This window comes from Lithobates pipiens, unplaced genomic scaffold (assembly GCF_037356315.1).
Source record: "Lithobates pipiens isolate NorthernLeopardFrog02 unplaced genomic scaffold, aLitPip1_a1.2 Scaffold_18, whole genome shotgun sequence".
In the NCBI taxonomy this organism is placed as follows: domain Eukaryota; kingdom Metazoa; phylum Chordata; class Amphibia; order Anura; family Ranidae; genus Lithobates; species Lithobates pipiens.
The window spans coordinates 59480696-60497068 of record NW_027507758.1 but is presented as its reverse complement, the minus strand read 5'-3'; the positions used below and the strand labels follow the sequence as shown (position 1 = coordinate 60497068).

Below are 1016373 nucleotides of genomic sequence, written 5' to 3'. Positions count from 1 at the left end.
TTACAGTGGGGGAGATGTATATTACAGTGGGGGAGGTGTATATTACAGTGGGGACTATATGGTGGTGGAATTTTCACAGGTTTTTGAAAATTCAATTATTATTTGCTGATCCGAAAAATGATCCGATCCGTGACTCTGATCCGAGGAACGATCCGATCCGTGAGTTTTTTGATCCGTTGCACCCCTACTTGGAACTGGGCCCTGGTGTTCTGCCATCGGGCTCGGAGAAAAGAGCTTTGGTCCAGAGGTCGGGGGGGGGGGGGCCCTCCATGGTTTCTTGCATCGGGGTCTTGAGGGTTCTAGTTACTCCACTGTTTAGTGTAGTTCCTTTTTATTCTTATCAGCTGATACGACGGCTTAGTTATCCACTCCGCCAACTCTTCTGCATGTTGTGCCTCAATTACACGGCCAGCAAGCATGCCCCGCCTGCAGAAGATGAAAATAAGAAAGCCCAAAAAAATAAATAAAACAGTCGTGACGCAGAAGGAAGACCACCCGTGACTCAGAAGACGGAGCAGTAATTATGAAGATTTTTTTTTTGCTGCTAGTGAAAAAAAAATTTCAAAAAGCCCCCCAAAAACTAAAAAGGGAACCACTGCTGACGCAGAAAGAGAAGCACCTGCGATGCAGAAGGGGGGACAGCAATTATGCCCTAAATATTAGTGCTGCTGTGCCACAGAGAAAAAAAATGCAGCAACAGAACCTAACACTGCAACAAAAAAAAAAAGTGTGATCAGTGGTGACACACCGACACTTCAGTAGCACCACAACACAGTGTTATTCACACTACACTGTACTATGTATATACACTGCACTACACTGTGTTATTTACACCACACTACACTGTATTATATACTCTGCACTTCACTGTAGTATATACTCTGGACTGCATTATATACACTACTGCCTGCACTGTATTATATATTCTACACTGCATGCACTGTATTATTTATTCTATATTGCCTGCACTGTGTTATATATTCTACACTGACTGCACTGTATTATATATTCTACACTGCCTACATGCTCTATCCACTAACTAACCTGCCTAATATCTCTCCACTACAACACACTACATGTGGCCGCCATGTAAGCAGCCTTATATAGTGGGGTGTGGACTTAGCCCCTGAGCCATAATTGGCCAAAAGCACCCTTAATATGACCTATAAACCGTTGAACATACAGTTGAACAACAAACTGAAATCTTTTAACTGGAGGGAAGTAAAAATAAAAAAATTAAAATATTATGGTTGGATAAGTGTGCACACCCTTACACTAATACTTTGTTGAAGCACCTTTTGATTTTATTACAGCACTCAGTCTTTTTGGGTATGAGTCTATCAGTATGGGACAGCTTGACTTGGCAATATTTGCCCGCCTTATTTGCAATTTTTTTTACATCACAGAAACCTGACATTTTAACAGGGTTGTGTAGATTTTTTATATCCACTGTATTTGTTTTTCTAAGTTGCACTGCTGGTTCGTGCCCATCATTGCTTTACAGAATAGAATGCGGGGTGGTAATAAAAGTATGTTTCAGTGAGCCGGGGATGGCTCGCCAAAAAGAGGGGGAGGGGGGATGTAAGCAGGTCCTTGTGGGGTATCATTAAATGTATTTCTGTTGTTGTATTAATTGCACTGTGAAGCTATGTAGCTAGCTCAGACTGCCTGGGATGGGAAGGGGTTAACTGTGTCTCAAACTCTTTCCTGGGCTTTCTGGGTCCTTCCCTCTGTTGTCGCTTAAGTCGCATACAGTAAATACAAGGGTTGGGCTCAGAGAAGTTCTCTTTCTTCCACCTGGGATTTCAGAGGAAGGACTGCTGCATGATGTAGTCCTACTGGAGCACATGCCCCCCCTGCTGAGATCTTCCATGGGACCAGGACTTTACCAGTACTGGAATTGAGCCAAATGGACATTCTTTGGAGAAATGGGCAGCCTGCATTAGTTAGTTAGGGCTGGACTCTGTGTCATGTACAGCATGCTGTTGAACTGTGTTGCTGAATGCTCAGTAAAGTTTAATTAACTGCTTTATCCCTGGTCTGAAGTCATTTAAAGGGTGCATGAGGGTACATGGCATATCCAGAGGAACAGGGCCTAAAGCACACACAGGGTTGAAGCTCAAGGGATGGAAGGTCACTGCAAAAGGCTAACTCAACAAAGGAGTTGGAGGAAGTGATGCAGTTGCTATGGCTAATCATGGTCTGGTGGGAATCTAATAGCAGCCAGACAGCAGAGAGTGGTTCCAGACATGGGTGACAGGTCCTCCGGTAGCACCAGATTTTGCACTCTTCAGTTATAGTAAATCTACGCCATGCACAGAGTCACTCAAATCGCAGCAGAAGCACTACATATTGTTCCCAGTCCCAGGGGAGAAGTAGCCACCCTGTGACAGCTGTTGCTGGAGACAGTGCAGTCACTCCTAGAAACTCACCAGCTCCCTTACTGCCCTCCACATGTTGTCCTTTAAGGAGGGCCAGGGATGTCCCATTCTCATTCATGGCTGCATCCTGACTAAAGCTCTAGCCAATCATACTGGAGGGAGAAAATGGACTGTTCTGGAAGAGAGATGGGAAAATCAGGATCATGGAGGGCATTTCTCACCTGGGTACACTGCTAATGATGCCCATGGTGAGGTTGCTATACTTGCAGGCAGACCAGGCCCAGACCCCATCGGTTTCATATATACAGGGCTTTTTTTTTTTCAGAGAATAGGTACAGGAACTCCCCCCTTATGAGTAACCTTTCGTCTCTGCCCCCCTACCCACCTTCAAGCACTGTCTCTTGGCTCCACCCCTACCCACCTCCCAGTACCGCTCCTTTTAGAGAGTATAGAACCAAGTATCATTTTGTGCTACTAAATTGTATGGAATTTGATAGACCCCACCCAAGCAGCAACAGACCCCACCATAGCAACAATAGATCCCCCGATACACAATGGCAGACCCCCCCCCCAGCAACAATGGACCCCCCGCAATAAAATACCACCCCAGCAACAATAGACCCTCACAAAAAAATTGATCCCCAGTGACAGTAGATCCCCCAGCAGTCAGCATCAATTGACCCTCCAGCACACCTTGCCATAGAATACATTCAGTGCTGGAGGTGCCGAAACTGCGTTCCCCCGCATTCCCGCTGAAAAAAGAAAAAAAGCCATATATATATATATATATATATATATATATATACACACACACACATATATATATATATATATATATATATATATATATATATATATATATATATATATATATATATATATATATATATATATTTCTCTATCTTCTCTTAATAAACCCTTACAGAAAGTAGGTGTAAAAGGGAAAAACCGGCGTGTGTGTGTGTGTAAACTTCAGATTGAGTTACTGAGCTTTGTAAACAAAAGGCACACCAGGAGGTAATCAGGAGTGGGAAATATGAAAAGGAACCTAAAGCTCCAACTGCTTTCTGGATTTCAGTGTCCAAATATTCATATGTAATATTTCTTGTTTGCTCAACCCAAAAAACAGAGAAAATATTGTTAGGTTTCATGTACACGGGACGTTGTTTAACTTCTCCTGAACGATTTAACTTGACAGCTAGTAACCGGCAGCTAAAAATGTCAGTTTAGCCACGTTTACATGCCGCATTTAGCCACGTTTCCATCTAGAAGCATTTGTTAAAATTAAAAAAATACATATTTTTTGTTAAAATTAAAAACGTCTGTAAACGAAACGTTGCTAAACACGAGTTACAGTGTTTACAAGTCTGTTTACCAGCAGCAGTGTACATGAGTCCTTAATGTCCAATTCTAGTTCCTCCCTGCCATGCTGCTGTTCCCCTTCCCCAATGAAGCATATATAAAATGTTTTTTTGCATACATACTTTTTTAAAAATTCTTCTGGCTAGTTACATGACACACAGGTATTTATTTACTAAAGGCAAATTCACTTTGCACTTGGAAGTAAAGTCACTGTAGATCCTAGGGGGATATGCAAGGAAAATAATAAAACAGCATTTTAGCTTGCACATAATTGGATGAGCTCCCATTTATTTCAGATCTACCCCTTAGATTTAGAGTGACTGCACTTTCAAGTGCCCTTGCAGTGCAAAGTGGATTTACCTTTCGTAAATAACCCGCGCAGTCCCTTCCTCCTCTTAATATCTTTTCCAGCACTGGGCAGCCCTTATTGATGCAGAGCGCAGCATCAGACCCGCTCTGTGAAGTTCTGTTCTGGACTCACAGGAATTTGGTTGAAGGATGCTGGACATCATTCAACATGGAAGCAAACTGCTACATTTTCACTTTAACCACTTCTGGACTGCCGCACACTGATATATGTCCTTATTTTGAAGGGGATAGCGTTTTTAAGGCAGCAGCTAGCTGCCAAAACCCCGGTATCCTCTTGTTCATCTGGCAGTCCAGTTTCCAATAACAACGGTCTCTGTGGCAGATTCGCCGCGAGATCACTTTTATCGGCGGCGGGACAGGGACCCTCCCTCCTGCCACATTCTGTGCCCTCTGCTGCTTACCGGAGCCGTCGGCAGCAGCGGAGGCGATCAGATCTTCACCCTTGCTGGGCATGGAGACGAGTGAGAATGGCCCCCACCCATCTCCATGATATTGCAGGGCGGAAACGACGTTAAAACGTCACTTCCGCCCCTAGCTCTTAAAGGGCCATTTTTTTAATTCTTTTTTTTAAATAACAATTTTTTTATTTATTTTTGTGCATTTTAGTGTAAATATGAGATCTGAGGTCTTTTTGACCCCAGATCTCATGTTTAAGAGGTCCAGTCATGCTTTTTTTCTATTACAAGGGATGTTTACATTCCTTGTAATAGGAATAAAAGTAACACTTTTTTTTTTTTTTTAAGTTTAAAAATAAAAAATAAAAGGTAAAATAAATAAGAAAAAATGTGCCCCATCCCGGCGAGCTCTCGTGCAGAAGTGAACACATACAAAAGTAGCGCCGGCATATGAAAACGGTGTTCAAATCACACATTTGAGTTATCGCCACGATCGGTAGAGCAAGAGCAATAATTCTAGCCCTAGACCTCCTCTGTAACTCAAAACATGCAACCTGTTATATAGGCATGGGACGTAGTCACCGGGTGATGTCACCCGGTGACCCCGCCCCTTATGGCGTCACAGTCCCAGCATTCCCCGGGACTGTGACATCATAAGGGGCGGGTCACCGGTGACATCACCCGGTGACCACGCCCATGCCTATATAAGTCGTTGCGCACCTTGCACACGGCATTACAGCAGGAGAGAGCGTTGTGTCAACATTGGAAGAAGAGAAGAGGGATCAAGACGACAGAGAAGGCCACTGCTAGCAAAAGAGAGGCAAAAGAGCAGAAGATATTGAAGGAGTCTGGCAGAAGAACCGGAGACCTGGAGAAGAGGCCGGAGAGCAGGAGAAGAACCAGACACTGGGAGAAGAGGCCTTAGAGAGCGGAGAAGTCGGAAGAGACCCCTGAAGTCGGAGGAAGACCCCCAGAGCGGCCTAATAAATTACTTTAAAAACCTGTCTAGTTTGTTTTTTTATTAACACTTTTTTTCCCTCAGGTGAATGAGTAGGGGTACGATGTACCCCATACTCATTCACATAGGGTGGGGGGCCGGGATCTGGGGGCCCCCTTATTAAAGGGGGCTCTCGGATTCCGATAAGCCGCCTGCCCGCAGATCCCGACAACCCTGGCCGTTGAACAACAGCCATGAGGACAAGGTGCGTTGGGGTGGGGGGCCGCAGGGCGCCCCCCTTCCCCAAAGCATCCACCCCCCATGTTGAGGGCATGCGGCCTGGTACGGTTCAGGAGGGGGGGCGCTCGCTCGTCCCTACCCCCTTTCCTGACTGGCCGGGCTGCCCCTACCCCTACCCATTCACCTGAGGTAAAAAAGTGTCAATAAAAGCATGCTCCGGGACTGTGACGTCATAAGATTTGGGTCACCGGGTGACATCATCCAGTGACCACACCCCATGCCTATATAATTTGTTGCGCAACTCGCACACGGCATTACAGCGGGAGAGAGTGTTTTGTCAACATCGGAAGAAGAGAAGAGGGATCAAGACAACTGAGAAGACCGGGCCACTGCTAGCAAAAGAGCGGCAAAAGAGCAGAAGATAGCGGAGGAGCTTGGGAGAAGAACCAGATGTACCCCATACTCATTTACATAGGGTGGGGAGCCGGGATCTGGGGGCCCCCTTATTAAAGAGGACTCCCAGATTCTGATAAGCCCCCTGCCCGCAGACCCTGACAATCAATGGCCAGGGTTGTCGGGAAGAGGCCCTTGTCCTCATCAACATGGGGACAAGGTGCTTTGGGGTGGGGGGCCCCAGGGCGCCCCCTTCCTCAAAGTACCCACCCCCCACGTTGAGGACATGCGGCCTGGTACAGTTCAGGAGGGGGGCCGCTCGCTCGTCCCCACCACCTTTCCTGACGGGCCGGGCTGCATGCTTGGATAAGGGTCTGGTATGGATTTTAGGGGGACCCCCGTGCCGTGTTTTTTGGCGTAGGGGGTTCCCCTTAAAATCTATACCAGACCTAAGGGCCTGGTATGCTCTTGGAGGGGAACCCATGCCGTTTTTTTACTTAAAATTTGGCGTGGAGCTCCCCCTTTAGAGCTGATTAATCTGTGATTGGCCACAGCCCAAGTCGCCTGGCCTGGTGGCGACTTGAATTCGAGTTGTAAGTCGCCCCAAGTCGTGCTGTGATTCATACTCAGGTCGTGTCCAAGTTGCCTCCCAAAGTTGCCCTGCAAGTCGTGTTGCCCCTGTGTGAATGGACTCTTAGGCAATGGAGTGATTTGGAAAGGTTCAGCTAATCGTAAACCTGTGGTAATTGATCCAGCTGATTATTCAGAAGTGGGAAGCATCTTTTTGACAAAAGCAGTTGACACCGATTACAAATGGCCTGTCACAGGAGATAATTTGAAGTTAAGTCAGAAAAAGAACGAGGTTGGTTTATTTAAAGGTATTGAGGTTAACATTAAAGGTAAAGATTATCCATTTGTCAAGCCATACAAATTATCACCAGAGCCTGTGAACCTTTTTCAATGATTATTAAAAGATTTTTAGAACTGGGAATCATCAGGAAAGCTAATTCTGAGACAAATAATCCTTAATGGGTAGTGGCTAAATGAGATGACCCTAGTGCATACAGACTCTTGATTGATCTAAGAATGCTAAACAAATACATGCCATGTTTTTTGCCTACTGTAGCGGAAACACCAGACATCATGTCGCAATTAAACGCTAACGCAAAAGTGTTTTCTGTACTTGACATTGCAAACGTCTTTTTTTAGTATTGCTCTGGTCAAAAGCTGTCAGTATAAATTTTTATTTATTTACAGAAATGTCCAATATGTTCTTAATCATCTTCTGCAAGGCTATCACAGTTCGCTGTCTTTATTTCACCAGGCGTTGGCAAATGTTTTATCAAAATTCTCTAGAGCAGATTGTTTGATTCAGTATGTAGATGACATTCTTCTTTCAAGTGAAAATGAGGAGGAGCATTTTACTCTTCTGGCAGAACTGTTGACACTTCTACAAGAAGAAGGTCTCAAGCTGAATACAAGCAAAGTTCAGCTCATGAAAAGTGAAGTAAAATTTCGAGGAATTTTGATCGGTCCAGGGAAGAAGCAGCCTTTACAGGAACGTATTGAGGCTATTGCATCTTTACCTATACCAACAACTTTCAAAGCATTGAGACAGTTTTTGGGTTTGGTAAATTTCTCCAGAGATTTTATCGCGTCATTGGCAGAGAAGGCGAAATGATGATGTGATATGATTTGTTAAACCATAAAGAGGAGAATGAATTTGGTCCCTGGACAGAAGTCCAGAAAAAAGCTTTTGAAATGTTGAAAAATGATTTGCAGTCAGCTCCTGCACTAGCTACTGTGGATAAACAAACACCAACTTTGCAAGTGCATGCTTCAGAAATTGCCATCTCTCAGCTGGTTTGCTTCAGAAACAAGGAGAAGATTGGAGAATTCTTGGGTATTTTTCTTGTTTGATTACTCCTGTGGAGAAGGGCTTTCATGAATGTGTCCGGCAATGAATGGGTTTACATTATGCTGTAAAAGCAACAGGTCATATTGCAGGATTTAACAAAATTATTTTACAGGCCCCACATAGTACCTTGAAGTTCCTTTTTGTGAAAAATATTCCTGGAGTCTCCAGCCAAAGATTTTCTCAATGGTTGTTGGCTCTGTCACCTAAACAAATACAGGTTGAACACAATGCCAAGTATATCCTCCCTCAGTTGAAGCAATACAATGGGCTAGAACATGAATGTTTGTGTGAAGTCCATGAAACACACTCTCCTATCTTCTGTAGAGAGGCCGAGAAAATTGATGAACCTGTATTTGTTGATGGTACAAGATATTTATATTCAATTTGGTATCCAGGACTGTAATCTTGCCATACAACACAAGTTGCCAGGATATTTTTCAGCTCAACAAGCAGAACTTGAAACAGTAAAAACAGTATTGACAATTGACAAGGAAGAGAATAGAAGTCCATTAGTGATCTATAGTAACAGTTCATATGTTGTTCGTTCTCTTACTGACTGTCTACCTATTTGGAAACGTACAGGTTTTGTAAATTCATCCAAAAAGACTGTTGTGCAGAAAGAGACACTTGAATCCGTTTTTGAACTTGAGAGAAAAATCCTCTTGCCTATGCTATTGTAAAAATTCCATCATATAAAAAAGATAATAGTGAGTTAAAGAGGGATTCCACCTAAAAAAATATTAAAAGCCAGCAGCTATAAATACTACAGCTGCTGACTTTTAATAAATGGACACTCACCTGTCCCGGGTTCCAGCGATGCCGGCAGCCGAGGCCGATCGATCGCTCGGCTGCTGCCGTCACCATTCTAGATGAGGGAATCAGGAAGTGAAGCGAATCGGCTTCACTTCCTGGTTCCCTACTGCGCATGCGCGAGTCGCGCAACGCAATAGGAATTGTCCGCGCTGTCACTGGGACCCGTGTGTGTCCCAGCAGACAGCGCGGCAGGACAGGAAATGACATAGACTCCCATGGGAGTCTATGCTCGGAAGTGGGTGTAAATACCTGTCTTTGACAGGTATCTCCACCCCCCTCCCCCCTGTAAGGTGCAAATTGTGACACCGGAGGGGGGGAGGGTTCCAATCAGCGGAAGTTCCACTTTAGGGTGGAACCCCGCTTTAACTGTAGGCAATCGAACAGCAGACACATTAGCAAAGGAAGAAGCTTTGCATGGAGAATTAGTGATTCAGCCTGAATTGGTCCCAATTAATGTTGTGAGGAAAACAGACACACAGATCCCTCATTTGCAGAGGAACAGAAAAGGGCTGCGTCTCTATTTTCTTCTTCTCTGGGTGACCCAAAATCTTCCTTTATGAAAACTGGATCTTGTGTAATGACTTAGATGAGTTTCTGCGTCCTGTTATACCACAACACCTACAAGTGGAATTCACTAAATTCAATCATGAAAATATAGGTCACATTGGTAAGCAAAAATTGCTTGAAATTTTTAAAGAGAAGTTTTATTGGGACAAAATGGAAGAGACTTTAGACAGTTTAATTAAATCTTGTCTAATTTGTGCACAAGTTAATCCTAGACCAAAGATTCAGAAACCTCCTTTACAAAGAATTCCTCCAGCAGACAGACCTTGGTCCACTATACAAATAGATTATATAGGACCATTACCATTAGCGAAAAATGGATTCAGATTTGCTTTAGTTTTTATTGACATTTTTTCAAAGTGGATCGAGATCTTTCCAGTACGCAACAATTGCTAGGATGCTAATTTATCATATTTTTGCAGTTTGGGGTATACCAACAAACCTCAGTAGTGACAGAGGATCCCACTTTACAGGTAAAATCATGCAGGCAATGTGTAAAATCTTGGCAATAGAACAGAGATTTCATGTATTATCTACAGTCTGCAGGTATTGTGGAAAGAATGAATGGGACTATCAAATCTAGAATTTCAAAAATGTTGCTAGACAGAGGAAATACTTGGGTTGATGCTGTACCATTCTTTCTGAAGAGTGTCAGAAGCACAGCATCTTCAGAAACACAGTATTCTCTTTTTGAATTAATGACAGGAAGGAAAATGCCGCTTGTGTTTCCCAATGAACTTTTTTTGTCTATGCCGCAAAGAGAGGCAATAGAGAAAACAAAATGGTTACAGATGTCACAGGACAATCTGATCAATATTTTGCCACATGCAGCTACTTCTATACAAAAAATGGTTCCTCCACGTATTCCTAAGTTTGAGAAAGGGGGACAACTTATGATACAAATTTTCAGGAAAAGTGGAGCGCGGCTTTCCGATAAGAGTGGTCTCTGCGGCGGATTCGCCACAATATCACTTTTATCGGCGGTGGGAGAGGGGCCCCCCCACCATGCTCCAGTGCCCTCAGCCGCTTACGGGAGCTGTCGGCAGTGGCGGAGGCGATGGGATCTTCACCCTTGCAGGGTATGGCCCCCACCCATCTCCATAACATTGCAGGGCGGAAGCAACGTCAAAACGTCACTTCCGTCCATAGCTTTTAAAGGGACATTTTTTTAATGACTTTTTTTTTACTTTTTTTTTATTGCATTTTAGTGTAAATATGAGATATGAGATCTCATATTTAAGAGGTCCTGTCATGCTTTTTTCTATTACCAGGGATGGTTACATTCCTTGTAATAGGAGTAAAAGTGACACCTTTTTTAAAAAAAAAAAAACAGTGTAAAAATAAGAGGTAAAATAAATAAGAAAAACATTTTTTTTTAAACATGCCCCGTCCCGCCGAGCTCGCATGCAGAAGCGAACACAAACCTGAGTAGTGCCCACATATGAAAACGGTGTTCAAACCACACATGTGAGGTATTGCCATGATCGGTAGAGGAAGAGCAATAATTCTACCTCCACTGTAACTAAAACATGCAACCTGTGAAATTTTTTAAACGTTACCTGTGGAGATTTTTAAGGGTAAAAGTTTGTCGCCATTCCACAACAGTGACATGTTGGGTATCAATTTACTCTGCATAACATTATCTTTCACAATATAAAAAAAAATGGGCTAACTTTGCTGTTGTCTTATTTTTTATTCAAAAAAGTGTATTTTTTCCGAAAAAAGTGCGCTTGTTAGACAAGCGCAAATAAGGTGTGACCGAAAGTATTGCAATGACCGCCATTTTATTCTCTAGGGTGTTAGAAAAAAACTGTTTAGAGGTTCTAAGTAGTTTTCTAGCAAAAAAAATGTTTTTAACTTGTAAACAACACATCTCAAATAGAGGCTCGGTCCTTAAGTGGTTAAAGAGAGAAGACTTATCATCATGATCACAGGATTCATCTTTTCTCTAGTGATAATTTTATCTGTGGTGAAATATATCACAAACTGTTCCAGCTATGCAGAGGTTAACAAGATTGAAGATTTACACGACAAAGACATTACATTATTCAGAAACAAAAGAGATCTAGATATTGATATCAATACAATAACAAAAGCGAGCAAGATACTGATTTCAATACAGATGTCAAAGTGATAAAGACAATGATATCAATATACATGACAAAACAGATATATTTAGATATGCTAATATCAATACAGTTGAAGATTTTTTTTTGATAGGTATGCATAGGACAGGTATGTGATTGCTGTATAGAATTATATTTAACCACTTGCCGCCCGCCCTATAGCAAATAGACGGCGGCAAAGTGGTTGCATAATCCTGACCGGCCGTCATATGACGTGATCAGGATTATGAGCCGCTGCGCGCCCCCGGGGGCGCGCATCGCGGCGATCGTTGTTGCGGGGTGTCAGTCTGACACCCGGCAACTACGATCTCGGTAAAGAGTCTCCAACGGAGACTCTTTACCACGTGATCAGCCGTGTCCAATCACGGCTGATCACAGTGTAAATAGGAAAAGCCGGTGATCGGCTTTTCCTCACTCGCGTCTGTCAGACGCGAGTAGAGGAGAGCCGATCGGTTGCTCCTCTGACAGGGGGGGTCTGTGCTGATCGATTATCAGCACAGCCCCCCCGAGGATGCCCATACTGGACCACCAGGGATGCCAAGGACAAGGTATGCCACCCTAGACCACCAGGGATTCCAGTCAGTGCCACAATGGATGCCAATCAGTGCCCACAATGGATGCCAATCAGTGCCCACAATGGGCATCACTGATTGGCATGCATTATTGATTGGCACTGATTGGCATCCATTAGTACAATATATTATAATACAATGCCGCCTATCAGTTCCCATGCCCACCTGTGCCACCTATCCATGCCCATCCATGCCAATCCGTGGCAATTTGTGCCACCTATCAGTGCCCATCCGTGTCGCCCATCAGTGCCACCCATCAGTGCCGCCTATCAGTGCCACATATCGGTGTCCATCAATGCCACCTCATCAGTGCCACTTCATTGGTGCCACCTCATCGGTGCCCATCAGTGCTGCCTTATCATTGCCCATCAGTGTAACCCCATCAGTGCCCATCAGTGAAGGAGAAAACTTACTTATTTGCAAAGTTTTGAAACTGAAACAAAAAAAAAAAACATTTTTTTTTCAAAATTTTCGCTATTTTTTTATTTGTTTAGCAAAAAATAAAAACCGCAGAGGTGATCAAATACCACCAAAAGAAAGCTCTATTTGTGGGAAAAAAATGATAAAAATTTCATTTGGGTACAGTGTAGCATGACCGCGCAATTGTCATTCAAAGTGCGACAGCGCTGAAAGCTCAAAATTGGTCTGGGCAGGAAGGTGTTTAAGTGCCCGGTATTGAAGTGGTTAATTCATGATAATAATGTTGAAGTCAAAATTAAAACAGAATCTAAAACAAAATTTGTTAAAATGCAGGGATCTTATAGACTAAATAACAGTACCGGAATCTTTGAATATATTATAGTGGAAAGGGGTTTCTGGTCAGTATTTGTAAAAGGTAACGATTCAACAATTTAGTCTGGAGGTTGTTACTAATAATATATAAGATCTGGGAAATTACTTTATCCAGAAGAGCAATTTTATTACCTATTACAAAATGTTGTAAAAATAATAGAGCCAGAACATTTAAATATAATAGGAGATTAAGAAGGGGACATTGTAAGAATATAGGTTTTTAAAGTAACAAAAAAATAGCTTAACCACTTGCCGACCAGCGCACGCCGATGTACGTCGACAGAATGGCACGGGCAGGCAAATGGGCGTACATGTACGTCCCTTTAAATTTGCCGCCCTGCCATCGGGAGCGCGCCGCCGCTGGTCGGAACCCCCGTGAGTCCGGTCGCGGGACCCGCGGACTCGATCGCGGCGGACATACCCGCGATCGTCTCACGGAGCGGCCAAATGAAGAAATGCAGTTGTAAACAGCATTTCTCCATTCTGCCTAGCAACTAGTGACGCTGATCTCTGCTCCATGTGATAGGAGCAGAGATCAGTGTTCACTAAATGAAATCCCAACCCCCCCACAGTTAGTAACACACCCCTAGGAACACTTAACCCCTACACTGCCACCCACTGGTTAACCCCTTGACTGCCAGTGTCATTTACACAGGAATCACTGCATTTATATAGCAGTGATAACTGTATAAATGACAATGGTCCCAAAAATGTGTCAAAAATGTCCGATGGGTCCCCCACAATGTCGCAGTCACAATAAAAATCGCTGATCGCCGCCATTACTAGTAAAAAAATAAAATAATAAAAAATTATTAATAAAAATGCTATAAAACTATCCCTATTTTGTAAACGCTATAACTTTTGCGCAAACCAATCAATAATCGCTTATTGCGGGGTTTTTTTACCAAAAATATGTAGAAGAATACGTATCGGCCTAAACTGAGGGAAAAAAAATGTTTTTTTATATATTTTTGGGGGATATTTATTATAACAAAAAGTAAAAAATAATGCGTTTTTTTCAAAATTGTCGCTCTATTTTTGTTTATAGCGCAAAAAATAAAAACCGCAGGGGTGATCAAATACCACCAAAAGAAAGCTCTATTTGTGGGAAAAAAAGGATGTAAATTTTGTTTGGGAGCCACGTCGCACGACCGCGCAATTGTCAGTTAAAGCGACGCAGTGCCGAATCGCAAAAAGTGGTCTGGTCTTTGACCAGCAAATTGGTCCGGTCTGAAAGTGGTTAAATAAGTGTTAAAATTTGTATTACTGTGGTATATATGATTGTTCCAGAAATTAACGTGTCTCCACAGTCTTTAAAAATCATTGAAGGTGAAGATAGTTTGCATTTGGTATGTAGTACACAAATATATATACCTTAACGTTCATTGTTAACTTGGAAAAGGAATGGTGGATTTTTGGGTAACTTTCTTCACAGTACTACTATTATAATTCATAAAGGAATTTTTGATAGTGTGAATTGGATTAATGATAAATGTACTTATCATCAAATAGATGTATCTTTAAATGATATATATATATATATATATATATATATAAGTTCTGTACATCAATAGAAAAATATCCGTTGAAATGTGCTAATGCAAGTGTTGTAATGTCTCCAAGGAAAACTCAATGTATTGATAAGAAAAGTGTTCCTGCTAATCCTTTCCAAATTAACCATTTCCAATCCAGAGCTCTCTTGAGAGAGGGAAAGTTTGTCATTGTATTGTGGAACTTTAATATTTCAGAATGGAACATTTCTACAAGGTTTCCACAATGTCAAGGACATTTGGTCAATATGGAACTGGGTATTGAAAGATGGTTTGGAAGTAATAGTAGGAATCATAACAGAAATAAGCGTGGTATTGTTGAAGGTATTTTAGGAGGAGTCAATACTATTGGAAGTATAACAAATATTATGGATATTAACACTTTAAAGTCTGATCTTGGAACAGCTGGTTTAGTAGGATGTAAAGGTATTAAGGTACAAAGGAATTTAAATTAGATATTAGAAGTAGTGATGGACGAACGTTTCGCCCGGCGGTCGTTTCGCGGCGAATTTCCGACTTTCGCCGTCCGCGGGTTCGAACGCCTTTTTCCGTCGTTCGCCCCGGCGGACTTACGTGTTTAATGTATACAAGAACTTTAACCTTTCGTGACACGTTTATCATGTGTTACAGGACAACCAATTGAGACATGACAGCTCATGGACACTTGGACATTCCCCCTAACCTATAAATACACCCGATCCGGTGGCCATTTTACATTCTTTCTTCTGTCACTGTAGGGAAAGGATCCTGTGTGGAGTAGGGACAGAGAAAACGCTAGCTATTTGGTACACAAAAGTTCTTTTCAGGACTGGTATAGGTGTTAGGTCAGCAGCCTGAGTTTCTTTTGTCAGTTTAGATAAAGGGACAGAGCGCTGTATGCTGCTATTTTAGGGACAGCTCAGCCAGATTAGTCTTTCTTCATCATCATCATCATCATCATCATTAGCTGTTACTATCAGGTCCACAAAAGAGCTATTCCAGCTAATCGTTCCAGCCTACTCTTTTTTGCCAATTTGTATAGGGACAGGCAGGAAGCAGTGTGTCAGGCAGTGAGGATAATTTTAAAGACTTGCTGTTACTATTAGTTCCACAAAGGTTCTTTTCAGGACTGGTATCAGTGGTACGGTAATAGGCTTGTACACGTATAATATTCTTTCTTCCAAATATAGAAAGAATATTATACTTGACTGCTGCCCTTCTGCTGCAGTCTGCTAATCATTCACAACTCACTTGTTCCACAAAGCTCTTTATCAGGACTGGTAACTTGGTCTGTCTAGGGTGCTACGGTACATAGGCTTGGGTGCGGTACAGTCTGCTGTTCTGTAAGGACCGCTATCGGTCCACAATACATAGGGTTGCCGTGCACTACTGCTGACCGCTGCCCTATACTGCAGCAGTCCTTCAGCGGTATAGGGACTGACGCACAGTCTGCTAAACACTAATACACAACCTGCTTGGTCCACAAAAGTTCTTATAAGGACTGGTAACTTGGTATAGGGTGCTACGGTACATAGGCCTGAGTGCGTTACAGTCTGCTGTTCTGTAAGGACCGCTATCGGTCCACAATACATAGGGTTGACGTGCACTACTGCTGACTGCTGCCCTATACTGCAGCAGTCCTTCAGCGGTATAGGGACTGACGCACAGTCTGCTAAACACTAACACACAACCTGCTTGGTCCACAAAAGTTTTTATAAGGACTGGTAACTTGGTATAGGGTGCTACGGTACATAGGCCTGAGTGCAGTACAGTCTGCTGTTCTGTAAGGACTGCTATCGGTCCACAATACATAGGGTTGCCGTGCACTACTGCTGACCGCTGCCCTATACTGCAGCAGTCCTTCAGCGGTATAGGGACTGACGCACAGTCTGCTAAACACTAATACACAACCTGCTTGGTCCACAAAAGTTCTTATAAGGACTGGTAACTTGGTATAGGGTGCTACGGTACATAGGCCTGAGTGCAGTACAGTCTGCTGTTCTGTAAGGACCGCTATCGGTCCACAATACATAGGGTTGCCGTGCACTACTGCTGACCGCTGCCCTATACTGCAGCAGTCCTTCATTGGTATAGGGACTGACGTACAGTCTGCTAATCACTAACACACAACCTGCTTGGTCCACAAAAGTTCTTATAAGGACTGGTAACTTGGTATAGGGTGCTACGGTACATAGGCCTGAGTGCGTTACAGTCTGCTGTTCTGTAAGGACCGCTATCGGTCCACAATACATAGGGTTGCCGTGCACTACTGCTGACCGCTGCCCTATACTGCAGCAGTCCTTCAGCGGTATAGGGACTGACGCACAGTCTGCTAAACACTAACACACAACCTGCTTGGTCCACAAAAGTTTTTATAAGGACTGGTAACTTGGTATAGGGTGCTACGGTACATAGGCCTGAGTGCAGTACAGTCTGCTGTTCTGTAAGGACCGCTATCGGTCCACAATACATAGGGTTGCCGTGCACTACTGCTGACCGCTGCCCTATACTGCAGCAGTCCTTCATTGGTATAGGGACTGACGTACAGTCTGCTAATCACTAACACACAACCTGCTTGGTCCACAAAAGTTCTTATAAGGACTGGTAACTTGGTATAGGGTGCTACGGTACATAGGCCTGAGTGCGTTACAGTCTGCTGTTCTGTAAGGACCGCTATCGGTCCACAATACATAGGGTTGCCGTGCACTACTGCTGACCGCTGCCCTATACTGCAGCAGTCCTTCAGCGGTATAGGGACTGACGCACAGTCTGCTAAACACTAACACACAACCTGCTTGGTCCACAAAAGTTTTTATAAGGACTGGTAACTTGGTATAGGGTGCTACGGTACATAGGCCTGAGTGCAGTACAGTCTGCTGTTCTGTAAGGACCGCTATCGGTCCACAATACATAGGGTTGACGTGCACTACTGCTGACCGCTGCCCTATACTGCAGCAGTCCTTCAGCGGTATAGGGACTAAGAGTTTTGTCACAGGGTGATTTAAAAAATGACAGGCAGAGGAAGAGGCAGGCCCTTCCGCAGGGGTGGTAGGGGTAGGGCAGGAGCAACAGCCTTGAGCCAAAGTGGGAAGTTGCAGAAGGTGCGTTCAATTACTTTAAAGGACGCACCAGACTTGGTTGAGTGGCTCACTCAGCCTTATTCTTCTGCACCCTCCTCATCCTCTCGATCTGCACCCTCTTCTTCACTCTCTGCTATGTGCACCCCCAAAGACACTACCACCAACAACACCACCACCACCACATACCTTCCGCTTGAGTGCAAATGGGGGCCTTCATGCTCCAGTGTTTTAATAGGGACCCCCGTATAAAAAGCATGAGGGTCAAGGACCAGTACTGGGTGGCAACGTACTTAGATCCCCGGTACAAACACAAAATGGCGGAAATGTTACCGCCGTCGCAGAGGGCTGTCAGAATGCAGCACTTCCAGGCCTTGCTTCGAGAAATGCTGCATTCTGCTTTTGCGTGCGCTGGCAGAGGAGCAATTCCCACTCCCAGAGAAGGATTTGCGGGTACCAATCCAACAGCGCCTGCAAGAAGAGGCCGGTTTGAAGATGTGTTGGTGACTTCGGATATGAGGTCATTCTTTCAGCCGACCCATCGACAGGTGTCATCCGGATCCAGCATCAGGGAACGCCTAGACCGTCAGGTGTCCGACTACATTGGGTTAACGGCCGATGTGGACGCTCTGAGGAGTGATGAACCCCTAGACTACTGGGTGGGCAGGCTTGACCTCTGGCCAGAGCTTGCCCAATTTGCAATCGAACTGTTGGCTTGCCCCTCATCCAGTGTCCTGTCCGAAAGGACGTTCAGCGCAGCAGGGGGGATTGTGACCGATAAGCGTACTCGCCTAGCTCACGACAGTGTTAACTACCTCACATTTCTAAAAATGAATGAGGCATGGATCTCGGAGGAATTCAACACATGTGATCAGTAGACCATGTATATGTCTATAAACAATTTTTGGAATCAAGCACACAGACCTTCTTAATTCATTTGGCTCACTTCCCTGACCCAAAAAAGCACACCGTACTATATGCCCCTACCCTCCTCTTTGAAGAGGTTGAGCGGTGTCATATTTCTACTGGGGCTGCTTATTATGAGGGGTTCCCACCATCCCTGTGCTGTGCTGACTTCCTCCTGGGTGTTCTTATTATGAGGGGCTCCCACCATCCCTGTGCTGTGCTGACTTCCTCCTGGGGGTTCTTATTATGAGGGGATCACACCATCCCTGTGCTGTGCTGACTTCCTCCTGGGGCTGCTTACGGTGCTGCTGTCAGCGCTGTATGTCACGGAGCTGCTGTCAGCGCTGTATGTCACGGTGCTGCTGTCAGCGCTGTATGTCACGGAGCTGCTGTCAGCGCTGTATGTCACGGAGCTGCTGTCAGTGCTGTATGTCACGGAGCTGCTGTCAGCGCTGTATGTCACGGAGCTGCTGTCAGCGCTGTATGTCACGGAGCTGCTGTCAGCGCTGTATGTCACGGTGCTGCTGTCAGCGCTGTATGTCACGGAGCTGCTGTCAGCGCTGTATGTCACGGAGCTGCTGTCAGCGCTGTATGTCACGGAGCTGCTGTCAGCGCTGTATGTCACGGAGCTGCTGTCAGCGCTGTATGTCACGGAGCTGCTGTCAGCGCTGTATGTCACGGTGCTGATGTCAGTGCTCTGTATTACGGTGCTGCTGTCAGTGCTCTGTATCTCCTGCACCCTCTTGTTTGCCTACCCTGGTCCCTGACCTTCCCTCTCCTCCATTGCCTTCATTAGCTCCATAGTCCTGAATTGTCAGAACAATTTCCCAAATAAAAAAAAAATGCTTGTAGTTATCGATCCCAAATTCACCTCATACATGTATTATGCTATTGTCCAGGTGGTGGGACTACGTGCTACCCCCTAATAATTACCCCGTGGCCGCAAATTCGACCTAAAGGTTTGCGAAATTCGCCTCCCATTGAAGTCAATGGAGCCCGCGGCGAACGGTCGTTTTCGCGAACGTTTGTGTCCGTTCGCGTTTCGCGTTCGCAAAACGTCCCGTCGGAAGTTCGTCCATCACTAATTAGAAGATATGGTTATTAAAACAGCTAATATAACGGGTCCACTTATATTACATCTTCAAAATATTACTCTTAATTTAGTGAGTAACAACATTTAAAAAGTGAACAAAATTCTCATATAGCCAGAACATACTTATGCCGTGTACACACGACCAGACTTATGTCCGACAGACTTCCGAAGGAGTTCTGCCGGAGTTCTGACAGAGTTCTGACGGACTTTCCGAATGAGCGGACTTGGCCACACACAATCACACCAAACTCCGACGGATTCGAACGTGATGACGTACGACTGGACTCGAATAAGGAAGTTCATAGCCAGTAGCCAATAGCTGCCCTAGCGTCGGTTTTAGTCAGTCGGAATAGCATACACACGAGTGAATTTTTCGGTAGGAACTGGGTCCGGCGGAGTTCTGGCGGAAAAATTTGAAGCATGTTCCATTTCTAAAGTCTGTCAGACTTTTGCAAATCAAAAGTCTGTTGCAGCCCACACACGATCGAATAGTCTGCCAGAATCATTCCGTCAGACTTTGGATGTTGAAAAGTCCGCTCGTGTGTACGGGGCTTTAGAGATTCAGACTGTTACTGTTCTGCTAATTTTAAAATAATTGCGCAAACATTTCAGAGTGGAATAACTTTAACAGAATTACTAAACTACTAAACTATAAATAACAGAATTAATAACTTACAGATTTTATCCAGGGAATATATATATATGCAATAAATTATACAGATTTACGGGTAAATAAATGGATGGATGCAATTAGGATGTATGTTATAGTTCTTCTATGATTCCAATAGCAGGGAAAGAAGAAATATTGGATCCAGTTACTGTCTTGGGATTAACGGTCAGCAATACACAATTAGGCCCCTTTCACACATGCGGATGGTATGTCCGTATTTCATCCATCCGTTTGCGGATGAAATACGGGCCATACATTCATCCCTATGGGATAGTGGGTGTCTGCGGATGAGCATCCGCAGACACCCGCTATTGTCCGCCTCCGCAACTGTCCGATTCTGCAGACGGAGGAAAATCCTATTTTTCTATCCGTCTGCAGAGCGGATCGGATGAACACGGACACACGGTCCGTGCTCGTCCGATCCCCATAGAGGAGAGCGGAGAGCTGACAGGGCGGTCCCCGCACAGTGTGCGGAGACCGCCCTGTCCGCAGCCGGCTCAGCGGGGACAACGGAGCGATCCCCGCTGAGCGAGCGGATCTTCACGGGGCGGATCATTACTGATCCACCCCGTGTGAAAGAGGCCTTACATTATAAATTACAGTATACATATTTTGCATTTAACAATGATAATTTTGAATTAGAACAATTAGATCTGTCATCATGTTTACAATTCCAGTCTAAATTTATTTGTTTACCGAATCAAGACAAAAGTATATTTCATTCTTGTTACCATAATCATATATTATGTTCAGCAAGAATAGAAAAAGTTGAAACTACTTCTGAATGAATTACTCTTGTAGATAAAAAGAAGGTTTGTGTCCAGATCATGACAGACACAGAAAGGGTTAAAACATTTTTCTCCTCTTGTACAAATACAGAAAACCTAAATCAAGGCTTGTACTGTATAGAAGAAGAAATTGTAGAAATAAGTGTTAATGGGTTGAGAACAAATTTAACAAATATGCTTATGAAAAATATAAGTGTTCTTCCCTCACAATACAATATATATCAGATAGATGTATTTCCTTGGGAAGAATGGGCAAATGTAATTCAAAAGGATAAAGGTTTATGGCTTGGATGTCTGCCCTATATGATTCCCCTCGAGCAAAAGTTAAATATTATGGATTTGAATCCCCCATGTTTAATGTCAGCAGGGGAACCCGTCAGGGGTGTCCACTGTCTCCCCTTCTTTTTGTGTTGGCACTGGAACCTCTGGCGGAGGCAATAAGAGCTCATCCAGATATCAAGGGCATAGAAATAGCAGGTTGCCCCCACAAGATTTCCTTATTTGCAGACGACATTCTTCTTTCTGTCACCTCTCCTAGAACTTCCCTGCCAAATTTACACGCATTGTTGCAAACCTTTGCGTCTCTCTCAGGACTCCAGATTAACTCATCTAAGTCGAAGGCATTGTCGACTAACCTCTCTGCGGAGTTACTGAGGGACTTGCAATCGGCCTTTCCTTACCAGTGGGTCTCCTCCTTGCCTTATTTGGGAATCCATCTCACATCGACATATCAGGCTTTATATCAGGCGAATTATCCACCATTATTCACGAAATTAACGGATATGTTGTCGGCGTGGTCCTCTTTGCCTCTTTCGTGGTTTGGGAGAATAACGGCCATCAGAATGGCGTACCTTCCGAAGCTACTTTACTATTTTAGGGTCCTCCCCGTCCCGATTCCCTCCCACGTCCTCAATACCCACCAGCGTAGGATCCTGCAATTTATCTGGGGATCGTCTCGCCCCCGTATTAATAAACAAATCCTGTTCGCCAGCAGACGTGATGGGGGCCTCTCGGTCCCGAATATAAGAGACTACTATGTAGCTGCCACCATTGCTCCGCTCTCTCACCTCCATGAGACGTATCAACTCCCGCTATGGGCGGCTATTGATCTGCTTGAGACTGACCCCATCCCAATCTCTTCATTACCATGGCTCCCACCTGTACATCGCCCTAAGATAACGGGGCCTTGTATGATTCATACGCTGAGAGTTTGGGACTCGGTGAAGTACTCGGCGGGGCTGGCTTCCCCCCATCTCCCACTGTTGCGTCTTTTGCGTTGCCCGCTTTTCCCTCCGGGTCTTGATCACCCAGCGCAATTCAAGTGGTGGACCATTAATGGATTTGGCGACGTACATTCCTTGCTTACTCCCACTAGGATCTTAACATATGATGTTCTGCGCTCGTCGCATGACCTGCCGCTACGAGAATATTACAGATATCTGCAGATCCGTCATTTCCTCCAGAGTCTCCTTAAATCGCGGGACGCCCCTTACAGGTTGACACCGTTTGAGAGCATCTGCAGATCCAGGCCCCATTCTCCTGGTCTGATATCTATGATTTACTCAGCTCTGATCTCTAAGAGGAGACCTCCAGTGCGGACTTATCATTTGCAATGGGAGAGGGAGTTTGGGAGGAAGCTGGATCCGGAGGACTGGCGGGCAATGACCCTAGCCATATCCAACTGCTCACGCAACGTAGTAATTCTGGAAAATGCATATAAGGTGTTATACCGGTGGTATTATACCCCGGCGCGCCTGGCTCGCTTTGCCCCATCCTATTCCCCTCTTTGTTTCAGGGAATGTGCACAAGAGGGCACTATGGCCCATATTTGGTGGACGTGCCCGCGGGTGTGCAGACTATGGGTCAGGGTGTATGCATTGCTCCGTAGCCTGCTTCGAGTAAATCTTAAAAGGGATCCGTTTGAGGCGCTCCTTGGCAAACCAATCATTGCGCTATTGCGCCCAGAGCGCCAATTGGCGCAACATCTTTTTACTGCAGCTAAATTGACAATAGCCAGAGCATGGAGAACCCCAGCCCTGAGCTTCAAGGCAGTTAAGAATCGGCTAAATGAGGTTATGGTCAACGAAAAATTGTCTTCTGTTCTTTCTGACACTCATGCCAAGTTTCTACGTGTCTGGCAGCCCTGGATCGCGTATCATTATTCTCCTAGATTCGATGTCGCTATATTGTCATTGTAAGAATCGGCTGTGCATACCCTGTGAGCCCAATCTCTTCCCCCCCTCCCCTCTCTCTTCCTCAAACCCCCCCTTTTTTTTCTTCTCTTTCTTTCTTTGCTCTTTCCAATTTACAGTAGATGGTTACTATGGGCTGTCAAAGTATTGAACGACAAGCTTCTGTTGCAGTCATGTGAACACCCGGGTCCACCCGGACACAGAAAATGTTGGCATCGTTTGGGCAACAGCCTGCTTTACTTAATATTATACTGTGAAACACCTGAACTGTGATTTGTATGAAAGCCTATTGTATTCGAATGCACTTAATAATAATAAAAACTTTTGTAAAAGAGAAAAAAAAAAAAAAAAGGTTTATTAATAGCTTTAGCTTAGGAACTTCAGAATGCAGAAATATTGTTTAAACACGAACAAGAAATAGCTCATCAATGGTCAGAGTTCTCAGGGAATAATTGGTGGAAAAAATTCAGTAATAGCATATCAATTTGGGGGAAAACTTCAATTACTTCAGCAGCAGGAAATATTTTCTCGCATCCTATAGTTATTATTTTTATTATTATTATGTTATTCATTATATTTCAGTTATGTTAGAATTGAAAATGAATAGAAATGAAATCAGGAGAGGTGATGATTTGTTGCAAAATATGCTTAAAAGAAGAATGAGTTCTGGAGTTGCAAACTCAGTTACAAATGACAAAACATTTGGAATTATTAGATCAAAGCCAGAGTATTTGTGATATGTATGGAAGTGTGTATAATATAAAACAAGAAATATGATTATTATTCATATTTCAGAGGGGAATGTTATTCATTTCGGTCCTAAAAGTATATAACTGAGGTTATGAAATCTCCTATAATTATGTGTGCATGGAAGGTCTTTTGAACTAATAACATACAGATGTGACATTTGAACTGGGAAAACCTGGGATAAACATGGGGGCTACCACTGCCGAAAATTGGACAAAAGCTAAATGTAACTACATAACAGAATATACACAAAAAGAAAACACAACATCCAGTAAACCAGAGGAGGTTACTAAGGAAGCCTGCATGTGATTTTAAAGTGTAAATCTGAACAATTCATTTCTCTTAATTGTTCCCTTTTGGTTTGTTAAATCCACCATTGAAATGTTTTGTTACATTTGTTTGATTAGTGCAAAAAATACCAGTTGATCCTTCCAGAAATCCTGTGAGCTTGTAACCTGTGCGTTCAACCTGCAGTGCACTGCTAATATTAGTCAATGTTATCAGCTCTCTGTTCACTACAGAACACATGCCCTCTATTGTATGTTATAAAGATGAGGGGAGGGGGAGATGTTTTGTAATCCTAAAACACTTCCTGTCTTTGTGTGACAACATTGTTCTTACATTCGACACTTGCTGCTTTAAAAAAAAAAAAAAGAGTCGCCACACATATAGCAATGTGCTTTAAAATGTGCTTAGTTCTTTACTGGCTTTGTAAATCTGCAAATATGGGACGCAATGTATATGTGCTAAAAAAACAGAAAGTGCATAAGAATATTCCTTCTCCGTTATAAGATACCCCCTTACAGCATTGGTTCTCAACCTTACTGAGACCAGGTCCTAGGAATTCTGCTAAAACATCCATGCCTCAATAGTAAAAAAATATATATTCACACAATAAACTTATGGGAAAGAAAAATATTTATAGAATAACTGCAAGGCTCAAGGCTCAGAATGGGGCCTGCATAGCAGCCAACATTCTCCAAAAACTTATAGGGACACTTTTTTGTCTGTAGGTGGAGTCTTTTTATAATTAGGGGCGGGGCATTTATTTGTAGGCGTTGTGTAGCAGGGGGTGGAAAAGGGTGGTGAGGGTAGCAGAAAAGGGGCATGGTCTAAACTAAATATTTGGCGTAGCTTAAAAGGGGTGTTGTTAGAGATGAAAGAGTGATGGGGAGAAGAAAGAGAGGGATGGAGGGAGAAAGAAAGAGGGAAGGAGGAAGGAGAGAGAAGGAAGGAAAGAAAGAAGGTAGATAAAGCAGATAAAGTAACTCCAAACACCTGGTGTTGGCGCTTTAATCATCACGGCACCATGGTTGGTATGGTGTCAGGATGATTGAAGCACATTAATTCTTATATTACATTGTAATATAAAATGAAATAGTTAAAGGGGTTGTGTTTTTTCACCTTAATGCATCCTATGCAGTGACGGGCCCCCCAGACCCTTCAGGTCTGGTATGGATATTTGGGGGGAACCCCACGTAATTAAAAAAATTTTTTTTTACACAGGGTTCCCCTTAATATCCATACCAGACCTGAAGGGCCTGGTAATTGAATTTATGGGAACCCCACTCTTTTTTTTTAATCAATGACTTTCAATGACTGTTCTCTGTATTACGGGAAGCTGACAATTCATTATAGCCGCGAGTGATTTTAAATTGCTTTTTTTGCTGCAGAAATTACACTTTGTGCAGGGACAGTTCTAAGCACGGGAAACATGCGCCCCTTTACAGGCATACTATAGACACCCCCAGGTACGAAATTTAAAGGAATATTACACTTTTATTGTTTCACTTTAAGCATTATTAAAATCACTGCTCCCGAAAAAACGACAGTTTTTAAAACTTTTTTTTGCATTGATCCATGTCCCCTGGGGCAGGACCCGGGTCCCCAAACACTTTTTAGGACAATAACTTGCATATTAGCCTTTAAAATTAGCACTTTAGATTTCTCCTATAGACTTGTACATGGTGTTCCGCGGCTTTTCGTATTCGCCGCGAAGACCCCAAATTGTTCACTATTCACCGAACAGGCAATGTTCGAGTCGAACATGAGTTTGACTCGAACTCGAAGCTCATCTTTAATCGCCGCCATTACTATTAATAAATAAATAAAAATATCCTATAATTTGTAGACACTATAACTTTTTCACAAACCAATCAATATACACTTATTGAGGTGTTTTTTTTTACCAAATATATGTAGCAGAATACATCAATTTATGAAGAAATTCGATTTTATTGGATATGTTTTATAGCAGAATGTAAAAAAATATAGTTTTTTTTTTTTAATTGTCAGTCTTTTTATGTTTTTTAGCGCAAAAATAAAAAATGCAGGTGATCAAATACCACCAAAAGAAAGCTCTATTTGTGGGGGAAAAAAGGACATCAATTTAGTTTGGTTACAGTGGCTTGAGGCATTTCTATACACCTTACAGACAACTGCCATATATTCTGTTTCTCTGATCAGAATCCCATTTATTGTCACCCCTTGAAATTGAGAGTTTCTTTTACTCTCTTAAATTTACAATATGGTGCTATGTTCCGTGTGTCCATGTCCTGAAACCTCAGACGCAGACCTCACCACCTGTTGAATCGGATGTGTAAATGTACACTGCTTATGATGGCCTGGTTGCAAGTATCTTTTGGATTCATAATTGTTTGTTTGTTCCAGCTTGTCACCCATGCCATGTATTGAATTGCTGGCCTTTACAATTTTTTAATAATTACATTTTTAACATTTTTGACCACTATGATGTACCATATGTAATTATACATTCATATACATATGAATTATAATTCTAACACATTCTCACCACGTTTTTCTGTTAGGCAGTACAGTCTGCACTAAATGAACCCTTGAAGAAGGAATTACTTTCCAAAACATGTCGGGATTTCTGAATCTTTATGTGAATGTTTGGTCTATCACCCCAAGACCAACCTTCTGATTCAGTATTTAGATGTAAACTGTAAACCATATGACCACTGCTAGTTGGTTTTAATATTTACTATGTGTATAATTGTTCATCAAAAAAATTTTTTGTAATTTTTATATCTACGTTTTCTAATGTCCTACCTGACTATTTCTCTAACCCGCAAAATCCCTGGGGCATTCCTCCATTGTCAGTTAAAGTAACGCAGTGCATGGTCATGAAGTGGTTAAAGAACTACTGACCTCCCACTAGGTGAATCAGATGTGAATTTGAATTTCATAAATGTATAACTGTAATGTATATGTGCCTGGCTAAAACATTTTTATTAACATACCTTCTGTATGAGCACCTCCATTCTAGAATAAGGAGCACAGGGGTACCTTTGGACAACAGCATTATTAATCTAAGGGGAGGGGAGTGTTTGATGTACTAACAGATTTGAATACACTAACCAACTCAAGCCAGACGTCAGCTAATACTTTATAAGCAGTTACAGCAAATGGTTTTGTTCTTTTTGAGATAAAGGTTTTAATTAAATAAATAAAAGCTCATCATTGTAAGCACCCCTGCCAGTAGTAAATGGTTTGTCTCAACTGTGTAACTGTTACATCTGCAGGACAGCTAGTTCTTTTGAAAAACAACAGACTCACTGGCTGGATCACCAGGTGAAAATAAAAGAAAGAGAGCCTAAAAAAAACAAATGCAACTATCACATCTAAGAATTGGTATGTCATACCTCCCAACTTTTTGAGATGGGAACAAGGGACACCTATTAGCAAAAGTATGTAGGCATAGGACACACCCCCTGCCACACCCCCGTTAAAGAGAATTATACAAAAAATGATTATTTAAACCCACGTGCATTTTTTAACCACTACTATTCCTTCATACAGGCTTTGGATATTAACAAATGCAGCAATTTATAAATTGAATGAGAGGTTTAGCACTAGCTGGGAAGCACTGACCTGTTCATGCCCACCTGGGAGTTTTGAGTGATCCTGTCCACTTTTGCATCCTCCAGCTCCTCCTGTTACGTTCTCCATAATTTAAAATGAATTAAAAGTCTAGCAATGAGAATGGGAACCCCTTATAATAGCCACAGCAGGTATGAGTGTAAGGGGTAGGGGGCCTAGATGAGGTGCGGTTGGTCGCCACGTCCTCCTCGTTGGGCGCCAAGCAAGGGTCACATGAGAGACCTGCCCCAGGGTGCGTTTTTCTGGCCTACACTAGGGACTTTGAATAGGGTCACTGCCCTACAGAGGCTGTACTGAAACAACTGACTGATCTCTAATAGACTCTCTGTCAGGGGCCCCAGGGTCCCTTTTATAGCACACAGGACCAGTGGGGGCGAACCTGGAAAACACAATTAACTCTCAACTTCCCAGCTGGGGCAGCATTAACCACTACCTGCCTACGTGCAGATCTGGGCGCTCAGCACACAGCCCTCACCAATAGGGTCACCAAAATGGTCATGTAGTTTATCTCTCCAAGTGCCAGATATTAGTTATGCCTGGACAGACACTTTGACTGTTTTACCAATATTATTTTTCTTTTTGTCTGAAAGTCCACTTTATACCTTATTCATCAATGCATCTACTACTGGAAGCTGTGTTTCCAACGTCTCAAAGTAAAAAAAAAAAAAAATCATTTTTTTTTTACCACTAGGGGGAGATGTTGTATAACCTACAGATTGTAATCTTTTCCTTACTTGCCAACCTGGAGCATTGCAAATAAAGTACAGCACCTGTGCAGTTCCAGTAGAGGGCAGCATCCTCCCAGTATAGGAAAGCATTGTCATGCAGCAGAGATAGGCTGTTGCCTGCTGAGATGTCTTTTTTAGTTGTCAGCTAGGCACATTTCCTTGCTCCCCATGGTCCTGAAATCAACTAATCCTGTCTTTTCTCCCCACCAAACATTTTTTTTCTGCCTGAATTATGTTTGCTGTAAGTAACACAATTCACTTTTACTTTGTACAAAAGGCTAGGAGTGCATGGCAATCATCACAGTTGTTATGATATATTAAATATTATTTTGTAAAACAACATTTTAGCACTCCAAAGTTTTAGGGTTCATGCACATGCGCCCAGAGGGGTGTACACAGTCAAGAAGCAGCATGGTTCTGCACCCAGGTGTTTGCATACAGCAGAGGCCAGCAGCCTGTACAAATCAATGACTGGCTGATAGACGCCATGGCTGTACGGATGTAACCGCACATCTGAGCAAGGGATGAGAGGCCCTGGGCACATTTTGCGCTTTTGGCCGTTAATCCATCTCTCTATGCATGTAACCCTTTGGCTGTGCCATTACATTCATACAGCCATTGATTTTTACAGGCTGCTGGCCTTGGATGCATGAAAACACCTGTGACTTCTGGATGCTAAAATAAGCTACTTCTTGATATTGTATGCCCCTCTGTTCCTGATCTGATTTGCTTTAAAATAACAACTCCAGGCTTTACCAGCCATTGTCTAGCAAGCTCTCCTCTCCCCTGCAGCTGCCACTGGCTAGTGCCATCTTAATAGCACCTACTAGCCTTCCCCAATTTATACACCTACTCTCAAAAATGTAAGTATTAATAGCTGATAGAATTAAATATATGTATTAGTACCCAATAAAATCAATTTTAAACAATAAGAAAACCATACATCAAAGACTAATTAACACAAAAGGTACAGTACAGAAGAGGTGGCAAAAAGGCTAAGTATGGGGCAGGGGGAATCAGGGCACTGGGATTAGGATGGCACGGTACAGGTTAGGAGACACTGCCTGGGACACGGCCATGCCGGGATAGCTTAGAAAAAAAAAACGCGACTGTCCCAGCAAAAGCGGGACAGTTGGCAAAATATGATGTAATGCAAGATTATCATGGGACTCCCATGCACTTGGGGCCCATGGGCAGGGGATGTCCATGAATTAATGTGCCCTGTAATGCAAAATTATCATGGGACTCCCATGCCCTTGGGGCCCATGGGCAGTGGATGCCCATGCATTAATGTGCCCTGCCACTGGCTAACACATGACCATATCAGAGCTGCCTTAAAACAGCAAAGTATGGAGATCTTTTCTTCCCCCAGGTTAGTTAGCATAGGTGTGGGAGCTTTTTTAATTTTTAGTTAGATTTATCGCAGAATTCTATTTTAATACCTGTATATAGGAATGCCCTTACTTAGAACAAATCTCTGCCACAGACATTGTTGTAGAACATGTAGGAATAAGTCTCTGCCACAGACGTTGTTGTAGAACATGTAGGAACTAGAGCTTGTGTGGTACCAGTATCTTTCAGCCGGTTCAGTGATACCCATGAGATTGGATTCACTTAGGTCTCTCAGCCTCACCAAGCTCTTGCTAAGAAACCAACCCGTATGTGGCCTTCTTCTGAAGAGTCCTCCCCTGGATAGCTACGAAGTTGCTGGGCCTCTCCACAATCGGAGACGGCACCGGACCACCCCGGAATCCTTTCTTTAGTTTCTTTGCCTCGGGCTAGCCAGGCTCGAGACATAAAGTTGGGTCGATCCGCACCCCAGTCCACAGCCTTCCTGGGGGCTGGTGAGGAGGACCAAGCCCATGGAGTCAGAACATACTTCTGGACCGGAACCCCAAACCACGTGACATCCGCATCTTATGTACCCTCTCCCAGAAAGCACAGCAAGAGTGACACTCCCACTGGGCTGGCTCAGAGAGAAAGTAACCTTAAAGCACCCAACCAGACTGTGGTTCCATGCCTGCCAGAAGAGACAGTGCCCCCTATGGCCAGGCTGAACACCCTATAGTCCAGTCAGACTGATGCTGAGGTCCAAATTTGGAATAATTATACCCAAACCAAACTGCAGTTCACGTGTAACATTACATTTAAAAAAAACTACATACACAACAGATATTTTTCAATAAAAATTCTAATATTTTATTAATATCCAAATGTTAAAAAGAGTGAACAATGTTGACTCACAAAAACAGAGAAATACATATAAAATGATCACAAAATAATAAAGAACAATAATATGCATATAAAGCTATATAGAGCTGTATAAATGCCTGTTTGGCGCAACATGTTTCACTATATTGCTTCTTCAGGAGCTGTAAGGCATATACTGGCCATCATGTGTATGATAAATAAATTTATTAGAATCCTATTGTTCAAATATTGGAGCATCAAATCCAGCAATGGGAATCGCAGGGTGAGCACCAGAAAAAACGAGATCATTCCTTAAGTCTATATCCACAGTAATGCCTAAAGCAAGAATTGTGGCATTAATCTTCCAGATAGAGAGGGAACATACAACTCCATACAGTGCAGCCCAAGATAAATTCAGGCTCACAAAGGGATGAAAAGCCCAATCAAAAACCCACCAAAGATGGATCAACAGCATCCCCCTAATCCCAACAGGTGCTATGAGAGCAGGGGGACGCTGTGGATACAGTTCTTCCCTATACAAATGGCGCAGTCTATTTGCTTTTAGTAAATCAACCCCACTATGGGGGTTATTTACTAAAGGCCAATCCACTGCGCACTACACTTGGGAGTGCATTGCAAGTGCACTTTGAATTGCAGTTGCTGTAGATCCGAGGGGAACATGCAAGGAAAATAAAAACAGCATTTTTGCTTCTACATGATTGGATGATAGAAATCAGCAGAGCTTCCCCTCATTTCAGATCTTCCCCTCAGATCTACAGTAACTGCACTTCCAAGTGCACTTGTAGTGCACAGTGGATTTGCCTTTAGTAAATCAACCCCATTATGTCACTTTAGCCTGAATTGTCAAAGTGACAGGTTCTCATTTTTTTAACAAGAAAGTGACAGGTTCTCTTTAAGGCAGGGTGTCAAGTTCTATACTAGAAGCTCTACACCATGCACCAATAGTGCAAAACTCATTGTGTTATAATCAGTATAACAGCTGGAAACTCTAATGCCCCGTGCAGACGATCGGACTATCTGGCAGACAATCCGCCTGTGTGTGGGCTCCGGCTGACTTTTTTTCCCCAAAAGTCCGGCGGACTTAGAAAGAAGTTTTGACTCAAAATTGTCCGCCGATCCGGCCATCTGTGTGCTAGTCCGCCGGACTTTTGAAATGAACGGACTTGCCCGCACACAGAGAAAAGTCAGTTAATTTTGAACGGACCAAAGCACCTTGTCCCCATGTTCATGAGGAAAAGGTCCTCTTCCCGACAACCCTGGCCGTTGGTTGTCGGGGTCTGCGGGCGGGGAACTTATCGGAATCCAGGAGCCCCCTTTAATAAGGGGGCCCCCAGATACCAGCCCCCCACCCTATGTCTTCTTGCCGGACTTCTCCGCTATCTTCTGCTAGCCAATCAGCTTCTAACTTCAGCTTGCTCATTTAAGCTCTGACAATAAAAACTGGAAGCTGATTGGTTTCTATGCAGAGCTGCACCAGATTTTTGCAGTTTTAGTAAATCCCCCCCCCCCCTTTGTCCAAGCTGGACCACTGTATCTAAACAAAAACAGCCATATCCGGAATTCAGCTTTAAAGGGTAGGGGTGTGCTTAAAACATTCTCTGAAGTGGTAAAATCACTTTACATTTCCCCATGAAAAGGTTGGCACCTATTAGTAACAGGCTGCCTCAATATGTCTGCTCCATTTTTGTACAAAGACTAGACATGTGCATTCGTTTTCGTCCGAATGCATTTTCGTCTGAATTTCGGGTATTTTCGTTATCGTTTTAACAAACGATAACGAACATGCAGAATCCGAAAACTGAAAGATACGACATAAACAAATGCTTTATTTTCATTTTCGTTGCGACAACAGTTCGATATAGATAGGAGATTCGACATGACACTGACAATAGCGATCTGTGTCCATCGAACCTGTGGTCGAATGTGCCCAACCTTAGCTCTATTAGTTCAAGATTATTCTACATAGAGAGAAAAGATTCAACAAAAAGAGAAAAGATTTGACATAGAGAGAAAAGATTTGACATTATAGAGACAATAGCAAAAAATGTTGAATATGCCTGACCTAACTCTATTAGTCCAAGATTATTCGACATAGAGAGAAAAGATTTGACATGAAGATTCGAAGAAGCAGTCACCGTGAGTGGACATTTATGGTGATATGCTCCACCCATAGGCTATAGAAGAATTCTAATATTGGTTGACTAGTAATAATAATTAATCAATATAATTATTAGTAGTGTCATACCAACATTAGAATTCTACTATAGCTTGTAGGCGGAACATTCGACCGGAAATGTACGATGTCAGCGTCGTACAGTTTAGCTGCTCCGTCGAACCTTCTTAGAACATTCGACAGACACCATAAGCCTTCAATGACAGATTTGACCTTAATTATTTCGGATTTTTGGACAAATGCATTTTTTTTAACGAGAAATAAAATCAAATTTAACGAAATAAATATATTTTTCGAACTAAAACGAAATTCGGAAATGAAATATTTCAGTGTGCACATGTCTAACCAAGACCAGATGCTGCTGGTGCCGCCTTGCCGGTCTCTAGTTATAGAGGTGAGGATAGAGGAAACAGCATCCAGACTCCGTCCCAGACATCGGGGACAAGTGATGGGTGTGATGACATCAGCAGCAGCCTTGTGTAGTGCACCGGAGGGTCGTGTGTAAGCAGCTTGTTGCAGACAGTCAGGGCTGTCTTTAATATTAATTGGACCCTGGGCAAATGTTTTCTTGCCCCCCCCCCCCCACCCCCCATAAAATTCCGCTCTCCACCTGCTCTGAGACATACAATAACTATGTAGATTTAAAATCAGTTTACTGTATCAGATCAGGCAGCGATTGCGATTGGTTGCCGGAGGATACAGTGTATCATTACGCTTACTGACTAGTGGTTACAGCACACATTACGGCTCACTGATTAGTTGCTAGATGTTACAGCACATGATTTCTGCTTGTTGATTGGGTGCTAGAGATTACTGTACAGTAATACTGCTCACTGATTGGTTGCTTGAGGTTACAGCATATCATCTCCTCACTGCAGGGGGAAAAATATAAATATGAATGCTGCCTTTATTTACAAATCTATGCTGTCGGATATAGCTATTTACATATGAATGCTGGTTATTTACATGTAAACACAGGGTCTGCAGGTAAGTCATCAGTACACAATAATAGGACAGAGCTGGGCAAGATTAGTAGCAGCACTTCACACTGAGATATCAGGACACAGCAAGGGACTAAAACTTCAAGGTACAAGGGAATTTAGTGGTCAAGTATGAGGCAGCTGCTTTGGGCCCTACAACAATGATAGGGCCCAGGGCAGCTGCCCCTTTTGCCCTGCCTTAAAGACAGCCCTGCAGACAGTCGCACAGCCTCATCTGAGTTCTGCTTTATATTTATAGATATGATAGCTGATCCATAGCTTGTTTTCTTTGGACATTCCCTTATACTTAAAGTAGATCTAAACTGTAACTGGATGATATTAGTTTGTTAAAGCAATCTGTATTTTTAGAGGGTTAGTTCACCTTTACAGAAAAAAATGTGAAGGTGAACTAACACTGGACAGCCTACCAGTCTACCCCCAGTCCACACTGTACTTACCACCAGGGTTGCCAAGCTGTCAGCACCCTCAGCAGTCTGGGAATTTGACATCTCTGCTCTTCTCCCTCCTCTGTATGCAGTTTCTAGGATGGCCCCTGTGCTGGGACAAGATGCCAAACTGCACCTACCCCCCGTTCATGATGGGCAAGCTTAAGGGATCCTATGCCCAGCAGTCTCTTGCTTGTCAAAAATGTTTTAACACTAGATATGTGCACTAACAAAAAATGTGTTCGATTTATTTTCATTTGTTTTTTGTTTTCTTTTGTTTTTCATGTCATTCGTTATGATCAAAATACGTAAATTTGTCATTTTGAAAATTCGAAAATCCAAAATCCGTAAATTTTTAATTTCTGAAATTCGAAAATGCGAAAAATCGGGAATTCTGACATTTCTGAATTTCAAAAATTAATAAATTCAAAAATATGAAACCCGAAAATTCATAAAATCAGAAATCCAGAAATTCAAAGTAATAACTAACTAACTAATAATAACTAACTATTACATTATTCAAAATAATTAACGTTACATCTAAACAAGTGGAATGGAACAAATTATTATTATTAATAATTAATAAATTAATAAATTTATAAATTAATAATTAATAATAATAAGTTATTGTTATTTATTATTATTAATATATTACGTTCCATTCATTTAGATACGGCATTCGTTATTTTGGAAAATTTGTAACTTCTGATCAATTCATATTCGTAACGTTCACTAACAGCCAAATTTGAAAGAAAATTCCAATACCTATAATTTAATAGTTAGAAATAGTTAAGTTATTATTAGTTAGTTATTATTTCAGATTTTAGGACTTTTGAATTTCAGAATTTTCAGATTTTTGAATTTCAGAATTTCAGAATTTTCGGATTTTCAGATGTTTGAATCCTGAATTTCAGAATTGTAGCATTTCAGAATGTTCGGATTTTTACATTTTCAGATTTTTGAATTGACAAATTTTCGAATACTGGAATTTACGATTTTTCTGAAAAATTTGTTAAACTGGTTTTTCGCTAATTCGGAATTTACAAATCTAAATTTGTTAAAAAACAAATCTGGAATGAAATGAAACAAATTTTGAAGCACATTTCTATTTAACACTGGGCACATTCTTGTGTTGATGGCTCTCTCCACCACTCTCTTGTACATTTCTCCACTCCGCGGGCTGAGCTCTCTCTCTCCCTTTCCTCCTTCCAATTAGTACATCTCTTGTGTGACTGTGAACACTGCCCCCTGCTTGTTAATGCAGGAGCGCTGCACTGTCAGGAATGAGGAGCGGGAGTGAGAACACAACCCGCACCACACGCCGACTCTCTCCTCCTCTCCTCGCTGCTCCCAGCGCTAGGCTGATAGGAGTAGTGGTGCCGTATTCACTACTCCTGCCAGCCTTGTAACAGAAGGAAAATGCCCCCATCCCTACAGTAGATCATTGCGCCCAGGGCAGCCGCTCCTCTCGCCCACACCTTGTCTGGGCCCTGGATGGACCAGAGCAATTCACTGTAATGGCGCTGGCCAATCAGAATCAATATGGTCTGTCCTGGAAGCGCTGTACGGAGAAAAGGGAGAGGAGCAGGAATTTAAAATCCCTGAACCGCTGGAATGGCTGCAGGGGTGCTGATAGTTTGGCAACCCCGGAGGTAAGTACAGGTGAATTAACATTTTAACAATTACTATTTACTATGGTTTTTGGTTTCAGAAATTGCCTTTTTCATGTTTTTTTCAATCCCTTTTTCTTTTACGTATGATTTTTATTGATAGTGTTTTCAGGAAAACAACCATGTATCTTGATAATATAAAGTTTTCAAAGGACACACACAGTCCAGCATATAACATTTAAAATAATCAATAACACAAACATGGTAAAGCTAAATGGCATAAAGGTCATCAGCAGTTTGGATGGTATTGGTACATATAGATACAGTAAAAAAGAACACAGCATTGAGCTTCAAGTTACGTGATAAAAGAAATATAAAAACATGCTATAGAGCAGGGGTCTCCAAATGTTTCAGTATGAGGGGCCACATCACATACTTTACAAAATATACTTTGAACGTTCATTTCATAAATTAAGAATTCATATTTAAATTAATGAATTGGTTTTACTTGGAGTTTTTTTGTTGTTTTTGGAATAACACAATATGATTGAGAACAGTGGTCGCCAACCTTTTGGACATTAACCACTTAAGGACCGAGCCTCTTTTTTGATGTGTTATTTACAAGTTTTTTTTGCTAGAAAATTACTTAGAACCCCAATATTATAAAAAAAATTTCTAACACCCTAGAGAATAAAATGGTGGTCATTGCAATACTTTCTGTCACACTGTATTTGCGCAGTGGTCTTACAAGCGCACTTTTTTGGACAAAATGCACTTTTTTAAATTAAAAAATAAGACAGCAGTAAAGTTTTCCCAATTTTTTTTTATATTGTGAAAGATAATGTTACACAGAGTAAATTGATACCCAGCATGTCACGCTTCAAAATTGCGCCCGCTCGTGGAATGGCGACAAACTTTTACCCTTAAAAATCTCCATAGGTGACATTTAAAAAATTCTACAGGTTGCATGTTTTGCGTTACAGAGGAGGTCTAGTGTTAGAATTATTGCTCTCGCTCTACCGATTGTGGCGATGCCTCCTATGTGTGGTTTGAACACCATTTTCACATATGGGTTCGCTTCTGCACGCGAGCTCGGCAGGACGGGTGCTTTTAAAAAAATAAATACAATTATTTTACCTTTTATTTTAAATTTTTACACAGTTTTAAAAAAAAAAATATGTGTCATTTTTATTCCTATTTCGAGTAATGTAAACATCCCTTGTAACAGAAAAAAAGCATGGCGGGACCTCTTAAATATGAGATTTTTGTGTAAATATGAGATCTGAGGTCTTTTTGACCCATATTTACACTAAAATGCAATAAAAAATAAATAAAATAAATTGTGTAATTTAAAAAAATAATTAAAAAATGGCCCTTTAAGAGCTATGGGCGGAAATTAAGTTTTGATGTCACTTCTGCCCTGCAATGTCATAGAGACGGGTGGGGGCCCCTCTCCAGCTGCCGATAAAAGTGAGCCGAACAAGAGGATATTGGGGTTATACCAGCTAGCTGCTGCCATAACAACGATATCCCCATCAAATTTAGGACATATATCAGCGTGGGGTGGTCAGGAAGTGGTTAATGAATTGGAATGAATTTGACATGCCTTATACACACAATGGTCCGGCTGTCTGCCCCCCCCCCCCCCCACACACACACACACTCTGCAGCACACAGCTACCTTACATAGACTTATTATTGGATCTTACCTCGTGTGCTCCAGCTCCATGCTCCCTCCCACAGATCTGTGATCAGCGCTGCCATTGGAAGTCCCATCCTTCTTCACCTCCCTCTCTCTTCACTACTCCCAGTGCCTCCCTCTGAGATCACAAGGACCGGAACTACAGAGGAGGCATCAGTTATCAATGCGCTCTGATAATATTGACTGTCAACATGCATTGAGAACAACACTGGAAACAACACCGAGTAGTATACATCGGCCACAATGTTGATTTGCCGCAGAACCCCTGGGGAGCACCAAAATTTTCTTGTGGACCATTTGTGGTCCACAGACTACTAGTTATCGACCGCTGATTTAGAACAACAGAGAAAAACAACTTCAGTAAACAAAGTTTAGAAATTCCAAATAAACTTGTGCCTATCAGAGTCTCTATTTACATCAGAGTCCCCAACATCTCCCTTACATCGAAGACCCCATCAGGGTTTCAGTCAGAGTCCCCTCTTACAATTGGACCCCCAGCAGAGTCTTCTCTTATATCAGAGGGCAAAATAAAATCTTGCGGCAGGCCAGATTTGGCCAATGGGCTGCAGTTATGAGACCACTGGTATAGAGGTATAAGTACTTTGGAAGCATCAGAGAGGCCATCCTAGCAAGGACTTGAGAAAGCAGGACAGACTGGAAGCACTAATTGGAGGCTATCATCCATTGTACTGCTGTAATCAAGTGTGTGCAACAATTTTTCAATCTGGCGAGGTATGTCTGGGTATCTGGGTGGATCCCGACATTAAGGTCAGGAATCTGGACCGGCTGAGTGATGTTAGCCAACAGAAAACTTTAGCCCACTGTTGGCTGAATACGGGTCATGGGAGTGCAGAATGAAGTGTGATCGCCAGGAGAAGTAGGACCAAAGGAGCTTTGGCCCTACTTCTCCTTTTAAAGTCCTCAGCTGACCAACCAGTTGTGATGCCAGAGAAGTGATATCTTATCATAAGGGATAGCGTTCCCTCCAGCTCTAGAGAATATTCTCATCTTTTACAGAATTATACAGAAGGACAGCCTCACTGAAGTCTTTGAGGAGTCAATATCACCTAGAATGTAGTTTAACCACTTCAGCCCCCTTAATGACCAGGCCATTTTTTTGTGATACGGCACTGCGTTGCTTTAACTGACAATTGCACGGTCGTGCGACATTGTACCCAAACAAAATTTATGTCCTTTTTTCCCACAAATAGAGTTTTCTTTTGGGGGTATTTGATCACCTCTGCGGTTTTTATAAACAAAAAAAGAACGGCAATTTTGAAAAGATTTTACTTTTTGCTATAACAAATATCCCAAATTAAAAAAAAAAAATGATTCCTCAGTTTAGGCTGATATGTATTCTTTTACATTTTTTTGTTAAAAAAATTGCAATAAGCTTATATATTGATTGGTATGCGCAAAATGTATAGTGTCTACAAAATAGGGGATAGATTTATGGGATTTTTATTATTATTATTTTTTTTTTTACTAGCAATGGCAGCGATCTGACTGTGACATTGCGGCGGACAAATCGGACACTTTTGACACTTTTTTGGGACCATTGACCTTTATACAGCGATCAGAGCTAAAAATAGTCACTAATTACTGTATAAATGTCTCTGGCAGGGAAGGGGTTAACACTAAGGGGCTATCAATGGGTTAAGTGTGTATTCTAACTGTAGGGGGGTGGGACTGCCTGGGGGAGGAGTCAGATCCTTGTTCCTATATACTAGGACCAGACAATCTGTCTCCTCTCCCCTGCCAGAATGTTTACACACACACATCTCTGTTCTGGCTCGGTCAGGAGCAATCGCGAGTGCCCAGGCAGAGATCGTGGCTACTGGGCATGCACATTGGCTCCTCAGTGATGCGGAGGCACATGCGAGCCCCCCTATACCCCTTAAACCAGCCACCGTACAGCTACGGCGATTCGCGCAGGGGAGCCATTCTGCCACCGTCAAATGATGGTGGGCGGTCAGCAAGGGGTTAATTTCATTCCTTTCTTTATCTCTACTGCTGATCTCCTCCACTCTTTCAGCCACTTCCTGTCTATATTTACTCTCCTTAGCATTACCTGCATATCATTACTCTAGATTGGCTTCCTGATAGTGACAAAGGTGGACCATGCGTGGCAATGTGTATTAGCACAGCAGTTGTCAGTAGTCTCCACCAGCAGTGCCCTTAGCAGCTTGTTATCGGGGCACCCAAGCAGGCTTGCTCCCAAGCCACTGCTCTGTGTGTCCATTCACACAGGGAGCACGGCTCAGCTGCAGCCCCGTTCTTTCCTCATTGGCTGTGATTAACAGTAGCGGGAGCCAGTAGCTCCTGCTCCTGTATCAGCCAATGAGGAGGAAGAGAGTGTCTGCTCTCATGCACATCGCTGGATCAAGATGGGGCTCAGGTAAGCATTATGGGGAGGTGGGGGGGGGGGGAGAGCTGCACACAGAAGGTTTTTTACCTTCATGCATAAAAAACCTTGATCCTCTACAACCACTTTAACAGGGTCAAGTCTCAGGAGATGCCCGTCCCCCCTCCAGCACACAGCAGGTGATTGACAACCTCAGCTGTGCGTGTTTTATTTTTTGAAAGTTCTTTTTATTTGAAAAAAGAAAGTTTAAAGGGTTTGTAAACCCTCCTGTTTTTTCACCTTAATGCATCCTATGCATTAAAGTGAAAAAACACCTGGCAGTTAGGCCCCCCCCCCACCATTTTACTTACCTGAACCCCTTCATCTCTTCGACGGGGACGCACTGTTCCTCTCTCCATGGGGTCCCGACTCTTGATTGGATAGATTGATAGCAGCGCAGCCATTGGCTCCCGCTGCTGTCAATCAAATACAATGACATGGGCACCGGGCCGGGGCTGAGTCAGCCATTCGTGTCTGTGGATGCAAATGCTGGACTCCGGAGCGCAGCCGCAATGTAACCCCCTCGGGAGAGCGCTTCTCCCAGGGGATTATCTGATGCACAGAGGAGCCGCGAGAGCCGCCGGGTGACCCCAGAAGAGGATGCTCGGGGGCCACTCTATGCAAAATGATCTTCACAGTGGAAGTAAGTATGATATGTTTGTTATAAAATAAAATAAATAAAAAAAATAAAAAAACGATCCTTTTCAATCACTTTAACCACTTCCTGACCAGCGCACGACGATGTACGTCGACAGAATGGCACGGGCAGGCATATTGGCGTACAGGTACGTCCAATATTCAATGCCGTCCTGCCATCGGGAGCGCGCCACCGGCGGCACGCTCCCGCGCTGGTCAGGACCCCCGTGAGTCGGGTCGCGGGACCCGCGGACTCGATCGCCGCGGGCATCCCCGCGATCGTCTCACGGAGCGGCCGAATGGAGGAAATGCCGTGTAAACAGCATTTTTCTATTCTGCCTAGCAACTGTGATTGGAGCAGAGATCAGTGTTCACTAAATGAAAGCCCAACCCCCCCACAGTTAGTAACACACCCCTAGGAACACTTAACCCCTACACTGCCATCCACTGGTTAACCCCTTCACTGCCAGTGTCATTTACACAGGAATCCCTGCATTTATATAGCAGTGATTACTGTATAAATGACAATGGTCCCAAAAATGTGTCAAAAATGTCCGATGGGTCCCCCACAATGTCGCAGTCACAATAAAAATCGCTGATCGCCGCCATTACTAGTAAAAAAAAATAATAAAAAATTATTAATAAAAATGCTATAAAACTATCCCTATTTTGTAAACGCTATAACTTTTGCGCAAACCAATCAATAATCGCTTATTGCGATTTTTTTTACCAAAAATATGTAGAAGAATACGTATCGGCCTAAACTGAGGGAAAAAAATGTTTTTTTATATATTTTTGGGGGATATTTATTATAACAAAAAGTAAAAAATAATGCGTTTTTTTCAAAATTGTCGCTATATTTTTGTTTATAGCGCAAAAAATAAAAACCGCAGGGGCGATCAAATACCACCAAAAGAAAGCTCTATTTGTCGGAAAAAAAGGAAGTCAATTTTTTTTGGGAGCCACGTCGCACGACCGCGCAATTGTCAGTTAAAGCGACGCAGTGCCGAATCGCAAAAAGTGGTCTGGTCTTTGACCAGCAAAATGGTCCGGTCTGCAAGTGGTTAAGTACAATATGGAGCCTGTTGAGCATACTCACACTCAGGATATACATCTGGAAAAGCACATACAGCAACCACACTAATGTCAACCTGGCACTGAACGGTGGTACATTCCAATAGCTACTAAAGGATTCCTATAAAAGGCCATTAGTTTCTTACGCAGGTATTAAAGTAGGAGCCGGATGGATGATGAATATTTTTCTACCCAATAAATTAAAAAATCAAATATGGTCCGCAAGAAGTTCTTACTTTGGCATGAGCCACAGATAATTGAAATAATTTCCCTGAATGGTCAGGATCTGCTCTGATAGAAGAGGCTTCACCCCAAATATCCCACACTTTATGTATTTTTTTAGGATATCCCCTTGACAGATAAGTGGCTTTATACAAGGGTTTCTGGGAGTTAACCAATTGTTTCCACTGCGATAATGTGGGACCATGTGTGGATTTCCACTGGAGCACAATAATTTTCCTTGCATAAAATACAAGCAGTCCAACTAGGATTCTTGGGGCTCTGCGGTGAGCTTTGGGGCCCACCAGACCCAGAAGGCAACCCTCCACTATCTGAGGAATCGATATATAGTGGTCACTGAGCAGATGGGTGATACTACACCCGCCCAGAACGCTTGAATAAGAGGACGGTGCCAGAAAATATGGATGAAATCCGCTGTGTCAGCAGAACATCACCAGCACACCACAGAGATAGAAGGATATATTCTGTGTAGTCTTGCAGGGGTGAGATAAATTCTATGTAGAATTTTAAACTGTATAAGTCTATCTTTAGTTGAGACTAGTTGCAGAAAAGGACATTCCCATAGCTCCTCCCAGTCTTCATCATCTAACGCAGGGAAATCTAAGGTAGCCGTGCATGTTTCACTATGATAGTCTGTCGGAGGGTGTGCATCCATTCCCTCCACTCAGGTCTCAGATTACGCTCAGCTCTCTGTTCTGTGCTGTGCCTGCTGGAGCTCAGAAATGCTGTGTAAAATCTGGATTTTGAACAGATATGAAAAAGAGAGGGCTGCAAATAAGCAAATAAAACTTACAGCATGTAGGAGGATTTGCTTCAGCTCTGTATATCACCTGAGGCCAGTCATTTCAGTGGGTATATGTAAGGGTTTACAAACACTTTAAAGCTGTATCTTTTTCTGGTTTTAAAAGACCTGGGTGGGCAGGTAAAGGGGTGGTTTGCATGGTCCTGCCTACTCTTCAAACGAAAAAAGAAATGTATTTTTGGAATTGTAATAGCAGTGATGACATGTATATGTTGATTTTGGAGGACAGGGCTGTTGAACAATCAGGGGTTGATTTACTAAAGGCATATAGGCTGTGCACTTTGCAAAGTGCAATTGCACTCTGCAAGTGCAGTTGCTGTAGAGCTTAGTAAATGAGTTAAAGCTTCCCTTTGCAAAGAATACCCAATCACATGCTAGGAAAATAAAAAATAAAAAAAACAGCACGTGATTGGATGATGGAAGTCAGCAGAGCTTCTGCCCATTTACTAAGCTCTGGAGCAACTGCTCTTTCAGAGTGCAATTGCACTTTGCAAAGTGCAAAATCTATTTGCCTTTAGTAAATCAACCCCAGAGTCTTCATACTGTTCTCACATTGCACAGTGCAGAGCGAGCATAGAAAATGACGGCGGTGACAGATGAAATAGATGGCCAGCGAAAGATAGATTGTCATTATAGAGGCTGAGCTGACCTGTGATTCTACACCATGTTGTATGACATGCACATTGTTACCTAGATCAGCTTTGTGTGTAAAAAGGAGAAGTTCTGTCATCTCGCTGTCACAATGACAGTTCTTCTTAAAGTTTTCAGCAAAGGGAAATCCTGTTGAGTAGGTGGATACAGTACGTATAGCGCGGAATCAGGACGGGTTCCCCGGTGAGTCAGTGAGTGGGTGGCAGCTGACGGTTTAACTCCTTATGTGACATCACAACCGCGGCTGCCTGTTGCAAGGAATCCACGCAGGAATGCTGGATTTGGATAAAAGAAGCCGACTCATTTGCTTGGCAGGATATGAATACAGAATATTTGTCAGCGCTTGCAAAGTTACTGGGTCAGAATGATAATAAAATTATTATACAGGATTTATATAGCGCCAACACTTTACAATATAAATGGGGACAGAAGATTTGATTCTTAGAAGGCTGATCTGGAGCTCTGGTGTGAAGTGCCAACAAGATGACTTGGATTTGCAGGAATAATTTTTATTAGAAGACATGGAGTTTTGGATGTTAAAGTGGTTGTAAACCCTTACAGACCAGGTAAGCCTATAATAAGGCTTACCTGTAGCTACCCCGGATATCTCCTAAACCTGCAGTGTGCATGTGCCGATGTTATCCGCACATGCGCACTGAAGCAAACTGAAGCAATGGCACGTATGTGCCGTTTGCTTCAGAGAGTGTGCCCTTACCAGCGGCTCCCGCGTGCACTCGAGTGATGTCATTGCGGCTCCAGCCAATCACAGAGCCGGAGCCGTGATACCTGGAAGTAACCCCCGGTAGCGATGTCACTGGCCGGTGCTGTGTACGCCGTGCACCGTAGCGAGGGCTTCGATCTCAGGTGAGTATTACATAATGAGCTAGTGTGGTCAGTTCCAGTGTGTTGCAGTTCCAGAAAAAAAAAAAGTAGGAAAAAAAAGTAGAACATGCTGCATTTTTTTATGCACTGGAATGGGGTAAAACACACAAAAAATGCATCAAAAATGCACTGGACCCCGGTTCAGTAAATAAAAACAGAGAAAAGGTATCTGGAATGCATCCCGAAATGCATCAAAATGCACTGGAATTTGATAAAAAAAAAGCATTAAAAAGGCGCATGCACAAATGCATCCGGAACGCATCTGGAGTTCCTATCTAAAATGGGAAAAAAAGTTTTGCCTATAGTTCTACTTTAAATACTAAGATAATATTATTGAATCTCTATAAATAATCAAATGTAAACCACATCAAATCAATATAAGGTAAGTAAAGAAATTGGAAAAGTTTTATATTAGAAATATAATTATCATATTGATTAGTGGCGGCTAGTGGTATTTTTTATGATTTTTTTTTTGGGGGGGGGGGGGTGGCAGCAAACATTCTGGCACACCTCCACCCCCCGGTTGTCACCAGCCTCACACTTACCCCATCTAGGTCAGGGGCAGCACTCTGTCTGGGTGACGGTTTCACCCTTCTTCACCCTGCGTCTCCTCCTCAGCTTTACAGCGGCTTTCCCTGCGTCTTCTCTTCCTTGCCCGCAAATAGGATTGCTTCTCCTCTCGGCCAATTGGGTCAAGTTGACCACTTCCTGATTGACAGGGAGGAGAATTAGGAAGACATTAGCGAATATTATTTCACTATTATCACACAACTGGGTGCAGTTTTCTGTGCCCCGAGCCCACCCTTTTTTAAAGCCAATTGGAGCCTCCGGTTCAATTAATGTGCTTCTAAAAAAAAAACATTGAAATCCATGCATCCAGTGCCCTGCATGTAGATTAGGGGCTGGGCTCATGGATGAGCAGGGCGGCATCCCTATGCCCCGTATGGACGGCCTGCCATTGAGAAGAGGGGGGATCAGGAAAGGCAAAAGTAGAATAAAATAAAGATAAAATAAATTCTAATATGCAAATCTGAAATAAAAATATATAATATAAAGATCATTAGCATGTTGGTGGGGTGCAAGGAACCAGGGAATGCAAAATATATGCAGATTAAATGGTCAGACACTGGATAGGTTTGCCATGCTAACACACCTCTCTCTATGAGATAATACCTTGTTTTCTTGGCACCCTTGGCCTTTCCCTAGACCCAGTTTGGTTGTTTAGATCAACCTTTTGGCCCTGTCCCTGAGCTCTTGCCAGTCTCTCTGTATGCGTCTCAGTGTTCGTCTTCCCATTTTGGCTCAACATCAAGTCGCAGTGACACATCTACCTTTATCTCTCAATAAACATCCCCTGAGGAAGCCCTAGGGGGCGAAACATGTCAGGATACTATTTCTGAGTGACCTTTTCCATCAATTAACTAGATGTGTACTGATATCTGCGTAATATATGTAAAGCCAATATATTCTTTTCAATTGTCTTATGTGCAATAAATTTTTTAATTTTTTTTTATATTCTAGTGCAACCTTTCTCAACCTTTTCAACACAGAGGTACTCTGGAAATAGTTCTCTCGTCTTGGGGAACCCCTTTTAAAAATTAGAAATCTACAACTCATGATACATTAATGTGATGGTCAGTTTGAAGAATGGTCCTTACACTTGTGGTCATGGGGAAGAATTACTTCCTAACAGATAAAAAGATCAATGGCTGAGTGGGAAATTTGCCAGAAATTGCCCAATGCTGAAGGAACCCCTAGCAACCTCTGGAGGAACCCTAGAGTTCCATGGAAGCCTGGTTGAGAATCATTGTGTCTGGTGTATTACTAGCAATTTCTTTTGCCTGGCACACTGAAAATCCCATTAAATCATCCTTCTGTCTATCTATATATTATTCGGGGATGGTGGTGTCTTTTTGTTGACACTGTCACCTATCCATACCAATCGATATATAGATTAAAATAAAATAAAAATATTTTTAATTAAAATAATATATTGTAAAATACAATAAAAAAAAAAAAAAGTAATGATAAAAGAAAGCTTTCATTTAAAAATCTTATTTGCCTGTTGATGAGGGGAAGGAGGAACCAGGGATAAGTAGATCAAACTTCAGCTTTAAGGAAACCTATAATATAAAGAAATAGGTGATCTCTTCTTCTAAAATGCCAATTCCCTGGCTTCCCCAACGAATTCAGCTGATTCAGTAGTTCAGCACCTTTCATCAGTCCTGCCTTCACTGCTTGCATGCTTGTTCCAGCTTCTGAAGGTAAAGGCAGCATTTCCAGAAGAAGGTCGGCACTGCTTCCCAGAAGGTTTTCCTTTTCCTGGCTGCGGATATTTCGGGAAAGCCACGTACGGGTTAATTGCAGACGAGCAGAGGGAGCAGCGAGGCAGCGAAGAGGTTACCCAATCCGGGCTAGTGAGTGGCGGTGCTGCGGCTCGTCCTGTGTGCGCCGTCGGCACTGCTCATTTCAGCACCTCGGAGAGCGCAGAGCGGCAGGGGAGCTCCGCCGAGCGCAGGGGAGAGCAGGCTATATGTGGGAGGTGTGCAGGGGCTGATGGGCTGGGGGGTACAGGGGGGTGGGGAGTGATTGGGGTGGATGGCAGGGAGATCTCTCCCTTTCCCTTCTACTGATGCAATAGCAGCTGAGCTGGATTCTACTCAGGACCATGAGGACCTCACTTGAAAGAACTGGAGCTCTGGATCTCCTTCTCCCACCACTATCCTGAAACCCCCCCACTGCCCTCCCCAGCTCCGGACTGCAGCTACCTTGATCATGGCAGGGGGTCGCAGAGGTCTGGTGGCCCCACAAAACACCTTTTTGGAGAACATTGTCCGGAGATCTAATGGTAAGGACCAGGAAAAGCCATCTCACTCCTCGCCATTGCCCAGCAATGAGGAATAAGGATGTTGCGCTTATTGAATACTTTGCATGGGAGTCTTCACTTTGCCATTTAACCCCCTTTCAGCCACCAGGGATTACACTAGGCACGACTGAAGCATGTGGCAGCGAAGTGGTTAAGGCATCAGTGCTCAGCATGGGTAATCAAAGGGAATCAGCCCATTAGAAGGTAATACAGATATAACATTGTTCATGGCAAGGTTTGTATGGGATGGATTGCTGGAGGTCTCTTTGGGTTGACTTGGTACCCAAGAGAAGTGCAACTGTCATCAAAAAATATATATACAGGGTATCAGCAAGGGTAATCAAAGTGAATCAGTCCTTTAGAAGGTAATACAAATGTAACATTGTGATGGCACTGTTTGTATTGAATGGTTGAGGGATTGTTGGAGGTCTCTTTGGGTTGACTTGGCACGCAGAAGTTTAACTGTGGTCACAAAATATACATGGTATCAGCAAGAGAAATCAAAGCAAATCAGTCCTTTGGAAGGTAACATTGTTAATGGCACTGCTTGATTTGAATGGTTTTGGGAGGGATTGTTGGAGGTCTCTTTGGGTTGACTTGGCACCCAGAAGTGCAACTGTCATCAAAAAATATACATGGTGTCAGCAAGGGTAATCAAGTGAATCAGTCCTTTAGAAGGTAATACAGATTGTCAATGGCCATGTTTGTATTGAATGGTTGGAAGAAATTGTTGGAGGTCTCTTGGGTTAATTGACTTGCACTCAGGAGACATGTAACTGTGATCACAAAATATACATCAAGGGTGATCAAAGTGAATCAGGAAGGCAATATGAATATAGCATTTATTCATAGTGCTGTTTGTATTGGATGGCTGGAAGGGATTTGATGTCTCTTTGGGTTTACTGAGTACCCACAAGTGTAACTATGGTCAATAAAAAAATATACATAGAAATTACATTTGATCTATAGCTCCTTGTTTGGTTTGCAGAATTTCCTCACATTACATCATGGCAAGGTTTGTATTAGCTGGCTGGGATGAATTGTTGGAGGTTTTTCTGGGTTAACTGGGAACCCAGGAGAAGTGTAACTGATCAATAAAAAAAATATACAGGACATGTTATCAGAAGGGTCATCAAAGTGTATTAGGTAATAAGTAATACAGATATATAACATTGTTCATGGTAAGGTTTGTATTGGATGGCTTGTTAGAGGGTTTATTTGGATTTACTGGACACCCAGAAAAAGTCTAACTGGGGTTAATTAAAAAATATACATGTTATCAGAAAGGGCAATCAAAGGTAATAAAGATTTAACATTGTTTGATGGCAAGGTTAGTATTGGATGGCTGGGAGGGATTGCTGGCAGTCTGTTTAGGATCTGGAGAAGTATAACTGTAAAAAATATACATCTTATCCGTGTAGAAATTGCACTTGATCGCCAGGTCCTTGTTTCGTTTGCAGAATTTTCTCAAACTGGATCCTGAGTCATCACTGGTCCTCTGTGACACGTGATGAGTGATAAGATGTCATACATTTACTCATGCCCTTGCAGCTGAATATACTATATATATAGATAGATATATATGTAGATATCTATCTATATATATATATATATATATATATATATATATATATATATATATATATATATATATATATATATATATATATGTATATATATATAGATATAGATATATCTATATCTATCTATCTATAGCTATAGGTATATATATATATATATATATATATATATATATATATATATATATATATATGGATCTATATATATATATATATATATATATATATATATCTATATATCTATATATATATATATATATATATATATATATATATATTGATACAGAAAGGGAAATCATACCTGGCACATATTTTATATATAGCTATTGTATATGATAAAGTAAGGGAAATCACACCTGGAGCTTACATATAGCTATTATATATTGCTATAGAAGGGGGAAATTACACCCGGAGCTCATATATAGCTATTTGTTGTGATATAGGAAGGGAAATCACACTTGGAGCAGACTCTAATCAACTTGCTTTTACACTAGAAATGAATACAAAACATTCTATAAAGTCAAAGCTATTAATATAGCCTTCATTGTTCAGCTATGTAAGTTGACTATTGCAAATAAAGTGGTTTTGATTATTTGAAGCCTTCACTTAGCCTTGGCTCTTTTGAAATGCAAATACTTTCTTTACCATTACTTTGATTCTGAGTAGGTGATATAAGACTTACCAACCTAGATGCCATTCATATCAACTGTTAGAAAATAGCAGACATAAATTATTTCATAATAATTTGTGCCTTATCCTATTATGAATACCAATGGAATAGGAGCAATAAGTCATGTAGACAACGAGTCCCCACGTTGTGCAGTGTATGTGATAAGATCAGTTGCTTAGGTATCTCTTTCTTCCATCACCTTCAGAATCTTTTAGTAGACAGGTTTTTTTATGATTACATTCTTTAAAGCTAGCTTTTAACGTTTAGCGTTGCCTGTCAACTCATTAATTTATGACCCAAAGCTGGTTTCAGGTTTGGTAAGCCCCATTGCTCTTTGCATGCTTTTACTTTGTAAAAGAGAAAATTAAATTTTGATGAAGAGGGTCTTCTGTTAAACGGAAGGAGTGATGGAGCAGTGCTTTGCCAAATTCTCAGGAGAACGTAATCTTTAATTAGATTTGTGGATCTGTGCCTATTGCAGCCAGGACACCAAGAGGCCATCTAGTAAGTGGCAAGAGCAATTCTGTGCAGTTGCGAATAGCAACCAGTTCAATGTGGGCAGACAAGTGAAAGATTCCTGGTTGGTGGCTATGAGTTTTTTATTTCCACTTTTCTTCTTTTTTTGTCTTATTACCAAGTAATTTCTATTTTACATTTTGATAGATGGTGGTTAAACCACCTGACAGTTTCCATATGTCTCTCAGCAACTGTGGATGAGATCTCTGCTCTTGAATGCCTGCATACCTATTGTGCCCATTATGAGGGGTTCCCACTTTCCCTGCTGGATTTTTAAAGTTTATGTTACAGAGAATGTGAGAGGAGGTTATGGAGCGTGCAAAGGTGGGTGGGAAAACCCAAAACTCTCAGGTGGTTAGGAACGAAGTCGTGAATTATAGTATGAGGATCTTGCTATTAAATTATGCAAGAACTAAGAAGCCAGGGGCTGACTCAGTCTACTAGGCTTTGCCAACAGCTAAATCATTACCTTTGAGGGAAAGTCCCTTTAATTTAAAGATTGAAATATTGGTTGAGGACTTCAGCTGTAGGTTTACTTATATTGTTCTGTAATCTAAAAAGCAGGAGATATATATAAATTATGGGTGGGCCAACTCAATATTGAACCCTATGGACTAAGACTGGGACAGCAATATATAGTCAAAAGTATTAGAACATGCACATGAACTTTAATGCCATCCCAGTCTTAGTCCATAAGGTTCAATATTGAGTTGGTTCCCCCTTTGCAGCTGTAACAGCTGCAACTCTTCTGGGAAGGCTGTCCACAAGGTTTAGGAGTGTGTCTATGGGTAAGTTTGACCATTCTTCCAGAAGCGCATTTGTGAGGTCAGGCACTGATGTTGCACGAGAAAGCCTGATTCGCAGTCTATGCTCTAATTCATCCCAAAGGTGTTCTATCAAGTGGAGGTCAGTCAAGTTCCTCCACCCCAAACTCCCTCATCCATGTCTTTATGGACCTTGCTTTGTACACTGGTGCGTAGTCATGTTGGAGCAGGAAGGGGCAAGCCCCAAACTGATCCCACAAAGTTGGGAGCATAAAATTGTCCAAAATGTCTTGGTATGCTGACGTCTTAAGAGTTCCCTTCACTGGAACTAAGGAGCCAAGTCCAACCCCTGAAAAGCAACACCTCACCATAACTCCCCCCCCCCCCCCCACCAAATGATTTGGATCAGTGCACAATTCAAGTCCCATAAAGACATGGATGAGCAAGTTTGGGGTGGAGGAACTTGACTGGCCTGCTCAGAGTCCTGACCTCAACCTGATAGAACACCTTTGGGATGAATTACAGCGGAGACTGCAAGCAAAGCCAGCAGCAGTGCCTGACCTCACAAATGCACATCTGGAAGAGTGGTCAAACATTCCCATAAACACTCCTAAACTATGTGGACAGCCTTCCCAGAAGAGTTGGAGCTGTTATAGCTGCAAAGGGTGGGCCAACTCAATATTGAACCCTACAGACTAAGACTGGGATGCCATTATAGTTCATGTGCGTGTAAAGGCAGGTGTCCCAATACTTTTGACAATTATATATATATATATATATATATATATATATATATATATATATATATATATATATATATATATATATATATATATATATATATATCTTTATATATCATGTGTCTTTTTAATACTCCATGAATATCTACATTTTAGAGGAGCCTTGTTGTGAAAAACAAAAGTAAAGTTACATTCAGTATTTAGTGTGTATCCAGTTTATCTTCACCTAATCGGACATCTATTGAGATTCATTTTATCTATTCCATTTCAGTTCATATTGAATTCTGTCATTTCTACTTATGAACCTTTATTAATACTGACAGTACTAAAGTGTGATTTCCAATAACTTTCCAATCACCTTACTTTTATAGTTGTCTTTAAAAGGGATGAGTCGAGGAACACCTGAACCTTTGCCCATTTGGCCCCCTGTTCAGTGGGAGCTGAAAACAATATATATATAAGCCCCCTGTCTGTAGACCCCCACAACAACCACTGGCTTGTAGGGAAGAGGTCCACTTAAATAGAACCTGAGCAGGACCTGGAAAACCTCAGCTTCCTCCACTATAGTAGAGTGATTTCCAGCTTTTCAGGGGGTCCCTTAGGTATGAGATATGCATACCCTGTTTCGCCGAAAATAAGACCTAGCGTGATTGTCGGTGTTGGCTGCAATATAAGCCCTACCCCTCAAATAAGCCCTACCCTGTTTCCCAGAAAATAAGCCCTACCCTGCAAATAAGACCTACAAGGACTTTAACTAGGACTTGATATTTAAAATAGAACAAATGTGTATCTATCACAGGGTGGTGTCTGTGGATACAATGATAAATAAAATGCCACGTCCTGGTTATCACTTTGTAAATGTAAATATTGACAAGGAAAAGGGGGAGTAAGGGAGAAAAAAAAAAATAAAAAAAAATAAATAAAAGAACCTTCACATAAAAGACCTCAAAAGAAAAAATGTGGGTTCAGTTGGACTTTTTAGGCATAAAGAAAGTTGTAAACACAACCAGTATATTCAAAAGGAATTATTTCTATTTATTTTTAAAACAAAAAATAAAAACAGAAAATAAAGAGTTCAATTTCCTTTTTACACACAAAAAAGAAATGTTTCCTCCTTATAACTACACATTTAAGACCTAATTGACATCCTATCAAAAGTAGTAAAATCCATTTCAAATTTCCAAAAAGGAAAAGACAAAATATATATCTATATAAATATAGGATCAAGGATATCAACCATACAGTCAGCAATTACATATATTTTTGGTGCTCTACATGTTTCGCGTCTGTGATGACGCTTCTTCAGGAGCTGATAACAGTGTTATTCCTTCATAGAGTGTGTCCCATATAGAGAGACCACCATTTCCGAAGGAGACTGGGGAAGTTGGTACGATTGATTACACAACCATTTCTCCACAAAGGGAAAAAAAAGGGAAGAGAAGAAAGGGAAGGAAAAAAAGGGGGAAAGAAAAAAGGGGGAAGTAATTGTTGAGCAGAAAAATATAAATATAGATTTTGAGCTTAGTGGAATCACTTTAAAGGTGTATTGGGCTCATAAGGTTTCAAATCTTCAGTGTTTAATAAGTATTCTTGAGACGTAAGTAAACATAAGTAGGATCGGTGATGGATACTGTTTAGTATCCCCTGAGCTCAAGGTGCAATGAAAATGGACCAAGTTCCCACTGGGTAAAGAAGGAAGGTAAAAGGGGGAATCAAAAAGGCAGACTATTCAGCCCATTCACCCCTATCATATTGTTTGTTGTGTATAAGATGCCATCCCCCTTTTTTTCCTTCCCTTTCTTCTCTTCCCTTTTTTTTCCCTTTGTGGAGAAATGGTTGTGATAAAGTGATATATTTTGTCTTTTCCTTTTTGGAAATTTGAAATGGATTTTACTACTTTTGATAGGATGTCAATTAGGTCTTAAATGTGTAGTTATAAGGAGGAAACATTTCTTTTTTGTGTGTAAAAAGGAAATTGAACTCTTTATTTTCTGTTTTTATTTTTTGTTTTAAAAATAAATAGAAATAATTCCTTTTGAATATACTGGTTGTGTTTACAACTTTCTTTATGCCTAAAAAGTCCAACTGAACCCACATTTTTTCTTTTGAGGTCTTTTATGTGAAGGTTCTTTTATTTTTTATTTTTTATTTTTCTCCCTTACTCCCCCTTTTCTTTAACTAGGACTTATTTGGGGGGTAGGGCTTATATTGCAGCCACCACCGACAATCACGCTAGGTCTTATTTTTGGCAAAACAGGGTACTTACATTGTGCCAAGCTTGACCAGCTAAAGATCATATCTGGTGTTCAGCTTTAAAGGAAACTTGTACTGGCAGACACATGGGAGCTGCCATTGCTGACTTCTCCTGAAAATGCCAGTTGCCTGGTTTTTAGGCTGATCTGATGTACTGAGTCACTGACTTGTAACAAGTAAGCAGGAGCTCTGAATTCAGTCTGATTTCACTTGCTGCATGATTTATCTGGGTCAGTAGCTAAAACGTATTAAAAATGTATGTAAAGCCAAATTGTATTTTTCAGTGTGCTTGGCATTACTGTATACAGTTTTCTAAGACAAATGTTTCTTTGAGAATCAGTTGCAGATTCTTATCTGGAGATCCTCCCGGTACTTTTTATTACAGGCTGACAATGCTAAGCCACTGCCATGTGCGATTCTTCAGTTGGACTGCTTATTAGGTCTAACAGATATATGGAAATACAGTATATACAGTACAACTACAGTAAGTTTGCATGGAATGCTGACAATGCAGCTAATTGTAAGGCAGTAGCTTGGCATTGTCAGCCTGTTACTGGCAGGATCTCCAGAAAGAAACTTTGTAACAGTTTTACAAAAAACATTTGGTTAAGAAAACTGTATCCAGTGCTGCATTATGCCAAGAGAGATTTAGAGTTTACAATAACTTTAAAGTGGTTTTAAACTCTTACAGACCACTTTTACCTATAGGTGAACCTAGATTAAGGCTTACCTGTAGGTGCAAGAAATCTCTCCTAAACTTACACGGTTTAGGAGATATTTGCAAAAGACAGGCACCTCTGTCTATGGCGCATGCGCTGTTAACAGCGGCACATAGGCACACTGAGCGTGCCGTTAGCGGTGGCTCCCGCGCGCATTTGGTGGAGTGACGTCATCGCGGCTCCAATCACGGCGCCAGAGCCACGATACCCGGAAGGAAGATGGACAATTCGTGGAAGAGGGGACTGCGGTGACATCGCTGGCTCCTGTGTCAGGTAAGTGACACATAATGGGCTACTATGCGATGTATAGTAGCCGTTATGCCTTACCTTTGCAGGGAAACAAAGAGGAAGTAAAACCCATCAGGTTTAAAGTCAGAGGATGAGAGCATGAGTGTGGCTCAGCCCTACCCCCTGCTCCCTCCTCATTGGCTGTGAAGGACAGCAGAAGGAGCCAATGGTTCCCAATGCTGCCTCTCTGTCCAATAAGGAGAGAATCATGCCCCTTGAAATTTTCCACATTTTGTCATGTTACAACCAAAAACATAAATGTATTGTATTGGGATTTTATGTGATAGACCAACACATAGTAGCACATAATTGTGAAGTGGAAGGAAAGTGATAAATGGTTTTCAATTTTTTTTACAAATACATTTTTGAAAAGTGTGGAGTGCATTTGTATTCGGCCCCCCTGAGTCAATACTTTGTAGAACCAACTTTCACTTCAATTACAGCTGCAGGTCTTTTTGGGGATGTCTCTACCAGTTTTGCAGATCTAGAGGGTGACATTTTTGCCCATTCTTCTTTGCAATATAGCTCAAGCTCTGTCAGATTGGATGAAGAGCATCTGTGAACAGCAATTTTCAAGTCTTGCCACAGATTCTCAATTGGATTTAGGTCTGGACTTTGATAGGGCCATTCTAACACATGAATATGCTTTGATCTAAACCATTCCATTGTAGCTCTAGCGGTATTTTTAGGGTTGTTGTCCTGCTGAAGAGTGAACCTCCACCCCAGTCTCAAGTCTTTTATAGACTCTTAGCCCTTGTACACACGGTCGGACATTCCGACGGAAAATGTCCGATCGGACCGTGTTGTCGGATAATTCGACTGTGTGTGGGCTCCATCGGACTGTTTCCGTCGGAATATCCGATGGACAAAGTTTTAGAGCTGGGCTATAAAACTTTCCGACAACATGATCCGATCGGACTTTGTCTGAATGTGTGTAGAGAATTCCGATCGGACAAAGTGCAACTCATTCTCAGATCAAATTCCTAGACCAAAGCTATTGGCTACTAGCCTGAACGTAGTCCCGTCCTAATGAAATAACGTCATCACGTTACGTACGATTGGATTTTCCGCCAACTTTGTCTGACCGTGTGTATGCAACACAAGTTTCGGACAAAATCTGTTGGACAAAATCCGACAGATTTTGTTGTTGGAATGTCTGACCGTGTGTACAAGGGCTAACAGGTTTTCTTCTAAGATTGTCCTGTATTTGACTCCATCCATCTTCCCATCAACTCTGACCAGCTTCCCTGTCCCTGCTGAAGAAGAGCATCCCCACAACATGATACTGCCACCACCATGTTTCACGGTGGGGATGGCGTATTCAGGGTGATGTGCAGTGTTAGTTTCCTGCCACACATAGTGTTTTGCTTTTAGGCCAAAAAGTTAAATTTTGGTCTCATCTGACCAGAGCACCTTCTTCTACATGTTTGCTGTGCCCCCCACCTGGCTTCTCGCAAACTGCAAACCAGACTTCTTATGGTTTTCTTTCAACAATGGATTTCTTCTTGTCACTCTTCCAAAAGGCCAGATTTGTGGAGTGCACGACTAATAATTGTCCTGTGGACAGATTCTCCCACCTGAGCTGTGGATTTCTGCTGAGTTACTATGGGTCTCTTGGCTGCTTCTCTGATTAATGCTCTCCTTGTCCAGGCCTGTCAGTTTAGGTGGATGGCCATGTCTGGGTAGGTTTGCAGTTGTACCATACTCTTTCCATTTTCGGATGATGGATTGAACAGTGCTCGATGTGATGTTCAAATGTTGTGATATTTTTTTATAACCTAACCCTGCTTTAAACGTCTCCACAACTTTATCCCTGAGCTGTCTGGTGTGTTCCTTGGCCTTCATGATGCTGTTTGTTCACTAAGGTTCTCTAACAAACCTCTGAGGGCTCCACAGCTGTATTTATATTGAGAGTAAATTACACACAGATGGACTCTATTTACTAATTAGTTCCACTAGATTTTAGTTAGATATCAGAGTAAAGGGGGCTGAATACAAATGCACGTCACACTTTTCACATATTTATTTGTAAAAAAAATTGAAAACAATTTATCATTTTCCTTCCACTTTACAATTACGGTCCACTTTGTGTTGGTCAATCACATAACCCCCCCCCCCCCCCCCCCCCAAAAATTTAGGTTTTTGATTGTAACATGACAAAATGTGGAAAATGTCAAGGGGTATGAATACTTTTTTCAGGCACTGTAGAATGCATTAAGGTAAAAAAAAAAACTTCTGCCTTTAGAAATGTGAAAAATAAAGAGGCCTTCCTTACAGTGGGGCGGCATCCAAGGGTTAACTACTTGTTTAAGTCCAGAGGAACTGGGTAAAGCAGTTTTACTTACTTGATGCTCTGCTCCTGCAGGATCAATCATGCTCCTAGACTGATCCATGCAGCAACTTCTCCCATGTATTCCAGCGCTCAGATGACCCTGACATAATCAAGACCGATGTAGGGACCATAACCCTGTACTGGACAGAAGGACTCTGAGGGAGACAGAACAACACAGACAACATGCTCTACCACAAATAACCTGGGGGACTGGAAACTGGTATTCTAGCCTGGATGCTTTTAAAGTATAGCAATAATCCTCTAATAAAATGAAGCCGGCTACTCAGTAATATCCATTGCAACAATTCTTTGTTGGCTACATGGCAGGATAGAGCAGTAGCATGCTATCGCATTTTGGCTGAAGTCTTAAGCCTCGTACACACGATCGGATTGTTGGCCAACAAAACTGTGAACTTTTGTCCAAAGGGCGTGGGCCCAAACTTGTCTGCACACAACTGTCGGACAACAATCACGAACATAGTGACGTACTACGTGTTTTTTCAGCTCTTTAGCGCCACCCTTTGGGCTCCTTCTGTTAATTTCATGTTAGCAGAAGTTTGGTGAGTGTTGATTTGCACTTTTCATTTCACATTTTTCATTTCACACTTTTCATTTCGCGCTTTTTCAGTTTGTTTCTGAATGGCCGTTCATCAACCAGACATGTTGCGGAATCGGAGGAGATAACGTGTTATTTATTATTGGAGTTATTGCTTTGACATAATTTTTTTGGTTGAATAATGATTTGATTTGGTATATTTTCTATAATTTTGGATGCATAGAATACACTTTTTGGTTAAGTTCTACTGGCAGATAGCATGTTTAATTTTATTTGTTTTCTTTTTTTAATACACAATAAAAAAATTGTGTAGAATAATACTTGGCTATGTGTTTTACTTCAAATGACAGTGTGGGAGTCGGCAGTTACATTTAAAAAAAATACAATGTAAAATTGACAAGGGACACCAACATAGTTGTATCTTTGATCTTAAAAACTACAGAATAAAGGTGTTGTGATAACTTGGCCAAAAAATAAATAAATATTATTTTATTTTGATATCACTAGATATCAGTATCACCAGCAAAGCAGCTTCATTATTATCCCATTAAAGAAGAAGAGAATTGAGCGCTGCATTTGGAGATTTCATAATTTGCCACGTCACGAATGTTAATTCTCCTTTACAAACGCTTGTTTACAAGACCGACCGCTTCCGACTCATCCTTGCTTCTGAGCATGTGTGTTTGTACTTTTGACTTTTGTCCAACAGACTTGTGCACACACGATCGAAAAATCCGACAACAGACATTTGTCTGCGGAGAATTTTAAAACCTGCCAGCCAACTTTTGTCCACGGAAAATCCAACAACAATTGTCCGATGGAGCGTACAAACGGTCGGATTTTCCGCCAACAGCCTGCCATCATGCATTTCCTGTTGGAAAATCCAATCGTGTGTATGCGACGTAACTCTTACTTTGGCACTTTTTAGCATGTTACTGCTCTATCCTACCATATAGCCAATAAAGAATTCTTGCAGCTGATGATACTGAGTAGCTGACGCAGGGGAACCATTCACTGTCGGAGCGCGGGGGAGCACCGCATACTGGGGGGGAGCGGAGGATCAGATTAGTAAAACTGCTTTTACTATCCCCTAGACATAATGGAGCAGTTAACCCTTACAGTGCAGAATAAGGATTCAACAAAGGGAAGAACAGTGTGCAGCTACCGATATACAATCACCTGTCATCATTCTGACAGTTCTAAAGTGGTAAAGGGTGAAAAGTGATTGGCTGCTCTGGGTTACTGCACTTGCATGCCAGCATTACACCGCTTTAGTAAATCAGCGAAGACATCTCTTCCAATAAGGAATCCCATCTTTATGGAGTTGGCATGCTAGTCTCCGGGTTTTGATCATACGCTATGAGTTGTCTATGGCACTCTTGTTTGTATGTTTGGTGGATCACTAATGATGACAAGTCTGTGTTATCTCCTATGACAGTTGTCATGCATCGTGTGCACTTTATGATGTAACCATTATACTTGTTTCTGTCATAATAACAATGGCACAAAATACAATCACAATAGCTGATGACATTTCTCTGTGAGTGATGGGGAGCGTGCAATTCATTGGAGAACAGAAGCATGTTTACATTTTCTGTACAAATGAAATGAATTGCATCTGGAGATGTACACAGGTGCAGGACAGATACAAAGTTATTGTAACGATATAGAGGAATATTGTTTAGAGATCCTCTCTCCCCCCTGCCTTCCTCTAAACCTCCGTATTCCTCTGTCCACTTTATCCTCTAATGTTTTGTATACTGAAGGGCACTCCAATCCACTTCACTTCAAATGCCACATGCCGAAAAATGACAGCCTAATGGGGAATATTAGGCAAACAATTCTCTAGTGTAGCAAAAAATCGCGTGCACTGAGGAACGTGTGTACCAGAATAGAATGTTCGATCGTCCATAGAAAATGGCAATGCTTCCAGCCGCCAAACAATGGAAAACTCCATGCTGGAAGAGCCTGCTTGGTGGCTCCAAACATTACCATTTTGCATGGAGGGTTTTGCACTGTACGGCTTCATGGACACTGGGCTAAAAAAACGTCTGTTCTCTTTGGAGTATAAAAACACTCATATAGAGCATTTTTTTTGTACAACGTTTAGACGAGTTTAGGAGCCTAACTTGCCTGCTGTCTGCTTATTCTGCACTTTAATTAGAGTGTAATGGAGGGAAATTCTGCTATGCAAGTCCTCAATGCCAATGGCTTCTCGCTACACTCCACTTCATGCTCTTCCTGTCACATTTTCCCCTTTGGTTTCTTTCCTTCCTTCTTTCTTTCTCTCTTTCTCCACTTTTTCTCTTCTTTACATTTCCTATTTGACTTTATGCTCTTCTTCTATCCATTTTCTTTCTTTCTCACCTTCTTTCATCCCACTCTTCTGCCCCGTACACACGGTCGGACATTCTGACAACAAAATCCATCAGATTTTTTCCTACGGATTCTGGCCCAAACTTTTCTTGCATACACACGGTCGCACAAAGTTGTCGGAAAATCAGATCAATCGGAACAAGGTGATGTACAACATGTAACTATAACTATAAAGAGGTCAGTAGCCAATAGCTTTCGTCTCGTAATTTATTCTGAGCATGCGTGGCACGGAATTGTCTACACACAATCAGAATTTAAACGATCAGATTTTGTTGACGGATAATTTTATATCCAGTTCTCAAACTTTGTGTGTCGGAAATTCAAACGGAAAAAGATCGGAAATTCCAACAACACAATACGATCGCACATTTTCCGTCGGAAAGTCCAACCGTGTGTACAGGGCATTCCTACTTATTTCTTTATTTTCTCCCTCCCACTTTCCTTCCTTCCTTCTTTTCTCTTTATTTTCTCCCTCCCACTTTCCTTCCTTCCTTCTTTTCTCTTTGCTTTCTCCCTCCCATTTCCTTCCTTTCTTTCTTTATTTCACTCCTTCCTTCCTCCCAATCTTCCTCCTTGTTTCTTTCTTTTCTTCCTCCCACTTTCCTTCCTGCCACTTTCCTTTCTCCCTCACATCTCCTTCCTTCCTTCCCTCCCTCCCTCCCTTTCTTTCTTTCTTTCTTTCTTTCTTTCTTTCTTTCTTTCTTTCTTTCTTTCTTTCTTTCTTTCTCCACTTCCTTCCTCCCAATCTTCCTCCTTCTTTCTTTCCTTTCTTCCTTCGTTTCTTTTTCTTTCTTTCTTTTCTTCCTCCCATTCTTCCTTCTTATTTCTTTATTTTCTCCCTCCCACTTTCCTTCCTTCCTTCCTGTCACCTTCTTCCCTTCCTTCTTTCCTTCCTGTCACCTTCCTTCCGTTCTTTCTTTCTTTCTTTCTTTCTTTCTTTCTTTCTTTCTTTTTCTTTCTTTCTTTCTTTCTTTCCCTTCCATACTCTCTCCTTACCTGCCCTTTCTTCCTTAATTCCTTGCTGCTTTTCTCAGTTTTTTCTTTTCTCCCTTCCGTCCATCATTCCTCCCTCAAACTTTCCTTCCCTCTTTCCCTCTTTCATTCCTTTCTTTTTTTCTCTCCTTCCCTTTCCTTTCTTTCCTTTCCCTTCCCTGATTATAGCTCTCTTTCCCCCCCTTCCTCTCTTTTTTCTGATTTAGATGCAATGCTGGACATGGGTAAACGCTATACCTGATTGGTCATGCAATATTAGATTGTACTGCAGCTGAAATTTGTTATCCGGTCTCCTAGAAAATCAAAAAAAAAAACTACAAACTGGATTTCCCCTCAGCTCAAAACTCCTTCTTCTCTCTTTCCTTTCTCCCTCTCATTTTACTTCCTTCCTTTCTTTCTTTCACTCCTTCCTTCCTCCCAATCTTCCTCCTTATGTCTTTCTTTTCTTCCTCTCACTTTCCTTTCTTCCTTCCTGCCACTTTCCTTTCTCCCTCACATTTTCCTTCCTTCCTGTCACCCTTCTTTCTTTCTTTCTTTCTTTCTTTCTTTCTTTCTTTCTTTCTTTCTTTCTTTCTTTCTTTCTTTCTTTCTCCCCTTCCTTCCTCACACTCTTCCTCCATATTTCTTTCTTTTCTCCCTCCCTTCATTCCTTCCTTCCTTCCTTTTCACACTTTTATTTTTACTTTTCTATTTTTTCTGATTTAGATACAATGCTGGTCATGGGCAAACACTATACCTGATTGATCATGCAATACTAGATTTCACCTGCAGGTGGAGCTGCAACTGAAATTTGTTATCCGGTCTCCTAGAAAATGCAAAAAAAATCTACAAACTGAATTTTCCCTTCAGCTCAAAACTGCTTTGTAATTGGTTGCTTTGCATTGCTGCACTTCCTAGCTGTTTCCGCTGTGTTATTAACTAAAGCCCTTGTAATTACTGTTGTACATTTTGCCATTGTGTTACCTTTTACATCATTTAGAATCACCAGGAAAGGCTTTCTGCTGTGTGATGTGGCTTCTGAAGCTTTTTCTGAACTCACGCTATGCATTTGTTTAACCTTGCGGATCAGGCCTGCTCTGCGGTCTTTTCCATAGTCACAACAGAGGATGAATAGTGCAAAGTGTTTTAGGTCATTTATAAACGCTTGACTTGGAAAGCCGTTTTGTGACTTAGGTGCTTAATTGATTACAGCAGCTGCACCCGGGCTTAGCAATAAATAAAACATTCTGTCTTCTATTTCCATCGCCTCCTCCTAAAATATTTGTGCCTACACACACGTTTGCTGGGGGGAAGTGGATTTCCATGTATTGCACAAAAATAAAAAAAATGATTTTATACTCCTCTGTCGGATTTTCCATATTCTGAATAGTAACTTTTTGAAAAGTCAATCTGGACTCCCAGAAGACCCTACTTTCCCTGCCTGGGTAGACATGCACATGCCAGGGCCCACTGAAGTGTAACACGCAGGGAGGAGCGGTGGGCAGAGAGCGGAGGAAGATTCTGATAATGACAGTTTCAGGATGTCATCCGATCTGGCATCGCTCCTTTACAGGCAGATTTGACATTTTTGATCTTCACCAGATGACTGTCAAAAGAAATTGTTAAAAAGTTATTAAAGTGTTACAAAACCCACAACAGTAAAATCAGTCTGTATATGCAGTAAACCATGCTTGGTATACTCACTGTGGAACCTGAGGGGTTAATCCTCTGAATTGTGTAAAAAGGCTGTGGGATCCTGTCTCTGATCTCTGATCCTCCCATTCTGTCACAGTCCCCAATCTATCTCCTGATAGTACAGAGCCTTGGAGGCACTCTGCACATGCTCAGTTTGGTGTGTATTGCTAGAGAGTTTTTTTTTTTTCTTGGGAGGGTGCACATGAGATTTGATCAGCACAGGGCCAATCAGCAATGTCCAGACAGAGGGTTAAAGTGGTTGTAAACTCACCCCCACAACTTTACAACTTTGTGCCAAGTAAATCAGCATAAAGAAACCCTAATGAACACTGCTTGTAGATATCTCCTTACGTGCTTGGTATTGTTGTAATCCTTTTTGTTCTTTAGAATGACATCACTGAGCATGCCCAGATCTCCCATGATTTACATCACACTCTCTATGTGCTTATCTATCTGTTATCAAGACTTCCTATGGCACAACACTGAAATCCCAGGAGGCTGCATAATCATTCAGAGCTTCCTCCTACACCCCATGTGACCATGTGACATCGCATGCAGTGTAAACCTGGCCATTACTGCAGTCTTACCAGCTGAAGCTGATAAAACTGACACAGGCAAACATTAGACATTCGGCACAAGTAAATACTATGAAATAAAAGTCAGATATGAACAAGAAAGCAGGTTTGCCATAGAAATGTTGGATTGAGAAGGAGGCTTGGTTAACAGTACAGGAAGTGCTCAATGTAAGGGCGGAAATACACTCTTCTGAGGACACACAAAACAATACTTAAGATGGCACTGCCTAACCCCTGGAAACAAGTTTTTTAAAGTTTCTTTAAACAATAAGTAATATGCGATTTGGGCTGGATTGTTTGTGATACACAGTGATTTAATAGGCAATATGTCATCCAGGTAAGATTGATGTCTATCTAAATTAAGACCCCTTTCACACTGGGTCGTTTTGCAGGCGTTACAGCGCTAAAAATAGCACCTGCAAACCGCCCAGAAACAGCCGCTGCTGTGTCTCCAGTGTGAAAGCCCCGGCTACACAGCTACACCGCTGGCAAAGCACCTCTGCAGAGGCGCTTTGCGGTGGTTTTTAACCCTTTCTCGGCAGCTAGTGGGAGGTAAAACTGCCCCGCTAGTGGCCGAATTGCCCGGTAAATCCGACGGTAAAGCGCCGCTAAAAATAGCAGCGCTTTACCGCCGACGCTCCTCCCGCCCTAGTGTGAAAGGGGCCTAATTAAATGAAGTGAGAAGGAAACAAGCCATGCATAACAAAACAACATGTACACTTTAACACCCCCCTTACTACAACCATATGCACACATCTGCTTCTCACAATTATAAATAATGGAATTTCAGGCAGTCTAGGGTGGCATAAATGTTACAGGGTTCTTGGAGAATTGTACACCATAGGGTTGCTGTAAAACCTTCCATATGGCAGGACAGAGAGATCCTGCATTCTCAGAGGGCAGACAGCTGTTATAACAGATTTCACAGTGCCATCCAATGGTAAAATCTGGCATTGCAGCAGGACCATATAATACAATAACCTTATATAGCAGGGATATGCAATTAGCAGACCTCAAGCTGTTGCAGAACTACAAGTCCCATGAGGCGTAGCAAGACTCTGACAGCCACAAGCATGACACCCAGAGGCATGATGGGACTTGTAGTTTTGCAACAGCTGGAGGTCCGCTAATTGCATATCCCTTTTATACAGGAACCACTGTATTCTGTCAGCCTGACTCCAGGCCTTAAATTATTGTAAGAAAAAGTAAGGTAGGAGGATCTGCTGTTATTTTTCAAATATTTATATGTTGTTACACCGAGGATCCTATTTAAAATAACTTTTTTTGGATATTAGTTCTTATGTTGAGGTAAAGGGTAATGCAGACATTCCAAGGTGATAGTGATGTTCCTGATCAGTATGATGTCATTGTGTCCAAAAGAATCTTCGTGATTGTCTGAATTCTTTCCTGTAATTGACTATCATTGATTGCTGATTGAGAGGAGTCATATAGTCTCCTGATTACTTCTGTTTTCCTTCAGTACTTCTGAACAGCAGGGGTTTTCATGTACGGTCTTAGGGAAAGACAACTGGCAAAATGAAAGGGAACTGCCATTATAGACAAAGGAAGCTGCCATTGCCTACTCTCTCATTTTTATTTGAACAACCTACACTTTCTAGGGCAGGGATATGCAATTAGCGGACCTCAAGCTGTTGCAGAACTACAAGTCCCATGAAGCATAGGAAGACTCTGACAGCCACAAGCATGACACCCAGAGGCATGATGGGACTTGTAGTTTTGAAACTGCTGGAGGTCCGCTAATTGCATATCCCAGTTCTACGGCCTTTATCCCAACTTCTTAGTTCATAAATGAGTGTATCAACAATCTGGAAAATGTATACAGTTTACATTTTACAAACCACTACATTCTGCTCCCAGTTCTGTGGCTCAAAATATTGAAATCTGAGTTGAAAGAAGACAGTCCAATTTAAATTTCTCTTTATAACAGCTAAATATATTCCAGTTTGCATCAAACCAGAAGTTGTGCAATGTCTTAGCCCTTGTACACATGGTCGGACTTTGCGACAACAAAATCCATCAGATTTTTTTCAACGGATTTTGTCAGAAACTGGTGTTGCATACACGCGGTTGGACAAAGTTGTCGGAAAATCAGATTATTCGGAACGTGATGGCGTTCGTTCATTGCGACATGACTACGTTGCGGCTAGTAGCCAATAGCTTTGGTCTCGTAATTTGATCTGAGCATGCGTGGCACTTTGTCCGATCGGAATTCTCTACAAACGATTGGAAAAAGTCAGATCGGATTTTGTTGTCGAAAAATTTGTGGTCCTGCTCTCAATTATTTTCCGTCGGAAATTCCGATGGAAAAAGTCAGATAGAGCCGACACACGATCAGATTTTCCAACAATGTAATCCGATCGGACCTTTTCCGTCGGAATCCGACTGCGTGTACAGGGCATAATAGTTGGTTTCTTTCTAAAGCAGCCACTGCCTGAGTAAAAAAGCCTGTCACTGCCATGCATACTGTAGAGTAGGGGTCTCAAAATGGCCCTCCAACTGTTGTGAAACTGCAAGTCCCATGCCTCTGCCTGTGGGAATCATGCTTGTAACTGTCAGTCTTGCAATGCCTCATGGGAATTGTAGTTTTTCAACAGGTGGAGGGCCAACAGTTTGAGACCCCTGGTGTAGAGAAAGACCCTTGATCTCTGTGTGGAATTAGTGGTCTTTGTGCAGAGGTTGATACTCCCAATGCGGAGTCAGACCACTAACTCTGCAGCCATTACGGCTCATTCTGACTCAACAGGGGCATGTTGGACCTCTACATAGAGACCACTGCTTCCACTATTGTGTTAACCTTTTTAAACCTTTTATTTTGTATCTCAGTGCTACATGCCATTGCTCAGGGAAGGTTATGACAGCAGTAGAAAATGGTTGTACATGGAGCGTTGGCACTGCTGCTTGTAGTCTCTATAGGAATAACATGTAAAAGGGTGACAACACAGGAAAGCAATTTGGAGATAGGGACAGAGTGTTGTCAGCCTATAAGAGGAAGTGCCTGGACAAGAATCTTCATGGCGGGATTACTGGTTATTGTTTTAATAAAGCAGCAGATTTAAAAAGAATGAACATGACTTTTGAAATGACAATAACATATAAAATACTATATGAGATTTCATTGATTGGGTTTACATATACTTTTGTTGAGAAAAAACCTTCCCCTCTATATACATTTTTGTGATTTTAACAAACTTTTTTGCAGATTCCTACCTTTTGCTGTTCTGAAAAAATAACTGTTTGTTTATTTGTGTCCATGTGAATATAATGGAAGTGATTTTATAATTATCAATCAGTTGCTGCATTTGCGGGGCCCCAATGAGGAGCGTGGCAGGGACTGCACCCCTTTAGACGTGATGTCCCTTTGAGAGTACCTTACCAAAAATGACATTTTTGTTGCAAGGGATGCCCAAAAATCTGACTTGTATCCTAGTGCAGACTTCTGGTAAAAGCAGTGAGCCAATCACACAAGCAGGAAATTACATATCGGGGGGGGGGGGGGGGGGCATTCTGTACACATTCTCTGTACAGAACACCTCCAGATAGCCATATTGCATTTTACAGAAAATTACAGAGCTACAGGCTAAAAAGGAAAGGTAATTTTTATTAACATTCAATTGCAAAATTACTTGTGTTGCAATTGTATATACTATATCCAGGGGCGGACTGACCATTGGGCCACTCGGGCACTGCCCGATGGCCCCTAGCCACTAGGGAGCCCCATCAGGGTTGCCAGCCTCAGTAAAACCAGGGACAGTATGTAAAAATCTGTGATTTTTTTACATCTGTTTCTGAAATGTCCCTTACCGACATCCTTTTGGTCTAAAAATCCTGAGATTATAGCTGCCCCACCTCTCCAGTACCTTCTCAGCCAATAGAAACACGTCTGTGTATATTGTGTGTACTGTGTGATTGTATAATGTGTGTGTATACTGTGTGGCCCCATAATCTTGGGTTGCCTGGGGGCCCCATGATCTCCTATTGCCCGGGGGCCCCATGAGTTGTCAGTCCACCCCTGATTATATCATTATTTTCTATTTGCTTTTTTTTGCTACGAAAGTGGTGTTACCCTTTAACTTCTAAATGAAATACAAAAAGTGCAGTGCAACGAATGATAAATGAATAAAAAAATTACCAAATATATAAAATTAAAAACTATAAAATCATATAAAGGTGTGTTCAGTTCATATAAATATAGTCAATTCAGAATGTGCCAAAACAAGAATCAAAAATGTGACAACACCAGTCCTTAATATAATATAGTGACATAAATCTTTAAACAACGGACGTTTCTCCTTTAAATATTTTGTGTAAAAAATAAAAGTAAAATAAAATAAAGTTAAAAAAATGTGTGAACCTGCCCCAGCAGATTGAAGTTTGCCATACGCTCCTAGATTTTTTTCTTTCAGCCAGCTGTGGGCTTAAAGACCCACAGATTCCTCATCCACATTATACAGCACGGGTGGACGAATCTTCTGATACACTTGTTGTATTCTGATTGGATGCAGCTGCTGTTTGGATGACAATTTTCCATCTGGCTCCATCAGTGTTTCATTAAAAGGATGTCGGGCCATGTAGTGAATTTTGGTCATTTCTTAACCACTTTAGCCCCGGAAGGTTTGGCTACTGAATGACCGGGCCTTTTTGGCTGAATGACTGGGCCATATTTTATACTGTTTGCTATAATAATTTTTTTTAAAAAAAAAGCAATTTTTTTTCTCAGTTTAGGCTGATATGATTCTTCTACATATTTTTGGTAAAAAAAAATGCAATAAGCGTATATTGATTGGTTTCCGCAAAAGTTATAGCGTCTACAAAATAGGGGATAGATTTATAGCATTTTTTTTTTACTAGTAATGGCGGAGATCTGCGGACACTTTTGACACATTTTTGGGACCATTGGCATTTATACAGTGTTTAGTGCTATAAAAATGACACTGACAAGGAAGGGGTTAATTCTAGGGGGCAATCAAGGGGTTAACTGTAGTTGGAGGGGACTGACTGGAGGAAGTGACGGATTGTGGTTTGTAGATATTAGGAACACACGATCTGTCACTCCTCACAGGACAGAACAGGGATGAGTGTGTGTTTACACACACTCATCCCTGTTCTGCCTCTCGTGCCCACGAACGTTCGTGGCCAGCGGTCATCATGACCATTGGTCATGAGCATCGGCACCCCCGCTGTGCAGCGAGCGCATGCATGCACTTGCTATCGCGATCCCACAAACCGACATGTAGCTACGACGGTTCGCGGGATCGTGTCGACCTGCTGCAGTAAAATGATGGCGGCTGGTTGGCAAGAGGCTAAAGAACTGGAGGAAATTTGCATAGTATATGGGGAGCTTCAGAGCTGTCACTCAAATATCATTCTATAGCAGCCCTTCCCAAACCTTTTTAGATAGGCCTACAGATTATGGTACATTAGCTTGATTGTCAGTGGGCAGATTTCCCCCCCCCCCCCCCCCCCCCGACCAACAGATAGCTAAAAAGTTAATTTATGTCACTGGCTAGTGGCTACTTATCTGAGTGGCAGAAAGTCAAAGAACCCCATCAATGTCTGGAAGTCCCTTAGGGTTCCATAGAACCTTGATTGAGAAAGGTTGTTCTTGTTGGAAAGTGGTTGCAGATAAGACTCTTACCAGTCAAGCTGTTACTAGACACATGGCTGAGCCCTTCTTTTATTAAAATATTACTAAACCCAGGACCCTGCATTCACTATATCTGGTCTCCCGCAGTACACAGAACATAGAAATGCAATTATTTTAGTAAATATAAGCTGCTAAATACCTTTTCTCATCAGCAGTTAGAACAGTCTTGTGACCTCTATCAGTGTCTGGTTAAAGCTCGTAGGAGGCGGTTTCATTTCCCCCTGACTGTCCTATGAGGCTGCAGGACCCCTGACCCTTTGTCTGGACAGTGCCGATCGGTCCTCACAGCTGATCACATGCATTCTCCCAAGTAAAAAAAAATAGCAATACACACCAAACTGAGCATGTGCAGCTTGTCTCCTGGCCTGTATTCAGAGTGCCTCCAAGGCTCTGTACTATAAGGAGGGAGATGGATTAGGGACTGTGGAATAAGGGGAGGATCAGAGAAGACAGGATCAAACCGCCTTTTTACACATTGTGGTAGATTAACCCCTTAGGTTCCACAGTAAGTATAACAAGCATGCTTTACTTTATAGACACACTGATTTTATGCGTGTGGGTTTAGTAACATTTTAATTAAAAATATCAGGAACACAGAGATAGGAAAGTACATCATAACTATTTAATATCACTAGGAAGAACAATACATTAAAGTACATACATTTTTTTTTTTTGTTAAAAATAACAAGCCTGTTATACTTACCTGCTCTGTTGCAGTGGATTTGCACAGAGCAACTCAGATCCTCCCCTTCTCGGGTCCCTCTTCGGTGCTCCTGGTCCCTCCTTCCTGTTCAGTGCCCCCACAGCAAGCAGCTTGAAATGGGGGCACCCGAGCCGAGCCGCAGCTCCCTGTGTCCATTCAGACACAGAGCCGCAGCTCAGGCCTGCCCCCTTTCTCTTCTCATGGGCTGACTGATATGATTGACAGCAGCGAGAGCCAGTGGCGCCACACTGCTCTCTTAGCCGATGAGGAGGGGAGTCCCAGGCAGTTGAGCCACTCCTGCAACATCATTGGATTTAGAGGGACCTCAGGTAAGTATTAGGGGGGCTGAGAGGGGCTGCTGCACACAGAAGGCTCTTTATCTTAATGCATAGAATGCACTAAAGTGGATGTAAACCCTTACATATATCCAGTGACGTGAACAGCCTCAGATGATACACAGAGATGAAACAAATCTCCCTACACAAGTTTTACATGTCTATCTGCTGTCTTCAGCTCTATATACTGTTTAGAAAGTTCAGATTGTGTTAGGAGATTTTCTCTTCCTGGTTAGCACTGCAGTGAAGTCTGGGCATACAGCCAAGACAGCTGATTGGAGGAAAAGCACACACCCCCTCTCCACATAGAGGTGTTCTGTGACATGGCAAGCTCTATGCTAATCTATTTATAGCTCCCTCCGGACACAGAATTCAGCCTGCTTTTATCTCATATGTCAGAGAATTTGTGAAAAGTTATCAGGCTGATAACAGAAGACTTGAGCAGGAGAAAATCACGAGACACCGTGCTTTGAAGAGAGATAAGAAAACACTGCAGATATATGTGCCCAGCTCAAATTTCATGAATCGGGTTTACATACACTTTAAGATAAAAAACCTTCTTCCTTTACAATCACTTTAAATTATATTAAAAGTAACACTACCACCTAGTGGTAGAACTACTAATTACAGTAAAATATATGAGAATGGTTGTTGCACCTATGTCAATATAAAGTGCATGCTTACATATACTATTCCCATTAGCAGCTACATAAAAGGTTATGAAGGGAGGTAAGATGATGGTTGGAAGGGCTGGGCCAACATAGGCAGTTATTAGACACTATGGCTATAATGTGTCAGGGAGGAATAGAAACTTGAATGTGTTTGCAAATTGACTCTTCCTTAAAGTGGTTGTAATTGTAAACCCTTACAATCCACTTACAAAGCCCTATTATAGGCTTACCTGTAGCTACCCTGGATATCTCCCAAACCTGCACAGTTTAGGAGATATCCCCTGTATCTGCATGTGCCGAAGTCATTGGCACATGCGCACTGAAGCAACGGCACGTAGGTGCTGTTGCTTCAGTTAGACTGTGCCGTTACCGGTGGCTCACGTGAGCATGCATGGGAGTGACGTTATCGCGGCTCCGACCAATCACAGCATTGGACCCCACGATATCGGAAGTAACTCCAGGAGCGCTGTCGCTGGCCAGAGCGGTGAACGATGATTGCTTCTGGAGCTTCAATCTTAGGTGAGTAATACATAATGAGCTGGTATGCTATGCATACTAGCTCATTATGCATTTGCCTTGAAAGTTTTTTTTTTTGTTTGTTTGGTTCGTGGGTTTACAACCACTTGAAGTAGTAGTCAGTTTATCTAGCAAGTACAGAATGAGTGAATAAAAAAAGTAAGCAATTGAAATACTTGACTTTTCTGTCCTTTTACCTGCAACTTTTTAAAGTAATGACAGGATCTATTTAAGGATGAGGGCTGGCATGCATTTTAAACACATCTTTTTCACTTTCTCCCCAAATCATACAAAATTATGCAGTATTAGTTTGCATTTAGCCCAAAATCATTTAGCTCACACCTGCACATCCGATGACTCCCTCACTAACATAATAAAATAGAAAAAAATATATACTTTCTATATTAAGTACTGTAAGCTTGCACAGTTATAATTATTATAACTAGTATATATTTTAACTATTTTATAGTATATTTAATTATATCATTATTATATTATTTAAAAAAAAATGAATGTAATATATTAATAATGAATACATTAATATACAGTATAGTAAGTGAATATATTTTAAGTAACTAGAGAATTATAATTATTTATTATATATTATATGAAACTGGATATTCAGATTCAGAAAGCCCTGTTGAGACTGGTTCTCTTTAATAGAATAAATCTCATACCTAGCTGCAGAGTTATGTTATGCACGTTAAACACCCCAGGTAGTCAAGCATAATAAAATGGTTTGAACCTTAAACCAGCAAAAATCTGCAAGAAAGGGCATTAGTAAAGAGAGCCACTTTAATAAGATAACCAAACCATGGCTCCAACTTGCAATTTACTCCATAATGAATTAAAAGGTTTCACTAATGGATGTTTCATGTAGCTGGTATTGCTATTTATCAGCGCTGAGCATAATGGAGCTTGAAAAGGAGACTTTTTTTTTTCTCCAGAGTGGAGTTTGATTTCAGCGTGGATTGAAACGTGAGCATCGCGGAATCTCTGTCAACCTAATGATATCACAGAGAGTAGTTCTGACAGCAGACTAGCTGCTAGAACATTATCAGTCAGTAGTTTTTCTTCTCCAAGTAATGTCATGCATAAGCAAGTCTGAATAAGATGGGAAGAATCCCAATATGTATATTCAATATTAATGGCAACTTTCTTTTTTTATGTAACTACAAAGGACATCATTTAGAAAAGTGTCTTAAAGACAACTTCTTGAAAATTAATTGACCTGTTTGAGGCAATGAGGTTGATTTACTAAAACTGGAGAGTGCAAAATTTGGTCGAGCTCTGCATAGAAATTAGCCAGCTTCCAAGTTTTTTTTTTTGTCAAAGCTTAATTGAATAAGCTGAAGTTAGAAGCTGATTGGCTTACATGCACCAGATTCTGAGTGTTTCAATTTTAGCAAATCTCCCCCAATGTTTATTTGCATAAAATAAAACTCTAGGACTTTCTTCTTTGCTGCCTTGTGAAGGTAAATACACAAAAAGCAGAATTTTAATTCTGTAATATTCTGTAATACTTCCATTTATTCTAGAGCTGTCCCCGACAGTACTGCTTCTGTGCCACTATATGTTGCCAGTCTTCCAGGCGGAATGATGGCCAGCATTAGTCAACCCAATTCTCTGTACTTGACATCATTAAATGAGTGCAGCTCAGTACAGAAGAAAGGACAGCCGAGGAAGAAGTGCTAGTTTTACCACGCGGGCCTGAAGAATGCAAAAAAAAAAAAAATTGATCCTAGGGAGGTTTCAGGAAGGGGGAGGCGAGGCTAGGGTTCTGATTTCAAGCCCAATCCATCCATTTTTTTGCCCATTGCTACTGCTGACCTCCCTCCACAAATATTGGTTGCCCAGCTGTCTTTGAGCTGTCTTTGGCTTCAGTACCTTCAGCCAACTTGCTGGAATGAGTACACAGCAAGGAAAGTCAGGGTAAAATCAGAACAGCTATTTATAAATGATGAACTAGATGCATGACTCACAAAGTATCACCCACTAGATAGGCATTACAGCTAGGCAATTAGCATTGTTCAGAAGCAGAAGTCAGCATTGGCAGCCTATATATTTATTTTAGTACAGGTTTCCATTAAAATTTTCCTAGTCCTCGGAGAACCGTGGAGAGTGCCTTATAACAATGGGGGGATTAGTTGGACCAGTAGAATGGTTCTTGATTAGGTGGTTCTGCGGGTGAATGATGGTGATGATCTCTCTTTGGAGATATGGGCTGCTACCTTACTGGTACGACAGAGCTGTCGCTTTAGCTGGGAAGATACTTGAGTAGGGAGAGAGGATCGCCCGGTATTCAGCATAAGGAAACTCTTTGTGAAGAATATCATCTTTTATTGGCGTTAAAACATGTATAGATAGAGCCAACGTGTTTCGGGGGAATTGCCTCCCCCTTCTTCAGGACTGTTGGTAGGTTCTAACAGAGATGGGTAGACTCTGCAGTTGTAACTAAGTTTCTTGTCTTGGCTATCGCATGGTGGTGTCTGTGAAAGCCAAGATGAGAAACGTAGGTACAACAGCAGAGCCTACCCATCTCTGTTATAATGTACCAACAGCCCTGGAAAAGGGGGAGGCAATTCCCCTAAAGTGCATTGGCTCCATCTTTACATGTTTTACCGCCTATAAACGATTATACTCTTAATTATTATATAGTATATATTATATAGTACTATATTATATAGTTTTCTCATGTTGGTCACTGGGCTCTTCTCTCTCCCTACTCAAGTATCTTTTCAGCATTGGGGTCCTTGGTTCAAGTTAATCAGGACACTGCATTGATTTTGCATGTTTTCCATGTTTGTGTGGGTTTCCTCCAGGTACTTCATATTCCTTCCACATGCCAAAGACATCCTGGTAGGTTGATTGCCACCTGTCTGAAAAATTGCCCTAGTATGAGATTCTACTGAGTGCACCCAAAATGGCTGCCTTGCTATTTGCTCCAGCAGCACATTCCCAGTGACATCAGTGCTAAAGAAGTATAAGTTAAAAAAATGAAAGGAAATTTGTTATAAGAGAACTTTTTTTTTAGAAAATTCAATTGCCTGGCTGTGATACTGATCCAAAGGCTTCAAAAAATTCTAAAATCCTGCCGAGGAACATGTGAGAAGAACAGGGAATATCAGGAGTGAAGTTGAGACTGGCTGAATACTCCCTTTTATGTCAGCAACTTGTAAAGTATTGAAGCCGGAGGATCAGCATTACATCTAGTAGACCAGACTTTCAGGAGGAAATTGTTAATAGTAACCTACATCCATCCATCCAACCTACATCCATCCTGCCAAGTATCTTTTAATTGCCTATAAAATTACCCCGAGCAAATATACCCCAAATGCCGGCATGACGCAAGTATGCGCTTAACATCAAAACCCGTCAAGAGGCTTTTGCTTTATCTTAATTCCCGAGTCATCTCTCTTCCTCCGGCTTTCATAAAACACAGCTCACAGCCGTATCGTACAATGAATAAGAAGCTGGCACTTTCGAGGGTTCTGTCTTATTTTTTTTCCCATGTAAAATATTTCATTGTGACTTTTTCCACAGCAGTTGTAAAGGGCTGGAGATCTGCCAGCACCACTCCACTGTTTAATGATATATTTAGATAAGAAGCCTTCACTGGCTGGGCTATAGTGTTCTGCGAATCCCCACTTTGCTGGAAGATGTGCAATTCAAAGATGAGGGAGAATTCACTCAATAACTTCAAAAACTCCAACACTGTTCGCAGATACCGGGCACAGATCCAATGAAATAAATCACTTCTTAACTTTCTGTTAAAATGCAATTGTAGCCAAATAGTTCAATGTGCTTATAAAACACACATATAGGAAAAAGAATTCTGAAATAATTATGCTGTACAGTCCAGCCGCCAGAGTCTGAGCAACCAATGATGCACAGAGTCTTTGGTTGCTAGGATGCTGGTGGTCAGGGCATAGTTTCATTGGCTGCTGTGCCAATGTTCTAGCAACAAAAAAGGTGGCAGGTACCTATTAAAAACACAAAACTGCTCAGGGGATTCGCCAGAAACCATAGTTGGTCATCCGGAATTATGTACTGCTGTCACAGGCCTTTTATGTTCCTTTTTAAGTTGCAGCCAGTTGACCTAGTAGTTGTTATATACTAGCTATGCTGAGATGTGCCTTTGTATTATTTTGTACCTTTTTAGCTCTTTTCGAATGACTATGTAAAATTCCTTGACTTCTAAATAAAGAATAAACAAAAATGATGGTGGGCACAAAAACCTCTGCCTTAAGTGGTAATTAACCTAGGCACACTACTGTTGATCTGTCTCTCTCTTGCAAGCCTAAAGCAAACCTTTTCTATATGGCTGCCTATGGAAACATTGACAATACTCAGGCAGTACTGAGGCTGGAGTGTCTATAGCAGACAATACATCCTCACTGTAGCTCAGTAGCGTTGGCCTGTACATACAGGGCAGCATTACCGAGCTTAACTGCAATCGAGAAAAGTGAGGTCACTGTTTTGTCTGGCCTGGGTGCCTGGATCAAAAACAAATACAAATCCTAGTAGAACTATATGCACCATTTTTTTTCTCATTTTGAATAGAGTAAGGGAGGGTTATAACCCCTGCCAGTTTTTTTTTAATGTTCTGTGTTCCATTGGGGAGAATTTCCTTCTCTTCCTGTCCCATAGCTAAACAGGAAGTATCATGTACGGTATAGTGGAAAACATTAATATATGATGAAACGTGTTGAAAAATAAAACGTGTTTAACAATAGTCCCAATAATCCTCTTCACAAGCTGATTATTCAAATCCCACATGCAGAAATACGTGGTACAGAGTCAGCAGGCCAATCAGGTCCAGTAAACAAGCCAAGGTCACAGTAGTTAGGTAAGAGAGCTAGTGCAAGTGCAGAAGCAAAGACCAAAGGCAAGCCGGGTCATACACGAGTAAGCAGGCACAACAGATCCGGTCTTGGGAACACAAGCTAAAGACCATTCAGCAAATGCTTATAGTGATAGACCAGTTTAAATAGGCCACTGGGCGCCAAGTGCTAATTGGTATGTGTAAGCACTAATGCGTGATGAATTGGCACTGCATAAGTAACATTGGTCCTTTGCTCATTAAAATTAAAATGAGCATGTGTGCAATGTACACAAGCATGAGCAGGAATCCGCACTGGCATATAGGAAAAATAATTCTGAAATAATTGATGCCATTCTGAAACAGTTGATGCCAGCAATCCGGTTTACAGGAAGTGAGAGGAAATCCCTCCAAAGTGAGGGAATCCTGGGATACCACCAGAACTAGTGTCCAGAACTACTGGAAGATTTTTCCTCTTAACCCTTGTACACACGGTCGGAGATTCCGACAACCAAATCCGTCGGATTTTGTCCGACGGATCTTGTCCGAAACTGTTGCATACACACGGTCGGACAAAGTTGTCGGAAAATCCAATCTTTCGGAACGTGATGACGTAATTTCGTTATGATGGGACTACGTTCAGGCTAGTAAGCCAATAGCTTTGATGTAGGAATTTGATCTGAGCATGCGTGGCACTTTGTCCGATCGGAATTCTCTACACATGATCGGAGTATGTCCGATCGGAGCATTTTGTCAGAAAATATTTCCGGCAAGTTGGAAAATTTGGTCCGATGGATATTCCGACGGAAACAGTCCGATGCAGACCACACACAGTCAGAATATCCGACAAAACGCTCCGATCGGACACATTCCATCGGAATCTCCGATCGTGTGTACAAGGGCTAATACTGTTCTAAGGACAACCCAAAATTTGGGATTTTCTTTTACTTTCACCTTTAATGATACTGGTAAACAGGACAAATAGAGAGGGTGCATCTCTTTATCTGGGGCACAGACCGCAGTAAAAACATGACAGGTGTTCTAATCCCTCTCCATTCTATCCAAAAGTAAAAATAAAAGTTTTGCCTTTAGCCTTCACACTGACTGCAGGAATGAAATTGTGCGAGTTCAGCTGAACTCACATAATTTAATTTCCACATGTCAGTCCCGACTTAAGGGGTGATTTCAGAGACATCTGTGCGGGTTTCTGCACAGATATCAATGGAAATTGCATGCCAAAATTGGCAAAAGTAGTATAGAAACAACTTTTGGAAATTGGTGTGACAATGCAAATGCTGCGTTGCACCGATTCAACATGTCAAATCGTATGCCAAATCGCATCAATGTGAACCAGGGCTCAGTTATACTTTAAGACAAATGTTACCTTTATATTTGATTAGATGAAATGATAAGCATGCGTTAGCTGAAATATCACGGCTGGCAGATCTGAAGGGATGCCTGCTGATATGGCGGAGCCTTATCTCTCACAATCTGAGTTTATTTCAAGGCGATATTTACAGTTTCATTGCAAAAAAAAAAAGAAAAAAGAAGTCTAGTCTTTTATTCCAGCAAATATTCCTAAATATGTCATTATGATAATCTTTGGGAGAAATAACAGATGCAGTCACCACAGCAACACCTTTACAAGTGGAATCAAATCCTAATAAAAGTGATGCGGTCACCAGCTGGGACTTGGATTACAATGTGATGGGTTTACCGGTGACAGCAATGTGTGTACTGGTGGGAAACAAATGGAATAATGTTCGCTCACAATACACAGATGCAAATATTTCCCGATGCTTCTGAGATCCACCACACAGTAAATTAAAACACCAATCGGGAGAATCTGATGGTCTCCAGATGCGTGATTTTTATCGATTCTCCTTGCAGCTCATCGCTGTATCCATTAAGTATCATGCCGCTCACCAATCATTATTATCATGGACCGTGTCACTCCTCCATGATCCTCCATCATCTTTTATAACGTGAACCTGTTATCCATTTTATACTAGTATAAAAAGTAAGTACCATAAAGCATGTTATTAACATTGGTAAAGAGTGACTAGGTGTCCCAGGAGCCGCACATCTAGTCAAGACCTGCTTTATGATAGTAAATGGCAGTCTCAGCCTGGACCCCGCTAGGCCACGCCCCCAACATGTTTTACTCTGCCCACCGGAGCTTACTTATTCCCAATTAGTGAGCTCTGGTGGGCGGAGTTAAACATTTTGAGGGCATAGCCCGCAAGTGGGGGGATTGGGATTAGGGGGCGGTCCAGGCTGAGACTGTCATTCGCTATCATACAGCAGGTCTTGACTTGATGTTGCTCCTGGGACACCTAGTCACTCTCTACCATTGCTTGGAGCATAGACGAGTACCCAGCCAGCACTCACAGTGGTGGGCACAGGAATTTATTCCCATACAGCCTGAGCAGCTCACACACATATCCTTGGTTCACAGTACAATATTAATTGTTATCCAGAAAACCCACTTCTGTGTTTCCCTCCTGAAGCTGTGCTTTGTCTCCCCCCTATTGGCTAGTGAGGTACTCGCATTGGTCAGGGAGCAGTGTTTAGGTGGGGTTGATGACATGACATCACTGGATCTAAAATAATGTATTGAATAAAACCCCTCCCCGCCCCTTTGGTCCCTGTTGTACTTACCTCCAGGGTTTCTGAGCTGTCAGCATCCTAGCAGCAGGTCCAATGGTCCGAGGAATTGGAATTCACTGCTCTGTTGTCTATGTAGAGCTTTCAGGACAGACCAGATAGATTCTGATTGGCCAGCACCATCACAGTGAACTGATCTGTACAGCGGGAACCGGGGGATTGGGAGCCCCTTAAAGCTGAACTCCATGCAGATATTAGAAACATCAGTGAATGCAGTTATGCTGTATATTAAAGCGGAACTTCAGTCAATTTTTCAACTTTCCATCTATTAAATCCTCTGCCCTTTTTGTTTTAACTTTGGATAGTAAAACATTTTTTTCTGCCAGTAAATACCTTATACAGCCCACTTCCTATCTCTTGTCTGGTAAAAAGCCTAGGCTTATGACATCATGCACAGCTCTTTCTCTCACTCGCGTGAGAGTTTGCCAGGAAGGGAGGGGGATGAGTCATAAGATGGCCAATGAGAGCTGCAGAGCTGGAGGTGTGCCTCTGTGTGTCTGTGTAAATCCAGGAAGTGAACAGGCAGCAGCTTCAGCTGCCCACAGTTAAAATGGCTGCAGCCAGACTCATTGGAGGGAGATTTCTCCAGCATATTTGGCAAGTACAGAATCACAGTATATATAAAACGATATGAAGTGGTTGGAGGGAAGCTTCAAAATGACAAAGATGTTTTTATTGTAAATTATGTGAGCAAACTGCAGTTGCTCTTTAATTATGAACAAATTAAAAGTAATTTTACATGCAGCTAGAGCTAATACTTGAATTTGACTTGATTTCAACCCCTGTAGAGCAGCACTTGGAATGTGGGAGAGAGAAAGAGAGGGGCAGCATTTGGGGCTGCATTCACATGTGCTGACAAAAAATATGCAGACAGGAGTAGACAGCAAAGAGATGACTTTTAGTATGCCTTTACTGTTCAGTCACAGGTCAGAGGTAGGAAGATAACCCGTCTGCATTGCTTAACTGCAGCTGATAAAGTCAGGTCACCGGGTAGGCTTTTTTGTTTGGCAGGGCTGTGTAAATCTCTGGACTGGATGCTGTCATTGATATTCCACTATACTCTTGCCAATAAGCTCCCTTCCACCATAATGGTATAATGCAGCCTTAAATAAGTCATGTCTCCCCCTTTCCCCAGTAAACATACATCACCATCACTAACGTTCTCAGCTCCATCAGCATAACTGCCTTTCTGAGTAGTCCACTTGCTTTTATTTACACACACAAAGGAAGCCACAAACTGGAGGGTTTGCCTCCCACAGCCAATCGCCTCCTACATAGTATGTGACCTCACAGGAAATTACCAAATAAGGATGCAACACAGGATGTGAACGTCAACATAGGAAATGCAACAACCAATACAACAATGACTAGGGGAGTCTTATGGGCGTGTCTGGGCGGGGGCAGCGTGTACAATTTCCAGCCCCCTGTCTCTGATCACAGGAAGCCTGAGACTATGAACACTTCTCCCGACCACACCGATTCAAAAAAATCCCGTTCTTATTGTTTGTTTGTGAATCCTTATTCTGCGTTGTTCAGAGAACAATGCATACCCGGACTATACTACTGTCTTTGTGGACGAGAGCTTATCTGCAGGTGTATGCTCATGAGTCATGGGGCCACAAATATGTTGATCAGGCATACAGGGGCAACATGAGCGCACACTCGTTAAACCGATAATGTCTTTGCAGAGCGAACACACCCCCACCAGACGATCGTTCTGTGCATTGCACAGGGGCCCTTAGCTGGCAGACATGTCCCCACTCCATAAACACTTCTCTACATCCCCAAGGAGCTTTTCACTACCATTCAGCTTTTTAGAGCGGGCTGCAGGAGCACTAACACTGGTAGACACTTATGACAACAACAGTCCCTCCTCTTGTCATATGCTCACATGTGTCCCTTGATGAATCTTGATCTTCTTCTTACACCTGGAAATGAATCAGTCCTTACAGTCCATAAAAAGGAAAACGTGGCTTTGACATATAGCCTCTGTACTTCTGGAGGGATGACTTAGAAGAAGACATGAAGGCCGATCGGTCTGGGATCCTCTGTGTCTTGTACTTGGGTTGAGCTTCAGGGCATCGTCATCTGCTCGGGCTCTGTTCACTCGTTCAATCAGGCAACTGTAGCACCCCATCATGGCATATAGAAGGAATAGAAACAAAAACGAGTATATATACCCCTACTTCCTTCAACTATGATCCGCTGCAAAATAAAAAATGTAATCCTCAAAGATTCCCAGACCCTTAAAAGGACTTCAAACTTCACTAAGTATAACTCTGGCTTTGCCTTGCAGGGATCTAAACCTTATCCATATGGGCCTGAACTTTGTCACTAGTATTCCCGATCCAGGTATAACAATCTTTACCTATGAATTCCCAGAAACCCCCCTTGGACTGTGGGAACTTCCTTGTAGCTTCAGCAGTTACATGAAGACATCGCAACCTCAATGGATGAGAAATTGTTCAATCATTTCATAAGCTCAAGCCCCCACCATGTACACGCAGGAAACCAAGCCCAGACCTGGTCGAGGTTGGTGAACACTTCCCTTCCAGCTGTCCCTGCCATTCTTACCTTCTCTCGCGCCATCAGATTGTCAATCGCCTCACGATTGTCTGCCCCAGTCAGCTCTTTAGAGCAGGTTGCAGGAGCACTAACACTGGGAGACACTTATGACAATACTTATTAAAATACATCTTCATAAAATGTCCATACTGCCCAGAAATACAAATCTTTTGGCAGGTAAGGGATCCATATATGTAAATTCTTCTGTGTATTTAGGCATAGTTCCCACCTGTCCCTGATTTGGAGGGACTGTCCCTGATTTGGAGCAATGTCCCTCTGTCCCTCATTCTCCCTCATTTGTCCCTCATTTTGGACTGATTTATATAGTTGTATCAAAAAGTGTTTTCCAGAGCTAAACCTTTCATCTGATTTCTAAATTGCTACATTTGTAAATTCCAAAAGCCAATATAAAGGAATAGTAGTGGTAAAAAAAGCACTTGTGGTTTTAACCAATCTTGTTTTTTTGTACAATTCTCCTTTAAGGGGGCGTAGCAAGGGATGTGTCCTATGCCTGCATACTTTTTCTGATAGGTGTCCCTCATTCCTATCTCAAAAAATTGTGAGGTATGATTTAGGTGTTTGTGTGGAGTAAATTTATGTTTAAATTGAAGCAAGTTTAAAAAGCAACTGCCGCCAAATATAAAATGATGTCCTTTAGTACAATGTTTCAATACAAAGTGGGGAGAGTACTGTATAAAACTGAGTGCAGACATGCTCGTGTGCCCTCAGTAATATCCGAATCAGAGAATGAACATCACACTTACAGCATACGTGTGCTCAGATATTTCATTTTAAATCTCCATTAAGCTGGATGGTGACAGGGCTTCTAAAATGTCTCAAATACAGTAATATCTTGGATTACGAGTATAATTTGTTCCAGAAGCATGCTTGTAATCCAAAGCACTAGTATATCAAGGTGAGTTTCCCCATAAGAAATGGAAACTCGGATGATTAGTTTCACAGCCACTGCTGGTGTATGCACTACGGTATGTGGCCAGAGGTGCGGGGGCGCTGGTGGCGCTTGGAGACACTTGGGAACTGCTCCCAGCTGGGAGTGTCTCAGAGCGTCACCAGCGCCCCCGCACCACTAGCCACATATGGCAATAACATACACCAGTGGCTTGAATCCTGCTCGTCTTGCAAGACAGCGCTCACAAATCGAGTCAGGATTAAAAAAAAAACTCATATTGCGAAACGCTCGTATACTGCGTTACTTGCAATCTGAGGTATTGCTGGAAATAAGATCCATGACGTACATTATGTAGATGTAAGCTCCATGGATGGCATACTGGTGCTGGTTTGACTACCTATTTGGTCAATGACCTGAGACAAGCATTTGAGTTCAGACTTGAGAATTCACTAACTATGTGCTTTTTCCCAGTGAGTGACTCATTATTTATTTAATACAAGTACTTATATAGCACCGTCAATTTATGCAGCGCTTTACAGTTATATTGTGCATTTACTTTTTCCGGCTCCAGGATGACAAACCTGGAGCCTACACCTTTAAGAACAAGTCTGCCATGGTGAAGACCATATTGCCGTCCTTACAAATTCACGTTAAAGCTCTATTGATGTTTTAGGCAAAATAATTCTTATCAGGGCTTTTTTTTTCTCAGAGAATAGGTGCAGGAACTCCGCCCCCTACCCACCTCCGAGTATTGTCCTTTAATCCCTCCATCCACCTCCAAATACCACACCTTTTAGAGAATGCAGAGCCAAGTATCATTTTACGGTGCTAAGTAATTTATATGGAATTTGTTAATGTTAATCTGTAAAATATATCCCCTGCTAAACACGTGCAAGTTGTTTTGTTCTGAATTAGTTTTAACGAATTTCAACAAATTCGTTAATTCGGAAACATCAGAACTAACGAAAACCTGTTTGATTAATTTTTCAGAATATTCAAAAATTTGGAAATTCGGAAATCCAAAAACCCGAAAATTTGAAAATCTGAAATAATAACTAACTATTAAATTATGCCCTGAACCAGCTAGAGTGTCCTTAGATACATTACATTTACCGATACGAGAGGGTGGTCTAGCATTAACAAACCTGCAATGTTACTATTTAGCGTCCCAATTGACGCGCGTCCATTGGTGGGGCTTTCCAAAAATTGACAATGCCCCGGTAGCCACTCAGGCAATCCAGGTCCACTCCTACAAAGCTCTGATTAATATCTGATATAGAAATGGCCCATATTCTGATCATGGAGCGGGTATTTTAAAACTTTCATATAAAATATTACATATATGTAAAGCTAAAGTGGGGGGGCACCAGCCTGGACACATCCCTGAATTCCCCTTTATAGCAAAACCCTCAGCTCAGCGAAATTTACAAGATCCCAGATGGAGCAAGTTGGGCAAACTGTAGAGTCAAATATGTCCATCAACTATTTAGGGACAAGACCCTTAGATCTTTCACAGACTTAAAGACTGAATATAAGATTCCAACTACGGTTTTCTTCCACTTCCTACAACTGCGTCATGCAGCAACAGAACAGTTTGGTGGGGGGAGGTGGAGCTTTCCCCTTCTAGTATGGAAAAACTAATATCTGAAGAAGACCACTCAAAACTAATATTGAAATACTATTTCACCCTGCTGACATCCTCCTCATCTAGGATGGAGAGGGTGGCTGCACAATGGAAGGCCGATAGACCTTCCCTCACGGAGGAGTCTTGGTCTGAGGACCTGGATTCAATGGTGCCCTCCATGATCTCCGTTAGAGACAAATTATTACTGTTTCCCCCACGTTCCCTGCTTCTTATAGATATGGTGTGTAGGGAATCAGTAAATATTCATTGTCTTGCTGTTCTGTTTTCTTTTTTTTTTTTTTGCATAGCAGCCCCAGTGAGAGTAGGACATCCTCTGTGCTGTACAGAAGAGCTACTGCTTTCTGTGTGGAAGCAACAACCTTTCTGCAGCCAACATGCTTCCTGCTGAGTCACAGCTAGAGCCAGCAACCAGCAGGGAACAGTTTTGCTCATTCCTGGGCTTTCACGCTGACTCAGCAAAGGTGGCATGGTAGACTTCTGCAGAGAGACCACTGCTTCCACACAGAGAGCAGTGGTCTTTCTTTGCAGGACAATACTAAACACAGTTCGTCCTACTCTCGCTGGGGCTGTTATATAGAAAAATAATGGTAAGACACTGAAAACCCACAGTTTCCCTGTTTCCCAGTTCACCTGAAACATCAATAGAAAGTGTTAGGACAGCAATATGGGTGCTATCTTGGCCAACTTGTACATAAAAGTGTAGGCTGCCAGTTTGTCATCCCAATCTTTGATTCACTTCCTAATGAGTAAAATCTGGAAGTCTCAAAAGTCTAAACTTGTATGTTCAATTGGTCTTTAATCATAGAGACTTTCGTGGAGGACTTTGTAAAGATGACACACCTTTTCATTGCAATTTCCTTTGTGATTATTTTGTACTTTAACATGTTTTCTTCTTTAACTTTCAGTCTGGACATTATCCCATAGACAGACAGGTACAACTATAACGCTCTGTACTGACAACATATCTATTAATTACTTTCTGACTGCATCCCTCATGCTGCCTTACTTGTTCTGTACCAATCTCTGTTAATTTACAAAACACCACAGTTTAAAAAAACAAAAAAAAACAAAAAAAAAAAACAGGGGGAATGGTATATCACCAAAAGCCTGCCACGTTGTTAAAGATTTTGAGGTTTCTGATTTCCCACATTCTGGGTATATTGTGTTTTGTGTTATCACTTGTAAAATAACAAATGTTGGCATAGAACTAATGTATTAAAGGTCAAATCCATCCAGAACTTTTATTTCAGGCTTGGGTGGGCAACAGTAAGCCGAATCACCTGCCAGCATCTTATATCTTTTTGAGGCTCCGATGGTGTGGTTTCCCTTTTCCAGTTTGTGTCTTTGCTCTGCCCATAATGAAGATGTGTCACCACTTTTTGGCGGAGTGTGACACCATTATTTTGCTTTGTAATGACCACTGCAAAGAAAAATGATGATGTCACACTGCAGTTCAATGAGAATGAGAAGTCTGGTGGTATATCTGACCACTTTGGTCCTCAAGAAATCACTCACCCAATACAATATGATATTGAATCCTCTCCACTAGCTCAGCCAGGGTGGAAAGTTTCAATCAAGTGGAACTATAGGCAAAATCAAAAATTACATATTGTATATGCTGCAGTATGCCATTGCCATAACTTGTTGGTTTCTCCCTCTTAAATTGCGGCCTTGTAAAAGTGCTTATATACTTCATACAATATTTCTGGCTGTTGTCTCTAGAATAACACATTGCAATTTTTATTTAGAACTTGAAACTTTTTTATCTATATTATTTTATAAATTGTTTTTATTTATAAATTAATTATAACAATTAACCCTAAAAAGCAGCACTTTTTGTTTTTCTGAGTGCTCGCTGTAGGATCCTACAGTGCTCTGTATTATGAAAGGGTAATAAAACTGTATTACAGAGGGGCGCTCAGGCAAACAAAAACTGCTGCGTTAAATCTAGTGACAGACTGCGGCATAAATGTAATTTTTTATTTTTCCCATAGTCACGTTATTTTGTAGGTATAGGATAGACTAAATATTATCTTATACTTAGGTGGCCTTTGTTTAAGGCTAGTGGAGAGGGTTTGGGTAAGTGATGTCTGTAAGATGGACTCTATAGCTCTGGCCACTGTGTACTCATATATATTTGCAGTCCTCATAAAATGTAAGAAACCAGCATGTGACTCAGCTTGCCAGCAATCACACAAAGCTGAAAGGTGTTCTTGGTGGAGATGACCTTTAAAATGTAGTGTGTGCTTATCAATGTTTATTTGTGTCTGTGTATATGTTCCAGTTGAAATTCTCTAAAGCCTTTGTTTTTAGCCAAAAGTGTGCCGTCTATTCAGTAGATGATCAAAGCAATAGGGAGTAATCCGGGGAATAATTAAAATTAGGGTGACTGAGAGCAGAAATAGTTTGTTACTTTTTTTAGGTAAATATATAAACACACCTTGAAGTTCACTAAGGGTCTGCGTTTGGGGCCGTGCACCCACACCGACATGGGTATCAAGATGGGTGCAGTGGTTGTGTCTGTGCAGCTACTGCATCCCAATTGACATGAGAGTGACTGCCTAAATGACAGAATGCCTGTGCATTCCTGTGGGGGTAAATACAGCCCTCACATGGGTGTACACTGTAGTACGTCTGTGTGAATGAGGCCTAAATATTCAGTGGAAAGTCATTAAATTCCAAATGACCTGATAACTGGATTTGGTCAGGTCCACCTTTTTATTGCTCCCAACAAACTAGCCGAGAGAGACACCAGACATCAGTTAAAAGACAGCAGGGGGTGCCAAATAAGTGCAGTAAGGGGAACTTGACTGGCCTGAACAGAGACCTGACCTCAACCCAATAGAAAACCATGGGGATGAATTAGAGAGAAGACTACGAGTCAGGCCTTCTCGTGCACATCAGTGCCTGACCTCACATATGTGTTTCTGGAAGAATGGTCAAACTATCCCATAGACACACTCCTAAACCTTGTGGACATCCTTCCCAGAAGAGTTGAAGCTGTTAAAGCTGCAAAGGGTGGGCCAACTCAATATTGAACCCTACGGACTAAGACTGGGATGCCATTAAAGTTCATGTGCATGTAAAGGCAGGTGCCCCGATACTTTTGGTATAATAGTGTATATATAAATCATATAATTTTATAATATATCTGAAGAAAAATAAATATATATATATATATATATATATATATATATATATATATATTTAATACTCCATGAATATCTACACTTTAAAGAAGCATTAACTCTAATTTTCATCACCTGTGCATTCTGCAGAGGACCTTTTATCTTTAGTGCCATGCACTCAGCTGTAGGAAGTACATTGGCAAGTTTCATCACTACCAGAACACTAGCTGATAAGAGTTTACAGTGACATCTGCTAATAAATTATAGGTATTACACAATTTACACAGTGTAAAGGGAGAAAGCTTCTTGCAGGATCTCTACTGAATAGACTGATTCCGAATTGTTTGCATTGTTTGTACCTGTGTCTTAGGCAACTCAGTTTCCTATTGCATTCATTAGGGCTAGGCTACACGGGGAACCCCACAGTATAACCATGGGAGAGAAAAAAGGTTCATGGGGCAGAGGATGTTAGAATGGCCTTATAGGATTAATCGCACAAAGGTGGGTACAGGAACATTTGCCAACAGTCTCACAAATCCATAAATAACTGACTGCCATTATATTGCAGAAAAGCTTGGAGATCATCTGTCAAAAAATATTCAGTTATCACTTTGAAAACACTACACGAGGTCTAGGTCTGGGTAATTAAACAAAGACATTCTGCGCATCAAATAATTTTCTTAAAATAGATGCAACATGGTAAAATCCTCTTATAAATGGCAGCAGTTAAAATTATGGAATTTTTTTTTCCATTTCAGAATTTTTTAACTGTGGAAACTGCTGGGCTTACGTTAAGTACATTTAAACAAAATAATGAGGGAGAGACCTGGAGGCTATAGTCAGACACTGAGGTCTAAGAAGAGATGACTTACACAGAGAGCAAGTAGGAGCATGTTAGCTCAAGCGGGTCAGTTTCCATGCAGCTTGATTATTCTGAGTTCACCCCCCTGGAGCACTTTGCAGCAAACAGCAGTATTTTGCTGGAAAAATTATGTTTATTTTCCAGGATTCTTTCATTCTATCTTTTTGTCTTAAAATATTCTTTAAAACAATCACATATTAAATAAGTTAGCTATACATGAAAGCAATTTGTTTATTGTGACTCAACCAAACATCGCTCGTGTAGCTTAGCCCTTTAAATGTGTTTGTACCTGTGTTTTTCTTTTATGTACTGAGACTTTGGAAATGAAATGCATACAGTGAAATAGCATTATACTGGTTGTAAAATGATGTAACTGGTTATATAATCTATTACTTTAAAAATAAATCACATAAAGGTAAAAAAAATGCACTAAAAATAGATATATATTATAACAAAGAATAATGAGTCATTTCAATTCCCTGTGAGTGTTAGATGTTAAGTATATGCTATAATCAGTTACTCTGTGGTTACTGTGTGTATTATGGATCAAGTCATAATTGAAGATAATTCCACCATTAATCTAACTTACATTAGCCAGGTGACTTTAAATAATATGAATACGTAAAGTGAATAATGTAAAACGTATCATAGTATTTAATTATTTGCATTGATTTGGCAATGTTGTAATAAACACATAGATGCTATAAAAGTATCCTCAGGGGGTGACATTCAATAGGGTTTGAGAAAATCATAGATTTTTCTGCAATATCAGTATCTTAAAATCATAAAACAAATTTGTTCATGAATGTAAAAAATTTATTTGTGATGTAATAATGTCTATTTGTCATTAGTATATGTTATATTTAATCCCATGTTAAATCCACAATACCAATTTTTGGTGGGCCGTGTGTACCTCAATGTGATGCTGCACAGTGTGAAATGAGTGTATATGGTGTTGTTCCTAAAAATATTGGGTCTAAAAGATACGATTTAAACTTTGTGTGTCAACCCTGAACCTGTTGATTTGGAGCCCCTCCCAATTATATGCCGACTATTTGACTGTTGTGTTCTGTTAAAAAAATGCAAATACTGAGGTGGGGCTTTTTAGGTTCTATAAGCAAACATTTTAGCTCTACAGTATCTAGGGACGTAGTGCTAAGACCAATCCATCAACCCATAGCGTTTGTTGTGTTCTGCATCATTAATGGTTTATATTTTCTTATCTGTGGTTCTGTCACCTTACCATGTTTTGCTATCTGAAGGGAAAACCAGACTGCCAACAGAATGGGGCAAAGAGAGTCTTACTAGCAGATGGGGCAAAGATAGTCTTACTAGCACTGTGAAGTTCCCATTTTCAGCTAGCCTCACCCAATAACCACATGTTAGAACAGTGATGGTGAACCTTGGCACCCCAGATGTTTTGGAACTACATTTCCCATGATGCTCATGCACTCTGCAGTGTAGTTGAGCATCATGGGAAATGTAATTCCAAAACATCTGGAGTGCCGAGGTTCGCCATCACTGTGTTAGAACATGGCTGTCCAACCTGCAGCCCATAGGCCACATACGGCCCAGGATGGCTATGAATGTGGTTCAACACAAACATTTTTGTAAAACTGCATCTACAACACACGACCGAAGAAAATATGACAGTGTCTCTTTACTGGACTTTTATACGTTTTATCTTCCCAAAGAAAAATCTCCCACTTCTCACAGTCATGCCTTATTCACATCATCACTTTTCGGTAGCACCTATATTTGTGAGTAAAGTAAGAGATATGCTGCTCCAGGTGGGAACATCAAGTTGATTGGACTCCACAAATGGGTGCTAGCCCTGGCTCACTTACATAGAGTACATATATCCAAAGACGTGGCTACACACCATGACAACCAAAGTCTTTTTATTGCAACATCCCAACAGAAATCTAACATAGATCACACAGGACAGTAACAGATACGTGTTTCACACAAGTATGCTGTGCTTATTCATAACCCGGGGGTGCTATACTGAGACTCCATAAATAATCTCTCCCACTCCTGCACAGGTGTAGGGCGGTGTCAATAAAGCTCACCCCCGCCTTAGCTGTTTGTTTAAAACCTTCTCTAGAAAAGTGACCTATGTTGCATTTTTGTTGGGACGTTGCAATTAAAGGACTTTGATTGTCATGGCATGCAGCCACTTCTTTGGATACCTATATTTGTGTGCAACTCTTTCTAAAGATGAAGCACATGAAGGGCAAAATTAGAACCAAAATATCCAATGAGCACCTTAAGAATTCATTGAGAATTGTTGCTACATCCATCCAACCAGATATTGATGCGTTAGTTTATCAAAAACAGTGTCAAAAATCACATTCATTTTATGTTGCCCATTTTTACAATAAAAAATATTATATAAAAAATGTAATAATCAGATAGGTACATTATCTATATCAGTGATAGTTAACTTGTGATCTGACCGACTTTTTTCTGCTCATCAACTCTCCTTTTTTTGCTTGTGTATTTTATATGTGGCCCATGACAATCCCTCTTCTTCCAATGTGGCCAGGAAGGTCAAAAGGTTGGACATTAATGTGCTAATACAATTTTTTTTGTGAAGAAGTGTATATAATGGTGTATTTGTGGGAGGGGTCGGTGATGTACTATCATGCTACCCCTACTGGGTCAAGGTAGGTGTGCCCTAGTAGTAGCAACCTGAGAGAACCACAGTGTGCCATACCAAGGTTGAACATACTTGCAGGCCATTGGATGGGCGAGTGACACTATTAAGCCTGGTACACAAACAATGAGATTATCGGACGCATTATCGTCTGTTTTTATTTGCATGCTAATCTCATATTGAAAATGAAGAGGTTACTAAAGTTCCAAAAAATCTCATATGACAGAAGAAAAACTCAGAAGTGTTGTAATGGATTGTATTGTATTTGAATCGTACAGAACACTGTACTGATTAAACGAAAATCGTAAGATCTGGTATCGTATGAGAAAAAATTTTGTACTTGTCCCTTTGGATAATTTTGGATGATCTGTGATGATCGGTTTTCAAAAGCTGTGTACTAACAATCAGATTAGCGTTATTTTTCGTACGATTTTCTAATCGTGTACGGGGCTTTAACTGCTCTGCCATTTTGGACCGAGGCTTATAAAGCCCAGCCTTGGAGCTCACATAACAATATCCTCAAATCACAAAAAAAACAAAAAAAACATTTTATGGTTTTAAAATAGCATTTTTCTTATCTGTTGTTGTATCACTTGTGGTCCTTTTACACCAAGTAATTTCAGTAATTTTTAGTTTAAAATAACTAGTCTTTCACTTGCTATTAATACTAATGTGGATAGAATCTATTTATTAAGACAAAGAGTGATGTAGAAAAGGTAGTAATATGTGGCAGTCAATCAGCAATCATTGTTTTACAGTTCTTATAATTTGTCCCTGAATGATATACTATACACACAACAAATGGGATTTTAACCATGGGACTTTAACCACTTCAGCCCCCTTCCTGACCATCCTGACCCTCCTGACCAGAGCACTTTTTACAATTTGGCACTGTGTCGCTTTAACTGACAATTGCACGGTCATGCAATGCTGTACCTAAACAAAATTTGCGTCTTTTTTTGCCCACAAATAGAGTTTTCTTTTGGTGGTATTTGATCACCTGTGTGTTTTTTATTTTTTGTGCAATGAACAATAAAATTGCTATAAATATGCACTGATTACTGATTACTGTGTAAGTGGCACTGGTAGGGAAGGGGCTAACACTAGGGGCGATCAAGGGGTTAAATGTGTGTTCCCTCGTGTGTTCTAACTGTATGGGGATGTGACTGATTGGGGGAGGAGACATATCGTTCCTACTTAGTAGGAACAAACGACATGTCTCCTCTCCCCTGAAAGAACAGGGATTTGTGTGTTAAACACACAAATCCAAGAGCTGGCGCTTGCGCACATGATTGCGTGTGACCGGCGTTTAGCGCACCTGCTACCACTCGCATCGGGCCCCCTGCCGTGCATTGGGCATGCGCACCCTCTGGTGGCTCTAAAAAGGAGAGCGTACCCATACAGGGTTTCGCCCAGGAGAGCCATCTATATGAGCCGGTCAGGAACCGGTTAAATGAGGCATAATACAAAAGTCATAAAATATCAGTTTATTGTACAAGGATTTGACACATAAATGTATAAAGCACACATAAAAAAAGTTTGGCATATCAAGCCAATGGGTTACCCGTAACAATATACATATAATGTACATCAAGCTGGTATATTTTCAAGTACATGCTTTACATGACCAAGATGATTGCACTATGGGAGAGGAATGCATGTTGTAACTCAACGCGTTTCATAAATATTTTCACTTTTTCAGGAGTAGATGCCTCCAACAACAGAACTCTATGAAACCAGCTTGAAACTTCATAAAACAAACCGCCTCCAAATGGTGACCACTACTCAGTGTCTGATATGGGAGTAGTGGAAGGGAATCAAGACACCCAATAGGAAAACCAATGAGGTGGCAGATCAGGATCTGTTTGGTTTGAGAATCATCACTCACCTTTGCAAACGCTAGGCTGGTTTTTGGTACTTTGGTATTTTTTACCACAGCCATGAACTCTCCTGTGCCACCTCATTTGTTTTCCTATTGAGTGTCTTGTTCCCTTTCCACTACTCCCGTGTCAAGCGCTATGTTTTATCAAGTTTCAAGCTGATTTTATAGAGGTCTGTTGTTGGAGGCATCTACTCCTGAAGAAGTGAAAGTAACATGTTGAATTACAAGATGCACTCCTCCCCCATACTGCAATCATCTTGGTTATGTAAAGCATGTACTTGAAAATATACCAGCTTGATGCACATTATATATTGTTACAGAAACCCATTGGCTTGTTATGCCAAACATTTTGTACATATATATTTATGTGTCAAATCCTTGTACAATAAATTGATATTTTATGATTTTTGTATTAAGCCTCATTTATGGTCCCATTGGCAAATGTTATTGTATGTTTATTATACATGGGGATGGAGGCATGATAAGTTAGGCACCTGATCACAGTTAATTTCTTCAATTGAATTATATACTATACTTTACACATCATTATTGCTCATTGCACTACTATATAAAATACATTTTGGAGTGTACCATGACCAACAATACAGACTGGAAGCAGACTAATTATTTTTATATATGCTTGTTAATATGTTAATATTCTTTTAATTTCCCATCAGCTGGGTGTTAAAGTGAACCTGTAGCCAGGCTATAGACAAATTTTGGTGTTTGCATACTCTTAACGAGCAGTAAAAAAGGTATACTAAGCCATTACTGACCTCTGTAATTGCTTGTTGGTGGAGCAATTCAGTGTAGTTGGTTCTAGCCAGTTTCTCTGCGGCTTTAGCTTCCATTGCTCCCTCTCCCAGCAGGCACTTGGCAGTCTTCTAATATAAACATAGAGCATATGTTCTGTGTAGAACGCTGCCAAATCACTACTAAAGCTCAAGAGAAACCATGACTAGAATCAAATTACAGTGCCCTAGTTATGAATTTTGAAGATCACTTGCCCCACAAAGCCTGCAGCTACAAAGGTTAGTGAGGGTTTATTTTAAAGCTTATTTACTGCTTCTAAGAATATGTAAATAAATGAATGTCCATAGGCTGAACAAAAGTTCACTTTAAAACGGTAGTAAACTGCAGACTTTAAGAAAATAGAAATAAATCACCTGCAAGGCAATAGCATAATGTGTTTGTATGCATCGCATACTAGCACATTATGAAATATCTTAGAATGAAGCCCTCCAGAGGTGCACTGTCCCCTCTGGCAGGGCTTCCATCCTCCCCCGTTCTTCCCTACGTTTGCTAGCTCTGGTCTAGTGAATGGCTGAGCTGCAATGACATGACTCCGATGCATGCATACGGGAGCCACGGTTTACAGTACAGAGCTCTGAAGGGACAGCATACCCGTCACTGGCTGCATCTAGTGTGAATATCTCCTAAATACCCCAAGTTTAAGAGATATTCACTGTACCTGTAATTACAAGTTCAAAAGCAGTTTACTACCACTTTAAGGCAAATCTGTCTCTTGGCTAAAGTTAGGAGAACCCATGAGCAAGAATCTGGCATTGCCTCATACCTACATCTCTATAACTTCTAGCTTCCCCTTGAAACCAGAATCTTCAGAACATAATTGCAGCTTGCAGCTGGGTAACCTAAGGTATGAAAAAGCTAGCCCTCTCCGACCATTGTATAAATGCACTTATGTGGGTGTGGTGCAGCTCCAGCTTCTGGAAAGTTTGCATACGGAGCACTTTGTCTTTGGGAACTAGTAGAGGGGATATGGTAGGTAACATGACGTATATGCAGGTTCTTGGAAAATCTTATCCAAAAGACAGATACTTTAACTGTGGTAATTTTAACAATATAAACATAAAGATATTGTCTATATAACAGGTTCTTCTAGCTGCTAGCATGTTTTTTTTTCTTCCTCCAAAGCCTCCAAGAGCCCCAAATCCCAGTGCACTCTATTATGCAAATTACACCTAAAGCTTGGAACATCAAGCCTGCTTCCTTCACCTCCCCATGGGCCATTGTGGCTTTCCATTTCAGTTACCATAAATTATGGACGATAGTGATAGACAAAAGGCAAACCAGTGCTCCACCTTCTTGGCCAAACTGCCACCGGGTGTTGGTACAGAGAAATGCCTGCTATCCAGTCTGAAGTGCAGTTTAACATCTGTATACTTGTCACGTGTACAGTATACTCTAAAGTTTACTTTCAGCCATTTAACATAGTAGTCATAAAAGTCCTAACCAAGAGCAAAAATTCCATTGACCTGAAAGTCCATTCTCTTTATGGAATGGTTTATTTGCATACAATATAACGTTTAAATGATTAAAACTGAATTCCTAAAATATATCAAATACAAAGCTGATTTGTATTTATTCAAAAATCATTAAATGTATTTTTAAATACAGCTTTGTGTAAGTACAACATACCAGAACCTGTCTTGTCATCAGCCTCCTGTGATCCTCTGTCCAGTAGTAGGTCGGTAAGCCATGCCAACAAAGGAAGAGACTAGAGATGACCTCATATGCCTTTACTGTCCAATCAAAGTCCAGGGACAGGGTGTTGACCAAGTTCTATTGTTTAATTGCAGAAGTGAAAAGTGAGGTCACCAACCTGGCTCTGACTACAAGTCATTTGCTGGGTAAAACAGTCTCCATCTATGTATTCTAAATGTATATTTAGCCATTTGCCTGGAGTTCAGGTCTAAGCATTTTTGTAAAGGAGAATTATGGGTTTAAAAAAATAAATATAAATATCCATACTCATCACTATGCTGCAGCATCAGAGTGATACTGCAGTTGTCCTATGTCGGCTCTAAGCCTGAGATCTTCAGTTCAGTTCTCGGTCAGTTCTCAGTTCAGTTCACTGTCAGTCCCCGCTGTCTGCTATGCCCCAACAGCACTCACTGGACAGCCAGACTGGAGAAGGGGTGGGCACATAATATTGAAAGGATCCTTCCAGAGACTGGAGAGGCCCTGCCAAATCAGCTAATAGCTGGCAATAGCCCACTATAAGCTGGCTCTGGTCACATTAGAGAAAAAGTAAGTGTACTCCTGTGACCCACAAGAGATGTATAGCCAAATAAAGCTTTGGCCATACATCTTTTTTTATAGAATAGTCTTCTGTTTACTATCTATAAGCAGATAACCCACTTCCAAATCATTCAGGTGTTAGCATAGAAAGCATCGCCCATGCGCGCTGCTCTGGAGTTGAACCAGAGATAGAAGAATTGTAAAAGGACCCTCAGGGTCTTCCTTGTGTTTCCTCCTTACTCTTCCCATTCGTCCTCAAAAGAAAAAAACTTACTGTATATAGTGTAATATCTTCTAAAATACTGCACACTCTCTCAAATATTGTGCTCACATATGTGCATGACAGCATGCGTGTATAACCACCATTGACTCCTTCTCCCCTTTTGCCTAAATTCTTACCAAACAATAAACTTTGTTCGCACATTATTCCAACACGATTTTCTTCCTCCAGTCTCCCACCATCTGTATTTGAATCCCGTTCTTCTTAGTTTCTCCAATATTAGAAAAAAATCTCAATAGTGCAGTATCTCCAAAAATAATATTATTATATAACCTTTTAATATTGTGCTTCTTTATGTGCCAAACACATGATTATGATCATCCATCCACAGTGCACTTTCCCCCCCTGCACCAAATACCTTACCCCAGCAACCCCAGGGTTGGTTGATCTCACTTGTAAAGTCACTTCACGTCCACTTGCTCCTCTGGTATATAAATTGCTCAAAGCCCCATGAATAAATCAAAAGCAAGACATAGAAAGGAAAGAGAGACTAACAATGCAGAAAATCCCATAAAAAAACAAAACATAAAAATCCCTTTAAAAACGCATTTATTTATTATTATGTAATGCTCACATTGGCAGGCTGTATAGTAATTCCAACATCTAAGGCGGTGGAATGGGCACTTCTGGTTCCAGCGTTAGCACCTTGATGTTACTTTCTCAAGCTTTTCATTGAGATGATTTCGTCAAATGATCCTTTGACATCTCGATGAAATGCATCAGCCTGGAGGAAGAAAATTGAGTTTGATTGATGTGCGCACTAAGTTTATTGCTTGCTAAGAATTTAGGCAAAAGGGCAGAAGGAGTCACAAATCACTGGTGGTTATACATGAATGACGTCACACACATATGTGAGCATAATATTTCAGAGAGTGTGCAGTATTATAGCAGATATTACATCGTATACATTTTTTTGTGGGGGGGGGGGGGTGCACAGAGGTACAGAGGTAATGAAAAAACACAAGGAGGACACCACTGAGCCATTGGTGTGATTAAACTTTTTTTTTTTAGGCATGGGTCCAAAAATTTGGTAAAACATATGCAGATTGGATTTATTATACACACCTCTTGAGGAATTGAAGAGACTGTTTTGCTTATCTAAAGGGCTTTCACTTGTGTTATTAAATTCCTGCTTGAACTATTGAGCTCTGTAAACAACTGGATTTTTTTCAGCAGAAGAAAAGGAACTGATAATTGTACATGCTGGTTGCATTGAACGTACACAAAATGTCTATGCTATATTCTTATTTAACTGACTAAAAGAAAAAAGAGGAAAGAAAAGATTTTTTTAGAAGTCTTAATTTTGGAAAAAAATCAGGAAAAAGCACATGAAAATAATCACTTCAGTCCTTTATAATTGGGCATCTATAAAATGGCAGTCATGTTTAAGAATGTTGTGATTGTTTCAGTTGATTTTTTAGGTCAGTTGTTTTTCTTTTTTTTTCTCACAAATCCATCTTCTTAAAGCATGGAAAACTAGAGTAAATTCTAAAAATAAATTTAAAAAGAAAAGTATTCATTTCTATTGGTTCCTGATTGGAATTTTTATCAAATTTCATGAACACCAAATGTGTCGACACTGTTAAAATATTTCTACTGATGTCTGGACTTGATGATTGATTCAAAGTAAATTTATAAAAAATCATTGCATGTAAGGGCTGCTTAAGTTTAAATAAACATCAAAAGAGAGATTAAGGCTGGGTTCACACTATCTTCGCATGCGGCTCACAGCAGAGGTCCAGTACGTCCCCATTCACCATTTCGGGTCTGATTTCAGATGAATTTTTGTCCGACTTCGGACCTGAAACTGACAAAAAGATGCACAGGACTCATGTGCAGATTCGCACTGGAGCCGCAGCGGAGCTATGTGAACTGGCTCCGTAGAGAGCCAGTCAAAATCTCCTGCTATTGCGAATTGAATGTGTAGAACCCGCATCCAATTTGCAATAGTGTGAACCTGGCCTTAATGGGCCTAATTCAGTGGACACAGAAAGGATCATTCATGAATCATTAGAGGTTCAGGTAAACTACACATAACAAAGCATCTGTAGGCCCATTTGATTGTCTTCTACATAATTAGATGACAGTCTACTTGGCTTTGGGATGGCCTTCAATCTAAAAGGACTGATCATCTACAAATATGCATAAAGTCATGAAAGTATGCATGGTGGAAGTGATACAATTATTGCTTCAAAGTCAGACATAATGGCACTTGGGGACATCTCTTGTCATTAAGTTTCTGTTTTCTGCTTTTGTCTTAAAATAATGCTCAGTTCCACCTAATTTGTGCCTGAATTATGCATGTGGACCTGCCATTAAGACTGAATTATTCATAAGAATGAGGAGACATGCTTATTGTTTTCATTACTTGGGGGAAGTGCAAAATGAGTGCCCCTTTAGAACTGACAGGTTTGCAAAGAGCCTGAAATTTTTCATTAATTTGGCAAAAATAGTGCAATGTTCCATTAAAACTTTAAAGTGTACCTACAGTCAAAACCTTTTTTTTTCTGTTTTGGATAGAGTGGGAAAGGTTTACAATTGTCAGGTTTTCCCGCTATCAGAGGCTCCATTGGAGAGATTGCTTCACTGCCTCCTCGGTAAGGCAGTCCATTGCGGGTCGCTTTAGAGAGTGCGGCTATGTAGCTACTGGCAGGTATTCAGCAGGTGTTCCTGCTTCCTCCTGAATGCCTTTTTTGGAAATGTACAATTTGACTAATGCACCTCAACCACCAGCCAAAACAATTGTGGAAAAGCCTGGTTGCTGTCCTCTCCAAGAGGGTCATCTCCTTAAAGAGATTGCTCAGAAGGATTCATTGGCCTTCATTGATGCTGTTAAGCCCATTTTACTGCCAGGGTCACTGGTTCAAATCCCAACCACGACACTACCTGCCCGGAGTTTGCATGTTTTCCCTGTGCCTGCGTGGGTTTCCTCCAGGTACTCCGGTTTCCCCCCACAATCCAAAGACATGCAGGTAGGTTAATTGGCTTCTGTCCAAAAAAATAAATAATTGGCCCTAGTATATGAATGGATACCTTGGATTGTGGGCTCCGTGAGGGTAGGGACCAATGTGAGTGTGCAATGTACAGGGACAATTGTAGACACTCACTCAGGTTGAACTGGATGGACTGGTGTCTTTATTCAACCTTACTAACTATGAAACTATCTAACTATAAGCATTGCTTTCTGGTGAGTGCATTTGGATTGTTGGAAAGACATGTTTGTGAAGCTCTGTTGAACAGTCTGGATAAGACTAAACACGTCACCGGGGATTGTTGTCATTATTTTAACCATTATCACTAAATAGATTATATATGGAATATTTTTGTATAGTTTCACATTTATACACATTGATGTATTCAATGTTTAAATTTGGACACTGTATCATAGTTTTTTTCAAGCGCTGCACTTTTTAATTTAGGCCAGCCATAGACAGTGCAAATCTCTTTCCTGCAAAAGAAATTTGCACAATCCCCCTATCAAAATAGAAAGTGCTGACAGGTGAGTTCCTCCTGCGGAGCAATTATCTGCTCTCAGTGGGGGGTGAGGGATGGGGGCAGATGGAGGGAAAAGCTGCCCCTGACAGTAGAAGACAGTGAATATTGCTGGCGGCTATAGATGCTGGAGGTAATCGCAAGAGAATCTGGCAGGCTGCTTGTACCCAAGTTGATCAACTTGGTACATTCAGCCTGCCCACATACATTTTTGAATCGTGGCTGGTTCCTACTGAACCGGCTGAGATTTAAACCGTCTAGTTTTGTTCCACCACTTACTGTCTGGTAAAAGGTTGACCCCGGAACAGATTGTGAAAATCTTTCTAACGGACCTTAAATAGAATTAAAACATGACGGGTTCTAACCTTTCCCCAATTAATTCAAAACATAACAAAAACGTTTGGGGTATAAATACACCTTAACACACTTAAAATTTGGAGAAGAAACATATCAGCACTAGGGTTGTCGGTTCAAATCACAACCACGGCACTACCTGCCTGGAGTTTGCATGTTCTCCCTGTGCTTGTGTGTGTTTTCTCCCACACACCAAAGAAATGCTGGTAGGTTAATTTGCTCCTGTATGCATGTGTACAGCATTTTATGAATGTGAGTTGGGGGCCTTAGATTGTAAGCTCCTTGAGAGCAGGGACTGATGTGAATGTACAATATATATGTAAAGTGCTCTGTAAATTGATGGCGCTATTTAAGTAACTGCAATACGTAAATAAATAAATATATATAATATATATATATATATATATAAATAAAGATAGCGAGAACTCCCCCCCCCCCCCCCCCCCACACACACACACACACATACGCACACACTTAAAGGTAAGAAAAGGGGATCCATTATTTCTTTTTATTTTCTCCTGTCCTTTTCCCTCCTTCAGCACCAGGTAGGCATCCATGGCTCCTAAGAATGTACAAAGACATCAGCCCTACACATATAGTATAGGCCAGGCAGTTTATCACCACAAAATTGCAAAAGGATATCACTAATTTTGCAATACACCCCTATATATTACCTTTGCAATTACGGTAGAATGAAAAGAACAGTTATCCCTTACCACCGCAGTGCCAAGAGCAAGAACTATGTGCAATGATCAAGAGTAATCAAGAAGAATTCAGTTTTTCTCAAGAGAATAAATGGCATGTTGGTTGTTACAAGTTACTATCCACTACTACCCATTATTACCCATTACTACCTCATTATATAAGCCTGATAATATTATTCAGCTCACAGGGATATCATTGGTGATGACTAGTGGTGATAATAGTTGTGCCAGTAAAATGTTTTTCATGTTTTTTTGGAACAGATACTAATTTTGTCTTGGGTAATGCCCAGATAGTGGATTGGCCAATTGTCTACAGCAACGACGGGTTCTGCAAGCTATCGGGATATCACCGAGCTGAAGTTATGCAAAAAAGTAGCACATGCAGGTAATAATAATTATGTGGGGCTTTTCTTATGACAATTGATTTCTGGAAATTGCATTAAAAATGTGCTGTTAACTGTACTTATGTAGAATGTAGATGAAGAGCCAAGATAGGGCTTGTGTACATAGGGGCTTGTTATTATTATTATATATATTATTATTTTTTTTGCTGGCATGCATTTGCAAAGCAGTTTGGTAGAAGTTGGTTCCATTAATTCTCTGGGTTCTGTCCTTCAAAAGGTGACACTTTTGCTCTGAAAGTCAACTGTAAGTCCCATAGAGGCTGTTTTATCTCCTACCTGAGATCAATCATGATAGCAGTCATTATTGACTGCTGTAGTAGAAGGAACGTGTGTACAAAATTGTCAAATTGCAAAGGTTATTTTTTATTTATTTATTACATTTTTCTGCACTTAGAAGAGTCACTTTTTTTTAAATTATTCTAAAGTAGCTCAAAGTGTCTTTTATATGCTGCGGGGGCTTGTAACTGCAGAATATAGGTTTTAAGCCGGTCATTTATGCACTGTGGTTGTACAGAAGTTGATCTACTGATTGACTTCTGAATAACTACCCTTTTCTTGGCTTGATCAGTGCCGCAGGCTATAACGGGTTGCACCGATCAATGTATTCAGAAAGCGGGAAAGTCTCCCCTTGGTAAGAATACAATAGCTTTCAACGGGAACTATTCCCCCATCCAACTCAAATATGTGAATGGGGGGGAATCAGGGCAGTTTTTTTTTTCATTCAACCCACTGGTGCATGGGCTGCCTTGCCCACAAAGAGGGAGAAAAAGATGAATAATAGAACAAATCTATTATCTATTCCTGATCAGTAGACTGTCCTATTCTAAGTGTTTAAGAATAAAGTCTCGGATTATAATTTATAGTAGAACTATAGGCAAAAAATTTTTTTCATTTTGGATAGAGTAATGCCCTGAGAGCTGGATCTAAAATTTTCCGACAACAAAATCCGATTGTTTAAATTCCGATTGTGTGTAGACAATTCTGACGGACAAAGTGCCACGCATGCTCAGAATAAATTACGAGAGGAAAGCTATTGGCTACTGGCCCATTTATAGTCCCGTCGTACGTGTTCTATGTCACCGCGTTCTGAACACTCGGATTTTCCCACAACTTTGTGTGACCGTGTGTATGCAAGACAAGTTTGGGCCAAAATCTGTCATAAAAAATCAGAAGGATTTTGTCATTGGAATGTCTGACTGTGTGTATGGGGCATAAGAGAAGGTTATAACCGCACTAAGGTTTATTTTTGCCATCTTTGGCCCATTGGAGAAATTTACCTTTACTTCCTGTCCCATAGCCAAACAGGAAGTGAAAGGAAATCCCTGAAATTTAAGGGAGTCTCTTGGGGACCACCAGGTCACCAGAACTAGTGTCACCATTGGAAGATTTTCCCTCTATCACTTTTCTGGGGACAACCCAAGATATGGGATTTTCTTTTACTTTCACTTTGAATAATAACGGTGAACAAGACAAATAGAGAGGGTGAATCTCCCTAATGGTGGTACAGAGAACAATAAAAACTGCCAGGTGTTCTAATCCCTCTCCACTCTATCCAAAATAAAAAATAAAAAAAGTTTTGCCTTTAGTAGTATTTTAAATATCTATCTGAGACTGGATATAAAGGTGAATTCCAGATATGGATATTTTTATATAGTTACATAGGTCTAGCTTGGACCAAACTTGTGAAATCCCATTAGAAGCTGGAAATTTCTTTAGTAGACACTGTTACTACTGTGATCTCCGCTGGCTTCCAGGTCCCGAACAGCTGCCTTGCTGCATTCTTAACCAAGGTGGTCAAACACTAGGCACAGTTGCCATTCAGGAAACAATTAACATTTTCTCTGTGAATGCAAAGCATTCTCTGATTGGCCAAGGCAGGGTGGTGACATCAGGCTCCCCACCTCATCCAATCAGAGAATCCTTTGCATTCATAGAGAAATGAATGCCCAGCAGTGGACCTACTGGGTCCCAAAGCCACTTAGCATGAGACCCAGAAGCAAGTGGCAATCACTGGCATAGTGATGTCTACTTCAGTGATTTCCAGCTTCCGTGGGTATCCCAGAGGTCTGGTATATACATAGTTACATTGGTCCAAGCTTTTTATTAAAAAAAAATCCATACCTGGAATTCTTCCTTAAAGCCCCACTCTGGGATTGTTAGGTGACTATATCTGGATTCACAAGGAAAAGGGGAAAAATGCATAGCGGATGGGTTAGAGGAGATTGAGAGTTTTAGCTTAGAGTGAGGATTTAAGTACAGTAACTCAATGGGAAAGACACTTAAAGTATTAATAAACCTACAACATTAAAATCAGTCTGTATATGCAGTAAAGCATGCTTGTTATACTGCCTGTGGAATCTAAGGGGTTAATCCTCTGCATTGTGTAAAAATGCTGTTTGATCCTGTCTTCTCTGATCCTCACCTTCTTCCACTGTCCCCAATCTATCTGCTGATAGAACAGAGTCTTGGGGCAAGCTGCACATGCTCAGTTTGGTGTGTATTGCTAGCAAATTTTTCTTTTTTCTTGGGAGCATGCATGTGATCAGCACATGGCCAATCAGCACTGTCCAGAGAGAGGGGCAGGGGTCCTGCAACCTTATAGGACAGTCAGAGGAGAATGAAAACTCCTCCTACAAGCTTTAACCAGGCACTGATAGAAGTCACAAGACTGCTATATACTACTATTGAGAAACGGTATTTAGTAGTTTATATTTACTAAAATAATTGCATTTCCATTTTCTGTGTACTGTAGGAGACCAGATATAGTGAATGCAGGGTCCTGGGTTTAGTAACACTTTAAATTCAGAAATACAATATAAAAATGCATTTGCCAGAATTTCTGGCACCTTTTGCACAGGTATAGCTGAGATATTCCAGAAACCCTAAAAGTCAAGAAAGACAGTAAATCCTCACTCAGTGGAACGCCACTATGATCCCTAAATCTGGTTCCCAGTAGTCGGCTGTAAAACCAACATTTCTGGGCTCTTCCCTCTAACCAGAGAATAAGTACTGAAACTGAGTTCTGGGATGTTTTAGGTAAGCTATGTACACCACCCTGCTGACACCTCTTACTAATATGATCTGCCTCTTTGCATAGAGAAATACACAGACCCAGTCATCATGTCACCGCAGGGCCATCTTTAACACAGGGCAAAAGGGGAAGCTGCCCCGGGCCCAGTCATTGTTGTGAGGCCCAAAGCTGCTGCCCCTTGAGCCCGCACTGCCTGCAAATAGTTGATAAATGAATTTGGGAGGGCCCAAAAAAATGTTTGCCCAGGGTCCAATCAATATTAAAGACGGATCTTTGTCACTGTGTCTTAAAAAAAGATATCTAATTAAAAGGAAAAGGTTTTATTTAAAAATATCAGCACCATGTTGATGAGGAGGGAAAAGAGGAACCAGGGAAGGAAAAATATAAGCAGATTTAACTTTATCCTTTCACTAATATTATTTAAAGTTTTACATTTTTATTACAGCTTTATGTATGGGGAGTTGACTGACAAAGAGACCATTGAAAAAGTCCGGCAAACGTGTGAAAATTATGATGTAAATTCCTTCGAAATTTTAATGTATAAAAAGAACAGTAAGTGCGTTTACTAAGACCGTCTTCCTCTTTACATGTATTGGGCTCTATGGTTTTTCTTTTTTTTACTCGCTCTTTTGTGTTGTTACACGACAGATAATATAATTGTACTGTTTTCTACTCCAATGCTTTATTCAGTGCTGCAGTGATCATTAAAGAACAATGAGTTCTGCGTGATTGGTAAATTGCCAAATCACCTCTGTTCATTATCGTCTGCTGGTTCGGAGATCTGCTCCTCGTCATCTATTTGCATTCATGGAATGAGGGTTCAGCTGAGGTGCAGATGTTCTTATAAGCACATGGATCTGTCTATTCGGTTTTAATAAACTATTAAAATTTTAGGTCCGTGATGCTCTGCTCACAGCCCTTAAATATAACACATTAAGTGAAGTGCCACTCATCTTGTTACCACCCTTCTGCCTACAGGTACCCCTTCCTTTTTTATATTTACTAGTCCCCAATCCGGCAAGATATTTGCTGGCAGCACCAATGTAGTCAAAGCCTTCTGTGACTGCCCCCCTCCCCCACCATGCAAGCCACCTTCCGTTCAATACAATGGTAAATTTGTATTCCAGGGTACGAGCTCTCCATAATAGTGAATGGAGATTACTGAATGCATGCAAGTGTTTTGACCCAAGGTTTCATAGCCGATATGTTGCTGGATCGGGGACAGCTGCAGGGCACTGATGAGGTTATCAATCACATTTTTTGGTGAACATGTTCCATTTCAGCACATGTGCATACAGCTGAGCCTACTGGCTTAGATTTTTAACCCCCCATTCAGAGAGATGCAGTACATAAAAATTATATTTAGATAAAGTGTTACTAAACCCACAAAAGTAAAATCAGTCTGATATATGCAGTAAAGCATGCTCGTTATACACACTGTGGAACCTGAGGAGTTAATCCTCTGCATTGTGTAAAAAGGCTGTTTGGTCCTGTCTTCTCTGATCTGCCCTTTCTTCCACGGTCCCCAAACCATCTCCTGATAGAACAGAAGCTAGGGGACAAGCTGCACATGCACAGTTGGTGTGTATTGCTAGAGAGTTTTTTTTTTCTTGGGGACGTGCATGTGATCAGCACAGGGCCAATCAGCACTGTCCAGACAGAGGGTCAGGGGTCCTGCAGCCTTGTAGGACAGCCAGACAGAATGAAAACTCTTCTCTTTTTTCAAGTATAGGCCGATACCGATTACCGATACTTTTTTTTAAATGTTATGTGACAGTAGCACTGATAGGTGGCACTTATGGGCACTGATGGGTGGCACTTATGGGCAATGATTGGTGGAACTGATGGGCAGGCAGTGACACTGAAATGCAGCACTGATTGCATTGGCAATTGCTGGCATGATAAATTAATGATGAGAGGCAATAACAGTTCAAACTTGAAGGATTTTGCAACTTGAGTATACAAGTGCTGCGATGCCCATCTTGGTACACCCTGCACTCGGGCCACTGAAAGCCTACAGTCAGAAGGCAGCAGCGAACATCTTGTTACACCTAGTTCATATAGTTAGTGAACTATATGGGCTGGGTGTAACATGATGTCCACTGCCGCCTTGTGACTGCAGGCTTACTGCGGCCGAGTGCAGGGTGTACCAAGATGGGTGTTCAATCTTTGACGGAGACACGGGCCGTCACTTCCGTTAACGAATATTACAAGCCCAGGTCACCGATCCTGACGGCACATGCGGCTGCGACCCACACCCCTGCCCCGGCCAGCCTACCTTCCGCTGTTGCCATGGCTCGCTCTCTGCTACCAGGTCTCAGTCTCCGTTCTGCCCACTGACTTCCATGAGCGATTGCGGCCGCCTCTTCATGCAAAGATATCGGATTAGGCATCGGGGGCATTTGCCCGAGTAGAAGTACTCGGGCAAATACTCACTATAGGCACCGATATTAGTATCGGTGTCGATGAAACCCAAAATTCGCAAGACTGCTATGTACTGCTGATTAGAATTTTTTTAGCAGCTTATATTTACTAAAACTATTGCATGTTCTGTATACTGTGAGAAACCAGATATAGTGAATGCATGCTCCAGGGTTTAGTAACACTTTAATCTGGCTGTAGATGGATAGAATTGTGAACAAAAATTCCTTGGAAGAGTCTTAAGAAAATGTATATATTTGTTTTTCAAAATATTTTTTTTTGCTTTAAAAATTTTATTTTGGAGTGAATTGTCTTTACCAAACAAAAACCACATATTGATATTATGTGATCACCTGATATTATGTGATCACCTCCACCAATTCCTTTGCTTTCCTTCAGCTGTGATTCCATTTGTTCCACATTCGGCATGCTACTTTCCACTTTCCAATCAATAGCTTTCAAGGGGGGCCATGGGGATCACAGTAGGCTCTCTGATATTAAATACCTCACTGCTTCTCTCCTTCCTCCACACCAGCTAAATCACTTATGGAATATGCAATTCATGTAATAATAAATAGCGGTATTCCCGAGTGTGGCTTGGGGTGAATTTTCAGTACCAAAATCGGTAACCCTGAGCCACACCAATATCTTGTAAGTGGCAGCTGGTGGTATTTTTTTTGGGGGGTGACAATGCACCCACAGCCACCCCCCCCCAAAAAAAAATATACTCCCAGCTGCCACTGCGCACCAGCCTAGTGCTTTACCTTTGTAAACCTTTTGTATTGAAGTAATAACATAGATGTATACTCACATACAGCTGCATATCACAAGCAGATTTGGCTCTGATGAAGAGGGGACTTTTCACTTGAAACGCGTCAGCTGTACAGGTCTTGGTGACAACTTCCTGAGACTGCAACATGTGCAGCAGATCTGATAGCATGGATTGTTGAATATTCTGTTGGGCTTGTTATATGCAGCTGTCTGTAAGCATACATCTGTTTTATTACTTCAATAAAAAGGTTTGTGTCCTTTTTTTCTGGTTTTTCACTGTTATGCTGCATACACATGATCGGATTTTCCGAAGGGAAATATTGCATGTGAGCTTGTTACCGGAAAGTCCGACCGTGTGTATGCTCCATCGAACATTTGCTGTTGGACTTTCTGCCAACAAATGTTTGCTAGCAGGTTCTCAGGTGTACACAAGCCCGTTGCATAAAAGTTCACGCATGCTCACAATCAAGCAGAAGGAGCCGCACTTGCTATTGAACTTTCTTTTTCTCGGCTCGTCGTACGTCTTGTACGTCACTGCGTTCCCACATTTGGAATTGTTGGCCAACATTTGTGTGAGCAGTGTGTAGTCAAGACAAATTTGAGCCAACAAGGCTTTGTTGGTGGGAAGTCCGATTGTATGTACTGGGCATTAGAAATTCATTCACTCGAGAAAAATTTCCATTCTAATTTTCTTGTCACTGCAGATAAAAACAAAGCTTGAGTTGATCTACTAATGGTTAGAAAAAAAACAATCCTAACTCTTAGCGGGCAGCTCAGTCCAACGTTTATAACATTCACTTTTCTGTTGCAGGGACGCCGGTGTGGTTCTTTGTGAAGATCGCTCCTATCCGGAATGAACAGGACAAAGTGGTATTGTTTCTTTGCACTTTTAGTGACATCACAGCCTTTAAGCAACCAATCGAAGATGATTCAACGAAGGGTTAGTATTACTCATCTTATATCTTTACGTTTGAAGACCTGTGGTAGGGACTTATGGGGGCTCATCTTTCAGCAGCGCTCCAGAAATGATGATTTCGAGTTACATAAGCCGTAGATCTTTGCTGTCACATTTTACATTTTTGGAATAAAGGAACTATTTCGGGCTCACCTCACATCACTGCTGCCGTCAGCTTGTGCTGCACCCTGCCTCTCACTGAGATAATCAATGTATGCAAATAAAGAGGCTTTCTCTTGATTTCTATCTACATATTTTTACCACTCAGCGTTTTGTTGTAAAGGCATCAACATGACATGATACTGATTGAAGGTTATTCAGTGTGGAGGTCAGAGGTCAAATGACACTGCAGCTTGCGGAAAAAAAATCAATGAAAAACGCATTATAAATTTTGTGGGTTAAGTAAAAAAATAAAAATAAAACATACACACAAATGCATTTATTTATCCACCATCTAAAGGCTTTATAAAGATCTAAACATTTTGCTGCTCATGCTTAAAGATGTCGCTACCAAACTTTTGGCAGCCATACAACCCATACAGATTACAGAGAAAGCAAGGGAAAGATTGCATTTACTATGGTAATTATACGTCACAATTTAGATCTTGGTAAAGTAGATCTAAACCAATAAGTGCTCTTTATTTGGGTGCCCCAATAGTTTGATCATTTTTTGAAATTATAAAGTGATTATAAACAAAAACCAATTAGAATTCTGTTTGATCTATAATAAAAAAATCCATCCTAGTTCTTTGAATTTTCTTCTGTCTACAGTAGAAAGTGAATACTACTTTGACCCCACTAATCATTAAAAAATCAAAGTGCATGGCCAGCTTTAGAATAGATGTGAGTGGAAGGGAAATAAACTACTTTGTTCTAGGACAGGGTTCTCCAAACTTTCTAAACAAAGGGCCAGATTACTGTCCATCAGAATTTAGGGGGGGTCAGAGTGGCCAGTGGGAGTAGAAAATGTCCCAGCATCAGTGAGAAAAATAATCACATAGTGCCTGTAGTCAGTAGAAGGTAGAATAGTGCCCCATCACTGGTATTAGTTGGAGGAATAGTGCCCCATCACTGGTATTAGTGGGAGGAATAGTGCCCCATCATTGTTGTTAGTGGGAGGAATAGTGCCCCGTCATTGATATTAATGGCAGCAATAGTGCCCCATCATTGGTATTAGTGGGAGGAATAGTGCCCCCTCATTGTTGTTAGTGGGGGGAATAGTGCCCCATCATTGGTATTAGTGGAAGGAATAATCCCCCATCATTGGTATCAGTGGAAGGAATAATCCTCCATCATTGGTATTAGTGTCTGTAGTCAGTAGAAGGAAGAATAGTGCCTTATCATTGGTATTAGTGGGAGGAATAGTGCCCCATCATTGGTGTCAGTGGGAGTAATACAGTTTCATCATTGGTATTAGTGGAAGAAATAGTGCCTAATTATTTATATCAGTGGGAGGAATTTTGCCCCATTGCTGATGTCTGTGGGAGGAATAGTGCCGCATCATTAGTGTCAGTGGAAGAAAAAATACCCCATCGTTGGTGTCAGCAAGAGGAATGGTTCTCCACTGTTGGTGTCAGTGGAAGGAAAGGTGACACCTTGTTGGTGTCATTAGGAAGAATAGCACTCTAAGGGTCGGGTGAAGCAAAGCAAAGAGCCACATTTGGCCCACAGGTTGCAGTTTGGAGACCACTGTTCTGGGATACAGAAACATACAGGAAAGGCTCAACTAGATCAAATGGGGAAAAAAAGAGGATTGCCCATGTCACAACCTGACTATACAATCTCCGTGTAATCTGTCCTAATTTACCAATAAACATGTATTACAAAGAAATTGCAGAACCAGATTGTAATATCACATGGCCAGCATAAGACTCTATGTAGTTGGAAATCAAGAACAATAAAGCCAACCACTAAAATATTATGTAGCCAGTTTGTCAAACTGACCATGAGAACCTTTTGTATGGTTCTCTCCACACCAAGAGTACAATACAGTCATGTAAGATTTTATCAATCTACTCCCATTATTGCCACTGCCAGTAATCCTACACCAGGCACATCAGACTGGTGTATTATGGGCCGCACACAGCCCTCTTGTTCCGTCTCTGCAGTCCTCATGGGTTTGAGAAAGAATGAATGCCCCCAGCTGTTCTCCAGTTGACAAGGTACACTCCCTTACATCAGTTTCCAGCTAAATACTTCAGGAAAAATATTGATTCCTTCCTCTGGGATTCAACATGGTTATTACTATAGAGCGAATATCCGAAGTGCCGTAATCTTTTTCTGAACTTAAGTAATTACGTCCTTCATTAGACATAATGGGTATAATTTACTAAAACTGGAGAGTGCAACATCTGGTGCTGCAAAAACCAATCAGCTTCGAGTTTTTTTTGTAAAAGCTTAATTTTGCACTCTCCAGTTTTAGTACATAAACCCATAACTGTCCCTAAGTAGACATAGGGGTTGATTTACCAAAGGGAAAATAAATTGTGCACCCTGCAAGTGCAGTTTGTCCAGAACTTAGTAAATACTGTATGCAGAAGCTCTGCTGACCTTCATCATCCAATCATGTGCACCAAAAAATGTATTTTCCTTGCATGTGATTGGGTATTCTTTGCAAAGTACAGCTTCACCTCATTTACTAAGCTCTGGAGCAACTGCAGTCTAGTTGCCTTTAGTAAATCAACCCCATAATGCAGTCACCTGATTTATGCCGCGTACACACGACCGGACTTTTCAACGGACTAGGGACAACGGTCTTCCCGACAGACTTTCGGTGGAGGTCCGACGGACTTTGTGAACAAATGGACTTGGCCACACACGACCGGACTAAATCCATTTGAAAGTCAGTTCGTTTTGAACGTGATGATGTAAACAGGACTAAACAAGGAAGTTCAATAGCCAGTAGCCAATAGCTGCACTTGCGTCATATCAGGTCCGTCGGACTAGCACGCAGACGAACGGTTTTCCCCATTTTTAGTCCGTCGGATAGATTTGAAACATGTTTTATTTCTAGGTCCGTCTGACTTTTGGGGAAAAAAAAGTCTGCTGGAGCCCACACACGATCTGATTGTCTGACGGATTCCGGTCCACCAGACTAAGTCTGCCGGAAAGTCTGATCGTGCGTACGCGGCATTAGTCCTCTTAATTTGGTCTGCTGTTCCATCTGAGTTTGACACTCCTGCGTTACAGAGCTCCAAAAAGCAAACGTGACACCTTTTTATTCAGAGGGTCTGTCTACATGGCTCCTGCTATTGTGACCTGTGCTGCTGATAAAAAGCCATTTGTGACATTTTATCTCTTCCATTATCGAGATTCAGTCCTGGCAGTAATGGCTTCACTCATAATGTTCTATGATTTTGTTTGCAGAAAGCAGTGTTTCTTACCTTTAGATAAGGTGTACTTCTTCTAATGGAGTTAATTAGACAGCAGTTTGTTACAGATTGATATCCTCTGTTGGCCAATATAAAGAGTTCAGTTCTGAGATACATCTCCTATTATATAATTCCAAGGGAGGTCCAAATATCCAATGGGGTTGATTTACTAAAGTTGAATAGACTGTATACTTTGCAAGTAACGTTGGACTTTGCAAGGGCATTTGCTCCAGAGCTTAGTAAATGAGGGGAAGATTCGCTAATTTCCATTATCCAATCACGTGCAAGCAAAAATGCTTTTTTTTCTTTTCCTTGTGTGTGATTCGGTATTCTTTGGAAAATTAAGCTTTATCTCTTTTTCTAAGCTCTGGAACAACTGCACTTGCAGAATGCAAGGTCTGTTTGGCTTTAGTTAATCAGCCCCCATGCATCTTGTCTTGCCCAGTTCTACAATTCCCAACAACTGAGATGGAGAAAAGGGACATCTTTTAGCAGAATACATAAGCAAAGGACACGTCTCTGCCACTACCCTCATTGCAGGGACCATGACAAATTAAACTGCAGGAATGTCATTTAAACCCACTCTGCCTTTTTTCAAAGCTACTTTTCCTTTTCCTTCAACCCAAACCTTGCCTCAACCAAATATTATTTGTTGAGAAGGATAAAAATGCATAAAATAGTTTCAAATAGTTATTGTTAGTGATGGCCGAACGGTTCGCCCGGCGGTCGTTTCGCGGCGAATTTCCGACTTTCGCCGTCCGCGGGTTCGAACGCCTTTTTCCGTCGTTCGCCCCGGCGGACTTACGTGTTTAATGTATACAAGAACTTTAACCTTTCGTGACACGTTTATCATGTGTTACAGGACAACCAATTGAGACATGACAGCTCATGGACACTTGGACATTCCCCCTAACCTATAAATACACCCGATCCGGTGGCCATTTTACATTCTTTCTTCTGTCACTGTAGGGAAAGGATCCTGTGTGGAGTAGGGACAGAGAAAACGCTAGCTATTTGGTACACAAAAGTTCTTTTCAGGACTGGTATAGGTGTTAGGTCAGCAGCCTGAGTTTCTTTTGTCAGTTTAGATAAAGGGACAGAGCGCTGTATGCTGCTATTTTAGGGACAGCTCAGCCAGATTAGTCTTTCTTCATCATCATCATCATCATCATCATTAGCTGTTACTATCAGGTCCACAAAAGAGCTATTCCAGCTAATCGTTCCAGCCTACTCTTTTTTGCCAATTTGTATAGGGACAGGCAGGAAGCAGTGTGTCAGGCAGTGAGGATAATTTTAAAGACTTGCTGTTACTATTAGTTCCACAAAGGTTCTTTTCAGGACTGGTATCAGTGGTACGGTAATAGGCTTGTACACGTATAATATTCTTTCTTCCAAATATAGAAAGAATATTATACTTGACTGCTGCCCTTCTGCTGCAGTCTGCTAATCATTCACAACTCACTTGTTCCACAAAAGTTCTTATAAGGACTGGTAACTTGGTCTGTCTAGGGTGCTACGGTACATAGGCTTGGGTGCGGTACAGTCTGCTGTTCTGTAAGGACCGCTATCGGTCCACAATAGATAGGGTTGCCGTGCACTACTGCTGACCGCTGCCCTATACTGCAGCAGTCCTTCAGCGGTATAGGGACTGACGCACAGTCTGCTAAACACTAATACACAACCTGCTTGGTCCACAAAAGTTCTTATAAGGACTGGTAACTTGGTATAGGGTGCTACGGTACATAGGCCTGAGTGCGTTACAGTCTGCTGTTCTGTAAGGACCGCTATCGGTCCACAATACATAGGGTTGACGTGCACTACTGCTGACCGCTGCCCTATACTGCAGCAGTCCTTCAGCGGTATAGGGACTGACGCACAGTCTGCTAAACACTAACACACAACCTGCTTGGTCCACAAAAGTTCTTATAAGGACTGGTAACTTGGTATAGGGTGCTACGGTACATAGGCCTGAGTGCGTTACAGTCTGCTGTTCTGTAAGGACCGCTATCGGTCCACAATACATAGGGTTGCCGTGCACTACTGCTGACCGCTGCCCTATACTGCAGCAGTCCTTCATTGGTATAGGGACTGACGTACAGTCTGCTAATCACTAACACACAACCTGCTTGGTCCACAAAAGTTCTTATAAGGACTGGTAACTTGGTATAGGGTGCTACGGTACATAGGCCTGAGTGCGTTACAGTCTGCTGTTCTGTAAGGACCGCTATCGGTCCACAATACATAGGGTTGCCGTGCACTACTGCTGACCGCTGCCCTATACTGCAGCAGTCCTTCAGCGGTATAGGGACTGACGCACAGTCTGCTAAACACTAACACACAACCTGCTTGGTCCACAAAAGTTCTTATAAGGACTGGTAACTTGGTATAGGGTGCTACGGTACATAGGCCTGAGTGCAGTACAGTCTGCTGTTCTGTAAGGACCGCTATCGGTCCACAATACATAGGGTTGCCGTGCACTACTGCTGACCGCTGCCCTATACTGCAGCAGTCCTTCATTGGTATAGGGACTGACGTACAGTCTGCTAATCACTAACACACAACCTGCTTGGTCCACAAAAGTTCTTATAAGGACTGGTAACTTGGTATAGGGTGCTACGGTACATAGGCCTGAGTGCGTTACAGTCTGCTGTTCTGTAAGGACCGCTATCGGTCCACAATACATAGGGTTGCCGTGCACTACTGCTGACCGCTGCCCTATACTGCAGCAGTCCTTCATTGGTATAGGGACTGACGTACAGTCTGCTAATCACTAACACACAACCTGCTTGGTCCACAAAAGTTCTTATAAGGACTGGTAACTTGGTATAGGGTGCTACGGTACATAGGCCTGAGTGCGTTACAGTCTGCTGTTCTGTAAGGACCGCTATCGGTCCACAATACATAGGGTTGCCGTGCACTACTGCTGACCGCTGCCCTATACTGCAGCAGTCCTTCAGCGGTATAGGGACTGACGCACAGTCTGCTAAACACTAACACACAACCTGCTTGGTCCACAAAAGTTCTTATAAGGACTGGTAACTTGGTATAGGGTGCTACGGTACATAGGCCTGAGTGCAGTACAGTCTGCTGTTCTGTAAGGACCGCTATCGGTCCACAATACATAGGGTTGCCGTGCACTACTGCTGACCGCTGCCCTATACTGCAGCAGTCCTTCATTGGTATAGGGACTGACGTACAGTCTGCTAATCACTAACACACAACCTGCTTGGTCCACAAAAGTTCTTATAAGGACTGGTAACTTGGTATAGGGTGCTACGGTACATAGGCCTGAGTGCGTTACAGTCTGCTGTTCTGTAAGGACCGCTATCGGTCCACAATACATAGGGTTGCCGTGCACTACTGCTGACCGCTGCCCTATACTGCAGCAGTCCTTCATTGGTATAGGGACTGACGTACAGTCTGCTAATCACTAACACACAACCTGCTTGGTCCACAAAAGTTTTTATAAGGACTGGTAACTTGGTATAGGGTGCTACGGTACATAGGCCTGAGTGCAGTACAGTCTGCTGTTCTGTAAGGACCGCTATCGGTCCACAATACATAGGGTTGACGTGCACTACTGCTGACCGCTGCCCTATACTGCAGCAGTCCTTCATTGGTATAGGGACTGACGTACAGTCTGCTAATCACTAACACACAACCTGCTTGGTCCACAAAAGTTCTTATAAGGACTGGTAACTTGGTATAGGGTGCTACGGTACATAGGCCTGAGTGCAGTACAGTCTGCTGTTCTGTAAGGACCGCTATCGGTCCACAATACATAGGGTTGCCGTGCACTACTGCTGACCGCTGCCCTATACTGCAGCAGTCCTTCATTGGTATAGGGACTGACGTACAGTCTGCTAATCACTAACACACAACCTGCTTGGTCCACAAAAGTTTTTATAAGGACTGGTAACTTGGTATAGGGTGCTACGGTACATAGGCCTGAGTGCAGTACAGTCTGCTGTTCTGTAAGGACCGCTATCGGTCCACAATACATAGGGTTGACGTGCACTACTGCTGACCGCTGCCCTATACTGCAGCAGTCCTTCAGCGGTATAGGGACTAAGAGTTTTGTCACAGGGTGATTTAAAAAATGACAGGCAGAGGAAGAGGCAGGCCCTTCCGCAGGGGTGGTAGGGGTAGGGCAGGAGCAACAGCCTTGAGCCAAAGTGGGAAGTTGCAGAAGGTGCGTTCAATTACTTTAAAGGACGCACCAGACTTGGTTGAGTGGCTCACTCAGCCTTATTCTTCTGCACCCTCCTCATCCTCTCGATCTGCACCCTCTTCTTCACTCTCTGCTATGTGCACCCCCAAAGACACTACCACCAACAACACCACCACCACCACATACCTTCCGCTTGAGTGCAAATGGGGGCCTTCATGCTCCAGTGTTTTAATAGGGACCCCCGTATAAAAAGCATGAGGGTCAAGGACCAGTACTGGGTGGCAACGTACTTAGATCCCCGGTACAAACACAAAATGGCGGAAATGTTACCGCCGTCGCAGAGGGCTGTCAGAATGCAGCACTTCCAGGCCTTGCTTCGAGAAATGCTGCATTCTGCTTTTGCGTGCGCTGGCAGAGGAGCAATTCCCACTCCCAGAGAAGGATTTGCGGGTACCAATCCAACAGCGCCTGCAAGAAGAGGCCGGTTTGAAGATGTGTTGGTGACTTCGGATATGAGGTCATTCTTTCAGCCGACCCATCGACAGGTGTCATCCGGATCCAGCATCAGGGAACGCCTAGACCGTCAGGTGTCCGACTACATTGGGTTAACGGCCGATGTGGACGCTCTGAGGAGTGATGAACCCCTAGACTACTGGGTGGGCAGGCTTGACCTCTGGCCAGAGCTTGCCCAATTTGCAATCGAACTGTTGGCTTGCCCCTCATCCAGTGTCCTGTCCGAAAGGACGTTCAGCGCAGCAGGGGGGATTGTGACCGATAAGCGTACTCGCCTAGCTCACGACAGTGTTAACTACCTCACATTTCTAAAAATGAATGAGGCATGGATCTCGGAGGAATTCAACACATGTGATCAGTAGACCATGTATATGTCTATAAACAATTTTTGGAATCAAGCACACAGACCTTCTTAATTCATTTGGCTCACTTCCCTGACCCAAAAAAGCACACCGTACTATATGCCCCTACCCTCCTCTTTGAAGAGGTTGAGCGGTGTCATATTTCTACTGGGGCTGCTTATTATGAGGGGTTCCCACCATCCCTGTGCTGTGCTGACTTCCTCCTGGGTGTTCTTATTATGAGGGGCTCCCACCATCCCTGTGCTGTGCTGACTTCCTCCTGGGGGTTCTTATTATGAGGGGCTCCCACCATCCCTGTGCTGTGCTGACTTCCTCCTGGGGGTTCTTATTATGAGGGGATCACACCATCCCTGTGCTGTGCTGACTTCCTCCTGGGGCTGCTTACGGTGCTGCTGTCAGCGCTGTATGTCACGGAGCTGCTGTCAGCGCTGTATGTCACGGAGCTGCTGTCAGCGCTGTATGTCACGGAGCTGCTGTCAGCGCTGTATGTCACGGAGCTGCTGTCAGCGCTGTATGTCACGGAGCTGCTGTCAGCGCTGTATGTCACGGAGCTGCTGTCAGCGCTGTATGTCACGGAGCTGCTGTCAGCGCTGTATGTCACGGAGCTGCTGTCAGCGCTGTATGTCACGGTGCTGCTGTCAGCGCTGTATGTCACGGAGCTGCTGTCAGCGCTGTATGTCACGGAGCTGCTGTCAGTGCTGTATGTCACGGAGCTGCTGTCAGCGCTGTATGTCACGGAGCTGCTGTCAGCGCTGTATGTCACGGAGCTGCTGTCAGCGCTGTATGTCACGGTGCTGCTGTCAGCGCTGTATGTCACGGAGCTGCTGTCAGCGCTGTATGTCACGGAGCTGCTGTCAGTGCTGTATGTCACGGAGCTGCTGTCAGCGCTGTATGTCACGGAGCTGCTGTCAGCGCTGTATGTCACGGAGCTGCTGTCAGCGCTGTATGTCACGGTGCTGCTGTCAGCGCTGTATGTCACGGAGCTGCTGTCAGCGCTGTATGTCACGGAGCTGCTGTCAGCGCTGTATGTCACGGAGCTGCTGTCAGCGCTGTATGTCACGGAGCTGCTGTCAGCGCTGTATGTCACGGAGCTGCTGTCAGCGCTGTATGTCACGGTGCTGATGTCAGTGCTCTGTATTACGGTGCTGCTGTCAGTGCTCTGTATCTCCTGCACCCTCTTGTTTGCCTACCCTGGTCCCTGACCTTCCCTCTCCTCCATTGCCTTCATTAGCTCCATAGTCCTGAATTGTCAGAACAATTTCCCAAATAAAAAAAAAATGCTTGTAGTTATCGATCCCAAATTCACCTCATACATGTATTATGCTATTGTCCAGGTGGTGGGACTACGTGCTACCCCCTAATAATTACCCCGTGGCCGCAAATTCGACCTAAAGGTTTGCGAAATTCGCCTCCCATTGAAGTCAATGGAGCCCGCGGCGAACGGTCGTTTTCGCGAACGTTTGTGCCCGTTCGCGTTTCGCGTTCGCGAAACGTCCCGTCGGAAGTTCGTCCATCACTAGTTATTGTGGTATTAAACCCAAAACAAAAAAATGTAGTATATAGCAGCTTACCAATCATTAGGTGTGATGGCTGCATCTGTTTTCTTTTTTTAGCCTTTGTTCCCTCTATTTTCATCTATTGATCTGGCAAGTAAGGCTGCATTCACATCTGGGCATTTTGAATCGCGGACAGAATGGCCCAGATGTGAATGCAAAAAATGCTTTGCTAAAATGCAAAATCGCACGAATTTCAGATGCCATTCATTTTAATGGCACCAAAAAACGCAGTGCAGATCAGGAGCTTCTTTCAGACGACAAGATTCACACGGTGTGGTTTCCCGCGATTTATCCTATATGGCCAGTGGCAGAGTTCTCTCTCGGAGACACAGCAGCATCTCACCAAAACCTAGGCTTGCAGCCAGAGGTTGGGAACAGGAAGTGACATGTTAATGACATTTAAGATGTCACTTCCTGTTCCTGACCTCCGGCTCCAAGCCTCGACTTTGCTGAGATGCCGCTGTGAGAGAGGACTCTGCCCCTGGCCATACTGGATGAATTTTTCACTGCATGCTACCCATATTAAAGAGGAGACTGTGGAGGCTCTGTAAGGCTGGAATGTTTTATTAGGCTAATATCCTTTGGCATAGTGGTGGAGGATTTGCATAAGTGGATGCACCACGTACTTTACTGCTGTACTGAGAAGCACTACTATTGGAATCCTTCAGTGGATATCATTTCAGACATTTATTGGACTGTTGATATATTTAATTAACATAAGGCACGTTTCGGTTTTTTTTACTTACAGTAAGTGGTGCTTTTACAAGTTTATGTGTTCTGGTTCGCTCAATATATGGATGCACTTTGTGTTTTTAGCTTTATGAATGTTCTTCATGCATTCTGAAATATTTTTTTATGCACTATATGTATACAATTTTATGCATTTTCTTCAGCACTTTATGTATATCATTTTATAAAGAAAATGTATACACTTTATTATAAGAGCTGCAGTATAATGAATGTTTGTTTTGGGGTCTAATACTGCCTTAAAGTGATGCTAAAGGTTCCTTTTTTTTTTAAAATAACAAACATGTCATACTTACCTCCACTGTGCAGCTCGTTTTGCACACAGTGGCCCTGAACCTGGTCTTCTGGGGTCCCTCGGCGGCTCTCCCGACTCCTCCCCACATTAGATAACCCCCTGGGAGAAGCTCTCTCCCAGGGGGTTACCTTGCGGGCGTGCTCCCAATTCCAGCATTCGGTGTCCATAGACGCCGAATGCAGGACTCTGCCACGCCCCTGGCGGCCAATGGCTGCTCTGCTATCAATCTATACAATCAACAGCCGAGAACCCCCTAGCCGAGAAACGGGATGCATTTGAGGGTTCAGGTAAGTAAAGGGGGGGGGGGCTGGGGGTCACTGCCAGGTGTTTTTGCAAGTTAATGCATAGGATGCATTAAGGTGAATAAACACAAACTTTTACAACCCCTTTAAAGTACAACTAAAGGCAAAACTTTTTTTTCCGTTTTGGACAGAGTGGTGAGAGATTACAACACCTGTCAGTTTTTATTCCTGTCTGTGTCCCCCCATTAGAGAGACACCCTCTCTATATGTCCTGTTTACCATTTTAATTGAAAGTGAAAGTAAATCAAAAACCCACATTTTGGGTTGATCCAAGAAAAGTAATAGAGGGTAATTCATCCAATGGGGAAACTAGTTCTGGTGACCTGGGAGTCGCCAAGGAATCCCCTTAAATTGCAGAATGTTTGTTTGATTATGGGAAAGGAAGTGAGAGGAAATCTCTGCAATGAGACACAGATGGCCAAAAAAAAAAAATCAGACAGGGGTCATAAACCTCCCTTGCTCTAGCTAAAATGAAAAAAAAAAAAAACTGTTTTGCCTATAGTTCTACTTTAAAGTGAAGCTCGCCATACACTGATCTGAATTCATCTGGTTCAACAGAGATTGGCCAGACTCCGATCAGTGTATGGCTGCCCTGTTTAGAAGAATTTTTCAGATCTTGTCATTTAGTAAGGCAGAGCTGTGGCTCTTTCCCTATGTATATAGAATTACAATTTTTTTTTTTTTAAGCAAAGATTAGCACAGCTCCTCATATATGTAAATGACATGCACATTTTTTTGATATATGTAAGATACAAGTGACTATAAACTTTGTATAATGTCTATATTATATATATATTTTTATTTTATTTTATTAGGCTGGGGGAAACTAGCACGTTTAACAAGAGCTCTGACAAGCAGCAGAGGGGTCTTACAACAGCTCGCTCCCACCGTCCATAAAGGAGAGAATGTACACAAACACTCCAGGCTTGCTGAGGTAATGCATAGCTAATGTTGTACACTGCTTTTTTCTTTCAAGATAGACATGTTGTGGGCCAAGCCAATATTTTGCTGTATGTGTCAGTTGTCACTAGCACCCTGTAAAATGTTTGGATACATATTGGTGGAGCCAAAGGTATAGCTGTATGGGGCAGTCCTTGCACCAGGACTCCCCCTATACTGCACCCCCTACACTGTAGTGCAATGCATTTACTATAAGGCCTGGTTTACACCTCTGCATTTCTTAGTGTGTTTTCAGTCTTGCAGAAACACACTACAGTCCATTTAACATGGTTTCCTATGGATCACGTTCACATGTGTGCAATTTATGGAAAGGGCCAGGAACCCCACCCCCCTTTTTTTTATAGGAGTGTCACAAAGTGAAATTCCATTCCATTCCATAACAATGCAGGGAGACGTCGAGAGATGAGGAGCAGTACAGAAAAATGCATAAATGTGTGCGGGTGAACAAGCTCTTATGCTGAGGGGAAAAAGCGGAAAGGTGTCTTTTATGTAGCCAGACTATCTAGAAAGTGATGCTTCTACAGGTTTCCCCTGTGGCTTGCATTATCGCACAGGGCCAGGATGGGGGGGCAGGAGGGACGGCTGCCCTGGGCACAATGGTTTACTGTAGGGATGGGGGCGCTTTTCTTCTGGTACAAGGCTGGGCAGTTTGGCATCTTTGCCCTGGGAACTTGAATGACCTTGTCCCAGCACTGTTACTACATGTTGTGGTAGTATGTAGTAAAACATTTTACCATGCATTACTGATAGGGTTCTGGCAAAATAAAAATGACCTATTGGGTTTTTTTTCTCCTATTATTACATTAGCAACAACTCTTGCTGGCTACTCTGGTAAAATATCAGTCAAAGATGCAACCCTAGTAATCACAACACATAGCTATAAAGCCAGCCTTAAAGTGGAACTATGGGCAAAAGCAATCATTTCATATATGATACAGTCTGAATTACCACATCTGTGTATTACCACATTTGCAAGATTGTATCACAATGGAATGCTTAAAGTGGAACTAAACGCTCTCAATCAGTATTAACTATTTCTGAACCTTATGCTACTAGCATTATTAACTAGATAGGAAGGTATATTATATTTACTTGTTTTTTTGTTTTTTTTTTTGCTTTTCTTCAATTGCTTCCTGGTTTTTGGCCTAGGTCAAAATTATGTCATACATCCCATGGGCATTTTTTGGCTCTGTCCCAACATAATGTATAATAAGGAAATATGTAAGTGGGTGTTGGGTCCCCTTTTAGACAAAGCCTTCCTGTAGTGATGGTATGGGTGGACTTAGCATAGCTCCCAACTGTCCCTGATTTGAAACAAAGTCCCTCTTTCCCTCTTTCCTCCTCATTTGTCCCTCATTTTGGTCTGATTTATATAGTTGTATATAAAATGCACTTTTTATCTTTCAAAAAGAGTTTCCCAGCGCTAAACCTTTCATCTGATTTCTAAATGTCTGAATTTGTAAATTTCAAAAGCCAATATAAAGGAATAGTAGTGGTAAAAAAAACAAAAACTTGTGGGTTTAACTAATAATTGTTTTTGTATAATTTTCCTTTAAGGGGGGCGTGGCAGGGTGTGTGTCCTATGCCTACATACTTTTGCTAATAGGTGTCTATCGTTCCCATCTCAAAAAAGTTGGCACTAAAATATATGCCAGGAGAGGAGAAGCCTTGTGACTTGGGGTATAGGAGCCAAACACCCCACACACCTGCAAAAGTAGTCACTACTGCAAGGGCTCTGGTCATGTCAGAAGGTCAGGGTGAGATTGGGCTACCCCATACCTCCCAACGTTTTGAGATGGGAATGAGGGACACCTATTAGCAAAAGTATGTATGTTTAGGGCACACCCCCCTGTCATGCCACCCTAAATTACTAGTTAAAAACACAAGTGCTTTTTTTTTTACCACTACTATTCCTTTATACTGGCTTTTGAAATTTACAACAGCAACAATTTAGAATTTGGATGAAAGGTATAGCAATGGAAAACACTTTTTGAAAGATTACTAGTACATTTATTTACAACTGTATACAATAGATCAGGCGAAAATGAGGGAGAAATGAGGAGGACAGAGGGACTTTGTTCCGAATGAGGGACAGTCCCTCAAAATCAGGGACAGTTGGGAGCTATGGGCTACACCAAGAAAAGCCAACTGTAGTCGTTCTGGCACACAAAACTTGGTCTAAGCGGACTGGGAGTGGGCCTTTTAGGCCAGGCTATTCTCTGTCATGAGTGCTAATCCACCCAGAGGTCCTAGGAGAAATGTACAGAAACTAGAGGAACAGCCGCCGCAGTCCTGCCTCTGGAACCACGTGCAGAGAGTCATGAGCTGGATGCATGAAGTCTAATGGGCAAGTCAGTGCCCCCTGAGTGCATACTAATGACTTTGGGGAGTGAGAGAGACACCAAAGTGAGATGGCTTATCAGTGATGTGCAAAGTGCGACTTTCACATATTGATTTCTATGGTCTATCCACTATTAATGATTGGCGAATTGACTCCAGATAGTATCTGTGTGATGTGATTTGTCACTGCCATCTTTAATAATTAACAGTAAAGTGCAGAAACTATACCTTTTGGGTGGACATTCATTTCTTGTGAATATAAAGGTTAATGGCCAGGAATGTCATGGGAAGGCCTCTGGCCTTGGACACATTTTGGCGAAGGCAAACAACTGGCAGCAGGTCGGTCCCTGCCCTATCCAAGAAGAATTGGGGGCGGGAGCTTGAAAATTTGGTGTCAACAGTCAGCTAATCACAAGTCCCCCTTCACACCCTCCTGCCTGCAATCCTAAACTAAAGTCAGATGGATTCCAGGAAGTAAAGGCTGAATGAGTCATCTGCCCTTACTCAAGATGGCTGTGGCTAGAAATGCTAGGAGGTGTTTTTCAAAGTGATTTCTCAACAAAATAAAGCATGGAGACCTGGATGAATGGGGGAGTTTGATTGGAATAGTAGAAATGAATTAAAAAATGGAAAATTCCTATCAAAATACTTACCGTAATTTTCCTTTCCTGATGGACTCCATGGCAGCAACGTGTGGGTTAAGTCCCGCCTCCACTACCCATAGGACACTACTCCCATAAATCTTTGCTCCCTGCCCCTGGCCGTGTTCGGTAACTAGCCTACTCCAGCCATTTGGGAGGGAACTCCTGCTGCCATGGAGTCCATCAGGAAAGGAAAATTACGGTAAGTATTTTGATAGGAATTTTCCATTTTCCTGACAGACTCCATGGCAGCAACGTGGGAAATAACTCGCCAAACACACCCGGGTGGGCAAAAATGCTGAACAAAAGATTTATTTAACACTGTCGGCCGACAGGACTTTCAAACCAAAATCAACAGAGGATAAAGACGCTGGCTCAACACAATAGTGAGACATGAAAGTATGAATAGAAGACCAGGAGGCCGCTCTGCAGATTACATCAGGTGCAACGTGGCGCGAAGCCGCCCATGAGGTTGAGAGACTTCTGGTAGAGTGAGCTGTAACCGCCTCAGGAGGAGCCAAGCCCTTCTCTCTATAAGCCCATTGAATTGCCTGAACCACCCAAGCAGCGATGGATCTAACGGAGGCCTTGGCGCCTCTACTTTTCCCGTTAAATAGTACGAAGAGGAAGTCAGATTGACGAAAAGAAGCTGTAATATCCAGATATTGTTTTAGAGTAACTCCCAAATCGAGTGGATGTGGATCTTGACTTCCAGCAGAATTGAAGGTAGGAAGAGTGATTTCCTGGTTTTCATGGAAAACAGAGGTCACCTTGGGATTTGTCCCCAACATCGGAATTAGGACCACCCTATCTGGAAAGAAGGTGAGAAAAGGTTCCTTTGTACCTAGAGACTGAATTTTGGAGATTCTCTTCGCCGAAGTTATGGCTACCAGAAAAGAGGTTTTAAGGGTTAATTCTCTGATTGAGAGCGTTCTGTCAAGTTGAGAGAAGAAATCTAGAACCAATGGAAGGTCCCATTTGGGGAATCTAGGCTTCCTTTGTGGCCTAAGCCTGACTGCTCCTTTGAAGAATTGTTGGACCAAGGGATGATTGGCCCATGCGACTCCAGAAAAAGCTGAAATTGCTGAAACCTGGACCCGGAGAGAACTAACCGAAAGGGAGATATCCAATCCTGATTGCAAGAAGCTTAAGACGTCCCGGACTGTCAGGGTATTACAGGAACTGGACCTTGAAGACAAGTGATCTGCAAACTTCGCCCAAATTCTCTCATATACCCGGTTAGTACTGCTTCTTCGAGCACTAAGAAGAGTGGGAATGACTTCTTCAGGACAGCCTAAAGCCTTCAACCGTCCCCTTTCAAAAACCAAGCCTTTAGGCGCAGGTGATCCGGGCAAGGATGTAATCTCGACCCTTGGGACAGAAGGTCTGGCCTGGATGGTAAAGGAATTGGATCCCTGACACTGAGGAGCATCAGAAGCGGAAACCAGGGTCTGTTGGGCCAATAGGGAATTATGGCTATCACTTCTGCTGACTCTGACCTGAGTCTCCTCAGGAACTGATGAATAATAGGAGTTGGGGGAAAGGCATAGGCCTTGTAGAACCACCATTTCTCTGTCAAGGCATCCACCCCGTAGGCTTGAGGATCCCTGTACCTTGAATAATACTTCTCCAGTTTTTTGTTGCAAGGGGAGGCAAACAGGTCGACTTCCGGGGAGAGCCCCATTGTCAGGATCCAGTTGAACACTTCCTCGTGGAGAGACCACTCGTTGTTGTCCAGAAGTATCCGGGAAAGAAAGTCTGCCTGAACGTTCTGAATCCCTGGGACATAAGATGCTGTCAGATCCTTCAGGTTCCTCTGAGCCCAGGTCATGATCGGTTCCACCTCCTGGAGAAGGGATAGACTTCGGGTACCCCCTTGCCTTCTTATGTACGCCACTGCTGTGGTATTGTCTAGCCTGAGTGAGACCGAGGCTCCTGAAATCAGATGCCGAAAGGCTAGCAGAGCTTGAAAGGCTGCCCTTAACTCCAGGATGTTCGACACCGTCCCTCTGGAGGGGAGAATCCAGGTGCCCTGAGCCACTTCCGCCAGACAGTGGGCGCCCCAACCCCTGTTGCTGGCATCTGTTGTTATGGTGACCCATGAGATGGGGAGAATGGAATGGCAGTTGCAGAGATTTTACCGTTGGAGCCACCACAGAAGGGAATTCCTCATGGATAAGGTGATCCGAATCAGCTGGGTTTTGTTGCCTGACCATTGATGAAGGAAACCCTTCTGAAAGGGCCTCATCCTCCACTGTGACCACCTCACCATCGGGATTGTCGCTACTATAGTGCCTATAATTTTCAGGCACTGGAGAGCCTGGAGATGAGAGGCAGAGAGGGCTGGACGGATTCTGTCCCTGACCACTGACAACTTCTCTTCTGGTAATGAGATGGTGCCTCTGACAGTGTTGAATAGGGCCCCTAAGAACACCAGCCGCTGAGATGGGACCAGCTGGCTCTTCTCCAAGTTCAAGATCCACCCGAATTCCTGTAGGGTGGAGATGACCTGCTTTCTGTGTACTAGAAGTTGATCCTTGTCTTGAGCCAACAACAGAAGGTCGTCTAGGTAGTGATGTAGACGAATCCCTTTGGTTCTCAGAAGAGCTACCACTGCCAACAATACTTTTGAAAATACACGAGGAGAAGTTGATAGCCCGAAGGGAAGGCAAGTAAATTGAAAATGGCTTTCGCCCACGGAGAAGCGGAGATACTGCTGGTAATTTTCTGCAACTGGGACATGAAAATAGGCGTCCCTGAGGTCTATGGAGACCATCCAGTCCCCTGCTTGGACAGATTGTTGAATTGTGGATAAAGACTCCATCTTGAATTTTTCTTTTTTGATAAAACTGTTCAAGTGGGTTAGATCTATGACCGGCCTCCAGGCCCTGCTCTTTTTCCGGACCATAAACAAAGGAGAGTAGATTCCCATGCCTCGCTGAATGACTGGAACATGGATAATGGCGCCTTGAGCCAACAAAGATTCCACGTAGGCTAGAAGAATTAGCCTTTTTTCGTCTGAGGCCGGGAGAGAGGTGGGGACCCATCTGAGTCTGGGAGATTCCTTGAAGGTCCAAACATGACCTGAGGAGACGGTCTTGACGGTCCAGAAGTCTTGGATCGAGGCCGCCCAGACATGGCGAAAGTGGAAAAGACGAGCCCCCACCTGCCCTGTCTGAGCGGGCCCAACCTCAAAAGGATTTAGTTGGTTCCCTCTCTCCCTTCAAATCACTTTTTGTAGATTTTTTAAAAGAGGATTGTCTTGATTTCCAGGACCTGGAAAATTCACGGCCTGGTCTGTAACTGCGAGCTTCCCTGGCTCGTTCCTGGTACTGTCTCTTTGGAAAAGACCTTCTCTGGGCTTGCAAACGCCGGTCCTGGGGGAGGAACCCCGACTTCCCACCAGTGGCTCGGGTAATAGCCTCATCCAACTTATTGCCGAAAAGGGAGGACCCTTCAAAGGGGATGCGGCACCATACTTGTTTTGAGGCTGGGTCTGCCAGCCAGGGGCGGAGCCAAAGAGCCCATTTAGCCGTAACAGAAGAAAGCATCACCCGAGCCACCAGGCGTATAATGTCGATAGAGGCCTCCCCAAGAAAGGCAGAGGCCAGCCTAAGCTCTTGGATAGGCGAGCTCTTAGCTGTATCTTCAGAGATATTTCTAAGTGTCTCATCTACACTATCTGTCCATATCTTCATTGCTTTGGACATAGCGGCCAGAGCTAGCGCTGGCTTACAGGCCATTCCTGCTGTGAGATACACTCTCTTCAAATCAGCATCAATTTGTCTGTCCAGAACGTCCTTAAAAGACACGGTATCCTCTAAGGGAAGAGTGACATGTTTCACCAGCCGCATGACTGCTGCGTCTACCAATGGCGCTGACTCCAAATGCTTCACCTCTTCTTCATTGAAAGGATAGAGTTTCGAAACCTTTGATAGCATGGAATTTTTCTTCTCCACCTTGCCCCATTCATCTGTGATAATCTCACCTAGCTCAGAGATAAAAGGAAAATTAATCCGTTCCTTCTTTAATTGCTTAAAGAATTTTCTTTGTTTGGAAGGAGCAGCCACAGAATCTTCCCAGTTCAGTGTCTCTCTAACAGCTCTGACCAGAGGAGGCAGTAGAGCGAAATCAAAGCCCACACAGGGATCACTTTCATCAGAGTCACTGTCAGATATGGCAGCTGAGGGGTGGCTATGCGCAGAGGATTCCCAAGTATCCTGCAGCTGAGTCTCCCTTCCTGGAGAAAGTGGCGGCTCTGCCGGGGGAACATAGGACTGGCCCTCAATATTTCTGAGGGACTCCTTAACAACTTTTTCCACCAGGGTTTTAAGTTGTTGATCCGCGTCACCCCTTTCATTGGAAGCCTTGGCGTAGCAAGGGTCGCATAAAGATTTTCCTGCCGGTACAAGAGCTCTGCACCCCCAACAGGCACTAGCTGACTGACTAGATTGAGTCCTCGAGGAGTGCGATCTTTCTTCACTACGGTGTCCTGATCTTGAGGAGGAACCATAATGTTTAGATTTGGAAGAGGAGTGCCGGTGATGCGACTTGGAGGAGTCGCTCCCTCTATGAGAGCTGCGATGCTGTTCTGACCTGGAAGGGCTGAAAAAGGAACAAGACAAGAAACCACAAGAGACAAGACATCAGGACAGAGCTAACAGATAAATACCCCTCCCCCACCAGACCTTCAGGTGATCATTAGAAATACCTTTTATGAGAGGGCTGGCCACAAGCAGGCGGTAAGGAATCCATGTCCTCAGCGATATCCATACGCGCTGAAAAGATGACAAGGGATCAGTGCAAGGGACTGGGAAGGGATAGCCTCCCTATCCCAGAATGCCACTTACCAGTGGATGCAACACAGAGGCAGGGGGAAGTCACCGCAACAGCCCGCAAGCATTCCCAAAGCTTGCAGACAAATTCCACATTTAAATAGCCCGCCCCTGTGATGTCACCGCCGTGCCTGTGCGCATGCGCGAAACAGCGGCAATTTGCCGCTATCGCGCATGCGCGAAACCAAGCCTCGATCTCAACCGCGTTCGCGCATGCGCAGTACGGCCGAAAACGCAAACCCGGAAGTAGAACGGCGGCTGGAACGCGGAAGAACCAGCCGCCATGCCTGCACATACAAACAAACAGAAACAAACGAAGACAGATAATAAGATACAAAAACTGCTGCCATAAAGAACTTTTAGAACCTCTCACCACTCCCACCACGATCGATCACTCGGCCGAAGATAAGGTAAGATGACACCGGACTTTCCAGGGGGCAAAACAGGTCACCTGCTAATAGCTGGCTATCCGACCAATGCGCAGCCTGCCTGCCAGTGGCCAGGACATGGGCTTCTTCACAGCGCCTCTTCCACTGCCCACTCCATACCCTGCTAATAGCTAGGGCTTAGCGGAGTAATGCGACTTTCCAGACCCAGAGTCGCAGACCGGCCGACCTCGATCGTGGGGATGATAAATCTTCAGGTAGGAAGACCACTTCTGGGTCCTTCGGAGGAGGACAAAAAAAGAACACGGCCAGGGGCAGGGAGCAAAGATTTATGGGAGTAGTGTCCTATGGGTAGTGGAGGCGGGACTTAACCCACACGTTGCTGCCATGGAGTCTGTCAGGAAAGTGTTTTCAGTTTGTGGTGCTCAGATACAGTTTACTTTGAATTTAGGTGTGAATAGGCTCTAATTGTTGGTGTCATTTTTTCTTTATACAGATTTACTTTAATAGCAACTTCAGTAAATAAAGAAAAATGCAAATATATAAGACAATCTTGCGCAAAATAGATAAAATCACTGTGAGACACTATGGACAAAAACAATGCAAACAGTCTAACTATATCTCCTCCTAAATAAAAAGTGCAAATGTGTAAAATGACATCTAGATAAAAATGGAGAAAAATAATAAAAAATATTTAATATGTCTCAAAACATGTAAAATAAGTAAATAAAAATGAATATAGAAGTGAGAGACTGTAACATCAAGAGGCATTTTAAGTGGATCATTTATCAATATGCTATATATTTAAGCCTGCACAACGCCATTTATATTGGATCCATCACTTTGAAAATTGAAAAGAAGATTTATCTAGAGGACTTTTATATATATCCACATTTATTGATTCACTTTCATATTCACTTCTATATTCATTTTTATTTACTTATTTCACATATCTTTGAGACATATTACCGTACATAATTTTTCTTATTTTTCTAGATAAATCTTCTATTCAATTTTCAAAGTGATGGATCCAATATAAATGGTGTTGTGCAGGCTTAAATATATAGTATATTGATAAATGATCCACTTAAAATGCCTCTTGATGTTACAGTCTCTCGCTTCTATATTCATTTTTATTTACTTATTTCACGTGTTTTGAGACATTTTACATATTATTTATTATTTTTCTCCATTTTTATCTAGATGTAATTTTACACATTTGCACTTGTTATCTCACACTAGGAGCAAATATACTGTTTGCATTGTTTTCTTGTCCATACTGTCTCATGGTGATTTTATCTATTTTGCGCAAGATCATCTTATATATTTGCATATTTTGGTGTGTTGTGATACACTTTCATTTTTGCTGCAATTTATTTATTATTTATCACTTTGCCACTAGATATTTTCACTAGTTACTCCAAGGAGCGCGAGGGACACTTTTACGTTTAAATAAAGAAAAATGGTCTATTAAAATTAATACTGAAAAAGAAATAGAACACTGAGAAATACAGCATAAAAATATCTCATATAATAGCAGCTCTGTATACTGAATCAATCACTATTTTCCTTGAGTTCACACGCATCTATCTCGTCTGCATGCACTTTATTCACGATGCAAAGCATATGACTGTCAAATATAAGTGGGTAATATAGATATATTGGTGGACGGTGGGGATGTGGGCAGCGGCTGAAACGATTTTTCTGAAAAGCAGCGCTAGGTGCCTTATTTAATATTCTACCCCACTCTTGTTTAAGACAGTAGTGAATATAAAAAATTTGCATTCATGGAGGCAGCAAGCTCCCATACAGCTGACTGAGCTGTGGTTCATACTCAGCACACACTGTGATAGAAATAAGGAGGGATATGAATGACTCTACGTCCCGAAGATCTTTTCTTCCTGTAGATATGGCCCTGGAGTGTACGTTAACACAGGAGAAGTACATTGCCTTGTTTCTGTAGGAGATAACACCGCTTATAATTAATCACCCTCGCTGCTACTGTTAGAGAAGAGAAATTTATATTAGACTTAGAGCCTCGGTATATTTAGGACCAGTTCACATCTGGGCATTTGCCTGTAGCATAGTGAACTCTCTTAAGCCCCATACACACTATCAGATTTTCTTCAGATTTTTTCCTTCAGATTTACCAAAACCATGTAATATGAGGTCAAAGCTTAGGAGTTTCAATTTGTGTGCAATCAGGCAGGCACTTGCACTACATGGTTTTTGGTAAATCTGAAGACAAAAATCAGCAGAAAATCTGATAGTGTGTATGGGGCTTTACAGTGAAAAAATGCACGGACTGTTGGGTCTCATGCATACTGGGCGCTTGAGATCCCAACGTTTTAGTATGGGTGGAAGGCACAGGAGTGTAAGAGAGGCTTCGTGGTTGGGTGAATTTGGTGCTAAAAGCACAATTTTCTACTCCTGCTCCAGCTCTACTAGAACACTGTCCCTCCTGCTTAGGCGCGAACCTCCCGCCATCTTGTGCCCTGCTCCTTGTCATAAACCTCCACATGATATTCCCAGCCATAGACTTTTGTATCCGCAAGGATGGAATGTCCACAAAAGAAGTCGTTTTTCTGCACTTTACTGGTGGTGTTCAGGAAACAGCATTACAGTCACATCACTTGGGCATACTGTACATTCTGGAGTCACTGGACATAACACTAGGGGAGCTCAACCCGTGGCTCGTGGAACCCTCTGATGTGGTCAGTGACCTCAAACCAGGGAAGCCCATACCTATGCTCTGGGAATGATGGGTAAGCAAGACCTGATTGTGATCAACGGGTTGCCGACCCACCATCTCAGAGCATCAGAGCACATGGTGCCGGTGTTCTGTCAATATGTGCCCGCTGTCTAAAAGTGCATGCTCATGCGCAGAACGGAACGGCGCTCCAGCTGATTTCCCGATCTGCTGGAGTGATGTCACCATAGCGCATGCGCACTTCGTAGGGGCCTTCTTTAGACGGGAGATACCTTTTTTGGGCACAATTTAATGCTGTGAAAACAGCGGAGGGACACCGTATTTGTCATATTGTGCCTCACTGTTGCACCGTGGGTTTACAGTGAGGCACAATCTGACATCTACGGTGTCCCTCCACTCTTTGCATAGCTTTCAATTGTGCCCGTAAAATGGTATCTCCCATCAAAAAAAAATCCTACAATGTGTGCATGCGCTATGGTGACCTCACTCCAGCTGAGCCACAAATCAGCTGGAGTGCCCATCCATTCTGCGTATGCACGGGCACTTTTCGACGGAGGGCACAAATCAATAGAACACCGGCAGCTGAGGAGGTAGGTGACTATGGAGGGAGAAGAGCCACATAAGCGATGCTCCCTCTGTAATGCTGACTCCTGTCCCGGAGTGATACCAAGTGCACTTCTCCTGGATGTTTCTAGCAACCTGGAGAGCGATGCCAGCAGAAGCTGAAAGAGGAAAAGGTCAGTGTATTATACATCACTTACACTGCACTTTTAATAGGGACATGCTGTATTAGAACTTAAAAAAAGGGTTATTAGGCTGCTTTCACACTGATCCATGGGTGCAGCGGTTAGCTGCACTGAGCCATAGCCTTCTATTATATACAGCGGATTTGGTGCGCTTTCTGAAAGTGCACCACACCCACAAGATGTAATAGAATTATGATGGCACAGCCCAGCTAACCCTCAGAAGAGCAGCAGGTGCACTACGATGCACATGCGATGCGGGTAAACTGCACCACATCAGTGTGAAAGCAGCCTTATAGGGGGGCTGACAAATATTTAGAAAAGGAGGGCACACCGACCTAATGCATTACCAAAGATAGATTTATTCAAAATAAAAACAGCAATGGTTGTACTCACAAACAGACGTGATATATAGACATGTCACAGCATAGGCATAATCTCTCTCGGGTCTTTTACGAAGAACCAGTGATGCCGGAAGACCAGGCGATGTTAGAAATGGCTAGCACGTTTCAAGGGAGAAACCTCTTTTTCAGAGCTAAAGTAATGCATGACTGACCTGTCTTCACTGCCTATATATACCCCCACACGTGTATACATGACCACAAGATGGTATGCTAAACTGTACCCACCCTCAAAGGCTCCACCAAAAGTGGATGAGTGTATGTAGGACTATCAGACATCACAGGTGCACCATTATATGTCCACAAATGATAATACTAATACAAGACGGTACAATGGTAATATGTAGCAGCTTACTCTTGGTATCCCTATGTAGTACAGACTATTGACATTGAAAACAGGCTATTGACATTGAAAAGAGGCTGTTGGCATCTCTTGTGAGATGCTGAAAGCTGCTGTGGCTGGAAGGTGCACTGAGTGTTACTAACGTTTGCAGCAGTATTGCCCCAGTGAAATAAAACTATTACCCAGATGCCAGATCTATTTAACCTCCTGCAGCAGTATTCCCCCAGTGACAAATGCTCGGAACCTTAGCTGTTTGCAGAGTGCCAAAAATGTTGGTACCACTGTATCCACCCCTTTCCAACCACAGCAGCTTTAAGCCTCTTAAAGAGTTTTACAGGCTGCTGGTGGTGGGTTTGGACGGTGCGCCTGTGCCTTCCACCAGTAACAGAATGCCAGGTTCCTTTGCCCTGGGAGTAAAGACAGTACAGAAGATGTAAAGCAAAAAAAGATTGCCTCGCTACTGTCTAATAAATCGTCCAAACACTCCTTTTGATTCCTGGAATGAAGGATAAGAGAGACACCCAAAGTGCACCTTCTACCGTAAAGTATAAAAGATGTGCCCTTACCGGATAGATAGACTCCACGTTATAGGAGCCTAACAAAGCATGGATTCATGTGTTTGTACAGAAGAATGTTTAGAGGCGCTGGGATTCTTTTGTTTATTCAAAAACTGTCAAATGTAGAAAGTCTTCAAATAGGGTCACAGGCTTGGTGAGGCAGCTCCCAACACAAACAGGTCTTCCTCAATGGTTGGCAGGTGATGAATATACATACACAATTGGGTGCGGGCCATAAGTTGAAAGAGTCTCAGAAGAACCATTAAAGACATCCAACAGGTTTCAGGGGGCTACAGCACTCCCTCTTCAAGAGGAAGTAAACCCTGGTGGGTTTTACTTCCTCTTTATTTCCCTGCAAAGGTAAAGCATAATGGGCTACTATGCATCGCATAGTAGCCCATTATGTGCCACTTACCTGAAACCAAAGCCCGCGATGTCACCTCTGTCCCCACTAGCAGTGAATGTCCATCTTCACCCCTCTTCCTTCCCGGGGCCCCGAACTCTGGTGTTCTGCCGAGAACTGACCCCCCATTGGATAGTGTCTGCCCTGTACTGTGCAAGCGCAGCGCTTGCGTAGTACGGAGGACAAGGAGACGCCGAAAGTCTCCAAAGATGAGCGGTGCCTGCGCACTTAATAATACCTCCAGGTTCAAGCCCCACCATGCAAGTGGACATACAGTAGATGATGTTAAACAGCACCTAGTAAGAGGGTCCCTCGCGGGCTTGCTTCGGGCAGAATTTTTTTTATTCTAACTCTAGGTCCACTTGGATGGTGGGGCTTGAAACTGGACTTCGGCATCTCCTTATCCTCCATACTGTGCAAGCGCAGTACAGGGCAGACACTATCCGACGGATGACAGTATTCGACATGACACCGCTCTGTGACTGGCCGGAGTCGCATGATGTCACTCCCACGCACGGGAGCCGCCAGTCACGGCATGATCCCTATTAGAAACAGCACAATGTGCTCTTTCTAAAGTGCGCATGCACCGTAGTCATCGGCTCCCGGGTCTTTCGTAAATATCTCCTAAACCGAGGAGGTTTAGGAGATATTTCCAGCACCTACAGGTAAGCCTTAATATAGGCTTACCTGTAGGTAAAAGTGGTTGTACAGAGTGTACAACCACTTTCATTAAGGCCACAAAACTGTTATAAATCAAAGTAATAAGAGAAAATACAAATTCTCGTCCATACATACATAGATATAAATGTGAGATCAAAGTGTTGCTTTGTGTGATAAAACATAATTAAGACTAATGATATATCAAATTATTGGGAAATTACAAATAAAAATACCCGCGATAATACAAAAAAATCAAAAACAGTGATCAAGCTGTGTTCTACTACTGAATTTTAAGCATCCTATCCAGGGGCGGACTGACCATAGGGTCACTCGGACACTGCCTGAGGGCCCCGCGCCACTAGGGGGCCCCATCAGGGTTGCCAGCCTCAGTAAAACCAGGGAAAGTATGTAAAAATTTGTGTTTTTTTACATCTGTCTCTGAAATGTCCCTTACCAACATCCTTTTGGTCTAAAAATCCTTAGATTATAGCTACCCCACCTCTCCAGTACATTCTCAGCCAATTGAAACATGTCTGTGTATACTGTGTGATTGTATACTGTGTGTGCGTGTTTATGTATACTGTGTAGCCCCATAATGTCTGATTGCCTGGGGGCCCCATAATCTCCTATTGCCTGGGGGCACCATGAGTTGTCAGTCCGCCCCTGATCCTATCTGCAAAGGCTTAATACTAAAACATATTTTGACCGCTGTTCATGGATACTGGGGGTTGACCCCTGTTTAGACCCAGAAGGTTGTACTGTATGTAGGAGCCCAAAAAAGCTACAACTGCATGGAAAATGGCATCTGCACGTTACCATTGCCCAAAACGTTGGCAATTTACAGCTTTGAAATAAACTATTACCCAGATGCCAGATCTATTTAACCTCCTGTCTGGTGTTCTGCTTTGGATGGTTTACATTGCCTTTTTTTCCTTAAGATAAATCTTGTATTTTAAGCTGCAATGATCTGGCCTCGCACTGAAGACCCGTCCAGCGTAGTTTAACATCTGAAATGTCACTTCTTTTGCATCATATGTGTTATCTGGTGAATTCCCAGGGTCCTCCCTGTGGCATATCTGATGGACCTTGTCTTCTCATAGACATTCTATTAATGCGGAAGAGTGCGGGGAGATGACAAGTGTTCAGGCCCCTAAGAATTTCCACATTACAGCTTCTGTCTGCCTTACAGTCTCTGTGTTTTTTGTATTATTATTAAATCGTACAAAAACTGCAAAGGAATTAAAGGTTTATATACAGTATCTCACAAAAGTGAGTACACCCCTCACATTTTTTGTAAAAAAATTATTCTATCTTTTCATGTGACAACACGGAAGAAATGACAATTTGCTACAATGTAAAGTAGTGAGTGTACAGCTTGTATAACAGTGTAAATTTGCTGTCCCCTCAAAATAACTCAACACACAGCCATTAATGTCTAAACCGCTAGCAACAAAAGTAAGTACACTCTTAAGTGAAAATGTCCTGCAAGGCAATGGCATAATGTGCTAGTGCTATGCATCGCATACTAGCACATTACGAAATACTCGCCTTGGAACAAAGCCCTCCAGCGCTGTACTGTCACCACTTAGAGGGCTGACATGTTCCCCCAGTCTTTCTTCCGGGTTTGCGTGCTCCAGCTATGTGATTGGTCAGAGCCGCGATCACGTCAGTCCCACACATGCGTGTGAGAGCGCTCGGTTCCCGCACGAAGTTCGGAAGTACTGTCAAGGTATGCTGGACTTTCAGAGCGCATGTGCTGGTGACGTAGCTGACTGCATCCAGGGTGAGTATCTCCTAAATGATGCACGTTTATGAGATATTCATTTTACCTACAGGTAAGCCTTCGTATAGGCTTACCTGTAGGTAAAAATGGCCAAGCGGAGTTTACTCCTGCTTTTATCGGGAGCAGTGATCGCTGTCATGTCAGTGGTAGCCCATCCCCCCCACAGTTAGAATCACTCCCTGGGACCCACTTAACCTCTTGATCGCCCCCTAGTGTTTAAACCCTTCCCTGCCAGTGTCATTAACACAGTAATCAGTTCATTTTTATAGCACTGATTGCTGTATGAAAGACAATGGTCCCAAAATAGTGTCCAAAGTGTCTGATGTGTCCGCCATAATGTCCCAGTCATGATAAAAATTGCAGATTGCCGCCATTACTATTAAAAAAAAAAAAGAATAATAAAAATGGCATAAATCTATCCCCTATTTTGTAGAAGCTATAACTTTTGTGCAAACCAATCAATATACGCTTATTGCAAATTTTTTTTATCCAAAATATGTAGAAGAATACATATATATTTGAAATTACTTTTTTTTTTTTTTTTTTTTTGACAATAACATGGTGTGAGTGGATTTCTGCCAGTCACAGGCTGTGTCATACCCCTCCAGCCTGTATCTTAGAATAAGAGGGAGGTGAAGCCTTCATCAATCAGGATGTAATATCCCACCCCCATTGTGTTTAGCTGGTTAGTGGGCATGGAAGAGGAGTAATTGGGCTGTCATTTATCACTGTGTTAGTCTATAGTCACATGTGCTGCTCTGATGTGATAGGGAAGAAATGTTCAGGGTGGAAAATACTGTGAAAACTGAGCATGTGCACTAGCTGCCAACATTGCTCTGCAAAATCCCCAACTGTAGTGGGGACACGGACAAGAGGGAGACAGAGAACAGCAGAATCAAACAGATTTTTGTACAATACTGAAAACAAATCTCATAGTGACTGAGTATGAACAGCATGTAATACACCATTTATTATTAGTTTTTATTGATGCGGGTTTAGTGACACTTTAAAAAAAATAACGTGCTTTAAAAAAATGTTGGCCTTTTGAAATGCAACCGTATTTATACTTTAATCTTTTTATTCAAATGTAAGAAAGAAAATTCTCCCAATGGGAGAAAGATTACAATCTGACAGACAGTGTGTACAAATATTGCAATGAGCATAAGCATACAAAAAGAAAGATGTAAAAAATGCAAATGTATTTAAAACGTCCCTTCATCTTCCACACCCTGGGCCCTCCTCATTACTGCCAACCTCCCCATGGCCAGACAGTCATTTACAGGCTCTGGCTCCAGTGAGTACTTTGTGGTCTGTGCACTTGCCATTGTGCAAATGGCAGAAGATGCCATAGAGAAAAATCCCTGTTCTTGGCACATGCATATGGGAATGCCATAAGTAGTATATGCTTAAGGTTACCACCTCTAATTAGAAGGACCTAAGGGGTGGCAGTGGGTTGGAACAGATCTCACCAGTGGCGGCTGGTGAAGTTTTAGGATGGGGGGGCGCAAGACCACACCCCTCCACACTTGGCCCCTCCCACTTCTCATAAGCCACACCCCTTATAGATTCCACATCATATACCAGGCTGTACATTATACACAGAGCTCTGCACATCATATACCAGGCTGCACATTATACACCGGTCTCTACTAAAGCAACCTGTAAATTGCACATCTGCATTCTGCAACCTGTAAATCATACATATCTGCATTCACCATCGACCACGCCACATGTCCCTTTAAGAAAAATAAAATAAAATAAAAGTCATTATGTGCACTGGGTCCCGGCACCGGGCACAGTGCAATATTGGAAGCGCCATGTCTATGCAATCACAAGATTGCGATTGACCACGCCACAGAGCGAGTTTTTTTGGGGCAAATGAAGCGCCTCGTCTGCAATCTCGTGATTGCATAGACATGGCGCTTTCAATATTGCACTGTGCGGGGGGGTGGGGGCGGTGCCCGGGGCCCCCTATGGACGGTCCGCCACTGGATCTCACCAATACATTCCATGAGGTATTTTCAGGTGGATTAACTTGGTTGTGCGATGCTGTACCCAAACAAAATTGATGTCCTTTTTTTCCCAAAATTCTTTTGGTGGTATTTGATCACCTCTATGGTTTTTATTTTTTGTGCTATAAACAAAAAAAGAGCGCCAATTTTGAAAAAAAACACAATATTTTGTACTTTTTGCTATAATAAATATACCCATTTTATTTGTTAAAAAAAAGCTAATTTATCCTCAGTTTAGGTTGATATGTATTCTTCTACATATTTTTGGTCAATAAGCGTATATAGATTGGTTTGCGCAAAAGTTATAGTGTCTACAAAATAGGGGATAGATTTATAGCATTTGTATTATTATTATTATTTTTTTTTACTAGTAATGGCAGCGATCTGCAATTTTTATCATGACTGCGACATTATGGCAGACACATCGGACAATTTTGACACATTTTTGGGACCATTGGCATTCATACAGCAATCAGTGCTATAAAAATGCACTGATTACTGTAAAAATGTCAGGGGTTAACACTAGGGGGCGATCAAGGGGTTAACTGTGTTTCCTAGTGTGTGTTCTAACTGAAGGGGGGGTGGGACTAGCTAGGGGAAGAGATAGATCAGTGTTCATACTTTGTATGAACACAGGATCAGTATCTTCTCCCCTTAGATAACTGGGATCTCTGTGTTTACACACAGAGATCCCAGTTCTCGGACACGCCCCTAGTGGCCAAAAAAGGGAGCGACGTAACATAGCGGTGATTTGCGCAGCCGAGCCATGTTGCCGCAGTACAACTGCAGCAGCTGGTCGGCAAGCGGTTAAAGTTGAAGATTTCTCATTTCTAGGTGGATAATCAGTATGGACTCAAATAATGTTTTATAAAAATATCTAACATATAATATCACTGGAAAGACCTTTTTTATCTACATTCTCCTTCCACCAATAGTAGGGTATCGGAAGGCTCTTCACATTGTTCCAGTGTGTGATAAACCCAACCATCTCCATTAGCTGTCACGCCTACCCCTAGTGTTGATGGCCAGGCACTATAGCTGGCTCTTCAGCTATAGCAACCCCCTTTCCCATAAGGCAGGCAGGCCTATCGATACTCAGTTGCCCCCAGGATTTATACACAATGCTGTAGTGCCTGGCTACCATGGTGGAGCAGGCACGAGCTAAGCACAGCAAATAGGTATTTGCTGTTGGCAGACAGCCAGAGTGGTCCAATGGCAGTCCGGGTTCAAGGCAGGCAACATTGAAAGAGTAGCCTGGGTCAAATCTGTGGTCAAAAGGCAGGCAGAGTTCAATGATTAGTCCAAGTTCAATCCGAGGTTGATAACAGGGGAATCCAAACTAGAAGGCAGGGCAGGAATCTGGCGAAGGCAAAGTCAATGTACAGAAACAAGGCAGGCAAACAGGAAGCTTGAAGCACATGTTGCAAACACTACCACAAGCATGACACCAAGGGCATGGCAGGCTTAAAACAGGTTTGGTCTCCACCCAGAGGCTGTGTCTATATTAATTACTTTGCAGGCTGCCAGTCAGATGGGAAAGTGCAGCTCAGCCAGGATGCTGGAATGAGACCAGCAGCTGCCATGGAACAGGAGCGTTACACGCTTCTAACATTAACTCATAAAAGCCATTGATTCTACTCATTGATAACATCAGTTTTGGGCTTCATGTACACTTGATTCACTTTGAGCTGCGAAAACGTAGCGGTTTTGCGGGCGGCGGTCAAAATGTTCCTGTGCTAAATGCGATTCTTCTACGTTCAGGAGAGGGAGGTTAGGGCAGGTTGAACCTCCCCTAACTGCAGCAGCTCCTAAACGATCCTAAAAGCCCCCTAGGATTTTATGGAGTTGGGTTTAGGAGCTTTGGCAAAAAAACACCAAAAGCTTCTAAACTCAAGTTTAGGAACCGCCAGTGTACACAGAGCCTAAAGCCTCAAGAATATTCAAAGCACACATCACGGCTCGGTATTCAACTTTGTCAGGAAGACACCTACTCTATTTCTCTTGGCTCTAACTATAATTCACTATGACCTACAAAAACAAAAATTGGCATGCATATTACTAAGATAGTCATCTATAAACCTGCAAAATTCAGATGTAGATCCCTAGCACATCTAGATCATGGTGAGGGTAAGAACTTATTGGCCTCCACTCATACTCATAGGGCAGATTATGTCCTTGGTTGTAATTAATCCTAAATTTCAAAGGGCTCATGTTGATAAGCATTCTTGTCAAACTCAGCATTTGACCTGCTTTGCCTGCAGTTCAAACACCTCAATAGAACTTGTTGCATTCGACAAAATGCAAAGCAGGTCATACTCAGCCTTTGAACTGTATTGTATCCTACAGTATTTTACTCTTTTGAAGTCAGTGAGGTTTTGCTGACCTATGTTTGATGTGCGTTTCAAACACACATCAAATAAAGGATAACAACGTCCCTCTGCATGAGTCCTAATGTTGCCAGTCATCTCTATCTATCTATCTAGCTACAGTTGTGCTCATAAGTTTACATAACCTGGCAGAATTTATGATTTCTTGGTCATTTTTCAGAGAATATGAATGATAACACAAAAATATTTCTTTCACTCGTGGTTAGTGTTTGGTTGAAGCCATTTATTATCAGTCAACTGCGTTTACTCTTTTTTTAATAATATTGACAGCAGAAACGACCCAAATTACCCTGATCAAAAGTTTACATACCCTTGTGATTTTGGCGTAATAACATGCACACAAGTTGACACAAAGGGGTTTAAATGGCTATTAAAGGTCCCCATCTTCACCTGTGATCTGTTTGCTTGTAATTAGTGTGTGTATAAAATATCAACGAGTTTCTGGACTTCTGACAGACCCTTGCATCTTTCATCCAGTGCTGCACTGACGTTTCTGGATTCTGAGTCATGGGGAAAGCAAAAGAATTGTCAAAGGATCTGCGGGAAAAGGTAGTTGAACTGTATAAAATAGGAAAAGGATATAAAAAGATATCCAAGGAATTGAGAATGCCAATCGGCAGTGTTAAAACTCTAATCAAGAAGTGGAAAATGAGAGGTTCTGTTGAAACCAAACCAGGGTCAGGTAGACCAACTAAAATTTCAGCCACAACTGCTAGGAAAATTGTTCGGGATGCAAAGAAAAACCCACAAATAACTTCAGGTGAAATACAGGACTCTCTGACAACATGTGGTGTTGCTGTTTCAAGATGCACAGTAAGGAGACACTTAAAGAAAGATGAGCTGCATGGTCGAGTCGCCAGAAGAAAGCCATTACTATGCAAAATGTCACAAAGTATCCCACTTAAAATACGCCAAACATCACAGAGAAAAGCCTCAAACCTTCTGGCACAAAGTCATTTGGAGTGATGAGACCAAAATTGAGCTTTTTGGCCACAACAATAAACGCAAAATTTGGAGAGGAGCCAACAAGGCCTATGATGAAAGGTCCACCATTCCTACTGTGAAACACGGAGGTGGATCGCTGATGTTTTGGGGATATGTGAGCTGCAAAGGCTTCAAGCTGCCATTGATGTTAAAGGGGGGCAACACACGGTAGTAAGAACTGGGGTATGTAAACTTTTAAACATGGTCATTTAGGTAGTTCCTGTTGTCATTATGAATAAACACAGTTGATTGTTAATAAATGGCTACAGCCAAACACTAACCATGAGTGAAAGAAAAGTTTTTGTGTTATCATTCATATTCTCTGAAAAATGGCCAGGAAATCATAAATTCTGCCAGGGTATGTAAACTTATGAGCACAACTGTATCTAATCTATTTATATCTTTCTATTTAATTATCCCCCTAAGGGGGATATGTGGGGGGCTTTTTACCACTCTTGTTTTTGAGCACCCTAAAATCTCATTCCAGCTTCAACTGCAGTCCTGAATAAAACAAACACAACACGGATCTCTCTGTATTTTCTGCGGCACAAATCACAAGAACACATTTCACTACATCATGTAAAATGTATGCAGCTCTTTATCCAATTGATTATGCCATTATACAGATTAATGAGATATTGACTGTTTACAGTTTGCAAGATATTAGTTCTCCATGCAAACTCATAAGAGTGCATGTCTGCTTATAGATCAGTATTAGGTTGGGGTCATTAGCGAGAAAGGCTTTTAGAGCAGTATAAATTGGCATAGATTATTCTAGAGAGAATTTAGAATGTTCTTTATACACCTGATTAATCTACATCTGTTTACCTCATTCAGTAAACTATAAAAAATAGGCATCATTCACAGCTCTTTAAAGGGGACTATATAATGATTTTGAATATGTTTTGTTGTATTTAAAGTGCTTGTAAACCCACCAAAAAAGAAGAAAAAAAAAAGAAACCTGCAAGACAAAGGCATAATGAGCTAGTATGCATCAGATACTAGCTCATTATGAAATACTTACCTTAGATCGAAGCTGTTGCAGCAGTCCCCGTACACCGCTGTGACTGGCAACGTCTCCTGGAGTTATTTCCGGGTTCACAGGCTCCAGTGCTGTGATTGGCTGGAGCCGTGATGACGTCACTCCAGCGCAAAGGGCGTGCGAGCCCTTTAGAAATGGCACGATTGAGACATTTCTAAAGTGTGCAAATGTTGATGACGTTGGTGCAAGCGTATATGGTGAATATCTCCTAAACGGTGCAATTTTAGGAGATATTCATGGTACCTACAGGTAAGCCCTATTATAGGCTTACCTGTAGGTAAAAGTGGTAGTACAGGGTTTACAACCACTTTAATAACTTTACTAAGCATTATTTGCTTGTAGAAAGGTAAGTATAAAATGCTGAATATGAAAATGTTATATTTTCATTTTCCACCAGAAGGTGGCGCTCAAGGTTTTTTTTTTTTTTTCATGTTTTCCTGAGTGCCCTTACCTGCTTTACAGAAGAAAGGCTGTTGTTCAGAAAGCTCAGTAACTCAAGCTAAACTTTACACACAAAACTAAATGAGTCAGAGGAGTGGCTCCTCTTCCTTCCTTCGCGTTGTTTTTAAGAAACTTCAGAGAATGTTTCAGTAACAGAAATAGTATTAAAAAGTATTAGTATTAAATCTGTAGTATGTCAGCTTTCAGCGAGATATATTGGATGTGCCTAAGGATCCCTAATGTATCTTAAAGGGTAACTCCACTTTTGTGGAAAAAAAAGCAAATGAATAAAGTTATATAGTGTATACAACTGCTATGCAGGCCATATTGTAATTAATTTTTTTTTATTACTTGTCCATTTCAATCTGAAGCCGCTGTAATTTTCAGTAAATTTCAATGCATTGTGGCAACCTGGAGGCATTCTCTACTGTTGGCGTAAAGCCCCTCCCCAGAAATGTAATTTCCAGTTTATGTGATTGGCTCACTGATTTTCCCTGAATTCTACACTAAGATACAAGTCAAATTTTAGGTAAAAATTGTAGTTTTGGTGAGATGCTCCCTAAGGGTTAAATATTTCTAAAGGGATGCAGACACTGCAGCTTTCCTCATTGGAACACCAAACGTGCACCAGGTGATTATAATGAACCAGACCCTTCCATTCAGGATCAGTCTGCAAAGTGAAACAAACAGCTATTTCTTAAGAGCAACAAAAGTTAGAAATCTGCTACAAATTTTGCTAAACTCATTGCAGTGGGCATTAATAACCCAGAGGGGATTGTTTTCTTAGCAAAACATGTGGTTACTCTTTAAGTGACCATCCATAGCACTTTAGGAGCCTTGTGACCCAAGGTGATTAATGTGTAAATGTTGACTTCAGTTCCTGAAGTTCAGTTTCAATCTACCTAGTCCTGCTTCTCATTGCTGGTCTATAACTTGGATAGATGGTCCCACTGACCAATGCAGGTCCAGGAGGCTGGAGGGGTTGCCCAAGTTGGTATTTGCAAAGTACAGCATCAAGGAATCTGTAGGTTGTGAAAGGTATGTTCAGGCATCTATAGGCAATCTATACAATACTGCTGACATTTTTAGTGATATTTTCTACTTCCCCTCATCACTCTCTTTAGCCGCAAGGAGAAAAGAAAATATCCAGTGTTTCTGGGTATGGAGGAGCATGTGACTTACTTCCTTTCCTAGAAAAAAAGGGGCCAAAAATGGCCCTAGATCAGACTTTAGAGGCAAGATGGACGATTGTATAATAAAATATATTTTATTGGTAACAATCGCAAACAGAGCAAGTATCAAAAGAATAAAAAAAACACAGACAATTAACACACAATAGACATAGGTGTATGGCATGAACAAAATGTTGACACCATATAGACAGCAGTGAGCCCCTGTGCGTCAACGCGTTTCACTGTTTTGCTTTGTCAGGACACACCGTGTAGATAAGATAACCTAATTTCCAAATACTAGTGACCATATGGTGAGTAGCTCAAAAGCTGTCATTCCATGCAAAATGATTGAAATAATATCATTCATAGATGGTAGACGGTGAGAAGAGGGAAAAAAGGAGGGGGGGGGGTATAAACATAGCCTTAAAAAAAATGTATTTTATCTACAGTACCAGTGGTATATATATTTACCAAAAACATGGGTATGTCCTTCTCAATATGAACAACAGCCTCCCCTGCAACTAGCAGATATAAACAGGGTGGCACAAAGTCCAAAGGCCTCTCAAACACCCAGGGTAGATGCTTCCCTGGGGGGGTATAACAAACTACGTGTCATTCATTCATGGCTGTTTTGAGAGGCCTTTGGACTTTGTGCAGCCCTGTTTATATCTGCTAGTTGCAGGGGAGGCTGTTGTTCATATTGAGAAGGACATACCTATGTTTTTGTTAAATATACATACATATATATATATTATATATAATATAATTTTGCATGAAGTGACAGCTTTTGAGCTACTCACCATATGGTTACTAGTATTTGGAAATTAGGCTATCGTATCTACACGGCAATGTTTGAGGTCTATTTGGGAGGTTTCCATCTACGGATATTTTTATGCTGACAAGATAGTGTTCCTTTCAACAACCCCTGTGTCCTGACGAAGCAAAACAGCGAAACAAGTTGATTCACAGGGGCTCACTAGACATGTGCAGAGTAAAATATTTCGTTTCGGAATTTCGTTTTCGTCCGAAAACTTAATTTATTTAGTTACTCCCGAAATTCGTTTTTATTTATTTCGTTTTTCGTTCAAAAATTGCATTCGTCTGAAAATCCACATGAATTACGGTCGAATCTGTCTTGGAAGGCTTTTGGTGTCTGTCGAATGTATAAAGAAGATTCAACGGAGCTAACTATATAGCATACTTTAGAACCCTATTAAAGTCTATGGGACTCCAACGTTCAAAATCTAAAGTGCTAATTTTAAAGGCTAATTTGCAAGTTACTGTCCTAAAAAGTGTTTGGGGACCCGGGTCCTGCCCCAGGGGACATGTTTCAATGCAAAAAAAAGTTTTAAAAACGTCCGTTTTTTCGGGAGCAGTTATTTTAATAATGATTAAAGTGAAACAATAAAAGTGTAATATTCCTTTAAATTTCGTAGGGGGGGGGGGGGGGTTGTCTATAGTGTGCCTGTGAAGGGGCGCATGTTTCCCGTGCTTAGAACTGTCCCTGCACAAAGTGTCATTTATGCAGGAAAAAAAGTCCTTTAAAATCACTCGCAGCTATAATGAATTGTCGGCTCCCGTAATACAGAGAACACTCATTGAAAGTCATTGATAAAAAAATAAATAAATAAATAAATAAAAAAGCGTGGGGGTCCCCCAAATTCAATTACCAGGCCCTTCAGGTCTGGTATGGATATTAAGGGGAACCCCGCGTCAAATTTAAAAAAAAATTGACGTGGGGTTCCCCCTAAAAATCCATACCAGACCCTTTATCAGAGCACGCAACCTGGCAGGCCGCAGGAAAAGAGGGGGGGCGAGAGAGCGGCCCCCCTCCCTCCTGAACCGTACCAGGCCACTCAGTCCCCAGTCCCCATGTTGATGAGGACAAGGGCCTCATCCCCACAACCCTGGCCGGTGGTTGTGGAGGTCTGCGGGCGGGGGGCTTATCAGAATCTGGAAGCCCCCTTTAACAAGGGGACCCCCAGATCCCGGCCCCCCCCCTGTTTGAAATGGTAAGGGGGTACAAAAGTACCCCTACCATTTCACAAAGAAAGTGTAAAAAATGGTTAAATAAAACAAACACACTTTTGAAAAATTCCTTTATTAAAAAAATAAAGATTCCAGCGGCGGTAATCCACTCTTGCTATCCAGCGACGGACGGTCATCTCTCCAGCGATGTCTCATGTCATCCAGTGCAGCGATCCTCCATCCTTCTTCTGTCTCCTCCACGGAGACACTGCAGGCATTCCGGCGGCTGACGTTTCTTATATACGGAGGGCGGGGCCACCCGTCACCTGACCCCGCCCCCCTCTGACGCAAGGGGAAACCCGGGGTTCCCCGTGACGTATGGGTGACCCCGCCCCCCTCTGATGTAACGGAAACCTGCCTGTGTTACATCAGAGGGGTGCGGGTCACCCCTACGTCACAGGGAACCCCGGGTTTCCCCTTGCGTCAGAGGGGGGGCGGGGTCAGGTGACGGGTGGCCCCGCCCTCCGTATATAAGAAACGTCAGCCGCCGGAATGCCTGCAGTGTCTCCGTGGAGGAGACAGAAGAAGGATGGAGGATCGCTGCGCTGGATGACATGAGACATCGCTGGAGAGATGACCGTCCGTCGCTGGATAGCAAGAGTGGATTACCGCCGCTGGAATCTTTTTTTTATTTTTTTATTTTTAATAAAGGAATTTTTCAAAAGTGTGTTTGTTTTATTTAACCATTTTTTACACTTTCTTTGTGAAATGGTAGGGGTACTTTTGTACCCCCCTTACCATTTCAAACAGGGGGGGCCGGGATCTGGGGGTCCCCTTGTTAAAGGGGGCTTCCAGATTCTGATAAGCCCCCCGCCCGCAGACCTCCACAACCACCGGCCAGGGTTGTGGGGATGAGGCCCTTGTCCTTATCAACATGGGGACAAGGTGCTTTGAGGGGTCACGGACCCCCAAAGCATCCTCCCAATGTTGAGGGCATGTGGCCTGGTACGGTTCAGGAGGGAGGGGGGGCCGCTCTCTTGTCCCCCCCTCTTTTCCTGCGGCCTGCCAGGTTGCGTGCTCGGATAAAGGGTCTGGTATGGATTTTTAGGGGGACCCCCACGTCAATTTTTTTTAAAATTTGATGCGGGGTTCCCCTTAATATCCATACCAGACCTGAAGGGTCTGGTTATGGATATTTAGGGGGAACCCCACGTCAAATTTTTTCTTAAATTTGAGGCAGGGTTCCCCTTAATATCCATACCAGACCTGAAGGGCCTGGTAATTGAATTTGGGGGACCCCCACGCTTTTTTTTAAATTTATTTATTTATTTTTTTATCAATGACTTTCAATGAGTGTTCTCTGTATTACGGAGCCGACAATTCATAATAGCTGCGAGTGATTTTAAAGGACTTTTTTTCCTGCATAAATGACACTTTGTGCAGGGACAATTCTAAGCACGAAAACATGCGCCCCTTCACAGGCATACTATAGACAACCCCCCCCCCCCTACGAAATTTAAAGGAATATTACACTTTTATTGTTTCACTTTAATCATTATTAAAATCACTGCTCCCGAAAAAACGGCCGTTTTTAAAACTTTTTTTTGCATTGATACATGTCCCCTGGGGCAGGACCCGGGTCCCCAAACACTTTTTAGGACAGTAACTTGCAGAATCTTTTCTCTCTGTCAAATCTTTTTTCTCTGTCGAATATTTTCTCTATATAATCTTGGACTAATAGAGGTAAGGTTAGGCACATTCGACCACAGGTTCTATAGACACAGATTGTTGTCAGAGTCATGTCGAATCTCCTATTCTATATCGAACTGTTGTAACAATGAAAACGAAAATAAAGCATTTATTTATGTCGGATCTTTCGTTTTTCGGATTTTGTGCTTTCGTTATCGTTTGTCAAAACGAAAACGAAAATAGCTGAAATTCGGACATAAATGCATTCGGACGAAAACGAATGCACATGTCTAGGGCTCACTGCTGTCTATATGATGTCAACATTTTGTTCACACCATACACCTATGTCTATTGTGCGTTCATTTTCTGTGTTTTTTTTTTATTCTTTTGATACTTGCTCTTTTTGCGATTAATTGTTACCAATAAAATAGATTTTATTATGCAATCGTCCATCTTGCCTCTAAAGTCCAATAAAGGGCAATTTTTGACCCCTTTTTTTTTAATATTTACCCCTTAATACGATTGTGGCTTCAGGATTGTTTTTCTAACCTTGACTTCTTTTCCTCTTACAGTATATGACAGAGCTGGTGCTTGGTGATTGGCCCACAAAGTAGATTATATTGGTGAAAATAAGTCCAGTGCAATATTTTATCATTATCCATTTTATCTTCTAGGTGCTGCAGCTCGGTTCAGAGATTCTTCCACAATACAAACAAGAAGCCCCGAAGACCCCTCCTCATATCATTCTTCATTATTGTGTTTTTAAAACCACCTGGGATTGGGTCATCTTGATATTAACGTTTTACACTGCTATCCTCGTCCCTTACAATGTCTCCTTCAAAACCAAACAGAACAACGTGGCCTGGCTGGTGGTGGACAGCATCGTGGATGTCATTTTTCTGGTGGATATCGTGCTTAATTTTCACACTACCTTTGTTGGGCCCGCTGGGGAAGTTATTTCGGACCCAAAGTTAATACGAATGAACTACTTGAAGACGTGGTTTGTCATCGATCTCTTGTCCTGTTTGCCGTATGATGTCATCAATGCCTTTGAAAACGTGGATGAGGTCAGTAATGTTTAGTTATTTTGAAATATGTATGCTCCAGGTTCCAAATGCAGTAACTGAATCATGAAGTGAAACTGTCATGGAGTTGTCATTCTAAAGCAGAAATGCTAAACAAAATAACATCTTTAAGAATATCTAAACCCAACATTTCCTATTCTTGATATGTCCCTGCTATACCACGTACTTGTATGAAAAGGTATGCTGTTCTCTTTGTATTGCTTCCTTTGTGCGGAATCCCTGGTGTTCCTGCTAGTCACTCCTATCATAAACTGCCCACGTTAGGCATGAGAGCACAGCATGGTCAGTTTTCTGGCTGTGCTGGGAACTCCAACGATCAGACTTTTCCTGACACCCCATTTACTGGTAAGACCAGTTCACTTCATGATTTACTGGGAAGACCAGTGTACTGCTGTTTCTGTTTTCTCCCATAGCTTTTTGAGCTCCTTATGTAGCTGAAAACAGAGGGTATGTGATCACTTTTAAAAATAAATAAAAATAAAGGTATTTATAATGATATATATATATATATATATATAGACACAGATGATTTGCCTTTCATTTCTATTTTAACCACTTGCCTACAGGGCACTTTCACCCCCTTCCTGCCCAGGCCATTTTTCAGCTTTCAGCGTTGTCACACTTTGAATGACAATTGCGTGGTCATACTACACTGTACCCAAACAAATTTTTTATCATTTTCTTCACACAAATGGAGCTTTCTTTTGGTGGTATTTAATCACTGCTGTTTTTTTTTTTTTTTTACAAAAAAAGGCCTTTTTTCTGTCAGTAAATTTTGTAACTAAGTAATTTTTCACCGTCAGTGATGTGCGCTGATGAGGCGGCACTGATGGGCACTGATAGGCTGAACTGGTGGGCATTGATGAGGTGGCACTTATGGGCACTGATGAGGCGGCACTTACTGGCACTGATTAGGTGGCACTGATGAGGAGGCACTAATATGCCGCACTTATGGGCACTGACAGGTGGGCACTCAGGCTTTCACACTGGAGGAGAGGCACTTTACAGGCATTTTGCTATTGCTAACGCTATAGCGCCTGTAAAGCGCCTCAGTGTGAAAGCAGCCTTAGGGGGGCACAGACAGCAATAAAAATGAACAGGTGTTCTTATTCCTCTCCACAAACAAGTTTTGCCTTTAGTTATACTTTAAGGTGTGGCACTCCACTGAAGGGTGCAAAGAAATATCCAATCTTCTGTCAATAACAACGTTTCCGATAAAAATGTATATGCGGTAGCACGGAGCTGCCTTATCCTCATTGCCACATACACTATATTGTCAAAACTATTCCAGTCTTAGGCCTGATTCACACCTATGCAGGTTGCAGTTGGCATATTCCAGGTGCATTTTGCATTTTTTAATACACATTTTTGATCCATTGAAGTCCATGGAACCAAAAACCAGAAGAAAATCCCCTGGCCCTATCCATAAAATGCATTGATGTGAACATGACCGATAGCAAAACATGTTAAATGAACTGTAGTGTGTTTCTGCAAAACAAAAAATTTACTACAAAATGGATAATGGTGTGAACCAGGCCTTAGTCCGTAGGGTTAAATATTGAGTTGGCCCACCCTTTGCAGTATAACAGCTTCAACTCTTCTGGGAGGGCTGTCCACAAGGTTTAGAAGTGTGTCCATGGGAATGTTTCACAATTCTTCCAGAAACACATTTGTGAGGTCAGGCACTGATGTTGGATGAGAAGGCCTCACTCACAGTCTCTGTTCTAATTCGTCATTCATAATTCAAGGTGTTATATTGGGTTGAGGTCAGGACTGTGCAGGCCAGTCAAGTTCCTCCACCCCAAACTCGCTCATCCATTTCTTTATGGACCTCCTTCTATTCAACAATGCATTTCCCATCACACTTCTAAGAACATCCATTCTATTTTCTGCAGTAAGCAGCCTCTTGGCTGGTCTCCTGCAGATTTGTGTCTAAGCTGATTTAGTAAAACTGGAGAGTGTAAAATCTGGTGCAGCTCTGCGAAGAAACCAATCAGCTTCCACTTTTTATTTTTTCAAAGCTTAATTGAACAAGCGGAAGTTAGAAGCCGATTGGCTATCACGCACAGCTGTACCAGATTTTGCACTCTCCAGCTTTAGTAAATCAATCCCTAAGGCCCCTTTCACACTGGGGAGGTTTTCAGGCGATACAGCGCTAAAAATAGCGCCTGTGTAGCGCCTGAAAAAACCGGCCCCTTTAACTCCAGTGTGAAAGCCGGAGGACTTTCACACTGGAGCGGTGCGCTGGCAGGACTGTGAAAAAAGTCCTGCTAGCTGCATCTTTGGAGTGGTGAAGGAGGGGAGTATTCACCGCTCCTAAACCGCTCCTACCCATTGAAATCAATGGGGCAGTGGCTGCTTTGCGGGCGGTTTTAACCCTTTTTTGGCCGCTAGCGGGGGTTAAAATGGCATTAAAGCGGCGCTAAAAAATAGCGCCGATTTACCGCCGACGCTCGCACCGCCCCAGTGTGAAAGGGGCCTTAGTCTCCCATAGGCGAGTGACTTTTGACTACTCTTCTAAAGACTTACTACTATATTTCTTATATGGTTGATCCTCAAATTTTAAAAGCAACCACAATGTGATTAGGATTTACATCTCATCTTTCCATACTTCAATGTCGTTTTTACGCTACTGAACTCACCACATATCATTAGACCCTTACTCATATCCTGAGCCTCCATGTACCAAGGTTTCTAGGGCTCCTTTTTCTTTAAAAGGTCCTGAGCAAAATCTCTGAATATACAGTGTATATGAAAAGTCTAAAAATTAAACAAAGATAAATAATTTCAGAAGTAGGAGACTAATGGTAAGGAAGAATAGGAGTCAGTACACACCTGCCATCATTTGCCTCTGATTAACCCCAAATAAAGTGCAGCTGTTCTAGTAGGTCTTTCCTGAGATTTTCTTAGTTGCATTCTACAACAAAAGCCATGGTCTGCAGAGAGCTTCCAAAGCATCAGAGGGATCTCATGTTAAAAGGTATCTGTCAGGAGAAGGGTACAAAAGAATTTCCAAGGCATTAGATATAGCATGGAACACAGTGAAGACAGTAATCATCAAGTTTAGAAAATAAGGCACAACAGTAACATTACCAAGAACTGGACGTCTCTCCAAAATGGATGAAAAAATTTGAAGAAAACTGGTCAGGGAGGCAGCCAAGGGGCCTCCAGCAGCACTAAAGGAGCTGCAGGAATATCTGGCAAGTACTGGCTGTGTGGTACATGTGGCAACAATCTCCCATATTCTTCATGTCTGGTCTATGGGGTAGAGTGGCACGATGGAAGCTGTTACTTATGAAGAAAAACATCCAAGCCCAGCTAAATTTTGCAAAAACACATCTGAAGTCTCCCAAATGCATGTGGGAAAATGTGTTATGGTCTGATTAAACCAAGGTTGAACATTTTGGCCAGAATTCCAAAAGATATATTTGTCGCAAAAACAACACTGCACATCACCAAAAGAACACCATACCCACTGTGCAGCATGGTGGTGGCAGCATCATGCTTTCAAAGTAGAGGGAATTATGAACAGTTCCAAATACCAGTCAATATTGGCACAAAACCTTCAGGCTTCTGCTAGAAAGCTGAACATAAAGATGAACCTCATCTTTCATCATAACGACCCAAAGCATATATTCAAATCAACAAAGGAATGGCTTCACCAGAAGAAGATTCAAGTTTTGGAATGGCCCAGCCAGAGCCCAGACCTGAATCTGATTGAAAATCTGTGAGATTATCTGAGGAGGGCTGTGCACAAGAGATGCCCTCACAATCTGACAGATTTGTTTTTTTTTTTTGCAAAGATGAGTGGACAAATATTGCCAAATAAGTCAAGATGTCCCATGCTGATAGACTTATACCCAAAAAGACTGAGTGCTGTAATAAAATAAAAAGGTGCTTCAACATAGTATTAGTTTAAGGGTGTGCACACTTATGCAGCCATATTATTATTTTTTTCTTTATTTTTACTTCCCTCCCCATAAAAGATTTCAGTTTGTTGTTCAACTGTACAGTTCATAGGTAACATTAAAGAGGAAGTCAACCCTGATGGGTTTACTTCCTCTTTCATTCCCTGCAAAGGCAAAGCATAATGGACTACTATGCATCGCATAGTAGTCCATTATCTGTCACTTACCTGACACAGGAGCCAGCAAAGTCGCCGCTGTCCCCTGTAGTCCGCCGCATCCATCTTCTTGGTGGGTCTCTCTGCTCCGCCGCTGTCATTCGACGAAGCCGCAATGACATCACTCCCGCGCTTACGCACGGGAGCTGCCACTCGTGGCATATCGCTGTTGACAGCAGCGCGCTCAGTGCTCCTAGACAGCGGTGCCTGTGTTTTGGCAAATATCTCCTAAACTGTGTAGGTTTAGAAGATATTTCTTGGACCTACAGGTAAGCCTTAATCTAGGCTTACCTGTAGGTCAAAGTGGTTTGTAAGGGTTTACATCCACTTTAAAGGAAAAAGTTCTGAAATGATTTATCTTTGTCTCATTTTTAATCACCTGACATTTTAACAGGGGTGTGTAGACTTTTTATATCCACTGTAGGTCCAAACATTGATGCTCCCACTCCCCCATGTGGTTAGCACTGCACCCTTTTCAGACTTCTTTCCCTACCTAGTACTGCTCAGCACATCTGGGTCTAATTCTCATATCATTATCATACTTCCTTTTCATCATAAGATTTGTCTATCGTTAACACCATGTTAAAGCGGGAGTCCGCCGGGAGTTCCGCCGTTTTTTTTTTTTAAAAGTCAGCAGCTACAAATACTGCAGCTGCTGACTTTTAAAATAGTAAAACTTACCTGCCCAGCGCGCCCGCGATGTCGGCACCCGAAGCCGATCTCTCGATCGTCTCTCGAGTGCTGCCGCCCCCATCTTATGTATTGGAATCAGGAAGTGGAGCCTTTCGGCTTGATTTCCCGGTTCCCTACTGCGCATGCGCGAGTCGCGCTGCGCAATAAGGATGGTCCCCGCTGTCTCTGGGATCCGTGTGTTTCCCAGCAGGCAGCGGGGGACTTTCGGAAAGGGGTGTAGATTCTGCGGAAAGGGGCGTACCTTCTGCAGAATCTACGCCGGAAGTGGGTGTAGATACCTGTACTGTACAGGTATCTGCACCCCCCTCCCCCCTGAAAGGTGCCAATTGTGGCGCCGGAGGGGGGGAGGATTCCAATGAGCGGAAGGTCCACTTTAGGGTGGACCTCCGCTTGAAAGAACATGCTGCCATTGGGCACCCTTTGGTTGCATCTCCATGGGAATTTCCCAGAGCTCTACTGGCACTTTGTCTACTTTGGAAAAGCCAGTGCCTGGTTTCCGTACTCTGGGTCACTGGCACTATAAACTCTTCAATACTTGTGGGCATACCTCACAACATTTCGAGATGGAAATGAGGGGCATCTACTAGCAAACATAGGTAGGCATAGAACACGCTCCCCTGCCACACCCCCTTAGACGAGAATTAACCAAAAAAAGTTCCTTAAAGTGGGGTGCCCCTAAAAAAAAAAAAAATTAAAAGTGAGCAGCTACAAATACTGCAGCTGCTGACTTTTAATAATCGGACACTTACCTGTCCCAGGGTCCAGCAATTCAGGGGAATGAAGCCCCCCCTTGTTCCCCGCTCCGCTCGTGGCGCCGTCATTCGTACTGTGGGCACCCGGCTGGGGCTTCACAGCCGGGCACCCACTGCGCATGTGCGAGTGGCGCGGGGCGCCGTGATACGCCGCACAGTCATCTGGAACACGTGACAGGTCCCAGATGACAGTGCGGCGCGAGGGGAAGTGATGTCACCAGCCCGGGCAAGGAAGAAGGCAGACTACGAGGGACCCCCTAGCAACAGGTATTTAGATGTGCGTAAAAAAAAAAATTCCAATTTTTTTTTTTTTTTTTTTTTTTAAGAATTTTAAACAATTTTTTCTTTTTTGGTGGCAACACCACTTTAAATCCACAGGGGCTTTTTTTTACTACTAATATTCCTTTATATTGGCTTTTAAAATTTACACATGCAGCAATTTAGAATTTGGATGATAGGTTTAGCACTGGGAAACACTTTTTGAAAGATAAAAAGTACAGATAAAGATAAAGATAAAAAGACTAAAATGAGGGACAAATGACGGGGAAAGAGGGACAGAGGGACATTGCTCCAGATCAGGGACAGTCCCTCGAAATCAGGGACAGTTGGGAGCAGGGGCGGATCCAGGGGGGGGGCAACGGGTCAATTGCCCCCTCAGAGAATACCGCCAGCTGATGACAGAACGGCCGGTTCCGCGGGTCCAATCGCGGCCGGTTCCGCGGGTACCCGCGGGCCGGTTCCGCGGGTCCAATCGCGGCCGGTTCCGCGGGTACCCGCGGCCGGTTCCGCGGCTCCAATCGCGGCCGGTTCCGCGGGTACCCGCGCGGCCGGTTCCGCGGGTACCCGCGCTGAGTGGACGGGTGAGGGGGGGGGCAGCTGGGCGGCTTAGGAGGGCTGCTGGCCAATCAGGAAGCCAGCAGGCAGGGGAGCAGGGAGATGACATCATCTCTCACTGCCCTGCATCCCTCCAGTTCCGCCCTCACTGTGTAGGAAGCTGTGTGCAGCAGAGAGATTGCATCATCTCTCTGCTGCCTATGTTCACTCTGTAATCCAACAAAAGACCACCAGTAGGTGACAATCCGCAATGTGTGGCAGGCTACGTGGCAAGTGGCAATCCGCAATGTGTGGCAGACTACGTGGCAAGTGGCAATCCGCAATGTGTGGCAGGTGACGTGGCAAGTGACAATCCGTAATGTGTGGCAGTTGACGTGGCAAGTGACAATCCGCAATGTGTGGCAGGTGACGTGGCAAGTGACAATCCGCAATGTGTGGCAGGCTACGTGGCAATCCGCAATATGTTGCAGGCAACGTGGCAAGTGACAATCCGCAATGTGTGGCAGGTGACGTGGCAAGTGGCAATCCGCAATGTGTGGCAGGCAACGTGGCAAGTGACAATCCGCAATGTGTGGCAGGTGACGTGGCAAGTGGCAATCCGCAATGTGTGGCAGGCAACGTGGCAAGTGACAATCCGCAATGTGTGGCAGGTGACGTGGCAAGTGACAATCCCCAATGTGTGGCAGGTGACGTGGCAAGTGGCAATCCGCAATGTGGGTCAGGCAACTTGGCAAGTGACAATCCGCAATGTGTGGCAGGTGACGTGGCAAGTGGCAATCCGCAATGTGTGGCAGGCTACGTGGCAATCCGCATCTGGTGGCAGGCGACGTGGCAAGTGACAATCCGCAATGTGTGGCAGGTGACGTGGCAAGTCACAATCCGCAATGTGTGGCAGGTGACGTGGCAAGTGACAATCCCCAATGTGTGGCAGGTGACGTGGCAAGTGGCAATCCGCAATGTGGGTCAGGCAACTTGGCAAGTGACAATCCGCAATGTGTGGCAGGTGACGTGGCAAGTGGCAATCCGCAATGTGTGGCAGGCTACGTGGCAATCCGCATCTGGTGGCAGGCGACGTGGCAAGTGACAATCCGCAATGTATGGCAGGTGACATGGCAAGTGGCAATCTGCAATGTGTGGCAGGCTACGTGGCAAGTGACAATCCGCAATGTGTGGCAGGTGACGTGGCAAGTAACAATCCGCATTTGGTGACAAGTGACAATCCACATTTGGTGGCAGGCGACATGGCAAGTGACATCCTCAGGGCTCCCACTGATTCTGCATTATGGTGAGTTGAACCATTTAATTTTATATTACAATGTATTAATAGAAATAATGCGCTTCAATCATCCTGACACCATAACAACCATGGTGCCGTAATGATTGAAGCGCCAATACCAGCCATTTCCCATATAAATTGCCCCCCAAAAAACATATTTTATAGCAGTGCCCCTCCCGAGATTAGACTCTGGATCCGCCCCTGGTTGGGAGCTATGCTTTTGGGGCTAGCTGCATTACACAATACCCCTTTTAAAAGAAGTACTTGCAAAGATATGTAAAGTTTTACTTTCACACTGGGGCGTTGCGCGTGCTTGCGGTAAAGCAGTGCTATATTTAGCGGCGCTTTACCGTCGTTTTATCGGTGCTCTGCGGCTGCTAGCAGGGGTTAAAACTAAAAAATAAAGGGTCAAAACTGCCCGCAAAGTGCCGCTACAGCGGCACTTTGCAGGCGGGTTTGTAGCACTGCCCCATTGTTTTCAATGGGAAGGGGCGCTTTAGGAGCGATAAATACACCACTCCTACAGCGCTCCAAAGATGCGACTTGCAGGACTTTTTTGACCGCCCTGCAAGCGCACCGCTCCAGTGTGAAAGCCCTCGGGGCTTTCACACTGGAGACATAGCAGCGGCTGTTTCAGGGCGCTTTGCAGGCACTATTTTTAGCACTTTAGCGCCTGCAAAGCACCTCAGCGTGAAAGCAGCCTAATGCCGCGTACACACGGTCGAACTGTTTGACGTACTTAGTCCGTCGAAACACATTTCAGCGGACAATCCGCTCGTGTGTGGGCTTCAGCTGACTTTTTCAGCGTGCAGTCCGGAGTACTAAGAATTTCGGTTTTTCCGAAAATCTGTCCGTCGTACTTTGGTTTCAGCGGACAATACGGTCGTCAGTATGCTAGTTCGACGGACTAAGAATGGCGCATGCCCAGAAAGGATTTACACGGCGGAAGGGTGCTTTGTTGTGTCTTGGACTTCCTATTTCTAGTCCCATCGTACGTGCTGTACACGTCATTGCGCAAGCGTTCGACGGACTGTTTGTGCATCCGTGTGTGGTCAAGTCCGTTCAGTGGAAAGTACGACGGATTGTCCGTCGGATTGTATGACGGACTAAGTACGTCAAACAGTTCGACCGTGTGTACGCGGCATAAGACATGCCAAAGTTGCAAAACTCCACTCAAGCATTAAAGCTGAATTCCACCCACTATTAGAACTTTTTCTCTAAATGATTACTTTACCATATAGATAAAGCATTTTTTTTTTTTTTGCCTCCTTACCCAGATACTGCTGCTTTCCACTTAGTTTCTGGCTTCTGCCACCCGTGGATATGTCTGTCATATCCGGCGGCGCACTGTCTCCTGGGAGTTTTGTGCCATAATTCCCAGGTGTCAGTGTGGATGGCAGCCGCTCGTGGTTGTGATATTCCGAAACCGGAAGTTACGCAATGCCATCACAACAGGGGCAGGCACTTCCGACGACCCCAAAAATAAAATGATATGATAAAATTATTAAACTTCATAAGCACAACTTATTATCATGGTTGAAGTGATCCGAAAATTAGTATATACGATACCACCATGACTTCTGGATGACAAGGGGTTAATGTCAGCAAGTGTTCCAAGCTCCGATCCTGATTAGCAGACCCAATGGTTCAATGTGCAGGGAGAAAAATAGAGCTGGAGAGATGCTGCTCTCTAATGCCGCATACACACGACCGGACATTCCGCCAGAAAAGGTCAGATGGTCTTCCCGACGGAGTTACGACGGACTTCCGAACGCACTGACTTGCCCACACACGAACAGACTTTAGTCCATTCGAAAGTCCGTTAATTTTGAACACAATGCGGTACGACAGGACTAGAAAAGGAAGTTCAATAGCCAGTAGCCAATAGCTGCCCTTGCGTCGTATTTGGTCTGTTGGACCAGCATACAGACGAACCGTTTTCCCGATAAGAATTGAGTCCGTTGGACAGATTTGAAACGTTCTATTTCTAGGTCCATCTGATTTTTTAAAAGAATTTTTTTTTTAAAAAATTTGGACTATCACACACACAATCGGACTATCCGACGGAAAGATTCCATTGGACCTAGTCTGCCGCAAAGTCCGGTCGTGCGTATGCGGCATAAGGTGCTGTATTCAGGATATCAGACTCTCTGTGTTCCAGGAGGTGTATTGTAGATCGCGCCTTTAAATGGCCTCAGTCAAGCTGACTGATCAGGCTGGCTGGAACCTGGCATGCTGGAGGGCACTCTGGATGGCACGCACCTAATCAGGAAGCCGGGAGGCAGGGTCAGGGCTGCAAACGAGATGTACCAGGAAACTAGGCGGATCGCAAGCTCAAGGTAACCGTGGCGACCGTAACTTATACGTTTCACACTCCTGGGCTTTATCTAAGTCAACTTCCGACGACCCCACCCATTGTGATGGCAACGTCAGAAGTTGACGGCGCCGCGAGTCAAACACACTGCGCATGCGTGAGAACGCATGCTGGTCGCTCAGCAGCACCGTATCCCGGAAGATAGTGAAGGCCTCTTGAGCCCCTCCCTAGGGAAAGAGAACCTTGACCGATGGGGGCATGACTAGGTACATGACAAGGGGAACAATTGGTTGGGACATGTGGGATGGGATGGGCCTGAGCTCAGGAAATCGTGTGCCCCAGGGAATTCTAGGTCTTTCGGAAGAGTCAGGAGACAATAATAAAAGATATCTTTTGATTGCAAATCGGCAATCGAGCGGCAATAGATCCTAAAAACGTGAGTTATATATATGAATTCTAATCCAAAGATATTCATCTTAAGAAAAATTGTATACAGTTGGAACTCTGCTTTAACCACTTCCCGACCAACGCACGCCGATGTACGTCGGCAGAATGGCACGGGCAGGCATATTGGCGTCCATTTCTATATGCCGCCCTGCCATTGCGTGCCAGTTGGGACCCCTGTGAGTCCGGTCGCGGGTCCTGCGGACCCGATCGCGGCGGGGATACCCGCGATTGTCTCACAGGGACGCTGAACGGGGAGATGCCATTATAAACAGCATCTCCCCGTTCTGCCTAGCAACAAGTGACACTGATCTCTTCTCCATGTGATTGTAGCAAGGATAAGTGTTCACTAATACAAAGCCCAGCCAACCACAGTTAGTAACACGCCCTTAGGAACACTTAACCCCTACACTGCCACCCCCTGGTTAACCCCTTCACTGCCAGTGTCATTCACAAAGGAATCAGTGCATTTCTATAACACTGATTGCTGTATAAATGACAATGGTCCCAAAAATGTGTCAAAAATGTCTGATGTGTCCGCCATTCTGTCGCAGTCATAATAAAAATCGCTGATCGCCGCCATTACTAGTAAAAAAAGCAAAATTGTCCGGTCTGAAAGTGGTTAAGGTTTGTTTTTACCTTGTCATTAGGGGTTAAAAAAAGGAGTGCTTGTTTACACCACCTGAAATCTCCTAATCCTAATCCTGTATAAATATCCTGTACATGGCCATTAAACAAGCTTTAATGTCAAGGTTGGGGTGTCAGCCTGTTTTTCATCGTTCTTTATCATTGTCTATTACAGCAGTTGAAACTGTTATTTTCAAATGGCCAATTCAGCTAAAGTGCCCCAAATTATTGTGTTCAGCGGACTCTTGAGAAAGCAGTCTCAGATCAGGGGAAGCTCCTGTCACCCAGAGCTGGAGGAATAGATGTCCGCCTCTCCCCATGCTGTACTTTGCATCCTGCTCAATGATCTGTTCAGGCTGCTGCCGCCGCTAATGTCTTCTTGTTGAGTGGTTTTGAAACACGCAACTTTATATGAATTTCTGGCTGGATGATCACGGTGTGGAATAGGAACGCGCCAATTAGCTTTTTCATTTAGAGAGCGATTCCAGGAAAAACAATCAGGGAGCTAAAGCTGTCCAGAAAACAAAGTAGCTGTGCGAAAGTCCTGAGATTTATTTAGGGGCTGTTTTATAAGTGTCTTCATGAGATTTTGTATATTTTGCACAAGAATACATTTTGACTCCACGCACACTTTTGCCATGTACAGTATATTACCAAAAGTATTGGGACATTTGCCTTTACACGCATATAAACTTTAATGGCATCCCAGTCTTAAACCCCATACACACTATTAGATTTTCTGCAGATTTTTGTCTTCAGATTTACCAAAACCATGTAGTGCAAGGGCCTGCCTGATTGCATACACATTGAAACTCTTAAGGTTTGACCTCATATTATATGGTTTTGGTAAATCTGAAGACAAAAATCTGCAGAAAATCTAATAGTGTGTATGGGGTCTTATGCCCTGTACACTCGGTCAGACTTTCTGATGGAAAATGTGCGATCGGATCGTGTTGTCGGAAAATCCGATCGTGTGTGGGCTCCATCTGACCTTTTCCGTCGGAATTTCCGACACACAAAGTTTGAGAGCTGGATCTAAAATTTTCCGACAACAAAATCCGATTGTTTAAATTCCAATCGTGTGTAGACAATTCTGACGGACAAAGTGCCACACATGCTCAGAATAAATTACAAGATGAAAGCTATTGGCTACTGGCCCATTTATAGTAGCGTCGTATGTGTTCTACGTCACTGCGTTCAGAACGATCGGATTTTTCGACAACTTTGTGCGACCGTGTGTATGCAAGACAAGTTTGGGCCGGATTTTGTCGTCGGAAAGTCCAAACGTGTGTACAGGGCATTAGTCTGTAGAGTTCAGTATTGAATTGGCTCACCCTTTGCAGCTATAACAGCAGGGGCAGCCCGTCCATTGAAGGCACACAGGCACCACCCCCATCCAGCGCCCCCCCCCCCCTCATCCATGCATCCGGCTCCTTGCAGAACGCCGGGCACATGAATTCCTATGGCGGGGTGTTTTTTTTAAGCATTGATTAGAGCCAGAAGCTCTAATAGGCTTCAAAATAGTGTGGACTTGGGCACAGAGAGGGCACTCACAGCCCACCCAGGTGTGTTAAAATAGCAAATGAATATTCGCTATTGTAACACTAATCCTCCGCTCAACCAATCAGGAAGCGGGTCTGAGACCTATCACCCAATTGACTGAAAGGACAGGCGATCCTATTGGATGACAGGTAGGAGGGGAGGAGACTCATGGCAGAAGCAAGAAGGTGAGGGCTCAGAAGCTACGGCCCAGATGCCCGCTGCCCGGATACCTGCTGCACAAATGCCTGCCAACTAGATGGGGTAAGTGCTGGACCAGAAGAGAGCAGGCGGGCACTTCAACCCCCCGGAAAAAAAAGCACCAGCCGCCACTGTATAACAGCTTCAACTCTTCTGGGAAGGCTGCCCACGAGGATTAGGAGTGTGCCTATGGGAATGTTTCACCATTCTCCCAGAAGTGCATTTGTGAGGTCAGGCACTGATGTTGGACAAGAAGGCCTGGCTCGCAGTCTCCCCTCTCATTCATTCCAATGGTGTTCTGTTGGGCTGAGGTCAGGACTCTGTGCAGGACAGTTAAGTTCCTCCACCCCAAACTCGTTCATCCATGTCTTTATGGACTTTGCTTTGTGCACTGGTCCAAATCATTTGCTGAAGGGAGAATTATGGTGTGGGGTTGTTTTTCAGGGCTTGGGCTCCTCAGTTCTAGTGAAGGGAAGACGTCAACATACAAAGACATTTTGGACAATTTCATGCTCTCAACTTTGTAAGAACAGTTTGGGGATGGCCCCTTCCTGTTCCAACATGACTGCACACCAGTACACAAAGCAAGTTCCATAAAGATATGGATGAGCGAGTTTGGGGTGGAGGAACATGACTGGCCTGCACAGAGTCCTGACCTTGACCTGATAGAACACCTTTGGGAGCGGACTGTTAGCCAGGCCTTCTCGTCCAACACCAGTGCCTGACCTCACAAATGTGCTTCTGGAAGAATGGTCAAACATTCCCATAGACACACTCCTAAACCTTATGGACAGCCTTCCCAGAAGAGTTGAAGCTGTTATAGCTGCAAAGGGTGGGCCAACTCAGTACTGAACCCTACGGACTAAGACTGGGATGCTATTAAATTTCATGTGTGTATAAAGGCAGGCGTCCCAATACTTTTGATAATAAAGTGTTTATAGCATTGCTGCTTCTGATTTACAAATGTACGCAATGAATGTTATGTGATGCGGAGTTGTTTGTCATTATTCCCCAGTCCTCTTTATTGAGCCTTTTATTGCTGTAATTGTCTCGGCAGTTTGAAGATACCAAAGCAAACTTTTTTAAAGCTAACCTCCAGGCGGATATAAGAGACACCGATTATTGCAGCTCTGTATTCATCCTACATCCAATGTTTAGGTAACATTTCAAGTTTAAGAAGAAAAAAATAAATTTTTAACCACTTGCTTACCGGGCACTTAAACCCCTTTCCTGCCCAGACCAATTTTCAGCTTTTAACACTGTCACTTTTTGAATGACAATTGTGCGGTCATACAAGACTGCACCCAAATGACATTTTTTGCATTTTCCCCCACAAATAGAGCTTTATTTTGGCGGTATTTGATCACCTCTGCGGGTGTTTTGCTTTTTGTTAAAAAAATGAAAAAAAAACTTAAAATGTTGTTATAAAATTTAGCAAACAGGTAATTTTTCTCCTTCATTGATGTACGCTGATGAGGCTACACTGATGGGCACTGATAAGGTGGCACTGGTGGGCACTGAGAGATGGCACTGAGAGGGGGCACTGATGGGAATTGATAGGTGGCATTGAAGGGCATTGAAAGATGGCAGTGATGTGCACTGATAGGTGACACTGATAGGCAGCACTGCTAGGTGGCACAGATGAGGCACTGATTAGCACCACTGGTGGGCATTCATAGGTGGCACTGGTGTATATTAATAGGTGGCACTGATTGGTGCAAACAGGTAATTTTTCTCCTTCATTGATGTACGCTGATGAGGCTACACTGATGGGCACTGATATGCGGCACTGATGGGCACTGATAAGGTGGCACTGGTGGGCACTGAGAGATGGCACTGAGAGGTGGCACTGGTAGGTGGCACTGATGGGCATTGATAGGTGGCACTGAGGGGCATTTATAGGTAACACTGAATGGCAAGGAAAGCTGACAGTGAAGGGCACTGATTGGTGGCAGTGATGGGCACTGGTAGGTGACACTGATAGGCAGCACTTCTAGGTGGCACTGGTGAGGCACTGATTAGCACCACTAGTGGGCATTGATAGGTGTCACTGGTGGGTATTAACAGGTGGAACTGATTGGCGCAAACAGGTAATTTTTCTACTTCATTGATGTACACTGATGAGGCTACACTGATGGGCACTAATAGGCTGCACTGATGGGCACTGATAAGGCGGCACTGGTGGGCACTTATAGGTGGCACTGGTGGGCACTGATGAGGTGGCACTGGTGGGCACTGAGGTGGCACTGGTTGGGTTGGCACTGATGGGCATTGGTAAGTGCTACTGAGGAGCATTGATAGGTAGCACTGAAGCGCATTGAAAGCTGGCAGTGATGGGCACTGATTGGTGGCAGTGATGGCCACTGGTAGGTGACACTGATAGGCAGCACTGATGAGGCACTGATTAGCACCACTGGTGGGCATTGATAGGTGGCACTGGTGGGTATTAATAGGTGGCACTGATTGGTGGCACTGATATGCACTGGTGGGCACTGGCAGGTGGCACTGGTATGCACTGGTGGGCACTGGCAGGTAGTACTGACAGGCAGCACTGGTGGGCACAGGTGAGGTGGCTGTGCCTCTTCGGGACCAATGTCCCCTTCACAGAAGCCAATGATCGCGCGGGGAGTGTGCAAAGGGGAGGACATCTATTGACGTACTCCCGGCGATGTAGGTCCGTGCTGTAGCTGTCATTCGGCTATAGTGTGGATGGGAAGGGGTTACGTTTAAAGAAAAAAAATCAGCACAAGGGACAGTAATGACTATCACTGAGAAGTGTCCAATGTGCTGGTGGCTGATGTCTTAGTTGAAATCTTCTACCCTTTGCCACCCCGCCCCAATATGCTGAACTGGTAATCTTCTGGTGCTGCGAGGGTTAATAAGACCATTGGACATGTCATAGGTACATATCAAGAGTGCCAACTATGCCCACCTTTTCCGTTCTCATCTGTTCCTAGAAGCTGTGCTATAACTTCCACCAATTAAAAATGCTCTATAAATGGGGGATGGGCAGATGAATGAAACTGTCCCCAGAGCTGATTTTAGGTTTTAAATATCAATTTTAAAATGCGAGCAGTATAAATACCTGAATATGATTACAGTCACCTGTAAAGCAGACCTTAGCCTGGAGGGAGGGAAAAGGCAGAAGAAGAAGACAGTTGTTTGAGATGCAATGCAAGTGACATGCTGATAGGAGGAGACAACAGAGTGACAGTCTTCTTCTTCTTCTTACATTGTCCAGGCTAAGGGGGGAGGGACAAGACCTGTTGGTGTGACTTTAACTCCAGCAAAGAAAAAACAGGTCTCCTGCAATGGCCAAACAGGACTGCACTGTGTGACAGAGCTGGGTAGATCTCACCACTAGATGGATAGAAATACAAATCATGTAAAAGGTAAAATTGCTCTTCTATGGGTATTTCTGCTGAATACAAAGCTTTTTGCCTGGAGTTCAGCTTTAAAGTATATCTTCAGCCAAAACTGGAGACAACGTATCACTAGGACAGGAAATGGGGGAAATCCTTGAAACTTACTGGGTGACAATAAAACACTCTTATTTTTGTAGCAGAATGGGGGAAGGGAAATGGAATCACAGCCAAGACATGAACTAAATAGAGAATTACCTTAATTTGCAGGGATTTCCTCTCGCTTCCTGTTTGGCTATAGGACAGGAAGTGAAGGGAAATCTCCACAATGGAACACAGATGACAACAACAAAAATCTGATAGGGTCCAATAGGGACACTAGTTCTGATGACCTGGGGTCCCCAAGGAATTACCTTAATTTTCAGAGATTTTCTCTCACTTCCTGTTTGGCTATGGGACAGGAAGTGAGGGGAAATCTCCACAATGGAACACAGGTGACACAAAAATATGATAGGGTCCAATAGGGACACTAGTTCTGATGAGCTGGGGGTCCCCAGGGAATTACTTTAATTTGCAGGGATTTCCTATCACTTCCTGTTCGGCTATGGGACCAGAAATGAATGGAAATCTTCACAATGGAAAGCAGATGACAAAAAATAAATACAAATCTGATAGGGTCCAATAGGGACACTAGTTCTGATGACCTGGGGGTCCCCAAGGAATTACCTTAATTTGCAGGCATTTCCTATCACTTCCTGTTTGACTATGGAACAGGAAGTGAAGGAAAATCTCCACAATGGAACACAGGTGACAAAAAAAAAAAATCTGATAGGGGTTATAACTCACCCTTGCTCTATCTAAAATGAAAAAAAAAAAAAAAAGCCTATAGTTCTACTTTAAGCTTTACATTGGGTGAAACATGTTAGAGGGGGTTCTCCAATGGATGGGGACCAAGATGAAGCTGTTTTATTACAATAATTTAATAACTCATGATCACTAGTGTGCCTAGACAGAGTACGGATGGACACCATTTTCTAGTAGTCCTGACATCCTGAGAAGCCCGTGTAGCCTGTACTAGCCCCTGGAAGCCGCACAGACAGCTGCCTGGAGGAACCTATTGGGGCATATGACTGGTTCTGTTTTAGGTTGTTTTTTGGGCATACGTAAATACATGACACATACAATATGCTGCTACACAGGGCGGCGTGTCTACTTCCTAAACACCCAATCAAGAGGAATGCTGTAGTCCAAAGCTCTGAATACAAGAGTTGCAAGATCCAACATTATCACACATGATGGCCAATTCATCTCATTTATGAACATGTCTGGAGAAGAAATTCTCTAAGCCTGAAATGCTCATAGTAACTAATCTACTACTTAAAGTAGAACTAAAGGCAAAACTTTTCTTTTAGTTTTGTATAGAGTGGAGAAGGATTAGAACCCCTGACAGTCTTTATTTGCCGACTGTGCCCCCGTTAGGGAGATTCACCCTCTCTATATGTCCTTTTTTACCATTATCATTGAAAGTGATAGTAAAAGAAAAACCCAAAATTTGGGTTGTCCATGGAAAAGTAATCAAGGAGAAATCGTCCAATGGGGACACTAGCTCTGGCGATCTGGAGGTTTCCATGGAATTCCCTTAATCTCTCACTTCGGGTTTGGCTATGGGACAGGAAGTGAATAGAAATCTCTGCAATGGAACACAGATGGTGAAAAAAAATCTGGCAGCGGTTATAACCCTCCCTTGCCTATAGTTCTACTTTAACTTTCCCCTTTTCACTTCTGCAATGAATTGGTATTGATAATTAAGGGTCAATAAATATGTGTAGAACAAGCCGTTTGCCAATGTCACCTGGCATTATTGCTAACCATTGAGTCATCTCTGCGCCTTATAAATTTTCTTTAAGCCAACTCGGGTCTCTCCGAGTGCGTAAATGTTTTTTAACGAAAGCCGAATTTCTCACATTACATCAGCAGGAACAATTCTCTATTCAGCACTGTATGCAGCTTGTAGCAAAGTGCATTTGCTGTCCTTGGTGCTGAAAGGAAAAGGAACTCACGTGTTTACACGCAGACACGACAAGCGTGATGTATGCAGTGTCCGTATAACAATGTAGGAAGTGCACTCTTTGACATGATATTTAATATGTTTTTTTATTTAAATACTTATAACTGCAAAGTTATATCCCAATGCAATAAAATTGTATTCCAAGCCAAAAATCTTTGTTTCCAGTTTTGGATAGACTACGGAAGAATTAAATTTCCATCCCCTCTGTGTTCTAATCCTGTGTCTCCTTGTATGGGTGATTTATGAAAAAAAAAACCCCTGCTATACCTCATTTCACAGTGATTCTCAGCAATCATGTGATCAGCCAGCTCTCTCCTTTCCCCGTCTGACAGCTGCAGTGGGCGGGGCTGAGATTCCCCTGCTGATGTCACTCGGGAGGGGAGGAGAGGATAGAGCCGGTGTTCTGACGAAAAAGGTCCCCCCATCCAATAGTTGTTCATGAGCTCTACACGGCGCCTGTGCATTTAATAGTACATTCCCTCACACGCTCCCGCACGCTCCCGATGCTCATGGGTGTGGATTTCTCAAATGGGCAGCAAGCAGAGCCTGTATAATGACATTCCCAGGACCTGATCCCACCAGATACAGCCACCCATTGAATTGCATTAGAAGAGGCAGCTGTACACTGTTGTGTGCTGAGGGTTGCATAAAGCACCACATGTGCACCGACGTATGTTCTGAAAGATGATAGTGTGCATTTGGAGCATACTGTACATCAATGTGCATGTGGGTAGGGTTGCCACCTTTTCTTCGAGCCAAACCCAAAGGTGTCCCAGAATCCTGGGGCACCTTTGGGTGCCCCAAGGTGAATAGTAATGTGGTGGGCATAGCATGCCACAGCAAAATGTGGGTGTAGCCAAATTGCTCTTGCTGACATCATTGCCCTGCCCCCCATTGATGCTGAAACCTGCCCCTGGACTGCCACCCGCAGCTCCCAGATGGGAACAGATTTGTGGGGGACTATCTTGGTTGCTTGGGGAGCCACAGCCCGGTCTGAATAATATGTCCGGCTTTCAGTCCGCCTGAAACCCGGACACATGATTTAAAGCCCGGACAGGTGGTAACCCTAATGTGGGGGCTTTACAGAACCCTCCAGTGTACAACTGCTTACAGCTGCCTCTTCTAGTGCATCTTCACGCGGTGGCTGTGCACAGCGGCAGTGGGTCCAGGAATGTCATTGCGCAAGCTCTTCATGCTGTACGACCGTATGACCAAGTACTGAGTGATCAGCTTAAACTGTTTTGGATTTATTTCTTTACACTAGTTTTACTCTACAACAGTTCCATATTTGTGACATTTGTTTGCAATACACATATAAAAAAAGAAACAAGATAGATTTTGATTCTCATTTTTTTCTGGTTGCATGGTAAAATCTACAGCAAAGATTGCAAGTGACACTTCCCTTAATGGCTTTTTTCATTTGAATTCATTGTTTTGCTCGTCGTGTTAAATGTTGGCTCTCTCCTCTGTGTATTTGTATCAATTTCCCTGGAAGTGAGAATTGTGAGTGTTGAGTCGGGATAGCAGACTATTACACTGTGCTAGAAATCAAGTCAACATCCAGGGGACATTTGAAAGTGAATTGTCTCTTTCTTTAATGATATTTTTTATTCCCTGGAAGCAATGGAATACATTTCTATAAACATATCTGTGAACTTTACAGAGAAAAACTAGTCTGGAGAGCTTTAGGTTCAACAAGCATTTATAAAGATTTTAAAGCCCAACTCCAGGCACAAGAAAAGAACTACAGCTACAGTGAGCCCCCATCCATACTTCAAGGGCTAATAGCTTGTTGTGTCTAGGGGTGGAGAATAGAGCTGTAATACTTACCTCACTCCAGTGGTGCCCCCCCCCCCCAGCATTGTCACTGGTCCTACAAAGCCTCCTCTATAAGGTGCCTCCAGCCATGGTTGCACTCCTGCTTCCTCCATCTACAAGGTTACTGTCTCTTCATAGTAAATGATGATGATGAGGAATAGGGATGAGCTTCGAGTTCGAGTCAAACTCATGTTCTACTCGAACATTGCCTGTTCAGCGAACAGTGAACAATTTGGGCTGTTCGCAGCAAATTCGAAAAAGCCGGAACACCCTATACAAGTCTATGGGAAAAATCTAAAGTGCTCATTTTAAAGGGTAATATGCAAGTTACTGTCCTAAAAAGTGTTTGGGGACCCGGGTCCTGCCCCAGGGGACATGGATCAATGCAAAAAAAAGTTTTAAAAACGGCTGTTTTTTCAGGAGCAGTGATTTTAATAATGATTAAAGTGAAACAATAAAAGTGTAATATTCCTTTAAATTTCGTAGCTGGGGGGTGTCTATAGTATGCCTGTGAAGGGGCGCATGTTTCTGGTGCTTAGAACTGTCCCTGCACAAAGTGTCATTTGTGCAGGAAAAAAAGTCTTTTAAAATCACTTGCGGCTAAATTGTCGGCTCCCCGTAATACAGAGAACACTCAATGAGTGTTCTCTGTATTAGCCGACAATTCATTCATTCATTGATAAAAATTTTTTTAAAAAAGCGTGGGGGTTCCCCTAAATATAATTACCAGGCCCTTCAGGTCTGACATGGATATTAAGGGGAACCCCGTGTCAAATTAAAAAAAATCCATACCATACCCTTTATCCGAGCTTGCAAACTGGCAGGCCGCAGGAAAAGAGGGGGGGGGGCGAGAGAACGGCCCTCCTCCCTCCTGAACCGTACCAGGCCACATACCCTCAATATTGGGAGGAGGCTTTGGGGGTCTGTGACCCCTCAAAGCACCTTGTCCCCATGTTGATGAGGACAAGGGCCTCATCCTCACAACCCTGGCCGGTGGTTGTGAGGGTCTGCGGGCGGGGGGCTTATCAGAATCTGGAAGCCCCCTTTAACAAGGGGACCCCCAGATCCCGGCCCCCCCTGTTTGAAATGGTAAGGGGGTACAAAAGTACCCCTACCATTTCACAAAGAAAGTGTAAAAATGGTTAAATAAGACAAACACACTTTTGAAAAATTCCTTTATTAAAAAAATAAAATAAAAAATAAATAAAAAAAAGATTCCAGCGGTGCTAATCCACTCTTGCTATCCAGCGACGAATCTCTGGGGTCCAGCGACGGATGATCATATCCAGCGATGGGGGATCTCTCAGTCCAGCGCTGTCCATACATCCGTCTTCTGTCTCCAGTGCGGAGACACTGCGGAGATCCCAGCGCTGACGTTTCTTATATTAGGAGGGCGGGCCACCCGTCACCTGACCCCGCCCCCTCTGACGCTGGTGAAGGAAGCCAGGAGTTCCCCAGTGACGTATGGGTGACCCCGCCCCTTCTGATGTAACGGGCAGGGCTGGACTGAGAGATCCCCCGTCGCTGGATATGATCATCCATCGCTGGACCCCGGAGATCCGTCGCTGGATTGCAAGAGTGGATTAGCACCGCTGGAATCTTTTTTTAATTTTTTTAATTTTTAATAAAGGAATTTTTCAAAAGTGTGTTTGTCTTATTTAACCATTTCTACACTTTCTTTGTGAAATGGTAGGGGTACTTTTGTACTCCCTTACCATTTCAAACGGGGGGGGGGCGGGATCTGGGGGTCCCCTTGTTAAAGGGGGCTTCCAGATTCTGATAAGCCCCCCGCCCGCAGACCCTCACAACCACCGGCCAGGGTTGTGAGGATGAGGCCCTTGTCCTCATCAACATGGGGACAAGGTGCTTTGAGGGGTCACAGACCCCCAAAGCCTCCTCCCAATGTTGAGGGTATGTGGCCTGGTACGGTTCAGGAGGGAGGGGGGGCGCTCTCTCGTCCCCCTCTCTTTTCCTGCGGCCTGCCAGGCAGCATGCTCGGATAAAGGGTCTGGTATGGATTTTTAGGGGGACCCCCACGTCAATTTTTTTTTAAATTTGATGCAGGGTTCTCCTTAATATCCATATCAGACCTGAAGGGTCTGGTATGGATATTTAGGGGGACCCCCACGTCAATTTTTTTTTTTAATTTGACACGGGGTTCCCCTTAATATCCATGTCAGACCTGAAGGGCCTGGTAATTGAATTTAGGGGAACCCCCACACTTTTTTTTTTTTTTATCAATGAATGAATAAATTGTTGGCTAATACAGAGAACACTCATTGAGTGTTCTCTGTATTACGGGGAGCCGACAATTTAGCCGCAAGTGATTTTAAAAGACTTTTTTCCTGCACAAATGACACTTTGTGCAGGGACAGTTCTAAGCACCAGAAACATGCGCCCCTTCACAGGCATACTATAGATACCCCCAGCTACGAAATTTAAAGGAATATTACACTTTTATTGTTTCAGTTTAATCATTATTAAAATCACTGCTCCTGAAAAAACGGCCGTTTTTAAAACTTTTTTTTGCATTGATCCATGTCCCCTGGGGCAGGACCCAGGTCCCCAAACTTTTTTTAGGACAGTAACTTGCATATTACCCTTTAAAATGAGCACTTTAGATTGTGAACGTTCGAGCCCCATAGACTTTAATAGGGTTCTAAAGTTCACACGAAGTTTAGGTCTGTTCGCAGGTTCTGGTGCGAACCGAACAGGGGGGTATTCGGCTCATCCCTAATGAGGAACCATCCACAGCACAGAATGCCCGAAGGAAAGGAGTTGAGTGCTAGAAGATACTGGAATCAGAGTAAGGTAAGCATTGCAGCCTTCTCATCCCCATAATGTAATCAATATTTAACACTTGTGGTGTGAGGGAGTGTGGAGTTGGGATTTAAAGTGGATGTAAATCCCAACTGGATGACATTTAGTACCAGTTCACACAACAGCGACTTGGGATCCGACTTGTCAGACCTCAAGTCGCTGGACATAAGAAATTCCATTGAATTGAATAAGAGCCGTCTTAATGTACACTACTGAAGTCACTCCAACTTCAGAAAAGGTTCCTGTACTACTTCAAGGTGACTTCTAGCTGACTTGAACCCATAGATTTCAATGGAAGTTGCCTCCAAGTCAGATCCCTATCTTAATTGATGTGATTTGGATCCAACATTACAGGAAGATTAACCAGGAATTCCCTGAAGTTGCTTGGAACTTGCCTTGAAGTGGCCTCGAAGTTGCCTTGAAGTTGCCTCCATGCTGCCTGATAAAGTTGTGCCGACTTTCTGGTCGCTGTAGTGTGAACCAGCACTTAGGTTGTTCAAGTACTGTGGGGTTTATTTATCAAAACTGTATGTTTCAAAATCTGGTGCAGCTCTGAATAGAAACCAATCAGCTTCAATGTTTTATTGTAAAAGCTTAACTGAACAAGTTGCAGTTGCAAGCTGAAGGACTACCATGCACAGCTGCACCAGATTCTGAGTGCCCTTGTTTTAGTAATTGCCATGGCTTTTTTTTAAATATAAAATACAGTTTATTTTTATTTTTATATAATCTTTATTTTATTTTACATTTTAAGCCATACAAAACTGTGTACAGAAAAAAGGGTAAGGGGAGAGGGGAGGCAAAATGCCCTTCAAGGGCAATTACTGATATGGGTAGCGCCTGAATACATTACATTACGAGTATAATTATTGCTAGTGAAAGCCCATCCCTGTCCTAGATTTTCGATGCAAGTGGACATTCCCCTCACACTTTGGGGGAAGGAGAGAGGGCTTGTTTAATAAATCAAAGCAGATACTTTACAGCATCTTACGCTCACATAAATTAAGGTAGGAACATAGAACACATGAAAAAATATATACAAAAGGAAAATAAAATTATAAACAAGTACCGCTAAGGCCTTTATAAATCGGCAAGCACACCCGGTTCATCGGCTGATGGGGTATATCTACACTAGGAACATCAATGCTAATTCTGAATCTGGTTCTGAACCTGATTCAGGGTCCAGTTTGCCTGGACAAGTTGCCCGAAGGTAGGATCCGCCAAATTTAACAAGAGGAGACTGGGGCCTGTCCAGAGGTATGGCTCCGCCATGAGGTCTAGATTTAGTTGAAGCGCTCACGAGTTCCCTTGCACCTGGCCAACCAATCCTCTTCTTCCATGATCTCTGTCACATTCTCAAGCCAGTCCAACTCACTCGGGACTCGCGGGCTCTTCCAGTGAATTTGTATAAGGTGCTTCAAGGCATTGAGGAGATGAGGGAGAGCACTGCGTTTATAATAGAGGAGATGTGAAGCAGAAAGTGCTTCGGGGAAAAAGGCACATCATATGTGGTAGAGGTTCTTCGGCTGCCCATATGCGTTCAAACTCTGTAAGGGTAGGCCTAATCGTGTATAGGTGGTGCTGTGAGGAGACAAAATCAGTTCACGTTATCTCCACTCGGAGGGACCCACGGTGTGTAGGATAGATTATGACCTGCCATAGTCTTCTCAAGGGGTACCCAAAATTTAAAGGAGGTGTGAAATCTCCAGTTAAGAATGTGCTGCAGAGCGATAGCTCTAAAATTTAGTAAAATATTGGGGATGCCAAGGCCCCCAGTCATTTGGGTCTTTGCAACAAAGCCGTGGCTAGACGTGGTTTCTTATTTTTCCAAACAAACGAGGTGAATAGGCCTCGGAGCTCAGTAAAAAAGCATCTAGGTAGTAGAATCATCTTAATAATGTTTGTGCGGCCAATCCATGTGAAAGTTGCTCTATCTCAGGATTGTAGATCCTGATCGGATCTTCCGAAGTAGAGGAGCAGGGCTCGAGTCCTGCGGGAACGCATGGGAACCGCGTTCCCGTACTATTCCCACAGCGGGAACGCCGTTCCCATTAGCTGCCTGAGGGCTGAGGCTATGCAGCGCGTAGTTCGCCACCGCTCCTCAGCCGCCGAGTGACTGGTTGCTAGGCAGGGGCCGCTCCGCATCTAGCAACCGGTCACATGACTTCGGCCGTGCACGTGGGCACGCACTGGCATGAGTCAGTGGGCAGGCTGACACACGCTGCGCGCCTGCTTGGATACGGAGTTCCGGACTGTCCCCCCCCTCCTCCCCTCTACCCAGTGCCAGTCAGTCCTGGCCTCCTGGGGCCACATGCTGCACTTTTCCAGTTTACTTCTCCCCGGAGAACAGAAGGGAAGAGAATACCAGGTTAGTCACTAGTGTGTAAGTTGCACTCTGCAATACCCTGCCAATACTCATCAGTACTCTGCAATACCCTGCCAATACTCATCAATACTCTGCAATACCCTGCCAATACTCATCAATACTCTGCAATACCCTATCAGTATCAATACTCTGCAATACTCTGCGAATACTCTGCAATACCCTATCAATACTCTGCAATGCCCTATCAATACTCTGCAATACCCTGCCAATACTCATCAATACTCTGCAATACCCTATCAGTATCAATACTCTGCAATACTCTGCGAATACTCTGCAATACCCTATCAATACTCTGCAATACCCTATCAATACTCTGCAATACCCTGCCAATACTCTGCGATACCCTATCAATACTCTGCGATACCCTATCAATACTCTGCGATACCCTATCAATACTCTGCAATACCCTGCCAATACTCTGCAATACCCTGCCAATACTCTGCGATACCCTATCAATGCTCTGCGATACCCTATCAATACTCTGCGATACCCTGCCAATACTCTGCAATACCCTATCAATACTCTGCAATACCCTATCAATACTCTGCAATACCCTGCCAATACTCTGCAATACCCTGCCAATACTCTGCAATACCCTATCAATACTCTGCGATACCCTATCAATACTCTGCGATACCCTGCCAATACTCTGCAATACCCTATCAGTATCAATACTCTGCAATACCCTGTCAATACTCTGCAATACCCTATCAATACTCTGCAATACCCTATCAATACTCTGCAATACCCTGCCAATACTCTGCAATACCCTGCCAATACTCTGCAATACCCTGCCAATACTCTGCAATACCCTGTCAATACTCTGCAATACCCTGCCAATACTCTGCACTACCCTATCAATACTCTGCAATACCCCGCTAATGCTCTGCAATACATACCCTGCCAATACTCTGCAATACCCTGCCAATACTCTGCAATACCCTATTAATACTCTGCAATACCCTGCCAATACTCTGCAATACATACCCTATCAATACTCTGCAATACCCTGCCAATACTCTGCAATACATACCCTATCAATACTCTGCATTACCCTGCCAATACTCTGCAATAAATACCCTATCAATACTCTGCAATACCCTGCCAATACTCTGCAATACATACCCTGCCAATACTCTGCAATACCCTGCCAATACTCTGCAATACCCTATCAATACTCTGCAATACCCTGCCAATACATACCCTGCCAATACTCTGCAATACCCTGCCAATACTCTGCAATACCCTGCCAATAGTCTGCAATACCCTGCCAATACTCTGCAATACCCTATCAATACTCTACAATACATACCCTATCAATACTCTGCAATACCCTGTCAATACTCTGCAATACATACCCTGCCAATACTCTGCAATACCCTATCAATACTCTGCAATACCCTGCCAATACATACCCTGCCAATACTCTACAATACTCTGCCAATACTCTACAATACATACCCTGCCAATACTCTGCAATAACCTGCCAATACTCTGCAATAACCTATCAATACTCTGCAATACTGTGCCAATACTCTGCAATACCCTGCCGATGCTCTGCAATACTCTGCCAATACATACCCTGCCAATACTCTGCAATACCCTGCCAATACTCTGCAATACTCGGCCAATACTCTTCAATACATACCCTGCCAATACTCTGCAATACCCTATCAATACTCTGCAATACCCTGCCAATACTTATTCCTGTTTGTGGGATATTTTCTAATGGGCTGTGTAACAGAATTTGGAACAGGGTGTATTTGTGGTAGAAATTCCCTGCGAGGGAAAGATCATCACCCATTGTGTTGATTGTTTTGTTTGACACGTTATTTTGTTTTTGTAAACTGGCACTTTACAATAAATGTTGTACTGTATTTTCTGTGAAGTATATATGCATATGAGCGTACCTTTTTTTTTTTTTTTTTTGGTGGGGGAATGGATCTTGGGTGGGAGTTCCCACACTTTTTTTCCCAGGACTTGACCCCTGTAGAGGAGCATAATTTTGTGCATAAAGGGAATCTAGACAGTTGGTGAGTTGAATGCCCAGATATTTTATGGAGGTGGGAGCCCAAGTAAATGTGAAAGCTCTCTTTAAGGTAGTAGCAAGGGCTGGGGGGACATCTATCGACAGGATTTCAGATTTTGCATAATTTATCTGAAATTTTGACACTTGGCCGTAAACAGTTAGTTCCTCCATCAGGTTAGGCAATGAGACAAGGGGGTCCATGACATGGAAAAAGGATGTCATCAGCATAAGCCGATAATTTATGTTCCACTGAACCAACTGAGACTCCTTTGATACTTCAATTAGCTTGGATTCTCCGGAGCAGCGGTTCTAACACCAGAGCGAACAATAGGGGTGAAAGCGGGCACCCCAGCCTTGTGCCATTCCGAATGGGGAACTCAGTGGAAATTACACCATTAACATTGACCTGGGCAGTAGGGGATATATTGAGTGCCATAGGGGGACCCAGGCACAGCCGTACCAAGATAGCCCTGAGAAAGTCCCAATCCACCCGATCGAAAACGTTTTCAGTGTCAGTAGAAAGGATCAGGGTATGGGGATGGGCAACCATGTTTCAATGAACAAGCTGAAGAGCTCTAATAGAGTTATCCCTGGCCTCTCGGCCTACAATAAAGCCTGTCTGGTCAGGGTGAACTATCGAGGGAAGGAGATATTTCAGTAGATTGGGGAGGATTTTCGCAAAGATCTTTTTGTCTACATTTAGTAGAGATATTGGCCTATAATTTTAGGGGAGGGAGTGATCCTTCCCCTCTAGGAAGAACCATGATGTGAGCCAATGTGGCATCTTGAGGGAAAACCCTTTGGAATCCAGAGAGTTAAAAAATGTGCACATATGTGCCTGCAGCTTATTTAAAAACTTCAGGTAGTAAGCTTTAATAAAACCGTCTGGCCCTGGGCTTTTTCCCTTTGGCAGAGACCTCACAGTGGCCAGCAACTCTTTTGTGGCTATAGGGATTTCTAAGTCAGCCTGTTGTTCTGGGGATAGGTTAGGAAGGCCTAAGGAGGATAGATAGGTTTCAATGCATGACTGCTTATTTGCTATGTCCCGAGGGGAGGAGGCAGAATCCAGGTTGTACAGGGCAGCATAGTAATCATGAAACATAGAAGCAATTTTTGATGTGTGATGCACCACTTTTCCCATCGGGGACTGTAAATTATGAACATAAGCAGAGGCGCGGTGTTTGCAAATAGCCCTCGCCAACTTAACCGCCAGAAAATACATCTGTCTAAAAGTCTAGAGAAAAGTGTTTGCAATTCCATCAGGCGGTTGAGCGCCTCCGAATCGGCTCGCCGCTTATGTTTCAATTTTAGCCTGCTACAGAGCCAGCAGAACTCGCTGGAAGTCTGCCTGCCGCTCCTTTTTTGACCTAGAACCCCAAGCAATTAGGGAGCCTCGTACTACAGCCTTGTGGCCTTCCCAGAGAACACCCTTGCTGACCTCCCCTGTGGCATTCTCTTCAAAATAATGTGTCACGTCATCTACTACATTTTGATTCAGCCTCCACGACCACGTTTAGGCTGCAGCATGAGGCAGTGTAAAAGAAAGAGTTATCAAGGCATGGTCAGAGATGGTGATCTGTTCGATGGTAGAGTCGGCCAAGAGGTCCAAAGTGCTATGGTCAATGAGCATTAAATCAATTCTAGTGTAAACGTTGTGAACCCTAGAATAGTAACTATAGTCTGTCTCATACGCATTCAGGGCTCTCCAACAGTCCACTAATGTATGATTAAGGAGGGATTTGCGGAAATGTTTAAAAAAAGCATATGAGTGAACAGAGCGATTTGTAGAGGTATCCAGGGATGGGCCTGGGCTTACATTGAAGTCTGCACTCAGAATCAGCCTACCCTCCCGAAAGTCAGCTAAATGGTCTAAGACCGAGTCAATAAATGAGAGTTGTTGGGAATTGGGAGCATATAGTGTAGCAAATGTGTACCTCTGGCCTAATATGGAGCCTTTCAGAAACATGTAATGGCCCTGAGGGTCCATGAAGTGAGCAGTGGGTTGAAAGGGGCAGCTCTTTGCTTTCATAGAATTACTCAGAAACCAATAAGGAAATAGGCGAGTGGGGAGCTTGGGGGCTGAGGTTTTAGTAAAATGTGTCTCGGGCAGAAATAGTACCCGTGCTGCTAAACGCTTCAACTCCATTGCATTTGCTAGGGGAGCATAGGCCACGGACATTATAAGATACTACCTTAACCATAGCCATGATGGGTCGGGGGGGGGGGGGGGGTTGTCCAGGTGAACGGCAGAACTCAGTTGAACCAGGTGTTAGAAGTAGCGGCCTTTTGTCCTAAAACTAAAAGTATAAAAATGAGCAACATAGAACAATATAAACCAACATCACAGGTTAAAAAAACGGGTTGCCGACAGCAGCTATAGCCGACAGCTGGCCTGTGAAAAACTGCATGCTTGACCCCGGGGGGGCCCAACCAGAAAAGAAGGGCAACCTGGGTGAGGCATGGTGCCCCCTATGGGGCGTGTACCCAAATGGGGTAACCCTACTTGGGGAGTGTAGTCAGACATACAGGACCAAGGAAACTCCTGCTCCTCACAGAACATAACAAGCAGTAACAAGAAAGGGGTAATTCAGTTGAAAACAACAAACAAAAAGCAAAAAGGGGAAAGAGGGTGCCCCATAGTAGCCATTAGCTGGGATGCAGATGGCATCCACATGCCCGTGGAATGGCGCCACTCAAAAAAGATGGTTTTTGAATTTTGATACTCTTTTTGACAATTTTTGGGATGGAGGGAGAGGAAGAACGGAGGGGGACATGGAGGAAAAACGGAGGGGGACACTGAGGAAGAACAGAGGGGGACAGCAGAATGGAGGGGGACACGGAGGAAGAACGGAGGGGGACAGCAGAATGGAGGGGGACGGCAGAAGAAAGGAGGGGGACACAGAGGAAGAATGGAGGGGGACAGTAGCAGAATGGAGGGGGACAAAGTGTGAGTGTAACACAGTACAGTACACTAACCTGTCCTGACTCCTGGTCCTGGAAGTTTGTCAATGTCTGGCACTGACTGTAGGCGGCAAACTTGCGGACCTAGAGTGTGTCACTCTGTGCTGGCTGCTCTCTCTCTCTGAGGCATGCGTGCTGCTCTCAGCCGTAGCGGGGTGCGGGTGCACTGCCCACACTGACTGCCCATGTGTCAGCCCTCAGCTGACATCACTAGATGCTAGACGCGGGGTGGCCCCTAGCCTAGCAACCAGCCTGGCAGCCTATGATGTGTCACGTGTGAGAGATGTGTACATGTTTATAAGGGTGGCAGCGGAAGGGCAGAGTCAGCGGAGTGGACTGGTCTGGTGGTGTGCTCTCAAGTGACGTCACTTCTGGTATCGGTTTTCGGTATCTGAGCATTTTCGCGAGTACCGATACTTGCGAAAATGGCTAGTATCGGTGCCAATACCGGTATCGGTGCATCCCTAGTAAAAAAAAACTGTTTTTTGAGCTGTGTAGTGGCGGTCTGTGAGGTGCTCCAGCAGTCCACGTCCTCAATCCTCCATGCCTAAGCCATGACCCCATAAAATACTGTTTTAACCTGTTTTGTAGTGGTGCACTGACACCATCCCTGCACTCAACTGCCGTCTGTTTGTAAGGCACCTGGTGAATGCTTTGCTCTGTGCCAAGTCCCATCCCTGGTATGGGGAGACATTAAAGCTGACATTTACCTGAAAATCAAATTGGGTACACACTCAAAGCATATTTTAGAGGTACAAGGTAACCAGGATTTTGTTTAGCCAGGCCCATTAAGCCCCCCCACCCCATTGAGAGTTTGACCACATCCACTTTTGCCACAGTGCACGTAGCGTGGTGCCATTGGATGTTTCCTCCCTCAAGTGTCCCTCGTTCTGAAGTTCAAAAGTTGGGAGGGATGGTCTCTTCTGCCGTAAAAGCCTGTTAGGGGCAGCTATAGCTGTGGGCCGGCCATGTAACTGTTCCAAAGCATGCAGGGCTTGACGGGGAAGCGCATGTGCAGTAACGTAATGTCACCACCTGGTGCCATTTTTAAATGGAAGGCATTCATTCTCAGCGGTGCCGCAGCGGTGCAACGGTGCAGAGAGAAGGCACAGGCCACAGGAGGACTCAGGAGGACATTACTGGGGGGGAGCTGGCCTGGGAGAGGAGGACAGTACACTGATGTGCACAGTGCCTGACTGGAGAGGTGAACGGGACACAGTGACAGAACAGAAGACAGACACTGACTGATGTGGAAAGGTATGGTAATATGAAGGGGGGACAGCCTCTAACCATGTCCTGTCCACAGTATCTTAAAGATACTGTTTTGACAGGGGCGCAGTCTCAGTGTTTGCCATAGGCGCTATTTTTACTAGATATGCCTCTGATCTCTGGAGGAACCCTGGTTGAAAATGGCTGCCCTAAACAGTGGTAGGAGACTTCTTAACCACAGCAGATCTAATTGAAATAATATTGTAATTAATTAAACACTATTTTTAGCGCTGGTGACACACTTTTTTCCTTAATTTCTTTTACTATACACATAAATCTATGTTGTCTACACCAGATGCCATAGCAAAGTCAGATTTGTAAAAGTAGATGTGACAGCATCATACATGGCCTGTGCTGTGGGAGGGAGCCAGCAGGCTCCACCCACTGCAGGCTGCCTGTAGAAAATGACAGCAGGAGGCGGAGACAAGACCAGTCATCCTGCACAAGGGGAGAGAGCAGCAGTGATCGGTCTTTATTACAGGAAGCTCCTGCACAGAGGTAAAGTCATACACTGGATTACTGCACAGATCTGAAGCAAATACGCAAAGCACACCACGATCAAAATACGAATATACGACTCTTGTATTTACATAATATTTACCTATCGTGGAGTTCAGCTAATGAATACTGGCAATTAAAAAAAAATTACAACTTTTTGAATTACATTAAGGCCTCGTGCACACAAAGCTTTTGCCCAGCTCTTTTGAACGCTTTTCTCCTGGCAGGAGAAAAGCAGGCTTAATAACATGGCAAAAGTTGCGTTTTTCAAACGCATTTAGGAATGTTTAGATGCACTTAGGCACATTAAGCACTGCAGCATTCATTTATTTCACTGTTCATTGAAATGAAGGAATGCTTAAAGTGGTTGTAAACGCTCCTCCACAACTTTGTCCCATGTAAATCAGCATAAAAAAACCCTAATGAACACTGCTTGTAGATATCTCCTTACTTGCTTAGTATTGTTGTAATCCTTTTTTTTCTTTAGAATGACGTCACTGAGCATGCCCAGATCCCATGATTTATGGCACACTCTGTGTACTTGTCTATCTATTATCTGGACTTCCTACCGCACACAACACTGAAATCCCAGGAGACTGATAGCTTCCTTCTACACCCCATGTGACCATGTGACATCACATGCTGTGTAAACCAGGGCATGGGGCAGTATTACTGAAACAGGCAAACACTAGATAATCGGCTCAAGTAAATACTATGAAATAAAACAAGTCAGCTATGAACAGGGAAGCAGGGTTGCCATAGAAATGTTGGATTGAGAAGGAGGCTTGGTTAACAGTACAGGAAGTGCTCAATGTAAGGGCGGAAATACACTCCACTGTGGACTCAGAAAACAATACTTAAGATGGCGCTGCCTAACCCCTGGAATTTTTTTTTTAAGGTTTCTTTAAACAGTAAGTAATATGCGATTTGCGCTGGATTACAGTGGCTATACTTTGATAATTACTTATTATAATGGGCTAAATGAAAAGAAGAATCAGAGTGGGAGAGTTTACTGCCTCTTTAAGCGCTAAATGCACCTAGCTTTTAGGTGTGTTTACAGGTGTTTAGGTGTCTCAGGCGGTTTTTTTCTGCTCAAATGTTCCTCTCCTGAATGCGATTTTGGTGTGTTCAGATTTCTGCCTGCATGTGCCAGGACACATACTGTGGGTTAACATAAAGGGGTGTTTAGAGGCAAAAAAAACACATCAAATGCCTTTAAAATAGTTTTTTTTTTAGCTGCAGTGTGCATTAAGCCTAATACATTAAACTTTAACCCCTTTGGGCCGACGTAACACATCATATATGTGGCCTCACAGAACTGGGCTTTTTTTCTGTGGGGCTGCATATATGTGTTTCTTCCTTTGTGCTGGGAGAGCGCCGCACAGTCCGCTCCCAGCACAGAGTCCGGGCCCTGTACTAATGATCGGCACCAGGATCTCGATTGCGGGTCACCTGATTGCTGTGGTAGCCTCTGATTGTCTACCACAGTGATCAGACATTGTGAAGCCCGGCCCTTGTGTTTTTTTCTTTCTGTGAATGGAGAGATAGATGCATTGGGATTGATTTACAAAAACTGGAGAGTGCAAAATCTGGAGCAGCTGTGCCTGGTAGCCAATCCGCTTCTAACATCAGTGTGTTCAATTAAGCTTTGACTATAATGCCATGTACACATGACCGAAATTCCAGCAGACTAGGTCCGACTGATTTTCGGTGGAGTTCCCACAGACTTTCCAAACGAACGGACTTGGCCACACACGATTGGACTAAGTCCGTTTAAAAGTCCGTGCATTCGTTACGTGATGACGTAAGACGAGACTAAAAAAGGAAGTTCAATAGCCAGTAGCCAATAGCTGCTCTTGCGTCGTATGTGGTCCGTTGGACCAGCATACAGACGAACGGTTTTCCCGATAGGAATTGAGTTCGTTGGACAGGTTTGAAACATGTTCTATTTCTAGGTCCGTCTGATTTTTTTAAATGAAAAACGATCAGATTAGCCCACACACGATCAGATTGTCCGACGGAATCAGAACCTAGTCTGCTGTAAAGTCCGGTCATGTGTACGCGGCATTAAACATGGAAGCTGATTGGTTTCTATGCAGAGCTGCACCATATTTTGCACTCTCCAGTTCTAGTAAATCAACCCCAATGCATCTTTGTCTTTCCATGCAGAAAGAAAAAAAAAAGTGTTTGTAATTTTTTAAATAAATAAAATTATAAAAAAGAAAAAAAAAAAAAAGAAAAAATATCCAGATTAATGTTTGATCTAGGTCAGAGCCAGGGTTAGTGTTTGGGTCAAGTAAGGGTCAAAGGTCAAGGTCAGGGTCAGTATATTTTGAGCAGGATTTTTTTAAAATTACATCAGTGTCAGGATGTTTTATGTATGGCAAAAAAAAAAAAGAAGCTAAATGCGCACTATTATTGCTGGGCTGTACTACGGGTACAAACAATAAATAACATACACATATGTGGTATCGTTGCAATCATCAGGAGAAGGAGAATGTATTTTGGGTTGCTTTGGTGGTAGTTTATGGTAGTCACAAGAAATATATATATATTTTTTTACCATTTTGGGCTAGGAGATATCCAGAACTATGTACTACCAAATGAAAGCCCGATTTGTCCTAAACAAAACGCACTTTAATCCACCTGGATGCACAAAGTAGTTGTGATGATATGTACGGCTTTACTAAGGTTACTTTCACACTGGGGCGCTCAGCATGCTGGCGGTAAAGAGGCGCTATATTTAGCGGCGCTTTACCGGCGCTGATTGGCCACTAGCGGGGCAGTTTTAACCCCCGCTAGCGGCCAAAAAAGGGTTAAAACCGCCTGCAAAGCGGTTTGGAGTGCTGCCCCATTGTTTTCAATGGGAAGGGGCGCTTTAGGAGCGGTAAATACACTACTCCTACTGCTCTCCAAAGATGCGGCTTGCAGGACTTTTCTGACCGTCCTGCAAGCGCACCGCTCCAGTGAGAAAGCCCTCAGGGCTTTCACATTGGAGTGCACTGAGCGGCTCTTTCAGAGCGCTTTGCGGGCGCTATTTTTATCACTATTTAGCGCTATTTTTAGCACTTCAGCGCCTGCAAAGCGCCTCAGTGTGAAAGGGGCCTAACACGTGTCAAAATTGCAAAATTGTGCTTAGGCATTTGTTTTACCCTTGGGCATGAAAGGGTTAATGAGATTTTAATGATTGGTTTTACCTACTTTATAGCAAATTTTATCTGCAGAAGACACTGAAGCGTTTGCTTACTGCTCTATTGATTGGGTATAGATTTACTTTGATTAGCTAATAAAATCAATATAGTATATAAATAAGATTCTCAGCTGTCAGTCACATATATAGACTAAATGAATTACAATTTTTTTTCTCAGCTGTGATAATGCTCACCCTGTCTTTTCTGTAGACAGCAGCCCTCCCCTGATTATAACATTGAACATTTATAGTTTATAGGGCGGTCGAGTATTCCGTGACAGCCTCAGCCCCTGGCTCCTTAGTTTAGTAACGGAGCTGGCAATTCTCAGCCTTGAACCGTGCAGTCACGAATCCACACAGCATTAGCTCTGGCCTCCTCTTCCATTACGTAATCTCTGACATAGATAATCTGAGCTTTGGGCTTCACTTTCCATTCTAAGTGCCTCAACCAGCACTGGATACCCCGTATATGTACGGGATTATGTCAATTTATTACGTCTGCTTGTGTGTTACTAATGCTTTTAAAAAATATGAAGAGGAATGTCAACCGAGGCAAAACACAGACATGTCTGATGCAGGAATTCGTTCTATAATGAGAAAAAACATCTGTACGTTCATATACTATTAGAACTATGTGAACTTGGTTTCTAAAAAGAGTTTAAGGCTATGAGTTAAATAAGAACAATGTTTGAGTTGCAGAAAAACTCCAGTTTGGTTAAAAATTCATAAAGTCATTATAGAAGCAGTTTTATGATTTAATTTTATTATATATGACTTCTGATTTAATGACAACCGGTCTCTATTGAGTTTACGCAAAAATCTGAATCGTCAGATTATTTATCAGGGTTACATCCAAAATAATTATATTTGCTTAGTAATTTAGCTTAAACCATCAGCATTTTTTACCTTTACACATTAAAGTAGAACTATAGGCAAAACTTTATTTTTTAAATTTTGGATAGAGTAAGGGAGGGATATAATCCCTGTCAGATTATTTTTTTTACCATCCGTGTCCCATTGCAAAGATTTCTCTTTACTTCCTGTCCCATTGCCAAACAGGAAGTGAGAGGAAATCCCTGCAAATTAAGGGAATTCCTTGGGGACAACCAGGTCAACCAGAACTAGTGTTCCCCATTGGACGATTTCCCCTCTATTACTCCTCGATTTCTACTTTCAATGATAATGGTAAACTGGACAAATTGGGAGGTTGTATCTCCTTAACCACTTGCAACCACTTGTCAAATGACGGTGGGGCAGCTCTTGTTCTGGGTGGATGTCATATGACGGCTTCCAGAATGGCCGATCTCGCGCACCCCCGGGGGCGCAGCTTGGCGATTGCGGCTGCGCCGTGTTGCTCGGCGCAACCCCGATCTCTGTAAAGAGCCGCAGCATATGATCAGCTGTGTCCAATCACAGCCGGTCACATGTAAACACGGTGATGCCGGTAATTGGCTCTCCTCGCCTCACACTAACAGAGGGTGAGGAGAGGAGAGCTGATCAGCGGCATCTCCTCACAGAGGACATCTAGGCATGTAATCAGTGCCCTGATTACAATAAAGTGCCCAGAGTGCCAGAAGTGAGTGCCCACCAGTGGCAGCAGTGTGCCCACTAGTGCCAGCAGTGAGTGCTCACCAGTGCCAGCAAACAGTGCCCACAAGTGCCAGCAATCAGTACACATTAATGATGTCAGTCAGTGCTAGCTATCACTGCTGCCCCCGAATACCTATCACTGCTGCCCTCCAACACCTATCACTGCTGCCCATCAATGCCACCCATCAATGCCCATCAGTGCTCCCTATCTGTGCCCACTATGCACTGATGAGGCTGCACTGACAGGCACTGATGAGGCTGCACTGATAGGTTGCACTGATGGGCACTGATAGGTGGCACTTATAGGCGGCACTGGTAGGTGTCACTGATAGGCAGGGCCGGATTAACATAGGGGCTTTTGGAGCTGCAGCTCCAGGCCCCTGCCTTAAAATCGCCCAGCCAGCAGTATAAGCCCAATTTTCTCCTGTCCATAAACTTCTATGGGACAGGAGAAGCTGTGTGTAAATGTAGGGGTGTCTGGCTGCAACTCTATTTGCTCACTGTGGTTATTACAATATCACAGTGCACAGTCCCCCCCCTACACACAAATGGGAGAGGCTGAGTCGGCTCTGCCTTTCCCCTCCCCTCTGTGAAGTCTGTGCAGCGAAGGTGTGGCAAGCAGATAGAAGGTGACCAGAATATCTGTGCCTCCAAGGACCATCCACATGTGAGCTCAGTGACTGGACTCTTATCTCCCTTCCCCTCGTTTTTAACTCCTTTCTCCAGCAGTAGCTGTTATAACTGCAGCCAAAGTGTTTAGAATTATGTCATCAGCCTGTGGCAGTGCTTGGTCCCTTGTGCTTTTAGGTGGTTCACACTGATTTGGTGTGTTTTGTCCCATTGCTGGTGTATCCACAGTTTTCCTGCGTTTTACCCACAGTCCTATTGATTTGTATTAGGTTGTGTGTTTTTTCTGCATTTTCTGAAAGGGCACCAAAATTCCTACATGCTGCATCTTTGGCGCACTGTCAGAAAATGCAGCAAAAATAGATATATATCAATAGGACTGCAGCTAAAACTGCAGATACATAAGCAGTGCGGCCGACTGCAGTACACCAGTGTGAGCCCAAACACTTGAACACACAATACCCTCCCCCTGTAAAACTTGGTCTGATCAATACTCCTGGAATTGCCTTCTATCTGTCCGGGCAGAGTCCTGGAGAGAGTGGCAGGCTGGTGGTGGCAAGTGGCACACTTTATCTGGTGACAGGCTGTGGGTGGCAAGTGGCACACTGTATCTGGTGGCAGGCTGCTGGTAGCAAGTGGCACACTGTGTCTGGTGGCAGGCTGTGGGTAGCAAGTAGCACACCGTATCTGGTGGGTGGCAAGTAGCACACCATATCTGGTGGCAGGCTGCTGGTGACAGGCACACTGTATCTGGTGGCAAGTGGCACACTGTATCTGGTGGTAGGCTGCTGGTGGCAAGTGGCACACTGTGTCTGGTGGCAGGCTGTGGGTAGCAAGTAGCACACCATATCTGGTGACAGGTTGCTGGTGACAGGCTGTGGGTGGCAAGTGGCACAATGTATCTGATGGCATGCTGCTGGTGGCAAGTGGCACACTGTATCTGGTGGCAAGTGGCACACTGTATTTGATGGCAGGTTGCTGGTGGCAAGTGGCACACTGTGTCTGGTGGCAGGCTGTGGGTGGCAAGTAGCACACCGTATCTGGTGTCAGGCTGCTGGTGGCAAGTGGCACACTGTGTCTGGTGGCAGGTTGTGGGTGGCAAGTAGCACACCGTATCTGGTGGCAGGCTGTGGGGGGCAAGTAGCACACCGTATCTGGTGGCAGGCTGCTGGTGGCAAGTGGCACACTGTATCTTGTGGCAGGTGGCAAGTGGCACACTGTATCTGGTGGAAGGCTGCTGGTGGCAAGCGGCACACTGCATCTGATGGCAAGCCATGGGTGGCATCTGGCAGCAGGCGAGGGTGGCAAGTGACACGCTGCATCTGGTGGCAAGTGATAAGCTCAGGTTCCCACATGATCCTGCATAGTGATGGCCGAACGGTTCGCCCGGCGGTCGTTTCGCGGCGAATTTCCGACATTCGCGGTCCGCACGTTCGAACGCCTTTTTCCGTCGTTCGCCGCGGCGGACTTACGTGTTTAATGTATACAAGAACTTTAACCTTTGGTGACACGTTTATCATGTGATACAGGACAGCCAATTGAGACATGACAGCACATGGACACTTGTACATTCCCCCTAACCTATAAATACACCCGATCCGGTGGCCATTTTACATTCTTTCTTCTGTTACGATAGGGACAGGTTCCTGTGTGGAGTAGGGAGAGATAAACCACTAGCTATTTGGTACACAAAAGTTCTTTTCAGGACTGGTATAGGTGTTAGGTGTTGATAGGTTTGCTGTGCTGCTGATTCTTGCAGCAGCCTGAGTGTCTTTTGTTAGTTTAGAGAAAGGGAAAGGACGGTGTATGCTACAGGGACAGCCAGATTAGTCTTTCATCATCATCATCATCATCATCATCATTAGCTGTTACTATCAAGGTCCACAAAAGAGCTGTTCCAGTAACCACTAATCGTTCTCTTTTTTTGCCAATTTGTATAGGGACAGGAAGGAAGCAGTGTTGTCAGGCAGTGAGGGTAATTTTAAAGACTTGCTGTTATTATTAGTTCCACAAAGGTTCTTTTCAGGACTGGTATCAGTGGTACAGTAATAGGCTTGTACATGTATAATATTCTTTCTTCCAAATATAGAAAGGATATTATACTTGACTGCTGCCCTTCTGCTGCAGTCTGCTAAACATTCACAACTCACTTGTTCCACAAAAGTTCTTATAAGGACTGGTAACTTGGTATAGGGTGCTACGGTACATAGGCTTGAGTGCGGTACAGTCTGCTGTTCTGTAAGGACCGCTATCGGTCCACAATAGATAGGGTTGACGTGCACCACTGCTGACCGCTGCCCTATACTGCAGCAGTCCTTCAGCGGTATAGGGACTGACGTACAGTCTGCTAATCACTAACACACAACCTGCTTGTTCCACAAAAGTTCTTATAAGGACTGGTAACTTGGTATAGGGTGCTACGGTACATAGGCTTGAGTGCGGTACAGTCTGCTGTTCTGTAAGGACCGCTATCGGTCCACAATAGATAGGGTTGACGTGCACCACTGCTGACCGCTGCCCTATACTGCAGCAGTCCTTCAGCGGTATAGGGACTGACGTACAGTCTGCTAATCACTAACACACAACCTGCTTGTTCCACAAAAGTTCTTATAAGGACTGGTAACTTGGTATAGGGTGCTACGGTACATAGGCTTGAGTGCGGTACAGTCTGCTGTTCTGTAAGGACCGCTATAGGTCCACAATAGATAGGGTTGACGTGCACCACTGCTGACCGCTCACCTATACTGCAGCAGTCCTTCAGCGGTATAGGGACTAAGAGTTTTGTCACAGGGTCATTTAAAAAATGACATGCAGAGGAAGAGGCAGGCCCTTCCGCAGGGGTGGTAGGGGTAGGGCAGGAGCAACAGGCTTGAGCCAAAGTGGGAAGTTGCAGAAGGTGCGTTCAATTACTTTAAAGGATGCACCAGACTTGGTTGAGTGGCTCGCTCAGCCTTACTCTTCTGCACCCTCCTCATCCTCTCGATCTGCACCCTCTTCTTCACTCTCTGCTATGTGCACCCCCAAAGACACTACCACCAACAACACGACCACCACCACCACCACCACATACCTTCCGCTTGAGTCACTGGAATTATTTTCCGATCCATATCAAGAGGACATTTCTGATGCGCAGCCACTCTTGGTATTGGATCAGGAAGAGGAGGTAGCAACAAGCGCTACTCAGCAGTCTGACGCCAGTACCCAGATCAGCCCAAGGAGGAGGTTGGTCCCCGGTGTTGCTGCCTACTCCGAGATCTCTACTTATAGCGGTGGGGAAGGTGACGTTGATGATGACGTGTCTAGTGATGTCACGTGGGTGCCCACAAGAGAGGAAGAGGAGGGGAGTTCAGAGGGAGATATGGACCAGCAGATAGGGAGGAGAAGCAGCAATGACTTACATTGCACAGCAGGGACAAAGCAGACTGCAAATGTATCAGGAGCGAGTCATCGACCATGTACGGTCACATCTGGCGCTCCCAGGACACCGGCACATGGCTCCGCAGTGTGGGCTTTTTTTAACGTGTCCGCTGCTGACAATAGCGTTGCCATCTGCAATCTTTGCAGTCAACGCGTTAGTCGCGGTAAGCCCAATACTCACCTAGGGACGACCGCCTTAAGAAGGCACATGAGCAGCCATCACCGAGCCCAGTGGGAGCAACGGAACACACAAAGCCACACTGCAGGCTCTCACCGTCCAGCCTCGTCTTCTACTTCTCCTTCTCCTCTCTCCTCACAATTGTCCTCCACTCCACCTTCCATCACGCCAAGCTCACATTTTTCTGCAAAAAGGCAGGCTTCCGTGGGCCTAATGTTTGAGCGTAAAAAAATGATGATGCCGGATAACCCTCTTGCCCAACGGTTGGCGGCTGGCTTGTCAGAACTCATAGCCCGCCAACTACTGCCATATAAACTGGTGGACTCGGAGGCCTTTCGCAAATTTGTGGCCATTGGAACACCACAATGGAAGGTCCCAGGAAGGAAGTATTTCTCAGAGAAGGGCATCCCAGAGCTATATGGCCATGTTCAGCGGCAAGTGAATGTATCTCTGGCACACAGTGTCGGTGCCAAGATACATCTGACCACAGACACGTGGTCTAGCAAACACGGGCAGGGAAGGTATATCAGTTTTACTGCCCACTGGGTGAACCTTCTGACGGCCGTCAAGCATGTAACCCGTGGCACCCGTGTAGATTTGGTTTTACCGCCACGGATTGCATGCAGGCCTGACTCTTCTTCTCCTCCTCCTACTCCATCCTCCTCCCTCTCCTCCTCAGCTGCCTCCTCCTTTTCCGCTGCTAGCGTCTCTTCCACTGCACCGCCCAAGCTCCCCAGAACCTATTCCACATGCCAGGTGAGACGTTGCCATGCCGTGCTGCGTCTGTTGTGCCTGGAAGCAAAGAGCCACACTGGCCCGGCACTCCTTTCAGCTTTGCGTTCACAGGCAGATGAGTGGCTAACACCGCTCAATTTGACAGTTGGTAAAGTGGTGTGTGACAACGGTGCCAATCTGCTTAGCGCATTGAAACAGGGCAAAATCACGCACGTGCCGTGCATGGCACACGTCTTAAACTTGGTCGTGCAGCGATTCCTTGTCAAATACCCTGGGGTCCAGGACATCTTGCGGCAGGCAAGGAAAATCTCGGCCCATTTCAGAAGATCTTACACGGCCATGGCTCGCCTTGCTGACATTCAGCGGCGACACCATCTGCCGGTCAGACGTCTTATTTGCGATTGCCCGACGCGATGGAACTCAACCTTCTATATGCTTGATAGGCTGCTCCAGCAGAAACGTGCAGTTAACGTCTACCTGTATGAACTCTGCGAAAGAAACGGTTCTGGGGAGCTGGGTTTTTTTTCACCGCGCCAGTGGCTGCTCATGCGCGACACATGCAGACTTCTGCGGCCATTTGAGGAGATCACCAAACTGGTCAGTCGCAGCCATGGCGCCATCAGTGACATGGTACCTTATGCCTTCTTTCTGGAGCGTGCATTGCGTCGTGTCATTGATCAGGCTGTGGAGGAGCAGGAGCGGGAAGATGAGGAAGTCGCAATGCTGGATGAATTCCCAGGGGGGGCTACTCTATCTGAGACAAGTCAACAACAGGAGTCTGATGAGGAGTCAGAGGAGGATGGTGCCGGGGCGGATGAGCAGGAGCAAGAAGAGCATGCTTTAAACCTTTCTGGGATCCCTGTTGTGCGTGGATGGGGAGAGGAGAATGAAGAGGACGACATTATCCTGGATGATGAGCAGGAGCCAGGCCACCACACCGCTTCCACTTTAGTGCAAATGGGGGCCTTCATGCTCCAGTGTTTTAATAGGGACCCCCGTATAAAAAGCATGAGGGTCAAGGACCAGTACTGGGTGGCAACGTACTTAGACCCCCGGTACAAACACAAAATGGCGGAAATGTTACCGCCGTCGCAGAGGGCTGTCAGAATGCAGCACTTCCAGGCCTTGCTTCGAGAAATGCTGCATTCTGCTTTTGCGTGCGCTGGCAGAGGAGCAATTCCCACTCCCAGAGAAGGATTTGCGGGTACCAATCCAACAGCGCCTGCAAGAAGAGGCCGGTTTGAAGATGTGTTGGTGACTTCGGATATGAGGTCATTCTTTCAGCCGACCCATCGACAGGTGTCATCCGGATCCAGCATCAGGGAACGCCTAGACCGTCAGGTGTCCGACTACATTGGGTTAACGGCCGATGTGGACGCTCTGAGGAGTGATGAACCCCTAGACTACTGGGTGGGCAGGCTTGACCTCTGGCCAGAGCTTGCCCAATTTGCAATCGAACTGTTGGCTTGCCCCTCATCCAGTGTCCTGTCCGAAAGGACGTTCAGCGCAGCAGGGGGGATTGTGACCGATAAGCGTACTCGCCTAGCTCACCACAGTGTTAACTACCTCACATTTCTAAAAATGAATGAGGCATGGATCTCGGAGGAATTCAACACATGTGACCAGTAGACCATGTATATGTCTATAAACTATTTTTTTAATCAAGCACACAGACCTTCTTAATTCATTTGGCTCACTTCCTTGACCCAAAAAAGCACACCGTACTATATGCCCCTACCCTCCTCTTTGAAGAGGTTGAGCGGTGTCATATTTCTACTGGGGCTGCTTATGATATCCCTGTGCTGTGCTGACTTCCTCCTGGGGGTTCTTATTATGAAGGGATCACACTATCCCTGTGCTGTGCTGACTTCCTCCTGGGGGTTCTTATTATGAGGGGATCACACCATCCCTGTGCTGTGCTGACTTCCTCCTGGGGCTGCTTACGGTGCTGCTGTCAGCGCTGTATGTCACGGTGCTGCTGTCAGCGCTGTATGTCACGGTGCTGCTGTCAGCGCTGTATGTCACGGTGCTGCTGTCAGCGCTGTATGTCACGGTGCTGCTGTCAGCGCTGTATGTCACGGTGCTGCTGTCAGCGCTGTATGTCACGGTGCTGCTGTCAGTGCTCTGTATTACGGTGCTGCTGTCAGATGCCTCTATCACGGTGCATGTGTCATTCCGGTATGTCACGCTGCTGGTGATCATCTCCTGCACCCTCTTCTTTGCCTACCCTGGTCCCTGACCTTCCCTCTCCTCCATTGCCTTCATTAGCTCCATAGTCCTGAATTGTTAGAACAATTTCCCAAATAAAATAAAAATGCTTGTAGTTATCGATCCCAAATTCACCTCATACATGTATTATGTCATTGTCCAGATGGTGGGACTACGTTTTACCCCCTAATAATTACCACGTGGCCGCAAATTCGACATGAAGGTTTGCAAAGTTCGCCTCCCATTGAAGTCAATGGGGCCCGCGGCGAACGTTCTGTTTCGCGAACGTTTGGGTCCGTTCGCATTTCGCGTTCGCGAAACGTCCCGTCGGAAGTTCGTCCATCACTAATCCTGTATTATGATGAGTTGAACTATTTCACTATATATTACAATGTAGTAAAAGAAATTATGGAATTTGATCATCCTGATGCCATATCAAGCATAGCGTCAGAATGCTTTTAAGTGCTAACACCAGCCATTTGCCCGAAAAATCACCCCCCGCCGCCTATTTCCCCATCAACCCCGAGACTACATCCCTTCTCCTCTTTTTTTGGGAAGGGGGGATGTCCCTGAATGGCAGTTTGGAAATGTGGTCTCTCTATGTTGCTGTTAGTGAGAGTGATGGGGCTGCACTGAGGAATGCCACTTACTGTCTCTTCTCTCCTCACGCACTGTTAGTGTGAGGAGAGGAATGCCAATAACTGGCATTTCCTGTTTCCACTGTGATCAGCTGTGAATTGGACACAGCTTTTCACATAATAAAGAGCCTATGTCATTGGCTCTTTACCGTTATTGGTGATGCGCTGTGTCTGAGGGACATGGTGCACAACCGATCGGTGTGTTGTCCCCCCCTGGCTGCGCATGCGTGGCAAGAATGGGAGAATGTCATATGATGTCCTCCCAGAACGAGAGTGCTCCTGCACGCCCGTCATTTCACTGTGGTAGGTGGGAAGCAGTTAAGCACAATAAAAAAAATCCCCAATAAACTATTTATTACAATTCTTAAGCCGCGTACACACGGGCGGACTGTCTGTCCAACTTAGTCCACTGAAACACATTTCAGCGGACAGTCCGCTCGTGTGTGGGCTTCAGCGGACTTTTTCAGCGGACAGTCTGGCGGACTAAGTCTTTCGGAATTTCCGTAATATTGTCCGTCCAACTTTGGTTTCAGTGGACAGTCCGCTCGTGTGTAGGCAAGTTGGACGGACTAAGTATGGCGCATGCTCAGAAAGGATTTACACGGCGAAAGGTTGCATTGCAGTGTATAGGACGTCCTATTTCTAGTCCCGTCGTACGTGCCGTACACGTCATCGCGCAAGCTTTCAACGGACTGTTTGTTCATCGTGTGTGGTCAAGTCCGTTCATTCGAAAGTAGGACGGACTGTCCGTCGGATTGTCTGACGGACTTAGTTGGCCAGACAGTCCACCCGTGTGTACGCGGCTTTACTTGAGCACTTGCTTCAATGCTACTGACTCCTTCTCTCTCGGTGCTGCGTCCTTGAACTTCCAGTCATCACAGGAAAGAGTTAACAGTGGACAGTCTGGTCTGTGCATCAGTCTGCTTGCTAGGAGAAGGAGGGAGCAGCAGAGGAGTACCAAACACCTTGCCACCTTCGGCTACTGGGCTGTGTGTTTCTATTGATGTACAGGGATACACAGCTATTGTCTCGGAATTTAAGGGTGACTCCATAGGATGCTGCACAACAAAAGAGCTGTCCTGAAAACGTTAACCTGGGGAAGTGGTCATAGCACCACTTTAACCACTTCCCTACCCGTCCATAGTTGTATGACGTCCGCAGATGGGATCACCCATCTTGTTTGGGCGTTTTGACGTCCTCGGCTTCCTGGTGGCATAGGGGGGCACACGGACGCGCCCCCGAAGAGCCGATGCGCGTGCCTGGCAGCTGCGATCGCTCGTGACAGAGCAGGAAGGTGGATCTGTGTGTGCAAACACACAGATCCACATCCTGGCAGGGGAGAGGAGACAAATCGTGTGTTCCTAGTATATAGGAACACTGATCGGTCTCCTCCCCTAGTCAGTCTTACCCCCCCCAGTTAGAATCACTCCCTAGGTAACAGAGTTAACCCGTTCATCACCCCCTAGTATTAACGCCTTCCCTGCCAGTGACATTTATACAGCAATCAGTGCATTTTTATAGCATTGATCGCTATATAAATGCCAATGGTCCCAAAATAGTGTCAAAAGTGTCTGATTTGTCTGCCGCAATGTCACAGTCACAATAAAAATTGCTGATCGCCACCATTACTGGTAAAAAAAAAAAATGATAATAAAAATGCCATAACTCTATCTCCTATTTTGTAGATGCTATAACTTTTGTGCAAACCAATCAATATACGCTTTTTGCGATTTTTATTACCAAAAATATGTAGAATACATATCGGCATAAACCGAGGGAAAAAAATGTTTTTTTTTTTAAATTGGGATATTTATTATAGCAAAAAGTAAAAAATATTGTGTTTTTTTTTTTTTTTTTTTAATTGTTGCTCTTTTTTTGATGCTTGGCGAAGGTCTTGTAGTCCATTCCAGCCTTGTGTAGGTCTACAATCTTGTCCCTGACATCCTTCGACAGATCTTTGGTCTTGGCCACGGTGGAGAGATTGGAAACTGATTGTTTCTGTGGACAGGTGTCTTTTTTACCGGTAACAAGCTGAGATTAAGAGCACTCCCTTTAGGAAAGACTCCTGGGAGCCAAAAATCTTGCTGATTTGTAACTTTTTTGAAATACGTTTTTTCTGGATATTTTTGTTGTTTTTCTGTCTCCCACTGGTAAAATAAACCTACCATTAAAATGATAGACTGATCATTTCTTTGTCAGTGGGCAAACATATAAAATCAGCAGGGGATCAAATACTTTTTTTTCTCACTGTTGTGTGAATCATTCACCGGCTCAGTACATTATTCTGAAACTCCGAGGGCTGGTTCACACCACAAAAACGCACTCTAGATGCGCCCAGATTAGTTTCTGTATGTGCATTTTTTATGTGTTTTAGGTGCGTTCCATTGTGGTTTTGATGCCTTTCCGGATGCATTCCAGATGCTTTTTATCTTCTTTTTTGCATTTTGTTTTTTTTTTACTGTACCGGGGTCTGGTGCATTTTTGATGTGTTTTTGATGTGTTCCAGTGCATGTTCGATGCTTTTTACTGTGTTCCAGCACAGTCCTGTGCAGAAAAAAATGCAACATGTTCTGATGGTGTGAACTATGCCATTGGAAACCATATAACCTACTTTCCATGCGTTTTTGATGCAGAAGGGGTAGGGAACATGGTTGATTCATGTACAAACCCAATTCTGATAAAGGTTGTGTGTAAAATCTACATTTTAAATAGGTTGCAATGATCCAAAAATCTCATAAACCCATATTTTATTCACAATAGAAAACATATCAAATGTTTAAACTAAGAAAATTTTAAATTTTAGGTGAAAAAAAACCTTTATTTTGAAATCGATGGCAGCAACACGTTTGAAAAAAGTTGGGGCAGGCCATGTTTCGCACGGTGTAGCATCCCCTATTTTAACAACACTCTGTAAATGTCTGAGAACTACGTTGACCAGTTGCTTGAGTTTTGCGAGAGGAATGTTGCCCCATTCTTGCCCGATATAGGATTCTAACCCAATCTTCTTTGTCTATTTCATGTTTCTATTACTATTTCTATGTTTCTATTACTATTTCTACTGTATTTTCTATTGCAAATAAAATATGGGTTTATGACATTTCTAAATCATTACATTCTGTGTTTATGTAAATTTTACACCGCATCCCAATTTTTTGGGAACTGGGGTTGTATGAATATCTGATAGTATATTCCCTAACAATGTGTAGAAAAAGGGGCGAAAACACTGCGCTAGACTTAAGAATACCAAACAAGTGTGAGGTATATACACCCAATCTGTGAGTTAACACAAAAAAGCTGCTGATACACAAACAAACACAGTTTAAACACAAAATATAAAGTGCAGCGCTAAGATAATGGTGAAACAATAATTAAATAAAAATATGTGTGTACACAAAAGTGTAAAAAAAAATTGAAAATGAAAAAATTACAACAGTATTAATAGGATGTAACATGAGGTACCAAGATTAAAGGCAGTTAAATACAGTACATGACATAAAAAATAAACATAGGTTCTTTATTTGAAAAAATTATTAATAAAATTATGTATTATCAGAAGTAATACATTACACAACACAGTACACTAGATAAAATAATTGTCTACTCAATGTGATATGATCGAGATTTATTTCGCTGGTCAAGAGAGTCCCAACACGTTTCACCATTACCATGTCTTCTTCAGGGGAACCATTCTTTTGACCCACAGAAAGACGAGCAATAGCTATAAATAACAACAAATGAACAAACAATTATTCTTTACAATATGATTAAGCGAACACCGCCTGTTACCTTAGCCAAGGCAACAGTAGATCTTGTATCAGACTGCTGTAGCTTATGGACACGAGGATGGGTACTCTTACCATGAATGTTGGGCACATCTACCCTACGGTATTGCGTCATGCGAGCTCAAACGGCTACAATAGCCACAGATGATAGGCGTCCTGCTGGGTGGTGTCCTCCTCTAAAATGGATTAGGTCCTCATCCACTACTATCAAAGGTCCCGATTCCAAATTCGTAGCTCAAGGTGGATAGGTAGCCCGGATTCAATCTTTCAAAGCTTGGTCTTAGGACAGCTCAACAAAGCCAAAACATAGAAAATGAAAAAAAACATGGAGGCGCTCCACGTAGTGTAGATCAACTGGTAAGGGTTTATTGGAAATATATTGTTAAAACACCAAACAAATGGCGATAAAGCATAAAAATCACGTGATACATAAAAGAAAAGGCAATATGGGGAGCAGAAAAATCCTGTCCCAACATCGGGGACCTCTGATGATAGTGGATGAGGACCTAATCCATTTTAGAGGAGGACACCACCCAGCAAGACGCTTATCATCTGTGGCTATTGTAGCCGTTTGAGCTCGCATGATGCATTACCGTAGGGTAGATATGTCCAACATTCATGGTAAGAGTACCCATCTTTGTGTCCGTAAGCTACAGCAGTCTGATACAAGATCTACAGTGTTTGTGGATGCTGGAAGATTTGATCCTCTAAAAGTGGACAGATACTAGTGGACATTTACTTTTGGACTTCTAGTCACTGTTGTCATTGTTTTATTTTCAATTTTTTTTACACTTTTGTGTACACACACATTTTTATTCTATTATTGTTTCACCATTATCTTAGCGCTGCACTTTATATTTGTATTCCCTAACAATACATATCTATTAGCTGCATTCTCTACTGTATTGATCACAGAATGAACCTACCTCCGCCACCTTGACCGCTGCCCCGTGTGATCCCATACTGCTCATTAGCTTGATAGATGATCTTTGATAATTATAGGCTGTACATGTATGCTGTGTTCCAATCAGCCACTTCCAGTTAACAGATGTATCTATGTTCAGCAGGGTAATCAGGCCTCCGTCAGGCATTTAGCTGCCAAATGGGGTGAGAATTATGCTGACAGGTGTTGCCGTTGGTCGTTTGGCAGCAGCGAGGAAATCATTTTTTATCGTGTTTTCCTTCTCATGAATTGGTTAGCGTACAGGTCTTCAAAACATTGCATTAACTGTGTCTGGGACTATAGATCAGAATAAAGATAAATAACGATACATTTTAGGCTAAAGACAGATAAATGGCAGAGTATGTTCAAGGCAGACATATGTGGACCTAGCGATGTCAGACAGCCAATTACATCTCTGTCTACATTCACTTTTTGGTTCCAAATGTGTTAAATTGCGATACATAATATTTTTTCCCTAGAGATGATACCAACGGTATTTAAGTATGGAGACGGTGAAAACAGAGGTGTGAGTGAATAGAGATTGTAGCAGTCTTGGCATGCATTACCACTTGCCCACTGCCTAACTGGAAATGTACACCATGATTTTGACATTAAATACCGGGGTTATGGCAGCAGCTAGCAGCTTTCCGAGCTTACCAGAGCCGTCGGTAAGCTGGGTAACTGCTCCGATGCAGCCGATGGCTAGGCAGGAAGTCGAGGGAGGGCAAGATAGCCCCCACTCGGCTCTATGCCCTCGGAGGACCAGAGCGACTTTTAAAATAGGGTTATTTCTGTATTATTACTGATATTCTGTAAATTATATTTGATGAGGAAAGTTCCAAGAAAGTCCATTCAGTTCTTGTGTAAAAACTCAAAAAAAATTATTTAATAATAAAATAGCGAAATATTACAAGAACAATATCAAAATGTAGAATGTAAAAATAACATCAATAATGTATTATATTGTTAAAGTGGTTGTAAACCCTTACAAACCACTTTGACCTACAGGTAAGCCTAGATTAAAGCGGAGGTCCACCCTAAAGTGGACCTTCTGCTCATCGGAACCCTCCCCTCCTCCGGCGCCACAATTGGCACCTTTCAGGTGGGAGGGGGGTGCAGATACCTGTACAGTACAGGTATTCTGCACCCACTTCCGGGATAGCTCTCTGCGGAAAGGGGCGTAGATTACCCGCCCCTTTCCGCAAGTGCCCCGCTGCCTGCTGGGAAACACACAGATCCCAGAGGCAGCGGGGACCGTCCTTATTGCGCAGCGCGACTCGCGCATGCGCAGTAGGGAACCGGGAAATGAAGCCGAAAGGCTCCATTTCCTGATTCCCATACCCAAGATGGCGGCGGCAGCACCCGAGAGACGATCTAGAGATCGGCTTCGGGTGCCGACATCGCGGGCGCGCTGGACAGGTAAGTGTCACTATTTTAAAAGTCAGCAGCTGCAGTATTTGTAGCTGCTGGCTTTTAAAAAAAAAAAAAAACGCGGAGTCCCGGCGGACTCCCGCTTTAAGGCTTACCTTTAGGTCCAAGAAATATCTCCTAAACCTACACGGTTTAGGAGATATTTACTAAGAGACAGTCACAGCTGTCTACGGTGCATGCACCATAGACAGCGGTGTGCAGACGCACTATCGCCGTTAGCAGTATGCCCCTGCTAACGGCGATATGCCGTTAGTGGCGGCTCCCGTGCGCATCGCTGACGTCATGGCTGCTCCGGCGCTCTGAGTGGCCGGAGCAGCGATACCCGGAAGAAGATGGACGCTCCGGACTACAGGGGACAGCGGTGACATCGCTGGCTCCTGTGTCAGGTAAGTGTAAGTGACACATAATGGGCTATTATGCGGTGTGTGTGTGTGAAGCTTCCTCGTGGTGTGTTTGAAGCAAATCTGCCCAACTGTGCTTCTGTTCCTGTGGATAGCAAAAATAATAATAGCAAAAATTAATTCACTATGGTCACAGAACTGGGTGGGCTTGGAGCGAAATGCTCTGTGCTCCGAACTCACCCTTTTTTGAAGCCTATTAGAGCTTCTGACTGTAATCAGGTGCTTTAAAAAACACCTTGCTGCCTTGGAATACATGGTCCGGCGCCACTGATATGTAGATAAGGGGTCAGGATGCATGGATAGTGGCGCTTGTGTGCCCTCTATGGATGGGCTGGCACTGCTCTCCCAAGAGGTCCAAATATGTAAGAGGTCTAATAATAGAATAACAGCCGGAATGCTGGGGTGTCTGCTCTTAGACAGAGTATTTAGAGTTTAAACTGGAGCATAAGTTAGTTTAGTAGAAGTCAAATAAAGTATCGTAAAGGTTCATGCAAGGATAAATCTCATGGTAAATTAGGGAACTCCTTTAGGAAAGGCAAATAAAAAATAAAGAGAAGCATATTAAATACATACATTTATCATAACCCCTTTTTATATGGGCTTCCAGTGGTACATAAATCAGAAATAAAAAGACAGTATCAGCAGGAGGAAAAATGACTGGCAACATGATATCTTTATTCTGTCCCAGGAGGCATAATAAAATAAACCATATTTATATGTGCTGATCAAATAGGTTTATCCTACGTCATCATTCAAATAAACACATACATGAAAAAGGTCTATCTCTGACACCAGGCCCACAGAGCTCAAATTCTGCATAAAATATTGAAGATACTATCATGATAAATGTATAGAATATTCAGCATTTATACCAGCTGGGATCCCTGCAGACACGATTCATGTAAAATATACATATCAAATATTCAATAATTAATCTGGGGAGAGAAGAAAAATCTACTTTGAAGTCTACTGACCTCAAATGAGGAAATGTAAAAGATTTAACAGATCAGTCATGATGCTATGTAAACTAAAATTTGCACAGTGTTGTGTAAGGTAGCGATACATAGAATTTTTCAAATAAGACATCTGATAAACGTTTTAGGCTGGCTTCACACTTAAAGTCCCCTCCCCATTAAAAATGGCTGTTGGGGTTTTATGTAGAATAGACATGCAAAGTTTCTTTCCCCCCAAAACTTTTCCCCCATGTCGCCAGCAATTTTTTACTTCCTATACAAGCTGCAGAGAGCATGCATTGTGCACACCTGACACACAAAGAATAAATTTGGGTGTTTGGAACAAAGTAATTCCTGTGCGCATGCTTTTCATCACCATTGGTTGCCTAATGGCCCATGATGTATGTTGCGGGGAAGATGGCGGAAGCAGATGGAAAGGCAACTGTTTTATGGACTTGTCACTATGATGACTATACTAAGACTCATGTATACTCCTCACATTAAGCAGTGAGTAAAGTCCTTGCAGAGCAGCTTGTCTAAAGAGACAGTCCTTTGTCCTAGTTCTTTAGTCGGCTACCTTGTTTCCCCTAAAATAAGACCTAGCGTGATTGTCGGTGTTGGCTGCAATATAAGCCCTACCACCCAAATAAGCCCTACTCTGTTTCCTCAAAAATAAGCCCTACCCTGAAAAGAAGACCTACAAGGACTTTAACTAGGGCTTATTTGGGGGGGTAGGGCTTTTATTGCAGCTATCACCGACAATCACACTAGGTCTTATTTTAGGGGAAACAGGGTAGCATTGGGGCCCAGTCTTTACAATGATGTACATAGGTGCAGTACCCAGTAAACTTTTCATGCAATGGTAAAGGCTGCTAGTCAAATGTCCAGTCTCTAAGTGCTCAGTCTCTACTAGCAATGACACGCCAATGGCAGTACTATCCCCTCACCAATCCCAGCGATATGGCAGCAGCGGTTTAGATGTTCAGATGTTCTCTGGATCTACCTGCAATATCTCTGATTCTCAGCACACAGGTAAACAGCAATCTGATCTCTCCACAGCAAAGGTCTGTGTCCCACCAATAGCTCAGTTTGCCATCTTTGTGCACTCCAATCTGGTCCCCAACATTTATGAACCCTGGTCTCTGGCTCAGGTCGCGGGCTTCTGTCAGGTAGGTGCACACCCAGAAAGGCAAGTGTGCTCAATCTGGTTTCTATGCGGCAAAAGAGGAAGTACCTTGGTTTGAAGCCTAAGAAATACAGCCTTTCCTTTTCTCTCACACTGTCTCCCTGTGAATATTTAACAGTATTTGATCCCAAAATAAAACCACACACACAGTATACAATCATATATCTGCAAGTTAGATACATGTGTTAATTTCACTATTTTTATATTTCCAGGGTATCAGCAGCCTCTTCAGTTCATTGAAAGTGGTGAGGCTTTTACGGCTGGGACGTGTGGCACGAAAACTGGATCACTATATCGAGTATGGAGCTGCAGTCTTGGTCCTTCTGGTCTGCGTGTTTGGCTTGGCTGCCCATTGGTTGGCTTGTATCTGGTACAGCATTGGGGATTATGAAGTCATCAACGAAGACACAAACACCATTAGGAATGAGAGCTGGCTGTCTCAGTTGGGAATGACCATTGGAGCCCCTTATCGTTTTAATTTATCAGGTTCTGGGAAGTGGGAAGGTGGACCAAGCAAGGATTCTGTCTACATATCTTCATTATACTTTACAATGACCAGCCTCACTAGTGTTGGCTTTGGAAATATTGCACCTACAACCGATGGAGAAAAGATCTTCGCTGTGGCCATGATGATGATTGGATGTAAGTAAATAATAATATAATTAACGATTGATGGATGTGATGTGGATGCTTGAAATGGGGGGATGGGCTTATTTAATTCAGTTTTGGAATGTGGCAACTGGTGAGTAGGCTTTGCCAAAAGACATGAACTGATGCTAGTTAGTAATGAAAGAAGATTTACATATTCTTCCTGATCATGATAATTATATGCAGTTTGTTGTGTAATTAGTCAGCAATGTCACTGTTCTTTATTGAATGTATGTAATGAATGTCTACTAAACTCACTGGTTGCTAGTGAGGCTGTATTCTCAGTAATGTCACCATGAGGAATACTGGTCATTAAACCATTGGTTGACTATGTTTTTGAAGGTGGCACTGGTATCTAATGAATGACAGGCTGCATTCTTAGTAATGTCACCGATGTCTCATGATAGGTTGCCTTCTCAGGGATGTCACTGGTCATTAAACCATTGGTTAACTATGTTCTCAAGGGTGGCACTGGTCTCTGGTGAATGATAGGCTATATTTTCAGTAATGCCACCTATGTCTCATGATGGGCTGCTGTCACTGGTCATTAAACCATTGGTTGACTATTTTCTCAAGGGTGGAAATGGTCGCTGCATTCTCAGTGATGTCACCTATGTCTCATGATGGGCTGCCTTCCTAGGTATGTCACTGGTCATTAAACCATTGGCTGACTGTTCTCAAAGGCGGCACTAGTCTCTAGTGAATGACAATTTGCATCTTTAGTAAAGTCGCCTAATGCCGCGTACACACGACCGGACTTTTCGATGGACTTGGACCGGCGGACTAAATCCAACGGACAATTCGATCGTGTATGGGCTCCAGCGGACTTTTTCTTCCCAAAAGTCCAACGGACCTAGAAAAAAAACTTGCTTCAAATCTGTCCACCGGACTCGAGTCCGGTTGAAAAATCCAGTCATCTGTGTGCTAGTCCAATGGACTAAAACCGACGCTAGGGCAGCTATTGGCTACTGGCTATGAACTTCCTTATTCTACGTTATCACATTGGAATCCGTCTGACTTTTGGAGTGATCGTGTGTGGCCAAGTCCGTTTGTTTGAAAGCTGCAAAGTCCGTCGGATTGTCCGCCGAACCAAGTCCGCTCGTGTGTACGCGGCATAAGTGTTCAGATGGGCTGCTGTCTCAGGGATGTAATTTTATAACACTATGACTATGACTGTTCTTAAGGATGGCACTGGTCTCTAATGATGTCTCGGTGATGTCAGCAGTGTATAGTAAATGTTGGCCTGTACTCTCAGTGATGTTATAAATAATAAATAATACATATGCTGCTTTTGTGTCTAATCTTAGTGCTGTCCTTTGTCTCCCTGTGAATGACAGGCTACCTTCTTAGCAATATTATTAGTGTATAATGAATGATGGACCGAGTTATCAGCGATGTCACAAAGAAAAAGTATGTTGCTTTCTCTGCAATGTCTCTGGCCATAGAACACTGGTTGACTATATTCTTGGTGATGTCGATGGTCTTGGTCTCTAGTGAATAACTGCATTGTTAGTAATGTCACCTATGTCTCATGATGGACTGCTATCCTAGGGATGTCACTGGTCATTAAACCATTGGCTGAGTATGTTCTCAGTGAGGGAACTGGGCTCTAGGGAATGACGGACTGCATTCTCCGTGATGTCATGTCACCAGTGTATCGTAAAGGTTAGGCTGCATTCTCAGTAATGTTATAAAGAATATATATGCTGCTTTTGTGTCTAGCAAATCTATCAAATTATTTCTGAGTGATGTTCCTGGTCACCCTGTGAATGGTAGGCTGCTTTCAAAGCAATGTCATGTTGAATGATGAAATGAGTTCACAAAGTGATGTCACAAAGAAAAGCTATTCTACTTTCTCTGTGATGTCACTGGTCATTAGAACATCGATTGACTGCATTCTTAGTGATGTGACTGAGTAATGTCACCTATGTTTCATAATGGGCTTACTTCCCAGGGATGTCACAGGTCTTTAAAACATTAGTTGACTAAATTCTGAATGGAGTGAATTTTCAGAGATGTCACTGATCTATGTCATATTTGCTAATTTATTAAATGATACATTTGACAATGATAAATTTATGTTGTATGTCATGTGCCAAGTCTGCCATGTCAGTGATGTCACCGTATTCTACTGAATTCATAGAATTAATTCTTAGAGCTTGTTCACATCAGCAATGATGGGCTATGTTGATCAATGCAGTCTTAATGCACGAACAAGTCAATTTGTCTATGTGCTACACCTATGCATTGTCTTGGTGTGTTCCTCAAAAGAGAAGAGAATAGAACAGCACAGTGGGTTAAATATGGTCCAATTAAAAAAGCCTGCACACACTCTTCTTATTAAAAAAAAAGTCTGCACACACAAATGAATGCATTATGGTGTGAACAAGTCATTAGTGATACCTAGCGAATGACCAGCTGCCTTCTCGGTATGCCCCCAGTGTATAGTAAATGATGGCCCGCTTTCTCAATAATGTCATAAAGATTGTTTTTGCTGCTTTTGTCCCTGGTGAATGGATGGAATGAATTCTCAGTAATTTGCAGTGTTTTCCTGACCATAATGCATATATGCAGTTTTTCATGGTACATGATTTGTGATGTCAGTGATGCCACTGTCCTCTACTGAATGGATGAGGTGACCAGTAATGCCACTGGTCTCCAGTAAATGACAGTCTGCATTCTCAGAGGTGTCACCTGTGTCTTGTAATGGGATGCCTTCTCAGGAATGGCATTGGCCATTGGTTGACTACTGATCTGTGTTGAATTAATTTAATTCATTCTTGGTTAATGATGGGATTCCTTCTCAGTGACGTATTAAAAAATGGACACACAGCATTCTTAGTGATATCCCTGGTCTGGGGTGAATAGACGTGCTATACTATCAGTAATGACAATGGCATAGATAAGTTGTATTACATGTTGAATTATTGGGATTTACTGGTGGCCATAGCTAGTATACTATTTTGCCAGTTAAATTATCTACCTTGTTTTTTTTTTTCTAATTGACTGATCAATACAGATTATCCAGTTAATGTAATTTCTTCATTCTGTAACTGCATAATTTGGACCATGCATTAAGGACCCTGCCAGCCTTTGTAAACTTCTGAAGTTTCCTCCTAAGAGAAGCTACCTTGTGATGTCTACTATAAACATTGTTAACCAAAAAAGCCTCTTTTGTACGCACCTAATCACTGCACCTCAAAGTGAGTTGCAGATGAGGAAGCTAATAAGCCTTTCACCCATGGAGCTATCTAAGCCTTTCCCACCTGCGCTCTCTTATGCCTCGTACACACAAGCGGATTTTCTGTCGGAAAAAACTTGGATGGTTTTTCCGACTGAATTTCGCTCGAGCTTGGCTTGCATACACCCGGTCACAGAAAAGTTCTCTGAACTTTTGACTGTCAAGAACGTGGTGACGTACAACACTACGACGGGCCGAGAAAATTAAGTTCAATGCTTCCATGCGTCGAATTGTTTCTGAGAATCTGTAGGAATTTTGCACGCGGAATTTGTACAGACGATTGGAATTTCCAATCAGAACTTTTTCCGACTGAGAGGAGAAAGAGATCTCATCGCTCCAGGAACACACATACAGGTAGTGAACTCCTCTCTCGGCCCGGAAGCCACAGGCTCAGACAAACGAAAGTAGACTCTGGACTGCGGTACTCTTGAGAAAAAACGCCTTTCTTTATTAAAAAAACACATAAAAAAACACAATAAAGAAAGGTGTTTTTTCTCAAGAGTGCGATAGTCCAGAGTCTACTTCGAAAAATAGAGAACCTGCTCTCAATCTTTTGCTGGTGGGAATTCCGCCAGCAAAAGTCTGATGCAGCATACACACGGTTGCATTTTCCGACAAAAAGCTCTCATCTGACTTTTTCTGGCGGAATTTCTGATCGTGGGTACAGGGCATTAGGCCCCATTGTTGGTGTCAGTGGGAGGATTTGGGCCCTGTTGATGTCAGTGGGAGGAATAATCCCCCATTGTTGGTATTAGTGATAGGAAGAATGCTACATTGTTGGTGTCAGTGGATGGAATAGTGTCCCAAGGGCCAGATAAAGGCAAGGAAAGGACCACAGTTTGGAGACTGCTGCGTTACAGTGTAAAATAAATAAAAACCCTAAAAGCCCATTTATAATGGCTGTCGCATTTGAGCAGAGAGCAATTGAGAATGCAGAGACCTCACCTACGCAGGGAGAGACATGAGGATCTGTAAGGTGACCTAGCTTTCCAGCATCTACGAAAAGTCTGAAATATCAGTTTTGTGGAGGACTGACTCTAATCAGCTGCAGTTTATTGAGTTCTCTCAATTACTGATTACATCTATCTGCTTCATGTAGCGGTTAGCTGTGTAGTGTGAAGCGGAGTGAATCCTTCCAGCTTATCTACACAAGGGATTCATGTATTGTATCAATAGAAGAGAAGCGTTCTTATATGTTAGTTATCAGTCAGTGGAAGGAGAAGGATGAAACGTACAAAGAATAGAGCTAATTAGCAACTTCATACATTTGATCCTGTTGTATCCATACCGTAACTTTGATGTATTTTTAGTGGCAATCATCTACTCACAATTTGGTTCTTTGAATCTAGATGCTTTAATGTCTCTCTTCTAAACTATTGGTCAAGAAAGTTTGAATATTAGCAGTGATACCTGTATATAGTCATAGGCTTGCAGATTGTTACTGCATTGCTTCCATAATTAAATGTGAAAATAACCGAAGAAAGAACATTGGGATTTTCCAGGTGCTACCAATTGATATATAACATATAACATGTACAACAGAAAATGTCGCAAAAAATTGTCCTTTGTATGATACAAAAATTGTAAAAATACATAAAACATGTGAGGAAGGGGCTACATCCCACCATCTAGCACAATACTTATATTACAATGTGCTATGATCTTCTCACTTAAAGCGGAGTTCCACCCTAAAGTGGAACTTCCTCTCATCGGAACCCTCCCCCCTCCAGTGCCACAATTGGCACCTTTCAGGGGGGAGGGGGGGTACAGATACCTTTATAATACAGGTGTCTGCACCCACTTCCAGGCATAGATATCCGCAGAATCTGCGGGTATTGACACCAATTCCTGCGGGGGCCCCTGCTGTCTGCTGGGAAACACACGGGTCCCAGAGACGGCAGGGACCATCCTTATTGCGCAGCACGACTCGCGCATGTGCAGTAGTGAACTGGGAAGTTCACTTCCTGATTCCCATACCCAAGATGGCAGTGGCAGCACCCAAGAGCCGAGCAACAGATCGGCTTCAGGTGCCGACATCGCGGGCGAGCTGGACGGGTAAGTGTCCAGAGCTTAAAAGTCAGCAGCTGCAGTATTTATAGCTGCTGACTTAGGCCCCTTTCACACATGCGGACATTATGTCCGTATTTCATCCATCCGTTTGCGGATGAAATACGGACATACATGCATTCCTATGGGATAGCGGGTGTCTGCGGATGTTTATCACCCGCTATTGTCCGCCTCCGCTATTGTCCGATTCTACAGACGGAGGAAAATTCTATTTTTCTATTCGTCTGCACAGCGGATCGGATGAACACGGACAGGCGGTCCGTGCTCATCCGATCCCCCATAGAGGAGAGCGGAGAGGGCGGTCCCTGCACAGTGTGCTGGGACCGCCCTGTCTGCGCTGGCTCAGTGGGGACAACGGAGCGATCCCCGCTGAGCAAGTGGATCATCACGGGGCGGATCATTACTGATCCGTCCCGTGGGAAAAGGGCCTTAAAAAAAAAATACGTCGGAACTCCCGCTTTAAGTAAATTCTGATTATGATGATTGGGCAAGAGTTGCATTCGGCATGTTTCGCAGATCAATGGACCTGCTTCATCAGTACAATGGGGAAAGCATATACACAAATTATCCTAACATTATGACCACTGACAGGTAAAGTGGCACCTGAAACTATGATATATTAGGCAGCAATGGACATGTTGTCCATGAAATTGAAGTGTTGAAAGCAGAAAAAAATGGGGAAGCATATGGATTTGACAGAGGCTAAATTATAATGGCTAGGTGACTGGATTAAAGCATCTCGAAAACTGCAGCTCTTGTGGGATGTTTCCTGTCTGTAGTGTTTAGGACCGACCAAAAGTGGTCCAAGGAAGGAAAACCAGTGAACCATTGACAAGGTCATGGGTGGCCAAGGCTTGATGGAATTGAAGGCTGGCCCGTGTTGTCCCATCCAATATAAGAGGTACTGTAGCTCAAATTGCGAAAAAATGAAATGCTGTTTCTGATAGAAAGGTGTCAGAACATACAGCGCATTACAGTTTGTTGCATGTGGAGTTCCGTAGCTGCAGACTGGTGAGGGTGCCCATGCTGACCCATGTCCACAGCCAAAAATGCCTACAATGGGCAAATTAGCATCAGAACTAGACCACAGAGCAAAGAAAGATGGCCTGGTCTGATAAATTATGTTTTTGTTTAGGTCATGTGGATGGCTGGGTGTGTGTGTGTTGATTACATAGGAAAGAGATGGCACCATGATGCACTATGGGAAGAAGGCAAGCCAGTGAAGATAATGATCTCATACTGATGGTAAGCTTTGAGGGGCCCATGCTGGGACCTGTAGTCCTTCACTTTTGGGGGGGGTCGCATCCCCCAAAAGTAAACAACTACAAGTCGCAGAATGAACTCCTCTTCTTTCTATGGGTCTCTGCAGTGCCCGGCTCCCTCGTGACACACATGGCTCCAATCCATCCCTGGCTTCCAGTCTCACCTCAGACTTCCCTTTCCCTTCCCTTCCCTCTGAGCATGCCATGCCACCAAAGAAGATGGAGGAGGTGGATGAAGCTAAAGCACTAGGGGGAGTGGCGGAGAAAGCTAAATCCTCCTCCGCTTTGAATGCTGGGGCCTCGTTCTGCATTAGGGTGGAAATGTGAAATCACTGGTTGCTAGACACCCAACGCCGTGGCCCTAGTAACCAGTGAGCAGTAGAGCCAGCGGTGGAGGTTGACCAAGCTATGGGTCTCGGCTGGCTGGAATGAATACCATCGATTAGTAAAGTGCCACTGTCTGCGGTGGCCCTTTTTGGGACATCAGATTGGCAGTGTCTCTGCAGTCTTCGCTAATGTCCCTTCTGCCTGGGGGGTGACACCACCCTCCTATAAAATCTTGCCCAAGGCAAACGCCTTGCAAAGGCAACCCCTGCCTCATCACCATAATTGGCAATTATGTAAAGGCCAAGTCCAGCTTTCTGACCATGTTTCATGTTACACCCATGACTTCACTTCACAGACCCCCATCCTTAAACTGTGCCAATATCCTTCTTCTTGCTGTAGCAAACTGTATATTTTTTTGAACAAGGCTCTGCCCACACAACTGCATTCTTTATTCACAGAGACTCTCCCACCGTGGCAGAGGGACTCGTAGATATCAATAGAGCGCAAGTGTGGTGATCTCACCCGTAGCCTGTTGATTACTTCTTTCAGGTCCATATCTGAAGTTCCTTACCTTTTGATCTTGAAAGACATTGAATGTGACTTTATACTTTTGTAGAAACATACCGTCCTTTCTTACTGTGTTTTAAAACATTTTGTATTATAACATTTTTTTAGACAAGTTTTCTTGTACAGTACATGTATTAATAGGTAGCACATGAAAAGACCCAATGTCCTTTCTTGTGTAGTTTTCAACATTGGCAGTAATGTGTGAAAATTGATGGCAAGAATGTTTCATTAGCAACAAAAATAAAATAACATCAAAGAGCAAGTCGATCGCTGCAGCCAATTTAGATGTTTTCTTTCCTTCAGTTATATTTTTATATACCAGTCTTAGCATTTCCCCTTCTGCCTAGGGCAGAACATAAATGTCCTAATCTTAGTAGTATAATATTAGTACAAAAAGGCTTTGATTTAACGTAAAGCCCAACTGAAGCCTTTTTAATCTTTTTGTTTTTTTCAGTCCTGTGCTGTATTTGTTAGTATTTGTGACTGATTTTTGCTTGTAAATGCTTAAAAATGCCATTAACTCTCAGTGAAATCAGTGCTACCTGCTCTCACATTGCTGCGTTCTATGCTGGCAGAGCTGAGTAACAGTGTCACCACACAGGCTTGTATTCTAGAAAAGGGGAGGGGACATGTCTGACCAGGTCGATTGAATTACAGAGAGTGCACTGGATCTAAAGCTGGCCATACTTGGATCATTTTTTTTCTTTTTGATTAACCATCAACGAACGGATTCCCTCATCCACACAATCCAGGTGGATAAAGGAATCCTCCCTGCTGTGCTGCTGTATTCTGACAGCGGGACACCTCTGATGTCAGAATTCCCTGATCAGCGCTGCAGCCGATTGGCTGCAAGTGTTAATCGAATGGAAATTTTCCAATATTCACATTCAAGACATTATTATGACTTCCCTCTAGCCAGAAAGGCCATAAATGGATCGAAATTCGGCTGGTCCCTGTTTGACAGGTCTAATTTCAACCCATCTATGGGCAGCTTAAAGTGCTATTAAAGAGGAAGTAAACCCTGATGAGTTTACTTCCTCTTTGATTTCCTGCAAAGGTAAAGCATAATGGACTACTATGCATCGCATAGTAGTCCATTATGTGTCACTTACCTGACACAGGAGCCAGCGAAGTCACCGCTGTCCCCTGTAGTCCGGAGCCTCCATCTTCTCGGTGGGTCTCGCTGCTCCAGCACTGTCATTCGTCGGAGCCGCGGTGACATCACTCCCGCGCATGCGCAAGGGAGCCGCCACTCGTGGCATATCGCCGTTAACTGTGGTGCAATCAGTGCGCCTGCACGCCGCTGTCTATGGCGCATGCGCCGTAGACAGCGGTGCCAGTCTTTTGGAAAATATCTCCTAAACCGTTTAAAACCACTTTAAACCCAAAACCAAAAATATAATATATTTCAGCTTACCAGCCATTAGATGTGGTGGCTGCATTTGTTTTCTTTTTTTAATGTTTTTTTCCCTCTATTTTCGCCTGGTGATCTGGCCAGTAACACACTTCCTGTGCTCCTTCACTCCCTGGATGAAGGAGCACAGGGGGTACAGCAGACAGCAACATCGTCAGTCTGTGGGGAGGGTAGTGTTACATGTAGTGCCAGATTTAAAATTGAAGCCAAACTCTGGCTCACACTTTATAATCAGTTACAGCAAACCATTTTTTTTCTTTTAGGATAAAGATTTTACATGAATAAATAAAATCAGATCATTGTAAGCACCCCAGCCAGATGATGTCTTTGTGGACGAAACATGTCTGGTCTGAGTCTTTTCCATGTCATTGAGCTTTAGAATTCCTGTGTGATTACATTTTTGGAGATGTTCTGATAAATTTGCCTGTTACTTCAGAATTGATGTAAGTGTTCTACTTTCAAATAAACTTCATAAGATATGGTTTTACACTATGTGGAGGCTTTCTGTTTTTTATGAATGTTGGACTTCATGATTGAGTAAGAGGGCCAGTCGTTTGGAAAGATATGGTGTGAGATCCTCCAGACATTATCCTTTTCATTTTGTTTTTCGTATTTTCTATTATGATTAAATAAACTATTAATATAGTTTTTATTATTATTTATTAATAATATTGATAATAAAAAAACTATAATAATAGTTATAAACTATTAAATTATAGGTATTGGAATTTCCTTTCAAATTTGGCTGTTAGTGAACGAATATGGATGCATCCGAAGTTACCAATTGATCCAAAGTAATGAATGCCATTCATAATGAATGATCCGTTAAACGAAAAGAAAAAATGAATGAAGCGAAAACAAATTTTTCGGTAGTGCACATGTCTACTTTGTTGCACAGTTGTTGCTTTATAACTAAAGCTTTATATATATAGATTTTTGCACATTTGGACTTTTTTCACATATTTACTTATTTGCACTTTTTAATTTGTTATATGGTATTACAGGTAATTACCCACCTTTTTATGTACAGTATATATACATATACCTTCACTTGGTATGTACCCACACGTTGGTCCATGCATGTTAAACTTCGGGCATGCGCGTGTCCACTGCACTCCACGGGAGCGCACCCGGGTCCCGCAGACTCAATGTCAACCGGCTATCTGCAATCGCGGTGTGGAGAGACAGAACGGGGATGTAAATAGGGCAGATCCCCGTTCTGTTGGGGGAAAAGTCTGAGATCTGCTGTTCCTAGTGATTAGTGATTAGGCAGCCCAGCCCCCACACAGTTAGAACACCCCCAGAGGACACAGTTTACCCCTAGATCGCCCCCTAGTGTTAACCCCTTCCCTGTCAGTATCATTTATACATTGATCAGTGCATTGTTATAGCACTGCTCAATGTAATAATGTCACTGCTCCCCAAACATTGTGCCCCATAGTCAATGTCAGTGGCAGGAACTGTGCCCCAATGTTGTTGACAGTGGGGGAATAACGTCCCAAGGGCAAGATAAAAGCAAGCAAAGGGCCACATCCGGCCCCAGGGCCGCAGTTTTGAGACCACTGCTCTATGCTGTGTATTTGTGACATCAGATCCCTACCCCCTACTTTCTAATACTCAGAAATTATGTGTAAAATGTGTGCTTTAGGAGACTGTAGAGAACAGGTGACTGCAGATAAACAAGAACAACTTATGTAGGAGGATTTGTTTCATCCCTGTGGATCACTGGAGGATCGTCACTTTAGTATATGTAAGGGTTTACTACCACTTTTAGCGAGCTGGTATCCCTTAATATTACCCCTGCTCATGCCATATAGGCAATGTGCATGCAAGGACACATACTGTAAACACATACAGCATACCAAACAATGCACACACACACACACACACACACACACACACACACACACACACACACACACACACACACACACACACACACACACACACACACACACACACACACACACACACACACACACACACACACATTTTCTGTGACCTTCTGTTTCAGCCACTAACAATTTAAAGAGATATCCATCATTTTATTATTCTCTAATGATTAATAATAGGCAATGCCTTCATTTGTAATATATTGCTGTACTTTATGTCTACAGCAGTTATTTATTAGAAGAGATTATTCTGGGGCCAGTACAAGTCAAGGTTGCTTATGACAACTACTTTAATTTACACAGCAAAGATTATACAAGGACCGATCCATCACAGCCACGCCTGGCTGGATCCATGTTTTTATCTGAACGTTGGGAGCATTTCAATAATCCCACACATTCTCCATAATTAATGACAAAATGTATTTGATGGTAATGCAAGTTTTTCTTGCATTATTATGTTCAATAAATGTTAAAATATACTTTTTTTGTATTTCCAGTAGTTGGAGCACTGGGTACGTTTTCACATGTTTGCTAGGCTAATCTTAACCACTTAAGGACCGAGATTTGTCTGAAGGTCTGAGATTTGTTGTTTACAAGTTAAAAAACATTTTTTTTCCTAAAAAATTACTTAGAGCCCCCAAACATTGTACTTTTTTTTATAACACCCTAGAGAATAAAATGGCGGTCGTTGCAACACTTTCTGTCACACTGTATTTGCGCGGTGGCCTTACAAGGGGGGCCCTCTCCCGCCATCAATAAAAGTGATCTCACGCCGAATTTGCCACAGAGACCACTATTATTGGAAACTGGACCGCCCGCTGAAGAAGAGGATACTGGGGTTATGGCAGCTAGTTGCTGCCATACCAATGATATTCCTCTTCAAAGCCAGGACGTATATCGGTGTGCGGCGATCCAGAAGTGATTAAATCGGAGTTCCAGCCAAAAGTGTAAGCTCCGCTTATCTGTCTCCTCCTTCCCTTTCGGCACCACATCTGGCACCTTTCGGGGGCAGGTGGGAACGGGTACCTGCTTTTGACTGGTACCCTGTTCCAAATTCCGTCAGACCTTGTCATGACGAGGTACGTCAGAAGTTCGCCGCTCTGTTTGCACATAGCGTCAAGAGCACAATGGCAGCAGAGGACTGTGTCTGTGTCCCGTCTCCCAAATGAATTGAAGCAAGCAAACATTGATTGATGGGCATTGGTAGGCTGTATTGATGGGCACTGGTAGGCTATATTGATGGGCACTGGTAGGCTGCATTTGATGCACACTGGTAGGCTGCATTTGATGGCTGCTGGTAGGGTGCATTTGATGGGGGCTGGTAGGCTGCATTTGATGGACACTGGTGAGGCTGCATTTGATGGGCGCTGGTGGGCTGCATTTGATGGGCGCTGGTAGGCTGCATTTGATGGGCGCTGGTAGGCTGCATTTGATGGGGGCTGGTAGGCTGCATTGATGGGCACTGGTAGGCTGCATTTGATGGGTGCTGGTAGGTTGCATTTAATGGGCACTGGTGAGGCTGCATTTGATGGGCGCTGGTAGGCTGCATTTGTTTGGCGCTTCATTAAAAAGGCGGGGTATACAAGGGCATGGCAAAGGGGGTGGAGCCAGGGGATGGCCGTCAAAATGAGGTTTCGCCTAGGGTGTCAAAAATCCTTGCACCAGCCCTGGTTGAAGGATATGAAAAAATAATGGATCTCCTGGCAAGATCAACAGATAATCCATCTATGTTACAGGGGGGGGTTGTATTAATATACTGCATTGTATGATTCTGTCCAGAGTTCCACTTTATACAATAAAAGGACCCAGTTCACAAGAGCTTACAATTCATCAATATCTTTTAGTAACTTAAGCCGGCCGCGTGGGGCTCAGCAGGCAGCCAAAGCTTTGCTTGGTGTGGGCGTCCATGCAAACAGGCTTCTTGATTATGCCTTTCACTTGTTCTAAACACTGTCACCTCTGACTTTTTGTAGTAAGCAAACTGCTTTACAGACGTTCTCATTACCCATTCGATAGGGCCACATGGGAGCAGCGTTAAATGCGCTAATCAGTGATTAACTATGTGGGTCACACTGGGCCTAAATGGCACGCTGATACAAATCTCAGTGCGCCTTCGTAACCACACGCGATTCAGAGGTGCTGACATTTCGATCGTTGTAGTTGTTTTTATGTATTTTGCGTTGATTGGGCTTATATAAATCTCCTTCTAGCTTAAGATCTGTATTCACAACATGTGTTGGGTGTAAGCTTGTATTGATTGGGAATCACTTTGAAGGTACGCTCCGGTCAAACATGAAAATAGTGCATTTACACCAGCTCAGGGGATACGGCCTAACTGTGACTTCTATTTTCATCTTGGCATCATTCTTCTGGCTTCTCCAGCCACCATATCAGCATTCTTCAAACGTTTCAGCACGAGAGCCACATATATTTTACAAATATTTGCAATATGAAAAAAATACCAATCATAGACCCCTTACATTAGAGTCCCCATTAGAGTCCCCCCTTACATCAGGGTCCCAGTAATAGTCTCCCTTTCATCAATGTCCCTATAATGGTCCCCCCATCATCAGGGTCCCTATCAGAGTCCCTCCTTACATCTGGGTCCCCATCCAGGTCCCCCTGTACATCAAGGTCCCAATCATAGTCTCCCTTTCATCAATGTCCCTATCATAGTCCCGACTTAATCAGGGTTCCCATCACAGTCCCTCCTTACATCTGGGTCCCAATCCAGGTCCCCCTTTACATCAAGGTTCCAATCATAGTCTCGCTTTCATCAATGTCCCCATCAGAGGCCTCCCTTCATCAAGGTCCCCATCAGATTCCCCTCTCACATCCCAAACAAAGTCTCTGCTTATTATGGCTGAGACTTAATAAGCAGGCCCAGGGATTTCAGGTTATGAGTGCATTTTTCTGTAGTCTTCACAAAGGTTCCATTTGGGGGTCATATAACAAGCAGCTATGGTCCTGCCCACAAGCACTGTGAAAAGCCTGCTGACTTTGGCTGTGGTGGAATACATAGAAGTCAGGATTAAGTAAACTCAGTGGACTTTCAGTCTGTAGCACAGTTGCCATATTACTGCATTGAGTTAGCATTTCACAGATTTTTGTCATGTGAGAAGTATAAAAGCTGTAATCGCTGATGAGCCATTCAAAAATTCCAGTTGCATGGCTCTTTTGCCGACACTTTGGGGTTGATTTACTAAAGGCAAATCGACAGTGAACGTGGCAAGTGCAGTTGCTCCAGAGCTTAGTAAATGCTCTAAAACGTCACTTTACAATACCCAATCGCATGCAAGGAATTTTTTTTTAAAAATAGCATTTTTGCTCACACATAATTGGATAATGGAAGTCAGCAGAGTTTTCTCTAATTTATTAAGCTCTAGAGCAACTGCACTTGCAAAGTGCATACTCTATTTACCTTTAGTAATTTATCCCCTTTGACTCCACCTTTTTGCTGTGTGTCCCCCCCATATGGAAGATTTCCCCTCACTTCCTGATCCTGTGACACCCTATTAAACCCAGGATGTAACTGACAGAGGATGTGAGGGGAAATGGAATATTTAATAGCCTTCAGTGTGTCCCTTTGTAAAGACACAAATATCCTTAAAGTGAAATTTAAAGTGTTACTATACCCAGTGCCCTGCATTCACTATATCTGTTCTCCCACAGTACACAGAACATGGAAATGCAATTATTTTAGCAAATACCCTTTCTCATCAGCAGTATAATGCCGTCTTTTAACCTCTATCAGTGTCTGGTTAAAGCTTGTAGGAGGCATTTTCATTCTACTCGGATTGTTCTATGAGGCTGCAGGACCTCTGACACTCTGTCTGGACAGTGCTGATTGACCCTGTGCTGATCACATGCATTCTGTGCAGGGTGACTTCAAAGGCTCTATTCTATTAGAATATATAGATTGGGGACAGTGGAAGAAGGGGTGGATAAGAGAAGACTGGATCTATTTACACAGTGCAGAGGATTAACCCATTAGGTTCCACAGTGAGTATAACAACCATGCTTTTCTCTGGTTTTACTGTTGTAGGTTTAGTAACAGTAAGTTAAAAAGTAAAAATTGTTAGTAGGCAGCCTTTATATTGCAGAAGAGACATGCAATGTTCCTTCTGCAAGAAAACAAACAAACCGGCCTCATCAATAAATAAATAAAATTCAGCGCTCCTAGATACACAATTCCTACATCCATACAGATTGTGTAGTACCACCGAGTACATAACATAAAGTGATAAAAATGTGAACAAGCAATATACTGTAATATTATCAATAGTGACCACACAATTTACTGTAATATTATCAATAGTGACCACACAATGTACTGTAATATTATCAATAGTGAACACACAATTTACTGTAATATTATCAATAGTGACCACACAATATACTGTAATATTATCAATAGTGACCACATAATGTACTGTAATATTATCAATAGTGACCACACATATACAGAATTAATGCTAGATCACCCATGTGTAGTAGATCACTAATGGTGTATAATGAATGAAGTTCAATCAATGTGATTCAAAAGTCACTTATAACACGTAACAAGCAGTCCTATGTGTCTTCATTTAATCTCCAGTGCAGTTTTCCCACAACTGTATGTGTGCCACACAGTGAAACATTTCCACCAATCGTGCCTTTAGGGTGTGATCTCACATGGAATATTAAACCTATTAAATTACAGGAAGCCATATACAACACAGCGATTAATTCTCTCTCCTTCAGGCAAAGCTCTCTGGACTGTAGTCACATCAGCCTCTCAAGAGTTACTCCTTCTCCTCTACAGGTTTAGAAACAGCCCCAGCACAGCTCCATAAAACAAAGACACATCATCGTGCTTTCCATAAACCATAAAACACAGGTTTATTATAATAAAAGAATAAGAACATTCAAATAGGCATATCGATTGCTTGTCAAATTCCCATATACCACTCTCTCCGTGGCTAATACACATCAAACCTGTGTCCTCAAACTCCTGGGAATGGTCCTAGTGTGATGACTTTACACTTGTGGCTCCGCCTTACCTCTTACGCAGCCACCCTCTGATGAAGTCCTAAGGACGCAACACGTGAGGCAGAGTCGCAAATGTTAGGTGCTCACGCTAGGAGAGTTCCCAGGAATTTGGGGACGCAGGATTGATCCAGCTGGCTCTTATCTCTGGTTCCAAACACTTGCCTGACAAAAGTGTCAGCAAGAGAAATACAGATGGGGAGAGGTTAGCCTCCTGTTCCTCTGCATTTCTCTTGCTGACCATTGTTTCCAAAAAGTACTTGGACCTGGAGATAAGCACCAGCTATTAATGCAGCCATCTCCTTGTTAACTGTGTTGTTGGACGGCCATGGGGATTAATCCTGTGTCCTCAAACTCCTGGCAATTCTAGTGTGATGACTTTACACTTGTAGCTCCCCCTTATATCTTTAGGACTTCATCAGAGGGTAGCCACACTCTAATGAAGTCCTAAGGACGTAACGCATGAGGCAGCGTTGCAAATGTGATGTGGTCACACTAGGAGCGTTCCCAGGTATTTGGGGACACAGGATTGATCCAGCTGGCTCTTATCTCCGGTTCCAAACACTAGCTTGATAAAAGTGTCAGCAAGAGGAACACAGACGGGGAGAGGTTAGTGTCCTGTTCCTCTGCATTTCTCTTGCTGACCCTTCTCCAGAATGTACTGTACTTGGACATGGAGATAAGCACTAGCTATTAATGCAGCCATCTCCTTGCTAACTGTGTTGTTGGACGGCCATGGGGCATATGGGGCATCCTGTCTGACCATATAAGTTGCCTTCCATGGCATGTAGGAAGATAAGACAAAGGACTGTGTTCTTTGAGTGACAGAACACGGCAATAAGAAAAGAAATGAGACTTCTTCTTTAACATGAAATATTTTAGTTTCGCATTTCACCCAATAAAGTTTCCTGCAATGGCAGCTCACATTTTTCAATCCTGACGGATTTCGTTCCAAGCAGAAATTGACTTACTCAGCAGTACGTAGAATTAAACTTTTGCATGAAGTACCTTTACACTGCTTGCTACAAGAAAGACAGGTTCACTTTAATAATCCAGCACATATGACAGCTAAAAGATGGCAGCAGCTGTTTAGAAGTTCTGGAGAGTCCCCGTGAAAAAAATCTCAGGTTTATTACAGGTCTGGAGCATCTTTGAAATTCTACTGTAATGCGACTGCGACACTCAATACAGATCCGCTATGCATCGCTTCCAATCCAATATTGCCGATGTGACATCATTACTGCTTGTTCCAGACTCATTGTGGTGTTACGCTGCTCATTCTTCTATATAGAAACATAACATGAGTCACAGCAATTGATTCACACAATACATTGAGCAGAAATATTGGACAGATAAATGCACTCAGAATCATGGGAGCTGCTCATGCTCGTAGCTTGTATCTGAGAATATTAATGTTACCGACTGAATATTTGCATCCTATATCTCCTGTGTGGAACTCAACATTTATTCAATTTTCAGCATCTACTGCACACCAGCAGAATTTTGAAATAGAGCTGATAGTAGGAGTGACCACGCTCAGGGCCAGCTGGTGTGAACCTATAGGTGTTTAGCCTCTGGCACCTGAAAGTGAACTCTAATTTTAAAGTCTGGCATACAGGTAAGCTTATAATAAGCCTTTGCTGTAGGTACCTTGGAAAAGGCACAGACTTGTGCTGTTTAGTATTCAATTCAGATCCAGCTGATGACATCACTGACGCATGCGCAGTATGCTCTGCGTTCATGGTATACTGAGTGTGCCTTGATCGCAAAGAATCCCGTATGGGAGTGACTTCATTGCAGTTATGGTCTTTCAAATGGATGAAAAGCACAAACATGGAAGGAGGACCCAATACCCACATAAGGAAAAACTCCCCCTATCCCGACTGCCTAAAGCCTACATGTCTAGTGTACCTATTGTAAATTCTGGCCCTAAGCACTGAGACAATTAAACTGGCCATACATGAATTGAAATTCGGCTGGTTCGGCAGGGACCAACCAAATTCTGATCCATGTACAGAGGTTGTACAGACGCCGATCTACCGACCGACTTCTGTACAACCATCCTGTTGGATTTTTCCTCACTCGATCAGTGCCGCAAGCTAGAGTCGGCAGTGCTGGTCAGTGTATTCTGACGGTGGGGAAGTCTCCCTACTTTCAGGATAGCTCAACCCGTAGGATTTTCCCTTCCATACACTTGATGGTTGAGAGAGAAAATGCACTCCTGTATAGACTGCTTTATTTATTATCGTAGTGAGGGGTTAGAACATCTGTCATGTTTATATTCCTCTCCATGTTGTCTGATTGCGATGACACTTAAACCCTCTTTTTTTCTGGTGTTGCTTCAGAAATCCAGTTGTGGTGGGGTAGCGTAAAGCTATCCCCAAAATGGGAAATTCTGCTTGTTTGCATCCTGCCCCCCTCCACTGGGGGGGAAGCGGGTACTTGGTTTTGACAGGTACCTGCTCCAACTTCCGTTCATATGCGCCACGGCGATCTGAGCCGGAAGTTTGCCCCCCCTCCTAGCCTTCTGGGTGACATCATAGGTCCCAGAAGACTGCGGGACCATTCACAAAGCGCAGTGAGCTTTGCACATGCACAGAAGGAAACTGGCTGTGAAGTCACAAGGCTTCATGTCTGGTTTCCCTTACTTAAGATGCCGCTGCCTGCACCCGAGCCAGTTTAATTATTGGCTCGGGTGAGGACATCACTGGATCCCTGGACAGGTAAATGTCCTTATATTAGAAGTATTTGTAGCTGCTGATTTTAAATTTTGGGGGGAGCCTGGAGCTCCTCTTTAAGTTACAGCCAAGTAGCTTGGCAGACAGTGACTCAATCCAACTGCATCCTGCAGATCGTGGGAAGCTTTAATTGAAAATTTGTGCGAATCACCACATGCTATGTCTAATTCCAGCAGAATACAGCACATGTGATGAATGGAGGCTAAAGCATGAAGAAGAAGAAGAAGAAGGGTGGGACTAACTACATAAAGCAGTGATGGTGAACCTTGGCACCCCAGATGTTTTGGAACTACATTTCCCATGATACTCATGCACTCTGCAGTGTAGATGAGCATCATGGGAAATGTAGTTCCAAAACATCTGGGGTGCCAAGGTTCACCATCACTGACATAGAGCATCCTCTAGCTAAGGAGTGAGGAAAGGACAAAATTATTTAAAGGCAAACAAACAACAATAAATGTGTAACATAATATGTCACTAGAACAGGAGGAGATTGAATACCTCTCCAATAAGGATGATACAGGTGGGAATAAAAACTTAAAGTACAACTATAAGTAAAACTTTTTTTTTTTTTTTTTTTTTTTTGCATTTTGCATAGAGTAAGGGAGGGTTATAACCCCTGTCAGGTTTTTTTTTGCCCCACCTGTGTCCCATTGCAGACATCTACCATCACTTCCTGTCCCATAGCCAAATCGTAAGTGAGAATAAATCCTTACAAATTAAGGGAATTCCTTGGAGACCTCCAGGCCACCAGAACTAGTGTTCCCAAAATCTGGGGTTTTCTTTTCATTTTAAAGCGGTTCTTCACCCTAAAGGGGAAGTTCCGCTAATCTGATCCCCCCCCCCTCCGGTGCCACAATCGGCACCTTTCAGGGGGGAGGGGGGTGCAGTTACCTGGATAATCAAGGTATCTGCACCCACTTCCGGGCAGACCGCCGCAGACGTCCCCCCCCCCCCCCCCCGTTGTGTTCTGGGAAACACACAGTTCCAAGGACACAGCGGGGGATCTGAAGAGAAGCGCAGCGCGACTCGCGAATGCGCAGTAGGGAACCGGGCAGTGAAGCCACCAAGCTTCACTTCCCGATTCCCTGACAGAGGATGGCGGCGGGGGCAGCAACGAGATGAGCGATCGCTCGTCATCTGCCGCCAACATCGCTGGACCCTGGGACAGGTAAGTGTGATTTTATTAAAAGTCAGCAGCTGCAATATTAGTAGCTGCTGGCTTTTAATATTTTTTTTTTTTAGGTGCAGAACCGCTTTAATGATAATGGTAAACAGCACAAATAGAGAGTGAATCTTCCTAACAGGGGCACAGACAGCAATAAAAACTGACATGCTCTGATCCCTCTCCACTCTATCTAAAACGAAAAAAAAAAAAGTTTTGCCTTTAGTTATACTTTAACAAACTGTTTAAGACTCTAATTCAATCGAAAACTGAAAAAAATACAATTTTGTCTTAATCTATTGTGAGCTATTTTTGCTGAGTTCAGACACCTGCTGTGACCATTATCACTGTTGGAGCATCCATTACATATAAAAAGCCAAGGGTTGACTAAGCCCACTACGCTACTCTATAACTAAAATTTCATTTTTGGATTGAAAAGTCCTTTAAAATTTTTGCCAGCATCCCTGAAGCTGGTAGAGTTCCTGGTTTGAAAAGTACCTCACCAACTCAGAGCAGTTTAGGTCCACATACGGGTCTATTTACATTCACTTTTCCATATTTTTTCAAGCATAGCAAATAATATCTGTAATGTTTGGGTGCCCTAATGCCCTCTCCTCATGTTGAGGACGTGTGGCCTGGTATTTTTTGTGGGGGTGGCTCGCCCCCCCCCCCCTTTCATGGTCAACCAAACTCTATGGCCAGGAAAGGGTCTTGTATGGATTTTAGAGGGCCTCGTGCTTTTTATTCTTGTTTTTTTGTGTGAGGTTCCCCCTTAAAACTTATACCAGACTCGAAATCTGGTTTGGTTCTGCACAGAAACCAAGTTTCCAGGTTTTATTGTCAAAGATTAATTGAACAAGCTGAAGTTAGAAGCTTGAAGTTAGAAGCTAGAAGCGTAAATGAACCCCAAAGGGTCTGATATGGAATTTGGGGGGATCCAATGCCAATTTTGTTTTCATGGAGTCCCTCTTACAAGCCATACAAAGCTAAAAGGCTTGGTATAAATTTTGAGGGGGAGGGGGGCTTTTATTACGTTTTTTTACATTCAGTTGGGAATCTTCAAGTGACAACCACTGGTTGTTAGGATACTGGTGGGTGCATTGCCTTACCTTAGTGCGTTTGGGTGCAATTCAAAATGAATGGCACTGCCACATATGTAATGTGCCATGCACAAATCTAAATGGTACATAAATAATGTGAAAGTGCCTGCTGTATTCCCTTGGTCCGCAGTTTCAACAAACTTCTTAAATAAGCACTCTGAGTCCAGAGCTCCTGCTAGACTTACAAAGATAAATGTCCTCTCCTGGTACTCTACGTTAGCCTAATCTGATCCTTGTTCATGTGACCACTCTTACAGCAAGGACGCCCTTCACCAGGTCTTTGTAACAGTTACAGTAATGAGTCTAATAATGGAGGTCGCGCCTAGCCATCCGTCACTGCCATCGCCATAAAATAAATGTGAAGCAGCAGCACGCATTGGCGTATGTAGTGTGATCAGTATTCTGGAGAGGACCTCTGTTCTCAGGGTTCTGGCTGTCGTCAGATCACTTGCCAGCGACCCACAACGACTTGTTTATATTTAATCAGTGTAAAAATCCAATGGAAGCATTTATTAACAGGCTGATGCTGCACAGATCAATGCACGCTCATGTCCTTTGTTATCGGCAATCAAAAGGACTCTCTGTTTTGTAAACACATGTAAACCCAAATTCACTTAGTAGATCAGCTTTTCCCAACCAGGGTTCCATGGAAAACTAGGGTTCCTCCAGAGGTTGCCAGGGGTTCCGTGATCCCTGCCTCTTAGATAAGTAACCAGTGATACTAATAATCTTTTATCCACCTGTAAGGAAGAGGGGGTGGGGGGGTATTCTGAATGACCACAAAATGTAAGGAGCGTTGCTCCCAGTGACCATCATACTATTGTACTGTAAGCTCTAGATAGGAAATTTGAGTAAGGTTTCCCTGAGCCTGGAAAGTTATTCTAAAGGTTCCTCTATGTCAAATTGTTTGAGACTGGTGTATAAGATTGAATAACAGAGATTTTCCACTGGTAACATGACTGACTTTAAGGGCTTGTGCCCACATGGGTTTTGGGCTTGTGTTGATGGCATCAATTTGAGGGGCTTTTGAGATCATTCAAAAAACATTGACAGGTGCATTTAACCTACAGTCGGTCTCCTTCTGAACTGCATTTAACCTGTTTCAGGTGGGTTTTACATTCCCATAAACTTATTTGGGAATTCCAAACCCATCTGAAGCAGTACAGGCCCTTAAAGTAAAACTAAAGTCAAAACATTTTTAAAAATTGTGAAGATTTAGGGAGGATTTTAACCCATGTCAGTCTTTTTCTGTCATCTATAATACCACTGGGCAGATTTCCCTTCACTTCCAGTCCTTTTCACTTTTATGCTTGATGATAACGGTTGTAGTGCTTCCTGCATAGGAGCCACTAGAAAGATGCCCAAGGTTCCTTTTCCCAACAGTTGCCTCACCGCAAGGCATATGGTCACAGTCACTCTTTGGCCCAACAAACAGTCCAGAGGTGTTCCTTTTGTTGTTTTCATTTTTGGGTAACTTGGATAGGGTTAGAGGATTAAGTGGGATACTCCCTACTTGACTTCCTTCTGTAGAATTGCATGCAAAGTCCTTGTAAAAGCAGCCAGTGGACTTGGCTTTGTCGTAGTAGCTAAAGGCACAAAAGCTTCCTTTTTTGAGCAATTTGAGCAGAGTCCCTTCACCAAGAACTAAATGGACTGAGTTCTTCAGGACAGCAGCCGATGTCCTCACTCTTTTCACACACACACACACACACACACACACACACACACACACACACACACACACACACACACACACGCAGCAGACTCTCTAGCACCAGAGGTATGGCAGCAGCCCTCAGTCTCTAGGATTTCTCTCACCAGTCTGTACACACAAATGTTCTTTAGAAAGTTGGTTGCCTCCTTCAAACATCCATGTGACACCTTCTCCCTGTGATACCAGACTAGGTCCTCAGATGACAGTTCCTCTTCCTTTCTGCAACTTCCAGCGAAGCAGGCCCTCAGGTCCCCAACCTGACCCTCAACATCCCACAAGCACATGGCAGGATGGCCTCAGGGGGCAAGCAGCCCCCCTTAGGCTGTTTTTTCCTTCCAAATAAAAAGACTTGAATGCTCTATGTCTCAGAGTATTTATACAGATTTCTAGCAGCCATCTGTGCCACCCTCCCAGGGATTGGCCAGGGCTGTATAAATATTCATGCATGCTGTTCATTTGCCTTGCTCCACACCTATGTTCCAGAAACCCACAGTTCTCCTAAAAACCAGAGAGAGCAATCAAACCTGCAGCAAGTTAAACAATAAACAGACTAGAATAATCAAACATAGCCACCCTCGATACAGTGAGCCAAAACTAAATTTGCCTAACAATGAACTGCAGCTCCACTGGGTACAGTGAGCCAGAACTAAATTTACCCAATCCTAGCACCTGTCTAGTAGGGTGCTAAACGTTAAATAAAACAAATAGGGTAAATCTTCCTAACGGGGGTACAGACAGCAATAAAAAAACCTGACAAATGTCATTCTAGGTGAGAATGGAGAGGTGCCGCTTTGCAGCCCAATAAATAAAAAATAAAAAATAAAAATCTATATACAATTGGAACAGAAGAGGCAGGGCAAGATGTGTTTACATTTATTTTGAAAGTCTTTAATATCTGTACTCCATAGAGACTATAACTAGCATGCATAAACACCTTATTTATGCTAAGTTTGTTTTATTGTCTGTAACCCTACTAGGTAGACTCACCCTCTCTGATTGTCCCGGGGGAACATTGTCACCAAGACAGAAAATGATGGAAAATGCAAAAATGTTACAATTATCACCAGAGAGGGGAAATCTTCCAATGAGGACACCTGTTCACAGTGACATCTTTCTAGAAAATTCCTCTCACTTCCTATTCTGTGTTTGGGACAAAAAGTAAAGGGAAGTCCCTTACATAGGACACAAAAAAACTAAACTAATAGAGGTTTTAACTTTTCCCTACACTGTCCAAAACGAAAAAAAAAAAAAAAAAAAGGTTAGTTCAACTTAATAAAAAAGATGAAAGGCACTATGCAGTCACACTACAGTACACCATAGCAGTCCTCTATGCTAATCAGATCATACAACCATGCCTCTTCATACCTGTGGACCAGAGTAAATTTTAGTCTTAGGACTAAAATGGCATTTTAGTTTTAGTCCCATTTTAGCCCCTGTACACACGGTCAGAGATTTTGGCAACCAAATCCGTCGGATTTTGCCCGTCGGATTTAGTCCGACGGATTGTGTCCGAAACTGTTGCATACACACGGTCGGGCCAAGTTGTCTGATTTCGCGGTTGCCAAGAACGCGGTGACGTAAGCCGTGTACAGCGGGACTAGAAAAAGAAAGTTCAGCACCACGTCCGGCACCCTTTGGGCTCCTTCTGCTGATCTCGTGTTTTAGTAGAAGTTTGGTGAAAGACGATTCGCGCTTTTCAGATTAGTGATTCAGATCGCTACTGCTCTTCAGTTTGTGCTTGTCTTTGCGTATCTGATAATCAGTGCGTGCAGTCAGTAAGTATTTGCTTCTCATTGTGGACTCTATCTTGGTATAGTACGCTTTGAAAGGCATTTTTTATTGTCTGCTTGCTTCTGCTATTCAGGTCGTCCTTTCAGGCCTTGCTGTTTAGAGTTGCTTTCTGGTGTCCGTTCTGACCAGCCGACCGTTTTCAAAACGTGTTTCGTCTACGTACTCATCGTACAGTTTGTGCTGTGCAGGGGTTCTTACTTTGACTTTGACACAAGCCAAAGGGCTTGTGTCAAAGTCAAAGTAAGAACCCCTGCACAGCACAAACTGTACGATGAGTACGTAGATGAAACATGTTTGGACGACCAAGAATTGGTTGCGCCAGCGTCACCAGTTCTCCCACATGCCTTTGCTCCGTGAGATCCGCGAGAATAATCCTGATCCTTTCTGGATTATTCTCAGGATGACGGACCCCGTTTTTTACTGTCTGCTGGCTTTGCTGTCCCCTTATATCACCAGGCAGGATACCTGCATGCGGCAAGGCATAACTCCGGAGCAGAGGCTCATCACCACGTTGCGCTACTTGGCGACAGGGAGAAGCCTTCAGGACCTCAAGTTCTCTACAGGCATCTCCCCCCAGGCTCTGGGGATCATTATTCCAGAGACCTGTTCTGCCATCATTCAGCTCCTGCAGAAGGACTATATTATGCTAAGTTTTAACCTTAAACATCACATTCTATGTATTTCATGATTGCTAATGTCTTGCATTTCTTTCCTCATTCCCTAATTACCATCATTGCAATATGCTCTAATTCATATGCTCTGCCCCTTTGTCCTCATGCAGATTTGCCTCACTAACTTCCCCACCATGCTCTTCTTGACCCCTAAAACTATAGTCTAGTCACTTGACAATGTCTTTAGTCAGCTCCATAGTATTGCTTTCCCCTAAACACCCCCTAAAATCTCTACAAATGTGATGTGTGTGCTTCAATTCATGCAAAGTGACCTTTTTATTGTTTTTTGGAGTTGTGCCAAACTCATTAGTAACCCCCTCTCCCCAACTGTTACCTCAGCTGATAGCAATCTTCTATCTGATGACTTGACCCAACCCAATACACACTCTTAGGCTAGGTTCACACTATTGCGATGCGGGAACGCCGCGAATCCGCGGCGTTTTCCCGCATCGCTCACCTCCCGCCGGCAGTTCACACTGCCCTATGCGGACAGCTGGGGGTGTCAATGTTATGTTAATGACACCCCCAGATCCGTCGGCATATCGCAGTGCGATCTGCCGACTCGCACAGGAATCGGATCGCATGGTGTGAACCCCCATGCGATCCGATTCCGTTGCGGACCCAAAAAAGGGTCCTGTGCGAGTTTGCTGCGGGACAGCTGCGAGTTCAGCCATACTATCTGTATGGCTGAACTCACAGTGCTACGGAGATCGGATGTGATTTGCTGTGCGAATCACATCCGGATCTCCCCCCGCAGCAGTGTGAACCCAGCCTAAATACCTTTATCATGATAAATTTTATTTTTGTTTGATGAAATACTTGTGTAATGTGTTTTCCTTCAAAAAGTAGAGTTTATTTGTGAGCAGGCAGGTACATTTCCAAAATACAAAGTGAACTAAAGAACAAGGGGTACCAACACTAAACAACCTCCTGTAGATTAAAAAAGAAAAAGAAAATCAAAAAAATACAATAATGTTGTTGTTGTAAGTTTACACCCAAAAATAAAAAGTAAAAAAAAAGGAGAAATGAGCAGTGTCTTTAAGGCCAGGTTCACACCAGAGCAATGCGGGAACGCCGCGAAACCGCGGCGTTTTCCCGCATCGCATGCCTCCCGCCGGCAGTTCCCACTGCCCTATGCGGACTGCTGGGAGTGTCAATGAAATCTTAATGACACCCCCAGATCAGTCCGCATATCGCAGTGCGATCTGCAAACTTGGACAGGAATCGGATCGCATGGTGTGAACACCCATGCGATCCAATTCTGCTGCGGACCAAAAAAGGGTCCTGTGCGAGTTTGCGGCGGGTGCGATGCGAATTCAGCCATACTATCTGTATGGCTGAACTCGCATCGCACAGAGATCGGATGTGATTTGCACTGCAGTGCGGTGCGAATCACATCCGGGTCTCCCACCCGCAGCGGTGTGAACCCAGCCTAAAGGAGATTTTTAGGGAATCCCCCCCCCCCAAAAAAACATCCAAAAAATAAAAAACAAAAACAAACATTGTGTAGATGTGACTTAAACTAAAATTGTATTGCTGAAATGGTTAAAAAAGAGTAATGAAATCCGTTCGGGAGAAGTGTGTGTGACTATGAGCATCAAAAGAAGTTGGTTCTTGCAGCATTGTAAAGAACAAGAGAATGCGCTTGATGAATGATTTTTGAACATTGCAGCGTGACGAATGTGCTATATCGCTTACGAGCAGCAGTTTTACCTGAACGAGCACTTCCGTGTCGGAATTTGAATATGAGCATGCGTGGCACTTGGTCCGATGAAAATGCTCTACACATGATCGGATTAGGTCCGTCCGGCCCAGTTGGTCGGGAAATATTTCCAACATGTTGGAAAATTGGGTCGGATGGAGATTTGGACGGAATCAATCTGATGCATACCACACACAGTCGGATTATCTGACAACACGGTCCAATAAGACGCAATCCGACAGATTCTCCGACCGTGTGTACAGGGACAGTCTTCTTCAATTGTTTTAGTTTTAGTCGTATTTAGTCGACTAAATCTCCAGTACATACATTTTAGTCTACTAAAATGTCCTACGTTTTAATCGTCTAAAATCTCCAGTACATTTCAGTAAGTGCAGTTTAGTTGCAGTCATAGTCTTTTGACTAAAACTTTTAGTTTTAGTCGTATTCTAGTCATCTCAATTGTAATATTATTGTATTCGACACAAATAGTATTCATTTAGTCGACTAAAATGTTTTAGTCATTTTAGTTGACAAACATGTTTTAGTTGTTTTAGTTGACTAAATTAACACTGCTGTGGACCATGTTTGCAATAACAGAACCATGGCAGAAAAACTGCCACTGCTTTACAGGGCTCTTTCTTAGGACGAACGCCCTCTAGGGCTACAAGAGAGAACACTTCTCTTTTCTTGAGGATTGTATATGCGCATTGTGCACTCTCTGCTATCATTACCACTGAGCTCACCCAAGCCAACCGTAGAAAAAGCACACTGTGCATGCGCAGCCCTCAGGAAAAGGGTAGCCCTCCCCCCTGTAACTCTAGGGGGCACTCATTCTCATGGATGCTTTGTCCCTGTAAAAAGACAGGAAGTAACCATGTAAAGCAATGGCAATTTTTTCGCAAATTTGGTCCACATGTATGTCATAAGAGAAGAGGCATGACGGAAGATCTGATTAAAACAATTGGAAATAAAAAAACAAAAAACAAAAAAACAAAACAAACATCCTCTTCTCGTGTACCCTGCCAGTGCTCCTGGCTACTCCTCTCTGTCCCGTGCCCCCACAGGAAGTCACTTTCCATGGGGACACCCGTGCGTGCTAGCTCCCGAGACTCGAACCCTGTCTTCCGCTCCCTCATCACTGGAGTTGATTGACAGGACTGGGAGCCAATGGCTCCCGCTGCTATCAATCTGCCCAATGAGGAAGGAGGCAGCAGCAGGAGCCGCTGCTCTCGTGTATGTCACTGGATCGGATCGGGCTCAGGTATAAATATGGGGGGGGAGGGGGACTGGGGGGATCCTGCAGCAGAGAAGGTTTTTTACCTTAATTTATTGTAAAAAATGTTGAGGCTTTAGAACGAATTTAAGTTGCTGCAGTGGTACAGTGTGACTGCATAATGTTTTTTTTTTGGTGATCTAACCCTTTAAATTACAGCACTCTTTGATCACTGCACCCTAATATTTGAATAGTCTGCTCATACGGCACATACAGAACTGGCTTGTACTGTAGAATTGAAGAATACATTCCCACCACCTTCAATAGAACCACATCAATGCAGAGGACATCATAGAAAGCGATATGATATTCTGTACACATTATAATCCTCACAGGCAGTGGTGATACACAAGGGCAAATCAATTTAATCTATATCATGCATTTACAGTGTATGGCACTTCCAGGAACTGGATGCACACAATAAATAAGGGCTGTCATTTGAACGATGTAAAGTCCTGGAGGCGATTAAAGAGGAGCGAAATTCCTTAACACCATTCGTTCGTCTTCCATATGGGCGGCCTAGCTCCATATCTGTATAGCTCGGCTACTTTTGTAATAAGTGTATTGGTTATCTTGACAGCAGATTTGTCTTTTGCTTTATTATTTGTTTAGCTGATCTTCCTACTGTTTCATCAGCTAAAATGACTCTTACGTTGTATAGCTCCCGGCTCTGTGATCTTATAGGAATATAGGGAGCTCAGGCAATCATCCTAATATGAATGGTAATCAGCTTGCGTTAGCATTTTCAAAAAAGCTGGTATTATATATGTTGTGTATTTAAAGCTCAACTCCACTTTAAGATTTTTTTGGTAGGTGGAGGGTCCTCCCCAGTCTCTAGGGACAGTCCCATTGGTAGGTGGAGGGTCCTCCCCAGTCTCTAGGGACAGTGCCTGTTTTCAGGAGGAAGCCCCCAATTAAAAAGAGTCTCCAAAAGCAGTTAGATAGTGGCGTTCCCACCACCACCAGGGCATCTCCAGTGTTGGACAACACAAGCTTCATCTATGAGACAGGCAGGGAGGGAGGACTGGAGTGGACAGGACAGGGATTATCCACACATAAAACGAATAATAATATATAATACTAAATAATAGATAATTAGATAAATATTGTGATAATAGATAATAGATAAATATTGTGAGCTGTAGACCCCTAGGCTGGAAAATATGTATATAGGGAGCCAGGCCCAACTCATACTTGTTCTCTACCCTGCAAACTAGAGTTACTATCCTAATTAAACTTTTCTCTTAGTTACTAGTACAGAGGATGGGAGTAATGTGAGTACTACTGTATACTCCTTCTGATAGTTCTACTGATCCCATGTACTGTGCTTACTTCTGACCTCTGCACTCTGCATCACCTACTTCTGACCCCAACACTTTGTGTGTCACTTACTTCTGACCTCTGCACTCTGCATCACCTACTTCTGACCTGTGCACTTTGTGTGTCACTTACTTCTGACCTCTGCACTTTGTGTGTCAGTTAATCCTGACCTCTGCACTCTGTGTGTCAGTTAATCCTGACCTGTGCACTTTGTGTGTCAGTTAAACCTGACCTGTGCACTCTGTGTGTCAGTTAATCCTGACCTGTTGTCATGGTCGTTCCCGAGATCCAGCGGCCCATGGAAGACCTATCCACAGAATTGGTCCGTTGAGCGCTAATAGGTCTTCCTGGGCGCGCGTTAGTGCGAACGGACGCACGCGGGTGCGAGCAGGTACGAACAGGCGCACGCGGGTGCGCGAGGTTGCGAACGTGCGCACGCGGGTGCGCGGGGTCACGAACGGTTGCACGGTTTCACGTGGGCGCGCGCGGGCACGCCGTGCGACCTTTCTTTTGATGCCCAGAGGGCTTTTTAATCCGTTCTAGTGGCCCGGTGCTGTTCTGTCTACAGCGTTCCTGTGAGTTACCTCTGCTAAACCTGATTGTTCCTGCCTCTGATCTACCCGGCTTGTTCCTGATTACTCCTGCTTGCTGCCAGCCTTGACCCTCGGACTTCCTGACCACGCTTCTGCCTTCTCCTTCGGTACTTCTGCTGCCTGCCCGTTGACGACCCGGCCTGTGTTTGACCCTGCTGTTTGCCTGCTGATCCAGTTTGCCTTCTGTGACCACTGTCGTCAGTTGCCGCCTGCCAGTCGCTCCAGTCTGCCTTCTGTGACCGCTGCTGCCTGTTGCCTGCCTGCCAGCCGTTCCTGTACTATCTCCTGCACCTGCTGCCAGCCGCTGACTGCTCTCCAGCTGTTCCAGAACCACCTGCCTGCACCCGCTGCTGTCTGACGCCAGCTCCAGGGCCAAACCCACCATCACGGACTTGGCACTTGTGCCCTCTGACCTCTAGAGTCCCTGTTCCCACTCTCAGGGGATCTCGAGCCAGAGGCTTACGAGAGGCCGCTCCCTGCACTCCGGGCTCCTTCCACCAGGTACGTGACACCTGTGCACTCTGTGTGTCAGTTAATCCTGACCTCTGCACTCTGTGTGTCAGTTAATCCTGACCTGTGCACTTTGTGTGTCAGTTAAACCTGACCTGTGCACTCTGTGTGTCAGTTAATCCTGACCTCTGCACTCTGTGTGTCAGTTAATCCTGACCTCTGCACTTTGTGTGTCAGTTAATCCTGACCTGTGCACTCTGTGTGTCAGTTAATCTTGACCTGTGCACTCTGTGCGTCGCTTACTTCTGACCTCTGCACTTTGTGTCTCAGTTAATCCTGACCTCTGCACTCTGTGTGTCAGTTAATCCTGACCTCTGCACTCTGTGTGTCAGTTAATCCTGACCTCTGCACTCTGTGTGTCAGTTAATCCTGACCTCTTCACTCTGTGCAGCACTTACTTCTGACCTCTGCACTCTATACGTCACATCTGATTTCGGCACTCTGATTTTTATTATGCAAAAGATCAAGGTATAAAACTGCATCATTTACTTCTGACCTAAGCACTCCATGTGCCACTTACTATTGGCCCCTACACATTAGGCATCACTTACTTCTGACCTGTGCACTTCTTAGTCTTGACCCAGAACAGAGTAGGCTCAGAGTTTATTTAACCATACAACCACTGTTACCACAATTTTGTCACATGCACAATTCTTTTATAAAAGTGTTATTTTTTTTCTTTTATAAAAGGTCACATGCACAATTCACTTTTTTGCTATTTACCTTCAATTGGTGCAAGCCAAAGGGATGTTTAGGAATGTCTATAAATATAAGTAAGTAGAAATCCATAACTACGTTGTCGAATATTCTGCGATGTCATATAGTGTCTTCATCCCACCATGTCCCATTGTAATGTTTCAAATGTGTAAAGTGATTTATACAGAAAATGTCAACCCTGCATAGTGAATATTTCCAAAACCATCAGCTGTATCTTTGTTTCGGGTGCAACAGGATATAAACATTAATGTGCAGTGCAATGTCTCTATACAAACTTTATATATATATATATATATATATATATATATATATAAATATATAAAACAATACATGTATATGAATCATAAAGTCCCAGAATAACGTGTATTCCAATGTGAAAGCAATTATATCAATAAGAATAAAAGGGGTGTCTTTCATTGTTCAATAAAAACCTTCCACCTTGAATCTTAACACACCACCTCTTGTGCCCAGTGCTAATAACGCATTAACCAGATATGCAGACCAGACATAGCACACTCTACTCTATGGGCCCTCCAGTCCTATCTGCCCAGACAGAAGGGGACGGACCCCCTTCTGTTTTTTTTAAATGGATCGTATTGGAGATAGACGGGTGTAAAAGGACACTTGTCCGTTTACATCTGCCCCTCTATAAGACCCCTTTCACACTGGGGCACTTTGCAGGCGCTCCAGTGCTAAAAATAGCACCTGCAAAGCTCCCTGAAACAGCCACTGCTGTCTCTCCAGTGTGAAAGCCCCAAGGGCTTTCACACTGGAGTGGTGCGCTGGCAGGACGGTAAAAAAGTCCTGCTAGCAGCACCTTTGGAGCGGTGAAGGAGTGGTGTATACACCACTTCTTCACCGTTCCTGCCCATTAAAATCAATGGGACAGTGTGGCGATACCGCCGGCAAAACGCAGCAGCGCCTTGCGGTGATTTTAGCCCTTTCTCGGCCGTTAGCAGGGGTGTAAAACCGCTCCGCTAGCAGCTGAATACCGCTGCTAAAATGACGGTAAATCGCAGTTTTACTGCCGACGCCGCTCCCGCCCCAGTGTGAAAGGGGCCTAGAGGTGAATGGTGGGTTAGATTAGGTCCGCCCGAAAAACAGATCGTGTGAAAGGGGGCTAAGGCTACTTTCATAGTGATGCACTGTGGTACCTGCACCTCAACTGACCTCAATCGTAACTTCATCCTCAGGATTCCTGCAGGTATCGCTGGCTGCTGCTCTCCCCCAGAAGGGTATGGCTGGTGGCTGCTGCTGGCTGTCCTTCAGGGCTGGTACTGCTGGCGGGTACTGCTGGCTGGTACTGTTGGTGGTTATTGCTGGCTGGCATCAGTGTGACAGGAGCTGGTGCTGGAGGAAGCATGTGGTTGCAGTAGAGGGCAGAGCCGATGCATCCTGTATCATGCCGACTCCTGTCACAGACGGAGTACATTTGTTATCACTCCGCCTGTGACAGAAGCCGGCACTATACAGGAAGCATTGGGTCTGCTTCCTCTATTTCCAGCTCCGTTCTTCAGATTGTTTAGCACAAATTCGGGAACCTGCAATCTGGGTTTGCTGACCCGCCATCCCAGAGCAGGAGGTGGTGGGCCACATCATGCGTCCCCGGGCCAGTGGTTGGGCACCCCTGCTATACAGTAACCTATCTAGGAGGATGCTACAAACAGAAAAAGTAGAGATGGTTGACACTAGTTAGAAAACAGAAAAGGGTAGAGAAATAGTGGACACTAGTAGAGGAACCCAAAGGCTAGAGAGATGGCGGATCCTAGTTGAAGGTCAAAAAATGGTTAAAAGATGGTATTCCTAATTGGGGGGGCAAAAAGATACAGCAAACACATGTTTCTGACATCTGATGGGTGGTAGGAGCGGAACAGTGGAAAAGTGGAAAATTCATTGTGTTTCCAGGCATGATATTATTGATTGTCTGGTGAGTGTATCCCCAAAGGGGAGATCTTGCCGCACGTGGTGAAATTTGGGTGGAAGCTTTATATATAGCATACATTATACATTTATACATAGCACAAAGACTTTTTTCCTACCGCTATATGTATTTAACTCATTGACTATTTATGAAAATTGATATCTGCATTTGAAGGTGGAAAAGAAAGCGATGCTGCAATATTTTAAAAGGACTTTTTATCAGTGTTTTTAATATTGGCTTTTTACATATTTGTTTTAAATAAGTAGCTGCTTTTTGAAGTATTATAATACTTATAAATTTAGAACCATTAGGCGATTGGTCCAAGAGGCGTGAAGGGGTATTCACTGGGGCGTGTTTAGAACATCCATTTATTTACACATGTTTCTACAATTGAAAGGGTAGAGAGATAGCGGAAGCTAGTAAGATAAGCGAAAAGGCTAGAGTGATGGTGGACACTAGGTGGAGAATGGAAAGGGTTGAGAAATAGAGGACACTAGCTGGAGAACAGAATGACTAGTGGTAAGGCACACACTCGTCTCTAGAATAGGTTAGAGCAGTGATTCTCAACTAAGGTTCCTCCAGAGGTTGCTCGGGGTTCCTTCAGCATTGGGCCATTTCTGCCTCTCGTATAAATTCCCTCCGACACCATTAATCTTTTTAGCTATCTGTAAGGAGGTAATTCTTACCAATGACCATAAGTGTAAGGACCATTCTTCCCACTGACCATCACACTAATGTATCAGGAGTTTTAATTTTCAAATTTTTAGCAGGGGTTCCCCGAGACTGGAGAACTATTTCAAGGGTTCCTCTGTGTTGAAAAGGTTGAGAGAGGCAGGGTTAGAGCAATAGTAGAGTCTAGTAGGAAAAATTAGAGAGCACCCTTTCAGCCCCTTCCACCAGCCATGATCTGCCTGCATTGCATAGAAAACCTAGTGAGGTATGTAATGAAAACCAAAAGGTTTTATTTCATGTATTCATAGCATGTTGATGAAGGGGGAAAGGATGAACCAGGGAAGGCAAAATATAAGCAGATTAAACTTCGGCTTTAATATATGCAGGTACAAATGTGTAAAACTGTCTTGATGCATTGAAAAAAAAAAAAAAAAAACAATAATTGCTATACAGTCATAAAAGAGCCAGAACATTTCTCAAGAAACAAATACATATTTCACAAGCTGATAAAATCCAAAACGAAGCAAGAGAATTTTTTATTTTCTTAGATGAGGACCCAGGAGTGTGGGGCGCAACATGTTGAGATTTTGGGATCAGCCTCCAGCGGTAACTTACCAGGGAGCAGCAATGCGGAAATAAACTCCAGAGAAGATGAGATGAGAACACAGAGAGCTATAAAGTTATAATTACACACTTTACGTCACTTCAAGGCAGCAATACATTTGACATTTTGATGAAACTGTATTTGCTGAGCGCAGAGATATAATAATAATGAACCCAACTGAGTAACGGAGAGCCAAGTCAAACTATTACTTCTCTTTATATATGTCATGATGCCAGATTTTAATTCTACAGAATTAAATCTCTAGGTGCAACAGAAATGCAAATAATATACCAATATTAAATCCATTTGTCATTTTAAGGCTTCCTACATGGTGTGCAGGCTAATCAATTGATGTTTTTTCTTCGAATATATTTGTATTATTGCTATACAGCATAAGGCAGTGGGACTTCAAACTGCAATTACAGACTGATACATGTAGAGTCCATACATCACAGAGAACAATGGAGCACAACAAAAATGCTTCAATGAAACTCATTGTTCTATTTCGGTCTTCTAGTTTTAGAATGTCTAAACTAAACAGTAAATACTACAATAAATATTTTTGTTGGTACTTTTTAGGTAAGGCTGTAGGGCTCTTGCACACTGCTGCCTTAAAGTGGTTGTAAACCCTCCCCCACAACTTTGTCCCATGTAAATCAGCATAAAAAACCCTAATGAACACTGCTTGTAGATATCTCCTTACTTGCTTAGAATTGTTGTAATCCTTGTTGTTCTGTAGAATGAAGTCACTGAGCATGCCCAGATCTCCCCTGATTTAAGGCACACGCTCTATGTCTTATCTATCTGTTATCGGGACTTCCTGCGGCACAATACTGAACTCTGCTAATCACTCAGAGCTTCCTCCTACACACCATGTGACCATGTGACATGACATACAGTCTAAACTTGGCCATTACTGCAGTCTTATCAGCTGAAGCTGATAAGTCTGACAAAGGCAAACATTAGACATTGGCACAAGTAAATACTATGAAATAAACAAGTAAGCTATGAACAGGGAAGCAGGGTTGCCATAGAAACGTTGGATTGAGAAGGAGGCTTGGTTAACAGTACAGGAAGTGCTCAATGTAAGGGCGGAAATACACTCCACTGTGGACTCAGAAAACAATACTTAAGATGGTGCTGCCTAATCCCTGGAAACAAGTTTTTAAAAATGTCTTTAAAAAGTAAGTAATATGCGATTTGGGCTGGATTACAGTGGCTATAGTCTGATAATGACTTATTATAATGGACTAAATGAAAGGAAGCATCAGAGTGGGAGAGTTTACTTCCTCTTCAAAATCTCAGCGTTTTTAGGCAAATAGGCATGTGTTTTTCTTTGCTCATCTAAATGCAGCCCATTGTTTTCAATGTGCCCGTACACACAGGCACGTAAACATGCAGTATAGATGAGTAAAAAAAAGTTACAGAAATCCGAGTTCCATGCAAATAAATGCATAAAGTGGTAATTTGAAGAGGATAAAGCTCCATTCTGACAGCTAAAATGTATTTCATATATGGAATATATAGACTGCGCCAACCTTACAAGAACATTTAGTTATATTCTTCACCACTGTTATAAATTGGTGCTTTAACACCCCTTCTCAATCCAACCAACCAATCCGCACTAATTGTGATACACTTTTTACAACATGCTTACTGTGTCAAATATTTGCGTGAATTTAAATCAAAAAGTTAAAATATGTATAAACTGTGCTAAATACCACCAATAAATTTACAAATGCTTAATATAATAATAAATAAATTAATAATAATAAATTATAAAATTAATAATAATAATAAATAATAATAAATAATCCCTCTATGTGAAAACACAATTCATAAACTGAAGATTAAATACATTTTTAAATACGTGGCCCAATAATAGTAACAATCCATCATGGCAGAAAAAATAGGAAAATTACCATAAATATAGTCCCAGATATGTATCCTCAGTAAGTGATCACCAACTCCTGTTCATTCCTGTGTGAATCATGCAACAAAAACTTCACCCTTATGTGCCACCACCACCTTGTAGATTGGCCATTCACCAGATCTAGGTGAATGCTCGCCTTTAGTTCATTAAACGGATAACCACTCCTTACAACAGATTGTCTGTACACTCTTCAAGCAAAATGCTACTGGATATAGTACTTGATGCAATCTTACCTTGTGAAACGCGTAGAGGCTGCTGGGACTTTGTGACGTGATCGCTTCCGCACGACTGTGAGGCTTGAAGTGCACGCAGCACCGGAAATCACAGGGGAACACACGCCGGTATACCGGACCCCATTTACACGGCTGGATAAGCTTGGTGTCGGCAAACTGACACCTTAACATGTGAGTGCAACTAGTTTTTTAGCTTTTTAATGAAATAATTGGGAATTACTACACCATGATGGCCATATATTTTTTATGAGGACTATCCAAGTACTATACCACAAATTTAGGACAGACTGCACTGGTTACCAGTAGTTGTCATGAACTGGTGCCACTTTTTTTTCACTTCCTCTAATATTTTAATTGAAATTGTCCCCATTAATTATTGGCTAGTATAAGACACAGATCCAAAGGTGGAACATACTGAGGATTGGGGATATAATTCTTACTGCAGACATAAGCCAGGCCATTTATCTGCTGTATGTGCTGAATTTATGTTGTCTAATTGTTTGTGAATGGAGCGTGTTCTGTAAACAGCCTACATGACTTTCCTTGCCCCAGGCAGTGTGGCAGATCTGGAGGCATTGTTGGCATACCGTAGAGCACAGAACGCGGAAAATGTTCCGTCTTACTTTCAGCTGTCCCGGTTCCATGTTTATCAGCTTTTATTGTGTCTCTAAGGAGCATAAAGGAAACATGTAAAAGAGAGAAGTACTGAGGATTCTGTTGAACTCCTTCTGCAAATGTTAACTGCCTTGCTGGTTTCTACACTTTCCAAGTCACTGTCCCAGAACACACATGCTGCAAGTGAAGTCAGACCTTTTAACTTGCTGACCAGAATTTTTCTGCCACTTTTTGTTTAAATCTGTATTTTTTGCTAGAAAATTACTTAGAACCCCCAAACATTATACTTTTTTTTGTTAACAGAGACCCTAGGGCAGGGGTGGCCAACCAGTGGCCCGCGGAGCCCTCTTATGTGGCCCGCGACCTCCTGCTCTGGATTGGCGGGTTAGCAAGCCCAGATCACAGGTTACTGACCCGTCATACCACAGCATCAGTGTTGTGAATGAAGCTGGTGGTAGAGGAAGAAAGAAGCTGTAGAGCAGAGCCCCATAAGCTGATGCTTCCTGTACAGCGCCGGCTTTTGCCACAGGCAGTCTATGGCAAAGTTCAGTTAACCCCCAGGATAGACACAGGTGCACTACGCTGCACCCACGGTGCGGGTAAACCACAGCACATCAGTGTGAAAGCAGTTTAGACCCTCCCCAATCGGACCCTCAATTCACCTCTACAGAGCAGCAGATATAAACAGACTTTTGTCCATTTACTCCCGTCTGCCTCCAATCCAATCCTAAAAATCTGATAAAAAAAAACAGAAGGGAATTCGTCCACTTCCAGCTGAGTGGATCGGATCAGAGGGCCTATAGAGTAACCGTGACCTGTCATCCACCCGCTCCGCTCATTGTGGCCCGTGACTTGTTACCAAGTTGCTTAAGTGGCCCTTGCTCTTAAAAAGGTAGGGCACCCCTGCCCTAGGGAATAAAATGGCATTCATTAAAAATGTTTATGTTACAAAGTATTCGCGCAGCGGTTTTGCAAGTGCAATCTTTTTGGACAAAATACCCTTTATTAATTAAAAAATAAAAATAAAAACACAATATTTACCCCATCTTTTTGTATAATATGAAAGATGATGTTACATTGAGTAAATAGATACCTAACATTTCACACTTTAAAATTACACACGCTCATGGAATGGCAAAAAAACGACGTTACTTTAAACACCTTGTTAGAGTTACAGAAGAAGCTCTAGCACTAGAATTATTGCTCTCACTCTAACGTTTGCGGCGATACCTGCGGTGAACACTGTTAACATATGCGTGCATGACTTACGTATGCATTCGCTTCTGTATGCTGACATGGAGGGATGGGGGCGCTTTAAAAAAAAACTTATTTATTTTACTTTTTATATTTACACTGTCCCCTAAGTTTTTTTTTATCTCTTTTTTTCTCTCTTTTATTCCTATTACAAGGAATGTGAACATCCCTTCTAATAGAAATAAAAATGACAGGTCCTCTTTATAGAGACATCTGAGGTCAAAAAGACCCCCCAAACTCTTTACCTTTAAAAGCAAAACATCAAAAAAACTTTTTTTTTTGATCTTGTGCCTTAACCACTTTCAGACCGGACCATTTTGCTGGCTTAAAACCAGACCACTTTTTGCGATTCGGCACTGCGTCGCTTTAACTGACAATTGCGCAGTGGTGTGACGTGGCTCCCCAACAAAATTGACGTCCTTTTTATCCCACAAATAGAGCGTTCTTTTGGTGATATTTGATCACCCCTGCGTTTTTTATTTTTTGCGCTATAAACAAAAATAGAGGGACAATTTTGAAAAAAACGCATTATTTTTTACTTTTTGTTATAATAAATATTCCCCATATAAAAAAAATTTTTTTTTTCCTCAGTTTATGCCGATACATATTATTCTACATATTTCTGGTAAAAAAAAAAATCGCAATAAGCGATTATTGATTGGGTTGCGCAAAATGTATAGAGTTTCCAAAATAGGGGATAGTTTTATGGCATTTTTATAAATATTTATATTTTTTTACTAGTAAAGATGGCAATCAGTGATTTTTATTGTGACTGCGACATTATGGCAGACACATCGGACATTTTTGACATATTTTTGGGACCATTGTCATTTATACAGCAATCAGTGCTATACAAATGCACTGATTCCTGTGTAAATGACACTTGCAGTGAATGGGGTTAACCAAGGGGTGGCAGTGTAGGGGTTAAGTGTGTCCTAGGGGCGTGTTACTAACTGTGGGGGCTGGGCTGTGTGTTAGTGAACACTGATCTCTGCTCCAATCACATGGAGCAGAGATCAGTATCACTTGTTGCTAGGCAGAACGGGGAGATGCTGTTTACATCGGCATCTCCCTGTTCAGCCTCCCCGTGATATGATCGCGGGTATCCCCGCAGCGACTGGACTCCGGCGGTGCGCACGCGATGGTAGGGCGGCAAATACAAATGGACGTACTTGTACGCCAGTTTGCCTGCCTGTGCTATTCTGCTGACGTACATCGCCATGCACCGGTTGGGAAGTGGTTAAACAAAGAAATTACTTTCAGCCTGGACTGGTGTTTCATCACATATGGTGACCCATCACATTTGGCTACCCGCTGGATTGCGCACGCATAAGGCCGCCATATGCGTTCCAACACTGTGGTGATCTGTGCGTGTACCGAGCGAAGCCAGGCCGTGCCTGACGCGTGGCGAGCAAAGCGAGCCAGCAAGGGGCCCTGTGTTGGAACGCATATGGCGTCGTCGCGCATGCACACTCCAGCAGGTAGCAAAATGTGATGTGTAGCTGAATGTGACGGGACACCGGAAGTGACATCATGACTTCGCTCCGGTCCTCCAAAGCCATAGAGTCAACCAGGGAGTATCTATTCTTTGATCTCCTATGGAAGCAGCCAAACGCACCACTGGATCATTTCACTGGTGGAAACCATAAGCCTGAAAAACACTGACGTGTGGCGGGAGAGGGGTACGTCCCCTCCCACCTCTTCGGAAAGCATTCCAGCAGCTCATGAGCCGCTTGGAATGCTTTCATGAGAAACCCAAAACTGTACCGGCACAGTGGTGTAGTGGGTAGCACCCTTGCCTAGCAGTAAAAAGGGTCGCTGGTTCAAATCTCAACCACGCCCCCACCTGCCTGGAGTTTGCATGTTCTCCCTGTGCCTGTGTGGGTTTTCTCTGGGTACTCCGGTTTCCTTCCACACTCCAAAGACATTCTGGTAGGTTAATTGGCTTCTGTCTGAATTGGCCCTAGTATAGGAATGTGAATTGGGACCTAGAGTGTAAGCTCATTGAGGGTAGGGACCGATGTAAATGTAAAATGTATATGTAAAGAACTGTGCAAATAGGTACCTTAAATAATAATAATGTATTGCGGTTGGCAAGTGGTATTTCAGGCATGGATATTTTATGCATGCTTACATTAGACCAGCTTGGACAAGTATAACTATGAATGTACCATACCTGGCCAATCCCAGTGAAAGCTGAAGTTCATTAAAGTAGTCACTGCTCCTCTTTTGATCTCCACTTGCTTCCGCGTCCTGCACAAAGTGGCTGCCATGCCCCAGTAAGTCAGGTGATTGGCATGGGTGCTATTCAGAGAATGCACCTTTTAACCATTTCCTGTCCGCTGTACATTTATAATTGTCCTTGGCGGGGAAGTGGGATATTTGGTTATTGCTGCAGCTGCAAGATATCTATTCTCTACAAAGTAAAAGTAAGCCTAGTGGCTAGCAAGCCTCTGGATTACTTTTTCAGATGGCGGAAGGAGGTTTCATGCCCCTCCTGCCGCCACCGCCTTGTGATCGGAGAGCCGGTTAAGGATGCAACCGGCAGCATCCGGCTCTGGGCACATAGTGAGAGGAACAGATGTTGTTTCTCCCACAGTGTGACCTCAGACTGCAATCAGGATTTTGTCACTTCTGCTTTCGGTTCTTTGTTTAAGTGGTCATTAAAGCGGTAGTAAACCCGCTGACACTTCTTTTTTTTTTACACCTGTAAGGGAAAAGGCATAATGAGCTAGTATGCACCGTGGAGGGTTGACAGCAGCTGATCTCTTCCTGTTGTGTTCAGTGGAGAGGGGAGGGGCCTCCAATCCCTGCAGTCACTGGAGAGAGAAGCCAATTGGCTGCCCTCTCCTCTCTACTGAACACAAGGGGAAACAATACTCGTGGCAACGGTGGTGGCCATCTTTGTGTAGCCTGCTGCTGTTTTTAGCCAAAAACATTCCCGATTTTCCTGAGACAAAAGGAAAATAATCGAGACAAGCTTAAATCGGGACGAGGGTCCAAAAATTGGGATTGTCCCAGGAAAATCGAGACTGTTGGCAAGTATAGGACGAGGTGCAGAGGCTGGGTAGTGACATCACACTGTCCACCTCGGCTGATCAAACACCACTTTGCATTCATTTAGAAAATGAAAAACATTCTTTGAATGGTGCCTGTGCCAAACGGCCGACCTCCTGTGTTCAGAATGTAGCAGGCCGTTGTCATGCTTACCCCAAACATAGGTGGTCAGACAATATAACTGACTACTGTGTTCTTTACCTATAGCAGCCCCCTTTCCCATAAGGCGAGCAGGCTTACCAGTACTTGGTTGCCCTCAGGACTTACACAATGCTATACTGCCTAGCTACCATGCCAGGGCTGGCGCGAACTAAGTAAAGCATACAGACACTCATACCTCCCAACTTTCTGAGATGGGAATGAGGGACACCTATTAGCAAAAGTATGTAGACATAGGACACCCCTCCTGCCACACCTCCTTAAAGGAGAATTGTACAAAAATATTAATGGTTGCTTTTTTACCACTAATATTCCCCTATATTGGCTTTTGGAATTTACAAATGCAATTTAGAAATTGGATGAAAGGTTTAGCACTAAGAAACACTTTTTGATAGATAAGTAGTGCATTTTATATACAACAATATAACTCAGACTGAAATGAGCGACAAATGCGAAGGAAAGAGGGACATTGCTCCAAACCAGTGACACTCCCTTGAAATCAGTGACAGTTGGGAGCTATGGGTCCTTGCAGATGGCAGACAGGCAGGGTGGTTCAATGACAGTCCAGGTCAAAGGCATGCAGAGTTCAGAGAATAGTCGTTATCCAATCCAAAGGTCATACACAGGGAAATCCTATCTAGCAGGGCAGACAAATAGGGAGCTTGATCAAGTATTACATATTCTATCACAAGCATGAGACTAAAGGTCTGGCTGGCTTAAATCAGGTCTGGTCTCCACCCAGGGTCTGGCCACAATCAGTCACCTTGCAGGTGGACAGACAAGCAAGGAGAATGCCATTGCCAAAACCAGGATGCTGGAACCAACAGCTATGATGGAGCAGGAGCAAATACGCTCCTGGCAGCTGGTTTCTCAGCACCCAGAAGCAAGTAGAGAATATTGGAGTAGTGGTGTCTACTTCAGTGATTTCCAGCTTCTAGGGATTCCACAGGTGTGGTATATACATATTTACATTGGTCCAATGTAACTATGTATAAAATATCCATACCTGGAATACAACTGCGTGTATGGGAATTATCAGCAGTGGCTGTGACAAAGTGGAGGATAATACAGAACAGGGATCTAGAGTCCCTAATATGCAAATGCTGTAAAATAACATGTTTTTGCTAAATGTTTTCCTGTTATAATCTTTAAGTACAGTGCAATAAAGTAATAAAAAACTCCATACTCATGATGTAGCATTGTTTGCTTTAATGAGCTGCAAATGAGATCTAATTACTGCCCTGCTGCTGGTATTGCAACAATTAGGCATGTAGAAATTAATGACTCACACAAGCTCGAAAGATCCGTTATAGCTTGATGTTTGTGTAAACATGTCAAGAAGAGAAATAAAGACATTCACTGTACATGTAAAGCTGCAAAATTTGCAAAATAGAGAACTCCGTCAATTGCTAATTGGTTCTGATATGGCCATTCTATCTGCCAAAAAAATCTAAATTTTTTAGGGCAAATCAGTTACAGTTGGAGGCATCTGCTAATTTTGCAGATAGTAATTTTAAATTAGTAATAATCTCAGTGTCTAAAAGGCCTAATTGCACCATTCAGTGCTCAGGAAAAAATGAAGTTCCCCAAAAAACACATACACACACACACACATATATAATATATATATATATATATATATATATATATATATATTGTGAAGTTTGGGGATACTAGCTCCGCGGGATTAAGTGCTTAAACCGTTATAAGGTGAAACCAAAATATATTTATTTATCAACAAATCAAAAATAAAGCTTTTCTTCAGCATGTAAAACTATAAATCAAAGTCCGCTTGTCTTCAGCACAAAAATAATACAAAAAGGAAAAACACCTACAGTTCTGTAGAAAAGGTCTTCACCAAAAAGAGTCCTTGTAGAGACCTTTATGCAGCCTCCACAACAGCAAACAGCAAACAGCCAATATAACAGCACAGCCAGACAGCTCCTCAGACAGGTGTACAACTCCTTCTCCTTCTCACCCCACCTCTCTGACTACTTCCTGTCTTTATGGGCTGTGTGTCCTCCTGGAGGCTGTTAACCCCCTGTGGTCAGGGAGGGAGGCTCTTTCGCACCCAAATGACACTTTAGAGCCTCCCAAATTCCGGGTCCCAACTACCTCTCTTAAAATACAGAGAGGACCGCGAATCAGTCCACTCCTGCAAACTACACCCGGAATCTGTCACCCATTTTGGGTGACCCCCTGAGCCTACCATGATCCCCTTAAAGGGACCACATCCCAAATATAGGTGATACATAGTACCCGTTCAGGACCCAACCTTGGCGTCCTGTACATATCCCCCCCCTCTGCCTCAACGCGGAGGTGTTGGAGGCACCATTTGACACCATACAGTGGACCCGGGAGAGGGCATCAGCATTCTGGTGTAGTCTCCCAGGTCTGTGCTCTACCACAAAATTGAACTCCTGGAGAGACAAGAACCACCTCGTTACTCTGGCATTCGTGTTTTTATTTTGCCTCATCCAGGTCAGCGGAGCGTGGTCGGATACCAGGCGAAACCTTCTGCCCAGGAGGAAATACCGCAAGGAGTCCAAGGCCCACTTAATGGCAAGACACTCCCGTTCTACCACCGCGTAGTTTTTCTCCGCTGCCGTCAGCTTTCTACTCAGGAAAACGACGGGGTGCTCTTCCCCGTTGATTACCTGCGACAGGACTGCTCCTAACCCCTCATTTGAAGCGTCTGTCTGTACTACAAAATCCTTATTGAAGTCGGGCGCAACAAGCACCGGATCCTGGCACAATGCCGTCTTAAGCTTCTGAAAAGCTTTTTCGGCATCGTTATTCCATTTTATCATCACTGACTTTCCGCCTTTGGTCAGGTCAGTCAAGGGAGCAGCAACGGTGGCAAAGTTGGGTATAAACCTCCGGTAGTAGCCAACTATGCCTAAAAACACTCTGACCTGCTTCTTGGTTAGGGGACGGGGCCAGTCTTGTATGGCTTTCACCTTGCTCATTTGGGGCTTTACCAACCCTCTACCCACAATGTACCCAAGGTACTTGGCTTCCTCCACCCCAACTGCACATTTTTCTGCGTTTATGGTGAATCCTGCTCTTCTCAGGGAGTCTACGACTGCCTGTACTCGGGGAAGATGTGACTCCCAATCGGGGCTGAAGATGACAATGTCATCCAAATACACCGAAGCGTACCGGTGATGTGGACGCAGAGTTTTGTCCATGGCCCTTTGGAACGTAGCGGGGGCAGAGTGTAAACCAAACGGCATTCGTTTGTACTGGAAGTGGCCTTCCGGGGTAGAGAAGGCCGTTTTCTCCCTAGCTTCCTTGGTCAGGGGGATCTGCCAGTACCCTTTCGTGAGGTCCAGTGTGGTAATATACCTGGCAGGCCCCAACCTCTCAATGAGCTCATCTACCCGTGGCATGGGATAGGCATCAAACTTGGAGATTTCATTCAGTTTTCTAAAATCATTACAGAAGCGAAGAGTGCCGTTGGGTTTGGGTACCAACACGATTGGACTCGACCACTCGCTCTGTGATTCCTCAATGACATTAAGCTCGAGCATTCTTTTCACCTCTTCAGATACTGCCACTCTATGAGCTTCTGGGATACGGTAAGGCTTTAACCGCACTTTTACCTTGGGGTCGGTTACAATGTCGTGCTCAATGACATTGGTGAGTCCTGGCAACCCTGAAAACATGTCCCTATTTCTTTGAAGAAATTCCTTTGCTTGCTGGGTTTGGGGTCTAGTTAAGGTAGCAGCCACCTGCACCAGGTCGATCCCTGCCTGGTCTCTTGACTGTACCGCTACCACCGCGGATACCTGGTCTCTGTCTCTCCAGGGTTTCAACAAATTCACGTGGTAGATCTGATATGGTTTCCTTTTCCCTGGCTGGTGTACCTTATAGTTTACCTTCCCCACTTTTTCCACTATCTCAAATGGACCTTGCCACTTGGCCAAGAACTTGCTCTCCACTGTGGGTATTAGGACAGCCACCCGGTCTCCTACTTGGAACTGTCTGACTTTCGCAGACCGGTTGTACACCCTTCTTTGGGCTTCCTGAGCCCTCTGCATGTGCTCCCTTACCAGCGGCATCACCTTAGCCACCCTCTCTCGCATTTGAGATATATGTTCCACAATGGTTTTGTGTGGTGAGGACTCACTTTCCCACGTTTCCTTTACCAGATCCAGCAACCCCCGAGGCCGTCGCCCATACACTAGCTCAAACGGGGAGAAGCCTGTGGATGCTTGTGGAACCTCCCGGATGGCAAACAAAAGGGCAGGGAGTAACATATCCCAATCCTTCCCGTCCTTCTGGACGACTCTTTTGAGCATGGTTTTCAAAGTTTTATTGAACCTCTCCACTAGGCCATCAGTCTGCGGGTGATAGACGGACGTCCGCAACTGCTTAATTTGGAACAGTTTGCACAGGTCCGCCATCACCTTTGACATAAAAGGGGTCCCCTGGTCCGTTAATATCTCTTTAGGAAAACCGGTTCGCGAAAACATCTGAAATAGTTCTCGGGAAATGGCTTTAGAGTAAGTTTTCCTCAAAGGAACTGCTTCTGGGTACCTGGTTGCATAGTCTAGGATGACTAATATATACTGGTGCCCTCTTGCCGATTTTACCAGGGGTCCCACGAGATCCATAGCGATCCGCTCGAATGGAACCTCAATAATTGGCAAGGGTACCAGAGGGCTTCTATAGTGGGGCACTGGGGCAGTTAACTGGCAAACGGGACAAGATGCACAATATCTTTTAACCTCAACTTTCACCCCTGGCCAGTAAAACCGGTCAGTTATCCTGGCCTCTGTTTTCTCTGCCCCCAAGTGTCCTCCCAGTGCGTCGTTGTGGGCTAGATCGAGTAGCATTCGCCTATACGGTTGGGGAACCAGCAACTGCTCTATAATTTCCCCACGGCTTTCAGCCACTCTATAAAGCAAGTCCCCCTTTAAGGCAAAATGAGGAAACCTCTGGTCTGCTCCTGGCATTTGTGAGACCCCATCCACAACAGAAACCTGCTCTCTGGCATTGACCAAGGTAGGATCCCGCAGCTGGGCGGTGCCAAACGCACCCCTGGGTACATCTAGATCTGGGTGTACTGGCCTTGAGGACGTTTCCCCTTCACTTTCCCCAACCGGGGACTGCAATGGGGAGAGGTCCTCGTCGTCCTCCCCCAGCATAACCTGTAACGGGAAGACTCCCCCCCCCCCCTCAGAGTTTAGCTCGGTTTTGCAACCTGAAACAGACACATCCTTTAACTTAATATTCTCTACAGTATCTTTATCACCAATGGGTATATCTGTATCAGTGGGGTGGGTTGTGGGGGTTTCAGGCCCATGTTCCTCAGACTCTCCTGGCTGTCCTGGCAGCCCCATCTGTACCTGGCTCCACAGTTCGAAAAACAGTGGACAGTCCCGCCCCACTATAATGTCATGTATAAGACTTCTCACTACCCCGACCTCTTGGGTAACTGAGATATGACCATATGACACAGTCACTGAAACCATGGGGTATTCCTTGGTGTCCCCATGGATGCACACTACCCGTAGGGTTTTCCTTACAGGGCCAAGTCTCCCAATCACCCTGGCATGTACCAATGTTACCATGCTACCAGAGTCCAGTAGTGCCCTGGCAGGAAGGTGGTTCACCCGCACTTCACACTCGAATTGTCCTGAGATTGGATCCAGGTGAGTGGTGCAGACTCTTTGCACGTAGAAGGAGCTTCTCCGACCAATTCCGCAGTCCATAGGCTCCTCCTGAAGTGGGCATTGCGCCCGGGTATGTCCCCAGGACCGACATCGCCAACACTGTAGGTCTCCTGTTCTTGGGACAGGAACCACCCTTCGAGGTTCCGTAGCAGATGATGCGGTTCTGCGGATCCCGGCGTCTGGCAGGGCTTCTCTCCTAGGCGCTACGGCTGGTCTGGTTGCCCTTGGTGTGGGTTCCCTGCGCCTGGCAGGCCCAAGTAGGTCCTCCACCACGGTGTACCTTTCCACCAACTCTACCAGCTGGTCAGCGGTTGCGGGGTCTCCATGGCTTACCCAGCGCTGTAGGTCATCTGGCAGGGACTGCAGGTACCAGTCCATTACTATTCGTTCCACCATCTGTGGGCCTGACAGTTTTTCTGGCTGCAGCCATTTTTTAACTAGCTGAACCAGTTCATGCATTTGTGACCTGGGTGGTCGGTCAGGCTTGTACCGCCAGCGATGCACCCTCTGAGCCCGGACAGCTGTGGTCACTCCTAGGCGGGCCAGGATCTCTGCCTTCAGACGCTCATAGTCGCTGATATGTTCTGCTGGGAGGTCAAAATAGGCCTTTTGCGGGTCACCGGTGAGAAAAGGGGAGATAATGCCGGCCCATTGGTCACGGGGCCACCCCTCTCTCTCCGCTATCCTCTCGAAGGTGGTGAGAAAGGCCTCTACATCATCGCTGGGCGTTAATTTTTGTAAAAAATGGCTGGCCCTCACAGACACCTGGTTGCCAGTGGCAACAGCCACTTGTTCACGTCCCTGAGCCAGCCGCTGTACTGTCTCCTGCAAGGCAGCCACCTGTGCTTGAGTGGACTCCTGCTGAGAAGTAAACTGGGCGGCTAGCAGCCGTGTGCTTTCCTGTTGTGCAGCTATGGCCTGTGCCAGGGCCTGCTGCTGCTGAGCCATCGCTTCCTCATGGCGACGGTTTGCGTCTGCTGAGGCTTGCTGCTGAGTCATGGTGGCTTGTGCCAAAGCCCTGATGACCTCCTCCATGTCTTTGCCTGCCGCTTGTAGCGTCTGAGCTGGCTTCACCCAAGACATGCAATTTGTACACAGTCTCTTTTAAATGTCAGTTTTTAAACGGTTTTTGCGGCTGCAAACGCACTTTTGCCAGCATCCAAAACACCAGTTGTGAAGTTTGGGGATACTAGCTCCGCGGGATTAAGTGCTTAAACCGTTATAAGGTGAAACCAAAATATATTTATTTATCAACAAATCAAAAATAAAGCTTTTCTTCAGCATGTAAAACTATAAATCAAAGTCCGCTTGTCTTCAGCACAAAAATAATACAAAAAGGAAAAACACCTACAGTTCTGTAGAAAAAGGTCTTCACCAAAAAGAGTCCTTGTAGAGATCTTTATGCAGCCTCCAAAACAGCAAACAGCAAACAGCAAACAGCCAATATAACAGCACAGCCAGACAGCTCCTCAGACAGGTGTACAACTCCTTCTCCTTCTCACCCCACCTCTCTGACTACTTCCTGTCTTTATGGGCTGTGTGTCCTCCTGGAGGCTGTTAACCCCCTGTGGTCAGGGAGGGAGGCTCTTTCCCACCCAAATGACACTTTAGAGCCTCCCAAATTCCGGGTCCCAACTACCTCTCTTAAAATACAGAGAGGACCGCGAATCAGTCCACTCCTGCAAACTACACCCGGAATCTGTCACCCATTTTGGGTGACCCCCTGAGCCTACCATGATCCCCTTAAAGGGACCACATCCCAAATATAGGTGATACATAGTACCCGTCCAGGACCCAACCTTGGCGTCCTGTACAATATATATATATATATATATATATATATATATATATATATATATATATATATATATATATATATATATATATATATATATATATAAAATGTATATGACACAAGTCTATGTACATAAAAGCATCCGCTAAATAAAACAGAAATATACATGTAAATAAAAAAAGTCCTTAGTCCATATACACCATGTTTGAGTATTGGAACTTTGTCTATACGGACTAATTACTTAAAGCGGGGTTCCCATTTAAAAAAAAAATGAAGTCAGCAGCTACAAATATGGCTGCTGACTTTTAATAATCGGACATTTACCTGTCCCATGGTCCAGTGATGTGGGGGATTGAAGCCCCCACCCCACATCGTTCCCCCCCTCCATTCGGCGGCGCTGGCATTGTAACTGCGCATGCGCGAGCAGTGCCGCACGCCGCGATTGGCCGCGCAATCACCTGGGACACGTGACAAGAGGGAGGGGGCAGAGCTGAGCCCTTCCTGCGCCGAGGGGAAGGGACGTCAAGAGCCCAGGCCCTGAAGGAGGCAGACTACGAGGGATCCCCTAGCAACAGCCATTTAGAAGTGACAAAAAAAATAAATGTATCAAAGGTATACATTTTATTTTTTTAGGAACATTCATGATTTATTTATTTTTTTTGGGTGAAACACCACTTTAAGTGATTTTATATTTTTGTGTGATCTGCAGGAAGCAGTTAGTTATACATGCAGAGGTTGTTTTTTTCGTTCAACCAGCAGATTGAACAAAATAAACGTATAGATCCTTCTTAGATCAGAGAGGGGTACACATGTACTGAAGTTGGTCTGGTTTCTGTTAATCCGGCCAAATTTCAGTACAGTGGAACCTTAAGGAGTGTTTTGGAAGACGAGCAACTTTTTTTTATTTTTTATTCTGACTCGGTTTGTGAGTGTTGTCTCGCAAAACAAGAAAAATTCAAGCTAATGGGGTGTGCAGTACCTCATTTAGCCAGAGATGCGGGGGCGCCGGGGACACTCGGAACCGTTCGGAAATACTCTAAATCAAATACTTGGAAACACTCAAAAATACTCCATTCCCGAGTGTTTCCGAGCCTTTCCGAGTTCAGTCAAGCTGTCCCCGAGTATTTTCTTGGCTCTCCACCGCCACCCCCTAACCTCTGGTCACATGCGGTATTGCATGTAATAAAAGTCAATGTGAATCAAATTATTTTTGTTTCATTGAGTTCTATGGGGAACTCGCTTTGATATGCGAGTGCTTTGGATTACAAGCATTCTCCTGGTATGGATTATACTCGTAATCTAAGGTTCCACTGTACGTGTATAGTGTGTTCTTCAATTCTAAAGTGTTCAGGTTGATATGGCCTTTGGCAGCTGGTATTAAAGAGGAAATAAACGCTGCAGTCCTTATGGTGCTTTTCATCTATTTCAATTTAATTACCTTTTAGCAAGCATTACATAGTCTAATCAAGCCAGAATAGCCCATTACTTACTTTATTTTCATACTTTTAAAAATGTTGTCTTCTGGGATAAGGGGGTGCCATCTTTAGTACTGTCCTTTTGAGTCTGTGTAGAATATCATTTCTGCCCTTTCATGTTTCTCGCCATAATCTCGCACATGCATGCATTGACATTACTGCACCGCCATTCAAACCCGACATGTTACAATGTTTTTTTGCTTTTATATATACCCATTCTAGGTATATGCATGCCTGTCAGTCCTGCTCCAGCTCTCCTCTCCTGATTGAGCTCTCGGATGCAGTAGGTTTACTCCCCATGTGACTTCATGCGCTCACATATGGAGTTCCAGGATGCAGGGGAAACTCTGCGTCTTGTGAGGAGAGGGCAGTCAGCGCTGTGCCGCTGGGAGAGGAATTCCCATTCACAGCACCCTGTCAAATGGACGGCCCTCACACAGCGCACCGTAAATGAAGGGAAGCACATGCGCCGGTGACGTCAGTAAACCTTACAGGACGGATTACAGCAAAACAAAACAGGCAAGGAGTCATTTGCCAGCAGTAATAATTCGTGTTTTTTATGAGGATTACCATGCAGTAAAGTTGTGTGGGAGGGTTTACATCCACATTAAGTATGGAAGTTTGTGTTTCAAGAATATTTACCAGCCCAACCAATCATTGAGGAGCATCTTCTGGTGATGTTACATAATTATAGAGTAAGGTTTAAAAAAAAAATGAATAAGTCAATCTAGTTCAACCAAAAGAAATGAAGAAAGAAATGGTTAAAAATAATAAATAGGCTCCATATACAGAACCCTATACCCACAGTTGATCCAGAGGAAGGCAATAAAAAAAATCAAAATATCGACTCTCTAGTCCCAGGAGTGACGAGCCCCGTCTGTCTACTCTCTCTATCTCCCCTCTTTTAGTTTCTTTATTATTCTCTTATGCCGCATACACACGACTGGACTTTCCCGCAGACTAGGTCCGACGGTCTTCCCGTCAGACTTTTGACGGACTTCCAACTGAACGGACTTGCTCACACACGAAGGGACCTAAGTCCGTTCGTTTTGAACATGATGACGTAAATGGGACTAAACAAGGAAGTTCATTAGCCAGTAGCCAATAGCTTCCTTTGCGTCGTATTTAGTCCATCGGACCAGCACACAGACGAAACGGTTTTCCCGATTCGGAATTGAGTCTGTCGGATAGATTTAAAACATGTTCTATTTCTAGGTACGTCAGATTTTTTTACCAAAAATTGGATTAGCCCACACACGATCAAATTGTCCAAAGGACTATTCCCTTTGGACCTAGTCTGCTGGAAAGTCCGGTCGTGTGTACACGGCATTACTCTCTTCATATGAGCCCATCAGGCCCTTGCCATACTTGCTTGGGTTTGGAGCCACTGGATAAGCTTTTTTTTAAAGATCTCATTGCATTGATTCCATGCAACCAGTTTGCCTGATTCTTCAGTAGTATACGCAATAGTTGGCAACAGAACTATGTAGGAATTTCACTGGCTTTACTCAGGACTCAAGTGTATTACGGTGTGTAGTCTATGATGTTTTGCTATTGAAATCTTGCATGTTTTACAGTGACTGCTATTCTTTTCTATTTTTGTATTAAAAAATATAAAACTTTAATAAAAAAATTGTCAATTATTACAAAAAAAATACATATATGGTCCAATATGCTCCAGTTGGGAAAAACGACTTCCTTACTGATCCTCAGAAGGCAATTGGATATTCCCTGGATCAATAACCCCTGGTGTTATAAATGTTAATAATAGGCTTATGCAATTTTTTTCGTAACGAATAGAAATTCGGCCGAATTTTGCATCTTTCGGACATTCAGATGCATCTGAATGTCCAAGTAAAAAAATTATGAATTTCAACGAATACGAAAGAAATTATATCGGATATAACGAATGAATTCTACATGATTCGGTAATTCGTTAAAGATCTAATGAAACAAAAGGTCAACTCAAAGTAAATTTTCCAGTCCAATCAGCTGATTAATTTTGTGCTGGAGGTTGGATTACTGGCAAAGTGCATCCCTGAGACCTGAGTGAGAAGGGTGTTGAATTGTATTTGAGTAGAGGAGATGAGATATTGTCATTGTGTGTGTTAAAAGATTCAATAAACAAACGACTTTCCAAACTACGAATCATTATAACGAATGTATATACATAAATAAATATCGAATTTCAACGATAACGAACAAAATTATAGGGCATATAACTAATGAATTTGACGTGATTCGAGATTCAGTGTAACGAATAGACACTCTACAGAAAAAACTAATTATCCGAAAACGTATTAACGTAACATAACGAATATAACAGAACTAAATTATGTATTTTACGAATGTCAACGAACCGAAATGAAACAAAATTTTCCATTGTGCACAAGTCTAGTTAATATCCAGTTAGATTTTGATTATTTGGGAATGCACCCAGCTCTTTGTTAAAATAATCTACTGAGAAAAAGTGAGTGTCTTACTGGTTAAACAACCCCTGTTTGAATACTAAAAAAAGGGGGGAAATAAGGGAGATTGGGACTTTAAATTAAGCCATGACTGGGTCCTGTGCCTCCATCCCTATAATTTGAGAATAAAAGCACCAATGCGGTAAAGGGCAGCAATGGTGCAAACAAGGAAGTGGGACTTTAAATGAAGCAAAGGAATAAGATGGTGGAAAATAAGATTTTTTTTATTAATACATAAAAACATGTTTAAATACAATTCGTTGCATGTACAAAGAAATGCACCCATAAGGTGGTGCCAATTTCTAACCTGGCAATCATTAGTAATAACATGTTTACAAATATTACATAATCACAGTAAGTCTTATGCCGCGTACACACGGGCGGTCTGTATGGCGTACTTAGTCCGTCGAAACACATTTCAGCGGACAGTCCGCTCGTGTGTGGGCTTCAGCGGACTTTTTCAGCGTGCAGTCTGGCGTACTAAGTATTTCGGATTTTCGAAATTCTGTCCGTCGTACTTTGGTTTCAGCAGACAATCCGCTCGTCAGTAGGCTAGTTCGACGGACTAAGAATGGCGCATGCTCAGAAAGGATTTACACGGCGGAAGGGTGCTTTGCTGTGTATTGGACTTCCTATTTCTAGTCCCGTCGTACGTGCTGTACACGTCATCGCGCAAGCTTTCGACGGACTGTTTGTGCATCCGTGTGTGGTCAAGTCCGTTCAGTCGAAAGTATGATGGACTGTCCGTCGGATTGTATGACGGACTAAGTACGCCATACAGTCCGCTCGTGTGTACGCGGCAATATGCCGCGTACACATGACCGGACTTTTAGAGGGACTAGGTCTGACGGTATTTCCGACGGACTTTCGGCGGAGTTCCGACGAACTTTCCGAATGAACGGACTTGGCCACACACAATCACACCAAAGTCCGACGGATTCGAACGTGATGACGTACGACCAGACTAGAATAAGGAAGTTCATAGCCAGTAGCCAATAGCTGCCCTAGCGTCGGTTTTTGTCCGTCGGACTAGCATACATACACGAACGGATTTCTCGGTCCGGCGGAATTCCGGTGGAAAAATGTAAAACGTGTTCTATGTCCGACGGACTCGTTCCACCGGACCTTTGCTGTCAAAGTCCGGTCGTGTGTACATGGCATTACTGTGATTATCTAATGTTTGTAAACATGTTATTACTAATGATTGCCAGGTTAGAAATTGGCACCACCTTATGGGTGCATTTCTTTGTACATGCAGTGAATTGTATTTAAACATGTTTTTATGTATTAATAAAAAAATTCTTATTTTCCACCATCTTATTCCTTTGCCATCTTGAGCTTCATTTAAAGTCCCACTTCCTTGTTTGCACCATTGCTGCCCTTTACCGCATTGGTGCTTTTATTGTCGACCCCTGTTTGAAAAATTTTGGGGCCCAGCTGAGGGTCTGTGTGTCTTATGGGCGCATATAGCGGGGCTTGGGAGCAAGCACACACCAGTGCCCCCAGAGCAAGCGGCTTGCTATTGGGAGCACTGACTGAAGAGGAGGAGTCAAGGTGAAGGACCCGAAAAGAGGAGGATCAGGGCTGCTCTGTGCAAAACCACTGCACAGAGCAGCTAAGTATAACATGTTTGTTATTTAAAAAAAAAAAACTTTAGAGTCCCTGCTAAGTGCATGGGGTACCACATACCTTTACTGGGAGTTTGGTAACAGTGACCCCCTTTGCAGGTGGAGAGGGCATTGGCTTTGCATGTCCCTCCTAAATGCAAAAGTAACTGCGGTGATAAATATATAAAGAGACTTTACTAGACTTCGTTCATGTTTAGTCATCTGTCTGGGTCGCAAGTGTGGCTCACCATGTGTATGGCAGTGACCCTGTACAAGTGCCTAGCATAACTCGGGAGAACCAACCCCAGGGTAAGCACCCTCATGTGACCCTTTCTTTGTGCCCAATGAGGAGGGAAACATGGAGGACGTGAGGACCACCCTACCACCCTGACCTGCCCACAAGTTCAGATAATCTTTCCTTATAGCTGAGCTCTTCCATACCTCATATGAGTTTGTAAATAAAAGGCGGCATTCATATCTATATCATACTCCCCCTGAAGTCATATCCACCATCACCTATATGCATGCTTGAAAGTCCTGCCTGCAAAGGTAAGCAAATTGGTGGTGGGAGGGTAGTGTGGAGTTTCTTGTTTTTTTCGTTACTCTAATTAGTCTCTGAATCTCTGGACAGGATTGGTCTGTCGTGATTTCAGGATGTTGTATCTTATTACCTTTTGTTTGTTTAGTTTTGGTGTTAGGTTCTCTGGTTGTCTTCACTACACCTTTTCTGCTCTTCTGCTTTTACACTTTTGCAAGTCCTGAATCCCTGGACAGGATTGGTCTGTTTTGATCTCAGGGTGTTGGATGACACTACCACCTTTGTTTGTCTTGGTGTGAGGTTCTCTGGTGGTCTTTACTACACATTTTTCTGCTCCTTCACTTTCACATTGACCCCATCACTATAGTCTCTATGCCCTTCGCTAGTTATACCCCACACTTTCCATTGACCACATTCATTTTATATTTCACACAGATTGGAGCTATTTTAAGGCATCATTATGCAGCTCACCATGGACACTTTCCATCTCTCCCCTCAAATGTGGTGTTCTCCGCCTTGGCTGCCCACAGTTTTACGCCCCCACAGCTCCTGGAGGTGATATTAACTGGCTTTCCCCAACTACCAGGTTTTAGCATTCCATGACCAATTTTAGAGCTGATATGTAAGTAATTGTGGGGTGTTTGGTTTTCTCCTCCCCCTACATACTTATTTAATCTATTGGAGGAATTTGGAATATTTTTTATAGATACGCATTCTGTACTTCTGAAGAAGTGGAACTTTATCCACGAAACGGGTCAAGCTTTTAAATGCAGTTTTTTATTCAAAATTTTTGCCCAGGGTCCAATCAATATTAAAGACAGCCCTGGTCACGTCACGTGACTTCCTGGACTGGCACTGCCATTCTACAGGAGCTGTGCTCAGGGTGCAGGTGATGGAACACCATCTGTGCTCCATCAGCTGTAGCGGAGTACAGAGGAGACATCCAGGGTCTAATAGACTCTGAATGTGTAATAAAGAGTATCTGGCACCTATATGCTATCACATAGGGGGCTATTGTTTTTTTATGCAAAAAAAAAGTAAACATATATAAAAATGATTTAAACATTTAAAGAAACACATAATAACAATTTTAGAGCTCCCCCCCCCCCCACACACAAATATGCATGTACTTCGTTATGTATCACCACGCACACCAGAGTGAGAGCAATAAGGCACCTTCGCCTGAGCAGACAAAAGTCCTTGCACCGGCCCTGAATACAGACCAAGTTAGAACTCAACACGTTTCCATGAAAAGTTTCATCAGGCATATAGATGCATAAAAGTCAGTACAAAATGCAGGGCCGTCTTTAATATTGATTGGACCCTGGGCAAAATTTTCTTGGGGCCCCCATGCAATTTTGCCCACCTCCCATACATAGGACCCCAGTTCCTCATACTACCCTCATAATTACAGGACCCTCCTCCCACATCATTGCACAGGACCCCCTCCCCCATACTACACCCATCACTACACAGGCCCCCTCCCCCATACTACCCCCCATTATTACACAGGATCCCACCCCCATAATACCCCCATGATTACACAGTGTAGTATGGAGGGGGGCTCCATACTACATTGCCACTTATTAACCATCAGTGCGCTGCTGTTTCTGCAGAAAGGAGAAGCAGGGAGGGGGGTTATTGGGGGTGTAGAGGCAGGGAGAGGGCTTATTGTTAAGGGTGGAGAAGCAGGGAGGGAGGTTATTGAGGGTGGAGAGGCAGGGAGAGGGTTTTTTGTTAAGGGTGGAGAAGTAGGGAGGGAGGTTATTGTTGAGGGTGGAGAAGTGGGGAGGGGGGTTATTAGTGAGGGTGGAGAAGCAGAGAGGGGGGCTATTATTGAGGGTGGAGAAGCAGGGAGGGGGTTATTGTTGAGGGTGGAGAAGTAGGGAGGGGGTTATTATTGAGGGTGGAGAAGCAGGGAGGGGGTTATTATTGAGGGTGGAGAAGCAGGGAGGGGATTATTGCTGAGGGTGGAGAAGTGGGGAGGGGGTTATTATTTAGGGTGGAGAAGAAGGTAGGGGGTTATTGTAGAGGGTGGAGAAGCAGGGAGGGGGTTATTGCTGAGGGTGGAGAAGCAGGAGGGGGATTATTAGTGAGGGTGGAGAAGCAGAGAGGGGGATTATTAGTGAGGGTGGAGAAGCGGGGAGGGGGGTTATTAGTGAGGGTGGAGAAGCAGAGAGGGGGACTATTATTGAGGGTGGAGAAGTGGGGAGGGGGTTATTGTTGAGGGTGGAGAAGTGGGGAGGGGGTTATTGCTGAGGGTGGAGAAGCAGGGGGGTTATTATTGAGGGTGGAGAAACGGGGAGGGGGTTATTATTGAGGGTGGAGAAACGGGGAGGGGGTTATTATTGAGGGTGGGGAGGGAGGTTATTATTGATGGTTTAGAAGTGGTGAGAGGGTTATTGTTGAGGGTGGATAAGCAGGGAATGGGGGTTATTGTGGAGGGTGGATAGGCAGGGAGGGGGGTTATTATTAAGGGTGGAGAAGCATTGAGGGGGGTTATTGTTGAAGGTGGAGAAGCTTTACTCACTGTGTAGAGCGATGTCATCGGCAGCCCGCAGAGGAGGGATGGGAGGGGCGGAATGCAGTACGTCGCCGGGTAAGAGTCTGAGTCCACTCAGACTGAGATAAGGGGAAAGGTTGGGCCAGAAGAAGAGACACTTCGGGGACGGGACTTCACCTAACCTATGCCGAGTTGGATAGAATGGAGGAGAAAAGGAATGCACTTGACTTATCAGCATTTGGGGCCCTCCAACAATGAATGGGCCCTGGGCAGATGCCCCATTTGCCCTGCCTTAAAGACGACCCTGACAAAATGTTGTATTATTGTGAAGGAAGTCCGACCATTGACAGGTCTTGTGGTCTAGTTAGATACAGAGAAGAGGACATCACTCCCACCCATAACTTCTAGTATGAGAGAGGTGGGTGCCGTTCTGAAGTCCTCCCTTGTGAGAGAGAAGAGTGGAACAAAGAAGGAAATGACACTTTATTAAATCTTTTGTGTTGCTTATTTCCGGTTTGGCAGCAGGATAGTCAGGCTAGTCCTGTACACTTTATATTTTTGGTACATCTGGTCTTGGCTACCGTGTGCCCTCATAATCGCTGTGTTGGATTAACGCCTAAAAGGAGTCGCGTTCAACTTGTGGAAAAGGGTATATTTGTAGAAATCTACTATAAAAACAGAGACAAGCCACAAAAAAGACTTCCTCTGTTATCACAGCTGATCTGACTAATTACAGAAATGGAATACTGGCCGCTATCGGGGGACATATGTTGGAGCGGCAGAATCTGGATTAGTTATATGCAGTTCTGCTGTAATATTTATGGGTTTCTTTCAAACATAAAAAAAACATTTCTGGGCTGCTGGTTAAATATCAGTCGCAGGATGGAGATTATACCGCCCACCTGTCTCTGGCTGCCGATGAAATAATACGCAGCAGATTGCAGAAGTCAATGTTTTCCCTCTCATAACTTCCTAAGAAAATATGTGCCTTGCTCCTCACCGAGGGGGATTCAGAGGCGTGATATGATATCATTATCCTGCATTTAATCATTAGAGAAGCAGCGGGTATTTGTTGGCTTTTTGGGACAAATGCTGTTAAGGTTTTACTCATAACCGTCATACAGTGTCGGCGTCTACTAGGAGGAGACCTCCTGGTGCCCCATGTAGATGAATGTATAGACTCCACCCCTTTGTCTCATTACTACCACCACTGAGTGCCATCAGCTTAAAGCTGAACTCCAGCCTTACCCTCAGTCTTGTACAGCTGTACAGGCTTCTGTCCTGCACTGCGATTGCATTGTGAGCAGCGTACTGCTGTGCTATGAATAGGGGGTAGTAAAATGAATTGTACGGGGTGCTGTGCACTAGACTGTATATACTCCTGACCCCTGCATTTTCTACATTATATACTCCTGACCCCTGCAATATGAGTTGGTTGAACACTCCTAACCTCGGCACTATACACGTTATATACTCCTGACCCCTGCAATATGAGTTGGTTGAACACTCCAAACCTCTGCACTATACATGTTATATACTCTTGACCCCTGCAATATGAGTTGGTTGCACACTCCTCACCCCTGCACTATGAATGTTATATACCCTTGCACTCTGTTTTGCTGGGCTGTATGTTAGTTTTACTCCTGACCCCCGCACTCTATGTTACATACCCCAACCTCTGCTCTATGTACATTACATATTTCTGATCCCTACACGCTGTATATTACATAACCCAACCTCTGCTCTATGTACATAACACACTGCTGACCCCTGCACTCTGTATGTTACATACCCAACCTCTGCTCTATTTACATAACACACTGCTGACCCCTGCAATCTGTATGTTACATTGCCCAACCTTTGCTTTATGTACATTACACACTCCTGACCCCTGCACTCTGTATGTTACATATCCCAACCTCTGCTCTATGTACATAACACACTCCTAAACCCGGCACACATTACTGACCCTTGTACACTGTACGAATTCCTGACACATGCTCTCTCTCTCTCTCTATCTATCTATCTATCTATCTATCTATATATATATATATATATATATATATATATATATATATATATATATACACACGCACACTATATTGTCAAAACTATTGGGAAACCTGCCTTTAAAACGCACATGAACTTTAATGGCATCCCAGTCTTAGTCCATAGGGTTCAATATTGAGTTGGCCCACCCTTTGCAGCTATAACAGGTTCAACTCTTCTGGGAAGGCTGTCCACAAGGTTTAGGAGTGTTTATGGGAATGTTTGACCATTCTTCCAGAAGAGCATTTGTGATGTCAGGCACTGATGATGGACAAGAAGGCCTGGCTCATAGCCTCTGCTCTAATTCATTCCAAAGGTGTTTTATCGGGTTGAGGTCCAAAGGTGTTCTATCAGGTTGAGGTCAGGACTCTGTGCAGGCCAGTCAAGTTTCTCCACCCCAAACTCGCTCATCCAGTGCCTAAAACCAAGCATGGTGGTGGGAGTGTCATGGTCTGGTGCTGCCGGCACTGGGGAGCTACAGTTCATTGAAGAAACCATGAATGCCAACATGTACTGACATACTGAAGCAGAGCATGATCCCCTCCCTTCAGAGTCTGGGTCGCAGGGAAGTATTTCAACATGATAATGACCCCAAACACACCTCCAAGACGACCACTGCCTTGCTAAAGAAGCTGAGGGTAAAGGTGATGGACTGGCCCAGCATGTCTCCAGACCTAACTCCTATTGAGCATCTGTGAGTTATCCTCAAACAGAAGGTGGAGGCGTGCAAAGTCTCTAACATTCACCAGCTCTGTGATGTCATCATGGAGGAGTGGAAGAGGACTCCAGTGGCAACCTGTGAAGCTCTGGGGAACTCCATGCCCAAGAGGGTTAAGGCAGTGCTGGAAAATAATGGTGGCCACACAAAATATTGATACTTTGCGCCCAATTTGGACATTTTCACTTAGGGGTGTACTCACTTTTGTTGCCAGTGGTTTAGACATTAATGGCTGTGTGTTGAGTTATTTCGAGGGGACAGAAAACGTACACTATTATACAAGCTGTACACTCACTACATTACATTGTAGCAATGTGTCATCTCTTCAGTGTTGTCACAGGAAAAGAGAATAAAATATTTACAGAAATGTGAGGGGTGTACTCACTTTTGTGAGATACTGTATATATATATATATATATATATATATATATATATATACAGTATGTACACAAACACACATTGTATACGATGAAAAAAAATAAAATAATAAAACAAACAAAATCATTGCATTATCCCTTTAATATTTTCTGAGGTTATTTCAAATACTACATTTTGAAGCATACGGTACATTAGTTCTCAGCGCTGGTAGCTTTTGGCACAAAGTTGTTGGCGCTGAGAACATTCTAAACAAAATAAAAAAAATCAGTACATCTCTGCAGTATGTGCACATTTCCCCAGGTTATTCCCTTCAATAAAATAGAGAAAATGATATAAACATACTGTGTGATCTGCCATAAATCCAGCGTGCTCCCAACTTCTTGAAAAGAGCCAGCGGGGGCTACCAAGGTAATGTTGTGATGACATAGGCTGAAATAAGTCTAAAAATTGCTTATTTGTGTAATTGTGATAGATTGTTATGAGATTAATCCCATCAAATGAATCCCTTTGGATATACTTGAAAAGGAAAAAAAACCTGAGAATCTCCTGGATAAGTAATTATTGGGCGATCAGTCTCCTACTCCCATTCAAGTCTATGGAAAAGAAGAGAGGAGAACATTTATAACATTGAATATCCCACAAAAAAAGCAACCAACTGCAGATTTTAATCATGTGATTGCCACCTGAGAATCTCCTGCATAAGTAATTATTGGTCGTTGAGTCTCCTACTCCCATTCAAGTCTATGGAAAAGAAGAGAGGAGAACATTTATAACAACATTGAATATCCCACAAAAAAAGCAACCAACTGCAGATTTTAATCGTGTGATCGCCTGTGTAGTCCGAGTCTAAAGCCTTGTACACAAGATCGGATTGTTAGCCAACAAAGCATCAGACTTTTGTGCGAAGGGCGTGTGCCGTGAACTTGTCTTGCATACAAATGGTACACAATTGTCGGCCAACAAACACGAACGTAGTGATGTAGTACAAGGATTTTCAGCTCTTAAGCGCCACCCTTTGGGCACCTTGTGCTAATGTTGTGTTTGGTGAGCACTGATTCTGAGCATGCGTGTTTATACTTTCAACTTTTGTGTGACGGACTTGTGTACAGACTGTAGAAAAATCGGACAACAGACCGTTGTCCTGCCGAAACGTTACTAGCCTGCCATCCAACATTTGTTGGCGGAAATTTGAACAACAATTGTCTGAAGGAGCATACAAATGGTTGGATTTTAGGTCAACAGTGTGTCATCACACAATTCCCTGCCGAAAATCCGATGTGTGTACGAGGCTTTCCAGTTTTGCTCTGAAAGCTCAGAAGCTTCTGTCAGCCCTGCCCAGTTCTTTCTGTGGACTTCAAAATCTCTCCCACCAAGTTGTGGAGATGTGGAGATGTTTTGTAGTCCTTATACACTTGCTGTCCAAGGCTGACAACCCTGCATAGTAACAGTACAGTGTCACCCTCTGACAGGAAGTATGTTATTGGCAGGATCACCAGATAAAAATTTAGGGTAAAAAAAGCCTGAAAAACCGAATGCAGCCATAACATCTAAGGACTGGTGAGCTGCCATATATTACATGTTTGTTGTTGAGTTATGTAGGCTTCCATTACTAGCCTCTTCTTCTGAGAATGTTAGTTGCCTGGCTGCCATGTTGATAATTTGGCTTCAACATCTTTCGATTCAATAACCTTGAATAGATATATCGATAAGGAATTCTGACATTTATTTTTTGTATGAAGAGTAGAGCTCCCCCGGCACTGCAAGGGTCAACATTCACCATATCCCCCAAGCTTCATTCACACCTAGATGTTCTGGATTGCGGGTGGACAATTCTGCCCATGATTCCCGAATCTCCGCAAAACACGGAATGCGCTTACTTTTCAATGGCACCCCAAACAAAATCGCAGGATGCCTGTCGCCCTAAAGACGTTTCAGAATTTCTTTTGGGGACAGACATCACACAATTTTGCTTGCGCGATTGTGGTGCTATTGAAAGAAAATGCACGGTCCACGTTTTTCTTGCGATTCGGGAATCGTGGACAGAATTACGGCAATCCCACCCACGATCCGGAACACCTAGGTGTGAACGGAGCCTTATGCACGATCGGACATTCCGACAACAAAATCTATGGGATTTTTTCAGACGGATGTTGCCTCAAACTTGTCTTGCATACACACTGTCACACAATGTTGTTCGGAAATTCCAAACATCAAGAACGCCGTAACGAACGATGATCCGAGAAAATTGAAGTTCAATAGCCAGTGTGGCTCTTCTGCTTGATTCTGGGCATGCGTAGAACTTTGTGTGTCGGAATTGTGTACACACGATTGGAATTTCCGACAACAGATTTTGTTGTGGGAGAATTTGAAATCCAGATCTCAAATTTTGTGTGTCGGAAATTCAGACGGAAAATGTCCGATGGAGCCTTCACACGGTCAGAATTTCCGACAAAGAGCTCCCAACGAACATTTTCCATCGTAAAATCCGACCATGTGTTCACGGCATTAGACTGGGTTCAAACATATGCAATCCCAGACATCACATGTGATCCATACCACATTGCGGTGCACATCACATGCGATGTCTTTGCGATGCAAATTCAGCCGTACAGTTTGTATGTCTGAAATCACATTCGTACCAAAATGGTGCAGGATCCTTTTTTTTGGTCAGTGCTAAAATCAGTTCACATGGGTGTTCAGACCCATGCGATCCGATTCCACAGTTCGTACTGCGTTCTGCGAACTGATTTTGGGGTGTCATTAACCTTCTATTGACACCCACAGTGGTTCGCAGATGTCAGTGTGAACTGCCTGCAAGTCAGATGCGATGTGGAACCCGCACAGGAATCGTGGTGGTTCCAGCATCACACCAGTGTGAACTGAGCCTTAATCCCGCAATCTTCATCCCTTCTGTATTACTGGTCCTCCCAAAACCGCTTCTCTTTGTTGCTCGACCAGTTGCAGCTTTATGGCGTCATCATGCGCAACGAAGCACCAGCAGTAATGCATTGTAAGTAAGGATGCTGAGGACCCAACAACAGTTTGGAAGCACGAAGAAGAGGGGAAGAACACTGGTTACTGATGAAGGGGCGGAATGAGTTAAAGTGGAGAAAAAGTCTTATGCCCCGTACACACAATCAAACTTTCCAACAACAAAACCGTGGAATTTTGTTCGAAGGTTGTTGGCTCCAACTTGTCTTGCATACACACGGCCACACAAATGTTGGCCAACAATTACGAACGTAGTGACTTACAAGACGTACGTGATATCTCCATTACAAACGCTAGTTTTACAAGACCGAGCGCTTCCGGCTCGTCCTTGATTCCTAACATGCGTGTTTGTACTTTGGACTTTTGTTCGGCGGACTTGTGTACACACGATCGGAAAATCCGACAACACACATTTGTTGGCGGAAAATTTAAGAACATGTTAGCCAACATTTGTTGGTGGAAAGTCTGACAATTGCCCAATAGAGCATACACTCGGTCAGACTTTCCGCCAACAGCCTGATATCCAACATTTCCTATCGGAAAATCTGATTGTGTGTACGGGGCATAAGGCTAACTATTTTTTTAAATGTTCCCTCCCTCCTCCTCCTACCTATCCTGCCTAACCTGTATAAAAAAGATGTGTATACTTACCTATTTTTAATCCAGTATTGGCTACAAGGGCGAGTTCAGAGGGTGGTGATAAATGGGGAGTACTCGGAATAGTCAGGGGGGGGGTAGTGGGGTCCCACAGGGTTCTGTGCTGGGACCAATCCTATTTAATTTGTTCATAAAAGACCTGGAGGATGGGGTAAACAGTCCAATCTCTGTATTTACAGATGGTACTAAGCTAAGCAGGGCAATAACTTCTTCGCAGTAGTTGGCAACCTTGCAAGAAGATCTGAACAAATGAATGGGGTGGGCAACTACATGGCAAATGAGGTTTAATGTAGAAATAGGTAAAATAATGCATTTGGGTGGCAAAAATATGAATGCTATCTATACATGGGGGGGGGGGGGCTCTGGGGTAATCTAGGATGGAAAAGGACCTGAGGGTCCTGGTAGATGATAGGCTCAGCAATAACATGCAATGCCAAGCTGTTGCCAGCAAAGCAAACAGAATATTGGCATGTATTAAAAAGGAGATCAACTCCAGAAATAAAACCATAATTCTCCCACTCTACAAGACTCTGGTCCGTCCTCACCTGGAGTATGCTGTCCAGTTCTGGGCACCAGTCCTCAGGAAGGATGTACTTGAACTGGAGAGAGTCCAGAGAAGGGCAGCAAAAATAATAAAAGGACTGGAGGACCTTAGTTGCAAGGAAAGGTTGTGAGCTCTGAACTTATTCTCTCTGGAGTGGAGATGCTTGAGAGGGAATATGATTTCAATGTACAAATACCGTACTGGTGACCCCACCATAAGGATAGAGCTTTTCCTTGTAAGGGAATTTAATAAGACATGTGGCCATTCGCTTAAATTAGAAGAAACACGGTTTAACCTTAAACTGCGTAGAGGGTTCTTTACTGTAAGGCCCCTTTTACACTGAAGGCGTTTTGCAGGCGCTATAGCGTTAAAAATAGCGCCTGCAATCCGCCCTCAAACAGCTGCTCCATTGTCTCCGAGGGCTTTCACACTGGAGCGGTGCGCTGCCAGGGCGTCAGGAAAAGTCCTGCCAGCAGCTTCTTTGGATCAGTGTGTTTATCGCTGCTCCACCACTCCCGCCCATTGAAATCAATGGTGCAGCGTTGCTATACTGCCGGCAAAACGCCACTATTGCAGGGGCAGTTTAACCCTTTCTCGGCCGCTAGAAGGGGTTAAAAGCGCCCCGCTAGCGGCCCAAATGCTCCGCAAATCTGACAGTAAAATGCCGCTAAAAATATCGGCATTTTACTGCCGACGCTATAGGTGGCACAGTGTGAAAGGGGTCTAAGAACGGTTAAGATATAGAATTCCCTTCCACAGGCGGTGGTATCAGCGATAATTGAAAAAAAACTATTAGATAAGCACCTGAACGACATAACATACAGGGATATACAATGTAATACTTACATATAATCACACACATAGATTGGACTTGATGGACTTGTGTCTTTTTTCAATCTCGCCTACTATGTAGCTATGTAACATGACCCTGCAGCTTCGACTTAGGGAGCAATGAACAACAACTGGGAATTTTTCTTGTCAGTGCCCCCTCCTCTCCCCTGCAGCAGCTGCTCACTGACAGAGGAGAGCTGGAGCTGTAGGATCACATGATCAGACCAGAGCAGATTTTAAAGAAGTATACACATATATATATATATATATATATATATATATATATATATATATATATATACACAGGTTAGACTGTATAGGCAGGAGGAGGAGGAGGAAAGGAACATTTTTTAAGAGTATTTAGACTTCATCTTCTTTTGGACTTGCAATGGGGAGGATCCCCACAGAAAGGTGTATTTTTAAGGGTAGCTTTAATAAATATGTCACAACAGATCCACACCACTCTCCGGCCTCCTTATAGATGGAATATTTTATGACAAGCTCATACAGTCCAGCCGAGCAGCAGAGACCAAGGTAGTTATTTTACAATGATTGCAGCCATGAATTCTCCGTATAGTGGACAGACATGCTCTTTGATTGTAATTCATGGGTTTCCATAAAATGTGTTGTTTTTGTTTTTTTCATCATCTTTTATTCTTTTATCTATTGAGAAAATCAGAGTTACTTACTGGTGAATAATAAATTTGCTTTGGGATAATGGTATTCCCTAGTATTATGATGAAGTGGGCAATCAGACAGCTGTCACTTCAGATAATATACTTAGCAGAAGAAAAGGCAATAAAAGATGTGAGCCATTGTAACAACATAGTTTGGGTATCAGAGGCCTCCTTTTATTATGGAATTTAGAACACGGCAGTTTATGAAGCGCTTTAGTTCAAAAGAAAAATAATAAAATATATCGTGGCTCAAACTGGGGTTCTGTAAGGGGTTCCCCTATTCCCAGGATTTCTGGTGTGGACGACCAAGGTCAGCAGAGTAATATGGATATAGCTCATGGTGTAAGCCCTTTAGGATGGGATGCACTAGGGGGGAAGTCCCAAGGGTGGCTTCATAAATCGGAATCTACGTGACATCAGTGGTGTGCAGAGAGTTCCTTTCTACTTGTCTACGTGTGGAAGCATACATAGTCCCATGGTTTACCTGCACCTAGAGATGTACGATTATTCGTGAGAAGATCGCAATCTCGATTCACCCCCCCACGCGATCTAAAGTCTGGATGACCCGCAATTTTCGATTTAGCGCTGCCGGTTCCACGTAACCAGCGTGGAACGCAAATGGCAGATATCGGAACTGACGTCAGCCACTGGAACTGACGTCAGTCATCGGAGCTCGTGATGCGGCGCGCCGCTGCCTGGGCAATAGGTGGCCCGGGAAACAGCAGCGAGTGACTTACACCGTTATTTTTTTGTATCTGTTTCATGCTTGTACTGTGTTGTTGTGTGCAGATGTCTGATCTGTGCATGTGTAGGCAGGTGGCCCACTGTATTGTCAGTATATGTAGTTACATGGATGCCCCGGTCAGGGGGGAAGGGGTTAATGTTTCTTGCCTCTTTCCCTGACCATGTTTCGGGGCTTTTTCTAACTCAACACACTGCCGTTAATATCTAAACCGCTGGCAACAAAAGTGAGTACACCGTAAGTGAAAATGTCCAATTTGGGCCCAAAGTGTCAATATTTTGTGTGGCCATCATTATTTTCCAGCACTGCCTTAACCCTCTTGGTCACGGAGTTCACCAGAGCTTCACGGGTTGCCACTGGAGTCCTCTTCCACTCCTCCATGATGACATCACAGAGCTGGTGGATGTTAGAGACCTTGTGCTCCTCGACATTCCATTTGAGAATGCCCCACAGATGCTCAATAGGGTTTAGGTCTGGAGACATATCTAGCCAGTCCATCACCTTTACCCTCAGCTTCTTTAGCAAGGCGGTGGTTGTCGTGGAGGTGTGTTTGGGGTCGTTATCATGTTGAAATACTGCCCTGAGGCCCAGTCTCCAAATGAAGGGGATCATGCTCTGCTTCAGTATGTCACAGTACATGTTGGCATTCATGGTTCCCTCAATGAACTGTAGCTCCTCAGTCCCAGCAGCAATCATGCAGCCCCAGACCATGACACTCCCACCACCATGCTTGACTGTAGGCAAGACACACTTGTCTTTGTACTCCTCACTTGGTTACCACCACACATGCTTGACACCATCTGAACTAAATAAGTTCTTCTTGGCCTCATCAGTAATCCATATCCTTAGTCTGCTTGTCGTCAGCAAACTGTTTGCAGGCTTTCTTGTGCATCATCTTTAGAAGAGGCTGTTCTGAGTGGAACCTGTCCTGTTAAACGGCTGTATGGTCTTGGCCACCGTGCTGCAGCTCAGCTTCAGGGTCTTGCCAATCTTCTTATAGCCTAGGCCATCTTTATGTAGAGCAACAATTATTTTTTTTAGATCTTCAGAGAGTTCTTTGCCATGAGGTGCCATGTTGAACTTCCAGTGACCAGTATAAGAGATTGAGAGCCATAACACCAAATTGAATACACCTTCTCCCCATTCATACCTGAGACCTTGAAACACTAACGAGTCACATGACACCAGGGAGGGAAAATGGCTAATTGGGTCCAATTTGAACATTTTCACTAAGGGGTGTACTCACTTTTGTTGCTAGCGGTTTAGACATTAATGGCTGTGTGTTGAGTTATTTTGAAGGGACAGCAAATTTACACTGTTATACAAGCTGTACACTCACTACTTTACATTGTAGCAAAGTGTCATTTCTTCAGTGTTGTCACATGAAAAGATATAATAACATATTTACAAAAATGTGTGTGGTGTACTCACTTTGTGCGATACTGTAATTTATATGATGCAGTCTTTCACTAGCAATAACAAAGCAGTCCTTGTTTTTTCCTGATCCCCTCTATAAAATAGTGTACCCCAGTCAAAAGCCTGCTTCTCCAAAAGGCTAGATTGGGAAACGCCACTACGGTGGTTACAGGGTTTTGCCCGTTTGCAGATGACCAAAGCCAATTTACCAAACACAAGCGGGCAGGATGGTTGTTCTTGACTTAAAAAATGTAGCAGAGATGCCTGTGATACATTGACCTAGTATGACCACATGGCCAAATTAGGTTGATGGCATTCTTCCACCTGCAGCTTATTGGAATAGCAATGATAGCTTACTTGAGTATTCAGAACTTCGACCCAAGCTCGTCATTGCTCAACTCTTGATGAAGCTAAATTTAGGGTACAGGATAAACCCAGCCACACATTTTGTGGCTTTCCCTCCACTCTTCTCTAGTCCCATCCACCTGTCCCTATATATCCCATTACAAGGAAAAACAGTGGCTGCTTAGATGCTGCAGCCATCTAGGTAAGTATATATATATATATATATATATATATATATATATATTGTTTTCATTTTCCCACTTCTCTTTCAAGCAGCAATTTCTGAAGTCTCACCCACAAGAAGTACTTCCACACCTAGAGCTGTAGGTGAAAGGTGATGGCTGCAATATAAACCCTACCCCCCCAAATAAGCCCTATCCCGTTTCCCTGAAAACAAGGCCTACCCTGAAAATAAGACCTACAAGGACTTTAACAAGGGCTTATTTGGGGGGTAGGGCTTATATTGCAGCCATCACTGACAATCACACTAGGTCTTATTTTCGGGGAAACAGGGTAGCAGTAACTTCTGTAACACACACAGGTCCCCTCCCAGGGGAGAAGCCCTAGGGCAGGGGTAGGGAACCTTTTTGTCTGAGAGTGCCATGAACGCCACATATTTTAAAATGTAATTCCTTGAGAGCCAAACAATTTTTTTTATTGATCGAGTTAATTTCAATTATAACTGTAATATCCACATCATCTCCCCCACTGTAATATCCACATCTCCCCTATGATTGTCTGCTTGCTTACCACTACACAGGCAGGCAGATCCACGAGCAGTTGAGGCAGGTGATGATGACGTCAGCGTGCCACTCACCTAGGCCACCGGCGGGTGTACCAAGATGGTAGCAGCTCCGGAGCTAGGCCGAAGCTGCGGCCTTTCCTATGGGCTCAATCCACGGATCGGCACACCACGCAATCCACGGATTGAGAGGTGAGAGCCAGATGCAGCCATCAAAAGAACCACATCTGGCTCGAGAGCCATAGGTTCCCTACCCCTGCCCTAGGGGAAGAAAGCTCCAATCAGATCTTTGCAAACATTTATCTTCCTCCCAGCCACACCTTCTGGGTCAACCTCCCAAGGATTGGCTAGGTTCAATAAATATTCATTATATTCATAACTTTAGTGACTGATCCTCCCACACTATTACTGAAATATTCTTCCAGACGCAGAGAGAGCAATTAGCCACCAGGTTTAAGGATAAACCTGAATAGATCTAAAAAGTAACTTGCAGCTCAGCTCATCACAGCCAAGCCATAAACTACATTTAGCCAGCCCTAAGTAGTGGCGCTACGTAGAGCATCGCATGGGCTAAGGTTGCAAAACATTTTTTGCAACATGGGTTCACTCTGTGCAATGGCGTTTTAATGGTGTGTAAAATCTAGTTTGCAAGCATACCACTTAGAATTTGCAATGGGTTCAGGCAATGTGTCCTTTCTCCTGCTTTTGTCTCTTGACTGTTTGCACTGTAACATACTATAATAACAGATTAATAGTCGCAGCCCCCTTCCACTTCTCAGTCCGGTCACATTTTCCCTCTGATTCTTTCTCCATCCCTGCATCATAAATGATTGAAAGTAAGTTTGTCATATTTTCTATTAGACGCTGGCGACTCTCGTAGAGTAGAAATGAGGATTCAAAGCTCCCTCTGCTGCGTGATATAATGATGCTGAGCGTATCATTGAAAATTCATTTCTTGCAGGAGAAATAATCATTTAACGCTTTGTGGTCCCAAATCATTATGCTTCAAGCTTAAATCATTATTCTTCAATAATTATCTCAGGCGTTGTTTCCTACACTGTGCTCGGTTTCCAGTTCCTGTTTTACAAATGTCATATTCGGTGATGTCTAGAGGTGGTTAGAAATGGCCCAACAATATCAAATTATTTAACACTGCTCACCCTAAACAGACTGTTTAGGGCAGCCTAGAGGAACCAAGGGTTCACTACTCATGCTATGGCATGGTTAGTGAGAAGTATGATTCTTACAGTGGTGGTCAATGGTAGGGATGGGTGAACTTTGGTTGTTCGGATGTTTTGCAGAACACCGAACAATATGCGGTGTTCGGGGCAAATTCGAAAGCCGCTGAAATACCGTTAAAGTCTATGGAACAGTAAAATGAAAAATCAAGTGTTCATTTTAAAGGCTTATATGCAAGTTATTGTCATAAAAAGTGTTTATGGACCTGGGTCCTGCCCCAGGGGACATGTATCAATGCAAAAAAAAGTTTTAAAAATGGCAGTTTTTCTGGGAGCAGAGATTTTAATAATGCGTAAAGTGAAATAATAAAAGCAAAATATTCCTTTTAATTTCGTACCTGGGGGGTGTCTATAGTATACCTGTAAAGTGGTGCATTTTCCCATGTTTAGAACAGTCCCTGCACAGAATGACATTTCTAAAGGAAAGAAAAGTAATTTAAAAGTACTCGCTGCTATAATGAATTGACGGTCCCCGGCATTACAGATAAAAGTCATTGAATAAAATGGCATGGGATCCCCCTAGTCCATGACCAGGCCCTTTGGGTCTGGTATGAATATTAAGGGGAACCCCAAACCAAAATGTAAAAAAAAATCTTGCGTGGGGGTCCCCCTAAATTTCGTACCATGCCCTTTAGGTCTGGTATGGATATTAAGGGGAACCTTAATATTTACTGCAAAATGAAAAATGTAAATATCATCACAAAACCATGCGGTAAGCCAATTCACAAATGGAACAGAGAGTAAAAAAACATGCAATATTTATCACCAGGGTTTTGCTGGCGGAATCACATGCGGCACTTGTCAAAAACAGCGTGGGCCCCCCAATAGCTGGTTGCTAGGGAGCGAGCCAGGAACAGAGGATGGCTCATCAGCTGTCAGGCCCCCCCAAAGCACCCCCCCATGTTGAGGCCATTTTGCCTGATATGGTTCATGAAGGGGAGGTGCTCGCTTGTCCCCCCCTTTCCTGACCTGCTGGGCTGCATGCTTAAATAAGGGTCTGGTTTGGAATTTGGGGGGGACCCCCATGCTGGTTCTTTTTTTTGGCTGTTTTTTTTTCCATTGTGTTTTCCATTGTGTTGCTCTATGTTTTTTTTACATTCAGCTGTCAGCGGGTAACCCGCTGACAGCTGTTGAGTCTCTTATTGTTAAACCAGCTCTCTTAGAAACCAGCTCAATGCGATAAATTACCGCATGAAAAAAATTCGGCAATTACCGCTCAGTCATGCAAACCCCCGGATTCGTTATTCATCGCAAAATTCTTAGTAAATTGCACTTTCAAAACTGATTTAACGCAAGTCCTATTTTACTGAATTTTATTGTCCATTATTTAACTCTTATTAAATTGACCCCAAAGTCTCCTGCAGTTTGCATAGTCAAAATTCGGCCCTTGTATCCCTAGCAGTAAGCTACCCAGACAATTAAACCTCTCTGTTGCTAAAAGCCTAGCTCTAGCAATACTAATCTTACATGAGAAGTTCCTATACCCCAGCATTGTTGAAGGAGTAGTCTATTACCTGTACCTTACTATTATTATTTTTTTTCAGCCCGTACCAAGCTGTCATGCTATAAACAACTCAGATATCAGTCAGCAGTCACACTTCCCCATCTATGAAATGCTATGAGGTTACTGACTCTATTCTATTGCTCTTTGCATGCTTCTGTTGAATAGGCCTGATAGGAAGGAAAGGACTGTTAACATAACCTGATCTTGTTCACTGTGTTTCATTTTGACTGACAGCTAAAGAACATAACGTTCCACCAACCTGACATGGTAATAAATGCTATGACAGGCGCCACAATTCCAAATTCAATCACCTGAAATGTTGAAAGTGACATGGAGCATCTGAGAACACCTGGGGCCAGAAAATGATGTTAACGCATGCTGTAAAGTCTTGATTGTTGTCCAAAATTATAAAGATGAGTTTCAGTAAGCAGTGTTTGTATAACTGAAATGGCCACATAAAATCACTTATAATAACATCAGAAAAATACAGCAAAAACGAGAATACATTTATGTTGCCCCAATGCCTTTAACGTAAGAGTAAACCCCAAATAAAATATGTTCGTTTGCTAAACCACTTAGTATCAGAAACAATTATAATGTTTTATTGATAAAATACTATTTCATTTTGTTGTTTATTGTATTCAGGGTCGGTGCTACCACTAGGCAAACTAGGCAGCCGCCTAGGGCGCACTGCTGCCTAGGGTGCCTGGCTACTGGTGTTCCTACTGTCTTCTCTCTGCAGCAAGCAACTAAGTCTCAGCATCAGCAGGCAGCTGCCGCTCCGTTTGCACATAGTGTCAGAGGCGCAGCGGCGGCGGACTGTTTCTGTGTCTCCACTTCCGCATGAATGGAAGAAAGCAAACATTCATTGATGGGCGCTGGTAAGGCTGCATTTGATGGGCGCTGGTAAGGCTGCATTTGATGGGTGCTGGTGAGGCTGCATTTGATGGGCGCTGGTGAGGCTGCATTGATGGGCGCTGGTGAGGCTGCATTGATGGGCGCTGGTGAGGCTGCATTGATGGGCGCTGGTGAGGCTGCATTGATGGGCGCTGGTGAGGCTGCATTGATGGGCACTGGTGAGGCTGCATTTGATGGGCACTGGTAAGGCTGCATTTAAGGGGGCGCTGGTAAGGCTGAATTTGATGGGCACTGGTGAGGCTGCATTTGATGGGCGCTGGTAAGACTGCATTTGATGGGCGCTGGTAAGGCTGCATTTGATGGGCGCTGGTAAGGCTGCATTTGATGGGCGCTGGTAAGGCTGCATTTGATGGGCGCTGGTGAGGCTGCATTTGATGGGCGCTGGTAAGGCTGCATTTGATGGGCGCTGGTGAGGCTGCATTTGATGGGCGCTGGTGAGGCTGCATTTGATGGGCGCTGGTGAGGCTGCATTTGATGGGCGCTGGTAGGGCTGCATTTGATGGGCGCTGGTAAGGCTGCATTTGATGGGCGCTGGTGAGGCTGTATTGATGGGCGCTGGTGAGGCTGTATTGATGGGCGCTGGTGAGGCTGTATTGATGGGTGCTGGTGGGGCTGCATTGATGGGCGCTGGTGAGGCTGCATTGATGGGCGCTGGTGAGGCTGCATTTGATAGGCACTTCATCAAAAAGGTGGGGTATACATGGGCAGGGCAAAGGGGGTGGAGTCAGGGTGGAGCTGGGTGGGGCGGCAAAATGAGGTTTCACCTAGGGTGTCCAAAACCCTTGCACCAGCCCTGATTGCATCTTGGTGCTGCTGATCATCTCAAACCTTTTTGCAGAAGTTTCCTCTCTATATGCATTATAGCGCTGGCTACTAGACATGTGCATTCATTTTCGTTCTAATGCATTTTCGTCCGAATTTCAGTTTTTTTTGTTATCATTTTAACAAACGATAACGAACGTGCAGAATCCAAAAACCAAAAGATCCGACATAAACAAATGCTTTATTTTCGTTCTCATTGCGACAACAGTTCGATATAGATAGGAGATTCGACATGACGCTGACAAGAGCGATCTGTGTCCATCGAACCTGTGGTTGAATGTGTCTAACCTTACCTCTATTAGTTCAAGATTATTCTACATAGAGAGAAAAGATTTGACATTATAAAGACAATAGCAAAAAAGGTCGAATGTGCCTAACCTAACTCTATTAGTCCAAGATTATTCGACATAGAGAAAAGATTCAACATGAAGATTCGACATGAAGCAGTCGCCATGAGTGGACATTTATGGTCAAATGCTCCGCCCATAGGCTATAGAAGAATTCTAATGTTGGTTGACTAGTAATAATAATTAACCACTTCAATACCGGGCACTTAAACACCTTCCTGCCCAGACCAATTTTGAGCTTTCAGCGCTGTCGCACTTTGAATGACAATTGCGCGGTCATGCTACACTGTACCCAAATGAAATTTTTATCATTTTTTTCCCACAAATAGATCTTTCTTTTGGTGGTATTTGATCACCTCTACAGTTTTTATTTTTTGCGCTACAAATAAAAAAATACCGAAAATTTTGAAAAAAAAAAATGTTTTTTTTGTTTCAGTTTCAAAACTTTGTAACTAAGTACGTTTTCTCCTTCACTGATGGGCACTGATGGGGCTACACTGATGGGCACCAATGATGTGGCACCAATGAAGTGGTACTGATGAAGTGGCATTGATGGACACTGATATGTGGCACTGATAGGCGGCACTGATAGGCGGCACTGATAGGCGACACGGATGGGCGACACGGATGGGCGACACGGATGGACACTGATAGGTGGCACAAATTTGCACCGATAGCTGGCACGGATTGGTATGGATGGGCGACACAGATGGGCATGGATAGGCGGCACAGATGGGCATGGATAGGCGGCACAGATGGGCATGGGTGGGCACTGATAGGCGGCACAGGTGGGCACTGATAGGCGGCACAGGTGGGCACTGATAGGCGGCACAGGTGGGCACTCATAGGCGTCACAGGTGGGCACTCATAGGCGGCATTGGTGTTATACTGTACTAATGTATGCCAATCAGTGCCAAACAATAATGCATGCCAATCAGTGATGCCCATTGTGGGCACTGATTGGCATCCATAATGGGCACTGATTGGCATCCATTGTGCTGACTGGCATCCCTGGTGGTCTAGGGAGGATTACCTTTTCCCTGGTGGTCTGGTGGCGTCCCTGGTGGTCCAGTGTGGGCATCCTCGGGTGGGCTGTGCTGATAATCGATCAGCACAGACCCCCCCTGTCAGAGGAGCAGCCGATCGGCTCTCCTCTACTCGCGTCTGACAGACGCGAGTGAGGAAAAGCCGATCACCGGCTCTTCCCATTTACACTGTGATCAGCCGTGATTGGACACGGCTGATCACGTGGTAAAGAGTCTCCGTCGGAGACTCTTTACCGAGATCGTAGTTGCCGTAGACCCCGTAGACCCCGCAACAACGATCGCCGCGATGCGCGCCCCCGGGGGCGCGCAGCGGCTCATAATCCTGATCACGTCATATGACGTCCGATCAGGATTATGCAACCACTTTGCCACCGTCAATTGTCTATAGGGCGGGCGGCAAGTGGTTAATAAATATAATCATTACTAGTGTCATACAACATTAGAATTCTACCATACCTTGTAGGCAGAACATTCGACCGGAAATGTACGATTGCGGCGTCGTACAGTTTAGCTGCTCCGTCTAAGCATTTTTTTAATGAAACAAAATAAATAAAAACAGATTTCATGAGTAACTAAATTAATACATTTTTCGGACAAAAAATGAAATTCCGAAACAAAAAATTTCAGTGTGCACATGTCTACTGGCTACATGTAATTTCTCAGGGTGGGTATCTTGGAGGGGACAACAGTGGACCATGCCTTCATAAAGAGGAATGGCATAGCTACTTGTGGTCTCCCGTGTGACAGGGTGAGAATGTAGGGGAAGAAATGGGAGAGAGGAACAGAACGTGGTCACTGTATAACAGAAACCTGGACAAGGATCTTCATGGCAGGATTTTAGTGACTGGGTTCATATGTGTAAACTGTCACCCACGTAGGAACATGTCACCCACGTAGGCACAAAATGAGGCAACCACCTCAGGCGGCACTTGGTGGGGGGGCGGCGTATGGTTGAAGTGTTCATACTTTACATTTTATCCTCACTGAACCTCAGTGACATTCAGCATTTCTGAGCTGGTTGTGAGGATGCAGGTGGCTGGACTGCACGTCATCATTGGTTGTTATGGTGTAGGTGGCCTCACCCTCCTTACATTAGGGTCCCCATTAGAGTCCCCCCTTACATCCGGGTTCCCATTAGAGTTCCTCCTTACATCACAGTCACCATCCTTTTTCCCCCTTACATCAGGATCCCCATATGTGTGCCCATCAGAGTACCCCCTTACAGAAAAAAAAAAAAAGTTGGGACTTTATATGAAGCACAGGGCGTATCAAGCCGAATGCTTCCATTCCTAGTTAAGGAATATGAGGAAGGATTAGGACTTTATGTGAAGCATGCAACCAGGGAGATACCACAGCAAAAATGTGTCTGGCGAGTACATGGTAAACTAGAACCAGAAACATTAAATGAGGGCATAATGCACAACAATAGTTGATAATCAATCAAAAATATAAATTTATTGCAAACAAGTTATATAGTAACATAATAATATAACAGCATGATAGTTAATATTGTAAACATGTATAAAAACCAAACTCATTGTTGTGTGTCTTTACAGGATAATAAACATAGCATATATTGTTTTGTAAAATCCAGATTGATATGAAGGGTAAAATGGTAGAAATCTTGCCAAATAAACACAGGGGGGCATCTAATATCTCAACACATTTCATGCCTACTGCCACTCTTCAGGAGCAAATGTAGTGTAGGTGTCTATAAAAAATATTCAAATTACTAAAGGTAGAAATTATATTATGAATAATATCTGTCTAGAGGGAGAGGAGGGGAATAATAACCCAGTAGTAATTACAGACATGCTAATGAGTCTGGGCGCAAGCGTAGAGGGCTTAAAGCCAACCATAAAGAGTCATCAGCCTCAGGGGCTGAGGTGGCAAGACCCCGACACATACCGATGGAAAACCAGTGAGAAACAGTCCCCGGGAGTGAACCCCTGTGGATATTAAAAATGTATGTGATCCACAGCACCATGGCCATCTGTAAAAAACATATAGCCCTTGTACACATGGTCGGAGATTCCGACGGAATGTGTCCTATCAGACCGTTTGTCGGATATTCCGACTGTGTGTGGTCTGCATCGGACTGTTTCCGTCTGAATATCCGACGGACCAACTTTTCCAACTTGCCGGTAAAATTTTCCGACAAAATGCTCCGATTGGACATACTCCGATCATGTGTAGCCTACTCCAACGGACAAAGTGCCATGCATGCTCAGATCAAATTCCTAGACCAAAGCTATTGGCTACTAGCCTGAACGTAGTGCCGTCCTAACGAAATAGCGTCATGACGTTATGTACAATTGCATTTTCCGACAACTTAGTCCGACCGTGTGTATGCAACATCACTTCCGGACCTCTTCTGGAATTAATCCGTCGGAATTACTCTGACGGATTTGGTTGTTGGAATCTCCGACCGTGTGTACAAGGGCTTACAGTATCTCACAAAAGTGAGTACACCCCTCACATTTTTGTAAATATTCTATTCTACCTTTTCATGTGACAACACTGAAGAAATGACACTTTGCTACAATGTAAAGTAGTGAGTGTACAGCTTGTATAACAGTGTAAATTTGCTGTCCCCTCAAAATAACTCAACACACAGACATTAATGTCTAAACTGCTGACAACAAAAGTGAGTACACCCCTAAGTAAAAATGTCCAAATCAGGCCCAATTAGCCATTTTTCCTCCCGTGTCATGTGACTCGTTAGTGTTACAAAGTCTCAGGTGTGAATGAGGAGCAGGTGTGTTAAATTTGGTGTTATCACTCTCTCTCTCATACTGGTCACTGGAAGTTCAACATGGCACCTCATGGCAAAGAACTCTCTGAGGATTTGAAAAAAAGAATTGTTGCTCTACATAAAGATGGCCTAGGCTATAAGAAGACCCTGAAACTGAGCTGCAGCACGGTGGCCAAGACCATACAGCGGTTTAACAGGACAGGTTTCACTCAGAACAGAACTCTCCATGGTTGACCAAAGAAGTTGAGTGCACATGCTCAGCATCTTATCCAGATGTTGTCTTTGCGAAATAGACATATAAGTGCTGCAGAGGTTGAAGGGGTGGGTGGTCAGCCTGTCAGTGCTCACCGCCGCACACTGCACCAAATTGGTCTGCATGGCTGTCATCCCAGAAGGAAGCCTCTTCTAAAGATTTTGCACAATAAAGTCCGCAGTTTGCTGAAGATAACCAGACTAAGGACATGGATTACTGGAACCATATCCTGTGGTCTGATGAGACCAAGATAAACGTATTTGGTTCAAATGGTGTCAAGCGTGTGTGGCAGCAACCAGGTGAGGAGTACAAAGACAAGTGTGTCTTGCCTACAGTCAAGCATAGTGGTGGGAGTGTCATGGTCTGGGGCTGCATGAGTGCAGCTGGCACTGGGGAGCTACAGTTCATTGAGGGAACCATGAATGGCAACATGTTCTGTGACACACTAAAGCAGAGCATGATCCCCTCCCTTCGGAGACTGGGCCGCGGGGCAGTATTCCAACATGATAACGACCCCAAACACACCTCCAGGACGACCACTGCCTTGCTAAAGAAGCTGAGGGTAAAGGTGATGGACTGGCCAAGCATGTCTCCAGACCTAAACCCTATTGAGCATCTGTGGGGCATCCTCAAATGGAAGGTGGAGGAGCGCAAGGTCTCTAATATCCACCAGCCCCGTGATGTCGTCATGGAGAAGTGGAAGGGGACTCCAGTGGTAACATGTGAAGCTCTGGTGAACTCCATGCAAATAATGGTGGCCACACAAAATATTGACACTTAGGGGTGTACTCACTTTTGTTGCCAGTGGTTTAGACATTAATGGTTGTGTGTTGAGTTATTTTGAGGGGACAGCAAATTTACACTGTTATACAAGCTGTACATTCACTACATTACATTGTAGCAAAGTGTAATTTCTTCAGTGTTGTCACATAAAAAGATATAATAAAATATTTGCAAACATGTGAGGGGTGTACTCACTTTTGTGAGATACTGTATAATATAGTGTAAACTATAGGTAAGAATATACAATGGAGTAGCTAATAAATGTTACCCATGATACCTATATAAGCAGTTGAGGTCCAGTTGTGCACAATGATCACAGGGGTAATAACTCTACGGACTGTCAGGATCAACCTGGAGGAGTACAAGTACTCCAATGTGGTCGTGGGTGTCCATCAACAACACACTGGGGGCCAATGAGGCCAATGAGGGGAGAGGCTCAAACAGCAATGCTGCTCGCCATTCAGCGTCCAATAACCTTGTGTGAGACACACTGCAACCCAGCGCACCAACACGCTGATCAGACCAAAATGAGGGGCAAATGAGGGGGACAGAGGGACGTTGCTCCAAATCAGGGACAGTCCCTCAAAATCAGGGACGGTTGGGAGCTATGCATAAATGCCTCCCATCTTTTTGAGATGGGAATGAGGGACACCCATTAGCAAAATTATGTAGGCATAGGACACGCCCCCCTGCCACACCCCCTTAAAGGAGAATTAATTCTACAAAAAAATAGTTAAACCCACAAGTAATTTTTTTTTTTTACCACTTCTATTTCTTTATATTGGCTTTTAAAGTTTTCAAATGCAGCAATTAAAAAAAGGTTTAGCTCCTGGAAACACTTTTAGAAAGATGAATAGTGCATTTTTTATACAACTATATAGATCAGACCAAAATAAGGGACAAATGAGGAGGAAAGAGGGACAGAGGGACTTTGTTCTAAATCAAGGACAGTCCCTCAAAATCAGGGACAATTGGGAGCTATGGGGTTGATGCAGAGTCTATAGGCAGCCTCTGCTGACATTAATCTTCAATCTGTGAACACTTAAAATCTTGTAGCAGGCCATTTGTGGCCCACGGGACGTAGTCTGGAGACTCCTGTTTATAGGGATAAATGCACTTTCACATAAGCACACTTATTGCTACTGCCTACCCAGCCTTTCCCCCACCCATGCACTACTGCTGAACTACTGGGACCCAGGCCTTTGAGTTGTCCACAACATTCCCAAAGGGATCAACATGAGCCCTGAAGAAGGGGATTCCCGAATCCTCCGAAATTTACTGCCTGTTTTTTTTTTTGGGATAAAACAACAATTAAGCCTGGAACCAAATCCTTTGGTATATGGCTCTTCACCTAAGGCACACCTGCATTTGCAATGTGCTTTGGTGCATTGACATTTGGTCACATGCATTGCACTGCGTACAGATGTAGACATGCTATATTTTTATGCCACGCATGTATGGTATGAACAGGGCACACTGAAAACTGCTTGTATTGAGCCTGCATTGATTGATAGTGATTCACACATCTCACCGCACCTGTTGAGAATAAGCTCTAAATTGAAGGTTGACTTGTGATTGTATGTATAGAATAGCACTTACACAGGGGCACCATTCCACCCCTGATACGGAGGCACCATTCCTATAACTGACACAGGGGAACCATTCCACTCACTGATTTGAAGGCACCATTCCTACCACTGACATAGGGGCACCATTCCACCCACTGATATGAAGGCACCATTCCTACCACTGACACAGGGGCACCATTCATACCCTTAACACGAAGTACCGTTCCACCCACTAATGGAGGCACCATTTATACTGCTGACATATGGGCATCAGTACTTCCACTGACACAGAGGCACCAGTCCACCTGATAACACAGGTGCACCATTCTATCCACTAACACAGGTGCACCATTCTATCCACTAACACAGGTGCACCATTCTATCCACTAACACAGGAGCACCATTCCTACTACTACCGAGGCATCATCCCTCCAATAGACATAGGGCACCATTCTTCCAACGACACAAGGACACTTTTCCTCCTAGTGACACAGAGGCACCATTCCTCCCACTAATACAAGGATACCATGCCCCCCCCCAACACAGGGGTGCCATTTCTCCCACTGACACAAGGGCACAATTCCTACTACTGATACTGGGGCACCATCCCTCCAACAGACACAGGGCACCATTCTTCCAAGGACACAATTCCTCCTAGCAATACAAGGGCACAACTTCTCCAATAGACACAGGGCACCATGCTCCCCAATGACACAGAGGCACCATTCCCCCCAATTACACAGGGGTACCATTCCTCCCACTAATACAAGGACACCATTCCTCCCACTGATACAGAAACATCATTCCACGCAATGACACAGGGGTACCATTCCTCTCACTAATACAAGGCCACCATTCCTCTCACTGACACAGGGGTACCATGCCCCCCACTGACACAGAGACGCCATTCCTCCCAATGACACAGGGGTACCATTCCTCCCACTAAAACAAAGGCACCATTCCTTCCACTGACACAGGGACACCATGCCCCCCACTGACACAGGGGTACCATTCCTCCCACTAACACAAGGGCACCATTCCTCCCACTGACACAGGGGCACCATGCTCCCCACTGACACAGAGGCACCATTCCTCCCAATGACACAGGGGTACCATTCCTCCCACTAACACAAGGGCACCATTTCTCCAAATGTCACAAGGGCACCATTTGCCCTACTGACACAGGGGCACCATTGCTTCCACTAATACAGGGGTACCATTTCTCCCACTGACACAGAGGCACCATGCTCCCCACTGACACAGAGGCACCATGCTCCCCACTGACACAGAGGCACCATTCCCCCCAATGACACAGGGGTACCATTCCTCCCACTAACACAAGGGCACCATTTGCCCTACTGACACAGGGGCACCATTGCTTCCACTGACCCAGGAAGGGGGTGGGTCCAGGAGGCCTGGGTCTCAAAGGAAGTGGGTTGAAAAATGCTGACCATCAGATTGAGGACATCTAGTGGCATAAAAAATATTACGGTATGTGTAAAATTTCCGTATAGAAGTTGTATATTGCTACAAGGGTCTTTCTTATTTTACCTTTAATAAGCTATTTATTTTCATGTTATTTTTTCTGATGTAAGTGATGCTGTTGCCGTACACTGTGACATTAGGATTGTATCTAAGGTTACTGATATATCCACTTTAAAAATGTTCTTCCTCAGAGTGGTGTTTGCTCTTTCCTCGTCTCTGTACAGCGGCGTCTCCATAGAGCTGGATTCCTGCGCTCTCTTCACGCTGTCTCCCTCACACCTGAGCTGACATTTTGTTTTGACAACAAACTGACATTGGCTTTTTTTTTTTTTTGTCCGCCGTGCATACCGCGTACTCTGCAGACTCTGCCTGACATCACTTATCCTCTCCTCTCCGCAAAACATTTTTGCAGTGATATCTATAGTTACCTCTCCGTCTTGTAGCTTCCTCTAATGTCTTCCCATGGGCCTGAGCAAAACTTACTTGTTACCTCACTATACCGGCGAGCTGTGTTGTCTTTACATCAGGGATGTGTCCTCTGACAAGGTGCTTCTCACATGAAGGTATAAATAAATCAGACGACGTAGTCTGTGAGGATGAAAACTAACAAAACCACTACCTGCTGGGCCTGAGAATTTACTGTATATTTGGGCCGTATATACCAACGCATGTGAGATTTTCTGATCGGTCACACTTTTTGGCAGTAAAATGTTGCTGTAACACACTTACAGCAAATACAGACTGTTCATAATCAAGGTTTTAGATATACAGTGCGTCCGGAAAGTATTCATTATTTTACTCAAAATTCTACAAACAATACCCCATAATGACAATGTGAAAGAAGTTTGACATCTTTGCAAATTTATTAAAAATAAAAAAATAATAAAAATAATAAAATGTTTGGAAGAAAAAAAACTCATAACATATACATAAGTAATCACAGCCTTTGCCATGACAGTCAACACTGAGCTCAGGTGCATCCTGATCATCTTTGAGATGTTTCTACAACTTGATTGGAGTCCACCTGTGGTAAATTCATTGGACAGGATTTGGAAAGGCGCACATCTGCCTATATAAAGGTCCCACAGGTAACAGTACACATCAGAGCAAAAACCAAGCAATGAAGTTCAAGGAATTGTCTGTAGATCCCCAAGACAGGATTGTATTGAGGCACAGATCTGGGGAAAGGTACAGAAACATTTCTGCAGGCCCCAATGAGAACAGTGGCCTCCATCATCTGTAAATGGAAGAAGATTGGAACCACCAGGCCTCTTTCTAGGGCGGGCCATCCGGCCAAACTGAGCGATCAGGGGAGAAGGGCCTTAGACAGGGAGGTGACCAAGAACCTGATGGTCACTCTGATAGAGGTCCAGCATTTCTCTGTATAGAGGGGAGAAGCTTTCAGAAGAACAACCATCTATGTATGGTAGAGTGGCCAGACAGAAGCCACTCTTCAGTAAAAGGCACATGGCAGTTCACCTGGAGATTGCCAAAAGGCACCTGAAGGACTGTCAGACCATTAGAAACAAAATTCTCTGGTCTGATGAAATAAAGATTGAACTCTTCGGCCTGCATGGCAAGCATCATGTCTGGGAGAACCAGGCACCGCTCATCACCTGGCCAATACAATCCTTACAGTGAATCATGGTGGTGGCAGCAACATGCTATGGGGATGTTATTTCAGAAGCAGGAACTGGGAGACTAGCTAGGATCGAGGGAAAGATAAATGCAGCAATGTACAGAGACATCCTTGATGAAAACCTGCTCCAGTGCTCTGGACTTCAGACTGGGGCGAAGGTTCATCTTCCAAGAGGACAACGATCCTAAGCACACAGCCAAGATAACAAAGGAGTGGCTACGGGACAACTCTGTGAATGTCCTTGAGTGGCCCAGCCAGAGCCCAGACTTGAACCTGATTGAACATCTCTGGAGAGGTATGAAAATGGCTGTGCACTGACGCTCCCCATCCAACCTGATGGAGCCTGAGAGGTCCTGCAAAGAATGAGACAAACTGCCCAAAAATAGGTGTGCAAAGCTTCTAGCATCATACTCAAATCCATTTTGTAATAATGATCCAGTAGAGAAGGAAACAACGGATTTACAATTTTCCCAGGTTTGCAAAGCTCCAACTCTGGTCCAAAGAAAAAAGTTTTCCAATGCAGTGGAAAACTGCACCCCCCCAAGCCCACCCCCCCCCCCCCCCCCCCGCTGCACGAGTCAACCTCTTTTTTTTTTTTCTAGGGGATTTCTAAGGGATTTGAGATATACTTACCCAAACCTCCCTGCACCTCCCTCCCTGCTCCTTGTGCGATGGACTGTTCCTGACATCATCACACCTAGAGACCTGGCAAGTCAGGAACAGCCCGCTGCTGAACCAGGGGGGAGCTCTGTTTGCAGTGGAGGATCTGGTGAGTATAAGCTTTTGCCAATCCCCTAGACACAAGCAGTTGACTCATGCAGGGTGGACACAGCCCCACTCCATGGGTGAACTTTTTTTGTTTTAAGTCCTGATATGAGGCATAGAATCCAGAGGCTCAGAGAGTTCTTGGGTGGGACATACCTCCAACACTAACTATGGGTATAAATAGTGGCAAACACAAATTCTCCTGTGCTTGCCAGTGAGCCCGCTCAGGATGAGTATGCTATAGCTCCATCTTGGTTCAATAAGTGTAAGCCACATCTTGCTTCCCTCTAAAGACTGGGCTAGTCTGATATTCTAGAACCACAAGAAAAAGAAAGAAAGGGCGCAGCGACCTAGTGCATTATCCTAAAAGTTTTATTGTTAAAAAGTGATAAGTATTATACTCACAAAATTACAATTGAGTTAAAGTTCATCACATGGTTCAGCATCAAAGTTCATCACAAGGTACAGCATCGTTCAGTCCATAGGGAATCAAAATCTCGGGCAGGAGATGAAGACCCAATAGGCTAATGCGTTTCAAAGTTAACCCTCTTCCACAGAGAGAAAACCTAACTACAGGTATATTGGTCCTGTAGGGATTAAGAAAGGGCTGAAAAGGGCAGGTATCAGCCAGCAGGTGTCCATGAGATGTGAATGAGTGGAACAGGACACAGTTGTGAGCTGTCTGGCTACTGAGATGCTGCCTGAGCTCTTATGACTTTTCTGGAGCCCTGGAGCAGATGGGGACTTTTTAGTCGTTTTAGACGTTTATACTGGAGGTGAGCCAAACTGTTTTGTGTACTAGAGTGAGTTACTGTTTTGTTTGTTTCATGCAGAAAATACGTTTTCTTTTGTCATTTTGAAAAATAAAGACTGTTTTTGCTTTTACAAAGTCGGGTAACTGGTGATCTGGAACTCCAAATTATCACAATTGCATGCTGGAGAGTTAGACCAGTGCCGGACCACTGGAGACCCAGGCTGATCCTTGTGTGTGAGAGTGGCAGTCCAGACTCTTCAGCTGTGTGTCATGTTTTTTGTGCCTATAGGAAGGGAGTTTTTACAGACCATATCAATTCCAGAAACCCTATACCACAACTGCCAAACGCCATCAAACTACCTGGCCAACCAGCTCAGTACACATTTTCACACTGACTGGGCCATCTCTGAACAATTGGGCTATGCTTAGCCATTCACTTAAATTCCCCACCAACAGCAGTTCAAGTGCAGCCTGATGGAGGCCAAAACAACACAGGCACTTGATCCCTAAATCTCAAAGTAAACCCCAACTTCTATCCACACCTTCCAACCCCTCACCATTTTTCCTTTAAAAAAGCTTTACACCTTTTTCATCTACGTTATCCATCATAAGTCCCTCTTCCACTGACCTTGGGCTGCAGTCTTTGCACACGATGACCAGTCCCCTTGTCGCAAACTAATCATGCCATGCAGCTTGAGAGGACCCCACTGCTGGACAGCCAATGGGAAGTGTCCACATCATGCATGCAGCCATATGGACACCAGGATCCTCCTATTTTGAAATCTGGAATTTTGAAGACTCAGGACCAGGTGCAGGGGCGTCTTTAACATTGATTGAGGGGCAGAAAAATTGGGCCTTAGGCACTGGTACTGGTGCCACCACACTGCAACCTCTGCCATATACTCTTGTTTTATTGCAGGAATTAGCCCTGCTGCAAAGCATTGCATCAAAAATTGTAATTAAACGCCCCTGTTAAACAGGGGCATAAAAATTGGGCCTTAGGCACTGGTGCTGGTGCCACCACACTGCAACCTCTTCCATATACTCTAGTTTTATTGCAGGAATTAGCCCTGCTGCAAAGCATTGCATCAAAAATTGCTGCTGTTAAACAGGGGCAGAAAAATTGGGCCTTAGGCATCACCCAGAACCAGAAATGTTCTTCCAACATATCAGCGGAGGAGGAAGAGGATAGACAATCAACATAACAGGACAGTCACTCAGCATCAGCATAGGCAGTCTTGAAGGGATGTGATATTTCAAAAAAAATTATTCTGTTACATCAGCTTCAGGTGCTTGGTAGCTGTGGGTGATCCAAGACTGATTCATCTTGATGAAGGTCAGTCGATCAACTGATTCGGTGGACAGGCGCACCCTGTGATCGGTAACAAAGCCACCAGCAGCACTGAAGGTGCGTTCCGAAAGAACGCTGGATGCAGGACAGGCCAGTAGCTCAATTGCATACTGTGCAAGCTCTGACCAGTGATCCATCCTCAAGACCCAGTAAGCCAGAGGATCTTGATGAAGGTCAGTCGATCAACTGATTCGGTGGACAGGCGCACCCTGTGATCGGTAACAAAGCCACCAGCAGCACTGAAGGTGCGTTCCGAAAGAACGCTGGATGCAGGACAGGCCAGTAGCTCAATTGCATACTGTGCAAGCTCTGACCAGTGATCCATCCTCAAGACCCAGTAAGCCAGAGGATTTTCGGTGGGAAAGGTGTCCAAGTCTGACCTTGCCCCTAGGTATTCCTGCACCATGTAAATCAGACGCTGGCGATGGGTGCTGGAACCGATCATACCTTGGGGCTGCGGACTAAAAAATTGTCTGAAAGCATCAGTCAGACGGCCACCTTCTCCACCGCTCCTTCTGACCGATGCCTCAGCAACACGTTGTCCAGGACCAGGAGTTTGTAACCTCCCAGTCTCTGGGAACGCGTTGCACAGACCTTTCTGCAAGGCCTCCCGGAGATGTCTCATCCTCTGCTCCCTCTGCGATGGCAAGATAAGGTCGGCAACCTTACCCTTGTACCGTGGATCAAGGAGAGTGGCCAGCCAGTAATGGTCCCTCTCCTTGATCCGAAGAATACGAGGATCCTTCCGCAGGCTTTGCAGGATCAGGGAGGCCATGCAGCGTAGGTTAGCTGAGGCATTCGGTCCGGAGTCCTCTGGGTCACTAAGGACAACATGATCCGCAGCTACCTCCTCCCAGCCACGTACAAGTCCACGTGTTTCTTGGGACTGTAAATCATCCCTACAAGACTGCTGCTGCTGCTGCTGATGCTGAGTGCCAGCCTCCACCTCCATGCTGACACAATCATCCTCCTCCTCCTCTTCCTCCTCCTCATCCTCTTCCTGTGTGATGGGTGGCACAGCAGGAACACTGTCTGGATAAAGGGGGCCTTGAGAGGCAAGGAAGTCCTCCTCTTCCTGCCTCTGTTCTGCCTCAAGTGCCCTGTCCATTATTCCACGCAGCGTATGCTCCAAGAGGTGGACAAGAGGTACAGTGTCACTGATGCATGCACTGTCACTGCTCACCATCCTTGTGGCCTCCTCAAATGGTGACAGGACAGTGCATGCATCCCTGATCATGCCCCACTGGCGTGGGGAGAAAAAACAGAGCTCCCCTGACCCTGTCCTGGTGCCGTAGTCGCACAGGTACTCATTGATGGCCCTCTGCTGCGTGTGCAGCCGCTGCAGCATGGCCAACGTTGAGTTCCACCTGGTGGGCATGTCACATATAAGGCGGTTCTTGGGCAGGTTCAACTCCTTTTGGAGCTCAGCCAGCCGAGCACAGGCATTAAATGATCGGCGGAAATGCACACAGACTTTCCTGACCTGCTTCAGGACATCCTGTAAGCCGGGGTACCTGCCCAAGAACCGCTGCACCACCAGATTAAGGACGTGAGCTACACAGGGCACATGGGTCAGTTGTCCCTGTCGGAGGGCGGAGAGGAGGTTGGTGCCATTGTCACAAACCACCATTCCTGGCTTAAGCTGGTGTGGTGTCAACCACCTCTCGGCCTGCCCCTGCAGAGCTGACAAAACATCCGCTCCAGTGTGGCTCCTGTCCCCCAAACAAACCAGCGCAAGCACGGCATGGCATCGTTTTGCCTGCGTACTTGCGTAGCCCCTGGAACGCCTACGAAGCACCGCTGGTTCTGAGGACAGAGCACTGGAAGAGGCCATGGAGGAAGAAGAAGAGGAGGGGGTGGAGGAGAGAGGTGTGTCACAACCAATAGTAGCATTTTGGAGACGTGGTGGCGGAACAACCTCCAACACTACTGCACCTTGTCCTGCATCCTTCCCAGCTGCCAGAAGAGTGACCCAATGGGCCGTGAAAGATAGGTAACGTCCCTGTCCATGGCTGCTGGACCATGAGTCAGCGGTAATATGCACCTTACCGCTGACCACCCAGCGAGGCAAGGACATTGCCTTCCACATGCCGGTAGAGAGCCGGAATCGCCTTCCGTGAGAAAAAGTGGCGTTTGGGGACCTGCCACTGAGGAACCGCACATTGTACAAACTCACGGAAGGGGGCCGAGTCTACCAACTGAAAAGGCAGCAGTTGAAGTGCTAGCAATTTAGCCAAGCTAGCATTCAACCGCTGGGCATGTGGATGGCTGGTAGTGAACTTCTTTCGCCGGTCCAGCAGCTGGGGCAGGGACATTTGCCTGCTATAATCGGACGTGGGTGTACCGCTAGCAGAGTTCCCGGAAGCACTTGGCTGTGACACACCTAATTCTACACCTTCATTCCTCACAGAGCAGGTTTCAGAGAGGACTGAAGGTCTAGTGGGGTTGGAGATGCCAGCTGATGAGGAGCAAGGAGAGGTCCGCTTTGTTCTTTGGTGTGGGTCTTTGAGGTACGCTTGCCAACGAGCTGCATGGCAGGTCAACATATGTCTGGTTAAGCATGTGGTGCCCAAGCGGCTGATGTTTTGGCCACGCGAGATACGCTTGAGACATATGTTGCAAATAGCAGCGGTGCGATCTGATGCACTCGTCTCAAAAAAGGCCCACACCAAAGAACTTTTAGAATAACGCGCAGAGGCAGCGCCCTGCACAGGCGGAGCTCTGCGGTGTGATTCAGTCGGTGTGCTGCCCCTAAGCTGGCCCCCGGAGGGCATCCTGCCTCGTTGGACATGTGCCTCCTCCTCCTCTCTCCTTCCAGGCACCCACGTGGAGTCAGTGCCCTCATCATCCCCTGCCTCTTCATCGCTGTAGCAAACCTGGCAGTATGCTGCAGCTTGTGGAACATGACTGCCAGATCTTGAGCATCCCCTCTCTCTGCGCTCACGCTACTGCCTTCCTCTAGCTGAGTGTCATCATCAGAGCCCACAAAACACTGGGCATCCTCCTGGAGCATGTACCCAACACTGTGCTCAAAGAGTTCAGGAGACTCCTCAGGAGGACGTGGTGGGTCTAGGGAAGGAGTCACTGATGATGAAATTGAGAGGAGGGAAGACAATGCGTTGGCAGCTGCTTTGCTAGTACCCTGAGACTGGGTGAGAGAGGATGAGGAGGATGAAGAGGGCTTGGTCATCCACTCTACCAAGTCGTTGGCATATTGCGGTTCAACATGTCCAGCTGCCGAAAAGAAGGACAAGCGTGTCCCATGGCCACGTGCTGATGACAATGCACCGCGTCCACGACCAGCACTGTTGTCTCTAGACACAGAGCCTGCTTGCCCTCTTTTATCGGCTCGCGCCTGTCTGCCTCTCCTTGCTGGCCTTCCAGACATGGTAATGGCCTGAAGGGAGTTGGGTAAAACAGCAGTGTAATGGAGTCACACAACACCCACTAAGCCCTGCAGATGGCTCTATTAGAGAACAGCAATAAACGGTAGATACAGGTGTATATTGTGCTGGAGTCACACAACACCCACTAACCCCTGCAGATGCCTTTATTATAGAACACCAGAGATAAAGGGGTATACTGTAATTGAGTCACACAACACCCACTAAGCCCTGCAGATGGCTCTATTAGAGAACAGCAATAAAGGGTAGATACAGGTGTATATTGTGCTGGAGGCACAAAAAACCCACTAACTCCTGCAGATGCCTTTTTTATAGAACACCAGAGATAAAGGGGTATATACAGATGTATACTGTGCTGTGCTGGAGGCACACACAACTTCCAATAACTCCTGCAGATGGCAAGTGGGCTCAAATAGATAAGAGCTATGTAGGTGGATATAGCGGTGTGTACTGGGTACAGAGCACGCAGACAGCACGCACAAGCTCCTAACACTACTGACTGCAAGCTCTATTATAAAAGATAGATCACTAGCTATATAGGTGAGGTGAATATAGCGGTGTATACTGCGGTCAGGGCACACAGACAACAACCACTACACAACAGCAAGATCGAAAATCGGCCGAAAACGATCGGTGTGTACTGTGTTGAAGGTACACAGAACACTCACTAACTGCTTCAGACGCCAACACACTACACTAGGCCGCCGCGCTGGCGGCCTTATATAGTGTGGGGCGTGTACTACACAGCCTGAGCTATGATTGGCCACAGGCATCCTGCCTGTGGCCAATTATGGCTCTCCTCGCTGCTGGTGCTGTGATTGGCCAAGCATGCGGGGTCACAGTGCATGCTTGGCCAATCATGAGCCAGCAATGCACTGCGATGACGCAGTGCATTGTGGGCCGTGAGCGCCACACGAATTTGGCGCGAACGGCCCATAACGTTCGGAATTCGCAGAACGGGCGAACAGCCGATGTTCGAGTCGAACGTATGTTCGACTCGAACACGAAGCTCATCCCTATTGACAAGTATGAGGCAGCTGTTTGGGCCCCACAACAATGACAGGGCCCAGGGCAGCTGCCCCTTTTGCCCTGCCTTAAAGACGGCCCTGACCAGGTGTATCATCTGACCATGGATATAGAATGAGGTCTTACAGATGAGGATTTTATTAAACTAGCATGTCGATCACTAGGGGTTGGGGGAGGATTTGATGCCCAGAGATCTACTTTAATCTATTATTGCAGATATTATTATTTGCTGTAGTTATTCTCTATAGCATATTGTGCTGTATGTTTGTATATAATCAATAATAAATTAGGCATTCACTGAAAATTCAATAATGAGTTTTTAATATGCGTTATTAGGAGATCTCATAGTTGTGATGTATTACTTTTTAAGGCAATAAAGCTGCACATCAGATCATTTAATTTCAGATCGAAGGCGGGTGATGGATGGCTGTATGCCAGAAAAGAGATTGTTGCTGACTCATAATTATAATCATTGCTCTAATCTGTAATTGAGAACCATAATTACTCATCAGCTGATACAGGCTTTGTGCCTCCTGTAATTTTAATAGCTGTTTGAGAAATATTATTGTGCCATGTATCATTATATGATTTTACTGGATGGAGCCAATAGGACATTATTCTGCAAACGCATTTATTGTGGAAACAGTTATAGGGTTATCCATAACAAGAAGTTTGACTAATTAGATTGTCCGCCTTGCAAGAGATGTGTGCTCAATATTGCAGCCATAAGTCCCATTCACACCTGCATGGCAAATTGCATTGGTTTTTTCACTCTTTCTTTGTGTCGTTTTTAACTTTAATGGGCTACCGTTCGCACAACAAACGCACCAAAGTAGCTCCTTTACTTTGGAAGTGAAGCTCACGCATTTTTGCAATGTGCATTTTGGCACATTTTTCGCGTTTTGTTGCAGGACAAAACACGCAACTGCTATGAGAATTTGGGGTGCCATTAAGAAATAATGGCACTGGAAGCACAATGGCTCTTTTTGGCACATTTTCATGCATTTTCTGGGGGGCACGCATAGGAGTGTGCACTTCTGTGCATGTTCCCAGAACATGATCGTGTGCATGGAGCAAATTCAGATTGCAACCATTCTTTGGTGGTGTCCTTCAGTGCATCTGACTTGTGAATCTCCTTGTTCATGGATGCAAGCCACACCAAAAATGCTTCCTGAGCTTATACATGGTATGGTCTGCCTACTTGACTGCATGATAAAGCAAAAATGTAGTTCCATTGGACTTTCTATAATGCACAGCACACATTATGGTAAAATCAGCTGCCTGTTAGACACATGAGATCTGTCCCTTGTGGCTCCATCCACCAGTGCCAAGAACTCTGTCACTTCTGATGGGTTCCTGGGTCTTCTTTTCTGCCATTGGTGGGCCACTTCTCATCTCTCGGGGCTACATCGCCCCCGCCACCTAGCAGCATTCCCAGAATCTAAGGCTTGATTCAGAGTTTTTAATGAACTCTGTCACTTCTGATGGGTTCCCGGGTCTTCTTTTCTGCCATTGGTGGGCCACTTCTCATCTCTCGGGGTAACATCGCCCTGCCACCTAGCAGTATTCCCAGAATTTAAGGCTTGACTCACACCTTTTAATGAACTCTGTCACTTCTGATGGGTTCCCAGGTCTTCTTTTCTGCCATTGGTGGGCCACTTCTTACCTCTTGGGGTTACATCACCCCCGCCACCTAGCAGTATTCCCAGAATCTAAGGCTAGGTTCACACTTTTTAATGCATTTTCAAGCCCTCCCCATGCCTCCCAGCATTCTGAGATGGGAACGAGGGACACCTAGTAGCAAAAGTATGTAGGCATAGGACACACCCCTTGCCACACCCCTTGGAAGGGGAATTATACAAAAAAATATTTGGTAAACCAACAAGTGCTTCTTTTTTTTAGCACTACTATTCCTTTATATTGGCTTTTGACATTTACAAATGCAACAATTTAGAAATTAGATGAAAGGTTTAGCACTGGTAAACACTTTTTTAAGGGTAAATTGTGTATTTTATATACAACTATATAGATCAGACCAAAATGAGGGACAAAAAAAAAGGAAAGAGGGACAGAGGGACATTGTTCCAAATCAGGGACAGTCCCTCGAAATCAGGGACAGTCCCTCGAAATCAGGGACAGTTAGGAGCTAAGCCTCCCTTTGAAGACTACAGTATATGCCAAAAATACACATTATCGCACCAAATGAAGCACCTGCACCTTTGTCCAAGTTGCATAGGTGTGAATGGGCCCCGTAGACTATAATGGTATTCTTGTTGTTGTGCATTGTTGCCTGACGAATCGTGTGAATGAAAAATTGATGCCAGGAATAAGCCAGGGTAGACACTGTACTGAGCATGTGCTGCAGGCAGTGTACGCTTTTAGATCTGCTTCACACCTTTGCATTTTTATGTACATTTGGAGGGCTTCCTTCTAACATAAGTATTTCATAATGGGCTAGTATGCATACTAGTACATTATGAAATTCCCCTACAGGGGATTTTTTTTTAAATGCCATGATTTACTACCGCTTTAAGTTTACACAACTTTGTGTTTCCACAGTTCTGATAGCTGAATGTAGCAGTGGGAGGGTCAAAAAAAAGGTAAGCCCCTCTGAGCTTGCTGATAGGACAATGAAGAGCAGAAGTGCACTAATGAGGTCATTCTGCTGTTCTTTCATCCTCTTCTTGAATGTTCAAGAAGAGCAGATTGAACCGAAGTGCCTGATTGGCTGGAAATTTTAGGTGGCTCCTCCCAATCAGGAAGCCTCAGGAAATTGATATCAAGACAAATGTAGTATGAGAGAAGTATGGGTTGTTTCTTTTCAGAATCATACTTGCCTAGGTGGATGCAGCATCAGTCTTATACTGCATCTGTCCTCAATGCCTGTAAGACTGAGAACCGAGTGATAAAACACCGCCAATCGCTCGGTTCTCAGGGCTCCTTGAGCAGAGAGCCGACGACTGTCAGCCACTGCTATTTGCTCCCTCCCCAGCTCACTGGAGCGCTGGGCTGTGAAGGGGCAGGAGTGGCCGGCTCAGCCTCTCAGCGGTATTCTGAGAGCCTGAGTCGGGTGCCAGTCCAGGTATATGGCCAGATCCTGACTTGATTGTCGCGATCTTGCCCCAGCCCGGACAGGCTTTGTGACATCACCCGCTTCAGCCCGCTGTCTGCTGAAAATGGGTCACAGGAGTGCAGAACGAACTGCACTTATGTGATCCATATGATAAGTACAGCCAAACGAGCTTTGGCTGTACTTCTCCTTTAAAGGCCATTGAATTATTTTTAAATAAACCTATACTAGTCTTAAATGGTACTTTTAATGTCTGCCCAGACTTTGGCTTTAATGCATTTGGAAGGTTGGCTGATATATTAGTAATACCCATTTAAAAACCTATCAATGCATGTGTTAGGCTGGGTTCACACTATTGTGAATTGGATGTGGAGCTGCTTCACGCATCTCCGGAGTGGTTCTGGTGTGAATTGCACAGGAGTCCTGTGCATCTTCTTCCTTTCCTTACCCCATTCGTTGCAGTGCGTCAGCCTCTGTAAGCCTTAATTATTTATTACAAGTATTTATTTAGAGCTAACAATTGATGCAGTGCTGCTTTTCACTATATTACCAAAAGTATTGGGACACCTGCCTTTACACGCACATGAACTTTAATGGCATCCCAGTCTTAGTCCGTAGGGTTCAATATTGAGTTGGCCCACCCTGCAGTTATAACAGCTTCAACTTTTCTGGGAAGGCTGTCCACAAGGTTTAGGAGTGTGTCTATGGGAATGTTTGACCGTTGTTCCAGAAGCACATTTGTGAGGTCAGGCACTGATGTTGGACAAGAGCCTGGTTCACAGTCTCTACTCTAATTCATCTCAAAGGTCTTCTATTGGGTTGAGGTCAGGACTCTGTACAGGCCAGTCAAGTTCCTCCACTCCAAACTCGCTCATCCATGTCTCTATGGACCTTGCTTTGTGCACTGGTCCAAGTTATTTGTTGGAGGGGAGATTATGGTGTGGGGTTCTTTTTCAGGGGTTGGGCTTGGCTCCTTAGTTCCAGTGAAGGGAACTCTTAACCAGTTCCCAACCGGCGCACGCCGATGTACGTCGGCAGAATGGCACGGGCAGGCATATTAGCGTACAGGTACATCCATTTTTAAATTCGGCCCTGCCATCGCGTGCTGGTTGGGACCCCCATAAGTCCGGTCGCGGGTCCAGTGGACTTGATCGCCGAGGGGTTACTCGCGATCGTCTCACAGGGCGGCTGAACGGGGAGATGCCATTGTAAACAGCATCTCCCCGTTCTGCCTATCAACAAGTGACGCTGATCTCTGTTCCATGTGATTGGAGCAGAGATCAGTGTTCACTAACACAAAGCCCAGCCCCCCACAGTTAGTAACACGCCCCTAGGAACACTTAACCCCTACACTGCCACCCACTGGTCAACCCCTTCACTGCCAGTGTCATTTACACAGGAATCAATGCATTTGTATAGCATTGATAGCATTGACAATGGTCCCAAAAATGTGTCAAAAATGTCTGATGTGTCCGCCACAATGTCGCAGTCACAATAAAAGTTGCTGATCGCTGCCATTACTAGTAAAAAAGAATTTTTAATAAAAATGCCATAAAACGATCCCCTATTTTGTAAACGCTATAACTTTTGCGCAAACCAATCAATAATTGCTTATTGTGATTTTTTTTACCAAAAATATGTAGAAGAATACGTATCAGCCTAAACTGAGGGAAAAAATTTTTTTATATATATTTTTAGGGGAAATTTATTATAATAAAAAGTAAAAAAATGATGCGTTTTTTTCAAAATTGTCGCTCTATTTTTGTTTATAGCACAAAAAATACAAACCGCAGGGGTGATCAAATACCACCAAAAGAAAGCTCTATTTGTGCGGAAAAAAAGGACGTCAATTTTGTTTGGGAGCCATGTCACATGACCGCGCAATTATCAGTTAAAGCGACGCAGTGCCGAATCGCAAAAAGTGGTCTGGTCTTAAGCCAGCAATTTGGTCCGGTCTGAAAGTGGTTAAGGCATACCAAGACATTTTGGACAATTTTATGCTCCCAACTTTGTGGGAACAGTTTGGGGATGGTCCCTTCTTGTTCCAACAAGACTGCTCACCAGTACACAAAGCAAGGTCCATAAAGCCATGGATGAGCGACTTTGGGGGGGGGGGGGGGGATTGACTGGCCTTCAGAGATTTAACACCTTTGGGGTGAATTAGAGTGGAGACTGCGAGCTAAGCTTTCTTGTCCACATCAGTGCCTGAACCCACAAATGCAGTTCTGGAAGAATGGTCAAACATTCTCATAGACACACTCCTAAACCTTGTGGACAGCCATTCCACAAAGTTGAAGCTGTTATAGCTGCAAAGGGTATATATTGTAGGTGTCACAATACTTTTGGTAACCTACTGTATATTGTACAATTGTACATTCACATCAGTCTCTGCCCTCAAGGAGCTTACAATCTAAGGTCTATCTCACATGCATACATACACATACTAGGGCCAATTTAGCTATCAACATGCCTGGTGTGTAGGAAGAAACCCACACAATCACAAGGAGAGCATGAAAACTCCATACAGTGTCATAGTTGGATTTTGAATTGATGACCCTAGTGCTGCAAGGCAGAAGCACTAACCACTAAACCACAGTGCAGCCCAAGACGTAGGCGTTCAACACTTTTGTGAATATTGGATGCTTATGTCCCTTGCTGCACTCCGTGATTCCATCACAAGTATTGATGTGCCTTCTAGTGATGAAAGTATCAGAGGATGGAAACATTTAAAGCGGGAGTCCGCCGGGACTCCGCGTTTTTTTTTTGTTTTTAAAGCCAGCAGCTACAAATACTGCAGCTGCTGACTTTTAAAATAGTGACACTTACCTGTCCAGCGCGCCCGCGATGTCGGCACCCGAAGCCGATCTCTAGATCGTCTCTCGGGTGATGCCGCCGCCATCTTGGGTATGGGAATCAGGAAATGGAGCCTTTCGGCTTCATTTCCCAGTTCCCTACTGCGCATGCGCGAGTCGCACTGCGCAATAAGGACGGTCCCCGCTGCCTCTGGGATCTGTGTGTTTCCCAGCAGGCAGCGGGGCACTTGCGGAAAGGGGCGGGCACTTGCGGAAAGGGGCGTAATCTACGCCCCTTTCCGCAGAGAGCTATCCCGGAAGTGGGTGCAGATACCTGTACTGTACAGGTATCTGCACCCCCCTCCCCCCTGAAAGGTGCCAATTGTGGCGCCGGAGGGGGGGGGGGGGGGTTCCGATGAGCGGAAGGTCCACTTTAGGGTGGACCTCCGCTTTAAGACCATTATTCCATCCACACCCATCCATGCTTTCATTTTATTAAACTGGGGAACACCACTGTAGTGGAATCACACATCAGCTTTTTCAACTAGGTAAAGGAAGTGAAAAAAAACAAAGGATCTACTGGCAGGATCAATAGTACTAAAGCTATATAATGGCTACTCAGAAAATCAAAAACTGCTGTTTTTTTCTTTTGTATGATTGCATCATATATGTATTTTTTTTTTTAATTTTGCCTATAGTTCCACATTAAAGTGGTGTTGCACATAAAAAAAAAAAAAAAAAAAAATCACCAAAATTCCTAAAAAAAAAAAAAATATTGGATTTTTTTTTTAACTCACCTCTAAATGCCTGTTGCTAGGGGGTCCCTCGTAGTCTGCCTCCTTCAGTGCCTGGGCTCTTGACGTCACTTCCCCTCAGCGCAGGAAGGGCTCAGCTCTGCCCCCTCCCTCCTGTCAGTCACCTGGGACACGTGACAGGTCCCAGATGACTGCACAGCCAATCACAGCGCGTGGCGCCGCTCTCACATGCGCAGTGGGTGCCGGGCTGTGAAGCCACAGCTGGGTGCCCACAGTTAGAACGCCGGCGCCGTCAAGCGCGGAGCTTCTTTCCCCCGCATTGCTGGACCCTGGGACAGGTAAATGTCTGATTATTATAAGTCAGCAGCTGCAGTATTTATTTATTTATTTTTTCAGGGGAACTCCTCTTTAACATTATTTTTGACATGACACTTTATAACACCTTCGATTTGTGTATAAATGTTCTCCAAAGAGCCCTTGCTTTCAGTTACCTAAAATTTGCAGATCTCAGAAGTTTTGCATGTGATTTATTAGCTGCTAAAACAATACATCATTATTTTTATTGATGTTATCAACCCAAATGACCAACAAATCTATCAAGAGCACCCCCAGGGCACATGTAGTGCTTGATAAGAACCTGGATTGTAGTTTGCTAGATCCCATTTGAGCTGGTGTCCAGAATTAACATGACATGAAATAGCAGTAGTCAAGTGCATTTCAACGTGTTTACTTTGAACAGAAAACATTAGGCTGTCACAATGGCGAGCACTGCCTAAACCTTTCTCTTCTCTATGTCCTTATATAACTGGGCAAAATATAACAATAGAAGTACAGCCTTAGGCTGACACTAAAGGACAGGCAATGAAATCCCCATTGGATTACAATGCTTTTCTGCCTTCTACTTCAAGTCAATTAGTGCATGTATCTTCATGAAGACGGACTTAACTTGTGCTGAGCAACTGAGGTTATAGTGTTTAAAGGAACAGAATAATGCACAATCTTCCTATAAATGTCCAATCTTTCTCCCTGGCCATTTATCTATTTGACTTTTTTGCTGATTACTGTTCTGACTATCATGCCGCGTATACACGATTGGAATTTTTGGCCAGCAAAAGACAGATGAGAGCTTTTCATTGGAAAATGCGACCGTGTGTATGCTCCATCGGAAATGTAGCTGGCCGAATTCCCACCAGCTAAAATTTGAGAGCATGTTCTCAATTTTCCAGACGGAAAAACTTTCCGATCGTGTGTATGCAATTCCGACACGCAAAAAATCACGCATGCTCAGATTCAACTACGAGACGGAAGCCATCGGCTACTGGGTATTGAACTTCCTTTTTCTAGTCCCGTCGTACGTGTTGTACGTCACCGCGTTCTTGACGGTCGGAATTTGGTGTGTGTGTATGCAAGACAGCTTGAGCGAAATCCCATCGGAATTCCGTCGGATAAACCATCAGACCTTTTTCCAACCATAATTCCGATCGTGTGTACGAGGCATAAGTCTTCTACAAAATAAATAAAAAATGATCATTCCTATATTCCACATTCTACAAATCAGAGTGCTGCCCTATCTTACATTATATTATAACTGGCACCAGCACCTACCAAATTGCAAATGACCTCTCTACTACTTTCTAATCCCAGGATTCCTCTAATGCCCCGTACACAGGATCGGACTTTCCGCCAACAAAACCGTGGATTTTTGTTCGAAGGTTGTTGGCTCAAACTTGTCTTGCATACACACGGTCAAATGTTGGCCAACAATTCTGAACGTGGGAACGCAGTGACGTACAAGACATGCAACGAGCCGAGAAAAAGGAAGTCCAATAGCCAGTGCGGCTCCTTCTGTTTGATTCTGAGCATGCGTGAACTTTTGTGCGACTGACTTTTGTACGCACGATCGGACTTTCCGACAACAAAGTTTTGTTGGTGGAAGATTTGAGAACCTGCTATCAACCACCATTGGAATCCATGCATCTTATGCCCTGCATGTAGATTAGGGGGCCAGATGCATGGATGGGGTACAGTGCCCCTGCACCCTGCATTACGCCCCTCAGTTTGTGCGACTGACTTTTGTACGCACGATCGGACTTTCCGACAACAAAGTTTTGTTGGCGGAAGATTTGAGAACCTGCTATCAACCACCATTGGAATCCATGCATCTTATGCCCTGCATGTAGATTAGGGGGCCAGATGCATGGATGGGGTACAGTGCCCCTGCACCCTGCATTACGCCCCTCAGTTTGTGCGACTGACTTTTGTACGCACGATCGGACTTTCCGACAACAAAGTTTTGTTGGTGGAAGATTTGAGAACCTGCTATCAACCACCATTGGAATCCATGCATCTTATGCCCTGCATGTAGATTAGGGGGCCAGATGCATGGATGGGGTACAGTGCCCCTGCACCCTGCATTACGCCCCTCAGTTTGTGCGACTGACTTTTGTACGCACGATCGGACTTTCCGACAACAAAGTTTTGTTGGCGGAAGATTTGAGAACCTGCTATCAACCATCATTGCAATCCATGCATCTTACACCCTGCATGTAGATTAAGGGGCCAGATGCATGGATGGGGTACAGTGCCCCTGCACCCTGCATTACGCCCGCTACTGCTCCAAGGACCACAGGTTGAGCACCCCTGCCCTAGTTCATTTATACTGCTGTGTCTCAGTGAAAAAATATCCAATCCATATCTTATCACATTGCCCTGCTTTCCAGTACTATTTCTTTTCATCCATCATTACATCATTTCTGAACAGTTCTATCCTGGCTTTCACCAGCACTATGTTCGCCTTTATCTGGGTGAGTTGTACTTGTAGTGTCAATATAAAATCACCAGTTCTTCTAATTATATATAGTTTTCTTTTGTACAGAATTAGTATTTGCCAATCTTTTACTCCCTTGTTTATTTTGCATTTTCCCCAGATTGTAAAGTGTTGCAGAATATCATTTATGGTGTTTAAACAAAGAGTAATAAATCATTTTATCTGTAAAACGCTTCCTCGGGTTATGTAAAGTTGACTTACAATGTTTCGTCATTCACACCAGTATCTGATGTGTGTTTTCTGGAACACGCATTACAGCTGGTCGCTATATAGAAGCGGTGGAGCGGGCAGATTTACACGCCCTATGAAATGAACTGTAAAATATGCAAGAAGAGTTTAATTAAAAAATAGTGTATCTCGCTCTCCAGTGCGTCACTGCAGATGGCCGAGGAGAATTATTTGTTTGTCTAAATCCTGGAGGAAGCTTCCAAGAGCTTTAGTAAACTTTAATCTGAGCTCATTAATATCTCCCTGCTTTGAGAAGGCACCAGTTTTTTCTGGTTGGAGGAAAAATGAAACAGATCACGACAATGGATGCGGGGACAATAATGCCTTGTACACACGGTCGGACATTCCGACAACAAAATGCATCTGATTTTTTCCGACGGATTTTGCATACACACGGTCGGACAAAGTTGTCGGAAAATCCGATCATTCTTAACGAGGTGACGTACAACACGTACGTTGGAACTATAAACGGGCCAGTAGCCAAAAGCTGTGGTCTCTTAATTTATTCTGAGCATGCGTGGCACTTTGTCCATCAGAATTGTCTACACACGATCAGAGTTTAAACGATAGGATTTTGTTGTTGGAAAATTTTAGATCCTGCTCTCAAATTTTGTGTGTCAGAAATTCAGACGGAAAAAGTCCGATGGAGCCCACACACGATCGGATTTTCTGACAACACGATCCAATCGCACATTTTCCGTCGGAAAGTCCGACCGTGTGTACAGGACATAAGGCGCGAAGCGTCACCTCCCTGAAAGGAGTTTTTGCAGGTTGGGATGGCTGTAAATTGTAATTACAGGGGTAAGCTACACATGGATAATTGGGGTTCAGCTGCAAATCAGGTAAATGTCCAAGAAACTAAGTAAATATCACAAAAAGTACATGCAGTTTTCAACATGCATTATTATCCTCATTGGAGAGATGCAGTATGAAGTTCTTGCAAGTGTGCATGGAGCCTGTGAGAAATCGCAATGGCTGCAGCAATAGTGTGGACCATGAAACTTGTGAGGTGCACAGAGTAGCCAAGAAATAGGAACATCCATTTGGGACACCTATAAGCAAAAGTAGGCAGGCATAGAACACACCCCTTTGTCAAACCCTCCTTTAGGCTGGGTTCACACTGCTGCGGGGGGGGAGATCCGGATGTGATTCGCACCGCACTGCAGTGCAAATCACATCGGATCTCTGTAGCGATATCAGTTCAGCTATACAGATAGTATGGCTGAATTCGCATCGCTCCCGCAGCAAACTCGCACGGGACCCTTTTTTTGGTCCGCAGCAGAATCGGATCGCATGGGTGTTCACACCATGCGATCCGATTCCTGTGAAGGTGTGCAGATCGCACTGCGATATGCGGACGGATCTGGGGGTGTCATTAAGATTTCATTGACACTCCCAGCAGTCCGCATAGGGCAGTGTGAACTGCCGGCGGGAGTCATGCGATGCGGGAAAACGCCGCGGATTCGCGGCGTTCCCGCATCGCTATAGTGTGAACCTAGCCTAAAGGAGAATTGTATAAAAAAACAAGATTGGGTTAAACCCACAAGTGCTTTTTTTACCACTACTATTCCTTTATATTGGCTTTTGGAATTTACAAATGCAGCAATTTAGAAATCAGATTAAAGGTTTAGTGCTGGAAATAATGATAAAGTGCATTTTATATACATTTATATGAATCAGACCAAAATGAGGGACAAATGAGGAGGATTGAGGGACAGAGGGACATTTCTCCAAATCAGGGACAGTCCCTCAAAATCAGGGACAGTTGGGAGGTAGCTCCCAACTGTCCCTGATTTCAAGGAACTGTCCCTGATTTGGAGAAATGTCCCTCTGTCCCTCAATCCTCCTCATTTGTCCCTCATTTTGGTCTGATCTATATAGTTCTATATATAAAATGCACTATTTATTTTTCAAAAAGTATTTCCGAGTGCTAAACCTTTCGTCCAACTTCTAAATTGCTACATTTGTATATTTCAAAAGCCAATATAAAGAAATAGTAGTGGTGAAAAAAAAAAAAAAGCACTTGTGGGTTTAACTAATTTTTTTGTGTATATTTTGCCTTTAAAGAGGTGTGGCAGGGGGTGACATCAGTGCCGCTATTTCTGCAAATATCTCCTAAACCTTTTAGGTTTGGGAGATATTTCTTGCACCAACAGGTAAGCCTTAATCTAGGCTTACCTGTAGGTTAAAGTGGTTGTAATGGGTTTACAACCACTTCAAGGGTTACTCGCCACCAGTTACCCCACCCAACCCCTATCATGCCCCACCCCTAATGCCACCCCTATACACTCCCTCATAAATTCGCATGAAATGACACCCCAATGTTTTATGTAGAACTAAGTTACACAAATAAATACTAAGAACAACTTTATCATCCGTGCCCATTATCGCAGCCTCACCCGTGCCCATCAACGCAGCATGACCAGTGCCCACTAACTCAGCCTCACCCATGTCCATCAACGCAGTGCAGGGTGGATATAAATCAATGATTTTTTTTTATCTGATTTTTTTTATTTAAATCAGATTTTTTTTATTTTCATCAAATTTATTTTAATAAAATGTATTTTTAATAAAAATCTATCTAAAGATAGTTTTCAATTTAAGATACATTCATAATTTCGTTTATTCAGCATGAAATGGAGCTTAGTTACATAGCACAAGGCTGTATATTCTGCAATATTTACATTTTTGGTAATCTCATTCAATGAATCCAAGCTCTGCAAGCTGAGATAACATGCACTGCATTGATGCATTCACACAATTTTACAGTGACCATGAGATAAAACATAGTTCAGGAATATTCCTTTATCCCATTGTTTTGGACATCTATGTACACTACAAACTGTATGATTGAATCAGTTCTGATATCGCTGTTTCACTCACCTGACAGCTTATTATTCTAAATAGGCAACCTTCATTTTGTTTGCAAATATTAAAGATTCTAACTACCAGCAAGAATAAGTCCTTACATTTATAGAGCACCTGTCAGATCACATCCTGCCGCCACGTCCCTCACCTTGTTGTGTCACTGCCGCATCCCCAGCCTTCCCCATTAATGTGAATGGCACTGTCGGTGAATCAACAGCGGGTCAGAGGAGGAGCCGCTGAGGGACAGAGATGACAGTTGCTCTTTAAAGTGGTTGTAAACCTTTACAACCAACTTTGACCTACAGGTAAACCTAGATTAAGGCTTACCTGTAGGTCCAAGAAATATCTCCTAAACCTATACGGTTTAGGAGATATTTACCCGAAGACAGCCACCACTGTCTACGGCGCATGCACTGCAGACAGCGGCGTGCAGGCGCACTGGGGCAGGCCGCAGATCGCTGCGTTATGCCGCGAGCGTCGGCTCCGTGCGCATGTGCGGGAGTGACGTCATTGCGGCTCCGGCGAATCACAGTGCCGGAGCAGAGAGACCCGGAAGTCGCTCTGGGATCCATGGCAGCAGCGAAGAAGAAGACGGAGGACCGCTTCGGGGGCTTCGTTCTCAGGTAAGTTATTCATAATGAGCTAGTATGCTATGCATACTAGCTCATTATGCCTTTGCCTTACAGGGTGTGCTTTTAAAAAAAAAAAAAAATTGACTTTACTTCCTCTTTAAAAATTATGATTTAAATCAAACCTTTTTACTAGTGATTTAAATCATGATTTAAATCAAGTTGATTTAAATCAAGTCCACCCTGATGCAGCATGACCAGTGCCCACCAACGCAGCCTCAGCTGTGTCAATCATTGCAGCCTCACCTGTGCCCATCATTGCAGCCTCACCCGTGCCCATCACCCAGCGCAAAGATTTTTCCAGCTTGTGGGACCACAATCTAGGCACCAGCAGCCTGAGAGCGATTGTCACTGGACTAATTAAGCAATTAACCTTTTAACTGCCACCGCTGACCTTTTGTTTATGGGAGAGTCAGAACTCCCATCAATTTAGCAATACCAATTATGATTTTAGAGTAATTGTCTGTAACGCACACTGTCACCACAGACAGGTCTGCTCAGAGGCCTTATTCTAGACAGTAGCACTCTACAAGGGACGGGTTCGTTTCTAGCTTGCATTAGGAGCTTAGGGACAAGGTTAACACTTTTCAAAATAAGGTTTTAATAGATAACATTATATTATAGGCTCGCCTGTAGGTAAAAATTAAAACAAAGGGTATACAGCCACTTTAAAGCAGGTTAAGATGGACCTTTATCCCGCAAATACAAAAATTTCACGCAGCGTGCACATGCACACCCCAAACAACAAGTAATTTTTACATGAAAATTATTTTTTGTAATGCAACATGCAACATTTTCTTCCTCCACTTCCTAGGCACTGGTGACATAGCCAGGACCTCACAGGTGCCCCCTGGGAAGGCTACGTCACCAGTGCCTTCCAGGGAGAGCTCATGCATACTCCATACGGGACCTGGCTTGGTTTGGTATTGAACGATAACACACTGCACCAGATCTCGTACAGCACATGCATGAGATTGGTGAATGCACAGGAGTAGAGCCTAACAAAGAATGCAATGTAGGAGAAGAGGCACCTTTCACTATTCAATAACAAGCCGCGCTAGGTTTCCTGTGAGATCAGGTGCAGATGTTGCCAGTGGGACAGGACATCTTTTTTTTTTTTAAATGGTGGAACGGCTTTTTACTGCAGGGAGAACAGACCACGGTCACTGCAGAATTCCTAAAAGAAAGTCACAATTACAACGTTGATTGCTTTCCAAACGAAAGTGGTTGTAAAGGCTAATTGTTTTTTTACCCTCATTCATTCTATGAATGAAGGTACAAATCCTTCTATGTGCAGCCCCACCCCAATACTTACCTGAGCCGCATCCCGATCCAGCGATGTGCACGAGAACAGCGGCTCTGCTGGGTCACTTCCTCCTCATTGGCTGAGGCAGCAGTGGAAGCCATTGGCTCACACTACTGTCAATTACAACCAGTGAGTCAATGAGGAGAGAGGGAGATCCACTTTAATGCAGCTAAAAGTGGAATTCTGGCTATACACCTGACTAGCCTTAAAGTGATATTAAAGTTTTTAGTTTTTTTCATGTTATACTTACCTAGGGTTGCCACCTGTTCGGGATTCATGCAGACAGTTCAGGTTTGGAATCATATGTCCGGGTTTCAGACTGCCTGAAACCTGGACACATTATTCAGACTGGACTATGGCTTCCCAGCAGGGTTGCTGGCTGCCGTTGTCTAAGCTGGGAGTGTCTGTTACACTCTCTTTCATGCTGCCCAAAGCCAGCACTAACAATTCCCCCCCCCCCCACACATAGATGGGAGAGGAGGTAGGGCTTGATTGGCACCTCTTCCTCCCGCCTCTACCCCTCTGTGTCTGCCCACACTCCTTAGAAAAGGAAAGTGCAGACTGGAAATTTGAAGTCCAGCAGCCTCAGATACATCTGGGTGAGAGGTGCTGACTGCCAAGGGGGGAGTGAGCTCACCATCCATCCCTGTCTGTGACTGAAGTCTCCCCCTTCTATATCCTGCCTCTGAGAGAGTACACTAAGGTAAATCAGGGCTTTCAGAGCACCCCTTACATCAGAGTTCCCCTTTACACCAGAGGCCACAGTGTTCCCCTTCAATCAGATTCCTCTCAGTACATCAGAGTTCTCGGTGTTCCCCCTGAAATCCAGTTTCCCAGAGCATCCCTTATGTTAGAGTCCCCAGAGTTCTCCCTTACATCAGAGTCTGCAGAGTCACCCCTTACAGTGAAATGGAACTCTACGAGTTCAGATGTAAAAGGGAAACTCTGTGGACTCCGATGTAAAGGGGACTCTTGTTATTAACTTCATATGATTAGAAATGTTATTTAATAGCAAAATATATGTATAGTTTACTTTATACTATAAAAAAATTGCTGTACGCCACTAAAGTGTTCGGGTTTGACTTGAAGAAAAGGTGGCAACCCTATACTTACCTGCTCTGTGCAGTGGTTTTACACAAAGCAGCCCGATCCTCCTCTTCTTGGGTCCCTCGCCGGTTCTCCCAGCTCCTGCCGAGTGCAAAAAAAATAACAGATTCCCATACTTCTCTTTTACAGCAGGTGAAAAGACTCTTTTTTGGAGTAGATTTTTTTATTTATTTTTGCAATTTGTGTTCCATGGGGGAAATTTCCATTCACTTTCACATAACACAACAGGAAGTGAGATAAAATCTCCCCAAAGTGAAGGGAAATCCCCTCAGGATTCACACCACTGTGTTCTTGTCAAGTGCTTGTTTTTCCATTGCAAAATGCATGAAACACACATTGTAATGTAGAATAAATGCTGGCAATGCATGCTGACACAGATCAACATGCATCATGATGCGCCTCATGTTAATGTGTGCTATTGTATGTTGATCTGCAATGTAAAGTGCACTGCAACCTGCATCATAATGCACATAAATGTGCATCAGTTTGCATTCACTTAAATTACTTCAGTGATAAAAGCATCAGGCAAAAAGACATACATCATACAATTTTCTTATTCAATTTCCTTTCGATTTGCCTTCACCTATGTAGTGCGTGGGCCTGTCTGATTGCATATAAATTGAAAGTGTTTAGGACTGAACTATATTACAGTCGAAGCTCGGATTGCGAGTAACGCGTTTTACGAGCGTTTAAATGGAGTGCACATAATGTATGCATCTCCATAGGAGTCAGGGCATAAGAGAATGTGGAGAAACCTTTCCCTCAGACCAGACCTCAGCAACATAAAAGAGCGTCCAGCGTCCTGTTTGCCCTGTGCTGAAATGGGCGCTGTATGAGTGCTAATAAGGGGGAGGGGGCCAATAGTAGAGGCTCCCTCACAGGTGACCCGCGAGCATCATCTACAATCAGTGCCTACCGTCGTTGGCGATTGATTGTGATGAGGAACTCCCCATGTTCTGTCAATTTCTCCAACCCATTAGAAACTCCAACGACGCCACTTTTTTTTTTAAGTAATTGAAGATTTTGACGAATTGGTGGTTGGACACAACACCGGCAACCGGTACAGGCAGATTTCACTGTTTTGACAGCACAGCAGCTAACGAGGACAAAGTTGTCGCAGACCTTCGGAGGCAGACTTTTTTTGGCTACTATTGGAGCGGAAAAAGAATCTCCGCTCATAATATCCTGCATTCGGTTGCACATGTGTCCAACCACCAATTCCTCAAAAACTCCAACTACTGCTGGTTTAAAGAAACCAGAAGTTAAGTAGTTGAAGTTTCTGATGGATTGGAGAATTTGACAGAACACCAGCTGAGCAGCGTAGCCCCGCCCCTAGGGGCGGGATAATGTCACGCGTCAGACCGCTGCTGCCGACGCAACAGGACGCCACCTTTACAGTGAGGGCTAGAATGAGCCAAGCCTCACTGTGGTAATGGACCAGGATGGATCCACCCATGCAATATGGCCAAAGGACACAGGGGACACTGCAATGAAGGCAGTGGGCTGGATGGGTCTGTGGGTGAGAAGAATGCCCACCAGCATGGAATCGGTGGCCTGGGTGCGCCGGGTGGGATAATGTTAAGGCCATAGGTGGGGAGGAAAGACTGGATGGTCCCATAGACAAGTGCATTTGCAATGATGTCAAACCAATCATATATTTACAAAATCGACAAAAACAGTCTATATATATATTTATATATATATATATATATATATATATATATTTATGGTGAAGAGCCCTCTGACCGATACGGACAAGGATGATAGACAAGGACAACATAAACTCGCTACCTGAAATGGACCTGAAAGTGTGCCCTGGTCTAACGTACGGTATACCAAAATAAGGGGGCATACCCTAAAATGAAATGAATATGAAATGGGTGAAATGAGTACTCATATGAGGAGTATGCTAGAGTGAAGGCCTGATAAAAGGGGACGGGTGGGCGGGTATCGCGCACCGGAACCGACAAGGAAGATGGGCGGACGGCAGGTTATATACACCACCGGGCTCCTCCCATAATTTCAGGCCACCATACTGGCCTTTCTATTTATGGTGAAGAGCCCTCTGACCGATACGGACAAGGATGATAGACAAGGACAACATAAACTCGCTACCTGAAATGGACCTGAAAGTGTGCCCTGGTCTAACGTACGGTATACCAAAATAAGGGGGCAAAACACTCAGGTAGGGGATGCATTTTATTGAACCAAGATTGTTACTGGGTAAGTTTGACAAAGGCCTGAGCCATCTCAACTTGCGGATTGGGTACATAACGGGCAAAACAGGAGGACTTCCATCTACCCAACTTTTTGATGACGTGGACCGGGACCCCTTGGCGGGAGGCTGTTGAAGCTGCCCCGATGCGAAACGAATGTCCCGAGTAGTGCGCAGGATTGAGGTGAAGGATGCTCAGGAGTATCCTGACATGCTCCATGAACTGGGCTGCGTTGAGAGGTTTGGAGTGAAAGGGGAGAAGTGGGCCAGTCCCTGGTTGATCGGCCAAAAGGGTCAGCAAGCGGGTGAGGACAGCGACCGGACACCAGCGGTTGTGGGTCTTATAGAGATGTATGTCCGTACCTGGGCCAAGCTGCTGTGTCTTTGAGACCGCTAAATGTAGGATGAAATGGTCCTCAAACCTTACTAGATGGTGTTTGCACAGCATACGTGCCGAGGGGCTACTGCAGGTAAATTCGCCTGGCCGCAAGAAGCCGTAGAAGGCCAGGTGTATGGCTGCTTGCAGGACGACACTGACATGGAGACCGAAAGGTGAGGAGGCCAGAATGTCTGACATGTCCCTGAATACTTCGCCCGTGATAGGCAGCCGTTTGATGCTGGAAACCGGCCGACGTTTCTGAATGCCGCGCATGAGTGCCCGGACGGCGTGACAGGTGAATAAGGAGGGCTTAGTAGGGTCCTGGAGGGACGTGAAGTGTTGTACCCCGGCCAAGTACAATCGGATTGTGTTGAACGATAATGCCAAGTCCGAATGGCAGTAGGAAAGGAAGGCAAGGACTTGCTTGACCCGGGAGGTCTCTGTATTGTGGGACGATATGAAGCGAGTAAAGGCCCTCCAGGCCGACTGATAGGCCTTGCGGGTATTGTCTGAGAGGGAGTGATCAATAAGTTGAGTCGCTGCTGACAAGTGCGGGGCTAATCCAATGTCAGTTGAGACCAGTCCGGGATAGCTGCAGAAGTTGGTCCGGCTCCGGGTACCTGATCAAAAAACGAAACAAAGTTAAAGCGGGAGAGGGCATCCGCCGCCTGATTAAATTTGCCGGGGACAAAAGAACAATGAAGGTTGAACTGAAACAATAATGAGAGCTGGGTCAGTCGCCGCAGGAAGGACATAATCTGTAGAGATCTGGACCTGCCTTTATTGACAATCTCCGCAGTGGCCAGGTTATCTGTAGAAAAGACCACCGTCTGGCCTGACCAGCTGCGGCCCCAGGTGTGTGCAGCGGCTACAATGGGATATAGCTCAAACAGGGAGGACGTCTCAGTGAAGCCAGGAATAGCCAGTATCTGTGGAGGCCAGGGGGCTGCGAGCCAGAGGTTGCCAAAAATAGCCGCAAAGCCCGTGGAGGCCGCTGCGTCGGTCACCACCCGAGGTGACAGGGCGGACACGGAGGGGACGAACAGGGACACTCCGTTCCAGGAGGACAGGAATTCCTCCCGCATGGCTAGGTCTGCAATAGCCGCGGAATCCAGGTTGAGTACTTGCTCCGGGTCCTGAGAGTGGGATAATAAGGCCAGCAGGCGTGACACGAACGAGCGCCCCTGGGGGATGATGCGCATAGCAAAATTGAGCATACCAAGGAGGGACTGGAGCTGTCTCTTGGTACAAGTCCTGGCATGAGTAAAGTCCCTCAGGACCGTCCTGATGCGGGTCAGTTTATCCGGGGGAAGGCTGGCCTGCATGGTGTTAGTGTCTAGGCTGACCCCGAGAAAGGTGATAGCCTGCGACGGACCCTCCACCTTGTGCTCCGCAATGGGGACATTAAGGTTACCGAAGACTCCCCTCAACTTAGCCAGATCTTGTGGGGGAGAGCCGGGCGGCTCTATCAGCAGGAAGTCATCCAGATAATGAATGACTTCCCGACACTGGGCTACATGTAACAAGATCCAAGCAAGAGCCTGTGCGAAGGTGTCGAAGAGCCAAGGACTACTCTTGGACCCGAACGTGAGCTTAGTGGCAAAGTAGTACCGCTGCCTCCACTTGATTCCATGCCAGCACCAGAGGGAAGGATGGATAGGAAGAAGTTTAAAAGCATTTGAGATGTCGGCCTTGGAGAGCCAGGTACCTGTACCTGTCTTAAGAATGGCCTGGATGGCCATGTCTACTGATGCATATTTAAGGGAGAACTCCTCAGAGGGAATAAGGGAATTGAGACTGGGGACCGTAGAGGAATGAGGCGCTGACAAATCATAAACCAATCTGAGTTTATTAGAGAACTTGCCCTTGACAAGCCCAATAGGGCTGACTCGCCAGGTGACGAATGGGGGCTGTATGAAAGGGCCGATGACAAAGTCCTGATCTAGTTCAGATTGCAGCAGTTGGTCGATGGCAAGCTCATCCGTGGCTGCTGAGCGGAGGTTCTGGCACTCGTGTGTGACGTGAGGGAGAGAGATGAGTCCAGTGTGAAAGCCTTCCGTGAAGCCCTGGACGAGGAAGGTGGACAGTGAGGGGGTAGGGTGGCTGGATAGGTAGACGCTAAGCCACGACACATTGAGCCGGCTTAGTCAGGACCTTTTGAGCTGCTTGATCTCACACATGAGCCGGGGGTGAGCTCTATGACATTGGGTGCACACATGGAGCAGCCTACACTGGCTGAAATTACACGACCCACTGTTATAATTATTGCAGATCGAAGCACCGCCCATGGTTTTAACTGGGCGCCCTAGCTTATCGGTCTGTGGCGGGCGAGCTGGCACTTGCAGGCCCTGAGCGGCCCCCGAGGTAGATGGGCCGACGAAGGGCGGGGCTGCCACTGAGGTAGCGCACCAGGCCGCAGTATGTGTTGCTGACTGGCAGATTGTACACAGAGGGGACCGAAGCCCCGCGAAGTGGCGGCAGAACAGTTCTGTGTCCATTGTGCTCCAATCCGTAGGGGTCTGGAACTGGGAAAGCCTGGCGGCTGCTTTAGCGGAGAAGGATCGGTGGTAGTCATAAAAAGAAGATCCGCCGTATTTGTAGCCCAGGTCAACTACCACATGGAGGTACCGATCCAGCTCCTCCCTCCTGCCAGGGGAGGCCGAGCAAATGATGTCCCTCATCATGCCAAAAGCTAAGGTAAACTCAGTAACTGAGAGCTTCCTATCTAATCTGGAGTCCTTAGCTTTGAGGACCACTGATACGTCCCCCCAAGTATAGGCTTTATTCTCTGCCAGCTCATGAATTGAGATCAGCAAGGAAGCCAAATTGACGTCCTTTCCCTCTAAAATGTCCTTCCTGATGTTTGCTGACACCATATGCGATGGGAACACTATCGGTGCAGCTCCGGGGATACCTGCAGGAGGGCTCACAACTGGTAGGGACGCTGGTACAGGCGGAGAGACAGAGGGTTGGGTCTCGAGGAGGGCTACTCGGCCCTGCAGATCTGTCATCGAGGTCGTGATAGATGACACCAGGGTGTGGAGCTGGGAGATAGAAGAGGCGATGGAGCCTAAGGAGGCCTGCTGAGTAGAAGCCTCCACCGCCGCGGGAGGAGGAAACAGGAGCCGGAAAAGCTCTGCCTTTCTGGCTGTTGCTGGGAAGGGGACACCCCTGCGTCTTAGCTCGGCTGTTAGCCTGGGAATGGTCCAAGCTCTGAAGGCCCTTTGGCTGCCATTCTCTGAACCGGATGGAGACAATGGAGCCGTGAGGTCCTCGCTGCCGGCCTGGGACATGGTGGCGGAAATTGGGTCTGACGAGGCCACAAGCCCTCTGATGCGATTCTTTCTCCTAATACGGACCTATAAGGGGTGAGATGGATTACAACTGGTTGGAGACTCCTAAAGAAATACCTGTTTCAAAGAAGGCAGCTTTGCTGAAGGGCATTTCCCGCTAGATGATTATGCTTACCTAAGAAGGCACCGTCTGACCAGGTGCAGGCTGGACCTACTGAACTCGACTGACCTGAGGAGATGAAGGTGAAGTTTGTTTGAGACTCCCACCTGACGAAGGCTAGCTAACAGTGGAAGTGAGACGTCACACACGAGATAAACGACACCAAGGAAGGAAATAAATTTTCCTCTTTCCCACCCCCCTGAATCGCCCCCCCCCCCCCTTTTTTTTTTTTTTTCCCTTTTTTTTTTTTTTTTTCCTTCCCCTCCTTTTTTTTTTTTTTTTTTTTAGTGAAATGAGGCTGATGAGCAAGGCCCCCCGATAAGAATCCAACGTTGAAAAACCAACTGGACTAGAAGCGGGAAGTAACACGTGACCGTGAAATGAGTGAATCTGCCATGACAGAGATCCGAATCGCCATGCCACAAACTTGCGACCGAGCACGAAGCGGAACCTGGAGCATGTACTGAAATGAGGCCATTCCTGGGGCACGCCGGAACGAATTTGGTCCATGAACATGACTATTCGTACCGGAACGTGATAGGTGAAATGAAATGAAACCCATGACAAAGACTGGAATCAGACGACGAGCCCAAGCACCTAACAAATGAATCCCGTCTTTGGAGCATGTACTGAAATGAGGCGTAGCAGCTGGGCACACCGGAACGAATTGGTGCATCAAATAAATGCAACGAGATTCGAATCGGAGTGTAATAAGTGACAGAAATGATATCCCATGACAGAGACAAGATTCAACGACTGGACTGATGGTAGCAAATAATGAATCCGTCTCTGGCGCATGTACTGAAATGAGGCGTAGCAGCTGGGCACGCCAGAACGAATCGGTGCATAGTAACATGCGACAGGATTCGAATTGGAGTGTAATAAGTGACAGAAATGATATCCCATGACAGAGACAAGCTTCAACGAGTGGACCGATGGTAGCAAATAATGAATCCGTCTCTGGCGCATGTACTGAAATGAGGCCATTCCTGGGGCACGCCGAGACGAATTGGTCCATGAACATGACTATTCGTACCGGAACGTGATAGGTGAAATGAAATGAAACCCATGACAAAGACTGGAATCAGAAGACGAGCCCATGCACCTAACAAATGAATCCCGTCTTTGGAGCATGTACTGAAATGAGGCGTAGCAGCTGGGCGCACCAGGACGAATCGGTGCATAGAGGAATGCGACAGGATTCGAATTGGAGCGTAATAAGTGACAGAAATGATATGCCATGACAAAGACAAGAATCAGGGACCGAGCGTGAACCTGCAAGTGATTCCGTCTCTGGAGCATGTACAGAAATGAGGCCGAACCCTGGGGCACTTCAAAGCGAATCGGTGCACCAGCGGTGCGACAGGATTCGCGACGGAGCGCGACTAGTGACAGAAATGATATTGGAGCAGCAGAAATGACTGGGACTGAAATGTTTGAACGAGGTGAAATGAGACACATAACATAATTGCAAGAAATGAAGAGACACATTCGAACTGGAGCAGAGCAGCGACACGTGCGGACTGATTGCCTTGTCGTAACAAGCAGTCGGCTGTGGGTCGAACGATTCGACCGCTACAATAGAAATGCACGGCAGTCGAACGGTTTCGAATGCCGTTGCTGCGAATGAATCGCCTGTCGTGGCGTAATCGAACGTGTCGAATGATGACAACGCCTACGTCGAAAGTAGCATACAGTGACAAGTGTACGAGGCCACCGAAACATTCGATATGACAGAACAGAGCGGCTTGTGCGTACAAGCAAAATAATGGTACATCGAAAACGTAATAAAAGAGGGTGCCGAAGCCCTACCTGGCGACAGCCGGCCCGAGCGACAAATTCGATGGGTACAGCGACGACGAACCTACGGACGCTGATGGACGAGACGGGATTGTCGAATTGAAGACGAAAACGCGGGAACCGCCGAACAGGCTCGCTGCGACTGATCTGATAGTCGGCCCTTGATATCTGACGTGTCAGATATCGCGCACCGGAACCGACAAGGAAGATGGGCGGACGGCAGGTTATATACACCACCGGGCTCCTCCCATAATTTCAGGCCACCATACTGGCCTTTCTATATATATATATATATATATATGTAGCTGTAGATGTGTGTATATATATATATACAGTGGTGTGAAAAAGTGTTTGCCCCCTTCCTCATTTCCTGTTCCTTTGCATGTTTGTCACACTTAAGTGTTTCGGAACATCAAACCAATTTAAACAATAGTCAAGGACAACACAAGTAAACACAAAATGCAATTTGTAAATGAAGGTGTTTATTATTAAAGGTGAAAAAAATCCAAACCATCATGGCCCTGTGTGAAAAAGTGATTGCCCCCTAAACCTAATAACTGGTTGGGCCACCCTTAGCAGCAACAACTGCAACCAAGCGTTTGCGATAACGTGCAATGAGGCTTTTACAGCGTCCTGGAGGAATTTTGGCCCACTCATCTTTGCAGAATTGTCCTAATTCAGTTACATTAGAGGGTTTTCGAGCATGAACGGCCTTTTTAAGGTCATACCACAACATCTCAATAGGATTCAGGTCAGGACTTTGGCAAGGCCACTCCAAAGTCTTCATTTTGTTTTTCTTCAGCCATTCGGTGGTGGACTTGCTGGTGTGTTTAGGATCATTGTCCTGCTGCAGAACCCAAGTTCGTTTCAGCTTGAGTACACGAACAGATGGTCGGACATTCTCCTTCAGGATCTCTTGGTAGACAGCAGAATTCATAGTTCCTTTTATCACGGCAAGTCTTCCAGGTCCTGAAGCAGCAAAACAGCCCCAGACCATCACACTACCACCACCATATTTTACTGTTGGTATAATGTTCTTTTTATGAAATGCAGTGTTCCTTCTACGCCAGATATACTTGGACACACACCTTCCAAAGAGTTCCACTTTTGTCTCATCGGGCCACAGAATGTTGTCCCAAAAGTCTTGGGGATCATCAAGATGTGTTGTGGAGAAATTGAGACGAGCTTTGATGTTCTTTTTGCTCAGCAGTGGTTTTCTCCTTGGAACTCTGCCATGCAGACCATTTTTGCCCAGTCTTTTCCTGATGGTGGAGGCATGAACGCTGACCTTAACTGAGGCAAGTGAGGCCTGCAGTTCCTTGGACGTTGTTGTGGGGTCTTTTGTGACCTCTTGGATGAGTCGTCGCTGTGCTCTTGGGGTAATTTTGGGCGGCCGGCCACTCCTGGGAAGGTTCACCACTGTTCCATGTCTTCGCTATTTGTGGATAATGGCTCTCACTGTGGTTCGCTGGATTCCCAAAGCTTTGGAAATGGCTTTATAACCCTTTCCAGACTGATAGATCTCAATTACTTTCTTTCTCAATTGTTCCTGAATTTCTTTGGGTCTCGGCATGATGTGTAGCTTTTAAGGATCTTCTGGTGGACCTTACTGTGTCAAGCAGCTCCTATTTAAGTGATGCCTTGATTGTGAACAGGTGTGGCAATAATCAGGCCTGGGTGTGGCTAGAGAAATTGAACTCAGGTGTGGACAACCACAGTTATAGTATGTTTTAACAAGGGGGGCAATCACTTTTGCACACAGGGCCATGATGGTTTGGATTTTTTTTCACCTTTAATAATAAACACCTTCATTTACTAATTGCATTTTGTGTTTACTTGTGTTGTCCTTGACTATTGTTTAAATTGGTTTGATGTTCCGAAACACTTAAGTGTGACAAACATGCAAAGGAACAGGAAATGGGGAAGGGGGCAAACACTTTTTCACACCACTGTATATATATATATATATATATATATATATATATATATATATATATATATATATATATATATATATATATATATATATATATATATATATAGATATATATATAGATATATATGTGTACATACACATCATAGAATTCTGGTCATGTATTAATAGATGCAACAGCAAAGGAAAAGAAAAAAAGGAAGAAAAAGAAGAAAGTAAAAGAAAAGAAAATACAACATAAAAGAACTCATGAAAGTGAGCGAATGGGCATATTTGGTCAAGTACTGCATACACCAGCAGTAGCTGTGGAATGGATTATGTGAGTTTCCATTACTTCCTATGGGGAAACTCGATTTGATATACGAGTGCTTTGGATTACAAGCATGCTTCTGGAACAAATGATACTCGTAATCTAAGGTATTACTGTACATGTATATGGTTTCAGTAAATCTAAGGTTCCTTTCACATTGCAACTGCCCCACAGCCCCTGTAAAGCATCGCTAGTTATAGCAGCGCTTTACTGGCGCTGTAGCGCCGCTATGCGGGCGGGAGTGGGGCTCTTTTAACCCCAAATAAGGGGTTAACAAGGAGTTGAAAGCGCCCGAAATCCTATGCTTCCGAAGTGCATTCCAGCCACTTCAGCAGAGCTGCCAATTGGTTGCAATGGGCAGGGTATCGCCCCAAAGATGCTGCACTCAGGCTTTCACATTGGGGCGGCATGGGAGGCAGTTTTCAGGCACTTTACAGGCACTATTTCTAAGACACCTGAAAAACTGCCTCAGTGTGAAAGGGGTCTAAAAGAAAATTGTACAATGTATAGTCTGTCTTTGTTGTCATGAGAATAGGTGTGTGCGTTATAAGAATTCCCTTCATCCCCCATTTTGTTGCCAGCTCTAAAAAAATTATTTTCCGATCACTTTCTTCCTGTGTGGCAATGATCACCAGGATGAACAGAGGTTGATTCTCTCTAGTGGGACACAGATAGAATAACAGAGGCTTGAACTCTTCCGTACCCTATAAGAAATGTATGGCTATCTTTAGGTTAGGCAAACTAGGCAGTTGCCTAGAGCAGTGGTCATCAACCCTGTCCTGCCACTAACAGGTCAGGTTTTATGTATTACCTTGGGGAGATGCAGACTAGAATACTGCAATCACTGGGCAGCAAATGATATCACCTGTGATGTATTTTAGTTATCTTGCAAACCTGGCTTGTTAGTGGGCCCTGAGGACAGGAGTTGATGACCACTGGCTTAGAGCACCAACAGCTGGCAGCCAGGGCCCTTGCTTCTATGCTGAACGAAAAAAAAAACCTGCTGTTTAGTTATACCCTTGTTAGTCATCCTGAAAGTGACAGAAGATTGCCCTCCCAGCCCTCCCCTGCTATTACAACCCCAATGAAAACAACGTTACAGGTCTGGGCCTAGGCCAGTACTCAATATCAATCTGCCGATTTCTATTCCCCCCCCACACTCCACTGTGGGGCAACCCAGCGCTCCCAACCTTACGTTCAATACCAGACCCTCCTAACTGGGCTAGATATGTTATTAAAGTGTTACACCTTATGCCTCAGGGAATCCTACCCTCGTCCGACAATCTTAAATGTATTTACCACCTACCTAACTCAATTCTTTTTTTTCCCCTGTAACTGAAACTGCGGCCAAATTCCCTACCAATTGCTGTTCAGATGGAAGCTCTAGAGCAGGGATATGCAATTAGCGGACCTCCGGCTGTTGCAGAACTACAATTCCCATGAGCCATAGCAGGACTCTGACAGCCACAAGCATGACACCCAGAGGCAGAGGCATGATGGGACTTGTAGTTTTGCAACAGCTGGAGGTCCGCTAATTGCATATCCCCGCTCTAGAGCAGGGACATGCAATTAGCGGACCTCCAGCTGTTGCAAAACTACAAGTCCCATCATGCCTCTGCCTCGGGGTGTAATGCTTGTGGCTGTCAGAGTCTTGCTATGCCTCATGGGACTTGTAGTACTGCAACAGCCGGAGGTCCGCTAATTGCATATCCCTGCTCTAGAGCAGTGGTCATCAACCCTGTCCTCAGGGCCCACTAACAGGCAGTGATATGCTTGTAATAAGCTGCATTTTATTGGGGGGGGGGGGGTGTTGTAAATTTTTCTGCGACCAATGAAAAAAACTAACCCCGTCACTTCCGTTGCGGCTCCGTCTCTGAAACAGCTGACGGCCCTTTACCGCTCATGCGCCACTTCAATGCTATTAACAGCGCATGCGCAGGATATTTCTTTAGCGGTGGAGAAAAATTATGGACTCAAGAGGGCGGAGACTTGCATGAGCGAGGTGCGGCCAGACCAGAGTCTTGTAGAGCGGGAGAATTATTGTTTTATCTCTGGAGTTGATTCCCTTTTTAATGCATGCCAATATTCTGTTTCCTTTGTTAGCAGAAACTTGGCATTGCATGCCATTGCTGAGCCTATCATCTACTAGGTTCACCAGGTCCTTTTCCATCCTTGATTCCCCCAGTCCCCTCCCCCCAGTGTATAGATTGCATTCATATTTTTGCTACCCAAATGTATTATTTTAAATTTTTCTACATTAAACCTCATTTGCCATGTAGTTGCCCACCCCATTCATTTGTTCAGATTTTTACGAAGTTATTGCCCTGCTTAGCTTGGTATTGTCTGCAAATACAGAGATTGAATTGTTTATCCCATCCCCCAGAGCGTTTATGAATAAATTAAATAGGATTGGTCCCAGCACAGAACCCTGGGGAACCCCACTACCCACCCCTGACTATTCCGAGTACTCCCCGTTTATCAAAACCCTCTGAACTTGCCCTTGTAGCCAGTTTTCAATCCGTGTAGTCACCATATGGTACATGCAAATGGACCTTCTTTTGTATAGTAAACATTTATGGGGAACTGTGTCAAATGCTTTTGCAAAATACAGTTACACCACGTCTACGGGCCTTCCTTTATCTAGATGGCAGCTCACCTCCTCCTAGAAGGTTAATAGATTGGTTTGGCAAGAATGATTCTTCATGAATCCATGCCGATTACTGCTAATGATACCGTTCTCTTTACTAAAATCTTGTATACAGTCCCTTATCATCCCCTCCAAGAGCTTGCATACTATTGATGTTAGGCTAACTGGTCTGCCATTCCCAGGGATGTATTTTGGGCCGTTTTTAAATATTGCTGCTACATTGGCTTTTCTCCAATCAGCTGGTACCATTCCAGTCAGACTGTCGGTAAAAATTAGGAACAATGGTCTGGCAATTACTTGACAGTTCCCTAAGTACCCTCAGGTGCAAGCCATCTGGTCCCAGTGATTTATTAAAGTTACATTTCCCAAGTCTAATTTTAATTCTGTCCTCTGTTAACCATGGAGGTGCTTCCTGTGATGTATCATGAGCAGTGGCGGCTGGTGAAGTTTTTGGATGGGGGGGCGCCAGACCCCGCCCATCATGACCCCGCCCATCATTTTGGCCCCTCCCACTTCTCATAAAACACGCCCCTTATGTAATCTGAAAAAAAAATTGGCGTGGGTTCCCCCCTCCGAGGGCATACCAGGCCCTTAGGTCTGGTATGGATTCCAAGGGGAACCCCCTACGCCGAAAAAACGGCGTGGGGGTCCCCCCAGATCCACACCAGACCCTTATCCGAGCACGCTACCCGGCCAGCCAGGAAAGGGGGTGGGGACGAGCGTGCGGCCCCCCCACCCCAAAGCACCTTGTCCCCATGTTGATGAGGACAAGGACCTCTTCCCGACAACCCTGGCCGTTGGTTGTCGGGGTCTGCGGGCGGGGGGCTTATCGGAATCCGGGAGCCCCCTTTAATAAGGGGGCCCCGGATACCGGCCCCCCCACCCTATGTGAATGAGTATGGGGTACAATGTACCCCTACCCATTCACCTGTGAAATTAAAGTACAAAAAAAACACAACACAGGGTTAAAATATTTTATTGCACAGCTCCGGGGGTCTTCCGTCTTCGGGGGTCTTCTCGCCGGACTCCTCCGCTATCTTCTTGTAGCTCTTTTGCTAGCGGAGGAGCCCGGCTTTCTTCCTCGCCGCCGGCCTCTTCTTCCGACTTCGGGAGTCTTGTCCCCCTCTTCGGTTCTTCTGCCGGGCCACGCGCCTTCTTATAGCTCTTTTACAGGCGGTGGCCCGGTCTTCTGTCCTGGCCGGCTGGGTAGCGTGCTCGGATAAGGGTCTGGTGTGGATCTGGGGGGGACCCCCACGCCGTTTTTTCGGCGTAGGGGGTTCCCACTTGGAATCCATACCAGACCTAAGGGCCTGGTATGCTCTCGGAGGGGGAACCCACGTCAAATTTTTTTTCAGAAATTTGGCGTCGAGTTCCCCCTTCAGAGCTCATTCTCTGATTGGCCACGGCAAAAGTCGCCTGGCCTGGGGAAACCTTTCTGGCTGTGAAAGCTTTTTGCATTCATTCAGCTAAATGCATGAACATTCTCAACAAAGTAGAAACTAGAAAGCCTTTATGCGGTGACTCACCTGTCTCACTGTCTGGCAGCTCCGCTCGGGCTAAGTAACGGAGCTGCCGACGTCACTTCTGGGTTTTGTGAAGCAGCCGAAAGCCGGAAGTGACTGCCTGTCTAAGAATGACAATGCTCCCGCCCGTAGAATCACAGTGATTTTACGGGCGGAAGCTAGTCGACGTTCTGCAGTGCGCCGCAAGGCGGGTTTTTAACCCGCAAATGAAGCGCCGTGGATGCAATCTTGTGATTGCATCGACGTGGCGCTTCTCATAGTGCACTGTGACCGGCGCCACAGTACACTATGTCAAATTGTTAAATGACATTTTTTTTTTTTTAAATGTCTTAAAGGGCCCGTTTTTTTATTTTTTTAACTTTTTTTTTTTTACACCTAGGGAGAGGGGGGGGGGGGGGGCGGCGCCCGGGCGCCCCCTATGGGCGGGCCGCCACTGGTCATGAGGATAAACACTGCAGTTTTGGTTACTGAAGCCCCCCGATTCCCTCGTGAAGACTGAGGAGAAGAATAAATTCAATAACTTTGCCATCTCCCCATCCTTTGTAACCAGATGTCCTTCCTCATTCTTTATGGGGCCAATATGGTCTGTTCTCCCTTTTTTACTTTCTACATACCTAAAGAATTTCTTGTGATTTTTTTGTTCTCCTCCACTATGTGTCTTTCATGTTCTATCTTAGCCGTCTTTATTGCACTCTTACATTTCTTGCTGCATACTTTATAAAGTCTGAATGCTGATGATGATCCCTCAACCTTGTATTTTTTGAAGGCCTTCTCCTTTGCTTTTATATGAATTTTTACATTGGAGTTAAGCAATCCAGGACTTTTGTTCTCTCTTTTAAATGTATTACTCAATGGGATGCATTGACTAATGCCTTTATTTAATATGCTCTTAAAGCAAACCCATCTCTCCTCTGTGTTCTTTGTTCCTAAGATTTTATCCCAATTTATGCCTTCTACCAAGGTTCGTAGTTTAGGGAAGTTGGCGCTTTTGAAATTCAGTGTCTTTGTATTCCCCTTATGTCTCCTATATCTGTGATTTATACTGAAGCTAATTGACTTGTGATCGCTGTTACCTAAATTGCCCCGTATTTCCACATCCGTGATCAGGTCTGTATTGTTGGTAATCAGTAGATCCAGTAACGCTTTATTTCTAGTTTCTGCGTCTACCATCTGACCCATAAAATTGTCCTGCAAGACATTTAGAAACTGGCGAGCCTTAGATGAATGCACGGTTCCCTCTGCCCAGTCTATGTCTGGATAATTAAAATCCCCGATTATGATAACACTTCCCATCCTTGCTACTAATTTAAATTGTGATAGGAGATCTGTTGTCCCTTCCTCCCTCAGGTTAGGGGGCCTATAGCATACTCCCAGTATTATTTTCCCCTTAGCTTCATCCCTTTGGAACTCTACCCATAAGGCTTCCACCTCCTCCCTAGCTCTTGTATGTATGAGAAAGTGTCCTGTTCTCTTTGTATTGCTTCCTTTGTGTGCAAACATTGGTGTTCCTGTCAGTCCCCCTGCTTTCCTATAAAAACTGACCACACTAAGCAGTAGAGCACACATGGCCAGTTCTCTAGCTATGCTAGGAACCCAGCCTGCTCTCCTCCAATGATCAGACTTGTCTTGACATGCCTCCTCTGCACAACCATTCACTGAGATCAGTATTCTGTTACTGCTTTATTTCTAATTTAAACTGAATGGGTTGTTTACAATCACTTTAAACTGGTTGTAAAGACACAAGGTTTTTTTTTTTCTCCATGTGTGAATGGACACACAGAGCTGCGGCTTGAGAGAGCGCCTGTTTGGAAGCCCCCAGAACAAGCTGTGGGGGCACTCAGCAGAAGGGAGGAGCCAGGAACGGCAGCAAGGGACCCGAGAAGAGGAGGATCTGGACTGCTCTGTGCAACACCAACTGCACAGAGCAGGTAAGTATGACATGTTTGTTATGGGGGGGGGGGGGGGGACTAAAGCGCTTTAGTATTAATTTACAGTATTGAATACTGTTGGTACAGCTGGTTGCTTTATCTACCTAACATGCTAGAATGGCTGATTATGGAGATACGTCATGTAAGTTATTTTTGTTTCTTTTTTCTATCCAAGCAATATTTCTCATTTACCTGCCTGTAATGTACCTTAGCTCTGTTTTGTATCATTGAGAAAATCACAATAAAAACTGAATGTGAGGGAGTGTATGTACAAGGAAGGAAAGACTCTGAGGGGGGCATATATGGGGTGAAAGTGACTGGAGAATGTTTGGATGGTGTGGGAATGAACTCAAGTGCGGTCAAGAATGCAGTCCACTCACCAAATCTTCGTATAAGGGCTGTTTTGCACACTTTTATTAATAGAAAAGTTCATATAACACAACAGTTTCCCCTGCAGGGGTTATTCAGCATTTTCCTGTCACAAGTACTCATTCAGCCTCCTGGCTATCCATTGCAGCACTGCTGCTCTGGTCCTCAGGTTTAGGGCATGTTCCTCCATAGACAGTCCAATCAGACTCTGTGCACAGGCCACCCTGTGTTCCGGGTTTAGCTTGTCTGTCTCTAGAGCCGAGCCACAATCATTCCTAAACTAGAAGGACTATAAATCACAATGAGTGCTGGTTGCCATAAAAATATGGACCTAGGGTTGGAGACTTCATGCAACTCAAAACTCTACAAAGTCTCCCGGCTTCAGGTCCCAGGGAATACAAACTATCCCAGGACAGTCAGGCTCCTCCAAAAATACTTTTATTTCATGATATTTTCTTTCTTTCCTTCCATCTCTTTCTTTCTTTCTTTCTCTCGTTATTTCTTTCCCTCTCTCTCTTTCTTTCTCCACCCACCCACCCCCCTTTATTTCCTTCTTTCTCTTTATTTCTTTCCTTCACTTTCTTTCTTTCTTTCCTTCCATCTTTCTTTATTTCTCTCTTTCTTTCCTTCTCTCTCTTTCTTTCTCCACCCACCCACCTCCTTTCTTTCTATCTTTCCTTCCATCTTTCTTTATTTCTTTTCCTCTCTTTCTTTCCTTCTCTCTTTTTCTTTCTCTCTCCACCCACCCACCCCCTTTCTTTCTTTCTTTCTCTCTTTCTTTCTTTCTCCACCCACCCACCCCCTTTCTTTCTTTCTTTCTCTCTTTCTTTCCTTCTCTCTTTCTTTCCTTCTCTCTTTCTTTCTTTCTCCACCCACCCACCCCCTTTCTTTCTTTCTTTCTTTACTTCCATCTTCCTTCTCTCTCTTGAAAAGAGGGGCTGCAAACAGGGGGTCTCTGGCTCACCCCTGACCTCTCTCTCACTCCCCTCTGACCTCTCTCTCTCACCCCCATTCTCTGATCCCTTATTGATCCCATCTTCACCCAGCACTGCCACTAATCACATCCACCCCAAGCACTGCCACTGTGTGTATCTTCCAGGACTGCTCTGTGAACAGTGTTTGCCTTTCACAAACTTCCCTGTGGACACTGTGTGTACCTTCCACAATTTCCCTGTGTGTACCTTCCACGACTTCCCTGTCTGTATCTTCCACAATTCCCCTGTGTGCACCTTCCACGACTTCCCTGTGTGTACCTTTCACGATTTCCGTGTGTACCTTCCACGACTTCCCTGTGTGTACCTTCCACGACTTCCCTGTGTGTACCTTCCACGACTTCCCTGTGTGTACCTTCCACGACTTCCCTGTGAACCCCGTGTGTATCTTCCACAACTTCCCTGGGTATAAATTCCAGGACTGCCCTGTGTGTATCTTCCAGGTTTGCTCTGTGATCCCTGTGAGAAGAGAAATAAACCTGGGGAGGGTCCTCCAATTACCGTAGGAGAAATTCAGATGAACAATTCTCTCTGGTTATGATCCCTGAGGATGGCGGAGCCCTGCGGACACCACCTATGTAGCCAGGTCGGTGGCGAACGCGGAAAGATGGGTAGAGCTCCACAGGAGGCGAATCTGGGAGAATGCAAGCTAACCCATGATCCGACCTCCGATGTAAGGCAGCTAGGCGGTAGAGGGGAGAACCCGGCTCAACCCTCATTGAAGGGGAGCGTGATTGTGGGAGAATGCAAGCTAACCCATGGTCTGACCTCCGATGTAAGGCAGCTAGGCGGTAGAGGGGAGAACCCAGCACAACCCTCCTTGAAGGGGAGTGTGGGGAACTGCGGGAATCTGGGGAGGAGCCACGAGGATGGGAAGGCCAGGGGTAATGGATGAAATAAGGGTATACACCCCTAAAAGAAGGTGTGGAGACACATTCAAACCCAGGGAGGGGCCTCCAATTACAGGTAGCCTGGGGGAAGAAGGGAGAACCCGACTCGATCCTCTGCAAAGGGAATCTCGTGAAGGGGAGGGGGGCGTGGAAAGAGGGATTATTGGAGGGGACTTCAGAAATAGGGTTCCCAGGGGGGGAGGGAGATGCCCTATTGTCTGGTGCTCTGCGGGTATAATATTGTCCCATTTTCTATACCTACAAATTGCTGTATATTAGTAAAACTATCTAATACTAATATTACTATCTAATTCTAATACTGTCTCTATGTAATAATAAGCTCTGGCTTGTATTTAGCACAAAATTTTTGCACAGCTCCTTCAGACACAACCTTCTGCTTCAGAACGCTTCCTGCAAGTGATACAACAAGCTGGGCTGTTGCCTTGTATAACGGCTCACAAACAAGCGCTCTATGACATCACAATGCTGCTGATCATGTGACCAAGGTGGTCGCCATGACAACAGAGTGGGCTGAGGCTGGCAGAGGCGGTGGTCGCCATAACAACAGAGTAGGCTGAGGCTGTGACCAAGGTGGTGGTCGCCATGACAACAGAGCAGGCTGAGGCTGGCAGAGGTCGCCATGACAACAGAGTTGGCTGAGGCTGTGACCAAGGTGGTGGTCGCCATGACAACAGAGCAGGCTGAGGCTGGCAGAGGCGGTGGTCACCATGACAACAGAGTAGGCTGAGGCTGTGACCAAGGTGGTGGTCGCCATGACAGCAGAGCAGGCTGAGGCTGGCAGAGGCGGTGGTCGCCATGACAACAGAGTAGGCTGAGGCTGTGACCAAGGTGGTGGTCGCCATGACAGCAGAGCAGGCTGAGGCTGGCAGAGGCGGTGGTCGCCATGACAACAGAGTAGGCTGAGGCTGTGACCAAGGTGGTGGTCGCCATGACAACAGAGCAGGCTGAGGCTGGCAGAGGTCGCCATGACAACAGAGTAGGCTGAGGCTGTGACCAAGGTGGTGGTCGCCATGACAGCAGAGCAGGCTGAGGCTGGCAGAGGTGAGAGAGCGCAAGGAGGACAGGAGAGGCGGGGCGTGGCAGAGATCAGACACACCCACTCCAACCTCGGAGGAATCAGGAGTGAGTGGAGAGAGTAGAGGAGTGTAATGGAGGAAAGCATGACACTTCCTACAGCCAGACCTGTGTGACCCACAAATCATGTCTGCCCTCCAGCACGGGCTGTGCCCCTCCTGTGTCTCCCCCTGCGGCCCCTCCTGTGTTGTTGGAGATCAGGCTCCTCCTTCCTGGATGCTGCAAAGAATTATGGGACCAGGGGGGCGGGGTTGGCTGGACTATGAAAGGGGCTACAGGATGTGTATACTGCCTGAGGGGCACTACAGGGCCCAGCATGTCCTACCAACCGGGGGAGTCTGTATGAAGTGACTAATGTGGCATTACATGGCCCAGCTGATATAGGAGAGTGTGTGTGCACTGCCCATTCTCCTGCTCTGTGGCACTACAAGGCTCAGCAGTGGAGGAGAGTGTGTGTGCTCTGCCAGATCCCAGCTCTGCTTTATCTGCTACTACAAGGCCCAGCCACCCACTGAGAGCCTATGTGCTCTGCCAGCACCCAGCTCTGCCTCCTGTGGCACTACAAGGCCCAGCCACCCACTGAGAGCCTATGTGCTCTGCCAGCACCCAGCTCTGCCTCCTGTGGCACTACAAGGCTCAGCATGTCCTGGTAATGGAGGAGAGTGTGTGTGTGCACTGCTGCGTCCCGGCTTTCCTCCCGTGGCACTACAAGCTCCAGCATATCCTGAGAGATGAACATGGCGACATTTAGGTTGGCTGAACCTGTGTTTGTACAGAATGATGGTCAGGGTTATAGAATCATTTTCGGGAATAGTAGTTAATGTGGATGTCCAATCAAAACATAACAAAGCCCAAACCTGCCCCTCCCCCATTCTAAGCCCTATACCAGGGGTGTCCAGTCAGGAAAATATTCTTCTGGCAGAGGTCCAAATCACAGGAGGCACAGCAGGTCTGGACAGAGGCGGGGGTGTTAAGCCTCGTACACACGATCAGAAATTCGGGCAGCAAAAGATCGATGAGAGCTTTTCGTCGGAAAATGCGACCGTGTGTACGCTCCATCGGACTTTCGCTGGCCGAATTCCCGCCAGCAAAAGATTGAGAGCACATTTTCAATTTTTCGGTCGGAAACAGTTCTGATCGGAAATTCCGATCCTCTACACATGCTCGGAAGCATTGAACTTCATTTTCTCAGCTGGTCACAGTGCTGTACATCACCACGTTCTTGACGATCGAAAGTTCCACAAACTTTTGTGTGCCCGTGTGTATGCAAGCCAGGCTTGACCGGAATTCCCTCAGAAAAAACATCCAAGATTTTTCAGATGGAACACTCATGTATGCGGGTGGAATTTCTATCGGAAAAATGTTGAGCACCAGCGGCCACATCGTCGGCACTGATAGGCGGCACTAATGGGAACTGATAGGTGGTACTGATGGGGTTGCACTGATGATTAGTATTTTTGTTATCTGTGTACATTTCTCCTGTGCAGGGCTGGCGCTACCTGTCTATTGGCAAGCTAGGCGCCGGCCTAGAGTGCACATCAGTCAGGGGCGCCGCGCCGGTGCCCCCCCCCACCTCCAGGATCCTACCTGTGCTGCATTTGTATGTAGGAGGACTGCTGTGTGAAGTCTTTCCACCCTCCTGGTTATCTTCTAGTATTTACCTTCATTGACCTGGAACTAGTATGGAAGTCAGTAAATTCCGTAAGTAAATCAACCTGTTAACCACTTGATCTCCGGAAGGTTTACCCCCCTTCCTAACCTGGCTATTTTTTTGCGATACAGCACTGCATTACTTTAACTGATAATTGTGTGGCCGTGCAACACTGTACCCAAATAAAATGTATGTCTTTTTTTTCCCAACAAATAAACCTTGATCACCTGTGTTTTTTTGCTTTTTTTTGTGCTATAAACAAAAACGAATGACAGTTCTGAAAAAAAAAACAAAAAACAACAGTATTTTTTACTGCTATAAAACATATCCAAAAGTAAAAATGTAAAATATCTAATTTCTTCATCAGTTTAGGCCAATATGTATTCTTCTACATGTTTTTAATAAAAAAAAAATCCAAATAAGTGTATTTTGATTGCGTAAAAGTTACAGCGTCTACAAACTATGGGATATATACTGGAATTTTGATTTATTTTTAATAGTAATGGCGGCGATCAGCAACTTATAGCGGGACTGCGATACTGCGGCAGACATTCTGACACTTTTTGGAAACCAGAGACACTATTATAGTGCTCAGTGCTAAAAATATGCACTGTCACTGTACTAATGACACTGGCTGGGAATGCGTTAAGCAGCTAGGGCAATCAAAAGGTTAAATGTGTACCCAATTAGTGTTTGTGTTTACTATGTGTGCTGTTTTTTACTAAGGCCCCTTTCACACGGACGGTTGTTCTGCCGCAGTTAAAAGCATATAATTTGTGCTGTGAAATTCAAGACTCCAGGCACTGCGATCAGCTGCATTTGTACAGTGCGATTACATGCAGTTGCGTTTAGCTGCGGTAGTAATTCCCATAGCAACCCTTTTTTTATGTATTGTTTTTTCTTGGGTCCCTTGAATCTACCCATGATGCATTTCAGTCCTCTGCATTTCAAACCATCTATTTCCATCTATATCTTTTTTTTTTTTTTTTCTCACGCTGCTATCCGCAGGTGAAATAGTACACTGCGATTACCTGCGGTTATGTGCAGATCGCTCCTGAACGCAGTCAATTCTATTTTTTCTATCTGCATGTAACTAAATCGCAGCTAAACGCAGTGTGTGGATGGGTCCATAGGAAAGTGTTGTGTGCTTTTAGCTGCAGTAGAAAACTATAAAATACGCAGCTAAAAGCACAATTCTATCTGCCCCAGTGAAGGGGCCTAAGCGAAAGAATGGATTGTATCCCCTGCTTTGCAGAGAAAGAAAATCAATTGTTTCCGCACTGACAGGACAGAACTCTGCCTGGTTTACATAGTCAGAGTTCTGTCCTGTGCGTCTTCCGGACGATTGGTGGGTGTCGGGAGTCATCCATTGGCCAGCACCCGCTGATCAGAATCTGCTGTGTTTAATCACAGTGCGGGGGGGGGGGGGGAGGGGGCATGCCCCTGAACCCAGAAGTAGGCAGTGCCGTGCCCCTGAACCCAGAAGTAGGCAGTGCCATATGGGTACATCACTTTGCCAACAACATACACTTGTCCGCAGTACAGTGCAGGAGGGCAGTCACTAAGTGGTTAAAATTTCTTGTCTATATAATAGTTTTTATTATTTTGGGGTGCAGACATATTTGCTTGCTGAATCTGGAACCTGGCTTGGTTTGGTATTGAACAATAACACACTGCGCCAGATCTCGTACAGCACATGCATGAGATTGGTGAATGCACAGGAGTAGAGCCTAACAAAGAATGCAATGTAGGAGAAGAGGCACCTTTCACTATTCAATAACAAGCTGCGCTAGGTTTCCTGTGAGATCAGGTGCAGATGTTGCCAGTGGGACAGGACATCTTTTTTTTTTTTGAATGGTGGAACGGCTTTTTACTGCAGGGAGAACAGACCACGGTCACTGCAGAATTCCTAGATTTCCTGTGAGATCAGGTGCAGATGTTGTCAATGCGCCAGGACGGTTTATTTAAAAAAAAAAAAAAAAAAGGTGGCTTTCCCACCCGCAGAGAGAACAGACCACGGTCACTGCAGAATTCCTAACAGAGTCGCAATTGCAACGTTGATTGCTTTCCAAACTAAAGTGGTTGTAAAGGCTCAACATTTTTTACCCTTGTTCATTCTAAGCATGAAGGTAAAACAACCTTCTATGTGCATCAGTCCTCCTCAATACTTACCTGAGCCCCATCTCGATCCAGCGATGAGCACGAGAACAGTGGCTCTCCTGGGACTCTTCCTCCTCATTGGCTGAGAGAGCAGCAGAAGCCATTTGCTCCCAGTACTGTCAATCACAGCCAGTGAACCAATGAGGAGAGAGTGGGGCTGGGCCGAGCCACAGCACTCTTCATGTGTGAATGAACACACAGAGCAGCAGCTTGGGAGTGGACCCGCTTGAGTACCCCCATAACAAGGTGCTTTCTATAGGGGCACTTGGCAGGCCAGGCGCGCCATCAGGGGGCCTGAAAAGAGGAGGATCTGGGCTGCTCTGTGCAAAACCATTACACAGAGCAGGTAAGTATACCATGTTTATTATTTTTTATTTATTTTAAACCTGCCCTTAATATCACTTTAAGATTCCATTGCTGTTCCCAGTTTTAATAAGGAGGAGATCCACTTTAATGCAGCTTAAAGTGGAATTCTGGCTATACACCTGAGTAGCCTTAACCACCTCAATACCGGGCACTTACACCCCCTTCCTGCCCAAGCCAACTTTATGCGCTGTCGCTGTTTAAATGACAATTGCATGACCATGTAACTGTACCCAAACAGAATTTTTATAATTTTCTTCCCACAAATAGAGCTTTCTTTTGGTGGTAATTGATTACCCCTGAGTTTTTTATTTTTTGCTAAACAAATAAAAAAAAAGACCTAAAATTATGAAAAAAAACAAGTTTTTTTATTTTGTTTCTGTTATAAAATTTTGTAAATAAGTAAGTTTTCTACTTCACTGATGGGCATTGATAAGGCGGTACCGATGAGGTGGCACTGATGGGTGGCACTGATATGCAGCACTGATGGGCACTCATGGATGGCACTGATGGGCAACACTGATGGGCACTGAAAGGCTGCACTAATGGGTACTTATGGGTGGCACTGATATGTGGCACTGATAGATGGCATTGATAGGCATCACTGATGGCACTGGCATTTGCAGGCATTGGGGATGGACACTGATTGCCAGCTGCCTGGGCACTGATTGGCATTTCCCTGGTGGTCTAGGGTGGCATACCTGGTGGTCCAGGGTGGTGCCAATCCCTGGATTTCCAATCGCTGGATATGGATGGGGCTCAGGTAAGTTTTAGTGGGGTTGCAGCACACAGAAGGTTTTTTATATTAATGCATAAAATGCATTAAGATAAAAAAAAACTTCTGCCTTTAGAACCACTTTAAAACTGTCCCCTCCCCCCTCCTAACACCTATGCTAACTAACCTGTGTAAGAAAGGTGTATATACCATTTTCAGCCCACTCCGTTCATTTGAACCCCTGTGTCAACTAGTAGTGCCTGCAGGGGGGAGGAGAGAGCACTTTAGAATAACTACTAAAGCCTGGAGCAGTGATGTCCCCCAATAGGCTACAATCTGTTGCCATGGTCCCTCCTTTCCCCTGCAGCCACCACATAAAGTACTTACCTGTTGTCAACCCAGTGAGGTCATGTGATCTGGCTCCCCTGTTTCAGCCAGCAGAAGCTGCAGGGCAGTGGAGGGGAGCTCCCACGGGTATTGTCTTAGCTCCAGGCTTTATCAGCCATTGTCGAGCACTTGCTCCTCTCTCCTGCAACCACCACTGGCTCACACAAGATCACCTGACTGGAGCAGGTTGAAAGAAAATATATACACACACCTTTTTACATAGGTTAGGTAGAATAGGTGTTAGGAGGAGCCATTTTTAAAGCCAGTGAGCTGGAATTCTGCTTTAACCACTTCCTGACGGATCCATGGACATCGTTAGGTTGAAGTGGTTATACTGGGATGATGCCTACAGCTACAGGCATCATCCTGGTATCTTTTTTTTTTTAGCCAGTGATTCCCTATTTTGTAAAAGCCATCCTAGCAGCCCATTAGCCACTGGATTGCTTTTACAGGCAACTGGAGGGGATGTCCCCCCAGCACGCCACCAACCAGTGGCTCTCCAAGGTCTTCCGCGTGATTGGAGAGCCGGGGTCTGATCTGGTTCTTCCGCTGTGTAACCACAGAGCCTGCTGTGGACCAGATGGTGCCCCACCATCTCTATGCTTCTGGGAGGCCAATGTAAATTCTGCCTTTTTATTTTCTGGAAAGCAGAGATCAATGTTTTATTTTTATTTTTTGGAGATCTCGTGCTTTCCAAGGTAGGGGAGAGATGTGGGGCCTTACAAAAGCGAAATCTCTCCATAAAGAGGACCTGTCATGCCTTATTTCTATCACAAAAGGATGTTTATGTCTTGTGATAGGAATAAAAGTGATTTAAAGAAAATTAAACGGACAGTGTAAAAAAAAAAAAAAAACATTTTGTTTAATTATTATTTATTTTATAGTGCCCCCGTCCCCTCATGCTTGTGCACAGAAACAAACGCAAATGTAGGTTGTGCCTGCATATGTCTACGGTGTTCAAACCACACATCTAAGGTATCGCCGCAAATGTTATAGTGAGAGCAATAATTCTATCACTAGATCTCCTCTGTAACTCTAAACATTTAACCTTTAAAAAATATTACAGCGTGGCCTATGGAGATTTTTAAGTACTGAAGTTTGGCGCCATTCCCCGAGTGTGCACAATTTAACAAAACTTAAACACAAGTTAACAAAAATGGGGCTATATATTGAGTTTTTTTTTTTTTTGCATTAAGATTCATTAAAGTGTATTTTTTCACCAAAAAGTTGCATTTGAAAAATCGCTGTGCAAATACTGTGTGACATAAAACATTGCAACACCCACTGTTTCATTCCCTAGGGTCTCTGCCTAAAAAAAAATATATATATATATATATATATATATATATATATATAAATAATGTTTGAGGGTTCTGAGTAATTTTCTAGTAAAAAATGTACATGTGGGAGAGAAATGCCAGAATTTGTCTGATAGGGAAGAGTAACTCCAGCCAAAACTTTTTTTAGTTTCTGGCTCTATGAGGGATGTGCAGTGAGGTCAGTGGCTGATGAGGCACTGGCTAGTATCAGAACCAGATACACACAGGTTACATACGCCACAAACGTTAGAGTGAGAGCAATAATTCTAGCACTAGATTTCCTCTGTAATTCTAAACATGTAACCTGTATTTTGTATTGTAATTTAAAGCGTTGTCTATGGAGGTTTTTAAGAACTGAACTTTGGAGCCATTCCAGTGTGCGCAATTTTAAAGCGTGACATGTTAAGCCCCATGTTTCACAGTAAATAGATAAATAATAAATTATTATCTAATAACATATAGCATATAAATATGTGATTTAGCTTGTACCTTTTCAGCAGCAGCAGGTTCTCATTCTCCCTTAACTGTGTGAGAAAAACATGGGATTGTGGGTGAATTTTAAGCCCCATACACACTATCAGATTTTCTGATGAGTTTTTCCTTCAGATTTACCAAAACCATGTAGTACAAGGGCCTGCCTGATTGCATACACATTGAAACTCCTAAGGTTTGACCTCATATTATATGGTTTTGGTAAATCTGAAGGAAAAACTCAGCAGACAATCTGATAGTGTGTACGGGGCTTTATACACATAAACTAAAATAAACTAAAACTAAAACACATAAACATTTTTCCTTGTAGTTAAAGCGGTTCTGCACACACTTTTCAATGTTAATGCCATTGTTTTTAATATCCTTTAAATAGTGCTCAATGCTCGTTTATTTTTTATTATTTTCCTCCTACCTTTAGTTATCTGCCGGGGTTTGTGCTCCTACTAATCTTTCCCTGCGGCTATGGGCAGGGTTTCTGCGGGTATCAGCATCATTTCCGCTGATATCCACGCGGTCTCCTGGGATCTCGTGTAATTCATCCCAGGAGTCAGTGCGCCTAGCCGAAGAGAAATCTTGCGTGAATGGGGGCGGTAACTTACTAAGACGCCACCCGTTGTCATGGCAACATTTAGGATTACACTGCTCGTAGCTGTAGCCACTGAGCATGCGCAGGAACCAGCAAGGGATGCTGGTTCCTCCAAATCGAGGGAAGGAGGAAGTGATTGCTTGTGGACTTCAAATGCCCACAAGCAAGATGGGGGGGGGGGGTATATTTATTATAGCAATAAGTAAAGAATATTGTATTTTTTTTTTTTCTAAATTGTCTATCTTTTTTTGTTTATAGCGCAAAAAGTAAAACGTTGCATGACCGTGCAATTGTCAATTAAAGCGGCGCAGTGCTGTAATGCAAAAAATGGCCTGGTCAGGAAGTGGGTAAATCCTTCCAGGGCTGAAGTGGTTAAAGACTGTATAAAGAGGTTATACTTACCTGCTCTGTGTGATGATATTGCACAGAATGGTCCCTTACCTCCTCAGTTCTCTACCAGCGCTGTCTGTTCCTCCCTCCTCTGAGTACCTCCTTAGCAATCTAAGCGGTCGATCCATACGGGTGCAGTGGCACCGCCCCGCTATCTATGTGTCCGGTCTCCTAATCTACATTCAGGGTGCCAGATGCATGGATTCCAATAAGTTATTTTTTTTTTTTTTTAAGCACATGATTAGAGACGCTACTTTTTCTTAAAAAAAGGGTGTGCTCGGGACTTTAGAATCACTGGAAGAAAGTTATTATTTTTTTTTTTTTTTTTCATCTAATGAAATTGCCTCTAATTAAACTAGTTTGGCAGAGTATGAGATGAGTCACCGTGCCATTAATATCCATAACTTCCTCTTCATATGGGTGTTTTAAGTTCTATTGTATAAAACAATCAGCTTGTTGCACAAACAGATGGTCTACACTAGTCGCCCATATGCTCATTGTTATATCACATTATACGTAGGCATTCATCTGCATAAACTTCTTCCCCTTAACCAATGTAATCAAATTAACGGTTTAGGCCCTATAAAGTGTTCTTTGTATTCAGTATCTTCATCTGTTGCCACGTCAGTTGGGATTAAATGAACGACTGAAGTATACCTTATGTAGAATTATAGGCATAATAATTTATGACGTATTTGATACAGTTTGTCGGTCAGGGCCATCTTAATAGCATCATGGGCCCCTGGGAAAAGTAATGCACTGGGGCCCCCTCGTGCCTGCACTACCACTCACCAAACACAACCCATTTAAATAAAAGGGTCTGCGCTGCAAGTTCCCCACAACTGGGGGTGATGCAGAATTTAGAACAGGGGTAGGCAACCTTTGAGAGGTGGAGATCTACTTGAAAATTATAATAAAACTAATGTCATTGTAAAAATATAAACTTAGCTTACCTTAAAAGTTGACTTCAGTAAGCAACTAGTTTCAGGGCTTATTGCAGGGCAGTGTATAGAGGTCAGTAAAAGGTAGGTTGGTGTGTAGAGGTCAGTAATAGGTAAGGCGGTGTGTAGAGGTCAGTCACAGGTAGGGTAAAGTGTAGAGGTCAGTAATAGGTAGGGTGGTGTGTAGAGGTCAGTAACAGGTAGGGTGGTGTGTAGAGGTCAGTAATAGGAAAGGTGGTGTGTAGAGGTCATTTATAGGTAGTGTGGTGTGTAAAGGTCAGTAAAACGTAGGGTGGTGTGTAGAGGTCAGTAATAGGTAGGGTGATGTGTAGAGGTAATTTATAGGTAGGGTGGTGTGTAGAGGTAATTTATAGGTAGGATGGTGTGTAAAGGTCAGTAAAACGTAGGGTGGTGTGTAGAGGTCAGTAATAGGTAGGGTGGTGTGTAGAAGTCAGTAATAGGTAGGACTGTGTGTAAAGTTCAGTAATAGGTAGGACTGTGTGTAGAAGTCAGTAATAGGTAGGGTGGCGTGTAGAGGTCAGTAACAGGTAGGGTGGTGTGTAGAGGTCATTTATAGGTAGGGTGGTGTGTAAAGGTCAGTAAAAGGTAGGGTGGTGTGTAGAGGTCAGTAATAGGTAGGGTGGTGTGTAGAGGTCATTTATAGGTAGGGTGGTGTGTAAAGGTCAGTAAAACGTAGGGTGGTGTGTAGAGGTCAGTAATAGGTAGGGTGGTGTGTAGAGGTCAGTAATAGGTAGAACTGTGTGTAAAGTTCAGTAATAGGTAGGACTGTGTGTAGAGGTCAGTAATAGGTAGGGTGGCGTGTAGAGGTCAGTAACAGGTAGGGTGGTGTGTAGAGGTCAGTAACAGGTAGGGTGGTGTGTATCCTTAGCTCTCATGTATAGCAAGTCATAAAATTGCGCACTCACAAAGTAAACACTCTGACGTGTTTCAGTCATCACTTGTGACTGAAACGCGTCAAGTCGTAGTCACGCAACTTACCTGAGTGTACGATCGTTGGACAGTCTACCCTTCCCGGGAACACCGCGGACGGCGGTGTAAGGTTAGACCATACCGATTGGATTTCGAGTTTGAATTTTTATGCATTATTCAAGATGTTTACTTTGTGAGTGCGCAATTTTATGAGTGTTTTTAACAGAAATAAATCTTATGATACGTACGGAATTACGCTTTGTAGTCTCTCCATTCCTTTATATGTGCAAAATACCTTCTGGGAAAGTGACTATTATACAGCCAACGGGATACATCCGATGACTTGCTATACATGAGAGCTAAGGATACGATCGGTTTTCCAGTGATATGAGATTTGCTTTTAAACCAGGGTTTTCTGGTAAGTGCATAACCTATAGGGATGTGCACAGGAGGTGTGGTGGTGGACTACTGTGAATCTGAACAATCTGCTAGCAACTTTTGCCACTTGTTGACTTACAGTACTTTATACTGCCAGGATTGGTGCTGAATATGAACTATTATTCAATATACTAATGGACTATATTTTATGTTTTTGGCATATGTGATATCATTTACCTTTTCGGTTTCAAATTAATTGTATATATTATAAGGTTTCTTACCGGGCGCAGTTTGATAGTTTGTATCACATTTAAATTTAAACTTACAGTTGAATGTTTAAGTTTTAAAACAACAAAGCGCTGCAAGGGTCTTAGTGCGGTTCACCATTCGGTGACTGGCTGGGGCTCCATTCTTTGAGTTTTGTGTGATTAATATAGCAGCAGCTACAACTTATGTTTTACCGTGAGCGCTGAGGGAGTAGGATTTTTAGTTTTCTAATATCTTGCTCTTATTTCTACACCTGTATATATGTTAACTCCCCCATATACACACTCACCTGTATATATGGCAGCCCCCTCCAACCTTTTGCCACATTTCAGGCTTCAAACATAAAGATATAAAATTAAATTTTTTGTGAAGAATCACCAACAAGTGGGACACAATTGTGAAGTGGAACGAAATCTATTGGATTTTTGAAATTTTTTTAACTAATAAAAAAATGAAAAGTGGGGCGTGCAAAATGATTCGGCCCCCTTGCGTTAATACTTTGTAGAGCCACCTTTTGCTGCGATTACAGCTGCAAGTCGCTTGGGGTATGTCTCTATCAGTTTTGCACATCGAGAGACTGAAATTCTTGCACATTCTTCCTTGCAAAACAGCTCGAGCTCAGTGAGGTTGGATGGAGAGCATTTGTGAACAGCAGTTTTCAGCTCTTTCCACAGATTCTCGATTGGATTCAGGTCTGGACTTTGACTTGGCCATTCTAACACCTGGATACGTTTATTTGTGAACCATTCCTTTGTAGATTTTGCTGTATGTTTGGGATCATTGTCTTGTTGGAAGATAAATCTCTGTCCCAGTTTCAGGTCTTTTGCAGACTCCAACAGGTTTTCATCCAGAATGGTCCTGTATTTGGCTGCATCCATCTTCCCCTCAATTTGAACCATCTTCCCTGTCCCTGCTGATGAAAAGCAGGCCTAAACCATGATGCTGCCACCACCATGTTTGACAGTGGGGATGGTGTGTTGAGGGTGATGAGCTGTGTTGCTTTTACGCCAAACATATCGTTTTGCATTGTGGGCAAAAAGTTTGATTTTGGTTTCATCTGACCAGAGCACCTTCTTCCACATGTTTGGTGTGTCTCCCAGGTGGTTTGTGGCAAACTTTAGATGAGACTTTTTATGGATATCTTTGAGAAATGGCTTTCTTCTTGCCACTCTTCCATAAAGGCCAGATTTGTGCAGTGTACGACTGATTGTTGTCCTATGGACAGACTCTCCCACCTCAGCTGTAGTTCTCTGCAGTTCATCCAGAGTGATCATGGGCCTCTTGGCTGCATCTCTGATCAGTCTTCTCCTTGTCTGAGCTGAAAGTTTAGAGGGACGACCAGGTCTTGGTAGATTTGCAGTGGTCTGATACTCCTTCCATTTCAAAATGATCGTTTGCACAGTGCTTCTTGGGATGTTTAAAGCTTGGGAAATCTTTTTGTATCCAAATCCGGCTTTAAACTTCTCCACAACAGTATTACGGACATGCCTGGTGTGTTCCTTGGTCTTCATGATGCTCTCTGCGCTTTCAACAGAACCCTGAGACTATCACAGAGCAGGTGCATTTATACAGAGACTTGATTACACACAGGTGGATTCTATTTATCACCATTAGTCATTTAGGACAACATTGGATCATTCAGAGATCCTCGCTGAACTTCTGGAGTGAGTTTGCTGCACTGAAAGTAAAGGGGCCGAATAATTTTGCACGCACCACTTTTCAGTTTTTTATTTGCTAAAAAAAGTTTAAATTATCCAATAGATTTCGTTCCACTTCACAATTGTGTCCCACTTGTTGGTGATTCTTCACAAAAAATTTAAATGTTATATCTTTATGTTTGAAGCCTGAAATGTGGCAAAAGGTTGAAAAGTTCGAGGGGGCCGAATACTTTCGCAAGGCACTGTATGTCACCCACCTGTATATATTTCAGCCCCCACACGCACCTGTATATATATATATATATATATATCAGCGCCCCCCCCCACACACACACACACCTGTATATATGTCAGCGCCCCCCCACACACACACACACACACACCTCTATATATGTCAGCCCCCCCACACACCTGTATATATGTCAGCGCCCCCCCCACACACACACACCTCTATATATGTCAGCCCCCCCACACACCTGTATATATGTATATATATATATATATATATATATATATATATATATATATATATATATAAATATATATATATATATATATATATATATATATATATATTTATATATATATATATATATATATATCAGTGCCCCCCACACACACACACCGGTATATATCTCAGCGCCCCCCCACACACACACCTGTATATATGTCAGTCCCCCCCACACACACACACAACTCTATATATGTCAACGCCCCCCCCCCCCCCCCCATACATACACCTGTATAAATGGCAGCCCCACATACACAAATCTGTACACACACACAAGCCTCTGGCCCCTCCCTGTACACAAACAGCCCCCCCCCTTTCCTTCACAGCCTCTACTTATAACTCCCTACCTGGTCCCATCTCACTTTTAAAAAGTTGACATGTTGCTGAGAAGCATAGTACAGGCAGATCACTGTCACACGAGGGGTGCACATGCACATAGTAGCCAGAGGTGACAGTAAATAGCTGGATGTCTAAAATCAATGACACGAGAACTGCAGAAACTGAGATCATTTCTATACGGCACAGCACGGATCCCCTTCACCCGTCCTGCCTTCTTCTGGCCTGGACGGGCCCCGGGGGCCCCTTACAATTGTAACGGCTGTACCCCCCTGATGGTGGCCCTGAGGGTGCAACACAATATGTTGCCATTTTTTGAGCAATTCTTAGGCATTTTGCCAAGGTACACCTGATGAAACCTGAAGGCACCCTGGTTAAAAAAAGCGGCTCTACGCTATGCAAAAAAAAAGTTTTGGCTAGAGATAAACATTGACCCTAACATTTAGATGGTCTGATTCTTAAACAAAGTTTCTCCTTCTCTGAAAAGCCTTTAATTCCAATCCTCACCCCAGTTCACCTCCATGCACACTGTGTATTAAGAAACCCCAGTGAATTTAGTCTCAATATTCATTGGTCGCAAGCTATATAGGAAGCTGCTGACTATTCTCCATAGCTGGCTGCCTCTATCCACAATAAGCCAAGTATGACATTTACTGTCTCATTCGCAGGTTGTTCAGAAGAGATGGCATTATAAGGATCACTTTGTACCAATTGTTCAGAGATGTTTAACTTTGCTAAATTCAACTTTTAAAGAGACGTAAACTGATCACAGCTTAGGCACATCCATCTTTTATGAGGAACATGCTATTCCAAGTTTTTACAGGACTTATCCCTCCCCAGGGGGCTCAGCAGTCAAATAAGCTCACTGTCCCTCTGGCTATAAAAGGGATTAAGATCAGTGAGAACAGAAAGTATTAGGGAACAAAGATGCAAAATCGGCTACTGTAAAGTGAATTTATAATCAGGTCACTCAAAGTTGTAGAGCCACTGTACAGAAGGCACCATAGAGTTCCTTCCATTGCCTTCATCGCCCCAAATTTCCCCCTAATTCGCTGCTTGAGACACATCAGAATCTTATGCAAGTACTTATTTTTTGAATATTACATAAAACCAATAAAAAAAAACGGATGTTTAATAAAAAATGTTGACTTACTGAAAAGTATGCCCATGTACAGTATAGTATGCACTCAATACTTGGTCGGGGCTCCTTTTGTATGAATTACTGTATCAATGTCCCGTGATATGGAGGCGATCAGCCTGTGGTACTGCTGAGGTGTTGTGGAAGCCCACTTTGCTTTGATAGTGGCCTTCAGCTCGTCTGCATTGTTGGGTCTGGTGTCTTATCTTCCTCTTGACAACACCCCACAGATTCTCTATGGGGTTTAGGTCAGGCGAGTTTGCTGGCCAATCAAGCACAGTGATACCATGATCATTAAACCAGGTATTGGTACCTTTGACACTGTGGGGAGGTGCAAGTCCTGCTGGAAAATTAAATCAGCATCTCTATAAAGTTTGTCAGCAGAGGGAAGCATAAAGTGCTCTAGAATTTCCTGGTAGAGGGCTGCGCTGACTTTGGACTTGATAAAAACACAATGGATCAACACCAGCAGATGATATGGCTCCTTCACACTGGACCTCATGCAACCTGGATTCTGTGGCTTTCCACTCTTCCTCCAGACTTTGGGACCTTGATTAAAAATGCGAAATTTTCTTTCATCTGAAACTTGTGGAGTTTGGACCACTGAGCAACATTCCAGTTCTTTTTCTTCTTAGCCCAGGTAAGACATTGTCTCTGGTTCAGGAGTGGCTTGACACAAGGAATGCGACAGTTGTAGCCCATTTCCTGGATACGTCTCTGTATGGTGGCTCTTGAACCACTGACAACAGCTGTAGTCCACTCTTTGTGACTCTCTCCCAAATTCCTGAATGGCCTTTGCTTCACTATCCTCCCAAGGTTGCTGTTATCCCTGTTGCTTGTGCACCTTTTTTGCCACACGTTTTCCTTCCACCAACTTTCCATTAATATGCTTGGATACAGCACCCTGTGAACATCCAGCTTCTTTAGCAATGACCTTTTGTGATTTGCTTGTGGAGGGTGTCAATGTGACTGTCTTCTGGACAACGGTCAAGACAGCAGTCTTCCCCATGCTTGTGTAACCTACTGAACCAGACTGAGAGACCATTTAAAGGCTCAGGAAACCTTTTACAGGTTTTTTGAGTTAAAGTGGAGTTCCACAGTTTTTTTTAAAGTCAGCAGCTACAAATACTGCTGCTGCTGACTTTTATAATATGGACACTTACCTGTCCAGGGCGCCTGCGATGTCGGAACCCGAAGGCGGAACCGCACCTTCGGGTTCATATATAGCGCTCCTCTTGCGCTGGGCATTTTTGAGGGCCTCTTGCCCTTCATTCCCTTACTTAAATTAATGCCCATAATGACTGACCAGTCTTCTCTATGTGTGCCTATACCAGGCATGTCCAAAGTCTGGCAATCGTGGCCCGCGTTCCGGTTTCAGACGGCCCGTCTGGTCATGTTCACATATATATCTTTTGTGGCCCCCAACGAATCCCCGTTCGCCGGGGGGCCACAAAAGATAGATATGCTGGCTGCCATGGAGGGGGCGGGACGAGTGCCGTGGATACACGACAGCGTCCTGTGTAAAAGGAAGTCCCGTCCTGCACTGCCATTGGACAACCGTTTTGTCCATCACAGGAGGCGGGACTTTCAATTAAAGAGGCCGTCGATAGAAACAGGAGTTTCTCCTGTATGTCTGTCGGCGCTCATCCCACCCCCCTCCCTGTCTCCTCCAAGGCTGCAGAACATGAATCAGGCTACACTGATGGCAATGGTGAGTCTGCATTCATGGCAATATGGGAGCTGCATTCCTGGCAATGTGGGGGCTGCATTCCTGGCAATGTGGGGGCTGCATTCCTGGCAGTGTGTGGGCTGCATTCATGGCAATGTATGGGCTGCATTCATGGCAATGTGTGGGCTGCATTCCTGGCAATGTGTGGGCAGCATTCCTGGCAATGTGTGGGCTGCATTCATGGCAATACGCTGGGGGCTGCATTCATGGCAATACGGTGGAGGCTGCATTCATGGCAATACGGTGGAGGCTGCATTCATGGCAATGCGGTGGAGACTTCCTTTTTAAAGTCAAGGTGCGTGGTATAAGCCGATTAAATACAGTATATCCAAATATCACACCCAAGCTCATCTGTTCACCACACACAGCAAAAAGGCAAGAGAAATCTTGTTGGGCCGTGTATTAGTGCTCGGATGAACACACTTAGACCGAATTTTAATGGTTTAAAGAATGCCAGACAAAATGGCGGCCCTCGCGCATGTTCACTTCATCAAATCTGGCCCTCTTTGAAAAAAGTTTGGACACCCCTGGCCTATACCCTCTTGCATCTAAACTACTTTATCTAGCAAATGTACTACATATACCTGTGAACAGCACTATTCTTCCCTTTCTTATCTATAACACTCCGATGAACAGTAGACAGTGACAACATAACATATAACCACCAATCAATACAGTTCGATTAAGGGGAGTAAAATAGGTACCCTTTGTCCTGAAAATTCCTTACCGATCAAGGAAGTCTGAAAACTCAAATGTAAGCAAAAAGGCTTACCTCAGCCGGCTGATTATCAGAAATTCCCGGATCGTCTTAAGCTCCTCGTTTCAGATACGCAGGGTCACCTGGAAACCCCTTCTGGCTGGCTCGCCACCTGACTTAGATATTTTATAGATAGGCAACTCCTATACTCATATTGATTAGTGGTTCCAAATTAATAATAACTACTGCAGTAGGGAACAGTCACAAAAGATACGCTCAGCATCTTTCCAAATAACTTTTCTCCTTTATTATGACGCATTTGAAGGTTTTTATGCACATGATTACGTAGGTATCACATTAATATTATAATTGTACGTTTATGGTAACAAGGGGCGTTACATAGGCAGGCTAATTCTAATCAGGACTCGAAAGAATGCAAAACATGTACTGAAAACTTTATTAGAGTGCAACACATATAAAATAGAATACAATTATATACAGAACTTACAAATTTCATTACATAGCCCAAACTAGTAGCCCAAAGTGCTGTTTTTTTCACGACTCTGTTTTTTGCGATATAAGTGAAAAAAGAGCGGAAATTTGGAAAAAAAAACAATATTCTATTTTAAAAGAAATCCAGTAAAATCGAATTTTGTCATAAATTTAAGCCAAAATGTATTCTGCTACATGTTTTTGGTAAAAAAAATTCTGTTGTGTATAATAATTGGTTTGTGTGATCACGGACATATGTACGCAAATGATCATGTACAGAAGTATGCAGGTGATCACGGACATATGTGTGCAGATAATCATTGGGACATGTGATTTTAGTGGGACATATGTGGGGGACATGTGTTTTTATTATTTGGGGACATGTGTGTTTTGGGGACATTGTGTCTGGACATGTGTGTTTACACTGTTTGTTTTACATGTGTGTTTACACTAGGTTGGTGATCAGTGAGTAAAAAGCTGTAAAAAACAGCTCATACTCACTGATCACCAGCCGGCTGCAACGATCTGCTCTCCTCTCCTCACCGTCAACTTCCGTGTGAGGAGAGGAGAGCTGATTGCCTAGCAACTGGCTCTGTGTTTACACGGCTGTGAGTGGATATGGCTGCCATGTGATGAGGAGGGCCAATCACAGAGCCCTCCTGCCCAACTGAGATGCAACGTGTCCGGGTGACACGAGCGCATCGGGATCGCGCCGCTGCGCGGGTACGCTCGCGCATGATCCCCTTCCTTTTGAAGGACGTTCCTGAACGTCCACTCAGAAGGAGAGAGCACCCACCCAGCCGTATATGAACATTGGCCAGGTGGGAAATGGTCAATAAGTGTCAAAGGCTTTTATTGACAATTACATTATGTTTATGCAAAGAGTCAATATTTGCAGTGTTGACCCTTCTTTTTCAAGACCTCTGCAGTTCACCCTGGCATGGTGTCAGTCAACTTCTGGGCCACATCCTCACTGATGGTAGCCCATTCTTGCATAATCAATGCTTGGAGTTTGTCAGAATTTGTGGGGGGTTTTTTTGTTCACCCTTGAGTTTTGACCACAAGATTGACCACAGGTTTGACCACAATAGGATTAAGGCCTGGGGAGTTTCCTGGCCATGAGCCCAAAATTTGGTTCCCCAAGCCAATTAGTTATCACTTCTGCCTCTTGGCAAGGTGCCCCATCATGCTGGAAATAGCATTGTTCCTCACCAAACTGTAGAGAGTGCAAAATCTGGTACAGCTGTGCATGGTAGCCTATCAGCTTCTAAGTTCAGCTTGTTCATTTTGGCTGGGTTCACACTATTGCAAATTGGATGTGGGTTTCTCCACATCTAATTTGCATAGCAGGAGATTGTGGCCGGTGCTCAATGGAGCTGGTTGACACATCTCTGCAGAGACTCCGGTGCAAATTGTACAGGAGCCCTGTGCGTTTTTTGGTCCATTTAAGATCTGAATTCAGCCAAAGAATTCAGGCTGAAATCGGCCATGAAACGGTGAATGGAGATGCATCAGGCTCCCACTGTGGCCACTGCATTCGATAGTGTAAGTCTAGCCTTAAGCTTTGACAAAAAAAACCTGGAAGCTGATTGGTTTCTATGCAGATCTGCACCAGATTTTGCATGCTCCAGCTTAATTAAATCAACCCCATGTTTTTTTTCCGGTTGCCCCAAACAATTGGAAAGGGGATTCATCAGCGAAAATGACTTTACTCCAGTCCTCAGCAGTCCAATCCCTGAACCTTTTGAAGAATATCAGTCTGTCCCTGATGTCTTTCCTGGAGAGAAGTAGACATGTGCAGAGTGAAATATTTTCTTTTGGAATTTCGTTTTCGTCCGAAAAATAAATTTATTTAGTTACTCCGGAAATTCGTTTTTATTTATTTAGTTTTTCGTTCAAAAATTGCATTCGTCCGAAAATCCACATGAATTACGGTCAAATCTGTCTTTGAAGGCTTATGGTGTCTGTCGAATGTATAAAGAATATGGAGCTGCTAAACTCTATATAGCTTATAGGCGGAGCATTTGACTCCGGAAATGTACGATTGCAGCGTCGTACAGTTTCGATGCTCCGTCGAATATTATTATAAACGTGTGTGTTTTTCGTTGTTTGTCGAATCTCCATCGTTCATGTTGAATGAATGGTCTAAGTCTTACAGTGTCAGGTGTCAGATAGTGAGTGACTGATAATAACGAATATGGCGGCAACCCATTGTGAGAGCGACACGGAGGCATTGGAGGACGTTCCTGGGCCATCTACAAGTGTTTCTGTATATACACTATATACTCGTTCAAACAGAAACTGGTGGACTGGTGATAGCGATCACTAATCAGACAGGTAACAAGATTTTATAATAATAAATCCCCCCCACAACACAGGCAGCCTCTGAGGCTATCACAACAACACTAACAGCAACACTAGTATCACTATAAGGTTCTCACACTAACACAATAGCAGCAGATTATTAGGAAAAAGCTAAATTGAACTGTAGCTTGCTTCACTATTGTTCTGCTGCTGTGCTTATGCTTAATAATAATTTGGGTTCTCTGACAAGTGACAATTCAAACGGACCAGCTAAGATTGACTGTCTTCTGAAATTATTCAGTGTGTGTCTCTCTCTGCTAGCAATCGAAAGTGAAAGTAAGTTGGCTGTACGTGTGTACTTAGTTCTAGCTATTTTACTGCTCCTCCTCTTTGGTTACAATCAGACAATAACATTCATCATCATCATTATTTTTATTTTACTTCCCCCAACTAATTCCAGAATCTTTTCTCTCTGTGTCGAATATTTTCTCTCTGTGTCGAATATTTTCTCTCTGTTGAATCTTTTCTCTATATAATCTTGGACTAATAGAGGTAAGGTTAGGCACATTCGACCACAGGTTCAATAGACACAGATTGTTATTGTCAGAGTCACGTTGAATCTCCTATTCTAAATTGAACTGTTGTAACAAAGAAAACGAAAATAAAGCATTTATTTATGTTGGATCTTTCGTTTTTCGAATTCTGCGCTTTCGTTATAGTTTGCCAAAACGAAAATGAAAATACCTGAAATTCGGACGAAAATGCATTCGGACGAAAACGAATGCACATGTCTACAGAGAAGTGGCTTCTTTGCTTCCCTTCTTAACATCAGGCCACCAAAAGTATTCTCCTCACTGTGCTGCAGATGTACTCACACCTGATCCCACAGCTGAATCTACTGTGGGCGACGGTCCTGATGCTTGCTGGACTTTCTTGGGCACACTGAAACCTTCACAACCATTACACCTCTCTCCTCAAAGTTCTTGATGATCTAAATGGTTGATTTAGGTGCAATCTTAGTGGCGGCAATATCCTTGCCTGTGAATCCCTTTTTGTGCAAAGCAATGATGACTGCGCTTGCAGATAACCTTGGAAGAACAATGATTTCAAGCACCACCTTCCTTTTAAACCTTCCAGTCTGTTATTCTAACTCAATCAGCATTACAGTGTGATTTCTAGCCTTGTCCTCGTCAACACTGACACCTGTGTTATCAAGAGAATCACTGACATGATGTCATGTGGCTTTTTGTGGCATGGCTGAAATGCAGTGGAAATGTTTTTTTTGGGGGGGATTAAAGCGGAGCTCCAGTTGTTTTTTGTGTTTATTAAAAGTCAGCAGCTACAATTCTTGTAGCTGCTGACTTTTAATAAACACACACTCACCTGTCCCAGGATCCAGTGATGTGGCCACCTGAACCCTCGATTCACTCCGTCTCCCCTCGCCAGCGCTGACATTACAACCCGTGACATGTCCCAGAAGATTGCAGGGAGGGAGGGGGAGAGGAGAATTAAACGATCCGAGTGGGAGTGGGTACCTGTTAAAACTAGGTACCCGCCCCCCCCCCCCTAAAAAAAAAAATTACATCCGTGCTTAGAGCGGAACTTCCCCTTTTGGGTGGAGCTCCACGTTAAGGTAATTTTCATGGCAAAGAGGGACTTTGCAATTAATTGCAATTCATCTAAACACTCTACATAAAATTCTGGAGTATATGCAAACTGCCATCATAAAAATTGAGGCAGCAGACTTTGTTAAAATGAATATTTGTGTCATTCTCAAAACTTTTGGTCAGAGCTGTATATTTCTTCATCGTCAACAGATAAAGCATTTGGCTGCTTTTCAGGTGCCCCTCATTTTCCTGCTCTGTACATATTTTCCATTACAGAGAAATATATGAAAGCTGTGCTAGCATTGGTGCGCCCTTTAAACATCAGTTTGAGAACATGAACTTTACAAAATAAATTAAATTGATCCTCAGTCCAGTTGTGGGAACTTTTAAAAAGCTGGGTCAGTTGAGGTTTAGCCAGACTTTAAACATGAATCACCTCTGAAATTTGGCATTTCCGAGCCAGAAATCCCACTGAAGTCAATGGGGTTGATTTACTTACAGCAATTACGCTGTACTTCCCTTGCACATGTCGTGAATAGTCTATTTAGTAAATCAACTCAATGGGTTTGAATAATGCTCAGAGTAGCAAATTCTACAGAATTGTTCATAATGGTTTGGGAAGCTCCTGGCAGTCCTGAATGTTGAGATGATGGGGCCAAAAATAGCTGGAGCCATTCCTTTAACCACTTGCCAACCATGTAACGTGAGCCAATCAGTGGGTCTGATGGACCCAATGTCTGCCGGCTACCTGAGATCGCTCCCAAGAGAGGTAGAACGGCGGTCTGCCTATGTAAACAAGACAGATCACCATTCCAACAGGGGAGAAGATCGAGATCTTGTGTTTCTGCTAAGCAGGAACACAGATCTCTGTCTTGCTCCAGTCAGAGCATCCCCCACACAGTTAGCAAGCACTCCCAAGGAACACATTTAAACCTTTGATTGCCCCTGATGTTAACCCCATCCCTGCCAGTATCATTAGTACAGTGACGGTGCATTTGTTTAGCACTGATCACTATATTAGTGTCATTGGTCCCCAAAAAGTGTCACTTGGTGTCAGATTTGTCCACCACAATGTCGCAGTCCCGCTAAAAATTGCTGATCGTCGCCATTACTAGTTAAAAAAAATTTTTTTTTATACATTTATCCCTATTTTGTAGATGTAATAACTTTTGTGCAAACCAATCAATATACGCTTATTGGGATTTTTTTTTTCCAAACATATGTTGCAGAATACATATTGGCCTAAACTGATGAACTGAGATTTTTACATTTTTTTATTGGATATGTTTTATAGCAGAAAGTAAAAAATATTGTTATTACAAACTCCAGGCAGGTGGTGTCGTGGTTGTGGATTCAAACCAGAGAACCTTTTTGCTGCTAGGCGAAAGTGCTAACCTCTACACTGTGCAGCCCATAGGCTTCATGTACACTAGCAGCTCCTGGCAGCTCCTAAACTTTTTTTTGGGAGCTAGTGGCGCTTTTTGCCCAAGCTCCTAATCTCAACTCTATAAAATCCTATGGGGTTGATTTACTAAAGGCAAATAGACTGTGCACTTTGCAAAGTGCAATTGTCCTCTGCAAGTGCAGTTGTTCCAGAGCTTAGTAAATGAGGTTAGGCTTCACTTTGCAAATGGTACCCAATCGCGTGCAAGGAAATTAAAAAAAAAAACGCATTTTTGCTTGTGCATGATTGGACAATGGAAGTCAGCAGAACTTCTGCTCATTTACTAAACTCTGGAGCAACTGCACTTAGGGTGCTTTCACACCGAGGCGTTGGCAGCGCCTTAGCCTTATTTTTAGCGGCGCTTTACCGTCATTTTTGCAGAGATTTTTGGCCACTAGCGGGGCGCTTTTAACCCCCGCAAATGGCTGAAAAAGGGTTAAAAACACCCACAAAGCACTGCAGCCCATTCATTTCAATGGGCAGAGGCGGTTTAGGAGTGGTGTATATACCGCTCCTTCACCGCTTCAAAGATGCTGCTTGCAGGAGTTTTTTAACATCCTGCCAGAGGGCTTTCACACTGAGACTGCAGGGGAGCCATTTTACAGGTGCTATTTTTAGCCCAAAGGGGTCTTACAGAGGGAAATTGTACTTTGCCTTTAGTAAATCAACCCCTATGTGTCCATGTAACACATAGGGGGAGATTTACTAAAGCTGGAGCACTCAGAATCTGGTGCAGCTCTGCATAATAGCCAATCCGCTTCTAATTTCAGTTTGTTTTGACAATAAAACCTAGAAGCTGATTACTTTCTATGTAGAGCTGCCCCAGAGTTTGCACTCTCCAGCTTTAGTAAATGGCCCCCATAGGCTTTTAGCAGTTTAAAGTGGTTCTAAAGTTATTTTTTTATCTCAATGCATTCTGTGCATTAAGATAAAAAAACTTTACCTTACCTGAGCCCCATCTCGATCCAGCAATGTTGCACAAGAGTCTATGCTGTCCGGGACGCTCTCACGCCACTAGCTCCCGTTGCTGTCAATCAAAGTCAGTGAGCCAATGAGGGGAGAGAGGGGGCGGAGCCGAGCTGCTGCCCTGTGCCTGAATGGATATACAAAGCTGTGACCTGGCTCTGGTGACCCCAAGCTGCTGTACAAAAGCCAACCACACATAGGGGGTAAGTATGACATGTTTATTATTTTTAAACGAAAAAAAACAAGACTTTAGTATCACTTTCACACGATTGGCCTGCTCTGATCCACCTGTCCGTTTTTCAGGAAAAATTATTGACTTCTCTGGGCAGGGGGATATCAGTGGTTATGTGTCAGCTGACACCTACCTGCCATCCGATCCAACAAGATCTGCTCAAAACTGATGGATGACGATAAGTTCGCCATCCGTCCAGCGGATCGGATCAGATGAAATTGGACAGGCTTTCCGTTTTCATCTGATTTCCCCATAGAGGAGAGCGGGGCTCTGACAGGTCAGTCCCTGCACAGTGAGCGGAGACGGACCTGTCATCCGCCCGTTCAGCGAGGATTAACGGAGTGATCCCCACTGAGCTAGCGGAGTCCGTCCAACGGATCCGCCCCATGTGAAAGGGGCCTAAGAGCTGCCGCGTTTAGGTGAGGTTAAACCTCCCTCTCCTGAATGCAAAAGAATCGCATGCAGGATAGGAACGCTTTGACTCGCCGTCCGCAGGAAAACGCAAATCGCCATAAAAATGCGGCGGTCAGGGTAGGTCTGTACAAGTAGCCTTAGGCAGAAACAGCCTGAGGTCCCAAACTTATTTTTGGTAATCTGAGATGCCGTAACGAACACTGAAATTTGGATTCAGCTCAGGACATCTGAACCAATGAAAGTCAATTGAATTGAATCATCATCCAACTTCAAAGGACAGGTCACACCGACCCCCTGCTCAGGGCCATCTTTAATAATGATTGGACCCTGGGCAAAAAATTTCTTGGCCCCCCCCCCCATGCAATTTCACTCTCCACCTGCTCTGAGACATATAATAAATATCAGCTAGACTTAAAATGAATTTACTGTATCAGATCAGGCAGCGATTGTAATGGGTTGCCAGAGGTTACAGCATATCATTACCTCTTACTGCCTGGTTGCAAGAGGTTGCAGCACGTGATTTCTGCTTGTTGATTGATTGCTAGAGATTACTGCACAGTAATACTGCTCACTGATTGGTTGCTAGAGGTTACAGAACATCATCTCCTCACTGCAGAGGGGCATGATATACATATGAATGCTGCCTTTATTTACATATCAATGCAGCCAGCCTCAATCTTTTACATAAAAATGCTGCTGCTATTTACATATGAATGATGATTATTTACATGTAAACACAGGGTCTGCAGGTGAGTCATCTGTACACAACAATAGGACAGAGCTGGGCAGCATGAGTAGCAGCATTTCGCACTGAGATATCGGGACACAGCACAGGACTAAAACTTCAAGGGACAAGGGAATTAAATTTGGGGTAGTTGGCAAGTATGAGGCAGCTACTTTGGGCCCCACAACTATGACAGAGCCCAGGGCAGCTACCCCTTTTGCCCTGTCTTAAAGACGGCCCTGCCCTTGCTCCCACCTTGCTGATGCAAAGTGATACCTTCGGACTGCAGACCGTTCCGCAGACAGGTACTCACAGCAGGCATAACCCCCCTCAACAGATATATTATAAATTACAGGAACAACAGTCTGTTTCATGCTGTTGACTGCATTGACACATATTCAACCTTTACTTCTATTTGACAGCGACATTGATAAAGACCACGTATTACCTCTTTATCTTTGAAATGATAATTTCATCAGTTAGAAGGATAGAATTAAATTTTGCATTGCTGGAGAACGACTATTAGAATTTGTTGTCGGGTCACTTTTCTACCTTTTCATCCAGTAAATAGAATCCTTTGAAGCTGGAGTCATGATTAAGTAATCATTCCTTAATTCAGTTTGGTAATGAAACATTACAGTTACTATGGGGAGAGCTGAATATCTATTTCAGCAGATTAATTTTGCCTTTGGGGCTGTATACATTATTATAATTGTTATTCTTTTAGCTGCACAGCGTGTATGAATATCTGCAAAGCTAAACAGTCCAAATAAAATATGGACTAAGTAATCATTTATACAAATGATAGAAATTGATGACCACCACAAGTTATGGTCTTTCAGATACTCCTATGTACAAATGATCTCCCTCTGCTAGCTTAGGTTGGAAGCTGCACACTTTGCTAGGAATCTAGCAGTGGTGGCTGGTGCTTAATATTTTTTTTGGGATGGGGGGGCTTCAAACAAACCCATGGGAGATGGGCAGTGGCGATCAGTGAAACCCCCCCCCCCTCGGAGACGGCCGGTGGCAATCAGTCGCCTTACCTTAGATGACTGATGCTGCTCCTTGCTCCAGGGAAGAGCCGGGGCTGTTGCGTCTCCTCCCGGCCAAATAGGAAGTGGGTCTTCCTGAGACCCACTTCCTGATTTGCCAGGAGGAGAATCAGGAAGACAATAGCGAATATTAATTTGCTGTTGTCACACAACTGGGTGGGCTCAGGGCACAGTGCTTTGCACCCCGAGCCCAACCTTTTTTTAAGCCAATTAGAGCCTCAGGCTCTAATCATGTGCTTAACCACCTTCCTGCCCAGGCCAATTTTCAGCTTTCAGCGTTGTCGCAATTTGAATGACAATTGTGCAGTCATGCTACACTGTACCCAGACAAATTTTTTATCATTTTGTTCCCACAAATAGAGCTTTATTTTGGTGATATTTGTTTTTTATTTTTTGCACAGCAAACCAAAAAAGACCGAAAATTTTGCAAAAAAAACACAATTTTCTTTGTTTCTGTAATTTTTTTTGTAAATAAGTACATTTTCTTCTTCAATGACGGGCACTGATATGGCTGCACTGATGGGCACTAATGAGGTGGCACTGATGATGGGCACTGATAGGTGGCACTGGTATGCAAAACTGATGGGCACTCATAGGTAGCACTGATGGGCACTTATAGGTGGCACTTATAGACGGCACTGATGGGTACATATGGGTGGCACTGATGCATACTTATGGGTGGCACTGATAGGTGGCATGGATGGGCACTGATAGGTGGGCACTGATGGGTGGCATTGCTGGGCATCGCGGTTTTGTAAAGTAAATATGAGGTTCCAGTCGGTGCCCATTTGTGGCCACTGATTTGGCATATTATGGGCATTTTTTTTACATGTGGACAGCCATGGGGGATGTACCTGGCCATCCACATGCTGGGGCTTCCCTGGTGGTCCTGGGGGCTTCCCTGGTGGTCTAGTGTGGGCATCTGAGGGGGGGCTGTGCTGATAAACAATCAGCGCATACCCCCCTGTCAAGAGAGCCACCGATCGGCTCTCCTCTACTCACGTCTGTCAGATGCAAGAGGAAAAGCCGATCAATGGCTCTTCCTGTTTACATTGTGATCAGCCGTGATTGGACATGGCTGATCACGTGGTAAAGAACCTCCGCTGGAGGCTCTTTATCGAGATCGGTGTAGCATTGTGTCAGACTGACACACCACATCACCGATCGCTGCGATGCGCGCCCCCATGGGCGCGCGGCGGCTGTTATCCTGAAGGACGTCATATGATGTCCAGTCAGGATAACAGAACCACTTCCCAGATGTCAATCTGCTATTGACCGGTGTCTAAAGTGGTTAAAAAAAAACAACCCCTATTGAAATCCATCCGTAGGATTGGGGGGGGGGGGCCCAAATGGATGGGCCGCCACTGGAATCTAGCTCTATTGTGACATGCACAAGTATGTGGGCATGTGTTTTTTTTTTTTATCTTAATGCATTCTATACATTAAGATAAAAAAAACCTTCTGTGTGCATCAGCCCCCCTAATAGCTGAGCCTCATCTCGATCCAGAGATGTTGCACTAGAGCCTTAGCTGTCCAAGGACTCTCCCTCATTGGCTGAGACAGCAGCGGGTGACATTGGCTCCTGCTGCTGTCAATCAATGTCAGTGAGCCAATGAAGAGAGAGAGGGGGCAGAGCCGAGCTGCTGCTCCATGTCCGAATAGACACATAGAGCCTCGGCTCGGGTGCCCCATAGCAACCTGTGGGGGTACACAGCAGGAGGGAGGGGCCAGGAGCACTGGCGGGGGAACCAAGAAGAGGAGCATCTGGGCTGCCCTGTGCAAAACCATTACACAGAGCAGGTATGTATAACATATTTGTTATTTTTGAACAAAAAAACCTGAGACTTTAAAGCGGAATTCCACCTAAAAGTGGAATTCCACTCCGCTTGTTTGCTTCCCCACCCCCTCCGGTGCCACATTTGGCATCTTTCGGTGGGGAGGGGGGAGCAGGGTTCCTGTTTTGACAGGTACCCATCCCCACTTCTGGGAGACCTTGCCATGGGGAGATCCCTCAGAAGTTCTACCCCGCCTCCTCCTTCCTCTAGTTATTAAGCGCAGCACGCTTTGTGCATGCTCAGGAGGGAGACGACTGTGAAGTTCACACGCTTCAATGCCGGTTCGCCTTACCACGAATGGCGGCGGCAGCACGCAGGAGCCGATCAGAAAATCGATAAAAGTCAGCAGCTACTAGTAGCTATTTGTAGCTGCTGACTTTTATTTTTTTGGTGGGGGGGGGGGGGGGGAACTCCTCTTTAATATCACTTTAAATGTGGTGGCTGATTTAGTTTTCTTTTTTTAAGCTTTTCTTTTTTTTTTTTTTTGATCCAGCCCGTAAAACACCTCCTGTCTTGGGGTGGAGGAGCTACAGCTTTGGACATCACCAATGTCAATCTTTGGGGGAGCGTAGTGTTAGATGTACTAGCAGATTCAAATGGACTAACAAATTAAAAGGAGGTCCTGAAAAAAATTTGGAGTAGTTACAGCAACAGTTTTTTTTTTTTCTTTTGAAAAACTACCTGGATCTACAATCTGAAGTACAATTTGAAGTTAAAAAATAAAAAACATTTTATACTTACCTGCACTGTGCAGTGGTTTTGCACAGAGCAGCCCCGATCTACCTCTTCTCTGGTCCCTCTGTGTGTCCATTCAGACACAGAGCCATGACCCCCTCTCTCTCCTCATTGGCTCACTGACTTTGATTGACAGCAACGGGAGCCAATGGCGCTTTGCTGCTGTCTCAGCCAATGTGGAGGGAGTGTGCCGGCAGGCAAGTCTCTCCTGCAACATCGCTGGATAGAGAGGGTGCTCAGGTAATTATTAGCCCTTGTACACACGGTCGGAAATTCCAACGGAAAATGTCAGATCGGACCGTGTTGTCGGATAATCCGACCGTGTGTGGGCTCCATCGGACTGTTTCCTTCGGAATATCCGACTGACAAAGTTTTAGAGCTGGGCTATAACATTTTCAGACAACATGATCCGATCGGACTTTGTACGATAGTTTGTAGAGAATTCCGATCGGACAAAGTGCCACGCATGCTCAGATCAAATTCCTAGACCAAAGCTATTGGCTACTAGCCTGAACGTAGTCCCGTCGTAACAAAATAATGTCATCACGTTACGAACGATCTGATTTTCCGACAACTTTGTCCGACCGTGTGTATGCAACACCAGTTTCGGACAAAATCTGACGGATTTTGTTGTCGGAATGTCTGACCGTGTGTACAAGGGCTTAGGGGGGATAGGAGGGGCTGCTGCACACAGAAGATTTTTTAACTTAAAGCAGAGTTCCAGTCTTATTTTTGTTTATTTGGAGTCAGCATCTACAAAAAGTGTATATGCTGACTTTTAAAAAACAACCACTCACGTGTCTCACGATCCAACGGTCTGCTAACCCGCGCTGTCTTCTCCCTGTGTCCTCCCTTAGTGGCGCCAGCATCTCTACCTTGGGCACCCGGCTGTGACAGCTTGCGGCTTTACAGCTGGATGCCCACTGCTCATGCGCGAACATCGCTGTGCTCTGTTACTGGTTCCAAAGTCTTCTAGGGCCTGTCATGTGTCCCAGAAGACTGGGGGGGGGGAGAACTTCCGATCACCTATGGCGACTACAATGTAAGTGGAAGCAGGTACCTTTCAAAATTGGGTACCTGCTACCCTCCTTCTCCCCAAAAGCTCAGTTTCACAAACAGGAGGAGGCCTTATAATGGGAAAGTTCCCCCAAAGGGATTTTTAAGCAGCGAGGTAAATAAATGGTAGGTAAATTAGAAAAATTATTCTTTATTTAAAAATTATTGCCATATAATAATTTCATGCAAGTTAAAATATGAGCTCTAAAGGGGGTATACCCAAAAGTGGAAATATAGCAAACAAAAAATGTACATAACATTATATGACAAAATGTCTAATGTATGACACAGGCTGACGCATTTTGACCCGTTTCATAGGGGTCTTCTTCAGAGCATAGATTTGCTGCAAAAAGATTGCATTTAGCATATCAGATTAAGAAATACACGACGGACTGTATGTACACAAAAATGGCCATCTCACATAGTTAACCAAGTACATGCAATGGGGATCTCCCAATCAAGATTTCCATAAGAGCTCTCAGATGATCCCACGTTAAACACGGTCAGATAGTGCCCCAAAGAGGAAACCACATTTCGCTAAGTGCGGCTTACAGGGGGTCACACGTAGATAGGCCCAGGAGGACTACCAGGCCAAGTGGGGTCAACTTTGCTCTGCGGCAAAGTTCCAAACTGTAAATTCCTCTATGGTAGGTAATACCTTTATTACATTTTTTAATATTATTAAAAAAATGTATTTATGTCATTGCACGGACAGAAAAATCCAACCAGGGTAGCATTTTTGAAAAAAATATATTTTACATATATTTTATTATTTTAGGTATTTTTAGGTATTTTTTTATATTTTTTTGTTTGTTATATTATTTAAAATTATATATATATGCTGCTGTCATTAACCACTTAAGCCCCGGACCAATATGCAGCCAAAGGACCAGGCCCCTTTTTGCAATTCGGCACTGTGTCGCTTTAACTGACAATTGCGCGGTTGTGCGACGTGGCTCCCAAACAAAATTAGCGTCCTTTTTTTCCCACAAATAGAGCTTTCTTTTGGTGGTATTTGATCACCTCTGCGGTTTTTATTTTTTGCGCTATAAACAAAAATAGAGCGACAATTTTGAAAAAAATGCGATATTTTTTACTTTTTGCTTTAATAAATATCCCCAAAAAATATATAAAAAAAGTTTTTTCCTCAGATTAGGCTGATACGTATTCTTCTACATATTTTTGGTAAAAAAAAATCTCAATTAGCGATTATTGATTGGTTTGTGCAAAAGTTATAGCGTTTACAAAATAGGGGATAGTTTTATAGCATTTTTATTAATATTTTTTTTTTTTTACTAGTAATGGTGGCGTTCACTGTTTTTTTTTTATTGTGACTGCGACATTATGGTGGACACTTCTGACATTTTTTACACATATTTGGGACCATTGTCATTTATAGAGCAATCAGTGCTATTTAAATGCGCTGATTCCTGTGTAAATGACACTGGCAGTGAAGGAGTTAACCACTAGGGGGAGAGGAGGGGTTATGTGTGACGTTGTGTGTTTTTTTTATTGTAGGGGGGCGTGGCTTGGCATGTGACGTCACTGATCGTCTTTCCCTATAACAGGGAACAGGCGATCGGTGACAGCCACAGTAAGAAGCACGTGGAGAGGTTTGTTTACATGTACCTCTCCTCGTTCTTCAGCTCTGTGACCTGATCGCGGGACACCAGCGGCGATCGAGTCCGCGGGTCCCGCGGCCACGGTCACGCAGCTCAGGACCGGGTCACAAGCGCACCGCCGGCAGCGCGCGACCCGCGGCTGGGCACTTAAAGAGCAATGTACCTGTATGTGCTAGTGCCCAGCCGTGCCATTCTGCTGACATAAATGTGCAGGAGGCGGTCCTTAAGTGGTTAAATAATCTAGAAATAATATTTAATGAAAAGAGAAGATAGAAAAGGACCGTGAAGGACATGAAATTCAGTGTGGGACGTGAAGTGACTATGATGTAAATGGAATAGATGAGGGGGTGAAAAGGAAAATAGGGAAGGAAGAAAAAAGAGTTGAAGTGAAAAGCAATGGTGGTGTATGTGAAAAGTGGTGAATGGAAGAAGGGAACGATGCAACAAACAAGGTGAAAAGAAGAGAAAGAGTGAGTAAAGACGAGTGTATGGTGAAGAGAAAATAAAGTGGAGTCCTTAAAGCAGAAGTTTGACTTTTGGGTGGAACTCCGCTTTAAGGCATAGAATGCATTTATAATATATATATATATATATATAAACCTTCTGACTTTACAACCACGTTAAGTCTTGTTCACATTCGAAGTATTCTCTCTGTAGTGCAGAATGATGGATCTCCATGACACAGTAGTAATAAGCGCTGTTTATTTCCCAGGAGTACCATGGGCAAATAAAGAAACAACACAATCCCTGCTGTATATGTACCTGCTTGTTCTTTGTTTACTAGATGACACTAACTATAATTAGAGAAGAAAGAACAAGTACATTAATGCGGGATAAGAAAGTCATTTGTTTATTTAGTAGAATTATCCTCATTGTGTGATCCTTGAGTATATATAAAAAAAATAGACTTTAAGTCAAAGTATATTATTGGAGGCGTATTCATCAAAGGAAAATTGGGTTAGCTAAAGCAAGGTGATCCCTCCGTATTTATCAAGGGACAGATATTATTTACTATGAGTTCAAGGGTATAAAACCTGGTTGTACTAGAAGACAAACTAAAGTTACCTATAGATGTGAGATGACTATAGACCCATCTAGATGAAAGTTTGGTTGGGTCTATCAACAATTTTCTTGGCTTGCTGGGGAAGGCAGTTGTCCTTGTTGGATATTTTTGGGCAGTTGCCATTGTTTGTTTGGCTCCATTCACACTAGTTTTGCGATTTCATATGCGACGAGAAATGCATGACTATGGAAATAACATTATTTTCAATGGTGCCCATTCACATCAATGCAACTCAACATGGTGCGATTTTGGAGGAGGTTCCTCTACTACTTGGGTGTGATTCCAGCACCATTTTGGCCCTATAGAATTTACAAACCTTATTCGAGTTGCACTTCACAATCACATTGAAAGTAAGAACAAAAGCAGATCGCAACAGCGTGAGCCTAGCCCTAAAGTGGTTGTAATATGAACAAAGCATTCTCTCTATAGTATACAGGCATACCCTGCTTTTAAGTACACAATGGGGTTTATTTAATAAAGCTGGAAAGTACAAAATCAGTCTCACTTCTGTATAGAAACCAATGAGATTCCAGGTATTATTACTAAATCTTAATTGAACAAGCTGGGGTTAGAAGCTCATTGGTTTCTATGCAGAAGTGAGCCTGATTTTGCACTTTCCAGCTTTAGTAAATAAACATCATTGTGTACTTAAAAGTGGGGTATGTTTGTATTTACTAAAACTGCATGGTGCAAAATCTGGTGCAGCCCTGCATAGAAACCAATAGGCTTCCAGGTTAAAAGCTTAATTGAACAAGTTGAAGTTTTACAATGATTGAATCTGGTGCAGCTGTGCTTGGTAGCCAGCCTGCACCAGTTTTAGTAAATCTCCTCCTTAGGCCACGTTTACATTGGGCCAATTTGACATGTCAAATCGCATGCCAAATCAGAGCCTATTGCCGCCAACGGTAGTGTCCGAATTGGTGCGACGCAGACTTTGTGGTGCTGCACCGATTCCCAAAAGTAGTTCATACACTACTTTTGGCGAGTTCGGGAGTGATTTCAATAAACATCTGTGCATGAACTCACACAGATGTCTGTCAAATTGCCCCCGAAGACTCAATGAAATGCGGGTTTGAAATTTCAAACCCACCCTCAGTGTGAACGTGGGCTCAAGGTAAGGACAGAGCTGATAGTGTCTGAATATCATATTTTTCCATGTACTTCCATTACATTACCATCAACACACAGACCTTTTGGTGACTGAATTCATGCCTATATGTTCAACTGCCATTATCAGTGATGTCACTGATCTTTTTTTTTTTTAACCAATTTCTCTTTAATAAGTTTTTTAAACACAGGTTTACAGTGGCTTTCACAAGTCAAAGAAAACCATCATCTCATACATATATAATAAAAACAAAGCCATATACAACACTCGTATTACCACAGGCTTTTCTACATAACTATCCCCCAGCCCCCCTCCCCAACCCTCCCTCCCTCTTCGAACACGCGCTGTTTGCCCCAGCCACTTCGATCATGGTTGGCTGGTTGGGAGATCGTGGTTGCCATGAAGAAAAAAAAAAAAGGCAGAGGAGTAGCACCCACAGAAAAATCCACCAAAAGGGGGTGCGAAGGTGGAAAGCCCCCCCCCCCCCACAACCACAAACCAAACTAGCAGATTCTGAGTCTATCCTTCGGCAACCCCACTCAAGGGGTAACCCATATCACTCAGCCAGGGGTTCCATAATGCCCTAAATTTCTTTAAATTATTTTGCTTTATGAACATCGCTTGTTCACACCAGATTGTGGAGTTAATTGCATTTGCCCATGCTTCCAATACAGGAGGGTTTTTAGCTTGCCAGTTTATTGCTATTAACCGCCTAGCCTGGTACAGGCACCTTAGTATAGACGTCCATGTTAGGGAATGAATTCTACCCTCCTCTAGAATCCCCAATAAGCAAACCTTGGCTTCTGGTTTCAAAGTAGTCTTAAAAGTCCTGTTTATTCTCTGTACGATTTCTATCCAATACCTGTACAATTTTGGGCATTTCCACACCATATGAAGAAGGTCACCTGGTGCCCCACATCTGGGGCAATCATCCCTGGGTTTCCTACCCATTTTCCACATCTTATGGGGGGTATAATATGCTCTATGTATAAGAAACAAGTGAGACATTCGCTGTGATGGAGATATAGAAACCAAACTTCCCTGTTCAAGTGTCTCGTCCCATTGCTTCTGGGTTATCGGCCCTATATCCCCTACCCATCCACGCCTGCTCTTATCGAGTCCCTCCCCCTTCAAGGTTTTATCCCTAAGTTTTATGTAAAGCCTAGAGATCTGGCCCTTTACCTGCCTTCGATCAATAAGGCCCTGAAACAAGGAAGTTTCGGTACTTTCAATAACTAGTGACCCATACTGTGCTAGAATTCCATGCCTCAATTGCAGATATTTATAAAACGTCTTGTTGGAGATACTAAATTCTTGCCTAAGGTCTTCAAAGGATTTCATAAGATTCCCTTCATATAATTGCACTAGCCTACTAATCCCCTGCCTCTCCCATTCCAAGGATCTATCTATGCTGCTTAATTCAGCCAGATTTCTATTGTACCATAAAGGGGTATAATCGGTCACTCCCACATAACCCATAAGTTGCTTTACTGTCCGCCACACCTTCCTCACTAGTGCATTAGTAGGGCACCTATGAGCAAATGAGTCAGCTTCCAGAACTTCAACCAATGATTTATGCGGCGCATTATCAGTCATCAATTTATGATTTGGGCACACTCCACTTTGAAGCCCAGCCCCAGCTAAATGCTGGAGTTGAGCTGACAAAAAATATGATCTCAAATGTGGTATCGCCATTCCTCCCCTCCTGACCGGGAGCTGCAACGTTTGTAGCCTAATCCGAGCTTGCCCCTTCTTCCAAACTAGATCACGAAACAGCGATTCAAATTTCTTGAACCACTTTTGGTTGATCCAGATTGGAGAGTTGTGCAAGATATATAAAATTTGTGGCTGCCAGATCATTTTAATTAAGTTGCAGCGCCCCGCCGCGGAGAGAGGGAGACAACACCAGTTGTTAACCTTCTGTTTCAATTTTGTCAACAGTGGTACCAGATTCTCCTTGACATACTGATTTACTTCTCCAGTAATCCAGACACCCAGGTACTTCAGCTTAGACACCACCTCTAGACACATAATTGTAGGTGGAGATAAATCCCCAGGTCTGGTCAACGGCAGGAGTGCTGATTTATTCCATTTGAATACCAGACCCGACTGTTGCCCAAACTCCCCCATCATGATGTCACTGATCTTTAGTGGTTGGCCAGGTTGTAGGCAGGTGCAATTTATCCTCCTTTCTGTAGGTGGTGTTGTGTGCTGACCTCTGTACAGAGGAAATGGGGGGTGAGATTGGACATTGCAACACTGGATGATCTCTGTGGCCATCTTGAGTGAGGACAATCCTAATAAATAGCAATGCCCTGCTGCAGTTGGCACACAGTTGCAAAGTGGATGCAGTAAGGACAGGATCCACAATGGATAGGGACAGCTTATTTAGCCTAGGGAAAGGTTCCTGAGGAGGAGGAGGGACAGCACTGCCGGCGCTGTTAATCCCAGGACTCCTGTGCTGTCTCTTAGAACCTGCATCAGTCTTCTGATTTGCCAATACACCGCCACTTTGCCTATAGCCAACCCTCTCAGATGCTGCTCCAGTAACGAAAGCCAACCAATGAAAAACTTACCAATGAGCTGCCAACATTGTTGAGAACTCCTGCAACTGTGTTCTTGTGCTCCTAGTATTATATTTTCTGGAACTGTTAAATCAAATACTTTGGTATTGTACTCCACGTGTTGCTTGGCTATCCACAATGTAACCAAATAATAATTGTGCCACTTTTTTTTGGGTCTCTTGGTGCCATTTTTCTGCATGTGGTTCCAACTTCTTGGCCCTGCCCATGAGGTTCTCAGTAAATTCACTGTTCATTAGCCAATAGATAGGCCAGATTGTGTTGTCACTGATTTTTAGTGACTGGCTAGGCCGCATTGTCTGTGATTTCACCATTCCTTGGTCATTGGATAGGCCAGATTGCCCATAATGTCCCTGATCCTTAGTGACTGGCTAGGCCAGGTTCTTTGTGATTTCACCATTCCTTGGTCATTGGATAGGTCAGATTGTTCATGATGTCACTGATGCTTAGTCCAGGTTATCAGTTATGGCACTCATCTTCAGTGAATGGACAGGTTTAAACCTTATGCCGCGCCGGAACGAGTCCGTCGGACAATTCGATCTTGTGTGGGCTCCATCGGACCTTTGCTTGCCAAAAATCCGGCGGACTTTAGAAATAGAAGATGTTTTAAATTTTTCCACCGGAACTCCGCCGGACCGAGAAATACGTTCGCGTGTATGCTATTCCGACAGACAAAAACCAAAGCTAGGGCAGCTATTGGCTACTGGCTATGAACTTCCTTATTCTATTCTAGTCCAGTCGTCATCACGTTAGAATCCGTCAGACTTTGGTGTGATTGTGTGTGGCCAAGTCCGTTAATTCGGAAAGTCCATCGGAACTCCGGCGAAAGTCCGTCGGAAAGACCGTCGGACCTAGTCCGGTCGTGTGTACGTGGCATTAGTGGTGTCTCTGGTGGCTAGGCTCTGCGATGTTAGCAGTCTCTAGTAAATAGGGGCTTTTACCCCTCACTGCTTTAAACAACCCAAAAAAAGTTTTGGCTTTAGATACTCTTTTACTTTTCAATGTAATATGAGGATACCGCCTCCATTTTTTGGAAGTTGTGGTGTGAGCTGAACAGGATATATCCACCACAGATCTATATAAAATATAAATAATGCACCCTTCCACTCTATCACAATCCTTCTAGCTTCCAAAGAATTTCATAAAAGCCAACTCAAAACATATTCGCTTGACTGTTGTAGCTTATTAGGCGACCATCAGAACATTATTGACAGGTCCCATGCCAGGGGCTATGATGCTGGCTCACTGCTACACAGCAAGTCAGAAGTTGATGGTCAGGAATGATCATTATAATTTCAAAGATGAAAGAAAGCCAAAAATGACCGCATTCTACTTGTGAGGAAATTTTGGTCCTCATCCAGGTATTATAAAACAAGCTAATTTGAAACATTGCAAGATCTCCAGAAAAGACAGGCAGTAGGTAACCTTTTCATACAACCATCCCAGCTTCTGTACAGTATGTCAGGGAGGCAAGCGATTGGCCCCAAATTTATTTTGCAGTAAAACAGTGACCCCAAATATACAGCCAATTAACTTTCTGATCTCAACATCATCAAGCCTGTCTTGGATTACATGAAGAGACAGAAGGATCTGAGGCAGCCTATATCCACAGAATATCTCTGCTTAGTTCTCCAAGATGTTTGGAAGAACCTACCTGCAGAGTTTCTTCAAAAATTGTGTGAAGGTCTACCTAGAAGAGTTGATGCTGGTTTGATCCAAAGGGTGGTCACACCACATAGAGATTTGATTTAGATTTTTCTTCTGTCCACTCACTTTGTATTTTGTAAATTTATAAAAACAATTTAAAATCTGTATTTTTGAAACATTCTTACTTTATAGCATCTCTTCACACCTGCGTAAAACCCTCAGTGCCTCCTCATCAGTGCCACCTACCAGTGCCCATCAGCGCTGCTTATCAGCGCCACCTACTAATGCCGCACAGTGCAGTCTCATCATTGCCCAGCAGTGCCACCTCATCAGTCTCCATCAGTAAAGGAAAAAAATTACCTGTTTGAAAAATTTTATAGCAAACTATGAAAAAGCTTCTTTTTTTTTTTTCAAAATTTTCGATCTTTTTTCTTTTTTTTAGCAAAATTATAAAAACTCAATGGTGAATAAATACCACCAAAAGAAAGCTCTATTTGTGTGAAAAAAATTATAAAAAATGTCATATGCGTTCAGTGTTGCATGACTGTGTAATTGTCATTCAAAATGTGACAGCGCTGAAAGCTGAAAATTGGTTTGGGCAGGAAGGGGATAAAATTGCCTAGTAGGCAAGTGGTTAAAGAGATACAACATGGGGGCATTTGTGGTGAAGATGTACTACATATAAGGACTTTTTTGCCCTGATCTCCCTTTTAGGTGTGCGCTTGGTTCACCTATATCCAAGAGTTCATCCATATATACAAGAGTTCTTGCAATGTTTTGGATGAGGTTATAGAAACAGACATTAGAGAGAACCAAAAGAGTGTGGTGTTAAAGCATGCCCTAAATGGATCCAGTGGTGACCTGTCATGTGACCAAAAGCCTAGGCATTCACTGTGTGATCTAAATAGAAGATAAAGATTGGCTGATCCTCTTCTTTAGGATCATATAACTATTCCACTCTGGGATCTTGGATCATTGCTTTCTGCAGTGCGAGTAAATCTTTTAGTTGTCTTTTATACATTTAAGGTACTAAGCAGTGGGCAGTATAGCTGGTGATCTTTTTTGATTATCAGTCTGCTAAAATGACAGTCCAGTTGGACAACACTAATGTTAAATACACAGATAAAATACATTTATTGAATTTGTTTTATCTGTCAAAGGATTTATATTTCTGGCCATTCATGCTGGCCATAGATGGATTAAAATTCAACCAGTTCAGCAAGGACCAGTTGAATTTCGATCTATCTGTGGCCTTTCCTGCTCAACAGAAGTCGATCTAATTATCGTTTGGGACTGTTGGAAAACTTTTGTCGATCAGCGGCTTGCGGCCAATTACCTGCAGCTGTTGGTCTGTGTATTCTGACAGTGGGGGAGTCCTGCTGTTGGAAGACAGTAACGATTTCTCCATCCTTCTCACTTGTGGGAATGGGGGAATCCATTCTTTATTGTGCCCCATAACACAGCCCTGTCAGACAGAGCAGGAGAACAAATTTTTCTCTGCTGTAGTTAGTTATTTTAAAGTCTTGTTTTTTTTTTAGTTAATAATAATAAACATGTCATACTTACCCGCTCTGTGCAGTTGGTTTTGCACAGAGCAGGCCGGATTCTGCTCTGATCAGGTCTCTTCGGTGCTCCTGGCCTCTCCCTCCTGTTGCGTGCGCCCACAGCAAGCAGCTTGCTATGGGGGCATCTGAGCCGAGTCGCAGCTCCCTGTGCCCATTCAGACACGGAGCTGCGACTCAGTTCCACCCCCTCTCTCTCCTCATTGGCTCACATAATTTGATTGACAGCAGCGGGAGCCTATGTCACTTCGCTGCTGTCTCAGCCACTGGAGAAGCTCTCAGTTAAGTATTAGAGGGGCTGAGGGGGCTTCTGCACACAGAAGGCTTTTTATCTTAATGCATAGAATGGTATATGTATGGTTTAGCGCAGCTTATATATTTTTTCTAGTTCCATTTCTGTAGTTATGTGGTACAGTAAAGCCGCAGCTGAACTTGGTCTTTTGAGACCAATCAATATTTAATTTGTGATTCACCTTAGCGCAGTTTCTTTTTCTTCTTTATTAAGATAAAAGAAACCTTCTGACTTTACAGCCACTTTAAATAACATTTACATGGCAGTGATTAAACAATGAAAGAAGAGCCAGCAGACTGATAAGCCCTTCTGTCTGTTAGCCCTTGTACACACGGTCGGAGAATCCGTCGGAATGTGTCCTATCAGACCGTGTTGTCGGATAATCCGACTGTGTGTGGTATGCATCGGGCTGTTTCCGTCGGAATATATCCGTCGGACCAAATTTTCAAACTTGCTGGAAATATTTTCCAACAAACTGGTCCGATAGGACATACTCCGATCATGTGTAGAGAATTCCGATTGGACAAAGTGCCACGTATGCTCAGATCAAATTCCTACATCAAAGCTATTGGCTACTAGTCTGAACGTAGTCCCATCGTAACGAAATTACGTCATCACGTTCTGAAAGATCGGATTTTTCGACAACTTTGTCCAACCGTGTGTATGCAACAGTTTCGGACATGATCCGACGGATTTGGTTGTCGAAATGTCCGACCGTGTGTACAAGGGCTAACTCTGCTCTCTCCTCATATCTGTGTAGCGCCGGCTTCTGAAGAGCACATGCTATGTTTTTGAAATTTTATGTTACACCTGAACTGCAGTTTGGTTTGGGTATAATTATTCCAAATTTGGACTTCAGCATCAGTCTGACTGGACTATAGGGTTTCAGCCTGGCCATACGGGGAACTGTCTCTTGTAGAAGGCATGGAAACACAGTCTGGTTGGGTGCTTTAAGGTTACTTACTCTCGGAGCCAGCCCAGTGGGAGTGTCACTCTCGCTGTGCTTTCTGGGAGAGGGTACTTAAGATGCAGATGTCACGTGGTTCGGGGTTCCGGTCCAGTGGTATGTTCTGACTCCATGGTCCTGGTCCTCCTGACCAGACCCCAGGAAGGCTATGGCCTGGGGTGCGGATACACCCCACTTTATGTCTCAGGGCTGGCTAGCCCGAGGCAAGGAAACTAAAGAAAGGATTCCGAGGTGGTCGGGTACCGTCTTCGGTTGTGGAGAGGCCCGGCAACTTCGTAGCTATCCAGGGGAGGACTCTTAAGAAGAATGCCACGTACAGGTTGGCTTCTTAGCAAGAGCCTGGTGGGGCTGAGGGACCTAAGGGAATCCAATCTCTTGGCTATTGCTGAACTGGCTGAAAGATACTTGTACCGCATGAATGTTCTACAAGTTCTAGTTTCCTGCATGTTCTACAACAACGTCTGTGGCAGAGATTTATTCCTACATGTTCTACAACAACGTCTGTGGCAGAGACTTGTTCCTGATTTAAGCACCTTGTTGGCTGCTAGGCCTGATAAGAGGGGGACTATCCAACTAGAGTGAACATCCAGCTGTGAATGGCTATTCTCTGGATTTAGTCGAAGTAAGCGAGTCTTTTATTATTGACTTTGACACTAAGGCCGCGTACACACGCGCGGACTGTTTGCCCAACCTTGTTCGTCAAACAGTTTCGGCAAACAGTCCGCTCAAAATTTGCATGAGCGGACTTGCCCACACACGAGCGGACTGTTTCAGCAAACTGTTTGCCAAACAGTTCGCTCAACTTTTGAAATGAACGGACTCGCCCACGTAAGGAGGAGGCAAATCCGCCCATTTCGAGCGCGTGTACAGGTAGGCGGGGCCCGCGAAGGAGACGTCGCGGGCTCCGCCGCCTGGAATGGGCTTAAAGGGGAACCCCAACGCCGATTTTTTTCGGCGTTGGGGTTCCCCTTTAAGCCCATTCCAGGCGGCGGAGCCCGCGACGTCTCCTTCGCGGGCCCCGCCTACCTGTACACGCGCTCGAAATGGGCGGACTTTCCGAGCGGGAACAGTTTGCTCATTTCGAAAGTAGCCTACACACGGGCGGACTGTTCGCTCAAACACAGTTTCAGCGGACAGTTTTTCGGAATTTCCGAAAGACTTTGTCCGTCCAACTGTCCGCTGAAACTGTCCGCTGAAAGCCCACACACGAGCGGACTGTCCGCCCAAACACTGTTCAGCGGACAAGGTTGGGCGAACAGTCCGCCCGTGTGTACGCGGCCTAAGAGTACCGGAACTTTCCTCCTAACCCTCTAATCCTATACTAAGAGACTGTTTGTTAATTACGTTTTTGCAAATAAAAATCCCTTTAAGTGGATCTGTCGTCAGTCTCTAAAGTTTCTGGGCCATCTACCATGGGAAACCCCTGGACATAAGTCGAGGAGAAGAAGGTAACGGTAAGCCCAATCAAACCAGCAGCTCCGGGGGTTAGTGCTACATGTGCATTCTCCTTGTTAGCACATAAAAACTGCATCACAACCGATTGGCTGCTTATATTGCTTCTTGATCTCCTAGCCTGAGCTCAGCTGAAATAAGTCAAATTTAAGAACTTATACTAATTGTTTTTAAAACAATACATTTAATGAGGTATTAATAAGTACCAGGCTGCTGCATTTTGTATTCTACTAATAAATCATATATCTGCCTGGAGCTGAGCTTTAAAGCGGTATTAATCCGCACTTTTTTTTTCTTTAAAAAAACAAACCTACAAGACAATGGCATAATGTGCATACTGGCACATTATGAAATACCTTAGAACGAAACCCTCCAGGCGGCGTGCTGTCACTGCTGACAGGACTCCTATCTTCTCCGGTCTTCCAGGTTTGCGTGCTCAGACCATCTGATTGGCTGAGCCGCGAGGATGCACATGGGAGTCATGGACCATTGCACTGAGCTCTGGAGGGATGGCACAGGTATGCCATCCCTTCAGTGCGCATGCACTGTCCAGGTTTAGGAGATATTCACTGTACCTACAGGTAAGCTTTATTATAGGCTTTCCTGCAGGTACCGTTAAAAAAATAGTTTACTACCACTTAGTTCCAGTGTAGGGAACTCTTAAGGTGTCGGAATACCAAGACATTTTTGGACAATTTCATGTTTCCAACATTGTGGGAACAGTTTGGGGATGGCCCCTTCCTGTTCCAACATGATTGCACACCAGTGCACAAAGCAAGGTCCATAAAGACATGAATGAGCAAGTTTGGGGTGGAGGAACTTGACTGGCCTGCACAGAGTCCTGACCTCAACCCAATAGAACACCTTTAGGATAAATTAGAACGGAGACTGTGAGCCAGGCCTTCTCATCAAACATCAGTGCCTGACCTCACAAATGCGCTTCTGGAAGAATGGTCAAACATTCCCATAGACACACTCCTAAACCTTGTGGACAGCCTTCCCAGAAAAGTTTAATCTGTTATAGCTGCAAAGGGTGGGCCAACTCAATATTGAACCCTACGGACTAAGCCCTTGTACACACGGCCGGAGATTTCGACAACCAAAAACATCGGATTTTGTCCGAAACTGTTGTATACACAAGGTCGGACAAAGTTGTTGGAAAATCCGACGTGATGACGTTATTTCGTTACGACGGGACTATGTTCACGCTAGTAGCCAATAGCTTTGGTGTAGGAATTTGATCTGAGCATGCGTGGCACTTTGTCCGATCGGAATTCTCTACACATGAACGGAGTATGTCCGATCGGAGCATTTTGTCGGAAAATATTTCTGGCAAGTTGGAAAAGTTGGTCTGACGGATATTCCGACGGAAACAGTCCGATGCAGACCACACACAGTCGGAATATCCGACAAAACGCTTCGATCGGACACATTTCGTCGGAATCTCCGACCGTGTGTACAAGGGCTAAGACTGGGATGCCATTAAAGTTCATGTGCGTGTAAAGGCAGCCGTCCCAATACTTTTGGCAATATTATATATATATATATATATATATATATATAATTGTATGTCAAGTGCTGCTTAAAATGTCATGCTATATAAAAACCAATAATAAATAAATACTGTACACACAGCTAATGTAAAATATGCCTTCTGTATCACTATAAAGAATCCATGAATTTGATTATGCAGAAAATTGAGATGTGTGAATGTGGTGTATTTGGCTGAATGTACACCAGTCAAACATCTTGTCTTTTATTACATACATCCAGCATAATAAATTGATGTCTTTATAGAAGTTGCTTAAGGAAGCCAAATATTGCTGGATTATGCTTATCGCAAACTCCCAGCTAAGAAGATCCTAATTGTTTAAATCTATTTCAGAAAATTGTTGATTCCCCCAGAAACGTGCCTTGCTGGCTTGGGACATCCTTACCTTCCTACTACTTCTGTGTCTTTTCTGATACCAATTAAGCATGTTGCCTGGGAAAAGGGCCAAGATGTAAGACCTGGACTGAGATTCTTCCAGGAACACTTTCATGTAATAACATTTTAATTGCATTATAAAGGTATCACATTTTGTGAATTACTGTCTCACAACCCCCACAGTATATGGCTGGTATACGACTTCTTAGACACTTATTAGAAATGAGCTTTTGTGTTGCCCCCTAACACCCAATATTAAGCTTCTAGATGAGTCTATATCCATTGAACTTCTATATCACTTATGTTCCTTTCAGAGATAATGATGCTTTTAGAGGGGTATTATAGTGCTTTGTTACTGTCAAGCTTTTTTAATATTTTCTTCAGTCAAAACTGTTCTATCGTGGACTTCAGTATGCTTGCAGCCCACGGCATACCCATGCCCATGTCAACCGTCTCTCCAGTGGTGAGAGCCTCTCATAGTAGATAATGTCTACACCCCATCCCACAACACCATACCAAACTAGTCTGTCTCTGGCAGCTGAAATGTCCATTCATCCACAGGTGCAGTGTGACACCATCACTAGGTTTTCTACTGACTGTGGCACATGGTAGGAATAGTGGTGGTAATATTTGACAACTGCAGTCCCCAATGTAGATGAGCCGATGATATAAGATGCCACATGAGTCTATGTTGTTCACTCTCCCTCATACTCCACGGTTTGAGAGGGAGAGGTTGCAATGGGCCCAGAGAGAGGGTGGTGTTGGAACCAAGGAACACTCTGGCCTTCCCTTTTGAAAACTCTAGTTTTGGGTCAATCAAAATGACCATAGTTGTCACCAAAGAGATTCCGCTAGGGTAAGGTGACCAGATTTTGAAAATTACATATTTTTTATTTTTTTTACTAGTAATGGCAGCAATCGGCGACTCTTTGCCCATCTCCTCCTCCGCCACCTCACAGCCTGTCAACTCTTAAGCCGTGTACACACGACCGGACTTTTCGAGGGACTAGGTCCGACGGTCTTTCCGATGGACTTTTGGCGGAGTTCCGATGGACTTTCTGAATGAAAGGACTTGGCCACACACAATCACACCAAAGTCCGACGGATTTGAACGTGATGACGTACGACTGAACTAGAATAAGAAAGTTCATAGCCAGTAGCAAATAGCTGCCCTAGCGTTGGTTTTTGTCCGTCGGACTAGCATACACACGAATGGATTTCTCGGTCCGGCGGAGTTCTGGTGGGAAAATGTAAAACATGTTCTATTTCTAAAGTCCGCTTTTTGGCAAGCAAGGGTCCAATGGAGCCCACACACGATCAAATTGTCCGACGGACTAGTTCCGTCAGACCTTTGCTGTCAAAAAGTCCAGTCGTGTGTAGGTGGCATTACTCTCCGGGCCCAAGTTACTACTGGGTGGGGAGCAGAGGAAGATCACTCCACCAGGGAAGGCAAGGAGATAAACAGGCAGGCGGCTGGCCGGGACTTGAGCCAAGGCAGAAGAACATGCGAGCGGAGCTGAATGAGCATGCGCCCGAAACTGAAGAAATAGTCCCTCCGCTCCGACCAGAACATGATCATCAGAAAGGGGCACAAATAATGTAAAAAAATAAACCCCCATAAGCTAGTAGGAGCGGCAGAGGAGGGGGGGGGTGCAATTCAGATTTTTTATTCTGCACGGGCTGTCTTTGAAATTGCCCCAGCCCCTTTTCAAATTCCAATCCGGGGACAAAACCGGGGACAGACTTGGTCCGGGGACAGTGTCCTCAATCCGGGGACTGTCCCCAGAAACCCGGGGATGTCTGGTCAGCCTATGCTAGGGAGCAATGTGGAACAGAATATAAATGCCAAGTAGATGTTTTGAGACAATCAATGCTACATCCTCTGTGGCAATATCAATATTTCATATTTTGATGGAAACTGTAGTGGTTTTAGGTCAATTTAGCCAAACACCGACCACAAAAACTTTCTGGAAATATTTAAATATTTTCCCTAACAACCACAAATGATATAAATCCATGATAACATCACTGTGCTGCTCATAGCCTGTGCAAAGACCAGAGATATGGGAGGGGCCCATAAGGTCCACCACTACAGACTGCCGGCAGAAAACTACACGAGGGGCGGAGACAAGACCAGTCACCCTGCACAAGGAGAGAGAGTAGCAGGGACCGGTCTTTATTACAGGACGCTCCTGCAAAAGAACAGGAGTTGTTTAATGCTGGATTACTGCTCAGATCTAGAAAAAAAATTAAGAGCACCAATTTTTTATTAAGAATACAAATTCTTTTTATATTTAAACAATATTGGTTTAGCCCAGATTTCATTTAATAAGAATTTTATTTATGTTCAAGCAGAGTGTCCAAATAAAGTGCCAGAAATTCACTCCAGGCATAAAGTAAGTTTGTCAAAGGACCATGTAATTAAGCCTGGATTTAAGCTTTAATTTAATTTGTAAATGTATACATTCCTAATTTTATATCTGTTTTTATATAGATAAAATGACACAATCTTTGTTTTAACCACTTGCTGATTATGTACTGTAGCTTTACTGCAACAGTGCAGGCCAGCTGCGCAGAATCATGTAAAAATATACGTGATTGTGGTCTTTCGGGTAGGGGGAACGCGCGTGCCACTGGAGCGCCAGCCATGCTGTAATTAGTCACAGCACAAGCCAGTCAGCGTGTGCCAGGTAATGGATGACCCCCGTCACTCGCTGATCGGCGATGAGGAAGTCCGCTCAGAGCTTTGTCTATGTAAACAATGCAGAGCTCTGGCCTGTTAGCGAGGATGTGTTGATTTTTGTTTTCCTGCTAAGCAGGGAATAAAAACCATCACATCCCTTAGTAAAAGCACCACATAGTACCATAGATGTTTAATCCCTTTCCAGCCAGTGTCATTAGTGCAGTGATAGTGCATATTTTTAGCACTGATCACTGTATTAGTGTCACTGGTTCCCACAAAGTATCAAAAGTGTAATGCCTCGTACACACGATCGGACTTTCCGGCAACAAAACCGTGGAATTTTGTCCGAAGGTTGTTGGCTCAAACTTGTCTTGCATACATACAGTCACACAAATGTTGGCCGACAATTACAAACGTAGTGACGTACTATGTGGTTTTTCAGCTCTTTAGCCCACCCTTTGGGCTCCTTCTGATAATTTAGTGTTAGTAGAAGTTTGGCGAGTGTCGATTCACGCTTTTTCTTTTCGCATTTTTCATTTAGAGATTTTGAGTTTGCGCTTTTCATTTTGTGCTTTTCAGTTTGTTTCTAAACGGCCGTTCATCAACCAGACATGTTGCGGAATCGGAGGAGATAACGTGTTATTTATTATTGATCTTGGAGTTATTGCTTTGACATTATTTTTTGGTTGAATAATGATTTGATTTGGTATATTTGCTATATTTTTGGATGCATAGAATGCACGTTTTGGTTAAGTTCTATTGGCAGATAGCATGTCTCATTTTATTTGTTTTCTATTTGTTTGTTTTTTAACCACTTCAGCCCCAGAGAATTTGGCTGGCCAAAGACCAGAGCACTTTTTGCGATTTGGCACTGCGTCGCTTTAACTGACAATTGTGGTGTCGTGTGATGTGGCTCCCAAAAAAATGTACGTCCTTTTTTTACATACAAATAGAGCTTTCTTTTGGTGATATTTGATCACCTTTGCAGTTTTAATTTTTTGCTTTAAAAAACAAAATATAGCAACAATTTTGAAACGTTTTTACTAGTAATGGCGCCGATCAGTGATTTTTATCGTGAATGAGACATTATGGCGGACACATCGGACACTTTTGGCACTATTTTGGGACCATTCACATTTATACAGTAATCAGTGCAATTAAAAATGCATTGATTACTGTGTAAATGTGACTGGCAGTGAAGGGATTAACCAGGAGGTGGTGCTGCAGGGTTTAAGTGTGTCCTAGGGAGTGATTCTAACTGTGGGGGGAGGGGCTGTGTGTGACACAACACTGATCAGTGCTCCCGATTACAGGGAGCTGTGGTCAGTGACAGTGTCACTAGGCAGAACGGGGAGATACTTTTTCACATTAGCATTTCCCGGTCTTTCTCTCCGTGAGACAATCGCGGGTATCCCTGCAGACATTGAGTCCGCAGGACCCCCGATCAGACTCACGGAGCTCACAGCGGGCACTGCCTGCTATCCAAGCCTCGCGAGATTACGTACATTACATTTTTTTTTTTTTCAGAATTGTTGGTCTTTTTTCATTTATAGTGCAAAAAATAAAAAAACACTATTTATTTTATTAAAAAATAAAAAATGCAGTAGTGATCAAATACCACCAAAAGAAGGCTTTATTTGTGGCAGAAAAAAGATAAAAGTAACGCAGTGCCGTATCACAAAAAATGGCCTTGCCATGAAGGGGGGTAAATCTTCCAGAGGTCAAGTGTTTGTAAACCTTTATTATGGTGGCACAGTGGCACAAGTTTCCTAGAGCAATATGAGTTTTTTTTGTTTTGTTTTTAAGAAAGCTTAGCAGTGGCTGTTTTCTTTCAGCCGATCAGCAATTGATTTACTAAAGGCAAGTAAGATGTTTACTTTGCAAGGGATTTTGCTCCAGAGTTTAGCAATTGGGAGACATTTATTTTTTTACAAAGAATGCCCAATCATGTGCAGGGAAAATTATAAACAAAAAGCATAATTGGATAATGGAATTCAGAAGAGCTTCTGCTCATTCACCTAGCTTTATAGAAAATTCCCTTGCATAGTGCAACTTCCCCTGCAAAGCAAACAGTCTATTTGCCTTTAACCACTTGCTTACTGGGCAGTTAAACCCCCTTCCTGCCCAGACCAATTTTCAGCTTTCAACGCTGACGCACTTTGAATGACAAGTGCGTGGTCATACAACACTGTACCAAAACGAAATTGTTAAAAAAAAATTCCCACAAATAGAACTTTCTTTTGTTGGTATTTAATCACATCTGGGATTTTTTGCTAAACAAACAAAAAAAGATGGAAAATTTTTGAAAAAAAAATCATGTTTAATAGTTTGTTATAAAATTTTGCAAACAGGTAATTTTTCTCCTTCATTGATATGCGCTGATGAGGCGGCACTGATGGGCACTGATAGGCTGCGCTGATGGGCACTGATAGGCACAGTTAAGGTGGCACTGATAGGCACAGACAAGGCAGCACTGATGGGGACAGATAAGGTGGTACTGATGGGGACAGATAAGGCAGTACTGATGGCCACTGTTAAGATGGCACTGATGGGTGGCACTGATGAGTGGCATGGATGGGTGGCACTGATGGGCACTGATAGGTACCACTGATAGATAGCACTGATGGGCACTGATAGGGGGCACTAATGGGTGTCACTGATGGGCACTGGTAGGTGACACTGATGGGCACTGATAGGTGGCACTGATGTGCAGCACAGTTATTGAGGCACTGATTGTGGGCACTGATAGGTGGCACTGTAGGCACTGATGGGTGACACTACAGGCACTGATGGGTGGCGCTGATGGGCACTGGTAGGCGGCACTGTTGCCTATTGCTAGGTGGCACTGGCAGGGGACACAGATGGGCACTGAGGATCTGGCTGCAGGTCGCTGTGATCGGGACTGATGTCCCTCTCACAGCTGCCTGTTATCGGCTTTTTTTTTTTTCATGAGGAGAAAAAATAGCCGATTACCGACTCTGTTGACATCACATGATCAGCTGTCATTGGCTGACAGCTGATCATGTGGTAAGGGGTTGGGACCGACCCCTTACTCCAATCTGTGATCCAGAGAGTCTCATAGACTCGCTGACCACAGAGCACGCCGCGCGCACCGTGCAGGGGGCGCGCAGGCTGCTCGGGCACAGGAGGACGTCAATAGACTTACTCCCAGCAAAGCAGGTCCGCGCTGTAGCTGTCATTCGGCTATAGCGCTGATCTGAAGTAGTTAAAAAGGTCAACCTTAATCTATCTCCAATCTTTGTATGGATAACTTTATGCTGACTTAAAGTGGTTGTAAAGTTTCGTATTTTACCACCTTGCACTCTCCGGCCCCCCCACAAGCCCCCGTTTTACTTACCCAAGTCCCGAATCTCTGTGGGCGCGATCCCTCATTGCTTTCCCCCAGCTCTTGGGCTCTTCATTGGATGATTGATAGCAGCGCAGCCATTGGCTCCCGCTGCTGTCAATCAAATCAATGACGCAGCACGCCGGGCGGGGTCGAGTGATAGCCCGTAAGCTAACCCCCTTGGAAGAGCACTTCCCAGAGGGGGGTAGCCCTTGCAGGGAGGAGCCGAGACAGCTGCCAAGGGACCCCAGAAGAGCAGGTGGAGGTAAATATAATATGTTTGTTTAAAAAAAAAAAAATTTTTGTAAACGCCTTTAAATATTTGGATATGTATTGTTTCTTGGCTTTTTGGCTAAGATCAAGTGTAGTATGTGTTCTTATCAGTTTAATATCTGATACATCCCCCATTTTATTATAATCTTATTATAATATAATGTGACCAACTAAATCAGATATGATGCTATGCTGGCATCGTTTGTGACATGCCCACACGTTTCTTACTTTTTGGCGTATCGTTCCCACCTCTTCCTTATCTTCCTTACTGAGTACCCTTCATGATATCTTGTTTTTGCTCTGTTTTTTGCCTCTCTGTGTGCTACTGCTACCTTGACATGTCATGATGAGACCCATGCACCTTGCTACCCGCTCATCTAAAATTTGTGGTACGTGACTGCCAATTGTTTTATGTGTATAATTCAGAAAATTTGGTAAATTGCTATGGGGGCACCTGAGCCTAGCCGCAGCTCTGTGTGTCCATTCAGACACAGAGCTGTAGTTCAGCCCCATCCCCTCTCCTGATTGGCTAACTGACTTTGACTGACAGCAATGGGAGCCAATGGCGTTTCTTCTGTGTCTCAACCAATCAGTAGGGAGCGTCCCGGATGGCCGAGACACATCGTTGGACAGAGATGGGGCTCAGGTAAGTGTTGGGGGCACTGAGGGGGGCTGCTAAACACAGAAGGCTTTTTATCTTAGTGAATAGAATGCATTAAGATAAAAAAAACTTCTGATTTTACAATCCCTTTAATGCCCATCCGCTTGCTGAAAATGGAAAAAAAATTGTATTTGATAGACAACTAAAAAAAACCATTGGAATTCTTGACCAAAATAAATAGAACTTGTTAAAATGTAACTATAAACTTTCTTTTCTTTCCAGCTCTTCTATATGCAACAATTTTTGGTAATGTGACCACCATCTTCCAGCAAATGTACGCCAACACCAACCGCTACCATGAAATGCTGAACAGTGTGAGGGACTTCCTCAAACTTTACCAAGTGCCCAAAGGACTGAGTGAGCGTGTGATGGATTACATTGTGTCTACCTGGTCTATGTCTCGGGGGATCGATACTGAAAAGGTATGTGACTACGATTGTTTCCGTGTATTATTCCAGTGCTTCCCGAAACAACCCACAGCTGTTCTGTAGAGTCTTTATTTAGAAGCTACTGTGAAAGGAAATACGTGGGGGTCTGTGTTAAGCTGGCCATACATTATACAATTTTCTTGTTCAATTTGCTTTAGCTTTACCTTCAACAATGTCAGTGATGGCGAACCTTGGCACCCCAGATGTTTTGGATCTACATTTCCCTTAATGCTCTTGCGCTCTGCAGTGTAGGTGAGCATCATGGGAAATGTAGTTCCAAAACTTCTGGGGTGCCAAGGTTCGCCATCACTGAACTATGTAGTGCAAGGGCCTGCCTAATTGTATACAAATGGAAAGTGTTTAGGTTTGATCTCATATTATATGGTTTCGGTAAAACTAAAGGAAAATTGTACAAGAAAGTTGTATAATGTATAGTCAGCCTTATTCTATTACATTATTATTTAATTATTTGGTCACTGCAACTGGTATTTTCTTTGGCACTGAAGTAGTGGTGCTTTTTCCATCCCATAAATCGTATGTTGAGTACCCTTTATTATATATGCCACTTTCAGACCAGCGAAGTGCCCGTACATTGCTGGACTTCAGGTGGTTATCCCGGAATGATGACTGCAGCTGCACAATGGTACGTTTATGTAGAGCCGGAGGTTGCTTCTCTTGTAAAAGCAATCCTAGCGGCTACCTAGCCACTGGATTGCTTTTACACGCAGCAGCAGCAGCTTTCCCTGGCTCACCCGTCCCACCAGGAGAACCAAGCATCCAGCCAGTGAATTTACCTGGCTGGTCAGAGAGCCAAGCAAAGCCCGGACGCGCTTTGATGGGCTCCTGGCTATAGTAACCTGTAAGCGATGACCTGACATCACTTCCGATTTTCCTGGATGTCGGTAGCGCCATTTAAAAAAAATCAAAAACATTTGAAAACACCAATCTCTTCTTTGAGCCGTTCACTTCCTCCTTTATCAGTCTAAGGCCGCGTACACACGGGCGGATTGTCTGGCCAACTAAGTTCGTCAGACAATCCGACAGACAGTCCGTTCAAAATTTGAATGAACGGACTTGACCACACACGATGAGCAGACAGTCCGCTGAAAGCTTGCGCGATGACGTGTACGGCACGTACGACGGGACGAAAAATTTGACGTCCAATACACTGCAATGCAACCTTCGCCGTGTAAATCCTTTCTGAGCATGCGCCAAACTTAGTCTGTTGAACTAGCCTACTCACAAGCGGACTGTCCGCTGAAACCAGTTTTGGACGGACTGTCTTACGGAAATTCCGTAAGACTTTGTTCGTCAGACAATCCGCTGAAAAAGTCCGCTGAAGCCCACACACGAGCGGATTGTCCGCTGAAACACTGTTCAGCGGACTAAGTTGGGCAGACAATCCGCCCGTGGATACAGATTGATGATTTACAATCTCCATCCTCTTTCTCCAGCGTTCTGAACTTTATTTGTCAGCTCCTACTGCTTTGTTCAGCGCCAAGTCCAGTTTGATAGCTCAGCACTACTGTTCATCCTAGAGCTGCCACTCCTGCTTCATACTGTGTCTGTAGTGTGTCAAACAGTGCAGACACTCTCTGCTTTACAACTCACCCTGCACATTTCCTCTCTGTGTACTCTTTCTATTATAGATACAGTTAATCGATCTCCCTGCACAAAACTCTTCTCCCCCAGGAAGAGTAAGACTGCTTGTGTTTGCCGACTGTAAACTACTTTCCCCTTGTGCACCACTGACAGAAGCATTGACGAAAGAGGTTTCCCTGCACCAGGCATATGGTTTTTACTCATTGCAGATGTCTACTGCATGATTGACAGCAGCTCCTCCCCAGAGCTGCTCTTCCATCTATCTGCTAGTATATGTCACAGATTCCTCCATGCGCCTCCACCTTATCTTTCCATGCAGTCAGAATAGAGCAGGAAAAGGTTACATAATTACTACACATCCCATCGATATAAAGGTATTTAGAGGATTTATTTTAGGAAATAATATATACAATATTGTCAAAAGCATTGGGACACCTGCCTTTACACGTACATGAACTTTAATGGCATCCCAGTCTTCGTCCGTAGTGTTCAATATTGAGTTGGCCCACCCATTGCAGCTACAACAGATTCAACTCTTCTAGGAAGGCTGTCCACAAGGTTTAGGAGTGTGTCTAAGGGAATGTTGACCATTCTTCCAGAAGCACATGTAGCACTAACCCATGAAGGAGCTGCTGGTTTGATTGGGCTTACCGTTATCTTCTTCTCCTCGATTTACGTCTAGGGGTTTCCCATGGTAGATGGCCCAGAAACTTCAGAGACTGACGACAGATCTGCATAAAGGGATTTTTATTTGCAAAAAAACGTAGTTAATGAACAGTCTCTTAAAATAGGATCAAAGGGTTAGGAGGAAAGTTCCGGTACTCTTATGCCGCGTACACACGACAGGACTTAAGTCCGGCAGACTTTCGACGGAGTTCTGACGGAGTTCTGACAGACTTTCCGAATGAACGGACTTGGCCACACACAATCACACCAAAGTCCAACGGATTCGAACGTGATGACGTATGACTGGACTAGAATAAGGAAGTTCATAGCCAGTAGCCAATAGCTGCCCTAGCGTCGGTTTTAGTCCGTCAGACTAGCACACACACAAGCGGATTTCTGGGTCCGGCAGAGTTCTGGCGGAAAAATTTGAAGCATGTTCCATTTCTAAAGTCTGTCAGACTTTTGCAAATCAAAAGTCCGTTGCAGCCCACACACGATCGAATAGTCTGCCGGAATCATTCCGTCAGACTTTTGATGTTGAAAAGTCCGATCGTGTGTACGCGGCATTAGTGTCAAAGTCAATAATAAAGAGCTCTCTTATTTTGACTAAATCCAGAGAATAGCCATTCAGAGCTGGATGTTCACTCAAGTTGGATAGCCCCCCTCTCACCAGGCTTAGCAACCAACAAGGTGCCTAAATCAGGAACAAGTCTCTGCCACAGACGTTGTTGAAGAACATGTAAGAATAAATCTCTGCCACAGACATTGTAGAACATGTAGGAAACTAGGACTTGTAGAACACTCGTGTAATACCTGGATCTTTCAGCCAGTTTGGCGATACCCACAAGATTGGATTCACTTAGGTCCCTCAGCCTCACCAGGCTCTTGCTAAGAAGCCAACCCGTACATGGCCTTCTTCTGAAGAGTCCTCCCCTGGACAGCTACGAAGTTGCTGGGCCTCTTCACGACCGGAGACGGCACCGGACCACCTCGGAATCCTTCCTTTCGTTTCCTTGCCTCGGGCTAGCCAGCCCCGAGACATAAAGTCGGGTGGATCCGCACCCCAGGCCATAGCCTTCGTGGGGGCTGGTCAGGAGGACCAGGACCATTGAATCAGAACATAATTTCTGGACCGAAACCCCGAACCAGGTGACATCCCATTTTAAGTACCCTCTCCCAGAAAGCACAGCAAGAGTGACACTCCCACTGAGCGGGCTCTGAGAGAAAGTAACCTTAAAGCACCCAACCAGACTGTGGTTCCATGCCTGCCAGAAGAGATAGTGCCTCCGGTGGCCAGGCTGAACACCCTATAGTCTAGTCAGACTGATGCTGAGGTCAAAATTTGAAATAATTATACCCAAACCAAACTGCAGTTCAGGTTCAACATTAACTTTCAAAACATATAGTGCGTGCTCTTCAGGAGCCGGCGCTACACACATTTGTGAGGTCAAGCACTGATGTGGACAAGAAGGCCTGGCTCACAGTCTCCACTCTAATTCATCCCAAGGGTGTTTTATCGAGTTGAGGTCAGAACACTGTGCAGGCCAGTCAAGTTCCTCCACCCCAATCCTGCTCATCCATGTCGTTATGGACCTTGCTTTGTTCACTGGTCCAAATCATTTGGTGAAGGGGGGATGATGGTGTGGGGTTGTTTTTCAGGGGTTGGGCTCGGCCCCTTAGTTCCAGTGAAGGGAACTTTTAAAGCATCTGCATACCAAGACATTTTGGACAATTTCATGCTCCCAACCTCGTGGGAACAGTTTGGGGACAGACACTTCTTGTCCCAACATTACTGTGCATCAGTGCACAAAGCAAGGTTCGTAAAGACATGGATGAGCGAGTTTGAGGTGGAGGAACTTGACTGGCCTGCACAGAGTCCTTACCTCAACCTGACAGAACGCCTTTGGGATGAATTAGAATGGACACTGTGAGCCAGGCCTTCTCATCCAACATTAGGGCCTGACCTCAAAAAAGGGCTTCTGGAAAAATGGTCAAACATTCCCATAGACACACTCCTAAACCTTGTGGACAGCCTTCCCCATTGAAGCTGTTATAGCTGCAAAGGGTGGGCCAACTCAATATCGAACCCTACAGACTAAGACTGGGATGCCATTAAAGTTCATGTAGGTGTATAAGCAGTGGAAAGACAAGAAAAAAGGCAGTGCCCCTGGGTGTAGACTGTATAGTAATTTTAATATGAAAAGTAAAAACAAGTCAAACTTGACTTGTTTTTACTTTTCATATTAAAATTACTATACAGTCTACACCCAGGGGCACTGCCTTTTTTCTTGTCTTTTCAGTGTTTTGGGAATGAAGTTCAGTTTCCACATTGATGGCTGCCGGAATTTGTGGACTGTGACTTTCCAGCTCTCCCCTCCCCCCTCCCCCATCCTGCCAATTGACATAGTCATTTTCATGTAGTTACAACTCTCTTTTATTTGTCATGGACTTTATTCATTATCCAATGTGTATTTTTATTGCATAATTTATGCTCATCCTGCATTCTAGTTTACCAACTGTTGATTACTGCTGTAGTTTTGCGCCACTTACTTGTATTCGGTGTAAAAGCAGGCATCACAATACTTTTGACAATATAGTGTGCATATGTATATACAGTATCTCACAAAAGTCAGTACACCCCTCACATTTTTGTAAATATTTTATTATCTCTTTTCATGTGACAACACTGAAGAAATTACACTTTGCTACAATGTAAAGTAGTGAGTGTACAGCTTGTATAACAGTGTTAATTTGCAGTCCCCTTAAAATAACTCAACACACAGCCATTAATGTCTAAACCGCTGGCAACAAAAGTGAGTACACCCCTAAGTGAAAATGTACAAATTGGTCCCAAAGTGTCAATATTTTGTGTGGCCACCATTATTTTACAGCACTGACTTAACCCTCATGGGCATGGAGTTCACCAGAGCTTCACAGGTTGCCACTTGGAGTCCTCTTCCACTCCTCCATGAAGACATCACGGAGCTGGTGGATGTTAGAGACCTTGAGCTCTTCGATCTTCTGTTTGAGGATGCCCCACAGATGCTCAATAGGATTTAGGTCTGGAGACATGCTTGGCCAGTCCATCACCTTTACCCTCAGCTTCTTTAGCAGGGCAGTGGTTGTCTTGGAGGTGTGTTTGGGGTCATTATCATGCTGGAATACTGCCCTGTGGCCCAGTCTCTGAAGGGAGGGGATCATGCTCTGCTTCAGTATGTCACAGTACATGTTGGCATTCATTGTTCCCTCAATGAACTGTAGCTCCCCAGTGCCGGCAGCACTCATACAGCCCCAGACCATGACACTCCCACCACCATGCTTGACTGTAGGCAAGACACTCTTGTCTTTGTACTCCTCACCTGGTTGGCGCTACAAACGCTTCACACCATCTGAACCAAATAAGTTTATCTTGGTCTCATCAGACCACAGGACATGGTTCCAGTAATCCATGTCCTTAGCTTTCTTGTGCATCATCTTTAGAAGAGGCTTCCTTCTGGGATGGCAGCCATGCAGACCAATTTGATGCAGTCTGTAGTGTATGGTCTGAGTACTGACAAGCTGATCCCCCACCCCTTCAACCTCTGCAGCACTGCTGGCAGCACTCGTATGTCGATTTCCCAAAGACAACCTTTGGATATGACGCTGAGCCAGGGGCGGACTGACAACTCATGGTGCCCCCGGGCAATAGGAGATGATGGGGCCCCCCAGGCAATCAGACATTATGGGGCCACACAGTATACATAAACACACCCACACACACACAGTATACAATCACACAGTATAGACAGACATGTTTCTATTGGCTGAGAAGGTACTGGAGAGGTGGAGCAGCTATAATCTCTGGATTTTTAGACCAAAAGTATGTCGGTAAGGGATATTTCAGAGACAGATGTAAAAAAAACACAGATTTTTACATACTGTCTCTGGTTTTACTGAGGCTGGCAACCCTGTTGGGGCCCCCTAGTGGCATGGGGCCCTCGGGCAGTGCCCGAGTGGCCAAATGGTCAGTCCTCCCCTGCGCTGAGCATGTGCACTCAACTTCTTTGGTCGACCATGGCAAGGCCTGTTCTGAGTGGAACTTGTCCTGTTAAACCGCTGTATGGTTTTGGCCACCGTTCTGCAGCACAGTTTCAGGGTCTTGGCAATCTTCTTACAGTCTAGGCCATCTTTATGTAGAGTAACAGTTCTTTTTCTCAGATCCTAGAGAGTTCTTTACCATGAGGTGCCATATTGGACTTCCAGTGACCAGTATGAGAGAGTGAGAGCGATAACAACAAATTTAACACACCTGCTTCCCATTCATACCTGAGACCTTGTAACACTAATGAGTCACCGGGGAGGGAAAATGGCTAATTGGGTCCAATTTAGACATTTTCACTTAGGGGTGTACTCACTTTTTTGCCAGTGGTTTAGACATTGACGGCTGTGTGGTGACAGCAAATTTACACTGTTATACAATCTGTACAATCACTACTTTACATTGTAGCAAAGTGTAATTTTTTCAGTGTTATCGCATGAAATGATATAATAAAATATTTACAAAAATATGAGTGGTGTACTCACTTTTGTGAGATACTGTATATATTCACACAGGGCTTTTTTTCAGCTGGAACTTGATGGAACTTGGTTCCGCCCCTCTGGCTCTGGCCTCTGCTTCCTGCTCATCACTATCACTTGTAAACATAGAAGTCCGGCTTCTGTGTTTACAAGTGATAGCTTGTCTTCCAGAGGCCCCCACAGATTGGATCTCCTGAGGAGATCCCACTGAGTGCTGGACTGGGACAAGGAAAATGCAGGTTCTTGGGGTGCAGAGCAGTCATGGGCGGTAGAGGGCACGTGGTACACTGCACCTTCTGTGATCTCCATTGTTTCCCTGATTTCCCCCATGAGCTCCCAAATCTCTCATTTTCCTTTTCACTTCATTTGTTTGAAAAGGGCAGTGCACTAGTGGACTAGTTGTGGTCCTGTGCATAGCTCTCTACTCATTCCATAGTCCGTTTGGATCCCAACGCTAGCTGATTGAAGAACCAGGGCAATTAACTGTCGCTTAAGACAAGCTGCTCTGCAAGCAACAGCAGCAAAAAAATAGAAAAAGGACATTTACAGATTTGGAGGCGGCTGAGAGCAATAAAAGGTACTGTAAATTAAAGGCAAAGTTCACCTTTTCCAGCAGAATTTCACATTTTTGTATGATAGATAGAATCCTTTTTTAATATTTCTGACCCAGCAATCCCAATGTTCTTACCTCACTTTCCTCATCCACAAAAGGTTTGCAATTTCATGTTTCTGACTGAGTTTTAAAAAACAATTTCTGCTTGCATCACTTCCTGTAGGCCAGCTTCCATCATTCTATTTGTTTTTACATCACAGAAAAGGGTGTGATAGGGCGTATATTACCAGTCTGGACCACACCTCTCTCTTTACTATAGCATCACCTGCTGGTGACCATACACATTAAAATCTGATTGTACAATCTCCTTGATATGTAGTGCAAGGGCCTGCCTGATTTGATACAGATTGAGAGATTGTTCGAGTGGGCCCTCCTGTTCAATAGTTCTACTAAATCTAAGGCTGGATTCACACTATTGCGAATTGGACGCGGATTTCCCTGCATCCAATTTGCATGTCAGGAGACTGTGACCGGTTCTCAATAGAGCTGGTTCACACAGCTCCGGGACGGCTGCAGAGCAATCTGCACAGGAGCCCAGTGTTTCTTGTGGTCTGTTTCAGGTCAGAATTCAGCCAAAACTGAAATAGGACCTGAAATGGTGAACGGAGATGCACCGGACCCCTGCTGTGAGCCACTTTGCCCAGCAGTGTGAACCTAGCCTAAAGGAAATTGTACAATACACTAAGATTGCTTAGTGTATGGCCATCTTTATACAAGTTCATAGGGGGAGTGGATGGAGACACTCATCTGTAGGCCCCAGTCATATCTTCACACAGAAGGAACACACTTTTTTTTTGGGAGGGTCTTGTAGAGAATTTCTGCTTGTAACGCAAAGGGTAGCCCATTCACTTGAATGGGCTGCCCTATGTGCAACTATTGTCCTAAAAAAGCTTCAAAGCTTTTTTAGAGTGGAGCGTGCTATGTTTTTTATCGTGCTTCTTGGTGTGTTTGCAGCGTGTTTCTGGAACACTTGGCAAAGCATGCATTTTTTATGTGGTTTGTCATGCTTTTGGCAACACAGATGTGAATGGAGCCTCATTGTTCTTGTGTAAACTCACCAATTTCACTTTCAGGCCCCATTCACACCTAGAGTAGTCGGATTTGACTAATTTTTACAAACACACATAGGGCAGCCAGTTGATTTCAATGGACTGTCCTACACATGGCAAAGTAGCCCATGGGACATGTTGGCGTGGTGTGAGTTGCATGTTTTTTTTAATGTGAATTTTTATGAGTTTGTCATTAAAGACACTAATTTAGCAGTTGTGATATATAACGTCTTTATTAAAAAAAAAAAAAAAAGTTTCATAAACAAACAACAATACTGCTTTTTGACAAACAAGTGCAACTTGAAAAACAAAACAAAACTGTAAACTATTGGCTGTAATGCCATTGCACATATTACCTGGACATTTTACCAACATTAAATATACAAAGAAAGAAAAGTCTTTTTTTTAAAGCGGAAGTAAACCCATCCATAAAACTGTTTAATTTCCGGCACGTGCTGGAAATGAAACACTCCCATTGGTTGTGCTCTCAACCAAACTGTCAAACCATCCAATGGCTGGTGTCATAACTGATCGCATGTGCAGCATCATGGCAGTTGTAGATTAAGAAGAAGCAAAGATGGCAGCTTCCTTGGCTGAAAATGATAGGAGGAGGGTTTACTTACACTTTTTTTTTCTTTCGGCAGCTTAGTAGATGCCTTCTACTTACTAATTCTTATGTGGTAGTGCAGTGTTCATTTTGATGTCTAATTTCAACTTAGTTTTAGTGATAGTTTTTTGACTAAAATGCCATTTTAGTTTTAGTCGTATTTTAGTCCTTTGACTAAAATAGCATTTCAGTTTTAACCATATTTAAGTCATCTGAATTTTTTTAGTTTTAGTTGTATTTTAGTCGACTAAACTAGTATTAATTTAGTCGATTAAAATATTTTAGTTGGCAAAATGAACACTGCTAGCAAGAGAAAAGTTGCAGTGGTGAGTACAGAGCAAGAACTCTGCAAGTCTACACTCTACAGCAGGGATCTGCAATTAGCGGACCTCCAGCTGTTGCAAAACTACAAGTCCCATCATGCCTCTGCCTCTGGGTGTCATGCTTGTGGCTGTTAGAGTCTTGCTATGCCTCATGGGATTTGTAGTTCTGCAACAGCTGGAGATCCGCTAATTGCATTTCCCTGCTCTACAGCATGAAAATTCAGCCACAGTGACTCCTGTGGAGGGATAACTATTGCACAACTTAACTGAACCAAAACTTGCAGCAGACTTGCAGAATGTTTGCAAAGAAAGACCTGGAGTCATGCAATGCGGACTTTCTGCAATTGTGCAACAAACTTGTGAAGCCTGGCAAGTCTAGCATTAGCTTACCAAGTCATTTTCAAACTTGAAACACATTTGCTTGCTATCTGGGATTACACTCATCCCTAATTCTTAGCCCTTGTACACACGGTCGGACATTCTGACAACCAAATCCGTTGGATTTTGTCCGACGGATTTTGTCCGAAACTGTTGCATACACACGGTCGGACAAAATTGGCGGTAAATCCAATTGTTCAAAACGTGATGACGTTATTTCGTTACGACGGGACTACGTTGCGGCTAGTAGCCAATAGCTTTGGTCTAAGAATTTGATCTGAGCATGCGTGGCACTTTGTCCGATCGGAATTCCCTACACATGATTGGACAAAGTCCGATTGGATCATGTTGTCGGAAAATTTTATAGCCCAGCTGGAAAACTTGGTCTGTCGGATACTCCGATGGAAACAGTCCGATGGAGCCCACACACTGTCGGATTACCTGACAACACGGTCCGATCGGACATTGTCCATCGGAATGTCCAACCGTGTGCACAAGGGCTTACACAAAGATGTAAAGCCTTAGAAGGGATAAATATATTGTACATAATAAATAAATAGGCATTCACAGTTCTAATAATTTAGTATTAAATATTATTTTTCTTGCTCTTGTGACTGGTCTTGTTTATGGAGCAACCTGACCTAAAATGAATTTCTCATCTGGAATTCAGTGGAGAATTCACGGTCCCTTTCTTTAGGAAGGGATGTTTGCTTCTGCAAGAATGACCTAAAAATTGTAGAAAAGATGGAATAAACTTCAGATAATGAAAGGAACACATTTGTGCACGCATTCTCGCTTTTCTTGAAATATTAATTCGTAATGAAAGCAGCCGATCCTCTAAAGACTTTGTATTTCTCTAAATGTAGCGTTCCCTCCAGCCGGAGCCATTAGCAGCATGCTGCCTCTGCATTCTATCACAGCTCAGGTGCATTTGAATAAACCACTTAATGTATCACATTGCTGCTCGTGCTGTGTGAAGCATAAAGGTTGTAGGTGCGTGTATACTCCAGGCTGTCATAGCAGTGACTTGAATAATGAGTTTGTTTCTTGGATGGGAGGTAATATGAATGTCTCAGTAAACTGACTTCAGGTTTCTTGTATCTTTTTATTCCTTTGCTTAGGGAAATGTATTTTTAACAAAGGATCCGTCCCACCCCTTCCCGGATTCCAACATTTTATTCACTAAAGGCTAATACGTGAGACAGTCAATAATATCTATTCCCCGGGGAGGGCCGTATTATTGATTGCCCCTCTGATAACCACATTACCCATAGCCCATTGGATAAGTGTGTTACACAAAGCGACTGTGGGAATATGCCATGCTATCTGTGACTCCTAATGGATAAATAATTAATTAGGAGAGTGACTTCCTCTAAAATGAAATACTCTTAGAAGAACCTGACTATTATTTTCCACACTTGGTATTTTCGTTTTTTTTTTACATAGCAATTAGTAAAAATGATTGGTTTCACTCAATTACCTAGCATCTTCCCCAGTGCTTTACAAGGACCATTAAACCCTTTGCAGCAGTGTCTGCGGGAGCTTAGTCTAATGTTCGCACTACAGGCATACGAACACCAGGACAACTAATATATTTTAGGGTTTTGGGAGTCAAATACATTACCCACATAAGGCAAGAGTGTCTTGTTACTCCACGGTTTACAAATGTCTTTCATGTCCTTTGCATCAAAGTTTAATTCAAGCTTACACCTATCTAGCCTTAAAACTGTCAGCGCCCCCTCCTATCCCCTGCAGCTGCCACTGGCTGACATAGGGAAGCCGGATCACGTGACCAAGCCGGAGTGGACTTAAAATAACTGGGTACACAGGTTAGTCAGCATAGGTGTTAGGAGACGGTAGGGGACATTTTTAAGACTAGATAGGTTTCAGCCTGTGCCGGTGTTTTGCTTGGTGCAACCGCTTGCCGCCAAAATAACACAGATATACGGAGGCTCCTCTGGGTCAGATCATGTACTAGGCAAGGGGCGCGCGCGTGTGCCACTTGTGGCCCGGCCGTCCTGTGATTAAACACAGCACATGTTGATCAGCGCCCAATAGATTACCGCCGGCACCTGGAGATCATTTTAAATTTACACAGGACAGAGCCCTGCCTATGCAGACCAGGCAGAGCTCTGTCCTGTTTAACAAAAAGGAAGAAGGAACCACCTATGGGACTTTAAGGGCAGTAGAGTGTAACCAAAGTATATAATAAAGTATAAGCTCTATCCTGTCAGCAGGGTAGTAATAGATTTACAAAGCAGGGAATAAAATCCATTACTTCCTCTAGTAAAAGCACCACCCACAGTACACCAAAACACTTGCTAGGCACACAGTTAACCCTTGGATCGCCCAAGATGTTTAACCCCTTTGCAGCCAATATCAGAACAGTAACAGTGTATATTTTTAGCACTGATCACTTAGTTATTAGTGTCACTGGTTCCTAAAAGGTGTCAACATTTTCAGTTAGTCTCCAAATGTCTGCCACAATATGGCAGTCCCACTATAATTTGCTGATCAATGCCATTCCTAGTTAAAAACAAAACAAAAAATAAACTATAAATTCCAGTATATATTCCAAAGTTTGTAGACGCTATAACTTTTGTGGAAGCCAACCAATATACACTTATTGAGAATTTTTGGGGGAAATATAAAATAACCATCAATCCCCCTCAGTCTTGAGCTCTATGCAAGATTTCCATCCATGGGGTAAGGATGGTCATGAGAAAAGTGAGGCATCAGCCCAGAACTACTTGGGAGCAGCTTGTGAATGATCTCAAGGCAGTTGGGACCACAGTCACCAAACAAACCATTGGTAACACAATACACTGCCATGGATTGAAATTCTGCAGCACCCGCAAAGGTCCCCCTCCTCAAGAAGGCACATGTACAGGCCTGTCTGAAGATTGCCACTGAACATCTAAATGGTTCCGAAAAGGATTGGGAGAAAGTGCTGTGGTCAGATGAGACCAAAATTGAGCTCTGTGGCATCGATTCACCATGTTTGAAGGAATAAAAATGCTAATACCCTAAGAACACTATCCCTACAGTCAAGCACGGAAGTGGAAACATTGTACCTTGGGGCTGTTGTTGTGCTAAAGGTACAGGCCAACTTTGCCTCACTGAGGGGCCAATAGACGGGGACATATATTGTACAATTTTGAATGCGAATCTTCTTCCCTCAGCCAGAACAATGAAGATGGGTCGTGGATGGGTCTTACAGTATGACAATGACCCAAAATATACCACCAAGGCAACAAAGGAGTGGCTCAAGAAGAAGCACATTAAGATCATGGAGTGGCCTAGCCAGTCTCCAGTCTCCTGTAGAAAATGTATGGAGGGAGCTGAAACTTCGAGTTGCCAAGAGAAAGCCAAGCAACCTTAAGGATTTAGAGAAGATCTGTAAAGAAGAGTGGACCAAAATCCCTCCTGAAATGTGTAAAAACCTGGTAACCAGCTACAAGAAACGTCTTACCTCTGTGCTTGCCAACAAGGGTTTCTCCACCAAGCACTAAGTCATGTTTTGCTTGCGGTTACTTATTGAACTGCAACTCAATTTATAACATTTGTATTATGTGTTTTTTTTCCTGGATCTTTGGTTGATATTCTGTCATTATTTAAAATACACCTGTGATTGAGCATGGGGTGTAGTAAAAATAGGTGGTTGAGTGAAGATGACCTTAGGATGGATGAGGGTGTGACTGGATGTTGATGTGAGAGGTCATTGCAGCCCAGACCTTGTACCTGCTCCCGCTTTGGAGCTCTGGAGATGCAGTGTGAGAGGGAGCTGAGGCTGCGCTGAGACGCTGGGAGGCGGTGTGGCTGCCTGAGGTGTTGGACAGGTGGCTGAGAGTGTCCCATCATTGCGGTGAGCACCGGTGGTGAGCTCTCCCAAGGGGACATCAACCTCAGTGAGAGGTGAGGAGGCAGCGCACTCCCGGGATAGCACCGCAGAAGGTGTAGGAGGTAGCCGGAGCACACCCCACAACCCCTCGCTATGACTAAGAGGAGGGGGATGGAAGAGATGGCCATACATGCTGGCGCTGGTGTGCAAGAACAGCGCACGGTGAAGGAGAAGGGTAACCAAGCCGCTGCAAAGCTGGGAAGATTCGCCCATATACCAGGCCAGACATCCATGAAAGGTGGGCAGGCCGGAGGGGCACAACAACTGCGTCCCCAGACCGGCTCCTCTGTTGGAAGAAAGAGCCAGGGCCCAGCACCATCAGCAGTAGCAGCATTGATGGCCCAGGAAAGCGTGCCAGTTTCAAGTGAAATGACAGAGGGTGAAACTCTGGAGCAAACCCCAGAAGGAAAGGAACAGCCATCCCTGAAAGATGTTTTCTAGGCAATCAATAACTGTAAGTCCTCCTTGTTTAAAATGTCTAACCAACTTAAAAGTATAAAAGAGGAACTCCTATTGTTAAGACATGATGTGCAGGAGATATGCAAACCCACATCTGTTTTGGAAGGGAGACTTTTAGCCTCTTGGAAGATGATGTGAATTCAATGAGACAAGAGATAAATTCAATGAGGGAACAATTGAATATGTGTATACATAAAATGGACGAAATGGAAAATAGGTTGCACAGAAACAATGTAAGGGTCTTGGGCCTCCCAGAGCAAAGTGAGGGGGTTAACCCCATAAAATATGTGGAGGACTGGTTTAAAGGAATCTTTGGTAAAGAATCTCTGTCAAATTTTTTTTCAATTAAGCATGTTCAGAGTCCCTTTTAGGTCATCGCCCTCAGGAGGTCGCCCGAGGCCCCTTCTCATTAAATTTTTATGTTACAAGGATAAAGTTACGATTCTCCAAAAAGCAAGGGAGATGAAAAATATATTGTTCAACGGTGTAAGGATTTCCATATACTCAGACTTCTCCCAGGAGCTGCAGAAACAAAGGTCTAGGTTTACAGAAGTCAAACTCAGATTACAACAGACTAATATAAAATATGCAATGTTATACTCGGCACAACTGCGGATAACAGCTCTGGGGGAAACCAAGAAGTTTAATACACCTGCAGAAGTGACACTGTGGCCGGATAGTAATAAAGGAAAATTTCTGTAGAATAAGGAAATATTATAAGAGCAGAGAATGAATTAAGTCTCTGTGATTAGTGAGGGCTGGGAACGGCAAGCGTGCATTTTTTGAAGAAAATGTGTTTTCATTATTATTATACTTATTTTTCTTTGTCACAAGAGAAATGGATCACAAAAATGTCACATATCACTTTTACTCTGCCTGAAGGAAACACACCTGGAGAGGGAGAAGATTCATACTTTGAGGCATAGGAATTATCAGGTGCAATACCACTCTACTTATACATCCTATTCAAAGGGAGCGAGTATTCTGGTGGACTCGGGGGTGGCTTTTTCCTGTAGGCCAGAGTAGAATAGACGAGAAGAGTAGATATGTTTTTCATTTTTGTTTAATAGAGGATAGGTTGGGTTTTTTGGCCAATGTTTATATTCCCCCCACCCTTTGGTACTGAAGTTTTGAATGATGTAATGGAGTTTATTATGGATAAGCCAGAAATACCGGTGATAGTGGCGGGAGACTTTAATATGACTATGGATAAAAACATGGATAGGTTTCCACCAGGGGCCCCCTCTGGTGGTACATCCGGCAGCCCGATCCGTCAGTTTTGCGGGGAGTTAGGGCTGGTAGATGTCTGGAGGAGGTGGTACCCGGATGTAAAAAGGTATTCTTGCCACTCTAAGATGCATTCTACTCTGTCTAGAATAGATCTTGTGCTTTGTAATGAGGAGGCCTTGAATATGATGGAAGAAGTAAGGTATGAGTTGAGGAATCTCTCAGATCACTCACCCGTGTTTTTTTCAGTAAAGATAAGGAATAGCTATAGAAGGAGGGACTGGAAGATAAACCCCTTCTGGCTGGAATTGATTGAGAATTCAGGGAAAATTACTGCCAGCCTATCGGAGTTTATAGAATTAAAGGCACTGTCAGCCTCGGTGGGTGTGATCTGGGACACCCTGAAGGCATTTCTTCCAGGGTATTAATCCAGAAAATCTCTCAGGTTAAGAAACAAACACAATTAAAAGAGATTATTGCAGGTAAGAATGCTGGAGACATATGAGGAGTGGTTAGAGAGACAGGAAGAATATAGAAAGCAGATATTGACTAAAGCAGAGAATAGGTTATTCCAAAAACAGAGCTTTTTTGGGGAGGGGGAGCGAGTAGGGAGAATACGGGAATACTGGCTTTGATAGCCAGGACAAACGCACCATCTTCCACTATACCTGCCCATTAGAACCGAGGGAGGGAGGATTACTAAGGCAGTTCCAGAAATAGTAAATTTATTAAAAAATTACTATAAAAGCTTGTACAGCACATCAAATATTAATGTAGAAGAGGAGATGTGGGATTTTTTTTTTAACGGGTTAAGGATCCCGTCACTTTCAGTGGAGGACAGGGAAAGATTGAAGGCTCCACTGGCATTAGAAGAGCTACAAAAGGTGACAGCAGATATGGCAAATCAGAAGGCTCCGGGTCCAGGTGGCTTGCCAATAGAAATATATAAGAGGTATGGCGGCATATTGCTCCCAAATTTATTGGAGGTACTTAACTGGGCTGTGGGAAAAGGGAAGCTACCATCATCTATGACAGAAGCAACAATTATAGTATTGCCAAAAGAAGGGAAAAATCAACTGGAAGTAGCATCATATAGATCAATATCCCTTCTCTGTTCAGATGTAAACATTTTAGCAAGGCACTAGCGGCGAGATTAAATAGAATAATATCAAAAATTATACATCCGGATCAAACAGGTTTTATACCCAATAGAGCAGCAAGTGTGAATATAAGGCAGGTCTACATAAATATCCAGTTACCAACGGAAAATGAGGGGACTAGGGCTATCTTGTTATTGGATGCCGTCATGGCTTTTGATAGCCTTGAATGGCATTACCTTTGGCAAGTCTTGGCGGAATTTCAATTTGGGCCTAACTTTGTTAAATAGGTCAAAATATTATATGAAGGACCTAGTGCCAAAGTACAAATAAACGGGAATGCTCAGAGTGCTTTTGGTTGGCGAGGGGGGTGAGACAGGGGTGTCCATTATCGCCCCTGCTTTTTGCCCTGGCAATAGAGCCACTGGCTATTGCCCTGAGAGCCTCATCGGAAGTACATGGACTTAGGATGGCGCTGAGAGAAGAGAAAGTTGCCATGTACGCTGATGATGTATTGTTGTTCCTGGGGGACATGCAGACATCAATGGGCATTGTCAGAGATTTTGGCCATCTCTCTGGGTTGGAGATTAGCTGGGAAAAGTCGGCACTGTTGCCAATTGACCCTCTTATAGAGCTCTTACCCCATAAGATAGCTCAAGTGAAGGTAGTAAGTCAAATTAAATATTTGGGTATTAATATATCAAAAGACCTAAGACAATATATAGCATATAATTTAGTTCCACTCATGACAAAACTAAAACAGAAATGCCGGGTGTGGTTGAAACTTTCCCTCTCGGTAGCTGGCCACTGCAATTTAATTAATCCCCCTTGTGGGACAAAAAGAAGTTAAAGGAGCTGAAGGCAATGGGAAAGATTGAGGAATGCGAACAAAGTGGCATCCATTGCCTGGCACAAATGTATAAGGCTGGTAGGTTGAAAACATTTCAGGAAATAGGAGAGGAATATGCAGTTCCAAATAGGTCTTTTTATAGGTACCTGCAGCTAAGACATGCTCTCGATGCCCAGTTTAGGCAAAGGGCAGCAGAGTGGAGTGAAATTCCCTCTCTCCAAAGGGTGGTTAATGAAAGGATATCTAAGGGTTGGTCTCTGACATGTATGTGTGTATAAGTAGGGCTGAATTGGAAGGTGATGGGGCACTCTCCATCAGACCCAAATGGGAGAAGGATATTGGGCAAATAACTGAGGAACAATGGAGTCGAATATTGGCATCAGGCCCAGAAGTCACACTGTCCCCCTTACAGATTGTATCTCATCTATTTCTGTTACATAGAGCATACTATACCCCTTTGAAAATGTTTAAGTTTGGAAGAAGACCAAACACATAGTGCCCAAGATGCGGGGATGAGACGGATGACCTGGTGCATATGGTCTGGAGATGCTCAAGCTGCATGGATACTGGAGTAAAATAGTGACAAAAATTAATTCTGTATTTGGGACCTCTCTGGTCTTGCAAGCCAGGACATGCACCTTTGGATTGGTGGAAGGAAATGGCCGGTTAGGAGATAAACGGATTGCAATTATTAGATGTCTGTTTCAAGCAAGGAAGTTGATTGCACAAAAGTGGTAGGCAAAGGTCCCACCAACAACGGAAGAATGGGTGATGGTGAGGAAAGATACTATGTGGAAAGAAAAATTCACTTACTGTAAAAGAGGCAATATTAAGAAATATGTAAAAGTGTGGAAACGTTGTTTAGAGATGGAAGAACCCCAGTTATAATTAAAATGGAGAAGAGTGAGGAAGGGGGAGGGGGGAAGTGTGTAGGGAATGAATGATTGAGTAGGAAGTGTGAGACTGTGTGAGGATGGACTGGGTGAGGGATGAGAGGAATGGGAAGGGGTTGAGGGGGAGGGAGGTGGGAAGTTGAGGGAGGTGGGTGGAAAGGGGGGGGGGGGGTGATACTTTGTATTGTTTTTCTTGTGATGCATAAAATGTAAAATAAAGAATTTATTTTTCATTAAAAAGTATTTGATTAAAAAAAAATACACCTGTGATCAAAATGATAGACCCTTCATTTTTTTGTAAGTGGGCAAACTTACAAAATCTGTAGGTGATCAAATGATTATTTTACCCACTGTAGGTGGTGAGGAATTAGAACAGTTGTCAGGTTTGTATTAATACCTGTGTCCCCCGTTAGAGAGATTAACCCTCTCTATTTGTCCCAACTATAAGGGTACTTTCACACCGGGGCTAATCGAGAAAGGGTTAAAAGTGCCCATGTTGCGGCGTGGCCCATTAATTTCAATGTGTCTACACTGCTCCCGCACTGCCCCAAAGATGCTGCTTGCAGGACTTTTTTCCCCTTTCACACTGGGGAGGCATGAGAGGCACTTTTCAGGCATTTTAGAGGTGCTATTTTTAGTGCTAAAATGCCTGAAAAGTGCCCCAGTGTGAAAGTACCCTTGATCCCAACTTTTGAGTTGTAACGAAAACAATAGAGAGGAAATCTTGCAATTAATTCTGATGACAACTAGGGATTTCCTTCACTTTGAAGGGGTTTTGTAGCCTACTGCTGTGGCTATGGGAAAGGAAGTGAGGAGAAATCTCCATATTGCCACGTAAACACAACTGGATTTTCCGTCGGAAAAATCTTGGATGGTTTTTCCGACGGAATTCCACTCAAGCTTGGCTTGCATACACACAGTCACACAAACGTTCGCTGAACTTTCAACCATCAAGAACGTGGTGATGTGCAACACTACGATGAGCCAAGAAAATAAAGTTCAATGCTTCCGAGCATGCATCAAATTGTTTCCGAGCATGGGTAGGAATTTTGCGCGTCAGGATTGCTGCAGACGATCGGAATTTCCGATCAAAACTTTTCTGACCGAAAAATTGAGAACCTGCTCCCAATCTTTTGCTGGAGGGAATTCGGCCAGCAAAAGTCCGATGGAGCATACACGCGGTCGCATTTTCCGACCAAAAGCTCTCATCGGTCTTTTGCTGGCCAAATTTCCGATTGTGTATACGCGGCTTATCAGGACAAAGATGGCAAAAAAAAAAAGCTGAAAGGTATTATAATCCTTCCTTACTCCATCCAAAATTAAACTCCTAAGGCCTTACCAGCAATAAAGTGAATGTTAAAGCGGACCTGCAGTCATTTTTTCATCTTTCCATCTATTAAATCTTCTTCCCTTGTTGTTGTTGTAACTTTGGATAGAAAAACATATTTTTTTCTACCAGCAAATACGTCATACAACCCACTTCCTCTTTTTTGTCTGGTCATTAGCCTAGCCTATGCATACTAGCTCATTATGCCTTTGTCTTGCAGGGTTTTTTTTAACCAGGGTTTACAACCACTTTAAATGATTCCTTTCCAGCTTCTAAAGTTTGTGTGAAAAGTGTGTAGGAGCTGTCCAGTGCTGAATCTCTGTTACAGATGCAGCACGTTGCTGGAGATTCATTTCTGTGTTCTTTTACCACAGTTAAAAAAAAAACGAAATATAATATATTGCAGTTCACCAATCCTTAGATGTATAGAAAACTGTTTTGTTTATAGTATAAATTATTTTAATACATAGAAAAACATCAGACAAAACAATCATGGGTGCATAAAACACAGAGGGGGTTATTTACTAAAGGCAAATCCACTTTGCACTGAAAGTGCACTTGGAAGTGCAGTCGCTGTAGATCTGAAGGAGACATGCAAGGAAAATAAAAATCAACATTTTAGCTTGCGCATGATTGGATAATAAGATCAGCAGAGCTTCCCCTCACTTCAGATCTACCCCTTAGATTTAGAGTGACTGCCCTTCCAAGTGCACTTTCAAGTGCACTTGTAGTGCAAAGTGGATTTGCCTTTCGTAAATAACTCCCAGAGTATCCAAATAGTGGCCAGAGTATCCATACGTCTGTGGCAATTATTGGTAGCGATCCCTACATGTTTCGCCAAATGGACATATGGATACTCTGGCCAGTATTTACTATTTGGGTACTCTGAGTTTTATGCACCCATGATTGTTTTTCTATGTAATAAAATAGTTGTATACTATAAACAAAACTGTTTTCTATATTATGTTGGGCACCACTATAATCCCAAGTACAAGCCCTACATTTATACTCTATTATTATATAAGGGATGAGGTGCCAAATCTTTGGAGGTCACTCAATCCACACCCTATCACAAAGTATTCAATAATTGTGACCAAATCTGTGCTGTGATAACTTAGAAAATCTGAAACTCTAAAAATAAGGCTGGTAACACAGAGAGTAGTATATATAGCTCTTAAATCAAAACTGTAAAACAATAGTGCAGTGCCAATATATAACATGACCATATTAAAGTGGATGTAAACCCTTACAAACCACTTTGACCTACAGGTAAGCCTAGATTAAGGCTTACCTGTAGGTCCAAGAAATATCTCCTAAACCTACACGGTTTAGGAGATATTTACTAAAAGACTGTCACAGCTGTCTACGGCGCATGCGCCGTAGACAGCGGTGCACAGGTGCATTATTGCCGTTAGCGGCATGCCATTAGTGGCAGCTCCCGTGCGCATGCGCGGGAGTGTGGTCATCGCTGCTCCTGCGCTGTGAGTGGCCGGAGCAGTGATACCTGGAAGGAAGATGGACGGTCCGGACTACAGGGGACAGCGGTGACATCGCTGGCTGCTGTGTCAGGTAAGTGACACATAATGGGCTACTATGCGATGCATAAGTAGCCCATTATGCTTTACCTTTACAGGGAGACAAAGAGGAAGTAAACTCATCAGGGTTTTCTTCCTCTTTAAGTATTTTCTTATGAAATCATACAACTGAATAAGTATGAGATAAAATAGTGCGAAGTGCATAAATGTGAAAGAAAAAAATGTACAAATGATTTTCAAGATGATCAGATTATCAGCATGACTGGAACAATTTCTTTTTATTACCATTGAATACACTGAGGACCTTTTTCTTTCACATTTATGCACTTTGCACTATTTTATCTCATATTTATTCAGTTTTATGGTTTCATAAGCTTGCACTTTATATGTTCATGTTATATATTGATGCTGCACTATTGTTTTAAAAAGCATTTATGACTCCCATTCACACCAGAACGCGGTGTGGGAAATCCACATTCCGTGCACATCTTACACTCTGTGTTCAAAACACAATGCAGTTGCGATCTGCAGCGGGTATCAGTGTTAAGGACAGCCCAAAAGCAGGTCACAAATGCAGTGCAGAAGTACAATGCATTGCACGACTTTTTTCAGCAGTCCATTTCAGCCCATTCAAAGCGAAGGGGCTTAAATCGCAGAGCATATGAATCGCACAGGAGCACGCGTTCCTGTGCCATTCCTGGTCTGTACCGCCCCTTATTTTGTTTTATTGTGCCTCTTTAGACATTTGCAATGTCCACATGAAATTGTCAAGCTTGTTCGCAATGATCTTAGCTCTGTACTGCTGTCTATGGTATAAATAATAAAATGGTTAGAAAGGGAAAAACAGGTTTCATTACAGTATAAAGGACACTTTGTGTTCAATGCTGAATTAAAGAAAAGCTGTAATCACCCCTAGAGAAGTGTCTGGCAGCTCTGACATACTGTACATGTACTACCTTCTCAGACGGCACAAGATTATCTGAATGATGTTCAGAATGCGCTGAAATTACATGTCAGACCGTGAACAGGTAATAGCTGTAAAGTGAATCAGTGGTTAAAAATAATGAATCTATTACTTACTGCATAGAGACGCTCGCTCTGGTTTCTCATAGTTCGATTCTGTGCAGAGCTCCCTATAAGCCCTGAATAATGGGATGCTATCATAGATAAACAGTTACTAGCTTGCGGGTCATACAGTTGGCCCTTCACAGCCAATAGTGAGGTTCAGGAGGCAGCACTGGTGGCCAGATAGTAGTTTGTTTATCTAGAATTTGAGTTGCTTTGCAGGGAATTCAACTTGATGTTCAGACATCTGGAGGTGCATTCCCTGTGGAGTGGTAGATTTAGCCACTGGTTTGCTTTAAAGTGGTTAGGGTTATGGTAGTCGAGCATTGACATTTTTAACAAACAGAAATATGCTTCCAAACAAACCCCCATTGACTCCTGTAGCAGTAGGCACTGTGGAGCAATTCAACCTCAAAGTTCCCAGCAGAAGCAATAATGGCATTGAAGTTGATCTCTCAGTAGCTAAGCTCACCCTGCTTCTTATGCCGTGTATACACGACCGGACTTTCCGGCAGACTAGGTCTGAAGGGATTTGTCCGTCAGACAATCCGATCATGTGTGGGCTAGTCAGATCATTTTTTGGAAAAAAAAATCAGACGGACCTAGAAATAGAACATGTTTCAAATCTATCTGGCTATTGAACTTCCTTGTTTAGTCCTATTTACATAATCACGTTTTAGTCCGTTCATGTGTGGCTAAGTCCGTTCGTTTGGAAAGTCCGTCGGAACTCTGCTGAAAGTCCATCAGGAAGACCGTGGGACCTAGTCTCCTGGAAAGTCCGGTCGTGTGTACGCGGCATAAAGCAACACTTCACCTGTCTAATCTCTAATGTGAACACAGAGCAGGTGCTTTGGCTAAGGAAGGGGAGGAGGGTGAGCTGAGCTGCCGAGAAAACCAACAAATTCAGTGCTTCTGCTGAGGATTAATTGTTCCACAGTACCAACCACTATAGAGGTCAGTGAGGGCTTTAAACACTTGACCTCCAGAAGTCTTTACAACCTTCATGACCAGGGAATTTTTTTCTATTCAGCACTGTGCTAATTTAAATGACAATAGCACAATCATGTAACACTGTACCCAAACTACATTTTTATAACTTTTTTTTCTCACAAATAGATTTCTTTTGTTGGTATGTAATCACCTCTGGGTTTTTTATTTTTTATTATATAAATGAAAAGATACCAACAATTTTGAAAGAAAGAAATATTTCCTACTTTCTGTTATAAAACATATCCAAAAAAATAAAATTTCTTCATAAATGTCGGGCAACATTTATTCTGCTACATGTTTTTGGTAAAAACCCAATATATGTATATTACATTTTTTGTGTGAAAGTTATAGCGTCTACAAACTATAGTGTATATATATATATATATTCTTGGCTTCCCGGCAGCATGGGGGGGGGGGGGGGGCGGTGCGCCCGCTGCATCACATGGAAGCTGAAGAGCTTGCCTGGCAGCCGCAATGTCCACCGGGCACCCACCATTTCTGGTGACAGAACAGGAACGTGGATCTGTGCAACTCCTTTAACTTTGTGCCTAACAAGTGTAATGTTGCTACTTTTAGCTACTAATCTGGCTGTTTTTTTCCCCCTATCAGGGAGAAGAAACAATCAGATTGCTGTTCCTATGCACACAGAGTTCTATGTGTTTGTAAACACAATACTCTGTGTGTGATTGGATATAGCCGATCAGCAGGTTTCAGCCAAAGTCATTGGTTGAAATCTTCTGCCAAACTCATATTATGTCCAATCACAACACGGGTCAGCAGGGGGCACACAAACTTAGAAGGGGGCCATCACATAGGTGTATGGTATTGTGCCTGCCCCCCCCCCCCACCCACTGGCAGTATATTTACTGCGAGTGGTCAATAGTTTCAATAACTGATATCGCCAACAGTTCCAGCTCCTGGTGAAATTCTTTTACAAACAAATAGCATTTTAGCATTTATTGTAAGTGGACAGCCCCTTTAATCTATAAGTAAATAGTGTCGGCGCTTTCAATTTCTCCCCAACACAGCACACCTTGTTCAGCTTTGTATAGCTAAATAATAAGCAGCTTATTCTCTGTCATTATTCGGACTATAAAAGCTTAAAAAGAAATGATAGCTGTAATTACAGCATGCCAAACAGTAAGAGAACATAATACATGTTGTTTATTACTTGCTGCCCATGTCTAAGGCCAAAGGCAGTTTGTTGATGAGAAAACTTTTTCCCCCGAACTGAACCAACAACAAAACTTCCCATAATCTGAAAGCTGGGGGGGTCATCACAGATCAATGTCCTTCTGTAACGTTTACTTTGTTTCTTTGTAACTATAATAAAATCCTAAAAATACCTGATTTGAAGCTGGCTGTTTCTGAAAATTGTGGTTTTAATTAGAAGAGTATTTGGTATATTTTTGGGATGGAGGGTGACATGCTTTTTTGTTCCCATTCTCTTGAAATATCAAGCTGGCATATGGACTGGTATATGTATAGCAGGTAGCATGTGGATGAAATCAAAATGACTTACATGGGGCAGTCTGTCAATAGAAATAACACAGCAGTGCCCCCATAAGTTTTATTACCTGGTGATCCAGCCAGTAAGTCTGGTATTTTTTTCTGGACCCAGAAAAATATGTTTTGCATGGGGACAATTCATACATTTTTGAGGAACCATCCCTGACCCTAAACCTGAAATATATTGAAAAGTGGGACTTTAAGTGTACCTCCAAAAGGTGTAACATAAACAAAGAAATGTAAATACATAAAATATACCACTAAATTTTAATATATAGAGAACATATCTGTTAAAAGACATCTTAAAAACAAACATTCAAGATGTTGCAGTGCAAATGGCCTTGAGATCAGCATAAGGGTTAACGTGTTTCGTGGGGAAACCTCCTTCATCAGGACCTGGGATTTCAATATTTCAATTGTCATGGTCATGCAATAGAGTTTGTCTGTCAGCTTGCCTCTCAGCATGTGTTCATCTCTAGATACCAGCCACTCTCACCTGACTTCTTTTATAATCTCTCCTCTAAGCATGGTTCCACCCCAGCTCCTATCAGAGAACTCTTTATTAACCTGTGCATTGCAGGTTAGCCGTGCTGATCAACATTGTGTGTTTTGCTTTCTGTTTCCTGCTTGCCGTGTGCTCTTCGTTTGTCTCTGTTCCCGACCTTGGCGTGTCCCCGAATATCCCTGTTTGCCTGTGACTCTGAACCTTTGGCGTGTACTCTGTTGTCCTTGTCTGCTTGTGGCCCCGACCTTGGCTTATTCCCTTACTATCCCTATCCTCCTGTTGCCTACTGTGGGTGTGAGCTAGGGGACCCTGGGGGTCGCGACCTGGAGCCAGTTGCAGCCCAGTCCATCCTCACCACTAGAGGCTCTGGTGAACACCTGCTGGCTCTTAGACTCTGCGCCCCAGGGAATCTTATGCTCTAACCCCGGTGGGATCCGTGTTGGTATTGCAGCGCCCCTGCCTTCCTTTACCACCCAGACTCCCATATGCAGCAATCAGCCATGGGGTCCACTACCTTGCGGTGTACTCCTGATTACAACGGTGTGCATCTGTCACCTGGCCTCAGGTGACCTGACAACAACGCTTTAACAATACATATAAAAATCCTTGTTATTGTGACATGTTATACAAAATCTCTAACATGCAAGAAATATATCATATAACAAGATGCATTAAAAAAACAAATGCACAATTTAGCTACATAAATACCAATTTTCGAGTGAAAGGGGAATACCAATTTTGGAGTGGAAAAGAAGAAAAATAATGAAATACTAATATATAATACGATATATTAATGATTACCATAATTCAATTAATCACCTTCAAAGAGGCCTGTAGGAAAGTAACTAGTGAGGGGCCACCAGGCCCTTGAGGAGAAACCAACACCTGATCATTGCACACCCCAGATACACAACTTTTGTAAAAAAAAAAATCCTAAATTTGTATGCCTGTAAATATAAATATAGGTATAAATATCATGTGAAAAGCCTGAGTGAAAGACAATAACAAGAAAAAAGGAGAGATGGGGAAAGAAAAAGAAGGAAGGAGGGAGGGAAGGAAAAGGTGGGAGGAAGGAAGAAAGAGGGGAAAAAAGGGGGAGAGGCGAAAGGAAAAAGACACAAGGGGAGGAAATTCATTCCATATGTACCCAGCTTAAAATGGCAAGGCATTTTTTACCTTAATGCACCCTGGTCTGATCTCTTCTGTTATTCAGGACTGTTTCAGTACAGCACAGGTGTAAGTTCAAAAGTTTTTGATCTTGCTTACAGCACCCCACCTGCTGGCTGCAAGTGGTCTGTGATGGACTTCCTGGCACCCGGGTTGGGTGCCTCCTTCAAGATACAGCTTCCTCCACTCTTGAGCCAAGAAGCAGCTATTATAGCTGACCATTGCACCCAAGAACCAGATGACACTAGTTTAGGTGTAAACTGGAACTGACTTTATTGTAAATTCACACAGAATATATGCCACACAAAATCAGGTAGGAGCTTGATCACATTATCCTTAACAATGCAAACTGTAAACAGCAATCTAATCATAAGCACATCTAGACCCTCAGAACAAATTAGCTTTTTACCTTATTTTACATGAATTTTTTTTCTTCCAACAATTCAATTAGATTTATATTTCTTACTGATCTAAGGTCACTGTTATATGCAATATTTAACTGAATAAAATGAAATGAAGTGCTAAAAAATTATACATGAATAAACTATATAGAAAACACTATACACAAGCCCTTGCCGGGGCCACTTGGGAATATACTTCCACCTCTTGCTTAGGGAGCGGGGAAGACACCCATGTGGTGCTCTCACTCTTCATGCCCTCTAACAAAGCTGACCCGACTGAAGGTCTGTTTTTTCACCTCAAAGACTACAATATAATTGTATAAACCAGCCTGAAGTATACACAAATGTTTGCAATATTATCTGCAGAGCAATGTTTTATTAATGATATTGCATAGTTATTGTATGACCGATAGATGCCTGTCTGCGGCAGGGGGGAACACAAGTGGACCCTGGGTGAGAGACACCTAGACACCTGTTGATGACACAGCTGATAGGTGGGACGTACTCCCGCGACTGCTGATGTCTGGGGGCAGTGGTCCATGGGTAAGTACCCCCCCGACACAATGTGGCCGTGAAACCCGGATGGGGTAGGGGGCGGTGGGGAGGAGGGAGAGGAGACAAAAAGTGACTGAGGTTTTCCAACCTTCATCACCTCTTTCTAGAAGACTCATTGATGTAGAAGGCCCTCGGCTCCGTAGCATCAATTAAAGAGGTATCCGTCACTAGATATGCAATTACGAGTTTGAAAATGTACATGAACCTTGTCTTATCTCTCCCTCCATGTGTTGATGTTGATCACATTTTTTCCCCCTCCCCTTTTGAATGTTTCTATATATATTTGCTCTTATTGTATTAGCCCATGTTGGGAATTAAAAAAGCTTATATTTGAAAAAAAATAAAACATCATACATTTTCATTATTAAGTCATTTTACTGATGACACACAAGCTTTTTGAAACTGACGTTTTTCAGTGATGATTCTTTACTACAAGAAAATAACACAAATAATTCTTTATTCATGCAGGTTTTGCAGATTTGCCCTAAAGACATGAGAGCAGATATCTGTGTCCATCTCAACCGCAAAGTGTTTAAGGAGCACCCTGCTTTTCGCCTAGCTAGTGATGGGTGCCTGAGGGCGCTGGCCATGGAGTTCCAGACTGTACATTGTGCCCCAGGTGATCTCATCTACCATGCTGGGGAGAGTATAGACACCCTCTGCTTCGTAGTATCTGGCTCCTTGGAGGTCATCCAGGATGATGAAGTTGTTGCTATTTTGGGTAAGTCATGATGTTTTTTGATTGAAATATCAGAGAAGGAGAGAGTATTTCAAAAGAAAAATGGTTGTCACAGTTTCTTATTCAAAAATGATGAAGACCCTTGAAACCTTTGCTGCAATGATTGCACTAAAGGGGAATACTTGTTTATACTATGCAGTTGTTAAGCAGTACACAGATTTAGAAGTAAATGCATTGCAATGTGTAAGTTGTTAGCTAAATAATATACAGTATAATAACATATAAAGGGCCCGTTTATGATTTGCCTTTAGGAGAACATGAACTACTCCTGTTGTATTTCAAATACCGCTTTATGTATTAATATAACTCCTTAAACCAAGTCTGTCGGGTCAGTATAGTCCTGTCAGTATAGACCTGCTGACTTGGCCCCATCCACTGGCAGCTTAAGAGCCGGTTCATACAGAGGCAGCATGACTTGCAGAAGTCAATGCAAGTCGCCTGAAGTCGCCCCAAAAGTAGTACAGGAACCTTTTTCTAAGTCGGAGCCACTTGAGTCGCTCCTATTAGAATGGTTCCATAGTACAGAGCGGGACCTGATTTGTCCGGCGGCTAAGTCCTGCTCTAACTCTTCAATAAGGCACAGAAGTATCCAACACCATTTTATTCAACCAATTGCTTACAAAAGAGGTTTTTCCAGTCTTTTGAAGTGTAAGAACACAATGACTTACTTAAAGCCTGTCTCTTCAAAGGGGACAAGTTGAAAGAGAAGTTTGGGTTTTGTTTTGTTAAATCATACTTACCTAGGTAGACGTGGCATCGGTCTGATGCGGCATCTGTCCACTGCTGGCTCTAAGACTGAGAACTAAGCAATCAAACAACACTCAAACTCAGCCGGTTGCCGGTTCGTGCATCTGGGTGGATCCCGACCATATGGTCGCAATCTTTTCTTAGCCTGGACCAGCTCTGTGACGTCAACTGACAAGGGGCTTCTGCCAGCCGTCTGTTGAAAATGGGTCACAGGAGTGCAGAACGGACTGCACTACTGCGATCCACAGGAGAAGAACAACCAAAGGAATATTGGCTGTACTTCTCCTTTAACATATTTTGGCTGAAATAGGAAAACTATATACTTGAGATAAGGAATACAGCTCTGTCTATAGAATGCTTTCCTAATGTCTCTCAGTGGGAATGATGTATGGACATGTCATGTCTTCGAACCCACCACAGAAAGACCTCTCTTGCTGAAAACATATCTAAACCCAAAAACAAAAATGCAAACAATTGTATCTTACCAGTCTTTAGATGTTGCGACTGCATTACTTTTTTCAGGCTCTCTTTTTCTTTTTCACCTGATGATCTGGCCAGTAACTAACTTCCCGTCCTAAGTGACAACGTTCACTCACCATACTACCTATAGAGAAGCAGCATTGTTACCCTAGGATAGGAAGTATGTTGGAGCTACAGAACACTTCCTTCTCTTCCTGTCTCCAGGATAAGAGGTGATCCCTGGTCTTCAGAGATAGCCTGGGACAGTAACTGATAAGAATGCAGAACAGCAAACAGCAGAGGAAGTTATCAGCTGAAAAGAATCAACACATTATTTCACCATCCAACATAAGAGATGCTCCTTGTTAGGCGTAGCTATATATCTTCTCCTCCCACACTCTGTAGATATAGCTGTATATTTCCACATTCTGTAGATGCAGCTGTATATTTTCACCTACCGGAATTTGGAATTACAGCTCTACAGTATATCTTGATCTCCCGCATTCTATAGATATAGCTGTATATCTTTGCCTCCTGAATTCTGTACATACAGCAGCTGTATATCTTTACCCCCACATTTTAAACCTAAGCTGTATATCTTCACATACTGCATTCGGAAACTATAACTGTGCATCTTCACCTCCCGCATTCTGTAGGTACAGCTGTGTATGTTCGCCTCCCGCACTCTGCAGGTGTAACTTTTATCTGAGCCTTTTACATTCCTTACAGCTAGATATAGCTGTATACCTTCACCTCATTCTGTATATAGAGCCATATACTTGCAGTTCTTGCATTCCACTGTAGGCCCTTGGGTCATCAGGTTTACATCCCCACTGGGCACATGTCCCAAAATCAAGGACATCTGTGGCACACGTACAATGTTTGGTTTTCCTAAAATACAGGAAATCTGTGGAATGGATAGAATAAGTTGATTGGATTAAATTGATTTTGGTTTGAATGCTCATCAGGTTTCAAAACACATCCATTTGTTTTAACAACGGAAACTGATTTATAAAATGCTTAAGCTGGAATGTGGCCAGTACTAAGTGGAAGAGGACAGTAGAGTCAGTATTTATTAAGCTACCGTAACTGGATCACTTGAGTGATCTATGTAAGGGCCAATAAATGTAAAAGGGGAGCTCCACCATCTCATCTGAGAAAATGAATTATAGGATGTCTTTTATGTCCTAAAATTGTGGTGTCATAAGGGCAAAAAGCCTGATTGATACTGAAAAAAGGTTAGCGTGGTGCCAGCACCACTTTGTTCTACAGCCACTAAAATAGGCAGGACAACATTTAGCGGCAAACTCAAGGCATTTGATAAAGTGGACACAAAGATAATTAAATATAAATGAGAAAATGAAGTCTTAGCCAAAATGTGTCACAGGTTAAAAATCTGAACCAGCTCACCTTCCGAAATTATGGTGTTGTTGGGTGGGGGTTGCCCCTCTGCGGTTGAGGGGTGTGAGGGATCCCCGAGAAATCTATGAGGTGAACTCCATCCCCGGGCGTGGTGGGGGCACCCTGTAACCCAAATGTTAAAATTGTTTTAAGCAAACAGGCTATGGTGACAAGCCCAACACTGGTGTTCCGTCACATAACAGTTTTAGAAATATCCCAACTAGGATTTAAAACGTATAAAGGAAGATAACAAAGAAATTTTCATCCGGCCTCAGCAGACAATGTGGTGGACTATCTGTGATTATAACTCATGTTACTTGATATACAAAAACTATGGACTGTTTTTCAAGGCCATGATCTGTACTTTGTATTGTTGAAAACTTGAATAAAAATTATTGAAATCAAAAATCTGAACCAGATGAACTTGAGCTGTAAACATTTTCCTGATTCAAAAGACCTTTTTAAGGAAACCTTTAGCAAGAGTTACACAGAGACTGTCATTTCTGTCTTCACTCTCTGAAAATGCTAGTTGCCTGGATGTTATGGTACCCTTATGGCTTTAATGCTTCCAGTTAAAGCAGAGCTCCACCCAAAAGGGGAAGCACAACTTGTCTGCCTCCCCCCCCCTTTATGAGTGGAGGGGGGAGCGAGGACCTGGTTTTGATAGGTCCCCGCTACCATTTATGGCTCAGTTTGCCACAGTGAACTGAGCCAAACATTTGTCCCCCCCTCCTCCTTCCTCCGCAGCTGCCCATTCACAAAGCATAGCGCGCTTTGTGCATGCGCAGTAGGTAGTGAGTATTTGTAGCTGCTGACTTTCAATTTTTGTTCTGAAGTAGCTCCTCTTTAATCACCAACCAACAGTCAGTATGTAGATCAGGAGTCCTGATTTCACCCTGACTTTCTGCAAACTTGCACTCAGAATGTATTAAAGTCAAGGACAGCCAGGGAATTCTCATTTTCATAGCTGTATACCTGTAGTGTGAGATCTTAGGTGCTGCTTGCTCTAACTGCTAGTCTCTGGAGATTTATGGCGAGATTAAGTAATGTCACTACTGCTCACTGTTCTCCTTGCTGGAGGCTTTGACTTGAAAAAGAAAAGCCCTGCCTCCACCAAGATGACCTCCTCCACACAAGGACACTAGACACTGATTTACTAGAACTGGAGAGAGCAAAATCTGGTGCAGCTGTGCCTGGTAGCCAGCTTCTAACTTCAGCTTGTTCAATCAAGCTTTGACAAAAGAAAACCCAAAAGCTGATTGGTTTCTATGTAGAGATGCACCAGATTTTGCACTCTCCAGTTTCAGTAAATCAAACCCACAGTGCTGAATAACGCATGGAAATAATTAATCCCTCACGCCAATAAGTGAAATAAATTAACTGCTTAATTGCTGCTCCCCAAACTAAGGTAGGTGTATCTACTTTAGGTGATAATAAGTTTAATGTGATCATATGAGGATCATAAGTCCAATAGTATGTGCAAATTATATGTGTAAACATTGAATAAATGAATTAAATAATATAATTCTCAATACCAATATTAAAGTGCAATATGTCTGTGCCATAATATAAAAATACATCTTCAATAATTGTTAGACATCTTATGGTAAACATAAAAGAAATATAAACAATTGTGAATCAGAAAAAAAATTCTTAAGGATACATTTCTTCAGTGCTGATTATCTTCAATATAACATTAATAGTGGTTAATCCGTCACAAACTGTGAATATTACACCCAAAGTGCTCCATAAGATGATTCCGCTTACCAGATGGATGTGACCTCTTTACTTAAAAAGAAGGTCAAACAACACATTTAGCAAAATGGATGTATGTGGTCCCCCGCGCTACCAGGAAAATTGAATAGTGTGACCAAATGTAATGTAGATCGCTGCAAATCTATAGTGTTCACAAGACACATAATAACTAGGGATGGGCCAAACGGACCCCTGTTCGGTTCGCACTAAAACATTAGAACATTGCGAAAGTTCAGACCCGAATAACGAACCCCATTAAAATCAATGGGACCCAAACGTCAGAAATGAAAAGTGCCCATTTTGAAAGTTTATATGCAAGTAATTGGGCATGCAGTGGTTATAAGGGGTCCTGCCCTGGGGAACACGTATCAATAAAAAAAAGTTTGTTTAAAACGTAATTTTTAAATGAGCAGTGATTTTTTTATTTTTAAAGTGAAAGCATAAAAATGAAAAATTCCTTCCAATACAGTGCCTGGGGGGTCCCCTTAGTCTACCCGTAAAGTGATAGACCTGTAGCATGTCTAGAATCTGCTGCAGCAATAATTGTATTTATAAAGCCAAAAAAAGGCATTTTCCCTGCAAGCTGCCTTTATTTTGCTCAGCAACAGCTGGGGAGCCAGTGTGTATGATGAGGTCACAATGTAATGCACTGGGAACAAGATTAGAGATGTTTTGGATACATTCTGGTGTCACTTTGACTTTGTATTGAAGAAACGGGGGTGCGTAAAAATTGGTCTTTTGGGTGTCAGTGGTGCCTTCCCACCGTAACCGTATAGAGGTACTTTGATGAAAGCAAGAATTGGCCTTGCTGTAAAAAATTGCAAAAAAAGGTGCAGGAAAATTACTCTTTGGGTGTCAGGGTCCTGCTGCTGTGTCCATTGACACAGGCAGTGGGAATCAGCCCCACCCCCCACTCACTTGTGAAAAGATTTTATTGACAGCAGCAGAAGCCAATGGCTCCTGCTACTATCAATCTGTCCAATGAGGAGGGAGGCACCGGCTGTTATCATGCACATCGCTGGATCGGATCAGCTCAGGAAAGAAAAAGGGGGGGGGGGGGGCTGCAGCACAGAAGGTTTTGCACCTTAATGCTTAGAATAAATAAAGGTGTAAAACCTTAAGACTTTACAATCACTTTAATAGTACATGTTTTATAGTGATCTGTATATCAGACCAAAAGGAGGTACAGCTGGTAAAGAAAGAGGGATTTGATTTGAAAGGGGGACAGTCCCTCCAGATGAGAGACAGTTGGTAGTTATGGTTCAGGTCCTATTTAAAGCTGAACTCTGGGATAAATAAATATGATCTAAATACAAGAGGTATGTAAATGGGTGTTAGGAGAAAGCAGGGAATTTTTCATATGTTTGTCCACAATTTTTGGTTGGTGAAAAGCTGTTGCCTGGTTTGCATCTAGGAGTCGCTGTTTCTGGTGATGTGGGGATATATCAGGGGGCTGAGTGAGTGGCTATACGGAGGAAGTAGAGGGTTGCGGGAGTGAATTACTCAAGCTAAGCTGTGGCCTCCATGGGAGATCTTGGGGCCCTAGGCAGCAGGATGTAGCCATTTCCATATAGTCAGCCTTTCCTGGCTGGAGGACGCCGTGCACATCCTTTCTTCTAGAGCAGTGGTCATCAGCCCTGTCCTCAGGGCCCAATAAAAGGCCAGGTTTGCAACATAACTGAAATACATCACAGGTGATATAATTTGCTGCTCAGTGATTGCAGTATTCTAGTCTGCAACTCCCCAAGGTAATACATAAAACCTGGCCTGTTAGTGGGCCCTGAGGACAGGGTTGGTGACCACTGCTCTAGAGGGCTTCGTGTCGGAAGAGAGAAAAAAGAACACCCTTTATCATCTCAGATGGTGAGCCATCTGTGACCTATAGCTAACCCAATGAGTACATGGTTGTCATAGCCAGGAAGTAGCTGGGACATAATGAGAAGTGTAAACCCAATACAGAAATTTGGCGAATGGGTTTTACATATTTGGGACAGTTTCTACATTACTCCTTTCTGGGGTCGGAGAGCCCATGCCAGTGTAGTCTGAAGCCTGAAGCCTGCTGGTGGTACACAAAGTGATGAAACGTATGTACTACGTTCACTTTACTCCTTCTACAGGCATGTGTGCTAACTAAACCCCTGCTTTTAACAGATGGTTAGACAGGTTAATTTGCTGGGTCAGCAGACTGGTTGTTGAGTTGAGCTATGGAATTGTTTTTGTCTTACAGGCATGTGTAGCCTTCCTTGAATCTTGGTGTGCTTTGTGTATTTATTCCAGATCTGTGCAGTAATTGAGTGTGAGACTTTCCCTCTATGGAGGAGCTTCCTGTAATAAAGACCGATCACTGCTGCTCTCTTGCCTTGTGCAGGGTGATTGGTCTTTTCCCTTCCCCCTCTTGTAGTTGTCTACAGGCAGCCTGTGGTGGGTGGAGCCTGCTGTGTCCCTCCCACACCTCTCCTCTCTTTGTATGGTTATGTACGGCACATTGATGATGTTACCATTTACTTTACAAGTTCAAATCTAGGTTTGCAAATGCATTTGGTGCCCACAGAGTGGATTTTTATCATTTGCGACGGTCGATGAATTTAACTCCTTCATATCCGCACTATAGCCGAATGCCGGCTACAGCGAGGATCTGTGTTGCCGGGAGTATGCCTATTGACGTCCTCCCCTTTGCAGGCTCGCTACGCCCCCCCCTGAAGGGGGTTCGCAGAGCGCGCTGTGATCACCCGAGTCAATGAGACTTGCGTGATCACAGATCCAAGTAAGGGGCTGATCCCAGCCCCTTCCACGTGATCAGCTGTCAGCCAATGACAGCTGATCACGTGATGTAAACAGAGGATCGGTAATCGTTTTTTTTTCTTCTCACACTGACAACGCGAGGAGAAAAAAAGCCGATCACCGGCTTCTGTTTGCAGGGACATCGGTCCCGAAGAGCACCAGAATGTTATGTGCCCACCGGTACCGCCTGCCAGTACCACAAATCAGTGCCAAAAATCAGTGCCCACGATACTTAAGTGCCAGCAATCAGTGCCACCTATCAATGCCCACCAGTGGTGCCAATCAGTGCCACCTCTCAGTGCCCACCAATGCCACCTATCAGTGCCCACCAGTGCTGCCTATTAGTGCCCCCTTATCAATGCCCATCAGTGTCACCTTATAAGTGCCCATCAATGCAGCCTATTAGTGCCCATCAATGCAGCCTATTGGTACCCATCAGTGCAGCCTAACAGTGCCCATCAGTGCAGCCTATCAATGCCCATCAGTGCAGCCTCATCAGCGTAGATCAATGAAAGAGAAAAAATACCTGTTTGCAAAATTTATTAACAAAATATTAAATCGTTTTGTATTTTTTTTATATATATATATTTGGTCTTTTTAAATTTTTTTAACAAAAAATAAACAACCCAGAGGTGATCAAATACCACCAAAAGAAAGTTCTATATGTGGGAAAAAAAATTATAAAAATCTCATTTGGATACAGTGTTGTATGACTGCGCAATTGTCATTCAAAGAGTGACAGCGCTAAAAGCTGAAAATTTGTCTGGGCAGGAGGGGGGTGTAGGTGCCAGTAAGCAAGTGAATAAACAAATGTACTTTTTTATGCTCGGAGTTCGGTTTCAGTGTTACTAAACCCAGGAACCTGCATTCACAATATCTGATCTCCCACAGTACACGGAGCATGGAAATGCAATTATTTTAGTAAATATAAACTGCTAAATACCTTTTTCTCATCAGTAGTTAGAGCAGTCTTATGACTTCTATCAATATCCAGCCAATGACTGGTTAAAGCTTGTAGGAGAAGTTTTCTGACTGACCTATGAGACTGCAAGACCCCTGACCCTCTGTCTGGACAGTGCTGATTCACCCTGTCCTGATCACATGCACTCTCCCAAAAAAACAAACAAAAAACAAACAAAAAAAACCTCTCTATCAATACACACTAAACTGAGCATGTGCAGCCTGACTCCATAGACTGTATTATCAGAAAATAATTAGGAGTCAGTGGAAGAAGGGGAGGATCAGAGAAGACAGGATCAAACTTCCTTTTTACACAATGCAGAAGATTAACCCCTCAGGCTCCACAGTGTCTATAACAAGCATGCTTTACTGCATATACAGACTTATTTTACTTTTGTGGGTTTAGTAACACTTTAATCTTACCCTTTGCATGAACAGTACAAATAGGTGTTTTTCTTTAACTACTTAAGCCCATTTTGCAGCTAAAGGACCAAGTCCCTTTAACTGACAACTGTGCAGTCGTGCGCCATGATTCCCAAACAAGATTGGTGTCCTTTTTTTCCCACAAATAGAGATTTCTTTTGGTGGTATTTGATCACCTCTGCGGTTTTTATTTTTTGCGTTCTAAAAAAAAAAGTGACAATTTTGAAAAAAAATTCAATATTTTTTACTTTTTGCTATAATAAATATCCCCCAAAAATATATAAAAATATTTATTTTTTCCTCAGTTTAGGCCGATACGTATTCTTCTACATATTTTTGGTAAAAAAAATTGCAGTAAGCGTTTATTGATTGGTTTGCGCAAAAGTTATAGTGTCTACAAAATAGGGGATAGTTTTATGGCCTTTTTATTATTAATCTGTTTTCCTAGTAATGGAGGTGATCAGCGATTTTTATTGTGACTGCGAAATTATGGCGGACACATCGGACAATTTTGACACATTTTTGTGACCATTGGCATTAATACAGCGATCAGTGCGATTAAAAATGCATTCATTACTGTAAAAATGTCACTGGCAGTGAAAGGGTTAACACTAGCGGGCAGTGTAGGGGTTAAGTGTGACCTAATGTGTGTTTTTTTACTTGGCATGTGACATCACTGATCGTCGTTCCCTATGACAGGGAACAGACGATCAGTGACAGGCTCACTAGGAAGCACGGTAAGAGGTTTGTTTACACTTATCTCTCCCCGTTCCTAAGCTCTGTGACCCGATCGCCGCTGGTGTCCCCAGGTCCCGCAGCCACGGGCACGGAGCTCAGGACCGGGTCGCGAGTGCACCGCCGTGGGCAACATACCTGTACATGCTTGTGCCCAGCTGTGCCATTCTGCCGACCTATATCGGCATGAGGCGGTCCTTAAGCGGTTAAGAATCACAGTTGAAGAAGTCTTTATGATACCTGTACACGGTATCTGTAAACTTTCATTCTCACAGTAAAGATGAGATCATACACAGAACCATTTTATCTCTGCTGACAATCGCTGCTCGCGGCTCGCTGAGCTCAACAATATTCCTGCTGATTTCATTTTGTCTGATTGCACTCTTCTGCTTCATACAAAATGTATTCTCATCCCAACCTGCGACAGTCAATTTTTTTATGTTTCAGCTATGCTTGATTTTACACATATTGCAACCAAGCTGTAAAAATGTTTTATCAGATGAGAGATGGCGAGAGCGGGCGAGGACAGGCGAGGGCTGGATCTCCTCCTCTTCTTGTCCTGGAAGTATTGTGCATTGTTTGTTTGCAGTCATCTGGTCATTTGTGAACTCCTAGCGGAGTGGTTACACAGGGGGCTTTTACCGCTTGAAAATTTCCAGTCCCCTGCAAGCTGACCCAACACTTTGCCTTATTATGAAACACAGGAAGGGTTTAAAGTGATTGTAAAGGACAATTCATCTTTTTTTTTTTTTTAATAGGTTTATACTTACCTCCTGTGTGTAATGGTTTTGCACAGAGCAGCCCCGATCCTCCTCTTCTGAGGTCCCCTGCCAGAGCTCCTGGTTCCTCCTGCCCGTTGAGTGCCCCTAAAGCCAGCTGCTTGCTATGGGGGCACTCCTGCAAGCTCGCTCCTAAGCCGCTTCTTTGTGTTCATAGAAACACAGAGCGCTGCTTGGCTCCGCCTCCTCTCCATCCTCACTGACCGTTTTTGACAGCCAATGGCTTTCACTGCTGTGTCCAAGTTAGTGAGGGCAGAGAGGGCTGAGAGAGCCTTTGCTCTCTTGCACATTGCTGGATCGAGATCGGGCTCAGATGATTATAAGGTGCCGCTGAAAGAAGGTGGCTGCATGCAGATTTTTTTTTATACCTTTTTTGATTTGAAAATTACATTTTTGAACAAATGGACTTTCCCAAATGAACACTGCATGCAGCACAAAATAATGCATTGAGGTGAAAAACTGTGAGGGTTTACAACCCCTTTAAAGATTCATTCCAGGAAATCTGGTCCTTTGTAAAAAAAAAAAAAAAATTATTTAAGTCCAGCAAGGTGCATGACGCCTCCTGTGCTTAGCTCTATTATTTATATCTGACAGCTTTATAGTACTCCTGGAAGACAACTATTGCTGTATTTCTCTGAGTCCTATACTAATCCTTTTGAGCTATGCATATTACAGAGAAGAGTCTCTTCCGCTGCTATACCAGCCCCTCCATTCCTCCTGCCTATTTACAGAAGCCTTGATATTATGTGAACACATTCACAAAATACCAAGGCTTCTGTGAATGGGCAGAAGAGGGGAAAGATGGGCATAGCTGCTCTGTGTGCTAGAATACATAACTGCTGTTTTATATCTCATTGAAGTATAACTTGAAAAAAATTAAGATATATGACATTCAGGTAACTCCACTTTCATGGGAAAAATAGCAAAAAAATAAAATAAAATAAAATCAATTAGTATAGCATATAAAATTACTACCAAAATTATATTTTATTTGAATGTTATTAAAAACTCCATTTCCTTTTCAATTTGTAGTACTGACATTTTCTGTAATATGCAATGCAATTTGGCAACAAGGAGGTCTTCTGTACACAGATGGCATATAGAACACCCCCCAGAAATCTTGTTTCCTTCTTATGTTATTGGCGTTCTGATTTTGCCAGAAGTCTGCAGTAAGATCAAGTCAGATTCTGGGCATCCCCTGCAACAAAAATGTCATTTTTGGTGAGAGACTTGCTTCCAAAGGGAAATCACATCTAAAAGGATGATGGCCCAGTCACTATCCTCATTATAGCCCTGCAAGTGCAGCAGTTGAATGATAATGATAAAATCGACCCCCATTCACATTCATTTTGCACATGGTAACAGACAAACAGCTATTTGTTCAGAATGACAAAAGGCATAGCTGCTCCCAACTGTCCCTGATTTGGAGGGACTGTCCCTGATTTGGAACAATGTCCCTCTTTCCTCCTTATTTGTCCCTCCTTTTGGTCTGATCTATATATTGTATATAAAATGCACTAATTATCTTTCAGAAAATGTTTCCCAGTGCTAAACCTTTCATCCAATTTCTAAATTTCTGCATTTGTAAATACCAAAAGCCAATATAAAGGAATAGTAGTAGCAAAAAGCACTTGTGAGTTTAACCAATCATTTTTTTTAATACAATTGTCCCTTAAAGGTGGTGGGGCAAGGGGCGTGTCCTATGCCTACATACTTTTTCTAATAGGTGTCCCTCATTCCCATTTCAGAAAGTTGGAAGGTATGCAAAAGGTAGGAATCTGCAACACAATTGTACATGGATCACTCAGAGGGGATTGTTTTTTTTTTCTCAACTAAAGTGGTTACCCTTTAAAGAGGAGTATTAAAAAAAATATATAATAATGTAGCTGCTGACTTTTAATATAAGGACACATACCTGTCCAGGGAACCCATCGGCTCAGGGTGCAGGTGGCGGTATCCTTACTAAGGGACACAGGAAGGCCCCTTTCACACTGGGGCGGTTTTCAGGTGATACAGCGCTAAAAATAGCGCCTGAAAAAAACGGCCCCTTTCATTCCAGTGTGAAAGCCGGAGGGCTTTCACACTGGAGTGGTGCGCTAACAGGACGGTGCAAAAAGTCCTGCTAGCCGCATCTTTGGAGCGGTGAATTCACCGCTCCTAAACCGCTCCTACCCATTGAAATCAATGGGGCAGCGCAGCTATATCGCCGGCAGTTTTAACCCTTTTTCGCCTGCTAGCGGGGGTTAAAACCGCCCGCCAGTGACCGCAGACCGCCGCTAAAACGACGCCCTCATCGCCCCAGTGTGAAAGGGGCCGAAGTGCAGCCTTGCAGCTTCACAGCCTGTTTCCTACTGCGCATGTGCCAGTCGTGCTGCACTTTTCGGAATGGTCCCGCTGTCTTCTGGAACTTGTGTGTTTTTCCCAGAAGGCAGTGGGAGGAAGGAGGTTGCCTTGTAAATGATGTAGGTCGCTGCGGCGCCCTTATACAAAAGTGGGAGCGAGTCCCTTTTTTTGACAGGTATCCGCCCCCTAACACCGGAGGGGTGGAGGAGGAAGCAGATAAGTGGAGCTTATCTGTGTGTACAATTTAAGCCAGAGCTATCCATCTCTTTAAAGCGGAGTTCCACACAAACGTAGCGGGGGCCGGCCGCACGGTCCCCGGATTGAAGCCGGGGACCGTGCAGCCGGCCCTCACTACTTTTGGGTGGAACTGCGCTTTAAAGAGATTAATAGCTCTGGCTAAAATGTACACATATAAGTGAATCAGTCAAAATAATGACTCCTCTCTTATTGGACAGCTATATTAGAGGCTCAATCAGAAAGAGAGGGCCTGAAGGCAGGCTGATACTCCTGTGCTGTCTCCTTATATCAGTGTTTTTCAACTCCAGTCCTCAAGGCACCCCAACAGGTCACGTTTTCTGGCTTTCCATTATTTTGCACAGATGATTTGATCAGTTTCACTGCCTTCGTTCTTACCAAAGCTGGTTCATCTGATGGAAATCCTGAAAACATGAGCTGTTGGGGCGTCTTGAGGACTAGAGTTGAGAAACACTGCCTTAGATAACCCATATTGCTATGGGGATTATTTTTCATACATAAAAGTTGTTTGTGAAACAACGATTGTAGACATATTGTTACAAACAAATCAGATACAAAATATCAGTTTAAAATATGTAAATTTTAAAACCTTTTCCCTAAACCATTAACATTTCTCTTTAAGGAGTCTGTTGTATTGAATGGTTTATACATATGTATGTTTTGTAAACCAGCTCTGTAGGATGATACTAGACTTTCAATGTCCATGGTTTCCCTTGCTATGTATTCAATCAATAGACACGTTTCCTTGTCTCTCTGCCCTTAGCACTCTTCAGTGCACATCGCTTCTGATCAGAAAGTCCGTAAATGTGCAGCTTTAGAATAATGCATACACCCAACTTGTAGAAACTGCTGACTAAGGACAGGAGCCACAGGGACTGTCACATTAAAGCATGCTATAATGGAACCAAGAGCTGCAAGGTGACAGCAAACCTGCATGAGGATAATTCATGGTTGTCATTATATATGCAATGCTAGTTTTCTGCTTTAAATGCTACTCTTAGCCCGGGTTCACACATGTGCGTTGCAAATTGAAGCTTCGGTTTCACTGCGAAGATAAAAATCTGTTGTTCAGAGGTCCCTCTGCGTTTTTGCTGCGGATCAGTGAGCAGGGGGGGGGGGGGGGGGGTGTAGTGAGGAGAAGAAGATCATTTGTGTTCAGAACGGAATGCATCTGCGAATCAGATGCGTTCCCATAGAAGATAATGGGTTGTAATTCGCACCGCAATGCCCAGAAAATGCACACTTTTTTTGTGCAATGCGCAGTGCGAATGCAACGCATATATGTGAACCAGATGCATTCAAATGTCCTGCGAATTGGATGCAGTGTAAGCCGCATCTAATTCGCATAGGTGTGAACGGGGGCTAAAGCTTTAAACACTTGTTTGTGCTACTAATGCATCCACTAAAGTATACATTTCAGCATTGCTGTATCCAGCAATGACTATCAGTGCAGGATTTTAAAGGGTTACTCCACTTTTGTGGATAAAAAAAACGAATAAAAAAAAATGATTATAAATATACAATTGCGACACAAGTCATATTGTAATTGAATGTTATTAAAAATGACCTTTCATTTTCAATCTGCAGCTCTGCGGCTCTGTGAAATGCAATTTGGCTACCTGGAGGTGTTCTGTACAGTAGGTGATAAAAAGAAGGGAAGGTGCTGTGAATCCCCCGCCAGGCTGGATCACCGCCACCAAAGTGGCACACCAGAAGGCTTACCAGAAACAATTGTCTCTCTAACTAAAGAGAAGTCAAAGAGCGTTTCTATATAATGGAAATTTTGTTGTTGAAAACAAAAGTTCAGGATGCAATTGGGCGAAACAAAAAATTACAGTTTTTTAAATATATATATATATTTTTACACATAATTGTATTATAGTTGACTTTTTAATTTATATCATGAATTTAAATGAATATGAATTTTTTGTTGGCCATTATCGGCACCTTTAGTGCAAGAAAAGCTCAAGAAAAATGCATTCCTTTAAATTATATATATGTCTTCACACTGGTCCATTGAGCTTCCATTTTGGTGTTAAAATCTTTCTTGCTGCATTTTTTGTCAGTTAAAAAAACGCACCTCCCCGTTGTAATGTATTGAAAACGCAGCGTGAACGCATCAATACCGCACCTGTGTTACGTTTTTGATGCTGTTTTTGAGTCACATGACCTATGAAAAACACACCATAAGCACAGTAAAATTGTGGTAAAATCGTGTGCGTATTTGGCACCTTTTTCACTATCTGCAAAATGCCGAAAACACCATTTTCGTCTAATATGTTTCGGCCGCCAAAATTTCAGTGCGTCTCTACTTCTATTTAAATATATCAACTTCTCGTTAGGTTCTGCACTTTGATCAAATAAATAGGATTAATTAGGGGAGATATCTCCTTAAGCCTTCTCCGCCAGTATTGCATCACATAAATCAACACACGTGGAAATAAAAAGAGGACAATACGCTCCACATAGTGCAAAACTGCATCACTTTATTGTTAAAAATGCTGCCACTTAGGAAGAAAGCATTATCCAAAATGACACCACAGATTGAGCGAAACTCACTCATAGGGCCACTTACGAACATGATGACCTCACAGCATGTAGCTCCGATCAACGCATTTCGTCAAATATGAGGTCTTCAGCCTTCCGTCTTTCATAGTTCTGTCACTATGAAAAATATCTCATAGCGTGCTAGCTGCTCTCTTCACTTGGTTTGACATTTTTTGCATGAGCGCGGTCACTTTTTGTTTGAAAAAAAGTCTCACAATTTCACCAACATTTAAAAAAAATGTTAATTCTTAATATCAGTTATACCTAGGAGGTCAATCGGGGTAGATTTGATTTAAATCACAGTTTAAATCATGATTTAAATAACTAGTAAAAAGGCTTGCTTTAAATCAACTTGATTTAAATCATAATTTTTAAAGAGCAACTGTCATCTCTTTCCTGCAGCAGCTCCTCCTCTGACCCGCTGTTGACTCGCCGATTGTCTCGACGGCTGGTGCTAGGGCAGTGACACAACAAGGTGAGGTATGTGGTGGCAGCAGGTGAGCGGATGCCCGCTAACAGGTGCTGCCATGATGTATCTTATTCTTGCTGGTAGTTAGAATCTGTAATATTTGCAAACAAGGTGAAGGTTTACTATTTAGAATAATAAGCTGTCAGGTTAGTAAAACAGAGATATCAGAACCAATTCAATCATACAGTTTGTAATGTACATAGATTTGCAAAACAATGGGATAAAGGAATATTCCTGAAGGTTTATCTCATGGTTAATGTGAAATTGTGTGAATGCATCAATGCAGTACATGCTATCTCAGCTTGCAAAGCTTGGATTCATTGAATGAGTTCACCAAAAAAGTAACTATTGCAGAATATACAGCCTCATGCTACATAACTAAGCTCCATTTCATGCTGAATAACGTTGGCACAAGACATTGTCACTTAGCCTATCCAGTGTCTGCCTAATACCCCCAAACAGTTATACTCACCTTCCTCATGCTTCTCACCACCTCCTTACATTATCAGAGACCTTCCTCCATTGCTTTAACAGAGTAGGGCTTTTGGGTAACGGGAGCATATAATATTCCTAATGTGACAGTGCTCCAGCTTGAATGGCCAATCACCAGGTCTGAGCACAAATGTTTGGCAGTGACATCATCCACCTAGGTAGGCTTTAAAACCATCCATATAGGGTTGACTTCTGCAGCAAGGAGGCAGTGAAGGATCATGGCTGAGTGATTATAACATGCTAAGGGGTGGGCTATCAGGACACATAGTCACTTTGCCCTGAATTGGCTCAGTTCGTATCTGTTTTTCAGTGCATTCTTGTCCGCTCATTACTGATTTTCAGCTTGCTCTTCACAGGCCTTGCTGTCCTTCAGTGCGTTCTGTTCGTTCATTCTGACCAGCTGACCGTTTTGAAGCCATGTTGAGGTTACGTACTCATCGTAGAGTTCGTGCTGTGCAGGGGCTTGGTGTTGGGGTTCTTACTTTGACCCAAGCCCAGTCCATGAACAGGGTGAAGAGGAGTTCATGGACCAAGAATTGGTTACACCAGCATGACCAATACTCTCACATGCCTTTGCTGAATGAGATCCAGGAGAATAACCCTGATGATTTCAGGAATTATCTCAGGATGACGGGCCCCATTTTTCACAGTCTGTTGGCTTTGCTGTCCCCTTATATTAGCAGGCAGGACACCTGCATGCGGCAAGCCATCACTCCGGAGCAGAGGCTAGTCGCCACGTTGCGGTACTTGGCGTCTGGGAGAAGTCTGCAGGACCTCAAGTTCTCAACAAGCATCTCCCCCCAGGCTCTGGGGATCATTATTCCAGAGACCTGTTCTGCCATCTTTCAGGTCCTGCATAAGGACTATATTGGGGTAAGTTTTATCCTTTATTAACATCACATTCTATGTATTTAATGTTTGCTAATGTTTTTATTTCATCATTCCCTAATTACCATGATTGGAATATGCTGTGAATGTCCCCTTTATCCTCATGCATGCTGGATTTTTCTAATTCTCCTTTTTTGACCTACATGCATATTTGCCTTCACTAACCTCCCCAGCATGCTATCCTGGGCCCATACACACCTATAGCCTAGTCACTTAACAATGTATTTTATCAGCTCCATTGTACTACTTTACCCAAAACACCCCCTAAAATGTGTACAAATGTTATGTGTGTGCTTAAATTCATGCAGAGTGCCAGAGGCTTTTTTTGTTGGTTCAAATGCTAAAAATGTGTTTCCATTTGTACAGTGTGTATTTTAAATTTTTGTATTATGACACTTATTACCTGTTCAGTGGGCTGCCAATAGTGTAAGTAAGGAGGGGTTGGCCAAAGTAACACACATTATGCATTCAGCTCTCAAGGAAGGGGAGAGGGTTACCTGTCCAAAACACCCCCTCCCCCTAAAATTTTTACAGTGGGCCATGGGAGGGGGGGGGGGGAATCTGATAAGTGGACCTTATATTTTTGTCTTTAAAGAGTCCTTAAAATAAAATTAATAAAATTTTATAAAATTTTATGCTGATGTTGGCCAAGAATGTTTGTGTCGAGTCTGCTTGCAATGTTATATGCAAAATGACTAATACATTTTTTTCTGTTTTGACTCCACATTTTCTTGCAACGTCACAGGAATGGCAGACTGTGGCATTCCACTTTGCCAACCATTGGGACTTTCCCAACTGTGGAGGGGCAATTGATGGGAAACATGTCCATATAGTCCCACCACCCCATTCGGGGTCATACTGTTTTAACCATAAGGGGTTTTATAGTACCGTGTGTTGCTGGCGGTGGTGTCAGCGACATATGAGTTTCTGTGGACGTGGGAAATATTGGCTGGATGTCGGATGGTGGAGTCTTTGCCCAGACTGAGTTCTACCGATGTCTCCAGAATGGTGGCTTGGGATTGCCACCTGCGGAAGAGAATGTCGAAGGACTCACGTTTGTTTTTATTACTGATGAAGCATTTGGTCTGGGTGATCATATGATAAGGCCATTCCCCCAGAGGACCCTCACCCTGGAGAAGAGGGTTTTTAATTACCGGCTGGCCAGAGCCCAAAGAGTTGTGGAGAATATCTTTGGGATAATGGCCAGCCAGTTTCTCCTATTTCTAACACCAATCAGTACAAGCTGAACCACATTGTATTATGCTGCTGCATACTGCACAACTTTGTAAAACAAAATGCACCAACTTATGTAGCCTCATTTGGACCTGAGGCTGGACTTCCAGAAAATACAGTGACGGCCCTGGAAGTTGGCCCCCCTGGCTTGGCCCCACCAAAGCGCACGTGAAGTGCGGCAGAAATATGTTGAATATTTTATGGATAGGAGGGCCATTGCTATGTCAGAATTTTTTTTTTATATTTTTAAAATAAAAAAAAATTGATATGATAAAATCTTGATTTAGATTTACTGCTTGTGTTTATTTTATCTGTCTCCTAGGTTCTCCTAGTGCACTTGTGGTGCCAAGTGGCTTTGACATTATTTGAATAACACCCATTGTCACTGTAAACACCAACTTAATACAAAAAGTGTTATTGAGCATTGAAAGAAGAAGCCACACATTGTTGATTAAAAAACCTTTTACTCTGTGCACATTCACATGTGTGTTCTAAAACATTTTGTGGTAAAAAAAAAAACAACAACATTTTTTTTGTTAAAGTTTTACCTTGACATTTTTGAAACAGTACATAAACAGGCATGTTTCCAAAAATAACATACACAACTCTGGAACTTACAAAGTTCAACATTTTCTAAAATGAAGACAATATCAGACATTATAGTGTCAAAAATGTGTTGATATTGCCTTCATCAGATGAGGTGAAGTCACCCCTGTAAAAGCCAAATTTAGAAGATGCACACAAATTGTGAGTCAAAATGGCGATTTCCTTTCTGATCCTGTACCTCATGTCAACATGTGCTATCTCCCATCATGGGGATCAATGGACGTGTTTTGGGGGTGCAACCTCTTCCTCTCACCTACTAGAGTTGGGAGGAAGGGGTTGCATCCACAAAACGCGTACATTGAAATCCACTGATGGCAGATAGCACATGTTTACACACTGTGTGCATCTTGCAAATTTGGCTTTTAAACTGTATTAAAACGTTCCCCCTTTGTACATCAATCATGTTCTTCAGTCTTTGTTAAATATCCTTGGTTTAAGGTCTTAATCCCGACTACAACACATTATGTACTGAATAAGCCGTTGTGCACTGTCACTGGTAAAATGAGTAGATTGTTCTTCCACAACCTGCACATCACCTAAAATAAAAATAGACACCATGTATTATAAATATGCAGACATACATCTATTATCTGAATCTGTGGTGTCAGACACTCGCCTGTTTTGGTGACAATCTCAACCACTTCTTCCACCTCTCCTTCCTCCACATACTCAGGTGGTTGTGACCTCTGCTCCCGTTCTTTCGGAGGTGTGGGGTTCCTGTTGTCCTCCGAAGTCCCGAGTCTTTTCTCCCATATGAGAATGAAACAAAATGTATACTTAGCACACAGATATTTGTGGTTAGAAATATGAATGTGAAACATTGCTTGGAAGTGGGGTAAAATTATCTGTTTGGGCAGAGTTCCAAGTTGAAGACATGATTAATTCCCTTAACCAAGCTGGAATACTTACCTTTTTTGGCCAAATTTTACACATGAAGACACCCCAAGTATCCAATAGAGTGTGGGACACTCTAAAAAATGTGCTCTGGTGTACTACACTAATGCTCCTGAGTCCAGATGTGTAAACTGTTGCTGAGTGTCCTCTCCTTACATTACACTGAATCAAGTTTGCAATTCATTCTAGCTTCAAAGACATCTAGACAACAATGTCCTAAACTTCTTTTAATACAAGCTAGCATGGCCAAATGTGGTTAACCCTGTAGCTGCCAAAAACATTGTATTTAGTTGGCAAACTAATGAGGTTTCCTACGAACGATTACTGTGACCACAAACAGTAAAGTTGCCATTTAAACTGTACAACATTAAAGAAAAGCACATGGAGCAGCATGCAAATAATAATAATAAGGAGAATACACGACAATTACTTACTTTTTAGACAAACTTTCTTGATCCTTCTGTACTGATCCTACTCCCTCATTTTCAGGTCTGACCAGCATTTCCTCAATTGCTCCTTGGATCGTTGTACCCCAAAATTCCGCCTCAGACTCTTCACAACTTGAGTCATGATTTTGGCCTTTCTCACATTTGGGTTTAGGTAGGGTCCATGCTTGCCATCATAGTCAGCCCTCTTCAATATTTCGACCATCTCCACCATCTCACCAAAGGACATATTGGAGATCTTAAACATCCTCCTGGATCGGGATGCCTTCATGTTCCTCTCCCACTGCAATGAAAGAGACGGGGTGGGAAATATTGTATAAAGACATCAGGGGTGGGCGATGCGGGCGGAGTTTCATGCATGCGCAGTGTATATAAAATTAACACGTGTGTGTCATATGTACGTTCGGTGTGCTGAGGAAGGAGGATGAACATTCTAATGAAGATAACATTTTAACTTTGGTACATCAGTGGCCAATATTGATTCAAGATTGAGGCCTATATTGGGATAAGATTAGGAGAGTTTAGCCTATTAGTGTTTTTGTCTTTCAGCAAATATGAAATAATTCAAAGAACCTGAATTCATGGGCCACTTCATAGACAAATACAGGGATATGCAAAATTTGTGGGAGGTTAAAAACCCCTTATATTGCCAAAAAAAACAGCTAGGAAGGCATCACCAGAGAAACTGCTGGAATTTGTGAAGACGCAGGTCCCCGGCACAGACTTTGAGTTTGTGGAGAAGAAAATTGATAGCTTGAGAAGCACGTATAGGAGGGAGCTTAATAAGGTCCAGGTTTCCATGAGATCAGGAGCAGCAGCAGAGGATGTGTATGCACCCAGTCTGTGGTACTACAACAGGATGCGGGTTCTGGAAGACCAGATTGAAGCCAGGGAATCACTTTCGACACTTCCATCCACCTTTCCCTCAACACCAGCTGAGGATTTCAAGGACCAACCTAGGCCTTGTCCGAAAATGTTGTTAACTAGATGTTATTATTGATAACAAATTAATGATTTAACCAAAAGTGTTTGACATATCAATAGACAGTAGGGGCCAAAAATGAGTGTGACAAGAATGAAAAATGCTGGGCTAAGAATGATAGTCTTTTCTATTTATTAACATTCAATTTGCAGCAGTCATGAGCTGCAAATTGTGTGTGATTGATGAACCAAAAACTAAAACTATGTCCCTTTTTCATACACAGGAAGACCTCAGCCAGGACGAGGCTCTGGAAAGTGGCAGAAAGGAGGAGGCGGAGGTAAGTGTCGGCCAGGAGGTGGCAGGGCCCTGTAGCCTTACCCAATCCCAGGTGCCTCCCCTCCGCCTTACAACAAAAAGGCCCAGGAAGGGGTGTAACCTGAAGGAGGCAGCACAGGAAGCTAATGTGGCCCTGAAAAGCCCCCCCGATGCTGAAGAGGCCTATGGCGGCTATATAGTTGCTAAATTGCGGCAAATGGAGGTGGGCCAACGCTTCAGGTGTGAGAAATTTATTTTTGAGACCATTCAGAAGGGGTTGAGTGGCCAAATAAGTGATAACATGCACTTATGTGCGCTCTCCCATCCTCTTCCTCCTCCTCCTGTCACAAGTCCACCTTCAGAGCCACAGCCTCCAATGAAGGCTGCAGGGAAGCATGGAGGGAAGGCTGCAGGGAAGACAAGAAAGTGATGGCCTGGGTTCAGTCTGGTCTGACAGAAGACACAGGCTATTGTAGTACCACAGCCTGGGGACATATATGTCATCTACTACTGTTCCTGAACTCTGGGAGTCCTGGACCAGATTGTGCTCCCTATTATGTGGACTTCTCAAGCTGACAATTTATTTTTTACAAATAGTTTATGTGTGCCCTGGGTTAGAAAGGCTTTGCAAAATCCAGGAGTTTCTGCAGCGTTGCCTTCCTCTTTATTTTGTTATGAGCCAGAATAAATGGAGATATTTTTTTTATCTGAAAATATGTGCATATGTGCTTTTCTTCAAAAAGGACGGTTTGTGATTAGGCAGGTACATTTCAAAAATACAAGGTCAAATAAACAAGGGACACCAACACCAACCTCCTTGAGTTAAAAAAATACAAGATAATAATGGTGTTGTGGTAACTTGACACACAAAACGAGAAATAATATTATGGAGATCACTAGAAAAAAAATGCAGATCTTGATAAAAAAACAAAAAAAACATTATTATGGAGATGTGACGAAAAAAAAATTAATATTATTCATGAGATCACAAGAAATAATAAAGAAAGAAGTTTGTGAAAACTCTGTGTGAATATGAGCAGCAAAACAACTTCATTTTTCTAGCATTATAAAGAAGAAGAGAATGCGCTGCATTAAACTAGTTAAAAAATGTCAGCATGACAAATGTGCCGAATGTGACGAATGTGCCATCTCCATTAAGAACGGTTGTTTTACCAGACCGAGCGCTTCCGTCTCATATTTGAATGTGAGCATGCGTGAGTTTTTGCACGTCTGAATTGCATACACACGATCGGATTCTCGGATAGGAACTTTTTCCGACCGAAAAACTGAGAACATGCTCTCAATCTTTTGCTAACCGAAATTCCGCCAACAAAAGTCCGATGGAGCGTACACACAATTGCGCTTTCCGACCAAAAGCTCTCATCTGACTTTTTCTGGTGGAATTTCCGATCATGTGTACGGGGCATAAGACTGGGAGGGAGGAAGGGGGTGCAATCTTAAGTCCAACTGTGCAAAAAAGTAGAGATTCATTCTAGGGGGTAAATGTTTTTACCCAAGATTTTCACATTCTTCTAGCTTCATTTTGAGTAAAAATTGGTACATTTCAGGTAAAAGTATTGATAAATAGACCAGGATATGTTTTTAATTGTGTATTTTATTTAAGGTATTATTGCATTGTAAAAATGATTAATAAGTTATTCATGTAAAGAAAACATAATACCCCACAATTGCAATATAAGCAAATTAGCACCGGTCCAGTTGTCCCTCTTACATACAAGCTATACACAGGGGAGGCTAGCGATTTGTAGTCAGCTAGAGCAGTTGGTGGTGCGTTGCCCAGCATGGGAATTGTGTTCATGTACGGGGTTTACTCTGCTAACTTAATGGTAATTATCACATTAAAATGCGGCGCAAGCTGTGATAAGTGTGTCCCTCTATGTTGAAAATTCTGCTCTTTTCTCTTAAAAGCCTCTTATGACTCAGATGCCCAATTTTTTCCATGTTTGTGTTATATTTTCAGAGCACATTCACGGAAAGTGCTGCTATTTAAGCAGTGTTATAGTTCGGAACAACATTTCAAAAACTGGATGCAATAAAGACACGTCACTTTGTATACTTTCAACCATAATGTTCCAGACAAACTTGAAAGCCTGAAAATGACTATACGGCTACTTTCACAGTGGGGCGTTGGGGGCGTCGGCGGTAAAGCCCCGCTATTTTTAGCAGTGCGTTACCATCATTTGTGCCGAGGCGCTTTTAACCCCTGCTAGTATCCGAAAAAGGGTTAAAACCATTCGCAGAGTGCCGCTGCATGGGCGCATTGCTGGCGGTTTGCGACACTGCCTATTGATTTCAATGGGTAGGGGTGCTTTAGGAGCAGTGTATACACCGCTCCTACAGCGCTACAAAGATTCAGCTTGCAGGCATTTTTTTACCGTCCTCCCAGCGCACCGCTCCAGTGTGAAAGCCCTATTTAAATAATGACACAAATCGCAACATCTTGATAATTTTATTAGTTCATAAAATTCTTACATTTCAAACAATAAACTTAAAATAGTTCAGTCTTAAAGGACTCAAGCATACAGAATATTTATAACCGAAGTCTCCCCCTACAAATATGAAGGGTGACAGACCACATAACGTGCTCTTTTCCCTTTTTTCTTCTAATTTTAATGAGTGACCACGAGTCTTGTTAAACTCCCTTTTGCGAAAAAGTTTTATCCCTCCACCAGTACGGTATTTGTATATTGAAATCATATCCCCTCTCAAGCGTTTCTTCTTCAGAGAGAATAAGTTCAGTGCTCCCAACTTTTCCTCATAACTAATATCCTCCAGACCCTGTGAGAGAGTTCCATATATAATAAGCCCCCTTTCTAGAACATTCCCAGGGGTCACATGACATTCTGGGAAATTCACAAATGTCATGTGACCATGCTTTCCCTCCCCCAATACCATTTAACATTTTCTTAAAGGGACCTTATCCCTAATACAGTAAAATGTACATATCCCATTTTTGTTTTTAAAGAAGAGGGGCAACCACGTGCCCATGCTGTCAGGCTTAAAGCCTTAAGCCTTCTTAGTCCATTCTGGGATCAAGCAAGGCCCAATGTATAACCCCAATTTAAAAAAAAGTTGGATCCAATCAGTGGCGTAACTAGAACCTTCAAGGCCCCGATGCAAGAAACCATGAAGGGCCCCCCTGACCCCCGGACAGGCCCTTTCCTCTGAGCCCTGTGGTGGAACAACAGGGCCCAGTCGCAAGTGGGTGGCTGCATATAAAGGAACCGATTTCTCCATTTCGCGTCGCTTCTCCTCCTCTCCCTCCCGCAGGCATTCAGCAGCTGCAGGAGGAAAATGGAGAGATGGGTTCCTCTATGTCAGTGTTTCTCCATCTTTTTCCAATCTGGGCACCCTTGAAGTATACCCCTAGTTGAATGGCTGCACTACAACCACTCTGCAACTGGGTGCACTGCATGCAATTGCAGCATAGTGATGATGCATTTAAAGGGGTTGTAAACCCTCGTGTTTTCTCATAGGATGCATTAAGGTGAAAAAACACCTGGCAGTGTGATGCCCCCCGCCCCCCATTTTGCTTACCTGAGCCCTGGAACTTCACCTGGTGGATTGGATAGATTAATAGCAGAGAAGCCATTGGCTCCCGCTGATATCAATCAAATCCAATGACACGGGCGTCAGGGGGCAGGGCCGAGTCCAGCATTCGTGTCTATGGACGCCGAATGATGGACTCCGGAGCTCGTCTGCAAGGTAACCCCCCCCGGGAGAGTGCTTCTCCTAGGGGGTTATCTGATAAGAGGAGGAGCCGTAAGAGCCGCTGGGGGACCCCAGAAGTCCATGATCGGGCCACTCTGTGCAAAACGAACTGCACAGGGGAGGTAAGTATTACATTTTTGTTATTTTGTTATTTAAAAAAAACAAAACACAAACCTTTACAATCACTTTAAGGGGTTAAAACAGGTGGCGCTGAGGCAACATATTGCCTCTTTACTGGCTGTCAAATGCCTCTGAAAAGCGATCTGAGCATGGATCGCTTTTCAGAGGAACAACATTTTTTTGCTGGTACTTTGAACAAGCAAGAAAAAAAAATCAGTTCGGATTGTACACATATAGGGGGTCAGGATTAAACCTGCATACATAAAATGTTCATACGTACATCTAAACAATGGCAGCTGGTGCTCAAAATTTTTGGGGGGCACAAAAATAGTTTGAAAGAAAATCATCAAATTCAGCCACTGTGCCCATCAAACGCTGCCAATGTGCCCATCAAACGCTGCCTCTGTGCCCTCAGTTGCAGCCACTGTGCCATCAATTGCAGCCACTGTGCCTTCAAATGCTGCCACTATGCCAATTAAATGCTGCCACTGTGCCAAACGCTGCCAGTGTGCCAATTAAATGCTGCCACTGTGCCCATCATATGCTGCCAGTGTACCCTTGAATGAGTGTGACGCCCGCTCGCTGTCTGCCCGGCACTTACCCTGTCTTGATGGGGCAGCGAGTAACGGTGACCATGCCTCTTGCTGTCCTCATCTCCTGTCCTCTCCTCTTGATAGGCATCCAATAGCGGCGCCTGTCGTTTCAACCAATCAGGTGACAGATGTAAGCACCTGATTGGCAGAGAGGCGGTTTGTTGTTAGGGAAGTGAATAGTCATTCGCTTTTCTAACACAGCTGAGTGACCTGCGAGCGCCCAGCATGGCGCTCGCAGGTCACCTTTTTTGATGCCTATTAGAGCCAATAGCTCTAATCAGGTGTTCCAAAAACACCCTCTGCCGCTGTAATTCAGGCGTCTGAAAAGGGGCTGAATGCCTGATTAGGGGGTGGCAGCGGCGGCCATGGATAGATTCATGCAATGCATGAATCTATCTATTGGTGATAGAGGGGGTGGCAGGAGAGAGGGGGCTGCGCTCATGCGCCCTTAATGCATCTTAATGCATCTAAACACACACATAGATAAACACAAACACATAATACACACACATATACTGTATATACACACACACACACATACAGTGGTGTGAAAAAGTGTTTGCCCCCTTCCTCATTTCCTGTTCCTTTGCATGTTTGTCACACTTAAGTGTTTCGGAACATCAAACCAATTTAAACAATAGTCAAGGACAACACAAGTAAACACAAAATGCAATTTGTAAATGAAGGTGTTTATTATTAAAGGTGAAAAAAAATCCAAACCATCATGGCCCTGTGTGAAAAAGTGATTGCCCCCTAAACCTAATAACTGGTTGGGCCACCCTTAGCAGCAACAACTGCAACCAAGCGTTTGCGATAACGTGCAATGAGGCTTTTACAGCGTCCTGGAGGAATTTTGGCCCACTCATCTTTGCAGAATTGTCCTAATTCAGTTACATTAGAGGGTTTTCGAGCATGAATGGCCTTTTTAAGGTCATACCACAACATCTCAATAGGATTCAGGTCAGGACTTTGGCTAGGCCACTCCAAAGTCTTCATTTTGTTTTTCTTCAGCCATTCGGTGGTGGACTTGCTGGTGTGTTTAGGATCATTGTCCTGCTGCAGAACCCAAGTTCGTTTCAGCTTGAGTACACGAACAGATAGTCGGACATTCTCCTTCAGGATCTCTTGGTAGACAGAAGAATTCATAGTTCCTTTTATCACGGCAAGTCTTCCAGGTCCTGAAGCAGCAAAACAGCCCCAGACCATCACACTACCACCACCATATTTTACTGTTGGTATAATGTTCTTTTTATGAAATGCAGTGTTCCTTCTACGCCAGATATACTTGGACACACACCTTCCAAAGAGTTCCACTTTTGTCTCATCGGTCCACAGAATGTTGTCCCAAAAGTCTTGGGGATCATCAAGATGTGTTGTGGAGAAATTGAGACGAGCTTTGATGTTCTTTTTGCTCAGCAGTGGTTTTCTCCTTGGAACTCTGCCATGCAGGCCATTTTTGCCCAGTCTTTTCCTGATGGTGGAGGCATGAACGCTGACCTTAACTGAGGCAAGTGAGGCCTGCAGTTCCTTGGACGTTGTTGTGGGGTCTTTTGTGACCTCTTGGATGAGTCGTCGCTGCGCTCTTGGGGTAATTTTGGGCGGCCGGCCACTCCTGGGAAGGTTCACCACTGTTCCATGTCTTCGCCATTTGTGGATAATGGCTCTCACTGTGGTTCGCTGGATTCCCAAAGCTTTGGAAATGGCTTTATAACCCTTTCCAGACTGATAGATCTCAATTACTTTCTTTCTCAATTGTTTCTGAATTTCTTTGGGTCTCGGCATGATGTGTAGCTTTTAAGGATCTTCTGGTGGACCTTACTGTGTCAAGCAGCTCCTATTTAAGTGATGCCTTGATTGTGAACAGGTGTGGCAATAATCAGGCCTGGGTGTGGCTAGAGAAATTGAACTCAGGTGTGGACAACCACAGTTATAGTATGTTTTAACAAGGGGGGCAATCACTTTTTCACACAGGGCCATGATGGTTTGGATTTTTTTTCACCTTTAATAATAAACACCTTCATTTACAAATTGCATTTTGTGTTTACTTGTGTTGTCCTTAACTATTGTTTAAATTGGTTTGATGTTCCGAAACACTTAAGTGTGACAAACATGCAAAGGAACAGGAAATGAGGAAGGGGGCAAACACTTTTTCACACCACTGTACCTATATATATATATGTAGCACTCACCCCCGTAGGAGCTGCTGATGAATGTTTAATCCTCTACTCTGACTATCAACCCCAAGAACAGACTCAACCTCTCTGGCACATCTGTATGGTAATGTTAGTGTAAGACCCAACAGTAAGGAGAAATACAGTATTGATACACCACACAGTACATTTACCATATCCTTGGAACCCGTCACTTCACTGGTTGCAGTAATAGATATAGACTCACACCAATTGTAATTGAACCACATAAGAAGTTTATTGAGAAGGTACTTAGCTCAATTAACAAAGTTGTAACTTAAATATAGAGGATGGGATCAGTCAATATGAACATGAAACTGATAACTCAATGACCACCATCAGAGTGTGTATGCAGACGGGTGCACAGTAATGCCCCATACACACGGTTGGACATTCCACAACAAAATCCGTCTGATTTTTTCCGACGGATTTTAGCCCAAACTTGTCTTGCATACACACGGTTGTACAAAGTTGTTGGAAAATCCGATCGTTCAGAATGAGGTGATATAGAACACGTACAACAGGACTATAAAGAGGCCAGTAGCCAATAGCTTTCGTCTCATAATTTATTCTGAGCATGCGTGGCACTTTGTGCGTCGGAATTGTCTTCACATGATCGGAATTTAAACAATCGGATTTTGTTGTTGAAAAATTTTAGATCCAGATCTCAAACTTTGTGTGTCGGAAATTCTGACAGAAAAAGTCTGATGGAGCCCACACATGATCTGAATTTCCGTCAAGACACAGTCTGATCGCACATTTTAATATATATATATATTCTCACTGACCTCAAAGCATACGCACCAAATCTGCAATAACAGTTATGAACATGCAGTAGTACAACATAGTACATACATCCTGCGCTCAAGGGCTCTTCCTAGTTTTTTAATGCAATGTTCCCAATGCAAAGTAAAGCAATATGGTGCTTTGTGGAAAATGATAGAAGTCCCTTGTCCTCTTGATCTTCAGCTAGCTCAGGGTATTATACTGCAGTATTTGTAAATCCAACAGGGAAACAAGTGGATAGCAGACTGTACGATAAGCGATGCGCTTGCAAACAGAAGGTACTTGTAATACTCTCTGCTTAGCAGTGAAGGTGATGCAGCATTAACTTTATAACACAGGGGAGAGCAACCCTGCAGTTCCACTGTATACAGGCTATGGATGAATGAGAATACTTCTGTGGGACTGCAAGTCCCACCAGCAGTCTGTAACAAAGTAACAGAGCAACAGTACACTATATTGACCTGGGCAAGTGCCTGCTCACCACAACAGGCCCAGGTGTTTACAAGGCTCCTTTCCTGGTATCTCAGTCCCAATCCAAGCTGGCAGTCACACACAGACCTCCTTGCAGGCAGGCTTTGAATGGCGTCCCAAGAGGCCAGAAAAATGGCCACGCTGTCCCTTTTATGTCCCTACCCAGAAGGCTGTTCTGTGACCTAGCATTGTGGGTAGGTGAACTGGGTATTGTGGGTCAGTAGTTCACAGCCTGAGTTTTAACACACGAGTCACTTCCGCTGATGGGCTTTGAAAGTGGCATTGAAACTGACTTGCCTACACATGATCACACCAAAGTCCGATCTTTTAGAACGCGATGACGTACAACGTGACTAGAAAAAGGAAGTTCAATAGCCAATAGCTGCCCTTGCATCGTTTTTGGTCCGTCAGAATAGCATACAGACGGACGGTGTGTCCTGATTGACAAAAGGTTGAGAAACACTGCTGTAACAAACTGTTGGTACTATATAAATTCTGTAAAAAAAATTAACTTTCATGAGAAATAAATGAAAAAAAACAACTTTAACCACTTGCCGACCAGTTTTTATGTAACGTTGCTTTGCCCTGTGGCCACTAGTTCCTCGGACCTTGAGCCAATGTGAGTGCCCACCAGTCGCGATCACCACCAGGCTTCCGCGATCGCTGTTGACACACCGAGAACCGGGATCTGTGTAAACATACAGTTTACGGTCCTCTGATGGAGGAAGAGACTGATCGCCTGTTCATACAGAGTATGAACAGCGATCTGTTTTCTCCCCTAGACAGTCCCCTCCCCCCTTCAGTTAGAACACAGAGAGGGAACACAATTAACCCCTTCCCTGCCAGTGACATTTTTACAGCAATCAGTGCACTTTTATAGCACTGATCACTGTATAAATGGCAGTGGTCCCAAAAATGTCTGATGTCTCAGCCATAATGTCGCAGTCCCGATAAAAATTGCAGATCGCCGACCATTACTAGTAAAAAAAAAAAATAATAATAATAATAAAAATGCCATAAATCTATCCCCTATTTTGTAGATGCTAACTTTTGCGCAAACCAATCAATATACATTTATTGCGATTTTTTTTATACCAAAAATATGTAGAAGAATACATATTGGCCTAAATTGAGGAAAAAGGTTTTTATATATATATATATATATATATATATATATATATATATTTTGGGGGGATATTTATTATAACAAAATGTTAAAAATATTGAGTTTTTTTTCAAAATTGACGCTTTTTTTTGGTTTGTTACGCAAAAAAAAAAAACGCAGAGGTGATCAATTACCACCAACAAAAAGCTCTATTTGTGGGGAAAAAAGGACATCAATTTTGTTTGAGTGCAATGTTGCACGACCGTGCAATTGTCAGTTAAAGCCACGCAGTGCCGAATTGCAAAAAGTGGTCTGGTCAGGAAGGGGGTAAAATCTTCTGGGGCTGAAGCAGTTAATGAAAATGACAGATTTTAAAATTACATTAACATGTAAAAACGTTTAGGAAACAAAATGTAATGTCGTCAAAATAAAATATAATGCTGATAAAGAAAGTGCTTGTGAATTATGAAAAGTTGTCTAGGGCTAAGCCTTAAATATCCACCTACATAGATACGGTATTTATTTATTTGTAAATCAGATTAGTAACCATGGAGCTAAACCGTGTTTTATGCATTTCTGCTGACAGTATCCCTCACGTGGACGCTAACAATGGGCAGGAGGAGGGCAGGTTTCATTGAAGTTTTGACACGAGATAAGTCAATTACCATCTGCTTGTCATAAGCCATACAAAACTGGGCTGTGAAATCGCAGATGGTGTGTGCACGCCATGATAGTAGGCGGGGGAGGGGGGGTGGAGGAAAGGGGTCATTTGTGATCATAAATAAGATTTACCATAATCATATCTTGTAGTCAGCAAATCATTTTATGAACATTAAGCAAAACTGCTTCTTTCAACAGATAGACCGTGAGAATGGAAACAGATCAATGCCCGTCCTTATTGACATCATTAGGCTCTGTTCACACATCATCAGTTGTGCCGCCTGCAGTCTGGGACGGTATGCTCCTGGTAATCATTGCGTACCTACCAACCGCCAAGGTTTTGACAGGATGGTCACGGTATAGCAGGGTTGTCTATCTGCAGTAATTGGTTTGCAAGGCTCATAGGCAACCACGTAACTCTGCATATGCTGGCTGACAGCTTAGGTTAATTGGTGGCTTGGTGTCTCTCTTCCTCTGGAAAAATTCAGATGCTAAGCTGATGGTAGGTTAGATACAAGTCTTTTAAAGGTTTAGTTCACCTTCACCAAAAAAACTGTCTATACGGGTAAGGGGCACCTTAGAAACAAACTGTGCAGCTTTGATTAAAGTTGGATAATGCCCTTGTTATAGGTATAGGCCATTTACATACCTCCCGAAGCCTGGCTGAAAACCTCCCAGAGATGGCAATATCCGAGCAACAAGGCAGGACAGAATGATGCCATCTCTGGGAGTTTTTTTGACCTGGCTTCAGGCGGTACATAAATTACCTACACCTATAAGCAAGGACATTATTCAACTTTGGTCAAAGCTGCACACATGCTTTGTTTGTTTTTTATCTATAGGCGTTCCTTACCTGCATAGGTAGTTTTTTGGTAAAAATAAAGTAACTATTTAACCCTTTTACTGTTGTATGGACGTTACAGCAGGTAGGATTTACACACACTCCTGATAGCTGCAGGAGTGTGTGTATTGTGACGGGCTCTGGACACCCTGTTGGGTGACTCCACCAAGAAGCTGCTGCCCAAGTTCTGGAACACAAGACCCGCAATTCTGTCTATAGCTACCCCAAGAACCAGGCAACACCAGTTTTGGAGTACACCAGAATAATAACTGTTTATTTGAACAAAGGCACACAGAGACATACCGTTCTTTGCATAATGACATAGGATGGGGTAAAATTTACCTTCACCAGTAGCATGACACAGGTGTATTCAACTTTCCAATAGTAGACCTTCTTTGGGAGGGGCTGCTGGAAAAATTCCCCCAGTCCCCCCCTACACAGCTAATCCACATAGACATATACATCCCATAATAGGTTGCTCCCAAGGAAGACACAAACAATAGTACAATGGGACACATGCACTTAACAAACACATAGCAACCCCCACCCCACCGCAAACCATCTAGCAATGGTCTCTGACGAAAGGTGGACTTTATCTTTATATATTCTTGAGGGATATTGTTCAGAAATATTAATGTCCCAAGTGAAAGAGCCCCTTCATTCCTTCAACACAAACCACACATAGAGAACCCTGAATAACAGGGGTAAAAGGAAATGCTGAGTCTGGTGTGGTTGTATTAGTGCAGATCAGACTGGGGTTCTCGGTCACCCTGTGCCCCTAATAGACACAGGTTGACTTACACATAGGAGGGGGTGGGGGAGCTGGACAAGGAGTTTCCAGAGCTCTACAAGGTAAACCGGGTTCCACAAGCCCCCCGCCCAAAGTGACTCCCATCACATGTATATCAAGCCAACTATCCGCTGTCAGAAAGAAACATTCCAGCGACCCGCATGGGGAAGAGGGGAGGGAGCAGAGCGCTCTCCTCTCCTTCTTGCTGACCCAGAAGCAACATATAAAGCGTCTCTGAGTCACTTTCTCCAGCGCATATTGCCGGGTAAGACTCTTATGCAGTGCGATCTGCACTGGCACTGCCCCTTCTCTTTACCGCGTCCAATGCCTTGTACTCATTGAAAAAATGCGTGTTGTGGCGGTGCCCAACGAGTGACCCGGTGTGGTCAGTGTGCAGTGGGGCAGCAACTCGTATAGAGCAATTTATGGCTTCTCTAGCAGTCCATCAGATATGAGTAATGCATATTTGCGCCAATCTGAACCAAAGTAGGTATGCAATACAAACAATTTTGGAGTTCAGCTTTAAAGACTGAAGCACAAACCTGTAGATACCAGTCCAATAAAACGAACATACTGTCCATCTACAAACATGAGTGAAAACACCCCAATAAAGGATAGCCATGGGATCTCCCCAACAACAGACTGTCCCACCCCGCTGGTTACAGCTTCCAAATTAACCCTAAAAGTAAACAAAGATCCAGCAAAGGGTCTACACAACCATTTTAGTGTACTTTATCCAAATTATGATTAATAAAACTATCTAGTGAGTGAGGAGGCCGGGGTCCCAATCTGATGGGACCAATTCATAAGCTTTGTGTTCCTAACAATTTTGCTCTATTGCCTGGTTTTAAAGTGATACTAAAGTCTCACTTTTTTTTTTTAGCTAAAAATAATAAACATATTATGCTTACCTGCTCTGTGTAATGGTTTTGCACAGAGCAGCCCCGATCTCCTCTTCTCGAGTCTCTCTTCGGCGCTCCTCTCCTGTTGATTCCATTCAGACACGGGGCCCCCACCCGGTCTTGCCCTCTCTCTCCCTTGATTGGCTAACTGACTTTAATTGACACCTGCGGGAGCCAGTTGCACAGCTGCTGTATCTCAGCCAATAAGGAGGGGAGTCCCGGATGACTAAGACACTCGTGGACATCACTGGAGAGAGATGGGGCTCAGATAAGTATTTAGGGGGTGGGGTGGGGTATTAGGGGGAGCAGGGAAGGCTGCTACACACAGAAGTTTTTTTTATCTTAATGCATAGAATGCATTAAGATAAAACACTTCTGCCTTTACAACTCTTTTAAGCCGGCAATAGATGGAGTGATTTTCTTTCCTGCAAGCACGGCATTCAACAGAGCCATTGTGTTCTCCTGACAATCAATCAATCAACTTGGGTACATTCAGCCTGCCCATACATGGTTTGAATCTCGGCTGTTCTCTGCTGATCCAGCCAAGATTCAACCTTTTTATGGCCAGCTTTAGGACTTCAGTCTCTTCACTAAGGGACACACCCCATAGGTAATAGAAGAGCTCCTAAACTGCTCAGAGCAACAACTTCAGAGAGCCACATTGTATGTGTTTGGACCATTGAGGCCAAGAGCTGTATGGGCAAGACATCCTATATGTAGATGATATCCAATGTGGATTCAGTATTGTTGTGGTTTCTGTATCACTGTATTTAAATAAAGAATTGGAAAAAAAAGTGGAAACTTTGAGAAGTCTATATGATTTCCAGTGGGTTTGCCAAACACAATCCATCAAACAAAAATCAGAATGCCCTCTGGAGTTTGTACTGGCTTTTGAATGTATGCGTCTGGTGATACTGTTATACTGTGTCCCATGGACAATCTGGATGCCCCCCATTTTTGCCCCTCCCTTTTGTTCTAAGGACACTGGCACAGCATCATTGGTCGATAGGATGCAGGCAGTTGGGACATACATCATCACTGGTTGTTATGGTGCAGACTGCCTGTTGCTGTGAAGCCCAGCTGCCAACTTCCTAGTAACCAGCTCCATAACGCTGCAACGTTAATGAGCTGCAGAGGGGGACAGTGTCTGGTATGGATACTACAGTCTCAGTGCTGCCCCCCCACTGAATTGCCTCACTTTGCCACATTGGTGACATGCCCCTGCCTACACCAGACTATATTGCATGAAGTGACATCTAACAGCTTAAAATGGAGGGCCATCCAAAAAAAGAAAACAGCATTAATATTCTTTAAAAAAATAAAAAATTTAAAAATATATATTTTTTTACCTTACCAGAAATCCTTGTTGCTAGGCTACTCCGCGGTGATCTTCGGTCTTCTGCTCCTCGCGTTGTCTTCTGGGTAATGGGGTGCGCTGTGTTCTGGGAACTGTGTGTTTCCTAACACGGTGCGTCCCATTCATAAAGCGCTGTGCGACTCATGCATGCGCAGTAGGAGATGGGCATTGAAGCCGCAAGGCTCCACTGCCTGTTTCCCTTAGTGAGGATGGCGGTGCTGGAACCCGAGAGCCGAGGGACGAGTCGGCCTCGGGCGCCCGACATCGCGGGTGCCCTGGAAAGGTAAGTGTCATTATTAAAAGTCAGCAGCTACTTTTTTTTTTAACTGTTGACTTTTAAAAAAAATGTTGCCCCGCTGGAACAACCCTTTAACTCACAGCTGAAATATCCATGTGAAGAGCCTAAAAAGCTTTGTCTGGATCCAACCTCACTTTGTTCTAATGTAGTTATAGCAACACTGCTTGGGCAAGCACCTCCCCAAAAGTCATTGGATAATGATGGCGCAGCAACACACTGATGAGGTCACCTTTTTGCTCTGTTTTCCTATCCGTCTGCTTGGAGCTGCTTCTTCCTGTCTTAGTCTGGGTTATGTTGCACAGAGAACTAAAAAAGTCCAATATAACAAGAGAATGAGGCAATACTGCCGACACGGACCCAATGCCATCTAGCCTAGATGTGGCGCTGTTGGAGCTAGCGGAGCCCTCACTGAAGCTGAAGAGTCCAGTGAGTAGTGATGTGCATACCTGAACATGGTGTTTCACCAACCCTAATTGCAGTGAAATGACCTGTACCCCTCTCTTCCTCTTTAAGGTTCTCAAGGCCCACAGTGGAGAACAACTCCTAGGTGCAGCACACCCTTTGTAACCTGTTGATATGACCTACACCTTCAGCTGCTGTTTTCTGGGCACTCTGATAGTTGCATTGGATGGAGGACGGGCCGGTGGCCATGGGGCCGTGGCAGGACCTATGCCCAGGAAGGCCATGGTGGGGTTCCGGGGGATGCTCCCCCCAGACGGAGGTATGATGGAGGCTCTTTGGCCCCACTCCGGGGGGGGGGGGGGCGTCAGTCGGGACCCTGCCGGTTGCCTGGGGTGTTGTGCCCCATTACAAGAGCCAATAGCTGTTGGGGGGTGTGGGTCTTGTGCGGAGTCTCCGGGGTAGGTCCCCCTCCATATTGTAGATAGTGCCGGTATAACCCTATTCCCCCTTCCTCCTCCCGATGTTTCCCCAGTTGTATAGTTATTGTTTTTCTTTTTCTGCCCTGATCTCACTCAGGTGTTGTACAATGTCAGATCTCTTTGCCCCTGTACACAGGGTCGGAGATTTCGACAACCAAATCCATCGGATTTTGTCCGTCGGATCTTGTCCGAAACTGTTGCATACACATGGTCGGACTAAGTTATCGAAATATACGATCTTTCAGAACGTGATGATGTAATTTCGTTATGATGGGACTACATTCAGGCTAGTAGCCAATAGCTTTGATGTAGGAATTTGATCTGAGCATGCGTGGCACTTGGTCCGATCAAAATTCTCTACACATGATCGGAGTATGTCCGATCGAACCAGTTGGTCGGGAAATATTTCCAACAAGTTGGAAATTTGGGTCCGACGGATATTCCGACGGAATCAGTCCGATGCATACCACACACAGTCGGATTATCCGACAACACAGTCCGATAGGACACATTCCAATGGATTCTCCGATCGTGTGTACAAGGCTTTTGGCAAGATCAGTCACGAAACACCCATGATAAGAATACGTTGTTGACTCTATTGTGCATTATATGTTTTTGTATGTTCAACGAAAATAAAATAAATATTATATAAAAAAAAAAAAAAAATACCTTTAAAGATTAAAGACATTTGACAGGTAAAACAGTTCATATACATATTTTATAAACACAGAAGAGTGACAGCAGAGAAAGCCCACGAGGTCCATGGAGTCTGTCCCTTCTCTTCACTGTGAATTTTAATATAGAAATGAAAGCTTGTCTTATATATTGGCAATCTTCTCTTGAATCAAATATAATTAAAGTAATAATTTGTTTGTCAAACAGCGTGCAATTATTCCATCTGAATATTCATTGAGGAACCAGTTCAAAGTCTTCTTCATGACCCTCTTCCCCTTTTCTAAGCAAAAGCTTTAACAAGTCTGCCATATAATTATTATAAATACAATATTAAAGGGGTTGTGACATGATGAGTGCACACTTTTAACCAGGAATTTTATCTTCCAGTGAGTTAGGAAGGAACACATAGGCATGCTGAACCCAAAATACATTTAGTAATCTATTTATTATAAGTTCACAGAGGGAAAGACAAAAGCAAAATGAACAGGCTGCATGTAATTGGATCTTTCTATCTTAAGCCCCATACACACTATCAGTTTTTCTGCTGAGTTTTTCCTTCGGATTTAACAAAACCATATAATATGAGGTCAAACCTTAGGAGTTTTAATTTGTATGTAATCAGGCAGGCCCTTGCACTACATGGTTTTGGTAAACCTGAAGGAAAAACTGAGCAGAAAAACTGATAGTGTGTATGGGGCTTCATTATTTCTTTCTATGCTCTACACAACCTACCTTCTTGAAATTATGTTTCTCTGTATTACTGCCAGCAAAATGTGTGTCCATTGATGGAAAGATGCATAAAATACACACATCTCTGACCACAAAGTTTATCCTGTGTAAAAGCTTTTGCCAACACAACCACTTTAAATGACAATACCACTTATTCATGAAGACTTCGCTGTAGAGTTGCAGGCTGTTACTTGTTTGTTGATAATCCTGCGGTCTTGAAACCCTTTTTTCTTGTCTGACACTTATGCCGCGCACGCACAATCAGACTTTCCGGCAGACTTGGCCTGGCGGACCGGAATCCGTTCGATCGTGTGTGGGCTCCAGCGGACTTTTTTTTCCCCCAAAAGTCAGACGGACCTAGAAATAAAACATGTCTCAAATCTATCCAACGGACTCAAGTCCGACTGACTAAAAATTGGGATAACCGTTCGTCTGTGTGCAAGTCTGGCGGACCAAATATGACGCAAGGCCAGCTATTGGCTACTGGCTATTGAACTTCCTTGTTTAGTCCCGTTTATGTCATCACACTCAAAACGAACAGACTTAGTCCATTCGTGTGTCACTAAGTCTGTTTCGTTCAGAAAGGACCTCCGCCGAAAGTCCGTCGGACCTAGTCCGTCGAAAAGTCCGGTCGTGTGTACGCGGCATCAGAGACGATCTTTAAACCCCCTGTGGGCACTGTGGCATTTGTTAAATAAAGAAATCCTGATGTATCAAAGAAAATCTAAACCCAAGAACAGAAATGGTATAAATAAAATAATTCCAGTGTACTCAGGGCCGCCATCAGGGGGGTACAGCCGTTACAACTGTAAGGGGCCCCGGGGGCCTGAGGGGCCCGCCCGGGCCAGAAGAAGACAGAGTAAAGGGGATCCCTGCTGGGTACTGTAGAAACTATCTCACAGTTTCTGCAGTTCTCGTGTCATTGATTTTAGACATCGAGCTCTTTGCTTCCACTTCTGGCTACTATGTGCATGTGCACCCCTCGTGTGACAGTGATCTGCCTGTACTATGCTTCTCAGCAACATATCAGCTTTGTAAAAACAAACTGGTCCCAGGTAGGGAGTTACAAGTAGGGGCTGTGAAGGAATTAAATTTTGTTTTCATTTGGGTACAGTGTTGTATGACCACACAATTGTCATTCAAAGTGCGTCAGCCCTGAAAACTGAAAATTGGTCTGGGCAGGAGGGGGGTTTAAGTGCCCAGTAAACAATTGGTTAAAGTGGAGTTCCGCCCCACCTCAAAAAATTAAAAGTCAGCAGCTACACATACTGTAGCTGCTGACTTTTAATATTAGGACTCTTATCTGTCCAGGAATCCAGTGATGTCGGCACCCAAGTCGATATTTCCATTGGCTGTTGGGTGCTGCCGCCACCATTGCCAGTAAGGGAACCCGGTAGTGAAGCCTTGAGGCTTCACAGCTGGGTCAAAAACAGGTACCCACTCCCCCCGAAAGGTGCCAAATGTGTCACGGGAGGGGGGGGATCAGGTAAGCTTTTGGGTGGGACTCCGCTTTAATCTGGCATTTCCACGATTCATGTAACAAGTGCGGAACAGTTCTGCTCACAGCTGTCACAAAAAAAGTAGCCGTAAATGTTTAGCAACAACATTGCTCAGTACTGAAAGAGAGATAAAAAGAAACATTGTATCCATCTGTTTCATAGTTAGTAAGGTTGAATAAAGACACCAGTCCATCCAGTTCGACCTGAGTGAGTGTCTATATCTATCCCTGTACATTACACACTCACATTGGTCCCTACCCTCAAGGAGCCCACAATCTAAGGTCCCCATTCATATACTAGGGCCAATTTTGGACAGAAGCCAATTAACCTACCTGCATGTCTTTGGAGTGTGGGAGGAAACCGGAGTACCCGGAGGAAACCCACACAGGCACAGGGAGAACATGCAAACTCCAGGCATGTAGTGTCGTGGTTGGGATTCGAACCAACGACCCTTTTTACTGCTAGGTGAGAGTGCTAACCACTACACCACTGTGCCGCCTGATATCTGTTCTTTTAGAGATCAAAGGGTTGAACCTCGGTCTGTAAATGAGCTCAGTTTAACCACTTAAAGATTAAGCCTTTTTCTGAGACTTGTTGCTTACAAGTTAAAATCAGTATTTTTTGCTCGAAAATTACTTAAACCTCCAAACATTATATATATATTTTTAGCAGAGACCCTAGAGAATAAAAGGTTCCTGTACTACTTGGGGGGCGACTTCGAAGCAGCTTGCATTGACTTCTGTTATAGAAGTTGTTTGCAAGCCAGGCTGATGTCGCGCTGGGAGAGGCGGCTTCAGAGTTGGCTGACTTTGAAGCCTCCCCAGTGTGAACCGAGATGTAGGCTGGTTTCACACATGTTCGGCTGCGGTTTGCAGTTCCGGAGTCAGGTGCGGTTTTGTTCACCAGTTTAGGAGCAATTCAGATGCACATTTTTTACTTTTAAATCGCACCTTAACCAGACCCAAAATGACGCAGGACCCTTTTTAAAAAAACGCGGCCGCCCCAGATATTTGTGAACCTACTCCATTGAAAGCCGGTCCAATTGCATAACATGTGCATCAAACCTAATTTCAATGGAGTCGATTCACACATGTGCGGGGTGGTCGCGGTGCAGTTTTAAAAAGTGTCCTGTGCATTTTGTGGTCAGGTGCGATTTCTAGTAAAAGTTTGCACTTGAATCACACCTGAACAGGTGAACAAAAACGCACCGGACTGTCTAACTTACTCCCTGCAACTGGACCTTATAAAAAGTAACTTGTATGTTGTTTTTTTTATGCAGGTAAGGGTGATGTGTTTGGAGACATATTTTGGAAAGAGACCACTCTCGCACCATCCTGCGCCAACGTCAGAGCTCTGACCTACTGTGATCTTCATGTCATTAAGAGAGATGCCTTACAAAAAGTCCTAGACTTCTACACTGCCTTTTCACACTCCTTTTCCCGAAACCTGATTCTGACCTACAACCTACGCAAAAGGGTAAGTCTATTCCTACAACGCGGAAAAGTGAATGATACTGTTATTGTAAGTGGGAGTGTCTATCCAAAATGTATTTCTTAGTTCTGAACGGATGGTCACAGTTCTCGATTAAATTAAAAATTGAATCATTGTCTACTTTCTGATGAGAGCTTGGAAACCACAGAGCAGGATTCTTGAATGCAAGACAAGGCTGAGGAACAAGGCCTAGGAATGCTTTTCGGGCTCCACTACCATGGGTTCAAGGCAAATCCTGCAAAATCAAAATCTGTATAGGGAGAGATTAGGGTCAGTTAGGAAATTGTACATTAACCTTTTCACATCTTGAGCATGTAAACAAACTCCTTGCCGCTATAGGATCCGGGAGGTTGTTTACATTCCCTCCGCAGGCCGTCAACTATTTTGCAGAAGTGCTTTCGGCAGCTGTAAAGTGATTCACCACCCAATCACTTCCCCAGGTAAGTATTGGATAGTATTGCCCATGCTGGACTTTATCAGGAATATTGAACAGTTATCAATTAAAAATATCATTATTTTTTATATATTTATTCTTTTTAGTAAAATAAAAATTACAGTGTGTGTATGTATGTATATAAATCTAAAAATAAATAATTGATAACAGTTCTGTAATCCTGATAAACCTAAAACTTGATGTCTCTTATTTGCCAAGAAAATCTCTTTTGATTTATAGCTATGCTAAAATAAAGAATATTTATATATATATATATATATATATATATATATATATATATATATATATACACTATATTGTTAAAAGTAATGGGACGCCTTTACATCCACATGAACTTTGATGGCACCCCGGTCTTATGCCCTGTACACACAGATGGATTTTTTTGTCGAAAAATTTTAGATCTAGCTCTCAAACTTAAATCCGATAATGTGTGGGCTCTATCTGACTTTTTACGTCGGAATTTCCGACGGAAAAAGTTTGAGAGCTGGATCTAAAATTTTTCGACAACAAAATCCGATCAGACTTTTTCCGATCATGTGTAGAGAATTCCGACAGACAAAGTGCCACACATGCTCAGAATAAATTACGAGATGAAAGCTATTGGCTACTGGCCTCTTTATAGCCCCGTCGTATGTGTTCTACATCACCTCGTTCTGAATTTTCCGTCAACTTTGTCCGACCGTGTGCAACAAAGGTTTCGGACAAAATCCACCGTGTGTACAGGGCATTAACCTGTAGTTCAATATTGAGTTGGCCCACCTTTTGTAGCTATAGCAGCTTCAACTTCTCTGGGAAGGCTGTCCACAAGGTTTAGGAATGTGTCTATGGGATTGTTTGGCCATTCTTCCAGAAGCGCATTTGTAGGGTCAGGCACTGATGTTGGACAAGAAGGCCTGGCTCGCAGTCTCCACTCTAATTCCAAAGGTGTTCTATCAGGTTGAGGTCAGGACTCTGTTCAGGCCAATCAAGTTCCTCCACCCCAAACTTGCTCATCCATGTCTTTATGGACCTTGCTTTGTGCACTGGTGCGCAGTCTTGTTGGAACAGGAAGGGGTCTTCCCCAAACTGTTCCAACAAACTTGTGAGCATGAAATTCTCCAAAATGTCTTGGTATGCTGACGCCTGAAGAGTTCCCTCCACTGCAACTAAGGAGCCAAGCCCAACCCCTGAAAAACAACCCCACACCATAATCTCCCCTCCAATCGATTTGGATCAGTGCACAAAGCAAGATCCATAAAGAGTCCTAACCTTAACCCGATATAACCCCTTTGGGATGAATTAGAGCGCAGACTTAGAGCAGGGCCTACTCGTCCAACATCAGTGCCTGACCTCACAAATGCGCTTCAGGAAGAATGGTCAAACATTCCCATAGACACACTGCTAAACCTTGTGGACAGCCTTCCCAGAGAAGTTGAAGGTGTTATAGCTGCAAAAGGTGGGCTAACTCAATATTGCACCCTACAGGCTAATGCCCTGTACACACAATAGGATTTTCTGACAAATGTTGGATGTGAGCTTGTTGTCGGAAAGTCCGACCGTGTGTACGCTCCATAGAACATTTGTTGTCGGAATTTCCGCCAACAAATGTTTGAAAGCAGGTTCTCAAATTTTCCGTGAACAAAACTTGTTGTCGGAAATTCCGATCGTGTGTACACAATTCCGATGCACAAAAGTCCATGCATGCTCGGAATCAAGCAGAAGAGCCGCACTGGCTATTGAACTTCATTTTTATTGGCTCGTCAATTTGTGTGACCGCGTGTATGCAAGACAAGTTTGAGCCAACATCCTTTGTAAAAAAATCCATGGTTTTGTTGTTGGAAAATACTATCGTGTGTACGTGGCATTAGACCGGGATGCCATTAAAGTTCATGTGTGTGTAAAGGCAGGCGTCCCAATACTTTGGAAAATATAGTATATGTATGTATATACATATATTCATTATATTCTTAATTTTACCATAGCTATAATATAGTTTATTTTATTCGCACATAAGAAACAAGTTTTAGGTTTTATGAAGTGTTTTTTACTTTTTTGAACAGTGATTTTATTGAACAGTGCGGAGATTATTACAAGGAAGCAGCGGGGATGTGGCTCTTATAAAGTAGAAAGGGGTTAACAGTCAAAGGTGGAATGTATTTTTAGGAACGCTTCTAATCCTTTAAAGTGGAGATACCACTAGAAAGAAACCGCATGGATGTGACTTTTAAATGAATGTGGTAAAAAGAAATGCTCTGAATGCCAACAGCAATCCTTGACAAAGATTGGTATTCCAATTGAAACGCGTTGGAAGTGGCGCAGAGGTTTAGTGGGACATTACCATCAGAACAGCTCTTCGAATTTACTTGCGGCTTTTTCCAGCGGGACCGCACACCTGTCAATTGTGCCACTGGCCAGGTTTTGACAGGTGAAGAAGGATCTCCTTAATTTGGTTACACACCCTCCACATGATTATTCTATGCCCCGGGGCTGGATTTTAATCTACTCCACGGGATGAGGGAGACGTGTACTTGCAGGTGGGGAATGGAGAATGTGTCATATGACAGGCTTGTTATACGTGTTTATATTTATCCATTTATGTTGGCCACATTATTATCTTTCTAGGATTATGTTAATGCAGTGGAACATTATTTACTGCTACTGACAATAATTTATAGCTATGGTCTAAAAACAAATTAATATCTTATTGGCTTTTTTATGACATTTTATCAGTTCCTTTTTACATAAGGTGTATTGTGTAGATTGTGTTGGACTATTCAGCTATGGATGCTTTCAGTTAACTAATTCAATTTCAGAAATATATAATGTTTGGGGAGTTTTAAGTAATCTTCAGGCCTAAAATGTGCATTTTATCATGTGTGCAGAAAAAATATATATTTATTTTAATCACCTAATTTGATGCAGTTTTTGTTGTTATATTTATTATTGGGGGGCTTTTTGTCTTGGTTTATGGTGGTATATTACGGACTCGTAGGATTTAGCTAAAAGGACAGAAAACTGCAGAAAATGAATACTATGATGAAATTCTTACCCGGTCACTTTAAAGTCATATTAAACACACACTGTTTAATTTATATTGTCCCTTCTATTTGTAGTTCTGTAATTATTTTAAATAATAAAACATCTAAGTACCTTTTGCCTAACCGATATACAGCTGTCACATGACCCATACAAATATATGTTTGAAATCATTATTATTTTTTCACAATAACACTGTGTGGGCGGATTTCTGGCAGACACAAGCTTTGTCACGCCCCTCCAGCCTGTGTCTTAGAATAAGAGGGAGGTGAAGCCTCCATTAATCTATATGTAATATCCAGTGGCATCTGGTGCTCAATATTTTCTGGGAGGGTGGCAAACCAACGACACCCCCATGGAAGACACATGGGAAAGCGATGATCCCCCCTCATGGGAGACGAATGGGAAGGCAGCAATTCCCCCCCACCCCCCCCCCCCGCGCATGGGAGACAGACGGGAAGGTGACAATATCCCCCTCCACGGGAGATGGACAGGAAGGTGGCGATCAGATGCCTACTTACCTTAGGAGGTAGATGATGAGGATCTGGGGTAGGACTTCTGCTCCTCGCTCCAGCTACTCTCTCTGGGGCCATTGCTTCTCCTCCCGGCCAAGTAGGAAGTGGGTTCTGAGACCCGATTAGCCAGGAGTCCTAAGACTCCCTGGCCAATTGGGTCTCAGGACTTGGTCCTGATTGGCGGAGAATCAGGAAGGCAATATCAAATATTAATTTGCAATTGTCACACAACTGGTTGGGCTCAGGGAGTAGTGCTCTGCACCCCAAGCCCACCCTTTTTTAAGCCAATTAGAGTCTCAGGCTCTAATCATGTGCTTAAAAAAAAACAATTGAAATCAATGCGTCTGGCACTTACATGTAGATTAGGGGCCAGGCGTATGGACGGGTAACTGGTAATATCCCTCCCCCATTGTGTTTAGCTGGTTAGTGGTGTTAGGTGTGACCTCAACAAGTCACCTATTTGTCAGGTTATGTTACCGTTTCCCAATTGTTAGTTAGAGTTCTTATCCAAGCAAAGAGACACGGAGATATTCAGTATTTCTGCTCAGAAGTCCGTCGTTAACTCTGACTGTCTCTGACTGACTGTGGCTCTGAGGCTTGTTTATTACATCTTTTATAGACAGAAAAGAGCAAACATCAGCAAATGTAAAAAAAACAACATTTTCAAAGTAAAGACAATTCTCCGGGTGTTATCAGCTGATAAGACAATCTTCTGGGCGTAGACTGCTTTTTAGGGCTGATGCGGCCTCTCCTTATGCGTACGTGACAATAGATGACTAGTCCTTATTTTAAAGAGAAGGATAGAAAAATATATGTATTTAGTAAAACATAAGGTCAGCCATTTTGTTTCAACATACCTCAATCCTTACATTTCCCCCTTTGACATCACCCCTCCCTCTTGCCCTGGGTCCACCTGAACAAGTTCTAGTCAGCCTATATCCAGAGTACTCTCCCTGACCGCGAGTTGTCAGAGGGGTATACACCCATCCCCCTGGACAGTACCAACATCTAAAATTCAGGAAGAGTGGCTTTTCTGACAGATGGGTGATGTCAAGAAACTAAATCTACCTATCTTCACAAAAGTTCCATCTTTTCCGCATCATTTACCTTGGCTTTCTTGCAAAAGCACATGAGCAGTTTAAAGCATGCATAAAAGAAAAATACGAATAAGAGCACCACTATAATCGTCATTGCTGCCTTCTTAACCCAAGAGAATAACCCTGAGAAACTAAAAGTTCCACCAAACGGATCCCAGTCGCGACCAATATTTCGGGCCTTCTCTTGTAAATTCTTTACTTCCGTACGGTGTTGTGCAATGATGTCATAATAATCAGGTACCTCAATGCTGGTGTTATGTATCCAAGTACAGCACTCATAGTCCTCAGTAGTTTCACAGAGTCCTGTCAGTGCTGCACTCATACTTTCAATTGCTAATTCATGTAATTCTAATTGTTGTCTGATGGCTCTGGTCTCCAGATTTAACTTAGTAATGTCATCAGAGTTTTTCTCCAAAACATCATTAATAATTCCTGTATAGTTATTTAGTCTTTTCATTAAGTCTATACCCCATCCTGTCCAGGACGGGAACCAAACTATTAGCCAGAATTACTGAAACAATAAAAAGATACATGTTGTCATTTGCCAACTGGCTCCTTTTTACAATGAGAAGCGTGGATCCAGGTAGGTTTCCCTTCCAATTTCACTGAGGTTGCTGTAATCAATAGCACCTGGAAAGGACCTTCAAACCTTGGTTCCAGTGTCTTTCTGGTATGTTTCTTTACATACACATAGTCTCCTGGTTGTAGATCGTGTGTACCTGTGACAGAATTAGGGTCTGGAAGAGAAGAATACACACTCTTGTGGATTTTAGTCAGACGCTGTTGCAACTGTATTACATACGTAGTTAAACTATCACATTGTAATTGCATACTTTGAGGAAAATATAAACCTAATCTAGGTGCACTTCCAAACAGTATTTCATATGGGGATAACCCAGTTTTTCCTGTTGGGGTGTACCTAATAGAGAACAAAGCTAAGGGTAGGCACTCAGGCCATGGTTTATTTAACTCTTGCATAGCTTTTTGTATTTTCAGCTTGATTGTACCATTTACTCTTTCTACTGATCCTGAACTCTGTGGGTGGTAAGGAGTATGAAAACTTTGTTGAACCCCTAACATTGCCATCACATTTTGCATTATTTCTCCCGTGAAATGTGTCCCCCTATCTGATTCTATTGTTTCTGGGAGACCAAACCTAGGTATCAGCTCAGTAATCAGTTTCTTGGCGGTGGCTTTTGCCGTAGCTGATTTCACAGGATAACTTTCGGACCAGCCTGAAAATAGGCAGATGCACACGAGAACAAATTCAAAGGGGCCGCTCTTAGGCATTTGTATGTAGTCAATCTGCAGTCTCTGAAAAGGATATTGGGCCCGGACCTGATGTTTACGTGGGGTTTTCACTCTCTGTCCTGGGTTATTAATCAGACAGATTTGGCATGCAGCACAGTAGTTCCTTGCAGTACTACTGAATCCAGGGGCTAGCCATCCTTGGCTTACAATCCTATACATAGAATTGGAGCTGACATGAGTGGGTAAGTGAACAGCCGCTGCCATTGCGGGGTATAGAGAAGCGGGTAGACATATTTTGTCTCCTTCTCTCCATACATTGTCAAGGCCTGGTGCAGCTCCCTCCTTAACCCAACGGTCCTTCTCAATAGCCCCTGCTTGTTCCTGTAGTTCCATTAGCTGCTGCCATGTGGTTTCGGGCATACTCACCTGTACCGTAGCTAAGGTCTCAGAGCTTACTTCCCCTAGAGCTGCCTTCTTTGCAGTTAAATCTGCAAATGCGTTTCCTTTTGCCTCAGTTGTTTTTGCGCTCGTGTGTGCCGCTATCTTCATGATGGCTACTCTTATAACCTTTTGAAGATTGTTCAGGACTCTTTTGATTCCTTCACCATGTTTAACAGGTGTGCCTGCTGCTGTAAGGTAACCTCTAGCTTTCCATATGTGGCCATAATCATGTGCCACACCGTAGGCGTATGCGGAATCAGTGTAAATGTTCCCTTCTTGTCCCTCTAAGTGTTCTAGGGCTTTCTCTAGAGCGGTTAGTTCCGCTTCTTGTGCCGACATGTGTGCTGGTAGTGACTTTGCCTCAATTACCTGTGTGTCCGTTACCACAGCATAACCTGTGTGATATTTACCTTTGTCATCGGCAAATCTACTACCATCTATGTACAGTGTGTGTTCTGCATTTGCAATGGGTATGTCTGTGACATGTGGGAACCCCGTGGTTTCTTGTTCCATAAGTTGAAAACAATCGTGTTCATCAGATGTTATGTCATGAAATGAAAGTGTGTCAGAATCCTGAGTATCTTGTGCTGTATCTACACCATTATCATCATTACTCCCCCCTGTCAAATCTGTCTGTAATGGTAAAAGCTGTGCTAAGTTAAAAGAAGTGCATCGCTGAAAGGTAACATTGGGGGGTAGGAGCAAAGTGCATTGTAGACGCAGCTGCCTTGCCATTGATATGTGTTTTGGTTGGACCTGTGATAAGATGGCGTGTATGTCATGTGTGGTATGTACCACTACAGGATTGTCTAAGACAATTTCTGAGGATTTGTCAATGATAATTGACACTGCTGCAACTGCTCGTACACAGGACGGTGATCCTCTAGAGACAGGATCGAGAGCCGCCGAGAAGTATGCTACCGGCCTTTGTTTGATGTGTTGTTGTGTCAACACCCCTGTTGCGTGTCCCGTGATTTCAGCAATGTACAAATGAAATGTTTTGGTATAATCAGGGATCCCGATCGCAGGTGCCGAAATTAGTAACCTTTTTAAGGTGCTAAAAGATTCATGACCTGCTTCTGTGAGTACATAGGGTACTATTTTCAAGCAATCATATAATGGCTGCATCAGAGAACTGGCATGTGGTATCCATTGTCTACAATATGATACCATTCCCAGAAACATACGAAGTTGCTTAAAGTTGCGTGGGATATTCATTTGTCTTATGGCCTGGACTCGGTCTTCAGTGAGATGTCGAGTACCCTGGGATATACAGTGGCCCAAAAAGACAACCTTTTTCTGACATACCTGTAACTTAGTTCTATTCACCTTGCACCCTTTTTCAGCCAGGAATTGTAACAATGAGAGAGTGGCTTTTAAACAAGTATCGTTATCCGGACAACATAACAATAGGTCATCTACATATTGCAACAATACACAAGTGTCAGGCGGTAGCCATTCTCCTATTTTTACTTTTTAAGGTTTAGTCAGTCAGTGGGGCATCGGACAAAAGACCGTCATAACCACTTATGGGTATGGTGTCACGGGACGTCATGTGTGGAGGGACTACTGAATCAGACAACAGACTGCGTGACGCTCCTGTGTCAACCAAACAAGGAATATGTTTACCTTCCACCTTCATCAACATGTGGAGCATTTTGTTCTCTGATTCAGCTAGGACTGGGGCAAGTCATGCGGTCGGATCGTCCCTATCATTGGTACGCCTCTGTCTGTAGTCCCTCGTGTCTCTGTCCGTGTTTCCTTCCTGTTCGTCTTTTATCCTTTTCCTACAGTCTCTTTTTATATGTCCCACCTTGTTGCAGTAATAACAGGTAAGAGGTTTACGGGAGGAATTCCCTCCTTCATTGACCCGGGCAACAGTGTTAACTCCCGGTGTCCTTCTGTGTTTAGTTTCTGCTAAATCAGCCTCTATGCCTTGTGCTTTCTGCAACAATGTTCCTCTGTCCCGTATGGCTCTCCATTCGGGAGTACATGCCTTCAGTTTGTCACCTATTTGGGGTACTAGTCCTTCCATAAACTGTCGATTGAAAGCCCTAATGGTGACGGGTAAGGCTAAATCTAGACCTTCGTCAGCCATCATGCTTTCCATGTTGAGGTAAAATTCTGTAACAGTCTGACCTGGGGCCTGTTTTATGGGCGCTGTCGAACCCCTTTCCTGCTGTTTCCCTTGGCAAAATTCTCGTAACTGAGCAATAAACAGGGGTCTAGAGTCTATATGACGGGGATGTACTCCTGGTGGATCTGTGGTAGGATCCCCTTGTGGTCTATGTGGAGCAATTTCATTCATAAATTGATTAAACATCGTTAGTGTCATTTTATGTCTACACAAATCTTCCCCATCTTGCCAAGTTGCTTCATGTGTGTCTAGTAATTGTGTCACGAATCTACAGAATGCGGCAGGTTTTGCTACGGGATCAGGAGCATTCTGTATTAATGCCATAAGAGTGTCAGCCGACCAAGGTGTCCATGTCCTCAGAACGACTTGTCGGGTCACTGTAGGTGGCTGTCCTGCTTGACCCGCATTTGGATTATTTACTTGTATTACCCTAGTCCGACTATGGACTGGAGCTACGGGCTCTGGTCTTTGAGCGCCGCAATGTACACATTCCTGTGCCCAGTCTGGGTTCTGGATACCGCATACTCGGCATACCCATCCTCTTCCTCTTAAGGAAGGATAAAGTTTTGGTCTTTCGCTACCTGGTGTGGTAGTGTTATAAGGAGGTGGAGTATCTCCCGTATTTACCCTATCGCCGGGAGCAGAAGGAAGACTTTTGTGTCGGACCTTCATATCCCATCCACCCTTTTCCTGACAATACTCCCATCCCTCCTCTTCAGCCCTGTTGGAAACCTTAATTAAACATTGTATTTGTGATACCCATCTGTTCTGCAATATCTCTCCCTGTCTGTCTTTCTTTATTTCTTCCCAACCTTCTACACTTAATCCATTTTCTCCATCCATCCCCAATTTCTTGAGAATCCTATTTGTGCCCTGTGCCTTATCCTTCCCATACAACATTGTAATTATGTCTTTAACAGCATAACATTTCTGAGATTCCTCCTGGGGTTTACCATGTGTCTGGCCCATTTTGACAGTCCTGCCTAGGTGGCGTTTGGATCACTTACTAAGTGTCTCGTTGCCTTCTCCTCCTAGGGTGCCAAAATACTAAAAACCTCTCCTAGATGAGATTTCTGAAATCGAATTACCTTATATGCTAGCCAACTGACAAATATTATGACCAGACTGACGGCTACAACATATACAAGCATTCCCTTTTGGTGGCCAAACACATATGACTAGGTCTCCGGGACTTTGTGGAGACCTTATTTCCCTTCCCATTACCATGGAATCTCTCAGCATTCGTTTCTTATTCCTGCTTTATTGAGGCAGTCAGGACTTATACTTTCAACCCGTTTTTAGGCTCATGAATCAAAAAGCGTATATCAAACTTAAGTGTCGGACCCCCAAAGTACTCTTACGAGTTAAGGGCGCATTCCGTTACCCATTGGGATGATATATGTTTCAATTCACACCATACAAACAGGGCTTATCTCATTCACAACAGACAGATGACAAGTAGACAGACAAGAAACAACGGTAACATAAGCCAAAATATTAAGTTCAAGACCCGCATACTACAGAGGTTGGTTTTTACCTGAAGAACAATTCAGACAGATCAGGTGGGCACAAATCTAAGAAGCACAGAGTTTATAAGAAAATAAAACTTTTCTTACCTGCGCAGGATTTGTCTGTGGTTCTTTGATGTGCCCAGCCTCTTTGTTCCGTCCTTATGTTCGTTCGCCTCTTGTAGTTTCTTCAGCGAGTCCCTATTCGCGGCGCCAGAAATGTTAGGTGTGACCTCAACAAGTCACCTATTTGTCAGGTTATGTTACCGTTTCCCAATTGTTAGTTAGAGTTCTTATCCAAGCAAAGAGACACGGAGATATTCAGTATTTCTGCTCAGAAGTCCGTCGTTAACTCTGACTGTCTCTGACTGACTGTGGCTCTGAGGCTTGTTTATTACATCTTTTATAGACAGAAAAGAGCAAACATCAGCAAATGTAAAAAAAACATTTTCAAAGTAAAGACAATTCTCCGGGTGTTATCAGCTGATAAGACAATCTTCTGGGCGTAGACTGCTTTTTAGGGCTGATGCGGCCTCTCCTTATGCGTACGTGACAATAGATGACTAGTCCTTATTTTAAAGAGAAGGATAGAAAAATATATGTATTTAGTAAAACATAAGGTCAGCCATTTTGTTTCAACATACCTCAATCCTTACAGTGGGCATGGAGGAAGATGAAGGGAGTTGGCTGTCATTACCACTGTGTATACGCCCACATGTGTGACTCTATAGTCACATGGGTTGCTCAGGTGTGAGAGGGAGGAAATGCTCAGCATAGAAACTCACTGAAAACTGAGCATGTGCAGAGCTGCCAACACTGCTCTAAAACATTCCTAGCTGAATTGGAGACATGGACAGGAGGGGGAGATAGAAAACAGCAGGATCAACAAGGTTTTTGCAGAATACAGAAAACAAATCTCAGAGTGACACTTTAAGGGTTTATTTAGACATGCAGTCAGGGAAAGGCAAAAAGTTTTCTGCCTTATAAGCGCCCGCCCCCCCACACACACACACACTTTTAAGCTGCAGCAGGCAGTGAATGGGGGTGTTTACATGCTGTAGTCACAATGCTTTGCTTCGCACCTGTGGCAAAGTTTACCTAAATGCGACATATTCAAACAAATAGGGAAGTGCCACGATGCAATGCACGCAATTGTGTGTTTTTTGACACATTGCTTCCTCACCACCACCTGTCAGTAGCCTCTGAAGCACGATCTGAACATGGATCATGCATCAGAGGAAAGGGAGATTCACATGCACATCTAAATCTACCTTAAACCCTTCCCACCGGTGCCTCGGGAACCTCAAGTACTTCTAGACGCCATGACCGCTGTGATTGGGTGTCACATGACCAGAAAGCATGCATTGGGAGCTTTCTGGTCCCAGCCAGTGACTAGACTGGGAGCGCGCAGGGCGTGCACCCTCAGCACAGTTTTGTGTTTGTGGGTCGCATATATGCAGCCTCTTGGCATAAAAACCCACCTGCTGAGAGGTCCCATAAATGCGTGCAATGGGGGGGGGGGGGGGGGGCGGGGAAGAGGTTAAGTGCAACATTTTTTTTTGAATTATTCTTTCTTTATTATTTTCTAAGTTACAATAATTGCAACATTTTAGTTTATGACTGGAGTTAACTTTTAATCCTTATGTGATAAATAGATTTTTGTTTTCTCCTTTTTCTCCTTGCATTCTTTGTTTCCTGATTTTTGCTCTGAGAGTCATTTCTCTAGTAGGCTTCTCAAGTGAAAGCGTGTTTGTTCCCCGTGACTCACCGCTATACGTGGGAATTGTTTGCCTTATGTTCATTGTTTTAAGAGTGACATTTTTCTTCTGTGTTATTTTTACCCAGCCAGAGAAAAATATGGCATTTGTGTCACTAATAGCATGTCAGGGGAGCAATTGTGAAGGCTTGCTTGGGGTGAGGGAATGAGTCACGGGCTTCTGAAACCGATGCCTTGGACTTGGGGTGGGATAGGTTGAGGAGCTGTGAATGGAGCCGAGGTAGATGCAGCTGCACGGGACAGAGGTTAGGCGAGGTCACGCTGTGCTCCTTCGCTGTCACTCCATACGGGGCTCACATTTCCTCTTCTGACATTTTATATTACGCATCATGGCTTGTATCTGGAGGGACATCATAGGTGCAGATATGGGTGCCACCTCATTCCTTTAAAAACGAACACATGAATTACACGGGTTCTGTGGCTGATTAAGGTGGTAATTAAACTGAGCCCACCCTATTTTGAAGCCTATTAGAGACTCTGACTCTAGTCAGGTGCTTCAAAAAGTGCATAGAGTGGAGTGGGGGCATTATGCCATCACCCGACTTCCTGCCCATCCAGTAAGCGTCGGAGACACCCAGGACATGGCAGGAAGGGGCATCTTTCCCTTTGCCCATAAAAGTGATCTCGCCGAGAATCCACCGATGAGATCACATTTTTCTTAAAGCGGACTGCCTGCCGTGAATAAAAATACTGGGTTTATGGCAGCTATCTGCTGCCATAACAATAGTATTTAACGTCAAAGTAGTGACGTATATCCACGGTGGGTGGTCCGGAAGTGTCTTTAACTCTTAGTGCTTTAACTCTTCAGCCACTGGAAATATTGTTAAAAGTCAGAACAACCCTCTAAGTGTATTGTTAATTTAGCAGAGATAAGAACATAAGTGTCCAATGTATGCGGTGCCAGGTGATTCCAGTATAGCACTGTGGTCATGTTATGTAAGTAGCCCCCAGGGCATCCAGGTACAGATGGCCGATTCCACTGAGCCAGGCTCCCAAGATGTGCGCTGCACTCTCCTTCTGCCAGTCACTTTGCTTTGTGTTTAATCACAGGATTGAGGTTCTCTTTTCAGTTTCCCGTCAGCTTGACGATGTCAGACATATTGAAGTAAAATGCATTATTTATACCCACGCTGCCATACTTCTGAATTTGATGACATTAGGTAAGAAGTGCTTGCCTAATCTTGAATAGTCATGAAAAAATGTTTGGTAGCATAAGACTATACAATCTGTTCTTCATCATTCTGAACATTCGGCGTGCTTTTATTTAGAGCTGCCAACGCTGCATTTCTTTGACTATTTATACAAAACTCTCAGCCAGTTGCAGACGGGTATATATGTGATGCCCTGACTGTAACAGGCGGTTGGCATCTGCCAGTTTTCTGCAACTGTCTCTTTTTCCATTAAGAACACTGCAGACATCGGCAGTGACTGTAAATGGCCTCTTCACACCTTTGCTGTGGGTTGCGGAGTGTTACCGCATGCACTTTAACATGTGCTAGGTCATACATTGCCTAAGGAAAGCCTTTCATTTTTTAGGGGTTTTCTAGTGCAACACACCTAAAACCAGGAAGATGAATAAAGGTGTGTGTGGCGCTGCCAAAAAATATGTAATTAAAGTGATTGTAAACGATCACCTTGTAAAACAACCCATACAGTTTAACCACTTCCCATCCCACGTATTGTAATATGACGGCCGCAAAGGTGGCTCTGCCATCCCAGTCGGGCTTCATATGACGCCCTCGCCTTCCCATCGGTCTAGGGGGCACACGCACAGCGTCACTTGGGAGCCGATGCTAGAATCACTCCCTAGGTAACACATTTAACCCCTTGATCCCCCCTAGTCTTAACACCTTTCCTGCCAGTGAAATTTATACAGTAATCAGTACATTTTTATAGCACTGATCGCTGTATGATTTCAAAGGTCCCAAAATAGTGTCAAAAGTGTCCGATCTGTCTGCCATAATGTAGCAGTCCTGACAAAAATCGCAGATCGCCACCATTACTAGTAAAAAAATAATAAAAACCATAAATCAATAACCTAGTTTGTAGGTGCTATAACTTTTGCGCAAACCAATCAATATACGATTATTGCGATTTTTTTTTTTTTTTTTACCAAAAATATGTAGAATAATAAATATCAGTCTAAACCGAGGAAGAAATATATATTTTATAATATTTTATTATTGGGGATGTTTATTATAGCAAAAGTAAAAAATATTGTGTTTTTTTTTTTTTTTCAAAATTGTCGCTCTTTTTTTGTATATAGTGCAAAAAATAAAAACTGCAGAGGTGATAAAATACCACCAACTTGCCAGTGAATGGCTGTGCAATGGGGGTGTGTCAGGACAAGTCTGATCATTGGTGGAGAGCAGGCTGAGTTTCCAGCATAGCTAGAGAACTGACCATGATGTGCTCTCCTGCTTAGTGTGTTCAGAAAGCGAAGGGACTAGCAGGAATACCAGGCAATAAAGGAAGCACATATCAGCAATACGAACACTGTACATTGAAGAAAAAGGAGGTGTGCATTTAGGGCCCATTCACACCATATGCATTGGGCTACAATGGGCGGCATTACTTAACACATAAACAAGGTGGTTTGCCCCAAGTCCTATGAGTTTAGTTCACGCCAACATCATAGCTCCCAACTGTACCTGATTTGGAGCAATGACCCTCTGTCCCTCATTCCTCCTTATTTGTCCCTCATTTTGGTCTGATCCATATAGATGTATATAAAATGTACAGTGCAGAATCACATGTACAGTATATATATATATATATATATATATATATATATATATATATATATATATATATACAGGACTTTTTTTCTCAGGACTTCTTGTCTCTGCCCCTATCCACCTACCAGTACTGCCCCTTTTAGAGAATACAGAACCAAGATCCCCACACAACAATAGGCTCCCCCAGCAACAACGGACTCCATCCCAACAATAATAGATTCCCCTGCAGCAACAGTGAACCACCCACAACATAATATCACACCCAGTGGCAAAATATCCACCCAAGCAACATTAGACCCCCCCCCCCCTCCACCAGCAGCAGCAACAGATCTCCCAGCAGCCAGCATCAATAGATCATCCAGAAGCCAGTAAAAATAGACCTCTCCCTCAACAGTAGATCCTTTCCAACAACATAAGCCCCCCCCCAGCAACAATAGATTCCCGATCAGCAACAATAGACCCTCATACAAAATCAGATCCCCACCAGTGTCAATACAGTGCCTTGCGAAAGTATTCGGCCCCCTTGAACTTTTCAACCTTTTGCCACATTTCAGGCTTCAAACATAAAGATATAAAAATCTTATTTTTTGTGAAGAATCACCAACAAGTGGGACACAATTGTGAAGTGGAACGAAATCTATTGGATTTTTGAAACTTTTTTAACTAATAAAAAAATGAAAAGTGAGGCGTGCAAAATTATTCGCCCCCCTTGCGTTAATACTTTGTAGAGCCACCTTTTGCTGCGACTACAGCTGCAAGTCACTTGGGGTATGTCTCTATCAGTTTTGCACATCGAGAGACTGAAATTCTTGCCCATTCTTCCTTGCAAAACAGCTCGAGCTCAGTGAGGTTGGATGGAGAGCATTTGTGAACAGCAGTTTTCAGCTCTTTCCACAGATTCTCGATTGGATTCAGGTCTGGACTTTGACTTGGCCATTCTAACACCTGGATACATTTATTTGTGAACCATTCCTTTGTAGATTTTGCTGTATGTTTGGGATCATTGTCTTGTTGGAAGATAAATCTCCGTCCCAGTTTCAGGTCTTTTGCAGACTCCAACAGGTTTTCATCCAGAATGGTCCTGTATTTGGCTGCATCCATCTTCCCCTCAATTTTAACCATCTTCCCTGTCCCTGCTGAAGAAAAGCAGGCCCAAACCATGATGCTGCCACCACCATGTTTGACAGTGGGGATGGTGTGTTGAGGGTGATGAGCTGTGTTGCTTTTACGCCAAACATAGCGTTTTGCATTGTGGACAAAAAGTTGGATTTTGGTTTCATCTGACCAGAGCACCTTCTTCCACATGTTTGGTGTGTCTCCCAGGTGGCTTGTGGCAAACTTTAGACGAGACTTTTTATGGATATCTTTAAGAAATGGCTTTCTTCTTGCCACTCTTCCATAAAGGCCAGATTTGTGCAGTGTACGACTGATTGTTGTCCTATGGACAGACTCTCCCACCTCAGCTGTAGTTCTCTGCAGTTCATCCAGAGTGATCATGGGCCTCTTGGCTGCATCTCTGATCAGTCTTCTCCTTGTCTGAGCTGAAAGTTTAGAGGGACGGCCAGGTCTTGGTAGATTTGCAGTGGTCTGATACTCCTTCCATTTCAAAATGATCGCTTGCACAGTGCTCCTTGGGATGTTTAAAGATTGGGAAATCTTTTTGTATCCAAATCCGGCTTTGAACTTCTCCACAACAGTATTACGGACCTGCCTGGTGTGTTCCTTGGTCTTCATGATGCTCTCTGCGCTTTCAACAGAACCCTGAGACTATCACAGAGCAGGTGCATTTATACAGAGACTTGATTACACACAGGTGGATTCTATTTATCACCATCAGTCATTTAGGACAACATTGGATCATTCAGAGATCCTCGCTGAACTTCTGGAGTGAGTTTGCTGCACTGAAAGTAAAGGGGCCGAATAGTTTTGCACGCACCACTTTTCTGTTTTTTATTTGCTAAAAAAGTTTAAGTTATCCAATAGATTTCGTTCCACTTCACAATTGTGTCCCACTTGTTGGTGATTCTTCACAAAAAATTAAAATGTTATATCTTTATGTTTGAAGCCTGAAATGTGGCAAATGGTTGAAAAGTTCAAGGGGGCCGAATACTTTCGCAAGACACTATATATTTAAAATATATTAATATATATATATATATATATATATATATATATATATATATATTGTAGACATGTCACTGGAGAAGTGATCGAGGGGGTGTACATCTCACCTAGGTTGCTACACAGTGTGAGATGGTAAATCCAGGATGGATCAGTTTCTCAGCAGCGATATGCTGCTGAGTTGTTATTTAATTTTGCCGGGCCTGGGTTTATATGGAATGGCAGGTAGGTTTGGTAGAGGGACCTGTCATTCCACATCCCCCGATCCAGTTCTGGGTTTGGGATCAGGTGAGCTTGGATCCTAATTAGCCTGGGAAGCTAAAGGCTCTGTAGGGTCTGCAGGTGATTGCTTCTCAGCCAGGGAATGAACAATCTGTGTGTTGAAGGAAGCTGCAAGCACAGCCACTGCTGGAGCTAAAACTCACCCTGCGATATCCAGGCGAAAGACGCTGTGTTTGTAAGTGTCAGATAGGTGAGCAGAACCTGTTAGTAAGCGCCCAGCCGGGCTAGGACTTTTATTTTTGTTGTACTTAGAAAGCACGGTGTTGCTGTATATTTTGTTTGCTGGACTGTTTGTACCACGAATAAACGCCAAGATCTGCTTTATCAAATTCCAAGTCTGCTGTGAACTGTGTCCAAACACACCCTACCCCGGGAAGATCCCTTACAATTGGGGGAGGTAGCGGGCAACGCGGTTGCTAGGGGCAACGGTGTGGACAGACTTGGCTACAGCTGCTGATGTCCTGGGTGAAAGCTGCAACTACACTCCAAAAACAGTCCAGCAACATGGAGGAGATGCTGAAGCAGTTTATGCAAGTGAGTTTGCAACAACAGCAGGCTCAGACAGAGGCCAATAGACGACATGAACAGTCCATGGCTGAACAACAGCAGATGATGGCTGCACAACAGCAGGCTCAGATAGAGGCCAATAGACGACATGAACAGTCCATGGCTGCACAACAACAACTTATTGAGCACCTGATAGCAAATCGAGAGGCGCCTGTGGTGATGGGAGCCGCTCCAGAGATTTTTTCTGGGAGAAGGACTGTGCAGAAAGCGCTGCAAAAGATGCCATGAGGCGGGACACGTGTCTGCCCATTGCCCTCTTACCTCTGAACCCATGGAATGTGGCGCTAGCCGGCGTCAGTCGCTATTTGCGGAACCATCTTGTGCTGCAGTTCCTGGACTAGAGACTGAACCGCAAATCTGCAACATCACAATCAATGACTTTCCTGTTAAAGCGTTAATGGACTCAGGAAGCCTTGTAACCTTGGTGCATGCTAGCCTGGTGACTGGGGACTTAGAGTCTAAAAAGCATATGAGTGTTGTGTGCATACATGGTGATACAAAAGTGTACCCTATAGTGCTGGCTAAAGTCGGGACTGAACAAGGCACCGTACAATATGAAGTGGGTGTGGTTAAAAACCTCATGCATAATGTAATATTGGGGCGCGATTTTCCATTATTCTGGGCTCTTTGGGAAAAAAGAAAAATCCCCAAAAGGAGTGAGGATACCTCTAAGGGGGTTGCCTTGTCCACTGTGAATGATAAAAATGTGCAGGATGAAAATGATTGTTTTCCTTTGCAGGTCCTGGCTGGGGAGGAGGAGGCTCCTCCCACTGAGCAAAATATACTAGACTTAGAGGTGTCTAGCGATAATTTTGGGACTGCACAATTACAGGACCCCACTCTCAAAAATGCGAGAGAGCAGGTTGCTGTTATGAACGGGGTACCTCAGGAACCAGATGCTGAAAAAAGATTTCCACATTTTTCGGTGACTAATGATCTTTTCTATAGAGTCAATAAGGTTAAAGATGAGATTGTGGAACAGCTTCTGGTACCTAAGCCGTACCGGCGTCAGGTGCTTGACATGGCACATAACCATGTTCTTGGGGGACACTTGGGGACTGACAAAACGCGAGAGAGGGTTCTCCAGAGGTTTTTTTGGCCGGCCATATATGATGACATTAAAAAATACTGTGAGTCGTGCCCCACATGTCAGGTTAGTGCCCCAGTGTCACATTTTCGCAGTCCTTTGGTTTCGCTCCCTATTATAGAGGTGCCTTTTGAGCGTATTGCCATGGATTTAGTGGGTCCCATTGTAAAGTCAGCTAGAGGACACCAGTATATTTTGGTAGTCCTGGATTATGCGACCCGCTATCCTGAGGCTGTACCCTTAAGAAACACTGCATCTAAAACAATTGCACGTGAGTTGTTTTATGTGTTCTCTAGGACTGGGATCCCCAAAGAAATCCTAACTGACCAAGGTACGCCATTTATGTCGAAAGTAATGAAGGAATTATGCAAACTATTTAAAATCTCACACATCCGTACCTCTGTGTACCACCCCCAGACGGACGGATTGGTGGAGAGATTTAATAAAACTTTGAAACATATGTTGAAGAAAGTGGTGGCAAAAGATGGTCGTGACTGGGATCATTTATTACCCTACCTCATGTTTGCTATTAGGGAGGTGCCCCAAGCGTCCACAGGGTTCTCACCATTCGAGTTGGTCTATGGTCATCACCCTAGGGGTCTACTGGACATTGCAAAAGAGACATGGGAGAATGAGTCCACCCCATACAAGAGTGTTATTGAGCATGTAGCACAAATGCAGGACCGTATAGCCACTGTAATGCCCCTGGTAAGGGAACACCTCCAGAGGGCTCAAGAGGCCCAAAGTAGAATTTACAACCGGTCCGCAAGAATCAGGACATTCAACCCAGGCGATAGGGTCCTTATACTAGTCCCCACTGTTGAGAGTAAATTCTTGGCGAAGTGGCAAGGTCCTTATGAAATTGTTGAAAAGATCAGTGAGGTGAACTACAAGGTGCACCAACCAGGTAGAAGGAAGCCTTTCCAAGTTTATCACATAAACTTGATCAAGCCCTGGAAAGACAGGGAATCCTTGGTGGCGACAAATACTGTTAATGATTTGTCACAACCAATCCCTCCAGTCAAGGTAGGTGATACTCTATCAGTGTCACAGAAACAGGAGGCTCAGGAATTTTTACAGAAAAACAAAAACAAGTTCTCTGACCTCCCAGGGCGTACACACCTCATCCATCATCACATTGAAACTGAGCCTAGAAGCAGAGTAAACCTTAAGCCCTATAGGATACCGGAGGCACGTAGGGAAGCCGTATCTGCCGAGGTAAAACGTATGCTTGCTCTGGGGGTAATTGAGGTGTCACAGAGTGAATGGTCCAGCCCAATTGTGCTAATCCCAAAGCCCAATAGAACTTGGAGGTTCTGTAACGATTTCAGAAAGTTGAATGAGATCTCCAAGTTCGATGCGTATCCTATGCCCAGGGTAGATGAGTTGATTGAGAAGTTGGGTAACGCCAGGTACATAACCACTCTCGATCTCACAAAGGGCTACTGGCAGATTCCACTTTCTGGTGAGGCTAAAGAGAAAACTGCATTCTCCACCCCTGATGGGCTATTCCAGTATGTAGTGATGCCATTCGGGTTACATGGAGCGCCTGCAACTTTCCAGAGGTTGATGGACTTGATTCTGCGACCACATCGTGATTACTCAGCTGCCTACCTCGATGATGTGGTCATTTTTAGCCCTGATTGGGAAAGTCACCTCTGTAAGGTACAGGCCGTGTTGGATGCCATAAGTGATACGGGGTATTACCGTAGATTTGTGCCGAACTTTGCCTCAGTTGCTGCTCCACTAACTGACTTGACAAAGGGCGGAAAGACAGCAATGGTCACGTGGACCCCAGAGGCCGAGAAGGCTTTCCAAAGCCTTAAGTCTGCCTTGTGCCAACCACCTGTGTTAGTTACCCCCGATTTCAGGCGAGAATTTCTGGTCCAGACAGATGCCTCTAACACAGGCTTAGGTGCAGTACTCTCACAAGTAGTGAATGGTGAGGAGCATCCAGTGACGTACTTGAGTAGAAAACTAACCCCAGCCGAGAAAAATTATGCCATTGTGGAGCGAGAATGTTTGGCAGTAAAGTGGGCCCTAGAATCTTTAAAGTATTACTTGCTAGGCAGGAAATTTAAGTTGGTGACAGACCATGCCCCCCTAACATGGATGAAGTTAAACAAGGAGAGAAATGCAAGAGTGACTAGATGGTTTCTCTCCCTACAAAACTTTAATTTCACGGTGGAACACAGGCCAGGGAAATTACAGGCAAATGCTGACGCATTGTCAAGGGTAAGTTGTCTGTGGGGACAAAAGGCTCAGCCCTCCGGTCTGAAAAAGAGGGGGGGGGATATGTAGACATGTCACTGGAGAAGTGATCGAGGGGGTGTACATCTCACCTAGGTTGCTACACAGTGTGAGATGGTAAATCCAGGATGGATCAGTTTCTCAGCAGCGATATGCTGCTGAGTTGTTATTTAATTTTGCCGGGCCTGGGTTTATATGGAATGGCAGGTAGGTTTGGTAGAGGGACCTGTCATTCCACATCCCCCGATCCAGTTCTGGGTTTGGGATCAGGTGAGCTTTGATCCTAATTAGCCTGGGAAGCTAAAGGCTCTGTAGGGTCTGCAGGTGATTGCTTCTCAGCCAGGGAATGAACAATCTGTGTGTTGAAGGAAGCTGCAAGCACAGCCACTGCTGGAGCTAAAACTCACCCTGCGATATCCAGGCGAAAGACGCTGTGTTTGTAAGTGTCAGATAGGTGAGCAGAACCTGTTAGTAAGCGCCCAGCCGGGCTAGGACTTTTATTTTTGTTGTACTTAGAAAGCACGGTGTTGCTGTATATTTTGTTTGCTGGACTGTTTGTACCACGAATAAACGCCAAGATCTGCTTTATAAATTCCAAGTCTGCTGTGAACTGTGTCCAAACACACCCTACCCCGGGAAGATCCCTTACAATATATATATATATATATATATATATGCGCTTTCTTTTTAGAAGTGATTGTGTTCTGCCATCATACACCCCCGAAGAAATAAATCTTTTTAAATTAAAGCGGGGTTCCACCCTAAAGTGGAACTTCCGCTGATCGGAACCCTCCCCCCCTCCGGTGTCACAATTGGCACCTTTCAGGGGGGAGGGGGGTGGAGATACCTGTCAAAGACAGGTATTTACACCCACTTCCGGGCATAGACTCCCGTGGGAGTCTATGTCATTTCCTGTCCTGCCGCGCTGTCTGCTGGGACACACACGGGTCCCAGAGACAGCGCGGACAATTCCTATTGCACTGCGCGACTCGCGCATGCGCAGTAGGGAACCGGGAAGTGAAGCCGATTCGCTTCACTTCCTGATTCCCTCACCTAGAATGGGGGCGGCAGCAGCCGAGAGCCGAGCGATCGATCAGCCTCAGCTGCCGGCATCGCTGGACCTCGGGACAGGTGAGTGTCCATTTATTAAAAGTCAGCAGCTGTAGTATTTATAGCTGCTGGCTTTTAATATTTTTTTTGTAGGTGGAATCCCTCTCTAATTTCTTTAATAAACATTGTATCTGTGATTTTACTCGTTAGTACTTTCTGATAATTGTGAACAAGTATAGATTTGGGCCTCTAAAATCCCATTAGGGGGTATCCTCCTGTAAACAAGGCAGAGCTCGGCCCTGTTAGCAAAGTAGGAAATACAATCCAGCACATCCCTTAGTAAAAACAGCACATAGTGTACAAACAAAAACACTGGTTAGGCATACATTTAACCCTTTGATCGCCCCTGATGTTAACCCCTTCCCAGCCAGTGTCATTAGTACAGTAACAGTGTATATTTTTAGCACTGATCACTGTATTAGTGTCCCTGGTTCCCAAAAAGTGTCAGATTGTCCACCTCCATATAACAGTCCTGCTACAAGTCACTGATCTCTGCCATTACTAGTATATAAAAAAATAATAATAAAAATTCTAGTATCTATACCATAGCTTGTATATGCTATAACTTTTGCACAAACCAATCAATATACACTTATTGGATTTTTTTAAACAAAAATATGTAGGAGAATAGATTGTGGCCTGAATTTATGAAGAAATTTGATTGTTTACATTTTTTTCTTGGATATGTTTTATAGCAAAAAATATTTTTTTTTTCAAACTTGTCGGTCTTTTTATGTTTATAGCACAATAAATAAAAACTGCTAAGGTGATTAAATATCACCAAAAGAAATCTCTATTTGTGGGGAAAAAAAGGACATAAACTGTTGTCGCACGACCGTGCAATTGTCAATTAAAGTAACGCAGTGCCGTATTGCAAGAACGACCTGGTCATGAAGAGACGTAAATCTTCCAGAGGTGTCTGTTAAACTCTGCTGTCAAAGAGAAAAATACCAGGCCACAAAGCACAGCATTGTGCAGACAAAAAGAATACGTGATAAATGGTTTGTCTTAGTTGAAAAAGGTGTCTCTGTTGCCCTACCACCTAGTGTGGGGACACCCTAAGCCCTTGTACACACGGTTGGACATTCCGACCACAAAATCCATCAGATTTTTTCAGACGGATTTTGTCTGAAACTGGTGTTGCATACACACGGTCGGACAAAGTTGTCGGAAAATCCGATCGTTCGAAACATGATGACGTTCGTTTGTTAGGGGACTACGTTCAGGCTAGTAGCCAATAGCTTTGGTCTCGTAATTTGATCTGAGCATGCGTGGCACTTTGTCCGATCGGAATTCTCTACAAACAATCGGAAAAAGTCAGATCGGATCATGTTGTCTGAAAATTTTATATCCAGCTCTCAAACCTTGTTGGTCAGACATTCTGACGGAAAACGTCCAATGGAGCCCACACACGGTCGGATTATCCGACAACACGGTCCGATCGGACATTTTCCGTCAGAATGTGCCACCGTGTGTACAAGGGCTAAGACAGGAAGTGTGCTACTGGCTGGATCACCAGTAGAAAATAAAGGTAAAAAAAAAGAAAAAACCTAAAAGAAGAAACCTGATACAGCCACCACATATTAAAGAGGAGGTCCAGCCCCCCCCTCGTCGAAATTTTTTTACAAACACAATTACTGTAGCTGCTGACTTCTAGCACACTTACCTGTCTTGGAATCCAGGGATGTCAGCACTCCAGCCGATGTTTTCATTGGCTCTCGGGTGCTGTTGCTGCCAATGCCTGTAAATGTAAAGTGAAGTGAAGCCTTTGCGAAGCGCGCTGCACTTTGTGAATGGCCTGGTGCTGGGGGAAGGAGTGGGGGCCAAGTTCCAGGGGACCTCGCCGTATCTCACCGCAGCCAGGTATCTGTCAAAAACAGGTACACGTTTTCTTCTCCCCCCGAAAGGTGCTAAATGTGGCCCCAGAGGTAGGGAGGAAGCAGATAAGCAGAGCTTCCACTTTTGAGTAGAACTCCGCTTTAAGACTGCACATACAGGTGTAACATGTTCCTAAAGGTGAACTTATCCTTTCATGGCACTTTAGTTGTCAATTCATGGTCTGGAGGTGGCTAATTAGGTAAGCTGCTGCTTATCTGCAGTGGAGAAAAGTGAGGTCACTGACCTGGATGTACAGTTTGGCAGGAATAACTGAATCAAAAGACTGACTGAACACAAATGACAATCTTTGACATTTACCCCAGTTTACGTATGTGTGCTCCAGACTGTGCCCGGCGTTCAGCTTTAAATAGCATTCTCTTCTTTATCACAACCATTGTTATTTTCCTGTATAGGATTTGGTTTAAATCCCTGTAGCGGCAACCACTTAACAGTGTGCCCTTGTCTGATTATCCATTTCATTGTTTTTCCCCCTCTCCAGTACCCTTTTTATTTTATATTTTAATTCTCTGTCACTTTGTATTATTTCTGCTTTCTGACAAAGTATGTGTTGTACTCCCTTCCACCCTCAGTGGGAAGCAGATTTTATTTTATTTTTATGTGGAGAAAAAAAATCAATACCAACCATCAATGCAATCAAAAGAAATGCATGATCCTCAGAGCAGAGTAGCAAGAAATAACAATACCCACTTCACCCCAATCACCAACGCACCACAGTAAATCCAGTGGGGCTTCTGTTTAGTTCGGGACTGTAATATTCCATTATGGATTGACCTCCGATTGACTCTCCAAGTCAGCAAACTTAGATCTATAGCAAGTTCAAGGTTGAGGTCTCAGAAAAACTGTACGGGGTGAATAGCCAACACATAGAGGAGACACCCTTCATTGTTCCAGAGCCACCACTCTCCTGATCTCTGCGCTTGTATCTCAGATTTTTATTCTCAGTGGAAAATTTAGGCATCAAATGAATAAGAGAGAAAAGTTTTCATTAGACTTTAGGTGGGCAGTAAAATTGCAGATAAGCTGCTTGTTTTCACTGTCCTTGGCCACCTGTGTGAAAGAGGCCCTAGACAGTTGTCACCAAAACAAGGGTCCTCATTGGAAGATTTCCCCTCAATGGTCACCAGGACAAATAGAGAGGGTGACTTTCCCTAGTCGGGACACAGATAGCAATAAATCCTAACATGGGTTTTAACACTTCCCTAGTCTATCTGATACTAAACTAAAAGGTGTTGCCTTTAGATACACGGTAGTAAACGTTTCATGTGAAAATATAATTATTCCTAACCTAAGAAACATTTATATTTGTGTATGAACATTTTTAAATTAAAACTATATGATACATTTTGGTTACACCAAATCCTTCATTATTTACAATCTCTCCAGAAACGTACTCCCACATCGAGAAATTTTTTTGAAAATAGATGCTTCAAGATATGGTTTAACAAAGGGGCATCTCTGCGCTGTACAGGGTACTTCTTAGCACACCTCCCAAACTACCTTATCAATTGGCTTGGAAAAGGGATCTGGGAGAGGAATAGATGAGAACAACTGGAGGGCATGGACCCCTCACATCTACAGAGGTGTAGATGGTGTATGAATGTAGTTCTGGTTGAGGTGGGATATAAAACATATTTGTTGGAAGATAACATGGTCTAATGTATTTCTGGTATTTAATTTCCTGGTTGATACTGGCAGATGCTACCAAGCTTTGATTTGCAACTGGTTACATTCCAACTTGGGGCTGCCTGTATCAACCAGGGAATGAAATACCAGAAATATGACATTAGACCATGTTATCTTCCAACATACATATGTTATTTGGTCCCAGAACGGCTATCGGATATATATACCCCGGCTCCTCTTCCCAATGTTTCTGGAGATGTAGCCAGGTGGGATCAGCTCTGCATGTGTGGTAGACGTGTCCAATCATTTCTCAGTGGGAGTTCACTCCTTGATATATTCCGTGACCATGGTAAACATGAAGACTGTTTGGGTTGCCCTCCTGAATGGGCCGGTCAAAAACATCCCTCGAACACACTCAAATCCTGATTTACTTCATGTTTTTGATGGCCAAGATAGCAATTGCTATGGCTTGGAGGAGTCCCGTTATTTATTTTTCCTTGTGTATAGGATTTGAAATGTAAACTCACTTGGATCATGCTTAACGAAAAAATAGTCAGTACACTTCGGTAAGAGGAATCGCTGCTCGAAAAGGTTTGTAAACCCTGGCTTTCTTAACTACAAATACCATCCGATTAGTGGTAGGATGGCTGTCAGGCGGATTTGGACTCCTAGATGGGTATTTCTCCCCTTCCCCTTCCTTTCTCTATTTCCTCCACCCTGAATTCTGTTCTCTACCTTCCCTCCCTACATCTCCCTATCTACTTGAACTCAGAGATAAATCCTATTTTCTTTTGTGACCAGGTACCAATATAAGTACAAACACTTTTTAAGGGGCCAGTTTCTAAAAACTTGTATGTTGTCTCAAACCCTATAATTCAGGCCTTTTTACCTGTTCCCCATACCAGTACATTTTTGGGAACCTTACTAGAGCCCAAGTAGTTTTGCATTACAGTGCGTTGTCAGGGTAAAAGGAGCATAAACCTGTTCCCCTGACGACACGCTGTGACACAAAACTAGTTGCGCAGGGCCACGAACATGTGACGTCTTTCACGTCCGCTGATGCCGGTTGCTGGCGAGGCTCCATGCAGTTTGAATGCTTTTCTATTGTCCTGTATCATGTGAGTAATTTGTGGTGTTTTTAACATTAAACATGTATTAGCAGTATTCACGCTATGTGCGACCTATGTTCCTTTTACTCTAAGGCGGCTGTCTGAGTTGGATCCAAAGTTTTGGCATTGGTAGTGGGGAATATCATATGTTGAAACTCAGTGGACCATACTGATCCCATTTATAAATACAACTTAACAACCGGGGTAACTGGCGCTACCTATTTACCAAAAAAGAATACTAATTCTCAATACTAAAAAATGTATTTTAGAGGAAAAACTCAAAAAAATGCCAGCAGGTCCAATAAAAACACCGACCTATTTCACAACTAGTAGTCTCATATATCCAATTACTACCACATGAAGATACCGTATATACTCGAGTATAAGCCGAGATTTTCAGCCTCTTTTTTGAGGCTGAAAGTGCCCCCCTCGGCTTATACTCGAGTCATCGCTGTCTGCCCGCTCGATCAGCGTGTCGAGCAGACAGACAGCGGCCATTCTGATTCAAAAGCCGCGCCTCCGGCTCCGCCTTCGCCTGTGATAGGCGGAACACTGAATTTCCCAGCAGCCTGTGTTCCGCCTATCACGGACATCGTATCATCCTCGTACTACGGACGAGGATGATACAATGTCAGTGATAGGCGGAACACAGGCTGCTGGGAAATTCAGTGTTCCGCCTATCACAGGCGAAGGAGGAGGCGCGGCTTTTGAATTTTACAATGGCCGCCGAAGAGGGCACGGGACGGAGGCAAGGCAAGGCAAGGCAAGGCACGGCACGGGACGGGACGGGACGGGACGGAGGCAAGGCAAGGCACGACACGACGGCAAGGCACGGCACGGGACGGAACGGAGGCAAGGAGGCAAGGCACGGGACGGAGGCTCGGGACAAAGGTAGGCTGGACACACACACACACACACACACACACACACACACACACACACACACACACACACACACACACACACACACACACACACACACACAGAGACACACACAGGGATGGGTGGATGGATGGAGACACACACAGGGATGGATGGATGGAGACACACAGGGATGGATGGATGGATGGAGACACACACACACAGGGATGGATGGATGGATGGACACACACACACACAGGGATGGATGGACGGACACACAGGGATGGACGGACACACAGGGATGGACGGACACACAGGGATGGACGGACACACACACAGGGATGGACAGGCATGTCTCACCCTCGGCTTATACACGAGTCAATAAGTTTGCCAGTTTTTTTGGGGGTAAATTGGGGGCCTCGGCTTATATTCGGGTCGGCCTATACTCGAGTATATACGGTAATTGCTCTTTAACAGATGGAGACCGCAATACAATCCTCCACTCACTTCAGTTCAGTCCAAGAAAAACAACAAGTAACCTCTGCCAAAATCATGTGCAGTCGCATGGGTTGACCTGTTGCGACTCGAACACGATTATGGCAAGTGTAATTATTATCTAATATATTTATAACCGTATTCAAAAACTCAATATAATTTACCAGAAAAGATTATACATAAGTCCTGTAAAGAAAAAACTGAATGGCAAAGAAAGTGATACTTAATGCGACTTTAACCTTACAATCGCATAAGTACTAAAATGTGATTATATCCAACAATTTATCAACTAGAATAATAAATAAATCTGATATGAAAATACAAAATCTCTTGAAAAAATATATATAAAGTGCATTAAAAGTGCAAGTGGAAAATCAAGAAATTGAGATGCAAAATATATAACACAACCAATACCCAAAGTGAATCGCAAGACCTGAAAAATATATAATAAAAATATATCAATAAATAAAAATATATATATATAAATAAAAAATGTGAACCTCAAAATATAAAGATAATTATAAAATAAAAATTAATAAAAATAAGGGTGATGATATAGTGTCCAATTGTCCAAAAAAATCTTCAATAGTATAAGTCCAACATTGAATGTTCATAAAGTGACTTTAGTGCTTGTTGTGCAATCTTCAAAGTGACTTCCGTGCTCCCCCACAAGGTGCCCCACTCACCAGAAGAATACACCCCTGCAGGGGTAATTTGCCTTTAAACCAAATCTGACGATATCCAACTCCTTGGCCCGTATATTTTGTAATCATTCGTATCCAGAAGGAAATTCCATTTATATCCTCATAAGAAAGAAATTATAATCTCCATAGTGTAATCCGTATATAAAAAAAACATTTATTTCCACAAAAAATAAAAAACAAAATTCATATAATAAAAATATGGAAACACAGTCCACCAAAAAATCTACTTTACATAGACTCCTAGGGTTCTTGATCCACTTCTTAGGTATCAACCCGGAAAAAACAGGATAAAAAAATATAATAAAACCAAACTATAGAAAACACGCTAATGACTCTCTGTCCCAGGGAAACAAAAAACAGTCTTAAATAAAGTAAATCGCTCCAATGGAAAAGATGTTTGATGAGCGATATCCCGGGATTAATTCTGTTTATATAGACAGCTCTAATATTTATAAGTCCCCCTAGGATAGAGCCCTTATAGCGCGAATCCCAAACAAACAGCGGGTACCGATCGGTGGATACGCAGCGTGCGCTCCAACTGCGTTCCAACCACCGTAGGCGACCCGGAAATGACGTAGTAAGCGTAACTCCGTCGAACGCGTTTCGTCATTGACTTCTTCAGGGGCATTTAGAGATACCTGGAGGGGTCCATTATTTCCCATGTGTGTTTGATCTCTGTAATTGGGGATCACAACCATCTGGTAAGAGGCTTGATTGTGGTGGAGGGCATGTGTGTATGGTGGAATTCCTTAACAATTCACATGACTTGCCACACAGAAGAATTAGATACACCTTTATTCCACTATATACTTTCATTGCTATTGGCACATGGACTTATTTCCATATTGAACTTTATGGACTATTCAATTCACAGTTTGACTGTATATTGATACATTTTCAGAATTACTGGGCTGCCTTATGGCAAATATGCTAACACATGAAATACCACACTGTAATGCACTGCAATGATGCATGAAATACGAAGAGGCCCATAATCTAACATTAACAACTTCCTGTCCTAAGGTCAAAGGCTGAAGTGATCATACCAGGATCATGGCTGAGGCTACAACCATGATACCAGTATCATTGTTTTCAGCCGGTGATTTCCTACATGGTTAAAATGATCTAAACGGTGATTAAGCCACTGGATCACTTTTACAGGCGGATGGGGGTTACCCCTCCAGATTCCACTACTGCCTTTACAGGACTCTTCCGGCCAATTAGGGATCCAGCTAAGGATGCAACTGGCGGCATTGGCTTCTGGGCACACAGTGAAAAGAACTGGTGTCATTCCTCCAAATTTGTGATGTAATTTCTTTGTCTCTTCGGCTTCAGTCTCATGTAAAAAAAAGCTATTACCAGCTTGTGAAAGCATCTGATCAAACTGATCTTGGACAGTCATGTTGGAACAGGAAGGGGCCATCCCCAAACTGTTCCCAAAGTTGGGAGCATGAAATTATCCAAAATGTCTTGGTAAGAATTCCCTTCACTGGAACTAAGGGGCCAAGCCCAACCCCTGAAAAACAACCCCACACCATAATCCCCCTTCCACGAAATGATTTGGACCAGGGCACAAAGCAAGGTCCATAAAGACATGGATGAGCGAGTCCTGACCTCAACCGGACAGAACACCTTTGGTATGAATTAGAGCGGAGATGGCGAGCCAGGCCTTCTCGTCCAACGTCAGTGTCTGACCTCACAAATGTGCTTCTGTACGAATGGTCAAACATTCTCATAGACACACTCTTAAACCTTGTGGACAGCCTTTCCAGAAGAGTTGAGGTGGTTATAGCTGCAATGGATGGGCCAACTCATCATTGAACCCTACGGATTAAAACTGGAATGCCATTAAAGTTTATATGTATGTAAAGGAAGGTGTCCCAACACTTTTGGTAATATAGTGTATATACTTTTTGGGGGTTCTAAGTAATTTCTAGCAAAAAAAATAAAAAAATCTGAGTTTTTACATGTAGGGGAGAAATGTTAGAATTGGCCCAGGCTGAAAGTGATTAAAAATTGCCAGTGAAACTGAGCAAGGGTCATTAACCCTCTGTATAGGGCATAAATTACATATACAGGTTAGTATTTAAAGTATTTTAAAAAGCGATATGTGCTACAGATTGCATGTATTGTATTATTTTAATTCTAGGGAAAGGTCAATAAATGTTAACTGTAATCATTAGTGTAGTAAGCCCAGTCATGTGACATAGTACTGGTGGGTGGAGGCTTTCTTATGTTTCCCGTCTATTATACTGATTACTTACCTGTGACAGCTCCTCTGCTGTATGACCTTCACAGAGCCGTCTCGGCACTAGAAGAAAAATCAGCACGGCATGCTTAGAAAAGTGCTGTTATTTTATTAAAAAACTGAAACACTGTAAAAAGAGGTGACACTACTTAGAATTGGCATACACCTCTTTTTCTCCTGTGATCAAGTTTTTAAAAGTGTACATGGATGTTAGGGCTCTTTCAGACGGGCAGCCGGGGGCAGTAGAAACAGGAGACTGAGCACAGTTTTATCGTTCCCCCGGCTGCCTACTCAAATTGTAACAATACAGCTACAACAATACAGGAAACCGTGTTTTGTGGCATTGTTAAACAGGATGCAGAGTTTGACAGGCAGCAGCACCTGTCAAACACGCCCATAGAATTCAATGGGGCTGCGCCTTACGTTTGGCTCGCAGGTCCGCTTTGTCCCACAATGTGAAATTACTATTCAGCATTTTTTTTATTCATGTTAACAAAACATGTAAACAAAAATAAAAAAAAAGGAGTGACATAGATTTGAATAGGGGACAGATCTGGTCGTCGACCTAGATCAGATATTCAGCAGCATCAGGTAAAAGGTTACATAAGAAACAAATGCAGATAGATTCAACACCCTAATGGAGATTCATAAACAAATAAATCCAAAATGATAGTGTTTTATTCCTGCGCTACCACTGGTGATCTATCAAATGTCAGGGGCTGCTGCTACTACCAGAATGGATCACACCGTATCCACTTAATATGAAACTAAAGATATGTTGGTATTGCACTGCCCCTATATTAAATAACCCACCGAGGGTGATAAGTATAATGCCTAGTTACATAAATCAATAGTGTAATATAAAAATATATATATATATATATATAAATGTCTACTGAATAATATCAAAAAGTGCAAAGTGCTACATTAAATAAAATAAAATATACACACCACAGAGGTGATAGAATCCAAATAAATGAAAATCAAGTGAACAAAGGTAAGTAACTAAAATCAGTCTCTTAAAAAATGACTATTTTGATAAAGTGCAGAGAAATTGCAGAAAAAAAAAAAGTAAACGCTCTACAGAGTCAATTGAAAACCTCCACGGAAACACAACTGCTTCAATTGAGTGCAAAGCAAAAAAACTGTGAATTGATCATAAAGTGCCAAGTGCATCTTATAAATGTGCAAATAGGTAAACACTCTCCAGAGGTGATATAAGTGAACCACCCTAATAATAAACAAATGATATACAAGAAAATAAGAAAGAGAATACCTAGACCAAAAAGAGGGTATCCTCTCCTGATCACATGGAAATAAACTTTAGAATTAAACAAAAAATATATATAGTACTAAACGCACTACAGAGCCGGCTGTAACATACGTTATATCAGAATGAATCCGGCCTCTATAGATTAAATATACATATTGAAATCCATCAAAAATAAAAAGATATAAATATTCAAGTCCAAAAATAAACAACAGTCTCCTTTAAGTGCAAGTGCTTTGTGCAAACTTGTGCAAATTCAACTGAGGTGTGGATCTCCCAGTGCTTAGTCCCGCTGTGATCACACTTTAGTGTGCAATGGCCCCTTACCTATAGCAAGGAGGGATTCGCATAAAGGTATATAGATTTCTTAATATGTCTTCTCTCCTGGTAAATTCGGTCACCTTCTCCTTTAAATTGTATTCTTATTGCTCCATAGGACCCAATATATTAATAGAGAGGGAATACCATAGTGTAGTATTTCACAAATAGCATTTATTAAAAATTTCCATACACAGGGTACTCACACATTACTAGAAAAAGGCTTTTTTCTATCTATTAATCAGCAGAAAGTGCATCCACAGTCAGCTTCCTTCCCGTCCCTACACGTGACATCACATCACGGGACTTCATCAGGGGATTCCCTGAGATATCTACCTTCCTCATCAGTGATATATGTACCTAGTGACCATGGAACTGACCTTGTGACAAGGATACTGACTCCCTTAGCTTTAGAGATCGGTGATTGACTGTGATATACCACTAGAAAAGCTCTATTACTCAGTTTCAGAATTGTCCTATCATGGAAATGTGTTTCCTGAAGGAAAACAATCTGACTCCGCATTTTTGTCAGGTCTCTCAGTAATCTAGACCTTTTTTCCGGGACATTGAGGCCTTTCACATTTAGGGACGTTAACCTAACTGGGTAGGCCAGCTCTGCCTCCAAAAGGTTGGACACCATGATTCCCTCTTAGGGGAATTGGGAAGAGGGGGCAGGGGGCAAGGGAAGAGAAAAAAAATGTCTCCCTAACTAACCCAAAGGGACTGGAATAAACCTATCTGGGAGTGAGCCTAAAACCAGCGGAGCTGTTAGTACAACTAAGGTGACCATTGCTGTAGGAGATTTCTCCTCCGGGGGTACTGGAGATACATAATTACCTTATAACGCATGGGTGAGAGCAGGGGTTGACTTGCAGAGCCTCATACAGACAGCCTACTGTAAGAATGAAAAATAGAAAAAAAAAGGCAACCAGTTTGGAACTAGAATTGGTTCACACACCAAGAATATGAATAGTTCTTGAAGCTGATTGTGGGTGTGAAGAGGGAAAAACGGGTTATCTTTCTTGACCTTCAGATGGAATGGATGCCCCCAAGTATATGTTGCCCCTAAGGATCTAATATGGCCTAAGAGTGGGCACATACATCCTCTCATACGTCATGTATTTCTTGATATATCCGAGTGGATCAGTATTCATACTCCTGCATGCTCAATCTGACCCATCTGCCACGCTTGACGCATTATCTCTTCTTTTATGTTGAAGAAGTGTATACGACAGAGAACGTCTCGGGGACCAGCCTCCTGGAGTCTAATCTACTGAGTAACTCTGTCTAATCTATCTATTATAAGTTCAGCTGATGGAGGCTTGCCCAGGATGTTGTTGCATATAGACTGTATTGTAGGTCTCAGCTCTGCTGCTTCAACGTTTTCATGAATACCCCTAAAGTAGATATTGTTATTCCGGCTATCATCCGTTACAAATCATCTACCCGGAGAAGAATTGTAGTGAGCTGTTGCTTTACTGTGGATTTAGATGATTCCAATTCATCCTGATGCAAATTCTCATTATCCACTGTGGATTCTAAATTGTAGACCCTGTTCTCTACAATATCCAACTATTCCCGCACCTCAGATATCTCCTTTCGTAAAGCCCCTTCTAGGCGCTGTGTCACAGCTTCTAGATCTCCTCTATTCGGTAGTAGTGATAGATCTCGTTTTGTGCGGAGTGAATGCAGTATTGCCCTCAGCTCAGGATCTTCCATCCAGGAGTGGTAAGATCTTGATCGGGCTGGGTTTGGAGAAACCGAAAAGTTCTTCTGTCTGATTTTGGATATACTATGTTCCCGGTATACTCCGTAGATTCTGACCCACTGGGTTGGGAATCGGTAACTGTGTGTTCTGATGTCACTGAAACTGATATCGGGGAAATGGCTTTATTTTGTGAAAAAGCTGTGTTATGTAAAACTGCAGGCTCCCCTGCTATGGGGGCATTACTTTCCATATTGCTGCTGACCCGGTCAGAGATCCCCACCACACAGGGATCCCTGACTATATTCCCCACCTGGAGTCCTTGGGTTACTGTGCTGTGTTTAGCTGTACAGAGGATCCGCCTTTACCCCTCCCCACCATAAGTTCCTCTGCGGAGTAGCTAGTTGAGGGGTTAGGTGGCCTGCTCTCGATTCCATCTATACTAGCAGGAGTGAAGACTGGGGCAATATTGGGGGTACCGATTTTATTGCTGGTATTATTCTCTAACTCCGAGACCACCACAGGCCAAGAATTACCCTCCCCTGCCCCCTCGGGGGCCCAGGAGTACCCTTCTCTGACTTGCATTTGTTGCCCCCCTATTATTGTGAGTATTATCCTTGTCCAGGTTATTCTCCATACCAGCAGAAGGGCCAGCAAATTTGGCGTACCGGGTGTTGCGGGCTACTGCAGTAGCAGAAGAGGCGGTTGCTTTTACTGAGATAGGAGCAGTAGGTGCAGAGGTCATGTAACAATGGAGATTGTTTGTTTTAGACAATTTAGGCAGTATACCCAGTTACAACCTAATTACAGTCCAATTTAGAGGGGGAAGAGAAAAGGGGAGGGGAGAAGATGGACCAAGACTGTAAGACCCTGACTATCGGACCCGGCCAGTGCTGGAGAAAAACTGGGAGCACCCCCAGTTTTGTATGTTTCTTCATTTACAGTGGTGTGAAAAAGTGTTTGCCCCCTTCCTCATTTCCTGTTCCTTTGCATGTTTGTCACACTTAAGTGTTTCGGAACATCAAACCAATTTAAACAATAGTCAAGGACAACACAAGTAAACACAAAATGCAATTTGTAAATGAAGGTGTTTATTATTAAAGGTGAAAAAAAATCCAAACCATCATGGCCCTGTGTGAAAAAGTGATTGCCCCCCTTGTTAAAACATACTATAACTGTGGTTGTCCACACCTGAGTTCAATTTCTCTAGCCACACCCAGGCCTGATTATTGCCACACCTGTTCACAATCAAGGCATCACTTAAATAGGAGCTGCTTGACACAGTAAGGTCCACCAGAAGATCCTTAAAAGCTACACATCATGCCGAGACCCAAAGAAATTCAGGAACAATTGAGAAAGAAAGTAATTGAGATCTATCAGTCTGGAAAGGGTTATAAAGCCATATCCAAAGCTTTGGGAATCCAGCGAACCACAGTGAGAGCCATTATCCACAAATGGCGAAGACATGGAACAGTGGTGAACCTTCCCAGGAGTGGCCGGCCGCCCAAAATTACCCCAAGAGCGCAGCGACGACTCATCCAAGAGGTCACAAAAGACCCCACAACAACATCCAAGGAACTGCAGGCCTCACTTGCCTCAGTTAAGGTCAGCGTTCATGCCTCCACCATCAGGAAAAGACTGGGCAAAAATGGCTTGCATGGCAGAGTTCCAAGGAGAAAACCACTGCTGAGCAAAAATAACATCAAAGCTCGTCTCAATTTCTCCACAACACATCTTGATGATCCCCAAGACTTTTGGGACAACATTCTGTGGACCGATGAGACAAAAGTGGAACTCTTTGGAAGGTGTGTGTCCAAGTATATCTGGCGTAGAAGGAACACTGCATTTCATAAAAAGAACATTATACCAACAGTAAAATATGGTGGTGGTAGTGTGATGGTCTGGGGTTGTTTTGCTGCTTCAGGACCTGGAAGACTTGCCGTGATAAAAGGAACAATGAATTCTGCTGTCTACCAAGAGATCCTGAAGGAGAATGTCTGACCATCTGTTCGTGTACTCAAGCTGAAACGAACTTGGGTTCTGCAGCAGGACAATGATCCTAAACACACCAGCAAGTCCACCACCGAATGGCTGAAGAAAAACAAAATGAAGACTTTGGAGTGGCCTAGCCAAAGTCCTGACCTGAATCCTATTGAGATGTTGTGGTATGACCTTAAAAAGGCCGTTCATGCTCGAAAACCCTCTAATGTAACTGAATTAGGACAATTCTGCAAAGATGAGTGGGCCAAAATTCCTCCAGGACGCTGTAAAAGCCTCATTGCGCGTTATCGCAAACGCTTGGTTGCAGTTGTTGCTGCTAAGGGTGGCCCACCCAGTTATTAGGTTTAGGGGGCAATCACTTTTTCACACAGGGCCATGATGGTTTGGATTTTTTTTCACCTTTAATAATAAACACCTTCATTTACAAATGCATTTTGTGTTTACTTGTGTTGTCCTTGACTATTGTTTAAATTGGTTTGATGTTCCGAAACACTTAAGTGTGACAAACATGCAAAGGAACAGGAAATGAGGAAGGGGGCAAACACTTTTTCACACCACTGTATATAATTTTGCCCAGCATCATTATTTTATGTAGTTTAGATATACACTTTATTGTGGTAGATTTGTGGTTGCACTGCACTTTGTTAGCGTCTTGATTTTTAATAGTGAACACACTTTACTGATTAACTGCACCACTTTGTTAATATAGTTTTTTGGGGCAAACCCTGAGTTTTTTCTTGGTTTGTTAGCGTTACCTGAGCACCTGGCCACTGCTGCTATACCATCGTGAATCACTTTTCAGAGGGCAGCAAGCAGAACCATTAATGTGAAAGAAACCGTAATGCTTTGCTTCTAACATGCAATAAGTGTGTTAATTTTTACCTAGATTGTATTTAACCTCTTCAGCTGTCACACCTGTATACCTCTAATGAGCCTAGGTTCACATTGGTGCGTGCGGAACACCACACGTGATTCACATAAGAAATCGCACCACATTCCTTTGTACTTCACATGTGATGTCTGTGAAGTGTGATTTGAGTCATATATTTTGCATGGCTCAAATTGCATCCATACCAAAATGGTGCAGGACCCTTTTTCTCCCCTGCACCTGAATCACATTGCATGGATGTTCACACACCAATCTGGCAATCTCACTGCATTTTCCAGTTTGTTTTGTGGTGCCGTTAATCTAACATTGACACCTGCAGCAGATTGCATGCATGTGGTGCGATGGCTATGCACTGCGGTGCTCGGAAACGCAGCAAATATTGTTTCCCGCATCGCATCAGTATAAACCTGGGCAAAACCAGAGAAATTTGTACATTCCCACTATGGGATTGTTTATTCTGCAATAAATATCATTATTTAGACCTCTTTCACACTGGATAGCTTTTCAGACGTTTTTAGCGCTAAAAATAGCACCTGAAAAGCCCATCTTAAGCTTTCCCAGTGTGAAAGCCTGAGTGCTTTCACACTGGGGTGGTGCGCTTGCAGGACGGGAAAATAAGTCCTGCAAGCAGCATCTTTGGGGAGCGGTGTATACACTGCTCCTCCACCGCCCATGCCCATTGAAATGAATCGGCAGGGCTGCCGAAGTGACTGCAAAGCAGCACTATTAACCCTTTATTCAGACTCTAGTGGGGGTTTAAAGTACCCCACTAGCAGCCGCTATAACAGTGGTAAATTTCCGCTAAAACTAGCGGCGCTATACCGCTAACGCCTGCACCGCCCCGGTGTGAAAGGGGTCTTAAGATAACAAAGTGATACATACATTATTTTTGGAGGGACAAAAGCACAATAAAAAATGTGTTTAATTATTATTTTTTTTATTTTGACCAGTTATGGTTTTAAAAAATTTAGTTTTAATGTACAAGGGTATAACATTTTTTCTATAATTTATCCAATTTAAAATGCCACTAAAATTAGGTTTTTGGTATAAGGATGGCAGAGGTATTTGCAAATTTAAAAAAAAAAAAAGTTTTTTTTTTTTCATTTTGTGCATTTTTAAAGAAGAACTTCAGGATCCTGCTCTATTTGTATTCTAGATCCGTCTCTCCAGGCTCTACTAAATCATTGTAATAGCCAATTTTCTGCCCCGGTGCTGTCATCATGTTCCTAAAAATAATGTGACTTCCGGGCCCTGGAATGGGTACTTTCTGATGTCTGAATGTCACCTCTATGCAGAGAAACTGCACTACATTTCCCGCAATGCCTAGGGAAATTTAGGTCATGGCAGTCGCACGTGTGTGGGCAAAACTTGGTCTGAGCAGGCCTGTCATTGGAAGATGCATCGACAGTGGGCAGTTCAGACCAGGAGTCTGAGATTCTCGGATCCGCCCACTTCAGAGAGTAGGGATACATTTCTGCTTGCTAAAACAGAACTACAGCGAGGAAGTTACAAGACGGGCAATAGCGGACATAGCAGCCACTGATCTTACAAAGCGGAAATCCCAGGAATAAAGGCTTTTAATTCAAAAAATGCACATTAATTTCCCCTTAGGAAAGAACTGGATTACTTTCAGGTAGGAAAGTACGAGCAACAACAAGGGAAACATGTTTCTGCCTCGAGTTCAGCTTTAAGGAACACTGAAACAAAATAACAAACAAAACAAATAAAAAAATCAGCAAAAAATAGCTAAAGAAGAAGGGGATGAATGCGTTAATTAAGGTTTTTTTTTTAGTTTTTGTTTTTTTACTTGTAGGGTCCCTTTAAGTGATGTCATATGCAGATCAAATGTCATGCATGTCATCTTCATAATACATTAAATAGAAACTACAATGTAATAATACTTTACTACACAGAATTGTGACACTTCAGTCATTTGCGCAAAAAAAAAAGAAAAGGATATCTGTGCTTGGACCAAACAACGAGCTGCTGTGCACTACGTCTACAATACTATAACAAATGCATGTGCAAAATAATTTTACAATAAATGAAATAAATAACGTGTAATTAATATTGGTGAATTACATACAAAACTGCAAACACCAGTGTGACAGTGCTCAAAATACATAAAAAGGTCCCATGAAATGTCCTATGCCAAGTGAGAAAAGAGGGATCTAGAGATAGCGAATGTGACTCCCGGGGGATATCCACACAGGGGGCTAACCAAATAGCCAGTGACCCCCTTACTTAGAGAGATCAATGAGTGCTTTCTCAGATAGATCTAATAATAGGTACTCGAGTATCAGCTCCAATGACTCCAGGCAGCCAATTCACAGATATACCACTCCTGTGACTCCAGAAAGACAATCCTCCGGGTCCTTGCCCACATCAAGGATCATAAATATGCAAAACAAATGCTCTACATGGTGTAGTATTGCAAAGGCATCGCCATTTATTAATAAAATATTGCACTTATATCCAAAATGGTGTCAAACAGCATGTGTAACATCAGAAAGCCGCAAACAGGTCTGTTTCCAACACCAAAGATGGTTGAAGAACGATCACACATGACTTTTTTATTTATTTTGTGCACTGTCACACTGGCATTCGCAGTTTTTTTTTGGATGTAATTCACCAATTTTAATTACATGTTAGTTATTTAATTTATTGTAAAATAATTTTGCACATGCATTTGTTATAGCGCTGCACTTTTTTTTATATTATCTAAGTAATTTCACACAGGAGTGGCTGCATTTTGACAATGTAATACATAGCAAATTTTTGGTAATAGCCAGTAACAGCGTTGGGGGTGCAGTGGCAGCTGGTTAGGTGCAGGACACAGGAGATGCACCTGCCTGCACCGGCATCTTCTGCTGGGTGCCGGTCTTCATCCGTTTTCATTGGCTGGCATGGGATGACGACACTCATCCTGGCAAATGGGACTGTGCCAGCAATGTAAGGTAAGCAGAATGCAGTGAGCAAGCAGGTAGGTATATTTTATTGCAGAAAAGACATTGCATGTTTCTTCTACGATAAAGAGCTTGCCTGTTTACAGTTCTTGACAGTGGGACTTTAGTTCCACTTTAATGGTGCTCTCCTGATCTTTCCTTATTAAACAAACCTGTTACTTTGTTCTGAATAGACAAAATGTGGGGTTCCTTTAAGAGAACAACAGAGTGGAAGGTTTTCTGGTTAATAAAGGTCGCAGCAGGCATTTTAGAAGTGCTTTCTCGTACTTAGGACATTTATTTTAAACATAGCGCCAGTCTGTGATATCAATAAATACATAGTCAGACTTCGGTGTCTATAAATATATAATGAAAAACTCTTATGCTTGGATAAATATCACACCAGTGTCATTATATCCTGCTATTCTGTAGGTCATGTATAATGCAAACTTCTGAAGCTTGGCAAAATTTAATATCAACTTGTGGTGTCATTACTTACTACCAGTGCTTGGTGTCAATAAAGGTATAATGTAGACCTGCTTACACTGCAGTACTCTTTTCCAAGAAGGCTTCTGTGCCACCTAGAGAGGGCACAGTGTTGGCACAGGGCTCCCATTATTAAGTCATATGAAGGTCAGACTTGTGGGCAATTCACTCTGCATTCTGTACTCTATAATCTTCCTCTTTTAGTGATTTATTTGGGTAATCCTAGCTCCCCTAGTGAACAGTACTAATCTCTTCTGAATGCTACAGATAAGGTGATTGTACGGCTGGGTTCACATATGAGCCACATGGGGCTCACAACAGGGGTCCTGTGCGTGTTGGTTCACCATTTCAGGCCCAATTTCAGCCTGAATTTTGAGCTGAATTCATACCTGAAACAGACAAAAGTACACCGGACCTGCTGCAGAGATATGTGAACCGGCTCCATAGAGAGACGATCATAATCTCCTGCTATTGCGAATTGAATGCAGGGATCCCACATGCAATTTGCAATGGTGTGAACCCAGCCTAAAGCTGGCCATACACTAGTAAATTTTTTAACAAAAATTTGTACGAAAATTCTTCGTACCATTTGATGACTTGACGAGTGCTGTTCAAAAGTAGCTCAAAATATTGTTTGCTTTTACCATTTGATTATGGATCAAATAGACATTACCAAGCGAAGACCACAGATGCTGTTAGACATTTGTTTGTTCACTAAACATTTTCCATGCTGCTTCTTAGAACATGCTTGTCACTGCAGTTGAAAACAAACATTATTTTGACTCCACTAACGCTTAGAAAAATGAACAAATATTTTTGAAATGAAAAAGTTTGAACAAAATTCTACTGGTGTATACCCAGCTTAGGACCACATGTATACTTGGAGTTTATCCACCCGTGCATCAAATTCTGGCATTTTTGTGTGCCCATGAGGCACCCTGTCAAATCTAGATGCTGGGGCTAGATGGGGCTAGATGTTGTACTGAGTGATACTCATGTTTAGCGCCCTGTGCATTGAGGGGCATATGCCACTGAATGCATAGGGCCCTAAACACAAGTAAGACATAGTACAAGGTCCAGCACTATCTAGCTGCAACATATTTAAGCCTGTCATAGACTTTCACAGATAGCAGGGCTGCATGATGTACCTGTGCCTCTTAGGAATATACTGTATAGCACTACTCCCGTAGGTCTTCTCCAAACTTCAGCCCCACAGCCAGGCACACAGTAACCTCATTCACTTTTCTACAAAAAAAAAACGTCTAGGGGATTGTTTTTTTGTTTTTTTTATTTTTGCAGAACTTGGGTAGGGTTGAGGGTGGTGGTGGGATACTCCAGGAATGTACACTGAGGACTTAATCTTTCTTCCTTGCTTAAAGCAGTAGTAGAACAGTAGTAGAGCAAAGTGGACAACATCTGGACAGAGCTCTTCAGGACCACCAGCTGGTATTCCCTTTAACAGGCCCATAATTGACTATGCTACGCACCAGATGGGTACCTAGAGCACAAGGTCCCCAAGATCCAGCAAAGTATGTACTCACAAGGCCCAAGGACAGATGGATGCCTCCTTCCAATCTTCCAAGCTATGTCCCCCAGTGATACCAGACAGATCTATGGCAGACAGCTCCCTTCAGTCAGCTTCTTCTAAATACCTGGGTCTCTGATTTCCTCCCTCAGGTCGCCCACCTGAGGCCTCCTTATGGCAGCCTGTGCCTGCAAGAGCAGCATGCCCCTCTTAGGCTGGACTCCTCCACTCTGGGACAAGACCCAGAACTCAGTGTGCTCACTCAGATACAGTCTCCCAACCCCCTTCAGAGCTTGCCTCTTTGTGATAGGCCAGGGCTGTATAAATATTCATGCTGCCATTTTCATAGCTTCACACCTACTATCCAGAAACTTCTCAAGTCTCCTGGATACAGAGGAAGCTATGGGCCAGACTGACAGCAGCTGAACACACTGAGCAGACCTAACTAACAAATTGCAGCTTCACTGATTACAGTGAGTAGAATATGCCTTTGCCTGTCAACAATTGCAGCCATACTGCCTACAGTGTGGCAACTAAATTAGCAAAAACATAACTTAACAGCTATCCAACTATCTTAGCACTTACCTAGGAGGATGCTACAACTGTATATGCTGCATTGTCAAGAATTGGGAACTGTATATGCTGCAGCTGGATGGGTCTGGACACTGTGCCAAGAGGTATTCATGTTTAGAGCCATATGCATTCAAGGACATTAGCCCTGTCAACCCAAAGTGTATTTAGGCCTGCCATAGACCTTGGCAGACAGCGGGGCTGGATGCTGCACCTGTTGCTCTCAGGCACATGACAACAGGGATTGCATGCACAGGGGCTAAACACCCAGTGTGCATGTGGCTTTAACATCACCAAGTGCCTTTACTATCACTTTATTGCAGATAACAAGCATTGAAGACTTCAGTATATGCTTGTTGAGAACTTGGGGACTGGCTGATAGTTGGGTCTTCCAAATATTATTCAACTGCAATGCTATGGGAAGACCTTCAAAGAAGAGTGGCATTAAAGATACACTGTCATTTTGTCAGTTCAGTTTTTCATGAATTGAAAAAGTGACAATATGCTTCTTTAAGTAAGGAAGACAGGAAGACGAGGAGAACTTCCGAAGTGCTACAGTCTGATGATAAGGAAGAGAATTTATGGGTAACTGTAGAAGAAGAGAAGTTGCTGTCAATGTCAGACACAAAGTAGCTGTAAAGAAGAAGTTTTCAAGCAACAAATAAATGATAGAGAAGGGTTATTAATCTGATATTAGGTCAGTTGAAAGAGATTTAGGTAATTTATTAAACTGACAACAAGGTTTAGCTTTCTATTGTCTAGAAACCAATTACGCTGGCCTTAGATGTCTCAAAGTTTGTCTGATACAAGCTGAATTTGTACCCTGCAAGCCCCACCTGGCTCAACAAAAGTTGATTTAAAAATCGGATAAGCTAAGAGGAAAATTATTGGTAAGTCAGTGGCTGCATACTATGCAGTCACTGATCGGCATTGGCACGGCTGCTACATACAATAGTTGGTAGTGCAGACTTCTCAAGTTCCTGTTTAGCATGGATGGAATATCAATGACATTTCTTTCTTTTGGCCCTGAAGGCTAATAGAGCAAAAGTCAAATTGTGTATGGCTAGATTTAAGCTCAGGTTTAAATGTAATAAAAATTTCCATGTGCACGTAGACAATAAAAACTACATGCAAAATTGTTGATGTCACGCAAATTTTGTCAGATCAGAAAACCTAAATGATGTTATTTGTCATAGTGCAATAAAGTAGCAGTTGGTAGGGAGCCTGACATATCATGTAGAAAGGGTCCCTGCTTTGCTGTCTTTAAGAGCATCTACCTTAAAGTGTAACTAAGCATGCTTGTTATACTCACTGTGGAACCTAAGGGGTTAATCCTCTGCATTGTGTAAAAAGACTGTTTGATCCTGTCTTCTCTGATGCTCCCCTTCTTCCACTGTCCCCAATCTATCTGCTGATTGAACAGAGCCTTGGGGGCACTCTGCACATGCTCAGTATGGTGTGTATTGCTAGAGTTTTTTTTTTTTTTTTCATGTGAAGATGCATGCGATTAGCACAGGGAAAATCAGCACTGTGCAGACAGAAGATCAGGGTCCTGCAGCCTCATAGAACAGTCAGAGCAGAATGAAAACTCCTACCACAAGCTTTAACCATAAGACTGCTATATACAGCAGATGAGAAAAGGTATTTAGCAGTTTATATATACTAAAATAATTGCATTTCCATGTTCTGTGTACTGTGGGAGACCCGATATAGTGAATACTGGGTCCTGGGTTTAGTAACACTTTAAAGAAGAACTTGTTTTTTGACTTTTACCAGTGCCTGGTATGTTAAATATGGAGCAGATTGTGGCTTCCTGAGGAACCACAGCTGGCTCCTCACTGCACATGCGTGAGCGGTCCTGCAGCCTTCTGAGACATGTGACGTGTCCCAGGAGGCTGCAGAAGTGAATGAGATGGGACACCTTCCTCACCTAGATGAGGATTGCGGAATGGGAGTGGGTTCCAATAAAAATCAGTACCTGCTTCCCTTTTTGAGAACAAAAAAAACAAACTCGTCCTCTAATAACTCCATACTGGAATTCCATCCAACAATTATTGATCCACCTCTTTGAAATACCCATACCCTTTACACCAAAATGTTTCTTTTTGGTCTATCTCAACCGAAAATGGCCAAATCATGCAAGAAATTGCTTAGACACATACTCACAGCAGCCCGCTGTCAAATAGCCCTAAACTGGAGGAGGCCCTATACGCTAGAATTAAAGATGTTGAAACTGATGGAAAAAATGGCGGCCAGAATGAGAGATAAGCTGGATGAACAGGGGAGCATTGGCATCTTCGGGAGGACACGCGGTGAGCCTGGGAGCTGGAATGGTAGTCTATCGATCCATTAAATCCTTAATTCTTTCTTAATTCTTTCTTACCCTGCCCCCCCACTCTTTTCTTTCTCTTTTCTCGCTTCTCCTTTCCACTATTAATTCTGTGCATTACTACTTAATTATTCGCACACCTTGCAGACTACTTTTGTAGGGCCATGTATGACAGTAGTTGTTGATATTGCTCTTCAAGCCTTTGAATTACAGATACCGCAATTAAAAGTCACATTTTACATGTACATCCTACCGCTGCACTTTTAGTAACTGCTGATTTCTGCAAGATTGTGTAATGTTAATCTTTTTATATTGAATCTCCTAATAAACATTGTTAATTGAAAAAAAAAAAGGTATGGAACCTGCAGGACCGTTGGAGTAGACTTTATAGGTACAAGAAAGGAATACAAAATATTATTAGAAAAAAAAATAATTTATTAAACATGGATATAAAAACAAAATAAAACAAATAGTGTTGGCTTCCAATATCATAAGCCACACATAGTATGTGTATTGCTCCCTGCTGCTGCTTGAATATGGCAGGTCAACGTTTCACGTTAGCTTCGTCAAGACCTATATGCCAGGCACCAAGCAGAGGCATTCTGCATAAGAAAGGGGAAATAATCAATACATTTTTTTTGAGTGTTGTTCCCCTTTAATTGCATTGCCACTAAAAGGTTTAATGATATTGGTTTCTACATGTTCAGCTGTTTTTTGTTTTCTGTTACTATTTTTATAGAATATCCTGATTCAGCTGTGCATGTAATCTGTGCCTATTAAACTTTGTAAAGAATACACGTTTTTAGGTAGGGAGTCAAGATTGGCCAAGAAGACGTGAAAGAAGCCTAGAGCCCCAACCGATGATTGTAATTGTGAAATATATTTATGCTGCACTCTGTATTTAATTAATAATAATACACATAATTATGTAATATATACAAAAACACGATACATTACATTACATTCTACAACTGAAAGCAGAACCTGAGCCCCGGCATCCTTCTTGGTGCTGAAGAAAACGAGTTCTATCAGAATTAGCTGTGCTTGCACTTGGAGCCAAAATCCCAAATTCATCAGTTTTCTACCTTATCATGAGTCTACAGATATACGGAGAGTGTAAAAAAGCATCAGCATTTATTGGTGACAATACAAGTCTGATTGATTCTCATATTTCAGACAAAAGAGAAGTGACCTTTAATGGAACAAAGAAAGGATAAACACGGGTTTAATTTGTAGCTGATATCATTCCACCGTTGTTCACTCAAGCTATGATATATGCGTCGGATATCATTACATTAAATGGATATTTGTCATCTTGTAAACTACCACGTTATGTACTCTAAGATAAAAAATTGAAGAACTAAACTATAACAAGCACACGACTACATTTGCCATATGACCAAGATCTCTGAACATCGCAGGACAATGTGGGATTAAAAAGTGTTTTTTGTTGTCATATGTTACTCCTTTTGGAAATATTTCTCCTATTTTCCTGTCCTACCGACCATTGTCAGCATGTTTTTTTTTTTTTTGTCTTTTTTTGTGAAAAAGTAGTAGCAGCCTTATCAAGAATCAATTATAGATAAAATAGTCACTAAGGCTACACCTGTAAATAGTAGCTGGAGGGGGAATTAATAATATTAGCCCCTGAGCAGCTCAACAATGATAGCCGTCACCTCAATTAGATAACACTAAAGCCCTATACACACGATCGGATTTTCCGATGGGAAATGTGTGATGACAGGCTGTTGGCAGAAAATCCGACTGTGTATATGCGCAATCGGACATTTGTTGTTGGACTTTCCGCCAACAAATGTTGGCTAGCATGCTCTCAAATTTTCCACCAACAAATGTGTGTTATTGGATTTTCCGAGTGTGTGTACACAAGTCTGTCCAAAGTACAAACACGCATGCTCGGAAGCAGAAGAGGTCGGTCTTGTAAACTAGCATTTGTAATAGAGAATTAACATTAGTGACGTGGCAAATTATGAAATCTCCAAATGCAGCGCACATTCTCTTCTTCTTTAATGGGATAATAATGAAGATGCTTTGCTGGTGATACTGATGGAGTTATTGCAAGCAAATTTTCAAAGGCTTTTTTTTTCTAGTGATATCAAAAATAATATTATTATGCTTTTTATTTTATTTTTATTTGTCAATGTTATATTACCATTATCCCATAGTTTTTAAGATCAAAGCTACAACTATGTTGGTGTCCCTTTTTAATCTTACATTGTATTTTTTAAAATGTAACTGCCTTCTCCCATACTGTCATTTGAAGTAAAACACATAGCTCAGTATTATTCTCCACACATTTTTTACTGTGCATTAAAAAAAGTAAAAAAAAAAAATAGACATGCTATCTGCCAATAGAACTTAACCAAAAAGTGCATTCTATGCATCCAAAAATATAGAAAATATACAAAATTAAATCATTATTCAACCAAAAAAAGTCAAAGCAATAACTCCAAGGCTAATAATAAATAACACATTATCTACTCCGATTCTGCAACATGTCTGGTTGACAAACGGCAGTTCAGAAACTAACTGAAAAGCACAAAATGAAAAGCACGAACTGAAAAGTCTGAATCAATGCTCACCAAACTTCTACTAACAAGAAATTAGGAGAAAGAGCCCAAAAAATGGCGCTAAAGAGCTGAAAAACCACGTAGTATGTCTAGTACGTCACTACGTTCGTAATTGTTGGCCAACATTTGTGTGACCGTGTGTATGCAAGACAAGTTCGAGCCAACACCCTTCGGATAATATTCCATGGTTTTGTTGTCGGAAAGTCCGATCATGTGTATGAGGCATAAGAGGTGTGTTCCTCTGAATTAAACCACAGAAAAGGGAAAACGATTTCCAAGGAATTCTTTAACCGGCATTAGCCAAAGTTGATTAAATATTTATTAGGCAATTCCACAAACTAGAAACAATAAAAGTTATATCTAAATAACCACCACATTAAGTAAACAATTTGACAATGTTGTCAGAGGACACAGGTAGCCACCACAAACACTCTCACCACAAATATATTATGGGCCACTAATTCCACATGATTAGGAGCTAAATCTGTGGATAAATGGATCATAGAGCCAGAAAACTGGCACCTAGAGTTCCTTATGGTACTCCACACAGGAGAGTAATAACTTCACAGGTAACTTCAGTGAGGAACTAGATAGTCCATATGAGGCTGCTAATGAAAAAAGGGGAACATTGGAGTGAGCTTTATAGGTACCAGAAAGGAATACAAAATATTATTAGAAAAATAATACATTTATTAAACATGGATATAAAAACAAAATAAAACAAATAGTGTTGGCTTCCAATATCATAAGCCACACATAGTATGTGTATTGCTCCCTGCTGCTGCTTGAATATGGCAGGTCAACATTTCGCTTTCGCTTCCTCAAGACCTATATGCCAGGCATCAAGCAGAGGGATTCTGCATAAGAAAGGGGAAATAATCGTATTTAAAAAATGGACAATGGGTACAGATATACATATCAAAATGTTGATACAGCTCACCACTCTCCTGGTAGTTCGTCAAGAGTTGTCCCATAATCTGGCCAACTGGTCATCTAGTTACTGTGTAGGGGGATTAGCTCCCACAGTGTGGAAAGAGATTTTGCGGCCACTGCTCCACGTGTATAGCTGGCGTCTTGCGCCGTAACTGCAGACGTCTGGGGATCACTTCCGCATTCCAAAGATACTTCCAGGGGAATTTAGTGGAGAGTGTCTGTTACTGGAAGTCCATGCCCTCAAAGTATATAGCGTGATGGCGTCATTCTGATGCGTTTCCTCAGAGCATTACCAAGAACCAAGCAAACCAAAACGTTGTTACATATTGCTTGGTATAGCTTTCCATAATCATAGTTAACTAAAATACACTATATGGGCAAAAGTTGAGTTCAAGTGTTTCCAGTAAAGGGCACTGTAGACTTCTAACTTTGTGGTAACAGTTTGGAGAAGGTCCTTTTCTGATACAGTATGACTGTACCCCTCTATACAGCTCCATAAAGACATGATTTAGTGAGTTTGGTGTCTGGAGTCTTAGTGTCACTTTAAAAGGAGATGTACAGTTTAAAAAAATAAAAATAAACATACGGCACATACTCACGTCTATGCTGCAACATCGGTGTGATGCTGCAGCTGTGTCAGATTGGCTCTAAGATTGAGAACTTAGTGATCACATGACCGTTGATCACTCAGTTCTTGTGGAGAGCAGTGACTGTTAGTGACCGCTCTCCGCACTGCTGCTCCACTGTTAGCTGGAGCCCCAGGCAGAGGAGGGGGAGGGCTTTGACTCTCAGCTGTTTACTGAGAGGTGGAGCCAGCTGTCAATCAGGCAGCTGGGTGGATCCTAACAATATTGTTGGGATCTTTCTAGCCTGGAGTGGCTCTGACACACCAGCTGAAAGCAGATAATAGGCTGCTATCAGCTGATTCTGGGTCCCAGGAGAGCAAAAGTTTGTGCAATCCTGTGACACACAAGAGACGTAATGTCCATAAAAACTTTGCTTTTACTTCTCTTTTATACTATATCTAAACCCAGGAGCAAAAATGTAATATACTGCAGCTTACAAATCCTTATAGGTAGTGGCTATATACAGTGCCTTGCGAAAGTATTCGGCCCCGTTGAACTTTTCAACCTTTTGCCACATTTCAGGCTTCAAACATAAAGATATAAAATTTTTATTTTTTGTGAAGAATCACCAACAAGTGGGACACAATTGTGAAGTGGAACAAAATCTATTGGATTTTTGAAACTTTTTTAACTAATACAAAAATGAAAAGTGGGGCGTGCAAAATTATTCGGCCCTCTTGCGTTAATACTTTGTAAAGCCACCTTTTGCTGCGATTACAGCTGCAAGTCGCTTGGGGTATGTCTCTATCAGTTTTGCACATCGAGAGACTGAAATTCTTGCCCATTCTTCCTTGCAAAACAGCTCGAGCTCAGTGAGGTTGGATGGAGAGCGTTTGTGAACAGCAGTTTTCAGCTCTTTCCACAGATTCTCGATTGGATTCAGGTCTGGACTTTGACTTGGACATTCTAACACCTGGATACGTTTATTTGTGAACCATTTCTTTGTAGATTTTGCTGTATGTTTGGGATCATTGTCTTGTTGGAAGATAAATCTCTGTCCCAGTTTCAGGTCTTTTGCAGACACCCACAGGTTTTCATGCAGAATGGTCCTGTATTTGGCTGCATCCATCTTCCCCTCAATTTTAAACATCTTCCCTGTCCCTGCTGAAGAAAAGCAAGCCCAAACCATGATGCTGCCACCACCATGTTTGACAGTGGGGATGGTGTGTTGAGGGTGATGAGCTGTGTTGCTTTTACGCCAAACATATCGTTTTGCATTGTGGGCAAAAAGTTTGATTTTGGTTTCATATGACCAGAGCACCTTCTTCCACATGTTTGGTGTGTCTCCCAGGTGGCTTGTGGCAAACTTTAGACGAGACTTTTTATGGATATCTTTGAGAAATGGCTTTCTTCTTGCCACTCTTCCATAAAGGCCAGATTTGTGCAGTGTACGACTGATTGTTGTCCTATGGACAGACTCTCCCACCTCAGCTGTAGTTCTCTGCAGTTCATCCAGAGTAATCATGGGCCTCTTGGCTGCATCTCTGATCAGTCTTCTCCTTGTCTGAGCGGAAAGTTGAGAGGGACGGCCAGGTCTTGGTAGATTTGCAGTGGTCTGATACTCCTTCCATTTCAAATTGCTGGTCAAAGACCAGACCACTTTTTGCGATTCGGCACTGCGTCGCTTTAACTGACAATTGCGCGGTCGTGCGACGTGGCTCCCAAGCAAAATTGACGTCCTTCATTCGGCCGCTCCGTGAGACGATCGCGGGGATGCCCGCGGCGATCGAGTCCATGGGTCCCGTGACCGGACTCACGGAGGTCCCGACCAGCGTGGGAGCGCACCGTCGGCGGCGCGCTCCCGATGGCAGGGCGGCAAATTTAAAGGGACGTACATGTACGCCCATTTGCCTGCCCGTGCCATTCTGTCGACGTACATCGTCGTGCGCTGGTCGGCAAGTGGTTAAACTTCTCCACAACAGTATTACGGACCTGCCTGGTGTGTTCCTTGGTCTTCATGATGCTCTCTGCGCTTTCAACAGAACCCTGAGACTATCACAGAGCAGGTGCATTTATACAGAGACTTGATTACACACAGGTGGATTCTATTTATCACCATCAGTCATTTAGGACAACATTGGATCATTCAGAGATCCTCGCTGAACTTCTGGAGTGAGTTTGCTGCACTGAAAGTAAAGGGGCCGAATAATTTTGCACGCACCACGTTTCAGTTTTTTATTTGCTAAAAAAGTTTAAAATATCCAATAGATTTTATTCCACTTCACAATTGTATTCCACTTGTTGGTGATTCTTCACAAAAAATTCAAATTTTATATCTTTATGTTTGAAGCCTGAAATGTGGCAAAAGGTTGAAAAGTTCAAGGGGGCCGAATACTTTCGCAAGGCACTGTAATTTTCTTTCTATGGACTAAGTACATTTTGTGCAAGTTCAGAAAAATACATGTTAGTCTTGCTAGAAATCCAGTATCCTTGTAGATTCCTGTATAGTGAATCTCAAGCAATAGTATCAACTTTCCAATGCTATTATCTGTAAACTGCAAAGCCCCTTCACTCTATATAATGGGAAAAAAAGGAGAGAAAAAAGTGTTTGTAATCCAAACCAGGAAAGCACGCTAGGATGACAATGCTGCTTCTCTATAGACACTGTATGGTGAGTGGGCATTGTCACCCTAAGACAGATAGTGTGTTGCTGGCAGCATAGCAAGTTGGAAACAGTTTTATTGCATAAGATTTCAACTGGACAGCTTTAAAAAAAAAGCAAAAATGAAAAACAGGTTGCCGGTTTCAAATGGACAGGTTGCAACCCTGTATATTACTGTATAGTAATAAAAAATCGCCCTAACTGGGCACAGATGGTAATAAAAACCTGACAGGTCCTCAGGACATCTTTCAGGATTCTTTGAAGGCCTCCTGTGATGGACTCTTCTGACAGCTCCAGTGCCACCAGAAAGCAATGTGGGCCTTGCAGAACAGACCCTTCCAGAAGAAAAAAGCTTGGGGCTGGGCGGTCATGTGACCAGAGTTTTGGGTGTCTAATTGGGGCTTTTAGGTAAATTACTTTTTAAGAAAAAAAAACAATATGTACAGATGGTGGAGTGGTAAAGGATTTTCTTTTTTATTCCTGGAGATCTGCTTTAAGCAGAGATGTATTTCTGAAAAGAACCTTTAAACAAAATCCATACATTCCCTTTAAAATGGCTCTGACAATTTTCTTGAGTGTGGTCATACGGTAGATAAACAATTTCCTCTCTCCTGGAGATGTAAAGAAGTAGAGGGAATATGTGGCACTACCTGTCCTGTAAATGCAGTGATTACAGTAACTGGATGGATGCCTACTGGCACACAAAATTACATGGATTTTTATTCTACAGATGGCTCCTCTACTGTCCTCAGTAATTGAATATCACACAGTTCATCATACTCTGATTTCTGCCTGCTGTAGCAAAGTTATAAACCCTGTATTACTAGCTGAACCACGGTTTTATAGTCTAGTATTGTTTTGTAAATTAATTGTCTGAATTATGTTATTGTATATGAAATGACCAAGGGGAATATTTAAGAAAACAGTGGGCAAATCTAGGTATTTTTTTGAAGCATTTACCAGTATTTAAATCCCAGGTCTGGGGTCTGTTTAAAAAAAAAAAAAAAAGAGTATTTAAGGTTTACAAATGCAAAACAAAAAAACAGATCATCAGAGGCAGCCATGTTGCGCAACAGAGAGCGACTAAAAGAGTTAGTACATCATCTATCCAACTTCTGGAGTGAGTTTGCTGCACTGAAAGTAAAAGGGCCGAATAATTTTGCACGCCCCACTTTTCATTTTTTTATTATTTAAAAAAGTTTCAAAAATCCAATAGATTTCGTTCCACTTCACAATTGTGTCCTACTTGTTGGTGATTCTTTACAAAAAATAAAAATGTTATATCTTTATGTTTGAAGCCTGAAATGTGGCAAAAGGTTGAAAACTTCAAGGGGGCCGAATACTTTCGCAAAGGCACTGTAGTACAGCATAACACATAATGTGGGTGCTAAGGACGAGTGGAGTGATCCGAGGTAGCTAGTCCCCCAATGAGATCCAGACACATATCATGTTTGAGTCGTTCGGAAAAAAGACAGCTATAAAACATCTACAAAAATGTAAAATAACAAAAGTGGACACAAATCCAACCAGCAGCAAAATCAGTTTGCAACACAACCCATCTGGACAAATTTTGTCCTCCCCCACCATTTCTCAAAAAAAGAAAAACATCTTCAAAAACAGATTTACACTCATCTAAGTCCACCATCAGTGTCACTAACTGAAACCTTTTTAAAAAATAGTGCCTGGTGATCTAGTGCTGTAGTCTAGGCCCACCTTTGACTGGTCTCATTGCCACCCTAACAGGGATATCAATGGAGGACTGGCTTGGGGCTTAAATACAACTAACTAACCCTTTATTTGTATGGACAGATTTATGTGGGCCAAAGAAAGAAGACCCTGTAAAGTTTGCTATAGAGCCACATTGATTGTGGCTGTTCCTAAAGGAAATTGTTTATTATGACACACCTTCATATCTTCCAACACCACTTTCTTTTGTGGCTCTTAGCATTCAGTTACATGACATCTCAAAGCCCCAAAGGAAGTTGGTGCTGGAAGACCTCAGGCTGCCATATGCTGTGATCACAGGTCTGAACAGAGAGTGAGTAGCTGTCATGCCCAGCTTGTGCCACTGACTGCAGGTCCCCCTCTGATCGATGTCTAAGCCTTAACTATCTTCTCTCAGGGCCATCAGTCCATCATATCTTATTAGTACTTGCCTAGGGGGTAAAGTCTATCTGCCCTATATTCTACTGTGTGACCCCATCATACTGCTGTAGTCGTCTGAAGATCTAAAGGACCCTAGGAAAGCGCATTGATGTAGGCACCTAAGGACAACCCTCATCTTTGACCCTCTGCATTGAGAAAGAGAAGGCTTTATTTTATTTTATTTTTATTTTTTTTTTTAAATAATGTATAAATTGTTTATTTGGGGGTGTTGATGAAGGAATTTTAGTTTCTAAAATCCTTTCATAAACACCCCCAAAAAAACTATTTTTTGTATTATTTACAGAAATCTTTACAGAAATCTAGATGCCAGCTCTCAAGGTCACCTAACATGTTGTATGACTGCATTGGCAGATTTCTTGAAAGGGTCAGTTTAGCAAAAATTATGTTTAGATTCGCCACTTCAGATTTTTGCAGCTGCAGAATTTGCAGTCCTGGTGAATTTATGTGGAAATGTGCTTGCCTAGCTTTCGAACATAGGTCAGCAGGCTTAGAATAACCAATAAAAAGAGCTTGAACTTTCATCAATCGACCCACTTTTTATGGGTTTTATGATAGGCAGCACCTTGTGTGTATGCATACGCCTAGAAAATAAAAAATAGTATTGTCAATAGTGAATCCTTGATCAAATCTATGATGTTTAATTCCGAAATGAACATTTACAAGCAATCAGGGCTGGCAAATGTAATAATGGTCACAGTACCAATAACAAAGGCATAAATGGGATTTGATGAAGTGAAAAATAACAAATTTTGTATGATGGAAAAGCAATTTATGATCATAAATTGATCATTTAATGGTTTATAAATATGCCCTTATGGGTGACCATATAAAGATTAATGTAGGGAAGAGATTATTCAGCTCTATGCTGTTCAGTCATAACTAAAATATACATTCTGAGTGGCCTTGTAAGCTTCCTAATCATGCAGACATTGATGTAACAGGGATTGGTTTATTAAATTGAATGGGCATTGTACTTTTTCCCCCCCTTTGTGCATTTGATTATTTGCATACTGTTCATTTGAATGTATTATTTTGCTTTCTGTTTTCATCATATGTTTATTCTTTGTGGAATAAATAACATACAAGGGGCCTTTTTAAAAAAAAAGAAGCTTAAGGTCCTGCCTCCGTAACCCTCAGAAGCCATTTTAAGCCTGATTCACCCTTGAACCACCTTAGTTCCATCTCTCCTATTTACTGTATAACACAATATTGAGCCAGAATTTTCCAAGTTACACTTAAGTTTCGGTGGAAATTTGTGGTCTCTACTGAGTATGGATTATAGATCATAATCTCCGGACAGAGACTGATGTGAATCATTCCACGCTCTCTGATGACACATACAGTGCCTTAAAAAAAGTATTCATACCCCTTGATATTTTCCACATTTTGTCATGTTACAACCAAAAACGGAAATTTATTTTATTGGGATTTTATGTGATAGACCAACACAAAGTGGCACATAATTGTGAAGTGGAAGGAAAATGATAAATGGTTTTCAATTTTTTTTTTTACAAATAAATATGTGAAAAGTGTGGTGTGCATTTGCATTCAGCCCCCCTGAGTCAATACTTTGTAGAACCACCTTTCTCTGCAATTGCAGCTGCAAGTCTTTTTCGGGGATGTCTCTAGCTGCTTTGCACATCTACAGAGTGACATTTTTGGCCATTCTTCTGCGCAAAATAGCTCAAGCTCTGTCAGATTGGCTGGAGAGCGTCTGTGAAGAGCAATTTTCAAGTCTAGCCACGGATTCTCAATTGGATTTAGGTCTGGACTTTGACTGGGCCATTCTAATACATGAATTTGAATATGCTTTGATCTAAAACCAGTGGTCCCCAACCTTTTTGGCACCGGGACTGGCTGCATGGAAGAAAATTGTGCCAAGGACCGGGGGGGGGGGAGTTGGGGATTACACGGGGAGTACGTGATTTTTGCGGGCAATGGCTGGTGTTAGCACTTCAAACATCACGGCACCATGCTTGATATGGGGTGATTGAAGTGCATTATTTCTATTATTATACTGTAGTAATAAATGAAATAGTTAAACTCACCATAATACAGAATCAGTGGGAGCTCTGAGCGTGTCACTTGCCACTGTCGCCTGCCATCAGGTGCGGAATGTCACTTGCCATGCTGCCTGCCACCAGATGCGGAAAGTCACTTGCCACTGTGCCTGCCACCAGATGTGTAATGTCACTTGCCACATCACCTGCCACCAGATGTGGATTGTCACTTGCCACGATGCCTGCCACCAGATGTGGAATGTCACTTACTATGTCACCTGCCACAAGATGTGGATTGTCACTTGCCACGTTGCCTGCCATCAGATGTGGAATGTCCCTTACCACGCCACCTGCCACAAGATGTGGATTATCACTTGCCACGTTTTCCTGTCACCAGATGCGGAATGTCACTTGCCACGCTACCTGCCACATTGCCTGTCACCATATACGGAATGTCACTTGCCACGCCACCTGCCACATTGCTCGTCACCAGATGCGGAATGTCACTTGCCATGCTGCCTGCCACCACTGCATTGGTGGCAGCACTGGTCCATTTAGCACAGAAGCAGGCGTCTGTGCGGTGGTGGGTTCTGAATAAAGGCAGGAGAGCAGTGATGTGGCGCAGGCAGTGAGAGATGATGTCATCTCTCTGCTCTCCACTACACCTCCAACACTGAGGCTGACAGGACATTGGCTGTGAGGGTGGAAGAGCTGTGATGCGGGAGGATGGAGAGATGATGTAATCTCTGCTTGCCCACCCACTCGCTTCTTCCATCCACCCCGTTCTCATATGCCAGCCACTCAGCTGTCTCATGCCGCCCACCCAGCTCTCTTATGCTGGCCGCACGGCTCTTTCGCCCGCCCAGGTGTCGCATGCCAGCTGCCCGCATCAGCGGCCCGGAGTCAGAAAGGCCACGGCCCAGTAGTGGGCCGCAGCCCAGGGGTTGACAACCCCTGAGCTAAACCATTTCATTGCAGCTCTAGCTGTATGTTTAGGGTTGTTGTCCTGCTGAAAGGTAAACCTCCGCCCAGTCTCAAGTCTTTTGCAGACTCTAACAGGTTTTCTTCAAAGGCCGCATACACACGGGCGGACTGTATGGCCTACTTAGTCCGTCGAAACACATTTCAGCGGACAGTCCGCTCGTGTGTGGGCTTCAGCGGACTTTTTCAGCGTGCAGTCTGGCGTACTAAGTATTTCGGATTTTCCGTAATTCTGTCCGTCATACTTTGGTTTCAGCGGACAATCCGCTCGTCAGTAGGCTAGTTCGACGGACTAAGAATGGCGCATGCTCAGAAAGGATTTACACGGCGGAAGGGTGCATTGCTGTGTATTGGACTTCCTATTTTTAGTCCCGTCGTACGTGCTGTACACGTCATCGCGCAAGCTTTCGTCGGACTGTTTGGCTATCCATGTGTGGTCAAGTCCGTTCATTCGAAAGTATGACGGACTGTCCGTCGGATTGTATGACGGACTAAGTAGGCCATACAGTCTGCCCGTGTGTACGCGGCCTAAGATTGCCCTGTATTTGGCTCCATCTATCTTCCCATAAACTCTGACCAGCTTCCCTGTCCATGCTGAAGAAAAGCATCCCCACAACATGATGCTGCAACCACCATGTTTCATGGTGGGGATGGTGTGTTCAGGTTGATGTGCAGTGTTAGTTTTCCGCCACACATAGCGCTTTGCTTTTAGGCCAAAAAGTTCAATATTGGTCACATCTGACCAGAGCACCTTCTTCCACATGTTTGCTGTGTCCCCCACATGGTTTCTCACAAACTGCAAACAGGGTTTCCTATGGCTTTCAACAATGGCTTTCTTCTTGCCACTCTTCCATAATGGTCAGATTTGTGGAGCACACGACTAATAGGTGTCCTGTGGATAGATTTTCCCATCTGAGCTGTGGATCTCTGCAGCTCCTCCAGAGTTACCATGGGACTCTTGCCTGCTTTAAACTTCTCCACAACTTTATACCTGACCTGTCTGGTGTGTTCCTTGGCCTTCATGATGCTGTTCGTTCACTAAGGTTCTCTAACAAACCTCTGAGGGCTTCACAGAGGTGGGCTCTATTTACTAATTAGGTGACTTATAGGCAATTGGTTACACTAGATTTTAGTTAAGGGTATCAGATTAGAGGGGGCTGAATACAATTGCACGCCACACTTTTCAGATATTGGTAAAAGAAAAAAAATGAAAACCATTTATCATTTTCCTTCCACTTCACAATTATGTGCCAATTTGTGTTGGTCTATCACATAAAATCCCAAAAAAATGCATTTACGTTTTTGATTGTAACATTACAAAATGTGGAAAATATCAAGGGGCATGAATACATTTTCAAGCACTTATGTCAATTCTATATACGTATATGAGTTAAATGACAGCTTATGTATAGTTGCAGCATTGGTCCTACACAATTTTAAGCATGACCTTCACTTACAGTCAAGGTAAGTCATACACATGTGTGTGAGAATAACTGCAAATGTATTACAAAATCAATTGATATTAATAGAAAGATGGATAGGTTTACAAAACTATTGTAATAGTTGATGTATTTATGGCCAGAACAAGGTTTGTAAATACAATCTGAGGTTTACGATGCGCTGTAATAAATACTTATGACAAATTAATAATTTATGGAACATTTTTTAAATGTCTGAAACCTTTATCTTTTTTATGAGTTGCCATACATCTTTGTGATACAATGATCTTTCGATGGTTGCATTTATCACTTGCATTGATTAATATCCAAAGCTTTTTCTATATTGGTGTGTTTTTTTATACTGTTTTACATTGATTCGGTTAGAGGGCTTTTTGATTTCTTTAGTCCCTTTTTACCATATGGTTATACTTCCCTATACATAGGAGGAATGTGTGGCCACATGTGCCCCACATGAACATTTTTAACTTTTTTTGTTTACATTACTGGACCTATATAAGCAAATCTAATTTTCTCTTAAAATAAAAATGTTGTCACTGAAATTTATAAAGAAGCATTGTTGGTGTCTGTGACATATTCATGTACCCGTTGGAAAAGGTACATAAGCTTACTGCAAGGGGGCTTGGTGGATGGCGGCACTAAGGCTGGAGTGTTCATAGTGCAGACACTCTGCCTGCAATGCATGTTCAGCCCCTGGGCATCACATCCTCACTGGTTGCTAGGACGCTGTCAGCTACACAGCATCACTGGTTGCTAGGACACTTTCGGCTGTGAAGAAACATTACCTCTCTTATAAAGCCATCACTCTACTCTGCTCCCATGATGACAATCTAAAAAAAAAAAGAAGAAGATATGCTTTGTTTACTTTGCATTTCCACTTATTGGGCTTCATTATTCTCCAGCTCTCCTGAAATGTAATAATTTAGTTTTCTGGATTTTGGTGTCTTGACAAGCTAAAATTTCCCACCAGCTTTTTGATGTATTTTGAGGGCTACAATAGCGAGATACCCCTATCAGTATTCTACATCCTACTCCGATAGCTGTGGATGTCAAGTTGCAGCAAATTGTCTATACTGTAAAAAGAACAAATCATTAGGTAGGTCACCTGTGAGTGAAAGCTTTCTCATAGTGAAAGATGGATTAAGGCAGAGTGGGACCCTAGGTAAAGTAGCAGCTTGGGCCCATCTCTTGAACTTTATTAAGGACTGCTCTAGGCACAGAGAAGTCACCATATTTGTATGGCCCCATCAGACACCAACTGCCTACAAGCATATCATACCTATCCTAAGGCTAGGTTCACATTTGTGCATTGCGGGAACACATATATAATTGTACACGTTCCTGCAATGCACAAAAAACACACAACCCCTTTGGCAAGCACTTCACAGTGCCATTAATTCTCAATGTTAAAGTGAGTGCACCAAAATGCATGATAACAGAGTACCATTGCTTTTTTGGTGCATTGCAATTTTTTCTAAAGAAAAAGGCTGTCCTAAAAATAGTTTGCCCTAAAAGCAGTGTGCAAAAATACACTCCATCAAAAAGGTTATATAGTAGCTGAGCCCCTCGAAGATCCACTGGCTTTAGGCTCCTGTCTAGGTTGCCTTGTGGATGACCTGGCTCCTGGCTCTGCTTATAGCCTTGTGGGAAGCTATTTCACTGCTAGAGTTTTAGAACATTATAAAACCTCACAAAAATAAAATATCAGGCGGAGTTGTCTTTTAAAGACCAACATCTTCTATCTGGTCATGCCAACAAAATTCCATAACTTCTCTTTCTCGTTGAGCAGGAAAATTACATATTCTGAAAAGCCTTTAAATTCTTTAAACAAGGTGACCTTTCAGAGATGAATATTCTATATTTTGCAGGTTTCTAAGTTTAAGCTTAAGATATCATAATATACCAGTGGAATTAACCCATCTTCTCTATTTTCTATTAATTCTTTTCCCTTCTTATCCTTTATTAAACCATGCTTTTCAGTACTCTATCTGATCTGCCTTAATTGGCTCTAAAACATTTATATAGCCACAATTATTTTAGGTTTCTGAAAATGTAATTTGCAATGTCAATTTTTAATATAGATCTTACGAATGATGATTTTCTGCCCTGGTTGCATTTCCAGAGCCAACATTTCATCAACTTTGCAGGTAGATAAAAAGCAGCAGGCGGTTCATAAATTGATCAACAGCAAATTGTGCAAGTGGGAGGACAGTGTACGAAAAGCACATAAATTTCACAACCTTCAGGTGCCATATAACAAAAAATATATCAGAAACTGAAGAAATTCAAACCAAGTATATTATAGGAAAATGTAGAGTCGGGGGTTACCTTTAGTTAAAACTTCATACCAAATTAATCAGTGGATCAAGAGTTATTTGCAGCCAAAGTTATATACAATTCACCATTTTTCCTGTAAGCTGAAATTGACCTGGTCCTGTCCAACCAGCCAAGTCTCCATATTGGTCCTATGATGGGTGGCCCATGGACCAGTAGGTAGGTAAAAGAGGGAGTGGGTCTCACTCAAGCAAGTTAAAAGTTAAGATATGTATGTAGCTGACAAATGACAATAACTCTGGATCTTCCCGGCATTTTGACATGCAGCTTTTATTTACGATAACCTGTGTTATGCATTTTTAGTTATAGGTGGGATTGGAAAAAATAGTCTAGATATATTGAAAACCGCAAATCTGCTGTTGCTTCCCCTGATAAAATGGTGGCAAAAGCATATCCCTTTACCTGTCTACCTAGCATAAACAAAATATTCAGTCAATATATGCATCTTTAATAGGGATGAGCAGAGTGATTTCAGCAGAAATAGATTTTGACATAAAATTACCAAGTGCAATTCCTAAAGTTTGCTTATTCTGCCTAGGTGAATTTTTAGGAATAATCTTTTTTTTTTTTAAATGGGGCGGGGGGGATGTGTTTTTTTTTTTCATTTCCATATTCATTCATTTCTATTTGTGCTTTTATTTCCCCCCCCCCCCCATTTTTTTGCATATTTGAGTGTTATTTGTGAATGGTCACTTTAAATTTGCGCATCTTTGTGAGTGACAGGATTTTCTAGTTTCTTTAATTATTTTCGCTACCTTGAATCTTATTTGTGACCTTCTTTTATGAAGTTTATTTAACATATTTCCTTTGAAGTTCTTCAGATATTATACTATTATACAGATGAGCAGAGAGAACAGTGTAATCCCTTCCTGTGGCTGAACTAGTCCAATGTTCTAATTAGCAAGGACCAGCACATGAAGCTGGATTAGTCCAGATTTATTGATGAATAACTCTGAGGTCATGGACATTTTAATTGACTACTTGTAAATATATTGTCTGTGAATAAAGGGATGGTCCTTTTTAAGTTATGGGTAGACAGTAGCCAGTTTAATCACCCTCCGGCTTTTATTCCTGCTTTGGGTCTTCAAGGGTAACTTTCTTGCAACTCTGTCCCCAATTCCACCCGTCTGCCCTAAACTTTTCAAGGTGCATCTTCTTTTACTTGTTGAGAAATAAAAATTTTCAGTTTACTCAGTGAAATTCTGTCTCTAAACTTCCCCAGAGACAAAAAGAGCCAGTAAAATGTTCTTACCCATGGTAATCTCCAAGTAAAATACTACATTAAAATGGAGTTCCAACCAAAAAGTTTTTCAGATTTGCATATCCTAGAGAAAAGTTATAATTCCTGTTGGGCTTTTATTAGATCCAGGAAGAGTTTTGTTAACATGCACCTGAGTCAATAAAGTTCTTTAAAGAAACCTTGCAGAAGCATGTTAGGCTTCTTCCTAGTTAGTGCACTTTGTTTGGGGAGCTGGATGAATTCCAAAGTGGTACCTACACCAGATGGTCAGAGGCTGGGCTTAGAAGCAGTGTCATGTTCATTGTCTTTGCTAGGCTTTTATTGCTGCCTGTGTTCCAATTGGAGAAATGTTCCCATTTCTGTTTTTTGTGAAACAACTGGAAGTGAACAGACATCTCCCCTGCAGGGACAGCAGTGAAAAGCGTATGGAGGTTCTAACCCTCATGCACCTATTAGGAAAAAATACTATTTGAATTCAATTTTAAGGTGTTGGTTGGGCCCCCTTAAAAATGAATGAACTGATAGGTGTTCGGACATGCCAGTGCTATTCTGCCAGGAAGCTGTCAAAGTTGACAGCCAATCATAGGCAGCAGAGGCAGTCCCTTCCCCGCAACCGCATGTATACAAGGGGCATGTATCTGTGTGGCTGCGGGTTGGGGAACGTCTCCACTGCCTATTGTTGGCTGTCTGCTTTTATGGCTTCCATGTGGGGTAGCTCAGGCAAGTTAAGATTAATTTTCAAGTTCAGTGCCTGAGCTCATCCCTATTATGGTGGGCCTTCCTAAAAAAAATTAAGGCATCAGCATACCAAGACATTTTGGACAGTTTCATGCTCCCAACTTTGTGGGAACTTCCTGTTCCAACATGACTGTGCACCAGTGCACAAAGCAAGGTCCATAAAGACATGGATAAGTGAGTTTGGGGTGAAGGAACTTGACTGGCCTGCACAAAGTTGGACTTGGATTCCATTAAAGTTCATGTGCGTGTAAAGGCAGGTGTCCCAATACTTCTGGCAATATAGTGTATACACACACACACACACACACACACACACACACACATATATATATATATATATATATATATATATATATATATATATATATATATACTCTATTAAAAGGAGAAGTTCAACTTTAAGATGATGAGGGTAATGTTCCCTCCTTCTAAACCATTACACATTCAACAATAACCCCTTTGAAATGTGGATTTAGGCGAATAACCGAAAGTATATTTAAAATAAATTTACCTAAACTAATTGCTTATTAAACCAGTCAGATTGTTAGTGAACCCGTCAAGCAGGTTAATGAGATGTTACATTTTCTGATATGAAAAATTAATAAGGTAATATAATGTGGGGGTCTCCGAGGCCATTAGTATTTATATGCCTGTGGCTTGGGCACAGGATTGGCATAGCCCCTGAAAAATCTTGGAATTAATACTGGTCCTTCATTCCCCTGCATTTCTCAATATTAATCATTTTTTTCTGGGAGATAATGAGAGTTGGGCTTTCACTAGAGATATTATTCCTAGGCTATGAAGGTTGATTTAACAATGAGCGAACGATTTAGCTTCTCCTGATTAGCTGTGTATTGTGATTTAGCTGTCAATCAACAAAACTGCAGCAATATGTGGACTAATTTGAAGAACGTCATTAAGTACTGATGGTATCTAAAGTGGCCAAGCCACATAATAACATCAGATGTTCAACCTTTTCTGTTATAAAAATAGAAGAGAAATGTCTATTTGCGTCTGATGTGCCTATGACGGGAACTGTCCAGTCTGTCAGATACAGAAGGCCACACCTCCTACTCCATGCACCATAGCTGAGTAACAAGGCTCTTAGCATTCCTGCAAACCATTCCCACTGCTCTACTGTGGCAGTCAACTCAGGCCAATGTCCTTGGTTTTATTATCGTGCGGCCCAAATCATTACACATAGCCACCTACTTTAGCAAGAAAGACCCAGAGTCAATGTCATTTGTGTATTATTTGCACTTATACCAGCAGATAACAAGTTCAAATGCAGCAGAACCTAGACACTGATCATCTTCGCTATTTAGCTCCACATTTTGACTTATTTTTGGGTAGTCTGAATTTCTTCTTTGAAGACCACACCTTCTATCACTATAGTGGATATAGAAAATAATCACTCCCCTTTAAAATAAGCACATTTTGTTACTTTAAAGCCAGAAATGAAGACAGACACAGTTTTTGTTTTATTCAGCTGTATTTACTCAACGTATAATATCCAAGTGAAAGATATACTGTAATGCCAACATGTCAGAAAAAAAAAGAAAAATTCAAAAACAGAATCACTGAGTTGGAAAAAGGTTCAAACTAATCACCTTCTTGATGGCACACAAAGCAATTTGACTTTCAACTGTGATCAGCTGTGGTAATTTTGATTGGCTCCGCATGAAAAGAGTTTTCCTGGAGAATTTCAGTCCCTGCTAGTGCAACGGAAGCAAACAATCAACTATGGGTGGCAAATGAAGGCAATGGATTTGTAAAGCACGTTGAAGGAAAAAAAAATGATAGGAGCGCATGACCAATAGGTATTTGAAGTTCATAAGTCTTATATTCATATAGATGAATGATTAATTAAATAGGCAGCCCATGCACAACAAACGTAGTCCTATTGTACTTGGATCTAAAGGTAGACACTTAGAGGAGAAGGCAGCCAGCTATCAGAGTTAGAAGCAGTTATGTTGTTAATTCTGGAGGACGAAAAAGCAGCGCCACTCTAATTGCAGCAAATTTATACACCAGTTTTAATACAAGTAATATAACTAACAAGATACAAGAAGTAAAAGGCAAATGGATAAGTAAGCCCCGATGCAGTGGTCCCCACCGGATGGATGGCCGCGATGTGTGCTGTCATCTGTTCCCGGCCACGCCGGTGGGTTTCCGGAGCTCGGAGAGTGATAGCCCAACAGGCAGCTGAGATGTCACTGGGAGGAAGGCAGGATGTTTGGCAACAGTGCATGTTTGGAGCATGCACTATGAGTGGCAAGGCACTGTTAAAAATTTTCTGGGATAAAGTTGTGGACAGGCAGGGATCTGGAGATGGTTACCAAAAATTTCAAAGGCTTTATCAATGCCTAGAAGCACAGTGAAGTCTATTATTAAGAAGTGGAAGGTATTTGGTACAACACAGACCCTCCCTGGATCAGGACTTTTGCTCCAAACTTGATGAAAGAGCCAGGAGGAAACTGGTCAGAGAAGATAACAATAGGCCTACAGCAACTCTGAAACACTGGCAGGAATTTATGACAAAGAGTGGTCATTGTGTGTATGTGACAACAATATCACAAATTCTCCACAAATGTGGCTCGTATGAGAGAGTTGCAAGAAAAAAGCCACTCCTCAAGAAAGGCCACATGCAGTCACCACTGATCTTTGCCAGAACGCCATGTTGGTGATATATCTTTCACTTGAATGTTATAAGTTGCACTGCGTAAATACAGATGGATAAAATAAAAACTGTCTTCATTCAGGCTGCAAAGCAACAAAATGTGATTATTTTAAAAGGGGCGATCCCTTTCTATACCCACTGTGTTCGTTTTTCAAGCGGACCTGATCGGAAGCTCCCTGCAGTTCTACGGAAGATGGATGTAAAAATCGGTTCAGGTATGGAAAAGGAAATTGAAAAGAACTGCATACTTTTTATTTTTTTTCAGGCCTGAATGTGATGGATCAGAGGTAGCTTGGTGTAAACAGACACAACATTTTTTACATCCAGCAGCCTATAGATCCAACACGAGTCCACCACAGCTCACTATCAAAGTACAGACAAAAACTAAACAGGCATGGATGTCACAAAAGTGACATCTGTCCCATTCTGCTCCAGTTCAGCAGGGGATCTGCTCACGAATTCCCTTCTGACATGGCCCATGTGAGAGGACCTTTTACATTTTATATAGAGAAGGTTGGAGTCACCTCTGTTGTATTGCGGTCTGTGGCCTCAATGGGGAGATTCACCCTACTCTTAGTTCCTGTGACACCAGGACAAGTAATGAAGGTGTCAATGGGACAAAAAGTCACAGAGAGCTACATGAAAGCTGTACTATCACATTCCTTCCAATAAATAAATAAATGTGCCTTATACCATCACTTGCTCTTTTGAGACTCACCACCAGGACAGAAAGTACCTTAACTCAACTATTACACAGACAACAATAAATACTGTGTGTTTGAACATCAGTGGCATCACAACGTACTGACGTACTTAACAAGCATTACACCACAATGGAGAAGCATGTTTTGCCACTTAGTTATTTCTCTGTCTAAATATATTTATGTATTTCATATCTGAACAAGGGGAAAGCGGCTTATATGGAATCAGTTTCAGTCATCCATGACCTTTTTCAAGCCATTTGTAATGCACTGTAACACTGCATTGGTTTAACGGCTGAAGATAAGCAATGTCAGATTGAATTACCCGTTCATTATTGATGCTTCTCATTCTGATCCTGAACTAAAGTTAATGATGACTAGGGATAAAGATACATTTTGCAGATCTTTCTTTACAGTTTTATCTGTAATTATTTTAGTAAAGATTGTTTTAATTTAAATATAGATCTACTTGAAAAATGTCGTCCTGAGGTAAACTGAAAATCCATGGGCTTATCTTGTATTTTGAAAATGGATTTATTTTTCTTTTACTGGAAATTTCTTGTATGGCCAGACAGGAGCCGTCTATTGCCACTTTTCTTTCCAGTTATATCCTCTCCCAGTATCCATCCCCCAGCAGCGGGTTCCTTTGTAATGCAGTCTACAGCCTATATATCAGCCATTCTCAACTAGAGTTCCTCCAGAGGTTGGTATGTGTTCCTTGAGCTGTGACTGATTGACCTTCTATCCGATGGGGTCTACATAGCTCCAGATCCAATGACATTTGGCAAAGCCAACAGCATGACCCTAATGATCTTTTTCTTTTCAGTTAAAACCTTTCTCGGTATCCCTCCCTAGCAGTGGGTTCCTTTGTAATACAGTCTATACAATAAATCAGCCATTCGCATCTAGGGTTCCTCCAGAGGTTATTATGTGTTCCTTGAGCTGTGACTAATTGACTTTCTGTTTGATGGGGTCTACATAGCTCCAGATCAGAAGACATTTGGCAAAGTCAGCAGCATGACCCTGATGATTGTTTTATTTCCAGTTACAACCTTTCCTAGTATCTATCCCCCAGCAGTGGGTTCCTTTTTAATACAGTCTACACATTAAATCAGCCAGCCATTCCCAACTAGGGTTCCTCCAGAGGTTGTTAGAAGGTCAATCAGATACAGCTCAAGGAATCCCTAATAACCTCTGGAGGAACCCTAGTTGAGAATGGCTGATTTAATGTGTAGACTGTATTATAAAGGAACCGCTGCTGGGGGATGGATACTGGGAAAAGTTGTAACTGGAAAGAAAAAGATTATTAGGGTCATGCTGTTGGCTTTGCCAAATGTCTTTGGGTCTGGAGCCATGTAGACCCCATAAGATAGGCATTCCTTGAGCTGCATCTGATTGACCTTCTATCTTATGGGGTCTACATAGCTCCAGATCCAAAGACATTTGTTAAAGCCAACAGTATGACCCTAAGGATCTTTTTCTTTCCAGTTACAACCTTTCCCGGTATCCCTCCCCCAGCAGCGGGTTCCTTTGTAATACAGTCTACACAATAAATCAGCCATTCTCATCTAGGGTTCCTCCAGAGGTTATTAGGTGTTCCTTCCTTCCGTAGCTGATTGACCTTCTGTCTGATGGGTCTACATAGTTCCAGATCCAATGACATTTGGCAAAGCCCACAGCATGACCCAAATGATTTTTTTTATAGATACCTGTAAAGGTGGCACCCTGGGTGTATTCAGGGACCAGCACCCACATGGATGTCAGAAAGGGAGCATCATCTATATTCCTGCAGCCACTGTATCCTAGTTGACATTAATGGCACTGCCTGCACGAGGGTGCACAGAGCACCATGAGAATGAGGCCTTAGGTGAAAAAAAAAAGTTAAAAAAGTGAAAGTAACATACTGTAAATAAAAAACACAAGCAAAACATTTTTAAAGCCCCCTGCCTCCACGTACACACATACATAAATGCATGTGTCAGGTGTAGCTACATACGAAAACAACAATTGTTACACATGATACATTCAGTATGACGGCATATGCCAGCATGAGAGCAATAATTCTGGGGCCATTATTCACTGTAAGCTCAAAACTAATGACCTGTAAAGCTTTTAAAGTGTTGCCTATGTACAGTTTTTGGCATCAAAATTTGTCATTGTTTCACCCAACTTTACATTGATGTTAAAGTTTTTTTTTTTATAGCAAACAAGTGACATTTACCTGCTCTGTGTAATGGTTTTTCACAGAGCAGCCCCGATACTCTTCTTCTTTAGTCCCCCCCGAAGCACTCCTGGCTCCTCACCCTTGAACAGTGACCCTAATAGCAAGCAGCTTGCTATGGGGACATTGGTGCATGCTCGCTCCCGAGCCCCGCTCTATGTATCCATAAGACACATAGAGCTGTGGCTTGGCCCTGCCCCCCCACTCCCTCATCGGCTCACTGGCTTTGATTGACAGCAGTGCGAGCCAATGGCTTTCAGTGCTGTGTCTCAGCCAATGAAGAGAGAGACCTGGAACAGCCAAGGCTCTCATGCACATCACTGGATCAAGAGGGGGCTCAGGTGAGTATTATGGGGGCTGTGGGGTGTTTTTTTTTTTATTTCATGCATATAAGGCAGGAAAGTAAAAAACTTTCAGCCTTTACAGCCACTTTAAGGCTTGTCATGTTGGTATCTTTTTGTTCGATACAACCTCATGTTTTATATTTTACCAAATAACTTGTGTGTATATATGCTGAAAATTTGGGTTTGGCAAATTTGGGGATTTTAAAGTTGTTCTGAAGGCTGAAGGTTTTTGCATTCTTTGCATGAAGGTAAAAAACCTTTAGGCTGCATTCACATTGAGATGCTTTACAGGCGCTATATCGCTAAAAATAGCGCCTGCAAAGGGCTTTCACACTGGAGCAGGACGCTAAAAAAAGCCCTGCAAGCAGCATCCTTGAGGCGCTGTTGGAGCGGTGTATACACCGCTCCTACATCGCCCCTGCCCATTGAAATCAATGGGCAGCGCCACTGAAGCGCTGGCAAAGTGCCACTGCAGCAGTGCTTTTAACCCTTTTTCGGTCGTTAGTGAGGGTTAAAAGCACCCCGCTGGCAGAGAAAAGTGGTGCAAAAACGACAGTAAAGCACCGCTAAAAATAGCAGCGCTTTACTGCTGACACCCGGGCGCTGCCAGTGTGAAAGTGCCCTTAGTGTGCAGCTCCACCCTCAGCCCCCCCTTTATACTCACCTGAGCACGATCCAACGATGTGCATGAGAACAGAAGCTCTCCTGGCTCTCTCCCTCCTCATTGGCTGAGACACAGCAGTGGGAACCATTAGCTCCAGCTGCTGCCAGCCAAAGTCAGTGAGGCGGGAGCAGGGGCAGGGCCGAGCCAAGCTCTGTGTGTCTCATAGAGCTTACTCTGGGGGCACTCAGCAGGAGGGAGGGGCCAGGGGAATCCGAGAAGAGGAGGATTGGGCTGCATTGTGTAAAACCATTGCACAAAGCAGGTAAGTATAATAATATATAATCATAGTATAGAACAGGGGTCTCAAACTGGCGGCCCTCCAGCTGTTGCAAAACTACAAGTCCCATCATGCCTCTGCCTGTGGGTGGGAGTCATGCTTGTAACTGTCAGCCTTGCAATGCCTCATGGGACTTGTAGTTTCGCAACAGCTGGAGGGCCGCCAGTTTGAGACCCCTGGTATAGAAGAATATAGTATAATTTAGTTTTTAAAGAATCTGAACCTTTACAAAAATCATCAGGCCTATTTGTATATTTAGACAAATACACAAAAATACAAAAATGACTTTGACAGTGAAAGGCTTAAAGGATGTGTATTGAAGGTCAGAGTTTTATCTTTCAAAAAGTGTTTCCCAGTGCTAAACCTTTCATCCAAATTCTAAATTTTTGTAAATTTTAAAAGCCAATATAAAGGACTGGTAAAAAAAAAAAAGCCTTTGTGGGTTTAATTAACCTTTTTTTTTTTTTTTGTTAAATCACCTTTAAGGGGGTGTGTCAGGGGGGCGTGTCCTATGCCTACATACATTTGCTAGTAGGTGTCCCTCATTCCCATCTCAAAATGTTGGGAGGTATGGAGGCTGAATATCATTTTGCAATAGCTGCTCTTTCATAATCCTGGTATTGCGATATCTTATAACAACCAATCAGACGTCAGTTTATCAAACTCCTAACTATGAAGGCTAAATTGCTATTGGTTGCTGTGTGTAGCCAGTATTTGCAGGCCGTTCCTTGGTTTGTTATCTAAGACTTTGGGTCAGTCGGCGGATCCACATGCAAAGCTTTTATGTACTTCAGCAGCAGAAAATCCCAGATAGACGGTCCGAAGAGCCATCAGCTTTCCTTTCTGTTAGCCTGGAGAGTGACACAAAGCTCCCCGGAAGATAATCCTTTTCTTTTATATCACTTCAAGTATTTTCTTCTGGCTTCCTAATCCCATTAAAGATGATCGCACAAAGCTTATGGGTGCTGCGGAATTGCAGACCTGTCAGGCGGCCGGGCTGGAGTTTGGAAATTTCAGGAATATTTTCATTCTTATGAATTTAGAGATGCAGAGAAGTAATAATATATGACAGGAAGAGATTAAAGGAATTTTCCCCATCACTTATAGATTTATCTACTCTTCTCTCCTACTTCTTTATATTTACTCTTCCATTAAAAATTCACAGTTTTCATTATGTATGCCACAATATGGCTACGCCTAACGTACAGAAGGGAATACCTTATGTTATTGATGCTAATACCACCTGCGGCCTTTCTGGCTGTCTATCCAGATCAGATGGTATTTTAGTACTTCATACCATAAAAAAAACTATATAAAAGTATATTCACACAGATTATCATTCTACAAAGTGGACCCACCATCAGATATATTTTTTATGGTAACATAAAAAATTTTTTCACTAAAATACAAATTGGTGTTCACCTTTGCATGCCGAAATCATTTTATAGTCAGTTTTAAATTCAATAAATATATTACAAAATATTATAATATGATCCCATCAGTGTTTCAAGTAACTTCACTTTTGTTGAGAAAAAAACATTCCCCTCTGGGCAATCAATGTATATTACAAGGATTTTAACCACTTCAATAAAGGGCACTTATGCCGCGTACACACGATCGGAATTTCCGTCGTTCAAATCTTGGATGGTTTTTCCGATGGAATTCCGCTCAAGCTTGTCTTGCATACACACGGTCACACAAGTTCTCTGAACTTTCGACCGACAAGAACACGGTGACAAACAACACTACGACAAGCCGAGAAAATTAAAGTGGAGGATCACCCTAAAAAAACAAACAGCATTAATATTCTTAATTTTTTTTTTTTTTTTTTAACTTACCAGAAACCCCTGTTGCTAGGCAGTCTTCCTAATCTGACTGTTCCTACTCCGCAGTGATCTTCGGTCTTCTCTCCTCGTCGCATTGTCTTCTGGGTAATGGGGTGCGCTGTGTTCTGGGAACTGTGTGTTTCCTAACACAGTCCCATTCACAAAGCGCTGCACGACTCGCACATGAGCTGTAGGAAACGGGCAGTGAAGCCACAAGGCTCCACTGCCTGTTTCCTTTAGTGAGGATGGCGGCGCCGGGACCCGGGAGCCGAGGGACAGGTCGGCCTCGGGCGGCCGACATTGCGGGCACCCTGGAAAGGTAAGTGTAATTATTAAAAGTCAGCAGCTACTTTTTTTTTTTAGCTGCTGACTTTAAAAAAAAAAATTCCCTGCTGGAACATCCCTTTTAAGTTCAATGCTTCCGAGCATGCATCGAATTGTTTCCGAGCATGGGTAGGAAATTTGCGCGTCGGAATTGGTACAGACGATCTGAACTTTTTCCGACCGAAAAATTGAGAACCTGCTCTTAATCTTTTGCTGACGGGAATTCTGAAAGCAAAAGTCTGATGGAGCATACACATGGTCGGAATTTCCCACCAAAAGCTCACGTCACACTTTTCCTGGTGGAATTTCCGATTGTGTGTACGTCCCTTACACAAGGAAGGTGTATAATGTCCCATTATACACCTTCCTGCCCAGACCAATTTTCAGCTTTCAGCACTATCACATTTTGAATGAAAATTGCGTAGTCATGCTACGCTGTACCCAAACAAAATTTTTATTATTTTTTTCTCACAAATATAGCTTTCTTTTGGTGGTATTTGATCACCATTGGGGTTTTTGTTTTTTGCACTACAAATAAAAAAAGACCGAAAATATTGAAGAAAATTTTTTTTCTTTGTTTCTAAATAAGTACATTTTTTTCTTCACTAATGGGCACTGATGAGGCAGTACTGATTGGCACTGATGAGGTGGCACTGATGATGAGGCACTTGTATTCAGCACTGATGGGCACTGATAGGCAGCACTGATCAGCAGCACTGATAGGTGGCACTGATATGCAGCACCGATGGGCACTGATAGATAGCACTGGGCACTGATAGGTGGCACTGGTAGGCACTTATAGGCGGCAGTGGCAGACATCACAGATGGGCACAGTGCAATCCCTATTAGGCACTGATTGGCATATCTGATGGTCATGGGTGGGCATCCCTGGTGATCCTGCGTGGGAATCCTCAGAGCGGGATTGCACTGATAATCAATCCGTCTCAGACCCCCCCTGTCAGGAGAGCAGCCGATCGGCTCTCCTCTACTCACGCATGTCAGCACAAGTGGAGGAAAAGCAGATATATGGCTCCTATTGTTTACAATGTGATCAGCTGTGATTGGACACAGCTGATCACCTGGTAAACAGCCTCCCTCAGAGGCTCTTTACCTCAATCATTGGAGTAGTGGTGTGTCACTTTTTGTGAATTTTTTTTTTATTATTGCATTTAAGTCCAAATATGAGATCTGAGGACTTTTTGACCCCAGATCTCATATTTAAGAGGACCTGTCATGCTTTTTTCTATTACAAGGGATGTTTACATTCCTTCTAATAGAAATAAACGCGATCCATTTAAAAAAAAAAAAAAACTGTGTGAAAATAAATAAAATCAAGTAAAATAAATAAGGAAAAAAAAAAACATTTTTACAACACCATGTCCCGACGAGCTTGCATGCAGAAGCGAATGCATACGCGAGTAGCGCCCGCATATGAAAACAGTAGTCAAACCACACATGTGAGGTATCACCATGATTGGTAGAGTGAGTGCAATAATTCTAGCCCTAGACCTCCTCTATAACACAAAACAAGCAACCTGTAGAATTTTTTAAATGTCGCTTATGGAGATTTTTGAGGGTAAACGTTTGACGCCATTACACGAGTGGGCGCAATTTTGAAGCATGACATGCTGGGTATCAATTTACTCGGCGTAACATTATCTTTCACAATATAAAAAAATTGGGCTAATTTTACTGTTGTCTTATTTTTTTATTCAAAAAAATGATTTTTTTCCAAAAAAAGTGCGCTTGTAAGACCGCTGCGCAAATACAGTGTGAAAAAAAGTATTGCAATGACCGCCATTTTATTCTCTAGGGTGTTAGAAAAAAACAATATATAATGTTTGGGGGTTCTAAGTAATTTTCTAGCAAAAAGCAACTGTTTTAAACTTGTAAACACCGGGTCCGAAAAAGAGGCCTGGTCCTTAAAGCGGGATTCCACCCTAAAGTGGAACCTCCGCTGATCGGATCCCTCCCCCCCTCCGGTGTCACAATTGACACCTTTCAGGGGGGAGGGGGGTGGAGATACCTGTCAAAGGTATTTTTTTTTTTGGTGGAATCCCTCTTTAAGTGGTTAAAATATATATATATATATATATATATATATATATATATATATATTTTTTTTTATATATATAATTGTATTATATTTGACTTTTTAATTCATATCATTGATTTAAATAAATATGAATTTATTGTCTCCCATTATGGGCACCTTTAATGCAAGAAAAGCTTAAGAATAATGCATCCCTTTAAATTCTATGTATATCTTCACACTTGTCCGTTGCGCTTCTGTTGTGGTGTTAAAAATCGTGCTTGCTGCATTTTTGGTCATCAACAATGCATCAATAACACACCCATGTTACATTTTTGATGTGATTTTTTTGAAACACATGACCTGTGAAAAATACACCATAAGCACAGTAAAACTGTGTGCAAGTCGCTGTAGAATTGCGGCAAAATTGCGCGTGTCTTCAGTGCCATTATCACCACCCTTTTCTTTATCAGCAAAATGCCAAAATGATCACCCCCTGCAACAAACGTGTCATTTTTGGTAAGATACTCCCAAATGGAAATTATGTCTAAGGGCACTATTGCGATGCGAGAACCCTGCGAAGCAACTGCGTCTTCCCGCATCACACTCGACATGCACTGCCATATGCGAACTGCTGGGGAGTGTCATTATAAGTTAACCTCTATTTCAGCTCGCTTATCGCACTGCGAACTGACAGTTCAGACAGGAATTGGATCGCATATGTGTGAACACACATGCGATACAATTCTGGTCCGAACAGAAAAAAGGGTCCTGTGCGTGTTTGCATCGAATGCGGTGCGATATAACCCATACTATCTGTATGGCTGACATTGCACCGCACAGACATCGCATGTAATGTGAACAGCAGTGGCGCTGCGAATTACATGCGATGTCTGCCATCGCAATAGTGTGAACCGGCAATAAAGGGGTGAGATCCTGCCACTTTCCTCATTAGAGCCCTGCAGGTGCAGCAGCTGATAAAACAAATCCCATACAGATTTAATCACATACGGCTGTTCCTTCAGAATAGCAAAAGCTCAGAATCTGCAACAAAGTTTGGTAAAATCCCTGCAATGTACATAGATCACCCAGAAGGGAATGTTTTTTCTCTTAACAAAAGTGGAGTTGCTCTTTAAACTTCACCAAAAGCTTCTTCCTCCTCCAAAGTGAAGGGAAATCTCAAACCGCTCCTACCCACTGAAATCAATGAGGCAGCGAGGCTATCCCTCCGGCAAAGCGCGGTTTTAACCCTTTTTCGGCCGCTAGCGGGGGTTAAAACCGAATACCACCGCTAAAACAACAGAAAAGCGACGCTAAAAATAGCGCCGCTTTACCGCCAACGCTGCTCCCGCCCCAGTGTGAAAGGGGCCTAAGAGGATTCCTGAGGCAGCACGAGGGGGAAAAAAAGACGATCACCGGCTTTTGTCAGAGGGACATCGGTCCCTCACTAAGAAAGCTGTGGCTGTGCCCACCAATGTCACCTGCCAGTGCCCACTGTGTCACCTACCAGTGCCCACAGTGCCACCTACCAGTACCCACAGTGCCACCCATCAATGCCCACCAGTGCTGCCAATGAATGCCCATCACTGTCTAATAATCAGTGCCACAGATCAGTGCTGCCTATCAGTGTCACCTATCAGTGTCTACCAGTGCCCATCAGTGACACCTATCAGTGCCGCTTATCAGTGCCATCTATCAGTGCCCTTCAGTGCCACCTATCAGAGCCACCTCATCAGTGCTTATCAGTGCCACCTATCAGTGCCCATTAGTGCCACCTTATCAGTGCCTATCACTGCTCATCAGTGCCGCCTATCGGTGCCCATCAGTGATGCCTCATCAGCGCACATCGGTGAAGGAGAAAAATTATCAGTTTTTTTTTTTTGTTTTATTTAGCAAACAATAAAAAACCCAACAGCAATTAAAGAGGAAGTAAACCCTGATGGGTTTACTTCCTCTTTTTTTCCCTGCAAAGGTAAAGCATAATGGACTACTATGCATCGCATAGTAGCTCATTATGTGTCACTTACCTGACACAGGAGCCAGCGAAGTCGCCGCTGTCCCCTGTAGTCCGCCGCATCCATGTTGCTTGTGGCGTCTCGCAGCTCCGACGAATCACAGCGGCGCAACCGCGATGACGTCACTCCCGCGCATGCGCACGGGAGTCGCGTCTCGCAGCTCCGCCGCTGCCATACGGCGAAGCCGCGATGACGTCACTCCCGCGCATGCGCACGGGAGTCAACAAATTAGGCAAATCCATTCTTGGATTTGCCGCATTTAGTGCGCCTGCGCGCCGCTGTCTACGGCGCATGCGCCGTAGACAGCGGTGCCCATTTTCGGGCAAATATCTCCTAAACCATATAGGTTTAGGAGATATTGCTTGGACCTACAGGTAAGCCTTAATCTAGGCTTACCTATAGGTCCAAGTTGTTTGGAAGGGTTTACTTCCTCTTTAAATACCACAAAAATAAACCTCTATCTGTGTGAAAAAAAAGCTAAAAATTGAATTTGCGTACAGTGTTGTATAACCGCGCAATTGTCATTCAAAGAGTGACAGCGCTGAAAGCAGAAAATTGGTCTGGGCAGGAAGGGGCATTAAGTGCCCAGTAAGCAAGTGGTATCCAAACATTTTTATTGACAAAAAGAAAACGATGAAGGAATAGGCAATATAGGTGTTGGCTTTAATAAAAAAATGTAATTAGTATTGTGATGGGGGGGGGGGGGGGGGGGATAAGAACCAGAAAGGGTTGAACTTTTAAGCTGATCAGACTGCAGCAAATACAATGACAGAAGCCAAGTCTGCCAATTTTATCTTCTCGTGTGTTACCCGCCCACAACCATTTACATTCTTAAACTTGGAGGAATCACTTTGTTTCGTTCTTTGCTCCTACTTTACATTCCGGATGACTGAATATTGCCTGTTCTGCCATTTAGGTACTTTTAAAATCTCATGTTTGCATAATTACTATTAGATGTGAATTATTATAATTTAATGTAGATTTAGGGCTTGGGAGAAATGCGTGATGAGTATCATTAAAAAAATAAATTGGTCTCATTAAGTTTGCTTAGATGAACTTTTTCTGAGCGCATTCCTTCTGGGTATTTACTATGAAGTCTATGCAGTAATTATCCATTTCCAATCAAGGGCTTAGTATTAATTGAATGGAATTGTCATAAAAGAAGGCTGATTTGCAGACGGATCTATGTTTTATCTGTTTTGAAATTGGATAATGTCCTATGATTAGCGAAGAGCATTCTGTTAGGTAACAAGTACTTCTCTAACTTCACCACCACCCCCTCAATCGGAATTTTTCGCACGATTTCCAGCGACAACTCTTTTATCTCCATTATAGCAGAACGACACAGCTGATCCACAGGGAACATCTAAAGCAGTGATGGGGAACCTTGGCACCCCAGATGTTTTGGAACTACATTCCCCATGATGCTCTGGCACTCTGCAGTGTAGTGGAGCATCATGGGGAATGTAGTTCCAAAACATCTGACGTGCCAAGGTTCCCCATCACTGATCCAAAGGGTCAGTCAGCTCAAAATGAAAGCTTCTTTGAGAGAACGATGTGCCCAGCAGAATTTGTTCCTGTTGGTTTAAAGTGCAGGCTTGCTCTAGAATTACTTCCATGATGAACATAGAGCGCCATATAACACATATATCATGACAAATGCATAGCACCATGTCTGCCACACAGTTACATTGTTACATAGCTGGTCAGGCTGAAAAAAAATACACAAGTCCATCTAGTTCAACCATAAAAAAAAAAAATATATATATATATATATATATATATCATACAATCCCATATACCCAATTCTGTACCTACAGTTGATCCAGAGGGAGGCGAAAAATGCCAGCAAAGCATGATCCAATTTGCTACAGCAGGGGAAAAAAATCCTGCCTGATCCCAGAGAAGCAATCAGATTTTCCCTGGATCAACTTTACCTATAGATGTTAGTATCCGGTTATAATATGTACATTTAGGAATGAATCCAGGCCTTTCTTACAGCATTCTACTAATGGTTGGACATCATGGTTTTCCAGCAATCAGCCTTGGTACCTACTGATCATTTACCAGTGACACCATGCAAGTTATAGTGTCACTCAGCCCCCACCCCGTGTTTTCTACGCCATGTGAACGTACCACCTGACGATAAGGGCTTTTTCACACATACATTGAAAATAGTGGGTTGGGTCACGTGTTTAACGCTTCCTGAACACCTATCAATGCCACACAAAATTGTTACAATAGGGAGCAGATGGAGGTGTTCACACTGCAGTGTTGCTGTTGCTTTGTATTGCTGTGTGGCAAAAATAACACTGCCTGCAGAGTTTGGTAGGCGTTGACACTTTGCAACTGCCTCCATTCACTTCTATTGAAATGTACAACAACCACACCTTAACCGCATGCCGACTAGCTGCCGGCATTATACTGCGGCAGGTCGGCACAATCCCACGAGCCATCATAGCTGTACATCGGCTCCTTTAATTGGGATAGCAAACACGCGCCCGATGCACTGGGGGGGGGGGTGCAGATGCTCATGGCTGATGGTTGCAATGACCGCCGGCCACGAGCGATCGTGGGAGCAAGAGGCAGAACAGGGATGTGTGTGTGTGTAAACACGCACACACACATCCTTGTTCTGTTCTGAGAGGCAGATCATGAATTCCTAATAGCTAGGAACCACAATCTGTAATTTCCTCTAGTCAGTCCCCTTCCTCTACAGTTAGAACACACACTAGGGAACACAGTTAACCCCTTGATCAGTGCATTTTTATAGCACTGATCATTGTATAATTGTCAATCTTCCCAAAAATGTGTCAAAAGTGTCTGATGTGTCCGCCATAATGTTGCGGTCTCGATAAAAATCGCAGATTGCCGCCATTACTAGTAAACAAAAAAAAAAAGAATAAAAATACCATAAAACTATCCCCTATTTTGTAGATACTATAACTTTTGCGCAAACCAATCAATGTACGCTTATTGCAATTTTTATTACCAAAAATATGTAGAAGAATACATATCAGCCTAAACTGAGAAAAAAAATAGCTTTTTTAAAAAAAAAAAAATGGGGATATTTATTATAGTAAAAAGTACAAAATATTGTGTTTTTTTTCCACAAAATTATCACTTTTTATATAAACAAAAAGTGCTAATGCGCTCCACCCAACTAATAGTCCTACTAAATACCTAATAAGAGGAAGCTGCCAACATAAACAGTGATCTCTACACCAATAGAAAATAAATTAATAAAGAAATATGTGGCGCTACCAACACCTTTCTAAAATTGCAAACAATCAATAATAATAAATGCATGAAATAGATGAATAAATAATTAAATAAAAGTGAATAAATAATAGTGCAAATACCAAACAAAAAAGTGCAAAGAACACCACACTTAAAATATATCCTGTGCAATCTACACAAGATGTGCAATCAATAAAAGTGCAGATGAAATGTATACATGTATAAATAAATAAAATTAAAAAGTCCATATATCACACCATAAATAGAATCTTGATGGTCAGTGCGGTGCCAACTCCAATGATAAACAGTGACCATAAACAAAGTCCATGCAGGGAAATAATAGTAGCAACTCCAAATGAGTGACAGTCCACCAATATTCAGTGCTCAGCTTGTGCACCACCTGTTTCCCCCAGCCTCTCACCTCTCCTTTCTCTCCTTATGCGTTGAACGCATGAGGAGAGAAAAAAGTTGCTGGAAGTGTCATCAATATATGTATAGTGCTATATTGGCCATTGATGGTCTATGTTTGAGGTGAGAGGATGGTCTATGTTTGAGGTGACTGTGGATTCTGATGTAAGGGGGGATCTGTGGACTTTGATGTAAGGGAGCAGGGGGCGGAAGGAGCTGAAGATCTGCATAGTGAAGAGAGGGAGTACAACCGCAAGGGGCACTGTGATGGGGGGCTGTGATTGCTAGGGGCACTGTAATGTAAAGGGGCACTGTAATGATTACAGTGCCCCTTTACAGTGCAGCCCCCCTTATACCACAGTGTCCCTTTTCATTACAATGTGGAGGACTGAATCTGTGAATACCCTGTCACTAACCACCCCCACAAATTCTTAAACCATCAGGGCAAAAATTGGCCGCTCATTCTAAAATGCCAGGGCCTATTTTTTTGTTCCAGTCCGGGTCTGGTTCGTATCATATATACCTGTAGCACTAACCCCCGAAGGAGCTGCTGGTTATTTTTGGGCTTACCGTTACCTTTCGTTCTCCTTGTTGCACGTCTAGGGGATGTCCGGTGGTAGATGGCCCAGTAACTTGAGACTGACAATAGATCCACTTGAATGGATTTTATTTGCAAAAACTCAAACCATTGAACAGTCTTTCAACTTGGGATCAGAGGGTTGGAAAGGAAAGTTCAGGTACTCTCAATGTCAAAGTCCAAAAACATTAAGGAACTTGCTTACTGTGACTGCATCCAGAGAATAGCCATTCGCAGCTGGATGAACACTCAGATTGGACAGTCCCTCTCTCACAAGGCCTAGCAGCCAACCAGGTGTTTACTCATGACGCGTACACACGTATCAGACTATCCGGCGGACTTAGTCTGGCAGACAAACCGCCGGACTGTCTGCCATACAGTATTTTGCGGTATTTTGCGGCGGACTAGGTCCGCCGGACTATCTGCCATACTTTTGAAATGAATGGACTCGCCCACACACACGGAGGAAAGTCCGTTCATTTTGAACGCGGCTCCAGGTAGCCGGGACTAGCAAAGGAAGCGTCGCTGGCCCCGTCGCCTGGTATGGAGTTAAAGGGGAAGCCCTACGCCAAAAAAACGGCGTGGAGGTCCCCCCAGGTACATATTAGACCCTTATCCAAGCACGCTACCCGGCCGGTCAGGAAAGGGGTTGGGGACGAGCGAGCGCCGTACCAGGCCGTGTGCCCTCAACATGCGGGGGTGCTTTGGGGAAGGGGGGGCCGCACAGCCCCCCCACCCCAAAGCACCTTGTCCCCATGTTGATGAGGACAAGGGCCTCTTCCTGACAACCCTGGCCGTTGGTTGTCGGGGTCTGCGGGCGGGGGGCTTATCGGAATTTGGGAGCCCCCTTTAAGAAGGGGGCCCCCGGATCCCGGCGCTCCACCCTATGTGAATGAGTATGGGGTACAATGTACCCCTACCCATTCACCTGTGAAAAAAAAAAAAAAACACAACACACAAGGTTTAAAAATAATTTATTGCACAGCTCCGGGGGTCTTCCGTCTTGGGGGGTCTTCTCGCCGGACTCCTCCGCTATCTTCTGCTAGCTCTTTTACTAGCGGAGGAGCCCGGCTTTCTTCTTCGTCGCCGCCCGGGGGTGTGTTGTGTTTTTTTAACTTTTTTTTCACAGGTGAATGGGTAGGGGTACATTGTAGCCCATACTCATTCACATAGGGTGGGGGGTCGGGATCCGGGGGCCTCCTTCTTAAAGGGTGCTCCCAGATTAGGATAAGCCCCCTGCCCACAGACCCCAACAACCAACAGCCAGGGTTGTCGGGAAGAGGCCCTTGTCCTCAGCAACATGGGGACAAGGTGCTTTGGGGTGGGGGGGCACGCAGCCCCCCTTCCCCAAAGCACCCCCCCATGTTGAGGGCACGAGGCCTGGTATGGCTCAGGAGGTGCGCTCGCTCGTCCCCACCCCTTTCCTGACCGGCCAGGTAGCGTGCTTGGATAAGGGTCTAATATGGACCTGGGGGGCCCCCACGCTTTTTTTAGCGTAGGGCTTCCCCTTTAACTCCATACGAGGTAACGGGGCCAGCGACACTTCCTTTGCTAGTCCCGGCTACCTGGAGCCACGTTCAAAATGAGCAGACTTTTCTCCGGGCGGGAAAAGTCTGTTCATTTCAAAAGTACGGCGGATTAGCATACACATGGTCGTATTGCAAAACTACTTTCTTAGCCGGCCGGACTTTTGGGTAAAAAAAAGTCCGCCAGGGCCTACACACAGGGGGATTGTTTTCCACCGGATTGTTTGATCGTGTGTACGCGGCATCAGGAACAAAGTCTTTATCACGACATTGTTGCAGAACACGTAGGGAAACTAAGCTGTAGAACACTTGTAGGATACCTGGATCTTTCAGCCTGCTTTGCGATATCCACAAGACCGGATTCTCTCGGTTACTTCGGCCCTTCCAGGCTCTTGTTAAGAAAACCAACCTGCACGTGGTGTTCTTATAAAGAGTACTCCCCTGGAATGCTCGAAGTTCAATGGGTCTCTCCCGAATCGGAGACAGCACCCATCCACCTTGGGATCCTTCCTTAGTTCCCTTGCCTTGGGCTAGCTAGCCCCGAGGCATTAAAGTCAGGTGGATCCGCACCCCAGGCCATAGCCTTCCTGGGGGCTGGTCAGGAGGACGAGGACCATGTAATCAGCACACTGGACCGTAACCCCCGAACCATGTGACGTCCGCATCTTAAATACCCTCTCCCAGAGGGCACAGCGGGAGGGCCACTCCCACTGACCTGACTCCGAGAGAGAGTAAATTAAACACCCAACCAGACTATAGCTCCACGCCTGCCACCAGGGACAGCGCCCCTCTGTGGCCAGGCTGAACATCTCACAGCCCAGTCAGACTGACACAGAAGTCAGATTTAGGCAAATAGACCCAAAACAAACTGTAGTTTGGGTAAAGTTACATTTTAAAAACACATAGCGCGTGTTCTTCAGGAGCCCGCCGCTACATATCTTATTGGAATAATGCTCCCAGGAGACTATTTTAGACATACTTAAAGCGGTAATAAACCCTGAAACCAAAAATTTTATATGAAAAATAAACAGTCACTCACGCAAAGTAAAAAAAAGTGAAAAGAAGAAAAAGTCCTGGGTTGCTGCCTCCTTAAATGGCGCATATAGACCATAAACCAGAATAATTAAATATAAAAGTTGCACTAACCTATATAGTATACCATAAACAATATGTGCAATATAAAGTGTTACTGGTGCATCTAAAGTGCTACAAATGCAATAAAATGCATACACTGGGGGTTATTTATTAAAAACGGAGCATACAAAATTTGGTGCAGCTCTGCAGAGAAACCAATCAGCTTCCAGGTTTTATTCTGAAAATATAATTGAACAAGCTGAAGTTAGAAGCAAATTGGCTACCATGCACAGATGCACCAGTTTTAGTAAATCTCCCCCAATGCGTACAACCAAAGTGCTATAGGTGCATATATGTTATATGCACTTATAGCACCTTGGTTGTACATATTATATGTGTTTTATTACATTTGTAGCACTTTAGATGCACCAGTAGTACTTTATATTGCATATATTGTTCATGTTATACTATATAGGGTAGGGCAACTTTTATGGTTAATTATTCAAAAATGTAATATGTTGCAGCGTACCAATCCTTAGATGTGGTGGTTGCATTTGTTTTCTTTTTCCCCTCTGTTTTCACCAGTACCACACCTCCTGTATTAGAGTGTGCCTACTCTGGATGAAGGAGCACTGGGGTGCACTTTGGACAGCATTATCAGTGGGGGGGGGGGGGGGGGGGGAGTGTTAGACAGACTAGTAGATTTAGATATACAAAACATTGAATTAGATACAAAAAGATGGAATCCAAACTCCAGCTCACACCAGTTTCACCAGCAGTTAAAGCAACAGTTTTTGTTTTCCTTTTGGGGTAAAGGTTTTACGTGAACAAATAAAAGCTAAGCATTGTAAATGGTTTGTCCCAACACTCTAAACTGATACATCTGCAGGGCAGCTTGTTCTGTTGAAAAACAACAGACTTACTGGTAGGATCACCAGATGGTAAAAAGAAAGAAAGCCTAAAAAAGGAAACTAATGCTTGCCATACACTATACGAAAAGTTGGCTGAACCCATTTTCGAAAAATTAACAGTGAACGCAAACGATAGTGCCATCATAAATCGTTCAGTGGACATAAATGAATGCATTTTGTGTTTGTTTTTTTTACATATACCTAGTGCAGACAGTTCGGACGGAGAACACATTAACATTTCAATTTATCATTCGTTTGGCAGAAAATTTCCAACCTTTGTTTTTTCGGCTCAAAACGCCCCAACGATTATCAATTTTGTGCCCATTAAGTGGCGAAAAACGAACTGTCTAAATGACCGAATTTCAGACGATATTTCTTATAGTGTATGGCCAGCATAACGCAGCTATCCATTTAAAGAATTGGTAAGCTGCAATATAATAAATGTTGGCTTTTGGATTTGATACCCCTTTAAAGTTTTCCACTGTTCAAAATTATATTGAATGGAGTTTTGCTTTAACATTTCTACCCATTTTACCACACTTGTGTAACACTGATACTGACGATATACAAACTAGTCATAGCATACGTGATTGTCGTCTTCTCCGTCCTCCCAGCATAAATCAGGACTTATTATGGAATGTCAGCTCATGGGATATCTGGCTCTGTTTTTACTTGTAATTGTTTTCATGAACAATCAATCTATATAGAAGGGTCTTCAGTATACTAATAGATTGTAAGCTCTTCTGAGCAGGGCCCTCTTAATCCTCTTGTATTTTATTGTATTATAACTGTATTGTCTCCCTTTTATATTGTAAAGTGCTGCATAAACTGTTGGCGCTATATAAATCCTGTATAATAATAATAATAATAATATACTCTGCCTGATCATCTGTGCTTTAGAATCCATCTATGAGTATTCTGTCTCAGTCCTAATCATCTCATCAGTGCCGGGACAAGGTCATCCAGCGCCCAGGGCAAAGATGCCAAACTGCATCCCCCTTTCCCTTAGGGTCAGGGTGCCCCCTACCGCTGCAATAAACCATTGCGCCAGGGGCAGCCGTCCCTCCTGCCCACCCCTTGTCCCGGCCCTGCATCTCATCACGCTGGTAAAGCAAAACACTTTGGTTGAGAAAAAATACTTCTCTCCAGGTCAGATGTGTACATTGCAAGGATTTCAGCAAACTTTATTGAAGACCCTTCTGTTCTGTGAGACCGGGTTCACACTATGTGTGGCATGGGGCACAGCAGGGGTGCGTTCCTGTTCACTGTCTGAGACCAGAATTGCGTAGATCCGAATTTTTGCCTGAATTCAGACCTGAGACGGAGCCAAAGACGCACACAGAATTTGATTGACAACATTGGGAGCCAATGGCTCCTGCTGCTATCAATCTGCCCTGTGAGGAGGGAGAGAGGAGAGAGCCACTGCTCTCGGGCACAGTGCTAGACTCGGGTAAGTATACAGAGGGGGTGGAGTGGTGATACAGGTAATGAGACATTTTTTACCTTTGATCCCGCGTACTGTCGTAGCTATACGTCAGCTTGTGGGATCAAGATGCTTCTTATTTTCCACTGACCTCTTTCAGGATAAGTTACCAATCTTATGTATTAGCCAAAAAAGGTTGATAACATTTATTGAATCCCCGCTATTGTGGTGTAAGGTTCCAGTTATTCTCCTTTGATGCTGTGCCAGGTGATGCTTTGTTCCGTACAATCTTCATTCTCTGTCTATTTTTCAAATGAAATTGACCCGTCTAGGAACATCTTTCTCTCTTAACTAGATTTGACTTTCAATTAAAAGTGCGTCTTCTACCAATAATGGAGCAACATCGCCATAATGAGATTGGTAGAGGGTGAGCTCAGCTACGTGGCTGGTCAATAACAGGAGGGGTCTGTGACATGTCTCCAGATGACTTTCCAATAACTGGAATACACAGGACCAATCTGTCTTTGTATGTTTGTACCGAGAAAATGGGCTGCCATTGTTTAAAGGCCTACTCCAAGTTCTGCGCTCCTCGCCTTCAGCCCCCAACAATAGCAGTATGGTTTACTTTTGCTTGAGTTACATTTTACTATTGTCTACTCTCTGCTTGCATTCGTCTTGTGGTGTGCCGTCTTTTGTGGGGGGTGGTGCTTTAAACTTTTATTTTGAAAATGCTGGCTTTCTGGCTTTTATATTGAACAAAAAAAGTGGCAACCACCCCAACCTATAACTAGCCTTTGCAGTAAGATGCACATGGAAGGTCAATGCACATTACAAACAAACTAAAGATTTCCCAGCACACTTACCAGCCAGCCTGCAAAACAACCAAATTGACCCTGTCTGGCTGGTAAGTGTGCTGGAAAATCTTTAGTTTGTTTGTAATGTGCGTTGCCCTTCCATGTGCACCTTACTGCAAAGGCTATAGAGACATGTGATCCCAGCCCCACCAATAGAGAGGTCAGACAATTCCAGAGATGGCAACGCATGAGATGCAAAGTGCTTTGCTGGAAGAGGACGCTTTGGGAGGTAAGTCTGCAAATATGTTGTGTATTATTGCACAGTATGGCATCTTCTGGGCACCTCAAATTAGAGCTGCACAATTCTGGCCAAAATGAAAATCACAATTTTTTTGCTCAGAATAAAAAAGATCACGATTCTCATGGCGTAAAATCTTTCACATTATACAAAAAAAAAAATTGGGCTAACTTTTTTTTTTATTCATTGAAGTGTAATTTTTTTCCCAATAAATTGCATTTGAATGACTGCTGCGCAAATACAGTGTGACGTAAAATATTGCAACAACCACCATTTTATTCTCTATGGCCTCTGCTAAAAAAAAATAAAAAATATTATATATATATATATACATATATATATATATATATATATATATATATATATATATATATATATATATATATATATATATATATATATATATATATATATAAATGTTTGGGGGTTCTAAGTCATTTTCTAGAAAAAAAAGAAAAACGATTTTAACTTGAAACCAACAAATGTTGTAAAAAGGTTTAGTGTTTAAGTGGTTAAACTTCCCTCATTTACACACCAAAGTGTACTCCTTTTATCTAAAGGACAAATCGTTACAATGTTTATACTTAAGTTCCACTGCTGAAGAATGTCGTGATTCTTGGCAGACTGCCTGGCACGTAGAGGAGAGACGATCGGCTGCTCTTCTGACAGGGGGGATCGCACTGATTATCAGTGTAGCCCTTCTGAGGATGCCCACACTGGACCAACAGGACACCACCAGGACCACCAGGGATGCTCACCACTAGTCACCACCAAATATGCTAATCAGTGCCCACAATGGATGCAAATCAGTGCCCACAATGGGCATCACTGATTGGCAGGCATTATTGTTTGGCACTGATTGGCATCCATCAGTAACATCCATTAATATACATCAGTGCCACCTGTCAGTGCCTATCCATGCCACCTATCAGTGCCCATCCGTGCGGCCTATCAGTGCTGCCTTTCAGTGCCCATCAGTGCGACTTATGTGTACCCATCAGTGCTGCATATCAGTGCCACCTATCAGTGCCCATTATTGCCGCCTATCAGTGCCCCATCAATGCTGCATTTTAGTGCCCATCATCAGTGCCACCCCATTGGTGCCCATCAGTGCCCATTATTTCAGCTCCATCAGTGAAGGAGAAAACTTACTTATTTGCAAAGTTTTGTAACAGAAACAAAAGAAAAAATTTTTTTTCTAAATTTTGGTATTTTCTTTTTTATTAGTTTAGCAAAAAAATAAAAACCGCAGAGGTGATCAAATACCACCAAAAGAAAGCTCTATTTGTGGGAGCAAAATGATAAAAATGTAGTTTGAGTACAGTGTAGCATGACCGCGCAATTGTCTTTCCAAGTGCAACAGCGCTGAAAGGTGAAAATTGGCCTGGGCAGGAAGGTGTATAAGTGCCCGGTACTGAAGTGGTTAAAAAAAAAAGCCTTCATATCACTATAAGGCCAGAGATGTGCGTTTTACTCGCCGCTGTCTGTTTAGCTCCGCACACCTGTCATTCATGATGTCCGAGTGTCCTTGTGCAGGCTAAACTGCTGCGTTGTATCCGTTTAAAAATATATATTTTTCTTTCCCAATACAGGATGTTCATGTTATGTGACACTTTCAAAGGGAGAACATTGAAAATTTACAGCATAATGATTATTTTCAATTTAGCCTTGTGGCACATGCTGTAAAAGAAGCTTCTTTATGGTTATCACTGGGAATAAGAGACAAAAGAAGTTAGGAGAATGTGCAGCTCTGTAGTGTCCATTGTGTATTGAGGTTTTTGTACTATTGAGCTGGAAGCACAATACTTTTCTGCTGACAGAAATGAATTAGAATGTATTCAAAGCAGGAAAATAATTGGTACAACACGGCAATTGCAGCCTATCAATGTTTATTTATGCAGTATGTATGTACACCAGGGAAGGGCAGACCACATAGCTTCCGTGCAGGTCAGCGCAACAGACAGACAGACAGACAGACAGAGCCTCTGGATCCAATTTAAAGCAGAACTAAACTCTCAGTCAATATTAACTATTTTTAATACTTATGTTGCTACCATTAGTAAATAGATAGGAAGGTATATTATATTTACTTGTTTTAACCTCCCTGGCGATATTCCCGAGTCTTGCTCAGGCTGGGATTTCAGTACCATAAGCGGTAACCCCCGAGCCAGACTCGGGATCGCATCGCTGGATACAGGGAGACTTACTAACCTTGTCCCCTGGATCCAGCGATGTCCTCTGCGCTGTGTGATCGAGCCGTCCTCCGCTCCATTCACACAGTGCCCGAGTGCCGCCGAGCTCCGGTCCCTGCGACGTTACGGCGCACGGGAGCGGAGATCGGCGCCAAATTCAAAAAAGTAAAAACACACAAAACACACACAGTACTGTAATCTTACAGATTACAGTACTGTATAAAAAAATACACACCCCCTTTGTCCCTAGAGGCCTGTGCAGTACCCTGCATGCACTTTTATATTATAAATACTGTTTTTTTCTGCCTGAAATTTGGAGATTGTCCATAGCAACCAAAAAGTGTCCCTTTATGTCAAAAGTGATTTAAGACCAACTAGAAAACAGCGATAATAAATTATAATCACTTGCAGAATTGAGCGATAGCGATTTGTGGGGAAATTCGTCATCAAACACTAAATCTAATGACAGCGACAATTCTGCAAATGAGCAAATTTCTGTGTTTTTGGATTTGATTACATTATTGAATAATTTTTATCATTATTTATTATATTATAAACTTTATCATACCCGGGATGTCTGCTAGACTCTGGTTTGAACAGATTTAAGAGTTATTCCTAAGAATTGCAGGACTACAATATAAAACACCAAATTTCCATGCAAAATAATTGTACCGCTTTCAGCACCTAAAATCAGAACTAATCATACCACCAGGGAGGTTAAACTTTTTTTCTATTATTATTATTTTTTACATTTCTCCAGTTGCTTCCCTGTTTCTGGCCTAGGCCAAAATGTCTTAAATCTCAGGAGTCTTCATGGGCATTTTATTTTCTTTCAACTGGAGGAGAGGGGGCTACCTAAGCACAACTTCCTGCTTAAGGCTGGATTCACACCTATGCATTTTTTGTGCTTTTTTGCATTTTGCAGATTTGCACTACAGAACATGTTCCATAGGAAACCATGATAAACGGACTGTAGTGCAAATCTGCAAAATGCAAAAAAGCACAAAAAATGCATAGGTGTGAATCCAGCCTAAATGCCTGAGCTAAGGGCAGATGGATTCTGGGAAGTAAATGCTACATGAATCATCTGCCCTTACTTAAGATGGCCACAGCTAGAAAGGCTAGGGATGGATATGCGGATGGATGGGTGAGTTTTCTTTGAATATTAAAAATGAAAAATAGCATTTTCGGTTTGTGATGCCTTAGATACATTTTACTTCTGCTTTAAAACACAACTGGGTTTATTTTCATAGGTGGGCAAGAAAACATGATATTCAAGCACTAATACATCTAATGGTCACTATGCAGGACCAGGATTGCTAACAAACCACCAAACTGTCTGCCAAACCTGCTCTCAGTGACCTTTCAGCAGCATATTTCACATGCAAAAGTTAAAGTGCAAAGAGTTTAATTTCATTTTACATTGACTTTCATTTTATAACTCCATATCTCATGGTACCTTGCTGACTGCAAGCAGTGATTCCTGTACTGACTCCACCCTCCTAAAACTCCTCCCCCCAGCTCCTCTGTAGTTCAGAAGACAGGCTCTGAAATATGTGAAATACTCCCAGGACATAGTGACTACGTGCCACAGAATTCAAGCAGCAATTTGAGCAGCTGCTTTAACTGGTTCTCCTAGCTGGGAACTCACAGCTCTGAACCTGGAAGTGCTCAGAGCTGAGCACTTTTGGGTTCATACCTTAGAGCAGGGGTAGGGAACCTTGGCTCTCCAGCTGTTTTGAAACTACAAATCCCATCATGCCTCTGCCTCTAGGAGTCATGCCTGTGATTGTTAGGGTCTTGCAATGTCTCATGGGACTTGTAGTTTCAAAACAGCTGGAGAGCCGAGGTTCCCTTCCCCTGCCTTAGAGTGTGTTCCTTTATTTCTCCCTCGCTTGCCATTCTGATGTGTTCTCTTTCAGTCCCGGGCTCCCCTGAGAAGGTGAACCCAAAGACTGAAGGGGGGGGGACATATGAAGAAGCAGAGTAGAAGTGGTTGGATGGGTGTACAGCCACCAGGTGGCTTCTGCAATATAGCCAGCAGCCTGCTCTTCAAGAAGTCAACAAACTCACAGCTGCTATTGCTATTTTTTTTCTATGTTTTTAATTTTTACCCTGTCATTGTTCCTATGTACTTGGTTATCCTCCGCACTGTTGATAACCCAGTGTCGTGAAATTCCTTGTTCCCAAACCTTCAAATATGTCTCTCACTGACTTCCACCCAACTCCACCCATTTAATGACACATAGCAATATGTCAACCAGTTCAAATTACAAATGCCACATTTGGAAAAAGTAATGGAAGAACTGTATGTCGGGAAATGTAGATCTGATAGAAGGAGGTTGACTACATGGCTGCCAATGGCTGGAGTCCAACTAAAAACATGCCACGGAAGCAATGATCTGCTAAGATCATTGGAAATGTACCTCAAACTCACAAGCAAAGCTGCTCCAGGTGAGTCCATCTACTAGACACTCGAGGTGAAGGGGCTAGCACAGCTCGTCTGCAAGCTACAGAAAATGAAAAGGATCCGGAATCCGCTGCACTTCTTCAACCTTTATTGCATGTTCCATAAAATCAGCACAGATAGTGTGGGGTACAGGTGGAAGTTTACGCGTTTCACGCTACAGCTAGCACTTACTTGGAATCTCCTTACCTAAAACTCAGTTTCTCCCAAGTCCTGTTTTTTTCCTAGCCACAATATTACCTAAGCAGCGTTAGCAGTTCATTAATGACTTCTGGAGTTGAGTGGATTTACACTTTCAAATTCAACAGTGTCCCCACCACCATTCATAATTTGCCGTCATATACATTACTTCCTCTACTTCCCAGCCAAATATTCTAAAACACACCCAGCCTCATCCTATCCCCAGAGTCAACAAAATTCTTGAATTATGTGATCTATGCAATTATTTGACATATTGCCTAAAGCCACCGCCATAAAGAAGCCAGTATTAGCAATAAATGTGATTGAAAGACTGCCGGGATCCCAAGGGTAAGACTACATTCGGTGTCCCCAGAGATATGAATATTGCATTACAATGAACTCATTGCCCATAATTTAGCATGACAAACTCTGTAGCATGACAGAAGAAAAAGCAATCTTAACGGACATTCCTCTCAAGTTAATTGCATTGACAAGATTGTAACGGCCATGCATGGAAAGCAGTGCATAAAATGCTGGCTTTGTGTATCTATAGACAATCAATAGCAATCAATAGCTGGCCAGTAAAGCATTTTTTTAAGTTATTCATCCAAGTCTGCTCAAAAGCCTTGGCAAAGGGAATCACGGTAATTGTTAATATTATGCTTTTTATAAATGCTATTTTTAAAGCCCAACTCTGATTAAAAAATATAATGTAGGTAAAGCTGAGCTTTAGTAAGATAAAAAGGCACAAAGTGGCTTTGTGGTATGGCTGCCAATGACACCAATGTTGAGGGTTATTATTGCTGCGAATTACTTATTATTGCAGCCACTTAAACACATGCTGGGGGTTATTATTTGCTGCCAATGACACCAATGTTGGATTTTATTATTGCTACTACTAACACAAGTGCTAGGGTTTATTATTGCTGCCAATGACACCAATGTTGGGGGTTATTACTGCTGCCAATGACAGCAGTGCCAGGGGATGTTATTGCTACCAATGGCACCAAGGGGAGTTATTATTGCTGCCAATGGCACCAACGGTGGAAGTTATTAATGCTGTCACTGACACCATTGTGGGGGTTATCATTGCTGTCACTGACACCGATGCTGTGGGGTTATTATTGCTTTCACTAATACCAATGCTGGGGGGTTAGTATTGCTGCCACTGACACTAATGCTGGGAATTATTTTGCTTTCACTGACACCAATGCTGGGGGTTATTATTGCTTTCAGTGACACCAATGTTGGGGGGGTTATTATTGCTTTCCCTAACACCAATGCTGGGGGGTTATTATTGCTTCCATTGACACTAATGCTGGTAATTATTATTTCTGGCACTAATCCTGGGGTTATTATTGCTGTCTCTGACACCAGTGCTGGGGATTATTATTGTTTTCAGTGACACCAATTTTGGGGGGGTTATTATTGCTTTCCCTAACACCAATGCTGGGGGGTTATTATTGCTTCCATTGACACTAATGCTGGTAATTATTATTGCTGGCACTAATCCTGGGGTTATTATTGCTGTCTCTGACACCAATGCTGGGGATTATTATTGCTTTCACTGACACCAATGCTGGGGCTTATTATTGCTTTCACTGACACCAATGCTGGGGGTTATTATTGCTTTCACTGACACCAATGCTGGGGGTTATTATTGCTTTCTCTGACATCAATGCTGGGGATTATTATTGCTTTCACTGACACCAATGCTGGGGGGTTATTATTGCTTTCCCTAACACCAATGCTGGGGAGTTATTATTGCTTCCATTGACACTAATGCTGGTAATTATTATTGCTGCCACTGACACCAATCCTGGGGTTATTATTGCTGGCACTGACACCAATGCTGGGGTTATTTTTTTGCTGCCACTGACCCTAATGCTGGGGGTTATTATTTCTTCTACTGACACCAATGCTGGGGTTATTTTTTTGCTGCCACTGACCCTAATGCTGGGGGTTATTATTGCTTCTACTGACACCAATGCTGGGGGTTATTTTTGCTGCCAAATACACCAATGATGGGGGTTATTATTGCTGCCCCTGACACCATAATAGAAGGTTATTATTGCTGCCTTTGCACTGCACTGAATGCCGCTTCCCAGAACAGCTTGTGCTGCCATGTCTATGGCAGCACATTAATTCAATACAGGCAGGCGTGAGAGTGGTATCCAGTGGCAACATGCTTAGAAATTTATTTTCCTTGTTTTATTTCAATAACTATGACCTGATATTTTTATATGCAGCTCTCAACTCAACTTACGGATACTACTGTGATCATTGGGCAGATTTAAGTTAGATGCCGCTGTACTAGTCCAATAGTAATGCCCTGTACACACAAGCGGTTTTCCCGTCGGAATAAACTCTGAAGGTTTTTCTGACGGAATTCCGCTGGAACTGTCTTGTGTACACACGATCACACCAAAGTCCGATCAAGAACGCGGTGATGTACAGCAGGTACGACGGGACTTGAAAAAGGAAGTTCAATAGCCAGTAGCCAATAGCTTCCGTCTCGTACTTTCTTCAGAGCATGTGTCGTTTTTGGTCTGTCGGAACAGCATACAGACGAGCGGTTTTCCCGATAGGAATTGGTTGTGTCAGAAATATTTAGAACATGTTCTATTTCTAGGTCCGTCAGAATTTTTGAAAAAAAAAAGTCCAATGGGGCCCACACACGATCTGAATATATGATGAAAAGCTTCCATCTGACTTTTTCTGTTGGACATTCCGCTCGTGTGTACGCGGCATAATAGGCATAATACTGCTGCAACAAGTTGTATTATTTTCTGTTCAACTCTCTCTATCATTCATAGCATTTCCCACAAACGTTCAGGTTGAATATTAAGGTCAGTAAAATTGTTGAAGTATAACTTTGCAGGCAGAGATTTTACTTTTATTTTTGATTCTCTCTTGATGTCGTGCCATTTGACTTATGAAATCAGTGAACCTGAGAAAATCATTTCAATAGATCTTAATTAACAGCTTTACTGCTTCAATGCGGGCATATAGCTTTCCACTTTAGAAGGAGGCTTCTTCAATGAAGCGCAAAATTCTGCAGCCCTTGAGACCCGCGTAATCTCCCTGGTGCCGCAGGGTTACAGAGCTGCAGAAATATCATTCTCTTTTTTAGCCTCTTCAAGCATAGAATATATTAAAAAAAAAATCTATAGTGTAGATACCTTCCAACTAAATCAAAATTTAAATGTAAAAAAAAAAACTTAGAAAAGTAGATTAAAAGTTGAGTTGTTGCTTATAGTAACCAATCAGAAGTGTGCTTCATTCAAAAGAAGAGAACTGATTGATCACTTTAGTTAGCAAGTTTTTTTCTATAGTTTTTTTTAAATGGCTTTCTAAAATATACTTACATCTTGAAAGCTGAACTCCAGGCAAACCGCTAAGTATTCAATTGAAACACATACAACTTGTATATACTTGTATATTCTTATACTTGTACATACTCTACCAGAGGGAAGAGCCTGGTTGGTGACCTGACTTTTTTTTTTTACTGTGGTTGAAGTGGTTGTAAACATCTAAAATGAAAAATGAACAAAGAATATCCTTCTATAGTGTGCACTTATCTCAATCCAAAGCTCTGAGTTTTTTTTCTCTTTGATGTCTCATACCTCTGCAATCTGCATGAATCGCTTCTAAGAGGACCCCCCCCCCCCCCCATCCTCAAGTGCACAAGAAGAAAGGAGCTACTCTGAAACAGGAAACCCCGGGCACCATTTAGAGCACCAGCTTAAAGGAGAACATAGACAAGAATTAAAATATAAAGAATCTACATACTCATGATTTCATCAAATCAGCTGCTGAAAGCACTTAGAAAACTGAGGGTTTAATATCACTTTAAGGAGGAACTCCAGTCTGGGCAAAACAAATTAAAAGTCAGCAGCTACAAATACTGTAGCTGCCGACTTTTAATATAAGGACACTTACCTGTCCAGGGATCCGGCAATGTCCTCACCCGAGCCAATTCATCAATCGGCTTCGGGTGCAGGCGCTGGCTTTTTAGGTAATGGAAACCAGCAGTGAAGCCTTCCGGCTTCACAGCCGGTTTCCTACTGCACATGTGCGAGCCACGCTGCGCTTTGTGACTGATCCCGCAGTCTTTTGGAACCTGTGTGTGTCCCAGAAGGCTGCGGGGGGGGGGGGGGAGGCCGGACATACTCGATCGCTGCGGCGATCTGACTCACAAGTGGGAGTAGGTAGCTGTCAAAACCATGTACCCGCCCCCCCCCCCCCCCAAACAGTGCCAAATGTGTCAGTGGAGGGGGGGGTTCAAACAAATGGAAGCTTCTCCTTTTGGGTGGGGCTCCTCTTTAAGGAATGCAGCCTGATTATCCCTCTGATCCCAGCCTGTGATTGGAAAGTGGAGGAGTAGCAACAGCACATTTTAGAAATATTTATTGTACACATTACTACATTGTGAAGTTGTAAAAAAAGAAAACTCAGCAACCCAGCTGGATACCAAATTTGTGGGGAACTCTTTGCCAGAGTTCCCTGGGCACTGTAAACTATACCAAATGAGCTGCTGCTGATGGATCAGACACCGAGACATGTTTGGATAATTCTGGAACCTGAAAGGGAAACGATAGATAAAAAAAAAACTTTTTTATACAAGTGGCAAAACAGTAAACTGGTTAAAGGAACAAACACCTATTTGCCCACCATGAGGGGTATGTAGGTTTTGCATAAACCCCAACTTGCCAGAACCCCCTCTTGGCGTGCCATAGAGGCTGGTGCCTGTCAGCTTTGGCACTGCTGATCTGGGAGAAGGACTACATTTTTGGGGGTAATCCCACCCCAAGTTACTCCCCTCCAGTGGTAAAGGGCACACACAGGATGGTATGCACACACCAAGAGGGGCTGCCCACTTGCTATTCCCTTTGCTATGGGGATACCAAACCATATGAATGGTGTGCCAGGATGGGGCTTACTTCAGGAAGCTGGGGGACATGTTTTTTTTTTATTTAGAAAAACACAGAGGTATATATACCTGTGTTTTCCCAAAAATATTAATTTTGGCAACAAAAGTAGGGCTTATTTTCGGAGTAGGTCTTACCATGTAATACACTGTCTTCCCAGCGTGTTACAAGTATTTTAAACTAGGGCTTTTTTTTAGGGGGGGAGGTCTTATATTGAGGCCCTCCTGAGAAATATCACTAGGTGTTATTTTTGGGGTAGGTCTTATTTTCAGGGAAACAAGGTGTGTATATATATATATATATATATATATATATATACACACATACACACACACACACATATTAAATATAAAAAAAGAAAACATAAAACTTCTAAACCTGTTTTGAAAACACAGCACTTTACATAGTCATTACATTTTCTCAAATTCTCAAAGCAGAGACATTTTTAGTTAAACCTAGATTAAGGTAGCATCAGGTGAAAGTACGGGAAGTTAATGTTCTTTCCTTTTCTTACATAGGGTGATTATTACAATAAAGACAATTTCCTGTTTAAGAACAGATGTTGCTGCATGTGCGAGTAACCTTGGGCAAATTTTCACTAATAGGGTGAATGTTTCCCAAAGAATTTTTGGGTGAATGGCCATGATAAATCTATCGCCTAATATCTGTAAAATAAAACTATTTTTATACAATCTTTTAAGATTTTTATTTTGCTTTGTTTGCCATTGTTTCGCCTCTCTTCCTAATAGCAGGGGAATATTTGTGTATAGCAATATTCATTGGAGCCAAAGAGGTGCTTGATATATTCATTAATGAAGTATAATTTTACAGTGCCAGTTCTCTTAGGTGTTCCTATAGCCCATAGTCATGGTATGATAGGCAAGGGTCATTACAGCAGAGAAAGAGATCATTTCTGAAAGTCACAGCTGGCCTCCTTAGGATTCTCATCTGAATAGTAAATGTATTCCAGTGAATGAGAGGCAAGTTTGGAGTTATTTTTTCCATATGTAGTAAAGTACACAGACTACCTGTAAGCCCCTGTACACACGGTCAGAGAATCTGTCGGAATGAGTCTTATCGGACCGTGTCATCAGATAATCCGACTGTGTGTGGTATGCATTGGACTGATTCCATCCGAATCTCCGTCCGACCCAATTTTCCAACATGTTGGAAATATTTCCCGACCAACTGGGCCGGACGGACCTAATCTGATCATGTGTAGAGCATTTTCATCGGACCAAGTGCCATGCATGCTCAGATCAAATTCCTACATCAAAGCTATTGGCTACTAGCCTGAATGTAGTCCCATCGTAACAAAATTACGTCATCACGTTCTGAAAGATCGGATTTTTCGCCAACTTGGCCCAACCGTGTGTATGCAACAGTTTCGGACACAATCCGTCGGACTAAATCCGACGGGCAAAATCCGACGGATTTGGTTGGCAAAATCTCTGACCATGTGTACAGGGGCTTAGAAAAGAGACAGTTAAAGGACTGTAAATAAAATGCGTGTTTGCTCTTGTTATTGCATCCTATATTGTACTTGTTGCTGTATTTTGACAGTTTAATCTTAGCTTACCAAATTGTTCTGCCTTGGTGTAAAAAGGCTGGCCGCCGCAATACATATGGCTGATTGTATCTTGGCATTCCTCCCAGCCACACTAATGAGATTACCCGCACTTCCTGGTCTAGTGGTCACGTGTTGTGTGATGTCAGTAGTCTCTATGATGTCAGCAGACGCTATCTTCCCAGCTCTGGCTGAACATTTTCTTAGTATGGGATAGAGTAAGGCATAGTTATAGAACCTCCCTCTGGGTTTTTCTTGCTGGCTGTGTCCCATTGGGAAGATTTTCCCCCACTTCCTGTTCTGGAAACACAGCAGTAAAGTGAAAGGAAGTGCCTCCAAAGTGACAGGAAATCCTTTTGGGACAATAGCATATACTACACACTAGACAAGTGCAGAACAGAAAAATGTGTTTTGTTTAGTTTTTGGATAGATTCCTTATCTTACTAATTTAGTTTAGTTATGGAATTCGTTTAGTTTGGTTTGCGAATTTGTTTAGTCTTGTTTTAAATTTTGTTTCATTTTTGTTAAAATTTTTTCATTTCTTCATTTTCTAATGAATTCTAGCTTTTCAGAATGATTAGAATTTGGATCGGTTGAAAAAGGATTGACCTATTTGAATTCGGTGTGAAGAAATAGCTGGTTGTTAAGCCGGCCCCCCGCGTCCTTAACAACCATGAGTCATCATGGTAGAATTCGGATTGGTCGATCTTTTTTTGACCAATCTGAATTCTAATCGTTCTGAAAAGTTGGAATTCGTTAAAAAAACAAATAAACAAAACAAATTTTCATTCATAGATTTGAATACATTCGAATCTCCGAATAACCCAAAATTTGTCTGAATTTGTATTCCGACCAAGACGAATTGCGCATGTCTACTGCACAGGTCCAGGTCGGTCCACCACAAACAAGTCCTGGAAACTGGTGCTGGTCTGGCTTGTATGGTAGAAGATCGAACACAAGGATGGATAACCACACACTGATGACAGTAAAATTCAAACTTTTTTATATGTACATTTAAAACACTCACAAGGTCACAGCATGCAGAGGAGAGAATAAAGTAAACGTGTTTCATGTTGTAAACCCTCACATATACCCAGTGAAGTGAACAGCCTCAGATGATACAGAGACGAAACAAATCTCCCTACATAAGTTTTACTTGTATATCTGCTGTTTTCTCCTTTCTATACTCTTTGGAAAGGGCAGATCATGTTAGAAATCTTTCTTCCTCTTTGAGAAGTGGGTGGGGCGTCTGGGTTTGCACAATGTGAGAGCTGATTGGAGGAAAGGGACACCTCCCCCCTTCACATAGACAGAGGAACAAAGGAACTTGCAGAGCTGTAGTCTGAATAGACAAGCTCTCTGCTAATCTCCCTCTAAGCTCCCTTCCCGACACAAATTTTCAGCTACTGTTATCGCATGTGTTGGAGAACTTGTCAGAAGTGACTCTGCTGATAACAGAGGAACAGTACGCCACAGAGAAATGGCACACGAATGGGGATTAAGCACCTGTATGAAATGTGTAACATTAGCCTCTCCTCTGTATGCTGTGATCTTGTGGATGTTTTAAACCAGCGGTCACCAACCCTGTCCTCAGGGCCCACTAACAGGCCATGTTTTATGTATTACCTTGGAGAGATGTAGACTAGAATACTGCAATCACTGAGCAGCAAATTATATCACCTGTGATGTATTTCAGTTATCTTGCAAACCTGGCCTGTTAAGCGCCATACACACTATCAGATTTTCTGCAAATTTTTGTCTTCAGATTACCAAAACCGTGTAGTGCGAGGGTGTGCCTGATTACATACAATTTGAAACTCCTAAGGTTTGACCTCATATGATATGGTTTTGGTAAATCCGAAGGAAAAAATCAACAGAAAATCTGATAGTGTGTATGGGGCTTTAGTGGCCCCTGAGGACAGGGTTGATGACCACTGTTTTAAACCATTGTCATTAAGAAGTTGGAACTTTACTGTCATCGATGTGCAGGCATCATCCTTGTCTGTTCAATCCCTTTGGGACAATTGGAAGTTTTCCCCTTATCTCCCTGCCCCAGTGATGACCAACCTTTTTTGGATTTCCCATCACTTTCTCTTCCAGTGACAATGATCACCAGGACCCAGCAAGGACATAGACAGCAATCCACACCTTTTGGGGATTCTAACATACTCCCACACTCTATACTTACCTACTCGCTCCCCCTGGCCACCAAGTGCCCACCTACCAAGCCACTTGCTATGGGGACATTAGTGCAGGCTCACCCCCGAACTCCCTCCTCACTCGCTGTGATTGACAGCAGCAGCTAATGGCTCCCGCTACTGTCTCTGAGCCTATGAGAAGGGAGAGAGCCACTGCTCTTGTGCTCAGTGCTGGATCAAGATGAGGCTCAGGTAAGTATTCGGGGGGGCTGGGGGGAACTGCACTTTTTTTTTTTTATCTTAATGCAGAGAAATCATTAAGGTAAAAAACAGAAACTTCTGCCATTAGAACCAGTTTAATATAACTGGGAAAAGTCAGATGGTATAAACGTGTTACATGGAAAATTGAACAGATTTAAAAAGGATGAATGGTGGGATATACATGGCCCAAATTTAGATATAAAGTCATTAAGATGTAATGAGATATAGCACAATAAAAATTGCCCCTGGTTCTAAAATCCCTTAAAGTGGTTGTATACCTGGCTTGGTGCTTTTTACCTACAGGTAAGCCTGGTGTCAGCCGCGCATTCTCTCTGAAGGTCTGGCGTATCGTGCACAGGAGTGACGTCATCGCGGCTCCGGCCACTCACAGCGCCAGAGCTCAGGAACCTGGAAGAAACGACGGGGGAACATGTCAGTGTGCTAGTATGCGATGCATACTATCACATCATGCTATTGTCTTGCAGGTTTATTTTTTTATTTTTTCAGAGGTTTACTACCGCTTTATGTGACCTTTTGACATCTGCCTCATGTGTCACCAATAGCAATCCTGTATAGCATTCTCATGTTATTAAAAAACATTGCACATTAATATAAATGAGGATATATGCAATAAAGCTATTCAGTACATCCCCCGATCAATACTACATCCCTGACTCCTAAATACTCGTCAATAATTAGAACCCAATTATCAAATCAGGCTGCAGTATTGACTTAACTGGGAGTATACTTTGTGCATTACCAAATACATAATATATTAATATTGATTTGAGTAAGTGATTGTAAATGAATGTTGTTTATTGCTGGTTACTGTTTACAAATATGATAAATACTTTATGTGTGTGTAGCAAAGGGAATACCTGAACGGTGTATGCAAATGCTGCTCCTACTAAAAATATCAATCTTTATGTTTAGCCTTTTCTCATTTTGTGACATTTTGCAGTTTGGATCATTTATAACGCTTTGTTTTTATCTTATTTGTCACTTGTTCAGTTTCTCTGTTTTAAACTATTCAATTCCATGTTTTTGTGAACCTGTCAAACGCCTGGGCATTTAACTGCTTCCATAGCGGGCCAATTTTGCCATTCCTCTCCTACATGTAAAAATCATATTTTTTTTGCTAGAAAATTACTCTGATATATATATATATATATATATATATATATATATATATATATATATATATATATATATATATATATATATATATTTTTATGCCACACCGTATTTGCGCAGCAATTTTTCAAATACGATTTTTTTTTGGGTGGGGGGGGAAACACTTTCATGAATTTAAAAAAAATACAGTAAAGTTAGGCCAATTTTTTTATAAAATGTGAAAGATGATGTTACGCCGAGTAAATAGATACCTAGCATGTCACACTTTTGCACACACTATTTTCATGTCACAAAATTGCGCACACTCATGGAATGGCGCCAAACTTCGGTACTTAAAAATCTCCATAAGTGACAATTTCACATTTTTTACAGGTTACCTGTTTAGAGTTACAGTGGAGGTCTTGTGCTAGAATTATTGCTCTCGCTCTAACATTTGCGGCAATACCTCAAATGTGTGATTTGAATGTCATTTACATATGCGGACGCGACCTGTGTGTGTTATTTGTGTTTTTTTTTTTAATTGTTTATTTTATCTTAATTATTTTTTATTTTTACACTTCCTTTTTAATTATTATTATTTTTTGTTGTTGTCACTTTTATTCCATTACAAGGAATGTACATCCCTTGTAATAGGAATAGGGCATGACAGGTCCACTTTATAGAGAGATGTGGGCTCTATAAGTCCCCACATCTCTCCTCTATGCTGGAAAGCCTGAGATAAAAAAAAAAACATCTGCCGAGGTTGGGCGCGTTGTTATAAAGTGACGCCCGGCATCCGAAGGTCAAAGAGATGGCCGGAGACCATCTGGTCTGTGGTATTCTCTATGATAAACGGCCACCGCTGGCCTATTCATTCTCCGGTTCGCCGATTGCACAAGCAAGCCGGTAGAAGCACCAGAGGGCTGGGCGAGAGGGGGGGGGGCGTCCCCTCTTGCTGCCTGTGAACAGCCGCTATGAATGTTTTTACTGTTCAGGGAATTGCCGCCAGAAAGCAGTGATATCTGAATGATGCCTGCAGATGCAGGCATCATTCGATATCTCTACTGAAAGCCCAGGATGTCATATGACGGCCTGTGGTAAGGAAGTGGTTAAAGAGTAACTTCACTCCCCATGTCCCTCTGTGTTCATTTGTATTTAAGTTTATTCTTACTTGTTATCCTGAACTTACATATTTATCCACCCTGCTGTGATCCATCGATTGGCTGCCTCACTCGGTCCCGCGCCGCTATCTTCCCTGATGTCATCGGGAGCTGGCTGTCTATTCTGGGTTCAGGTAGACAGCTCTCTGACGACACGTGTCAGGTCCATCCTCCTCCAGCCATAGTGTGTGGGCCAAGTTTTACCTTCACAGGAGCAATTCAAGATTAGCACATAACTTCAGATTATTATATTTGTGGATCTACTGATTATTTTCACATATGGTTTTCCATGAAAGTAACCTTTGTTATGAATTATTTCATTATATGCTTAGCTACTTTTTTTGATAGCTTGACTTTTACCTGTCTCTGAAAATTATACTATACATCACTCACTATGGCACATTGAGCATTAACATCTATAACTAACATTTTCAGTAAAAAAAAGTAACCGTTGCTATCAATAAAAAAATGTTCTTCTAAACGCCATCTTGTGATTTACAACCTATGTTCTCTGGCTAGCAGATGCATTGCAGGCATTTCACAATATTGGAAAATGAAGACTTTTTTATGAAAGAATTATCAGGAAGCAAAGGCAGCCTCCTCTGACCTTCCACCAGGGGTGCACGGGCGCCGCCCCCTCTATCCTCGCCACCTCCGATATGAGTAATGGATAGATTCATGCATTGCATGAATCTATCCATGACCTCTGCTACCACCCCCTATTCAGGCGTCCGGCCACTTTTAGGATGCCGGGTGCCTGAATTACAGCGGCGGGGGTAGGGTTTTTTTAAGCACCTGATTAGAGCCATAGGCTCTAATTGGGCTTCAAAAAAGGTGGACTCATGGCGCAGAGCATTGTGTTAGCAATGAGTTAGAAAAGCAAATACATTTTTGCTTTTCTAATACTGAATCGCCTCTCCGCCAATCATGAAGCGTGCATCTGTTACCCATTTCCAAATTGTCTGAAAGGTTAGACAATCCTTTTGGACGCCTAGGAGGAGGGGAGGAGGAGCATGACAGAAGCTGGCCTGATTTCAAAAGGGAGGAGGAAACGGAAGATGCTGCAAGATGCCTGAGTTGAGGTGCCTCGGGGGGGTGTCTGTTTGCCGCCCCCCAAACAAGAAAACAACAGCCGCCACTGCCTTCCACCCTATTGGCCAGGAAGGCTGGGACATGTTGGAAGAGGGAGGTGACAAGCATGCTCTATACATGTTAAGTGGCTTCTTCATTCCATGTAATAGACCTGCATTTCTTGGCATACAGTGGTAGTAAACCAACACAACTAAGCAGATGTAAAGGCTCAGTTTTTTTTATAACAAACATGTTACACTTACCTGATCTGTGCAATGGGTATTGCACAAAACATCCCTGGATCTCCGATGCTGCTCTAGGCCTCTCCTCCTGGGATTCCCCATGGGTACTCTAGGCTTCTCCTCTTTTTGATGCAGGGAGCTGCTTCCTATGATGGCACACCTGCGGGCTCGCTCCCAAGCTGGGCTGTGTGCATCCTGTGACATGCCCGGCCCCATCCCCCCGCTCCCTCCTCTCAGGAGTTGATTGACATCAGCAGGAGCCAATAGCCTTAAAGTGATTGTAAAGTCTTGTTTTTTTTCTTCAATAAAAATAACAAACATGTCATACTTACCTGCTCTGTTGCAGGGGGTTTGCACAGTGCAGCTTGGATCCTCCTCTTCTTAGGTCTCTCTTCTGTGCTCCTGGCCCCTCTGTCCTGTTGAGTGCCCTCACAGCAAGCAGCTTGCTATGGGGGTACCCGAGTTGAGTCAGAGCTGCCTGACCCTGCCCCCTCTATCTCCTGATTGGCTGACTGTCTTTGATTGACAGCAGTGGGAACCAGTCACTCATGGACAGGGATGGGGCTCAGGTAAGTATTAGGGGGGCTGAGAGGGCTGCTGCACACAGCAGGCTTTTTATCTTAATGCATTTATATTAATGCATTAAGATAAATAAAAACTTATGACTTTACAACTCCTTTAACAAAGCCTGTAAGAGCAGGGAGAGAGGAAAGATCCACTATAGACGGGCACAACTCAGGATTGAGTGAAGACTCATAAGATAAGTATTTAGGGGTGAGGGAGTGATACTATTACTGGGACATTTTAACCTTAATGCAAGGAATGCATTCCCATTTTAACTTCCATTAGATATCTAGAGAATTATCGTTTTATCTCTAGAGTTAATCCCCTCTTTGTCATGCATTAAAAAGGAGATTAACTCCAGAGATAAAACTATAATTCTCCTGCTCTACAAGACTCTGGTCCGGCCGCACCTGGAGTATGCTGTCCAGTTTTGAGCACCAGTCCTCAGGAAGGATGTACTGGAAATGGAGCGAGAAGAAGGGCAACAAAACTAATAAAGGGGTCTGGAGGATATTAGTTATGAGGAAAGGTTGCGAGCATTGAACTTCTCTCTGGAGAAGAGACACTTGAGAGGGGATATGATTTCAATTTACAAATACCTTACTGGTGACCCCACAAAAGGGATAAAACTTTTTTGCGAAGGGAGTTTAACAAGACTCGTGGCCACTTATTAAAATTTGGATAAAAGAGGTTTAACCTTAAACTATGTAGAGGGTTCTTTACTGTAAGAGCAGCAAGAATGTGGAATTCCCTTCCACAGGCGGTGGTCTCAGCGGGGGGCATCGATAGTTTCAAAAAACTATTAGATAAGCACCTGAACGACCGCAACATACAGGGATATACAATGTAATTCTGACATATAATCACACACATGGGTTGGACTTGATGGACTTGTGTCTTTTTTTAACCTCACCTACTATGTAACTATTTAAGAATATAGTTTGGAATGATGAATACCTTCCAGCACTGCATCCCAAAAATCAAAGTATCAGACAGGGAAAAAAATTCAAAACAGAATTTTTTAGATGCTAAAAAATATGTGAATCTTAAAACGTAATTAAAATGCAATTATTATTAATAATCTTAAATTTGGTTTAAAAATATGCAAGCAATAACATAACATATATAAATATAGTGTACAACCAAACTCTTTATCAGTCTATCTGTCAATAAACTAAAATATCCAAATAACTCCCAAATTTTCTTTGTCCTGAAATGCTCCAAGTCGGGAAAGATATTGACCGCTGAGTTTTCTTTCATGACAATAATTTATGATGGTTGGTGGAGGCAGACAAAATGCTAATGCAATTTTAGAAGATTTCACAGCACCAACCAATGTAAATATTATTCTTCTGAAAACAGACTTGGGGTGAGCATTTTCCACCGCATGGATTTTATGACAAAATCTGCCCTTGCTGTAGACATTGTGAGGATATAAAGAAGAAGCCACAGAAGTCACCATCATTACTTTGTAACTTTTCTAGCCCATAAATCACACAGTTACACTTTGAATGTGTTTGAAGCATTCTGAAAATATTCACAAAATTGTTTATTAATTTCTGGATGTGAGTAAAGCAGACCTGGAACAATAGTGCGGTGAAGAATGAGGTCCATAAAAACTGTAGAGTGTTGGTATGGCCACACTGCCACTCTACAATCTAGGGCCTTTACGAGCCTCAATTATAGCAGCACTATTGTTCCAGGTCTGCTCAATTCACATCCACAATTACAGTCCTGATGAAGGGGGTGTCACGATCGGAGCTCAGGCTCAAAGACCAGTTGCTATAGCCATAGCAGAAATGCCACCGACCAGCAGGATAGGTACACAGGCAGTCATCCTGGTGAATGATGCAGGCTCATCTGAGGTGTGGAGTCTAAGTACTACCCCATGTTCACCAGAGCTTCTGATGCTGGAGATGGATATTTCTGCGTGTTAGTACCAGGTCGTGGTCCTCCGGATCGCCCCACCAGGAGGTAAGCAAGCCGGGGTCCAGTAGAGATAAGCAGGTAGGGATCAAACAGAAGCATAGTCAAAAAACAAGCCAAGGGTTGATAAATAGTGGTAGCAAAATATGGACGGCAGCAGGGAAGACGAGAGCGAGATATTGGCTGGAGAGAGCACAATAATCTGGCAAACAGGAAGTGCAGAGACATGGCTTAAATCAGGAAGTTCATCGGAGGAGTGTTCAAGACAAACAAGATTCAAGACAGGATCATTCTTTACTTTACTCTTTTGTTTTACTTGTTACCTGTGAACTCCAATACATTTTTTAAAGGCAGAAGAACTTTTGTCTTAATGCATTCCCCCCAAACACTTAGCTGATGCCACTCTCGATCCAGCGATGTTCCCGCCGACAGCCCCGCTTTGCTCTCATTTCCTGCATTCACAGGCTTGGCTGAGAAAAGGAAAATAGCTTCACAATAACTTTAAATATACCATCAATTTTAACAAACTCCTATACTGAGCGCTCCCCTGTACTTATCCAGAAGTTTCCTGCAGGGTGTCTTCTCCATCACCTTCAGAGAGTTAGCAGCCCTTGAACTTAAAGTGGTTAACTTTTTTTTTTTTCTTAAAATGACAAACATGTCATACTTATCTGCTATGTGCAAAGGTTTTGCACAGAGTGGCCGATACTCCTTTTCTGGGGTCCCCCAGTGGCGCTCCTGCTCCTGACTCCTCCTCCTCATTGAGTGCCCCCACCGAAAGCCGCATTCCACGGGGGCAGCATTACGGGCGCGCTCCCGTGCCCTGCTGCTGCGTCCATTGACACAGACAGCAGAACTTGCCCCCCCCCCCCCCCCATGTCGCTGTATTTGATTGACAATACAATTCATTAAGGTTAAAAGCCTTGAAACTTTATAACCCCTTTAACAGGGTTTACCTACATCACACCTTTGTTGGCTAGCCTGGAAGGACAACTCACTCCACAGTGCTTCCAGCAATATTAAACAATCTACCAGCCTAGTGAAAAGGAATGTAGCCACCGCATTTAAGATATAACATTTTCGTTTTGGGGTTTAATACTGCTTATGTACAAATACTGAGAAATTGCAATTCAATCATTACATTAGAAATAAGTTATTAACACACTGTAGGATTAAATTCAGTTTTGTTTATTTACGATTGCTACATACTTTATATATAGACCACCCATGTGACCTTAGCATGTCATTTTATATGCTGTAATGACTTGGGGATTATATAACTGGTAGTGCTTCACAGTGAGTCCAGTCCACATCAGATATGCCGTTTCAGGGGTTGTTGGCCCACTTATTTAAACAGAAAGAAAGATCCAACAAACAGCTTCCCATGCAGGGGGTTTCCACCATCAATACAAAACAATATTTAGCCTTCTGAGTTTCTTAGGCAGCCCTGCTGTTCAGGCTTTGTGCATTGGTCCTCCTGACCAGCTAACACAGGCCTCCTGTCCTCTCGTACAAATGCTTTACCTCTGTCAGATCTCTATTTTTTTCTTGCCGCTTCCTGTTGCCCTGTCTCTCAGGCTCCCACCTCTTTCCTTCCTGTCCCATACAGCACCATGCAGACATGCACACCTCTCTGGCTGCTTCCTTGCAACCACACACAGACTCCTCCAGGGGGTGCAGCCCTGAAGTATGGTCAAATCCTAGATTGTAAGGGCTACGAACACCTGCAGGCTCAGCCTTCTGGTTACTGGCAAAACCTGGACCCTGAGTGTGAGACCCTTTGTAACTTTACTACATTTTCACAGTGGCAGGGCCTCGTACTGCCACAATGCGTAAGGGACATTCTTGTACATAAATTCTGGATACCCCAAACCACCTTGAACCTGATGGTACTGTTCAAGGTTTTGGCCTGCTTCCCAGCATTACACAGTCAGCCAAGCCATTCTGCATTGGTTTTACCCAAATTTTCCCTGGTGCGAGGAAGTTGTCAGAAAGTGCTACAGTAAGGCCGCGTACACACGGGCGGACTGTCTGACGGACAATCCGCTCGTGTGTGGGCTTCAGCGGACTTTTTCAGCGGACAGTCTGGCGGACTACGTCTTTCGGAATTTCCGTAATATTGTCCGTCCAAACTTGGTTTCAGCGGACAGTCCGCTCGTGAGTAGGCAAGTTGGACGGACTAAGTATGGCGCATGCTCAGAAAGGATTTACACGGCCGAAGGTTGCATTGCAGTGTATTGGACGTCGTATTTCTAGTCCCGTCGTACGTGCTGTACACGTCATCGCGCAAGCTTTCAGCGGATTGTCTGTTCGTCGTGTGTGGTCAAGTCCGTTCATTCAAAAGTAGGACGGACGGTCTGTCGGATTGTCTGACGGACTTAGTTGGACGGATAGTCCGCCCGTGTGTACGCGGCCTAAGTCACATTTAGAAAAACAAGAGGGTATTGCGGTTTTCAGTTACAGAGGCCACATCTCCTATCTGCTTCTTTTTACTGCGTGCAATAAAATACCAATGGCATATGGAGAAGGGACAACCCAACCCCAGTGGCGGCTGTTGTTTTTTTGGGGGGGGGGAAACAATCCACTCCAACTCGCCCAGGCGGTGGGGTCATGGACGGCACAAACCCTCCCCTCGGGTCGGTCACAATAGGTAGTCGGGGCCTTGCACTTACCATCTTGCGGGCGGCGCTCCTGGCGGTGGTTGCTTCCACGCTTTCCCTGTGTCTCCTCCCTCCTTCTGGCAGCCAATCTGATTGGATCTCCTTTCGGCCAACTGCTTCCTGATTGGCCAGGAGGAGAATCAGTGTTACAATAGCGAATATCCATTTGCTATTATTGTCACACATCTGACTGGGCCCACCCTTTTTTGAAGCCTATTAAAACCTCTAGCTCTAATCAAGTGCTTCAAAAAAAACAAACCCAGATTGGAATCCATGCGTCCGGCGCCCTGTATGTAGATTAGGGGGCCAGGCGCATGGATAGGGGGTGTGGCATCCGTGCGCCCGCTATGAATGGGCCGTCACTGGACAACCCACTGTCATTCTGGAGCTTCTGGGGATCCAACATTGAATTTGCTGATGGTGACAACAATTATGGGTAGTAGCAATGCAGGTGATTAATGAAAAATGAAAAAGGGGGGGGGGGGGTGTTGCGCTTCCTAAATACCAAATAAACTGACAGTAATACAAAATAATAAATAATAATATGAAAACAAAGAAGTGCAATAGTGCTTGAAAAAAAATTGCATTAGAAGTGCATCTGTGCATAGCATAAAATCAACTGATTCAAAGTGCATCTGTGCATAACTCCAGTGTCAACAACAGTGATACTGTGATAGGTAAATTCAGGTGCATATAATGAAAAACATGTATCAACTAAAATATGCGATATAAAAAATAAAATGCGATATAAAAAATAAAAAATGAGATATGAAAAATAGCAGCAAAAATTGATAGCAGCAAACAAGTGAATCTAATTAGAGTGTCCCATACATAGTCCAATCGTGGAAGTTAAATGCAATATCACAATCCAAATAAAGTGCAATGTGCCAAGCCCACTCTCTTCCAGTGATTTTTCGTGCCAGTGCTGGTTACACTAAATAATTACCTCACTGCTGCGAGGTATGCAGCGGAAAAAAGATCTTTTTGCAAGGAGTGCTTGAAACAGGGGGAGGACTGCAGAGAGGAACTTCTGACGGTGCCGAAAATCATCCGATTTCCTCGTGGATGTTACCAATGTGTGTACTCAAAGGGACAGATAAATAACATCCACCATAGTGTAGTATATAAAAGCATCGACTTTATTAAAACATATAATAATCTACTCACAAGAGGAAACGAATTGAGCGCACAGCTAACAGTGGACCGATGAGCATCTCGCTCGGGTGTAAACGTCACTTCCGGTTTCCTACGCGTTACGTCACACAATGACTTCGACTGGGATGCAGTTGATTGCTTTAGGATCTGTCAGAATTTCTTTCATACTATCTCTCTGGGATCTCTCAAATCGTGTTCAGGACACACATAGTATATAAAGAAGAGTCAATTAAGAACAGGAAGCCCTACTGATCAACCATCTATCTGAACATTGCCTGTCTGTGTGCTAGATTTGCAATGGGGGTATTCATCCCTGACGTTTTTATCAGCACACATGGATCTATGTCACTTGCTGAAAACTGAGGGTTATGCAGATTTTCTACAACCATCCTATTAAACATGTTTATTTGCACTCTAGTGTTTTGTGTTTAGTTTGAGTACTCTGTACTATTTCCTCAATCCTTAGTTACATCATTAGTTATATCATTTTATATGTACCCATTTCCCTTCTGTATTACCAGCTGTCTTCTATGGTTTCCTCTGGCTCCTGAAAATCTGTCATATTTTTATGAAATTATTTGGCATTTTCAGGTAAAGAGACCCCAAAGCCGGAATGTCGGTTTCTGATAATCAGAAGCCTTTAAAGTATTACAGAAGGCATTTTTTTTTTCGTTTTGAATAAAACAGAGAGGGATAAGAACCCCTTGTCAAGTTTTTTTTTGCAGTCTGTGTCCCTTTTAGGGAGATTAATTTTCTCTATTTGTTCTGTTGACTGTTATCACCAAAAGTGATAGAAAATACCAAACTTTGAGTGGCCACCAGTAAAGGAATGGAGGGGAACTCTTTCAATTGGAACACCACTAGTTCTGGTGACTTTTCCTCTTTTTGGAGGCATTTCCTTTTACTTCCTGTTGTGGCTTTGGAACTGGAAATCTCCCCAATGGGACACAGATGCAAAAAAAACTGATGGTTATAACCCCCCCCCCCCCCTTACTCTATTCCAAATAATAAAAAGAAAATAGAAGGACTGGATGATGTCATGGCGCTCTTTACACGAGACAGTGTGGTAATTATACTAGCGAGGAAGCAGATTGTGATCGATGTTGGATACATTGTATTTTCTGCATACGCTGTATTAGTTTGGTGCACTCTGTAGCATCTATAAAAAGTGAGCATACATCTGGAGGTTTTTAGAAGCAATAAATTGGCTTTAAAAAGGATAAAACACTATGCTTGGTGGTTTATCTTTTCTGAGTGGAGACATTGAGAGGAATATTCTTGCATAAAGAGGCATTAAGAAGAATCTGGGAAATGCATCTGATCCGGGAATGTGTATTTAGTCCATTATGGAGGACACAAGCATTTACAGACCAAACAATTGAACAGTGGTATATCCAGGGCTTGCCCAAGACATGGAGCTACCAAGAATGGAATGCTGCCCCCTTCAGTCTTTAGTACCTAGCCTCATGCATGCACCAGGGCAGAAGAAGGCGGATCAGCCACGAGGCTGGCCACACCCCTCCTCCAGTTCCACCCAATAGAAATGCAAGCTGCACCCGAACATTGGCTACTAGGGGAGCCAGTAGGGAAAGGATCTTTCATTGATCTCTGTTTCCTGTGGATACCCTGCCCCCGGCTCTTCATGTCTGCGCTGGTGTTTATTAGCCAGTGTTAGACTGTGTGCGAGTGCCCTTTTTACGGAGGGTGGTTGTCCCCCTGCTGCCCTGCTCAGTTCACCCCTCGATGACACAGAAAACTACTGGAAAAAAATCTTGGGCATCAAATTGCCGCCCCTCTCGAAGTGCTGCCTGGGTCCAATCAACCCAGCGGGATCCATGGTAGGGCCAGCCCTGGATATATCCCAGGTGAGAGCACATCTGGTGGGTGTATTCGACAAGTCACCCTTTTGTATGATTGTCACGATTTTGGTGGATTTATACTGTGTGTTTGAAGAGGAATACAATAACATGATAACATTTTTTGTTGTCTATGTTTTCAATGCAATATGATTTAATTGCACAACAATGTGATAATGGGACTAATCTGTAGTGTATTGTGCACCAGATAAGAAACTTAAAGCAGATGTAAACCTACGTGTTTTTTCACCTTAATGCATCCTATGCATTAAGGTGAAAAACACCTGGCTGTGACCGGCCCTCAGCCCCCCTTTTTACTTACCTAAGCCCTTAAACTTGACCCACGAGGACGCGCTGTCTCTCTGCTCAGGGTTCTGGGCTCTTGATTGGATAGATTGATAGCAGTGCAGCCATTGGCTACCGCTGCTGTCAATCAAATCCAATGATGCGGGGCCGAGTCCTGCATTCGGCCACTATGGACGCTGAATGCTGGATTGGGGAGCATGCCCACAAGGTAATCCCCTGGGAGAGCCCTTCTCCCAGGGGGTTATCTAATGTGAGGAGGAGCCGCGAGAGCCCCCGGGGGGACCCCAGAAGACAAGGTTCGGGGCCACTCTGTGGAAAAAAGAGCTGCACAGTGGAGATAAGTATGATATGTTTGTTATTTAAAAAAAAAAGAACCCTTACAATCACTTTCAGGCTAGGTTCACACTGCTGCGATGCGGGAACGCTGTGAATCTACTGCGGGTTCTCGCATCGCATGTCTCCCGGCGGCAGTTCACACTGCCGTATGAGAACTGCTGGGAGTGTCAGTTAAAAGTTAATGACACCCCCAAATCAGTTTGCATATCGCAGTGTGATCTACAAACTCGAACAGGGATCGGATTGCATGGTGTGAACACCCATGCGATCCGATTCTGCTGCGGACCAAAAAAAGGGTCCCGTACGAGTTTGGGCTGAATGCGATGCGAATTCAGCCATACTATCTGTATGGCTGAAATCGCATCGCACAGAGATCGCATATGATTTGTACTGCAGTGCGGTGCAAATCACATCCGATCTCGGACATCGCAGCAGTGTGAACCTAGCCTAAGTGGGAAGTGTGATATTAATCATATTTTGCTATTTGTGTACATTTTTAGGTTGGTTATTATTTAATTTATTGTGAAGCGTGGCACTGATTGATTGCAATTCTAAGCCCTTGTACACACGGTCAGACATTCTGACAACCAAATCCGTTGGATTTTGTCCGACGGGTTTTGTCCGAAACTGTTGCATGCACACGGTCAGACAAAGTTGATGGAAAATCCGATTGCACATAACGTGATGACGTTATTTCGTTGCGACGGGACTATGTTCAGGCTAGTAGCCAATAGCTTTGGTCTAGGAATTTGATCTGAGCATGCGTGGCACTTTGTCCGTCGGAGTAGGCTACACATGATCGGAGTATGTCCGATCGGAGCATTTTGTCGGAAAATTTTACGGACAAGTTGGAAAACTTGGTCAGTCGGATTATCCGACAAAACGGTCTGATAGGACACATTCCGTCGGAATCTCCAGCCGTGTGTACAAGGGCTAAGAGTGTGTAGAGGGTGAGCGATTCACAACACATTATTTTGGGACACTTTTCAAATTTTTTCAAATATTTTTGGATACTATTGGGTCATAGCAGCTCACAAGGTTATAGTTCTTTTTATTAAAAATAAAGTTTTATCTTTAGTTCTATTTTAACATTCTCTGGTTACATGGGATAGACTTTATAGACCTTAAAATACAGGAGTGGACAATTTTGTGAATACATTTAGTTATCTTGTGACTGAAAAAGCTGCTGTTGTACTTTTTTATTTTACCGTGTGTGTGTATACTGAGTATCCATGTGTGAGAGTGGATCTCTCTTAGTAGGTGATATCCCAGGCAGGAGTAAAGTGTTTTTGTGCGTCGGTCGGTCCAGTTATTATGGTCATTTAATGGATGGCTTCCCCCAGCACTCGATTAAGACTTGGCAATGCAATTGATCAGAGAAGACATGCATTTTGGCTGTGCAGACGTTGGCGGTGAATACAAATGTCGTCTCCCTTTGATCACAGTGGACACCTGAAGGCTTGCAGGAAAATGTATTCATAAACATCAACTGCAGACTACAAAGTGCTTGTGTTTCGTCAGATTAGGGGACCCATCAGATTTTGTAACGGAATTGACGTTCCGTCGCTGCCATCTTGCTACACCCGCACTCGTCCACAGTAAGGATACACTGAGAAGGTGGAAAGCGGACATCTTGTTACACCCACCGGAGTTTTTTATTTTACACTTATTTGTAAAGTGAGTTTATATAGTGAAATACAGTGCTTAGAACTCTGTCTCACTGGTTAGATGTTGAATTTTAAAAGCAGCGGCAAGCCTGCTCATCTCACAGATTTGCTCATGTCACAGAAGTTTGCTGCTTTTAAAATTCAACATCTAAACAGTGAGATGGAGTTCTAAGTACTGTATTTCACTATATAAACTCAGTTTACTGTTATAAATAAGTGTAAAATGCAAAACTCCGGTGGGTGTAACAAGATGTCCTCTTTTCCCCTTCTCAGTGTATCCTTACTATGGAGGAGTGCGGGGTGTAGCAAGATGGTGGCAACGGAACATCACTTCCGTTACACATTCTGACGGGTCGCCAAATCTGACGAAACACCTGCGAGCCACTGCCGGGGGGCTTCCTATACAGTAAATGCTTATTTACTGGAGAAAATATGAAGATGTGTCTCTGAGATCATCCTGTGACACTCTGCCATTGTAAATAAACAGCAGACTAACTAAAGATATACATACACTAGTAGATTTTTGAACGAACGTCCTAAGATAATTGTCAGTACATCCAAAGACTTGATGAATGTTGTCCAAATGTACTTAAAAAAATCTTAACATTTGATTGAAATAAAAGGTCTTTCACAAACAAAAACCATATATGCACCAATTTATCAAGAAACAAATTCCATCCTGCTCCTTTGAGGTTTCTAGTCACTGTGGTCTAAAATTAAAGTTAATTTGACCCATTTTCGGAAATTCAAGCAAACATTCTCAAAACAAAAAAATAATAATTTATACATTCTACTCGGCCCTAGGGTATGGCCAGCTTTAGCCTGATTAACCCTTTGGAGGCTAAGGGCTCATGCACACTGCTGCTCAAAGAAAAAAACTGCTTTAACAGGCATTCAGGTCGGGTTCACATGAGTGCGAATTGGATGTGGGTTTCTCCGCATCCAATTCGCATGTCAGGAGACTGTGTCTGGCTCTCAGTTGAGCAGGGACGCCCCGGACCCCCGCTGTGAGCCGCTTCGCACGGCAGTGCAAACCCAACCTAAAGCTTTTATTTCAGCTTGAAGAAGCTTCTGCTTTTTTGTGCTCTTAAGCACATTTTTATTTAGCTTCTCCAAGCTCTTTTGAGCTCCTTTGAGCTTTTTTGAGCGTAAGCATTTTTTTTCACAAACCGTCCTAGATCGTACTTTCTTAATCACTGTATGAACAAAATAAAAAGCTGGAATGTGTTTTCAAGCTTCTTTGAGCTTTTTTTTTTTTTAGCTCTTTTGAGCTCTTTGGGGCACTAGCTCCTCTCAAAAATGTGAGTTTGGTGTGGTTTTTTGGTCTGCCTGTAGGAGAATATGCCTGAAAAAGCCTGAAAATGGCAAAGTGGGCATGGACACATTGGCTAACATGGAGGGGAGTTTCTAGGCAGAAAAAATGAGAGCTCAAAAGCCTGAAGGAGCCGCTTCTTTGAGCTCATTTGAGCTGTGTTCATGAGACCTTAACCACTTCATCCCTGTACGGATTTACCCCCTTCTTGACCAGAGCACTTTTTGGGATTCGGCACTGCCTCGCTTTAACTGACAATTGCGCGGTTGTGTGACGTTGCTCCCAAACAAAATTGGCGCCCTTTTTTTCCCACGTTCTTTTGGTGGTATTTGATCACCTCTGCGGTTTTTATTTTTTGCACTATAAACAAAAAAAAGAGTGACGCATTATTTTTTACTTTTTGCTATAATAAATATCCCCCAACAATATTTAAAAAACATTTTTTTTTCCTCAGTTTAGAGCGATACGTATTCTTTTACATATTTTTGGTAAAAAAAATAAAAAAATAAAAAAATCACAATAAGCGTTTATTGATTGGTTTGCGCAGGGGTTGACAAATTTTCTTGGAATCTAGGAGCCAGCTAAAAAAGTTAGGAGCCAGGTCCGTGACGGCGATCTGGACCTGTCCCTGGCCTGACATGGAGACGCCTCCAGCCCCCCCCACCTGTCTCCAAGTCATTGCCCATAGCTCTTAGAGGGACATTTTATTTGTTTTATTTTTTTTAAATGACGATTTTTTTTTTAAATTGCATTTTAGTGTAAATATGAGATGTGAGGTCTCTCTGACCCCATATCTCATATATAAGAGGACCTGTCATGCTTTTTTCTATTACAAGGGATTTTTACATTCCTTGTAATAGGAATAAAAGTGACACACATTTTTTTTTTTTAAAAGAACAGTGAAAAAAAATAAAAATAAAAGTTAAAATAAGAAAAAAAAATTTTTTTAAATGCGCCCTGTCCCGCCAAGCTTGCGTGCAGAAGCGAACGCATATATGAAAGCAATGTTCAAACCACATGTGAGGTATCGCTGCGATCGGTAGAGTAAGAGCAATAATTCTAGCCCTAGACCTTCTCTGTAACTCAAAACGTGCAACCTGAAGAATTTTTTAAACGTCGCCTATGGAGATTTTAAAGGGTAAAAGTTTGTCGCCATTCCATGAGCGGGCGCAATTTTGAAGCATGACATGTTGGGTATCAATTTACTCGGCGTAACATTATCTTTCACAATATAAAAAAAATTGGGCTAACTTTACTGTTGTCTTATTTTTTTTTATTAAATAAATTATTTTTTCCCCAAAAAAAGTGCGCTTGTAAGTACACTGTGCAAATATGGTGGGACAGACATTATTGCAACGACCACCATTTTACTCTCTAGGGTGTTAGAATAAAAAAGAAAAAAAAAAGTGTGTGTGTGTGTGTGTGTGTATATATATATATATATATATATATATATATATATATGTATATATATATATATATATATATATGTATGTATGTATATATATATATATATGTATGTATATGTAATGTTTAGGTGTTCTAAGTAAATGGAAGGAGATCCATTGGCATTAATGGTTGTAATTCCAACGGCCACCACAAGAGGGCGCCAGATTCCAGAAGGAATAGGATCACAGAAGGGAATAGCATCACAGAAGGCCTCAAAGCCGGGGGCTCAATTACCGGCCGCCGGCGGCGCGGCCCGACGCAATCACGCTGGGGGGGTCCACAGAGACAGGATACCCCCAGCTGTGCTGCCCCAGGCGCCAGTCGCTAATTCTAGTCGCCAATGCGACCTGGCGCCCGGGTTTTGTCGAGCCCTGGGTTTGCGCAAAAGTTATAGCGTCTACAAAATAGGGGATAGTTTTATGGCATTTTTATTAATATATTTTTTTTTACTAGTAATAGCGGCGGTCAGCGATTTTTATCGTGACTGGGACATTATGGCAGACACGTCAGACAATTTTGACACATTTTTGGGACCATTGGCATTAATACAGTGATCAATGCTATAAAATTGCATTGATTACTGTAAAAATGACACTGGCAGTGAAGGGGTTAATCGCTAGGGGGCGGGGAGGGGTTAAGTGTGTCCTAGGGGAGTGTTTCTAACTGTCTGGGGGATGGGCTTGTGTGACGTGGACACTGATCGCTGCTCCTGATGACGGGGAACAGACGATCAGTGTCCTGTCATTAGGCAGAACGGGGAGATGCTGTTTACATCGGCATCTCCCCGTTCTTGATCTCCGTGACACGGTCGCGGGTATCCCCGCGGTCACGGAGCTCGCGGCAGGCGCGCGCACGGCGAGAATTTCAAAGTAACGTATGAGTACGTTACTTTGCCCAGCCGTGCCATTCTGCTGACGTATATATATGCCGACAGTGGTCGGTAAGTGATTAAGCAACAGATAACAGAAAAGGACATGTGAGTGTACCATGCTACTTTATTCTCCCCAAACTCCAGTAAACAAAGCACTGTAAACAAAGCCCGGTAAAGATGCAATCGGTCTCCTGCACACAGGAGCAACAGATCCAAGTTTGTTCGGTAGAGCTGCTTTCAATCAGCCTCATCATTGGAGATGAACTTGTGTTTTCCGAACTCATCTCAAGCCGAACTCCGAACTTGCACTCTTTTGAAGTGACATTATCATCTAAAAGTGTATATGAGAGTTTGGTGATTAGGTATACATTTACTTTATTAAAAATCATTGACCCGAGGGGACAATAGTGTGTATAATTAAAATGCTACTATATTTTAAATTAAAATACATTTGGTCTGATGGCTGAGTCTCTTTCTGCTTTACATTAGTGTTCTACTGCTCTGCCTGTTAGCAATTCTGATCTTGTTTTGTTCATAAGTAATTAAGGTCTGGAGCTCAGACATCCAATTATTGTGTGTGCAAGATTCACTGTGCCAGTGATCCTACAATAATTTTTAAAACTTAATTAAACCCTTTTTTTTTTTTTTTCTTAAATTAGATGTGAACCCTAACTGATATTTTTTTTTCTGAAGCACTGCGTATCATAAACAATTGCCATTTTTTTGTTGTAAAATACTTGTTTTGACCTTTTTACATTCTTTCACTTCACAGTGTTTCCCCCTTTGTAATAAAATATCTTGACATTTTTATTATTGACCGTTCATTAACAGCCAATTATACGGCACCACTTAAGTCCGAACATAGCCTCTTTCCTTTTTTGCTCATATTTGTACATTCTTTATTGCATCTGGTTACTGTTTGCCTTGCTGTCTCTTTGCAGCCACTGCCTATCTACAGTACAACGGCTACATGTCAATGTTGGCCTCTCCTTCTTAAAATCCTAGCTGGCTGTCATGCTGATCCCAGGCTTTGACTTTTTCTGAGTCACATACTTGGAACACGGATTGGAATTTCTGAGGGTGCTCTAATCTGCAAACTTTGGAAAATATGCAAACTGAATTGTATCCTCACAGGGTGGCACTGTGGATACAGAAGTAAACGTGTGCCAACGTTCTAAATATTATTGAGAGAAATTGAATAGAATGAAAAATGGACTTTGTAGGCACAAGCTTAGGATAGGTAAAAATAATTGAAGTTAAAAACATGGTTTACAAACACATTCAAAAAAATGCAACAACCGCTGAGACTCGGATAACACCTCCAAAAATGATATATTAATTCAAATTGGTACAATTGGAAGTGTGAATAGAAGAAATGTGGCGCTTAGAAATACAAATACAATTATATAGAATATACAATATATGAGAATAGTCCAAAATCGGAAAAGATTCCACCAATCAGGAGCAGATCACCATCCACCATGTCAGGAAAAAGAAAAAGTAATGGAGTCCCATCACCTTTACCCAATTATACTGACTGTTCCCATCAGTGCATGGGTAATGCACATAAAGTAACAACAACTCAAAGGCCGCGTACACACGCGGGGACTGTTCGGCCAACTTTGTCCGCTGAACAGCGTTTCGGCGGACAGTCCGCTCGTGTGTGGGCTTTCAGCGGACAGTTTCAGCGAACAGTCCGCTGAACAAGGTTTTTCGGAAATTCCGAAAAACTGTCCGCTGAAACTTTGTTTCAGCGAACAGTCCCCTCGTGTGTAGGCTTGTTCGTCAAACTAAGTTCCGCGCATGCTCAGAAAGGATTTACACGCCGAAAGTTATAATGCAGTGTATAGGACGTCGTATTTTTCGTCCCGTCGTACGTGCCGTTCACGTCATCGCGCACGGTTTCAGCAAACTGTTCGTTCGTCGTGTGTGGCCATGTCCGTCCATGCTAATTTTGAGCGGACTGTTTGCTGAAACTGTTTGACGGACAAAGTTGGGCGAACAGTCCCCGCGTGTGTACGCGGCCAAAGAGTTACCCATGACGGTAAGAGTCAGTATAATTGGGTGAAGGTGATGGGACCCCATTACCTCTTCTTTTTCCTGACATGGTGGATGGTGATCTGCTCCTGATTGGTGGAATCTTTTCCAATTTTGGACTGTTCTCATATATTGTATTTGTATTTCTAAGCACCACATTTCTTCTATTCACATTTTATTTATTGTATCCAGAAATATTGTGTGAGCAGCTTGCCTAATTTAATTAATTTTTTGTTTGTCTTTAATTGAGCACAACAAATTTGCTGTATATACAATTGGAAAAGGGTAACCCGTAGTAGCATCCAATCCAAAATTTCTCTTATTACCAGGTATTGGCCCGTTGAGCCCTCAAAACATTTTACTCTTTGATTACTGGATATCAATACTTACTGATTCTAAAAACAGTGGCATCTATCCAATCACATTACTGTAATAGACTACCCTCTATCATAGTGTGTGCTCCTTACTATGCTCCCTGGATTTCGTGCTTACCAGCTACATATGGGGGATGATTTACTAAAGGCAAATCCACTGTGCACTAGAAGTGCACTTGGAAGTGCAGTCACTGTAAATCTGAGGGGGACAAGCAAGGAAAATAAAAAACAGAATTTTTTGCGTGAACATAATGATAGGATGTTGTTAGTAGACTTGTGCACAATTGAAAATTTTGTTTCGTTTCGGTTCGTTGTCCTTCGTAAAATACATAATTTAGTTCTGTTATATTCGTTATGTTACGTTAATACGTTTTCGGATAATTCGTTATTATTTGTAGAGTGTCAAATTCATTCGTTCGTATTAGTTGAAATGCGATATTTATGTATGTATAGACATTCGTGATAATGATTCGTAGTTTGGAAAGTCGTTTGTTTATTGAATCTTATAACACACACAATGACAACGTCTCTTCTCCTCGGCTCAAATACAATACAACACCCTTCTAACTCAGTTCTCAGGAATGCATTTTGCCAGTAATCCATCCTCGGCACAAAATTAATTAGCTGATTGGACTATAAGATTTACTTTGAGCTGACCTTTTGTTTCATTAGATCTTTAAAGAATTACCGAATCATGACGAATTAATTCGAATTAATTCGTTATATTTCTTTCGTATTCGTTGTTATTCGTTATTTTTTTATTTGAACATTCGGATGCATCCAAATGTCCGAAAGATGCAAAATTCGGCCAAATTTTTGTTACGAAACAGATTGCACAAGCCTAGTTGTTAGTCTAGGGGTTGATAGACCCTCAATACCTCTGCATAAGGCGTGACTTCCAATCCCCACAGGCCTGTGAGATTAGCTCATAGAGACAATAATAAAAGACAAATGACAAGGTCTCTCCGAGCAATCACAATCTTTTATTCTTTGGTGTGAATATATAAAGGTGCTTTCAGAAGGTACAGCCCTCTGGACGTCATTACAAATTATCCAATCAGACAGAAGCATAATCTATGAACTCTGCAAAAGCATAATTTCTAGGAAATCACGTGCTTTACAAGAAATGGAAAGTAAATTATGAGAGACGAAACTATAAAGTAGATAACAGGAACATGAGAAACAAAACTAGATTACCAATACATACACCTTGTAATTTGTGAAATGGATGCTAGAAAGACAATCAAAATGGAAGCTGATTATAATAAAATAGATGCAGTTAAGCTAAATATCCCTTCACATAATTGGATGATAAAATCAGCAGAGCTTCCCATTATTTCAGATCTTCCCCTCAGATGTAAAGCGACTGCACTTCCAAGTGCTCTTGTAGTGCAAAGTGTGTTTGCCTTTAGTAAATCAACCCCATGGTGTTGAATATTTGCCTGCATTAACTGCCTGGTAAGGGGAGGCTTTTTGTATTACTTACCTTATACAAATTTTTTGCACTTGCGCTTTAAACATGCGGCCGGTCCTCTGCTATACCTGACCTTGCTGCATCTTTGTATGCTGATGTAGCTCTGTGTGGTTTTGGAACATGCATATACTTTCCAAAATATGTACGTTATTATTACTCCTTCCTTTTTTAATTGTTTATAGAATTTTTTTGAGTATCTGGGACAACTTGGTTGACCGACATCTTTACGCTGTTTTCATGTTGCTCTACTTTTTAAACTGTTATGTTATGTAAGTATTGACTACTTCCATCATAGCACAGTTACTAATACCTAAATGGCTATTTATGTATGCATATTTTTGAGTTCATTCATGGGGCTTCCTTACCAATATGGATGTGTCCCCATGGGACGGTTTTGCTTTCTGCCCCCTAGTGGTCACTGGATTTGGGCTCTTTACCTTGCTGGACTTTTTCAAAATGATCATTTCACTGTTTATATTTGTCTTTTGTGTTTTTTATTTTTTATTTCTCTGGATATGATGATATACTTATCTGATGATCTTTTTACATATTTATCACATCTACAATACCCTGAAGAAGTGCAAGTGTGCACGTAACATGTAGAGTGAATTCTCTGTATGACCACACACTGTGACTCAACCACTCCACGCACTTTATCTCCATTGGATGCTACTACTGGTTACCCTTTTTCCAGTTGCACCAATTTGGATTAATATATCATTTTTGGAAGTGTGATCTGAGTCTCAGAGGTTGTTGAATAACATTATGTTTTTCTAAAATGTGTTTGTAAACCATGTTTTTAACTTTATTAAATAAAAAAAACTTAATTTTACCTATCCTAAGCGTGTGCCTACAAAGTCCATTTTTCATTCTTTTCAATTTCTAATCCACAAACTTATTCCAAGTCATGACTCGGAAAGTACTGGAACCAGAAAGAGCCAGGCAACTAGTATTCTTAAGGAGATTAGCAATAGCAGGCCTATGTTTTTGTCGTTCCGTTTTTCTTTATTGTTAAGGTTATGTTCCATTTTAATGGCAGGGGTAGTGGTAAAAAAATCCCCCCAAATACAATGGAAAAAAATGATCAAGTCTTGAGCAGCTGTTCATGGCAACCAATCCACTTCCATCTTCAGCTTATTCAGTTAAGCTTTGAACATGAAAAATAGAAGCTGATTGGTTGGCATGCACAGCTGCTTCAGATTCTGGCTGCTCCAGTTTTAATAACTACACCGGTGTACCTGCACTGTCCAACACTCCAGCTTATCACCAGTGTAGATGGATCTGAATATCAGTACATTTAGGGCTTGAATACACTTGTGTTGTCTGTGAAAATCATTTCACAGTGAATCACTTTTCACAGAGTGGAAAGGGGGTGGTAGGCAGGCATTCAGGAGCAGATCCCACTGCCTCCTGGATGTCTTTTGTTTTTTATATTTTAGACAGCTGAATGACCTTTTCAATGATTGTCCCACATCGCAACTGCAAGCCTAGAGTTTAAATTGAATAGATCACATTGAGCATCAGCTGCAGTATGTGTATATACCTTTTGCATTTGCAGCTTAAGGGGGGATAGCAAACTGTCTATTTTTACTTCCCTACAAATGCAAGTGTAAACTAGGCCTGAAGCTGGCCATAAATGGTTAAAATTTCGGCCAGTTCAGCAGGGACCGGCCAAGATTCGAATCATCTATGGGCAGCCTGAATATGCCCAATGGATCGACTTGGGTTCAACCAGGATGTCATGTGTTCCACCGCTAGCAATAATCCCTGTGTTCTCCCTGCTGGGATGGCTCCCCAAGCTCCCCTGCCAGGAGAACACAATAGCTCCAAGAGAAGGCCCCCCATCAACACTGAATGTAAGGGAATCAAGCAAAAATCACACCATCTATGGCTGGCTTTAGGGCTCTTTCACGTGGTTGGCGCGGGGCAGTAAAAACAGGTGATCCCAGCTGCCCACCGCAATTTTAACAATGCAGCCTTACAGGGCTGTACAAATGCCGCGGTTGCAAGCTTTGCGACTATGGTCATTTTAAATTGGGCTGCAGAGACTGAATAGCGCCACTGCCTGTCAACTCGCCCATTGCAGTAACGCCTCCTGAATGTCTACCAGCCTACAATGGTCCACCACGTATTATAACTTACATGGATGAGTGAATGAACCCTTAAGAAATCTCCTCTCGGTAGTCGTTGTAAACATAAAGAAAGTTTATTTTTCAAGGCACACAGAAAAACTCAATATGGTAATAAATGAATCTACTGATAAACCTCATCGTGTAATACAAGACAATCCTCTTAGAATTGCACGAGAATCTATTCTTTCACTTCATCTTATGATGACAACATCTGAACGACGAGGGATTGCAAGAAGTTAAACAATTCACTTGCTCAGACAGAAATGCCGAGTCTGATAGAAGTTAATAGATTGGAAAATGTAGAAGACAGACAAGCAAAAAATGGGAAGAGGCGTTTCTGCATGCAGGCATAAAAGCTTTGAACGTCATTAAAAGAGCCGAGGGTTTTCCAGGTGGAACTGTGCTTGCACTGTACGGCGCTGATTCCATCTTTCGCCCCACAGCAAATCGTCCTGTGATAGAAATGGGTTTGGGAGCCTGGAACTTTTGAGAAATTTGATCTCAACTTCAAAGACGAAGAAAACAGCCGCGTATTATATGAATATTGTTGCTCAACACGAAGTGAGAACTTTCCAGAATCTTGACAGCACAGTTAGGCAGCTTGTTTCTACATCAAGCATTCATTCTGGATTTTCCATATATTAACCACATCGTGCCAGAGGCCACTGAAGTCTAGTATGCCCAGATCAAATGTAGCAGCATCAGTATTTGTCTGTGTGGTAGACCTTCACACTAAACTAAAACTACAGCAATCTAACCCTCTCCTCTCCATAATCAAAAAGTTTTTTTAAGGACTCTTGACATGGTCATCATAATTTACTGATGGTTATATGTAGGGTCTCGCTGGCAGAATTATCCTGCGTATGCATGTGAAAATCCAACTTTGTGTGGGTATAAATTACTAAACTCAAATTTTCTATTTATACAGAGCTGCTCGAATTAGCTCTGTACAGAGTGTCTGTGAATAGGGCCATCAAAGGTTGGTTTGGTTTACAGACATTATTATTTATATATATATATATATATATATATATATATATATATATATATATATATATATATATATTTTTTTTTTTTAAACGTTAAGTGAACAAAAGACGTGCATGTGAAACACACACTAAAAGGTGCACTTAAGGGTGTGCTTTGTCCACCCCCTCCCCCAAAGGGGTAGGACCTCTCCCTTTCCTTGCGATCAGCCAAAATCAACTACTAAGTCATAGGTCAAGGGGCTCTCCCCAAGAGAGGGCTGGGGAGGAAGGAGCCTGAGGGCCACGCATCCTCCCCCTAGACGTCATTCCACCCTCCATATTAGTGAGAAAAATGCACACACAAAAGTGAAAGCGTAACAAGCAGTGGAGAAAAATAAATAAATAAGTTGCCGTGCAATAGTGTACTGGCTAGGCCCTGAGGCCTGGTAACAAAAATTGCCCCGAACTTAAGCCAGAAAGCCTAGTCCTAAAAGGCACAGTACAGAAAACATTTTAGTGACTGTGACCATGTGCCATTTCACACTGTGGGGTCCCACACCCAAGTTTTACTAAGAGCACCCCTAGGGTGACCAGGGTGCACAGACACTGTGGACTCTCTGCCTTCCCTGCCCACAACCAGTCAATATAGATCCATTAAAATCAGGAGGAACGAGGCCCATCCAGTTTTCCCCAGAGAATTACTCCTCTTCCCCCGACAGCCTGCCTCAGTTTCTGTTCCAGCCGGTACTAGCTTTCAGAGCCCTCATCATACCAGCAGGGATACCACAGCCAGGCATCCTAGCTCCCGGTTAAGCCAGAATGATGGCATAGCACCCCTACTGGACACTGATAAGAACAGATACTACACTTGATCTTAGCCAAAAAAAAGCTATTAAAGTATGCCTAAAGGCCAAACTTTTTCTATGGTTGTACAGATTGGAGAGAGATGAGAACACCTACCATGTTTTTAATTCTGTATATGCCCTGTTTTTATTTCTATAATTCCATTCAAAAAGTGAAACTCATATATTATATGGATTCATTACGTACAGAGAGATATATTTCAAGCATTTTTTTCTTGAATTTTGATGATTATGGCTTACAGCTAGTGAAAACCCAAAATTCAGTATCTCAGAAAATGTGAATATTTCATAAGATCAATAAAAAAAATGATTTTTAATACAGAATTGTTGGCTTACTGAAAAGTATGTCCATGTACAGTATAGTATGCATGCAATACTTGGTCGGGGTTTCTTTTTCATGAATTACTGCATCAATGCGGTGTGGCATGGAGGCGATCAGCCTGTGGCACTGCTGAGGTGTTATAGAAGCCCAGGTTGCTTTGATAGTGGCCTTCACCTCGTCTTCATTGTTGGGTCTGGTGTCTCTCATCTTACTCTCAATAATAACCTAGGGCGGCACAGTGGTGTAGTGGTTAGCACTCTCACCTGTCAGTAAAAAGTGTCGCTGGTTCAATTCCCAACCACGCCATTACCTGCCTGGAGTTTGCATGTTCTCCCTGTGCCTGTGTGGATTTCCTCCGGGTACTCTGGTTTCCTCCCACACTCCAAAGACATACAGGTAGGTTAATTGGCTTCTGTCCAAAATTGTCCCTAGTATATGAATGGGGACCTTGGATTGTGGGCTCCTTGAGGGTAGGGACAGATGTGAGTGTGCAATGTACAGGGATAGGGACAATTGTAGACACTCACTCAGGTTGAACTGGATGGACTGATGTTTTTATTCAACCTTACTAACTATGTAACCTACAGATTCTCTATGGGGTTTAGGTCAGGCGAGTTTGCTGACCAATCAAGCACAGTGATACCATGATCGTTAAACCAGGTACTGGTACTTTTGGCAGGGTGGGCAGGTGCTAAGTCCTTCTGGAAAATTAAATCAGCATCTCCATAAAGCTGATCAGCAGCAGAGAGAGTGCTGTAGAATTTCCTGGTAGAAGGCTGCTCTGACTTTGAACTTGATAAAACACAGTGGACCAACACCAGCAGATGACATGGCTCCCCAAATCATCACTGACTGTGGAAACTTCACACTGGACCTCATGCAACTTGGATTCTGTGCCCCTCTACACTCTTCCGCCAGACTCTGGGACCTTGCTTTCCAAATTAAATGCTAAATGTACTTTTAATGCGAAAAGAGGACTTTGGACCACTGAACAACAGTCCAGTCCTTTTTCTCCTTTGCCCAGGTAAGACGCTTCTGATATTGTCTCTAGTTCAGGAGTGGCTTGACACAAGGAATGTGACAGTTGTAGCCCATGTCCTGTATACGTCTGTGTGTGGTGGTTCTTAAAGCACTGACACCAGCTGTACTCTACTCCTTGTGAATCTCCCCCAAATTCTTGAATGGCCTTTGCTTCACAATCCTCTCAAGGCTGCAGTTATCCCTGTTGCTTGTGCACCTTTTCTACCACACTTTTTCCTTCCATTCAACTTTCCATTAATATGCTTGGATATAGCACTCTGCGAACAGCCAGCTTCTTTAGCAATGCCTTTTTGTGACTTACCCTCCTTGTGGAGGGTGTCAATGACTGTCTTCTGGACAAAAGTCATCAATCTTCCCCATGATTGTGTAATCTACTGAACCAGACTGAGAGACCATTTTGAGTTAATTAGCTGATTAGAGTGTGACACCACGATTTTAAAATTTTGAACTTTTCACAATTTTCTAATTTTCTGAGATACTGAATTTGGGCTTTTCACTAGCTGTAAGTCATAATCGTCAACATTGAAAGAAAGAAATGCTTGAAATATATCACTGTGTGTAATGAATCTATATAATATGAGTTTCACTTTTTGAATTGGATTACTGAAATAAAAAAACTTTTTTGATGATATTCAAATGTTTTGAGATGCACCTGTAGGTGACTGGAAAGCATTTGTCAGTATTTACAGAGCAGCGACTGGTAAACATCTACTAATGGGATAAAAATCTTTCAGTTTCTATAAGTGCTCATGCACACGGACGTTTTAAAAAACTGGCTGCAAAGCTAGCTCCGACGCCTGGAAAAATCGTCGTTAAAAACTTGATTTTTACAGCGTTTTGCATTGGCGTTTTTGCGCGTTTTTGCGCGTTTTTTAGTGTTAGCGTTAAGTAGCTGTTTTTAAGAAACACATCTCTTGGCTATAGGACTCAGAAAACAAAGAAAATATGTTGCGCGTTTATGCGCGTTTTTGCGCGTTTTCCCGCGATTCGCGTTTTTACAGCTCTAGCTCCACGCCACGGAACGCACTGGTCCTGGGTTTTTTTTACAGCTTAAAAACGCCTATGCCATTTGCAGCTCAAAAACGCCTAGGTGGGCATGAAGCCATAGACTAACATGGACAGGCCTTTTTAAGCTGCAAAAAAAGCTCAAAAAAGCGGCTGTAAAAACGTCCGTGTGCATGAGGCCAAACTGATATTGTTTGATTATTTTTCTCATCAGAAGCAGAGTTATATTAAATAAGAAAATCGGAATAAACACCAGTCTGGCTATGCTTATGGGTCAATGATTGATGTAGGAAGTTCTGTGTTATAAAGAGCTGAGCAATGTTTGTTTCAATAATGAAATATATTAAAAATAAAAAGCTACACAGACAGCAATGCCGGCATCCCAGACTTGGCTCCTCCAGATTGTTTGCAGTGCTCAGAACCAAAACTAATAGTTAATCAATGACAAGTGGCTGCTGCTGTGCCAAGTCAGATAGTGTTTCTACTGCTTTGAATAAAAATAAATCAAGGCAAGTGTAGCACGGGCTGCGGCAATGTACAGTCAATCATCAGATGATGAGTAATGTTAGGCTGAAGAAAATCCATTTCCAGGTTTCCATCAGGCAAGGGAAGCCTCCGAGTGTTGTCTCCAGGATGATGCTGCATTCTCTGCCTGATGATAAATTTACAAAGCTTTGGTAGAAGCTCTTCTATCGTCCTCATTGGCTGCAATTTAATCAGCTCTAGTTCACACCAGTGGCTGTATTAAAGGGAAACTTCAGCCCTGTAATATTTGCCTCCCGCTGCGCCTCTTCCTCACTACCATCTTTATATATCCCACACATTTGCCGCAGGTCTCTGCCATGTATGCAGAATCTCATGGCACCCATGCACCCTCGAGTGAAACATGGGATGTGGCAATCCCAGGAGACAGCAGGTTTCCCTACATAATTTTTGCCTAGGCATGAAAAAAAAAACATACTTATCCAAAAATAGTGAAGAATTTTCATATTCTGTAAGAAGTGGGGGGGGAGGGGGGGGCCAGGAGAGAAAAACCTCTTGACATGGGTGAAGGCCCACTTTAGGACATCACTGAACCTTTCCGCTGGTGTGCATTAGGCAGCCCATTCAGATGTGTGCCTATGCTAGAAAGCTATCATGAATGTGACAGCTTTCTGCACAATGCTGTATCCCCAGCTCTATTTAGCTGTTGGCTGGGCAAGCTAAAGGTAATCAAGGGGTCGGGAATGGTAATGGTAATGTCATCTTAGGAAATTACTTGAGTCAGTGTCCAGACTTTCCAACCTCAACCTCAGGGTCTAATATGCAGATTCTGACCTCAGGATCCAGTATGCCCATTCTGACCTCAGGATTCAGTATGCACACTCCGTCCTCAGGGTCCAGTATAGAGACTCCAACCTCAGGGTCCAGTATGCACACTCTGAACTCAGGATCCAGTATGCACACTCTGACCTCAGGATCCAGTATGTACACTCTGACCTCAGGATCCAGTATGCCCATTCTGACCTCAGGATTCAGTATGCACACTCTGTCCTCAGGGTCCAGTATAGAGACTCCAACCTCAGGGTCCAGTATGCACACTCTGAACTCAGGATCCAGTATGCACACTCTGACCTCAGGATCCAGTATGTACACTCTGACCTCAGGATCCAGTATGCCCATTCTGACCTCAGGATTCAGTATGCACACTCTAACCTCAGGGTCCAGAATTCACACTCCGTCCTCAGGGTCCAGTATAGAGACTCCAACCTCAGGGTCCAGTATGCACACTCTGAACTCAGGATCCAGTATGCACACTCTGACCTCAGGATCCAGTATGCACACTCTGACCTCAGGATCCAGTATGCACACTCTGACCTCAGGATCCAGTATGCACACTCTGACTTCAGGATCCAGTATGCCCATTCTGACCTCAGGATCCAGTATGCACACTTTGACCTCAGGGTCCCGAATGCACACTCCGTCCTCAGGGTCCAGTATAGAGACTCCAACCTCAGGGTCCAGTATGCACACTCTGAACTCAGGATTCAGTATGGATACTCTGATCTCAGGGTCCAGTATGGACACTCTGATCTCTGGGTCCAGTATGGACACTCTGACCTCTGGGTCCAGTATGCACATTCTGACCTCTGGGTTCAATATGCACATTCAGACCTCAGGGTCTAGTATGCACACTCTGACCTCACAGTCTAATATGCACACTCTGACCTCTGGGTCCAGTATGCACACTGACCTCAGTGCCAGACCCTGACAGGTTCAAGCATTGACCATTTCATTGTGGTGGCCAAACATAATTCTAAAGGGTGTCTAGTTCCTCTCAAGGTCCCATGCACCCCTTCCCCCAAAGAACATAGAAGAGAAAAACAAAGTAATAACGCTATTAATGTTTGTAAATTATAAGGCTTGGTTTTCTCCTCCCCTACTTATCCTATTGCCCTAGAAGATTGTGCATGACTACCATTATAATTACAGCCTTTTCCCCCCTTGTGCCATCCAACTTTAATTGTAGAGAACGGTACAGCTCTAAAATAAAGTAGAACTAAAGGCAAACGTTTTTTGTTTTGTCTTTTCATTGTACGTAGAGTTGGGTTACCCATCATTTTTTTTTCACCGTCCCATGTCTAATAGGGAGGATTTCCCGTCTTTTCCTGTTTTGATGGTAACCCAAAATTGGGATTTCTTTCACTTTCGCTATCAAAGATAGCGGTAAACATGACAAATACAGAGGGTGAAATCTCCCTAACAGGTGCACAACAAAAAGTTTTACCTTTAGTTCTCTATTATCTTCTTTCTGATGTGGCAACATATAACATCTCCTTATACACAACATCCAGAAAGGTAACATTTTTGCAGAACATACCTGCTGTCATCTATCAAACAACGAAGAGATAAGTACAGAGTAAGACTCGCACATACCTGCGGAGAATACAAAATTACGACCGTTCTTAACACTTTGCCAAATCGTTCCAGAAGGCAAGGAATATTTCAAGAGACAATTACCCCAAGCAACATGTAATGGCTCTGACAGTAGGGGTTCCCACTTTGTTGACGCTTCTATGAAGGCAATCCTGACATGTTTTTGATAAACGGCCAGCGGTTAAATCGTCGCATTATGCCGGTGAGCCGGTTAAGATGTTCCATTTTTTCACTCTGCTGACCATCACATTAATGAACACTTATGGTTGAAGTTTGGAAATCATTGCTAATGGGACACGCTTTTATTGACAGCACAGAAAACAATTTCGGCGTGCATCAGGCATATTTCTTATCTGCAGAAGATGAGCAGCCAAATAATTGCATGAAGCCCCGTTGTCCTTGAGCTCTTACTGCATGCAAATGGCCCTCTGTGAGATAGAAATATCACTCTTCTGTAAAGTAGTACTGTCACTTCTGCATATGAAGGCGGCTTTTTATGTTGTTGGGAGGAAAATGGCAGCTATCGGTCACACCTAATACCACGCTGATGTAACAAGATACCTGTGAATTACAGGTGATTTATAAAATTAATGATGGGGAGGCATGATGCGCTTGCAGCTAGCATGGATTTTAAGATATTGCACTATTGCAATGTTTACACTAAAGCAGTATTATTCCCACAAACAAAAATGTAGAACATTGCAGCTTCCTAGTCCTTAAAGTGATTGGAAAGCCTGTTTTTTTTTCTATTAAAAAACCAAGTTGTTTACTTACCTGCTCTATGCAGTTGGTTTTGCACAGAGCAGCTCTGATCCTCCTCTTCTCGGGTCACTGGCTGGCGCTCCTGGCCTCTCCCTCCTGTTGAGTTCTCCCACAGTAAGGCAGGCCATACATGAGTCGAATTTTCGAAAGAATTTTCTTTCGAAAATCTTATCTAAAAATTTTCCTTCGTATTTTGCACCCTTAATGGGCTGCAGCAACAGCTGTTTTTCTTGCAATCACATTTGAGTAATTGGACACGTTGTACATTTTTTTAAAAACAAATGATTTTCTAATCAATGATAGGAGAATCATGCGAGAAATGTAACTGAAAAAGAAATGCGGATGTGCAAGAAAAGAAATTTCCCGGAAAGAAAAGAAGATTCCCAGCCACGAATATTTTTTTCTGTAGGTGAAATTGAAGGCTTGGTTGGCTGAATTTCGAAATCAATGGTGGCCCCATCGGATCACAAAATGCACAAATGTTTGAAATTTGACCGTGTGGCCAGCCTGAGCAGCTTGCTATGGGGGCACCCGAGCCGAGCTGCAGCTCCTTGTATCCATTCAGACATGGAGCCAATCAAGAAGCAGAGTCCCAGATGGCCAAGGCACTCGTTGACATCACTGGATAGAGATGGGGCTCAGGGCTGCTGCACACAGAAGGCTTTTTATATCAATGCATACAATAAACTTTACAACCACTTTAAATGTGATGGCTGCATTCCTTTTCTTTTTTTTACATTTATTTTCACCTTGTGATCCAGCCAGTAACACACTTCTGTATTAGGGCTTCTTCACACTTTCAACAAGGAACTAGCCAATCCTCTGAAAAGCAATTCACAGTTGTATCTCTTTTCAGAGGCATTTCACAGGCAGTGAGACAGTGATACCTCCTCACCACCTGTTTTAATCCTCTGTGTGCTGCACCACTCTGCCACAACCATATGTATTGAACACGGTTGCAGGGTGGATGCAGTGTGGTCCTATTTACCTAAATGAGTCGTGTTGCTATAATTCCTGCTGTGCCCACAGCAAGTGATGCTTTTCATCTAAGGGGGGAGGGAGCGGTTAGGAGGCAGTAAAAACGCAGCTCAAAGGCATGGTTTTACAGTCCCCTCCAACTGCAAGAGTGAACGAGCCCTTAGGGTGTGTCTATTCTGGTTGGAGGAGCATTGGAGACATCTTTGGACAGCAGCATTGTCGGACTGGGGAGAGGGTAGCGTTGGATCTGCATGGACTTGACTGACAAATAAAAGTGATCTCCATCTAAGGCCCCTTTCACACTGCTCTGTAGCAAAAGCCACGATTTTGCTGTGTTTCAGTCGAGTTTCTGGTGCGTTTTTTTGCAAAAAAATAGACATGTGTCTCAAGCGCACCAAAAACGCAAGTCGCGGGGGTGTGTTTTTACTGCAATTTTACTACAAATTCTATTCATTTCAATGAGTTTTTTGGTGTGCTTTTCAAAACCGCATCAAAGATGCAGCACACAGGACTTTTTTTAAAACGCACCGCACCCACAGCGCAGTGGTGTAAAAAGTCCCATAGGATTTAAAGGGAAACCCTTTTCCTGCATTTTTCTCGCAACATAAAAATGCAGGAAAAACGTATCAGTGTGAAACTTCCCTAACACATTTTAAAGCAGAGCTCCACCCAAAAGGGAACGCTCTGCTTGTTTACTTCCTCCCTCCCTCCGTTGGCACATTTGGCACCTTTGAGGGGGGGGAGTGGGTACCTGTTTTTAACAGGTACTCGTCCCCATTTCCAGGTGACCCTGCCACGATGAGGACCCCTGGAAAACGCCCACCCCTGCTCCTTCCTCCCACCGCTGAGCCATTCACAAAGCGCAGTGCACCCTTACAAGCAACTGAGATCTGACTGAAAATCCGGCTAGGGTGCAGACATCACGGATCCTTGGACAGGTAAGTGTCTTAATATTAAAAGTCAGCAGCTACAGTATTTGTAACTGCTGACTTTTAGTTTTTTGGTGGGAGGGATTGAGCTTTGCTTTAAGAAGTTGCTCTAGTTTTTTTTCCTTTTGGAATCCCAGAGAGGTGGCTGATGACATCGAACATAGAGCTCCAGACATCAGGTTATTCAACTGTCCATCAGCCATAAAGCTGCAATTTTGGGTTCTGGGTGTAGAGGCTTGCTCCATTTTTTCCATATAAGCGTACGTAGTTTTAAAATAATTCCAGGGTCTCCACTTTGTTCTAAATTTTTCCTCCGTATTAGTGTGGCTTTTCTGGCTATGTTTAAAGTCCAGGCTTTTTCTGGCTATGTTTAAACCTGCTCTCACTCCTCTTTTAACTCATATTCTGACTACCCTGTGAAAGGAAGATACTTATGCTGTGTACACACGACTGGACTCTCCGGCAGAATGATGGAATCATTCCGTCGAAAATTACGATCGTGTGTGGGCTCCATCAGACTTTTTTCTTCAAAAACTCAGACGAACCTTGAAATAGAACATGTTTCAAATCTGTCTGAAGGAATCAATTTCTACCTGTATGCTGGTCCGATGGACCAAATACGACGCTAGGGCAGCTATTGGCTACTGAACTTCCTTTTCTAGTCCCGTCGTACGTCATCACGTTCAAAACTAATGGACTTTGGTCCATTCGTGTGTGGGCAAGTCCATTCGGTCAAGAAGTTCGTTGCAACTCCGTCGGGAAGACCGTCTGAGCTTTTCAGCCAGAAAGTCCAGTCGTGTATACGCGGTATTATACTTACCTATTCTGAGGCTCCTCCAGTCCAAGCACAGGATCTCAACAGCAGCTGGCTTTAGGGGAGAGGAGAGATCACCAACAATGGCTGCAATGCCAGAGTGGTAACGTCACCCATAAGTTTATGGGACATCTTTTGATGGCTGTCCCTCCTCTCTCCTGAATCTGCCGCTGGGAGCCGATCAAGTGACCACACTTGAGTGTCCTCAGAAAAGGTAAGTATAAGCATTCTCCTTTCACAGGGTAGTTAGAATTGGGGGGGGGGTGGGAGCAAGTTTAAGCATAATTAGGAAAAGCCTGCCATTCCAGCGGGTTGAATGAAAACAAACGGTCAGCTCTGGTTGGAGACATTGTTCTAAAGCCTCGTACACATGATCAGATTTTCGGACGACTCAACGTCCGTTTTATGGCATGCTAGTCTCATGTCTAAAGTGAAGAGGTTACTCACAATACGAAAAGTAGTGACGTAATGTGTCAAATAGTTTTATATGTATTCTTTCGTTACTGAGCATGCGTAATCTTGCTCTTACGATTTTTTTCATATGAAAACCGTACTAATGAAACGAAAATCTGATGTTGAGTTAACTTATGACAAAAATATTATAGTCTGCACATTCAGCTTTTGTCTGACGAAAAAGCAAAATCGGCTGTCGAAAGCACCGTACTAACTATCCGAAAATCGGCTCCCAGCTTGTCATATGCATTTTTCCATCCAATTTTTGTATTGTGAGTGTACAGGCTTAATGATCTGAAGTTAGTACAGCGATTTCCCCTGTTGTGTTCTGACCCCTCTCCCGGCAAAACACTCTGGTCAGTGCTCTCAGCCATTGGCTGAGAGCGCCGTTTGGGAGCCGGTCGGCTGCTGGTTTTCCAGCATGCTCGTCCGAAAGAGACGACCAGCTTCTGGCAGACTGGCTGCCATTGTCAACGTCAGCCAGTTTTTATTGAACTGCCGATGTCATCTGACGTTGAGCTCATGTGTACGGGGCTTAAGTCTTCCATTTGGGGGATATCATTTATTTTTGAGTACCTCATCTGTAGGGTTGGTGGGGAATTGGTCTCCACAAAAGGGGAAAACAGGCTTGTGCTGCATCCAGTAGAATAAGCTTTGTATTTAAAGGGGTTTCCATTTGTAGCGTTGAGGAAGCTAACTACTGGGTTTTGGTTTAAGTCTGCCATGGTTAATTACTTAATCATATCTATGACAGAGGTCCAGAACGGTCGCAGTTTAGGGTAGTGCAAGAAAATGCTTAACATCAGACCTAATTCTATTGCGAATTACCAGCAGATCTCCAGAATTAGGTGGTTAATTTTATGTAATCAGGGGGGGAACTTATACCACCTGATTAAAATCGTATTTTCTAGCTCCCGCATTGATGATTTGTGTGCGAAATACATGGCACATTCACGCTGTTGTGGCATTAGGGAAATTCCCAGTACCTGTTCCCATTTCTGCAAAAAGGGGTGTTTCTAATCTGCTTCAGGTATGAGTTTGTAAAGTAACGATAAAGTATGTCAAGAAAGGAAAGAGGACCTAGATAAGGCCCCATAAGAGGTTAACTGTTGCCCGGGGCCTCCCTTTCTAGGTATAGATAATGGGCAGTGTCTGAGTTGGTATGTGCTTCAAAAGTCAAAGGGTGGGTTAAGCATGGAGCTGATTTCCATTTGGGTATGGAGGTTCTGTTTTTAACTTCAATCAATGGTATTAGGCTGGGTTCACGCTAAAATTTGATGTGGTTCACATTAGAGGTCCAGTGCGTCCCTGTTCTCCTTTTACCTAAATTCAGACCTGAAACAGAGCCAAAGACGCACAGGAACTCTGTGCAATCTGCTTCTCAGCCACCCCAGAGATGTGTGAACCTGAGTGCGGCTCTGCCCGCCCCCCTCTCCTGATTGTCTCACTGTCTGCTATTGACTGCGGCCAAAAGCCAATCAGGAATGCGAGTCCCCGGAGAGCTAAGGCTCTCATGAACATCACTGGATCTCAAGTATTAGGAGGGCTGCTGCACACAGAAGGTTTTTTACCTTCATGTATAGAACACATGAAGGTAAAAAACCTTGTGCCTTTACAACCACTTTAATAAAGACAAATAGACTGTGCACTTTGCAAGTGCTGCTGCACTAATTTTCCCCAGAGCTTAGTGAGTGTGGTGGAGCTCTGCTCCCATCATCCAATCATGTTCAAGTAAAAATTAAGTTTTATGTTACTTTCTTTGCAAGCGATTGGGTATTCTTTACAAAGTGGAGCCACACCACCACTAAACTCTGAGGAAAATGAGTGCAACTGCACTTGAAAAGTGCACAGTCTATTAGCCTTTAGTAAATCAATCCTAGTGTGTGATAACTTGTAATTAAATCTAAAAGTTAAAAATATGTACAAGTTTTAGTCAAAATTGACACTTAGATATGGCACAGCTATGCATATATGATAGGGCTGCCACCTTTTCTTCAATCTAAACCCAAACACGTTAGCAGCCTGGGACACCTTTGGGCGCCCCAAGGAGATTAGTAATGCATTGGGCATAGCTTGACGCAACAGACTGTGGGTATAGCCAAATTGCCCTTGCTGACATCATCGCCCTGCTCCCCAGTGATGCCGAACCTGCCCTTAGACAGCCGCCCGCAGCTCCCGAACCGCAACAGATTTGTGTGTGACTATGTTGGTTACTTGGAGGGCCACAACAGCTCGGTCTGAATAATGTGTCCGGGTTTCAGTCGGACTGAAGCCCGAACGCATGATTCAAAACCTGGACTGTCCCGGGTATATCTCAAACAGGTGGCAACCCTAATATATGATTGATATATATTACATTTTCTGCAGGTCAATATCAAAGTAGAAGGAAACACTACGTATCTGTGAAATATTGCTAATAAATTGCTTTCTGAATACATTTATTGTAAGGATATCCGTGCGGTCAAATGACCAAAAAGCTCATTCCACTCTCTCTATCAGTAGCTGGTGGGCGGGGACTCTTTTATTTCAACAACACCTAGGGGTTACGTCTACTGGCAGGGTGACGTCACTGGCTTTGCGGGGTCTATGAGCGTTAATGGCCATCCACGGTACATAAACTAGCAGGAGCTTTAAGATTGCATCTTATCCCTTTATTTGCTGAAATTTATAAGAATAGAAATCTACATGGAAAGTTAAGAATGCTAGTTAACCAAGAAAAATCTGTGCATCTATGGCCGGGATAACAAAATAATAGCAGCAGTACTGCGAAATTTCACTTCTTAAATGTATCAATCTCTCTTAGAGCAGACATTTTTCATCTTTCCTCAAGTTTAATCTTATCGGCTGTTTTAGATATTTCCTCATTCCCAGGTCAAATGAACACTTCAGATTAAATGTTTAATCCGTAGCAGAGCATACTCGACATTTGATATGCTCAATAAGTTATCAGAGAAAGGTATCACAGACAGGAGCCGATATCTGCTGATAAGACGAGCGCTCAGTAACACAGCAAGACATCAAATAGCTCCTCTGCACCGACCTCTAGTCCTAATAAAGGACACGGTATTAGTCTTTCTGCAAAAGTACATGATGATTCAGAATGAAAGGCTATCCTGCCATGTTCAGAAAGCAGGCCGGAGATTTGCTGACATGTTCAGATGTGGAGAATATTACATTGTCTACAGCAGTGACCAGCAACCATGTAGACTTTGGGGGTTTCAAATGCTACCTTTGATTCCTTCAACCATTTCAATACCGGGCACTTTCACCCCCTTCCTGCCCAGGCCAATTTTCAGCTTTCAGCGCTGTCACACTTTGAATGACAATTGTGCGGTCACACAACACTGTACTAAAAACACAATTTTTATAATTTTTTTGAGACAGATAGAGCTTTCTTTTGGTGGTATTTAATCACCACTGGGTTTTTTATTTTTTGCTAAACAAATTTAAAAAGACAGAAAATTTTGAAAAACAAAATAGTTTTTCTTAGTTTCTGTTCCAAAATTCTGTAAATAAGTCATTTTTCTCCTTCATTGATGTGCGCTGATGAGGAGGCCCTAATATGCAGCACTGATGGGCACTGATAGGCAGCACTGATATGCACCCCTCTGGGCACTGATAGGTGGCACTGACAGGCATCACTGATGGTCACCACTGGTGGGCACTGATTGGCATCACTGGGGGGCACTTGCAGGCATTGCTGATGGGGCTGCACTGATTATCAGCGAAGACCCCTCCCCGTCAGGAGAGCCGCTTACCAGCTCTCCTCTACTCACGCCCTGTCAGCGCGAGTGTAAACAGGTACTTCCTGTTTACACTGTGATCAGCTGTGATTGGACACAGCTAATCACATGGTAAAGAGCCTACCCCTGGCGGCACGCACAGCTGCTTGTTCTGAAGGACGTCATATGAGCCCCCACCCTGCCATCATTCTGCTATAGGCCAGGCAGGAAGGTGTTAAGGAAGTTCTATGCATTAAGATAAAAAACCTTCTGTGTGCAGCACCCCCCCCCCCCCCATACTTAAGCATCCCGTCCCGATGAGGAAGTTCTGACGAACGTAACATGTACGAGGGAGGAGCTACGTATGGATGACGTCACCCCCTGCCATCCTTTAAGATAAAAGCACACAGTGGTGCTACTTATATACAAATAAATTTGAATGTTTGCACAGTGAGCACTTAGATCTTCTCTTTTTTCCATATACATACAGTCTGATGCAACCATTGAGAGTATCGATCTGGAGGATAAGTTCTAATTGATTCGTTTCTGCTACCTACCTTTTGTGTGGGACCTGCTTGCATGACTACCTGTTAGCTCAGGAGTCCATGCCTAGAGGTGAGCGAAGAACTTAGATCGAAGATGGAGGGTCTGTCACTATTATTGAAATTGATGATCTTCACCGGTGGAGTCATCTTTCTAGGACTTGTAGTTCACCAGCATCTATATACTATGTTTATTGCTATATTGCACTGCACTTCTTTTTCTTTTGATATAAAGCAGTATTAAACTCATTAATAACTTCAGCCCTGGAGGATTTGGCTGGTCAAAGACCAGAGCACTATTTGCGATACAGCACTGCGTCGTTTTAACTGACAATTGCGCAGTTGTGCGATGTGGCTCCCAAACAAAATTGACGTCCTTTCTTCCCACAAATAGACCCTTCTTTTGGTGGTATTTGATTACCTCTGTGGTTTTTATTTTTTGCGCTATAAACAAAAAAAGAGCAACAATTTAAAAAAAAAGCAATATTTTTTGCTATAATAAATATCCCCCAAAAATATATAAAAAAATGTTTTCCTCAGTTTAGGCCGATATGTATTCTACATATTTTTGGTAAAAAAAAAATCGCAACAAGCATTTATTGATTGGTTTGCGCAAAAGGTATTGCGTCTAAAAAATAGGGAATAGTTTTATGGTATTTTTATTAATAATTTCTTTTTTTATTTGTAATGGTGGCGATCTGTGATTTTTCTCGTGACTGCAACATTACACATTGGACAATTTTGACACATTTTTGGGACCATTCACATTTATACAGCGATCAGTGCGATTAAAATTGCATTGATTACTGTGTAAATGTGACTGGCAGTGAAGGGGTTAACACTAGGTGGCGCTGTAGGGGTTAAGTGTGTCCTAGGGAGTTATTCTTCTAACTGTGGGGGGGGGGGCGTGGCTACGTGTGACACGTCACTGATTTCTGCTCCCGATCACAGGGAGCAAAGATCAGTGTCACTGTTGCTAGGCAGAACAGGGGAAATGCTGTTTACATTAGCATCTCCCCATTCTTCCTCTCCGTGAGACAATCGCGGGTATCCCCACAGACATCAAGTCCATGGGACCCGCGATCCAACTCACAGAGCCTGCTATGCAAGCCCCGCGAGATAACTTAGTATAATGTAATTTCACGCAGCGGAGCCAACCTGCCACAGTGAAACTGCGGCGGCTGGTCCACAAGCAGTTAAAATGTGTTAGCTGGAGTTCAGCTTCAATTTGTTAGTCAAGTCCATCTAGTACATCTAACATTCCCCTCTCCCCGGATTGACAATGCTGCTGTCCAAAGGTGTCTCTCTGTTGCTCCTCCATCCAGAGTTTAGACACCCTAATGCAGCGTACACACGACTGGACTTTTTCGACGGACTAGGTCCAGCGGTCTTCCAGACGGACTTTCGGTGGAGGTCCGATGGACTTTATGAACGAACGGACTTGACCACACACAACCGGACTAAGTCCTTTCTAAAGTACGTTAGTTTTGAACGTGATGACATAAACAGAACTAAGCAAGTAAGTTCAATAGCCAGTAGCCAATAGCTGCCCTTGCGTCGTATTTTGTCCATCGGACCAGCACAGACGAACGGTTTTCCAGATTTTTAGTCTGTCGGGGCCAACACACGATCTAATTGTCCCACGAATTCTGGTCCACCGGACCAAGTTTGCTGGAAAGTCTGATTCTGAGTATGCGGCATTAGACAGAAAGTATGTTACTACCTGGATCACAAGGTGCAAATAAGGGGGGGGAAATTAAAACTAATGCAGCCACCAAATTTAAGAATTGGTAAACTGTGATATATTAAATGTTTGGTTTTTGGTTTATTACTACTTGATAAATCAGTTCATTTTGACTGGGTACTACCTTTAGGACTATTTGTTTCAGAGTTCCGTATTCTTCATATAGTATATGTATTGCCTTTTTTGTATGGTCAGAGCAGTGAACTGCTCAGTGAGTCTTCATATTCTACAGCAGAGAAGGTGTAATCCATACCTAATAACCAGCAGCAGCCTAATGTCTGTATCCAACCCTAAAATGGTAGGTTTCCTTTTCTTTGTTCCTATATGAAAAGCAGCTTGTCTCTTCTGCTCATCTAGCCAAAAGCCCATTAATTGGTAAAGCAGGGCAATAAGGATTGTGCCAGTCACCTATTATCAGTGAAAGCAACATGGCCTCCGTAATTCCAGAGCACAGGTTGCTTGCTCCACAAGGTTATTCGTTTTCTCGATCTCCTGGGAATAAAACCCATTACAGTTGTGATTGTGTCTTTTTTTCGGTCTAGGACTAGGTGATGGAACAGAAAAGGAGCTTCAGTTACTAGATTATGACGTAGCGAACAGTAAAAGGACCACACATTACATGAGCCCAGTGCTCAGTCAGTGAATGGTGTACTCACCTTTATTGTGATAACAAGTTAAGATGTAGACATTAGATAATAGAAAATTCCATAATCTCTAGAGTCACTAAATTGGAGATTTACTAAAGCTGGTGCACTCACAATCTGTACAGCTGTGCATGGTAGCCAATCAGCTTCTAACTTCAGCTTGTTCAATTAAGCTTTGACAATAAAACCTGGAAGCCGATTGGTTTCTATGCAGAGTTGCACTAGATTTTGCACTCTCCAGTTTTAGTAAATAACCCCTTAAGTGTACAGTAAGTCTGGCATTCTAGAAAGAAACATTTATCAGCAAATCTAAATATAATGCATTTATAAATGCCATCAAAAATTAAAGTTAAAGCTATAGTCAGTGGCGGCTGGTGCTAAATATTTTGGGGGGGGGGGAGCAAACTAACAAAATCCACCCCCCCAGACAAAGCGGAAGGCAGCGATTACCACAAGCAACCCCCCTACACGGGAGGCAAACTGCGGACGGGAAGTCAGCGATCGCCGCAATCACCCACCCCCTGCAGGAGACGGACAACAGACGAGAAGGCAGTGGTGGAAACTAACCTTAATATAGGAGGCAGCGGAAATGAAGAACTGGGCCATTCTCCTCTCCGTTCTCCCCTGGGTTAAACAGGTAGATTGTCCTGACACATGTTTGTCCAGTGTGATCTGAGACACGATTGGGAGTCCTAAGACTCTCTGGCCAATCAGGTTTCAGGAGTTGCTTTCTGATTGGCCTGGGAGGAGAATCAGGAAGACAATAGGGAATATTAATTTGCTATTGTCACACAACTGGGTGGGTTCAGGGCGCAGTGCTCTGCACCCCAAGCCCACCCTTTTTTAAGGCAAATAAAAGCCTCTGACTCTAATCATGTGCTTCAAAAAATAAAAAACCCAATGGAATTCATGCGCCAGGCGCCCTGCATGTAGATTAGGGGCTCAGGGGCATGGATTAGGGGGGCTGCACCCCATATGGACAGGCCACCACTGACTATAGTTTTTTTAAATACTGTTACATATATGTAACAGAATGCATAACTGGTCAAACAATCAGACAGAAACTAACTGTAACTTGAAGTTTATTAAATAGGTACAGAATAGGATTAACAATGCAGACAGGGTGAAATGGCAGAGTATGCATACAATACAGAACAATGTTAACCACTTTCAGACCGGACCATTTTGCTGGTCAATGACCAGAGGTCTTTTTACAATTTGGCACTGCGCTGCTTTAACTGGTAATTGCGCGGTCATGCAATGTTGTACCCAAACAAAATTTGCGTCCTTTTTTTCCCACAAATAGAGCTTTCTTTTAAAGGTATTTGACTGACTCTGCGATTTAAATTTTTTGCCATATAAACTTAAAAAGACCGATTTTAGTCATACATTTAGGCCAAAATGTATTCAGCCACATGTCTTTGGTAAAAAAAAACGTCAATAACTGTATATTTATTGGTTTGCGCAAAAGTTGTCACATCTACAAACTAAGGTACGTTTTCTGGAATTTACGCAGCTTTTAGTTTATGACTGCCTATCTCATTTCTTGAGGTGCTAAAATGGCAGGGCAGTACAAAACCCCCCCAAATGACCCCATTTTGGAAAGTAGACACCCTAAGGAAATTGATAAGAGGCATGTTGAGCCCATTGAATATTTTTTTGCCTCAAGCGATTGAATAATGACAAAAAAAATTTTTTTTTTTTACACAAAGTTGTCACTAAATTATATATTGCTCACACATGCCATGGTTATATGTGGAATTGTACCCCAAAATAAATTCTGCTGCTTCTCCTGAGTACGGGGATACCACATGTGGTCGACTTTTTGGAAGCCTAGCCGCGTACGGGGCCCCGAAAACCAAGCACCGCCTTCAGGATTTCTAAGGGCATACATTTGTAATTTCACTCCTCACTACCTATCACAGTTTTGAAGGCCATAAAATGCCAAGATGGCACAAAACACCCACAAATGACCCCATTTTAGAAAGTAGACACCCCAAGCTATTTACTGAGAGGCATGTTGAGTCCATGGAATATTTTATATTTTGCCACAAGTTGCGGGAATATTACAAACTTTTATTTATCTATTTATTTTTTTCACAAAGTTGTCACTAAATGATATATTGCTCACACATGCTATGGGCATATGTAAAATAACACCCCAAAATAAATTCTGCTGCTTCTCCTGAGTACGGGGATACCACATATGTGGGACTTTTTGGGAGCCTAGCCGCGTACGGGGCCCCCGAAAACCAAGCACCGCCTTCAGGCTTTCTAAGGGCGTAAATTTTTGACTTCACTCCTCACTACCTATTACAGTTTTGAAGGCCATAAAATGCCAAGATGGCACAAAACCCCCACAAATGACCCCATTTTAGAAAGTAGACACCCCAAGCTATTTGCTGAGAGGCATGTTGAGTCCATGGAATATTTTATATTTTGCCACAAGTTGCGGGAATATTACAAACTTTTTTTTTTTTTCACAAAGTTGTCACTAAATGATATATTGCTCACACATGCCATGGGCATATGTGAAATGACACCCCAAAATAAATTCTGCTGCTTCTCCTGAGTACGGGGATACCACATGTGTGGGATTTTTTGGGAGCCTAGCCGCGTACGGGGCCCCGAAAACCAAGCACCGCCTTCAGGCTTTCTAAGGGCGTAAATTTTTGACTTCACTCCTCACTACCTATTACAGTTTTGAAGGCCATAAAATGCCAAGATGGCACAAAACCCCCACAAATGACCCCATTTTAGAAAGTAGACACCCCAAGCTATTTGCTGAGAGGCATATTGAGTCCATGGAATATTTTATATTTTGCCACAAGTTGCGGGAATATTACAAACTTTTTTTTTTTTTTCACAAAGTTGTCACTAAATGATATATTGCTCACACATGCCATGGGCATATGTGAAATGACACCCCAAAATAAATTCTGCTGCTTCTCCTGAGTACGGGGATACCACATGTGTGGGATTTTTTTGGGAGCCTAGCTGCATACGGGGCCCCGAAAACCAAGCACCGCCTTCGGGCTTTCTAAGGGCGTAAATTTTTGACTTCACTCCTCACTACCTATTACAGTTTTGAAGGCCATAAAATGCCAAGATGGCACAAAACCCCCACAAATGACCCCATTTTAGAAAGTAGACACCCCAAGCTATTTGCTGAGAGGCATGTTGAGTCAATGGAATATTTTATATTTTGCCACAAGTTGCGGGAATATTACAAACTTTTTTTTTTTCCACAAAGTTGTCACTAAATGATATATTGCTCACACATGCCATGGGCATATGTGAAATGACACCCCAAAATAAATTCTGCTGCTTCTCCTGAGTACGGGGATACCACTTGTGTGGGATTTTTTGGGAGCCTAGCTGCGTACGGGGCCCCGAAAACCAAGCACTGCCTTCAGGATTTCTAATGCCCCGTACACACGAGCGGACTTTTCGACATCCAAACTCCGACGGACTGAGTCCGGCGGACTATCCGATCGTGTGTGGGCTGCAACGGACTTTAGCGAAGCTAAAGTCTGACGGACTTTAGAAATGAAGCATGCTTTAAATTTTCCCGACGGAACTCCGCCGGACCCGGTCCCCTTTGAAAAATCCGCTCGTGTGTGTGCTACTCCGACGGACTAAAACCGACGCTAGGGCAGCTATTGGCTACTGTCTAGGAACTTCCTACGTCGAATCCAGTCGTACGTCATCACGTTCGACTCCGTCGGAGTTTGGTGTGATGGTGTGTGGTCAAGTCCGTTCGGTCGAAAAGTCCGCCAGAACTCCGTCGGAACTCCGGCGGAACTCCGGCGGAACTCCTTTGGAGGTCTGTCAGACTTAATCCCTCTCGTGTGTACGGGGCATAAGGGTGTAAATTTTTGATTTTACTCCTCACTACCTATCGCAGTTTTGAAGGCCATAAAATGCCAAGATGGCACAAACCCCCCCCCCCCCCCCAAATTACCCCATTTTGGAAAGTAGACACCCCTAAATTTAGGGGTACACTAGTGAGACTCACAGGTAAAAAAGCACCTAGGCTGTCAGCGACTGTATCAAAACGCTACAAAAAAAACTGTTAGCGATGGCAGGGATCAGGCCTGACTCTGCGAACGCTGCAGTTATGTGTGTTGTGTTTTGTAAGTGACAGTGATCGATCGATATTGCACTTGGGTGGGCTGGGCTTGGCGGAGGGGCTAAACGCAGGTGCTAGCAGGTATCTGGGCTGATCCCGCTAACTGCGTTTTGGGAAACCTAAACTGCTGGCGACGCTAATATAGATCTGATCAGATACTATATTACTAAGGGAGGTGTATGCTTTGTGCGTTGGTGTTAGCGGTACTGGCACTAACCTGACGCTGCCTGGGGCGACGCAGACCTTATCTGACCCTCAAACTTATATCACCCGCCGGGTGATCAGGGGGTTAAACCTTTATTAAGTAATAAATGGCGGGTGCCCTGAAACTATAAAAAAATAACTAACCAACCAGCGTCACCTGTAACAGTTATATGGTGATCACTGGTGAAAGGGTTAACTAGGGGGCAATCAGGGGGCTTTATGCGGTAGTATATGGGGGTCCCTGGCGCTATAAAAAGCTGCGGTGAACCTAAATACCTACCTGCCTAACTAGCGTCACCTGTGACACTAATACAGCGATCAGAAAAACGATCGCTTATTAGGCTGGGTTCACACTGGAGCGATGCGGGAACACCACGAATCCGCGGCGGGTTCCCGCATCACACTGCCCTATGCGAACTGCTGGGAGTGTCAGTGAAATGTTAATGACACCCCCAGATCAGTTCGCATATCGCAGTGCGATCTGAAAACTCGGACAGGAATCGGATCGCATGGTGTGAACACCCATGCGATCCGATTCTGCTGCGGACCAAAAAAAGGGTCCCCTGCGAGTTTGCGGCGGGTGCGATGCGAATTCAGCCATACTATCTGTATGGCTGAACTCGAATCGCACAGAGATCAGATGTGATTTGCACTGCAGTGCGGTGCGAATCACATCCGTTCTCATAAACCGCTGCAATGGGAACCCAGCCTTAGTGACACTGGCGACGGGGGGTGATCACGGGGTTAAACCTTTATTGGGGGGTTAGGGGGGTACCCTAGAACTAAAGGGGGCTAACCCTAACTGCCCTAACAGTCATTACAGTCACAAATGAAACCAATGCAAAAAAAAAATGCATTTGGTGTCACTGTGACTGGGGGTGCAGGGGTGATTGGGGGGGTGATCGGGGGTGAAGGGGGGGTGAGAGTGTGCCTGGCATGTTCTACTGTGTAGTGTAGTGTTTGTGCAACTCACCGATCCTCTCTCCTCGGTGCCGGAACGAAAAATACCGACACGGAGGAAAGATTACATCACTTCCTCTGCCTGTGTTTACATTACAGGAGAGGAAGTGATGTCATGCTGCACTTCCATTCGTCAGGAGCGATCGCGAGGGGGTGGCCATGAACGAATGGCCGCCCCCTCATCCCGGATCGCTCCTGAACGGATTCCGATCGGGCCCCCCACCCGCGGGAAGGCAGGGACGTACATGTACGCCCATATGCCTGCCCGTGCCATTCTGTCGACGTACAACGTCGTGCGGCGGTCGGCAACTGGTTAAACAGACTATGAAGTTGTGCAAGCAGGAGCTCCTCAAAGCATTGTCTCTGTGGCTCAGTTAGAGTGCTAGATGGTAGCACAGTAGTTTCTATAGAACAGAGACTAGGGAAAAATCACTACTCTAAACAGTATAGTAGACAAGCAGTTACTTGCACTTACCTTGACAGACAGCATGCCTTACAGTGAAGTCCAGGCAAGGCCTGGCATTGCAGGTGAACAGCTAGAGAGATCGCAGGGTTGGCAACCCAGGTGAGTAGCTGTTGGAATCTCAGGGCTGGTAACACAGGTGAGCAGCCGGAAGGATCTCAGGGCTGGTAACACAGGTGAGCAGCTGGAAAGATCTCAGGGCTTGTAACACAGGTGATCAGCTGTTGGAATCTCAGGGCTGGTAACACAGGTGAGCAGCTGGAAGGATCTCAGGGCTGGTAACACAGGTGATCAGCTGTTGGAATCTCAGGGCTGGTAACACAGGTGAGCAGCTGGAAGGATCTCAGGGTTGGTAACACAGGTGAGCAGCTGGAAGGAGCTCAGGGCTGGTAACACAGGTGAGCAGCTGTTGGAATCTCAGGGCTGGTAACACAGGTGAGCAGCTGGAAGGATCTCAGGGCTGGTAACACAGGTGAGCAGCTGTTGGAATCCCCTGCCTGTACTTTCTCAGAGGTGGGGGACTAAAGAATAAGCCTCACTTTAATTTGTATGAGTTTTCCGGGGGACAAAGCACATACAGTACTTTGTTCCATCTTCGTATGTCCTGTCTAAGGCTATCTGTGAGGCTGGAAAGGACACCCCTCATCCGTCAAAGGCTGTCCAACAGTGCAGTTAGCAAGGAGACAGATCTGAGACAAGCATCTCACAAGGAATACAGGGGAAAGAAGGCTTGTCGGCTAAAATGTTCCAAGCAAGTGGACAAGCGCATGGAGACAGTGAAGAGTGTCCTATCAAAGCAGCCATCTCCTTGCTAGCTGCGTTGTTGGATGGCCATGGAAGGAGGGTGCCTCATCTGACCTCACAGCTAGCCTTAGCAGCATGCACTTTGTCCCCTGGGGAATAGAACATTCCATTGTTCCCAGCCAATTGCTACTGTTTGTCCCCAATAGAGAACAACACTGGGTATGTCCATAGAGAGCACCTCTTCACAGGTGAAAGCATGCATGTTCATACCATGATCCGTTATTAAGCCATCTGTTCAGCAGCTTGCTCTCAATCTACTGGCTGCATCCTGAGTGTTTGTAGGCAGTTTTCCTTCCATGCCATAGTTGCAGCATACCTTTTCTCTAAATCAACTGATGCTAAAGAACCAGAAGTCTCAGCATTTCCTGACAGTCACTGGTTGCCATGAAATGCTGGAAGTGCTGGATTCCCAGCCAGTTGGCTCTACTTGATGTGCATTGATGAAAGATGTCAATCAGCCTTCTCCCCCAGGGTTATGTACTGTAAATGAGACCTAATCACTTCATTAACATGAGTACAGGCGAGAGGTCTGGCCTGCGTACATCATTTGTATGCAAATTAGAAGACGATGATAATCTCACATCATAAATGTAGCTGGATAAAAGGCATGTGAAACGACTGCAACTTTTGGATGTGCAGATTATCCTCCATATATTTTTTACTGACTATATTTACTGTAAATAGATAATAATACTCATTGGGTAGGAGACGTGCATTTATTAATATAAAGTAAGTTCTTTGTCACAATGAATAACCGTAACAGGAAAGAGGTTTTTTGATAACGAGGAGCCGCACTTTACACGGTATTGGCTTTCTGTGACTTGAAGCTTATTATATAGTAAGCCAACTCTTCGCTCCCACCAGTCAAATGGAGGGCAGAGGAGTAAAGGGAGTTAGTTTGTGCAAGCTCAGTATGGTGACAGTTGAAGTATAACTGAATCTTTAACCTGTTAGTGTCATATTAAAAGTTTATTTAAATCTTTTTAAATGTGCGATATTCATTGAATTAATATCTGATGCTTCTGCCATAGAGATATCCAGGCACTTCCTGTTATAAGATGACAATACCATCACTGTCTTCCATTTGCCTGTCACATGCACCCCTGGGGAGGACCATATGCAGCCATTTTTGGCACATATTATGCAGGCATGGTTCGCCATCGCCACTATGAGGTAGCTGGTCCAATGCAATGATGTGCACTGAAGTGACTGTAGAGAGGAAGCTGCTGAAAAGAGGCTGGAGGAGATGAGTAGCAGTGTGATGTAAAAAAAGAAAAAAAAAAGATGATAAAAGGGAAATCAACATTTTATATTTAAAAAGGGGGGGGGGGATAATAGCTCCAGACAGTGCCTACCCTTTCCCTTCCTGCTGCTGAAATTACTTTTAATGTGTCATATATTCCTGTGTGATTCATAATCCTGTGTGCCCCTGTCTCTGTGTTTTATAAAAAAAATGCCATTTATGCCTGATTTCAGAGCGCCGTTTGGCGCTCACGTAAATGGCCACCTCTCTTCCTCTCCTGACATCAGCGGGGTATTTTCAGCACCACCCACACTACCTGTCAGATCGTGAGAGGGGAGAGACGGCCGGTCACGTGAGCGCTGAGCGGCACTCTGAAATTAGGAATAGACAATTTTTTTTTTATAAAACACAAAGACAGGGGCACACAGGATTACGAAACAGAGGATTATATAAAGATATGATGGTGGCTTAACAACCACTTTAAAGGGGTTGTAAACCCTCATACTATGCATTAAGGTGAAAAAACTTCTGACACTGACTGGCCCCCTAGGCCCCCGTTTTACTAATCTGAGCATGTTCGTTCCCTCGGCGGAGATGTGCTCTTCCTCTCTGCCCGTTGTCTTGACTCTTGATTGGATAGATTGATAGCAGCGGAGCCATTGGCTCCCGCTGCTGTCAATCAAATCCAATGATGCGGGCATCGGGCCCAGTCTTGCATTCTGTGTGAATGTACACAGACAGATCCCCATTCTGTCACTGCGGGGGGACGATCGCAAGTGGCTGGCGGATATTGAGTCTGCCGGACCTGATGAATGGCTCCCCTGCTGGCCAATGGCCACGCCCCCAAAATCGAGTTCCCGAGTTGAAGTACACTTACAGCGATTTGCGGGATCATGCCACTTTGCCGCAGTATAATGACAGTGGCTGGTCGGCAAGTGGTTAAACCACCTAATATATAACTATATTAACTATATAACTATATTACTGCTGAGTCTCACAAATCCCCCTTGTGGGAAACATAGCTCCACTATTGCAATCTAACAATAGCACAAACTCATTAATTGTGGACATAGATGACTATTTCCTTAGCATCATGGGAAATAAACCAAAATAAAACCTTCAGCACTATCTCCTAATAAAGAAACATTTGCCTCCCTGTGCTTTCCTGACTAGTCATGTTTATGTCTTGTATAAGTAAGGAAAAGAACATTAAAAAAGGATAATGCCATTTAAAACATTTTTGTACATGTATACACAAATCTTGGATGTTGGCTATTGAATACATGTAATGAAGAAACATGGAGTCTGCTATTGCTATCCTCTTTTTCTAAAAATGATAGTTAACTGCCTGTCATGTTGATTCTCTAGCTTCAGTACTTTCTGAGTCACCAACCTGCAAAAATAATGAAGAACAAGAGTTCAGATGTCAATGATGCGGATTTTTTCAAGGCTTTGATTCATAACATATTGAAGCCATACACAGCCAGGCAACTAGCATTTTTTACAGGAAGGTCAGCAGTTTATTTAAAAGGAATATGTCAGGAAGCAAAACAGTTGTGTAAAGTGTCTTTGATTGCAGCTTTGGGGCTCTGCCAAGTGACTAGAGGGTTTATCTAGATTTAAATGCTTTCCTACATACTAAAGAGAGAGACTTTCAATGGTTTAATAAAATAATAAATAAAAGGAATATGGCATAGCTATTTTCAGTAATAATAATTTTCAACAAATGACAATGTCCATAAAAAAATGCAGACAGCGAACATTATAGTGTTCCTTCATATTAGTGGGCACTGGAGAACTTTCCCACTACATTGGTGGGCAAAGAAAAAAAAATGCCCTCTTGCACTAGAGGTCAGTGAAGAAGGACCCCTTTGCATCGGTGGACAATGGGAGAAGGACCACCTTTGTTCTTAATTTTTAGCCACCCTACACAGTTCAGGGTAGTTGCTGGGGTAATTTGGAAGAATGCTACTTTACATTGATGGTCAGTGTGAAGAAGAATTCCACTTTCATTGGTGGTCAGTGGGAAGAATTCCACTTGCATTGGAGGTTAGTGGAAAAATGCTCTTCCTTAAGCCTGGTACACATTATTCGTTTTTTTCTGGGTTGAATGAAAAAATCTGTCAGCTCCGGTCAGAGCCGCTGTACTAATGATCTGATATTAGTACAGCAATCTCCCCCCTGCTAAAATGTTGTGTTCTGATAGGGGGACAGCCCCACCGTTGGCTGAGAGCGCTGATCGGGAGCCAGTTGGCTGCTGGTTTTCCAGCTTGCTTGTCTGACAGAACGGCTGGCTTCTGTTGGACCAAGTACCTTACACACAGGCCGAATGTCAGACTTTTTTTTATTGAACTGGCCAATGTCGGACAGCATTCAGCCTGTATGTACTGGGCTTTTCAGATAAGTAATTAGTGCCAGGTAATTGTCAGAGAGAAATTTCTCATTGTTCAAAGAACCACTAGAAATCTCTGTAGAAACACCAAGGTTCCTCAGAACCCTGGTTGTGAAAGGTTGCTTTAGACATGCCCATACTCTTTTCTGTCTATAGATGTTAAACTATACTCCACCCCCTCTTGTTTTTTCTTTAAAATCAACAAAAAATGCTTTTTATTGAAAATAATAAAGAATGAATGATATATTTGTTTCTTTTTTTACTTTCAGATAGTGTTTCGGAAGATCAGTGATGTTAAAAGAGAGGAAGAAGAGTGGATGAAAAGCAAAAACGAAGCTCCATTGATCCTCCCACCCGACCATCCCGTCCGGCGACTGTTTCAGAGATTTCGCCAGCAGAAAGAGGCCCGCCTTGCAGCCGAGAGGGGAAGAGATCCCAATGACATTGAGAAAGGCAACATACTAGTGGAACATTCTGTACGCAACACCATAAAAGCCAGTCTGGTTACGGTCACAGAAAGTCCTGCTACGCCAACATCATTCCAGGCGGCGTCCACCTCCGGAGTGTCAGACCGTGCCAAGCTACATGCTCCAGTATCGGAAATAGCTGGAGGTAAAGTGGCCGGGGAGTTGGTGAAAAGGAAAGGGTGGGCCAGATTTAGAGATGCATGTGGGAAAGGGGAGGATTGGAACAAAGTGGCAAAGGCAGAGTCTATGGAAATACTGCCCGACAGAACTAAACCCTCAGGGGAGGCTACTTTAAAGAAGACAGATTCATGTGACAGTGGCATTACAAAAAGTGATTTACGCTTAGACAGTGTTGGGGAGACTAGAAGCCCACAGGATCGAAGTCCTGTACAGACAGAGGTTAAACACACTTTTTATCCCATTCCAGAACAGACTCTCCAAGCTACAGTGTTAGAGGTGAAGCATGAGTTAAAAGAAGACATTAAAGCCTTGAACTCGAAAATGATCAATATTGAAAAACAGCTTTCTGAGATTCTAAGGATATTAGCTTCGAGAAAATGCTCCCAGTCGCCCCATGAAATTTTTGAAATATCAAGGCCCCAGTCTCCAGAGTCGGAAAGGGACATATTTGGATCCAGCTAAGACTGCCTAAGAAATATCAAAAATTCTACAGGAAGGATGTGCCCCTTTGTCAATGTTTTCAAGTTGCCTGGAACTCTAAGTTCTAATTGGAAGATTGTTTTAGGAAGTTTTTAACCCATAGATGACCAGCATGTTCCTGGGGAGTAAAGAACTGTTACCAATCGCATGTTCCAGTGGCAGCTGAAAGTGGGCTGTGGAAAACATTTGGTTGGTCTAGTTTTATCCTGTGTCTACTGAATACCAGTTTCTATGTGGTTTCTATCTCAAAGAAATTTTGCACATATCACTATGACCCAGGAACAGAGTGCAGGAGAAGAGCCAACACACAAAGAATGCATTTTTTCCAGTCATTTAAGTTGGAATATGAGACATTGGCAATTATTGAAAAGGCAAAAGAGAGGGGCCTGTTGCACCTTTATATCAGAATAACGGGAAGTTCCTTTTATGATATTTCTTCCCAAAAGCATGCCTTATGTAACTGATTTTAATTCTTGTCCACTTTGAGGAATGGGCAAGATGGTAGGACTGTATCAGACATCTTTCATAGCTGCTACCTTTATAATGAGCTTGCAAAACCATTTGCTGAATGTCACAATATATAGATAATATTTATGTTTATAATGAGGAATTCTTAAAATGCACGGCAAAGTTTAAAGTGTATGTAAAGCGCTTTAAATCACTTTTCGAGCTGAATAAATTGTGGAAGGGTTAGACCCTCTGGCAGGTTTTTATGGAGAAATTTACTGGAGAAATGCATTCTATTTTTCCTGGTAAGTTATCACAGGAATATGAGGTGGGGTGAAACCTGTTCCAATGACCCATACACACAATCTGAAAATTGGACAAAAAAAAATCATTTTTCGAAAGCGGTCATAAACTAATCTGGTCAGTAGTACACAGCTTGCAAGAGAGTTCCTTATCACATTATCGGATCGGACAAGCACTAAATGTTTCTCATACGATATCAGATCATACGATTTTCGTTTAATCAGTACAGTTGTCTTTCAAAAGTACACTACAACACATTACATCATTTCTGATTTTTAATTCTGTCTTATGGGAATTTTCGTCACTTTAGTAAACTCTTCATTTTTGATATGTGACTAGCATGTAAAGAAAAATGGACGATCTGTTGTTTGATTCTCGGTTCGCGTGTATGGACCATTAAGGGAGATTTCCCACCTTGCTTTTGGAGAGATCTGCTTTTGCTTTCTGATGTATTCCTGGAACAAGAAGTGGAGAAACATTTCTAATGGGACAAAGCAAAGAAAAACTGAAAAAAAATAAAACCTAACAGAGGTCTTGACTATTTACTATACGCTGAGCAAAAAAAAAAATTTAAACACTTTATATACACTTTAACAGCAAAAAAATAGCATAACTACTTTTTTTTTTTCTTTTATACAGTCCCTTCTGTTTATGTAGACATATATTTAAACTTTTTGGAAAAAATGAAAACACTTAGCACCTTAGTACTTGGCTCAGCCAATACATCTAGAGTGTTTTTTTGAAAATCTGACCTCTAGAAATTAACTAAAGACAGCAATAGCATATGTCATCACTGACACTCTTAGCAAAAGATTACCACAGATTTTGCGATTAAAGAAATATATCCCTTGCATTTCACAAAGAACGCATGCCTTTGTTTATAACACCTATTTGCATTTGTTAACCCAAGTAATACAGCCATTTAACTCCCTGGATAGTTATGAAATCATGCTGATGCCGTAAATGAGTACACATCAATACATGCTGTGTGATAAGTCTTCCAATACTCATGGTGGTTGTATTATGGTCATTTCATTATCTTTTGCATTGGTTTCATGTTTCTTCGGGTCTGTAAAACAATGTTAAAGTTGTCATCAATTTAAGGCCAAATCCACCTTTCTGACAAATGTAATAATATAAGATAGGGCTGTGAAATAACCAACTTTGTAAATAATATTTCTTACTTAGGTTGTTCTTAAATCCTTCTATAAGGTATTGATATTTCCACTTGAACCTATTGGTCATTTTTGCTTGCCATCACCAGGAAATCATAGACACTTGTTGCCTGTTTAGTATATATGTCTTCAGGATGCTGTGTTTATGCATGTCGAAGGTTGGCAGTCCATCATTCCACAGATTTAGCTCTAGTTAACACAATTAGTAAAGCCTACAGTTTCCCCTATACTACACAACATTTTTCTTACAGATGGATTTAGAACAGTGTTTCTCAACCTTTTTTAAGTCAAGGCACCCTTTAAAATGATAGACAATCTCAAGGCACCCTTTAAAATTATGGACAGTCTTGCGGCACCCCATTCTAAAATGTAAAAAAAAAATAATCAAATAGTTTTACATAATGCAGCAACATCCAACCATAGACACCCAACGTGTGACCCCAGTGCTGAGGGAGAGGGGCACAGGATGGTCAAACAAGGATGCTGTGGAGGCAACAGACATCCTCCTTATTAACTGATGACGGCGTTGGTTGTTAGGATGCCAGTGTCTAGAAAGTCGTAGTGGTGCATAAGGAAAATGTATGACTTTGTCTTACTAAAAGGCAGGCTTAATTCATCTGCTGGCTTGTATACCATTTTTGATATACAGTATTTTTAGGCATTTTGCCAAGGCACCCCTGAAGAAACCTCAAAGCATCCCAGGGTGATTTAGACTTTAATTATTACAATTACAAATCAGTAATATTCAGTTTGTTAGTTTAGTGTGTAGGTTTTTACTGTTAGCAGCCAAACAGAAACGAATGTCAGTTTTCCCCCCTTTTTAGATTCAATTAAATGTTTTTGTGCACAGCGGTGGATAAGTCAACAAAGGACCTTTTGTGCAGGAACATTGTTTAGACCCACCAAATACTGCCTACAGACAGACGCCTTAGTGTATATACATAGATGTTCATTACTCTAGATAGGAAGTGTTCAGGACTTTGTGACAGCCAGAGAAGGTCCCATCCTGACCCACATCTAATATGTATTAGCCCTCAAGTCCCAAAGGATCTTTGTGTATTTTCATAGTGTGCACACATGGTATGTCCACCTGTGTATAAGCAGTATTGCAGGTTGAACCTCTTGCTGTCTCATTCAAGAATTTCATATATTGAACTGCACAAGAGCTAGGAATCTTGGCATACACATTACCCATTTACTGTGAAATATTCACTACACTTCTGCTGGCAGCAAGGGTACCATTTAATTCCCATATTTATATATGTAAGCTTCTATTCTCAAGGGTTGAGTGTTACAACTCAAGCCTGCCAATGTGCATCCAACCTTTGAACTGCACAGTTTTGACTAATGCTGCTTTCCAGTTGTGCCATTGAATGGACATAAATGTACTATTCAAACGTTTTTCTGCTGGCCATTTACACGTTTCCCAAGTCTAATCTGCCAATTTTGTGTTTTATTTTGTCCACTGTCTTTTTTGTCTTTCATTAATTCTCTAAAGTAACAAAGTCATTAGATCAGCATGGCGTTTACGCTGGGTTCACACCAGTGCGGATTAAATGTGGGTTTCTTCACATCCAATTTCCATGTCAGATTTCCGACCGTCTCTCTATGGAGCCGGTTAACACATCTCCGTAGTGGCTCCGGTGCAAATTGCACAGGAGTCCTGTGCATTTTCTGGTCTGTTTCAGGTCCGAATTCAGCCCAAAATTTGGACTGAGATCGGACCTGAAACTGTGAGCCGCTCCATTCCTCAGTGTGAACCCATCCTTAGGGAGCCAGTATTTTTAGAAATTGGGGTCAGCAATTGTTGCCTCCATTCTTTCTCACCACAGGTTTCCTTTAACAAAATCAGCCTGGGCACCAGGGATACTGGGATATGTGCTGTATCCCAGTGGCTGGTGATGCTGTGAGTATATGGATAAACCTCTAGAACAGTGGGAGGGTGCTTAGAGGAAGGGGCAAAAATGATAAAAACATCTCTTTAGTGTTTATGGGTTCTGCTGCACTATAATAGTTCCAGGGTATTGAATGGATTTCAGGGCTTATGGCTGATTACCTTCAACGGTTAATGTAAGCCACCTTTAGGCCCCTTGCCCTTGGTGAAAGAGTCCTCTACCAAGCCTTCTCAAATGCTGAGGATATTATAAGGGTGGTCTTGCTTTCCTTGTTGGATATCTGTTTTGTTTTACATTACAGAGAACATAGCAAGAGACTAGATTGACTCACTGGGGTTGATTTACTAGAACTGGAGAGGGCAAAATCTGATGCCGCTCTGCATAGAAATCAATCAGCTTCTAACTTCAGCTTGTTCAGTTAAAGTGGTTGTAAAGGCAGAAGGTTTTTTATCATAAAGCGGAGCTCCACACGATATTTTGTTTTTTCTTTTTTACCCATTAACGCACCCATTAACACAATCACATATAAACAATTGCAAACTCACATGTTTGTAGATTTAGCCTGCCTGATGTCCACTTTCATTGAAAATGACAACTTATAAACAATTGTGATGGCCGTTTTCATCTTGCTTGCGGGCATGTGAAGCCTACAAGCATTTACTTCCTTGTTCCCTTGATGTTTAGCTACCAGCATGCCTCGTTCCCGTGCATGCTCAATATTTAAATTCGTGGAGCGTCATAGTTGCCATCACAACGGGTGTAGTTCCCGCCCCCTTGTGATGCGAAAAAAAAAATCCCACGATAACTCACACGGGGACGCCGCACTGACTCCTGGGAACACTGACACAAGGTCCCAGGAGCCAGTGCGGCGAAAAGGAAGTTACGAAATAGCCGCACTATCCCCGCCCATATCCGCACACTCCACATATAGGAAATACAGATCAAGATGTGGAAATCAAAGGTACAGTAGGAAAAAAAACATGTTCCGTTTTTATTTTCTAACACTGAGTTAATCGGCATGAGCTAATCTTTTAAAATCGGGTGGAGCTCTGCTTTAATGCATTCTATACATTAAGATAAAAAGCCTTCTGTGTGCAGCAGACACCCTAATACTTACCCAAGCCCCATCTTGATCCAGCAATATTGCACGCGAGACTCGGCTGTCCAGGGCTCTCCCTCCTCATTGGCTGAGACAGCATTGAAACACCATTGGCTCCCACTGCTGTCAATCAAAGTCAGTGAGCCAGTGAGAGAAAGGGGGCAGGGCCGGGCCACAGGTCTGTGCCTGAATGGACACAGGAAGCTGCAGCTCAGCTCGGATGCCCCCATACCAAGCTGCTTACCACGTGGGCACTCAACAGGAGGGAGGGGCCAGGAGCACCGAGAGAAGAAGGACCTGCGAAGGTAAGTATGACATATTTGTTATTTTTAACAAAAAAAAAAATACTTCAGTATCACTTTAAGCTTTGACAATAAAACCTGGAAGCTGATTGGTTCCTATGCAGACCTGCACCAGATTTTGCACTCTCTAGTTTTTAGTAATTCAACCCCATGTCTTGTAGTGACTTTTTGTGAACATCCTTTGACATACATTTGCTAGAGAATTCCTAGTGGGTGATTCCACTATCCAGCGTTACCTGAAACATCAAGTTTGAGTTGCCTAACCAAGTTTGAGTTGCCTAACCATTTAAAAAACTCTAAGTCTACAATCTTTTCTTTCAACTAAACGTAACAGTTGAAATGGTACTATACTGAAATATATTGTGACATTCAGGCTATATTTTTATGATGCATTTAATTTACTTTTCTGAACAGATACTTATATTTTGATATCTTATGTTCCCCGGTTTAATGTACACCCAGTATATGTCTTATTCATTTTCTCTTTAAGATCTGTTTATATTTGTCATTTTAAAAATATATTATAGATATATATAAATATTCTATCGTCCAAACCTCATAAAAGATCATAATGCTATTTTTCACTTTAAAGTCCAACCGATTGGTGATTGTATATAAAAAGCATAAAAGGAACTGTACAACTAACTCCACTTTGTAGACCTATGACAATACTAATAATATATCGTTCTAGAGAATTTACTTTCAGGGATGCTAGATGTGTTTTGCACAGAAGATAGGATCTAGTACTGTAAGGTATTAATCACAACATAAAACATTTAACCTGACAACACAGTGTGACAAATTGTAAGACAATAAGCGGGGGAAAAAGAAAGTTCTCCTTATATATATATACATATATATATTGTTTCCTCTGACCGATGCCGCTTCAGGGATGTGAAGGATGACACAACAAACGTTGAGCCTTATTGTCTTTGGCAAGTGGTTTCCTTTTACTGGGGAAGACAAGCTTTACCCGTTGGCTCTCAATCAACGGAATTGCTTTTCTCTGACATCTGCTGTTTTGCTCCCCAGAATACCATTTTCTGTTTTCTTGTCTCCCGCCAGAATAACGATTTCCATTAGCGGATCTCGTATTGCGTGATATGCCATCTTGAGCGACTTTCCAACATCTGCCACACCTGGGTTCCTACAATATCCGATCATTGGGTCTTTACAGTAGTGGCATGACTATATTTTTATGTAATGTTTTTTTTTTCAACATGTCTTTTACGTATACTGTTACCATTTGCCTTTATTTAAAATTTTGTTTTGTTAATTTATTTCAACCTGTATTTGTCTTTCTTTAGTGTCAGATGAAGAACAATTAAAAAATACCAAAGATCTACCAGCGAAAGCTTCTTTTTTAGATTTGGTAATCAAATGGGGACCAGAGCTCAAGATGACCATGTCCATGAAGAGATATTCATTTTTCCTTCCTACCTACATTTCGTCTTCCTTTTCTACCCACCCTGCTTCCTTTTTTTAGTTTCTTATTTTTCTCTTTTCCCTCTTGTCCTCATTTCTACTTCCCAACATACAGTATATTGAAATGAGCAATCACCAAACGAATGTCTATGGATCAGGGACAATCGTATTCTATCCCTTTCTAGACATAAAACATTAATCATTTCCTATCTGATTTCCTTGATGCTCATGGTCAGTTTTTCTCTTGTAATGACTCAGTTTCTGTATACAGATGCAAGTGGTCCCTTAGAGACTTCTTCTGTGTAACAGATAGCAGAATTACTGGCCAACTAGAAAAGTTAGTTAGAAAATAGTTGATATTTGGCAGACTTTTGATATTTACACTGTGTAAACTTGTCAAGACACAACTTGCTTCTGAATCCAGAGGCAACTTGGAAGAAGCTACATTTCCTAACTCAGCTGAAGAATCATTTAAGCAATGCCAATTTGTTAAAGTCTCATATCAGTCCTTTGAAGTTTGTTGAGTCACTTTATACCTTTGTGCATCAGGCACCAGATATTAGATTGTAAGCTCTATGGAGCAGGGACTCACTGTGCCTGAAAAATATTTTCCTACAGCACTATTCAAGAATAAAAGTTATTATAAAGACTGTATATACTAGTATATCTTGTGTAAATATATGTATGGTGACATTTCTCTAGGGTGATATTTTACTGAAGTCCCTGTCCATCCCAGCATTGCAATACAGAGTTTCTTCTGCAGGGACTCAAAGTGGCTTTTTATCAGATACCAAACAAAAATGTATTGTGCTGTGGAAGCAGCGTGTATTTGATTTTCATGTCTCATTCGCATTTGTCTGTAACTGACAACTAGAGTACTTGAATATATCTTGTTTGTAATGTTATCCCTTGTTCCTATGTGTGTGTGTGTGCGTGTGTGTGTGACATTTGGGGTGTTGTGTTTGAAGACTGTCTACAATTGTATGTATGTTCGGTATCTTGAGTGTAAATAGGCTGACACCTCAGCTCTTCCCAGAATATTTTAGCATGATCCAGCAATGACGAAAGGCCCATCTCAAGTTATTCATTATTTGTATTTATAATTAAAATAGTGATGAGACAGTAACGGCCAAAAAGGCCATACTAATAACATTTGACCTTAGAAATTTCATAGCATTATGTAAACCTGGCCATGCCGGTTCTAAACAACTTTATCAGACAGAAAGTGGGGGAAAAGGTTTATTATATAATATTATACTTATAATATTTAAATTTATAGAGCAACAAAAGGATAAAGGTTAGCATTTTGTTTTGTTAAAATGCTCTTTTTACGATTTTTATCCCAGTACTGTACACACTACACACTGTAAGCCCTTTGAATTAAATTCCTGTGCATTCTCCACCTGTTGCTTTTACAGTATTAATTGTGGCAGAATATACCATTCACTGTGCATTGGCAGGAATGCTTGTAGTCCAAACTGTAAAGCATGAAGTTAATGGTGACAAAACTGAAAGCAGCTGAACTGACCAAGCATGGGGGTTGATTTATTAAAGGGAAATAAACTGTACATTACAAGTGCAGTTGCACGCTGCAAGTTGCTCCAGAGATTACTAATTGAGGGAAAGACCGGCTGACTCCCATCATCTGCAAGCATTTCTATTTTATTTTCCTTGCATGTGATTGGGTATTCTTTGCAAAGTGAAGCGTCACCTCCTTTACTAAGCTCTGAAGCAAATGCCCTTGCAGAGGGCAACTGCACTTGTAGAGTGCACAGGCTATTTGACTTTAGTAAATCAACCCCATTGCCATCTTAGCATAGGATGGGTCTGTGGATACACCTTGCTTAGAAGATTTTAGTTGAATCCAGATATAAAGAAAAGGATTGAACTTTATAACTCCAAGAGTTACCAGAAGTCAGTAGAAAGTCAAGAGCCCACCCATATTGCAAATATTTATTTTCAGCGGAGTGATAATTTTGCAAACTGACCTCATTTTCTGTTTTATGTCAAAACTTTGATTTCCTTGTATTTTTTGTTCCCCAAATTGTAAAACTTTGTGGAACATGCTGATGCCATACAGATTGTAAAAAAAACTATTACCACTCGTTACAAACCCCACAGGTTATTTGCATTAACCCTCAATCATACAGTGGATCAAATAGGAAAATGTCTATGGCTTTCCAATAATTACAGCCTTTGCCACCCCTCCCTCCCACCCTGAATATATACTTTACTACTTAAAGGGAAATGAATGTGCATTTTCAATATGTACACATTTAGGGCTACTATTGTAAGAACTTGTGTCAGGTTTTTAAATTTTTTTTCTTACTGCTCCATATTTTGACTTCTATATCTTGTATAGGGAGTAGTAAGTGCCCTTGCCTCTTATGGTTATCTGTATATCATGGACAGTGGTTAGCTTATTTTGTTCATGACAGAAGATAAATCATTTCAGCTTATAGAAAGTTTGTTTTCTATAATCAGATCCAAAGACTTGCACTAACAGGAGTTTAACAGTAAGGCATTGTACAGTACTGATAAGTACAATGTATAGCTTTGCCTAGGTAATAGACAGAAATGGCTGACCCCTTTTATGCAAGCTCAAGTAGAAGTAGGGTCAAAGCTCAGTTCTGCGCTCCTGCGACCCGTTTTCAGCAGACAGCAGGCTAAGTCTGCTGTCGGCTGACGTATATTCAGTCGGTCCAGGCTCTGGATCGATCACAACTTTATTGTCGGGATCCACCCAGATGCCCGGACCAGCATCTGGCTCAGCGTCTCAGAGTGACGCTGGGGGACTAAGCCAGCCACTCCTGCCCCTCACAGCCTGGGGCTCCATTGAGCACTAGAGGGGCAGAGCAGAGAGCTGCTAACTCACAGTCATTAGCTCTCTGCTCAATAAAGACCAAGAACTGAGTGATCAGTAGTCTTTGATAGCTTGGTTCTCATTCTTAGAGGCAGCAAGGGACCAATGCTGCATCAACCTAGGTGAGTATAATAGTTTTTTTTTTTTATTATTCCCAAACCTCTCTTTTAAGATGTATGTAGCCCATAAGAATAAATGCCATTGAAAACATTTAAAGCTAAACCAAGGATGTACTTTGTGGCCAGTGTACAAAAAGGATAAACTCACAGTATTCACCTTAAATGGTAAAATCTTATATTAAAAGGTGCCCATTGTACCCAGAGATGAAAGATCTGCCTATGGTCTCCAAACCCACTAAGCTAACCTTGGAACACACAAAGCAAAAATACAGGTCATTTTTTAATAACGTGGCCTCTCCAAAGCTTGATGAGCTTATTGTTGGTCAGTGCATGTGATATTGCATCAGATCAACCATAACAACATAACATAAAATGCAGACAGAAAAGATCAAACTGTTGCATACCAGCACAGCCTGAGTGTGAGATAGTAAACACAATTTCAACCCTTGTTCATCTAGGCCACCCCCCTGACATGTTTCACCCCACCCACAGGGTTTAGTTATGGAGGTCATCTTCATGAATGGACCCTGTGGTTGGGGAAAAATTTGTCAGGGGGGGTGGCCTGGATAGAGCCGGGCTAAAGTTGTGTTTACTATGATGCACTCAGGCTGTACTGGTTTGTAGCAGTTTAATCTTTTCTTTCTAGAAGTTGTATGGAGCCGGGACAAGCTTTTTCTTCCACCTGCACTCTATAGTAGGAGTCACCAGACTTTTTGGATGTATGTTTTGAGCGGTGCCCCAAGCTATGCATGATCATAACTTAAAATGTAATTATGCTTTTTTTTGCTCATTTGGTCCTTTTTGTTGCTTAACACCTTAGTTTCAGCAAACTGCTTGATGAAGAGGACTCTGTGTGGTCCCAAAACATTGAACGTTGGTTCTACTGATGACTTAATGATATGGTGTTGATATGTGATTTAATAAGTCTAGGAAGTGACTCATCCTTTGGCATCAATTTCCTAAAAGAAGTTTCCTTCTGATGAATTAGAGTGACTGAAAAGAAGCAACTCCTGCTGTGCTCTCACTTCAGCACATCCATGGTGCTCTGTGAATCCCATGTCATGGATGTACCATATGTTAAATGTTAATTATCTAAACAAAGATTTTATATCTAAAATTACAAAAAATAGTTAACATTTTATAAACTAAAAAAAAAATTTCATAAAAAGGAGCCCAAAGGAAAAACATTCCTTCTTTAAAGAAATCTCCCACCATCTTGGTATTCTGACCAGCAGCAAACAGAAACACATCTGGGGCCTCCCAAATGTTACATTGTGCTAGTTGACTTTGAAAGAATAGCAATGACCAAAAAACCCCCATTAAGCAGTAAAGGGAGCGCTTCTACTCCATGATCGAGACTTTCTACTTTTTGAAATTGTTTTAAAGTGGAAGGTTCCTCTGATGCCATCGAGAAGAAAGCATTGATTTATCTAACTCTTGATTCTTTGCTTAGCAAATGAAATAACAGGTCTTAGACAAACCCAGCGGCACCAATTATATCCATTGTTTTGTGTTGGCAGCTATGAATCTTGCATTGTGCCATTCTTTACACTGAACATTAAATCATCTTGGGAAAAAGACTTTTGCAATAAAAAAAAAACAGCATTTTGCCTTAAGATTCTTTGTGAGTAATAGATTTAAGTCTGTGAATCATCCACTGGCTGCACAAAAAACACTTCACTATTTATGGTCATTGCCTGAAGTAAAAGTAGCCCTTATAAAACTAAAAAGTTGTCAAAATACTCGAAAATTATGACACACTGAAAGCAGATGCACACACATATTATTTTCTCTCTAGTTTTAGATATTTGTAATGGGATTATTCCGCTTTGTTGTATATATCTCTGCTGGAAAGCTCATGATGGTACGGAGTTTATACCAAATTACCAAAAATGCAAATCACCTGATGACAAATATATATATTTTTTGAGCATTTAAGCCTTTTATATATACTTATATATAGATATATATACCATATTTATCAGCGTATAACACACGCCAGCGTATAACACGCACCCCAAGTTTAGGTGGGAATTTTAAGGAAAAAACCATTTAGGAGGGAAGTTTAAGGAAAAAACCTTACATTTAAATGCCCATAAATGCAGCCTTATCAGTGTTATTTGCAGCCTTGTCAGGTCTTTTTCAGCTTTGCCATTTAACCACTTTCAGACCGGACCATTTTGCTGGCTTAGTACCAGACCACTTTTTGTGATTTGGCACTGCGTTGCTTTAACTGACAATTGCGCAGTCATGCGACGTGGCTCCCAAACAAAATTGACGTCCTTTTTTCCCACAAATAGAGCTTTCTTTTGGTGATATTTGATCACCCCTGCGGTTTTAATTTTTTGCGCTATAAACAAAAATAGAGCGACAATTTTGAAAAAAAAACGCATTATTTTTTACTTTTTGTTATAAATATCCCCCAAAAATATATAAAAAAACTTTTTTTTTCCCTCAGTTTAGGCCGATACGTATTCTTCTACATATTTTTGGTAAAAAAAAATCGCAATTATTGATTGGTTTGCGCAAAAGTTATAGCGTTTACAAAATAGGAGATAGTTTTATGTCATTTTTATTAATTTTTTTTTTTTTTACTAGTAATGGCGGCGATCATCAATTTTTATTGTGATTGCGACATTATGGCGGACACATCGGACATTTTTGACACATTTTTGGGACCATTGTCATTTATACAGCAATCAATGCTATACAAATGCATTGATTCCTGTGTAAATTACACTGGCAGTGAAGGGGTTAACCAGGGGGTGGCAGTGTAGGGGTTAAGTGTTCCTAGGGGCGTGTTACTAACTGTGGGGGGCTGGGCTTTGTGTTAGTGAACACTGATCTCTGCTCCAATCACATAGAGCAGAGATCAGCGTCACTTGTTGCTAGGCAGAACGGGGAGATGCTGTTTACAAGGGCATCTCACCGTTCAGCCGCCCCATGAGACGATCGCGGGTATCCCTGCAGCGATCGAGTCCGCGGGACCCGCCACCGGACTCACGGGGTCCCGACCGGCACACAAGCACGCCGGCGGCGGCGCGCATGCGATGGCAGGGCGGCATATTAAAATGGACATACCTGCCAATATGCCTGCCCTTGCCATTCTGCCAACGTACATCGCTGTGCGCCGGTCGGGAAGTGGTTAAAAATGGCACCGCTGAGATACAGAGCTGGATGTCTTGCTTTCGGCTGCTCTCAGCAGCTTTCGGCCGATCCCCCGCCGATTGTCAGCCGAGAACAGGCTGACAATCGGCGGGGGATCGGCGTATTACATGCACCCACGATTTGACCCTGATTTTAAGGAGGAAAAAGTGCATGTTATACGCCAATAAATACCAATAAATACGATATATGAATATGACTCCCAGCGGTTGAGCCACTGTCATGACTTGACACAAGGAACTAATAGAATAGACTTTATGGTGGGGCCACAGCTCCTCTTTATCAATGCAACCATTAATATTTATGATTTGTTGTTTGGGTTAGTAAATCAGAGTTAAGCATATTTGACATGCCATTATATTTCTCACTGTGGGTGAAGCTATCATGTATGAGGAGGGGATTTAGAAGTGCTTTGGGTAATTAATGATCTGTGATCACTACTACTGGTTGCCTTGATAAAAGTGGGTAGTGTCCTGCCAAAATGTTGGGCATGTAATAAAAATCTATTATTTTTATTAGTCACTTGTGTCCTGAGAGTGCATCAACCACTGTGAGTCTATCTATATTACCAATATGTGCACAGCACCCAGGCACTTTATCCTAATTGTGTTCTTGGACTTTTGGTGTGCACACAGACATACACACAGATCAGCCATAACATTATAACCACCCACCTAATATTGAGTAGGTCCCCTCTTTTCCCGCCAAAACAGCCCTGACCCATTGAGGCCTGGACTCCACTAGACACAGCATCACACTGCCTCCACCAGCTTGCCTTCTTCCCATAGAGCATTCTGGTACTATCCCTTCCCCAGGTAAGCGACACACATGCACCCAACCATCCACATGATATAAAAGAAAACATGATTCATCAGACCAGACCACCTTCTTCCATTGCAGTGGGGTCCAGTTCAGAAGCTCACATGGCTATTGTAGGCACTTTTGGCTGTGGACATGGGTCAGCATGGGCACCAGACTGGTCTGTGGCTGCACAGCCCCATACACAATAAACTGCAACGTGCCGTGTGTTCCAACACCTTTCTATCAGATCCAGCATTGACTTTTAAGCAATTTGTGCTACAGTAGCTCTTCTATTGGATCAGACTACACAAACCAGCCTTCTCTCCCCAGGTGCATCACTGAGCCTTGATTGCCCATGACCCTGTCACCAGTTTACCAGTTTTCCTTCCTTGGACCACTTTTGGTAAGTCCAGACCACTGCAGACAGGATCATCCCACAAGAGCTGCAGTTTTAGAGTTGCCCTGAGTCATCTAACCACTACAATTTTGCCCTTGTCAAAGTCACTTAAATCCTTACATTTGGCAATTTTTCTGCGTTCAAAACATCAGCTTCAGGCTGCTGCGTTCACACTGTATGGAGCGGCTCTCGGCTGGGGGTCTGGTGCATCTCTGTTCAACTTTTCAGGTCTAAATTCGGTCCAAATTTTTTGCCTGAATTCAGACCTGAAACTGAGCCAAAAGACACATTGGGGCCCCTGTGCAATCTGCTCCGCGACCGCCACAGAGATGTGTGAACCGGCTCCATTGAGAGCCGATCACACTCTCCTGTTATGCAAATTGAATGCAGGGAAACCCACATCCAATTTGCACTAGTGTGAATCAGCCTTAGGGAACTTTCACACTGGGGCGGGGGGGGGGGGGGGGGGGGGCGTTGGCGGTAAAGCTCCGCTATTTTTAGCAGAGCTTTATTGTCGTTTTAGCAGCGCTTTTCTTTGGAGCGGTGTATTCACCACTCCCGCAACACCCCAAAGATGCTGCTTGCAGGACTTTTTTTCCCATCCTGCAAGCGCACCGCTCCAGTGTGAAAGCACTCGGGCTTTCTCACTGGGGTGGCAGGGGAGGCATTTTTCAGGCACTATTTTTTGCCTTTTAGCGCCTGAAAAATGCCTCATGATGAAAGTAGCCTTAGGGGCAACATTTTCACTTGCTGCCTAATATATCCCACCCACTTTCAGATGCCATTGTAACAAGATAATCAATGTTATTACCTTCACCTGTCAGTATGTAATAATGTTATGGTTGATCGATGATGTGTGCTGAAAAATGGCCATGCTATACTTTTTCTTCAGTGCAGGGTTTTGTGGCACTCTACATAAAGATGATTCCATTGTCATTTTATAACATTTAAATAAAGGTAGAAAGAAAAATATAAACCATACTATTTGTCATTACAAGGCATTGCAGATGCCGATATACAAGATTAAAAACACTTACAGAATCAAGGAATCAGAATCAACCCAGGATAACCAGCAGGTGAACACCCCAGGTTGCTTCACCAGTGTTCCCAGAGCCTGGGGTGTTCCCCTGCTGGTTATCCTGGGACCTTCTGCTGCTGCACACCATTATCCCTGGAAAGCTGTGATGATACACTGGGACCTCCTGATGGCGGATCACCTGCTTAATACATCCATGTTATGCCTTTTCTTAGCCTTGATTCTGTAAGTGTTTTTAATCTTGTTTGGGGATATTAAAAGTTTTAATTCTGCACTTAGAGGCGCCTTTTTTCTTTCATCCATTTCTTTTGTAACATTTAAAAGCCATTTAGACCCATTGCAACATTTTTTAACCACTTCAGCCCTGGAAGGATTTGCCCCCTTAATGACCAGGCCATTTGCAGATATGGCACTGTGTCGCTTTAACTGACAATTGCGCAGTTGTGCGATGTTGTACCCAAACAAAATTGAGTTCCTTTTTTCCTTCCACATATAGAGCTTTCTTTTGGTGGTATTTGATCACCTCTGCGCTTTTTATTTTTTGCGCTATAAACAAAAAAAGAGCGACAATTTTGGAAAAAAAGCTATATTTTTTACTTTTTGCTATAATAAATACCCCCCCCCCCCCCCCCAAAATACATTTCTTCCTCAGTTTAGGCGGATATATATTCTTCTACATATTTTTGGCAAAAAAAAATTTAAAAAAATTGCAAAAAGTGTATATTGATTGGTTTGCGCAAAAGTTATAGCCTCTAGAAAATAGGGAATAGATTTATGGCATTTTTATAATTTTTTTACTAGTAATGGCGATCAGATCGGACACTTTTGACACATTTTTGGCACCATTGACATTTATACAGCGATCAGTGCTATAAAAATGAACTGATTACTGTATAAGTGTCACTGGTAGGGAAGGGGTTTACACCAGGGGGCAATCAAGGGGTTAAATGTTTTCCCTAGTGAGTGTTTCTAACTGTATGGGGATGTGACTGACTAGAGGAGGAGCCAGATCGCTGCTCCTAGATAGTAGGAACAGACGATCTGTCTCTCCTCTCCTAACATAATGGGGATGTGTGTGTATTTACACACACACACACACACACTTCCCCGTTCTGGCTCTCATGCCCGCGACCACGGGTGGACACACACATCAGGTCCCCCACCGTGCAGCGGGCGTGTGCTATGGCTGTTTAAATGGCTGACGAAAAACGACAGTGATTTACCCAGGAGAGCCAACCTGCCACAGTATAACGGCGGCGGCTGGTCGGGTACTGGTTAAATAATACATACATTCCCCCCCCCCCCCCCCCCCCCATGGATTGCCGAAAGCATTATCCAAAGTTTCCCTATTTTTCTGAAATTTAAGGGAAATGAAAACTCTCAATCCCACTCATCTTTAATTATTAATGATCTTCAATATTTTGAGATAGTAATTATGTTGAAACCTCCAAAACCTTACATAGGGTATTCTAATTTCCAGAGGATAATCGTTTTGAGGAGTTTACCTCAAGTTATAACAGATAGATAGATACAGTGCCTTGAAAAAGTATTCACACCCCTTGAAATTTTGCAAATGTTGTCATGTTACAACCAAAAATGTAAATGTATTTTATTGTGATTTTATGTGATAGACTAACACACATAATTTTGAAGTGAAATGAAAATGATAAATGGTTTGCAAAATATTTTACAAATAAATATTAAATGTGAAAAGTGTGGCATGCATTTGTATTCAGCCCCCTTTACTCTGATACCCCTATCTAAAATCTAGTGGAACAAATTGCCTTCAGAATTCACCTTATTAATAAATAGAGTCCAGCTGTAAGTAATTTAATGTCAGTATAAATACAGCTGTTCTATGTAACCCTCAGAGGTTTGTTAGATAACCTTAGTGAACAAACAGCATCATGAAGGCCAAGGAAAACACCAGACAGGTCAGGGATAAAGTGGAGAAGTTTAAAGCAGGGTTAGGTTATAAAAAAATATGCCAAGCTTTGCACATCTCACAGATCACTGTTCAATCAATCATCTGAAAATGGAGAGAGTATGGCACAACTGCAAACCTACCAAGACATGGCCATCCACCTAAACTAACTGGCTGGGCAAGGAGAGCATTCATCAGAGAAGCAGCCGAGAGGCCCATGGTAATTCTGGAGTATCTGCAGAGATCCACAGCTCAGGTGGAAGAATCTGTCCACAGGAAAACTATTAGTCGTGCACTCCATAAATCTGGCCTTTATGGAAGAGTGGCAAGAAGAAAGCCATAAGAAGTCCGGTTTGCAGTTTGCAAGAAGCCATGTGGGGGACACAGCAAACATATAAAAGAATGTGCTTTGATCAGATTATACCAAAATTGAACTTTTTGGCCTAAAAGCAAAACGCTAAGTATGGCGGAAAACTAACACTGCACATCACCCTGAACACACCATCCCCACCGTGAAACATGGTGGTGGCAGCATCATGTTGTGGGGATTTTTTCTTCATCAGGGACAGGGAAGCTGGTCAGAGTTTATGGGAAAATGGATGGAGCCAAATACAGGGAAATCTTAGAAGAAAACCCGTTAGAGTCTGCAAAAGACTTGAGACTGGGATGAAGGTTCACCTTCCAGAAGGACAGCAATCCTAAACATACAGCCAAGAGCTATGATGGAATGGTTTAGATCAAAGCATATTCATGTGTTAGAATGCCCCAGTGCTTGAGCTATTTTGCAAAAAAAGAATGGGCAAAAATTTCACTCTAGATTTGCAAATCTGGTAGAGACATCCCCAAAAAGACTTGCGGCTGTAATTTTCAGCGAAAGGTGATTCTACAAAGTATTGACTTGAATACAAATGCACCCCACACTTTTCACATATTTATTTGTAAAAAATGCTGAAAACCATTTATCATTTTCCTTCCACTTCACAATTATGTGCAACTTTGTGTTGGTCTATCACATAAAATCCCAATAAAATACATTTACATTTTTGATGTGGAAAATTTCAAGGAGTATGAATACTTTTTCAAGGCACTGTAGACCACAATATTCGTAAAAAGCAAATATTTTGTGTCTGATTTAAAAATTACAGAACAAAAGTTGATCAGTTGCTCACAGCAATAAAATAGGGTTGATCTTAAAAATGATGCAAGGGATCTGGCTATTGTGGACAACTATTTCAGTTTTTGTAAATTAGCGCCAGATGATTAATGCTGAGATTAACTAACTAATGGGGTTTAAAACAATGCAGTGTTAATTTCATTGATGACATTTTTTTTTTCAGTAAAAAAAACGAAACAAAAATAGAATTAAGTACTTGAATTAATTGATGGAAAATCAATTCCAATTTTCATTTAGTCGACTAAAATCTAATAGGTTTAGTTAAATTGTAATGCATTATTTATGCATTTCTCTAAAATTTCCAAACTCATTATATACTGCTGGAGTAAAAATCTAAGAACATGTTTTTATTTATGGTATTACGGTTTGAACATGCACTAGAGACACAGATTTAGCCGTTGTAATATATATTGTCTATAAATAAAAGCAAGTTTCATAAAAAAAAGATCTTGCTTTTTGACAAACAGAAGTGCAAGTTTAAAATATAAAAAATCCCAAAAAACTGAACTCTATTGGCTGTAATGCCAAGCTGGAAGTGGAGATAGGGAAGTAAATGGGAGCGAGGGAGTGCACAGGGCAGAGAACTGGGCGGTCTGGAGGGGGCTGTTATTTTACACAGTGCTAAGTACTGCTACCTTGCTGGGAGGGGAAACACTCACCATGTCACATCTAGACACAAATCCGATGGAGTAATTCCACTTATGTGGTTTGCAGGACAATGTTCCAGAACTCCCAGGCAGCAGGCAGACAGAGGAAGCCGGTATCTCTCAGCCAATACAGCTTGCTTGCCGATAGAGTCAGTGGGCTAAGGCTTTAACAGACAGGCGGAGCTCAGAGGAAAGCGAAAGTTTAGGTGGGTACTAGTTAACTAAAATGTACTGAGATGTATGAGATTTTAGTCAACTCAAACAATTCAGATGAGTAACATTTAGACTAAAACAAAATTTGAAATCTGACGTCAAAATTAACAGTGGAACAATGACAGTGTTTAACAACCAACCAACCATCATCTTACATCAATTTATAATCACTCCAGTGAAAGCAAGAATTATATTATCTTATGCATATTATATAACTCCTACACACTATTTCATTGAATACTTAAAGTGACACTAAATTATATCCTTGTGTTCCAAAAATAGCCCATACACATCCACTACTTAATGGCCCTGTAATCTATTTTTCTATTTATATCTATTTTTTATCTATTTATAGTCCATTTCTAAAGTGAGAGCAAGATAGGATCACTATGTTCTTATATACAGGGGATAATGGAGAATGAACGTAGCCACCCTCTAACAACAAGGTGGATCACAGCAGCAAAGTCAAAGGAATTTGGCGATTTGGAGGAGGCTGAGAGCAATTGAAGGGACTTTTTTTTGAGTTAAGAATTTATATTTGAATAGATTTATTTATTTTTATTAACAAGAGTTTAGTGTCACTTAAATACTTAAAGTTCCTTGAAGAACACAAGGCATGGATGATGTACTCCCGAGTGTGCTTCTAAATGTGGTCTTGCTAAACTCTGTAGTAAGTCTGTTTGGATGTTACAACCACTCCTGGCATTTCTGTTATTTGTTGTTCCTTTTTTGTTGGCTCTTTGGTATGTCTCAGTTTTTGTGAAAACAACTGAATGTCTGGTAGAGTGCATTATGGACCAGGACCTAAAGACATTTTTAGACATGGTTGCCTACTGACTAATGCAAAGAGAACTGTTAATATCTAATGTGCAGTAACCTATATGAGCCAATCAGATTGTAGTTCACTGACATCAAACCAGTGAAAAGAATTTTGATTGGCCCTTTTGTATTACTGTGTTTGGCATACAGATGTCTGCCTTGGCTGAATAAGCTCAGCGGGAGGGAACGTAATTTAGGGTGTGTGAAAGATCTGTTGGCCTTATGATGATAAATGTCTGAAGAAAGCACTGCTGTTGCCCATAGCAATGAGTTTCGTCCTTCAATCTCACATACTACAGCTCTGACATTAATTGGTTGCTATGACCATTGACCATTTCAGCCATAAGCCTATTAGCTTCTCCAGTTGCTTTATAAATCTGTTCCAGAAAGAAGGAAGATCCTGGTTCCTGAGGACAACATGCAGAATGCTCCCTTCAGACTTATATGTACTTGAGGTCCAGTGTGATTTTCCCGCATGTCAACGTCCCCACAATCCCCCAGATCACTCGTTAGTCTCTTGTTTCTGAAGGTTCCAGTAAATACATACATATGTGTTCGAATTCCATACTGATATTTTTAAACAAGCACAAATACAATTTGTAAATATATTAAACTTAAAAATAAAAGTTTAATTTTATTTATGATAGTAATACAATATTTTATACACTGAAGCTGCTTGTGTGATATGTACATTGAAAAAATGGTTACATGGCTGGTCAAAAGCATGGAGAATATGTACAAGTGTGTATAGATTTGCACATAGGAAATAAATCTTGTTTTCTACAAAATCCAAAGCTTTGCCAGTGTGGTTTGTTCAGTTTCTGAGGGATGCATGAGACAAAAAGAGGCCAAATGTAATGCTGCTTGAAATTATGTTAAAGCTAATCCATCATGAAAAAAATTCAAGAGCCCCCATCCCCCATGCTGGAGGAGCAGGCTGATGACGTCTCGTTCTCTGACTCGACCAATTTACAGAATACAAAGCTGCCTATGAATGGGTGAGCGCTGCTCTGTTCGACTTTGCATTGTCCCAGGTGTGAGGCGGGAAGTCTCTGTCTCACAGCCAGAATCCAGCACTGTGAACTGTATGTAGCTAAAACTACAAGCAGTTTATACAATGCATAGAGCAGGGCAGCACTTGTGCACTCATTCATTTAGACCAAATAAACTATTTAAAGTGACAGGAACATGGAAATCAGCTGTAAACTGACACAAAATTATATCCTTATCCTCCCAAAATAATTTATATACATCCACTACTTAATGGACGTAAAATCAATTTTTCATTAAACAGTTTTTTACTATTACTGGACGCTCCAAACCACTGCTGGATTTGGGGATATACAAGTTGAGTGGGCAACTCCACACCCTCCAGAGCTCCAAATAAATTTAAAGACTAGTGACTGAAGATTCTTCAGATAAAGGGATGGTATTGATATCGGCAGGGAACAGAAATAATATAATATTTTAATAAGAGTAGTCATTTTAAGATCCACTATCTTACTCATCCTGGAAAGAGTGTATGACTGCCAAATTTTCAGTTCAGCTTCTATAGAGGAATATAAAAGTACATAATTGGCTTGGAGTAGCATAGAAATGTCCAAAGCGAGTTCTACTCCAAGATACAGGAGTGAATGATGTCACCGTTTACATGGAAAAGAAGCTTTGATAGACCCCATGATTGAAGCAGGGAGGTTAAAGTGATTGTAAAGTCTTGATTTTTTTTGTTCTCTAAAAATAACAAACATGTTATACTTACCTGCTCTATGTAGTTGGTTTTGCACAGAACAGCCCAGATCCTCCTCTTCTCGGGTCCCTCTTTGGCTCTCTGGACCCCTCCCTCCTGTTGAGTGCCCCCACAGCAGGCAACTTGCTATGAGTGCCCCTGATCTGAGTCACAGCTCCCTGTGTCCATTCAGACATGGAGTCTGGTTCAGCCCTGCCCCCTCTCTCGTCTGATTGGCTGACTTTGATTGACAGCAACAGAAGACAATGCTGTGTCTAAGCCAATCAGGAGGAGAGTCCCGGATGGCATAGGCACTTGTGGACATCGCTGGACAGAAATGGGGCTCAGGTAAGTATTATGGTGGGGGGGCTGCTACACACAGAAGGCTTTATATCTTTGAATGCATTAAAATAAAAAAACTCCTGACTTTACAACCCCTTTACCATCCCAAAGTTGGATGAAATAGTCCCAAAGTTGGACAAGAGTTTAAATTGATTAGGCAGGGTTACCTCCAGTTCTGTGATAACCATTAGCAAATTGTCCATGAATAGAGCCCATGTGTGAGTTGTACAGTCTCTGCCAATGCCGCTAATATCTGGATTAGACCTAATATTCCAATATTCCAACGAATAGGAGCGATGAAAGGGGGCATATGCCTGTTCTTATATGTATAACTTTTGAGTTATAGCCATATGCAACAAAACTAGCAGATGGATTTCAGTACAAAACACCAAAAAGGTCAAGAAACTTCAGTCCAAACTTCCATTGCCTTAAGATGTGAAAAAGGAAGGGCCAAGACAGGAAATTAAAGTAATTGTAAAGTCTGGGTTTTCTTTTGTTAAAAATAACAAATAACCGGGACCTGGTGCAAGCCTCTTCTTTTCTTGGCCCTAGGACGTGGAAGGCGATCTCCAATATGTACGAGACGTTAGCAACCACGGCCCTGGGGCAGTGGAGACTTGCCCAACTCTCCCACTTCCTAAAATCTTTGCCAAATAGTGGCGAATTCCACAGACCCCTAACGTCGTTTGAGGAGGTCTGCTCAGGAGAGGGACCGACCCGAGGGTCTCTTTCCCTTTCGTATCGCATCTTACTGGACCAACTTTCCCAAGGTAATCTGGTGTTCTTGGAAAAGTGGGAGCGAGACCTGAATGTCAGGCTCTCGCCAGATCAGAAGAGCCGTGCGCTTCTTTTTGCGCACAAGTCATCCTTATGTAGTAAATACCAGGAAATAGCTTATAAAATTTTGACCCGTTGGTACAGGACCCCCACTGTCCTGGCAGCTATGTTTCCCGGTCACAGCCCATTGTGCTGGAGATGCGGTGAACAGGCCGGTACGTTACTACATATCTTCTGGGAGTGCCCTCAACTGACCCATTTCTGGAGACAGGTTCTCAATATCATTTATGACCTCACAGCTATCGATCTCCGGAACAACCCGGCGGCGATCTTTCTCAACCTGACCCCACTCTCGAGCAAGAAGTACCATAAATCTCTATTAAAACATCTTCTGAGTGCGGCCAGGGCATGTATACCTAGTATGTGGAAGCAGAAGGCCACTCCAATAGTGTCTCACTGGTTTGCAAGAGTTTGCGACATCTACCGTATGGAACAGCTCACATCAGCGTTAGGCGACAGGGAGGAAGAACACACTATTCGATGGTTGCCTTGGAGCCTGTTCAGGTTTTCCGACGCATACAGATCCTATCTGTAAACTCTGGCACGTGTGCAGAGGGAAGAACCCGGCCGTGGGAACCCACCAGAGTCCTCTTTCCTTCTCTCCCTTCTTGTGGACCGCTCTGATCCACTCCCCCCCCCCCTTTTTGACCCCCGTCTGCCTCATAGCACTGTTAGCCCCCTATAACCTTCTCTCTTTCTACCCCCATGCCCTTCTCCCGCCCATTTGCTCCCCCATCTTTCCCTATCCCCTAACTCCCAAGTATAATTAAAAAACATGGTGATTGCAAGGATCTTTCCGTTCTGTTCCCTCAGTTTCCCAGCCAGGGGTTGGCGGCCCTCGGGGTGGTCCCGGCTGAGCTCTATGACTTATAGAATGAAGGTGACCGATGTTGGAGGCCCCTCAGACTGGGCCTGGAGGGGGATCGCCCCGGGGACTGCCCTGGTTTATAAGTGGACACTGGGGTGCCGGATCATTAGAGTGGGATAATGTGGTGGTCTAGACATGGTTGGGGCTGCTGCTGCCATAAGTTGATAGGTTTCCCCCGGTCCCCCACGAAGTGTTAACTGTGTATTTTTGTCAAACTGGAAAACTGAGTGATTTGTGTCTTTTACAGTTTGTCTCTGTATTACCTGCAATCCGTAAATAAAGAATAAAAAAAAAAAAAATAACAAATAGGTTATATGTACCTGTCCTGTGTAATGGTTTTGCACAGAGCAGCCCAGATCCTCCTCTTCTCGGGTCCCTCTTCAGTGCTCCTGGCCCCTCCCTCCTTTTGAGTGCCCACACAGCAAGCAGGTTGCTATAGGGGCACCTGAGCCGAGCCACAGCTCCCTGTTGCCATTCAGACATTGAGCCGCAGCGCAGCCTCACCCCTTTCTCTCCTCATTGGCTGACTGACTTTGATTGACAGCAATGGAAGCCAATGGCACCATGCTTCTGTCTAAGCCAATGAAGGGAGTCCTGGGCAGCTGAGACACTGCTGCAAACTTGCTGGATCTAGAGGGACCTCAGGTAAATATTAGGGGGCCTGCTGCACACAGAAGGCTTTTTATCTCAATTAATAGAATGCATTAAGATAAAAAAAAACTTCTGCTTTTACAATCACTTTAATATATAGATTTTTTAAACCAGAGTGGAACTGTAATTCATCCAGCTCTATCTTGCAAGCCAATCAAAACAGCAAAAAATTATATCCTGAAAGAAGGCTGGCTAAACATGTCGGCGGTCTGTGAAGGAATTCCAGGACACTGCAACACTGAAGTGGAAGGAACCAAATAACTCACCAGAGCACAGTCAGTCAAGACTGTCACCAGAGACCCCCTTATTACCCCAATGGGGGCTGCCATCTTACCCCTTGTAAATGATAGAAAAGGTGAGGCCAGGCCATCAGTCACAGTTTACACAGCAAAGACTACTCGGCCCTTCTTCTGATCAGCTCTTAACGTTTGAAAAAAGTCTACATTTTCATATCAGCAATAGTACTGAATGCAGGAACGCAATGTGAATCCACCAATAGGGTGGATTATGATGGTACTACAATCTACACATACTGCAGTAATAGAAGTTCACTTTATTATTCCCAGCCTTTCATAATCCCCACTCTTCTGTAGAAGGGTCCAACAATAAGACAATAGGTTTAAAGAACAAACATAAAATAACTACATAAAACACCGTCTATAAGTTCCTCTGCAGCTTTCGGCACATCAAAGCTTCCATCAGCTACTAGATCAATGCTTGTACTTTTGACAGTTCTAAAGAAAGTTTGAATGTTGCAGGGAGGCTGGAGGTATTTTGACATCACTAGCAATGACAGCGATCTAAGCTGCTCCAGATTTTAGCTGAGTTATTCTATTACAGCAGGAAACAAAAACACGGGCCTGACAGTCTACTATAAAAGCTGTTTCTATGAGTCTAAAATCAGTTGTTTTTTAGGAGTAAAAAAGGCCATCTTAACATTTGCCACTCTTGTAAAACATATTAACTATCCTAAACTAAATTGCCGCAGTCAAGTAACATTTGCAGAGGTTGGCCAAGATCTCAGTAGCGTTCCCCGTATTTATACTATTACATTTGCTGACAGCGATCTCTTACCATTCTTAATTGTACATTCACTGCACTGTAATTTACAGTTTTAGCAATACCTTTCATTTTCATACATCCCCAGCAGTGAAAATAGAAGATAAAGCTCACATGAGTCCTGGCATGCAATGGTGCCTAGAGTAGTTCAAGTTGCATTAATATTTCTATATGAATCACATGGGATTAAAGCTGAACCCTAGGAATTATATTTTCTGCATAATTACATTAGTCCAGCTTGGCTCAATGTAAGTATTGTGAAATTCATGGGGTTTCGCTCACTTGTAGTGCTCTCCTAGTGAGTTCATTTCAGCCAGGAAATACTCTCGTTGGTCCACATTTATTTAAAGTAAAAGTTACAACAGATCAGTTGCACTTGCAGGGGTTTTCACCATCACTACAAACACAAAAGTAAATGGCCTCTTGGCTCACTCTGGCAATGCAACTGCTCAGTCTCAGGACCTTTGGCTGGTCTCTCAAAACGTTACACAGCACCGCTATCCTCATGTGCAACTTTGCACCTTTCTCTGTTGGCTCTCCCTGCTGCTTTGTCCCAATCCCTAGGAAACTGGACAGGGGACCTCATGTCTCCTGGTGGAGCCCTGAACTGCAGACAGCTCCTTAATTATAAAGGGTTTGCATCCCTGCACACTCAGCCTGCTGATCTTCCATAAGACCTGGACACAGGGTTAAAGAGTTAAAGGTTTCATCCCTCCCAAGGCTCCTTGAAGTCCAAATACCAGAATCCAGTCCCAGAATAACAAACCCCGGAGAAAACTGAAAGACCAATTTTAGAACAGCCATTCGGGAGTCTCTTATGCTGCGTACATACGATCGGAATTCCGGCCAGAAAAAGACCGATGAGAGCCTTTCATTGGAAAATGCGACCGTGTGTATGCACCATCGGAATTTAGCTGTCTGAATTTCCGCCAGCCAAAAAATTGATAGCATGTTCTCAATTTTCCCGATGGAAAAACTTTCTATCGGTAATTCCGATCATGTGTATGCAATTCCGATACGCCAAAAATCACACATGCTCAGATTCAACTACGAGACAGAAGCTATTGGCTACTGGCTATTGAACTTCCTTTTTCTAGTCACGTCGTACGTGTGGTACGTCACCGCGTTATAAACAATCGGAATTTGATGTGACCGTGTGTAGGCAAGACAGCTTGAGCCAAATTCCATCGGAATTCCGTCGGGAAAACCATCAGAGCTTTTTCCGACGAGAATTCCGTTTGTGTGTACGTGGCATAAGTCTGTACTTGAGAGAACCTTGTGTACCTTCTACCACTTTCTCCACAGTGGCAGGGCCCAGAGTGGTCTCAGTATCCATATCTGACATCTGGAGGGCTGGTGGGGATGCTGCAAATCACTGTGGAGGTCCGCACTTTATACAAAGAGAGCAATAATCTTCTGAATGCTGCTGTAGCAGCATCCCTGCACACACATTGATCACAAGGGATTACTTGCTCAGCACCTCTGCCTTTCATAGAATGCCTTGTATATTTTTCGATGAATACTAAGGCTGAGTTCCCAATGCCGCATGGAGCAGCTCACAGCAGGGGGCCGGTGCACCCCTGTTGACCGTTTCAGGTCTGATTTCAGTCTGAATTTCTGGCTCAATAAGGACCTGAAATGGATCAGAAGACGCACAGGACTCCTGCGCAATTTGCACCGGAGCGGCTCCAGAGATGTGTGAACCGGCTCCATTAAGAGGCGATCACAATCTCCTGACATGCGAACTGGATGCGGGGAAACCAACATCCAATTCACAATAGTGTGAACCCAGCCTAAGTGTTTTCTGTTTGGAAGAGGTGGAGAGGAAAGGCAGTCATGATCTTGACCTCATTGAAACAGAGATTGCTTTGTATTCATGGATATAAAATACAAGATGTTCTATGAAGGGCAGAGGTGCTGAACTAGTAACCCCTATGGTCAATGTGCAGAGGGGAAGTCGCTCACATAGAACCCAGAAGATCTTGATCATTGGATGTAGCCCTACATTAGTATGCAAAAGATATAATTCAGCTTTTACATCACATTGGCCATAGCAAACAACACTTACTGCTGTGAACTGCCATACTGTAACGCTGTACTGTCCCTTTACAGATATAGGTAACCTGTATCACAAGTGTAAAAATACAAGTCCCAGCAGACCCCCTAATGTCTCCCCTGCCCTCTACTGCAGCTAACCAAGCACAGATTGTATTTTATTAGCTGCTTCCCCAGCTGCAGTAGCTGAGAAATGCAGCTCCTCACTCTTGTAGGTATTTCAGCTGTACAGCCACCCAATCACCTTTATTAGTTGTAGGGGAGATTAGCAAACAGATGTGCCTTGATGCCCTCCTTCTCCCACTATCTGGCCCATTTACTGGGGTTCCAAGCTGAAGCTCGAAAGAGCCTGAGAACCATCACATGCATCAGTAGGGAGGGTTGACATTTCTCATTACTGTAAATGTGATTGGGCTGTAGAGCCATCTGGATCACTTTTACTGAACATCCGCACACCGGCTAAAAGAAATGACACCAAGCTCATGAGCTTGTGTTAACCACATCAAGTTCAGGACATTTTAAGATGGCCCAAGGACATGAAGTGGTTAAAGCATATCTAACTTGAAAACAAAAATGCAGCAACAATGCAACAGTATTGCAGCTTACCATCCTAAATGTGGTGGATATTAGTTTCCTTTATTCAGACTTTTTTTAGCTTTATTTTCACCTGATGATCCCATGTGCCAGTAACAAACTTCCTCTCCTATGGTGACAAAGCTCTTCCAGAGTACTGTATCTATGGAGAAGGAATGTTTTTGCCTTTTCTGTGGCACTGAATTACACTCATGTATAGGCTGTCAGTGCTGTTCAGTAAAATAGTGCTAAAACCTGGGCTGCGTGATGACATCCCCTGGTGGGTATGTCTATGACAGCCTGGGCTAACAAGAAGGCTATGAATGATGTTGGCCATCATTCAACCTGGAAATGGAGGGCAATGAGTGGTGAAGGAGGATGCAGAAGGCAGCCCTGGAACGTTAAGATTGTGGGTATTTTTTATTTTATTTATGGCCTCTTTTACCTTTAGGTACAGAGATCTGAGTGGAAAACTGTAACATTCTATGTTTGAGCACTGCTGCAGCTAAGAGTCAGGCTCTAATACAATATGAAGAAAAGAACGGCTGCACACCACAGGAACGTTCCAACGATTTTATTCTAAAAAATAGCAAATGACAGCTAACAAAGACAGAGTGTCCGAACCCAAGAGGTGACGCGTGCGTTACACACTGACCTCAGTGTTTCTTCAAACAGCATCTTCCGTGTTTGAATCTTCAAATACAATACAGTGAGCGTACACAACCTGATAATACGTCAATGAATAAAGCTCTCCTTTCAGCCTCTGAACGGGTAGATGCCTGTATTAAAAATTGACATAAACATATAACCTTAACATGGAAAAGCATTGAAGGCTACACCGCTAATTTCTAAGCCTTCGTAATCCAGATAGAGCATCAGAGAAGGAACGCATGTTTGCATGTTATCCCAAGTACAGTTTGTGTTCTGATTACGGATGTTGGCTACAAGTGTTCTCATCACATTGAAAGGCCTTTGTTTTTCTGCATTAGGACGCCAGTCCTCTTCTGTCTATTGTGTGGCAGACAGCTTAGCGAGCAGCATGCCGCAGAAAGACGCACTAAGTCTAATGAATAGCAAGGAGAGCGGTGATAACAGCACAGTTACCTCCTGAGGCCTGCAATCCTCAATTCTATTTAGCTGAGAAGAGCGGCTTTCTGTCAAGGCTGGAAATGTTACTTTGTATCAGGAAAACTGTTGGTCTATTGCTTTGTTTTTCATTCCGCCGCCTTGTAAGCAATACAGATTTGTATGGCTTTGATGCCTTGGATTTGGAATGTAATGAGTAGGCGGGTGGTCTAGCAACTTGATTACCTTGAGTAACCTTTTCTTCTGTCTCCCAGAATAGCACCGAATCGTAGCCTACTGCAGGAAGATAAGTAATCCATTATATAACTTATATAACAACACTGTGTGAACTCAGACATTTGGTTTCCAACATTGCTAAGAAATGCCTGGCTTATTGGACAAGGCTGAGATATGTAAAGCACTCAGTATTGGTTGGCTGGTAAAAACACCGGTCTGCTCTTCAATCCTGTGAAGTTGCATTCTGTTCTGTAGCCAGTAGGTGTTAGACACATAAGATGTCTATAGGGAATCTGTAAGGCCCCATTCAGACCAGTCCATTTTTGTGCGCTGCATTAATGCACATGCTCTGTGCTTTGTGAATGGACCTGCAGCCTCCTGTGACGTATCCCGGGGAGGGAGGGGAGGAACCGAACTTCTGCTCTGACCGCCTCGGTGGTTGGAGCAGAAGTGGGAGGGGGTACTTGTCAGAAATAAGTGCCTGCCCCCCCCAGATAGTACCAATATTAGTATTATATTAAATATATATCCGAAAATCAAACAATCCTGATGGTTGCCGTGTAACCACGCCCAGACATGTTTTGTCAATACGACTTAATCATTGGGGTTCCCAAACCCCAACCATTAGGATTGTTTGATGTTCGGATATACAGGCCACTGAGTGTGTAGTTGTTTTGGAGTGTAGAGGAGAGCGAGCAGAGTGGAGGGTGAGATTCACAGGTATACTCTGGTCCGCCGAGACCGCATTACATCATGTTACCACTGCAAGATTCCCACTTTGGAAAGTTTATGTTGAAGTGCCTTTGTTTGATGTGAAGGATGTAAGTGCAATAATTGAAGATTTCGTGTGCTTTTTTAAATACATAGTTTTTCTATACTTCACTATTGGAAGCACTTTTTATCTTTACATGTGGAGTGTCATTGTTTAATGAACGTTTGATACCCCTGGGGGGGGTTATTAAGAGACACTGCCAAGCATGAGAGTGCAAGGCATGGCCTATTGGTGAGTGCATTTCTTAAGGGAGTGGAGGCACAGAACACATATGGTGTGGTGGAAGATTGTTTCAAGTCACTTCAAGAAGATTATTTGTTTACTTTTAAGTGTAATCACTTGGATTAACATAATTATTCACGGACTTGAGTTTGAACTTCTTTCTGAATGTTATGGACATTATTATTTATATTACATTGATCACTTTTTTCATGGGGTGATTGTTGTATATATTTAGGTTTATTCATTTAACTGTTATGAATATAAGCGCCACTATTTTATTCATTTGAAATCACATTATACACATTTTAACAGCTAGAGGTGTATATTGTACACACATTTCCTTCATTAGAGCTTGGGCGCAGTGGTGGTGTGAGAAGGAAAAGGGGAGCGTATATTTCTTTTTTTCACTAAAACTTCTTTAAGACAACAGTTTTGCTGTCAGATTTTCGTATGGTCAGTACACAAATCTGTCACACAAAAGTCAAAAGTACAAACACGCATGCTCAGAATTAATGCTCACCAAACATGATATTAGCAGAAGGGGCCCAAAGGGTGGCGCTCAAGAGCTGAAATTCCTTATAGTAGGTTCCTACGTTCACGTTTGTGGCAGGACAATTGTGTACTGTTAGTATGCAAGACAAGATCCTGGCATACGCCCTTTTGACATAAATCAGGTGCTCGGTTGGCCAACAATTGCACCGTATGTATGAAGCTTTAGGGTCTGCACCAATGGCCATTTGTTTGCTGAAATCATGTTTTGCATTGCTACCTGACATACTGGTCAAATGCACATTTTGGGGCTGAAATTGATTTTGAATGATCTTAACCTTCAGGCTGATAACATCAACACAAGCCCAAAACCCATCGACATAGACCCAAAAAGCCATGTTTACCCACATGGGGATGACAGGTGTTCTGTGCATCCCCGTACAGGCAGCCTCATTCATGCCAGTTGCTGCAAAGACACAACCACTACTCCCAATGTGACATCTGTGCGGGTGCATGGCCCTGAATACAGACAATGTGAGTTGGGGGCCCTGCACCCACATGGATTTTAAATTGGGAGCAGTGGTTGTGTCTGTGCAGTGCCATTCAGACATGAATGGCACTGCCTGCATGGGAATGCATGCAACACCTGTCTTCTCCGTGTGGGTAAAAACAACCCTTGCATGGGTATGCACTGTAGTATGCTATGTTAAAGAGGTATTGTAATTATTGCATTATTATTATTATTTTATTATTAAATACTATTACAATCAATATCTGCTAAGCAGCTGTCACCACCTTGCCTCTCCACCCCACCCAATCAGAGAACACATTCCATTAATTTGGAAAAGGCTAAACATTTTCTGAATGGTGCCTGTGTAGAGCGGCCGACCTCCTGTGTTCATAATGCAGCAAGGCAAACACTCAGCACAGGACCTGGAAGCAAGTGGAGGTGACTGGAGTAACAGTGTCTCCTGCATTGATCTCCAGCTTCCAGGACCATCCGCCAGGTCTGGCATATGCACAGTTACACTGAACCAAGCTGGATAAATGTAACTATGTATAAACCTTTAAGAACATTACCATTGTCAGAGTTCTATGATCCGCATGTGCAGATTTTGCACATTTATACGGTTGGTGTACTCCTTGGTGAATCTGAACATCTCTGTTATTTACAATGGGTTTTACATTATCCTATTTTTTTATTGGTTGAACTAGATGGACTTGTGTCTTTTTTCAACCAGACTATGTAACTATACACAGTACATAGTCACTGGTTATCTTCATCCCTTCTTTTCGAGACATTCATTTTTATGAGCCGTATCACCTACCTTGCCCTCCAAGTTTTTCACTCGTCAGATTCTATAACTTTCTACGTGTTCCTCTCCTGGAACACATCATTAGATCTCATTTTGTTTTTAATTTTCATTAGACTTCTCCTTTACGAGCTTAACGCTACATCTTCCCGTGGCGTACTCTACTTAAACAGGCATAAGCCAGTTTTTAATCTTCCAAAACCCCTGATGATTAAGCTTTTACCAGCCATTCTTAACTGAACCTCAGCTTTACCTTCAGGCGTCCTGTGAATGCTAATAGAAATTCTGTACCTTCCATGTAATAATGGGTTTAGGTGTATGAATCGAAATGATTGCTATTATTTAAAGCTGAAATTGAATCTACTTATACATTTCCATTATTGGTACCCCCCGCCCCTTCATAAATATGCTAATGAAATTTTGAAATAAAACTAATTTCTATGACCGCATTTTAGACCTTATGATGTCATCATCTGGTCTCTGTGCTTCTTTGTGCAATGCAGGCAGTTCATGGCTTGTGGGAGGGGCCACCAGGGTGCTGTACATAGCTTCCTGAAAACATGCCAGCACTCTGCCTTCTCCTAAGAGTCCTCAGCCCTGATGCAAGCAGTGATTTGGCACTTGGCCACAGTTGTACAAAAACCAAAATGCCTTGACAGGTGGGTGACGGGCGATAGCATTCCTAACCCGGCTGCTTTAGACTGAAGACTGTCCTAGGTAATGAGTAAAGGTGTTGCTGGGCCTCCGTGGCTGAAATAACTGAAATCCAATCTGGTGCAGGATGTCCTTCAGCCAGGAGATGAGGGAGGCTCTGACTTGCTGCAGCTCCTAATGTAGATTGTAAGACATTCACAGTGTGCAGTGAAATCAGCAGCCATTTCAGTCCAGGAGAGCAGCCAGTACAACTGTAAGGCCTTGTGTCCAACTTTAGAGCGTTTGTTACCGTAAAAAAAAAAAATGGATCATGTTCCTTTGAAGCATGTTATATAGCACAGTGATTGTGCTGTGTAATTTGGCCCCCTGTATCATCTGAAATACCTGTCTGTCTAATTCTGCCCTCCACCCTGTAAACTGACCACGGTTTATCATGACTGCTGAGCCCTGACATCGTGGTCAGGTTACATGCCTCCATCATCTGCAGCTATCCCCATTCCTCCTGGCCTGTCAGCTTGTGACAGTGCCCACCCTTTCCGCTCCTGCTGCTGAAATTACTTTTAATGTGTCATATAATCCTGTGTTTCCTAATCCTGTGTGCCCCTGCCTCTGTGTTTTATAAAAAAAATGCTGCCTATACCTGATTTCAGAGCGCTGCTTGGTGCTCAGATGACTGGCCACCTCTCTCCTCCTCCTCTCCTGATGTCAGCAGGGGATTTTTGGCCAGATCGAGAGAGGGGAGAGACGGCCGGTCACGTGAGCGCCACTCTGAAATCAGATATAGATGACATAGACTGGAGCCTACAGGATTAGGAAACAGAGAGGATTATATAAAGATATGACAGTGGCTTAACCACTATAAGGCATACATTACAAAGTCTATATGGCCAGATACAATAAAGGTGTAAAATAACTCATTCAATGATTAATCCCATAGAAAATTGAGCCTTTATAAAACAGAGGTTTACATTAGATAGAGTTTACATCTACATTAGACTGTAGGCCAGGAAAGGGAAGACAAAAATCTCTGGTTATTGGGTGACTGTACTATTTGCAAGTGCAGAATGGTATGTGGACACCAGGAGTCCCCTCAGAATACAAAATCAATATGAAAGGGAACATAAAAAGTTAATATTAGATTAAGAGCTCATCCACCCGGGCATATGCTTATTTTCTGTATGGAATGCCAGTTCCTGCTGGCAGAGCTAACGGAAGGTCCTGTGTAAAGTATGTACCTAAAGTACTCACATTTAGACACATGCAATTTTTCATTAATTTCAATGAATTCCAATGCATGTAATTGCAGCTGTGTGTATGGGCTCATCGATTACTATAGTGCTGCATTTAGATGCGCAGAGAATGATACACTGTGCGCCTCTAAATCCATCACTTTCTCTGCCAGTGTGAATCAGCCCTAAGGATGAACTTTGATCAGCCATTAAATATAAACTATTTTGTGGCCCCTTTTCCTGGATAGTAAGGGTTAAATTCTCATTTTGTCAGGAGAGGTTAAAGTACAGGAATACTTACCTTATTCCTTTATACCCCAACTCTACTCTCTACGGCGATCTACTCTGTGGGTGGGCCCTGGATGTTCTCATAATGCAGGACTGCGGCCACGTGAATGGCAAAGTGGTATGGCTTCATTGAATTGGTCGCCTGGCAGTAAAGAAGCCTATGGCAGTGTGGTGTAAGGCAAGTGCCCCTCAGCTTTACACCCTCCCTAGACTAAATCAGCATTTAACCACTTCTATCCACAGGGTAAGCCATAAAATACATATATTTAAAGTGTCACTAAACCCACATCATAAAAAACTATCAATAAATGGTGTATTGCATGCTGTCCATACTCACTCAGTCATTATGGTTGATCCTGCTGTTCTCTATCTCCGCCTTCTGATAACGTCCCCAATTCAGTAGGGATTTGGCAGCTGCGATGGCAACTCTGCACATGCTCAGTTTTCAGTGAGTTTCTATACTGAGCATTTCCTTCCTATCACATCTGAGCAGCCCATGTGATTATAGAGTCACACATGTGGGTGTATACAGTGGTAAATGACAGCCCACTCCCTCCCTCATCCTCCATACCAGCTAAACACAATGGGGGTGGACTATTACATGTAGTTTAATGGTGGAATCACCTCCCTCTTATTCTAAGACACGGGCTAGAGGGGTGTGACACAGCCAGTGACTGGCATAAATCCCCCTCCCCACCGTGTTATTGGCAAAAAATAATAAAGATTGTATTTAAAATATACAGTATATTTGTATGACGATTTAAAACCATTTATTGACGATATAAATTATTTTTACTCTGTATTCCAAAGGCTGTTTTTTATTTTGAACATGTGACCAGCAGCAGAGGACTAGAAGCTCCTCCTGCTTATGTGTCCCTGCAGACAGCTGGGAAAGAGCTGGGCCATGTGACAGCTGGATAATGGACAGCTATAATTAGGAAACAGTTACTTAATTTTTTTTATTAAAATAATTACATGACATCATTCATATACAGAAATAGAAGGGATGATGTATATTAAACAGTTTGTGTGTTTAGCATCACTTTAGAGGCTGATCACAGGCATTTGTAAGAATCTGAATTTGCAATCTTAAAGAATATGGAAAAACCTGATGGGTTTCCTTCCTCTTTTGCTCCCTGCAAATTAAAAGCATAATGGGCTAGTGTGCATCGCATACTAGCCCATCATGTGACACTTACTTGCAAACGAAACCCGTGCTATCCCCTGTGCAGGCCAAGTCCATCTTCGCCCCTCTTCCTTCCGGGGGCCGCAGACTCTGGCTCTGTGAATGGCCGGAGACTTGTGACGTCACTCCCCGGCGGGAGCCATTAGTCACGGTACTTGCGAATCAAGAAACAGCACGGAGGTCTGTTTCTTCACAGCACATGCGCAAATTACATAATCGGCGCACTACAACAGCGCACCTATAGGCTTACCTCTAGGTAAAACTCACACAAAAGGGTTTACAACCACTTAAAGGGATTGTAAAGTAATTTTTTTTTTTAAATAACAAACATGTTATATTTACCTCCACTGTGCAGCTCGTTTTGCACAGAGTGGCCCCAAACCTGTTCTTCTGGGGTCCCTCGGCGGCTGTCTCTGCTTCTTCCCGCAGGTACTTCTCACATTCATGCAAGCTCCCTCGCATGGTGAGAAGCACCTGCGGGCGCGCTCCCGGCGGCTATAGCCGCTCGCTATATCACACGGCCCCGCCCCCCGGCGCGTCGCGTCATTGGATGTGATTGACAGCAGCGCGAGCCAATGGCTGCGCTGCCTTCAATCCATCCATTCCAGCCAATCAGCGGCCAGGCTGAGCAGTGAAGAGGACGGCAGGGGCAAGCGCTGGACTTCCGAGGGGTGAGGTAAGTAAAACAGGGGGGCTGGGGGCGCCGGCACTGTGAGATGTTTTTTCCCCTTAATGCATAGAATGCATTAAGGTGAAAAAACATTTACCTTTACAACTCCTTTAAATTTGTTATAATAGTGCAGTAATACCTCTCAGGGGTGTCGATAACTAAGACCTGGTTAGGGCTCCTGGAAGATGATTACATTGCCAATTAACCCCTTCCCATCTGCAATCTGTCAATTTTCTTCTCTCATGTTCTGTTCCTGAGATATATTAGTACTTCCCACCTTTTAGTCAACAATTTATGTGACTGGTGGTTCCAAATCCTGGCTACACAAGAAAGATGAAACTGCACAAAATCTCCAATGTCAATGGTCCATCACGAATGATTGAATAAATATCTAACATATATTGGCATTGCCCGGCACTCTTCATAAATCGTGAAGCAATAATTACAGATAAAACATTAAGGCAATAAAATCTGCAGTGGTGATGGCCACCTCAAATCAATGAATAAAATAATAAATGTCTAAAAAAAAGTCCAGACATGCAATGATATTGTGACAGACCACAACAACCAGCACTTAGGAAACGAGAGCGGAAGACTCTGATGGACTGAGGGAGTACAGCAGTCTAAAGCTCAGTGCCATCCGACATACTAAAGCCTCATACACACGATCTGATTTTTCAAACAGGAAAAGTTCGATGACAGGCTGTTGGCGGAAAATCCGACCGTGTGTACGCTCCTTCGGACAATTGTTGGCGGATTTTCCGCGGACAAGTGTTGGATAGCAGGTTTTCAAATTTTCCGCAGACAAATGTCTGTTGTCGGATTTTCAAAGGCTTTTTTTTTTCTAGTGATATCAAGAATAATATTATTATGCTTTCTTTTTTTTTTTTTCCATTTGGGCAAGTTACCACAACACCATTATCCCGTCGTTTTTAAGATCAAAGATACAACTATTTTGTTGTCCCTTGTCAGTTTTACATTGTATTTTTTTTTATGTAACTGCCTACTCCCACACTGTCATTTGAAGTAAAACACATAGCCAAGTATTATTCTACACAATTTTTTATTGTGCATTAATAAAAGAAAACAAATACAATTAAACATGTTATCTGCCAATAGAACTTAACTAAAAAGTGCATTCTATGCATCCAAAAATATAGAAAATATACAAAATCAAATCATTATTCAACCAAAAAAATAATGTCAAAGCAATAATGCCAAGCCCAATAATAAATAACATGTTATCTTCTCCGATTCCACATCATGGCTGGTTGACGAACGGCCGTTCAGAAACTAAATGAAAAGCGCGAAATGAAAAGTGCGAAATGAAAAGCGCAAATCATAACTCACCAAACTTCTACTAAGACGAAATTAGCAGGAGGAGCCCAAAGGGTGGAGCTAAAGAGCTGAAAAACAACTTAGTATGTCACTACTTTCCTAATTGTTGACCGTGTGTATGCAAGACAAGTTTGGACCAACACCCTTTGGACAAAAGTCCACGGTTTTCTTGGCCAACAATCCAATCATGTGTATGAGGCTAAAGTCTAAATCAGCATGTAGCTTCGGCTTAGTACAACCAGACCATAGACTCTGAAACTGGCAAGGGAACAAGGAACTCATTAGGAACTAATTAGCAGTATAAAGAGCATTACATTGAAAAATAATATCCACGTAGATTTTAAAAACCAACCCTGTGCACAAAGTAGGGAGCATTCTGATACCAGTGGTATGGGATCCAAAAACTCCCTTCTCATGGCCAATCATCGGGGGAGGAGGAGGAAAGAGGTGTAGTTCTAGGGAAAACAAAGCCAAAGGAGAACTGCATTCCAAGAGCCACACTGGTGCATTGAGATCTCCACATGCCGACCGGTACACAAAGCCCAATCCTCGCTGTATCTGGGTCACGCAAAGCATCAAGTTGTCTACATGGCTACACGGTTCAAGCCGGTTCACGGTTCAAGCCTCTGCCTCCTTATTGAGCCCTATGGTATTAATATAACATGAGTCATTATCAGTGCAGTGGATATTCTATTACAGAACTTACAGAGTTATAGAAGGTACTATAACTGCAACAAACCTTTCTGTGATGGAAAAGCCAGAAATAATCACCATACCATAAATATACTCCAAAGAGGCTATGTACTGTGGACTGATCAGGTATTATTGAATTGTACAAGGCTGCAATACAATACTTACTGTGGTGATACTCCTTTAATCACAAAACTGGCTGAACAGAACTACAATTTTTTAGTAGGTAAAACAGCTCACTTATACTATAGCAGATTGCCTGGAGTTCCGCTTTAACCAGCGTACTTTTCATTTATAGTACTCAGTTAATGCATCTACTTTGTGTCTATGAAAGGCTTCAAAAGGCAGATATCCCACAAAAGGGAATTAAGTGCGTTAGGCCGTGAAATTGCATTCTTCAGGGCAGGACTAATGTAGAGAAACGTATGACGAAAATGCCATGTAACAGTCATGCAAAGAACTGGTATTTACACAGGCTGGATTAAAAGGAAAAAAAAATGTTATACCACCCAACATATGAGAGCAGATGTAATGTTAAAGTGATAGTAAAGGCTCTAGTTTTTTTTTTTTTTACCAAAATGAAAAAAATAGGTTTATACTTACCTGTTCTGTGCAGGTGGCCCCTTACCTCTTCTTCCACCAGGGCTTTCGGCTCCTTCTTCCTTGTGTTTGCCCTCCATAGCAAGCATAGGGCCACATCACACTAAGCATCCTGATGATGGCAGAGTCCCCAAAATGCAACTATCACATTTATTAATGGAAGTTGCTTCCTTGCTGGCCATGATGCTGCAGAATCCTGGTAACTCCATACAAAACAGAAAGGTTGGACTAAAGCTGGCCATGCATTAGCAGATTATCAAACGATCATTCGATTATTACTGCACACAGTGACACTGCTCATCTCTTAGATGGGAAATTGCTTTAACCACTTCGGCTCCAGAATGTTTACACCCCTTCATTATCAGGCCATTTTTTGAGATACAGAACTGTGTTACTTTAACTGACAATTGTACGGTCGTGTGACACTGCACCCAAATAAAATATATGTCCTTTTTCCCAACAATTAGAGCTTTCTTTTGAGACTATTTGATCACCTCTATATTTTTTATTTTTTGGGCTATAAACAAAAAAAAACAACAATTTTGAAAAAAACTTTCTGTATCGTACATCACGGGACACAGAGCACCATAGTAATAACTGTGTGGGTTATATAGGCCACCTTTAGGTGATGGGCACTGGCACAACCAAGACAGGAAGTTTACTCCCTATATAACCCCTTCATTTACAGGGAGTACCTCTGTTTTTTTGCCAGTGTCTTAGGTGTTGGTCACGATATGCTGTGCTTAGCTCCACTGCAGTAATCCTTGCTGGGGAAAACTATGCAGCCATATCCTTTCAAATCGTCTTTTCAGGCCAAATTGGATGGCCTCGTGGAGGAAGAAACAAGGTTTATCCTGTAACACTTCTCTTTTTGAGAGCTGGACCCTGGTATTCAGTGCTTTGTTTTTTTCAGCCATAAAGCTTCCTGGCAGGGTGCTATATGGGTCCAAGGGAGTGGAACCCCGATAAAAAGGAATTTTTAAGTTCTTATGGGTTTTCTCCTTGTAAATAAATGTTGTCATGCCTAAAGTCACCACCGGGGGCTGTGAAGAGCACATACCTTGTTCACGCTTCCAGATCGCTCTGTGTCAGCAGAAGCTGCAGGCTTTCTCCAGTCCCCAAGCCTCTGGTAAAATATTGGAGGGGGATTTTCTTTCAAAAACAACCCCCACCTGGGTCTCTCCTCTCCAGGAGGCAGAGGGAGTCCTAAACGATTGGCGGTGTGCTGCTCTGCTCTCTCTTCCACCGCCTTAGCACAGTGGTTCTCCTTCCAGCTGCTCTCCTCTACCACTGCCCCCCACATGCCGATCCAGTCAGATCAGAGGCCCGCACACGCGGGAAACAGTCTATTTTGAAAAGGGGGGTGGGAAGACAGAGGGGGGGCATGGCTTAGCACAGCATTGACGTGCCTCAACATCTACAATGCAGGACTGTGTATGCTATAAAAGCACCATTTGCAGGCTGCATTTAGCTGATGGAGGGACACAAAGCAAACAGGGGCATGTGAGTGTGGTGACACAGGCATTCCCAAGACTTTTAGATTACTTAGCATCAGGCTGAGCATTAATAGCAGCGGCAGTTGCTGGACTATTTGGTCAGCAGTGGGTGCATTTTTTCTGGTAGTACCTCTGTGTTTGTGTTTAGGACTATGGTTGACAGAAGGGGAGATGGAAACACCCCAGAAATGGGTCCAAGGGTGTCTCTCTCCCTCAGGCTCTGAGGACCCTGGTCTTGCAGGTCAGGGAAAAAGTTGTGGAGAATTTTAAAGCAGGGTTAGGTTATAAAAATATTCCAAGCTTTGAACATCTCACGGAGCACTGTTCAATCCATCATCCAAAAATGGCAAGAGTATGGCACAACTGCAAACCTACAAAGTAATGGCCATCCATCTAAACTGAAAGGATAGGCAAGGAGAGCATTAATCAGAGAAGCAGCCAAAGGGCCAAATGGTAACTCTGGAGGAGCTGCAGAGATCCACAGCTCAAGTGAGAGAATCTGTCCACAGGACAACTATTAGTCATGCACTCCTCAGATCAGGCCTTTATGGAAGAGTGGCAAGAAGAAAGTCATTGTTGAAAGAAACCCATAAGAAGTCCCATTTACAGCCTGCAAGAAACCATGTAGGGGCACAGCAAATATGTTGAAGAAGGTGCTCTGGTCAGATGAGATCAAAATTGAACTTTTTGGCCTAAAAGCAAAACACTATGTGTGGTGGAAAACTAACACTGCACATCACCCTGAACACACCACCCCCACCGTGAAACATGGTGGTGGCAGCATCATGTTGCTGGGATTCTTTTCTTTAGCAAAGACAGGGAAGCTGGTCAGAATTGATGGGATGATGGATGGGGCCAAATACAGGGCAATCTTAGAAGAGTCTGTAAAAGACTTGAGACTGGGGCGGAGTTTCACCTTCTAGCAGGACAACAACCCTAAACATACAGCCAGAGATACAATGTTTAGATCAAAGCACATTCATGTGTTAGAATGGCCCAGTCAAAGTCCAGACCTAAATCAAACTGAGAATCTGTGGCAAGACTTGAAAAATGCTGTTTACAGATGCTCTCCATCCAATCTGACAGAGTTTGAGATATTTTGCAAAGAACAATGGGCAAAAATGTCACTCTCTAGATGTGCAAAGCTGGTAGAGGCATCCCTAAAAAGACTTGCAGCTGTAATTGCAGTGAAAGGTGATTCTACAAAGTATTGACTCAGGGGGGCTGAATACAAATGCACGCCACATTTTTCACATATTTGTAAAAAAATGTAAAAACCTTTTTATCATTTTTCTTCCACTTCACAATTATGTGCCACTTTGTGTTGGTGTCACGTACCTAATGGTTTTGAGCCCGAATTGCAGAGGGAGACCTCCCCTACGGCTCCCACTACCGGTTCCCTGGTAAGGTAACAGGAGACACAGGAGTAAGGAGGGGCACGGGTGCCTGGCAGGATCAACAGACTGGAAGGGATGAACAAACTGGGTCAGCTCAGCAGACAGGAACAAGTTTGCAGACAGGATCAACTTAGCAGACTGAATAAGCTCAGCAAACTGGATCAGCTTAGCAGACTGGATCGTCAAACAGGCCGGGTCAGGTATCAGGCTGGAAGCGAGGTACAAGGGAGCAGGCCGGGAGTAGTCACAGACAGTCCAAGGTCAGGTATCGGGCTGGCAATCGGGCTGGCAGCAAGGTACAAGGGAGCAGGCAGGAGAGTAGTCACAGACAGGCCGGGGTCAGGTGCAGGCAGATAACAGGTAGGTCACAGACAAGCCAGGTCTAAATCACAGGTAAGTACTTCAGATCAGGTTCTCGGGCACACAACGCTGTAGAGCAGACAACGGGGACCATCTGTGACATACAGGCTTAAATAGCCAGTTTGACGCCAACAGGGGCGCGTGCGATGGTGCCCACGGCAGCGAGCCAGAGAGCCTGGGGCGCAGATTTCTGGCAGGATCTCCATGACAGTTGGTCTATCACATAAAATCCCAATAAAATACATTTAGGTTTTTGGTTGTAACATGACACAAAATGTGGAAAATCTCAAGGGGTATGAATACTTTTTCAAGGCACTGTAAATGGGAGGAATTCAGTCAAAATCAATTCAGACAAAAGACAACTGGGCAGGATTAACACCATTTCTTACAATTACTTTACACAAAACTCTGTGTTATCACCCCACAACAGGAAATTAGGAGCAGAATGCATTTCTGGCAGATCAACAGGTATGTTTCGGTTTCTTCAGTCTATAAAGGGTTAAACACTGGGAAATGTGCTTCTATTGGGAAAATGTAGGTAGAATATATTGTTTTTATTTATATTTTTCTAAACACATTTTTTATTTTGTTTTACATTTGCCGTTTAGATATCATAAGCAGTTGTATTGGTACAACACGATCATATTGTTTGTAATATGATTATCTCCATCTAGTGGCCATAATGCAGTATTTCCCTGAAATATGTCCTTCAAATAAAGTTTAGCAATATGGCCACTAGATAGAGCTGATGACTATAGGAGATAATCGTATTGCAAACAATAGGGTGACCCTTCCTTGTACCTGTGAGAAATCTTAAAGTGCTTTTAACCTCAGACATGAAATATGAACAAAGCATATCCCTCTATAGTGTGCACTTGTCTAACTCCAGAACACTACATGTCATTTCTCTCTGCTGCCTCATTCCTCTACTATTAACATGACTGACAAGTTTTCCTGTCACCAAGAGAAAAAAGGGTGACAGAAGAGGGATTTCCAGCTGATTGACAGCCTCAGCTCTGGAGCTGTGGGAAGGGAGGGTGGGGGCTGTCCCTTTCACTTTCCCTCCAATCAGCTCTCAGAGCTCTCCTCACTGAGGTTTGCAGTGTGTAAGTCAGCTCTCTGCCCCCTTATTATGAAAGCTCAGACAAGCTTTATAAATTCTGCACTTTGAACTGCTGTAGAGAAGAGAAGATGGCAGATAAACAGGTGCAACTACGTAGGAGGATTTATTTAATCTCTGTGTATCACCTGAGGATAGTCACTCACTTTACTGGGGTGACAACCACTTAAGTGATCTGCATGACATTTTATTTTATTTTTTTATACATAGACCCCTTTAATCCTTTTTTTAAAGAAAATATTTTAGCATATGAATATATATACTTTGCTAATCAAAGGTTATCTGCCCACTGTAAACATCAGGCCTCCTTCAATTATAATAACAAATAGAGTGGATAACAATGAAGGAGCGACTGATGTCTTCTTTATAAAGAAAAGACCTTTAGCCATGCAGAGAGGCAATAAAGATTGTTATGTATATTACAGCTATAACATGTAATTTCCACCCGCTCAGCGCTCTGATGGAACCCCCAAGGGTACCAAGCAAATTAAAAAGTTGGATCATTCTCATTCAGAATACAGGCACATTCCATCTGCCTTTCATGATGCTCAGACATTGTCCCCTGATACATATAGAACTTAACAAGGTTTCTGATATTCCACTGTATGCATTTTCAATGTTCTTTGCAGAACACGAGTAACAAGTGGTAAGAATGGAACACATTACACCAATTATTGTCTCTCCAGACTACAGAGGGCTCTGAACCCAAACATCAACACAAATGTTGTGTAGCAATAAAATGTATAATTCATGAATGCAGGATTTACTCCAACTCAAAATGTATGGTCACAGTGCCAAGAAAATATATCTATATTGAAGATAATATTTTTTAACTTTTCCTCTATTAAAGGTGTACTTCCCTTCAATGTATTCTCACTTTAGATTTGTATAGCATAGGGACCCCCCCTTTTGGGGATAGTCCTTCTCCCTACCTGTCCTGGGGACACAACAGGAAGTGAAAGGGAGATTTCACTGACATGTGAAAAAGATGGCAAAAGCTTGACAGAGGTTCTAACAATGACCAATTTCTATGCAAAGCTAAAAAAATAAGGGTTTAGGTGGAATTCTTTTTTAGATCCCTTTCACACTGGGGCGTTTTTCAGGCGCTTTAGCGTTAAAAAAAGCGCCTGTAAAGTGCTTGAAAGAAGCCTCATCTGCAATCCCAATGTGAAAGCCCAAGTGCTTTAAGAGCCGTTTCACACTGCCAGCGCCCAAAAAACGCTGGTAAAGCGCTGCTTAAACTAGCGGCACTTTACCAGCATTGGTCGATCGCTATCGGGGCGATTTTAACCCCCGCTAGTGGCCAAATAAAGGGTTAAAAGCACCCACAAAGCGCCGCTGCCAAAAGCGTTTTGCAGGCGCTTCCCATTGATTTCAATGGAAAGGGGCGCTATAGGAGTGGTGTATTCACCGCTCCAAAAGCGCTGCAAGGAAGCTGCTTGCAGGACTTTTTTTGACGCCCCCTGCCAGCGCAGAGCCTCAGTGTGAAAGCATTTGGGCTTTCAAATTGGGATTGCAGATGAGGCTTCTTTCAGGCGCTTTACAGGTGCTTTTTTTAATGCAAAAGCGCCAGAAAAACGCCTGAAAGACGCACCATGTGTGAAAGGGGTCTTAAAGTGGATGTAAACTCCTGCTCAGCGGGGGGGGGGATCTCCCTTCAGATGACAGCCCGCTTTCCTCTATGGGCGGTCCGAATGTCATCCGATCAGATCCGCCAGACGGAGGGGGAACGGATCTCCCATCTGTCTGTTTTTAACGGACAGGATTGGATCAGATGTCAGTGGGTGGAAACAAACACATCTGTTTACATCCGCTGCTCTATAGAGGGCAATGAATGGTCCGATCGGGTACACCTAAAACAAATGACAGGCAGACTTGATCGGTCTGCCTGTGTGGAAGGAGCCTAACTGAATGGCATTGTACCAAGTATCACACAATATCCATTTTTTGGTTTGTTTATATTAAATACTATTTCATTTTTTTAATATACTTTGTTGCACTTCAATGTTACTGATCTGCTGAAGTTTCTCATAACTACAGTACCTTGAAAAGGTATTCATACCCCTTGGCATTTTCCACATTTTGTCATGTTACAACCAAAAATGTAAATGTATGGAAAAAATATATATTTTTTTTATTGGGATTTTATGTGATAGACCAACACAAAGTGGCACATAATTGTGAAATGGAAGGAAAGTGATAAATGGTTTTCAATTATTTTTACAAATATCTGAAAAGTGTGGCGTGCATTTGTATTCAGCCCCCTTTACTCTGCTACCCCTAACTAAATCTAGTGGAACCAATTGCCTTTAAAAGTCACTCAATTAGTAAATAGAGTCCACCTGTGTGTGATTTATTTTCAGTATGTACAGCTGTTCTGTGAAGCCCTCAGAGGTGTGTTAGAGAACCGTTATGAACAAACAGCATCACGAAGACCAAGGAACACACCAGACGGGTCAGGGATAAAGTTGTGGAGAAGTTTAAAGCAGGGTTAAATTATATAAAAATATCCCAAGCTTTGAACACCTCAGGGAGCACCGTTCAATCCATCATCCAAAAATGGCACAACTGCAAACCTACCAAGACTTGGCCGTCCACCTAAACTGACAGGCAGGGCAAGGAGAGCATTAATCAGAGAAGCAGCCAAGAGGCCCATGGTAACTCTGCAGAGATTCACAGTTTAGATGGGAGAATTTGTCCACAGGACAACCATTAGTCGTGTACTCCACAAAGAAAGCCATTGTTTAAAAAAAAGCCATAAGAAGTCCATTTGCAGTTTGCAAGAAGCCATATGGGGGACACAGCAAACATGTGGATGTAGGTTCTCTAGTTAGATGAGACCAAATTGAACTTTGTGGCCTAAAAGCAAAATGCTATGTGTGGCGGAAAACAAACACTATACATCACCCTGAATATACCATCCCCACCGTGAAACATGGTGGTGGCAGCATCATGTTATGGGGATTTTTTTTCAGCAGGGACAGGGAAGCTGTTTAGAGTTGATGGGAAGATGGGTGAAGCCAAACACAGGGCAATCTTAGAAGAAAACCTGTTATGTCGCGTACACACTACGAGACGTTCCAGCAGAGTAGGTCCGGTGGTCTTCCCGACGGACTTTCGGCGGAAGTTCCAACGTACTTTCCTAATGAACGGACTTGGCCACACATGAACAGACTAAGTCTGTTCGAAAGTCCGTTCGTTTTGAACTTGATGATGTAAACGGGACTAAACAAGTCAATAAGTTCAACAAGTTCAATAGCCAGTAGCCAACAGCTTCCCTTGCTGTTCACAGACGCTCTCCATTCAATCTGACAGAGCTTGAGCTATTTTGGAGGATTGAAGAGGAATGGGCAAACATTTCCCTCTCTAGATGTGCAAAGCTGTTAGAGATATCCCCAAAAAGACTAATTGCATCAAAAGTTGGTTCTACAAAGTATTGACTCGGGGGGGCTGAATAAAATTGCACCCCCCACACTTTTCAGATATTTATTTGTAAAAAAAAATTGAAAACCATTCATCATTTTCCTTCCACTTCACAATTATGTGCCACTTTGTTTTGGTCTATCACATAAAATCCCAATAAAATACATTTACGTTTTTTGGTTGTAAAATTACAAAATGTGAAAAATGTCAAGGGGTATGAATACTTTTTCAAGACACTGTATATGCAGTCCAGCGATGTCTGTATGACATTTCTCACAATGTTCTTCCTTATAGTAACGATAGTGCACCATGCATGTTTAGAAGACACTTGCCATCTCCATCGGTTGCCCATGTGACAGGGTGTCAATGCAGGAGCACAGTTGGGAAACAGGGACACAGTGTTGTCACTTGTCACCCTATAACAGGAAAGATCTGAACAAGGGCCTTCATGGTGGGATAACCAAGTATTATTTAAATATTGAAAATCACTTTTAAAATGACATTAAAATGTTTAAACTTATATGAGATTTTAGTGGTTGTGTTTAAATACCTTAACTCAACAGCAATGTTTTAACAAATCTCATATCTACACAAATCTAAAGCATACAGAAACCCAAATAAAAGCATCAACAAATAAAAACAATGTTATCTACATGTTTGCTATAATTATTTATCTTATTATTTAAATCATGTGCTCTCAAAAATGTATGGAAATGGGAAAGATGGATATTAACTGAAATCTGGTCCTGTTCAAAAATCTTAGTTGCCTGGCTGTCTCTGACCCTATAATTCCTGGAGAAACAGGCACTGCAACAAAACTCCCAATACTTATGCATGATGGGTACATGATGGGTACTGGTGTTTTCAGAATGAGGTCAGCAATGGCAGCTCACATACTCTGCTCCTACTTATTCTGCTCCTATCAGGTTTTCTCTTAAAAGGCCAACTCTACATAAACCTGGTATTTCAGTCTTCCATATTTGCTGACAAGTTGAAAGGCTGGCCGTATTTGTAGGAGGAGCCTGAGAGGGCTATTTAACCAGTAGAGACCCGCGCTATAGCCAAATGACGGCTACAGCGCGGACCTCCTTTGCCGGGACTACGTCTATTGACGTTGTCCCGTGCACGAGCGGCCTGCGCGTGGCGCGCTCTGTGATCGGCGGGTCTGCAAGACTCGCCTGATCACGGATCCGAGCAAGGGGTCGATCCCGACCCCTTACCACGTGATCAGCTGTCAGCCAATGACAGCTGATCATGTGATACAACGGAGCCGTTAATCGGCTATTTTTCCTCCTCGCGCTGACAGCTGATAGTCCCGATCACGGCCAGCTTACCAGTGCCCACCTGCCCCCTGCCAGTGCCACCTCTGTAATAAAAAAGTGCCCCCCATCAGTGCCACCCATCAGTGCCCATAGTGCCACCCAGCAGTGCCCACAGTGCCACACATCAGTGCCCACAGTGCCACCCATCAGTGCCCACAATCTGCCTCAACAACGGTGCTGCACCCCAGTGCCACATATCCGTGCCCATCAGTGTCATCTACCAGTGCCCATAAGTGCCGCCCATCAGTGCCACCTATCAGAGCCACCTATCAGTGCCCATCAGTTCCATCTATCAGTGGTACCTATTAGTGCCACCCATCCGTGCCATCTTATCTGTGCCCATCTTTGCCCATCAGTGCCGCCTTATCTGTGCCCATCAGTACTGCCTTATCTGTGCCTATCGGTGCCACTTTATCTGTGCCTATCGGTGCCACTTTATCTGTGCCTAACGGTGCCACTTTATCTGTGCCTATTAGTGCCGCCTTAACTATGCCTATCAGTGCCCACCAGTGCAGCCTATCAGTGCCCACCAGTGCAGCCTATCAGTGCCCACCAGTGCCGCCTCATCAGTGCACTTCAATGAAGGAGAAAAATGACGTGTTTGCAAAATTTTATAACAAACTATTAAACATGATTTTTTTTTTTTTGCATCTTTTTTTGTTTGTTTAGCAAAAAATAAAACTCCCAGCTGTAATTAAATACCACCAAAAGAAAGCTCTATTTGTGGGAAAAAAATCATAAAAATTTCATTTGGGTACAGTGTTGTATGCCCGCGCAATTGTCATTCAAAGTGCATCAGCGCTGAAAGCTGAAAATTGGTCTGGGCAGGAGGGGGGTTTAAGTGCCCAGTGAGCAAGTGGTTAAACCTCCTCCTCTGCCAGGGCCAGTGTTGTTAGGATTTCTGGGTGATGCTGTCACTCCTGGCTTCCTGGTTGAGCGACGGTCGGCCATAGCAATGGTCCCCCCCGTCATCCCTGGGTTCCACCAGCTGTTTGGTGTCCCCCCTTGCAGCCCATGTTCCAGTATCGTGGGGGGAGGCAGCCGCCGCTTCTCCCAGCACTCATGGGGGTGGGGCAGTCCTTCCATCCTCTACCACCTACTTCCCCCACTATTCTGGAAAGCGTGCCGCCCGCTTCTCCTGGCATTCATGCCGGGGGGAGTGGGGGTGCGTTCTCCTGTCATGGCTCCTCATACTCTCCCCGCCTGCCCTCTCCCCATGTACATTTGTTTACACATGGCAGCTTGCCGTTTTCTCCCGTTGTGGGGGGAGGGGGAGGTGATCGGCCCTTCACCCCACGCATGTGCGGAGCGCCCGCTGAGGGGGGAGGGGAGGTGATCGGCCGCCGCCGGCTCCCCTTCTCCCCTCACATGCGAAGCGCCCCGCCGATTCTCCCGATGTGGGGGGGTTGATCGGCTGCAGCCGGCTCCCCTTCTCTTTTCACATGTGCGGAGCACCCGCCGTTTTTTCTCCCAGTGTGGGGGGGGGGATTGGCCACCCGACAGCTCCTCTCTCTCCATGCACTCTGGCTGCTTCTGGCGGCCTCCCGCCGATTCTGGGGGGGGGGGGGTCGGCACATCTATCCCCACATCCATGTCCAGCATTTCTGGCATTGCATTTTGTCCAGCTTTTCCGTCATAGTGTTCTGTCCAGCTTTTCCGTCATAGTGTTCTGTCCAGCTTTCCCGGTATAGCGTTTCTGTCCAGCATTTCCGGCATAGTGTTTCTGTCCAGCATTTTTGTCGTAGCGTTCTGTCCAGCATTTCTGTCATAGCGTTCTGTCCAGCATTTCCGTCATAGCGTTCTGTCCAGCTTTTCCATCATAGCGTTCTGTCCAGCTTTTCCGTCATAGCGTTTCTGTCCAGCATTTCCCGGCATAGCGTTTCTGTCCAGCATTTCCGGCATAGTGTTTCTGTCCAGCATTTCTGTCGTAGCGTTCTGTCCAGCATTTCTGTCGTAGCGTTCTGTCCAGCATTTCTGTCGTAGCGTTTCTGTCCAGCATTTCTGTCGTAGTGTTTCTGTCCTGCATTTCTGTCATTGCGTGCTGTCCAGCATGTCTGTCATAGCGTGCGGTCCAGTATGTCTGTCAGTGTTTCTGGCCCCGGATTCCTGTCATAGCGTCCTGCCCCTGGATTCCTGTCATAGCATCCTACCCCTGGATTCCTGTCATAGCGTTCTACCCCTGGATTCCTGTCATAGTGTCCTGCCCCTGGATTCCTGTCATAGCGTTTCTGCCCCAGGGTTGCGGTCATAGTGTTCTGCCCAAGGTTTTCTGTCAGCGTTTCACACCAGGATTCAGTCACAGTGGTCCGCCCAGCATTTCTGTCACAGGGGTCCTTCCCAGCATGCTGCCCAGCATTTCCGTCATTGCATTCTGCCCAAGCATTTCTGTCTTTGCATTTCTACCCCAGTATTTCTATCATAGTGTTCTGCCCCAGCATTTCTGTCATTGCGTGCTTTTCTGTCATAGTGTTCGGCTCGGCGTTCAGTCTCTGTATTCTGGCGGCATTCAGTCTTAGCATTTCGGTCAAAGCATTTCTGCCCCAGGATTTCCGTCTTTGCATTTCTGTCTCAGCGTTCAGTCTCAGCGTATTTTCGGTCACTGCATTTCTGGCCAGGATTCTGCTGTTGCTTCGCTGTCTCAGTTTTTTCTGTTATAGCGTTTCTGCCCAAGGATTTCTGGCGTTGCATTTATGCCTCAGCGTTTCAGTCTTGGTTTTGCTGTCATTGCGTTCTGCCTCTGGATTTCTGTCTCTGTACGTTTCTGCATCAGCATTCAGTTTCAGCATTTTTCTGTCATAGCGTTGTTTCTGTCACAGCGTTGATGTCTTTGTGTTGCTACCAGCATGTCTGTCATAGTATTTCAGCCTTGATGGCATACTCTGGTAGTCCTTTGTCTTCGTTGTTTTGTCATGTCTCATCATGTCTGTGTCATGTTTGTACCTGGGTCAGGTAGCTAGGACTTACACGTCAGGATCTGTCACGTCTACAGATCCATACGGGCTGAGGTTTTCGTTTGTTAATTGATTGTTGTCCACAATCTTCTCGCCCCGTATACCATACGTCATATGATGCATGTTCATTCACCACATCCATACGACTACCCACCACGGCCTGGGGGTACCCAGCCCTGAGTTTTCTGTGAATTACCTGTCTCTGCGATGCAGGATACTCAGGCTCACTACCTCTCACATGGGGGTGGGGGGGGGGCTGGGTTCGTCATCAGGTTCATTCACGCGCAATAGTATTGACTTTTCTGCTCATGTTTCATTCTTAGGTAGGCTGGGGGGGGGGGGGGCATTGTTGTTCTCCTGTCTGGTTGTCTGTCATTTCTCTAGTTTGTGTTTCAGGTTGGGCCGTCTTGGCATCCATACCGATATCAACCATTCTTGCACTTCCATCAGCCCGGCCGTTGTGGGGGGCTAGATGATTGGTGCTGATGTCGTTTCGCCACTGGGCTCTCCCTTGGGTCAGAAGCAGTCGCAAATTTTTTCTTCAGTTGATGTCCTGTTGTGTTGAGGCCCTGGTTACCACCCAGGGATGTATAGTCTCTCTCAGGGTGTGTGCTAAGCCATGTCCCCGTGACGGTCCTTGGGTGATAGGTTGGGCAGACGTCATAATGATTCTGGATTCCACTCTTGGCTCTGATCTTGCCTAACATATTGCCTGGAGTTCTACTTAGGGACGTCAGTTCAGTCGTCTTTTCCGATCCCCAGCCTGTTCCAAGTAAGGGGGGCTTCAGCCACCTCGGGTATGTCTGTATCATGCCATGGGACTATTTCCCCGGGAGGAAGTCTGGCCCTCCTTCCTCGGTTCAGGATTTCTGACTCAGCTGTTAGGTCTCAGGCTAAAGCATGACCCAATCATATTCGGTGGAACCAGGGTCCTGTGTCCGGCATGGTTTCTCCATGTTTGTCGATATTATTGCTATGGTGCATGGGCCTTATCCGCTTACTTCATCTCATCCATCAGGTATCCAGCTTTTCGCACTCCTGCTAGTGGTCTTTTTTGCCACTCACCCTCTTGGGGGGGGGTTATGTCTCTGAGCTATTTCACTTACTGTTGCTGTCTGGGAGCACGCCATTATCCGTGATGGTTCATTACCTTCCCTTCTTCACCTAAATTTGTGTCTTTTTGCCCTCTTTTCAGGCATACTGACCAGCTAGGCCAAGGCACACCTCAGGCCTTGGTTCTTAGGAGTATCGCATTCCCCGCTTGAAGACTCTGACTACAAGTTCAAGAATAATTTTTTCCCCCCGAAGTCAGTCACCTAGTTGCTGTCTGAGAAGTCTTTTGGTGGTCTCTCACCACCAATATGATGCTCAAAAAGCCCAACCAAAAGTATCAGTTCTTTCAAGCTGCCATTATGGAGGATGCGGATTGCATGGCACTGAATCTGAAACAAAGCTTTTTTGAGTTTATGTAGTTTGTTGGTTGGGGAATTTGAGATACAATTATTCTTGGTGTGGTTACTTTCAAACCAAAAACAACCATTAAATGATCCTTGGGAAGCCAACATGCATAGTATATGAGCAAAGAAGACCATCAAACCAATCTGTATCTCTAGTACTCTGCATGGGTCCCATTATGGCACCAGTTGATGTGGTTATACTTCCTCAATAGAGTGTACTACTAGAGTGTACTACAGTAGAACAATTACATTTTTGTTATGGTCTTATAGAATCCTGCTATCGGAGGCTCCCAAAAATAGAAAATCAACAGGTTCTTCAACTCACCTGTGCCCAGCTGGAGTACAGACTGGATTCACACATTTGAAATAGACTTACCCGGATTCATTCTTTTAAAATCCATTCAATGCTTCTCAATGTTAAATCTAATCACTACTGAAATCCTGTGTGTAACACAGGTTATCCAAATGTTCTGTTTCCTAAGTTCCCCTGAATGTTTCCCGGCTTTCCACAATCAGTTGTAAACATCTGAAAGTGTTTCAGAAGAGCTCATATGACAAATACGTTCTCCCAATCGCTCTCAGGGTTGATAAATGTTACTATCACTACCATTTAGCTCTAGAAAAGATCTATCAGTTTTAATGCTGTTCTTCTCGGCTGCCAAATCACACTATAGTTCTGTCATTAATTCTGCATCTGGCTTTATTTCAGTTTATGAAACAGTCTATGTCTCAGATTTTCTGGCTATTTGTTTGGAGTGCTTATGTGGCTATTTCAAACAATCGGGACCAGCTGCTGTTCTGAGAGTGTGTTTTCCTAATTGATTTAATACAGCAAGAAACTATCTTGGAGAAATTCCACCCAAAACGTATTTAAGCCTTCGCTGTGTCTTTATGGTTCTGCAGGACCCTGGGGGTGGTAATATCTTCCTGAAACCCTGGCATTGTTGATATACCCTATTATTCTTCCATTGTTACCATTGCATGCGAGTCTTAAAGCACACCTGTCATATATAAAGTAACAGGACTGCCAATGGTGGCCTTGTTTAAAAATGCAAATTACATGCCATGTGTCTGACTGCAAAGAACCAAAACAAGCATGCTGTACATAAATTACAGAAAAGTGTCAGAATGGTTTATGTACAAGGGGTCTTAAGTCTGGATTCACATATGAGAAAGCAGCGCTCACAGCAGGAGTCTGGTGCATCCCATTTTACCATTTCAGGTCCGATGTTAGCTCAAATTGTTGGCTGAATTTGGACCTGAAATGGACCTAAAGATGCACAGGGCCACTGCAGAGATATGTGAACCGGCTCCATAGAGAGTCGGCCACAATCTCCCCCCCCCTCCCCACATCCAATTCATACTAGTGTGAACCCAGCCTCACGCTGTGGTGAAGATGGCTGCAAAACGTATAAAAAAAGTGCAGAAACTTTTTGAAGAGCCCTCATATATAGTTGTTTAGGGTCAGTAACTTCGGAAAACATACTTGGGAAAACATTACCACTTCAATACCGCACATAGTCAAATGACGTCCTTGATTTTGTGTGGGGATATCTGAATGATGCCTGCAGCTACAGGCATTATTCAGATATCATTCTTTCCAGCCGGCGATTCTGTGCACGATAAGAATAATCATAGCGGCAGTTCCGCCGCTTGATCGTTCTTATAGGCGATAGGAGGGGACGCCCCCCACCGCTTTCCGGTGCTTCTCTGGGCTCTACAGTGCCATTGGAGGCTCGGAGAAAGAATCGGCCGGCGCCGGATGACGGCGATAGAGATTTCCAGTGACCAGATGGTCACCAGTCATCTCTATGACCGTCGGAGGCCCAGGCGCAATGTTATGACGTCACGCCTGGGTTCCCGGATGTAAACAAAGCCACGATTGCAGCTGTCAGCATGAGATCTGTGAATTTTTTTTCACGTTCTCATGCTTTCCAGCCTGGAGGAGAGATGTGGGGTCTTATTGACACGCATCTCTCCATAAAGAGGACCTGTCAAATAGATTCCTATTACAAGGGATGTTTACATTCCCTGTAATAGGAATAAAAGTGATCAAAAAGAAAAGTAAAAAAAAAAAATGTAAAAATAAAAACAAGTAAAATAAAATAATATATATATATTTTTAAAAGCCCCTGTCCCCGGTAGCTTGCGCTCAGAAGCGAACGCACATATGTAAACGCTGTTCAAACCACACATGCGAGGTATCGCCACATGCATTAGAGCGTGTTCAACAATTCCAGCACCTCCTCTGTAACTCTAAACTGGTAACCTGTGAACATTTTTTTAAAGCATTGCCTATGGAGATTTTTAAGTACCGAAGTTTGGCGGGATTCCATGAGTGTGTGCAATTTTAAAGTGTGACATGTTAGGTGTCTATTTACTCGGCGTAACATCTTCTTTCACATTATACAAAAAAATTGGGCTAACTTTACTGTTTTGTTATCTTTTAGTTCATGAGACAATAATAATTTAAAAAATGATTGCGCAAATACCATGCAAGATAAAAAGTTGCAATGACCGCCCATTTTATTCCCTAAGGTGTCTGCTAAAAATAATGTTTGGGGGGTTCTGAGTAATTTTCTAGCAAAAAAATTATTTTTACACGTAGGAGAGAAGTGCCAGAATAGGCTTGGTATTGAATTGGTAAAGCCAAAGAAAAGGCATGAGCCCAGGAACCAACATTTTCAAAAACAGAGGTCCACTATGGCAGCCTGCATACTTCTCTAAGCACAGGGACACCATATTCCTATAGATAGAAGTTGCAAGACATAGAAATGTTCTTCCAGTCTCTTTTAAATCTTGCATAGTTAATAACCTAGGAGGATCTCTGCTGGGGTTTGATCAACTGTCCTTTTATGCCCTGAACTGAAAAACATGCTTTTCTGGACGTGTCTTACAGTATGCCGTAAGAGCGGATATACATGTGTGCTGTGTTTTTTTCATGGCGCATTGATATATGAGCTTTACAGGCATTTTATGTACGCTGCCATTGAACTCTATTGGAATGTGCATTTTCATGAAAGTACAATAAAGTCCTGCATACTGAATCTTTAATGCTCTTTCATAAAAAGTGCTTTCTAATAGACTTCAGCATGCTTTTTGTAAAAAAATAAAAATAGAATTTCAGCATGCATAAAAATGAATGTAAAATACAAATAAAAATGGGCCTGCACCAAGAACACAACGCACACAAAGGAACTCAGCTTAACACTCCTCTGCAGGCAAGATGATACGCTCTTCCATAGAGCTCCATTGCATCTTTTTGCCTTGTGATTAGCAGTCACTAAAAAGTATTTGCAGAGAAGATGCATAGTTAACTAGGATAGCTACCTTGGCTGTTAATATGGTATAAAGCCTCATACAGATGGTATGATTGGTGGCCAACAGAGCGTCTGATTTTTGTCAAAAGGGCATGTGCCAGGATCTTGTCTTACATACTAACGGTACACAATTGTTGTGCCACAAACACGAACGTAGTGATGTACTATGAGGAATTTCAGCTCTTGAGCTCCACCCTTTGGGCCCCTTCTGCTAATTTCATGTTTGTTGAGCATTGATTCCAAGCATGCGTGTTTGTGCTTTTGACGGATTTGTGTACTGACCATACAAAAATCTGACGTCAAACTGTTGTCCGCCAAAAATTTACTAGCCTGCCATCCAACAATTGTAAGGCCAAAAATTGCACAATTGTCAAAAGGAGCGTACTAACGGTAAGATTTTAGGACAACAGTCTGTAAACAGACAATCCCCTGCCAACAATCGTACCGTGTGTATGAGGGTTTAAGATTGCTTTAGTTGACGATCTGAGTTGCTCAAAAATGCACCCGAGAAGAAATTGTAACTCTGCATATGAACAGGCTGGGCCTTAGCTAATATATATGGAGGGTTGGAATGGTGAGTTGCTTCCAGTTATGCATACTACAGTTAACATACTGAACCTACATAGCTCCTGAACAGCAGAATGCCAGTTAGGCGTCTAATGCTGCAATCGTACAATGCCAAAGTTTGGGGTTTATGTCCCATTAATTAAACCATCTGCATGGAGCTTGTGCTTCTATGAATTTATTGGTGATTTGGTTTCCTCACACAACCCAAAAAAACTCAAAAATGTCATCTTCCCAAACTGGGTGTGTTATTTCTTGGTGCAGGACATACTGTTATACCTAAAACATGTGGATCCTATTAGCCTATATCCTGGACATTAGACTCTAAGCTCCTTCAGAGACAGAGAGTGATGTGAATGATTCTATGAACTCTATAAAACAGTGAGAAATATGTGTTGGATATAAGAAAAATGTTTGAGGTTTTTGTCCACATGGAATGTAAGAAACGTATTGATTCTTCTAACGAGCAAACCAGTTTCCTGTGCACTTGAAGGAAATCTCCCTTAGTAAATTTAAGTATCTTGATTACTAAATGCAATTACATACATGAATAATTATTTCTAATGGGATTTACTTGTTAATGTACTTGGAAAGTCCCAAAGAAGCACACCCAAGCCCAGAGAAATCCTATAAAATGTTTACAGATACCGATTTAATAACTATCACATTCAGCATAAAGACCCCATAGAAGTATAAAGAAAATGCATTTATAATTATAATTTCTATTGGGGATGACTTGTCTCTAAAGAAATTAACCAAATCATTCAGCTAAATTATTCATAAAGCAAGAAATGACTATTACCAATGAGTACGACTATTAGGAGCGAAATAGCATCTCAAAGAATATATGTTTGGAACATAAAAATGTGTGAAGATCATGAGGAACATCCATCCCTGGTTTCTATGTTTTATTGACCAGATATATGATGGACACGTGCTAATGATCTGAAAATGTAATGATATTTTGGTCTCTAAACACATACAGTGGTGTGAAAAAGTGTTTGCCCCCTTCCTCATTTCCTGTTCCTTTGCATGTTTGTCACACTTAAGTGTTTCGGAACATCAAACCAATTTAAACAATAGTCAAGGACAACACAAGTAAACACAAAATGCAATTTGTAAATGAAGGTGTTTATTATTAAAGGTGAAAAAAAATCCAAACCATCATGGCCCTATGTGAAAAAGTGATTGCCCCCCTTGTTAAAACATACTATAACTGTGGTTGTCCACACCTGAGTTCAATTTCTATAGCCACACCCAGGCCTGATTATTGCCACACCTGTTCACAATCAAGGCATCACTTAAATAGGAGCTGCTTGACACAGTAAGGTCCACCAGAAGATCCTTAAAAGCTACACATCATGCCGAGACCCAAAGAAATTCAGGAACAATTGAGAAAGAAAGTAATTGAGATCTATCAGTCTGGAAAGGGTTATAAAGCCATTTCCAAAGCTTTGGGAATCCAGCGAACCACAGTGAGAGCCATTATCCACAAATGGCGAAGACATGGAACAGTGGTGAACCTTCCCAGGAGTGGCCGGCCGCCCAAAATTACCCCAAGAGTGCAGCGACGACTCATCCAAGAGGTCACAAAAGACCCCACAACAATGTCCAAGGAACTGCAGGCCTCACTTGCCTCAGTTAAGGTCAGCGTTCATGCCTCCACCATCAGGAAAAGACTGGGCAAAAATGGCCTGCATGGCAGAGTTCCAAGGAGAAAACCACTGCTGAGCAAAAAGAACATCAAAGCTCGTCTCAATTTCTCCACAACACATCTTGATGATCCCCAAGACTTTTGGGACAACATTCTGTGGACCGATGAGACAAAAGTGGAACTCTTTGGAAGGTGTGTGTCCAAGTATATCTGGCGTAGAAGGAACACTGCATTTCATAAAAAGAACATTATACCAACAGTAAAATATGGTGGTGGTACTGTGATGGTCTGGGGCTGTTTTGCTGCTTCGGGACCTGGAAGACTTGCCGTGATAAAAGGAACTATGATTTCTGCTGTCTACCAAGAGATCCTGAAGGAGAATGTCCGACCATCTGTTCGTGTACTCAAGCTGAAACGAACTTGGGTTCTGCAGCAGGACAATGATCCTAAACACACCAGCAAGCCCACCACCGAATGGCTGAAGAAAAACAAAATGAAGACTTTGGAGTGGCCTAGCCAAAGTCCTGACCTGAATCCTATTGAGATGTTGTGGTATGACCTTAAAAAGGCCGTTCATGCTCGAAAACCCTCTAATGTAACTGAATTAGGACAATTCTGCAAAGATGAGTGGGCCAAAATTCCTCCAGGATGCTGTAAAAGCCTCATTGCACGTTATCACAAACGCTTGGTTGCAGTTGTTGCTGCTAAGGGTGGCCCAACCAGTTATTGGGTTTAGGGGGCAATCACTTTTTCACACAGGGCCATGATGGTTTGGATTTTTTTTCACCTTTAATAATAAACACCTTCATTTACAAATTGCATTTTGTGTTTACTTGTGTTGTCCTTGACTATTGTTTAAATTGGTTTGATGTTCCGAAACACTTAAGTGTGACAAACATGCAAAGGAACAGGAAATGAGGAAGGGGCAAACACTTTTTCACACCACTGTATCTTACATGCATAGATTAAATGTCATGCAAACCAGCCTTCCAACTGCCTCTTTTAGAAAACTAAAGACTCCACAATGGAAAAATTCCACGAAACCATTTACCTTTTTCTTTCTCAACCAGGGAAGTCTACTGAGGTCTGTATGACCTTGGGGTATTCTCAGTACTTGATTCTGACCATAGAGGGCTTAAAAAACGGAAAATTGTATCCTCACCTTTCCGTAATTTTCCTTTCCTGACACATCTTCATGGCAGCACACACTGGGTTGTAACTCCGCCCCCAAAACCTGACAGGATTGGTTAACCATAAATTTGAAGGGGAGACACCCAGCTGCATTCTCTTTTATTCATCCTCACCTGACAGATTGGAGTGAACAAGGTTTCTCCTATTTACAAGATCAAGGAAAAAGCCTCTTACCGCACTCGCCCCAGCAGGTTCAAGCCTCTCCTGCTTGGAAGTCCCTCCTGTACAGTCTCTAAAGGAGCTTCTATGGAGGGAACACCCGTTCTGGTGGTTTCAGGAGGCGTCTGGATATCTGGCACAGTAAACTTTAAAAAAGCTTCATAATTTTGCAGTGGTCTCCTCTCTTATCCTGCCTGTCCTTTTTCTCTTTCCATTTAGTGTTGTTCCCCTGTTTAGGGGATTGCTGGTCCTTGTTTTCCACCACCTGTGGAGCCGTCATGGTCGCTGTACACCCTGTTGCATTCTCTGTATATATCAAAATGGTTTGGGATTTTGTGTGCTGCCATGAAGATGCGTCAGGAAAGGAAAATTACAGAAAGGTGAGTATACAATTTTCCATTTTCCTGATGCCTTCATGGCAGCACACACTGGGAAATAACTCACCAGTCGGGTGGGTGCAAGAAAATAATATTTATTCCTTATAATGCAGAAGACTTGGCTCTAACAACGGAACTACCGAAGTCTGCCATAGCCAAGTGAGCAGAGTCCACTCTATAGTGAGAAATGAAAGTGTGTCTGGAGGACCAAGTCGCTGCCTTGCAAATCGTCTCCGGTGAGACCCTGTAATATGCTGCCCAGGAGGTAGCCACTGCCCTGGTTGAGTGAGCCCTGATGCCTTCAGGAATTGCCAGATGGCGAATGGAGTATGCCTTCTTAATGGATTTGACTAACCAGGAGGCGATAGTATGTGAAGTAGCAGCTTGACCTCGTCTGTTTCCATGAGGAATGACCATGGGGGAATCCGTCTTGCTGAAAGGCGTTGTAGCCGCAAGGTAACTAATGATGGTTGTTTTAACATCCAGCGGATGAGGTTTGCCTTGATCATTAGTAGAGGATGGTAAAACAATGTCTTGGTTGTAATGGAAGGAAGTTGCTACCTTTGGGATGAAGTGGTCCGAAGGTCTCAGTACCACTCTATCAGGAAACAAAACAAAGTAAGGTTCCGATGCCATCAGTGGTTGGATCTCACATACTCTCTTTGCTGATGTAATTGCGATGACAAAAGACAGTTTCAGAGTTAGATCCCACAGGGATGATGGGAAAACTGGTTTCTTGGGAGGTTTGATCTTCAGACAGGCTCTCGGGAATTGGATTACCAGAGGGTGTAATGCCCATCTAGTGCCTGTTTTAGCAAACAAAGCGGATACTTGTACCTTTAGGGTACTTGAACTTAAGCCTTTGTTAACTCCTGACTGGAGGCTCTGGGGAAACGGGATTCCATCCCTTTTGCTGTGCCATAGGAAAACATTTACTACAAATTCTTGTATAGGTGGTGTTGATGGTAGTTTTCCTGGCTTGCATCAAGGTTGATATTACTTCCTGAGAACTTGTCTTGTTCCCTTAACCTAGCACTTTCAACTTCCAGGCCGTCAGATGCAACTTCTCCAGAGCTGGGTGTAGGAATTGGCCTTGAGATAGCATATCCGGGGTTACCGGAAGTGGAATTGGAGGCTGAAGGCTGAGTTGCAATAGGGTCGTGAACCACGGTCTTCTCGGCCAAAGTGGGATTACAGCGATTACTGTAGCTGAAGATCTCCGGATCCTGGACAGGTTGGAGGGAATATGTACCCCAAGTTGAAGTCCCATGGGTGAATTAGACAATCTATTCCCTCGGCTGATGGGAACGACGCTCTTGACAGGAACCTCCGACACTTGGCATTCGCAGGTGTGGCTGCCAAGTCGACTTCTGGCATTCCCCAAGTCTTCGTAAGAAGGGAAAAGGCCTGGAGGTTCAAGGACCATTCGTTGTTCAAGAGTGTCTCTCAATTCAGATATCTGGCTAACATGTTCTGTGCTGCCGGGACATATACTGCCCTTAAGTCTGTTAGGTGAGCCTGTGCCCATTCCAAGATAGGACGGACTTCCTTCATCAGCCTGTGACTCTTGGTACCCCCCTGCTTCTGGATATAGGACACTGCTACACTGTTGTCCATCCGGATAAGCACATTCTTCCCTCTCAAGACTGGTGTAAATGCCATGAGAGCCTGGAAAGCTGCCCTGAGTTCTAGTATATTCGATACTACACCCTGGGCCTGAAACTGCCATCGGCCCTGAGCTGCTTGATCTTGAAAGTGGGCTCTCCAACCGCTCTGACAGGCATCCGAAATGACTACTTCTGGGTCTGGTGGAACTATCGGTCTGTATCTTGTGAGGTTGTTCGGGTGTGTCCACCACCATACCGATTGCTTCACCGATCTGGAAATGGTCTGATGCATCGATACTTCATCCTACTGATTTGGAAATGAGTTTTGTAGGACTCTTATGTGCCATTGTGACCACTGCATCATGGGTAGAGTTGCAGACATGGACCCTAGCACGCTCAAACAGGCTCTGGCTGGTAGATGCCTTGCTGACAATAATTTCCGCATCTTCTGTATTAGAGGCTGAACTCTCTCTTGGGGGAGTTGTACCCAGTTCAATTTGGTATTCAGATCCGCTCCTAGAAATACCATATTTTTTGTGAGTTGCAAACTGCTCTTCTTCCAGTTGACTAGCCAACCCAAGTCTTGGAGAGTCGTGAGTAGAATTCTCAGATGACAGAGCAGAGTTTCCTGATTTTCCACTAAAAGTAGGATATCATCCAAATAATGGTGAATTCAAAGTCCCTTTTCTCTGAGGAACGCAACCAAGGGTAGCAGGACCTTGGTGAATGTCCTGGGAGCCAAAGAGATGCCGAATGGGAGGCACTGGAATTGCAAGTGACATTGGTTGATGGCAAATCTGAGAAACTTCCAAAAGGCGGGATGAATCGGGATATGTAGATAAGCGTAGATAAGCGTCTGACAAATCTACTGATAGCATCCAGTCGCTCAGGTTAACTGCCAGAAGTATGGACTGGTGGCTTTCCATACAGGCCGCAAGTCTCCTATCTTCTTCTTTACCAAAAATAAAGGGGAGTAGAAACCTCTTCCCTTTTGATATGATGGAACTTATAGACTTGCTTTTTGCTTCGATTCTGCTACATATTTTATTAGTAACCTCCTTTTGTTTAGCGAGGATGGCAGTCTGGTTGATTGGAAGTGATTTCCTGGGGTTCTGCCTATAAACTTCCATTTGTGTCCAAATTTGATTGTGGATAGTGTCCACAGATCCTTTACATGACTTGACCAGATCTGTACGAAGTTTTTGAGCCTGGCGTCCACCTGTGCCGAGTAGGCAGGCGAATCCTCAAAGGGACTTCTGTTGCTCTCCTGCCGGGGTAGTCTTGGACTTCTGCATCCTCAGGAAGGAAGGCCTTGAATTTTTCCAGTCCCTTCTAAATTCTATACCGGGACAGTAGGATTTAGATTCCCTGTATTTATCGGGACGGTTGCATCTATAGAACGGACCCTTTTGGACCTTGGGTCTCCTGTCAGAGGGAATTAATCCTGACTTCCCTCCTGTTACCTTGGAGATGGCAGAGCCTAATTTAGACCCGAACAGGTTTGAGCGATCGTATGGGATTCTGCACCAACTCGTTTTGGATGCAGTATCAGCCATCCATGGTTTCAGCCATAAGGCCCTTCTTGCTGTGACTGAGGCTAGCATTGATCTTGCTGAAGACCTTATAATATCGACTGAGGCTTCCGCCACAAAGTCGCCTGCCAACTTAATTTCCTGAAGAGAGGAGGAGATTATCTTTCCTAATTCTGTGCCGTTTTGAAGGTCTTTCTCCATCCTGGTTGCCCATCCTGAGATGGCTTTAGCTACTGCCGCCGTGGTAATTGCTGGCATACAAGCGCCCCCGGCCGTGGAATATGCCTTCTTCAATTCTAGATCCATTTTCCGATCAAGAACGTCCCGAAAGGAAACTGTGTCCTCGATTGGCAGAGTTACATGCCGGGCAAGACGCATCAAGGAGGAGTCGACGACGGGAGCGTTAATCAATGAATTGACTTTAGACTCTTTCAAGGGGTACATCTTTGCCAGCCTGTTGGTGAGACTGGACTGCTTATCGGATATTTCCCATTCATCTTTAATTAGATCTTCCAGTTCACCTATAAAAGGGAAGTATTCTGGATCCTTTTTTAAATTTGGAAAATATTTTTGAACCTTTTGCGGTTCCACTTTATCTTCTTCCCAGCCGATCGCTTCCTTAACTGATTTTGCAAAAGGTTCAACTAGGGAAAAATCTAAGCCTGCGGACATCTCCTGATCCTCATCTCCGGAGGAGGATTCTGACACTTGGGTGCGATGAAAGTCTGCCGATGATGTGCTAGGAGCAGGCCTATCCGTTAGCGGTGCCGTTGTCTCCAGTATGGATTCCCGTAGAGATTCTCTTCTGAGCTCCGTAGCCACCCTTGCATCTGATTCCTTTTCCTTGGTTGGTTCATTGAAGCATGAGCGGCAGGCTAGTTTATCTGGCAAGGCCGGCGCGCCGCATACCCAGCAAGCGTTTGCTGCAGGACGGGTGTGGCGGCTCTGGCGGTGTGATGAAGGTGACCGTCTGCGGTGTGACAGACTATGACGGGAGCGGCTGTGGCGTGAGCGGCTATGTCTCCGGTGGCAGGAGGAAGATCTTGAGCGCCTTCTGCGGGACCTCCTACTTGAAGTATGACTCGATCTTCCATGCCTGGAACTTGTGGCTCTTGACCTGGTAGGGCTGCCAAAATGCAGCGTTAGTGGTCCAGCTCTCTTTTTTCTTCCCTTGTACAGTGGCAATGATGGCTGCACAGGTGGTGAAACAACAAGGACCAGCAATCCCCTAAGCAGGGGAAAAACACTAAATGGAAAGAGAAAAAGGACAGACAGGATAAGAGAGGAGACCACTGCAAAATTATGAAGCTTTTTTAAAGCTTACTGTGCCAGATATCCAGACGCCCCCTGAGACCACCAGAACGGGGGTTCCCTCCATAGAAGCTCCTTTAGACACTGTACAGGAGGGACTTCCAAACAGGAGAGGCTTGAACCTGCTGGGGCGAGTGTGGTAAGAGGCTTTTTGCTTGATCTTGTAAATCAGGGGTGCCCAACCTTTTAAAAAGTGTGAGGGCCACTTAAGTGACTTAGTAACCAGCCGCGATCCATAATGAGCAGAGCAGGTGGATGACAGTTCCATGTCCACCCTGCATATGCAGAGCGAACACGGACATGGCTCACTCTACTCTATGGGCCTTTCAATCTGATCTGCCATGATGGAATGGGACGAATCCCCCTTCTGTTTTTTTTTTAGTGGACCGGATTGGAGGTAGGTGGGTGTATACGGCCACAAGTCCGTTTACATCTGTGGCTCAATAGAGGTGAATGGAGGGTCTGATTGGGTTGGACCGATCACGCCAAAGAGGCCTAATGCTGCTTTCACACTGACGTGCTGTGGTTTACCTGTACTGCAAGTGTAGTGCAGTACACCTGTGGCTTTCCTGTGGGTTAGCTGCACTTTGCCTTAGACTTCTATTATATCCTGCATGTGTGAGGCACTTTCTGAAAGCACACCACACCTGCAGGTAATAACAGAAGTCTATGGCTCAGTGCAGGTATTAACAGAAGTCTATGGCTCAGTGCAGGTAACCCACAGGTGTTCTGCGCTGCACCTGTGGATCAGTTTGAAAGCAGCCCAGTAACCACTGCAGAAGAGATATGCCCATATATACACTGATTTTAGTAATAAACTTACCTTAAACAGACTTCCATTCAGGTATCGCCGGCTGTTGATGTCCCAGGCAGAGTGCATTTGGTATCACTCCGCCTGTGACAGGAGGCGGCGCTATACAGGAACCATTGGTTTATGCAGCTCTGCAGCCACTTGCTTTCTCTACTGCAGGTTTCATTAACAATACTGATGCTCTGGGATGGTGGGTCGGCAACCAATAATCTGGGTTTGCCAATCAACCATCCCAGAGCAGGAGGTCGCGGGCCACATCAGAGGGCTCCACTGGTTGGGCACCCCTGTTGTAAATAGAAGAAACCTTGTTCACCCCCAATCTGTCAGGTGAGGATAAAAAAAAGAGAATGCAGTGGGGTGTCTCCCCTTCAAATTTATAGCTAACCAATCCTGTCAGGTTGTGGGGGGCGGAGTCACAACCCAGTGCGTGCTGCCATGAAGGCGTCAGGAAATAGAAGTACGCCTCCTGTGTCAAGCCTCATAGTTCTATATCTGCTGTGTGATATCATCTAAGGCAGTGGTTCTCAACCTCAGTCCTCAAGTAACCCCAACAGGCCATGTTTGCAGGTTTTCCATTATTTTGCACAGGTGCTTTAAATCTGAGTCAATGGCTTGGTATCTTGGACAGCTATTTTAGCTAAGAGAAATTCCAAAAACATGGCCAGTTGTGGGTACTTGAGGATTGAGGTTGAGAACCACTGCTCTGAGGCACTGTGCCTCTAAATGCTAATATTACAAGGATTTGAAGTGAGGTCCCTACTGTACTGCTCACTGTTCTTGCTGGAGAGGAAGCTGTACCTTACCTGGGGATCTGCAGCGCAATGGATCTCCCTACATCTGCTTCATTCATATTTGTACTTGGGCTTTCCAAACTTGTCCTGATGCTTCTTAACCGCTTCCCGGCGCACGATGATGTATGTCAGCAGAACGGGCAGGTAAATTGGTGTACAGGTACATCCATTTAAAAATCGCCCCGTGCTATTGCGTGTGCGCCGGTCGGGACCCCCGTGAGTCTGACTGTGGGTCCCGTGGACTCGATCCCCGCGGGGAAACCCGCAATCGTCTCACGTGGAGGGAGAACTGTTTACATCGGCATCTCCCTAATCTGCCTAGCAACAAGTGACATTGATCTCTGCTCCCTGTGATTGGAGCAGAGATCAGTGTTCTGTAAATCACAGCCATGCCCCCCCCCCCAGTTATAAACACGCCCTTGAACCCCTACACTGCCACCTCCTGGTTAACCCCTTCACTGCCAGTGTCATTTACACAGGAATCAGTGCATTTGTATAGCACTGATTGATGTATAAATGACAATGGTCCCAAAAATGTGTCAAAAATGTCCGATGTGTCTGCCATAATGTCGCAGGCACAATAAAAATCGCTTATCGCTGTCATTACTAGTAAAAAAAAATTATTAATAAAAATGCCATAAAACTATCCCCTATTTTGTAAACCCTATAAATTTTGCACCAAACAATCAATAATCACTTATTGCCTAAACTGAGAAAAAAAATGTTTTACATATTTTTTGGGGATATTTATTAAAGCAAAAAGTAAAAAATAATGTTTTTTTTTTATTTTTGCTCTTTTTTAGGTTATAGCGCAAAAAATAAAAAACGCAGGTGATCAAATACCACCAAAAAAAGCTCTATTTGTGGGAAAAAAAGAACGTCAACTTTGTTTTGGAGCCACGTTGCACGACCGCGCAATTGTCAGTTAAATCGTTGCAGTGCAGAATCACAAAAAGTGCTCTGGTCTTAAGCCAGCAAAATGGTTCGGGGCTTAAGTGGTTAACTCACACGCTATCTGTCTAGAGTTCACCAGTCATCAGGGGGGCAGCTCTGACATGAAGCAAATCCCCATCTCTTCCAAGATGGTCGTTCCCACAAAGGGACACAGTGCAGATGGTAAGTGAGTAATGGGGAAAGATCAGCTGCAGGGAGCCCGCAGGCAATACAGTTGACTAGTCCTATACCTTCTGCTTAGCGTTTTTGGACATGGCTGCCATAATACAGGTCCAGGCCTCGTATTTTTTTGTGTGTTTTCAGTTTTGCAGAAAGACACTACAGTCCATTTAACCTGGTTTTCTATGGGTCACATTTACATCTATGCATTCTATGGAAAGGGCCAGGGATATACAGGGTTGTATTTTTGGTTTTAAAGACTTCGATGGATCAAAAACGCTAAATGCACCTGGAATATGCAAACTGCAACCTGCATAGGTGTGAACCAGGCCTAACTCAACTCCCATTGAAATGTTGCATGTGAGCTGATGAGTAACCATTTCTTAAAACATTTTGATATACAGCCTCCTAATGTTTATATGTATAAGGAGGACAGAGAAGCATCAGCTAATAATTTTTTTAAAAATAAAATTAACCAAGAATAACCATAGGCTAGTAGATACAGTACCTACCCAAGAACAATGGTTAGGGAGATACAGTGCCTTGCGAAAGTATTCGGCCCCCTTGAACTTTTCAACCTTTAGCCACATTTCAGGCTTCAGACATAAAGATATAAAATGTTTATTTTTTGTGAAGAATCACCAACAAGTGGGACACAATTGTGAAGTGGAACGAAATCTATTAGATTTTTGAAACTTTTTTAACTACAAAAAAAATGAAAAGTGGGGCGTGCAAAATTATTCGGCCCCCTTGCGTTAATACTTTGTAGAGCCACCTTTTGCTGCGATTACAGCTGCAAGTCGCTTGGGGTATGTCTCTATTAGTTTTGCACATCGAGAGACTGAAATTCTTGCCCATTCTTCCTTGCAAAACAGCTCGAGCTCAGTGAGGTTGGATGGACAGCGTTTGTGAACAGCAGTTTTCAGCAGAATGGTCCTGTATTTGGCTGCATCCATCTTCCCCTCAATTTTAACCATCTTCCCTATCCCTGTTGAAGAAAGGCAGGCCCAAACCATGATGCTGCCACCACCATGTTTGACAGTGGGGATGGTGTGTTGAGGGTGATGAGCTGTGTTGCTTTTACGCCAAACATATCATTTTGCATTGTGGGCAAAAAGTTCGATTTTAGTTTCATCTGACCAGAGCACCTTCTTCCACATGTTTGGTGTGTCTCCCAGGTGGCTTGTGGCAAACTTTAGACAAGACTTTTTATGGATATCTTTGAGAAATGGCTTTCTTCTTGCCACTCTTCCATAAAGGCCAGATCTGTGCAGTGTACGACTGATTGTTGTCCTATGGACAGACTCTCCCACCTCAGCTGTAGTTCTCTGCAGTTCATCCAGAGTGATCATGGGCCTCTTGGCTGCATCTCTGATCAGTCTTGTCCTTGTCTGAGCTGAAAGTTTAGAGGGACGGCCAGGTCTTGGTAGATTTGCAGTGGTCTGATACTCCTTCCATTTCAAAATGATTGCTTGCACAGTGCTCCTTGGGATGTTTAAAGCTTGGGAAATCTTTTTGTATTTAAATCCGGCTTTAAACTTCTCCACAACAGTATTACGGACCTGCCTGGTGTGTTCCTTGGTCTTCATGATGCTCTCTGCGCTTTCAACAGAACCCTGAGACTATCACAGAGCAGGTGCATTTATACAGAGACTTGATTACACACAGGTGGATTCTATTTATCACCATTAGTCATTTAGAACAACATTGGATCATTCAGAGATCCTCGCTGAACTTCTGGAGTGAGTTTGCTGCACTGAAAGTAAAGGGGCCGAATAATTTTGCACACACCACTTTTCAGTTTTTTATTTGCTAAAAAAGTTTAAAATATCCAATCGATTTCGTTCCACTTCACAATTGTGTCCCACTTGTTGGTGATTCTTCACAAAAAATTAAAATTTTATATCTTTATGTTTGAAGCCTGAAATGTGGCAAAAGGTTGAAAAGTTCAAGGGGGCCAAATACTTTCGCAAGGCACTGTATTCTTGGAGGGAATCATTTGAGAGCAGGGGGTGTTGTGATACTGATGGTGAAAGTGGCACTCATGCAGTCATTTTTTTCTTCATGCTTCTACATAGAAGAGTGAAGCACCAGGCACATTTGCAAATGGATTTTCTAGCAAGTTGGAAAATTTCCCAGTGTGATAACAAGAGCCTCTATCCACCATAATCATGTCCTTCGGCTCACTTCACTAAGCTATAGTTATCATTATTCAACATACTGTAATTATTTTATAGCAATGAGTGCCAATGAGGGCTGCAATATAATGATCTTATTGTTTAAAGTGAGGGGCCATTGAAATACATGGAAAACACTGTGCATGCATTTTTAGTGCAGAAACTAGCACTTGTGCAGAAAAAAAAGCACACAGAGCTGCATCTGGTGTGAACTAGTGTGAACTAGCACTTAAAGTCAAATACATTTTTTTTTTAAATTTGAATAGCGTGGTGAAGGGTTAGAACCCATGTCAGGTTTTTATTGTATGTATACCTGCGGGGAAGATTTACTCTCTCTTTTTGCTTTGTTGATCTAGAAGGATGAGCTAAGGTTTGGGCCAAGCTCAGTTCCCCTGAACCCACAGGAAACTGTTGCATGATAGCAGGCTGCCCACCCAATCAGCTGTGGTTGGAATTCTTTGGCCTGCAGCTGCACATAACGTGGTGACCTTGATTAGCTAATATGGCCATATTTGTATAATGACATTGTCCCAATATGGCCATGTGACTTAGTAGGTCACCAACATCCCACCTCTTTATTATGTGTGGTTATGGGGTGAGGAATTCCTCCCCCTAACTCCTTCTGCTCCCACTGGATTGGCTGTTCAGCGTCTCAGCATTGTGGGACTCGAGAAAGTCAGGTGTTGCCTTCCCGGGTGTCTGATTTTCCTGGAGACCTCCGTGTACAGCTGGGAGTGCCGTGCGCGCTGCTATGCTGAGCCAGGGAGATTTGTGTACGCATTTACATCTGGGAGGGGAGTCCGATGACGTCACACCTCTGCCTCCCAAGCTCCGGGCCATCAACACTCCCACGGATCAGAGATGTTCGGCTGTCCATAACGGGAAGACAGAATGACATACAAAGGTGGAAACAATGCAATTTACTTGCTTATGGTACAGACAGCAATGATATGTTAGTCTTTCCTATTTGTGGCAACTGATGTTTACAACCACTTTACCCACTTGCTTACTGGGAACTTAAATCCCCTCCTTTACAGACCAATTTTCAGCGCTGATGCACTTTGAATGACAACTGCGCGGGCATGCTACACTGTACCCAAATTATATTAAATTTTTTTTGTTAAAAAAATGAAAAAAAAAGACTTACAATTTTGAAAAAAAATACAAAACAGTTGTATATTTTGTTATAAAATTTTGAAAACAGTTAATTTTTCTACTTCACTGATGTGCGCTGATGAGGCTGCACTGATAGGCACTGATAAGGTGGTCACTGAGAGGTGGCACTGAAGGGAATTGAAAGGTGGTACTGAAACATGGCAGTGATGGGCACAGATGGGTGGCAGTGGACAGTGATGGGCACTGGTGACACTGATGAGGCATTGATTGGCACCACTGGTGGGCATTGATAAGTGACACTGATACACAGTGGTAGGCACTGATATGCATTTTGTGGGCACAGGCAGGTGGCACTGGTTGGCACAGTTGAGGCGGCTGTGCCACTTCCTGTTTGGGACTGATGCTGATCTTCTGTTTACATCACGTGATCAGCTGTCATTGGCTGACAGATGATTGCGTGGTAAGGGGCTCACAGCACTCGCCCAGCAGGGGGCGTGCAAAGTGGGGAGAACTTCTATTGACGGCCTCCCGGAAATGTAGGTCTGTGCTGTAGCCGCTATTCGGCTATAGCGCAGATGGGAACAGGTTAAACAGAGGCAGCTATGTGCTTAGCCTCAGCAACAATTAAAAATACAAGAGATCAGGCTCGCCACCTAGGAATGTCTAAGATATGCAAGTCTTTCACAGTAACCCAACTGTTGGAAAAAAAGCAATCGCCTCTGGGTGATCTATGTACATTGCAGGGATTTTAACAAACATTGTATCAGATTCCTACTTTTTACTATTCTGATGAAATAGCTGTTTGTATCACCATGTCCTTTCCAGAATACTTCTGAATGGGAGTGTCTGGTTCATCATAATCAGCTAGTGCACTTTCAGTGTACTAATGAGAAAACCTGCAGTGTCTGTATTCCTGGAAGTATTTTACCCAATGGGGAGTATCTTCCCAAAACTTAAAGTGTTTGTTACCCCAACACTTCATATTTCTGATCTGTGTCTGCTGTACCATGTACTTGTATGAGAAAGTAGCCTGTTCTCTTCCTATTGCTTTCTTTATGTGAAATCCTTGGTGTTTCTGCTAGTCCCCTTGCTTTCCTATTAAAAACTGACCACACTAAGCAGAAGAGCACATTGTGGTCAGTTTTCTAGGTATGCTGGGAACTCATTGTACTTTCCTCCATTGATCAGATGTGTCCTAACATGCCCCCGCTGCACAGCCAATCATTGAGAAGATCAGTGTACTGTTGCTTTTCCTCCCCCCCCCCCCCCCCAGCCCTTCTGCAGCTAAGAACAGAGGGAATGTGATCACTTCTAAAAAAAAAATAAAAAAATGTTTTGCCTTTTCGTTTCTATTTTAAACTGAATGGGCTGTTTTACAAGGTGACCATTTACAATCAGTTTAAATTTCTATTGCAAGGGATGCCTACAATTTGACGTTTGAGAAAATCAGTGAGCCAATCACAGAAGCAGAAAATGCTATTTGTGGGTGTGATACTGCATTGAATTTTACAGAAAATTACAGCAGCTGCAGATTGAAAAGGAATGGAATTTTTAATAGCATTAAAATACAACATGGATGTGTAGCAATTGTATAGGCTATATTCAGTTTTTTTTTATTTGCTATATTTTTCGATAAGAATTCAGTTACCTATTCAAAGTTTGAGCTTTTTTGTGTTTGGAGTTTTGCTTTAAGTGAATCTAAAACTAGACACACAGTGAAATCTTAACCCTAGCCAGAGGATGTAAATACTGGCAGAACAGTTACATTTGCCTATCAATGCACCCTTGGCTGCTCACTGGGAGGTGGGCACACTGCAAAACTCATGTATGAAAAAAATTCAATTATACAGCGGAGGTTATGAAAGCATGCAGCTCACAATTCACATCAATTATTCATCTCCACCACAGAAACCACTGTGCTATTTGTTTGCTTCCACTTGTCTTCATATTTAGATTTTGAAAGTATTTGGACAGCAATAACATTTGATGCAGGAGTCGGTTACTGATGGATTACTGTATTTTGTAAAAGAAATTGTGCTTTGTTTTCTAAAAAGGTTCAGATTAGTGTACTCTGTGTACATTGTCAATCAAAGCTCACTTGGGGCTACGGGCTACAAAAGAGGCGGCATATAACCTTACAAAGGATGTCCCACTTCAGAGGGGGTGGGTCTTAGTCGCAGTCTAAAATGGCAAAAGTTCTACATTTAAAGTCTGAAAAATATTGGCACACAGACATGCAACTCTTTGAACCTTTGAAATTGAATGACCCAGTCAAGACCTATTGCTATGGTTGGCCTTAGGGACGCTCCCAAGTCTGGTAAACGATTTTCAAAAGTGACCTACAGTACCGTGCAAACGTTTCAGACAGGTATGAAAAAATGCTGTAGATTAAGGCCCCTTTCACACGGACGATCCGTTCAGGTCCGCCTGTCAGTTTTTCAGGCGGACCTGAATGGATGCTCCATAGAGGTCTATGGAGCGTCGGATGTCATTGGTGACATGTCCGCTGACATCCAACCCGCTCCGATCCAAAAAAGTGTGACGGAGGAAAAAGCTATTTTTCCATCCGTCATCGGATTGGATCGGGTGACGATGGACACTGCGGTCCGTTGTCACCCGATCTCCCATAGGGGAGAGCGGCGCTGTGACAGGTCCGTCCCTGCGCAGTGTGCAGAGTCAGACCTGTCATCTTCCTGCTCATCGCTCCGGCGATCCCCGCTGAGCAAGCGGATATCCACGGGGCAGATCAGCACTGATCCGCCCCGTGTGAAAGGACCCTTAGAATGTTTTCAGAAATAGAACTGTTAATAGTTTTTATTCTGAATTATTTAAAATGGAAAGTAAATGAACAGAAGAAAAATCAAAATCAAATCAATATTTGGTGTGATCACCCTTTTCCAGCATGAATTCTTCTAGGTAGACTTGCACACAGTTTTTTGAAGAAACTGGGCAGGTAGGTTGTTTCAAACATCTTGGAGAACTAATCACAGATCTCCTGTGGATGTTAGCTGCTTCAAATCCTTCTGTTTCTTCATGTAATCCCAGACAGACACCATGATGTTGAGATCAAGGCTCTGTGGGGTCCAAACCATCACTTCCAGGACTATTGTTTTTCTTTACACAGAGGATAGTTCCTAATGACATTGGCTTAGTGCAGGGGTAGGCAACCTTGGCCCTCCAGCTGTTTTGAAACTACAAGTCCCATGAGACATTGAAAGACCCTGACAATCACAGGCATGACTCCTAGAGGCAAAGACATGATGGGATTTGTAGTTTCACCATAGCTGGTGTGCCGAGGTTGCCTTCCCCTGGTATAGTGTAAAGAAGAACAAGTTCCTTCAAAAACTGTGCGCAAGTGTACCTAACTGATGCTGTTTTAGACGCAAAGTGCGGTCACACCAAATATTGATGAAAATATACTATTAACACTTTCTAAAAGAATTCTTAATTTACAGCATTTTTTTACACCTGCCTTAAACTTTTGCAGAGTACTGTATTCTCGGGTTGACATATCTCCATCCATTTCATCATATAGTGACAGTTTTCTATATGACCGGACTACATACTGCCATTACTACTGGTTGCCACAACAAATGTGCCTTGTGTTGTTTCCTATGTTCTGTAGTTCTTGTATTGGGGCATGATAAAACCTAAAAGTAAAGAACACGTAAAAAGTCGAAAATATTTTAAACCCTTGAGATCCCAAAAACTTTTTTGGGGGGTATGTGCTTCTAGCGGTCATCTTCTTTTGGTGACCATCCAAATTTTTCCTTTGTGTGCCGCTGTCACTCCAGGTTGATAAATAAGGAAGAACTTATCTTACATGCAACAGATAGAAAAGTCTCATTCCTTGCTTCTGATCGGCTGACTGTATGGCAAGTTTCCTTCCTGTAATGACAGTGACTCAAGGTTCACAGTTAATAACATTCTACAATGAAAGGGTATTTGCTGGCAGGCATGGCCTCCTGAAGACCCAATGCCCACATGTTCGGACTTTCCGACAACAAAACCGTAGATTTTTGTTTGAAGGTTGTTGACTCCAACTTGTCTTGCATATATGCGATCACACAAATGTTGGCCAACAATTACAAACGTGGGAACATACAAGACGTACGAGCCAATAAAAAGGAAGTTCAATAGTCATGTGATATCTCCATTATGGATTCTAGTTTTACAAGACTTGATTCCGAGCATGCGTGAACTTTTGTACGACTGACTTGTGTACACGCGATCGGAAAGTCTGACAACAACGTTTTGTTGGCAAAAAATTTGAGAACCTGCTAGCCAGTCGATCTGAAAGTCCGACAACAAATGTTCGATGGAGCATACACACAGTCAGACTTTCAGCCAACAAGCTCACATCCAACATTTGCCGTCCGAAAGTCCGATCATGTGTACGCGGAATTAGTATATTACTCAACAGGCAACAGTAAAATAAATTTATTTGTTAAATTTTTACTTAACTTCAGCATGGAGTCTTCCTATAAATACATGGCATGCTGCAGGCTTTCCAAAGCTTTCTGGAGTTGCTGGAAAAAACAACTTAAAATGTCAGTAGCACTAAGTGAAAGTATAATAAAAAGCCGTTATTATGACAAGTACCGTACATACTGCTAGAGTACAGCTATCTTGTAAGCTGTTAAATTGTTGGCATTTAACAATCCTTTTCATATGTATTTTATTTCTGGGACATTATCAGCTAATTACAAGGCCACCGTTTTTAGAGGCTGCCCCGTTATCAAATTTATAGTTATTGCAACAAGCAGGCGTAAGTGTTTTTAAATGTCACAAATGTAGTTGTGATATGATCATCTGTTTTGTTTTTCATAGGCGAGTCTCAAATGTTTTCCTTACATCTAACTGGAAATGGAATTTTTCTAAAAAGTATTAAAAGAACAGACTGCCTTAAAAGAACATTTTTACAGGCTGGCAGGGGTCAATTTACCTATTTGAAGACAGGGGTTTGCGTTTTGTTTTTTACTGGAGTGCCTGATGACGCAATTTGACTCGTAGAGGCTGCTGGGAAATTTATTACATCACTCCCTGCTGAACAAGAGCGAGGTCTTAGACGCACGCTAACAGAGGAAAAAATAGGCTACACACATGGCGATACTTTCAGCCCATTTGTGCCGCTAGACAGGATTGGTGCCGGCCTATGGGCACATAAATGTGAGTCTAATAGTCCCTTTTAAACGTTTTATCTGAATAAACAGTAAAAACATATTGCGCAATGATTGCCGTTTAGATTTTTTACGAGAACTGGTAGAACAGGATACATCTATTGCACCGTCTTATTGGGAAAAGTGCAGAGTGATCCCAGAGCGGAGTGGTTATCCCATTAATGAACCAAAGGAGTAGTTTTAACTTACTTCTGGTAAGTGGCCAGCCTATATGGTGGTGGTGTCACACTTATTGATGAAATCAGCTGCACGGAGTCACGGATGAGGGATACATTTTTCAGGAACACGTTGATTCAAACTGGAGAGATGCACAGGGATTTGTTAACCACTTACTGGCCGCCCGCCGCAGTTTTACGGTGGCTGTTTGAAAGAGGATATCGTTGTTATGGCAGCAGCTAGCTGCTATAACCCTGGTAACTCCTTCTTCAGAGGGTGGTCCGCTACAAGATAAAAGTGGTCTCTGCGGCGGATTCGCCGCAAGATCACTATTATTGGTGGCGGGAGAAGCCCCCCCTACCGCCGCGATCTGGTGCCCTCCGCCGCTTACCAGAGCTGTCGGCAGCGGCGATCATGTCCTGTCTTCTGTCAGGTATGGAGAAGAGTGAGGGGAATATGGCCCCCACCCGTCTCCATACAATTGCTGGATGGAAGCGACATCCAAATGTCACTTCTACACACAGCTCTTAAAGGGCATTTTTTTAATGATTTTTTTTAAATTACAATTTTTTTATTTTTATTGCATTTTAGTCTAAATATGAGATCTGAGGACTTTTTGACCTCAGATCTCATATTTAAAGAGGTCCTGTCATGCTTTTTTCTATTACAAAGGATGTTTACATTCCTTGTAATAGGAATAAAAGTGACATTTTTTTTTCTTTTTAAACAGTGTAAAAATAAAAAATAAAAGGTAAAATAAATAATAAAAAAATGTTTTAAATGCGCCTCGTCCTGTCGAGCTCGCGAGCAGAAGCAAACGTATACGTGAGTAGCGCTCGCATATGAAAATGGTGTTCAAACCACACATGTGAGGTATTGCCACGATCGGTAGAGCGAGAGCAATAATTCTAGTCCTAGACTTCCTCTGTAACTTAAAACATGCAAGCTGTAGAATTTTTTAAACAACGCCTATGGAGATTTTTAAGGGTAAAAGTTTGTCGCCATTCCACAAGCGGGCGCAATTTTGAAGCATGACATGTTGGGTATGAATTTACAAACATTATCTTTCAAAATATAAAAAAAATTGGGCTCATTTTATTGTCTTATTTTTTTATTCAAAAAAATTATTTTTTTCCAAAAAAAGTGCGCTTGTAAGACTACTGCACAAATACGGTGTGATGGAAAGTATTGCAACGACCGCCATTTTGTTCTCTAGGGTGTTAGAAAAAAAATGTATAATGTGTTTGGAAGTTCTAAGTAATTTTCTAGCAAAAAAAAAATGTTTTTAACTTTAAGCAACAAATCTCAGAAAGGGGCTTGGTCCTTAAAGCGGTAGTAAACCCGCTATTTTTTTAAAAAAATGTTTACACCTGCAAAGCAAAAGGCATAATGAGCTAGTATGCACCGCATACTAGCTCATTATGAAATACTTACCTTAGAACGAGGCCCCGACATCTGGCCTGATCCACGCCGCGGGAGCCGACATGCTCCCTCTGCATTTCTTCCGGGTATCGCGGCTCCGGCGCTGTGAGTGGCCGGAGCCGCGATATCGTCACTCACGCGCATGCGCGCGGGAGATTTCATTCCGGCCGGCCGGCCACTGCCGGATTTTCAGGCCGAGAATCCCCTTGTGCGCATGCGCCGCTGCAGTCAGCGGCGCATACCGAGGGGAATATCTCCTAAACCGTACAGGTTTAGGAGATATTTTTTTTACCTACAGGTAAGCCTTATTATAGGCTTTCCTGTAGGTAAGAGTAACAAAAATGAGTATACAACCACTTTAAGTGGTTAAAGTTTTCAAAGCTCCAAAGTTTGCAAGGATCTTACTAAAAGTGTTTATAAATCTAAAATAGTATTCTTACTAAAGTGGACCTATTAGTCATGCCACAATATACAGCATTTTTTCACCTATCATCGTGCATGGTTACATAGGGTGAATGTACAAGCTTGTACTCATGTAGAAGGGAGGGAGGAACTTAGCAGACACCCCTGGAGCTAAATTTTAAGCTGGGAAAGAACTTAATGATTTATTCTAGGTATACATTCATGAAACCATCGTTAAACTGCTAGTACAAGTACCTGTATCTGCCAATTCAGTAGGCTCTATGTGATTGCACAGTGTTGTTGATCAAACACTGGAAGCTTGCTGATAGCACTAGAGAGCTGAGTGAGCAAGCAATGACCTCCTCAGTGTGGTAAGTGTCCTTTATTGGCATGTGGATCCTTGACTAAGCTGTACTGCCTAAATGAAGTGAAGGTCAGTGGTTGTTCTGTTTCACAAGAGTATTAAGATCACAAGACTGGCTGAGTTTGGAGTTAAGACATACAGCAGAAAGTTCATATATATGTACTTCAACTGTGTAAAATTGCTTTTTACTTATGTTCATCTTAATTGAATTCTTACATCAGAATTTTAAAAGCTGCGGCTCCTCACCATTATCCAGAATTCAAGTCTCGTTATAACCTGCCAGCAAATGTAAGGTAACTGGCTCAACACAAAGCCACAATCAGTTGTTCAGCAACATTCATTATAACTGGAAGCAGAAAAGCAGGAAACACTGATCACTAAAATAGTTTTATTACGAAAAAAATCTGCAGAAATATAAAAACTGGAAATAGAATACTGATACACATTCTTATGATGTCCATCTGAGATCCTCCTCAATGTTCAGAGGTGGCTTTTTTTTGGCTCGGTTTCTTCTAAATTTGTTAATTTCTCTTCATCTTTATGACTTCCCCCGTGCACAAAGTGGAAATTTGTACTTGTATTTGGGAAATATGTACAGGCTCCATTCAATTCCAACTTGGGCAAAGCAGTAGAGACAGCTAAGAACTATGAGAGGAACCCATGGCCAGCCTAAAGACAAAATAGAGAAGAAATTACAGTAATGCTGATGTTAAACATTGCTGTGTTTAAACAGCTGTGCACACAGGCCTATTTAGTAAGTAACATAAGGACTGACAAGCAATATACTAATTCACCAGCGCAGTGTCCAGTTACTCAACACTGTGGAATTTTTGTTTGTTCTATGTATTGCTCTACCCATGTGCACCATTCCCTCTGGTAGTGCAGTGCAAATGAAGATGGGGAGAGGGTCTGGAGAAGCGTTAGTGCACTACTCTTTTGATCTTAGGAGATCATCAGAAATCATTCAACAAATTGAAGGCCACTTGATTGCAATTAATTACAGAACTTTTCATATCCTGGGGTATGATCTGATCTGAGCATCCGCCAAGTTTGCAATGCAAGGACCAATAACCAGGATCCAATATGTCTCTGAGGGTTTTCATTTACCCAGTTGGTGAATGGTACAGCTAATAGAAGTTAGGCTGGCACTTACAGGTAATTTGACAGAACTGACACCAGCAACAGCATTATTAGGATTAAATCTAGATATATACCCACATTGCTATAGAACAATAGTATCACATATCCTGATAGTAGAGAGACTTACCATTGGCGATATGTGGAAATCCACAGAAGCTCCTAACTTGTCAAATGTCATTATAAAATTAAACACCCAGGCCCAATACGAATTGATGTTAGCATTCAAATATTTCTCTACCACTATCTTCAAAAAAAAAAAAAAAATGGCACGTTTGGATAAACAAATCAAATTGCTTAACCACTTGACCACTGGGCACTTGAACACCATTAATAACCAGACCAATTTTCAGCTTTCAGTGCTCTCACACTTTGAATGACAATTACTCAGTCATGCAACACTGGACCTATATGAAATTTGTGTCCTTTTTTTCACACAAATAGAGCTTTCTTTTGGTGGTATTTAATCACTGCTGAGTTTTTTATTTTTTGTGCTATAAAAGAAAAAAGACTGTAAAAAAATGAATTTTTCTTCGTTTCTGTTATAAAATTTAGCAGATTAGTATTTTTTCTTCATGAATTTTGGCCAAAATTTATACTACTACATATCTTTGGTAAAAATAAGTACAAATTGGTGGATATTATTTGATTTTTGTGAAAGTTATAGAGTCCACAAGCTATGGTGCCAATATCTGAAAATTGATCACACCCGAAGGACTGACGGCCTATCTAATTTCTTGAGACCCTAACATGCCAGAAAAGTACAAATACCCCCCAAATGACCCCTTTTGGAAAGAAGACATTCCAAGGTATTTAGTAAGAGGCATGGTGAGGTTTTTGAAGTTGACATTTTTTCCTACAATTCTTTGCAAAATCAAGATTTTTTTTCCTTTTTTTTTTCACAAAATTGTCATATTATGACACATTATAACACATTCTGCTATTACTCCCGAGTATGGTGATACCACATGTGTGAGCCACATACAGAGGCCCAACATGCAGGGAGCACCATCAGGCGTTCTGGAGCATCCAGGACAATTCTGACATTTCTCTCCTACATGTAAAAATCATAATTTATTTGCTAGAAAATTACATAGAACCCCAAAACATTATATATGTTTTTTTAGCAAAGACCCTAGAGAATACAATGGTGGTCATTGCAACGTTATCACGCACGGTATTTGCCCAATTTTAACAGTAAGTTAGCCCAATGTTTTTGCATAATGTGAAAGATGAAGTTACAACAAGTAAATAGATACCTAACATGTCACCCTTCAAAATTGCACACGCTCGTGGAATGGCGCCAAACGTCGCTACTTAAAAATCCCCATAGGCGACGCTTTAAATTTTTTTTTACTGGTTACATGTTTTGAGTTACAGAGGAGGTCTAGGGCCAAAATAATTGCTCTCGCTCTAACGTTCGCAGCGATACCTCACATGTGTGGTTTGAACATCGTTTTCATATGTGGGCGGGACTTACGTATGCGTTCGCTTCTGCATGCGAGCACATGGGGACAGGGGCGCTTTAAATTTTTTCTTTTATTGTTCATTTTACTTTATTTATTTTAGTTTGAAATTTTTTTCCCCAAAAATAAATTTTTTGATTACTTTTATTCCTATTACAAGGAATGTAAACATCCCTTGTAATAGGAATATGGGATGACAGGTCCTCTTTACAGTGAGATATGGGGTCAATAAGACCCCACATCTCACCTCTAGGCTGGGAAGCCTGAAATAAATAAAAAAAAATAAAAAAAATGGCAGGGTATTGCAGAGTATTGGCAGGGTATGGCAGAGTATTGGGTATGGCAGAGTATTGACAGGGTATGGCAGAGTATTGGCAGTGTATGGCAGAGTATTGTCAGGGTATTGCAGAGTATTGTCAGGGTTTTGCAGAGTATTGGCAGGGTATTGCAGAGTATTGGCAGCGTATGGCAGAGTATTGCAGAGTATTGGCAGGGTATGGCAGAGTATTGGCAGGGTATTGCAGAGTATTGGCAGGGTATTGGGTATGGCAGAGTATTGGCAGTGTATGGCAGAGTATTGCAGAGTATTGGCAGGGTATTGCAGAGTATTGGCAGGTTATTGCAGAGTATTGGCAGGGTATTGCAGAGTATTGGCGTGTATTGCAGAGTATTGGCGGGTATTGCAGAGTATTGGCAGGTATTGCAGAGTATTGGTGGGTATTGCAGAGTATTGGCGGGTATTGCAGAGTATTGGCAGGGTATTGCAGAGTATTGGCAGGGTATTGCAGAGTATTGGGTAATGCAGAGTATTGGGTAATGCAGAGTATTGGCAGGGTATGGCAGAGTATTGGCAGGGTATTACAGAGTATTGGGTAATGCAGAGTATTGGCAGGGTATGGCAGAGTATTGGCAGGGTATTGCAGAGTATTGGGTAATGTAGAGTATTGGCAGGGTACGGCAGAGTATTGGCAGGGTATGGGCAGAGTATTGGCAGGGATTGGCAGGGTATGGCAGAGTATTGGCAGGGTATGGCAGAGTATTGTCAGGGATTGGCAGGGTATTGCAGAGTATTGGCAGGGAATTAAGGGGTTAAACTTCGGTGAGCAGCGATGTGGGCACTGCAGATGCAGCCCACAGCGCTGCTGACACCGATCTCTTCCCCCTCCGCTGTACCGATCAGTACAGAGAGGGGGAGGGAGGAACCGGTGTCATAACATGACGCCGGTTTGTTTAAAAGTGATCGCTCCGTCATTTGAGCGGCCATTTACTGTGATCCGTGATGCGCTGGGTCCTATGGATCAGAGCTGAATTCTGGGAGGCCGTTAATTAACGGCCTCTCAGTGTTAGACAACCGCCATGAAGCCGTTAATCAGCTATGGGCCGGTTGTTAAGTGGTTAAAGAATAGCGATATATGATACATCAAGATATTGAATTTCTTATAGATTCCTCTTCTTCTTTTCATTCCTAAACATTTGAATATTTGGTGACCAGCTCCCGCCTACGGTATGATCCCGCTTGGGGTGGGCGGTAGTGGCATATCAAACGTCAGATATTGTACCCTAAAGTTATTATTACTTCTTGTTAGTCATTCCCCATTTTTTGTTATTATCTGTTCTATGCAATATGATAGGCAATACCAATTAATTATATTCATTTATATTGGAATGTATTTTGTCAAAAATAATAAAAATCTAAAAGTTAGACTGGCCATACACGTTTCGAATCTTGGCCGGTTCAGCAGGAATCGGCGGAGATTCAAACCGTTAATGGGCAGGCTGAATGTACCAAGTTGGTTGATCGATCAACTTGGGTAGAACCAGCCTGCTGGATTCTCTTGGAATTATCGCTAATGGCTGCAATAGTCGCTAGTGAAACAGCTTCCTCTGCCCTCCCCCCCAGGAGAACACAATGGCTCGGCAGGAGGGATTTCCACATCAACACTGTCTGTGTTGATCAGGGAATCTAGTTAATTTCTTTCCTGCAACCCGTGGTTGCAGGAAATAAATTTGCGCCATGTATGGCCAGCCTTAGCCACATTCCCCTTTAATTGTTTATAATGTTTAAGTCACTTCACACTCATCTACATGGCAGTCCCAGTTCGAATGAGTGTTTGGAACATATCCCAGGATGTGAAAAGTTCTGTAATTTATTGCAATCAAGTGGCCTTCAATTTGTTGAATGATTTCTGATGATCTCCTAAGATCAAAGGAGTAGTGCACTTATGCTTCTCCAGACCCTCTCCCCATCTTCATTTGCTCTGCACAATCCTTACCCAAAAGCTTTCAGAGATATCCACAGATACAATAACGTCAAAGGTAAGCTTGTCTGTCATCCAAATAATGCACTTCTCCTTTAAACGCACATTGTCCATTGCCGATTACATACTCAATAAGGTTAGTGTTATTATACTGCTGTACAGATTCACTATAAACAGGAAGTACATCAAAAATCTATTCTGTTTTTGAGAGTGTGGAGATGGGTTCATAACCCATAAGGGCTTCTCTGCTGTTTGGGATCCCAATGTGGTTCACCCATCCAGGCATAGAGATGGAGGAGACCTGGTTTGACAACATGTAGCTCAGCGGAAAACCCAAACTGTCACTCTGTCATGGTCAGGAAGGGAGAAGCAAGAAATTATACTTTAGCATCCAGACATTGAGGAAACCCCTACTAAGATTACCCCCTGCCCCACTCCAACCATCACAGAAATATGCTTTAGATAGGCCTGCTGTTGCAATTAAAAATTACACATTTTCTTTACAGGTGGAGGTTAATGACTGTTCTCAAACGTTGGCTTGGCACAAATTAAATTATTTAAAAAGCTGGTTAAGCTCATTACTTAGTCATCTCTGAGCATATGAAAGTAAAAAGATATTCCAGCATACCAAGGTGACTTTCATGACGACAGTTGCTGAGTGGTGTAACGCTCGGTATAAATGACTTTCTTCTACAAGATTAGAATTGATGCCGTAATATATAATTATGGGAGTCTCAGCTTGTGTATAGATCATTTTACCAATGTCACATGTAATACTCTTATTCTGATACAAGCAGCAGTCAGACACCAGCCCTCAATGTACAACAGTGGCTCTAGTGAAGGGTTTTACAATTACAGACCCCCAATGGATTTCCCTTAATGTCCCCATACTCTGTTCACCAGACTGTAGAAATCATCATCGCCAGTCACATTAGGTACCAAGTATGACTTCAAATGATGTCCATAGTCTGGTTTTACTATATATATTCACAGCAAGTAATATAATCTCTAAACATTATTAGTTTTATATCCTATTTACTCATATGAAAACCACACATTAATAATACACAAACCAGCTATAGTTAGGCTACTTTCACACTGAGGCGCTTTGCAGGCGCTATAGTGCTAAAAATAGTGCCTGCAAAGCGCCCTGAAAGAGCGGCTGCTGTTTCTCCAATTCGAAAGCCCCGAGGGCATTCACACTGGAGTGTAGCGTTTGCAGGACGGTCAAGCCGCATCTATAGGAGCTCCTAAAGCGCCCCTTCCCATTGAAAACAATGCAGCGGATGGTTTAACCATTCTTGGCTGCTAGCGGGGGTTAAAACCACCCTGCTAGTAGCCGAATAGCACCACTAAGACGACGGTAAAGCGGCGCCCGCCCGCTTCAGTGTGAAGGTAGCCTTAGAGCTATCTGCGGTTGTGTATGGGCAATTAAAACATTTGTCAGTCCTGTTCCTGACAATGTTACAGGCATATCATCTGACACATCAAATCGCTGCTTCTACTGTCATTTTAGGTTCAGATAATCTTGTTTATTTTTGCCACAGATCCTATGATGTGGGAACACGGCATCATGGGCGTTTTAGCTATATAAATAGCGCCTGTAAAGCGTCTCTCATGCCTCCCCAGTGTGAAAGCCTGAGTGCTCTCACACTGGTGCGGTGTGCTTGCAGGACAGGAAAAAAAAGTCCTGCAAGCAGCATCTTTGGGGCAGTGTGCGCTCCTAAAATGCCCTGCCATTGAAATGAATGGGCAGCGCTGCCAAAGTGCCTGCAAAGCACTTCGGCAGCGCAGCAACACAGGCGCTTTTAATCCTTTCTTTGGTCGCTAGCGGGGGTTAAAATCGCACCGCTAGCGGCAGATAAGCGCCGCTAAAACTAGTGGTGCTTTACCACCAATGCCGGCACCGCCCCAGTGTGAAAGTACCCTTATATATCAACCAGCTGCTGCACTTACAAAACTAATGATGAAAATTGCTGGGCCTGCATCCATTTAGATGTGATTTCTTATTGGGAGTATCTCACCAAAAATTACATTTTTGTTGCAGGGGATGCCTGAAATCTGACTTGTAGCTTAGTGTAGACTTCTGGGAAAATCAGTGAGCCAATCACACAAGCAGGAAATTACATCTAGGGGGGTGCTCTGTACACATTCTATGTACAGAACACCTCCAGGCAGCCATATTGCATTGCTGCCTGCAGAAAATTACAGAGCTGCAGATTGAAAAGGAAAGGTAATTTTTAACCACTTCAGCCCCGGAAAAATGTATCCCCTTCCTGACCAGAGCACTTTTTGTGATTCGGCACTGCGTCGCTTTAACTGACAATTGCGCAGTCGTGCAACGTGGCTCCCAAACAAAATTGACGTCCTTTTTTTCCCACAAATAGAGCTTTCTTTTGGTGGTATTTGATCACCTCTGCGGGAAGCGGTTAATAAAATTCATGTACAATATGACTTGTGTCGAAAATTGTATATGCTATAGTATTTTTTATTTTATTTGCTATTTTCTTTCCAGGAAAGTTGAGTTACCCTTTGCGTGGTGAAATAATAATGAATGCATTTGATTGGTTGTTGTGGGAAACTTGTGACAACATTGCTTAAATCAATGATTAAGGAAACATTTAGACAACCTACCAACATCTGTCTGTAACTTAATTAATAACTGCGTTAGTGTTCACAATTTTTGCAAATAACAGCATTCTAAGCAAGCTTAATATTCATACAGCCAGCTGTTTAAGAGGCTGTCTAAGCCATGTCTCCATCAAACTGCACTAATTGCAGGCGATCAGTGCCTCCCGCTGCTACAAGCAGTATCCCTGCCATGTGCGTAAGCATTTGGCTGTTTAGCCCAGCACAGTGCAAAGCTTTTACACAGGAGATGTTCTTTCAGAGTTGCTTTTGCATCCAAGCGGATGTGGATTCTGCAGGACCACTGTCTATAAGGTTTAATACACCCTATAAGCAGCAGGTGGAGGAACCATTCCAGCAGTGCAGAGCATACCCTGATGTAGATAGTGTTTGCAAAGCCTCCTAAACATGTACCCTAATGCCGCGTACACACGACCAGACTTTCCAGCAGAAAAGGTCCAACAGAATAATTTCATTGGATAGTCCGATTGTGTGTGGGCTTCATCTGTCTTTTTTTCAAAAACTCTGATGAACTGTTTTAAATCTTTCTGAAGGAATCAATGCCTATCGGGAAAACCATTCGTCTGTATGCTATACCGACAGACCAAATACGATGCAAGGGCAGCTATTGGCTACTGGCTATTGAACTTCCTTTTCTAGTCCCGTCGTAAGTCATTGCATTCTAAGCGAACGGACTTTGGTGTGATCGTGTGTAGGCTAGTCCGTTTCAGCGGAACTCTGTCGGAAAGAGCATCAGAGTTTATTCTGATGGAAAGTCCGGTCGTGTGTACGCGCTATTGTTGAAGTCAGTTCTCCCCATATCTCAGCTGGAAAGAGCAGACTACTACATTGTCAATCATTGAGCAAAGACTGAGGCCGCGTACACACGCGCGGACTGTTCGCCCAACCTTGTCCGCTGAACAGTGTTTGGGCGGACAGTCCGCTCGTGTGTGGGGCTTCAGCGGACAGTTTCAGCGGACAGTTGGCCGAACAAGGTCTTACGGAAATTCCGAAAAACTGTCCGCTGAAACAAGGTTTCAGCGGACTGTTCGCTCGTGTGTAGGCTTGTTCGGCCAACTAAGTCTCGCGCATGCTCAGAAAGGATTTCCACGTCGGAAGGTTGCATTGCAGTGTATAGGACGTCGTATTTTTCGTCCCGTCGTACGTGCCGTTCACGTCATCGCGCACGGTTTCAGCAAACTGTTCGTCCGTCGTGTGTGGCCATGTCCGTCCATGCTAAGTTTGAGCGGACTGTTCGCTCAAACTGTTGGACGGACAAAGTTGGGCCAACAGTCCGCGCGTGTGTACGCGGCCTGAGAGTCAATCTGCACCATGTTTGTGTGATGGGAATGACGTTTATACAGGGATAAATCTACTTGTGAGACAAGATGAATTCCCCAGATCTCTGCAGTGCACCTGAAACGCACCAGTCAATATTTACTCATTGACATTACATAACTGCCAGCTTGTTACTGGATGGAGTTATGTTTGAAGATCTTGAATCTATGACAAGATCCTTTTATTGACCGCAGAGGAGAAATCCTGGGAAAAGAGACATTTCAAGTACCAGGAAATTACAACGCCGATAAATGAGATACATTGTGTCAAACAGAATTTCGCTTGATTTGGTTTAATGAGAGTTGAACAAGAAAGGACAGCAGAAGCATGACACGTTTCTCTGAAGCACAGATTGAAGTGATAGAGAATCTCTCTAGCAATGGGTCAGACAATTTAACAAAACACTATAAGAGCCACTTATAATACAAGAGCCAAAATTTCAGTTTTCCCAACTGATTGATTCAACCTGGTCTTTAATACTGTCTGGGGCTCCAGAAAGGAAATCATTCCTACCCAGGCATGTACTGGCCATCGGGATTACTGAGTTTCCGTTTCAGTAACAGCCAGTGTCATCACTAGGGGGGTGGCTTTTGGGGCTATAGCCCCAAATCTGAGTCCCATAGTCCCCAGCCACAGTATTAGCGGGCCATGGCCTCTCTGCAGCTGTGCGGTGGGCAGCACGGGAGAACCAGAGAGCAGGCAAGCAGCACAGGAGAGCCAGGTGGGTGAGAGAGCAGAAAGCTATCATCATCTATCATCGCCCACCCTGCATCACTGCTTTTCTTCCCTCACTGTGGAGCCACAGGCAGCAGAGAGAAAGATTACATCATCTCTCACTGCCCGCCCTCTCTCTAATGACTCTGATGTAAGGAGCGGCTCTCTGGGGACCCTGATGTAACGGGGAGGCTCTCTGGGGATCCTGATGTAAGGGGGAGGCTCTCTGGGGACCCTGATGTAAGGGGGAGGCTCTCTGGGGACCCCGATGTAAGCGGGGCTCTCTGGGGATCCTGATGTAAGGGGGGGCTCTCTGGGGATCCTGATGTAAGGGGGGCTTTCTGGGGACTCTGATGTAAGGGGGGGCTCTCTGGGGATCCTGATGTAAGGGGGGCTCTCTGGGGACTCTGATGTAAGGGGGGGCTCTCTGGGGACTCTGATGTAAGTGCAGGGCTATCTGAAGACCCTGATGCTAGGAAGGGGCTCTCTGATGTAAGGGGGGGCTCTCTGGGGACCCTGATGTATGGAAGAAGCTGTCCGGGGACCCTGATGTAAAGGGGGCTCTCTGGGGGCCGTGATGTAAGGGGGCTCGCTGATGTAAGGGAGGGGCTCTCTGGGGACCCTGATGTAAGGAGGGGCTCTCTGGGGACCCTGATGTAAGGAGGGGCTCTCTGGGGACACTGAAGCAAGACGGAGACTCTCTGGGGACCCTGATGTAAGGGGGAGGCATTTTTGCGCACTTGCATATAGTTTATATACTGTTTTTGTGCGTGTGTGCAAAATTAATGTGGGCCGGTCTGGATGAAGTCCAGGGCCAAATTATTGCCCCAGTCCAGCCCTGTCCCTACCCCTCCATAGCTGTGACGTTTCAAGCTTGGATATACACCCGAGCTATATTTGTTACTGATTATAATTAAGTAAGCATGCACAGCGCTCTACCCACAACATATAAACTTCAGTACTACTTCAATGTGAGTTTAATAAAAATTGCACATGCAAAAATAACATAAATAATAATCTTCAGTATTGGTGTAAATCTAATAAATGTCCAAATAAAGTGTCCAAATAGTGTATACGTAGTATTTTGTAATTTACAAAGGATCTCCCTTAGCTGCATGCTGTAATGATGTTCCACTCCACCTATACGATTAATTCCCCAGAGTGGAACTGACCCCTAAATCAACAGAAGGTCAGTAGCAAGTTGGGCAGTGAAATCTCTATTATCAACCCTCTTCTTTATTCAAACACAATTCCAGATCCCTCAATTGGCAGGTGCAGACTGACATGGACCTCTCATATTCCTTCTTAAAAACAAAAACTCCATAACGTGATATTGCAGAAATGATTCATTAACCTCTTGAGTCTCATGTGGCATTTTAATAAGGCACCCGGACTCAGCAGCTCCTGTGGGTCCCCAAAGGTTTCCAGCACTGGAACCATGGAATGTCAATATGATAGCTGGACTCCAGTCTAGGAGCTGAACCGATCAACTTATACAGCTTAATTCATAGAAGCAGTGCTTCCATACCCTTCTACAGCATGCTTCCACACTGGGTTTTCATATCAGTAAATATGATACAATCCTAATAATTTTCAGTGATTCTGTTCCTAGCTATCAATTTATAAAGTAAAACCAGACTATTTGCATCACTGATGTGGGACCGGTGGAGGGAAACGTTAATTAAAACTAAAATTTTACATAGAGCATGCAACACACCTCAGAGGCTGCAAATAATCTACCTGTAGAGGTCCCTTGATTGTACTCATCACTCTACTATTTGTAAAAATTTTTACATGTTTTGAACCTGTTCTAAGGTGGCGCAGTTCTGGACAGAGGACTTTGACCTCATTAATACCGGTCTACAACAGTCCAGGGGCGTACCTAGAGCATTCGGCACCCGGGGCGACTCCTATATCTGGCACCCCCCCTCACTTTAAAATGTAAAAACACCGCACTGTGTCCCCTGCATACCTCTGCATCCCCCAATATCTCTTTGTCACTACTTTGTACCCCCTCTCCACAACTGGACTCCTTTACATTGCACAGCCCCCCGCAGCTCTGGATCCCTTTACATTACACACCTCTGGACCCCTTTACATTACAAAACCGGTGAACCTCTGGACCTCTTTACATTACACAACCCCCTGCACCTCTAGACCTCTTTACATTGCACAACCCCCTGAACCTCAGGGCCCCTTTACTTTACACAGCACCCTGCACCTCTAGACCCCTTTACATTACACAACACCCTGCACCTCAGGACACCTTTACATTACAAAACAATCTGCACCTCTGGACCCTTTTACATTACATAGCACCCTGCACCTCAGGACACCTTTACATTACAAAACCCTCTGCACCTTTGGACCCCTTTCAATTACACAGCACCCTGCACCTCTGGATCCATTTACATTACACAACCCCCTGAACCTCAGGGCTCCTTTACATTGCACAGCACCCTGCACCTCTAGACCCCTTTACATTACACAACACCCTGCACCTCAGGACACCTTTACATTACAAAACCCTCTGCACCTTTGGACCCCTTTCAATTACACAGCACCCTGCACCTCTGGACCCATTTACATTACACAACCCCCTGAACCTCAGGGCCCCTTTACATTACACAGCACCCTGCACCTCAGGGCTCCTTTACATTACACAACACCCTGCACCTCAGGACACCTTTACATTACAAAACCCTCTGCACCTCCTGGACCCCTTTACATTACACAACCCCCTGCACCTCAGGACCCCTTTACATTACACAACCCCCTGCACTTCAGGACCCCATTACATTACACAACACCCTGAAGCCTTTGGGTTCACACTGGTGTCTTGGAGTTTGTCGCAGTGCTGGGGTATATGCAGTTTTTCTGCATATAATCCTCATTTATAGCTGCAGTCCCACAGACGTCTATTAGCTTGTGTAATTTTACTGTGTTTTCTGAAAGATTCAGTATAGAGGACATTTGGTGCGCTTTCAGAAAATGGTGCAAAAATGTGTAACCTAATAGAAGTCTGTGGGACTGTAGTAGAGGTCGACCGATATGGGTTTTTCTCTGGTCGATGCCGATATTTAGAAATCATGGCGGCCGATAGCCGATATATGATGCCGATTTTTTTGGGCCGATATGTTAGGCCGATTTTATTTTATTTATTTATTTTTTTCCTTTTTTTATTTTTTATTTTTTTAATCCCCTAACACACCTTTCCCACTGGGACGTTTTTCAGGCGCTTTTGGGCTAAAAATAGCGCCTGTAAAGTGCCTGCAAAATGGCTCCCCTGCAGTCTGTGTGAAAGACAGAGTGCTTTCACACTGAGGCGATGCGCTGGCAGGATCTTAAAAAAAAGTCCTGCAAGCAGCACGTTTGGAGTGGTGTATACCGCTCCTCCACCACTCCTGCCCATTGATATGAATGGGCACCACTGCCGAAGCGCATGCAATGCGATTTGGCAGCAGTGCTTCATGGGCGCATTTAACCTCTTCCTTGGCCGCTAGCAGGGTTATATGTGCACCACTAGCAGCCAAATAGCACCGCTAAAATGATGGTAAAGAGCCGCTAAAACTTGCGTTTTACCATCAACGCCTGCACGCTCCAGTGTGAAAGCAGCCTTCATAAGTGATACAGAAAATTTCTTACATTTAAACATGTATTAAACAAAACAAACCTCCAATCAGTTTACTTGTATGTACGATTTATAGAAAAAAAAAACCTATATATTAAATAAAAACAGGTAGTCAAAACTTTTGGACGAAAAAAAAAAAATGGGCTAACTTTACTGTTTTTTTATTTTATTTTTATTTTTTAAATGGTGTATTTTTTTCCCCAAAAAAATGCATTTGAAAGACCTCTGTGCAAATACCGCGTGACATAAAATATTGCAACAACCGCTATTTTATTCCCTAGGATCTCTGCTAAATATATATATATATATATAATTTTTGGGGGGGTCTAAGTGATTTTCTGACAGAAAATACAGGATTTTTACTTGTAAGCAACAAGTGTCAGAAAAGATTTAGTCTTTAAATGGTTAAACTGAGAACTTCTACACACAGAGATGACTTCATTCATTCAAGTGTAAACATTGTATCTTTTTGTTCTTTTCTTGGCAGCCTGCCCAGAGAGGAGGAAAGTGTTTCTATGACGACTCAGGCAACTTACACTGACTTCTATACAGAAGTCATTTCAAAGTCCCGCTGTAGTTCTACATCAGCTTTTTATCAGCACAATCGGCCGATGCCGATTATTTAAAAAACGGCAAATATCGGCCGATATATCGGTCGACCTCTAGACTGTAGTGAAAATTGGGGCAACTGAACCACAGCGCATCAGTGTGAACCCACCGGAGTCTTGGTTCACATATATGCGATGCAGGAATCGGTGAGATTCCAGTGCGGATTCCTGCATTGCATGTTGCTTGTTGGCTGTTCACACTGCCCTTTGCAAGCTGCTACGGGTGTCAATGTAAAATTAATGACATCCCCAGATCGGTTTGCAAATCGCAGTGAGAACTGTGAAATGGTGCAAGAATCGGATTGCATAGGTGTAAACACTCATCAAATCCAATTCCAGTGCAGACCAAAAAAAGGATCCCTCGCCATTTTGGTGCAAATGTGATTTTAGCCAGCCATACAGTTTGTATGGCTGAATTTGCATCGCACATGTGATTTGAACAGCAATTCAGTGTGAATCACATGCAATGTCTATGAACACAGTAGTGTAAACCCTGGTAAAGGAACATGATGGGAATATGATGGGGAACATGATGGAAAGACTCTGGAGGACAACTGAGGAAAGAGGGGGAGTGAATGAGATTTGGGAGAGAGGGCAGAGTCGGGACACAGGGACAGTGCTGATAACTTACTTGGATGTTCTTCCTCACACTGTTTAAATGTTCCCTCCCCCACATTCCTTTCAGAGCAGCTCAGCACACGGGCTGCATGGAGCATGGATGGGACACGCAGGGGAGAGAGGGGGCAGAGCTAAGGCAGACTCTTCCATCTCTGTGGAGGGGAGGGGGGGAGGAATTGTACTCACTCACTGGGCTGTTATAATTAAACAGAGAGTGAGAGCATTGTGACAATGGGTCAGTCGGCCTGAGGTCTCCCTGCTCAGCATGTCACATCGGCTGCACTACCAAGCCTGTCCCACTCTCACTGTTTCATACAGGGGAGCCGCCTGACACCCCCCTAATGTGTGGCACCTAGGGCGGACCGCACCCCCTGCCACTAGTTAGTACGCCACTGCAACAGTCCCTCCAGTTTTCCACTGATCTATCTTTACTGGGCATACATGGTGATGAGCAGAGACCCAGGTATACTACTGCCTTCTTATTTGTTGTATTATGCAAAGAAGAAAATACTGCAGAAAGTGGACCTCCTTCTCCCCTCTCTCACTTTCTTCATGAGAGTCTGTAGTTAATGTGATGCTGCCTATGTATTAGTTAACCACTTCAATACCGGGCACATAAACACCTTCCTGCCCAGACCAATTTTAAGCTTTCAGCGCTGTCGCACTTTGAATGACAATTGCGCGGTCATGCTATACTGTACCCAAATGAAATTTTTATAATTTTTTTCCCACAAATAGTGCTTTCTTTTGGTGGTATTTGATCACCTCTGCGGTTTTTATTTTTTGTTAAACAAATAAAAAAATACCGAAAATTTTGAAAAAAAAATATGTTTTTTTTTGTTTCAGTTTCAAAACTTTGTAAATAAGTAAATTTTCTCCTTCACTGATGGGCACTGATGGGGATACACTGATGGGCAATGATAAGGCGGCACTGATGGGCACCGATGAGGTGGCACCAATGAAGTGGCACTGATGAGGTGGCATTGATGGACACTGATATGTGGCACTGATAGGCGGCACTGATGGGCAACACGGATGGGCACTGATAGGTGGCACAAATTGGCACTGATAGCTGGCATGGATGGGCATGGATGGGCGGCATGGATGGGCATGGATAGGCGGCACAGGTGGGCATGGGTAGTCGGCACAGGCTGGCATGGGTAGGCGGCACAGGCTGGCACGGGTAGGCGGCACAGGTGGGCATGGGTAGGTGGCACAGGTGGGCATGGATGGGCACTGATAGGTAGCATGGATGGGCACTGATAGGCGGCACGGATGGGAACTGATAGGCGGCATTGTATTATAATATACTGTACTAATGGATGCCAATCAGTGCCAAACAATAATGCATGCCAATCAGTGATGCCCATTGTGGGCACTGATTGGCATCCATTGTGGCACTGACTGGAATCCCTGGTGGTCTAGGGTGGCATACCTTATCCTGGGCATCCCTGGTGGTCTGGTGGCGTCCCTGGTGGTCCAGTGTGGGCATCCTCGGGGGGGCTGTGCTGATAATCGATCAGCACAGCCCCCCCCCCCCTGTCAGAGGAGCAGCCGATCGGCTCTCCTCTACTCGCGTCTGACAGACGCGAGTGAGGAAAAGCCGATCACCGGCTCTTCCTATTTACACTGTGATCAGCCGTGATTGGACACGGCTGATCACGTGGTAAAGAGTCTCCGTCGGAGACTCTTTACCGAGATCGTAGTTGCAGGGTGTCAGACTGACACCCCGCAACAACGATCGCCGCGATGCGCGCCCCCGGGGGCGCGCAGCGGCTCATAATCCTGAGGACGTCATATGATGGCCGATCAGGATTATGAAACCACTTTGCCGTCGTCAATTTGTAATAGGGCGGGCGGCAAGTGGTTAACATACATTAGTAGGAACTGCCCTAAGAAATATGACTAAATTTGGCACGCAATGAGCACTCCCTTTCCTTTTTTATTGGAGGTTTTATGATCTCATCATATGTGCTTTGGTAGGTCTACCCACCCTATATTTTTCAATTACATTTCTAATGCTACTTTGACGTTTAATGTACCATTTGTGTTTGTGTGAGAAGTATGTATCACCAGCCATGTGATGTTTGTCATTATGTTGATTTGTACCATCTTGATACCTGCTGTTACTGTACCATGCATATGTTCAATAAAGAGCAATCTTAAAAAAAAAAAGAAGTGTGCTGGATTGGATTGTTTAGCAGTTCCAAAAGCCATAGGATTGATCCTGAGTATTTATACCCCACCGTACTTTCCTTCAATGTAGTTTGCTGCACCCATTGCACTAAATTGACCATTTTTATCCTTGCCATGGTGTATGACCTCTGACATTAAATTGTCTTCCACGACCTCACCATAGTAGAAGAGTTTGACTGTTCCTCACCCAGTTTTAAACCTGATACACAGCTGTTTCTGTTTCAGTTAATGCTTGTGTGTCAACCTACATTTGAAATATGATGATTATTAGCACGCGCTTTGTATAATTTGTTAATCATACACCTGACTATAATCCTACAAAATACCTGACTTGCAAGTTTGAAAATTTAAGAATTAATGTTGTCTTGAAGTCAAAGAGTAGTCACACCAAATATCGATTTGAATTAGAATTGTCTTGTGTTCGCTCACTTTGCATTTTGTAAATTTAGAAAAATAAACAATTAAAATATATATTTTATTTTAAATATTATACATTCTTACTTTACAGCATTTCTTCACACGTCTAAAACTTTTGCTCAGTACTGTCTGTATAATTATATATATATATATACACACACACACACACACACACACACACACACACACACACACACACACACAGTATCTCACAAAAGTGAGTACACCCTTCATATTTTTATGAATATTTTATTATACCTTTTCATATGACAACACTGAAGAAATGACACTTTGCTACAATGTAAAGTAGTGAGTGTACAGCTTGTATAACAGTGTAAATTTGCTGTTCCCTCAAAATAACTCAACACACAGCCATTAATGTCTAAACCGCTAGCAATAAAAGTGAGTACACCCCTAAGTGAAAATGTCCAAAGTGGGCCTCAAGTGTCAATATTTTGTGTGGCCACCATTATTTTCCAACTCTGCCTTAACCCTCTTGGGCATGGAGTTCACCAGAGCTTCACAGGTTGCCACTGGAGTCCTCTTCCACTCCTCCATGACGACATCACAGAGCTGGTGGATGTTAGAGACCTTGCACTCCTCCACCTGCCTTTGAGGATGCTCCACAGATGTTCAATAGGGTTTAGGTCTAGAGACATGCTTGGCCAATACAGCACCTTTACCCTCAGCTTCTTTAGCAAGGCAGTGGTCATCTTGGAGGTGTTTGGGGTTGTTATGTTGGAATACTGCCCTGTGGCCCAGTCTCTGAAGAGAGGGAATCATGCTCTGCTTCAGTATGTCACAGTACATGTTGGCATTCATGGTTCCCTCAATGAACTGTAGCTCCCCAGTAGCGGCAGCACTCATGCAGCCCCAGACCATGACACTCCCACCACCATGCTTGACTGTAGGCAAGACAAACTTGTCTTTGTCCTCCTCACCTGGTTGCTGCCACACACAGTTGACACCATCTGAACCAAATAAGTTTATCTCGGTCTCATCAGACCACAGGAAATGGCTCCAGTAATCCATGTCCTTAGTCTTCTTGTCTTCAGCAAACTGTTTGCAGGCTTTCTTGTGCATCATCTTTAGAAGAGGCTTCCTTCAGGGAGGACAGCCATGCAGACCAATTTGATGCAGTGTGTGGCATATGGTCTGAGCACTGACAGGCTGACCACTCAACCCTTCAACCTCTGCAGCATTGCTGGCAGAACTCATACATCTATTTCCAAAAGACAACCTCTGAATAGGACGTTGAGCACGTGCACTCAACTAATTTGGTCGACCATGGTGAGGCTTGTTCCAAGTGGAACCTGCCCTGTTAAACCGCTGTATGGTCTTGGCCACCATGCTGCAGCTTAGTTTCAGGGTCTTGCCAATCTTCTTATAGCCTAGGCCATCTTTATGTAGAGCAACAATTCTTTTTTTCAGATGCTCAGAGAGTTCTTTGCCATGAGGTGCCATGTTGAACTTTCAGTGACCAGTATGAGAGCGTGAGAGAGATAACACCGAATTTAAACACACCTGCTCCCCATTCACACCTGAGACCTTGTAACACTAATGCCCTGTACACGCGGTCGGACATTCCGATGGATTTTGGCCCAAACTTGTCTTGCATACAGACGGTCGGACAAAGTTGTTGGAAAATCCGATCGTTCAGAACGCGGTGATGTACAACACGTACGTCTGGACTATAAACGGGCCAGTAGCCAATAGCTGTGGTCTCTTCATTTATTCTGAGCATGCGTGGCACTTTGTCCGTCGGAATTGTCTACACACGATTGGAATTTATGCGATCGGATTCTGTTGTCGGAAAATTTTAGATCCAGCTCTCAAACTTTGTGTGTCCGAAATTCCAACGGAAAAAGTCAGATGGAGCCCACATACAATCGGATTTTCCAACAACGCGATCCAATCGCACATTTTCTGTTGTAAATTCTGACCGTGTGTACAGGGCATAATGGGTCACATAACACCAGGGAGGGAAAATGGCTAATTGGACCCAATTTGGACATTTTCACTTAGGGGTGTACTCACTTTTGTTGCTAGCGGTTTAGACATTAATGGCTGTGTGTTGAGTTATTTTGAGGGGAAAGCAAATTTACACTGTTATACAAGCTGTACACTCACTACTTTACATTGTAGCAAAGTGTCATTTCTTCAGTGTTGTCACATGAAAAGATAGAAGAAAATATTTACAAAAATTTGAGGGCTGCACTCACTTTTGTGAGATACTGTATGTTCTGAACTGTATTTCCAGAATTAACATTGGCCCAGGTCCATAAATGTCTTCTAGCTTACAGAAATAAAAACCTAATCTATAAAAAAAAAAAAAAAAAAAAAAAAAAAGTAAATAAAGTCTAGCCATGACTAAGCAATGCAGTTTACAGACATTGATAAATGTACTGTATGGAAATGCTATGTCCGGACGGTGCCAAACGGGATGTCTACCAAAATGCATAATGTGCTTTTCAAATGTCAATACTACATTTCAAACCTGTCATAGTTCCCTCACATCACTCAAAACAGCATTAAGGAAGACAATTAAGCACTGCATGTCTTAATTAAAAATATGCTTAAGCACTGGCAACTCATTAGCTTTTAATTGAAATAAAGCCGTTTGCCAACCTCTCCATCTGCAAGTCAGACAAGCAACAGACTAACTCAATTTTTGATAAGAAGTCTTCATCAAAGTGAAGCAATAATGAACTTCTTTCAAACATTAAAAATATGACTGTATTCCCCTCTAAGGAGTTATTATGCTAAACAAGGCAGCGCACCGCCTGTTGGAAGCTTGCAGTTACTCACACGCAGGTCAGTCATTGGCAGAATACGCAAGATTTGTCGTCCTTATTGTTTAAATTACACCTGCTACTTATTTATTCTAACTTGGCAATGAAATGTTCTCAGAAGTTCCATATTCCAAGGTATTCTAACTTTAAAGTTCCAAAACTTCCCTCTTGACCAGCCACATATAGCTTCCTTTCCTATTGACTATTAAAGTGTTACTAAACCCAGGACCCTGCAGCCTATATCTGGTCTCCCACAGTACATAGAACATGGAAATACAATCATTTTAGTAAATATAAACTGCTAAATACCTTTTCTCATCAGCAGTATATAGGCCCTTGTACACACGATCGGAGATTCTGACGGAATGTGTCCGTTCGGACCGTTTTGTCGGATATTCCGACTGTGTGTGGTCTACATCGGACTGTTTCCATCGGACCAAGTTTTCCAACTTGTTGGTAAAATTTTCCGACAAAATGCTCCGATCGGACATACTCCGATCATGTGTAGAGAATTCCGATCGGACAAAGTGCCACGCATGCTCAGATCAAATTCCTACACCAAAGCTATTGGCTACTAGCGTGAACGTAGTCCCGTTGTAACAAATTAACGCAATCACGTCGGATTTTCTGACAACTTTGTCCGACTGTGTGTATGCAACAGTTTCGGACAAAATCCATCGGACAAAATCCGACGGATTTGGTTGTCGGAATCTCCGACTGTGTGTACAAGGGCTAGCAGTCTTATGATCGGTGTCTGGTTAAAGCTTGCAGGAGTAGTTTTAATTCTCCTCTGACTGTCCTATGAGGCTGCATGACTCCCAACCCTCTGTCTGGACGGTACTGATCACATGCACCCTCCCAAGAAAAAAATAACTTTCTAGCAATGTACTCCAAACTGAGCATATGCAGAGAGCCCCAAGGCTCTGTTCTATCAGGAGATGGATTGGAGACAGTGGAAGAAGGGGAGGATTAGAGAAGACAAGATCAAACAGCCTTTATACACAATACAGAGGATTAACCCCTTCCACAGTGAGTATAACAAGCATGCTTTACTGCAGTTACAGACTGATTTCTTGTTGTTGTTTTAGGAACACTTTAAGGTTGCTCATCCTAGCAACAACTGAACTGGAGTTGTGGTCGGGGGTTCCTTGACTGTGAATACATTTACCATATATCTAAAGCAAAACATTTTTAAAATTCAATATTCCCTGAAAAGTAAGAAAAAATACAACAAGGCACGAATAACTGCTACATAAAATATTGCAACAAATTCCAACTGCAACTGTACATATATAAGGTCCAAGAAGATATCATCACCATGCACATCAGCTAATGAGTTTCAATATGTCATAAAAATGTTATGTATTGAACAATGCCCAAAATGTGTTTTAACAAATAATGCACAAAATATGAACAAAAGAAGTACAATAAGACATAATAGGGCACATAATAAGGCACAGACACTAATAGCAAACATTAATACATTAGTAGTTAGTGATGGACGAACTTCCGACGGGACGTTTCGCGAAAGCGAAATGCGAACGGACCCAAACGTTCGCGAAACCGAACGTTCGCCGCGGGCCCCATTGACTTCAATGGGAGGCGAACTTTGCAAACCTTCATGTCGAATTTGCGGCCACGTGGTAATTATTAGGGGGTAAAACGTAGTCCCACCATCTGGACAATGACATAATACATGTATGAGGTGAATTTGGGATCGATAACTACAAGCATTTTTATTTTATTTGGGAAATTGTTCTAACAATTCAGGACTATGGAGCTAATGAAGGCAATGGAGGAGAGGGAAGGTCAGGGACCAGGGTAGGCAAAGAAGAGGGTGCAGGAGATGATCACCAGCAGCGTGACATACCGGAATGACACATGCACCGTGATAGAGGCATCTGACAGCAGCACCGTAATACAGAGCACTGACAGCAGCACCGTGACATACAGCGCTGACAGCAGCACCGTGACATACAGCGCTGACAGCAGCACCGTGACATACAGCGCTGACAGCAGCACCGTGACATACAGCGCTGACAGCAGCACCGTGACATACAGCGCTGACAGCAGCACCGTGACATACAGCGCTGACAGCAGCACCGTGACATACAGCGCTGACAGCAGCACCGTAAGCAGCCCCAGGAGGAAGTCAGCACAGCACAGGGATGGTGTGATCCCCTCATAATAAGAACCCCCAGGAGGAAGTCAGCACAGCACAGGGATAGTGTGATCCCTTCATAATAAGAACCCCCAGGAGGAAGTCAGCACAGCACAGGGATATCATAAGCAGCCCCAGTAGAAATATGACACCGCTCAACCTCTTCAAAGAGGAGGGTAGGGGCATATAGTACGGTGTGCTTTTTTGGGTCAAGGAAGTGAGCCAAATGAATTAAGAAGGTCTGTGTGCTTGATTAAAAAAATAGTTTATAGACATATACATGGTCTACTGGTCACATGTGTTGAATTCCTCCGAGATCCATGCCTCATTCATTTTTAGAAATGTGAGGTAGTTAACACTGTGGTGAGCTAGGCGAGTACGCTTATCGGTCACAATCCCCCCTGCTGCGCTGAACGTCCTTTCGGACAGGACACTGGATGAGGGGCAAGCCAACAGTTCGATTGCAAATTGGGCAAGCTCTGGCCAGAGGTCAAGCCTGCCCACCCAGTAGTCTAGGGGTTCATCACTCCTCAGAGCGTCCACATCGGCCGTTAACCCAATGTAGTCGGACACCTGACGGTCTAGGCGTTCCCTGATGCTGGATCCGGATGACACCTGTCGATGGGTCGGCTGAAAGAATGACCTCATATCCGAAGTCACCAACACATCTTCAAACCGGCCTCTTCTTGCAGGCGCTGTTGGATTGGTACCCGCAAATCCTTCTCTGGGAGTGGGAATTGCTCCTCTGCCAGCGCACGCAAAAGCAGAATGCAGCATTTCTCGAAGCAAGGCCTGGAAGTGCTGCATTCTGACAGCCCTCTGCGACGGCGGTAACATTTCCGCCATTTTGTGTTTGTACCGGGGGTCTAAGTACGTTGCCACCCAGTACTGGTCCTTGACCCTCATGCTTTTTATACGGGGGTCCCTATTAAAACACTGGAGCATGAAGGCCCCCATTTGCACTAAAGTGGAAGCGGTGTGGTGGCCTGGCTCCTGCTCATCATCCAGGATAATGTCGTCCTCTTCATTCTCCTCTCCCCATCCTCGCACAACAGGGATCCCAGAAAGGTTTAAAGCATGCTCTTCTTGCTCCTGCTCATCCGCCCCGGCACCATCCTCCTCTGACTCCTCATCAGACTCCTGTTGTTGACTTGTCTCAGATAGAGTAGCCCCCCCTGGGAATTCATCCAGCATTGCGACTTCCTCATCTTCCCGCTCCTGCTCCTCCACAGCCTGATCAATGACACGACGCAATGCACGCTCCAGAAAGAAGGCATAAGGTACCATGTCACTGATGGCGCCATGGCTGCGACTGACCAGTTTGGTGATCTCCTCAAATGGCCGCAGAAGTCTGCATGTGTCGCGCATGAGCAGCCACTGGCGCGGTGAAAAAAAACCCAGCTCCCCAGAACCGTTTCTTTCGCAGAGTTCATACAGGTAGACGTTAACTGCATGTTTCTGCTGGAGCAGCCTATCAAGCATATAGAAGGTTGAGTTCCATCGCGTCGGGCAATCGCAAATAAGACGTCTGACCGGCAGATGGTGTCGCCGCTGAATGTCAGCAAGGCGAGCCATGGCCGTGTAAGATCTTCTGAAATGGGCCGAGATTTTCCTTGCCTGCCGCAAGATGTCCTGGACCCCAGGGTATTTGACAAGGAATCGCTGCACGACCAAGTTTAAGACGTGTGCCATGCACGGCACGTGCGTGATTTTGCCCTGTTTCAATGCGCTAAGCAGATTGGCACCGTTGTCACACACCACTTTACCAACTGTCAAATTGAGCGGTGTTAGCCACTCATCTGCCTGTGAACGCAAAGCTGAAAGGAGTGCCGGGCCAGTGTGGCTCTTTGCTTCCAGGCACAACAGACGCAGCACGGCATGGCAACGTCTCACCTGGCATGTGGAATAGGTTCTGGGGAGCTTGGGCGGTGCAGTGGAAGAGACGCTAGCAGCGGAAAAGGAGGAGGCAGCTGAGGAGGAGAGGGAGGAGGATGGAGTAGGAGGAGGAGAAGAAGAGTCAGGCCTGCATGCAATCCGTGGCGGTAAAACCAAATCTACACGGGTGCCACGGGTTACATGCTTGACGGCCGTCAGAAGGTTCACCCAGTGGGCAGTAAAACTGATATACCTTCCCTGCCCGTGTTTGCTAGACCACGTGTCTGTGGTCAGATGTATCTTGGCACCGACACTGTGTGCCAGAGATACATTCACTTGCCGCTGAACATGGCCATATAGCTCTGGGATGCCCTTCTCTGAGAAATACTTCCTTCCTGGGACCTTCCATTGTGGTGTTCCAATGGCCACAAATTTGCGAAAGGCCTCCGAGTCCACCAGTTTATATGGCAGTAGTTGGCGGGCTATGAGTTCTGACAAGCCAGCCGCCAACCGTTGGGCAAGAGGGTTATCCGGCGTCATCATTTTTTTACGCTCAAACATTAGGCCCACGGAAGCCTGCCTTTTTGCAGAAAAATGTGAGCTTGGCGTGATGGAAGGTGGAGTGGAGGACAATTGTGAGGAGAGAGGAGAAGGAGAAGTAGAAGACGAGGCTGGACGGTGAGAGCCTGCAGTGTGGCTTTGTGTGTTCCGTTGCTCCCACTGGGCTCGGTGATGGCTGCTCATGTGCCTTCTTAAGGCGGTCGTCCCTAGGTGAGTATTGGGCTTACCGCGACTAACGCGTTGACTGCAAAGATTGCAGATGGCAACGCTATTGTCAGCAGCGGACACGTTAAAAAAAGCCCACACTGCGGAGCCATGTGCCGGTGTCCTGGGAGCGCCAGATGTGACCGTACATGGTCGATGACTCGCTCCTGATACATTTGCAGTCTGCTTTGTCCCTGCTGTGCAATGTAAGTCATTGCTGCTTCTCCTCCCTATCTGCTGGTCCATATCTCCCTCTGAACTCCCCTCCTCTTCCTCTCTTGTGGGCACCCACGTGACATCACTAGACACGTCATCATCAACGTCACCTTCCCCACCGCTATAAGTAGAGATCTCGGAGTAGGCAGCAACACCGGGGACCAACCTCCTCCTTGGGCTGATCTGGGTACTGGCGTCAGACTGCTGAGTAGCGCTTGTTGCTACCTCCTCTTCCTGATCCAATACCAAGAGTGGCTGCGCATCAGAAATGTCCTCTTGATATGGATCGGAAAATAATTCCAGTGACTCAAGCGGAAGGTATGTGGTGGTGGTGGTGGTGGTCGTGTTGTTGGTGGTAGTGTCTTTGGGGGTGCACATAGCAGAGAGTGAAGAAGAGGGTGCAGATCGAGAGGATGAGGAGGGTGCAGAAGAGTAAGGCTGAGCGAGCCACTCAACCAAGTCTGGTGCATCCTTTAAAGTAATTGAACGCACCTTCTGCAACTTCCCACTTTGGCTCAAGCCTGTTGCTCCTGCCCTACCCCTACCACCCCTGCGGAAGGGCCTGCCTCTTCCTCTGCCTGTCATTTTTTAAATGACCCTGTGACAAAACTCTTAGTCCCTATACCGATGAAGGACTGCTGCAGTATAGGGCAGCGGTCAGCAGTGGTGCACGTCAACCCTATCTATTGTGGACCGATAGCGGTCCTTACAGAACAGCAGACTGTACCGCACTCAAGCCTATGTACCGTAGCACCCTATACCAAGTTACCAGTCCTTATAAGAACTTTTGTGGACCAAGCAGGTTGTGTATTAGTGTTTAGCAGACTGTACGTCAGTCCCTATACCGCTGAAGGACTGCTGCAGTATAGGGCAGCGGTCAGCAGTGGTGCACGTCAACCCTATCTATTGTGGACCGATAGCGGTCCTTACAGAACAGCAGACTGTACCGCACTCAAGCCTATGTACCGTAGCACCCTATACCAAGTTACCAGTCCTTATAAGAACTTTTGTGGAACAAGCAGGTTGTGTGTTAGTGATTAGCAGACTGTACGTCAGTCCCTATACCGCTGAAGGACTGCTGCAGTATAGGTGAGCGGTCAGCAGTGGTGCACGTCAACCCTATCTATTGTGGACCGATAGCGGTCCTTACAGAACAGCAGACTGTACCGCACTCAAGCCTATGTACCGTAGCACCCTATACCAAGTTACCAGTCCTTATAAGAACTTTTGTGGACCAAGCAGGTTGTGTATTAGTGTTTAGCAGACTGTACGTCAGTCCCTATACCGCTGAAGGACTGCTGCAGTATAGGGCAGCGGTCAGCAGTGGTGCACGTCAACCCTATCTATTGTGGACCGATAGCGGTCCTTACAGAACAGCAGACTGTACCGCACTCAAGCCTATGTACCGTAGCACCCTATACCAAGTTACCAGTCCTTATAAGAACTTTTGTGGAACAAGCAGGTTGTGTGTTAGTGATTAGCAGACTGTACGTCAGTCCCTATACCGCTGAAGGACTGCTGCAGTATAGGTGAGCGGTCAGCAGTGGTGCACGTCAACCCTATCTATTGTGGACCTATAGCGGTCCTTACAGAACAGCAGACTGTACCGCACTCAAGCCTATGTACCGTAGCACCCTATACCAAGTTACCAGTCCTTATAAGAACTTTTGTGGACCAAGCAGGTTGTGTATTAGTGTTTAGCAGACTGTACGTCAGTCCCTATACCGCTGAAGGACTGCTGCAGTATAGGTGAGCGGTCAGCAGTGGTGCACGTCAACCCTATCTATTGTGGACCGATAGCGGTCCTTACAGAACAGCAGACTGTACCGCACTCAAGCCTATGTACCGTAGCACCCTATACCAAGTTACCAGTCCTTATAAGAACTTTTGTGGACCAAGCAGGTTGTGTATTAGTGTTTAGCAGACTGTACGTCAGTCCCTATACCGCTGAAGGACTGCTGCAGTATAGGGCAGCGGTCAGCAGTGGTGCACGTCAACCCTATCTATTGTGGACCGATAGCGGTCCTTACAGAACAGCAGACTGTACCGCACTCAAGCCTATGTACCGTAGCACCCTATACCAAGTTACCAGTCCTTATAAGAACTTTTGTGGAACAAGCAGGTTGTGTGTTAGTGATTAGCAGACTGTACGTCAGTCCCTATACCGCTGAAGGACTGCTGCAGTATAGGTGAGCGGTCAGCAGTGGTGCACGTCAACCCTATCTATTGTGGACCTATAGCGGTCCTTACAGAACAGCAGACTGTACCGCACTCAAGCCTATGTACCGTAGCACCCTATACCAAGTTACCAGTCCTTATAAGAACTTTTGTGGACCAAGCAGGTTGTGTGTTAGTGTTTAGCAGACTGTACGTCAGTCCCTATACCGCTGAAGGACTGCTGCAGTATAGGGCAGCGGTCAGCAGTGGTGCACGTCAACCCTATCTATTGTGGACCGATAGCGGTCCTTACAGAACAGCAGACTGTACCGCACTCAAGCCTATGTACCGTAGCACCCTATACCAAGTTACCAGTCCTTATAAGAACTTTTGTGGACCAAGCAGGTTGTGTATTAGTGTTTAGCAGACTGTACGTCAGTCCCTATACCGCTGAAGGACTGCTGCAGTATAGGGCAGCGGTCAGCAGTGGTGCACGTCAACCCTATCTATTGTGGACCGATAGCGGTCCTTACAGAACAGCAGACTGTACCGCACTCAAGCCTATGTACCGTAGCACCCTATACCAAGTTACCAGTCCTTATAAGAACTTTTGTGGAACAAGCAGGTTGTGTGTTAGTGATTAGCAGACTGTACGTCAGTCCCTATACCGCTGAAGGACTGCTGCAGTATAGGTGAGCGGTCAGCAGTGGTGCACGTCAACCCTATCTATTGTGGACCGATAGCGGTCCTTACAGAACAGCAGACTGTACCGCACTCAAGCCTATGTACCGTAGCACCCTATACCAAGTTACCAGTCCTTATAAGAACTTTTGTGGACCAAGCAGGTTGTGTATTAGTGTTTAGCAGACTGTACGTCAGTCCCTATACCGCTGAAGGACTGCTGCAGTATAGGGCAGCGGTCAGCAGTGGTGCACGTCAACCCTATCTATTGTGGACCGATAGCGGTCCTTACAGAACAGCAGACTGTACCGCACTCAAGCCTATGTACCGTAGCACCCTATACCAAGTTACCAGTCCTTATAAGAACTTTTGTGGAACAAGCAGGTTGTGTGTTAGTGATTAGCAGACTGTACGTCAGTCCCTATACCGCTGAAGGACTGCTGCAGTATAGGTGAGCGGTCAGCAGTGGTGCACGTCAACCCTATCTATTGTGGACCGATAGCGGTCCTTACAGAACAGCAGACTGTACCGCACTCAAGCCTATGTACCGTAGCACCCTATACCAAGTTACCAGTCCTTATAAGAACTTTTGTGGAACAAGCAGGTTGTGTGTTAGTGATTAGCAGACTGTACGTCAGTCCCTATACCGCTGAAGGACTGCTGCAGTATAGGGCAGCGGTCAGCAGTGGTGCACGTCAACCCTATCTATTGTGGACCGATAGCGGTCCTTACAGAACAGCAGACTGTACCGCACTCAAGCCTATGTACCGTAGCACCCTATACCAAGTTACCAGTCCTTATAAGAACTTTTGTGGAACAAGTGAGTTGTGAATGTTTAGCAGACTGCAGCAGAAGGGCAGCAGTCAAGTATAATATCCTTTCTATATTTGGAAGAAAGAATATTATACATGTACAAGCCTATTACTGTACCACTGATACCAGTCCTGAAAAGAACCTTTGTGGAACTAATAATAACAGCAAGTCTTTAAAATTACCCTCACTGCCTGACAACACTGCTTCCTTCCTGTCCCTATACAAATTGGCAAAAAAAGAGAACGATTAGTGGTTACTGGAACAGCTCTTTTGTGGACCTTGATAGTAACAGCTAATGATGATGATGATGATGATGATGATGAAAGACTAATCTGGCTGTCCCTGTAGCATACACCGTCCTTTCCCTTTCTCTAAACTAACAAAAGACACTCAGGCTGCTGCAAGAATCAGCAGCACAGCAAACCTATCAACACCTAACACCTATACCAGTCCTGAAAAGAACTTTTGTGTACCAAATAGCTAGTGGTTTATCTCTCCCTACTCCACACAGGAACCTGTCCCTATCGTAACAGAAGAAAGAATGTAAAATGGCCACCGGATCGGGTGTATTTATAGGTTAGGGGGAATGTACAAGTGTCCATGTGCTGTCATGTCTCAATTGGCTGTCCTGTATCACATGATAAACGTGTCACCAAAGGTTAAAGTTCTTGTATACATTAAACACGTAAGTCCGCCGCGGCGAACGACGGAAAAAGGCGTTCGAACGTGCGGACCGCGAATGTCGGAAATTCGCCGCGAAACGACCGCCGGGCGAAACGTTCGTCCATCACTATTAGTAGTTATACCACAAAGTTAGCAAAATAAATCCAACTAAGTATTCATATACAGTGTTAGAATTTAATTAGATTGTATGAACATTCACACTGAGCCTAATTGTGGCCGAACCAGAAAAAAGAAGAAGTCAAAAAGATAAAGAAGGACAATAGAAGAAAAAAATAAGAATAGGTACAATTTCAGTAGGGTACCATTATAACATAAGATGTTAACAAAAGAACAAAGAAAGTCTTTACATGAAAAGTCACCAACATTTCAAACCGAGAGGACTGAAAAAAAAAAAAAAAACATGCTGCAAAAATTATTCAAGACCATAGGATGTATTAACCAAGCCCTCCATTTGTTGAATTCATCATGGGTTTATTCCTTAGAAGCTAATTTTTTTTAATAATAACATTTAACCACTTGCTTACTGGGCACTTAAACCCCCCTCAGTCCCAGACCAATTTTCAGCTTTCAGCGCTGATGCAGTTTGAATGACAATTGCGCGGGCATACAACACTGTACAAAAATGAAATTTTTATCATTTTTTCCCCACAAATAGAGCTTTCTTTTGGTGGTATTTAGTTACAGCTCGGAGTTTTATTTTTTGCTAAACAAACAAAAAAAGATGCAAAAAAAAATAAATAAATCATGTTTAATAGTTTGTTATAAAATTTTGCAAACGGGTCATTTTTCTCCTTCATTGAAGTGCGCTGATTAGGCGGCACTGATAGGCTGCACTGGTGGGCACTGATGGACTGCATTGGTGGGCATTGATAGGCTGCACTGGTGGGCACTGATAGGCATAGTTAAGGCGGCACTAATAGGCACAGATAAGGCGGCACCGATGGGCACAGATAAGGCGGCACTGATGGGCACGGATGGGCACTGATAGGTACCACTGATAGATGGGACTGATGGGCACTGATAGGTGGCACTGCTGGGAACTGATGGGCGGCACTGCTGGGCACTGGTAGATGACACTGATGGGCACGGATAAGTGGCACTGGGGTGCAGCACCTTTGAGGCAGATTGTGGGCACTGCTGGGTGGCACTGTGGGTGGCACGGCCGCCGGTGTTCGGCTTTTTTTTTTCTCCTCGCGCTGTCAGCGCGAGGAGGAATAATAGCCGATTACCGGCTCCGTTATATCACATGATCAGCTGTCATTGGCTGACAGCTGATCACGTGATAAGGGGTCGGGATCGACCCCTTGCACGGATCGGTGATCAGGCGAGTCTCATGGACTCGCCGATCACAGAGCGCGCCGCGCGCGCCCCTCAGGGGGCGCGCAGGCCGCTCGTGCACGGGACGACGTCAATAGACGTAGTCCCGGCAAAGGAGATCCGTGCTGTAGCCGTCATTTGGCTATAGCGCGGATCTCAAGTGGTTAACCTTCATACCATTTCACAGAGATTGGGGATATCTGAACTTTTCCATTTGCTAGTAATTGTTATGCCGTGTACACACAACCGGACTTTTGGACGGACTAGGTCCGACCGTCTTCCCGACTTTCTGAAAGAGCGGACTTGGACACACATGACCGGACTAAGTTTGTTCGAAAGTCTGTTTGTTTTGAACATGATGACATAAACGGGACTAAACAAGTAAGTTCAATAGCCAGTAGCAATTAGCTGCCCTTGCATCGTATTTGGTCCATCGGACTATCACACAGACGAACGGTTTTTCTGATTTTTAGTCCGTCGGATATATTTGAAACATGTTCTATTTCTAGGTCCGTCTGATTTTTTTTTTTAAATAAAAAGTGGTCGGACTAGCCCACACACGATTTGATTGTCCGACGGACTGATCCCCGTTGGATCTAGTTTGCTGGAAAGTCCGGTTGTGTGTAAGCGGCATTAGTCTAACTGCTACCAGTATATGGGCCACTATAGTTCTATATTCATAGGGGTATATTCTCAATCCCTATACTCAACAGGGCCATTGAAGGGGATAGTGGAGACACGTTACCGGTCAGATCGGCGACCAGCTTTAACACTGATCTCCAAAAACTCCTAAGATCCTTGCATCACTAAAATATATGGGTAAGATTTCCTATCTGGTTACAAGCTCTCCTAAATATAAAAGCTTGCAAAGAAAATATTTTTGAGAGTTTATGTGGAGTCACATACAATTAATGTAAAATTTTCTGAAATGTGTCCCAGTGGTCATTACATCCTAACAAATTGCTATTTACATGAAGAGCCTGATGCCATTGTTCTGGGGAAAAATTGGTAATGCAGATCCATCTCCCAAGCAATTCTTTTTTGATTTTGGATAGAGTAAGGTAAGGTTAAATGTCCTGTCAGTCTTTTCTTCTCATATTTGTCCCATTGAGGAGATTTAACTTAATTTCCTTTCCTGTAGACCCAATAAGAAGTAAGAGGAAATCAAACTAGTCTGATAAATAGAGAGATTGCTGAAGGATGCCTGACCAGCAAAATATTGCTAAAGCAGTTTTGCACTCACCTTGTTGAGGAAGAGAGTCAATTTAGTCTGGTGAACCTCCTTTGTGTAAAGCCTTGTACACACTACTATTTTTTTTCTTTCCTTCAACCAGAAAAAAAACCTGGCAGCTCAGGTCAGGGCCGCTGTACTAACAAGCCGATGTTAGTATAGCTATATCCCCTGCTGAGCTACTGTGTTCTGACAGGGGGATGGCACCAAAACACGCTGGTCAAAGCTCTCAGCTATTGAACTTGATTTTCAACATTACAATCTATATATGTTTGGTGCCTCTTTAAATGTTGTTTGCTGCAGTTTCAATATAGTTTTGGTGATGTATCAGTAATGCCATGTGTAAAATACATTACGCATATAGTTTGTATTTATATTAACTTCTCTTTCTAGACATTTCAGTTGCTTGGCAGTCATGCTGATCATTTTCATTCAATATGAGTGAAGAACAGAAGCAGTACACAGATCTGCCAGGTTCTATGACATCTACTCAAGGACAGGTAATCATATGATAGATGGTCATCAAATTAAAATCTTGACGAGAAATGTGCCTAATCATAAAGCCAAATATATACGGTGCATCCAGAAAGTATTCACAGAACTTAACTTTTTCTACATTTTGTCATATTACACCCTTATTCCAGAATGTATTAAATTCATTATTTTCTTATTTTCATTAAATTCTACAAACAATACCCCATAGTGACAACGTGAAAGAAGTTTGTTTGAAATCTTAGCAAAATGATAAAAATAAAATAAAAAATCCCATGTACCATAAGTATTCACCGCCATTTGCCATGTCACTCAAAATTGAGCTCAGGTGCATCCTGTTTCCACTGATCATGCTTGAGATGTTTCTACAACTTGACTGGAGTCCACCTGTGGTAAATACATTTGATTGGATATGATTTGGAAAGGCACATACCTGTCTATATAAGGTTTCATAGTTAACAGTGCATGTCAGAGCACAAAAATCAAGCCATGAAGTCCAAGGAATTGTCTGTAGACCTCCGAGACAGGATTGTATTGAGGCACAGATCTGGGGAAGGGTACAGAGAAGTTTCTGCAGCATTGCAGGTCTCATATAGCACAGGTGCCCCCATCACCTGTAAATGGAAGAAGCTTGGAGCCACCAGGACTCTTCCTGGAGCGGGCCACCCGGTCAACCTGAGTGATCGGGGGAGAAGGGCCCATAGTCAGGGAGGTGACCAAGAACCTGATTGTCTCTCTGACAGAACTGCAGCGTTTCTCTTGGAGAGAGGAGAACTAAAAGGCACCTGAAGGACTCTCAGACCATGAAAAATAAAATGTTCTGGTTTGATTGAACTCTTTGGCCTGAATGGCCAGTGTCATGTCTGGAGGAAACCAGGCACCGCTATTTACCTGGCCAATACTAACCCATCAGTGAAGCATGGTGGTGGCAGCAACATGCTGTGGGGATGATTTTCAGTGGCAGGAAGTGGGAGACTAGTCAGGACCGAGGGAAATATGAATGCAGCAAATGTACGGAGACATCCCTGATGAATATATGCTCCAGAGCGCTCTGAACCTCAGACTGGGATGAAGGTTCTTTCCCCAACAAGACAATGACCCTAAGCACACAGCCAAGATAACAAAGGAAAGGCTACGGGACAACTCTGTGAATGTCCTTGAGTGTCCCAGTGTCACGTACCTGGTGGAGATCAATCTGTAGAGTTGGCTTCTCTTGTACCTCCTGTCCAACACCCCTGGTAGTAATGACAGGGAGTGGAGGACACAGAGTGGCATAAGGGCCGATGTAGCAGATGACTCTGGCTGTACTTTGGCAGGGACCAGGTGACTTGAGAGTGCTGGGCCGGAACTGAAGACAGGAGCTCCATGGCGCTGAATCAGCAGCTGGAAGCGTAGCCGGAGCATAAGCCAAGGGTTCATCAACAGCCGGACAGAGCAGGTACCAAGACGTGAGGCAGAGGCAAAGACGGGACACAGGCCGGGTTCGGTACACAGTCGGGCAATGAGGCACAGGAACATCAGGCAGAAGCGGAGTCAAACACAAGCCGGGGTCACAAGTAGGCAGGCAGAGGTCAAGAGGTGGGTCAGACAAGCCGGGTCAACATAAAGTAAACTGGTTCAGATCAGGTAAGCAAACACTAGCTGAAAAGACCACTCAGCAAGGTGTGCATGTCACCGGCAGGTTTAAATAGGCGGACTGGCGCCAATACGCGCACGCGCACCAACGCGCACACTCGCGCTCACGCATGCACCAGTACATGTCTTTTCTTGTGCATCTTCTGGAATGTCCACGCCTGTGCACCACTGTGTGCTTATTGCCTGGGTTTGCCTTACACCCAGCCAGAGCCCAGACTTGAACCCGATTGACCATCTCTGGAGAGATCTGAAAATAGCTGTGCACCGACGCTCCCCATCCAACCTGATGGAGCTTGAGAGGTCCTGCAAAGAAGAACAGGAGAAACTACCCAAAAATAGCTGTGTCAAGCTTGTAGCATCATACTCAAAAAGACATGAGGCTGTAATTGGTGCCAACGGTGCTTCACCAAAGTATTGAGCAAAGGCTGTGAACACTTACGTACATGTGATTTTTTTCATTTTTAATTAATTTGCAAAGATTTCAAATGTCTTTCATGTCATTATGGGCTATTGTTTGTAGAATTTTGTGGAAAATAATGAATTTAATCCATTTTGGAATAAGGCTGTAACATAACAAAATGTGGAAAAGTGAAGCACTGCGAATACTTTCCAGATGCACTGTAAATGTGTTCTATGCTGTTAAAGTCACACAATCCAATCATTTGAGGCTATTTTCAGCTGTCCAATAGAGAACACCTGTTATCAGCTGACAGGAGACCTTCACAGTATAAGAACTTTACAATTTTACTAATATATGCATTACATACTCAAACACGTGTTTTAACACTGACCCAGAACAAGTATAGAAATAAGGACTGAACTTTCTTTTACCTTTTTCCTGATCTGTATATTAGTTATAATTCAGTGACTTTGAATGTACATATTGACCACCAGAAAATTAACATTTTCAGGAGGATATTGGTGGTCATCTGCACTTTTGGACCCTCCAAAACAATCATCAGTGGTCAGTGGCAATTTATGACCTGACTCCCCGCCTTCACCTTCAATCTACTGTGATCCTCCTTCCTACCTGTGTTTACACTTGTGATGGCTATGATTGGTTTACAGAAATCACAAGGTACAGAGCAATTCTAAATTTGCTCTGTACATTGTGTCCCGAGTTGTCCAATGATAGCTTAATCCCAGTCATTAATGAGCACACTGGCAACCTACTTGTGTTTACTGCAGTGTCACCCACCTCCTTGTAATTTTTTTTTACAAAACAGCGCTATTGAGGTGGTTAGTGCCCCATTGTTAATCATGTGCCCCCCATGTTATGATTTATGACAAAATTTTCTTAAACATTTCTTCAAATTGTTCTTTTTTTTCACTAAAAGGCTGCATTCTGCCTTCTCTCTCCTGTGTTCTGTGCTTGAAAAACTGAGTAACATCTGTATCCCTTATCATAAGTGTCCTCACACAGACTTGTATTGCTGGGAAGGGGATGGGTGTATCTGACCAGGATCTTATGCTGTAGCCCACAGGTGTCAAACTGGCAACCCTCCAGCTGTTGTGGAACTACAAGTCCCATGAGGCATTGCAAGGCTGGAAGTTACAAGCATGACCCCCACAGGCAGAGGCATGATGGGATTTGTAGTTACGCAACAGCTGGAGGTCTGCCAGTTTGACACCCCTGCGTGTAGCCCATTGGACTGCAGTCTCATATAAAAACAATCCTATACAACTGCTTTATCAGGAAAGTGGAGTTAAAGATTTAGTTCACCTTTCAGAAAAAATTAACACCATGCACCCTCCCAACTCCCTGGTCCCTGCTTTACTTCCATAGGTGCTGAGCTGTCTGTGTTCATGCAGCCAGTGCAGCAGTCCAATGATTTTAAATCCCTGCTCTTCCCCCCTATTCAGCACTTTTGGGAAGGATCAGGGAGATGCTTTGTGCTGGTGCTGATCAATCAGGATTGCTCTGATCCATCTAGGAAGTGCTGCACAGAAAAGAGGGGGAAGAACAGGGATTTAAAATCCGTGAACTGCTGCACTGGCTACGGAGGCACTGCCAGCTCATCACCCATGGAGGTATGTACAGCAAGGACCAGGGGGGTGGGGAGGGTGTATGATGTTAGTTCACCTTTTCATTTTTTCTCTAAAGTTGAAGTAACATTGCCTCTTTCACACGGACTGTCCGTTCAGATCTGCCTGTCAGTTTTGTAGGCGGACCTAAACGGACACTCCATAGACCTCTATGGAGCGTCAGATGTCAGCGGTGACATGTCCGCTGGCATCCAACCCGCTTCAACCTGAAAAAGTGTGACGGAGGAGATACCTACTTTTCCATCCATCTGAGGATTGGATCGGGTGACCACGGACTCTACAGTCCGTCTTCATCCGATTCCCCATAGGGGAGAGCGGCGCTCTGACAGGTCCGTCCCTACACAGTGTGCAGAGACAGACCTGTCATCTTCCTGCTCAGCGGAGATCAACGGAGCGATCCCCCACTGAGCAGAGCGGGCTCCGTACCCGGACACGTCCGTGTGAAGGAGCCCTTAAGCTATGGAAATGGATGTTGATGGCACAAAGTCTATCTGACTGGATACAGTGTGACTTCTGGGCACTCAAGTTGGGTTTAAGTTCTCTAATAAATCATAAACATTGCACTTTCTGCTTCTTTTCTAGTGGCGGTACATATAGCGACATCTGTGTGGTCTACTTTAAAAATAAGAACATCTTTCTGAAAAAAAAAATATATATATTTAAAAACCTTGAAGAGCAGAAATATCAAACGCAGGAGAGTTGGACACATCTATTAACTGATCTGGAAATTAGAAAAATAATGTCAGCCATTTATTTCCAGTATGGAGAAAAGGAAGAAATAAAATCTGGAAAGTAAAATGACATGTATTAAACATTTTCAAGGAGTAGCAGATGTTTTCCGGGAGATAAGGATATTTGCAAAACATATTCTGTTTATCAAGCTCTTGATTTGCATGAAAGTGTTTACTAGGTTTAATGAATATATACAATTTTAGTGTATGAAGGAGGAAACAAGTCGAATCAAAATGTTGTTCTAGAAACTGTGTAATAAAGAGGGTGAAACAGCCAAATAATACAACCTGCGCAAACCACACAACAGGACACCCAGGTCCGCTCATTCAGATTTCTGCAGGTGTTCCACTTTTACCGACAGATAGAACATCCTTTCCGATTCACTCTGCAGCCAGATCTTCTAACACTGCTTTATCCAGTTAAAGAACGCCCACCGCATATATACTGCGGCAGGGTGGCTCTATTGCACATAACAACCTACCTGTGTTTTTTCATGCAATAAATAGTGTGGGCGCGCATGCCCGCTGCACGGAGGAGGAGCCAATGTTGCGTGTCTGGAGGACCCGTGGTCTGCCGGCCATCCGCAATCACTTCACCGATAGGCAGAACGGGGATCTGCCTATGTAAACAAGGCAGATCCCTGTTTTCACAGTGGAGAACATGGAGATCATCTGTTCCTAGTAATCAGGAACAGCGATTTCTGTGTTGTTCCTGTCAGCACTTTCCCCACACAGAAACACACTGAGGGAACACATTTAACCCTTTGATTGCCCCATGTAGTTAACCCCTTCCCTGCCAGTGTCCTTTATACATTGATCAGCACATTTTTTTTAGCACTGATCACTGTATTGGTGTCACTGGTTCCTAAAAAGTGTCACTTTTGTCTACCGCATTGTAGCAGCCCCGCTAAAAAATTGTTGATCACTGCCATTACCAGTAAAAACAATAAGAAAATTGAAAAAATTCCATAAATCATTCGCCTAGTTTATAAACACTATAACTTTTGCGCAAACCAATCAATATACGCTCATTGGGAATATTTTTAACAAAAATGTGTATCAGAATACATATTGGCCTACATTGAGAAAGAAAAAATTGTTTTGAAAAATTATTTTTTTGGATATGTATTATATTAGAAAATAAAAAATCTTTTTTTTTTCAAAATTGTCAGGCTTTTGTTTATAGTGCAAAAAATAAAAAAAACGCAGAGGTGATTAAATACCACCAAAAGAAAGCTCTTTTTGTGGGGAAAAAAGGGGCATCAATTTTATTTGGGTACAGCGCCATGCAATTCTCAGTTAAAGTAATGCAGTCCCATATCACAAAAAATGAGCTGGTCATTAAAGGGGAAAAACTTTCTGGGGCTGAAGTGGTTAAAAAGATATTAAAGGCATTTAAAACGAAGAAAAACATAAAAAAAAAAAAAAAAAAACAGACGTTATACTTACCAGACCTGTGCAGTAGTTTTGCACAGAGCAGTCCCAATCCTCTTTGCAGGTCCCCTGCCGGTGCTTCTGACCCATCCCTCCCGCTAAGTGCCCCAAGAGCAGGCAGCTTACAATGGGGGCACCCAAGTAGGCTCGCTCCCGAAAGCTGTGGATTAGCCTTGCCCCTTCGCTCTTCTCCTGCTGTTGCCAATCACAGCCAGTGAGCCAATTATTTTTTTACCTTCATGCATTGAATGCATGAAGGTTAAAAAAAAACTTAAGCCTTTAGAACCACTTTAAAAATGAAGAATTCTCTTCTTTGCAACCAAGGCAGCAAAATTAATTGTACAGAAAATCCAATAATTTCCCATCCCTGCTCACATGACAGGCCTACTTTCTCAGATGTCTGCACAGAGTTCAATGTCAAATGACAGACATCCTTTGGAATAGGGGTTTTACTGTGACGGACTAGGTAGTGATGGTTTAGGCAGTCCCCCCTGTTTAAAATGTTGGGTATTTAGGGTAATGGCAAGGGCCACCATGATATTACCAGAATAGAAGCAAGTAAAGATATGCAGTACAAGTTGCTAAGAGTATTGGAATTTATATATTTCACTTGAAGGGAATTGTTCTAAATCAAAAAAATAAAATAAAAAAACACTCTAAGAATTGTCTTTAACCCTAATTAAGCTGAACTCCAGACACTAACCCCTGCCTCAAAAACAAATCCAAGCTAAAAGCCAATTTTACTTACCTAAATTGTTAGTCATGTGATGCTCCATGGCCTAAGTCTTATATCTTGTGCAGCTTCTGGCGTTTAGATGAATATCCATCTGGTGCACCTCCACCTTGATAATAATGTGAGCTTACCAGATCTCTAGACTCCACATTTAAATAATGATCCAGCACTCAAAGCAAATCCCTTGGTGGTTAGACCGGAAAGGAAGATAACATGGCTGGCCAACCAAACCCCTGGTATTCCTCAGGCGTGACCAATAAGGAAAAAAAGGGGGGTCCACATAGTGTAAAACTGTAAAAACTTTTATTTGTCCTGATGATGTCACATATGACGAAACATGTAGGACGTAATCTATGTCTGAACTAACCACGCCAATTGAGCTTGTATACAAGTTGCTTTTATCCTGGGAACTACCATTTTAACCGCTGACTATTCACTGGATTGCTGTAAGGGTTTAGTAACCTTTTCTAAAAATAAATGTTTTTACGGTTTTACACTATGTGGATCCCCTTTTTTTCCTTATTGGTCATGCCTGAGGAACACCAGGGGTTTGGTTGGCCAGCCATGTTACCTTCCTTTCTGGTCTAACCACTGAGGGATTCGCCTTGAGTTCTGGATCATTATTTAAACGCTTGTCTAGACTCCTATATTGTGGAGTTTAGAGATCTGGTAAGCTCACATGCTGGTTATTATCACGGTGGAGGTGCACCAGGTGGATATTCATCTAAACAATCACATTTCTTTGGATACTACTTCAGTGGACTTTGTTTTCATCTATCACTGTGCACTTTAGTGTTCAAGCACTTTATAGACTATTTTTATTGGTTTATTTTGAACTTCATTTATTTAGTACTGCAATTTTTAATTGTGAAGGTTTTTGCACAATTGGTTCTGTTGTGATATTGCAAGCAGCTTTATTTCACTTAGGTTATAATCACCTGAGCGGTAATAGTTTTTTTATTTTTTGCAGCTTCTGGTGTTGCCTTCGTGACATTTATACTTTTGGTGTACACTTTCTGGTTGTCCAGCAGTGGGACAGGCTCCAGAAGACAACACAGTGCGATGACTGCGCCAATACGCCACCCATCAGCTCAAGCACTGACTGCAAATAATCTCTGTATTGTTTGGAAAAAAATGAAAATGTTTATGACAATTTTTATGATACACAGCGAACAGGCTAAATGTCAGTTAGAGTGACTTTAAAGGTGTAGTTGACACAATGTTTTTGCTTTTGTAATGGCTTATGACAGTGGGTGGAATGATCTACCTGCTTCTTACAACCCCTGGGAACACTGTAATGGGCTCTTGTCAATGCCACCAGTATGGATGGTCAACCACTTTAGGAATGGGCAGTTTGTCAAAAATTCTCCAGTATGGTAGTTACATAGTAGGTTCGATAAAGGCCTCCGCTACCTGGGCAATTCTTGATCACACTATGGTAAAACCAAATGTCAGCAATCCTTTTCCTCTTCCTAGAATGATCAAAGGCTTTGTGGCTTGCTACATGGGTTAGACATAACCATGATCAATGTCAGCATGGTGATCATGCAATGCCCTGGTTCTTGCAGGCCACTGTCACCAGGATAGCAGGGCACACTATGAAGCTCATAATCAGCTGTGGGACAAAAGCAACCTTCAATCACTTGTTGGAATGATAAAGAATCATCTGGATCATATAGCCAAAAAACAATCCTTTCTGGCTATAAGAAAATCCGAGAATGAAGATGCAGCCATTTACATTCTCTGCCCTTGTCCTTGGAAGGAATGATTAATAGAGGAAATAATGTCTACCATTGTCAACACAGAGATCAGTCCGGGTAGGCTATTACTATCTCAATAACAATACAAGCTCATAAAATAATAATTAACCTGAAAACTGGAAGGAACAATTAATTAACCTTCTACTTAAACAATTACTGGCAAACAAGTCAATGTAGATAACAGCCATGGGTGAAGGGGGCAGTCTTTATGTCACATCACGTAGTGCGCAGACTACAAGAAATACTTAGTAGAATAAATTAAACATATTAATTTGGTTGTACATAATAACATAATGGAAAATGAAATTAAATGCAATAACCACTGCTAAGAAATTAGTAGGATGCCTATGACTAATGCAAGCTGTCCTGTGATTGGTTGCTTTGGGTGAATGCATATCATCGCTTTCTGCACTGTAGTATTAATGCTGAAAGTATAACTAAATGCAAAACTTTTTTTTTTTTTTTTTAGTTTTGCACAGGGTAGAAAGGGATTGGAAGACCTATCAGGCTTTTATTTCTGTCTGTGCCCCTATATGGCGATTCCTCCTCTCTATTTGTCCCGTTTACTATTATCACTGAAAGTGAAAGTAAAAGAAAATCCCAAATTTTTGGGTGTCCCCAGAAAAGGAGGAAAAATGTTCCACTAGGGACACTAGTTCTGGTGAGCTGGGGATCCCCAAGACTTCCCCTAATTTGCAGGGATATCCTATCACTTCCTGTTTGGCTATAGGACAGGAAGTGAAAGTAAATCTTCCCCCCCAAAAAAAATCAACCTTACAGGGGTTATTAACCTCTCTATTACCCTCTTATTACCCTCTCTTACTCTATCCAAAATGAAACAAAGTTTTGCCTATAGTTTTACTTTAAGTTGAGCTAAAATGTAAAATGACCAAGCTAATGAGGTTGTCCTTTTGCACTGTCCTCTTGTATCCAAGTTTCCATTGCATGAAAAAACATTAGGCTATGCACGGCACAATGAAGTAAAACCAAATTACTCTGTACAGGTCCTTTGTCTCTTGGACCAAGTAAGCATGCACATCATTTGAGGTGAGTGAAATTCAAGTGTATACTTTAAAGTATGAGTCTATCCAAGGCAATGTGTCATTTTTAAATCACAATTGAAACCGTAAAGTTAGTAGAAGTACAAAAATACTGTCAGGAATCAGCAGCTGGGATGTAGCTACAACAAGAAACTGAGGGCAGACTATTACAAAGTAAAGATAATGTATTAATAGTTAAAAAAAACAGTGGTGGCTGGTGCTCTTTTTTGGGGGGGAGGGGCGGCAAACAAACCACCCACCCTACCGTTGCTCAGTTGAACGGCGCACAACCCCCCCCCATGTCACTAGCCCGTCCACCCACCAGCCTGGCACTCAACCCATCCAGGTCGTGGGTAGCTTCTTCCTGCATCTTCTCCTCAGCACCTACCCCCTCCTTCTGCTCCCCACCAATACGGTCGCTTCTCCTCTCTGCCAATCGGGTTTCAGGACCTGCTTCCTGGTGGGCCTGGAGGAGAAGGCAGGAAGACAATAGCGAATATTCGCTATTGTCACACAACTGGGCCCACACTTTTTGAAACCAATTAGAGTCTCAGGCTCTAATCACGTGCTTAAAAAAAAAAAATTTAAATCCATGCGTCCGGCGCCCTGCATGTAGATTAGGGGCCGGGCGCAATGATTAGGGGGAGCTGTGCCCCTGTGCCCCTAATGAAGCAGCCGCCACTGCAGCTAAACACCAGCAAACAGGAAATACAGCATGTGTGAAGATACAGTAAACCACAACCATATAACTAAAGTGACTAACATCCTAACTAAGAAACAGGAAGACTAACAAACAAACTTTATAAAATATGTGTACAAGAATGGGGAATATGGATAAACAGGGAAAACTGCAGATGCAGAGAAAAGATGGAAAGGGGGAACCAGGACTGAAATTAGGTACAAGGGGAATGGAAAAGAGGCATCAGGGTTCAGGGTGCTGGGCAGAAGCAATATCAGGATCTAGGCTCGGTATTTGACAGCAAAGCAAAACCCTGAAGTGAAGTGTAATAGTAGAAGAGGGAGCAGCCAGCATCAGATGGAGACTAATTACTGGAACCAGCTGGCTGCTGAGACACCTGCTGGTGGACAACACAACTACGACATCGTACTCTGGAAAGTACAGTAGCTGATCCAGGTCCTGACAAATTGTTATTAAAAAGTGGAGCTCCACCTAATAGGGGAAGCTCCACTTGTTTTCTTCCCCTCCTCCAACAGTGCCACATTTGGCAGCTTTCCGGGGGGGGGGGGGGGGGGGAGCAGGTACCTCTGGTAGTCATACTAGTCAGTCATACCCACTTACCCGGGAGACCTCGCAGACTTTACCACAGGAAGTTGGGCCCCCCTCCTCTTTCTTCCACCACCGGGGCAAGTTAGAAAGCGCAGCTCCCTTCAACCATGCGTAGTAGGGAACTGACTATGAAGCCAAAAAGCTTCACTGCCAGGTTGCATACCACAAAAGGTGGCGGCAGCACCTGAGAGCCGATCCTAAAATTGGCTGGGGTGCCGACATTGTGGGATCCCTGGACAGGTAAGTGTCCTAACATTAAAAGTCAGCAGCTACAGGATTTGTAGCTGCTGACTTAATTTTTTTGGTGGTGGCTGAACCTCCTCTTTAAGGTTGTTACTGACAGAATCTCTACCATCTATGGGCTAACTGAGGGATGCCATATACCGTCCAATATTACCAAGTCATTTTTCAAACAGTGCCTTTTAATTAAATGGCTATATAGGTGTTAACTCAGGACTACCTGTATCAGGTTACACAAGCATTGTTGTTTGTTGCCTTTAAATAATTTTGTCAGAGCTAGGAGATGTAGGACAGTTAGTCACACTATACTTCAGTGTGCATTTAGTTTCCATTAGGAGCACTTGTAATTCCTGGAGGTAGACATATTATGATTTTTGTTACCTATCTGATTTTTGTCTGCCAAGATCTGCACAAGTGTTTGGTTATGCTAGTAAGTTACAGCGCTCAGTTATAGAGAGCACACTATCAGTGCTTACATTGGGGAAGCAGAACAACCTGGTAAGGGTTTCATTATTGCAGATGATTTTTGCCATGGTTGAAGAGCATCAAAGGAGTTGCGATCAGAAACCTGCCATTTCCATAGACAAAGCGACAACAGGTGGAAATGTCTAAGTTGAATGACAAGCTCATGTCTTTGGACTTCACCCATTACTGTTGGTCAAGCGTTCTCAGAAGATAAAATTGATTGATCAGGGTCATCATCAACTTTTTCAAGTGACTTATAATCAAGTTAAACTTTCTAGTCTAGAAGTGTGCTACCTAATCCTGGTTTCTGAGGATGGTAAAATCGCACACGTTGAGCTATTTAATCTGACCCCAATTTATGAAGGGCTCCTTATATTGGGTCCAGCCTGCAAGTCTGACGGCCCTACAATGGCTACAGGCAGCTTAGATTCATACGCAGTGGTGGCCCATCCATAGGGGGCGCCCGGGCACCGCCCTCCTCCGCACAGTCACAAAAAAAAACGAAAATCTATCTCAGGCAGTATCTATCTCCCACCCAATATTTGTCTGTCTATCTATCTGTAGGCCCTATTGCGGGCGAGTGACGGGGACGGGAGTATGGAGTTGGTTGGGGCATTGTTTGCACCCCCCCCAAAAAGAAAATGGAGCACCAGCCTCCACTGCTCATACGGGGTAAGGACATAAGCTGTCTGTCACTACTGACATGTGGACAATGTTTGTTACTGGATGCTATTACATTTGGTTTGTCATGCCCATTTAGACTGCATAGATAACGAGTGCAATTAGCTAATTCTTTATTTGCGGCAGACAGAAGCTGCTTATCAGAGATGTGAAAAGAATGACAAGCCACTGTCTGTATTGAAGGTTACATCGTGCCTTTGTCAGGAAGCTCCAATGAATATGTACAATGGTTTTCATGCAGAATTTGATTGCCATCTTGATCACATCGGTATTTAGGACACTCAAAATTACTCTGTGTGCAGCTTTATTCAGACAGTGATTAACTGCAATAACGCTGAAGAGGTTGACAAAGACATAACTAATACAAAAGACAGGGACTCCAGCCATAGGAGTAAAGATTACAGGTAATGTTAACTTTCTATTGTATCAAATCATTAAAATATTTATTTTTGCATAAACTAGCGCTTGTTCAACATTTAAAGCTTTATATACTTGTATCTATAATAATGCAGCAACATGGCATTGTCCATCACCACACCAGAAGCGGACGGACCCATGATGTCATGTTATTGTCCATAGGACTGCTGGATTAAAGGTATGTATAAAACTAGGTGCAGAGGGCAGGGGGGATCCAAAAGTTGTCCTTTAACCATTTCCAGTCTGGGACATTTGTCTCCAAGACCCTAGAGAATAAAATGGTGGTTTTCCAATCGCACATTTTGGGGAAAAAATATATTTTAACTCCTTGCTGCCCGGCCTCACCGTCAAATGAAAGCGGGGCAGCTCTTGTTCTGGGGCGCCATAATATGATGGCGCCACATAATGGCCACTCGGGCGTGCAGTGCCACGATCATGGCCACGTCGTGTTGCTAGGACACGGCGCAACCCTGATCTCTGTAAAGATGGCTCTTTAACCATGTGTTTGGCTGTGTCCAATCACAGCCGGTCACATGTAAACAAGGAAGTGCCGGTTCTCCGGTACTCACTGACAGAGTGTGTGGTGAGGAGAGCCGATGAGCGGCATTTCCACGCAAGGGGACATCTAGGAATGTAATCAGGACACTGATCATCAGTGCCCTGATTACAATATAGTTTCACAAATTAGTGCCCACCATTGCCAGCTATTAGTGCCCAAAAGTGGCAGCAATCAGTGCCGGAAATCAGTACTGCCTATCAGGGCTGCCCATCAATGCCCATCAGTGCTACCTATCCATGCCACCTATCAGTGCCCACCAGTGTGGCATATTAGTGCTCATCAGTGCCACATATAAGTGCAGCATATTAGTGCCTCCTCATCAGTGCCTATAAGTACCGTCTCATCAGTGCCCATAAGTGCCACCTCATCAATTCCCACCAGTTCAGCCAATCAGTGCCCATCAGTGCTGGCTCAACAGTGTCGCCCTTTAGTGCCACCCATCAATGCCCACCAGTACCACCTATCAGTGCCCATCAGTGCCGCCTAGCAGTGCTCATCAGTGCCACATATCAGTGTCCATAAGTGCGGCATATTAGTGCCACCTATCAGTGCCCACCAGCTCAGCCTATCAGTGCCGCCTCATCAGCGCACATCAGTGAAGGTGAAAAATGTCTTTGTTACAAAATTACAGAAAAAAAGTAAAACACATTTTCTTTCAAACTTTTTGGTCTTTTTTATTTTTTATTTTTGTATAAAAAACCCAGCAGTGATTAAATACCACCAAAAGAAAGCTCTATTTTTGTGAAGAAAATTATAAAAAATTTGTTTGGGTACAGTGTAGCGGCAGGACCGCGCAATTATCATTCAAAGTGTGACAGAGCTGAAAGTTGAAAAATGGCTTGGGCAGGAAGGGGGTGTAAGTGCCCAGTAGACAAGTGGGTAATGAATTTTGATACATAAAAATATAATACCCAATTTTTTGGTAAAACATAAAAGATGATGTTACGCCAAGTAAATGGATACCAAACATGTCATGCTTTAAAATTGCATCCACCCATGGAACGGCTCCAAACTAAAAATCCCCATAGGTGACACTTTAACCACTTTCAGACCGGACCAATTTGCTGGTCAAAGACCAGACCACTTTTTGCGATTCGGCACTGCGTCGCTTTAACTGACAATTGCGTGGTCGTGCGACGTGGCTCCCAAACAAAATTGACGTCCTTTTTTTCCCACAAATAGAGCTTTCTTTTGGTGGTATTTGATCACCCCTGCGGTTTTTATTTTTTGCGCTATAAACAAAAATAGAGCGACAATTTTGAAAAAAACGCATTATTTTTTACTTTTTGTTATAATAAATATCCCCCAAAAATATATAAAAAAACTTTTTTTTCCCTCAGTTTAGGCCGATACGTATTCTTCTATATATTTTTGGTAAAAAAAAATCGCAATAAGCGATTATTGATTGGTTTGCGCAAAATTTATAGCGTTTACAAAATAGGGATAGTTTTATAGCATTTTTATTAATAATTTTTTATTCTTTTTTTTTTACTAGTAATGGCGGCGATCAGCGATTTTTATTGTGACTGCGACATTGTGGGGGACCCATCGGACTTTTTTTCCCACAAATAGAGCTTTCTTTTGGTGGTATTTGATCATCCCTGCGGTTTTTATTTTTTGCGCTATAAACAAAAATAGAGCGACAATTTTGAAAAAAACGCATTATTTTTTACTTTTTGTTATAATAAATATCCCCCAAAAATATATAAAAAAACTTTTTTTTCCCTCAGTTTAGGCCGATACGTATTCTTCTATATATTTTTGGTAAAAAAAAATCGCAATAAGCGATTATTGATTGGTTTGCGCAAAATTTATAGCGTTTACAAAATAGGGATAGTTTTATAGCATTTTTATTAATAATTTTTTATTCTTTTTTTTTTACTAGTAATGGCGGCGATCAGCGATTTTTATTGTGACTGCGACATTGTGGGGGACCCATCGGACATTTTTGGGACCATTGTCATTTATACAGTAATCGCTGCTATATAAATGCAGTGATTCCTGTGTAAATGACACTGGCAGTGAAAGGGTTAACCAGTGGGTGGCAGTGTAGGGGTTAAGTGTTCCTAGGGGAGTGTTACTAACTGTGGGGGGGTTGGGCTTTCATTTAGTGTACACTGATCTCTGCTCCAATCACATGGAGCAGAGATCAGCGTCACTAGTTGCTAGGCAGAATAGACAAATGTTGTTTACACAGCATTTGCTCTATTCGGCCGCTCCGTGAGACGATCGCGGGGATGCCCGCGGCGTTCGAGTCCGCGGGTCCCGCGACCGGACTCACGGGGGTCCCGACCAGCGCGGGAGCGTGCCGCCGGCGGTGCGCTCCCGATGGCAGAGCGGCATCGAATATTGGACGTACCTGTACGCCAATATGCCTGCCAGTGCCATTCTGTCGACGTACATCGTCGTGCGCTGGTCGGGAAGTGGTTAAGACCCCTTCACACCGAGGGCGTTTTGCAGGCGCTATAGCATTAGAAATAGCGCCTGCAATCCGCCCACAAACTGCTGTTCCTTTGTTTCCAGTGTGAAAGCCCGAGGGCTTTCACACCGGAGCGCTGCGCTGGCAGGAAAAGTCCTGCCAGCAGCTTCTTTGGAGCGGTGTGTTTACCACTCCTCCACCACTGCTCCCCATTGAAATCAATGGGGCAGCGCTGTATTACTGCCAGCAAACTGCTGCTATTGTGGTGTATTGCGGGTGGTTTTAACCCTTTCTCGGCCGCTAGCGGGGAGTAAAAGCACTCCGCTAGTGGCCGAAATGAGCTGCAAACCCGACGGTAAAACCACGCTAAAATTAGCAGCATTTTACCGCCGGCGCTATGGGCTCGGCGGTGTGAAAGGGGTCTAAAAGCTTTTACAAGTTACCAGCTTAGGGTTATACAGGAAGTCTGGAGCTAGAATTATTGCTCTCACTCCAATACTTGCGTGCGGGATCAGCACGTGCTTTCACATTTCTGCAGAAGGTGTGGTTAAATTATTTTTTTTATATTTTATTATTTATTTTATTTGAATTTTTTTGTTTTAAATTTTTTTTTATCATTTCTTTTGCTGTCATAACAAATGTATCTCTTGTGATAACAACATTCAGTGACAGGTGCCCTTCACTGAGACCTCTGGGGTCTATTACACCCAAGATGTCTCCTCTGCCCTTGAAAGAGTCAGATCAAACTTGGATCGGTTCAATCCAAATTTCTCCTAAGCTGGCAATGGGCGGTAAAGGACAGACAGACGTAACAAAATTCTCCTCGCTTCCAGATTCTGACGTCATATAGTGGGAGAAATGACATCCAGATGCCACCGGATGCATCCTTACCAGGCTCCCCGACTGCATGGGAGAATCTATTAAAGGCGGTGGCAGGAGGCATTCTTTAGCTGCTTAGATTACTTTGGCAGTTTCGAAACTGCCAGCTGAAAACACCGATACCTGCAGTCCGGTTTGTCGCTGGACAGAAAGCAATTAAAGAACCAAGTTCCTTTGGTCCAAGCTGCCCTTTAAGTCGTGGCTCCAACCCCTTGAGCGCAGTCCACTGGGTCTAATACTTATTTTTGTCCCAATTCCATTGATCTTCACTGTTCAGCATTATTCGGAGTCACTGCATGCACAAGGTTAAAAGGACCAAGTGAGGACGATAGCCCAGAAAAGGCTGTGCAACTCTGAGCAGGACCACATACTAAAGATCGCTGGAAGGGGGGCAGAGGTAAGTATAAGACCAGGTAGACTGCACTCAGGGGGATGGGGCCATGACTTAAAGCAGGGGTCTCCAAACTTTCTAGAGAAAGAGACAGTTTACTGTGCTTCTGATTTTAGGGGGACCAGATTGTGTCTAGTGGGAGTCAACAATGCCCAACCTCTGGTATTAGGAGGAGAAATAATGCCCCTTTCCGTGGTCAGTGGAAGGAATTATGCCCCATCGTTGAGGTCTGTGGAAGGAATAGTGTCTCATTGTTGGTGTCAGTGGCAGGAATTATGCCCCATTCTTGGTATCAGTGGTGGAAAAATTGCTTTGAGCTGGGTAAAGGCAAGAAAAAGGCCTCACCTGGCCCCATGGCCACAGTTTAGAGACCACTGACCTAAGGGCCAAATTTTACCAGAGCCACAAATGTCCATTTAAAGTAATCTGAGCAATAAGAAAGAAGGTGACCTATTGCTGCCAACCTTTACTTCTGAAAAACACTGGATGTCCGGCTATCATGTTATTCTTGTAACGTAATACACTACAATATATTTTAAGGTCCTGACCTGGGCAAGGTATGAAAATCAGTAGTTCGGACTTTACTTGCTGCATGTTTGTTCCAGGTCTGTTATAAGTTCTCTTTTTCAGCACAAGGTTAGCATGAGCTGTCTACATATACAGTAAAACCTTGGATTGCGAACTGAATTAGTTTTGAAAACATGCTTGTAATCCAAAGCAAAGCACTATTATATCAAAGCAAATTTCCTCATAAGAAATAATGGAATCTCCGCACCGCCAGCTACCACCGCTGTCAGTCTGCAATCATGACCGGAAGAATACCCTGCAGTAGAGCGATCTGAAAGTGAAGCTTGAAGCACTTATGGAGTGCAGTGTGGAAGGGATGACATAAATGGCGGTGCAGAGGATGGTCTATGTGGACAACTTTACCCGGATGCCTGCATACTTATGTACACACGACTGGACTTTTCGACAGCAAAGGTCCGACGGAATGAATCCGTCACACAATTTAATCGTGTGTGGGCTCCATTGGACCTTTGCTGTCCAAAAATCTGACAGACTTTAGAAATAGAACATATTTTACATTATTTCACCGGAACTCCGCCGGACCCAGTTCCTATCGAGAAATCCGCTTGTGTGTATCCTACGGACAAAAACCGACATTAGGGCAGCTGTTGGCTACTGGCTATGAACTTCCTTATTCTAGTCCGGTCGTACGTCATCACGTTCGAATCCATCTGACTTTGGTGTGCTTGTGTGTGGCCAAGTCCGTTCATTCGGAAAATCCATCAGAACTCTGCCGAAAGTCCATCGGACCTAGTCCGCCAAAGTCCGGTCACGTGTACGCGGCATTAGATGTTCCTGTTTTAATCATCAACCATGTGAGTTGCTAAATGTTGTACCTTCATTAAATGTAAACATAATGCTACACTTAGAGGTGCCTCTCTTCTCTTTTATACTGTTGTGACATGACGCTACTTGTATATCAAGTCAATGCTTCAAGTCAAAATTGATTTAAACATTTTGCTTGTCTTGCAAAATACTCTCAAACCAAGGTTTTACTCTATCTCTCACGACATGGTTCCAAAGTCCATGAGGTGGATTGATTTATGGATCGCACACATACATGTAAACTGCAAAAAAAAAAGAAAAATGTACTGTCAAGGCATTTCATATTTCCTATGCTGATCTCTTTAACTGTGCAGTGACAAATGCAATGTGACAGCAGCTGGCTGTCTGAGGTATATTATATATAGAACAGTCACATTACGGTCGGGGAGTTTTAAATGGGTGTAAACGGAGGGAAATAGATCAATTTGAGAAAGTGTATTTTCATGATTCAGGCCTCCGAGCAGCCAGTAGTGATTTGCATTCATTTCCTGATCAATGTAGCAGCAATAGGTCTTTATTTGGAGAGTAAATTTAGCATACGACACTGCAGGCGATTTTGTATTCTTGGATAAAGCTACAGGCTGTTCTGAATTTCTTACAGGCTGCAATGATCACTGTTCAACATTTAGCCATGAGGGAATTTAAATTGCCTGCTTTTGATTTTGTGCATGCAGAAGCATGCAAAATAAACAAAAAAGAGGGGGCAGATGTATAAAACATGGAAAGATAACCAAATTGTTTATTAGAGGATCCTTAAAGTGGTTATATTTCTTTTAAAAATAACAATATGCACAGAGCAGCCCCGATACTCTGCTTCTGGGGTCTCCCCAGGGCCGGATTAACATAGGGGCTATTGGAGCTGCAGCTCCAGGCCCCTTTCTCAAGATAGGCCCATTTGCCCAAAAAAAAAAGAAAAAAAAAAAAGATGGACTTCGAGGATGGTAGCTCAGCCATCAGGAGTCACAGAGACCCCACATTTGGGGGGTAGGTAGCTAAAGACCCACTCCAGCACTGGTTAATATTGGGGCTGCTATCATCTATGGTTCCGGAGATACAGGGCTCCTTGCGGAGCCTGTCAGAAGCTACATACAGAGCGGCCAGTTTAAATACAAGCTGGAACACTCTGCAGCAGACGGAGAGGATGAACTCACAGTGCTTATAATAATTATTTGTATATTACTTATGATAATTAACCCCTTGCCACCCAGGCCCATTCTAAGACTTCTCTCCTACATGTAAAAATCATCATTTTTTTATGCTAGAAAATTACTCAGAACCCTCAAGCATTATATATTGTTTTAGCAGACAGCCTATGGAATAAAATGGTGGTCTTTGCAACTTTTTATGTTACACAATATTTGCACAGCAATTTTTCTAACTTCTTTTTGGAAAGAAACTGTTTCATTTATAAAAAAAACACTAAAGTTAGCACGATTTGTTGTGTATTAAGCGATGCTTTACATTTTTTTACAGGTTACATGTTTAGAGTTACAGAGGAGGTCTAGTGCTAGAATTATTGTTCTCGCTCTAATGATCGTGGTGTATGTAACCTGTGTGTATCTGGCTCTGATACTAACCAGTGCCTACACAGGAACTGACTAGTATCTCTCCCCAGCCTGTCCCCACACACCCTCTCACCTGCTGACCTGTGAATGGGGCAATCACTCCCGCAGTGTTATTGTGTTCTACCAGTGAATACAATGATTAGTGTTGCTAACTATAGCTGGCAGCACTGATTGTTTTGGGGAAAACCTGACAGGCTGGTTGTACTCAAGTCAGTTAATAGGTTGACTTGTGTAAAACCAGCTAGCCCATACATAGATCGACTATGGCTGGTCTCTGCTTAATTAGTGTAATTTCAATCCATGTATGGCCCGCTTAACCACTACGCAGTCCCTAAACATCGTTCCACAAACCTTTACATTTTTCCTTCCCAGATTACTTCATCCTCCTCTCCTATACATAGTGCCCACTGTCATACTCCTCCACACTTCTCTCCTGTACATACTGCTCACTGTCATACCCTCCATACTCCTCTCCTATACATAGTGCCCACTGTCATACCCTCCACACTCCTCTCCTATACATACTACTCACTGTCATGCCCTCCATACTCCTCTCCTATACATAGTGCCCACCATCATACCCTCCCTCCACACTCCTCTCCTCTAATTACTGCTTACTGTCCTACTCTCCACACTTCTCTCCTGTACATAGTGCCCACTGTCATACCCTCCACACTCCTGTACATATTGCTCACTGTCATACCCTCCACACTCTTCTCTTATACATAGTGCCCAATTTCATACCCTCTACACTCCTCTGCTGTGCATACTGCCCACTGTCATACCCTTTATACTCCTTTCCTGTACATAGTGCCTTCTGCCATACCCTCTGCACTCCTCTCATGTACATAGTGCCCACTGTTAGACCCTCCACATACCATCCATACTCCTCCCCTATGCCTCTTACCCACAAAAACTGTTCTTTAAAATTATACTGAATATCCTCACTGTTACCAGCTCTAGAATGGGCACACTTTTGTTCAACTAAATGAAATCTCACAGTCCTCATATTTGTTCTGCCCCATTATTAGTACTTATTTAATTTTGTAATTACTGTTGTGATGTATAGAGGAACATAGGGGATGTCAGCTACTCTAAATATAGCACTTGTAAAAAAAAGCGTCCCTGAAAATATTTTTGAAATGTTGACAACTATGCACTTAGGCACTGCCCAAGGGCCACAGGGTCAGTAGGGGGCCCCATGAGAGGCTCCAGTGATATTAAAGTGGTAGTAAACTTTTCTAACATTACTACTTTTTAGAGGCCCTGGGGTAGGTTATGCCATAATGTACAAGTATGCACAGCATATTAGCACATTAGGCACACTTAAATTGTCAGACTGAGCCCTCCAGTGCTGTGCTGTTATCAATCTGGCGGGGCCCGGGCACTTCCATCTTCACCCGGTCTTCCTTCTGGGTTCTGTGCCTTCGGTCACTTGCCTTGGCCAGGCTGCGTTGATGTCATTCCCACACATGCTCATGTGCATCCTCTTTCTCTCATCCCCCTCTTTCTCTTTCATCCTCCCTCCCTTTCCCCTCACACCTCTTTCATCCCCTTTTTCTCTCTCTCTCTCTCATCCTCCCTCTCTCTCTAATTTAATTTGTTATAACAAAAAAATAGTTAGCATTTTTATTTATTTATGGTTTATAAAAGGCCCCCCCAAAATCCTCAGCACCAGGCCCATGATGTTCTTAATCTGGCCCTGGGTCTCCCGACGTCGGTTCCTGGCTCCAAGAAAAAAAAAAGAAAATCAAGAGCCTAGAACCCCAGGCAGAGAGAGAGCGTGTGTGGGTTCAGGTAAGTAAAACGGGGGCTGGGGGTCATTCACTGATAGGTGTTTTTTAACCTTAATGCATAGGATACATTAAGGTGAAAAAATATGAACCTTTACAAAACCCTTTAACCACTTACCCACCACTGGCCGTCTTATAACGTCCTTGACTTTGTGCAGGGATATCTGAATGATGCCTGCAGCTACAGGCATCATTCAGATATCGGCTTTTTCAGCCGGTGACTTCCTACACCATAAGAATGATCATAGCGGCTCTTCTGGGAGGGGGGGGGGCGTCCCCTCTTGCTGCCCTCCGATGCTTCTACCGCTTCCATTGGTGAGCAAGAGACAGGATCCGCCGGCCCGGATGGTTACCATAGAGATTTCTTGCAGACCAGATGGTTGCCGGAGTCTCTATGATTGTTCGGATTCAAACAAACGGCGCTGCCTCATCTCACTGTAAAGAGGACAGATCATGCCATATTCCCATTACCAGGGTTGTTTACATTCCTGGGAATAGGAATAAAAGTGATAAAAAATAAATATTTTTTTAAAAAAGTGTCAAACTAAAAAAAAAAGTAAAATTAACAATAAAAAATAAAAATAAAAATGTAAAGCGCCCCTGTCCCTGTGTGCTCGCACACAGAAGCGAAAGCATACGTAAGTCCCTCCTTAATATGAACACGTGAGGTGTCGCCACACAATAATTCTAGCCCTAGACCTCCTCTGTAACTCAAAACATGTAACCAGTAAAAAATGTTAAAGTGTCGCCTATGGGTATTTTTAAGTACCAAAGTTTGGCACCATTCCACGGGTGTGTGCAATTTTGAGGCATGACATGTTAGGTATCTATTTACTTGCCATAACGTCATCTTTCATATTATGCAAAAAAATTGCGATAACTTTACTGTTTTTTATTTTTTTTAAAGCACAAAACTGTATTTTTCCAAAAAAAACGCGTTTGAAAAAAATGCTAGGCAAATACTGTGCAAGATAAAAAGTTGCAATGACCGCCATTGTATTCTCTAAGGTCTTTGCTAAAAAAAAACATATATAATGTTTGGGGGGGGGGGGGGGGGGTTCTATGTAATTTTCTAGCAAAAAAATATGATTTTTACATGTAGGAGACAAATTTTAGAATTGGCATGGTTGGCAAGTGGTTCTAAAGGCGGAAGTTATTTTTTTTTTCATTTTAATGCACTAAGATAAAAAACCTTCTGTGTGCAGCAGCCCCCAATACTTACCTGAGCCCCATCTCAATCCATTGTTGCATGAGAGACTCGGCTATTCAGGACTCTCCCTTCTGATTGCCTGAGACACACAGTTGCCGCCATTTGCTCCTACTGCTGTCAAAATCAGTGAGCCAATGAGGAGAGAGAGGGGGCCATGGCTCAGTGTCTGAATGGACACACAGAGCAGCGACTCAGCTCAGGTGCCCCCATAGCAAGCTGCTTGCTGTAGGGGCACTCGGCAGGAGAGATGGGCCAGGAGCGCAGACAGAGGACCCAAGAAGAGGAGGATCTTGGCTGCTCTGCAAAACCACTGCACAGAGCAGGTAGTTATAACATGTTTGTTATTTTAAAATAAAATAAATAAAAAAAACAAGACTTTAGTATCTCTTTAGCTGAGACAAGCACACACTATAGAGGGATACGCTTTGTTAATATTTCATGTCTGAGGTTTATGACCATTTTTAACACTGACACCCACTGCAGTTCACAAGTGCAATGTGTTTTGAGTGCGGAGTGGGAAACACTCGTGGAATGCGGGTTTCCCCCAGCGCATTCTGGTGTGAACTGGCCCTAAGAACAGAGCAAAAGTCTCATATCCACAGCACAAAGTTAGCCTCTATTTAGATCTGCAGCTGCCAAGGTATTTTACACGTGAGCAGCTGTGAAAAGTCATTTAGTCATGCTAAAATCGGTTTAAAACTAACATAAGCGCACAGGCAGCTATGACAGTTATCACCATAAGCATGCCTTGGAGGTAGTGTACACTGTGCATGCACTAGTAGACAGAATGCAAATGAAAACACTGCAGAAAACAACACTGTCATGTTGACTAAGTCTTTAACCACTTGCTTACTGGGCACCTAAACCCCCCTCCTGCCCAGACCAATTTTCACTCTTTGAATGACAATTGCGCGGTCATACAACACTGTACCCAAATTAAATTTTTATCATTTTTTTCCCACAAATAGAGCTTTCTTTTGCTGGTATTTGATGACCTTTGGGTTTTTTGTTAAAAAAATTAAAAAAGACCAATTAAAATTTTTTTTTAAATACAAAACCATTTTATATTTTGTTAATACATTTTGCAAACAGGTAGTTTTTCTCCTTCATTGATATAGTCTGATGAGGCTACACTGATGGACACTGATAAGACGGCACTGTTGAGCACTGACAGGTGGCATTGGTGGGCACTGAGAGGTGGCACTGATGGGCACTAATAGGTGGCACTGATGGGCACTTGCAGGCGGCTAATGGTGGGCACATGAGGATCTTCCTCTTCGGAACCGATGTCCCTGCAAACAGAAGCCGGTGATCGGCTTTTTTTTCTCCTCACGCTGTCAGCGTGAGAAGAAAAAATAAAACGATTACCGGCCCTCTGCTTACATCAGGTGATCAGCTTTCATTGGCTGACAGCTGATAACGTGGTAAGTGGTGGGATTGCCCCTTACTCGGATCTGTGATCACCCGAGTCTCATTGACTCGGGTGATCACAGCGTGCGTCGCACACGACCTTCAGGGGGGCGTGGCGGGGCTGCAAAGGGGAGGACGTCAATAGACGTCCTCCCAGCAAATCAGATCCACGCTGTAGCTATCATTTGGGTATAGCTTGAAACTGAAGCAGTTAATAATATGTATTGAACATTTTTAACTTGAGCTTTCTTTTGAGAAACATGTGAATTGATTGGTTTAGTTCCACTTTAAAGCTGAACTCCAGGCAGAAAAAAAAAAAAAGAATTCATGCAGATATGCATCAAAAGGTTGCAGTAGATTTGACAGCGTAGTATTCCCTACGACGCAGCAGATCTTGAGTCCCCAATTTCTGTTGATAAATATATGTGCTTATCTATGGCCATCCTATACCCGTACCACATAATCAACGCAACGTATTTCCAAGCAGTGGCAAAAAAAAAAAAAAGAATAAAATCTCACGTTAGATTTTCTCTCTGTGAGGTTTCTATGGAACGAAGAAAAGGTTTTAAAGGTTTAAGCCTGATTACTGCTCTGGGGAATGACACCTATGAGCCACTTTAAATAAAGCTCCTTTTATTTAACAAAGCATACTTACTCTGTATTTAGATACTGGCTTACACTAATCTTCTTTGCCTCCTTGCTAATTTTAATTAAGATAACACAACCGATAACTTCTAAATAAACTGTTTACAAGATTGTTTTTTTCTTCGTGTGCTGAATTAGCGGCAATTTTCTGTAATAAAGCTTGGAGCTCACAGGAGAGAAACCACTTCAAAGGGATGCACTAATCAGAAGACTGTATAAAAAGTACGCCATCGCTTCATACTGGACTCTCTAATCCCTCGATGACTAAGAACTAAGTACGTTGGTGACCAAAAAAAGGATTCCAATGACGTGCAGAAATAAAATATAAGTGATAACCAGGAGAGGGTCCAATCCAGCTGAAAGGTATAACATTTGCCTCTTCTGAACCGGCTATTTTCTGGATAACCACAATAGCTGCAGGAAGCCCCAACCAGTTCTGCAGAGAATGATCACACGGGTTTTATAAATATTGTCCAATACACTACTATTCTTCTGCAGATAAGCCAGGAGCTCTTTGTCCTCTACTCCTTCTTCAGCCTTCTATATAAACTTGCATGCTTGGCTGAGATAAATGCACATACTGTATCTACGGAGCATTTTGAAGAGAGCTTTGCCAAAGGGAAATGAGATTGCCTACACGTCTGTCTTCTACATTCATGGGTGCTCACAGATTGCTGAGGACTTCTATGCAAAGGATCTTGTTATGCCGCGTACACACGATCAAATTGTCCGGCGTACTTAGCCCGGCAAACAATCCGGCGGATAGTCCGGCGGACTTTCTACCGAATGGACTTGGCCACACACAGAAAGTCCGGCGTTTGCTAGCGCGATGACGTACAGCACGTACGACGGGACTAGAAAAAGGAAGTTCAATAGCCAGTAGCCAATAGCTTCCTTTTCGTACTTGCTTCTGAGCATGCGTCATTCTTAGTCCGCCGGACTAGCATACTGATGAACGTATTGTCCGGCGGAAAGATTGGACTGCAAAAGTACTTTGTAAGTCCGCCGGACTTTATGCTGAGAAAGTCCGCTGAAGCCCACACACAATCGAATTGTCCAGTGAAATGCGTTTCGGCGGACTAAGTAGGCCAGACAATTTGATCGTGTGTACGTGGCATTAGGCACCCATTTATCATTGTTTCTTCTCATATGTGCAAAGGTCTCATCAGTCTCTCTGTATCAGAAATTCAATGAGCGCCTACAGTGTGTTATGGCTGCAAAATTATTCTAACTCAGAAAATGGGCTGCACATTGGTGACGTCTTGAAAAGAACATTAGCTTTAATGAGCAAGCAAGCAACATACAGCACACTCTGCTGACCTTTCGCCTAAGGCCACCCCCCCACCATGTTTCACCCCGAGTTGTTTGCTGCTGGGTTGAACGAAAAAAAAAAACCTCATAGTGTGTACCAGGCATAACTCACCCAATCAGCTGCCACTCCCTCTCTGTGTACCCTCTGAGTCCTGCTGTGTGGGAATTTACAGGATAGTAGTTTCAAGAGATTTGGGTACTTTTGGCAGATGTATGTAAAAATTATTATTATTATTATTTTATGAATACACGCTAGAGCTAATGGCGCATATTAATAAATGCCTAGAGTTCTGCTTTACAGTGAAGTTTTGTTCAGAAAAAAATAACCTTCAAGAGACCTAAACAGCACAGTGAATTTTACCTTACAATCTCCATTCCCGAACGGAATACTAACGGGAAGAGTCTGCCTTCATTACAATCACCTGATCTGTCCTAGTGTGGTGATAAGAAATGTTACAGCATCCCATCAGCAATGATAACGCTTTCCAAACAATCTCTCTAAAAATCACATTTCTTTCAGTGGGGATGCCTACTGGTGCAATCTTCTGGGAAGAACAATGACCCAATCAAAAGGGGATGTCATTCAATTTCTGGGGGTGATCTTTGCACAAGCAATGTACACCACCAAAAGCCCATATTTGCAGGATAATGACTATAAGGGAATACTTATTGAAATTACCAAAAGATATACTAAGTCGAGTACCAATATGCTTAGGCTTGCATTTCAATAGGTTCAGAATTAAGACACAAGCATACTGGCTTACGTGACAAACTATATAGATAACGTGACTAAATGACAGATAGCTGTATGTTTCTCCAGAGGGTCTATGTAAGATATTGATATCTCAGGAAAATATCTGCCTGTGTTTTCTTCTCTGAACATTATTGAAAGGCACAAAGCTAAGATAAGGACTGGTTACGCAAGAATATGGTCAGTCAGTAGATGCTGAAAGGGCAAAATAACTGTCAGGAGATTGTATTAACCTTTGACTTACATTTCAGGAAAGAACTAATGTCATGAGTTAAGAAATTGACGATGTATGTGTAAATCACCCGATTGGCCCCTCACAGGGCAGGGCTTTGTGAAATACCATTTAAAAGAAGGTCCACTTTCCATTAAACCCTGTAATCTTCACCACGTACAAATGGAGTGTATGTGTATTGATTAACCGCCGGCGTTTGGGACCTCCATTGAGCCACTCCAGCCTAGGCTATCCAGGGGAATCTAGAAGACGAACACCTTACAGTTTTGGTACCAGAAAGTGGGGTTTGCACAGGTAAGTCATATTTACACCTTTTACCTCTTTTTATGGTAATTGGCGTTTATGCTTGACCTGTCCAAACAACCATTATAAGAAATTTAATTGTATATATATATATATATATATATAAACTGTGCCTTCGCAACAGACTAGGCTGGTCCCTTGGGGGGTGAAAAGGGTTCGCAGGTATTGAGGAGTCTGACTAGGTTGGTCCGACTATAACCTAAGAGAGATATTTATGATTATATTCTAACACGGGAGGTATCATATACGCCCGTGACATAAGGATTGGCTAAATGGACGCCCACTTTGAGAACTTTTAAAAGTGCACTATAAATAATGAAATGCATCATGATGTGATTACTTGATAAATGTACATGTAATGTTTTAAAGCTGAAATCTTAAACCATAAAAATATGTCTGTTTCTCTTTAGGTGCAAGCGTAAGTATATAGAGTATTAACGTTGTATAAGATATAATTATATAGAGTGGATATCTGTTTGAATAAACCTAAATGTTGTTAAATGAATACAGAGTATTAAGAACCAGATTGTAGTGAGGTAGCACCCGCCTGTTCACACTGCACGCTAGGTTTATTTTTTCTTAGCATTTATGAAAGGTAGATTCTTTTGACCACTAGACCTACAGGCTTCTCTTGCAGACTTGGTGTAAGAGGGGTATATCCCGCCACCAGGAAAGATTTACCCTTCATCGTATATTAAGGGTAAATCTTCATAGTTTTATATAAGTCCATCTGCCCCAAAAAAGATCAGGGATCCTACTCCCAGACCAGAGACCGGATTGTTGAACAAACCGGGTGTTATCACCTGTGTCCTGTCACTAGACACACACTGCCCAGACTACTAGATGGGGAATTCTGCAGCAACCCAAGCCATGGCCACCCCATCACCCTATGAATTTGTCAGTAATATGATCCCTGGCCCCCAGGTAGAACCATTTTGGACACAAGTCCGAGAAAGGTGTCAGCAATTGGGGATACATGACCCAGGGCCATATGGTCCTTGTACTGAGGAAGACTGGCAGGAAGTAAGTAAAATATGCCAAATCCACAAAAATTCGTACCCTCCAGGGAAGTGGGAAAATATTCAATATATAAAAGATTGTTACCATGCATGGGATAAATGTCTACACAAATATAAAAAGAAGCATATTAATAAAACTACAAAGCTTACTCCAAATATAGGACCCAGTGCTATGGCTGAAGCCACTGCACCCCCTTCACCTCCCCCTCCCCCGCCTCAATGTCCACCCCCACCTTATGTTATGGTAAAAAAACGAGGATGGGACGCCAGGTTCATACCTTCAACTATATCCTTCACTGGATCCTGTAGTCCTAGCCGCCATAGCACACACCACAGCAACACCACAACAAGTGGCCCAATGGGAACAAGTAAGTAGGGGCAGAGAGGAAGAGGGGAGACAGGAAGAAGTTACAGGACAAGAAGAGGTGGGTAGTCCCGAAAAGCAGGAATTAGAGGCAAAGATAAAAGAGTTTGAAGAGAAGAAAACGGAGGAAGAAGAGAGAATAGGGAAAAGGAGAACTGAGTTAGAAACACTTATGGAAGACCTAAAACAAAAAGAAATAGTCCTCAATGAGGCAGAAAAGGTACAAGTGGATAGGAAAATAGAGTTAGAAAGGTATCAGAAAGACTTGGAAGAAAGGGTGAAGGAATTCCAGGAGGGAAAAGAGAGAGAGGAACAAAGGATGGAGGACTTAAAAAAGGAACTAGAAAAGATAAAAAGGCAATTAGGGAAGAAGGAGGAAATGTTAAAAGAAGCGCAGGATAGGATTATAGCGCTGCCCCCCACCACTACAAGAAGCCATACAAAAGAGACACCTATTCCCAAAACTGAGGAGTCAGGTCCAATTAGTAAAAAAGGGACATCATCCATAGAAGAGGAAACTGAGAAAGAAGCAGTAGGGGCTTCATTCAAAGCACCTTTGATGACCATAGGGGACACCGAAGTGCATATACCATTACCTTTGGGTACACTCTCCAAAATAAAAGAACTATGTCCCAATCCCAAGAAGTATCCACGAGATGCAGGTACCTTTCTGGCAAAATATAGTGCAGGCACAGGGCTTGACAAGGATGACATAAAAGGTATTCTTAGCATTGTAGACCCAGACAGCCCAGAAGTAGCCCCTGTAGACGACCTATGGACAGCCCATATCCAGACCGATAAGGATTGGATATCCTTTTGGAAAGGCATGGGAGGTCATTGGTCCAAATTATACAAAGGACCATCTGCACTCCAAGAACTGATCCTAGCCAAGCAGGGACCTAAAGAGAAATTCTATGATTACTGTACCAGAGTATACTCCCTATGGAAAGCTGTAGATGGGGCCACACCACAATTATTTACCACTACCATCATGTCGGGAGGCGATCCCAAAGTGACGCAATTGCTCAAATTCACAAACCCCAAATGGGCGGAGCAAGCACCAGATGAATTTATGAAGGACGCCAGGTCCAGAGAGACTTCAGGGGTCTTTGAACAAAAAGGGGGAATTTTCCCCTCCTTGACACAAACACAAACCCTAGTCACACCTGAAACCTCATCCTCACCACCGCACCTCATGATCATGCAGCCCTACCCACCTGACCAAGGATGTTTTAATTGTGGGGAACAGGGACATTGGAAATCACAGTGCCCATATAGACAGAGGGTGAGCTATCCAAGGGGCAGGGGAAGGGGGTACAACACTGCTAATCGCCCCCCCCCCTCACACTACAAGGTACCCCCAATACCCGCAACCTCCCCAAACACCATCTCAAAACCATGCGCTCGCACAGCCACCCTACACCCCAACCTCTAACAGACCTCCCCCTCGAATCCCTATGCAGTGGCCGTCTACCCGACAAACACACCCCCAATATGGATGCCTAGAGTATGTCCCTTCCCTCAGTCTGGTGTGCCACAACCTATCATGGAAGAGTCTACCACAAGTTATATTACGCGTAGACAACCACATAGTGTGTTTCCTGCTTGATTCAGGTGCCACTTTTAGCTCATTAAATGATGAGAGGTATGACACACCACTGTGTACTGAGGGACACTCTATTGGAATAAATGGGACATCGGTTACTCATTCTGTCACCCCGCCTTTACCAGTCTCTACCCCGGATGGACTAGAGCTATGTATGCAGAGTTTCGCTGTCCTGACTTCCTGTCCAGTATCCCTAATGGGCAGAGATTTACTGCCCCAGTTGAACATTACCATTAAGTTTGACAAAGACGGCTCCCTCACTGCGAGTTCCCCTCTTTGTGACTTACACAGCCCAAAAAGACATGCACACAGGAGTTTCTTTCTAATGATACCTTCCTCCCTTGACCATCACACAATTTGGGCAGAAAACAAAGGTAGTGTGGGCTTTATTAATTGCACACCATATGCACCCCAAATGCGATCAGATGCGGGGATACAATATCAAAAACAGTATCCCCTACCCCCAGAGAAAGTCAAAGGCATCTCCCCTCAAATTAATGATTACATATCAAAAGGTATCCTGAGACCAATCATCAGTCCCTGGAACACGCCCATTTACCCCGTAAAAAAGGCCAGTGGGGAGTGGAGACTTGTACAAGACCTAAGGGCAGTTAACAAACAAGTGATTCCACTTCCACCCCTAGTCTCAGACATCACTTTTATCTTCTCATGTATACCGGCACATTCTCTATGCTACACAGTGATTGATTTAGCAAATGCCTTCTTTAGCATTCCCATTACGGAAGAGGCCCAGCCTATGTTTGCCTTCTCCTGGACGGAGGGCCAGTTGACGGGTCAGTTAACCTGGACACGCCTGCCTCAGGGGTATGTTGATAGTCCTGCTGCCTTCTCTATGGTACTCAATGAGACTGTCAAGTCTTGGACGCCTGAGCGAGGGTCGGTGCTAATACAGTATGTGGACGACTTGCTCCTGTGCAGTCGTACTGCTGAAGATTGTGCGGTCGATTCCACATCTCTGTTGAACCATCTAGCCCACATCGGGCATTTAGCATCCAGAAAGAAGATACAGTGGTGTATGCCACAAGTGGAATACTTGGGGTGCATACTGAAGGGGGGAACAAGGATGGTCTCCCCCAAACGCGCCGCAGCCCTACAAGCTCTGAGCCCCCCAAAAGACAAGGCAGCCCTGCTCTCATTCTTGGGCGCTGTGGTGTATTGCCGCCAGTGGATCCCTGACTGTTCTCATTATGATGGCATACTAAGAGAGGCCACCGCCTCAACAGCACCTAGGCAGGTTGATTGGACAGAGGAACGGCTTAAAGCCTTCCAGGCCCTATTGAACAGTTTGTCATGTGCACCCGCCCTGGGGTTGGTAGACTATGGTAAAGCTTTTCAACTATACTGTGTAGTCTCGGGGACCTCTTTTGCCGCGGTTTTGACACAACAGCATGGAACAGGCTACCGCCCTGTCTCCTACCTATCTAAAAAACTCCCCCTTCAGGTTCAAGGCATGCCATCATGCCTTCAGAATTTAGCCGCTTGTGCTATGGCCGTACAAGATGCCAACAAGATGGTCTTGGGACACCCGATGACGCTTTACACCACACATTCTGTCACCCACCTCATACAGAACATGAACACCCAACACATGACCTCACAAAGACTCAGTGGATATGAGATTTCCCTCATGAACACAGACAATCTGTCTCTCAAATATGTTCCCGCCAACAACCCTGCCGTCCGTCTCTTGCACTCCATGTTACGCCTACCACAAGACCCAGACCAGTTTCATGACTGTATAACACAAGTGGAGTCTATCACATCACCAAGACCAGACCTCACCGACGTACCGATTACCAATGCAGACGATGTTTTTGTGGACGGTAGTTGCTCCCGTCCCTCTGATTCCACCTTCCAAACAGGATATGCAATAGTCCAGTTGCCGAACAAGGTATTAGAAGCCAAACCACTGCCCCCCTCTTCGGCTCAGGTGGCTGAACTAGAAGCCCTCACCAGGGCCTGCATTTTATTTACAGATAAGAAGGTGAACATTTACACAGACAGTAGATATGCATTTGGGGTGGTGCATGACTTCGGAGTAATATGGGCAAAAAGAGGTTTTAAAACAGCAGATAATAAACCTATTTCCAATGCTACCCAGATTCAGGCACTTCTTCGGGCTATTTTGCTCCCAAAAGAGGTGGCAATAATTAAAGTAAAAGCACATTCTTCAGATAATAGCAAACTTTCCAAGGGAAATGCTTTAGCTGACCGAGAAGCGAAAAAGGCAGCCCAGTCCTCCACCCAGGAGCCCACCCCCACGTCCATGTACTTTAAGGATCATTTCACCTGTCCTAACTTTAAATCTGTAGTGGCACAAATGCAATCATTAGCCACTGAGGAAGATGTCTTGTATTGGGTGAAGGCTGGCTTGACCAAAGACCCAGAGGGTCTGTGGTCAAAAGAGGGGAAGATATTGGGAATACCTGAGGCAAGCAGTATTCTAATTCTCTCCTACCTTCATGGTCCAGGACACATAGGTGCCGTCCCTTTAGCCACTATGTACACCAAATCTTTCTGCACAAACGCCTTGAATAAACAAGTCAAACTCCTGACCACAAGTTGCCTTACCTGTGCTCAAAACAATGTGCAGGGCAAACGGCATGGCCTACATGGTCATCTACCCCCACCAATAGGTCCCCTTACAGATTTACAAGTAGACTTCACACACATGCCAAAACAAAAGGGGAGCCTAAAATTCCTGTGCGTTGTCGTAGATACATTTTCAGGCTGGGTTGAAGCCACTCCCTGTGCAGGTGAGACAGCCAATATAGCAGCAAAATGCTTGCTGAATAACTGGATTTGTAGGTTTGGCATACCAACATCTATTTGGTCAGATAGGGGACCTGCATTCAGCTCCTCCGTTACCCAGGCTGTGGCTAAATTGTTAGGGCTGCAATGGAAACTACACATCCCCTATCACCCTCAAAGCGCAGGGGTAGTGGAAAGAATGAATAGAAATATAAAGGATAAATTGAAAAAGGCCACAGGGGGCACAATGAAGGGATGGCTTGATCACCTCCCTTCTGTGTTATTCCAGATTAGGACGGCACCCCACGCCAGAACGAAACTTTCACCTTTTGAAATTTTGATGGGAGTCCCCGCAAACATAGAACTACCCCCATTAGACCAAGACACTGATATTGACATTTATTCCCAACAGGAAATGTACGTGAAAAACCTGGTAAGTATGCTTCATGAAATGAACGAACAAGTTTCTGTCACCTTTTCTCCTATTTCCACAGAGCCAACGCACCCCTTCATCCCAGGAGATCAAGTGCTAGTCAAGCAACTGGCCCACAAAAAGAGGATCGGACCAATCTACTCTGGACCTTGGAAGGTTGAAAAGGTGTCCAGAACTGCGGTCCTGACTGACCAAGGAAACACCTGGATCCACGCCAGCAGGCTGAAAAAGTGCCCACCGCTTCCCACAACCCCCGACCCCCCACCTATTGAAGAAGAACCCGACCCACCCGAACAGCTACCGGAACTGCAAGAGATTCAGGAAGGCATTGGACAATTAACCCTTGAAACCCTACATGATAGCGAAGAAGAAGGACAAGCATAAGAACTTGTAGAAATGTTTTTACCTTCAGTGTCAGGGAAGGCTGTATGCCTCTGGGGTAATCTGGTACTACTTGTATTCCTGCCCACATGGTTTATAGCCAACTGTATATATCATCCAGAAGACTTAGGTCTATTAAAAGGGATATGTGGACCACCTAAGATGAATAATACCCCCGGCCAAAGACATATTAGAAGTATTATACCCGTTAATGAGTCACCTAAGGGACTGACTGACAAGATGTTATTACAAAAATTCAAATATAGCTATGCTCAAAAATCCGGTTTTGAGAAATGCTGGATTTGCAGCAAGCTACATCCCAGTACAGCTAGAATCCCTCTCATGGCAGTCCCCTTGAATTTTACCCCCCTCCTTAATGGAACACCCCCTATTGTCCTAACGAATGTTACTAGGACCCTTCCAAATAAAACCCTCACTTTCCAAATTATAGGTAGAAGCCACTTCCCAGACTGGTGTTTCCGACTGGGAAACACCACAGATGGAGCCGAGGTTTGCAAACAAACAAAACTTAACATTTCAATGACATCGCTTAACAATCCTTCTTTCTTCCATACTTCAGATCCCACCCTAAATGCCACCTTTTTAGACTTTCTTAGCTCCAGTACCAAGACTACAATACACCAATTAATGTCAATTCTGATACTCTCTGGCCTTTCTGATACTCTTAGGAACGTGTTCCATAAACGGCCCCTAGCTCTAGGAAATACCATATATATATGCTGCGGCAAACTCTGTCACCCCTGGATCCCAACCAAACCCCAGGGGTGGTGTTACCTTGCAGCCCTGGTTCCTATCATGGGGGTATTAGGGGATAACAAGGGAAGTCACCTCCTTGAAGCCAGCATGCATCCTAGATATCCCCTTAGACACCGTAATAAACGAGAATTGTTTTTAGAAAAAGATATGGCCTGGGCATGGTTCCCTTCCTGGACAGGATGGGGAATTGACCTAATGAAAAGATTAAATAATTACACTGGCATAATTGATGAGATTCTGGAGGAAAATTCTGATGACATAACCAAACTAAATCTAGAAACTAGGGCAATTAGGAAACAACTAGAACTACATGAGTTAGCTATAGAAAGTATGAGTGCAGCCCTTACTGGCCTCTGTGAGACTACTGAGGATTATGAGTGCTGTACCTGGATTCATAATACCAGCATCGAAGTCCCAGACTACTATGACGTTATTGCCCAACACAGGGAAGAGGTAAATAAACTACAGAAAGAGGCACGGAACATAGGAAAAAACTGGGATCCCTTCTCGAGCAGTTTTAGTTTTGGGGGATTAATATCTTGGCTCCGAAATGCTGCCATGACAATTGTCACTGTGATTCTCTTCATTCTATTTTTATATGCCTGTTATAAGATAATCAAATGTTTATGTAAAAAGGGAAACACGGCCGCTCCGAAGGATCTGAAACTCACTTCCATTGTTAAGGATCCAACGGTATGGTATAAAAACCAAGAGCACAAGGGTTCGGAGTATGAAGCCTGTGCTATTAAATTAGAAAAGGAATGATCATTATGTAAATCACAGAATGATCAAAGGGAGGATTATAAGGGAATACTTATTGAAATTACCAAAAGATATACTAAGTCGAGTACCAATATGCTTAGGCTTGCATTTCAATAGGTTCAGAATTAAGACACAAGCATACTGGCTTACGTGACAAACTATATAGATAACGTGACTAAATGACAGATAGCTGTATGTTTCTCCAGAGGGTCTATGTAAGATATTGATATCTCAGGAAAATATCTGCCTGTGTTTTCTTCTCTGAACATTATTGAAAGGCACAAAGCTAAGATAAGGACTGGTTACGCAAGAATATGGTCAGTCAGTAGATGCTGAAAGGGCAAAATAACTGCCAGGAGATTGTATTAACCTTTGACTTACATTTCAGGAAAGAACTAATGTCATGAGTTAAGAAATTGACGATGTATGTGTAAATCACCCGATTGGCCCCTCACAGGGCAGGGCTTTGTGAAATACCATTTAAAAGAAGGTCCACTTTCCATTAAACCCTGTAATCTTCACCACGTACAAATGGAGTGTATGTGTATTGATTAACCGCCGGCGTTTGGGACCTCCATTGAGCCACTCCAGCCTAGGCTATCCAGGGGAATCTAGAAGACGAACACCTTACAATGACAAAGTCATTTTTTGTAGTGTTAATAGTTGCAGCAGAATGAAATGGAAAGGCAGCTTTTCATATCAATAAATTATAACATGGTGTCTAATGTTATATATATCGTGGGAGAAGCATCAAATGGCAGGGATCTTAGTGTAACAGACCAAGCACAAGTAAAGACAGGAAGAGACAGTCCACGGGCAATGTCAGTTCAAGGGCATCTTACCCACTTTTATTTCTCTAAATGTTAAAAGAAGATATTCCCTCACGGGGTACATCAAAAGGCAAACATAAAAGCTCTAGCATACAAGCATTTTGGAGGTGTGCTGTCTTCAGCAGCAATGCCAATTTCTACGTAAACTCCTTGGTTCCGGCAGACTCTCTATGACGTCGGGGAGAGCCCATTTCCAATGAAGTACCAGTGATCACCCAAACAGGTGCCTAAAGCCAAGTTGGAGTGCTTAAGCCTGGGTAGCAGAATGGTTTGGGTGAGATGTAAAATTAGCTACATAGCATAGATACAGTACTGTATCTACGCTATGTAGCCGATAAAGATTAACAAGAAGAGTGCAGAGTGACTGGCTTTTTTCTACAGTGGCTCTTACTGCATGGGCAGGGGTGTCACTAGGTGGGAAAAAGACCAGGGGCTTCAGACCGAAAGTAAATTTGATAACTCCTTTCACACTTTAGTGTGGGGGGGGGGGGGTGGGGGTAAGGCTCACTTGCTGCTGCCTGGCTGGGCTGTGGCCTGTTCCAGTGCTGTCTGGCAGGCCTCAGTGGCAACACACTGAGTCTGGGCTGAGGGCTCACTTGAGCCGGGAACTGAACTGGATGGGGGCCACACTAAAGCTGTAACCGGCCCCCCTACCCCATAATAATTTATTTGGTTTCTGCCATTCTCGTTCTGGAAACTGCCTGGTCACTGAGCAGTGATGTGTGCAAACTACATATTATAGCCCCAGGGCTGGACTGGGAGAAAAAAAACAACATTGCAAATAATTTCCTACCAGGCCCATAGCATTATTATACCAGCCCAACAGCATAACGTCTATTTTTTTTGCTAATAAAAAGAAAAAACATGCATTTTAAAGCACATTTGAAAAGTGTATTATACTCACCAGTGCCCATCAGCGCAGCCTCACCAGTAGTCATCAGTGCAGCCTCACCAGTGCCCATCAGTGCAGCCTCATCAGTGCAGCCACACCAGTGCGCATCAGCACAGCCTCACCAATGCCCATCAATGCAGCCTCATCAATGCAGCCTGATCAGTGCTCATCAGCTCAGCCTTGCCAGTGCCCATCAGGGCAGCCTTGCCAGTGCCCATAAGCGCAGCCTTGCCAGTGCCCATAAGTGCAGCCTTGCCAGTGCCTGGGGAGAGGAGAGCCACTGGTTTACACAGAGCGGGGATCTCCTGCTTACCCTGCGTGGCTGCTGTCACACTAAGTCCTGTCACTTGGACCAGCTCCTATGATGGACATCACACGTCCCGGGAATGTACAAGTGCGATGTCCATTATAGGAGATGGTCCAGGGGGAGGGACTTTGTATGACACTGCGGCCACTTCGGGTAAGCGGGAGATCCCTGTTATGTGTAATCAGGCGTTGCTCGCACCCCTCCCCAGCCCATGCACCTGCCCAGGATCGGCCCTGCAAAGCGGCCCCAGGGCAGGCAGGCTACCGGGATATTTCCTGCTATCTGGGTAGGCCAGTCTAGCCCTGTATAGCCACTAGTTCCCGACCAACCCAAGGCCATGGGACTCTGGGCTAATAATTGTCAAAAAGCCCAGGACTGCCCCACCCCCCGACACCACTGTGCAGCATAGGGTAACGGACACCCCAGCCTGTGCACCGGTCTTAATTTTCACTCCAGACATAAGCGGTTGAGCTTTGGTATGTTTTTTGCAAAGATATATAATCCATTTTTTTATTTATTTTTTAAAGGCTAAACTCTGGGCAGATATACAGTACTGTGCAAAAGTTTTAGGCAGGTGTGAAGAAATGCTGTAAAGCAAGAATTCTTTAAAAAATATATCTTTTGTTTATTTATTTTTTATCACTTTACAAAATGCACAGTGAGCAAACAGAAGAAAAATCTGAACCAAATCAATATTTGGTGTGACTACCCTTTGGCTTCAAACCAGCATCAATTCTTACATGTACACACTTTGTACATATGCATAAAGTCAGGGATTTTGTAGTATTAAAGTCAGGTGTACGATTAGTAAGTTATACTTAGCAGGTCCTAATCATCATCAATTTAATCGGTAGGTTGAGGCCATTCATTTTGGATGGCTTAATTCGCACAGCATTCGCATCAAGGAGGTGAAGGCACCTTTATTTTTATTTGCACTGGAACTGCATCACATAGGTGTTTATACCCATGTGATCTCGTTCTGGCAAATGCACTGTGTTTGCGACCTGCTTTTGGGGTGTCTTTAACTTTCCACTGACACCTGTAGCACAAAACACAGCGAGATTGCAATGTGGTGCGGGAAGTGCACGGGAATCACTGCTTTTTACAAACCAGTGTGAACTGGGGCTTAGCCTACATATTAAATTGATGATAATTAGCACTTGCTTGGTGTAATTTATTAATCACACACCTAACTTTAATCCTACTAAATCCCTGACTTTGTGCATGTGTACAAAGTGTGCAAGTGTAAGAATTGATGCCAATTGGAAGCCAAAGGGTAGTCACAACAAATATTGATTTGATTTAAAATTCTCTCCTAAAATATTAGCACTTCTATTTCTCAAACCATTTTTAATTTACATCATTTTTTTAAACCTGACTGAAATTTTTGTCGTGTATATAATCCATTTTTAAAAAAAAAACATCTAAAAATGTATTTTAAAATCCACTCGTACAGCACTCACCGTGGTGTGGTATTAGGCTTCATTTGGCCAATTAAAATCTGAAAGTAAGGCTGCATTCAGACCTGTGAATTGGTCCAAAGGCAGGAGTTCCTGGTAAATAGCTGTGTGAGGCAGCCCATTAAAAGCAATCACATGCAAGTGGCTGCGATTAGCTGCATCCTCCTATTACTTTCAATTGCCAAGAACCCCCATTCCCCGCATCTTAACGCTATTGGACCTATGTGCAGGTCTTAACGCAATGTGTATCCAAAAAAAAAAACTGTCAATGACAATCAACACTGCGCTAACCCCAAAAATTACATACAAAAAAGCTGCTAACACAATCACAAGGATATACAGTAGTGAAGAAAATTCCAAATGTTAAATTATAGTGTAGCGCTATATAAAATATGATTAAACCACTAAGTGATGTGACAATAATATATAAGTATCAAAATTGCATGACATACAAAAGTGCTTGCCCAAACTGCCCAGCAATTGCATAAATAATCCTACTGCAGCTCTGTTTTTATGATAAAAGCGCTTTATTCATTTGGATTCATGTAAGTTCATTACTTATTTCATTAAATTTTTTAAAAACGGATTTACACTATTGTGGCCCTCATTTTTCCTCCTGTATGAGTTCTACAATGGGCGTTGAGGTTTAAAGTGGAAGATTTTCCCATCGTTTGAATACTTGATTGAGAATTCCCAGGAGAGCCTTTTTATGTTGGACAACTCTATATGAGAATATTCTGAAGTTTGATTGATCCTTCGAATGTATATTCGTTTGGATCCATTCTATCTGGTAAGCCTACATCTTATTTGGTGATGGATATGCCACAGGGTGCCTGCATGTGATCTTCATAGGACGAAGGTGGATGGCTCTTTCCCTCTCACGTGTGGATTGGATTTAATCGAATAACAGATTTTTTGGACTGTTTTCACATTTTTTTGGGTTCATCATAATTTTTTCATTATTTATGCAATTGCTGGGCAGTTTGGGCAAGCACTTTTGTATGTCATGCAATTTTGATACTTATATATTATTGTCACATCACTTAGTGGTTTAATCATATTTTATATAGCGCTACACTATAATTTAACATCAGGTCTTAACGCAACCCTAAAGCTGTCCATACAGCATAAGAATTTCAATTTAACTTAGTACTGGAAATTCTGAAAAGCTAGTAGCAATGTATACTGGTGATGGTGGGCAGGGGACAAGGAGCGGGATTCAGCTGCTAGCCGGCCAAAAGCATACAAGATGCAGATACAGACACAATCAACATATACAATGAACAGCCCCAAAAATCGAGGGAAACACTACAAAGAATATAAGCACAGAGTAAATGATCATTCATGCAATCGCTCACAAAAAAAAAAAATAGCCAACTAGACCAGGGGGGAATAACATAGTAGTCAAACATGTGTGCAAATAGGGAGATCAGCACCAACTTTGGACTTTTGACCATACCAGTCCACACTTCCTGGCATTTTCTCCCTGACTTTTGGGGTTGTTGCCTGCGGCCTGGAGGTAGGACTGCTTTTGCCTGTTTCTGCGCACCTTTCAGCATCTCTGACTGGCGTCAGAGTGGGGGGGGGGGGGCTACATTCATCCCTCCTGACATCGCCAAGTGTTCTGCTGTCATTTAAATGTTCATTGTATATGGATCGTATATTATGTATATTATTTTTGTGTTTTCAGTTGTTCCAAACTACACATATCCCCTGAACCCCTTGAAAAAGCCAATACAGGTGAAATTTGTCAGTACAGGATGAGCTATCAATACCTGCTATAACATTTATTGTATGTATAGTCCATTACTATTATCGCTATAAGTATATATTATATGCGGGAAATAAACTCTACCTTCAGGGGTGGTTGCTATGGTTCTGACAATATGTGTAGGAACAATCATTTGTGCTTTTAAGTGGTTAGACTCCTAGTACGTCTTTTGTCTCTTTTTTATTATTTGCATAATAAATACTTTTTTATCCTCAATTATGTATTGATTTTTCATTCTGAGAGGGGGGTTCTAGCACCTCTAAAGTCCCAATCTATAGGTTTTGTTTTCTAGTCACTAAGGAATGTGATGCAGTCGTCTTCAGCCATACTCATATATTTTACCGGTGGATGATTCACCTACAACAACTGCCAAAACCAAAATACAAGTTCCATGTGAACTGATCCTCTAAAAGAGCTGAAGGCTTTAGCAAAGACACAGCAGATGATCTCCGCTCCCCACCATCTGTGATAGAACGGCAAAGTTTCCCTTACCACCAATTTGGCAAGTCGCGATTATCTAAGTCCTTGGAAACAATGCATAATGTAAGAGGCTTGAAGAGCTGACACATTTGAAGAATTGCACGCCTGCCTCACCTTGATAAATGACATACAAGTTTTATATATTTAAGTAGGCTAAATCAAACACATGCCCTTGCCTCTCTGATCCAGAACAACTTAAAAAACAGAACTGTGGATGAAATGGTTTCAGTTGTTGACCTCTGGAAAAAAAACAAAAAAAACAAGCTGAATAATTAAATACATTTTTGCCGAGTGACTGAATACTAAGAGAACAGCTAAAAGTCATTCAGCTTTCCCCCTGAAGTAAGCAAATGTTACGCTATGAGTCCTTAAGTGGCTCTAACTAAAGAGTACATCGCACTTAACTTATCTGCAGGTCATTTTAACAAATAACAAACATTTTCGTGCTACGCTGAACCCTGGGCAAACCGCTAAATCCACAGAAGAGTCGCCCTCTTTTGGCCCTACATTTTCCCGTGGGCCCCCTAGAATGCACTTAATTCTTCACTCCTGTGGCCCATTTTGAGGCTAGAGGCAGGGCTTTGGCTTCCTCTTGTTGGAGCTGCTCCCCTGATGACTGGTGATATGTTGTCTGCTGAGGGAATATTCAAAAATAGGATTTTTATAACAGCTTAGAGACATAGAGCCATAGTAATTACTATGTGGGTTATAGTCCACCTTCAGGTGCTGGACATTGGCACACCCTAAACAGGAAGTTGCCCCTCCCACTGCTGGGGGTATCTCAGTTTTGTAGCAAAGCAATACGCGCGTATACTAGAAAGAGGGGCGGGACCTCTGTGTCCCGTGATGCACATCAAAAGAAAAGCATTTTACAGGTAAGCTGTTATAAAAAAAATCATATTTTCTTTAATTGTACATCACGGGACACAGAGCCATAGTAATTACTATGTGGATTGTCCCAGAGCACTGCCAACTGAGAGGAGGGAGACACAATCAAAGTAGGGCACCATAAGATCAGAGGATTTGCTGCCTGCAGTACACTGCGCCCAAAGGCGACATCCTCATGTCTTTTTACATCCACCAGATAGAATCTGGTAAATGTATGGATTGAAGACCAAGTTGCGGCCTTGCAGAATTGAGCCATGGAGGCTTGGTGATGCACTGCCCACGAAGCACTAACAGCCCTACAGGATTGCGGTTTGATTTGAGAGGGTAGAACCACCTCTTTAAACCATAAGCTTGAACGATTACCTGTCAAATCCATTTAGAAATAGTAAATTTCGATGCTGCCTGTCCTCTTTTAGGACCTTTAGGCAACACGAAGAAAACATCCGTTTTCCGAATCTGAGCAGTCGCCTTTAAGTAGACTTTGACTGCTCTCACCCCATCAAGAGACTGTAGTGATTTTTCTTCCATAGAACAGGGTTATGGAAAAATGAAGGTAGAACAATATCCTGGTTTAGATAAAAACTTGAAAAAGGTTAGGATGAAGACGCAATACTACCTTATCCTTGTGAACAATAAAAATATGGAAGCCAATTCTAATACCCTTCTTGCAGCAGATATGGTTACCAGAAAAAATTGTTTCCTTGTCAAAAAAGGACCCAAGGAATATGTCGTATTGGCCCAAAAAAGGCTGTTTTGTAATGCCGATAAAACTAAATTCAAGTCCCAAGGGTTCAGGGGTTACCTAACCAGAGATTAAGCCGAGTTACCCCCTGAATAAAGTTACGAACCAAAGAATGCGAAGCAAGTGGTTGTTTAAATAATACCTACCGATAAGGCCGAGACTTGTCCTTAGAAGCACTCAAGGCCAGCTTTATATCTCACTCCATCTGCAGAAAGTCAAGGATTCTACATTTGACCTATTTCCTGGGGTACAACTCCTGGTTTCACACCAGGAGACATCTGTTTCCCAGACACCATATTATATAATTATGGAGGCCGGCTCCCTTGCATTAACCAAGGCAGAAACTACTGAACCTGACAGCCCACGCTTCTTCAGAGTGTGGGTCTCAATAGCCAAACCGTTAAATTTAGCGTTTGTAAAGTAGGATGGAACACCGGATCTTGCGAGAGAAGGTCTGGCTGTGATGGTAGGGTCCATCGGTGCCCTACTGCCATCTTTACGATCTCTACATAGCAAGATTTCCTGGGCCCCGCTGGGGGCTACAAGAATCAAGGACTTCCCTTCTTGTTTGATCCTATGAAGAAGTAGTGGACGCAGGCAGAATAGGAGGGAATGCATAAATCAGGAAGGATCGATTCCACAGGAATAGCAAGGCATCTGTTCCACATGCTAGCGGATCCTTTGTTCTTGATACAAAGTTGTCGATTTCTTTGTTGAATCTGGACGCAAACAGATCTATGTCTGGGATCCCCCACCTTTGACATATTGACAGGAAGATATCGGGTGAAGGAACCATTCTCCCGGGAACAACTGCTGGCGACTCAAGTAGTCTGCCTGCCAATTTTCTATTCCTAGAATGAAGACTGCCGACAGGCAAAGTACATTATTTTCTGCCCAAGATAGGATATGATTCACCTTTCTCTGGGCCGCACAACTTCTTGTGCCCCCTTGGTGATTAATATAGGCCATTGCTGTGGCATTGTCGGATTGAATCCTGGCAGGAAAATACCTTATACTGAATGTTCAGGCCCTCAGGACCAATGGCTCTGCCTGAATTTTTAAAATGTTAATGGGCAAGGCCATTTCTGATCTGGGCCACTTCTCTTGGACAGTTGCCTCTTTCAGGACTGTTCCCCAACCTAAACAAAAAAGGTTGGCATATGTTGTTACCACTTCCCAGGTAACTGAAGGAAGGATTTTCCCTTTAGTAGATTTTTGGATATTAACCATAAACTGAGGTTCCGGCACACCCAGCCTACAGCATCTGGTATTTCCAAGTGGTCTCTCATTTGGGTACTAACCTGGCCCAACCCTGCTTAGACTCCCAAGATTAGACGAGATATTCCAGGTAGTTGAATTTGGTGACCATACTTTGGTCTAAGCAGGCTACCGACTGGTCTATCAAGAACAGATCGACTAAGCAAACCATAATCGTTATACCCAGGGCCCTTAATCTGGCTAGAAAAGGGGCCAGAACCTTTGTAAACACTCAAGGTACAGTAGCTGGACTGGAAAGCAGAGCTACACACTGAAAATGAAGATTTTCCATCTTGAAAAGTAGATATTACGAGTGAGCGAGGAAATAGGCATATGGAGGTATGCATCTTTGATGTCGATTGACGCCAGAAGTTCTCCACCTTGTAGGATGGAGATAACCTATTTAGATTGACTCCATACGAAAAGAGTGTTTATAGTCAGGAATTGAATTCAGATTTTTGAGATCCAGAATGTCCATTCAGATGTGGCACCCTGAAAAAAAGAGGTCTGAATCAAACCCCAACCTCTGTTCTTACATGGGGACCATTTCACCGCAAAAAGGAAGACTAGCCAGGAGCTTAGCGAAGTGCGCAAGGCCAGAAGCATAGAATCTCTCATAGCAACTATTGCAAACATAGCGCAAGGCCTGAAGCATAGAATCTCTCATAGCAACTACTGCAAACATAAATTTGCCTTCTGGGCCTGTTGAGCAGGATAACCTTGAACACCTGTTTAAACCGATCTCTCAATGATTAAGCAATTACTGTCAGCACAGGCTGAGACACTCAATCTGCCAGGGAGAAAAAAGGTTTTTATTTTTTTCCATACGAATTCCACCTTTTTATCTGTTGGATCCCTAAGCATTTGAGCATTGTCTGCCGGACAAGTCAAGCTTATGCTAGCCATACTATACGAAAAATCGGGCGAACCCAATTTAGTAAAACGAACGTTCGGCTGCGAGCACAAACGATGATGCCATCATGTAATGAACGATAAATCATTGAGTGGATATAAATAAATACATTTTATGTTCATTTTTTTTTTTTACATATACCTTGTGAAGACAGGTCAGATGGGAAACACATTAACCTTTCAATGTATTGTTCGTTCGACAGAAAATTTACAAACTTGTCCTTTGTTTTTTCAGCTCAAAAACGTTCAAACGATTATCGATTTTGTGCCCATTAACTGGCCGAAAAAACAAACGAACGGTCTAATGACCGAATTTTGTCCGATTTTTCGTATAGTGCAGTGATTCTCAACTTGGGTTGCTCCAGAGGTTGCTAGAGGTTCCTTCAGCATTGGGCAATTTCTGCCTCTCAGATAAGTTCCCACTGACACCATTTGATCTTTTTAGCTATCTGTAAGGAGGTAATTCTTCCCAATAACCACAAGTGTAAGGACCATTCCTCTCACTGACCATCACACTAATGTATCATGAGTTGTAAATTTCAAATTTTTAGCAGGGGTTCTATTTCAAGGGTTCCTCTGTGTTGAAAAGGTTGAGAAAGGCAGGTATAGTGTATGGCCAGCATTATTCACAGAGGATATAGCAGCGTTAATTGCTGGTATACCCTACATAGTGAATTTCCTCCATCATAGGATAAAGTGTGAAAACTTTTTAGGAGGGAAAATAATGCTTATCTGGGTGATCCTCTCAGATACGAAAAAGCTTTACCAGCAACGAATGGACAGGAAAAGGCATGCACAGCTTGAGAAGACTTTAGTGAACCCAAACACTTAGTTAAGGGTACATAAATGTGGAGCGATCATTCAGCAAGAAATTGCACCATCAATCTTAAGATTGAAACAGCTGATTCTTCCGCATTTGACACCTCAGAAGAGGAGTCATCGGCCTCACCACGGTCCCCTGAGGGAATTTGTCTTCTCCTGCCCCTAGTCGCATTTTTTACACTGGGATGCAATTAAAGTCGCTAAACATTTTTTTTTAAATTATCATAAAATAAACAGGGGCTGCAGTGTTAAAAACAGTTGCAGATGTTTCTTGGCCCTGCTGCTCACTCTGACCAGCCACCCCCTCTCAGGGGAGAATGCCATTTGTAGAGATGAGTAGGCTTTCCAGAGCTTCAGGGAGACCCTTTTAGCTTTTTTTTGGGGGTGTTTCAATCCCCCCTTCTGACCATAGCCCGATACACAAAGCAGAGGTATTACCAGAAGAAATCGCATCCACTGCTTGAGCAATAGTCCAGCTACTGCTGCTGCTATTAATGCTCAGCATGATGCAAATATTAAATGTGTCAAAATAGGAAATGTCTGTATCACCAAAACCTCCTTCATGCCCTTCTTTGCTCTCCGACAATTTTGCAGCCAGCATAAATGGAGTTTTTTTTTAAAAAACACACTCCCGTGTTGTAGGACGCCAACGCTGCGCTAAGCCCTGCCCCCACCATCGCATTTTGCCCCTCTTTCTTTAAAAAAAAAAAAAAGAGTTTTCCCACGCAAGCACGGGCCTCCAATCCAACGGGATCGGCTTGTGAGTGAGGGAGGGATGGCGTGGGGGAGACCTGGAAGCCTCTGCCGAGTAGGTGCGGTGAAAGAAAACGGCATTGCCGATCGTTTCTAGTTCTCCCTTATACTTAGCCTCTTGAAGAGGGGAAGAGTTCAGCTCAGGTGGGGTGTGTCTAGAGGAAGCAACCCCCCCCAAACTTACCGGAGGTCTGCCTGCAAGCCGGAGGAAAAAAGTCTGCTGCTTCTGTGACACAGCGTGACTCTGAGCAAAGCATGTGCTCCATGCAGCCCCCAGTGGTGACACTTAGGTATGACAACATTTACTTTAAAGGAGACATTTCATGAGAAAATGTAAAAGTTCCTTAGAAAAACTCCACTTACCTTTCCCGCCTCAGGGTTTTCTGTGGCAAAACCAACAGACCCAATCTTCGCCCTTCACGGTGGGTTCCGTTAACAAACCTTCAGGAACCGGGGACCCTCGGGGAACCCATAATCCTGGACCTGTAAAAAGCACCCCGCCAGTAAAACTTTATGGCTTTAATACCAAAAGTACTGGATCCCGGGGTCCTGCTCTCTAAAAAGAGAAGCGTTAAAAGCAAAACCTCTTTTCTTCGGATACAAGGCCCGGGTACCATTCAATTCGGCCTAAAGGACACATTGAATGGACCCGGCTGCATAGATAGCCCATCTTCACTCATGACCAACACCTTAGGCAATGGCGAAAGAACTGAGATACTCCCAGTAGTGGGAGGGGTTATATAGGGAGGCAACTTTCTGTTTAGGGTGTGACGGTGTCCAGCACCTGAAGGTGGACTATAACCCACATAGTAATTACTATGGCTCTGTGTCCCGTGATGTATGATTAAAGAAAAGTAGCTAGTTTAGAAAGCAAAGATTCACAAAATGAATGAAGCAGATGTAGGGAGATCTGTGCACTGCAGCTTACTCTCTAGCAAGGAGAACAGTGATCAGTACAGTGTTGACATCACTAAATCTCACTCAAAATCTGGCAAGACTATCATTCAGAGGCAGCAGTGCCTTAGACTAGGGGTTCGTGGCCTGTTGGGGGCCGGGCCACGTGGCAGGAGAGCAAGCGAGGCTTGATTTGTATTTGTGGCCGCTTCCATTGCTGCCTGGGTTCCACCTCTTGTTTGGTCGGTGCTTCCCCTTTCCCACCTCATTCCTTATATCCTTATTGTACTTTTCTCCTCTAGCTCTATTTTGCCTCTTTGCTCCTTTGTCTTATGATATGCAAGTTCCGTCTCAGTCCCACCTTCATTTCCACCCATGCTCTTCCTTTCTGTCAGTAAAGGACTCTGAGCATTTTTATTGGGCAGGCCTGAGAAGGGGGGTGTCCCCCGACACGCAAAGTAATGCTGACTTCTGGTACTCCTGTGTGATGATTTTGGCTTTCCCCGCTATCCGCTGCACACAGTCAGACGGTTTGAACCTCGGCAAAGCAGCTTACAATGCCGGCTGCCTTCATTTGCTAGCAATGCTGGGCTGTGTGTCTGGATGAGCATCTGGTTCTGATATTTTGATATGCGTTTTACTGCTACAACAGGTGAGAACTGGGCTGAGCCCTCCCACCTCAACCCCACCCATAACCCGCCTCCCCCTCCTCTGTGGAGGTGTTGTCTTTGGCGAGGCCGGTCCCTGGTGCTGGAAAGGTTGGGGACCGCTTAGATGATCTCGCGCTGCAGAAACACAGCCAAGAGGCTCAAGGCACAGAAAGTGCACTGCTATTTTTCAAAAACAAAATATTTAAGAAAAAAGTTAAATGTTTTGTGGTACTGCTTATGCAAAATTAAAGTGATACTACAAGGCAAAATAAAAAATATATACATACACCTATAAGCCATAACTTTATGACCACCCACCGAATAGTCAGTAAATCCCCTTTTTGCTGCCAAAATAGCCTTGACCCATTAGGGCATGGACTCCACTAGACCTTTGAAGGTATGCTGTGGTCTCTGGCACCAAGCCGTCAGTAGCAGTCCTGTAAGTTGTGGGGTGGGGCCGCCATAGACTGGACTAGTTTTTCCAGCATATCCCACACATGCTCGATTGGATTTAGATCTGGAGAATTTGGAGGACAAGTCAACTCCTCACCGACAGTTGCCCAGGTGGTGGCACCCCCCCCCCCCAAGAAAAATCACCAGCCGCCACTGATGAAGAGGTGTACTGGGTCACCAACAATGTTTAGCATGTTTAGCATACCTCCCAACTTTTCGAGATGGGAACGAGGGACACCTATTAGCAAAAGCGGGCCAAATTTGATGCCTAAATATTGTTTACCTTAGCGCAAGGAATGTCTTAATGTACAAAAATGTTTAGGCTTTACAACCACCTTAAGTTCCTGTCCACTTTAGGCAAAGAATACACTGCTACGGGGATGCCAGGAATGCCTTCTTTCATTAAACACCAGAAGACATATCCTGCCTTTCTCCCCCGCTCTACCTGCCTATTTCCTTTTGTACACTTGTCTGGACACTCAGGTTCAATTACCCAATCATGTGCACTAATGCAATTTTATTTTACAGTTGTTCAGAATAATTAGTTTACTGGGGGATTGGTTGTTTCTGATTGGTTGTTGAGGGTGGCTGCATTTTAGACATCACTCCTAGCCTAATTAAACCATAAAGGGCTTACGTTTTCCTCTAGGACACAGGTCTTCCTCTTTTGGCAAAGCAAATAAAGCCCTGGGTTTTGTAAGATTTTACATATCGGCGGTTGCCATGGTAACACACCAAGAGTTTTCTGCTTATGATTAAGTCCACTTATGATGTCAAATGCAAAAGAATCATCTAAGTTGTATAGAGCTAAACTGTACTGCATATGAATTAAGTGGACTAATCACATATAAATCTTGCATTAATACCATAGTCTGATCAAGAATACGTACACATGGAAGTCTTTTTGTGCAGTTACAATTTGGTGTACCTGCCGCGTGGAAACTATAGTTACATAATTCGTAAGGTTGAAAAAAAAGACACAGGTCCATCTAGTCCAACCAACAAAAAAAAAAAAAAGAAAAAAAAAAAGAAAAAGGCATAGTTAACCTCCATATACACAATCCTATACCCACATTTGATCCAGAGGAAAAAAAACCCTATGCAAAGAATGACCAGATTTAAACCAGCAGGGAAAAAAAATTCCTTCCTGATACTCTGAAGGCAATCCGATATTCCCTGGAACAGAAAGCTCGGGTGGTGTTATTACCGATAAATGGTAAAATCCAGTTATATTTTGTGCATTTAAGAATGCATTCAGCCAGAACAGATTCTTAAAGTGGTTGTTAAACCCTTACAAACCACTTTGACCTACAGGTAAGCCTAGATTAAGGTTTAGGAGATATTTACAAAAAGACAGGCACCACTGTCTACGGCGCATGCGGGGGAGTGAGCAGGCCGCAGATCATGGCGATATGCCGCTCGTGTCGGCTCCCGTGCGCATGCGCGGGAGTGACGTCATCGCGGCTCTGGCTATGCATACTAGCTCATTATGCCTTTGCCTTGCAGGTTGCATTTTTATTTTAAATAGCCTTTACTTCCTCTTTAAGGAAGCCTTTCTGTAAGTAGTTTAAAGGTTAAGTTCATCTTTTGGAGCATGTAACACATGACCCCCATGTAGGGTGTCATGTGACATGTGCTTTAGGGCTTGTCTGCAGGAGTCTGACTTTGCAGTAGATCAGGGGTGCAAAACTTTGTAGGCAAAAATAATAAATACACATTTCTTCCTGGAAAAATATCTACATTCGGTATTTTTTCCCAAAACGTGAACTTATCCTTTCAATCGCCGGTGATGTCCCTATATAAGTCGGCGCACGCCGCGTGTCCTGTCATTGTGACCGGAGACAGCGACGAGGCAACATCTCCAGAAGAGAAGAGAAGAACAGAAGAGAAGAACAGAAGACAGCGGCGACAGAAGACCGGGCCACCGCTTGTAAAAGAGCTAGAAGAAGGCGCGGTGGCCCAGCAAGAAGAACCGAAGAGGGGGACAAGACCCCCGAAGTGGGAAGAAGACCCCCGGGTGGCGACGAAGAAGAAAGCCGGGCTCCTCCGCTAGTAAAAGAGCTAGCAAAAGAGCAGAAGACAGCGGAGGAGTCCGACGAGAAGACCCCCCAAAACGGAAGAAGACCCCGGAGCTGTGCAATAAATGATTTTGAAACCTTGTATTGTGTTTTATTTAAATTTTTTTCACAGATGAATGGGTAGGGGTACATTGTACCCCATACTCATTCACATAGGGCGGGGGGCCGGTATCTGGGGCTCCCGGATTCTGATAAGCCCCCCGCCCACAGACCCCGACAACCAATGGCCAGGGTTGTCGGGAAGAGGCCCTTGTCCTCATCAACATGTGGACAAGGTGCTTTGGGGTGGGGGGGCCTCACTAGCTTCGCTAGTCCCGGCTACCTGGAGTCACGTTCAAAATGAACGGACTTTCCTCCGTGTGTGGGTAAGTCCGTTCATTTTCAAAAGTATGGCGGACTCCTGTCTGGTTGTGTGTGGGCAGGTCCGCTCATTCAGAAAGTCCGGCAGACCTCCGCTTCAAAGTCCGGCGGTTTGTCCACCGGGCTAAGTCCGCCAGACAGTCTGATCGTGTGTACGCGGCATTACCGTCATTTTAGCTGCGCTTTTTGGCCACTAGCTGTGCGCTTTTAAAGAAAGGGTGAATAGTGCCCGAAAAGAGCAGCTGTCAAAGCGCTTTGCAGGCGATTCAGCAGCGCTGCCCATTCATTTCATATACACGGCTCCCCCACAGCCTCAAAGACGCTGCCCGCAGGACATTTTCTAACGTCCTGCAAGTGCACTGCCCCAGTGTGAAAGCACTGAGGATGCAGGGGAGGCATTTTACAGGTGCTATTTTTAGCCCAAACGCTCCTGGAAAACGCCCAAGTGTGAAAGGGGTCTAAAGGAGTTGTAAACCTTTGTTTTTAAAAATATAAAAATAACAAACATGCCTATACTTACCTGCTCTGCACAGAGCAGCCCCAATCCTCTTCTTCTAGGGTGCCCCTCTGGCGCTACTGGCCCCTCCTCTTCATTGACTGCCCCACGGAAATCCGCATTCCCTGGGGGCACCCGCGTGGGCTCGTTCCCGAGTCCCACTTCTGTGTCCATTAACACAGACAGTGGGACTCAGCCCTGCCCCCGATCCTGTGTCACTGGATTTGATTGAAAGCAGCTGGCTCCTGCTGCTATCAATCTGTCCAATGAGGGGAGAGACAGCTGCTGGAGCTGGGGGGGGGGGGGAGAGGTCTGGGGGAGCTGCAGCACAGAAGGTTTTTCACCTTAAAGCGGAGGTTCACACAAAAATGGATCCTCTGCTTTTCGGAACCCTCCCCCCTTCCGAAGTCACATTTGGCACCTTTCAGGGGGGGTGCAGATACCTGTATAATACAGGTATTTGCACCCACTTTTGGGAATAGGAGTGGTGGGAGTCCCGCCCCTTCCTGTCCCCGCTGTCTCCTGGGAAACACACAGGTCCAAGGAGATAGCGGGGACCAGTTAGGTCGTGCAGCGCGACTCGCGCATGCGCTGTAGGGAATCGGGAAGTGAAGCCACCATGCTTCACTTCCTGATTCCCTCACCGAGGATGGCGGCTGCAGCTGCCAAGAAATTGATCGGCTTCAGCTGCTGACATCGTTGGACCCTGGGACAGGTAAGTGTCCATTTATTAAAAGTCAGCAGCTGCAGTATTTGTAGCTGCTGGCTTTTAATATTTTTTTTTTAGGTGGACCTCCTCTTTGATGCATAAAATAATATCAAACATGACTATACTTACCTGCTCAGTACAATCGTTTACACAGAGCAGCCCCGATCCTCTTCTTCTACGGTGCCTCACCGGAGCTCCTGGCCCCTCCTCATCAGGTGCCCCCAGGGAAAGCTGATTTCCATCCGCGCTTGCTCCCAAGTGCCGCTGAGGCGTCCACTGACATAGGCAATAGGACACAGCCCCCCCTTCCCCCCCACTCCTGTGTCACTGGATTTAATTGACAGAAGTGGAAGCCTATGGCTTCTGCTGCTATCAATCTATCCAATGAGGAAAGAGACAGCAGGCTCGAGCCTCCCGTGCTCCTGCACATCCCTGGATCAGATTGGGCTCTAAGAAAAAGAAAAGGGGGATTTGGGGGGCTGCTGCAGCACATAGAATGCATTAAGGTGAAAAACCTTGAGGCTTTACAACCACTTTAACCCTGTATTTAGCTGCATGCCAAATGCTTAGTCTTTAAAAGAACAATACAATAAATTTTAACTTTCACAGTTCAAATTTACAGTGGTATAAACCATAGGTTTTTTGCTTTGTTTTTTCAGAAACTTGCAAAAAACTGCTTTGACTTCTTTAAACAGACCAAGCTAATCCAAAAGAGATTCAGTGATGCTAATGCAGGTGACAAATTCCATCCGCGTATATTGTGTGGGGGCTGCAATTTCTCCTACGCTGTACATTATCCAATTGACCTTTCCACTCAATCTGCTGTATAACCACAAGTTCTCTGCATGGAGCTTTGTCTCCAAAACATTGGAAAGTCACCGCAGACTGTGCAGAGGAGGAGGTCATTACACAGAAACAAGGCAGGCATGAGGAGCTCATTGGCCAGGCACTTTACATTTGGCCGAGCTAAAAAAATTCTGGCACCTCGTTCTGACCGACCTGTCCTTGATTTCAACAAAAGTCCAAAGTGACAAACAACAAAATAAGATAATTGCAACAGCCTTACAAGAATCTTCTGCAATTCACAGAACATTCTCTCCAGCAATGGAAACATCACCTACGCAGTTTGTGATTTTACATCTCCATCCCGCTCAGTGTGAAGCAATTCAATTTCAATTTCTTTTTCTGATCAACTGAAAAATATTCACAATAACCAAGTATTTTATGACAACTGGAATGTCAGAAAGCCTGGTACATTATACAGTAAAACCTTGGCTTGAGCACTGCCCGACATCCGCCGATACTACCTAGCCTCCCATTTGGGACGTATACTAGACTGGAGACCAAATGAGTCTATCAAACTGTGGACAAAGGTTGAGCAAGCCCAATCCCAAATACCACTGAAAGGAGCGCTGTGGTGTTATGACGACCTTCCTCCTGACCTGAAATCGCACCCATTGCTGGGGGTTACTTTGAGACACCACCAGATTGCTATTCAGACATCCCTGACGTCGGAGTGTTCCCCACTGTTTCCCATCCGAAATTTACACCGGGCTTACAACCCACAGCTTACCCTACTCTCAGGGAGGGCGGACTTGACCATGCGGGTGGGTTTGTGGAGTCCCTATCCAGACTGACCGACCCCGCGGGGACCTTCTGTCTTCCCTTTTGGAAGGCGCTGCAACTGCACCATTTCCTACACTCACTTCCTACCCCCCAGGCCTTTGGCCGCCAGCCAACGACGTTCGAGGACCTGTGCGCAGACAAGGGCCCTCGGACCCACATTCTGTCTCAAACATATTCTATGCTCAATACATCGAAAGAGCAGCCACATTTGCCGTGCCTTGCCAACTGGGAGAAGGACTTATCGTGTAAATTCACACCCACGCAGACACAGCGTATTATCTCATTTGCCCTAAAGTCTTCACGCTGCACGAAGACGCACAAAACTAATTTTAAGCTGCTTACACGCTGGTATCTAACACCCGCCAGGCTGCAGCGGTGCTTTCCCTCGACCTCGAATCGGTGCTGGTGCTGTGACGAGGAAGAGAGTACACTACTCCATATTTTCTGGTCCTGCCCTAGACTGAGGGAGTTTTGGGGGGAGGTCCGTCGCATCTCCCAGCAATTCACAGAATATATTATACCTGATGACGCGGCATTTTTCCTCCTGCACCATTCCACAATCTCCACTAACACCTACAAAAAGTTGTTACTGAGACATTTGCTTAACGCAGCAAAAGCCTGCGTCACCTTGCGATGGAAGCAACGAGCTCCCCCGACCGTGACACATTGGCTGCGGAAGGTGGAGGAGGTAAAGAAAATGGAGGACTTGATCCTAACCGCACAACATAAACAGGAGGCCCACAAACAGACTTGGGACGTCTGGAATGCCTTTATTTACTCAGCAGAGGGTCAGCGACTACTGGGGCGATAACGAGACCCACTCCTATTATGGTCATTATTGTTTATTTCTTGTCCATGCGCCCTCTGCCAGTCAATTTAGTGATTGATTACCACCGCCGTGTCTCAGCCCCATCCCGCCTGTTTGCTCTTTCCTCTTCTCTCTTCTGTACCTTGCCATCTTTCCTTCCATGTCTTCCCCCTCCCACCCCTCCTTCCCCCCACTTGCCTTTTCTTCCCCTCTTGGCATTCCCCAATATGTCCTCCCTGTGGACTCACGCCCCCTTCCCTCTGGAGAAAGAGTGGGGAATGGGGAGGGTAGACCCCAGAATTTTACTCTCCAACCGAAGGGTTTCTTTCCCTTCATGCGGTATAGTTGACATGCTTGTGGGTCCATATAACTTAGGAGATCATCACTGACAGTTATGCTGTATCCTGCAATGTACTTACCTTGCATATTTGATTCGATCTGCATTTGTTGATACCTGTTCCTTTGTCTGTATTGCGGGGTTCCCTCCCCAGGTTTGGGAGAATAATAAAAATATATATTTGAAAAAAAAAAAAAAACCTTGTCTTGAGAGCGTTTTGCAAGACAAACAGCATTTTTGAATAAATTTTGACTTGATATACAAGTGATGTCTTGATATACAAGTAGCGTCATGCCAAAACTGAGTATAGAACAGAGGCACCTCCAAGTGTAGCAAAATGGTTACATTTTATGAAGGTACAACAGTTAGTAATTCACGTGGTTGATGATTAAAACAAGCCCATCTACAGTAAGTATGCAGGCATCCGGGGTAAAGCTGTCCACATAGACCATCCTCCCTGACCACCATCAACGTCATCCCTTCCACACTGCGCTCCATAAGCACTTCAAGTCTCGCTTTCAAATTGCTCTACTGCAGGGTAGTCTTTCCGGTTACGATTGCAGACTGACAGCAGTGAGAGCCAGCAGTGCGGAAGGCGGGTTATGTGGACAGCTTTACCCCGGATGCCTGAATACTTAGATGTGCCTCTTTTAATCATCAACCACGTTAGTTGCTAAATGTTGTACCTTCATTAAATGTAACCATGTTGCTACACTTAGAGGCGGCTCTCTTCTCTTTTATACTCTGTAGCTCCTGCTGTATTTTGCTTCTAATCCCCTAGAGGAGGCTTCTTTTTGTGAATGGACATTTTATAGTTACACAACCTATCACATTGCTATAATCTTTTTATATGGACTATAAACTGAAGGACTTATGAATAAATGGTTGTGCAACGATTCATTTGAGTTTTCATTATTTCTTATTGGGAAATTCGCTTTGATATACAAGTGCTTTGGCATACAAGCATGAATACAATACAAACATGCTTGCAATCCAAGGATTTACTGTATTTGTTTTTTTTTTTGTTCAACCAAAACCTGACAGCTCTGGTCGGAGCCACTGTACTAACCATTCAGGGTTAATTCAGTGATCTTCCACGCCAGAACACTCTGATCAGCGCTCTCTGCCATTGGCTGAGAGGACTTATTGGGAGTAGGTCGGATGCTGGTATTCCAGCATGCATGGCTGGCTTCTGTCGGACACACTGTCATACCCACAGGCCGAATGTTGGCCTTTTTTTTTGTTCTAACTGGCCGATGTCTTCCGTCATTTGGCCCATGTGTACCTGGCTTTATCCTGTCCTGTTGACAGTTGTGGAGACAATAGCAGAACTCCCAACTGTCCCTGATTTCAAGGGACTATCCCTGATTTGGAACAAATTCCCTCTGTCCCTCTTTCCTCCTCATTTGTCCCTCAATTTTGTCTGATCTATATAATTGTATATAAAATGCATTTGTTATCTTTCAAAAAGTGTAAATTTCAAAAGCCAGTTTAAAGGAATAGTAGTGGGTTTAACTAATCACTTTTTTTGTATAATTCTCCTTTAAGGGGGTGTGTCCTATCCCTACATACTTTTGCTAATAGGTGTCCCTTGTTCTAATCTCAAAAAGTTGGGAGGTATGGGTGGGATTTTCTCTTTCTTTCTCACTTACGGTCATGTCTGTGACAAAAAGTGAGGAAAGATCCTCACAATGGGAACAACGACAACAATAATAATCCTTTTTAAATTCTGATAGTGATAATCATAAAAAAATGATTATTGTAATGTCGATCGCCCCCAATAAATATTTTATCAAAGTCACATGACAGAGTATAGGTGCAGATTAATGTCTGCAAGTATTATTATCTTACACCATAATTATAAAAGTAAAGATTTCTTCAGTTTTACCTATTTTATTATCTAAACAAAACATGGAAGTTGACAATACTTCCTTGCAAATAAAAACATGTTTGCATACAAGGACAGCTACTCAGTGTATACAACTATTATGTTGTTGTCTGTCAGCCCAGGCCGAAGTCTTGTGGCACCCCAAGGGGGTGTATTCATGACAGCCTGGTTTTACGCAAAGTGAATAAATGGTGCTGGCAGTCTTAACCCAGAAAAGGACTGGCAGGGGACAGTGCTGGAGAAAAGGTGAGTGCTGCAGGGAGAGATCATTTTTTTTATTTTTTTAAGTTCTGGGCAAATTCATAATAAAAATAAATAGAGAGATTTTATCTTTATTTTATATTTACCAGCTGCAGCTAAAAATATGCCCGTCGCCCGTCAGCGCCGCACCTACCCTATCCTCCCGAGTCCTGGCGATCTCTTCTCCTCCCGGCCAATCAGGTCTTAGGACTCCTGGCCAATCGGGTCTCAGAATATTAATTCGCTGATGTCACACAAGTGAGTGGGCTCAGGCGCAGTGATCTGTGCCTCAAGCCCACCATTTGTGAAGCAACAAATAAAAGTGCAGTGCTAATGAAAAGGTCTCAGGGTAAGACTATATAGTGATCATGTGAATCTCAAACATATAACAAAACATATGAAGAGACATAGTTAAATGAGTCCACATTGAAAATAAATTGTGTACATAGAATGAACGTGAAGTCCACAGGCACATAGAATGAATTTTCATGACATCCTCATGGCATCAAAACATGAAAACAAGTGTAAAGAAAGTTGCAAGTAGTATCCACCACCAATTGGATGAAGGCTTACCGGTGAGCTTGGACTCAAAAGGGCGTACGTCTGATGAGTCAACAAAGCTTGTGGTGAAGTACACCAACATATAAGGGCATCTGTGTAGGCAAACTCTGGCTTGGAAGTCAGGTGTTCCTATGGTCCATCCGATGGCTCTCCTGGGCAATGATCCATAGGATAGTCAATCAAGAAGCTGGGTGGATAAACTCTCCAGTGTAATGTTGTTAAGAAGGAGAATAAAGGGCCACATAGTGTAATTCCATTATATAAAAAGGTATTTGGTAAAAAAGGAACACTCACATTTGTGAAGATAAAAAAGCACTTTGGTACAAATGACGCAATGACATCAGCAGAGCACGTCTTAACGCGTTTCGTCTAACAAGACATCAGACTCTAATCATGTGCCTCAAAAAACAAAACAAAAAACCCATTGAAGCCACTGCGTCCAGCATCCTGCATGGAGATTAGGGCCCCGGCATATGGATTGGGGTGGGGGGGCAGCCTGCATGAGGGGCCATCACTGCTAATATGTTTAAAATCTACTGTCATATACTGAATATTATGTATGGTCTTTGGATCTGTAAGGGGACACAGTATAGGCCCCCTATACTTCATAAGTTGACAACCACTGCAGTAGATGCACCAAAGTCATTATTCTGTCATTTATATTGTATCCAAAACTAACTGGTCACACTAATTTACTGTGAACTGTAGACAATGTAGCAATGTTCAGCAGGGTTTCCCGAGACCTGAAAATTATTTTAAAGGTTTCTCTGAAGTGAAAAGATTGGGAAGGGCTGGTCTATACAATTTTTAAGAACAGAATCTGGAGCAGCTGTGTATGGCAATCAGCCTCTGTCTCTAATTTTCAAAGCTTAAAGTGTTTTTAAACCTTTGTTTTTTTATTAAAATAACAAACATGTCTATACTTACCTGCTCTGTGCAATAGTTTTGCACAGAGAAGCCTCAATCCTCTGTGGTCCCCTGCTGGCGCCTCTTCGCTAGCTACCCCCACGGAAAGTGCTTTCCATGGGGGGACACCCTTGCATGCTCACTTCTAAGCTGCCCTGGCTACATCTATTTACACAGAGCTGGTGGCAAAGCCCAGCGTCACAGAATTTGATTGACAGCTGCAGGATCAATCTGCCCACTGAGGAGAGAGACAGTGGTGAGAGCCACTGCTCTCGTGCACATTGCTGGATTGGCCTCAGGTAAGAAAAAAAAAACAGGAAGGGGGGGGAGCTTCATAACCAAAGGTTTTTCACCTCAGTGCATAGAATGCATTAACGTGAAGAACCTTAACCACTTCAGCCCCGGAAGAATTTATCCCCTTCCTGACCAGAGCACTTTTTGCGATTCGCCACTGCGTCGCTTTAACTGATAATTGCGTGGTCATGAGACGTGGCTCCCAAACAAAATTGACGTTCCTTTTTTTCCCACAAATAGAGCTTTCTTTTGGTGGTATTTGATCACCCTTGTGGTTTTTATTTTTTGCGCTACAAACAAAAAAAGAAAGCTAATTTGAAAAAAAGCATTTTTTTTTTATTTTTCTATAATAAATATTCCCCAAAAATATATAAAGGCCGATACGTAGTCTTCTACATATTTTTGGTAAAGAAAAAACGCAATAAGCATTTAGAAAATAGGGGATAGTTTTATGGCATTTTTTTTTTACTAGTAATGGCGGCGATCAGAGATTTTTATCGTGACTGTGACATTATAGCGGACATCAGAGATTTTTTGACACATTTTTGGGACCACTGTCATTTATACAGCAATCAGTGCTATACCAATGCACTGATTCCTGTGTAAATGACACTGTCAGTGAAGGGGTTAACCACTAGGAGGCAGTGTATGGGTTAAGTGTGCCCTGGGGAGTGTTTCTAACTGTGGGGGGGGGGGGCGTGGCTACATGTGATACATCACTGATCTCTGCTTCTGATCACAGGCACCGTTACTAGGCAGAACAGAGAGATGCTTGCTTACATTAGCATCTCCTCATTCTTTCTCCCCGTGAGACGATCGAGTATGGTATCCATGTGGCCATCAAGTCCGCGGGACCCACGACCCGATTCACAGAGCTTGCCGCGGGCGTGTGCCCATAGGCCGCCTCTTAAAGGGCAACGTACAAGTACATTTCCTGTACGAGCCCTTCTGCCAAAGTATGTCGGCGTGAGGCGGTCGGCAAGCGGTTAAAGGGGTTGTAAAGGCAGAAGGTTTTTCATCTTAATGCATTCTATGCATTAAGATAAAAAGCCTTCTGTGTGCATAGCCCCTCCTAATACTTACCTGAGCCCCATCTCCAGTGATGTCCAGGAGTCCCTTGGCCAGCAGCGGCGCCACTGGCTCCTGTTAGTTAGCCAATCAGGAGAGAGAGGGGGCGGGGGCCGAACCACAGCTCCATGTCTAAATGGACACACGGAGCTGCAGCTCAGCACAGGTGCCCCCTTAGCAAGTCCTTGCTGTGGGGTCACTCGACAGGAAGGAGGGGCCAGGAGCAGCGAAGAGGGACCCAAGAAAAGGAGGATCAAGGTGGCCCTGCGCTAACCCATTGCACAGAGCAGGTAAGTATAACATGTTTTTTATTTATTTATTTTTTAAATAAGACTTTACAATCACTTTAAGGATTTAGAATTACCTTTACCACTTAAGGACCACCTCACACCGATATACATCGGCAGAATGGCACGGCTGGGCACAATCACGTACCTGTACGTGGCTCTTTAAGTGCCCAGCCGTCCTGAGCTCCGTGACCGTGGGACCAGCAGACCCGATTGCCGCTGGTGTCCCGTGATCGGGTCACAGAGCTGAAGAACGAGGAGAGGTCTGTGTAAACAAACCTCTCCCTGTGCTTCCTAGTGTGGCTGTCACCGATCGTCTGTTCCTTTTTATAAGGAAGGACGAACAGTGACGTCACATGCCAGGCCACGCCCCCTACAATAAAAAAACCACATAACGTCATACATAACCCCTACACTGCCCCCTAGTGGTTAACTCCTTCACTGCCAGTGTCATTTACACAGGAATCAGTGCATTTAAATAGCACTGATTGCTGTATAAATGACAATGGTCCCAAAAATGTGTCAAAAATTTCCAATGTGTCCGCCATAATGTCGCAGTCACAATAAAAATCGCTGATCGCAAACATTACTAGTAAAAAAGAATATTAATAAAAATGCTATAAAACTATCCCCTATTTTTTAAACACTATAACTTTAGCGCAAACCAATCAATAATCGCTAATTGCATTTTTTTTTACCAAAAATATGTAGAAGAATACGTATCGGCCTAAACTGAGGAAAAAAAACGTTTTTTTATATATTTTTGGGGGATATTATAGCAAAAAGTAAAAAATATTGATTTTTTTTCAAAATTGTCGCTCTATTTTTGTTTATATCGCAAAAAATAAAAAACGCAGAGGTGATCAAATACCACCAAAAGAAAGCTCTATTTGTGGGGAAAAAAGGAAGCCAATTTTGTTTGGGAGCCACGTCGCACGACCGCGCAATTGTCAGTTAAAGCGACGCAGTACCGAATCGCGAAAAGGGGCCTGGTCCTTTGGCTGCAAATTGGTCTGGGGCTTAAGTGGTTAACTGAACAAGCTGAAGATTGGAAGCTGATCAGTTTCTATGCAGGGCTGCTCCAGGTTCTGTCTGTTCCGGTTTTGTTAGATTCCCTCCAGTATTCTTTATCAGTAGAATAATTGCCTTGAGATGGACATAAGAGACATTTCTCTAGATTTCTCAGTCTGTAGTGCAGCACTAATGCTAGGCTTTCTTATTAAAACATAAAAGCACCTTGTAAAACAGATTTTTACTTATAGAATAACGATTTTAAATTGATGATATATATATTTACAGTACTTCAAAGAACAAAATGTTATATATCATTATAGTTTTGCCAACGTCAGAGTCAATGAGACACAACAGAAAACAGATATACAAAGGAAGCCATGTGTCAATTGAACTTTGTGTAATTTAGGAGGTAAAAGCAAAACGTTAGCGGTTTCCACTGATAAGATTTATTACTGTCCGCATTAAATAACCAACTCACTAAGTAGGACTGTGACTTTAAGGGCAAATTGATTTGTGGGTGGAAAAAAGGCAACTTGATTTGTGGGTCTATAATAAAGAGCGACAAATTATACACCAGCTTTGAAAAAAAGACATACGTTCGAAGCAAATGCAATCAGCGGTATTTGTTATTGAAAAATCAAGCAATACTACAATGAATCTGACAGCCGGTCACACAAATGAAATTGGATCAGCAGGCGTGTTTCAATTACATGTGAGAAAGTGAGTGCTAAATTTTTATACGCTATTGAGTTTGTTTTATTCATATAGTGTTGGCATTTTCCACGAGGTTTGACAGAGAACACTGACCCAATAACTTCAGCCCTTGCACCATAGGAGCTTACAGGCCAAAATTCCTATTATGATCACAAAGGTACACATATCCTATGGGCAGATACTGATTGGTAAGCAACAAGAGGAAAATTGCAGTGCAGCCCCTCTGCTGTTTCTCACATTGTTACCTTCCAGTATAAAACTCTGTCATGGTCCCGTACAGTTCTGATCCTTGCTGGCACTCACCCTACAACCAGAGTACAAATCCATCACACTCCTATAAATCAGTCTCTTTGCTTGCCAGTGTAAAAATCCATTACACCCTTTTCAGGAAGTCTTGGAAGATTGAATCAAGGCACACCACCAAAGAACAAAACATAGTTTTAAGACATCTGACAAAATCTATATAGTAAAAACATTTTATATTGTCATCATGGATCTAAATGGAATATTCAATTTAAAAACATTCCATGGATGGTACATCTGACTATCTTTGACTTCATTTGTGATACATTCAGAATTTGGTAAGCTGCCGGGTTGGGCATCCCGATGCTCTGGAAGCAGAATTCTTCTCGCAACAGTTCTCACGAGTGCAACTTGTCTGCATCTTTGCATGGTCGGGAAGAAAAATTTAGATGGAAGTGATTTCAATGGATATTCTTTACGTGTACCCGGGAATATGGCAAGGTTCTTGCTGATCAGTAGTGAGAACTCCCTTTTTACCTTTCCCGTCAACCATTTTTTCCTCTCCGTTTTCTTCTTCTTCTATTCTTTTTTCCCCCTTTCTTCTTACAGCTTGCGGCCCCAGCTAAGAGTGGGCTGTGAATTTTCCTCCTTGTTCGTGTTATGAAATTTTTTTTGGACAAGATGTCAGCCGTGACATCCATGTACAAACCACGTGAAGGTCTTTATGGCTGATGTATTACGGTGTATAAAAATTTTCTATGGCTGATACTTGGAATGGAGATCTATGCCAGTTATCTGATCTCGTCTGCTGTTTGTACTACTGTGGAGACACCTACTCCTTCCTGTCCGATCCTTGATAAATTAATAAAAAAAAAAAACAATTGGCACGCTGCAATACCAATATTAATTGCTAATACGTCTCTCGGTCTGATCGGATCAGTGGGTTGGGGTCCTAGTGCTCTGTGTATCCGGTCAAATTCCACCCGTTCAGAGATAGCTGACACTGCAACCTTCTGGAATATTGTCAGGTCTTCTGATCCTGTGGCCTCCGGTAAGCACCGGTCTCAGGCATCTATGGGCATCTTGGAGGGATTCCAGGACCGACACTCTGAGTTAGGGAATCCTTGGAGGATTCCTCTGTTGTTAGACTGGTGGAGAGGGATTGCGCCTCCTGCTTGACTCCCCCGGATGTCGTTGCGATGCTGTTCCTCAAGGTGGGTAATTAGAGATTCTATGTCCGACTTTGTCGGCAGGGTTTGAAGTAGGGTCAGCAACTCCGTGACAATTTGGATAGAGCAGCGGAGAAATGGGGAACCCTATGGGTCCGAATGTAGGTTAGGCAGAGTATCTGAGTAAGTGTCGGAGGCCGAGGAAGCGGCAGGAGAGGCAAGTTGGGTGTGTGGGCCTGAGGCCTTGTGGGATCCTTGCCGGTCCGCCATCTTGGGGTCTGGGGAGGCCATCAGAGTGTTTACGATAAAGCGGTCCACAGTTCCACTAGGTGCGTTGGGTTTAGGAGCCGTTTGCTTCCCTTCTGTTTCTTGGCTGAGGGCATGCCATTGAAAATAGATCAAAGTGAGCTGGGGATGAGTGGTGAAGGGCTGGGAGCTCAAGCTACATGCGACCACCTGCAGCCATGTCCAGATCATGCTCTCCCCCCCCCCCCCCCCAACAGCAGTTTTAAACTTTTCCTACTTTATTCAAAACCAAAAAATAAAATTGGCTTTAGATATATTTCAAAGCTGAACTCCAGAAAGAATGAAATGCCAGTTGGAGTTACATACTCATTAGAGGGGAAGAGGTAGCGCTCTGAGCCAACACGCTTACAAGAGAGGACAGCAGAAGGATGACCTCACCAGCGAACATCATCTTTTTCTATTATTTAATAGGCAGGGTGGGATAGGCTGATGACAAAACAGTATTGATTCAGACTGATCTCCAGACAGACACAAAATACACAAATTAATGTAGCTCCGCATTCATTAATACATCATTAAACATATTTTTTAAATGTAAGCCGTGTAAGTACCTGTACATTTGACTTGGTATCAGCCTCTTGTAAACCCAATACAGCAGAACTCAAATTAGGAGAGTGAGAAAAAAGACAAGGAACCGAACGATTAAACTGCAATGTGCATGTGCTAACAAGGAGGAGAAAGCAAAGCGACAGAGAGATAAACACATTAGTCTGCTGCTTCCTTCGCTGTCTAGTCACAGGCTGGGGACAAGTGTGGGCACACACAGGATACCTTCAGCTGATATTGTGCTCTTGCTGGGTGTCCCTATACCTTCGAGGGATGGGCTCCCTTCAGGAAAACCCATCCTTAATGTATTCACTGCTATATATGAGCTCACCCAGATCTATCTCTCCACTCCTCAACTCACCCCCTCGATCCCCTCACGGATCTCAAACTTACTGAATGACATATCGATATGGATGTCACACTACTTCTTCAAACTCAAGCTTTCTAAAACTGAGCTGGTTATATTTCCTCCTTCACCCCCCCCCCCCCCCGTGACCTCACCATTAATATCAACACAAGCATTGGTCCCTCTACACATGCCAGGGGTCCTGACCTCTCCTTCAGCCCCCATATCCAATCACTGGCTAAATCCTGCCGCCTTAACCTCCGAAAACATCTCCAGAAATCAACCCTTCCTGACTAATGACACCACAAAGCAACTTATTCACTCTTTGATTATTTCCCCCCTTGACTACTGCAACTCTCTCCTTAATGGCCTACCCTTAAGCAGCCTATGCCCCCTTCAGTCTATTATGAATTCTGCTGCTAGACTAATACACCTCACTAGCCGATCCATGACTGCTGCTCCTCTCTGCCAATCCCTTTACTGGCTTCCCTTACCCCACCGTGTAAAATTCAACCATACAAGGCCATTCACATCATCACCCCCATCTACATCACCAACCTAATCTGCAGATATCACCCAAATCGTTGCGTAAACTGTTGGCGCTATATACATCTTAAATAATAATATATGAGCTCCAATTTGGAAGACTATCAAAATTCTAGAGTTGGGATCACAGTAAACTGGGGAGCCTGGACGTGGCCACTGTGGCTTACACATGTTCGCAAATGTGTGCGACTAAACCCCTTGTTTTTAACGCAAACTGTTAGACAAGGTCAATTTGGTTTTGCTGCAGGCTAGCTGGTAAGTGAGCTGGGAATTTGTTTGTTTTTGAGTAGGGTAGACAAGACCTGTAAATGTTACGGAACCATAGTAGAGAAAAATCTGTTCTGCCAGGCAGGACTGTGCTTTGTGGCAGAGCAGTCGAATCTCAGGACTGAGTGGACAGAAATACAACTTTGGCAGGTAAAACAGCTCCCACATACACGTAAAAACAGATGTGACCTAGCTAGAGCACAACAGCGGCTAAACAGATTTACACATTTTTGGGCAGATCACACAGTTCTGTATTTCCTTTTGTTTCAGCTTTTTCCAGGGAGTTAAACTTTAAACCTTTTTATAACCTAACTAGGGCAGTGTTTCGCAAACCAGGGTGCTGTGGGCACACTGGGGTGCCATTTTGATTCCCCTGGGTGCTGTGAGCCTAAGACGTGGTTTGCCCTCAATCAGAGATTGATGAGAGGACTCTGTAATAAAGGGGTGGGTGGTGTCCTAATGTGATAGCGAGAAATCTAATGGGAAGGGGAGCTTTTGATGTGAAGTTAATTTCAATGAGGTGGTTATGGGCATTGTCCCAGGCTCGGGTTTCCCATTGATAAGGGGACATTTACATGACATTTTTTATATTTTAAACTGGGGTGCCTCAAATTTTTGCACACTTTTAAAGGGTGCAGTGACTAAAATTAGGTTGAAAAATGCTGGTCTGGGGCAACAAGGTCAGAATGTAGAAAGACTATTGCACTTTTACACTACAGATCTACGTTGAACAGTTATCTTCAAAAAGCAATCAAAAAATAATAAATAAAAATAATATTTTATTGAATTTACAAGACGTACAAAGAGCCATGTTTTCAGCGCTATTTGAATGAGATTCACCAATCAAATTAATCTAATCATTGTAGATTTTCAGATGTTCACAGCATGCTATTTATCGTAATGTGTCCTCACTCAGTGTGATAAACCAACAGAGAATAAGGAAAAAGCGGGAAGCTGGCAGCTTGTCCCAGGAAACAGTCACTGCTGGTCTTCAAAGAACCCATAAAAGTGTTGCTGTGTGTGTCTGAAATAAAAGCAGCTCACTACAGACGATAAATAATAGTCCATCAAAAAATCCCAATAACTTTTATCTGCTAAACCATAGACCATATGTTGCCTTTAAATGACCAAATGTTATACAATACCTTTTACGTGTTGAAAAATTACACATTAAAGGGGAAGTAAACCGCCAGACTAACTTCAAAATTATGCAAAGCATAATGCACATTTTGGCTGCCTTACCTAACAAAGTGATCACCTCCATTGCCGTAATGTCAATGCTACCCTCTATCATCAGTGCTTCCATCTTATCCTGGTTTTCTTCTGAGTTTTGGGTCTTTGGTCTACTGATTGGCTGGGGCAGTATGACATTACTCTTGTGCATGTGCACAGGAGTTATGTCATCCCAGTATAGAATCATGCCATGACTGCACATCAGAGACGTGCGGTGAGGTCAGTGGCTGGTGAGGCACTGAAGTGAGCTTTTCCGACGTGCAAAATTTCTACGCATGCTCGGAAACAATTCGATGCATGCTCTGAAGCACTGAACTTCCTCTTCTCGGCTCATCGTAGTGTTGTACGTCACCGCGTTCTTGACGGTCGAAAGTTCAGAGAACTTTTGTGTGACCGTGTATATGCAAGCCAAGCTTGAGTGGAATTCCGTCGGAAAAAAACATCCAAGTTTTTTCCGATGGAAAAATCCGCTCCTGTGTCCAGGGTATTAGGTATCAATTCACTCGGCGTAACATCATCTTTCACATTATACAAAATACAAAACAAATTGGGCTAACTTTAGTGTTTTCTTTTTAATTAATTTCTTTCCAAATTAAACGTGTTTGAAAAATTGCTGCCCAAAAAATTTCTTTATGTCTCTTTTAACCACAGACAGTTCACTAACTAATTTAATGAACTTTGAAAACTATTGTAAAATTGACCCTCATGCTAGGGGCATAATCTCGACCTTATATGTTCAATTGTTAGCTAAACCTGAAACAGTAAAACCAGCTTATGTCCAGAAATGGGAGGTGGACTTAGAACAAACACTGGAAACCACAGAATGGAATCAAGTCTGGTTAACAACCAAAACAGCCTCTCCCAATATATTAGCGGTAGAGGCGAATTATAAAGTACTAATAAGATGGTACCTTGTAGTGGCTGGAATAGCGAAATATGGGCATAACTACTCATCAGATTGTTACCGTGGATGTGCTGAGTTAGGAACACATTTCCACATTTGGTGGTCATGTCCCAAAGCTCAAATTTATTGGAATGAGATCTTTACTATAGCATCTAAAATGTCAGGAATATCCATTACCCTAGATCTCTCAATGGCACGCATCAATCGAAAGCCAGACTTTCTAACACACACCCAATTTAAATTAATTGTTAATTTATTCACGGCAGCAAAACAAACACTTGCAAGAGCCTGGAAATCCCCTTCATTGATTGTGGATGAGGTAGTGAATAGGATGAACAACACTATGACACAAGCCAAAATGGCAGCTCTTGAAGCTGACACACTTATTAAATTTGAAAAAGTATGGCATCCGTGGATAAAAAATTGTTTACCATCAAATTTTAACAAAGAAGTTCTATTACCATGGTAGCTGACCCGATGGGTAAGTGATTACAGTATATGGATTCTGAGTGATATGGCGGCCCTCGACTTGACCCTGCGGACCTCTCTTCTTCCCTTCCTAGTTTCTTCTCTTCCTATCTTTCCTTTCTTCTCTATCTATTCCTATTATGATTTTGAAGCTCTTTCCTACTTAAAAAGCTAATTCCTCTAATAAACCATACCATTAATATGCGTTATTCTTATAGTAGTAATTATAGTTGAATATATCATTTACATTGTATTGAATATATAACTCTGAGCTTCATTACTTCTGTTGTATATTATGTACTTAACCTATTGTCAAATACTCTATTGTATGTTCAATAAAATCTTTTTGACAAGAAAAATTGCTGCCCAAATACCGTGTGACACAAAAAGTTGCAGCGACCACCATTTTATTCCCTAGGCTGTCTGCTAAAATATATATTTATATTTATTATGTTTGGGGGTTCTGAGTAATCTTCTAGCAAAAAAATTATCATTTTTACATGAAGGAGAGAAGTGTCAGAATTGGTCTGGGTGGCAAGGGGTTAATTACCATTAGTATTATACAAATAATTATTATACTGTCTTTCAAACACATGCCCTCTTCTATGACACTGTAGCGAGAGGCGTGCCTACACTGCAGCATTTTTATTGCACAGCTTGGGCCAATGGTACTTTACCATTGGTCCAAGACTCCAAGCTGTCCATTGAGCTCAGTGTCTCTGATGAGAAGTGAGGAGAGGCAATGTGAGCTCATTCTCTCAGTCTGCTGCAAACAGAGCGTGCCAGCTTGTATTTAAACTGCCGCTCTGTATGTAGCTTCTGACAGGCTGCCCAATGAGCCCCATTTCTCCAGAACCATAGGTCGTAGGAGCCCCAAATGTTGACCAGTGGTGGGTTATGACTTCAGCTACCCACCAATTTTGGGGTCTCTGTGACCTTGAAGGAATTTTTTTCAGTTTTTTTTTTTTTATGTTCATGGCTCTGCCTCCCCTGACTGCATGTCCCTACTGCATATACAGTATGGCAGGTAGAAGCATCTATGAAACAGGAGACACACACAAAAGCCACACTAACAGGGCCTCTCCTCCAAAAATATAATATCACATTAATTTATAGTAAAGCTATGCAGGCCCTACATGGGTCAAATTCCAAACTAATTTTCTTTTGAAAATCAGAAACTTCATGCATTTTTTGATCCATTTTGTGCTCATGCACATTTGTTTTATTTTCTTTTTACATTTCTCACATGATTCTCCCATCATTGATTAGAAAATAGTTTGTTTTTCAAAAAATTTACAACATGCCTGATCACTTAAATTTAATGGCTGCACGAAAATTGGCCGTTGCTGTGGCCCACTAGTGGTGCAAAATTCAAATGAAAATTCTTATAAAAGACGACCTTCAAAAGAAAATGACTTCAGAATTCAAACCATGCATTGCCAGTCTTAGTAAATATATTTAATTTATCCCTGGCTTGTGCCCCTGGTGCCTAGGCCAGGAATGCTGGGTAATCCAAATCTTGTGTGATTACACTCTGGCACAGATGCATGATGGACATTGTCTATGTCTTCAAGTGAGATTAGGGCTATTAGGCATTCACCAGGAGAATAGTGACGTCACCCCTGCCTAGGGACCAGAGATGGAAGTCAGGTGAGAGGTAAGTATATTAATTAACTTTCTTACCCCCTCCCCACAGATTTTTTCCCTGCAGTTTAATGCGGGAGGGGGGTGGGCTCAATAAATAAGCAAATGTGCAAATTCTGCTTTATGGACTAGAAAAACACTTTCTGAAACCAGTGTAGGCAGAACAATTATAATACATAAAATAAATAATTGTTAAACATTATCACAATTCCGAACACAAACAAATGAAACAAAGACAGCCACCTCATAAGATTTTACAATTATGTATTGGTCAAAATAGAATCAGGGAGACGAGAACGCATCAGTTTGTTCAAATGCATGGCTAGGAAATCCTCCCCGGAGTCCAGGCGCATTAAAATTTCTTAGATGGCTCCCTGCTGTCATGGTAATGTAAGAGTGTCAGAGCACAAGACGGGTCTGAGCCTTGCTGCGTGCCACCTCTCCTGCAGTGCCACATCAAAGAACATGAAATGGAAAGCAGCAGAGATGGCAAATGCAGAAAACACAAGAGGAAAAGGACTTAAGATGGGAGAAAACAACAATAGAGATAGGCAGGAATAGTAGATCACCATCTGTCATATCAACAATCTATCTTGACATATGGTAGTCATTGAATTTGAAGGTGCACATGCACTCTGAACAAACATGCACCCACTCTGTTATTTTGAGATACCTGAAGAGAGTTTTCAAAGTGTGTTCCTAATACAAGTTAACGCAATTGTGTGGCTTAAAAAAAAAAAACACTGTGCTATATGCAGGCATCTGACATGCCATCCAAAACTCTGCCATTACAATCCATTTCTGGGCCATCCAGATGGGCAGAGCTTCGTTTTTCCTGGTATTGTTGATGCTTGTTGACCAACAAGACAGCCCATCATAGTAATAGATCAACCAATAAGGTTGTGATGAAAGCATAAAGGCAAGATTTGATGCTACCAAAGATCGTTTCAGCTTTGCCAATCAGAATGACCTGCAATTTGACTGTAGTAGGCTGCTACGGGAATGCCCATGCACCCCTAGGTGCCTTTACTTTTTTATATATATATTTCACAAAAAACGTGGGCAAGACCTGCATTATGCCCTGAGGTTCAATAGAGGATGGTGTCCACCAAGGCAGCTGTTTTGGTTTGCACTAAGATAAACTCAAACTTATCCCAATTTTTTTAGCTAGATCAGGTGATGATTTTTTAGCTGTCAATCTCATCCAGTGTAGGGATGGAATTGAACGTGTTTATTGATAAGCAGGGTTTTTTCTTTTGGCAAGTTGGCAGGGGTTCCTCACAAGTGTTGAGGATTTACATAGTGACACACTTGTTTATATTATTTTTATCATTATCATTATTATTAATAAAAAACGTGTCAAAGTTTGGTGTCATTACTATTTACATTGTTTGTGCCCCTTACTAAATCACGTAGGGTGTTGGGCCAGTATCATGTAGGGGGCTTCCAGATTTTGATAAGATCCCCACCCTGCAGACCCCACCCCAGCAACCTGGTTCAGTGGGGGGGGGGGGGGGTGAGGAGGGGCGAAAGCTCACCCTCTTTCCTGGCCTACCTGCGTGAGTGGTTTCCCCCTTTTTTAAATTGATATACAGTCAGTGGCGGCCCATGCATTGAGGCCCCCCCTTTTCCCTGCTGCTGCCTTCCTATCCATGCGCCCTTCCCCTTTCAGGACGCCAGACACATGGATTCCTATGGCAGGGGGTGAGAGGGTTTTTCTTTTTTTTTATCGTGATTAGAGCCAATCAGCTTCAAAAAAGAGCGGGCTCGGGGTGCAGAGAGTGCACCCTGATTCCACCCAATTGTGTGACCACAGCAAATTAATTTTTGCTATCTTCACACTACTGTGCCTCCCTGTCAATAAGGAGGCAGGTCAGTGAGACCTGTTTCCCGATTGGCCAAAGCGTCAGGTAAACCTATTGGATGCCTAGTGGCGCTTTGGCAAGCAGAGGAAGCATGAGAGGAGCGGGCACCTCCGCCACTGCTGGCCGAGTGTGGAAGAGAGGAGGAGACGGAGACACAGAGGATGCGAGTCTATGGGCACAAGTGGCTGCATTTGATGGGCTCAAGTGGCTGCATTTGATTGGCACACGTGGTTGCATTTGACGGGCACAAGTGGCTGCATATGATGGGCACACGTGGCTGCATATGATGGGGCACAAGTGGCTGCATATGATGGGGCACAAGTGGCTGCACTGGATGGGCACTGTGGCTGCATTTGATCTTTTCCAGGACAGCCAGCATAGAGAGACCTTGGCTCCTCCCTTCTCAGAAAACACTTATACTGCAAATTTTAAGCCTCACCGTTCTTCAAGAGTACCTCCAACCAGCTGGGTAGACACAAGAATACATCATACTAACCTTTATCCTATCTGACAGTCTCATGAGATGAGCTCTTCAGGAATAGCCAACAATGTGGGTGGGTACCGGTGCGGTCCTGAAAGACTCCTGGAAAAGGATGTTACCGGTAAGTGTAACTCCGTTTTTCCCTGTTCGCCTTTCAGGACAGCCACCATAGAGAGATTAAGCGAGCACCTTAGGGTGGGACTACTGCCTGCAGCATGTTACGACCAAAGGCCTGGTCTTTGGTTGACAGCAGGTCCAACCTGTAGTGCTTCACGAACATGGCAAAGCCCTGGTGGAATGTGCCTTAATACCCTCTGGGGGCTCCAACCCCCCTCCCCCCCCCAACCATATAAGCCTGAATAATGGCTAACCTCAACCATCTGGCTATTGTATGTCTAGAGGCTCTGGACCCTTTCCTAGCCCCTAAAAATAACACAAAAAAGCAATCAGATTTCCTAAACTGATTTGTACTATCTAAGTACTGAAGGACGCACCATCTAATGTCCAATTGATGAAAACTTTGTTCCTGTTTCCTCACAGGACTTGAACAGAAGGTAGGTAAAATAATTTCCTGGCCCCTGTGAGCTTATAGGCCACCTCTGGCAAAAAGGCCGGATCCGTTTTAAAAATCACATGGTCTGGAAAAACCTGAAAAAAGGATGCCCTAATAGAGAGGGCTTCGAGTTCACTAACCCTCCTTGCCATGGTGATCGCCACTAAAAACATCCTCTTGAAGGTGACAAATTTTAACGCACAGGACCCCAGTGGCTCAAATGGTTGCCCCTTGAGGGCCTCTAATACTAAGGAGAGATCCCACACGGGGAATAGGGGGATTCTGACTGTCCTTTACCTAAGGCTTTAAAAAACCTGGCTATCCATGGATCTGTTGCTAGCAGCTTTTCAAGGAATACACTCAAATCGGATACCTGTCCTTTCAAAGTGCTGAGGGCTAACCCTTTGCCCGCTCCTGACTGCAGAAACTCCAACAACACTACTGAGCTGCATACGTCGAAGGAGCTTTCTGTGCACTAGCTATTGAAGCATCACCACTCTTTTAGGTAGATAGCCTGCATCTGCTTTTTTCTGTAATTTAGGAGAGTTGCCACTAAACGATCTGAGAAAACCTTGCTCCTCAACAATTCCTCCTCAGTAGCAACGCTGCAAGATTCCACCACTCCACCTGGGGACAACAGATTGGCCCCTGAGAAAGAAAATACTCCTGGATAGGCAGAATCCAGGGAGGTTCCACAGCCAGACCCTTCAAGATGGAGAACCACAGCCTCCTGGGCAATTAGAATTAGAGTTGTGTTTTCCGAATGAAACTTTGTCAGTAGTGCTGGAATCAGTACAACAGGGGGGAAGGCAAAACACCTGAGAACCACAAACTCTGAGCCTGTGCATTGACCCCAACTGCCCTGTCCCATCTGTTCAGGGAAAAGAAAAGACCTTTGTGTTGTCCCTCAAAGCAAAGAGATCCACACATGGCAACCCCCACTTTTGAGTGATCATCTCAAAGGTGCCCTGGTTCAAAACCCAGTCGCCCTCCCCCAGCATTTGACTGCTGAGAAAGTCTACTACCTGGTTCTGTTCCCCCTTTAAATGTACCACTGAGAGGGATAGAACATTTGCTTTGGTCCACCTGAGGAGGGTTTCTGCCAGAACCCACAGGGATCTGTTCCTGGTACCCCCTTGCCTGTTGATATAGAGCACCACTGAGGAGTTGTCCGAGCGGACCCGCACGTGCTGACCCTGGAGTTCTCTCTGAAAGGCTGAATGCCAAGCCTATTGCCCTCAGTTCCCTCCAGTTTGATTACTTTTTTGGGTCCTCTCTCACCTAAGTACCTTGCACCATCTAAGAATCTAGGTGTGCTCCCCAACCTGTGCCACTCGCATGGGTCGTGACCGTCCTTGAGACCGGCAAGAGCCCCTTCAGGCCCTGTGACAGATTGGCCACCTTTCTCCACCACCAAAGGGACCTCTTGACTTGGCACCAATATCAGGGAGTCCAGGGACCCCTGACTGTGGTCCCAAAACCTCAGGATGAACAGTTGCAAAGGGCAAAAATGCAGCCCTGCCCACTGTACTGCCAGGAACGCGGATGTCAGTAAACCCAAAGCTGACATGGCTTTTCTTATTGAGACCCTGGAGAAACAACATTGCCCTGTCCACCTTCTTGATCTTCTCTAAGGGAAGGAAGACCTTCTGCTTTGTTGAATCTAACACGTAGCCCAGGAAGGGAACACCATTCCTCTTACCTTGGAACGGCCGGTGCTGTTATCTCCAGGAGCAGCTCGTGAAGCCTCCGCCTCCTCCCGCTGAGGATGGATGTCAATCGTGGCCCCTGACAGCTGTCTGTATAGCAAAGAATAGGGCCACAGCAACCGAGCGCTTGGCCCACTTTTGTACCCCGGAACCGGAAGATGCGGGACCAGCGGAAGTGCCCACGCCCACCAGAACTGATGCCGCTGTCATCTGGCCCGGCTTCTAGAGCTCCACATGCTGGCTGCATAATGCAAGGGGGATCCGGAGCACCTCTCACAGCGCACCCCTGGGTGGAAGAACAGTGGATCTCCTCAGGCTTCATCTGTCCCCAAGAAAATGCAGCTGTCACGTACCTTACAGCGGAGTCAGACTGCTGAGGGTGGCCTCTCGCACGGTTCCGGTCACCACGCCCCTGGAGATGGGAACAGGGAGCGTGAGGACACGAAAGGGTGCAGGTGCCTGCAGATGGAAGTAGAAGGCCTTGGAGATGCTGGGTCCTCACGGTAGAAGAGGTGTAGACTGGTTACGTAGGTAGGCACCGGAAGATCAGCAGGTGCGCAGGGAGCACTACGTGTCTGAAACAGGCAGGATCGGCAACTGGCAGGCAATGCGGTACAATAACAAGAGACAGGTGCGTAATCAGGAACAAGCAAGGGGTCTGGTAACGTGCAAGCAAACGAGGTACAGAATCAGGAGACAAGCCAAAGTCGAAAGTCCAAGCCGGGGTCAGAGGTAGTCCAGGAGATAGTAACACGGGGAATCCAAGAGTGAGTATCAGGAACGGGTCACAAGAACAAGGATCACAGGAGCAAGATCACAGGAGCAAGGTCACAGGAGCGAGGTCTCAGGAGCAAGGTCACAGGAGCAACGATCAGGTCTTACAGGAAGAGCTGAAGACGATCCAGCACTGGTGTCAGGCCAGGACCCTGTTTATATAGAGGGAAGTGAGCCAGGATTGGTGGAAGTGGCCGTCCGTGCGTGAAGACGTACATCCGTTCAGTTTGCGCGGTTGTTTTCGCGTGTTCGGATTGGCGTACATCCACGTGTTCGGATTAGCATACGTCCGTTCGTCCTGGAACTCGTACGCCTCTGACGGAGACACCGCGCATGGCGCCTGGAACGAACGGGAACTGCTGCCACACGGGGACGGGCATACGTACGGTGAGTTCCCTGACAGTGCCCCCCCCTTAAGGGCAGCCTCCGGGTGCCCCTTTGAACCGACCTTTGAGAGCGATGAAAAGCCCGTATAAGCCTCTGGGCATGAAGATTCGCTTCGGGTTCCCAGGAATTTTCTTCGGGGCCAAAGCCTTTCCACTTAATCAAGTATTGGTTTTGTCCTTGGCGCTTCCTGTAATCCAGAATGGCTTCGATCTCAAACTCCTCCTCCCCATCTATCAATATAGCTTCTGGAGAGCATAACTCCCGATCTGGAAAGGAATTGGGTACATCAGGTTTAAGTAGAGAAGTGTGAAATACAGGATGGATTTTAAATGAGCCGGGAAGTTCAAGTTCATAGGCTACCGAATTAATTTTCTTCTTAATTGGAAAAGGCCCCAAATATCTGGGTCCCAATTTTTTAGAGGGACACGCCAGTTTCAGGTTTGCGGTTGACAGCCATACACGATCACCGATTTTTAAATCCAATTCTCCCCTTCTCTTCCTGTCAAAAATGTTGTTATCGTCCTCCTGAGCCTTAGAGAGGGTTTCTTTAAGTACCTGATTGTTGATAACAAAGAAATTCAGCCTATCCTGGACAGCTGGTACAGGAGAATCCGGTAAGGATGTTGGCAGGAAGGAGGGATGAAAACCTTAGTTAGAATAAAATGGTGACTGGTTTGTGGCAGAATGAGTAGAGTTATTAAATGCAAATTCTGCTAAGGGTAGTAACGAAGCCCAATCCCCCTGAGAAAAAGAAGTGAAACAACGTAAATATTGTTCCAAGGTTTGATTAGTGCGTTCGGTCTGCCCGTTTGTTTGGGGATGGTAAGCTGAAGAGAAATTTAACTTGATACCCAGAGTTTCACACAATGATTTCCAAAATTTTGACGTGAATTGGACTCCACGATCAGAGACAATATCACTGGGAATTCCATGGAGTCTGACAATTTCTCTAATGAATACTCTGGCTGTCTCGGTTGCAGATGGAGTTCCCTTCATGGGAATAAAGTGTGCCATTTTGGAAAAGCGATCCACCACCACGAAGATAGAGGAAAATCCTTCAGAGGGGGGAAGCTCAACAATAAAGTCCATTGTGATCTTATCCCATGGTCTTTCAGGGATAGGTAATGGCCTCAATAATCCCCAGGCTTTATTTTTGCTGTTTTTATTCCGGAGGCAGGTTGAACAAGAGCTAACATAGTTCCTGCAGTCTTTCACGAGGTTTGGCCACCAGAAATGCCTTTGAACTAAATTTGTCATTTTGTGACCCCCGAAGTGACCCGCCAGGGGATAGTCATGACAAACCTGTAGAACGGAGGTGCGAAGGCTTTGAGGGATGAATAATTTGCTTCCTCGCCAGAAAAGACCATCTTTTTCTTGGAGGTTCATATCTGGAGGGACTGATGCACCTCGAGATGACTGCCGAACCTGTGATAGAAAACTGGTTTGTGTTAATACGAAGTTTCCAGCTTGCAAAATAGTGTCTGGAGGGGATGAGGCTTCAGTTTCAGAGAACATGCGGGACAATGCGTCGGGTTTACTGTTCTTGGATCCTGGTCTGTAGGTTATGTGAAAATTAAAACGGGAGAAGAAAAGAGCCCATCTTGCCTGCCGGGGCCTGAGACGCTTAGCTGTTCTGAGATATTCCAAATTTTTATGATCTGTAAAAATCAATACTGGATGTGTTGCCCCCTCAAGAAGGTACCGCCATTCTTCTAAAGCCAGTTTGATTGCTAGAAGTTCCCGATCTCCCACATCGTAGTTCCTTTCTGATGTATTTAGTTTTTTGGAAAAGAACGCTACAGGATGCATTAATGATTTAGGCCCTTGGCGTTGGGACAGAATGGCGCCTACAGCGCTCTCTGAAGCGTCCACTTCCAGAGTGTAAGGTAGAGCAGGATCAGGGTGTTTGAGTATTGGGGCCGATGTGAATAATCCTTTTAATTTATCGAACGCAGCTTGGGCCTCGATGGACCATCGAAAACGGTTTTGTTTGCTGGTGAGTTGCGTGATGGGGGCTATAACACTGGAAAAGTTTTTGATAAACTTCCTGTAAAAATTAGAGAATCCAATGAAGCGCTGTACCCCTTTTTTATCAGTTGGAGGTGGCCAGGATAAAATGGCTGAAACCTTTTGAGGATCCATCTCTATTCCCTCTGTTGATATTACCAGACCCAGGAAGTGAATGGTCTGCCGTTCGAATTCGCACTTCTCGGCCTTGGCGTAGAGCCCATGTTGTCTTAATCTCAGGAGAACTTGTTTCACATGGTCACGATGGGTTTCTAGAGAGTCTGAAAATACCAAAATATCATCCAAATAAACAATTACAAATAAATCCAAAAAGTCCCTGAAAATGTTGAAAAGTGGCTGGGGCGTTGCAGAGTCCAAATGGCATGACCAGATACTCAAAGTGGCCAAAACGTGTCCGAAAAGCCGTTTTCCATTCGTCCCCCTTACGGATTCTGATTAGGTTATAGGCCCCTCGTAAATCCAGCTTTGTAAATATTTTGGCTGATCGAAGTCTCTGGAATAATTCTGGAATTAATGGAAGGGGGTAGCGATTTTTAATCGTCACTTTATTTAAATCCCTGTAATCCACACATGGGCGGAGCGAATGGTCCTTTTTTTCAACGAAAAATATTCCAGCGCCGGCTGGAGAAGATGAATGTCGGATAAATCCTTTCTTGAGGTTCTCATCGATATATTCTTTGAGGACCAGGAGTTCAGGTTCCGATAGAGGGAATATCCTCCCGAATGGAATTTGGGCTCCAGGCAATAACTCGATTGGGCAATCGTAGACCCGATGAGGAGGTAGTGTGTCCGCCTTTCTTTTGTCAAACACGTCCAGGAATTTGTGGTACGTGGTTGGGACCAACCCCTGGAGCTCAGATGTAGGACCCGAACAGGCAATGACCGGAACCAGGGGATTTGAGGTCCTGACACAATTTTGGAGGCAGTAAGTGGACTGAAACACTACCTCACCGGTTATCCAGTTTATTTGGGGATTATGGGCTTGTAACCATGGCATTCCCAAAATGATTGGGAAGAGTGGTGAAGAAATGACATCCAAGCAGATTAATTCTTGGTGACCGGATAGAATGTTGGCGAGCAGTGGTTGAGTCTCATGGGTAATGGGACCTGATCTGATGTTGGATCCATCTGCTAACCGTATAGAAAGTTGGCGTTGCTTGAGTGCCAATGGAATGTTGTGTTGCAGAACGAGAGTATGGTCAATGAAGCAACTACAGGCGCCCGAATCAATTATAGCTTGGACCTGGAGTGTTCCTCCTGGAAGCTGTAAGGAAAAGGGAACAGCTATATGAATTGATTTCGTCAGAGGTAATGCATTGGATACAAGAGGTGAGTCTTTGAACCTACGAATTTTATTTGGACATGTATTCGCATAGTGACCAGCTTCCCCACAGTAGAGGCAAAGGTTGTTCTGGCGCCGGCGTAGCTTCTCCTCAGAAGACAATGGTGAGCGAAGTAATCCTAGTTGCATTGGCTCTGGAGCTTCGGAGATGGGAGCAGGTGTGGAGGTAGGAGGATAATTAGGAACCTTGGGTAACATCCAAGTGGGGCAAAACTGACCAATTCTTTCAGCTCTCCGTTCCCTAAGACGGCGGTCAATTTGGATTGATACCTGTATGAGGTCTTCCAAAGAACTGGGAACTTCGATGCGGGCTAATTCGTCCTTTAATGGTTCGGACAGTCCAATGCGGAATTGGTAACGTAGGGCGGCGTCGTTCCATTGAGTGTCAGAACTCCACCGCCTAAAGTCCGTCACGTAATCCTCTACAGGTCTGCGACCCTGTCGCAGAGCATGGAGACTGGCCTCAGCAGTGGTGGCACGCTGAGGATCGTCGTATAATTTAGCCATCTCATTCAGAAAAGAGTCCGTAGTGTCAAGTAGAGGGCTGGCCTGTTCCAAGAGGCGATGGGCCCAGGTCTGAGGTTCCCCCAGAAGCAAGGAGACGATGAACCCAACTTTTGTGCTTTCCAAGGAGAAGGTGCGAGGCTGTAGCAGGAAGTATAATTGGCATGCATTACGAAAAGCACGGAATTTGCTGCGATCTCCGGAAAACCGCTCTGGAGTAGGAACTCGAGGCTCCGGGGATGGCACCACTATTGCAGGCATGGATGCTGGAGTTGCCGGACTGGCGGACCGAGATGCTGTAGCCCCTTGGGAGGCAGTAGTGTTTGGAGTTAATGACTCCACCCTCTGCTCGAGTTGATGGTAACCATCTTGCAGGCCTTGAACTGCTTGGGTAAGGGCAGAGATCTGTTGGCACAAAGCTTCCAAAGGTGAGGCCCCACTGTCTGACTCCATGTTTGGCTGGATCGTACTGTCACATACCTTACAGCGGAGTCAGACTGCTGAGGGTGGCCTCTCGCACGGTTCCGGTCACCACGCCCCTGGAGATGGGAACAGGGAGCGTGAGGACACGAAAGGGTGCAGGTGCCTGCAGATGGAAGTAGAAGGCCTTGGAGATGCTGGGTCCTCACGGTAGAAGAGGTGTAGACTGGTTACGTAGGTAGGCACCGGAAGATCGGCAGGTGTGCAGGGAGCACTACGTGTCTGAAACAGGCAGGATCGGCAACTGGCAGGCAATGCGGTACAATAACAAGAGACAGGTGCGTAATCAGGAACAAGCAAGGGGTCTGGTAACGTGCAAGCAAACGAGGTACAGAATCAGGAGACAAGCCAAAGTCGAAAGTCCAAGCCGGGGTCAGAGGTAGTCCAGGAGATAGTAACACGGGGAATCCAAGAGTGGGTATCAGGAACGGGTCACAGGAACAAGGATCACAGGAGCAAGGTCACAGGAGCAAGGTCACAGGAGCGAGGTCACAGGAGCGAGGTCACAGGAGCGAGGTCACAGGAGCGAGGTCACAGGAGCAACGATCAGGTCTTACAGGAACAGCTGAAGACGATCCAGCACTGGTGTCAGGCCAGGACCCTGTTTATATAGAGGGAAGTGAGCCAGGATTGGTGGAAGTGGCCGTCCGTGCGTGAAGACGTACATCCGTTCAGTTTGCACGGGTGTTTTCGCGTGTTCGGATTGGCGTACATCCACGTGTTCGGATTAGCATACGTCCGTTCGTCCTGGAACTCGTACGCCTCTGACGGAGACACCGCGCATGGCGCCTGGAACGAACGGGAACTGCTGCCACACGGGGACGGGCATACGTACGGTGAGTTCCCTGACAGCAGCCATACAGATAATTTCAGGCTCCCTAGCATACCTGGCTGAAATTAGAGAGACCACGTCTCTCCCTCCTCATGAAACACTTGGCCTCAGCCTGCCCGGCTGTTCAGGCCCTGCTCCTTAGCGGTGTCTCCCCACCGGAGGAAACACCAGAACCAGGGGCCGGTAGGATGGTGAGGATTATATCTTGTAGTATAAGGTGGTGTTTCCTGAGAAGGGAGGAGCCAAAGTCTCTCTATGGTGGCTGTCTTGAAAAACGAACAGGGAAAAACAGTTTCATGAATTAAAAAAAATAACAAAACAGTAAAGTTAGCCCAATTATTTTGTAAAATGTGAAAAATTATGTTACGCTGAGTAAAAAGATATCCAACATGTCACGCTTTAAAATTGCGCACACACATGGAATAGCGCCAAACTTCGGTACTTAAAAATATCCATAGGTGACGCTTTAAATTTTTTTACAGGTTACCAGTTTCGAGTTATGGAGGAGGTCTAGTGCTAGAATTGTTGCTCATGCTCTAACGCATGCGACGATACTTCATGTGTGGTTTGAACGGCTTTTACATACAATACAGACCAATATCCTCATTTTCAGCCCACTTATTAAACCTGACAGGGCACACCTGTGAAGTGAAAACCATTTCAGGTGACTACCTCTTGAAGCTCATAAACATCCCTTGTAATAGGAATGGTTCGTAACGGGTCCTTTTTATGGAGCGATAAGACCCCACATCTTTCCTCCAGGCTGGAAAGCATGAGATGGAAAAATAATTCCACGATCCCATGCTTACCAGCCGCAATTGTGGCTTTGTTAAAAAAAAAAAAAAGCAGCCTGGACATGACGTCATAACGTTGCGCCCAGGCCTCTGGTTATAGAGATGACTGGTGACCATCTGGTCACTGGAAGTCTCTATGGTCGGCATCTAGCAGCGGCCGATTCTTTCTCTGGGTCCCCAATGGCACAGGAGAGCCTAGAAAAGCACAGGATGGCGGCGGGAGGGGGGATGTCCCCTCCCGTCACCTGTAAGAACTGCTGCTATGATCGTTCCTTTGGTGCACAGAATCGGCGGCTGAAAATGAGGATATTTGAATGATGCCTGTAGCTGCAGGCATCATTCAGATATTCCCACTGAAAGTCAAAGAGGTCATATTATGTCCTTGGGCTGGAAGTGGTTAAATGATCATACAAATATATATTTGTAATTATTTATTATTTTGAGTAATTAAAATTATGGACGGATTTCTTTCAGTCACAGGTTGTGTCATGCCCCTCCTGTCTATGTCTTGGAATAAGAGAAAGGTGAAGAACCCATTAATATTCCACCTCCACTGTGGTTAGTTGGTTAGTGGGCATGGAGGACGGAGGGAGTGGGCTGTCATTTACCACTGTGTATACACCCACATGTGAGTATAGTCACATGGGCTGCTCAGATGTGATAGGGAGGAAATGCTCATAGAAACTCACTGCAAACTGAGCATGTGCAAAGTTGTTACCACAGCTGCAAAATCCCTAGCTGAATTAGGGACATGAACAGAAGGTGGAGATAGAGAACAGCAGGATCAACAAGGCTTTTTTTTTGCAGACTACAGAAAACGAATCTCAAAGTGACTGAGTATGAACAGCATGTAATACACTATTTATCGATAGTTTTTTATGATGTGGGTTTAGTGAAAGTTTAAGATTTATTAAAATAGCCACTCTTCACCACACTGTCTTTTTTAAAAGTTGTTTTTGCTTTGGTACGTGTTCCCCAGGGCAGTATCCAGCCCCCCATGTCATTTGTTTGTCAATCCCTTGCCTATTAGCCGAGAAAGTTACCTTTAGTGTTTTTTAATATTTGGCTCCCGGTGACTTCAGTGAGGATCGAATTTGAGACCTGAACCTGTTAGCCAACCCTGCCTCAAATGAGTGAGGTCTGGTCTGCGGTTGGTTTTAGGAGAGCAATTTATGAACCAGGGATCACGGTGGTTTGCATCTACCTAGCCTCAGGTTCAGCACTATTTAGAAGAGGATACTGAAATCTAAAGAGATACAGTTGGCAGGACAACCAGCAACACAGAATAAATAATGGGAAAAAAATTGGATCCAATCTCCAGATTGACTGGGGTTTACTAAAGCTGGAGTGTGCAAAATCTGGTGCAACTTTGCAGAGAAGCCAATCAGCTTACAGATTTTATTGTCAAAGCTTAACTAACAAGCTGAAGTTAGAAGCTGTTTGGCTACAATGCAGAGCTGCTCCATATTTTGCACTCTGGTTTTAGTAAATCAATCCCACTGTGTCTTCTCTGTGAGAGTAAACGCAACATTTTAGTTTCTAGCTATGAAATATAATTCATTTGCTGTCCAAATCTTGCAAATTTCACCTCCATAACATCTCAAATATGCCACTTTTTAATCGTTGAAACCACTAAGCAACTTATTCACTCCCTTGCTATCTCTCACCTTGACTATTGTAACTCCCTCATTGGTCTACCTCTTCACTGGCTATCCCCTCTTCAGACTATCATGAGTGCTGCTGCCAGACTCATCCACTTTACCAACTGTTCAGTGTCCGCCACCCCTATCTGCCAATCCCTACACTGGCTTCCCATTGCCCAACAATTAAATTCAAAACACTAACATTAGCATACAAAGCTATTTACAACTCTGCCCTGAGCTACATCACCAAGCTTATTTCCAAATATCACCCAAACCATCCTCTTCGTTCCACCCAAGATTTCCTGCTTTATAGCTCCCTTTTCTCCCCTTTCCATGCTTGTCTCCAGGACTCCTCAAGAGCTACTCCCATCCTCTGGAACTCACTACCCCAATCTGTCCTATTATCTCCTACTCTGTTCACTTTTAGGAGATCCCTGAAAACTCCTCTCTTGAGGGAGGTCTATCCTACCTTCAGCTAACAACCAATTCTTCTACTTCAGTCATCAGTTCATCCCTCACCTTTTGTTTTACCAGCCCTCCCTATTAGAAGCAGGCGCTCCTAACCCTCTTGTATTGTTGCTGTATTATCTCCCTTTATATTATAAAGCACTGTGCAAGCTGTTGGCACTATATAAAGTGAATCCTGTATAATAATAATATTTAAATAGAAGCAAAAAAGTTTTTAATTTCTTATTATTAGTTTGCTATAGAATATGGAGGGTCAGTTGGAGGAGCGTGATCCCACCAATTGATTATATAATTGCCATAGGTGTTGGGTAGATCTGAGAAATGTATTGGAGTCATCCCTCTACTGGAAACAGACATACAAAACAACTAAATGGTTCACCTTGCCACCATACTAATCTATAATATTAACTTTGGGTGGTAATGGCCTTTATGTACACCCGACTCCTTACTCTGCATACCAAACATTCAAAAAGAGAAAGAAAAAAAAAATCAGTAATAAAGCTTAAAGCGGGAGTCTGCCGGGAGTCCGCGTTTTTTTTTTTTTTTAAAGCCAGCAGCTACAAATACTGCAGCTGCTGACTTTTAAAATAGTGACACTTACCTGTCCAGCGCGCCCGCGATGTCGGCACCCGAAGCCGATCTCTAGATCGTCTCTCGGGTGCTGCCGCCGCCATCTTGGGTATGGGAATCAGGAAGTGGAGCCTTTCGGCTTCATTTCCCGGTTCCCTACTGTGCATGCGCGACTCGCGCTGCGCAATAAGCATGGACCCGCTGCCTCTGGGATCCATGTGTTTCCCAGCAGGCAGCGGGGGACTTTCGGAAAGGGGCGTAATCTACGCCCCTTTCCGCAGAGAGCTATCCTGGAAGTGGGTGCAGATACCTGTACTGTGCAGGTACCTGCACCCCCCTTCCCCCTGAAAGGTGCCAATTGTGGCGCCGGAGGGGGGGGGGGGGAATCCAATGAGCGGACGGTCCACTTTAGGGTGGACCTCCGCTTTAAGTGCAGACATAGTCCCATTTCAATGTTTTAATATATTTTTAATTATCAATCATATGCAGTAACTATCTTTTTCAAACTGGAAAGCAAATTAGAATATTTTTTCCCTTTGTCACTAAAAGACCAGGAAATGTCTATTCCATTCCCTCTCCTGTATTCTAATGAATGCTATTGATAAAAGAAGCTTAACTTGAAATATAATACAAACCTATTTTTAAAAGCAGGTCACTTGAAAGAAAAAGTTATTTGATTGAGTTTCTAGTGAATGAAAGTCATTTTTTTGTGATTGAAGATTTGCTTCCCAAATTGCTCTTTTTCACTGAAGTACAAAAAAGCTGTTTGTTCCAACAAAATAATAGGTCGTTTTCAGTTCCCAAAGGTAAAGATTTCACTGGAGGCTGCAGCTATATATTCTCAACATGTAAAACAATCAGTTACTAAAATATTGTTGCTTTATCAAGCACGGCTTTCCTGTTTTTATTTTTTTATTTTAAAGCGGGAGTCCGCCGGGAGTTCCGCCGTTTTTTTTTTTTTAAAAGCCAGCAGCTACAAAAATACTGCAGCTGCTGACTTTTAAAATAAGGACACTTACCCGCCCAGCGCGCCCGCGATGTCGGCACCCGAAGCCGATCTCTCGATCGTCTCTCGGGTGCTGCCGCCGCCATCTTGGGTATGGGAATCAGGAAGTGGAGCCTTTCGGCTTCATTTCCCGATTCCCTACAGCACATGCGCGAGTCGCGCTGCGCAATAAGGATGGTCCCGCTGCCTCTGGGATCCGTGTGTTTCCCAGCAGGCAGAGGGGGACTTTCGGAAAGGGGCGTAATCTACGCCCCTTTCCGCAGATAGCTATGCCGGAAGTGGGTGCAGATACCTGTACTGTACAGGTATCTGAACCCCCCTCCCCCCTGAAAGGTGCCAATTGTGGCGCCGGAGGGGGGGAGGATTCCAATGAGCGGAAGGTCCACTTTAGGGTGGACCTCCGCTTTAACTGCATGGAATGAATGTCACAAAATACTGCAACGGTGTAAATAAAAAAAAAAAAAAAACATTCTTCCATAGACAAGAAGTCACTGAGCTTCAATCATGTGACTTTTCCTAGGCTGGGACGATGTTCCACCGGACCTTCTAGCTCTTAAGAGAGTGAAGATTTGTTCACTGGTGGCTGGACTGGTAAGTATTATAACTGTACTTTTAAGGGCTGCCTTCTAATTATTATTTTTTTTAATACAAACTTTTTATTGAAGAAAGGATTTCTTACAAATATTTGAAGCAACATTGACAGAACATACAAATGTACAATAGTATTTTGAAGGTACATTAAAAATATGTATCTCGGGGGCCCCATACAGCGTACCTGACAGGGCCCATTGGCCCCGCCCACAACCCCACCCCTGGCTCCGCCCCTGAACCCATGCTGTCACGAAATCTGGGGGAAAGGTGGCAGGAGCTGAAACATGTAAGATGTTCCAAAAGGTGAACCTTTAAAGTGGTGTTACACCCCCTAAAAAATAAACATTAAAAGCCAGATGCTACACATACTGCAGCTGCTGGCTTTTAATAAATGGACACTTACCTGTCCTGGAGTCCAACGATGTCGACACCCACAGCGGATGTTTCAATCAGCTGTTGGGTGCTCCACCACCATTGTGGGTAAGGGAACCCGGCAGTGTAGCCTTTCAGCTTCAAGCCGGAAACCCTACTGAACATGTGCGAGGCCCCGCTTCTCTCCCCCCTTTTGGCCCGGGGACCATGGGAGGAGGAGGGAGCCCCGCAGTGACATCACAGCTCGGTGGCAGAAAATCCTGGAAGTAGAAAAGGATAGCTGATACCTTATCCCCCACCCATTTCACCCTCAAAAGGTGCCAATTGTGGCACCGAAGGGGGGGGGGGGGATAAGATGAGCAGAAGTTCCGCTTTAATAACCATTATTCTATTATTATTATTTTTTTTACCTGAATGGACACAAATTAATTCACATCTGGACTCCTGTAGACCTACATGGGGCTTTCAATCGGTCCACACTGCCATAAATTGCCACCACTGTGCCATCAAACATAGCTACTGTGCCATCAATTGCCGCCACTGTGTCCATCAAACTTAGCTACTGTGCCCATCAAACTTAGCTACTGTGCCCATCATACACAGCTACTGTACCCACTGGTCCACAGGAAAAACTGACAGGCGGACCTGATTGCAAGGCTTGGGTGAAAAATTCTTAAAGGGGAGTGATTTGGGGGTGGTAAAATTGCATCTTGGCTGTGTGTTTTTACTGTCCCTTCCCCCATCACATGTGTAAAGTAGCATCTCACTATGTGCTCATGGTCATTATGATGATCAAAGCACAGCAGGTTCTCTATGGCTCTGCCAGTGTAACATTACTGTGTGGTGCTGACTTTCTTATGGCTGTGCTGTGTTATAGTCTGTAACACACAGCACAGCCATATATTAAGAAAGTCACCACCACACAGTCATGTTACACTGACAGAGCCATAGAGAACCTGCTGTGCTTTGATCATCATAATGACCATGAGCACACAATGGGGAGTCAGGGGACTGAGCCTCAGCCTGTGTGATGTGTGTCAGTGTGTGTGATGTGATGTGTGTAGGGGAATTGCTTGCCTGTGGGACCAATGTCGGGATTACTCTCTCTTTCAGTCTCTCCTTCAGTCCGCAGCAGCACGGCACTTATTGAGGGAAGGGAGCCGCATTACAATTTAATCCATCCACCCAGGAAAGCATACAGTGAGCACAAGGTACACAGATGCAGAGCAGGGATTGTATTCCTCCACCCGAAAATTGAGAAAAAGTCCCTCTTCTTCTCTCACCTCCTGGGCCCCTCTATTAACCTGATGGGGCCCAGGAAGGTACTATATACCTTGCCAATCAAGTAGGAGCAGGTTAAAAAAGTTATTTAGCAAATTCGTTTTTTAAGCTAGAAATCTGCTCGGGCACCCCCTGCTGGCTGGGCCCGGTACAACAGGGCTGGTTGTACTGCCCTATCAGCGGCCCTGTATACGATGATTTGGCATATCAAATAGGCATACGTCGCTTCATATAACTAATATCACGGAAAAAAAAAATAAAGGTAAAAAAGGAAGAAAAATAAAACAAAAATACATTAGGGTACAACCATCGAGTAACATATACTTGTATTCTATGCATTAAATGTGGTTTTGTAAATAAACCAGGGTTCCCATTTAAGGTCAAAGACTTTCCTGGTAATATTATTTGGATGGAAAATATTCTCCATAATCCTAATCTTTTCTGTTCTTGCCAATGTTTGTGGAAAAGATACAAACATAGATTTCCAAAGGATAAGGGCGATTGTCCAATGTGTGGATAACTGTAACAAAGGGGGATGTATATATGGAACATTTTGAAACAGTAAACTGTTAAGATGAGTTAGTTCAATGTTTTTACCTGCGAGTCTATTGATAAGGGAAAAGACTTCTTTCCATGTGGGGGATAACCGCTCATGGTCCCAAAATATGTGGAGGAAACTCCCAGGAATAGGACATCCTCTATTGCAGTTTGGAGAAACGTCAGGGTAGATTACGTTTAGGTAAGAGAGTGTGTGTATTACCACCTGGTGAAAGTTTCACCACTGTTTCTCTTAATGTTAGTGATTTTGTACATTTACATAGATTGATCCACATAGAACAGTGATTCTTAACCAGGGTTCCTCCAGAGGATTCTAGGGATTCCTTCAGCATTGAGCAATGTCTGCCTCTCAGATAAGTTCCCACTGACACCCATTGATCTTTTTAGCTATCTGTAATGCCCCGTACACACGAGCGGACTTTTCGACATCCAAACTCCGACGGACTGAGTCCGGCGGACTATCCGATCGTGTGTGGGCTGCAACGGACTTTAGCGAAGCTAAAGTCTGACGGACTTTAGAAATGAAGCATGCTTTAAATTTTCCCGACGGAACTCCGCCGGACCCGGTCCCCTTTGAAAAATCCGCTCGTGTGTGTGCTACTCCGACGGACTAAAACCGACGCTAGGGCAGCTATTGGCTACTGTCTAGGAACTTCCTACGTCGAATCCAGTCGTACGTCATCACGTTCGACTCCGTCGGAGTTTGGTGTGATGGTGTGTGGTCAAGTCCGTTCGGTCGAAAAGTCCGCCAGAACTCCGTCGGAACTCCGGCGGAACTCCGGCGGAACTCCTTTGGAGGTCTGTCAGACTTAATCCCTCTCGTGTGTACGGGGCATAAGGAAGTAATTTTTCCCAATGACCACAAGTGTAAGAACCATTCCTCTCACTGACCATCACACTAATGTATTATGAGTTGTAGAGTTCTAATTTTTAGCAGGGCTTCCTCGAGACCGGGTAACTATTTCAAGGGTTCCTCTGTGTTGAAAAGGTTAAGAAAGGCTGACATAGAAGAAGACCATTTTGGGAGGGTCAATTGTGTATCTTTTTCAGTTTCCCATTTGAGCATATAGGGTAACTTATATGTAGGGGCACGGGCATTTAAATTTTACATAGAATTGATATGAGAGCCTTCCCCCATGCCTTTTTGTGCTCTTAAAACATATGTGTTCATAAGTAGTCAAAGACGAGCATGACGGTTTGAGATAGTGTGTTTTGTAGAAAGTTCATATTTAAGAATAATTATGCTGCTCAGAAATGGGGGTTCCTTTGGATGCCTGAAATGTTTAAAAAAAAAAAAATGTATCGCTGTTACAGAAGTCAGATAACTTTGTAAATTTGTTATTTATCCACCATTGGAAATTGTCTGGGGAAAGATAGGCTGATAGTCTAGAAACTCCCAGAAATGATGTCCCAGGTGAGGGAACAGACATTAAAGTCAAATCTTTTTTACATTTGTTCCAAAGTTTTCGAGAATGAGAAACAATAGCATTTGCGAGATGAATTTGAAAGCATTCGACCAGAGTAGACCTTAGAGATAGTATGGAGAGATAGAAATTGTCTCAAATAAAATCCAAGGTATTGTAGAATTGGGTTAATTTCCATTGTGCCATGTGTGTGAGTCTACTAATGATATAATAAAATCAAAATTGAGGTAGACCTAGGTCTCCCCATCTATGCGATTGATATAAAATTGTTTTTTAGCATTATCTAGGGAGCTTGCTATTCCAGATAAATTTGTTAATAATGGATTGGATTTTAAGAATATATGCTTTCGTTCGTGTGATTGGGAGTGATGTGCTTTAGTTAGCATGTATGGAAGTGATCTAAACAGATAAACAAATTTTGCTTGTAACAATTTTTAATGCAACAAGCATGTACAATTTGTCATAGAGCAGAGGTAGGCTGAAGTATTTTATACCATCTCTCTATCCGTAAAGCAAACCGTACACAGCTGCATTTCATCAACCGTATCTCTTCAACAACTTTATGATAAGTGGATAAAAACCCTCTTCTTGGGCTCTTGGACATCAGTGAAAGACATCTTCTGGAGGGTTTCTGTCCACTTGTTCTTGATAAGGTTAATGAAGAATCATGTCCTATCTATCTAGGTTAAGGCCCCTTTCACACTGATCAGTTTTTTCCCCGCCTTTACCTTACCAAAAGCAGAAGAAAATGCATGACCATTTAATCCTCTTCAAACTGGTCAGCTGTGGGTCAGTTGCATTTTTCAATACTTCTGCATGCTGCATGTTTGGTGCAATAAAAACACTGCACCAAAAGCACACCTCCCCATTGATATGAATGAAAAATGCATAAAAAAACTGTCAAAAACGCATCACAAAACGCACCTGCGGTTGGCTTTTTGGAGTCACATGTTATTTTTTCACAAGTGCAAAATGCACTGGAAATGCAGCAAAAAATGTATATGCATTTTTACCATGTTTTTGCAATGAAGCAGTATGAAAGCAGCCAGAGATAAGCTGAACTGTGTAACCTGTGCACAAATAAGGTAAGCAGAGGACTAAGGACTAATCACTGGTATTGACTGTGGTCTTTCTAATGCCCCGTACACACGAGCGGACTTTTCAACATCCAAAGTCCGACGGACTGATTCCGTCAGACTATTCGATCGTGTGTGGGCTGCAACGGACTTTTGATTCACCAAAGTCTGACGGACTTTAGAATATGGAACATGCTTCAAATTTTTCCGACGGAACTCCGCCGGACCCGGTCCCTTCGAAAAATTCGCTCGTGTGTATGCTATTCCGACGGACTAAAACTGACGCTAGGGCAGCTATTGGCTACTGGCTATGAACTTCCTTATTCGAATCCAGTCGTACGTCATCACGTTCGAATCCGTCGGAGTTTAGTGTGATTGTGTGTGGCCAAGTCCGCTCAGCCGAAAAGTCCGTCATAACTCTGTCGGAACTCCGGCAGAACTCCTTCGGAAGTCTGTCGGACATAAGTCCTCTCGTGTGTACGGGGCTTAAGGCTGATCTTTTGCTCATTACTGACCTACCATGCCTTGTTCTGCATTGTGTCTCTATATGAAGGCAGCTTTCTTGGTAAATGCAGGGCTTTGCTTCCTTATGTAAGAGTTGTCTCCCAATGGCTGGGGATCTCATGACCGGTGGGGGAATATTCCAGAAACAGCAGGCGAGGTGTAGGAAATTGATCAACAGAATGGATAAAGCAGATGCAAGGAGGGCATTGCACTGCAGGTGCTCAGGTACAGTTTCCTCTCCAGCAAGAAGATCAGTGTACAGTACAGTAGTGACATCACCAAATTTCACTCCAAATCTCATGAGACTAGCAGATGGAGGCATCAGTTTCTTAAAGTACAACTAACGGCAAAGGTTTTTTTTTTTGTTGTGGACAGAGTTGAGATGGATTAGAACTTCTGTCAGTCTTTATTGCTGTCTGTGCCCCCATCAGGGAGATTTATCTTCTCTATTTGTCCTGTTTACCATTCTCATTGAAAGTGCAAGAAAATCCCAAATTTTGGGTTGTCCCAGGAAAAGAGTGCACATTTTCTGCTGGGGACACTAGTTCTGGTGATCTGGTTTGGGCCCAAAGGATTCGCTCCCATTTGCTGTTTTGGCTATGGGACAGGAAGTGAAGGGAAATCTTCCCAGTGGTACACAGATGGCACAAAATAAACTGGCAGGGGTTATGACTCTCCTTTACTGTATCCAAAATGAAAAAAAAAAAGTTTTGCCTATAGCTCTACTTTAAATCAATGGTTCTCAGACACCAGGCGTGGCTTCCCTCCTCCTGGGACTCTAGCCAGATCCCTTAACCTCCCATAATGCCACCCAACCTCCCACAGGTGCCCCTCAACCCCCCACAGTGCCTCCAAGCCCCATGAGAGCCCTCCATTTCACAATTTACCACCGCCTTGGAACCAGTATATTAGATGATCTCACACTACAGATATCCAGCTGTGAAGCTTTAGGTACAGAAGTACTTAGGCACAGGAAGAGCACTACTATTTTTAACCCCCCTGGAGGTATTCCTGAGTCTGGCTCAGGGTAAAAATTCAGTACCATTAGCGGTAACCCTGAGCCAGACTCGGGATTGCATCGCAAGATCCAGGATGAGTGTGCTTACCTTATCCCCTGGATCCTGTTCCCCCCCCCCCGCTGTGTGAGCAGTTCATCCTCCGCTCGATCTATCATGGAGCCGAGCTATGTTCCCTGAGAGCGTTGCGATGCACGGGGACGGAGAACGGTGCCAAATTCAAAAAGTGAAACACACACATTACATACAGTATAATGTAATCTTACAGATTACATTACTGTATGTAATTATTTCACATCCCTTTTGTCCCTAGTGGTCTGCCCAGTGCCTTGCATGTAGTTTTATATTATAAAAACTGTTCTTTCTGCCTGGAAACTGGAGATTGTCCATAGCAACCAAAACTGTCCCTTTACATCAAAAGTGGTTTTAGACCAACTAGAAAACAGCGATAATTAGAATCACTCGCAGATTTGAGCGATAGTGATTTGTGGGGAAATCCGTCAAACATTGAAAAGTAACGACAGCGACAATTCTGCAACTGAGCAAATTTCAGTGTTTTTGATTTGATTACATTATTGAATAATTTTTATTATTATTGTTAAATTATTATTTGGTATAATTATTTATAGTTATTTATTATATTTTAATTTATGATTTTGTTTTTTAAAATTTGATCATACCTGGGATGTCTACTAGACTCTGGTTTGGACAGATTTAAGTGAGTTATTCCTAAGAATTACAGGCCTACAATTTAAAATGCCAAATTTCCATGCAAAACATTGTACCGCTTTCAGCACCTAAAATCCGACATAATCATACCACCAGGGAGGTTAAAGAAGAATTTCAAAGAGAAGTATGGGATTCCAAAATAACAAAACACATACTTGCTGGAGTGCCAGACTATGGAGGGGGCAAGAGCGGCTAGCTCAGGCTCTCAGTGGTGAGCTGAGAGACTGAGCCAACTGCCAGTCAGGCATCTGGGTGGATCCCGGCATTACTGTCGGGATTCCTGTAGAGCCTGAACCAGCTTTGTGACATTAGCTTTAGCCTGCTGTTGGCTGATTCTGGGTTACTAGAGTGCAGAACTAAGGGCACTCCTGTGACCCACAAGAGAAATTTGGCTATAAGAGCTTTGGCCATACTTCTAGTTAAAGGCAAAAGGTAAGAGAATTGTTTAGGCACAATCCAAATGTTGCCTGTAAGGTCTTTTCCATACGGATGTGATAATTTACTTTGCTGTATTATAGATCTTTACACATCTGTGTGCACTGCCCCATTGATCTATCCAGATCGGTTACAAAAAACAAAAAAACTACATGGCTAGAAATGCAGTTCTTTTTTCACCCATGTGCAAGAGCCCAAAGAGAACAAAGTTTCACTTTTGAGTTTGGGCCCATGGTTATCTACATAGGGTTCTCTGCATAATAGGGTACCTCAAGATTTTAAGCATCATGAGATTACAGCATTTCGCAAATGGGTTCGTTCAATCATTCATAGTAGACAGCTTTTAAGATAAAAACAGCTCTTAAAATTCAAATAATCTAATGTACTGTGAACATGGCCTGACTCACGCTTCAATTTATTTCTCTTTATTAAGTTAACAGACACTTCACTTTTATAAGTCTTGTCTCTGAATCATTTCCTGTCTTCTATCAAGGTTGGAATTTTCCTTGCAAATTAACTTCTTTTATGTGGTTCTCAACTAAAATATAATGTACTAAATTTCTCTATATTAGAGGTTTTATTCAATAGCCATCAGTCTTTTTTCAACCTTATTAACCTCCCTGGCGGTTTTCCTGAGTGTGACTTGGGGTTAAATTTCAGTATCATTAGCAGTAACCCCGAGCCACACTCGGGATTGCATTGCAAGATCCTGGTGCAGTGTACTTACCTTGTCCCCCGGATCCTGCAATGTTCCCCCGCTGTGTGCATGGGCTTTGTCCTCTGCCGGATACTCTGTGTGCCGGGCTCCGTTCCCTGCGAGCGTCTTGATGCACGGGGGCGGAGCCTGGCGGCAAATTCAAAAAATTTAAAATGCATAATACATACAGTGCACTGTAATCTTACAGATGACTTTACTGTATGAAATTATTTCACAACCATTTTGTCCCTACAGGTTTGTCCAGTGTCCTGCATGCAGTTTTATATTATATATACTGTTCTTTCTGCCTGGAAACTTGAGATTGTCCATAGCAACCAAAAAGTGTCCTAAGTGGTTTTAGACCAGCTAGAAAACAGCGATAGTAAATTAGAACACTTGCAGAATTGAGCGATAGTGAATCGTGGGGAAATTCATTTTATTATTATTTTTTAGAACTATTTATAGTTATTTATTATATTATAATTTATGATTTTGTCTTTCAAACTTTATCATACCCGGGATATCTACTAGACTCTTGTTCGGACAGATTGAAGTGTATTATTGCTAAGAATTACAGGCCTACAATAGAAAACATATTCATACCACAAGGAAGGTTAACCATGTCATTCTTTGTATTGTTGTTTTATTAACACAAAGATTGCCTGGAGGTCTCAAATGTACAAAGATCTTAGAGAACCTATACCTGTAACCCTCTGTGAAGTGACACTCTTTTGATATCTCACACTGCTTTCAGATTTCTCCTGGTTGAAAAAAACATGGTTATTGAATGTAAATCCTATCAGTCATGTTCTAGTATATCTACGCCCAAGAACAAAAAAATCCACTAATGGGATGGTTGCATTCGTTTTCCTTTTTTCAGGGCAAGTACATAAAGAAAAATACATGAAATGCAGTGTACGTGTAACATCCCGTGCACTGAACTATTTCTATACAAAACATGTTTTCAGCTTTCCAAGCTATCTTCTGTGAACTACAAAGCAACTCCCCTTCTATGTAATGGAAATGGGGAGAGGGGGAGGTATTTTTTGTCCAAATCAGGAAAGCAATCTATATTGACAACACAGTTCCCTCAATATAATAAAGTGTTACTAAACCCAGGACCCTGCATTCACTTTATCTGGTTTCCCACATTACACAGAACACAGAGAACAATTATTTTAATAAATATAAACGGCGAAATACCTTTTTTCATCAGCAGTATATAGCAGTCTTGTGACCTCTTTCAGTGTCTGGTTAAAGCTTGTAGGAGAAGTTTTAATTTACCTCTATCCTATTAAGGCTGCATGACCCCTGACCCTCTGTCTGGACAGTGCTGATTGGCCCTGTTTTGATGACATGCACCCTCCCAAAAAAAAAAAACTCTCTAGCAATACACACCAAACTGAGCATGTGCAGAGTGCCCCACGGCTTTATACTATCAGGATATGGATTGGGGACAGTGGAAGAAGAGAAGGCAGGATCAAAAAGCCTTTTTTATACAATGTGGAGGATTAACCCCTTAGGTTCCAAAGTGAGTATAACAAGCATGCTTTACTGTATATACACACACTGATTTTACTGTTGTGTGTTTAGTAACACTTTAAAGCGGAGTTCCAATAATAAAAAAAAACTTTAATTAAAAGTCAACAGCTACAAATACTGCAGCTGCTGACTTAATAATTGGACACTTACCTGTCCCAAGGTCCAGTGATGTGGGGGATTGAAGCCCCGCTGGTCTCCGCCTCCTCTCTGCGGTGCCAGCATTGTCACTGTGGGCGCCCGGCTGCGGCTTCACAGCCGGGCACGCACTGCGCATGCGCGAGCTGAGTGACGCGCTGTGACTGGCCGAGCTATCATCGGGGATCTGTGACGTGCCCCAGATGATTGGTGAGAGGGAGGGGTGAACTGACTTCCAGAATCGCGGACCCCCCGGGTGGAAGTGGGAGCTGAAAAAAAGGTGGCATGTCACCCCCCCAAAAAAAGGTGGCATGTCAGGGGGTCACCTTCCCTTAAAGTGGAAGTTCAATTTTTGGGTGGCTTTAAGCACAGTGAGTGTTGTCACCCTGGGGGGGAAGTGTGTTACTGTCAGCATCACTGGCTGAAAATAGAAAAGGAAAAAAGAAATGAATGGTTCCAAATGATGTAATCACAGAGACAGCCAGTGAGAATGTTGCTTTACCAACCCTTCTGACACTTTGTCAGTGTTCCTTTAAGTAGTTGAATTTTGAAAGTTCTGCTTAAAGTTATTAGTAACTGCAGAAACAAACATGAAACGCATCAAAAACTAATGAAAGCCACATAAAAAATGCAAACCGCACCGCAAAATGCGCACGAAAAAGGATTAAACCGCAAACTGCACAGGTGTGACCCTAGCCTTACTTTGGTACTCCCACTTTACAAGCTACTTTGGCTTATTCTGGTACCAGCTGATGTTTGTGCTTGATGATCTACAGTATATGTAAGGCTTCATGTACAGAACTGTGTAAACACACTTGGGAAAAATGCTGTAAATTGAGAATGCTTTAAAATAAAGTAAGAAATTGTTCTTTTTTTTAATGAACAACCTTCAAAGTCCACCCTTGCCCTTCAAAACAGCATTGATTCTCCCAGGTATGCATGCACATAGTTTTTAAAGAGGTGTTCCCATTATAAAATAAATAAATAAAAGTCAGCAGCTACAAATACTACAGCTGCTGACTTTTAAAAAAATCGGACACTTACCTGTCCCAGGGTCCAGCGATGTGGGGAACGAAGCCCCGCTCATCTTCCCCACCGTTCAGTGGCACTGGCATTGTAACTGTGGGCACCCGGCTGTGGCTTCTCAGCCAGGCACCCACTGAACATGCATGAGCGGCGCCGCGTGCCGTGATTGGCCGCGCAATTATCTGGGACTTGTCATGTGTCCCAGATGATTGACAGGAGAGAGGGAGCAGAGCTGAGCCCTTCCTGCGCCAAGGGGAAGTGACGTCAGGAGCTCAGGCACTGAAGGAGGCAGACTACGAGAGACCCCCTAGCAACAGGCATTTAGAGGCGAGTAAAAAAATAATAATTTCCAAATGTTTTTATTTTTTATTTTCTTTAGGCACATTAATGCATCTTTTATTTCGGCGGAACACCACTTTAAGGTAGAATTATAGGTAAAACTTGTTTTCACTTTGGATAGAGCAAGGGAGTCAGTTTATTTTTTATGCTATCTGTGTCCCATTGGGGAGATTTCCCCCCACTTCCTGTCCCATAGCCCAATGGGAAGGGAGAAGAAATTCCTTCAAATTATGGGAATCCCTTGAGCCCCCCCCCCCTTCCCCTTTGGAAGATTTCCCCTCTATTACTTTTCTGGAGACAGCCTAAAATTAGGGATTTCCATTTAATTTCACATTCAATGATAATGGTAAACAGAAAAAATAAAGAGGGTGAATCTCCTTAACCGGAGGTCATACAGCAATATAAACTAACAGGTGTTCTAATCCCTCTTTACTCTAACCAAAATTAAAAAAAAGTTTGGTCTTTAGTTACACTTTAATCACTTGTGCTCCGGAAGATTTTACCACCCCCCCCCCCCCCATTTTCTGCTATTTGGCACTGCGCTACTTTAGCTGGTAATTGCGCAGTGATGCAGTGATGTATGCAAACAAAATTCATATAATTTCCTTTCCTTTGCTTTGGTGGTATTTGACCACCACTGGGTTTTTTATTTTTTGCAATATAAATGAAAAAAGACCGAAAATGTAAAAAAGAACCAAAAAAACCCCAATATTTTCTACTTTCTGCTATAAAACAGATCCAGTTAAAAAAAAATCGTATTTCTTCATATTTTTTGCCAAAATGTATTCTGCTACATGTCTTTATTAAAAAGTGTTTGTGTGAAAGTTATAGCGTCTACAAATGGTATAAATACTGGAATTTTTTTTCTTTTACCACTAATAGGGGTGATAAGCGACTTTTAGTGGGATTGTCATAGTGCAGGGGGCAATCTGACACTAAATGACGCTGGGGGGAAACTCACTGAAACCAATACAGTGATCAGTGATAATACTATACACTGAACTAATGATACTGGCTGGGAAGGGGTTAACATCTAGAGTGATCAAGGGGTTAAATGTGTGCCTAACAATATTTAGTGTGTTTACAATGTGGTGTTTAACTAAGAAATGTGACTGTTTTTAATCCCTGGGCAGTGGTGGCTGGTGCTCCATTTTTTTAGGGGGGCGCAAAAAACCCACAACCAACCCCCCCCCCCCCACGTCACTTGCCGTGATGGGGCCTATAGACAGAAAGACAGAGGGATAGATTGGATAGGACCTACAGATAGACAAATAGACAGATATACATAAGATAGACATACAGACAGGTAGATATGCAGTTAAACAGATAAATAGATATACATAGATAGATATACAGACAGACGGACGGATGGACAGATAGATAGATAGATATACATAGAGATAGATAGATATACAGATAGAGAGGTAGATAGAGAGATAGATAGAGAGATAGATAGAGAGATAGATAGATAGATAGATAGATAGATAGATAGATAGATAGATAGATAGATAGATAGATAGATAGATAGATAGATAGATAGATAGATAGATAGACAGATAGATAGAGAGATAGATAGACAGATAGATAGACAGATAGACAGATAGATATACATACAGATAGATAGATAGACATACAGATATACAGATAGACATATAGATAGACAGACAGATAGATATACATATAGATAGATAGATAGATAGATAGATATACAGATAGATATACAGACAGATAGATAGATAAAGAGATAGATATACAGACAGACAGATAGATATACATACAGATAGATAGATTTACATACAGATAGATAGATATACAGATAGATAGATAGATAGATAGATAGATAGATAGATAGATAGATAGATAGATAGATAGATAGATAGATAGATATACAGATAGATAGATAGACAGACAGACAGATATATAAATATACAGATAGATAGATAGACAGACAGATATACATATAGATAGATAGATATACATACAGATAGATAGATAGATAGATATACATACAGATAGATAGATAGATAGATAGAGAGAGAGAGAGAGAGAGAGAGAGATAGAGATAGAGAGAACACTGACACTTCCACCTAAACCGTCCCCCTCCACCCCCCTTCTCCATGGGAGCACAGCATCAGCACTTACCTTGATGACTGTGTGCTCCTCTCCGGTGTTCTCCGCTCCTCTCCTGCGGTGTGCTCTACTTCCTGTTTCCTCTCTCGGGTGCAATGGGAGAGAGAAGACAGGAAGTGACATCTGAGTCAGATGTCAATCAAACTGCCCGGCCGTAGTAATACATACTACAGCGCCGGGCGGAAACTACTCAGCGCTTCAGAAAGCGCCCCAAGGCGGGCTAAACGCCCGCAAATGAAGCGCCACGTCTGCAATCTCATGATTGCATTGACGTGGCGGTTCCCATAGTGCACTGTGTCCGGCGCTCAAACACAGTGCACTTCCTTAAAGAAATTTTTATTTTTTTAAAGGAGCAGTTTTAAACTTTTTTTTTTACATTTTTTTTTTATTTTTTTTTATTTTTTGTGACTACACAAAAGGGGGGGGGGGGGCGGCACCCAGGTGTCCCCTATGGACAGGCCGCCACTGTCCCTGGGTTGGTTGGCAAGTGATTTAAGGAACTCCACAGGTAGGTTTTTTTTATCATCTTAGAGCAGGGATCTCCAAACTACGGCCCTCCAGCTGTTGCGGAACTACACATCCCACGAGGCATTGTAAAACTGACATTCACAGACATGACTAGGCATGATGGGAATTGCAGTTCCTCAAAAACTGGAGGGCCATAGTTTGGAGACCCCTGAGAACTAACCACAGTTCTTCTGTGTATTAAAGCGGAGGTCCACCCTAAAGTGGACCTTCCGCTCATTGGAATCCTCCCCCCCTCCGGCGCCACAATTGGCACCTTTCAGGGGGGAGGGGGGTGCAGGTACCTGTACAGTACAGGTATCTGCATCCACTTCCTGGATAGCTCTCTGCGGAAAGGGGCGTAGATTACGCCCCTTTCCGAAAGTCCCCCGCTGCCTGCTGGGAAACACACAGATCCCAGAGGCAGCGGGTCCATCCTTATTGCGCAGCGCGAGTAGGGAACCGGGAAATGAAGCCAAAAGGCTCCACTTCCTGATTCCCATACTCAAGATGGCGGCGGCAGCACCCGAGAGACGATCGAGAGATCGGCTTCGGGTGCCGACATCGCGGGCGCGCTGGACAGGTAAGTGTCACTATTTTAAAAGTCAGAAGCTGCAGTATTTGTAGCTGCTGGCTTAAAAAAAAAAAAAAAAAAAACGGGCACTCCCGGCGGACTCCCGCTTTAAGGCTGGCTGATGGTACTGAATGATGGATACGTATCTACCTGTATTTTTCAGTATTGAGGAAACCATGAATTCTGACCTAATCTTCAACACAATGTGCAGAAATTAAGCCCCAAACTTGCAAAGAACCTCCAACATGCTTCACTGTTGCCTGCAGACACTCAACCTTGCACAGCTCTCCAGACTTTTAACAAACAGCCTTCTGTTAGAGCCAAATATTTTAGGTTTGGATTTTTTTAGTCCAAAGCACTTCCAACCATTTTTCTGCACACCAGTTCTTCTGTGTCTTGGTGAGTTGCTTGGCTTTATTGCCACATCGGATATGGTTGTAGTAGCAAGTCTTCTATGAAGACCACTTCTGACCGTACTTCTCCAGACTGTGGATGGGTGTACCCGAGTTTCACTGGAGTCACTTCAGGTCTGAACTGATGGTGCCCATTGTACATCTTCCAACTCTGAAAGAAGTCAACCAACTTGATGTTTCAATCTGCTGCACTGAGTTTCTTTGGCCAACCACTGCATTTTTGGTGCTCAGGGCTGCCTGTTTCTTATGCCCTGTACACACTATTGGAAATTCCGCCAGCAAAAGCTAGATGAGAGCTTTTGGTCAGAAAATGCGATCGTGTGTATGCTTCATCGGACTTTTGCTGGTGGAATTTCATCCAACAAAAGATTGAGAGTATGTTCTCAATTTTTCAGTTGGAAAAAGTTCAGATCGTCTGTACAAATTCCGACATGCAAAACTCCTACGCATGCTCGGAAAAAATTTGACGCATGCTCGGAAGCATCAAACTTAATTTTCTCAGCTTGTCGTAGTGTTGTACATGTCCGTGTTCTTGACGGTTGAAAGTTCAGAGAACTTTTGTGTGACCGTGTGTATGCAAGACAAGCTTGAGCAGAATTCCATCTGAAAAATCATCCAAGTTTTTTCTGACGGAAAATCCGCTTGTGTGTACAAGGCATTAGTGTTTTTGTAGGACAGCTTGGACAGCACATACAGTCGTGCTCAAAAGTTTGCATACCCTGGCAGAAGTTGTGAAATTTTTGCGTTAATATTGAAAATATGACTGATCATGCCAACAAACTGTCTTCTATTTAAGGATAGCAATCACATGAAGCCATTTATTATCACATAGTTTTTTGGATCCTTTTAAAATCATAATGACAATAGAAATCACTCAAATGGCCCTGATAAAAAGTTTACATACCCTGGAATGTTTGGCCTTGGTACAGACACAGAAGGTGGCACACACAAGATAAAATGGCAATTAAATTTAAATTTCCCACATTTGTGGCTTTTTAAATCATAATTGGTGTCTGTGTAAAAACAGTCAATGAGTTTGTTAGCTCTCACATGGATGCACTAAGCAGGCTAGACACTGAGCCATGAGGAGGTAGAAAAGAACAGTCAAAAGACCTGCGTAACAAGGTAATTAAACTTTACAAAGATGTAAAAGGATATAAAAAGATATCCAAAGCCTTGAATATGCCAGTCAGTACTGTTCAATCACTTAATAAAAAGTAGAGAATGTGGGGATCTCTTGATACCAAGCCAAGGTCAGGTAGATCAAGAAAGATTTCAGCCACAACTGCCACAGGAATTGTTCGAGATGCAAAGAAAAACCCACAGGTAACCTCAGGAGAAATACAGGTTGCTCTGGAAAAAGATGGTGTGGTTGTTTTAACCACTTCGATACCGGGCCTATTCTGGCACTCCTCTCCTACACGTAAAAATCATAATTTGTTTGCTAGAAAATTACTCAGAACCCCCAAACATTATATATATTTTTTAGCAGACACCCATAGGGAATAAAATGGCGGTCATTGCAGCTTTTTATCTTGCACAGTATTTGCGCCACAATTTTTCAAATGCATTTTTCTTGGAAAAAAAACATTTCATGATTTACAAAATAACAAAACAGTAAAGTTAGCCCAATTTTTTCATATAATGTGAAAGATGATGTTACACCGAGTAAATAGATACCTGTCACGCTTTAAAATTGTGCACACTCATGGAATGACGCCAAATTTCAGTACTTAAAAATCTCCATAGGCGACGCTTTCACATTTTTTTACGGGTTACATATTGAGAGTTACAGAGGAGGTCTAGAGCTAGAATTGTAGCTTGCGCTCTAAGGCCGCGTACACACGGGCGGACTGTCCGTCCAACTAAGTCCGTCAGACAATCCGACAGACAGTCCGTCCTACTTTTGAATGAACGGACTTGACCACACACGATGAACAGACAGTCCGCTGAAAGCTTGCGCGATGACGTGTACAGCACGTACGACGGGACTAGAAATACGACGTCCAATACACTGCAATGCAACCTTCGGCCGTGTAAATCCTTTCTGAGCATGCGCCATACTTAGTCCGTCCAACTTGCCTACTCACGAGCGGACTGTCCGCTGAAACCAAGTTTGGACGGACAATATTACGGAAATTCCGAAAGACTTAGTCCGCCAGACTGTCCGCTGAAGCCCACACACGAGCGGACTGTCCGCTGAAACGCGTTTCAGCGGACCAAGTCCGTCAGACAGTCCGCCCGTGTGTACGCGGCCTAACGCACATGGCGATACCTCACATGTGTAGTTTGAATGGCGTTTACATATGTGGGCGGGACTAACGTGTGCGTTTGCTTCTGAGCGCGAGCTACCGGGGCGTTTTAAAAAAACTAATTTTTTTATTTTATTTTTTATTTTACTTTTTTTTTATTTTTACAACTTTTTTTTTTGATCACTTTTATTCCTATTACAAGGAATGTAAACATCCCTTGTAATAGGAATCATTCATGACAGGTCCTCTTTATGGAGAGATGTGGGGTCAATAAGACCACACATCTCTCCTCCAGGCTGGAAAGCATGAGATCGTGAAATAAAATTTCACTGATCCCATGCTGACAGCCGCGATCGGCTTTGTTTACTTCTGGGGCCTCCGACGGTCATAGAGATGACTGGTGACAAGATTGTAATCATCCGGCGCCGGACGATTCTTTCTCCGGGTCCCCGATGGCACGGGAGAGCCCAGAGAAGCATCGGATGGCGTCAGGAAGGGGGAGATGTCCCCTCCCGTCGCCTGTAAGAACGATCAAGCGGTGGAACTGCTGCTATGATCGTTCTTATGGTGCACAGAATCGCCGTCTGAAAACAAGGATATCTGAATGATCCAGGACGTCATATGACATCCTTGGGCGGGAAGTGGTTAAAGAAGCACAATATGTTGATACTTGAACAAAAAAGAGTTGCATGGTCAAGTTGTCAGAAAGAAGCATTTACTGTACAAGTTCCACAAAAAAGCCTGGTTACAATATGCCAAACAACACCTTGACATGCCTCATTGGCTTTTTTGTGGCATTGGCGCAGTACAGGCTTCCTTCTGCAGCTCAACCATGCAGCTCTTTTTTGTTCAAGTATAGTTGAATTGTGCTCCTTAAAAGCAGCCACACTGTCTTTTTGGAGAGCAAGCCTGTATTTCTCCTGCGGTTACCTGCGGGTTTTCCTTTGTATCCTGAGAAATTCTTCTGCCAGTTGTGGCGGCAATCTTTCTTGGTCTACCTGACCTTGGCTTGGTTTCAAGAGATCCCCTCATTTACCACTTCTTAATAAATGATTAAACAGTACTGACTGGCATATTTAAGGCTTGGATATCTTTATATCCTCTTCCACCTTTGTAAGTTTCATTACCTTGTTACGCAGGTCTTTTGACTGTTCTTTTCCACCTCCTACTGGCTCAGCGTCTAGCCTGCTTAGTGCATCCATGTGAGAGCTAACAAAATAATTTACTATTTATACACAGACACTAATTAAGTGAATAAACAAAAAAGGTATATATATATATATATATATATATATATATATATATAAATATAAAAACAGTCCTTAGTGAATGATTGAACAGTCAAATAATGATAATCCAGCGATTAACAGTGAAGGTGATTAAACTCCTTGATACACAGACGCCACCCTCAGATGTGATCCACCCCCACATAAAATGTACGCTTGCCGGGGGGCAAGCTTTATCAAGCCTGTAAAATAAATCAATGTCCAGACATCAATCCAGCAGCAGCATCTCTCTGTGGTTACATCCAAGGCAAGCCAGGATATCTCAATAGATCGGATATACGGGACAGGCATCAATCAGAGACCTCCGCCTCTACTCCCTTCTCCCTCGGGGTCTCCTCTTTCTCTCTCCTCTTTAGCCGCTCTGTCGGTCAAGCTGAAAAGCCCGGAAGCGGCCCTTCCCGTACACGGATGAAAAACTGACCATTTGTCAGTTTACATTTATTTTTTGCCCGATCCGTTTTTTTAATGAAAGAAAAATAGAGCTGATGACTGATGCAGATGTAAACTGATGTAAATAGATGATCATCCATTTACATCCGTTTTTTTTCATAGAGATGCATTGATGTCCTTTTTTAATCTGTCAACAGATGGAAGAAAATGGACAGAATGTGTGAAAGTGGCCTTAGAGAGGGACATTGCTTCTGCTGACCTGGGGGACCCCAAATAATTCCCTTAATTTGCAGGGGTTCTCTCACTTCCTCTTTGGCTATGGGACAGTAAGTGAAGGGAAATCTGACAAAAAAAATAATCTGACAGGGGTTATAACTAAAACTAAAAAAAAAGTTTTGCCTATAGTTCTACTTTAATTCTGCTGATTTAGACAGCTGATGCTGTCTAATTCTCTAGTTATGCATGTACAGTATATTGTTAACTGATAAAAAAAAAAATCTATTCATTGTATTATTTTCAAAGTAGTCTCTATTTGCAGCATTCTTTCACAAGTGCCTAAACATTTTGGACAGAATTTATTTTTTGTTGCTATTGATACTTCAGCCAATGTGTGCTATCTTGTTGATTTGCGTCAGCACCAATTTATTGAGATGTTAATTAATGTTGACTGCTTTTCCTTCACTTAATATTTAATGATCGTTTAAGTTCTGTTGCAAGTTTTTACAAATACCATTTTGCATCAAATAAGGCAGTTTAATTAATTTTTCTAGCTACTGTTCCTGTTATCTCCTAGTTAATTGGTGTGGTAGTGCCATGAATGATGTTTTAAATGATACTAATCAGCAACCTCTTTTTTATTATGTTGCAAAAACAAAAAGGCTGAAAGCAGAGAGTGTTTATAGCAGAAATTAAACATGATATTGAAAAAAACAAATAACAGCTTTTGAACATACCTGCTTGAATTTCCCACCATTTCTTTGATATACTCCTCCCTCAGTTCCAACTGTTCCCCAACCTCACTATCTTTTGTATCTAAATGGGAACGAGATCTTTCCGCCATTGATTTGGTGGATTGGAGTAAAGCCTGGTCCAGCATTGCCAAGTGCTCCTTCAATACGAATACTCTGGAGGCTACCTATAAGGTACTCTTTTGCTGGTATTGGGTCCCAGCCAGAATTGGCAAATATAACCCATCCAAAAATGACCGATGCTTCCAAGGATGTGGCCAACGAGGAGACGAATCTCACATCTGGTGGTCCTGCCCCAGCCTGGTGGGATTTTGTTCAAGGGTCTTCTGACTGTTGTTTACACTCTTCCATGTACCTATAAGGTACTCTTTTGTTGGTTTTGGGTCCCAGCCAGCATTGGCAAATATAACCCATCCAAAAATGACCGATGCTTCCAAGGATGTGGCCAACGAGGAGACGAATCTCACATCTGGTGGTCCTGCCCCAGCCTGGTGGGATTTTGGTCAAGGGTCTTCTGACTGTTGTTTACACTCTTCCGTGTACCTATTCGCAAAGACGCAAAAACTAGTACTGCTCCACTACCCGATCCTGGACCTCTTCTCCTACCAACAGAAGTTGGCCACTTATCTATTTATTGCACTAAACACACAATAGCCAGGGCCTGGAAAAAAACGTTTGTGTCGTTTTTCGGAGGTGAAGAGCATCACGACGACTCTCATGATTAATGAAAAGAGGAGTAGTGTCCTCCATGACTCCCACGCCAAATTTGTCAAGGTGTGGGCCCTGTGGTGTTCACTCTCCCCCTAATCTGCACCTGACAAGCTTGGGCCTATTTAATTGACCCCACCCATCTCCCAGCCTTGGGGAACTTTCTCCTCCTGTTTCTTTCACTTCTGTCCTTCTATTGCCACTCTTTGCATCTCTCTTCTACTCCTTGCCCCCCCCCCCCCTTTTTTATCTCATTAAATGATCAGTTTTTAAGCTTGGTCTTCATACATTCATGTGGATTGTTCCACAACCCAGCCCCTGTGCCTTAGGTTCAGGCATCCCTGTTGATCAACAGTTCACTCTTTAAAGAAAAAAAGAGAAACAACACACAGGTGTAGTTAAACATGTTGTTTTGTCTTGAGCCTACTGCTGTTATCCTCTGCGTGGGGAATATTGCATCTGTATTGTTTTTTATATTCCAATAAAAAATATTGTACCAGAAAAAAAAGACAAAAACAAAAAGTCAGGAGTGGAACTGAAAAAATCCCAAACAGAAAAAGTCCATATTGCATAGATGATTTATCAGTAATTGTATCAAAATGAAAAATAAAATATTCTACTAAAGAACTATATACTCGATTCTATAAACCAAGATCACCAGAGATTTACTCATCATATGGACTTTGAGAACATTATAAAATGTTGAGAAGAGAAGCATGAAAAATAAGGTTTCTTAGTAGATACCAAAAGATTTGGGCATTCTAATTTGTTTCTTGCGTGTTTTTTTTTTTAATCTGTTCAGCTACTTTCATAATCCAGATACCTATGCCATAAAGTGTACCTGTAGGTTTCACTGTGACCTAACTTTTCACTACATTTAAACAATGAGGCTTGGAGCTCCCGGCCCGCAAACACAGAGAATGCCACGCTCCAGGCGCCGCTCACGGACACCGTCCACCGAGGCGGCTCGTGAGATGTGAGTAGCTCCTATTTCCCTGGCTCACCCTGACCCCTACTTTCGTGTGGCCACCGGCGCACTTTCACCCTCTCTGCCCCCCTATGTGCAACCGTGGAGCCGTGGCCCGGTCCCTTTCCCTTCCTGCACGAGATATTGGGGACTGTGGGGGTTGTTTCTAAACCCCCCACAGAGCCATTTCTAAACACTAACAGGTTGAACCCGGACGTCTCGGGCCTTGTGGTCGGTGATGTTGGCTACAAGATCTCGGCGTACGCTGACGACCTTCTCTTCTCCTTGACCAACCCCCGAATCTCTCTACCGAACCTGCTCCGAGAATTTAAGATATACGGCGCATTGTCCCATCTTAAAATAAATTTCTCGAAGTCAACGGCTATGTGTTGTAGCAACCTCTCCCCAAACGCAACGTGACTTACAGGACAACTTTGGTTTTCATTGGACTGACACAGCTCTACCGTATCTGGGCACACGACTACCTCCCGATCTGAACCGTACGTTTGACCTCAATTTCCCACCACTTTTGATAAAGACCCGAGACCTGTTAGAGAAATGGCATTCGGGATTTCACTCCTGGTTTGGTAGATGCAACCTTATCAAAATGAGCATACTTCCCAAATTCATCTACCTTTTTCAAACATTACCCATTCAGATTCCGCCCTCCTTCTTGAAGCAAATCCAGGCCCTTTTTACCAGGTTTGTGTGGGCCCACAAAAAACCCAGACTACGACGATCACAGCTGACGCTCCCCAAACATTGCGGGGGTCTGGCTCTGCCCGACATCTGCCGGTACTACCTAGCCTCACATTTGGGGCGCATTCTGGACTGGAGACTAAATGGGTCTACCAAACTGTGGACGAAGGTTGAGCAAGACCAATCCCAAATACCGTTGAAGGGAGCGCTGTGGTGTTATGACGACCTCCCACGTGACCTGAAACTGCACCCATTACTGGGGGTTACTTTGAGACTCAGCCACCAGGTTGCTATTCAGACATCCCTGGCGTCGGGGCGCTCCCCACTGTTTCCCATCTTAGGCAATCCAAAATTTCTACCAGGTCTACAGCCCACGGCTTACCCTACCCTTGGGGAGGGTGGACTTGACTGTGCGGGCCGGTTTGTGGAGGACGGGCGGTGGCCACCCCTATCGAGATTGACCGACCCCGCGGGGCCCTTCTGTCTACCTTTCTGGAAGGCGCTGCAACTGCACCATTTCCTGCATTCTCTTCCCGCACCCCAGGACTTTGCCCGACAGCCAACGACGTTCGAGGTCCTGTGCGCGGACGAAGGCCCTCTGACCCATGTTCTGTCCCACACCTATTCTTTGCTTAATACACCGAAAGAACAGCCACACTTGCCGTGTCTAGCCAGCTGGGAGAAGGACTTATCATGTAAATTCACACCAACGCAGACGCAGCGTATTATCTCATTTGCTCGAAAGTCTTTGCGATGCACGAAGACACAGGAAACTAACTTCAAGCTGCTTACACGCTGGTATTTAACACCAGTCAGGCTGCAGCGATGCTTTCCCTCGGCCTCGAATCGGTGCTGGCGCTGTGACGAGGAGGAGGGAACGCTGCTCCATGTTTTCTGGTCCTGCCCTAGGATAAGGGAGTTTTGGGGGGAGGTCCGTCGCATCTCCCAGCAATTCACGGAATACATTATACCTGATGACGCGGTTTTCTTCCTCCTACACCATTCCACAATCTCTGCTAACATCTACAAAAAGTCGTTATTGCGACATTTGCTCAACGCAGCTAAAGCTTGCGTCCCCTTGCGATGGAAGCAACGGGCTCCCCCAACAGTGGTACATTGGCTGCGGAAGGTGGAGGAGGTTAAGAAAATGGAGGACTTGGTCCTCACCTCACAGCATAAGCAGGAAGCCCACAAACAGACTTGGGATATCTGGAATGCCTTCATCTACTCAGCAGAGGGTCAGCGACTGCTGGGGCGATGACGAGACCCTCCCCTGTTAGGATCTTTCTTTGCCCATGTGCCTTCTGGAAATCCTTTTTATGATTGATTACCACTGCCATGTCTCAGCCCCGTCCCCCCCTGTCTGTTCCCCTCCCTTCTCTCGTCTGCACTCTGCCATCCCTTTCCTTCTTTGTCTTCCCCCTCCCAGCCCTCCTTCTCCCCCCCACTTGTCTTCCTCCCCCTCTTGGTACTTTCCACTAGGTCCTCCTCGTGGACTCGTGCCCACCCACCTTTAGGGAGGGGTGGAGATGGGAAAGGTGGGCCCCGGAATCTCATTCTCCAAGCGGAGAGTTTTCTCTCCTTTATGCGGTATAACCGCCCTGTTTGTGGTCCATGAGACATGGGAGATTGTTACTGACAGTTATGCTGTATTCTGCAATGCACTTACCTTACATATTTGATTTGATCTGCATTTTGTTCTGTCTAGCTTTTTGTTGATAACTGTTCCACTGTCTGTATCGCGGGGTTCCCACCCCAGGTTTGGGAGAATAATAATAATAAAAACTTATATTTGAAAAAAAAAAAAACAATGAGGCTTGGACATTTCAATACATATTGGACAATGAGAGACGGCAGAATGCCCACGAGGGCATAGAAATAAAGCCTGCTCTAAAGTCGGTCCTTTTCCATTCTGAGACCTGCTGTGCACTAGATCACAGAAGGCTGATAGCCAAGAAAGACTGAGGTACTTGTAGTAATCATATGCAAATATAAATTTAATGATCTATAATGAACAAGCATAACTTGGTTAATGGAGAGCCCGGAGTATAGCTTTAGATTAGTATTCAGTTGCAATTTTTCACTTCTCATCCTTTCTATCCTCTGGTGTTACCCTCCACATTTTCTGAACAGAATGACAGGCAGCATCATTCAACCCCTTTCTGTCAACTCAGGCTGTCATAGAAACATGCTTATCAAATGTGCATCATCATATTGGCCTGGGCTCTCAGTATTTGATTGTTATTCATTTATTGCTAGGAAGGGCATGTCAGCAGGCAAGATGGCTCCTCTAGATGGATTTCTGTGCACAGCCGCAGGCCAGCATACAGTGTTACACATCCACTTAGAGATGGTGCACATGCTCATGCACACGCTCATCTGTGTGCACAATGGCGTGCTCATACACGTGCATCTGTCACAAATTTTTGCACCAGGTGGGCTATTTAACCACTTGCCTATATATATATATATATATATATTTTTTTTTTTTTTCACACAAATAGAACTTTCTTTTGGTGGTATTTAATAACCACAGGGTTTTTTATTTTTTGCAAAACAAACAAAAAAAGATAGAAAAAAAAACATTTTCATAGTTTGTTATACAATTTTGCAAACAGGTCATTTTTCTCCGTCGCTGATGTCCATTGAGTGTGTAGGCTCCATCAGCCATTTTTTGTTGGAATTACCGACAACAAAAATTTGAGAGTTGGATCTCAAATTTTCCGACAACAAAATCCGTTGTCAGAAATTCTGAACGTGTGTACACAATTCCGACGCACAAAATTTCACGCATGCTCTGAATGAAGTACGAGACGAAGTGCTCTCCCTGGTAAAACTAGCATTCGTAATGGAGATAGCACATTCGTCATGCTGCACATTTTGTAATCTTTCAATGCAGCACATTCTCTTCTTCTTTATAACGCTAGAATAATTAAGTTGTTTTTTCAGATGATATCCACACAGAATTCTGACAAACTGATTTCTTTATTATGTCTTCTGATCTCATGAATAATATTTTTTTAGTTTTTTCACCAGATCTCCAGAATAATGTTTTTAATTTTTGTTTATAGTAATCTCTTTTTTTTTTTTTTTTTTGGAAAACAAGATCTCCCGTTTTTTTTTTTCTAGTGATCTCCATAATCTTTTTTTTCATTTTGTGTGTCCTGTTACCACAACACTATTATTATCTTGTATTTTTTAACCTCAAAGAGCTTGGTTGGTGTCCCTTGTTAATTTGACATTGTATTTTTGAAATGTACCTGCCTACTCACAAACTATCCTTTTTTAATTATAACACATAGCCAATGATTTAAGAAAAAAATATATACATTTATTAGGGGTCCTAACAAAATAAAGAGGAAGGCAACGATGGATAAACTGGTGAAGTTAGCAAATTCTTTGTACCCCAGGGCACACATCAACTATTTGACAGGCAAAATTGGGAGCCTGAGGAGTCCATTTAATAAGGAGCACAATCCGGATCAGGAACAGTAGCAGATGACATATATGTCCCTGGGCTGTGGTCTTACAACAGTCTGCGTCTTTTGCCAGACTAGACTGAACCCAGGCCATCACTCTCTTGTCTTCCTTACACGCTTGCTTCCAGGCTGTGGTTCTGGTGTTGAAGTTGTGGCAGGAGGTGTAGGGGGAGGAGGAGGATGGTCCAACGCACACTGGTGGGTTTTGCTTGTGATTTCGCCCCTCAACCCCTTATTTAGGGCCATATATATATCAGTTCCTCACGAAAGAGGCGTTGGCCCACCTTCATTTCCTGCATTTTGTTGGCAGCTATGCAGACATAGGCCTCCAGAAGACTGGTGGGGGTTCTGAGGGCCACAGAAGCCTGCTGAATTAACCCAAGTGCTTACTCCTCCATGCTCCTCCTCTTCCTGGGCCTTTTTTGTTGAAGGTGGAGGGGAGGGACCTGGGATTCGGTCAGGCTACTGGGCCCGGCCACCTTCTGGCTGCCACTTACCACCGCCACCTCCTGGCTGCCACTTTTTACAGCCACCTCCTGGCTAAAGATTTCCTGTGTATGAAAAAGGGACATCATTTTAGTTTATTGTTCACACAAATTTGAGAAATATGTTGAACAATGCTATACCTGACTCAAGCTGGGCTCCTCCACACCTTCTTCCTGGGTGAAAGGCCCAGGTTGGATGTCGGAAGCCTCAGCTGGGGTGGAAGGAAGGGTTGAGAGTGATGGCCTGATTTCAGTCTGGTCTGACAGAAATTGTACTGCCTGGGTACATAAATATCAACTGCTGCTGCTCCTCATCTCTGGGAATCCTGGACCTTCTTGCTCTCCCTATTATATGTGCTCCTCATGCAACCAATTTTGCACTTCAAATAGTTAATGTCTGCCGTGGGGATCTGCAGATTCACAAATTCCATCAATTTATCCAGCGCTGCCTTCCTCTTTAATTGTTTTGTATAAAAGGGGCGTTTTGTCTGCCACAGACAGGGTAGCTCTCTGTGCAAATCAATGAATTGGGGGAGGAAATCATGATTGTTGAGTCGATCCATTTTCTCTGCAGGACACAACACAAGACATACCCTGTCAGGCTAAACTCACATAATCTTGTCACAATATAGGCCTCAATCTCTAAGCAGTATAGGCCACTAATGTCCCAAGTTAAAATTGTACCTTTATTAGAACAATTGGCGCTTCCGCTACTCCGTCCTCCGCTCACAGATTGTACGTACAATGCACGCGTTATGCTTTATATACACTGCGCATGTGTGAAACTCCGTCCGCCCCTGACCTTCTTTATAGTATATCCCCGGCCCCGTCTCTCTCAGCGCAGTGGGAGAGTACACGACGGAGAGATAACAGGTGCATGCAGCAGAGAGCAGCAAGGGTAAAAGCCCAGAGCCACAAACATCCCGATCCCGGAGGAGATTTAAGGCCTCTAATATGACCTTGGGTGAGATGGTGGAGATCATGAAGAGGGCCGACTATGACGGTAAACATGGACCTTACCCAAACCCAGATGTCAGAAAGGCCAAGATCATGACAGAAGTTGTGAAAAGTCTGCAGAAGAATTTGGGGGCACAGCGATCGAAGGATCAACTGAGGAAACGATGGTTAGACCTAAAATTGAGGGAGCAGGATCAGCACAGAAGAATAAAGAGAGTGCTGCATAAAAGTATTTTGTCGTGTGTTCCTATTCTTATTATGTTAGTGCTGCTCCATGTACTTTTCTTTACTGTTGTACAGTTTAAAATGGCAAGTTTCAGGTTCATGGGCACATTAATCGTTCTTAGTAAACATTGTTTGTTCGCCCACTAATACAATGTTTTTGCCAGGTGCAGGTTAACTACATTTGTTGAGGCCTATTTCTATTAAAAGAAGTTTAATACATTATTGTCTAGATTGTTTTTTTAACTAGAATGAAATGCAAAATTGATTTAGTATAAGGAGAGGACACTCAGCAGCTGTTTACACATCTGGACGCAGGAACACTATTGTGGGACACCAGAACAAACTTTTTAGGGTGTCCCACACAGGTGCTCCAGTAGGGGTGGATCCAGAGCCTAGTCTCGGGAGGGGCACTGCCAGAAAATTTTGCGGGCAATTTGTCGGGGCAATGGCTGGTGTTGGCGCTTCAATCATCACAGGGCCATGGTTGATATGGTGTCAGGATGATTGAAGTGCATTATTTCTATTATTACATTGTACTATAGAATTAAATAGTTCAACTCACCATAATGAATCAGTCGGAGCCCTGAGCGTGTCACTTGCTACCGTCGGCTGCCACCAGATGCAGCGTGTCACTTGCCACTATCGGCTGCCACCAAATGCGGATTGTCACTTGCCATGTCACTTGCCACATCCCCTGTCACCAGATGAGATTTGTCACTGCCAATGTCGCCTGCCACAAGATGCGTATTGTCACTTGCCAGTGGCTGTGTGCCAGAGTCAGGGAGGGCAGTAAGAGATAATGTAATCTCTGCTGCCCACGCCTGCACAGTGATGGTGTTCTGTCAGAAGCTGAGCTGTGGTAATGTAGTGTGAGAGATGATGTCAGAAAGCCACTACTCATCAGAATATGCAACCAAAGTGATGTTGCATTGCGGCCATCTTGGTACACCCCCACTTGTCAGCAGTGAGCCTAGAGTTAAAAGTCGGCAAGCAGACATCTTTATACATCCACCGGTGTCTTGATTTTCACAGTTATTTTTAACAGTAAACTCAGCTCATTTAGTGAAATATAAGTTGAGTTTACTGTTAAAAATAACTGTGGAAAGCATAACTCTGGTGGGTGTATAAAGATGTCTGCTTGCCAACTTATAACACTAGGCTTACTGTGGACGAGTGCAGGAGTGCCAAGATGGCCGCAACGCAACGTCCCTTCAGTCACATATTCAGAAGGGGAGCGGCTTCCCAAAAAACACTTGCCTGGTCGCCTCGCTCAGTCACACGCCAGCCTGCCAGCATGATTCCCTTCCACAGGCGGTGGTTTCAGTGGGGGGCATCGATAGTTTCAAAAAACTATTAGATAAGCGCCTGAATGACCGTAATATACAGGGATATACAATGTAATACTGACATAATCACACACATAGGTTGGACTTGGACTTGTGTCTTTTTTCAACTTCACCTAATATGTAACTATGTACGCTATGGAGATTTTTAAGTACCGAAGCTTGGTGCCATTCCATGAGTGTGCGGAATTTCAAAGCGTGTTCAGTATACATTTACTCAACGTAACATCTTTCACATTATACAAAAAAATTAGGCTAACATTCGTTTTTTTTTTTATTCATAAAAGTGTTTTTTTTCCAAAAAAATAAAAAATCACATTTGAAAAATAGTGTGACATTAAAAAATTGCAATGACCGCCATAAAAAATATATATGTTTGGGGGTTCTGAGTAATTTTCTAGCAAAAAAAATATGATTTTTACATGTAGGAGAGAAATGTCAGAATTGTCCTGGGTGCTCCAGAACGCCTGATGGCGCTCCGTGCATGTTGGGCCTCTGTATGTGGCCACACTGTGTAAAAGTCTCACACATGTGGTATCGCCGTACTCGGGAGTAATATCAGAATGTGTTTTGGGGTGTAATTTGTGGTATGCATATGCTGTGTATGAGAAATAACCTGATAATATGACAATTTTGTGAAAAAAAAAGGAAAAAAAATCTTGATTTTGCAAAAAATTGTAGGAAAAAATTACAACTTCAAAAACCTCACCATGCCAGGAATGGCAGAATTCAGTATGGAAGCAGTTAATTTCAGAATCTTCATCTCTCCTTTAATGGCTCTATAAACATCATGGAACCTTGGCACAGTACCCACAGTGGTCAAAATGACGAAACACGTCACAGTGTGATCACGCAACTCACCTGTCGATCACAGCCAAGCGCCATCACGGGACTCATGGTAGCAGGCGGTTCGTTTGAACTACAGGCGTGGGTGAGATTGATACAGAGCTGTGTGAGACATACTGTTTTAAAACAACAATCTTGTAAGCATTTCTTGTATGCGTGGGGGTTTTAGCATTTTCAATAAAGTGTTTTACACTATGGAAAGCATCCCCTTGTATGTTTACATGTTCGAGCTACCACACTGAACCGTTCCTGATAAGGACCGCTGTATATACAGAAGGGAGACACATTTGCTTCAGCTTGAGAGGATTTTACAGGCTTTACATATACTTACCTCTCTCTGGTGAGTAGATTAACAAAGGGGTTTTCACATGGTGTACCGGTGATGGTGTAAAGGCTGTATATTTATCACATAAAACCTGGTTGGATCGGAAGCCTGAACTTCATTTATTGTTTTTCAGTGAAAAAGGGTGTTAATGGACATTGCCTCTTTATATTGATATTCAGCACATTGGTTGATAATGGTGTTCATGCTGTAAATTATGCTGCATATGAGGTTTTGCGAAACATGGGAATTTTTTAAAATTGCAATATATGTAATATTATATTATTGAAAGTTTATAGATATTCACAATAAGCACTGTTAATGTTTTGATTTTTAATCCAGACATATTTTTTAATAACCCACAGTGGTCAGATGAAACATCCAGCCCTGCGTGTATTGCAGCATTAGCCCTTGAACACACGGTCGGAGATTCCGACTGAATTTTTCCTATCGGACCGTCTTGTCGGATGTTCCGACTGTGTGTGGTCTGCATCGGACTGTTTTCGTCGGAATATGCGACGGACCAACTTTTCCAACTTGCCAGTAAAATTTTCAGACAAAATGCTCCGATCGGACATACTCCGATCATGTGTAGCCTACTCCAACGGACAAAGTGTCACGCATGCTCAGATCAAATTCCTAGACCAAAGCTATTGGCTACTAGCCTGAACATAGTCCCGTCCTAACGAAATAACGTCATCACGTTATGTATAATCTGATTTTCCGACAACTTAGTCCGACCCTGTGTGTGCAACATCACTTCCGGACCTCTTCCGGAATTAATCCGTCGGAATTACTCGGATTACTCGGAATTAGACGGATTTGGTTGTCGGAATCTCCGACCGTGTGTACAAGGGCTTAGACTACAACCGCCAAGGTGTTTGCTGGCCCAATACTGTAAGCACAAGACAAGCATGGTGTTCATAGTATGACGGGTTCCGATGATCACAAAAGCTTACGTTTATGTGATCATCCATAACATCGATAAAAAATACAAATTCCTCAGCTTGTCTTTCATACATGAATCCCCAATTTACATCACAACACGTTGCAGAGTATAATTAGCTAATTTTGTTTCCAATTTCAAAGACGTGAGCAAAACGGTGAGACGCACACACGCCAGATCCTTTTTTTTTTTTTTTATCTGCAGCAGACAATGCACAGTAAACATGATTTTAACTTCCACCCAAATGCAAATAAGCGCTACAATGTGTGTAGGAAACCAAGCGTCTAATCCCGTCAGCTATCACATAATGGGCTTTCTGGCTGAAAATAAACATTAGAGAAACACATAAACCGCAAGATGCACTTCCTAAGATGCATATAAAAAGCCAACATTGGGAGATGAAGCACAAAGGCTGCTATCATACATTTGGCGATCTACTGCATATGGGTTTAGTGGTAAATAAAAGCAAGCTGAAACCCATATCAGAGAAACAGCTTTACAACTCCTTTTGTCATATTAATAAGTCTGATGAGGCATGAAAGGGATTTAAATCTGTGCCAAGCTAGACAAAATATCTTTAATGAGTTTAATTAGTTTTCTAGAGAAAAAAAAGGGAGAAACAATATTTGAAAAGGATGAACAGAGAAGGTGGTTGGATACCTAAAGATTCCCACATTACGTGCTCAAACTTGAATGGCCACTTGGTATGAAAGAGGCCATGTTGAACGATAAGCCCACCCAAAACTGATACAACAACCTCCCACCAATGTCGTTTCATGCCTCCAACCATGATTTTAGCTCAACTGCTTTAATACTCAAATATAGAAATCTAGAAAACAGGGTGGGGCAGTTGTCATAATATTTGATGAACGCAGATGTCAGATCCCTGCCCTCCTCGCTAACTTGTGACTAAGAACCAGCCAACCTCACACCATGCTGTCACTTACATAACAATGCCACTCTCAGCTGCGCCCAGCACATAGATTTTCCTGGTTGCGGGACCACAATCTAGGTGCCAGCCGCCTGAGATTGCCACTGGGCTAATTACACAATTAACCCTTTAACTTCCACCACCGAGCCGGGGAGACTCGTAATTTTAGCAATATCAATTATAATTTTAGAATAAGCATCTGCAACACACACTGCCACCACGGACAGGTCTGCTCAGAAGCCTTGCTCTACAACAGTAGCGTTCTTTAACTGCTTGCCAATCATGAATGGCATGGGCAGGCAAATCGGGGTCATGTTACATCAGCTCCAAAGGTGGACGCTAGGGGCGCAGGCGCCCGTCCCCCGAGCCGATGCAAGTGCCTGGCGGTCTCGATGACCACCAGGCTCTCGTGATTGCTTATAACACGGTGAGAACCAGGAGCTCTGTGTGTAAATACAAAGCTCCTGGTTCTCTGAGGGGAGAAGTGAGAGATCATCTGTTCATACAATGTATGAACAGCGATCTGTCATTTCCCCTAGTCCGTACACATGTGCATTCACTTTCGTCTGAATTTCGGGTATTTTCGTTATCGTTTGGCAAACGATAACGAGCGCGCAGAATCTGAAAACCGAAATATCCAACATAAACAAATGCTTTATTTTCGTTGTGACAACAGTTCGATATAGATAGGAGATTCGACATGACACTGACAATAGCGATCTGTGTCCATCGAACCTGTGGTCGAATGTGCCTAACCTTAGCTCTATTAGTCCAAGATTATTCTACATAGAGAGAAAAGATTCGACATAGAGAAAAAATATTCAACATTATAGAGACAATAGCAAAAAAGGTTGAATGTGACTAACCTAACTATTAATCCAAAATTATTCGACATAGAGAGAAAAGATTTGTCATGAAGATTCGACGAAGCAGTCACCGTGAGTGGACATTTATGGTCAAACGCTCCGCCCATAGGCTATAGAAGAATTCTAATGTTGGTTGACTAGTTATAATAATTAATAAATATAATTACTAGTGTCATACAACATTAGAATTCTACTATAGCTTGTAGGCGGAACATTCGACTGGAAATGTACGATTGCAGCGTTGTACAGTTTAGCTGCTCCGTTGAATCTTCTTAGAACATTCGACGGACACCATAAGCCTTCAACGACAGATTCGACCTTAATTATTTCGGATTTTCGGACGAATGCATTTTTTTAACAAAATAAATTAAATAAAAACGAATTTAGGGAGTAACTAAATAAATGTATTTTTCGGACGAAAGCGAAATTCCAAAACAAAATATTTCAGTGTGCACATGTCTACTAGTCAGTTCCCTGCCCACTTCAGCTAGAACACAGAAAGGGAACACAGTTAACCCCTTGATCTCCCCCTAGTGTTAACCCCTTCACTGCCAGTGACATTTTTACAGTAATCAATGCATTTTTATTGCACTGATCGCTGTATTAATGCCAAAGGTCGCAAAAATGTGTCAAAATTGTCCGATATAATATCGCAGTCACGATAAAAATTTCAGATCGCCGCCATTACTAATAAAAAAATTATTAATAAAAATGCCATAAAACTATCCTCTATTTTGTAGACGCTATCAATTTTGCGCAAACCAATCAATATACGCTTATTGCGTTTTTTTTTTACCAAAAATATGAAGAAGAATCATAGCCTAAACTGAGGGAAAAAAAAAGTTTTTTATATATTTTTGGGGATGATTATTATAGCAAAGGGTAAAAGATAATGAGTTTTTTTCCAAAATTGTCGCTTTTTTTGTTTATAGCGCAAAAAACAAACAAACACAGAGGCGATCCAATACCACCAAAAGAAAGCTCTATTTGTGGGAAAAAAAGAACGTCAAAATTGTTTTGGTACAATATCGCACGGCCGCGCAATTGCAGTGCCGAATTGCAAAAAAAGTGCTCTGGTCAGGTCGTTAAGATGCAGGTTTATTTATAGCTTGCATTAAGAAAAACAACTGTGATTTCATACTAAAACATTAAAAAAGAAATGTATAATCATATATTTATATTTATTTATAATGACTATCCACCACTGATTAGTTAGACCCACATAAAGTGCTGGTAATTCTTCTATACATCAAACGTGACGGTGTAGAAAACATATATGGCTAATGTTTCCACTGCATCTTCTTTCACCAACTTCTAGGCAAATGTCCTACTCACCAGATGAAATTGACACCCATGACAAGAAGTCAAAAACAGCAAGACAAACGGATGTCCAAAGAAACGGCAGCTCAGAGTTAGGCACAATCACCAAATGGAAATGCCATCAAAAAGGCAAGAACAGAAGTGCCTCATAGTGCAGTACCATTTAGAAAATGTATTAAAAATATACAGGTTGCACTTGCATAAACAGAAGATAAAATAGCATTTTGTAAAATGGTAGGGACGCGTCAATAGCGTTCCACCTGGGTTTCAACAAGTGGCAAAAGTGACGTGGCAAAAATCACAGAATCTGACACGTTTCGCCAACACCGTCTGACATCATCAGGGGTCATGTCCCACAGGTGGAACACTGTTGGCATCCCTGCCATTTTACAAAATGAGATTTTATCTTCTGCTTATGTAACTGCAACCTGTATATTTATTTTTAATACATTTTTATATTAAAATTTCCTGTAAGCCGTAATTGTCAAAAAAAAAAAAAAAATGCTTGAAGTATATCACTAGGTGTGTAAAATTAATATTACCGTATATACTCGAGTATAGGCCGACCCGAATATAAGCCGAGGCCCCCAATTTACCCCCAAAAAAACTGGCAAACTTATTGACTCGTGTATAAGCCGAGGGTGAGACATGCCTGTCCATCCCTGTGTGTGTGTCCGTCCATCCCTGTGTGTCCGTCCATCCCTGTGTGTCCGTCCATCCCTGTGTGTCCGTCCATCCATCCCTGTGTGTGTGTGTGTCCATCCATCCATCCATCCCTGTGTGTGTGTGTCTCCATCCATCCATCCATCCATCCCTGTGTGTGTGTGTCTCCATCCATCCATCCCTGTGTGTGTGTGTCTCCATCCATCCATGTGTGTGTGTGTGTGTGTGTGTGTGTGTGTGTGTGTGTGTGTGTGTGTGTGTGTGTGTGTGTGTGTCCAGCCTACCTGTGTCCCGAGCCTTTGTCCCGAGCCTCCGTCCCGTGCCTTGCCTCCTTGCCTCCGTCCCGTGCCGTGCCTTGCCGCCGTGCCTTGCCTCCGTCCCGTGTCGTGCCTTGCCTTGCCTCCGTCCCGTCCCGTGCCGTGCCTTGCCTTGCCTCCGTCCCGTGCCCTCTTCGTCGGCGCCTCGGCGGCCATTGTAAAATTCAAAAGCCTCCGCCTTCGCCTGTGATAGGCGGAACACTGAATTTCCCAGCAGCCTGTGTTCCGCCTATCACGGACATCGTATCATCCTCGTCCGTAGTACGAGGATGATACGATGTCCGTGATAGGCGGAACACAGGCTGCTGGGAAATTCAGTGTTCCGCCTATCACAGGCGAAGGCGGAGCCGGAGGCGCGGCTTTTGAATGATAGAATGGCCGCTGTCTGTCTGCTCGACACGCTGATCGAGCGGGCAGACAGCGATGACTCGAGTATAAGCCGAGGGGGGCACTTTCAGCCTCAAAAAAGAGGCTGAAAATCTCGGCTTATACTCGAGTATATACGGTATATATATGTTTCACTTTTTGAATTGAATTACTGAAATAAGCTTTTTGATGATTTTTTTTTTTGAGATGCACCTGTAGTCATATTATTCTGACTGTATGCCTATATTCTCATGGCTAAAGCTGGGGAATGGTGCTGTGTTGGATAGACTTATTTTGTGTACTAGAAAAACGCCATATGGAACAAACAGAAGGAGGGTGGTGCATAGGATAAAGGCTTAATTTCCTGTTCCAAACATAATGGAATATGACTTTTCTCTGCCTAAAAGTGCCTCCAAAAACAAAGCAGACATGGACAAAGGCATTTATTTTATTTATTGCACTGTATTTCATCTATCCTGAATCTGCACAAATATAACATAACAAGATAAAAATGTGCATCTATAACCATATTTTATTTGTCTTAGTTTTGGATAGTAAGTATTTATCGGCATATAACACGCACCCTAAATTTAAGAGGGAAGTTTCAGGAAAAAAAAAAAAACTTTCCACAGCCCCCTGCACATTACGCATGACCCCGTGCACATTACGCATGACCCCTGCATAGTACACAGCCCCCTTTTATTATAAAGCCCCCTGCACTACCAGTCCCCTGGGACAGCACTGGCAGCATAAAGCTGAGAAAACATCACTGTCAGCCCCTTCTCATACACTGCTCCTCCAGTGTCACTGTAAATCGAAGTATCGAAATACCTCAATTAATGCCGCTCTCTCGTGGACCCGGTCATGTGACTGCTCTCCTCTGCTGTTTCATTAACAGTAACATGACTACTCTCCTCCTCCAATCAAAAGCTACACTGGAGGAGGAGGTGGAGCGGGAAGAGGAGAGCGGACAGAAAGAGCGGCGTTAATTGCAGTATACAGAGGCTTCCATTTACATTGAGAGTGACACAGGAGGAGCGGCATATGAGAAAGGACTGGCAGTAATGTTTTCTTAACTTTAAAGTATGCTAGCAGCGCTGTACCAGGGCCAGGAGAGGCTGGTCAGCTGACACCCCCCAATGGGTGACACCCGAGGCGGACCGCCCAATCCCCACCCCCGCATTGGTAAAAAAATAAAAATATTGGCGTATAATACGCAAGCACAAGTTACCCTCTATTTTCAGTAAAAAAAGTGTGTGTTAAACGTCGATAAATGTGGTAATTAAAAAAGCATGATGTGCCACTCTAAGTGGGGTACAAGTCCTGGGCATCCTCTGCTGGGAGTGTTGGCAAGGGAGGAAGCTCACCCCTGTCTCCTGTGAATATTTGAGGTAGAGAATGATGACTAATTTCCAAAAAGCGGGGGCGAAACACATTGGGGCATGGCCTGGTTGGAGTCCAGGCTGAGGTTGTCACTCACCCCAGAGATGACATAGATGTGCAGCCATAAGGAGACCTTCTCTACAAGGAATAATTAAAACCCATGTCTGTTTTTTTTTTCTGTCTGTGTCTAGTTTGGGAGATTTTACTTTTATTTCTTGCCTCCTGTTCCGCTCCCAAAAAAATGTATCTTTCTAAAGTGGGGAAATCCCTCGTCACTGGAACAGGTGTCTACATTGGAGATTTACCCTCATCTCCCATACTGGTGACAACTGTAAAAGTTTGGCTTCCCATCACTTTCTGTCCCAAAACGTGATGACAATAGTCACCGGGGCAAATACAGGGAGCAATAAAAACCTGACAGAGGTTCTTACAATTCCAGGTTCTATCTAAAATAAGAATTAAATTAAAGGTTTGGCTAGAGATATGCCTTAGGTTATAAGTGCATTTTTTTTTTTTTGTAGAACCTAAATATTGCCCGGCCCATCTTGAAGCCACCTGACAAATTATAGGGAGACTCAGGAATCAAGGTGGGTTGGGTTTTACACGAAAAGCTGGGATTTGCATGTAACTTTGTATTTTTCTAGAAATCATTATCTAACTTTTAATGCTGAGCTCCTGAAGAACACTTCTACTTGTCTATTTTTCATAATATGCTCAGTTTGAATTGCAAGAGTTTGTACTGGGTTTACTTTGGCTGCAGAAAGTTTTGGAGCACTTTGTGCCTTTAACATCCTTTTTTTTTCCCCTATGAATTTTCTGGGCATGAAGCATAGCCTGCTATTTCATCAGCACAGATATTTCACAGTACAGACAATGGGCTATATGATTTCCATTTTCTTTAAAGTAATGGAGCATGGTCTGCTACTAGACAGCACGGCCTTCAGCAAAACATAAACCATTCACTTCTAGCCTGTCCTTTTCACCCAAAAGCCACAGAACCATAACACAATAAATACATATGGGCAGTGATAAACTGCAAAACTCAAATCTTTTAAATGTTCAAATGTTTGCTTGATTCTGACTGCCATTCCAAAGCACTTTTAGTTAGTCAGATGTTCTTTGTCTTAAGGCAGTTATGTAGCATTAAACCTGAAACAACTGAACAGGGAATTATAAGAACAACTGTGCATAGAGTGTTTAAACTAGATTAAGACCCCTTTCACACCAGGGCGTTTTGCAGGCGCTATAGCGTTAGAAATAGCGCCTGCAATCCGCCCTAAAGAAGCTGCACCATTGTGTGTAGTGTGAAAGCCGAGGGCTTTCACACTACAGCGGTGCGCTGGCAGGATGTCAGAAAAAAGTCCTGCCAACAGCTTCTTTGGTGTGGTGAAGAAGTGGTGTATTTACCGCTCCTCCACCGCTGCTCCCCATTGAAATCAATGGGGCAGCACTGTAATACCGCCGGCAAAACGCTGCTATTGCTGGCGGTTTTAACCCTTTCTTGGCCACTAGCGGGGGGTAAAAGCGCCCTGCTAGCGGCCGAAATGTGCCGCAAATCCGTCAGTAAAACGCCCCTACAAATAGCGACGTTTTACCGCTGACGCAATGGGCGGTGTGGTGTGAAAGGGGTCTTAAAGTCTATGTTCATCCAAATCTAGAAATGTAAAGTGACCGTATATACAATGGTCATTTGCACCTATTTAAATAACAATTTTATGTTGTTTTAATCAAAGTCCTGATTTTAAAAAAAAGAAAAAAACTTTAAGCTTGTACTTAATTTTTTAGAGCGGAACACATGAATAAATGCATAAAATACAATAAAAGCCACTATAGATTTCCTTTAAATCATTTGTGAATAGGCAAATATAATATGTCAAATGTCCACTCTTATTCTGTTATAATAGTGCAGCCTTTTATTCCATTTGTCCCATTATTTATATGTATGATCTCTCTCTCAGGGGTAAAATGTCTGTGGCATTGTCCGTAAGTCCCCACAGAGGCTTCTTTTAGTTTCAGCGTAGCCTGTAGGATATGAGTCTTCATGTTGCAATGCATGTGACTGGAGGCATTCCTGAAGTCCTGAGCTTTCCCCAAAGATGGAATTTACATCCCCCCCCCCCCATAAGTTCAGAGGCTTCAAAAGCATGATATATTGTCACATATCAGTAATATCCAACCTCCATCTAGAAGGGCCAACTTGAAATGTCTAAGCCTATTCCTCTTATTGTCAGCTTAAAGCATTTCCTTACCAATCGCTCTGTGTCTGCTACTCCTCTCTGTCAATCCCTCCACTGGCTTCCACTCAGCCAGAGAATTAAATTAAAAATAGTAACAACTACGTACAAAGCCATCCACAACTCTGCCCCCAGCTACATCACTAGCTTAGTCTCTAAATACCAACCTACTCATTCTCTTCGTTCCTCTCAAGACCTCCTGCTCTCTAGCTCCCTCATCACCTCCTCCCATACTCGCCTCCAGGACTTTTCCAAAGCCTCTCCAATCCTAGGGAATGCCCTACCCCAATCTGTCCGCCTATATCTCCTACTTTATTAGCTTTTAGACGATCCCTGAAAACCCTTCTCTTCAGAGAAGCCTACCCCACCCACACCTAACAACTGTATTTTCATTTTCTCCATCAGCTCATCCCCCCCGCAGTTATTACCTTTTGTTTCAACTTCACCCTCCCTTCTAGATTGTAAACTCTAACGAGCAGGGACCTCGGATTCCTCCTGTATTGAACTGTATTGTAAGTGTACTGTCTGCCCTCATGTTGTAAAGTGCTGCGCAAACTGTTGGCGCTATATAAATCCTGAATAATAATAATTTCCAAGCTGAAAAGTCAAATTTTACTAATGAATGTAGGCTTTTTATTGATGTCGGTGTCCTCACTAGGAAGAATATCTTTCTTTCTTATTTGTCCTTTTGACTACTGTTGCTGGGACAGAAAGCAAAAAGATTCTGATTTGTTACTAGAATGGGAAGTGAGGGGACATTTTTTGGTAGGGAAACATGTACCAGTGACAGCTGCCGGACAGGGAACTTCTCTTACTTTCTCTTGTATCTCCAACACCTTTTTTGGGACTGCTTCTCTTTAAGATGTATGTGGCATATGAAGAGTTAAATGTATTTATACATTCAACAATAGTCCCCAAGCAGTAGTAGGTTATGGAATAATGAACTTCCTTTCTTCATAAATAATTACCTAGGAAAACTGGCAGTCTCAGGACTTCAGAGAATGTTTGTAAGTCAGTGCTCTGGATTGTTGGTCATGCATGACCTAGCAGGCTTTGGAGTACTGATGTGGAAAATGTACAGCCTTTTGTTTTTCTAGCCAAGTAAATGCAGCTATTAATATCAAACAACTTTAACAAGAAAAGTGCCCACGTCTGGGAACGTTAGCAAATTCATATTCTTTTTTACAAGATAAGCCCTGAAACAGCTACTTTTACACTCCCCGGTGTCTTCAGTAGCAAAATCAGCTTTAAGCAAACTTTGGGCTGTGTTTACTCCTAACAGACCACTTAGACATCTTTCCGATGCCACTTTAGCCTGCTGTCTATTACAGCCTAAACGTCTTAAAAAACAGTGCTAAATAACACTGCTGTCTCTAAATCCAGAAGCCCATGAAGAAGAGATGAACAAATGCTGAATCTGACCATTATCTGCTCAAATTATATCATAATTTCTCCATGTGACCCCATGCCTCCCTACTGCTTTCATGGAAATCATTAAGTAGAGGACTTAGAGAGCTGTCCAGATCACTACTGTTCTCCCTCAATAAGTCAGTGCAAGCCTCTTCCTCTTTTCAGGTTGTCTTCACATAATCTTGTAAAGCTTGCAAAGTCCACCTTACAGGTTTATGAAGTAGAATGCTCTACACCACTCCATAGACAGCTAGTCAATTTGTGCTGGAATGAACCTCTGCACTCTGAGCTTAACAGGCTGCTTTACTCTTCTATCCTACTTTTTTTTACTCCACCCTTACCTGGCTAGTGTTGGGTATCAGATGCTAATGCGTGCAAAAAAATAGGACTGTAAAGCAAAGATTCATCCAAAACTTTAGTTTTCAGTGCAGTTAAAAAGAGATTAGATACTTGCTGAGTGTTTATTGACCCCTTCAAGTCCTTCCTTGGCTGCTGACATCTTTGTTCCCTTACATTAAAGCCTATTTTAACCCTTAATACTGAAATGCAGTCAAATTGCATATACAGTAATAGATATGCTTGTCTGTTTGAGATATATATATATGTGTGTGTGTGTGTGTGTGTGTGTGTGTGTGTGTGTGTGTGTGTGTGTGTGTGTGTGTGTGTGTGTGTGTGTGTGTGCACGCACAGTATATACTGTATATACTACAGTATTTGCTGCGGAAAGTACCATAGTTTTCGGTGTATAACACACGCCGGCGTATAACACGCAACCCCAAGTTTAGGAGGGAATTTTAAGGAAAAAACTTTTAGCAGGGAAATTTAAGGAAAAAAAAACTTACATTTAAATGCCCATCAAGTAGCCTTATCAGTGTCCATCTGAAGCCTTGTCAGTGTCATTTGCAGCCTTGTCATGCAGCCTGTCCACCATTGCAGCCTTGTCATGCAGCCTGTCCGTCATTGCAGCCTTGTCCTGCAGCCTGTCCCTCATTGCAGCCTTGTCATGCAGCCTGTCCATCATTGCAGCCTTGTCATGCAGCCTGTCCACCATAGCAGCCTTGTCATGCAGCCTGTCCGTCATTGCAGCCTTGTCATGCAGCCTGTCCGTCATTGCAGCCTTGTCATGCAGCCTGTCCATCATTTCAGCCTTGTCATGCAGCCTTGTCATGCAGCCTGTCCATTACCGGCCGAAAACCGCTAAGAACGGCCGAAGGCGGCCGAGAGCCGCTGAGAAGGGCCGAAGGTGGCTGAAAGCCGCCCAGAGCCCAAAAAAATCGCACAGAAATCTAAGAGGATTGGCATATAACACGCAACCGCGATTTCCCCCTGATTTTAAGGGGGAAAAAGTGTGTGTTATACGCCGATAAATAAGGTAGTTATAATACTGCGCAATTGCAGCACACACATTACAAATCCAGTCCCCCAGGTCTCCTATGGTCCAACATGCCCTCCTTCACACTGTCCCAATCAACAGCACTGTCCAGAGAGAATTGGCTGGAGTAGTGTGCTTTAAAGCCACAGTCAATATGTTATATAGAAAAAAGTTGAGAAATGTAGAATGGAGCCTGTAAACTGCATTAAAACTTAGATATGCCTTATTTTGGCCTTTTAGCTAGGCTTGCAGTGAATAAGAGAAGTCATTTGAGTAGTAGAACATTTCAAGAAGCTGGATTAGATCTACTAAAGGTCACTACTACCCAACTGAAACAACTGCCAAAGTTCTCTGATGACTTTCATATTACAAACAATAATAGCTTCAGTTACAATTTTTACTATGGATAATCTATGTGAAATACATATCTGAAAACAAGTTTTCAGCTAGAAAATATTGAAAGGAAGTGAAGGTTTTATGAGCTATAGAACATTGTTCAGAGACCACCAGTTTGATATGCTTTTTGCCGAGTGTCTTAGGAAGCCTCGGGCTACTGAAAATTGTACTGAAATTAAAAAGCAAGAACCATGCCTCCCATGCCTGTATAAATTATTACTAATGAGCAGAGCCACCGATTACACGGATGTGCTAATAGTAAATCACGCTTGAGTGTTTTGACAACAATCTTCACTATCAGCCATGTAAATCAAAGGATTTACACCTGTGAAGCTTTCCTGACACAAAGGTTGAAATTAGAACTAGAACAGGATGGTTCCACAATTTTCACACGTCCCATCCTGTTCTTGGACACTAACATTGGCTTTCAATGGTGACTGGATGAAGGTGTCAGTGCCATCTGTGTGGGTATAAATGTTGGGGTATTTTTCTGACACTCATTGGAACTAAAGAAGTGGCTTGAATAAGCAAGACAATGCAGAACTTGGAGAAAAAGTCTAGTCAAATGTCACTAACTACTATTATATATACCATGACCTGGATAAAAAAGAACCATCACAGACATTTTAAAATAACTTTAGCATTTTGAGCATTGGTTATGCCCTCTCCAGTGACGTGCACTCTATGAACTTTGTAGTGTACTTGTGAAGTAGCACTAGGAGCATGTCGGCTCATGGCAGCTCGATTTGTGGAAGGTCCCTGGTATGCATCGCTTCAAGTATGTGAAGATTGTAGAAGTAAGGGTGAAGCACCATGCATGAAAGAGAAAGTCCTTGGAACCCCAGTCGGTTGGAGAAGAATAATCATTGTTTTGGAATTTCTGTTCTGACACTCTGGGACACCTATACTAGAACACAGCTTACAGTCCCCACTACCAATAATTCTAGCACGATCTAATACTACCAATGTCCTGAAGAAGAGGAAGCTCCAAACCCAGAAAACATGTTGGTTATGTTTTAATAAAGAGATCAAAATTCTCCAACTGGCTGGAATTTCTATTACTTTCTATTCCCTCACCTCAAGAGTGTTGGCATCCTATGAAACACTAATGCATGAGCAAATCTCAGGCATAACGAATAATAGCCATCATTTTAGGGGACACCAGAGAGGACACAACCAGGCTCTAGGCAGGCTATGGCATTTGGGTATGGATTTAAGGTCTGTTTTGCTATTGGGTAGTGCAGCTGAAGGTGAGGGTGGGGGTGTAAACGTGAAATTATGCTTTTTGTGCATTCAGTTTTTATTTAACATAACTGCATGCCACCCAATCTAAATGTTACATAATCTAATTTACATTTAAAATAAGGAATTTTCTTGGCTGCCTACCATCAACATGTAAGGCCCAAAAACCCTTTGACAAAAATAGTATTTCATGTCTGAATTACTGTTGCTTAACCAGCACTGATACCCTTTCATTTATTTCTTTGTTCTGAATAATGATAGAAAATGTGTGGCATGATAGGAAACGTATTTTCCTTTCTTTTACAAACACCAGCACATCCAAGATCCTCAAACAATCCAGCTGACTGTATCTTATGAGAATTACATAAAACAAGTGATTGCAAGCAGCAAGGTCTGTGTTTAGGTGATAAGTTCTCATCTGTCTTGTGTTGAGTAATGTTCCATCTTGCTGAACATTTGAACTATAGCCTACATTTTTCTTCTGTGTTTATCAGTGTTATATTGTCCTGTGCTGCCGGAAAGGGTGGTGAAGAGGAGAGGGGTGCATTCAAATCAACATATTAAACATTTTATATTTTAAGCAAGTTACATAGTCATCAAACCTGTAAAAAAGAACCATACAGTGGATGTAAACCCTCACATATACCCAGTGAAGTGAAACAGCCTCAGATGATACACAGAGATGAAGCAAATCCTTCTACATAAGTTTTGGATGTATATTTGCTGTCTTCAGCTTTAAATACTGTTTAGAAAGTGCACGTTCTGAATTTTCTCTTCCTGATTTACCTGTGGGTGTAGATTCTTGCCATACACTGTGAGACAGCTGACTGGAGGAAAGGCACACCCCCTCCACATAGGCAGAGACTTGTACTGTGCTATGAATAGACCAGCCCTCTGCTAATCAATTTATAGCTCCCTGACACAAAATTCAGGCTGGTTTTATCATGTCAGAGAACATGTCAGGAGTCATGGCTGATAACAGAAGAACGGAGCAGGAGAAAGCCACGGGACTTAGGGCTTTGAAGAGAGATAAGAAAACACTGCAGATACAGTATCTCACAAAAGTAACTAAATATACATTTACACATGTAAAAATATTATATATTTTCATGCAACAACACTGAAGAAATGACACTTGTCTACAATGTAAAGTAGTGAGTGTACAGCTTATAAAACAGTGTAAATTTGCTGTCCCCTCAAAATAACTCAACACACAGCCATTAATGTCTAAACCGCTGGAAACAAAAGTGAAAGACAGAAGGAGAGCAGCGTCATCTAAGTGCAGAATTATTAAGACATTTTATTCCATAAAAGACAATTGGTAACTCACAAGATGTATGAGATGTCAGCGCATGTGGGATTAATAATGTGGTTCATCCGCTCGTGGGAAAGACTATCTTCTCACTGGTGAAGAGGCAGCTGAGGGTCCAGGGACGCCAGTGGTTCCAAGCGCTTCCAGACACTCAGGACACCTCACAGACAGAGATGTACGTCACTTCCAGTTGGAGAGAGAGCAGGGAGGAGTGCTTGTTCGGAGCATGTGTGCTTCTTAATCAGGCTATATGTGAGTACACCCCTAAGTGAAAATGTCCAAATTGGGCCCAAAGTGTCAATATTCTGTGTGACCACCATTATTTTCCAGCACTGCCTTAATCCTCTTGGTCATGGAGTTCACCAGAGCTTCACAGGTTGCTCCTGGAGTCATCTTCCACTCCTCCATGATGACATCACGGAGCTGGTGGATGTTAGAGACCTTGTGCTCCTCCACCTTTCATTTGAGGATGTCCCACAGATGCTTAATAGGGTTTAGGTCTGGAGACATGCTTGGCCAGTCCATCACCTTTACCCTCAGCTTCTTTTGCAAGGCAGTGGAAGTTTTGGAGGTGTGTTTGGGGTCGTTACCATGTTGGAATACTGCCCTGCGGCCCAGTCTCCGAAGGGAGGGTATCAGGCTCTACTTTAGTATGTCACAGTACATGTTGGCATTCATGGTTCCCTCAATGAACTGTAGCTCCAGAGTGCCGGCAGCACTCATGCAGCCTCAGACCATAACACTCCCACCACCTTGACTATAGGCAACACACACTTGTCTTTGTACCCTTCAACTGGCCGCCACACACGCTCGACACCGTCTGAACCAAATTGGTTTATCTTGGTCTCATCAGACCACAGGACATGGTTCCAGTAATCCATGTCCTTAGTCTGCTTGTCTTCAGCAAACTGTTTGCAGGCTTTCTTATGCATCATCTTTAGAAGAGGCTTCATTCTGGGATGACAGCTATGCAGACCAATTGGTTTCTCTGCAGAATTGTGACTCATTTTGCCCTCTCTAGCTTTAGTCAATAAAACCCTTTGTGTTTTATAAAGAAATGCACACACGTTGCTGTGGTCCGGCACGATTTCAGCCTATTCAAATTAATCGCACTGTACCCAGATCACAGGTGAATCACACAAGAATGCAAAGCGCATTCATGTGCAATTCATGGTGTGAATTGACCCTAAAACAGCCCATTTGTTTAATACCAGTTACTGTACCTCCAGTATAGTACATTAGTAACATGTCTACTTCAGCTTTTGAGTCCTGGGATGTCAGAAAACTGAGATATGCAAACATCAACAAACTCTCATGTACATGAGGACCTACCCAGTCCTCTCTTCACTGTACGTCTATCACAATGACAGGTAACTTGGTAAACAATGGTAAGAGACATGAAGGTACAGGCCAGTGGCAGCAGGTAGGTGGTTGCTATTTGTATACCAGTTTGCCCTGCTTTTCTGGGTTCCATTGGTGATCTGATTGGACGCAGGCACTGTTTGGCCAACAATTTTTTGTCCGGCTCCCTTGATTTTTCAATTGATGGATGCCAGGCAGGGAGATGAGGACAGGGCCCCCACGGAGAGAATTTCGAGCGGTTCACCAGGAACCCGATAAAATTCACATAGTATATGGCCAGCTTGGTCCAAAAGAGAACTTGGATGTACTTGAAAAAACTGGTTACTAATTAAAACCATGCAATATACAATAACAAGCTGGAGCCATTTTGCAATAAAGAATTGGGAAAAATTGAAGTGCCGAGATGTGCAAAGCTAACAGCGATCTATCCACACAGATTCCAGACTGGGATTGCTGCCTAGGGGTAGATACTTATGTAGTCAGTTATTTTGTGTTGTTTCATTGTAATTTATTTAAATCACTTTGCAGAGATGTGTTTTTATTTTGACATTATGAAGTACTGAATATTTCTGTTGATTGGTGCAAGAAAAATCCTTTGAATCAATGTTTCATGACTGGTGATGAACCGAAATTTCGGTCGATGAAAATTATCGGCCGAAAATAGGGATTTCAGCGTTGTGCTGAAAGAAAAAAAGGCGCTGAAAATGGTGGCCAAAAACACCAGGGGTTTTACTGTGCTTATGGAGTGTTTATCATAGGTGATGTGACAAAAAATGCGTCAAACGTGCAACACGGTTGCATTTTTAATGTGTTCTTGCTGCGTTTTCAATGCATTTCAATGGGGAGGAGCATTTTTGGTGCAAATATGCACCAAAATGTATCAATCAGGATTTTTAACACTGCTTCAAAAGGTGCAGATAATGGCCAACAATAAATATTAATTTAAATCCATGATAGTAATTAAAAAGTAGACTATAATACAATAATTTATAAAAAAAATGACATATTTTTAAAAAACCATCAATTTCGGTTTCTGTCCAAGAGCATCCTGAATTTTTGGTGTCGGTACCAGAATTTTCATTTCGGTGCACCACTATTCATGACAAAAAAATATAAAAATTTCCAAAGGCGGTGAATACATCTTTAGGCATTTTACATATAGATAGGCAGTGTGAGAGACAGATTAGTGTCAAATGGCAAAGAAAAATAGCAGAGACCACAAAATAACAATCCACCCATAATCATCTATTGTTTTCTTACCAAAGTTTTATTGTTTCATTTTCTTCTTTTTTTAATAAAGGTGAACAAACATTTTAAAGCTTTAAAGTAGGGGTCTCAAACTGGTGGCCCTCTAGTTGTTGCGAAGCTACAAGTCCCATGAGGCATTGCAAGGCTGACAGTTACAAGCATGACTCCCAAAGGCAGAGGCATGATGGGACTTGTAGTTTTGCAACAGCTGGAGGACCGCCACTTTGAGACCCCTGCTTTAAAGTATAACTAAAGGCAAAATATTTTTTTAAACTTCTGGATAGAGTGGAGAGGGATTAAAATGTTTCAGTTTTTATTGTTGTAAGTGCCCCAATTATGGAGACCCCCCCTCTCTATTTGTCCTCTTTACCATTATCATTCAAAGGGAAAGAAAAGAAAAATACCAAATTGTCCCCAGAAAAGTAATAGAGGGTAATCTTCCAATGGGAACACTAGTTTTGGTGACCTGGGGATCCCCAAGGAATTCCCTTAATTTGCAGGGATTTTCTCTCACTTCCTATTTGGCTGTGGGACAGGAAGTGAAGGGGAATCCCTGCAATGGGACACAGATGGCGAAAAAAAAATCTGACAGGGGTTATAACTGTCCCTTGCGCTATCCAAACTGAAAAAAAAAACAACTTTTGTCTATAGTTCTAATTTAACCCCTAGGCGCCAGCTGAATGCAAATTTGCGGAAGTCTCGGCATCTGGTCCGTAGCGCCGAGGGGGAGCATATTTGCATAAATTGCTGCCTATACATCTGTGCAGCACAGGCACTGAGCACTCTCAGCACAGTAACTGTCGCCTAACCAAAAGCTCCCTTTTTGGACCACGTGACCACTGTGGTTGACTGTCATGTGGTCCGAAAAGGGAGCTTTAAGCCGAGCCCTGCTTCCTGGCATCATAAATCTGTTCAAGGGCCGAGAGGCGCCAGCACTAAGAGGTTAACCACTAAAATAAAATATACTGTAAAAACTTAAAGTGAACCTGTGTCCAGATCATGTACATTATATATATATATATATATATATATATATATATATATATATATATATATATATATATATACTGTATATATATTCAGAACAAGCATTAGAAGCATTTAAAAACAAGCCCACATCCATCTTTAAATCTATAAGCATTGTGGAGAAATGCATTTTTTCAAAGTTAACAACACAGGCAGTGAAATATGATCTTTTTGCTATGAGAACAGATTTTTGCAGCCTGCTGGCCCTCTAACCAGCACGTTCCTAAGCTGTTAGGCTCTGTTCAAACTGGTGCAGAAACCCTGCGATTCCTGTGTAGGTTCACACTGACATCTGTGAACAATTGTGGGTGTCAATGTAAAGTTAATGACACCCCCAAATCGGTTCACAGATCGCATTGCGAACTGGTACAGGAATCGTATCGCATGGGTGTGAACACCCATGTGATCCGATTCCAGTCCGGACCAGAAAAAGGGTCCTGCACCCCTTTTGATGTGAGTGCAATTTCAGCCATACAGTTTGTATGGCTGAAATCGCATCGCACAGACATCGCATGTGATGTGCACAGCAATGATGTGTGAATCTCATGCAATGTCTGGCATTGCACTAGTGTGAACCCAGTCTTAAGGCTCATTCACACCTGGTGCATTGAGTTGGGTTGACCAAGCAGATAAATCCAAAGATACAGCGAATACTACTGATGTCTCTGTGTGCAGTTCACCCCAAAGTATTGCATTGTTGTACGTTGGAGAAAAGTTAAGAGGTGTTACGTTATTTTGCAGAAGAGCGCACAAAATGCATTACAGTTGGAATACGCTGCTGTATTATAGATTTAATTAATACACGTTGAAAAAAAAAAAAAAACTCCATTCCATTGGCTGACGGGAAACTGTTGTAGCTGGATAAAGAAATAGATTTCATTTTCAATTAGGACACAAGGACCTTTGTCAGCTTTCTAAATCTGTAAACGCCTGGCTTCTCCACCCACAGTCCTCGTACAGAAGGTTCATATAGTTCCATCTTTTGTCATAGTAACAAACAAGGGTGTCAGTGCCTGAAAAATATCATGTTTTTGATGGTGTCACAAGCATCATTATACTGATTCTTGCATTGAAATTCGAAATATACCTTTAGCAAAGTATCAGTGAGGTATGGAAACAGCTTGGCTTCTTAGATATTCATAATTTCACTTCCTTCCAGTTCTGAACATTTTTATTAAGGTTTTAAGGCAGAAATTAATTCAGGTTTTGCTGACTGTGGCCAGGGATTACCTTTTAGAAAGAACTGGATTAGGTTTCTAACATCAGAGACTCAAGTTGGAATGGAGAATGCAGGATGCGGTAGTAATCGGAGGCATGTGTAGCCAATCTATACGCAGATACAGTATATGAAATAAAATCAGTGCAATCCAGTGTTCACAATATAATATATGAGTATTAAAAAAAGCAACCAGTACATACAGTGCTTCTGGAAAGTATTCACAGCATTTCCCTTTTTCCAAATGTTGTTATGTTTCAGACAGTTCATTCTAAAATGGATTAAATTCATTATTTGCCTCCAAATTCTACAAACAATACCCCATAATGACAACGTGAAAGACGTTTGTTTGAAATCTTTAAAAATGTATTAAAGCACCTTTGGCAGCAATTACAGCCTCTGGTCTTTTTGAGTATGATGCTACAAGCTTGGCACACCTATTTTTGGGCAGTTTCTCCCATTCTTCTTTGCAGGACCTCTCAAGCTCCATCAGGTTGGATGGTGAGTATTGGTGCACAGCCATTTTCAGATCTCTCCAGAGATGTTCAATCGGGTTCAAGTCTGGGCCACACACGGTTGGATTATCCGATAACACGGTCCGATCGGACATTTTCCATCGGAATTTCCGACCGCGTGTACAAGGGCTAAGATTTGGGGAGATCCATATCAGATTATAAACTGGAATATGAGAGCTATACATAATGTTTAAGCTAAAACCACAGTGAAAGTTCTGATGTGGCGTGGAGGGATGTTAGTGGTGCTATTTGAGCAGCTGTGTATTAATTGTGCAAGTTGAAGGCACTGAATATTTTAAACAATATAAGTAAGTTGTCAATCTCAGTCTCTGTGTACCCCATATAAATCTTAACATTTTCCTACATCCATTGCAGAGAATTTGAGTGGGAATTGGTATTGTAAAAGTGACAGATTTCTGTGATTTGAAGGTACAATGGGGGGTTCAAGGTAATATTAGGGGGTTAAGACTTTTGCCCCATACACATGATTAGAAATTACGTCAGAAAAAACTTGGATGGTTTTTCCGACGGAATTCCACTCAAGATGGCCTTGCATAAACACGGTCACACAAAAGTTCTCTGAACTTTCAACCGTCAAGAACGCGGTGACGTACAACACTACGACAAGCAGAGAAAAGGAAGTTCAATGCTTCAGAGCATGCATCAAATTGTTTCCTAGCATGCGTGATTTTTTGCGCGCCAGAATTGCATACAAACGCATTTTCGTTAGGAACTTTTTCTGACCGAAAAATAGAGAATCTGCTCTCAATCTTTTGCTGGCTGGAATTCTGCCAGCAAAAGTTCGATGGAGCATATACATGGTCGGAATTTCTGACCAAAAGCTCACATCCGACTTTCGTGTGTATGGGGCATTAGTCTTTAGTCATTAGTCTATTAAAGTGAGAACTGGGGGAAGAAATACAGTATTTAGAAGAATATCATCAGCAAATAGCATAAATTTGTGTTGAGTACCAGCAAAGTCAATTCCCCGAATCAAAGTGTTTATACAACTTGAGGCTGCAAAAAGGCTCCATAGCTAAATAAAGAATATTGGGGACGAAGGACATGCCTGTTAGGTGCAGTGGGACATCAGGAAGAGTTCTAAGCAAAAACCTTCTTATTTTGTTTTTAGAAAAAATTTAACAATTTCCTCTGGGTGATTGATCAATGTACACTGCAAATTTTGTTGCAGAAGATGCCTAAAATCTGACTTGCATCTAACAGCCCGTTCACACCTGAACGTTTTGTAGCCCTACGCCTGAAGCTACAAAACGCTGGAGGGGAAAAAATCCATTATTCTCAATGGAGATGGTTCACATCTCCACTCCATGTCGCCTGAAGCCCTACGCCTGAAGCTCAAACAAGTTCCGGACCCTTTTTTGTCGCGCGAATTGGGCTGATTTGGGCGTTTTCATTCCCATAGAAACTAATGGAAACGCTCGATTCGAGCGTTTAGCGCGACAACGAGCGTTTCTACGGGCGTTTTGACGCTGTATCTGCTCAAGAAAAAATAAGCAGATGAAAAATATTTTTCCTATTGGCTGAAAAAAAAAACGCCGAAGTTAAAAAACGCTCGTTGTCGCGCGTTGTAGTGTGACAAAACGCTCGTTGTCGCGCGTTGTAGTGTGACAAAACGCTCGTTGTCGCGCGTTGTAGTGTGACAAAACGCTCGTTGTCGCGCGACACAACGCCGGTAAAAACGTTCAAACACGCTACGCTCAGGTGTGAATGCAGCCAGAGCAGACTTCTAGCAAAATCAGTGAGCCAATCACACAATCATGGTGTGAAGAATGCCTCCAGGTTGCCATATTGCACTGAAAATTACAACACTGCAAACTGAAGGAAAGGTAATTGCTAATACCATTCAAATACAGACTTGTGGAGCAATTGTATTTGCTATGTTTTTATTTACTAATTGCTGTCGTAGTGGCATACAAAGCAGTAATCCATTTGTGGAGCACAAAAAATACACAGTATATGGCTGTGAAAGCGTATCAAAGGCTTTATGGGCATCAACATTGTGTAACATTGTCTCAAGGGACCTGGATTTGGCCAGATGAACTAACTGTATAACTCGCTCGCACATTATCACCACTCTACCGAATATGTATGAAACCTACTTGGTCTTCGTGAATGGGTTTTCACAGAACCACATTGATTCTGGTGACTGAAATTTTTGCTGAATGTCAGTATTCAATGAGATATGCCTATAGCTGAACCAAGAATGTGGGTTTTGTTTTGGTTTGGGAATCATAAAGACAGAAGATTTTTTTTTTTTTATGTGGAATTGAGAATAATCAAAGAGCCCCTCTTTTATTCGATTTGAGAGTTTTGATGGCTGTTTTATGATCACGTGAGATGATGGGCTGATGAAGCAATTGGAAGAATTCCTCCACTTTTTCAGTGGGAAATGGAGGTGGGGGAGCATAAAGTTGAGAGTTGCCTCTAGGGGCTCGTTTACACCTGCTTCAAAATGTGGCACCGGACACATTTTTCAGGCACTCTGAATGCCAATCAAAAAGCTTGTTACTAAATAAAACGGTAAGCTTACAGTCCTGTACGCGTGTTTGCTTTGCTTCAAAGATTATACCCCATATTGCTTTAATGGTGCTTCAAAGCATCTTCAAAGCCTCAATAGAAGTTATGACAAAACTCGCTTACAGCACCTGCAGCTTTTATTCAGCTTTAGCCTTGCTTTGTTTTTTAGGTATTGCAGGTATGAGATATCCCAGGATACACTGGTAAACCAACAAGCAAACCAGAAAGATGTCATCAGCAATCACTCCCAGTTCATGCGTGTATATTGGTATATTGTGAGAGTGTTTGGTGCAGACTTCACATCTGGTATGCAGCATGGAGCAGCAGGAAGGTGAGCTGGGTTGGGACCAGGGTGGAGCAACTAGCAGACAGCACACGTGGTGTGCATCATAGGAACGCTATATCGGAAGGTGAGCAGAGATCAGAGAGAGAAGACTTAGTGACAGATGATGGGCAGAGCTGGGGGACCGGAGCAGGAGAAACTAGTAATGTCACACATGGAGCGCAGTGTGGGAGCAATATAGCAGGAGATGAGTGGGGACCAGAGAGAGAGGAGGATCAGCAAACCAGAGGATCAGCAGAGCTGGAGGTTACTAATGGGTGAGGCATCAGATGAGCTGGGGACTAATACTGAGCAAGGGATCAGCAAAGCTGTGGGTTACTACTGAGCAGAGGATCTGCTGAAAGAGGGTACTAATAAGATAGGGATCTGCTGAATGAGGGTACCAATGAGCTGGGGCTATGCTTAACAGGGGTACTAATGACCTGGGGATCTGCTGAGTGGGGGTAGTACTGAGCTGGGGTTCTACTGGACCCCTTTAAAACAAATCGAAAAATCAACACACACACGCACAAGCTTAAATAAAAAAAACACCAAAGCATCATGATAGCACAACTGAAGCATTAAAAAAGCATGTTGAAGTGGTAATAATTTCAACTGGGTTGCTGGTTAGCTTGTTCTGGGTGGTGTGGGAAGTAATAGGTTTCCCGCTTTGCTAGCATAATGTCAGGTTTGTTGCTTTGTGCATAGAATTTTAGTTTTGTCCAGCAGAGTTGTTTTTCTACAGTGTCTGCCATAGGTTTAATTCTGTGCTTGTCTAATTGGGTGTAGTTATATAGGTTGGGGTTAACATTGTACCGTTGTGAGATGTGTTCCAATTCAGATTCAAGATCCAGTCTGTGCTTATCTCTTATCTCTCTTATTTGTTTTTTGCATTGGTAAGCTAACTGAATTAAATGTTCCCTAAGAACCACCTTGTATGCTTTACCGAACACTGCTGGAGAAGAAACAGAATCCTTATTGGTAAAGAAGTATTCCTTAGTAATACGTTTGAGTTTCTCTAGGATAGCCTTTTTCAACCAGGGTGCCTTTAGCTGTCTATAAGGGTGCTTTGGGAAAACACCTAGAATTAGCTCAAAAACTGTATAGCCTGCCTATTAGTTACACAAAACCACAGGCTTTCATTGGGCACTATTACAACCTTCTAGCCACCAGTGTCCTACCAACCAATGATGTCATTGGCTGATGAGAAGGATATCGGGCACCTGCACTGCATCCTTGTTTGCCCCTCCGCTGCCCTTCTCCTTCAGCACCAGGGCCACATTAGCTGAGTGAGGGAGAGAAACCGAGGTAGAAGAGAAACATTGGAACACTAATCAGTACCAGTGTGCAACGGTGTATTTGCTTAGGAAGAATAAATCACCGTTAATGTTGGGCGTCCTACGCATGTGGATGTTGCTACATTATGTAAACTATTTGTTTTTTAAATATTGGAATGGGGTGCCGCAGGATTTTGTGCAATTTTAAAGGATGCCTTTATTGAAGAAAGGTTGAGAAACACTGCTTTAGGATCTTGAGACGTACCAAAAGGGAAATGTTGAAGTCAAATGGGGCTTCAGAAACGGGAATGACAGTGCATTATAGTGGGGTCATAGTCTGACCATGGCGCTGATATAATTTTTGCTTTAGAAAGGACTGGGAGAGAAGTACACTTGACCCAGATGTTGTTATCTATGCAGGTGTAGAGGTCATGTTGGGAAGAGTAATAAGTGTGTAGGAGAGGGTTTAGCTTGCGTCTGATTTAATGAACCTATTGAGGAAGCGAGTGTGGGTTCAGTTACGTTTTCAAAATTAAATCTAGAAACAGGTAACCATACAAAGTTGCACCAGATTCTGGCTGCTAAAGTCTAAGCCCACGTACACACGGTAGGAGATTTCCACAACCAAATCCGTCGGATTTTGTCCGTCAGATTTAGACTGATGGATTGTGTCCGAAACTGTTGCATACAGACGGTCGGACTAAGTTGTCGAAAAATCCGATCTTTCAGAACGTGATCACTTAATTTCGTTACGATGGGACTACATTCAGGCTAGTAGCCAATAGCTTTGATGTAGGAATTTGATCTGAGCATGCGTGGCACTTGGTCCGATCAAAATTCTCTACACATGATCGGATTACGTCCGACCGGCCCAGTTGGTCGGGAAATATTTCCAACATGTTGGAAAATTGGGTCCGATGGAGATTTGGACAGAATCAGTCCGATGCATACCACACACAGTCAGATTATCTGACAACACGGTCTGATAAGACGCATTCCGACGGATTCTCCGACCATGTGTACGCGTCATTAGTAAATTCCCCTAACGAATTTTCCCATATCCCACACTTTTTTTGAGAAATTCTACAGTCAAAACACATGCAAAGCTCTAGTTAGTCAGCGACTAAATACTGCAGTTCCGCATCCTCTTCAGTGATGCCAACTTAAAAAAAAACGAGCACATCTGTTCCATGATGATGAATGCCATTGGCGTAATTCAAATGTATGCTTGATTCAATAAAATATTGATCTAAACACACCAATAAGCAGTAAAAACAGTAAAATGCAATGAGTATGCAAGAAATCCGGCTGTCTAACCACAAAACTTGAGTTCTGAAAGTGGTAATTATGATGTTGTAGTCACATTAAGGTGAAAAAAAGTGTTAACAATTGCTAAATTACAGCTTGGTTTGTACTGGCAACTGTCCACCAGGGAAAAGGACCACATAGAGTCTCCAAATAAACAAAAAGAGTTGAGTTGGCACAATGTTCTGGAACGACGGCTAGCACTTGCTGAGCTCTGATTTTGCAAAGTGACTCAGATGTTTGCCAAGAGCGCACCTGCCAGGAGCTGACGGCTGCCTCCGCAAGAATCAGCCACGCTGGAAACCGGCAGCAACAAAGAGAGGAAGCTGATGCGTGCCGAGCCATAAAGGGCTGCAAAGCCCGAACAAAGTATAAAAGAATAATATTGTTTACCCAGGCTGCACTTAGAATAAATCAAGCTACCCTCAGACTACTGAGATTTTATACATTGTTTAAAAATACGCTACTTTTTAAATGTCAATGTAGACCTATACTCAAAATTAAGTGTCCACTGACTATTAAAAGCTGAAGTTTAATCTGCTTATATTTTGCTTTCCCTGCTTCATCTTTTCCCCCTCTTCATCAACATATTAAATAAAATATTTAAATAAAACATTTGCACATTCATTACATAAAAATTTATACCCAGTGGCATTACTAGTGGATCTCCAACATTCTCCTTGCAAGGCAGGCAGAATATGGCTGATGGGAGGGTCTGTATGTAGCTTCCTGATACAGACCGCCCTAGGTAACACCAATGAAGTATACATGGTTCAAAGAACTGAAATCCAATAAATGAAAGGGGCAAACCAGGGAAGTAGGTCTGGGGACAAAGGGGCTAGATGATAATGGATATGCTCCAGCCAGGAAATGAGTGAAATCTGTCCAGAGTACAATCCCAAATCCACCCTGGGTGCATTCAGGGCCATCCACCTAAACAGGCGTCACATTGAGAGCAGTAGCGGTTTCCATGCAGCCCCTTCATCCCAATTGACAGAAATGAGACTACATGCACAGGGATGCAGTACACCTGTACATCCCTCTAAGGGTACACTGCCCTTACATGGGGCAAAGATTCATATGCCTTGTGCGAACGAGGCCGTTCCTTGATTTGCGTTGCACTGCACTGTATTGTGATGTCATTCAAATTGAATGGCACAGCTTTCTGTGATCCTGTCATTCATCTACCTGTCTTCCATTCACAGAGTGCTTTGCATCCTGGGAAAGAATATTAGGAATGGAGTAGGCAGGTGGAAAATGTGAGTGAGCAGCGCAATTCTTTCACATTGATGTGAAACCCAGGAGGGTTAGAAGGTCTAATGCCGCGTACACACAAACGGAATTCTCATCAGAAAAAGCTCTGATCGTTTTCCCGACGGAATTCGGCTCAAGCTGTCTTGCCTACACACGGTCATATCAAATTACGATCGTTTATAACGCGGTGATGTACAACACTTACAACGGGACTAAGAAAAGGAAGTTCAATAGCCAGTAGCCAATAGCTTCTGTCTCGTAGTTGAATCTGAACATGTGTGATTTTTGGCGTGTCGGAATTGCATACACACGATCGGAATTACCGATAGAAAGTTTTTCCGTTGGGAAAATTGAAAACATGCTATCAATTTTTGGCTGGCGGAAATTCGGACAGCTAAATTCCGATGGAGCATACACACGGTCACATTTTCCGATGAAAAGCTCTCATCGGTCTTTTCCTGGCCGGAATTCCGATCGTGTGTATGCGGCATAAGTGTTGTGCAGCAAACTTTAAACAAGCTTCAACATGCTTTTTCTTCAGCAATGGAGTCTTACATAGTGAACGTGCATACAGACCATGGTGGTTGAGTACATTACTTTTCTTTGAAACAATTGTACCTGCTAATCCCAGGTCTTTCTGAAGCTCTCCGCAAGTTGTCCTTGCAACTCCCTTTCTTCATATGTTCAATACTTTTTCCCGGTTTTGTTACATTTTATTAAACATAACTTAATTTTTGAACTTATTTGTTTTGGTGTCTTTGTATGTATGGATTGCATGGGTTGTTACCGACACGTGGTGAAAATCTCATGACACTAGCACCTTTAGAAATATATTGACCTAGAAAAATGGTGATGTGTTCAATACTTATTTTACCTGTGGTATAACAAATCTGATGTAACTAATCGTCAGCTTTAGGCCCCTTTCACACAAATTTCTTTGCGGATTCTACTTGCTCAATGGCGGATCGCTCTGCTGATCCCCGCCAAGCCAGCGGATGACAGGTCCGTGTCCGCACACTGTGCAGAACGGAGACAGACACAGTCCTGCTCTCCATCAGATGGATAGAAAATTGGAGCACCTTCCGTCTGATTTTTGTGGGCAGGACCGGTATGGATGGCAGCGGGTGTCAGTGGACATGTGTCCGCTGATGTGCGCTGCTCCATAGTGGAGACTGCAAGGTCCGATTAGGTCCGCCTGAAAAACTGATAGGCGGACCTCATCGGAAAGCCCATGCGAAAGGACGCTTAGGCCTTAATACATTGTAGGAGATGCTGATAGTTTGACCTCAAGTTTTGTTCAGATGTATGGGGACAACAAGGAGCTAATTACAAGACCAAGATGAGGATCCTGGGATATGCCATAAACAAAATGAGTACTGTTGCAAGGGTTTTAAGGAAAGAAAAATCTTTTATAGATTTTTATAACATTTTTAATACAAAACTGCCATTTTCTTTTTATTCATTAATATGGAGGAAAATAATATTGTTCCTGACTGGGGGACTATGTGACACATTGGTAGATTTCCTATCATTGTTCATTTGGAAATAGACATAGCTGATGTATCTGGCATAAATTAGTAAGATGACAAATGAGAACACCGAAATGAGTCTGATATGCGAGTCATCCCTCACATTCTCATAAAGTATCATCTATGTTATATGTAATATCTTGCCATACATTTGGTTTTGCCAGTATAGCAATTGTTTTTGACTTCCGATGTGGTTTTCATATTTTACCATGATTGTGTGCATATTGTACATTTAAAAGATCAACCTGTATGTATTATTAAAATCAGCATTCTTGTCAACACAATAAAATCATATATGTCCTAAAAGCATGGGCGTTGCTAGGTCTACTAAAGATCTAGGGCTAGAGCCCATAGCAGCGTAGTAAAGAAAGTCATATGATGGGGTGGGCATACATATGTTTATAAAAGTAATATACGCGTGTGTGTGTGTGTGTGTATATCCCCACAGAGCCCCCCACTTACATCAGGGTCCCCAGAGAACCTCCTTCTTACATCAGAGTCCACAGAGAGCCTCCCCTTACATCAGGGTCCACAGAGAGCCTCCCTCTTACATTAGGGTCCCCAGAGAGCCCCCCTTAAATTAGGGTCCCCAAAGAGCCTCCCCCTTAAATCAGGGTCCCCAGAGAGCCTCCCTATTAAAATAAGGGTCCACAGAGAACCTCCCCTCCCCTTGGGGACCCCTGCAGAGACTCAGGGCTATAGGCCCCAGATTTGGGGCTATAGCCTCAAAAGCCACCCCCTAGCGACACCACTGCCTAAAAGGTATGTTGTATTTCAGGTTATGTAATCTTAGCTGGAGAGTTTTGCTCAGTTACACCCCCACAGTTTTTACTGGATTTCCAAATTCCATGCACTAGTAAAATTGTGATTGAAATTTTTAAATTTAAGAACATTTGTTTGATTTATTGTTAGTGGGGTCAAACTGCCTTTCATTTTCTACTGCAGTGATGAGAAAAGTTGATGGACAAGGATGGAATTTTTTTCCTGAACAAACAAATTTCTAACAGTGAATGTGGTTTTTGTTCAAGAAATTACATTCCCTCCAAATTCGAATGTTAAAAACAAACTAAATTTTCAGGTACTTTTGATTGACATTCATCAAGTCATCGACGGCACTGAGAATTTTCATACAAATGTTTGTTTGAAGTTTACTAATGTATGGTGAGCTTAAAGTATAACTAAAGGCAAAGTTTTTGTTTTGTTTTTTCTATTTAGTTTTGGATAGAGTAGACAAAGACTTGAACACCTATCAGGTTGTTGCTGTCTTTGCCCCAGTTTGCAAGATTCACACACATTCTCTATTTGTCTTGACTACCATTATCACATAAAGTGAAAGTAAATACTTCATTTTGGGGTTCACCAGAACAGGAATAGAGGAGAAATCTTCCGATGGGAACACTAGTTCTGATGACACCCCAGGATTCCTTCACTTTGGAGGAATTTCTTCTCATTTTATGACTATTGGGACAGGAAGTGAAGGGAAATCTTCCCAATTGGACACAGAAGACAAAAAAGAAAAACTGACGGGTTATAACCCTCCCCACTCTATACAGAATGAAAAAAATGCCTTAAAGTGGTTGTGAGCGCTCATACATTTTATGCATGAAGGTAAAAAAACCTTCTGTGTGCAGCAGCAGCCCCCTGATACTTACCTGAGCCACATCCCAATCCAGCAATGTACACAAGAACAGCGGCTCTCTCAGGTCTCTTCTTCCTCATTGGCTGAGACAGCAGCAGGAGCCATTGGCTCCTGTTACTCTCCATCACAGCCAGTAAGAGAGTGGGGGCGGGATGGGGCTCAGCTGAGCTCTGAGTTTGAATGAACGCATAGAGCAGATAGTTGGGAGTGAGCCTGCTCAGGTTCCCCCATAGAAAGCTGCTTGCTGTGGGGACACTGAGCAGAAGGGAGGGGCTAGGAGCGCCAGCGGAGGGACCTGAGAAGAGGAGGATCAGGGCTGCTCTACGCAAAAACACTGCATAGAGCAGGTAAGTATGATGTGTTTGTAATTTAACCACTTGCCGACCGCAGCACACCGATATACGTTGGCACAATGGCAGAGGTGGGCAAATGGGCATACCCGTACCTCCCCTTTAATTGGCGGGGCTATCGGGCACTCACCTGCCACATACAGCATGACTGTGGGTCCTGCGGACTCCATGTCTGCCGGGGGCCCGTGATCGTGTCACGGAGCCGCAGAGTGGGGAGATGCCTATGTACTGAAAGCATTTCCCTTTTCTGCCTAATGACATCACATGGATCTACTGTTCCGTCATCCGGAGCAGTGATCGTTGTCATGTCAGTGGTAGCCCATCCCCACCACAGTTAGAATTACTCCCTAGGACACACTTAACCTCTTGATTGTCCCCTAGTGTTTAACTCCTTCCCTGCCAGTGTCATTTACGCAGTACTCAGTGCATTTTATAGCACTGATCGCTGTATAAATGACAATGGTCCCAAAATAGTGTTAAGTGTGTCCGATGTGTCCGCCAAAATGTCGCAGTCACGATAAAAATCGCAGATCGCTGCCATTACTAATAAAAATAAAAATAAATATGCCAGAACACTACCCCCTATTTTGTAGACGCTATAACTTTTGCGCAAACCAATCAATATACGCTTATTATGATTTTTTTTTTACCAAAAATATGTAGAATACATATCGGCCTAAACTGAGGAAAAAATTTGTTGTTTTCTATATTTTGGGGGGATATTTATTATAGCAAAAAGTAAAAAAATATGCTTTTTTTCAAAATTGACGCTCTTTTTTTTGTTGATAGCGCAAAAAAATAAAAAACGCAGAGGTGATCAAATACCACCAAAAAAATTCTATGTGTGGGAAAAAAAGGACGTCAATTTTGTTTTGGTGTAACGTTGCACCGCTGCACAATTGTCAAAGCGACGTAGTGCTGAATCGCAAAAAGTGCTCTGGTCAGGAAGGGGGTAAAATCTTCCGGGGCTGAAGCGGGTAAAAAAAAAAAGAAGTCTGCCTCTAATATCACTTTAAAGTGGAAGTAAACCCATGGATTTAAACAGTTAAAAAAAAAGGCATGCCGGTAATGCTAACTGCACATTGGCTGTGCTTTCAGCCATACTATCAAACCATCCAATGGCTGGTGTCATAACGAATCACATGTGCAGCACCATAGCAGTTGCAGATTAAACAGAGGCAAAGATGGCAGCTTCCTTGGCTGAAAACGATAGGGGAGATTACTTCCACTTTAAGTTCTACTTTAAGCTTAACCCAGTCTTTCACTGAGGTTTCACGGGTGTTACATTTGTGTTCTGCTGCTAAAACGGAAATCTAGTAAGCTTATAAAGAGCAAATAAAACCAACCTCATGTATATATATGGAATCAATGAGCTATAACTAAGAACACTGATCCTTATTACCAACATCGCCCACAGCAGTCAGTCTTTGCCTTTTATTATGCTAAAGTGCACTAATGACAAAAAAGAGAGAATCTGGCTGCTCAGGGCAGCAAGAAGAGTTCTATCATTTCTGATAATGAAATCCAATACTTTTAATAAAATTAACACTTGCTGGAAATTATATTTACATTTTAACATATGGCTTAAAATAAATAAAACCATTATAAATTCTCTTTAGGACTTCACCACTTGAGAAGCAAAAGTCAATAAATAATTCATATTCCCGTCAATGAATTTTGTGTGCTTGGATCTCCTAAGCAGATTAAAAACCAAAAAATCTAAATCTACAACAACTTCCAGACCATTCAATAAGCACAAAAAGAGCACATAAATAGTTGAAAAACCTTAGATACATTATATTTTAATAGGCGCAACGTGCGTCACTCTGTAACTTTAATATGGCTTTTTTTTTTAAGAGAAGCCTCTGTAATCAAGTTATACCTAACTACACAATGGAAGCTGATTTTATGCATTGAAAGTGGAAAGAGAAGTATAGAAAATCTTATTAATAAACTCGGTAAAACATTGCAAGGAAGAGATGGGATCACCTTGACTGGAAATACTCACCTGTAACACAGTTATTAGGATGTGGTTCACTAATCACGTCCTAAGTCTGTTTGATTGCGTGCTTTACTAACAGACTACATACATTCAATGTGAGCATAAATCACATTTACTGACAGGCTATTACAAGGGGAGGGGCATTCATCGAAAGTATGGGACCTGCTTCACACAGCTAACTTTGTTCACAACATGCTTGTTCTGGGGCAGTGACCTACAGAGTACTGATGCCAGAAACTGGAACTGAAGCTGACAACACTCGTTTGGTAATAAGGAAACAATCCTAATCCAGAGTAGCTTGTGTTTAACCACTTTCAGACTGGACCATTTTGCTGTCTTAAGACCAGACCACTTTTTGCAATTCGGCACTGCGTCGCTTTAACTGACAATTGCGCGGTCGTGCGACGTGGCTCCCAAACAAAATTAACATCTTTTTTTTCCCCACAAATAGAGCTTTCTTTTGATGGTATTTGATTACCTCTGCGGTTTTTATTTTTTATCTATAAACAAAAAATAGGGACAATTTTGAAAAAAGGGCATTATTTTTTACTTTTTGGTATAATAAATATCCCCCAAAAATATATAAAAAAACATTTTTTTCCTCAGTTTAGGCCGATACGTATTCTTCTACATATTTTTGGTAAAAGAAAAATCGCAATAAGTGATTATTGATTGGTTTGCGCAAAATTTATAGCGTTTACAAAATAGGGGATAGTTTTATGGCATTTTTATTAATAATTTTTTTTTTTTACTAGTAATGGCGGCGATCAGCAATTTTTATTGCGACTGCGACATTATGGCGGACACATTGGACATTTCTGACACATTTTTGGGACCATTGTCATTTATACAGCAATCAGTGCTATACAAATGCACTGATTCCTGTGTAAATTACACTGGCAGTGAAGGGGTTACCCAGGGTGGCAGTGTAGGAGTTAAGTGTGTCCTAGGGGCGTGTTACTAACTGTGGGGGGCTGGGCTGTGTGTTAGTGAACACAGATCTCTGCTCTAATCAGAGGGAGCAGAGATCAGTGTCACATGTTGCTTCCGCATCTCCCTGTTCAGCTTCCCTGTGAGACGATCGCGGGTATCCCCGAGGCGATCGAGTCCACGGGGGTCCCGACCGGTGGCGCGCACGCAATGGCACGGCGGCAATTTCAAATGGACGTACCTGTATGCCAATTTGCCTGCCTGTGCCATTCTGCCAATGTACATCGTCGTGCGGCGGTCGGGAAGTGGTTAAATCAATGCCAAAGTTCTTTGTGTTGTTAAAATAGAATGTATTCACAGCTTTGCAGTCTTCTCTTTCAGATGGGGAATTGTTATGCAAGCATTAGAAGGTATCATCAATAAAACCTTATTACAAATGACAGGTACTCACAGGTGATCTTGATAGAAATACTCGTCACCTAACAATTATCCAGAATAAACTCAAATGTTAGTAAATGCCCCTGTTATCTGTTCCCAATGTGTATCCTAGTTGATACGTTTCAAGGACAGATCAAAGGCCCTTGAAATGTGTTAACTTGAATTCTAACTAGATAACTAGTTGGCACACATTTGCAAATACATGCATAAGCTGCAGAGCCTCTTCATGGCACCCCAGTATTATCTGTAATTCTAACTCTAAATTTTGACATCGTCCATACCCTGTTTCCCCTAAAATAAGACCTAGCGTGATTGTCGACGATGGCTGCAATATAAGCCCTACCCCCCAAATAAGCCCTAGTTAAAGTCCTTCTATGTCTTATTCTCAGGGTAGGGCTTATTTTCGGGGAAAGAGGGTGGGGCTTATTTGGGGGGTAGGGCTTATATTGCAGCCATCACCGACACTCACGCTAGGTCTTATTTTAGGGGAAACAGGGTAGTAGAAGCACATGCATAATAATGGATAGGTAGAGGGCAGGTGAGCCTGGAGGGAGCCCACACCTCCGTAAAGGCACAGGGACGTACTGTACACCCAGAATATATCACAATGGCAGCAAAGATGTCCAGTGTGTCCCCTCACCAGTATTCCAACAGTACAAACAAATGGCTACTGCCCCACCTAATGCCACTGTGCCATTTCCTACATGGTATGCAGGGGAGAGGGACAACAACAAGGGAGCTCTCTCTTACAGCCTTTTATTTCTTATCTTTGGATGGTTCTTAAGTGGAAAGCATTGCTATCAAGATTAGCTGTGAGTACCTGTCATTTATATTTCTATAAAAGTTTATTATTGATCATATGTCATAAAGCCATTTGATTTTTACTGGTCACAAATTGATAATTTTAAAGGAAACATTTCAGATACACATGGAGGCTTCGCCGCTGCTGACTTTCCATTCTCCAAATGCTATTTTTCTTGGTTGTCATGTTGACCCTCTCTAAGCAAGAGCTTACTGACAAGCTCGTTCTAAGCCAGTGACTCAGAAAATATTAAAGCCAGAGCATTGGCATAACAGCCAGTTAAAGAGGAAGCAAACCCTGATGGGTTTACTTCCTCTTTGTTTCCCTGCAAAGGTAAAGCATAACGGGCTGCTATGCATCGCATAGTAGCCCATTACGTGTGACTTACCTGACACAGGAGCCAGTGATGTCACCACTGTCCCCTCTTCCACGAAGCGTCCATCTTCCTTGCTGGATATGACGTCACTACGGTGAATGTGTGCGGGAGCCGTCAGTGTTAGCCTTCACTAACGGCATGCTCAGTGCGCTTGCGCCAGTGTCTACGGCACGCATGCGCCATAGACATCGGTGTCGGGTTTTTGTAAAATATCTCCTTAATGGTGTAGATTAAGGAGATATTTCTTGCACCTACAGACAAGCCTTAATATAGGCTTACCAGTAGGTTAAAGTGGTCCCAGAGGGTTTACAAGCACTTTAACTAGCATCTCCAGAAGAAGGTCAGCAGTTGCAGCCACCATATTTCTGTTGGGTAAGGTTTACTTTAAACCAAGTAGCAAAAGTCATTTACAAAGTACTCTGCAGTAATTTATTGGTTAATATGGATACAGATAACTAAGTATTTAGCAACAGTGTTATATTCAGCTTCTGGAATGTGTTCACATTTGGCATGAATTTTCTACATTATATAACATATTAGACCAGTGGTGATCAACTTACTTGATATAGTGGGCTTTAGGTGCGGCTCTTGACACCATCAAAGGGCCACACAAAAAACTGAGTAAGTGTAATGCTACAGAAGACTGTATACATGCTACAGGAAGCTGTCTGGAGGCTACAGACATGCTAAAGTGAGACCCAGAGAAGACTAAATGGACGGAGGATCAGCATGACTAAGGCAGGCCAGCTGGCTGATGCGGATCCCTCCTGCTGGGCCATTGTCTTCTCCCGGCTGGGGGCGGAAGAGGGCAGGGAAGCTGTCCCCGCCAGTAGAAGACAGTGAATATTGCCAGTAGCTATAGTAACCGCTAGCCATAAATGTAGGACAAACCTGGCATGGTGGTTGTACCCAAGTTGATAAATCAATCTTGGTACATTCGGCTTACTCATACAGGATTCCAGCTGAACCAGCCAAGATTCAAACCATATATTCCCTGCCTGAGAGGAAGAACAAATCAGAAAAGGGTTAAAAATGTGAGTTCAATGTGGAAGGGACGTAGATCTTACTGGACTGGTGGTTGAGGGTCAGATAGGTAAGGTGGAGCTGTAAGGCTGGATTCCCACCTATGCATTTTTAGTGCTTTTTGCATTTTGCAGATTTGTTCTATTGTCCATTCACCATGGTTTCCTATGGAACAGGTTCTGTTGTGCAAATCTGCAAAAAGCAGTAAAAATGCATAGGTGTGAATCCAGCGTTAGGGTTGTACTTGTGAACATTTACCCACCCATTCACCCTAGAATTGCAGTTCATTGTAAGTCAATGGTTGTGGGGAGGTATTAAAATTGGTACAAAACGGGGAAGGGGGGGGGGCACATAGTTACATAATTAGTATGGTTGAATAAAGACACCAGTCCATCCAGTTCAACTTGAGTGAGTGTCTCTGTAGATTGCACACTCATATCAGTCCCTACCCTCAAGGAGCCCACAATCCAAGGTCCCCATTCTTATACTAGGGCCAATTTTGGGCAGAAGCCAATTAACCTACCTGCATGTCTTTGGAGTGCATGAGGAAACCAGAGTACCCGGAGGAAACCCACACAAGCACATGGGGAACATGCAAACTCCAGGCAAGTAGTGTCATGGTTGGGATTCAAACCAGCGACCCTTTTTACTGCGAGAGTGCTAACCACTACACCACTGCGCCGCCCAACCCAAACCACATCTGGGGTTTTGCACTCCTGTGACCCGTTTTCAGAAGAGAGTGGTCTGAAGTCCGCTCTCTGCTAACGTCACTGGAATCAGTCCAGACACCATGTGATCATGACAATGAAGTCTGGATCCGCCAGGTGCTTGGACTGATGCCTGTCTCAGCGAGCCGCAGAGAGACTGAGATGGCTGCTCCTGCTCACAAAACGGGGCAGTTCAGGTAATACGTGTCACTTCCGCCATTCCTTGGAGCTCAGGTGGAACATGATTGGCGTCCCTGCTTTTTCTATGAGTGTATCTTGATCTACTTTGCCGTATGTGCAATTTTAGCCGTTTTACATTTTAACAACTTTCTACACTATGAGTTCCTTTTTGAACCTACGGTTTACCATACTACTACCTGGCAGGTGTGCTACTTCGTGAACCGGTACCCTGGAGATTTCTGCCTGACATGCTGGTTCTGACTACCTGTCATGGGTGTCATATACCTTTGGTGGAAGAAGACAATCATGATTACACACTTGTTGGATTAATTGTTAAGAAGATATCACCATCACTTGTTTGGACCTATTTTGGTGGCGGTGTATGGACACAATTTGTACATTTACTAATTTTCTAATATTATTTTATTGTTTATTTAAATCATTTGCATTTGATGTTTGTATTGAGCGTGGTATGAAACCTTAGGCCGCGTACACATGCGCGGACTGTTGGCCCAACTTTGTCCGTCCAACAGTTTGAGCGAACAGTCCGCTCAAACTTAGCATGGACGGACATGGCCACACACGACGAACGAACAGTTTGCTGAAACCGTGCGCGATGACGTGAACGGCACGTACGACGGGACGCAAAATACGACGTCCTATACACTGCATTATAACTTTCGGCTTGAAAATCCTTTCTGAGCATGCGCGGAACTTAGTTTGACGAACAAGCCTACACACGGGCGGACTGTTTGTTGAAACAAGGTTTCAGCGGACAGTTTTTCGGAATTTCCGTAAAACCTTGTCCGTCCAACTGTCCGCTGAAACTGTCCGCTGAAAGCCCACACACGAGCGGACTGTCCGCCCAAACACTGTTCAGCGGACAAGGTTGGGCCAACAGTCCGCGCGTGTGTACGCGGCCTTAGTTGTTTCCTTTTTATCACTTATGCCACTGTGCTTTATTACGAGCTGCTATATCACAGATTTATTTATAACACGGTATTTGAGGTGATCCAGGGTGCGCAGGCTGAAGGGGTGTTTCTGTCCACCTTTTTCACATCGTTTCTGAGCTTCAGATGGTAGTGGGTGGGGATCTGATGTTATACACTACACAGCGTAGTGCAGGGGGCTGAGTGTAATCTGAGACCTGAATGGAAAGAATGGACATCCCCCTTCTACACAGTCTTCTACGAAAACATGCACAGCTGAGGCTGACAATCATCTGATATGGGCTAGACTGAGGCGGGGCCATCTCCTGGGTTTGCTCGTGTCAGCATAAATGATCAGAAGTGACTCACCAGATATCACACTAGCTGCTTTGGACTGAGACAAGTACACACTATAGAGGAATATGCTTTGTTAATTTTTAATTTCAGAGGTTTACAACCACTTTAGGTCATCTGTAGTAGCTAATAAAAGGTTGGCAATTACAACAATGTTAACCGCTTCCGGACCAGCCGCCGCAGTTTCACTGCAGCAGGTTGGCCCCCCGTGAGAAATCATGTTATTGTATGTGATCTTGCGGGGCCTGGAAAGCAGGCGCGCGCGAGCTGAACAGCGGGGGTGCCGATGCTCGTGGCCGACGGTCGACGAGTGATCGTGAGCTGGAAACACACATGCCCCTGTTCTGACAGGAGTGACAGATTGTGTGTTCCTATTAGCTAAGAACCACGATCTGTCACTTCCTGTAGTTAGTCCCTCCCCCTTCAGTTAGAATCACCTCCCAGGTTACACAGTTAACCCCTAGTGATAACCCTTCACTGCCAGTGACATTTTTAATTAATCAATGCATTTTTAATCACACTGATCGCTGTATCAATGCCAATGGTTCCGAAAATGTGTCAAAATTGTCCGATGTGTCCACCATAGTATCGCAGTCATGATAAAGCTTGCCACCATTACTAGTAAATAAATAAATAAAAATGCTATAAATCTATCCCCTATTTTGTACACGCTATAACTTTTGCGCAAACCAATCAATATATGCTTATTGCAATTTTTTTTACCAAAAATATGTAGAAGAATACAAATCGGCCTAAACTGAGGGAAAAACATTGTTTTTTATATATATTTTTGGGGGATATTTATTATAGCAAAAAGTAAAAAATAATGTGTTTTTTTAATTTACGCTCTTTTATTGTTTATAGCGCAAAAAAGAAAAACCGCAGAGGCGATCAAATACCACCAAAAAAAATATATATTTATGGGGGAAAAAACATTAATTTTGTTTAGGTACAGCGCCGCATGACCGCGCAATTGTCAGTTAAAGCGACGCAATGCGGAATCGCAAAAAGTGCTATGGTCAGGAAGGGGGTAAATTGGCTGAAGTGGTTAACCATTACTATTTGCACAATGCTGTTAGACGTACAGCCCCTTACCTGAGGCACTGTAAAAAGAGTATTGGTTTATATACTAATCTCAACTGAGGGCTCTCACAAGAGTAACATGGTATTTTTAATCGCTTTAGAGGTTAGGGTGTTATACAGTGGTGTGAAAAAGTGTTTGCCCCCTTCCTCATTTCCTGTTCCTTTGCATGTTTGTCACACTTAAGTGTTTCGGAACATCAAACCAATTTAAACAATAGTCAAGGACAACACAAGTAAACACAAAATGCAATTTGTAAATGAAGGTGTTTATTATTAAAGGTGAAAAAAAATCCAAACCATCATGGCCCTGTGTGAAAAAGTGATTGCCCCCCTTGTTAAAATATACTATAACTGTGGTTGTCCACACCTGAGTTCAATTTCTATAGCCACACCCAGGCCTGATTATTGCCACACCTGTTCACAATCAAGGCATCACTTAAATAGGAGCTGCTTGACACAGTAAGGTCCACCAGAAGATCCTTAAAAGCTACACATCATGCCGAGACCCAAAGAAATTCAGGAACAATTGAGAAAGAAAGTAATTGAGATCTATCAGTCTGGAAAGGGTTATAAAGCCATTTCCAAAGCTTTGGGAATCCAGCGAAACCACAGTGAGAGCCATTATCCACAAATGGCGAAGACATGGAACAGTGGTGAACCTTCCCAGGAGTGGCGGGCCGCCCAAAATTACCCCAAGAGCGCAGCGACGACTCATCCAAGAGGTCACAAAAGACCCCACAACAACGTCCAAGGAACTGCAGGCCTCACTTGCCTCAGTTAAGGTCAGCGTTCATGCCTCCACCGTCAGGAAAAGACTGGGCAAAAATGGCCTGCATGGCAGAGTTCCAAGGAGAAAACCACTGCTGAGCAAAAAGAACATCAAAGCTCGTCTCAATTTCTCCACAACACATCTTGATGATCCCCAAGACTTTTGGGACAACATTCTGAGACAAAAGTGGAACTCTTTGGAAGGTGTGTGTCCAAGTATATCTGGCGTAGAAGGAACACTGCATTTCATAAAAAGAACATTATACCAACAGTAAAATATGGTGGTGGTAGTGTGATGGTCTGGGGCTGTTTTGCTTCTTCAGGACCTGGAAGACTTGCCGTGATAAAAGAAACTATGAATTCTGCTGTCTACCAAGAGATCCTGAAGGAGAATGTCCGACCATCTGTTCGTGTACTCAAGCTGAAACGAACTTGGGTTCTGCAGCAGGACAATGATCCTAAACACACCAGCAAGTCCACCACCGAATGGCTGAAGAAAAACAAAATGAAGACTTTGGAGTGGCCTAGCCAAAGTCCTGACCTGAATCCTATTGAGATGTTGTGGTATGACCTTAACCACTTTCAGACCAGACCATTTTGCTGGTAAATGACCAGAGGTCTTTTTACAATTTGGCACTGCGCTGCTTTAACTGGTAATTGCGCGGTCATGCAATATTGTACCCAAACAAAATTTACGTCCTTTTCTTCCCACAAATAGAGCTTTCTTTTGATGGTATTTGATTGCCTCTGCGATTTTTATTTTTTGCGATATAAATGGAAAAAGACCGCAAATTTTGAAAAAGAATGATATTTTCTACTTTTTGTTATTAGAAAAATCCAATAAATTCAATTTTAGTCATACATTTAGGCCAAAATGTATTCAGCCACATGTCTTTGGTAAAAAAAAAGTCAATAACTGTATATTTATTGGTTTGCGCAAAAGTTGTCACATCTACAAACTAAGGTACGTTTTCTGGAATTTACGCAGCTTTTAGTTTACGACTGCCTATCTCAGTTCTTGAGGTGCTAAAATGGCAGGGCAGTACAAAACCCCCCCAAATGACCCCATTTTGGAAAGTAGACCCCCTAAGGAAATTGATAAGTGGCATGTTGAGCCCATCGAATATTTTATTTTTTTGCCTCAAGCGATTGAATAATGACAAAAAAATAATTTTTTTTTTTTTTTTACACAAAGTTGTCACTAAATGATATATTGCTCACACATGCTATGGGCATATGTGAAATGACACCCCAAAATAAATTCTGCTGCTTCTCCTGAGTACGGGGATACCACACGTGTGGGATTTTTTGGGAGCCTAGCCGCGTACGGGGCCCCGAAAACCAAGAACCGCCTTCAGGTTTTCTAAGGGCGTAAATATTTGACTTCACTCCTCACTACCTATTACAGTTTTGAAGGCCATAAAATGCCAAGATGGCACAAAACCCCCACAAATGACCCCATTTTAGAAAGTAGACACCCCAAGCTATTTTCTGAGAGGCATGTTGAGTCCATGGAATATTTTATATTTTGCCACAAGTTGCGGGAAAATTACAAACTTTTTTTTTTTTTCACAAAGTTGTCACTAAATGATATATTGCTCACGCATGCCATGGGCATATGTGAAATGACACCCCAAAATAAATTCTGCTGCTTCTCTTGAGTACGGGGATACCACATATGTGGGACTTTTTTGGAGCCTAGCCGCGTACGGGGCCCCGAAAACCAAGCACCGCCTTCAGGCTTTCTAAGGGCGTTACAGTTTTGAAGGCCATAAAATGCCAAGATGGCACAAACCCCCCCCAAATGACCCCATTTTGGAAAGTAGACACCCCTAAATTTAGGGGTACACTAGTGAGACTAGGTAATAAATGGCGGGTGCCCTGAAACTATAAAAAAATAACTAACCAACCAGCGTCACCTGTAACAGTTATATGGTGATCACTGGTGAAAGGGTTAACTAGGGGGCAATCAGGGGGCTTTATGCGGTAGTATATGGGGGTCCCTGGCGCTATAAAAAGCTGCGGCGAACCTAAATACCTACCTGCCTAACTAGCGTCACCTGTGACACTAATACAGTGATCAGAAAAACGATCGCTTATTAGGCTGGGTTCACACTGGAGCGATGTGGGAACGCCACGAATGCGCGGCGGGTTCCCGCATCACATGCCTCCCGGCGGCAGTTCACACTGCCCTATGCGAACTGCTGGGAGTGTCAGTGAAATGTTAATGACACCCCCAGATCAGTTCGCATATCGCAGTGCGAGCTGCAAACTCGGATCGCATGGTGTGAACACCCATGCGATGCGATTCTGCTGCGGACCAAAAAAAGGGTCCCGTGCGAGTTTGCGGCGGGTGCGACACGAATTCAGCCATACTATCTGTATGGCTGAACTCGAATCGCACAGAGATCGGATGTGATTTGCACTGCAGTGCGGTGCGAATCACATCCGTTCTCAAACCGCTGCAATGTGAACCCAGCCTTAGTGACACTGGCGACGGGGGGTGATCACGGGGTTAAACCTTTATTGGGGGGGTTAGGGGGGTACCTTAGAACTAAAGGGGGCTAACCCTAACTGCCCTAACAGTTATTACAGTCACAAATGACACCAATGCAAAAAAAAAAGCAATTGGTGTCACTGTGACTGGGGGGGGCAGGGGTAATTGGGGGGGTGATCGGGGGGTAAAGGGGGGGTGTGAGTGTGCCTGGCATGTTCTACTGTATGTGTGGTGTGTTGGTGCAACTCACCGAACCTCTCTCCTCGGTGCCGGAACGAAAAATACCGACACGGAGGAGAGAATACATCACTTCCTCTCCTGTGTTTACATTACAGGAGAGGAAGTGATGTCACGGAGGATTTCCATTCGTCGAGAGCGATCGCGAGGGGGTGGCCATGAATGAATGGCCGCCCCCTCATCCCGGATCGCTCTCGAAGGAATGCCGACCGCCGCAGGCACCGGGGGGGGGCCCGATCGGGCCCCCCACCCGCGGGCAGGCAGGGACTTATATATACGCCCATATGCCTGCCCGTGCCATTCTGCCGACGTATATCGTCGTGCGGCGGTCGGCAAGTGGTTAAAAAGGCCGTTCATGCTCGAAAACCCTCTAATGTAACTGAATTAGGACAATTCTGCAAAGATGAGTGGGGGCAAAATTCCTCCAGGACGCTGTAAAAGCCTCATTGCACGTTATCACAAACGCTTGGTTGCAGTTGTTGCTGCTAAGGGTGGCCCAACCAGTTATTAGGTTTAGGGGGCAATCACTTTTTCACACAGGGCCATGATGGTTTGGATTTTTTCTCACCTTTAATAATAAACACCTTCATTTACAAATTGCATTTTGTGTTTACTTGTGTTGTCCTTGACTATTGTTTAAATTGGTTTGATGTTCCGAAACACTTAAGTGTGACAAACATGCAAAGGAACAGGAAATGAGGAAGGGGGCAAACACTTTTTCACACCACTGTATGCGTTCTCATATTGTTGTATACATGATATATGTGTTACACGAGATGCTGATTTTTTTCTGTGAGGGTGTTGTGATGGTTTCATCCAACAATCAATTCAAGGGTCAATAGGCATAATATGCCTGAAATCATGGAGCTTCATGACTAGACTGTATGACAATATATGTGGTCTTATGACTCTAAACTGAATGAGGGGAATGGAGAAGTTGTGCTAAATGCAGTGTCATCCTTATTCCTTCAAAATGTGCAAGTCAGACACAAATCGATCAGTTTTAATCTTCTGTCTGCAAGGTAGAGATGTCCACTGTGGGAGGCCACACTGAAGTAACAAAGAGGGCATCGTAAATGCCATCAAAAAACATTCCAGTTGCAGCATCTTTGACAGGACACAGGCCCAGTGCCATTAAACCCCAAATAAGCAGGATGTCCTTTAAAGTGGTTATAAAGGCTTAAAGAGGTTGTAAAGTCAGAAGGTTTTTTTATCTTAATGCATTCTATGAGGTCCCTCTGTCCAGCGATGTCCACGAGTCTTTCAGCCATCCGAGATTCTCCTTCCTGATTGGCTGAGACACAGAATTGGTGCCATTGGCTACTGCTGTTGTTAATCAAAGCCAGCTAGCCAATCAGGGGAGAGAGGGGACGGGGCCAGGGCAGGGCTCCATGTCTGAATGGACACGGGGAGCTGTGACTCAGGCTGTGAGGGCACTGAACAAGAGGAAGGAGCCAGGATCACAAAAGAGGGACCCGAGAAGAGGAGGATCAGGGCTGCTCTGTGCAAATCCACTGCACATGGAAGGTACAGTGCCTTTGCGAAAGTATTCAGCCCCTTGAACTTTTAAACCTTTTGCCACATTTCAGGCTTCAAACATAAAGAAATAAAATTTTTATTTTTTGTGAAGAATCACCAACAAGTGGGACACAATTGTGAAGTGGAACGAAATCTATTGTATTTTTGAAACTTTTTTAACTAATAAAAAAATGAAAAGCGGGGCGTGCAAAATTATTCGGCCCCCTTGCATTAATACTTTGTAGAGCCACCTTTTGCTGCGATTACAGCTGCAAGTCGCTTGGGGTATGTCTCTATCAGTTTTGCACATCGAGAGACTGAAACTCTTGCCCATTCTTCCTTGCAAAACAGCTCGAGCTCAGTGAGGTTGGATGGAGAGCGTTTGTGAACACCAGTTTTCAGCTCTTTCCACAGATTCTCGATTGGATTCAGGTCTGGACTTTGACTTGCCCATTCTAACACCTGGATACGTTTATTTGTGAACTATTCCTTTGTAGATTTTGCTGTATGTTTGGGATCATTGTCTTGTTGGAAGATAAATCTCCGTCCCAGTTTCAGGTGCAGTTTTGCAGACTCCAACAGGTTTTCATCCAGAATGGTGCTGTATTTCGCTGCATCCACCTTCCCCTCAATTTTAACCATCTTCCCTGTCCCTGCTGAAGAAAAGCAGGCCCAAACCATGATGCTGCCGCCACCATGTTTGACAGTGGGGATGGTGTGTTGAGGGTGATGAGCTGTGTTGCTTTTACGCCAAACATATCGTTTTGCATTGTGGGCAAAAAGTTCGATTTTGGTTTTATCTGACCAGAGCACCTTCTTCCACATGTTTGGTGTGTCTCCCAGGTGGCTTGTGGCAAACTTTAGACAAGACTTTTTATGGATATCTTTGAGAAATGGCTTTCTTTTTGCCACTCTTCCATAAAGGCCAGATTTGTGCAGTGTATGACTGATTGTTGTCCTATGGACAGACTCTCCCACCTCAGCTGTAGTTCTCTGAAGTTCATCCAGAGTGATCATGGGCCTCTTGGCTGCATCTCTGATCAGTCTTCTCCTTGTCTGAGCTGAAAGTTTAAAGGGACGGCCAGGTCTTGGTAGATTTGCAGTGGTCTGATACTCCTTCAATTTCAAAATGATCGCTTGCACAGTGCTCCTTGGGATGTTGAAAGCTTGGGAAATCTTTTTGTATCCAAATCCGGCTTTAAACTTCTCCACAACAGTATTACGGACCTGCCTGGTGTGTTCCTTGGTCTTCATGATGCTCTCTGCGCTTTCAACAGAACCCTGAGACTATCACAGAGCAGGTGCATTTATACAGAGACTTGATTACACACAGGTGGATTCTATTTATCACCATCAGTCATTTAGGACAACATTGGATCATTCAGAGATCCTCGCTGAACTTCTGGAGTGAGTTTGCTGCACTGAAAGTAAAGGGGCCGAATTATTTTGCACGCACCACTTTTCAGTTTTTTATTTGCTAAAAAAAGTTTAAATTATCCAATAGATTTCGTTCCACTTCACAATTGTGTCCCACTTGTTGGTGAGTCTTCACAAAATTTTAAAATGTTATATCTTTATGTTTGAAGCCTGAAATGTGGCAAAAGGTTGAAAAGTTCAAGGGGGCCGAATACTTTCGCAAGGCACTGTAAGTATGACATGTTTGTTATTTTTTTTAGCCTTTACAATCACTTTAAGGTTTTTTTTTTTTGCCCTAATACATTCTCTGCATTAAGGTGAAAAACCTTCTGTGACCAGAATCCCCCCAGCCCTCCCCTACCAAAATACTTTAATAAGCCTGATCTGGATTCAGCACTGTTCCCGAGCGCTCTTCACAGGACAGAGAGGCAGCAGGGACAGTCATTGGATTCTGCTGCTGTCAATCAAATCCTTTGATGATGGAGTGAGGGGCACAACCAAGTCTGTCTATGTGCACGCAGGCAGAGTAGCTTGGAATGGAGTCCGCACGAGTGGCCCCATAGGAATTAGCTTCCTATTGAACCAATCGCTGAAGAGGAATGCCCAGGAGTGCCAGCGGGGGAACCCTTAAGGGGAGAATCAGGACTGGTAATTATGACATGCTTATTATTAAAATAAATTGAAGGTTTACAATCACTGTAAGCCAGAGACTGCACACAGTTCTAAAAACTTTACTTAACTGCTTGCTTACTGGGCACTTAAACCCCCCTCCTGTCCAGACCAATTTTCAGCTTTCAATGACAATGGCTTTCAATGGCTTTGAATGACAGTTGCGCGGTCATGCAACACTGTACGCAAACAAAATTGTTATCGTTTTTTCCCCCACAAATAGAAAAAAAAAAATTATATTTTGTTATAAAATTTTGCAAACTGGTAATTTTTCTCCTTCATTGATGTATGCTAATGAGGAGACACTGATGGGTACCGATAGGTGGGTGGCAGTGATGGGCACTGATGGGTGGCAATAATGGGAACTGATCAGCACCGCCTGGTTACACTGATAGGCAGCACTGCTAGGTGGCACTGATTGGCACCGCTGGTGGGCATTGATAGGTGGCACTGTTGGGCACTGGCAGTGGGTACTGGTAGCACAGATGAGGCAGAATTGCCTCTTCCTCTTTGGGACCGATGTCCCTTGCACATAAGCTGGTGATCGTCTTTATTTTTCTCCTCGCGCTAAAAAACGATTACCGAGCTTTTGTTTACATCATGTGATCAGTTGTCAAGGGCAGAAGATTTAATAGTTAGAAAGATGAAAAAAATGACTGAAGGTCCGCTTTAACAGAGTCTGGAACACCGGGGATTCAACTCTAGCATTGGTGTAAAACAGTCCAGGATTGGTTTAAAGAAAATACACATCCTCGTCTGATTTCTTTTTTAGCTACCAAATCCAAAATCCGCACATATTCCATAATTAGTGCTTTGATGGAGCTGCAATCATAACTTACAATCACACTGATGTATGAGAACATAACAATTGGGTAGATACCACACATGCCTGTGCTATAATGTACAGAAGGTGAATTGGTCATTTTAAATCTTTGTTTTGGATTATACAACCCCCTTTTTGCAATTGCAAATCTCATATGGTTTAGCTCCTCTCATAGTAGCATCCTCTGTTCCCTTCCCCACACAAGGTAGTGTCCTTTTCACTCCCCCACAGTAGTACCCTCTGCCCTCATCCCATGACAGTGCCCCCCCCCCATACAGTAGTATCCTCTACCCCCTATAGCAGTGTCCTCTGCACCCCCCACCTCTCCCCACAGTAGTGTCCCCTGCCTCCCCTGTATAGCACTGTCCTCTGCATCCCCCCCATACACACACACACACACACAGTAGTGTCCTCATCCCCCCACAGCAGTGTCCTCTGCCCCCTCCCCACAGCAGTGTCCTCTGCCCCCTCCCCACAGCAGTGTCCCCTGCAGCCACCCCCCCCCCCCGCCAATAGTGTCCTCTGACCCTCTATAGCAGTTTCCTCTGTGTTTACAACGCGCAGCCACGTATGTAGCCTTCTCCTGCCTTGCAGCAGCTTTATATCAGAGTTGAGTGAGAGGTAGCACAGTGCTGGATGGAGGTCGGGAGCTGCCAGAGTTAACTTTTCATGTTAACCAGCAGGTAATAGGACCAGCAACCAATCACCTGCTGGTTAATTTGCAAAGTTAAATAGAGCAGTCCTCCATTCAGCACTGCTTTGCCTATCACCTTGCTTGGCTAGTAGAAGGAGAGTGGCTGAGGCGGGGGGAAGCGTTTGGCACAGCCCTGATTGTGATCTAACTGTGGGCTTCAGGCGATTGACAGGTAGATCACGATCGAAGGGTTGCTGACCCCAGCTCTAGAGGGTCATCAAAAATCTACTCCTATTGGAATCAGTAGTTCTTGTTTTAAATCATAGCTGCTAAAGATACTGGTAAAGTAATTTATGAGAGAACCAGTAATAAAAAGGTATAGTTTTGCTATGCAGAAGAGGACCATCCCTTCACCCTACCCACCTCTTCTACCAGTTGACTGACAAAGACTCAAATTTCAGTCACTCTGTGCTGCTGGTCTCAGACACACTCACATATAAGCTGTGCACAGAGAACTTTATCAAAAGAACATGTATCTATATTTTTTACATTTTTTATATTTTGTATTATATTATTTATCCTGTAATTATTTGCCATTTTGCTATTAAAGTGTATGTTACTTCAAATGTAAAATATCCATATATATTTGGTTATTCACAAGTAGTTGGTAAATGTGGTCTTTAGCTTTTTTATATTGAAGATTTCTGCTAAACACCTTGGGATCCTGCCAGTTTCCCATGGTTTGTGTATAAAACTGTCCACACCAAGTGTGGAAGCAGATCCATGCTGTTGTGGTCAGTTTACATCCCTGAGATTACCGCTAGGAGATCCAAAATGCCGTGCCAACATACAGCGTGCCTGTGTATCACCTGTAGTCAGTTTTGTGCCATGCCCCCAGCCCAATCCCACTGTCACATTGCCCTGTATCCTGTAAAGGACACCCCTGCTGGGTCGGCAAGGAAAGATCATAGTCTACCCAGCACCTGCCTGTAATCGATGGGTAGATTGCGATCGATGGGTTGCCGGCCCCGGTCTAAAAGCCAAGTCTAGTTTGCTTTTATGTTCAGATTTTTAATTTGTGAATTTGTTCCAGCCCTGCAGCGTAACCAACGCCACAAAAATATATATGTATTTAGGTACCTTTGTCCTAACCACCTCCATTTTTATAGTCTTACCTCCACCCAACTGTTACAGCAGCTCTGAAGGGGGTCTAAATATGAGTGTGCTTCAATGGGCACCAGAGCAACCAGAGTAAGACCCAATCCCGTGTTGAGACACATCCCCTCTCCTTCCCTGCAAGTCTATATGAGGATACGTGTGCAGAGGGGTGTGTCTGTTACTCAGCTCCGCCAGCACAGAGCACTACTGGGTAAGAAGCAGGAAGGGTATTTTAAGGGCATTCACAAATTATAAGATGTGGGGTATAAGTCGATACAAAGAAAAAAAGTTGAGTTTTAAAGTGATACTAAAGCTAAAAACATTTTGCTACATTAACTAATTCCTTGCATTTAGGTAAAAAAATGTTTTCTATTTCTCTGCCCCCCCCCCCTTCCCTGCGTGAAGGAAAAGGGAGAGGAGAATAGACCCAGCGCTGTTTCATGGCTACATCTATTCTCCTCTCTCTTAGCCCTTGTACACACGGTTGGAATATGTCCGATCGGAGCGTTTTGTCGGATATTCTGACTGTGTATGGTATGCATCGGACTGTTTCCGTCGGACCAAATTTTCCAACTTGCCGGAAATATTTCCGACAAACTGCTCCGATCGGACATACTCTGATCATGTGTAGAGAATTACGATGGGACAAAGTGCCACGCATGCTCAGATCAAATTCCTACATCAAAGCTATTGGCTACTAGCCTGAACGTAGTCCAATCTTAACGAAATTACGTCATCCCGTTCTGAAAGATCGGATTTTACGACAACTTTGTCCGACCGTGTGTATGCAACAGTTTTGGACAAGATCCGTCGGACAAAATCCAACGGACAAAATCCGACGGATTTGGTTGTCGGAATCTCCGACCGTGTGTACAGGGGCTTACTCTTCACATGGCACTCAAGCAGCAGAAGGAGCCATTGGCTCCTTCTACTATCAATCAAAGGCAGTGAGGAGGAAGTGGGGGTGGGGTTAAACTATGGAGCTTGGGAGCGCGCAGACACTGTGTGCCTCCAAGTGGCTTTCTAGGGGGGACACGAAGAAGAGGAGCCAGGATCACCGCTGGGATACCCCAGAAGAGGAGGATCAGGGCCACTCTATGCACAGAACAGGTGAGTATAACAGGTTTGTTATTTTAATAATAAAAAAAAAAAACTTTTTTTGACTTTAGTAACACTTTAATTTGTTTGCTAAGTTTTCCAGTGTTCCTTTTATTTTATTTCCATCAACCTAAACTCTACTTTAGTACTCTAAATTCAGTTACAACCATATATAATCTCTTTTTTAATGATCTGTATTTAAAAAAGGAACATTTACAATCATTCAGAAAGAAGCAAGAGCATAGAAAAAAAAAACCTACAGCGCTGACATATGTCAACCTCAGCTTTTTACCATCATTATACCAGCAAAGTATCTGAACATTTAATGGGTTAGAAAGAAAAATGAAGTGCGCTCAGTCACCAATATAAAGTGCTTATCCTTGTCATTCTTTGTTTTAAATGATATTTTAATTTCCTGGAGGCAAGTGGATAGCAGGAAGGTGAGCATGAAAGCATTGAACACTTTGTTAAAAATATAGAATTTACTCACCGTGTACAAACAATCTGTCCCAGTAGATCTTCCCAACGCGTTCTCCACCCAGGAACACTAGGTTGGTGAGGATAAGCAGAGCCGTGGAAACAGATGCCAGAGCAGCGTGAAGCAGCCGAAACGTCCTTGGTGACAAACAGCGATCCTGTGTGTACACATAGAGGAGGCTGATCAATTCATCTTTATGCTTTAACTACAGTGCAGTCCTATAGGAGATAATAACACGGAACAGGTACTAGCAAGAACATTAAGATAAGACTAACCCTATGGTGCCTGTGGAATGATGACAAGAATGATTTTGGATATGAGGCTTAGCTATTTTTCTGATTTTCTTCTTTTTAATTGGCTATGAAGTTCCAATAACTGTTTTGCAGGTCATCCCTTTTTATTTGTTTGTTTCAAAAAGATTTTATTAAGGTTTAAATATACCAAGAAGCAGTACAATTATTGGAAGCAGAAATGCCCATGCGTGCAGCAGTGGCAATCAGGCACACGCATGCATGCAGGAATGCGCACACGGCGTATGTTGTTGCCAGACAGACTATTTAAAGTTATACGAACATCACATTTATTTTTTTAACTATAACAAACATATTATACTTACCTGCTCTGTGCAGTAGTTTTTGCACAGATCCTCCTCTTCTTGGGACCCTCTTTGGTGCTCCTGGCCTCTCCCTCCTCTTGAGTGCCCCCACAGCAAGCAGCTGACTATGGGGGGGCATCCAAGCCCAGCCACAGCTCCATGTGTCCATTCAGATATGGAGCCACGGCCCGGCCCTGCCCCCTTTCTCTCTTACTTGGCTGGCTGACTGACTGACAGCAGCGGGAGCCAATGGTGCCGTTCTGCTGTCTCAGCCAACAAGGAGGGGAATTCTGGACAGTCGAGACACTCTTGCAACATCGCTGGATCTAGATGGGGCTCAGGTAAATATTAGAGGGGCTGCTGCACACAGAAGGTTTCTGCTTCTGCCTTTACAACCACTTTAAAGATGCTTCTGCCTGCTGACTGGTCTTCGGCTGTTCCCGATATCCTGCATTCTTCCAGTGTGTTCCCTTAGTTGCTGACCCGGCTTACTCCTGACCTGATCTCAGATCCTGCTTTTGTCTTGTCACTTGTTCCTGAATTCGGCTCTGCTCATAATTTAGTACCTTTCCTGTTGGTGACCCTGGTTAATCCTGTGACCATGCTTCTGTCTCTGATCCTGGCTTCCTAAATCGTTTGAGTGTCCGCCTGGGTGTCTGTTGATGCAGTTCTGCGCCCCACTCAGTGGTCCTGCTGCAAGTCTGCTGAGAGCTCTGACCAGCCACATGTCCCGGGCTTGCAGAGCAAGTGGAGTGCTTCTTTAACCTTGGCTGGACTACTGTGCAAGGCTACTGTTCCTGACCTGATGGTCCTCCTATTCCTTTGGAACTGCATCTCCTGCTGCATGTCCCTCTATCTACATCTGCAGGCACTTGTGTTCCTGTCCCTCAGTGCCCTCTGCTCCACTTCCAGTGGGGTCTGAGCTAGAGATACAAGAGAGGCCAACCTTGTCATTTCAGTCTCCTCTAAGGTATGTGACACGCTGCAGTTTTTTCCAGGGTCAAACACGTGCTCAATAATGTATGTATATCTATGAATAGATCTTCATTGTTTATTAGAGAAAGTCTCTATGCAGTAATGCAGTTAAATACTCTTTAAGAGATGTACTATTTGGGCAAAAGCTGATGGACACCTGGCCATCACACCTATATTAGCTTGTTGGACATATAATTCCAAACAATTTGCAGTAATACATCCCTCTGCAACTATAACAGCATCTGCCCTTCTGGGAAGGTTTTGCGCAAGACTTTGGAGTGTGTCTGTGGGCAATTGTTCCCATTCAGCCAACGGAACATTTGTGAGGTCAGGTATTGATGTTGGATGAGAAGACCTGGCTTGATTTCAGTGTCTCAATTTAGGATCTGTGCAGGTCATTCAAGTGCCTCCACACCAGCTCATTATACCATGGGCATCCACCATCTTTTGGTCATATAACGTGTTATCCTGATTACAAACACATCAAACATATTGTCAGAAAGGTCATGCCAGTATGTAGAATGGTGATCCTGTGCGAATATTTATGCTCAGGCTGAGCATAAATGACATAGCCGTGTATATACATATTTGCGTCTGAAAGTGTGCGCACCTGTCACTAATGCTGGCACAAAATTGCCTATTTAAACTTATTAAAGGAGAAGTCCAGCCCGGGCTCATTTGGCTGGACTTCTCCTAAGGGTCATGAGAGTGCAATTCCTTTTGCACTCCTGTGACCCATTTTCAGCAGAGAGTGGTCTGAAGTCTGCTCTCTGCTGATGTCACCAAGAGCAGTCCAAGCGCTGCGTCATCCTGACTCTGGAAGTCTGGATCCGCCAGGTCCCTGGAATGATGGCAGTCTCAGCGAGCCGCTAAGACGGCCACTCCCCGCCCCTCGACAGCTCAGCACTCCAGTAAGCGTGGAGGAGCAGAGCAGGAGAGCACAGTCAGCAGCTCTCCTTTCGGGGAGCTGAGAGAACCGAGCCATCGGCGATGTTCGTTGGCTCGGTTCTCAGTGCAAGACCACCTAGGTAAATAATAACTATGGGGTAAAAGACAAACCCATACTTCTCCTTTAACAAAAAATGATATATAGGGCGCTCTGGGCAAACTGGTTCTCTGGTCCACGGTGAAATGCAAATAAGAGTCAATGGTGGGCAGGAATTTCACAGACAGACAACCTGAGATGCACTTCAGCAGCACTCCATATGGGAGAAGCAAACTCTGGTAGAAATATAAAACACAAAAGAAGGCGCTTCTAAGTGCAGTAGATCAGGATTTAATGTGTCAAAGTGTTAAAACTGCTCATATGAATCGACTGTGACGTCCAGCAGGGCGGCCTTCCTGGTACAATCCTGTGTCCCAAACACCGACAAGCAGTGTGCAGCGGAATTTCCGGAATGCATGAAGGTGCCACCGTGCTAAAGGAACCAGCGTGGACCGCAAGTTCCAGTGACGTCAAGGGTGTGGTGACATGTTTCGGAGCATGCACAATAGCTCCTTCTTCACAACCGTCCATTATGCTGGCCAGTGTTTGGGACACAGGATCCTCCCAGGAAGACCCCCCTGCTGGACATCTTTTGGAAATTGATGAGCTCTTTCACAGTTGATCCTTGTGAGTGTTTTTAACTGTTTTTTTTTTACACATTAAATGCTGATGTACTGCACTTAGAAGCGTCTTTTTGTGTTTATATTTAAACGTATTAGCTGAACATAGCTTGTGCTGTCTTCTTTACAGCATTATAGTACCTGTGAATCCTGGACTTTGCCTGACTATCCCTTTCTGACCCAGCTTGCCTTGACCTGCTCTTTAAATTCACCTGTACCAAACCCCTGCTTGCACTTGAACTATGCTTCAGCCTGCAACATCTGTTACTGACCTGTTTGTCTGTTACTGACTCCCACCTGAGTTTTCTTCCTCATCTCCTCCACCAAGTGCAGGAAGCATACACTCTATGCCATTCCCACTTTGTGTTTATTGTTTAGCCTCAAAATAGGCCTTAAATTAAAGCGTTTGTTACCCTAAAAAAATAAAAAAAATAATAAAAAAAAAATTATCCTGTTTCTTTAAAGCATAATAAACTTCATAGTGCTTGTGTTGTCTCATTTATCCATTTCTAAACTGTAAAAAAAAAACCTGGCTGATCTTGCCAGTTCCTGTGTCCCCCTGTGTGTCCTGACCATGGTAATCATGGCTGTTGAGCCTTGACACCATGATAAGTTTACGTGTCTCCGTCATCCACAGCTCTCCTCTCCCCCTTCCTCTCTTCTTGTCAGCGCCTGTGTGTGAGCCGCCCCTCCCCTCGACTTCTAGCCCCTTTCCCAAAGAGTAGAAAAATGACTGCTCCCAATTCCTGCCAGCCCCTCTGCTAGGCTAATCAGCAAGGAGAAATAAGGTATTTAGAAGAATTTTAAAAATGACATACACTTTATAGTACATGTTACCCTAGCATAGGGGCCAGCAGTGACTGTGAGAACTGACTTTACAACGCCTTTAAATATATTTTTCATGTCCTTAATATATGTGGAAAAGCTATATAGTGCAAAGCTAAAATGCATTATGCTAAAAGCTCTCTTTACAAAAGAGAACTCCCAAATGCATTCTTAATTATATTATTAAACTTTATGTACTATTTTAATGTCATTTTAAAAATAGCAATTTTTGCACAACTTCTGACTTTGAGGGTTTTTGTTTTTTTAAAGTTTTTCAATTCAGCAAATTTTCCCTAGAATATAATATGATGCTTTTTCTGTATGCAACTTGGCCCTACATATGTGTTATTTATTGCCAGTATATTTTATGAGTCCCAAAAGTAAGATGCTGCATTTTGTAGTTCTCCCACAAATGGAGTTCTAGCACTATTCTATGTCATGAGAGGCCATGTAGCACCTATTAAAAGGGTAGAGCAAAATAATGTGCAGATATTACCTAGACTTAAGGCATCCAAAAAGTAGGATGGACTTGTAGATTAGAGCTATGCCAGGATGAAAAACTGAAGCACTTAAAGTGGTTGTAAACCCTTACAAACCACTTTGACCTACAGGTAAGCCTAGATTAAGGCTTACCTGTAGGTCCAAGAAATATCTCCTAAACCTATACGGTTTAGGAGATATTTACCTGAAGACAGCCACGCTGTCTACGGTGCATGCGCCGTAGACAGCGGCGCGCAGGCGCACTGGGTAAGTCACAGATCGCGGCGATATGTCGCGAGTGTCGGCTCCCATGTGCATGCGCGGGAGTGACATCATCGCTGCTCCGGCGATTCACAGCGCCGGAGCAGCGAGACCCACCAAGAAGATGGACGCTCCGAACTACAGGGGACAGCGATGACTTCGCTGGCTCTTGTGTCAGGTAAGTGACACATAATGGACTACTATGCGATGCATAGTAGTCCATTATGCTTTACCTTTGCAGGGAATCAAAGGGAAGTAAACCCATCAGGGTTTACTTCCTCTTTAACTGGCAGTCTCTGTGATCTTAACACTCTACTGAAGGTTGGGCAACTCCCAAGTCCTTTAATCTCCTCCTTACAGTCCCCCTGATTTTTTTCCAGTGTTGAGTATACACAAATTCTTCACCTATCTGCCTGCTGGTCATGTAGTTTTCTTTATCTTGCGGTATTCTCTGGTGGTAGGCAATCCTAAATGTTGCAGAGTTTTGTGGAGCCTTTTTCTGTGAGTCAAGCCGGATCAATGACACATTCTTTGGGAGTAGTTTCTCGACACCCTGAGCTTGCAAGTATTGAGTTGAATGTCACTGGGCGTTATTCAGCTGAAAGAAAGAGTTGGCTGCAGGACAGAGCTATGAGTCTGTGGGGGACAGCACTCAGCTAGCCAGAGCTGCTGTTTTATATTAACAAAAGCATACAATTTAATTTTTAAATCTAAAGCTGTGGCTGGGCTTTTAGGATCAATTTTGGCTGACGTACATCTTTAACAATTCTTTTATTTCCTAAGATACTTTTACAAGTAATAGCAGATCGTGGGCCATGTCAGTTTATATGGGACAAAATAAATGTTAATTTCAAATTTCTTTTCACTATAAACTTAAGTTCACCTTTATAGTAAAAGTCTTTATGCATTCAGGCTTTCCCGATAGATAAAAAAAAATAAAAAATCAATGTGCAACTTAAAAAAAAAAAAAAAGGAACTTCTTTTAAATGTCATACCTGCAGATTGAGTGTGGCTTCTCCCAACACTTTCAGAAAAATTTCTAGTATGAGCGACCCTTCCCTCCTTGCCAAGATGCCAGGACATGCTGTATTCTGGACACGCTCCCCAGGACCACAGGAATGAGCACCCTGTTGTGTCCAAAATCCGTTTATGCGAAGTGTTCTCGCTGTCGGTCGAACTATGCTGAGCTCAACCACCGCACAAAGGGTGGCTGGATGCTGTGCCTAAAGTTGGTCATGCATGGATCGAAATTTGGGCCATCTCTCCTGAACTGGGCAAATTTTGATCCACGTATGGCCACTGTGGTTGAATAGATGAAACAGTCCACTTCTGTTCAACTGTCTTGTTAGATTTTTGCCACTCAATCAGCCGGCAGTGATGATAACTATTCTGATGGCGGTGAAGTCTTCCTGCTGTCAAAATGCAATACCTCAGCAAGGAGGATTCCCTTATTAACTTGTGTTTTTTTTTTATTCAACCCGCTGGTTGAATGAAAAAATAACTAATTAATGTATGTAGCACATAATTATCTGGCCACCCACTTCAAGCAAGACAATACCATCAGAATTACAGTGTAACATTTTTGGTTTTGGGCGGAATGATTAAACCAAAACTCTGGGAAAACAAGGTTTTCCCCCATGCAGTTGGGTTTCCCTGCACTGCATGGGTTAACTGCTTGGTTTCCCTGCACTGCATGGGTTAACTGCTTATTTTGTCTAGGGGTGAACACCGATCTTATAGTCACCCGATCCTTCGATCCTCTGGAAAACGACACTCCCCCATGTCCAGCGGTGGACTGTTCCTACCGTTCATGGGCGTGATGATGTCAGGAACAGTCAATTGTTCAAGACCGCTAGAGGGCAGGAGCAGCAGGGACCAGTCTTGCGCTGGGGGTATTAGGTGAGTATATCTTCGCTCTCCTCTCCTCTAGGCAAAAATGAGCAGTTCTCCCAGAGTTCTGGTTTAAGGATTAGAACTTTAGATTTACATGATGGCTTTTTCCTTAGTAGGATTTTTACTAATTTCTGTTCCTAAGTGTTACCAATACAAGGAGGAGACATTTTCATAAAAAGGGACAATGACAGCAATAAAAACATATTTGCTTTAGAATGATGGTGTCACCAGGTCAGGAAGAGAGGGAAAATCTCTAAAATGAAGACACAGCAATGTTTTAACCCTTGCCCACTTATTGCAAAATGACTTAGGTTTTAATTTAGGTTAAGCAGTGTGCAGATAAAGCGGAGCTAAAGGCAAACATACTTACCTTAGCTCCACAGGTCCGATGCCCACAAGGTTCTTTGCCAGTGCTGGCATCTTCGCCCAGGGATTTTCAGGGTGCTGGTCCTTGGCTGATTTGATTGGAACTATGCTAGAATGTAAACTGAGCGGTACATGCTCAGTTCTGTGTACATTTTGGAAAGAATTGGGAAAAGGCAGGTAAGTGCACTTTATTGCAGAAGAGATATTGCTTGTCTCTTCTGCAGTAAAGACCCTGTCTGTGTGCAATTTGTTCGTTTTTAACTTTAGTTCCACTTTAAAAGCATGTTTTCATTTTTTTTTTTTTACAAACAGAACACTACCAGACATTCTTAATTGATTGGTTATGGTTAAAATGCAAATATTCAGTTGCTGGGGGGGTTTATGGATTATTATTTGTAACAAAACAAAAATGATTTATACAGACTTTACTCCAAGTATTTCCTTTGTGGCCTTTTTAATTCTTTTAAACAATACTTACAATTCTTTCTTGAATGAAGGCCATAGCCAGGAGCTTCTTCACTCCATGTTCTGTGATTATTCCGATCCAATTGAGTGCTGTCCAGTACCAGAGGTATTTATGGCTTCCATGCCAGTAACACACAAATATAAACGTTAAGGCAGTAGAGAGCAGCATTCTTTCTATCCCACTTTGTGACCCGCCCATCGGAATGTAAATGTATCTGCAGGAAATAATAGACAACATTTTTTTTTTTTTTTTTTACTATCTATTATTCAGGAAATGGGCACAAGATCATTTTTACAAATAATGCCCAATAGCACTTTTAAGTAAATCAGTGTTCCTTTGGAAGATCCAGCCAATTCAACATGTTTGCCTTCCTTTTTATGTTGTTTCTGCGGTTCCTGTGAGCTGTCCTGGAATCTTCAATGTTTGTACCAATTCTGATTTTTTTTCAATGATTGTTGGCAAAGCCATATTTACATCTAATGTCTTGATTTGAAAGCGTACCCTATCATGCCTATACCATGATACTAAAAAATATATATAATTTTGTACACAAGTTCCTAATTTTAATTTATTTTGATTTTAAATGTAAAATAAATTTTTAAATGTCCTGCTAGAAGTGCATCTGTAGACAAAATCATTTTTTTCTGCTTTTGGCTAAAGCGGGTAGGACCCTTAGTCATGTAGTAAATGCTGTTTGTGTTCCCATTGTGAGGAGATACTGCTGTTTGTACTGGTGACCATCGTCACCAGAAAATAATAGAAGGGGAAATTCTACATTTTAGAAATGCCCTAGAACAAGAGGTAAAGGGAAATAATCCAATGGAGGAATGTCAGGGATCTCGTGCATCAGGTGCGTTTTGCCATGCAGTAAGTGTGCATTCCCATTCAGCAGCTGCTATTTCCCGTTCAGCAAGTGCTAATTCTACTGCACATGTGCAGTCACAAGAATAGAAGCTCAAGACGAGCAAGGACCAGAATGCACACGCAAATGTGCATTGGCGCATACATGGGAGCATGTACGCGTAGATTCTGGTGCCCGGCAGCCTATTTAAACCTCTCTGCCTGCTTTCAGTGCTGGATTGTCTTCAGCTTTGGTTCCTGTGTTCCTGATTCTAATCCATGTCTGCTAACATTGTTGCTGACCCGGCTACGTCTGTTGTATTCTTAATATCTAAAATTTCAATTGGCTTTATTATACTTTATTTAGAATATGAATTCTCCATAATTGTGTGTATGGTAATTTTGAATCAATTAATCTCCATATTATGACATGCTGAAACTGAAAAAGTAAACATTTAAAACTTGTCAGGATTTTGATGAATATTGTAAATCTTATATATGCTTTTAAAGACATATTCCTATGTAACTGATATTTTGTTTAACCACTTCCCGACCGCCGCACGACGATGTACGTCGACAGCATGGCACGGGCAGGCATATGGGCGTACATGTACGTCCCTGCCTTCCCGCGGGTCGGGGGCCCGATCGGGCCCCCGCCCGGTGCCTGCGGCGGTCGGTATCTGTGCAGGAGCGATCGGTGATGAGGAGGCGGCCATTCGTTCATGGCCACCCCCTCGCGATCGCTCCTGACGAATGGGAGTGAAGCATTGCATCACTTCCTCTCCTGTAATGTAAACACAGGAGAGGAAGTGATGTAATCTCTCCTCCGTGTCGGTATTTTTCGTTCCGGCACCGAGGAGAGAGCATCGGTGAGTTGCACAAGCACTACACTACACAGTAGAACATGCCAGGCACACTCACACCCCCCCTTTACCCCCCGATCACCCCCCAATTACCCCTGCCCCCCCCAGTCACAGTGACACCAATGCATTTTTTTTTTTTTTTTTTGCATTGGTGTCATTTGTGACTGTAATAACTGTTAGGGCAGTTAGGGTTAGCCCCCTTTAGTTCTAATGTACCCCCCTAACCCCCCCCAATAAAGGTTTAACCCCGTGATCACCCCCCGTCGCCAGTGTCACTAAGGCTGGGTTCACATTGCAGCGGTTTATGAGAACGGATGTGATTCGCACCGCACTGCAGTGCAAATCACATCCGATCTCTGCGATTCGAGTTCAGCCATTCGCCGCACCCGCCGCAAATTCGCACGGGACCCTTTTTTTGGCCCGCAGCAGAATCGGATCGCATGGGTGTTCACACCATGCGATCCGAGTTTGCAGATCGCACTGCGATATGCGAACTGATCTGGGGGTGTCATTAACATTTTACTGACACTCCTAGCAGTTCGCATAGGGCAGTGTGAACTGCCGCCGGGAGGCATGCGATGCGGGAACCCGCCGCGGATTCGTGGCGTTCCCGCATCACTCCAGTGTGAACCCAGCCTAATAAGCGATCATTTTTCTGATCGCTGTATTAGTGTCACAGGTGACGCTAGTTAGGCAGGTAGGTATTTAGGTTCGCCGCAGCTTTTTATAGCGCCAGGGACCCCCATATACTACCGCATAAAGCCCCCTGATTGCCCCCTAGTTAACCCTTTCACCAGTGATCACCATATAACTGTTACAGGTGACGCTGGTTGGTTAGTTATTTTTTTATAGTTTCAGGGCACCCGCCATTTATTACCTAATAAAGGTTTAACCCCCTGATCACACGGCGGGTGTCATTTGTGACTGTAATAACTGTTAGGGCAGTTAGGGTTAGCCCCCTTTAGTTCTAAGGTACCCCCCTAACCCCCCCAATAAAGGTTTAACCCCGTGATCACCCCCCGTCGCCAGTGTCACTAAGGCTTGGTTCACATTGCAGCGGTTTATGAGAACGGATGTGATTCGCACCGCACTGCAAATCACATCCGATCTCTGTGCGATTCGAGTTCAGCCATACAGATAGTATGGCTGAATTCGCGTTGCACCCGCCGCACCCGCCGCAAACTCGCACGGGACCCTTTTTTTGGTCCGCAGCAGAATCGGATCACATGGGTGTTCACACCATGCGATCCGAGTTTGCAGATCGCACTGCGATATGCGAACTGATCTGGGGGTGTCATTAACATTTCACTGACACTCCCAGCAGTTCGCATAGGGCAGTGTGAACTGCCGCCGGGAGGCATGCTATGCGGGAACCCGCCGCGGATTCGTGGCGTTCCCGCATCGCTCCAGTGTGAACCCAGCCTAATAAGCGATCGTTTTTCTGATCGCTGTATTAGTGTCACAGGTGACGCTAGTTAGGCAGGTAGGTATTTAGGTTCGCCGCAGCTTTTTATAGCGCCAGGGACCCTCATATACTACCGCATAAAGCCCCCTGATTGCCCCCTAGTTAACCCTTTCACCAGTGATCACTATATAACTGTTACAGGTGACGCTGGTTGGTTAGTTATTTTTTTATAGTTTCAGGGCACCCGCCATTTATTACCTAGTCTCACTAGTGTACCCGTAAATTTAGGGGTGTCTACTTTCCAAAATGGGGTCATTTGGGGGGGTTTGTGCCATCTTGGCATTTTATGGCCTTCAAAACTGTAACGCCCTTAGAAAGCCTGAAGGCGGTGCTTGGTTCTCGGGGCCCCGTACGCGGCTAGGCTCCCAAAAAGTCCCACATATGTGGTATCCCCATACTCAGGAGAAGCAGCAGAATTTATTTTGGGGTGTCATTTCACATATGCCCATGGCATGCGTGAGCAATATATCATTTAGTGACAACTTTGTGTAAAAAAAAAAAAAAAAAGTTTGTAATTTTCCCGCAACTTGTGGCAAAATATAAAATATTCCATGGACTCAACATGCCTCTCAGCAAATAGCTTGGGGTGTCTACTTTCTAAAATGGGGTCATTTGTGGGGGTTTTGTGCCATCTTGGCATTTTATGGCCTTCAAAACTGTAATAGGTAGTGAGAAGTGAACTCAAAAATTTACGCCCTTAGAAAGCCTGAAGGCGGTGCTTGGTTTTCGGGGCCCCGTACGCGGCTAGGCTCCCAAAAAGTACCACATATGTGGTATCCCCGTACTCAGGAGAAGCAGCAGAATTTATTTTGAGGTGTCATTTCACATATGCCCATAGCATGTGTGAGCAATATATCATTTAATGACAACTTTGTGTAAAAAAAAAAAAAAAAAATTTTTGTCATTATTCAATCGCTTGAGGCAAAAAAATAAAATATTCAATGGGCTCAACATGCCACTTATCAATTTCCTTAGGGGGTCTACTTTCCAAAATGGGGTCATTTGGGGGGGTTTTGTACTGCCCTGCCATTTTAGCACCTCAAGAAATGAGATAGGCAGTCGTAAACTAAAAGCTGCGTAAATTCCAGAAAACGTACCTTAGTTTGTAGATGTGACAACTTTTGCGCAAACCAATAAATATACAGTTATTGACTTTTTTTTTACCAAAGACATGTGGCTGAATACATTTTGGCCTAAATGTATGACTAAAATTGAATTTATTGGATTTTTCTAATAACAAAAAGTAGAAAATATCATTTTTTTTCAAAATTTGCGGTCTTTTTACGTTTATATCGCAAATACCATCAAAAGAAAGCTCTATTTGTGGGAAGAAAAGGACGCAAATTTCGTTTGGGTACAACATTGCATGACCGCGCAATTACCAGTTAAAGCAGCGCAGTGCCAAAGTGTAAAAAGACCTCTGGTCATTTACCAGCAAAATGGTCCGGTCTGAAAGTGGTTAAAGTCTAAAGCTCTCCTTCCCCCACTTCCTGTCATTATAATAGCAGTCTATTATGTCTGAGTGATACCAGATGTTTAATAGCTATGGTAACCACTCCTTAGCCCACACCCTTGTGAGTAACATGAGGGGAGGCGATGTTAATTAGAAGGAGGGTTTATTCTTTTGGCGCGAATTTAGAAGCTTTGAGTTCATATAAGCAAAAGCTAGTTGGAAGACGATCCCTTCTGCATCTACACTCAGCTCTGAATACATCCTTCTATTTCAGCACACAGACTTTCAGCTATTCTTCAGCATACAAAGGGTTATTCCGCCATTTATAATAGCTAGAACAATAGAACACATGGTCTAACTTGAAGAACTCTTTTTATACCTTTTAAAACGAATGAACAATACTAGAATTTCATCATTGTACTATTTTTGTAAGTATTTTTCTACTTTAGTGTGTACAATAAAACACACATTTTGATTTACGCTGACTCAGAACTAATTAAGGAAATTTGTCTCACCAAAAATATATACAAGACATATATTTTTTTTTTTACATATTTTTACAACGTCTAACACCTCTCTCGGCTCACCCCTGCCTGTTATATCTGCTTCTTGCTTATGTTAACGACCCTGAATTGGATTAATGACCACGTCTCAGCCTCCTGATTTGGTAACCCACCCCCAGCACATTACCGACTTCTGCCTGTTCCCGACCTTGAAACTGATAATGATTTTGCACCTGTCTGCCTGGCTCCCGCTAAACAAGGCTTGTGACCAGACTCCACACCACCACTGGAAGGACACCTGTGTCTTCAAGCTACAGCTCTCTCCTACAGCTGCAAGGCAATTGCAAACTTCCACTGCCCTAGCAGTTCCTGTCTCCACTACCAGGGGTGCTTGCAGGTGAATTGTGCAAGAGGCCACCCTCATCATCTCAGGCTCCACAGTCAGGTATGTGACTGGGCACCTGTTCCAGGGAGATGTGTAGAGGGGATTTCCCCTCGTTTTGGGAGATTGCCTTTTACTTCCTGTTGCATCTCTGGGACAAGAAGTAAAATTTCAGACAAACATTTCTCCAGGGACATGAATTTCCATTAAAGATTATTGGGATATCCTTTTTGCCTTCTGGGAAAGAAAACCATTATGTACATTTAAATGGATGCTAAAGATGTTAACCAGTCTACCCCAACCACCAGGATACTCTTGTGTTTAACTAATCAGTGCCCTGCCACTGTTGTCCTCAAGAGAAGTCCTAAACTGCTGAGATTTTAGTGCTAAAAGATGCCGGACAGATTTCAGCCCTAATATAATTTTTTTTTATACCATATATAGTAACTAACTTTAAAACAAAATATAAAACAGGCAAACAAGACTGTATGAAAAATGAGAAAACTGCAAATTGCTTTATTATGTTTCCCATGATACAGGCCTGGTAATGAGTGTCAGAGCAGATTAATCTGATTACATTTTGATAACACATTACACTACCAAGAGTACAGAGTAAAATGTTTAGGGAAAATAAGTATTCAGCAATTGTTCACTATTATTTGCTCTCTGCTGCTGCTGATACCTTTCAGTCAATGAAGGGAGAAAAAAAAAACGGTCAGGCAAAGAATAGAATCTTCAGAACAGCAGCTGTGGTTAGAATGTGAATCGATGAAACATTTCTCGATCATGGAAAATATTATATATATTTTTTTAAATTCTGTTTATTGCGGAAAAGAAACAATGACAGAATATCCAATTCATATTGTGACATAAAGAGTATAGTACAGTTCACAGTCCCAATAAACTATGCTCAGTGATGGCCCAATAAACAGAAATACAAACTGAGCATCAAACAATTTTATCCTGAATTATAGGTAACATCATAAGGCTACAGTTGTGTATATAACAACCATAGGGCAGACTCATACATTATTTAGCAAATAGCATGAGAAAACAGTTGTAGTTCCCAGAGGTTGACATCCTTGATTTTTTTCTGTTTACGAGGAAAATCCTCTTTTTTCGTACATTACCTTTGCATATGAAATAACTTGAGTAACTGTGTGTAATCGTTGACGAACCGTACATGGGAAGGATTGCAGCCATTTAAGGGAAATTAATTTATGTTCTAGGAAAAACATTTTACACAACATAATTCTAGTAGATCTGGGCCAGAGTTCTTTGTCTTGTAAACCCAGTAGACAGACCACAGGGGTAAATGGGACAGAGGTGGAGATTACAGAGGAAAGTATGTCCACTACATTTTTCCAATATTGGGTTATTGTTGGACAAGCCCAAATTACAAACACAAAATCAGGCCGTGGTTGGTTGCATCTTACAGTTTTAAAAGTGGCAAGTCATTGCATGGTAAACGGTCTAGTGAGGGTGGGGTAAGTTTCGTGGAGAATATTTAGTTGAGTTAATTTACTATGAACTGCTGAACAGACTACTAGGTTTAAGGAGAAAGCTTCCTTCCAGCTCTCATCTGTGAGAGTAGGGATTGAGGACTGGCACCTAGACTGTGCCTGGAGCATGGCCTTGCTAAAAGTAATGAGTAGATGGGAGTATATGGTGGAGAGCAGTCCTTTAGGCCCCTATGATCTTAATATATTAATTAAGGGGTAATTATAAAAGTTTAATTTGTGAAACCAAACACTGCCTGGAGAGCATGCCATACCTGTAAACAACTGTATGGGGTAAATCATAGGTTTCCTTGATATGGTCAAATGAGTGTAAAACATTATTACAGTGGACAACTGAAAGAACAGTCAAACCAGATGCCAGGAAACATCTAGAAAATCACCCAAGAGAGAAAACACTTTGGGGTTGACTTACTAAAACTGGAGAGTGCAAAATCTGGTGCAGCTCTGCATAGAAACAATCTGCTTTCAGTTTTTTTTTTAATCAAAGCTTAATTGAAACAAGCTGAAGTTAGAAGCTGATTGGCTACAGCTGCACTAGATTTTGCACTCTCCAGTTTTAGTAAATCAACCCCATAGGGTTGTTTCAGAGCAGCAGTTCTAAGGGTGTATCTGTATATGAGGAACACTTTTTGGCCTAATGCCACACAGACCCCGCCAAGGTAAGGATGGATAACTTAACTCTAGGTAGTAATGACCCAAAAGCCTCAAGACCAATCAGAAGATGGTTAACTTTCAATGCTGTAGCTACGTAAGCCTCTACCATAGTAGGTGATACCAGTGTTAACCAAGTTATCAGATGTTTCAATTGACCAGTCATAAAATAGAGATACATATTAGACAGAGCCATACCTGCTTCACCCATAGGGGCCTTACACACGAGCCAAACATCAGTCGTCATTGGCTGGTTTCTATTGAACAGACTGATGCTGCTTGATATTCGGCCCCTGTGCACAGCAGCTGGTCCAACAGAAGCCAGCTCTTCTGTGGAAGGAGCATGACTGAAAAAGGTCTGTCAATCAGTACCTGATCCGATTGCTGAGAGCACTGACCAGTGTGTGCTGGGGGGGGGGCTTGGTCAATAGCTAGAAGGAGTGTCCCCCTTTTGGAACACAATAGCTCCGTGGGAAGATTACTGAGATCACTGTACTAACATCAGATTGTTAGTACAGCAGCTCTTCCTGAACTGGGTTGAATGAAAAAATATATATAATGGATAGTGTGTACCAGGCTTTAGGCCTCTTCAAAGTGGAAAGCTTTCATTTGCGACGGTATTAGACCAGATAATTGAGATTAATTGTGAGTCTAGATATTTAAAGAACAATTTAGGGATCACCACAGGCATAAGAGATATTACGTAGAGACACTTGGGCAAAGGAATCATTTTATAGTTTACCAATCGCAAAAGAGGGTCTATATTAGTCTCAAGTACATCCAGAGGATTCATGGTGATAGTTATCTCCAAGTATTTAAAGCAGTTGTATACCCGCTAAATTGTTTTTTGTTTTTTGTTTTTTTACTCACCTGCAAAGGAAAAGGCATAATAAGCTAGTATGCACCGCATACTAGCTCATTATGAAATACTTACCTTAGAACGAGTCTGACGGACTTTCAGCCGAGAATCCCCTGTGCGCATGTGCCGCTGCAGTCAGCGGCGCATTGCGAGGGGAATATCTCCTAAACCGTACAGGTTTAGGAGATTTTTTTTTTACCTACAGGTAAGCCTTATTATAGGTCCCAAAATTGACTATACAACCACTTTAAGGAAGTCACTACTTTGGGAGGACACTGCACTAGACTGGCTTGGTACAGGGTAGGATACAGTGGTATCAAAGCCGATTTGTGCCAATTGATTTTTAGCACAGAGTACGTGACAAAAAAGTCAATAGTCTGCATGACAGCAGTCAAAGAAGCATTAGAAGCTTGCATATATAGAATAAGATCATCTGTATATAAACCTTGTCAGTTGTATTGCCAATAGTAATCTCTTTAACCACTTCCCGACCAGCGCACGACGTTGTACGTCGACAGAATGGCACGGGCAGGCATATTGGCGTACAGGTACGTCCAATATTCGATGCCGCCCTGCCGACGGGAGCGCGCCGCCGGCGGCGCGCTCCCGCGCTGGTCGGGACCCCCGTGAGTCCAGTCGCGGGACCCGCGGACTCGATCACCGCGGGCATCCCCGCGATCGTCTCACGGAGCGGCCGAATAGAGCAAATGCTGTGTAAACAACATTTGTCTATTCTGCCTAGCAACTAGTGACGCTGATCTCTGCTCCATGTGATTGGAGCAGAGATCAGTGTACACTAAATGAAAGCCCAACCCCCCCACAGTTAGTAACACACCCCTAGGAACACTTAACCCCTACACTGCCACCCACTGGTTAACCCTTTCACTGCCAGTGTCATTTACACAGGAATCACTGCATTTATATAGCAGTGATTACTGTATAAATGACAATGGTCCCAAAAATGTGTCAAAAATGTCTGATGTGTCTGCCATAATGTCGCAGTCACAATAAAAATCGCAGATCGCCGCCATTACTATTAAAAAAAATAATAATAAAAAATTATTAATAAAAATGCTATAAAACTATCCCTATTTTGTAAACGCTATAACTTTTGCGCAAACCAATCAATAATCACTTATTGCGATTTTTTTTTACCAAAAATATGTAGAAGAATACGTATCGGCCTAAACTGAGGGAAAAAAATGTTTTTTTATATATTTTTGGAGGATATTTATTATAACAAAAAGTAAAAAATAATGCGTTTTTTTCAAAATTGTCGCTCTATTTTTGTTTATAGCGCAAAAAATAAAAACCGCAGGGGTGATCAAATACCACCAAAAGAAAGCTCTATTTGTGGGGAAAAAAGGACGTCAATTTTGTTTGGGAGCCACGTCGCACGACCGCGCAATTGTCAGTTAAAGCGACGCAGTGCCGAATCGCAAAAAGTGGTCTGGTCTTTGACCAGCAAATTGGTCCGGTCTTAAAGTGGTTAAACAAGGAAGATTGCCAAATCTTAAAGCCAATTTTTTTTTTGCTATGGCAAAGAGGAGTGGTGAAAAAGGGCAGCCTTGGCATGTCCCTCTGTGTAAAGGTAGAGGAGCTGAAAGAAGTGCATTGACTAGTAGATTAGAAGATGGACTTGCATATAGAATGGAGACCCATTTTCTTGAGTGATTACTAAAGCCAAAGCAGGGATGCCTGTAGGAAGGGTCATTCCTTGGAATCAAAGGCTTTGTATCGAGAGTGCACAGGGCACAAGACTCAGAAATGAAGTCTTGCAGCTCTGCAATAATTTGAGTTCTACAAATAGACATAGTCTTGCCAGGTATAAAAGCCATTTGGTCTTCATGCATAGTACTGAGAATTACTGAATTGAGCCACATGGCCAGGATTTTAAAAAGTCAATGTTCAATAGCGATTTTGGACAGTAAGAAGAGCAGTCTGTGGGGTCTTTGTCAGGCTTGGAGATGAGAATTACTGTGGCAGCATACATAAATTGTGGTCATTTCTTATCTTTGATAGGATTCCAAAATACATCTGTACCAATACCGGGGCTATAATGTCTAAGTATCTACTACTGTATAAACCTCTAAAGGAAGACCATCAGGGCCTGATGCTTTGCCGGAGACTAAGGACAAAATCTGAGATCTTACCTCTCCTTCTATTATCTCTGCATCCAACATTATGACTTGGTCTTCTGAGAGGGAAGGAAAAGTCAAGTCAGATAAATATGCCTCAATCTCAGCATTGGAGTATTGAAGAGAGGAGGCATTCATGTTAGTATGGAAATGATAAAAACAAGACAATATTCTAATCTCCGTAACTGCGAGTGTGCCATCAACATCTATTTTAGAAATGACAGAACTGGGAGTTTGTTGTTTGGCCATGTATGCAAGCAATTTGCTGGACCGACTGCCCTATTCAAAATATCTTTGACTAGTGAAAAACACCTTATGCTTGGCATTAGCTAACTGATTGGAGTAGACCCAAGACATACTGTACATTCCCAGTGTACATGAGTGGATAGGGAAGGGGCAGCTAGACAAGTGACCTCAGCCTATAAAATACTGTATTTTTTCATCAATTTCTTTTATGAATACACGGGTAGGCATGTCTATTTAGTGCCGGTTTACACAGGGGTGGCTTCAGTCGTCCAACTCTGAAGCCACCCTGTACAGAATAACTTACTTGCAAAACGACTTCTGTATAGAAGTCAATGCAAGTCTCTCTGAAGTCGCCTCAAAGTAGTACAGGAGCCTTTTTCTAAGTCGGAACTACTTGAGTCGCTCCTATTAGAACGGTTCCATTGCAATGCATGGAGCGCGACTTGTCCGGTGGCTAAGTCGCCTGACAGGTCGCCCCTGTATGAACCGGCACTTAATGGAATGATTAGTTATAGGGCATAACAAGACAAAAAATACAAATATTAGTACACCATGCAGTACATTATTAAAGCCGAGTTCCACCCAAAAGTGGCATGCCGCCTAGGTGACTCCTCCCCTCCCCCTCCCTCCCTGCAATCTTCTGGGACATGTCACAGGTCCCAGAAGATTACTCGGCCATTCAGGACACTGCAGCGCAACTCATGCACTCGCAGTGCGCACCTGGCTGTGAAGACGCAAGCTGTCACAGCCGGGTGCCCATACTAGTGATGCCAGCGCAGAGGAGAGAACAGAGGCTTTGGGCGGCCACATTGTGGAACATGTGAGTGTATGTTTATTAAAAGTCAGCAGCTACACTTTTTGTGGCTGCTGACTTTTAATAAACTGAAAAACTAGTGAAACTCTGCTTTAAAGAGGAACTTCAGCTTCTTCTTTTTTTTAAGTCAGCAGCTACAAATACTGTAAAAATCAGACACTTAGCAGTGCCTATTTACCTTATGGTTCTTCTTACCACTGAGTCCCCGATGCCGCCATCCTGGATAGGGAAGTCGGCTGTGGCTTCCCAAGGAACCATAGCCAGCTTCCCACCGCACATTCTTTGGTTTGTATGGCGCTCTGTGAATTGTTCTGCAGCTTCCTGGGACATGTGATATATCCCGGGATGCTGCAAGAGGGGAGGGGGTGGGTCAAGGTGCATTATCCTCTCTTAGGCGATACGTCAGTTAGAGGCTGGGTAGGGTGACTGAGCCAGCAGGGACTTCATATTTTTAGTTAAAGTGGAACTTAACTCTCTCAATCAGCATTGACTATTTTTAATCCTTAACCACTTGACCGAATAATGGCTATAGCATGGCAAGCCTCCTGTGAACGTCCCTACTGTGGCACGCGGGCAGCGTGTTCTGTGATCGCAGTGCCCTCTGGACACTGCTGATTACACATTGAGGTAAAGAGCCAATCAGTGGATCTTTACCATGTGATTAGCTGTGTCCAATCACAGCTGATCACGATGTAAATAGAAGCTTGTTATCGCCATTCCTTTGCTCACGCAAGGGAGAAGAGAGCTGTAAACCGGCTTCTGTAAAAGGGACTTGTACAGGGATTATCAGTGCAGTCCCAACAGTGCAGCCAGTTAGTGCCCACTAGTGCTGCCAATCAGTGCCTCCTCATCAGTGTCACCCATCAGTGCCGCCTACCAGTGCCTAGCAGTTCCTTTTATCAGTGCCACCTATCAGCGCCGCCTCATCAGTGTCCATCAGTGCAGCCTCATTAGCGCACATCAGTGAAGGAGAAAAATTACCTGTTTGCTAAATTTTATTACAAACTATGAAAAAGTTTGTTTTTTTTAAAAACTTTTTCATTTATTTAGAAAAAAATAAAAACCCCAGTGGTGATTAAATACCAGCAAAAGAAAGCTCTATTTGTATGAAAAAAAATTATAAAAATTTCATTTGGCTACAAAGTTGCATGGCCACGCAATTGTCATTCAAATTGTGATAGCACTGAAAGCTGAAAATTGGCCTGGGCAGGAAGGGGGTAAAAGTGCCAAGTAGGCAAGTGGTTATGCTGCTAGCATTAGTTAATAGATAAGAAAGTATATCATGCTATGCTTCAGTTACTTCCTGGTTTCCATGCCTAGTCAAATGTCATCATAGATTCCAAGAGTCTTCAGGAGGAGTTTTCTCCGGTAAGCACACCCTCCTGCCTGCATGCCTGAGCTAAAGGCAGATGAATTCCAGGAAGTAACTACTACATTAATCATCTGCCCTTACTCAAGATGGTCATAGCCACAAATACTAGGAGGTGTTTTTCAAAGTGATTTCTCAGCAACATAAAGCATGGAGACATGGATGGATGGTCCGTTTTAGGCAAGTTAGAAGACCACTTGGATATTCCGAAATCTGTACTACAGGTAAACAGTTTCAATACATATTTGAGAGCTGTTTTACATGCCAAATGATTTGCATTTCTAGCCAAACAGTTCTGAGATTTACACAGCTCTGCTGCAGTTTCACTTTCATTTACAGGTCCCCTCCCCAGCCTGTGGTTGCACAATAAATGGAGAACCAACATGCTGATTAGCATATCTCTCTGTCACTCTGCTTTCTACAAGCATGCTTCTTGCACTGCAGCATATCTGTCCTTTGTGCTGCATCCTCCCCCCAATTTGAGTTCTACTATACAGATTGATTTGTTCTCTTGCAGACTGCTGCACAATTTTAGGTACTCACACTGCTTGCACTTAAAAAATAATATTCACTGATATATTAATGAATACAGCACCACATTATTTTGTGCCTTTTTAGAGCTGTCCACTTTAGGTACCTCGACAATAGCTTAGTAGTCAAATACTGCAGCACAGGGCTGACATTACACCGTGACTTGTGATGCGCATTTTCCCAGTTGTCCCCAAAGAGCTGTACAGAAACGTTATGCAGTTTACGACTTTAAGCCTCCAACAATACTGGCATGCCAGTTAAAACTAACAAATTAGCATTTATTTGTTTTTAATTCCCCTGCGGTTTTTCTAGTATGGAAATCCTCTCTGCGCTCACTGTGATGTAAAAAGGATAATCCTATCAAAATGCTTGCAGGAGCTTCTAGAGCTGTAATAAAAATAATTAAGAAGGAAAAATTCAAATCAATACTAATCAGGCTCAGCTGCTCTGCGTTCCTTGACTGTGCATCAATAACACGTTTCAGCCTATTGTATGGCGGTCGGGTGTCTGCGCAGACGCAAACACGCGAGCTACCTAATGAAGCAGACAACACAAGTAATTAGTTTTGTCACAGCTCCAAACAGAATTCGCATTGCCGCAATTTCTATTTCTTAGACAATTATGGTACGTTAAATCTGCGTCCAGATATGAAAAACAAAGCAACGCTGGGCATAACAAAGAGCCAGAATAAAAGCATGAACATTATTATACAACACATAAAGCACATCAACTGTACAGTGGGGATCGAAAGTTTGGGCACCCCAGGTAAATATGTGTATTAATGTGCATAACGAAGCCAAGAAAAGATGGAAAAATCTCCAAATGGCATCAAATTACAGATTAGACATTCTTATAATATGTCAAAAGAGTTAGATTTTATTTCCATCATTTACACTTTCAAAATTACAGAAAACAAAAAAATGGCGTCTGCAAAAGTTTGGGCACCCTGCAGAATTTATAGCATGCACTGCCCCCTTTGCAAAGCTGAGACCTGCCAGTGTCATGGATTGTTCTCAATCATCGTCTGGGAAGACCAGGTGATGTCAATCTCAAAGGTTTTAAATGGTCAGACTCATCTGACCTTGCCCCAACAATCAGCACCATGGGTTCTTCTAAGCAGTTGTCTAGAAAACTGAAACTGAAAATAGTTGATGCTCACAAAGCTGGAGAAGGCTATAAGAAGATAGCAAAGCGTTTTGCAGATGTCAATATCCTCTGTTCGGAATGTAATTAAGAAATGGAAGTCATCAGGAACAGTGGAAGTTAAAGCAAGATCTGGAAGACCAAGAAAAATATCAGGCAGAACAGCTCGCAGGATTGTGAGAAAAGCAATTCAAAACCCACATTTGACTGCACAATCCCTCCAGAAAGATCTGGCAGACACTGGAGTTGTGGTACACTATTCCACTATAAAGAGATACTTGTACAAATATGGTCTTCATGGTAGAGTCATCAGAAGAAAACCTCTTCTACGTCCTCACCACAAAAATCAGCGTTCGAACTTTGCAAATTAACATATAGACAGGCCTGAGGCATTTTGGAAACAAGTTCTGTGGACCGATGAGGTTAAAATAGAACTTTTTGGCCAGTATGAGCAAAGGTACGTTTGGAGAAGAAAGGGCACAGAATTGAATGAAAAGAACCTCTGTCCAACTGTTAAGCATGGGGGTGGATCAATCATGCTTTGGGGTTGTATTGCAGCCAGTGGCACAGGTAACATTTTACGAGTAGAAGGAAAAATGGATTCAATAAAATTTCAGCAGATTTTGGATGGTAAGTTGATGCCATCTGTGAAAAAGCTGAAGTTAAAGAGAGGATGGCTTCTACAAATGGATAATGATCCTAAACACACCTCAAAATCCACGGGGGATTACATCAAGAGGCATAAACTGAAGGTTTTGCCATGGCCTTCACAATCTCCTGACCTCAACATTATTGAAAATCTATGGATAGACCTTAAAAGAGCAGTGAGTGACGGACAGCCCAGAAATCTCAAAGAACTGGAACACTTTTGTAAGGAAGAATGGGCAAAGATACCTCAAACAAGAATCGAAAGACTCTTGGCTGGCTACAAAAAGCGTTTACAAGCTGTGATACTTGCCAAAAAGGGCAAAACAAGATATTAACTCTGTAGGGTGCCCAAACTTTTGCAGACACCATTTTTTGGTTTTCTGTAATTTTGAAAGTGTAAATGATGGAAATAAAATCTAACTTTTTTGACATATTATAAGAATGTCTAATCTGTAATTTGATGCCATTTGGAGATTTTTCCATCTTTCCTTGGCTTCGTTATGCACATTAATATAAATTTTTACCTGGGGTGCCCAAACTTTCGATCCCCACTGTATACTGTGCTGTCAGTCCTGGAAATCCTGTAGTTTATATATTTTTAATCACCGCATTTAAAGAACATATTTGTGACGAACCGCCTGGCATCCAGCCTGGGTGCCTCCGCCAAGATACAGCTTTCTCCACTCTGGAACCAGGACCAGGTATTATAGCTGAGAATTGCACCCAAGGACTAGATGACACTAGCTAAGGTACAAACTAATACTCTTTATTTTAGGACTTCTCTCCATAGCCCCTGGCGAATGACATCTCTCCACACCAGTGTATCCTCTACAGAACCAGGTCTGCCAAACTGGGTGAGCTTCTACTTTGTCCACTACCAAAACTCTGTTTCCATCACTGTGGGGAATAGCACCACTCTGCAATGGTCTCCAGAAGATGTGTCTCGATGGTAGTTTGGAACTGCTCTGTAGGGAGGAAGCAAATCCCACAGCCTGCCATCAAATGTGATGGACCACCTGAAACCCAGCTTGGGTGTCTACGCCACGATACAGCTTCCTCCAATCTGGAACTAGGACCCAGGTATTGTAGCCAAGAATTGGCCCCAAGACCTAGAAGACACTAGCTTAGGTGCAAACTGGAACTCTTTATTGTATGTCCACACAGAACCTGTACCACACAAAATCAGATAAGAGCTTGAGCCTAAACAATGCAACCTTTAAACAGTAAGATCATCAGTATATCTAACAGTACATCTAATGAGCCGCTAACATAAACCGCTAACAACCCAAAATAGTTCGGTAACGAGGTAAAGTGGACACAATACTAGTCACATTTCCAAAAGGATTAACAGACAAACAGAAACAATAGGTGACTCAAATAACAATGGAAATTCAAACCTAGGAAGCACACAACAGGGGAATTATACAATGAGAGAATGACACCTTAATAAACAGATTTACACAAAGCAGCAGAAGACATCAGCATCTGGTTGTTTGAACTGATTATAATCTGCTTAGAGTCTTTGAGTCTAGGAGAGGGTTGAATCAGTCATTGCTGGTTTGGGCACAGAGGCCCCAAATTAGTATCCAGATCCTTGGTTGCTAGTCTGTGTGTTTCAGGGAGACATGGACCCTGATCCAAAGCAAAACCACTCTAAGGGTCCCCCAGGCACACATGTACCCAAAAATAGAGCCCCCTCAAACGCCAGGGCCCATAGTCAGTAGGCAAGAGGCTACCATGCAGTCCCCTCCAAAAGCCCCTGTCCCAGTTGGGTCTGTCACAACATTGAAAATAACAGCATAGGCTTGCTTAATATTAACTTTACCAAGACTATCCATAATTGTAGAGATCAGACTGATTGGTGGAACCTATGATTTTCAGGATTATGGTTAGTAGGATGCTAGTCAAAGTAAAACTTTAGCTTGTTGAGAAAATAAATGGTCTTCAGGTCTATTAAAGAATTGGTTCACCTTTTCAGAAAAAAAACAACACACAATATAGACCAGTGATGGCGAACCTTGGCACCCCGGATGTTTTGGAACTACATTTCCCATGATGCTCAACTACACTGCAGAGTGCATGAGTATCATGGGAAATGTAGTTCCAGAACATCTGAGGTGCCAAGGTTCACCATCACTGATCTAGACCCTCTACACCCCCTGATCCCTGCTGTACTTATGTCCACAGGGAATGAGCTGTCAATGCCCAAGCAGCTGGTGTAACACTCTTTCTACAGTGCTTCCGGGATGAATAACAGCAATGTTCTGTGCCGGCACTGACCAATTAGAATTGCTCTGATCTATCCAGAAAGTGCTGCAGCAGGAAAAGTGAGAAGAGCGGGGATTTCAAATCTCCAGACCGCTACACCAGCTGCATGGGCACTAACAGGTCAAACCCCATGCACTGTAGGTAAGCACAGCAAGGACCAGAGGATGGGAGAGCGTAGGGTGTTTATGTTTTCATTTTTACTGACACATTAATCCTTAAAGGAGAAGTACAGCCAAAGTTTGTTTGGCTGTACTTCTCCTGTGGATCACAGGAGTGCAGTTTGTCACTGAGCCGGTCCAGGTTCGGACAAGATTGGAGTCAGGATCCGCCCACATGCCTGGACCAGCACCCAGCTCAGCCTCTCAGCGAGCCGCTGAGAGGCTGAGCCGGCCCCACCCACCTCCTCTACAGCCCAGTGCTCCAGTGAGTGAATACGGGGCAGAGCAGAGAGTGGTGACTGACAGTCAGCAGCTCTCTGCTGAGGGAGCTGTGAGAACCGAGAAATCTGCAGTGTTAGATTGCTTGTTTCTCAGTGTTAGAGCTGGCCACATGCAACATCAGACCAATGCTGCATCCATCTAGGCAAGTATACATCTGCAAAAACCCCAAACCCCATACTTCTCTTTTAACGTATTGAATCTCATTAGTCCCGCAGCTAAAATTATAGTAGGTCTTTCTACCAGTGGCAGCTGGTGCTCAAAATTTTTTTTTTTGGGGGGGGGGGGGGGCGCAATCAAACTGAAAAATTCAGCAAAAAAACAAACAAACATCAATTGCGTGCCCATCAAATGCAGCCACTGTGCAGAAACGCTGCCACTGTGCCCATCAAATGCTGCCACTGAGCCAAAACGCTGTCACTGTGCCCTCAAACATTGCCACTGTGCCCTCAAACGCTCCCACTGTGCCCATCAAATGCTCCCATTGTGCCCATCGAATGCTGCCACTGTGCCCCCCACCCAGTTGTTTCAGCCCATCAGGTGACGAATAACAGATCTGAGCACCTGATTGGCAGAGAGGCACTTCAGTGTTAGGATAGCGAATATGAATTTTCTTTTCTAACACACCTGGGTGAACTGCAAGCGCCAAGCATGGAGCTCGCTGTTTACTTTTTTTGATGCCTATGGCTCTAATCAGGTGCTTCAAAAACACCCCCTGCCAATGTAATTCAGGTGCCCGGAAAGGGGCCGGGCACCTGAATAGGGGGTGGCATTGGCGGCCATAGATAGATTCATGCAATGCATGAATCTATCTATTGGTGATAGAGGGGGTGGCTGGAGAGAGGGGGCGGCGCCCGTGCGCCCTTATGGAGGCACCGCCACTGCTTTCTACTACAACCACACTATCAAGTCCCATGGTATAAAAATAAGTATAGTGGCTTAGTGACCTAAGGCAAAGAAACTGTTCATTTAAATCCATAAACAGTATATTTATAGCCAAAACGTTACATTTTCAAGAAGGTTTGTCTGTGTACCATTAGGAAATTTTCCTTTCACTTCTTGTACCAGAGTTTCAACTGGGCGTTAGAAGAACTTTCAGAAGTTGAGAGGACTTGCCCTTTTTTTGTTTTCTCTTGGCGGCAATGGTCACCAGTACAAATATATGGGTGAATCTCCCATGTGTTTAACCTTTCCCAACTCAGTCCAAAACTTAAAAAAAAACCTGCTTAGGGATTTACTTTAACAATGAAAAAATTCACTTTACAAAGTAAATGTCCCCTTAGCTTTGTAAGTAAGGTGAAGCCATATTTACTTTGATTACCCAATAATCTGCAAGGAAATTTAAGAAAAAAAAAAAAAAGCATGATTTCATGTACTGTACATGATTGGGTAACAAGTGAAAACTCAGCTTCATCTTATTTACCAGCTAAGGGAAACTTGTATGATGCAAAGTGAATTTTGAGTCGGGAAGGGTTAGAACCTCTATAACGATTTTATGGTTGTTGGAAGGTCTGAATCCCTCGATACCGGTGACTATTATCACAAAGAAAGGGAAAATGTCACTTTGCAAACTGAATTTTCACTTAGTTTAGTAAAAGAGGTCAGTCTGTGCTGACTTCAATTATTCTATATTGTGCAAGTAAATATCCTTTTCTTTAAATTTTATTTACCTTGCACATAACCGGGTATTATTTGCTAAGCGGGTTTTCACTTAGATTTGCCTGCAGAAAATTCGCTTTGCAAGTGAACATGCTCCACACCTTTGTTAAATCAACCTTACTGTATGACGGGCATTTTGCTACACGTAGAATGCTTGGTAAGTATCTCACCAATGTTGAAATGCACACTGCAGTTTACCTAAAGACTGTGTTAGGCTCTGTTCACACATATATGTGAATTGTATGCGTTTTGAATCGCATTAGATTCGCATGGCATGTAAAATGGCAGCCTTTTCTATGGAGCCGGTTCACATATACCGTATCTCACAAAAGTGAGTACACCCCTCACATTTTTGTAAATATTTTATTCCATCTTTTCATGTGACAACACTGAAGAAATTACACTTTGCTACAATGTAAAGTAGTGAGTGTACAGCTTGTATAACAGTGTAAATTTGCTGTCTCCTCAAAATAACTCCACACACAGCCATTCATGTCTAAACCGCTGGCAACAAAACTGTTTACATCCCTAAGTGAAAATGTCCAAATTGGGCCAAATTAGTCATTTTCCCTCCCTGGTGTCATGCAACACATTCGTGTTACAAGGTCTCAGGTGTGAATGGGGAGCAGGTGTGTTAAATTTGGTGTCATCACTCTCACACTCTAATACTGGTCAGTAGAAGTTCAACATGGCACCTCATGGCAAAGAACTCTCTGAGGATCTGAAAAAAAGAATTGTTGCTCTACATAAAGATGACCTAGGCTATAAGAAGATTGCCAAGACCCTGAAACTGAGCTGCAGCACTCAGAACAGGCCTCACCATGGTTGACCAAAGGAGTTGAGTGCTCAGCGTCATATCCAGAGGTTGTCTTTGGGAAATAGACGTATGAGTGCTACCAGCATTGCTGCAGAGGTTGAAGGGGTGGGGGGGTCAGCCTGTCAGTGCTCAATCACTGCACACTGCATCAAATTGGTCTGCATGGCTGTCGTCCCAGAAGGAAGTCCCTATTAAAGCTGATGCACAAGAAAGCATGCAGTTTGCTGAAGACAAGCAGACTAAGGACACAGATTACTGGAACCATGTCTTGTGGTCTGATAAGACCAAGATAAAAACGTATTTGGTTCAGATGGTGTCAAGCGTGTGTGGCAGCAGCCAGGTAAGAAGTACAAAGTCAAGTGTGTCTTGCCTACAGTCAAGCATGGTGGTGGGAGTGTCATGGTCTGGGGCTGCACGAGTGCTGACGGCACTGGGGATCTACAGATAATTGAGGGAACCATGAATGCCAACATGTACCGTGACATACTAAAGCAGAGCAAGATCCCCCCCCCTTTCGGAGACTGGGTCGCACGGCAGTATTCCAACAAAACGACCCCAAACACACCTCCAAGATGACCACTGCCTTGCTGAAGAAGCTGAGGGTAAAAGTGATGGACTGGCCAAGCATGTCTCCAGACCCAAACCCTATTGTGTATCTGTGGGGCATCCTCAAACGGTAGGTGGAGGAGCGCAAGGTCTCCAACATCCACCAGCTCCATAATGGCATCATGGAGGAGTGGAAGAGGACTCCAGTGGCAACCTGTGATGCTCTGGTGAACTCCATGCCCAAGAGGGTTAAGGCAGTGCTGGAAAACAATGGTGGCCACACAAAATATTGACACTTTGGGTTCAATTTGGACATTTTGACTTAGGAGTGTGCTCACTTTTGTTGACAGCGCTTTAGACATTAACCACATGCCGACCGAGCCATAGCCGAAAGATGCCTACAGCGCGGTCAGCTTATTATGGAAGGGCATCCATGGACGTCCTCCCAGAATATTGCTCCCACGCTCCCCCCCTGGGGTGTGCACCCGGAACATCCGCGACCTAGTAGCGGCCGTTTACCACGTGATCGCTCCGTCAAATGACAGAGCGATTACTTGTAAACATGATGTGACGCCGGTTCCTCCCTCCGGTAAAGTGAGAGGGGAGAGGGGGAGAGGCGGAGAGATGGCGGCAGCGATGTGGACTGGATGTGAAGTGTCCACAGCGCTGCTCAGTGCCAATAGTCTGCAATACTGTGCAATAATCTGCCAATACTCTGTAACACTGCAATACTTTGCCAATACTCTGAAACACTGCAATAGTCTGTAATAATCTGCCAATACTCTGCCAATACTCTGCAATACATTTTAAAAGAAACAAAGAATTATTTTTTTTATACTGAATTTTCAGTCTTTTTTGATTAATAGCACAAAAATAAAAAAAAACAGAGGTGCTTAAATACCACCAAAAGAAAGCTCTATTTGTGTGAAAAAAAGGACAAAAATGTAATTTGGGTACAGTGTTGCATTACTGAGTAATTGTCATTCAAAGTGTGAGAGCACCGAAAAGCTGAAAATTGGTCTGGTTAGGAAGGGTGTTAAGTGCCCAGTGGTCAAGTGGTTAACCACTTCTGAACCGCTGCAGGCCAATATACGTCCTAACTTTGAAGAGGAATATCGTTGTTATGGCAGCAGCTAGCTGCCATAACCCTGGTTATCCTCTTCTTCAACCGGCGGTCCGGTTTCCGATAATAGTGGTCTCTGCGGCGGATTCGCTGTGTGATCACTTTTATCAGCAACGATCGGATGCTGTCCTTTGTGTGACATCAAAACGTCACTTCCGCTCATAGCTCTTAAAGGGCCATTTTTTATTTATTTTTTAAATTGCATTTCAGTGTAAATATGAGATCTGAGGTCTTTTTGACCCCAGATCTCATATTTAAGGGGTACTTTTTTCTATTACAAGAGGTGTTTACAACAGTGTAAAAATAAAGCTTGCGTGCAGAAGTGAGCGCATACGTGAGTAGCGCTCGCATACGAAAACGGTGTTCAAACCACACGAGGTATTGTCACGATCGGTAGAGTGAGAGCAATAATTCTAGCCCTAGACCTCTTCTGTAACTCAAAATATGCAACCTGTAGAATTTTTTAAATGTCGCCTATGGAGATTTTTAAGGGTAAAAGTTTGTCACCATTCCACGAGCGGGCGCAATTTTGAAGTGTGACATGTTGGGTATCAATTTACTCGGCATAACATTATCTTTCACAATATAAAAAACAATTGGGATAACTTTACTGTATAATGCTTGAGGGTTCTAAATAATTTTCTAGCAAAAACAAAACAAAACTGTTTTTAACTTGTAAACAACAAATCTCAAAAAGAGGCTCGGTCCTGTGTTGAGTTATTTTGAGGGAACGGATAATTTTCACTGTTATACAAGCTGTACACTCGCTACTTTACATTGTAGCAAAGTGTAATTTCTTCAGTGTTGTCATATGCAAAAATATAAAAAAAATTGAGGGGTGTACTCACTTTTGTGAAATACTGTATGTGGTTTAGCGGCAGTGTGAATTCACTGTGAATTGAAAAATAGTTCTGTGCATTTTCTGAGCACTGTGGTGCAGTTCAGGTGAACAGCGTGGGTCCTCCCTAATCTATTCCAGGTCCTTTCAGGTCTGCTACAAATTTTAAGCAGAAACCCATGCCAAAATAAAAAAAACAGCATAGGGTCCCCCCTAAAATCCATACCAGACCCTTATCCGTGCATGCAGCCTGGCAGGCCAAGAAAGGGGGGGAGAGTGAGCACCCCTCCCTCCTGAAACATACAAAGCCACTTGCCCTCAACCTGTTGGCTCTGCCCCCTCACCCCAAAGCACCTTGTCCCCATGTTGATGGAGACAAGGGCCTCTTCCCCACAACCCTGGCCGGTGGTTGTGAGGGTCTGTGAGTAGGGTGCTTATCAGAATTTGGAAGCCCTCTTTACCAAGCGGGCCTTCTGATCCTGACCTCCCCATGTGAATGAGCATGCACCAGTCGATGACGTCACAAGAGGGTGGTACTACCAGTTGACGTCACCAGGTGGCCCGCCTCTTAGCTATTTAAGAAAAGTCAGGTGGCAGAGCAGGTAGATGGCGGGAGCCTTTGGGGCGGGCGGAGCTTTTTTCCTTTTCGGCAGTGCTGGCGGGCGCCGTGGTTGATGATGGATCTACACCGGGGACATTGTTTTTTTTGATAAAGGAATTGTAAAAAACTGTCTCGGGATTTTATTTGTGAAACTTTTTTGGTGAAACAGTAGGGGTACAATGTACCCCATACTCATTCACATAGGGGGAGGAGGGGATCAAAGCACCTTCCCCATGTTGAGGGCATGTGACCTGGTATGGTTCAGGAGGGCAGGTGCCTGCACTCCCCCCCCCCTTCCTGTCTTGCCAGGCTGCATGCTCGATTAAGAGTCTGGTATAGATTTTGGGGGCTGGACCACTCCTTAACAACCAGCCCACTCCTTAACAACCAGCTATTGCTAAAGATGCTGGTAGCCGCTGGCTCTGAAAATTCGGATCGGAACCGTTTCTGAATTTGCAGCTGAACAGCTGCTGTGGAAATTTGCAGTGATAACGAAGGGAAATTTACATTGGACATGTGTAAACGATGCCTTACATTTGACCTTTAGGTCTGTGAACACTGCTGGTGAAACCTTTAAGCTAACTTAATGAGCAAGGGGATAACTTTTTTTTAAAGCGGGATTCCGCCGTTTTTTTTTTTTCTTACCTGTGTCACAGGTGGGCGACTGCTACCGTCGGTTAGCATCCACGTTCGGCGTTTTTTTGACCCCCGGCGTGACGATTCTTTTGCTCGGGATAACTTTTAAAAAAGTGCTCAGGCGTTTTCCATTTTAAGTGTGGGCGTCTGAAGCCCACAGGCATTTACTTCCTCTATATTGATGACGCTCGGCTCCCAGCATGCTCCGCTCCATTTCGCGCATGCTCAATGATAGCAGTGAGCAGCGCTGTAAAAGTTTCAATAGTGGTAATGGCAGATGCAGCTGCCTGCCCACTTTAAAAATGGCTAATTCGGACACGCCCTCGTCACGTGACCGGCGTCCTCCCAAAATCTCACGAGATTTCGCAATTTCATCGTCCCCCATGGATTCTTGGGAAATAGCTTAGAAATTTCCCAGGGACCATTGCGAGGAGGATAACCACGCCTACTCCCACGGGAGGACAGCCCGGAAGTCAGTAGAAACATCTGAAATATAAGGTAAGTAATGAATATTTTTTTTTTCAGGGTTCATTTAGGTAAGTATGCTATCTTGTGATTTTAATAATATGAAGTTTAATTTTTAGGTACAAAACCGCTTTAACCACTTGCCGACCGCCTCACGCCGATGTACGTCATCAGAATGGCACGGGCAGGCATAAGCACATATATGTACGTCCTTTGCCTCCCGCGGGTCGGGGGCCCGATCGGGCCCCCGCCCGGTGCCTGCGGCGGTCGGTTTTCGTTCGGGAGCGATCCCGGACGAGGGGACGGCCATTCATTCATGGCCACCCCCTCGCGATCGCTCCCGACGAATGGAAATCCCCGGTGACATCACTTCCTCTCCTGTAATGTAAACACAGGAGAGGAAGTGATGTATTCTCTCCTCCGTGTCGGTATTTTTCGTTCCGACACGGAGGAGAGCGGATCAGTGAGTTGCACCAACACATCCCACACACAGTAGAACATGCCAGGCACACTCACACCCCCCCTTTACCCCCCGATCACCCCCCCAATTACCCCTGCCCCCCAGTCACAGTGACACCAATGTCATTTTTTTTTTTTTTTTTTTTTTTTTTGCATTGGTGTCATTTGTGACTGTAATAACTGTTAGGGCAGTTAGGGTTAGCCCCCTTTAGTTCTAATGTACCCCCCTAACCCCCCCAATAAAGGTTTAACCCCGTGATCACCCCCCGTCGCCAGTGTCACTAAGGCTGGGTTCACATTGCAGCGGTTTATGAGAACGAATGTGATTCGCACCGCACTGCAGTGCAAATCACATCCGATCTCTGTGCGATTCGAGTTCAGCCATTCGCCGCACCCGCCGCACCCGCCACACCCGCCGCACCCGCCGCAAATTCGCACGGGACCCTTTTTTTGGCCCGCAGCAGAATCGGATCGCATGGGTGTTCACACCATGCGATCCGAGTTTGCAGATCGCACTGCGATATGCGAACTGATCTGGGGGTGTCAGTAACATTTCACTGACACTCCCAGCAGTTCGCATAGGGCAGTGTGAACTGCCGCCGGGAGGCATGCGATGCGGGAACCCGCCGCGGATTCGCGGCGTTTCCGCATCGCTCCAGTGTGAACCCAGCCTAATAAGCGATCATTTTTCTGATCGCCGTATTAGTGTCACAGGTGACGCTAGTTAGGCAGGTAGGTATTTAGGTTCGCCGCAGCTTTTTATAGCGCTAGGGACCCCCATATACTACCGCATAAAGCCCCCTGATTGCCCCCTAGTTAACCCTTTCACCAGTGATCACCATATAACTGTTACAGGTGACGCTGGTTGGTTAGTTATTTTTTTATAGTTTCAGGGCACCCGCCATTTATTACCTAATAAAGGTTTAACCCCCTGATCACCCGGCAGGTGTCATTTGTGACTAATAACTGTTAGGGCAGTTAGGGTTAGCCCCCTTTAGTTCTAAGGTACCCCCCTAACCCCCCCAATAAAGGTTTAACCCCGTGATCACCCCCCGTCGCCAGTGTCACTAAGGCTGGGTTCACATTGCAGCGGTTTATGAGAACGGATGTGATTCGCACCGCACTGCAGTGCAAATCACATCCGATCTCTGTGCGATTCGAGTTCAGCTATACAGATAGTATGGCTGAATTCGTGTCGCACCCGCCGCAAACTCGCACGGGACCCTTTTTTTGGTCCGCAGCAGAATCGGATCGCATGGGTGTTCACACCATGCGATCCAAGTTTGCAGATCGCACTGCGATATGCGAACTGATCTGGGGGTGTCATTAACATTTCACTGACACTCCCAGCAGTTCGCATAGGGCAGTGTGAACTGCCGCCGGGAGGCATGCGATGCGGGAACCCGCCGCGCATTCGTGGCGTTCCCGCATCGCTCCAGTGTGAACCCAGCCTAATAAGCGATCGTTTTTCTGATCGCTGTATTAGTGTCACAGGTGACGCTAGTTAGGCAGGTAGGTATTTAGGTTCGCCGCAGCTTTTTATAGCGCCAGGGACCCCCATATACTACCGCATAAAGCCCCCTGATTGCCCCCTAGTTAACCCTTTCACCAGTGATCACCATATAACTGTTACAGGTGACGCTGGTTGGTTAGTTATTTTTTTATAGTTTCAGGGCACCCGCCATTTATTACCTAGTCTCACTAGTGTACCCCTAAATTTAGGGGTGTCTACTTTCTAAAATGGGGTCATTTGGGGGGGGGGGGTTTGTGCCATCTTGGCATTTTATGGCCTTCAAAACTGTAACGCCCTTAGAAAGCCTGAAGGCGGTGCTTGGTTTTTGGGGCCCCGTACGCGGCTAGGCTCCCAAAAAGTCCCACATATGTGGTATCCCCGTACTCAGGAGAAGCAGCAGAATTTATTTTGGGGTGTCATTTCACATATGCCCATGGCATGCGTGAGCAATATATCATTTAGTGACAACTTTGTGAAAAAAAAAAAAAGTTTGTAATTTTCCCGCAACTTGTGGCAAAATATAAAATATTCCATGGACTCAACATGCCTCTCAGCAAATAGCTTGGGGTGTCTACTTTCTAAAATGGGGTCATTTGTGGGGGTTTTGTGCCATCTTGGCATTTTATGGCCTTCAAAACTGTAATAGGTAGTGAGAAGTGAACTCAAAAAATTACGCCCTTAGAAAGCCTGAAGGCGGTGCTTGGTTTTCGGGGCCCCGTACGCGGCTAGGCTCCCAAAAAGTCCCACATATGTGGTATCCCCGTACTCAGGAGAAGCAGCAGAATTTATTTTGGGGTGTCATTTCACATATGCCCATGGCATGCATGAGCAATATATCATTTAGTGACAACTTTGTGAAAAAAAAAAAAAAAAAAAAAAAGTTTGTAATTTTCCCGCAACTTGTGGCAAAATATAAAATATTCCATGGACTCAACATGCCTCTCAGCAAATAGCTTGGGGTGTCTACTTTCTAAAATGGGGTCATTTGTGGGGGTTTTGTGCCATCTTGGCATTTTATGGCCTTCAAAACTGTAATAGGTAGTGAGGCGTGAAATCAAAAATTGACGCCCTTAGAAAGCCTGAAGGCGGTGCTTGGTTTTCGGGGCCCTGTACGCGGCTAGGCTCCCAAAAAGTCCCACATATGTGGTATCCCCGTACTCAGGAGAAGCAGCAGAATTTATTTTGGGGTGTCATTTCACATACGCCCATAGCATGTGTGAGCAATATATCATTTAGTGACAACTTTGTGTAAAAAAAAAAAAAAAATTTTTTTTTTGTCATTATTCAATCGCTTGAGGCAAAAAAATAAAATATTCAATGGGCTCAACATGCCTCTTATCAATTTCCTTAGGGGGTCTACTTTCCAAAATGGGGTCATTTGGGGGGGTTTTGTACTGCCCTGTCATTTTAGCACCTCAAGAAATGAGATAGGCAGTCGTAAACTAAAAGCTGCGTAAATTCCAGAAAACGTACCTTAGTTTGTAGATGTGACAACTTTTGCGCAAACCAATAAATATACAATTATTGACTTTTTTTTTACCAAAGACATGTGGCTGAATACATTTTGTCCTAAATGTATGACTAAAATTGAGTTTATTGGATTTTTCTAATAACAAAAAGTAGAAAATATCATTTTTTTTCAAAATTTGCGGTCTTTTTACGTTTATATCGCAAAAAATAAAAATCGCAGAGGCAATCAAATACCATCAAAAGAAAGCTCTATTTGTGGGAAGAAAAGGACGCAAATTTTGTTTGGGTACAACATTGCATGACCGCGCAATTACCAGTTAAAGCAGCGCAGTGCCAAAGTGTAAAAAGACCTCTGGTCATTTACCAGCAAAATGGTCCGGTCTGAAAGTGGTTAAGCTTTTGAAATTATGCATGCCATTCCTCTTATTATACCATCTTAGCCCTTGTACACACGTTCGGAGATTCCGTCGGAATGTTTCCTATCGGACCGTTATGTCGGATATTCCGACTGTGTGTGGTCTGCATCGGACTGTTTCCGTCGGAATATCCGACGGACCAAGTTTTCCAACTCGCCGGTAAAATTTTCCGACAAAATGCTCCGATCGGACATACTCCGATCATGTGTAGCCTACTCCGACGGACAAGGTGCCACGCATGCTCAGATCAAATTCCTAGACCAAAGCTATTGGCTACTAGCCTGAACGTAGTCCCTTCATAACGAAATAACGTCATCACGTTATGTACAATCGGATTTTCCGACAACTTAGTCCGACCGTGTGTATGCAACATCACTTCCGGACCTCTTCCGGAATTAATCCGTCGGAATTACTCTGACGGATTTGGTTGTCGGAATCTCTGACCGTGTGTACAAGGGCTAACAGTACATGTGCATAGACCCTCTTGTCCTTTTACAAACCTCTAGTAATTTAAAAACATCCAAAAACTCTGCGCAAAAATGCATTAGACCTGTCCTGTGAAGGATTGACAGTTGAATTGCTTGAAGTTCCAGTGCACTGATGGTAAGGGCTGGTGTCCTTTGTCACGATCTTTCAATAAAGCGGAAGGAAGGAGTTCCTAGCACTCAGCATTGTAAGCAAAGCCACCAAAGTAGAGATGCATCTGACAGATGACTCAACTTAAATTGCCCTGTCCAGGGAGTATGGAGACTTGTTCCACTTGAATCAAACTTCCCTATAAAGGATTTCAGTATGGTATTACACATAGGGGTTGCCTTGACTGTGCAAATTTTAGATTACTCGAACCACAACTTGTGTAATCCAACAAAATACCTCCAGGGTTCAAGTACATAGCAAGAGCTTGGGTTTCCGAGCCGAAACAGACTCAAAGCAGCAAGTTGTCCAATACCTGACTATTGTGATCCCTCTTCATCTCAAATAGGTTAAGAGCAGGGACCATTAGCTTGGTGAATACCTGAGAAAGGAACTAAAGCATAACATCCTGCACTGCTAATGCCGCCTTTAATCAAAAGCACGGAGGAGTTAGGCAAACTGGAGAAGACAGGAAGAGCATTTCTGTCTCCATGTCCATCCTGAATGGTCTATCAGTCTTCAGCTGGCAACCTGGTCCAGCACTGAAGAAAGAGTGTGGTTTACACCAAATTTCTACATTTTCAAAAGGAAGCCAGCAATGGCAGCCACCATACTATTCTCAGTAAATATTTCCTCTAACCATAGCTAAAAGTTTCTAAACTTTCCTTATAAAAAAAAAAAAAGTACATCACAAAAGAAAAATATGGTAAAAAACAATCTCAGCCAGCAATACTGAAAGGCAGAGCAGGATGTTTCTACAATTTATGAACTAGAGCTCCGTGGATAATCTATCCTTTGACAAGCATCCAGATATAAAAAATGACAGTGTGCTTAAAATCTGTGAAAAACGATTGTTATAAAACTGTAAACTCTGGGAGAACTTTGTTATTCTTCTGTATAACCACGAGGATCTTCTGCAGGTGTATCGGCTTTGTAGTTTTAGAAAGCTTCCCGAATAAAAAGGGAATACTAGCAGAATAATGCGCTGAAGAAAGAGACAAACTACAAGGAAATGTCATGCATTCAGCCTGATCACAGAGCAGTCACACGCCGAGGAGTGTCACGCTAATTAGAACCTCTCATTTTATCTTGTTTATCAGTACCCCAGTCCGCGCAGTTCAGAAATGTACAGGAACTAATGGAAACTGACAATACAACTGACAGCCAAAGCTGTGAGAGATGGAGAGTCAGGCTGCCCATAAAAAGCTTGATAAAAGCAACAGATACAAATTTGAACATGTCTTTCGATTATTTTATTTTTTCTGGTGCCCTACGGGCAATAGTGAGCACCTTAGAGTGTATGTTAAGCCTAAAAAAAAAAAAAAAAGTATTACATTTGTTTTTTGGTCTGTTAATTAACCCCTTGACCTCCGGAAGATTTACTCCCCCTTCATGACCAGGCAATTTTTTGTGTTAGGGCACTGCGTTAATTTAACTGACAATTGCGCAGTCACGCAGCGATGTACCCAAATAAAATGTATGTCCTTTTTTTCATACAAATAGAGCTTTCTTTTGGTGGTATTTGATCACCACTGCAATTTTAACTTTTTTTGCGCTATAAACAAAAAATGACAATTAAAAAATATATATATTTTTTACTTTCTGCTATAGAACATATCCATTAAAATATTTTAAAAAAATCAACTCTCTTTATAAATTTAGGCCAATATATATTCTGCTACATATTTTTGGTAAAACTACCAATAAGCACATATTGGGGCTGATTTACGAACGGTTTGCGACATGAGTTGCGGCGCACGCTGATGCGCAATGGCCGTTTTCGTATTTACAAAACATTTGCGCCTGTATCACAGCACAATTCCCCATTTACTATTATATTGTCAGCGCACGGGAGGCGGCGATCTGTGCGCCACTATAGACATGGCGCACGGCGTCTTCAACTCAGAATTTAAAGAAGCTGGAAGTGCCAATATTATGGGGGTGATGTTGGTGATGTGAGGAAGTATAGTTATAACTGTCCAAGTAACAAATATGCCCAAAATAGAATGAGAAAGTAACTTTCTCTGAACAAGCCTGCTGCGCCTGGTCAATTTATGCACTGTGCATGTGCAAGCTCAAATGCTTTAGTTCACTGCGCCGGCAAAATCTTAGTAAATGTCAAGCAATGTAAATGTATTTGCATAGATTGAACGGGCGCACCTCACAACTTGACTTTTTTTTTTTTTACGCTGGTTCACTTTTAGTTTTTTTTTTAAGGCTATTTGCACACAGGTCATGTTAGCTTTAAGAAAAAATAATAATTAAGAAAAAAAAATGCGTGGGGGTCCCCCAAAATTCCATACCAGGCCCTTCAGGTCTGGTATGGATTTTAAGGGGAACCCTGCGCCAAAAAAAAAAAAATGGTGTGGGGGTCCCCTTCAAAATCCATACCAGACCCTTATCAGAGCACGCATCCTGGCAGGCCGCAGGAAAAGAGGGGGGAGGAGAGAGCGCCCCCCTCCTGAACCGTACAAGGCCACATGCCCTCAACATTGGAAGGGTGCTTTGGGGGTAGCCCCCAAATCACCTTGTCCCCATGTTGATGAGGACAAGGGCCTCATTCCAACAACCCTTGCCCGATGGTTGTGGGGGTCTGCGGGTGGGGGGCTTATCGGAATCTGGAAGCCCCCTTTAACAAGGGCACCCCCAGATCCCGGCCCCACCTGTGTAAAATGGTAAGGGGGTACAAAAGTACCCCTACCATTTCACAAACGGGGTGTCAAAAATGTAAAAAATTACAAGAGCCAGTTTTTGACAATTCCTTTATTAAAGTCTTCTTCCTTCCTTCATCCTTCACTTTCTTCCTCCATCTTCTTCCTCAAAGTTGCCTCTCACTTGCCTCTCAGTTGCCTCAAATTGCCTCAAAGTTGCCACTTCGGCTCGGTTTGGCGCTGGCTCCCGCGACGGGGCTCTCAATATGTCAATCTCGCCAATAAAAGCGGCAAGATTGACACAATATCGAGGTCTGGGAGGGAGGCAAACCCCTCCCTCCCAGAGAGCTGATTATTCTGTGATTAGCCGCAGCAAAGTCGCCTGGCCTGGGGGCGACTTGAAGTTGTGTTGTAAGTCGCTCAAAGTCACGTTGAAGTTGCGTTAAAGTCACCTCCAAGTCACCTTGCAAAGTCGCTCTGCCCCAGTGTGAACGGACACTAAGTTGCCTTGAAGTTGCTTCAAAGTTGCCTCGAAGTTGCTTCAAAGTTGCCTCGAAGTTGCCTGGCAAAGTTGTGCCGACTTTCAGGTCGCTGTAGTGTGAACCAGCACTTAGACAGCTCTCATTCACTTTAATGGAATTTCTTATGTCCAGCGACTTGGGGGGACTTGAGGTCTGACAAGTCGGATCCCAAGTCGCTGCAGTGTGAACCGCCACTAACTGTTGCCAACCTAGGATGGAAAGTGTGTTACTGGCAGTATCACCAGTCAAAAATAATGAAAAAAAAGTCTGAAAAATAAAACAAATGCAGTCAACACATCTAAGGACTGGTAAGTTGCAATATATTATATTTTTTTCTTTAGTTTCTTGGAGGTGCTTTTTATCGCTCCTGTAAGCAAATTATGTCATACTTCCAAGCAGTCTTCAGGAGGGGAGGTGGGGTTTTCTTAGCTAAGCACCCTCCTGCCTGCATTCCTGAGATAAGGGCAGATGGATTCCAGGAAGTAAATGAAGCATGGAAACAAAATAAAAGCAGCAAAATAAAGCCTGGAGACATGGATGGATGGGTGCGTTTGCGTTGAATGCAGTGTAGTTCTGCTTTAACCCACTTAACCTTAGGTGGATGTCATATGATGTCCTTAGGTTGAAGTGGAGAAATCTGAATGATACCTGGTAATTTTTTCAGCCGGCGATTCCCTTGCTTTTACAGGCCGCCAGTTTACCATGGAGCTGACTGCGGACCAGATGGTCCCAGGCCATCTATATGACCCTCGGAGATCTCTCTGTTAAGAAGACCTGTCATGCCCTATTCCTATTACAAGGGGTGTTTATATTCCTTGTAATAGGAATAAAAGTGATCCAAAAAAACAATAATGAGAAAGTGGAAAAATTTAAGAAACATAAAAAAAAAACAAAAAAAAAAAACATTTAAGGCGCCCCCATCCCCTCGTGCTTGCATGCAGAAGCAAACGCATACATAGGTCGCTTCCGCATATGTAAACGGCGTTCAAACCACACATGAGGCATTACCATGAACAATAAGGCAAGAGCAATAATTCTAGCGCCGGACCCCCTCTGTAACTCTAAACCGGTAACCTATAAAAAAAATTTAAATGGTAGCCTATGGAGATTTTTAAGTACCAAAGTTTGGCCCCATTCCACAAATGTATACAATTTTAAAGCGTGACATGTTAGGTATCTATTTACTCGGTGTAAAATCATCTTTCAAATTATACAAAAATTGAGCTAACATTACGGTTTTTTTTTTAATTCATGAAAGTTTTTTTTCCAAAAAATTGCATTTGAAAAATTGCTGTGCAAATGTGCAAGATGTGTTTTCTTCAAACTGAACATGCCAAATTTTTCTAACTCAAGTTCACTTTATGTATGGTTTTCCATGATTTTTCATTAATCTAGTTGCCTGTCTACATGGCTTTCGGGGGAGCAAGATGTACCACGGCAGTTGACAGGGGGGGGGGGGGGGGGCGACCAGCCATTGGATTCATAAAACGTTCAAATGTTTGCATCGGCTTGGGAGTAAAAATCTGAGGATTTTCCATTAACAGGCCACCAGAGAGGTAAGTATATTCTGTTTCAGGTGGTCATTCAGGTAATTATTGTTAGATATTTCTTCTGGTGTTTTTATTTACATCTGGGACACTATAGAAATCTATATGGTGTTGGGAGCATCAACATTGTATTGCAGGAAATGATGGGCATGTTTAAAATGCCAGTCTACCCAAAATTATTATTTTAGTTACAGACTAATATGTACTGAATATTCCAAAAGCAAAATCTCTCAGCTATAATTCATAACTCTGTTCTAAGATTTGGGTGTTCCTGCCCACCTTTGCTTCTTTCACTCACTAACAGCGGTGTCAAACTCAATTTTATCGTCGGCCGCATCAGTATTATGGTTGCCCTCAAAGAGCTGGTTGTATCTGTAGGACTAGATGTCCAGAGCACCCAACTCCCTCCTACATCAGATGCCAAGAACTCCCCCCCACTATCAGAAGTCATAAGCCGCCCACCCTCTCTTACATCACAGTGCAACCCCCGCCCCCCTTTACCCTGTGCTGCTGACTGAAAGAAGCTGGGGATGGAGCTGGGAAGCAGAAAGTGTGGGATCTGGAGGAGGACCAAATGAGGGCTGGAGTTTGCAGAATGCTAACACCAGGGGAGGCTGCAGCTGTACAGAGAGCCACAGAATCTGGATGAGGAGTTTTCTGTCCTCCTCTCTGCTGCCATCTGAGAAAAGGGGGGGGGGCAGAGGTGATGGGGTTGCCACAGCTGCAGGATAGGTGCTAGGGTCACATGAAATGGCCTGGAGGTCGGCAGATCGTGGACATCCAACAGAGTCCCCAAGATCTAATAAAAATAAACATTAATTTAAAAAAAAAAAAAAAGAAGACAACCCCCCCCCCCCACCCCAAAAAAAATGTAATGTACTTTAACTCTTCAGCATTCAACAAAACCTCCTCTTTGAGGAGCAGTGACCCTTTTACAGCTTATTTACACCAGATGTACTGAGCTGCCCTGATCAATGGGGGCTCAACACAAGGACACTGAGAAAATAATTGTTCTCCACGTGCCCTGTTCACACTAGACATGTATGTTTGGCATTTTTAAGTAACATAATACATGAAAACGCATTAAACAGTATTTTCATGCATTGCAAATTTGGCATTTCAGGCTTAGAGTTAAATGGAGGTTTTTTTTGTTTAAATAAAAATTAGAAAACAAAACAAAAAAGGCAAACACTGCAACATGCTGCACCAGTACATCGCAGCATATGTTCACGCCATCACGTTATGCGCACCATAATGTACCCGGGGTGGAATGAACAGGACCTTCTTTTCTTGTGATGGATAAATAAATGACACCATGGTATCCATTTTTAGTTTTTTTCCCTTTAGCCAAATGTTGATTATTTGTTGCTTTAAACGTATATAATTTGCTTGTGTTCATCTACACTATTGCCTAATTATTATCTAGTAATACTCAGGCCATTACCATCTTCCACTTACAGCATAGTAATTACAGTAATTTGTAAAGGAAATTGAATTAGTTTAGACTAGATATATGAGGGTTCTATTTTAGGATGTTAAACTGCAGAGAAATAGTTCTGTAAAAACATCAAATAAGTGTCAGAGAAATATCCCTACAGCCAAGCTCTACGGCTCCTCATGAATAATAATAATTCATCCGGATGATGAACGGTTCCTGTTATCCACAGAAACCAGTAAGTTACTACCTTTCATTCTGCCATAGTACAGAGGAACCAAACAAGAATTTTATTCAATAATTTTAGAAATAGATAACACAGTTACAGCACTCAGAGGTTTGTTAGAGAACATTAGTGAACAAACAGTATCATGAAGGCCAAGGGACACGCCAGACAACTGAGGCCGCGTACACACGGGCGGATTGTCTGGCCAACTAAGTCCATCAGACAATCCGACAGACAGTCCGTCCTACTTTTGAATGAACGGACTTGAACACGATGAACAGACAGTCCGCTGAAAGCTTGCGCGATGACGTGTACAGCACGTACGACGGGACTAGAAATACGACGTCCAATACACTGCAATGCAACCTTCGGCCGTGTAAATCCTTTCTGAGCATGCGCCATACTTAGTCCGTCCAACTTGCCTACTCACGAGCGGACTGTCCACTGAAACCAAGTTTGGACGGACAATATTACGGAAATTCCGAAAGACTTAGTCCGCCAGACTGTCCGCTGAAGCTCTCTCCTCTCGTGTGTACGCGGCCTCAGAGATAAAGTTGTGGAGAAATTTTAAGCAGAGTTAGGTTATAAGAAAAATATCCCAAGTTTTGAACATCTCACAAATCACTGTTAAATCCATCATCTGAAAATGGAAAGAGTATGGCACAACTGCAAACCTACCAAGACATGGCTGTCCACTTAAACTGACAGGCCGGGCAAGGAGAGCATTAATCAGAAAAGCAGCCAAGAGGCCCATGATAACTCTGGAGGAGCTGCAGAGACCCACAGCTCAGGTGGGAGAATCTGCCCTTTATGGAAGAATGCCAAGAAGAAAGTCATTGTTGAAAGAAAGCCATAAGAAGTCCTGTTCGCAGTTTGCGAGAAACCATGTGAAAAAAGATGCTCTGGTCAGATGAGACCAAAAATTTTACTTTTTGGCCAAAAAGCAAAATGCTATGTGTGGCGAAAAACTAACAATTCATATCACCCGGAACACACCATCCACACCTTGAAACGTGGTGGTGGCAGCATCATGTTGTGGGGATGCTTTTCTTCAGCAGGGACAGGGAAGCTGGTCAGAGTTGATGGGAAGATGGATAGAGCCAAATACAGGGAAATCTTAGAAGAAAACCAGTTAGAGTCTGCAAAAGACTTGAGACTGGGGCGAAGGTTACCATTCCAGCAGGACGACGACCCTAAACATACAGCCAGAGCTACAATGGAATGGTTTAGATCAAAGCATATTCATGTGTTAGAATGGCCCAGTCAAAGTCCAGACCTAAATCCAATTGAGAATCTGTGGCAAGGCTTAAAAATTGCTGTTCACAGACGCTCTCCATCCAATCTGACAGAATTTTAACTATTTTGCAAAAAAGAATGGGGAAAAATATCACTCTCTAGATGTGCAAAGCTGGTAGAGACATCCCCAAAAAGACGTGCAGCTGTAATTGCAGCGAAAGGGGGTTCTACAAAGTATTGACTCAGGGGGGCTGAATACAAACGCACGCCACACTTTTCACATATTTATTTGTAAAAAAATTGGAAAACCATTTATCATTTTCCTTTCACTTCACAATTATGTACCACTTTGTGTTGGTCTATCACATAAAATCCCAATAAAATACATTTTGGTTTTTGGTTGTAACATTACAACATGTGGAAACCTCAAAAGTTGCATTAAAGTTGTACCTGAATGTTTTACATGGAAGAGTGGGTCTGACTTTGCAGAGGGACAACAAGTCACATCCAAGTCGCACCCATCTAAAGTTGCACTCCAAAGTCACATGACCTTGGAGTCTGCATTGATGGGCACTGATGAGGCTACACTTATTTGCGGCACTGATAGGTAGCAATGATAGGCGGCACTGATTGGCACTGTTGGGGCTGCACTGATCATCAAGACACAGTCCCCTGATTGTCAGTGCAGATGTCCCTCCCCTATGTGGATTTGCAGGTTTTGGGCTCTCTTCGCACACTGTCAGCATGATGGGAGGATTGCCGATAACCGGTAAATCCTGTTTACATTGTGATCAGTTGTACTTCGACACAGTTGATCACGTGGTCAAGAGCCACCATGATTGGCTCTTTACCATGAACACAGATCACTGCCGATGTGCTCCGCAGGGGGCAAGCAGGCAGCACAAGCACAGAAGGACGTCATACGACAGCCTCCTGGCAAAGTGTAGCCATGCTGTAGCTGTCATTAACCCGCAAAGAGGTTAAAGTGGAAGTTCAGTCAAACTCTGAGGCTAAAACTACTCTCACTGCCATTCTAGGCCCATTCTATCTAACCCTGTAAAGAAAAGTTCTGTATACTTACCTATTCTGAAGCCACTCTGGTCTTGTCACATGATCTCTCCAGTGGCTGCTACTGTGTAGAGGAGTAGTAGTCTTTTTTACAAAAATGTACTTCCTGGGATTTTTATACTATTCTGACATTTTTATTTTAATGCAAACTAAAGGAAATATGGAAAAATATTTTTTTTTCAAAATTGTTTGTCTTTTTACCTTTTTATAGTTAAAAAAACAAAACAAAAAAACAGGTATTCAATACTCCGCAAAGAAAGCTATAATCTGTCTACAACAATTATATAAAATGAATTTGTTTACAGGGATGCGTTACTGAATAATTGTCAAACTAGAACCCAGGCCTGGATGACTCACGATGGCAGCTCTCTAGTGCCTCTCCCTGTTTCTAAAATGTTGGATAAAGTTCTGGAAGACAGTGGGCGGAGACCAGGAGGGGTTGCCTTGAATATTTAGGGACCCTTAGCCAATCACCAGGTTGGGGGCCTGGCTGGGAACTTAAATAGACATAAGCCATGCCAGCAGCGGAGTCGGGTGGAAGATGGAGAAGCAGTGCTGAGAAGAGGCTGTCGTGGCCCTTGAGGGAAAGGGGGGGGGGGGGGTTTAACTCAGGCTGGAGCTCAGGAGGCTGGCCTGGAAGGATTCCACCACAGGGGGCAGCTGGAGGGACCCTAACTAGAGAGGCACCAGAGAGAGCAAGGAGGGACAGTGAGTAGATCCGCATGGTGCAGGGACAGACAGGGGGAGAGACTGTCAGCTGTAGCAGTGCTCTCTTAAAGACAGCGGTGTGCCAAGACTTCATCTAACTTTACCCTGCGGAATATCCATGTGTGTGTCAAGCAGGCAGACTGGGAAGAAAAAGCAGCCAGGTGGGTGGGCTAGCATTTCTGCAGCAGTAGAACTGGGTTACAGGGAAGCAGAAGGTGATGAGAGATGCTGTTCACTCCACATGTGCTACTTTACAAAAGAGACAGCAAGTCCCTAGCCTGTAATGGGCTGATGCTGAGCTAAGTGATTGTAAGTGCCTCAAGGAGTGACCCAGCAGGAGCTGTACATACGTGAACAATGTTTGTGCAGGAGGAAGGAAGAAGAGGAATCTGCAAATATGGGGGAAGTTACCCCTGGCTTTGTGTTTGAGTATTTTCAGGTTGGGCATCCCATACCCCATCCAAGTCATCATCCACTTATAAAAAACAACAAAAACAAGCCAAAGGGCTGGTTTCGGAGTTTGAATGCAAGAAGGAAATGCTGTGCGACTGGCTGTGCAGCAGTGAGGGACCTGGACATGAGCAATTCCTACGGGGGTAGTGCTACATATATACTGTGTAATGTATGTGAACTCTTATCTGTTTTATCTCAAAGGACCTATAATTCTGTTTTAATATAGACCTCAATGCCAATTAGCACTGCTGAGTCCTCAACCTCTGTACAGAATGCACACCAGTTAAAGAAAGCATGTCAAAGGACCTGTGAATAGATAGTGAAGGAGAAGCAGCAAACTGGTATGGAAGGTGCACTGCTGTCCCCTCCGGTAAACCTCAGAACAGTTTTAGACCGTCAACACTGCACAAAGCAGTAGAACCCTGATTAGCTCAGGATGCTGTTCCCTCTCTCCCATTATAAGCTCCACTGTACAGAGGGTTACAGAAGGTTGAAATAAAAGGCAGATTCCAGTACTTATAATAATTGAATGTAAATGTACATTCAATCATGTTTATAATAAATACAAATGGATTTAATTGGGTCCCTTTATCTCTTTTTAGAGTTCAGCTATAAAACTAGGAATCAGCATGACATAACTTAATGATAAAAATAAAGTAAAACTCTCTTTTTTGTCATACTTCAAATGTCTTTCAAGATTATGAAATACAGTAATTAGTAGACATGTGCATTCGTTTTCGTCCGAATGCATTTTCGTCCGAATTTCAGGTATTTTCGTTTTCGTTTTGACAAACGATAACGAAAGCGCAGATTCCGAAAAACGAAAGATCCGACATAAATAAATGCTTTTTTTCGTTTTCGTTGTTACAACAGTTCGATATAGAATAGGAGATTCGAAGTGACCGTTCGATATTGAATAGGAGATTCGACGTGACTCCATGTGTCTATTGAACCTGTGGTCGAATGTGCCTAAGTTTCGTTTACCTCTATTACCTTAGGAGATTCGACGTGACTCCATATGTCTATTGAACCTGTAGTCGAATGTGCCTAAGTTTCGTTTACCTCTATTACCTTAGGAGATTCGACGTGACTCCATATGTTGTCTATTGAACCTGTGGTCGAATGTGCCTAAGTTTCGTTTACCTCTATTACCTTAGGAGATTCGACGTGACTCCATATGTTGTCTATTGAACCTGTGGTCGAATGTGCCTAAGTTTCGTTTACCTCTATTAGTCCTATTATATAGAAAAGCTTCGACAGAGAGTAAATATTCGACATAGAGAGAACAGAATCGACAGAGAGAAACGATACTGGAATTGGGTGGGGGAAGTAAAATAAAAAAAAAATAATGATGATGATGAATGTTATTGGCTGATTGTAACCAGAGAGGAGGAGCAGTAAACTAACAGAACACGTGTACAGCCAACTTACATTCACTTACGATTTGCTAGCAGAGAGAGACAGACACACTGAATTATTTCAGAAGACAGTCAATCTTAGCTAGTCCGTTTGTGTTCCTGAATCATTCAGCAATCAAGCATAAGCACAGCAGCAGAACAATAGTGAAGCAAGCTACAGTTGAACTTAGCTTTTTCCTAAAAATCTGATGCTATAGTGTTAGTGTGAGAAGCTTAGTGATTCTAGTGTTGCTGCTATAGCCTCAGAGGCTGCCTGTGTTGTGTGGGGATCTATTAGACTTGTGTTACCTGTCTGATCATCATCACTGTGATCGCTATCACCAGTCCACCTGTTTCTGTTCAAACGAGTACTAGTATATAATATATATACAGAAATAGCTATGTACCGTTCTGGAAACGCGAAGGCAGGTAGAGGTAGTGGTCGTGGACGCGGTCGCGGTGGACGCCTTGCTAAAAGAAGTGGCAAGGTCTCTGCTACTAGTGTCTCTGACACTTCTGCCACCACAAACATGCTGTCCACAACAGTGGGTGCCACCACCACCACCACCAGTTCTACTATGAGTTTTCCTGCCAGACCACCATCTGCTGCAGCTTCCACTGCCAGTGCAGTGCTTCCTTCTGCTTCTACAGGTGTCATGGCTTCTTATTTTTATGGGATAGGCAAGAAACCTAGTGTAAAACAAGTGGCGTTGCCTGTACACTCACAACCACCAATCACACAGCCAGTGACACTGCCCAGCTCCCCAAACAAGCAATTGAGGAAGACAGCAGCAGAGACAGAGTGCGAGACTTTTATATCATTGTCCCAAGAGAATGATTCTGAATGTGATGCTCCTCTTTCCCCAACCACTGCAGACGTTTTATACACTCTTACCCCACAAGAGTTGCAGCATGACGTAGAGCACGTGCAAGAGGAATATTCTGTGAGGAGTAGGACAGGTAGCAGTCCACTTTTTTCATCTGCTGCTAACTCCCCTTCTCCCTCTGTTATTATAGAGGAAGAATCCTGTGATGATAACACCGACCTCCCCAGCACCCCTGCAACAGCTTCCACCACTGGTGTGCTACCTGCTGCAGCTATATCAGCCCATACTACTACTAGTGATCAGGGTAAAGGGGCTGCATCCCGCCGCAGCAATGTGTGGAAATACTTCCAAACAGTGGAAGGCGGGTTCTTTGCAAAGTGCAAGTTGTGTGGGAAGCAAGTCAGCAGGGGTAAAAAGTTGGGACATTTAACCAACGCTGGTATGAACCTGCATCTCAGAAATCACCACAGTTCTACTTTACTGCGGGCAGAGGCAGAAAAAGATGGTAGAGCAGGAAGCAGCATAACAGACTCTGACTGTACTGGTGGTACCTCCTCAGCCACACCACAGACTCAGAGCACAGCCCATAGAGAGGGTTCAATTAGGACAAACCGTCCACATGCAGTAGTTCCACTGCAGGCCCAATCAGGCTCCTCATCCTCCCAAGGACATTATCAGCCCACCCTAGATAGTTTTGTTGGCTTTAGCTCCAAGGGCATGTCAAAACAGCAGGCCAACAAGATCACCCGCCTCATTGGCCAATTCATTGCTGTTGGAGGAGCCTCTTTTCGCATGATTGAAGGGGAGCCATTTAAACAGCTGATGCATGCCGTTGCTCCACGATACGTTATTCCTGCACGAACAACTTTCAGCAGAAAGATTGTTCCAGCACTGTACCATTCGTGTGCTGCATTACTAAAGGAAAAAATGGCCAAAGCTGAGGGTCAGACAATACATTTGACCACTGATTTGTGGACAGCTCCCAGCGGTCAACATGCTTTCCTGTCTTTGACTGCACACTGGTGGCAGGCCACTGTGCCTGTTGGTGGTGGCACTACTGCAAGAGCTCAAACTTCATCAGGAAGCAGGTCTGCAGCTCAAGACCAGCAGGGTTATCAAGCTTACCTGCTGCACACAGAAGTCCGCGATGATAGACACAGCTCTGCCAACATATTGCGGGCAATTAGAGCGATGTTGGCCAATTGGTTTGGAGAGCAGGCAGACACCAATGTTTCTGTTGGGTTCATAGTGACAGACGGAGGTTCAAACATGGTCAAAGCACTCCAAGATGGATCTTTTGTCGGTGTGCGCTGTTCTGCACACATACTGCATTTAGTGGTCAAGGGTGCAATCCCAGTGGAGAAAAACAACAAGATTGCTCACATTTTGGACCTTTGCAGGAAAATTGCAGGGCATTTCCACCGCAGTGTAGTTGCTAGTCAACTGTTGAGGGAGGAGCAAGAACAATCAGGGCTCCCCATACATCGCCTGAAACAAGATGTCAGCACCCGGTGGAACTATACCCTGGAAATGCTGGAACGCATTTTGGAGCAAAAGACAGCCATCCACAATATATCATCTCACCATAGCATTGGGATTGATTCCACACTGGGACGTGATGACTGGTGTATAATTGGCCAGCTTGTTTCTGTCTTAAAACCTTTTCGCAATGTGACGGAAAACTTGAGTCAGAGCAATGCCAGCCTAGGACAGGTCATACCCTTGTTTACCTATCTCATTGATAAGATGCGATCATTCCTAGAAAGCAGTGAGCCGGTTTGTGGCAGCCCACTTCATGCCGATGTAGCGTCTTTCATCAGAAAGCTACAAGACAATTTAAAAGATCGGCTAAATGACCGTGTCCGCAAAAGCCCTGAACTCATGCTGGCTACCCTGTGTGATCCCAGGATCAAAGGTAAACTGGCACTCAGAGACAACAGCCTTTCCTACTGGAAAGAAAAACTCATTGAAAGAGTCCATAATTTGCAGCAACAAAGAGGTATGCTGAATGAGGCCGATTTGGAACATTCACCTGCAATGACTGCTATTTCAAGGCCTGACACCATCACTCAAAAACAACTGAGTGGAGCATGTGCATGTTGGGTAGAGGCACTTGACAATCTGGTGGATGCAGGTCAAGCAGCAGGTAATCGAGAGGAGAGCAGTGCCTCTGAAATGGTCAGGGCCTACCTATATGAAGCCCCTTTGCTTCCTACAGAGGACCCTTTGACCTATTGGGATGGTAAGAAAAGTGTGTGGCCTGGTCTTTGCCTGGTTGCCCAGAAACTACTATCCTGTCCTCCAACCAGTGTGCAAAGTGAGAGTTTTCTCTATTACTGGGAACATCCTTAATCCACACCGTGCACAACTAACACCCCATTTGATGGAACAAATAACTTTCCTCAAATTTAACCTCCCCAAGCTGGGTTACCCTACCCTTAACTTGTGAGACCCGAATTATTGCCACCATGTGAAGAAGATACATGGGGCTCAGAGGAACCATCCAAATGTTGAGGAAAAGCATTTTTTTTTATTTTCTTACCACTTGAAGTTGACATTCACAATAGCAGTTCTCTTCGGTGTGACCCCAAGATTTAAATAGAATTTGTTTTTGTCAAGCAATCCAATTACTCCCTTTATTCCTTCCATCATCCTTTTTTGTAATGAATGTGTGTAATTGTGTATGTGTAGAGTGACTAGAGTGTGTGTGATTGCATGAATGAATGTTGTGTGAATGGACAGTAGCAAGGGTTGAAGCCTTGACGTGGCGCTACTGCTCACGTGTTGCTGTCTTTGTACATACAAATAGCAACCTGTGCTAATTTAACCATTTTTTTGTATGATGGTCTGGAAATAAGAGACAATGATTATTATTGATGGAGCGACTGTCAACTCAAGGATCAGAATATGTTACCAACACAACATAGAACAAAGAAACATACAGCTGGAAACGTGATTCTATGCAAGATAGATTAGTTGGTCACTGCTGAGCTGCACCCAGATGCCCATGACCCCTCATATTTGCCATCTCTGACCCAGGGGACACCAGGGCCCTCTCTGATCCTCTGCCTGTAAGGTCTCCTGAGACCAGGTGACAGATGCACTCCATAGAAGTTAGAAGTGCACTGCTAGGTACAGGTAGCTGATCTTAGGACTGACTGCTGCGGATTGTACCCAGGGAGATTCAGGACACAGGTCTACAGGATCACTAACACAGATCCCAATGGGAGCTGGAGCATAGATTCCCCCTGGGCGCGGAGTCTAAGAGCCAGCAGGTGTTCACCAGAGCCTCCAGTGGTGAGGATGGACTTCGCAGCAGTCTGGCTCCAGGTCGCGGCCCCTAGGGTCTCACAGCTCACACTCTCAGTAGACTACAAGAGAAGGAAGCAGCAGGCTGGGACAACAATGATAGTAAGGGTATAAGGCAGAGTTCAGGGCAACTAGCAGACTGGAACAGAGTACACGCCAAAGGTTCTGGGTCACAGGCAGACAGGGATGGTTGTGGACATGCCAAAAAGTGAAGGTCACAAGCAGACAGGAATCGCTGAGAACACACCAATGTCAGTAACAGAGACAAACATAGAGCACACAGCAAGCAGGAACCCAACCACACCTTGGATACTTTAGTGGTTTCTAATCACTACTGGCTTGCGGTGCACAGGTTAATATAAGGTTCCCTGATAGGGCCTGGGGTGGAGCCATGCTAGAGGAGAGGTTATAAAAACCACCAGGTGGAAGTGTCTGGCCTCTTAGTCTGAACACATGAGGGGAGGTATTGGTAAGCAGACAGAGGAAGATCACTGCATAACAAATAACAATTACACCGCCTGTTTCATGACCATCTGCAATTGTCTGAAGTCACTGGTGTGAGTAATCTACCCTGCTGCCATGTTACTCAAGCCCTGGAAAAAGTGGAAATGATGCCTGCCCTTTGAGCTGTTTCCCCTTGTGATTGTGCTAGCCTCAGCCTGTGAACCTCTGTCCAGTTAACTGTTGCCCTCATGATTGCAAGCCTTCAACCTATGCCCTGTAAACTGTTGAGGGCTGTATGGTTAACCCCTGCTGTAACTATCTGCTGTGTATTCTGGTGGAGGGAAAGCTGAAAGGCGTGACTGGTGGACACCAGAGGCGTAACTAGAAACCTCAGGGCCCCGGTGCAAGAAATCAGGAAGGCCCCCCCAAAAAGCATTATTTTGATACTTTGTTTTTTTTTTACAATGTATAACAAAAGTAAAACATTTCTGTTTCTGATTTAAAGTTACCATAACTGTCAAGAGGAAGCTTCTATGAACAACTTTATCCATGCCCAAAAAATGCAGCTTGCCCATGTCCCCCAATGCAGCGCGTGTCCCCCAATGCAGCGCGTGTCCCCCGTGCAGCCTGTGTCCACCAATGCAGCGTGTGTCCCCCAATGCAGCCTGTGACACTAGTTCAGTGTGTATCCCCCAGTGCAGCGTGTGACCCCCCATGCAGCTTGTGTCACCAGTGTAGCCTGTGTCCCCCAGTGCAGCGTGTGACACCAATGCAGCGTGTGTCCCCCAATGCAGCCTGTGACACCAGTTCAGTGTGTGTCCCCCAGTGCAGCGTGTGTACACCAGTGCAGTGTGTGACCCCCATGCAGCTTGTGTCACCAGTGCAGTGTGTCCCCCAGTGCAGCGTGTGGACACCAGTGCAGTGTGTGTCCACCAGTGCAGCGTGCCGTGTATCCCCCAGTGCAGCCTGTGCCCCCCATGCAGCCTGTGTCCCCCGTGCAATGTGTGTCCACCAGTGCAGTGTGTGACCCCCAATGCAGCCTGTGTCCCCCAGTGCAGCGTGTGGACACTGGACACCAGTGCAGCGTGTGGACACCAGTACAGTGTGTGACCCCCCATGCAGCGTGTGACACCAATGCTGCCTGTGTCCCCCAGTGCAGCGTGTGACACCAATGCAGCCTGTGTCCCCCAATGCAGCCTGTGACACCAGTTCAGTGTGTGTCCCCAGTGCAGCGTGTGGACACCAGTGCAGTGTGTGACCCCCCATGCAGCTTGTGTCACCAGTACAGTGTGTCAACCAGTGCAGCCTGTGTCCCCCAGTGCAGCGTGTGACACCAATGCAGCGTGTGTCCCCCAATGCAGCGTGTGACACCAGTTCAGTGTGTGTCCCCCAGTGCAGCGTGTGTACACCAGTGCAGTGTGTGACCCCCCATGCAGCTTGTGTCACCAGTACAGTGTGTGTCCCCCAGTGCAGCGTGTGACACCAATGCAGCCTGTGTCCCCCAATGCAGCCTGTGACACCAGTTCAGTGTGTCCCCCCCAGTGCAGTGTGTGACCCCCCATGCAGCTTGTGTCACCAGTGCAGTGTGTCCCCCAGTGCAGCGTGTGGACACCAGTGCAGTGTGTGACCCCCCATGCAGCTTGTGTCACCAGTGCAGCCTGTGTCCCCCAGTGCAGCGTGTGACACCAATGCAGCGTGTGACACCAATGCAGCATGTGTCCCCCAATGCAGCCTGTGACACCAGTTCAGTGTGTCCCCCCCAGTGCAGTGTGTGACCCCCCATGCAGCTTGTGTCACCAGTGCAGTGTGTCCCCCAGTGCAGCGTGTGTCCACCAGTGCAGTGTGTGACCCCCCATGCAGCCTGTGTCCCCCAGTGCAGCGTGTGACACCAATGCAGCCTGTGTCCCCCAATGCAGCCTGTGACACCAGTTCAGTGTGTGTCCCCAGTGCAGCGTGTGGACACCAGTGCAGTGTGTGACCCCCCATGCAGCTTGTGTCACCAGTACAGTGTGTCAACCAGTGCAGCCTGTGTCCCCCAGTGCAGCGTGTGACACCAATGCAGCGTGTGTCCCCCAATGCAGCGTGTGACACCAGTTCAGTGTGTGTCCCCCAGTGCAGCGTGTGTACACCAGTGCAGTGTGTGACCCCCCATGCAGCTTGTGTCACCAGTACAGTGTGTGTCCCCCAGTGCAGCGTGTGACACCAATGCAGCCTGTGTCCCCCAGTGCAGCGTGTGACACCAATGCAGCCTGTGTCCCCCAATGCAGCCTGTGACACCAGTTCAGTGTGTGTCCCCAGTGCAGCGTGTGTACACCAGTGCAGTGTGTGACCCCCCATGCAGCTTGTGTCACCAGTACAGTGTGTCAACCAGTGCAGCCTGTGTCCCCCAGTGCAGCGTGTGACACCAATGCAGCCTGTGTCCCCCAATGCAGCCTGTGACACCAGTTCAGTGTGTGTCCCCAGTGCAGCGTGTGGACACCAGTGCAGTGTGTGACCCCCCATGCAGCTTGTGTCACCAGTGCAGCCTGTGTCCCCCAGTGCAGCGTGTGACACCAATGCAGCGTGTGTCCCCCAATGCAGCGTGTGACACCAGTTCAGTGTGTGTCCCCCAGTGCAGCGTGTGTACACCAGTGCAGTGTGTGACCCCCCATGCAGCTTGTGTCACCAGTACAGTGTGTGTCCCCCAGTGCAGCGTGTGACACCAATGCAGCCTGTGTCCCCCAGTGCAGCGTGTGACACCAATGCAGCCTGTGTCCCCCAATGCAGCCTGTGACACCAGTTCAGTGTGTGTCCCCAGTGCAGCGTGTGTACACCAGTGCAGTGTGTGACCCCCCATGCAGCTTGTGTCACCAGTACAGTGTGTCAACCAGTGCAGCCTGTGTCCCCCAGTGCAGCGTGTGACACCAATGCAGCCTGTGTCCCCCAATGCAGCCTGTGACACCAGTTCAGTGTGTGTCCCCAGTGCAGCGTGTGGACACCAGTGCAGTGTGTGACCCCCCATGCAGCTTGTGTCACCAGTACAGTGTGTCAACCAGTGCAGCGTGTGACACCAATGCAGCGTGTGACACCAATGCAGCGTGTGTCCCCCAATGCAGCGTGTGACACCAGTGCAGCGGTGGTACTGCAGGGGGGCAATGGTGGTACTGGAGGGGCACTTCTTACTGATCCCATCCCCCCACCGATCTCATCCTTAAACACTGTGCAATCGCAGAGGGGAGAGCTCCTCCGTTGCCTTCAATGAATTGGTCAGCCCAGTTTATTAAGTGTCTGCTCCACATCCCTTACAGTATCTCTGCCTATGGATAGGCGGGGGCGGAGCGCTTCTCTCTCACAGTCTCTCCCCTCACAGTTGATGAAAGCCCCCCTCCCCGCAGCATGAACCTAACAGACACAAACCCCCGACAGGCAGGTGGGCCCTTCACGCGTCGGGCGGGCGGCCAGTGGGCCCCCTGAAGTGGTGAACTACAGGGCCCTATCTCCCGGTAGAGGAAGACACCCAAGGGGCTCAAAGGTCCCCCTCTGAACCCTGAAGCTATTGAGACAAGCTCGCCTACATTTTACCTTGTTGGAGAAGATACAGGAATTGGCTAACTGAATTTAAGAGAGTATGGTGCAAAATCACCTCCCGTTGATACCTTATACCATAAATATCTGAAGCCCTTATGCCAAGTGCCAACCACAGGCTCCTATACATATTAAAGTGTGATGTCGATGTGAAAATCGCTCTATCTGCCTAGAGAAATACTTTCTTGTGGTTCTCCTTTTTCTTCCTGCATATTTCTCTTGGGGTGCCCCCATGAAGAAATGTAAAAAATTGATAAAGCTCCTAAGGAAGCATTGACCAAAACACGAAACATGTAGAGCGCCAGAATATATTTAAGATTGGTTCTGTAATTAATACCCTGTCTAGCGTAATCCATTCTTATATTGTGATAGATACACACTACTTTTATTGTTAACTACAGGGCCCAGTCCCGCTTGCGACTGTTGCGACTCTGATAATTTCGCCACTGCTGGACACAATATACATGGGATTACCCTCTGCACAGTGAAATAGTGTAGAGAGAAATCTCTTAAATTTTCTAAGTTCAGCCTGATGGTTACATGTAGGAAAAGCACAATTATAAGGCCTCTACTAAGTTTATAACTATAAATGGAGTAGTTAATTTAGAGAAACAACATCACATACATATCATAATGAATCGAACTAGGAAAGCAAAATTCAAGAAAACAAGTAGTTTTAAACAACAATTTTTTTTAATGTAACAAAATATAAAAAAATACAAAAATATGTACAAATAAACAAAAAAAAACTATTTACATATCCTCCTGATCCTCCCCCGACCTGGTGAGCAGACGCTGTAGGGACATATTCATCCCAGTCATCTGCTCACCAAGGTACCGAATAGCCTCCAGTTGCCTATGAAGGCTCCTTCGGCACCTCTCCAGAGCCACATACTGGCGGCGATTGTGGAGGCCCAAGGAACGCCCTAGCCTCCTGATGTAGGCGTACTGCCTTTCTTGGACCTCCAAAATGCGCCGCTGATAATCTATATGTGGCTCTGGAGGGGGGGGGAGGGGGGGGAAACCGCGGCCTGAGGCACGGAGGAGGAGGAGGAGGAGGCAGCACCCATGGCTGTATCCAGGTGGGGGGGGGATACTGGAGGATGGAAGGGCCCTGGAGAAGCTGCTGAGGAAGGACGGTCAGGCCAACCAGACGCGGGCAGGTTGGACTCATCCACATCCACGGGGTGAAGCTCAAGGATAAAGACTTCACCTGTGAGGAAAAGGAAATACATTAGATAGATAATACAATACATACATTACACATGGCTTCTGCACTCTAACCATACATAACATGGTAACATGGGGACGGTTACTTTGATTTACTTCATCGGCGCAGAGCACTAGCCTATTGTCAGATTAGCTCAGTGTCATGAATTTTGGTGATACGCAAACAACTGTGTTAGGCTGGGTTCACACTTGTGCGATGCGGGAACCCTGCGATTCCACTACGGGTTCCTCCATCGCACCCGACTCGCACAGCAGTTCACAACGACATATGCGAACTGCTGGGGAGTGTCATACAATGTTAATGACACCCCCATTTCAGTTAGCATGTCGCACTGCAAAGTGTCAGTTTGGACATGAATCAGATCGCATGGGTGCCATGCGATCCGATTCTGGTGCGGAAACAAAAAAGGTTCCAGTGCGAGTTTAGTCCGAATGCGATACGATTTCAGTCATACTATCTGTATGGCTGAAATCTCATTGCACGGACATCGCCTGCAATTTGCACTGCAGTGCAAATCGCATGCGATTTTGCACTATGCAGCAGTGTGAACTGGCCCTGAGCCTAGGTTTCCACAAATTTGATGGATAGCAATGTTAACTGTGAAGTTGACTCAGAATGCAGTTCACATGCACACTAACCCCGCTTTTCATTTAGACCATTTTAATGTGACTTGAGGTCCATATACCTCCAGAATACACAGGCATGGCTTCAAGTTACGGCAGAATCGTGCAACTTTCAGGCTTTTCAGGCCAACACAGCCTGAAATTTGTACAATTCTGCCGCAATTTTGATGCGACTTTAAAGCAATGCCTGTGTATTCCAGAGGTCTATGGATCTCAAGTTGCATCAAAGTGGGACCAAAGTAGTGCAGGGACTACTTTGAAGTCGCACAGATACAAATATAATACTCATTGGAAATCATAGAGTACAAAGTCGCAGGACAAGTTGCACAAGTGGAAATGGAGCCTAAATGAAAAGTGGGTTTTTGTGCATGTGAACTGCATTCTGATGGGCCAACTTTCCAGTTAACATTGCTAGCCATCAGATTTGCCCGTAGCCTTTACAGCGCATGCGCAGGAACGATGATCAGATTTTACTACCACTACCATGAGCTAGTTTCACACTTGTGCGACTTGAAAGTCAAATGCTTTTGCCATGATTTTTGCCATGACTTGAAGCAATGTTTGTGTAATCTTGATGTCTCTGCCACAAGTCGCATCAAAGTCAGACAAAAGTAGTACAAAAACTACTTTGAAGTCGCACAGATATGAACTGAACTCCTTGGTAATCATGGTGTGTGGCTTGTCATGCGACTTTGCAGTCTCAAGTAGCAGGACTAGTCGCACAAGTGTGAAAGGGCCTGAGGCTGTCCATACCACCTGATCACTGGTTTAGTGTATTTTTTTACTGGTGGTGACTCGTGATTCTTTCAGTGTACTGGGTTCTAAAAACTGATATGACTCTTTAACTCGGTAACAACTTGTATGATTCTTTATTTAACCACTTGCCGCCCACCCTATAGGCAATTGACGGCAGCAAAGTGGTTTCATAATCCTGACCGGATGTATTATGACGTGATCAGGATTATGAGCCGCTGCGCGCCCCCGGGGGCGCGCATCGCGGCGATCGTTGTTGCGGGGTGTCAGTCTGACACCCGGCAACTACGATCTCGGTAAAGAGTCGTAGTCGTACTCGTAGACGGAGAATCTTTACCACGTGATCAGCCGTGTCCAATCACGGCTGATCACAGTGTAAATGGGAAGAGCCGGTGATCGGCTTTCCCTCACTCGCATCTGTCAGACGCGAGTAGAGGAGAGCCGATCGGCTGCTCCTCTGACAGGGGGGGTCTGTGCTGATCGATTATCAGCACAGCCCCCCCGAGGATGACCACACTGGACCACCAGGGACACCACCAGACCACCAGGGAAAAGGTAATCCTCCCTAGACCACCAGGGATGCCAGTTAGCACAATGGGTGCCAATCAGTGCCCATAATGGATGCCAATCAGTGCCCACAATGGGCATCACTGATTGGCATGCATTATTGTTTGGCACTGATTGGCATCCATTACTATAGCATAACACCAATGCCGCCTATGAGTGCCCACCTGTGCCGCCTATGAGTGCCCACCTGTGCCGCCTATGAGTGCCCACCTGTGCCGCCTATGAGTGCCCACCTGTGCCGCCTATCCATGCTGACCATCCGTGCCGACCATCTGTGCCGCTCATCCGTGCCGCCCATCCATGCCAATTTGTGCCACCTATCAGTGTCCGTCCGTGTCGCCCATCAGTGCCGCCTATCAGTGCCACTTCATTGGTGCCCAACACTGCCGCCTTATCAGTGCCCATCAGTGTAGCCCCATCAGTGCCCATCAGTGAAGGAGAAAACGTACTTATTTAAAAAGTTTTGAAACTGAAACAAAAAAATATTTTTTTTTTGAAAATTTTCGGTATTTTTTTTATTTGTAGCGCAAAAAATAAAAACCGTAGAGGTGATCAAATACCACCAAAAGAAAGCTCTATTTGTGGGAAAAAAATGATAAACATTTCATTTGGGTACAGTGTAGCATGACCGCGCAAATGGTCATTCAAAGTGCGACAGCGCTGAAAGCTCAAAATTGGTCTGGGCAGGAAGGTGTTTAAGTGCCCCCCGGTATTGAAGTGGTTAACTCGGTGTACTGTGAATGAACTCCTGACTCTTGTTTTAAGTTTGTATCCAGTTCCTGAGTGTCCTGTGCTTAGAGTCAGCTGATCTCACTCAAGGATCATATTACCAGGCCTGCTCTGCTATGTATGTACTGTAGTGTACTGAGTGAGTGCACAGAGTGAAGTGTTTCAAACGAATCAGTTCACTCAGATAAATCGATTCATCCAACATCCAGTTCACTGAAAATAATCGATTCAAAAGAACGAATCATTCATGAACTGGACATCACTAAATCAGACATCATGAGGAAAGAGTTTAACACCCTAGGCGAAACCTAATTTTGCCGCCCCTTTGGCCCCACCACTGACTCCACCCCTTTTGCCCTGCCCATGTATACAGTACACCACCTTTTTATAGATTGCTAACATTTTGGGGGTGGAGTCCGTCACTGAGCCTGGAGGTGGTGGGTGGGGGCATCGGTAAGGCACCCAGGATTGATGTGTGCTCTAGGCCAGCACCTACCTTGTCTATAGGTAGCACTGGCCCTGTACAGGGGATATGTACACAGATAATTTAAGGCACTGATAATCAGTGCAGGCCCTTCAGTACCACCTATCAGTGCCCATGGGCACTGAGTGATACCTATATGCAGTGTCACCTCCATCACTGCAGCCTATCGGTGGGAACCCGTCATAATGGGCACAACAGGTGTACAGACCTGGGAACTTGGCTCAGGGATGGTGAGAACCCCTCATAATGGGCACAACGGGGGTACAGACCCGGGAACTCAGCACAGGGATGGTGAGAACCCCTCATAATGGGCACAGTGGGTGTACAGACCCGGGAACTCAGCACAGGGATGGTGGGAACCCCTCATAATGGACACAGTGGGTGTACAGACCTGGGAACTCAGCACAGGGATGGTGAGAACCCCTCATAATGGACACAGCAGTTGTAAAGACCCCAGAAATTAGCACAGGGATGATGGGAACCCCTCATAATGGGCACAGCGGGTGTGCAGACCTCGGGGGGGGCAGCATTTTAGAAATTATTGGCTATATTTTTCTCCTGCAGCTGCTGGTGGAAGGGAGAGGAGAAAAAGACAATTTCAGATGCTGCAAGTGAGGGAAAATACAGCCCAGTTCTAGTAAATGGCATGCTGCACTAGTATCAGCAGCAGTAACCTGGAGAATCCCTATGGACTAGTAATGGGCAGCAGCCTGGTCACCAGCAGAAGAAAGAAACAAACAGAGCCAACACAATGACTGCCCTGCACAGCACTGATATCAGTAATAGCATTGTGTGTGTAGCTGGACACTGATCATCACTCACACATCCTCTGCTTCCAACCTGCTGTGCAGTGATCGGGGGAGGGGGGACATTCCAGGGAGCTCAGGGGTTATCAGGAAGAGCTGAACTGAACGCTGATATCATATCATCCTGTCCTTAAAGTTGCAGACAGCGAAGGAACGATTTACTGTGCCATGTAATGGGCGGGCTGAGTGTGTACAGAGCAGTCAGTGTATGCCACCAGCATTTCATATTTAAAATACTATTTCCCTGGAAAATAATAAAAAAGTTGTACTTACTCCCTGCATCTGCCGCGTCTGGCTGGTCACCTTCCGGCGCATCCCCAGCAGCCTCTCCAGGGCAGGTCTCCTCCACCTCCTGCTCAGCAGCTGTTGATCAATTTAATATAGAAAAGACAATTACAATCTGCAGTGTACAACAATCTCACACACATTAGTACAAAAACATTGAAACATGTATGATCACTCAGCAGCAGATATACCAGCAAGATTATACTAACTTACATGTGGGCGTTGCCGCCTCAGCCTCTTCCTCCTCCTCAGTCTCCCCTTCTGACTGCATGATGACGAGACCTATTTAATAATAAAGGAGAAATGATGAACTTTACAATGTTCAAGCTTTAAAGATATTACTATAAATACTGTATAAAGATAAAATTAAATAATTATCCATTAGCATGGCAATCCAAAAATAAATTACAAAAACAGTAAAAAAAAAATAAAAACAGGGAGGCACTTACCTGTCCTGGTTCCAGCGGCGAGTGCTAGGTGCACGACACTGATCAGGCGCCTCAGTTCAGAGCGGCGACGTTCTGTCAGATTACGTAAATTACACAAGCGCTTGCGTTACCTGACAGAACATCATAGAGGCTCCACCTGTCACTGCTTGAGTGAGAAGCAATGACATTGGAATCGACAATGGAAGGCTGGACAAATGGAAAAGGATCCTGTATTAGTGTCACTACTACAGTACTACTGTACTTACTGGGTGTTGACGCAGAGGATGATGATGACGAGGACTCCTCCTCCGGCCTCGGCTTCCGGCGGCGCTCCTGGATACGATCTTTAAATAAAATCAAACACAACATGGTGAATGCCCGATGCTTGCCAATCAAAAAACCCTCCTGCACAATGTAATGCTGACACCAACCTTGATGAGCCAGGAGCTGGCTGATCTCCTCCTCCCCTATGCCCGCTAAGAGCTCCGCCTCATGGGGGAGGAGAGGCACCCGCTTCCCTCTGCGACCCGACTGCCTGCGTTTACGTGCAATGGAGCTGCAAAACAAAGAGAGAAGAGAAACGGGTTCCATAATTAATCGACAATTGTAATCTGAAAATGACATCAACACAGGAAACAATTGTAGAATGAACCAGTAGTATGAAATGCAAATGGAATTTTTGGATTAGGCACTTTTTTTCATTTAGCCCAAGATTTTCACTTTTTTTTTATTAACCAAATTCATTTTAAGAAAAAGGTATGCTTTTTTGGTCCATAATAAAATATAAAAGAGTAAATAAATATTCATATAAATGTCCACTGTCCAGTCCACCTTTCTAATTAGGCGCTTGTGTGAACTGTGTATGGTGTAAATTACCTTTCTTGTGTCTTTTGCATTAACCACTTGTGGATTTGGACCCCTCCACATATGGTGGCAGGTCCGCAAGCTGGTTAAGTCCAGCCACCATAACAAAATATTTTTTTTTTATACTTTAGGGCCGGTTCACACAGCGGGCGATGCGAGGCGACACGACTCGCCTCGCCGCTATCTTACAGTAGCCCCCGTTCTGTACAATGGAACCGTTCTCAGAGGAGCGACTCGAGTCGCTCCGACTCAGAAAAAAGGTTCCTGTACTACTTCTGGGCGACCTCGGGGTGACTTGCATTGACTTCTATACAGAAGTCATTTGCAAATCGCCGCTGAGGTCGCGGCAGGTCGCGGGGAGGCAAGTCGGTGTCGCCTCGCCTTGCCTGCAGTGTGAACCGGCCCTAACTTTTTTTCAATAACAAAATATGTAAAACCCAGTGTGGTGATCTAATGCCACCAATAAAAGCTCTATATGTGGCGGGAAAAGGGCATACATTTAATTTGGGTAGTACATCGCAGGAGCGTCCAATTGTCAGTTAACCACTTCCTGACCGACACACGACAATGTACGTCGGCAGAATGCCACGGGCAGGCATATTGGCGTACAGGTATGGGCATTTCTATATGCCACCCTGCCATCGCGTGCGTGCCGCCAGTCGGGACCCCCATGAGTCCGGTCGGGGGTCCCGCGGGCTCCATCGCTGTGGGGATACCCGCGATCGTATCGCTGGGCGGATGAACGGGGAGATGCCATAAACAGCATCTCCCCATTCTGCCTAGCAACAAGTGACTGATCTCTGCTACATGTGATTGGAGCAGAGATCAGTGTTCAGTCACTAACACACAGCCACGCCACGCAAAGTTAAAGAGGAAGTAAACCCCTTCAAACCACTTTGACCTACAGGTAAGCCTAGATTAAGGCTTACCTGTAGGTCCAAGCAATATCTCCTAAACCTATATGGTTTAGGAGATATTTGGCCGAAAATGGGCACCGCTGTCTACGGCGCATGCGCCGTAGACAGCGGCGCGCAGGCGCACTAAATGCGGCAAGTCCAAGAATGGATTTGCCTAATTTGTCGACTCCCGTGCACATGCGCGGGAGTGACGTCATCGCAGCTTCGCCGAATGGCAGCAGCGGAGCTGCGAGACGCGACTCCCGCGTGCATGCGCGGGAGTGACGTCATCGCGGCTTCACCGATGTCATTGGTCGGAGCTGCGAGACGCCACCAGCAAGATGGATGCGGCGGACTACAGGGGACAGCGGCGACTTCGCTGGCTCCTGTGTCAGGTAAGTGACACATAATGGACTACTATGCGATGCATAGTAGTCCATTATGCTTTACCTTTGCAGGGAAAAAAAGAGGAAGTAAACTCATCAGGGTTTACTTCCTCTTTAAGGCCCATACACATGGTGGGACTTTTTGACAACAAACATGCAAATTAGCTGTTTTGGAGCAACATCCGACTGTGTGTACGCTCCATCGGACAAACTTTTTCTGTTTTCATCTGACTTTTGTTGGCTGTGCGAACGGACAAACTTTCTGGCAACAAAAGTGCGATGGAGCAAAGTCCGAACCGTGTGTACGCAAAAGTATCGGACTTTTGTACAAGGTACAAACACGCATGCTCAGAACCAATGCAAAAGATCAGACAACAATACAGAAGTTCACCAAAGGTAGCGCTGGAGTCACTGAACGTCCTCTTTTGAAGCAGCGTCAGTACGTTGTGACATCATTACGTTCGTGTTTGTTATGAAAAAGTCTGACCGTGTGTATACAATACAAACTTGTGGACCACGCCCTTTGTACAAAAGTCCACGGAAAAGTTTGTACAAAGTCCGACTGTGTGTATGAGGCTTTAGTAACACTCCCCTAGGACAGACTTAAAGTGGAGGGCCACCCTGAAAAACAAAAACATTTAAAAAAATTCTAAAAAAAAAAAATGAAAAAAATTTTTTTTTAACTTACCAGAAATGCCTGTTGCTAGGCACTTTATCCTAATCTTCCTCTTCCGCGGAGATCTTCTGTCTTCTGTCTTCGTCGCGGCGTCTTCTGGGTAATGAGTCGCGCTGTGTTCTGGGAACTGTGTGTTCCAGAACACAGCGCGTCCCATTCGGAAAGCGCTGCGGGACTCGCGCATGCGCAGTAGCTGCGGGACTCGCGCATGCACAGTAGGAAACGGGCAGTGAAGCCATAAGGCTCCACTGCCTGTTTCCCTTACAGGGAATGGCGGTGCCGGGACCCGAGAGCCGAGGGACGGGTCGGCCTCGGGCAGCCAACATCGCGGGCGCCCTGGACAGGTGATTGTGTTTATTAAGTCAGCAACTGCAGTGTTTGCAGCTGCTGACTTTTTTTTTTTTGTTTTTGTTTTTTTTTTTTATTTTAACCGGCTCTCCTCTTTAACCCCTACACTGCCACCCCCTGGTTAACCCCTTCACTGCCAGTGTCATTTACACAGGAATCACTGCATTTATATAGCAGTGATTGCTGTATAAATGACAATGGTCCCAAAAATGTCCGATGTGTCCGCCATATTGTCGCAGTCACAATAAAAATCGCCGATCGCCTCCATTACTTGTAAAAAAAAAAAAAAAAAAAAAATGCCATAAAACTACACCCTATTTTGTACACGTTATAACTTTTGCGCAAACCAATCAATAATCCATAATTGGGATTTTTTTTTTTTTTACCAAAAATATGTTGAAGAATACATATCGGCCTAAGCTGAAGGAAAAACATTTTTATAAATAATTGTTTTTTATTGCAAAAAGACAAAAAAAAAAAATAAGAGAGCTTTATTTGAGGGGAAAAAAAGGCCAATTTTATTTGGGAGCCACGTCGCACGACCACGCAATTTTCAGTTAAAGCGACACAGTGCAGAATCGCAAAAATTGGCACTGTAATTTGGCATCCAAATCCTCTGGGGCTGAAGTGGTTAAAATGTAAATACATTTTTTTTAAAATAAATCGGAAACGTTACTTACCGTTTTAGGTCGCTGAATTTTTTGCGACAGGCAGTCGGGTCACGCTGGTGGTGGTACTGCTCCTCCACCTTCCGGGCAATCTCCTCCCACTTCTGCCTCTTCCACTCTGGCGTGGTCTCTCTTGAGCGGGGGCCACACAGCTGCATCCAGCAAGGAAGAGTTTCTCTTACGAGGACCTGGGACTCTATATGAGTCCAGGTGATATTCCTCTTCCTGCTGGATGCAGCCTGTTTCCCCCTCTTGCCCTGTGATCTTCTCCTCCTCACTGGCACTGGCACATCTGCTGCCAGAGTAGATGGCCCTGCCAGTGCTTCCTCCGAGGCCGAGCGCATGTTTGCGCTGGTGTTGTTGCTGCTCGCCGCCATTTTCGATTTGTCTCTGTCTCTCGTCTCTCTCCACTGACTGCCTGGACGGCGGACGGCGGACGCTGGGGCGGAGACGCACAGAAATGAACGACGCAGATTCGACATGAGCGACGCAGTTTCGACATAGCAACTTAAAACATACACGTATAATATTCGGCGGGATCGTTGCACGTTTAGAATAATATTCGACGGGATCGTCGCACGTTTATAATAATATTCGGCGGGATCGTCGCAACTATACGACACTGCAATCGTACATTTCGGCAATCGAATGCTCCGCCTATAGGCTATATAGTTTAGCAGCTCCATCGAATCTTCTTTATCCATTCGACAGATACCATAAGCCTTCCAAGACAGATTCGACCGTAATTTATGTGGATTTTCGGACGAATGCAATTTTTGCACGAAAAACGAAATAAATAAAAACGAATTTCGGGAGTAACTAAATAAATAAAATTTAAAGACGAAAACGAAAAAACGAAACGAAATATTCTAGTCTGCACATGTCTAGTAATTAGCAGTTTCCCAGGAAATTGAAGACCTGCTGACAGCCACGCAGGAAAGGCTGTTCTATGGCATCCAGCTGCTGTGGACATTTAAATACCAGTCTCATCTTTCAAAGCCTTTCACTAATGTTACAAGTACAATGGCGAAGAAAGGAAGACGATAAGGATGGCGGTTGATATGGCAATTTACAAAGACTGTCTTGGTGTTCATGGTGATGGGCGTTCTTGTCCAATACTGTATTTGCTATTGGAATGGCAATCACAGCGTTTGACAAGAAAAGGTTGCGTCTGACCTTCTTTTCCATTAAGTTTATTCCACACTTCAGAAGGGCATGCTGTGTCCAAAGAAACACGTCACAATGCAAAGCAGGTTAAACTCAGCTTGCTGCAATTTTTTTTTTACACTGAAGTCAGTAGGATTCTGATGAACCGCATCTGACGTGTTCTCCAAACGTACACCGAACCTAGGAAAACAACTACTTCAACATGAGCCCTTACAGTGCGCTCATTACCACCATTCAATATGAACTGTACTTTTACTGTAACATTTCTTCTTGTAGTACACTATTTGGCTGACGTGGTGACCGTGCAAGATCCCTGTATGTCTTCGGAAGTAATTCTGTGGCCTTTTCTTAATTTTTTAGATATGGAGTCTGCTGCTCTTTAGTGTGCTGGCAATATCCTCTCAATGTGTCACTGACAGTGTCTCCCTTTGTTTGCAGGTTAACGGGGTTGGCTGTCCTGAAAAACTGCCCAAAGCCCATTACATTTTTAATGATCCTTTCTTTTCACACCTGAGAATGTATTTTACCAGTGGCCAGTCACATAATTGCCCCCTTGTCTGGTTTAGATGTGTGAGAACCACATTTATATATTTAAAGATATATATATATATATCCTATTTCATGACTGACATTTCTTTGGGCATGATGAAGTGCTCCTTTCCTAAATGTTGTCTCCATGACTTCAAACTGTGGTTTGCCTGCCCACTTCCCATTTCAATCATAGCTAGTTCTCCCTGCAAGCTCCCCCAGGGATTCGTCTATCAGGGTATGGTAACGTTCCCCCTATGTGGGGATACGTTAATGAATAATAGGATTTTTATAACCGCTTATCTGTAAAATACTTTTCTTTGCTGTACATCAGAGCCATAGTAATTACTATGTGGGTTATATCGGACCGACAGGTGCTGGACACTGGCACGACCCTAAGGTGTTTACTCCCCTATATAACCCCCCCCCCCCCCCAATACTGGGAGTCCTCAGTTTTGTAGCCAAGCAATACAAGTGTATCCCAAAGAAAGGAGGGACCTCTGTGTCCCCTGATGTACATCAAAGAAAAGGATTTTACAGTTAAGCTGTTATAAAAATCCTATTTTGTATTCTTACATCAGGGGACACAGAGCCATAGTAATTACTATGTGGTATGTCCCATAGCAATGGCAACTGAAGGGTGGGAGACAGAACAAAAACCAGGAGGCCAGAGGACTCATACTGCAGCATACTGCGCCCAAAGGCAATATCCTCCTGACCTTTAATATCGATTTGATAAAATCTGATAAACGTATGAACCGAAGACCAAGTCATGTCCCTACAGATGTAATGAAGCTGGTCTTGACTTCTATCAAGAGCCAGATCCCGGCCTTGTCAGTGTTTTTCCTATGGCCTCTTGCTTCCCACTCTTGGTGCGTAGCTTATTCATCGGCTTTGCTGAATCAGCCATTTGAACCTTACGAGAAATGTCCTTGGTTCTTTTGATAAGAAAGATAATCTTTTCTGGTTTCCATTTCTTCTGCTAGAAGAGTATCGGAACTAGCGGCTCTGTCTTGGGCCATAGAGGCCTGATGATGCACCACCCAAGAGGCACTAATCACCCTGGATGAGTGTGCTCTTAACCTGAGAAGGAATAATATTCTTCTTTAAGCTGAAGCTTGAACAATCACTTGACAAATCCATTTGGAAAATAGTGGATCTTGACGCTGCCTGTCCACATATTTTCTGGCAGTACAAACAAAACCTGTGTTTTGCTAACCTGAGTGGTTGCCTTTAAATAGACTCTCATTGCTCTTACATCAAGAGAATGTAGTGCTTTCTCTTCCCTAAATTAAGGCTCTGGGGAGAAAGAAGGAAGAATAATAACTTGGTTTAAATGAAAACCTGTTACCACTTTTGGTAGGAATTCAGGATGAGGACATAAAACCACCTCATCCTTATGCATGATGAAATATGGCTTACAAGACAGAGCCACTAGTTCCGATACTCTTCTAGCAGAAGAAATGGCAACCAGAAAAGATTATCTTTCTTGTCAAAAGAACCAAGGAAATTCCTCGTAAGGTTCAAATGGCTGATTCAGCAAAGCCGATGAATAAGCTACGCACCAAGGGTGGGAAGCAAGAGGCCATAGGAAAAACACTGACAAGGCAGGGATCTGGCTCTTGATAAAAGTCAAGACCAGCTTCATTACAGATCCCATATGCAGGAAATCAGGAATCCTGCCTATGACATAGTTACTGGGGTGCCAACCCCTGGATCCACACCAAGAAACATACGCCTTCCAGACTCTATAGTAAGTGATTCTGGAAGCCGGATTCCTGGCATTAATCAAAGTAGACACTATCGAAGGAGATCACCCACAATCATTTATAGAGTGGGATTCAACAGTCAAACCTGTTAAATTTGTTATCCATAAGGTAGGATGAAATACCGGACCTTGTGCAAGAAGGTCTGGCTATAATGGCAGATTTCGAAGGACTCCTACTGCCATTTTTATGATCTCAGTAAATCAAAACCTTCTGGGACCCGCTGGGGCCGCCAGAATCACTCCTTTTGTTCCTGCTAAATCCTGCAGAGAAGGCACGGAAGTAGCAGAACTGGAGGAAATGCATAGGTCAGTGAAAACTGATTCCATGGGAAGACTAATGCGTCTGTTCCGCCTGCTAGCTGACCCATTATTCTCGACACAAAGTTGTCAACCTTGTTGATGAATCTGGACGCGAATAGGTCCATGTCCGGAATACCCCATCTCTGACATATAGCTAGGAAGCTGTCGGGGTGAAGAGATCACTCTCCCGGAAATAATTGTTGTCGACTCAAGTAGTCCATCTGAAAAATGAGAATTGCAGATAGGCAAGGAATGTTGTGTTCTGCTCAAGCTAGAACATTATTCACCTCTTTTTGGGCTGCACAACCTCTCGTGCCCCCTGGTGATTGATGTAAGCCACTGCCGTGGCCTTGTCAGACTGAATCCTGACTGGACAGTCTGACCGCCAAGATTCTAGGGCCAGACGTACTGCCCGAAACTTCCAAAAAAACTTGATAGGCAAGGTCCTCTAACCTGGACCATCTCCCCTGGACAGAATCTTCTTCCAGGGCTGCTCCCCAGCCTAGAAGGCTGGCATTGGTTGTTAACACCTTCCAGGATAAAGATTTTCCCTTTTGCTGGATAACAACCACCAGTTTAGGCTCTGACTATGTCGGGAGCTGAGCGTATTGGAAACAAACAAGGCCTGAATGCTTTTTTATTCCAGACGGAAAGGATGGTGTCTTGAAATAGTCTTTGAGTAAAACTGCGCGTAAGGGATGGCCCTGAAGGAGGCCACCATTTCCCCTAAAAATCTCCTGCACAGCCGTATGAAGGAATTTTCCTTTATTTTGATAAGCTGACTTAGTCCTACAATGGAAATTGATTCCTGTCTGGGGTAAGAATACCTTCTTCTGTATGGTATCTATAACCAGCCCCCAAGTACTGTAATCTCCTTGATGGTTTTAAGGAGAATCTTCCTAGGTTGAGTATCCAACCTAGAGATTTCAGATATTTACGGTTGAGATCAGACTCTGGTTTTAGACCTGAGACAGAATGATCTATTAAAAGTAGATCTTCTAATAGGCTAGGATCGCTATGCCTTGAGCCCTTAATCTGGCTGAAGGAGGTGCCAGAATCCTTCAGAACACTCGTGGTGCTGTGGCTAAGCCGAATGGCAGGGCCACAACTGAAAAGATAATTTTATATTTCAAACCGCAGAAATTCCTGGTAAGCGGGAAAATTTGGTACATGGAGATATGCAACTCCCCTCCTTGCAGGTTGGACACAGCCGATCGAATTATGAAGGGATCGGATGTTTAAGTGCCGATTCAGATCTTCGAGATCTAGAATGGGTCTTACCTCTCTGTTTGGTTCTGGAACCTTAAAAGGTTTGAGCCAAAAAAACCCTGTTCCACAAAGGGAACCTCTGATATCACCGACTGGGATAACAGCTGATCCAGAGGTCAGAAAGAGAGACTTCTTTTTTCTCTGGATCCTTAGGAACATTCTCAGAGGAGACGAAAACTCTTGCATAAAGACTGCCCTAGCAGCAGCTCAAGGACCCCACAGGCAGCACCCAAACAGGAACCCTAACCCTGGACCCTCAGATCAAAAAGTCTGATGCTTTACCGATTGAGCTATCTGGGCTCTCAGAACTCTAGTCATAACCTATAGAAAAAACATTGCAGAAATCCATCTGTCTTGACATTGTTCCTGACAAATCTTGAGAACCGCAGGACCTTTCCCCTCACCCAAACGAGCAGGGGTGCGATGCGCTCTTGACCCACGGCTGGACACTTAAAGAGGCACGCACAGGTACGTGATTGTGCCCAGCTGTGCCATTCTGCTGACGTATATGTGCAGGAGGCGGTCCTTAAGCCTTGTTCAGGGTTTCTCACCTACAAGAACTATACTAGGACTTCTGTTATTCTACACCAGGAAGGCTAGTGCCCTTCACTGGAAAAAGCACATGGCTCCCTAAATTGATTATTAGAAACAGCTGATCATTTCACAACTACCACTATACAAAGCCACGTATATAAACAGAGGATGGACTCGCAAATTTGAGAACGTGTGGGCAAAATGGCTGGAAGATAGTGATACTGTAGAAATATTGAAAGAGATTTGTCATTTGCCAAGGGGCCACAATGAGATATTATCACCGTCATTAATGTGGGTACATCGAGCCATCTAAAAACACACCTTTCTTGTGGTTCGTTGGGTTTTCTTATCTTACTTTTTTGTATTGTTTTTGTGCAGGTTAGTCTGTTCCTGTATGTGTCAGGCTCCCACTTTTGTTCTCTTTTACACATTTGAAAAACTAATAAAGAGATTGTTTAAAAAAAAAACATTTACTGTTTTAACTCATTTTTGTGTAGTGTTTTCTTTCCTGAAGATGGGTTTATGAGCACCATTAAAGTCCCATTTACCCTTTCTTTTTTTTCTTGCGCTTTTCCTCTGCAGTTTACTTCAATTTCTAAGGACTACATATCTCATGGTATATTGCTGTTTGGAAGCAGTTCCTGCGCTAACTGGGTCTTCTGAAAATCCTCCTCTCAGCACCTCTGTAGTTCAGAAGGCAGGCTCTGTAAAATGTGTGACACAGCAGTGCCTACTCACAGAGAAATTAACTAAACCTTTTCAACACCAAGGAACACTGGAAATAACTTTCCAGTGTCAGGGAACCCCTTATAAAAAATTCTATATGTACAATGCATGATACATTAGTGTGAAGGTCTGTGGGAAGAAAGATCCTTGCACTTGTGGTTATTTGGGAAGAATTTTCCCCTTACAGACAGCTAAAAGCAGAGGCAGAAATTGCTAATTGCTTAAGGAACTCCTAGAAACCTAGAGGAACCCTGGAGTTGAGAAACCCTGGATTAAGTGATAGATCATAACTGTGTTTTTGTGCTTTTCTGTAGCCTCCCTTCTAGCCCACATTCCATATATAAACATCCCTCACTACAATGTCATGTACTAAGGATATACACAAAATGTCATCCTTGACAGCTAGCAGTCCACTCTTTGTGCAGTTGCAAGCTGTCAACCCTGCTGTAGGGCATCCCTACAACATAGACACTAATTATTCTGTAGTTCAAAATTTCAAAACTAGGAAAGCTAATTAAACTCTTTGATATAACACAGAAAGCATGCACAGGACAGCTCTAAATTTCTAACATGGTCAATAAGCATAATGTGTATACATCGCACAGGTATAATAAAACACTAAATCAACTGCTGCTAAACTACTAATGACCTTTATCCATCACCCCCAAACATGCTCGCAGTTAACCTGCTTTCTCCTAACAAAGAGGAGGATGGTCACAATGTTAGCCCTTATACACACGGTCGGAGATTCCGACGGAATGTGTCCTATCGGACCGTTTTGTCAGATATTTAGACTGTGTGTGGTCTGCATCGGACTGTTTCCGTCGGAGTGTCCGACGGACCAAGTTTTCCAACTTGCCGGTAAAATTTTCTGACAAAATGCTCCGATCGGACATACTCCGATCATGTGTAGAGAATTACGATCGGACAAAGTGCCACGCATGCTCAGATCAAATTCCTACACCAAAGCTATTGGTTACTAGCATGAACGTAGTCCCGTCATAACGAAATAACGTAATCACGTCGGATTTTCCAACAACTTTGTCCGAACGTGTGTATGCAACAGTTTCAGACAAAATCCGTCGGATTTGGTTGTCGGAATCTCCGACTGTGTGTACAAGGGCTAACTCTTTCCATACTAGTGTTAACAGCTCAACACACATTTAATCCCTTCCTGGAAGCCTTCCCCCTTTCCGACAGTTATGCCCTGTACACATGGTCGGACTTTGCGACGGAAAATGTGCGATCGGATAGTGTTGTCGGAAAAACCGATTGTGTGTGTACTCCATCAGACGTTTTCCGTCGGAATTTCCATCACACAGTTTGAGAGCTGGATCTAAAATTTCACGACAACAAAATCCGATCGTTTAAATTCCGATAATGTGTAGACAATTCCGACGGACAAAGTGCCAAGCATGCTCAGAATAAATTACGAGATGAAAGTTATTGGCTACTGCCCTCTTTATAGTTCCCACATACGTGGTTTACGTCACCTCGTTCTGAACAATTGGATTTCCCGACAACTTTGTGCGACCGTGTGTATGCAAGACAAGTTTGGGTCAAAATCCGTCGGAAAAAATCTGAATCGGAATTTCCAACCGTGTGTAAAGGGCATTAGTGTGTTAGAACATTCATACAGCCCCTTGACTAAGGAAGCCAGGTTGAAAATTTTTCAAGTTTTAGAAAACCATAGCTGGCTGTGGTTTAAACTAGAAAAAATTATTCAATTAACTCTAATGGATTTCATGGCACTCCTTATTTGTCAAGCATCCAAAAACTTCCTTTAGCATCCATTACCTGATAAAGGACATATTGTTATGTCCAGTCAGTCTTATGACAATTGCTTCTGATGCAGCTGATGAAACCAGCAAAACTGTTCAGGCAAACGTTCTGGTGTTACTTCCCATCTGGAATTTGAGAAACAGAGGACCACGATGTGTATATAGATTTGTCTTGACTGTGGCAAGCCGAAAACTATTGTTTTTATGCATGCATGTGGCATTTTGGATAGAATAACGGTGTGACCTATGTGAAGGACCTGTGATAGAAGCACTATTTTCCACTGTACATGATATCGTTATATATGGACATTGATCCTTATATGGGACACTTTGATTGTTATAACTTTACAGTGTCGGCAAGTCCAGTAGAGCCATAGGGTCCCCTTGAAGTACATTCACTTGCATATTCTGAAGGTGCGGGAGTCTTTTTCGGATACTACAATGTGATGAATCTGCTTATTGTTTCTCATTAGTCAGCATGAAGACATAAGATATCCCTAACAGAATATGTGAAACTGATATCACTGGATCTACAGTGCCTTGAAAAAGTATTCATACCCCTTGACATTTTCCACATTTTGTCATGTTACAGCCAAAAACGTAAAATGTATTTTATTGGGATTTTATGTGATAGACCAACACAAAGTGGCACATAATTGTGAAGTAGAAGGTTAAACGGTTGATAAATGATAAATGGTTTTCAATTTTTTTCACACATAAATATCTGAAAAGTGTGGCGTGCATTTAGCCCCCTTTACTCTGATACCCCTAACTAAAATCTAGTGGAATCAATTGCCTTCAGAAGTCACCTAATTAGTAAATAGAGTTCAGACTGGGTGTAATTTAATCTTAAAATAAATACAGCTGTTCTGTGAAGCCCTCAGAGGTTTGTTACAGAACCTTAGTGAACAAACAGCATAATGAAGGCCAAGAAACACACCAGACCGGTCAGTAATAAAGTGGTGGAGAAGTTTAAAGCAATTGTATACACATTCTGATGACTTTTCTTTATGTGGACACTTGCAGGTTTTATATCTATTTGCATTAGAAGATTGTCTTCTTAGCTGCCTTCCTTGCGAGATATATGTATAATTATGGCTCATGACGTAGCCTCCGTTTGTCCAACTTTCCGGCAGGCTGAGATCCTGCCGGAAAAATGCAGTGTCTGTGCCGGAGCTGCGTCATGTCCAATTGTTGACGTCAGCCCCGACATCCCGCAAAGTCAGCAACAGGATCTCTCTCTGATTCACTCGACGTTCATTTCCATAGTAACCATGAACTAAGAAGAGGCACGGACAATGCAATTAGTGCGCATGCGCGGGATTACGGAGAAAAAACGAATGCGGGCAGAAGCAAATCAGAATACAGACACGGAAGACCACAGCTGATATGGCGGTGGCTATAACAGAGCAGCAGCATTTCAAATATACAGTCTTTTTACAGTAAGAATGATTTTTGGGCATTCTCTTAGTGCCCATTTTATTCTCAATAATTATGTAGATTGTAATATTGGTTAAATCATTTTTATTTTGATGACTTTACTACCGCTTTAAAGCGGAGTTAGGTTATAAAAAACTCTCAAGCTTTGAACATCTCACGGAGCACTGTTCAAGCCATCATCCCAAAATGGAAAGAGTATGGCACAACTGCAAACCTACCAAGATATGGTAACTCTGGAGGAGCTTCAGAGATCCACAGCTCAGGTGGGAGAATCTGTCCACAGGACAGGACAACTATTAGTTATGCACTCCAAAAAAACTGGCCTTTATAGAAGAGTGGCAAGAAGAAAGTCACTGTTGAAAGAAAACCATAAGAAGTCCCATTTGCAGTTTGCGAGAAGCCATGTGGGGGGCACAGCAAACATGTGCAAGAAAGTGATCTGCTCAGATGAGATCAAAATGTAACTTTTTGGACAAAAAGGCAAAACGCCATGAGTGGCGGAAAACTAACACTACACATCACCCTGAACACACCATCCCCCCACTTTGAAACATGGTGGAGGCAGCATCATGTTGTGGGGATGCTTTTGTTCAAAAGGGACAAGGAAGCTGGTCAGAGTTGATGGGAAGATGGATGGAGACAAATACAGGGCAATTGTAGAAGAAAACCTGTTAGAGTCTGCAGAAGATGTGAAACTAGGGCGGAGGTTCACCTTCCAGCAGGACAACGACACTAAACATACAGCCAGAGCTACAGTGGAATGTTTTAGATCAAAGCATATTCATGTGTTAGAATGGCCAAATCAAAGTCCAGACCTAAATCCCTTGAAAATTGCTGTTCACAGATGCTCTCCATCCAATCGGACAGAGCTTGAGCTATTTTGTAAAGAAGAATGGGCAAAAATTTCCCTCTGCAGGTGTGCAAAGCTGGTAGACATCCCCAAAAAGATATGCAGCTATAATTGCAGCAAAAGATGGTTCTACAAAGTATTGACTCAAAGGGGATGAATACAAATGCCACAATTTTCACATATTTATTTGAAAACAAAGTTGAAAACCATTTATTATTTTCTTTCCACTTCACAATTATGTGCCATTTTGTGTTGGTCTAACATGACAAAATGTGGAAAATTTCAAGAGGTAGGAATACTTTTTCAAGGCACTGTATATATGTGGGAGTATCCATTATGGTATGCAATAATAAGAGAGCACATATACAAGGCTATTGTCTGGTCCTCATTTTAGTATATTTTACAGCACATGAAGCTGGATGATTGATTTATACCAGTACATATCAAGGGCTTTCACTGGACTGAAAATAAACTTTACAATATAATCTTGGGTATTCCAGTAGGTCTATCATGCCTCCATTTGTGAGTCCAATTTTTTCTTCAATATATGGACATTTAGAAAGCAGGATGATAGATGGAAAGGAGGAGGTGTTGGCATTTTATTTTTTCTTAGGCTGGCCATACATTGTCGAATTTCGAAAAAAAAAAATTATTTTGCAAATCAGATAATGTGTGCTTTTTGTGATCCGATGGTGCCACCATTGATTTCGAAATTCGGGCAACCAAGCCTTCAAATTGCTACAGAATATTTTTTCGTGGTTGGGAATCTTCTTTTGCACATGCATTTCTTTTTTACATTCCTCGCACGATTCTCCCATCATTGATTAGAAAATCGTTATTTTTCTAAAAAATGTCCAATATGTCCGATTACTCAAATTCGATGGCCGCACAAAAATTGGTTGTTGCTTCAGCCCACTAATGGTGCGAAATATGAAGGAAAATTCTTAGATAAGATTTTCGAAGGAAAATTCTTTCGAAATTCGACCCATGTATGGCCTTAGATAAGATATTTTAATCATATGTTAAACATGAAATTGAAATGTGTCAATATATTTTTGTAAGATCTTTGCAATTATAATGGTGTCATAAGCTGTTTGTTTGTTATATAGTTGGCGCACATTGAGTGGTTGTTTGAGTCTGAGCCAGGCTTTTACTCTATTTTGTTTAGCTCAGTGATACTTCACTTTTGCTTTTAAAGTACTGTTGGTGAGGCTTGAGGTTTTAAAATTGTAGTTGCAGTCTTATGCCAAAAACCATATCTAGGTCAGTGGCTTTAGTTTTTTGTACTTCCATTAAGTAATACAGCTTACTCATCAGACCACCACATCCTGCACAATAGACGTTAATGTTTGAACGATAAGTTTGCCTGACTCTAGGTTCGCTTTAACAATACTGTCCTGTTACGGATATAACTCATTTCTAAAACCAACAGCAAACTACAGAGTGGACAAAAATCCTGGCAGCTGATTGGAACCCCCCATCCCCCTCCCCACATGTGTGATGGGTAACAGAAATGAGCTCAGTGATGTAAATCCAGGAAAACAGTAAGATGACTTATATGTTCATTTGTCACTGAGCTGTGTGATGAGACAAGATCAACTTATAATACAATCCTCCATAGCAGGCTAAGTTATTAAATGCTGATTTATGTTTGGAGGCTGAAGCGATTACAAGGCGATCTATCATACTTTTCTAATTACAAAAAAAAAAAAAGATTCAGACAAAAATGAACTCAGATTCAATTGCTATTTTAATGGTGTAACCAAAATATGAAAGCACAGCAGACAGCAAGAGAGTAGAGTTTTTACTAAAATATAGGGAACTCCGATTGGTTGTCAGGCATCAAAAACACAGATGGTGACTCTACAGGGAAACATGTCCTTTATGACAAAGGAAATATGCCTTTGTTTCACCTCTTCCTGCCCGCAATCTGCATATAAACTTATTTCAGCTTGATGATATCACATGCTAACTATACATCAATATACTGTATCTCATCCCTTTGACAACTACTTAGCTCCACTAAGAGTCAGGAACCCGTCAGAGTGGTTCCCAATTATGCTGCCAGCTACGATATATTGATAAAATGCAGGCTGATGGCTTGTTCCAGAAAGAAAAAATGTTTTTAGATTGCAGTGGCCACCTCAGCATATAAATGCCAGTGTGCCCCTTTTTAATGCTGTAATTGTCTAATACAATTATAGTATTAAAAATGCATTAATTTAAAAAGTGTTAAAAAAAGTAAAATATATACCCTTTGAGTTCCATGTTTGCTTCTCTTACAGCTCAGTTCAATGAAGTATAAAGGTCTCCCAAAGTTGCTACAAATCCACTATGCAGATTTCTGGTATTATACTGACAAATACCATGAGCAGTCTGCAGTTATCTATCTGAAGTTGTCGATAGTAGAGTTGCTACCGACAAGGGGTCTTGCTAATACAAGATACAGACTGCTATCTGTACAGGTGTTATTAGTAGGTTAATTGTATTAAAGCAAAACTCCACCCAAGAGCAGCAAAAACTGTCTACCAAGAAAGATTAAAGCTTTTTTATGTTTAGACTTCAATTTTGTAAATGTTTTAGTCTTACCTTACAAGAAAACGATGGAGGCCAACATCAAAACACCTGAAAAAAAGATCAAATACAATAAGAGAAATGAAAAATAAAGGAAATCTATCTCTCAATATATAAAAAGGCAAACATGGGACTGTGAATTAAATTAAACATTTTCTAAAATAAGTTTACTGGAAAACGGAAGGAAGGCACCTTTAGACCCCTTTCACACTGGAGGTGTTTTTCAGACCCTAAAGCGCTAAAAATAGCACCTGAAAAAAGCTTCAGCTGCAATTCCAGGGAGAAAGCCCAAGTGCTTTCACACTGGGGGGCTGCGCTGGCAGGGCATCACAAAAGGTCCTGCCAGCAGCTTCTTTGCAGCGCTGTAGGAGCGGTGAACACACTGCTCCTGCCCATTTAAAACAATAGGGCAGCGCCAGCAAAGCACCGCGGTAGCCGTGTTTTATGGACGGGCTTAACCCTTTTTTTCGGCCGCTAGCAGGGGTTAAAACCGCCACGCTTACGGCCAGATAGCACAACTAAAACGACAGTAAAACAGCACTAAAAATAGCGCTGCTTTACCGCCGACGCCCGGGACAGCTTGTACTTTGTTAAATTACAGATTTACGGTAGTGAGTGTTCAGCGCATTTGCCTGCAGAAGAAATGATGGCTAATCTTGGAATAGTTAATTTAGTTGATTGTTCCTGTGGGATATGAACTTTTAGGCAGCCCATACATTAATCCTTCGATTTCATTCAACCAGCAGAAAAAAAAAATCACACATTCAAGGTGGATGGGGGATTCATTCCCGCTTTGCTGCTAAATACCCTGATCAGTGCAGCTGACTATAGCTGGTGGCACGGATTGATCAGGAAAAAGCTGTCAGACTGGTTGTACCGAAGTTGATCAACTTCTGTACAACCTGGATGCCTATACATTAGAGCTGCACAATTAATCGTCAAGAATCATTATCGCGATCTTGACTAAAGCGTTTCACAATTCTTTCTATGCAAAGAATTCTCTCTGCTCTTCTGAAGCCACAGCCATCAAAGAAAGGAAGAGAAAAACAGAGCAACAAAACATTCTTTATCAGTTGAATTTAAAATAAACATTGTAACAATTTGTCAATGTAATAGACTTTGGGTGTAAGGGCCGGTTCACACTGCAGGCGAGGCGAGGCGACTCCGACTTGCCTCGCCGCGACCTGCCGCGGCCTCAGTGGCGACTTGCAAATGACTTCTGTATAGAAGTCAATGCAAGTCGCCCCGAGGTCGCCCAAAAGTAGTACAGGAACCTTTTTTCTGAGTCGGAGCGACTCGAGTCGCTCCTCTCAGAACGGTTCCATTGTACAGAACGGGGGCGACTTGCGAGAGCGAGGCGAGGCGAGTCGTGTCGCCTCGCATCGCCCGCTGTGTGAACCGGCTCTAAGTGAAAAAAGTTTAACCTAAAACTAAAACTAAACCTTTTTTTGACATTTGTTGGTTTCAAGTTAAAATATTTTTTTTTGCTAGAAAATTACTTAGAAGCCCCCCAAACATTTTATATATATATATATATATATATATATATATATATATATATATTTTCACCCTAAAGAATAAAATGGTGGCTGTTGCAATATTTTATGTCACACTGTATTTGCGCAGTGGTCTTTCAAATGAAATTTATTTTGAAGAAAAAAAAAACTAACCAGTAAAGTTAGCCCATTTATTTATTTATTTTTTTTGTATAATGTGAAAGATTTTATTTAACGAGAATTGTGATCTTGTTATTCTAACCAAAAAAATTGTGATTCTCATTTTGGCCAGAAACGTGCAGCTCTACTATACATGGATCAAAATTAATCTGTTCCCTGCTAAACTGGACGAATTTAAATTCACGCATGGCTGGCTTTAGACTTTGGATATTTTTCTTAAGCCATTTAGTCACGTGTTTGGTTTTTAGCCTGTTAACTGAATTCCAGCAGTCTGTCCCTGGGCATTTAAAGAGGAAGTAAACCCTGATGGGTGTTACTTCCTCTTTGTCTCCCTGCAAAGGTAAAGCATAATGGGCTACTATACATCGCATAGTAGTCCATTATGTGTCACTTACCTGACACAGAAGCCAGCGATGTCACCGCTGTCCCTGTAGCACAAAGCGTCCATCTTCTTCTGGGTATCGCTGCTCCGGCCACTAACAGCGCCGGAGAAGCGATGACGTCACTCCCACGCATGCGCACAGCATATCACGGTTAGCAGCGGCATGCTCAGTGCACCGCTGTCTACGGCGCATGCGCCATAGACAGCGGTGTCTGTCTTTTTGTAAATAACCGTATAGGTTTAGGAGATATTTCTTGGACCTACAGGTAAGCCTTAATCTAGGCTTACCTGAAGGTCAAAGTGGTTTGTAAGGTTTTATAACCACTTTAAGCGGCTTTCTATATCTGATCATTCAAGTGGAACTCCAGGATATCACTAACTAATCTTAAAACTGTTCCCACCCAACTTCTAACAACTATACTATCTTCCCTGTGGAAGAGAGATGCTTGTACTTACCTATTCTAAGGCCAGTCCGGTCACGTGATCTCCCGTGTCAGCCAGAGCCAGGTACAGGGGAGAGAAGTGAGTGCTCAGAGAACAGCTGAAATGCCTAAGCGATGACTTCACCCATAGGCTTATTATGTCCCGTCCATTGTCAGCGATCCCTCCTGTTCCCTGAAGCCGCTGCTAGTTGACATGGGGGAGTTGATCACATGACCGGACCAGATCGGCTTTAAAAATAGGTAAGCATATGCATCTTTCTTCCACAGGGTAGTTATTATAGGTGTTGAAAGTGGGAGTGGGATCAGATTTAAGATAGATGTATCCTAGAACTCTACTTTAACTATTTGGGGATAATATCTTTAGTTTAGTATGATTTGTTATATTTCTGAGCCTGGCTCTTAAAATGATAAAGTCTAAAGTCTCTTTTTTTTGTTTGGCTTAAAAATAAAAAACATATTATACTTACTTGCTCTGTGTAATGGTTTTGCACAGAGTAGCCCAGATCCTCCTCCTCTTCTCAGATCCCTTTTTGGCGCTTCTGGTCTCTCCCTCCTGATGAGCACTCCCACAGCAAGCAGTTTGCTATGGGGGGGGGGGGGGGAGACTGAGCCGAACTGCAGCTTTGTGTGTCCATTCAGACATAGAGCCGCAGCTAGGCCCTGCCCCCCATCTCTCCTCATTGGCTCACTGACTTTGATTGACAGCAGCGGGAGTCAATGGCGCTCCTCTGCTGTCTTAGCCAATGAGGAGGGAGAGTCCCAAGTAGCTGAATCTCTCCTGGATAGAGACAGGGTTTAGGCAAGTATTGGGGGGGGGGGGGGGGGGATGCTGCAGACAAAAGGTTTTTTATCTTAATTCATAGAATGCATGAAGATCAAAAAGTCTTCTGCCTTTAGTATAATTTTATCCAGTTGCCGACTGCCGCACGCCGATATATGTCAGCACAATGGCAGCAGTGAGCAAATGGGCGTACCTGTACGTCCCCTTTAAGAGCCGGTTATAGCAGGCGCATGCGCCCACCGCGTACAGCATGACCGTGCCTGCTGCAGCGGCGGACTCGATGTTCACTGGTTTCCCAGCGATCGTGTCACGGAGCCTCAGAACAGGAAAGTGCCTATGTAAACAAGACATTTCCCCATTCTGGCTTGTGTCATGACAGAGGTCACTGCTCCCTGTCATCGGGAGCGGTGATCGCAGTCATGTGACTTGAAGCCTATCCCCCCCACAGTTAGACTCACTCCCTAGGACACATTTAACCCCTTCATTGCCCTCTAGTGGTTAACCCCTACACTGCCAGTGTCATTTACCCAGTAATCATTGTATTTTTATAGCACTGATCGCTGTATAAATAACAATGGTCCCAAAATAGTGTCAAAATTGTCCGATGTGTCTGCCATAATGTCGCAGTCGCGATAAATATCGCAGATTGCCGCCATTACTAATAAAAAAATGCCATAAAACTATCCCCTATTTTGTAGATATGTAACTTTTGTGCAAACCAATCAATATACGCTTATTACATTTTTTTACCAAAAATATGTAAAAGAACACATATCGGCCTAAACTGAGGGGAAAAAAAAACTTTTTTAATATATTTTTGGGGAATATTTGTTATATCAAAAAGTAAAAAATAGTGGGTTTTTTTTTTCTTTTTTTTTGTTTATAGCGCTATAAATAAAAACCGCAGAAGTGAACAAATACCACCAAAAGAAAGCTCCATTTGTGGGAAAAAAAAGGACATCAATTTTGTTTGGGTGCAACATCGCACAACTGCGCAATTGTCAGTTAAAGCGACGCAGTGCCGTATCGCAAACAGTGCTCTGGTCAGGAAGGGGGTAAAATCTTCCGGGGGTTGAAGCAGTTAAAATCTTTTCTTGCAATAAAAAAATTTGCTCTACACCAAAATAAGTTTAGTAAAATAGGATGCCATCTAAATAGAGGAAGCGGAACTGTATTGTGATGTTAGGTAGAGAGAGAATTGTCCTCCACTTTAGCTATAAATAATTTAGCATAGTGCTGTGTCAAATGTATTTCCTCTAGTATGCCCATCAGCTGTAGATGGATGCCCTCCTCAAACGCAAAGTAACTGTGCAGAGGTACAGAGCTGATGAGTCATCCTTTGGAATGCCGAGTAATGATGGAATACGATGGAGACTCAGCTTTTCATATTGCTAAAGCAGCCTGCTGGAAGAATTTTGTTTCTGAACACTACCCAGAAGACGGTTTGTATGCATTTTGCAGGAAGCATCAAACAGACATCTCACCAATGCAACTGACCCTCATTTTCTGTCCTATTGAAAATGGTCATCATGACAAATAGTGAGAAGCATCTTCACAGCAATAAAAATGTAAAGTCCTAAAAGAAAAAACATTTTGTCCGGAGTTCCACTTTTAGGGCCAAATTCCATTTCCTGAATTCTGAGTACAAAGATCCAAATATTGTATTTTTTTTTTTTTTTGCTACAATCTGCCAACAATTTTTATTGCTTTTTATAATTTGGTAATTATATATGTTTTTTTGTTTTGGATAAATATGGGATGAACTCTCCAAAATGGAAAGAAAAAGTTTTGGGTAGAGATACACTTAATAAACTAATATCACCATTTGAAATACTGACCGATGTATGACTATCATAAGCCAAAGTGCCATCATCTCTATATACTGTATATCAAATGCTAGGCTAGTGTATCATACAGAGGTACACATTCTATTAGTTCCACTTAAACAATCCAATAGACATAACACCTGTCTTGCATACAAGTTCACAAAAAATGAGGGGAATTCAATAAAGCAATTACACAATTTCCTGGTAGTATGGCTCGTTAAAATGGCCCGCGCCAGTCTAAAAAAAAGCCTTGCTGCCTGTTGGGGCAGTTTAGCTTTACTGACAACATGCCGCAGGTTCAAGTAGTTCTTAATAGCACCACTTTTACAAAGTGGAGCTATAGAATAGAAAAATAATGACTTCCAGTAACAAGATGACAAAGCCCAAAAAAATTAAGTTTTATTAAATCTAGAACCCTACAGTCACTATATCCGGTCTCTCACAGTACACAGAACATGGAAATGTGATTTTAGTAAATATAAACCAGGGGTGCCCAATCTTTTGAAGAGCGAGGGCCACTTAAGCGACTTGGTACCCGGTCACGCGCCACAATGAATGGAGCAGGCGGATGGCAGGCCCATGTCCACTCTGCATATGCAGAGCAGACACAGTACACCTGTCGCTTTCCTGCAGGTTAGCTGCACTTTACCATAGACTTATATTATATCTTGCAGATGTATTGCACTTTCTGAAAGCGCACTAAACCTGCAGGTAATAACAGAAGTCTGTGGCTTAGTGCAGGTAACCCTGGGCCACTGGTTGGCCACCCCGGATATAAACTGTTACATACCTTTTCTCATCAGCAGTATATAGCAGTCTCGTGACTTCTATCAGTGTCTGGTTAAAGCTTGTAGGAGGCCTTTTCATTCTACCCTGATTGTCCTATGAAGCTGCAGGACCCCTGACCCTCTGTCTGGGGTCCAAGAAAAAATAAACTCTCTAGCAATAGACCTCAAACTGAGCATGTGCAGCTTGCCCCCCTAGACTCTGATCTATCAGGAGATGGTTTGGGGATTGTGGAAAAAGGGGAGGATCAGAGGAGACAGGATCAAACAGCCTTATTACACAATGCAGAGGATTAACCATTTAGGTTCCACAGAGAGTATAACAAGCATGCTTTAATACATATACATACTGATTTTACTGTTGTGGTTTTAGTAACGCTTTAAAGTGGTTGTAAAGGTAAAAGTTTTTTTTTTTACCTTAATACATTTTCTGCATTAAGGTAAAGTATAATACTCACCTGAGCCCAATCTCATGTTGGTTATTTTAATGTAAAATAAATCAAAGCTTTACAACTCAAACTTGGTGTAAAGAGACAGGCACAGTGCCTGTCTGTGCAAGGTAGAGCAGAGCAGCATGTTTGCTGCCGCTACCCCCACCCCATCTGTCGCCATTTGTCAAGACTGCTGTCGGCTTCACAGCCAACAGACTCCTAGCACCCAGTGATGCTGACAGCTGTAACAGCCTGATGGCAAAGCTGAGAAATTAGTTCCCTATCAGGTGCACCCTATTTTACAGCAGGCAGTGGGCAGAATATATAAACAATAGAAGGCTGTCCATTGTCTAAGGAACCCATCCAATGTCCACTGTTAATTACAAAGAGAGCAGACCTGATGAGGAGCTAGTGGCTCAGCTTCCCCATCAGGCTTTGTCAACCCAGCCAAAAGAAATCCATGGGTGTGTGACCGATGCAGCGGCAGGGAGGAAGCTCAGCTGCATGAAGGATGGACTGTCCATAAGGACACTCCGGCCTCAGTGCTCCTCCTCATGTGGTGCCCTTAATTCATGTACCTGTTTCCAATGGGCAAATCATTTGTTGCCCGCACTGACAATTGCGGAATTCTAAAGAATTCTGAACTCTATAAAATGTCTGTACTTGTCCACTGCTCCAGTTGATATAAAATTAGTTACCAATAGGTCTGTTTTTAACCAAGGCTGTTTCTACAGCTGTGGCCAAAGGTTTTGTGAACGACACAAATATTTATTAAAGTCTGCTGCCTCCGTTTTTATAGTGGCAATTTGCATATAATCCAGGATGTTAAGAATAGTGATCAGATGAATTGCAATTAATTGCAAAGTCCCTCTTTGCCATGAAAATGAAATTAAACCCATAGGCACCCAAGAAAGTCCATCAAGTGCCAGGACCGTCTCCTAGAGTTCATTCAGCTGAGGGATCGGGGCACCACCAGTGCGGAGCTTGTCCAGGAATGGCAGCAGGCAGGTGTAAGTGCATCTGTTTGCACAGTGAGGAGAAGTGTTTTGGACAATGGCCTGATCTTAGGAAGGGCAGCAAATAAGCCAATTCTCTCCAGGAAAAACACCAGGGACAAACTGATATTCTGCAAAAGGTACAGGGCTTGGACTTCTGAGGACTGGGGTAAAGTCATTTTCTCAGATGAATCCCCTTTCCGATTGTTTGGGGCATCAAGAGAAAACTTTGTCCAGAGAAGAAAAGGTGAGCACTACAATCAGTCCTGTGTCATGCCAACAGTAAAGCACCCTGAGACCAATCATGTGTGGGGTTGCTTCTCAGCCAATGGAGTGGGTTCACTTACAATTTTACCCAAAAACAAACTCATGAATAAAGAATGGTACAAAAACATCCTCCGAGAGCAACTTCTACCAACCATCCAAGAACAGTTTCGTGACAAACAATGCCTTTTCCAGAATGATGGAGCACTTTGCCATACGGCAAAAGTGATAAATGGCTTGGGGAAAAAAATCTAAATTTTGGGTCCATAGCCAGGAAACTCCCCAGACCTTAATCCCATTTAGAACTTGTGGTCAATCCTCAAGAGGCAGGTGAACATAAACCCCCCCCCCCCCCCCCCACAAATTCTGACAAACTCCAAGCATTGATTCTGCAAGAATGGGCTGCCATCAATTAGATTCAGTATACCATAGTAACATCTGACAAAAGGATCTTAAAACACTGAAGCAGCAGACTTTGTGAAAATTAATATTTGTGTCATTCTCAAAAGTTTTGGCCATGGCTGTACAGCCCACAGTAACCAGTTTGATGCTTCTTTGCATTCTCCTAGTACAGCGAGGAACTCGACAATTGGTTACGATGGACTAGTAGTTATTCCCTCACTACCAACCTGCTGTATGGAAAGTGTGTCACACCTCAAAATTTTTGATTACTCATGGTACTGTTCAGCTCCTGTGATTTACTTTCAAAACCCAGATAGCAAAAGTAACAACTGAGGAATTCATTGGTTGCCATAGGCAACATGTACTTCATTCAGAACACTTTGTACACATCAGGTCCGGTGATAAATAAGACCCACTGTTGTTTCAGTTCACGGTGAGCACAGTGAACCTCTACCGTCAGTAAACATTATATTCCTGAGGAATGCAAGTCAATTGATTTTCCACAGTTCGCACATCATCAAGAGATTTTCCGTTTATTTGCAAAGACCCGCTGAATAAATAATGCAGCCAGGGAAATCAGTAATCTTGTTATCGGTGCCATCCTAACCCAGATACATATCAGGCTTTCGGAGACCATAAAAGTTTATTGAAAATTCAATTCCTTTTCATCGATTCAATAACATCCTCAAATTCCCACCCGGCCAAGCATTATGTGAGGATAGAAGAGTCCTCTATACAGATTTGTTTTAAAATGTCTTAGATCATTGCCAGCCAAAGCGGCCATCTATAAAAATCAGTTTATTGGCGTCTTTAATTCTTGTACTTGATGAATATGGTCCTAACAACAACCAGACCTGTTTATGTCACTTGTCATATGTTAAATGGAATCTATGGTATAGTAATCTAATCTTTAAAGCGGAGTACCCCCCTAAATTGGAACTTCTGCTCGTTGTACACCTTCCCCTCTTAGGTGCCACATTTGGCACCTTTTCGGGGTGAGGGGGGGGGGGCAGGATACCTGTCTTTCACAGGTATCCTGTTCCCACTTCTGGGAGCCTCAGCCGTGGGTATTGATGTCACTGCCCGGGCTTCCTCCTCCTTTTCTCGGCCACCAGGCCAGTAGGAGAGAGGAGCGTAGCGGAGCCCCATGCGCAGTAGGGTCCCCTTACTCGCAATGGAGGCGGCATGCACCCGACAGCTGATGGAAACATCAGCTGCGGTGCTGACATTGCTGGACTCCAGGACAGGGGGGCAGACCTCCAATTTAACCACTTCAATACCAGGCACTTTCGCCCCTTCCTGCCCAGGACAATTTTGAGCTTTCAGTGCTGTCGCAATTTGAATGACATTTGCGTGGTATGCAACACTGTACCCAATCTAAATTTTTATCATTTTCTTCCCACAAATAGAGCTTTCTTTTGGTGGTATTTGATCACTTCTGCGTTTTTTATTTTTTGCTAAACAAACTAAAAAAGACCAACATTTTTGAAAAAAAAAACTTTTTTCTTCATTTCTGTTATAAAATTTTGTTTTCTCCTTCACTGACGGGCACTGATGAGGCAGCACCGATGAGTTGGCAATGATAAGGTGGCACTGATATGTAGAATTTATGGGCACTGATAGGCGGCACTGATATGCAGCACTGATGGGCACCAATAGGTGGCACTGATATACTGCACTGATGGGCACTAACAGGCAGCACTGATAGGTGGCATTGATGGACACTAATAGATGGCACTGATGGGCAGCACTGATTGGGCAGGTACTTGGACAGGTATTAATGCTGGGCACTGAGATGGACACTGATTGGCACTGTGGTGGGCTCTGATTGGCACTGCAATGGGCACTGACAGACTTTCTTATTGGGGCACTGCTGGGCACTGATTGGCACATCTGATGGGGCTATGCTAATAATCAATGTGCTGATTATCAGCACGGACCCCCCCTCTCTGACAGGGAGAGCCGCCATTAGGCTCTCCCTGTCAGCATGAACCGAGGAATGCTGTTTACTGTGCCTTCCTGGTTCTCGAGATGATCAGCTGTGATTGTTTTTTTATCATGATTGGAGATGCAGCGTGTCAGACTGACACGTCGCACCAGCGATCGCCGCGATGCGCGTCCCCGTGGGCGCACCCCAGCATATTATCCTGCTGGATGTCATATGACGCCTGGTCAGGATAGCAGAACCACTTCCCGGCCGTCATTCTGATATAGGCTGGGCGGGAAGTGGTTAACCACTTCAATACTGGCCACTTTTACCCCCCTTCCTGCCCAGGCCAATATTCAGCTTTCAGCGCTGTCACACAACTAGAACTTTCTTTTGGTGGTATTTAATAGAGAAGTATGGGTTTGTTTTTTTTCTCCAATTTATACATACCTAGGTGGATGCTGCATCTGTCCCCCGGTATCTCTGCACTGAGAACCGAGCACCTGAACACCGCCGATGGCTTGGTTCTCACTGCTCCCCGAGCAGAGAGCTGCTGCCTGTCAATCAGCATCTCTCCTGCTCTTCTCTACGCTCACTGGAGCGCTGATCTAAGGAGGGGAGGGGGGGGTCGGCAGGGCGGCTGTCTCAAAGGCTCGCTGAAACGGCTATCAGTTCAAGCACCTGGCGGATCCCGACTCCCAGAGTCAGGATGACACGGTGCATGGACTGATATTGGTGACATCAGCAGAGAGCGGACTTCAGACCACAGGAGTGCAAAACGAATTGTACACCGGTGACCCATAGGTGAAGCCCAACCAAACGAGTTCAGGCTGGACTTCTCCTTTAACCACTGCTGGGATTTTTATTTTTTGTTAAATAAATGAAAAAAGACCAACAAGTTTGTTTCTGTTACAAAACTTTACAAACAAATGTTCTTTGTAAAATCTTCATAAAATTGATCAATCCTGATGTACTGACGGACTATCTCTATTCTTGAGGCCCGAAAATGCCAGGACAGTACAAATATCCTCCAAATTACCCCTTTTTAGAAAATAGACAGTCAAAAGGTATTTAGTAAGAGGCATAGCAAGTTTTTTGAAGTTGTATTTTTTTTGTCATACTTTTTTGTAAAATTAAGAAGTTAAAAAAGATTTCACTTTTTTTTTTTACATACTGTCACCAGTGACAATACGATTTTTTTTTTTTAATTTCTTGATTTTTTTAATGACTTTTTTCCCCCATTTTTAATGTTTTTTTTGTTTTGTTTTTTTAATACATCACACCATAGTATTTTTTAAACCATTATTATCTCTTATAGCAGTGTATTTTGTTGCTATATGCAAGTATTTTACTGAATGAAACGCATTAATTCAGTTTTGTTTTGCTTAGCTGTGATTGGCCAGAACTAATCACATGGTGCAGATAGGCTGTGATTGGCCCTGTTCGTTCCATGTTATCACACTAACCAATCACAGCTATCAACATAATTGTACATAATGGATGGCATATAAATAAGTCATCCAATGTTTACAACTGACGTGTGACCTGTTGTGATTGGTCACAGCAGTCACATGGTACCGGCAGTGAGCTGGTACACTGATCAGTCATTAGCTGTGTCCAATGGATGCAGCCAATGACAGATCGTGCCTTTGCACAATCCGAGAAGATGTAATTTTGTTATAGGCTGGGTGGGAACTGGTTAAACATTACATTTTATTAAAACTATGTTCAGAACTAAAAAATGTTTAACCCCTTTCCACCCACCACACTGTCCCCTTACAAGGTTCAGGATGCCTGGGGGGGAGGGGCGGGAAGCACTGGCGATCATGTAACCCCTGTGATTGCATGATTGAGAGCCGGTCCTGACGGCTACTAATCATTAATAGGGACCGACAGCTCAGTCTCTGTGCTGAGACCTACATTTTGCAAAAACACATCTGAAGTCTCCCAGAAGCATGTGGAAAAATGTGTTATGGTCTGATGAAACCAAGGTTGAACTTGCTGGCCATAATTCCAAAAGATATGTTTGGTGCATTAAGGTGAAAAAACACTAGGGTGTACAACCCCTTTAAGGGTGTGCACACTTATGCAACCATATTATTTTATTTTTTTATTTTTACTTCCCTCCAACTAAAAGATTTCAGTTTGTTGCTCAACTGAGTTGTACAGTTTATAGGTCATAATAAACGTGGAAAAAGTTCTGAAATTATTTATCTTTGTCTCTTTTTTTACATCACAGAAACCTGACATTTTAACAGGGGTGTGTAGACTTTTTATATCCCCCTGTATGTGTGGTGTACGTGTGGTGAAGTCAACACTTTTTCTGCTGCATGTTTTATGTGGTTGAAAACAGGTTAAAAATCTATTTCTTTTTAATCAATAAGATATAAATTCAGCCAGATAATGAGCTCCAACCTAGAGCAGCAGATATAGGAAGGCTGTTTGTACAGCTTTTCTGTAAGATTGACCTAAGGAAGGCCATACACTGAGCGAATGACCTTCTTTCCTGCAACCTGTGGTTGCAGGAAAGAAACTTTCTTGATTCCCCCATCAACACTCTGTCCCTCCCACCGAGCCATCGTAATCTCCCAGTGGGGGGAGCCATCCCCGCCAGTAGAAGATGGTTATTATTGTCGACTATAGCAGCTGCTAGCAATAATCGTATGTAAAATCTGGCAAGCTGGTTGTATCCAAGTTGATCGATCAACTTGGCACATTCAGGCTGCCCATATATCGATTAGAACCATCTATGGCCTAAAGCTTAGAAAAGATAAGACTTTAAGACATTGGTAGATCATAAGCTCAATAATAGCATGATCTGCCAAGCTACAGTTTCCAAAGCAAGCAAAGTCCTTTCTTGTATTAAGAGAGGTATTGATTCCAGAGAGAGAGAGAGAGAGATATCATTTTGCCCCTGTACAAATCATTAGTAAGACCTCATCTGGAACATGCAGTTCAGTTTAGGGCACCAGTTCTCAAAAAGGATATCGGGGAACTGGAGAAAGTGCAGAGAAGGGCAACCAAACTCATAAGAGGCATGGAGGAGCTCAACTATGATTCACGCTTGAGAAGAGAAGATTAAGGGGGGATATGATCAACATGTACAAATATATGAGGGGTCCATATAGTGAACTTGGTGTTGAGTTATTCACTTTACGGTCAACATGGAGAACAAGGCGTCTAGAGAAAAAGAGATTTAATCTCCAAATATGGAAAGGTTTTTTTCACAGTAAGAGCTGTGAAAATGTGGAATAGCCTACCTCAAGAGGTGGTTCTGGCCAGCTCAGTAGATTGCTTTAAGAAAGGCCTGGATTCTTTCCACGGTGTACATAATATAACTGGGTACTGACATTTATAGGTAAAGTTGATCCAGGGAAAATCCGATTGCCTCTCTGGGATCAGGAAGGATTTTTTTCCCTTGCTATAGCAAACTGGATCATGCTTTTCTGGGGGTTTTTTTTCGCCTTCCTCTGGATCAACTGTGGGTATAGGATTGGGTATAAGGGATTGTATAATATTTTTAATTTTATTTTTATTTATTTTTTATGGTTGAACTATAAGGTCTTGTGTCATTTTCCAACCTATCACAGGCTGCTAAACGACTCTCAGTAGGGGACGCACCTCCTCTCCTCTAATGCATATAAGACTATTGTACTAACGCTGGTCATACATAGATCAAACTTCACCTGATTTTCAGATCAGCCTAGAAGTCCTGTGGATGGCCCTGTCATAACCACCGGACTCAACAAAAGTCAATCGTGTATGCAGACAGCTGTGAGTGAATGTCAGAACGCAATAGACAACACTGCAGTTTCGTCCATCCACGCTATTTAGCATGTATGGGGGAATTGATTGATTTCTTAATGTGTATGGCCAGCCTTTAGATCATTTTACATAGATTTCAACAAGCCATACAGATAGTACTGGGACCTTGCAAGCTTGCAGATCCTTTTCTCCTTTGCAGTTGGAGAGAATACCTGGCATTTCAAAGTATGGAGGAGTATGTTAGCAAGCAGCAGCAATAAAGTCATTTGCACCTTGCTGGCACTTTTATGGAAAGTGCAAAAAGAACAAAAGCTAGCTAAAAAAAAAAAAAAAAAAACTGAACTGGGGTAAGCAGTAACCTACTGGGGTAGAAAGAAGGGGAAACATTAATGAAACCTTTAAATACATCAAGGGGGTGAACAAGGTATAAAAAGGGCAGTATTTTCAATATGAACCAAAATCAATAACACGGAACATGACCTCAAACAGGAGGAAAGTTCAAAACTACTCTTAGCCCACGCACACACGGTCGGAGATTTTGCCAACCAAATCCGTCGGATTTTGCCCGTCGGATTTAGTCCGACGGATTGTGTCCGAAACTGTTGCATACACACGGTCGGGCCAAGTTGGCGAAAAATACGATCTTTCAGAACGTGATGACGTAATTTCGTTACGATGGGACTACATTCAGGCTAGTAGCCAATAGCTTTGATGTAGGAATATGATCTGAGCATGCGTGGCACTTGGTCCGATGAAAATGCTCTACACATGATCGGATTAGGTCCGTCCGGCCCAGTTGGTCGGGAAATATTTCCAACATGTTGGAAAATTGGGTCGGACGGAATCAGTCCGATGCATACTACACACAGTCGGATTATCTGACGACACAGTCCGATAAGACTCATTCCGACAGATTCTCCGACCGTGTGTACAAGGGCTTAGAAAGTATTATTTTCCTGAAAGGGTAGTTGAGGCTTGGTATAGACTTTGAGGAGTCAGTCAACAGTAAATGGCTTCAAGTATAGGGACAAACATAGATCTATACTCACAAAAAACAAAAAGTTAACAAAAAAAACAAAATGTGTATTTAAAAAAAAAAAAAAAAAAAAAGCGGGCAGACTTGAAGGATCACAAGGTCTTTTTTCTGACGTCACTTTCCTATGTCCCTGTTTCTATGGATAAGCAGGCTTAGACTATTGTGTGACAAACAGAAAAGAGCCTCCATGGTCCCTTCTGGAGTTGATGACACAGCTCAACACATGGAACTTCCTTTATTGCTGAGGGCACCCCGAGACTCAAGGGCCTTGGCGTTAGAGCAGAAGTGGCCATGACACTAGGCATGGATGGAGATCCATCCCAAACACTGCTCAGAACATAAGGAGCCAGGAAAGAAGCGGACTGACACTACAGATCAAGTATTTAGGTTTTTCATTTTTTATAGGATGCCTCATCTTTTAATTCTATTTTAGTATAATAAGTCTGCATATTGCTTTTCATCTTCCCGGAGTCCGATCTTATGCAAAAAATTATTTACTCTGCTATTATTACAGAAATATAAGGAAAAATTATAGTACAACAACAGAGGAAACTTTCTAGTTCAATATTTTCTAAAATGTGCATAAATAGAAGCTAAGCTCTGCTCAAACTTATTGCACTGCATTAACCACTTAAGGACCGAGCCCCTTTTTTAGATGTGTTGTTTACAAGTTAAAAACAGTTTTTTTTTGCTAGAAGATTACATAGAACCCCCAAACATTATACATTTTTTTTAACACCCTAGAGAATAAAATGGCGGTTGTTGCAATACTTTCTGTCACATCGTATTTGCACAGCGGTCTTACAAGCGCACTTTTCTTTCTTAAAAAACACTTTTGAATTAAAAAAATAAGATGTCAGTAAACTTAGCACAATTTGTTTTTTTATATTGTGAAAGATAATGTTATGCAGACTAAATTGATAGTCAACATGTCACGCTTCAAAATTGCGCCCGCGACAAACGTTTACCCTTAAATATCTCCATATGCGACATTTAACAAATTCTACAGGTTGCATGTTTTGCGTTACAGAGGAAGGGGTTAAAAGAGAAGTATGTCCAAAGCTTTGAGCTTGAGCAAACCGTGAGCTATTGCTCGCTATCAGCTGCAGAGCTGCACAATATTGTCGGGATCCACCCAGCTGCTTGATTGACAGCTGGTTCTGTCCTTCAATGTGCAACTTAGAATTAAAGCTGGTTGCATCCACCCCTTCCCCAGTTCAGCTGAGTACAGTGAGGAGCAGAGCAGAGCACAATGGCTGAAGTCACTGCTGTCGCTCTGAGAACAGAGAAGTGAGCAATCAGCGGTCATGTAATCTTTCAGTCCTCGGTCTTAGACCTTACATGGGACAGCTGCAGCATCACAGCTGACAGGAGTGGCACTTGCTGTGGTCTTCTGCTGCTGTAGCCCATCTGCTTCAAGGTTTGATGTGTTGTGCATTCAGAGATTGTATTCTGCATACCTTGGTTGTAACGAGTGGTTATTTGAGTTACTGTGGTCTTTCTATCACCCCGATCCAGTCTGCCTATTCTCCTCTGACATCAACAAGGCATTTTCATCCACACAACTGCCGTTCACTGGATATTTTCTCCTTTATTGGACCATTCTCTGTAAACCCGAGAGATGGTTGTGCGTGAAAATCCCAGCAGATCAGCAGTTTTTAAAATACTCAGACCAGCCTGTCTGGCACCAACAACCATGCCACGTTCAAAGTCACCTAAATCCCGTTTCTTCCTCATGCTAATGCTTGGTTTGAACTTCAGCAAGTCGTCTTCACCAAGTTTCGATGCCTAAATGCATTGAGTTGCTGCCATGTGATTGGCTGATTAGCAATTTGTGTTACTAAACAATTAGTGTACCCAATAAAGTGGCTGGGGAGTGTAAATCACACAGCTTAGAGCAGGGATATGCAATTTGCGGACCTTCAGCTGTTGCAAAACTAAAAGTCCCATCATGCCTCTGCCTTTGGGTGTCATGCATGTGGCTGTCAATCTTGCTATGCCTCATGGGACTTGTAGTTCTGCAACAGCTGGAGGTCCGCTATTCACATATCCCTGGCTTAGAGAATGGACACTATAAAAAAAAAAAAATAGAGACAAAAAGCTATACTTAAACATTAATTACAATGAAAAGCATGCAGTGTAAAAGAAAATTAAAGGCAAACTACATTTTTTAATGCTGTAGCAACTACAGAAATTACAAGCAGAAACGTCGCTGACTCCTCATTGGTTGAATGGGAACTGTCCCTTGACACAATTTTAAAAAGAGAACTAATCAAAGAAGGACAAAAATACAATCAACGTAAATCACTTTAAAACAGCAGGAGGGTGATAAATGAATCTCCCAGGAAACGTCCACCAGTCAATAACCTGAGATTCACACTACGTGCAGACCTTGCTACAAGGATACACCAGGCAGATAGAGAAGTAAATCAGATTGGTGTTGAGGTCTAAAATATATTGTATGTATCAGCAGGTGGTCTTCATTTATTGTTTAAGCCGTGCATGCTGTGCAATGTACATGGAGTTGTAGGATGATGTCATGCATGGTTCAGGAAACTAGAATGCATTTTCAGTGAGCGCATGTTTGAGTTGTTCATGACAGGTACTGATATCACACCGTCAATTTATGCATTGCTTTACACTTATTTATTGTGCATTCACATCAATCCCTGCCCTCGAAGAGCTTACAATCTAAGGTCCCTAATTCACATTTATACTGTACATACACATATTAGGGCAAATTTAGGCAGGAGACAATGATAGTACCTATAAGCATATCTTTGAAGGTTTTTTACGCCATGCATTCTCTACATTAAGGTAAAAAGAAAAACCTTGCAATAGTAAATTTAGATGACTAAAAAATTAACCACTTCTGGACCAGCCCATAGCAGATTTATTGGTACAGGGCAGCCCTCCTGTGCAGAATCATATATATATATATATATATATATATATATATATATATATATATATATATGGGACAGGAAGTGAAGTGAAATCTCCCCAATGGAACACTGGTGAAAAAAACAATTTGGCACTGGTTATAACTCTCCCCCAGCCTGGATTTACACTATTGCAAAACACAGACATCGCAAGTGATTCGCACCCGCATTGCTGTGCCGATCACATGCCATGTTTGTGTAATGCAAATTCAGCCATACAGTTTGTATGGCTGAACTTGCATTGGATTTACACAAAACAGGTGCAGGGACTTTTTTCCCCCCACACTGGAATTGAATCGCATGGGTGTTCCCACCCATGCAATCGGGTTCCTGTCCAAATCAACAGTTTGCATTGCGATCTGTGAAGCAATTTGGGGGTGTCATTAACATTGTATCGACACCAGCGGTTTGCAGAGGGCAGTGTGAACTGCCTGCAGGAGAAATGAGATGCACAAACGGCACTGGAATCATGCTGGTTCCCGCATTGCTATAGTGTGAACCCAGGCTTACTCTAAAATAAAAATAAACAGGTTTTGCCTATATTTCTACCTTAAGGCCCCTTTCACACGGGCGGATAGAATGGTGCTTTTAGCTGCGGATTTTCTTCATTTCTACCGCAGCTAAAAGCACACAATGCTTTCCTATGGCCCCATTCACACACAGCGTTTAGCGGCGATTTCGTTACATGCGGTTCGGTGCGAATAGAAAAAATAGAATTGTATGCGTCCAGGTGCGATGTAGCGCAGCTATAAGCACATAACCGCAGGTAATCGCAGTCTTTTGTGTCAATTGCGGCCAGCAGCGTGAAAGAAGAAAAAAAAAACCCGGAAGCACATCCTATACAGCAGGTGTACCTGGGAAATGACACAGGAAGTTGAGAGGGATGAAAGGGGAGAAGACAGCATGGCGGCAAGAGACATCTCACACGAGGCCATCATCGCACTGGTGCAAGCCCGACCAGAGTTATGGGACTCAGAATGCCCAGGATATGCAGACCGAGTGCTGAAGAGAGCAAAGTGGGAAGAAGTCTACAAATATGTCACACCGAACTGGGACGAGATGTCTGCAACTGAACAGGATAACCGAGGTGAGTGCAAGGTTTGTTGTGTCTATGCAGCAGGGTACACATGCATCCTAGTAAAGATTTTACCCCCTAATGACCAGGCCATTGTATGTTTTTTTATATATTGCAGGAAAGGAGGTTTATACACGTTGGAGGTCCCTGCGCGACCGTTACAAAAAAGAAGTCAACGAAGAGAAGGCTGCGGAGAGAAGCGGAGCACCCTCAACTCGTCGCAGGCCTAACCCCCATGCAGAGGCTTTGTCTTTTTTGAGGCGCACCACTGAGATGCGCACGTAAGTATATCCATTTATTTTACTTAGCGATTTGGCATATTCATGTTCACTTTTTTTTTAAACGTGTAATCTTTATTGTTACCTAGAACTGTGTCAAGTGTCCCTGTGAGAGCAAGCGCAAGGCGCGAAAGTTCGTCGCCATCACCATCAGGAGACGCTGACACCAGTCAAGAAACCACAGAAACAGTGTCATCCCAAGAATATCATCCATCCACTCAAGAACCTGCGGTATGTATTTTAAAAATGTCACAATTTCTGTCCACAAAAGACGTTACATTTTGAAAAGGCAGCTGGTGTTGGCACAAATGTTGTAGAAACAACAACGACTTGTTTTTTGGGCAAGGTGTGACTTGTTTTTCTGGCTTTGGAGGTCTTCAGTGAGATCAGGTTTTTGCAACAAAACAAGTACCTGTGTGTGATCTATTCTAAACAGGTGCTGCAATATTTGTGCAAGCCATCATATGCTGTTCAGTGTGACCTCAGTATCAGATGCATAATCTATATATTATAATATTGCAGGCAAATCCAGATAGGAGAGTCCGGTCTACTACTACCACCCGTCGAACACGTACTCAACAAGAGACACCTTTTGAGGAATATTTCAACCGTATCATTGAAGAAATGAGAAACCAATCACAAAACCAGGCAAAAGATGATGAATTCCTCAACATCTCAGACCCCGATGTTATGTTTTTAAGAATGTTGCTTTGTGTAATCAGGGAGATTCCTGCAGATAAGCGCACTGAGGTCAGGGGTGATATACATGCCTATTTAACGTATATTGTGTCCGCTTGCAAAGAGCAACGCCCATATCCTAAATTTCAGCCATGGGCTATGGGTTTTAATTCACCTAGTGGGTCTTTCAGTAGACCAATGCCCAGTCAGCAGTGCCATGACACAACATCTGCCATTAACCCTTATGTAGGACCCCCACCACTGTATACATCTTACCCGTCTAATCCTGGTTACCAAAGGATGCATGTGCAGCCACACCCAGTGTCTTCACCCTCATCTTCCCATTCAGGATCACCCATAGATGTTGGCAGTGAACCAAGCCATTCTTCCCTGCGTAACCCTAATTATTCAATATATGAAAACTTATAGTATTCCTATGGCAGTGATATGACGGTTGTATTTTTCTTGTTGTGTAATGTTACTTAATGTTTTACCTACACTACTTTAATGTTTTACCTACACGAACTAATGTTTACAACAAACCCCAGATTCCTCCATGTACACTGAACTGTACGCACAGAAGAATCTCCCACTGTCCCAAGCTTATACATGTTGCTACTTGGCCCCACTTGCTCTCACAATACCTGAACTTTCTGATTGGGTGCTAGCATTGTTTAGGTTGAGAGACTTGGCCCAGTGGGAGATTACCCCATCTACACAGTGGAGTGTACATGGCGACATCTTTTGCACTTTCTCCATCTAGCCAAATATTTCAGAACTGTTTACCGCACTCAGTGCCCATCTTTGGCCCCTTTCACACGGGGCGGATCAGTAATGATCTGCCCCGTGATGATCCGCTCGCTCAGCGGGATTGCTCCGTTGTCCCCGCTGAGCCGGCTGCGGACAGGGCGGTCTCCGCACACTGTGCAGGGACCGCCCTGTCAGCTCTCCACTCTCCTCTATGGTGATCGGACGAGCACGGACTGTCTGTCTGTGTCCATCCGATCGGCTCTGCAGACGGATAGAATAGGTTTTTACTCCGTCTGCAGAATCGGACTGTTGCGGAGGCGGACGATATCGGGTGCCACCGCAATTGTCCGATTCTGTAGACGGAGGGAAATCCAATTTTTCTAGCCATCTGCAGAGCGGATTGGATCTACACGGACAGATGGTACGTGCTCTTCCGATCCCCATAGAAGAGAACAGAGAGCTCACAGGGCACAGTGTGCCGGGACAGCCCTGTCTGCCACCGGCTCAGTGGGGACAATGGAACAATCCCTGCCGACCAAGCGGATCTTCACGGGACAGATCATTACTGATCTGCCCTGTGTGAAAGGGGCCTGACAGCACTTCAGGAATACTGTAACCTTTTTTTTTTTTTACGGGGGGTAGTGGGGGATATTTTGTGGACTCGTTATCTGTTGCACTTGAAATTCAATACTTTAAACTAAAAGGAGATTTTATATATATATATCTCTATATATATATATGTATATATCTCTCTATATATATCTATATATATATATATATATATATATATATATATATATATATATATATATATATATATATATTCCAAAGGAATTAAAAAACATTTTTCTATACTTGCAAGCATTCAATGTTTTTGTAAGGTTTTTCTATTTTTTTTATACACCCTGTGCAGTGCAGGAATACTGTAACCTTTTTTTTTTTGTGGGGTAGTGGGGGATATTTTGTGGACTCGTTATCTGTTGCACTTGAAATTCAATACTTGAAACTAAAAGGAGATTTTATATATATATATTCCAAAGTAATTAAAAAACATTTTTCTATACTTGCAAGCATTCAATGTTTTTGTAAGGTTTTTCTATTTTTTTTATACACCCTGTGCAGTGCAGGAATACTGTAACCTTTTTTTTTTGTGGGGTAGTGGGGGATATTTTGTGGACTCGTTATCTGTTGCACTTGAAATTCAATACTTGAAACTAAAAGGAGATTTTATATATATATATTCCAAAGTAATTAAAAAACATTTTTCTATACTTGCAAGCATTCAATGTTTTTGTAATGTTTTTCAATTTTTTAAATACGCCCTGTGCATTGCAAAAGATAGAAATAAAAACAATTTAAATTGTTGAAAATTGTCGACTACTTTATTTAAGGCAAACGTGAAAACTGACACAAAAACCTGAAATATGTGATGAAAAAAACATGCAACAATGGTTAAAAATTTATACATAGTCCAATTGCCATGGCAGCTGTCCATCTTCACTCAAAAAATAATCAGTGAAATGTTCACGGACTTGTAGGGCCTGATTACTTGGACGAGTGCCAGTAACAGGACCTATGGGTTCCTCATAAACAGGGGTTTCGGTGGCCACGATCTCCTTACCCCTCAAAAAATTGTGGAGAACACAACTCGCTAGAACCACATTGACGGCATGCTCAACTTCCAGATGCATGGCTGTCATCAAAACACGCCATTTGGCAGCGCAAATGCCAAATGCGCACTCCACCATTCTTCGAGCTCTGCTGAGTCTATAGTTAAAAATTCGCCTCCTGGCAGTGAGACCATGCCTGGTATAGGGCCTTAGCAGGTGCGTGGTTAAGGCAAATGCCTCATCTCCCAGCACTACAAGTGGAAGATCTGGTCCAGTAGTACCAGGGAGAGGCCTTGACTGTGGCACCTGAAATTCGCCATGTTGAAAACGCCGCCCCATTATGGAATTTCTGAAAATTCTCGAATCTCCAGAACTCCCATACGCTCCAACATCCACAGCGATGAACTTCATATTTGCATCGCTGAGTCCCAGAAGCACAATAGAAAAGTATTTCTTATAATTGAAAAAGCGGGAACCGGATTTTGGAGGCTTGATGAGCCGGATGTGTTTCCCATCTAATGCCCCAATGCAGTTTGGGAAGTTGGTCTTCTCCCAAAATTCCTCCGCTATTTCCTCCCACAGACTGGATGTTGGCTCCGGCATGACTGATGTTCTCAGTTCTTCCCAGATGACGTAACAGGTATCATGCACAATGGTGGATACGGTGGAAATTCCCATCAGAAATTGATGATGGAGGGAGGTGAAACTGGCACCAGTGGCAAGGTATCTGCAATACAAAATTGATAACAATTCAGAAAATATAAAATATAGTAAAATAAATAAAATTTAAAAAAAAATCAATATACATATGGAGTTCTACATGGTAACAAATAAACATCAGCATCTATATAAGCTGATGACTTTTAACACATTGCAGCCCAAAGATAAATCCCTCGGCTCTGGTAGTAGGTGCTGGCATCCAAACAGGAAGCCTGGTGGTGGGTTGGTCTAGTACAAAATATTATTTGGTGGTACCTTGCTTGTTAATGCAAAACTCTGCCTTTGTGTTCAGAGCTCACCTACATAATGAGAAACTACTGAAATTTGATGATGTTTCCTATTTGCAAAAAATAAAACTGACTGTGCAAGGCACGATAGATAGTTTTCAAGGATAAAAAATAATGGTAATGGGAGTAATGTGCGAAAAATCGCTGTTGTGATATAGATTAGGTTATAGATTCATCTATATATATATATATATATATATATATATATATATATATATATATATATATACATATACATATACATACATACATACACACACACTATTGCCAATATTGCCTAAGCCTGCATGTACATGAATTTAAGCATTTGTTCAACATATGGAAAACCTACCTTAACGTAAGTAACAGCCGTTCTTCTGGACTAATGCTTCTTCGCATATTGGTCGTGGTTCTGGTCAGGCGTCCTCTAACAAGTCCCAACAGCTCATCGAAGCATGCCACCGACATCCTGGTGTAATTGTGGAACTTGTCCCCATGAGTCCTCAGCTCACCGAACATGAGGGCAAAGTAGCCGATCGATAGGCGCTGAGACGTTAGGGGATGGACCCAGTAACGACGAGGACGTCGCCTACTCTGGATCGCTCTTCTTCTCTTCATCCTCATCATCAGCAAAATGAGCATTGCAAGCAAACTACCCATATTTGCATTCATTTTTCAAAAAAACTGGCACAAAACTCAGCACTCCTCTCCACTCCTGCAAAACTCCAACACACACTCAGCCAGAGAACAAAGAAACAGGTTTAAATATAGAGGACTGCAATGCATCATGGGTACATTCCAGGGAACAAAAACATAAATAAATAAAAGGGTTGCTATGGGAATAAAAACTGCAGTTAAACGCAACCGCATAAAAACGCATGTAAACGCATGTAAACGCTGGTAAACGCACTGTGCAAACGCAGCTGATCGCTGTGCCTGGAGCCTTGAATTTTGTAGAAAAAAATAAACATGATTCCTGCGGCAGAACAGCCGCCCGTGTGAAAGGGGCCTAAGAGTATTAATGTGACTTTCTTCTGTTACTGATAAGGTTTTACATTTGGTCATGTGGCCTCAGCTGAATGGGTGGATTGGCCAATTTTAACTTTTAATCAGCAAATGACCACACTCAGGGATTTCTATAATACTTTGTGACTTATGCCGCATACGCACGACCGGACTTTGTCAGACTTAGTCCGGCGGACCGGAATCCGTCAGACAAACTGATCGTGTGTAGGGACCAGCAGACTTTTTTTTCCCCAAAAGTCAGACGGACCTAGAAGTAAAACATGTTTTAAATCTATCTGGCGGGCTAAAAATCGTGAAAACCGTTCGTCTGTATGCTGGTCCGACGGGCGAGATACGACAGGGCAGCTATTGGCTACTGGCTATTGAACTTCCTTGCGTCTTATGTCATCATGTTCGAAACGAATGGACTTTCAAACTGACTTAGTCTGGTCGTATGTGTTGAAATTTGTTCTTTCAGAATGTCCGTTGGACCTCCGCTGAAAGTACGTCGGGAAGACCGTCGGACCTAGTCCGTCGAAAATTCCAGTCGTGTGTACGCGGCATTAGAGTATGAGTGGGAGCAAACTAGGAGCAAATGATAAGTTTATAGTGCTGTCTTTTATAGGGACAGGCCTGGGCATTGCAATGCATTATTGTGCATTTAATGTATATACATTTGCGTGCATTTCTGTGTATTTGCAGTGCAGCAAAATGCAGCTTGTTGTACTTTTTTTCACTGTAATGCAATAGTGTGAATTGTGCCCATATGATAGCCTGGATTTTGGACTGTAGCTAGAGTGCAGCCAAAAATACATCCCGCTGCATCTGGTGTGAATGGGCCCTAAGGCTGGGTTCACACATGCTGCGGCCGCGGCTCACAGCAGGAGGTCAGGTGCAAATCGGGTCCGAATTTCTTTCTGATTCCGAGCAAAAGACCGTTTCCAAATGTGGACCACAGCTGCCCTGGAGATGGGTGAACCAGCTCCATTGAGAGCCGGTCACACTCTCCTGTCATGCAAATTGGATCCAATTCGCATAAGTGTGAACCCAGCCTTATTTTTACACCGACACATTAGGACACCATAGCACTAAACAGGTAATATTCAGGCAAATAGCAAGCCCAACAGTAGGTAGGCGACAATATGGGCAACAAACGAGAAATTGTGACTCCATGTGTACAAAAAACTGTCAATTGTGACAACACATGAGCCATAAAGGGGCAATCAATACAATGGGGGTTATTTACTAAATGAAAATCCATGTTGCACTGCAAGTGCACTTGGAAGTAAAGTCGCTGTAGATCCTAGGGGGACATGCAAGGAAAATAAAAAACAGCATATTTGCTTGCACATGATTGGATGATAAAATCAGCAGAGCTTCCCCTCATTTCAGATCTTCCCCTTAGATTCAGAGTGACTGTAGTTCCAAGTGCACTTCCAGTGAACTTTCAAGTGGCAGTGCAAAGTGGATTTGCCTTTCGTAAATAACCCCCAATATGTAGACAAGAAAAGACATGGGCAAAGGTGGGAAAAGACTGGAGCCCAGTCTGCCTCCCTCCACCCCCATATCAAGTATCACCCGTTCTCCATTTACCCACACATGTCCTCTTAGTAGCCAGAAAGAGATGCTGAAGAAATTGCACAGCCTGCATGCCCTCCCAGATCTCTCCTTCATTGCAGAGGCAGGTCCTTCCAAGCCTGAGTGAATAGTCGTAGAGACCATGACATCACTTGACATCACATGCCAATCAGCAGGTGTGTGGGAGGGAGTGAAGCACCTTGAGGCTAGAAGATTCAGCATTCATACTAATTAGCCAGTACCTCACGGCTATCAGAATACAATGACACAGCCGTCTATGTATTTATCCCAGGAAAAAAAATTGAATATATAAGCAGCAAAACGATGTATGTTTTACAGTTTTAGACTCAACAGTATGAGTATTGACAGAACAGTGTTATGGAACGCGGATAACAGAACCTCTCATCTTCAGATATGGCCTTGTTCCCTCTTGCCGTTTTTACTCAGACCGAAAATGTATTTTTCTTTTTTTTAATTAAACTTTAATCCAAGGTACAGCTCATTAATATTTCATATTTAAATAGAAGAGAAGGGTCTGATGGATTATGATTTCAGCAAAAGAACAAGAATGAACTGTTGTAACTGGGCATCTGTGCTGAGCTGTATGAGAGGTGCTGGTGCCCAGAATGAACAGATGGTTCCGGAGAGTGATTATCCAGGTAGTATTCATAGAAACAATTCAATTATGTTGTTCATTTCACAGGAAATGGGTGCTTGATCAATGCTGCCCTGCACTGACATGATGATGTCATCACGGCCCCCTGTAGTACTGTAGTATGAACCCAGGCCAACATGGTGGAGCAACCCTAGAGGGTTCTGTCAATTATAGGCTGTTCTCCAAGTAAGTGGATTGAATAATGACAAACGCTGAATCTGTAAGAGAAACAACAGCTGGCAGGGAGCAGAGTCTCTAAAGGGCAACAGTGCTGGAGACAAGGTGAGTATTGCAGCTACAGCCGCATTTTTTTTTTTCATTTTTAAAACAGGGGAGCAAATTTTATAAAAGAATAAATAAACAGGATTGATAACACCTGATTGACAACAGCAACTGTGCTGAAATGCAGATCTCGGCACATTACACAGTGTTTTCTTGTTTACTTTTTTTTGTTAGAACGTTAGTGAAATGTCATTAAGTTCTATTCACACCGTGGCATTAGGATGTGGTGGTTTCCACCATAGTCCATTGCGCTGAACAAAGGTACTGTATGCAGATTGCCTCGATTTTATCTGTAGACTGTGCATCCCAATGCAAATACTGTGAATTGGCCCTTAAAGATGAACTAAAGGGACAGCCGAACACTGGCACCCAAAGAAGCCGGTGAGAGATGCTAGCGCCAACTAGGAACCTTGCAAGCATCAGACCATTGGAGCAAAAGTAGGTGTTCTTTTAACGAGTAAGATACACGGGTGGCAGTCACCTCATTAAACTAGAGCAGGGGTCTCCAATTTGTCTAAATGCGAAACACAGCATCAGTTTAAGGTTTTTCAGACCTCAGGGGGGACTTTGGCCAGTGGGAGTAGAAAATGCCTCAGGTTTTGTTGTCGGATTAAAGAAAAATACATAGGACCTGTGGTTAGTAGGAGGAATAGTGCCCTATGATTGGTATCAATGAGAGAGGTATAGTGTCCCATCGTTGGTGTTAAGTATTATGTCCCACTGTTGGTGTCAGTAGAAGGAATGGCACCTTAGTATGAGGAACAGTGGCCTAAGGGCGAGATAAGGGCAAGCAAAGGACCATTTGGAGACCACCGGGCTAAAGCTGTACAGGTGGCTCTTAGGGCTCATGCACACACATGCAATTGGGCATATACCACAAGAATTTAGAGTATTTCCGAGCTCAGGCATTACAGCTATTGGTGCACAGCAGCCTGTACAAAACAATGACAGGCTATAAGACGCCATGGTTTTACACCTGTAATTGCTCATCTGAATGGTTACATGCATACAGGAACAGATGAGCGGCTCTGAGCATAAACTGTTTACATCCAGTGATGGTCATCTGTCCCTGTACATGTGTACCCACTCGGATGTGTGGTTGCAGATGTACAGCCATGGAGTTAGACAGCCTGTCAATGATTTATACAAGCTGCAGGGATACGGCAAGACCTGTGACTCCCAGGTAAAGAAAAACGTTGAATACTTGCTGTGTATGTCCTATTTATTAGTGGCTTATCATTACGAGTAGCAATTTATCACTAAACAGATGTAATAAATGGCTCCCTATGAAGCAAGCTACATACAGCTAGCACACAGTAGTATCTAGGAGCAATCAATTACATATGATTGGAGCACTGTGTGATTAAACACAAATAATGGCTACTACATGAATGCTAAAAGTGTATCCTACTGGAGAGCTAATTGGTGTTAGAGGTCGACCGATATATCGGCTGATATTTGTCATTTTTTAATTAATTCGGCATTGGCCGATTGTGCTGATAAAAAGGCAGATTATATGTTCAGTGTGACTTACAAAAGACTTCTGTAATAGAAGTCAATGTAAGTTGCCTGAAGTTTATCAATGAAGAGACTTTCCTCCTCTCTGGGCAGTCTGCCAAGAAAAGATCAAAGAGATACAATGTTTCTTCTTCAATGGACTGAACTCAGTGTGTAGAATTCTCAGTTTAACCATTTAAAGAGTAAATATTTTCTGACACTTGTTGCTTACAAGTAAAAATCCTGTATTTTCTGCTAGAAAATCACTTAGAACCCCCAAAAATTATATATATATTTTTTAGCAGAGACCCTATGGAATAAAATAGCGGTTGTTGCAATATTTTATGTGACGCGGTATTTGTGCAGAGGTCTTTCAAACGCATTTTTTTGGAAAAAATACACCGATTAAAAAAAAAAAAACGAAAACAGTAAAGTTAGCCCTTTTTTTTTCGTACAAAAGTTTTGAGTACCTGTTTTTGTGTATTTAATATATAGTTGTATGTATAATTTAGATAAAAAACAAACAAACAAGTGAACTGATTGGAGGTTTGTTTTGTTTAATAAACGTTTAAATGTAATACATTTTCTGTATCACTTATTACTGAAGGCTGCTTTCACACTGGAGCGAGCAGGCGTTGACAGTAAAACGCTGCGAGTTTTAACGGCGCTTTACCGTCATTTTAGCGGCGCTATTCGGCTGCTAGCGGGGCTTTTATAACCTAGATAGTGGCCGAGGAAGGGGTTAAATGCGCTTGTGAAGCGCTGCTGCCAAATCACATTGCATGCGCTTCAGCAGCGGTGCCCATTCATTTCAATGGGCAGGAGTGGTGGAGGGCGGTTTACACCACTCCAAAGATGCTGCTTGCAGGATTTTTTTTTTAACGTCCTGCCAGCACATCGCCTCATTGTGAAAGCACTCAGGCTTTCATGCTGAGACTGCAGGGGAGCCGTTTTGAAGGCAATTTTTCTGCACTATTTTTAGCCCAAAAGCGCCTGAAAAACGCCCTAGTGTGAAAGGTGTCTAACTTAGAATTTATGAGATGAAGGGGAAAAAATAAAAGAATCGGCCTAACATATCGGCCCCAAAAAAAAAAAAATCGGCATCATATATCGGCCATCGGCCGCCGTGATTTCTAAATATCGACATCGGCCAGATAAAAACCCATATCGGTCGACCTCTAATTGGTGTCTAATGTATTCATTTTTTTCCCACACAGATGTGAAGGAATTCTTTCTGCTCCTTATTCTCACAAGTCTCTCAATGTGTAAAGACAGAATAATGCCTTTGATTTGCTTATCCTGTTCACTAGGCAGTCATTAGAAGCCCTGTTACACAGTTTAACATATAGGCTGCACTAAAGATAGAATTAATCTAACTCTGCCAATTAAACTCCCAAGGAGTTACTTGAACGAATTGAGGAGGCGGTTTACACTTTTTGTCTGGGCGGGCAAAATACCACAACTTCGGAGATCTAACTTGACCCTGCCTAAAATAAGAGGGGGATAGGATTCCCAGATCCATTGAGATACTATGAATCTTCCCATTTAACCAGAATAATGGAATGGTGTGTCCAATCCGAATCCAAACTGTGGGTCGATTTATAACAAGTGACCATCACTTCAACCATCGCGGGTACACCTTGGTCCCCACTAAATGACTGCCCTGCGATGGTCACTTTACAACCTACGGTTGGAGCGACTTTACGGGTAGCAAAACACCTTTTTAGGACCATTCCTTCTCTCTCTCCGGACCTGAGCCCCCTCACTCCGATATTGGTATCATCGTGTTTTTGCCGGGCCTAACAGATTCAAAATTTCAAACACTTTGGAGGCATAATGTTTTCCGCTGCATCCATTTCACTAACAATAGGCTTCTGTCCAGTGGTGAATTTGAGACACAATTTCACAAGGATCTTGACTTTCTGTGACGGGGGCAACTAATTGTTCACCTTCGCCGGCTATCAGCAGATCACCAAATCATCAGTCAGCTCACACCCCTTCAAGCAGATTTGCATGGATGGTGATCAGCTCCCTCATTCACTTTCACATTTTACGCCCTCCTAATGAACCAGGTAGAGACGTCTGATTTAAGACCCATACACACTATCAGTTTTTCTGCTGAGTTTTTCCTTCAGATTTACCAAAACCATATAATATGAGGTCAAACCTTATGCCCCGTACACACGACCAGACTTTTCAACATAAAAAGTCTGACGGAATGATTCCGGCAGACTATTCGAACGTGTGTGGGCTGCAGCGGACTTTTGATTTGCAAAAGTCTGACAGACTTTAGAAATGGAACATGTTTCAAATTTTTCCGACAGAACTCTGCCGGACCCAGAAATCCGCTTGTGTGTGTGCTAGTCTGACGGACTAAAACCGACGCTAGGGCAGCTATTGGCTACTGGCTATGAACTACCTTATTCTAGTCCAGTCATACGTCATCACGTTCGAATCCATCGAACTTTGGTGTGATTGTGTGTGGCCAAGTCCGTTTATTCGGAAAGTCCATCAGAACTCTGTCAGAACTCCATCAGAACTCCGTCGAAAGTCTGCCGGACTTAAGTCCTGTCGTGTGTACGCGGCATTAGGAGTTTCAATTTGTATGCAATCAGACAGGCCCTTGCACTACATGGTTTTGGTAAACCTGAAGGAAAAACTCAGCAGAAAAACTGATAGTGTGTATGGGGCTTTAAACTTTCTATAACAATGGGAATCTGACCTCCAAATTACTTTTTCTCAAACTCTGTAAGACAGGATAATACTTTTTGCTCACAAGGACTCCCTGGCCAGCAGATACCAGGAGGGAGGTTATAAACTCCTTACGTGATGGTATAGAACTCCAGATAAATTGCATAGAATATTCCTGCAGTCCTGAATACATATTGACATTGTGGGGACCCTTCTACACATTTTCTGGGATTGCCCGAAATTAAATAGTTTTTGGACTGATGTGGAATCTACTATCAAAACACTGGCCGAAGTCTCAATTGGTAAGAATCTGGTGGCCTATCTCCTATTTCGAACAAGAAATGTAAGAACTCGTTACTGAGGCATTTGCTTACAGCTGCTAAGGCCTGTATTCCGGCTTTGTGGAAAAATGCATATTCCCCCACAATTTCACATAGGAAGACGAAAACCGCAGAGATACAAATTATGAAGAGTATGAATTTGAAGGAGCAAGACAAATACTGGAAGATCGTGACCCCCTATTTTTTCTATAGGGACCAGACGCTGTTGGCCTCACAGCAATTGGAACGTTCTGTAGAGTGAGCGGGTCAGGGAAGCTTTCCTGCCTCCTTTTTTTCCCCCCTCTCTCATACTTGTCCTACTATGTTGCTTTCTCTCATCTTTCTTCTCTATGGGAACGGTCGGTCCGACCGCTCTCTTACTATATCTTAAAAAGTGTGAAAAGATATTGTTCGGGGAATTCACCAAAACCTGAGCTTGAACATCTGGAATGACAGGTTGACGTTTAAAGCTATTTTAGTTATTTAAATGCTTACCAGTTGATATATTATGTATTGAACACACTATGCCGGAATGTATCTTGATCTATTTTTGTACCTTGTTATTCTTTTTGATAATGGTATAAAAAAAAAAGTGTCTTCTTACATATATCTTATTTTAGATCAGGGGTGTCCACCCCGTGGCCCAAGGGGGCTATACATGCGGCCAAAACAGAAGCATAGACAACAATAAAAATCAGACAGAGGGTCTGTCCCTTAAGCCCTATACACACTATCAGATTTTCTGCTGATTTTTTCCATCAGATTTACCAAAACCATATAATATGAGGTCAAACCTTAGGGGTTTCAATGTGTATGCAATCAGGCAGGCCCTTCCACTACATGGTTTTGGTAAACCTGAAGGAAAAAATCAGCAGACAATCTATTAGTGTGTATGGGGCTTTACTCCACTCTATCCAAAAGTTAAAGTTTAGCTTTCTCATAAACTTTAATAATACTTATAAAGTAAATTAAATTGCTTAAAAAAAAATGTCTTAGCATATGTCAATTTGTGAAAGGCACATCAAAATTGACATGTGCACTCTACAGTCATTACGTACCCTAAGTCACCCAGCTTTAAAAACATTCCTATGTTAATGAAACTATCTTGATAAGAGAAATGTGAGGCTCTTCAATTCTGGAACGCCTTAATCAGACAGTTTCATAGCACCCTATCAAGGAAGAAGTGTAAGTTCATATTGATGTTGCATAGGCGGCACACCATGCCTCACTTCAGCACTATCCACAGAATATAAATAAAACATTAATTTTAATAATTCAGGATTAAAAAGTATCAGGACAGATATATTTTAATCCTAAATTATTAAGCGCTATTATTTATTCACTACATTTTTGCAGCGAGTGTTTAGCATCCTAAGCGGACAGCTGCTTTTTAGCCTTCATTTTTGTTACATAAATGAAGAGAGGCTTTGCATAAAGTTAATAGATGAGTCACATTTTGGTCTAAGAATACTTAAGGACAACTTTAAAGGGGTTTTCCACATTACCCTTACATTTTACCAATCCAGTCCAGAGTTAAAAGAAAAGCTTGCCGTATCCCATGGAAATACGATTTACTTTCTTTTGTTAAAGCCTTAAAGAGACCCACTTCCATTTACATTTCTTCTACATATTGGCAGGCAGGTAGTTTATTCTAACAAATCATAGATAATGGACTACCTCTCTTCCTTTGGTTTTGCCACTAAATTACAGTCTTGGCTAAAAAGGTGGACCTCTAAGTTATTGTCATTTTTGGTCAGCATATAGACTTCCTTTTACCCAGCGGTGCTTTGCTGGTGGTTTGGTGGCACTGCCCCATTGATTTCAATGGACAAGGGCGCTTTGGGAGCAGTGCATGTCCTGCAAGCACACTGCTCCAGTGTGCACGCACTCGGGCTTTCGCACTGGAGAGACAGGAAGGGCTCTTCACAGGTGCTATTTTTCACGCTGTAGCCCCTGTAAAGCTCCTCAGTGTGAAAGTAGCCAAAAAGTTAGGCAGATCTCAAGAGAATGATCACTGATATGGATAATGTACCCGAGTAATAAAACTTCATATGTTGTAATATTTATTTATTATAAAAGTAAAAGAGGACAACATAAAACGAGTGTGATATTTGACACTATTTTTGATAAATTAACACATCAATATCTGGTTGGGTGGATGTAGTAGCAATTTGTCAATGAATTCTCAAGGTGCTCCTCAGATATTTTGGTTCGAATTTTGCCTTTCATGTGCTTCATCCTTGAAAATTATTTCTCACAAATATGGGTGCTGCCTAAAACTGATGACATGAATAAGGGGTGATTGTGAAGAGTAGAAGATTTTCTCTTTGAGAAGATAACACTTATAAAAGACCAGTAAATAGACACTGTTAAATTGTAAACTTATTAAAAAATAAAAATCAACATTTTTAAGTTTACGACTTTGTTCAAGAAAGGAATTCGCACATTTATGGTATCCTACTGCAATGAATGGAGTGGTAGCGATTTTGTTCATAGTCGTCTTGGCCCACATGGACACCCCTGTGTTAGTAGTGTTTGATGCAATAAGACTGATGCTACTGGCTATAATCTCCAGCAATATGCTAGCAATGCCCGCCTTATGGGCTGCACAGTGGGTAAATTGTTAGCACTTCTGCCTAGAAGCACTAGGGATGTCAGTTTGAATCCCAACCACGGAACTATCTGCCTGGAGTTTGCATGTTCTCCCTGTACTTGTATGGGTTTCCTCCCACACTCCAAAGACATGCTGGTAATTCAATCGGCTCTTATCTAAATTGGCCCTAGTATACTGTATATGTATCAATGTGAGTTATGGAACTTAGATTGTAAGCTCCTTGAGGGAGCTGCATAAATTGACAATGCTATATAAGTACCTGTAAAAAATAAATGATAATGGGTAAAGTCCATCTCCAATTTTAATAAAGACCCACTCCCCCTACCATTTCCCTCTTCTTTCCTAGTCCAGGGATGTCACAGGTCCTTCTATTACTTGTCCAATGGCGGCAATGGGTGATCCTTAGTTTAGCATTTAATGGCCTTCATATAATAAGGTGTGAGTGCCATTCAGTGGAGCCAAGGCTGAGTGATAAGGCCCCCTCAGCAAAGTAGATTAAATGACACTGGCCATCAATCAACCCAGAAAAAGAGTCATCTGTCCCCTTTCTTTTGGGGACAGTTCTGGGTTGAAAGTGAGTATTGCAGAAAAAAGCTGCTTTATTTTTTCTCTTCAACTCTGATGGGCTATTAATTACTTGTTTACAGTTGTGCTCATAAGTTTACATACCCTGGTAGAATTTATGATTTCTTAGCCATTTTTCAGAGAATATGAATGATAACACAAAAAAATTTCTTTCACTCATGGTTAGTGTTTGGCTGAAGCCATTTATTATCAATCAACTGTGTTTACTCTTTTTAACTCATAATGGCAACAGAAACTAATCAAATGACCCTGATCAAAAGTTTACATACCATGCATTACCACTTTTAACATCAATGACAGCTTGAAGCCTTTTGTGGTATTTGTGGATGAGGCTCTTTATCTTGTCAGATGGTAAATCTGCCTATTCCTCTTGGCCAAAAACGTCTAGTTCCTGCAAATTCTTGGGCTGTCTTGCATGAACTACACGTTTGAGATCTCCCCAGAGAGGCTCAATGATATTGAGGTCGGGATACTGACATGGCCACTCCAGAGACTTCACTTTATTCTGCTGTAGCCAACGACAAGTCAACTTGGTCTTGTGTTTTGGATCATTGTCATGTTGGAATGTCCAAGTACATCCCATGTGCAGCTTCCTGGCTGATGAATGTAAATGTTCCTCCAGTATTTTTTGATAACATACTGCATTTATCTTGCCATCAAATTTTACCAAATTTCCTGTGCCTTTGTAGCTCACACATCCCCAAAACAATAGGGATCCACCTCCGTGTTTCACAGTAGGAATGGTGTACCTTTCATTATAGGCCTTGTGAACTCCTCTCCAAATGTAGTATTTATGGTTGTGGCCAAAAAGCTAAATTTTGGTCTCATCACTCCAAATGACTTTGTGCCAGAAGGTTTGAGGCTTGTTCTCTGTGGCATTTGGCGCATTGTAAGTGGAAATCTTTGTGGCATTTGCATAGCCATGGCTTTCTTCTGGGGACTCGACCATGCAGCCCATCTTTCTTCAAGTGCCTCCTTATTATGCATCTTGAAACAGCCACACCACATGTTTTTAGAGAATCCTGTATTTCACCTGAAGTTATTTGCGGGTTTTCTTTGCATCCCTAACAATTTTCCTGGCAATTGTGGCTGACATTTTAGTTGGCCTATCTAACCATTGTTTGGTTTCAACAGAATTGCTTATTTTCAACTTCTTGATTAGCGTTTAACCACTTGCTTACTGGGCACTTAAACCCCCCTCAGTCCCAGACCAATTTTCAGCTTTCAGTGCTCTCACATTTTGAATGACAATTACTCAGTCATGCAACACTGTAACCAAATGATTTTTTTGTCATTTTCTTCATACCAATAGAGCTTTCTTTTGGTGGTATTTGATCACCTCTCGGTTTTTTATTTTCTGCGCTATAAATGAAAAAAGACCGAAAATTTTGAAAAAAAATGAATTTTTCTTCGTTTCTGTGACAAAATTTAGCAAATTAGCAATTTTTCTTCATAAATTTTGGCCACAATTTATACTACTACACATCTTTGGTAAAAATAACCCAAATTTTTGTATATTATATGATCTGTGTGAAATTTATAGAGTCTACAAGCTATGGTGCAAATCATAAAGATTTGCAAAAAAAGATCACATCTGATGTACTAAGGCCTATCTCCATTCTTGAGACCCTAACAAGCCAGGAAAGTACAAATGACCCCTTTTTGGAAAGTAGACATTCCAATGTATTTAGTAAGAGGCATGGTTAGTTATTTTAAGTTGTCATTTTTTCCCATAATTCTTTGCAAAATTACGATTTTTTTTTTTTTCCACAAAATTTTCATTGTAATAGCTTATTTCTCCCACACGGAATGTGCATACCACAAATAACACCCCAAAATACATTCTCCTACTCCTCCTAAGTATAACGATACCACATGTGTGAGACTTTTACACAGCCTGACCACATACAGAGGCCTAATTTTGAAGTAGCACCTTCAGGCATTCTAGGAGCATAAATTACACATTTCATTTCTCAACTACCTATTACAGTTTTGAAGGCCCTGGAACACCAGGGCAATGGAAACGTCCAGAAAATGACCCCATTTTGGAAAGCTAATACCCCAACGTATAATCTATGAGGCATAATGAGTCTTTTCAATGGTTAATTTTTTTCCAGAAGTTTTCGGAAAATGTGGAAAAAAATGAAAACGCATTTTTTTTTACACAAAGTTGTCCGTTTATAAGATATTTCCAACGCATAGCATTTACATAGCAAAAATAACACCCCAAAATACGTTCTACTACTCCTCCTGAGTATAACGATACCAAATGTGTGAGACTTTTACACAGCCTGACCACATACAGAGGCCTAATTTTGAAGTAGCACCTTCAGGCATTCTAAGAGCATAAATTACACATTTCATTTCTCAACCACCTATTACAGTTTTGAAGGCCCTGGAACACCAGGGCAATGGAAACGTCCAGAAAATGACCCCATTTTGGAAAGCTAACACCCCAACGTATAATCTATGAGGCATAATGAGTCTTTTCAATGGTTCATTTTTTTCCAGAAGTTTTCGGAAAATGTGGAAAAAAATGAAAACGCATTTTTTTTACACAAAGTTGTCGGTTTATAAGATATTTCCAACGCATAGCATTTACATAGCAAAAATAACACCCCAAAATACGTTCTACTACTCCTCCTGAGTATAACGATACTAAATGTGTGAGACTTTTACACAGCCTGACCACATACAGAGGCCTAATTTTGAAGTAGCACCTTCAGGCATTCTAAGAGCATAAATTACACATTTCATTTCTCAACCACCTATTACAGTTTTGAAGGCCCTGGAACACCAGGGCAATGGAAACGTCCAGAAAATGACCCCATTTTGGAAAGCTAACACCCCAACGTATAATCTATGAGGCATAATGAGTCTTTTCAATGGTTCATTTTTTTCCAGAAGTTTTCGGAAAATGTGGAAAAAAATGAAAACGCATTTTTTTTTACACAAAGTTGTCAGTTTATAAGATATTTCCAACGCATAGCATTTACATAGCAAAAATAACACCCCAAAATACGTTCTACTACTCCTCCTGAGTATAACGATACCACATGTGTGAGACTTTTACACAGCCTGACCAAATACAGAGGCGCAACATGCAAGAAACACCGTCGGCGTTCCAGGGACACATAGCCTGCACATACCAAGAATTACACCCCCAAATACATTATGCTGAGCAAAGGGTAAAGAAAAGATTACCTGTGGTTTTAGAAGCGCAGTTGTCCACAGGAGGATATCACTGGTCCAGGCAGCAGGCAGGGACTTGGTCAGCAACAGCGAACACAGTTTTTCAGGCAGCAGGCAGGGATACTGTCCATATTACAGTCCAGGGTTAGTGCAGAGATGTCAGCAGTGCCAAAAATATTGGTCCTGGTAGTAGGCAGGTCCTTGTGGTGTGGTCAGTGCGGCATGATGGCAGTAAGTCCTACAGGCAGCAGACAGAAGTAGAGCCTCGTTCAGGACAGAATGGGGATAGGGGTAGAGGCTTCTCCCTCCCAAATCTCTTTGAAGCCTCCGAGTCTCCAGACCCTAATCTAGGAATAAGAAAACAAAGAAAATTGTTTTCTTCTTCCAGAAAAACTATACTGGAGCCCCTCACATATGTGAGACCCCGTGTTGAATCCCACTAGTCCAGTTGCAGAATACAAGATCAGTCCAAGAGGCAGGCAAATATCGTGGTCAAACAGTCCAAGGTCAGTTCCAGATCAGGCAGAGATATATACAGAATCATTAGACAGAAGCATGGTCGAATAACAGTCCAGGGTCAGTTCCAGATCAGGCAGAGGTATGTACAGAATCGTTAGGCAGAAGCGTGGTCGAATAACAGTCCAGGGTCAGTTCCAGATCAGGCAGCGGTATGTACAGAATCGGCAGGCATAAGAGTGGTCAAATAACAAGCCAGGGTCAGTTACAAAGCAGGCAGTGGCATAAGGGGTGTGAAGGTGTATGAAGGCAGGAACTGAGGATTATGTTTACCATACTTCACAAAAAATGTATTGAAGTATGGTAACGCCGAAAACAGTCGCCTATGCAGAGGCCTGGTTGGGAAGGACATTGTGCACAATAATAAGATGTGTCTCTTCTGACTCCTGCTTTGGTACACACCTTACATCTTTTTTGGCGTCTTTTGCCTGTTGGTGTGGGGGGAATTTTATCCGGAAAGTGGCGCTCGGAGAGTCGACTAACAACGTCTGATCTGATATTTTCTGGTGGGCCGTTTGGGAAAATAAGGGCTGTGAAAACTTCCTCCTGGTAGCCAAAGAAACGTTTGGGGTTTTGGGTGGCGTTGCTGTAAATTACATATGAATTATAAATGGCCAATTGAAAAAAATAAATTGCTACTTTTTTGTACCAATGATATGTCCGTCTTGAGACCAGATATGGTTCCATCATTTGGTCGTTGAAGTCGACTCCTCCCATGAACAAATTATACTCGGAAATACATTTGGGTTTCTTTACGGGGCCATTCCTTCTGGGGATTTCCACGAAGGTATCGTTGTGGATAGAAGACAACATATACACATCCCTTCTGTCCCTCCACTTCACTGCCAGAACCTCCTTGTTTCTTAGACTTGCGGTTTCTCCTTTCCGGAGCTTCTTGTTCACCAGACTTTGAGGAAAGCCCTTCCGATTCTTTTTTACAGTGCCACATGCTGGCGTCTTCTTCCGGTGAAGGTTGTGGAACAGGGGCAGAGATGTGTAGAAGTTATCTACATAGAGGTGGTAGCCTTTATCCAGTAGGGGGTATATGAGGTCCCAAACAATTTTTCCGCTGGATCCCAAGTAGTCCGGACAATTAGGGGGCTGCAGCTGGGTGTCCTTCCCTTCGTACACCTTGAAGGAATATGTGTACCCTGTGGCTCGGTCACATAATTTGTAGACCTTCACCCCATAGCGGGCCCTTTTGCTGGGCATAAATTGCTTCATCCTAAGCCTGCCACTAAATTTAATAAGGGACTCATCCACACATATGTGTTGGTCCGGGGTAAACAATTTGGGGAATATTTCAGAAAAATAATTTAGTATTGGTCGAATTTTGTAAAGGCGGTTATAATTTGGATCATTTCGTGGAAGGCATTGGGAATTGTCACTGAAATGTAAGAACCTCAGGATCATCTGATATCTGGTTCTGGGCATTACCGCGGAGAAGAGCGGTGAGTGGTGGAGGGGGGTGGGTTGACCAGTAGGTACGTAATTGGTTTTTTTTGTTGAGTCCCATATTAAATGTGAGGCCTAAAAAAAGCTTGAACTCCTCCACCGTTAGGTCTCTCCATTCGTAGGGACGGGCATAATAGGAGGTCGGATTTTAAAAAATAAATTGTTGTGCATACAGGTTGCACTGGGCCACAATTGACGCCAACATGTCCTCCGTAAAAATTAAATTAAAAAAATCGATGGGGCTAAAATTCTCCGTGTCCACCTGGACTCCTGGCTGGGCGGTGAAAGGGGGAACATTGGCCTCTCCTGAATTAGGAGGAAGCCACAAGGGGCTCTGAAGGGCATAGGGAAGGCCAGCATGGCTCCTAACCCTTTGGGGCTGAGATGACACCCCACTGGTACTTGGCCTTTCTTGCTGGGGCACTGCGGTGCTGGTGGACGGCATTGCGGTGCTGGTGGACGGCACTGCGGTGCTGGTGGACGGCACTGCGGTGCTGGTGGACGGCACTGCCTCACTAGAACGCCTTCGCTTGATGGGCCGGATATCTTCCTCCTCGGATTCATCAGTCAGTGTTTCACTGCTGAGGACTGGCTCATAAGTTACGTCGGCTTCAGAATCCGAATCCGAAAAGGAATCGGAAGAGGAGAGCTCCCCGTTGCTCTCGTCGGCCGCGGAAATAATTTGGTACGCCTCCTCAGCGGAAAAGACGCGTTTAGCCATTGTAGCACTGATGGGCACTGATGAGGTGGCACAGATGGGTGCTTTTGAGGTGGCACAGATGGGCGCTTTTGAGGTGGCACAAATGTACACTGATGGGTCGGCACAGATGTGCACTGATTTATTGCACAGATGTGCAGATTTTTTGCACGGATGTGCACTGATGAGGCGGCAGATGGGCACTGCTGAGGTGGCAGATGGGCACTGCTGAGGCGGCACAGATGGGCACTGCTGAGGCGGCACAGATAGGCACTGCTGAGGCGGCACAGATGGGCACTGCTGAGGCGGCAGATGGGCACTGATGGGTCGGCACAGATGTGCACTGATTTATTGCACGGATGTGCACTGATGAGGCGGCAGATGGGCACTGCTGAGGCGGCAGATGGGCACTGCTGAGGCGGCAGATGGGCACTGCTGAGGCGGCAGAGATGGGCACTGCTGAGGCGGCACAGATGTGCACTGATTTATTGCACGGATGTGCACTGATAAGGCAGCAGATGGGCACAGATGGGCACTGCTGAGGCGGCACAGATGGGCACTGCTGAGGCGGCACAGATGGGCACTGCTGAGGTGGCACAGATGGGCACTGCTTAGACGGCACAGATGGGCACTGCTGAGGCACAGATGGGCACCGATTGGTACAGATGGGCACCGATTGGCACTGGCGGTGCACAGATGGGCACTGGCGGGCACTGGTGGTGCACAGATGGAGCACTGGCGGTGCACAGGTGGGCACTGGCGGTGCACAGGTGGGCACAGGTGGGGTAGATCTGAGCACTGGCAGGGTAGATCTGGGCACTGGCAGGGTAGATCTGGGCACTGGCAGGGTTTATGAGTTTTACTGGCACTTTTTATTTGTCACTGACTGGCAGAGAAGCTGACTCACGGTTCGCTGTCTCCTCACACGCTATCGCTGTGTGAGGAGACACATTCGGCAATGGGTGATGATCTCATTTGTTTACATTTGAGATCATCACCCATTGGAGGAGGCGATCGCGCTGTAAACGGCCGCTGTGATTGGCCGTTTACAGCGATCTGTGATTGGCTGTGTCCAGCGGACACGGCCAACACAGATTTTCCCCGATGCGCGCTCCCGGGAGCGCGCGGGGAACTCTTAAAGGGGACGACGTCAATAGACGTAGTCCCGGAAATTGAGATCCGCGCTGTAGCCGTCATTTTACTATAGCGTGGATCTCAAGTGGTTAAACACTGCTGATTGGCATTCTCAATTCCTTGGTTATATCCCTTTACTGTTGTATACAGTTCAACTACATTTTCCCGCAGATCCTTTGACAATTCTTTTGCTTTCTCCATGACTCAGAATCAAGAAACGTCAGTGCAGCACTGGATGAAAGATGCAAGGGTCTGTCAGGAGTCCAGAAACTCATTGACCTTTTATACAAACCAAACTGCTGGTTGTAAGCTGAACAGTGGAGCCTTGAGTGGAGTGTGAATAAGTATTGCTTTTTGACTGCTGGTGACTGCTGGGTTGTATTTTTAGGTTCCTTTGGGGCCTTTCCTTGTAGCTTTTTAATACCCTTTTCTGACACTTTTTAAATAGTTTTTTTTTCTTTACTTCCTTCAGCCTACTAATTAAGGGGAGTGGTTAATTGGGCACATGTGCTTGAGGTCTATATAACTTTGTGTAGAACTCATTGTGAGCCTGCTCATCTTGAGTCTGTGGGAACTCTAAGGCCGCGTACACACGGGCGGACTGTTCGCCCAACCTTGTCCGCTGAACAGTGTTTGGGCGGACAGTCCGCTCGTGTGTGGGCTTTCAGCGGACAGTTTCAGCGGACAGTTGGACGGACAAAGTCTTTCGGAAATTCCGAAAAACTGTCCGCTGAAACTGTGTTTGAGCGAACAGTCCGCCCGTGTGTGGGCCTGTCCGCTGTACTTTCGAAATGAGCGGACTGTTCCCGCTCGGAAAGTCCGCCCATTTCGAGCGCGTGTACAGGTAGGCGGGGCCCGCGAAGGAGACGTCGCGGGCTCCGCCGCCTGGAATGGGCTTAAAGGGGAGCCCCAACGCCGAAAAAAATCGGCGTGGGGGTTCCCCCAAAGTCCACACCAGACCCTTGTCCGAGCACGCTACCCGGCCGGCCAGGAAAGGGGGGCGAGCGAGCGCGCCCCCCCTCCTGAGCCGTACCAGGCCGCGTGCCCTCAACATGGGGGGGTGCCTTGGGGAAGGGGGGGCCGCGCGGCCCCCCCACCCCAAAGCACCTTGTCCCCATGTTGATGAGGACAAGGGCCTCTTCCCGACAACCCTGGCCGTTGGTTGTCGGGGTCTGCGGGCGGGGGGCTTATCGGAATCCGGGAGCCCCCTTTAAGAAGGGGGCCCCCGGATACCGGCCCCCCACCCTATGTGAATGAGTATGGGGTACAATGTACCCCTACCCATTCACCTGTGAAATAAAGTACAAAAAAAAACACAACACAGGGGAAAAAATATTTTATTGCACAGCTCCGGGGGTCTTCCGTCTTCGGGGGTCTTCTCGCCGGACTCCTCCGCTATGTGTGTGTAGCTCTTTTACTAGCGGAGGAGTCCGGCTTTCTTCCTCCCCGCCGCCGGCCTCTTCTCCCGACTTCGGGGGTCTTGTCCCCCTCTTCGGTTCTTCTGCCGGGCCACCGCGCCTTCTTGTAGCTCTTTTACAGGCGGTGGCCCGGTCTTCTGTCGCCGCTGCCTTCCGTTCTTCTGTCGCCGCCTTCGGTTCTTCTGCCGGGCCACCGCGCCTTCTTGTAGCTCTTTTACAGGCGGTGGCCCGGTCTTCTGTCGCCGCTGTCGCTGTCGCCGCCTTCCGTTCTTGTTCTTCTTCTTGTTCTTCTTCTTCTTCTCCAGGCGATGTTGACACGTCGCTCCCTCCGGCCGGAATGCCAGAGCCGCGCTGTGCGGTCACTTATATAGTGACAATGGGGCGGGGTCACATGGTATATGTCACATGGGTTGGTCACATGGGTTGATGTCCCATGGGGACTATGACATTGTAAGGGGGCGGGGTCACCATGTGACCAACCCATGTGACATATACCATGTGACCCCGCCCCATTGTCACTATATAAGTGACCGCACAGCGCGGCTCTGGCATTCCGGCCGGAGGGAGCGACGTGTCAACATCGCCTGGAGAAGAAGAAGAAGAACAAGAAGAAGAACAAGAACGGAAGGCGGCGACAGCGACAGCGGCGACAGAAGACCGGGCCACCGCCTGTAAAAGAGCTACAAGAAGGCGCGGTGGCCCGGCAGAAGAACCGAAGGCGGCGACAGAAGAACGGAAGGCAGCGGCGACAGAAGACCGGGCCACCGCCTGTAAAAGAGCTACAAGAAGGCGCGGTGGCCCGGCAGAAGAACCGAAGAGGGGGACAAGACCCCCGAAGTCGGGAGAAGAGGCCGGCGGCGGGGAGGAAGAAAGCCGGACTCCTCCGCTAGTAAAAGAGCTACACACACATAGCGGAGGAGTCCGGCGAGAAGACCCCCGAAGACGGAAGACCCCCGGAGCTATGCAATAAAATATTTTTTCCCCTGTGTTGTGTTTTTTTTTGTACTTTATTTCACAGGTGAATGGGTAGGGGTACATTGTACCCCATACTCATTCACATAGGGTGGGGGGCCGGTATCCGGGGGCCCCCTTCTTAAAGGGGGCTCCCGGATTCCGATAAGCCCCCCGCCCGCAGACCCCGACAACCAACGGCCAGGGTTGTTGGGAAGAGGCCCTTGTCCTCATCAACATGGGGACAAGGTGCTTTGGGGTGGGGGGGCCACGCGGCCCCCCCTTCCCCAAGGCACCCCCCCATGTTGAGGGCACGCGGCCTGGTACGGCTCAGGAGGGGGGGCGCGCTCGCTCGCCCCCCTTTCCTGGCCGGCCGGGTAGCGTGCTCGGACAAGGGTCTGGTGTGGACTTTGGGGGAACCCCCACGCCGATTTTTTTCGGCGTTGGGGTTCCCCTTTAAGCCCATTCCAGGCGGCGGAGCCCGCGACGTCTCCTTCGCGGGCCCCGCCTACCTGTACACGCGCTCGAAATGGGCGGATTTGCCTCCGCCTTACGTGGGCGAGTCCGTTCATTTCAAAAGTTGAGCGGACTGTTTGGCAAACAGTTCGTTGAAACAGTCCGCTCGTGTGTGGGCAAGTCCGCTCATGCAAATTTTGAGCGGACTGTTTGCCGAAACTGTTTGACGAACAAGGTTGGGCAAACAGTCCGCGCGTGTGTACGCGGCCTAAGTGGAACTGGTCAAAGTGGTGAGTTAAAAACCAGAGTTGAAAACAGAAGGTCATAACAGGGGTCATAGTAGCTGTGTAGTGTGAGTACCTGAGTGTTGACTGAGTAGTGTGTGTGTATCGTTAGTACTTGTGTATTGTGGGTGCACGCTGGTCGGTGAGTACCTGTGTACTGTCTTGTTGAGTATTAGTGTCAGGAAGCTAGTTGTTAGGTAATTTGGACTGGGTATAATCTCTAATCCTCATTAAATTAATAGGTACGATGACTGGCGGGTGTGGAGAGGCGACTCGGTGTACATCTTGCGGCATGTATGCGGTCCTTGATCATCTGATCGAGGACGAATACTGCTGTGCAAAATGTAAGCCCAGGTTATGAATCTGGGGAAGCAACTATCAGCACTGAGAGGACCCTCCACCCTAAATGAGAGCCAGGAATGTACACGGCAGGTGCCGGATGGGGCCAGCACAGAGGTGGGTGGAGACAAAGAGGTGCAGGCACTAGCAGAGAGTAGAGGGGTGACAGTCAGGAAGGGTAGAGGGGCAAGTGCCAGGGAGGCCGATCCAGGGCTATCCCAATAAGTACGCTCCATTGAGTGACATTGGTGATCCCCGTCAGGGACCAGCACTGCTGGGGCTGAGGGATTCTCCTAGCTGCCAGGTGAAGAACTCCTCCAGTGAGAGTGGTGGGGAGCAAAGGGAAAGGAAAGACAGATTCTGGTGGCAGGGGACTCAATTCTTAGGAGGACAGAGAGGCCAATCTGTAACAACAACCTGAAGTGCCGAACTGTATGTTGTCTGTCGGGCGCTCGGGTTCAGCACATCACGGATCTGGTGGACAGATTACTGGGTGGGGCTGGGGAAGACCCAGCTGTCATGGTGCACATTGGCACCAATGACAAAGTCAGAGGCAGATGGAGTGTCCTAAAGAATGATTTTAGGGACTTGGGAGCTAAATTGAGGAAAAGGACCTCCAAGGTAGTATTCTCAGGAATACTACCGGTACATCGAGCCACACCAGAAAGGAAGAGGGAGATTAGGGAAGTAAACAAGTGGCTCAAGAGCTGGTGTAGTAAGGACGGGTTTGGGTTCCTGGAGGACTGGGACGACTTCTCAGTCGATAACCGGTACTATAGAAGGGACGGACTGCACCTAAATGAGGAGGATGCAGATCAGCTGGGATTAAGGATGGCCAAAAAGTTAGAGGGGATTTTAAACTAGGCAATGGGGGGCAGGGTCCAGAGATAGAGATAGTCAGTGTGAAGCATATTCCAGAGGGTAATATTAGGGGCATTAGTGGTAGGGTAACCAAAGCACATAAACCCAAGGTAAATATAGTAGCAAGTCCTAGTTATAATCTTGGAACACCCAAGAGGATAGTATGTGACCGGTCAAAATATATTAATGCATTAAAATGTTTGTTCACCAATGCCAGAAGTCTGCCAAGCAAAATAGGCGAGTTGGAAGCTCTGGTGCATCAGGAGAGCTATGATGTAATCGGTATTGCTGAAACTTGGCTTCATTCCTCACACAACTGGGCTATTAATATTCCTGGCTATGCACTCTTTCGGAAAGAAAGAGTAAAAAGGAAAGGTGGAGGGGTCTGTCTGTATGTGAGACGTGATCTCAAAGCGAGTGAGAAAGAGGACCTGGTGGACGGAGAGTGTGATGAGTCTGAAGCATTATGGGTGGAACTGCATACAGATGTGCGTAGTTCAAAGTTAATTATTGGAGTTTGTTATAGACCACCCAATGTTAATGAGGAGGTGGAGACTCTGCTCCTTGCACAGATAGAAAGGGCTGCAAGGGCTGGGACAGTGATAATAATGGGGGATTTTAACTACCCAGAAATTGACTGGGGTAATGGCACTGCTGGGAAAGTTAAAGGGCAAAAATTTATAAACCTATTACAGGACAATTTTATGGACCAGTTTATTGAGGCCCCAACTAGGAATGATGCTCTGTTGGACCTGGTAATCTCAAACCATGCAGAATGTATTACTAATGTTCAGATAAAGGAACGCCTGGGTAGCAGTGACAATAACATGATTTCATTTGATGTTAGCTGTAAGCAAAAATCACAGACGGGAAAGATAAAAACACTTAGGCCGCGTACACACGGGCAGATTGTCTGTCCAACTTAGTCCGCTGAACAGTGTTTCAGCGGACAATCCGCTCGTGTGTGGGCTTTAGCGGACTTTTTCAGCGGACAATCTGACGAACAAAGTCTTACGAAATTTCCGTAAGACAGTCCGTTCAAACTTGGTTTTGTACGTCCAAACTTGGTTTCAGCGGACAGTCCGCTCGTGTGTAGGCAAGTTGGACGGACTAAGTATGGCGCATGCTCAGAAAGGGTTTACACGGCCGAAGGTTGCATTGCAGTGTATAGGACGTCGTTTTTCTAGTCCCGTCGTACGTGCTGTACACGTCATCACGCACGCTTTCAGCGGACTGTCTGCTCATCGTGTGTGGTCAAGTCCGTTCATGCTAATTTTGAACGGACTGTCTGTCGGATTGTCTGCCGAACTTAGTTGGGCAGACAATCCGCCCGTGTGTACGCGGCCTTAGTTTCAAGAAAGCAAATTTTCCAAGGATGAGGGCTGCTCTCCAGGACCTAGACTGGGAGAGAATATTGGCATCAATGGGCACAGAACAGAAATGGGAATTCTTCAAAAAGACTGTTTGTGATCTCACGGCAAAGTATATTCCCATGGGCAATAAGTTTAAAAGGCTAAAAATAAAACCAATGTGGCTCACGGCCAAAGTTAAAAAAGCTATAAACTATAAAAAAGAGCTTTTAAAAAATATAAAAATGAAGGAACGCTAGTGTCATTTAAATGTTACAAAGAATATAACAGAATATGTAAAAAGGAAATCAAGGATGCAAAAATTGAAAATGAAAGACAGATTGCAAAAGATAGTAGGACAAACCCCAAAAAATTCTTCAAATATATTAATAGTAAAAAGGTCAAGTCTGAGTATGTAGGTCCTTTACAAAATAATCTGGAGTGGGTGACTGGGGATAAAGAGAAGGCTAACTTAATAAATATTTTCTTCAGCTCTGTGTATACAAAGGAGCATGGGGGAGCTCATGTCCATAATGGGGGTGGTAGTGACGCAGCTCCAAATCCACAATGGCTTAAAAGTGATATGGTCCAGAAATATTTGGACAGAATAAAGGTGGATAAAGCACCTGGACCTGATGGCATCCACCCACGGATCCTAAAAGAATTGAGCTCTGTAATTTCAAAGCCATTGTATCTAATTTTTAGGGACTCATTAATGACCGGAATAGTACCACTGGATTGGTGCAGGGCAAATGTGGTGCCTATATTTAAAAGGGAACAAAGTCTTTACCAAGTAACTATAGACCTGTTAGTTTAACTTCTATAGTTGTGAAGATACTGGAGGGATTAACCACTTCGCGCCCAGGCCAATTCTGACATTTCTCTCCTACATGTAAAATTCCTAATTTTTTTGCTAGAAAATGACATAGAACCCCCAAACATTATATATGTTTTTTTTTAGCAAAGACCCTAGAGAATACAATGGCGCTCGTTGCAACTTTTTATCTCGCACAGTATTTGCGCAGCAATTTTTCTAACACGTTTTAAAAAAAAAAAAAACAGTTTCATGCTTTAAAAAAAAAAAAAACAGTAAAGTTAGCCCAATTTTTTTGCATAATGTGAAAGAGGAGGATACGCCGAGTAAATAGATATCCAACATGTCGCGCTTCAAAATTGCACGCGCTCGTGGAATGGCGCCAAACTTTGGTATTTAAAAATCCCCATAGGTGACGCTTTAAATTTTTTTACTGGTTACATATTTTGGGTTACAGAGGAGGTCTAGGGCTAGAATTATTGCTCTCGCTCTAACGTTCGCGCCGATACCTCACATGTGTGGTTTGAACACCGTTTTCATATGTGGGCGGGACTTACGTATGCGTTCGCTTCTGTGTGCGAGCTCACGGGGACAGGTACGCTTTAAATATTTTTTTTTTATTGTTAATTTTATTTTTTCGTTTTTAGTTTTACACTTAAAAAAAAAAAAATGTATGACTTTTATTCCTATTACAAGGAATGTAAACATCCCTTGTAATAGGAATATGGCATGATCGGACATATTTACACTGAGATATGGGGTTAATAAGACCCCATATCTCACCTCTAGGCTGGGAAGAATAAAAAAAGAAAAGAAAAAAAAAAGATCCTGGCTTCCTAGCCAGATCGGCGCCATTAATTTGAATACAGAGGCCGGGCGTGACGTCATAACATCGTGCCCGGCCTCCGAACGATCATAGAGACTCTGGGGACGATCTGGTCCGCCGGAAATCTCTATGGTAACTTGTTGGGGCCGGAGGATCCTGTGACCGACTCACCGATGGAAACGCTGAGTCGGTACAAGCACCGGAGGGCGACGGGAGGGGGGGGGCATCCCCTCCCGCTGCCTGTAAGAACGATCAAGCAGCGGAACAGCCGCTATGATCGTTCTTATGGTGCAGGGAATCGCCGGCTGAAAACTGCAATATCTGAATGATGTCTATGGCCTCAGGCATCATTTAGATATAACCACTGAAAGCCCATGACGTCAACAGACGTAGTAAGGGCGCCAAGTGGTTAATAAAAGACCACATAGATGAGTTGTTGCAGGAAAAAAATATTTTAAGCAACAGACAGCATGGATTCATGAAAGACAGAAGTTGTCAGACAAACCTGATTTCTTTTTATGAGGAAGTAAGTAAAACCTTGGACAGAGGGGTGGCGGTGGACATGGTATACTTGGATTTTGCAAAAGCATTCAATACAGTTCCACACACAATGGCTCATGTGTAAGGTAAAGTCTACAGGTTTGGAAATATCAGTTTGTATATGGATAGAGAACTGGCTAAAAGACAGAATTCAGAGAGTAGTGGTTAATGATTCTTACTCTGAATGGTCTAAGGTTATCAGTGGTGTACCCCAAGGTTCAGTGCTGGGACCCTTACTTTTTAATATCTTTATAAATGATATTGGGTCTGGGATCAAAAGTATAATTTCCTTCTTTACAGATGACACCAAGCTATGCAGCGGAATAACGTCCTTACAGGATGTCACCAATTTACAAGCCGACCTCAATGCTCTGTCTAATTGGGCGACAATGTGGCAGATGAGGTTTAATGTTGAGAAATGTAAAGTTATGCACTTGGGGGCTAAGAATATGTATGCATCATACATGCTGGGGGGGTACAACTGGGGGAATCCATAGTGGAAAAGGATCTGGGGGTTTTGGTAGATCACAAGCTCAATAATAGCATGCAATGCCAAGCTGCGGTTTCCAAAACCGAGCAAAGTCCTTTTCTGTATTAAGAGAGGTATGGACTCAAGAGAGAAAGATATCATTTTGCCCCTGTTCAAATCATTAGTAAGACCTCATCTGGAATATGCAGTTCAGTTTTGGGCACCAGTTCTCAAAAAGGATATCAGGGAATTGGAGAAAGTGCAGAGAAGGGCAACCAAACTGATGAGGCATGGAGGAACTCAGCTATGAGGAAAGATTAGAGAAACTGAATTTATTCATTCTTGATAAGAGGAGATTAAGGGGGGATATGATCAACATGTACAAATATATAAGGGGTCCATATAGTGAACTTGGTGTCGAGTTATTCACTTTACAGTCAACAAAGAGGACAAGGGGGCACTCTTTACGTCTAGAGGAAAAGAGATTTAATCTCCAAATACGGAAAGGTTTCTTCACAGTAAGAGCTGTGAAAATGTGGAATAGACTCACTGCAGAGGTGGTTCTGGCCAGCTTAGTGGGTTGCTTTAAGAAGGGCCTGGATTATTTCCTAAGTGTACATAATATAACTGGGTACTAACATTTATAGGTAAAGTTGATCCAGGAAAAATCCGATTGCCTCTTGGGGGATCAGGAAGGAATTTTTTCCCCTGCTTTAGCAAATTGGATCATTCTCTGCTGTGGTTTTTTGCCTTCCTCTGGATCAACTGTGGGTATAGAATTGGGTATATGGGATTGTATGATATTATTATTATTATTTTTTTTGGTTGAACTGGATGGTCTTTTTTTCAACCTGACTAACTATGTAAGTATGTAACAAAAGCACTAATTACAAGCAAACAGATCACAGATGAGGATGGTTACCTTTAATAGCCATTCAAACCCCTTTGTGTCAACTTGTGTGCATGTTATCAGGCCAAAATCACCAGGGTATGTCAACTTTTGATCAGGGTCATTTGGGTAGTTTCTGTTGCCATTAGGATTTAAAAAGAGTAAACACATTTGATTGATAATAAATGGCTTCAGCCAAACACTAACAATGAGTGAAATAAATGTTTTTGTGTTATCATTCATATTCTCTGAAAAATCGCCAAGAAATTATAAATTCTGCCAGGGTATGAAAACTTATGAGCACAACTGTATATATACACACATATACAGTATCTCACAAAAGTGAGTACACCCCTCACATTTCTGTAAATATGTTATTATATCTTTTCATGTGACAACACTGAAGAAATTACACTTTGCTACAATGTAAAGTAGTGAGTGTACTGCTTGCATGACAGTGTAAATGTGTTGTCCCCTTAAAATAACTCAACGCAGCCATTAATGTCTAAACAGCTGGCAACAAAAGTGAGTACACCCTTAACTCAAACCAAATTGGACCCAATTAGCCATTTTCCCTCCCAAATGGAATTGTGACTCATTAGTGTTACAAGGTCTCAGGTGTGAATGGGGAGCAGGTGTGTTAAATTTGGTGTTATTGCTCTCACTCTCTCATACTGGTCACTGGAAGTTCAACATGGCACCTCATGGCAAAGAACTCCCCAAGGATCTGAAAAAGAGAATTGTTGCTCTACATAAAGATGGCCTAGGCCAGTGATGGTGAACCTTGGCACCCCAGATGTTTTGGAACTACATTTCCCATGATGCTCCACTACACTGAAGAGTGCATGAGCATCATGGCAAAAATAGTTCCAAAACATCTGGGGTGCCAAGGTTCACCATCAATGGCCTAGGCTCTAAGAAAATTGCCAAGACCCTGAAACTCAGCTGCAGCACAGTGGCCAAGACCATACAGCGGTTTAACAGGACAGGTTTCACACAGAACAGGCCTCGCCATGGTCGACCAAAGAAGTTGAGTGCACGTGCTCAGTATCACATCCATAGGTTGTCTTTGGGCAATAAATATATGAGTACTGCCAGCATTGCTGCAAAGGTTGAAGGGGTGGATGGGGGGTCTGCCTGTCAGTGCTCAGACCATCCACCACACACTGCATCTGTCATCCCAGAAGGAAGCCTCTTCTAAAGATGATGCACAAGAAAGCCTGCAAACAATTTTCTGAAGACAAGCAGACTGAGGACATGGAATACTGGAATCTTGTCCTGTGTTCGGATGAGACCAAGATAAACTTATTTGGTTCAGATGGTGTCAAGTGTGTGGCGGCAACCAGGTGAGGAGCACAAAGACAAATGTGTCTTGCCTACAGTCACGCATGGTGGCAGGGGTGTCATGGTCTGGTGCTGCATTAATGCTGCCAGCACTAGAGAGCTACAGTTCCCCAAAACACCCCTCCAAGACAACCACTGGCTTGCCAAAGAAACTGAGGGTAAAGGTAATGGACTGACCAAGCATGTCTCTAGACCTAAACTTTATTGAGCATCTGTGGGGCATTGAAGAGGACTCCAGTGGCAACCTGTGAAGCTCTGGTGAACTCCATGCCCAAGAGGGTTAAGGCAGTGCTGGAAAATAATGGTGGCCCACAAAATATTAACAGTTTGGGCTCAATTTGGACATTTTCTAACTAACTTTTACTAACTTTTGTTGCTAGCGGTTTAGACATTAATGTCTGTGTGTTGAGTTATTTTGAGGGGACAGAAAGTTAACACTGTTATACAAGCTGTACACTCACTACTTTACATTTTAGCAAAGTGTCATTTCTTCAGTGTTATCACATGAAAAGATATAATAAAATATTTACAAAAATGTGAGGGGTGTACTCACTTTTGTGAGATACTGTACACACACACACAAACACACACACACACTATATTACCAAAAGTATTGGGACTCCTGCCTTCAGGTTCTTCCACCCCAAAGTCGCCCATCCATGTCTTTATGGACCTTGCTTTTTGCACTGATCCAAATCATTTGGTGGGGTTGCCCCTTAGTTCCATTAAGGGAACACATAAGGCATCAGCATACCATGACATTTGGACAATTTCATGCTGCCACCTTTGTGGTAACAATTTGGGAATGGCCCTTTCACGTTCCAACATGACTGTGCACCAGTGGACAAACAAGGTCCCCAAAGACATGGATGAGCAAGTTTGGGGTGGAGGAACTTGACTGGCCTGCAACAGAGTTCTGGCCTCAACCCGATAGAACACCTTTGGGATGAATTAGAGCACAGAATGCGAGCGAGGCCTTCTCGTCCAACATCAGTGCCTGACTTCACAAATGTCAAACATTCCCACAGACACATTCCTAAACCTTGTGGACAGCCTTCCCAGAAGAGTTGAAGCTGTTATAGCTGCAAAGGGTGGGCCAACTCAATATTGAACCCAATGGACTAAGACTGGGATGCCATTAATGTTCATGTGCATGTAAAGGCAGGCGTCCAATACTTTTAGTAATATAGTGTGTGTGTGTGTGTATATATATATATATATATATATATATATATATATATATCAAATATGACTAGATTGGGTCACTTATCCCTTTGCATGAGAGGCTCCAACACATTAGCATATAATGGTGTCACGATACAGTAAAGCCCTTGGGTTTCTAGATCTTGGCAGCAAATGAGAGCCACAGATGTTAATTTTCTACTTCTGAAATATCTCTGCGTTCATTTTACCCCTGGACGACGTAAATTATTACGAAACGCGTAGGGCGGTGCGAACGTGTCGACGTCACCCCAAGTCGTGTTCGTTCTTTGTGGACCAGGAAGGACGGGTTGGTCTTTGCGTTGGCGTGTATCCGGCCGGTGCACGTCTTTGTTTTGAACCTGCTTTTAAAGTCTTTTATGTAAGTGTTTACGTTCGCTTTTTAAGAATTAAAGTCATTTGGTTTTACACTATCTGGAGCCTATGTTTTCCCTTATGTGACACCACGTCGTGTTCGGAGTGAGTAACAGCCATAACCCCATCGTGTGGAAGATTCGTGACCATCTGAGGAGGAGGCGCTATCTGGACACCCTTTTGACTACTACTGCTTGTGGTGACCCTCTGTAACGGGGGGTCGTCTGGATCTGGTAAGGAGCTGATTCATTTATTTCGGTGATGGGATAAGCACACCACATCTTTGGAGAAGATTTTCAATCCGTGTATTTGCAATTCAGTCGTTTGGAACTTTTCTTTATTGCCGTACCTCATTTGAAATTTTTGTTTCACTGGTGTTCATTCACTATATGGACATTTATTTTTTATTTTTATTTTTTATTTTAATTTTTCAATTTTTTGATATATGACTGTATGGATATTACACAGAGTGTCTCTGAACACAGATTTAGTATTTTTTCGATAGGTCATTTATGCTTAATAGCAAATATATATTCTTTATATCCTTACCTTTATGGTTTAGGGGTTTATGCACAGAGTTTGATACACATACATTGAGTTTGGGGAATTCACAATATTAATACACTAGATACTAAGACCCACAGTGCGGGTCTGATACTTTCATATACCCTAATCACATTGGGTATTTTGTGGCTAGCGCAGTTCTTCTTCTTTCTATTTCTGTTTGGTATATTTTTGGTATATATTTGAATTGCAGCTTCCGTTCAACACTATTTGCTTCCTTTTCCCGTAGCGCAGTTTTTCCCCTCTTTTTCCTGTTCATTTTACTATGCCTGATTATAGAAGAAAATACAAATATATGTCAACTAAGAACATTAACAAAAAGACAGTTTTCTGTACAACATGCTGACTTTACAGCAGTTTTCAGGGGTTTACAGTGAAGGATTAGCTCACCCTTTCTAAATCGAGGCCGATCTTATAAGCAGGGCAGATTTGCAGTTTTGTTGGTACCATGGAGACAGAAAATACCTGCTGATTTTAATTGAATAAAATGGATAAGCTACGGTAAATGCAGTTTTCATGTGATAACAATTCTTCAGTTCTTTCAGTCATCTATTCCTTCTTGCCAACTCTAAGGCCGCGTACACACGGGCGGACTGTTCGCCCAACCTTGTTCGGCAAACAGTTTCATCAAACAGTCCGCTCAAAATTTGCATGAGCGGACTTGCCCACACACGAGCGGACTGTTTGACGAACAAGGTTGGGCAAACAGTTCGCTCAACTTTTGAAATGAACGGACTCGCCCACGTAAGGCGGAGGCAAATCCGCCCATTTCGAGCGCGTGTACAGGTAGGCGGGGCCCGCGAAGGAGACGTCGCGGGCTCCGCCGCCTGGAATGGGCTTAAAGGGGAACCCCAACGCCGAAAAAAATCGGCGTGGGGGTTCCCCCCAAGTCCACACCAGACCCTTGTCCGAGCACGCTACCCGGCCGGCCAGGAAAGGGGGGCGAGCGAGCGCGCCCCCCCTCCTGAGCCGTACCAGGCCGCGTGCCCTCAACATGGGGGGTGCCTTGGGGAAGGGGGGCCGCGCGGCCCCCCCACCCCAAAGCACCTTGTCCCCATGTTGATGAGGACAAGGGCCTCTTCCCCGACAACCCTGGCCGTTGGTTGTCGGGGTCTGCGGGCGGGGGGCTTATCGGAATCCGGGAGCCCCCTTTAAGAAGGGGGCCCCCGGATACCGGCCCCCCACCCTATGTGAATGAGTATGGGGTACAATGTACCCCTACCCATTCACCTGTGAACTAAAGTACAATAAAAAACACAACACAGAGAAAAAATATTTTATTGCACAGCTCCGGGGGTCTTCGGGGGTCTTCTCGCCGGACTCCTCCGCTATGTGTGTGTAGCTCTTTTGCTAGCGGAGGAGTCCGGCTTTCTTCCTCCCCGCCGCCGGCCTCTTCTCCCGACTTCGGGGGTCTTGTCCCCCTCTTCGGTTCTTCTGCCGGGCCACCGCGCCTGGTCCGGTGGCCCGGTCTTCTGTCGCCGTCTTCCGTTCTTCTGTCGCCGCCTTCGGTTCTTCTGCCGGGCCACCGCGCCTTCTTGTAGCTCTTTTACAGGCGGTGGCCCGGTCTTCTGTCGCCGCTGTCGTCGCCGCCGCCGCCTTCCGTTCTTGTTCTTCTTCTTGTTCTTCTTCTTCTTCTCCTGGAGATGTTGACTCGACGATCTCTCCGGCCGGAATGCCAGGGACACGCTCCGCTGCCACTTATATAGTGACAATGGGGCGGTGTCACATGGTATATGTCACATGGGTTGGTCACATGGGTTGATGTCACATGGGGACTATGACATCGTAAGGGGGCGGGGTCACCATGTGACCAACCCATGTGACATATACCATGTGACACCGCCCCATTGTCACTATATAAGTGACCGCACAGCGCGGCTCTGGCATTCCGGCCGGAGAGCTCGTCGAGTCAACATCTCCAGGAGAAGAAGAAGAAGAACAAGAAGAAGAACAAGAACGGAAGGCGGCGGCGGCGGCGACGACAGCGGCGACAGAAGACCGGGCCACCGCCTGTAAAAGAGCTACAAGAAGGCGCGGTGGCCCGGCAGAAGAACCGAAGGCGGCGACAGAAGAACGGAAGACGGCGACAGAAGACCGGGCCACCGGACCAGGCGCGGTGGCCCGGCAGAAGAACCGAAGAGGGGGACAAGACCCCCGAAGTCGGGAGAAGAGGCCGGCGGCGGGGAGGAAGAAAGCCGGACTCCTCCGCTAGCAAAAGAGCTACACACACATAGCGGAGGAGTCCGGCGAGAAGACCCCCGAAGACCCCCGGAGCTGTGCAATAAAATATTTTTTCTCTGTGTTGTGTTTTTTATTGTACTTTAGTTCACAGGTGAATGGGTAGGGGTACATTGTACCCCATACTCATTCACATAGGGTGGGGGGCCGGTATCCGGGGGCCCCCTTCTTAAAGGGGGCTCCCGGATTCCGATAAGCCCCCCGCCCGCAGACCCCGACAACCAACGGCCAGGGTTGTCGGGAAGAGGCCCTTGTCCTCATCAACATGGGGACAAGGTGCTTTGGGGTGGGGGGGCCGCGCGGCCCCCCCTTCCCCAAGGCACCCCCCATGTTGAGGGCACGCGGCCTGGTACGGCTCAGGAGGGGGGGCGCGCTCGCTCGCCCCCCTTTCCTGGCCGGCCGGGTAGCGTGCTCGGACAAGGGTCTGGTGTGGACTTGGGGGGAACCCCCACGCCGATTTTTTTCGGCGTTGGGGTTCCCCTTTAAGCCCATTCCAGGCGGCGGAGTCCGCGACGTGTCCTTCGCGGGCCCCGCCTACCTGTACACGCGCTCGAAATGGGCGGACTTTCCGAGCGGGAACAGTCCGCTCATTTCGAAAGTACAGCGGACAAGCCCACACACGGGCGGACTGTTCGCTCAAACACAGTTTCAGCGGACAGTTTTTCGGAATTTCCGAAAGACTTTGTCCGTCCAACTGTCCGCTGAAACTGTCCGCTGAAAGCCCACACACGAGCGGACTGTCCGCCCAAACACTGTTCAGCGGACAAGGTTGGGCGAACAGTCCGCCCGTGTGTACGCGGCCTAACACTGGGCAGCTGACCTTATAATGTTCACATAATATGAAAGTGAAATCAAATGTAGCAAAGATATAATAGCATCATGATCTTTAATTATGCACTGAAAAATATTCTGTAGCAAGTAAAGTGAACACGTGGTTTAACAAAATGAATAAAATAAAAGTATCTGTTAGCAGATATCTTTTGTTTCAGCGTTGTTTCCTCCCAGTACCACTGACAAGTTAGGTACGCAGAAAGTGAGTTTCTGAAAGTTGTGATCTACATAAGCATAGATACAAATGGTCTTTTAAGGAACTGCTTAATTTATCTTCAAGTGAAGAAACTTACTTTTCTATAACCGATTTTTACGACAAGTTAGGTTTAGCCTGGAATTTTACTTTAAATAGACCCAAAACTTTTCTTCTCTGCACATGTACCATATATCTACTGTATGTAACCAGTTATACGTTCAATTCAAATAAATAGGCTTTAGAACCAAGGATAAGGCTGCTAATTTTATAAAACCTCCATGCTAAGGAGATAGAAATGAAAAGCCAACTTGCAAATAAGATCACACAGGGAATGTCCCTTGTAGGTTTGAAGTGCAACCTCTGAAGCGAAGAAAAAACAGATTAAGGTTCCAAAGGGCTCACATAGGAATGTACGGGGAAGAAATGTGTGTGACACCATGTACAAAAGCCTCGACTAAGGAATTAGAGGCCAATAGTGTCTGAAACAGAAAGTCCAAGGCCAAGATTTTCCTCATGATTGTACTTAAGGCTAGATGCTGGTCTAGACCAGACTGCAAAAAGAACAGAATGCATTCAATAGAGTACTTCCTAGGATGGAGTTTCCTAGCCTCACATCAAGCAAAATAGACCTTTCAGGTGCGAAGGTAGGCTTTGCGACTCAACTCCCTAGCCTGCAGCAGAATAGGATTGAATCCCTATCCCTTTAGGACCTAAACTTCAACAGGTATGCTAGAAGTCATGGAAGATCTGAAAGGGCCCATGGATAGTCCACTATGAGTCTGAGTATATCTTAGTACCCTGTCCTCCTGGGCCAGCCTAGTGCAATGAGAATCACAATACCCTCCATTTTGATCCTGCAGAGCAAACAAAGAAGTAGCTGTAGAGGAGGAAAGGTGTAGATCAGGTTGTACTGATCCCACAGAGCATCCGCTACAGAGGCCTAATGGTACCTGGACATGACGACAGTTTTTGTTAAATCTGAATATCAGAAGATTCACATCCAGCCTCCCCCACTCATTGTCGCTGGTCAAGACACTGACAGATAAGCAAATTGGCTGCCAATTTTTCACACCTGGAATGGGACAGCAGACAGGGCTGGAATGTGCAGTTCTGCCCAAGTAAGAGTCAAAATGACTTCTCCTTGTGCAGCGCAATGTCTGGTGCCTCCTTGTTAGTTAATCTAGGCTATAGTCGTTGGGTGACCTCACAGCTGAGACCTCCAATGCTGAATAAATAGCAGAAGTGTCCAGAGATCAAGGATGTTTATAGGAAAGTCAAGCTTCCTGAAACTACCAAATACCCTGTATCTAAAGGGCATCCAGAACTCCTCCCCAGCATAATAGGCTAGAATCTGTTGTGAGTACTATCTACATTATTGGGGAAAAGTGTTTCCCTGACTGCAGCGCTGGGTTGAAAATTCATGTCATGGAAAATCTGGCCTTGTCGGTCAGAGCAATGGGGCAGTCCAAGGACAGAGTCAGTTTGTTCCATGCTGCCAGATCCTTAAAAATGAGTGAACAACACTACCTTGAAAGAGGCTAACATCAGACCCAAGACTTTTGAGCAAAAACGAATCGGGGGCTGACCCCTGGAGGGCCGAGTCAAAAGTTTATCCCAAGGCAGGAAGATCCTGGACAGGATCATATCTAATGTCAGGCCCAGGTACTCTAATCAGAGAGTTGATTCTAGTAACAACCTCTGAAGGCAGAGTATCCAGCCGAACCCCTGCAGTCCATAAGGTTCGCTCAGGTTTCCCAAAGTATGAGAAAGAGAGGAGCTTGGACCTGATCCAAGCATCTTAGAAAAGATCTGGAGTGCCATGAACAATTCAAAAGGAAGTGTGACAAATTGGTAATGTCAAGCACCTACAGCAAAATTCAGATGGTGCTGGCGAGGAGGAAATTTGAGAAAGTGCAAGTAATCAACCCTTATGTCCACCGAGGTCAGAAAGTCCCCAAAAGGAAAGAGGCAATGACTGACTTGGCCCATTCCATGTACAATTTTTAAACTGGCAGAATCAAGTTGAAAGTTTCTAGATCCAGGATGGATAGAGCAAGTTAAAAGCTTATGAATAGCAGCAAGAAGATCCATCTGTCTTTGCAGGGACAAAGGCAAATTCAAGAGCATGAAGCGGGGAGCAGGCAGAGACCCAAACAGTTTGAAGCTGAGGTTTATTGAGACCATAGGCCAAAATAAGCTGACAATTGTCTTCCACTCTGAAAACTTCCAGACATAGATATGAAGCTAGAAGCCTGAGAGGGAAGAAAGGAACTTTTCCAAGTCTAAGGATTTGAAAGTCTACCTGCAGAAGCATAAGCCACCTCTTACTGGTGGGAGGAGTGTACCCTTTCCCCCATGATTTCTTTGATTTACTTGTTTAACCACTTTCAGACCAGACCATTTTGCTGGCTTAAGACCAGAGCACTTTTTGCGATTCGGCACTGCATCGCTTTAACTGACAATTAGGTGGTCGTGCAACGTGGCTCCCAAACAAAATTGATGTAGTTTTTTTCCCACAAATATAGCTTTCTTTTGGTGGTATTTGATCACCTCTGTGGGGTTTTTTTCCACTATAAAAAAAAAGAGTGACAATTTTGAAAAAAAGCATAATTTTTTACTTTTTGCTATAATAAATATCCCCCAAAAATATATAAAAAAACATTTTTTTTCCCTCAGTTTAGGCTGATACGTATTCTTCTACATATTTTTGGTAAAAAAAAAAAATCGCAATAAGCAATTATTGATTGGTTTGCACAAAAGTTATAGCGTTTACAAAATAGGGGATAGTTTTATGGCATTTTCTTTAATAATTTGTTTTTACTAGTAATGGTGGCGATCAGCAATTTTTATTGTGACTGCAACATTATGGTGGACACATCGGACATTTTTGGGACCATTGTCATTTATACAGCAATCTGTGCTATACAAATGCACTGATTCCTGTGTAAATGACACTGACAGTGAAGGGTTTAACAAGGAGGTGGCAGTGTAGGGGTTAAGTGTGTCCTAGGGGCATGTTGCTAACTGTGGGGGCGGGCTGTGTTTTACAGATCACTGATCTCTGCTCCAATCACAGGGAGCAGAGATCAGTGTCACTTGTTGCTAGGCAGAATGGGGAGATGCTGTTTACATCGGCATCTCCCCTTTCTTTCTCCCCGTGAGACGATCGCGGGTATCCCCATGGCGATCGAGGCAGCAGGACCACGCGATCAGACTCACGGAGGTCCCAACCAGCGGCGTCGCGAACGCGATGGCACGGTGGCAAATTCAAAGGGACGTACCTGTACGCCCATTTGCCTGTCTGTGCCATTCTGCCGACGTACATCGTCGTGTCCCAGTCGGGAAGTGGTTAAGGAGTACCAAACAGGCATACTCCATCAAGAGGCATTTGCTTGAGGTGCTTCCTGCATGGGAGTTCTGCAGACGAGTATTTGAACCAAAAAGATTCATATATA

The 1016373-nt window shown here is 43.5% G+C and overlaps 4 protein-coding genes and 1 non-coding gene across 5 annotated transcripts in view; 3 read left to right on the top strand and 2 right to left on the bottom strand.

The window, feature by feature from the left end:
- The first annotated feature begins 46992 nt into the window (after positions 1–46992).
- KCNH1 (potassium voltage-gated channel subfamily H member 1) lies at positions 46993–610279 on the top strand. The gene is made up of 11 exons (XM_077485723.1): positions 46993–47154; positions 100372–100495; positions 103991–104097; positions 107549–107677; positions 119825–119943; positions 148141–148533; positions 202057–202486; positions 379880–380079; positions 407830–408082; positions 448458–448654; positions 600608–610279. Exons 1-11 carry the CDS (start codon positions 47082–47084, stop codon positions 601445–601447), a joined length of 2865 nt encoding a protein of 954 aa, XP_077341849.1. The 5' UTR covers positions 46993–47081; the 3' UTR covers positions 601448–610279.
- On the top strand, positions 379056–379240 carry LOC143990558 (U2 spliceosomal RNA). The gene has a single exon (XR_013277392.1). It is a non-coding gene; the product is annotated as a U2 spliceosomal RNA (small nuclear RNA).
- A 69001-nt stretch (positions 610280–679280) lies between the features above and the next one.
- Positions 679281–1016373, bottom strand: part of HHAT (hedgehog acyltransferase) — a 568477-nt gene continuing 231384 nt past the window's right edge. The window contains exons 9-12 of the mRNA XM_077485722.1: positions 955737–955772; positions 884361–884562; positions 876895–877039; positions 679281–679575 (exon numbers count right to left, since the gene is read on the bottom strand). Of these exons, the coding sequence (XP_077341848.1) occupies positions 679445–679575; positions 876895–877039; positions 884361–884562; positions 955737–955772 (514 nt within the window). The 3' untranslated portion in view covers positions 679281–679444. The remainder of the gene's footprint in view (positions 679576–876894; positions 877040–884360; positions 884563–955736; positions 955773–1016373) is intronic.
- Positions 933715–939978, bottom strand: LOC143987152 (uncharacterized). Its single transcript, XM_077485721.1, has 5 exons — positions 939378–939978; positions 939213–939290; positions 938732–938800; positions 938507–938596; positions 933715–934253 (listed from the first exon to the last, which is right to left on the bottom strand). Exons 1-5 carry the CDS (start codon positions 939568–939570, stop codon positions 934027–934029), a joined length of 657 nt encoding a protein of 218 aa, XP_077341847.1. The 5' UTR covers positions 939571–939978; the 3' UTR covers positions 933715–934026.
- On the top strand, positions 973931–976707 carry LOC143987151 (uncharacterized). The gene is made up of 4 exons (XM_077485720.1): positions 973931–974463; positions 974570–974732; positions 974819–974960; positions 975252–976707. Exons 1-4 carry the CDS (start codon positions 974238–974240, stop codon positions 975834–975836), a joined length of 1116 nt encoding a protein of 371 aa, XP_077341846.1. The 5' UTR covers positions 973931–974237; the 3' UTR covers positions 975837–976707.

Bases quoted from the DNA above. Each gene is read 5' to 3' on its own strand.
- KCNH1 (XM_077485723.1), top strand. From the start codon at position 47,082: ATGGCAGGGGGTCGCAGAGGTCTGGTGGCCCCACAAAACACCTTTTTG. The intron at 408,083-448,457 runs GTAAGTCATGAT...TTTTTTATGCAG, and splicing joins TGAAGTTGTTGCTATTTTGG to GTAAGGGTGATGTGTTTGGA. The intron at 448,655-600,607 runs GTAAGTCTATTC...TTTTACTTTCAG, and splicing joins CCTACAACCTACGCAAAAGG to ATAGTGTTTCGGAAGATCAG.
- LOC143987152 (XM_077485721.1), bottom strand. From the start codon at position 939,570: ATGTCATTTTCAGATTACAATTGTCGATTAATTATGGAACCCGTTTCT. The intron at 939,291-939,377 runs GTTGGTGTCAGC...TTTTATTTAAAG, and splicing joins CCAGCTCCTGGCTCATCAAG to ATCGTATCCAGGAGCGCCGC. The intron at 938,801-939,212 runs GTAAGTACAGTA...ATTATTAAATAG, and splicing joins ATCCTCTGCGTCAACACCCA to GTCTCGTCATCATGCAGTCA.
- LOC143987151 (XM_077485720.1), top strand. From the start codon at position 974,238: ATGACACAGGAAGTTGAGAGGGATGAAAGGGGAGAAGACAGCATGGCG. The intron at 974,464-974,569 runs GTGAGTGCAAGG...TATATATTGCAG, and splicing joins AACTGAACAGGATAACCGAG to GAAAGGAGGTTTATACACGT. The intron at 974,961-975,251 runs GTATGTATTTTA...ATAATATTGCAG, and splicing joins CATCCACTCAAGAACCTGCG to GCAAATCCAGATAGGAGAGT.